General features: G+C 46.4%; 1 protein-coding gene and 1 pseudogene across 9 annotated transcripts; one reads left to right on the forward strand and one right to left on the reverse strand.

Moving 5' to 3' along the window:
- Positions 1 to 329,790: 329,790 nt before the first annotated feature.
- On the reverse strand, positions 329,791 to 951,711 carry BLVRA (biliverdin reductase A). Of its 9 annotated transcripts, none has more exons than XM_069613122.1 (8): positions 951,587 to 951,699; positions 700,000 to 700,086; positions 604,881 to 605,010; positions 501,590 to 501,709; positions 498,340 to 498,437; positions 467,665 to 467,772; positions 394,647 to 394,818; positions 329,791 to 331,107 (listed from the first exon to the last, which is right to left on the reverse strand). In XM_069613122.1, the coding sequence occupies exons 3-8, from the start codon at positions 604,997 to 604,999 to the stop codon at positions 330,852 to 330,854; spliced, it is 873 nt and encodes a 290-aa protein (XP_069469223.1). In that variant the 5' UTR covers positions 605,000 to 605,010; positions 700,000 to 700,086; positions 951,587 to 951,699; the 3' UTR covers positions 329,791 to 330,851. The 9 variants fall into 9 exon arrangements, with proteins under 9 accessions (XP_069469223.1, XP_069469224.1, XP_069469222.1 ...); XM_069613123.1 differs by lacking the exon at positions 951,587 to 951,699 and adding an exon at positions 714,908 to 715,023; XM_069613121.1 differs by lacking the exon at positions 951,587 to 951,699 and adding an exon at positions 714,838 to 714,986.
- On the forward strand, positions 895,243 to 896,373 carry LOC138481703 (histidine protein methyltransferase 1 homolog; annotated as a pseudogene).
- Positions 951,712 to 975,175: the final 23,464 nt, after the last annotated feature.

Here is a 975,175-nt window from a genome sequence, read left to right on the forward strand (position 1 = left end):
CCCTATCACACCAATTTGTATATCATATAAGAAGGCCAAAGTACCTAAAAAGAAGAAGGCTACGCGTATATTACACAGCATTTGTCTTGGCCATAGAACAATAATTTCCCCATCTTCACGAGCACTTACCGGCTCTAAGAGATAGATCTCTAAGATTAGCGTGTGAACAGCTCTTCGCCTGGGCACTGAACGATTACTTGCTAGGGAGAGCTTAATAACAACAGCTAACAATAATAACAAGCATATTGAGAATTTTCAGGCGGGTACCTTTAACGTTGCAAGAATAAGCTGCCGGACTGCAGCAAGGTAAGAGCAAAATGCCGGTGAGACTAGCTCTTGTAATAAAACTGATAGGAGTGTTGGTCATCACTGGTCTGTTGGCTGCCTCTGTATGGCAGAAAAGTTATGCTATCAATATTATGGCTGCACCCAAAACTAACATGCCCCCTCCTACGGCTGCAACAGGTATGACGTCAGGTGGTACTAGCAACCCTAAGGGTAAGGGAAGTAGAGTTAAACGCAGCACATATACTGACAGCAAAGGTATCGATAATTACATAACAGATTCAGCACACGTCTCAAACAACATGTGGTACCAGCACATGACCCAAATTGGTAAGCAGACAACAGAAGATAGCTGTTATGTGTGCTCACTGATCCCATACGCCATGAGCGCTTCAAGGACATTCGTTGCCATAGAAATACAGGAAAAGACAGCGCAATGTATAATATATCTGGCACTATTCCAAACAAGAGGACGATTTCAAGGAACGGTGGTGAGGATGCAGTGGGAGACAAGGGACACATACCTATACGAAAACAACTTCCTCAAGTCATATTTGAGCTACCATAAGAGTAGCTTACACGCTGAGGCATTCAGAAAGATAACGAGTGGCCCTGATAAAGGAGAAACGAAGAAAGTAACACTAGAATACCTGCCATGTGATTGGTACTCCACTGAAGTTCCTGGTGTACAGGGATGTTGAGAAAGGCCACTGATAACAATAACAGGGAAGATATACATGAACAATTAATGGGAAATAGGAGTGGTTGGAAGCAACATGATAACGAGAGAAAATGTTACCACCATACAGGAACACAACGACAGATGCTGGACGACATGGGGCAAATATGTACCCATGCTGACATGGATGGAGAAGGATGAAGACCCAATAAGCCTACTACCGCTGACCGCACCCAAGCTATGCTACGAACACAAAGGAGATGTGGAGGTGGGATACAACACCAACTGCGGAAGCGTGTTAGAACTACCAGAGGGGGTGCTGGAACGGCAGTTATAATGGATCACTATTGGGCCTGCAGAGATAAGGCATACCACGCCTTGCCTCTGTTGTGGAATGGTATATGCACCATGGTAAAGGAAAGGAATAAGTGGGCACCACTGTATGATAATTCTTAAAATGAAGTAACAAAGTAAACAGAGGAATGAAGCTTCTCAAAAAATGCTTTAAGGGAGCTGGCTGTGAAGAGTCTGGAGACACCCTGACTCGAAAAATAACAGTGAAGGAAAAGACTAAGTATGGCCAACTTAGTCACACAGCCGCTCTCCGTTATACCCAGAACAAAGGGTTATGAAGTTAAAAAGACTTTCTTCAGAATATGCCTGTATATAGGCAAACGTGCTTGTATCCAATTTCAAAAATGATAGTCAAAAAGAGTCCAAGTCAAAGATGAATTGAATAATAGTTTATCAAAAATTATTGATAAGAGCACAACACTAATGGAATCTTAGTGAGGCTGCAGCTACACATCACATGCTAGGTATGGACTTAATATGCCAATGCATTTCGGAGTATGCAAACTCCTTCATTAGGGCAAGTCTGTATTGAAACAATGTGAACACATAACATAAAAACACATGCATAAATCAATAAAGAAAATTTAAACACATACCAGAGTGTGGAATGTTCATTTGAGCGTTGGAATATATATTAGGAAATAAACGAGAAAATAAATGCAGTAAGGAGCAAGTAAATCAACAACATATACTGACAGCTTCATGCTTTTAGAAAGCCGATGTGACCGTTGTCCTTTATTGGACCACGGGTGTTACTGACAGCTTGACACTCCCAAAAAAAGCTACACTGGCTACATACCGATAGAGAGGTACCATTTGTTATTTGTTTTTCACTCCTTTAGCCTCATTATGTTGTTGATTTACTTGCTCCTTACTGCATTTATTTTGTCGTTTATTTCCTAATATATATTTCAACGCTCAAATGAACATTCCACACTCTGGTATGTGTTTAAATTTTCTTTATTGATTTATGCATGTGTTTTTATGTTATGTGTTCACATTGTTTCAATACAGACTTGCCCTGATGAAGGAGTTTGCATACTCCGAAAATGCATTGGCATATTAAGTCCATACCTAGCATGTGATGTGTAGCTGCAGCCTCACTAAGATTCTATTAGTGTTGTGCTCTTATCAATAATTTTTGATAAACTATTATTCAATTCATCTTTGACTTGGACTCTTTTTGACTATCATTTTTGAAATTGGATACAAGCACGTTTGCCTATATACAGGAATATTCTGAAGAAAGTCTTTTTAACTTCATAACCCTTTGTTCTGGGTATAACGGAGAGCGGCTGTGTGACTAAGTTGGCCATACTTAGTCTTTCCCTTCACTATATGCACCATGGTACACATCAATGTACCATCACTAGTGGTGCCCAGAAAACATGTGAACATGGCCAATTTCCGCCAAATGGACGAAGGAAACAAGAGGAAGAGAAGGTCCGTACAATCACAAGAGGGAGAGAACAACAACAACAACAATAACATCTTATCGAGAATGAAAAGACGAGGAGAACCCCTGACAGGAAACTACCTGTGGGGAAGGTCGGAAACAGCACTCACCTCCATCCCACCAGAACATAGATTATTCAGCAGGGCTGCAATGTTCTTCTCGTCAATAATACACCGAGGACTACATGCATATGCAAATGCGAAATGGCTTCAGATCACCCGATGGGAACAAATGATGACGATTAATTCAACAGTAAGCGGATTCAACGCCATAAAAGAGGAGCTGCTAGCGGTAAGAATGGTAGCACTGCAGAACAGATATGTACTGGATCTTCTCACAGCTATGGAAGGAGGAGTTTGTGCTAAAATAGGACAATCCTGCTGCACATGTATTCCTGCTAACGATGCAGATAATCGAACACTTACAGAAGCAGTATCACAACTGGCTCAGATGCACTGCAAAATGATGGAAGAAAGTAAAGGAGTGAAGAAGGATACTAGCTGGTTTTCATTGTTATGGTCATGGATGCCATCATGGCTGTCAGACGGGCTGAAAGTGATCTTTGGATGCATAATATTGGCTGCAGCAGTGTTGATTGTAATAAGGTTCTGGAAGGCCAGGAAGGCACGCACTACAGACGAAATGATCGAAATGGTTGGCATGCATCCCTTGATGCCAACTGATGATGACCAGCACACGGACGTGATAATAAAGGAAAGAGAGAAACTGCGCAAACAGATCATCACCAACCACTTGGATCCACCATCAGTAAAGTTGGAGAACCCAAGAAACCCGAGGAGCTATGTTGGAAGATGGGTATACTGCAAACCAGGAGGGAGCTGTGTTTATATGTACTGGTCATTTGAAGACCATGTCAACCACTATGGACACTTGGGTGGAATAACTAAAATATGGAGAGTGAGAGGAGATAAAGAAAAGGATATGTTTGTGGTCGACAAGTCGACCAGAGGGGGAACTGAAGTGGGAGAATGGGAGCACAAGCTCCCCCCAATCTCATCGTGACCATGGCCTAGAGGATCGCTGCCCAGGCACCCACTACGAGACGAGTTCGCCTATCTACCAGATGACAAAGTACCCTGGTTCAAGAACATAAGGATATGCGCACCAGCCTGTCCGGCTCAAGCCCACACCTGCGGCATGGATGAACTCGACTAAGACAAAAGCAACAAGCACCCACATCGTTAAAGATGCCACAAGGACCTAGCCAACTGCCAAGAACACACATGCCACCATGCACACTGGTCACTCACGCACCAGCTTACACGAAGAACATATTCATTGCTATGACGTAGGTGACGGACACACCCACTGACGCGCATCTTTCTTATTTTTCACATAGGCCCTTTATATTAATGTAGAAACGCAAGACGCCTGAAGGACTCGCGTATACGCTTGCTGACGCTTCTCCCACCTCTCGCCTCGTGATGACACTATAACGTAGACATAATATTGCTTATGACGCCATGTCAAACCACGACATAGGTACCATGGATTATGCATCCCCACCCATGAACTAGGCCCAAGTAGGCCGCAAGCAAGAGCCACCATGGACACTGTATGAGCAAGAATACAAGTGCTGATCACGCAGAACGAGCCCAGCGAGAGCTCGTAGCCAAGGGCGCGATGTTGCAACTCGTATGCTACCAGCCGGCGCCAAGGTCACACCTGCAAGCAAAGCCAAGCACACAGAAGCGAAATACAACTTTAAATGTGCAGAATTCCGCTTCAGCTACGGTCTCTCCACACGTGACCAAGCCGATCTGACAAGGTGCCAGACCCACGAGACAGAAGTCGCCTAGGTCCCACGTCTGGGACACAGGTGGCAACAGCAAAATGGCAAGATGGACACCTACGGCGATGGGAATGGCCCGGTCTCAAGCCTATGAGCAAACCCGTACATTGTCTGCACAAACACATAGTTACACATTGTTGCTAGTAACAGGTACACCGCGAGCTGGGAACGATGATGGTCCCAGGCTTGGGGGCTTGCGAGAGGACCAATCAGAACATGGGGGGATTCATCACTGACGCCACTAACATTAACCAATCATCAGGGTTCTTCGTGGAACAATTTTCAAGTATCTAATAGAAGGAACAGCCCAAGTATACCACCTGACTCATCCTTAACCACTAATATCCTTCTCTATATGTATCCTATACTAACCCTACCACTCGAGGAACCAATCCGAAGTGGCAATAGGTTTTTCGCTAATTTTCCCAGGTGACGCAAGTAGCGCGTCATACTGCTGTAAAAAGGGCCTGCGAGCCCCACTAAGTTTGAGAGTCTGGATGGACGCGTACGATCCTAGACCCACCCCTGGCGTTATTATAATAAACAGCAGAACCACCTTGCTCCTTGTGTGTGTCTCATACTCATTTTGGGAAGCACTAGAGGAGTTGGGGCCTCCCAGCCCAGAGGTCCGCGGACGGCTCAGCCGACCCCGGGATAATCACCCCAACAAGTTGGAGGCACTGCTGAGATTCTATGAGTGTCGCATTGAATACCTGTGGACAGGCAACAATGTGTGTGAAAACAGATATAATTCCTCAGCATAATTTGGAATTCCTAAAACAGGGGCTGTACGAGTTGCTTTTTTCAGCTCCTCAAACCCTTCCTCCATCTCCCCAGTCCATTCTCTTTTTACTTTATCCACTTGTGCTTTCGTTAAAGCTTGCAAAAAGGGTCTTGTGTATGAACTGTAATCAAACACCCAGGTTCTAACATAGTTGCATAACCCCAAAAATGGTGCATCTGTTTCACTGTATTTGGCTTTGATGTTTTCATAATTGACTCAGCTCTTTCAGGTGTCACCTTCTTTCCCTCATTCAAAATTAACCCCTCTATGTATAACACCTCTTCTTGGAAGTATTGTAACTTCTCTTTGTCTACTTTATATCCATTGTCTGCTAGAATAGTTATCAACTGAATAGAATCTTGTCTGCACTCATCTTCCGTGGTGCTACAAATTTACAAAATTACAATGTCATCTACGTATTGTATCACCGCACTCTTAGGAATCAATATTGCCTAAATCCATTTGTAGGACTTTATTAAAGATTGATGGGGACTCACAGTATCCCTGGGGCAAACGAGTATGTTTCAGTTGAGTTTGACAGAACGCAAAGGACGTCAACTCTAGCAAATCTTTGTGCAACGGGTTAGAGAAAATGCATTTTTCAAATCGATCACCATGAAATATCGTGCTTCCACCGGGATACTGCATAGTATCGTCACCTGATTAGGAACTAAAGGAAACTCTGCTTCTACAATCTGGTTAATCGGTCTCATATCTTGTATAAATCTCCACAACCGTCCTTGCGATTTTTTTGATCGGATACACTGCTGTGTTACATGATGATTCTGATGGCACCAGAATTCCTTGTTTCACCAGTGCCAGGATAGTCTGAAATATTCCCCCATCAGCCTCTCAAGACATGGGATACTCTCTTGCTCAAGGTAATATCGCTCCTGGCTTCAGCTTTATTTTAACTTCCCCTATTCCCTTTAATAAACCTGCGTCATAAGGGCTTGTGTTCCAAAGGACGCTTGGCACCTTCTCTAAGTCTTCCTGAAAAAATGCTGGACGTTGCTGCATTATCTCCATTCGTTATGGGGCTTCCCTCTTTTCTATCCTTATGCAGTATGTATTGCTCATAAAGAAAACCACCTCATCATCTGTTTGGTCCTCCCTGAACATGTCGTCATCAGTGATATCATCCAATCTGTACCCATCCTCAAGAACTATTACTGCTCTCCATGGTCTACCCTCATCATCTACTCCTTTGAGCATTGCCATTTCCCTTCGTGCTATGGCTACTTCTAATTCTATAGGGTAGTCTGTCCCCCCCTCTTCGTCTATAGGTATTTGTGGTCTAAACAAAAACTCATCAGGTATCCTCACAATTATTTCCTCTAGGCCAGGTAGCCATGTCAATAGAATACTCATTCCATATAGAAAAACCTACTAGAACGCCTTGCAGAGCCACTTGCCCCGTGAATGCCAATATGAATTCACTGATGTTTAAAAAGTGTATTCCTGGACTGGAGCACACTATTCCTTGATCAGTGAATGAAATCGTCATGTTAAGTTTTGTCATCAAATCTCTTCCCAAAATGTTAATCGATTCCTGTCGTCAATACACCAAAAGAACAGACATGTCACATTCTCCTATAGAGACTGGTAATTCATTAGTAAAAGAAACTCAACTCATAGCTCCATAGAACCCTTGAGCATGCATGGCAATTCCCGACATTAGATATTTTCCCTCTCGTATATAATGATGAGTAGCCCAGTGTCTACTAGAAAATTCACCTTGTTGAGCATACTACCCATATCACTGATTGGCAGAATAGCGGTCCTGAAAATGATTGTCACTCCGAAATTGTTGTATTTTTTTAATACCCTACCTATATGGCCAGGCCTTCAGTACTTTGACGCACTCCGCAGCCTAGTGGTGGGGTTTACATGGGGTGGTAAAGCAGCCAGAGTAAAATGGGAATCCCTTACTGAACCGTATCACTGTGGCAGGCTAGCAGCCCCTGACTTTGAGCTGTACTATCTGGCCGCACAGGCACACTACGCTGGCTTAAGGTTTGCACCCGACATTAAATACCCACATATGGCAATAGAACAACGGTCCGCAGTTCCATACAATGTTAAATCCACATTAATTAGCTTGCACAAGGTTGACCCCTGCCCGTTCGACCCGCTGCGCACTACACTAGATGCCTGGCAGTACATAATGAAGAGACTTAATATCACCAAACCATACAGCAGAAGCATCCCGCTATGGGACACTCCGGACCTCCCTCCCACTCAAGATCCCGACATCCGAATGGCATGGGACCCTGACAAAACACTACACCTGAGAGACCTCTTAACGGAAGGCAACTTCATCACCATAAATGAAATCAAGGCTAAACTAGGGGACAACCCTATAAAGACATTACAATACTATCATATGAGTGCTGCCGTAAGGAGATGATGGCCATCTTACCCGAAAGAGCCGGAAGCCAACGAATGCATGGAATGAGTAATGCATAATAACAACAGAAAATGACTGCTAGTGAGACTTTATTCTAAAATACAAACAGAAATGCCATTATAATCTAAACTCTGAGAAACATGGGAGAGAGACACTGGGACAATGATTGATGAGGTCAAATGGCAAAAAATGTGTACATTAACTAAGGAAGTATCGCTAAATTCCAGACTACGCTTGATTCAGTATAAGATCCTAAATAGATTACATTATACTCCCTGTCATATTACAAAATTCAACCCACAATGCATACAAACATGCCCGAAATGCAACGCTGAAGATGCGGACACAATCCACATGCTGTGGAGTTGTGGACCAGTTGCCGACTTCTGGAAACATGTTTCACAAACACTATCTGACATGCTGGCAGTCCCATCCACATCCCAACCGCTAAAATGCCTCCAGGGAGACATAGGCAAAGCGGGCATAAAACCCTGTAGACTGTGTAACCCAGATTGTATAATCGCTAAGAAATGTATACTCTTGAAATGGAAGGCTAGAGAGGCCGCAACACTCAACCAATGGCTCAAGGAACTGGCTCATGTGAACGAAAACGAGGAGGGACATGTACAAACTACAGTCGCCACATCAAGACCTAAGGACATATGGGCCCGATACCACACATACTTGAAAAAGGAAACTCCAGATCAAACTCCAGGACAAAACCTCTGACATGAGAGATGTAGAGACAACATGTAAAGTGCCCGAATTGCTCTAAAGACTCTGAATTGCAAGGAATGTATGTTAATTGTCATATGTGAGGATACAATGACCTTTGTGAACAGACTATATGCTAATGTAATGTATTGTATGTAGACGCCACTTGTTAAATAAAGTTTTTAAAAAAAGGATTTGCTTCCCATCGTCACATCGACCCTTGGTTCCTCTATTCTGGTGTCACAGATAATACTGAACACATCAAGTCACACTGTGAGTTGTCCTCCTGTGGCTACAGGCTCATCCCCGTCCCTGTGAAAGGATTTCCTCCTACAACAGTGACACCTCCTATTCTCAGTGTTAGTACTTGTCCTGTGTTTGCATACTGCTGTGTCTGCATGGGGCTTGTTGTGACTGCCCTTGTGGTGGATTAATTTGCACTCGCTCTTGTGGCTGTATCTGCTGCACTCGCAGCGCTTATGATCTTGGGCGAACCTTTCCCTAATTTGTGTGCTATATGTGGACGATTAGCTGGCTATTATGTACATTCCCTTGGCTCCCACATACACATTCAATGTGCTCTGTCATCCCACAAGTCCAACATACTGGGGGTGCTCATCTGACAAGCCCCCTTGGTTAAATGGGTGCTCTGATTCTCATTCTGTGTATTCTAAAACCCACCCTGATTATTTTGGAATCCTCTTGCTCTTCCTTTATAGCCCAGACCTCTGCTCATGGCACAAATCCATATCCACCTTGGTCCATCGGGCACTGATTACTCGCCTGCGATGTACCCATTGCTTCCTGCATTTCCAATCCTTTTCCGCTTGTCAATACCACCCCTTCTATGGCAAATTTTGACAATTCTTTCTGAACTAACTTGGCTTCCTCAATTTTCCTAGTCTCATCTTTCTTCCTATTTATCTCTTGTAACAACTGACAGTGATGCACTATCGTCAATTGTATCACAGCCTGTGGTTTTGCTTCCATTCCCACGTGTTTCTTCATCTGCCTCTGTACTGGCTCAGGCAACCCCTGACATAAAACATGCTAAAATAATGCCACCGTTCTTTCCCACAGCTCGCGAGTTTCAAGTTGCCATTTCTCCCGAATGTCCTGAATGTAAGCAATAGGGTCTTCATTTTACGTGTCTTTATTGCACCCATATCTGATGTATCAGGATACTGCACCCTGAGAGCCCTCCACACATCTGCTCTAAAATTGTTCAATGGTGCTACGTCATGCGCTGTGTTTTGTGCTGTCACACTTGAATACTCTGCTCTCCTCCATATGTCATCACCTCTCTTCCCAAGAATAGCTGCTAGGAGACCCTTCATGTCCCCTATGGCCAGCGTGTTTCCTCCTGCCAATTTTTCTAATAAGTTTATCCATTTCCCAGCACCCAAAGTCAAACCTTGGAGCTTACAACTCAAATTATCCTTGTCCATCTGCGGCCTTGGAATATACTGGGTCTTGTATCCCCTTTTTCCAATAAGGGAAACTGCGTAAACCCCAACCTGCAGTCCTTGGGGACACTCTGGATATGGTATGGTATCTGGCATCCTTTCCTTAGGTTGTTCCCGGTCAGACCATCTTACTTCTTTATCCATTTGCAGGCTTTCCTCAGGGGCGCATGCGCTCCCTCCTGCTACCAGAGGATGGACTCTATTTCCTAGTCTGATTTGCTTGTCCCCAACTAGTGTGACTAGCATCTCCTTCACCTTTGTCTAAGTTCAGTCTGCTTAAGAACAATGCTCTGTGTCCGTGACTGAACATATTTTCTTCTTCACTTCATGATTGAAATGCTAGGGATTGATCTCTCTTCCCTTGACTTCCATACGTGCTACCTCCTTTAATTCTTGATAGACCTTATCGATCCTTTCTCTGATGCTTCCTGCATCAACAATTTCTTCTTCCAATACCACTCTGGATGCCCCTGACATTGCTTCCTTTATTGGAGGAAACTCTTCTGTTCTATCCTATCGTATTGCTGGACCTGGCCCTACTAGTTCCTTATGAAGGAAACTGGTATCAAGACCCAGCTCTCTTCTCCTTTGTACTATTCCTTCATCTAATTCATTTTACTTTCTCGCCTCACTTCTAATTCTTCTTCCTCTTGCCTTCGTTCTTCTCTACTCACTCCTTCCGTTCTCTCCTCTTCTTCCCTTCGTCTCTGTATTATTTTGTCCCTTAGTTTTTGCGCGTCCTCTTCTTCTCTCTTTCTTTCTCTTCTATCCCTATCTTCTATCGCTCTCTGCCTATTGTCATATTCTCTTTGTTCTTCTGCCTCTTCTTCTGTTTTCTCTTGCTCCTCCTGATATAGCAGTTCTCGTCGCTCCCTGCTCTTCCTTTTCTGCTCATCTTCTTTCAATCTCTTCTCTCGTTCTTTGTACTTTCTTTCTCACTCCGCCTTCTCTTTGCCTAACTTCCTCAATGCTTTTCTCATCTAACTTGAGTAATAACTGTCCTCACATCCATTCGTTCTGCATGAGCGTTACCTCGCCAGCTTTATCCTTCTCTCCTTTCCATCTCTTAATCTCCCTGTCTATTTCTGTTGACAAATTCGATCGCTCACTCTTATCTTCTTTGTCTTTTATGATCTTATGGATTTCTTCTTTTCTTTTACTCTCCTCTGGACTATCATCGCTATTATAGGCTGGGGGTTCATTTATCAGATTACTATAACCCGTCACCGCTTTCATCTCCTTTAAAGGGTATAACCCTATTGCCTCCGTACTAGCTCCTTTTTCTTCAGGTGAGGTAAGGAGAGCTGAGGGCTCAACATCTAACTCCCTTTTCTGATTTAGCATCCACTCCTCAGGTGGCAGATCTTGCCTCTCTTCCTGATACATTTTCCAAAGCTCTAGAATTCTAATAATTTCTCTAATTTCTTCCCCGTGTACGCAGCGTGCAAGTATGTGGTCATGTGTTGCAATACCGCTTTTGACAGTGATCCCCCTTGTGGCCACGGCATGAACATTTTATCTGCTGTGCCTTTCACCCATTCCGCAGTCTACTGTTTGAGCTTAGGCATGTGCTCTGGCAGTGTCTTGCATAGGTGCATCAGAGGAGTATCTCCCATAATGACAAGTCTCAATTGACTGGCAATACTTACCATACTTATAAAGTAACCTGTATACTTTTGCGTAAACACCACTTTTTCAACTCTTCAAAACACCAAATATGAGTGTGCACAATCAACCACCGCTCAAGCCTCTTATTTCTTAATTAGCTCTCTCTACCTTTGCTTGGTACCAACCACTTCGATAGGTTAGTCACTATAGCTCCTGAACTTTTTTCAATTACTTCACATCTTCTGTCGCTCTTCAATATTTCTACTCAATAAGTAATATACAGACTAGACGACTTTCCACATTAATAAACACTGTGATCACCTTTTCCTCTCTCGCTTTTACTTATACCCTATGCAGGGAGAAGTCACCTTATGTGAACCTGTTCACACATTATATACTTCACTCTACTCCCATTGGAGCTTGAGATGTCTCCTTCTGAACTACCTTGAGCTAGGACTCTAAGCGCTGCATTTTATTCACACAATATTTCTTGTTACTTAAAAATTATCAAAAACCCGTCCCTTCATTTGCCATTCCCCTTAGCCTACTCACCATTTGTTTGTTAATCGACCCAAGGCCTGCGGTATCGACTACTCTTCCAATTGTCCACTTCGCCTTCCATCTGCTGAGCACCCGTGGAAACTGGGCAGGGATTTTGTCAAAGGGGGACCTGCCCACCGTCTTGCTTCTTCTTGTAAGTTTATTTCTATTCAGCCTCTCTCCACAGGAAACCCTACACACGATCATCCAAAAGACTGGGGGCAAACTAGTTTGGATCTTTTAACCATCCGCACGGCTACCACGTGAGCGTAGAGCCCTTTGGGTATTGTGCATGCAATGGATGGGATGCATAATAACTCTGACACCAAATAATCGAAACAACTCAGGACAATGGCAAAGGTTGCTGTTTTATTGTCATTTATTTAATACAGGGAGTAACAACGGACATCAACGGACATTCGCTCAAGTTGTCTTGGTACATTTCACATAAAAACACATTTAAATGCTAAAAAACGCACAGAATTGTATATTTTACATTCAATATAAATGTCATACCTTTGAATATTCCATTCCAGTCCTATTTCTTTCTTTGCATTCTGGGACATCTAGCCTTAGTTTTATAATGGGAGAAGTGGAATTATAAGTAACAGAATGTAAAGAAAGAAATGAAGACTTGATAAGCACCTACAGATTGGAATATGTCATGTTGGCAGGTATGCATGTACCGCCAACATATTAAACTTGCACACACCAATTACCACATAAACATGTTCCACAAATGTATTGCATCTACTTTTTCTTCCTTTTAGAAAAAAGTTACACAGTGCTGCTATAAATGCACATATGAATGTTTTACCATTAATCAAATTGCTCCTAAAAAGAAACATTTTTAAACGCACAGCATCGCAAGTATTTGCTGCTTGATGTGAGCAGGTGCTGAATGCTGCAATGCATGGATTTTGCTGGAGTGATTAAAGAGGATATGCTTATTGAGAAACTTATTACAGGGTAAGTAAGTAGCAGGAATCCTCTATATATATATATTTGTAAAAGAGTTGAAGAAAATACTTTCAGATATATAATCATACCTGTACTATATGTATTGTTAGATGCAAATGTTGTTGAATCTGGAAATAGAAATCTTGGAGAGTTTCACAGTAGTCTTTGATGCAGATGGCTGTGATTAACAGCAGATATGTACTCACAAAGTTCAAGTGTACATCTGAAGTGTTGAACTGAGATGACTGGGTTAGGTGTAGATCTTTTGGATGTGATTTGTGGATGGATGTGTATCTGTTTGAAGGGAGTATTAGAAACAGGAAAATGGAAAGGGTAAAATGTCTGCCCTCTGTGACAGTGTCCGCGGACACCGCGGTAATCTGCGGACAGCGCATGTGCCATCGGGTCTTTTAGGGGGGCCTGGCATGGAAAGGGGACTGCGGAGACCGTGGACAGTCTTGGATGTCCACGGACATCGGGGGATCAACCAATCAGTTTTCTTGGGTGTGGTGTACAGGAAGCGAGAGTAGCTATGGTTATGTCTTTGAGGAAGCAAAGAATATGGATTCTGGGAGACTCTTGGATCCATTGGCTGAAGGTGTATTCTGAGAACTGTGGATTGTCTGGAAATCTTCGATGGGATGAATTTCAAGTTTCATGGTATGGAGTTTGAGAATGAAGTTGGCAGACCTCCTCCCATTTTGTGAGAACATGGTTCACTTGAAGCATCCGGACATCACTGTAGTTATGATATGATATGATATGTTCTTTATAACGCGCTTAATACCTAGAGGTTTCTCAGCGTGGACCAGGTGATTGAACCTGTGTTGCTCTGTGTCATCTTGCTTCCAAGGTATACACAGTGCCCCTGAGCTATCCTCCCGAGACAATTCACTGTGGAGAAAACAATTTGGCTGTTACCGGAATATCATTACAGTTTACAATGAAGGACACATTTGGGAAGCTGATAGAACTGTTTCCAAATTCGAAAATAATTGTTTCTCGAATAGCTCAGAGAGAAATGTGGATGCATTTGAATTTATTTTGTCCACAAATTGAGAAAGCAAGGCGCAATATGAACAAAGTTGTATGTGCCTTTTTGCAGGATGTTGGCATGACTTCTTTTCATAATGAAAATATTAAATTTGATATTGTCAACATTTTTCGAAGAGATGGAGTACATCTAACTGATGTAGGCAAACAGATTTTTCTTGAAAGCGTTCAAAATGCATTGTGGCAGTTTCTGTAAACACATCATATATGGATTAATAAATGCAAAAATAGACAGTAAAAATGAGATGCACTTTTTGTGAAAGTTACAAAAAATAAATATGTTTTGTAGAATCTTTGTAAGTTTAGTACACAAAATGAAGTAATCAAAAAATACATAAAAGTCAAAAAGAGAAAAAAGGTTCTTTAAGAGCCACCATTTTTGCGCGAAAAACTATTTAAATGATTTTCATTCCCCCACCTCACGCCTGGAATGTTCCTGGTGCCTGCGGACTAGCGCACTGTCCGCAGACTATACAGTCTGCAAAGGGGCCTGTGATTTTTTTTCCAGGTCTATCTTTTAACTGTGAAAGGGGGCTCCTAAAGAAACCAATATTTTTGCTGTTGCAATTTAGTATTTTTTTGGGCTTTTTCAAAAACATTTCATGAGAGGCAAGGTAAGGTGGGGGAGAGAAAGGAGCAAAGGAAGGGAAGGGGCATCAACCACAGAGATGTGGGCAGGTGGACAGAGGAATATGTTGGGCAGGCCTTAAATTTAAGGTAGGGGGCACTGTTTCTCGTGCTCCTTGACTACAGCCTTGAAAGTACTATGAAACTGTTCCCCCCCTGCAGATTGGTGCATTGCATTACACATATGGTACTGTGACCCTCAAAAGCTAAATGTCAACAGTGTTCTGTATAGCCTGCGAGGCAGCCGCTGGGATCCTCTTCCCCACAGGAGTAGTTTGTGTGGTGACAGGCGTGGTTGAGGATGATGGGTAGAGGCTGACAACCTGCCCCTCCCTGAAAAAGGTACCACCATTTTCAAAGCAAGTGCTCTCTCCTGAATAGCCAGATTGAGAATGACTGGAAATAATGGGTGGTTCCGCAGACCGCGCGACTGTCTGCAGACAACCGAGTTAAAAATATGCCTTGGAAATGTGTAAAAAGTTGCCTCTGGAAGGGTACATTTTCAATTTGAAACACACTAGATTGGTGGTAAATGCAGTTTTAAACGGTCCACGAAGCGCAGACACCATCTGCCATCAGGCCACCAAGCTACAGTGCGGTCACATGATGCCGTCCGGTGACATCGGCAGCACTGACAGACGTCTGCGGACACCCATCGGGCCAAACACGCAGAGCTCATGCGCATGACTGCCCATAGAACAGGCACTCAATCTGCGGGCTAATTAAAAGTGCAACATGTGAAGCTGAAAGGGGCCCCTAGGGGACCCTGACGTCTATGGAAACAAGGCGGGTCACCACACACGATAGAGATGCCAGACACGAGGTTGTATTCCCAAAGCTAGGGTTTTATTGCAAAGCAAAAGTCTCAGTTGGCCAACTCGGTCTCATGCCCCGCGACGTGTATCTCTAGACCTCGAGGGATGCAAGAGACTGAATTACGTACATCAGTTACATATATACAAAATGCATATCAAACAATCAGCTATGACATGTTTAACACCCCCCCTTTATTGGGTTTCTTTGAACTTGGTGTGATGATGGACATCTCCAACCACTATGACACCTTCAAACATCTATTCTAGTAACAATTTGCAATTTGTGAGTGCAAAGGCATCTTTTGGTTATTGAATAGAACACGGCGCTTCTGTTCTTGGAAGCGAACTACATACGGGGGGAGTTGCATTCCGGACCTTGCTATCTATCAGGTGCTATTCGCGTCCTGGGAGCCGACATGCTCTAGCGGGCTCAGCAAAGGGGGGCCATTAGAACAGCATAATTCAAGCCTTTAGCAGTATTATTCTAACATATTCTACCATATAACGAGACTGGCTGGCAGCTGTGAAATGATTAAATGCCCTGCAGCTCTGCTTCAAGGCTACATTTGGGAGGGAGCGGGCATTCTTCCTGGCGCTGCCTACGTTTGTGTTTCAGCAAACTCTTGTTATCCTCCCGGCCCTGCGGCTTTGTCCTTTTCACATACAGACAACAATGTTCCACAGTCGAGCAGTGTAAGCGGAAAATATACTGCGAAGCAATAGGAACAGAAAGCAATGAGCAATGGTTAGAAAACAAAATGGCGATTCTTGCTACATCAAAAGGGCCGTTCATTGGCAAACTCGAAAACCTATATTCTGTCGTATCGTGCATGAGACGGTTGGTCCATGGCCACCAAAATGCGTTTGTGGTCTTAAAGTAGAGGTATCTGTATTTCTAGACTGACAAACCCTCCTTTGACCGTATGCCAAACTTGTCATCTATTTATTGAAACCTCCTCTAGCGATGATGAATCTGAAGTACTTATGTCTGAGTCTTGCATGCTATCTTAGACATCATTGTCTTCATCAATATCTATTGCCATCAACTCTTTCACTGCTCTCATCTCATTTGGGTCTGGGCTAGTTCGATCATGAGGTTGTTTTTTCTTTGTTATCATATGCATGCATCCTTCCGTACATCCCTCAGTTACCTCTGCGCAAACTATGGGTAAACAATGTATACAACAACAGCACGTTAGGAATATTCCGAACACCACTACTAATATTGAGATCAACTTCCATCCCCAAGATCGTAGTATTCCCCAAAACCAAGATCCTATTCCCCAGCTCCCTTCTCCCGTGGGGAGTTCAGAGCTTAGAACGTGCATTTTCTTTATTGCTTCAAAGATCGTGGGGGAATAGTCATTGACATAAACGCAACATGCTGATCCCACTATTTTGCAAATTCCACCATGATCAACCAGGATTACATCGAGATCTATAAGTTCGATGGAATTCTCACAGTTTAGTTTTGCCTGTTCTTTTTAGCCTGGATTCGATTATTCGTTTTTAGGCGAGATCACTTGTCCCCTCTTTCACTGCTCAGAGGACCTTTGATCAGTTATTACCTCAGTATCATGTGCGCCCAGCTCGTCCGCTCTGGTTCCGGACACATGTACTGTTAATCAATTATCTCACTTGCCATAGTACCATGTGCGCCCAGTTTGTCCGTTCTGGTTCAGGTCACATGTACTTTTATGATCGCACCGGGGAGCCGCGAGTCTTGAATTGTCCGATTTGCACAATTGTCACGTTTCTCTCCTCTACACCCCTGGTTCCTTCTCCATCCATGAGCTGAACCAGAGGTTGACATAAACACCAAAAAAAAGAATGCGTATCACTTTGTCTTCCAAGGCCGCAAGTTGTATCGCCTTGCTCCTGGTATCGTATGATCCGTGAACAGTGCTGGTGCACTTTTAGATCCAGGCTTGAAGTCAGCCTGTGGCGCTACTGCAGGTGCTGGTGTGCGCCGTGCCAATGATGCAGATCCGTTTTTTGGCGTCCTGGCAAGTGCTGGTGGGCACCAAAGGGGTACACAATTTGGTTAGGCTCGTATCTGCAAGGCAGATTTCACGTCGGTCAGCAGTGATGTCGATTCTGCTGGGCAACGTTGGGGCACTCTTTGCCCTTCTCCCTTTTTGGCAATCGTCTCAGGCTTTCTTTCAAGTTTCACTTCTCGTTTTGGCAGATTAGTTGGCTGCTCACTGGCAACAGTGTCTTTCGTTTCTGGGACCTCTGTCTCTTTTCGGTCATCAGTGTCAGGCAAGACTTTCAGTGCAGTTGGAATCTTTAAGGCATGGGTGGCATGGATCCACGACTTCCTTCCATCCACCCGTATTGCCGTCTGCGTCGCCAAAAGTACTTGATGGGGCCCGTGCCACCTGGGTGCTAATGATGACTTTCTTTCAAAGTTTTTTAGAAGCACCCAGTCTCCTGGCTCCAGCGTGTGCCCCGGACCGGTGTACCGTACTGGTAATGCCTCCTGCACCTGCTGATGAATCAAACGCAATTTCTGCATTAAAAGGCCACAATAAGTACTAAGCACAGGATGTTCTATCTCACTAAGTCGTTTTGGCTGAGGTGCGCACCAAACATTTGCCGGTCTCCCCATTACGATTTCGTACGGGGAGAGCCCAGTTTTAGCCTGTACAGACGTACGCATTCGGATGCCTTGAACTATGGAATCTCTTATCAATCTGGAGACCAGCACATATCTGTAATACCACTGCACCCACAAAATGCGGTCCATTATCAGACCATAGGACACGAAGCAAGCCAAATCTGGAAAAATACTCCTTCAACATTACTTTTGCCGTACTCATTGCTGTGCAACCCTTCAAAGGATATGCCTCCACCCACTTACTGAATGCACAGATTACCACCAAGACGTATTTTAAGTTTTGGCACCTCTCCATCTCTATGAAATCAAAATGAACTACCTCAAAACGGCATGGAGGGTGTGCCAAAACTGCCTGTTGGAGTCACTGTTCCCTTTCCTACATTGTGTTGTAAACACGTGATACAGTTCTGCACCAACCTCTCTGCATTCTTTTTTATGTTTTTATGTTTACATTCTGCCATACTGTAGAAAGGTGCTGTATCATTTTCTTGGCACAGATGTGCGTAGGGCTGTGGGCCATTGTGACCATTGCAGTCACATACGAATTTGGCAACATCCAGTTTCTAGTTCCCTTGTCCACCAAACCATCCTCCAAATCCAACTCAGCAGATCCCTCTGCCCATCCCTGTATTTCATCGGCCTGCATTTCTTTGACAGTCGCAACTCCATCTTCTATCATACAGGGTACTTCCTCTGTCTGAACCGTCATCATCTTGGTATTCAAATCAGTGGCAGTTTGTTTCGCAATTCTGTCTGCAAACGCGTTTCCCTCTCCTATTTTGCATGTTACTTTTTGATGTGCCTCGCATTTCACTATTGCTAGGCGCTTTGGAAATGTGAGTGCAGACAGCAATCGTACAATCAAAGGGCCATGTTGAATTCTGGTACCATGTGATGTCAGATACCCTCTCCCAGCCCAGAGTCGACCAAAGTTATGAACCACTCCAAAAGCATACTGACTATCAGTATATATATTCACATTCAAATTCTCAGAAATCTCGCAGGCTCTGGTTAATGCCATTATTTCTGCGGCTTGTGCTGAATTATAGGGGATTCTTTTACTTTCTACAACACTCTCTAGGGTAGTGATAGCGTATGCGGCAGTTGTCGTGCCATCTGGTAATTTAAAACATGAGCCGTCACAAAATAACTCTCCATCCGGCTCTTTCTGTGGAATATCACTTAAATCAACTCTTCCCTTGGTTTCTTCCTCAGTGACCATTAAGCAATCGTGGGGGGGGGGGGTGATTCATTCTTCCCAATTTATTTTATGGTTAGTGGCATTAATTCTGCAGGATTCAAAGCGCTACACCTCATAATTTGGATATGGGGCGCGAACAAGATAATCTCATATTTTGTCAGTCTAGCAGAGGTGAGGTGTTGCGTCTGTGTCCTATTTAATAGAACGTCTATGGCATGTGGCACCATCAGAATCAAAGTGTGCCCCAATACCATCCCTTCCGTTTGTTTCACTGACGCAGCAGCCGCTGCGACTGATCGCAAACATTGTGGTAGTGCTCGCGCTACAGGGTCCAGCGCAGAAGAAAAATAGCTGCACGGCCTATTTCTTCCACCTTGTTCCTGTGTCAAAACCACCAATGCACATCCTTCACTTTCACACACAAATAGTCTAAAAATGTTCTCATAGTTCGGCGTACCTAAAACTGGAGCCGAGCATTATGCAGTTTTCAATACATCAAATGCTCTCTGACATTCCTCATCCCACTGCAAAGGCATAACCGCATCTTTTCTAGTTAAATTCACTAATGGTTTCACAATTAACGCAAAATTACTAATCCATTGTCGGCAATATGAAGCCATGCCTATTATGGCTCTGACTCCTTTTTGTGTCTTTGGAATAGGCATACAAGAAATACTTTCTATGCGTTCTGGTGTTAGTATTCTCCCTCCTTTCGAAAGTAGGTAGCCCAAATAAACCACCTCCTTTCGATTATACTGAAATTTCTTGAAACTAGCTTTATGGCCATGTGCCGCTAGGTGTGACAGTAGTAATACAGTGCTTTCTTTACAAATCTCCTCTGTGTCTGCAGCTAGCAATAAATCGTCTATGTATTGCAAAAGTACACAACCCACGGGTAATTCCAGCATGTCTAGCTGTTCTTTTAATGTTCTATTGTAAATACTTGGACTTTCCGTATAACCTTGCAGAATCTGCGTAAATGTAAATGATCGTTCTCCTAATGTGAACGCGAACAAACATCTACTGTCCTTGTCCACTGGAATACTAAAGAATGCATTTTTTAAATCTATTACACTAAAATATTCTGCTGAAACAGGTATCATTATCAATATTGTAGTGACGTCTGGCACTAGAGGAAATTGCGGATCTACTACCTTATTCAATGCGCATAGATCAATTATGAAACGGTATGGTACCTCATTACCTCCTTTTTTATAAACTGGATGAATTGGGCTTTTGCATGTACTGCCTGTGATTTCCTCTATTACCCCTAATTTCATCAAATCGGTAACAATACTCTTCAATCCTTTCTCACCTTCAACCAGAATTTTGTATTGGGGTATTCGCGGTAGGGTAACACCTCCTTTTAAAATAATCTTTACTGGCTCTATCTGTAAACATCCCACATCGTTGTCATGCATTGCCCAAATACAGGTTGGTACTTTACTTAGTTCCCCTGGTAACGCTTCGGACATGAATTCTGACACAGGGGCATCGTGTGGCCATATCGTTAGAAACACTCCGTCTGGCGTGCAATGTATAACAGAACCTAGTTTTTTCAACAAATTTAATCCCAACAAATTTTCTCCACAATTTTCTGTTAGAAGGAAAGGACAATGTTCGGTAAATGGTCCTATGGTAACTGGGACTGGTTTGTACACTGGGTTTATGACTGGTGTGCATGCAAACCCTACGGAAATATTCTTTTGCCCTGACAGTGGTATATTCGGAACCAAGTGATGGTCTATTGAACACTTCTGTGCTCCTGTATCTACAAGAAAGCGGTGCTCCTCATTCCCGACTCTCATTTCTACGTAGGGTCCTCTCTGATTCACGGGAATAGACACTGGTTCCGACCCCTGTCCTGGGCTGTCCTATTGGGGAAATAACACATCGTCCGATGTGTAATCATTACTATTACTGTAATACATGTTTGGCTGTGTATTGAAAACATTTCCACTCTTCCCTCTATTTCCCCCACTCTGATTTCCATATTGTTGATTTTGCTGTCCCTGACTCTGGTTTGGGGCATTTTGGTTTTGGCCTTGGTTTTGATTACCTCTGTTATTATGATGCTGCTGCATACTATTCCTATTTGGTCCATTCGCTCCTGGGTGTCCTCTTTGCTGTCTCCTCTGACCAGACCCATTTCTATTCTGTAGATGCGGGCATTCCGCTCGCCAATGTCCTTCCTCTTTACAATATGCACACTGATTCGGCCCCACTGTTCCCCCATGCATATTCGAACTACTCCTTCCTTGTGCGTTCCCTCGCCCTCTATTATGTCCTACCACTTGCTGCATTAATACTCGTGTCTTTAGATTTACCCTATCCCTCTCTTCTTTTTCTTTTCCTGCAGTCACTCTGCGCTCATAATATTGGGCCATGTGCAATACTTTGCCCAACGTTTTTGTTTGCCATGCACTCTCTGATGTCATTATTAGATCCTGAATTGGAAGTTTTAACCCCCTCACATATTTGTCAACAAATAACCTCTTTCCTGCTTCTGAACCCACATCCTGCCCGCTGAAGTCTGTGAATACTTCTTCAAATCTATTAAAATAATCTGTAGCCAACTCATCTTTACCTTGTACACATGCAGTCAATTTGTCCCATTGGATTCTTTTCTCTGGGACAATTGTTTTTAACTTCTGTACTATACGTGCTGGTAACGCCGCCAGGTTCGCTCCTGGTGTCCCTCCAACCGCTTTATTTCTATCTTCTATTATCAAGTCCGCCCATGTGGTGCCAAAGGCCGTTGTGTCATCTACCTTCCTTATTTGTTTCCATATGTCTGATGGCAGGATCACCGGGAATATTAGGTCTATATCACCCATGGTAAGCACGGATGATTGTAGGCAGGACTCTACTTCCTTGTAAAACCCTGCAGGATTCTTTCTTATATCAGGAATCGTCTGCTTTATGTTGTTCACCTCCTGTCTGGAAAAGGGGACATGCACATATTGGGCGGTGTAATGGGCTGGTGTCACCTGCGCCGCTGCACCGCCCACTGCGGGAACCTCCACTTTGGGCACAAAGGTAGGTGGGACCTCTCTCATAGGAAATGCCCCACTTACCGTCCCTCCCCCTTCTCTTAGATGTAACAATATTCCCAGATCCAATGATAGGGCTGTTTCTCCTGTCGCTCGCTCTAGTGCTCTCCTATATACTGCCATTATTTCGGGTGGGCTGGCCTTATCATTTTTTATATCTTTATCTAATAAATGTTCAACCATCGATTGTAGCGCTTTTCTTTTCATAGGCATGGAATATTCATCAAATATCTCGTGTATCTCCATTGTGGGAATACTAGGATCTGACATCCATCTAAACGCTTCTCGCATACATACTTTTAACTTGTCGCCCCTTTGTACTGACGACATTGAATGTCGTCGTTGTGTATATCGCTCTACAGTTTCCTTCCTATTTCTCCCGATATCTCTACTCCTGTACCCAGTTGCAGTAAACATTTCGGCATAGTCATTATCTAATTCATCTTTAAGCTCAAAAAGTCTATACACATGTTCTCTCACTTCTTCATCCCTCTCCCTACAGCGTGCTAATGCATTCAAATCTAACAATCGCTGCGGTGGTAATTTCCCAATTAGTTGTTTCCATTTCTCCACCAAATATTCACCCATGCATTCCAACACTACCTGTCTTTCGTTGCTTCTACGGAAGTCATATATCGAAGCCAATGTTGCCGTCCCATCATTCCCATCTATATACATCTCTGCCTGTTGCTGCAATTCCACCTTCCTTTCTTTGCTGATTGTGCTGCGGGTTACCCTCGTGCACTCCCTTTGGTCAGTCCCGCCTCTTGCCCCCGCGGTTTCAACTTCAACCCCGGGAGGAACGGACGGTACCGAGTCTGTGTCTAAGGCGGGAGGTGCAGATGGGACAATGGGAACAGGGAGTATCTGTTGTGGGCCTGGTTGGCTAATAGGAAGTGTTACGTGTGCGGTCTGTGGCTGTGGGAGGGCTTGAGCTACCGGAGGGGGAGCTTGGGCTACGGGTGGGGTCTGGGCAATAGCTACTGACGTGTCTGGTCTTACTTCTGATCTTGGGCCTTGTTTTGTATGGGTCAATATATTTTCTATCAATTCATCTGCTATGTGTAATTCTCGCTGTGGGTATATCTTTCCTATATTCAACTGGTCACGCCTGCCTGCCCTTCTTAGACTCTCAGTCCACTCCTCTTCTTTTACTTCCGCTACCTCACCTTTTGATTTATGCCTGCGCGCATGCTTTGCTCTGCTTTTAAATCGGAGCATTGCTTCCTTTCTCCAGTCTTTAATAGTCTCCATACTTCACATACATCTCGTACGCCGGCGTTTCCCCAGGTGGTACAATTTGGCCATCTTCCAAAGATTGTCTACCACAGCGGAAAAACCCTGCTAGGGTGGACAATACCTCAGGCATGTTTCAACCTTCCCCCTGGTTAATCAACCTTACCTAGGGCGTTTGATTTTGCAAAGTCAACTCTCAACCAATATCAGGATGCTTTGAATCGGGGAATGACTCACCTGATAAATCAAGTCGTCTGTATACTGACGCACCAAAGGACGTCGTGTCTGCGTTTCTTGGCTTCCGCCTCGTTTCGGGACCCTTGCCCCCTTGTTCTCTAGCCAGGCACGTCGATCAGGGATCAAATGTGTGCAGATCTGCAAAGGAGGCCTGGCTTGGCTGACCTCCTTCCTCTCCGATCGACACTCCCAGTTTCAACTTGGGTCCTTCCTCTCCTCTATCTCTATATCTACATCTGGTGTTCCCCAGGGGTCTAACCTCTCTCCCTGGCTGTTCAACCAATACCTGGCACTTCTTGCCCGCCACATTGCCGCTCTCTGCCGCAACTTTCAGTGTTATGCGGATGGCACTCAACTCATTTTCAGGCTCCCTTCCTCCACCTCTTCTCCCTCTCTCATCTCTGACTATCTGTCCACCATCAAGGAGTGGTGTGCCGCCAATGACCTATGCCTTAATGCCAGTATGACTGAGATTCTCCTCATCAGCACACTTGCTCCCTCCTTTCTTGTCACTCTCTGGCCGGCCTCTCTTGGCCCTCTTCCTGCTCCAACCTGTGAGGCTAAAAACCTCAGAGTCATCTTCAACTCCACACTTTCCTTCTCTCCACACATCTCCAACGTCTCTAAAAAGTCACACTACCATCTGCACCTCCTCAGAGGCATTCTTCCTTTCCTCTCCTTCCCCCAGAAGCTCATTGTCTCCAGAGCTCTGGTTCTCTCTAGGCTGGAAAACTGCAACAGCCTCTTTCTAAACCTGCCTGCCTCTACTCTCCGCCCTCTGCAACTCATCCAAAACAGGACTGCAAGACTTGTCTTTGGCCTCAAGCCCAGGGTTCGTATCCCTCCAGGACTGAAATCTGTGCACTGGCTCCCAGTGGCGGCAAGGATTAAGTTCAAAACCCTCTGCATTGTCCACAAGGCCTTCTGGGGCCTTGGACCTCAATACCTTGAACTCTGTCTTCCTAAATATATTCCTTCTCGAGCTCTTTGCACATCCGCCTCCAACTCCCTCAGGGTCAGTCGCTTCTCCAAGCAGCGAGTTGGTGGTAGATATCTTTCTTCTGCTGGGGCCTCCTTGCCTCTCTGGAACTTGAGAAGAACCATCCCCGGTTCCAGAAGCACCTGAAGACCTTCCTCTTTGCTTCTGGTTTTTCTCCTCCTCTCCCATGCTCAGCCCCTGACTGAATCTGAAACTGCACTGGTTACCTGGCTACCCTCTGATCTTGGGTCCAGGTCCCCTCCCACCAGTTGCACACCTGCACTGCCCCACTGACAACCCTTGCACTCAGGGACTGTTTCTGTATCCCTACAGCCCCTACTAGTACTTGACCCCTGATGTCTGCACTAACCCTTGCACTCACCACCAGCTGGCCACACGTTTATTTATGGTCTTTATTTATTTCACTGTTATCTTATGTTCTGCACTGCCCCCTTGCACTTTCGCCTCCCCCCCTGTACTTGCGCGATCTCAATGTCACTTGGCCTAGTAGGATCATTGTCTGTCCTCCCTCTGTTTCCCCTCCCTTGCCTCATCGCGCCTTGGAACACTTGTGTATAGGTGCGTTATACATGCCATATCATATCATTTTTTTTTAAAACGTATTTTATTGGTTTTGATAGAAAAAAGAAAAAGAAAACGTGCAATACAACAAGAAATCAACATTGGTTTGAACTGGGGAGGAGACGGTGAGGGGGAAACAAGGGGGGGGGAACGAGCAAATCAACAACAGTCTTCATGTTGTAGCAAACTTACAGTGGACGGGTGGGTTAGGGGCAATGACCCAAAGTTTCAGGAAGCAAGAGGGGTCAAACACAGGGGTGGTTCCACCAATGCCGGCATCCGAGCAGTGTCAATGCAGTGGTGTGGGACTTCAGGGGGGTTTGTAGTCAGCGCTGAAGCGTATGTCTCTGAGGAGGGCCTTCCATGATTCCAAAGTGCCACCTTCGGTTTCGCCACTGTTCGTGATTCCTTCCTGCCAGGCCCTGGTTTCAGCTGTTGTCCATCTCTCGAGTTCTTTGAGCCATCTCTCTTGCCTGGGGCCCGACGGCGTCTTCCAGGCCATCGCTATTGTTCTTTTAGCCAGGATACATGATATGTCCATTAATTTAACAGCGTGCTTGGATTTGCTAGGTCTGGGGTAGGTCCCCAGGAGGCACTCGCCAGGAGTCCATTCGTATCTTGTCATTCCGGCGTCCATGCAGGTCTGTTTGGCCTTGGACCACAGTGCCATCGCCTTGGTGCAGGTCCAGAACATGTGAATCACATCTGCTTTATCATTCCCGCACCAGGGGCATGCAGGGGAGGATGTCTTATTGAAGGAGGCAACCCTATGTGGGGTCATGTATGTCCTGTAGAGAACGTTCAATTGGATCTGGCCAAACCTGGTGTTCCTGGATACTTTTTTGGGAAATATCAGCGCTCTTTCCCATTCTTTATCTGAAATCGGGGTCTCAAGGTCCGCCTCCCATTTTGTCCTCAGATCTTCGCATTTAGGGTTGGTTTTATCACATAGTCTGCTGTAAAGCCTGGAGACAGGTCTCCAGCCGTCCGAGAGGTCATGCATCTCTTGTAGCAGAGGGTCAGGGGAGGGCTCCTCCGGCCATCCGGTCCATTGTTTCTTAGCAGTTTGTTTGAGGCGATGGTACCAGAGGAACTGGCCCGGGGGAATTCCATCGGCAGCCTTAAGAGATTCGAAATCCCTGAATTCTCCCTCCTCATACATGTCGCTCCATGTGTAAATGCCGGCCTCTTCCCACCTCCTTGCCGTAGAGATGTCTGCAGCCGTTCGACAGGTGTCTGCTAGGATGGGATTGTCCGGAGAGTATGGGTGTCGTATTCGCCTGATGCGGCAGGACCTGGCCCATATCTTTCTTCCCAGGTCAACCACCATGGAGGGGACCGGGGGTTGCCATGTAGGGTGCCATAGGATCTCCTTGGGGATCACATTGTCCAAGGGTTGCCTCAGCAGTTCGGTCTCTGCTGAAGGCTCATCCGAGAGCCATCTCGTTATGTGACTCAGCTGGGCAGCCAGGTAGTACAACTGGAGATCCGGCAACTTTATTCCGCCTTCTTTGTGTGGGAGAGAGAGGACGGACAGCGACAGTTTATGCCTGTGTGGGCCCCAAAGGAAGTCCCTGATGATGGCCTCCAGCTTCTTGAAGAAGGACGGTCTAATGTAATGGCAAATGTTTACGAAGAAATACAGGAATCGGGGGAGTACGATCATCTTGACAATCGCTGCCCTGCCCACCATGGCCAATGGGAGCTTGGACCAAAACTTTATAGAACTTCGGAGACTCGTGATGGCGGCCTCGGTGTTGTGTTCATGCATGAGTAGCGGGGTGTGGCTTATGTTGATCCCCAAATAACGGAACTGGACCAGTTGCCAGCTTATTCCTATCTCTGGGAGATTGTTTTCCGGAATGTTGCGTAAGCCCGCCAAGGGGAAGGCAGAGGACTTATTCCTACTAAAGCGGATCCCTGAGTACTTCGCATAGTTGTCCAGTATCTCCAACGCGGTTGGCGCGTTAACTTCGGGGGAGCTTAGGTAAAGAAGGACGTCGTCTGCATACAAGGATATTATGTGGTGTGCATTGCCCACCTTAATGCCAGCATCGAAAAGCTGCTGCCTGAAGTATAATGCAATCGGTTCCAGGCCCAGTATGTACAGCATGGGTGATAACGGGCAGCCCTGCCTTGTTCCCCTTTGTATATCCCAAGCCGCTGAAACCACTCTTCCCGTTCTTACTCTCGCCGTCGGGGAATTGTAGAGGACCTCAACCCACCTGATGAAGCCCCCTCCAAAGCCAAATCTTCTCAGGACCTCCCTGATCCACTCCCAGTATATGGAGTCGAAGGCCTTGATGGCGTCGAGCGACAACACCGCCAGGTCCTCGTCCCTGTCATATGTTTCGGCCATTACATGCTGCAACCTCCGGAGGTTAGCAGTGGTGTTGCGCCCAGGAACGAATCCGTTCTGATCTTCGTGAACGATGGAACCCACCACCCTGGCTAGCTTGCGGGCCAATATGGATGTGAGGATCTTGGCATCGTAGTTTAGCATAGCCAGAGGGCGATAGGACTCACAGTCGGTGGGCGATTTGTGTGGCTTGAGCATGGGGACTATTATGGTTTCCTTCATGGTGTTGGGGAGAATCCCATCCGTGTGTGCCTCCTGGTAGACCTCGTGGAGAACTGGGGCAAGGATGGACTCATACGCTTTATAGAACTCAGGTGGGAGGCCGTCACTGCCAGGGGCTTTGTTGTTGGAGAGGGACCTGATTGCCCCTTGAACGTCCTCAAGAGTGATCTCGGTTTCCAGCTCCTCTCTCTGCTCGAGCGAAATGTGGGGAAGTTCTATCTCCTCGAGTGTGTCTATGATGTCTGCAGCAGGAATCTGGGTCTTGTGGGTGTACAGTTCTGTGTAGAATTTAGCAAAGGCTTCATTGATCCCTAGCTGAGTCGAGTGGGATGACCCATTAGCGTCCCGTATCTCCACTGGGAGATGTTTGGGGTGTTCCCGTTTGCAGAGCCATGCTAGTAGTCTTCCCGGTTTGTCCGATTCTTTATGAGATCTGGCGGTGTGCGTGGCGAAATCAAATTTTTCCAGTCTTTCCCATGCCTGCTGACATTCTGTGCGGGCTTCCTTCAGCTTGGTCTCTATCTCCATAGAGTTGTCGCATGTGGACTCCAGTCGGGAGATCTCAGCTTCCTGTGCTTCCAGGGTTCTCCGCAACTGCCTGCGAGTTCCGCCGGCTCTCGATATGATTTCGCCTCTGGTCACCACCTTCATTGCTTCCCATAATGTGCCCCAGGAGGGGACCGAACCGATGTTGTTCTCCAAGTATTCTTCCAATTTTTCGGCAAGGGTTTCCCTGAACTCGAGGTCCGCAAGTGCCGCGGTCGGCATCCTCCACATGGGGATCGGGGGTCTGGGGCCTCTCATTTGCCATAACATGGTCAGTGGGGAGTGGTCGGAGATCGTCCGCCCCAGGTATTCTGTGGTTGCTATGTGTGGGGTAAGTTCCTTATTGATGAACAGATAGTCAATTCTTGTGTGAACTCCGTGTGGAGCTGAGTAGTGGGAGTAGGACCTGTCGGTCGGATGGTGTTCCCTCCAGATGTCCACTAAGTTGAGTTGCTCCAGAGTTTCCCTCAAGGCACCGGATGTGAGGCTGCTCGGGCGTGGGGGGGGCAGCGATCTGTCTGCACTCGTGTCAGCAACACAGTTGAAGTCCCCTCCCCATATGAAGGTGCGGTCCCGGTACCGAGTCAGCTTCGTTATCAATGTGGCGAGGTACGCCGATATCCCGTGATGAGGGAAGTAAGAGTTGATGAAGCAGACTGGGGTTTGTTCCAATGTGCCCCAAATCGCTGTGAATCTCCCTTCTTTATCTTGTTCACTTCCCTCCATCTGGAAGGGGACGTCCGGGCTTATCCATATTAGCACCCCTCTGGCGTATTTAGAGTAGGGGGACCCTCTAACAGTCCCAGCCCATCGGTCTGCAATTTTAGACATGGCCTCCGTCGTGAGGTGAGTCTCTTGAAGGAGTGCAATGGAGATTTTCTTCCTCCTGAGGTAGGACTGTATACGATTGCGCCTGAGGTATGAGCCCATGCCCCGCACATTCCAGGTCATTACAGTAAGCTGTGCCGCCATCCGGTTCGAGTTTCAGATTTGGTGTGGGACTCTGGGGTCCGACTCCACTTTAGTCTTGTTCGGGTGGGCTGCAGGGGGGATACCACTGCATCTCGTTCATCGGTGTCCTGTCCCAGACCCATCTCGGTCTGCGTTGGCAAAAGAGGCATGAAGACTGTACAACTAATAAAACTAACAACAAAACTTAAACTGGTGCGCCCAGCAACTACAACATTGTCGCGGTGCTCAGGCGCTCTCGAGCCGTCGGAGCCCATCCGGGAGTCGGGCGCGAGCTGGGTCAGGCGGGTGCCCAGACCGGGTAAATACTACGCTGGGGGTGGGGCAAGGGCCTGGCGGCAGAGCCGAACGAGGCCGTTTCCAAGTGAAAAAACTGTAGTTGGATTATCTTCTGTATTCCGGTCTCACGTGCGATGTTTCTTACATGGGGGTCGCTGGGGGGTTAGGTCTCAGTCTGTGAGTTGTCCTTGCCATCCGCCAGGTTATTATCCTCAAGCCACATGTTGGCCGCATCTGGGTTCTCGAGAAATACCACTCTCTCCCTGTAGACAACCCTTAGGCGCGATGGATAAAGTAGTCTATATTTTAGGTTCAGTTGTCGGAGCCGGGCTTTTATCGGGACAAATGAGTTCCGCTCTCTTTGTACCTTCTGCGTGTAGTCCGGATAAATGGAGATTTTGGAGTCTCCTCGCTCGATGGGGCCCCCCTCCCTGGATCGCCGTAAGATAGTTTCTCTGTCCTGAAAGTTCAGTATCTTAGCGATTATGGGTCTGGGGTGCGATCCGGGGGGAGGGCGCCTCTGAAGGGATCTGTGGGCCCTTTCGACAGAGAATCCCTGGGTCAATTTGCCGGCCCCTATTTCTTGTAGCAGAAGGGTTTCGACGAAGGATGTGGTATTTACTCCCTCGTTCCCCTCCGGGACCCCCAGGATCCTGATGTTGCTCCGTCTGGCCCGACCTTCGGCCTCCTCCGCCTTTTCCTCCAAAAAGGTGACTTTCCTCTTCAGGAGGACAACTTCGGACTTTATGGCTGTGATGGCCGTGGAGGCTTCCTCTGCCGACTGTTCAACGGTCGCGACCCTCTCCGTTAAGTTGCGAGCGTCTTGGCGGATCAGTTGAATATCGACTTTGAATTCGTCGATCTTGGAGTCTATATGCGTCTTTAGCGAGGCTATAGCATCAAGTATCTGAGAGTGGTTATCGGCCGCCACCTCTTCGCTCGACTGGGCAACTTCAGAGGAGCTGGCCTTGGATTGAGTGGGGGTCTTCGCCCTGGTGGAAACAAAGGAGTCCATGGTGGCGGCTCTGGTCTTGTTCTTGGCGGCCATCTTGGGGCGATGGTTGCGGGTGTTTTAGGCCTCAAAAGTTAGTTCACTTGTGAGATCACTGGTGGGGCCCTTCACCTGGCCAAATATCGGGCCGTGAGCTGTGGTCTGCCCCCGTGTGTGATGGTGTGGTCCGTAGAGGTGGTCTCTAGAAGAGCGGAGCCTCTCTTTTGCTGCTGCCTCTCCCCGCCGGGCCCTGGAATCCGTTGGGGGAGGGGGTACCCCTCGCAGGCACCGCTATGCTGTGCGGGGCGCCATCTTGGATCCAGTAAGAACGGGAGGGGGGGAGAACCGATTCAGGGCCACCGGAGTCTCAGGGGGGTCCAATTTGGTGGGCCCAGCAACTATTCAGGTGCAGGGCTGCTTCGCCCAACCGCTCGTTCCTTTTCAGAAGTCGGGGTCGCACGCGAGCCGGAGAAAAAGGATCAGGAAACGGCGTCTCGGCCGGAGCTCGGCGGATCAGCTACCGCTCGCCATCGGCGCCAAGCCACGCCCCCCTGCCATATCATATCATATCATATCATATCATATCATAGGGCTTCTCTTTGTTATTCTTTGGATTCTCCATAGTTAAATTGTGGTGTTGTTTCTTCATGTAAACTATGTACTATAAGAACACAAATATTATTTCACTGAGGTATGTAGTAATTACAAACGTTCTCAGGCTTCAAGAAATCGCTGAAAACGTGGCTATTTAACCAAGACTAAAATCCCCTTCCATGCTTCAGGAAATATCACTGTACTGAAGCCCTGCATTAAATGTCTTCGTGTATGATTATTTTGTATTCACATGCACTGCGCCCGATTGGCAATTTCTAAGCAATGTTTTAACCAAGCTGTCTGTAACATCGCCGTGGTACCCAAGGGTTTGGGCGAGTAATAAATGCAATAAATAAATAAATAAAATAAATAAATTACATCATTTATTTATATCAAAGCATGTATTGTTTACCTTTAGAGATGTTATCATCATTAATTTATTCTGTTGGAAAGTTCCTCACTGTTATGCCCAAACTTGGGTCCCGTGCCTGCTGGGCCTTTGGGGATGATTGTGGTCTCATGCAGAAGGAATGTGATCATGCAGTTTGCGCTGGACTGCCCCTTTTGAGGTGGAACTAATCCATATTTGCTTATGGTCTTTCCCATTTTGTAATGGCTTGGCAGGCAAAGAACGATTGTCTGGAGCATTGCCCAGATCAATGCCAGAGGTTACGATTAATTCCAAACCTTCCAGTCATCACCTCTTTCGTTTTACATAAGTCACCCCGAGTGGGATGGGTATGCCCAGGCGTGGGTCCCATGCCTGCTGGACCTGGAGACCCAAGCTACTCCTCACTGATGCAGCCCAACAATACCGAAACATGTTTGGGGATTTGTGTGATCTCGTGTAGATGGGATGGATTACCCCTTTTGGGGTGGGACCAATCCTGATTCGCATATAGTATTTCCCCTTTTGTAATGGCTTGGCAGGCAAAGAACAATGGTCTGGAGGGTTGCCCAGAGCAATGGCAGAGATTACGATTAATTCCAAACCTTCAAGCCATCACCTCTTTTGTTTTGCATAAGTCACCCCAAGTGGGACGGGTATGCCCAGATGTGGGTCCTGTGCCTGCTGGGCCTAGAGATCCAAACTACTCCTCACTGATGAGGCCCAACAAGGCTGAAACATGTTTGGGGATGCTTGTGGTCTCGTGGCTGGACTCCCCCTTTTCGGGTGGGACCAATCCTGATTTGCATTTGGTCTTTCCCCTTTTTTAATGGCTTGGTAGGCAAAGGACGATGCGTATCTGAAAGGCACAGGAAACCCCACTCTCTAGATTAGGGTATTTGCGTAACAGTTAGTCTCAGAAAGAAAATCCAGAGGACACAATTTGAAAATGCTGTATTAAGGGTTTTATTATACCTAATACATTTAATACTGTGTGAGTTTAATCACAATTTAATCTGCACTCAAGCAATTATTTATTTAACATAGCAGGAATAAATTTAAAAACATCCTAATTCCATAAAATTCATACTATGCCCTGTCTAACCTCAGCTACTGTACCAATAGTACAGCAAGCATATGGGAGACGGCATCCATTAAGACAACCATATTGAATGTACCCTCAAGTTGATGACAGTCTGCAGAAGGAACTCCCTTAAGAAATACCAGAAAGAGCTAAGAAAATGAATTGATGACATAATAATGAAGTGGCCAAGACGTCCTGAGATACTGAATGAAAACAATGTATGGATCCTAGAGGAGAAATGACAAAGTAAAGAATCAAGTGAACCATAAAGTGTAAAAGAAGAAGATTACACAGTAAAAAAAGATGCAGACAACCGAAGTATAAAGAATGTATATAAACTGAAACGCAGTATAGATCAAGTCATCGTATAGGCTAGCTACAAGTAGTGAATAGAATGCAGGTGAAGCCCCAATTGTACAGAAACTGGACATTGGTATCATGAAATAATAAGCCAAAGAATCATTAAGAAAGGATGAAAGGCTGTGTCGCAGTAGAATAGCAGGTTAGTGGAGCTGCGTTGGAAGACTGTCTGGCCAGAAGTCAAGAACTGAGAAGTCGAGGTCAGCTATCTATGCTGAAGAAGAACGTGTGTGCAGAGGATGAATGCTCTCATGTTAAGGTGCAAGAAAGAACAGAAATGATATCAAGTCTTAATTAATTGTAAACATTTAAAAGCTTGCAGAATGAACAGAATTGTGGTCTCTTGTCACGTGAGTCAAGGATGGAAATAGGGTATGAACTTGGAGTTCCAGACACGATAGTGAGTGCCCCGCTCCCCAGCCCCCATTGCATTCCCAGGATGAGCATACTCTACAAGGCCAAGTACAAAGATTATTTCATGGCAGAAGGCATGGGTGATGAGAGATACTGGGCTCATTGGGTGGTAGGGCAGCCTCGTGTCCTATCTACTTGCGCCTGGGTCTTGGCTTACATGGTGCTAATTGAACCGAATGTTCCAGACATGGCATAAGTGTGCCAAACCAATTGTATTAGTCCATATAACCAAGGACCTTATAGCTTAAGAAAACAATTAAACATTATGTAACTGATTTTTCTTAAATGACACGTATGAAGAGGTAGGCATAAGTTGTCCACCTGATATCGGACAGCCAATAATAAACCTAGCTCCTATATGATTGTATATCTAGATGTGTCCCTTAAACAATCCCAACCCTTTATAGGTTTTTCACTTTTGCCACGTAGTATGACATCACTCTGACGCATAAAGAAGTAAATAATTGTATTTTTTGTTGAAATTGCTGAGAAACTGAGGATACACTCGTTGATGTTCATTGTAACCTCCCTGTTTTAGATAATTGTTAATGAAACAGCAAGCATTTTCTTGAGTTTTTCCGGTTATTTGGACTCAGAATTCTTCTGGTATAATCCCATCCAGCCACAGATGCACGTTCCAAGGGGCATAAGCTCATCTGGTAGCAGAGGATGGTTTTAGAGCTAAACTAGTTGGGCTTCAGAGTTTCGGATAATCAGGCACCCTCCCCCATTAGCTAGAAGATCATGGAGTTTCCTGTGGAGAGCAGCCGATAGAAATAAACTTCCAAGAAGAATCGAGAAGGTGGGCAGGTCCCTCTTTGAAGAAATCCATGCTCGGTTTTCACAGGCGCTCCGCGGACAAAAGACAAAGTGGTTGGATTGGAGGAGCAGTCGATACCGAAGGCCTTGAATTGATTAAACAGATGTAAGTAGACTAAGGGAAATGGCAATATGGGATTGTGATATTTTTGGGTAACGGGAAATTTTGTGTGGATAAAAGAACGCCTAAGTAATCCTATTTCAAGAGAGATAGACGAAGACATTGCACATTCCAGTCAGAATATTAAGAGAGAGAATACGCACGGTCAGGACCGTGGAAGGTGGCATCTTAAACTCTATAAGGGGTAATATAATTGCAGGCAAGGAAAAAATATCTCTTACTATAAATGATTATAGGGAAAAGAGAAGGTGATCATGAGGGTTGTTAATATGTATTGTGTTATTATTTTGAGTGTTATTTGATGTATGAAGTTCTGAGAAGTGATAAATTGTGAAGGTTGAAAGTAAATTTGGTTTGAGTTAAGTGTAGTAAACGCTTAGCGCCAGTCAGAAGACAGTACATATTGTTTTTAAGATTAAAAGTGTTGAGCAATAAGCCTTGATGTAAGTAGAGATTCACTAAATATAAACAAAGTAATGACCTGGTAAGTATCGACAGTTAATTGTGACTTGTCATTATGGAGAACACTCCTCTTATGCACCTTTGTAAAACATTACCACAACATGCGCCCAAGCTTAAACAGTACAGTGCAGAATGGGTAAAGGGCACAGCGGATAAAATGTTCATGGTATGGCCACAAGGGGGATCATTGTCAAAGGCAGTATTAAAACACATGACCACATATGTGCATGCAGTATACATGGGAAAGAATTTAGAGAAAAGACTGGCAGTTTTCGAACTTTGGAAAATGTACCAAGATGAGAAAGAAGACCCATTACAGGAGGAGTAGGTGCTTAATCAGCATAAAAGGGAGGGCATTGAGTGCTCGGCTCCTCTTACTCCGCCCAGGACTCAGGGCGTAGGTGTAGAGGAGGCAGGATTTTATCCTTTAAAAAAATTAAAATCATTGGCAATTTATAGTAACCTGACGTATGAACCCCCCACTTATAGCAGTGATGGCAGTCAAGAAGAGTGTAAAAGGAAGGAAGATGCCTGTAAATTCATACAAGATAAAGAGAACAGAGGCGAGCGATTGACTATATCAACAGATATAGACAGAGAAATTAAGAGATGAAAAGTGGAAAAGGATAAGGCCGATGAAATAACGCTTATACAGAAAGAATGGATGGGATGACAGATATTACTCAAGTTAGATGGGAAAGTATCAAGGAGGTTAAGCAAAAGGAAGACAAAGATGAGCAAGAAAAGAAGGATAGGGAATGAGAAAAGTAGTTGAGGGAGGATGAACAAGGAAGGAAAAGCAGGGAGCAACGGGAAAAGATATATAGAGAAGAACAAGAGAAAAACGAAAAGCGGGCGGAAGAACAAAGGAAGTATGACAGACGGAAGAGAGAAATAGAAGAAAGGCAAAGGATCAAAAGAAAGAGAGAGGAAGAAGAGATACAAAGAGTGAAGGAAAAAGATAACAGAGAAGGAGAGAACAAGATGAATGAAGGGAAGGAATAAGAAGGGAAGCACAAAAGCAAGAAGAAGAAAGGGCAATAAGGGACGCAAGAGATCGGAAGAAAGTGGAAGAAGGATTAGGACAGAATATAAGGCAGTGAGGTCTTGACGCCAGTCTCATTCTTAAATAACGAATAAGACCAAGCGAGGAAATACAAGGACGATGGGACACGATAAGTGAGGTTTTCCCAATGAGAGAAATGACTCAAGAAATACCTAAAGTAGCACCAGAGGAACAAGAAAGATATGATGCAGAAAGTATTGGAGAGAGGATTGATAAAATATATCAGCAAATGAGACAGAACAGTGAGCAGGGGACTCAAGGGAGCGGCAAACGATCCCCAATACCTAAACCACATGATGAGGAGGAAAGCATGTTCAGTGATGAATGCAGAGCACTTTCTTTGAGTAGATTAAATTTAGACATAGAAGAGGAGGATGATAGTCACACCAGTTGGGGTGTAGCAATGTCAGATGAAAAAAGGGAGTCAGGTCGTGAGATGGAACGGGAGGGTACATGCGTCCCCATGGGATGCCAAGTTTTTGACAAAGAGGTAAGATGGTCAGATCTGCAACACCCTAAGGAAAGAACACCAGATCCTATACCGTATCCCGAATTTCCCTGAAGATGATCGTGTAGTGTAAGAGAAGAATCTCCACTTTATGTGAGTAGGTTACGGTTGTTACCAGCATGAAGACGAATAGCGACGATTACCCCTGCATTGGGTAAGCAAATAATGGAATCCTTTTATGGTTTGGGATGCTCACAGTTTCCCTCACTAGAGAAGGGCGGGGGCGCAAGACTGCAATGTATTCCATGGCCCAGATGGAAAAGGATAACTAGAAATACAAGTTACATAGTTTGACTCGAGGGGCTGGGAAGTGGATATAAGAATCGGAGAAAATTACAGGGTGGAAATACGTTAGCCATAGGGGATATAAAAGGTCTTTTGGCAGCTATTCTTGGAGAGAGAGCTGATGACATTTGGAGATGAGCGGGATATGCAAGTGTGACAACACAAAATACATTGCATGATGAAGAACCATTTAATAATTGCAGGACAGCCATTTTGGAGGGCTCTAAGGGTACAGTATCCCGATACATCAAATATGGGTAAAATTATGAAACGTAAAATGAAAGACAATGAAAACCTATTGCTTATATTCAGGATATTCAAGAGCGATAGCAACTTGATACGCGTCAACTAAGGGAAAAGACAGAGGTGCTATTTTATCATATTTTGTGTCATATTTTGTGTCAGGGGTTGTCAGAACAGGTACAGAGACAAATGAAAAACAAGTGGGAATGGAAGCAAAGCCATGGGCTGATATACAGTTGACTACCGTGTATCATTATCGATTATTACAAGAGAAGAACAGAAAGAAAGATTAGAACAGAAAAATTGAGGAAGCTAAATTAGTTCAGAAAAAAATGTCAACATTTGCTATAGAAGGGGAAAGAGGAGGACCACAAGAAATAACGTGTACATCAGAGGTGAATAATATACACACAGTGGATCAAAATGGGTATGCGTTTTGGCCACAAGGTGGAGGATTTAGAGGAACAGGAGGTGGATTTCAGAACACCCAAGGTGGATTTCAGAATGCGCAAGGTGGATTTCAAAATTGCCAGGGTGGAAGTCAGAATACTGAAGGAGGATATAATGGTGGGTTTGCCATAGGGCCACCCCCAGTGTGCTGGAATTGTGGGATAACAGAGCATATTCTGCGCCGTGTAGAAGCTGAGGAAACATGCAATAAAATGGACAACCTTCAAGAGGGGGGACAGCTTATCCACTGCCATACAGCACACAAACACGAGAGGGCTTTGCCCAAGATCACACATCCTATCAGACACAGGTGCCACAAGCACAGCAGGCACAGCAGCAAGGGTCAGTGCAAATTAACCCACCACAAGGACAATCTCAACAAGCACCTATGTAACCACAACATATTGCAAACACAGGGCAAATACTAACACCTAGGATAGGGCGTCACTGTGGTAGGAGGGATCCCTTTTACAGGGAAGGAGATGAATTTGTAAACTTAATAGGACAGCTCACAGGGTGACCTGATGTGTTCAGTGCTATCAGTAACACCAGACCCCCAAGAGGAACCAAGGGTCGATGTGATGATAGGAGGAAAATCTTTTTCTTTTCTTGTAGACACTGGGGCGACTCGCTCTTGTATAAGTGTGGGAAAATACCCAATGTCAGATATTGACATGAATGCTTAAGGGGTCTCTGGAGCTACAAATATAGTTCCTTTTACTGATAAAATGCCTGCTTCTATAGAGGAATGTGACATGTCGTTCCTCTTGTTATATTTGCGACAAACGCAAGTTAACATTTTGGGTAGAGATTTGATGACGAAATTTAACATGGCGATTTCATTCACTCATCAAGGAATAGTGTGCTCCTCTCCAGGAATACATTTTTTAAATGTAGGAGAGTTTATACTGCTATTAACAGGGCAAGTGGCCCTACGAGGCCTTCCAGTCAATCCGGAAATCTTCATGTATGGAGTGAGCTTTTTGTTAACATGGCTACCTGGATTAGTAGGGAAAACTGGGAGGATAGCTGATGAATTTTTATTTAGACCACAAGTACCTATGAATGAGGAAGAAGGGCAGACTACTCCATTAGAATTGAAAGCAGCCATAGTACGAGGGGAAATAGCAATGCTTGAAGGAGAAGATGACGAAGGTAGAGCATGGAGGACAGTGATAGCTCTTGACGAGGGATACAGATTGACTGACATAACAGATGAAGATATGTTCAGAGTTCAACGTATAGATGATGAGGTCATTTTTTTAATAAGCATTACATATTGGATAAGAATTGAGAAAAGAGAAGTCCCACAGCAAATGGCACTAATGTGGCAAAGACCAGCGTTCTTTCAGGAAGACCTAGAAAAGGTGCCAAGTGTCCTTTGGACTATGGGCCCATATGATGTGGGCTTATTGAAGGGAATAGAAGAGGGCAAAATAAAACTCAAGCCAGGAGCAATTTTACCCAAGCAAAACAGTACCCCATGTCTCGAGAAGCTGATGAAAGCATATTTAAGACTATTTCAGTGTTGATGAATCAGAGAATACTATTGTCATTGGACTCCCTGTGCACTACTGTGGTGTATCTGATTAAAACATCTAAAGGAGTTTTGTGGAGATTTATCCAGGACTTGCGCCCTCTTAATCATATTGGTGAAGCAGATGTTCTTTTAGTTCTGAATCCTGTGACAATATTGTGTAGCATACCAGTTGAAGCTCAGTACTTCATGGTGATCGATTTGAAAAATGTGTTTTTCTCAATCCCATTGCACAAAGACTCACAAGACCTTACTTCCTTTACGTTCAGACAAAAGAGACTAAAACATACTCGATTGCCTCAAGGGTACTGTGAATCTCTGTTGATCTTTAACAGGGTCTTACAGATGGACTTGGGCAACATTGAACTCAAGAGTGCTGTAATTCAGTACGTAGATGACATTTAATCTGCAGTGAAACAAAGGATGAATGTAGGCAAGACTCTGTTCAGTTAATGACTATACTGGCAGATAAGGGATACAAGGTAGACAATGAGAAATTACAGTATTGCCAGGAAGAGGTGTCGTACACAAGTCAGTTAATTTCACATGAAGGAAAGAAAGTAACACCTAAAAGGGCTGAGGCTATCATGAAAACACCAAAGCTGAATACAGTGAGTCAAATGCAGCAATTTCTGGGCTTATGCAATTATTGCAGGGACTGGGTGTTGGACTACAGCACATATATAAACCCACTTTTGCAAGCACTTAAGAAAGCATAAGTTGGCAAGGAAAAGATAGAATGGACTGAAGAAATGGAGGAAGGATTTGCGGAATTACAAAGAGCTATCTGTACAGCTCCGGTTTTAGGTATTCCCAATTATAGAGAAAATTGTATTTGTTTTCGCACAGCAATGGGTCAGTAATGACAGCAGTACTCACACAAAGAACAGCTGTGGGTATAAACCTTCGGCATATTACAGTACGATTTTAGATCCAGTTATAAGAGGACATTTTCCATGCAAACAATCTTTGGCTGCTGCTGCATTTGCAATTGAGAAGTCCATTAGCATGGGCTGTGCCATGACGCACAATGTGTAGCACGCCTTATTTGACATTTTAGAGAAACCCCAAGGTACATTAACGTCACAAAGAGCATCTGCATACAGAGTAATGATTTCTAATTCAGGTGTAAAATAGTCAAACCAGCCATGTTTTAGCTGAACCTGTAGAAGAAGGTGATCATGTGCATGATTGCTCTAATTATGCTGAATTTTATGATGATATACTCTGTGTGAAAGAAAATGCTTCAGCGGTAAGCGAGATTCTCTTTATTGGTGGTTATTCAAAAATTGACCAAACTAGTATGTTGAGGCATTCAGGATCCGCAGTTGTGAGGCACAGATTAAATGGTGAATTTGAGGTAGTGGCAAGTGCAAGACTACCGTCTGATTTTTCAGCAAAGGTGGCAGAATTGGTAGTGCTTATTGTTGCGCTCGAGAAACACAAGGATCAGGAAGTGACAGCGTACAGTGAATCCGCTTATGTGACGTCAATCATACATGCAGGGCTGACATGCTGGAAAAGGAGGGATTATCTCCACTCTGTAAGTGGTTTCAACCCAGCACTCCAACTAAGTCAATGCCTAGTATGGGATGCCCAATGGAAACCCTTATTTATATATTGTTATGCCAAAAGTTCTTTTAATTCTGGATGATGTACCCTTATATAACGCCACTCCCTTTGAATCCTCCTGGTCTAACTGAACCAAGAAGGAGGTTTGCTTTGCAAAGTTAAAATATTTATTTGAAGAGTTGAACAATATATATCACACTTTTAGTATGAATAATATCTGAATATCATGCTTAAGAATATTTATGCAATGGGTATATTACAATATCACAATCTCTTTAATCAATTAGGAGTAGGAATAGGAAGATTAATGTAGCAGAGAGTAACTTTGTATGTGTTCAAGGAAATGCAATGATATGAAAGAAAGCAACACAGAAATAAACTTGATATGAATTTAACCAACGACAATATAATCACTCTTTCCCCGTTATTGCTCACTCCCCCAATATGCAATATGAAGAGATGGAATGAGGGCACACAGGTTTCAGGAATAACAATCAACAATTGCAGTTTCAATCATGATTCCCCCCAGCAAGCTTAGAGAAAACAGTAATGATTTTAAAACAGGTCAATTGCTTTTAAATGTGGTTGAATTGAATGCGGAAAAATGCTAAAATTGACTTTAATTTTCTAAATAGGATTCAGAACTAGTGAGAGTTGCTTTGGATTGCTTCAGGTCAACACTAGCAATGATTGTTGAATGGTTAGCAGATGGAAAACGAAATTCGGAAGTTGAAATCAAGAAATAGCTGTTTTTACATGTGCTGAAATTTAGGCAAATGCAAATTCGCTGCAACTTTTCTGCGTGCGAGAAACGCGATCACGGAAAAACTATAAGGAATGTCGTTTGAAAGCTGAGCATGTTAGCAAAATGACATTTAAATTTCGTTCCTAGCACATATGGTTCAAAAGTTACAGAGGTTTTAGTAGAGGTCGATTTTTCTCAAAAGGAGTCAAGATTTCTAATGAAATTGCGCTTTGAATTACAAACAGGTTGGCTTAAACTAACAATTATCACAGGATTAGATGGATGAGAAAGGATTCAGGAGGTTGGGTCTTTTGGGTGGTTTGTGAGCCATGATTTTTGCAGATTTGAAAACCAAGAACAACGGATTTCCACACAGCTCTGTATTTCTTTTGCAATCAGCCTTCCTCTGTGGGCAGCCAATGGTGGGTTTTGGCAGTGGTCTCCTCTGTTACCAGTGACATAGGCAAAAGTGGACGGCGGCCTATTTTTCAGATTTTTACTGCGTATTTCTGGGTGATTTTAGCGAGCAGAATGCTTTCCAGTGGCAATTCTGATGTTCCTGATACAAGCAATGGACAGTAATGTTGCAGGGCCTGGACTAGTGGGGAAAAACATCCCACAATGCAGACGGCACTCCGTTGTAACATGCGTCTTTATTGAAATTACTTTTTAATGCACTACAACTCCGAGTAGCGATAGCGGTCGTAAAATGTGCAGAGCATACTAAACGAACAGACTTTATCTCTCATGAAAATGAAGCTGCAGACTTAGAAGACAAAAGGGTTGCATATTCCTCTAAAATTTCAAGTATTGAATAGAAGCATGCCGGTACGAGAAGGATTTAATATGCTGTCAATTACGCAACTAATAGAGATAAAGGGTAGTGGCTCACAAGAAGAGCAGGAGCTATGGAGACATAGGGGGTGTTCATTATGCCCCATGGAAGCACTACAGAGACAGGAAAGCACTTGAAAGCCAGTGATGCCAGCAGCATTATTAAAAGTTGCACTTGAGCAGCTGCATTACCCCGCACATATAACCTGAGAAAGTTTTGCTGCCACTATTGCAGAAGACTGTCTTGTTACCAATTTGGAACATGTTGCATGGTTCATTGTAAATTGCATCATGTGTCAGAAGTTCACAGCTGGGCATACACTAAGAACAATCAGAGGAGTAATACCCCGTCCGAATGGCCCGTTCCAGCATTTGCATATCGACTATTTCGATATGCTACAGACATATCTATTAGTGGTGGTGTGCCACTTTTCTCGATGGATCGAGGCAGGTCTTGATACACATCCTGATGCTACCTGCACAGCGAAGTTTCTAGTGCACAAAATATTTCCAAGATGGGGTGTGTGTGAAGTATTGAGGTCAGATAATGGCCACACTTGGTCAATAAGCTGTTTTAATAAATAGGGCTTCTATTGAGCATAAAGCATACGTTTTCTTCTCTCATCACCCACAAGCAAACGGGATATGTGAGAGGCTCAACTGCCTCCTTAAGGAAACAATAGCAAAGATCAGGTTAACTTTGAAAATGGGATGGCTATATTGCCTTCGCCTGGCCTTATATGCCCTGCAAAATCACCCAGGTTTGGATCATCCCGATGAACTAGTAACAGGGCGCCACATGAGGATGCTCCTTACGCCCCCATCTAGTGTCAGGAGTGATGCCCAGTGTGTAGCGCAGACACTAGGTGATGAAATCCACGATTATTTTACATGTATGACTACCAGTGTTTCTTTCATTTCAGATCAAGTCAAGCATCGGTAGTAGGGGTCGAGGAACATGGAAGAGGACGGGCCAGTAACCAATCCAAGCAAATTATTACCACGACCGAAGTTATATATTGGAGACCAAGTGCTTATTAAAAATTGTACCCGTAGGTAGCACAAGCCAAGGTTTAATGGACCTTTTTGTGGAGAAGAAGTTTCCGCTACTGCAGTTAGGGTGTCAGGAAGAAGAGCTTGGTTACGTTTGGGTGACGTAAAGATCTACAAAGGTGAGACCCTCCCTCTAGTACCCGCTGACCAGGAAGCAAGACAAGAAGAAGAATTGCCACGTCTGCAGACTCGATCGATGACCAGGAAGAAGGACAATAAAACAGTATGCGATTGAGAACTATTTCCTTTTGGACTGGAATTCATTGGACACTACTTAAAAATGTAGTAGGGACTTGCAGAAAATTCCAGCTCTTAAAAGTACTTTTTAGAGATTCTTTGAAAAAGTAAAATCATATCAACATTATGCCCAAGCCTCAATTCATTTTTAGAAATTCGAAAAGAGCTCAACACCCAGATTCATTTTTGGGAGTATTTCTATTTTGAGAATGATCCATGATACCAGCCGATAGTGACACACATAGGTTTGTAGTTGCAGTTTTCGTGTTTATACTACATTCATACCCTACCCTTGTTAGGAAATATGTTAATATTCTCACTTTTCAATATGATGAGAAGAACGTCCCAGTTATAAGAAGACTTTTAATTGCAATAATTGAGCAGATTGTGCAACTGTGAATGTGACTGGAATATTTGTATTAAACATGATCCAGGAGGAAGAAAATGCAGTTGCTGAAGACTAGCAATTCAAAGAGAAATGGCGTGCGACACAAAATGTTTTTCTATACCCTTATGCCTGATATACATATGCATGTATTTTCTCTTTTTCTTTCTGTATCTTACATTTCAAAGTCTTGATCATGCTGATGGTTCAATTGAAAACACGATACGTGTCATTTTTCCTAGTATAAGTACAAATGATGATAATTTCTTTGACCTATTTGGGAATGTCAAACAACATAAGAGGGATGCAGAAGAAGATAACCAGTGGCTAAATACCTATCTTGATAATTCAGTTCACTTGGGGAATAATGTGCAGTATCAACATATGAAAAAGGTGAGGGAGAGAGCATCTGGTGAGAGCTGCTGTGTCTGCTCTCGTCCTCTATGCCATGAGTACAGTAAGAACATTCATTTCAAAGGAGATGTCGGCACATTATGCAAAGTACCTCAGTCATCTAGCAGCATGTGCTACCAGATGACAGTTCCAAGGGAGCTGGGCAACCCTGCCATGGTGATCAAGACAGTCATTCCCATACCAGGATGATAATATCAAGACAAAGCAAATGGAAAAAGAGCCTGGATGGACAGACAAGATACATGTGTATCCTGCTTGACAAGACAAAGTGATAATTGAAGAAATTAAGAGCATGAATTGCCTTAAAAAAACCGGAATGCATGGATGCTGGGAGAGTTCACAACTGTTAATCTATGGACGAGTGATTACGACCAAAGGATGGGAAGATGGGATGATGTCCTCTGCCGCTATTCTACTAAGGAAGGAACCAGTGTACGAGGTGAAAGACGAGTGCTTAAAGTCATGGATCAAGAAATCTAAACTGTTGACATGGGTGGATGATGAAGCAGGACCAATGGCTGTGGTCCCATTGATTAACGTGACAATGTGCTTTCGAAGCACAGGTAAAATCTGAGTTGGAGAAAATTAAGGGTATGATATGATATTTTATTTATATTGCACCCATACACAATTGTTTCAAGGCTTGACAAGACAAGGTGGACAGGTACAAGGGAGGATATACAACAATCTTACTAGGCCCAGTGACATTGAGAATGCGCAAGTGCAGGGGAGAGGGACGGGAGAAAGTGCAAGGGGCAGGGGAGGAGTGGAAAGTGCTTAACACGTGATCAAACAAACAACAACAGAGAGTACAGGCAGATGGCAGATACAAGAATTAAGTGCAGACAATGGGTGAGAATAGGTGCAGGTAATGGGATGTGGGATTGCAGATGCAGACCCAAGTGCAAGGGTTGCCAGGAGGCAGTGGGGGTATGCAGCTGGGCGACACGGTTCTGGGCCGGAAATCAGAGGGTAGCCAGGTGCCCAGTGCAGAAACAGACATAGATCAGCAGGTGAGAGGAAGAGAGAAGGCAGAAACAATGAGGCAGGTCTTGAGGTGCTTCTGGAACCAAAGGTGGTTCTCCTCAAGTTTCAGAAAGGCCGTGAGGCTGTTCTAGAGGGAGGCCGCTGCCGAAGAAAGAGATATACCACCAACTCATTGCCTGGAGAAGCTACTGACCCTGAGGGAGTTGAAGGTGGAGGAGCGAAGGGCTTGAGAACATAATTGATGTCCCTGGAATGAGGAAAAGGACCGCTGTCCTAATGGATTGATATTGGGCCTGTGGATCCAGAGCATATATGAAGTTGCCCAACAACTAAGGAGGAGTCTGTTCCATTGTACTCATCCATGTTCCAGCCTGGTGATTCCTCAGAGTGACCCGAAGATCAAGGGATTTCCACAAGTGGATGAGCAATTGAGAAAAAGAAGGTCACTTGCACTCCAGTGGATTATTATTTCTCATTGAAATCAATAAAGGCTTATGAAGACATTCCTGATGAGCACAAGTTGTTTAGCAAGATTACTATAATAATGACATCTATAATCATGCCTGGACTCCAAACAGTAGTGAAAGCCAAATGGCTACAGATTACCAGATGGGAGCTGTCACAGACAATCAACTCCACTATAAAAGGATTTAACGCCATAAAAGAAGAATTGAGGTCCATAATGTTAATGACCTCCAGAACAGGTATGTCCTTGACATGATTACAGAAACGGAAGGAGGTGTTTGCGCCATGGTCGGCCTTCTTGCTGTACATTCATACCATCTCATGATGGTGAGAACAGGACTCTGACGGATGCTATAAGCATGTTGACAGAATTGCACACAAAAATGGAGGAGGAGACAGAGGCTATTGGAGATGACAATTGTTGCTCAGACCTGTTTTCATGGATTCCCGATTGGATGGCGAGTATATTCAAGTTCCTTGGAGCAATATTGGCGATAATGATGTTTGGATTCTGTGTTATAAGGATAATAATTGGACAATGTCAAAAAACAGCAAAGAAAGCAGTGGGAATGAAGATCATGATCGATGTGAAGGGTGAAACAGAATACAAAGCTTAGACTGAAAGTACCATCAGAGAACACATAAAAGCAAGTATTGTGGGGCACCTGAGGGAACGAAGTTCATATATTCAAGAGATCCAAAGAATTACATGGGGCTTTGGGTCTTCTGTACCCCCAAGTGGAGAAAGCCGTTACATGATCTGGAGTGTGGATGAACATATCAAAAATGCAGGCACCCTGAGGGGTGATGAAATTATGGATACCAAAGAAAACTTTCTTCAAGAGAAGATTCAAAGAAGCAGGAAAACATGAGGAGGTGGTCGAGGACTCAACCAAAGGGGGGGTATATCGAGGAGCAGACGTACATATCCACAGGAGATCCTACCCCCTACTTCACCTGTATTGGAGCCATGAGACCATGCCCTGTCTAACCTCAGCTACTGTACCAAAAGTGCAGCGAGCATATGGGAGATGGTATTCATTAGGCCGACCATATCGAATGTATCCTCGAGTTGATGACAGCTCAGGAGCAACGTGCTCATCTTGGAAACAAGATGACATGGAGCAACACAGGTTTGATCCCTGGGTCAGCGCTTAGAAACCTCTGGGTATTAAGGGCATTATAAATAGCCAATTATAATGATAAATTATTTTTTTAAAAATTATAAATTAGCAGCATATAAGCCAGGTGCAAGTAGATAGGACATGAGGCTGCCCTACCACCCAATCGGCCCCAGGATCTTCTGAACATTTGAAGGTGGAAGTTGGTCTGCTCTACAATGGCTTCTGCTGGGAAAACAAGAGTGCTCGATGAAAGCAGGTGCAAACCAGGGCAGATCCTAAACGTATAAGAAGGGTATGCAATCTTTGATGTATTCACCACCACACAGGCTTCATCCAGTCATAGATATGCTGCAGGCATAGTGTTATTGTGTTTCATTGTCATTGACAAGAGGCATTTCTTGGTGATGCCGGTACCAGAGTGCTTTGTCTGCAGGAACTGGGGAGGAGGCACAGGAAGTGTGAGTGTCCTAAGCAATTCCAAGATGATGGTTGCCTTCACCTGACTGTAATGTATATCCTGGCCTACTCTAACCACTCCCTCTCCACTGCCTGGCCTACATTGAAGATACTCCAGTAATGTCCACCCTGCTGTGACCTCTTCACTGTCCTGACAGGTTTACCTTTGAAGCGATGGTTCTAGCCTAACCACCTATAGAGAACAAAAGAAGCCTCTAGGGCTGTACCCATATGGCTTCTGTCTCCAGACAAGTGCACAAAAAACTCTGACAGTTGAATGAGTCACTAGATACAAGGTAGACAATAAAATGACACTAAAAAGGTGGCAAATTGTTTGTAAGTATTAATTTACAGGATCAGCTATGATAAACTAAACAGACATTTTTTTCTTCCCAAATTCGACATTTTTATGAGACTAGAATCAAATTTTAAACCAAGTAATTTCCAGCTTTACACAATAGCGATCACCACAACCTTATAAGCTCAAATACATTTAGTCAATCTAATAAATTTTACTGCCTGTAAGAATCTCACTGATGGCTCTAACGCAATCATTCAAAGCAACTTCATATACATATATATGAATTCTAAATGATGGTAGGCATTCTAAACATTTCTATTTCTTCTATCTAAGCAACACAATATATTTCACTGATCACATTGCCGCTTTTGGGTCAGTGTATTAATATGCATTTTTCATATGGAGCCTATTCAACATTATGGAACAATTGTTTTTCTCTGGTATCAAGACACATTTTGCATTGAAGCCAACTCCTAATGAAAAATGGCAATTTGATTTTAAGGACATAGCTTTGGTTATGAATGTGTGCGATATCATCAGATTAGGTAGATCAGTGTGCACAATCACATGAATGAAAGGTTGTTCTGTGTTAAACACTAGGGAAGATAAGTGTTTTATCTAATTATCGCCTAATCTTTATGTGACATCCTGTGCACATTTTTACATGGTTAGGTGGATTGGTGGATATAGTTTCTAGCTACAGAATGCATTTTTCTGAGTTGATCAGACATTGCATCATAGAGGTATTAATTTATTTATTAATGAAAGTTATGGCTTCTAAAAGTTAACACCTTTTTTCCTATCCAGTTTGGGAGTGAAGAAAGGTTGGCTTCATCCTACAGAGACCACCGTTGACACATCCCCTGAGTACTCCTTTTTCATGGTATCAATATATGTCCAGGCAGAAATTCATTGTCCTCTCATGAAGATCAGATAAACTGCCTTGTGGATTGAGCTAATGGATTTTTATGGTGCCTATGTTTTGACAAATAGTGACATGTGTGTTTTAAGCTCAGAAACCATGCCCATTAGCCTTCATCTGGCGCTGGTGTATCGGGATGTCTCCTTAGAAACAGCTTTCAGCACAATATATCAATGGTTCTGTGTGGGGACATACCTTGTGACTGCAATCCTCAACTGGGTCTAGGAATTGGGACAGCATTTTCAAATAGTGTCAAGTTATCCAGCGTATTCAACAATATTTCCAGGTGTGTTCATTTTCAATTAAATATAGTGTGATTCATAGGGAAATATATGCATGGCAAAACCAAATGGAGCTTTAGATGAGTCTTTGGTTCTACCCTACATTTGACATTCTTTTGGTTAAAATTAAACATGTGCAAAATAGTCACTGAAATTATATACAGTTTTCTATGCTACACAAGTGGAATTTATAGTCTATGTGCTTGGTACTTGTGGCCCAGGACATCACACATGGCTGCACTCCAAAGTTCTGGGCCTTGTCTTTTACATATGTGCACAGTTGCAACTTTCTTGTGCATTTTTCTGCATGTTATTAGATACTAATGAGGGAATAGTTAAAGAAGTGTGAGAATTCTAGTTGTGTGTTCATAGTATGCAATCACGCAGTGGAAAAGGTTTCAATCTGAAACTTTCACACTATTAAAATGTTCTTGCACGCATTTGCATTTCTTTACACCTTGCACTTTAAACAGGCATTTTTTTTATCATGACAACAAGCAAGATGAGCAATTCAATAGTAAGTATTCTTTTGCGAAGAGTGCTTCGCTCACTCTTTCGGAAAGGACTTGCTGAGTTCCATTTATTTTCGCCATTAGCCTTTGCTGTATTTTAACTTACAAAGGTGTTGGGCAGTGTAGCTCTACATGCCCATTGGCCACCATACCAAACCTGATTAGGCGTAGCTATATTTATTAACCAAACTAATGACCATGCGTAGGGGATGTGCAATTATATTGAAAACTGCTTGTTTACTTTCAAAGGAATTTCCGTTTTTAATTTTTAAAAAGGCCAATGCAAAATTAAGAATAAGTTTGGTTCTCTTGTGTGACATACTTTGGAGGTTTTGAATGGCCCCTCCAATGTGTAGACTGCTTGCACTTTCTTTGCATATTTATCAAACAAAAACAGATTTTCACTTTTTAGTGGACAAGTCGGGTAGCGCTCTACTAGGAGAGTAGCCCCATTGCTGCTAACATACCTCTGGCATGACAATTTCAGATGCCTAGCAGCAATTGCATAGGGGTTGTCTTATATAAGGATGCTGGTAAGTTCAGTTATAGACACCATGTCCAGCAGGCTCATTTAGGTGCACACCCACCAATAACAGTGTGTAAAAGACAGAGCATTGTCTGAAAGTAAGACTGTGTAACCGATCTCACTTTTAAGAATTAATTTTATGAGAGCTCCTAAACAGTCTAAAAATATGGAGATTCCCTCTAGCAGATGGCAATCCACCACACACACCTACTACTATGATACAAAACAATTGGCCTGCACCATAAAGGGCTAGTTTTAAAAACTCACATAAGTGTGGTTTAGGTATAACAAATCGGTCCCTCCGGAAGGGGTTTCCAAAAGTTGTGCAGCAGGATACCTTATGGGAGTATACATACCATCCCCACCGAAGAGCATAATGCTTTATTTGTCAGAGGTGTTTAGTTAGTCAAATTGAAGACAGTGAAATCAAAATGTTGAGGCTCATTGCCCAGCTGCACTACCGGATGATGCTGTCACCTGAACACTTTATTCATAGCATGCTACGGTGTTGCTTTCACTGAAAAGGTTTTCTTTCCCACATTCTGGTTTCTTCGTTACCTCATTGAATGCACTTTTGTTTCATGTAGGCCATTTGTGTGGAAGACGAGAGAGACAGTCAACCAAATGTCAAAGGAACTCTGACAAACTTATTTTCAAGTCTCATTTTCTTTACAAGAAATTGGTTATTTTTTTCTAGCATTGAAAATGTTATTTTTCAAATCATGCATAAGAATCTGCAAGCATGTGCCCAACATTGACTATACACAGGTGACCTTATCACACAATTTTGTTTGTTGTCTCCATTTAAATATTTAAAATACAGTGGTTAAACCCAGATGAGAATTTCTTTGAGCTTATATAAATGATTTTGGTACTTATGGACTTCCATTTATGATGGGGAAAAAGCTACAATCATGGTCCCTTTACATAAAATGTCTATGCAAGAGGAGTTACTTTAAATATGTTCATGTTGGTTTATCATGTGATTTATGTACTTTCCAACTCGGGTCTACAAACAGGATGTTATTGTCAAACAGACATAAATAATTGCAGCTTGCTCTATCACAGGAAATGGGAAGAAATGCGGTGAAGTACTGAAATGTCAGACTGGACAAAAATCCCAGCTTCACCATTTAACCAAAGTATGTGATTCATTTAGTCAAACTGTGCCTAACATGAGCACATTTCTATTCCATAAATACTTCTGAATTGTAAGTCCCTATAAATAATTTAGTTAAGGTACAGTCTTTGAAAAATCTCACCTCATAGCTTATCTGGCTGTTGTGTCTTTTCATTATAGAGCAGTGCTAGCCGCCCTATAGTTAACGTTAAAACTATCGTCCATAGGAAATGTGAAAATGATATGGCTAACAATACATTTTTCAGCGGATAGTGAGTTCTGGCCCAGACCCCCAAAACTGGAATATTTTGTGCAAATGGGTTTTACAGTTCAAAAGATATAAAGGGTCAAATTGAGGATGTGCTTTTCACTTTTCCATTCATTTTCTCTTAGGAAAAATGTCCAATTTGTGCTCAGAGCCCAAACTGCTGGACGGATTTGCACCAAATAAGAGACAAGTTGGGCACAAAGCGTTCAAAGGAAATCCTTACTTGGTTTGGCGTCAAGTTTTTTTAATTTTTATTTGGCATAGATCAGTGTGCCCCATGACCAAAAAGTGGGTCATATATCCCATGATTTCTGGTTTCAAGCATTTTCATTCTGAAAAATTGCCATTACGCAATTCGAGAATCAAGTTCTCAAATCAATTTTTGAAAGTGTCCTAAAATGATATTTGGGGTTTAAGTAGGGAGGTTTTGAGGCCATGGAGCATGTGGGCAGGTTAACAAATGATGATTTGTGAATGTTTGGGGCTTGGAGTTGGAGTAGCTTTGTTAATTTATTTTTCGAGCCTTTGTTCAAGCTCGAGAATTGGACCGAACAGCAAAAAAGATTAATTACTTCAAAACTATAATATATTGAAATGTGGCAATCACTGTGATCATTTTTTGATATAAAATAAATTACGGGAATTGCTTCACAAATTAACTCAAAATGTGTGTGAGGGGATGATTAGTGAGGTATTAGTGTTTTGGGGCTGTTAAATGTGTCGAAAAAGTGTATTATTGCTTAATCAGTTGAATAAAAAGTGTGCAATGAAACACTGGAGGAAGCCAATGCTTATTTATGATATCCTTTGTTTTCATTGGACAAACCTTTCAGGTGATTTAAAATTTGTTAAGATGGATTTCTAGAATCTGGCCTGATGGACAGTTTTCATGAATCCACCCTAGTTATAGTGAACAGGGGAACTCTGAGACGTTAGCCAAATCCAATCAAGGTAAGCATGGAGAGTGGTCAAGGCTTAGTCTCAGGATAATATGACTGGGGTCCACAATGAGTCCACACAGTGATGCAAACAATAATTCAATATAGACAGGTAAGTACAAAAATACTCTATTATGGTCCCAAAAACACTACACTTGCAAAATGACTCAAGCAGGTAGTAACATCACACAATACTCAATTATCAAACATATATACAGTCTTCTTAGTTGTTTAGGAATGCATGTTTTAACTTAGACAGCTAAAGGAAGATATGTAGTGATGCAGTAGAATGAAACCAGTTCACAGGATTATGGCCTAACATTATTAATCCAATCCCTATGATGTATGGGACCTTGTGCCCAAAAGCGTCTTCTTAGGAGAGGGAACAGATGTGGGAAGAGTTCTTGTGCTGGAGTTAGTGGGGGTTTGTTACAAGGAAGAGTGATGTAGAGTTAGTTGGCGACTGACGAGGAAGAGTGAGGTGGGGCAGTTGTGGACTGTGATGAAGAAGAGTGAACTGGAATTAGTGGGGGACTGTGATGAAGAAGAGTGAGATTGAGTTAGTGTCAGACTGTGATGAGGAAGAGTGAGGGGGTAGTACAGGGTGACTTTGATGAAGAAGATTGAGATGTAGTTAGTGGGGGACTCTGATGAAGAAGAGTGAGATGGAGTTAGTGGGGGACTGTGACAAGGAAGATTGAGGCGGTAGTTGGGGTTTGTGATGAGTGAGAGTGAGTTGAAGTTAGTGGGGGACTGCGAGGAAGGAGAGTGAGGAGAGGCAGTTGTCAACTGTGATGAGGAAAAGTAAGGTGGAGTTAGTGGGGTATTGTGATGAGGAAGAGTGAGGTGGGATAGTTAGGAACTGTGACCAAGAACAGTGAGGAGGAGTTAGTAGTGGGCTGTGGTGAAAAAGAGTGAGGTTGTGTCAGTGGGGGACTGTGATGAGGAAAGATGAGGTGAGGTAGTTGGGAACTGTGATGAGGAAGAGTGAGGTGGAGTTAGTGGGGGACTGTGATGAGGAAGAGTGAGCTGTTGGTAGTGGGGTACTGTCGTGAGAAAAAGTGAATTGATGGCAGTGGAGGACTGTGACAAAGAAGAATGATATCATGGTATTGGGGGACTTTGACACGGAAGAGTGAGTTGGTGGTAGTGGGGGACTGTCATGAGGAAAGATTAGGTGGTGATAGTGGAGGACTGTGATGAGGAAGAGTGACTTGGTGGCCGTAGCATACTATGACGAGTAAGAGTGACTTGGTGGTAGTGGGGGACTGTGACAAGGAATAGTGAGATGGTCATAGTGGGGGACTGTGACAAGCGAGAGGGAGCTTGTTGTAATTGGGTACTGTGATGAGGAAGGATGAAGTGGTGGTAGTGTGGGTCTGATGTGAAAGCGTGAGGTGATGGTAGTGTGGCACTGTGATAAGCAAGAGTGAGTTGTAGTAGTGAGGTAATGTGACAAGGAACAGTGATGTGGTGGTTGTGTGGGATGAATGAGACAGTGATATGGTAGTAGTGGTGTATTGTGAGGAGGAAGGGTGACATAGTGGTAGAGGAGTACTGTGACGAAGAAGAGTGAATTGGAGTTAGTGGGGGCTGTGATGAGGAAGAGGGGTTTGGGGCTATATACGTAATTTTACTATTCCGAACTAGGGCGAGGACGTGGGATTTAGGATTCCAAACTAAGTACTGTGCCGAAAAAGAGGGAGGTATGATCATGTAGATCTCTTCCTGCCTGTTGTCAGGCGTGAATTGAAATCTTCATTGTTGTTCACAATTCCCAACAACCCACCTTACTCTTCCTCTTTTTTCTTCTTTATCATAGCCCCCATTTCTACCCCCTCACTCTTCCTTGTCACAGTCCCCCACTAACTCCACCTCACTCTTTTTCAACACAGTACACAACAGCCCCACCTCACTCTTCCTTGTCAGCCCCTCACTAACTCTACTTCACTCTTCCTCATCACAACTCCTGCTAACTCCAGCACACTGTTCTTCGTCACAGTCCACAACTAACTTCACCTCACTCTTCTTTGTCACAGTCCTCGAATTAAATCCACCTCACTCTTCTTCTTCAGAGTTCCCCACTAGCTCCCCCTCATTCTTCTTCATCACAGTCCCCAACTACCCCATCACTCTTCCTCATCACAGTCACTCTTTTTTGTGACAGTCGCACACTAACTCCACCTCACTCTTACTAATCGCAATGTTCCACAAACTACACCTCACTCTTCTTCATCACAGTTCCCTACTAACTCCACCTCACTTTACCTCATCACAATCCCCAACTAGCCTGCTTCACTCTTCGCTTTGACATTTTTGTTATTATTTATATTGCCCCAAAACCAGTCACCTAGGCATAAGGGCCCACACACAATAACAAATCCAAAACAAGATGCACTATTTCGGAGTCAGGGCAGAAACAGAAAAGCACAGCTCAATAAAAAACATGAGTTTTTAGGGACCGTTTAAAAGTATTCAATGATGAAATGCCCATCAAATCAGGAGGCAAATAGTTCCATAGTATGGGAGTAGTGGCACAAAAAGCCTCTTTGGTGACCAGGGCCAACTTAGTCCTAGGTACCACCAAGAGGCTTGTAATGAATCTGATGTCATCATTACTCCCTTTCCAGCAGTGACCTCCCCCCATGTGGTGTGGGGACGGCAGCCACTACTTGATCCTGACCCTGGGGGTGTCTATATGTGGGAGCATCACAGGGGGGCTCAACCTCCAGAAGGTAGTGGTGGTGCCCTCGGATGAGACGTAGTATCCCCCTTTTCCCTTACAGGATGGATCTCCGATACACAACACCCTAATGACATATTGTGATTCTTTCTCTGCTCCCTCACGGGAGAGTGCAGAATTACTCCCAATCAAATCTCCAGAACAATTCTCAAACCTTGACTTGCCCTCAGAATATGATAAAACCATTCCTCCAATATTTCCATGCAAGTTAATAAAAATAAACTACTGGTCCCAGAAACCCCTTAGCTCTGTGACAAGGAAGAGGGATGGAAGAATGCAAAACAGAGAAAGCCCCGAGCACAGGCAACAGTTTAGTTGTTGTGAGCATACACCTGTGCCCGGAAACATTTAAAAGAAGATTACCAGAAGAAATGGCAGGCTGCTGGTGGGAGTGGACTGCAGCTCTCTGTGTTGCTGAAGAACCTAAAAGAGAATGTTGGAGTCAACCGGCTCATGCAGTGAGCAGCAGAGGACGACGCAAAGAAAATTCCATGGAGGAATGCCAGAAGCAAGCCAAGTGATACTGAGCGTTCGCCGGTGGAAAACTGCAAGAAGCAGCTTACTAGGGACCTGCGAGGTGAGGAGAAGCCTACCTAGAGCCATGGGGGATGAGGAAACGGAAAGGCGATCATCGCGAAGGAGTGAGAGTCCCATGGCTGTAATCTGTAATCTGCAAGCTGCAAACAGACCAAGAAATGCCACAAAGCGCTGGTGAGTCCACGCTGGGTTGAAGGGAGCACTGGGGCATATTGGCGAACACGTCGTATGTTAAACATTGAACAATCCAAGTCAGATAAAGAGAGAACATCGTTTCTTAATAATGAAAGTAAGAAGTTAAAAGGCCATTGGCCTCAGAAGGGTCTTTAGTGGACAATGTAAATTAATACACAATGCTAAGGTGGTGAATGATTGGAACTGTGAGTAAAACGCTAATGAGACAATGTACTATGGACTAAAGGAGTTAGTCAAAAGGGCTTATGGTATAAACTATAGAAGGTGGAGTTCTAGATACAGACAACTACAAGAGGTCCTGGCAGGAGTGTACACCAGGCAACAGCAAGTTTGTGAAAACAAAACTTCCTGCCAGGAGAGTATACCAAGCATTTGCAAGTGTGTGAAAACAAGAAGCCCTGGCAGGAGAATATACCAGGTAATTGCACATGTGTGAAAACAAGAAGCCCTGGCAGGAGAGTATACCATGCAATTCCAAGTGTGTGAAAACAAGAAGCCCTGGCTGGAGAGTATCCCAGACAACTGCAAGTGTGGTTGAAAACCAGAAGCCCTGGCAGAAGAGTATACCAGGTAATCAAAATGTATGAATACAAAACGCCCTGGCAGGAGAATATATCAGGTACCCTGACAACATAAAGGCCAAAGATAAATATTTATGTGACTTTGATATTGAACAAGAGAAAAGACAAGAACTATTATTGTCAAGAGATTCTGAAGAAAAATCCAGGGGAAGGAAGACTCTTTCACAGGCTGCTATTGTTAGAACGAAGTGTCCTTCCACTCAGGAGCCTAGAAAGGCTTTCAGATAGATATGCTACGCTAGTACCAAACAAACATGTATGTGTTATTGTCAAGAGCTGAAATGAAATCCTAGTAGCCACTGGGAGCCTGTGTAACTGTCTTCTGGCTTGTGACATGTGATCTTGCCCACAAAACCCTACTACTGCACATGCAGTGCTGTTCTGTAGTACCTGAAGCCTGTTCATATCACCCTTGCAAATGCATTGACGAATACTACCACAACAGTATATTTTTGTACCAATTATGTCCCTAGCAATTATAGCACCTGGGTACAAAGGGCCAGATTTGGGTTAGCAATTTGATGTAGTAGGATACTGAAGAATTTAGATAGTTGGCCTGAACTCTCATATCCATATGCTGGTCAAAAAAGCCCCCCAGATTCTTGACAGAGTTTTTGTGCACCCAAGCTAGCCAGTTCTTACTCCGTCATGATGTTTTTGACTTGGCATTTATGATAAAGAAAGCATGTTAAATGTTACCAGTTACGTGGCCAGACTGGTATTTTGGTGTAGCCAGTCAAGCCTTTTCTTACTGTAGCACAGTATTGTTACTGCCCATCTATGATAAAGCAAGCATAAGTGTTATTACGTGTTTTCTTATTAGTGGAATGGCATTTTTTACAGCAAAACCAACAGGAGTATGTACTTAAGTGCAGGTACTGGCATATATTACCAGATCAAGCTAGGACATGTTTTCTTATGGTATTACTGGCATTATGCACAAAGTAAACAGGGGTATGGTCTTATACGGGGAATACTGACATGTAGAGGTGCAGCCAGCATGGAAATATATGGGCACAGCCAGTGTGAACATGTTTTTGTATACTGACCTATATTGTGGGGAAAGGCATCATGAAAATGTTTGGGGAAATGATCCTGTTCACAGTTGGTGGCCTGCATCTATTGGATTTTTTCATGCGTTACCCAACACAACTGACCTTCTGGCTTTGTACATAATTTTACAAATAAAGTTTGTTGTACAATGCACTATTGTAACCCATTATTCAAAACAATGTTCAAGGGGGAGAACCCCCTCAAACCCTGCTTGGTTGGCTTCGACTCCCTCACTATGCTTGGTGTGTTAGAATCATGGGGCGATATAGGGCAGTGGATATGGCCAAGGAAATGTGCACAAGATCACACAGTGAGTAATACTTATCAAGCAACATGCATTCAGGAACCAATAAACATGCACACTAACCCCAGAATGTGCACGTGGAACATGATACAAAAAATATATGAAAAGTTATGTGAGGTAAGGAATTAGAATCTCCTTACAAAGAAAGTCCAAAAGCTCCTCACCCACAATTGCTGTAGCAAGTACTGTCAGCACTAAGCCCACATACAGGACAGGCAATGACACGATCTGTGAGCTAACATCCTTGTTGTTATTGTATAAGGTAACTTAAAGACAATACTCAAGAGGACAGGAAATACAATGTGGAATGTTAGCAAAGGCCACAGACCCTGGTGATCAAACAGAAAGGACCCAGAAAGGCTATAAAAGCAAAGGGAGAATAATGTAATACATAAGACTCCTGACAAGGGACAAGTAATAATAAAATAAAATGATAATAAGTAGGAAGTAGGAAGAGTGCTTAAAAAATAGCGAGGAAAACACAGGCATACACACCTAACAACCAATAGGGAACAAAGGAAGAAGTGCAAGGGTCAACCAGCAACAGGCTCCAAGAGAGAGTGAAGGAACAGGAGCAGGGAAAACGAAATTACATGTGCAAAACCTCAACACAGAGGGAAGGAAAGGAAAAGGGTACAAAATAGGAAAACTCTGAATGAGGGGTGTCTAACTGATCAACATTACACTGCAGAAAAGGGCAAAGTTAAACGAACAAAGACAAACTGGGCTGCACAGGAAAAGGAAAGCACCTGAAAATGCTAACTGCAAAACAGATAGAAAGGGAATCCAGGAAGCAGAAAATACTAATAATCACATTTAATTTGAAATCTAGGGATCCAAGATCTAGAAATGAGAAATAAGAAACTGAGAACTAGACACCAAGCATAAGAACCAGGAACAAGGGGTCAGTCACAAACTGGAACACTTCAACAATGACCAGCACTGAACTGAAGCAAACTGAGGCTTTTAAAGTGGGCTAACGAACACACGCCTCAGATGGGCTGTTTGCTACCACCTGTCAGACAAAGGTGCTCCTTATCCTCCCCCCAACCCTGTCCTGCAAGGGTGGAGATGAAGCACTGGGCCAGGGATTCTGGGAAGCATAGTCTTTTGATTAATGCAGCACACTCAAGTGGACCCGTTACGTTTGCACTTACATGCAAATAGGTTCCCTTCAAGCAATTTTCATCATTTGCAATATACAGTGAAATAAAATGTGTAATAACAGGCAAAATAGTCTGCATTCCTAGTTACACTTTGCAGTAAAAGCAGTGTAAATTCCACCTGCCATTTACGCATAGTGGATAGCATTTACAATGGACTCCAATAGAATTTGCCTGTGTTCAGGAGATGCTGTCGGAATCCAATACATTAAGGTCAGCACAAACATGTACTTGTGTTAATGCATTTGGATTTGTATTGCAAGGCAGATGGTGGTGATAGAATCAGCATGTCCAATGCCTCCGCTCTGCAATGCAGAGCAGTAAAAATGAAGCGGTTCAGATGCCTGCGGGCTTCGGCGCGTTAAACATACATAAATAATAAATAAAAAAAAGATACAGAAGAGAGTGACTTATACTTTTTACGCGTTTTTATCAGGATGTGTTTTGTGGAAGCCCTCTGAGGAAAATTAGCCCCTTCACTGGACTTATGTAATTGAGGCCTAAAATGGTGGTGGGGTGGGCGGCTAATTACCACTGCCACTTTTACGGACCAAGGGGATTTTTATTTTTATTTTTGGATTTGTAGAGCCCACTGCAGCCCACGGGCATCGAGGCGCTATAAGGATATTTAAGATTGCTTGCTTGAGGGTTACAGGAAGCAGCCCGAAAAATAGATACTTGATACAAATTGCTTGGTGACAGTGGGTTTGGTTATATGCTAGAGGTTACAGTGCAACGTTCAGTGGAATAGGCAGAAATGATGGTAACATATATATTGCATCGCCTATAGGGCAGGCCCATTCAGAATACAGTAGTTAGGCTAAAGAATGCTTTCAAGCATGGTACACAGCGCGATGGGAGAGGCCCTTTCAGACTAACAGCCTAGTTTTTATGGCCTTGCGGAAGGCTGCATGAGAGTCAATGGTCCTGATTTGGGCTGGGAGGGTGTTCCAGAAGGTCGCGGCCATGGTTGGGAATTTTGTAGGATCTGTCAGGTGGTGATGGAGTGTAAATGGGAACAATAAAGGAGATTTTGCCAGTGTTTTTTACTTTTCCATGACGATGACGTGGAGCAAATAATGACTATTTCACAGAGGGGACTTTTTTGCACAAAAAGTGCACACAAATGGGGCCAGTCTCCTCTGTGCAATATTTACTTTGGGGAGCATGGACCCTTGCATCAGACACATAGCAGGGCTGGTACAAGTAAGGGGAATGGACGAGCTATTCTGATAATTCTTTCTACAACATGTTTCTAAATTAAGAAAACAGACTCCTCTGAAAGAAGCCTGCGATGCCCAAACCAGCACAGATTGCTGACGTAACAGGTCATTTGTTAATGACGGATGCATAGACGAGTGGAGCATATGGGACGCCTTTTTCAATATGTAAGTGCATCATATTTTCAATAGTGGAATATGTTCTTTTCCAAAAACCTACCTTTAGGAAATGTTAACTTTTTGGTGATAGAACATGCTTTAACAAGATTTAAAATGCTGTGTGTTGTATGTGGTCTAAGCATGTGAGCATTTTACTGCTGCAAAACCAAAGCACCACAAAGCTTCATTATAAAGAAAATGCCAATTTTCCTATCTGAGTTAAATACCTTCCCCTCTTGCAAGCCCATATTCTGCTGAACTTCATGGCTTTTAGTTATCCAGAGGCCGCAGGCTGGTAAGTGCCACGGAGAAATGCAGGGATGTCTTATTTAGCTTTTTTGTTTTTTGCAAATATATTGACTCTCTTTGAAATATTCTGTATAATTTGCTGTCTCACTACTCCGCCCACCATTTTACCCGCAGCTCAGGTGGAAGCCTTCAAATCATGACTTTGTGCCAATTCAACCTTTATAATGTCGTTTCCAAAAGATCTAATAATGCATTTGAATTCATGGTTACACGTAAGCCGGAAGAAGCTGCTCCACTGTGCAAACTTCCCTTACTTCAGGCCATGGACCATTATCCCCACTTGACCTTCATAATCTCCACCAATCCCCTGTCTTGACCTTCATAATCTCCACCAATCCCCTGTCTTCAGATTTATATAATGTTAATCACTGCACATGACGTGGCACTTCTTACACAGGCTTCCAGTAACCTGATGCCGCGGGGTAATTAACATTGTAGTCTTACTACGTGTTGCCTCTCACGCTCTCCTAAATGATTTCACCCACCGAATCTGCACACATAATTTTGCTAAAAACAACATAGAAGTTTCAGAAATCCTTTGTGGGTGGGGTTGGCATTTTTATATTGCACCTGCAATTCATGAAATGTTACCTTTCTCAACCATATCTGTCATTTACGCCTTTTCCCTTTAACCGCTGTGGATGCCAATCGGTTTGGCTGTGCCCCTTGCAGAGTCCTCTGGCTACAGTAGGCCTCAATCTTTTTAAAATGAATTCTTTGTGATGGCCGGTAATGAAGTGAAAAAGGGGGACACTGGTTGTGTCATGCCGAATGATATTGGGTGAATTGGGATATATTGGCTAAACTGGGATCATGGTTGGACAGCGACAAAAATATGCCCGGCCGCCACAAAATGAAAGCCCACTATTGAGAATCACATCCTTGACACCACCTTAGTTGCGTAGAACCGGGAGAGTGCGTTTCTGGTAACATTTGTAGCAGGTTGTGAATTTTAAATCACACTTAGGCTGTCATACTGGTCACAACTGAACAGGGTAAAGATTATTTTACAAGTTGGGGGTTGTAAGTTACCTCAAGGAATTTGCCGGAAAGTTATCAAATGGTGCATTTTAAAGCACATCGGGCCATTAACATTTGTTAAAAGTGGTTAGCATTTCAAATCAATTATACATGGCTTTTCAAGGATCTCCACAGGGACTTTGGGGAAAATGTTGTGGTGAAGTGCCCATTCAAAAGTACCCTGAACCATACAAATGTGTCTAACTTGGATATGACATAAAGACAATTTTACAGGGAGAATAAGGGTTTGCCCAGGTCCTCGGTCTGTGTGAGTCTTTGTGGAGGTTCATGCATTTTAGGGTATAATGGGCCAGTGATATTGGTCTAAACTGAATATGATTCAAAACAATCAAACACGTTTCCCTCTTCATCCACCAAAACCTCCCCAAGAGGCAAACAAAAAAAGAAAATCCAGATGGCAAGCTTCTCGAGGAGGGGTTTTGAGGAAAAGAGGGTAAATAACCTGGCAATGACTGACAAATTCAGCTTGCCAGGAACAAGCTGTCCTAAGGATAACCTTCTTCATACATGAGAAACATCGTCAGCCCACAGAAGAGTTGGAACAGTAAGGGGGGGGCGACTCCTTGCAAGGCGAAATAATATAACTATTACAACTTGTAGATTAGGGAAACTACTGATGGTACACGCCCATGTAAATCCCCGTACCCAACCATTGACGTATCTTCCTGCATGACTTGGATAACTGTGGCTGCTAATGCCACCAGCCCATAGAATATTGTATGTGCTAATGGCTTGCCCCAGTGTACAGACCTTAATACCCATTTAACTCCGATTGTTGACAACAGCCCTGCTGGTTATCCAGATTCAATGTCAATTGGTTCTGGGTGAACCACAAGATGTGAAGAGGATCATTGTGTCAACCTTGTATGGCACTCTTTAGCAGAGGGCCTGCAGTTAATAGACAAAGTGCATTCAATCAAAAACTTTCCTGATCAACAATTCATTGTTCCTCATGAAGTCAGAGCATGCTTTGTGTAATGGTAGCAGAAGACTCGTTCGCATGGTATACTTTCCTGTGTCACTGGCATATAGGCTTCCTTGTGTCTGTCATCTCCAGGGTGCGGTCCTTGCTTCATCCCTTCTATTCTTGCTTCACCCTCTTCCACAGCCCTTCAATATGATAAAAACCAGAGGCTCCTCCCCACACATTGGTCTTCCCTGTTGGCAAGCCAAAATAGTTCCACAGCCAAGACCATGTGGGCTGTGTAGTTTCTAAAGGTCTCCACTTCCTGGGATTCCCCCCTGTGTCTGGGTTCCACCCTCCTCCATTGCGGGAGCACATCTCTCACACACCCTCTTGGCCCTCTACTGCTCCCCCTCCAATGCAAATAGGTCAACTAACTGCTGCAGCACCACCACAGGCTGGTCCACCCCCTGATCCTCCTCCTGTTGGTCCTCCCCCTTGCTGTAAGGAACACCATCACCCTGCTGGGTGGAGATCACTCCCTCACCAATGCCACCCACACAGACAGAAGCCGTCACATGATCCCCTTGAGGGTGCTTGCTGCACATCTCCCACATTAGGGACACGCCCTCCTGCTCTTCCACTAACCATGCCTCATTTGGGACATGAACTAGAAGCTCTGCCTCCCCTGCTGCTGGTGTCCACAGGCGGTCCTGCCACCCATGCCTAATTGGGGCTTAGTCACATGGCCCTGCATGCTCCTCGACCTTTTCTGCCTCAGCCTCCCCCACCGAGTCGAGGATCGATGGTGCTGCGCAGCCACACCCGTGTATCATTGCCCACAAGCAGCATGAGGTTTCCCCTCCTCGTCTATCATGGTGGAATCCTCCTTCTGTGAGGTGAAATGCAGCTCTTCTTCTTCTACTTCCCCCTCCAAACAACTTCCCCTTTCTCTTCCAGCATCACATGCATGACATGAGAACCAAAAATGGCAACTGGCAAAGGTACAACCATGTTTAAGCACACCCAGAATCCAAAAGAGTTAAACTCCAAGCCAACACCAATAACCAAAGAGCAACCCCAAAATAACAAGTGTACATAATTACTACACAATACTAAAACAAGCAAAACTATGCAACAAACCAGCAGAGCAGCAAGTGGGGAGACAAGATGACAAGTACCATGTACGGGTACGCTGGGAAAGGGTTAACATTCGTTTGTTTTTTGGGGGATAGGATTAGGGGCAGGAAACCGTTCCTGGCCTTTTTAAAATGTTGAAAGGGGGCACAAAAGGCACAAGAGGAATGCAATGATTTTCGTTTTGATATGGGAAACTAACAGCACACTATCAAGACACTGAACAAACACTGAAACAAAGAGGCACATATATTTCATACAAAAACACGCTAAAGACTAAACATCTAGACAAGAGTAGCACCAAACAGCTACAGGTTTTCTGAACACCTCCAAACCCTGCTTCATAGCCCCCCAAATCCCTTAAATACCCTCCACGTGTGGCCCTGCCCTGTTTACTCTTTCCTTCACAGCCAAGCAGAGTGCACAAAGGAACAATAAGTTAGCTGGGCCTCACATAGAGGGTTGAACTTCCTTTAAGATATTTCAGAGCTCTGATTGGCCGAACAAACTCAAACAAACTGGATGAATCTTCCTTAGCAAACTCTACTTGGCATGACGAACTCGATAAATAAACCTTTGATTTGACCGGAGATGAGAGGCTCGTGATTGGATGACAAATGATTGCAGTGAAGTTCGCGAGTTGATCCTGGGATTTGTCACACTAAAACCCCATCCCATTTCCACAGTATGGATGAATATTCCCAAGAAAAGTTGAAGGGCCCACTGAGAGATTTTTTTGTAGAGTACATCCAGCCTTTTTCACAAGACCAGGCAGGGTAAAGAGATACAGGCTTTGGGGAGCCAAGGACGAAGCTTTCCGATGTGCCCCCATTGAAGAAGAGTTTGCTGTTTTGCTTTCAGACAGTGTGATAGACAAGGCAACATACAAATTGTGTAGACTAGTTGCAATGAGAAAATCCTAGAGTTGTTTGAAGGCAAGAGATTGCACTCAGTGGCTGTACCTGAGTGATCCAAAGAGTATGTATTTGTGCTCCTGTACCTTGCCAAATACCTGCATAAAGTTATATATCTCCAGTTTCCAACATGCCACACATTTGCACTCATTGAACATGGGCTTAATTGGTTATCTTCTGTTTAATATTCAATACCGATTATTCTCCCTGTTGTAGCCACCATATTGTGGCAATAAGCCACGAGACAGCAGGCCAATACCGCTCCAGGTAATGCCCCAGGTAATGCCCCCGGGGCCGTAATTTATGTAAACGAAGCCCCAGGGGCATTACCGTGGGCGGGATTGGCCCACTGTCGAGGGGCTTATAGCCATTAGTACCCCGGCCAGTTAGACCGGGGTACTAATAGCATTTGTTTCTGTTCCAAAACGCTGCCACGTTTCGGAACAGAAAAAATAAAAAGTCAAATAAAATGGCCACCGGCCAAGGGAAAATGTAGACCGTTTTTCCTTTCATTGGCTGCCATCAGGGAGCGGACGTGCTGGGAACAGAAGTGTTCCCAGCGCGTTTGCTCCCGACAAAAGAAGAAAAAAGAAGGCAAGTGGGGTTGATAGTTTGGAGGGGTGAGGGAGGAGGAAGAAAACAAACTTACCTGAGGCCCCGGCGGGGGACGAAGGCAGCCTCCGGCCATGGAGAGGCTCGGACCGGGGATTGCCCCGTTTCGAGCCTCTTCATTGGCTAAGGCTGCCACGCCCCCACACCGGGAACAAACACAGGCACGTAGGCGCGTCCATGGGATTACACCGTGGTATGGCTCGGAAACGAGCCAATCACGATAAGTGTATCCCGTGGAAACCCACGCTGGGTACTAATTGATTGTAAGTAATCCTGAAAATGCCCACCCATAGGCACTGGGACTATTATTGGTATTTCTACCTTCTTAGACATTTGGAGCTCATCAATGGTCATTTGTCTTCTATTCATAAAATTGCTTCTGTGTAGCACTCTGCCACCAGCCAATTAGACACTTTCGCTTAGTTGGAACAAAGCGTGGGGCTTTGTTGAATGGCTTTTCTTGTGTGCCCATCTTCCTTTTTTGCATGTGTGCCACGGTCCCTAGAGCAACAATCGTCTAGTGGTGCCTTGCTATGCATGTAAACTGATGTTTGGCTGTATTCCTTGCTTTTGAAAGTTTGCAGGGTCAGAATTACAAGACTTTGCCAGTATCATTGATGCTGTTGTTGGTGTTATCAGCTCAGGCCAAGCCAAGTGGCCACACAGATTGTTTGAAGAGGACCGCATCTCTTGGCCTCTATTAACCAGTTAGCTGAGCTATAGTTCAATGGTAAATTTACGGTAGACTCTCTCAGTTAATATCTTGCGGTCTTCTATGTTTTTTAGGGATTTCCTTTGGCTTTTAGAGCATCATACTGTACCAATGCATATGTGCTATGTCGTTCCAGGCTTAGTACATTGACAGGTGTATTCATTGCCACTGGTTGCCACATGGGGACCAGGGTGTTTCGGTGCTGGCTCATTTTCCCGTGCATGTCAAAACTCCAAAAGGTATTTTCCCAGGTCACTTCCCTGTGATTTGTAATCAGAGAATTATAATTGGCTATCCTTACCCCCAATTGAGGTTTAACATGAAAATTAATAATGTACTATTTTAGTTTTTGTTCTGGATAGTAGCCAAGAGTACAATCATACACATATGATTGTCGCATCCACCACCGATTGACTACGGGTCTGCCCTGATGAAGCCCGGGGGTGTTTAGATGAACCATCTGCACTGCTTGGCCGAAACTCAAGTTGGCAGCTATATATGAAGGACGAATTCTATGTGATGATTTCCTGTGCTTGAAGTGTGCTTCTAGGCGTCAATTTAAGACATTGCTAGACCTCAAATGTTGGTGCCCAATCCTCAAACAAGGACGGCACAAGCTAGGATAGATTTCAAATGCCCCTGGGCCAGGTGCGCAATACAAATAAATAAAAATACAAATGCAAATTTACCAGTTTTCGGATTTCTTTATTTTTTACACAACACAATCTATAAGTATCTTGTTTGTTTTTTTGTAAATGATCCACTAGTTTCAAGTGTGTTTGAGGTATATGTGATAAGTGGTTGGGGTTGTGAGTCTGGTGGTTATGTTAGTATATGTATTTCCGTGACAGATACATGTGATATTGGATATTCCAAAAATATAGTTTACTCCAATTTGACCAATTGTTTTATATGTGTGTGGTCCATTGTTAATTTGCATTACATACTTGTCCGAAGTGTTTAGTACATTTTACATTCCATTTTCATGTATTTTGTCATGTATTAATTATGTGTGTTCTTTACTATGTTTATATATTTAAAAAAAACAATAAAGTGAAAGAATTTTATTTACATTTTGTGAGACTATAGTTTGAATGGTCTTATCCAACGTATTATATTCTACATGATTTTTTCCATATGTAAATATTTACAAATTGTGCCTTCAGCTTGTATGTTGGTGTTTTTACCAGCCAACTAGGGCCTTATCTGCACTTTTTTAAACCTCAACTAAATAAGGAACGTTTTGGTCCAAAACAAGTCTTAGGTCCGATTTCAAATGTTCAGAATTGTTCGACTAATTCTTATTGGCAAATTATTCTTTGAGATTCCACGCTTATTATTATGCTATTTCAGGCCTCTCCTTAAGCACACTGAAACTTTATTTTAAAGGACAGACGTGATTCATGACCTTGCAATGTTGTGACCTCTCTGATGACACGGCTACATTGAACCCTTATCGTGTGCTGTAGGATTATTTAGCGTGTTTTTGGAGTGCAGCGCCACTGCACAGGATCAATGTATAGCATGTTTTTGAAGTGCAGCGCCACTGCATGGCTTTAATATATTGCTATAATGTGTACAGCAATCCATGTGTTGCCAGTGCAACATATGGACATGTAAATGAAGACAGGCTACACAGGTCAAAAACAAACCATTTTCTCATTTAAAAGCACACATTTTTTTTACATTCAAAATGCACACCATTTTTTTTTCTCATCTGAAATGCCTTTGTTTCAAGAGACACATTTGAGGATTAATGAACTAATATAATTAACAGTACTAACATGTACTGTTACATGTTAACATCTAACTTCTTAATAATATAATGTGTTCTCCAGTGCAAAATGAGGCAGGATGAAACTCATTTTAGACTGTGTGCAGATTTTTTTTCTTTTTTGCTTCTCTCTGTGCTCTGTCCACAGTATTTGCAGGAAATCAGTTTTGTTACAGTTGCTTGCTGTAAAAGTAAGCCATTGTGTAAAGAAGGAGGAGATGACATGATGGATTTTTATTGGGTGCACGTCACCTTATGGGCTGTAACAGAGGCTTCCTGTAGAATCTTGGGGAAAGAGAGAGTTAGTGGACAGCTGGGACAGCTCGAGGGAGGACTTGGCTGGAGTGGCTGGGGAGTTTCCTGATTGAGAAGCAGGTTCCAGTGCACTGCTGCACAAGACTGGAGATTCCAGTCAATAAGCCCCGGCTTGAGAGACTGCAGATCAGAAATGCACGTCCTCGCTGGGGTGATTTGAAGGAAAGCCTTGAGCCATTTCAAGAAAGCAACCAGACCAGCCCGGAGAGCCGGAGAGTTTACGTGCTGAATAAACTACAATTTACCGGTAATTATCTTGCAGAGTGAGGGGGCGATGTGTATGTGCATGAGACCTATTTTAGACAGGCAGCGTAGCGATAGCTTTTCACTGCGTTTAAATGGCACATTTTAATGTTGCCAGCTGAAGGCAAAACAAACGATGTAATTTTTCTCTCTCTTGTGCAAATATGAAATGAAATTCGTAGTGTTCCTGCGTTTTGTCTTTCTCATGTTATTATTTCAGAGAGGATTGTCTCACGAATGGTAAAGTATCATTTTAAAATGAAATTGTGATAACACACAGTCTCCCTAAGAGCATTTTTGTTTCTATTTCACTTGGTGTCAAAAAGACCATAGAGGGAATGATGTTTAAAGCGCCAGGTTTCTATGCAGATAAAGTAATGTTATGAGCAATTATAAATAACTGTGTGCGTGGTTCCACTCAGTGGGCCTCATCACGACCCAGGCGGTAAGTTACCGCCTGGGCCGTGACTTTACCACCATGGCGTAAACTATGTTTACGCCATGGTGGTTGGCGGACTTACCGCCCCATTCCGACCTTGGCGGGGCGGTAAGTCCCCAATCCCCATTTACCCTTCCCCATTCCCATTCCCATTTTTGGGCATAATGGGAGTGGGGAAGGCGTTAATTACGCCACCGTAAATTACGGTGGCGTAATTAACTCCATGGTCCCTTAGCGCCATGGATTTTAACACCTGCTAAAAGCAGGTGTTAAATTCGCCATGGCGCTAAGGGACCTCGTACTCAGGCGGTAAGGGTCGGCGCTGTTTACGGCGCCGTAAACCCCTTACCGCCTGGGTCGTAATGAGGCCCAGTGTATATATGTGTGTGTGTGATTTCTGAATGGAACATAATGAAATAGTCTGCTGGAGGTACATGAGTCAGCAGGATGAGAGGATTCTGGATATAGTTCACTAATGTATATAAATTGATGATAATACCACATGTAGCTCGCTGTTGTAGATAAATCAGTGAGAACAGCCCTATGTGGCACTCCATATGAAAATGTGGTGTTTCTGAAATGTAGGCCTGAGGTCTCTCTAGTGATCACACGAACAATCTAAACAAAAATAAGGGGTTCTGGATATTGGGGCCACAAATAAAACAAAGGAATTATGCTCACCAAAAATACCACCAACCACGCATACCAACTAAATGTATATACCACTATAATACCAAACCCAATCTGAATACAAGGAGTGATTGTTGCTAAATTATTTTGTTTTCGGCGGTAAGAAAATACCGCCAGGCCCCACATCTACACAATATACCCAACAGTGTTCCCCTTTTTGCTGTACCTGGTAGCTCTTATGAGACCGACCTGTCCCTGTCTATGTGACCAATGGTTGTGGGTGATTGTGCACCCTCTTATTCTGCTATGGACATTGTTGGGGTGTTTCCCAGCAATGTATGTGCTGTGTATGTCTATCATTGAAAGCCATTATCGACATTTGGTGTTTGTGAGTGCTGAGTGTCACCACAGAGACGTTGACGTTATAACTGGAAAACAAAAACATTTTTTGCGTCCATTATGTCACTGCAAAGAAATACCGCATTTCCATGCACCAACCCACATTCACCTCAGACTGGATGGAAGCCAAGGTGGGCAAGGGTCTCCCGAAAGCCTGCCCGATGCGTAGCATCAGGCCACGAGATGCTGATCACCAGCGGCACGGGAGCCCCCAGACCCGCATTTCCAGCTCATGACATGATGAGTTTCAGATGCACCTTCCTCCTTAATGTCAGTGTTGGGATGCAGACCTTTCCCAGGTGAGCAGCTCTAGATCTGCCAATGAGAAATGAGAGGGGCAGCTGGGGAGATCTGAGGAGGTTGGGAAAGGGCGGCGGTATGCCAGGTATATTTGTTTTATTTTTTTTTAACCTTTTTGGGGTGCTTGGAAGGGGAGGAAGCACACAAGAGTGCTATTGCGGCTCATTATTCATTGTATTGTTTATGGTTCCCCTAGCATTCTCTATATCCAAGGCACTTCTGGGCAGTGGGGACAGTGAATGGCAATGGATAGAAGGGGGCTGGGGGGGCAAACACAACACAAACATTGAAGGTAGATAACTATCAACAAATGGTATTTACTCTGCCTCAGCTTTACAGGTGATATCATAGACACCTTGAGTATCCCACTTGATTATCCCCCTTGTTGTCTCTATTAATTTACCCCGAACACCTTATTACAACATAGCCCTATTGCTGATAGTTAGTCTCCTTCAATTCTATATATTGTTTCAATGTAGAGTTCTACATTTTCCCCTATTGATGTTGGCAGTTTCTTTTATTCCTTTAGCGTAACTCTTTCTCTGGCTCCTTTCCTTCTGAAAGATCACTCCTTGATTTCTAAAATGTGTATGTTCATGGACTGAGATTCCCTGCTTTCTATTGTCTTCTCCAACATCTTCTACCCACTCAATGAAGTGCAGATGGTCTCTATAATATCTTCATATTGCCTGCCAACTCTACGATGTGGCTGGACTCAAGACGAAGCCATACCTATTCAGCTCCCACACACACACACAAAACACAAACATCATGACCAGTCTAAACCTACCTGGACACCTTGTTCCTACTTCAAAAAACTCCCCCTAAACGCTCTGAAAAAAGACCTCATCACTCCAGCAGTCATTTCAATTTCATCATTCATTGTCAAAATCATGCTCGCCAAGCTCACTAAAATGTTGAACCAACACAACTAAGCCATGCCTACCTTGGAATACACAATAAATCACTAACAGCAAACGATCCAGTCAAAAGAAAGGAAAGATCAGAAGAAAATGTGTAAGCCCCAGCCGAAAAAGGGGACCCTTGGGCAAGGGGTTATTTGTGGACATATGTGGAGGAGGTAGAGAATTAAAGCGAAGAAAACAACCATAGAAACAGCGAAGGGGGTTTAAGAAATTGTATTTGATGTGTGTGTGTTTGATGTACTTACCTGACCGTACTATGCTTCCCACCATGGGGGACACACAGAACCTTACGAAAACAAGCAGCACTCCCTCTGCCAACCAGATGGACATACCTGACAAAAGATTCCATGACCATTGGAAAGGACAGTTGAAAGAAAAAGAAAAGAAGAAGACAACAGCAAAAGGGTCGCAAGGAACGAAAAAGCTAGAAGAGAGAAGGAGAATACTGCTGCTTGGGGGGCCGCAGTCTCGAGCGACCCTCCAGGGAGTCTGGTGATTGGCTGGCCATGCTGTGAATGGCAGCTGCAGCTCAGCAGAGATCAAACCGCAGGCAAGGGGCTGTGTTAGCGGTCGATCCCATGCATGGTCAGGAATCCTGATCCAGGGCACCGCCTAAGGGGAAAATGTTTCACCCAGGTTCCAGACCAGGTGAAACAGAGAAGATCCAAAGTCGCAGGCTGTATGGTGCAGGGTGGCCCGGGTGAAGATGGCATGGCCTGGTAAGAAATGAACAGCCTTGGAGGAGAAGGATTGCTTTACCTGGCCTAGAAACATTTGTGTGCAGCATTAAACCTCACAAGAGAAACCTCTCAGTGTTGAAGCCTTTCGTGGGTCACACCCAGCCTTATCCTAGCACATTCAATAACAAGACTGAATGTTTTTTTGTTATTTAGGTGTTCATTTTGTACGTCTTGTTATTTGTCCATTTGAATTGTGTACAATTGAATTGTATTCATTTAACTTAACAGGAACAATAACACACATTGGGCCTCATTACGAGATTTGTGGTAATGGAAAAACAATGCCGGTAAGGGAATACTGGCACTGCTTACCGCTCCGGCCTATTACTAGTAGACATCCCGGTATCCGCACCACCGCTGAGACCGTGCCCCTCCGTACCAGCATGTGCGCGGGCACGCGCCCCTTCGGGCCGGCAATACCGGGATGTCACTAACAGGAGGACATTACAAGTCACGCGGACATGCACCTAGCGGCATATAGAAGGCGGCAATTAGGGATACCACGATGCCGGCATCACCGGCATCGCAGAGCATACATTAAAAGCAAACTGCTGTGTTCCCAAATGCCACAGGTGCACACAATCAGCACAGGTGGAGGCAATGGAGCCTGGCCCAGCACAAAAGGAGCACACCCACACACCACACCCCTTCCTACACCAAAATGATCACACTTGCTGGTGCAAATTCGTGGCTGGAGGACATGCCTGCATTGACACTCCATGACCAACAACTAAACTGGCACATCAGAGGAGACGAAGGAGGAGAATGACGGTGAGACAGGCCCAGCAAGTTCCACCAGTGCAGCCACTGGTTCCATGTAGGCATCCACCAATTCCTCGCATCAGGCCCAGTCCTTACAACCTAACCCCTGTGCAGATCCACACCCAGTACCGCCAGGACCGGATCACCATCACCTCCATTGTGGACATGATACACAACGATATAGTCAGCCTGATTGAAATCCGCACCGCCATCCCCCCTCTACTGAAGGTAGTAACTGTGCTCCATTTCCTGGCCACAGGCACCTACCAGCACACAGTGGGGCAGCTGCATGGCATATCACAACCCTGTATAACACGGATGCTGAACCAAGTGCTCGATGCCCTCCTGAAGCATGCAAGGGACTACATATCCCTAGCATGCACTGGCCAGGAGGTGAATGACAAAAATAAATGGGCTTCCATGCACTAGCAGGCATGTCACATCGTATCGGTGCCCTCAACTGCACCCATGTGGAATTGGTGGCCCCTCATGCCATGAAGGTGGTGTACCGCATTTGTAAGCCATACCACCCCATGAAAGTGCAGATGGCATGTGACTCCAGCGATTTCATCACACATTGCTGTGCACGATTTCCGGGATGAACACATGATGTCAAGGTGCTGTGGAACTACTCGCTACCCCGCCTAATGGAGCAACAGGCTGCACGACGTGCCTGGCTGCTGGGTGAGTCTGCGCACAAGCCCATGGCAGTGTTTGGGGGGTGGGGGGATGAGATGCATACTCCACCTGGGTGTGAATGGGATGGTGACTGGACACTGCCCATACTGCAAAACACTCTCCCCTAAACATCCAAACCTAAACATGACACTGAAAATGTCAACCCACTCACCCTTGCGGCACAACAATGCCAATATGTCAGACTTGCAAGCAGCCCACACCCCTCAACATGTCCACTGCACATCATCAGACCGTACCCCCTGCAACACAATGCAGCAACATGCATTGAGTAAGCATAATGTCCATTACCGCATCAAAGCACCACACCGGTAATGCATCCATGAGTGCGCATGAATACATTCCAACAAGGGAATCCACTGATTGTCACTGGCCCTCCTCCACAGTAGCGCTGCATGCCAACATGGCAAAGTGAACTGGTGCATGCAAAATGAAATACAAACTTGTGCCACCACTGCACGTAAACGCACGTACATAGTAGTCAACATCACCCATCTGAGTGCAATTGCAGTGGTAGCCATCCACAGTACATGAGTACCAGCATGCAAGTGGACACCCTGCATCATCAGGGGAATGCTATCTACACCTGTGGAGCATTACACCAAACACATAGTGGCACAACGAAATGTGTGCATATGTCACGGGACATGTGCATGGCGTCTTCAAAGGGCTGCAAGCATGAGAGTGCAAAGTACATGTGACATGGTACACATCATCCTAAAGCTTCAAACATTGTATGAGCTGAATATTGTGACATCACCTGCCACACAACCCTCACATGTGGCCACATCATGGTCCCTCTCACTCCATCTGGTTGTGTGGTGAGTCCAATATCAAGGCCCCTCAGTCCTGTATGTCACACTTGCCCTACACCATGTTGTCGCCAAGTAGTGAACAGGCCAGATAGTTGCACATATGTGTAGCCAGTGACTAACAACGGTGATATCCTGCATACCAACATAAGCATGTACAGCCTTAGTACAGATGTCATGGAGGAGATACCCCCACTCATACACTATTGTGCTGCCATGCAGGTGATGCTGGCTATACCCTGAATCCGTGGCTCCTCACCCCGGTCAGGAATCCGCAGGACATGCACGAAGAGGACTACAATCAGGCTCATTCCCGTACCCGTGTTGTGATCGAGCAGAACATTGGCCTGTTGAAGGCACCACTCTGCTGCCTCAGCAGGCCTGTTGGCGCACTCCTCTACGGGCCTAAGAGGCTGGATGAGATCATCATGGTCTGTGCCATGCTGCACAACATGTGCATCCGGCGGAACATACCTCTGTCACCTGACATTGACCAGCAAGCACTGGGTGTGGATGAGGATGAGGAGGGAGTAGATGTTGCACGATGGTCAGAGTGCCATGCACCAGATGGACGTGCAGTGTGCCAATCTGTGCTTAACAATTTCTCATGAGAGACAGGGATGCAGAGGGTGGAATGGTGGCTGTACTCTGGGCACTGGGATCATGTGCATATGGACACAGGGTGTGGTGGTAGATGGACACTGTACACTGTAATGCATTGAATGAACACACGCCAAATAACCAATGTCCACTTGTGATATCTTTTTTAAACACAACGGTTGTATTGAACAGTATATTTCAGCATAGTGAATTGGCCCTCCACCGCCCCCCCCCACAATACCCCACACACCTCATCCACCCTCCCCCTCACCCCACAACAACCCACACATGATGTGCAATACAAGTCATTCTATGCAATATGAGTAAGCGCATGCAGGCTGCCCCTGCTACTGGCAGCCTCTCTCGGCCTCTGGGGGCTGCATATCAGAGCGCCACGTGGTGCGTGTAGATCTACACAGCTCGTTTGGGTTGAGCTGGTAGATGACGCCGTGCTCGCATGTTCCACTGTTGGTGCAGGACGCTGCACCTCCAAGGTCTGTGCAATCCTGGCCAGGACCTGGGTCACGGCTGATGGCCCCTCGCATATCAGCCTGGTATTCGTCTCCATGGCCCCTGTCATGGCCGCAGTGTTGTCACGTGCCTCCTGCCTTGTCAAGGCACCATCCGCAACATATTGCTTGACAAGCTCCGTGAGCTCCTGCTGCCGCCCCTCTATTCGGGCCATGCGCCCCTCTACGACCTGGATGGCTGTGGAGGTGGACGGGACAATTGCCGAGGGGCCCAATGCAGGTCTGTCCTCTGGGGGGCTCCAAGCCTCTTGGATCGACTGTCCTCCTGACTGGTGCAGAGGGGGGCTAACCGGGGTGCGCTGTGGGGTGTGCTGGGGGGTTTGCTGGGGGCTTGGTGTGCGTGCACCATCCCTGGACAGGTTGCCGTCCTCACGTAAGTATTCCTCAACCTGGCACTCTCCCTCGTCTCCACTCTGGGGCGCTGAGGCATCTGCTTCCCCTATGGAGCAGTTTGCGGCTGACCAGGTCCCGCCTGCCACTGCCTCTGGATCAGTGGATACATCCTGTGTTCCTTCTTGTGGTTTTCCGCCAGTTGTTTTCCGCCCCTGTGCCTTGGCATGTTATCTTTGTGTTGGTTTGGGTGGCAGTTGTTGCTTGGTAGTGGTCTTCGATGTCGATGGCCTGGGGCCGCCATCCCTGGCCCTGACCTTTTTTTCTGGTGTCCTGGCCTATGCCGCAGTATCCTCGCCATCGCTGTGCCTGTGGGGGACCGAGAGAGGCATGGCATCAGTGATGATTGTACGTACATCATGCATACATTGGTATTGGTGCAGTTGTACCCATGTGATGCATTGCTATCTTGAGTTGTGGCATACAGATTGCTTGCTATATGGGGGTTGTTATTCAGGCATATGTGAGGTTCTCACATGTGTGAGGTGGTGTATGCTGTGTGACATGCTTTTGTGTTTTGGACTGCGTGCAGTGTGACACATGCTGTTTTGCTGTTTGTGGGGTGTGTTTCAGGTATGGCATTGGCATGCAGCATGAATGTTGATGTGACAGTGCTGGGGACAGCATCTGGACAGGGATGTGTCCATGTGTGTGTGATGGCCCATGCATTGCCTTATGTCACTATCACATTTGTAGGCCATCATCATGCTTTGGTTTCCTATGGTTTGTGTGGACACTCACCTCCATCTGCCGATGACGGTACTCCACACTCCACATCTCCGACTCCCTCGATACCCTCCATGCCGATGGTACTGGTGCATGTCTCCTCCCATCTGGTGAGCTTGATGGGGGAGTGGGGCCCGCCACCTGTTGCTAGAGCCTGGCTCTGATTGGCGGACAGTATTTTCCCCACACGGAGGCGTAGGTCATCCCACCGCTTCTTAACGTCTATAACCGTGCGGGTGGTGGTGCCAACCGCGCTGACCTTTCTGGTCACTTCCTCCCATATCTCCTTTTTCCTGATTTGTGCGGGTCGCCTGAGGTCTGCAGCCAAAACCACATCAGCATTCTCGACCAATGTGTCGGCCAACATGTTCAATTAGTATTCAGAAAAGCGCACCTTGCGCTGACGGGAGGCACCTTTCGTGATAGCTTTTGGCATTCTGGTAGAGATGTATGTAGTGGTTTGGGGGTCCAGGTCCTGTGTGTGGAGGAATGCAATGGATTGTGTTTTTCAAGGTGGCCACTATTGCATTTCCCGTTCCGGCGCAATGCCATTACTTCTGGTTCTAGTATTGCTGGGCCTGGTATTGCCGGACCTGGTATTGCCGGTGCCAGTTATTTGGGGGTTGACAGAGGTGGAGGAGGTGTCAGCGCATTGCATGATGCCGCTTACGGGGGTTTGAGGGTCATTAACGGCATGCTGGTACAGACGTTACCATCATGCCGGTACACGCGTGCACGCATTCTCGTAATCGGCCGCTGTTAGCGACATCAGGGCTACGCGGACGTGGTATAGGCTCCATGCCGGTAAGGATTCGTTTTTACCACGAATCTCGTAATGAGGCCCATTGTCAATAGTATTACAGAAACTTTGCATGGGAATTTGTGAAATTAGCACTGGTGCAAACGTTCTTAAATTTGCCCATATATGTCATGTTATGCTAATGGGCATTTCTCTTGCATGCAGCTGTCATCGGTGTGGCCTTGTACCACTGTGGGGTTGTCTGGGAGCATTGTAGATCATAGCCAAAATGCCTAGGAGGATGGGTGTCTGGTGAAGATTGCCATAAAGAGCGTAGGTTAGATGCCAGTCATGTGTAGGGGCTGAGATAAGCAAGACATGCTCTTACGGTGGCACTGGAGGCATGATTGGTTCTCAGAGACCACAGGGGCATGTGAGCAGGGTGCCTCAGTGTGAGACATGCAGTTGGGAGTGTTCTATTTGTTAATTGTGGTTGTTGTGCATGATGGACAGAGTTGTACTGTAAGTGTGTCACTTGGGACTACCCATTTGAGAGGTGACAGTAGCTGTATGACTTCTTTTTAGTGCACACAGCGATACTTCATAGTTACTACGGGCATTCCCTGTTATCACAGCAGGTGGAAAATTGCATTCAATAAGAGAATGCTGTTGACTGGTTTGGTCCATGATATCTATTCCTGGTGGTGTTGTTGGTACTCTTGATCAGAAAAGAATTCCCTATCATTTTGGTGATCCACTGCCCCTATGAGGAGGAGGGGTTTGGATGGGGGCGAAGACTGATAAGCAAATGGATAGTTCTCCTCTGGTAAAACATAGTGATATACAACATGAGTGTAAATGCTCCTGGGTGTGCCACAAGCCCAGAGGACAGGTTGTGTGGCCTTGTTCATTCTCAGCAGAGAGAGACTCAAATTGTGGACAAGTATCTAAAAGTGGAAGGGGCAATTGATTGGCTGATGATACTCTTATGTGCTGCTGGGGGAATAACTAGGTTGGCAGAGCTGAAATCATGGGCCCTCAGAACTCCACACATGGCATTGCAAGTGATACAGGAGAAATGTATACCCACAATGCCGAGCGACCATCCCCAGTGCCATGCATCCACTTCCCACTAAACAGAATCAGCAAAGCTGACATCCAGGTGACGCCCACCTTGCTACCTTCTTACCTTTCTCTTTCAGCAACTCCCCAGGTGGAACCAACCAGACTCTCCCATGACGTGTTCCAGGTCAGCCTCACAATTAGCATAGCCATTGATGGAGCTTCTAAGCCAAACCAGTCTTTAATTTAAAAAAATAAAGGATAACTAGCCGTGACAAGAGTTTGGTCAATATAATCTACAGATATATTAAGATCTGCACCCAACAAGTGATTGAAAAATGCATATGTTCAGGGAATGGAACATACCTGCTGCTACTATTACAAAACAAAATGTTGGTAGCTCATCCCAGTACATTTCGAATTATTGTAAAATTGATAGAAGATCACCAAGATTGCAGGTTTTCTTCGTACAACTAATGGAGTGTCCCTCATGACAGTTATGAAAAGCAGGCAATTTTAATTAGTAGGACTCAGATATGCCCCACTGTTTTTCAAGAAAAACCTGCTTTCCACATCCATAGTCCAAGGTCCATGCGCCATTCCAGCTTTATCTGAAATAGACTTGTGCGTTCCTACACAGCCATCTGAATCAGCAGTTGTAAAGTGGGTCTCTTGGGTGCAAGTGAGAAAGGGAGGCAGGGTGGCCATCTTGTCCTCCATTGTTTGCTCGGCGTTCACAGGCGATAGGGAAGAACCTTTTTATAAATCCAACCAATCAGATTTCACAACTGTCTAGCCTTGAAAATTAGACATTCATGCACACAAGTAATTACTTCCTAGTTGTAATATATATGGAAAGAAGATATGGTTGCCACAATTCATGAATTGTGGTTAGAAACACCAGCATAAAAGGGTGTAATCCTGTTACTATATCACTCACTCCCGGGCACAGACAAAAAAAGCACATCTCACAAAGACACACAAACACATGCTTCTCACCTTTGAAACATCAAGAGATCTTCTTTCTCTGGGCTGCTTGTAACTTGACTCCGAAGCGTGTTGGGAGGATGTTCTTGTAAATTGGTGGGGGTTGGGGGGGGGGGATTTGCTCTTTGCTTTGTGGACACATACCAGAGATGGCTCCCTTTGGAAAAGTGTTCTGTCATAATCAAACTCATTTCATGAAATCTATTAGACCTTCCATTAACCTGTTTCACATAATCCATCTGAACACCTAGAGAGTATGCAGAAATGTCCCCCTTGCATGCACCAGCCAATGAAAAAGGTGCATATGAGACAACATTTGACATAATCCTCTGATGAGCTCAAAATAGAGCAAAACAGCTCAGCCGTTGTAAATTGATCAACTAAGCTGTTCCAGGGGCAATTGGGCCCAATCAGTAATGTGGTACATTTGATTTGCTTTGCTCTTGGGGGGATACCTAAGCAACAACGTGCTCGCCTTGGAAGCAAGACGACACGGAACTGCACAGGTTCGATCCCCGGGTTCCGCGTTTAGAAACCCCTGGCTATTAAGCAGTGTTATAAATAACATATCATATCATGTCCAGAATGCAATTGGGGACGAGTGCTAATTTGTACCAATTGTCCAGAATGCAATTGGCAGCAAGCACGAACAAAAAAATATCAAAGTGAACCTTAAAGCACTACTTATGGGAAGCTCACATTAGAAACTGGCTTGTATGAGAGCAGTTACTCGTTTCCTTCAAATTGCAATGTTGGTCACTTTTCAGCGTAACACTCTTTACGGGTCAGACACTCCCTTACTCAAAGGGACCAGTTAAAGGTTAAGAATTAGACAGTGCTGATCCACAGCTCACACCTGTAAAGTTATCCAGTACTGTGTCCTTTCAGTGCGATATGGAACAGTTTGAAAACATGCTACTGTCTTTTTAATATTTAAACATTATCTGAAGTATTCCATACGAGTCAGCACTCTGAATGTTTCTCTCTTCTCTAATGAGCTACATAGAGATGGAGATGTGTGTCAGGAGCTGTAAATTATTAAACTGCTTTGACTAGAATGCAGCTGGGAACAAACAGTTATGAAAGAGCATTGTTCTGATGGTATACATTTTTGTGGGGATGGAAAAGGGCAGATTAAGGATTGGGGGGTGCTAAATAAAAAAATACTCAAATGAACAGGAGCTTGGGTGGGGATCCCTCCCTAAAATAAATGTAAAATAAAAAAATTCGATGATCTTTTTCAGAAAAACTCCCACAGCAAAACACCCGTGGTAAAAACGAGTGTCGTAAAATGACATGGAACCGTTCTGATTCAGTGCGCAGTATGTAATAGCAGAGAGGTAATAAATATGTTGTATGGTGCTTGTAATTGTATGTGAAAGTCAGTGATGTCACGTGGAATGTCATGTTGTAGATGTGAGACTGTTGTGAGGGTTCCAAGCTCAGGCAGTTAGACAGTCCCTGCATGGGTGATGGGTGCCAGTGTTTATGTTCTATGTAACTTAAAGGAATGGTTCGGTCAAAAAATATTATTGTCCCTATGGGTCGGCCATGCGCTTTTAATCATAATTCGATCAATCGTACAAACATTTCCTATGCACCTTACCTGAGTTTTCGTCTCTTGAACACAAGCAAAATCAGGCAGCAGGGCACAGCCATTTCGTGATAATCCTATCACTTGCCGCATCGCCCTGGGTGACCTGCGTTTGCGGCACTAAATCATATCCCCCGCCCCTGAGCCTGACATCACTAGACGCGTACCGCCCATTTCACAACGCCAAAGCAGGTCTCATGTCAACATTCTCTGTGCCTCAGCTAATGACGTGTTGCCATGGAAACGGCAGGAAGCCGCTTTCCTCGACAAGTATAAACAGCGTTTCACAACACACAACAGCAGATTTTCTTTTCCATTCCTCTCGCTGTATTTCTTTGAGTATTCTGTGACTCGTTTCTGTGCTCTGTTCAGCTACCTTCGTTGCTTGTAGCCCGTGTGAACAGATACCAGTACGACCGCTATAAATTATTTTCGTTTCTTTACCACACAATGGCAACAATAATGCCCTACCTGTATGAGCCCGAGTATTCCGAGGAGGAATTACTGGAAAGAGCAAGCTCTGTAGACGATGGGGATTTGGACAACAGTTGGGCGGATGTTTCAATAGATGAAGAGCCTGGGCCTCGTCGCATGGACAGTGTTTCCACCTGGTGTACCTGCAATCGGTGCGCGCTAATGCCAACCGAGGTGGAGAACTGCCGCTTCCGAGAAAACTCTGGATGCTTGTCCTACATATCGCAAGGCGATCCACAGCCGCAATGCGTTACCGAGCTGCCAGACTTCACGGCAGTCTGTCTCACACAGTCCATGTTGAGGATTTTGATGGTGCTTATGCACGAACTTCGCGCAACAGTTCGCCCTCGTAATCCAAGTAACAAGTAAGTATAGTCTGGTTGTGATGTCAGTTAGGCCACTACTATTTATTGGTTGTCCCCTATATTCTCTTAACTTCAAGATATCATTGTCATATCCGTTTAGTCTTGAAATTCTTTAGTAATAGTCGCATAAAAGTCGTTCAATATTGTGCAGTGTCTAGTTAGCATTTTTTATGGCAACAGTGCCATTGCATACAAGAATTGTCATTGACAACTAAGGTTTAATACACTTATCTTGGTCATTTAAAAACAAATTGTGTCTTTCTCTTTCATAGGTGCTACCGGCTGGTGGCCTATCGTTCGTACACATGGTGGCTTCATGGGAGGCTTGGACACCGCGTTCGACGAGTAATACCCGTCTGTGTCGTTGGCACCATTAGACAAAGTTTCCCCAGCGACAGTGGTCAGTACAGGGGATTTTCCCTCGCTGAGCTGCAACCAGACCTTTACAATGTCTAGTATTATTGTGCCATCAAAATAGGAAACCAAATAAAACGCAACATATTGTTTATCAATGGTTGTTTCATTTTTTAAGTGAATCAAGTGTGTCTCCATTCAGCAGTGTTCCAGTGCCTTGTCTGCATGCCTCCCGGCCCATCCATCCCGCCCCCCACTATCAAAGGCAGTTTGCACTAATGGATGTGCGCTGCCATGGGGTGCTGTCAGGGGCGCCAACGGCCAATCTGCCAAACAACATGTACACCTCAAAAGGTATCCTACACGCAGGGGCCATTGCTCACATGGCTTCCTCAGACCCCGTGTCTCCAGGCAGGCCTCCCCTGAAGCAGACTGTGCCCCTGCAATCCACATAAGTGTGTCTCCATTCAGCAGTGTTCTGGTACCTTGTCTGCACGCCTCCCGGCCCATCCATCATACCCTATCAAAGGCAGTTTGCACCAGTGGATGTGCGCTGCCATGGGGTGCTGTCAGGGGCACGAACAGCCAAGGTGCCAAACAACATGTACACTTCAAAAGGTATCCTACGCCCAGGGGCCATTGCTCACATGGCCTCCTCAGACCCCGTGTCTCCAGGTAGGCCTCCCTTAAAGCAGACCGTGCCCCTGCAATCCACATAAGTGTGTCTCCATTCAGCAGTGTTCCGGTGCCTTGTCTGCACGCCTCCCGGCCCATCCATCCCACCCTCCACTATCAAAGGCAGTTCGCACCAGTGGATGAGCGCTGCCATGGGGTGCTGTCAGGGGCGCGAACGGCCAAGGTGCCAAACAACATGTACACTTCAAAAGGTATCCTACGCCCAGGGGGCATTGCTCACATGGCCTCCTCAGACCCCGTGTCTCCAGGTAGGCCTCCCTGAAGCAGACCGTGCCCCTGCAATCCACATAAGTGTGTCTCCATTCAGCAGTGTTCCGGTACCTTGTCTGCACGCCTCCCGGCCCATCCATCCCACCCCCCACTATCAAAGGCAGTTCGCACCAGTGGATGAGCGCTGCCATGGGGTGCTGTCAGGGGCGCGAACGGCCAAGGTGCCAAACAACATGTACACTTCAAAAGGTATCCTATGCCCAGGGGCCATTGCTCACATGGCCTCCTCAGACCCTGTGTCTCCAGGCAGGCCTCCCCTGAAGCAGACCGTGCCCTTGCACTCCACATAAGTGTGTCTCCATTCAGCAGTGTTCCGGTGCCTTGTCTGCAAGCCTCCCGCCCATCCATCCCACCCCCCACTATCAAAGGCAGTTCGCACCAGTGGATGTGCGCTGCCATGGGGTGCGAACGGCCAAGGTGCCAAACAACATGTACACTTCAAAAGGTATCCTACGCCCAGGGGCCATTGCTCACATCGCCTCCTCAGTCCCCGTGTCTCCAGGCAGGCCTCCCCTGAAGCAGACCGTGCCCCTGCAATCCACATAATACCACAACATATACACGTCATTCATTCACAAACACACCCCTTTTTGTTATTCTTTATAAACCACTGGGTATTTACCATGAGAACATCTTTGAGCACAGCAAGTCAACTCATGAACGTGCTACTCTGTGACCGCTTCGAGTGAACTCGTCAGTGTGCTACCTGTGAACATCTCCCTGTTCTCCTGCCACTAATTATTCTGCTTGCTGAATCCAACTGTTTGTTGGTCAAGGTAAGGGCAGGTATCCTAATCATATCTCCTTCATTTGTAAATTTATATCTATTCCGAAGTATATAACTCCGTACTGCTATGTTAATTTGTATCATTGCTATTGACTTGAGTTTCTTTTGTTATGTTATCGATATATCAATTTGTATCAGTGTCAATTGGCATCGAATTGCATCCTTCGCGGACCGTGTCTATAGTATAAGCATATTTCCTTTTCGTGCATGATAGAACATTCAAGGGACGAGTAACATGTTTTGATTTTCAACACATCAATTAATCGTTTGTGAAATGTATCCTATAATACAGCCGCACACGCTGCACTGGTTTTGCTGTGGTTCCCAAAAGAAAGCATGCAAGGAACAATGTATGGTCCAATTCATTCTTTCTCACATACTTATGCAAAATATTTTTTTAATAATGGTGACCTTTATTTTGCAGAATTTACAACAATGCCTGCATGTTCTATTTTCGGTTGCCCTTCGAAGACCCATGACAAATCCGAAGGCATTACAATGCATGTATTCCCTAAGACTGTTGATTGAATAAGAGAATGGGTCAGACGTTGCAGATATCCACCGGAAGACCTTGAAAGTAGAGTCAAACAAGTCTTGGAGGACAAGAGGGGTTATCGATACCGCATCTGCAGCCTGCACGTCTCACCGGATATGTACGACACATCCTTGTACACAAAGAGGAATCAACCGAGAACAACTCAGAAATTTCTCCCAAACGCTATTCCGCCTTTACTTGTGAAAATGCCGCCACTGATGAGTCACGCTTCTGGATTTAGCTTTACGCCTGTATTTTCCGTGTAAATGCCACTTATAGTACTTTCCATATTTATGTGATTGAATAGCTGTTGAAATAATGACTTATTTGCTAAGCATCAGTCCTTGTTTTGTAAAACCCACTTAGAAAAATGATTTATGGGGACGGATAACTATGCTATATTATGCGTTTCAATAAGTGTAATTTTCTTGTATTCAGTCTCCTTACATGCCATTTTGTAATGTTGGAATTTCTAAATCGAATAATACTTTCCCTTTACCATTCCATGACTATCCACCGAATATGAAGGAACAAGATTCAACATCCATGTCTTGCCTGGAGTCATCAACCACTTAGAGCGCGTATCAGGTAATCTTACCTAGCTATTCTGTTCCAGACTGGTTTTATATACGGAATTCTAGATAATGTGATCATATTTTTGCAACGTATCATTGCATTACACAATGTTTCTTTACCACTTTACTGTTGATAAGTACCTTTGTTGTCTTTCCAAATTGTGTGTCCCGTTTCCAATCTTTTCGTCCTCACTAATGAAAGTATTGTGTTTCAGGGAGATGCTGAAGGGTCCACTACAATCCGAACAACCCTCGTAGTAGATCTGGTGTCAGAGGTATGGGTCTTCATAGCTCAATAGGACGAGATAATCTGATTATATTTTCGCAACGTATCATTGCATTCCACAATGTTTCTTTGCCACTTTACTGTTGATATGTACCTTTGTCGTCTTTGTCCCGTTTCCAATCTTTTCGACATCACTAATGAAAGTACTGTGTTTCAGGGAGATGCTGAAGCTTCCACTACAATCCAAACACCCCTCGTAGTAGACCCGGTGTCAGAGGTATGGGTCTTCATAACTCAATAGGACGAGATAATCTGATCATATTTTCGCAACGTATCATAGCATTGCACATGTTTCTTTGCCACTTTACTGTTGATGTGTACCTTTGTTGTCTTTGTCCCGTTTCCAATCTTTTCGATCTTACTAATGCAAGTTCTGTGTTTCAGGGAGATGCTGCAGCGTCCTCTACAATTACATTATCCCTTGTAGTTGTTCCGGAATCAGACCATACAGTTGCTCCGGAGCCAGAGATATGCACACTGACAGTACCATCGAATAAAAGAAAGTCGGTCTAATTAGATGTGTAATGCCAATGACTTATTTTAAATGGATACTATTTTTTGTAGGGATGTATACCAGACCCGTATATTGAAGCGGAGGAACGTGTATCAGAGTCGGTCTGCCAGTTTGCTGATATTAGAGTAAAGAAGGTTTCAAAGAAAAGAAATAAAAATAACGTTAGTTATAAACACTTTCTATTGTTGGCAAAAGTTTTGTGCCAAGGCCTTCATTATATGCTTTTTTTAATGTCAATTGTGCAACACTGTATGTTGGATTTACACTGAACATCCCTTTTCCTATCTGTCCTGTAGTTGCCCAATCGAGTACGGACTATGCAGACACAGACAGCGATACAAATGACAGATGCTGCTTGCCAAACTGTTTTCATCATGGAGGAACTATTCATTGAGTCGCGTCGTGTTCACACTCGAGATGCCTATGTCCAATGGCCAGAAAATGAATTTAATAAGACCGGCGATTCCAGCAAAGTGTTCTTGGACCATTGCTACAATGCGCCCGCTCCGCCAGAGGAAGGTGCAATTGAATTTATAGAAGATAGTTTTACATTACTCGATAAGCACTTGACACAATCGACACCCGCCCAAAAAATGCCCCCAAAAAACAGTCCACATTGATGTTTTCTCCTATCTATCGTCAAGTAACAGATGTTGAAATGACAGAAACTGAAGCATCAACACTATTGACCGACGAAACAGACAAAGATATCGACTATAGTATGTCCTGTTTTGCTGATATGTCCACCACGGGTCAGTCCGAAACAACAATGTTGCCTGATGACAGTATTATAAAAGAGGCCAAATACATAGTATTCGACAGCAGCTTGATGGAGATTATAAAGATGCTGAAATGTGTGCATTCAGTGGGAGGGGAAGTATGTGGAAAGCCATTGGTGAGCGTGACTCGTCTAACACAAGACAGTAACCTGAAAATACATGCCACCTTTGAAAAGTCACATAAAGCATTTTCATGGTCCGCTCAACCGATGCTGGGGAAACTGCCAGCTGGCAATCTACTGTGTGCAGCAGCTTTACTTTTCGGTGGCTCTAGTTTCACAAAGTTATCCAGTTTCTTTCAGTTTGTGGGACTCCATTTCATTTCCAAAACGCAATACTACAAATACCAACGTGATTATCTATTCCCCGCCATCAGTCATGCTTGGAAAATTGAACAATTGGCTATTGAAAGTACATTCCCCGACAAACGGTTCAGGCTAGCTGGCAATGGACAGTGTGACAGCCCCGGATTTTCTGCTAAGTACTGCACCTACTATCTTCAGGACATGGAAAATAAGAAAATTGTGAGTTTGGTGGTCGTGCAGGTGTCCCAATGTAAATCCTAGGTGGTTTTATAAAATCACTGGAAGATCTACAATCGAGGGGAATGCAAATCGAACTCATAGCCACGGACAGACACGTTTCAATAGCCAAGACAATGAGAGAGCAGTATCCAAATATTAAACATCAGTTTGATGTATGGCATGTTGCCAAATCAATTAATAAAAAAATCTCGGCTGCAGGGAAAAAAAAAGGTTTAGAAAGTATTTCGCAATGGTCCCAGTCTTTCAGCAACCATCTTTGGTGGAGCTCCAAAACATGTGATGGGTCTGTGGAAATTCTACTGGAAAAATGGCGCTTACTGATGCACCACTGTTCCAACGTTCACCACTGGACAGAAAACCAACATTTCCACCAATGTGAATGGCCCTTTGTCCTCAGAGCAGGCACGGAAGAAGAAGTGGTTGATACCATCTTCACCTCCACACAAATCCCTTGAGAAGGTTGTGTTTGATAAAACTCTATTAAGAGATCCGAAGGGACTCACAGAATTCTGTCACACAGGAGATTTGGAGGTGTTCCACAATATGTGCCTAAAGTACAGGCCAAAGAGATTGCATTTTGGCATCCAGGGGATGAAATGTAGGACTTTACTAGCGGTATTAGCGCATAACGAGAATGTGTGCCATGAACAATCTAGGACAGCTGGAAACTTAGGGATGCTTCGCTACAATATGGCCTTTACAAAAAGAAGCAAAAAATGGGTGGTCAAGCCAGAATATGATAAAATGGAATTCGATTTTGTGAAAGATCTCATTGTTAATGTGGTTGAGATGCATAGTCATGGAATCGCGCACAAATCTGTTCAGAGTACACATACATTGCCACAAAACATTGCCAGCGTGCGATGTCCACCCAAAGCAGAGCTTGTTAAATCGTTCAAATCCCGGTTGAAATGATTACTGTCTGTTTTTATTTTTGCAACAAATGTTTCTATAATCTGTATAAATAAAGTATGCATTTTGTCTTCTGAAATCTATCCTCTCAGTCCTTTTCTTAAAAATATATTAAAATTATTACGATTGCTTTCACATTTCACAGTTTAGTTGAGATACTGTGGGACCTTCATTTTTCGTGTTTATGAACAATGGGTAACAGTGTGTAAGAATATTTGGGTTTTGGCAGTTGACTTGCAATAAAGTTCCGCAAAAAGCTGAATGACTGCTGGACCTACAAAAGGGATTAGACGTAGGCCACAAAACATTCTAGGCATGCAAGAAGTACTGACTGTGAAAACATGCCATGGGGTAGGAGGCCATGAGATAAGCAGAGGTGGCCCTATTGGCAAATTTCACCTACAGCTGAGCATCACCACGAACAACGAGCGGCCCCCTATTTCCTGAGCCCGTGTTTCAAAATTCATTTTCTCATGGATGCGTTGACACGGGATGTTGCAAAGTAAGAATATACGTTCATTTTGAGTGAAGGTCACCAGCTTTGAATTTCAGCTTGGGAGCTGTGAGTCCCCACGCGTCCCCCGCACAGTATAAGGTTCTATTGTTTTTTGACCTTGAGAGGCAGGGACCATTCCGAAAGGGATTGAATTGAACGGGGGTGTAATAACGTATGATATGATAAGGTTGCCCATTCCGAAACTGCACCTAGTTACATATAAGTTCAGTTTTTGAGAAAACATTGACAAGAACAGAGGATTCTGCATCACGGTCTGCATTACGCCTAGAGAATGGAAATTGCTAATATAATGTAAGTTTCTCTTTAGACGATTTCATACCAGAACTAATCAAAATACGAATAGCTGACCATTACTGATGGGTGACATTGTACTTTTTCGTTCTGTTTGGCATATTGCAATGAAGTGCTAGTACTTCTATCTACCTGGCAACAGGCAGAGGCGTAGACAGGGTAGGGCCTGAGGGGCAAGGCCCACCCAAAATTTGTAGACGTTCACTCAGCAGCACTGTGTAGGAATTTACAGATGTTAATGTCACTGTGGTGGGCCCAACTACATTAGCTTCAGGCCCCACTTGTTAAACAATCCTGGCCACGCCTCTGGCAACAGGGGCAGGCCAGCATTGAGACGCATGTAGACCACCACTCGTTTCTCCGTGGCTCTACGCTAATATATAATTACATTGTTTTTGCACCTCGAATTCTTGCCCCAGTTTACGCATTACATTTAGAGCTCAACATTCTCAGTCGCACTATCCGCGGAAGCAAATAGCAGAGTACTTTGATATTCCACGTTGTATTCTTTCGGTTCACATTGTGTCACCTCTGCGCTAATAAAGGAAATTAATAATTGTAGTAAAGATCGGCTACTGAGACACTTTTCGATTTTTATCTTTTGCAAACAGGTACATCGTGCCGTTCTGCGATTGTCATCTATTCCAGACCCCACCGATGGCTTCTTCAACCGCCAGCTGCAGCTACATGTCAATCGCTGGATCTACTTGACCGTATTTTGGGACGACAGACAAGGTCCAATCTGTCCATACGTGGTACCGGCAGTTAGGAGCAACATAACAACCTTTACGGTGCTCTAGTGCCAAATTGAAGCACCAGCCTTGCAATTCACCGTGTGACCGAAGTGCTTCGATTACCCAAAACGAACTCCATGTGTACCCAAAAGGAACAGCGCGTGACTCACAATAACATTTGCAGATTTATTAAGCGAGAGCAAAGAAAAAAAGTTCTATTTTAATTGATTGGGTCTCAAGCCGATGGTTATCGAAACATTTAATGTGAAATAAATGTACTTTACCAATTGTACAGTCTTGTTGTTTCTTCTTAAAGTACAGTTTCATATTCCTAATTGTGACGCGCCACGCTGTGAGATGATGTGTGTTGTTTTCCGGAGATGCTGCAGCGTCCTCTACAATTACATTATCCCTTGTAGTTGTTCCGGAATCAGACCATACAGTTGCTCCGGAGCCAGAGATATGCACACTGACAGTACCATCGAATAAAAGAAAGTCGGTCTAATTAGATGTGTAATGCCAATGACTTATTTTAAATGGATACTATTTTTTGTAGGGATGTATACCAGACCCGTATATTGAAGCGGAGGAACGTGTATCAGAGTCGGTCTGCCAGTTTGCTGATATTAGAGTAAAGAAGGTTTCAAAGAAAAGAAATAAAAATAACGTTAGTTATAAACACTTTCTATTGTTGGCAAAAGTTTTGTGCCAAGGCCTTCATTATATGCTTTTTTTAATGTCAATTGTGCAACACTGTATGTTGGATTTACACTGAACATCCCTTTTCCTATCTGTCCTGTAGTTGCCCAATCGAGTACGGACTATGCAGACACAGACAGCGATACAAATGACAGATGCTGCTTGCCAAACTGTTTTCATCATGGAGGAACTATTCATTGAGTCGCGTCGTGTTCACACTCGAGATGCCTATGTCCAATGGCCAGAAAATGAATTTAATAAGACCGGCGATTCCAGCAAAGTGTTCTTGGACCATTGCTACAATGCGCCCGCTCCGCCAGAGGAAGGTGCAATTGAATTTATAGAAGATAGTTTTACATTACTCGATAAGCACTTGACACAATCGACACCCGCCCAAAAAATGCCCCCAAAAAACAGTCCACATTGATGTTTTCTCCTATCTATCGTCAAGTAACAGATGTTGAAATGACAGAAACTGAAGCATCAACACTATTGACCGACGAAACAGACAAAGATATCGACTATAGTATGTCCTGTTTTGCTGATATGTCCACCACGGGTCAGTCCGAAACAACAATGTTGCCTGATGACAGTATTATAAAAGAGGCCAAATACATAGTATTCGACAGCAGCTTGATGGAGATTATAAAGATGCTGAAATGTGTGCATTCAGTGGGAGGGGAAGTATGTGGAAAGCCATTGGTGAGCGTGACTCGTCTAACACAAGACAGTAACCTGAAAATACATGCCACCTTTGAAAAGTCACATAAAGCATTTTCATGGTCCGCTCAACCGATGCTGGGGAAACTGCCAGCTGGCAATCTACTGTGTGCAGCAGCTTTACTTTTCGGTGGCTCTAGTTTCACAAAGTTATCCAGTTTCTTTCAGTTTGTGGGACTCCATTTCATTTCCAAAACGCAATACTACAAATACCAACGTGATTATCTATTCCCCGCCATCAGTCATGCTTGGAAAATTGAACAATTGGCTATTGAAAGTACATTCCCCGACAAACGGTTCAGGCTAGCTGGCAATGGACAGTGTGACAGCCCCGGATTTTCTGCTAAGTACTGCACCTACTATCTTCAGGACATGGAAAATAAGAAAATTGTGAGTTTGGTGGTCGTGCAGGTGTCCCAATGTAAATCCTAGGTGGTTTTATAAAATCACTGGAAGATCTACAATCGAGGGGAATGCAAATCGAACTCATAGCCACGGACAGACACGTTTCAATAGCCAAGACAATGAGAGAGCAGTATCCAAATATTAAACATCAGTTTGATGTATGGCATGTTGCCAAATCAATTAATAAAAAAATCTCGGCTGCAGGGAAAAAAAAAGGTTTAGAAAGTATTTCGCAATGGTCCCAGTCTTTCAGCAACCATCTTTGGTGGAGCTCCAAAACATGTGATGGGTCTGTGGAAATTCTACTGGAAAAATGGCGCTTACTGATGCACCACTGTTCCAACGTTCACCACTGGACAGAAAACCAACATTTCCACCAATGTGAATGGCCCTTTGTCCTCAGAGCAGGCACGGAAGAAGAAGTGGTTGATACCATCTTCACCTCCACACAAATCCCTTGAGAAGGTTGTGTTTGATAAAACTCTATTAAGAGATCCGAAGGGACTCACAGAATTCTGTCACACAGGAGATTTGGAGGTGTTCCACAATATGTGCCTAAAGTACAGGCCAAAGAGATTGCATTTTGGCATCCAGGGGATGAAATGTAGGACTTTACTAGCGGTATTAGCGCATAACGAGAATGTGTGCCATGAACAATCTAGGACAGCTGGAAACTTAGGGATGCTTCGCTACAATATGGCCTTTACAAAAAGAAGCAAAAAATGGGTGGTCAAGCCAGAATATGATAAAATGGAATTCGATTTTGTGAAAGATCTCATTGTTAATGTGGTTGAGATGCATAGTCATGGAATCGCGCACAAATCTGTTCAGAGTACACATACATTGCCACAAAACATTGCCAGCGTGCGATGTCCACCCAAAGCAGAGCTTGTTAAATCGTTCAAATCCCGGTTGAAATGATTACTGTCTGTTTTTATTTTTGCAACAAATGTTTCTATAATCTGTATAAATAAAGTATGCATTTTGTCTTCTGAAATCTATCCTCTCAGTCCTTTTCTTAAAAATATATTAAAATTATTACGATTGCTTTCACATTTCACAGTTTAGTTGAGATACTGTGGGACCTTCATTTTTCGTGTTTATGAACAATGGGTAACAGTGTGTAAGAATATTTGGGTTTTGGCAGTTGACTTGCAATAAAGTTCCGCAAAAAGCTGAATGACTGCTGGACCTACAAAAGGGATTAGACGTAGGCCACAAAACATTCTAGGCATGCAAGAAGTACTGACTGTGAAAACATGCCATGGGGTAGGAGGCCATGAGATAAGCAGAGGTGGCCCTATTGGCAAATTTCACCTACAGCTGAGCATCACCACGAACAACGAGCGGCCCCCTATTTCCTGAGCCCGTGTTTCAAAATTCATTTTCTCATGGATGCGTTGACACGGGATGTTGCAAAGTAAGAATATACGTTCATTTTGAGTGAAGGTCACCAGCTTTGAATTTCAGCTTGGGAGCTGTGAGTCCCCACGCGTCCCCCGCACAGTATAAGGTTCTATTGTTTTTTGACCTTGAGAGGCAGGGACCATTCCGAAAGGGATTGAATTGAACGGGGGTGTAATAACGTATGATATGATAAGGTTGCCCATTCCGAAACTGCACCTAGTTACATATAAGTTCAGTTTTTGAGAAAACATTGACAAGAACAGAGGATTCTGCATCACGGTCTGCATTACGCCTAGAGAATGGAAATTGCTAATATAATGTAAGTTTCTCTTTAGACGATTTCATACCAGAACTAATCAAAATACGAATAGCTGACCATTACTGATGGGTGACATTGTACTTTTTCGTTCTGTTTGGCATATTGCAATGAAGTGCTAGTACTTCTATCTACCTGGCAACAGGCAGAGGCGTAGACAGGGTAGGGCCTGAGGGGCAAGGCCCACCCAAAATTTGTAGACGTTCACTCAGCAGCACTGTGTAGGAATTTACAGATGTTAATGTCACTGTGGTGGGCCCAACTACATTAGCTTCAGGCCCCACTTGTTAAACAATCCTGGCCACGCCTCTGGCAACAGGGGCAGGCCAGCATTGAGACGCATGTAGACCACCACTCGTTTCTCCGTGGCTCTACGCTAATATATAATTACATTGTTTTTGCACCTCGAATTCTTGCCCCAGTTTACGCATTACATTTAGAGCTCAACATTCTCAGTCGCACTATCCGCGGAAGCAAATAGCAGAGTACTTTGATATTCCACGTTGTATTCTTTCGGTTCACATTGTGTCACCTCTGCGCTAATAAAGGAAATTAATAATTGTAGTAAAGATCGGCTACTGAGACACTTTTCGATTTTTATCTTTTGCAAACAGGTACATCGTGCCGTTCTGCGATTGTCATCTATTCCAGACCCCACCGATGGCTTCTTCAACCGCCAGCTGCAGCTACATGTCAATCGCTGGATCTACTTGACCGTATTTTGGGACGACAGACAAGGTCCAATCTGTCCATACGTGGTACCGGCAGTTAGGAGCAACATAACAACCTTTACGGTGCTCTAGTGCCAAATTGAAGCACCAGCCTTGCAATTCACCGTGTGACCGAAGTGCTTCGATTACCCAAAACGAACTCCATGTGTACCCAAAAGGAACAGCGCGTGACTCACAATAACATTTGCAGATTTATTAAGCGAGAGCAAAGAAAAAAAGTTCTATTTTAATTGATTGGGTCTCAAGCCGATGGTTATCGAAACATTTAATGTGAAATAAATGTACTTTACCAATTGTACAGTCTTGTTGTTTCTTCTTAAAGTACAGTTTCATATTCCTAATTGTGACGCGCCACGCTGTGAGATGATGTGTGTTGTTTTCCGGGTTCCGCGTCTAGTCGTGTAGGTGACGACTGGGCGCGTTTGGCCACGCTGCCCAGCAACGTCACGGAGAGAGGAGGAGAATATAATGATTTGGTGATGTCAGGCTCATGGGCGGGGGATATGATTTAGTGCCGCAAACGCAGGTCACCCAGGGCGATGCGGCAAGTGATAAGATTATCACAAGATGGCCGCGTCCTGCTGCCTGATTTTTGCTTGTGTTCATGAGACGAAAACTCGGGTAAGGTGCATATGAAATGTTTGTACGATCGATCGAATTATGGTTAAAACCACGTGGCCGAACCATAGGGACAATAATATTTATGACCGAACCATTCCTGTAACTGAAGAAGATGAGAAGAAACTTGAAGCAACCTAAAGAAACCTAACAGGTCACTTCATTACATTGGCAACGAGCTGGTCAAATGAAGAAGCACCTGCGTGTAAGAAAAAGAAGCAAGGCTGTTGAATCTGCTGCAGGGGGTGCAGAAAGAAGAAGGAATAGTATATACTGCCCCAAACAATTAAGACCCATCACGCAGGGCATGAGAGTGAGGTATTTTCGCCCTGTAGTACATGAGAGAAGGGCAGGGGGAACTAAATCCCAATCCAGACCCAGGGCAAAGAAGAAAGAAGGGGCAGATAAGCCCAGAAGGGAAACTTAGCAAGACTGTCTTAGAAGGCACCCATGAGAAGTAAGGTTGTCAGAGACTTTAATGGTGCCAAGGAGTTTTAGAGTACCAGAGACTGTGTTGTTTGGCATCCAGTAAATGGAAAGGTGCCCAGGGGTGGGGCCCATGGGAACAAAGAATACCAGTGTCCAGTAATGGAAAGCGCCCAGTTTTACGTGAGCATTAGAGATTGTCGGAACATTGTGCAGTCCAAAGCTATGGACACAGTAAAAGGGGACAGCTCACCGTGTTGATCTCAAATGGTGGGTGAAACTGCCCGTGATGACGGTTGGTGGCAGGAACTGTGAGCAGCTCTATAGTCAGTTCCCCAATGGTGATGTCAGCGATTGTGCTGAGGGAGTTGGCGATCTAATCAAACATGTGCCGTGTGTGACATCGGCTTACAGCGTTCATAATTGCCTGCTGTTGCACAGTTCAAATTGAAGGCTGAACGAATTTTAGAGTAAGGCACACTGGACCGTATCTTGGCATGACCAGGAAGTAAGCCGTTGACTGGTCGCCGCAGGGATCAGAAGCGATCAGCGCCAGAGCTGCGCCAACAGCAGTTCAAGAGTGTTGTGATGAGGAAGAGGGTCAGAGGGCACACGTAGTAATGTGCAGGAGTGAATGCAAGGTGATGCACACTCCGACGCATAGTGCAGGAGTCGGACTGCGCTGTAAAGTGAAGCGAGAGAGCAGCAAAGTGGAAGGTGACTATCAGTTTCAATAGGATATTGGAACATGGAGCACCGTACCGGGGTGAACTCGATCTACTGCAAGTAGTAAGGGTACCGGACTGGCATGAACATGAAGTATTGCAAGAAGTCAGGTACTGTTTGACTGCAGGTTATTGGTGAAGGCATCAGGGCCGGAACAGGAGATATGGAGAAGATGTCATCCAGCCCATGATATGTATCCTTTACATGTAGAATGATATGGCATAATGAGTTATTTTGCTTGGGCTGCAATAAGTAACGCAATGCTGTAATTTTGCTTTTGGTATTAAGAGATAAGCAAAAAAAGGATGTCAAGAGAAGTATTGCGGTTGGGTTATGTGTGTGGAAGTCGTGTTAGCTTTCTAGCTTAGCATCAGTGTAAAGGTGTATAGTACGGTTTGGAGATATTTTTAGAGTTAACATTTTTGAGGATTTGCAGGTTAGCGGTGCACAGCACCCATGGACTTATAGGAGACAAAGTTATTGGGTTCATACGGGCAAGTGAAGTGTCAGTGTTGGTGAGGAGCTAAAAGTAGGATTAGAGTTCACCTTTTGAGGATTTGCAGGGTTATTGCTGATGATCAGCATGGACATCTAGTATGTTGTTGTTAAGTTTTCACATATTGCAAAGTATGTTTTGCAAATGTTAGAGGTGACAGGAGTTTGGAAAGTCTGAATGGTATGCGTGAGTCACACCAAGTCAGTAAGTGTGGTGTGTGTGTGTGTCACGCTGTGTTAGGTTTTTCGTTAGTCTGAGTGGTGTGTGTGAGTGGCACCAAGTTGGTAAGAGTAGTGTGTGTGTGTCATGCCAGGTCAGGAGTTTGGTCAGTCTGAGTGGTGTGTGTGAGTCAAGCCAGGTCAGTAAGAGTGGTGTGTGTTAGTAACGCTAAGTCAGTAGTTTGGTTAGTCTGGGGGGTGCATGTGAGTCACGCCAAGTCAGTAGTTTGGTTAGTCTGAGTGGTGTGTGTGAGTCGCGCCAAGTTAGTAAGAGTGCTGTGTGTGAGTCATGCCCGGTCAGGGTGTGATGTTTAGGGTTGGGGGGTTGCGCCTTCCTCCTACAGATGAGAAGTATGGAGGGTCGCGCTCTCTGATTATATATAGTGTGAAGTTGAAGTGTGTGTGGGCCACAGTGTCTGGATGGTCGTGCCTCCAGTTGTAGAAGTGAGTGTGAGTGTGGCTGTGTGTGCCACAGGGTCTGGATAGTCGCACCTCCGGTTGTAGAAGTGAGTGTGAGTGTGGCTGTGTGTGCCACAGGGTCTGTATGTTCATGCTTCCAGTTGTAGAAGTGAGTGTGAGTATTGCTGTGTGTGCCACAGGGTCTAGATGGTCGCACCTCTGGTAGTAGTAGTGAATGCAAGTGAGTGCAAGAAAGTATATGTACTGTTAGGGGTGGGTTTCCTGAGAATTTTGCAGAGTGTTGAATGCTAGGCAACAAACAAAGTGAGGGGGGCCCTCCGAGCACGTTTATGGAGTATGTTGGGGGAATGCCCCAAAATTGTTTATTTAAGTTGCATCTCTCCTTAAAAAGATGCACAGCTAGAATGTTCCCTCGTGTTTCTCCATGTGTTCTTGTGTGTGTATGTAGAAAGGGAGATGTGTTGTATGGTGCTCGTAAGTGTAAGTGGAAGTCAGTGATGTCACGTGGAATGTTATGTTGTAGATGTGAGAATATTGTGGTGAGGGTTCGAAGCGTAGGCAGTTAGAGAGCCCCTGCCTGGGTGATGGGTGCCAGTGTTTATGTTCTATGTAATTTAAGATGTAACTGTAACTGAAGAAGATGAGAATAAACTTGAAGCAACCTAAAGAAGCCTAAAATGTCACTTGGGGCACCCCCTGAGTCATTGAGGAGGCCCAGAATGGGAGCTTCACTACATGGTATATTCCATGCTGCGGGCATGCTCTGAAGCGGGAGGCTGCCATCTTCCCCGCTGGGAATCAGGTAAGTGAGCCCCTGTGCCCATTTTCCCCTCTATCCCCCCACCCCCAACATCAAATTCCACATTCCCACCACCTCTATCCCACTTACCTTGCGCTCCTTTGTCCCTCGCCTGTGATCTCAGCCCAGCCCCACTGCGGCAATGGCACCCATAGAAGCCATCTTGCATTGTAGTTTTTGTTTCAAGTTTAGAAAGAGTAAACAAGACTTTTCTGAACTTGAAAAAAAGCTAATAGCATCCTGGTACAATGTGCTGGGATAGTAATAGCAATAAATCTCTCTGGTTGGGGCTTTACCGGGGCACTTAATGCTCTTGGCATTATCTGGCCCAATAAAGCATCCCCGTCAGGTTTATTAATTAATTGTCCATCTCACTTTCTTCTTTACCCTCTTCTCATGTGGACGGAGTCCTTTCCCTCTGCTCCCCAGCACCCTCCATCGCGCCGGATCACAGACTGAAGTCGCGCATTGCTGGAGGCCTTCCAAGATGGACGTACCTCGCTGCTACATGCATTTTGTTCTACTTACCTTGGGCCAGCTCCTGCCCCCCTCTCCCATTGGTTGCCTTGGACCCTTAAGCCAATTGCTGCAACCGGGAGTCGGGGGCCGGCCACTACAACCTAACGCCCACATCAAAGGCCCTGTCTACCCCTGTCCACCATGGTACACCGCATTACCCCCTCGTGAGTGTATTTGTGCCCCCTCGCACCCCCATGCTCCTCGTGAGTGTATTTGTGCCCCCCTCTAGCCCCCATGCCCCTCGTGAATGTATTTGGGCCCCCCTCTCACCCCGTGTCCCTCGTGAGTGTATTTGTGCCCCCCTCTTGCCCCCATGCCCCTCATGAGTGTATTTGAGCCCCCCACCCACTCCCATGCCCCTCGTGAGTGTATTTGTGCCCCCCTCTCACCCCCATGCCCCTTGTGAGTGTGCTTGTGCCCCCTCCCACCCCTATGCCCCTCGTGAGTGTATTTGTGTCCCCCTCAAACCCCCATGCCCCTCGTGAGTGTATTTGTCCCCCTCTCACCCTGCATGCCCCTTGTGATTGTAGTTGTGCCCCCCTCTCACCTCATGCCCCTTGTGAGTGTATTTGTGAACCCCACACACCCCCATGCCCCTGTCAATGTATTTACAACCCCCTCCAACCCCCATGCCCTCTGTGAGTGTATTTGTACCACCCTCTGACCCCCATGCCCCTCATGAGTGTATTTGTACCCCCCAACCCCATGCCACTCGTGAGTGTACTTCTACCCCCAACCCCATGACACTCGTGAGTGTACTTGTACCCCCCCAGCACCCCATACCCCTCGTGAGTGTATTTGTACCCCCTCCCACAGCCATGCCCCTCGTGAGTTTATTTGCAACACCCTCCCACCCCCATCCCCCCGTGAATTTATTTGTGCCCTACCCATCCCCATGCCCCCTGTAACTGTCTTTGTGCCCCCCACCCCTCGTGACTGTCTTTGTGCTCCCCACTGACTCCCACCCCTGTGAGAGTCTTGGTTGCCCCTTACACACCCCCTGCCCCCCTGAATTGTTTTCGCCCCTCCCGTCCACCCCCCTTTTTGCTCTTGTGTGGTCTTGCTTCCCTCCTTCTCCTTCTCCCCCTTTCACTTCCTTTCCTTCTCAAGCACTTTGCTTTTTTCATACTTTTGTCTAATGTTATGACCTGTATGATTGTTGCACGTTTTGTCCCACCCCTTCCTTTTGTTCTTCTCCTTCCCCTCCCCATAGCATGACTCGATAGGTCTTGGGATCTAGTATGTGGTTGCTTGTCTTGCCCCCCCTCCTCACCTCTTTTCCCCTCCTTTCCTACTCTATTCCCTCCTTCCTCCCTTCCTTCCCTCCCCTTCCCTCCTCCTGTTATTTTCCAGGACTACCTTAATTGCTGTTAGGCATAGTAATCATAGCCATCTTTCTTTCGCAACCACCTGCCCTCTTCTCCCCAACCCTCCCCATTTCTTGTTGAAGTCTGGCATTACCTCAATTGCCGTCAGGCATAGTAATCATAGCCGCCTGTCTTTCTCATCCACCTGCCCTCTCCTCCTCCTTTCCCTCCCCTTGTCTTGTTAAAGTCCGGCCCTACCTCAATTGTCATCAGGCATAATAATCGTAGCCGGCTGTCTTTCGCAGTCACCTTCCTCTCTCCTCCTCCCCTTTTATGTCCATTAGCACTTACTCTTATCATTTGTTCCGTGATGTGTGATAGTAGCTTGTCTGTCACCCCCTTCCCTCCTTGTCTTCTCCTCTCACTCCCCCAGCACTATTCTGAATCATCGTCTGAACTTGTATGATAGTCGCTTTTTTTGTTCCTCTCCTTCTCCCTCTCTCCACACCCCCTTCCTGCCCTAGCCCCCCCTCTTGTTATATTCATGCACTATATCAATTGTCGTCAGGCATAGTAATGTTACTGCTGGTTTTGTCTCATTCTTCCCTTCTCCTCTTCTCCTTAATTGTTCCTTGCACTTGCACTATCTGAAATGTCGCCAGGCTAATTTTGATAGTTAGTTTTCACATTATGTATATGTTCCCTCCCTCCTTGAAGTGCTTTGAAACACATTGGGCCTCATTAGGAGTTTGGAGGTAGCCATGCCGTTCTTAGCGGCATGCTACCCCCAAACCGGGTACCGGGTCCGGGTCCCACAAATAGGGAATTACCTGGCCATGCCGACTTTAGCGGGCCCGGTAATTCACATTCTTGGGACCCGGACCCAGTACATCCCCATTCCCATTTGAGCCCCCAGAGGGCTCAATGAGAATGGGGAGGATGCTAACAACGGGCCCGTTAATGACGTGCCTATTGTTAGCATCCTGGTCTGCTTGCGGTTCCTGCTCTGCACATCTGGTCTGGCCAGGCGTCCAGAGCGGGACCCGCTTCAGTACTCGGAATGTGGCGGCCCGTTATGAATAGTGCCAGTCCTTTACTGGCACTGTTTATACCGCGGCCGCCTTCATTGTAATGAGGCCCATTGTGTATAGGCGCTATACAAATAAACAATCAATCAATCAATCAATTAGAATGTGCAAATTCAATACCCATATATCTCCTGGCTTTCAAGATGAGCAGATTACTTTTACAGTACCCTTTTAAAGTTTTCCAACTACAATGCCCATATTGCAATTGCCAATAAATATGGAGAAAAAACTCTTAAGATAACTGCCCAATTGTGAGACAGAAAATCCTACACTATCACTATGATTTGGTGTCTCTGTTAATCACCTTTCCTTGACTGGCTTGTTAACATTTATTTCCTGTTGATTTCGATTTCTAATCTAACTATTCATCAAATATATGGATACCATATGTGCCCGCAGGGACTATAAGGGTTGGGAAACACACTGTACGCCATTTTTAGTTTTGTCTATTCGGTGTGTGAGTCAAAACTATTACATTGAAGTATGGCTAGGAAGGAGATGAGATCTGGGGATGGACATACAGATTTTTGGATGATGTTTGATTATTTGCCCAACCATTGACTGCCCATGGCCATTATAATCCCTCTGATCATTCCCACCCACTACTGGTTCCTTCCCTGCCCAAAACACATCCTGATGTGATCTCTTTGAGCTAAATGTTTCAAGCATTAACATCAAACGTTGGACTGCTAGTGTTCTTTCTAAAGTGTCTTCTGAGAGATGAGGACTTATTGCAGTTGTAAATGTGTTATTGGTGCAATAAGCATGGCTTAAGCAAGTATGCCTTCAGTCACTTTATTTATAAGACGGACGTGTATCTTTGTAATGAAGGCCTGTTAAAAACAAGCATTGGCAAAGCTAACAGTTTTGACTTGTGCACAGATATTAGACAGGCATTTGCCAAGCACAGCTATCATATGCCCAGGTACTCACACCATTCTCCAGCTGTTACCATTGTATGCCCAGGAGATACCAGTATATCAGTGCCTCACAAATGCCCATGTCTACACAAAATTAAAAAGGTTGGCTTTGCCAATGCTTGTTCCATATGCATGCAACCATGCAGGAACGATTCCTTGCAGGCCTCCACCAGTTACTAGCAGTCTTTTCTTAATTACAGGGATATAGCTATGCTTGCCCATAGGCACATCTACTTTGACCCCATGTAAACTCCAGTGCAGAATTATCTAGCCATGCACTATTAGAGAGAAATAGAGAGAGCGTGTGTGCAGCCCACATGTGAGTTCCCATCCAGCATTAGCCATGTCCAGATAAGCAGTGCTAAAGAAACGAATTTGATGTCGGAGCTGAGAGTACAATGATTTTTAGAGAGTTAAATTGTCATTACTGTTGCCAACGGTTGTATTTTTAGGCGAGTACAAATATATTTTACTCAAAGACAGATATCCTTTTGTAGTCCATATCTCCATGCACCTAGAAATTTATGCAAATGAATGGATGCTTTTTGGCCTAAATGTTCATTTTCAAATGAGTCAATAATACATCCTTATAGACCATCGTAGGTGTCGTTATCACAGGATAATGTCCCACCACCAAGTTATGGTCCGAGGCCATTAGTTGGGAAAGGGTCATTATCCCAAGCGATAATGGCACATAGTGGTGGTAGCAATACATGTTTTGGAGTTTTGGTGGTGAAGTAAAAGATATCACTTTCATTCTGGGTGAAGTAAATAGGTAACTAACTGGGTTAGTAAATTAAACGTGGTGTTATTTTTTATTATTGAAATACCAGGGTAGTCCTCATATATTAAGCATTTTAATTGCAAACTTATTTGAACTTGAAGAGGTGTAACGTTACATGAGCATGTATTTGGTTTAATGTAAAAGTAAACCGTCTCTCTATAAGAACGCCAAAGCATTTGCACATTTTAGCTTTCTCTCTCGCAAGTTGCAGCAAAACGTAACATCCTCTCGGAGAGGAAGTATCTTGCTGAAAGAAATCTTACCTGGAAATTGCATTGTTGTTTCCCTGTCTGCTTTTCAAGACAGAATGTTCAGAACACAGTCAACACCAGTAGTTATTGATTGCACTCTAAACATTCTGATTGGCTGAGAGGAGGTCAATAATGATTTGGAGGTGCTAATAATAGCTATAATTATTCTATTATAACGTGCTTAATACCAGCAAGTGGTTTCTAAGCCAGGATCGGGATAAGAACCTGTGTTGCTCTGCATGGTCTTGTTTCCAAGACAAATGCATTGCCCTTGAGCTATCCTTTGGCCCAGTTGAGCTCCTTCCTGTGCCGTCACTTTCCCGGTACCACTGATCTGAATGTATCCATGGACCTGTGAGGGCGGAAGAATGGAAAGCTGGCTCCATGGTGTAATTTGTTTACTACATTTTGTCGGGAGTATTTTCCCACACCATTTATTTTTGTTTGGACAGTTTTTAGGGAAAAAAGTGTCTGGTGCCCCTCTGTTCTGTAGGGTTGAAGATAGGACCAGGTTCTGGTTGAACATACATTTCATCTCATCTATCTGCTGATGACAATCAAATCTACTAATCCCTCCTATTCTTCTCCCCTAAACTATGCCCTCACATCACTGTCTATCGGCTACCCAGCACAAGATGATCCACCATTGCCCAAACCAAAACAAAGTTTCTCTTGCTCTCCAATGCCACTCCCTTCTCCCCTCTTCTTTATCTTTATGCCCGGAAATCCTAGCCAATTTATAATTTATAATAATTTATAATTGGTTATTTATAACGTGCTTTATACCCAGAGGTTTCTAAGCGCTGACTGGGGATCGAACCTAGGTTGCTCGGTCGTCTTGCTTCCAAGATGAGCCCGTTGCCTCTGAGCTATCCTCCCAAGACTAATTCCCCAAGACTCACAATACGATGTTTTCTTTGACAGAACCCTAAATTATTAGCACTTAATCTCCTCCCCTGCTGCATCAGCCAGGCTTCCTGAACATCTGTAAAATGTGTCCCATTTTCACCTTTCACCTTTACCAGACCAGTCATCACCAACTGCTGCCATCAGCAGCTGGATTACTACTCTAGCTCTTCAGCGGACTCCAGCTCCACTTCTTTGAAACTCCCAAACATGTATTAAACTTTGCTACCTGTATCAGTCAGAACATCCTACAAACCTTCAGCATGCTAGAACTGAACTATATTGAAATTTCACTCTGCCATGTTCACACTTGTGGGACTTTTCCCATATCTGCATGTCGTTGCTGTTGTCAGCCTGCACCCCTCTGGCATCAAAGCTACACCTCCGCCATATTGGATTGGACTACCACATCATGCAGCGTTGCGCACATCATTTTCCACAACGTCCAACTGCACCTTCATTGTGACCAGTCTTTCGCACCTTACCATGACACAGAAGAAACTTCATAGACATGCAAAACATCACTTGTCACCTCTAACCTTAACTGGAGCTGATTACTTGACACCTCCTAGGATAGTCAGAGTTTCCTAACTGCAAGGTAACACTGACGATGTAAATTAGGGAAAACGGGTCAGATTCTGCTCGTTGGGGCAACTGACTCACAAGGGCACTGTGAAAATATGTCTTTGAGGGATATGTCCAGGGACCATAGGAAAATGACTGTGCCTTGCCTTTTTCCTCCACTGTAACCAGCTCAGCATCAGGACCATCACCCACTCAACTGTAGCACTCGATGTCAACTCAGCCGAGTGTGATCCAGCATCCCGCCTCTTATCGACAAGGTGTGTGCATGCAGTAGGTACGAGGATGTTGGTGATTGTGGTAATGGAGTTCAATGAGAGCCAGGTCTCAGTGAAAATGCTCCCATCAATATTGTTGGGATCTATTGTCAGGGAACAACACACTACTCATGTAGCAATAGTAAGTGTGTGATCTCATAAATGTTTGATATAGCTGTATACAATGTTTAACAAAAAAGCACCTCACCTGAAAGTGTCAATGTAATTGAAATAGAAAGATATGGGACACTTAGTGCACTAGTAAATACAATAATGGCAAGTATATACATGTTTTATGAAAAATGGTATATTATGTTTCCGATTTTCAGATAATTAGAATAGTGTACATTTATGCAGTGTATTGTAAGGAACACAAAAATAAGAAATAGAACGGGGTTCCGTTCCGAAGAAATATATTGAATCCCTTGATCACAATCCTAAAAATCTAAATAACCCCCTCATGTAAAAGTGTATCACTAGATAACAATTTTGGGAGGCTAATGGACAGGTAGATTACTACATAGCAATTTAAAAAGCTAGAGTAATCAATTACTTAAATAACAATTCCAAAGAGCTAGTATGGCCAACTGAAGTTTCACAAGAAAACAGGCTGTTAGCGTGCACTTCATCAGGACCTAATAATATGTTTGAAATCATAGTGATCAATTAATACAACAACGTTCTTCAGTCCTGATAAACGGACATGTCACACAATGATATAATATGGGAAGAACAAGAAACCCAGAAAAGGGAAAAAAATAGTGTCTCATTAATGCATCATAAACTACATAGCTCCATTCACAAAAAAACATGAATGTGTTTGCAAATAAATGTTTTCTCACAAACAATCCAGAAGAGGTAAGTGTTTCACTTCAGTGTAGATATACGTAACACAACAAGCATCTGGAAATGAGCAATTCTACTAATTTCAACATCTTTAATCTGGTTTATAATTTTTGCCGTAGGTGGTAAAGACAAGATTCGGAGCAAAGAATCTAAAATATATGAATAATGTAATGATCACTTTGTATTGAATCTGAACCCCAAGAAGCAATATATTTATATGTGTTGAAGTTCAGGGCCCATGTGAAAACAAGAACAGGTTTCCAGGTAGTATGTTATTTGTGCCCGTTATCAAATAGCTTGAATTGTGTCAGAGAAACAGAGCTTCCAACAAAATACCAGAGGTGCTCATTTAGAGTCTCACATTTTCCAGTGTTTCTGCAAAACCCGCCAATAATAATGTTAATATTGTGAGTGGAATCTACCTGCTTGCATACTAAGTCATGAATCTAAGCTCCTGCTGTGAAGATGACATATTATTCGAGAATAAATAATGATTTGATTATTTATTTATTTTCTTTTATTTCTTTATTTATTTCACTTGTAAAGCACGCTCAAGTCGTCAGGCATCAGGGCGCTAGCTGGCGTATAGGCGACTCTTCAAGCAGATAACAAAGACAAGGTAAATATTGTTCTTTTTTTCTTGAGTGGTAGAAAGGACCACAAAAAAAAATTGAAAGTAATATTGGGTTTTATGTATGAATAAAGCATGGTACGGAAAAAAGGATGGCACTCATGGCTGAGGCAAACTTTGGTATGTGAGCTTAATTTCCCTGTTAACAAGTTAGGGAAGATAGAGTGATGAAAATGTATTTTTATGATCCTCATTAATATTAGTTAAAGTTAAATGTAATCATCGGTAGTATTACCACTTTTCCTAAGTCAAACAAGGAACAACATTGTTCAAGAGGTAACGATTGACCTATATCAAGTAGTGGGAGAAAGCAGAGATGTGCAGACTTATGTCCAAATGGCTTCTTGAAGTTAGTTGGTGCCATTTTGGTGCCCTACATGTATGGTGACCTTATCGATGGAAATGAAAGAGTAACTAACTGAGGTGAATGGTGGGAGCCATATTGGATTGTGATCAAATAAAATGAACAGTATAAGTGTTTGTCACGACCTACTAATATAGATGTAATTATTAAAATAAAGGGATGAGTAAATAATTGCAATGGCAACGGCCCTTGAAAATTTCAGAAATCTAACAAACCTGTAAAAATACACTGTAACTTCATCCATGTATAGGTGAATATAGGGGTCCACATATCATGCAACACTCTCTTTGAAGTCAGATGGTTCTAATGAATGCTATTCTGTACTGCAAACATACATCATTCAAGATGAGCTCAAAAATAATGACATTGAATCAGTTGTGGGTGAGCACGAACTCAATGTATCCCGTTTATGTAATATTGTAATAGGTATTGGGTTTGGTCCCTTCCTGTGAATTAAATGCTTAGTAAGACAACCTTTTTTTATTTTAATTTCCACGAATAAACTCATGGTAGCTGCCCCAGAAAAGTATACAGGTACTCTGGGGTCCATATGATCTGGAACCAGTGACGTTGCCATGACGTAGCTCACTCACTGGCATTATGCCTATCATGTAAATTGGTAAAAAGGTCCAAGTAAATAGTACACAGCCCGCACCATCAGTATTGTGATGGATCAGGAGATTAAGGCATGCCCATATAAGAGAAGCACAGAGGGGAAGGTGTGGGGCGACACATGGGTGGTAAATATCTGCAATGCCCAGAGCTGAAAGGGCAGGCTGTGTGGCAGATTGCAATCAGGCGTGGAATAGCAAACAATATAGCAGGAACAAAGGCTACCTGGGAGGCATTATTGCAGGTGTGGCACAGCACAAGCGTGCCATAATGATAGGCCAAGGCTAGTGGGAAGGCAGCATATGAGAGCCGTGCCACGTACAGTATGGCAGAAACAAAATACTACATGTGGGCAACCTAGCAGATGTGGTGCAGCACATATGAGGCAACAAAGTGTGTGTGAATGGCAGAGCTTTGTGAATTACTAGAGACTCGGTGGGCAGCAGGGGTTACACGTCAGCGCTGGAACCAGCATCCAATCCGGTGCACTGAGTCTGAACAGGAGTGGAGAGGGGAGAAGGATTGGACGCCAGGTGATAATGCAGGGAGAGGCAAGCGACCTGGTGGGTCAAAGAGGTTCGAGTGGATGGAAAGCAGAGAAGGGGAAATCACCAGGGTGGAAGAGGCGGGAAGGGTGCACGAAGACATATGAAATGTGTAGGGCGAGCCTGGAACTGAGAGCAGGGAGGATGAAAGACTAGACCACGGTTGAATGAGCAATGGCTTGCAAAGGAGGGGAAATGACAGGGCATCAGCATCAGCTGCAAAAGAAGAGGGAAGCGGACTGAGGATGTGTTGGGTGAGAGGCAAAGATCAGCAGTGGGAAGAAGGACTAAAGGTAGAGATGGGCAACAGGCAAAGGAGTGAGTTCCACGAGGACAGAGCAAGATGGCTAAGAGCAAAGGCCAGTCTGGATGGGTAAAAAGGAACAGGAGATGGAAGACGGACCACCAATCGTGGTGGGTGGCCATGGAAACGGGGAGAGGAAACGGGAGGTGGACAAGACTGGCTGAGGGCAGAGAAAGTCACAATTTTGTTATTGTTTTATTTATTGGTGGTTTCACTTAAAGTAAGTCACCTTGCATCACATACATTTTTTTTAACAGTTTCTATCCATTTCACTTCTGTGAGTACTCTTCCCTTCCTTAACTTTTTTTTCCACAGTCACATTTTTCCAATACCCTCAAAGACAGCAATAATTACAGAGACTCGTTCCACCTGGATAAGCACTGTCCACCACTCTTCCAAAGTTATCGTCTTCATTTCCTCCAGGAAGGTGCCAAAGGATTCTGTTCGAAGATCAGTCAATGCCCTACATGACAGCAACAAGTGTTTAAGGGTTTCTTTTCTGGGACATTTCTACAGAGCCTCTAGCTGTCACTCATGTCTCTGACCTGGTTTCTTGTTTTTAAAACCTCCAACGTTGGGTACAAGTTCAATCGAAATCTCGTAAACATTGTTCTACAATGAGGACTTGGGCATCGCAGCAGATATTTTGGTAGGGTATTATAAGATCTGCAGGTCCGAGCATTTGGATTTAGCTCGAATTGTAATGATTCTCCTAGTGACTATCCAGTCTTGACACCATATTTTCTTTTTATGGCTACTGGGTTAGTCGTCAATTCTAGCTCTGTTGTATCTAAGTTTTCCAGCATCTTTTTGCAGCCTGTTTCCCAGTTCAACAGAGCTTTGTCACTTCCACTCCCAAGAGCCCTTTTTAACAAGCCAAAACCTCTTACTGGTGACACCAGCAGACACCTTCGATAGAACGTTAAGGTTTTTCATGTAACCTTTGCAAGCAAGGAGACTAAGCTCAGTGCCTGACATAATATTTGTATTGGCTCGCTAGTTGGAAATTTAAAACCTTCTTCCAAACGTGGCTAAATTGCTTTTGGAAGCACCAAGAAGGCCTCAGCCCCATAGGTTAGAATTGGTGCCACCTTCATTCTATAAAACATTACCACAGGGACCACTGAGAATTTGCCATGTCTTTTTTGGATCCTTTTTGCTTGAGACGCACACGCCTTTGTTTTATTTTGCAGAATATCTTCATGGGTGGTGTCTCTTAAACCGATGTAAATACACATTCCCAAATAGGTGGTCGAATTTACTCTGCTTAGTTTTTTGTTGTTTAGATACCACAACCATTTATTTGACTTGCGTCTTTTGGCTGATTGAAGAACCAGAAGGTTCAATTTCTCAACGTACCTTTTTTTCCGTTAGGCGTACATATGCTTGCAGGGCGTTAAACTGTCGCTCGAGGCCCACCGGTGTTTGGTCTATTAAGCCCAGATCGTCTGCATACATTAGATGGTCCAGCAATTGTCCACTAATCTTCAGTGGGAAACTTCTTGCTGTTTTCATTGCAGAGGGCATATCCGATATGAAGACATTTAACAAGGACAGCGCCAGGGGTCATCCCTGTTTCAAGCCTCTAGATGTTTCAATCGAATTTGACAAGCGTCCCTTTTGATCCAACTTTATTTCAATTCCTGTCCACTGAGTCGAAGGCCTGGGCCAAATCGATAAATGCCAGAAAATATGTGCCCTTTGATTTTGTGGAATGCCTTTTGAGAAGGTTAATCAAAAAAACGTTTGATGAGGTACCGATAAGAAACCCTGATTGCTAAACATCAAAGTGGCCCAAAGTCCTTGTCAAGTCTTCAAGCTGTTTCAAGAGTAGTTTTGCAAATATGTTCCCTATTACTTCAAATAGAGTGATTGGCCGGTAATTCCTCGAGTCAGCCCTGTCGCCCTTCATAGAAATAGGGAGGACTATCGATTTTTTTCAGGACAGTGGCTTCATGATCTGATTGAACAATGTTGCCAGAAAAATAGCCCATAGTTCCGGTTCTTCTTTGAGAGCTGCATTGGACAAGCCATCAGGGCCACAGGCCCTAGAATTAATGTGCCACCATATATATCCTCCTCATGCATCAGAATTGCCCACTTGGGCTCCGGGTTCGTAACTTTCTGCTCTTGTTTCCCAGGTACCACATTGAAGAGAGATGTGAAATGTTCTACCCATACTGATTCGGTTACTGCATTGGTTTGTATGACTGCTGAAGGAGTATTCACACAGTTCAGTCATTTCCAGATTTCACCTGTCTTCTTTGTCGCAATTTTTTGCAGCATTTGCTCGGCGTTGCCATGAGTCATTTGATGTTTTCACACCTTTATCCAATTTTTATACTGCTGTTTTCATTATTTAATCATGGATGCTTTTGTTAAACCGTTCTCCCTGTTTATCCTGCTAAGATCTGATCTTAGCTTCTTCCTTTGAGTGACTAACTCACTGTCTTACCAATGCTTATGAGAGAAATGTGGTTTTGGGCTGATTTCCCTGGTTTCTACGAAAGCAGTGAGCAATTTTGGATAGTCTAGAGCCTCTGATTCAGTAAGGTCTTTATTTTTGGGGAGATCTTCAAACCTTTCCGTCAGCAGCAATATTTTCTTTGTGTCCATTCTTAATCTATTCCTACCTGAAGTGATTTCAACCTGAAAGGGGTAGATTTCCTCCTGAAGCTCCGAACTTCTATTACACGTGAGTTTTACAATATTATGGTCACTGTAAATTGACTGAATTAATTCAAACTTTGATGCCCACAACTGAATGTTCTTTGAAATGTACAAATAGTCCAAAACCTTCTCGCAGTTCCCTTCAGACCAGGTTGGGCACGCGGGAATGTCACCTTTAGTTTGTGCATTCAGTCGGTGAAAGTCTTGCAGAGCAGCGCTCCACACGCCAAGCTTCCCATTTCTGCTGCTTGGCTCCTGGGCTTTCTTTTTTCAGTAAATTCATACTGAAGTCCCCACATATTATTATTGTTGGATCTTCCAAGACTTCACGTAACTCATCAATCAGATCCATAATTCCATTTATGATATTGGATTCACTAGTGGCCACTGGATTCCAATATATGTTGAAAATAATCAACCATTCAATTGAATCTCTACATAATCCAAATGTTGGAATTTTTAGGGCCTTAATAAAGGGATTAGGGTTCCATACTTTAAAAATATTAAATGTTCTTCCAGTTTACACCAATGCCAGCAAACCAGATGCAGGCCTCCCCCTCCGGCCTTTCATAGCAGGGTTTAGAAAAGCAGTAAAACCCTTCAATATTTGGGTGGTCCTCAGCCACGGTTACATATCTTCATACCAAAAATTGTATAAATTGAGTGCATGTTTTACCGAAAATGATATATGGAAATCGCATTTACCGAAATCATATTCACAAAGTGTAAAGTGTTTAAATACCTAAATTATCGATAAATCATTTAGACCTCTGAGAAAAGAATCCTGAAAAGTATAATCTTTGAACATAGAAATAAGGGTAAAACCAAATGTTCAGTGTGATTACAGGACTGTGACTTGCTTAGTGAGAGTGCCGAGGCAGATTCATTTGCGAAACGAAAACAACGCTATAAAAATACACAGGTAAGTGTAAAACACTCACATTGCTGTGGAGAAAACAATATTTAGAACAGTACAGTGCCCAGTTTAGGAAATTACATGATTTTGAAAACAATTCTGCACACTAAATCATGTTTCTCCATCATTTTAGAGTGCGTAATTATGAATGAAACTGTGGAATATATTATATCCAAGAAAGGAAAAAAACAACTGATTGTGAAAGGTTACACTCTAAACAAAGAGAGGCAAAATAACGGCAAGATTTATTGGAAGTGTGCGGAATACCACATCAACAAATGCAAGGAGAGGGCAGTTACTCATGGAGAGAATAGTACATGAAGCTGAACACAACCACCTTCCTAATAGCACAAAAATATTCATAAAAAAGAAAGTTACCGAAATGAAGGCTCTTGTGCAGTGTAATGTGGATGAACCAAGTGGGTCAATCGGTAAACTTGTATGCAGAGACCTGCCATTTCACGTGGTGGGCCAAATGCCACAAATGAAACTTTTACAATGCCAACTATGTGAACACAGGCCATACAAAACAGATTTTCCAAAAGCTCCTGAACACTTTCAAGATATAAAGATGCCACAGGAAATGTTGCTGACAATCAAAAATGAAAGCTTTTTACTTATGGATACAGGAAATAACAAACAAAGAATGCTAATATTTGGAATATCCAAAAATGTAGAATATTTAAAAAATGAAAAGCAATGGCATGTAGATGCTACATTCAAAGTGTGCCCAAAACAATTTGCCCAATTTTATACCATAAACAGAATTATAGAAGGCACACTAGTGCCTCTGATCTTTACACTTATGCCATCAAAATCAGAGGAACAATACATGTATATTTATCTTTTTGTTCGTAATAAAATCACACCCAATGAACCGGAAATTGTTATTTTGGATAATGAATTACAACAAATCAATGCAATAAATTACATAATGTCGTGCAAACACGCTATATATATGATTTAGAATTTCAACACAATATAAAATTACTTTTTGCATTAGCCTTTGTTCCTATAAATCATGTTGAAGAATACTATGGACATTTAACCCAAACTGACTTTTTTTTTTAAAAAAAAACGTTATTTTGAACCACTTTTGGATTATTTTGATACCATCTGCATTGGCCAATTAACAAGAAGCGGAAACCGAAGAAGGGTCCATTTTGACAAGAAAATACGGAACTGCAGTATTATATGAAATTTCTAAAACAAACAATAAATTAGAAGGTTAGCACAATGGGTTAAGACAATATTTTAAAACATGCAATTCAAACTTATGGTGCTTTATTAAACAATTAAGAAGGTAACAAACTCACCAAGAAATGCAAATTGCTCAAACAATCTCACACGAAAAGATTCAAATACAATGTTAAAAATACTGTGACACCCAACAAAGATTGAAAGAATGTTTATTATCCTTCAAAAAACAAGAAAACATTGTATACTTGAACAGTATTGCATTCAACATAAAATGTAAAAAAATAGAACATGGGTTTACCACAGCATACTGGAAACCATGAAAACACGCGGATCCACAAACAAATCTGAATCCAAAAGAAAGCAATACAACAAGGAAAATAAAGAAAAAACTAAAATCCAAACAAAAAAACAATAACAAATCCGAAAAAGACTCCAGGAAAACCATCAAAAATCCACCCAAAAAATTAATTTCAAATCCATGAAAATGTGAACTCCATCAGAAAAGGGGATAAAACATCCAAAACCGGAAAGAAAAAAATCCATTTGAACCATCTAAAAAAGCAGATAAATCCGAGGAACTCCAAAGAAACACGGCATGCTCTCCACAGGAAGAAATCCAAAATCGCCTAAACGCATGGAATACAACTCAATGGAAAAAAAAGGACGAAACAGCAACCCCAGGTGGCCAAAAAAGATATTACCAAGAAATATAAAATTAGCATTTAAATACATTGCAAAGTTGTTATATTAGTGTATGTATAGGTTTTTTAATGCATGTTTAAAAAAGGGGGTTGCAATAAAAACATTTCAATTAAAAAGTTCTTGAAAAAAGTAATTTCGATATATAGACTGTATACCCTCAGTCCCGTCTCTTGGAACAAAAGGATGTCAAAACCATCCCACCGTTATTCCTCCTTAGCAAAGTGGTGGCCAAAGCCTCTTGTATTCCAACTACCAATAACCCATTGAACCTTCTTTTGTTGGTTGCTTAGCTACAATTTTCTTTTTTTCATCACCAAAGCTTTCGCCAACCAACCCCAGGATTCACACGGGTTGTTCGTACTTATACTGTTATGGTATGTAGTCACTTCTCTTTCAGCCACATTAGATTGCCCCGCAATGATATGTAGTGCGGATTTTGCCTCTTCCCCAGGTTCAACTCTATGACCACTGTTAAGTTCTTCTATGGCTCTCTAGCGGCTCACGAGGGAACCTTAATCACTTCCTGGGGGACCGGATCTTCATCCAGCATCTTTCTAACCTGGCCCACCGCTTGTGATTTTACCTTTAGGTCGAACCCCAACAGTAGGAAAAGATGGGCCTCCTCCAAGATCGCCTGTTTAATAACATTGAAGTTCAGATGAATCACCATTCTATCCAATCTTTCCTTAGCTGTAAATTCCACCCTTGCAATATCTTTAGACATAAGGAGGCGCAGTCGCGGGATAAGATGGAATAGTTTTAATACATTCCCTCTGTTCAATATCAGGCCATCATCAATTGCAAATATTCTCTCCAGTACAATACTTGTTTCCTCCTCCAGTAACTTCTTTTGTTTGTTCCAATGATTCCCCTTTGTAAACCATTGCTTCTCTAGACAGCAAGTTGACTTTTTTGGTGGCACTTTATCAATCAAAAGGCAAGTTATCCCATGCTCCCTCTTTCCTTTACATATGGAGGCATAGTTTGTTTAGACTCTAAATTCCTCTCGCTTGACACTAGGGAACAGGTCACAGTCTGCTTGGTCAAACCATGCCTCGCATTTGCCTCTGTAGCCTGATTAAGTTCCTACTTAGATGTTGGTGCCAAGCGTTTTTGTTTGAACATTTTAAACACTGGAGTGATGTCTTCCCTCAAACCCCGTCGCTGGTCAGGCTCTGTTATACTCATCAAGCTCCTCTCATAATCCTCTTGCTGTTTAGTCATTGATAGGCTGCAGGCTTGCTGATTCACTTCAACGTGATCCTCACATGAGCAAATTGAAAGATCCATAAATTCTTCATGTAGGTCTTTCTCTGATGAGGTCTCCACTGATTTTGTGGAGGCAACTCTGCCTCTGTCACGCACCTCACTTGTCTGTGGTTTCTCATTTTACCCATTTTTTATCCTTAATTACTGCTGGGTTTAAAGGGAGCCTTAAATTATAAAGAACTTTCATGATTAATTCGTTTTTTGTTTAGAGTTTGTTTGGAGGTTTTTTTGTCGGTCATGTAGCAATGTTAGCTTCTCCTCCGGTTTCCTCTTTTTTTATTTGTATTGTTGATTTTCTTTCCTAAAAATATCGAATACTCTTTAATGACTTTAGCTGGAAGTGGGTCTATACTAATCACGTCTTCATCTTTGCCCAACCCCTATCCTTTTCATTTTCCAAACTATGATTTCTTTTTTTTCCCTTTCAACCCTGCCCCCTCTTGCACCCCTCTCTCTGTCCTGTATCAGCCTCCAACTCCTTGAGGGCCTTTATATCACTCATCTCCTCCGGTCTTATGGGTTCATTTTCTAGTAGACCATCATTGAGGGGGGGGGTGCAGCGGGCAGGCTCCATGCTTCCTTCCCTTGTTGATGTTTAGGCAGATGCGACACACTAGGCCCCTCATTAGACTTTTTTCCTGCATGATGATGAGGACCATTCGGGCCTTGGGTTCTTATTTCATAGCAACCTCTTGATAGCCTACTGTCTTTTTTTCCTCAATCAAAGGATCCAAAATACTATGTAAAATACTTTTAATTTCTTCCATATTCTTATCTATTTTTTCTTGCACTGCAGTCACAAAGCCTTCCACAAAAATCATTTTTGTATGCATCATAGCAGTGTAATTTGGTCCCTTAGTTGGTCATTTATTGATTCATATAACTTTATAAAAGGGGCCATAGTTATTGACATTGCTGCTACTGTGCTTGCATTAATCCCCTGGTCACTGACTTCGCTCTTTGTGTGGGACCCCCCCTTTCATTGACTAGAATCTCCACCTCCAAACGTGCGGTAGGGAGATCTTGCTTGGGAAGGGGCGCCCCTAATAGGGTACAGTCTCCACTTGTTATATCTATTCTTTGCCTCTTCCTCCCCTCCATTACACCTTGAGGTGTCCAAGAATTGATTGTAGCCAAGGTTCCATATGTAATTGTTGCTGGGGAATGAGCTTCAGTCACAGGGGGAGGGGTCCTTTAACTTTCCACTATGCTGAATACTCTTCACCACAACCAACCCACAGCAGTCATTGATTAGGAGCTCAGAGGGAAGGTTCAAACTCTTATAATCCCCTACTTGCCCCGTACCAATAGTCTCCCGCACCTCCCGTAGGGGTGCTAACCAGCTTTCTCTCTGAACTTTCTTTTTCCCGAGGAGAGCATCCCCTAGATGTGTGGGCTCGATTTTCCCCCAATATCCTCTCCAGTGAATTCCAGCTCTCCAAAAGGACCGAATCCCCCACTTCCCTTCATTCCATCTCCTTTGTGTAGCGGCCTGCCAGTGTCATATTTTTACTTACTTGGGGTACACCTCTATATATAATGAAATCTAGGCTCCCCACCGCTCCTTTTAATACCCAAACCTCGAGGTTCCCACTGCTTGTGTTTCATGGCAGCAGAGCAGAGGTTTCTATCTAGCGTCCCCCTTGCTTTATGTCCTTCAGTCCTGACTGGTATTCGGCCAATATTTAAGGACATGCATTTAACATCTCTCTCCTGGTGCATCTTTCGACACTTTTCATCTCTCTTTAATGACCCGCCATTGGCCTCCCATATGTTATCTGTATGGCTGTCGGCATGGGTGTCATTACAATCCACACTCCTCGGGTTGAGCATTGCGTTTGGGCCATTCCGGTCTTACAAAGGCAATTGGTGGTTTCTCCCCCCTCTCTTCCATCCTCACTATCCAACGTGGATGGTGTCTGACTCACCTGCCCCAAATCACTAACTGAGACCTGTGAAGCATTGCACGATTGAGTTGGAGGGTCAATCAGATCAGATCGGATGTCCAAATTGTTATAAACGGCTTTATCAGCCCCTGGGAAAGCCTCTTCCACATCACATTGTCTCTGCCGCTCTTGGACCCCCTCTTCACTCTATGCAGGCCTTTTCTGTTCACCAGGCTGGCCCTGCGCCCCTTGGGGTAATGAACATTTTGTGGGCCCATATATTTCTAAATATACTGCTGTTGATGCAGTCATTAACAACTCTGCCATAAGTGTCACCAGAGACTTTCCCTGAGGCTCTAATGGCCCTAGGTTGCATTGGTCATGTTTGTTGGTCGTTGCATCAATTAGATCGATTACTTCCTCCCCTGTGCAGGTTTAATGATTCCACATAATTGACCTGATTATCCCGCACATTGCAGGCGCCACTCACCTCCTCATTTTCTTTAGTCCTTAGAGGGCTAGAGGCGTCAGTCCTTTCAACATTTTTGCAGCTTACAGTGGCCACATTTGTTTAGCTGCGGGCTGTTCACACCAAGGCTTCTGTTGATCCAGACTCCTACTTCTGCTCTGACACTTTGGCTTCCGCCATCTCCCATTTGACACGCTGCTGCAGCTAACTGCAGCCAACTGCTTCACCTCTGCTTCAGCTTTGCGTCGCTCTGCAAGCTGGCAAGGTGGTTTTAACTCCTCCCAACAGGCAAATGGAAATGAACAGCAGACTCAGAGACCACAGCAACAGACTTCAATGCAGCCAACTGCTTCACCTCTGCTTCAGCTTTGCGTCGCTCTGCAAGCTGGCAAGGTGGTTTTAACTCCTCCCAACAGGCAAATGGAAATGAACAGCAGACTCAGAGACCACAGCAACAGACTTCACTGCAACCAACTGCTTCACCTCTGCTTCCGCTCCGTGTTGCTCCGCGAGCTGGTAGGGGGTTTTAAACACCTCCCAACAAGCAAATGGAAATTAACAGCAGACTCGCAGAACACAGCAAAACAGACTTCACTTCAGCCAACTGCTTCACCTCTGCTTCAGCTCCGCGTCGCGAGCTGGCAGGGTGTTTTTACCTCCTCCCAACAGGCAAAAGGACATTAACAGCCGACTCACACAACACAGCAAAACACACTTCACTGCAGCCAACTGCTTCACCTCTGCGTCAGCTCTGCTTCGCGAGCTGGCAGGGTGTTTTTACCTCTTCCCAACAGGCAAATGGAGATGAACAGCAGACTCGCAGACCACAGCAACAGACTTCACTGCAGCCAACTGCTTCATCTCTGCTTCAGAGAAATTACATTGAGAAATTCACAATGCAATAGTGCCAATATAGACAAGGAGGAATCAGGGAGACAGGCAGAATGAACGACAGCGCTGGGATTGGTAAGAGGAGACAGCACAGTAAAGGACAGTTATTCGCAGAAGATGGCATTACTACTAGATGCAATAAGAAGGCGAGTGGTAACACAGGGGGAGACAGACAGAAAGGAGTGGTGAGGAACACGTAAGGAGGTTAGCAGCAGCGGCCAGTGATCGGTTGGTAAGAAGAGAGGAAATGATAGCAGGAAAAATGCTAGCAGAGCGAAGCGAGCACTTGTGGGTGCGACAGGGGAGACCCATAGCAGTAGAAAGCATTAGAAGAAGGGAATAGAGTATGAACAAAACTAGTGTAGAGAGGAGTAGACAGGAGAACCACAAGAGGAAAGCATCAGACATTGAGGCCAAGATGCACAAGTGAGATGGGGAGGGAGATTCCACCATAAGATGGGGTGTACGAACCAGGAGTGAAACTCAAGAAGATACAGAGAGGAGGAGGGACATGAGAATGAGAAAAGGGGATGCCTCTCAGTAGCTCGGATGCCACTAGGTTTAATCAAGATATGCACTTATCGCTGCAAAAAAGAGGTGGAGCAAAGAGGAAGTGTATAGTAGTGGTGCCAGGTGAGAGGTTAGGAAGGGAGTAGATGGAAACAGTGATCAGCGGCATGAAGAGAGAAGTGTAGGGAGCAAGAGATAGGGCAAGGCAGCACAGGAGGGGTGCTGAGGCTAAGAGGAAGTTCAAGAGTTGAGGTGGCTAGTGGAAGGCTTCAAAGGAAACAGGTCACAGAGATAATACTATAGACTGAGGAGTAGAGCTGCTGTAGGATAGAGAATAATAAGATAGCAGAGGGCCACAGGGGCAGAAGCAAAGGTGAAGGAATTTACATTACCGGTGTAGAGAAATGGGAAACAAGCAAACAAGAAGAGTGGCGAGAAGGGTGAATTTAGCAAAGAGGCTAAGCGGTTTTACCCTTGGCCAAGACTGCCTTCGCCAAGCCCCCATGCTTCTTTCCATTTGTCTATGGAGGCTCCCCACTGATTATACATGATGCAATGAGTCCTCTACCCTCCTCTGCCTTGCAAGATCATGTATCCCAACTAAGCCTATTTACCCTGCCCCTCATTGCTCACAACAAATATATCATCTCTTTGGGCCCTAATGCCATACCTAGCGAGAGGTGCCATTCCACCTGCTTAGCGGGTATTGAAAGAGATCTCCCTGTCACTACCAATCTACAGCAGGTGCAAGGTCCTGGCTTCCATTCCCAGTTTAGCTTCAACAGTCGCAGGATCCGACTTTCCACCCCTCCTCCACAGAATCCCTTGAAATTGGTGCTAGAACAATCAGCTGTTCTCTCTTGCTTGTAGATTGAATCATTCTGTGCAACAGTGGAGGGGAGGAGCCGCTCCGCACCCTTGCAGTGCTTTCAGTTTCTGCTCAATGCCAACATTGACTTGTCCAAGGCACCATCGCCCCAGCATGCGCTGATTCTCATACCAGAGACACTTTTCTTCAGAACCCGGCCCGGCCCTGTTGGGACCTGTGAGAATCTGAAGATGAGCTGCCATCTTCATCCATGGTCACCTCCAACTCCCACAATTTAAGACTTCTTTTGTCAGAAACATGATAAAATGTTCACTTTCCATCTTATTGAGAGTCACTTAGAGCCTGATTTAAGATTTCAATTAATTAATTCAAGTAGCGAGTTTGCAAAGGACAACCATTAAATGATTCATTGTGCAACTCTCCTAAACACTGGTCAAATTCTTTAATAACACATTTGAGAAACCACCCAAGTCCAAGGCTTTATACAGACCACATGCTCTAGCAATCTCCAATGGAGAAATATTCACTTTGATTTTGGAAAAACACAGGCGATGAATGAACGTTGTGCTGATTTAGCTGTGGCCCTCTGGTAAAAGCAGGACACCAATATTATAACGGATCCCCAACCAAATGGCATTCTAAAAGGATGCTAGTGGTATGAAGGTGATTAACACACAGAGGGGAGTCCCCCAGATGAACCATTTAGGAACGAATTTGATGACCTAGCCCCAATTTAAACTAGGTCCCATTCCGTGAGTTGTATACATCACCTCACAAAATGAGAAATACACAGTGTGCCAAATTTTTCATTTAATAAAAAATTTCTTAGTTTTATTTCGTAGGCCGTAGGTCCTACGTGCACCAATCATAAAAAAAAGAACACCACATAAAGACATGTATCAATGTGGAAAATGTATAAAATGCATCTATTAACAATTTCATGATCTAATCATAAAAACACAGATGACACCGCCAGGATTATATATACCAGAGCCAAGCGGGCATATATTCTAACTTACTGGCCCTATCTGGTTAACAAGTCACAGATATGCTCTGTATGGCAGTGTCACCCAATTACAATGCTAAAACTAATTAGACATGGCACATTAAATTGCGTCTGACCAAAACACACACATCCCAGGTCTACGTCCGTTGTGGCGTTGTTGAGCCATATCATAGAGCTCGGTAGCAAGGAGCGATGTACAGGACGTTTCGGCAGGGCATCGATTCTGCTGCCTTCGTCAGGACCCCAAGGGGAATTGAGTTCTTCTTGAACTATGTGATGACCATCAACGCTGGGAAATGATTTGGCACTTCATTTGCCATTTTATTCCCAAAACCTTCACTTTGTGCATTTCCACTGGAACACCTCAAATCAATTCACAAATGATCTGCTTATCCAGAGGACTGCCTGCATCTTCAACACGATTCAGAAGCACGAAACTTGAACAAATTGTATGTCCGTCCGTCCCCCACCGTTTCTTCCCACGTGCAGCCCGCAGAACGCACACTGCCTGACCCAACACATTCAAGTGGTATGAAGATGGACATCTGACTGATGAACAGCCAGAAAGATAAACTTCCCATCCTTATTTCCTGTGATTTTACTTCTGTATTACTACCCAGAGAATTTGAAAGATGACTATGAATGGACTGTATTCTCCCATTTCTATTCTGATGATTGCAATACATTTATTCCCCTCTAAGGGGCCTGTAATACAAGTTTATTTATCACTAGCTGGGGTACCCGCCATTGCCTTGTCCTGATCGAGTGGTGTCTCATGTGCCATGGAGGATGTTGCTCTTGTCCTCATGTCAGCAAGTCTTGCTTTGGTTTGCTCTGGAATCTCATTTGTCCTGGAGAAAGTTGCTCTTGTCCTCTGGTCGGCAAGTCGTGTTGCTGTTTGTTGAGTTTCCGATGCTCTTGATATTGATTTTCGCTTTGCATCAGGTGGAGCTTTTCCAAGTGATGTTCATTTGATGTGCTGCATGTTTCAGTCACTTAATGGCTTCAGCACATTTGAGAAAATGTTCAAGAAAGATTGATTGATTGTGCTCTCTTTTCGTGAATGAGCTTAAGTAAACTGCAACCTTGCCTTGCCATTCCCCATATTTGGAGTGGCGTGAAAAAAAAGAAATCTTTTATTTTTTATTCCATTTAAGAATGATTTAATAAACACTTTCGAACTATATACAGTAGTAATACATTTCAAAGGAATAATCAACACATCAAACATTTTGCTTCAGAAACTTTTCCAAATGTTGCCTCCTTTTAGTACCTACTGTAGTTAATCAGGGTGGGCATCAGTAAATGAGGGTGTCTTCAGAGTGAATTTTTTGCATCCAAACAGACTACAATCTTGCCCCAGACAAATGAGGAATCCATGCAAAATTTGGTAGCAATGAGTTCAACAGTGTGTATTTGTATAGCCTGACAAACATACATACACATATCCCAAATCTTTTTGCATATCATATTTTGGCATCCAAACATAGAATACGATCTTGCTCCGGACAAAAGAGGAATCCGTGCAACATTTGGTAGCAGTGGGTTCAACAGTGTGGATTTGGATAGCCGGACAAACTTACACACATACATACATTCAGTTTTATATATAAAGATAGAACAAATATCTGTGCACCTAGGAATGCACCTATTTGATTTCTGATCGACTTTAAACTCTATGGGTAAGATTAAAAGCCTTTCCCCACTAAATACATTTCCAATCAAGAGCCCCATAACCTCCTAGAAACACTCTTAAGATTTATAATATGCCTATGGAATAAACTCTGTCAAAAGTAAACATTACTCTGGCGATCAGTCATAAACCTTTCCACGTATGAATATTGCAATACAAATGGTAAAAATAACTTGCTGCTGCTTATGTCCGAATCCCAGTACATGTCTCCTGAAAGAGTACAATATATATTCTATCACGTATAACATATAGGAAAGGCTCTTGGGCTATTGATGACATCTTGAAGCCCTAGCACAATTAATGACAGGGTGCCAATTGATGAAAAATTCAAAATAACACCCTTTTCCCTACATCCCTGTGTGCAGGCATTTGAAAAGAAATGATGGCCACCAAGTTAATCCCCACAAACTCACAGAGCTGGACACAGCTAGGACCTACTCTGTGCCTGCAACTTAGAAACATGGAACTTGGGAGTCCAAGCCAAGACGTAGCTGGACCATTTTTGTATAAGTCTGTGCGCCAGGATTGACACCAGAGATACATATCCAAAAAAGCGGTTGTTTGATTCGACCAAATGCATACATCCACGAAGGATGTTCCCTGGCGCATTGCTGGATTCATTTGAGATACTACATACTACATCTCCAGCAGAGGCAGTCAGAGTTCAATATATTGACATTTTACACAGCAACGTTATAGGAATTCTCAACATGACAGCTCTAGTTAGAAGAGTTGTCCAACTCCAGCCCCTGAGGGCGGAAACCTGACGGGTTTTCAGGATATCTCTCATTAATATTCATGTGCAGAAATGTGCATACATTTAGAATCATTGAATGAAAATGTATGTCGTGAATATTGAGGGATATCCTGAAAATCCGACATGGATCCAGCCTTCGAGGCCTGGAGTTGGGCAAAGGCAAACAAGTTGTTTTATAGAGATCAAGCCAGGATGCTAAGGGTACGACTTAACCTTAAATAGCGCTGGAAATGATCTTTATGTAATGGATGCTACAAGCTGACTCAAAGGTTCTCTGAAGGATTATTATGTCACACAAACAGGCCTTGTTTGAAACCGAACTAGATGCTTAAAATCTTTTGAGAGCGGACAGAACCAGAAGCATCTAGATGCTAGAGGTCCCTACCTCAGCACAGCGAAGATGTGCTATCGTTCTTTGAGGCCCAAATCAGGAAAATCTGAACACCACATGGGATAAGCTATACAAACCGCAAACCACATTGAGCTCTGCCACCTTTGACCTTGTTCTCAAAGGTCAGCCTCTACCAAGTATTTGATGTGGCCATGCATGGCAGGCTGACTCTCTCCAAGGCATTACGCAGGTAGAAGCCCTGCTGGGCATGGTGGCAAGTCATGTCTAAAAGTCACCACAGGTGGGGACACTGGGCCTGTGGCAAGAGCGCAGCCCATGCTGAGTGGCCACGCCACTGCAGGTAGTGATGGTATGACTACGGCATTACCTGATGGACAACATAGCACGGCAAAAGCCACCTTGCATTCCTTTGCATCTCATTCATCTCCTCACCAAACTGCACATCATTGAGGTGTCATACAAGATTCACATTGCACAAATCACTTCCATTCACTTCATCCTGGTATCATTTAATGTAATGGAAATCAGTAAATCTGCCAGACACAAATGACATACTCCTGTCCAGTCTTTCCTGTATCTGCAGGCACATTGTCAGCATATAACATGTCCTCTGCATTAGCTATGTACAATGGATACACACTCCATCATCTACTTTCATGATTGTATAGTGGTATCAAGGCACCACACGATCAGTGACGTCCAGCTCAAGCAATTTAGCAATTAGTCAAGGCTCACTCTCACAGAGATTGCATCTCTCCAAAACGTTGCTCACCTTTGACCCAGGAAAGGCTCCACCGTGGCTGCCACTCTCAGAACCGGCAAGGGCTGTCCATGAAGACTCTCAGTCTCTAATAAGTGAAGGGTTTATAGACCCTTCTGTGCAGTGAAGCACCCAGTTTCACATATGGGAAAGGCTTGTGAAAGGTTCAGGGACCCTTCTGTGCATCGAGAGCCATATGTAAGTGAAGAGATGATGGACTCTTCCTACCTCACCGTCATTAAGCACCTTCCATTTTCCCGCATTTCTGTTTGGAATTCACTCCCTCTACTGGTGTTACTAGAGTAGTGTTAGCAATAAGTACTTTTTTTATAAATCAAGGGCAGTATAAGAGCTGTTGGATACTCAAACCCTCTTCACTCTCTGCATCTCTAACATGATCGCATCACACACCGTCAAGAACACTCTGACCTAGCAACTTCACCCGGAAACAGGATGAAGGGTCCTTTTGCTAAGCTTCCTCGCTTTAGTCCTATTTCACCACCTCTCAACATCAGCAGGTAATAATACCCAAAGCACATTTAACCTTGTAGTGCTTGTGCCCTCCATTTCAGATAACATATCTCCAATGGTCTCCACCAAACCCAAAGAAGCATCCCGGGACACGGTCCCTGGGAAGTCCTGACCTAAACCCACCAACACCACAAATATTTAGCATCTGCCTTCCCCACTATCACAGTAAGGACTCCTGCCTCTTTCTTTACGGAGCTACATGCAGCGGCAGAAAGATGCTATAAGTGTCGGCCCCCAGCTCCCTGGTGCCAGAATCCCGGCAGGGGCTCTTCCTCGGCAAACCCATAGGCAGTCTCCCCATTGGGTAGCTAACTTTGTGCTTCCGGGAGCAATACAATTCAGCTCGTTTGGCAGTGTATGCAGGGGGGGGCTCATTTAAACCTTCCTTTCTCTTCAACAAACCTCCTCCATTCACCCATTATTCGCCTTCTCCCCCTACATATGTTTGTACTGATCAGTTTATTCCTGCCACCGTTCACTTTCATTGGTCCTGTACTCTGTCAATCAATGGTCTCCAAAGAACAATCCTCCCTTGTTACACAACCACGCAAGACTGCACTGGTCCCCTTGGTGAAATGCCCCCACTGCAGAGCAGACACGCTTTCCAACGAAAACACAAGTGTGATTGTTTTTCCAATGAAAACACAAGGTGATTGTTGTTCACCTAGATCTCAGTTGTGCAGATATGTTAAAACCTTGTCGACCAACTGCATGCCACCCTCTTTTAGGATCTATGTACAGTATACTGAAAGGGAAAAAAATGATCTAAAACAATGGGGACAGGGGAGTTACGCATGCCCCTTTATTTTATTTGTACTGTGCCTCAATGTTACTGGCATTATTGCGATCAGGTGTTGATCTGTTGCAAGCATTCAGTGTGGATGCGTTGGGACAAAATTGCAATGCGTCATTGCGCAGTAAACTAGCTTTCCGATGAGCTTCCCTGACCTGGACTGTGAGACTGCAGTGGCAGAAGCTCAGCTCAAGGAAGAACCTACACGTTTTGTTGACACACAGACTCGGTAACAATGCCATTCTTTACACAGCGCGGGCCAAGGTCATCCTATCCTTCCACAGAAGAGACAAGACTCTGGTTCCAAATACCTGCTGGAATAGAAAGGAAGAGAGGACAAGTGAAGAGGTGCTTTATTTTCCGGGGGAAAGTAAAGGAATGCTGTTCTTCCTTCTCTATGATCTCTAACATCACTGTTTTATCATCATTGACTAACCACAGTTATGTGTGGCGTATCAACGGGTGACCTTGGTTTGTCCTTGATACTTACTATGCTTCTTGTAAGTGATGACACACCATAAAAGCAGAATCACGCCTGGTGAGCTTACTGTCATCTCAGTGCCAGCATTTCTGCGCAGTGTGGTTCAATGCTATAATTATTAGTAGAAATCTGTCACTGATAATTAAGCCTGCTTAATAACTGAGGGGCATGCTGGGCGCCTGTGATGCCTTTTGCATATTTCCTGATGTTTTCAGCATCCTGAAAGGGTTTCATGCCTTCATCTTACTTTTGCGGAATGCCAACTAATTGAGTGGAAGGAAACAGTCCATCTTGGGAATGGACATGCCAAACACTGGCATCCGCGAGTGCTGCTGCAGACTTCAGCTTCTCTGCAGCCTAAAAATGGCACAGGAGAAGCAGAATTCTTCTCACTTGGCTCCCTCTTAAAGCCTAAGAGACAACATGTCTGATTCATCAAGGCTTTACTTGGGCATGGCATACCATGGTGGCTGCAGGCGGTCCACCCGCATCATGGGCACGTTTCGGCAAGAGAAGCTAATTCCCAAGGGGGAAATAGAAGCCTCTACAGAATGACTGTTCCCCCAATTTGGGCTGTCGTTCCCTGCCTGCCATCTAATCTAGGGGCCGCCACAGATTAGCCGACTAACTATCCTGACTTGAAGATAGGTCCAACTATAAATCTCCAGACATCTCTATGTTTCTAAGACACTTACCGACCTGCTAGGACTGGGTGGCCTAGAGCATGGAAGTTACGCAGAACAGGCCTTCAGGAGGGGGAGGGATTTCACTCCCAAAGGAATGGAATTTACTTTAAAAAAAGCCTTGTGGGCCTTTAGTTTTGCAGCACAACACGTAAAATGCTACATTCGCACATGCCGCCACTAGGAGCAATATGCAGCAAGTTAAAGCCCCAAAATGTGACAACTCCTTAATGTCAGTTTTTAAAATGCCACCTGCGTGCATAACGTGCAGGTAGTAAACCTGCAAGGCGGTTATGTTTACTCAGTCATCCAGAGCCAGCAGGACTCTAAGTGCCTTGGAAAAATACAGAGATGTCTACCCTGGCCTTTTTGTAAGTGTAAATATTCTGTGTAATTTGAGGTCAAACTCCCACCTGTGAGAAACCTGAAGGTAATCTCACATCTACTCCCCAGGGATATTCTGTTAAGGTGGCCAGGGAAGTGCCATAGCTTTTGGATCCTGACCCTAGGGGCGGACAAACAAAGGAGGATCACCTGGGTGGAGGGTCCTTGGGGATTGGGGAGACGGTGCCTGAAGGCGAGACATGGTATCCACCCTTAACTAACTATGAACTACCTTACCATCCCTCAGTCTTCATGGAATATTGTCAATATCTCATTCTTCCCTGTAGTTTTCCACTGAATACTGAGAAGAGGAAGAGGCAGCTAAGAGTAGTGCACACTTCCTATTGCAAACACCACTCTGGTAGTTGGACGAAAAGGAGAGGTCTGGGGGCATCCAGTACTGAAGATCAGGCATGTCACACTACCAGGCTTATACAAGGTCAGGTAATTGAGTCTAACCTCCTTCACCTGCAGTCTTGTAAATAATGATAAAGAGTATAAAAGGTGGAGCCCAAAATCCTACCAGGGCAAGGGGGAGAGAAGAGAATTTGCAGCAAGTTGAGACACTAGCAATGATCCTGGGAGACCTGCAAGAGGGATTTGCAGGAGCAGGAGCCCGACTATTGGAAGGCAGCAGAGGCGCTGCTGTACAGAAGAGAAATAGTAGAAGCTGTCCACACCCAAGCCCTGGTGCAGTTGGAGCTGCAGAAGCCGACGGGACCAGAGGGGACGCGGACAGAGTGTGGAGCAGAGAGGCTGGTGTGTGTGTGTGTGGAGACGTGCCCAGCGAACTGGCGGCCTGTTTTGTGTTCGGAGAGAAGATCGCTGGGAACATTGGATGCCACTGAGAGGAGCTGTGAAGAACTGGTAATTGGCAGAAGACACCAGAGAGATATGAGTGCTCCGAAAGGACCATAAATAGGTAACAGTCCATGAGCACAAGTAAATGCTACATCTATTGAATACCGAACTGAAAAAAGCTACTATCTAAGTAAACTATGATGTGTTGAATGGTGAATGAAACCTCTAAGTCAAATAGACATATCAAGTGACACACTGTCAGTAAAACGCAATCTGAACAGAACTAAAGGCATGTGAAGGATTGAAGAGTTCTTTTGAGTATTACAAGTGCAAAGATAAGACAGGCTGTCAGTTATAACTGCAAACATGAGAAAGAGTCACAAGCCAAGAACTGGTATTAAAGACTGTTAACAAGGAAAATAGGTGTGGAAAGTGAAAGCCCAAGGCAGAAGAGCATGTGAAGGGCCCAGCAGCTTTGGGGAGACATCTGGCTGTGCAACCTGTGATGGATGAACCATGCAGTATAACAACTGAGCCTGAGTCAGGAAGTCTCCTGTGGTGAAAGTTACAGACATCAAGAATCAAGCTAAAGAAAAGTATAGGGTTACTGGTTGCGTGACATGTGATGGGTGGACTGTGTGGTCTGACAACTGTGTCTAGACCAGGAAACCCTGAATGGTGAACAAACTGTAAAGAACTGTGAAACAATTGGTGAAGCAAACCTGAAGGTGGTCGAACAAATCCAGTGTTTTCTGCTGAACTTTGAGCAGATGAAATGCCATGTCTTGGGGAAGAGAACCCTGAGAGTCAAACAACCGGAGAACATTGTTTTGGGGAAGGGTGTCCCAGGACCACTGTGCTACTTTCGAACTTGGAGAAGGTAATTTCAAAACTTGACAAAACACTATTGAAGTCAACCTCTATTGAAACTGTATTGAACTTGAGACAGGGAACCCAGGAAGAACTCAAGCTGAAAGTAGCTTAGCATTTACTTTTGAGCACTTATATTTTACTGGAAAGATTCCCACACCATTTTTAGCGATAGTTGTGAGGACAAGCATAGGTTTTGACACAGACTTTTCCTTACTCGTAGGGAAAATCCCACTATAGAATAGGGTAAGTTAGGTGTTACATCATCCTGATTATTAATAAAGTTTTGTTTAGAACTGTGCATCTGTTGTCTGTGTCATCTCTCATGTTACCATGCCTTTCTCACACACCCCGCCATTTTTTTCTAGAGCTCTGGTTGGCGCCTAACTTGTATTTTTGTATTTGTCATTTATATAACGCCTTACGCCAAAACTGCTGAACAAAAACACCTACAGTACAATATAATAAATAGCAGAATACAAAATTCTCAACTTGGGACTGGAGTAGGTACATTTTAAGAGAAGTGTGAATTAGAGAGTAGGAAACAAGGGAACAGAGAGAAAGTGGTAGAGAGTTCCAATGATAAGGAGCAAGTAGTGAAAAAGAGCGGAACCGTGACTGGGCACAGGGAGGCCGAGTTACTGCTAAAAGAAATTGAGCTTGAGACCGTAAGACACGCGAGGGAATGTAAATTGACACAAGACATGAAAGATACAAGGGTGCAAGTCCATAAAGGGCTTTAAATACAATACAGAGAAATCTAAATTTAAGACGTGAATGAAAAGATAGCCATCCAAAAAAAGAAAGCGATGAAGAAATAGAGTCTCGAAGAGAAAGTAAATATAGCAGGTGAACAGAAGCATTGAAAACAGATTTCAGTGAAACCAAACGAGAGACAGGCAAGCAACAGAGTAAAGTGGAGCAGTAAATAAGACGTGAGAAGATTAAAGAGGAAATCAAGAGTTTGGTAGCACCAATCATATGAAATAAAGTTCAAGCTTTCCAAATATTAAAAAAGTGATAGGGACAAGAACGAGATATAATGAGGATATGGTTTGAGAAAGTTAAGTCAGAGTCAAGATATAGACCAAGATTTCGAGCAGAATCAGCAATAGGAAGAAAAGATGGAGGAAAAGAGACAAAAGAAGGGGGAGTTGAAGAAGGAAATGTATTAGCAGGGAAGTCCGCCAGTAGGGTCCAGTCTCTCCCCAGTTGCAAGTTCTTTTCCTGTTGGTGCATCCGTGCTGAAGTGCTGTCCCTTTAGCCCACAGGCCCAGCCGATATAACCTGAAGGAGGCACATAGTGCCAGCGCGTCAGTCCGGCCGGAGAGACCAGTTTCTCCCCAGGCTCACCCAGTCCGCTACTGGGCTCCGCTCTCTTTGTCTACTGCAACTCTTCACTCCCTACATTATCCACTGACCCAATGGAGCAAATGGGCACCCATACCAGGCAACAACAACGGCTTCGGACAACCTCGTCGGCCGAGAGATAAAGCGTACTTGATTCGACTATCCAGCTGAGCGAACCTGCGACATCAAAGTTGTGTGAAATGCCACCGACATCTGGGTCTTTCTACACTTCACGCATAGACACAGCCACACTCTTATCCATGGTATTAAATGAAGCTACAAGTGAAATGGCAATCGTAACTAAACTAAACAAACATGACGTAGCTGATGCTGAATTACTAGAAGCCGACAGTGTTTTTGAACAATCGAGCTGCTCATTCAGGTAGCCCTGCGGCAATTTTGAAAGAACACAAGCAGTTTCTTGTGAATTCAACTGCAAACAACATAACCAAGATGAAAGCGTGTGAGCATGAGAATGAGCGAAGTGGCAAGGTATTTGGAGCTGTACTTGAGACAAGAACTATTGTGCGTAGCCTCTCATTAAGCCCGTGAGCTCCACACAGTCCCCTGCCAGCAACAGGTGCTGTTAAGCAGCCTGGTGACTGTGGCTTGGTGACGAATCTAACACTACACTGTGATACTGACAGATCGATTAACAACAAAGCCACCAGCAGCAATGAGTTTAATGCAAACAACTTTGAACAAGCCGTCGCAAACGATAATAGCAGAGGAAAGAGCTGCCTCTTTGAAGTGAATCCAAATGAAAATAAGGAGCACAGGCCACTACAGCGAGCAACGTCTTGTTGCCAGATTAAAACAGGATGTTTCTGAAATGAGGGAACGTACATGCAACACAATCTTTGCGATTCTCTTTTGAAGAAAGGCACCAAAACAAGGTGGGCGGCAAATACTTCTCTACTCTGCCGTGCCCAAAGGCAAACTCCAACATCCTAAATCCCTCAAATCATGGAGTGATCTAAATGGCAACGCAATTGGATCAGGTCAAATCACAATCGACAAACTTGGATTCCTCAAGTGCGCAGTGCTCGCCGACCTCTTCGCCATCAGTGAATCATACTTTTGATAATGAGACAAACAGGCAAAGACCTCAACTATCTAGTGCTGCGGCGACGCAGATTCACAATAACGTAACTGCAGCGCACACAAATTTGCTCGCCCTGAAGACATACACACCAGCTTAAAGGACCACGATACCCTGCTTCCCATGATACACTCCAAACTCTTACATCTAGAAACCTTTATGACAACTGTTCAAAACAGACTTGATGTAGAGGCGGAATCTTCAGTGAGGTGGCAGGCACGGTCAAGTGACATTGCACCGAGTGAACACATTGACAGTATTAACATGATGGATGCCCTGTTGGAGTCCTTAAAATCGGATGAGGAAAAATGACAATTTACCAATGAATAAGATGGCACATGAGCAAATGGTGCATAATGGCACAATGGATCAACAGGAATCTGTGAAAGAAAAAGGGAAAAGAAAAAACATAAAAAGCATTAAAATGAAAATAAATGGTGAACAAACTCGCCCAACGCATTACCAATCGGCCCTGACTACATCAGAGGCAACTATAATAACAGACTGGTAAAAGCGTGAAGTCCAAATTCCTTCAGAAGGCAATATAGTTCAAGACGACATGGGAGCAGTAAACTGTAAGACAAATAATAAAAAAAAAGATAGACTTAAGTCACGGGCTGCCAATCTACTGCACATGAATATGAATGCAACTGCAAGTAAAACATCAACCAAACAGAATGTCACCTTCAATAACAGTAACCACATCGATACACGACCTGACGAGGATCAATTTTAAAAAACAAACAAAATCTAAGGCTGCACAAAGTCAAAACCTGCGCAAATATAAAGGCCCACAAACCACAGAAATGAAATCTAAAAATGTCAGAGGAAAAACAAAGCAGAGATCAAATGGGTCTTGTGTCTTTCTTAGACACCTACCCCCTCCTCTGTCACGTATCAACCCAGATAAAGGCAACAAAAGAGAAGCCCATCACAAACTAACACATGTTTCAGCCGATTATACTGCTAACGCTGGTACAAAGGCTGTGTCCATCAACGCCAATGAAATTGCGATGGAATCCTCCTTCCAAGTGAATCAGGAAGTGATTAGTACAGATGATTACAACCTACTGGAAGACTTGTCTCAATACTCGGAAGAAAATGAAGACACTCTTAGAAGTGGTCAGGAGCCTTCCAACACTTCAGATGTACAAGAAAGACCTCATAGCCCAATAGTATCACCCACAGATAGGGAAACAACATTACACAGCGAACGCAAGACTCTGATATCGACACGGCCAACCTGGGTGCACTTCTCCATGCTTCTTGACATTGTCACAGAAACTGAGGCGATTACAAGAAACTATGAAACCAAATATTCGTACTAAACGAGAGTCCATCGAAGAAAGTAATGTCAGAGCTCTTAACCCATCTAAGCATCGCGACAGAAACCTAAAAACAGTACAAGAGGTTTACCATTCGGAGAAACCAAGAGAAAGTCTAACAGAGACTTGAGCAAAGTGGTCCTGGAAAACATTCTGACTGTAAAAAACAAAGTAAATCTAAATAGGAAAAACATAATGCAATTACTCCATTGTGTACCGGCGCTAAGCATTGTCTCCTCGGATGACATCCCAATCATAGAATATGCAAAAGAGTCTAGAGTAGATTGGGTAATTCTTCACATGAAATCAAAGCTGGCAAAAGACACGCTACTAGCTGCCAGGGCAACAATTCTACCTTTAGGTTTTGAATTAAGGGAACACAACCTACTGAAAGATCATCATGATACAAAACATTAAAACCGATTCAATCACAGACATAATCCCCTCAGGGAAACATCAAGAGCAAGGGAGTTCGCCAAACTTCGAAAGAAGACCAAAACGTCTGTCACCTTTGACAATAAAACGGTACAAAATAAACAGGTGGTTCAAAACTAAATCGAGCAATACAGAAGAGGATCCCAAGAATTGGAACTGGCTACTCAGACAACAGATTAGCTAGATCAAAATTGGACAAAACAAATCAGGAATCCTTCTTTCGTGGAAAACTAGAGGGTTCAACATCTGTGTGGACAACATTCAGCAAAATTGGGAGAACATGACATAATATGTCTACAAGAGACATGGATGTGATACATAACTACAAGAGATGGATATGTAACATTTCTAAATCCTGCCCTAAAAGGCCACCGTGGAAGACCTTATGCAGGGCTGCTGACAATGATAAAGAACAACCTCGGTATCACGAAAAACTTAAACATAAACTCCTTTATTCAGGTAATGATCTTACAACACATGTACACAGTTGAAGACTTCTCCACAAATACAGTGACTCCTAAATACATATTGGAATCTGGCCATGATCTCGACAAAAAAGTTAATTGAACAGTAAATAGCATAATCGACCAGTGCTATATGGCTTTAACAAATGCCCATCTTCTAATCTGTGGTGATTTGAATATAAAATGCCTAGACCAGAATGAAAATCCGAAAAGGTTCAAACACACAACAGCCTTGAATGTTGTGCAAAGAAATCAATTGTGGCACCAAGAACTAACCGAGCAAAACTGTGACATGCTCAATGGGCAAACTACTCGGGATATCCCTGGGAAAACAACATGAAAAAGAAAGAACACTGCTTCTACCATTGATTATATATGGAGTTTGCGCAATTTCCTTCACAACATTGAACGAATGGACATACTACCTATGGCTGTGAGCGATCATGATGCAATGTGTTTGACATGGAAAATCTGGAACAAGAATTCAAGGATTCATCAAGTACCTGAAATATCAGTAAACGAAGGGGAAAATTGCCTGAAGCTTACTCATAAAGACATCAAGACACTAACAAAAAAATTCCTTGATTGATCAAAGGTCATGCGGGATTATGTTATCGCCCTCTGTTAGCATGCTATGAGGTGATTCAAATCGGGTTCAAGCATCCGTACCACAAACACCAATATACTAGTGAGCTGGCAGAACAGAAAAAATGCTTGAGGAAAGATCTGAAAAAGGCAGAGAAGTTACATGCGCCGCTGAAGGTCACGGCCATTAAAAAATGTAAACAGGGATGTTGCAAATGGGTGATTGCATTTAGACTAATGCGCAATCAAGTACAAGGTGAGGATATGCTCAAGGCAATCTGCCAGTCAAACTCAAGAGACACCTGGGCATTCTTAAACCAGACAACCATAAACCAACAGGCGATTATGAGTAGCGGAGTCTCAGTAGGACAATGGATAGAATGTTCTACCAGAGACTTTACAGACCTGAATAAAAAGTCAGAGATCTCCAAGATAAAACCACAGTCAACTTGGCAAATTAAAATCGATCAAACAGATATATAAGTGACGCAATCAAAAAATTGAAATCATCAAATGCAGCTGGTCCTGATAGGCTAACAAACAACATGCTCAAGAAAACACCGGAAGTGTGGGCTAAAATCATATACCACATGTTTGCTCTTATAACAAAATCTGGTGAACTACCTCGATCATGGGCAACTGCCATTATAGTCCCGATATTCAAACAAGGAGACAAAAAGGAACCAAGAAGTTACAAGCCCATCGCATTACTGGATGTAATTGGGAAATTACTTGTAGCAAACACTCAGAAACAACTTGCAAGCAGGGATAATAAATCAAACATCATGGACCAAAGGCAAACAGGTTTCACAAAGGGAGTAGGAATGGAATTTAATGTATTAATTCTAAATGCACTAAAGATGCAAACAATTAATAATAAAACCAATCTACATCTGGCATTCTTTGACCTCCAGCAGGCTTTTAACAGCGTGAATAGATCAAAACTATGGGGCAAACTGTCTGCTTGGAATTGCCCAGAGGAGCTTCTTCAGAGCACTAAGGCTTTCCACACCAATATCTCCATTTGAATATGACCAAATAACCAAGGAGATCGTTCATCTGAAATAAAAACAGAAAAGGAGTCAAACAAGGTTGTTTGCTAGCTTCCACACTATTCAATCTGTATCTAGCAGACTTGCAAATAGCTCTTAAGAACGTGGATGACTTTCAGCCTAAAATTAATAGTCAACATATTGTGTGGATTTTATATGCAGACGATTTGGTGCTTATAGACCGTACACAAATGGGACTCCAGCGTACATTGAATCAACTGGAAAACTACATGCAAACCAATGAGTTAATGATCAATAGTAAGAAATCGAAAATCATAAGCTTCTTACATGGACGAAAGAAAAAAAAAGATAATTCAAATAGAGAATAAGGAAATAAGTTCTGGAGCAAGTTGATTCGTTCAGATACCTGGGTATTCATTCCAACAAGGCATATGGAGAAGCAAAATGGTCAGACATCTTAAAATCCAAAATCAAATTGCTCGATTAACAAGGAGCGATAATAGATGCTTGGTATGGGACATTTACAATGATACTCTTACTGATGTTCTATAAACAAATGCATACCAACGATGGCATATGGTGCTGAAGCTGCCTTAAGCATGGTCTGGACTACATGGAATCTGCTTGAAGGAACTTTCTGGAAAGTTGTACTCTATCTACTCTAAGTTATTCCAGTGAGTGTTATCAGATGTGAATGGATCTCCAATCTTTACACTCAGCAATACTATGGAAAAGCCTATTGCTTCTTAGGAAAATCTCCATGCAAGAATTGGCTCGTCCATATTGTATAGAATTCAAACCAACAAGTAGAATTCAAGTTTGGCCCATGGTTGATCGGCACAAGTCTTGTTTGCACCCCTTGCAGAGTTGAATACGGACCTAGAGAGCCTAATCTTGAACCCTGATGCAGTGAAAAGAAAGCTACATACTAGAGATTGGATTGAAACACAAAATAAAAGAGTGCAATGCAAAGCTCTACTGTTGTACCCAAACGAACCACGCAGGCTGAATACCTTGCCAAAGTGTCTTCAAATGTTTCCTAGCAGACAGCATCAAATCGATTTCTACACTTACGGCTTAGCTTATATCATACTAAAGAGATCATGTTTAGAAGAAAACAAAGAGACTGCCAAGATAATCTTTGCCATTTTTGTAATCCCCCTACTACTATCGAATCAGTCAAACCTTTATTAACTGTTTGCCCTGGGGTAATGACAAAGAGAACTATATACCTGGAAAAGTATATAAGTGATGCGAGTTCGCTATACATAGATCAGTAGTGGAATCTTTCTTGCTTGGTGAAAAATCATCTTGTGTATGTGCAGGTATAAACTTTCTTGACAAAATACTAGAAACATCTATATGTGGCAGTAGATCATTTCTTGAACAGGTCAGAAACAAAAAAAGGAAACATGATGTAGCTAGGCACGAGAGGCAAGTGAAGATGTAAGAATGGAAACCTCTAGATAAAAGTACCATCACCTAGAATGGGATTGAGAAGTTGGTCAAATGAAGTTGTGGATGATGTGTTCTTTTAAATGTGTAAAAAAAGTTTGCAATAAACTATAACACAATTATAAAAAAGAAAATGAGCAGGGGAAAAATGAACTTCAGTTTTAGAAGAATTAAAAACAAGAAAATGATCAGAAATACACATTTTGATGCGTGAAAGACACGAAGCAAGATTGTCATGAATAAAAGCGTAAAAGAGGAAAAAGACAGAAAAAGTTGGGTATCATCTGTATAGAAGTGGTGAGAGATACCAAAGGATGAGATAATAGCCGGCAAGGGCAAAGTATAGAGGGATAAAAGAGAAACGGTCCCAAAATGGAGCTCTGGGGAGCGCCGTGAGAAAGACATAAATGGTTAGAAGAGATCCCAGCCCATTTTACAGAGTAAGGCGATTAAATAGAAAAGAACGAAACCAAGACAAGACAAAACCAGAAAAACCGAAAGAGGAAAGAGAAGCCAAAAGTAAAGTGTGATCCACCATGTCGAAAGCAGCCGACAGATCAAGTAGAACAAGAAGAGAAGAATGTTTAAAATGTTTAGACTTGTAGTTGCTGTTGCTGCCCACAACTCATAAATGTGTGCCAACTCAATCTCTGTATATATGTCTTTTCAGAAAAAAAAACATTAGTTAAGGTGATCAGATTTAATGCAACAAAAGCCCAGTAATTCAGCACTCCCATTTCAAGCAAGTCAACCTTAATTATGCACCCCCTGTTACGCAGCATGTGACCACAATGATGACATTGCAGATGACCTCACTGATTACATCACTGATGACAACACATATTACATTATACGTGACATCACTGATGACATTAGTGATGGCATCACTAATGACATCAGAAATTACATCACTTAGGTCACTGGTTTGATCAATTACATTCTGAAATATGAGAACTCTGTTTTGTACCTAACATATATGTACAGATTTCATACTTACACTGCACCTTGTATTCTGCCCTTCTGCCCTTCTGCCTTTAAATATAGTGTATGGTGCACAATCTTAAGTACAGAAATTATTATAATCAAGAATAGTATACAAGCGTTTATGTACTTAAGTCATTTTTTATATTGGAATAAAAATGTACGATTTATTTTCAAAAGAAATTACCAAAAATATGAGTAATCCAATTGCCATGTCTATAATTAAAGATGTTCTTTCTCATTTGAATTTCTTTTCTACAACGGTACCTATATAATAAGTAACCCATTTCTTTTGTCTATTAACCAAACTTCGAACTCCAGACTATCACAATGCACATGGGCACGTACTTTCTTTTATATCGGATTTTTTATAAAACGTTTCATTTAGAAAACAATGTGTTTGGGCACTTTTATTACCATAATGAGAATTGAAAATGTAAATGTGTATATTTACTATTTTCATAATATTTACTATTAAACATGTTCCTTCTACTTCTATCTATTTCTATTTTTTTACAACTACATATTCTTAATATATTATGTTAAAAATATCAGAAATAATGTTACTTGAATCAGGTACTTTCCCTGCAATGAAGTATTGTAATTGCTTACTAATACATGAAATTCCAACCACTCGTATAAAGTTACATATATTTACTTTAAATGTTAAAAGTTGATAAGTACTACAAATGAATGCTCCACAAGTAATCATATGATAATGCACATGCTGCACCAAAATGTTTCTTTGGGGCCCACTAGCCATGGGCAGCGGGAAAGGCCGCTATAAATGTTGCACCAAGAGGTTTCTTTGGGGCTCACTAGCCATAGCCTTTGGCCCTCCTCCTCTTTCCATGGTCCTCCCACTCCCCCAATTGCTTTTTTCCTCCGTGGCCTTCTCCTGGCCATTACCCCCTATCACTGTTTGGTTTGTGTGACACATTGTTGTTCTCCGAGGTGGACTTGATTGAAATGAGAGTGCTGAATTTCAGGGGTTGTGTTTCATTAAAACCTGATCACCTTTACTCTCTCTCTTAACAAAAGGTTTTGCAGTGAGATTGAATGGTTTTGCTATACCTTAGTTTTATCTGGGCCCACTAGTGAAGGCCTACGGCCATGGACAATGCACATGTTCTACCAATAGGTTTCTTTTGGGCCCACTAGCCATGGCGGAACATGCTGCAGTTTCTTGAGGTCTCACTAGCTATTGCCTTCGGCCGTGGCCTCTGTGCTTTGTACACCAATATCTTTCTTTTGGGCCCACTAGCTTTGGACGCTTACCATGTCAAACCAATAATTTGTGACCAAACACCCATTGCCCCCTGTCCAGTAGATGAAGGCACTGCAGATGTTAAACCTTTTTTTCCAAGCTCCTTATTCCCACAATAATTTCACAGTAATCATTTCTAATAACAGAAATTCCTGTGGTAGTGGTTTGCCGATTCCCGCATTAACAGGAAAAATTGCTCAGAATTAAAATGTCTTCCACCTCCTCATCATGTGTCCCCCATCTTTTTTCTCGGTCCCTTCACTCCACTCAATTTAATGTCCACTAGTTAACCCTCTCCCATTACCCCCTATCATTCACTGATTCATGTGGCGCACATTTCTTTTTTAACGTGTTTGTGGAGTTGCTGCTGTAATCTCGTGAGATCCCGCAGTCTTCTCCTGATAAACCAAATATGTTCTACTCATAACTGACACCCCAACCCACCACCGAATCCCCAACTTCACATGGTGTCTTTTTTCCCGCTCCCGACCTCTAGCCGGATGTGATTGCTATAGCGAATGCTATTGCTATTTATATAGCGACTACGGCCAGGCCATCGAAGCGCTGTTGTTTAAAATAATCAGTGTTCCCATAGAAGTGACTACATAAACAGAAGAGTTTGGATTCTCTTTCTGATGTCAAGAAGGGTATTAGACTGTCTAAGGTTGTGGAGGAGTTCATGCCAAAGTTTGGTCCAAATCTGCCCAGCGGTTTCCCCGCTATGGTTTTTAAAACACTGTACCTTTTCTCTATGGGAAAACAAATGTGAGTAAATTGTAAACTGAATTGTTACGTTTTTTTTATAACTTTTTCATTTTTTGACAAATTGTTCCCAAAATTTCAATTTTTGGTGGGCCCTTGAAAAACCTTTGGTTTTGAAAATATCATCCAAATTCATCCAGCAAGTCAAAAGTTATTAACCTCCCTCAGCCTCTCTGCTGCAAGCACCAAGACCGATATAAAGATTTTAAGGTGCAGGGGGCACCCCATTTTCTGTTGAATACTTCTAAAATCTACTGGATGGATTTATCTCAAACCAGTCAAGATAATTAAGTCAACGCTTTGTGCCCAAATTGGTCCTTATTTAGTCCAAATCTGCCAAATGGTTGTCACGCTATGGCTGTTCAAATACTGCACTTTTCTCTATGGGAAAATTAATGCGAGTAGGTTGAAAACAGCGTTTTTGTGTTTCCTTGATAACTTTTTCATTTTCTAATAAATTGTTCCCAAAATGTCAATTTTAGTGGAGCTCTTGACAAACTGTTTGTTTTGAAAATTGTATACAAATCCATCCAGCAAGTCAAATGTCATTAGCCTCGCCCAGCCTCTCTGCTGTAAAAAGCACCAAGGTCGATAAAGATGTTTTAACGAGCAAGGGGCACCTCCTTATCTGTCTAATATTTTAAAACCTACTGGACATATTTACCCTAAATCTGTCAAGAAATGTAAGTCATCGCTTTGTGCCCAAATTATTTCTTATTTGGTCCAATTCTGCACAGCGAATTTTGTGCTACGGCTGTTCAAAAACTACATGTTTTCTCTATGGGTTTTGCTTTCCTAATAACCCTTTCATTTGATAACATATTGTTCCCAACATTTGCATTTTGGGGGGCCCTCAAGATAAACTTGGCTGCTTTTTCATTTCTGAAAAACCTCTCAGCCTCTCTGTTGCAAGGTACCATGGGACATATAGCTATCATTTTTGGAGGAAGGGGCACCCCCTTCTCCATCAAATATTTTAACAACTACTGGATGTAATAATCCTTGACCCCTTCCAGAAATCAAGTCAACACTTCGTGCCCAAGTAGTTTTGTACCTGGTCCAATTTTTGCAGATCTACTAGAAACATGGATAACATTAACACATCCCCACAACTGCAGGCAATATTAGCAGAAATGAAGACTATAAACCAGCACACTCAAGAGATGAATACGACTGTCCAGGATATCATTTAAGAGATCAAGGACATGAACTGCTGTATTAATGTCCAAGCTGAATGCACCACAGAGTGTGAGCAGCGGATAAGCGCAGTGAAGGATGATCATCGTTCCATGGTGACTGACCTTGGCGCTCTAATCAAGGAAATCCAGCGGCTTGGGGCAAAAATTGAATATCAGGAATAACGCTCCTGCTGCAACAATATAAGGGTGGTTGGCATACCTGAGAATGTTTAAGGCATTGATGGAGGCATTTTTGTACTCCTTGTGGCAGGAGTTGCACAGGTCACCTATATCTAATGTTGCCAAAGGGGAGCTACTCAGAATTATTACTGTATGGTTCTTGAACTTTCAACATACATTTCTGGTGCTCAAGACATATGGAAAAAAGAGCCAACTACAAAATAAAGGAGCACAGTTCTGGATGTTTTATGATTTCTCGGCAGAGGTATCCAGGTGACACAGGGAGCTCAACCCAATATTTGATGCCCTTAAAGGATCGGATCTTTGATACTATCTGAAATTCCCTGCGATATGGTGGGTTTCTATTTAAGAAACAATGACATTAGTTTGGCTCTACTGCTGAGGCGTGACAATTTTTCATGGCGGCCCAATGTTTGGAAATTTTGTCAGTTGCTTTTCTTGTTGGGGTTATAGGTTTGGGGCTTTCTTTTTGTTGAAGCTGGGGAAATGTGCTTATGTTAGAACATCCTAGCTCTGCGTTTATGCATGGGATATTGTATTTAGGGGATAGGCATTACATGATGAATGTTTGTTTTCTGCTGCTCAGGGAACTTGCTGAACAAGGGCATCTTGGGCCACATGCTTTGCATTGGGGTGCTGTCTCGAGCATTTGAAATGCCAGTCTGTAACACTAGAGCCTCGGTTTTTCTCTTGACATGACTACTCTCGGTTTATAACCTTGAACATACAGGGCCTTATCGATCTGATTAAGCGGCACAGACTGCTGAACCTCTTAAGAGATGAGTGAAGGAACATTATCTATCTTCAGGAAACTCACCTATATAGCACCGATTCTGGGAAATTGGCGAGGGGATGGGTGAGTCAGGCATATCATTTGCCCTTTTATCTCAAAATCGGAATCTCGATCTTGGTATGATATGATATGATATGGCATTTATGACGCGCCTATACACAAGTGTTTCAAGGTGTGAAATGTATCCCACTTATTGCCTTAGATGGTGACTCCTGGTCAAAGGCCCATTATGTTAACAATGTGTTATCCTCTTGAATATATATGGGCCTGTGGCAGATAATGCTGGGTTTGATACCTATGTATTTACAAAATGTGCACCGTACATGGGGTCTCTCATATTCTTGGGGGGGATTTGAATGTCATGTTATTGCCAGCTATTGATAGGCAACCGACACTGACCTAATTGCCATTCTACTTCAAAAAAGCAGGATGCTTTTGCTGCTTTTGCTGCTGATGGAAGATCTACGATTAAAAGACGCATGGGGAGAGCTCCTCCTGCTACGGCAGGACTTTTCTTTCTATTCACACCATCATAAAATGTATGTCCATTTAGATTATTGTATCCTATTGTCCACTATGCTATTTATGGTAGATCTTTGCAAAATCCTCATTATCACTCGCCGCCAGTCTACAGGTTACTTTCCAATCTGCATGTTGGTCGGCTCCACCTTGAGGCTGAATTTGCATCACTACAGTAGCCAGACTTTGTTGAGCACCTAGCAGAGCACTCCAACATATTCTGGGAGAACAACCTTAAGATGTGACTTCTCCGCAATGAAATGTTGGGATGCCTTTAAGGCATTTTCAGAGGGCAATGCATCTCAAAATCTCAAAATGAGTGCAATGGAAGTCTCAGGAAAGGCAATTACATGAGAAGTTACAACAGGCAGAACAGTTACATACAAAATGTGTGGACCCCTTGTGTCTAAGGAAGATCAATAAGCTCTGTTCAGATAAAGACAATCACTACAGTCAGGGAACAGGAATATTTTTCAAAGTGGGCTCAAGCCTTTTATTATGAGTGGACTCTGTCCCTTGACCCGATGGCTATCACACTAGGGGGCCACCAACGCACTTAACATGTTGACAAGATTAGAGGGAAGTCGGGGGACTTGCTGACAGGGCCGTCACCAGTGGGTTCCAGGGGGGGCAGACTGCCCCGGGCCTCGCGCTTGCTGGGGGCCTTGCGGCCCCCTCTCCTAAGTCGAAGGCAGCACAGTCTCCCTTGTCCTTTATTCACACGGGGGACTGTGCTGCCCCTGCAATGATTTTGCTGTTTCTTGTGAAGCCGTTTGGCTCCGCAACAAACAGCAAAATAATGGGAGACAGCAGGGCTCAGAAGTGAGCTCTGCTGCCTCCCGTCATTCAGCTGAAAACGTGGACATGCTGAATGACAAGAGAGGACTCCTCTCCTGTCAGTCAGTGTGTTCACGTTGCTCAGCGTGACCACACTGACTGACAGGAGAGGAGTTCTCTCTTGTCAGTCAGTGTGTTCATGTTGTCAGTGTGACCACGCTGACTGATGGGAGAGGAGTTCTCTCTCGTCAGTCAGTGTGTTCCCGTTGCTCAGCGTGACCATGCTGACTGACAGGAGAGTTCTCTCTTGTCAGTCAGTGTGTTCATGTTGTGAGTATGACCACGCTGACTGATGGGAGAGGAGTTCTCTCTTGTCAGTCAGTGTGTTCATGTTGTCAGTGTGACCACACTGACTGATGGGAGAGGACTCCTCTCCTGTCAGTCAGTATGTTCATGTCAGCGTGATCATGCTGACTGACAGGAGAGGAGTTCTCTCTTGTCAGTCAGTGTGTTCACGTTGCTCAGCATGACCACGCTGACTGACAGGAGAGGAGTTCTCTCTTGTCAGTCAGTGTGTTCATGTTGTCAGTGTGACCACGCTGACTGATGGGAGAGGAGTTCTCTCTCGTCAGTCAGTGTGTTCACGTTGCTCAGCATGACCATGCTGACTGACAGGAGAGGAGTTCTCTCTTGTCAATCAGTGTGTTAGGTTGTCAGTGTGACCACGCTGACTGATGGGAGAGGAGTTCTCTCTTGTCAGTCAGTGTGTTCACGTTGCTCAGCATGACCATGCTGACTGACAGGAGAGGACTCCTCTCCTGTCAGTCAGTGTGTTCATGTTGTCAGTGTGACCACGCTGATTGATGGGAGAGGAGTTCTCTCTTGTCAGTCAGTGTGTTCACGTTGCTCAGCGTGACCACGCTGACAGATTGGAGAGGAGTTCTCTCTTGTCAGTCAGTGTGTTCACGTTGCTCAACATGACCACGCTGACTGACAGGAGAGGAGTTCTCTCTTGTCAGTCAGTGTGTTCATGTTGTCAGTGGGACCATGCTGACTGATGGGAGAGGAGTTCTCTCTTGTAGGTCAGTGTGTTCATGTTGTCAGTGTGACCACACTGACTGATGGGAGAGGACTCCTCTCCTGTCAGTCAGTGTGTTCATGTCAGCGTGATCATGCTGACTGATTGGAGAGGAGTTCTCTCTTGTCAGTCAGTGTGTTCACGTTGCTCAGCATGACCACGCTGACTGACAGGAGAGGAGTTCTTCTGTCAGTCAGTGTGTTCATGTTGATTAGAGAGGACTCCTCGCTTGTCAATCAGTGTGTTCATGTTGCTCAGCGTGACCAGGATGACTGATGGGAGAGGAGTTCTCTCTTGTCAGTCAGTGTGTTCACGTTGCTCAGCGTGACCACGCTGACTGATGGGAGAGGAGTTCTCTCTTGTCAGGCAGCATGTCTACGTGTCGGCTGCGTGGATGCTTTTTAAGGGTGCATGGAGGTAAGGTAAGTGTTTTTTTTATTTTAAATTAAAAGTGTATATGTGTATTTAAATTAAATTAGTATGTATATGCGTATGTATGTATGAATGCATGCGTGCATGTTGATGTTTGTGTCAATGCTGTGTTTGGTTTTATGTATAAATGCATGTATGGAGTTGTGTTACTGGTGGTTGAATGCATGGGTGAAAGTGTTTTTTGTGAGTGTGTGTTCAGCACCACCCCTAAATGTAGCCGCCCTGGGGGCCACTTCATTAAGGGGTGGGTTCATGGCATCAGAGGTGCACCTAGGCTAATATGTCAGGGGGGAAAGGGGGCTAATACTTCAAATGTTGGGAGAGGTGCTAACGTCAGTAGCTGTGAGGAAGGGGCAAACTTCCTTGTGTGGGGGCACCTAAAACCTTTCCACTTTTCGAATGAGACTATTCTGGTGAAGCTTCAATGTTACAAGCAGCTACCTCTTGCCTTCATTTCTGAAACATCACACTTAAGGACTGCTGTGAGAATGAGATGTCTCATGTCACCACTTCCCTTCTAATCACTCCCCTAACATGCAAGTGCTAACCCCACATCACGATTTCAATTACCTAAAAATGTATGGATATGAATGCAGGTGCTAACAGTGAAATGACTTCTCATGCCATGCTAATCCCCATAGCAATTCTCACCCAGTCCCTGCCCTCCCCACCCAAAACAACTCCTCACTGGTACTCTTTGGGCTAGCTTTAAACATGGCATTGCCCTCAATGTGCCTGCAAGTGTTTCCTCAAAGGAGTCTTCTAAGAGTTCATGACTTCATTGGAGTTGTAAACACGTAACTGGTGTAATAAAAATGTCTTAATCCGGTCTGCCTTTGGCCACTCAATTTAAAAACACCCTGCATGTCTTTCGCTGAAATTCTTTTAAAAATAAGCATTGGCAAAGCCAACAGTTTTGGCTTGTGTATAAGTATTAGGCATTTACGAGGCACTGCTATTAGCTGCTCAGGTACTCAAACCATTTTGCACTGGCACTATCAATGGCCAGCTAATACCAATACAGAAGTGCCTTTCCCATGCCTACACGAATGCCCAAACTGTTAGCATTGCCAGTGCTCTTTTTGCTTTACCCTTGATGCACAGGACTATGCATCAAGGTTAAAGCAAACATACTACTTGGCTAAATTGGCCCACTTTGAATGTAGGCCAATCTAGCCAGTAATAACACTTGTGGTACACAGTCAGCCTGGATATACTTTCTGTGGCATGGCATTTTTACTGGTTGGGAATCCGTACATGGTAATAATGGCAAATATTGATGCAGCCTGCTTCAACATAATTAGAACAACCAGCATGAATATATGTTTATACTAGCATATCCCGCGTGGAAAGGCGCCATGAAATGTAATGGAAAATGTTCCTATGCACAATTTGTGATTTGCAACTATTGGGAATCTCCATGTGCTTCCATACAAAACCAATTGCAAACTGTGTGGATTTCTACCCAATTTTGCAAAGAAAGTGCTGTAAAATGCATACTTTTAACCCAATGTTTCAAACATTTTCTTGGGAGTGAGAACCCCCCCCCCCAAGCCACCTTTGTTTGGTTTGGGCTCCCTCACTGTGCTCTGTTGATCCTGAATAATTGGAACAAACATTTAAGCCTCTTAAGTTCAGAAATGTACCAACCTCCACTGTACATCATTTGTCACTGTGTATGATGTGTGTTTTAATGCGCAAACAGGGGCAGGGTGCGCCTTAATGATATGATATGGCATTTATAACTTGCCTGTATGCAAGTGTTTCTAGGCGCGACAAGGCAAGGAGGGAGAAACAAAAGAGTAGGACAAAACACAAATCTTACTAGGCCTTGTGTCATTCAGATCGTGCAAGATCAGGGAATGGGGGAGGGGAGAAGTGCCGAGGGTGGGGTAGGATGCAGAAGTGCAGGAACAAAGGAGAAACAAGAGTGCAGCCAACTGGTGGCAAGTGTGAGTACTCATAAGTGCAGCCAACAGGTGGACAATACGAGCAAGAGCGGGGACTGTAGGGTTACAGATACAGACCACAAGTGCAGGGGAGCCAAGAGGCAGTGCGGGATTGCAACAGGACAGGCAGGGACCTGGGCCCGAATTCAGAGCTTGACCAGGTGACCAGTGCATGGATCAGGCAGGTGATCAGCAAGGGAGAGGAAGAGAGAAGGCAGAAGCAAATAAACAGGTCTTGTGGTGCTTCCGGAACCAGAGATGGTTCTCCTCAAGTTTCAGTGAGGCAGGGAGGCTGTTTCCAGAGGGAGGCCCCAGCCGAAGAAAGGGATCTGCCCTCAACTCTTTGCTTGGAAAAGTGATTGACCCTCAGAGAATTGGAGGTGGAGCAGTGGAGAGCTCATGCCATCTTATATATATTTATTCATATGATAAAAAAGTTAGTCTGGCATGAACCTTTCTTCAGTAGAGAAAGTAGTAATAAACCATATTTGGGATCCTGCACACAAACTCAAGGGTAGATTTCTCAAGTCTCCTGTGTGCTGGCCGAGTGCAAAAAATTGTAAGGGGGCCTCACCAAATGTTTTGCCCCGGGCCTCACCACATCTTCTGACAGCCCTGCTTGCTTACGGGGATCTCTGATATAAAAGGCTGCTTCACCAAATGTTATCTTAAACTGGACGCCCCCCAACCTTGTATAGCAGACGGTATGATGCAGGCCTTTCTTGCAGGGCTTCATTTGCCAACGGCCTCCGATATGGAACTGTTCCTTTTGAAAGCCCCAATTACTGAGGCGGAGGTGGCAGCCGCTGTTGTGGGATCGCAACGGGAGCGGCAACAGGGGCGGATAGCCTCCTGACTGATCTTTATAAACAATTGGCTGAGACGCTTGCGCCCAGGCTGATGACGTGTTTAATGAAGCAAGAGAGGCAGTATCCCTACCAAGATCAATGCTCATTGCTAATATAATAGTTTTCCCCAATGTCGGTAAAGACCCAACAGAATTTAGTGCATAAAGGACCATCTCCCTTATTAAAACTGATGCAAGAATACTGGCTAAATGTTTAGCGAGGCGTCTGGAGCAGGTGCTTTCCCAGCTGGTCCACCCGGATCCAACAAGGTTTATACATAACAGGTATTCTAGTGACAACCATGAGACGACAGCTGAACGTCATCGCTAGTCATGTTGATCCGGATGATATAGTATTATCCCTCAATGCCAAAAAAGTATTTGACAAGGTTCGTTGGGACTACATGTTTTCGGTTTTACAGACATTCGGCATTGAGGGATATTTTATAGATCTGGTTAAATTGCTGTATTCAAACTCATTAGCATCGCTGGTCACCAATGGCAACATGTCTGGTACATTTGCAATACACACATATCAAGGGTGCCCTTTATCACCACCTTCGTATGCACTGGTCTTTGAGCCTTTGCTGGCTAGGGTCAGAATGCTACTAATCTAGGTGGTATTGTTAGAGCTGGGGTAGTGCACTGCATTTCGTTGTATGCTGATGATGTTCTGATGTACTTCTCCAAGTGGCTGATGAATCTCCCGCGTATGTGTCACACACTACAAGAATATGGCCCAATTACAGGATATAAAGTAAATTATGAGAAATCGGAAGTCATGCACCTGAAGATCGACATACCCTGGGACCTGGGTGTTGTGGCCCCTCATGGGAAGAATCAATGCAGTAAAAATTAACACCCTACCAAAATTACTATATCTATTACAGATGATCCCTTTCCCTATGCCCACACATATGTGGTGGGAGCTTGATAGGCAGATTGGGAGATTTATTTGGAGACACAAAACGGCTCGGCTGAATTACAAGCTACTACAAGCAATTAAAGAAGACAGCGGACCTACGTTCCCCTCTTGGCCCGCTTAATTCCTGGTGGTGCAAGCGTGCTGAATTAAAAGATGGCTAAACAGGGAGGATACCTCTGGCTGGTGGATGGCGGAATTGGCCGTCCTCAAACCACTTAAACTGCAAGAGGCTATTGCCCTCCCTTGAACACTTCTCCCAAACCACTTTAAAAAACACCCTATTCTAGGGCCTACTCTTATGTACTGGTCCCATATACTTAAACTTACAAGAGACGACCCACATACGGCTCCACTATGGCTTAGACTCTGAGCTTTCCTGATGACAAGTTCAGGTAGACAACAGCAGTTCACTCAATTAGTGGAATGGCAGCAAGTGTGTATCATGGATACATTTTTGAGGATTGTGTTCCAATGCCATTTAAGGAAGCCAGGACCGCTCTGGACCTGGCGTCAACCACATGGCTGCTACATCGAGCACTGATCTGAATCTACTTTTTCCTGAGAGTCATCAAACTGTGAGTCTGAATTGGTCCAAGACCTCTCTAACTTCCATAAAATGAAAACTTTGTATCTTACCTGCATTCCAAACAATCTGGGGAGGAATTCCATATACGCAAATGAGTTGGTGGAGGATATGGGGAATCCAACTGGGTAGTGTGGATATCTATACGTTTTTCCTCGCCGATTAATGATGTTTCGTATAATTTGGGCAATTTGGAAATAAAATTTTAAATCATACATTGCTTTTATTATACCCTGGTCAAGAAGTATGCAATGAAACTAGCTGCTTCCCCATGGTGTTGTAGAGGGTGTCAGCAATGTGGGACGATGGGACATTTATGCTGGACGTGTACTAACATTCTGGTGTTTTGTGCGAAGTGTTCAATGCACTTCCTAAGGTTTTGGGGCAACTCTGGTGTCAGAAGCTATGCTGTTTGCCATTGACATGAAGGACTGGCATGATGACAGCTATGCAAGAAGGCTGATACACGTTATGTTGCTTGCTGCCCGCAAGGCAATCCTCCTTAAATGGAAACCGCCCACTGAACCCACTCGAGGTGTGTGGGAGGGCCTTGTGTCTACGCTATGCTTTCGTGAGAGATGGGTATTTAGGAACCGTCATGGGTATCCCAACGCAGATTGGTTGTGGGATTTATTTGATCAATACATCTAGCACTCTCTGGTTTCTGGTTTAGGGTGATGGAGGGTGATTGTCAATGGAACCAGTGTTCTTGCCAGAGATCCGGGGAGTAGGTGGTGTGTTGTCCAGAATGACATATAGTTCCGTAAGTCGCTCCGTTTAGTTCAGTTATTTGAAATTTGCATTCCCTGTACTATACATAAGGCATGCACTATGTTTTGCAGCTTTGACAATGTTATACACTGTGCATGATAATGTTTGCAGAGACTCTTTGTTGGAATAATGGATGTTTGTTCTTTCCCCTGCTGGATTCTTCCTTTTTCCCCATAAATTGTTATGTTGGGGGGTGGGTGTCTTTGTCTTCTTTAGTGGGTCGGGGGTGCAGTTGGGGTGACTTGGAATTTCTGTGCATGGGCTGGTTGGTCTGGTGGGTTCACAAGCGCCATGTATATGAGCAACCCTGATGTGTTTTTTTTTAATTGTTATTTCCTGGCTTGGCCGGGCTGTTTGTATTCACCAATAAAAAGATTTAAATCAAAAAAGAAATGACTAAGAATATTAGCAATACAATTGCCATGTCAATAATTCAATATTTAAGTTCCAATATTAATTTATTTTCTATAGTTTTCTGTAAGTGACACATTTTTTCTCTATATTAACCAAACTTCGAATGCGTAGATTCTATACTTTCACTTTATACACAGGCATTTACTTTCTTTTATGATCATTTTTTTAAACCTGCACCTAGAAAGAAATGTGTTCATGTAATGTTATTACAGTAAGGAGAATTGTATATTTAAGTGTGAAATTTTACTATTTTTGTAACACCATTAAATATGTTTCGACTTCTATCCTTCTTTTTTTAATACTACCTCTACCTATTGTATTATCTTTGAAATACCTGAAATAGATTTAGCTGGATCAGTCACGTTCCCTGCAATTAATTATTGTAATTGCTTACTAATGTACAAAATTCAACCCATTTGTATAACGTTACAAATTGTGTAAATTGGTGGGTACTACAAATAACTGCTCCACACATAATCATAAGATATTTGTGTATGACTATGTTGCTCCATGTCATGTTGTTATTATTGTTAGGTGTAATACGTTAAAATATGTATCACCAAAAATATTTTTACTTATATAATCATTAATGTCAAATATGATGTCATTATTGATCTCATCTGTGATGTCATGTATGATGTCATTAGTGGTGTCTCCAGTGTTGTCACCAGTGATATCATCTGTGTTGTCATCATTGTGCTCAAAGAATGCCCAACAGGGGCGCAAAGTTAAGGATGACTTGCTTCAAATGCTGAATTTCAAGGGTTTTGTTGCTTTAAATCTAATCACCTTAACTGTCTCTTAACTTAGATTTTTCAGGGATTTACAAGGGTTTTGTTATACTATAGCTTCTTTTGGACTGACTTGCCACGGCCTTTGGCCTTGGCCACTGTATTTGTTGCACCAATACGTTTCTTTGGGACACACAAGCAAAGGCCTTTGGCCATGGCCAGTGGCCTTGCATCAATATGTTTCTTTGGAGCCCAATAGCCATGGCCTTCGGCCGTGACCACTGTACATGTTACACCAATAGATTCCATGGCCAGTCGCACAATGATCCATTACCCCCTGATTAGTAGATGTGATAACTGTAGGTGTAAAATGTCCCGATTCCCACTTACGGCAATGAACTACACATATAACGACCAAACGAACCATGCCCGGGGTATTCCCCCAGTATTCTCCTGATTATCTGAAAAAGTTCAAAAATCAAAAACTCTTCACAGTCCTCGCAGGCACTCCCCATATGCCCCTCCTCTTTTCCATGATCCTCCCACCCCCTCGGCTGCTTCACCGCCAGCCATCTCCCATAACCTCCTCTCCCTCTTTAGTTTGTGTGGCAAATTTTCTTTTCCGAGCCAGTCTTCTGTTGTAGCCGCTGGAAACTTGTGAGATTCCCCCATTATTAATAAATATATATATATATTATAGGGCAGTGGGTGCTGCCCTATTTGTAAGATAAAACCTATTTGCCTTGACTTTTTCCAAAATTCTATTGCTAATAACTTTTCAAATGATGAAAGAATTTGGATGACATTTTCCAAAGAAAATTGTTTGGCATGGCACCCGCCAATCTGATTATTTAGGAGAACATTTGGTGAATGGTACAAATGTTATTGAAAAAACAAAAAGGTTATTTTTCAGCCTGCTCCCATAATTTTTCCATAGAGAAAAATGAGTTCCCATAGAACACCTGTAGTGCGAAAACCACAGGAAGACTTTACATCAAATAAGATATTTGGACAAACAACATCACAGATGTTCCTTTTTTTGGTTTGGTGTAAAAGCATGCAGTAGTTTTTAAAAATGTCAATGGAGGAGGGGAGTTAGAAGTGCAAAAACTTCTTCATATCTCCCATGGTGCTGGGCAGCAGGGACGCTTTTAAATTAAAAGGAAACACTGCATTTTGCTCAGTGCAAGCAATTACAGCAGGAATCCTGCAGGATGCTAAAAATTAAAAGTGCTCAAAATGAGATATGGAGGGCAGAATGGGGTGGTTTCACTTTAGGGTAGAGGTGGGGAAAGGAAAATAGGACCACAAGTAGTTGTAAAGTTTGGGCTATCTTTAATCTAACTGAATGTTTTCATCTTAGTTTGGGATTTCCACAGGACTCACGTGGGACTCCCGTGGAAATGTTGCAAGGCACACTGGGAAAACAAATGCATCACGGGAAGCAGCTAGTGAAATATAATTATCAGAGAGAGTCAAGCAGGATTTACACAGAGTGGGGCAGATGTTGAGATCAAAAAAGGAGGGGGGCTGCACGTGGAGAGAAGCAGTGGAAATGGGGAAGACTTTTAAATTGTTGAGCATTTTCCTATTACCACTGGGGACTCAGAGTTAAGATAGTAGCAACCTCTCAAAGCCTCCAAATTAACCGGGTTTTGTTGCGATGAATTGAAACATCTTAACTCTGTCTTAACTAAAGTTTTTACACTGAAACTTCAATTTACGTTCTGGGCATTTAAGCAACATATTTTAAAGGTTGAATTGGTACAGACCTAAGATCTGTGGGCTGCAATGCCACAGCAAGGCGTCATCCAATTATAGAAACAAATTGGGTTATGGCCCGCAGGCAAATTTTTCCAAAAGTTTAAAAAGGAGCTACTAGTTGCAATAGAATGCAGGCAGGAATGTCTGTGTAATGGCACTGATGTGCTGGTTTTGAAACAATTGAGGGGCTGAAAAATAAGCAGATCAGTGCTGGGGAAGACCTGGAGGATGGGAATTTAACTTTAAAGGAAACTTTGGGGTTCATTAAGGTATTTGCAATACAACATACTGGCCATCACATTCTCGCAAGTTGCACCACCTTGCATTACATACACAGCATGTTAAATCTCAAAAAGTGGCCAATTTGTTGGTGTAGGCTTTTACAAAATGTCAGCTGCAGGTAAATGTACAGTTTTTTAATCTATAGGGTGCCCTTGTTCAACAGGGATTGTTTTAACACAGTTGTGGCTCGTAGCCCTTAGCCTGTATTTAGAACTTACAAGCATACCTGGGGCAGATTTTATGCCTACTTGATTTGTAATGTGGAGGAAAATAGGAAAATGAAAATTGTACGTACTCCCAGTGCCTGGAACTGCAGTATTATAGCAACAAGGCCATGTAACCTGCCATGTTTTTACCAATGTTTCATGCTTATGCAAGGTAGAGACTGTAGGATGTACTGCGTATGTCTTTGCAATGAAAGAGCCTAGCCTCTCACCTAGCATGTTGGAATGCTTGCTTTCTCATCTCTCGCTTCAGATTTCCTTTTGGCATATGCAAGCGTGATGCAGACTCTCGCTTTCTTAAGAAAAGCGGCACAGGGTAGTGAAAGTGATCACATTGCTAATGCTTTTGCTTGCTGCGAAACCATCATGAAGTAGACACCGAATAATGAATTCAAGTTTTCTCTTTATACTTTTATTAAATCAGGGTTAAAAAGAGGGTTGGAAAAATACCTAACTTGCCTTATATTAGAGTGGGATTTCCCTACCTAAACGAAACTGAGGATAGTCTATGTTAGGATGTCCTAAGTAAATATCTGTCTGTGTCAAAAACGATACTTGCCCTCACATCTATTTATATACACTGTGTAGGGATGTCAGCTTGAAAATCATAAGTGTTCAAATAACAGTTCCAAGCTTCTTCCAGCTCTGGGTTGGAAAGGATCTCCCTTCACCCTGATTCAAGATAGATCACAAAGCACAAAGGGATTCCCTTCCCCAAGGCCACAAGATAGTTCACAAAGCACCAAGGGGTTCCCTTCCCCAGTTCACAAAGTTCAAATCCCCAGTTCCAGTTCAGACTGGATTTCCTTCAGATTCACCTACAAGTTCTGTTGCAGGTATTTCAATTGGCTTTCGTTTGATGGGGGTCCTCGGTCTAGGTGCAGTTGTTATACCACACTGTCCACCCATTACAAGCCATAAAACAATACACCTAACTAGTTTCTCTTTCCCCTGCACATTGCCACTGGTTCAAGACTCACAGTGGAATTTTGTTCAGACTCATTTCACATCTTCTGGATGCTTTACCTTTACTTGTTTGTTGGCCACTATGCACATGGAACACTTTCTCATATTCTTGTGGCTCTTGCCAATGCTTCTCTCAAAACACACAAGTTTGCCACTAATCACGTGTTGCACTTTCCCATATTCCTGTGGCTCTTGTCAATATTTGTTTCTCTCAAAACCACACAATTCCATGATATAGTTCATATTGTTCTAGCCAATGTGTGTTCACAGTTACTGAATATTTATAGGTTTTCACATGAAACTGCTTTCCTTCAGATCAGTTTGTTTGTTTGTTTGTTTGTTTATTTATTTTAAGTATTCAAACAGTTTACTTTCACCTGGATCACTATTCAAAAAGTGCTATTTTCTAAGCAAAACGTCATTTGCATCTTTACTTTGCTTCAGCTTTCCATTTTCTTTACACAGGCTACCTCCAATATGCCCCAGTGTCCCTTTACGTAGCACCGTCTACGATGAAGTCTGCTTCACTTTCACTTCCTTCGATTCCCTCTGGCTTCCATGGCTGCCACTTCTCCCAGCGTCTCTGGTAAGAGCTCTGGTAAGCCTCCTCTGGCTTGCCCACACCTGCAAATGGCCCAGAGCGCCCCCTTCGCTCTTGGCATCCCTGCAGACTTCTGCTTTCTTGCCACGGCTCTCAGTGGTGAGCCTCCTTGCTCCACCACACTGGTACTCGCTCTTCCCTCGGCAAGGCTTCCCAGGGAGGTTTGGTCCATTTTTGCGTCCAGAGCCATAGCCGACACCTTCTTCCTTTCTCTTTCTGAATTGCGGGTATTTAAACCTCCCACCAAGGTGATTGGTTTTTTGACTACTAGGCTGCACAGTGTTGGTTCTATAGTCTTTTGTCTCTTGGTGTTGCTTCTTCCTCGTCCCAGTAGGAAAGTGGTGTGTGTATGAATGAATGTCAACAGTAGCCTACAAAGGTCTGGGGGATTGAGGGGATATTTTTAAAGAAGAATGGTGGGATACCATGTCTCATCTAAGGGTACCTCATCTCCTCCCTCCAAGTCTCCTCCACCCAGGTGATCCTCCCTCGCATATCCACCCCCAGGTCAGGATCTGATAGCAACGGCCTTTGCCTGGCCACCTCGGGGGAGGATATATTGGGGAAAGAATTGAGCACACCCTAAGATTCCTAACATTGCCTCAAAGCATATGGGAATCTTTAAGGAGTGTAGGGACCTTGACTAACTGAATTACAAGAGGGTGAGCTCACTAATAACTCTGGCTTACTTGAAAGAGCGCAGCTGGTGTCAAAGGATGATATCATGATACGTTGGTCTTTTCTAACAGGATACATTTAGTGTGCAACGTTGACCTGTTGGGACCACACCTTACATTGAAAAGCATGAGCCCTGGTGGGTATAAAGGCCGGGGGGCTTGGAGGAAAGGGAACGCTCAGAATGTTTGTGTCTCGCATTGCTGTTGGGTTCATGTTGACATTGCTGTCTACTAATAAAGTGTTCACCAATTCGCCAGAGTCATGGGTGATCCTTTTCCTCAACAGTAAAGAGATCTTTAATGCATATATTTGTATATATGTTTAAGGAAAAAACTTTAGTTGCAGGGACATTAAGATGAACATTTAAAGTAACAAACCCCTGAAATTCATCATACAATTCAGGCAAACCCACCTTAATGTGCTGCCCGCTGTTAATCAGCAAATTACCACAATGATGACATCACAGATTACATTACTGACGTCATCACTGGTGACATCACCAATTACATAACGTATGCCATAATTGATTAAATCACTGATGGAATCACTAATTGCATCATACATGACATCACTGATTACATCAAGTATAAGTTCACTTACTGCGTATGTTAAAATATTTATAGAACCCCTCTTTTCCTACATATACTTAATAACAATGTGCAGATTGTATAACACATTAGCTGTCTACAGATGAATGATATCAGAACTTGTAAAGCATTCGTTTGTAGTATTTCATAAAAGATTAACATTAAAGTAGAAATATGTAGTATTTAATAAATATCTTTACTTTTATTGAATAACAAGCAAATACAATTGTCCATTGTATAGAATGTATCTGATTGTGGCAAATATCTGAAAGAAATGTGTAAGGAAGGATGCCTAAACACAATGGAACAGGCTCACACGCCGCACCACAAAGAGATTAAGTGAAGGCAAGCCAATGCTCCAGAATCCACCTCTGAGAATAAAATATTACTAATGCCCCTAGGGGGGCCGCACCACAAGTGGGACACCAGAGAGATAAGAAGGTATGCAAGTGGAGGCTCAAGAACCCACCTCTGAGGATGAAAATGGGCCATATCACATTTTGTATGCATGTGTAAAGAATCACACTGGGACAATTTGATCCCTTGAAAGTATATTTTGTGTTTATGTAAGCAATGAATTTATGTACACAACAATCTGCAATGCTAAATTAATTGCGAGTAAGATATAAATTCCATTTTTGGTAATTCATTTTATTTTGAAATATTAAAAAAACTAATACAAAAAGTCCTGACTATTGTAGAAGTACATCACAATTGAAAAGTAAGTTTTAATTTGCATGGTTACATGCACAAGAGTGTTCACGGAGAATAGGTCACTCTGGTGTAGAGTGACCCTGTTTATTTTGCCATATCACAAGTGAGTCAGAGTGAGCAAAAAAGGATGCCTAAACACAAAGGAACAGGCTCACACACCGCACGACAGGGAGATCAAGTGAAGGCAAGCCAATGCTCCAGAATCCACCTCTAAGGATAAAATATTACTATTGCCCCTCAGGGGGCCACATCACAAGTGGGACACCAGAGCGATAGGAAGGTATGCACATGCCTCAAAACGTGGAAAAGTGCACAACGGTTGTTGAAAGGCATATTCCTCTCCACCTTGCCTGGAAAAGACAAAAAGAATACACAATTTAACATGTTGTCCACTTCCCCCCTCCTCACCTCTACCCTGAACTAATTTCATGCTTTTCCCCCCTCCAAATGGCATTTTTTTATGTTTTTGTTTTCAGCTAGCCATGGCTATTTCCCTTTACACCCACGGTTATCTATTGCACGGAACACAACATAAATGGCGGCTGTTGATTCCTGAAAAGCCACTCTCCTGCAAAGCACCATGGGAGATATCACTATAATTTTGGGAGACGGGGTACCACGCTCTCCATCAAATATTTAAAATACTACTAGATGCAATAACCACGACACCCCCGAGAATCGAGTCAACGATTGGTTCTCAAGTTGTTTCATACCTAGTCCAATTCCATCCAGTGATTTTGGCTGTGCGCACAAGCAAACATTTTCCTTTTTCCTATTTCTTTATTTTTTAACTGATCGTTATCAAAATTTCTAGTCTGGGATGGGGGTCGTCAGTACAATTTTGTCTTCAGAACTTCGGTTACAACCATCATACGAGTCAAATGTTATTTGCAATTCATTTTTCAGGTTTCCGATCATACTCGATACTCACCTTAAATATAGTTCAGCGATTGCCGCACTATAATTACAGGGTCTGCAGTAGCAACCCAGTAGTTATGGTGAATTTGCTCAACCCTTAGGAAGAGCAGTTTTTTGGGAGCTTATAGCTAGGGCGCTGTTCGATGAATCGTCACGAAACAAATAAAGTATTCAGTCACCTCTGAATTATTGTGCAAAGTTTTGTGCAATTTCGTCAAAGGAGGTGGAAAGTTATAGGGTGGTCTCAAAACGTTTGAAGTTTGGATAGACATGAATGGAAAAAAATGTTGCTCACTCTACAGCCCAGACATCTGGGCGTATTTGCACCAAAGTTGCACGCGGAGCGGCGACCTGGTCCCGAAAGCATGCGTTTGCAAATTTGGTGTTAATCTGCACAGTTGATTTTTAAAAAAATGCCCCAAAAGTAGGTCCCAAAAAATGTGTGATATCTCCATCCTGTTCAGTGTTTGCAGGCGCCTCTTGACCAATCAGGCAGCTGCGTAACATTCACAGACATCATACATGGCCGCAGAAAGGCCAATTAAAAATGTGAAGTGCCTCAAAACATTTCAAACGTACGCCATGTTGGATTTGCGAACTGCACTCTTAGCCCGCGGATATCACAGTAAAAAAATATTAAAAAACACAACATTATAGTTGTCAAACAAATGAAACAATCTCTGGGGGAGGCGAGGGGTGATGAGGGTGGTTTGTGACACCAAAAAATCAGAAATTGGATGTGTCTTCTCCAATATCCATGAACATCTCGAATGTTCAGGGAGATTGCTGTGATGTTCGCAAACTTGACAAATGTTCGAGCCCATCCATACATATGGGTGCATTACAGGGTTCAGTAAAGAGGAGTTATTGGATGGCTCATAACTTTGGTGCCATTCAATGAAACTGCCCAAAAGTTTGCAATGAAAATATAGACCCAGCTCTGAATGTTGGTGCAATGTTTGGTGCCATTTCATCAAGTGGGGGCACAATTAGAAGCGGGTCCCAACATTTTTAGATGGCTTATAACTTTAGTGGCATTTGACAAATCTTCACAAAGTTTGCACAAAGATTATGACCCAACTTTGAATGTTTGTGGAAACAGTGAAGGGATTTTGTCAAGAGGCAACTAAATTGTAGGGGTTCCCAAAATGTACTCGGGATGCACTTGTGTAGTGTGCTGACTGCCTGTATGTTTTTGATGATATGTGGTGTGGACGGTGCAATGTATGAGGACTCTAGAATGGATGGGTGGCAGTTGGAGAAGTGAGACTGCACGGATGGCCACTGCGCGAATGATGGGCATTACTGAATAAGACTACACATACACTTATTGGAATCATGTTCCTATTCCTGCCTTTTCTCTACATCTTCAATGGGGAAAGAAATTCTGCTCGCAGCTACAGCCCGACGTGCTTAATGGATTTACAGCAAACTTGTGCAAGGAGGATTGGCAAGGACCCGAAAGCATGCTTTTGCAAATCTATCCTGCATAGTATTTTTTGAAAAGTGTCCAAATGTAGGTTCAAATAAATAGTGATATAACTTTGGTGACTGAGGCATAGCCCCGGAAACTCTGACCACTGGTCATGGGCACCAGTGACAGGCATTGGGGTTAAAGTGGGCATGGCTACCAGGGACCGACTATGTTATAACATTTTCGAAATCTAGATCGGCTTGAATAGGAAAGAAAAGTCTGCTTGTGGTTACAACCCTGGGAAGCATGCTTTTCAAATCTGTCCTGTGTTTTATTTTTTCCAAAGTGTCAAAATGTATTTACAAAAAATAGTGATATCATTTTGGTGACTGTGCAGTGTGCCTGTCACTCGGCAAGGACAATGCCCCATGGATTGTGGACACTGACCATGGCTGCAGGCCTTGAGCGCTGGCCTTTAGTCACATTATGGTGGTATAGTGGGTCCTGGACCAGGATGCAGGCTAGGTGCAGTGGATAACAGGGGTGGTTTGGTGGGGCTGGGGTCATGGCTGAGCCTCATACCCTAGGCAATTCAACCATGACTTGCAACCCCAGCATGTGCTACTGAAGAGACACACACCAGTTTGTGCATCAAAAATATGTTTGTTAAAGGAGGCTTATAGTGCTTTCATATATGTTATAAGATGATTTTTTAAATAAATTATATACAGTGCTGTAACATCATAAAACATTTCCACATATAAAAACCTATGAAATTCACAGAAAGATTTTTGTAAAAGGGACTTTATGGTTAAGTTGCACTAATAAAAACCTATGAAATTCACTGAAAAAACGTTCTTAAAGGGATGTTATATTTAAGTTGCACTAATAAAAAACTAGGAAATTCATTGAAAAAAATGTTGTTAAAGGGATGTTATGGTTGAAAGCTAAAATCGAAAAACCAAAGAAATTCACCGGTTATGGTGAGCTATGCAAACATAGCTCGCACCACTGCCATGCCATGCACTGCTAAGACTAACACCCATGACATCAAAGAGGACATCACAAATGGAATCATTGATGACATCACTCCAGCGCAGTTCATGGTGGTGGTGCGAGTTATGGTGCATAGCTTACCATAACTGGCGGATTTTGTTTGGTGTTTTGGGTTTTACCTTGCAACCAAAACATCCTTTTAACAATGTTTTTTTCAAATTATATATATATGTTCTTGATAGAGGGGCTCCCAGATCTTTGTTGAAATATTTAAGGACTTGGGGTTCCAACTTAAGCTACCCAGGGTAATCCAGACTTTGAGCCCTTGCTTACTGTCCTTAGAGAGGCACAGCTTCACCTCACTGAGGAGGCCCAACAAGGCCGAAACATGTGTCTGGGGTTGCTGTTGGCACTCTTATTCAGAGGGGAATTGCCTAGCATTTCGGTGCTGGACTGCACCTGTGGGTAGGACCAGACAGATATGCAAATGGATATGTCTTCTCTGTTAAAGGTACAGTGAGCTAAAACGTGGTTGTAGACTCTTCTGAGTGGGAGCCTACCCACAGAAAAGGTTATTTAGCTGTGTTCGTTCTCGGTAGAGGGGAGCCCCGACCTTTTGTTAAATTGTATTTATTTATAATGCGCCAAAGCCTGCAAGCACCAGGGCGCAACAAATACACAGGACAATGAGACAAGAGGAGCAGATGGAGAAAAGCATAACGATCACGCAAATAATTGTGTTTTCAGACATCTCTTGAAGGAGGGGAGGTTTCTTTCTTGTCGCAGGTCCCTGAGGAAGTGAGTTCTACGTGAGTGCTGCTTGGGCAGAGAAGGGCCGGCCGTTCTCTCTCATACATTTGATCCATGGGCATACCAAGCGGGAAGAACCACTAGAACGTAGAGTTCTTTTGGGCTCATGTAGCACCAGACATTCGGAGGAAGCTCTACCATAGAGGCGCAGTATGGTGGAGCCAGTGGAGGTCCTTCCTACGATTAGATACATTTTCTCTTTTGGGTATGTTTATAATAATCCTTACAGCTTCATTTTGTAAAGTTTGAAGTGTGATTTTTCTTAGCAATCTGAAGTGGTATTGCAAGCTTTTCACTGTTTATTTGGCGTGGAGCTCTGAGCTCATTGAGGCTTCGAAATACATGCCCAGTGTTTTACCTTTTCTTTGACTTCTACCCTTTTGTTGTCTATGTAAAAGTGTGAATATCTGGAAACTTGTTTGGACCTTGCCTGAGGAGGACCGAAGATCATTTTAACTCAGTCTTAGATCCATTCAAACACATCCAATTGGATGACATCCAGTGACCAATGGATTCATAAATGAGTGTGAGTCTATCCAGATCTTTAGTATAGTCCCCACTCAATTCCATTAGTAGCTGGTTGTCAGCCACGTAGTTGGTGAATTGTACTTTCATGTCTGTGAGCTTGTCATAGAGGTGTTTACTGTAAATATGAAACCAGTCAGGAGAGAGACATGCCCCCTGAAGGACTCCACAGGTGATTTCTTCTGGGCCTGATATAGCATTATCCCACTTCCCCAGAGATATCCTGTTGTTGAGGAAGGAGCAAAGCCATTTGACTGCGTTTTTCTGGAGCAGCAGCCTACTGTGGTTAATGTTTGTTGCAGTTGTTCATGGTTAAGGAGATCGAATGCAGAGTACAAATCTACTAATACTAGGAGGCCATTTGTACTTTTATCCACAATATTAAGCATCTGAGATTGAAGGTCTAATAAGGCAGTCTCAGTGCCATGATTAAGCCTGAAGCCAGATTGTCTTGAGTTCAAATCAAGTTGAGTTCTAAAACCTCTTGGAGCTGGATGGCAGCCATTTTATCTACAGTCTTCAATACAAATGGGGCATTGGTGCTAGGTCTTACGTTAGCCAGGTCTTTGGGGTTAAGATTAGGTTTCTTAGGATGGGGGGTCACTACTACTTCTTTGATGGTATCTGGTATGGTGTTGTCATCAAAAAATGAATTGACAAAGAGTGTGAGGAAAGGGGCAAAGATCTTTGAGTTTTCCATGACGACTCTATATGGAATTATGTCACCCACACAGGTGGTAGGATGCACGTTTTCAACTACTTTGGTTATTTCCAGGATAGAGACCTTTTTGAAGTCGAAAATAGGTATATTGTGATCATGCCTTATGTTTATTTGCTGGGGCTTTGGGCTCACACTAGGGTATATTATATCATGTGCAGATCTGATTTTCTCATCAAAAGCTTGCTGTACTTTGATACAGTTTTCTTTACTGGGAATGGAAGATGTAGGAAAGGGATCTTAGCTCTCAAGTTTTTTGAATATCTCAAAATGTTTTTCCAAACTATTCTTTGCACTCTCGATTTCGGTATCGTAGAACTCTCTTTTTGCTTCAACAATTGCTGTTCTATAGGTTATTTTCCAGGATTTGCCATAGTGCCTTAGTTTGATCTGTTTTGGATTTAGTCCATGTGCATGTGGCCTGCCTTTTTGCTTTTTTCATGGTTTCTAACTTGGGGGTGAACCATGTGCTATGGTTAATCCCATTTCTTATTGTCTTTAGTTTCATCAGGGATACCTGGTTCAATGTGCCTAAGATGTTGGATTTATGTGTAGCAAATAGGATGTCTGGACGGTCCAAATCAGAAGTGGAGGTCAGGAGAGTTTTGAGGCTATTGTTCAGATCCTCTAGTGTGATTTTGTTTAAGTTCCTACTTAGGATTTTCAAAATATTTGTAATGTTTCCAAGGGGTTTCTCAAAAGCAACAAAGTGGTCATATGACCATATAAAGGGTCTAGTTTCTATCTTCTCAATTGTAATATTCCTAGATGCCACCCAATCCTATCTGTGTATCAGGTAATTGTTTTGTACAGAGATATTGATGTTTTTAAGATCCTTTTCTAGCAGTAGCGCTTTTTTATCAGATGCATCATTGTGCCATCTATTCTGATCACCTAGTAGTGGGGTTGAGCAGTTTGGTCTATTAAGCATTGTTAAAAGTTGTGTGAGTTCCTCATCAAATCTGGGTAGGCCCCCAGGAGGACGATATATCAGTATTACGTTGACGCAGTTATTAGTGTTGGGGGTACATTTCAGGTGAATTATCTCACATACCTCACAGCTGGTGGGGGACTGGAAGAAATTTTTTCTGGCAATAATGGCCACTCCGCCAACCTTTATTTATAAGCAAAGGGAAACAAATCACATTCATTTTTGAAAAATGAAAAAACAGTGTATCGCACATGGGCTATAACCTTAAAAACAAATATTTTATTGTAGAAAAACACATCATTCGCATAAATAACACTATATGAAAAAGTATACTGACTAAGAAAAAGCCCTAAAAACCAGGTTACCGTAGAGGGACAATAACATACAAGACAAAAATGTGTAATAAAGCAAACATACCACATTGAAAAAATAGAAAAGCAACGTTTAACGTACAAACAACAATAAAAAGTTCATTTGTTGCAAATCTATGTATAACCCAACATGTTTCTCTCTATTGACTCCTAGATGTTTGACATTCATCAGGGGTAGCTCTTCTCCCAGTTCTACAGCTATCGTCCCCTCCAGTCCTGATGGGCTTAGATCTCAAATTGATCTTAAATGCAATCTTGAAATCAGCATATTCCAAGGATCCATTGTAACCAAATACACGGAAGCCACACAGCCGTATTTCAGCCGCTTTTAAAGATTATCCTTCTGAATGGATAATGAGTAAGACACACTCTGAATAAATGTAGGCCAGAATAGTATTCCTAAACGCCAAACACCAAATGGAAAACAATTCCGGGTTTCTGTACCAGTTACTGTGCCGAAATCGTACTTTCAGGCTCAATCCAGATTGGAAAAAGCAAAAGTGTTTCCGCATCAGGTCCGCTATCGTAGTTCATCTGCCTTCATATCGTGTCAAAAATGCCAACACTAATGGCACTCCACCAACCTTGCCATTTCATTTTCTCAGTTCTTATGAATTAAATAAATTGTAATTTATAGGTACAGCTAAGTCTATTTTTAGGCTTAGACTTCAACGTATTCCCTAACATCAATGGAGTGTTTGCAGAGCAACAAAGTATTCAAAAGAGATACTTTGATGGTTTTGTTTTCCAGGACATTATTTGTCTGTTTTTTGTCAATTAGATCTTTCTTACTATTATTGATGTTCTCTCTCTGCTTTGTGCTTCCCTGACTGTTTGTGCTGGAGTTGTGCGCAGATAGGTCAGTGGTTACACTTTTCATTATAGCTTTAGTGGAATGTTCTTTTCCTAGAAGATCTTAGGTTCTGCGTGCATGTTACAGCTTGTCTCTAGAGGATTAGTGGTTCTATTAGGATCCATGTCATTCAATTTACGATGCAGGTACTTGTTGAGAATGGATGTGCGCACTGCTTTTTCGCTACTAGGAGCAAGTTAAGGAGCAAGTTAAGGAGCAAGTTAAGGAGCAAGTTAAGGCCTGGGTGGAGCCCCATACTGGAGGGTGGTACGGTTTTAGGGTGCAGTAGGCACATAGGCAGTAGGCAATACAGAAAAACCTACTGTATTTCGAGCCCTGTGATGGAGAGGGCACCAGGGCAGCCCAGACCAAGCATGCTGGCGCTAATGCGCCGCAGACGGGAATATGTACACAGGCACCTGCTGGGGGATGTAGCTCAAAAGGACTACCAGCAGGATGTCACATGTACAATTAGGTCAAAATAATTTTACAAAGAACTGCTACAGTAATGCGCATGCAACAATCAAAATGCAGTGCTACAATTCAATGAGAAGCGTACTGTGTTCATATGAGAAAAGTTTCACAAGGGACGCTAATGACACCACACAATCACACCACGCTGGTCCCACTGCATACAAACAAAATGGCCGCGGGGAGCGCCGTTATGCCTTACCTTCAACCACCAAGGTTGGAAGCTGCCAACCAAATGGGGGGTGCACCTCTTTATTTGTCTCCAATCAGCTCTCTTTTTTCCCCATTATCAACTCCTTATTTAGCATACTTAGATCTCACTCCCCCAACCTCCCTGAGCCTCCAGCTCAGGGTGAATCACATTGACAGCCACCGCTGTTGGGCTGCGGGGAGTGCCATTATGCTTTCTTTCCACCACCCCAGGCTGGAATCTGACAACCAAACAGGGAGTGCACCCCTTTATTCATCTCCAGTCAACTCTCTTTTTCCCCCCATTATCGACTCTTTACTTAGCACACTTAGGTCTCACTCCCCCAACCTCCCTGAGTCTCCAGCTCAGAGCGAATCACATTGACAGCCGCCACTGTTGGGCAGCAGAGAGCGCTGTTATGCTTCTACAGTTTATTTTACAGCATTCTACAGCAGCAATAACCTGGAATGACCTACCAAAAAACATATGCAACACAAGGGATCATCTGGAATTCAGAACACTACTCAAAACCTGGCTCTTTGCTCCAGAACCAGAAGGAAACGACTAGGAAACATAGACCCAGCCGGAAACATGAATCCCAGGGAGGAACGCATGCTCCGTAACTTAATCTCCCCTAACCCGAGGGTGAGGGGAGGACACCCCAACCACCTATATCCACAGAGTGCTACTCCACAGAGGAAACCTAGGTAGGAAAGGACCCCACACGGGATGGGGAGGGAGGGACCAGAGTCCTCTAACCTAAATATCCCCAAACCCAGGGTGGGGGAACACACCTGCATCAGCCAGGTAGACATAGCACTAGAATACTACAGCAAAAAAAACTCCCAATCCTCAACGTATCTGCCAACTAGCCACTCAAACTGCAGTATCAAACACACAGGATAATCATAGATGTTGAGCGCAGAAATGCAAAAATACGAGGTAACGAAAACCTGCTAACCCAACTCTAAAACCTCAACTTGCCGCATACACTTCTCATACAGAAACTCACGCAACCACTTCACTGCATACAATCTGCACGCACTTCACCACATTGCAACAACAAACAACACATAACCCAGCACAACACACATGAGAATTCGCACCAACCTGGAAACCGTACTTGAGCTCAGCGAAAGGTGCAAGCCGAACTGAAGCTGCCAACAGGACATCACAACTTTCACTTTCCGACACCCTACTAACCACCCCCTTTTTTTCACACACCACTTTTCAGATCCGCCAGAGCGCCTGGAGACCACTCCGGTGGTGACAGTGCGCAGTAAAAATACCTTTATCATTAACATTAACAAACTTAGGTCTCACTCCCCAACCTCCCTGAGCCAACTGCTCAGGGCCATTCACCTTGACAGCCACCGGTGTTGGGCTGCGTGGAGTGCCGTTATGCTTTCCTTTCCACCAAGACTTAATCCTGGACTAGTTAACGTACAAAAATCCTTCTGTATGCCGACCGTGCATCTGTTTTTAACCAAACAGCCTCCTATACCGCCCCTATGTAACAGCAAATGCTATTTGGCTTTAGTTATGTACCACTGGAAAGGTTTCCTTTGGCTTTCCTAATATGCATTAGGAACAAGCTGCTAATTTTTACTGCTATTGTTTTTGCACTACCTACGCCGCCAGGGCTCGAAATTAAGATTGGGGAAGCAGTAGCTAAAATCAGCTTTTGGGTAGTGCCCATTATTACGACCCTTATGCTTTACCGAACGTATAGCTGCGTCCTCATGTTTATTTATGGATTGTCCCAAATGCACAATGTTAAAGAAGGCCAAAGAACCTTTTCTTTTGGGTATAGTTAAGAGTGCATGGAATGACAATAAGTGTGCTGCACTACAGGTACACAAAAGGAAAAATATGGCATTCTTTATGAACATAGGCTGGAAACCGCATTGGGATTGTGGAGAAGGGATATTAATGAAATCATTTAAGAACAGTGCTGAAAAATGGGACTGGGATAAAGTGGCTTCAATTAAATCTTTTAGCACATTTGCAAGGTTGCACTTTAGGTATAAAAAGCCTCAATATTATATACATGTATTACCATCACCCATAATGCCAATAATCTTTATGGCACCCCGATTTAATAGGCTGGAGGTCTTGGATGTAAAAGGTACATGGGCAGGGTCCCTGAAGAAAAACGGACATGTAGATTTTGTAAAGACAACCAGCAAATAGAATCGATTCGACATGTTTTAACATCGTGCCCCACTAGGAACTTTTTCTATGTGCAATATCTGAGCCATCATGTAGAACATTAGCGAGATACCACAAGTGATTTATTTTGGCTGAGATGTGTTTCAGGTTCTAGGCGTGGTTTGTTCAGGTTTGGAAAGGTGTACAACGTCATTTGCAGATTTTAGGTGAAGTTGGGTGATTTTAATGAAATGTCTCTTTTTGGTCAAATGAATTGCTAATGTTCTATTGTCTTATGATGGTTTTATAATGATTTTCTTTTATGAAGGTTCTATGTATAATAAATGTATAATGCTGTATTGATGATGAATTTACTTTCTTTGTGATAAATGTGTGTAAAAGTTTATATGAAGTATATACACAATAAAAAAAAATAAAAAACAATGTTAATTCACACAGCTGGGTGTGCTTGGCATCAGTTGACCCGGGGAGCCAAAAGCATCTACCAGTCGCTGTTGGTGTCAAGCTAGCCAGACCCTTCTAGGACACATGCTGGATGCCCTTATATTACGTACGACCAGGCAGGCAACGCGCCATTCCTCCTCACCATGTGTAGCAGCCATGCACCATGGTGGGTAATGTGCACACGAATAAGAGCCATGCATATAAATGACTTCATGCTACAACCTGTTGCTGCCCAGTGCTCCCCACAATACCTGACCTTGCTTGCTGGGCCAAAAGTTCTCTTTCCACCGCACTGCTATACCATTCCACCACCCAACTTTGTAACAAATAAGAATGTTGACTATGCAAATTATGGGGCCCCTCACTTAATGGAACTGTTTTAACATCTTCTACCTTCACATACACCACATGGGATGGGATCTCCAAGCTTTCTGTCCCTTAACGGTGGTGCCTTTGTTTCTTATGACAATGGCTTTAAGTGGGCCAGGGCTAGCCGTGCCGAGCCCCGGCAGGCTCCAAAATCTCATTTTGAAGCAGGGCCATGCCGGGGCTCACTAGTCTCCCCTGGCAGCCCCAGACACAAACCCTGATTTATGGGACTGTGCAAAGGCAGTGCTGGTCATTGGGCCGGCTCTCGCCAGATACGAGATCCGGCAGCAGATGTGAAGATGGATCTCGGGATGCAGCCAGAGTTAGCTGCCCCAAACAACAAACCCATGCTCTTTGCAGGGTTACTTTGAGCGAGGAAAAGAAAACAAATAAAACACCTGCAATGGCATGGCGTAGGGGGGGTGGAGCAGCTCATTGCTGCCATGAGCGCTCCTCTGGCTCCACCCCCCTACGTGTACACAACAGCATGACACCAGGACAGCAGGCCTTCTTAAGGATGGCTGGTCTGCACTTAGCCCACGCAATCTTGAGGAGCTGGAGCCACCATGTTGTTGTCTGGAGTCTGCTGCTGGATCTGCCGAGCCTGCTGCTGGATTTGCCAATGTCTGGAGCCTGCTGCTGGAGCTGCCATCGTTTGGATTCTGGAGCCCGACCCCGCTGACGCGTCACTGTCACTACTGGTAAATTGCTTTGCTTGCCTTATGCAGGCACCGCACCCACGCAGACTACACTGCTGAGCCCGTGATGGTGGGGGCTGGGCTGCTCGAGCAGATCTAATCTGCCCTGGGCGAGCACACTGCACACAGAGCAGACTACTCTTTGTGCACAGTGCACGCACAGAGCAGAGAGGACTGCACTTACTCTTAACACTGTTAAGGGCATAATTCGATATTTTCACTTTCTTACTTTTTACCTGCTTCACTATAACTGCTTACATTGCTTTTACTGCAAAATTCACGGTAGTTTAAAGATATTCAAGTGTACCTCTTTGTTTATACTATGAGCTATTTTAACGGAGAACTAACGCTGGCTAAGAAGTGACCTGCGCCAAACCGGCAGCTATTTTAACTATGGATGTTAAGATTACGACTGTTGTCACAAAGGGCCATGAGGCATTTGTGTGTTAAACCTTACCAAATAGAAGCAGGCTGGTTGTATTTTGCAGTTTGCGTTTTCTCTACCCCGATTTAAATGTGGAGAATTATTTTTTTCGTTACACAAGCATCAGTAGAAAACACCATTCCTCGTGTGTGTCATGTATTGACGAATTAAACTGTCAGAAAATGCAGAACCGAACTCAGCATGTGCCATGCAAGCAGTGATGGCAATGCAATGTCTTCACGTACCAACGTACGTGTGTAGCAGCACGCAGACCATTGCGGTTACCAGTCATTTGGTCGAAAAAAAAAGGTCGACAGGACAAATGGTCGACACCATTTGGTCGAAAGCCAAATGGTCGAATTATTTGTTTTTTGTATTTTCACTTTTTTTTTTTTTGGGGGGGGGTCCCCCCAACCCCCTTTTTTTTCTAAAAAACCCTTTTTTTCCTAAACAAAAACCTAAAAAATATATATATATATATATAAAAAATTCAACCATTTGGCTTTTGACCAAATGGTGTCGACCATTTGTCCTGTCGACCTTTTTCTTTCGACCAAATGACTGGACACCGAGCATTGCATGTGGGGACAAGGCAAGGGTCGCCCTGTTTAAGCATGTTTGTTTTGATGGTTCGGATCCTCTTCCTCTGACACCTATTAATCAGCAGGCCTGCTGGGGTGTAACATAACCCTTGCCCCCCCACCCCTAAAGAAAAACATGCACAAACGAAAGCAGCCATGGGGGTCAAGCAGACTTTTGGTCTCAGCTTTCCGATCCAAGGCTTACCACTGTTCTTTTGGAGAGGGCACACTAGGGCAAGGGTGCGCCTAGGCCAATTGGCCACTAAAAAAGACATTCTCAGTGTGGCTCCGTCCTTATTCCTGACTGCAAGCCCCACCCCAGCGCTTCTTGCTTGCCTTCACATTTCAGCAGATGGTGGTCTCCCAAGCAGTTTTCAAGTGGTAATGATATGATATTTTGGGTGCACCAGTGCCATGGAAGTGGTTTAAAATGGAATTGATATATAGTTTGAAAAAGAAGCAGCATGGAAGAAATTGCGCTGTTTTAAAATATTATTTTGGACATTTCCTTTGATCGGAGGTCCCCTGCCAGCTCTGCCCCCTCCAAACCCTGCCTCCTCAGACACTGCTCACCCCCAAAACTCTGCCCCCACCCCGGGCCTTGTGGGATCCCCCACCAAAATTGTTCCATTTCCACCACTGTGCAAAGGGTATTTTTGCTGGGCAAAGTCATTTTGTACTGCAAAAATTAATATGCGCTGGCTTTGCCCAGACTTTGCACTGCAAAAATATACTTTGCACGGTTCCATGTATCAGGGTTTGTGTCGGCAGTGCGAAGCCACTTTTCAGCAGTGCAAATTCACTTTGAACAAGGCAAATATTCCATGAATCGAGCCCTAAGAAACGATCGCATTTAGCTCGTCCATTATCTGAAAGCGCATATGGTTGCTTTAAGAATGCAATGTAGGGCTTTAATTTGCACACGCAGCGCTGCGTGACCCTTTCAGATTACCTTTCATGTTCAGTATACAATGTAACAAGAAAGAATCTTCCGGTAAGCAACTAATGCAGAATTTACAAATGCTATTTAGGGCCCGTTTCATGGAATTTTTTGTATGGTTGAAAGAGACTTTGCACTGCAAAAATACACTTTGCACAGTTCCATGAATTGAACAGTGCAAAACATTCCATGAATCAGGCCCTTGTAGTGCACTGAGATGTGAAATGCGTTTTACCCAATGACCTAGTTTGGCACATTTCGTATTATTCCGTACAGGTTTGGTTTATATAATTCCAAGTTGGTTTTCTTCCTCGATTACCTTACATTAGTGCCATTTGCAGAACACAGTTTTAGTTCTGAAATATAAACAGTTGATTAAAGATCACGATGCCTAAATCCCGCAGTAGATTTCCTGGCTCTCTGTGACTAAGTGGCCCTCGATCACTCTCCATTGTGGTAGCCCGAGCACTCATACGTACACTACCAGCCGCTCCGAAATTCACCGCAATTACAGCGAAGAGTCACCTTTCAGTGAAACCAGGTGTGGTTTCGTTTCAGAGTTATCCCTGTACTGGAAGTAACATCCTGTGATGGTCTGAGTCAGCGACCCGAGAGGGCCCCGCCCAAAGCAGCCGGAGCCTACACTACCCCACTGCACCTTAGCATCTCTTTCTTCTCTCCTTACCGCCAAACCCGACTACTCTCTGCAAATATAACATGGTTCACAGAGTCTTTTCAAGTGGGGTTTTGCCATTATAAAACACTTCTGTGAATTAGGCTCTAGATGCTTTTATCGAGACAGAAGTCTGAACCCCCTGTTGCTTTGTATCCTACATGTCCAAATTAATATCACCTGCAAACAGCTCCAGAAAGACTAACATGCTAAGTGCCTATGAGCCACTACCATAACCAAACGTCAAGGCGGCCTATTATTTAAGAGGGTGGGGGCAGGCCTACCAGCTTAAGGCACACCTTCTAAAGCGTAATTACCTACGCCATTCATCACCAACCTTATTCCCATCTCCGTACAGCACGCCTTTGTGCGCACACACCCATAGCTTTTAAAACGGTGTGCTTATCTGCCACAGAGTTGCTCCCCGCATCCTTGAATTCATGCAATCCCGTGCTCATTCATCCTATTTTTTCCCCAACCGAGCCCTCATTTTTTGTGCCTGGTATCTCATGGCAGCGGCACCTATCCCAGCTAAAGCGTAAAAAACGCATGCACGAGAGGGCAACCATCCACACGTTAGCCGACAGCCACATGCCGAGCAGTGCTTTGGTGGGAGATGTACGGCGTGGGATTCCCACTCTAGGGTGACAACCATGGGCGTGAACCGAGTGCTGCATTTCGAACGCCGCTGGCGTGTATCCCGTGCGGGCCGAGTCTAATCTAGAACCAGCCCTCAAGGCATAGCCATCTGAAGACACAGTTTACCTCCATAAGCTGTGGAACCGCTAGTCCTAAGGGTCACATATTCTGTACAGTAAATTCATTAAACAATACGCAGAAACTTGTTTGGTTTTGGCAATAAAAAGGCTGTGGCTTTGAATTAAACATAATACCAATAAAAACATAACTCAGTATTAAGGGTATTCCCTGACAAACAGGTGTGAAGTGTTTTCTTAGTTCTGTACTTTTGTGCACATGGGCCAGGAACTGGAAGTTGCCCTTCTTTGCTGACAGGGTGCCCCCCCTCGTGTGTTCCCAGGTCTGTGTGTTTGGGACCCGTACATTGGATGGTGGGCACTCCTGTGCACCATTCCCTGGGGCCATGCCACTATATGGCTGCTGGTCACCCAAATGGCTGGCTTCCTGCCTCTCCCCTCTCCTATTGTTGGAGTGTTCTCTCCCCCTGCCTATTAGAACCTTTTGTTGGGTCCTGGGTCCCCTCCCTGTCAGGATTTTCCTGGCAGTCATGCACCAGGAGAGGTGGAGGGGAGGGGCAGGGTGTGCCTTGTGGCCGCCTTTCTCCCCCCTTTCCCTCCTCTGTCCCCCATGGACAGATACCCAAGCTTAAGGGCCTGTGCCCTTGAACAACATGGGGGTGCCCCCTCATTCTGCGGCACTGGACATAATCCCTCTCGAAATGATGGGGAGGTGAAAGCCTCGCCCGCGGAACACTGGCATCGCCAATCAGCACTGAAACATCAGAGGCTCAGCGCAAGGCACAATGATGATCCTGCTGTAAGGGGAGCGGGCGTGCAAAGAGGCTGCTCCCCCGGCGCAGGTATTAGATATAGGGGCTATACTTTATGGCCCCACTTCCCTTTCCGGCTCCTCCTCACTGAGGCAGCAGGCGGGGCGGGGCTCGATCTTCTCGCCATTTCATCTTTGCATAGAGTTAAAGAGAAAATAAACGGAGAGAGAAAAAATGCCATCCTACGCCTTTTAACAGGCTTCAACCAAATGCATCGAATAGGAGGGTATTTTTTGGGTATCGTACATGAGTGAACTGGGGTGGCCAACTGTCCCGGATTTCGCGGGATTGTCCCGCAATTAGGGACTTCCATTGGACAACCTGCCTCCAGCACAGCCACTCTGCAAACTGAAGTGGCCATTTACACTGTGGCTCCCAGTGGCTGCGAGGATAAAGTTCAAAACCCTCTGCATTGTCCACAAGGCCTTCTGGGGCCTGGGTCCTAAATACCTTCAACTCTCTCTTCCCAAATATCTTCCTTCCCGAGCCCTTCGCTCATCCGCCTCCAACTCCCTCAGGGTCAGCCGCTTCTCGAAGCAACGAGCTGGGGGTAGATCTCTCTCCGCGGCAGGGGCCTCCCTCTGGAACAGCCTTCCTGCCTCCCTGAAACTTGAGGAGAACCATCTCCGGTTCCGGAAGCACCTCAAAACCTTCCTCTTTGCTTCTGCTTTCTCTCTCCCTCTCCCCTGCTGAACAGCTAATATTCTTCACTGAAACTGCACTGATTCTGCAACTGGACCACTCTTAACAGCCTCGGTCCTGGGCCCAGTCACTCTCCACTTGCACTGATGCCCTGGAACCCCTCTGCACTGCGGGACTGTCTCTGTATCCCTACAGCCCCCCCCTTTTCCAGCACTTGTTCTGCACTTACCTTGCACTTGCCACCAGCTGACCCTATTTATTTATTACTTTACGCCACCTACCTTGTACTGCACTTCCCCCCTCCCCTTCCTCTTGCACTTTCCCCCTCCCCCACCCCCGCACTTGCGCGATCTGAATGACACCTGGCCTAGTAGGATCGTTGTCTGTCTCCCCTTGTTCCTCCCCTCCCTGCCTCGTCGCGCCTTGAAACACCTGTGTATAGGCGCGTTACAAATGCCATATCATATCATATCATATCATGGCGCTGCCACCTGCTGCTTTCTTCTCCAGGCGGCTCTGCAGCCCTGGCTCCTTTTGAGCCTGCAGGTCGAGCTGTAACGCTATGACACCTGGCTTAATTCAAATGCTAATGCTTTGTTCATGGGGTCCTGATGGTCAGGTTTACAGTTACAAAACGGGACCATCACCTCCCAAGGACAAACCATTTGCATTTCAATTAAGCCAGGAATTAAGATCCATTAAAAAAAAATACATTAAAAAAGGGGGGGGGGGCAAATGTGAATTCCGTGACGTCATCACCACCTTGTGGGCAAGTGGCCCGTGAAAGACCATCAAAGAGTTGGCCACCCTAGAGTGAACACTCATTTTTGTAAGCTGGTTTCGACGGAAGGCCAGCTAAAAAACAATTCAGATCGGTTCACAGAACCACTGCAATACACGGAAGCATGAGCCAAGAGCACGCTCATCTCTAGGCTGTTGTGTTTTTTCTAAAATGAAACTAATGTTCCGTTCCACCTGCAGCGTCCGGCAAAACTAGGACGCCTGGTGCTTACGTACAAACGTAAATGCACGCAGCATGTAACCACATTGTCTCTCTGTTGAACAGAGCTGCTCCTGGATGTCACGTAACTGGGGCACCAGAAGCATTGACTATTCTCGGGTGACCTCACAGAGAGCTCGGCATGATTCATACACAGTGCATGAACGGTTATTAAGCCGCTGTGTACGGTGCTGCACAATGGCCGCAGGGAATTCAGAGGATGTAAATTAAGGGGATGGTTTCTAGTACCATTTACACTGATTTTAAGAATATGTGTTGCCTATTTCACTGTGTGGTGTGTAATTGTAGATAAAGGGAGCCTATTTTGCTTTTTCTACTTCTTAGCTTCTTATTTCGTCTGGAGAAATTAATTAGACACTGATTAATCTAAAGCAGTCTTCTATATGTTCTGTAGTCGGAGGCCACTGATTACTGCAACACGAGAATTGCTTTTAAACCAGCTCCAAAAAGGTTGCAGAACCCCAAGAAAATAGTAATGGTGTTATAAAAGTGTAGTTCAAGGAGGAAAATATAAAACACAAAAGTGTATCACGACTTCCTTTTTCAATTGTGAGACTCCTTCCTTCCATCATTACCCGAAAGGCCGTTGCTTTTTGGATTGATCCATTTGCTGATGTTTTGGCTATGGCGTCTCATGAAAAATGCTGGCCCTGGCCGCATTAGCATGTTTGAACAGTGCAAAATGGCGGCTTTGGCGTCAAGAAGAACTGCTTAAAACGTTGTGGGTCATGAGGTGCAGCACAGGAGTGCCTTACCGTTTCCACTTTCTGAAACGCACTCCCACGTACCCTAATGCTAGCTGTTTCAGATTTATAGTGTTGGGATTTGAATTCATTTTCGCTTCGGCCATTCGTCGTGACATTATACCACAAAGGTGTGCTTAAATAGAAAACGCTCATTGGAAAATGCTTTGCAAATCAGGTCCATTTAGATGTGCAGCAGTAGGCAATGCACAGTCTGTGCTTGTAATGTAATACCAAACCTCTTTATAAACGTTAGGCCTTGCCTGAATTTGAATGGCGTAGGGGTGAAAGGTTGTTTAACCCCGCCATAAATGAACAATGTAACGTTATTTCCTTGTTCATAATTTCCCTTGGGCTGTCCCATTTAAGGTCTATTTATAGTATGCTGCACACACGTTTCAGTGTTGCGGTTTAGATCTGCACAGTGATGTTTGGTTCGCACATTACAGATACAATCCCATTACATCTGAACCTGTAGACCCTTTAAGAGAGGTAGCGCTGTCTGGGATGGATGGGGATGCAGCGCTTACTCCCGCACCAATGATCAGATAGACTCAGGAAGTTGGCAAATCATAAGCTGTTTTATTAACAAGTATCTAAAACAGGGAGTACAACAGGCTGCAAACAACCCACAGCATAAATCTCTCTCAAGAGTGCTCAAAACATTTCATAAAAAACTACATTTATTTAGAAAAAATTCATCATCACTGACGTCATACTACGTGACAAAATAAGTGAAAACCTACAGGGATTTACGATAGGCTTAAAGGGAACATCTAAGTATACTTTTTATGGGGGACTGGACTGTGATTGGATCTCTAAGATCAGGTGGACAGCTGTGCCCACCCCTAGTGCAAGTCATCTTCCGTGTCATCCAATACACAATGTTTCATTGGCTTTCAAACTATAGGGCTCTTCACTACGTGGCTCTCTACAATTGGTTGGCTCGCTTGTACCCTTCTGGAATATTCCACTCGCTGGCAGCACGTAAGTTGGTACACCAGGTGCTGTAGGGTTGGACTTAACCATACCTCCTCACCCAATAAGCCCATCATCCATCATTATACCTGCTGTCTGCCATTCAATTATTCCTTTGAACTCGGCCTTGCAAAGGATCACTGTGCCTGAGATAAAAGGGAGTGTGAGCATGGCCTTATCTTCTGATCTCGATGTAGCTTGCCCAAAGTCTATTTTGATCTGACCATGTGACAGGAGACTGTGTTTTAATCTCCTTCTTTGCATTTAACACTAGTAAATGAATACAACCTGGCACTTCTACTGTTTTTCCATTACACCTCAACAGGAGCTCGTCTTACTTCTCACATTCATTGTATCTTCCCGAATAGATTACCAGGTTCTTGGCGGCCCCAACACTTGACAATGGGCCAGACAAGCCTTCTCGAATCTTCCTTCATAAGCAGCTGTTTTCTTCAACTACGCCACACTTTCAGCCCTTCTATTCATGGGGTCCTAGTTTGCTAAAATGCGTCGTGGAAATTCCAGATTCTATACAGACATATATATGTTGGCGGCACCGCCTGCAGTCTATTCACTACGTATAGCCAGCCTCATCATTACTTAGTCTACTTGCATCTGTATAACTGTAAAATGGCTTGCATTTTCTTCAGTGCTCTCCGCAAGTGCAATCTTCATTCCGCTCATGAAATGTTACTCAATTCTTTACTTCGCCATCAGATTATATAACATCTATATACTCACTTCATTGGCATCTCTTCAGGGTGCGTCATTTCTGCTTTATGTGACATCACCAGTGTAGGAGGATTCAATCCAACACTACAGCTAAGTCAACGCCTAGTCTATAATACTGAATGAAAACCCTTATTGATATAACTTTATGTCCAGTTCATGCGTTCTGGATGACTACCCCTATATAACACCCCTCTCTTGGAATCCCCCTGACCCCACTGAGCCAAGAAGTAGTTCTGTTTTGCAAGTTAAAAGGTTTATTTGATAATTTAAACAATAGATATATATATCACACTTTATAATAAATTAATAATTGAATATCACACTTAATCTGATATGATAAATATTAACAACGGAGAATCTGACACTAGCACACTTCTTGATAATCACTAAGGAGTTGACATGAAATGGATAAGATAGCAACAATACTTTTATGGTTTCAAATGAATGCAATGTGGAATGAAATGCAGTAAAGAAAATAACTTGATAGGATTTCAGCAAAAGACAATGTAATCACTTTCTTGTACAATTTACCCCCCCTTTTATGCAATGCAAGGAAATGGAAGGGAGGCACACAGTTCTCAGAAATGCAATCAAATGTGATTCAGTTCACCCAGCAACTTAGACTACAGACGTTGAAAACACAGGCAAAATGCTTTTATATGTGCTGGCAATTCAGTGAAAAGTATGCTAAAATGCTTTTAATTCCCTTTCAGAGGTTCAGGGTGAGTGATAGCTACTCTCTATGAATTCAGGATCACCTTAACAATGCTTTAGTAGTAACTAGCAGGTAAACGAAGTTTTTGGCAAGGAAAAGCAAAACTGCTGTCTTTTTACACGTGGAGAAATTTGCAAATCGCGGCAAAATTCGCGGATGCGCCGAGCGCTATTACAGAGGAACCGCAAGGACTATCACGATCGTTTTGGGGTCCTAGGAAAGCCTAGGATCTCAGCTTCCAAATGAAAGTTACTGCAAGTCTCTAAGACAAACGGTCGCGGAGATATGAGCGATTTTGTGAAGGTCGTTTTTCAGATTTGAAATTTTTAAAAGCTCGAAATGACAAGTGACAGATTTTTCAGCTAGAATGACAGGTGACAGATTTGGAGCTATCAGGCAGTTCTACTTAGGTTAAATAGATTGAATTAGATGAATTTAAACTAAGAGCTTTGGTTTGGTACAGTTTGGCGGTACTCACAAGAGATTTTAAACAGGAAGGCGGCTTTGTCACGATCTGGTCAACAGGTCTGGACTTCGGACGGTCTCTGGGCACAGCGTCTGGTCTCTGGAACTGCTCACAGCATCGGGGTCAGCACTCTGGATACAATGGCCTGGTCTCTGATAGGCACCGGTTCTCTGGGTCGGGTCCTGCCTTCTCTTTGGATATTTCTGTCACCGGGTTCTTGCAAAAGTTCTTGGCGAAATTCAGACGGCGTCAGCCGGCTGTCTGAAGAGTTCAGTTGCCAAAATATTTTGAGGCCTGCTGACAAATACTCTTGCTGGCAGTGGCCTTTCTGGTTAAGGTTCTGAAGTCTCTGTTTATCTTGGAGTCTAAGTGTTGGCTCTTTGAAATTTGATGGAGGTAAGTATGGATTTTTCCGGCAGAGCTTCCAGCGGCAGATGGAATTGAAGGTCTCTACCTAAGTTTCAGTGGTCCATTTATATGTCCTGCAAGTGGGTGTGTGTGTTGGTCATAACTAAACTTGCCCCTCTCCCTTGGCATTGGTCAAATTTCCATTCCTCACTTGATTGGGGAAGGAACTGTGAGTCAGAGTGATGTCATTTTATGGCTTGCAGATAGGACACTCCCCTGTCAGATTGCACATATTCTATATTTGATAACAAAAGACATATTTCACAGTTACACAGTTGCTTGAAATTACATATACATGGTGTGGCTGAATTTAGCCATGTCTCTGTCCAAATCTGCTGTTTCTAAGAGCTTGCATTCAGAAATGGCACATAATTGACTTTTTAACTGATTTTTCAATTTCTGACATTGACCCAATTTTACATACATGTGCGCAGGGAGTATGGACATTAACTGATGAAGTTTCAGATTTTTAACATGCATACATTTAGAGTAATATCCACTTTTCCGCTAACACCCCCCTGAACATACCACCGGTTCTAAAAACCTCTTAAACTGTGGGCAGAAAAATCACAAGAATTATGGTATCATTTATAAAATTTTCACATGTCCGCACCATGAGTTATTCATCTTTTTCTAAACAATATTCTGGCTACAAAGGGGTGTGGTTTCCCAGGTCACTTGGTGGAAATACTGGTTTATCCAGTTCTGCCAAGCCAGCTTGCTCTCACAGGCAGTGCCCCTCCCAGCTTCTGCCAAGAGGAAGCTACATTTTACGACCGCTGTAATAAAACCTTTGCCTGAGTCAAGACAGGCTTTGTTCAGAGCTCCTGTAGAGCACAGGTAATTCAATTATCAGATAGATGGCATATCCTTAGTGTGGCCAGCAAAAGGCAGATGGGCCTGGGAACACAGTTGTGACTCAAGTTTCACTCCTGATGGGGGTAGTTGCCAGGCAGAATCAAGTTCCTTAAGCCAGACTTTCAGCTAACTGTCATGTTTTTTGTTGCTTTTTAAATTAACTTGCAATTTTACACATGCAGCTAGAATGCTGATTCTAAGTTTAAACTATGACATTTAAACAATTGCAAAGGCATGTGACACCAAACATAGGTCACTCATTTAATCTAAACATTTTCGGTTTTAGTGTCTTTAAATCCAGTGCAACTTAAACTGCTGACTCCATAGCAGTTTTGTTATAAGCATTGTTTTGGGCTCTTTATTTCCCAGATTTTGTAAGCACACAAAACTCCATTCTGCCAAATGTCTGCTGGTGTTCAGTGAATATTTTGCACATGTTGCAATGTTTGAAAATAGGCATTTTGAGCCTGCCTTCAGAGAAACACAGGGTGGTTTTAAAACGCCGGCTTTTGGATAGTGGTGAGTACTGGTACTGCACCCATTTTTGGGATTTAAGAAATGAATTCCCCACAATTCTAGGTTGCATTTGGCAATCAGCATTGCCATTCCCAATGGTTTCAGACTACTGTGCGGGTAGTCCAATGGTGGTTTTAAAGCGCTTTGAAGCTAACCGGCGCTACTGTTTTTCCTTTGGCAACCCATTTCCCTCATGGCAACCCGGCCTTTCATTCTCGCACTGGTGGGTGGCAAGTGAGGCAACCATTTTGGTGTGCGCACAAACTGCGCAGCTTTCCTGGATTTCGGCGCACATGTGGGTTTTCCGCCATCTTGAATTTTCTAAGCCCACGGCACCAAATGTTGTGGCATGATAGCTTAAACGTGGGTCAGGACACCCAACAAGCCCCCCCACGCGACTGCACTTTGAATTTGAGTCGATGGGGAGTCGCGTGCCCAAGGGTTTTGACCCACGCACCGGTCTGTCCGCATAATCTTCTTCCTACTCTGTAGATGGCACAGTTCAGCATCTTCTTCTCCATCCGGTACTGATCGATCGGTTCTCCTCGCCGGTCCTGATGGGAATATTGGGCGGTCCACTGGGCCCATTGGATCTTCGTTCCCGGTCTCCGGATCGCCCTCCTTGGCCCGTCTCCAGGTTTTCTTTCTCCTAGGACGACAAAGGAAGAGCGGCAATACCTACTCATAGACGTTTTTCCACCACTGTTGAGATAGTGGGGCAGCATATGCATTTCATCATAACGAAACATTACATTCTTATTTTGAAAAAAAAACAGTATAACTAAGAGACAGTTTCATGCAAATCACAATATTTTAGAGACTAGATGTGGTATGTTTTATGATTGGAACAGAATTAGTCTGAGACAGTACCCGCTAGGATTCCAGAGGATTCCTCCAGTTGTTGCAGAGCGTGCCTGGGATGGCAACACTTCAACTGGTTTATGTGTACCCACTTGTCTTCCCCCGCTGCCAAAGGACCTTTGGGGATGTGGATTTTGTAGGCCACAGGGGAGATCTTGTCGATGATCTCCAAGGGTCCTTTCCATGTAGGCAAAAATTTGCGCTGCTTGGCCTGGTTCCTTTGGAAGTTGTATAGATAGACCCGGTCTCCCACCTGATATTCCCTCCTGGAAGTTTTCAGGTCATAATGGGTCTTCATGCTATCAGCTGATCTTTCTAGATTCCGCTGAGCATAAGCAAAAGCATGTTGGAGGTGTTTCCTTAAATTCTCTACATACTCATGAGTAGTGGAGGCATTTATCAGTGTCTGCTCTTGGGTCCTGTAGAGCAAATGCTGAGGAAGCACCATCTTGCGCCCAGTCATCAACTCAAATGGTGACATTTTGGTTGCAGATGAAGGGGTAGATCTGATGGCCATTAGGACCAGAGGTAATCGGATATCCCAACTTGGCCCAGAATCTGCCACAAACTTCTTTAATATGCTCACAATTGTCCGGTTATATCTCTCTACTGCCCCAGAAGAAGCTGGCCGGTAAGCAATATGCAACTTCCTTTTTACCCCCAGTATCTCCCACATCTTTGTCATTACTTCACTGGTGAAGTGGCTACCTCTGTCTGACTCAATCCTTTGAGGTAGACCAAAACGGGAAAAGATGTGGTTAATCATCAAGGCAGCTGCAGTTTCTGCCTTGCAATTTGGGGCTGGGAGACATTCCACCCACTTGGTAAACAAGCATGTCACGGTCAACATGTACTTATTCCCCCTAGCCGAGCGAATCACAGGGCCTACAAAGTCGATTTGTAAATCTGACCATGGCAGGGTCATCCCCCTCTTTTGTAAAGGCGCCCGGTGCGTGAGGGATGATGGCTGAAATTTTGCACACACAAGACACCCCTTCAAATATTGGTCGAGGTCCTGCCCCATGTGTGGCCAGTATGCAACCTCTCTTAAGATTTCCAATGTTGTGTGAAACCCCCTATGACCGGCGGTGGCCGCATCATGGGCGTGACTTAACATCAGGCTTCGGAATGAGGTAGGAACCACCCACTGATCGTGGCCAGCTTTGGATTTCCTTACCAGCAACCCGTCTTGGATTCTGAACATTTTTGGACATTTCATCAACACTCTTAGGTCCTCTTTCCCAGTGTAATCGGTATCCGTCAGGGGAAAGTTCTCAGGGTCCTCAAGGTGCTGGTAAAATTTACCAATTATTGGATCCCCCTTCTGAGCGGTAATCAAATCAGCATCAGGGGTCTCCTTACTCCATTGTACAATTGAAAGGTCGTTGTGAGCATTTGTCTGGGACCTAGTGATAGCTGTGACCTGGATTTCCCCCAACAGGGACTCAATCTCAATTAGATCCCCTTGGATGGCCCCGGTTTTGGCCAACTGATCAGCTAAGTCATTTCCAGTTTTGTCTGGTCCCTCTACTTTGGAATGACCCTTGATCTTTTTCCAATAGATGGTCATCCCATTCGATGTGACCAGATCATCAATGTTTTGGATCAACTTCCCATGTTTCAAGGGTTTGTTGTTAGCACATAACATGCCTCTGGTTTTCCAATTAACCAGCTGCTCCACGAACCCGTTCCGTACATAATCCGAATCTGTGATTATGACCAGTTCGCGGAGTTGATGCTGGACAGCAGTGAGGATGGCCTGATGCACAGCCATCAATTCTGCCACCTGACTACTTCGGGGACCAATTTTGTATCCAGCGGAGGGTTCTGGGGACTCATTCACCCATGCATTCCCTACGCCAGCCACCAGTTCTTTCTCCCCGTTGTTGTCAACATGGTAAGAGCATCCATCCACATAGACAGTGGGCATTCCCTCACACTTGTCTTCTTCAAAGACTTTGTGTGGGGAATTAAGGTATGCCTCCATGTTGTCCTTGATTTTTAGACTTTCGTCCTCGAGACAGTTTTCTCTGGCACAATCATGTAAGTCAGCCAGACCTTGCGCGAGGGGACTCTTCTTGTTTTGGCCATATCTGACCTCCACAGGAAAGCCTTGCATTGACAGAATCCAGGAAGTAATTCGGGAATTACTCACATTTCCGGCCCGGATTCTGTCACTTTGGAGATATTGCAGAGGCTGGTGTGGAGTCTCCACTATGATGTGCTCCCCCTGGATAAACGGGCGGTAATTCTTCAATGCCCACACCGTTGCCAGGAGTGCCTTCTCACAATCGTTGAATTTTTCCTCCACAGAGGATAAAGTTTTGCTCGCATAGGAGATTACTTTATTGACCTTGTCATGCTTTTGGTATAATACTGCCGTCAAGCATGTATTAGAGAACCCCGTCTCCAGGAAGAACTCCTTGTTTCTGACAGGGTAAGCTAGGCAAGGCGCTTGTGAGAGGCTTCTTTTGAGTTGTTTTACTGCCTCGGCTTGTTCTGGACCCCATTCCCACTTGACCCCCCCCTTCAGGAGATGAATCAGGGGTCTGGTGATCTCTGCGTAGCCCTCAATGAACTTTCTGCTGTAATTAGTCAGTCCAAGGAGGCTCCTTAGTTCCCGCAGAGTTGTGGGGTCTTTCAGTTTCTGAAGTGCTCCCACTTTCTTTTCCTGGGGACAGAGACCCTGAGGAGTAATCTCATGCCCCAAGAAATTAACCCGGGTTCTACACCACTGTGCTTTCTGAAAGGAAAGTTTTGCTCCGGCGGCCCTCAACTGTGTCAGAACATAACGGATCTCCGCTATGTGTTCCTCAACAGTTGAGCTTTTGATGAGGACATCATCTACATAAGCCAGGTTACCCCTTGCACCCAAGTCGGGCATGGCCTTGTGTAGAAAAATGTTGAACTCATTACCGGAGTTAAGGTATCCGAAGGGAGTCCGGGTCCATGTATACTGCTGGCCCCCAAAGGTAAAAGCCAGTTTGTATTGGTCCTCCCTACTGACAGGCACGGTCCAGTATCCATTGGTCAGGTCTATTGCAGTGAATACCTGTGACCCCTGGATCTGGGCCAGCCCTTGGTCAATGTAGGGGAGAGGCCATCGGGAAGTATGGACCCGTTTGTTGAGCTCCCTGAGGTCGGCGCAGAGTCTCCACTGGCCGTTTGGCTTCAATTTTCCCAGCACCGGATTATTGAAGGTGCTGTGGACTGGACGGATTATTCCCCGGGACTCAAGGTTCTTAATTATTTCACGAAGGGACTCCATTGATGCGAGAGGCAAGCGATATTGCTTCACAAACACTGGAGTCATGCCAGGGTCCGTGGGGATTGTTGTTGTGTGGATGTCAGTGCGACCACAGTCATATGAGTCTACCGCAAAGAGATCTTGGAAATCCAAGAAAACTTGTTTCAACTTTTGCTTCTGTTCCAGAGTCACACAGGCATCAGCTAGGTTGACTCTCTCTTCCACCATCTGCCTGAAGCCTGGAAAGACTTCTGGTTTGGCTATCTCAGCGGCCTCCTCCAGCTGGGTGGAGAAGTCCCTGGTCAGAGTGCTGATTTGGACTGGAGGCTTCAGGTGGAAAAGGCAGCCCTCATGGACTTGGAAAATCACCTCCTCCCTCCTGAAGTCACAAGTCACATCTTCCTTACCATAGGGGCAGGAAGTGTACACCAGGAAGTTCCCCCCATGCCGGGTAAAAATCCTGTCTGGTGTTGTATTGTCATCACTGTCACTGTCAAAACAGTCCTTGGGGATTGGTCCTAACAGTTCATTTACTAAGTCGATGGAAAAATGTCGGTCATCAACCGCCATTCCAATAATGGTGCCTGCGGCTAGAGTAATACTCTTTAAGTCGCTGTTATCCACCTCTATTAGAATGGTGTCATGTTCTATGTTGACTAATAGAGTTGGGTTTACCCCCAACCCTTGCTGTTGGAGAGAAGCATTTAGATGTATGTAAGCATCAGGGTTTTTCAAATGTTGTCCTCTTTTAACTTTCACTTCCAGGGAGAATTGTCGGGTCCTTTCTGGGATGGTGACTTCCTCTTTAAGCTGAATTTCGACTGCATAAGGTAGCAATTGAGCTGACCTAAATGCTTTTTCTGGATCAACAAAGCCCATGAGATTATCCGCTAATCGGGACCAAGCTTTGAAGTTTATTAGGTCCAAACTAATGGCAAAGCGATTGAGAATGTCACTGCCTAAGTAAAAGGCGGCAGGGACGTCTCGCACGACCCAACAATTATGGACTATGCTCTTGTTGCCAATGGAGATTTTGAGCATACACCTGCTTGGCAGGAGATGTTTGGAATTAGGTGCTTCCAGGTTCATTTCCCATTTGTCTATCAGTTTGAAGGTGGGAATGGCTGGATCTTTTGGAAGTTGGCGAAACATGGCTTCGCTGATGAAGCTCTTACCGTTGTTCACACACACTCGAGCGAGAACAGAGTCCTTCCCATCATTTAACTGAACAGGGATGAACAACTGCTCTCCAATTTGCTGAATATCAGCCAGGCTTTGAGCTGATTTCACATCTTTCTGGACTATAGGAGTGGGAGTTCCTGATTGTGGATTAGTATAGAATTTCAGAGTGTTTCCTTCCAGCGTGGAATACCACTTTAGACTGGAAGGAAGGTTGATTTTCAGAAATAGAGAGGACCCCCCATCACCAGTCTGTTGTCCTACTGCTATTACTGTCACGTCTGGAATTTGGTTGTTCTGGAAGTGAAATTCTACTTGGTCAGATTTTTGTTCAACCATGTGGCAGGTGCCGTTTAAACTAACATGGTTGACACTCTGTTTTAATTTTATTGGTCGGCTAGTCTGGGTCCAGAGGACCTTGTTTACACAATCTATTAGGGGTGACAACCTTCTCAGGAGGTCATTCCCTAGTAAACAAGGGGTGCCCTCTGGGGTCACAACTATGACCGGGTGTTTCAACTTATGTCGCCCAATTTTAATGTCCAAGTCTGCCGTCCCCTCAACGGGAATTTCCTTCCCGTCAAAGTTCTGGAGTTGTCCAGGAAGAGAGGTGAGAGGAATTTGGTAATTCTCTCCCCTTCCTGCATTCAGTTCATCAAAGGCCCTTCTGGACAGAAGGGTAGCTTGAGATCCAGTGTCCACCAGTGCCGAGATTGTACCCTGCCCCTGTACTTGTACCGGGGCATAATATCTTCCCTCCTTCTCCTCAAGGGGGCACAGATAATGTACATTTTTGGACAACTGGTGGGCTAATTTTCTGGTTCTGGACATCACGAGAGAAGAATTTTGGGCAGAATTCTGTGGAGAGCCTTGGGAATCTGAAAGAAAAATTTGGCAACTGGAGATCAGAGTCATTGTGGGTTCCCCTGGTTCCGGTTCTGGGCCGCCCCCCCCTTTTTGGAGGCAGTCACCAGGATGGGTTTGAACCAGGGGATTTTCTTGCTGTTGGTTCTGGGATGAGATGGTGGGCGGCGGTAGCTCAGTCTCCACATCTCCCCAGTCTGGATTTGCATCCCTAGGGACCCATTTTTCTTTGGGAGGAGTTCCCCCCTCTCTGAAGGAGAAGATCCTTTTCCCAGGATCCTTTGAGGATCCCTCTCCCTCAAATTGGAAGACCTGTACCTCCTCCTCAAACTGAGTCTGTTTGGGTCTTTTGTTTCTCCTACCCCCCCTCTGCTCCTTAGGAGGCAGACTTTCAGGGGCAAGAGATTTTGTTTCCGGTTCCTGGGTTTCCAGGGGCTGTTTACAAGTGAGGAAGGAAGCTTCCTCCAAGGCTTTACACCCCCCTTCCCCTTGTGCCTCCTCCCTGGGAACCGGTGAGTTATCGGGGTGCTGCCCCCGTCATTGTTCTGGAGCACCAGGTCCAGAGTTGGGTGCGTTCTGCGCCGGCACGCCGATCTGAACGTTCTGCTGAGCCCTCAGTATGTGACCCAGATCCCGCGCCATGTTTTGAACCTGGCGCTCTAACTGGGAAACCCGCTCAGGCTGATACGGGGCCCTGTTTTCTCCCCTGGGCTGATCCCGGGAAGGGTAGCTGTCCCTCCTCTGGTAATACCCCGGGTTGGGAAGATTTGGGTACCCCTCCACCCTTGGCCTCCCCTCTCCCGGATTCAGTGGTCTGGGCTCAGGGAATTGGGGAAAGAAGGATGGATGGTTTTGGGGCTGAAAGTCGGGTGGATATCTGGGGAAAAAGTTCTGCCCAGGGTTTGGTAAATTTCTGCCCTCCTGTGGGAAGTTTGGAGGGAAGTTCCCTGGGTTAGGTGCTTGGCTGGATCCCCCCCCCTTGGGCTGGAGGAGTCCACACATAACCCAGGATGGGTCGATTTCCCTTGTAACGGGGACTTACATAATCAGGAGAGCGAGGGACCCCATTTGTGGGGCTGCCTCCCTGGCTCCCTGTCTGTGACTGGCCCGAGGACCTTCTGGGCCTAGCATTATTAGGTGCAGGTAGGTTTTTAGGCCCCCCCATCTCCAAATCCAAAACGGGGGTGACCTTTACCTCTGCCACCTTGGCAGCAGCAGGGGTGCTGTTGGTTTTGGGATTTTTCTGGGCATTACTTTTGCTATCTACCGGTTTCTGCACCTCATAGATCCGGGTAGCCTGTTCAATGACCCAGTCTAAAGATCTTTTCTCGTGAAAATCCCTCACGAGCTGGGTCATGATATATTTGGGCAAGGCATGGAAAAACGTATTAATAAATTCTCTGCTATCCGTGCGCACCCTTCTTGTGGTCTGTGCAAAAGCACGCTTTAACTCCTGCACAAATTCTTGTGGGGCCTGATCCTCCCCACATTGCAAATTGTAGGCTGCCTTGCGAGCCTCTTGAGGATTTCTGTGAACAGAAAAATTTTTCAGGATGGCCGCCTTATAGGTGGACCATCTTAAATGATTTTGGTCCTCCAGCCCCGCAAAGAAACTGGAGTATTCCGGGGAGAAGGTCCACTTTACATATTGAATACAGCTTTGGCTGTCCTTCAAATGGAAAGTCTCCATCATTTGCTCAAACAGCTCTAAGTGCTCCCAAACTGAATACTTAGCGTTCTTATGGTAAGGCGTGATGACGCTCCTGATTGCCTTAATCTGTTTTAAGGGGTCCTTTAGCAAGGCCCTTTTTGCCTTATTGGCCTTTTTAGTTCGGGTAACCCTTGTCCATTCGTCCTCGGACTCAGAGGCACTGCTCCCGGAGGTTCCCGTCTGTTCTTCCAGGTTTTCCCGGATTCTGCGAGCCTGGGAATGGCTGGCAGAATGTGGGGACCTGGTCTCCTGTGTCCTGCGCAGTTCAGAGGAGTCTTCAGATTCCTCCTTGCTGCCAGGATTTGATGGGTACCCCCTCCACTGACCTAACTGGGCAGAGGTTTTCAGGATGCCCTTAATGGGCCTACTCTCCTGGGGTTCCCCACTGAACTGTACTGTACTTGGGTGCCCATACCCGGATGCCCACCCCTCCATTCCTGGGTGGTACTGGCCTATGAGCCCCATGCTTCTGGCTGGATAGTAATCTGCCATCCCTGTGGTCCTGTGCTCACGTGCGCCAGGGGACATGGGGGTGGCAGAGTCCAGGGACTGCGAGGTATGAGGGCCTCTGGTACTAGGGCTCCTGAGGTTATGCTCCGGAGTTTCCATTTCCCAGCGAACCTCATCTCTATCCGCCCCTGCTCCCTGTTGCAATGCAAGAGCCTGCATTTGTGCCTTCAGTTCCTCAGTTAAGGCCTTACTGGACTCTATCAGTCTCTCCTGCATCGCTACCTGTTGCTGGAGCCTCTCATTGTGCTGGCAGAGAGCCTCATTTTCCCTCTGTGCTTCCTGGTTGGTCCTGGAGAACTGGGCCAGTCTTTGCTGCAGGAGGGTTACCTCCTGAGCTGTGTCCCTATTGGCCTGCTCCTTTCTTGCTAGAGCATCCTCCACCCTCCTGGTGTGCTCTAACAAGTTCTGGTGTTCTTTTTGGAGGTCACCCAGTCCCTGGTGGGCCAGGTGATTTTCTTCCATTTTCCTTTTTAAGTGGCAGACTTCCTGGCCTAAAGTGTCTCTTTCCTGACTAAGAGCCTGCATCTGCGCCGCCAGGTCGTCCCTTTGCCTTTGGAAGGCGCCAGCTTTCTGGCGCTCCTGATCAAACTCTGCCTGGGTATCCAGGTCTTTCAGAATCAGTTTATTGCTCTCCTCTTTCTCTCTATCTAGCTGGCTTTGCAGGGTGACTACCTGCTCCGCGCATGCCCTGTTGAAATTGATCTGTTGCTCCAACTTTTTCTGGTTCTGCAGTAAGGAGTCCAAACTGTCTTGGTGCTCCTTCTGCAGGGCCAGAAATCTGGTATCCTGGTCTGTCTTTTCCTGTTGTAGGATGCCCATATCCTCTTTTATTTTAATGATGTACTGCCTGCTGTCATTTTCTGACTCCTGGCTCCCCTGCAGCCTCTGCTCAGAAGAGACCAGGTCAGATTGGACCTTCTCTAACACCACCTGTTGCCTATTTGCCAGATTTTGGCTTTCAGCACATCTATCCTGCATGTCTCCCATATATAGGTACAGGTATGCTGCTATCCTGGCAATCTTATTGTGTTCCTCTTTGGCTTTAGGAGCCATATATAGTTCACTCAGGGCCACATGTAATGGACCCTGATCTCTCCATAGGTCTGACCCTGTTTCAGTGACCTGTCGCGTGATGGCCTGCAACCAGGCATCCTGGCCCTGCTCAGCCCATTCACCTCTCACAAATAGTTTATGTAAGAAGTGCTCTCTGGCTATTTTCATATCTACCAAGGTCGTCATTCTAGAGATTGGTCTCTGTCCTGACTTACAGAAGTTAGTATTTTATTTTTGCAGAACAGAACTTTTCTTGGAGTGTCCCTTTTGAGGAATGCTTCACAGCGTAATGCAGCGTGGTGATCCGACCGGATGTATGTATCCCGTCAGTTAGCACACTGTATTAAGCTGCACAAGTGGTATTCTAACCCAAACGTCCGGCCGAGCCCCCAGTTTGTAAGAGGATTCAATCCAACACTACAGCTAAGTCAACGCCTAGTCTATAATACTGAATGAAAACCCTTATTGATATAACTTTATGTCCAGTTCATGCGTTCTGGATGACTACCCCTATATAACACCCCTCTCTTGGAATCCCCCTGACCCCACTGAGCCAAGAAGTAGTTCTGTTTTGCAAGTTAAAAGGTTTATTTGATAATTTAAACAATAGATATATATATCACACTTTATAATAAATTAATAATTGAATATCACACTTAATCTGATATGATAAATATTAACAACGGAGAATCTGACACTAGCACACTTCTTGATAATCACTAAGGAGTTGACATGAAATGGATAAGATAGCAACAATACTTTTATGGTTTCAAATGAATGCAATGTGGAATGAAATGCAGTAAAGAAAATAACTTGATAGGATTTCAGCAAAAGACAATGTAATCACTTTCTTGTACAATTTACCCCCCCTTTTATGCAATGCAAGGAAATGGAAGGGAGGCACACAGTTCTCAGAAATGCAATCAAATGTGATTCAGTTCACCCAGCAACTTAGACTACAGACGTTGAAAACACAGGCAAAATGCTTTTATATGTGCTGGCAATTCAGTGAAAAGTATGCTAAAATGCTTTTAATTCCCTTTCAGAGGTTCAGGGTGAGTGATAGCTACTCTCTATGAATTCAGGATCACCTTAACAATGCTTTAGTAGTAACTAGCAGGTAAACGAAGTTTTTGGCAAGGAAAAGCAAAACTGCTGTCTTTTTACACGTGGAGAAATTTGCAAATCGCGGCAAAATTCGCGGATGCGCCGAGCGCTATTACAGAGGAACCGCAAGGACTATCACGATCGTTTTGGGGTCCTAGGAGAGCCTAGGATCTCAGCTTCCAAATGAAAGTTACTGCAAGTCTCTAAGACAAACGGTCGCGGAGATATGAGCGATTTTGTGAAGGTCGTTTTTCAGATTGGAATATTTTAAAAGCTCGAAATGACAAGTGACAGATTTTTCAGCTAGAATGACAGGTGACAGATTTGGAGCTATCAGGCAGTTCTACTTAGGTTAAATAGATTGAATTAGATGAATTTAAACTAAGAGCTTTGGTTTGGTACAGTTTGGCGGTACTCACAAGAGATTTTAAACAGGAAGGCGGCTTTGTCACGATCTGGTCAACAGGTCTGGACTTCGGACGGTCTCTGGGCACAGCGTCTGGTCTCTGGAACTGCTCACAGCATCGGGGTCAGCACTCTGGATACAATGGCCTGGTCTCTGATAGGCACCGGTTCTCTGGATCGGGTCCTGCCTTCTCTTTGGATATTTCTGTCACCGGGTTCTTGCAAAAGTTCTTGGCGAAATTCAGACGGCGTCAGCCGGCTGTCTGAAGAGTTCAGTTGCCAAAATATTTTAAGGCCTGCTGACAAATACTCTTGCTGGCAGTGGCCTTTCTGGTTAAGGTTCTGAAGTCTCTGTTTATCTTGGAGTCTAAGTGTTGGCTCTTTGAAATTTGATGGAGGTAAGTATGGATTTTTCCGGCAGAGCTTCCAGCGGCAGATGGAATTGAAGGTCTCTACCTAAGTTTCAGTGGTCCATTTATATGTCCTGCAAGTGGGTGTGTGTGTTGGTCATAACTAAACTTGCCCCTCTCCCTTGGCATTGGTCAAATTTCCATTCCTCACTTGATTGGGGAAGGAACTGTGAGTCAGAGTGATGTCATTTTATGGCTTGCAGATAGGACACTCCCCTGTCAGATTGCACATATTCTATATTTGATAACAAAAGACATATTTCACAGTTACACAGTTGCTTGAAATTACATATACATGGTGTGGCTGAATTTAGCCATGTCTCTGTCCAAATCTGCTGTTTCTAAGAGCTTGCATTCAGAAATGGCACATAATTGACTTTTTAACTGATTTTTCAATTTCTGACATTGACCCAATTTTACATACATGTGCGCAGGGAGTATGGACATTAACTGATGAAGTTTCAGATTTTTAACATGCATACATTTAGAGTAATATCCACTTTTCCGCTAACACCCCCCTGAACATACCACCGGTTCTAAAAACCTCTTAAACTGTGGGCAGAAAAATCACAAGAATTATGGTATCATTTATAAAATTTTCACATGTCCGCACCATGAGTTATTCATCTTTTTCTAAACAATATTCTGGCTACAAAGGGGTGTGGTTTCCCAGGTCACATGGTGGAAATACTGGTTTATCCAGTTCTGCCAAGCCAGCTTGCTCTCACAGGCAGTGCCCCTCCCAGCTTCTGCCAAGAGGAAGCTACATTTTACGACCGCTGTAATAAAACCTTTGCCTGAGTCAAGACAGGCTTTGTTCAGAGCTCCTGTAGAGCACAGGTAATTCAATTATCAGATAGATGGCATATCCTTAGTGTGGCCAGCAAAAGGCAGATGGGCCTGGGAACACAGTTGTGACTCAAGTTTCACTCCTGATGGGGGTAGTTGCCAGGCAGAATCAAGTTCCTTAAGCCAGACTTTCAGCTAACTGTCATGTTTTTTGTTGCTTTTTAAATTAACTTGCAATTTTACACATGCAGCTAGAATGCTGATTCTAAGTTTAAACTATGACATTTAAACAATTGCAAAGGCATGTGACACCAAACATAGGTCACTCATTTAATCTAAACATTTTCGATTTTAGTGTCTTTAAATCCAGTGCAACTTAAACTGCTGACTCCATAGCAGTTTTGTTATAAGCATTGTTTTGGGCTCTTCATTTCCCAGATTTTGTAAGCACACAAAACTCCATTCTGCCAAATGTCTGCTGGTGTTCAGTGAATATTTTGCACATGTTGCAATGTTTGAAAATAGGCATTTTGAGCCTGCCTTCAGAGAAACACAGGGTGGTTTTAAAACGCCGGCTTTTGGATAGTGGTGAGTACTGGTACTGCACCCATTTTTGGGATTTAAGAAATGAATTCCCCACAATTCTAGGTTGCATTTGGCAATCAGCATTGCCATTCCCAATGGTTTCAGACTACTGTGCGGGTAGTCCAATGGTGGTTTTAAAGCGCTTTGAAGCTAACCGGCGCTACTGTTTTTCCTTTGGCAACCCATTTCCCTCATGGCAACCCGGCCTTTCATTCTCGCACTGGTGGGTGGCAAGTGAGGCAACCATTTTGGTGTGCGCACAAACTGTGCAGCTTTCCTGGATTTCGGCGCACATGTGGGTTTTCCGCCATCTTGAATTTTCTAAGCCCACGGCACCAAATGTTGTGGCATGATAGCTTAAACGTGGGTCAGGACACCCAACACCAGTCTTCTCATTCATTCATCTTCACACTTCTTCCAGAACTTCATTCAGAAGACCATAATTTCTCTGTGGGTACGTAATATAGGGTTTTCTCAAAGCATACTGTAATAACGGGGCACACTGGAGGTAAGGTAAGCTCCTTTATTGTATCAGCCTGAGCCCAGCGGACTCCACCTTCACCATCATCCTCTAACTGACAACCCTCGAACCCCACACATAAATCAACAAGTTATGGAACAAGGAGTGTGGAATTCCACAGCTGTAGAATTCCACACTCATACATAGCATAGAATACAACACTTCTCCTCCCTTTACCCAACGCACTATTCAACAAACTGAGGCACATGCAAACAGGGTGGAGGGAGAAACCATGGATGGGAAAATGAGAGGAAGAAGGAAAGAGGGAAAGGAATCTATCATTCATCAAACTGGAAGAACTAAGGTCTACCCGGGAAACAGGAAGACAACAAATTTACAACTGACCCTACCACATACTCCTTATATTTATCAGGGAACTTCCTCACTCTCCTGGGATGACTTTTAACCCTGGCAGGGCAAGGAGCAGAAATATTACTGGCTGACAATGCATCAGCACCACTGATCTGCACCCCCTTACCACCAGCCATCATAGACCCCTGGTTACTTGCATCCTGGGTTGCAGACTGGCCAACGTCACTGGTATTGCGAATAGGCACTAGGAATGCATCCGTGTCACGCCCACTCTGATGCACCGGAACACTTGCCTCACACGAGTCCAAGAAATCAGATGGCTTGGTGAAATCTCCACCCATAAAAACTTCACCAGACAAGGGTTCAGGCCTGTGACTGCCCCTGTGACTTCCTGTGCTAGGACCCGCGTCCTCAGGCCCTGCACCATCACCCTAGGAACCCCTATCTAGTACCACCACCCTTCTCCGACTCCATCTGGTTCCATCATCCAATTTAACATAGCCACGCCCTGTCTTGATTACAACTCGGGGTTGCATGAACTTACTAGCGCCCTTCGCAACAATTCTTGGATTTTTGACCACCACACAATCGCCAACCTCCACAGAAAGAGGCTAAGAGGCTTGGAATGCTTCAACTGCCCTTGTAAAAAGGTCAACTGCTTTTGGCGCACCCCCCTCAACACCTCCTCCATATCGACTTGTGACTGAGAGCCCCCACCCAATGCTGGCACTCTCAATTTTAGTTTAGTTTAGTTTAGTTTATTATTTGTATAGCGCCGCCTGGCCCTAGGGCATCCAGGCGCTTGCGATGAATACAACAAGAATAATGAATACAACAAGAATAATGCAGCAGAAATGTACAAACCGATTACATATTTACAAATTTACAGTCTTGGTGCATGCTAGTGCGGTAGGGCTAGGCAGTTTCTTTGGATAGAAGCCAAGTTTTGGTGTTGTGTCTAAATCTGTGAAAGGACGGTTCTGATCTCAGCTCGAGTGGAAGTGAATTCCAAAGTTTGGAGGCAAGCACGGGGAAGCTGGAGCCACCTGCTTTTTGGAGCTTAAATCTTGGGATATTTAAGCAGTGTGTTTGAGCTGATCTGGTAGGGCGCGCTGGGGTGTGGTGCTTGAGGTTGTCGGATAGGTATCTGGGTGCTTGGTTAGCTAGGCATTTGTGTGTGAGTGAGATGGTTTTATATTCAATTCTTTGTGGTATGGATAGCCAATGGCAGGTGCGTCTGGCGTCCGAGATGTGTTCATGTTTGGGTATGTTCAGGGCTGCTCGCAAGGCGTTGTTTTGTATGACTTGTAGTTTGTTGATATTTTTCTGACTGGTTCCCAAGTATAGCGCATTGCAGTAGTCAACTTTGGAAAGGACTAGCGCTCTGGCTAAGGTGATGCAGTTGGATGGTGAGAGGTAAGGTCTGCTGGCATTGATAAGTTTACAAGTGTAAGCAGTGGCTGATGAGATGGAATTGATCTGTCTTGTCAGTGTGAGGGAGGAGTCGAGGTAGATTCCTAGGGTTTTGACGCTGTTAGAGACGATGATGTTATTGCCGTCTATAGTGAATGCTTGATAGAGTTTGTCGAGTTTATTAAGTCTGGGTTGGGAACCTAGGAGAAGAAGCTCGGTCTTGTCGTCATTAAGGCATAGGCCATGCTTGGCCATCCATTCTTGGATAATGGAATAAATGTTGTTGAGAGCAGTGAGGTCGGTGGAGTAGTCGCCTGTTAAAGGGATCAGTATTTGGGTGTCATCTGCGTAGTTGGTGTAGATGACACCCAAACGGTCCAGTATGTCAAAGAGGGGTTTCGTGTATACATTGTATAGAGTGGGGGAGACGCAGGAGCCCTGGGGGACACCGCAAGTGACTGGGGCTGGGATGGCAGAGGCTGTGGGTGCGAAGACTCTCATGGATCTGTTGTTAAGGAAGGAATGGATCCATGCGTTGGCGTTATCTGAAAATTTGGCTGTTGAGGATAGATGTTTGCAGAGGATGTCGTGGTTGACCAGGTCGAAGGCGGCCGATAAGTCAAGGAGGAGAAGGAGGGCTAGTTTACCATTGTCTTTAATGTTGTCCATCTGTGTCTTAAGGTCAATCAGGGCGGTCTCAGTGCCGTGTTTGGGGCGGAATCCTGATTGTCTGAGTCCTAGTAAGTTATTTTTCTCAAGGTGGTTCTGTATCTGGAGATAGGCAGCTCTGTCGAGGATTTTTAGTAGGAAGGGTACAGTCGTTATGGGTCTGTAGTTGGTGGGGACATTAGGGTCAAGGGTGGGCTTCTTAAGTAAAGGAAGAACCCAGGAGTCCTTGAGGTTGTTGGGCACTATGTTGGAGGTGAAAGATGCGTTGATGAGGGAGGTGATGAAGGGAGCAAGTTGTTTGGCTGCATCTTTAATGATAGGGGCTGGGCAAGTGTCGCCTTGGCATTTGGACGGTTTAAGAGAGTAGATTATTTCTTCAACCTCTTTAATGGTTATGGTGGAAAACTCAAAGAGGTTATTGTCATCATTTTGGGGGGTGGTGTGGGTGTGTGTAGAGGGGGTGATGTTATCGGAGAGGGTGAGGCTTTCTTTCTTTGTCAGGATTTTGGCTTGTAGCGTGGCAATTTTGCCTAGGAGTGCTTCCTGGATGTTCGTGCACCAGTGGATGTCTTTGTTGCAAGTGTCTGGAATGGGGGAGGGTGATTCGAGTTCTCTCAGGATATTGAAGAGCTCTTTGGTATTAGATTTGGCGTTGCTGATTCTTTCATTGTACATGTTTTTTTTAGACTGGATGATGGCTGATTTATAGATGTTCGATGCTAGTGCGTAGGATGTCTTATTAATAGTGGATGATGACTGTTTCCATGTTAATTCAGCTTGTCTTTTGGCTTTGCGGAGTGTTTTTAGTTTGGGGGTGAACCAGGAATTGAGGTGTGCTCGTGGTTTGGCTTTCCGAAGCTTGAGTGGTGCTATGGTGTTTATGGCCTTAAGGATAGTTGTGTTGTATAAATCTACTAATTCAGTAGGGTTGGTCATGGTGGGTGAGAAGTCGGTGATGGGTTGGAGTAGCGGGAGGAGTTTCTCTAGTGTGATATTTTTGTTGTTTCTTGTGAGTGTGGGTGGGGCATTGGAGGAGGGCACTGGTGTTTGAGTGCCTTTGTTGATGGTGAATGTAATAAGGTGGTGATCGGTCCAGGGGCATGGAGTGTTGGAGAGGATGGTAGTGTTGCAATTGAGGTCAGCTATCCAGTCAAGGATGCGGCCTTTGTTGTGTGTGGGTTGTGCGATATGGTGGGTGAGTCCTAATTCTGAAATAGTGTTGGCGATAGTGTGAGCTTTGTCATCTTTCTCATCATTGAGACCTAGATTAAAGTCTCCTAGGATGAGTAGTCGAGAGTTAGGTTTGATATTGTTAGAGAGTAGAAGGGCTATGTCGTCATTAAAGGATAGTATGGGGCCTGGCGGTCTGTAGATGAGGTGGATGGTGATAGTGCTTGTGTGCGTTGTGGATAGTTTGAGGGTGAGTAATTCCGCTGATGTCAGTGATTGGTTTTGTATGTGTCTAATGTTGATGGAACTTTTTGCAATAACGGCTACTCCACCACCTTTAGCTGTTTGTCTGTCTGCACGGTAGATGGTATAGTCATTGGGTATAGCAAGTGATAGAGAGGGGCCAGATGCTGGGTGGAGCCAGGTCTCTGTAATAGCTATGAAGTCGAGATCATTGACGGTAATAATGTCGGCAATGTCTAAGGCATGGGCGACTACAGATCTCGCATTGATGAGTGCACATTTAATGGTTTCGGTGGTGATGCATGATTTTTTGGTGTGGGTGCGGGGGGAGGATGCGATCAGGCCGTGTGCTATCTGGTCTGTCGGAAGTGTAGGGCGTGTGCAGTGAGGGGCAGATTTGGTTAAGGTTATGTTTTGTTTGTTGCCTAGATTGGGGAAGGATGCGGGTGTGTGTGTTCTGGATCTGAGTCGGGTGAATCTCGATAATCCTGAGCAGGGATAGGATCTGCTGGTAGTGAGGTTCGTGATAGTGGGTTGGCCGATGGGAGTAGTTTGTGATGCTTCTTGGGGGCTGGGGGTGTCTGCTATGCGATGAGAGTCAATGGAGGAGGTAGGCTGGAAGGGGTTGATGTTGGGTAGGAAGGGGGTGGGGCAGGGTATGGGATAATGTCTGGGGCAGGCTAGTCTGCTGAGGCCGTTGGGGTGTAAGCGAAAGTGTGACCCTGTACAAGGGGTGTCATGGGGGACCAGGCAGAATGGGAACATAATGAGGAAGGTCCAGGTTATCATGTCTGAGTTTAGAGGGAACTGACGCACAAAATCGTCAGAGAGAAGCTAGTGCGCAATGTTAGTACACAATGGTGCTGTAGTGAGGGTACTAGCGCAGAGAATCGGAGAAATGCTAGTGCACAGTGCTGATACCCAGTACTAATACACATTGTACTCTAAGCGACCATAGGGCATTACACAATGTCACAGTAGTCTCTAAGCGACCATAAGGCACTTACACAATGTCACAGTAGTCTCTAAGCGACCATAAGGCACTACACAATGTCACAGTAGTCTCTAAGCGACCATAAGGCATAACACAAGTGGTCACAGTGGTCTCTACGCGACCATAAGGCACTACACAATGTCACAGTAGTCTCTAAGCGACCATAAGGCACTTACACAATGTCACAGTAGTCTCTAAGCGACCATAAGGCACTACACAATGTCACAGTAGTCTCTAAGCGACCATAAGGCATAACACAAGTGGTCACAGTGGTCTCTACGCGACCATAAGGCACTACACAATGTTACAGTGGTCTCTAAGCGACCATAAGGCACTACACAATGTTACAGTGGTCTCTAAGCGACCATAAGGCACTACACAATGTCACAGTAGTCTCTAAGCGACCATAAGGCACTACACAATGTCACAGTAGTCTTTAAGCGACCATAAGGCACAACACAAGTGGTCACAGTGGTCTCTACGCGACCATAAGGCACTACACAATGTCACAGTAGTCTCTAGGCGACCATAAGGCACAACACAAGTGGTCACAGTGGTCTCTAAGCGACCATAAGGCACTACACAATGTCACAGTAGTCTCTAGGCGACCATAAGGCACAACACAAGTGGTCACAGTGGTCTCTAAGCGACCATAAGGCACTACACAATGTGAGCAGTAGTCTGTGTTATACCGTACTGCGAGAACAGGGTTCAGTGAAGGCTTGAAACAGTTCAGGTTGCTGGCTGGAACAGTTGAAGAAAGGTTGCTGTAAGGGGCGGTATGTTTACCCCAGAGGAGATGGGCAGGGGATCTAGCCCTATGCTCGGTGGTGTATACAGGCTAGAGATAGGCACAGTGCACAGTGCCTTCGAGGTGGGCCGGTTCGGAACCTGCTGGCTTGTGGTTGGCTGCCAATAGAGGAGAGGGGCCAATCACGATGTTTGCAGGGTTGCGGGGCCGGATGGAGGGCTAAAGATGCGTCGGACAGCCATCTTTAAATGGTGTGGACCTCGGGGCTTCGATTGGTGGCTGGATGCACTTTGAGTGCATTAATGGGGCAGATCCTGGCAGGAAGGGCCGCACTGGGCAGCGCTGGAGCAGTGCGGATATTACTAAATAATTTGCTGCGTGTTGTCTTCAAGACGCACGCTCGTGCTGTAGCTAGGGACTCGTGACATACCTGGTGTCAGCAGCTCCAGCAGTAGATGGAAGGAGCTCCTGCTCATGGTGGCTCTGGATTGGTAAGGGCAGAGTTTCTGGCCCCTGGCTCCGAACAGGCACCCAACAGGCCTTAGAATGGCCTTCGAGCTGGCCGCCGGCGTAATCCGCCTGCCGGCGGTTCCAGCTGATGAAATTGAGGCTTAGCCTCGGTTTCACGCCGCGCTGCGCCCGGCATGGGCGAGTCAGGCGCCGTGTGGGGACAGGGTCAGGCAGGCCCTGTCCGAGTTCCCCGCTCGGCGCGTGGTTCCTCTGCTGGGCTGGTGGTGCTGGGGGGGCTCCTGCCCTCGCCCCACGATGAGGAAGGATGGAGTGGGGGGTTAGCAGGCACCCAACAGGCCTTAGAATGGCCTTCGAGCTGGCCGCCGGCGTAATCCGCCTGCCGGCGGTTCCAGCTGATGAAATTGAGGCTTAGCCTCGGTTTCACGCCGCGCTGCGCCCGGCATGGGCGAGTCAGGCGCCGTGTGGGGACAGGGTCAGGCAGGCCCTGTCCGAGTTCCCCGCTCGGCGCGTGGTTCCTCTGCTGGGCTGGTGGTGCTGGGGGGGCTCCTGCCCTCGCCCCACGATGAGGAAGGATGGAGTGGGGGGTTAGCAGGCACCCAACAGGCCTTAGAATGGCCTTCGAGCTGGCCGCCGGCGTAATCCGCCTGCCGGCGGTTCCAGCTGATGAAATTGAGGCTTAGCCAGGCTTCCTCCAGGCTTCCTCCCCCGCATTATCTCGAATGGGGACAAACCTGTGAATGTCGAGGGAGTCAACCTGTACGCCTTTAGGGCTTCAGAGACCACACCACGGAAGACCATTGGCAAACGCTAATTGTATGGCACCCTTCACGAAACGGTTCATGCGCTCCACCAAACCGTTCGCTTCAGGGTTATACAACGCAACTTTATAGTGGCGTATTCCTAGACTCTCTAGGAATTCCCGCATGAAGACAGACACAAACTGTGCCCCGTTATCAGTAACCACACCCGCTGGAATGCCTTCCCTATCAAACACCATGGACAAAAATTCCACAACTTTTTCCGATGTGGCGGAAGACAAAGAAGCAGCCTCCACCCACCTAGATGTATAGTCCACCAATACTACCATGTATCGTAGGCCACCTCCCAAACCCTCCATGGGACCCATTATATTGGCTGCTACCTTAGACCATACATTCTCAGGAATTTTGACAGGATAGATGGGTTGGGCGGAAGTGGATTTGCTCTTATCACTAGTGGAGCAGGCCGCACAATCCTTAACAACCGCTTCAACATCTTCATCCATTCTGGGCCACCAGTACACCTCTCTCAGCCTTCTTTTGGCCATTGACCTCTCTGGATGGTCCTCTTGCGGAAGAGTCACTAACCTTCCTTTAAGCGACTCTGGTGGAATCAATTTTAGCCCTCGGGCAACACCCCAAAGACCCTCCGACAACTCATACCAGACATGGCCATAAAGCTTGGACAAAACCTCACTTTAAACTCCATTCCTAAGGGAAGACTTAATGTCCACCAAAACTGGGTCACGAAAACACTCCTCACTCCACACTTCTTTGCCAACTGCTGGCGTAATAGCTGCAACCAACATATGTCCATCATCTGGTACCACCTGCATATCCTCAAAACTGCCAGAACGCGGAAACCGTGACAGACAATCAGCGACGGCGTTTCTCTCACCCGGAACATACTCAACTGTGAAGTTATATTCACCCATGTCGGCCATCCATCTCATTATCCTCGAGGAGGACTGCGATAACCCCTTGGTTGTTAAAACATGAACTAAGGGTTTGTGATCAGTACGAATGGTGTATTCAACACCCCACAGGAATGTTCTGAAATGTTTCGAGGCCCATACCGCTGCTAACGCCTCCCTTTCAATTACCGTATACCTTTGCTCTGCCTCCTTGAGTACCCTAGACGCAAAGGCTACTGGACAAAATACTCCGCCATCCTTCTGCTCAAGTACAGCCCCCACTCCATACTCACTCACATCGACTGTTAACACAGTTTTCCTGAACGGACAAAACAAAAGGAACTTAAGGACGGGGCCAAGTCGAATTCCCTCTTCAAACACTCAAACTCTCTCTGACACTGGTCGGACCACTTGAAATGAACACCCTTCCTGAGCAAGGCCCTCATAGCAACCGTCTTGTCCGCATATGACGATATAAACCGGCTGTAATACTCAGCTGGACCCATGAAGGATCTAAGTTGTTCCTTGTTACTACGAGAAGGGGCTTCACATAGAACCTTGACCAAATCCTTCCTGGGATACATACCCCCGGCATCTAACGTATGTCCCAGGTAAATCACACTGGACACTCCTACCTTGCACTTACTCAGTTTAACAGTTAGACCACACTTTTCAAGGATTTCCATCACTCTTACAACTCTACTGTCATGCTTTTCACGAGTCTCACCCCACACCAGAATATCATCTTGAAAACATTCTACATCTAAAATGCCGGCAAATAGCTTCTGCATTACTCTCTGAAACACGGCGAAGGCAGATGCCAACCAGAACGGCATCCTACAAAAACGGAACGCTCCAAAAGACGTGACAAAGGAGGTGAGGGGGCGCGACTCGACATGCAGATCTATTTGATGATATGCCGATGAGCGGCCAAAAATGGAAAACCACGAAGCTCCACTAACAAAGGAAAGCATCTCATTGATGTTTGGCAGTGGATGTATATCGACCCAGATCTTAGAGTTTAGATCTCTTAGGTCTACACACATCCTTAAATTGCCATCTGCCTTTCGTGGCAGAACTACTGGGGTCAACCATTCCGAACACTCCACCTCCTCAATGATCCCTTCCTCAGTGAGCTTGGCAAGTTCTGCTTTCAGGGCATCTCGCGCCATTATGAGCACCCTCCTAACCTTGTGGACACTGGGAACTACACCCCGTTTGAGAATTTTTTTGTGTGCAAAACCCTTCAACTTGCCTAATTTAGATGTGAACACTGTGGAAAATCTAACTTCGAGACCTTCAGCTGTCAGCGGCCCTACAACACTAAGCAAAGCATCATCACTGCTGCCGCTGTCACTCACGCTCAGTACTAGAACTGCCTTTCCAGGGCGTATCTCAATGTCTAAACTAGCTTGCTCGTCCCATCCAACAACTGGATCCCCTTTGTGGGCTACGTAGAGCTTGCCCCGGGTCTTGCGTCCTTGAAATTCTATATGAACCCACTCAAAACCCAAAACTAATGGGCACGCGACCATACGCGCATGGTTTGATGTCAGATGGAGACAGATCAGCTACCTTCTTTTGAAATTTAGACACATACAGTTCTGGAGATATCATCGTATGGAGAGACCCTGTGTCCATCATCAACTCAACTGGCAGCCCATTTATAGTAAGGGTGGCCCAGGCACTTTTTCTTCCCTGCCCCACACTCAATAATAAACCTTTCTTGGCAGACTCACTATCCACATTGGAGCAACCTACATATCCCACCACGGTGACATCATCATCTTCACTGACCGCATCAACCATTCTCAAAGATTCTCTGCTGAAAACTATACTCTTGCACATACGGGCATAGTGTCCCTTCCACTCGCACTTTCTGCATTCTACATTGAAAGCCGAACACTCTTTAGACCCAGTCGTATGCCCCCGCCACCCACATTTCTTACACATTCCCCTGGACCTCAGCGTCCCTCTGACATCCTTGGGTTTGCTTCTAGAACCTTAATTTTTGCGGGGCATCACCACATGTACCCCATCACCCTTGTCAGACATTTCCTTCACACTCTTCCGGGACTCTTCCATGGCCTGGGATATTTCTATGACTTTCTCCAAAGGTGGGTCTTTTTCTATCCACAACCTTTCTCTAACCCTTGAATCGCTTGTCAGCATGATAACCTGATCACGGATGTACTCATCAATAAGGCCCCTTGAATTTACAGGTGGCTATCAAAGTACGAAGGGCAGTTATGTAAAAGTCGATGCTTTCCCCAGCACCCTGCGCTCTTGAAAAGAAGTGGTACATTTCAAGTACCACATTCGCCCTTTTTCAAAACCGGGCCTCTAGTTTGCTGAGGGCAGTCTCATAAGCTAGCACCACATCCTGGGCAGCATCACCTCCTTCATCATCCTGGAGGCGGGGTGCCAGTACGTTTGGTCCAGGTAGGTGTCTGAAAATCCTCAGTCCTTCTGTGCCCAAACAATTTAATAGTGCCGCCTCTTTGTCGTCATCTGAAAGTCTTGCACCACCTGCAGCCCTGAGATACACCTTAAATGTATCTACCCACAAATCCCAGGCTATTGCATGTTCGCCCGGGGTAGGGAGGAACGCAGTGGGGTGGCGTGCGTTGCTGTTCTGCATTCCTGACAGCACTGGAAGATGAGTTGGCGACCAGATGCACAATGCCTTAGCAGAGATAGGGTGAGAAGCCCAAAGAGTCAGCAATGAACTCACTGTTCCGACAGTGACCCACCGTAATGAAAATATCAGATAGCCTTGGTAGGGTTAAACATTCTTAACGAGTGTTGAGGGGCTCAAACGTTTGTTACATGTTACAGCAATCCCTGCGCGAAATTAACTACCCTCTTTACTCGACACTCTTGAGCGGTTGCAGACAACAATGGCACCACAACTGTACTGTGGATTAGTCCAGAAGCGTAGCAGGGCTCTGCTACGCTGCCATGAAGAGCTGTCCAATGATAGTAACAGCCTTTCCTACATAAGCACGCAGAGCACGGAGATGCGAGTCCGCCCTGCTTCTAAGGACCTTACCTGTTGCACTGAAGATGCCGAATTTCCTGGGGCCCCCGTTCTACCCGGGGCAGGGGAGCGCAGCCCTTGGGTAAGGGCAACGGAGTCGTCCGCGGCTCTGCGTACGACTAAGTATGTAGTGGAGCCAGCCGTGATTACAGCGTATGCAGTTCTTGGCTCTCCGCGTCGGCGGCCGGGTCCTCCCTCCAGCTGCCACTATGCCTCCTGATAGGCTGAAAACGTAGCACTTCCCTTCTCCGCAGCGACACTTCCGGGGTAAGTTGAAAGCGGCGTCGCAGCTCTTCAATTGCTCGGCGTCCAAACTACGGGGTTCCGGACTCGACTCCAACCTCTGCCAGTCAACGGAGGACACAGTGTATATGTCCTTTAGCTCTCCATGTCGGGTCACGCACCCCGCTTGGGGATGGCCTTCCCCAGCGACCATACAGGACACGGGTCCACGCCGGCAGCAGGGAGGACATGAAGGGAGCCGCTGGGTGCAGATAAGGCACGTGGGTCTACAGGCTGATACCTCGTCACCAGTTTCTTCTCTTTCATTCATCTTCACACTTCTTCTGAACTTCATTCAGAAGACCATCATTTCTCTGTGGGTACATCATATAGGGTTTCTTCAATGGATACCTTGTTTCAAGGACTCTTTGTGGTATAGGTAACATCACTGGCGTTGCGCATGTCGCAATTTCCGTTCCCAACATATAGGCAAAATGGGGGCGCGACTTCGGTACAGGCACTTGGCGCCTCCTCTACACCTCCACTCTTCCTCGTCCCAGCACTCAATTCTGAGGTGGCCCGGCTCCCTTCAGAAACCCCCTTTTTTATTTTTATTTCCCTCAGCCATGCCCCCTATGGGCATAATAGCCTGCCTCCCCAAGCCACAACAGTTCTTTTTGTTCCTGCTTCTGGCAGGGACTCCTGTTCGCTTTTGTCCCCCTCTCATGGCATAGCCTGGGTGGGGGCCGTTTCTGATGCCTGTGAGGTCGACCAACCCCTTCTGGGCAGGGGGCCTTTCGGTCACATCAGCGTTTACTATGGAGGGTGCCTACTGGACAGGGACCCTCTGTTGAGGTCTGGCGTGTGCCCTGTCCCACCCACCTTTGCCGGCATAGCCTTGGGTGGTGGTTGAGGATGCGTGCCACTGTCAGGTGCAGGCCGGCTGTTCCTGACCGCAGAGCGGATCGGGTTGCTGGACCTGCTGACCCAGGGTGATCGCTCCCCGGGTGGAGGTAAGGATATGGGGAGAGCTAAGTGGAGCTTGGTATATTGTCGACACTTGTAATGGGGCTCAGGTCCCCTGGTTGCCCTGACCTTTATTGCCCGTACCCTGTATGCATGGGGAAATGCTTCTGTTTGGCAACAAGTGTGGAATGATTGTTGCTAGGCAACAGGGATTTCCAGCGTTTTATTGGGTTTTGGCACCATATTTTTCTTGCCCAGTCAGGAGTGCCTCTGTCGGCTGTCACTGTGTTGTGCTGCTCATGGGGAAACGTTCTGCCATGTACAGCCTCGCTCTTCTTCACCTTCCTCCTCCGCGTCCTCTCACCCTCCCAAGAGAAGAAGAGGGAGCATAGTGCCAGAGGATAGGTGTTATAAATACCCTCATAGATGTCAGTCCACTCACAGACCAGCTCTGGGGCAATTCCATTTGTGATGGGGACCTCACTCCCAGCGAGTCCGAATGTCATTTTTTTGTCATTGTGCTGGGCAAGATGGATATCTACAGATATGCGGAACGGTGGGTGTCATACTTGGCTGCTTCCCCCCCCCACAGCTTCTTCTCCTTACTTGTTTATTTGCAATAGTCCTCTGCTTACTTCCCATGCTCCTTTTCATCGCTTTTCTCTTTATCCTCGTCGCCAATGTTGTAAATACCCTCATAGATGTTGTCAGACCACTCACAGACCAGCTGCAGAGCCGTGATTGCTTCCAGGTGTCTTCATTGTACATATGATGTATATATATATAACTCCAGTTTCTCTTGAGGTATTTACAGGTTATATGGGAAGTAGGTAACATAAGTTACATGGAAGACACAAACACCCACCGGCCATCCTCATCCATCCAGCTCAGGCCCCCAACTGACAAACCATGGAACACTCATGCATCACACTCACTCAACATTCTGCAGGCATACATTCATGGCCAGTGAGACAGACAGGACTAGCTCAATACATAACATTTCCCTTTCATACCAACAGTCATAATCCCACAACATCTCCCTTTCATACACAGAACATTCACCCGGAGAACAGGCACAACACATTTACACCGGTCATACACCTACTGCAACACTTAGCACCTCCCATCCAGAGCTGCCACTCCTGGACACAGGGTCTGCCACACCCTGGCACAAAACCCCCCACAGCGGGAACCAACCCAAAAACACTCTACACCAAGAATCGGGACAAGGTAGGAAAGGAGGGAAACAATCACCCAACATGGGAACAGGGATGCAAACTGCCTCAAAATTGCAAACTCCTGCGCAAGACTTACAGCCCACCAATGTCCAAACCCACATCCGTTCGAAAAGAATGGCACGTCCATTCAAAAAGAGTGGCGCTGCCCATACCCACAGCAGCGGACACAGAAGGGGTACAGGACCACACATCTTCCACCATCACAACCTCACACACAAAACACATGCGAAACGGCCCTTACATCTCCAAAATTTGCAATTTAAACATTTGAATAATTCTCAGTCCCACATCTAATAATTTCCTAACCATATCCATTTGAGATCACATTTCCAAAACATATTTCATTGGTTCTCATTATAAATATAATATATATTAACTTTACCACTAATATCACTTGAATGGAAGTCTCTTTGTGACCACTAATTATTTGTGTCCAGTAAATCTTCATATTGTCCTTGAAATGTCCACATGGGTGGTGGCTTGATCAGGGGGACACACCTAACATTGTAAACACACAGCAATCACATTTTAAATATTGAAAACATTAATTCCACCACTTTATGAAAACATTTTTTACTTTGTCACCTGAGCCGCATGGCATTACACCATTGTATTTGACATTATTATTGTTCCAGCTGTTGTCCCATTACCAAAAAAATAAATAAAACATAATCTCATTTGATATATTATGCAATGAACACAACACTTCCTTCTGCCTCTTATTTGATCCACAATAATCGTTTAATATTCAGTAACGGGCGTATCTTCCTTGTCAGCAAGATATCTCCAGGCAGGGAATTCCTCTTTTATCCGCCGCCTATAGAGGACATTATTTACCGTGAAGGCTAAATCTTTCTTTTAATGCGTGCTCACTTATAAACATTGCAGGCTCCAACGTACTTCTACAAACAGCTTTCTGGTGCCGCGACAACCTCTTAACGTTGCGGATGCACAACACAATACGCTTCTTCCGGTGTATTTCCTCATCGCGTCGCACGTTGATGAAGGTCTGTTTCTCGGATATCCTTACCCTACACTGTAGAACGAAGTCGCAGAGCTCTGGACACTCACACTGGCCACATGCTTGACTTCACCAACACCTGAAGTATTCCAAACAACGTCATCATTACTTGTTCGGCACCAAAGAGGTTGGACTTCGCTGAGCCTCCGACGCAACACCAACCGTCACTTAGACTCATGCAGCACTCTTCAAGTAAGGCAAAACTGTTCTCTGCTAACAGTTGCTTCATCGCGCATTGTACTTACGTATTCATTTGTCGTGCCCTTTACTGCATTAGGCCCCAAACTGACCATGGTTGCCTACTTTCACTGGCATTAAGTTAGCTTGAGAAAATACTGCATTATTAAACAGTATTACTGCTGGGGCACTGGACGTTTTAATTTTCATTGAAGAACATCATGGGGCACGGGATTCACAGCACCCACATGTAAAACCCCTGCAAGCACTGGAAAGTCAATTAACTGCACATTTAAAAACACGCACCTAGCAGCTCTTTTTCCGCTATTCCTCTTCTTTCATTTATTTTAACCGGCACTTGCAGAATTTATATTCCCGTAACAGACAACAGTCATTTATCAGGAGAGTGGATTCCTGAGTATGTCCTAATTCCTGGAAACGGACAAAAGTCAATGCCATTTGACAATTGAAAACTGCAACCATTTTATTATGTCTCTCTATGGGAGTGGGCTCTCCCTTGTTGGGAATCTCTGGGGCAATTCCATTTGTGATGGCGACCTCACTCCCAGAGAGTCCGAGTGTCATTTTTTTGTCATTGTGCTGGGCAAGATGGATATCTACAGATATGCGGAACGGTGGGTGTCATACTTGGCTGCTTCCCCCCCCACAGCTTCTTCTCCTTACTTGTTTATTTGCAATAGTCCTCTGCTTACTTCCCATGCTCCTTTTCATTGTTTTTCTCTTTATCCTCATCGCCAATGTTGTAAATACCCTCATAGATGTTGTCAGACCACTCACAGACCAGCTGCAGAGCCGTGATTGCTTCCAGGTGTCTTCATTGTACATATGGTGTATATATATATAACTCCAGTTTCTCTTGGGGTATTTACAGGTTATATGGGAAGTAGGTAACATAAGTTACATGGAAGACACAAACACCCACCGGCCATCCTCATCCATCCAGCTCAGGCCCCCAACTGACAAACCATGGAACACTCATGCATCACACTCACTCAGCATTCCCCTGAGCTGACATCATCCATACACCAACATTCTGCAGGCATGCATTCATGGCCAGTGAGGCAAACAGGACTAGCTCACTACATAACATCTCCTTTTCATACAAACAGTCATAACCCACAACAATAGGCTCCTCGGGATGTTTAGGAAGGCCCTGCAGGAGGAGGGTATTCTTTTGGGTGAACTCTTTGGAATTGGTAAACAGCTTTAATCATGGCTGTTTATGCTGTTTCCTTAGGCTTATGTTCATTTATAAACAAAGAAGTCTCCTCTTGAACTTTCCACGTTGGACATTCAGTTCTGACTTGATGATTGCCAAGCACAATCTTGAACATTGTACATGAATTTCCCCTGAGGAAGTCCTTTGACAAAATTTTGGATCGACACAAGAACGGAACATGTTGAGTGTTTTAACCACTGTTAACAAGTTTTCAGTGTGTATGAATTGGACACTGTCTGTTGGGACTTGAATACAGGTACATGGTAAAAAATGAATCTGTCTTGCTAGTTGAGTATAGTTCTAGGTCTAATCAATTGAATACTAACTAGCAGTTGTTAACGTTACAGTGAGGGCAATGAATACCCTACCTATGTTTCTTTGTATTGTTGTCCTGCACTAGTCACTTTAATATAAATGGTGTTATAAAATACGTATGTTAATCTTTTTCATATGTGGTTCATAATAGTAATGTTAAAGTAATAAAATAATATTTAAGAAAAAGTTTAAAGACTTTTTTTAAATTAATAAAATTGTTTCTTGTAAGAAAGTCGTATACTGTTTCTGGTATTAGCTACCGATGTCATCCTGAATGTGTACAACGATTGGAAGGTTCTTGTACTTAGTTGAGGTATGCAATATTGCATGACCTAAGGAACAGTAATACAGTGTTGGGATGCTTTTTGAATGTTATAGGGTATCCAGGGTCACCACAGTAGGGGAGTATCCCCTTAATCCTCTTCCTCTTCTGGCGCTGCATCCTACAGTTTGGGCTAATCTCCCTCCCCCTCATCGGGAGACTTTAAGGGAATATACCTTGAGCTTAGGGCCATTTAGGAATGTGCATGTAGTGGATGCATCACACAGAATAACCCTGAGTCCAAATAACTGAACCAACTCAGGAAGATGGCAAAGCACTGTTTTATTAACAATTATCTAAAACAGGGAGTTACACCGAACATCAATGGACGTATGCTCGATTTCTCTCAGCGATCCTCACACAAACCAGAGGTTACATATCAAAAATACATCAAAGGTGACGTCATACTACATGGCAAATACAAATAATGAAAAACCTACCAAGAGTAGGGATTGGCTTAATAGGAACATCTGAATATATTATCTATATGAACTAGGATTGTGATTGGCTGCCCACTATCAGGTGGACAACATATGCCTACCTCTTAAAACAAGTCATCTTCAGAAACATTAGATACATGGTTTCTCATTGTTTTTCAAACTATAAGGTCTGTCAGGATCACAGGCCTGGTTTCCGGGGACTTGCCCTTTGCCCTAGTCTTAGCGGCCAAAATCACCACCTAAAGCGTGGTGGGAGGTCTCGGGTTAGGTTGCAGGTAGGGGCAAGGTGGGTTAAGGCATGGCGGACTTGGAACACCTGAGTACATAATTTGTTCTTACTGACATTCATGGGTATGCATGGGTTAATACTGGAGGCTCAGGATTCAATATAGTCACAGTGGGTACATCCGGGGTGTGATGTGCCTGCTAGCCCCTTTTAGAATAGGCAATACTTTGCAGGCCAGTCTCCTGGGCGTGGCTGGCAGTCTCCTGGGCGTGGCTGGCTGATTCCTATAAAAGCCACGCCCAAACCACGGTCCCTGCTTCGCGTCGTTCTGCATCAGCAGCGTTACGCTCCCGGCATCATTCCCTGTGAAAGAAGAAGAAAGCATTATTACCAGCACGCGCGCGGCCTCTGGATTTGTTTGTCAAGCTCTTACCTGCACTCGGTCTGCTGCAACGCCTCTCCGGATCTCTTCTTCTTCTTCCAGGCATCAACTGTTTCACTCGCAGGTCCCGCTCAGCTCCGCGAAAACAACCTCTGCACATCGGGTGACAACAGAGACTCAGCTACAACATCCAGGAGACATTGCTCACTCATCAACTGTTTCTTTTTCTTACGCGGCCCCGCTCCGCTTTGAACGACTTCGGCAGTCAGCGCCGGCCTGTCTTCAAAGAGGCTCACGCAAGAAGGTTAGCAAAAGACTTTGATCTCCCGTTCCCATGCAATAGGCGCAAGGAAGCACAATCAAGCGCCTGCCCTGTGAGCTTGCTATCTACAGACGCTATAACAGCCAAGGGCATTTTGGACACTTGTTTTAATCCTTTAAGAAGGGGGTCAATGTCCCAACTCTGGGACTGAAATCTAATAGACTTCCAAACCGCCTGCATCATTCTAGCAGTGCAAGACTGTCATAAAGGAACTGGCTAATTGCCCAAAGGACTAGTTGCAAAGAACTCTTATGTGAGCATTGCATCAAGCCCACCTGGAACAATCCTCGTTAAAGAACTGAACGCCGCAGCAGGTCTGGGTGGACCCTCTACAACCAGTGAGGTAACTGGTCGAATCTACAAGCGCCCCTGTGAGAGAAAACAGGATGGAGAGCTTCCTAAACAGTAAAGACAGGTGAGAAGGGATCCAAGGGATTGGGTATTGGGTGGTACCCGGTGAGGGGGTTCCTGCCAGAACTCTTAGGTAACTTACGGGCACGTTCCTTTTCAGGCACACGCTTCACCATCCAGCATTCCAGCTCTCGAGAGCATTCCAGAGCAGTAGCAGAGGTTTCCAGGTGCCCCTGCGGAGCAAAGGTGAGCGTTACAGGTCCTTCATTATATGGACCACTCCAATTGGTTGGCACTCTTGTGCCATGTCTGGAACATTCAGTTCACTTAGCAGCATGTAGGTCCAGACCCAGGTGCAAGAAGATGGGGTATGACACTACCTCCCCCCAATTAGCTGAGCATCTCTCATCACCGCCTGCCTACTGCCATGAAGATTGTCTTTGAACTTGGCCATGCAAAAGTATCCTTGTCTTCAGAACATATAGGAGTGTGTGCTCCAACTATCGTGTTCTGGGACTCCAAGTCCAAACTCTATTTTCATCCTTGGCTCACGTGACAGGAGACCATGATTTGGTCCATTTTGCAGGTTTTAACTGTCTTAAATGAATGAAACTTGGCACTCTTGTTGTTCCTTCTTTGCACCTTAACAAGCAATGATTCATCTTTTTCATGTTCGCTCCTTTCCAGAATAGATAGTTGACCTTGGCTGCTTCAGTCTTGACTCTAGGCCAGACAACCTCACCATACAGCTCCACGATTCAGCTTATTCTTGCTGCAACACAGTTTTCCCTTTTCCTCTTCATGAGTCCTAGCTTACTAAATTCATGATACCAATTCTACTTGTGTTTCAGCATCTGTACAATTATTGAACGGTTGATTCTCTGCAGCACTTCATGCATGTATAATCTTCCTTTTTGCATTTAAAAGTTCACTTGATTCTTTAGTTCGTTATTAGTTTCTGTAGGATCCATACATCCTCTTCAGCCAGTATCTTGGGACGTCGCATTTGTCTCTGCAGAGTCTTTGGCAAAGAGACTCGTGGTGTGCTACTTTGTTTCTCTGAAATGTGCAGTCTGTTTACTCTGTTTGAGACCAGCTGACTAGTGAAGGAGGAGCCTATCGCTCAAATACACCGGCCCTACGCAGAACACAGCGGAGTAGGTGCAGAGTCTTTGTCGAAGAGACTTGTGGTTTGCTACTTTGTTTTTCCCAAACTGTGCATTCTGTTTACTCTGTCTGGGACCAGCTGACTAGTAAAGGAGAAGCCTATCCCTCAAATACACCGGCCCTACGCAGAGCGTAGCGGAGTCGGTGCAGTTTTTGGCATAGAGACTTGTGGTGTGCTACTTTGTTTCTCTGAACTGCGCAGGCTGTTTACTCTGTTTGGGACCAGCTGACTAGTGAAGGAGGAGCCTATCCCTCAAATACACCCGCCCTACGCACAGCATAGTGGAGTCGCTGCAGAGTCTTTGGCAGTCTTTGGAGGCAGGGAGGCAGACTCGGACCAACGGACAAATCTCAAGTAACATCCTACTTTACACTTTTGGACTGGATATTCTGACATATAGCGGACCCTTGTCCCCCGCTATACCCTTTTCTCTATATTCTGATAAAGCCATCCGTGTGAAATAACAGTGCCGGCACCGGAGTGACTTTTGGAATCAAGATCTACTCGCCTCCACCCACTGTTCGAGCCGGAAGGAATTGTGAAGTACCGGCTAGTTATACTGCATCACCACTTCTCCTTTCACTAGTAACTGTGGGGCAGTGACCCTTTGAACCAGTGATGATACGAGAAACCAACATAACTCAAAAGATTAAGGCTTTCCGTACAGGTTTGAGAAGCTAAGCCTCAGTAGATAATATCCAACAACCAATGCCACAAATAGCTGGCCCCCTTTGAAGTTCTGCATGGGGTTTACCGGTGCTTCGGAGTCTATTGACATTGGAAGGGCCTCACAGGATAACATAGCCCTAAATTTGGAACTCTGACAAAGGATATTTTACTGAAAAGTCATAAGGAAGCCATGCTTTCTGCATTGACAAAGCACAACAGTGCATCCCTAAGACACAACTGGGAAAGCATGCAAAAAGGATACACAGTCCGTTGGCCAGGCATATACAGTCTCCAATTTCTGGTAAAAAAAAAACAGATTCCTTCCCAAAATCAGTGCTGAAATTCATGTTATAAATCCCACGCATTGTCCAGCTACTCTTGACTGCACTCAGATGGAGGCCCTAACGGACCTTAGTATCATTGAACATGCAGATGAGGTTGTTGGCATGGATACCGCATTACTGCAAAGTGGTGAGAATAAATAGAGCTGTGAAATTATGCGGCCAGGCACTCCAACAAATTTGACAGACTTTATGTCCAAAGAAATAGTTGGTGTAGTGTCCCGATCCCTTCTGAATTTACAGCGCATACAGATAACGCCCCCTTTCACCATACACTTCGGGAGGTGGGTGATATGAATAAATTAACTTCCCCCAGTTTATCAGCATTCAACATGATGTTGAGTTCTTTTGTACACCTTTATGACAATATCTGGGAAGAAGTAAAAAATCATACAAAAATGCTGAATTCTATTGGTATAAAGCTTGAAGACCTGGAGGCATGTTTGGGTCATATAGTATTCTTTGGTCCAACAGCAATCCTGGAAAAACCCACGATCCATCCTACAGACAATGTACATGAAGTTGACTTAATCGTGACTGAGGATTTCGCCCTTGGTGACTCTAAATGCCCCCCCAAGACCTCCATTAAGGAAATTGGTTAAATTGTTGACCCCGATTTAGAAGGTATTAAAATGGTGGAAGAACAGAGTCCCTTTGATGACTTTCCAGGGGCTGAGAGGTTAAGTAGGAAGAACATTAAAAAGCAGACAGGTAACCCAAAGAAAAATGTGTCATCGAGAAAATGTCTGTGAAACCTTTCCTTACAAGGTGTGAAGAAAAAATCAGTTACCCTGAGAAGGAATCCAAGCCAGGTGTTGACACCACTGCTGGAGGAAGGTGCAGCCAACCTAGGGTCAGTGCTTGAAAAGGTGACTTCTGAGAAAGTTTTTATCCACCAATTAACCCTGATGAAAGGAGCGTCCTTGATCCAAACAAATCCATCCTTGGATGCAAAAGTGCTTCATTCTTTTTTTGTGAATCCGTTTGGAAATGGAAAGGGATCAATGTATGGTAAATTGGCTGTAACATCTACAGCTCTGATTCTCCAAGGACCTATGGAGACAGTGTTACAATCTGACCCCTTGCTTCCACTAACCACAGTGGATTCCAAATTGCAAGGGTTGCCTGAGCCAAGGGAGTCGCTTGTCCAGCTTGGTGCCCCTTTAAGTCATGATCAGTATATGAGAAACCAATCTGCTCAGTGCAACTGTGGAGGTTTGTCAGCCGGCCTTCACAGAGAAGCGGTGGGCCCTACAAACTCCATTTTAAACCATGCGCTCTGACCACTGCCCCAGCAGGTCAGCTGGAAAATTGGAATCTCCTCAGAAAGGCAAAGTCCGATATTCTCCAAGTAATTTGTATGCCTAATCCCGGTGGTTCTTTACAGGGAAATGCTGATAACCACACTAACAGTTTTCTACCAAAGACTGATTATTCTTTCTCTGCTTGCTATTTGCCGGGAGCCAACAATGGTGCCCCACGTTTGGAGGGTGTAAACTCTAATTTGGGGAACCTACTTGGTAAACTTTATATGCCCGAAAATCAGAGGAGAGCTACTCAAGCCGGAAATCACTTTTAGAAAGATCCAAGTTGGCAGATTACCATGCGAAAGAAAGGATGAGACCCTTAAAATGAAATCTAAAATATGTTAACGAAGTTCGAAGAAACCGTACAGTGCCCACCGTCTGTCAAGGGTGGGAATCCTTGGACAATCTTCTGTTTACCCATCTAAACTGTCTGACTCTTTGAGAAATCCAAATGCCAGACCTTTATTTGGGCCGGGTCTGTCTAGGGTGATGCAACGGGCCGAAATGTCCTTGATATATCTAGTCTCCTGGGAGACATTATGCCTGTGTGCCTAAATCGCTCAAACATTCTGACGATCTTTGCTGAACTTGCACTTTTAAGATCTTTGTCATCGGCTGGCATTAATAGAGTGTTCTTTCCTGTCAGAGGGTAGACTAAGTTTGTCCACCTATTCTTTGGATCTAGAGTGGTTATGGATCTGATACTGTCTAAGAGGGAAAATGTACATAGTCTGGGCTTTGATGTGTCGCAGGGAAGAGTACTTGAAACTAAACTCTACCCACCATGTATAAAAGGCCCTGTATGGAAGTCCAATGTCAATAGGGACAGAGAGGGGATGGTTTATAGTAGGGACAACAAATGGGTAAGAGGGCAAGCTGACCAAGATCTAGCTCCCACTTGTCTACACAGCAGGGACGATAATGACATTGGGGGTGGGGTCGCTACAGTGGTTGCCACAGAATTAATACTCCTGTCCTGGAATTTTGAGGGAAACACCCATTTGCTAACTAATGTGGCAACTCTTGCGACTTTGAAGAAGGGGTCCATTATTCTCCTCCAGGAAACTTGGCTTATTACCCCCCGCCCTTCACTGCTAGATGGGTACAAAACCTTTTCCCAAACTGCAAGACCCAGCTCTGGAGGGCACCCAGCAGGCAGAATGGTGATTGGTACTCGCATTGGACTGGGCCTAACTGCCCAGGAGATTTCGAATTCCACTTAGGGTATATTGGTTGTTAAAGTGGTAGATCCGGAGGGAAAATTTACAATAATCCTAGTGAACATATATTGGCATTCAAGAATGGGAGCATTGGATGAGTTCATCTATACTCTAAAAGACCTGATAATTCCATGGCAGTTAAAGAGGGGCCTCCATCAGGTGGCGTTGGGTGGGGGGGTCTGAATGCGGATTGTTTGTCTCCTTATCCTGCAAAATCTTCTACTGGGTGGGATCAGTTCTATATTTTGGCTAAACCGGATAGAAATTCACAGGCAGGAATAAAATGGCTTATTGCAGCGTTTTCATGGGGGTTGATGTTCCTAAATGAACACATTTGAAAACAGAAGGGTGGCAGAGCCACGTGGTGTAGGGGTGCAATTAAGTCTACATTGGGCTATATTTTCGTGAGCCAATATCTCTATGATCTCTGTTCAGAGTATGGTATAGAGAGAAACTCTTGGAGTGATCATAGCATTCTGAGTGCCACATTTAAGGTACTCGATGACTACCTTGGTAGATCTCACTGTTCTTGCAGGGCTGAATGGAATTAGATGGTCCCCACGAAATATAAACTCTCCAAACGATTCATTCAAGCGGGTTATGTCATCCACAACATTGGAATGGAAGCTGAGAGTCTTCAATGTCTTAACGTTTGATTCCACCATGATGGAATTAATGACAAGCTTGATAAGAGGAGGGAGCATTAGGGTAAAGCCTAGTGCTAGGAGTCATCAGCATGTATATAATGAAACCCTTGCTCAAAAGAAATCAGCGATGAGGCGCGAAATTAAAGTATTGAGGGGGAAGGGTAGAAAGTGTCCTAGCAGATAAAGCTAGACTGCTAAAACAAAGGTATACAAATTTCTGTAAACAGAGGAAAGAAGATCTTGCAAAAAGGGATGCTGAAAGTATGCTCCAGATACTGATTACTAAAGATACTAGTGCATTTTGGAAATTGATTAATGGCCTCGATGTTCCATTACTTTTATCCCAGACGAGTACAGTTTTGAAGAAGGATTGGGTTGCTCATTTGTTCAAGCTTTACTCTCTAGGGAATGCAAAAGAGGAAGCTCGGAGGTTGTTCCTCCAGCAGACCTATTAGTAGGATCTGAGTCGACATGGAGAGGGTGGCAGAATTCATTACATCATGTAAACCCTCTAGGGAGGCCGGGCTGAATGGCTTGCTAACAGCACATTAAGAGCTGACCCCTTTAATTGGACGAATTTTGTTTAACAGTATAATTGATACTCAAGTCCTTCCGCCCTCCTGGATCACAGCTATAGTGGTTCCCATATTTAAGAGAGTGGCACGTTCGGATCCAGGGAATTATAGATCAATATTTCTCTTGGATTTGCATAGTAAGATTTTTGCCTCTATCTTGATGCCTCATTTGGAAGCCTGGGCATCCTCTGTGAATAGGTTTACTATTTTCCAGACAGTTTTTCGAAGTGGGCACTAGACAAGCATCAGTGGGTTGGTGGTAAGAGCAAATCAGGAAAGTTCTTGGTATGATAAATCTCTTGCTACCTCTATAGACCTTTCCGGGGCCTTTGATCGAGGGGATCGTAGGCGCCTATGGTGGAAATTGAATGCCTGGGGTGGGGTATGCCAAAAGGATTGTTGAAAATGATCATGGCCCTTCATGAGAACTCAGGGGGGAGAGTATGTCTGAATAGAGATGGTAGGATGACAGATTGTATTCCAACCCCGTCCGATTTAAGGCCTTTCTTTTCAATATGTATGTGTCAGATATCCCGACATATCTAAGTAAGGCCTCCCTGGCCTCATCTAAACTGGGTTTGGAAAATGTATATGGCTAGCATACACGGACAACGTTTTGTTGTTTGATCATTCTTGCATGGGCCTAAGTAGGCTACTGTCTGCTTTTTCTAAAATTCTAAACTTTGGCATATGAGTTAAAAAGACCCAGTTTGTATGGCCTGCTGAGGGGGGCATTTTCTTGGCTCCATCTTCTAGTATGATCTATCTGGGTTTTTTCTTCTCAGCCAGAAATTCTACATCCATCCTCCAATAAAATCCTGAACCAAAAAGCTTTATTACTTTCTAATCAAATGGCTACGGTGAACCAGAGATTTGGCCGTTTTTCGATCAGACTAGCTTTAAAATTCTATGAAGGGAAATGTATCCCTAAAATTATATATGGTTTGGAATTGTATTTTGATCTGGTCCCAGAGTGGTTGGATCAAATTGAGGCCTGGCTGTGGAGGAGAATACTGGGAATACCTAACTGTGTCCCGATCTCAGCTATTAGGTTTGAGCTGGGATTAACTTCTTTGAAAACTTGAGTAAGATGGAATTGTTTGCAGTTGTATTTGAAATTGTTGTCCCCTTTGGAATCCACGCTTTATGAATGTCTGGGTAATACAATGCAAGTGAAGCAGAGTGGGTATAGAGCTCATTTTCTTTATGACTTTAAAAGTTACTGTAACCAAATGTTGGAAGAACTGAATGTGGACACTAGGCTATTTGATAGCGAATTCTACAAAGGTCAAAACGCGCCTGTATGACCTGGACTGGGTTGAGACAATGGACAAATTCCATGGTTATCCCTCTATGTGCCATCTCAGGCATGAATATAAAACAAGAGGGTTCGTGCCATCCTATCTCAATTTGTTCCCCTGCATTTCTCGTACAGCGATATTTCTGGGTTTTAGATGGAACCTCCTTCCCACTCGTGAGATCCTTGAAAGGCGAGGGGAAATTACTTTGGTGGATCACTTTTGTAGCTTCTGTAAAGATCGTGAGACCATAAAAACAACTAAACACTTAATTTTGGCCTGCCCAGCTTTAAATGTCGAGCGAATGAGTTATTTGGGAAAGTTGTGTCTCTCAGCAAACTGTTTAGTCACTGATTCCCTGTGGCAAAGATGCTTAAATTCACTGAAAGTATCAGACACGTTAGCAGTTGAAAGCTTTTTAAAAATCTAGTCACTGATTCCCTGTGGCAAAGATGCTTAAATTCACTGAATGTATCAGACACGTTAGCAGTTCCAAGTTTTTTAAAAATCTATTTCTTTATGACATAAATTGGAATTTTCCTTTTTACTATTTTTATAAATGTATGAACTGTGACTGTTTCTTTTTTGATATTGTTGAAGTTGTAATGGTTTTCTTTTAAACCATGTACAATAAAAACATTTTATTTTAAATATGTCTCTTACAACGTCACTAGCTCCTTTCTTTGCTCTTTTTCATATTCCTTCAGGGAGTTCCTCCCTTAGATTGTCATTGCTCCGGGGATACATTTGGTACGGTTGTCTCAATGGGTTCTTTCAAAGACACGTTTCGGTATTGGCGCAACTGCTAGTGTCAAACACGGCACAATCTCAGTTCTCCAACATATGGGAGGTAAGGGTGCAGGGTTTCCTGCAGAGGCATGCAGCTGCTCCTCTACAACCTGGACAAAGAGGTGACTGCTGATGTTCTGCTACAGGTACCCCACTATATGGGGCTGCAGGACTCTGAGCCTCCGCCCTGCCCCCGCTCAAGTGCACGCTCAAGCAAGGCCTTCCACTCCTCGCTGAGATGAAGGCTGAAATTATGTGGGAATGGACTGAACCAGACAAGACTGTAGTCCCCAGATTTATGGCTAATTTATATCCCATGCAGGGGGGGGGGCTGTCATTCCACAGGTCACCCAGGTCGATGATGTCATCCCTAGTCTGTTGGGCAGGTCCTCTATGTCTGTGGAGGATGCATCAAAGACCCAACTGATAGGAAGGTGTACTCACCCTTGAAGAAGGATTATGGGGGTGCCCATCTGGCCTTGCATTCTGCCACATACTCCACCTACACGGCCGAAGCTGCACTCAAGGGCTTGAAGTCTGCCATCAAGGCTGCAGAGGACGGCTCTGACCTGACTGCACTTCTACAGGCGATCAAGGCTCAGGTGGAGTTTTTGTCAGACCTAGCATATAATGGTGTGAAGAATGCTGCCATGTCCATGTGTTCCATCATCGTGGTTCCAGGCACCTTCACACCGGATATTGGAGGACGGACTCTAGGCAGAAATCTGTGGCGATGAAGATTCCCTTTGAAGGCTGCATGTTGTTTGGGGCTAACCTTGAGGACAAGGTGCACAGGGTATTTTAAAGCAGACAAACATGTGGGGCAGTTACAGAGGAAGTCGGCTCCTGCTCCAGAGGCCTTGTCCCTGCTAGGCATTCCCAGCATTCCAGGGCTTGCCCTAGGGTACAGGGTCATCCTGTGACAGGAAGAAAATGTCTCTCCAGTCAGGTCTCCTCCCCCACGCCAGCAGAAGTCCTGACGCCAAGCCAGTTGGGAGTCGACTGAAGTACTTCTGTACCCTATGGGACCAGTCGTAGCTGCTCTGCACCTCCAGGGGATTTGGGTATTTCCATATTTTGACGATTGGCTACTGAAAGCCTGGTTGGTGGACCTTCTGCTTCAAGACGTGGAGACTACCTGTGCCCTCCTGAACTTATTGGACTTCCTCGTCAATTGGACAAAGTCTTACCTGCAGCTCTCTCAAGACCTTCATTTTATCTGGGCTTGGTTCTGGATGGGAAGGGGTCGAGTGCTACTTCTGATTGCAAGAGCGCAAAAGTTGAGGGACTGCCTGGTTCTTCTTTCTCAGAAGGTGGCTCCAGCCAGGGACTTCTTTCAAGCACAAAGGTACATGGTGGCCTGTGTGTTCTCTGTCCCCTGGGTCAGGCTTCATCTTTGTCCCTTGCTCCTCCACATCCACAGGTTCTGGAAGGTATCATCTTTGCACTTCAATGCCCCGAGTCCGGTGGTTCCCTCCCTCAGGGTCAAGGTACAGTGGTAGCTCCATCTGCCCAATCTACTAAAGGGGTTTCCGCTCTGTCTGCCCTCTCCGATCATCGTTGCCACAGATGCCATCCTGTTTGGGCGGGGAGCGGTTTCTTTGGGACAGACTCACCAGGAACTGTGGCCCAATGAGGAGGCGTCCAGGTCTTCCAACAGGAGGGAGCTTGCAGCGGCCTTCAGGGCTCTAAGGACCTTTGACCCGGTGTTGCAAGGGGAGGCGGTCATTTTGCGATCAGGCAATACTGCCATGGTAGCCTGTGTCAACTGTCAGGGGTGCTCCTGCTCGCAGTCCTTGGGGTCTCTGTCTCTCCACCTGTGTACCTGGACAGAGATTCACCTCCTGGCATGTCATTTCGGTGGTCAAGACAATGTGGTGGTTGATCACCTCAGCAGGGTGTTCCCATCAGAGGATTGGGTGCTGTGGGATGTGGCCTTTCGGAGGGTGTGTAGGGGTCTCCGATTCTGGATCTGTTTGCCTTTCCACTGTCCGCCAAGGTTCCCTAGTTCTTCTCCAGGTTCCCCTCCCCAGCGGTATGGGGGGTTGATGTCCTGACCTTCGCATGGCCAGCGGGTCTTCTGTATGCATTACGCCCCTGCCCCTCATCCAGAAGGTTCTGCTCCAGATCCGGGACTCTCAATCGGAGGTCATCTTCGCTGTTCCTCTTTGGCCCTGCAGGTGTTGGTTCCCACTCCTGCCGGAATTGGCAATTTCCCCATGCTTCCTCTCTCAGGGGGTCTAGATCCGGTGCTCTACCCAACAGGATCTGGGGGGCTTGGAAACTGAGGGGGCTTGCCTGGTATCTGTGGGTCTCTCTGTGGAGGTGGTGTCCTACATTCAACATGACCGGCGTCCTTCCACCTTGAAGGCCTATGAGCGCCACTGGCGACACTTCATGTCCTGGTGCCTGGCTCAGGGCTGTTTCACTCCCTTGAGTTCTGGGGCTCCCATCCAACAATTCTTCCAGGAAGGCTTACACATAGGTCTCTCTGTCTACAACCTGCATGCTCAGTGGGCAGCCATCTGCTCCTTTGGGGGACATGATGTGGGTGGTCACTCTTTGGTGGGGTGCCTTCTCAAGAGTTTCTTTTTGTCCAGGCCTAGCTCGGCTTCTGGGTTGTCCCCCCCGCCCCTAACTCCCCCAAGGATCTCCTCTTGGTTCTGAATGCCCTACAGTCCTCTCCCATTGAACCATTGGCGGCGGTACATCTTAAGATTCTGACCCTTAAGACTATCTTCCTGGTGAATATTACCTCGGCACGGAGGCTTTGTGATAGTGGCAATCTCTCCTGCAAAGCACCCTATCTGGTGGTCTAACCTGATGCCTTGTTCCGTAGCTGTCACCCTCCTTCCTTCCTAAGGTGGCTTCCAAATGTCACGTCTCATAGGAGATTGTCCTTCCTTCCTTTATTCCCCTTCCCTCCTCCACGCAGGAGGTCAGCTGGTCTACTCTGGATATGAGGAGGGCTGTCCTGGTTTATTTGGAACGCAGTAAGTTCTTTCGTTCCTCCACCAGCCTGTTTGTCACATATGGGGGTCCTAGCCCGGGGAAAAAAAGCATCTGTGACCCCGATCAGTCACTGGCTACGGGATGCCATTTCCTTGGCTTATTCTTCTGTGGGTTCTCCTCTACCGTCTGGGGTGCAGGGTAGGTCCACTCGGTGGATGGCTCACTCTTGGGCAGAGGCGCGTGCGGTTCATATTCAGGACATTTGTCGTGCTGACAACTGGTCTGACCCCAAAACATCAATACTGTTTCAACCTTCACCGTAAGGAAACTGGGGCTCTGGGAGCTGGGGTCTTCAGTGTGTTGTTCTGTGTACTGCTTTTTGTTGCTGCTGTCTTGGACTGTGTGCTTCAATAAATTGTTGTTGGTTGGGTTGCATATCCCAGTTTGGTCTGTGGTGTTTATGATCTCGGCCTATTCTCTCTGGAGTTGGCATGCCTCATAATTGAGTGCTGGAATGAGGAATAGTGGACGTCGAGGCAATGCCTGGATTACTTACCAGTAATCTTCATTACACTTAGTCATACTCTTCCTCGTCCCAGTATGAGGTTTCCGTCTCGTCCTCCCCTTTGTTGAATGGGCCTTTCGGGCAGTGCTATTTACTGTTGTGGCTCAGGGAAGTGGGCTATTATGCCCGGAGGCGGGAGGAGGGGGCCTGGCTAAGGGAAATAACATTTATAAAAAGGGGTTCCTGTGGGAGGTGGGCTGCCTCAAAAATGAGTGCTAGAGAGGAAGTAGGACTAGGAGCAATGAAGATTACCCGTAAGTATTCCAGGTATTATGCTAATTACTGCACATCACCATCCAGCAGCCATTTCTATGAGCTGGTCAATGTGTGATGGAAAATAGGATGTGACTTGTGCGGTACCAAGAGGGGCTTGCAGGGACGTCTTTTCACCAAAATGCCAGGGGTAGCGGAAATGACATCACATGACACTTGACCTCTGATATCACAGGGAGTGATATCATTTGACCCCACCCAACAGTGACATTACAGGAAGCGATGGAACACAACCTTAAACCCCTGGACAAAACTGGAAGTGGCAAGTACACTACGAAAAATATGGTTGCAATATCACTGTAAAGTGATATACATTTCATACAAGAATGGATCACCATATGTTTCATTAATATCAGCGTGTATAGGCCCATATTACCAAATGACTGTGAAATTAAGCAGATGTCGAAGGCCAAACGATAATGATGTGTTATTGTATAGCACTTATGCTTAAGTGCTTCATATAGAAAAAATATACATACAATGTCACCCAACCTGTGTTGGTACTCATTTATCAACCTCAGCAATATGAAAGAATGAGTTGACTTTGCCGGGAGTTGAACCTTCAGATCACACACACATTGCAGCAGCAAGCGCTCAACCCACTTAGCTATCTAACCGGCTATAGCTATCAGAAATTCAGCCACTCCAGAATCAAAGAGCCACATACTGTTATTTGTTCAGGGGTAGCAAGGGAGACCACAGGAGTAGCAAGAGAAACCTCAGGGTGCGAGCCCTGGCGACCCCTGACGTCCCTGGGGGCTTGATTGTGTAAAGTATGGCAAATGATGGGTTTTAAAATGTTCCAGAAACATTGCATAATGCTGCCTGCACAATAAATACATCAGCAAGCTTGGACACAGTGGCTGAAAAAACGGGCCAAAATGCATTGCACTGTTTAGGTGGCGCTTTGGGCTTTATTCACATGCCATATAGACTGGTCAGTGCCTGGGGGGAAAAAGGCCAAGAGAATGAGATGTACCTGTGCAGTGACATTGTTTATTACCATGGCCCTGTTGGGAGTTATTTTTCAGCATGCTCTCTCAAAGGAATCAGTTGTGAAACTTAATCGATAGGAAACAAATTGGGCCAAATCACTTGACGTGAAATGGCCTAGATTTAAAGGTCGCAAGACTGACGTAACTGAATGCTCTCTGTTTATGCAAACATGTAATGGCGCATTGCAGTGTGCCTGATGCTATTGCCACATACAGTCTCAGACATTAATGAGCAGATCATTTGTCGTCACACAGTATATGCAGGTCATCTATTTCAGGTGATTCCCATGCTTCCGTACGCAAGACATCGAGCACTCATCATCTGCTGGTTCAAGGAGAGTTGTTGGTCCATTTGTGAATGATCTAATGCACCAAATACATTTTCTTAAAGTAAGTGTTTATAGGCAGGTGCATATAGGGGATATAGAAAGAGTTCAAAGAAATAACTGAGAGACAGACACAATGGTTTTTAAAGTCTGTATTTGAATGTGTATGTGCTTAACTGGACTTACTTGGACGTACCAAGTTCCTCATCATGGGGGTCACATGCAACACTGGCACAATGCACAATGTGCAGGTCTCTCCTGCCAGCAATAGTGGCTCACCTTTTAAAGGTTTCTGAAAAGGAATGCAAAAGAAGAAAAGGCCAGTTGGAAGTGTCATTTGAAAAAAGGAGCAAACAGAAAGATACAGTGGAAGAAAGAGAGAAATAAAGAAGAGGGGAAAGAAGATTAGCAGTCTCTGGGGGGCTGCAGCCTCGAGCAGTCCCAGAGAGCATCCAGCAGGAGGCAGACCGGGCTGTGTATGCCCGGCATGGATCCAAAGCCTGAGGGCACATGTTGGGAGTGGCCTAGGTGAAGTAGCGTCCCAGCCTGGTGCTGCGTTTGCAGTGTGACCCAGAGACCAGTGACGTGGCCTAGGAGGCATCAGCCAGCCAAGGGGACAGTCCGGACAAAGAAGCGGACCAGCTCAGGGCCACATGTTAGGTTATGTTAAAGGTTCTTATACTGTGCACTGCTGCCACCTGTGTAGTTTCTTGGCACTCTGGTAGATCTGTAAAGCAAGGGGGTAGAAGGGATAAGTTAATAGGACTGAGCAGGTGTGAAGAGCAAGAGAGCTGTGATGTGCTGTTGGCAGCTTCAGTTCGGCTGACACTGTTCATTGAGCGTAGGTGTGTTTTTCGTTTGGTAGTCGCCATGTGCTGTTGGGTGAGGCTATGTGTGGTTTGTTTCATTGTTCTGGTGTAGTGAAGTACATGCAGTTTGTTGTGCAGTAGAGGTATTGTTTTGTTTAGTTCAGAGTTTGAGAGGTGTAAGCAGAAGGGTGAGTTTTTTTAGTAGGGTTGGTTAGTGGCAGTACCCTTTCCTACCCCGGATGTTCTGATGAACTGTGGCCCATATCCCTTTCCCTGTCGTACATTCTGGTGTGCTGCAATTACCATCCCTATGGTGTATGTAGAACTATGTTTTTTCAGTAGGGTTATTTATTGGCAGTACTTTATTTCGACTCCCAGTGTTCAGAATAAGTGCCACCCATATCCCTTCCCCTTTAGCACATTTTGGTGTGTATCAATTACCACGCTCGGGAAGTACTCCAGGGGGGAAGGTGTTCCCTGTGTATTGCTGTCCCTCCATTTACCAGATCGGGACACCTCTCTCTCCTGTGTTTCCATCTTAGGCCCTCTATCAGTGGTCCAATTAAGTCAGACCCATCTCCTTCCCTGGTTTCCCCTTTGGACCTCTATAGAGAAAAGTATGCCCTAAGTCTCAAAAACCACCCCTTCTATTTTGACGCCTCTATTCTTCCCTGCACTCCTCTCCGGTCCGGCCTACTCCCCACTCCTTCTCCGTTGTGTGTTCATTTCACGGTGCATGGGTGCATGGGTGTTGTTCAATCATTTTCACCTCGTTAGGAGCTGAAGATCAAGGTTTTTAGAGGTTTTCTCAATTTTTAGATGGTCCTTCTTAGTTTATATTTTTCTGGGGGAGGAAGTTGCAAAGTTTTGCAATTAAACAAGAGAATGCTGATTCACCAAGTTTTTTTCTTATGTATGTTTTAGGTTCTAAGCGGATGTCGTCACTGGATCTGAGTATTCTAGTCAGCTGATAGATAGAGATTTTCTTTTGTATGAATTCTGCTCCTAGGCTGTTGATTGCTCTGTGTGTTATGCACATTGTCTTGAAAGTGATTTGCTTTTAGTTTTGACTATTAGGGGGCGCTGAAAGCACTACCTTTAAGCCGAAACTATTGTCATTAAAATAAGAGCTTTAACATAAGAGCTTCAAATAAGGGCTTTGAATGATGGTCTGTAATGCTTTTTAATGGAGATGACATAAGAAGGTGGATACATAGGCTTTTTGTGTTGTTTGGGTATGTGTCCACTCATTTAATGCCCAACTCTAAGTCATATCTATATGATTTTCCACCAATTCACACCCATGCCGACCCAAATCGACACCCCTTTTTCACTCTTTCAATGCATTTGTATTGTGTGCTGAATCTGGCAGCTATTTTTACTTCCAAAATGGCAGCCACCATATGTTAATGTTTCAAAAAAAAAAGCTATTATATACAAGTGCTTTTAAGTTATGTAATATATTTATATTGATTTTGTATTCAAAATAACCAACTTATTGTTATAGATATGTTTTCATACATAATGTATCTGAAAATGTCCATAATATGATATGATATATGATATGGCATTTGTAACGTGCCTACACACAAGTGTTTCAAGGTGTGACAAGGCAAGGAAGGAGGAACAAAGGGAGGACAGAGACAACAATCTTACTAGGCCAAGTGACATTGAGATCGCACAAGTGCAGGGAGGGGAAACGTGCCAGAGCAAAGGGGACGGGGCAGTACTGTACATGGGATCAAAACAATAACAAGAAGTGCAGGCAGCAGGTGGCAGGTGCAAGGGTAAGTGCAGACAGCAGGTGTCCAAAAGTGCAGGTAGGTGGACTTTAGGTTACAGATACAGATCCAAGTGCAAGAGTTGCCAGGAGGCAATGCGGATGTGCAATTGGGCAGGTAGGGACCTAGGCCTGGAATCAGAAGGTAGCTAGGTGACCAGTGCAGTAACAGACAGGAAATAGGCAAGGCAGAGGAAGAGAGAAGGCAGAAGCAAAGAGGAAGGTCTTGAGGTGCTTCCGAAACCAGAGATGGTTCTCCTCGAGTTTCAGAGAGGCAGGGCCGCTGTTTCAGAGGGTGACCCCAGCCGAAAGAAAGAGATCTATCACCAACTCATTGCTTGGAGAAGCGAATGACCCTGAGGAAGTTGGAGGTGGAGGAGTGAAGAGCTCGAGGACGAAGGTATTACGAAGAGAGAGTTGGAGGTATTGAGGACACAGGCCCCAGAAGCCCTTGTGGACAATGCAGAGGGTCTTGAACTTCAGTGCTGGAGAGATATGATCCCTGGGCTTGAGGTCAAGGACAAGTCTTGCAGTCCTGTTCTGGATTAGTTGCAGAGGGCGGAGAGTAGAAGCAAGCAGATTTAGAAAGAGGCTGTTTCAGTAGTCCAGCCTAGAGAACCAGAGCTCTAGAGACAGTGAGCTTCTGGGGGAAGGCAAGGAAAGGAAGAATACCTCTGAGGAGGTGCAATTGGTAGTTTGACTTCTTAGGGACGTCAGAGATCTGAGGATAAAAGGAGAGTGATGAGTCGAAGATGACCCCAAGGTTCTTAGCCTCACAGGTGGAAGCAGGAAGAGGGCCAAGGCAGGCCGGCCAGAGAGTGACAGGAAAGGAGGGTGCAGGTGTGGCGATGAGGAGAATCTCCATATTACTGGCATTAAGGCAGAGATTGTTGGAGGCACACCACTCCTGGATAGCAGACAGCCAGAGATGAGAGAAGGAGAAGAGGTGGCAGAGCGGAGCATGAAAACGAGCTGAGTGTCATCCGCATAGCACTAAAAGTTGGACCAGAGAGCGGCAATGCGGTGGGCAACAGGTGCCAGGTATTGGTTGAACAGCCAGGGTGTGAGGTTAGACCCCTGGGGAACACCACAGGTAGAGAGTGAGATGGAGGAAAGGAAGGACCCAAGTTGGACCTAGTATGGTTGATCAGAGAGGAACGAGGTCAGCCAGGCCAGGGCCTGATCAGTGATATCCAGGTCATCACACAGATGATTGAGCAGGATAGCATGGTTGACCGTATCAAAGGCAGAAGAGTGATCAGGTAAGATGAGGACAAAGGGGAGATTAGATGGTTGACCGTGTTGAAGGCAGAAGAGTCATTCAGTAAGATGAGGACAGAGGGGAGATTAGAATCAAGGTTAGAGAGCAGGTCTTCATGGATGTTCAGGAGAGTAGTTTCTTTGCTTTTGGCTGCTCTGAAGCCAGACTGATGGTCATGGAGACAACAAACAGATTCAGTGTGAAGATGGCCAACTTTTCCAGGAGTTTGCCCAGGAAAGGAGTTATGGAGATTGGGTGATAGTTAGCCAGGCAGGGGGGGGTCGGCTGATGGTTTCTTGAGAAGAAGGTGCACAAGAGAGTGCTTCACAGGGTAAGGCTCCAGTGGCTAAGGAGTGGTTGCAGAAGCAAGCCAGGGCAGGAGAAAGGGTGTCAATGTGGTCCTAGGTGGTTTTGGAAGAACAGGGAAGAACCTGTTTTGAGGAGACTTTCATAGATCGGAATTGTCTAGAAACCTCGTCAGGGGAGAACAGAGGAAAGGAAGAGAAAGAGGGAGGAGAGGTGGCCACAGGGGGGCTGGAGGTAGAGGAGAGAGATGAGGACAGGACGAGAGGGTGGACAGGATGTCCTGGGTTTTAGATATGAAATGAGAAGCCAGGGCCGTGAAGAGGGCCTGGGAGGGACAGGAGAGGTGAAGACTACAGCAGGATTGGCCAGCTCCTTGCAGATTTTAAAGAGTTTGGTCGAGTTGTTAGATGCTGCAGAGATGCAGGCTTGGATATGGGCTCTCTTCTTAGCGCAGACAGAGAGCGGGTATTGCCTTTGGAGCAGGCGGCAGTCCAGTTTGTCAGAGGATGCGCAGGAAGCTAGCCATTTCCTCTCAGCCACCCTCCACTTGCGTTTAAGGGTGACGAGGTCAGAGTCATACCAGGAGTTGCACTTGGCTTTGGGCTTCAAGCGGATCCTCATGACAGGGGCAAGAGCATTAAGAGTATCAGAGATAGAAGAGTGGAGCATGGAAAGGTCTGTGTCAGGATGTGAGTCAGCCAGAGGAGGAGAAGGGGGAGATAAAAAGGCGGTGAAAGCCTCAACTGACAAACGCTTCATGGGTCGGATGACTGAGATGGTAAGTGGTAGTGCTGGAGTTGGCGGGGTAGAGAGGGAGAGACTTGCTTGTAGATGTGGCGGGGTAGTGTTTTGGAATGTAAGCAGTACTTAATTGGATGTGCGCCCAGATGCCTTTGGGCCAGGTGCACTATACAAATAAATAAAATATATATTTTTTTTAAAGTGTGAAGTGTATTTGTGATGCCACTATGATTTAATTGGCTGTGGAGTCTGTTTGTGTTTGTTCAAGGTAGCCATTTTCTTTTACTTTTGTTTGGAGATTCAAATGCAGTAAGGCTTTTTCTTTCTCTACATTTTTTTTATCATTATTAAATAGATAATGGCATTGCCAATGCTTGTTTATTTTAATGCTGGGGTTGAGGTTATGTTTGGTGTTGGCTTAGACTTGTCTACAGCAGGCCGTTTAGTTAATCGTTTCACAACCCAAAAACCCCATAAACGACATAATCGCTCTGCACCAGGAAAAGTTGCTAGGAAAACAGCCTGCATGAGCAGTTTAACTTGCAGTTGAATTTGTGGAGGTGTGGCACAGTTCATAATGGCACTGTAATTCGGTGCAAGGTTTGACACGCATGGTGCGCATTGCAAACCGTAGAACGCATATGTTATGAACTCTACAAAGTTTTGGGCCGGAGTTCCACTGGGGGCTGGTTGGCCTCATGGAGCATGCTTGGTTGGTGTGGCTGACTGGGGATGGGCTGGGTTAGCTGCTGGGTTTGGCAGCGGCAGGAGCAGCAGCATCCTTTATTGTTGGGGGTCATCAGCGGCGTTGCAGTGCTGTCTCGGGCTGCTATGAGCCCATGTGGCTGTAAGACTAGAGTGCTGAGGAGCTATGGCTATGGCTAACTGAGGAGGTGTTTGCCTGCCCTCCACCCAATCATGGCAGAGGTGCAGAAAATGCTTCCGAGGTGGCATGCCAGTTTCAGCAAAGCTACAGACTTTGGCTCCTGTGGTCTACATCATATTTCAAAGGACATACTTGCCCATTTCATCTCTTCGTCTGCTCATGTTTGTCAGTATTTTTCATGTATGTGCACTGCAAGCCAACGTGCACATCTCTGCTATTTTGCTCTATATGCTTCTTTTCCCAACGCCCGTGATTTACAGAGACATTGGGCCTCATTACAAGCTTGCCGGTCCGGAAGCAACAGTATGAGTAAGTTTGCCGGTACCATTGTTTCCAGACTGGCAAACTACGAGTTCTGCGAGCGGGTGCCTTTCAGCCCGCCAGGTCTGACCTGGCGGCCGGAACGACACCCGCTCGCAGACCTTCTCGGATGCACCGGCACCATTCATTCAGTGCCAGGGAAGTTGGTGTCCCGGTGGAGCAAGTCCTGGGGCAGTATGATGCCCTCTTCGGAAGTTCCCGCGCCGACAAGGAAGGACGGACTCGGATCTGGACGGACATCGTGACTGCCATCAATGCGGAGGGGGTGGCAGTCCGCGACTTCCAACATGTCAAGAAGCGCTGGGAGGACTTCAGGTCCAGGACCCTTAACAAGGCCCGGCGCCTCTTGAAGGCAGCGGATGCTAAGGGGCACCGGGGCCACTTGTCGGAAGATCAGATGAGGGTCCTGGAACGCATATCCCCAGCGCTCCACGTCCAGGTCCTTGAGAGGCAGACCCGTCTGGAGTCCAGCGGTAAGTGTACATGCATCCTGATTGTGAGCTGGGCGTGTGGTGAGGTTTCAGTAGTGTGCAGGTTGCACATCTGTTTGTATGGGGTCGAGTATGGGTGGGGGTGTACAGGGCCATGAGGCTAACACATGCGAGGGCTGTAATGTGTGAGACATGGATGGTGCTTGTGTGTGTAGGCTTGCATGCCAAATGCAGTTGTGTGGGCACACATGTTTGGATGAATGTGTATGTAAGTAGACATGTTCGTGATGTCACGCATGTATGTTGTTTTCAGCTGCATGTATCAGCACTGTGTACATGTGCATTTGTGTGTATTTGACAAGGGTGCAACAGTGATGCAACATGGATGCATGTGACAGCGGGATGTGGAAGCCTGATTGGCAGATGTGACATGGATGCCCATCTGAACACTGCGACATTTGGCAGAGGTGTACACATGCATGCAAGTGTGGTGGTGTGTGTACATGTGTAGTGCACTTCCTGTGTTGCATGTGATGTCTGGCTCAGCTTGCCTGCTCATGCTGTTGTATGTGTATGGATGGTGCTGGCAGTTGCGATATGGCTGTGGTAGGGCTCATGTGTGCGAGTTGAAATGACATGTGTGTTGGGGATTGTGATGGCATGTCTGAGGTTTGCCAATGTCACTCATGTACAACTGTCATGTGTGTATGTGTCCATTGTACAGTGCCCTGATGCCTGTGTTTTATTTCTCCCTGTCTGCAGCGTCAACTGATGAAGAGGGCGGAGAAGGTGCTGTGGAGCACAGCGGCGGGGATCCCACCGCCAGCCAGAGACGCAAGGCCCGGCTCCCCTCCCAGGTTGTGATCTCGTCGGGGAGTGAGGAGTCCAGTGCCGTGTCCCAGGCCGCAGCTGCCGTGGGGAGGTCCAAGAGGCGGAGGTTGGAGTTGGACTCCTCGGCAGCAGAAGGGGCAGCTGGGACCTCACAGGGCCCAACGGGGGAAGATGGCACGGAGTCATCCAGGTTGGTGGGGGGTTTGGTGGAGGAGGAGGCCGTGCAAGCAACAGAGACGGGGTCTGGAGGTGGGGATTCCACTGGTGCTAGTGGTGCAGTGCAGGACCAGGGACAGGAGGCAGCACAGGCCGCCGCGGAGGTGCCTGTGTGCAATCCTGTCCCTGATCCTGTCCCTGCATCACCTTGCTCCAGCAGGGATGCCTATGTCCAGACCCGTTTTCAGGCAGGGGATGAGCTCACGATGTCATGATCTCTGCTTCCAAAAGGTCAGGGTTTTCCCAACTCCCTTGGAAGCAGACCCATAACCCAGGTTCCGAGTGCCAACCAGTCCCAATTGGGACCTTTTGGACCCAGTCCTGGCGCCACTGGCACCAGGCTCATAAATATGCCCAGTCCCAGCGCTGGAAGCGCCGGGCTCATAATGCTTGGGTGGACTTACCTGCAGCAGACCATGCTGCTTACTTGCCTGCCAGTTGAGCCTCTGATCCTCTTCTGTTTGGAACTACTTTTCCTGTTGGGTGGGGCAGGAGCCACTCCCTAGATTCAGAACACTGGAACTCTTCTGGAAAGCAGGAACTCTTTTCTTACCTAGACGTGGCTGTGGAAGGAGACACCTAAGCACTACAGGAGGCTATTTAAACCACACCCGATGGATGAATCTTGCTTTGCGTTATTCTGCATCCTCTGCAGCAGAACGCTCATCGTGTCTTCTGCATCTGATCCTGGGCCTAAGGAAAAAGGTTTACCATCCTGAATCCAGTCTTCAGCAACACCTATAAAGACAAGAAAGAACAGGTTAGCATTACGGTCTTCAGTGACAGCTCTTCACTTACCTGGTCCATCGGCTGTCACCAACGCCTCGGGCTGCATTCCGGCATCTGAAAGACAAAGGCTTACCTACTCTTCGTGCGCTCCGGAGGTCTTCACACTGCATTCCGGCATCTGAAAGACAAAAGCTTACCAACTCTTCGCACGCTCCGGAGGCCTTCGGCGCTGCATCCCGCATCTGAAAGACAAAACAAGGTGCGTTTAAAGACATTGGGGAACTTTAATACTCACGTGCCATTACTCCTTTCCACATCTAACCCAGTGGGTATTCCGGCACCCTGCAGCCGCTCCGAACTTGTACCTGCAAAATAAAGAGACAGTTAGAGCGCATCGTGAAGCAGGCAACAAGCGCTTACTTACGTGCTTCCAGGCGCTTCTATTCATCACACAGGCTCCATCTTCAACTCACTTCAGCCCATCATCCGCCATCGCCGGAACCCTGCAAAACAAGAGACATCATTACTAAAGACTTTAAAGACATTAGAATTACTCGAAACTTACCGTTCGTGCAGTAAACGACGGACAGCAGTCCTCTGAAGTCAAGAGGCCTGCTCCCCTTATCCAGTGAAGAAACTGGTTACAGCACCCTGCCCCGAGGCAGATGGAGAGCACAGCGTTCACTTACCTAAGGTGAGAGCGTTAACCTTTGGGGTTCTACAGGAGAAGAGAAAGGGAAGAAGAGAGAGACATTCAATAACCCAGTTCCTTAATCCCATATTTTCTATCTGCAGACATCTTACCCTTCGAGTCAGACATACAGTGCACAGAGGTCCAGCCCAAAGAGCCAGCCGTGTGTTACACATCACCTTTGAAGATACGGTATACGCCCAGTCAAGACCGGCGCCTCTACGGGAATCAGGTGAGCGTTACACACGACAACTGGCCTTCCTCTGCCTGCGGACGTGGCTATCCGGGTTCAGCCTGTCCTGACTGGTGTGGCGTTGCGTCAACGGGCCATGCGAGGTGACCTGCAGTCTTTTCATGAGGAGACTGCACGTCATCTCGAATGGCTCGTTGACCACGTCGGCCTACTGGGACAGGTCACCCAGGCCGGATTCCTCCGTTTGATGGGGCTTGCTGCGACCCCCTCCTCAACTGAACCCCCTATGCGCCAGTCGTCCTCCGTGCCATCTTCCCACCCATCAGTCACCTGGGTGCCCTGTGGAGCTGCCTCTGACGGTGCAGCCAGGCTGGTGGAGGAGGCATCCCTGCCACAGTCGGGAGTCGGACGTCCAGCAGGGGTGGCCACATCAACGACTGCACCCCAGCCAGCGGAGGATGTGCAGGCAGCAGGAGGCAGTGCACGGGCAGAGGCACAGCAGCAGCAGCAACGTGGTGGGAGCCATGAAGGCTCGGGGCCTTCGACATCGGAGGGGCAGGCATCGGCCGGAGGGCAGGAGGACCCAGGACAGAAAGTTTCTTCCGTGTGGCAGCGGTTGGGCCACGCCATAGATGCGGAGCGGCAGCGGGCGGAAGAGGCACGGCTCACGATGGTCAGGGCGGAGAACTCCATGCGGAGGGCCCTGAGGCGGGCCGAGTGCCTCGAGGCAATCCGCAGGAGGTTGGAGGTGGACACGTCGACGGCCCTGCGGACCCTCGAGGCCATGGAGGAGGACAGCCTCCAGGACATTGAGCAGGAGTTCGATGATGCCCTGGCCCGGGACATCCAAAAGTGAACCGTCGGACTAGCCCGCTACCCTTGTAGATAGTTCTGTAGTTAGTGTTAGGTTTCCTTTGGTTTTGCATTTTTTTTGGACCTTTTGGACAATGGGACACATTTTTGTATATAGTTTTTTTTTATTAGGTAGTGTTATTTCTTCTTTTGGGATCATGGACCCTGGCTTGTTCATCTGTACATAGTTGACTGTTGGATTTTCTTTTTTTTTCACAATTTACCCATGGAGCAATGGCTTTCAATTATAATTTTCCATTGGATTTTATTTTGTGGACTGTGACTTTGGTCACCATTCCTTTGGATTATGATTTTTGGTTTTGCATTTTTTCACGGACATACTTCTATTTATTTTTTTACATTCCCATTTCTGTTTGTTTATTTTTGATTCAATTTATGTTTCCTTTAATACATATTTTTTGTTCAAACTTCAATGTGTAGTATCATCTCATTGGTTTCATGCATATTTTGAGATTCACTGACACCCATTGGGTGTATGTGAGGGACATGTGTTCATTTCCAAACTTGCGATTGGGGTTCTATCATGTTATTGCCATTTCTAAGTGGGTGGATGCAATACTCGGGTGGGTGTTTTGCATTTGCAGGCTGAACATAGGGACCAGGGATCTAGATTGTGATGACATGTTGGCTGGGGAACATGAGTGGGGGCCTGCTGGCAGGTGCCCCACAGTGCTGGGGGGTGGGGGTGCAGGGGAACATGAGTTGGGGCCTGGTGGAGGGTGCACCACAGTGCTGGGGGGTGGGGGTGATGGGAGACATGAGTGGGGGCCTGGTGGAGGGTGCACCACAGTGCTGGGGGGTGGGGGTGCAGGGGAACAGGAGTTGGACATGAGTTGGGGCCTGGTGGAGGGTGCACCACAGTGCTGGGGGGTGGGGGTGCAGGGGAACATGAGTTGGGGCCTGGTGGAGGGTGCACCACAGTGCTGGGGGGTGGAGGTGATGGGAGACATGAGGTGGGGCCTGGTGGAGGGTGCACCATAGTGCTGGGGGGTGGGGGTGCAGGGGGACATGAGTTGGACATGAGTGGGGGCCTGCTGGCAGGTGCCCCACAGTGCTGGGGGGTGGGGGTGCAGGGGAACATGAGTTGGACATGAGTTGGGGCCTGGTGGAGGGTGCCCCACAGTGCTGGGGGGTGAGGGTGCAGGGGAACATGAGTGGGGGCCTGGTGGAGGGTGCACCACAGTGCTGGGGGTGGGGGTGATGGGAGACATGAGTGGGGGCCTGGTGGAGGGTGCACCACAGTGCTGGGGGGTGGGGGTGCAGGGGAACATGAGTTGGGGCCTGGTGGAGGGTGCACCACAGTGCTGGGGGGTGGGGGTGATGGGAGACATGAGTGGGGGCCTGGTGGAGGGTGCACCACAGTGCTGGGGGGTGGGGGTGATGGGAGACATGAGTGGGGGCCTGGTGGAGGGTGCACCACAGTGCTGGGGGGTGGGCGTGCAGGGGAACATGAGTTGGACATGAGTTGGGGCCTGGTGGAGGGTGCACCACAGTGCTGGGGGGTGGGGGTGATGGGAGACATGAGTGGGGGCCTGGTGGAGGGTGCACCACAGTGCTGGGGGGTGGGCGTGCAGGAGAACATGAGTTGGGGCCTGGTGGAGGGTGCACCACAGTGCTGGGGGGTGGGGGTGATGGGAGACATGAGTTGGGGCCTGGTGGAGGGTGCAACACAGTGGTGGGGGTGCAGGGGGACATGAGTTGGACATGAGTGGGGGCCTGCTGGCAGGTGCCCCACAGTGCTGGGGGGTGGGGGTGCAGGGGAACATGAGTTGGACATGAGTTGGGGCCTGGTGGAGGGTGCCCCACAGTGCTGGGGGGTGGGGGTGCAGGGGAACATGTGTTGGGGCCTGGTGGAGGGTGCACCACAGTGCTTGGGGGTGGGGGCGATGAGAGACATGAGTGGGGGCCTGGTGGAGGGTGCACCACAGTGCTGGGGGGTGGGGGTGATGAGAGACATGAGTGGGGGCCTGGTGGAGAGTGCACCACAGTGCTGGGGGGTGGGGGTGCAGGGGAACATGAGTTGGACATGAGTGGGGGCCTGCTGGCAGGTGCCCCACAGTGCTGGGGGGTGGGGGTGCAGGGGAGCATGAGTTGGGGCCTGGTGGAGGGTGCACCACAGTGCTGGGGGGTGGGGGTGATGGGAGACATGAGTGGGGGCCTGGTGGAGGGTGCACCACAGTGCTAGGGGGTGGGGGTGCAGGGGAACATGAGTTGGACATGAGTTGGGGCCTGGTGGAGGGTGCACCACAGTGCTGGAGGGCGGGGGTGATGGGAGACATGAGTGGGGGCCTGGTGGAGGGTGCACCACAGTGCTGGGGGGTAGGGGTGCAGGGGAACATGAGTTGGGGCCTGGTGGAGGGTGCACCACAGTGCTGGGGGTGATGGGAGACATGAGTGGGGGCCTGGTGGAGGGTGCACCACAGTGCTGGGGGGTGGGGGTGCAGGGGAACATGAGTTGGACATGAGTTGGGGCCTGGTGGAGGGTGCACCACAGTGCTGAGGGGTGGGGGTGATGGGAGGCATGAGTGGGGGCCTGGTGGAGGGTGCACCACAGTGCTGGGGGGTGGGGGTGATGGGAGACATGAGTGGGGGCCTGGTGGAGGGTGCACCACAGTGCTGGGGGGTGGGGGTGATGAGAGACATGAGTGGGGGCCTGGTGGAGAGTGCACCACAGTGCTGGGGGGTGGGGGTGCAGGGGAACATGAGTTGGACATGAGTGGGGGCCTGCTGGCAGGTGCCCCACAGTGCTGGGGGGTGGGGGTGCAGGGGAGCATGAGTTGGGGCCTGGTGGAGGGTGCACCACAGTGCTGGGGGGTGGGGGTGATGGGAGACATGAGTGGGGGCCTGGTGGAGGGTGCACCACAGTGCTAGGGGGTGGGGGTGCAGGGGAACATGAGTTGGACATGAGTTGGGGCCTGGTGGAGGGTGCAACACAGTGCTGGAGGGCGGGGGTGATGGGAGACATGAGTGGGGGCCTGGTGGAGGGTGCACCACAGTGCTGGGGGGGTGGGGGTGCAGGGGAACATGAGTTGGGGCCTGGTGGAGGGTGCACCACAGTGCTGGGGGGTGGGGGTGATGGGAGACATGAGTGGGGGCCTGGTGGAGGGTGCACCACAGTGCTGGGGGGTGGGGGTGCAGGGGAACATGAGTTGGACATGAGTTGGGGCCTGGTGGAGGGTGCACCACAGTGCTGAGGGGTGGGGGTGATGGGAGGCATGAGTGGGGGCCTGGTGGAGGGTGCACCACAGTGCTGGGGGTTGGGGGTGCAGGGGAACATGAGTTGGGGCCTGGTGGAGGGTGCCCCACAGTGCTGGGGGGGTGGGGGTGTAGGGGAACATGAGTGGGAGTGCAGGCTAGTCCCCCGTGGTATGGGCTGCCTGCAGGGGCCGTGGAGGTTGTGGAGCAAACACCTGGGAGGACCCACACGGTAAATTCACGTGTAGTACTCCACGGAACCCCTGAAATACACGTACCCTGCTGATATCGCGTGTGAAACTTCCCGCGCACCCCAAGATACACGTACCCAGGACATTCGCAAGTGGAACTTCCAGCGCACCCCTGAAATACATGTACCCTGCTGATATCGCGTGTGAAACTTCCCGCGCACCCCAAGATACACGTACCCAGGACATTCGCGTGTGGAACTTCCAGCGCACCCCTGAAATACACGTACCCTGCTGATATTATGTGTGAAACCTCCCGCGCACCCCAAGATACACGTACCCAGGACATTCGCGTGTGGAACTTCCAGCACACCCCTGGAATACACGTACCCTGCTGATATCGCATGTGAAACTTTCCGCGCACCCCAAGATACACGTAGCCAGGACATTCGCGTGTGTAACTTCCAGCGCACCCCAGTAATACACGTACCCTGCTGATATTGCGTGTCAAACTTACCGCGCACCCCGAAATACACGTACCAAGGACATTCGCGTGTGGAACTTCCCGCGCACCCCTGATATACACGTACCCTGCTGAATTCACGTGTGAAACTTCCCACACACCACTGATGTACACGTACCCTGATGGAATCGCGTGTGGAACTTCCAGCGCACCCCTGAAATAGACGTACCCAGCTGAAATGACGTGAGGTACTTCCCGCGCACCCCAGTGCTACACGTAGCCTGCTTGCCGTGCTGGTACAGGGTTAGCGCAGCCCTTTGCGCTGGATTGGGGATTATGATGGCTTTTCCCTGCGCAAGGGGCGTTCTTGGGGGCGTAACTGGCGCTGCTGCAGGGTCGCTGCGCCACTGTGCGCCACGGCTGGTTTTGGTGGCTGGAATCCATGAATACGCTGTGCGCGGAAATGTATTTTGGCGCACGCGGATGGCGCAGGGATTCGCACGTGCACACTGTGCGCCAGCCGCGTGCACCTCTTGTGTGCTGAATTCTATGAATTACCCCCTTTATACGCTGGGCTAAAGGCACCCAATGAAGTTGGCATAGTACCAGCAAAATATGGGCACCAAGGGAGGGTGGAAGTAGCTAGCCCAACTGCTGGATTCTGAAAGACTTATGTGGCACTGCCCAATGATGGGCGCGCACGCGGCGGCGTGACGTTGCACGCCGTCGCGTGCAGTTTAAATAAACGGGGCGTTCCCGGCCGCAGCAGAGCGACCGGGAAGCCCGAACCAAGACAGACGCGTCGGTCCATGTTCTTGGGGCCGGGGCTTGTGGCGAAGCGCGCGGGGGGCGCCAGTCACCCTCAACAGTGGTGACGAGTGGGGGTAACGATACCCGGGCCCGGCGGTGACATTGTGAACAATTCTTCTCACCGGAACGAGGTCGAAGGACAGACTTCGTTTCATGCCGCGGGTAGTGCGTTTGCCCACGCGGCTGGCGGCCATTTTGTGCAATGGCTGTGGGACTTCAAGGAGCTCCGGTTTGGGCCCTGAAACGACCTCAGGCCTAATTTTTGGACGCTTTAGTAGCTAACAGCTACATCTACACGGAGGTGTGCATGTTTGGTGCATTAACTTAATTTTGGGTTTACTACGTCGAGTGGAAGCTAGGAGAAGGCCTATCTTGACTGGGCCTGCTGCATCCAGTCAATATCCTGCTACTAATCTTTGGAAAACCGAAAGGCATCCTGCTTTTTCGTCCCCTTCATCATCATCCTGGTGAACCCGTCTGTCTTTATCCTCTTCATCATCGCAGAGGTGGCAGGACTCACTGCATCCTGGGGTGGTCCATGCTGAGAGTCACTGTGGGCTGAAGACTTGAGTTGCGGCCCCGATCAGCCTCATGGGGGTGCCTGTGCGCTCAAGCTCATAAGTGACACCGAAGACCAGGACGGAGCACACGGTGTGGCCCCACAGGGTTTTCTACCCCCGATGCAGCAACCAGTAGCTCCAGGAGACGGTCAGGCGGCGGTTCCCGCCCTTCAGCCCCCAGTTCAACCTGCTGTTGCTCCGGGTGCTCAGCTGGCAGCGCCTGCCATGGCGCAGGTGCGTGCACATGCTGCCCTGCAGCCCATCCCCGAATTTGATGTGTCGGGCCCACCATCCAGCCTGGGGCCCCGTTGGAGAAGGTGGGTGGACCGCCTGGACATGTAATTCAGGGCTGCGCAAGTAGTGGATGATGACACCAAGCTGGCCACGATGTTGTACTCGGCAGGGCCCTCTGTCCAGGAGATTTTCGAATCATTGCCACAAGGGAATGGAACCTATGATCATGCAAAGGCCGTCCTCCAGGCATACTTTTTACCCCTGGCCAACGCAGACTATGAGCGATTTGTGATGCTCTCTGCCAAGCAAAAGGATGATGAGACTCTAGACACGTTCTACGGGCGCCTGAGGCGTCTGTCACTCGCCTGCACCTGGGGCGTTGCGGAGGACATGATCAGGACCATGCTCATCCAGGCATGCTCATCAGGCAAGCTCAGGCGCCAAGTGCTGAGGGAGCCGGGAATAACGCTCCAGCGCATCCTTGAGCTGGGAAGGAGCCACGAGGTGTCAGAGGCGAGAGCGGCAAGAATGGAGGCCGGGTCACGCCCCATAAAGACTGAAGAGATCTGTGCGATGTGGCGAGGTGGAAGAGGTGCTAGGAGGTATGGCGGTGGCACACGGGACAGAGCTGGGAGGGCAGGAGAGATTTGCCAAAAATGCGGATACGACCTGCCGCACCCAGCGGAGTGCCCTGCAGCTGGAAAGACATGTGGACGATGCGGCCTGCCAGACCACTTCTCAAGGGTGTGTAGGGCGGCTTTGCCGGTGCTGGTGCCAAGGGGTCAGGGCCGAGCAATCGCCACTCGCCAGGGTCGGCCATCCAATGTTGCCCAGGTAGACCAGGGCGAGGAAGAAGCTCAGGCGGAAGAAGCAGAGGAGGAAGATGAAGAGAACATTTTCTTCGTATCAAGTGTGGACCTCCTAAGAGGCAGACATCGTCGACAACCCAGATGCGTGGTTGAGGTGAACCAGTCTCCGGTCCCTGTACTCGTGGACACAGGGGCATCGGTGAACGTCATGGCCCGAGAACATTACAACGCCATGGATCGGCCGCCCAGGCTGGTCACGCCAAAGGCCCGCATCTTTGCGTTTGGTGGCGTGGAGCCCATCCCTCTGGACGGGGCCTTTGTGGCAAAAGTGGAACACGATGGCTCCCACATCACAGCCCGCTTCTACGTGACGCCAGTGAGTAAGAACACCTTGCTAAGTTGTGCAGCGGCAGAGGCTCTCGGCATCGTAAGCTTTGCGTACTCCGTCTACCTGGAGGACATTAATGACTTGCTAGAGAAACATCAGGCTCTATTCAAGGGGATTGGACAGATGGTCGGAGAGCCGGTACGGCTGCACATAGACGAGTCGGTACAGCCGGTGGCCCTAAAACATCGGAGAGTACCTTTTCACCTCCGTGAGCAGGTAGATAAAGAACTGGACAGCCTCGTCGATCTAGATATCATCGAGAAGGTGGAGGGACCGACTCCCTGGGTGTCCCCCATAGTGGTGGCAAAGAAACTCAAACAACCGGGCGCAGTCAGAATCTGCCCAGACATGAGAATCCCCAACAGGGCCATCAGGAGAGAGAGGCACCTCACACCGACACTGGATGACATCATTGCAGAGGTGCAGGGTGCTAGATTCTTCTCGAAGCTAGACCTCAGGGCCGGATATCATCAGGTTGTCCTCCACCCCGACTCAAGGTACATTACCACCTTCACCACGCACCGGGGACTGTATCGCTACAAGAGTTTGGTTTTGGGGTGTCCTCGGCCGCGGAAGTATTCCAGAATATCATTCGGGGTGCCCTGGCCGACCTGGAGGGCGTCCTAAACATAAGCGACGACATTCTGGTCTTCGCGAGGACCGAGGTGGCCCACCTGAGGCGTCTGGCGAAAACCTTCGAGAGGCTGCAGTCGCTGGGACTTAAACTACATAAGGAGAAGTGCGAATTTCTGCGCCCCTCCCTGGAGTTCTTCGGGTTTGTGTTCAAGGAAGGGGGGGTGTCGCCTGACCCCAGGAAGGTACTGGACATACAGAAAGCCCAACCACCGGAATCTGTGTCGGAGGTGCGAAGCTTTTTGGGCATGGTCACTTACTGTGGCCGGTTCATCAAGAACCTGGCTTCCAGATCTGAGCCCCTCCGAGCCCTGACAAGGAAGGACAGTGTCTGGAATTGGGGTCTGCTGGAACAGGCGGCCTTCGATGACATTAGGGGCGCCCTCACGGCCGAGGACACAATGTCCTTCTTCGATCCTGCCCTACCATCGGAAATCATCGTCGACGCTAACCCATTCGGCCTGGGGGCAGTACTGACTCAGATTGACCGTGATGGCGGCGTCCGGCCAGTCGCATATGCCAGCAAGGCGCTGTCAGACGCCGAACAACGCTACTCGCAGATTGAGCGCGAGGCTCTGGCTGTGCTATGGGGATGCCGCCATTTCCGGCTCTATGTACTTGGACGCCCGGTGACGGTGGTCACCGACCACAAACCGCTGCTGCCGATCCTAGCGGGGTCGTCATCCAAACCGCCGGCACGCATTGAGAGGTGGATGCTGGCTCTTCTAGAGTATGGGGTGACCCTGGTCTACCGGCCAGGGGTAAACAACGCGGCTGACTATCTGTCCAGACACCCCGGACCGCCTGGAGAAGGAGTTTGTGATGTCTGTGAGCAGGAAGCGGAGGAGCATGTTCGGGTCGTGGTGGAAGCGGCCACGCCGAATGCCATGCCTCTCCAGGAGCTGGAGGCTGCGGCGGCACAGGATGAGTGCTTCAGAGTATTGAGGCAGTGCATGCAGCAGGGCTCCTGGAAGTCTGCGCTTGAGGCCCTGGCGGGACGCACTCAGGAGGCCCGGTCGGCTCTTGAACAACTGTGGAAGGTGCGTGAGGAACTGTCCTTCTCGACGTCGGGCCTGCTGCTTCGGGGCGACCGGATTGTAGTTCCCCAATCCAAGGTGGGTGAGGTGATCGCGCTGGCACACCGGGGCCACCAAGGGGCTGCCAAGACTAAGGCCCGCCTCCGAATGAAGGTGTGGTTCCCCGAGCTGGAACGCAAGGTGGACGAGTTCGTGGCGGCCTGTGTCTGGTGTCAAGCAGCGTCGCCCCTACAGCGGGAACCGGTCATCGAGGCAATGCCGAGAGGGACCCATCCGTGGGAGGTGGTTCATGCCGATTTTGGGTCCACCACCATGGGCACCCACTTCCTGGCCCTGGTGGACGAGTACTCCCGCTACCCCGAGGTGGAGTTCGTCGAGTCCGTGGCGTTTGAACACGTGGTGGTGGCCTCGAGCGAATGGGGAGGCAGAACGCCTGATGAGAACCCTCAATAAGACGTTTAGGATTGCCCAAGGCCACGGGCAGTCCCTACACAGGGCCCTGTACCAGTTCTTGAGAGTGTACCGCACCACGCCACATGCGTCCACGGGAGTGGCCCCGGCAGAAGCAATGTTAAGGAGATGCCCGCAAGGGCTACTGCCGGAGGTCGGAGAACGGGAACCTGGGGTCATTGATGATCAACGGGTCGAGATGGACCGGCAAGCAAGGACGGACCAGGAAAACGGGCACAGGGGGCTTTGCCCCCAACAGCTGGAGCCGGGCGATGAGGTACTCATTCGCAATCGGCACCCGCATGGGAAACTCTCCTTGCCATATGAGCCTGAGCCGCTGGATGTCGTGGCCGTCCGGGGCTCCATGGTGACGGCGTCGGATGGACGATCGGAAGTGACGAGAAACGTGAGTTTCTTCAAAATGATCAGAGACCCCAGGACTGACCCACCTCCTGATCCGGACCTGGAAGGAGCCCCGGAGCCCGAGGGAGATCCACCCTGCATGCCGGAGTCTCCGATGCGAAGTCCGCAGGCGGACCGATCACCCGTGCCGGAGGCGAGCAGGAGGCACCCCCAGAGGCTGGGCGAGGGAAACCGGCTCGCCTCACCGATTATGTGCTGGGACAATTGGCTGAGGATCCAGAGGGTGAGAAAGCCTAGTTAAAGGGGACCCGGGTGGATGCTAATAAAGGGGTGCTCCTGGGACATAGTTTGTGTGAGTTGTTTGTGTTGTCCTGTTATTATTATGACTTGTTTCCGTTTGCAATGTTTTACAGTGTGCTGTGAAGAGTTAATGAGGATTGTTGGTTCTCCCCGAAAAAGGAGGAGTGTGGCGCTGCCCGATGACGGGCGCGCACGCGGCGGCGTGACGTTGCACGCCGTCGCGTGCAGTTTAAATAAACGGGGCGTTCCCGGCCCTTTTGGGGTGCGGCCAAGCCTGATTTGCATATGGTCTTTCCCCTTCTGTAATGGCTTGGCAGGCGAAGAACAGTGGTCTGGAGGGTTGCAGAGAGCATTGCCAGTGGTTAAGATTCATTCTAAACCTTCCAGCCATCACCTCTTTGTTTTTGCTTTGTCACCCCGAGTGGGAAGGGTATGCCCAGACGTGGGTCCCGTGCCTGCTGGGCCTAGAGACCCAAGCTACTCCTCACTGATGAGCCCCAACAAGGGCAAAACATGTTTGGGGATGCTTGTGGTCTCGTGCAGAAGGGATGTTGCCTAGCAGTTCGGGCTGGACTGCCCCTTTTGGGGTGCGGCCAAGCCTGATTTGCATATGGTCGTTCCCCTTCTGTAATGGCTTGGCAGGCGAAGAACGGTGGTCTGGAGGGTTGCCGAGAGCATTGCCAGTGATTAAGATTCATTCTAAACCTTCCAGCCATCACCTCTTTGTTTTTGCTTTGTCACCCCGAGTGGGAAGGGTATGCCCAGACGTGGGTCCCATGCCTGCTGGGCCTAGAGACCCAAGCTACTCCTCACTGATGAGCCCCAACAAGGGCAAAACATGTTTGGGGATGCTTGTGGTCTCGTGCAGAAGGGATGTTGCCTAGCAGTTCGGGCTGGACTGCCCCTTTTGGGGTGCGGCCAAGCCTGATTTGCATATGGTCGTTCCCCTTCTGTAATGGCTTGGCAGGCGAAGAACGGTGGTCTGGAGGGTTGCCCAGAGCATTGCCAGTGGTTAAGATTCATTCTAATCCTTCCAGCCATCACCTCTTTGTTTTTGCTTTGTCACCCCGAGTGGGACGGGTATGCACAGACGTGGGTCCCATGCCTGCTGGGCCTAGAGACCCAAGCTACTCATCACTGATGAGCCCCAACAAGGGCGAAACATGTTTGGGGATGCTTGTGGTCTCGTGCAGAAGGGATGTTGCCTAGCAGTTTTTGCTTTGAGACCCTTGGGGAACACAATTGAGGTCCATACCTTGAGAACAGAAAGGAGGGAGAGATCCAGTTTGAAAATTATCAGAAAGAAGAGAACCAGGCAAGAACAGTGCCAGTGATGCCGGAGCCGGCTAGCCGATCCAGCAGGATACCATGATTGATGGCGTCAAACGCGGCAGAGAAGTCAAGTAAGACCACACCCCATAAGCTGCTGATCATGCATCAATACGATATCGTCCAGCTCCGAGACCAGCACACACTCGGTCCCTCGACCTGAATGAAAAACAGACTGAGGGCTGGAAGGAAGAAGATTCTTCATGGAAAGAGCTAAGAAGTGGATAGAGCAAGATTCCAAGAGCTTCATCTGACATGGCAAGAGAGAGATGGGACGGATATTAGAGGGAATAGAAGAGTCAAGAGAGGGTTTCTGCAGAAGGGGGGTCACTGTGGCATGCTTAAGAGAAACATGGATCTAACCTGTTCAAAAATGATTGTAAATAGCCACCAGTAAAAAAGAGGCAATGTGAGGAAGAATATCTTTAAGGATGTCTAACAGAATCGGGTTCCTAGGGGATGCTAATTTTATTTTAAGAACTGCAGCTGTAGTATTCTCAGCTGTAAAATCAGGGAATTCTGATTGTAGCATGGTGTTGGACTGAGGCGAAAACAGAGGTAGACCTGGCGACCGAAGACCAGAGGATTGATTACAAATACTATTTTTTTAATCTTTTTCAGGAAAAAGTAGGATAAAAAATCACAGAGATCCTGTCAGGTGACCACGGTCGAATTACCTTAAATAGGTCTTTAGAATAATTAATAGATGCTGCAATATGAGATGAAAAATAGGCCTATTTGGCAGCAAAGATAGCTCTATGGTACACCACAGAGGCATGCTGGAGGACCAGGTCAGCAGCTAACCTATATGTAAGGTGCCATTTGCGCTCAGTTTGCCTGCACACTAGGTGATGGGCACGCAATTCGTCAAAGTATCAGGACTCTGAACACGGAGCACAAGGTTTAAAGTATTTGAGAGGGGCCAGCAGGTTAACCACACAGGCAAATTTACAGGACAGTACTTCAAGGTCCAGGGAGGGTGGGTCAGTAGAGGGGCTCCGATTTGCTCGACATTCTTATCTTTAGACACTGACCTCCAGCCATGCCTAAATGTACGCTAGGGTCGGTATATGGAACATTTTCAATGGTGTTGCTCCTCAGTATTTGTCAGACCTGGTTGCTTGTTATGTTCCAACCCGTGTGTTCAGCTCTAGTACCTCTGAAAAGTCAACACTTAGTAAAGTTCACAGAGTGAGTTTGGGAGGAAATCTTCTCATTTTAAGCTTGAAAAAGGTGGACCGCTGGCTGATTACCTGTGCCCAGTTCAACAGTTTGTTGCTGAGGGCCAATACTGCCAGCTGGAAGGGCTTTTCCGCTTCAGCAAGTTGTCCGGTGTGTGGAGATCTCATAGATCTAAAGAATCTTACCTTGTTCTGTCCTGCATATGAAGACATTAGGAAAGCCATCATGTTTCCTTTATTTAGAAAGTTTAATCTGAGACAACACCACTCCGCCCTATTTTTTCGTTTGGGCTTTGCTGTCCTTTATAAAAAGAGCACTGCATTTTAGAAAGAATGTTTTAGCTGTCTTGTGAATTCTTTTTTTTTGTTTTTGCACTTTGTTAACCTGTATTGGAATGGACTTTCAAGTAATGTATCTTAACAATGGTATTCCTGTCCTGTGATGACGGGCATCTTTTTATTGTGATGATTTTGTACTTTGTAATCGTTTCATGGATCTGTTCATCCGAATAAACATATTCAACCGAAATACTTCAAGAAGCTAAACTACGACCGGTGAAAGGCTCTTCCTTCCGGCAAAAGGAATTGCACACCATTGCTGGCTTTCAAAACTAGATTACAGCACAGTTTGTGTGTTCAAGGGGTACACTAATTACGTTTGGGGTCACTTGCTGGAATTTTCATTGTGTGCTTGGTGGCTTGTGTTTGAGTATTTTAGTGCGTTGTTTTATGTATTGATTTTTTTAAAATCTTTGCATGAGGTTATAGTTACAGTGCCTCGAAACTGGTCTCGCTGGTATATTGTTGCACTCAATATATGCTTTTACAACTTTACTCTGTCAACTGAATTTGCCACATCCCCTGCAAACGAAGCAGGTGTTGCAGCAGCACTCTGCTCTGACACCCACGCAGTACCAGAAGAAATGAGGGATCAGACTCCCCAAAGTTGTACACACTTTGAGGTCACCAGCTAAGTGTAACTCAAGTGCTTCCCACAGCATAAAGGATATCTGGCTCAGTGGGGCCACCAGTCTCTGGTGAGCCCTAGCTGATGACCCCCCCCCTTAGTAACTGTACATGAGCTCACCCTTTCAGTCTAGTTTGAGTGGTTCCACGTAATTCCATCAATAATTTCCCATTGTGGGAGAATACAGCGAATATTTCGATAGGACATTTGACCACAAACCTATGCCGGTGGAGACACCCCACGGCCCTCCCTCCAAGTCCCCCTACCTCTATTATTGCCCTAGCCCACCGCACACATACATTACCGTAAAATGCGATGGAAACATTTGGTGAATTATCCCACGATGGAAAGTCCAGCGATGGAATCGTCCAATGCCGTTCGAGCTTCCAAGGGATTCAACTGCAGTCTGGGGACCAGCATGCTTCTGCAGGTACAATAGCGGGGCAATCTCTCTGGCCCGTGCTGATTTCTCATTGGTCAGGACCTCAATATGAAATCATCTCATGCAGCCTGTGCAGACAGATCTCAAAAAAGTACAAGTTGGTCTGTAGGTTCTGTGTGACTGTCCAGTGGCAGGCTCAGCTTGCAGTCTGGACAGGGTTTTAAACACTTGAGCAAACAGATGGCTTTTTTCTCTTTATTCCAGAAGCATAGTGCATGACACATGAAGTGGGGGTTAAGGCTGGGTTTGTACTGGAATGTAGTGAGTATTTGAATTGTCCGCAGGGGACCTGTTTGCATGTAAGTGCAAACGAAAGTTAACTGTGGGAGGGGGCGGACCCTACCAGGATTTCTTATGGGAATTATTCAGGGCGAACATAAACGCCCTTACCACTTATACAGTGGAGAAGATTGCTGTCCTGAAATGCAGGCAGAGGAATAAAACCTTTCTTTTTTAACTTTTTGGTTACATTAGAACTGTGCCAATGATAGAAGTTATCTAAGATCACATTATACAACTGCATAAGACACAAAAAAGGTCTTTCATAAAGTAATGAGTATGTGTCTTGTCACATTTCATCTCTCATTTGTAGGTAAAAGAAAACTGTTGGAGAGAATGTTTTTGAATGAATTTATCCTGTCTGTTTCACCTCTAGTACAGTGTTGCCTTTTCAAATCCCCAAGGACGCCTGGCCACTGACTTGATTACATATGGGTCTGAGTGCCTCATTGCGGACCCAGCAGTTCTTTTTGTAGTTTTGTGGGATTACCACTGCATTAAGTACTGTTACTGCTGATGGTAGTCTGAGGGGTATTGTGCTGTTTGGCAATAACAGAGGGGGATTTTACAAAATACCGCATATTGCAGATGGCAATGAGGTATCTAGAGCAGCGGATCATGGCACTACTGCTAAATTGCTTTTGGTGCTAAATATTTGAACTTGTCTTCTTGATATCCTTCTGGGATACTGTTTCCTCACTTCATGAGACATCAAGTTAATATTATTAAGGGAGTTGGGCAAGTCAAACGAGGACACACTAAGTAAATAGATAAGATGCCTCAATGGGATGGGCAAGGCTTCCAACATCGTTTTATGCCCTACATACTCAATCAAATATCAGTCTAGGTGCAGGGAGTTAGTGAAACCCTTTCATCAAAGGTCTGCGGGCAGCAGGATCATGGTTCCAACTTGCTAGTGATGTACGACCCCAAGGTGAGGCATGGCATGCATTTCCCTGACAACTAGGTCATGTTTTGCCTCTTTTGAGATAGAGGCATTCCATTAATAATGGCAGGCCCCCATGCATGTGCAATGTGCAGAAGTCCAGGCGTGATCCCTGGAGTACACTCAGGTGCAGGAGAGCTGGACCCAATTAATTCCCCGTGCACACCGCAGTGGCAAACACTCTTGCCCACCTTCTGAGTCTTGGAACAAATGGGTGTTTTCAAACGTTGATTTTATCGTTGCACAGTAAATCTTTTTCACAGGCACAGACTGTTGCACTTACATTCACAGAGAAGAGTTGGTTTCTTTAATGAAATCCGAAAATGGCACAGGACGTTTGTGTGGTCAGGGAATTGCTTTGTTTGTGTTTATTGCATATTTATAAAGCGCTCAAACTCTGGAGCATGAGAGCACCATTGTGAAAACAGTCAAGGTGTGGCTGGCACTCTTAGCCAGATAAGTACATAGAGAGAAGATGCGGTGTTAGAGATTTACAGAATTTGCTTTGGATGCAACCCTAAAAGACCGGGGCAGTTTACTCCATAGTGTGGAGCCAAGCACAGAGAGACTGTGTCCAGGGGCAGAATAAAGTCTGAAACTAGGAGGGGAAAGGAGCATTCATGTGGAGGCGCGGTCACTTATTAGGGGCACAGGTTTGTCTGTTCACAAGGTAGCGTGGGGCTTTTCCAGAGATATACCCATCAATGAGTGTGATCAAGTCATTTACAGGAAGACAATGCCCGCTGCACAGAGCAAAAGTGATATGAGCACGATAGGAAAGGGTCAATAAAAATGTGTCAGTGTTATTTTGGAGAATCTGCAATTTATGGCAAGATGGTTTAGGAAGACCAGCGCAAAGGGAGTTGCAGTAATCCAACTTTGAGTACATTATAACGCATTCGATTATTGTCAAATGGCCCTGGAAACAAACTGACATATCTGCCGAAATAAGGACAAGCAAAAAGTTCCCCATTAGGGAACTCACGTCGCCTGCACATTGTCTGTCGCCTAAAAAAGCCAAACTTTTTAAAGTGGTTAAGCAAGACACCATAGGGTAGCTAACTCAGCTACTTAACAACTTCAATAAGTAATTAATGAAATGTAATACATTTTCATTTACCATTAATTGTTTGACAACTGCATGTAACAATCAAACAAGTAATTCAAATGACCCTTCATCAAGGGTGGAGAGATGCAATTTAATCTACAAAAAAGTCAAAAACTAATCTTGATAAATCTCGTGTAAATATATATACATTGTAATTAGTTCATATACATACTCATTTTTGCAAAGAAAAACAATTTTCATTGACATCCAACTGGTCCAATTCTCAATTTAGCAGTCTAATAGACTTACTCAGTTATCTATAAATTCAACAAGCTATACAGTTTTCAATGATTACCTCAATGCTTGTGTGACTGTTGTATTGGGACTTGTCAGGTATACGGCTCGGATAGCAGGCTGTCTGTGAGAAAGTGTTTGTGTTGTAAAAAGGAGGGGGTTGAGTACCTAAATATCCTACCTGGTAGGATGGGGTAAAGGTGTTGCAGGGAAGGGGATACCATGTCTCACCATCCGGTGTCACACTTCCACTCCCCGAAGTCCCCTCATCCAGGTGATCCTCCCACACTGGTCCACCCCCAGGAACTGGATCCAAAAGCGATGGCAATCTCCTGGCCAACTGGATGACAGATCCCCGGGGACTAGTAGGTGAGACGCCTACTGGTTTCTCACAGTAAGCATGAGAAAAAGCTGTGCGTCATCAGCATAGCAGTGAAATCGATATCTATACTAGCAAGAAGTCCATGAAACTGCTGGAATTAAATATGAAAAAGTAATGGAGAAAGGGCAGCATCCTGAAAAACACGATATTTAGTTTTGGTTCAACATCAATCCTTCTCGAATGTCTAACAAAGCAGTCTCAGTGCCATTAAATGGACAGAATCCAGGCTGACAGGTCCCTAGTAAATGATTATGCTCTACACTATTTTGAAAATGGGAGACCACAACCTTTTCCAGTAGAATAAATGGAAAAAGGCAATTAGGAATTGGCTGACCGCTACCGTGCAGGTCAGGGTCCAGGGTGGCTTTTTTAAGGAGTGGAGTAATCCCAGATCATTTCAGGGCATTGGGGATTGAATGGATGAAAGGGAAGTGTTAATGAAATTCACTAGGAATGGAAGAATAACATCAATAGAATCTTGAATCATCGTCCTCCGGGCAGGGATTAACCAAACAATGTGTAGGGCGCATGGACAGGACTGACAAAAGGTAGGAGGGACGAGGGTAAATTCAAATTCGGAAATAATTACCCAATTGGCGGGGCTAGGAGAAGTCTAAATAGGAGAACTTATTTACATATTTGGCTAAACTATGCATGAATTTCTCGTAACCATTCAATGGATACAGGTGCAAGAGAAATTTGTTTTCCAGATGATGTAAACTTTGGAATATTACTTTTTGTGAGGTACCAGCCAGTCTCATTTTCTCAATAAGAAAAGTCTTCTTAGCCATGTCATTTGTAGTTTATACTCCTTCCTTAGAGATGACAGATATTTACAATTAGTGACAGACTTATTTTTCTGCCATCTATACCAGCATTTCCTCACTTGGGAGCGTGATTTACATAAATCTGGGATAAACCCAGACTGTCTCTTAGAATTGGAACTGCTGTTAAAAGATTTAATTTGAATAAAAACTTCAAATTGTCTCGGAGAAGATGTTGTTAAAGATTTCCATTTGACGAATAAGATCACCATTGAGCAGTTGGAGTAAAAAAAAAACAGGGAATAATGGGAAGGAGAGAAAGTTGCTATGACTGTTTAAGAGTGGTGCTAAAACTTGGACTCTTGGAATCTTTAGGTAAGGATAAGCAGAAATTAAAACATTTGTGACCTGTCGAATCAAGCTCCATAACATTGAGCAGATCGCAGTCAAATATTTTAGTTAAAATCCATTCAAGCTGATGCCACTTAAAAAGAGTTGGACCTGAGTTTAAAAGACAAAAACCTAGAGACCTGAGGTAGTTCACAAGTAATGATGAATGGAGGGCAGAACCATTGTCAGCCCAGATGTTGAAATCACCTAGAAGCAAGCATTTATTGGATGGAAAAGAAATGGATAATAAAAAGCCATTAAACTGCTTCACAAAAAAAATCTTCAGAGTCCCAGAGGGATAATAAAGTAACTCAGTGTTCACCGTCTCAGAGTTAGACAGACTTAATTTACAGTTTAAGAGCTCACAAGATGTAAGGTAAAATACCTTGCATTGGCGAACTTGAAGGTTTTTTTAACAGACAATAGCCAAGCCACTACCATATTTTTGATCCATTCTGTCAGCGCATTAAAACGGTAGCCGGGAGGCATGATGGTGATTTCGGATGGACCAGATGTATCTTTAAACCAGGTCTCGGAAAGAAATAAAATATCACAATTTTGGTCCAGAATAAAATCATGAACAGAGATATCATGAGCCATGATGGATTGTGTGTGAATTCCTTTATTTAAATGTAATGTGTTTTCGTATAAAACTTTACACATTTAAAACAAAACAGTTCAAGCATTATTCATATACATACATCCAGTTACATATAACTAGTTCATCATGATATATTTAGGACACTTAAACAATTAAAACAATGAGCTTAAAATAAAAACAAACCCACATTACAATTTCCCTAAAGCAGCTAACCAGACCCTTTATAATGCCAAATGCAAAGATTTACTTAATGTATTGCGGCACCAGCGCCAGAATGAAGTAGTTTTGATCACCTCCAACTGATGTACAAAGTCACCCAAATAATGCTCAAATACTTATTAATAATGGACATTTGGTTAGGACATGTTTCAGAGTCTCCAATGCCAGCCTTTTTAAACAAATTTGACAAAACCCTTCTGTCTTGTGGACTTTACTCATGCTACCCATCATCGAAAGCAAAGGGAGACGGTTGAGACACAACAATAGAATGAAGCATTATAAATTCCTAGATGGACAATAATTAAGTACGGTTGAGGCTTTTCTGTAGAATTATAATGTCTCGGATACAAAGCAATAGCTCCTTAATCTAGTGAAGTAAGAGAAATTCTCTCCCCAATCCTATAAATCCATTCCAAGGCTCAAATCCTTTTTCAGAGCGTAATAGACCCAATTCCAGTTCCCAGTCCAACCCAAATCCTCGAGTAGCTTAATCACACTCATCCCATGCCTTGTCCTCCCACCAGTACCACTAATGTGATGCCCGTTGTTATTGAGTAGGTGGGTTTCAGGGCATAGTTTGGACTGGACACATAAAAGGGCCCACTTTTTCAGAGCCACAGATTTCAAAGAATGCAGGCCAAGTTCAATCTTTTCCTCCAGTATTGCCCCTCAAGGTGCTGTAACCATTCTAAGTCTGTGATCGTAAGACTCTCTAGGCCATAAGTAACCAATGGAACAAAACACAGGAGGTATAAGGATCCTACGAGCGAGAATCGCAGAGTGCTTTTTATAGAACAACAAATCAAGCTTGCCAACGGCCTCGCTCTCCTAACACGCTGGTTAATACAACCTTTATATCCTTGCTGAGTCTCCAATTCCACTCCCAGATATTGATATTCATAAACATAGTAAATCACAATCACAGTCCCCCAAGTGCCAGGAGCGCTACAGTTTTGGTTGAAAATCTCATCCATTTCGTTTTATTACAATTTATCTGCAATGGGTAATTTTCAGCATAGACCCACAGAGCTTTTGAAACTCAATTTATGCCAGAGAATGTATGATCTAAAATAACTACATCATCAGCATAAGCCAATATCAGACAGTAGTCCATGTGAATTTTGGGTGGTACGCTCTCATTTTTCGATAAGTGGTCTGGTAAATCTGCCAGATATAAATTAAATAGGAGGGGGGCCTGGGCACATCCTTGTTTTACCACCCTACCTATTGAGACAGGTGTCATCAATGCCCCCGAACCATCCAACCGTACTCTAGCTGAGGTATTGGAATTGTGAGGCACCTCAAGGTGTCTCACCCGCTTGTACCCGGGGAGCTGTCATGCAGGTGGCCAGGAGACAGCCATCGCTTTTGGATCCAGTTCCTGGGGGTGGAACCGTGTGGGAGGATCACCTGGGTGAGAGGTCTTCGGGGGTGGGACACCGGATGGCGAGATGTGTTATCCCCTTCCCTGTAACACCTTTACCCCACCCTACCAGGTAGGATACTTAGGAACTCAACCCCCACCCCCTTCAAAACACAAACACCTTCTCACGGACAGCTCGCTATGAGAGAAACTGGACTAACACCATAGCTGTATACCTGACATGTCCCAATACAATGGCCAGGCAGGGTCAGGCAAGTACTGACTGACCATCACACACACACCTGATTTCCATTACACTTCTCCACATGGATAAAAGGTGGAGCATTTCCTCGTGTTCTTTGCCTGAGCGAGGCAAAGTACACGAGGAAACAGCAGCTCCAAGATAGAAGTTTAACACGAGGAGGAAGACAGCGAAACAGAAGGGGATTGCAAGGAGGGAAGTGCCCTTGACCTTTTTTTGCTGAGGAACCGTTACTTTCACGAAGCTTTGAGAATACAAAACATAAGACCAAGAAACCAGGCTCTCCCGCGTTGATAATCATGGCGGGGAGAATCACCTGCTGCTGTGGTACTGTCCTTGGCTCCTACAACAGAGCCCCGCCAGTGTACTCAAAACAGCCAGTGAGTTGGGGAGACCGATACCAGACTGGTCTGTGTTGGAGCCACGGTTGCAAGTGGCAACATTTTATGGGGAGCACTGAAGCAAACTGTGTATGAAACGCATGTGATAACCAACGCCAGTAATATTTAACAACAGAGGAGTGACTGAACTTTGAAACCAAGATACGATACCTTTGACAGAGTGGTCCGGTTCTGCGTGGATGCTCATTCGAAGGTCTCTGTAAGGTATCCAACTGAGAGTTGACAAAGGTGAAAAAGTGTCAAAGAACTGTGCATCAAAGTGGTACGGCGATGGTTCAAGCAAAATCCTGCGCACAATCGAAAGTCTTCGATGTTGATACTGCCAAGAAAGTTGATGACTAAGTAGATAAAGATGGCCAGAACCCGAACGAGGGCAACCAATTGAAAGCTTTTGGGTTAAAGCAAGTTTGTGACAAAGTAAAATAAATTGGTCCGAGCCCGGCAGAGGTAGACTGATTGAACATTGGGTTAAAATGGATCTAAGCACGGCTGAGGGGGATCTGGGAAGAACAGTGAATCACCCGAGAAATTGGATACATGAAAGTCCTACGAGCATTGTGTTAAAGGGGATCTGAGCCCAGCTGAGGGGGATCCGAGGTGAATGGTGAATCACCTGAGAAATTGAGCATGTGTGAAATCCTGAAAGGAAAAGAACGTATTGTTTGTTTGTCGCATCAGTCCCTCTGAAAGAAGAGACTTTGAAAGGCAAACAGACTTGGGCACGGAAGGCCCTGATGCTAATGTTTGAACTGCACCCTCGTACTAGAGAAGCCAGAGACTGTGCTAACCTCGAGTGTACCGCCTTGTCCCGTGCTGAAAACGTGGCTAAGGAAGGCCAACGGCCTGAATATTCTGACATCATTCCTTGAACACTTCTTTCTTTTACATAACATTGTTTTCCACACTATTTGTATTTAGAGGCAAGGATTGGCAATAGGTTTATTAGTACAAGCCCTTTTTTTTTACAAGACGCCACTAGGACTGCATTATTATTTGATGGTCGTAGCTTTCCCCCATCTTTAGATTTAGGATTAGATAGGCATTTTTCAAACCTTTTTAAAGTTCAATAAACACCCTTGAACTGTGGTCACTTGTGTCTGCCTTACTGTTGATATCATGCCTTCCTTACACAATGGAATGCCTTTATGAAGTATAACATTCTGGCTGGACTACCAAGCAAAGCCAGCTTCTCCCACAGTCTTGCTCTATCTACCAGATCAAAGGCAGATTTTATATCCAAGAAAAGGGCATACAACCCAAACCTGGGATTATCTCTTATCCTCGCCGTAAAATTGTCAATCAGCCTTAAATTGTGAGGCGTAGAATAGCATGGCCGAAAACCACTCTGAAACCTATTCAGATGGCCAGCTCTCTCAGCCCAACCTTGTAACTCCTGCAACAAGAACACGGAGAGCAATTTTCCAGTGCAATCCAACATAGAGAGCAAGCAGTATTTGGATGTAATCATAGACGAGCCATGCTTAAGTACTGGAAAAAAGATGAAAGTTGTCCAGGATGTTGGTATCCTGCCATCCACAAGAATTTTTCCAAACAATATGCCCAAAAATCAGGATTTTGTTTAAGGACAGGATTTGATAAACCAAGATTTCAATCTAGATATTCTTAATTTGATATCCTCCTCATCAATCTGCATATTTACAACCTGTGTAAGGGTAAATTACAACAATCAGATTAGTCCCTGCACTCAAGGTTCTCTCTTTCAAATACTGAATCCATACTTCTTCTTTAAAGGGATTCAGAATTGTATGGGCCGAATCCCTCTTCGCTTTACGCAGTAATTGCCAAATGTTTGAGTTACCAGAAGCTATCACCTCCACCATCTTTGACACTCAATATGCAACACACTTGAGCACCACCTGTGTAGCCAATTCCTATAGCCATTTTTAACCATTATCTCTAACCCTTTGTTAGGTGTATCAGGTCGTCTCATCAGCCTACGCACGTCCTGCCTGAGTAGTAATTTCCTATCGCGAGTTACCCTACCAAACTTCAATAGTTTTTTCTTGGCATACACATTCGGGATATATTTACGTTCAGCATGCCGGGTGGAAAATTCAGAGAACCACACAGACATTTCGTCAACACTCATACTACTAAAAACTGGCGTGGGCATATAGTTGTAGGTCTCAATAGCTTCCTTGGCCCGCTGCATCCTACTGGCGGACCATTTAATATGATTACCCGAGTGAGAAACCTCCACTTCACCTCCCCATACTTCCCAAACTTCAGAATGTATCTCAGTGCCTGTTGTTGCTGGGTTGCCCTAGGGGCTCCCCATTTAACTTTCTTGTGCTAACCTTGAGTGAACTACAGTTCCCAAGGGTAGGAAGGATCTTTGGATCCCTTTTACATTTTTATTCTGTGAAACCAGCAGACCCCACCTTATGTGGAGTGCGGGGGAGATACAAGGTATCCCCTTTCACATTTAAACTGTAACAATTCTGTTACACTGACAAGCTTACCTTTAATGGCTGGTGGCAGTGATACCTTTTACTAATTTGGTGCACCTTTACCGCGGGCTGTAATCACAGCTGCGGTAAAGGCACCTAAGGGTGCTCATTTTACCAAAATGGCCCCTGTCTTCTTTTTCTGCCATTTTAGTGTTTCTTGTCCCTTCCCCTGACATCCAGGGTGGGAAATTCATTTGTTTGAGTTTTGTCTTTGGCGGGAGTCCCATGGACACCCCGCCCAGGCTCCAGTCAGTCTGTAAGTACAGGAAGTGGGGGAGGAGTCCAAAACTTCCCCCTCCTTTGTCTTAGGCCTTCCTTCAACTGGGCCAAATCCCAGTGGGGGGTTGGCTGTCCTGATTGGACAGCCAAACGCCCCTTTCTTCAAAAATGCGGGGAGAGAATGCAGAGGTTATGTTGCAGTTCCTGATAAATACTGGAAACCTGGAGCTGAAGTCATGTCGACCACTGGAACAGAAAACCAAAGAGGATGACAAAGGAAAAGCGGCGGGAATGATTTCCAGCGGCCAAAGAGCCTGCTGTGTAACCGGAGCCTGCTGCAGCCCTTCCTTCCAAACAACCTGGGGTCTCCGAAAATGACGACCCGAACCCAGAGCCTGATGAGACCCACTAGACTCAAGAAGACCTGCATTTTGAGCCATCCCATGGGTTTCTGCAACCTTGCGTACTTGCAATACCCCAATACCCTTGGACCTCCAGCCACAGTGCGGTGCACGGTCTTCCGAATTCCGAATCTCGCTGAAACTTCGTGGGCATACTGGTGGATCTCCAGAGTCCAAAAAGTCCCCTCACAAGAGTGCTGGACCTCTTAAACGACGAGAATTCAACCGCAATTTTCTGTCTTCTTCTGTGCTCCTGGAAAAGGCGCCAAACCCGCAGAACCGCATTCAGCTGCGAGAGAAATCTTGCCTAGAGCCTTCTTCATCGATCCCTGCTGCAAAGTCCCTTCTGAGGTCTTGTGTTCCGTCTCCAGGACAAGGAATCCAGTGACCGGGTATTTGGCTGCAGTCCCTGAAGTTCGCCTGCTGCAATCTCTTCTTCATTACTGAGGTACTGTGTTGGCTTGGGTATATACTTACCTTAAGCCTGTTGGGATGTCTGTGCAGTCCTGGGGTGTTTTCTGTGATTGGGAGGTCCCTTGTCCAGTACATCCAGTCCCACTGCTAGAATCCTGCTGGTTGTGTCTTCTGTGAAGCCCTGGACCCTCTTCTAACCCTAGAAGTAAAGTACTCACTTGTTTGCCAGTTTTCCTGAGGAAACTCTGACTTTTGCTACTAAAGAACGTATTCTAACACTACCTGTTGGTCACTTGTCCTAGTGACCTCCCTTCTGCCACTGAGAACACTCATGCTCGAAGGGAAAGACTTTGAAGGGATTGGGACTTCTGTCTAGAAAAGAAATCAAGTGTTTTACTTACTTGTAAAGAGTTGGTGGGTAACTGTTATACTCAAAGTGAACAGTTACAAAAGTTCTTACTGATCTTGAATGTGTGATGCACTATTCTTAAAAGTATGGTTAACATCTATTCTTCCTTAGCCACTGTTTTGCCAGTCTAAAAGAAAGTAGATGTAAAGGTATTTTACTCTCCTGTGATTAGGTTGTGCCTCTTTACAAAAGTAATGTGTTGGTTTCACCAGATTATTCCTGTAGGGTAATTGTACAAGTGTCCTCCAACTGTTGGTATCACCAGGTTAGTCCTGCTAGGATAACTGTATGAGTGTCCCCCAACTGGGTCTTGCTTCCCCTGACTTGCTGCTAGCCTGTCCTTAATAAGTCTACATTAGGTTGTTGCCTACCCTGAACAATTATTCAGTAAAGTGTGACATTGGGTTTTACTTTCCCCTTCATTGTGAAGTTAAAGTAAGTGGGTTTTACTTACCTTGTGTTAGCTGTGTGCCATCCAAAACAAGTTACCAGAGTTATTGCTTACCTCAATCTGGGGTTCCCTGATTTCCAAAGCATCTGTAATTGTATATTACATCCTTAGGTTTTACTCACCTGGTATAACTGTGAGTTATGACAAAAGTAGTTATAGGTTTTTACTGCACCTAGAATAAGTGTTTCACTATTCACCAAAAGTATATTGTCGTGTTGACTGTTTATGTGATTTGTTCCAAGAGTCACTGTACAACTGGAAGGGCCGTTCTTGTATTACCAAAAGTAATCTAAAAGTAACCATTGGTCTTTTACTCCCAAAGAATTGGCTTGACCTATACTAAATGTGTATAACAAGGTTTTGACTTCCCTAGAACTACTGTTAGGTGTTCCAAACAAGGTCTATACTTGGGTCTGTGTACTTTCACGTATAGTGTTGTGTTTTATATTGTGATTTTATATAATGTGTTAGTACTAACTTAACTCTTAGATTTATCTGGGCCTACTTGTATTTAAATAAATCCTTTATTGTTACAATACATAGTGGTTCAGTGTTTCTTTGGATCATTTGTATTACAATTTTCACCTGTACTGTATCTACTGCCCTCTCTCCCTCCTAAGATAAGCATGGCTGCTCGGTCTACGCTACCCCGAACTCAGGTGGTACAGCCTTATACTAAGAGTGGAGTCTTGTACTGCCTCAGTAGAATGGTTTTGCTCGGCCCTTAACTGGACTTCAGAAAAACTGTCCTAACAACGAGAAAACCAACTGGACCTCACAACTGAACTCTGACTTGAAACCGGGCAGTGGCGTCAGAGATATCTGCAACCAACATCGGACCCCGTAGCGTGCAAAATGGCTGCTAGGCTCCAGCGCCGCCGTGGGTGAATCCCTGCTCACAGGTCTATCCGGGAGGCTCCCTTGGCTCAAGCTCTAGAGACCCGAACCACTGCTGTGACAGTCACAAGGAGTGCGGGTGAGCCCTGGACACGGACACGGATACTACAACGAAACCCCCACTGTCGGTGGGACCATGAGGTGCAGAGCAGAACATCGCTGCAACAACAACTCAGAGCCGACAGAAGTGATTGCCTCAACATCGCTACGGGCGGGACTGCACATATCCCAGGCCTGGAGGGGGATCAGCCCGTGACCCAGCTGAGCAGCGAGGTGGACACTCAAAAAACTGGGTAGCAACCCCGCGACCTGACTCCACTGGGGACATCCAGTGCGGACAGCAGTATGCCTGCTCCACAGCCATCCGAGAGAGGTGTCGAGGGATGTGCTGAGGGCGCACCCGTGGGAAAACAACTGCAGCATCTACTCTGAGGAACACAAAGTTCCTCAGAGTACACTAATCATAAAGATCTGTCATCTCTAAAGGAGGAGCAGAAACTACAAATGACATGGCTAAGAAGACTTTTCTTATTGAGAAAATGAGATTGATTGGTACCTCACAAAAAGTAATATTCCAAAGTTTACATCATCTGGAAAACAAATTTCTCTTGCACCTGTATCCATTGAATGGTTACGAGAAATTAACGCAAAGTTTAACCAAATATGTAAATAAGTTCTCCTATTTGGACTTCTCCTAGCCCTGCCATTTGGGTAATTATTTCTGAATTTGAATTTACCCTCGACCCTCCTACCTTTTGTCAGTCCTGTCCATGCACCCTACTCATTGTTTGGTTAATCCCTGCCCTGAGGACGATGATTCAAGATTCTATTGATGTTATTGATGTTATTGAGGTTATTCTTCCATTCCTGGTGAATTTCATTAACACTTCCCTTTCATCCATTCGCAGTAAGCGGAAATATCCCTGCAAATCCGATTTGAGAATCCAAATGCAGCAAAAACCAAGTTGTTTCAATATGACTGGATTCGTACAAGAGAAAAGTGTCAAAAGTATAAAGATTCCATTTCACGACAAGAAATATAGTGTGGTTGAACCATATATGCTCAAATCACCTTCATTTTCTCACAGACATGATTTTTTACAGCTAAGATTTGATTTATGGCCGGCATGAGACATACAAAATAGACATGGGGAAATCTGTAATCATGAAAATGTATGCCGGTTTTGTTTGAACGTTGATAACAAAGAAACGTTGCAACATCTACTGACTAACTGCACAATGTTGTATGATCAACACATGATGCACTTCAGAAAACTGTTTGGTGAGTATTGGTCAGTCACTGTTGATCAATTGTGGGAAATTATACTTTCAGGGCATTTGGCCTCAAGTCGAATTGCTGCTCTTAATTTTCTGTATGCCTTGAAATGGACTTGATGTGATTTTACGAACAATGACTGATAAGGAATAACTATCATTTTGATTAGTAAGGTGAACCTACGGTTTACTCTAAAATTAAAGGAATAGTGCGCTCAAAAATGTTATTGTCCAGAGCATTCGGGCATGTAGTTTTAAGCAAACTGTGAACGTTCGTAAAAACATTTCCTATGCACCTTACCATAGTGTTCTGCACTTTTACACATGCAAAATCAGGCAGTAGGGCGCAGCCATCTTGTGCTAATCGTATCTGTTGCCGCATCGCCCTAAATTGAACTGCCCTTGCAGCACTTAATCAAATCCCCCACCCCTGAAACCAACATCACTAGACGCGCACGGCCCATTTCACAATGCAAATGCACGTCTTGTGTCAAAGTTCTCTGTGCGCCAGCTAATGACGTGTCTCCATGGAAATGGCAGGACGCCTCTTTCCTCAATAAGTGTAAACAGACCGCTTCTAATCAGACAACATCGGACTTGCTTTTTCAATAGTTTCACAGTCTTTTTTTGTATATCCTGCGACTCGTTTCTGCTCTGTTCAGCTATCTTCATTGCTCGTAGGCTGTGCGAACCGATACTAGTACTAGCATTACTATTGATTTTAATTTTGTCGTATAATGACAACAATACAGCCCTACCAGTACGAGCCAGAGTATTCCAAGGCAGAATTAGTTGAAAGAGAAAGATGCGGAAACGATGGGGCATCGGACGACAGTTGGGAGGACGAATCACCGGATCATGAGCTTGAGCCTAGTCGCATGGGGACGTCTCCACCTGGTATACCTGCAATCGTTACGAGGTCATGCCTACCGAGGAGGAAAACTGCTGCTGCTGAGAAAACTCTGGATGCTTGGCCTACACATCGGAAGATGAGACATGGCCGCTATGCGTTACCCAGCTGCATGACCTCAGGGCTGCCTGTCTCACAAGGTCCGTCTTGAGGATTATGATGGTGCTTATGTACAAACATCGTGCAACACTTCGCCCTCGCAATCCAAGTAACGAGTAAGTGTACTCTAGATCTGATGTAACTTAGGAAACCTAACACATTAGGTTGGTCTCCTATATTATCGTAACTTTGATCTATCACTGCCAAATGAATGTAGTCTGGCAACTCAATACATCTATCTCGATTTGGGGAAATCATACCTGTCATTTTATGTGTCTTTCACGTACAACCATGAAACTATATTTCTCTGTCCCCCAAACTTATGGATTGCATGGGTGACTTTTGTAATGTGTCTACACTTTAAAGCCCAAGTCGATTGATCCATGAATTCACATTTTTACTGCCAACTATACCATAGGATACAAGATTGCATTTTCAACTAAGGTTTCTACACTTATCATGTTCATTTAAATACATTTTGTATGTTTCTCTTCCACAGGTGATACAGGCTGGTGGCCTATCGTGCGTTTACATGTTGGCTTCATGGGAGGCTTGGATACCGCGTTCGACGAGTAATACCCGTCTGTGTCGTTGGTGCCATTCGAGCCAAATTCCCTAGTGACAGAGATCAGTACAGGGGATTTTCCCACACTGCTGCAACCCAAAGTATACAATGTGTAGTGCATTTGTGCCATCAACATCAGCAACAAAATAAAAAAAAATCAGCTTTTATGAATAGTTGATTACATTTTTTATTGAATCAAGGACACGCTCACTTGTCCTGGCAGGGCTGGCAGGGTGGGACCGGCCAAGGCACCAAACACCATTTACAACTCAAAGGTATCTTCCGCACAGGGGCCATGGCTCACATGGCCTCCCCAGACCTCGTGTCTCCGGGCAGGCTCCCATGAAGCAGGCCACGCCCCTGCAATCCACATAAGTGTGTCTCCCTTCAGCAGTGTTCCGGCCCTTTTCTGCATGCCGCATGCCCCTCCTTGCCCCCTCCAGTATCAATGGCTGTTCGCACCTGTGGCCCTGCCCTCCCAAGGGGGCTGCCTGGTTGGAACGGCCAAGGTGCCAAACACCATGTACACTTCAAAAGGTATCTTCTGCACAGGGGCCATTGCTCACGTGGCCTCCCCAGACCCAGTGTCTCCAGGCTCCCCTGATGCAGGCCGCACCCCTGCAATCCACATAAGTGTGTCTCCATTCATTGTTTTCCAGCCCTTTTCTGCATCACATACACACCCCCACTTTTCTAATTCTTTATAAACCCCTTGATAGTTATCCTGACAACATCTGTGAGCACGGGAAGGCAACTTGAGATCTTGCAACCTGTTCTCCTGCTACTAACTACCCTGCTAGCTGAATCCAATTGTTATTCAAGGTAAGGGCAGGTCACCTAATCAGCTCTTTCTGATCTCAAAATTGTTCTACCTATTTTGAACGAATATACCTAGTATAAAGTTAATTCATCTCAATTACTTTACCATTGTCTACTGTTTAAGGTGTTATCTCAATATATAGCAATTTTCGTCAGTGTCAATAGTGATAGAATAGCATCTTTCTCGAACCATGTCTATAGAAAAGTTTGATATAATCCCATCAATCTCATGTATTCTGTAGATTTTTTTCGTAATTATGTGTACTTTTTCAATACAGATTTTCCACGAATTCCTGCTTGTATGGTTTTTGGTTGCGGTTCTAGGAGCTATGTCAAAATTATGGGAACTATTATGCATAAATATCGATTTAATAAGAGAATGGGTTTGACGTTGTCGATTTCCAGTGGACGAGCTTGAAAGTAGAGTTGTGGCTGTCTTGGGAGACAAGGGGGCCAATTGATTCCGCATCTGCAACCTGCACTTTACCCCAGATATGTACGACCAATCACAGTACACAAAAAAGCATTGACTCGAACTAAATTTGTGCACATGCTGCCTCAGGTGAGTCCCGTATGATGAATTGCATATTTACCATATTGTATTACCTTGTAACTATACCACATTTTACTATACATCTGTCCCTGGTTTATGGAGCATTATAGAAAGTAATTAAGACCATAGAAAACAATGCCCTAGTGCCCTGCAAAAGAAGCATAATCTTTTCGTAATCACGTGCTTCACATGTTCTTTTTTTTAGGAGAGCATACTGACTGGAGCACAGACCCTCGCAAGTGATGACAACACTGACACGTCCAGTATAACAATGGTGAGCCCTACAGATTTGCAGGTGATCATATTATCAAGAGTTGGATCTTCCCACATATCTAATGCATATCAAATTTTCCCTTTTGCAACTTCGTGACAATGCACTGAAATGAAGTAGCAAGAAACTGCATCCATTTCTTTTCCTGAGTCAACAACAACTTCTAGCGCCTACCAGGTATTTATTTTTTACTTTTGAATTACGAGAATGCATTATGCTTTGAATTTCAAATAATATGAAATTGTTTATGTATCCGGTTGGTTGTTAACACTATGTGTCATTGAAGTGTTCCTCTTTATATGTTCCATTGTCTGCATCCCATTGTCTCTGTTCCATTTCACGGTTTTCATCCATACTGAAACAAGTACTGTGTTACAGGGGGATGCTGGTACCTCGACTACAATCCCATCATCCTTTGGAGCTGGTGCAGAGTATGAGGTATGCACACTGACAGTTCCCAAGAATGAAAGAAAGTGAATCCTACATAGAATATTATCAGACAGTGTCATTCATATAAACGTGCATTCTTTCATACTTTTATCATGTCAGTCCCAACGTTACTACTTCTAAGGGCAACATTAGAATCAGTATGTGTGGCACAGTGATCTCTGATCGAGTACACTTGCCAGCAATCAGGTGAAAATCGAAATGTATATTTTGACTAAATGGCATACACTGTTTACGAGGTTATGTATGTAAGGGATGTGTGTGATGAAAGATTTTAATTTAAAAAATGTTTGATTCTTTTTTTTTTTAATCAATGTTCTATTCAAGGAATGTGTACAAGGTCAGGAATTAGAAGAGGAGACAAATGGATCAGAGGTGATGGACCAGCTTGCTGGTGCAGTCGTTACAGAGAGGACCACGGTTTCACAGAAAATCAAGAAAACCAGGATAAATTAAAAAAAATTGTTTTCTCAAAGTGTTTTGGGTTGGTGTTTTCTCCATAAGATGTTTTTATATTTAAAGTGCTATCTACTGTATGTGTGATTTACATTGAACATGTTTTTACAACCCATCTCCTAGAGGACCAGAAGGAAAAGAAGTATAAAGACACAGACAACAAACGAAACCAACGATGCAGCTTGGCAAACAGATTTCACCATGGAGCAACTACTATTTGAGGCGCAGCGTGGTCTAGTCAATAAGCAGACTCGAGATGCTTATGTCCAATGGCCAGAAAATGAATTGAATGTGACCGGTGAAGCCAGCAGAGTGTTGTTGGACCATTGCTACAATGTGAGAGCTCTACAAGATGAAGATAAAGCTGAATATAATGAAGATTCATTGCAATTCCTCAAGGACCACTTTACACGATCTACACCAGAAAAAAAAAAGTCCACCCAATAAACATTTGTTGACGGTTTCTCCAATTCGTGTGCAAATAACACCAGCTGAACTAACACAGACTGAAGCTTCAACACAATTGTTCAATGAACTTGCCAAAGATCTCAACTTCAGTTTGCCTAGTTCGGTCGAAATGTCCACCACAGTTGAGTCACAATCCACAATCATGCAGGACGATTTGTTAATAAAGGAGCATAAATACATTGCATTCGACAGCTGCCTGGTGGAGATTATACTGATGCTGAAATGTGTGCATGCAGCGAAAATATGCGGTGAGCCATTGGCGATTGTGACTCATGTAGTACAAGGCACTAACCTGAAAATCCAAGCCACCTGTGCCCACCTCCATCATACATTTTCATGGTCCGCTCAATCGATGCTGGGCAAAGTGCCAGTTGGAAATCTACTGTATTCAGCAGCTCTACTTTTAGTGCTCTACTTTTAGTAAGTGGTCCAGTTTCTGTGAATTTGTGGGACTTGTGTTGTTTGCTAAAACACAGTACTACAAATATCAAAGAGAATTTTTATTTCCCGCTATTAGTCAAGCCTGGAAAATGGAACAAATATCAATAGAAAGGACATTCTTTGGGAAGCGGTTCGGCTAGCTGGCGATGGACAGTGTGACAGCACCGGATTTTCAGCAAAGTACTGCACATACCACTTTCAGGACATGGGAACTAAAAAAAATGGTTAGTTTGGAGGTCGTGCAGGTGTCCGAATGTACATCCTCAGTGGCCATGGAGAAACATGGTTTCGTAAAATCTGTCGAACATCTTTTATCAAGGGAATGTAAATAGACCTCACAGCCACTGATAGACATGTTTCGATAGCAAAGGCCATGCGAGAGCAGTTTCAAAACGTTCACCATCAATTTGATGTATGGCACGTTGCCAAATCAATCAATTAAAAAAATCACAACTGCAGGTAAAAAAAAAAAAAAAAAAGGGTTCTGAAAATATTTTACAGTGGTCCCAGTCTTTCAGCAACCATCTTTGGTGGAGCTCCAAAACTTGTGATGGATCTCTGGAAATTCTGCTAGAAAACTGGCACTCATTGATGCACCACTGTTCCAACATTCATTCGTGGACAGAAAACCAACATTTTCAGCAATGTGCACATGGTCGTTTATCAGAAGAACAGGAAGCCAAGAAGAAGTGGTTGGTTCCATCTTCACCTCCACACAAAGCTCTTGAGAAGATCGTGTTTGATAAAACTCTTTCAAGAGAGCTGAAGGGACTCACAGAATTCTGTCACACAAGAGATTTGGAGGTGTTCCACAATATGTGCCTAAAGTATAGGCCCAATTGGTTGCATTTCGGCATAGGCGGTATTCAATATCGAACATTACTAGCGGTATTAGCGCATAACGATAACATAGGTAGACAACAATCGAGAACTGCAGGAAAATTTGCAATGCTTTGTTACACAATGGCCTTTGCAAAAAGAAGCAAAAAATGGGTCGCCAAGCCAATATACCAGGAAATGGAATTCCATTTTGTGAAAGATCTCACTTTGACTGTGTTGGACATGCACACGCATGGAATTGATCATGATTTAGTTCCTAGGACTCATACATTGCCACAAAACATTGCAAACATGGCCTGTCCGCCAAAAGAGGACCTCGAACAGTTGACGGTGTGCATCTTCTACAATGTTTGCACAATGTACATGACCTCTTGAAATCTATTTAACTTAAATTTCAGAGCTATTAAAATGTCCAACTTGCCTTTTCAAATGTATCCTCTTTGTAAATGTTTTGTTGTTGCAAGAAGTGCCTGTTGGGGGATGCCATACAGTGCAACTCAGTGTATTCCCGCTTACTGCTTTCAGCCCGCTCTTTTGGGTCCTTCACTGATCAGGGCATGGGAGGGTCAGATGGATATCAGCATGAAAGCAACCGCGGGGTCTGCAGTTGCCTTAGCATGCACGTGCCCAAATAGATAGAACAAATACAACTCCCACTAAGGAACAAGACCTATGCAAAATAACAAACTTGGCATGCAAGAACTAATGACTGTGAGCAAAACACTGCATGAAAGGGTGCTATTGGTGTGAAATAGGTGCATTCTGGCTGATATTTTTATGGGGGCATATGTTTGGGGTTGTTGCTTTCGGATGCCTTATCAGAAGGGCTGATCTTTAATTTGCGGCCTTTGGAGTCTTACATTTTCAAACTTAGTGGGGACAGGTGTTAGTGTTACCAAAATATATGACCACTCTAGATTAGGTATATGGTCAGTGAATTTGAGGTGGCACGGGGGTAGGGTCTGCTGACCAGATGCATTCAAAGGAAATAGGGTTAATGGGTTCAGGGGACCGCGGCCTGGCAGGGAGGGGTTGGAGATGGGATCAGTAAGTCAGCAGAGATGGATGGGGTACTAAGGTTGAAGCAGGCCTTGGTGTCACATTCTTGGGTGAGCACAGTTTGTCAGGGCTCGATAATCGCTACTTGCAAAAATGAATAGCTGCATTTCCGTGAGAACAGGACATGCACTGAGCTGACAGCAGTGGTGGAGGCTGGCTGTGCGCGGCGCTACAGTTCGCTAGAGGAGCAGAGGAAAAAGAAGGCAGTAGGAAGGACACAAATGGAGTTCAAAGTATACACATTAGCACAACGTTAATACACTTATATGAAACATGGGTGTTGCAAATAGGTGTTTGAGGGGTGATGATGTATGCCACCTTAGCGTACACATAATTTGCCAGGTACAAGAATGGTATGGGGGCGGGATATACCACCTCTCCTCCAACATTTGTTAGTGCACGGGAAGTTCAGTGGAGATGGAAGGTCACTTGGATTTATGACTTGTCAGTGTCTCACGTTAGCTGCAGAGAACATTGCCCCGTGAAAACAGGGTGCACACAGATGTGACAATGGCGAGGAAAATAACTGGAACTGTTTTCAGAAAATAACTAAATCACCATCAATGTAGAAGAGTAAAATAGAATTCACAGTAGCACTGCATTTTTGGATACCAGAAAACTATTTTTTCAAAAATATTTCAAATTCCACGTTAGTCGGCACGCTAATCGCTCCCATGGGAGTGAAGGTCACTGCGTTTGATGTTGCTTGCAGCCTGCTCACACCGACGCATCATGTACAGTATAATTTATGGTTTGTGGCTTTTCTTCACCAAAAGAAAAGTTAGCATGGGCGCTCCTATGAAGGTTCAATTGTTGTTTGTCCTTGGAAGTAAGGGCGTATTCACTTTGGAATGAATAACAGTAGGTTTGTAATACCTGCAACAATGATAACGTTCACCATTTCAAAACTGGAAAAAGTAACATGTAATTTAATTTTATGAAAACCATTGATCTGAGTGGACACCCTACATTACGCCAAGAGTATGGAAATACCAAATATAATGTAAATTTTACTGTAGACGAGTTCATAGACGAACGAGTCAAGGTTTCATTTTCTGACCGTTATTACTGAATTACATTGTAATGGGCTGTTGGTTGGGACAGATTGACGACCTGCATACACAACCTGTATGTATTTGTCTTTGTCTGGGACCATGGGAAGTCCAGCACCGAAATTCATGTAGTCCACGTCTGGGTTCCCCCACATTACACCAATGCCAAGTTGTTGCTAATATTCAGTTAAAATGCTGTTTATGTGTTGTTCTAATTCTTCCGTCAGCTTCTGCATCCCCATCCCATTGCGAGCTAAACATACTTCACAGCACTAACCTCTCAAGCACATCGTGTACCCAAACATTCCACTATGTTTTCTCTGTGTTTCCATTGCTTCTGGTTTGTGTTAATCAGTTTTCACCCAGTGCAGAATTAATGGTTAAATGGATACATTAGAATAAAGAACGGTTATTGAGACACATTTGTTATGTTTTTTACAGCTACAGCCTACCATTCAGCGAATGTCATCATTTCCAGATACCAATTGAGGGCTTCTTCAGCAGGCAGTGGCAGATACACCTAAATGGCTGGATTACTATCACGCTGTTGTGGGACGATCGCCCTGTGCCGATATGCCCTTTTGCGGTACCAGGGACCAGGAGCAACCTGACATCGTTGACGGTGGTCTAGCTTTGTAAAAAACAAACTGTTTCAGAATTCTTACAATGAACCATAGAAACATTAGAGTTAATACACGTTAGCGGTTCTGAAACCCGCATTCTCAGTTGCGGTACGGGATTAATGGTGGCCAGAAATGCTGAGCGATTCAACCAGGAAGTCCTATTCTTTTGATTTCTATGTTTAATTAAGATCGTAAACTCCATCGGCACTCCTATAGTTATAGGGTCTTGAGCAATCCACTAAGGAACTTGGGTTAGCTGTGCCTTTCCCACAGCCTTTTTTTATCATTGGCAGCTCATTAATTGAATCCTCAGAACCCAAACTATGGTCTAAAGCCATGATTTTGTTGTTCGAACCAGAGGCTGTCAACCGCCCTTCGGCCACTTTAGCTGAAGCCAGCCAGTTGTTTAATTTACCAGTTCGCTCAGTTTGCCGCTAATTACGAACATTCTTCTATCTCACTTGTTTTGTTGTTTTTGAATGTCCCACTATAGAAGTAACTCAGGTCTCCAGCTGTTTCTTTGCCTGACGAAGACGTGCTCGCTTTGCCTACCGTTTTTTTGTCATCGTGAAAATAAGGATCAATCTCAACTACAGATTTGTTCGTCTCATCAATATTTGCTAGCACTGGAGAATTATCTGCATTCCCTCACATTGATTTCCCCTCCGCGAGCTTCTCTCTCTCGTATGCATGAAGCTCCCTGTTACATACTTCTAAGCGCTACAAGTTTTACATTGCACAATAACATGCTACTGATAATTATGTTACTACCTATTGTAGATCTAACATGTATCTAAAACTACACACTAAGTAGTACTTATTCCGATTCCTTTAACTAGACAAAAACACATATTTAGTTGCAACATTGCATCTCATACAGCTGCATCATGGCCTAATACAACTTGTGTAACGTAACCTCTTTCCCTCGTTGGGATCTTGAATGTCCACACCAACAGAAGCCTACTTCTCCTTGTAAACACAGCTTCAGAATTGGGATGAAGCACATCTTTCTTTAAATGTGCAAGTTGAGTCAGGACATCTCTCCCCCTACTCCCCATGTGGCTAAATGACTCTGGGCCTCATTATGAGTTTGGGGGAGTGGGGAAAAAAGGGGGGGGGGGTAATTCTGTTACCACACCTTTTCCTGCACTGCCAAATTACAAGTTTGACGAAATGACCACTGGCGGAATTAGCAAGTGGTAATTCTGATTATTTTTGAAGGAAAGGGTGAGGATTTACCTCCAACTTGAGGTAAATCCTCATCTTTTCTGCCAAAAAGTGCCATAATTATCACTCAGTAATTCCACTGGTGGTAATTCCACCATCAATCCCCAAAGGAGTCCTATGGACTTCATAAATGGGGACGAACACTGCAGTAGCACCACTTATAATCCTGTAGTAAACCCACAGCACCAAGAGCTGGTAATGGTTATTCTGTTTGGCGGTATTCTGGAGGATTTCCCACCAGAATACTACCAAACTCGTAATGAGGCCCTCTGAATTGTGAGGAACTAGAATGGGGTCCCTGTGCAACCCTTTTGATCCGTGGACAGAGGCTTTTGACCTTTAGTATACATCCTTATTCTTTAACAAGGGGGTTAATTCCTGGCAACACACTTTTATAAAACATATGAATGTATTAAGCCCACCTAATAATATATTGATTGGACCCATTTATTTATGTCACTGAGCTATCGGGTTATAAATAGTCTGACCTTTCAGGAGTATTTGTGTGCATTCTTCTTAGGCCTTTGGGAAGCAAGGATGTCAACGAAACAGGCCATGCTTGCTCCCTGAGCAGGTAAAATCCCTTATGATGTTGTGTAAATGCTATTTTGAGTGTCCTGTAAGCATAGACGTTGGGCGTTTACATTGAACCTGACCTATCCATGAATAGACAGGTCAACGCAATTGCATCCTCTGCATCGTACCATTCTAAACTCCTCAATGCAGCCAGACCTTACCTTTCCCAACCAAACTGCCTCACCATAGCCAGGGCAATAATTGGGTCGAGGTTGGACTACTGCAATGCCCTCTTGGTAGGCACCTCCCAAAAAAACTTGGCCAAATTACAACTAGCTCAGAATAATGCCCTCAGGGCATCCCAAAACGTGACCACATCTCTGAAGTCAGGAGGAAGGTCCACTGGCTCCCCGTCAAGGAGAGAATTACATTCAAAACACCCGCCCTGGCGCACAAGTGCCTGCACGGTCGTGCTCCACCCTACCTAGCTCAAAGAATCAGCTTGCACACTCCTATTAGGCCCACCAGAGCTGCCTATACCAACAGAATCCTTGTACCTTCCAACCGCAGAGTGAAAGCGGGCGGTACAAGCTTCCCTAACGTTGCAGCCACGCTGTGGAACTCCCTTCCCCCCTCCATCAGGGGATTGACTCCCATGCAACCTTCAGGAAGGCCATCAAAACTAGACTCTTTGTCTAAACAACCTTTGCTATGTATACTGTAACATGATTTTGACAATGTACTGCTTTCTTGCCTAACTGTCTTGAAAATGTCCGCTGTTAACCGTAACGAGTCTCTGTTTTCAAGTCTCTGCTGGGGCTGCATTCTTGTAACCCTGAATCAAGCCTCCCTAAGCCTTCTCATAGCGCCTCAATGCTTAAGAGCTGCAGTGCGCTTTACAAATGCAAAAATAAAAAAAAACGAATGCATGCATGCTTTTGCAAAACACTGTATGATTTTCCCTTTATTATTATTATGCTATATATTGACCACAGCCCTAGCTTCAGGAAGCAACAGAGCGTTTCACAATCATAGGGGGAAGAGCACAGTGCGGGAAGCAAAGAAAAGGACTCGAAAGCTAACAGGGCAAGGCGGGCAATTGGCCGCAAGGGATCCATCTACAAGCAACCAGGGGAGGAAACATACAAACAAACATTCCCTTCATAGAGACAGAGAGAAATTTATCTTCGGGAATGAAAACCTGCAGCTCTTAGCGTGGGCACTCAGCGCCTTGCCTCCCCCCCCCCTTTATCCGTCCCTTTCTTACCCCCCCCCTCTACTCCTAATCAGTCATACCATGCAAGCAGTAGAAAATTGACACGACACCAGTTTGGGTTGGAAGGTTAACATGCCTCAGCAGCTTTATTTGCATAAAGTCTTGGAGTTATCTTACAGGCGATCCGTAATTCACCGTCACCGATACACTATTCCGAGTGCGGTTACCTAGGGCTCCCCCCCCTCCCCCCCAATCGTACTCGTCCGGTGGACGCCTCGGATTGAGCCCGGCCCTGGCTATCACCCTCTCTCTACCCCGGCCGTAGTTGCAGTCAATTATTTGTGCCCCCCATTTCACCCTGCCCCTTGCTAGGTCTTGTAGCGGGTGCCCGACCCCCCGCACACTTGCCCCGTGTCCTACGGGCTCTAGCTAAAACCGGCAGCCACGCGGTGCCTCGCTAACGTTCAGGTTCCTATACCGGCACCATACTAGTGCCCTTACAATTTCCTATACCGGCACCATACTAGTGCCCTTACAATTTCCTATACCGGCACCACCACAAGTGCCCTTACATTTTCCTATACCGGCACCACCACAAGTGCCCTTACATTTTATTTACGTATCCGTATTTGGGCCGGCACCGCCCTCCGATGCCGGCCCCCACTTTCTGCCTGCCTAGTTGGCCGTCGCTTGCGACGTCCATCTAACCTGTTCTTGCCAAACTCTGCTCAGCCCCCCCTACGCCTTCGCGTTGTTCCGGTTATTGGCATCCTAGTCCTACCCCCGCTATGCCAAACCCCCCCCCCCCCAGGTCTCCCTGCTGTGTCCCCGAGCCCCCCAGAAACATCGCAATTCCCTCTCACTCAAGGCGCCCCCCCCCTCCAACTGCAGCCTTAGCAGGTGTCCTCCCCCCCCTTGGCTGGTGTCATATCTCTTCCTGATTCCCTGTCCCTCGTACTGTCTTCCTTTCCCAACTGTCTCCCCCATTCCCCCGGTCCCCTATGCTGCGCCCCGCCAGGCCCCCTCTTTCCTGTCCTTGCTGGCCCTCCTTGTCCGAGCTCCCCCCGCCCCCGATGCTCCTACCTTTCTTCCTCCAGCTCCCCCCTCTTGCCCCTCCCCCTTCGTGACGACTTACCCCTGCTGTAATTTTTGGTCCCGGTAGCATACCCCCCCGTATTCTCCTCTTGTTCCCCTCCAACCAGCTTCACTTGCTGCCCTCTTTTTAGTTTGTGGTTCGTTCCCTCCCCCCCCCGCAATTTGGGTCTTGGAATTGCCTCCCAAGTCCCCTACATCCCTCCCCTTTTTCCCCAGGGCCTCCCCCAAGCCTATTGCTCTTGGGGCGCCGTGCATCTAAACTCTTGGCTGCTCGTTCCCCTGTGGGTCTGCTGGCAGTGCTTCGTAAAGGGATCGCAATGTAACTCCGCTGGGCGACCTGTAAGACAAAAAAGAACATTATTCACATACTTTTTATCGGGAGGGTGGGTGGGAAAACGACGCAGCTCTGGCAAGACGGGAAACCGAGGGAGGATGTGTGAGTGCTCACACCAGCACGGGCTTTTATGCCCGGCTTCTCCCCGGTTTCCCGCCCTGCCCCTGAAGCTTTCGCGCCCTGCCGGGGGGGGGGGGGGCGGGTCCCCTTTTCGTCATCATCCGCCCCCCCGGCGCATTTTTCTTACAGGCCTGGGGGGAGGGGAAGGGCGGCCTGTACCGCCCCCACTAAGGGGCGGCGCCCGCCATGCCTGCTTTCGCTGGCGCGTTCGCCCGCCGTAGCGTGGGCACTCAGCGCCTTGCCTTCCCCCCCCCTTTATCCGTCCCTTTCTTACCCCCCCCTCTACTCCTAATCAGTCATACCATGCAAGCAGTAGAAAATTGACACGACACCAGTTTGGGTTGGAAGGTTAACATGCCTCAGCAGCTTTACTTGCATAAAGTCTTGGAGTTATCTTACAGGCGATCCGTAATTCACCGTCACCGATACACTATTCCGAGTGCGGTTACCTAGGGCTACCCCCCCTCCCCCCCAATCGTACTCGTCCGGTGGACGCCTCGGATTGAGCCCGGCCCTGGCTATCACCCTCTCTCTACCCCGGCCGTAGTTGCAGTCAATTATTTGTGCCCCCCATTTCACCCTGCCCCTTGCTAGGTCTTGTAGCGGGTGCCCGACCCCCCGCACACTTGCCCCGTGTCCTACGGGCTCTAGCTAAAACCGGCAGCCACGCGGTGCCTCGCTAACGTTCAGGTTCCTATACCGGCACCATACTAGTGCCCTTACAATTTCCTATACCGGCACCACCACAAGTGCCCTTACATTTTCCTATACCGGCACCACCACAAGTGCCCTTACATTTTATTTACGTATCCGTATTTGGGCCGGCACCGCCCTCCGATGCCGGCCCCCACTTTCTGCCTGCCTAGTTGGCCGTCGCTTGCGACGTCCATCTAACCTGTTCTTGCCAAACTCTGCTCAGCCCCCCCTACGCCTTCGCGTTGTTCCGGTTATTGGCATCCTAGTCCTACCCCCGCTATGCCAAACCCCCCCCCCCCAGGTCTCCCTGCTGTGTCCCCGAGCCCCCCAGAAACATCGCAATTCCCTCTCACTCAAGGCGCCCCCCCCCTCCAACTGCAGCCTTAGCAGGTGTCCTCCCCCCCCTTGGCTGGTGTCATATCTCTTCCTGATTCCCTGTCCCTCGTACTGTCTTCCTTTCCCAACTGTCTCCCCCATTCCCCCGGTCCCCTATGCTGCGCCCCGCCAAGCCCCCTCTTTCCTGTCCTTGCTGGCCCTCCTTGTCCGAGCTCCCCCCGCCCCCGATGCTCCTACCTTTCTTCCTCCAGCTCCCCCCTCTTGCCCCTCCCCCTTCGTGACGACTTACCCCTGCTGTAATTTTTGGTCCCGGTAGCATACCCCCCCGTATTCTCCTCTTGTTCCCCTCCAACCAGCTTCACTTGCTGCCCTCTTTTTAGTTTGTGGTTCGTTCCCTCCCCCCCCCGCAATTTGGGTCTTGGAATTGCCTCCCAAGTCCCCTACATCCCTCCCCTTTTTCCCCAGGGCCTCCCCCAAGCCTATTGCTCTTGGGGCGCCGTGCATCTAAACTCTTGGCTGCTCGTTCCCCTGTGGGTCTGCTAGCAGTGCTTTGTTTCAGGGATTGGCCTGTGATTCCTCCAAGACTCTCTGCTGGCTGCCGGCGGCAGAGAGTTCCCCCCACCCCAGCTTGCTTCCACAGGGCACTCCCTGTATTTTAATGGCTGGCATCCTGGGAGGTGCCCCACCCCCCACTCGGGCCTCTCATACACATCCCGCATTTTTGAAGTGCCGTCATCATTCTAATGACGTCAAAGCAGTGCCCACCTCGGACAGGTGTGTCCCGTCCCCTTCAAAATAACCTGGTACTTTTAAAGTGATGAGGGGATGGCGAATCCAGAATCATCCCCCTGCCTTTCAGAGAACCGCCCATGCGATTATTTGTTTAGCGAGGAATGAGAAGTGGGAGGGGGGCAACAACAGATCATGCTCGGTAGTGTTATTTGTGCCCTAACCCTTGCCCCCCCACTTCGCTGTGTCAGGATCTGTACCCCTTAATATTATGGCTCCCTTACTCCCCGTTTCCCCAGACCGAGCACCCCCATTCCCCAGCCGCTTTCTGCTCGGGGTGAGTGGACTGGACGCGAATGTGTGGTGCTCCGTGTGGTCTTGCCCCCCGACCACGATGTGTATACGCGTGTATAAATTTCCTATTGCATAGACTCATGTGGCGTTTACTAGCAAACCTTGCCTCACAAAATGAATGCCTGATCGATGCCCGACCACAGCGCGCCGCGCGTTCTTACCTTGCCCAGCGTACCACTTGTAACCATACCCCGAATTACCCCTCCCTTAGTTGACCGTTAGCCGAATTACCACTCCCTTCATTGACCTCACATGGTTAGAAACTCACCAAAACTCAGCCTAATGTCATACCTCTCTCTTCCTGCCACGCAGGCACAATCTAGTGTAGTGTCGTCCACTGTTTAAAGCGTGTAATACATTCAACCTATAGTATTGTAGTTCGCCACCGGCCACTCAGGCACACTCTACTGAACATATGCCTAGACGAACGTACTTCTGTCTGCAGGCTCAATCAATTATGCCATTGATGCATGAAGGCCTGATCAATTTGTGATCGTGCTACATGCAGACACCCCCCCCCAGTACTCCTTTACCATGGGCCCGATCTGCCGCATTTCTGCATGAATTGAAGGCATGTTTTCACACTGTTCCCGTGACCTGTCCTTCTCTGCCGCCCTTTTATTCCAGCAATAGGAAGTAGCCACCAGGAAACTACTGCTCCCATAATGCTGTTCAACCACTTTCCGCTCTAAAGAGTAGTATTATATCTTAATACACAACACACATTGACTATATACTGTGAACACTGGTGGACTTGGAACCAAAAGAGGCCCTGGAACTAATGTTCAAAGTGGCCCATATTACACATTTACAGCAAGCCACAACCTTATCCAATGAGAATATGTGAAATTAAGATTAGTGACCTCACAAAACCCGGGGCGCAGGGGCCTCCCCAGAGGCCAGGTCACCCGACCGTGTATGGATTGCCACTGCTTTGCAGTGACCAAAACCATTCCGCTCCCAATTTTGTCTGGCAAAGTAGTGTCAAATACAGTATGCAACTCCATTTATGAGCCCCTAACACCATCCTTGTTTCATCAATTTGTGATCATGCTACAGGCAGACACCCCCCCCCCAGTACTCCTTTGCCATGGGCCCGATCTGCCGCCCGACCGTGTAGGGATTGCCACTGCTTGGCAGTGACCAAAACCATTTCCACTCCCAATTGTTTTCTGGCGAAGTAGTGTCAAATACAGTATGCAACTCCCTTTATGAGCCCCTAACACCATCTTTGTTTCATCCCATCAGCCGACCAGTAAGGAGACCCGCCTGCCTGAACTGTATTGTTCAGCCATAATACCTGGCAGCTTAGCAGTAAGCCCGCCAAGGTGAAATCGTAAACCCATTGAATTGCAATGACCAAGAAGTCTGAGGCGACAGGCTGCTGCCTGGTCACTATTCTCCTAACAAAACAATCGCTTCATGCACATACATAAAACAAATCAACAATGACTGCCGCACAAGGTTGTTGACCTAAGGAATATAAGCTAACTTGCCCCACCTATGCCCAGCGGCAAACCTTTCCAGTATCCACCCTGCGTTAATGGCAGTTAGAGCAAGAGGCGCGGCAGCCAAGAAAAGAAAATTGTCAGATAAACCATAACCCCCCATTTCCTTCCACGTGGCCCGGCGCACAACCGCTAGGCACCCTCGAAACTCCATGTTCCTGCTTATGAGTCCCTATCCTTATCATGCACCTTCCTTACCGCACCTCCCCCTCATCCGTGCCTTTGCCGCCCGCCCTGATCTGGTGCTTAAATTAGGGTTATAAATATTCTAGCCTACTGCAGCTGGGTCATGCCTTCCCCTCGCCGCGGTGTGCCCCCTACCCCGCCTGTAAGCCTTCCTCCTTGCAAACCCCCCCCCCCGCCGCTTCCTCCCGCCCTACCCCCGCTCCTCGTGGCCCCCTCGCCGCCGGTATTCGGACCTGGATTAGCGGGCTCCACACTGATGTCAAAAGTAAGCGCTCTGCCCCATGTGCCACTCACCCAGCTCCTGTAATTCTGGCTCGCAGACCAGACCCACGGAGCTGCATCAACAACCGAAAAGGAAGGAAGCCATTTCTCCTTCGTAAAAGGGGGCAGGCTTAAGAGCCTCTGTTGAGAATGTCTAGTGCTCAGCAACCTGACCGGAACCTTAACCATTTGTATAATTCCTGAAAGTTTAGTTGAAACCACATCCCTACCAGCAGTCCTATCAATGTCTTCACATGCCAAAATTAAGAACATACACCCCAAACTGTCCATACTGATCGGAACCTAAACCATTTGTAGAATTCCTGAAAGTTTAGTTGAAACCACTCCCTACCAGCAGTCCCAACCATGTCTTCACATGCCAAAATTACGAACATACACCCCAAACTGTCCATACTGATCGGAACCTTAACCATTTGTAGAACTCCTGAAAGGTTAGTTGAAACCACTTCCCTACCAGCAGTCCTATCAATGTCTTCACATGCCAAAATTACGAACATACACCCCAAACTGTCCATGCTGACACGCGGTACGGAGTGTTGGCTTTGTATACACACGATCATGGTGTGTGGTTTTAAATACCCGCGGCCCGGCGGCTCCGCCATTTTTTTTTTTTTTTTTTTTTTTTTTTTTTTTCCCCGAATGTATTCCCCTAGCCCGGTGTGCCCCCTTTCCCCCACCTGTGTACTTATCTCCTTGCAAAACCCCTCCCCCTCCCCCCGCCCTCACCCAGCTCCTCATGGCCATACCCGCGTGCCTGCTGTTATGCTACTACCATGAGGCTGTGGGCCTGCTGGGCGCCCGCGGATGCCAAATTTGAATTTGACCCGCCGCCGGGATTCGAATCCGTGTTAGCAGGCTCAAACGGATGTCAAAACGAGCGCTCTGCTCGCTGTGCCACTCGCCTTCTGGCTCGCCGCCCCGCCCCATGGAGCTGCACCAAACGCCCGAAAGGAAGGAAGCCATCTCCCCCTCGTGAACAAGGAAATTCTTTAGAGCCCCTGTTGAGCATGAATATTGCTCAGTGACCTGCTCCAAACCTGAACCTTACGGAATTCCATAAATATTAGTTGAAAACCGCTTTCCCACCCGCCATCTTGTAAAACTTGTAAAAGCCTACAACTGCCCAACCTTCACACATCTGCACACCAAACCATACAGGCATGACACGATCGCGGTGTGTGGGTTTGAATACATGCGGCACGGCGGTTCCGCCATTTTGTTCCCCAAATTTATTCCCTTCTGCCCCCTTTCCCACCCGTATGCTTTCCTCCTTGCAAACCCCCCCCCCCTTCCCCCGCCGCCTTCCATGTGCATGCTGTTATTGGGACTGTAGTGTGGCTGTGAGCCTTCCGGGTGCCCATGCAAAAATTAGCATTTGACCCGCCGCCGGAATTAGCCGTCGTGCTATTGACTAAAATGGACGCGGTGCAGCAGTTTCATAAGCGACCCACCCATCTGAGGTCTTTGTGTCGCTCTTTCCCCCGGGTGCGTCATGAAAAGACACCAGGTTCCTGGCCTTTTCAGGAAATGGATTCTGCATTTGAGCGCAACTGTGCCCCACACACGCGCACAGCGTGCGCGGAACCATTAGAGAGAGGTGGGATGTTTTGTCACCACAGTGGCAGTGGTGCACCGCGTAGACCCAGGACTTGCGCACAGCCTCCGGTGTTTTTAACAGCAGCCGATCTATGGATATCAGACCAGGCCAATGAACGCGTCATGCGCCTGCTCCGCACTCACACATACTCAACACACACGCATCGTATCCCCCGTAAGCAATGCACACACTCGTGCAGCTATACGTTGATACGATAGTGTATTTATATAGCGCCTATACATTGTTTCAAAGCGCTTCGCGGCAAGGGAGGGAACAAGAGACAATACAATGACATTCGTACCGGACATGAACAAAGAGAATGTGGGATTAACTTGTCCTGCTTCCACGGGATATGCCACGTGCACAGCCTGGGGCCAGTGGGTCCACACAGAATCGGCACACACTGCTCCTGGGTCCTGCCTTTCATCGACCAAATGCACACCCACACATCATCCTTTTGATAAAAAGACCTGTAAAGTGCACCCATTCTGGCCGCCCACTAGGCCACCTCTGCCCCTTTAATCTGCAACTAATAACGACAACCTTGCAGCAGCACGGTTGGCCCCCGGCACCAAGAAATAAGACATGTGTGCCACCTACACTGCGCCCGGAGCTATAAGAGAGCGACCACTCACGACAATGTCTCGAAAAAACACCCCAGCTAACCCAACGTTTTGCTGCACTGTGGGAAAACATGGTGAAATAATGCTACTTGTCGGGCATGCATCTCTTTCCACTACCAGTCACCCAGGCGCTGCCCTCTTTCTTGGTGCGTTACAATCACCCCATCTCAACGGGACTATCGATGATGAAAGGCTGAGCGGCCCCTGCCGGGACTCAAAACTGCGACCAGCACGCGGCGCCAGCAGCACAGCGCATTCGCTCAGATAACACTTCAGCTGCACATTTCGAAAGCTCGCGCGTTGCACAACCGCCACGTTCTGATATTGCAATAAAGTGCATGGCGCCAGGGAATGCTTGTATTTTGCGACCGGGCTAAACTATTTGGGGCCAACATGCGGTGCGGGCGGAAAGTGCCCGTTTTCCGATATGGTGCAACTCTGCTTTCTGACGGGGCGATCTGGTACTTACATTTTACGAGGACAACACACCGACATGGGTGTCTTGCATCAGTCAGAGGAGCGGCTCTTTAAGGCAGTGCACGCTGCAGACTCCCAGGAAGGCCTGCCGCACAATGACTAGCTGAACAGATGGGATGTGAGGGCCTGCGCCGCAGCTATACCTCCCTGCAAACTCTCTCCCCCTACATTCGCCCCCTACGAGCCCGTCTACACCCCACCACTCATATCCGGCCCAACGCTCCAGCGCTTACCTGTGAATCCACCGCGTAGCGACAAACGTTCCCCGGGGCAGTGACCTTCACGAACTCCTCACTCCTCCACCGGAACCCCGAACTCCTCACTCCTCCACCGGAACCGCGGGAAACCAAACCGCAACCGCCGCTGGAACAAAACGACGCAGCTCTGGCAAGACGGGAAACCGAGGGAGGATGTGTGAGTGCTCACACCAGCACGGGCTTTTATGCCCGGCTTCTCCCCGGTTTCCCGCCCTGCCCCTGAAGCTTTCGCGCCCTGCCGGGGGGGGCGGGTCCCCTTTTCGTCATCATCCGCCCCCCCGGCGCATTTTTCTTACAGGCCTGGGGGGAGGGGAAGGGCGGCCTGTACCGCCCCCACTAAGGGGCGGCGCCCGCCATGCCTGCTTTCGCTGGCGCGTTCGCCCGCCGTTGCAATGGCTGATAGGATCCGTGTTCCAGCACCCTGTTCCCAGGCCTATTATTAGCAGCAGCATTTATAAATCGCATTTCATACACAGCTGTTGCACGGTACAGTTGACAAACATTTTGTTTCTTTGTGGTGCTCCAGTCAAGAATAGAAGGCTAGCTCTAGTTGTTGCCGGGCCTGATAGATATTCCTGACACTACCATCTTGTCTACAAAATCGAGGTCATCCACAAGAAGCGAGACAATTGCCTTTGGGCAAAACCACTGACAGACACATTTATCAGGAAAGCTGGCATGAGCCCCTGGCAAGCATGAACTTGCAAGGACACCACTACCCTCCAAACTGTTATAAACCACTCTTTAGCTTACTAAAGCACGTCCTACAGGGTCCTTGTTTGTTTCCAATGACTGTTGGTACGCGACAGCTTTTCCTCGGGCAAGGAACTGTGTCCTGTTAACGCGGATTCCTTCACACCCAGTTGACAACTAGCTTTCAGGCAGCCCCCAGGGAGCCTGTAACCCGTGCAAAGGACACGAACGTGCACATCCGCTTCTGAAGCCGTTTCGCAGTGAAGTCGGGATTTATGCAAAGATGTAAACGCAGCGGCGAACAGAGTTCAGCCATGAGCACGGTAGAAACACTGACAGCTCACTCCCACACACGTGCATGCACGCTCACACACCCTAACCACCGCAGCACACAAGCAGATACCGCACTCACCAACACAAATCTCTCCCCCACACCTTCCTACACATATCCGGGTACCAGGGTTCGCAATTGAGATTCAATGAGCAGGAGCTCCAGCCTCTGGGAGTCGGCATCACCCAGTAGGCAGGAGCTACCACTGTGGCCCCAGCAGCAACTACCTAGCACACCAGTAAATCTAACTTCCACATGAGATGCACAATTTAACATTGTGTCCATTATTTATGATGCATTATGTTTAAATGTATACTAGATGTGCCATAATTCTTGTTTGTTAGCATTTTGAAATACTCAAAGTTAATAATGTAACAAATGCATGTTTGTATTGCACCAATTGCCCAGGGAGTCAAAAGTAGCTTGTGGTAGCTGTTGGCTTCAAGCTAACCAGGCTCCCCTAGGCTAGAAGCAGGGGCTAAATAGCTCCCTGCTCCCCGCAATGTCGAACCCTGAAGTACACATTCCCCAAAAACACACAAACCACCCACCATCCACCTCACACACAGTAACGCAAACCAGGGGTGCCGAGTACGGGGGGCTGCAGGGCACGGCCCCCCGGCTGAATGAAGTCGGGGCTGCGCCCCCACCCCCTGGGCCGGAGAGAAGAAACGCAGTATGGATGGCCCTTTGTTCCATCCATACTGTGTCTCTCTCTGGCGGCCCGGGTAAAAGCCGGGGAAAAACGATGTTTAGAAATTGTGGGACAGATGCAAAGCAAGAGGCTCTTGCTTTGCCTCTGTCCCTCAATTTCTAAAAATCGTTTTGGGTTTGGTATACTTCTACATCTGTGCACCCCTGTTGGCAAGAGGGGTGCACAGATGTAGAGGTACACCCAACACAAAACGATTTTTAGAAATGGAGGCACAGATGCAAAACAAGTCTGTCCCTCAATTTCTAAAAATCTTTTTGGGTTGGGTGTATTTGTACATCTGTGCACCCCTCTTGGCAAGAGAGGTGAACAGATGTAGAGGTACACCCAACCCAGAAGGATTTTTAGAAATGGAGGTACAGATGCAAAGCGAGGGAGGGGGCGGGGAGCAGGGGCTGTGAGAGGGCAAATGAGACTGTTTGCATGTCTCTGAGTGTGCACGTGGTGAGGATGAAAGCTATGGGCGGGGAGCGGAGGCGTATGAGCCAGCACTTTCTAGTAGAGCTGCCATATTTGAAATGGGGCAATGCTGGTACTCCTCAGTTAGCTCGCTATACTCTTGATAGGATAGTACTGCTGTAACAGGGCTTCTATAATTGTTGAATCTTCTCAGCGCTAATACTATGGTTTTGTTGAGGCAATGCTAGTTCATCTTAGTGGGGCTGCTATACTTTTGATGGGACAACATCAGCACTTCTCAGTTGAGCTAACACGCTCTTATTGACAAGGCCCCAGCACTTCTCAACAGATGTATTTCTTTTTATTTTAATTGGTTATTTATAATGCGTGTACTACCCAGAGGTTTCTAAGCGCGGACTGAGGGAGCAAACCTGTGTTGCGCGGACCGAGGGAGCGAACCTGTGTTGCTCTGTGTCGTCTTGCTTCCAAGGCGAGCATGTTGCCCCTGAGCTATCCTTCCGATACTCTAAAGATCTGAAGTACATTTAATGATACAGAACCAGAACTATTGAGCAAGTCTGTCATCAGAATAACTCACCACTGTCGTGGTTATACAAGAGCTCATATATTTATGAGCTCTTGTATAACCACTAAGAATGGAATTACTCAGAATGTAGCAGCACTATTCAATAACCAAAAGTTCTTAAGCATAGTTAATGTGAAAATACTACACTTCTCAGGGTACGGACAGTACTGGCACTTCTCACAGAGGCTTCTACACCTTTTATGTGGCAGCAATGATCCAGCCTCCTGTACAGCTTCACTTTTAATGGCACTTCTCAATAGGACTGCTATAGTTCAATAGGAAATGACCAACACTACCCCGCAGGGAATTGCATACTCTTGATGCCACCGAAGCAGCACTTCCACCCACCACAGCTGCTTTATTTTTAATGGCAAGGGCGTGTACTTCTCAGCCCCTCTGATTTACATTTAAACAGACCGAATTGTCATTCCTCGGCAGGACTGCAACAATATACCATTGTGTTCTGTATGTTGAGTGCTTCTTCATCACCAATGTGAGTTCATGGCACTCTCCCTGTGTCTAAATAGTAGATCTGGCTACATTCAATTGGCAACAGGCAGGTCCCGAGCTGCCTGCTGTACGTAAGCTGCCGCTCAGAATGTTGGAAGCCACGATGGGTCAAGGGATAGAAGGCTCGAGCCTGTAGGATAGCAGAATCAGCAGGGTCTTAAAACCTGCTCACTCATTCTGGCGTGAGGGGCCATGGCGCAAAATGAGCCTGATCCCCCATACAGGGGGTTGTTACCCCTTTATCTCTCCTGAATGAAAGATGAGCCATCTCAGACACAAGTTATCACCCCTGCACACACATTGAATGAATATGGTATGGATCTATAGATCGAGAAAACTGGAGTGACAATTCAGAGTGTTTAACAGAAATATAATTGTCTTCCCAGATGGGAGACTGACTCCATTAATATACATGGGGTCATTTAGATGACCAAGAGTGAAACTGCACATTCAGTTGTGAGATTACCAGCAACGGTTGATACTATGCTCCAAGGAGTTAGGTGCCCACTCAATAAATCACACTGTTTATAGGTGTGAGACCCATCCTGAATGCTTGCCCAAAGAGCCTTGGCCAGAGTTTCACACTGAAGAAGTGAGCATGTGATCCGGGGTCTGCAGCCCACACACACGCAGGGGATTCCCATGCTCCCACTTGTGTGATTTGCATTAAATTAGTGAGATTGTGCTCCAAGGTAGAAAGCACACGCACAGTATTTGCTCTGACGTTTGACACACTCACAGGATGGGACGGCATTTCGTTCTCCCATCCTAGTTGTGTTGCTCTGCCTTTTGAGGGCTACTACAACCTGGATGATTATAGAGGGGTGGAGTAGATGCAGTGATGGCCTACTGGAATGCAACTCAAAGGCTTAAATCTCCTTCTTACTTGACTTTAGTATATGCAGTACATGCTAGCCAATGTTTCCTCTGTTCTGCGCTGCGTACGGCTCCACCCCTCCGCGTACCGTTTCACCAAGTTGGCAACTACATGGAAATTTGCAGTCCTATAACTGCCAGTGATGTCACTTCCTGTATTTGCCCCCCCCGACCCCCTGGGAAATTCATAAGTCGGCTCCCCTGACGCAAATCACAGTTCACAGCACGCTCCACCAAAATTAGCAAATACCCCACCTTCACAAGAACACATGCAAACCGCCCACACATATGACACAGGTGTAGAGATATCGCGAGAGCCCCACTCTCGCGAGATCTCGCGGCCGCACCAAGACTGCCCACGCACTCTGCGCGCATTACGGGAGCAGCAGAGGACGCATCAGGACGCGTCCGGACGGCTCCTCCGAGATTTGGGCTTGGGGCCTGCACCACAAGGCACCCCAGCCCCCCAGCCCTGCAGCTGTTAACAGGCACGTTGCCTGGTTGTTTTGGCACGTTTATGTGCATATGTTTGCAGCAGATGTCGCCCAGTTAATAAAGGACATCAAGCTAACCGACAGCCTCCTGTCATCTTTATAAGAATTTACTACATAAATTGGCGACGAGGATCACCACTACAACCCACGTGAGAACATGCAAGGAGCGACGCCACCACCGCCCTTCCTGCAAACTCCAGGTAGACCTGCCATCCCGTGGCCGCAATGGCAACCCTTATTCACGACGTATGTGGAGGCACTGGGAGGGGCAGGATTTTCAGCGGCACGGCGCAGGGCTATGTTACTTAACGCCCTGGGAGTGGAAGGGCAGAGGGTGTTTGAGAGTCTCACCCCGATTCCGGTGGTGGGTGACAACGATGATGTCTTTAAGGAGGCAGTAAGGAGAATCGTAAAGAGATTTGCCAGCAAAGAAAACACGGTGTTGCACAGAATACGTTTTTACAGCCGCAAACAAGAAATCTCAGAACCCGTTGATGATTACGTCACCAAGCTGCGGGAACTGGCAGCGCTGTGCAGTTTTGGCAACAATGCTGAGAGCCTCATCTGCGATATGTTGGTAGTCCACACAAACAGCAGGAAAGTTCAAGATAAATTCATAGTGGAGAAAGAGTTACAGCTAGAGAAAGCGATTGAAATTGCCAGAGCAGTCGAAGAAACAGCGGGAAGACAAAGAGAACTCACAGGAGCTCAGAGTTCCACCGAAATTCAAGCGGTTGCATTTCACTCGAGAAAGGAAAGACAGGCACCAGACCCTAGAGAGGGGAGAGAGGGCAAGAAAGAACCCCTGAAATGCCACAGGTGCACCAGCACGAAACACCTGGCGTTCGACAGGGAGTGCCCAGCCAGAGATAAAGAGTGCTCCATCTGCAAACGCATTGGCCATTTTTTGATTGTGTGTCGATGGAGGAACAAGAAAGTTACCAGCGTAAACACAGATCGCAACATCGAGAGAGAATCGTCCTCAGAAGAGGAGGGGAGACCCACCGTCATTATGGTAAACAGCACAAGGGCGAGAAGAGAAAAGCCCCATTGTATAATCAAAATCGACGGCCTAGAAACAAAAGTCATGGCGGACTCCGGGTTGGATCTCACCATCATACCCCTACGAACCTACAAAGAAATGGTGGGAAAAGAAAAGGTCCAAGTTCTCACTACACGACACAAACCCACAGTTTTTGGTGGGGCGTCAGTCGAACTACTGGGATATATCAATGGAAAAGTGGAGTTTAAGGGAAGAGAAACCATCACCAGAGTCTACTTCAGTCATGAAGGCCCAGCAGTGCTGGGATGGGACGACCAAGACAAGCTGAAAATCAAACTGGACCCCAGCACAGAAGACCAGGTACTGTCTGTCGGCGCGAGGAGCGGGCCCATTGACAAGAGTGACTATCCAAAACTTTTCTCGGAGGAGCCGGGACACATCAAGGGCTTTGTCCATAAAATAATGCTCAAGAAGAGTGCCGTCCCAGTCAAGCATCGAGTGAGGCCAGTACCAGCAACCGCAAGAGACACGCTCAGGAATCAATTGGACAAAATGAGAGTGGAGGGAGTTATTGAAGAAATTGAAGCGTCGGAATGGCTGAGCCCGGTCGTACTCATACAGAAGCCCAACTCACAAGAGCTGAGAGTGTGCATTGACCTTCGCATTTTAAACTTAGAAGTCATCACCGACAACTACCCACTACCGAGCATAAACGAACTCATTCTGTTGATGAAAGAAGCTAGAATATTCTCAAAATTAGATATGAGAAACGCATACCACCAAATACAATTGCACGAAGAGTCGAAACCTCTCACAGCATTCATCACACCGTTTGGCACCTATCAGTTCACCAAGATGCCATTCGGCTTATCATCAGCGGCATCAGCTTTCCAACGCATGATGGACGTCCTGCTACGGAAGGTCAGAAATGTTGCCTATTTTCAGGATGACATCCTCGTGTACGCAGGGGATGAACAGACACAGGATGCCACACTGAGAACTGTCCTGACCAAGCTGCAAGAAGCAGGTGTGAGACTACGCCATGAAAAATGCGTATTCAAAGCGAAAGAAGTCGAGTACTTGGGGTACAAAATCTCAGAAAAAGGGATTAGCCCCAAACAAAACTTGATGCATGCCATAATTAAAGCACCGGAACCCACCAGCAAAGATGAAGTAAGATCATTTCTCGGACTGGCAGAGTATTACACCAAATTTATCCCCATGTTCTCAGAAACCTCGGCACCACTCCGTGACCTCCTCAAAAAAGGTTCGGAATTCTTGTGGCAAGAACCCCAAAAGAAGGCGGTCGAAAGTATGAAACGGCACATCATGGAAGCGCCGTGTTTACAGCCATTTAACCCAGAGTGGGAGACAGTCATCACCACGGATGCCAGTGCGTATGGACTAGGAGCCGTTCTAACGCAGAAGAAAGGAGACACGGAACATGTGGTAGCCTTTGCCTCGAAGGCTTTGTCCTCGGCGGAACAGAACTACTCCACCATAGAAAAGGAAATGCTGGCATGTGCATGGGCGGTAGAACATTTCAGAACATATGTGTGGGGAACGAAATTCAAATTGGTGACAGACCATAAACCCCTCATCCACATGCTCAGCCCGGGAGGCACAAAAGTGTCTACACCCAGACTGGCACGCATTGCAGCAAAACTGCAGGAGTACACGTTTGAAGTGCAGCACATCTCAGGATGGAAGAACTCGCAGACAGACTGCATGTCGAGACTGCCAGAGGGCAAAGACAAGGCCACCACGTATCTACAAGGGGAGTGCATTGTGGCATCCATCACTGATATAAAAGCACCTGATTACCTGGAACTCAGTGAAAAACACTGGTTGGAAGAAGACGGAAAAGACCCGACCATGGCAAAAATCCGAGACTGGATCAAGAAAGGGTGGCCCGATGAAAAAGCAATGCCAGAAGGCATGAGACCCTATTGGAAGGTGGCCGAGGAGATATCTGAAACGGACGGAATAATAATGAAAACGGACCAGATAATCCCACCCGTAGGCATGAGGAGAACCATTCTCTGCAGAGCCCATGCGGGTCACCTGGGAAACACGATGACCCGTCGCAGAGTCAGAGAGGCCTACTGGTGGCCTTCCATGGACCAAGAGATTCGCACCATGATAGAGCGGTGTCATGAGTGCCTCAATAGCGACAAAAGATTAAAAGTCAGACAGGCACCTCTAATTCCCACAGAAGTACCAGAAGCGGTGTGGTCAAAAGTGGGCATAGACTTTATAGGACCCCTGGAGGCGATGGCGCCAGAACATCGGTACGGCATAGTGCTGGTAGATTACCTATCCAAGTGGGTTGAGGCGGAGTTCGTCCCGAACATCACCACCGCGACAGTAATCGAAGTCCTCACTGAAATTTTTCAAAGGGAAGGCCTCCCCAAGGAGGTAGTGACGGACAATGGGGTACAACTTATATCACGAGACATGGAACAATTCCTGAGAAAGCACCATATAGGCCAAAAGAAAGCGGCTTTGTATCATCCCCAAGCCAATGGGCTCGTAGAGAGGGCCAACAGGTTCATAAAAGGGGCCATCCAACTAGCCACAGCCTCTGGAATGGACCCACTGAAAACAACCAAGGAGGCCATAGCGGCCCACAGGCTCACTCCCAACGGGATCACGCAAATATCCCCGTTTCGAATGTTGAGAGGGAGGAGTGCAGCCTCCACGCTCATACCCCCATGGCTGTCCAAAGTAAGAGAGGATGAAGCAGTTGACATGTCAGAGGTGGTGTGGAGAATTGAAAACAGCAAGGCACGCATGAAAACATGGAGTGACCGAAGAAGAAGAACCAAGCAAGCATCAGACATGGGAAGGGGAGATTGGGTCAAAATAAGACTGCCAAAAAAAGATCAAATCACAGGCTCGCGGTTCAGCAGACCCATAAAAGTGAGTCACAGGGGAATCAACCATGTTCGCACCGAAGATGGGCGCACGTGGAATCTGGAAAGAGTAGCCCTTTATCAGAAGAGACAAGAAAGAGCGAGGACCCCGGAGAGATCACATGCGGAAGGAGGATTAGACTATGAGCGAAGGGAAGAACGCGAGCCAGAGAGGGACGACAGAGAGAGGGAAGAAACAGAGATGGAACCGGAAACACCTAGGTCTGAACCAGAACAGGAGCAGACGGAAGTCCGCACCGGAGAAGGTGGCCGATCCAGTAGAGAGCACAGAAGACCGGTGAGATACAAAGACTATGTCTTGCAATGAACTTCCTTTGCATTACCCAGGGGAGATGTGTAGAGATATCGCGAGAGCCCCACTCTCGCGAGATCTCGCGGCCGCACGAAGACCGCCCCCGCGCGCGCCGCGCGCATTCCGGGAGCGGCAGAGGACGCATCAGGACGCGTCCGGACGGCTCCTCCGAGATTTGGGCTTGGGGCCTGCACCACAAGGCACCCCAGCCCCCCAGCCCTGCAGCTGTTAACAGGCACGTTGCCTGGTTGTTTTGGCACGTTTATGTGCATATGTTTGCAGCAGATGTCGCCCAGTTAATAAAGGACATCAAGCTAACCGACAGCCTCCTGTCATCTTTATAAGAATTTACTACAACAGGTTTCACCTTCTTCCCAACAAAATGTTTATTTTTAGAATGTTATTGCGTGGCACTACATCCAGAAATGCTACTTACAAATGAATTAATCCTAGACTGTGACACACAGAGTTTGGGCACAACTCGAGACTATTGCCAGGATCTGTGCAAAATGCCATTTACATACTTGGCACAAACGAACCCCTGGGCGACTTCTACGGAGCAACCTGGCTTCACCTTCCGGTGGCACCGTAGACAGTCATCTGGACTGGCATTGATTGGGACTGGCTATGGGCACCTGGGATAAAGGTATTTTGGAAAGCATGTTCAACAGCAGAATTAGCTCGGCGAGAAAAAGCCCAGCGAGATACGTCCTGAACTTCTACAGCTTGTCAGTCATGGCTTTGGAAAGCAAGCATTCAAACCTGGGGGAACATTTGCGAAATGGATCAGTGTGATATGCAACTTCTGTGGCAATATTACAAAAATATCTGCAGCCAGTGCAAAGCAAGTAAAGCACGTGTTCTCCCACTACACTGTCTGCTAAAGTCTCCTGATTGCACATATGTGCAAAAGACCCTTTCATTCACGTGAGCCGCAGTGGGGCACCGGTCAATATCATGTCACTACCTTGCGGGGAAGTGGGCACCCACCGTGACAACATGGAAACTGTCATGCACCAGCCATGAACACGTTTGCTTAATCCCACACCTCCAGATTGACATTTGAGTTGTTCAGAATACGCATGGTGCAAGAATCAGTTGCATTCCCTGTAATTTCCAATGCCCCCACTGTACAGATTGACACAGACAATACAACCATGCCCTCTATGAAGTAGACATGGAAGAAGGCACTGACAGGCAGGCACGATTTATAATGCCCATATGTTCTGGAAGAAGATTAAATAGATGGCAAAATGATATCTTGGAAGTAGGCCAAGCCTGTGTGGAGGGGCTTAAAATTATCACGCGCTTACTCCTGAGATCAGGCATAACATGGAGACCCTACGCTCTCTACCGCAGGACCTGTGCTCTTTCTAGAAAGCCAGCAGCCCGGTGTTATTTTTTAGAAATCAGCAATTAAAAAAGAAGTTGTTAGATGTATGAAAGATGACTTAATTATTTTGCAAACGCGTTTGATAAAAATGTACAGTGACCGGAAATGTATTTAAACCACTAATAATTAGTCCAATTTAAGTTTACTAGGCAAGAATTACACACTTTACTCTTTTCTTTATTTTACATTAGCAAGAAAGAAACGACCACTCTAGCAATCCTTTGCAAATGCTCCTAGCTCTTCAGACCATTGTCCAATCCCCTTCACCTGTTGAAGATGCATTAGCCACCAGCAGCCTTTTCTTGCTGCTCCCGCATCCTGAGATGAGTCTCAGTATAGAAATGCCTAAAATGTAGACCAGATATTACTTTATAGGATTGAATTAAGCTAGGGTCTGTGCTGCATAGTAAAAGAATTGCAGAGTGCTGCTACGTTGTGTGGTGTGTTCCACACTTTCTGGTGTAACTGCTACTAGAGTTCAGTTTGTAGCGGTTCCCCACAGGTACACTCTGCTTGAAGGAACACGCGAGCAGGAACCTGCTCCACATTCACTTCAGGGCATGAGGTGCAGTGATGAAAGTTAGCAGAGGACACGCACCATCACCGGTTGCAGGATCACATCCAATGCAGTTCGCTTCTTCTGGAAGTCGAGGCACGTGGGATCCCAGGCGGACGGCACAGACAACCTCTACTCTAGAGACCAGGAACAGAAGTAGCTCTAGACTCATCGGCGGGAGTGGTGGAGTTGTGGGAATTGCCAACACCGATAGTCACATGAACCCAAATAGGAATGAATTAATGGGCCCACATACATGTGGGATGGTGCATTACATGGGGGATCCCATGTAGTGCATTACCAGAGATATACCCAATCCAAATCCTATGAATGGTTGCATTACCACATGTGGAGAATTTTACAAAACACTTCTTATCGAACAAATGCGATAACAATTGTGATGAGCAAATGAGGGAGGGATGCCTTACACTGCCCATGGATACTGAACATACTTCTGCTCTTGGTCTGGAGTAGATATTGTCTGTCACTTTCGCTTGTGAGCCCACATGGCTCTACTTCCAGAGAAAGAGGACTGCAGTGATGCTCTGCAACCGGTAAAGGTGTGTGTCCTGTGCCAACATTAATCATCAAATCCCAGGGCCGGAAGTGAACATTGAGCAGGTTCCCGCTCGCTCGCTTGAGCAGAGGGTCCCTGTGGGTGATCAGCGTCCACAAACTAAACTCTTGCACCGCATAGTGGGAAACAGTAGGTTACACAGATGGCGGACCCTAAATGGACATTTCTGTTTTCCTGATAGGGAAGAATATTGCCACAGGTGTAGCCGAAGCCTGGTTCGCCTGCAAGGCTCGATTATTAAATGTCAGTGGCTCCCGGCTACCAATTCTGGACATGGCATAATAAGCCATGGTCACAGAAGAACTGGGGGATTGCAATCTAGTCGGCGGTTCTTCAAAGAAGGCTCTATGTTTTGTAGGCAAAACAGGACGCCTGCTGCAACTCCTGGACCATTGATTTGCCTGGTGAAGCCCTGCTGCTGTGCAGAAACTCCAAATTCGTATTGACAGAAAAGCACCTGCAATGACGACTTCTCCCTTTGAGTTGGTGGGACCAATCAACTTCAAAGTATGCCACCTGGACATCCTCTCAAAGCTGGTCGAGTTTCCACTGCAGTTGCTGCTGGAACCGGATAGCCAGGGAGAGGAACACCAGTTTGTTTGCGTTGCTTTTAAGCTGGCCAAGAGCTCCAGGAAGATCCTCCGGACTCCCAGGAAACTGGACTGACCAGGCCTGAGCCCCCTCAACAGAGTGTGAGACCCCAGACGCAAGGAAACCCCATCTCAACAGCCATGTTGCTATTTGCGGTAGACGCGAGGAGCTGAAACACGAAAGTGCCACTTGTTTGAGGTGGCAAACCGGAGTGAACAAATTACTCATGTTCCTTTGGAAGAATTATTCTTTATTATTTTATTATTTCTTTAATAATAAAGAATAATTCTTCCAAAAGAACATGAGTAATTTGTTCACTCCGGTTTGCCGGTTGCGAGCGGTGACCGTCCCATTGCAGTGCAGGTGTTCCCTGAAGCCCCTCCCTCTTGTCCCTACGACTGAGGCCCAGGAACAGCAAGATCTGCAGAGCTGCACAGGAACAGAAGTCATCTGCTGCACTTTTTCTTCAACCTAAAGATACTGTAACGTCTAAGAGATCGTACCTCTTGTGTAACCACTTGTCCTCGTTGGAGACTTGCTTGGCTGCATCTGTAGAGTTGCTATCAGCTTCTTTACTTCACAAGCCTAATCTGCTTGTGGCCCTACGTTGATTGCTTCTATTCTACCAAGATTTTTAAAACATTGCGAAAGACTGTCTACTTACCTGCAAGAAGTGCTTTAGTTCACCTTGACGTTTGCAAACTTAACATTGGCTGGCCTGGCTCTCTGAATGACTCTTCTCTCTTCTTCTTATGTGTTTTGCCTTCGGTCCAGGAAAGGGTTAACAGACTTTGCATTGGGGGCGGGGGTTATTGAAAGTACTTACCTCCTTAAGAATAATTTTGTGAATACTTGTTTTATTCTGATCCCTCTTTTCTTTGAAACCCTCATAAGAAAGTCTGAATGCAAACAGTGATATATTAATGTCCACAGCACCCTAGCAATTGATGTCACCTGAGGATGTAGGTAGTGTCTGTGAGTCATCCCAAATGGGTTGTCTACTGATTTAGATAACTAAGAGTGTGTATGTTTGGAGTATATTTGTGTGTTGTTTTATATTTCTCCCTTCTGAAGACGGCTTATTCTAACTGACGGTAAATCAATTAATAATTGTTTACTCAAGAAACCTTGTGTGTAAGAGTTTATTTGAATATTTGTCACTGTGAATTTGAATACTTGTCACTGTGAATCTCTGTGTAAATCCCGTACAGCTCACATTGACCCCTCTTGAGATAAGCCTGGCTGCTCAACACGCTACCAAACTGTGCAGTACAGATTTATACCAAAGGTTGGGTTCCTATTGCCAAAGGGGTCAGGGTTGTTGTAGTGCACCCAAAGGGTGCTGCATACAATCTTGACTAACATAACTCCTTACATAAGATCATTGAGACATTTAGCAAGGGTGATGGGGTTATTATCACTAGCTATTGAGGCAATTTTACTAGGACCTGCACTGGAGCACCCTGCACCACCTAAAGATCCATCCATTTAAGGCAAGACCCGTTTTTTCTGACTGGGTGAAGTCTTCAGATGTCGTCCAATGTCAGGTGCACTAGATTGGAGGCGGGGAGGATGGGTCGATGTGTTGGGGATTCCAATGTCAAGGGGAGTGATCAAAAGAAGAATCTCCTTGGCATATAAACCGTTTTGAGATGCTTGCTAGCTTTTTTGCAGTAAGAAGTTTCACAAAGATGGTTCAATGTACAATCGGACTGAGAATGGACAACCACTCCACAGTCAGTTAGGGGAACCTCCCTGGGGTCGCCAGGTTACTGAATGGTAGTCGGTAACAGTTCCCCATCTTCCTAGTTACTCTAAGATGTGGTATGTAGACTTGGTGTTACCATTATATGGGATTGGCCCCTCAAGGAGGTTTCATCTCTGGGCTTGGCACGCTATATAAGCAACAAAATAAATAAATAAATACACAGTTTCCATCTAAATAAATTATATAAATGTGTAATGGTATTTAGTAAAGTCTTGGATATTCAAACTTTGGGTCTTACAGGTAGATGGCTTACATAATAAGGAGTTAATATTTATATTTCTTAAACACGCAAAAATGTGTTCCAATGTTATTGTGATTCCAGCCATTCCTCTTAATTCTCAGATGTGTATAGCTTTGTGCCTAAAACAGTACACAACAGTCATAGCAGTTTTGAAAATGTCTTACCACAATTTATTTTTGGTTATATAAAACCACATTCTTGGGTTTCTTCCCTTGCTTTAGCAAGATGGCTAAAATTAATAATGGTGGAAGCCGGGCTGATATTTCTCTTCAGGCATCAGAAGCAGGAGCCAGACACTGAGGCGTTTTAGTATTAGCAAGTGTTTTATTGAATAATGTGAGCATGCCTAACTATCCCTAAACCTATTGGGATAACCCTAAAAAAATCAAAGAATAACACTGTCAGAATGTACAAAAGCAAAAGTCACAGTCTGTCGCAACTCCTATTCTGAACCTGTCCCTATTATAAAGAAACAAAAAGGCTACCTAGAAGGATGACTCCCTCCTCCCAGTTTCAAAATGAAAAAAGTCTAAAAACTTCCTCCGAGATGGAATGTACTTGAAACCAGGAGAATGCCTCCCTTCTCCTGGTTCAGTCTTGGACTGATTGCTCTTCGTCAATGTCGGGCCAGGAGAATGCCTTACTTCTCCTGGTTCAGTCTCTTTAAGAAGTTAGTATCTACAACAGTTCTGAGACAGGGAGGTTCCTCTCGAATATACCAGCCACCTCCCCTAAAATCAGTGCTTGTTTGGCTTTCACTGGGATAAGCAAGCTAACCTCGACTGCACCAGTCTCTCCCCTTCTGGTCCATGATCTCGAAACTGTTACCACTAGGAAGTTTTTTTCCCGATACACAATTTCGCTCTACTTAAGTCAGTGACCTTAGGCTTGCCACTGTGATGAGGAACTTCTCCTCTGATGCACAACATGTCTTGTTTTGGATCAGTGGTGTTATGTCTGCCACTGCGACAAGGAAACTCTCCTCTGATGTAGCCCTTGCCTTGATTTGGATCTGTGGTCTTATGACTGCCACTGTACTCAGAAAGTCTTCCTCAGGCACACAATTCAGCTTGGTTTGGGTCAGTGCACTTATGACTGCCACTGCAATAAGGATATTTTCCCCGAATGCACTATTCACTTTGGTTAGGGCCAGTGGGCTAAGAACTGCAACTGTGATGTAGAAATCCTTTTCAGATGCACAAGGCCTAAAGTCGAGATCTCTCCCCTCTCCCCACGTTAACACCGTCCGCCTGTGCTTCCCGTTACCTTCTTGAGCTTGCTTGCACAGCACCGGGTCTTCTATGGAGTGGCTTCGGTCTTGCTTCTTGCCACCTTCTGTCTCTTCAGTGTTTCCGCAGCGACTCTGCAGAAATTGGCTCCCTGCAGTGTTGGCACTGTTAATGGACCACACAATCGACCACATTCTGGAGGTCGTGCCACTGCTTCACCTGCTTCCAGCAGGGCCTGCCAATGCAGGACCCAAAAGGACACCTTCTGCTTCCCGCTCGCGTCCTCTGTTTTCTGGTCTACGCTGCTTCGATTCTTCCATGCCATACAGCTTCCTCCCTCACTTTGGCTCAGGGGCTGGCTAGACAAAAAGGTACATTTTTCTTTCCTTTTTAAAGGGAGAGTTTCTCTTGGATCTTTGCAAGAATGTTGTCAGTGTTGTTGAGGCAATCTTCATGCCTCCACGGGCCTCCTCATCCCAGTACTACCAAAGTGAAAAGAGTTACAACATAACATCTGAGTGTGTGGAAGTGTGTCTGATGATAATGTATCATATGGAATGATGCGTTGTAAGTTTGAAGAAGGGTGTAGTGGCCTGGAGCATGATCCCTCACAGGGGCTGTAGCATCAAAGGCATTTTGGGTAGGAATCAGGTTGGAAGATATTCTAAAATATGTTGAATTGGGTAAATACATCCACATTTTATCCCGTTAATTGTTAAGCTATTGTTATTTATTGATAAGCAGTGGTTTTTATTGAAGGTTTGACGAGAGGATAATCAGAGCCCCCATGCCATTAGTATACAGATCAGTCCCAGGTAGTATTCTACTTTAGTTAAGATTCTATAATGACGTGGAGGCAAGTATTAACCCTCCCTATTCTTCACCAATTTTACAGGATTTCTGTTCCCTAAGGGGTCGTCGGGGATGGACTTATTCATTTATAATAATGTGTACAGCAACAACACACAAAGACATTTGGTTCTGGGTGCATTGACATGAAAAACAAACATAGGATACTATGCATTGATCTTGCATTCCAAGACCTACAAATTCGGTTTGTATTAATAAAATATGCACATAGCTGAATGTAGTCCATTATCCATAGTCCATAACCCATTATTTCAACAGCCTGCTTTCCCTGGTGTATGGAATTGCTGAAAGTCTGGGATTCACCCAAGACTGGATAATAGGGAGAGATTGCCAAGTTGTAGTTAAGCATTTCTCTTTTAAGGGATTTCGTAAAATATTTTATGTTTTTTTCCCAGTCTGTGATTCTGGCAGATATTGTTCCAGGTAGTTGTCCATGAACCACTATATATCTGTTTGTCAAACCTTTGTTCTAAAAGTGAACATTTAAAGTTTCATAGCTGTGAAGGATCTCAGTGGTTTTGTTGGGGGTGTTATGTTGATGGCTACTGGCAAGGTATAGTAGGAACGGTGTATGTGTAGAGCAAAGAGTCTTTAGTTTGATGTTTTTCCCTATGGCTAGCTGCTTCAGATTTTGCAATGTTGTAGAAATATAGTTACGTTTGTTAAGACCCAAGCTGAGTTAGGCAGCTCAGTTTTATACCAATTGAAGTTGTTTGAGGAGTTGTTTTGGTAGGCCAAATTAAGGGCTTTACAGAAATTCAGCTTGCTAAGAATTAACACCGGGACTAGTTCAACATTATGATCGATGGTTAGTAGTGGCAACATTTTCTTGATGGTTTAGACTTGGTGGTGATTGTTTTGGTGTGCGAGTTAATTCGATTTTTAAAGGACAGGAAGTTGTGAAATATTATACTGTAAAAGTATATTTTGCATGAATACCACCTGACAGTAAATTACTGGCCTAAACACATTCGCATCTAACTATAAATTGCATTGAATTAACCTGAAACAGGCTGACTAAGCCGCCATTTTGAGTTATCTGCCATTTTGATTGCCTCTTGCTTTCTGGCCCATGTTTAGAATTGATGTTGGCTCCAGCAGAGCAAAATGAACTTTGTACTGTTTCCATGATGTCAACGTAGATAAGAATGTTGAAGCTGCTAAAGTGGATTGTTTTGTCCTATACTGAGAAACCTTGGAGTTAAACAAAAGCTGTACTAATCAGTAATTTAGATACCATCTGTTCCAATAGTGCCTTCCCGGTTCAAACAGAAAAGTAGAATGATGAATAGTTGAACATGCTCTTCTTGCAGAAATCTTTGTTTTCGCTCCTTGAAACTAAGCTGAGTTTAAACTCAAGAACAAATGCTAGACAAATATAAGCGAGTAAAATAGGGACTGTTACCTTTGTGTCCTATATTTGGAAAACATATTTAGTGTTTAAAGGAAAACAACAAACTATTTAAAGATGTTTAAACATGACTTAGTTATGTGAATAGACCATGAACGCTAGGTAAATGTTTGACACAAAAAGGGGCTGGACGATGTGTCCGGGATTGTGGAAAATCTGTATAAATGTACGTGTATTTGAAATGTCCAGCACTCGCTCATCTCACGGTGTCTGCTTGCACACATTGCGAGCTGTTGAGAGACCAGACAGCTGCCTGTTAATAAATGCACATGGTACCTTTGGAATCGTGACTGGCATATTTCTATTATGTGGTATTAAGCCTCAATAGGTTTAATCTTTCAGATTGAGCCCAAACAGGGACCCTCAAGATTGATGTCACATCGCTAGATGAAGACGAGGCTGCCGGACCGGAATTGGAGAGTTACGGGGCGCCCTGCAAAGTGAGATGCGATTCCTCCACAGTAATGCATGCCCGATCCCTGGACAGTGAGCAGCGTTTAGTGGGCATCACAACGAGGGTCCCCGTATCGAGGCCTGTTTGTCGAAAACGCCAGCCATGGTGATTTGATGTCCGATCGGACCCTTTGATTGATTTGAAATCAGGTGAGTCGTACCCTGATTCCTAAAAAATCCTGATATTTGTTGCAGGTATTATCTCTGCAGAAACAAACATAGCCAGGTAAGATCTCAATTTAACTATGCCTGGGAAATTGTCATCCTGTTTCAGGGTTTTATCCCGCAGGGAAAGACAATCTTTGAAACAAGGCCAACCAGTGCCACCCGAAGGTTCGCCGGCTTATTTAATGTATTGTAAGTATGGCCTGGGAGCTATCGTATTTAATGAAATTTGGCACAGACAGACCAGACATGTTTCCGAACTTCAGTGGCCAGTTTATGGTAGATTGGAAATTGTCCGCCTAGAGCATTTAGAATCTGTATTGTTGAGAAAAAAGGCTAGGCCTGCAGCATTTGATGCAGTTCAAGATTGGAGAAAAGTCAAAAATAGAGAAAAGCATGCACGTAGACACATGACGAATGCTGAGAAAGCATTGTTGCAAGATCAGCAGAAACAGTCAGAATCCATTAGAGGTATGGATATGGCTTTCCAACCATATGTGCAAAAGATATATCCCTCTCAGGATTTTCATACATCAGACGAGTTAATTAATAAATAATTGAATGAAATGAGAACTCTCAACTGCACCACCTCCCCTTGTTGTTCCTCCTCTTCCCGTTGTTGTTCCTCTTCTTCCCATTGTTGTTCCTCCTCCTGCACCTCCACCCGTGCCAACAGTTGCCGTCATCATAATTCCATCTGCACCGCCAGCGGTATTGCCTCCACTGCCTATTGTACAAGATTTGTATGAACTCTCTTTGCCAGGTGGTTTTGCTCCACCTGTAGTGGTTGAAGCGGTGGGAGCTGATGCAAGAATAGTGACTTGTGGAATAGTATCTAAAGACAGAAAGAGAGAATTGTATACGTGGGCTAAAAAGTACATAGAAAAGGTGATGAATCGGCTGTTTTAATTGCGATTTCTGATCATATTTTTGAATAGAATATTTTGATAGAACAGATGGGAACGTATTTAGTTGATATATGGAGTGATTTGACAGATATGAATGTCCCACAGGTCTTGCGGGATTTGAATGTCCTTGCCCGCTCAAGGGACACTGCGGCGAAAGTATATGAGCATGTAGAGAAGGTATTTGAATTTAAAAGGGAGCTAGATCAGTTACAGAAAGATGGGATGGCTGATAATGGACGGCTTCATATGTGCAGAAGCAATTTCTTCCTCTATTGAAACCAATGAGTGAAGAAATGCGCATTTGCAAAAGATGATTTCTTCTTCTTAGATGGATTTCGGATGTTTCAATTTCTCCCATTGAAGTGCATGACACATTTAGTCAGTATGCTCCGGCAATGCAAAGGAAAGTGTTACAGGTGATGGTTGAGTATTTACAAGATGAATTTAAAAGGAAAAAGGTATGTTGTCCCGCAGATTTGATGGTTATTTATAAAAGAGCATTTTCACCCGATACTGCATTGATTTCCCTGTCTCTTGATTTAGCTTTGTTGCTTAATAGACATTCAGATTTGCCTTCTTTATAACTGCCGATGAGGGAGGTTGCTCCGACATTTGTTCAGAAAGTACAGATTCCAGCTAATGCTGGAGCAGGAACACCTGCCACTACTATTGAAGCACATAATGTCTCACAGTTTGTTCATGTCCCGTTTTCTAGACAGGAAGTGAATACCATTAGGCAATCAATTCCAGATATTAGGAAGAATCCAACAGGATTTTATAAAGAAATTGAATCTGTCTTGCATCCATCAGTTTTCACGCTGGGTGATAAAGATTTGTTGTTTCCTGTGATCCTTCCTGCTGAGTTGTGGAAGCAGATTAGAACTGTAGATGATCAGGCAGGAATGGGTGGTACATGGGATGCCTTAGTACGAGCAGATGGGGAAAGGAATGCCGGTGAGAAACCACCACAGCTAATACTGATGTTGCCAGATAGAATAATGACTAAATATTATATGGGATAAGCTTATGGCTTACATGCAGGGGAAGTCTGAAGGTGCGACTGAGTATTTTAACAGATTTGAGCAAGTATTTTCGGATTTTAGTGGTCAAGATTTATGTACAGAGCCAAGAAAGAGGCTATTTGTTGATAAGTTTGTGCGTGGATTGTTGCCTGAAATCCAATCACAGATCATGACTTCTGAGAGTGCGTGGCAAGTGAAATCACAATCTGAAGTGTTACACATGGCTCAGTATTATGAAAATAGGGTTAATACAGAGAAGGAGAAGGTGGAAAAGAAGAAAGGATACCTGAAGACTAGAGTGTTATTGTAGCAGATATCTAGAGGAGCCAGAGGTGGGAATACACAGTTCAGGTGCCAATTTACACCACAGGGTGGCGCACAACTGTGTCCCGTACACATAAACCAGTGTGCATATTGTAGACAGGAGGGTCATTGGTGAGCACAATGCCCGAACCTACAGCAGAGATCAAATAGTACGTATGGTGTCATGGGTAGACGATCCAGAGGCGTCATGGGATAGGGGGTGCTGGTAGAAATCAGTTTGCACAGAACCAACAGACACCATCACAAGATAATCAGCAACAGAGTGTTAGTAGTGGGAATGTTTTTGATAATCCTTCGAATGTCTATTTTTCTGATTATTTTGCATCTGACGATCTACTGTTCCGTTATGACAGCCCGAAGCAGGATCTGGAACCGATACCTATTCCCATCGATCAGAAAGGGCTCTACGGTGAAATGCAGTTGGGGAATAGGGAGCATCTCTTTTTGATAGATACAGGAGCACAGAAGTGTCCTATTGATCATTCATAGGTTCCAGATATCCCACTGTCAGGGCAGAGCAACATTTCTGTAGGGTTCTCTGGTACGCCAGTGGTTAGTCCGGTCTCTCAGCTGGTACCAATTTCACTGTGACCATTCACTGATTCTTGTCCATTTCTATTGACGACAAATTGTGGTGAAAATTTGTTGGGATTTAATTTATTAAATAAATTGAATGCTGTGATCTACTCTTCTCCAGATGGAGTGTACTTAACGATTTTGCTCCAACAAACTTCCGTCCCACAATTTTTGTTTATGCCTTTACCAACTGAATTGAATAAGGTTCCGACAGTTAATGATAATGACGTTGGAATTTTACAAATTGAGCCAGTTAAAATTGTGTTGAAACCAGGTGTTAAATTGCCTCGTATCTCGCAATATAAAATTTTGGTTGAAGGTGAAAAGGATTTGAAGAGTATTATTTCTGATTTCGTACACGGAGGTGTAATTGAGGAAATTGCAGGAAGCGTGTATAATAGTCCGATTTTACCAGTTTACAAAAAAGGGGATAATGCAATTCCTTTTTGTTTTATTATTGATTTGCACGCCATTAATAAGGTTGTTGCTCCACAGCTTCTGATTGTACCTGATGTCACCACAATTCTAACTATGATTCCAGCCACGGCTACACATTTTAGTGCTGTGGATTTGAAAAACGATTTCTTTAGTATTCCTGTGCATGTTGAAAGCAAATATTTGTTCGCGTTCACCCTAGGGGGACGCTCGTTCACATTCACTCGTTTGCCACAAGGGTACACTGAGAGTCCAAGTATCTATAGTAGAGCATTGAAGGAACAGATTGATACGCTTGAGTTACCTTCCACTTGCACGTTGTTGCAATATGTTGATGATCTACTTCTAGCTGCTGATTCTAAAGATGCCTGCAAAGAGGGCACTGTGTTGCTGCTAATTCATTTAACAGAACATGGGCATAAGGCTTCATTGAAGAAGTTTCAGTATTGTCGACAGGAAGTGGCCTATTTGGGCTATCTCCTGTTGAAGGAGGGAAGAAGACTGACACCTGAACGGCTACAAAGCATCTCTGATATGTCTGTTCCAAATACACAGAAAGAGGTCAGAGCTTTAATAGGCATTGTAGGGTATTTTGTGTAGATTTGGGGCCTGGCGGTATTTTCTTACCGCCAAAAATAATTTAGCAACAATCACTCCTTGTATTCAGATTGGGTTATGTATAATAATAATACAGTGGATATGCATTATTTCAGCACACAGACATCCGTGGTTGGTATGCGTGGTTGGTATGCGTGGTTGGTGGTATTTTGATGAGCATGATTCATTTGTTTTATTTGTGGTCCCAATATCCAGAACCCCTTATTTTTGTTTAGATTTTTCGTGTAATCACTATAGAGACCTCAGGCTTGCATTTCAGGAACACCACATTTTCATTTTTAGTGTGCCACCATGGGCAATTTCTCGCTGTCTTATCTACGGCAGCGAGCTATCATGTGGTATTTTTCACTAACTTATATACGGTAGTGAACTATGTCCCGGGTCTCTATTTTTGCTGACTCATGTACCTTCAGCAAAAAGGCTATAACACACACAGTTAGTTATAATTGCTCATACTGAATGACATTGCGCACACAGCTGCAGCCAAATCCTATTTTTAGCTACCTTAAAAATGACAATTGCACTGTCTAAACATCTCCCCACATCATCAGCACTGTATTGGTAAATATAAAACACACCACCCGTCTGCTTTTAGATATTTTTGTGTATTATAAAAGTTGCATTTAAACACGATCTCACTCTTTACAGAAATACATGAAATAGCACAGTAACAGCATTATTTGTGATACACTGAGAAGAGAGTGGCGGAGACAAGAATTCAATTTGCAACATTAAACACGTGGGTACAGCACAGGAATCTCCTTTCCTACACTGACTGAATATTTTCGTACACACTCAGCCCCCACACCTCAGCGAGATAATTACCAGGCTTATTCAGTATGTAACTTCTTTGGCTGGTCGCCTTCTGGAGGGGTTCACCCAGCAAGGACAAGCATCTGCTGTCACTCAAACTGGGACTTGTTGACTGGAAATCCCAGTCTCTGCAACCAAGTTGAATCTGCTTTAGGAATCAGGCATCCCCAGCTATCAACCGAGTCCTTCTTCGAGCTGTGTCAAGATGTCTCTCCCTAGCTCCTTCCTGGAGATTCTACAAGAAAACTCTGGTTACCTCCTACCAAAGGATCCTAACCAATAAAATTCTATCATGCCCTAACCACCCTCTGCACACAATGGCTTGGATTATACAGTTGCAACTGTAACCAAACTGATTTCCTGCTTATTGGAGGTCTTTGCTTCCTGCAGTTACTGTGGACAGAACAGCAGAGCAAAAAGAAAGAAAAACTGAATGTGCATTTAAATAATGACTTTCAGAGCCTGTCATTTTCCATTCATGTTGCACTGAAGAACACATTATTATTAGTGGGTTATGATCAGGTTAGTTGTTAATGAGGTTAGTTTAATAATGTTCAAATGTGTCTCTTGCAACATAGGCATTTCAGGTGAAAAATAGTGCGCATTTTGAATGTACAAATGTGTGCTTTTAACTGTGAAAAAAAAATGATTTGCTTTTTATATGTAAAAATCGTTTTTGACTGAATAACCTGCCCTCACTTATATGTCCATGTTACACTGGCAACACATAGCTTGAAACAATTGCATCATAGCAATGCACCAAACCCATGCAGTGGTACTGCATAAAAAAAAAATATGCTACACATTGATCCTGTGCAGTAGTGCTGTACTCTGTGTTGTAACACGCTAAATAACCTCACATACCCTCCTTTTTTTTTAGAACTTGGCTACGATCCAAGCCAATTTTTAAAAAACAAGTTTTCCCCCATCCTTCTTTTAAAATGCATGTGTATTGGGATATCTTTCTCTTCCTGACGTAGCTACCAAAATCAGCAACATTTTCATTTTTACTGATAGCACAATCAACCAACCACCCATGATTAGCACCAGGACAGCCAAACCCACTATTGAGCGTTCCCCCCAGGTTCCCCAATTAAATCTTTCCACTTCTATTATCCCCAGATTACTAACTGTAATATAGTTTTTTCTCAGATACATTTTTATAACATGTTTTTCTTTGTGATTCAATAAAAACTCCACATCCGGATCTATTTGAAAAGTGTCCCTTTGAAAAAAATCGATATTTTCCACTTGGCTTTCCCAAATATCATTTGTTACATGAAACAATGTTAACCCTCCAATTGACACAATTGTATCCTTTGGAACCTGTAAATAAAAAACATTATATTTCACCTGTTTAACCACGTATGTTCCATGGTTCAAATGTACTACTGTCATGTTCTTTAAGCAGGTGCTGATCAACCATTTACCTCTGACCATCTTAGCCTGTGCCAGTTCTTCACTCCCCATATTGCTAATAATCACCTCACATCCTTCTGATATACTTGGGTTAGATTTCAAACCACAAATAGCATCTGTGGCATCAGGAACAAAGGTTTACCTGGACACATATCATTTTGTTCTTTAAATTTGACACATGTTTCCAAATTTGGTATTAAATAAACTTCAGGCTCCCATGACTGAAATGCCACCACTTCTGGAGTCTTAATCTTAATAAATGTGTCCTCTTGCCAAAATCCTACGTTGTGTACCCACTTTGTTTGATAAATAAGTTCAGGAGCTACATATGGTATGCATAGTAGAAATCCAATTTCCAACCTTTCCAGGTCCACATATAATGGCATTGCATTACCCATTTCAAATGCAATTTTTTACCTGTACTACATCAATTTCCCTCCTGGTCAGTCTTTCTATCATTTGATGAACAATATCCTGCGAAACAAAATACAAGGGGATATGTCCTTGAATCAATTGTGAAACTGCAGTTTGAACTTCTCTCATATAATTCGTTAATAGTCTATCAACAGGACTCATTATGTTCAATATTTCATTTAAAGTTCTGTCATGCTTAATAATTAGCTTCGTTGCTCGTTGCATCACATCCGCTTGTTCATTTAGAATGATTGCAGTTTCATTTATGAATCTTACTTGTTCATCCAGTCCCCCTCTAATCCCATCTAATGTTTTTTGTATTATTTCTAGGTCAATACTCAGTTGTTGCGCTTTAGTACTCAGTGTTCCTACCAAAATAGCATTGGCTGTTGATATTGTGGTACCTATTATGGCTCCAACTATAGACATTACCAATGATATCGCGAGCATAACCGCACCTCTCTTTCCTCTCCTCTTCTTAATGTCTGCTGAATTCACAAATGTTTTCTCCAATTGCATCAATATATCTCTTATCGACTGCTTAGCGTCCTCTTTTCTTATTTCCAGCCACTCTTTAGTCTGTTCAATTTTAATGCTGGTATTGTTCAAATGTTTTTCAATCAAAATCTCAGGATTCAATGGTATGTAGATATTTTGGAAAATCATCCTTCTATCACTCATGATGAATCCTGGTGCCTCTTCCACCGCGATACCAGATGCTGGTCCAGGTTCAATGACAACCTGTGCTTCTGAATTCTTGAAGATCCCTCCAAATATCATCATCATTAAACATATTGTTGGTGTCATCTTCAATGCTGATCGCTTTGCAGCCTTGGTCTTCGCCCCCCCCTCAGGGCTTTCCCGGAATCCGTCCACATGGGCTCCAGGACTCCATCGTCTCCCGTGACCTCCGGTATAAATAGTTAATGTTCTAAACCAAAATAGAAAGAAACAGATTAAGTATATAGCACAATTCTAACTTCACCCTTTTGCCAAAAATAAAACATTATTTTTTTTCTGAAATTAAACACAGGTTAAAAAGAAAATAAGCATACATGAAACAACATTTTAAATTCAATGCATTTTCATTCTGCACACCGACCATGAGCTTACATTATATATATATTTTTTTACTTTTTATATTACATATTTATTTATTTATTTATTTATTTATATATTTTATATATATTTACATATATTACAGTGTTTATGTGCCATTATAATAATCAACTTTTTAACTTCTCTGTCACTGCCTCCTGACTCTACCCATTTATTTTATCTTTTTGTGTTCAAGGGACTTTCTGTTGTATTGTGTGCATCAGTGGGCAGTAGCCCCAGGGTTTTCTGTTTCTACATGCTCAAGCCGCCTGATCTCGTATCTGGGATGGCATGGCTTGATCTGATTTACATGGACAAACTGCTCTATCGCTGTTTCACCTTCATTCTTCAAAATGTTATACACTACAGGAGAGATCTTATCTATAATTCGAAATGGCCCCTGCCAGGCTGCTAGAAATTTAGAATTTTTCTGTTTACTTTTTCCAAAATGAAACTTGTACACCTGATCCCCTACACTGTATTCTCTCACTGATGTTCCTTTATCATAGTATGTCTTAGCACTGTCAGCAGCCCTTTCCAGATTTCTCTGCACAAAAGCAAATGCATGTTGCAAATGCTTCCTCAGTTCATCAATGTACTCATGAACTGTGGATGCACTCACAAGTGTCTGCTCATGTGTTCTGTATAACAGGTGTTGTGGTAACACCATTTTCCTACCTGTCAAGACCTCATGGGGGCTAACACCTGTTGCTTTGGCAGGAGTTGATCTGATTGCCATCAAAACCAACGGTAAACGTAAATCCCAGCTGGAACCTGCTTCTGCCACGAATTTCTTTAAAATATCCACAACAGACCTATTGCTCCGTTCAACTCCACCTGAAGAGGCTGCCCGATATGCGATATGTAGTTTCCTTTTCACACCCAGTATTTGCCATACCGTACTCATTAGAGTACTTGTGAAATGACTTCCTCTGTCTGACTCAATTCTTTGTGGCAACCCAAACCTTGAGAACACATGGTTCACCAGCAATGTGGCCGCTGTTTGCGCACTACAATCTGGTGCAGGAATACATTCAATCCACTTCGACATCAAACATATCACACTTAAAATGTAACGGTGTCCTCTGCTCGACCTTTTTAAAGGGCCTACATAGTCTATTTGCAAATCTGACCATGGGAGAGTTAGGCCTCTTTTCATCAATGGGGCTCTATGCATTGGTGAAGCAGGTTTAAATTGGGCGCATACTAGACACCCTCTAGTATATAATTCCACATCTTGGGACATATGTGGCCAGTAAGCATAATCTTTTAGTATTTCCAATGTTTTTGTGAACCTCTGTGACCTGCAGTTATTGCATCATGTGCATGTTGTAGCATTAGCCCCCTGAATGAAAGGGGTACCACCCACTGTATCTGTCCTGTTATGGACTCTCTAATCATGAGTCCATCTTGTAATCTAATTCGTTTTTTATTCTTTAATAGTACCCTCAACTCTTCTTTTCCCATACAATCATTTTCTGTTAAAGGGTTTTGTTCAGGATCTATCAAATTATTATAATAGATTCCCAAAATTCGATCATTCTTTTGTGCCTCAATCAAATCTTGGTCTGGCATGTCATGGCCTCATTGCACCACTGGTTGATCTACCTCCTTTGGTTCTTTAGAACGTGTTACTGCATCAAATTGTATTTCACCCAGTAAATCATCAATAGGTAGCAATTCTCCCATCACAGCCCCAATTTTAGCCAGGTGGGCTGCCTTATCATTTCCCTCCTTATCCTCTCCTGGTGTTTTTAAATGTCCACGAATTTTTCTCCAGTATATTGTCAAATCATTTTCTGACACTAATTTGTCTATGGCTTGTATCATTTTTCCATGTTTAAGTGGCTTTTTGCTGTATGTAACCATGCCTCTCGCTTTCCAGCCAGGTAAATACTCCACAAAGCTATTTCGTGCATAGTCAGAATCAGTCACCAGGACAATTTCACTGAATGTATTATCAACTGCAGTAGCAATTGCTTTATAAATGGCCGCCAATTCCGCCACTTGACTGCTTCTAGCTCCAATCCTCATCCCTACACTGGGGACGCCTTCACATTTCAACCAGACATTCCCTATTCCTGACACTGTTTATTACTGTCATTTTCAATGTGAAAAGCACAACCATCCACATATACAGTTGGCAGATCCTTGCATGTTTTTTCATCAAAAGCTTTGTGTGGTGATTGTTCAAATTCCCGCAAACTAGGTTCCACTTCCATTTCGTTTGATACTTGTTCAGCTGCACAGTCATGTAAATCAGCTAACCCTTGAGCAATTGGGCTCTTTTTATTTTGTCCATATCTCACTTCTACAGGAAAACCTTGTAATGCCAGCGTCCATGAAGTGATTCTGGACTGCGCTAGATTACCTGACCTAATTCTTTCACTCTCTAAAAACTGCAAAGGTTGATGATTTGTTTCAATAATCACCTTTTCTCCCTGAACAATAGGGCGGAAATGTTGTAGCGCCCACACAGTGGTTAATAGGGCCTTTTCACATTCATTGAATTTCATTTCAACTTGGGAAAATGCTTTACTTGCATATGCAATAGTTTTGTGATTCACATCATGTTTTTGTGATAACACTGCTGACATACAATGTTCAGAGAACCCTATTTCTACAAAGAAATCCCTACCCTTTATGGGATATGCTAAACATGGTGCCTTTACAAGACATTCCTTCAATTTAGTTACTGACTCAGACTGCTCTTTTTCACATATCCAGGGTGTATTCAGTTTAAGCAGTGTAGTCAATGGTTGAGTAATTTCAGCATAATTTTCAATGAACTTTCTGTTATAGCCTGTCATCCCTAATAAACGTTTTACCTCTTTCACATTTTTAGGGTCCTTTAGTTTTTGTATGGCCTCTATTTTTTTCTTTTGTGGATTTAGCCCATGTTCAGTCACTTCATGGCCTAGAAAGTTCACTTTTTTCTTGCACCATTGTGCTTTTTGTAAAGACACTTTGGCGCCTGCTTTCTGCAATTGGCCAAGCACATGTCTTATTTCATCAAAATGGCTTTTCAGGCTTTCATTTTTTATCAGGACATCATCCACATAAACTATGGTTCCTCTTTCCGCTGCATCTGGCATGGCTTTTCTCAAAAATATGCCAAATTCACTCCCACTATTGATGCACCCGAACGGAGCTCTAAGCCAGGCGTATTGAGTCCTGCCAAATGTAAAGGAAAATAATTTCTGTATCTCCTCTGCCAATGGCACGCACCAATATCCAGAGGTGAGATCTAATGTGGTAAACACTTTTGAACCATGTACCTGAGCTAAACCCTGATCAATGAATGGTAGTGGCCATCTGGATACTGGCACTCTTTTATTTAACTCCCCCAAGTCTGCACATAGCCGCCATTGACCATTTGGCTTTAACACACCTAAAATAGGTGTATTGGATGTGCTATGAATGGGCCTGATGATTCCCCGAGCTTCCAAATTCTTTATAATCTCTGCCAATGATTCTAAACATGCCAGCGGTAGTCTATATTGGCGCACAAATACTGGACTTCTGCTACACCCTTCTGGTAGTGTGGCCACATGTAAATCAGTTAAACCGCAATCATAAGCATCTTTCGCAAATACATCCTTAAACTCCATAAATATCTCCCTCAGATTGTTTCTATCCTCATCGCTGTCACAGGCATCCGCTAAGGAGATCTGCACTTCTACCATTTTGGAAAATTCTGGAAAATCTTCTGGTAATGAAATATCGGCGCTTTCCTCTAACTGTGTGGCTGTGTCTTTTTGTAAAGCTGCCACTTTTAAATATTTTGGCATATCAGCTTCCACTTCAATGGACTGATTTTCTGTTTCATTTTCATTTAAATTAAATATGCAATCCTCTTGATGGCACAGCACACGGTCTCATTTGAATCATAAGGATACACAGAATGAATTTTAAATATTCCTTTGGGCTGAGAGTCCAGGTGTTCTGGCAACTCACCCTTGGCATCTACATAATTTTCAGGGATATTTCCAATCACCATGTTATTTAAATCTGCCGTATAATGTGATTTTCGTATGGCCATTCCTAATGGGGAGTTTTCCTCTAAATGAATATCCTGACAACCTTTATTATTTACCATAATTTTTACAGATCCTTCACCAATATCTACCAATGGAATGTATTCATAATCCAGGCCTTGCTGTTTTATGGATTCATTCAGGCATACAAATGCATCAGAGTCTTTCATCTGCTGTCCATTTTTGCATTTCAGTGTTATTGCAAACTGTTTTGAAAATGCAGGAATAATAGTATCTTTCCTCATTTGTAATTCGATTGCCTAAGGAACCAGTTGTGCACAATGATAAGCCCTTCTTTTGTCTTCAAATTCAGGTGCCGGCCCACCTAGGCGTGACCATATTTTTTGATTAAGGAAATCTAACACCATACACATTCTGTGCATGATGTCATTGCCCATGTAAAAGTCATTTTGTGCTCCACTCACTATCCATACATTATGGTAAATTGTTTTCTGCCCAATGCTAATTTTAAGCATGCATCTGCCTGCAATTCGGTTTTCAAAGTCTGGACTGTCCAACCCAGAAACATATTGGTTTTTAATCCTAAATTTCGGGATTTCATCCCTCTCCATTATTTTTTGCAACAATTTCTCATTAATGAAGCTCCTCTCCTGTTCAAGCGCTAAAGTGGCTTTTATTGTTTTAAAACAGTCATTTATACCAACATGAACCCGTGGTTTTTCAGCAAGAGTGGTAATGTGTTTTTCTGAATCTGTTTTAGGAGCAATATTCTGTTTGATTGTTTTCTCTTTTAAATAAAAACGTAATGTGTGCTCATCTATGGCAGTCTGCCAATTTTTCCTTGGGTCCAAATACATTTGTACAGGTAGTCCTTCATTGTCGCTCTGCATTTTGTATTGACACATTAATATAACAGTGACACTAGGTATGCAACTATTCTGGAGATATACCTCCACAGCATCATTTGTTTTGGCAACGGTGTGACATTCATTTATGTTGCTGTTTTGTGATTTTAGTTTCTTAGGTCTCAATGGTTTTTTGGTTAAGGACCACAGCACTCCATTCACCCCATCTATGAGAGGAGACAATCTTTTCAGGCAATCTGTCCCCATCAGAAATGGAATTTCACAAATAGATGTGATCAATACCTCTTGTTTCATTCTGTGCTTTCCTATTTTTATGTCAACCTCAGTTACATTTATGATGGGCACCTCCTCCCCATTAAAGTTATGCACTGGACCTTGATTTTCCTTCACTGTGATCTGATTCTGTGGGGGTCTCCCTTCATTGATACTCTTTACCAGCTCCTTGGACATAATTGTGGCCTGTGCACCAGTGTCAATCATAGCAAGTGTTTGGCATTTTTCTTCTACAGTGATGGGTGCATAATATCTGTCCTCAACTTCCTCTAATACACATAAGAAGTGTGAATTCTTACTGATTTCAGGGCTCACCTTTCTCAGGCCTTTTTCACTTTTGGCTAAGCACATTGGTAAATGGAAAGACATTTTTCCCTCCTTTTTACCCATTTCTGCGCGAGAGACTTTATTCATTTCTCCATGATCAGAGGTTTTTTGGAGTGTGGCCACTGTTCGCCCATCCATCTGGGTAACATCAGGGACCACATTACAACCATCCAACTGAACATGTGTAACAACATCATTCAGCAATTTGTCATTGTTTAATTCTGTGCATTTGTGATCATTTAGTGTGATATCAGCCCTTTCAGCCTCTTCAAAAATATGTGGCTCAAAGTATTCTTCAGGTGATTGACCTGTACCCTCCTTTTGCGTATTTCCTTTTTCGCCTGTGTTTGGTCATTGTTTTGCTTGCCCAGGGAAGGAGCTATAGCATCCCCACTTACTCCCTGTTCACTGGTATTCCCCATGCATGAGTCATTTTTCTTAAATCTGTCTCTTTGTTCTTTTGGAATTTCCGGTGTTTCTTTTTTATTTGCACAAATCTTCAATGTTTGATTTAGTTCTAGGTTAAACCATACCTCTTTTTTAGAAGTATTTGCATTTTCTGTTACATGTTCATTTATTGGTGCTTTCACTTTTAAATCATTAGGCATCTCAGAGTCATTATGCAAAATTACATCAGGGCAATCTGTCTTTTTGGCACTGCAGGTGTCATAAGTACTTAGTCACTTCTCAGAAGCCCCCCGGTCATTGCTAGGGCCATCAGCCCCCTCTTTATATGGTTGTTTTTGTGCTGTATAGAGTTTTCCTATTTGCTCAGCTAATATTTTCACTTGGGCCTCAAGGCACTGGGACCTTTCCATCTCTCTAGAATCCTCTTTCTGTGGCGTAGGTCGATATTGGTTGTTTTCCCCCTGATTGGATCTATTCCGATACCTCTCAGGTGATTGATGTCTGTTGGGATGGTTTCTGAACTCTTGATTCATTTGTGGAGGGGAGCGGGGTGCACCCATCCTTTGATTATAGTCCCCTGGTGGGTAATCATTGTACTGACGTGGATTGTAGTTCATGTTTTGCCTCATGTCCTGTCTCTCAGATTGTGGGTACTGACCCCTATGTTGATTTCCATTATCAGTAAATCGATCCACATATCGGGGTCTATCCTGATTACCATATATCATGGTGTTGGGATCAAATCTGCTCTGAGTCCCCAATGTCTGGTAGGGACCATCATTTCTTTGATCTTGATTTTGTCTCTGGTTATTGTTCATACCTGACATATCAGGCCGATATCCTATCCGGGGTCTGTCCCCTAAATACCTAGGGCTGATGTAGCTCTCCCTATTACTAGGATCATGTGATTCGAACATTGATACAGGAAAGGGTGATCTTTGTTGATTACCCCTTTGTTCAGGTGTCACATTATTTTTACCTGGGCTTTGAGCAGACTCAAGGGACATTTTGGCTGACCTGATTTCCATTACTGTGGCTGAGGGTTCTTTATATTTGGGTCTAGTATCTTTCATTTTATCACTTTCTCTACCCTGACAATAGAGTACCTCATATAGTTTTGTGCTTTGATGTACAATCCATTCAAGGGACTTGTCACGGTCAAATTCACGGACCAATTGGGATGGGATGTCTTTCTGTAGCACATAGAAGTATGCAGTTTTAAACTCATTGGAATTTGGGTCAAAAGATACATCAAAGCGAGAAAATGCTCTTTTTAAGTCTTGTAAAAATTGGCGAGGGGATGTATTAGGCCCAGCAGTGATTGTGTAAGCGACTTTCTTTGCCTCCTGCAATGACTGAAAAGGAGAAAAATGACGCCTAATTTCTTTTTCAAACTCCACCCATGTCATATTCTGCTGTTCATTTAATCCCCTTATGATGCTGGCCTTCGGGGCATCTAAAGTTAAATGAAAATATTGTCTGTACTGTTCCTTAGGTATCTGGAGTGCTTTAAAAATGTCATGAACCGCTTCTAAGTGATCCTCAATGCAGCATTCACCTCCCTTTTTAAATGGTTTGATCAGGGCTTTAATGGATTTCATTATTTTTATGGGGCTACTTGTTGCAATGCATGGAATTGCACTACTTTGTGATTCAATCCTGTTTTCAGGTGTATGAGATTGGTGGCTGCCCCCAATGGGAGTATCAAATCCCCCAAGGGCGCTGCAACCAAGTTCAGTCACCGGCCCAGTCACTGGAGCACTAGCTCTTTGGGCAGAACTAGAATTCACCTCCACTCCATTGAATGTGGTACCCTGCCGCCTCTCCTTGGACCTGGGAATGCACATTTGTAGTTCTAAGTCTTTGCACTTTTTAAGGAGCCTGCGTGCTTCATTTTGCAGATAGTTGTTTTCATCACTCATTTTATCTATTACCTCCTGCATGTCGCACATTTGCATTTGGCATTCATTGAATTCTTTGTTTCTCTTTTTCTTGAATCATTTTAACCATTTCTTGCTCTGCACCTTGGAGATCACTTTCTTTTTCAAAATTTTCTTTTTGTAAAATCTGCATTTCTGAAACAATCTCATCTTTATTCTGTCTAATGTGGTCCACTAAGGCTTTTAAGTGTACCAATTCTTACTCACTATCCTCAAATTGTTTCTTGCTTTTGGATAACTGAGCATCAAAGTCTCTGCATTTTAATTGCATGTCTTCTTGGCATACATCCAATTCTGCTCTTAACATTTCCTGATTTTTACTTGCCCCATCTAATTCAGTCTTTAACCTGTTAATTAGCTGCGCATCATTTTCCTGCATTCGCAGGGACCTATTCAAAATAAACCATATTTTGCCGCATAGCCGTATTAAACAGTCTTTCTCTGCACTTTTATCGGCTGCATTCAATGATCTTGTAAGGCAGACCTGAATTATGCTGCCTTCTGCAAAAATATTGTCTAGTTTTTCTTTCTGCACCTCACCCTGAATGCGGTCATGCCATTCTAAGGTACTGTTCGACGACCACGTCCCATGTGCAAACAACTTTGCCTCTAAATATTGCACTAGGTCTGAGAATGTGGTTTCCCTTTGTGACATTCTGAAATTCGTTTTTAGTAACACACTGCTATTATGAAATGGGTTCCCTTTAATGTACAGATGGCAGTGTGAGACACACTTGCCACGCCCAGTAGGTGCTCTGTGATCACTTTCCCTGCCTGTAACGCACCATAAATATGTAGGGTATTTTGTGTAGATTTGGGGCCTGGCGGTATTTTCTTACCGCCAAAAATAATTTAGCAACAATCACTCCTTGTATTCAGATTGGGTTATGTATAATAATAATACAGTGGATATGCATTATTTCAGCACAGACATGCGTGGTTGGTGGTATTTTGGTGAGCATAATTCCTTTGTTTTATTTGTGGCCCCAATATCCAGAACCCCTTATTTTTGTTTAGATTTTTCATGTAATCACTATAGAGACCTCAGGCTTGCATTTCAGGAACACCACATTTTCATTTTTAGTGTGCCACCATGGGCAATTTCTCGCTGTCTTATCTACGGCAGCGAGCTATCATGTGGTATTTTTCACTAACTTATATACGGTAATGAACTATGTCCCAGGTCTCTATTTTTGCTGACTCATGTACCTTCAGCAAAAAGGCTATAACATTTATAGTTAGTTATAATTGCTCATACTGAATGACATTGCACACACAGCTGCAGCCAAATCTTATTTTTAGCTACCTTAAAAATGACAATTGCACTGTCTAAACATCTCCCCACATCATCAGCACTGTATTGGTAAATATAAAACACACCACCCGTCTGCTTTTAGATATTTTTATGTATTATAAAAGTTGCATTTAAACACAATCTCACTCTTTACAGAAATAAATGAAATAGCACAGTAACAGCATTATTTGTGATACACTGAGAAGAGAGTGGCGGAGACAAGAATTCAATTTGCAACATTAAACACGTGGTCAAAGCACAGGAATATCCTTTCCTACACTGACTGAATATTTTCGTACACACTCAGCCCCCACACCTCAGCGAGATAATTACCAGGCTTATTCAGTATGTAACTTCTTTGGCTGGTCGCCTTCTGGAGGGGTTCACCCAGCAAGGACAAGCATCTGCTGTCACTCAAACTGGGACTTGTTGACTGGAAATCCCAGTCTCTGCAACCAAGTTTAATCTGCTTTAGGAATCAGGCATCCCCAGCTATCAACCCAGTCCTTCTTCGAGCTGTGTCAAGATGTCTCTCCCTAGCTCCTTCCTCGAGATTCTACAAGAAAACTCTGGTTACCTCCTACCAAAGGATCCTAACCAATGAAATTCTATCATGCCCTAACCACCCTCTGCACACAATGGCTTGGCTTATACAGTTGCAACTGTAACCAAACTGATTTCCTGCTTATTCGAGGTCTTTGCTTCCTGCAGTTACTGTGGACAGAACAGCAGAGCAAAAAGAAAAGAAAACAATGTGCTTTTAAATAATGACTTTCAGAGCCTGTCATTTTCCATTCATGTTGCACTGAAGAACACATTATTATTAGTGGCTTATGATCAGGTTAGTTGTTAATGAGGTTAGTTTATTAATTTTCAAATGTGTCTCTTGCAACATAGGCATTTCAGGTGAAAAATAGTGCACATTTTGAATGTACAAATGTGTGCTTTTAACTGTGGAAAAAAAATAATTTGCTTTTTATATGTAAAAATCGTTTTTGACTGAATAACCTGCCCTTACTTATATGTCCATGTTACACTGGCAACACATAGCTTGAAACAATTGCATCATAGCAATGCACCAAACCCATGCAGCGGTACTGCATAAAAAAAAACATGCTACACATTGATCCTGTGCAGTAGTGCTGTACTCTGTGTTGTAACACACTAAATAACCTTACAGCATGGCCTCATATTGTAGACCGTGGTTCCTGAATTTTTAGTTGTTGATAAAACCTATGTTGGCACTGACAAAGAAGGACATTTCTTTGCCTTTACCGTGGAACATGGATTGCCAGAATCCAGAAAGCTTTTGATCTGCTTAAAGCTGCGTTGTGTTCAGCACCAGTTTTGGGCACACCAAATTACGAAAAAGGCTTTGTTTTGTATGTGCATGAACGTGATGGGTGTGCTTTGGCTGTTTTGACACAGGAACATGGGAGCCAAGAATAGGCTGTGCAGCTATTTTTCCTCCACGTTAGACCCTGTTGCATGCACTTTGTCGAGATGCTTGAGAGCTGTATCAGATGCATCCATGAAATAAAGTGAGGGTATGGTTTTAGGTCACTCTTTAACCGTGATGGTACCCCACTCCGTAGACGTTCTATTAAACAGAACACAGACGAAACCTCTCCCATCAGCCGATTAACAAGCTACGAGCTGATACTATTTGCACCGCATTTCTAAATTAAGAGATGTTGTTCATTGAATCCGGCTGAACTATTGCCTTTTCCACAAGAGACAGATTGTAGTGACAAGATTGTCTCTTTATTACAGAACAAGAAACAAAGGGCAGAATTGATTTAATTGATACACCTTTAAAAAATCCACAAAGGGAGCTATTCTGTGATGGCTCCTGTTTTAAACTACCAGATGTTACATCTACCGCTGCTTATGCAATCACCACATTAAGCACTGTTGTGGAGAGTAAACGAATTCCGCATAACTCTGCGTAAGCTGCAGAGATTATTGCATTAACCAGAGCTTGTGAAATTTCTGAAGGACTTAGTGTAAACATATATAAAGATAGCCAATACGCATTTGGGGTGGTTCATAATTTTGGCAGACTATAGGCTGAGAGGATTCTTGACCTCACATGGAACAAAAATTCAACATGGCACTCTGATAGTCTGGTTGGTATCAGCACTTGCACTTCCTACACAACTAGCAATAATGAAGTGCGCCGCACATCAGAAAGTGACGGACGATGTAGGAAAAGGAAACACTTTTCCTAACAGAATAGCCAAATAGACTGCTACTGATTTGCACTCAAAAATGTACATGCTCGATTCAGCAAAATGGGTTACTGATACTTGTATGATGGACGAAGGGGTTAGCAGTGTAAAAGAAATTCAGGAGGAAAAATACTCCAGAAGAAGTCAAACAATGGGCTGAGGGTCAAACGAGTTTAGACGATGAGGTACGTTGGGTGGATAATGAGAAGCAAAGATGGATGCTGCCCAATGCCTATGTCACTGCTTTGGTCACCATGACTCATGGCCCAACACACATGTGATAAAAAGATTTGTCAACAATTAGATCATGTCTGGTATAACACTATACTATGCTATATTGCTCAACGTTTGGTCCATAGTTGCATGATATGTTTGCAACATATCATTGGGAAGGGAACACCGACACCGAAGGGCAGTTTCAGTCCCCCCTCCATGCCTTTTGAGGTGATCCATTTTGATTTCATTGAGATGGAACATTGCCAAAACTATAAATATGTCTTAGTTGTGATCTTTGGCAAATGGGTTGAGGCTTTCCCACTAAAAGACGCCAGAGCAATGTTGACGGCAAATACCATGCTTAGGGAATATTTCCCTAGATTTGGCTTGCCGAGAGTATTTGGTTCGATATTGGCCCACATTTTATAGCTGATGTCATCCTGCAAGCATGTGCGGGATTACAGATCGATAAACGGTTCCATTCTGCCAGACATGCTCAGAGTGTCGGCCTTGTGGAAAGCCATAACGGTATCTTAAAGAATGAAATCGCTTAAGTCTGTGCACACAGCAATCTGAAATAGCCGGACGCTTTGCCAATAGCCTTAATATCGATGCAGACGACCGCACAGTCAAAGAAAGGGCTCTCCCCTTATGAGATTGTCATGGGGAGACCAGCCAACATATGCAATGCACCGAGGCCCAAACAGTTGAAAGATATGGAGTATCCGTTTTTCTATGATTGTGACCAGTTGACTCAAAACTTGCATTTGATTTACCAACAGGTACGAGCAGCCCTCCCTGTAAAATACGAGGGTCCAGGTCACCGACTCCAACCTGCTCAGTGGGTCTGGGGGAAAAATTCCGAGAGGGGCACCTGCCTTGCACCTCGTTGGAAGGAACCCCATCAGATCCTTTTGGCTACGCAAACTGCAGTACGAGTGACTGGAAAGAAACACTGGATCCATGCTACACACGTGAAGAGGATTCCTTTTCCTCTGTCCTTTGATAAGGGGAGGAGAAGGGAATTGACGATCCTGATGCTCATAACGAGCCTGCTTTGAGCGACACCGAGGGTGCCACGAAACTTTTTCCTGAGCCCGTGAGGTCTGGGGAGGTTGTTGCTTCTTAAATTTCTTCTTCACCATTGATCGATTTTGTTTCTGCTTTTTCATCTTCTTCAGGAAACGACAACGCTTTGTTCTCTGATCATTCTGTAGCTGGAGTTTTAAGGTACAATCTGCGACCACGGAACAGGATTTAGATTTAGGGCCTGCTGAAATTGCATTAATGTAACTAGAATAGGAAAGTGCAGCTGGGATTCTGTACCCACAATAGACCAACGTTGAGCCAGTCCCTTGTCATTCCTCTGCTGCATACAAGACGAGGCAGGGACCGGCAAAGCTACCTTCAATCAAGATACGCCACGTGGTCAAGTGCCACCCACAAATGAACTAAAAGAACCCAACAGTGAGGCTTCTTAACAGACACTGAGAAACTATGCCTGTGTTTGGGGCCACTCGTACTAATAAGGATACTGTTACACTTTTCCGACGTTGGACTTGGTTGCATCAGAAACGAATATGTGGATCGATTCGTCCTGATGTAGTACAAAGAATAGGAAGGGTGAAGTATTCAGGCATTAGCAGTCTAGTTGTTTCATATTCTCCAAGGACGACTGCCACGAGTCACATGATGTCGCCACGCTTCCAGCAGAGGGCGACGACGAATCACATGATCATATTTAAGGATCGGAGACGGTGTTTGCAATGCGTTGCTACTGTGATAGACGCTCCAATTTCCATTCCGTGCGTGATTTCGGGAGTGCTTCTGAAGGCGTCTTTACTCCCGGGTTTGCTTTCACTCCCCGGTCCGCTTCCCGTAATATCCCATTCAATCTGCTTCGCATTCCCCGTGTGGCTAACTGCAGTGCGTCTTCTCGCTTCCAGTTCGGAGGAACTTTCTTTCCCCTTGTTCTTGTTTCTTCTTTACTTACCACTTTTCCTCTCTGACCATTCAGGAGGATTCAGGACTGCTCTCGCACTCACCATCTTACCTCGATAAGAGCCAGCTCACTGATAGGATCCAAATTCATCTTGGGGCCTCCCGTAAGCTTCTGAACATCCTTCCTTCTATTTTCTAACACTTACCCTTTCCTCATACTTACCTGTCATTTCTCTCTTCAGAGGACTGCAAGCTACGGACTTCCCAGGATCCCATTCACTAGAAGTTTCCCATCCGAAGCTCCGGTCATCATCGCCTCCCTGAGTTTTCTTCCCCAGAGGGTTTCCCTGGGGTTCGTGCTCCTTCCTCGCTGGTTCTGAGTTCCGGGTGAGGGGAGGAGCAGGGACCTCGGGGCGATTCTTGTCGGCTGCTCTTGCTGCTTCCAGACCAACCAGTTTCAATCAGGTTAGTGTAACTTATTGGAATTATTCCGTGTGTTGACATTCTTCAGACCGGAAGGGCTAACAGTTAGCGACGCCCCAAAAAGTAAAAAAAAAAAAGATAAATATTTGAAACCTGGTATGGAGCAGCAAATGCAGCAGCTAATGGCTGCCAGGCAGTCTATGTCCCTTGAGATGCAGACCCTTAAACAAGATAATTTTCAGTTAAGGCATCAAGTAGCCGGAGCCTTCTCCGAAACCCCTCCTGTTACCTTACCCACAGGCAAATATGATGAGGATCCGCATAAGTTAAAGGAATTCTTGGACAGTTGTACTGTTCAGTTTACTTTCAAACCCAGATACTTCCCAACCGACAAGGACAAGGTCAGATATCTCATTTCCCATTTGACGGGCCCTGCCCTTGCATGGGCTACCCCGTTGGTTACATCTGGCAATGTTATTTTGGATTCCTACACTGCCTTTTCCAACAGTCTTAAATCTATGTTTAGTCGTCAAGAAATTTCAGTCACCACCCAGGAACGATTGTTGGATCTTAGACAGGGGCATAAAGACCTCATGTCCTACATCATGCAATTTAAACAATTATCGTCGGAAACTGGATGGCCCAATGAAGGGTTAATGACTTTGTTCCGACGGGGTCTTGCTGAAGATCTGAAAGATGAAGTTTCTAAAGTACCCCGGCCTGCTAATTTGGCAGAGATGATCACCCTAACTATGCAAATTGACTACCGATTGCAAGAACGTTCTCTGGAAAAGAAGAAGGGGAAGGGATTTCGCTTAAGTTCAGACCCCACTCCTCCTCCAAGTAAAAGCGTTTCTTCTGAGGAACCCATGCAGATCGGATCTGTAAGGGGTCCCATTTCTGCAGCCGAAAGAGAACGTAGAAAGTCGCTTGGTCTATGTATGTATTGTGGCTCCTCTGTACATATACTACGGGACTGCCCATTAGTTCCTCCTCGCAGGTTCCGACCTCAGCCTCCACCGCCTTTGGGAAATGCCAAGTCCCTGCCGCAAAGGGGAACCGCGGTAGGAGCCCAACAACAGAGTTCCCCTGCTAAGATAGGAGCATCTCATGAACCATTCCATTCCGATCACTCCATGATAGTACTGTCAGTCACCATGATTTTGCCAGAACGGACACTGCAGGGGATACCGACCCTATTGGATTGCGGCGCAGCTGGCAATTTTGTGGACGATCAGTGGGCTGCAAACAACGGCATAGGCAGAATCTCCAAAACAGTCTCTACACCCATTCAAGGAGTGGATGGCAACCCGTTGAGCTCAGGGCCCATTAGGGAACAAACCAAGCCTATAGCCTGCATGATCGCTTCCCATAAGGAGACATTGGTGTTTGATTTGATCAGAGCGCCACATTTTCCCATCATTTTAGACCTTCCCTGGTTACGCCTGCATAATCCTTATATTAATTGGAAGGCAGGTACCCTATTTTTGGGTTCCGAGTACTGCGTATCACATTGCCTATCCCACAATTCGGTGGGCATTCATATTCCTTCGGAAGTCACAGAGTCTCCTGAAGTTCCTTCCATTGGTCGGTTAGGGTTAATTCCCCAACGTCACCATTGTTACTTAGAAGTTTTTTCCACACCACAATTTCCAACTCTTCCTCCTCATAGAAGAGATGATTGCCATATCGATCTTCTTCTATTCTATCTATTTTCAATACCAAGTGATGCCCTTTGGCCTAATAAACGCACCAGCAGTCTTCCAGCGATTTATGGACCACCTATTCGCAGACCTGCTTCTCCATTACATGGTTGTCTATTTAGATGACATTCTGATTTTCTCCAAGAATGTCGAAGATCACATCCAGCATGTCAACACGGTTCTTAGTCGATTACAAACCAATCACCTATACTGTAAAGCGGAAAAATGCGAGTTCCACCAAACACAAGTAACCTATCTGGGGTTTGTAATTTCTGCTAACGGTATTTCCATGGATCGTAAGAAGGTCTCGGCAGTTCTTGACTGGCCATCCCCGAGCTCGATCAAAGAAGTCCAAAGATTCTTAGGGTTTGCGAACTTTTATCATAAATTCATTCCTGGATATTCGCAAACGATACTACCCATTACCCGATTACTTAAGAAAGGGACCACATTTTCATGGGATTCGCTAGCGCAACAAGCCTTTGAGACTTTAAAACAATTGTTTACCTCGGCTTCTATTCTATTCCATCCGGATCAGTCTCGGCCGTTCATCGTTGAAACGGACGCCTCCCATCATGCGTTAGGAGCTGTTCTCCTGCAATAGACAGAACATGGAGAAGAGAGACCTGTGGCCTATATGTCAAAGACATTTACCTCATCTGAACAGCACTATTCAGTACTGGAAAAGGAACTTTTGGCCATAAAAAGGGCCTTTGAGGAATGGAGGCATCTACTGTTGGGTTCACCCTTTACGGTAGAGGTTCGCACAGATCATCAAAATCTAAAGGTGTTACAACATGCCCAAACCACTAATAGTAGACAGGCCCGTTGGGCGTACTGTTTCCTGCCCTATCGGATTGAGTTCACCTTCTTGCCGGGAAGCCAAAACCTGAGAGCAGATGCTTTATCCTGGAAAATTCCACACACCAACCGATTTTGCTCGGAAAAGATGTTCCCGAAGGCTAAATTTGTAGCTATGGTATCAGATTTTCTACAGCTCCTTAAACTAGAAACTGCTAAACATCAATCTGTGTGTGAAGACCTTGCTACATCTCATCGTCTCAGTAGGGACCGAGATTTGTACTTTTTTGGCGAACAGGTCTTAATACCCTCTGTCTCGTTGCAGACTGAAGTACTTTGGTTGTGCCATGACTCTAAGGCAGCCGGACATAGAGGCATGCAGACAACCCTCGATCTTGTCAAGAGGCATTTTTGGTGGCCTTCTCTTCAAATTGATGTTCGGGACTATGTTAACGCATGTGCTACTTGCATTCAGTCCAAGTCATCGCAAGCTCATCCATTTGGTCTACTTTCCCGAATGCCTATTCCAGACAAGCCCTGGCAAATCATTTCTACGGACTTTATTGTAGACCTCCCTCCTTCTTCCCGACACACCACGATAATGGTTACAATAGATTACTTTACAAAATTAGTTCATTTCACTCCTTTAATCGAAATTCCAGGAGCAGCACAGATGGCAAGAGTGTTCATAGCAGAAGTGTTTTCACGACACGGACTGCCAGAGGTCATTGTTTCTGACAAAGGGCCCCAGTATACCTCCCAGTTTTGGAAGAGAGTTTGCCATGTTTTGGGTATTAAGAGGGCACTTAGTTCGGGATATCATCCCCAAACTAATGGACAGACAGAACGCCTCAACCAGACTCTTGAAAGTTACCTACGCTGCTTTGTCTCCGCTGCCCAAGAAGATTGGGTGGACTTGCTACCAATGGCAGAATTTGCTTACAACAATGCTAGGCATTCAGCTCTCAAATCCAGTCCTTTCTATTGTACTTACGGTTATCACCCCGCTTTGATTCCTACAGCCGTTCCTTCGTCCTCCAGTTTTCCAGGAGTGGACAGTCTTATATCAGACATCCAGATTGTTCATCAGAAGGCTCAGTTAGCTCTCCAAGCAGCCCAAGACAGAGCTAAGCGATAAGCTGACCTACACCGCCGAGAGATGCCGGATTTAAGGGTTGGCAATCTCGTATGGTTGGCCTCTCGATTTCTCCCTAGACATCTGGTACCCTCTAAGCTGTCCCCTAAGTACTTTGGTCCATTCAAGATCATCTCCAAAGTGGGAACTGCTGCAGTTCGGCTTGCTCTACCACCCTCTTGGTCTCGCATTCACCCAGTATTTCACCTCTCCCAGTTAAAACCTGCTGTCAAAGATCGGTTTCGTAGATCTGCAAAGGCTATTCCTCCTCCGGTGATAACCAACACAGGAACTGAGTATGAGGTGGCTAACATTTGTGACTCTCGTTACTATAGGGGTCGCCTACAATTCTTTGTTGACTGGAAAGGCTATTCGCCGGCTGAAAGGACTTGGGAACCGGCTTCTGGGGTTCACTCCCCTCTTTTGGTAAGGTGGTTCTTTCGCCTGCACCCAGGGAAGCATGGTTCTCCCCCTAGGAAGAAGGGGCATACTGTTACACTTTTCCGACGTTGGACTTGGTTGCATCAGAAACGAATATGTGGATCGATTCGTCCTGATGTAGTACCAAGAATAGGAAGGGTGAAGTATTCAGGCATTAGCAGTCTAGTTGTTTCACGTTCTCCAAGGACGACTGCCATGAGTCACATGATGTCGCCACGCTTCCAGCAGAGGGCGACGACAAATCACATGATCATATTTAAGGATCGGAGACCGTCTTTGCAATGCGTTGCTACTGTGATAGACGCTCCAATTTCCATTCCGTGCGGGCTTTCGGGAGTGCTTCTGAAGGCGTCTTTACTCCCGGGTTTGCTTTCACTCCCCGGTCCGCTTCCCGTAATATCCCATTCAATCTGCTTCGCATTCCACGTGTGGCTAACTGCAGTGAGTCTTCTCTCTTCCAGTTCGGAGGAACTTTCTTTCCCCTTGTTCTTGTTTCTTCTTTACTTACCACTTTTCCTCTCTCAGACCATTCAGGAGGATTCAGGGCTGCTCTCGCACTCGCCATCTTACCTCGATAAGAGCCAGCTCACTGATAGGATCCGAATTCATCTTGGGGCCTCCCGTAAGCTTCTGAACATCCTTCCTTCTATTTTCTAACACTTACCTTTTCCTCATACTTACCTGTCATTTCTCTCTTCAGAGGACTGCAAGCTACGGACTTCCCAGGATCCCATTCACTGGAAGTTTCCCATCCGAAGCTCCGGTCATCATCGCCTCCCAGGGTTTTCTTCCCCAGAGGGTTTCCCTGGGGTTCGTGCTCCTTCCTCGCTGGTTCTGAGGTCCGGGTGAGGGGAGGAGCAGGGACCTCGGGGCGATTCTTGTCAGCTGCTCTTGCTGCTTCCAGACCAACCAGTTTCAATCAGGTTAGTGTAACTTATTGGAATTATTCCGTGTGTTGACATTCTTCAGACCGGAAGGGCTAACAGATACTGATCGTTTTGCTGGTAATGAGGCCGCCCATCGAGGGGCATGGTCCCCTAGGACCAAATGGATACTGATCACAATAACAGCTTGTATTGTAATTACATTTGGTATCTGGAGAGTGCACATCCGCTCCACCATATGTGCATTCGCACACTCTTCATCCTCGAGACCTCCAACATAGAGGGGGCTATCACAACAACAAACACCCTCTTGATTATGAACGCCACACATGCCATTCTAAATAAGAACAATTGTTGGATAGGTTCACATCTGCCGCAACATGGGGGAAAAGGATTGGGCTGGTATATACATCCTCTCCCTCTAACTACTGCTTGTTATGCTTCACTTAGGGCATTATTCTTTGGCAGGTGGAACAATAGTGTCACTGGGAATTTTGATGGGACTAATCTCAACGAGTTTGAAAAACGAGTTTTAGCACCTTTAGGATGTTCTCTTTTTTCAAATAGGAACAAGATAAACGTTGCTTCTATTAGGCCTTCTGATAGACTCTCCAGACCTTTCCAATCTATGCTTACCTTTAAAATGGCTCCCGTAGGTAGTAGGGATGCCATGCCTCCTTCCTATACACTTAACCATAGTCCACACTCTGTTCCATTTTGCATACAAAGAGAGGGTACATTTGAGGGATGTATGAATACTGCCGTCCTAACCAGTGAGCATAGACCTCTGTAATAGAAGATCCCGTTTACTTTGTTTGCAGTAATGAAGCGTATCCATGGTTGCCAAAAGACTGGGAGGGTACTTTTTATTTAGGAATACTGTTACCAGGTGTATATGTACTGCTGAAGTTTCTAGACCTCGTCCCAGGCGGGATGATACAGTGTATGCCTGTCATCTGTTCCATGATAGGGGGAAGTTGTGCACAAGCAGCTGGTAAACTAGAACCTAAGACACATAGGCTGGGAAAAATTACTAATGCCTTGGTAATGCAAGACATCGCCATAAAGGAATTAATGGCAATCAGTGTTTTTGAAGATAGTTTCAGGATGTTCTGATGATGATACATGGTTTTCAGAGGTGGTCGGTCATTTTTTCGAAAAAATAATGTCGAATGACTATTTTTTCGAAATAATAATGTCGAAAAAAAAATGTCGAATTCCGTTTTTTTAAATTATATATTTATTTTGGGGTTCGGGATAAAAAAGAAATGGGTAAAACAAAAAAAAAACAAAAAAAGGGGGGTTGGGAGGGAACCCCCCCATTTCGAAAAAAAAATGCATTAAAAAAAAATTAGACATTTTTTTTTCGACATTTCTTTTTTCGAAAAAATGACTTTCGACATTATTGGTTTTGACATTATAACTATAAACCGTTTTCGGATGCTGCTAATGTTTGAGTAATGCTCTTGGCGTAGGCCAAAAGAAAAGTTTGTAAAAGTATATTTTGCATGAATACTGCCGGATAGTAAACGATTGGCCTAAGCACATTCGCATCGCACTATAAATTGCATTGGATGAACCTGAAACAGGCCGACTACGCCGTCATTTTGAGTAATCCACCATTTTGATCGCCTCTTGCTTTCTGTCCCATGTTTAGAATTGTGTTTTAAGCTCCAGCAGAGCTAAATGAACTTTGTACTGTTTCCATGATGTCAACGTAGACAAGAATGTTGAAGCTGCTAAAGTGGATTGTTTGTCCTACACTGAGAAACCTTGGAGTTAAACAAAAGCCATACTAATCAGTAATTTAGATACCATCTGTTCCAACAGTGCCTTCTCCGTTCAAACAGCAAAGTAGAATGATGAACAGTTGAACGTGCTCTTCTTGCAGAAATCTTTGTTTTTGCTCCTTGAAACTAAACTGACTTTAAGCTCAAGAACAAACGCTAGACAAATATAAGCGAGTAAAATAAGGACTGTTACCTTTGTGGCCTATATTTGGAAACCATTTGAAGTGTTTAAAAGGAAAACAAACTATTCAAAGATGTTTAAACATGACTTATTATGTGGATAGGCCATGAACCCTAGGTAAATTTATGACACGAAGAGGGGCTGGTCGATGTGTCTGGGATTGTGGAAAATCTGTGTAAATGTACGTGTATTTGAAATGTTCAGCCCTCTCTCATCTCACGGTGTCTGCCTGCACACATTGCGAGGTGTTGAGAGACCAGAGGCCTGTTAATAAATTTGCATGGTACCTTTGGACTCGTGACTGGCATATTTCTATTATGTGGTACTAAGCCTCAATATTTTAAATCTTTCAATACTTATGTTTTTCTGTCTCAGCTGTAATTGGGTTAGAGCCGACATTTCTGGACTATTTGAACAGGATTTATGATCTAGGGTTTAGGCGTAAGTGGAGGATGATGGTCCTTTCTTCATAGAAGCAGTTTGTTTCTCAACATCCATGACTGTCGAGCAATCAATGATGGTTTCATTCCTTAGTGATTTAGGGTTGATTTCAAACACTAGGAGGATATTGCTCACATATGATGGGAAGGAATTAGAGCACTTATTTATCATCTCTTCCACTGGACTAAAGTAGGAGTCAAAGAGCCACGGGGACTTTCATGATCCCGTGGTACTCAATAATGTAGAATTGCGGGCATGGGAGTGAATTGTCCTATTTGTACTTGGGTTGGCCCGTTACAGAGGAAAGATGATATCCATTTCAATAGGTTTCCTTTTAGCCCTGGAATCAGAGTGTTATTTTGAAAAGGAAGGATACAGGGCTACTGTGATGAAGGCTCCCGGGACGATGTTTGCAGGAAGAGAATGGCAATCGCTTATGAAAAGAGGACTGGTAGCCAAAGGAACCAGTGTAACATATTAAGAGGACTGGTCAATGGACTGAAGGGGGATGAGCATTTACAAAGGATTATGTGAGTGGAGTTTTTTTCTTAACATTTTTCTTGCATAGGTATCCAGAGTATCTTTGCCAGCATCAGAGTCCGATGCTGGCAGAGATGCTCCTCTATTTAACAGGCGTAGCAGATGGTGGCAATAAGAACAATAATTTAATTCTGTGCCCCTGCTCAATCTATAAAACATGCATGGATTTAAATCTGAACAAATCGATATTGTTGCACTAATATAGTTTAAAAATAAAATCTCGTTACACTACATTTTTATCATTAATTTTCTGCACGATAATCTTTTAAATATTTAATAACTTATGTTAGTTGTTTAGTCTGCACTACACTCAACTCGCTCTTCCAAAATACCATCCTTCTCAAGCAACTCTGCTCAGCTACCTCCAACTCTGAAGGTCAGACGCTTCTCCAGGCACAGAGTGGGGGCAGATCTCTCTCCTCTGGAATGGCCTCCCCCCCAGAAGCTGCTCAAGAGTGTCTCTCTCTCGCTCTTCCTCTTCATCCCCACCCCCATCCAGTCTTCTGCGCCGACTGGTTACTTGGCTACCCGCAGTCTCTCTGGCTCCTCCATGATCAGTCTCCCCTACACCACCTCCAGTCCTACCGCAAATTAGGTGCTGTAGCTGTAACCTCTATAGCTCCCTGCCTCCTTGAACTTAGCCAGAGCCTGGCTGCACTCACTCAGAACAATGCTGCCCTGATTGCACGCCCCCTTCACTCTCCCTGGCACTTCTCCCTTCCCCCAGCACTTGCGCTTTCACACATACACAATCTGAACGACAAGACAAGATTGTTTGTCTTTGTCCTCCCTACCTGTCTTGTCATGCCTAGAAACATTTGTGCACAGGCACGTTATAAATGACATAACAATTGCTGATGCTTAAAGAAAACCAAAAGACCACACTGCTAGCAAGACCACAAAAGACTGGACGAAAAAGAGATCTATGTGGTGTTGAAAGCTAGCTGCTAAAATTATGAATTAGCCTAATAAATGTATGCTCTGCCAGGTCCTGTGTGATTTTATGTATTTATTTAAACAGCAAGTGCTACAGTTTGTTGAATAGGGTATCTCAACACTTAATCTTGATGATCATTTTTAAATTATGCCCCATGTGTTCCTGTGCAAATATTTTACTTGTTTATTTTAAATTAGGTACCTAGCTGCAGATGCAAGGGGACTTGTCAAAGCACAAGATATATCAGCAGACATACATGCACAATAAATCACAATAGGCACACTATCCTCACCCATTATGGCTTCATCTGGGTTCTTCAGTGGGGGCAAATCCCTTTGTCACCAGGTTATTGAAAGGTACTTTGGCAACAGTCCCCTCTTCCTAGCTCCTCTAATATGTGGCATGTAGACTTCGCGTTGCCATTATTTTGGGTTATGGGCACACTGGTTTTTATTGTCTGCATAGTTTTTATAACTGGGATGGTTGTACAATAGTTTAGATAGTTGATGAGCATGAATGTAAAGAAAAAATGACAGGGTGTTTGAGTAGATTCATGTGATGGAGTGAAGCAGAGAGTACAGATAGTAATAAGGTGAAGAAGAACGGTCAACTTCCTTCTTAAAGATATGGATGGTGGCAGCATGTGTCAAGCAGAAGGAGAGATTGTTCTTGGGGTAAGGGATGTAGAAGGTGTGTTACCTTGGATCATTGTCTTCTCTTATCAAGCATTTGTGATGTACGTTTCCACTGCAGGGAGTGTAGAATACATTTGATTTGTGGGGGGAATGTCTTAATAAATGATGCATAACAACTTGAACTGTATGCAAGCAGGGAGAGGTAGTGAATTAAGGTTTTGAGCGTGGGTGCGGAAACCAGGCATGCTGCATGAGGGGACCAGTTTCTGAAGTGCTACGGTTGAGTGTGAGAGGGCATGGAGCAGAACGTTACTCAGTAGGTGTGGTAAAGGATGAGCGATTGAATAAAGTAATGAAAGTTGCTGTGGCGAGAGAAGGAAAGACAGATCCTTCTGTCTTTCGGGGAAGGCTCAATTGGTACCATGTCAGACAAGCTGTCATTTCAATATGCTTTTGGAAAGAATTTATGCAAACTAAGGGGCTGTTTCACACAGAGTTGCACTGGAGCAAATGAGAAGAAGATTGGGAGCATCTCTGATTTGCACCTGCTGCATTTATGCCTTATTCACAAGACCTAAAACTGGAAAACCTAGAGCATCTCAGAGATTCTCAGGTGCAAAGGTGATTCACTACGATTTCCTCAGGAACATCTCAAAGACATCTCCAGATGTTCTTCAGGCTTAGGTCACAGGCATCACCTGATTTCCTGCAGTGCAATTCTTTATGAACCATGCCGTGCGTTCATAACTACACATTTTTCAAAACCATTTTAAGATGACCTGGAGTAGATGGTGCTGCTCCTAGTCGCACAACATTTTCAAGCATTGCACCATTCCCACTGAAAGGCACAGCTGCAGCCAAGGCATAGGTGAATTAAAAAAAAAACAGATATTGGCAGTGTATCTCGAATGTTTAATTTAACTCAATTTAGCTGCTGCAGGCACAGTTTGTTACAATGTCACACTCAAACATTTTTAGATCAAAAGTGATGGCAAGGCTGATCATTTCCTTGGTAATTTACAGCTCCCACTTCATATGCAGACCTTTATTAAGCCATTTTAACACAGACTCAAGTCACAAGTGGGCTCAGTGCATGAAGCCAATATTCATGCTTGTTTGTAGCTGGTGAAATCCCAACCTGAAGGTCGCAGAGAGGCCTTGCGGAGATGTAGATAATCACGGCCGATGTACCTTTTCTACTGCATGTTACAGCCAAGCTTTCCCACTTTTAAATATTTGTCATATGTTTGTTTTTTTTTGTTGTCAAAGGATGAGTTTAAATAAGGAGTTTAAAATGTACACAATGACTTATAGTGAATCACTGTTTGTGCTTTCTTTACTGCAACACAGATTCCTCAATAGAGTTCTGTCTGCGGAGTGGTATGGCGGCCACAGCCTCTGACAGCGTGAGCCTTCTAAATGCCCCTTTGTACCCATTTGGGTTCCACTTTATAACGTAGCCAGCATGATAACTGGTTTGTACCTTATTTTTTGCTCAGACTAGAGAATGTAAACACACTTTTAGATCTGTAGATCTCTTTTAGGTGGCCTTAAACATTCTGAGCTGAACTGGAGTGCTTTTGGGATGGCCAGAGTGAACCCACAGGTCGTGAAGTCACTCCCCTGTCCCAGTAAGGAAATGTAATGAGGGAGAATACCCCCTCCATGGGTCCATTTCGCCCCACCAAAGGCAAGGAGACCTGTTTCAGAGCAGCCCATTTTGCCAATGTTATAAAATATTAAGTTGTAAAGGGCACTTTGTGTCAGGCAGTCTGCCTTCTTTTTGGGACGAGTACACTGTATGCGATAGGTTGCTTTGCTTTCCAGTCAATACATTGATTTGCTATGAATCCAGACTCTGAGCTGAAGTTTTTCGCCCATATTTCTACACCGTATTGCACTGCGTTTATCAATACCACTCTCCTTCCGCAGTGAATTATTCTGATGGTCACTTAGTGCTCGCAGAGTTGCTTAATTTCATCTGCAAGCTCCAGGCATCTCAGGATACGCCACTTTTCTGCAGCCAGAGCCTCTCTGGAGACCTGCCCCAATAGTTTCTTAGCAAATAGATCCTGATCTTGCTTGAAGACTCCGACTGCAGCCCTGGGGGCCTCGGGTAGATGGTCCAAGGTTCCTGACTTGAAGCAGAAGTTAACCTTTTTTCCACGTCTCATTCCAGGAGCTCTTTCTTCAATCCATGTCAATGGCCTAAGAATATCATATGTCAGGGAGAATGGGGTGGAATAAAAGGGAAGGAAGGGAGAGATTGACAAAATTAGAAAGGATGAATTGAAAATCAAATGTTTTTTTATATGAAAAGAACTGCACAAACTAAAAAAGACAAATTACAGAAGGGTTCCTGAACATTAAAACATACAACTACTTTCTCTTGGTGCACTACCATCTCCCAGCCGTGGCGGCTGGACCATTATGGCAGATGCGGGGGTGCCTCAGCATCTTTCAGCTGCCACTTCTCTGACAATGTGCATGCGTGACAGGCAACCTAACAAGGCCTGCTCCTCATGGACATGATCTGTGGCCAGCAGATGAGAGCTTGGTCCTAAACTCCGGAGCCATCTCCACCGGAAAAGCACAGTTCTGTTCAGTTTTAGCATTTGTTACACAAGCCAGGCCAAGGCAGTAGCCTAGGGGCATTAAAATTGAAATGCTCTCCAAGACAAAGATGGGCTTTGATTCCACACCTTATCCTGTCTGCCCCACGGGCTGGAGTCAAATGCTGACCAGAGTCTGTGCTCAAGCAGGGAGAGGAAGGGGCGGAAAAGCAGGTACTGAGTGCTTATTTATTATTTTATTTGAATGGTTTTCAGCGTTGGCCCTACCCAGATGGTCTCAAAGCACCGTCCAAGGTTCAACAGTTCAAGGGGTGGGAGGTGAGACAGATGTTACAAAACATTTTCAGGATTAGATAGGAATATTAGGAAAAGTGGTTGCCGGGGAGTTGGGAGGGCTGCATTAGGTGTGGGTAAACCGGAATGTTTTGAGGCTGGTGGTGATGGATGGTGCAGTGTGGATGTGAAGTGGTAGGGTGTTCCATGCTCTCGGTGCCCATTGGGTAAATGTTTGATTTTGTGTGCATGTTAGTTTGCAGAGTGGAATGTGTCACAGGAGCTGGCTAGCTTGTCTGTGTTTGTGCAAGTGATGTACACATGAAGTTTGTTTCCTTCATGGGATTTTTAGGTGGCGCTTGGCAAGAGCTTAGAAGATATGAACATATTTGGGTAGGTGGAGGATAAGGCTTGCTGCGGGGGGGCAAGGGCTGTTGGGGAGTCCAGTGAGGAAGAGCATTCACATAGTTCAGCTTTCACAGGATCAGTGCTTGTACTGCTATGTGGATGTCGTCAGGGGGAATTATGTGTCTTATCTTGCGGATGAGGTGTAATTGTAGGTTGCATAGTTTGGGGGTGGGAGCTATGTGGTGCAGGAATGAAAGGTGGGAGTTGATGGTGAAGCCTAGGGTTTTCACAGGTGTGGAGAGGGATATGTGTGGGCTGCCTGTGGCAAGTTCGTTGATCCAAAGGGGTCAGTTTGAAGATGTGAGTGGCCATCCAGATTGTGAGGGTGTGAATTTGTGAGGGGGATGAGACTTGGAAGTATATCTGCATGTGGTCTGTGTATTGGTGGAAATGGACGCTGTGTTCGCCAATTACCTGTGCGAAGAATTATACACGTAGGTTGTCTTGCGGGACCCCTTCCTTGACTGGGGTGGGGTCAGATGATAAAGGGACATGAAGACAGTGGGTGTGGCTAGTCATCAGCATATGATGACCCTGTATACCTGCAGCAGCCCACAGCGCCATGGGGGACTAGAGCTAAGGAAAGGAGATGCAGTCGGCAGCAATGTAGCAGATTTGCAGGCACTGAAAGTGACACTGGGACAGAACTGGACACCGAGAGCAACATTGGAGTAGAAACTGGGCACTGCAAATAACATTGTGGCAGAACCTGGGCACTAAGCGCGACATTGGATCAAGCTTGGACACTGAGAACAACTGTGTGGCAGGACTGGGCACTAGGAAGGGCATTGGGTGGGCCATATAACATGGGCAATAAGAGTGACAGTGGAGCAGGACTGGACACTTCAAGGAATATGCTGGCATAATGTGGGCACTAAGAGCGAGGCATTAGCGACATTGAGAAAGAACTCTGCACAGAGAGCTACACTGGGGCAAGACTGGGGCAGTAAACGCCATAAGGTGAAAAAGTGGGGACAGTTAATTGCATAACTGGAGTAGTGAGACAAATGGGGCAGTACTTATGACAGTGAGAGCCGCGTAGTGTAGAACTAAAGCAGTGAGGCACATGGGGTGGAACTGGGGCACTGAAAGAGATATTGAGCAGAGACAATCACTGGGAGCAGAAATAGACTAGAACTGGACACAAGGGCAATATTCTGGTAGATGTGGAGCGGTGAGAGACACATCAGCTAGAATACGTGTAGTGAGGACCTCATCGGTCCAAAATGAGGCATTGCGAACCACATGAGAAAGAACTGGGCCTCTCAAAGCAAACTTTGGACAAAGCTAGGCACTTTGACGCAGGGACAGAATTAGCAGTCATAGCAGTGGGTGCAGAGAGCGTCACTTGGGAAACAATGGGGGCAAACATGGGATAGCACAGAGGGCAACACTGAGGCATAACTGAGGCAGTGATGAAAAGTGATATAGATATGAGGGGTTAGGAAGAAGAGAGGGTGAACAGCCAAATTGAAAATGGGGAGTCTAGTAGCATTAAAGGAAAGGGACATTGTTCATTTTATAGAGATGAAGTGACAGGTGTGCACAGTACTAGAGATATGAACAGAATAAGAAAGGGATTGAAAATGCCAAGATGATGGGCAGATTTAAAGAAAAGATGGGAGGGAAGTAAAGAACACGGGAAGGCAAGCGAGGAGGGAGGGACATGGCAGAAAAGAACAGTACTTCAGGGTTCAGGTGGAGAAGGTGGAGGGTCCATTTAGGATTGGATCAGTGAGAAACCAAAAGAGTGGTATGAACAGAGTCGGAGATGGCAGAAAAAGAAAGAAAACCCTGTGTGTGTCGGCATAGAAGTGGCATTTTAAGAGGTGATGAGAGCAGATCGAGGAATAATGTAGAGAGAAGAGGAGTAGGCCTAGGATAGAACCTTGGGGAATCCCGAATTGGAGAGATAGTGGGAGGAAATGTTGCCAGTCCAGGAGACAGAATAGGTCCTGCATTTGCGGTAAGAGCTGAACCACTGAAGAGCAGAGCCTGAGAACCCAAGGGAGGGGAGCGTGGTAAGGACTAGGATGATCAACAGTGTCAAGAGTGGCAGATAGATCCAAGAACGATCTAACAACGAGAATAGAAGATAGTTTGGCAGGGCAAGCAGGAAGCAAAGAGTTAGTGACATGAAGAAGAGATTTCGGCATTTAAAAATCTGTCTTTTTTGTGTGCAGCCTTTAAAATGCAGAAATATCACATAGAACCATTAATTCATCTAGACAGAATTAATGAAAAACAGAGGACGATCAGCCATTATCTTTAATGACCACCTTAGTCAACTTAACTTAATTCATACAACTTGAATACATATGAAATATTAACAATGTAGTAGTCTTTCCCAAAAACGGACACACTTATCTCTATCTTCTTAAATGGGCGCACAAATAATAATTAAGCACAGTTTGTTGTGCAGCTAAATGAGCTTTTGTTAGACCCACCTTCTTTGTGTAATAAATGTCTGCTACTGGGTGACTACAACTTTAAGGGGGACAACCCCCAAGGTCACATATGAGCTATTTACCCAGCCTTCTATGAGACCACTATATCTGATCTAGCAAGATGGAGAAAACTATCAATTTCTTGGTTTGGTAAAAAATTATTATTCTTTTTTTTATTTTTTATTGTTGAATTTATAATCAAATAATTGATTTTTTTTTACTTCTTCAGTTTTTGTTTCCTTTGTCACTCTAGTTTGAGTCTTGTGCTTCGAAGGACTTTTGATGTTGTTGAGGTAAAAAGAAGAGGAAAAAGGGGCAATAGTGGGAAAAGTCTTAGTTGGTTTCATTTCGTTTCAGATCAAGTTTTTCCCCTAGCTGTTGAAGGATCTTGAAAGTAGCTAGTTGCCATGATGTTCGGTCTCCACTGATCATCCTTTCCCACCATGTCTCTTTGCCAGTTATTGAGGATTGCCGAAGAAGGTATTTCATGTAGGGAAGCCGTATCTCCATCATACTTGGGCAAGACAGTAATAAGTGGTGAATGGTCTCCGTCTCTTTGTCACAGAATCTGCAGATGTTAGTCAGAGAATGATCTCTAATATGACGCATTTCGTTGGTGTCTAGAAGGTTTAATCTTGCTCTCATTATAAGGTTACATGCCGGACGACTGGGGAATTTTTTGATGTAGTTCTGAAGTACATTTAATTTCTTCCATACTGGAGGCAAGTGAGAAGCAAGTTTGTAGTTGGAAGCTGCATCGAGAGTGCGGATCCAATCCATCTCTTTTATTTTTTTGATTATCCTTGTCGGATTGTCGGACTACGCGAATCGTGAGACGCACGGCATTCCGGACGTAGCATCACTCAGTAATGAGCATTGTGGCCATTTCTTAAAAATAGAAATTACTACAGTATCAAATATAGTGTTTTTTTTTGTCAAACAAGCACGGTTATTAAGAAGTACTCAACACCACCAAGTTGTTCTATTGCTCCGTTTTCCTGTGTCCTGAAGACGGCTACACCTGCATCAACAGACAACTGTTTTGTGCATTGCCTGATTTTTTTAAGATGCTTTTAGCCGAAACATGTCGACTTCCACAAATAGAATCCTAAGAAATCTAATAGGTTTTCTATCTGATAGAGCCGGCTCAACCAAACAGTGCTCTACTTCTAAATGTTTGATGTTGCACTTTCAGTGCTCAAATAGTACTATTTTGCACCTACTAACCCCACTAAACTTTTAGTTTTGAAAACAACTTAATATTTGCTGCAATTACGTTTATTTGTACTGTGTATGATGTCCTCCACTCCTTTGAGTGGATCTTTTAGATTAACTTCATTATAAAGATAAATAAAATCAGTTTTATTACTATCCAGTGGTTGCTTTTTGAGGTGCTTTTGTTATATGTTTCTCCATCTGCACCTCCTTGTTTCTAACCCATCGAGCGTCATTATGACACTCATATATTTTAAATAAGTGTTGCACCAGCCTTGCCTTCCAACAATAGGCACATTACCTACCTGAGAGTGGCTGGAAGAGAAAGGGTAACCACACCTTTTGTTTGCTTCTCTCATTGGTCAATGCTTTTGGGAGCCACGCCCAGAAGCTAGATGAAGTTGAGTTTTTGATGTGGGGTACTGGAAGTGCACTGTTCTCTGGCTGGATAGTTTTGGTAAGCTTCCTGTGCTGATCTTGTCGTTCTTTACGGAAATCGATTTTTGCTTCAAAGTCGTCTTTATTTGAGCCCTCGGTTACGACCTTGGATGGAATTAAGGTGGACTGAGATGGAAGTTGGTTCTTACTTGAGAGAATCACTTTTGGGCTATGGTGGAAGTTCGTAGGAACTGGTCGGTAGGAGGGTCTTCGTTTACGCGAAGTGGTGTTTAAGTCGTGTTGTGGTCCTGATTGGTGGCCATTTTCACTGTTATTTTGTGCCTTTTTCCGTGTGGGTTCAGTGATTTTAAGATTTGTATGTTCAGTGTCGTCTCTCTGTTGAGCGAGGCAGTATCCCAGACTTAGGAAGTCTCTCTCTCGGTCCATCAGTGTGTTTTTGACTCTTCTTGAGACAATATGAAGATGGCACACCGCTCTTCCATGATAGTGGCTTGGTTCGACTATCCACAAGTCGTCTGAGGTGATTTGAATACGTTTTGGTATAATATGTATCAGAACCAAGACTCCTCCTCTGTTTAGTATAACTTCATCTCGGTTTTCTTTGGTTTGTTCAAGTTTAAGAATCCATTTCCCAGGTGGTTTTTCAGGCTTTATGGATTTTTGGTATGTGTTTGTTTTACTTTTATGATGCTGGGGAGCTCGAGAGTCGATTTGTCTCGGACTGTTTTCCCGTTTGCGATTTCGCACTGGTGATTTGGGAGGGTGTCTGGGAGTAGTTGGTAAGTTTGAGACGTTTGGGCGCTCAGGCGAGTTTCGTCTGTGTCCTTCCGGGCGTGGTTTCAGTTTATTTGGTCCATCCTTTGAGCTATGGAGTATGGGCTGGATGTTGTTTTTTTTTTTACTCTGTTTTTGTCCTGGCTGATGCTGACAGTTCAATCTTCATCCGACGTTCCTCTAAGGTCAAGAAGGGTGATAGATTATCTATGTCTTCTGGTTTGGTGTTAGTCACAGGATCGTTGGTGAGTAGGCCCAGTAGGGGAGAGCTATTTTTATCTTCAGGGAACTGAGCCGACTAGCCCGTGGGGGGAGTTGCGTCAGAATGTTCTGTAAGATTCTTCAAGTCATTGTTTGACAGAAAATCCTCAGTTTTGGTTTGCAGGTGAGACATGGGGATTCAAGGGGTCGCGATCCTGTTGAGGTAGGTGGCTTTGAGAAGCGTAATGTCTCAAAGGTAGTGTAGCAGTTTTGCATACGGAGTTGGTCATTATTTTTTAGGGTGGCTTTGTGCCAGGAAGGTCTAAAATCGGAAGGTTATTTGAGTTTTTAGTCTTTGTTGGATCAAAAATTGGGTAAGATTGCTTCGTTGGTTCTGATGCCGGTTTGTTTCTGTTTTCTTCTTCATCAGTTACTAGGACGATGTTAGTAGCCGATCCATTTGTTTGGTTTAGAAATTGGTGTGTTTTTTTAGAAACCAAATTGCTTTTCCCAAGAAAAAGGGTATTGTGTGAATTGCTGGCGGTCAGGTCGATAAGTGACAAAGGATCGGTAGATGGAGTAGCTGATCCGTTTGACGAAATTCGTTTCTCTAGATGGTTTAAGGTAGTTTCTATTGCCTGCAGACGTGCACTTATATCGACCGTATCTGTATAGGATGTTTTTTTTCTTTCCGTTTGGGCCGTAATGTGGCCTTCAAGAAAAATGAGCTTAGTATGAATCATGGCTTGTAGAACTGTATGATCCTTTAGTGTGTCATACAGTGATTCGTAGAGTTTGGTGAAGGGAACCAGAGCAATTGTTAGTGCTGACATATATGAAAGTAAGTCTGGCTTCTTTGATGGTGTTTCTTTAACGGATGTTGAAGATTTGCAGTTTGGGCCATGCGTAGGAGTAGAAGGAATATAGAAGCTCAATCTGTCAGAGCGTTGATCATGCTCATTGTACGATTTCCTCTTATCTCTGGAGTCTAGAGCCAATGAGTTCTGATGGGCGTTTTGGTGAGGTTCTGTTTGTTCGTCTAGTTTACTTTGTTGTGGTCTCATCTTTTCGGTAGAAGGAGATGAAGTTGGTACTGTTGTGTCCTGCGATTCAGCAAAGAGCAATGATGAGAGCGGAGGGGCAGTTGGTACGGCTGCTTGATTCCGACTTTGTGCAGCGGCCGAAGCGGCCTCAGACTCAGTGGTATGTTGCAGCTCATTTGTTGCTGTGGGTGAAGAATTATTATTATTCTTCTTCCAAGGCTTGCTTATTTGTTACAAGTGTTGCCCATGCATTTCCCTAGTAAGGATTTGACTTCCATAGAGAAATACTTGTGCAATCTAATTAGGGTGCGGAAGGGCCTACAATTTCCCAAAGAATCCAACTAGGAATTTGGCCGCCTTGGAGTGGCCTGACCTTACATGATAGTTTGCTGCTTTCCAGCTATGCATCCTTGGGGAGTGGGCGAAGCACTCCTGAGAAGCAATGGAGGGATATGGATAGTGTGGTGGGTGGTATTGAGCATTCCATTGAAGCCTCCTCTGGTTACTGCAGTCCCCCTTCAATATATTTTAGTCCAGTTAACAGGTCACTATTTTAGTCTGGGATTGGGTGTCCATGAAGGCCACCATCACCCCCATCTTTGGCGATCCTGATTTCTAAACTACCGTTTTTAGGATGGCAAAATCAAATCTTTCCAAAGGTTTAAGGGTACATTTGGGCTGTGAGAGAAGGATAGTCAGGAGGATCTTCAGTTTCGACACTGGGCTTTGCAAAACAAATCGACTGGGGGGTACAAGACCTCTTACGGTATTCGGGTAGAGTTTTGATGCTAACCTCCAACGCTGAAACACCAGGTAAGATGGGAGGAGAATGTTCAAGTCTTCCTGTCTGAGGGGCAATGTTGAGTTATGTGATCAACACCCTATCATTCTCCTCTACCCATGTCCAACATGAAGGGATTACATTCAAACTCATCCACCAATGGTACCCAACTCCCCATAAGGTTGAATAAGATGAATGGTAGGGGGGCATGGCTAGCTGCCATGGAGTAAAGTCGCACTCTGTGCAGCTCTTGCGAGATCCGCTCTGATCCGTGCTGACAAAGGGCAGAAGAATTACGGCTTGGAAACACTCAGTTGTGGCAAATATGGAGTAAACATCTCTGGTGCTGGAAAACTGAAGATCCGCCCAAACAAGTGTAAGAAATAAAAAAGCAGATTGGAAGCCCCGCAGAGTAAAGAATCGGCTAAAGCAAGATGGTGCCGTAGCGCAGTGCCTACACCACAGAAGGCGAGCTGGGCTCCACACTAAACCGGGAAAGCCAACACCCGGGTAACAACATGCAAGTAGCCGGTGAACTGTAAAGCGATCCAGGACATTAACGGATGCTACAAAGAAACAAGAGCGCGATCAACGATACGTGAGGCAGAGCGCCCGGAGGCAGGACCTAGCCCATAGCACATGCAGCAAAATGTAGGGGGAAGAGATGCTAGAAGCGCGTGGGATAAGGCCCACTCGCCTCCTCTCCCCAGGCTGAGAACGGAGCGAGGAAAGCTCACCCGACTGCACGAAGAATCCGACGGCTCAGAGCTCAGCAGGGCGCCCAATAGAAAACAGGAAGCTCAGTAATCAGTCAAACCCCGAACTCTAGGAGGAGAGGCCAGCAAACAGCTAGCAAACAGCAGGAACTGGGAAGGGTGCCACAAGCCACACCGTATAAAGGCAAAACGCAACAAGCACCTGCAAGAATACCACTATACACAGGCGGTGGCCAGGCCAGGGAAAGACTGGGCAACAGAATATACAATCAACTAACTGCCCTCACAACAAGACAAGAGGCACAGCGCCCTACAATGACATCAGATAGCTGGGAAACCAGAGACTGAAGCACTACACAACAGTGCGCCACAAGCGGATGCAGCCAGCATTTCCCCACATGCCTCCCAAGGGCAATAGAAACAAGAACAAGCAATCCACAAAAGAGCCATTCGTCAATAAGTTAGGAGGTGGGCAAGACTTTGACAGAACCACAGAGACACATGGAAGGGTAACCAGGCGGAAACCAATAAATACTCTGAGCCATAGCAACCCTGAAATCCGCACTGGAAGCAAAATTAGATGCTGTGATCATAGCTGTAGGACTCCTGAGACAAGATGTACGTTCACTGGCGGAAAGAGCAGGGACGTTATAGAAGCAAGTACTAGAGAACATAATGCACCTAACACAAACGGCAGCAGACACCAGAACCTCACAACAACAAGTACAAAACCTGGAAGACAGAGCAGATGACGCTGAAGTTAGAGCCCGAAGGAACAACCTAAGAATTATAGGCCTGCCGGAGGGAGAGAAAGGTACAGATCCCACAACATACATCGAGAACATGCTACAAAAGGAAATAGGGCCCAGCAACTTCAGTCAAGGATTTACAGTGGAACGGGTGCATGGATCGCTAATTAGGAAACCGCCACCAGGAGCGCTTCAAAGGCCCATTATAGCCAAAATCTTGAACTATAAAGACAGGGAGAAGATATTGCCCCATTTCCAAACAGGAGGCACCATACGAGCGGAAAAGAATGCAATTCAATGCAGCAAAAGACAGAAGACAGTAAAATACTAACTGCACAACTAGCCAACAGACTCAAACGAGTTATAACAGATCTTATTCACGCAGATCAGACGAGCTCTGTACCAGGGAGAAATACGACGTGGAACCTACGCAGACTACATCACATTATAGACAGCACTAACACGAGGGAGAACCATTGCGCAGCAGTTTCTCTGGACGCGATAAAAGCGTTTGACTCGATAAAATGGCAGTGGCTCGTCACCACACTAAAACGGTATGGCATAGGACCGAAATACACCAGGTGGATACAGATGCTTTACAGCGAACATCTTGCCAGGGTCAAAACAGGACTCCCAGTATACGATCATCGGCGACTCGAAAAAGGCACGAGGCAGGGATGTCCTCTGCCCCAATGCTCTTTATACGAGCCCTGGAGCCCATACCAGCTTTCCTCAGACAAGAATACGTAGAAGAAGGCATTACAATGCATGGAGTACGTAACCTAGTATCAATGAATGCCGATGATGACATGCATTACTTATCGTAATAGCATTTCTGATGATTGTATCTGCTTAGAGTCACATGCTGTGCATATAGTCCGACATCCAGTGGTAATGGTAACCGCAGAGTATTGCATCTCGTCTTACGGGGAACGAAAGGGGATGTTGGCATAGGCGTGTCTATAACACTATCCCTATCATGACGTGTAGTGTACCCAAAATCCCCCACACGCCGAGGTCCCTCCGATTGTATTTTTTCTGTCATGAGGGAGCCCAAGGCTATAGTGAGTGAGTACATAAAGAGAGAAAGTAGTAAGAGGTCTATGTTCCTTCCACCACGAGCGGGGAGGTAGGGAGGGCGCATGTGAATCTAAGCAGATACAATCATCAGAAATGCTACTACAGTAAGTAGTGCATGTCTTCTGATGCTTTTTAGTCTGCTTAGAATGACATGCTGTGCATAGACTAGCGAGCAGTACCCGGAGTTGGAGGTGGGATGTGAGAAGGAACAGTAGAGAAAAGATGTCTTCGTACTGTTTGTGCCACCTAAGAATCAGAACTAGAATGAGTGTTTAGGCAATAGTGTTTTGTAAAGGTGTGTACAGAACTCCAGGTTGCCGCTTTGCAAATTAGCTCCAGGGGAACATTTGCAATGAATGCTATGGAAGCTCCAGTGCCCTGAGTAGAGTGTGCTGTAGGCTTGAAGGGCAGTTCTCTCTTAGCAAGAGCGTAACATAGTGTGATGGATTTGACAATCCACCTCAGAGACAGGATCCCCTTCTCTTCCAGTTGCCACAAACAAAAAATTGGTTTGTTTTCCTCAGTGGTTTAGTTCTTTCCAGGTAGAACATGACTGCCCTGCGCACATCTAGTGTGTGTAGGCTTCTTTCGGCCATGCTAGTGGGATTCTGGAAAAAGGTAGGTAGTTCAATCGACTGGTTCACATGAAACTTCGATATGAATTTAGGCGCAAATCTGGGGTGCGTGCACGGAACTACCTTATCCCTGTGGACTGTAACAAAGGGGTCTAGAACAGAAAGTGCCTGCAGTTCGCTAACCCTTCTGATAGAAGTGATGGCCACTAGGAAGGCCGTTTTATAAGTCAGTTGTTTTAGACTTCCTTTATGCATAGGCTCTAAGGGAGCTCCCATGAGCCAGGTCAAAACCACATTTAGGTCCCACCCAGGAGCTGGGTGAGAAATGGGAGGACAAATCCTCTTAACCCTTTCCATAAAGGCCTTAATCACCGGTATCTTCCACCACAACACTTTTTGTTGTGATGTGGTGTAGGCCGACAGCATTCCTAACAAAGCGCATGGCCTTGCGCACCGTCACATCCCGACTGGCTACATATTGAGGAATCGGAAAAAGCATGTTCTGAACCCTCTCGTTGGAGGGAAAGACGAGAACGTCTTCCGTCCGAATTAGAGCTCCCAGAAATTGTTTTGTTTGACTGGGGACTAGACTGGATTTCTTCTCATTGATTGAGAAACCCAGACTGAACAGAAGATCTACTGTTATTTGGGTGTTCGAAAAACATGTGTTGTATGAGTCCCCTGTGATGAGCCAGTCGTCGAGGTAAAGGTAAACTGGGATGGATAATCTGCGCAGGTGTGCTGCAGCCACTGCCAGGACCTTGGTAAACACCCTTGGCGCTGAGGCGATGCCGAAGAGGAGTACCTTGAACTGGTAATGCCTGTCCTCTATCATGAACCTTAGATATTTCCTGTGCGCTGGCAACATTGAAATATGAAAGTATGCATCTTTCATGTCCAATGTTGCCATATAGTCCCACTGATTCAGCAGTTGGATCCCCTCCTGAAGTGTTACCACGCGAAATTTTTGAGGTTTTATGAACTTGTTCGCTGGGCGCAGGTCTTAAAACCATCCCCTATTCTTTCACACACCTTGACCACCTTTTCCAAATCAGAAAGTCTTTAAAATCTATGTCTCCGGTTTCTTTTCTCCCCTCTTCCACTTCCTCTCTTAACTTGATTCAGGCACGGGCTAACAATGTACTGGGTTCCAGTTAGACCCACACACTTTTGAATATCCAGAGCAGCCTAAATCACTCTATTGACTACATGATAAATGATCCATGTAATAGCTTTTTCAAGTGACTTACCATGTCCTATGTTTTTATACTTTTATTTTATACTTTTATTTTTGTTTATGTTATGTGAATTTGAGAAAGGCAAGTTATGTTTGCCGAAACACGTGTCATCCACTAAAGGCTACCAAAATCTGCAATTAAAGCAATTTCAAATACTTTTCAAGACTTCGCTCTCTTTTTATGAGAATCCTGCGGCGCATTAACAAGTGTAAGCACACCTCATCAGTGTTATTATGAACAACAGAGTTGAGGGTCTCTTTGTTTCCGTAGACGCTTACACGGAAGCGACCATTGAGCTAAATATGCATCTCCTATAATCAAGATCTCTTAAATTCAAAGTACCAAACATCTAACAGGTAGCGAGGTACTACTACCAAAGGTGTCAACCAAAAAGTCACTCATCATTAGTCAGGTCTAGAACAGGGCACATGGTGAGGTCCTTTTTGGGTACAGGGAAGTACACTGAATAAATACCCTTGTTTACCTGAAGAATAGGGACGGCTTCTATGGCGTCCTTTCCAAGCAGCGCTTCCACCTCTTGATTCAGGATCTCCAGATGGTCCGGTGAAAGGCGCTGCGAGCGTGGCAGTCTGAATTGTGGAGGTCGGGCGAATTCCACGCACTACCCGTGGGCGACCGTCTTTATGACCCACTGGTCTGAAGTTATCCCCTCCCATTCCATGAGGAAAGATGTTAATCGCCCCACGACCTGAGTGACATGGGAGGGGACCTGGATCTGGTGGTCATTTCTGACCAGTGGCTGTGGCTCCTCTAGGATTGGGGCCTCTACCTCTGCCTTTGCCACGTCTCTGACCCCTTGAAGGGTAGTATGCAGGGCTTCCTGAAGTTTGTCCTATGTTGAAATTCCCCGTGCCATAGTTGTTTTGACCTGCACGGGACTGCCCTCGAAAGGACTGCCGAGAGTTATTACCTCTCTGGGGGGAAGGTTTTTGTGTGATCTGTTGCAGAGACTTAAGAGTCTCATGCTCTTTCTTAGCTGTTTCCAAGGCCTCATCAACCACTTTCCCGAAGAGGTTAGCTTCTTCAATAGGATTATTGATGAGAGAGGCTTGCGTTTCGGGTTTTAACCCTGAAGTACGCAGACAAGCGTGTCTTTTTAGTAGGGTCCCTTGGGCCAGAGACCTGCCTGCTGTTTCAGCCGTGTCCAGGGTGTTTTTAATCACATTCTGGTTCACTTGTCTTCCCTCGACTACAATAGAGAGAAGTTTGGATTTGACGGGTTCTGGAACCTCTTGGAGGCCTTCCTGGAATAGGGTCCACTGAGCGTCACCATAACTTACCAATAGCGTGGTATTATTTGCTATCTGCATAGTGTATGTGGCAGACGAGGTAACCCGTTTGCCTAGAGCATACAGCCTCTTGGAGGTGCCTCCCCCGTGGCAAGGGGTACCCCTGCCCTTTTTCGGGTGGTAGTCACTACCAGAGAGTGAGGGATGTCATGCCCTCTAATGTAAAGAGGGTCGGAAGGAGACGGCCAAAACTATTTTTCCACTCTTGGGTTCACTGCCCGGGTTTGAGCTGGTGATACCAAGGAGGGAGCCAACCTTTTCTTGATGGAATTAAGGAGGGGAATAGCTTGGCTAGATGGAGCTTTTTCCTTAAGGATATCCTCTACAAAATCCTGCTCAGGCACAGCCTCTCGAGTAGAGAAAATGTTCAGCTGCCTTGTTCAACATAGAGTTGAAGGCCATCTGGTCATCTACAGGTGAGGCCTGGCGAGCCGGGGTGGACGGAGGGGAGTCCAGACACAAAACATCAGTGTCCTGATCTTGATGTGGCAGTGTCCATGGGTCCGTTCCCTCCTGCTGGGTTTCTTCCCAATTGTCTGTGGCGCCCAGCTGTTCCTCTTCATAATTTTGTAGAAATGAAGCTTCTTCCTCTTCATTGTAAATGTCCCTATAGGTGTCCATGTGGACAATGTCTTCATGCTGGATTGGGACAGAAGGCTGATCTTCTTGATAGTGAGAAGAAAATTGAGGGTTAGGCTCTCCACAAGACCTTTTCGGGGGTGGATGATCAGAAAAACTGATAATTCTCTTCAGCTGATCCATACACCCTTCCAATTTCTCTCTAGTCCATTTGGAGGACCCAGACGTGCCTACGGGTGGAAAAATGATGTCTTCCGCCCTATGGCGCTGAAAAGAGTCTCTTAGGATGTCGGAAAGAGGCTCTTGGCTATCTTCATAAGTATTGTGAGAATCAGGGCCCCAAACCGCATCCGAAGATTTTTCCGCGGCTTGCCCCATAATTTTAGGCGGACCCGGGATAAGTCCTACCGTCGCCATAATCCTCTCAATGCGGTCTTCAATAATCGCTGAATCGGCGTGAGATAATTGCTCCGATGTTCTATCGGTAGGTGTATTACCTTCCGCTGCGTTAGACGGCCTAGCGGTCGGTTTTTCGACTAGAGGCCTAGTCGTAGCTTTCGGGCCAACCGCGGCCTTCGGGACCGTCGCAGCGTGGGATTTCCGCGCTTCGACGTGTGAAGTTTTTGGAGTAGCGCCCTTACTTGTTTTTGATTGCCCAGTCGCAAGACGCTGCTGCCGATGCGGGGAAGGCTTTGGATCTGCACGATCCGAGGAAACCGGTGACATTTGCGGCGGCCCTGTTGGCGCTCTCACCTTTTTCGACGAGGACATTGAAACCGGTGTAGGGGTTGTATGCTTAGTGAGATGCGCTTGTACGCCCCTGTCGCCGGGTGTTGTCCCTGAAGCGAGACCAGTGTCAGGCCTTAAAGGGTCGGGGATGGGCGAGGCGGACCTAGAAGTGTCCGCCTCGAGGGCTATCACATCCACAACAGATATTTGGTCATCTGAGGTGCCCCCGTCACTCTCAGCGGGTGAGGCGGTGGGGGAAGGGGGTTCTACCCGCGACATACTGTACGCAGCCCACCGCTTTACACAGCGCTCCTTAAGGGTCTTAGGCCTAAGGAGTTTGCAGGCCGCACACCGCTTTTCGTCATGATCGAGGGGAGACAGGCGTTGCACGTCCTGTGTTCGTCCTTCCAAGGATATCTGACCCTACACTTAGGGCAGAATCTAAAAGGAGTCCTTTCCATAGCCAAAGGGGAAGATGACCAGACCAAAAGGGTAAAGAGGGGAAAAGGAGGAAAGACATACCGAAAATATGGCCACCCTGACCCCACTCTTCCTACTGTAAAGGTCGGCCAGAGGGCCCGACCACGTGGAAAATCCGGCTGCCGTATCTTAGGCGCCGAAATCCACCACCGTAGACTAATCCCCCGCAGTCTTTGTCGAAGATGTTCTTGTGACCGAAGTGACTTAACAGGGAATAAGTCGGTATAAGATAAACAATGTCTCTTCTGCAAGAGCTCTGCTATAGGGCGACCAGTTATCTGGGCACAAAAAAAAAATCTGAGGGACCTCGGCACGTGAGGGATTTTGGGTACACTACACGTCATGATAGGGATAGTGTTAGAGACACGCCTATGCCGACGTCCCCTTTCGGTGCCCGAAAGACAAGATGCAATACTATGCGGTTACCACTGGATGGCGGACTATATGCACAGCATGTGATTCGAAGCAGATAAACAAGCATCAGAAATGCTGTTATATATACAAACCCCAGAAGAAAACCTATAATTCATATTGGATGTACTAGACAGTTTTGCAGAACTCTCCGGCATAACAATCAGCAAAGAGAATCATGCGTGTTCCTGCATGCTGTACGGAGATACAAAAATTAAAACAAATTACCCACACAAGCAATACCCTGGAGCGGGGCATCATTCAAATACCTAGGTATAGACATTTACCCGAGAAAGGAACATCAACACAATACACAGCGAGCGCTAGAAGCAGCGTCAAGGTCAATGGATTTCTGGACGTGCCAGCCCATTTCAATAATGGAAAGAGTGGCAGTGTTGAAAATGGTAGTGCTCCCAAGACTGCTCAACTACTTCACAAACATTCTACATAATATACCCACAAAATTCTTCACAGCACTGAACTTGAAATGTAGAATATTCTTATGGCAAAAAAAAAGAAATAGACTCGCCCTAACCACACTACAAAGGCCACACGCAGAAAGAGGAATAAAGTGCCTGACTTTGAGCTTTATTTCTTGGCTAGCCAACTTCCATTAATCACAGGCTTGCTGTCAGACGAGCCGACACAAGACACCCCAATCCAACAGCCGGCCAGCGAACACCTTTATCTGAAAGAAATATTATGGGTACAAAATACTCACCTACGACACCACCACACTTAGCGAAAACAGCTGTGGCAGAGGACCTGTAAATTACTAGGATGGAAGGCTTCGTACTCTCCGTAAATCTCGCTGGTGGCACTACTGGCGGACACAGACCACTGTAAACGTACTTCGTTATAGCTCATAAAAGATCCAAAAGCCTCTGTGGACAGAGACCAATGCAATAGAGCCCCTGGAGAGGGTGCAGTTGCTAACAAGGCTGTGGTAGGAGGACAGAAAAGGGATAGACTGAATGTCTAACTATGCCGCGCTAGGTGTAATGTCTCCCCTAGGTAACGGTGCTGAGCCGCTTACAAACAGGAGATAGGAAAAGAAAATAAACTAGCCACTTCTACGTAAGTAATGCTTTCAGCCCTGTTGGTCCTGTTCCACTCTCTCCCACTGAACAAGGGTGTGTGGGAAGAGAAGTGCTTGATGGTAGTTTAAAAGAACGCCAATGGTCAATCGCATAGGCATCCAGTGGGGTATCTAACAATTTATTGCCCACTAGATTGTCTCCTTGGCCATGGTGGACTGAGGTCTAAAAACGACACAAACACAATGACAGACGATGTTCAACAGAATATTCAACAAAGAGGACACCACGTCCCACTATCCGTATTCAGGTAATGTTAGTATTACAGGTTGTGGGAAATGGTAAAAGGTATGCTCAGACTGCAAGATAGGCCCAATTTATGCCTTCTTGTGTGTAGCAACCACCGTCGACCGGTTTCAGTGGCAAGCATTTAGGTAAGGCCACTATCTTCAGGACAGTCTTCTACTCCCACCAAATAGACCAGACAAGATAAATAGGAACTGGCCTTGTTGTGAGAGTAATGGTACGACAATTGGAAGTGTAATATACTTTACCCCCAAGTCGTTAATGCCGTGAGGTTGGATCACAGTGTGAGGGAACCTAGAGGAAACAAACAATATTTGTAACCAACTATGCTTCTGAGCTAATAACTTCAAATTAACTGAATGTGGATCACACGCAATTGGGTGTCATTCACAGAAACAACGCTGCTAGTACTGGAGGTACAAATGATGCATGCACCCACTAGAGGAACAGTGCAGGAACACACCTGAGCGTTACTAAGGTGAAATGGATTCACAAACACCAAAGAGCCCGATTCACATACCGTGGGGCCCTCTGACCGATGTAATCTGTCACAGTGTGTAAGGGAAAGTGGCCACCTAGGGACACGGAATACATGCAACAACCAAATACACTGTCTCCCCGATCCACATACCTTAAATTAGGTGATCCCTGTCCACGAAGTATTGGTGTGGAGAAAGTGTGTATCCACATTTGTGTGGTCCACATGGATCCGTGCCCCAGGAATTCTGAGGAAGAAGAGACATGCGTTCTCGTGAGGAGGGGGAGGCTAGCATGGGATGGCAAAAGGGGACTAAATGCTCATGTGTACTGAGCACCCGTACCCGCCGCCGTAGCGGCTTTCAATAGCTCAAAAACAACATCATAAACTACATATAGACAGGCTCCTGTCCACATCAGCACTCAGGGTTGCATCTATAGGGTGCCAAGCATGATTAAACAGGCACTTACTTCTGGGGTGCAGAATGGGGTCAATATGATGACTGAGTCTAATTATTTGGCATTCGCGGAGGACCTGGTGGAAACCACCCTAGCTGCCCCCTCGCTAATAGGAGGCATCCCGATACCTCAGGTATTAGCAGACAACGATGCATGGAACGAATTGGACGGACTGAAGAAGAAATTGATCAGGACAGAACAACATGGGCTTATAATGACGGAATATCTACGCGCACAGGCAGCACCCGACGTTCTGATTATCTGCATTGAGCCCAGAATGTTTCTAGATCAAATAACGTTCTGCAAGGATTGGAGCTACATCGCCACTAATGCACCAGGGACTGGTTGATCTTAATAATAAACACAGCCAAAACTGTTTCCCTGAAATTGATGACTGAGATTGAAAAAAGAAAAAAAAAAAAAATCGACCTACTCAAGTCCGCGGAAGTATTAGAAAACTTCAAGAAAAAGTTGGAAGCACTAGATGTCTTGATCAATGACTTCAAGGAGTTCAATATGAACAAGAAAATCCAGAAATTGAAAAAAGACATCTCAGTCTTCTCCCATGAGAAAACCTATCCATACAACGTAGATACATATTATGACGAACTCCAAGGAGGGGCAGCTCAGAAAGTGGCCTACCCCCCCAAAAGGGGATGGCAACCAAGACAAAATAACAAGAACAGAAAACAGAATACGCCAGCCCTTGGGACTTTCAGCAGTGGGAGTTCCGATGAAGACAACAGACCAAGTACATCCAGAGAACATGAGCGCAGTGGTTCCCACAACCGCGACCAATCAGTTGACAGAAGGGTCCAGTTCCAGGCAAGCTCCAACCAACGAGGACAAAACAACAACAGGAGGCCTTTTTTATACCGAGGTCAACAGGGCAGAGGTCGCGGACAAAACCTGGGGTCCCCGGTAGTCACCAGGAGCAGAGGCCGGGGAGTACAACAACCACAGAATTATTAGTGATGAACCTGTCAACATACATGCAAACTCCGATGGAAATTCAGATTCTAAAAAAAGGTCTAAGTTTTCTGCCTACAGCCCAACACGATGCTTTTCAGACAAGGATCGAACTGGCCAAACATATGAGAAATATTCGCTTACGTCAACACTTCAGCGTACGCGATCAAGACCAGACCACACAGAGAGAAACAGATGGCACTGGATTACATCCCAGATCATCCTTCAATCCCCCCACCGCATCCGCAGAGTCCATTACCTTCGAAAAAGCCATTTTTAAGAAATTGGAAGAAATCGAAAGAAATGGTAGCACTGAAAGGGGCCCCTTGCGTTATGGAAACAAGGCAAGTCACCACACACGATAGATACGCCAGACACAAGGTTGAATTCCTAAAGCTAGGGTTTATTGCAAAGCAAAAGAGTCTCAGTTGGCCAACTCGGTCTCGCGTCCCGCGACGTGTATATCTAGACCTCGAGGGACGCAAGAGAGCGAATTACATACATCAGTTACATATATACAAAATGCACATCTTATTATCAGCTATGACATGTTAACACCGCCCTTTATTGGGTTTCTTTGAACTCAGTGTGATGATGGACAATTTCGACGAATATGACACAAATATCTATTCTAGTAACAATATGCAAGAATATGCAATTGTGCAAGTGTAGAGACAGACTTATTTGTTGAACAGAACATTGTGCTTCTGTTCTTGAAAGCGAGCTACATACGGGGGAAGAGTCACATTCCAGACCTTACTATCTTTGAGTTGCTATTCGTGTCATGAGAGCCGACATGCTCTACAGGGCTAGAAAAGGGGGACCATAAGAGGAGCATAATTCAGGCCTCTAGCTGCCTTATTCTAACATTTTCTACCATATAACGAGACTGGCTGGCAGCTGTGAAATGATTAAACGCTCTGCGGCTCTCCTTCAAGGCTACACCCGGGAGGGAGCTGGGCATTCCTCTCTGGGCTGCCCACGTTGTGTTTCAGCGAACTCTTTATTAGCCTCGCGGCCTTGCCCTTTCACGTTTTAGACAACAATGTTAACAGTCAGCAGAATTGGCAAACCGAAGCTGTGAAGCAGTTTGAACAGAAAGCAATGAGCAATTGTTAAAGGCAAAATGACGATTCTTGTTGCATCAACATGGCCGTTCATTGGTCAAACTTGGAAACCTGTATTTCTATTGTTATGTACATGAGACGTTTGGCCCACGGCCACCAAAATACGTTTGCTGTCAATCATGAGAGGTGTCCGTTTTTCTAGACCGACAAACCCTCCTTTTGGCCGTATGCCAAACGTCTCATTCATTCATCGTATCCTCCTCTGATGACGATGTCTCTGAAGTACCTGAGGCTGAATTTTGCATACTACTATAAGCATCATCATCGTCATTAATATCTATAGCCATTAATTCTTTCACTGTTTTCATTTCATTCGTGTCTCTGTCATCCCGCGCATAAGTTTGTTTTCTTTTTGTCATCATATGCATACATCCCTTGGTACATCCCTCAGTCATCTCAGTGCAAACTATCGGTAGGCAATATATGCAACAACAGCACGTTATGAATATTCCAAACACTACTACTAATATCGATATCAACTTCCATCCCCAAGAAAGCAGTATTCCCCAAAACCAGGACCCTATTCCCCAGCCCCCTTCTCCAGTAAGGAGTTTGGAGCTTAGGACATGCATTTTCTTTATTGCTTCAAAAATCGTAGGGGAGTAGTCATCTACGAATACGCAGCACGCTGATCCCACAATCTGGCAAATTCCCCCATGATCAACCAGGATTACATTGAGCGCCATTCTATTTTGCAGCGTCATTAACCTAATTCCCTTTTCTTCCAACGTTATGTTGAATAGTATATCTGTCGTTATATTTATCGTATCCTTTAGTATTCTAGACAGCTGCCTTATGTTATAGGAGTTTACTATCTGGGACAGGAATGGTACAAAGGATTTTGCTACGACCGTCGTCATCAAAACACCTTCGCTTCTCCTTTGGTGTCTAGATCTGGATAGTCTGGCCATGTCTGCTGTTTCCAAGAGGAACACTCCTGGGAACAGCAGACCTAGGTAACATGTACCTCCCCAGTTTCTGGGCAACCAAGGATATGCTTTTTCTCCACATATAAAATAGACAGGATCTCCTACATATACTGGTTCGGTTTCCCATTTTAGTACCACTGTATTCATGCATCTAGTAAATGTTCCTACTGAATAGGAGCCTTTCTTTTTTAGACAAAAAGGGACAGTTCTCAGGTTGTAATTCACTGTTTTAGAAGGGGGGATTGCATCTTTGTTCCCATCTGTCCTTACACGAAACATCATTACAGATGTTTTCACTGGAGGGGACAATCTATCTTGTCTATTTTGTCGAGTTATTTTTCGCGTACTTTTAGCCTTAGGTTCTGGGATCATCACTCACGTTTTATGGAATATGGAACAACCCACAGGCCTCATAATTATTTCCTCAAACTCATTCATGTTTGTTCTGTCTAATTGACCCGTACCACTCTTATTCCATTTCCCATAGAACATTGCACTTAAAGATGCCCTACATGCATAACTTAATGGTAATGGCTGTACATACCAACCTATTCCTTTTTATCAGCATGCTGCGGTAAATGGGCACATACCCAGCAATAATTGTTCTTTAGAATTGCATGTGTCATATTCATAATCAGTAATAATGTATTGTTCCCATACCCCTCTCTATGGGCCTCATTACACAGACGGCGGTAAGGGTTAACGGTCACCGTTAATGGTACCGGTGACCGTTAACCCTTACTACGAGTTCCCTTTGCGGATTGGAGACTTTAACGCCTGCTTTTTGCAGGCGTTAAAAACCAACCCGCAAAGGGACCAGGGAGCTAATTACGGTACCGCAATTTGCTGTGCCGTAATAGCCCCTTCCCCATTCCCATTATGCCCTATGGGGCAAAAATGGGAATGGGGAAGGGCAATGGGGGAAGGGGGAATTACCGCCCCACCAACCTTGGAATAGGGCGGTAATTCGCCTTTCCTCCAAGGCGGTGCCGGTATTTTACCGGCATGGACCAAGGTGCTAATAGCACCTTGGTCCAACGCCGTCTGTGTAATGAGGCCCTATGTCTCTCTTCCATTGGGGACAAGGTACCAGTAATCACATTAACCAGGCTTTCAGTAGTGGATACATTATCTATTGGTAAGAACATTCCCAATGGGTGTATAGACTCTACATACCATAATACTAAGGCTGTCGTTATTGGTGCTACCACACTCATGAAGCACATGATTATTGTCAATGTCAGCATACAATTTTTTTTTACCATGCGTTTTCCTTAAGTTTACAGTCTTTATAATTAACTCATTCTCAGCAGCGGTGCAGGAGGCGGCTGGAACCGGTCCCGACATGTTTCTCATCGTCCTTCTTCCTGATTAAAGTTCGTCGTGGATATCTCTCTTCGTTGCACTTGTCCTGATGTCAATAAGTTCAACGGAATTGTCACAGTTCAGTCTGCCAGCCCTTTATAGCCCGGATTTGCTTATTTGTTTTAGGCAAGATCACTTGTCCTTTCTCATACTGCTCAGAGGACTTCTGATCAGTTATCTATTGCCTTACTACCATGTGCGCCCAGCTTGTATGCTTTGGTTCCGGACACATGTACTTTTTATGATCGCGCTGAGGAGCCGCGAGTCTTGAATTGTCCGACTTGCACAATTCTCACGCTTCTCTCCTCTACACCTCTAGTTCCTTCTCCGTCCATGAGCGGAACCAGAGGTTAACATAAGCACCAAAGAACTGTGGATCACTTTGTCTTTCGAGGCCGTAAATCATATCGCCTCACTCCTGGTATTGTATTATCCGTGAAAAGTGCCGGTGCACTTCCAGATCCAAGCTCAAAGTCAGCCTGTGGCGCTACGGCAGGTGCTGGTGTGCGCCGCGCCAGTGATGCAGATTCGGTCTTTGGTGTGCTGGCAAGGGCTGGTGGGCGCCAAAGGGGTACACGTTTAGTGTCTGCCGGTATTTGCAATGCAGATTTCGTGTCAGCCAACAGTGATGTAGATTCTGCTGGGCAACGTTGGGGCACTCTTTGCCCTTCCCCCTTTTTGGCAATCTTTTCAGGCTTCGTTTCGAGTTTCACAGTTTTCGAGTTGATTTGGTGGCAGTTTACTGGCAACAGTTTCTTTCGTTTCTGGGACCGCTGTCTCTTTCCCGGTCGTCTGGGTCAGGCAAGTCTTTCAGCGAAGATGGGATCTTTTTGGCATGGGTGGCATGGATCCACGCCTTCCGTCCATCCACCCGTATCGCCGTCTGCGTTGCCAAGACTACTTGATAGGGGACGTGCCACCTGGGTGCTAACAATGATTTTCTTTCAAAATTCTTAAGCAGTACCCAATCGCCTGGCTCCAGCGCGTGCTCCGGACCGGTGTATCTCACTGGTAGAGCCTTCTGCACCTGCTGATGAATCAAACGCAATTTCTGCATTAAAAGGCCACAATAAGTACTAAGCACAGGATGTTCTACCTCGCTAAGTCGTTTTGGCTGAGGTGCGCACCAAACATTTGCCGGCCTCCCCATTACAATTTCGTACGGGGAGAGCCCAGTTTTAGCCTGTACAGACGTACGCATGCATAATAGCGCTATTGGTAATGCATCCACCCAAATCAACTTGCGTCCTGCACATATCTTGCTTATTTTTGACTTGAGGATCCCGTTGTGCCTCTCCACAAGACTGGCCGAACTCGGAGGTCTTGAACTATGAAATCTCTTATTAATCTGGAGACCGGCACATATCTGTAATATCACTGCGCCCACAAAGCGTGGACCGTTGTCTGACCATAGGACATGGGGCAAGCTAAAACCGGAAAAATATTCTTTAAGCATTACTTTTGCCGTACTCATCGCTGTGCAGTCTTTTAAGGGATATGCCTCCACCCACTTGCTGAATGCACAGATCACCACTAAGACATATTTTAAGTTTTGGCATCTCTCCATCTCTATGAAATCAAAATGGATTACCTCAAAAGGAATAGAGGGCGGGCCAAACTCCCTACCGGAGTCACTGTTCCCTTTCCTACATTGTGTTGTAAACACGTGATACAGTTCTGCACCAACCTCTCTGCATTCTTCTTTATGTTTACATTCTGCCATACCGTAGACAGGTGCTGTATTATTTTTTTCGCACAGATGCGAGTAGGGCTGTGAGCCATTGTGACCATTGCAGTCACATATGAATTTGGCAACATCCAGTTTTTAGTTTCCTTGTCCACCCAACAACCCTCCAGATCTAATTCAGCAGAGCCCTCAGCCCACCCTTGTATTTCATCGGCCGTGGCTTCGGCCTGTATTTCTTTGACAGTGGCAATTCCATCTTCTATCATGCAGGGCACTTCCTCAGACTGGACTGTCATCATCTTAGTATTTAAATCAGTGGCAGTTTGTTTCGCAATTCTGTCTGCAAACGCGTTTCCCTTTCCTACTTTGCATGTTACCTTTTTATGTGCCTCGCATTTCACTATTGCTAGGCGCTTTGGAAACTTGAGTGCAGACAGCAATCGTACAATCAAAGGGCCATGTTGAATTCTGGCACCATGTGATGTCAAGAAACCTCTCTCAGCCCAGAGTCGACCAAAGTTTTGAACCACCCCAAAAGGATACTATCAGTATATATATTCACATTCAATTTTTCAGAAATCTCGCAGGCTCTGGTCAATGCTATTATTTCTGCGGCTTGTGCCGAGTTGTAGGGGATTTTTTTGCTTTCTACAACGCTCTCTAGGGTAGTGATAGCGTAGGCGGCAGTTGTCGTGCCATCAGGTAATTTGAAACAAGAGCCGTCACAAAATAACTCTCCGTCCGGCTCTTTCTGTGGGGTGTCTGTCAAATCAACCCTTCCCTTTGTTTCTTCCTCAGTAACCATTAAACAATCATGGGGGGGTGAATCGTTGTCACCAATTTCTTCTGTGGGTAGTGGCATTCATTCTGCAGGATTCAAAGCGCTACACCTCATAATTTGGTTATGGGGCGCGAACAAGATAATCTCATATCTTGTCAGTCTAGCAGAGGTGAGGTGTTGCGTCTGTGTCCTATTTAATAGAAAGTCTATGGCATGTGGCACCATCAGAATTAAAGTATGCCCCAATACCATCCCTTCCGCTTGTTTCACCGACGCAGCAGCCGCCGCAACAGATCGCAAACATCGTGGTAGTGCGCACGCTACAGGGTCCAGCGCGGAAGAGAAATAGCCGCACGGCCTATTTCTTCCACCTTGTTCCTGTGTCAAAACCGCCAATGCACATCCTTCACCTTCACACACAAACAGTCTAAAAACCTTTTCATAATTTGGTGTGCCCAAAACTGGAGCAGAACACAATGCAGTTTTCAATTGATCAAACGCTCTCTGACATTCCTCATCCCACTGTAAAGGCATGACCGCATCCTTTCTAGTCAAGTTCACCATCGGTTTCACAATTAACGCAAAATTACCGATCCATTGTCGGCAATACGAAGCCATGCCTATTATGGCTCCGACTCCTTTCTATGTCTTTGGAATAGGCATACAAGAAATACTTTCTATCTGCTCTGGCGTTAGCCTTCTCCCTTCTTTCGAAAGTAGGTAGCCCAAATAGGCCACCTCCTTTCGATTATATTGAAATTTTCTTCAGACCAGCTTTATGGCCATGTGCCGCTAGGTGTGACAATAGTAATACAGTGCTTTCTTTACAAATCTCCTCTGTGTCAGCAGCTAACAACAGATCATCTATGTATTGCAAGAGTACACAACCCACTGGTAATTCTAGCATGTCTAGCTGCTCTTTCAATGCTCTACTGTAAATACTCTGACTTTCTGTGTATCCTTGCGGAATCCGCGTAAATGTAAATGATCGTCCTCCTAATGTGAACGCGAACAAATATCTGCTGTCCTTTTCCACCGGTATGCTAAAGAAAGCATTTTTAGATCAATTACACTAAAGTATTCTGCTGAGACAGGTATCATTGTGAATATTGTAGTGATGTCTGGGACCAAAGGAAATTGTGGATCTACTACTTTGTTCAGTGCGCGCAAATCAATTATGAAACGGTATGGTACTTCATTGCCTCCCTTTTTATAAACTGGAAGAATCGGGCTGTTGCATGTACTGCCTGTCATTTCTTCAATCACCCCTAATTTCACCAAATCTGTAACAATACTCTTCAATCCTTTCTCACCATCAGACGAAATTCTGTACTGGGGAATTCGCGGCAGTGTAACACCCTCTTTCAAAATGATCTTTACTGGCTCTATTTTCAAGCATCCTACATCTTTATCATGCATTGCCCATATACAGGTTGGCACTTTACTTAACTCTCCTGGTAAAGCTTCAGACATGAATTCTGACACAGGGGCATCTTGTGGCCAAATCGTCAGGAACACCCCGCCTGCCGTGCAATGTATAACTGCACCTAACTATTTCAACAAATTTAATCCCAACAGGTTCTCCCCACAATTTTCTGTTAGGAGAAAAGGACAATGTTCAGTGAATGGTCCTATGGTAACTGGGACTGTTTGGGACACTGGGTTTATGACTGGTGTACCTGCGAACCCTACAGAAACATTCTTTTGCCCTGACAGTGGTATATCCGGAACCAAGTGATGGTCTATTGAACACTTTTACGCTCCTGTATCTACAAGGAAGCGGTGCTCCTCATTCCCGACTCATTTCTACGTAGGGTCCTTTCTGATTCACGGGAATAGACACTGGTTCCGACCCCTGCCCTGGGCTGTCCTATTGGGGAAATAACACATCATCCGATGTGTAATCCCTACTATTACTGTAATACGTATTTGGCTGTGTATCGAAAACGTTCCCACTCTTCCCTCTATTTCCCCAACTCTGGTTTCCATACTGTTGCTTTTGCTGGCCCTGATTCTGGTTAGGAGCACTTTGGTTTTGGGCTTGGTTTTGATTACCTCCATTATTGTGGTGCTGCTGCATACTATTCCTATTTGGTCCATTCGCTCCTTGGTGCCCTCTGTGCTTTCTTCTCTGACCAGACCCATTTCTATTCTGCAGATGTGGACAATGCGCTCGCCAGTGTCCTTCCTCCTTGCAGTACGCACACTGATTTGGTCCCAATGGCCCCCCATGCATATTCGAATTACTCCTTCCTTGTGCATTCCCTCTATTATGTCCTGCTACTTGATGCAGTAGCACCCATGTCTTCAGATTTACCCTATCCTTCTCCTCTTTCTCCGCATTCACTCTGTTCTCATAATATTGGGCCATGTGTAATACTTCGCCCAGCATTTTTGCTTGCCATGCACTCTCTGATGTCATTATTAGGTTCTGGATTGGAAGTTTTAACCCCCTCACATATTTGTCAACAAATAGCCTCTTCCCTGCTTCCGAGCTCACATCCTGCCCACGGAAGTCTGTAAATACTTCTTCAAACCTATTAAAATAATCTGTAGCCAACTCATCCTTGCCTTGTACACATGCAGTCAATTTGTCCCATTGAATTCTTTTCTCTGGGACAATTTCTTTTAATTTCTTTACTATGCGTGCTGGTAATGCTAACAGGTTTGCTCCCAGTGTTCCTCCAACCGCTTTATTCCTGTCTTCTATTACCAAATCCGTCCATGTGGCGTCAAAGGTCATTACATCATCCACCTTTCTTATTTGCTTCCATATGTCTGTTGGCACTTTCAATTTGTCGCCCCTTTGTACTGACGACATTGAATGTCTTTGTTGTATATATGGCTCTACCGCTTCCTTCCTTTCTCTCCCGGTATCCTTACTCCTGTACCCAGGTGCAGTAAACATTTCAGCATAATCATTATCCAATTCATTTTTAAGTTCAAAAAGTCAATATACATGTTCCCTTACTTCTTCTTCTCTTTCTCTACAGCGTGCTAATGCATTCAAATCTAACAATCGCTGCGGTGGTAATTTCCCAATTAACTGTTTCCATCTCTCCACCAAATATTCACCCATACATTCCAAACACTACCTGTCTTTCGTTGCTTCTTCGGAAGTTATACATCGAGGCCAATGCTGCCGTCCCATCATTCCCGTCTATATACATCTCTGCCTGTTGCTGCAATTCCACCTTCCTTTCCTTGCTGATCGCGCTGCGAGTTACCCATGTGCATCTACTTTGTTCAGTCCCGCCTCTCGCCCCCGCGGTTTCAACTTCAACCCCGGGAGGGACGGACGATACTGAGTCTGTATCTAAGGCGGGGGGTGCGGATGGGACAACAGGAGCGGGGAGTGTCTGCTGTGGGCCTGGTTGGCTAATAGGAAGTGTTACGTGTGCAGTCTGTGGCTGTGGGAGGGCTTGAGCTACGGGAGGGGCTTGAGCAGTTGTTACTGGCGTGTTTGGCCTCGCTTCTGATCGTGGGCCTTGTTTTGTATGGATCAATATGTTTTCTATCAATTCATCTGCTATGTGCAATTCTCGTTGTGGGTATATTTTTTCTATATTCAACTGGTCACGTCTACCTGACCTCCTTAGACTCTCAGTCCACTCCTCCTCCTCCTTTTCTTCTGCTACTTCACCTTTCGATTTATGCCTGCACGCATGCTTCGCTCTACTTCTATCTCGGAGCATTGCTTCCCTTCTCCAGTCCTTAACAATATCAAATGCTGCAGGACGCGCTTTCTTTCTTATCAACACCATTTCCAGGTTATCTGTTCTCTCAAAACTACCATTTATCGGCCACTGATGGTCTTGTTGCTTTCTGGTTTGCCTATGTCAAGTATCACAGAATATTTTTGCTCCCACACCATACTTCACATACATCTCATACGCCGACGTTCCCCCAGGTGGTGCAATTTGGCCATCTTCCAAAGATTGTCTACCGCAGCGGAAAAACCCTGCTAGGGTGGACAATACCCCAGGCATGTTTCAACCTCCCCTTGGTTAATCAACCTTACCTAGGGCGTTTGATTTTGCAAAGTCAACTCTCAACCGATATCAGGGTTATTTTGAATCGGGGTATGACTCACCTGATAAATCAATTTGTCCTCCAGGACACAATTCGTCTGTATACTGACGCAACCAATGACGTTGTGTCTGCGTTTCTTGGCTTCTGCCTCGTTTCAGGACCCTCGCCTCCTTGTTCTCTAGCCGGGTACGTCGATCAGGGATCAGATGTGCACAGATCTGCAAAGGAATCTCTCATCACTTCTACAGGGCGCCCCGAACACCTCTTGATCCCAGCTCGATCGTCCCGTCCTCGCCGTTCTCCGCCTTTACTCAATTACAACGTACACAATGGAACAAGTGGGGGAGGGTCCCTATTCGGGCGCCATCTTGAAAGGGGCCCCTAGGGGTACCTCGCGTTATGGAAATAAGGCAAGTCACCACACACGATAGATATGCCAGACACAAGGTTTAAGTCCCAAAGCTAGGGTTTATAGCAAAGCAAAAGAGTCTCAGTTGGCCAACTCGGTCTCACGCCCCGCGACGTGCATCTCTAGACCTCGAGGGACGCAAGAGAGCGAATTACATACATCAGTTACATATATACACAATGCACATCTCATAATCAGCTATGACATGTTAACACCGCCCTTTATTGGGTTTCTTTGAACTCAGTGTGATGATGGACAATTTCGACGAATATGACACCCTCAAATATCTATTCTAGAAAAAATATGCAACAATATGCAATTTTGCAAGTGTAGACACAGACTTCTTTGTTGAACAGAACATCGTGCTTCTGTTCTTGTAAGCGAGCTACATACAGGGGAAGAGTCACATTCCAGACCTTACTATCTTTGAGTTACTATTCGTGTCCTCGGAGCCGACACGCTCTACAGGGCTAGAAAAGGGGGGCTTTAAGAGGAGCATAATTCAGGCCTCTAGCTGCCTTATTGTAACATTTTCTACCATTTAACGAGACTGGCTGGCAGCTGTGAAATGATTAAACGCCCTGCGGCTCTCCTTCAAGGCTACACCCGGGAGGGAGCTGGGCATTGCTCTCTGGGCTGCCCACGTTGTGATTCAGCGAACTCTTTATTAGCCTTGCGGCCTTGCCCTTTCACGTTTTAGACAACAATGTTAACAGTCAGCAGAATAAGCAGAATTGGCAAACCGAAGCTGCGAAGCAGTTTGAACAGAAAGCAATGAGCAATTGTTAAAGAGCAAAATGGCGATTCTTGTTACATCAAAATGGCCGCTCATTGGTCAAACTTGGAAACCTGTATTTCTATCGTTATGTACATGAGACGGTTGGCCCACGGCCACCAAAATACGTTTTCCGCCAATAATGAGAGGTGTCCGTTTTTCTAGACCGACAGCACTGCTTTTCAAAACATCTCCAAAGCGGAGCGGGATGCACTTCAGAATCTGAGTAACAACAAAGCAGTCACCATCAAACAGGCCGATAAGGGCGGAGCCATTGTCGTGATGGACACCACCGACTATGATCTGATGGTCTCCACTCTGCTCGAGAACGAGGCACACTACAAAGTGTTAGCGGGAGACCCCACAGTAACATTACGTGGGATCATCACAAATATCGTGGAAGAGGCAGCCTGTGAGGGCTTTATTAGTACCAAAGAGGCCGCCTTTCTTAACCCCAAATTTCCCAAACTACCGGTCTTCTATGCCTTGCCCAAAGTGCATAAAGGCATTCAGCCTCCACCAGGACGTCCTATTGTGGCAGGTATTGAATCCATTCTTGAACCCCTCTGAGTCTTTGTAGATTTCTTCTTGAGACCAGAGATTCCTAAAATGCGATCCTACTTAAAGGATACAATGAGCATTGTTAATATGCTCAATAATGTCACCTTCAATCCTAACACACAGTTCTTGGTCTCTCTAGACATAGAAGCACTATACACCATCATCCCTCAGGCAGCGACCTTACAAATCATGGAGAAAGTGCTACACAATTTGACTCCCTCTGCAGAAATACCTGTTGACTTTATCGTACAGTTGGCAGAAGTGGCACTCACCAAGAACAACTTTTTGGTCAACAAAACATTTTATCAACAATGCTCCGGCACTGCTATGGGGGCCACATTTGCTCCATCGTTGGCTAACTTGTATGTAGCTGACTTTGAAGAAACATACATCTATGTGTCAGAGAACCCATTCAGATCACAGGTCTCTTTATGGACCAGGTACATCGATGATGTCCTGGCTATCTTCACTGGAACAGCACTGGAATTCAGCAATTTTATGATCTGGCTGAACTCAAGAAACGAGTATCTCAAGTTCACACACTCCATAGCGAAAGACATCATCCACTTTTTAGATGTCGAGATCTCTGCCCTTGAAGGAAAGCTTGCCACGACTGTATTTAGAAAACCTACAGATCGCAACTCCCTGCTAGATTTCTCCAGCTTCCACCCAAGGAGTCTCTGTGAAAATGTACCCTTTGGACAATTCCTGCGCTACAGACGCAACTGCTCCAGCGCTCAGGAATATGACTCACAGGCGAAAGTTCTCACTGCCCGTCTTTCGGAACGAGGATATCTTAAAAAACTCATCAAAAACGCCAGGAAGCGCGCTAGGAACATCCCCCGTGAGATAACATTACAACAAAAGGTGCGTCCAGCAGGAGAAAAAACCATTACCGCTGTGATCATTTACTCCAACAAAATCATCCAGATCAAGAGGGAAATTATCAAGCTGTGGCCCATCCTCAACGTTGGCCCTGTACCCCTACCTGTCCGCGTTTTGCTATGAAAAAAAGGAGAAACATCCAGGACACTCTGGTACACTCATATGTACCCACTACTCTCACAACAAGGCCAGTTCCTATTTATCTTGTCTGGTCTATTTGGTGTGAATAGAAGACTGTCCTGAAGAAAGTGGCCTTACCTACATGCTTGCCACTGAAACCGGTCGACGGTGGTTGCTACACACGAGAAGGCATACGTTGGGCCTATCTTCTAGTCTGAGCATACCTTTTACCATTTCCCACAACCTGTAACACTAACATTACCTGAATACGGATAGTGGGACGTGGTGTCTTCTTTGTTGGATGTTCTGTTGAACGTCGTCTGTCATTGTGTTTGTGTCGTTTTTAGACCTCAGTCCACCATGGCCAAGGAGACAATCTAGTGGGCAATACATTGTTAGATACCCCACTGGATGCCTATGCGATTGACCATTGGTGTTCTTTTAAACTACCATTGAGCACTTCTCTTCCCACACACCTTTGTTCAGTGGGAGAGAGTGGAACAGGACCAACAAGGCTGAAAGCATTACCTACGTAGAAGTGGCTAGTTTCTTTTCTTTTCCTATCTCCTGTTTGTAAGCGGCTCAGCACCGTTACCTAGGGGAGACATTACACCTAGCGCTGCATAGTTAGACATTCAGTCTATCCCTTTTGTGTCCTACTACCACAGCCTTGTCAGCAACTGCACCCTCTTCAGGGGCTCTATTTCATTGGTCTCTGTCCACAGAGGCTGTTGGATCTTTTATGAGCTATAATCAAGTACGTTTACAGTGGTCTGTGGCCTCTTTTTGTGTTAAAAATAGTTTAGAGTTGGGGCCATACCCTGCTTAACTCTCCCCCTCGCCCTCACGTTTTGTCAAAACGCTACTGGCGGACAACCAGCAAAGACGGTTGAACATGCGCAACTACTGGGAACCATGCGGGTTAGTAACAATCAGTGACCTGTTTCAGGAAGACACGCTAATAGACTTTGACACTGGCAGAGCAAACAGCAGTACACCAAGGACAATATGTAACGTATAACATAATGCTCTGATCTATGAAACAGAACTGGTCAACGCCCAATACTCAGCTGGAACCTAAATGATAGAAACATTATATGATGTAGCAGAGGGAGTGCATGCGATGTCGCGCATATACAAACTGCTCCTAACACAGCGCACGTTCCTAGGAGAGAAAACAAAACAGGCACAGGAACAAGACATGGTAGAATCGATCACAGATTTAGCATGGTCAAGAGCACTCTCAAACCACAAACCGGTATCTAGAAACTCGAGATTGCAAATAATACAAATGTTCGTTATGCACGGAGCATACCTTACACCCCAGAATATCTCGAAAGTCAACAAAGCAGAGACGCAATGCTGCCCGAAGTGCGGACTAGAGAAAGCTGGAATGCCACACATGTTCTGGTCCTGCCGAAGGTACAGCAGTTCTGGGAAGCAATAGAGCACAAACTAGCAATAACGGAAGTGAAACTAGAAGTTAACTAACCCCTGGCCTGCCTATTAGGTATATTTCCAAGGCCCAAACAAGCAAAGCACATCAGTAAACTAAAGGACCTGGTGTACACACTAGCAAAACGCAGAATAGTCATGGGATGGAAGACTAAAGACGGTCCAGCAGTGAACATTTGGTGGAAAGACCTACAACATTGGATGATAGCAGACACCTTGGTGTGGCACAGAACCAGCCACCAGGACCAAGCAGAAGACTGAACGATCATAACAGACTGGATAGTACTCACACAGGATCTAATCACAATCACTGCAGACGGGCCTGTGGACAAAGGCCCCAAGACAGCACCAGAATGGCGGTCAGTAGAGATTAATAATTGAACTATGCATGCCTAATAAGCACTGTGTAATGGGAACAGCCGGAGAAGAGGACAGTTAACAGTTACTTGTTGGGGGAAGGAGTGATAGTTGGGGATCACAAACCGACAATATATGTATATAACTGTACATCGCAAATGCCATAATACTGCCGGATTGCTGAAGTCTACATCACAAGCTGTAAAAGGAAAATAAATTAAAAATTGTTTAACAAAAAGAAAGATGAATGGTAAGCAGCCTCAATAAGGTTGGAGAGGACGCTGCCGAATCAGGTACAATGTTGCACATGTGGTGGAGCTGCACTAGGCTGATTGGGTTTTGGCGCAAGGTCCTTCATTACATTGGTAAAGTGCTGGGCCTTAATATTATCTGGAACTCTGGGGTGGTACTGTTGGGTCGATCAGAGAAGGGAACTTCATTTGACGCAATGGGCAGGCTGATCATTGCAATGTTTCTAGAAGCCCAACTCTCCATTGCAGCTATGTGGACAAAGAAGGACCCTTCATCTCTGGCAATCTCGTTGAACAGATTATGGAATACGATTGCTATAGAAAGGCAGACTGCTTGTTTACAAGGTTCTTTACCTACCTATTTTGGGAATCTGCCAGCCTTTGATTTACTACTTATCCAAAGATACTGGAAAGTTGACTTGACGTCAAAGACTGAAAGACTGCAATAATTTGAATTTTAACTGTCATTTTTGCTGACCCTCGAACTAGGCATTCTGTGTGTTGCTCCTGAACGTAAGGTGAGGCTAGAGACCTCGGGAGGTATGCAGCTGGTGGACACTTCTTTTTTTGTTTGTTTTGTTTCCTTTTCTCAGTTAAGGGGGGTTGCTTTAGGAATTTTATTTCTGTCTGTTTCAAGTTGCTTGGGTTAAGAAGATGTTAAAGAATTGAGAATACTATCATCCAAGCTGCTCATATGCAGCATACAATGCATGCTGTCAGTCACTCATACCTGCTGAGCTTTCTCTGGGGTTGACCAAGTCCCTAGTGCCAGTATCAACAATAAAAATACTGTTTTCACACAAATAAAAATACTCTTTGGCATTCATTTCTGTAGGACTACTCCCTCCTAAGTGCTAAAAAGATGTTACTTTTCTGCACTGTTGGCCTCCCTCACCATCTGCGCTGCCTGTTCCAAATCATTAATGGAAGGCTTTCTCCTTGTCCTCCTGACTACTCGATATCGCCTCCCTGTTTTCTCTGCAGTCTTTGCTAACTACTTCACCACTGAAGTCTCTTCTTTGTGGTCTCCCTTTACTGATCCTGCCCCGACTCTGCATTCTTCTTAGTTAAGTCCTCTATCGGGTTCATCCTTCTCCCTGCTTACGGATTCTGACAATGCATTCTTTCTTTCTCATGCTATTATCTTATCTGCCTTCTTAATATCTATATGGCTAGTTCGTCATTTCCTTCGTCTTTTAAACCAGCTACTATTATGCACACCCTGAAAAAAACCTTTGCTAGACCCCTCATCTCCTAACTTGTGTCCCATTTCCGTCCTCCCGTTTCTCTTGAACCGCCTCGTCAGAGAGTGGTCTACTCGCAAGTTTCAACTTTTCTCAATTTTCACTCCTTATTGCCTTCAGTTTAGTTTGGCTTTTGTCCCACTGATTCAATGGAAACTGCCCTGCTTCATGTCTCTAATTCTCTCATATCTGCTTGTCAAAGCAAGCTTTGATCTATTCTCAATATTCTGGATCTTTCCGCAGCATTCAACAGAGTCGACTACCCACCTCTACTTTCCTCCTTTACCTCACTAAGCTTCTACAGCGATACACTTCATTGGCTACTGTGTTTTCCAAGGCTCTCTATAAAATTCCTTACTATTTTCCTTCTATACTTCTCCACTCTTTACACACATCGATTAATTCAGTCTCTACTCACTGCTATGCTGACAAGTCAGAGATTTTGTTTTCTTTTTCCTCCATCTCCGTCTCTCAACATTCTGCTCTTCCACACTGCCTATCTTCTATCCAATTACAAGTGTCTTCTGGCTTCCTGCATCTGAACCCCTCGAAGACGGAAATTCTATTTTTCCATGCCTCTTCTTCTCCTACCCCTCTCTCTCCCAATCTTTGGGTCATCTTTGACCCTCCTCTATCTTTTTATCACCATATTTCTGCAACTCCCTGCATCATTCGCTTCCATCTTTGCAACATTCAACATATCCATGCTTCACTGTTATTTCAAGCCACTAAAGTTTTGATTACCTCCTTAATTTTTTCTCGACTATTGTTCTGTCCTTCTTTGGGACTTCCTTCATCCCATCTTACCTCTTTTTTGGCCTCATTCTAATTTGGCTGGTCCGATAAAAAGTGCTGGTATTCATGGATACCGGCAGGTTACTGGGCCGGCCAAGTTGGGGTTTGCTGGTGGAAACCTGAGCTGCCTCCAGCTAAAAGCTGGAGGTAATGCAGGCACCCTACCATCAAGAAAAGCCATCATTATCGGCACTGGTATTGCAAGACTAATCAATTTGATGAGTGAAGTTATGTTTCATTGCTGAAAATCTGATCCAATAATAACTATGATGTAAATTATAACAATCAAGAGCCCTGGAAATTAGATATATCGATGGAAAATATTGTCATTACCAAACTAAAGAATTCTCGGGCACCTGGGCCGTACAGTCTAGCTAGTAGTGCTGGAGAGAATTTGGCTGGATGGGCGAAATTACAAAAACAGTTATTTCAGAGGACATGACAGATAAGACGCATTCCTGATTCATGGAGATAATCTTTATTGATAACAGTCTTTAAAAAGGGAGATCGCCTTAATCCAGCCCACCATCGTCTTGCACTTCTGGATGTGCCAAGTAAGATCTTTGAAAAGGGCTTAATAACCAAGGTTTGTGGTTCTCTTAACATAATTTTGGCAAATAGGCTTCAGGAAAGGATAAGCTATGATTCATAAGATTGTAGCATTAATAAGCTCTACATAATGGGACTACTGCACTCTATAATTTGAACATAAATTTCAAGGCTGCGTTTGACACGTATATCAATCCATTATATGGCGTAAGCTCGCCAGATGGAGCATACCATTTGGACTATTAGGTATATTACAACAACTTTATAACAATACATTTGTCTGGTTAAGATTGGATTGTGCAAGGGCCTTTACTATCAGGACGAGGTCTTAAACAGGGATGCATTCTAGCACCATTCTTATTCAATTTATGTGTTGTAGACTTGCCAACAATATTTCCGGGAGAAAGAAATGTCCCCCTAAATTAGCCTGGAAGGTCTTTGAGGATGATATGATCCTTTTGGATCAAACTCCCATAGGGCTGGCCGGAAGTATTGAATTGGTACATTGGTATCCTAAACAACATCAACTAAGATTTTATATCAAAAAGACCAAAATCATGGGTTTTAGTGATCAGATTGCAGAAGCAAAAACATGGAAGCCGGGACACGAGATAATTGAGAATGATCCCACTAATAGCTATTCATAGGCCATTATATCAAAAAGGAGAAATTAAAGCCAGGTACTGAGGGAAAGTATGAATAGCAAAGCTACCTCGTAAAGGTTTTCATTTAAAACGTTTTTGACCAATACAGCAATATAGCACATTTTGACAATCTCAGTAAATTACATTGCATTTTAGAAGGGAAAATGAGGCACAGCACTTTATGTCTTCCCCAATGTACTCCCATTCAAGTGATACACCTTCAATAAGGCCTCACCTCGCTGGACACAAGTTTGGCTGATAGAAGGGGGATTTTATATATATAACGTGTGCAAATCCACAGACTGCTCACTGGTATTAATCATTGTGAGGCCATTAATCAAGGTAATTGAAAGACAGCAAATGAATTTGTGAGGGGTAATGAGAATTACAAAAAAGATAGATTTAAAGATAGATTGGAGCATAGAGTATGCTCAACAACCAGAAAAACTCCTAAGCAGGGCTAAACCATGGGACTGGTGATGTAACTACGACCACTTATCACACTCAAAAATGTATAAGGAATACATGTTGATACCCAGGGAGTACCTGACCCATCAAGCATTTATAAAGGCATTCACAGCTGTTAAATACACAAGAGTGTTCGTGCTACTAAGAATGAAGTTAGTGCCTATGCTTGAGAAGATCAGTCCCAAATAGGGCCTAGAAAATTCTTAGAGTTATTGCTGCATATGTAGATTGAGGCAATATGCCCCGAGGTGGCAGGCCGACCCTGGGGAGAAAGATGTTCGCTGCGCTCAAGCTCTTAACTTGGGTGCTGGAGCCGTTACTGAAAGGCATGCCACTCAGGTGTCTTTTTTAAAAAATAAACGTATCTTTCTTCACAGCCCAGTGCCACGCAGTACTGCTGTCAGGGAAGGGAGCGCTGGCTACAAACAAGCAGCTCGGAACGTGTACCATACAGTACAGCCTGCGTTCCGAGCCTCCTGATTGTCCAGCGTCCACACCCAGGGTTCTAATGTCCAATATAATGGAAAGTGCACAGCACTTACTCACTGTGAGAGCATGAAGATTGCAGTAACTCTCTGGTGCAATGTGTACATGATGTAGAAATAATAAAAAAACAAAAACATTTTTGGCAATGCTCTAAATCCAGGATGCAACTTTCTCTACCCCTCGCAAGTAAGTAAATTCTATTTGTTTATTGAAAAGGAATTGGAGTACGGAGATTAGTTGTTCATTTTTAAGATTTTAAAAATGTGTTTTGTTTGATGTAAAGTGTAGTATAAGAGGACATTTGATATGGAGTTTTAGGTAACTGTATTTTGTATAACTGTATAGTATTTCAAGAGTGGGACGTATTGTTTAATTGTAATGTATGGATCGAATTGTGATTACATATTTATTTGATTTGTGTAAGGGTGAAACAAAATGTGTTAACTGTAGCAGCACACTATATATAAAGAAAAGATGTGGCAGCTTATGTGGGGACTGGCAATGCGTGTCTGCCCAAGATTCGTATTTCACATTGGTACAGGAAAATTGCTAGCCGAGATCAAAATGCTCTTGCCACTCAGATCACTAGGTGCCTCAGGGCTGAAAAAGTACTCTAGGCTTCTCACATCTCTTAGTTTGAAATACCAACGCACACTACAGGGGTTAATGTTAAAGGATATTTGTACTGCACACTATCACCCATGGCGCTCTTGATGTCATTGACGAATAAAATATGCTGTTTGGTGACAAATTGTAAATTATAACCCTGTCAGTTTTCTGGTGCACGGAACATCTTTATGAAGGTCTATGGGCTCACTTAGTGTCAATTCTCAGCCAGGGATGCACCACTTTCCTCTTTTACTTTGGTAAAGTGCACTTCACTTACCTATGGACTATAAAACACCCTTACCCATAAGGCTTCCCTGACTGTTATGACTCAATTTTACAATTAATCCTTAAAGTTAGGGAGGACCTCTTTACCCGGTAGACCTGGCTAACCACTGCCACCCAGCCAACGGCTTATTAGTCAATATGGTGCTGGGAAAAAAGATGCAATGTACCCCTTAACGCAGCTTTTATCTGCTCCACACCAGCTGGACAGCCCTGTTGCGAGTCACTGATGATCTCTTTGTGATCTTGGATGTCTGGTACCCACAGAGACGACAGACATTGAGACTTGAATATGGCTAGTTTAGATGGCTGCAAAAGGTGTGTGGGTCTAAGAAAGCGGATGATTGGTCATTGAGAGACAACCAACAAAAGCACACAGAGGAAAGAAGTACAATGCAAACATTGAAAGAAGGGGTCCTGTGATGTGGTGGAGGTAAGACTAGCCATGAATGAATAGTTTTAAGCAAAAATAAGGTAGGTGTGTTAGGCGCAAGACACAACAAACTATAATTGGGCCAGGAGGATAGCTCATGTGCAATGCGTTTGCCTTGGGTGCAAGACAACGCAGAGCAACACAGGTCTCATGCTGAGAGACTGGTGGCCGTTATTAAGCGCTTCATAAAAGATTAATTAAAGGAGTAGTCCTCTCAAAAATATTGTCCCGAGGGTTCGGGCATGTGTTTTTAAGCATACGTTGATCGATCGTACAAATATTTCCTATCCATTTTACTGCAGTTTTCCTCTTTTTTTTTTTACACATGCGAAATCAGGCAACAGGGTGCGGCCATCTTGTGCTAATCTTATGCGTTGCCGCATCGCCGCAAGGTGAACTGCCCTGGCGGCACTAAATCATACCACCCCCCCCCCCCCGAGGCTGACATCACCAAACCTAGTGATATTCTCCACCTATCTCCATGATGTTACTGGGCAGCGTAGCCAAACGCGCCCAGTCATCACCTACGTGTTGACGCAGAACCCGGAATATCAACACACATCTCACAACACAGCGCGTCCCAATTTTGAATATGAAACTTTTAAAGGAAATAAGAAAACTCTACAATTTGTAAAGTACTTTTATTTCACAATAAACGCTCAGACAACATCCGGCGACTGCTATATTCAAGCAAATGGGTAATTCTTTTCTTTGTTCTCGATGCACAAATGGTTATCGTGAGTCATGCAGTGTTCCATTTGGGTATAAGAAGCGCATTGGATGCACCGTGAATCGCAAGGCATCAGCTTGGTGCTAGGCCACCGTAAACAATGTCAGGTTGCTCCTTATCACTGGTACCGCATAAGGGCATATCGGCCCGTGATGATTGCCCAAAAAAGCGTCATGGTGATCTAGCCATTTAAGTGTATCTGCAGCTGCCTGTTAAAAATCCTGTCAGTTGGTATCTGGAATCGATAACAATCGCAGAAAGGCAGGATGTAGCCGTTTGAAAAACATAACAGAAATGTGTCTCAGTAGCCAATCTTTATTACAATTTATCATTTTACCCATTAATTCTGCACCGTGTGAAAACTAATGATGAACACAGACGTGAAACAATGGGAACACAGAGAAAAAAAAGTGGAAATTAGTCTACATATTGCTTCAGAGGTTAGTGCTATGGAGTATGTTCAGCTCAAATTGGGACGTGGAAGCTGACGCTACAATTCGAAGAACACAGACATTTTAAGTAAATATTAGCGTAGAATTTGGCGTTTGTGGAACCTGGGGGAACCCAGTTGTGGACTACATGCATTTCAATGATGGACTGCCCATGTGCCCGGAACAAAGACAAGTACACACACAGGTTGTAATTGTGTAATTGTGTGTCGTTGCAATAGGCCACAAAAAAACAACCCAGTACAATGGAAGCCAGCAATAACGGTCGGCTAATGATATGTTGACTCGTTGGTCTATAAAATGGTCTACAGTAAAACGTACATAATATTCTGCATATCCATTCTCTCAGCGTAACGCAGAGACTCCATTCAGATCAACGAAATTTCATATGATGAAATGACGCCCCTCCCTTCATTCATTCATTCCTTTCGGAATCCTCCCTTTCTTTCAAGGTCGAGAAACAATTTAACCTTTTACTCTGTACGATGCGTGGGTTTGCTCAGCTCTCAGGCAAAAATCAAAGCCGCTGACCTTCACTCCAAATGCGAGCGAATATCCCTTCAGACCATAGTGGCATTAGAAATATTTTAGAAAAACAAATGAATTGTTTGCTGCCATCCACCAATGCTGCACGAAATTTCTAGTAATTTCCTTTTTTTATGAAAACAGTTAGTTTACTTCCAAAAGCCTCATTTGTAATGTACCTCTGGAGAACTTTGCACTCTCTCTGAGACTCCCACAGCTAGCCCACACCACCTGTCAGCTCAGCCCATCTCCTGTTCACACAGCAAATCACGTAAACATTTTTCGCAAGGAGCGAGTCTCGAGCCCTGACAAAACGTGCTCGTACGACAATGTCCGAGGAAGCCCTGCTGCAACCCCCTCCTGCCAGGCCGTGGTCCCCTGAGCCCATGATCCCAGTTCTCCTTGAACGCATCTGGTTTCCAGACCCTAACCCCGCACCACCTCACCCCCCATATACCTATTCTGTACATGTCATATATTCTGGTAACGCCGACACCTACCCCCACCGCGTTTCAAATCGTAAGACTCTGAGGGCTGTATATCAAAGATTGGCCCCTGTGATAAGACATCCTATAGTGAAGGCGCTAACTCCCCACACTGATCTACACCCCTTTCCCAGACATGCATTAAATAATGATCATCACTATACCTTTAAAGTATATATTAGAAGCCTAAAAATTGAACGTGAGTTTGTACTATCCCAATGTGGGTCCTTAGCGAGGTGTGGGGGTCTTGCCCATGAGGTAACCTGCGGGGGTCGGGATTGATAGCCGACAGGTCTGGCACATCAGAGCGAGAAAGGGGGTGGAGTGACACAAGTTAGTTTAGGACAGAATGTACTGTGACTGGGGTCTTGTTTTATTAGGAGGCACTCTGGGGTGGTCAGCAAGGAAGGGTCACACTTCTGGAACATCAAAAGAATAGCTTTGGAGGGGCACAAGGTTGAACAAGCTGTAATTTGCCAGCAGCGGGGGTGAGAGGTGCAGGGGCACATTTGTTGAGATGGATGAACTACAAGTCATGGTTTGGCCCCATCACACACAGGACAGTGATCTCAAAGGAAGAATGAATTAATGCATTCTTTGTTTGCAACATCTTGTCTCAGCGCATCCGTGAGAAAGGGACTTAGGAGGCACAGGCGCAGGAGCAAAAAGGTGGGGGTTGTCAGTGCTCACTGTGCGTGTCGCTCCTGGGGGGAGGGTGGCAAACTTTGCAATGCCAGAATGCGGCCTAGTCCAAAGTTGGAGTCGAGGGTACACAAAATGGAGTCCAAGTGCGTCTAGCAATAGCACCACCTCTGCTTATGTCAGGGCCTTCTTCGCCATGGCTACAGAACGGCAAAGGAGGCATCCCCCACGAGTGCAAGAGCAAGGTGTCACTTCCGCATAGAATGTAGGGGGGGCTAGAGGCTCAACCGACCCACTCATTCCTTACATTAGCAACTACCCCAACACATGGCCCCATGAAAATAGAGGTCAGAGTGCAGCTATTTCTCACCAACAACCCCCCTTCGATGCGCTGTTTTTCTTACAGTCAGTAGTTCTTGCGTGCCAATTGTCTTATCTAGCTTAGGTCTCATTCCTTTTGTGGGACGCGTAGTTATTCAGATATTTGAGTGTTTGGTAAAGCAACTGCAGAACCCCAAAGTTGCTTTCATGCTGTTATCCATCTGACCCTCCCACAATCAGTGAAGGTCCCAAAATAGCTCAATGAAACTGGGAAGTGTGAAAGCTCAGCGTTACATTGTATGGCATTCTCAAAAAGGAACTTGTTGAAAAAGAATTTGGCAGGATAGATTTCAAAAGACAAATTGGACGCTTTATTTGGACACTTTATATAAACATTGTTTTTTTAATAACAAATTTTATTACATTTTGTGCAATAAAACAACAAGATACCAACAAAACCATAAGACTTTGCATACAGTTGGCATAGTAGCACGGATGAGTATACTTGAAATATAAGCAATCGCAACGACACATATGATGTGAAGTATATGAGCAATTAAGGCAGCAAGCAGTTTATGGATAGTTATATTGTGCAAAGCGCCCCAAAGAATGATGTTAGCAGATGCAGTCTTTGCAGGACTACACGCCAATGCATACTGTCAATATTACATCAGATTTATATTGTCTGTTCCCATCTTCCCCAAATCTTATCTGCTTTGCCCGGGCAGCCTCTAGCTTGATAGACTCGGCGTTCCATTAAGATGACTGCATCCACATCCGATGTCCAATGATCATATTTCGGGGTGTTTTCTGAACCCCACAATTGCGCAATGTTCCTTTTCGCAATTCCTGTGGTAGTCGAAACAAGGAGTTTTTCGAATCGTGACAGTTCTAGAGTGTCTGCAATGCCCAAGAGCAGGAGTTTAGGATCCGTTGGAACTGGGCGACATATGACCCTGGAAAGCCTCGCGCTACATTTATGCCAGAAGCGTTGTATGCGTGTACACTGCCAGAGGATGTGGTAGAAGGATCCTTCTTGTTTGCAGCGTAGGCATTTGGGGTCGGTCGATTTGCCCCAATTGTACAGGGTTATTCGGGGATAGTATATCCTATGTAGTATCTTGAATTGTACCAGCCTAATTTGTGCCGAAATTGCGCATTCTCTAGGATACATCAGGATTTCAATCCAATCTTCAGGTAATATAAGGCCAATATCACTTTCCCATTTCGTCTTCAAGGTCAGCAGCTCTTTCGTGCCAAATGAGGAAATAGCATTGTACATGGTAGATATGACCTTATTGCTTACCCTATCAATTACTATATTCCTTTCTATAGGTGTGCATTCCGGCATGTCCACGAGTTGGGCCCTGTGCACGATAAGTGCGTGTTGTAACTGTCCATGGTGATACTGTTCAGTCTCTGGCAGGCCATGTGTTGCAGCAAGCTCAGGGAACTGCATCAGCTGGTCGTTCACGACTATCTGTTGGATCGTCTGTATGTCAGCTGCAGCCCAGGTTGGCCATTTCGGGAGGTTGGCAAGATTCGAGAGGTGAGCATTGTTCCAGATGGGTTGGACTGGGGTAATTTTGTTATCCCAACCTAAATGTTTATGTACTTCCTTCCATACCAAGGCTGTGTGTACTGCTATCGTGCGTTCAGGCGGGCGAGTCTGTTTACAATAGAGGCTTTCGAGTGGGGACATACCATGTCTCGCCGCTAGTTCGGCTGTTATGTGAGGGATGCTCGGGTCTCCATGTAGTATATTATTGACTGTTGCCATCTGAGACGCCCAATAATAGATCTGGATATTCGGGAGTCCTATTCCCCCTTCCCAGACTGAGCGTTGGAGAGTTTGGAGGGCAATTCTCACGCGTTTCCCACCCCATAGGAGTGTACGTGTTGTGCTATTTATACTGTGGAATTCTGCAGCGGGGACATGGAGGGGGGCATTCTGGAGAATGTATAAAAAACGGGGTAAGGTCAGCATCTTGAAGAGCGCTGCCCTGCCTAACAGTGTCAGTGCCTGCCAGTGGGCTACGTCTTGCTCATATCTTTTAATAAGTGGGTGTAGATTTTGTTTTACGTAGCTATTTAGCTCGTTGGTGATTAGAATGCCCAGGTATCGGAACTGATTGATTTCAACTTTATATGGGGATCCCGATGTCGGAATGCAGTCTACCCCTTTAACTGGGAACAGCACAGATTTGGACCAGTTTACTTTAAGTCCGCTAAAGGATCCATACTCTATTAGGATTTGCGTGACCACAGGGCAGGAAGATGCTGGGTCGCCCAAGTACACTAGGAGATCATCTGCATAGAGGGATACTCTATCTTCCCAACTCGGACCCCATCTAAAGCCAGTCCACGTGGTAGTGTCCCTCAGGAGGACTGCTAATGGTTCTATTATCAGTGCAAACACCATTGCCGAGAGTGGGCAACCTTGCCTGGTTCCCTTCCCTAATCGGATAGTACGTGACGGCCACCCATTTACTTTAACCTCGGCTACTGGGTTATTGTATAGGAGTTGTACCCATTTTATGAACGGTTCCCCGAAGTGCATCCTGCGCATTATGGCCCATAGCGCCTCCCAATGAACAGAGTCGAATGCTTTCTCGAAGTCTATGGCCAGCAGAGCCAGTGATTGCTGCAGGGCCGGGGCTCTCTCTAGTGCCAGATGCAATCTGCGAATGTTCATTCTGGTCGACCTCTGGGGCATGAAGCCACATTGGTCCGGATGGATCAGTGACGTGATGACTAGTTGTAATCTATTGGCTAGAACTTTGGCCAGTATTTTGGCTTCGCTATTGATGAGGGATATGGGTCGATAGGAGGTGCATTCTTCTGGGGGTTTACCCTTTTTGGGAATCACTATGATGGTGGCTTTGCGGAGATCAGATGGGAGCTCGCCTTGGTTTAGGGAGTGTTCAAACACATTGAGCAAGTGTGCGGGTATGTCCAGATGGTTTAGCTTTTTCCAGATGTCAATTGGGAACCCGTTCGGGACTGGGGTCTTGCCAGCCTGGAGTTGCACAATGGCAGTTGATATCTCGGTAGTAGTGATTTTGCTGTCTAGAGCGGTGATCTGGTCTGTGGTGAGTGTTGGGAGTTCGATAACAGTTAGTATGGTACTATCTTTAGATAATTGGTGGGGGGTTCGTAGAGGTTCTCATAGAACTCAAAGCGTTCTGCGATCTCTGCATCGACGTGGACTAGGTTTGCGTTTAGGGTTCTGATGCATTTCACCTTCGATTGTCCCTCGTCTCGTTTTTCTAGCCACGCAAGCAGTTTGCCTGCTTTGTCTCCCGTTTCATATGCACGTGCCTTCATTGCAGCGTGTGCTTTCTTGGCACAGTCTAAGGATAAATTGTGCAACTTCTTCTGTGCCATTCTCTGTTTGTCTCCGGGGTGTCACTGGCAATGTGGTCCAGCTCTTTGGACATGACTTCAGTTTCAGCTTCAATGATTTTTTCACGGTGCATCTTCTTCTTATGGAACGTCCATGATATAATTACTCCGCGCAGGATTGGTTTGTATGCCTCCCACAGTGTATTGGGGTTATCAATCGAGTCTGTATTAAGTTCAAAGTAATCTGAGGTGGCGGTCTCCATCATCTCCTGAAATTCAGGGAATCCCAAGTAGTAGGAATTTAGTCGCCATGAGGGGGGCGGTCGTGGTCTTGCCGTTTCTTCCAGTTCTAGCAGCAGTGGAGAATGGTCAGAGATTCCTCGGGGAAGGAAGGATGCATTGCTTATTTGGTGAATACTTTGGTGTGGGAGGAAGAAGTAATCTATCCTAGACATCGAGGCGTGGGCCCCCGAGTGGAAGGAATATTGTCGAGTCTGAGCATGAAGGACTCTCCACGCGTCACAGAGGCCCATTGCCGACACAAAGGAAGCCAATTTGGTCGTGGTGGCGGGGTTTCTGGCTCTCAGGTGCGTGCGATCAAGCGTATAGTCCATGACCTCATTAAAGTCTCCCCCTATCACCGTTGTGTCTGCAGTTCTCGTTGCCAGGATGGGGGTAATTTCGTTTAGCAGGTCGTTGAGGAGAGCTGGTGGGGAGTACACCGCCATGAGTGCCAGTGTTTGGTTCCATAGTGTTGCTTGAATGTATGCATACCGGCCTCCTCTGTCCTGTAGTACGTTCGTGATCACCAGCGGAAGCCTCTTGTGGATTAGTATGAGGACTCCTCTCGCTCCCATAGAGAAGCCTGCGTGTACCGCAGTGCGGTAGTTTGATCTTTGGAAAAATGTGCATATGTTTCCAGCTAGATGTGTTTCGGTCAGCATGACTATGTCTGGGGAATGTCTATTTAGATGTTGCAGGACTAGCCGTCTCTTGATGCTGGCACCCAATCCGTTCACATTCTATGCCAGGAGTTTAAGCTTTCTTTGGGTTGAAGTATTCTCATCTGCCATTGTCAGTGTGGGATTTGCTTACACAGATGTATTTCCTTGGTTGCATGCGCAACAGTTCTGTCATGTTTGGTCCGTATAGCGTACTCGTCTTGCCTCTGTATGGTAAACATTGAATAAATGTAACAAACCCAACTCCCCCCTCCCTATACTCCACCCACAACTGAAGCATCTGTCGACCCAGTGTTAACTTTTGAACAATTTAACTGTAATCTACATCTGCCTGCCCCGTGACAATCCGAGTCTAGAGTACAGATGTGCCAGATGTTGCGTCTCAGGGGGAAACACAAGGCAGGGTGGTGGAACTCCGCTATACGGTGTTCCGAATTCGCTTAGTGTCCGGGGGCGGGATGGGGGGGGCGCTGTTTGGGCGACCGCCAGCCGGAGTTGCCGTCATCGTCACATTTACGGTGTACAATACAGCACCTTTGCGGTATATTAGTAGTGGTCTGGATATCCGAGATATTGGTAATGTCTTCTAATCCTCCGCATGTTGTGGGATTCCGTCTTGTTGTTGCTGCGGCTCCTGATCAGGTGGTCGGTCAGGGCGAGGTCTATTCTGTTCTCCTCTCCTTCTTCCGTCAACGCTCCAGTCGCCGTCTATGTGCCTTTCAGCCCAGCTCCACGCCTCCCTAGGATCAGTGAAGTGCACTGTTGCATTCTTGTGGAATATTTTAAGTTGGGCGGGGAATATTAGCCCATATTTAACTCCCATTGATTGCAAGCGTTTTTTGAGGGGATCAAATGATTGGCGCGCTTTCTGTACTTCTCTGGTGAAGTCAGGGAAGAAAGCAATTCTTGACCCATTGTACGTAATAGTTCCTTTAGACCTCGCCAGTTGCAGTACTGTGTCTCTATCTCTATAGTTTAGGAACCTTGCGATGACTGTGCGTGGCGGTGCTCCTGGCGTGATCTTGCCGGTGGGAATGCGGTGGGCTCGCTCGATGGAAAAGAATTTGGAGAAGGACTGTGCGTCGTATATATCAGCGAGCCACCCCTCAAGGAATAGTTCCATGCAATCTCCTTCTGCCTTTTCTGGAAGACCCAGTATGCGGACGTTGTTACGTCTTGATCTGCCCTCACTTTCATCTGTTCTTGATTCCAGGAGCTTTATGCGTGCCAACATGCCAGACATCTGTCGGTTCACACCGCAAAGGTTGTCCTCGGTTTCGGAGATCCGCATCTCTGCCTCCCCGGTGCGCAAGGTCAGCTTCTGCAGATCATGTCTCAACAAGGATACATCCACACCAATACTGTCCATCTTTTTCTCCATGGAAGTTCTAGAACTGGCAATAGCACCCATAATGTCTCTGAGGGAGATATTATCTTCCATGCAGTCTGAGTCTTGTTGTATTGGCCTTTCCGGGGAACGAGAGAGTGGCGTGGTTGCGTATTGTTCAATCCTGCTTTGTGTGGAGGTCTTCCTGGGCTTATCTTTCCCCATTGCAGGTATAGTAGTGAGGTGGCTGTAGAGGTTCACCCGGAGGGAGAGGCCCGCTGGAGGGCAGGGAAGCGAGTGTTATTATTAGGGGGGGGGGGAGATTCGGGTATGGCAGCTCCGCACTTCCAACTCTTTGCAGGAGGAATATCTACAGTCCGTGAGCTCGCATCTGGGTACGTGTTGGGGGAAAACTCCACAGATGGGTCCGATCCGGCCGTGGGACCGAAATTCTGTGCACCGCTACTGTGTGGGTGCCTCACCCAGTATCGCTCGTGATGGTGTGTGGGTGCGCCTTCAGTGCGCGGAGGGAGGGTGGCGCCGGCTGATTCCAAGGATGAGTTTGGCGGGTGATCAATAGCGGTTCTGTCCAAGCCGGGGGGGCTCAAGGGTAGTGGGCATGCGTGGCCCGGCAGGAGTAGCGTGGTTTGTTCAATGCCGTTTTATGTATAGCTAGGGGGGCCTAAAGTCACTCGCCGTGTCGTGCCGGCGTCACACACAGCAGGAGTATCCCTCCGGGGTTGGGAGCTGCGCTTAGGAGGTGCCACACATACGTTGGGAGCTGGGTTTATGCACTTATTCCGCCCAGAGCGTGGTGCTTACTCATATATGGCCGGGAAATGTCACACAGGATGTCAGGGTCCAATCCCCAGTCTCCCCCTCTCCTTACCGCTAACCCGAGTCGCCAGCGAGCAACCGGGGAGATAATCAGGAGCCGCTGTCGGAGCTCATCGGGTGCTTAACTCAGCTCGGAGCACCCGCGGCGTCGTTTCATCTGCAGTGTCCGTATTATACTCTTCATATGGTCCGGACCGGCGGGTTGCACAGGCAGCCTTCTTTGTGGGTTGGTAGGGCCTGTTCTGAGCCGCGCACGTATTTCGGGCCAGGAGGTGAGGATCGCTGTTCACTTCCCTTCTCCCTCACTTCTTACCTCGGCGTTTCAGCTGGGGAGGAAGCCTCCGTATTATAGGAGTCGCCGGCGATCCAGGCCGATCTCCGCACCGCAGTGGATTTCTAGGGGGGAGGGAGGAAAGGTGAGTCCTCGTTGATTCCCACCCGCCAAGTGAGGTGACGGTGTGGTTCTCCACAGGCTCTCGCCCACGATCTGGTCACCGGACTTCGTGCTCCGTGTGTCCGCCGACAGCCGTCCGGATCTGTTGGTGCCCGAGTGCGGCGGCTGGGTCTCCCCGCAAAGTCGCGCGTGCGGGAGCACCCGTCGCCGCGTCGTTCAGCCAGCGCGGCCTTGCACCCGGGAAGGCAAGTGTGCGATGGCTCCGAGCAGTCGCTTCATTCCTCACAGCCAGCGGGTGGGTGACTGCGCGCACTTCGTAATTTCCCCGAGGTGGCTGCAATTTCAGGGATTCTCGGTCTCTGCCTCCCTCGTCCTCAGGCGGCCATCTTGGTTGCCGATCACGGTCCGCAGCTTGTGTTCGCTGAGGGCTATATCTCATAAAGCCCGCACCGATTCTGGTCCGCAATGTTCCGATTCGAAGCGGCAGTATTTCAGACGTCGCTACAGTATTTTAAGGCTTTGCATGTATATTTCTAATAGCAGGATGAGTGTAGGATTGGGCTGGCGGCCGGGAGCCGCGAGGGATCACATCCTCATCCTACGCCTGCTCTATATAAACATTGTTGAACAAAGAAATAGATGGTAATCATTTGTACCGGGAAGTGAACTGTTCCAGGAGCTCTGCTTTAGGTTCGAAGGGCATATATGCAATGTATGTGTCCTCGGAACAAAATCGTGCGCGATTCCATGAGTATGTATGTCCAAGACAGTTGTAATAAGATCTTTTACAAAATCGAATTCCATTTCCTGATATATTGGTTTGACCACCCATTTTTTGCTTCTTTTCATAAAGGCCATTGTGTAATGAAGCACCTCAAAGTTTCCTGCAGTCCTCGATTGTTTACGCCCTACATTCTCGTTATGCGCTAATACCGCTAGTTATGTCCTATATTGCATCATGTCTATGCCGAAATGCAATCTCTTAGGCCTGTACTTAAGGCACATATTGTGGAACACCTCCAAATTTCCTGTGTGACAGAATTCTGCGAGTCCCTTCAGATCTCTTGATAGAGTTTTATCAAACACAATGTTCTTAAGAGCTTTGTGTGGAAGTGAAGATGGAATTAACCACTTCTTCTTGCGTTCCTGCTCCGGCGACAAAGGTCTATGTGCACATTAAGAGTGAACGTTAGAACAGTGGTGCATTAGTGACCGCCATTTTTCTAGTAGAATTTCCACAGATCCACCACAAGTGTTGGAGCTCCACCAAAGATGGTTGCTGAAAGACTGGGACCACTGTAAAATATTTTCAGAACCTTTTTTTTCTTGCAGCTGAGATTTTCTTATTGATTGATTTGGCAACGTGCCATACATCAAATTGATGGCGAATATTTGGAAACTGCTCTCTTATGGTCTTGGCTATTGAAACATGTCTGTCCGTGGCTATGAGGTAAATTTGCATTCCTCTCGATTGGAGATCTTCCAGGAATTTGATGAAACCATGTTTCTCCATGGGCACTGATGATTTACATTCGGACACCTGAACGACCACCGAACTCACAATTATTTTAGTTTCCATGTCCTGAAAGTGGTATGTGCAGTACTTTTCTGAAAATCTGGGGCTGTCACCCTCTCCATCGCCAGCTAGCCTGAACCGTTTGTCAGAGAATGTCCTTGCAATTGACATTTGTTCAATTTTCCATACTTCACTAATATCAGGGAATAAATATTCACGTTGTAGTACTGCGTTTTAGAAAGGAACTGGAGTCCCACAAATTGACAGAAACTGGACAACTTATTAAAAGTAGAGCCACTGAAAAGTAAAGCTGCTGCACACAGTAGATTTCCAGCTGCCACTTTCCGCAGCATTGGTTGAGCGGACCATGAACATTTTGCATGCAGCAGATCACAGGTGGCTTGTATTTTCAAGTTAGTGCCTTGTGACACACGAGTCACATTTAACAATAGCTTCCTGTATACTCCCCCCCCCCCCTCACTGGATGGGCACATTTCAGCATCAGTATTCTCTCCATCAGGCAGCTGTCAAATACAAGGTATTTGGGCTCCTGTATTAGACTATTGTCCTGCATGAATGTGGTTTGTGACTTAACTGTGGTGGTCATATCGGCCAAACAGGACGCACTGTAGTTGAGATCTTTGGCAAGTTCCTCGGTCAATTGCGTTGAGGCTTCAGTCTCTGTTAAATCAGCTTGTGTTAGTTGAACACGAATCGGAGAAAACATCAATGTCGATTGTTGAGTGGCCCTTTCTTGCTGTCAAGTGGTCTGTGAGTAATTCATAAGCATCAACATTATACTCAGTTTTGTCTTCATTGTGGAGTTCTCGCATTGTAGCAATGGTCCAACAACACTTTGCTGGTTTCTCTGGTCACATTCAATTCATTTTCTGGCCATTGGGCATAAGCATCTCCAGTCTGCTTATTCAGTTGAACACGCTGCGCCTTAAATAATAGTTGCTCCATGGTGAAATCAGTTTGGAAAGCAGCAGCTCTGGCTTGAGTAGCTGTCTGTGTCATCAAAGTTTGTTTACTTCTTGGCCTCTAGGAGATGGGTTGTGAAAACATGTTCAATGTAAAACCAACATACAGTATATAGCACTTTAGATTTAAAATAAAGCACGTTATGAAGACACCTGCCCAACACACTTTTTATAATCGCACTTGTTTGCTAGTTACCCTTGCTCTCTTGATTTTCGTTGAAACTGTGTTCTTCACTGCAACGACTGCACCAGCAAGTTGATCCACAACCTTGGATCCACGTGCCTCCTCTTCCATTTCCCGATCTTGTATACATGCCTAGAATAGAATATTGGTTAAAAAAAAGTCAATCGTATTTGAAATCAAATTATTTCCTTGCACACACGGCTCATATAGATACCCTTGTACACTCTGTACGTCATTTAGTCAAAATATACATTCCAAATTGTACCTGATTGATAACTAGTGTACTCGATCAGAGATCACTGTGCAAAACCCATTGATTGTAATGTTGTACTCAAACGTTTTACAAAAGAAACTTGTTTATAACAATGTCATTGTCTAATAGTATCAGGTGTACAATATACTTTCTTTCATTCAAGGGAACTGTCAGTACGCATACCTCAGGCTCTGGATCAGCTTGAAAAGATGATGTCATTGTAGTCGAAGTACCAGAATCACCCAGTAACACAGTACTTTTTTTAGTATGGATGAAAAAAGTGAAATTGAACACACACAATGGGATGCAGACAATGGTACATATCAATAAAAACCCATAAATGAAACATTATGTAAACAAACGACAGGATACGTAAACTTTATCATATTATCTCAAATTCCATGCATAAAACATTTCCAGAACTGAATAGCTAAATAAGACAATGCATTACTTACCGTAAAAGCATTTCTGATGGTTGTATCTGCTTAGATTCACATGCTGTGCATAGGTCCGACATCCAGTGGTCACTGCAGAGTATTGCATTTTGTTTTTCGTAGTCGAAAAGGGGACGTCGACAAGGTGTGTCTGTAACACTATCCCTATAGTGACGTGCGTTGTACCCACAATCCCTCACGCGTCGAGGTCCCTCTGTTTGTATTTTGTCTGCCCTGAGGGAGCCTTCTATACGTGAGTGAGTACAGAAAAGAGAGAGATGTAGAAAGATGTCTTTGTTCCTTCCATCCGAGCGGGGAGGAAGGGTGGGCGCATGTGAATCTAAGCAGATACAACCATCAGAAATGCTTTTACGGTAAGTAATGCATTGTCTTCTGATGTTTGTTAATCTGCTTAGAATCACATGCTGTGCATAGACTAGCGAGCAGTACCTGGAGTTGGCGGTGGGTTATGAGAAGGAACAGTAGAGAAAAGATGTTTTAATACTGCCTGTCCCACCTGGGAGTCAGATCTCGAGTGTGCATCTAGACAGTAGTGTTTTGTAAAGGTGTGTACAGATCTCCAGGTAGCCGCTTTGCAGATGGACTCAAGGGGAACATTTGCAATGAACGCTATGGAAGCCCCAGTGCCTCGAGTGGAATGTGCTCTTGGCTTGAAGGGTAGTTCTCTCTTAGCAAGAGTGTAACAGAGAGTGATGCATTGAACAATCCATCTAGATATAGTGGACTTTGAGACTGCATCTCCTTCTCTTTCTGCTGCCACCGAGACAAAGAACTGATTAGTCTTTCTCAGTGGTCTAGTTCTTTCCATGTAGAACATGACAGCTCTGCGTACATCTAGTGTATGCAGACTTTTTTCTCCCAAGCTGGAAGGGTTTTGAAAGAACGTTGGTAGTTCTATAGACTGGTTTACATGGAATTTCGAGATGAATTTTGGTGCAAACCTTGGGTGTGTGCGTAGAACCACCTTATCCTTGTGAACTGTTACGAAGGGGTCTAGAACAGAAAGAGCCTGTAGTTCACTTACTCTCCTAATGGAGGTGATAGCTATTAGGAAAGCAGTCTTAAGAGTGAGGTCTTTAAGAGTTGCCTTGTGCATGGGTTCAAAAGGAGGGCCCATGAGTCCGGGAGCTGGGTTAGCTATCGGAGGGTGTATTCTCTTTACCCCCTCCATGAAGGCCTTGATAACTGGTATCTTCCACCACGACACTTTAAGTTGGGAAGTGGTGCATGCAGAAAGTGCCGCCAGGTGGACTTTAATGGAATTGAACACTAGACCTGAATCCAGTAAATGGGTCAAGTACAGAACAAGGTTTGTGGGAGATCAGTCAACCGGGTTGATGCTCTTACCTCTACACCAGATGACAAATCTTTTCCACTTGCTAGAATAGCAGTGGCGAGTATTAGGTTTTCTGGCTTCCCCGAGGATGTCCATACATCTCTGCGGGAGTTGTAGGTGTCCAAATTCTATGATCTCAGGAGCCAGGCTGCTAAGTTCATGGTCTGAGGGCATGGATGCAGTGTCCTGCCCTTGTCCTGTGACAGCATGTTGTACGGGCAGGGAAGTTTCACTGGGGGAGATAGGGACATCTCCATCAAGTGAGAGAACCATGGCTGCTGGGCCCACATTGGAGCCACTAGCATCATGGTAACCTGCTCCTGGTGCATCTTGTGCACCACCTTGTTGAGAAGGGGAGTCGGGGGAAAGGCGTAAACAAATTTCCCTGACCATTGAATCGACAGACCGTTCCCCTTGGACTGGTTCTGGGGGTACCTGGAGGCGTAACTTTGGCATTGTGAGTTCTCCAGAGTTGCGAACAGGTCTATTTCCGGGAATCCCCATTGCGTGAAGACGTCTAAGACGATGTCTACGTGCAATTGCCATTCGTACTCTTCGGGCAGGGGGAAGTCTCTGCTGAGTTCGTCTGCTAGCAGATTGAGTTCCCCTGGTACGTGTTGTGACAGTAGGAACATGTTGTGTTTGAGAGCCCACTTCCATATATTCTGGGACAGCTTGGACAGTCCTGGAGAGTGGGTGCCCCCCTGCTTGTTGATGTAGTACATGGCTGTGGTGCTGTCTGTAAGGACCATCACTGTCTTCCCTTGTAGGTGTTCTTAGAAGGCTTTTAGTGCTTTGAACACCGCCAGTAGCTCCAGTAGGTTTATGTGCTTGGATGCTACGTTCGGAGTCCACACTCCGTGAGCAGTTTGATGGGATAGGTGAGCCCCCCATCCTGTGAGGGATGCGTCCGTGGTTAGAGTGGCCTTCACCGCGGGTGTGGCAAAGGGTTTCCCTATTATCAGGTTTTCCTTTGTCCACCACCGTAGCGAGAGAACCAAGGCTTGCGAGACCACCACTAGATCGTCCCATTGTCCGCTGGCCTGACACCACTGGCTGTTGAGCCACTCTTACATTGGGCGCATGCGCAGGCGGGCGTGAGGTACCAAATAAATACACAACGCCATCATAACTAGCAAACGCATCGCTTTGCGCACCGTCACCTCTCGACCTGCCACATATTGGGGGATCTGAAACAGCATGTTTTGGACCCTCTCGTTGGAGGGGAAGACGAGGCCGTCCTTTGTTCGAATTAGAGCCCCTAGGAATTGTTTGACTTGGCTGGGGTCTAAGCTGGACTTCTTCTCGTTGATGGAGAAGCCCAGTTGGAACAAAAGGTCTACAGTCTTTTGGGTGTTCGAGAAGCATGTCTCGTAAGAATCCCCTGTTATGAGCCAGTCGTCGAGGTAAGGGTATACTGGGATGGATAACCTGCGCAGGTTTGCCGCTGCCACTGCCAGTACTTTCGTGAATACCCTTGGTGCAGATGCTATGCCGAAGGGTAGCACTCTGAACTGGTAGTGTTTGCCCTCTATCATGAACCTGAGGTATTTTCTGTGCGCTGGCAACATTAAAATATGAAAGTATGCATCTTTCATGTCCAGTGTTGTCATGTAATCTCCCTGTGATAGCAGTGGGATCACTTACTGTAAGGTCACCATATGAAACTTCTGGGGTTTGACAAACTTGTTCGCTGGGCGCAGATCTAATACAGGGCGCATGGTTAGATCCTTTTTGGGTACAAGGAAGTACACTGAATAAATACCTTCCATTACCTGAGATAGAGGCACAACCTCTATGGCTCCTTTTTCCAGCAGTTGGTCCACTTCTTGGAGAAGGATGGCGAGGTGTTCTGGTGTCATGCGGCGTCCCCTCGGGGGTCTGTATGTTGGGGAACTGTTGAACTCTATACAGTAGCCGCGGGCTACGGTGGAAAGTACCCAGCGGTCTGATGTTATTCCCTCCCATGCTGGAACAAAGGATGTTAACCGGCCCCCAACCGGCGTTGCATGGGAGGGGACGCGAATCTTCGCGTCACTTGGTGGTGTTGTTGGCTTGGGAGCCTCTGGGGGTGGAACCCCGGCCTCTTCCCTTGCCACGACGTTGACCCCTTTGATTGTACTGGCCGCTATTACTCTGGTAGTTGCTGGCAGAGTACTGTTGTTGTTGGTTTTGTTGCTGGCGTTGTCCACGAAAAAAGCGCTTATTACCAAATCCCCGCCTATTAGGGGGTTTAGAAATTTGGTCTAAGGTGTTTATAGTATCAAATTCTTTCTTCGCGTTCTCCAGCGCATCATCCACTGCTCTCCCAAAGAGGTTGGACTCCTCTATGGGTTTATTAATAAGGGACGCTTGTGTTTCCGCCTTAAATCCGGAATTGCGAAGCCAGACGTGACGCTTCAGTAATATTCCTTGTACCAAAGTGCGGCCAGCCGTCTCTGCTGCATCGAGGGTATTCTTGACGATGCTTTGATTGACCAGAGAGCCCTCGTTAACTGTAGCCAGTAAACGAGTCCTTAGGGGTTCGGGAGCTTCTTCGATGTCCTGTCTGAGCTTAGCCCATTGAGCATCGGCGTAGCTTGCCAATAGGGTATTATTATTGGCGATTCTGGTAGAGAATGCTGCAGAGGTGGTGATTCTCTTGCCTAGGGCATACAGCTTCTTCCCCTCTTTATCTGGGGGTGCCTCGCTAGTAGATAGTGGGACTCCTGCCCTTTTCCTGGTGTTGGTCACGACGAGGGAGTCCGGGATTGAGTGACCCTTGATATATAATGGGTCTGATTGAGAGGGAGAAAACAGTTTCTCAAACCTCGGATTGACCCCTCTCACCAATGCAGGAGTGGAAAGAGAAGGTGTAATACGTCTCTTAACTGAGGCGAGGATAGGTATAACCTGGCTAGTGGGGGGGTTTTCTTTGATAATCCTCTCCACAAAATCGGTGTCTGGGGTGACGTCCCCAGTTTCGATTTTGAAATGTGCTGCTGCCTTCTTCAGCAGTGCATTGAAGGTGGGTTGATCATCGACAGGCGAAGAGTTCCTGACTGGTGTAGTTTCAGTAGACCTGATGACTATACTGCTACTGCCTGTGTCAGTCGACCTAGCCAGTGACTGCCAGGGATTTTGGTCGCCCTCGCCTGTGTCTTCCTGGAATCCTTCCTCACATAGGTTAGTTCCCTCGTGAAAACCTTCCTCTTCTTGTTGGTCCTCAACATAGGTAAACTCATCTTCCTCTTGGAAGAAGGTGTCTTCCTCAGTGGGATTGTAAGAGTTTATGTCCTCCTGTATGGGGTTATAAAACTTCTGGTATTTAGCCCTTGGACTCTCAAGGGGTGCCTCCCTTGGTCTCTTGGGTGCCCTGTCTTCTGGGATGGACATGAACCTATCTAGTTTGTCCATACAGGTCTGGAACCTTTCAAAGGTCCACTGAGGTCGGCCAGGACGGTCTGGGAAAGAAAAGGGGATTTCTTCCTCCTGTAATTGTCTGGTTCTGTCCCATAACGTCGAAGAAAGAGAGCCTTCGCCTTCTGAGTAGCCTTCTTGCTGGCTAGGGCCGTCTGACGGCATCGGGAACTGGCCTGATCTGTTTTCCGGCGCCTTCGGCGTATCTTTGGCCTTGTGCGCGGTTTTCGGCGTTTCACACGCCGTACGTCTTTGGCCGTCCTTAGATGATATGCGCGCGAGGCTTTCGGCGATCATTCTCTCTTCCGAGGGATCGGTCGCCGTCGCGCTATGGAGCGTCGAGCCTTTGCTCGTCGAGTCCTTGGTCGTCGAGTCCTTGTTGGCAACGTGAGCGCCCTTGCAATGCGCATCGCCGGAAATTTTAGTGTTAGCGCCCTTATTTTTAGAGTGCCCAGTCGCCTGTCGCGGAAGCGGTGGCGGGGAGGGCTGACGACCCTTACGGTCGGTGGAAGACGTCTGTGGGCCCGGCGTCCCCGTTGGCGCTATGGCTGTCTTCGTCTTCGACAAATGTGTGCCTGGCGGTATGTGCTTTGTTGTTTTTCTGTGTGCGTCCTTGTCGCCGGGGTGTTCATCCCCATAAGATGGGCGTGAGCCGGGCTTGTCGGGGCCGGGGACGGACGACGAGGAGCGTGAACGCTACTTTGAGAGTTCTACAGCCTCCGTTACGGGGGCCGTGTAGTCACTGTCCTCGTCACACTCGGCAGCGGGCGAGGAGTCAGGCCTAGACGTGGCATAGGCCGCCCACCTTTTGACCCTGCGTCCTTTAGAGTTTTGGGCTTTAGTAATTTACAGGCCACACAGCCGTCCTCCTGATGATCGAGGGGTAAGCAACGGTTGCACCGTTTGTGCTTATTCCTCCAGGTATATTTACCCTTGCAAAGCGGGCAAAACCTAAATGGCGTCCTCTCCATAGCTGAGGGTAATAGGAGTGACTACGACCTTGAAAGAGAGGGAGTGGAAAGAGAAAGGCATTCTTAAAGAAAAGAAAGAAAGACCACAAAGCCCCACTCTCCCTACTGTGTATGGCCGGCGAGGCCAGGCCACGTGTTCGGCAGCGCCGAAGGATCTCCTCCGCTCGTCCTTCCGTCGAAGATCTTGCTCGGCGGGGAAACGGCTCTGCGTCGAGGGAGGGATGTACGTTATTGATATTAATAACAAACGATCAAAGGTCGAAAAAAGTATTTGGCAATGTCTCTCGAGGAGCTCCGCATAAAGGCGACCAGTAGCTGGGCGGAAAAAACAATCTGAGGGACCTCGACGCGTGAGGGATTGTGGGTACAACGCACATCACTATAGGGATAGTGTTATAGACACGCCTTGTCGACGTCCCCTTTTCGACTACGAAAAACAAAATGCAATACTCCGCAGTGACCACTGGATGTCGGACCTATGCACAGCATGTGATTCTAAGCAGATTAACAAACATCAGAAATAAAAATACGCGCTCAAAGTTGTTGTTGAATCCGGGAAAGACAAGGATGCAGAATCTTGCTCCTTCATATTCAGTGCATTGTCATGGAGTTGTAAAGGGAAAATTAGATTTGATTTAGAAATTCTAACCTAAAAAATTGACATGTAAAGCAACCGATTACAAGAAGATTATGCTTATTTCCAAGGGCACTATAGCATAGTTATCTGTGCCCATAAATCGTTTTCTATGATGCTCCTAAAACCAAGGACAGATGTATAGCAAAATAGAGTTTAGTTATAAAGCAATACAATCTTGTAAATATGAAAAGTATTATACGGGACATTTACACCTAAAACACCAATCCGTCCATGTAGTTACCTGTTCAGTAGCCCAAGGCCTACAGCTTAATCAGGAACCGTGACTCACCTGAGGGAGCGTGTGCGTGAATAGAGTCGGAATTGCATTTGGAAGCAATTTACAAGACCTTCTGAGTCTATGCTTCTTTGTGTACTGCGATTGGTCGTACTTATTCGTGGAAAAGTGAAGGCTGCAGATGCGGAATCGATCACCCCTCAAGTCCCCCAAGACATCATGGGCTCTACTTTCAAGCTCTTCTGGCGCAAATCCGCAATATGTGACCCATTCTCTTATTAGATCTATATTCCTCGGGAATACATGCATTATAGTGCCTTTAGGTTTGTTATGGGTCTTAGAATGGCAACCGTAAACCGTACATGCAGGCATTGATGCAAATTCTGTACAAACAAAACAAAAAAAAAAACAAGGTCCACATCATTAGAAAATTACTTTGCATAAAGGCATGAGATCGATGGAATTATATCATACATTTTTCTATGCAATCTATGTTTTGGTCACCGAAGCAAAACCTGTGTAGCGTAGCCGGCTGTATTATAGGATAACTTTCATACACAATTCATTGATGTGATGCAAATCGTAACATATTAGTCGTCCCTTGAATGTACTTTCATGCATCAAAAGGAAACATGCTTATAGACGCGGTCCACAAAGGATGCAATTCTATCCTAATTGACACTGATGACAATTGCTATATATCGATAACATAACAAATTAAACTCAAGTAAATGGTAATGGCAATGAGATGAATGAGCATTACACTACTGGGTACGTTTGTTTGAAAGAGATAGAAATTTAAAGATCAAGGAGATATGATTAGGTGACCTGCCCTTACCTTGACCAACAACAAGATTCAGCAAGCAGGGTAGTTAGTAGCAGGAGAATAGGGAGATGTTCACAGGTAGCATTATGAGGAGCTGACACGCAGTGGTCACAGAAGTTCTCAGGTAGCACGTTCACAAGTTTACTTGCAGTGCTCACAGATGTTCTCATGATAAATATCAAGTGGTTTATAAAGAATTAGAAAAGTGGGTGTGTAAGTGAATGAGTGACGTGTTTATGCCATGGTTTTATGTGGATAGAAGGGGCGCGGCCTGCTTCAGGGGAGCCTGCATGGAGACACGGGGTCTGGCTAGGCCATGTGTACAATGCCCCCTGCGCGTAAGATACCTTTGACGTGTACATGGTGTTTGGCACCTTGGCTGTTCCCACCCCTGCCAGCCCCCTTTGGCAGCGCACATCCACTGATGTGAACTGCCTTTCATAATGGAGGGGGGATGGATGTGCATGAGGCGTGCAGACAAGGCCTGAACAGGGCTGAAGGGAGAGACACACTTATGTGGATTGTAGGGGCACGGCCTGCTTCAGGGGAACCTGCATGGAGACACAGGGTCTGGCTAGGCCATGTGTACAATGCCCCCTACGCGTAAGATACCTTTGAAGTGTACATGGTGTTTGGCACCTTCGCCGTTCCCACCCTGCCAGTCACCAAGGGAGGGCACGGCCAGAGGTGTTAACAGACATTGATAGAGTATGGGGGGGGGTTAGGGGTGGGCAAAAGGCATGCAGGAAATTGCCAGAACACTGCTGAATGGAGACACACTTGATTCACTGAAAAATTGAAACAACCATTCTTACAAGTTCAATTGTATTTTATTTTGTTGCTGATTTTGATGGCACAAATGTACTACACATTATAAACTTCGGGTTGCAGCACAGTATGGGAAAATCCCCTGTATTGACCGCTGTCACTGGGGAAGACAAAGATACAAACTGTTTTTAAATGAACAAGATAAGTGTATTAAAGCTTAGCTGAAAACACAATCTTGTATCCAATGACATTGTTGCCAGTACAAATGTTACTTAGACACTTTACAATATTGAACGACTAGGCATTCCAGTACATTTAGGACACAAAGAAATATTGCTTCATGGTTGTACATGAAATAACCATAAGAAAACCACTATGACTTCCCCAAATTGCGAGTGATGTATAGAATTGCAAGACTACATTTGTTTGGCAATGATAGATCAAAGTTACGACAATATAGGAGACAACCATGAAATGGTAGTGGCCCAAGTGACATCACAACTAGAGTACACTTACTCGTTGCTTGGATTGCGAGGGCGAACTGTTGCGTGAAGTTCGTGCATAAGCACCATCATAATCCTCAACACAAAACTTGTGAGGCAGGCTGCCTTGAAGTCATGCAGCTCGGGAACACATTGCGGCCATGTCTCGCCTTCCGATACGTAGGACAAGCATCCAGAGTTTTCTCACCAGCAGCAGTTCTCCTTGTTTGGCATTAGCGCGCACCGATTGCAGGAACACGAGGGGAAAACGTCGCCCATGCGACTAGGCTCAGGCTCTTGATCTGTTGAATCGTCCTCCCAACTGTCGTCCGAAGCCCCATCGTTTCCGTATCTTCTCTTTCGAGTAATTCCGCCTCGGAATACTCTGGCTCGTACTGGTAGGGCTGTATTGTTGCCATTATGGGGCAAAATCAAAATTGATAGTAATGGTACTAGTATCTGTTTGTGCGGCTACGAGCGACAAAGGTAGCTGACCCGAGCACAGAAACGAGGCAAAGAATACTAAAAATCTGATGTTGTCTGATGAGAACAGGCTGTTTATACTTATTGAGGAAAGAGGCGTCCTGCCATTTCCATGGAGACAAGTCATTAGCTGAAGCGCAGAGAATATTGACACGAGACTTGCATTGGCATTGTGAAATGGGTGGTACGCGTCTAGTGATGTCAGCCTCGGGGGCGGGGGATACGATTTAGTGCCGCCAGGGCAGTTCACATTAGGGCGATGCGGCAACGGATAAGATAAGCACAAGATGGCCGTGCCCTGCTGCCTGATTTAGCATGTGTAAAAAAAGAGGAAAACTATGGTAAGGTGCATAGGAAAGGTTTATACGACCGATCAACGTATGCTTAAAAACACATACGCGAACCCTCGGGACAATAATATTTTTGAGCGCACTATTCCTTTAATTCTCAAAAGTAACGCAAATTAAAAGAGCACAGAGGACGCGCTTGCTTCATTTGCATTTCTTCGGGCTGTGCAACAGAACCAAACATGCACTGGCCAGCCCCCTGGCATACATAAGTGACGAGAGCACGCTTACCACATTAACGTATGCCTAGCTCACTTCACCCACGTTGGAGGCAGGAGCACGTTGCACATTGACAGACCCTTAAAGGGCCATCACTGAAGTGTAAAAAAAGAATATAGCATTTATATTGTTGTTCAGTTGCATAGCCAAACCTTATTTTTTCAGGATAATCGTCGGTGGGTGGTAATATACTGTATTAGGATGTCACAGCCAGCTCAGCTCACAAGCTGTGCATCCTGCACCCCTGGCCTCAGGGCATAGTGCAGATATACTTGCATCCGAGGGGGGGAGCTGTGTTCAGGATTCTAATCCTCGCCTGCACCTGTCCTTCAGGCACAGCTGTAGCGGATTTGAGGAAGCTCTGTGCCCTTTACTACCTGGTTCTCTTCCGGTGCCTCCCGCCAAATGACTTGCAAGCATTGATTTGAGCGACAATACCCTTTCATGATTCCCATTTTTCTCAGCAACATTCATTTATTTATATGTGTGTGCCACTTTCTATTGGTTACTAGAAAATATGAACTGGTGTTAACCCTGTATTCATGTTGAGCATATCTGTCAACTTCTAGTCTCACTTAGTGCACAATTTAATGCTGGAGAACACTGCATCCCTCCCTTGAAAGTTATTATACGTCATATTAACCAAAAGACAGTGACAAAAGCAGTGTGATAGGTCTTCATGATATTTTGATCTACGAAAACCTATTTGATAATAGTGATGTTTTGATCACTATTAACAAATATCCTCCCGCTTCTCGCTCCCCCTCTACCACCCTTTCCCTCTTCCCCTTAATCCTCTCCCTCCTCTTACCCCTCCACCCCCATCCTCACCCCTTCTGTTTCCCTCCTCCTCCTCCTACCCATCCTCCCTCTTCCTCCCAGCTCTACTCCACTACACTCCCCCTTCCCTTCTGTCTAATTGCTCTACATACTGTTTTGTTGGTCTGATTCAAAATTTGTAATTTGCTTCTAGTGTTACTGTTATTTTGTTAATGTTAAATGTATCCTGTTGTTAAAATGTGCAGTGCTTTGGTGTAAAGCGCTATATAAACTTAATAAATACAAATACAATTGAGGCAGGTTTCCTTTCACTGATGCAGGAGGCCTGCGGCCACATAACACAATGTTTCCTTGGCTTATGAACTAATTTCTGATCGGCTCACCTGCTATTCAAAGTCAGAAAATGTGCAGTGAGTTTCGAGTAGTTCTGCTCTTTCTGCTCCTCCATCGTGGCTGATGTGACAGTGAGGTCTCCAAACAAGTCAAAGAGCCACGTGAGGCGGGCAATCCCACTAAAAGAAGGGAATCCAGAGCGTTGCTCATCCAGGGATCCACCTGCAGGGGGATAAAAAATAAAAACAGGAAAGGGTTGTGACTCCCTGCAAGATATTACTGTCAGATGGTAGGATGGCATGCTGAACGACACACGGATGAATTCTAGCTGGAGGGCTTGCCTGCCTACCTTTCAGTCATTAGTGAGACAAAGGATAGCGAACTAACAAATATTATACTCATTATTTATGTGACTAGTGCAGCTGCTGCAACTATTGCCACTGAAAACATGTCACTTGTGTGGACTAACAAGTGTATTTGTAGTGTGTATAGTCGCCCTGAGGAGGATCTCTTATTTCTGAAGATAAAGAACAGGTTTATTGTTACCCAACTCAATTTTGTTCTTACTTTTTCCCCTCTCTCTGCTTTATTCTACCATAATCCTGCATCATGACTTCCTTTCTCAGATGTGACCTTTGCCCCTTTAACTCTTCCTTGTTCATATCCTCGGTGTCCTTTCCCTGCCCCTCTCCACCACTTTCCCTCAGGAAAGCGGAGCATCAATGGAGAAAAATAAAATCTGAATCTTACAATTACTTGTTTACTCCAACGGCACTTCACTTATGCTACGACTCTCTGCTAAGAAACACAATTTTTCTGACCTCACTATCCCGCTCTCCATACCGTCATCTCTTCAGCTCTTAAATGGCATCCTCTCCCATCGCCCTGCTGATACCTCTCTTTCCTCTCCATTCTCCTCATCCAATTTTGCAGACTATTTTACTACGAAAGTATCCTCACTTCGGGCATATTTTTCGTCAACTGACATCCAGTCTGATCAAACTCTACTTCCACTTTCCTCTGCTCCCTGCCTCTCTATATTTTCTCTTTTACCCGACACTGCCCCCTTACTCGCTAGTGCCCACCCTACTGCCTCTCCTCTCGACCCTCATCATTGATACCTACCATCTATCCTTTTATCTTGCCATACCCGACTTCTCTGTGTAACCTCTACCCTTTCTTCCTCCACCTTCCATAGTCCCTTCAAACATGCAATGATTATTACTATTCTTTGGAAAACCCTCTGTCCACCCCTTCATTCTGTCAAATTTTGGTCCCATTTCTCTTTTTAAATTTATATAGCGCCGAAAGCCCACGGTCATCGGGGTATGAAAAGAGAAAGACAAAAAGACGAAAGGGAAACAGCATATGCAGACAAAACGGATACATAAAGGCTCAACTAAGCATATCAGGACATAAAGTGCTTAGGAAAACAACAAGGTTTTTAGTTCCTTTCGAAAGCTTACTGAGTGTGTTTTCCGTCTAAGGTCAACAAGGAGTGAACTCCAAGTAATGGCGGCCATGGCAGGAAAGGGCATCGCCAGGCCATGGGAATGCAGGGATTTTACAGGGCAAATCCGATACCAGGAAGAAGAACGCAGGGTTATAGCTGGCTGGTACGGACATATCAGCATTTTGAGATAAACAGGGCAGGAGCCATACAGGCATTTCTGCACCAGAGTGGCGGTCTTAAATTGTATTCTTGCCACAACAGGGAGCCAGTGTAGAGATTGACGCAAAGTCGTTCCGTGGTCTCTTTTCGTTTTCTTTTTCACTATGCAAACTGCCTCGTTTTGAACCACCTGACGTTTCTGCAAACGTTTCTTGGAAGCACCCCCAAGGAGGGTGTTACAATAATCAATTCTTGGAAGTATCACTGCACGAACAATTGAAGCACTATTAGATACAGACAGAAAAGGGTGAATGTTTCTCAATAGCCGCAAGTAGTAGGAGCAATTTGCCACAGTTTGATTAATGTGAGACTCTGCCTTAAGTGAAGCATCTAGGCAGAAACCCAAGGTCTTCACTTTCTTAACTACAGGAATATTAGATTCCTTGATCCTGAAGGAGTGATATCTTGCGTCAAGTTTGTTGCGAGAATGGGGCGAGCCACAGATTATCAGTAGCGTCTTGCTGTTGTTACCACACATCCAGTTATGATACATCCAGGTACCTATCAACAGGTAGAGATCATTCAGTCTGGCCGCATCCTGTTCATACACCCCACAAATCACCAGGACTAGCTGAGTATCATTAGCATAATTGGTGAAAAAGGCCCCGGAGCTTTGCAAGAGTTCCCACAAAGGTTTAAGATATATGTTAAACAGCAATGGTGACAGACACACGCCCTGGGGACCCCAAATAAGATGGAAGGAGAGGCGGAGGATATCTCTCCCCAGCGGACAGTAGAGGTGCGATTTGACAGAAAGGACATCACCCAGTTAATCGTGTGGGAGCTAAGGGAGCAAGAGGTCCTCAGAGTCTGGATCAAGCGGTCGTGGTCCAGCAGGTCGAAGGCTGCAGACCGGTCAAGCAGCACAAGAAGTCCAAGGTTTCCCCTATCCAGGATACTGAGCAGCTGTCTCTGGAGATCTAGAAGGGCAGTTTCTGTGCTAAATCCAGGCCTAAAGCCTGATTGCCTGGGATGCAGGATGCCTACTTTTTCAACAAAGTTCTGAAGTTGTATGGTAGCAGCTTTGTCTAGAATCTTAGGCAGGAAATTGCAGTTGGTGATAGGACGTACGTTGTTCACATCGTGGGGGTCTAAACCTATTTTTGGACCAAGGGAGAAACAGTCTTTTTTATGGAGTCTGGAACCGCACAGAAGAAGAAAAAGGCATTTACAAACATTGTCAGGAATGGGGCTTAGGTTTCTTTGTGTTCCACGATTATTTTGGGTGGATTAAGATTTTATGAACAAGATGAGGGGTGAATAGAGGAAAACATGTTAATCAGATTAGTGATGGACATGGGCTGGAAGTCACATTTTTCGAAGGTCACACTGTTAGTTTTAGCCTTGGTCGTGTTCTAAGGGGGTCCTTTGTTCAGTTTGCCTTCAATCTTGCCTCATGCGATTTTTATTTTGGTTTCGAAAGCCAATTTGACCCTGGTACAGTCCTGATCAGTGTAGGTGTTGGAGGCGTTAGGACAGGTGGCTTTTTTAGTGACTTAAACACTTCAAAGAGTTGCAACCTTCTCAATTTGGTTGCTGAAGAAAGTGCCTTTTGCCTCGAGCACCTTTTCCCTGTAGACTTTTTCCTTTGCTTTCCGGTTTGTTTTATTAGTGGGAGAGGGGAGCTTAAGCCACTTCGTTTCCACCCTTCTCTTTTCCCTTCTAAGGTCTAGTAAGTATTGGGTGAACCAACTTCTATGAACTACATAATGTACATAATGTAATTACTGTATTTAATATTTTACCAACAACCTGTAATATGCAACATGTAACCAAGTTCTAAGTATTCTTGTTATTCTGTGCGCCCAGCTACCCGAGGGTTTTCTGGCGCCCTATAAATAAACAAACAAACAAACTACATTGTCCCTAACTTGTTTCAAGCTTAAAGGAGCCACCCTAACAGGGTGTTCAATTCGTCAGAAAAATTATCAACAAGTGTGGAAGGATTGTCAAGGTCGGATGGGGTAGACAGGGTATTGGCTAGACAACCCCTTAGGTGGTCTTCATTCAATTTTTTTAATTGCGACTCAATCTTTTTTATGGGCTTGATAGTTTTTGGGGGTGGTGGTGGAACAGATAAATCAAAACTGATGGTGAAGTGGTCCAACCATATGCACAGGGTTCTATTCATATTTGTGACTACAAGGTTTCTTGGCACCACCCATTCAAGCATATGCCATTTATCAGTGGTAGGCAGGCTCTGCATTGAGCACTGTAATGTGTTGGTTAGTGAGGGTGCGTTCTAGGTCTGTGGCTTCTTTATCCAGAGTATGATTGTGCCAACGATTTAAGTCGCCAACCAATAGTGTTGAGCAATTTGGGCCACTCATATTTCAAGGATGTTACTGATTTCACTGATGAAATTCGGCATCTCTGAGGTGGGTGTGGGGGGGCGATCGACAAGTAGGAGGTTTAGACGGCAACATGTTGTAACGCTCACCCGATTCCCACGGAGGCGCGGGTCTTGGCAGGAGGGTGTCTGTGACTCGAAAAGTGATGTGCAGGACTCGATTGGCTTCTGGGGTCGAACCTCTTCGCACTGTGTGTCGAACTCGAAGAGTGAGGTTTCTGCAGGTGAAAGAATATGGGGGTTAATGGCCTGGGTTGTTGAATGTCCCTCTCTCTCTTCACAGCTTTTCTGTAGAGCCCCCCCAGGTCAACGTGCTCACCTTAGATAGGTGAATGCTGGGCTCTCCATCTGCGTCTGGTGCAGGGTGCCGTTGCCAGTTCCTTCACTGGTGAAACATTGGCCTCTTGAATTCAGAGGATGGTTACCGTCGTTATCTGCACGAGCGGCGAGTTTCTGGACACCTTTTGTCTTTATAGTCTTTAAATGCGTGGCACTTTAATATTGAAGACTCTGTATAATGCTTTTCCCTTATGTATTGCAGGACTCTTGGGATGGAAGATGGAGTGAAGCGCCTGGAAATTCGTAAGTATGGCAAGCGCTCTAACTGTCTCTTTCCTTGCAGCTTAGTTCGTGTTAAAGAGACGCCGGAGTATTCGCAGGCGTTTTATTGCGACGAGCGCGATGGGCGTGAGTAAATACCTGCTTAATGTCTTTTTCTTTTGTCTTTCAGATGTTGGTTTGCAGCGCCGGAGTCAGCGGAATGCTAACTAAACTTTGTCTTCACAGGCGGCGATGCAGAATGAAGAAATCCGGAATTCACGGCGTGCCGGTAAGTATAACAATGCTTTTGTCTTTGCAGGCGAAGGTGCAGCGTGAAGACACGGCCGCTGCTGATGGATCAGGTGAGAAAGCACTGTGTGTAAAGTTTGTCTTGCTAACCTGTTGTTTCTTGTCTTTTGCAGGTGCTGATGTTGACTGGATACAGGAATGGTAAGTATAATTCTTGCAGGTTCAGGATCGAAAGAGGAAAGGCTGGAACAGACTCGGTGAGCGTTCTGCTGCAGATGCAGAATAACGCGAAGCACGTTTCATCTATCGGGTGTGGTTTAAATAGCCTTGGAGTGATGAGGCGTCTTCTTCCATGGCCCCGCCTAGGTAAGAAAAGAGTTCCAGTTTCCAGAAGAGTTCCAGTGCTGTATCCAGGGAGTGAAGCTGCCCCACCCAGGTAAGAAAGTAGTTCCTGTTCACAGAGGGCTTCTAAGTGGCTGGTAAGTAAGCAGCATGGTCTGCCGCAGGTAAGTCCACCCAAGCACTTTCACACCAATTATGAGCCCGGCGCTTGCAGTGCCGGGACCGATGGTTTTGATGAGCCTGGTGCCACCGGCGCCAGGACAGGGTCCAAAAGGTCCCAGTAGGGACCGGCTGGTGCCTAGGATTAGGGTTAGGGGTCTGCTTCCAAGGACGTTGGGCTGGTCCTGGCTCCTTGGAAACAGTGATCATGACACATGTGGAGTAGGTCATTTTTAGGTGAAGTGTTTCACAGCCCTCGCAATCGTTTCTCTTTCTAAAGAGCTTTAGATGGAGGCCACCAGGGGGCGCACAGGCAATGGCTGCCTGAGTGCATAGCTCCCCCTGAAGCCAGGCATCCAGAGGGAATTGAGCCCCCCCCCCCAAATCTCCCCCGGCAGGCCCAACCCAGTGAAATCGCCTGGTGCCCCCCCTGGGCACCCCCCCGAGCGAAAGAGCGGCGTCCGGGGTCCCTGGGGATCCGGAGATCCGGACCCGGGATTCCCGGGCGGGAAACAGGCCGCAGAGCCAGAGGTTGCGAGCCCCTCCCGCACCCACGCAGACACACTGTCCGGCTCACCCCTCCCCCACGACTAACCCCCTTATCTGGCCCGAAGACGCCGCTGCGGAGTAGGAGACGGGCTCCCTCCGCCCTTCATCCCTCCTCCCGGTCCGGAGGACAGCACGCCAGGATCCCCCGCGCAGCGGCCAGCAGGGATTCTCTCTTCACCCGGGGGACCGGAACGGAGACACCGGGACCCGGTGCCCCCCCTCCCCCGGGTCCACGCAGGCAGAGCGGATCCAACGAGGCGGGCCTGGGAGCAGAGTCCCCCCCCCCCCAGGATTTCCCAACACGGGCTGCCACGGCCTTCTGGAGGACGAAGCTGCAGGGTCGCAGGAGGCCCAGGAACCGCTCCCCACGGATGAGCGGGCTGAGGTGAGGGGTCCTCCTCTCATTTAGCTGAGGCGGGTGGGGGGGCCCCTGGAACACGCCGGCGGATGCCAGGAGGCACCTGTTGAACGCGCCGCCCCCCGACACAGAGACAGCGCCATCAGACTGGGGTATTGCCCGGGTGCCAGGCCCCCACCAGTCGTTGGTGGGGCGTGTGCCTGCCCGGAGGTGTCCCCCCTACCCCCCTTTTGGGGATCAAGGTGCGGATAAACTGACGAGCTTCCACAGGTCGAGTGCAAGAACCGCGGTGCCCTTCCCCCCAGCAAACCAAGAGAGGCCCACGGGCCTGGCCTTACGGGCCCCTAAGTTCCCAACGTCCCTCCAAGGGGTGTCCAGAGAAGGCCCCAGACTCCCACGACGAGTTTGGACGGGGTGTGAGGCCCCCGCCTGGTGACGGTGGGGCGTGTGCCCGCCCCTCCGCGAAACACGATGACCCCTTTTGGAGGCTGCTTGGGGTCAGTTCGCTCCAGCGAGAGGTCCCTCAGCCTTGGTTCCCCCCCTCGCACGCCCCCCCCTCTGGGCACCCCAGGAGGGAAGTCACAGTGAGCCGAGAGGGGCTCCCTACCCCCCGCCAGGGACACTGAGGTTTGGACCGCGGACCACAGGGAGGCACCTGATGAGCTGGCGGGCGTCCTTGCAGGGATACCGCTTCCAGGAGAGCGAAAGGGGTGACAAAGGTACGAGTCTCAAAAGAACCATTGCCCAGTCGGAAGACGCGGCTCCTTCCTCTTCGGCTATGGAAAGCAGCTTCGCCTCGATTTTACAGAAAATCAGGGACATGCGTTCCGACATTGCACAGAAATTTGAAAAAATGGACCAGAGGGTGGACAAGATTGAGGACAGACTGCTTCAGGTCGAGACTAATCAATCGGCATTGGCGCCCCAAGATATACAATTAAACATGAGGCTAGAAGCCCTGGAAAAGAGGGACTAGGAGAGAGCCCGTCAGATGGACGATTTCGAAAACAGGGAGAGGAGGAACAACCTCAGAATCTTTGGGGTGCCCGAAAATGGAAGGGGAAACGGAGAGGGACGTCACCAGAGCGGTGCGGGACATCATTACTCTCCTGTTTGTGGAAGAGATGACCACAGAGCTCACATTCGACAGGGTGCACAGGGCGGGGCAGAGTGGGGGGCCCCCGGTCGATCCTGGTCCGGTTCCACTATTATTCGGAAAAGACAAAAGTGCTGGAGGAGGCCAGGAAGGCCTGAGAAATCACCTATAGTAATGCCCAGGTCTCAATAATCCAGGACCTCTCCGCCTACACGCTGGCCAAGCGGAGAATGTGTCGCCCCCTCACGCAGTTGCTCAAAGAAAAAGGGGTGCGCTATAGATGGGGCTACCCCTTCTCCCTGACCTTCGAATACATGGGCCAACGGTCAACCCTGATCATGGAAGAGGACATACGGGGAGCGATTCAGGAGTATGCAGTGGACACGAACCCCCGGAGGGGCCCATCGGGCCGGAGAAGGGCAGATCCAGTGGCCCGACCCGTCGGGAGACAGGAGGAGGCGAACCGGTGCGCGGAAATTCAGGAAAATGAACACTCCATCACCAGCGAAGGTCGGCGAACGGAACGATTCCGAGGTCTGAGAACGGGGTCGACCCGCTGGGTCCTAGACAGTCTTGTGTGGACTCGGAGGTTCTACCATTATCAGAGTTCCTACAAACAGCAATTACATGGGGTTCATAGACGGAACGCAGCTGTGGGAGGGTGTGGGGGCTCAAGATGAACAGTTTCTTAGGTGAATTGCCTGGCCGCAGGGGGCAGGCTGGTGGTTCGGCCAAAAGCCAGTGTTGGCGGAACTAATTGGCTGGATGCCGGGGAGGGGGGAGCGGGTGTACACGAAAGTTGGGCTTGTTCAGTTTGGGATTGGGAAAGGGGGGCAGTTGGGGTTTTGTTTCATGCCCACCCGGGGGGGAGGAGAGGGGAGAGAAGGGGAGTACAAAGCGAAACCAAAGGACCACGCAGGGAAGAGCGATGTAAAGACGTTGACCGTGAGGGGAGAATATCTAGATTATGGCTGAGAGTCTGCCCGCCCTGGGTGTGGGTTTCCTCAATGTACGGGGCTTAAACTCCCCCATTAGCAGGGAGTTTAGAAGGGCCAATCTCGACCTTCTCTTCCTGCAGGAGACCCACTGGCCACGGGGGAAGGAACCCAAACTGCGGGGTGGAGGAATTGGGGAGGTCTTCAGTGCTTCCCACAAGGGAAAGAAGCGAGGGGTGGCTATCTTGTTAGCAAGGAACGTTAGCTTCGAAAAAGAAGCCATACTGAAGGACCCGGGGGGCTATTTGCTAGTTCGGGGATCCCTGCAGGGGGCCCCACTCACCCTGGCTGCCATCTACGGCCCAAACGAAGGCCAAGCTCAGTTTTGGGAGGAGATGAGGGATAAACTCAAGTTCTTTGTTCATGGCACGGTGGTGGTTGGGGGGGATTTTAATATGGTCCTGGACCCAACCCGGGACAGGAAACAAGCAGGCCCCCAGACCTCCAGGGCAGCAGATGAGATCATGGCTCGGAACTTCCAAAAGGTCAACTCGGAACTGGGCCTAGTGGACACGGTCCCAACCCCTAGAACCGACGCCCCCTCTTTTACATATTACTCAGCGATCCACATGTCGTTTTCTAGAATAGACTACATCTTGGTGGACGAGTCCCTGTACCCATTCATAACTAGTCACAGAGTTGACCCAGTCCCCTGGTCGGACCACGATCTGGTCAGAGTCACTATAGTAAGGGAAGGGCTAAGCGACCGCAGGGGAAGATGGAAGTGTAATGACTCTCTGCTGAAGGACGAGGTTCTCGCTCAGGAGGTGCTCGAAGCCATCACAGAATTCTTTGAGCTCAATGATAACAGGGAGGTGGGTTCGCACACCCTTTGGGATGCCTTCAAGGCCACCCTGCGGGGAGTCCTGATCAAAATGGGAGCCCAGGAAAAAAGGGAAAGGGCAGCCCAGGAGAGGTCCCTGAGGGAGAAAATCGCCCAACTCCAGCCGGGGGGCCCCCCTACGGAACCCTTAGACCGCGACCAGGTAGCCGCCCTAGACGATTATAGGCTCCAGTTGAAAGATCTCCTCCTTCACAAAACAGAGAGAAGTCTCCAACCTGTTAAGCAAATGTATTATGAAAAGGGGGACAGGGCGGACGGGATTCTGACCTGGAAACTGAGGGAGGTACAGAGAAGTAAAATGGTGAGAGCAATAAAGAACGAGGTGGGGGAGTTGGGTCATGACACATCCCATATGGGAGAGGCCTTCCACCGATATTATGAAAAACTATATTCGTCTGAATACAGCGGAGATGAGGAGGAGATCGAGGGGCTCCTGGACTCCATATAGCTCTGACCAGGGAGATAGCGGAGGGGTTGGAGGGCCCGGTGGCCGAGGATGAGGTGGAGCGAGTGATCAGCCGAATGAAGGTGGGCACTTCCCCGGGTGAGGATGGTTACACAGTCTTCTTTTATAAAAAGGTTTCATTCTACCCTTGCCCCACATCTGGTCAAGGTGTTCAATGCAGTGTTGGAGGGGGGGGTCTCTCCCGGGCTTCATGATGGAGGCAATTATTGTGGTGCTCCCCAAGGTAGGGACCCGTCGGAGTGTTCCTCCTACCGCCCGATATCTTTGTTGAATATTGATGTAAAGATCCTGGCTAAGGTGATTGGGAGGCGGATGGAGGAGATCCTGCCGAAACTGGTCCACGGAGACCAGGTGGGGTTCATAAGGGGACGACAGGGCTCAGATAATATCCGTAAAACAATAGATTTGTTTCACCATGCCCAGGTGTCGGAGCTTGACGCGAGCGTCCTGTCCCTGGATTCGGAAAAGGCGTTCGACAGGGTCGAATGGAGATTCATGGAACTCACCCTCCAGAAAATGGGTGTTGGGTCACACATCTGGGATTGGGTGGCTGCGCTATATAGGGCCCCGAGGGCCAGGGTGCAAGTGAACGGCAAGCTATCTGGCCCATTCTCCCTTTCGCCGGGAACAAGGCAGGGATGTCCACTTTCCCCCCTAATCTACCTCCTTACTATGGAACCCCTGGCCATCGCAGTCAGAGCTCACCGAGATATCAAGGGGATTAGGAGAGGTGATGTGGAATTTAAGTTATCACTGTTTGCGGATGATATCCTGGCCTACCTGGGGGACCCGAGGTCCTCACTTCCCCCCCTCCTGTCCCTGATGGCCACATTTGGGCGCTTCTCAGGGCTTAAGATTAACGCATCTAAATCAGTCCTGCTCCCCATGAGAACACGTGACCCCGGTTTAGATTCCCTAGACAAGCTGGAAGGGATAACAGTGGGGAAGGTCTCTATCCGATACCTGGGTGTCCTCCTCCCCAGGGACCTGTCCGACCTCGCCCCCATGAATTACGACCCCGTTATGGCGGGGATCACAGCAGACCTAAGGAGATGGGGCTCAATGATTCTGTCCTGGTACGGCTGCATGACGGCGGTAAAGATGAACATACTTCTGCGGTTATTATACCTCTTTACCCCTCTCCCAACTATCGTCCCCGACCAAACCTTCAGGGTCCTTCAAAACATGGTCCGTGAGTTTATTTGGCAGGGCAGGACCCCAAGGACTGCAAAGGCTGTCCTGACTTTACCTAGGGAGGGGGGAGGGTTCGGGTTGCCAGACTTTCAACTTTATTACCGCGCCGCCCAGTTGCGTGTCCTCCTGGAGCACATGAAAGAGGGTTTGGGCACAAACTGGTCATACTTGGAAGACATGGATGCCCACCCACTAAAAGTTCGAGACCTCCTATGGGCCCCACGCAAGTTCATCCCGAATAGATTAAAGTCCCACCCTACATTGCGAGTTCTCTGGGCGATTTGGTGGGAAGGCCCCCAGGCGGCATACTTAACGTCGTGGCCGTCCCCGATGTCCTCACTATGGGGCCACCCCCTCAAACTGGGCAGTAGGGGATTCCACAGCGCACAGTATTGGTCCGACTCGGGGATGGAGTGGGCTGGGCAGATGTTTAAGGAAGGGGAATTCCTACCATATGGGGAATTAAGGGATGCTCTCGGGCAGGGGTCACTCTCCATATTTGAATACCTCCGTTTGAAGGGTATCCTATGCGACCAAGCATGAGGCCAAGATTTGAAGAGACAGCTGACCCCCTTTGAGAAGCTACTTGACACAGCGTCCTCAAGGAAGGGGGCGGTATCAGGGATGTATAAAATTCTGAACACTGTAAACTTGGGGGAGAGGAGGCGTTTCTGTTCTTTTTGGAACGATTTGGCAGAGGAAGAGATTTCGGAGGACGCATGGTCCAGGATATTCAAAATAGCTTTCTATGGGAACTTATTTACAGCGGACATGGAACACAACTTCAAGATCCTTCAGGGATGGCACAGAGATCCCGCAAAGTTGTCGAAAATGTTCTCGGGAGTGTCCCCCGCATGCCCAAGGGGATGTGACTAGGCTGGAACGAGGGGACACATGTGGTGGCACTGCCCAAAAGTTCAGGCATATTGGGAGAAGGTAAGGGGCTGGATCGCTGAAGTTTCTGAGGAACTACTCCCCCAGAACCCTCCGACTATGCTGCTGGGCCTCCCCCCAGAGGACACAGACATACTGAGGTGCCCTAGAATGTGGGAAACAATGTTGCGGGCGGGAAGGGTGGCCCTGGCCCAGAAGTGGAAGAGCCCAGAGACTCCCTCGAAGGAGGACTGGTTACAGAAGGTAAAAGAACCAGTTACTTTCTTACCTGGTAACGTTCTTTCGATGGGATGGTCCGACGACGTATTCCATATCTATGACATGTAATCACCACAGCTGTGCTGCTTCGGAAACTTTTTTCGGCGTCTGCGTCCTGCGTCGATGACGTCGATGCGCCGTCGTCGAGGGCCTCCTCCGACGTCTGACGTCATCCGATGTGATAAGTAGGACGCACGACGCCCGTAGCCTCAGTTGTAGTTTTTTCCCCCAGAACGTGTGACACTAGTCAACTGCCAGTCAGACACAAAGCCTTGCGGAACGTAAGCTGCAATCGCAAAAGAAATTCTGCAGCGGGGAAGGCAGGACGGGAGCGATATGGAATACGTCGTCGGACCATCCCATCGAAAGAACGTTACCAGGTAAGAAAATAACTTGTTCTTCGAGGGGATTGGGTCCTCCGACGTATTCCATATCTATGACGGACTCCCAAAGCAGTACCAGAGCAAGGAGGAGGGAAAGAATTTAGAATCAAAATTTAGAATAGCCAATCAAATAGCAGAGCAAAGGACCGCCTTGCCAAAGGCCAGATCCTGTGCTCGGATGAAATCGAGGGAATAGTGACGTACAAATGTATGTACTGAAGCCCAGGTGGCTGCATCACAGATGTTGCGAATAGGAACACCCCTCTGCAGGGCAGTAGACGCACCCATACCCCTGGTAGAATGGGCCCGCAAGCCAGCCGGTGGGTCCTTACCCGCCAAGCGGTAGCACTCCGAGATGGCCAAAATAATCCAGCGAGACAAAGTCTGTTTCGTCACAGCTTGCCCCCAACGCTTTCCAGCGTAACCAATAAAGAGTTGATCGTCCACTCTGACCCGGGACATGCGTGAAACATAAAAGCTTAAAGCTCTCCTAGGATCAAGCCTATGGAGCCTCTCCTCTTCCTTACCAGGATGCGGAGGAGGATAGAATGCCGGAAGAACAACCTTCTGGGCCAAATGAAATTCCGTCACTACCTTCGGAAGAAAAGAAGGACGAACTCTAAGGACAACCCTGTCCTTGTGAAATACAGTGAAGGGTGGCTTAACTGAAAGTGCCTGTAACTCACTCACTCTGCGAGCGGAAGTAACCACAACTAAAAACACAGTTTTCAGAGTTAACAGCCTCAAAGGGCAAAAATGTAAAGGCTCAAATGGAGCACCCATAAGAAACTTAAGAACAAGGTTTAAATCCCAACCGGGCACCAGGAAAGGTGAAGGAGGGAACACATTAGTGAGCCCTTTCAGAAACTGTGAAATTAAAGGGATTTTAAAGTAAGAACACTCTTCAGACGAGCGCTTAAAGATGGACAGCGCCGCCAGGTAACCTTTAATGGTACCCACTTGCAAGCCCCTGTGGGCCAAAGAAAGTAAAAAGGACAGAACCATGGGGATGTCACATGCAAAAGGATCCACATTCTGAACTCCGCACCAGTCGCAGAATTTACGCCAACGGCAACGGTACAGAGACTTAGTTGCTGGCCTTCGGGCCGAAAGCAACACCTCCATCACGTCTTCAGGGAGGTCCCAATCCCTATACCTCAACCTTTCAGAAGCCAAGCGTGAAGGTTGAGGGATCTGACCTCTGGATGGAGAACCTGACCCCCCTCCCGTGAGAGCAGATCGTCTCGGTAGGGAAGACGACGCGGAGGGCAGATGGACAAGTCGAGAAGGTCCGGGTACCACGTCCTCCGAGCCCACGCCGGAGCAATGAGGATCATCCGGGAACCGAACTTCCGTAACCTCCGCAGCACTTGGGGGATGACGGGGACTGGAGGAAACGCGTACAGCAGCGGAAATGACCACTCCACCACGAACGCGTCTCCTAAGGCTCCTTTTGGAGGAAATTCCCGCGAGCAAAACCTTTCGCACTTCCGGTTGACACTGGAGGCGAAGAGATCCACTTGAGGGGTCCCCCAAAGGGCGAAGATCTCCAGGAGAATCTCCTGAGCCAACTGCCACTCGTGAGAGATCGTGCTCTGCCTGCTCAGAGCGTCCGCCGTCACGTTTTCGTCTCCGGCCAGATGAACTGCCAAGATCGAAACTTCCTGCTGGATGGCCCAGAACTCAAGCTGCATCGCCTCCCTGCACAGAGGAAGTGACCCTGCCCCCCCCCTTTTTGTTGAGGTAGTGCATGGCCACTGTGTTGTCCGTCAGGATCAGGACACTCTTTCCTCGCACAGTCGGCAGAATAGCCTTCAGGGCTAGCCTGACGGCCCTCAGCTCCAACAGATTGATATGGAGTCTGGACTCCGACGGAGACCAACGACCGCTGACTGTCAGCCCGTTGGCATGAGCTCCCCAACCTGTGAGGGATGCATCCGTCACGATCGTCACCTCCGGCCAGGGAAGCCAAAATGGAGCCCCCTTCATCAAGTTGCCTTCGACGGCCCACCACAGAAGGTCCCGGGCGACCGAGGGCGGCACCTGAACCGGGTCCGACATCCTGCCGGAGGACTGCGACCATTGCGTCTTGAGCGCCCACTGCAAAGATCTCATCCGCAGGCGAGCCTCTGGCACCAGAAGAATGCAGGATGCCATGAGGCCGAGCAACCTCAAGAACTCGAACGCTGGGAGCGTCTGGGCATGCTGAAACTTGTGCACCATCTGCTGAATGTGAAGAGCCCTCACCTGGGGAGGAAAACACTGCCCAGGGAAGTGTCGAGCACTGCTCCGATGTACTGGAGCCGCTGTGTTGGCGTCAAATGGGACTTCTTTAAATTGAGGGAGAAGCCCATCCTGTGAAGGGAGTGGCAGGTGACGGACAGATGATCCAGGACTTGCTCGGGAGAGCTCCCCCTGATCAACCAATCGTCCAGGTAGGGGTAGACGTGAATCCCCCCTTGCCTGAGATGCGCTGCCACCACCACCATGAGCTTGGTGAAAACCCTCGGGGCGGAGGTCAATCCGAACGGCAGGACCCGAAACTGAAAGTGCGAGTCGCCAACCGCGAACCTCAGGTACTTCTTGTGCTTGGGATGGATCGGCACATGGAAGTAAGCATCCTTGAGGTCGAGTGACACCAACCAGTCCTGAAGCTGAAGGGCCTGGAGGACTTGAGAGAGAGTAACCACCTTGAACTTGTCCTTCCTGAGGAGTTTGTTGAAACCGCGCAAGTCCATGATGGGTCACAATCCCCCGTCTTTCTTCGAAATCAAAAAATAAGGGGAATACCATCCCTTGTTCCTCTCCGCTACAGGCACCAGTTCCATGGCGCCTTTCTCCAGCAGGGCTTGAATTTCCTGCGCAAGGAGCGGATCCGGACTCTGCAAAGAGAGGTTCCCCGGTGGATTGTCGCGAGGCCTGTGCCGAAAGGGAAGACAGTAGCCGTGGGTTACGATCTCCAGAACCCACACATCTGAAGTAATGGCTTGCCACTCTACAAGATGCTGCGCCAGCCTTCCCCCAACCGGCGAACCATGGGACAAGGCCTCATGACTGAATGGGAGCGGCTGCGGCGTTACCTGAGGGCAAAGAGGCAACTGCCCGAGCGGCCTTGGCACCACGGGTACCCTGTCCTCCACCTCTGGTACCCCTGCGTTGGCCTCTTTGACTGCCAGCTCCTCTCGCTTTACTGAAGGACGAGTAATAGCGAAAGGAACCACCCCTCCACTGCTGTCCCCTAGGACGAAAAGGCGGAGGTTGGCGAACTGCAGCGCCCAACGACTTCGCTGCAGCTTTCGAGGTCTGCAACCTCTCAAGGCTCTCGTCAGCCTTGCTGCCAAAAAGGTGTTCACCGTCAAAGGGCATGTTGAGGAGCCGAGACTGCACATCAGGAGCAGACCCCGACTTCCGCAACCACGCAAACCTGCGTATCACGGTGCTCGCCGCCATGGACCTACTGACGCATTCAGCTAAATCCAAACCCGACTGAACGGACTCACACATGGCATCCTTACCATCCTGGACCATAGCAAGGAAACCATCCCGTTCGTCCCCTTCGGGAATATGTTCAGCCGCTAACGCAACACAGTTCCACAGAGTGTGTGTGAAACGAGACAAGGCACAAATGGAGTTGGCCGCCTGAAGCGCCATACCACCAGAAGAAAACACTTTCTTCACCCAGCCATCAAAACGTTTGTCGTCCCTATCAGGAGGGATGGTAGGGTACGACGCCTGCTTTGCCGGGGCCGTGGCCGCCTGCACCACCAAACACTCCGGAGTGGGGTGCCTGGTCAAGTAGCAGGGGTCGCTACTGGCTGGACGGTATTTTCGCGACAAGGATCTGCCCACCGCCGGGAGACTCTCCGGAGCAGTCCAAGCCGCCGCCACCCTTCTCTGTAAAGCCATATGGAACGGCAGTACCGGATCAGTTGGGGGACCAACATCAAGGATGTCCGTCAGATCATCCTGCACAAACTCCCCTGGGGGAGCAGACCATCCCAAGTACTCAGAAACCCTAGCCATAAGGCGCTGGTACAAGGAATCGGCATGAGAGCCAGGCTCAGGCCTACAAAACTCCACCTCCGGAGAGGTGTCCAGTCCACTGGCATCATGCAGTGACTGCCTCAAATCGTCAAACTGACTATGGCCCGAGACAATTTCATCTGGAACCTGACTAGGAACCAGGCCATCAGAATCCTCATCCGCCTCTGAAATATAGTCCAGGTGGCGAAAAGAAGGCACCCGAGAGTGCTTGCTCTTAACCAGAGCCTTCCTAGGGGGTTCTCCCGTGCCACGGGGTACCTCCGACACGAAAGGCGTCGATGGCGTCGAGCGAATCGGCGCCGGCGTCGAGAGAACCGGCATCGGCGCCGAGAGGATCGGCGCCGAGGAAATCGGCGTCGACGTCAGATGCAGCGCCTCCAGCATCGGCGGCGTCGACACAGCCCTCGAGGCCGGAGCCCCGAGCGTGTCCCTCGACGACCTGAGCGTCGACGGCTTCGACGACTTCCTCGGAGCCGGAGCCTCGAGAAAGCCTGTCGACGCCCTCGACGCCTCAGACGTCGATGTCTTCCTCGAAGACCTCACAGGTGCACACGGTCTCGAACGCGTTGAGGACCGGGACCTGGAACGGGTACGTCGAGAACGAGTCTCCTTGTCCGAACGGGACTTCTCCCGTGACTCGTGCCGACCACTCTTGCGAGCGGTGTCTCTCGACCTCTCACGACCGACCCCACTCGGGGGCGCGGACGGCTTAGTACCCTGCGACTCAAGAATCGCCAGCATTTTCTTCCCGAAGGAAGCCCATTCCTCCGGCGTCGCACGGCTGGTGGGGTAAGCGACGTGCCGGGCAGAGTCCTCCGAAGAGGACCTGGAAGACGACCGGTGTCGGCGCTTCCGAGAATGCCTCGAAGAGGCTGAGGAGTGGCGAGACCGACTCCTAGAAGGAGACCCACGAGACTTCCGACGATGACGCGGAGAGTCACCCCTCGAATCATCCGTCGAAAGCCCCGCAGACTTCGACTTCCTGGGCTTGGACACCCGACCTACCGTCAACTTCTTCTTACGTTTGCGTAAGGCTTTGGACGTGAGCGACTAGCAGTTGATACAGTCATCCGTGTCGTGGGCCTCCCCGAGGCACCAGAGGCAGGCGTCGTGCAAGTCCGTCACCGACATCTTGGACCCACACTCCCCGCACTTCTTGAAACCCGGACGTGGGGTCGAAGACGAAGTAGAAGACATCTTCACACGAAGGATTTTCACAAAACGAACAGGTTCGAAGAACCGAGAAGAACAGAACTCCAAAGAGTCGAGGTGTTAACCGAGATTCACGAAGCAACACGTTCGCAGAAAAAACGGAACTGAGGCTACGGGCGTCGTGCGTCCTACTTATCACATCGGATGACGTCGGAGGAGGCCCTCGACGACGGCGCATCGACGTCATCGACGCAGGACGCCGAAAAAAGTTTCCGAAGCAGCACAGCTGTGGTGATTACATGTCATAGATATGGAATACGTCGGAGGACCCAATCCCCTCGAAAATATGTTTTTGATGGACAAATTAACGGCATTGATGAACAATGATTCAGCCTCATTCCAAGCGAATCGGTACGGGATGCAACTGACTTGGGGATGGGATGTCCATTGATCCTCTGGGTGGAGACAGGGGTGGATTGGGCACCCACGGCCCAGGAGACGGATGATGAATTATAGCCATACAGGAAGTCAACGCTCACGTTCATTCCCGAGCTCCGGACTTATAGAGCTTGCAACGCAACTCCCCTACAAGGGGGTTCGACTGGGTTTAAGCTGTTAGGGGGGAGGGGTCATATTGGGGTGGCGGGGGTGGGAGGGGCGGGGGCCACTGGGCCAGTCATTTGTATACCATTTGAATATGCATAGTGCCCTTTTGTTTGTTTAAGAAAATGTCAATAAAACCAAAGTTTAAAGCGCTTTAGATATTTTTTTTAGCTACAACGGCTACACCTCCCCCTTTGCCATGGGTGCGATTTTGGCAGCTGATGTAATATCCTTCGGGGGTGGCTAAAGCTATCTGATGGCCACTTGAGTCAGTTATCCAGGTTTCGGTGAGGTACTAAAGATCCAGGTCAAGGTTGATAATATAGTCATGAATACCTATTGCGTGCTTATTCAATGATCTTTTTTCCTTTCTATCTAAACTTCAAGTAAGAGCTGTCTATACCCAGGTCTCTGCAGCCCTCACCCAGCATTCTATTCTTCCCCCCTTTTCAATCTGGTTTCCGCCCCTCATTTAGTAGAGATGTTTCTACAGAATGTTTTAAACTTTCTCCTCACTGCACGCCACAACAGTTATCCGCATACTGTTAGATCTCTCAGCTGCTTTCAACACAGTGGATCACCCACCTCCCCTATCCTCTCTTGCCTCTCTGGAGCTGTACTTCAATGGTTCTGTTCTCATCTCTCGGACCATTCCTTTCTGTTTCATGGGTTGGCCACGCTATTCTTCTCTGACCCTCCTCTATGGAGTACCTCAAGATTCGGTCCTTGGTTGTTTACTCTTCTCTCTCTCTACACCCTCCCCCTTTCATCTGTAAATAAGTCCTAGAGCCTCTCACGCCAGTTCTGCACAGATGACTCTCAAATCTTTTCTTTCTCCTTGTTCCCCGACTCCTTTCACACCTCTGCCGCTTCCTGCTTTGCCACCATACAATCCTGGATGAGCTCTCACTTTCTCCACCTCAATCCCTCTAAAACAGAGATTCTCCATTTCCCTTCCACATCTCCTTCTCCTCCTAGTGGTCTTCTGCACCCCCTACTCTTCTTGCCTTCTCTCCTTCAACCTACCTACTCAGGGTTATCTTCATAAAATCTCTCTCCTCTCTGTTGATGATTTCTAACACTGCTGGCACCTGTCCCTTCTACTTGTTTAATCTTCGTTGAGCTCACCACTTCCTTTCTTTTCATGCCACTAAGCTCCTGATATCTTCTGTTACATTCTCCTGGCTGGACCATTGTTCCTCTGTTCTAGTTGGTCATCCACATTCCCATTCCCATCTTATCTCTCTGATATCTATTTATATTTCAGCCCTTCGCCTCCTCTTCCAACTGTCTGCTCGCACTTCTGTTTTACCTTCTCTCCATTTACGCTTGTCCTCCCATTTCCTCTGCATAGTCTACAGATCTCGTCACGGTTTTAGCCTCCCCCATTTCTAATACTTTCTCTAATTTTACTGTCCTTCCCACACCATTTGCTCTCAGTTTCTCTTCTTTCTCACTGTACCAAAATCTGTTGGTACTCCCTCCTGGTTCACATTGTTTTCTCTTCTAGTGCCCACTCTCTTGTACACCCTTACCGGTCTGCTCCTCTCCGTCACATTTTCCGAACTCGACTTAAAGCTCACATTCTCTCTACCTTTAATTATCGCTAACATCTCTGTTCTTCTAATTTACCACCTTAGCATTTGAAATATACCAGTTAATTTTTACTACCATTGTACAGCGCTTTGGTAAAAGCGCTTTATAAATATCAAATACAAAAATACGATAGAAATGCTAATTTTATCGAACTGAGAAAAATGAAAGGTAGAGTGGACCTTTCAAGAATCAAACCTGAGAGCATGAGGTCAAACACAGATCTCTGTAGTGGATGCATTAGTGCACGGAGTCACTCACTCAGCCAATTGCACAATCATTCTATATCGCTTGTAACAACATTTCCCAAGAAACAGGACCTTTCCTAAAACAATGATATACAATGCTAAAAACTACTCAGGACGGCTTTTTCACAAAGCAACTTTTTGTCTAGTCCTTACGCTTAACCCTAAAAATCGGATGCTAGAACGTATGTCCAAACAATCCTAGAGTAGGCCTTAGGAAGAGTTTATTGACTTCTTTTATTTAGTTTTTAGGGGTTTTACAATGGGCTATATGTGCAAAGAAATTGCTTCAAGGTGCAAGAGGATGAGATGCAGAACAAGGCGGAAAGGGAAGTGAATGGAGAAGGAGCACAACATTCATAGCGAGTCGTGTCCAACTCCTTGAGGTTGTGAAGCATCAAAGGGGTCTATCTGAAGAGATTCAGTGTAGAGGTCTATGCAGCGGACCATTTCTGAGAGAGATTTGAGAAGGGAGATCCCGCGGGCCAATTGGTGTTGTAATAATTATAATAATAATAATAATAATAATTTAGCATTTATATAGCGCTACAAACCCTCAGGCATCTGAGCACTGCTTATTATAACCCACGGTGTGTGGTGCTCATTTATCGACCTCGGAAGGATGAAAGGCTAAGGTTGGACCTGCCGAGATTTGAACCTGCGTCAACAGGCTCTGCACGGATGTCAAAGCGAGCACTCCTACTCGCTGTGCTATCAGACCGGCTAAGGGGTCATGAGAATCACTTTTCCTATCGCTTAACGGGAGTCGCCTGGTAGTTGTTGCTGTAGATCAGGTAGGTAGAGAGATGTCCAGAAGAGAGGCCTTAGTAGTGAAAAGCACAAAGAGTGCTTGGGAACAAAAGGTGGTCTGTGAGTGGGAGATACACTACAGAGCTGTTGATGACCCTGAGGAGTCTCAAGGGGTAGCACTAGAATATGAAGGGGGTAGGTTTGACCGATAGGATGACGACCTGGAAGCTCTTTAACAGGTCTACATAGGGTCATGGGAAAGCCTTTGAAATATTACCTGTAGAAGATCCTGCTAACACGCATTTCCAGGGACACTTATCCATCATGTCTGTGTTCCCTTTGGGATTTGACCTTTATTGTAGCTTTCTGCTTAGAAAATATACTTCTACCCTTACATGCGTGCTATAAGAAATGTACCAAAGCAAACTGGATTCTTACACATCTGGTAAATCTATTAAGGTCTAGCACCTCTCTCAATACCCAACCCCAGCTTTCCTTTAAGACTGATTTTAGCCACAATTTTTCAAATAATACAAATGGAGAGAGGAAAAGGATTTCACTGATTGATACAGATTGTAAATTAACACACATTTCCCTTCCAAGCCACCCCTTTTTCCTCTCCATTCCTTTAACTTCATTTGCGGCTAATGGTACTACTCTCATGTACAATTTTACAGAATGGAGCAACACAACTTGCAGACTCATCTGGTCAATGTATGTCTCCTGCCTACTGAATGACTTGGATACAAACTATACTGTGATAGGGGGTCATTACGAGTAAGCCGGTCCGGGAAGAAAGCTGGTAAAATGCCCGGTATTACCAGACCCAGCGTTTTTCACCGACTGACTTAAGTTTTCCAGTAGGGGCACTGAACTCCCAGCAAGCCTGACCTGCCGGGAGTTCAGGCCCCTACCGGCAAAGAAATGCCCCTATCACCAGCACAGTTACTAAGTGCCGGTAATAGGGGCAACACCATGGAATGGGAACTTACTGCCATTGCCAGCACCCATAATATCCCTTTAACACCGGAATATCGGGTGCCGGTAATGGTAAGGCAAATTTGTCGGTGAGTTTACCGGCAAACTCGTAATGAGGGCCATACTGTCTTATAATAACAATAAGAATGTGATGATGTATGTTGCACGGTTTATAGTGATTTTTTAATGCCATTTTGTCGAAAACATTTCGCCTAAAAAAAATATTTCGAATGTCTTTATAATTGTATTTTTTTAAATGGGGGGTTCACCCCCAACCCCGTTTTTATTAACCCTTTTTTTTTTACTTACAAAAACAAAAAAACTATGAATAAAAAAAATACATTTGAAAAAAAAAATTCTGCAAAATGTTTGACATAATTGTATTTCGAAAAAATATTTTCGAAAAAATGACCGGATACCACGTGGCACTTCACAACAGATTCTTCTACTTTAAGTGATGTAATAATGGTTTCACTATTATTACCCACTAATGGTACTCAATTTATCGACCTCAGGAGGATGAAGGGCTGAGTTGAATGACTGTGGATTGAACCCATGTTGCACAGCATTGCTCTGTTCCCAGGGTGGGCCCACTGTGCTTAAGCTATCCGCCCAGGTAACTCAAAGAAAACACCTTGGGATGCATTGCGAGTTTGGCAGTAATTCTGCAATTTTACCATGGAATAAGTACATTCCATTACCAGCACTCAATCGTGCAAATTTACTGCAGGATTACAAGTGGTGGTAATGCAGTGTTAGTCCCCATTTTTGGATTCCATAGAACTCCATGGGCATTTTTGTGGATTTACCAGAAATGGTCATTCTGCTGCAGTACATCCAATGATTTTAGTAGGAAAAGTTTTTTTGTTGGAGGAGAATCCTACAATTTACTTCCCACCTTGGAACTCAGCCGTGCGGGAAACTGACAGTAAACTTGTGGAATTTGGTTATAATTTTTTCCCATACCGCCAAACTGGTAATGAGGCCACTTGTCTCCAGATTTGGTAGATAATTTGTACAACTATCTTTCTATATTGCATGGCTAGCAGGCCAGAAGGAATACGATAACGTGACTCCATCTCCAAATTCGAAATTAACAGGAGTATACCACGTTTTGTTGTCTTACCTACACAGACAATTCAGGAAATTCCTATCTTTCTAACCCCTTTAAATAAAAAAGGGGGATTGATAACGTCAACACCTCTCTTACTGACCAACATGTCATGAATTCGGGACTAATGCACCAAATGATGCACTTCTAAGCAAAAATCAAGAGCTTACTTTTCATTGACTGATCAATATACAGATCAACAAAACCCTCCTGAGGAACCAAAGAATTTATTTTGGGGAAACATGTGTCGAGGGTCATTTACATTCTTTAAGGAGCATAGTCCGAGGGTCATTTATACCCTTCAAGGACCAAGAACATAACATATTCCAATCCTCAACCCATTATAATCAGGATGTGACATAAGATCCGAACAGAGGGTTACTGAAATTTTCCGAGGATCAAAGACTAAAAAGTTCCAACTGTTAACCTGCTATACTCAGGATGTGACTCAACACCGGAATGTTTCATTTTGCACTTGAATCATACTGGAAGTGAACCAACATTTGAATACTTTTTCTTTGGAATTGAATAAAACTAAAAAGCTTTATTTCCACAGCTTTGTTTTGTTATTCATGTCATTTCTTTGAAACTGGAGGGCGCAGTTACCATCTAAGGTGTTTTGTCAACAAATCCAGTATCTTTCTATTCTTTGTTAGAGTTCTGGGCTCCTCCTAGAACACTTGGGTAAATTAGGGAGCACGCTCTTTCTACCCATAGGGCATTGCGAAAAATAACGTTATCAAATGTATATCAAATGATGAATGAAGGGGTCGTCTTAGGTAGCTCAAGCAATTGTTTGTTATGTTATGTTAGTATATTTATATCGCTCAATATCACCACCGGAGTGGTACCCTGGATCGGAAAAGCAAGAGGGTAGGGTAAGTTAGTAGGACTTGCTGTAGAAGGCTCAGGAGAGCTGTGATGTGAAGTTGGCAGCTTCAGTTCGGTTTACACCGTTTGCCGAGCGTGACTGCGATTTCTTTCGCTTGGTAGCGGTCGTGTGCTGTTGTGCGAGGCTATGTGTGGTTTGTTTCGTTGTTGCGATGTGGTGAAGTGTGTGCGGTTTGTTGTGCGTTATAGGTATCATTGTTTTTTTAGAAATTGAGAGGTGTGTGCAAAGGGATGAGATTGTTAGTGGGGTTTGGTTAGTGGTGGATCTCCATCGTACCTCCTACTGTACAGCTGCCTGTGAAATGCGTCCCTGCTAGTGTCACATATTGTGGTGCTCTATGGGGGATGGCATGGTCTTCCTCCTTTATTCTGTGTACGGTTAAGGGTTGTCTGCAAGGCTATCTAGAGTCTGTTGCCCCCCCCCTCCACCCAGTGTCCTGGGTGGTATATTTCCACACCCGTTTTGCCATTTGGCCTATGCTGGTGCACACCTGCTATCTCTTTCCTCCGACCCTTGGCGGTGAGGTGGGGGGGGGGTAGGAGAATTGGGGAATAAAAAGAAATTAAATAAGAAAAATAAAATAAATACATCGGTTGGACCTTTTCCCTGTTCTCTCAATCTACCTGGTCCCTGTGTCCCTCCGTCTGTGGTTCAACCTGGGGTGCTCACATCTTCCTCCGTTTGGGCCCTCGAAGGGGACCCGGTCTCCCTCCCACTCGGAAAGTCTCTCCAGGTCCTTGCACTTGTCATTGTATGCTTTAATCCTCTCTCTTGTGAGGTATGTGTTCATTCCGAGGGGTGTTGGTTTTGCTCATACGTTGAGTCCGGTTCGGAGTTGAACAGTCAGGTTTTTAGGAGTTTTCTGAATTTTAGATGGTCCTTTGTGTTTCAAATTTCTCTCGGGAGGGAGTTCCAAGGCGGATGTCGTTGCTGGATCGAAGTGTTCTGGCCGGCTGGTAAATGGTGATTTTCTTTTGTAGGAATTCTTCTCCTTGGCCGTGGATTGCTGTGTGTCATGCACATTGTTTTGAATGCAATTAGTTTTTTGACTGGCAGCCAATGTAGCATCTTTAGCGCGGAAGTGATGTGGTCTCTTCGTGCTAGTTTAAGGAGGAGTCTGCCCCGCTACGTTCTTTATACGTTGCAGTTTCTTCAGTAGATAGTCTGGCGATCCGAGGTATAAGCTGTTGGCATAGTCTATCCTGAATATGAGGGACATGATGGCAAGTGTTTTGTGCGTTAAGGAGAGAAATGGTAAGATCTTTTTGATGGTGAGTAAATGGAAGAAGCATTTCTTCATTATTGCATTTACTTGCTTGTTGTACATTAGGATTCCAAAGCTTTTTACTATTTTTGATGGCTCAGGCGCTGTTCCTAGTTCTGCTGGTTATGGAATGTATTGGTTGTTTTCCTGGTTTTTGGATATTATCATAATTTCAGTCACGCCCGGGTTGAGTTTGAGGCTGTTTGTGTTCATCCAATTATAGAGTTCTTTCATAGTGTTCTCCTCTTGTACATGTTCGATTTTGTTGATGATTTGGGCGTCATCTGTGTAGTTGTAGCAGGTGAGGCTGTGCCATTTGAAGAGGTTGATCAGTGGGGTCAAGTAGATGTTGAAGAGGAGTGGGGAAAGGGAGGATCCTTGCGGTACTCTACAGGTGGTGTTTTGAGGCGTTGATTTGAATGGTTTTATCCAGAATGTTTCTCTTCTTTCCGATAGGAATTACTTAATCAAGGTCAGTTCTGTGTCTGTGATCCCCGTTTCTTCCAGTCTTCAGATTAGGATGTCATGGTTGACCGTGTCGAACGCTGCAGAGAGATCAAGTAGTATCAGTGCAGAGTTTGTGTCAGATTATGTGCTGGTCTTTAGGTCATCCCAGATTGAGAGAAGTGCTGTTTCTGCCCCTCTCAAAGGTCTGAAGTCGACTTGTGCCTGGTCTAGCAGTTGGTGTGTTTCAATGTGTTCCAGTGTTAGTTCATACACATAGGTTTCTAGCAGTTTTGCTGGATAGGGAATGTTCAGTCTGTAGTTGGAGAGATCTTCCACATCTCCTGCACTATCCTAGAGGAGTAATTTGATGTATGCAGATTTGAAGGACGGTGGTACTCTTCCATCTGAGAGTGATTGGTTGAAGAGGTTTCTGTGGCTTTCCAATGGTGTACCTTGTACGAGTATCGATTTGGTGGGCAGGGGTTCATTGGTGATCCTGCTTTATTGCCAAGTTTCACCAATTTGATTAATCTCTCTTGTGATATTTGTGTGAGTTTTTGGAGGTTCCTCTATTCCTCTATGGTTCCAGGTTCTGTGGTGCCTGGTGCACGGTCTGGTCGATTGGTCTGCTTTGTATGATCCGATGCAAGTTGGTGATTATATTTTTGAAATGGTCTACAAGGTTGTTGCATAATTGTTGTGATGGTACTGGTCAGGGTACTGGTGTGCTGCATCCTGGTGAGTTTCTCATCTCATTTATGATGTTGAAGTTACTTTTGGGTGTTGGTCGCTTTTGTGATTCGGTCGTATTTCTTTTTGCTTTGAGAATTTCCTTTTTGTATGTTCTGCTTTGTTTTGGTCGTAGTTTTCCCTCCACTTTAGTTCAAGTTTCTGGTTTGTTTTTTTTCATTGTACTGAGGTGGGGTGTGAACCATCTTGCCACTGCTTCTTTTGTGAAGGGATGAAGGTTTTTTTCCCGGGGAAATGCTGTCTATTGTATCGTCGATCCATTTCTGGATTAGGTCTGCTAGTTCATCTAAGTCAGTTCATTCAGTCCATGCTTGAGGTTGATGTTTTTCAGGATTCTAGTTCTTTTAAGTTACTACTTTTGATGATATTCCAGTTTCTTTTCCAAATCGTAGGAAGGTTTTGGGGCCATTTAGTATCTTTGGCTAGTAGTTGGATCACGAATGGTATGAGGTGATCGCTCAATAGTATTTGTATTGGTGACGCAGTAGAGATCAGGTTTTTGTTGACAGAGATTGCGTTGAGTGTGTCCTGTTGTGTGTGTCGCTCCTTTTACCATCTGGTGTAGTTTCATTGTCTCTAGTTGCTTGTTTAGTGAGAGTTTGCATTCTCTTCTTCAAACCATTTGTTGAAGTCCCTGAGGATGATCAGGAGGTCTTGTTTGATGGCTATGTTCGCGATGGCTTCTATGAAGGTGTCTACAAAGGTTGTGTTGTAGGTCATGGTCTATAGATTAGTATGAATGAGAGGTTTGTTTTTGTGCTTGCAGTCAGCTGAAGGACAAGGGATTCACAGTTTCTGATGTTTAGTGGGTCTTCGGTTTTTATTGTTAGGTCTTCTTTGCAGGCTATTACAAGTCCTCCTCTTTCGCCTATTTTGTTCACCTGTGCGCATTTGAAGTTATCGGGTAGGCAGCTGTGTAGCGTGACTTTGTAGTTGTCGTCCAACCAGGTTTCTGTGATGAATAAGAGGTCTATTCCACCGTCGTCATAGAATAGATTGTAGATCTCTGTAACATGTTTGCCATTGATCTGCTGTTGATTAGATTGCAGTGTATGTTCATAATAGTGTTTAGTTTTCTTCCAGGTTGCTTCATATGGTGGTCTTGTCAGTTTTCCCTGTTCATAGGATGTGCGGTGATGCCTGCTTCTTCATTGAGTAGATCTGCTAGGTTTTGTATTGGTTTGGTCCTGACTTCTTCCGGTTCCTCTTCTGTATCTCGTTGAAGGTGCCCTAGTCTTTTGGTGATGTATGGTGAGAACACATTGTTTTCCCTTTTATTACTTCTGGGTGTTTGTGGTCTTTTCCAGTGCAGTCCTGTTATCCTGCTGGAGCGTCTGCTTTTTGGGCCTTTAATTACTGCAATACTGAAGCTCACACCTCCATCAATAGGAAGCAGATAACACAGACAGGTTTCTTTTAAGAATTCAATCCAGATGTCATGAATTAATGTGCTGGCAAACCCTGTACTGCTTCAGGAGGTGATCTGTATGCCTTTAGGTCCAAGTATGGTGGGCCCCGAGGGTGGTGTTAACCAATTTTGGACGAGGGGGCTGGCTTAATGTCTCTCTGTTTGGAGCATGTTGTAAACACTTGTGTACGAGCGCGATAGAAATAAACTATCAATATCAATAACCTTGATCATGCAAAGCATTCTGGGATGCGATTGCGGTTAACACCAATTTCTGAGACGTTTCGGTTTAGACTGTCTTGAGAAATACAACGGGAAAGAGGAACAGATGTATTCAAATGTGTGAGGAATAGAAGTTTAATTTGAATGTGCAACCCATTTGGAGGTAGGGTTCTATGTTCAACACAAACTAAATCCAGGGACAAAAAACTGTTTTTTATGTGAGGCCCAACGTAGTCGTACATTTGATCTAGGAGGTCCTTGTGGCAAGACACTAGATCACAGAGCGGCAATCCTTTACCTCTCTAATCCAGTGCATTTAAATATTTAGGAGAGAATTGCCCCTTTCACATGAAGTATTTGCAAGCTTTGGTACATTTAACATATACATTTCATTTTGTAACTCCAGTTGACATTAGATTATGAATTCAGTGAGCTTTTATTACATCGGAGAATATCAGTGACTTCTTTATCAATTACATTAGGAGCTTGCTCTGTATCAACGGCATCATCTGGTTTCTATTAGGAGGGTTTTGACACCTGAATTGTTTGATTACTGTGGCAACAGGATGTCTTGAGAGTCCCCGAGTTTGACCTTTCTAGATTTATTGACAGTATTCTTTCCTCCATAAGGGACCAGGGACATTCAATTATCATCTAAAAGGGGTCCTTCTTTAGAGAGAGGGACATTGGGGAAACAGCATTCAGGCATTCCTAGATTAAAGGACTTCAATTCAAGCAGCAATGATTTGATTGTACCCAAATCATTTTTATGTTGAGACCCTCAACAGAAAGCTGCTCCTAAAGTTTCATGAGATAAAGAGGTGAAACCATCTGCTGTTTCTTTAACGGCTCTAGGTCTTGCCCTAGAATACTATTTTTTACTAGAAGAAAAGCATAGGTATGAGATTTTGCAGAGACTAATTTAGATTTGGTGGTCCTATAGCAGAGGAAGGGATAACTGGGGCTGCGAGTGTTTTAACATCACGTCCATATCTGCAGAAAACGTTAACGGGGAAAATTGATGTTTTTTAGGAGCACTTTTTTTTCACATGTATCACCGCCTCAGATTCATCAGGCGCTGCATGAACCTGGACCAGTAACTGGCCTATCATTGATAATACAACTGGCATCCAATGTTGGCGGCTGCGTATGAATGTTCCCTCGGATTTTATAATTCTGCGCTAATGGTTCCTTTTCGGTTCCCTTTTTTGCACTAGAGATCAAGCCCATTTTGGCATTTTGAATGTTGCCTTTTTCCAAGAGAATATCATTACTTTATATAGTCAGTAAACGCAAAGCTCAAGCCCAGATCAAAGGCGGGAAGACATTTTCGTGTTCCCAAGTGCATTGATAGATCTGTTTAAAATGGTAGTGGTAAAAGTTGTAATGCATTGTGATGAGTCAGAATGTAAGATCTTAATTTGATTAATGCATTAGCATCTACTATAGGGAGCCCTTATCACTGGAGATTGTTTCCCCAGGAGGACCAAATGTTGGCAACTATAAATGTGCCTATATTGGACCCGGTGAAAAATACGAAGATGTTTAACAAGTGCAAAATTAGCAACAGCCTTGTACAGATACTGTGAACAAAACACCAAAGCCAGAAACAATTTACAGGCCTCTTAATGGCCTCTGAATATCAATGATGTTTAAAGTCTTAAAACACCTTCCCAATCTGAACCCAAGTAAAAATAAAAGCGCTCACGCTTTGTCTCACTGTGTGAAGACGAATAAGGCAAAACCACAACTATCAAGCTATTAGCTATTTCACGCCTGACAGATGGAGAGACCATTGACTCTTTCGCTCCTTCGCCTGGGTCCTGCATCTATAACCAAGGAATGCCCAATAACCTAAGGGACTGACAGAATGTCGCACCACCCACCTTCTCTCGGCCTGGTGGTAATCAAATAATACAGGTCCAAATGTGGCTAAAATGGTTCAGAGCAAAACAATTAGTGCCAGTAAATGTCAAGACTTCCAGGGTTCAATGTGATCCAGGTAACAGCACCAGACAGGTCAACTGCATTTTTCTAACCAATATTGATATAACAAAACAAAGCCAAACAAGGGATGTTAATAGTTATCCAGAGCAGCAAGCTAGTGGAATGGGGCAAGGCACCAATTTGTGTCCATATGGCCCAAAATCTCAAGATAACTGCCATAGTACTCCGCAATCCTGCACCTCAAAAGCTTGTTGGGGCAGGTGAGCACGAGATGTGGGTGTGAGACCATAATGCAAACACAGGACTGAGTAAACGAATATGTCAGCACTGGAATTAAGCTCAACGGTTTCCTCCGGCTGGGCTCGACTCCCAGACACTGGTACCCAACCACAGTGTGAAGGCTCCAGTGGCTTTAATTCTTTAGTTCTTCAGTGATTTAGCTGTGCTTTCACCTGCTAAAACCCACAGGTAACTGGTGAGTGACTGAAGTAGGGTTCACTGCTCCTCCCTACACACTGTGGGAACTGCCTGCATCGCTGATACTTGGCGCCAAGTCCTTTCAGTGTCTCAGTGGTGGCAGCGGCTCTCCTCTTTCTCAGACCTCTTCCCAACGTAGCACAGGAACTGCTGATGCGTGGGCACAAGTCCACTTCAGTCTCTCTGCAGTGGCTCCAACGGCACACCTTCTCTGCCCTCCACCCTACATAGAGCAGGAACTGCCTGCACCACTGCCACTCCCCTGTTCATCTAATAGTTTTGACAAATGTTACTGGTCCAAAATGTACAAATATCCTCAAATGCCCATCAGGTGCTACTCAAACAGTTGACCATTGAAAGTCAAGCTTCAAGACTTGAAAACAAGGGACTCTTTTGGTGCCGAGAATAATTTGTTGTCCCAGTCCAACCTTGCTGAAGGACAATGCCTGATCAACCTGTGGCACCCATAGCACTCTCAGATAATGCACAAATTAACATAGTAACTCACAATCAGAAGTAACAATCAGGAGTCACAAACAGAAGGCACAATCATTTCTAAACACAAACTAAGACACCTAGCCTAGCAGTGTACGAACTAAGTCCACTCTGTGTCAACTACTCATGCATGTCATGTACTCAGGAGAGCAATTCCCATGCAGACATCCTACTTCGAAATAAGGACTTCTCCTGACCAAAAAGCCAACAAAAAAGGCAAAAATGTGCTACACAAAAACCATCTAACATAACATGAGTTCAAAAATGCAGTGTGCCGATAGGTAAGGGGCTCTGTAGCCATAAAAACACAACGCAAATGGTTAATGTGGAAAAGCTTATGAATATAGTATCAGCGTATACAATCACTAGAACATTGATAGTATTATTGATGCACACTGAACCACTAGTATATTATTTTAAAATGCCAGTGAACAAAGCTTGCCTCCATATTTAGGATCACGTAAAATAATAAAAGAATGTTTACTGTGTTTTTGCACAGTTGACATCATAATCAGTATGTTGTGCAAGTCACAGAAGAATCTTCTAATTACCGAGTTGCATTCTGTTGTAAATCGGAGAGACCTAGAATAAAGCACACTACTGGACCAGGCGGAGCCAACCAAGATGGGTCTGGCGCAAAGTCCAAAAAGAGCTTTGATCGACTTTATACAGTCAGAATCGTTTCCAGAAATTCAGACAGCCTATTATAAAAGCACAATCTACAGCGGAGCAGCTGCTCTGCGCCATATCTAGCATTTTATTGTCAATCCCACAATAAACGATTTAGATCGCCCCTTCAAATGTGTGCCAACCATGCATGGCCACAATTTCTCCAGTCTCAAACAATGACAAAAGACAGCACTATCGTTCGCTGCTCTCACACTGAATGGCTGCCAACTTCTGTTCATCTGGGGAAGGCTATTGCTTCACTCAGGCGATAGGAATGGCACAAGGACAGGTGGTTCAACAGAACTACACTTGATATCAGGTGTATTCTTGGGAATTAGAGTCGTTCATTTGGCAGAATCTGTACAGGAATAGAACGCTTCGGGAAGATTAAGTGGTAGCATGGCTTAACCGAGGGTCTTAAAATGCAAAAGGGATCACATGTTTAATGCAAATCCTTAACCACTCAAAAAGAACCCAGCTGCTTTTTCAGTGACACTGCATATTGCCACCAGAATTGAATGCCCCCAGCATCATTCAGGTGATAAGTAAGTGAAGGTCCCCAGACAGTTCCATTTATCTGCCCACATCTGTGTCTTCTCTCAGGACAAACAAAGTCACAAAACAAAGGCTCTTTTTGATCGGTCTAGATTATACATGGTGGTCTGCTAGTTTGACAGACATAAAAAAAAGGGTATGGCATTGTGCATAACAAGCTGCATGCATGTGTCAACCCTGAATACAATCAGGTAATCTTATCCCACAGTTTTTGTAGTCTTGAAAGTATAGTTGCAAAATACAAAAGAGGGTTTTGGGGCTCATATTACTTGATATAGTTCTGGTGCATGTAGACCATAATTCAGGTTGAGACATAAAACTACAATCATACTCCTTTGCTTAACTTGTTTCTTTAAGAATGGATATACTTGTTAGGTAGGGTTATTCTGTGATTTGTGTACTTTGCAAGCCCTCTCATTACTTTAGCCCTTGGAAGTGAAACAATATCACAACTAGACCAGAAAAGATATGTGATCAAATACCCAAATTGCAGACGAGGCTTACATCCTAGATTCACCAGTGTGTGAGCCAAGGCAAATGATGTTATCACACTGCGCTTTATCTGCCAAAAGTAGGAGCCCCTAAAATTGATTTAGTTCATATTGTGCACTAGTTTAACAGCATGTAGTGTTCTCCATACGTAATTATAATAGTAATCATTCCTATATTCCAGATCACTTATCTTTTAGCACACTCGTAGTCACTTATTGCAAGTTACTATGACGAATTAAAGTGTCAAAAAATGGCACCACTGTAACAGCACTTCCATTCATGCCAATACATATGCAAATTAGGGAGGCATCTTTTGCTGCGCATCCATGGTGTCCACCTTCTCTCTGATAAACTTGAGGTTGGTGAATCAGTCCAGGATGTTGAAGCAGGGTGGCAGGTATGGGTTTTGTATTAGAGAAGGCAGGACGACAGTAATTTACACAGCCATACATTTGATGGATTGGCTCGTGTTTGGTCATTAAACTAAACCAGACGCCAGGCTCCACTCTGGCTTTGTTCTACCCATTACCTGCTCACCATCTTGAAGTATGCCCGTGCTTTAAGCGGGATGCAAAATCAAGGGGGCTCTGATAAGAGATGTGGCATAATTAAGAGCCACTTCCTGCAAACCCCCATCAGGCATCCATTTCACATGGTGGGGTTGGTGCCACAATTAAGTAACAAAAGGAGAGGCAGGAGGTGTCCCTCTCTGCTCAACAGTCACTCAACAGCTCTTTCAAAAGCCTGAAGCCCTGGCTCATACAGGAGAAATCAGATCGTGCTGATATGATTTCTCCCAACATTGAAGAGAGGCTTTGGGCAGTAACAAAAAGCCTTGGCTTGTAGCATTCTAGCAGCCCAACAGGCTTGGGCTACTAGGGGATTTTAGAGAGCCTGTTCAGCGCCCTGTCTCAGAAGCACTTTTCAGAGATTGCCAGGACTCTGCCCAGGCAAGCCCCTGCCCACTTAAAGTCCTTAACATACCCCAGGCTATCTCCCTCCTTCCAGATGCAGACCTCTCAATCCTATGCCCCCCGAAACCCGTCAATTTGCACTTCGCATCTACTTTGAAGCTATATTGTGCCACAGGTTCCGAGTAATTGTTTAGAAGCACCAGGCTATGCAAACACGCTTGAGTACTTGCAATCCACATGCTCTGCTACAACACCCTGTTCTTTGCCAAGATCTCTACGACCTTGAGTTGCCAGGTTTACAGTAAACAAATACCACCTATAAAAATAAATACTAAATAGGTTAGCTTATGGCAATACTTTGTCAACATCTGAATTGCCATTTTGTATAGGATAACAGCAGCTGTAGACGACGTGAAAACATCAAGTTGTCAAAGATGCAGCACCTGAAATCCCCAAGCGATTGTATAAAGGCCGACCACATCTCTGGAGACAGTCTGTAAACAGCTTCACAGTTCAAAGCGGCGCCATGGTTTTCTCTTTACTTTAACTATGATCTGAAGAGCACAGCTCCCCCTGCTGGCTGCTAGAGTTTATCCCATTATGTCATTTCAAACAGCGGATTGCCGTCTTCCTTTAGTTACTCAATTTCAAGTGCTTTTTTAGAATAGCACAGCGAGACCACACCGGGGAACACGGATGGAAGCCGCGGTGCATTCAGCGATGGTAGCGGACAGCTTGATTGCTGACCAATTAGAAAGATCAATAATGGGGGAAAGGGAACGTATTGAGCCAAACCATAGCTATAAAACTGCCAACCTCATGTGTTTGCTTGCGGTAAAACAAGTTCAACAAGACACATGCATTGTTTTTTTCCCCCCAGTCTGGCATGAAACACACTAAAATCAAAAATACTTTTTGAAACCTAAAACCTAAGCACATTTGTTAAGTGACGAATGGGCATTTCAATGGCCTTCTCTTCACGGTGCTTTTTCAATTTCTTTCTAGGCTGTAAAACAAATTGACACATGACACCTGAAAGCCATTTCCTATCCACACCAAAGAGCAGCAGGAAGGAGGTCAGGTGAGGGCTGTGCTCGAGGTAGACACTGGAGCAAGGGCTCCCGCCCCATATGCTACAAACTCATGCTCACTCCTGGTAATAGCATGCATTCAGGCAACTGGTCACGTGTCCCTCCGTGTTTGGAGGCCCTGGGAGCTCCATAGTCCATGAGCAGGGCTGGCCTGAGCGGCGGCAGCGCCCCAGGCAATGCAACAAAGATTTGGCGCCCTCCCCCTCAAACCCCTACTCAATGCCGGTAGTGCCACATTTAACTCCCTGCTCCTGTGGCGAAGCAGGGAGGTAATCACTGCAATAGGGCACCGATGCAAAAGCATCAGCACCCTATTATAATGTAATATAATGCGCCCTGCTCCCGCGCTGGAACAATTGGTGCCGGCACGAGAGCAGGGTGCATTTTATTACACTAGGGCGCCTGCCGCGCCTTCTCCCACCACACCAGCTCGGGGGAGCCCTTGAAAGACTCACCCGAACTGGTGTGGCAAAGGGCTAATGTGGTGCACTGGGCGGTCTCCCAGTTTGCCCGGGCCTAAAGACAGCCAGCCTGTCCATGAGCTTTTGTTTCTCTGTAGCACAGGACGTTCACGCTCTCCATTCACAAAATGGCACCACTGGCCATGCAGCTATGAGAGCCTGGGATTCCTGCTGTGGCCAGAGGGTCCACTTGAGTTTACTGGGGGGCGCCTCCAGTGGTGGTTGACGGCGTTGTGGCCTCCATGCATGTCTTGGGGGCACTTTATCCATCATTTGTGGCTGTGCTATGCCAGGCCTCCCACACCTAGTTCCTGCTGCTGAGGCCTGCGCCCTGTTACCTCCGGATATAAAAGTTTAATATCACTAAATGATGTGGTATGCATCATCAAGTTGGTATGAAAAGTCTGCGCATGCTTGTGTAGGCAGATGCTCAACGTTTACATATAGGGTCTGTCTTTCTTGGTGCTTCATTTATCGGCACCTCCTGCCCCACCCAATCACCCCTTTAGTAACTGGTGGCGAGGTGGGTGTGCTTTCCCCTTTCATTTGTTCCACGCCCCACCCACTGAACCTCCCGGTGGAAACTAAGGAGTGTTGGAGCTGCAAGGCCAGTTCCAGGACCAGGATTCTCAGCCATGCCCAGGGCTCTTCAACATCCTCCATTGTCCCCGATGGCGTATTCAAGAAATAAAAGCACCTACAGAAAAGTGATGTCAACGTGAGTAGAGGCTCCCAGAGAGCTTGTGCGCCTACATCAACCCTTTGCTGATTGGGTGGTAACACAGCAGTGATCTGCACACTGTATGGTGGAGGTGGACTATAAGAGGTTTAGGTATGTGATTGGAACACGCCGCAGGCCTGCAACCCTCTGGTGCTGGCAGAGGTTTGTGCATTGTGTGATACACCTGTTCACATCCCAGGAGTAATGAGATAAATGCCTGGACGGGACCTTTGCCATCCAGATCGAAACGCCACATGTTACCCATGGACGAGTTTGACATAAGAGGAGCCTGCTCTGGTCTCGGTCCAAGATGGTTCTGCTGTACTTCTCAGCTGTGGAGGAAAATGACGAATGCTTATTACAAGCGATTCATTCTGAGAGATGCCAAACATCTAGGAGGACACGCTGCATAGATGTTTCCAGCCTCGAGATGTCTAGGTACTTAAAGTCATTGACTTTTTCTATTACACAACCCTCTAGGTACCACTGACATTTTTCTGTTCTCTAGTTTTTTTTCAAATCGCCATAAAGTTCCGGTGTAATTTGTTTTGTTGCCGCTGAAGACCAATCGCAGTATGGTCAAGTAGGATTAAGTTGTCAGCGTACAACAAGCGGCTGATTTTGGTTTGACCTAATTTCGGAGGAAAAGACCTTAAAGTATCTTCCGTGTCTTTCAAGTCTCCCAAATAGGGCAAAAAGAGAGCAGGAGCTAGGGGGCAACCTTGCTTGACCCCTCTTGAAGTTGGTATCTCAGCCGATAGTAATCCCTGTTGGCTTAAACAAACTCATTCTCGTGTTGGTATGGAGAGTTTTGATCGGTTTGAGAATCTTGTCAGGAAAGTTCCAAGCAGAGAGTTTGTTCCACAGTCGGCCTCTGTCTACTCGATCGAAGGCCTGGGTTAGGTCGACAAAAGCAACCAAGAGCCTCAGGCCCCCTTCTATGATCTTCATTTTTAATACGCTCAACAGTAAAATGTTCGCAGTGGCTTCTGTGTTTTTCTTGAACCCTGATTGAAGAGAGTCGTCGCAAGGGGCTTTGCTCACCCAGGCTTGGAATCTCCTGAGTAAGAGGGAACCGAAGACTTTCCCAGTGGGGTCAAGCAGGGCGATCGGCAATAGTTGGGTCGCTGCTACTTTCCTTTTTGAAAATAGGAACCACTATTGCAGATGTCCATGATGACAGGATAGACTTAGTTTCTACACATCTTCTAAGGACATAACTGAAAAATGTGGCCCATTCCTCCGGGTGGCTCTTAAGATCAAAGTTTGTTATGCCATCCGGGCCAGGAGCTCTGGATTTCTTTACTTTTTGAATTAGTACAACAATGTCGTCTTTGTAGTATAATCTAGTCCAGGCTGCATTTGACGCTGATGGACTTTCAAAGGTCTCCCTTGAGGGGAGCTGGAACAAAGCCTTAAAGTAGTTTGCCCAAGTAGATTCTCCAATGCTGTTCAAAATGGAGTCCTTAGTAGCAGTCGTGATGTTTCTCATAAGAGACCAGAATTCTCTGGAGTTGCGCCCGCTGATCAATTTTAACATTGTTTCAGAGTCTTGTTGATACAGTGTCAGGTGGTGGCCTCTAACCCAGGATCGATAATATCTGGTTGCTTCGGTTATCTAGATGCCATCCTCTTAATTTTACGCAGCTCGTGTCTTTTAGCAACCAATATTTTGTCATGTGTGTTTTTTTTTGGTTTACAGTTGACTTTTGATTGGGGCCGGTTTTCTTGTAGGCCGTAAGCAGAGGGTGGTAGTCAATCTGGTTCATAGTGCGGGCATCTTCGAGGTTGGTATACTTGTTAGTTAACTCTTTGATGCAACTTGCAGTCAATTTCATTTGGTGCCTTGGTTATTGGGTTCAATTTGTGTATTCATTATATGATTGTGGACGTAGGTCGAAGTCCATGAGGTAGACAGCAGGTTATGGTCGATAGTTCTTTTGACCACAAATGACGTGGTCACGTACAGTACTGGTCTTGAGACAAAGATGTGGTCTATAGTGGCAAATAACGAATTTCTCTCCAGGGACGGCAAACGGTCTGATCGTTCAAATACTGCATCAAGGCTCAGAAGATCTCTTGAATTCATTAGGTTCAACCATAGAGCTCCCCGCTCTTCTGCTGCAGACGGTCTTGTTTTCCTGGTCTTTATGTAACTTCATGTTTTGCATATTGCATTCCAAGTCCCCGCAGATGACAAGATGGGATACTTGATGGTCAGTGAGTACCTCATCCACCGATCGTTCGATCATTTCTAAGTAGTTCTTGTTATCAATAACTGCTGGGTTCCAGTAGGTGTTCAAGATTATTACTGCCATTGAAGACGGTAGGTTTGGTGAGCCCAAACGGAACCGCCAGCAGAGAAAAGTTTGATACAAGGATTTCTCTCAAGTGGAGACCGCTCCCGCTATGAAAGGCCGACAGTAGGCCAGACAAGGGATGGCCCAGAGGGCCTTTATTTGCTGGAGCCAAGGCAATGTCCTGTAGACATAAAATGTCAAAGGCACTGAGGTCCACGTCTCCAGGAGCGTCAGGTGATAGCAGCTTCTTGTGTTCCATGAGCACAACGTCAGTTCATGTGTTTGCTCGTAACTTTGCGTCTCCTCGTGTGATTGATACTGGGGTGGCATGGATTGCTATTTCCTGAGGTGTGAGGCGAGGGCTTTTGGGATCCAGGACCACAACGCCTGTAAGGGAGCTGCTTGGTCTTGAGTCATAGACTGTTTTCTGCTCGTAGATAGGTCTTGATTAAGGTCTTGAGTAATTGTTCTTTTCGTTGTCAAAGTTTTAACACCAGATGCTTAGCACGTTTCCTGGCAAATATCCCCCGAGAACGTTACCGCCATAGGTTTTACCCGTGGAGTTCCTTTCAAAGTGTGAAGTGGTTGAGTTTGGGGGCTTTCTTCTGGTATGGTAACTATGAAGTTGTTGCGATGCATTTTATGGCTTCCCATGTGTGGGGCGTCGTCTTTAGTTTTAGTAGAGGCGACCTCTCACGGCTTCTTGTTTTGCTGCATTTGGCTGAGGTTTGAAAGAATGTTAGTAGACGCCTTGCTACTAATTTTGAGGTTTTGCGCCGGCGACAATAAAGCTCCTTTGTCACAGGATTCCGTTAGGTCGTAGCCCAGCCTAAGCAGTTTGTCTGCCGTGCCTTTTAGCAAGTTCTTCACCGTCAACGAAGAGATGTGCAGATAAGATATAGCTTTATGGTGCTTATGGCTTGGGTCTACTATTTTTAAGTCCTCTGATTTGATCGAACGGAGCTTGGGGATGCCTAATAGCTGCTCCAATTTGAAGATCCATTTTCATTTTTTCTCTTCTGCACGTAGATCTGGTGTAGGTGTAACGCTCACCTGATTCCCGCAGAGGCGCCGGTCTTGACTGGGCGAATACCGTATCTTCAAAGGTGATGTGTAACACACGATTGGCTCTTTGGGCTGGACCTCTGTGCACTGTATGTCTGACTCGAAGAGTAAGATGTCTGCAGATAGAAAATATGGGATTAATGAACTGGGGTTATTGGGTGTCTCTCTCGTCTTCCCCTTCTCTTCTCCTGTAGAACCCCAAAGGTTAACGCTCTCACCTTAGGTAAGTGAACGCCGAGCTCTCCATCTGCCTCGGGGCAGGGTGCCGTAACCAGTTTCTTCACTGGATAAGGGTGCAGGCCTCTTGACCTCAGAGGACTGCTGTCCGTCGTTTACTGCACGAACGGTAAGTTCCAAGTATTTCAAATGTCTTTAAAAGTCTTTTGTAATGACGTCTCTTGTTTTGCAAGGTTCCGGCGATGGCGGATGACGGGCTGAAGTGAGTTGAGGATGGAACCCGTGTGAGGAATAGAAGCGCCTGGAAGCACGTAAGTAAGCGCTTGTTGCCTGCTTCACGATGCGCACCAACTGTCCTTTTATCTTGCAGGTACAAGTTCGGAGCTGCTGAAGGGTGCCGGAATACCCACTGGGTTCGGCGTGGGAAGGAGTAATGGCACGTGAGTAATAAAGTTATCCAATGTCTTTAAACGCACCTTCTTTTGTCTTCAGATGCGGGATGCAGCGCCGAAGGCCTCCGGAGCGTGCGAAGAGTTGGTAAGCTTTTGTCTTTCAGATGCCGGAATGCAGTGCGAAGACCTCCGCAGCACGCGAAGAGTAGGTAAGCCTTTGTCTTTCAGATGCCGGAATGCAGCGCGAGGCGTTGGTGACAGCCGATGGACAAGGTAAGAGAAGCGCTGTCACTGAAGACCGTAATGCTAACCTGTTCTTTCTTGTCTTTATAGGTGTTGCTGAAGACTGGATTCAGGATGGTAAGCCTTTTTCCCTTAGGCCCAGGATCAGATGCAGAAGACACGATGAGCGTTCTGCTGCAGAGGATGCAGAATAACACAAAGCAAGATTCATCCATCGGGTGTGGTTTAAATAGCCTCCTGTGGTGCTTAGGTGTCTCCTTCCATAGCCACGCCTAGGTAAGAAAAGAGTTCCTGCTTTCCAGAAGAGTTCGTGTTCTGAACCTAGGGAGTGGCTCCTGCCCCACCCAACAGGAAAAGTAGTCCCAAACAGAAGAGGATTAGAGGCTCAACTGGCAGGTAAGTAAGCAGCATGGTCTGCTGCAGGTAAGTCCACCCAAGCATTATGAGCCCGGCGCTTCCAGCGCTGGGACTGGGCATATTTATGAGCCTGGTGCCACTGGCGCCAGGACAGGGTCCAAAAGGTCCCAATTGGGACTGGTTGGCACTCGGAACCTGGGTTATGGGTCTGCTTCCAAGGGGGTTGGGTAAGTCCTGACCTTTTGGAAGCAGAGATCATGACAGCACCCCCCCTCAAGGCCCCTCCCAAACCGGGCTTCTCCGGGGGTTTGGGCTTGTCAAGAAATGTTCGATGGAATCTTTTGATTAGACGAGGAGCGTGGACATATTCTGCAGGTTCCCAGGATCTTTCTTGGGGACCGTAGCCTTTCCAGTCAATTAGGTAAAATAGTTTAGATTTGGAGATCTTGGAGTCCAGGATGCTTTTGACTTCAAACTCGAGTTCTCCATCAACTAGGATAGGTTTTGGAGATTTAGTTAGTCGGGTTTGAGGTTGCACGGGTTTTAATAGAGAGACGTGGAAGACCGGATGTATCTTCATGTGAGGGGGCAAGTCCAACTTGACCGCTACTGGGTTTACTATGGTAGTGATGGAATAGGGACCAAGGTATCTTGGGTTGAATGTGCGTGGTCCTTTTAGAGGTAGATATTTGGTGGATAACCAGGCTTGATCTCCTACTTGATATTGGGGGGCTTCCTTCCGATGTTGATCTGCTCCTTTCTTGTATTGTTCCTTAGCCCTTTGAAGGTGAGAAACGGCTTCCTTAAAGGCTTGGGTGATTGTAGAATGCAGGTAGTATACTGCTGGTGTTCCAAGATCTTGGAGTGGATCCAACTCCGAGGTTCGAGGGTGACTGCCGTATAGAAGACAAAAACGGGGTTTTCCCAGTTCCCGAGTGGACAGAGTTATTGTAGGCATATTCGGCTATCCAAAGGATATCTTTCCAAGTTTTTTCAGTTTGTTGCAGCATGCAGCGTAAATACTGTTCCAGAGTTTGATTGGTCCTCTCGGTTTGTCCGTCGGTTTGAGGGTGGTGACTGGTCAATAGTCTCACATCAATTTGAGCCGACCGACAGCAACTTCGCCAAAAATGAGAAATGAATTGACTACCTCGATCTGAAATTAGAACTGAAGGAAAACCGTGCAGTCGGACGATGTTTTCGAGAAATTCTCGGGCCAGAGTTGTTGCTGTTGGCAAGCCTTTGAGTGGAATGAAATGCGCCATCTTGGAGAATAAGTCCACGATTACTAGGATCGTATTGTATCCGGAGCATGGAGGTAGATCGGTGATGAAGTCCATAGAAAGCGTATGCCAAGGGCGAGGTGGGATGTCAATAGGGCGTAAGAGGCCGGCTGGTTTTTCCTTTTGACTCTTGTTTTGGGCGCATACTCCACAGGACATTATAAAGTCTCTGATATCTTTTTTCCAAGACGGCCACCAGAAGTAGCGCTTGATCTTTTCTGAGGTTTTGGCCATACCGGGATGTCCTTCCATTAAGGAATCGTGATAACAAGAGATTACCTTTTTCTGTAAATCTGTGCTGGGCAGGTATAATCGTTCTTGGAAATACAATAAGTTGTCCTTCACTGCAAAGTCCTTTCCCTGCAGATGCCAATTCTGTATGTCTGCTGGAGTTACAAGTTGCCTGGCTTTATCCTTAACTTCCTCTATGGATTCTGTGCCGATTACACCCAGAATTCTTTGTTTGGGAATGATAGGTACAGGTTTAGGGTTGATCAAGTGTTCTTCCACTCCCATCCGAGAAAGGGCATCAGCTTTACCGTTTTTTGTACCAGATCGATAGGTAATTATGAAGTCAAACTCGGCAAAGAATAGTGCCCAACGGAGTTGTCTAGAGGATTGGGCTTTTGCGGTTTTCAAATATTGCAGGTTTCGGTGATCCGTAATCACAGTAACGGTGTGTCGGGCCCCCAGAAGATAATGCTGCCAAGCCTTAAAGGCAGACTTGATAGCCAGAAGTTCCTTATCAGTAATAGTGTAATTGATTTCAGGAGGCGAGAATTTGCGGGACCAAAATGCCACGGGATGCAACTGATTGGTTACTGGGTCCTTTTGTGATAGAACTGCCCCCATGGCAAGGCTCGAAGCATCAGTTTCCACGATGTAGGGGAGTTCGGGGCGAGGATGTTTTAAAATTGGTGCAGAGATAAATTTAGTCTTCAAATTCTGGAAAGCTTGCTCCGCCTCGGTAGACCATTCAAAACGTTTGTTTTTCTTTAACAAGGCGGTGATGGGCTGGACTATTCGAGAGAATTCGGGGATAAACCTGCGGTAAAAGTTAGCGAAGCCTAACATGCTTTGAACACCTTTTACGGAGGATGGTGATGGCCATTTGAGAATTGCATCGACCTTCTTTGAATCCATACGCACTCCGCTAGGTGATAATATGAATCCCAAGAACTCAACTTCAGTCACGTTGAAAACACATTTTTCCAACTTGGCGAAAGGTTTGTGTTGACGCAATCTCTCGAGGACCATTTTCACGTGTTTCCGATGTTCAGATTCCGATGAAGAATAAACTAGGATGTCGTCAATGTAGACAACAACACACACATCTATGAGCTCTCTGAGGACATCGTTCATAAAATATTGAAAGGCGGCCGGGGCATTGCAAAGTCCGAAGGGCATGACCTGATATTAAAATAGCCCATACTTGGTGCGGAAGGCCGTCTTCCATTCATCGCCCTCTTTTACTCGTACCAAGTGGTAGGCTCCTCTAAGATCCAGCTTTGTATATATGCATGCTTTTCTGACTTGGTCCAGGAGTTCAGGGATCAAAGGTAACGGATATCTATTTTTAACGGTGATCTGGTTCAGGGCACGATAATCTATACAAGTTCTAAGGTCCCCTTCTTTTTTTGGAACGAAGAACAAAGCTGAAGAAGCAGGGGACTTGGAAGGACGAATAAACCCATTCGCTAGGTATTGATCCAGGTATTGTCGGAGGTGAAGGTTCTCAGGCTCGGTGAGGGCATTAATTCTACTACAAGGAGGAGTAGATCCAGGTATCAGGTCTATCTGGCAGTCATAAGACCTATGAGGAGGTAGAGAGTTAGCCTGATCCTTCTGGAAAACATCTTGGAATTCTAGGTATTCGGGAGGTAACTGGGGAGTCTCCGAAGAAATTGCTGCCAGTGCAACACCAGGTGGAGGGTGACAAGTAGAGACACATTCTGGAAACTGAACCGTTCTTGCTCGCCAATCGATCTGAGGATTGTGTTTCTCTAACCAAGGTATTCCTAGAATAATCTGGAACTGAGGGGCCTTGATCACATCGAACACGATCTTCTCATGGTGTCCATCTTGACTTACTAGCGTCACTTCTTGAGTGGTATGCGTTACTGGTCCGGAGGCTATCTCCGTACCATCCACCGTAGTAATGACGTCCTTTACAGCCTTGGGACAAAGAGTTAGATTCATCCTCAAAACCATTTCATGATCCACATAATTGCCGATGGCACCGCTGTCGACGTAAGCTTCCATCGCATGTAATCGATCCGGATGATCAGGGCTAATGAGGACCATAGGTATCACGAAATGCGAGGTCACGGAACTGGTTTTAACGCTCGGCAAGAGGACCTCTATTCTTGTCGGGCGAGGTCGTTTCCCTGCTCAGAGTTTGTGACCTTGGTAACTGCAGCTCCTACTGCCTTCTTGGCTGGTTTCACCGGACAGTCTCGAAGAAAGTGCCCCGAGTTTCCGCAATAGAGGCATAATTGCAACTGTTTTCTCCTTTCCCGCTCCTTTTGTGTGAGTGGTCCTTTCAGGCCCCCTATTTGCATGGGTTCCCCGGAGTCTACTCCTTTGGAAGGAGTTGGTGGTTTGGAAAATACTCGAGCATCAAACTTGGAACGATCGGCCTTCCTGTTCTGCAGTCTGATCTATTTGAACGACTAAGTCTATATAGTCCGAACAGTCTTGCGGGGGATTCACTACTTGGGCTAACACATCTTTGAGCTCTCCACGTAGACCTCTATAAAACAGCGTAATCCTTTTGTCCTCAGGCCATTGAGTTTCCACTATCAGTCTGTTGAAAGACGCAATATAAGCCAAAAGGTCTTGATTACCCTGTCGCAACGAAAGAAGCTCATTGTCCAAGGCCTGGCCCTGTGAATGTCTTGCGAACAGTTTTTCCATACTGAGCTGAAAAGCTTGAAAATCATGGAGAACCGGATCATCTTGATTAACTAGAGGGATCGACCAGTCTGCCGCATTGCCACTAAGGTACGAAAGCACGAAAGCTACTTTAGCTTGATCAGTTGGAAAGGCTGCTGGCCGGCATAAGAAATGCAACCGGCACTGATTAATAAATACTGCAAACCTCTTTGGGTCACCAGAAAATCGTTCGGGCGGAGCCAGAGGTACATTCCCAGGTAGGTTGATTTGCACTGGATTCATAGAGGATGTTGAAGGAAGATTTGCCCCTGATGCGGGTAATGGGGTCTGTCCGGCTTGTGACTGTAGCAATTGTCTAGCGAGATCGTCTGTTCGCTCCTTGGAAATGATCAGTTCCCTTCTTAGAGCGTTCGTTTCCTGACGGGCTGCATGCACTTCTGCTATTAGTTCCCCAAGTAACTGGGCTAGCTGATCGGTATCCGAGGTTTCCATAGCGCCTGGGCGGGAGTTTTGCGGTAGGCTTTGTGTTCTGTAACGCTCACCTGATTCCCGCAGAGGCGCGGGTCTTGACTGGGCGAATACCGTATCTTCAAAGGTGATGTGTAACACACGATTGGCTCTTTGGGCTGGACCTCTGTGCACTGTATGTCTGACTCGAAGAGTAAGATGTCTGCAGATAGAAAATATGGGATTAATGAACTGGGGTTATTGGGTGTCTCTCTCTTCTTCCCCTTCTCTTCTCCTGTAGAACCCCAAAGGTTAACGCTCTCACCTTTGGTAAGTGAACGCCGAGCTCTCCATCTGCCTCGGGGCAGGGTGCCGTAACCAGTTTCTTCACTGGATAAGGGTGCAGGCCTCTTGACCTCAGAGGACTGCTGTCCGTCGTTTACTGCACGAACCGTAAGTTCCAAGTATTTCAAATGTCTTTAAAAGTCTTTTGTAATGACGTCTCTTGTTTTGCAGGGTTCCGGCGATGGCGGATGACGGGCTGAAGTGAGTTGAGGATGGAACCCGTGTGAGGAATAGAAGCGCCTGGAAGCACGTAAGTAAGCGCTTGTTGCCTGCTTCACGATGCGCAATAACTGTCCTTTTATCTTGCAGGTACAAGTTCGGAGCTGCTGAAGGGTGCCGGAATACCCACTGGGTTCGGCGTGGGAAGGAGTAATGGCACGTGAGTAATAAAGTTATCCAATGTCTTTAATCGCACCTTCTTTTGTCTTCAGATGCGGGATGCAGCGCCGAAGGCCTCCGGAGCGTGCGAAGAGTTGGTAAGCTTTTGTCTTTCAGATGCCGGAATGCAGTGCGAAGACCTCCGGAGCACGCGAAGAGTAGGTAAGCCTTTGTCTTTCAGATGCCGGAATGCAGCGCGAGGCGTTGGTGACAGCCGATGGACAAGGTAAGAGAAGCGCTGTCACTGAAGACCGTAAAGCTAACCTGTTCTTTCTTGTCTTTATAGGTGTTGCCGAAGACTGGATTCAGGATGGTAAGCCTTTTTCCCTTAGGCCCAGGATCAGATGCAGAAGACACGATGAGCGTTCTGCTGCAGAGGATGCAGAATAACACAAAGCAAGATTCATCCATCGGGTGTGGTTTAAATAGCCTCCTGTGGTGCTTAGGTGTCTCCTTCCACAGCCACGCCTAGGTAAGAAAAGAGTTCCTGCTTTCCAGAAGAGTTCCAGTGTTCTGAACCTAGGGAGTGGCTTCTGCCCCACCCAACAGGAAAAGTAGTCCCAAACAGAAGAGGATTAGAGGCTCAACTGGCAGGTAAGTAAGCAGCATGGTCTGCTGCAGGTAAGTCCACCCAAGCATTAAGAGCCCGGCGCTTCCAGCGCTGGGACTGGGCATATTTATGAGCCTGGTGCCACTGGCGCCAGGACAGGGTCCAAAAGGTCCCAATTGGGATTGGTTGGCACTCGGAACCTGGGTTATGGGTCTGCTTCCAAGGGAGTTGGGTAAGTCCTGACCTTTTGGAAGCAGAGATCATGACAGCAGGTTTCTGTTCTAGACCTATAGTGCATCCTCGAAACAGCAGTTTCGTGGCAAGTACTTAGAGTGTCATCAGGAAAAGAATATTGACGTTTGGCGCTCGAAAGGATCTTAGGACATTTTCTTGGAGAGGTATAGCGTGAAGACCTGTCGCCCGGATTAAGAGCTTGATTCTTTGGTGTAACTTTGGCTTTCATATTTTTAATACTGTTTGTAAATGACGTTGACTGTGACGAGCTCCAATTTACTTCGTGTGATATCTTTTTGCATCCATCTTCTAGCGTAAAGAAGGATAGTGAGGGTTCTTCCTCCTTGTCGCTTGTCCCAGTGTTTGGGCCCGCCGTTGATGGCAAGATTTCAATTTTTCTAGCGCTGGCTGCATTGGACTTAGTGTTAACAATAGCAATAGGAGGACCTTTGTTTAAAAGCTGGCTTATATTCATTAAGGCCTCATTTGCTAGAAAGTCGTTGACTGTTTTTGGTGATGCAGATGGGTGCTGTTGGTGCCCGGTATGTTTTGAAAGAAACGGTTTTGACTCTGTATTGTTGGTTGATTGAGTTAAAGAACGAATTCTTCTGGGTGCCGGGACAGGGCGCACCTTTTTCATGTTTTTAGATGTGCTTGTACAAGGTATATCACGAGAGGCTGAACCAAGCACTAGCACACAACATTTCCCAGTGTTTTTGTCGATTCTTGTCCTTGGTTTTTCAAAGATCGGAAAGTCTTGTTTTGAACCACAATGGGCGACGGTACCTTCCCCCAGATTTGAGGCTAGGTCGTCCAGGACAAGCAGGGCATTGTCGTCTTTTGCTGGATCATCTTGTGGGTGTTCCACTGTGTTTTTGTAGGAGGTACCTTTGTTGCCTGTTGGTGCAACAGGAGACAGTGGCTGCTTGACAGTTAAGTCTATGAACATTTGCGTTCCTGATTCTGTTGAAATTTTAGGTTTGCCTGAAGATGGAGCTTTCCCTTTGGTTGCAGAAGTAGCCACAACTGTACGGTATAGATGATTTATGTTTGGATTTTTGGCTCTTTCTTCAAGAGCCATTATGCAGCCTTCCAAGTAGATAAGTTTAGTGTGCATCATTGCCTGGATCGTCGTGTGGTCTTTCAGCGTGTCATTTACAGATTCACATAACTTGCTGAATGGGGGCTAAGGCAATTGTCACTGCCGACATGATCGAGAAGATATCTGGCTTTTTTGACGGGGTATCTTTTGATGTGTTTACAGGCTGAGCACTTTTTCTTTTGTTTGTGGGGGTGAAAAAAGAGAAGAGGATGGATGCCGGGGAGTCCGACTTATAGAAGATTCCAGGCGATTTCTGCGCTGGGCGGCGCGCCCGTATGGCGAAAACTCATTTCTTGGTGGTAAGAAGTGCAATGGATGTCTCGTGATGTTATGTTCCTGATTTCAGTAGGACGTGTTTCTTTATGGGTAGATTGTTTGGTTTTGTCCGACGGCATGGTACTTTCATCGCCTCTTTCTTGCAACGGTTCAGATGGATCACGTAAGGGCTCTACTTGAAAAACCTAGTTTTCCTCCAGTGTGGGTTCTGTACTTAAAGTTGGCGACAGAAGGAGATGTGCAGCTCTCCCTGATGACTGCTGAGGTTGGGAAGAGGTTGATTCTATAGTCGCCGACTCAACAAGTTGTTGGCATAAGGAGGGTCCAGCTGGAAGGAGGTTTGGAGATGCTGACTGCCCCAGTAGGGATGAAAAGGCGCACGTCGGTACAGCTTTGCCACCAATTGGGAGGGCACTAGTGCCAAAGTCTCTGGAGTAAGCGCCTTCCCAAAGTGCCATTTTGTCTGTGCACCAAGTGGAGCTGCTTTAGTAGTTGTTGGAGTAGCTATTGATTCTTCTGGCAAGATTCCTTCCAACCTTCTCTGTTTTGAAGCGGCTGGTTCTCTTTGACAGCTTCTAGTATTTCAGCGTCGGAAACTTCGCCTTTGTTTTTACTGAGTTTATTAGAATAGGTGTTGAAAGTCTTTCAGGATTCTTAGCAGCATAGATTTGTCATTGATAGGTAAAAATGATGGGGTGATTTTGAATGCCGACCTTCACATTAAGCGACCAGTTTGTAAGGTTCGATGATCAGGTACTTATGTCGCATTTGTTAGGAGAGAAAGTGGTAACAACCCCAAACCTCTGTCAGAGATTATATTGAATTGAAGCTCTCCTTGTTACAAATGTGCCAAGCTTGGTCAATGGTTTGATCCAAAATTATTATTTATTGTTTCCACAACTACTTTTGTGTTTTAATGAATCATTTCAATTGGAATGCCCTTTTATGGTGACACGTGTTTCGGCACACCTTTAGTGCCTTTATCAAACCAGGGCTAATTGTGACAAAAAGAATTGTTATAACATAAATCGTAATCCCATGTTGTTGCAAAACAAATAATCACAGAGAAGTGAGAAACAATTGAAAAAAGCAATTCAAATTTCATAATCCAAACATTGTCAAATTTCATGATATTACATGTTAGAAAAAATATATATAAAGAAAGAAAGAGAAAATACGGGACGGGGATTGGGTAAGGAATTTTGAGGAAAAGAGAATAACATAAGAATTAATCATTAGTTAAACCGTCTTAATTTAACTTGATGCATTTTTTTTCTCTGTTTATTATGTCCATGTGAAAATAATTATCTTGCGATTATTGTTAACAAATGCCTTTGAACAATTTCTCGATTACTCTCTTCAAATACTGTATGGTCTAATATTTTGTAATATTGCCAGATTGATGCTTGAAGCATCAAGACCAAAGATCAATTTGCCCTTAAACATGGTGTTTTTAGAAAACACATTCATATCCACCAAAGTAAGAGCCTAGAAGCATTGCATACAAGAAGGGAAGATAAATTCACAATTGTTTCATAACCTTTAATATTAACATTAACATTGATTCAAAAAACAACTTTGACATCTGGAGAAGCCACATTTTACATTTAATCCTTGATGGGCCTTTATCTGAGCAAATCTCTCGGATAAATCAGACAGGATGAGTGAATAAATAGGAATCCCACTGGTCACAAAAAGGATATTAGTAATATTAGCTGTATATTGAAGCCCCTTTCTTTGGGGTTAGAGGTTGAGGTCACCAGAGGCCAGAATACACATCACAGCATTGACCTGCTTGCTAGCACTGGTGTGGTCTGTATTTCAAAACATCAGAAGTTTCAAAGGTTACAGACCCCTTGTCTAGCTATTGCTGTTTAATTAAAGTTTCACTTTACTGATCTTTACATTATTTAGTTCTCCTCACCTGCATATAAAAACTAATCTCAGTTATGACACACCCATCCCTATTACCACAACCAATTCCACTTTATCCCACTCTTATTGTCCTATTAAACTTGTTCATCCTGTTCCCTATTCCCGCTTTGCTATTCACTTCCCCTCCTAACCTCACTCTTTCCTATCTCCTCCTACTGAAAACTACACATGTCTACAGCAGACTATGGTCTGGCGATACCCTGGCAAAGTCACAATATGCCATCTGGTGGACAAGATCAGGCACCTCAAGGTCCCTATGGTGGTGACAGGTGCAGCATAAACACTGAATCACATAGCGTAACCTTTTCAGAAGTGTGAACTGATTGTTGGGGCACAAATTAGTTAGTATAGTATTTTTGGAATGGCATGATTGTGAATCTCCTTGGAAGGAACAGGATCAAAACATGAAAGGAATATCGAGGTAAAAGTGATGGAAGGTGATCTGTAAACTTTGAAAAATGATAAAGGCCATGTAAAATCTCATACTCGGGCTATTTCATCTGCCTATGAAACCTGTTTCCCCTCAGGAAATGCCTCTGGAAAATCAGTTGGCACTATGTTTCCATATTTTCTTGAGGAAAATGCTGTTCTTGCTGTCTACACTGGTTGGTTCAAGGCAAATTAAGGAAAAGTATTACGGCCCACCAGTTTCAAAATTATCGCCACTAGTACTCCAATGATTTAGATGTTTTAAAGCAGCACAGTGTCTTCCGAGTGAGACACCACAAAGGAGCATTACATAAGGGTGTACGTGGCTTTGCTGTAGAATGGGCTGAATCCTATGTGTTGACTTGTAAGTACTAACTGAATTATGGACCTCCACCGACTTGATTTTTCATGACAAATAAGTGCCTCGGGTGCTGTGTGATAGAGTCAGTGTAGCTGTTAGATGTTCTTAGCAAGCCAGGGGTAGCCGAATGCTTTTTATTCAGGCTAGACAGATCAGAGATTTATTTATTTCAGAAATCAATTTTCCATAAAATCATAATACATTGATGGTTACTCATCACATGGCCACCAGATGTTTTGCACTACAACTAGCATGATCGTTCACTGAGCACTATCCTGGCTAGGGCTGATGGGAATAGATTTCCAAATCATCTACAGAGCCATATAATGAGTAAACATGAATTACATTACAAGCACATTTCAAAAACATTTTACAATCAAACCTATGACCTCAACATTTCACGATTAAGGCTACCTAAGAAGGTAAAATACAACAGGACTTAATGCTCAGCCAAATCTACATCGACCTGATCAGGTTAGCAACCTGCTTTCCTTTTTACATCATGCTGGGTGCTTGCCATGGGATAGGATTTGAAAAGAAGAAGACAGAGATTAGCCTGCTGAAGGCTTTAACCTAGATTCTGGTAGCAGCTGCAAAAGCACCAGCCAGACAAAAGAGGTTCGCTAACTTAGAGAACCCAGGTGGTAGTAGAAGATGCTACCCAGATGTAAGCAGGTAAGGGAAGAATTACTTTACATTACAAGGGTGTTTTTGTCCCTTCTTTCCCAGGGGAAGGGTGAGGAGCCCGCTAAGCAACACTTTCCTTAGGGGTTTAGAAAAGCTGACCTCACTGGTAGTCAACATCATCATATTAATTCCACCATCAGGCCTTTCTTCATAAACCCACCCTTAAATTTGTTATGCAAAACCTCTTCTTTAAAGAATGAACCAAGTTAGTCATCAAGTCATAGATGAATTGTGAATTAATACAGTTAAACATTAAAAACATCGCCTCCTTGCAAGATCTAATATTTGATGCTAAAAAAGGAGGTCTCAGCCATCTCATCCACTCCCTTTTATAAAATGGGCATAAAAAAATAAAGTGCACCAAATCTTCAGACACATCTGTACCACAGTTGCATTTTGCTGAAGCCTTTGACCAGGTGGTTCTTTTCGCCAGTGGAAGCAGGTTTAACCTGGATTTAAGTAGGAGTCTTCGTCCCTCTGGGGAATCTAAATCTGATATTTACCCCGGGGCACACAGGCTCGCCTTATACTGTACATAGGCTACAAGAGAGGATAGAGCAGGAATTTACCTCCCATCCACCTACAGACAATTTTCTCTGGACCAGGTTTTGATTTCGGTTTTGGCTTGGTCATAAATGACTCTTCCTCTTCCTGCCAGGAACCTTTCCCAAAGTCTGCTTCCAGTTTCATACCAGACCGCTTATGTACTTCGAGGCGGCTTTCCATAACTGAAAATCCAAACTGGAGATTCTGATTAGCGGTTAAATTCAGTATTGTTATAGCAAAATTGGCTAGTTGTCTGGCTTGTGCCAGGGAGGTAATACTCTGGATCCTCAGCTTAATCCTCAGTGCGCTGTTTGGACAGCCGGGCGGGAGCCCCAGAGTTTGATGACAAAATTGCAACTGTACAACCTCAAGGGGTTCACAAGAACAATATCTCCAGATCTCACTGCCATAAAGCATTAGAGTTAAAACTTTGCATTCAAAAACCTCAATGCATTTGTCCAAATTTTGGGCACCATATTTAAAATAAAACCTGTGTAGGCCCTACAGACCGATTCTGGCCCTCTCCACCTGATTGATATGTTGTGACCACTTGCAGTCTCTCGAAAATGTCATGCCTAAATACATGTACAAATCTGCTACCTCCACTGGAGCCCTTTTCAGTTCCCACTTCAGTTTCCTGTTATTTTCCCCAAATGCCACAATCTTAGTTTTATCCTAATTTAATTTTAGCTTGTTAGCCTCTAAAAACTCTGTAGCATATATATTGTAGCATAGATAAGCCCATGATTCAGACCTGGAGGTTAGTACCAGAATGACGCTGTCATCAGCGTAAATTAGGTCGCTGAATTCCTTGTCACCAGGGCCTAGGTGGGCAGACCCTGCTGTTATCCTTTTCAGGGTCAAAATCCACCATGAAAGGAATAAAGAGCAACAGCGCCAGGGGGATGCCTTGTTTTACTCCCCTATTTGAATACAAAAATGCAGTGTTGCCACCTATTCCCCCCGTGTTTGATTGAAATCCTACTTTGGTCATAACATAGCTGCATGAGTCTCCGCAAATTTGTGGGTATCCCCAGACTTATTAGTTTCTTCCACAATGTGCCCCTGTCGATCCGATCAAAAGCCTTTTCCAGATCTGAAAAGGTAGCATACACAACCCCTCCATGTATTTGGTAATAATTAACAACAGGATAAAACAGTGGTCCAGTGTAGAAAAACCACTCTGAAGACCCGCCTGAAGGTGACCCAGAATGATATTCTCCGCATTCCAGTCTTCTAGTGTCCCCAAAATGCATTTGGCATAAATGTTTGCTGAGATGCCCAATAGGGATATGGGGCGGTAGCAATTCGGGTCATCAGTAATACCGTATTTAAAAATCGGGACTATAATTCCCACCCTGCCACCTGGTTGGAATCCTCCCTGCCACCTCACTTGCTTCAAAAAGACTTGAGAGGAAAGGGGCCCACTATTCACTGTGACCAACAAATACCTCTGAGGGTAACCAGTCTGCGTCCGCTGATTTTCTGTGTTTAAGATGTTAAATAGCTCCCATAATTTCCACCTTAGTTTTGTTATTAGTGCATAGAAGATGTTTTTAAAATGTGTCAACACAATGACAGTCAGCGATCGCAATGCAATTTAGAACAATACATTATTTAGCTCCACTATTCAATCTAGAACAAACACAAAGGGGATTTCGAGCGCACCCCAGTATAGTATAGTTTAATATCGGAACAAATCACCAAAATGTTACCACTGTCCCTGGGTAAAATGCGTCGGCCATCTGTCTTCTCCTATGAATCTGTCCTGTTAATTACCCATTTTGTCCAGCCTTTAGTTACGAGTTTCCAAAACAGCCTATGATTATTACTATTTATTGCCTGTGCAAGTGTATCCCACAGCTTTTTCCTTTTGCATTAAAAACTTCTTATATTCTCTTTTCAGCCTGTATTTATTTTATTTACTTTGGCATTTGTAGAGCGCACTGAACCCGGGGGCATCTAGGCGCTGGTTTACATAAGGTTGTTGGTTACACTTAGTTACACCATGGTTACAGGCATAGATAATGCATTAGTTACAGATACAGGTTGCAATGGTTATAAGCATAAACTGATACATAGAGGCTTGTCTTGGGCTTAGTTTCAAAGCAGGGTGGGGGTCAAGTTGGTTGTGTTCAGTTTAAATTTGGGGGTCTTGAGAGAAGAGCCAGGTTTTTAGGTCTTTGCAGAAGGACCAAAAGGAGTCCTCAGATCTTAGTGCTTGAGGGAGGGTGTTCCAGAGTTTGGCCGCAATCACCGGGAAGCTGCTTCCCCCCCGCTTTCTGGCGCCTATATCTAGGAATGTCAAGTAGATTCGAGTAAGCAGTTCGGGTAGGTCTAGTGGATTGGGCCTTGGAGAATATTCTGGACAGGTAGATGGGGGCAGTGTTGGAGATGCATTTGTGGGTCAGAGTTAGCATTTTGAACATGATGCGCTCTTGGACTGGGATCCAGTGGAAATGTGGTCTTTTTTAGGGATGTTTAGGGCTGCTCTTACAGAGTTCTGAATGGCCTGAAGGTTTTTTATATTGCGGGTATCGGTGCCTGCAAAGAGGGAGTTGCAGTAGTCCATCCTGGATAGTTTGAGGGCTAAAGCGAGCGTGGGGCAGCTGTCAGTGGGTAGGAGTGGTCTGCAGGCATTGATCAATTTCGCAGTGTATGCTGCTGCAGATGCAATAGAGTTTACTTGTGTAGTTAGTGACAGCGTGGAGTCCAGGTAAACTCCCAAGATCTTTACCTCTTTGGCAACAGTGATGGTGTTCCCGTCGATGGAGACGGATTTGTATGAATCATTGAAAGTGTTTAGCCGAGATTGTGTGCCTATAAGGAGTAGTTGGGTTTTTTTGTCATTTAGGCACAGTCCTTGTTATGCCATCTTTCTCCTGCAGAATTAGAACCATCCCCTTGAGTGCCCAGTATAGTTGGCTCTTATGAGCGCTGCACTCTTGGTCAAACCATGGCGCACAAGGTCTTGTACGTGACCCAGTATGACCTGTCTTTTGACCGTGTCATATATTTAATTAGGCAGCGCATCAGTAAGTAACTCAAAATCTGGGAGAGTTTCGTCTGCAGTGTGCCCTTTATTCAGTATTATGTCACAGCACTCAAGTACCGCTCCAGAACTGAAGCAGCCACTAATTTCTGTTTTGTTCAGCTGTTACATCGAACATGTATTCTGACCATGCCTTTGGTGTAAATAGTGATGTCCTGTCAATATTAGACAGAGGGTGAGGGGAAAGTGGTCACTCTCCTCCCTTTTGTCCTCCATCCTAAATTCCACCACCGATTGAAAAGGTGGCCTTCAATGAACATATAGTCAATAATGGAAGGTGTCTTCTCGCAAATGTCCTCCCAGGAGGGTCATCGCCTACAATCCTACCGTTTAATTATAGTAGAAAATATTCGGTGAGAAATTGTGATAACTATGACGCTGCTATCTGGATTATTAAATGCTGCGTACCTCGAGGGTATATGTTAGGGAGAATTTTCATTTCTGTGCTAATTCCCTTCAACCTTAGAGACCCCCAGCTCTTTTTCTGGACTTAGGACTTCTTAATTTTAACTCCTGAGTGAGTGGGACCTTTTTCTCACTCTCTCATGTGTTTTTCCCTGATTTGGATTTTGTGTTTTGACTATTTTTGGAGTCTGACAAACACCATAGGCATCTGCTTTTTGTATGGTGAAACACAGCTCCATCAGTGCAGTGTCACTGAAAAACCCTTTAAATTTAGGTTAAGGTTTAAATACCCTTTCTTGGGTTAACTACTCTTTGTAGGTCCAGCACACCCCATTTTATGTGGAGTGCTGAGGGGTTACTTAGTAGCCCCTTATCCTACTTTTTCATGTAACATTTTTTGTTGCCCTCACTACTTTAAATGGCTGGTGGCAGTGGTTAAATTTTTCCTACCATTGTGCTTTCATACTGCAGGCTGAAACCTCAGCTGCAGTACAGCACCCATGGGTGTACATTATGTCAAAATGGCCCTGGTCCTCTTTTTTCACCATTTTCTGTTTGTGAGGTCTTTCTTGGCTTTTACTCTGTGCGTTGAGACAGATTTGAGCTCTTTGTGTGTTTTGCGTTTGGCTGGCTTCAGCCCTGAATCCCGCACCAGGCTCCAGAGTCTGGAAGGGCAGGAAGTGAGGGAAGTTCCAGAAACTGCCCTATCCTTTGTCTCTAGGCATGCCTGAAGAAACCAGTCCTGATTGGCAGGCTGGCTGTCCTGAAAGGACAGCCTCCCTGCTGTGTGATTGACAGCCTAGGCTGTGAATGAATGGGAAACAGTGAGGGTTTTGGGACTAGAGGCAGAGTCGACCACTGGAAGAAACATCAAATAAAGAAATCGTGAAGAGAAGCCTGCTGCATCCTCCTGGACCTTGAATTGCCCGGTGAAGCCAGGCTGCTGTGCTGACATCCTTTTTCACCTCGATGCAGTAGCTCCAACGGAATGACCTCTCTGCTTGGGTTAGTGGGACCAACTAACCCTGAGATGAAATCCACTCACTTTGGCGCAATCCCTAACATGCTGTGCCTCTCCATTACTGCACAAACCCAATGCCAGGGGTCTAGCGTCCATAGTCGAGTGCGACATCTGCCGTGGAACGAATCTGGCCAAAAGCTCCAGGAGCCTCCGAAGGACACTCCAGAAGCAGGAAATCCTGATCCAGAGTCCCCGATCCAGAGTGCCGGACTGAGGGAGTAAGGAAAGTTCAACCGGTGTCCATCGTTCTGCATCCGCGCTGTTTGCAAAGTGCTGAAACTGGCAAGTGCCGCTGAAACGAAGAAAACCCATAGCTGCCGACGACCTTCCCGAGTACTGCCACAGGACGTCCTCCCCCTTGTCCCCACGTCTGAGGCCCAGGAACCAGGGTCTGCTGGGCTGTAGCAAGACGCAATCCAGCTGGACCCCTTTCTTCTAACCAAAGGTACTTTTTCAGACTTGGGGGTACTTCCCTTCTTGCCTTAAGACGTGTTGTCTCACTTGAGATTGGCACCTGCTTACTTTGAGTTGATTTCAACTTCCTTTGCACAGGCTTAACAGCTTGTGTCCCTACAAGTGATTTTTCTGAATTCCTTTGTGCAAGACCTTCATCCAAGAAGCGCATCAGAACTATAGACTGTGTCCAATTGACTTTGGCTATCCTGGCTCCCTAAAGGCACTCATTGACTTTGGTATTGCTTATCCCCCCATATGTTTGGCTTATTAAACACTGGTACTGCTGGGAAAGGCTTATCTAGACTTCATTGGAGGATTCAGTTGTCCTCACATTTTCTGATTAACAGTTCTAACCTTTTTACTTCCCTTAACCTTTCCTTCCTGCACCTCAGAACCAAAAAGGTATGTCAGTGTGATCTATTAATGCAAATACTATCTTTGTGATTGAAGTCCTCTCCGGGTGTAGGAGAAATGTATTAAGCATATCCAAAGATTAGTCACTAGCTTTATTGATTCTGAAAAGTAATTTCAAAGTGTATTCATATTGTTGCAATCTTTTGCCTTTTTAAAGAATGCTTATTTAAAACTGACGTTAAATAAATATAACTAAAACCTTGAGTATAAGTACTATTTGGTTAGTTGTATTGTCCGATTTCATCTGTACAGCTCACATTTACCCCTCTTGAGATAGGCATGGCTGCCCAGTCACACTACCAACTTGTGTACGGACCTATACTAAAAGGAGGGGTACCTAATACCAAGCAGATAAGTGTTGTGTAGTCTTACACAGTGTTACTACATCAATTCTTACCTAACATCTATGTCTCTCATGAAGGATTCAAATAGGTTCATCTAGAAGACACTACATCTTCCCTTCACTTACATATTACACAAGACATGGGGCTTTACCACTCGTTAATGGGCCATGGACCAAGTTCCCAGATGAGGGGTTCATAGACATCAGCACCACGCCACATTGAATGGGGTACTAGTTTGCTCATTTTTAAAGTTAAGAAATAACGCTACAGCCATTTACTACATATAAAAAAGAATACTGAAAAAGATGGCTGACACTGAAGTGGAGACAAAGTACTCATAGTGCCTCATTACGAGTTTGGTGGTATTTGGGAGGTAAATCCTCAGAGATAACACCAAACGGATTTGCAGTTACCACCACTTACTCCCGTGGAATTACCACGGGATTACATGTGGTGGTAGGGGGTGTAAATCCCCATTTTCTGGATCCATAGGACTCCATTGGGGATTTTTGGCGGAATTAACACTGATGGAATTACCTAGTGGTAATTCTGCCAATTTGTGGAGGATTCACCTCCAGCATCATGCTGGAGGTACATCCTCCAATTTTCTGCCAAATATCGGCGGAATTACAACTCAGTAATTCCACTGGTGGTAATTCCACCAAAACGAACTGAATTACCTCCACTTTTTGCCACACCACCAAACTCGTAATGAAGTCCATAGTCCCTCCCCCCTTGCCAGAGCAGCCATCTATGCAGGAAGGTGAGCAGCAGAACTAAGTGGCTGAGGTAAATTCCAGGTTGAGGGGGTTTAGAGTATGCATTATGGGGGGTTTAGGACCAGGGACATTGTGCAATGTCTGGAGTAGAGGTGGCGCAGTGAGAGGCAACATGGCTGCAAAGAACATCGGAAATAAAGAATACTGTGGTACTGGAAAAATGAGAATGGGGGCTTTGGGTCAGGTAGGTGAAGTCGTATAGAAGGGAAGCTTTACTAGGAGGGACGTCAGTCCCAGCAAAGAGTCTGATTCTGGGCTAACACCATGAGGTAAAGCCTACTATCTGAGCACACAGCTATTCACTGTGCTCCAAAAAGTGAACGTCCCTATTTCTTTTTTTTTTTTATAATATATTTTATTGGATTTATAACATACATCCATTGGGCCTTCCAGGGCCAGCATTTAAACAACAACATTACTGATAATAATAGAAATAAAAAATAACATTGGATGGGAAAAGCACTCATATGGAACACGTTAAATGCTATTATGTAACATTCGGTACGTAGCGTAATAATGTTTGGTACAAAAGTAGGTATTCGGCAGCATTGTCCATAACCCTTAGTCTATGATGTTATGATATTAGAAGTTCAGTAGTTCATATCTTGTCTTCCCAGCGTTTCCATACTTTATCTGCTTTTCCAGGGCAGCCTCTGGCTCTGTACACCCTTCTTTCTATTGCGATGCAGATTTCTACATCCGTGATCCACTGATTCACCTGCGTTGGTTCCGCTTTACCCCCATAGGTGTGCTACGTTTCTTTTAATGATTGCTGTTGTGGTCATGAGGCAGAGCTTTTCGTATTTTGAGAGATCTATTTCACTGTCCACTCCCAGTAGCAACAGTTTGGGATCTCTGGGGATCGTCTGGCTCAGGACTCTTGATAACACGTCGCAGCATTGCTGCCAGTAATTACTGATTACCGGGCATTCCCACAGTACATGGAAGAAGGTTCCTTCCTCTTCCCGGCAGCGCAGGCAGTTGGGTTCAGCTATTTTGCCCCATTGGTACAGGGCTACCCTCGGGTAATAGATCCTGTGCAATGTCTTCAGCTGTACTAGGCGTAGTCTGGCCGATATGGTGACCTCACGGGGGTACATCAGGATTTGGACCCAGTCTTCCGACATAATTTCTCCCACCTCAGCCTCCCATTTCGACTTCAATCGTTCCAGTTCTGGTGTGGCAAAGGAGGTGATAACACTGTACATAACAGTGGTGACTTTGGCTGGAATATGGTCTTCCACTATGTTCTGTTCCAGTGGAGTAGAGTCTGCCATGTCGGAGAGAGCAGGGAGGTGCTGTTGCAGGGCATGTCGGAGCTGTGTGTAGTGATATCTCTCTGCTTCCGGGAGGTCAAAGGTCGAAATTAGTTCATCAAAAGGTCTAATAGATCCTTCTGCTATTTTTTTTTTTTTAAAAACGTATTTTATTGGTTTTGATAGAAAAAAGAAAAAGAAAACGTGCAATACAACAAGAAATCAACATTGGTTTGAACTGGGGAGGAGACGGTGAGGGGGAAACAAGGGGGGGGGGAACAAACAAATCAACAACAGTCTTCATGTTGTAGCAAACTTACAGTGGACGGGTGGGTTAGGGGCAATGACCCAAAGTTTCAGGAAGCAAGAGGGGTCAAACACAGGGGTGGTTCCACCAATGCCGGCATCCGAGCAGTGTCAATGCAGTGGTGTGGGACTTCAGGGGGGTTTGTAGTCAGCGCTGAAGCGTATGTCTCTGAGGAGGGCCTTCCATGATTCCAAAGTGCCACCTTCGGTTTCGCCACTGTTCGTGATTCCTTCCTGCCAGGCCCTGGTTTCAGCTGTTGTCCATCTCTCGAGTTCTTTGAGCCATCTCTCTTGCCTGGGGCCCGACGGCGTCTTCCAGGCCATCGCTATTGTTCTTTTAGCCAGGATACATGAGATGTCCATTAATTTAACAGCGTGCTTGGATTTGCTAGGTCTGGGGTAGGTCCCCAGGAGGCACTCGCCAGGAGTCCATTCGTATCTTGTCATTCCGGCGTCCATGCAGGTCTGTTTGGCCTTGGACCACAGTGCCATCGCCTTGGTGCAGGTCCAGAACATGTGAATCACATCTGCTTTATCATTCCCGCACCAGGGGCATGCAGGGGAGGATGTCTTATTGAAGGAGGCAACCCTATGTGGGGTCATGTATGTCCTGTAAAGAACGTTCAATTGGATCTGGCCAAACCTGGTGTTCCTGGATACTTTTTTGGGAAATATCAGCGCTCTTTCCCATTCTTTATCTGAAATCGGGGTCTCAAGGTCCGCCTCCCATTTTGACCTCAGATCTTCGCATTTAGGGTTGGTTTTATCACATAGTCTGCTGTAAAGCCTGGAGACAGGTCTCCAGCCGTCCGAGAGGTCATGCATCTCTTGTAGCAGAGGGTCAGGGGAGGGCTCCTCCGGCCATCCGGTCCATTGTTTCTTAGCAGTTTGTTTGAGGCGATGGTACCAGAGGAACTGGCCCGGGGGAATTCCATCGGCAGCCTTAAGAGATTCGAAATCCCTGAATTCTCCCTCCTCATACATGTCGCTCCATGTGTAAATGCCGGCCTCTTCCCACCTCCTTGCCGTAGAGATGTCTGCAGCCGTTCGACAGGTGTCTGCTAGGATGGGATTGTCCGGAGAGTATGGGTGTCGTATTCGCCTGATGCAGCAGGACCTGGCCCATATCTTTCTTCCCAGGTCAATCACCATGGAGGGGACCGGGGGTTGCCATGTAGGGTGCCATAGGATCTCCTTGGGGATCACATTGTCCAAGGGTTGCCTCAGCAGTTCGGTCTCTGCTGAAGGCTCATCCGAGAGCCATCTCGTTATGTGACTCAGCTGGGCAGCCAGGTAGTACAACTGGAGATCCGGTAACTTTATTCCGCCTTCTTTGTGTGGGAGAGAGAGGACGGACAGCGACAGTTTATGCCTGTGTGGGCCCCAAAGGAAGTCCCTGATGATGGCCTCCAGCTTCTTGAAGAAGGACGGTCTAATGTAATGGCAAATGTTTACGAAGAAATACAGGAATCGGGGGAGTACGATCATCTTGACAATCGCTGCCCTGCCCACCATGGCCAATGGGAGCTTGGACCAAAACTTTATAGAACTTCGGAGACTCGTGATGGCGGCCTCGGTGTTGTGTTCATGCATGAGTAGCGGGGTGTGGCTTATGTTGATCCCCAAATAACGGAACTGGACCAGTTGCCAGCTTATTCCTATCTCTGGGAGATTGTTTTCCGGAATGTTGCGTAAGCCCGCCAAGGGGAAGGCAGAGGACTTATTCCTACTAAAGCGGATCCCTGAGTACTTCGCATAGTTGTCCAGTATCTCCAACGCGGTTGGCGCGTTAACTTCGGGGGAGCTTAGGTAAAGAAGGACGTCGTCTGCATACAAGGATATTATGTGGTGTGCATTGCCCACCTTAATGCCAGCATCGTAAAGCTGCTGCCTGAAGTATAATGCAATCGGTTCCAGGCCCAGTATGTACAGCATGGGTGATAACGGGCAGCCCTGCCTTGTTCCCCTTTGTATATCCCAAGCCGCTGAAACCACTCTTCCCGTTCTTACTCTCGCCGTCGGGGAATTGTAGAGGACCTCAACCCACCTGATGAAGCCCCCTCCAAAGCCAAATCTTCTCAGGACCTCCCTGATCCACTCCCAGTATATGGAGTCGAAGGCCTTAATGGCGTCGAGCGACAACACCGCCAGGTCCTCGTCCCTGTCATATGTTTCGGCCATTACATGCTGCAACCTCCGGAGGTTAGCAGTGGTGTTGCGCCCAGGAACGAATCCGTTCTGATCTTCGTGAACGATGGAACCCACCACCCTGGCTAGCTTGCGGGCCAATATGGATGTGAGGATCTTGGCATCGTAGTTTAGCATAGCCAGAGGGCGATAGGACTCACAGTCGGTGGGCGATTTGTGTGGCTTGAGCATGGGGACTATTATGGTTTCCTTCATGGTGTTGGGGAGAATCCCATCCGTGTGTGCCTCCTGGTAGACCTCGTGGAGAACTGGGGCAAGGATGGACTCATACGCTTTATAGAACTCAGGTGGGAGGCCGTCACTGCCAGGGGCTTTGTTGTTGGAGAGGGACCTGATTGCCCCTTGAACGTCCTCAAGAGTGATCTCGGTTTCCAGCTCCTCTCTCTGCTCGAGCGAAATGTGGGGAAGTTCTATCTCCTCGAGTGTGTCTATGATGTCTGCAGCAGGAATCTGGGTCTTGTGGGTATACAGTTCTGTGTAGAATTTAGCAAAGGCTTCATTGATCCCTAGCTGAGTCGAGTGGGATGACCCATTAGCGTCCCGTATCTCCACTGGGAGATGTTTGGGGTGTTCCCGTTTGCAGAGCCATGCTAGTAGTCTTCCCGGTTTGTCCGATTCTTTATGAGATCTGGCGGTGTGCGTGGCGAAATCAAATTTTTCCAGTCTTTCCCATGCCTGCTGACATTCTGTGCGGGCTTCCTTCAGCTTGGTCTCTGTCTCCATAGAGTTGTCGCATGTGGACTCCAGTCGGGAGATCTCAGCTTCCTGTGCTTCCAGGGTTCTCCGCAACTGCCTGCGAGTTCCGCCGGCTCTCGATATGATTTCGCCTCTGGTCACCACCTTCATTGCTTCCCATAATGTGCCCCAGGAGGGGACCGAACCGATGTTGTTCTCCAAGTATTCTTCCAATTTTTCGGCAAGGGTTTCCCTGAACTCGAGGTCCGCAAGTGCCGCGGTCGGCATCCTCCACATGGGGATCGGGGGTCTGGGGCCTCTCATTTGCCATAACATGGTCAGTGGGGAGTGGTCGGAGATCGTCCGCCCCAGGTATTCTGTGGTTGCTATGTGTGGGGTAAGTTCCTTATTGATGAACAGATAGTCAATTCTTGTGTGAACTCCGTGTGGAGCTGAGTAGTGGGAGTAGGACCTGTCGGTCGGATGGTGTTCCCTCCAGATGTCCACTAAGTTGAGTTGCTCCAGAGTTTCCCTCAAGGCACCGGATGTGAGGCTGCTCGGGCGTGGGGGGGGCAGCGATCTGTCTGCACTCGTGTCAGCAACACAGTTGAAGTCTCCTCCCCATATGAAGGTGCGGTCCCGGTACCGAGTCAGCTTCGTTATCAATGTGGCGAGGTACGCCGATATCCCGTGATGAGGGAAGTAAGAGTTGATGAAGCAGACTGGGGTTTGTTCCAATGTGCCCCAAATCGCTGTGAATCTCCCTTCTTTATCTTGTTGACTTCCCTCCATCTGGAAGGGGACGTCCGGGCTTATCCATATTAGCACCCCTCTGGCGTATTTAGAGTAGGGGGACCCTCTAACAGTCCCAGCCCATCGGTCTGCAATTTTAGACATGGCCTCCGTCGTGAGGTGAGTCTCTTGAAGGAGTGCAATGGAGATTTTCTTCCTCCTGAGGTAGGACTGTATACGATTGCGCCTGAGGTATGAGCCCATGCCCCGCACATTCCAGGTCATTACAGTAAGCTGTGCCGCCATCCGGTTCGAGTTTCAGATTTGGTGTGGGACTCTGGGGTCCGACTCCACTTTAGTCTTGTTCGGGTGGGCTGCAGGGGGGATACCACTGCATTTCGTTCATCGGTGTCATGTCCCAGACCCATCTCGGTCTGCGTTGGCAAAAGAGGCATGAAGACTGTACAACTAATAAAACTAACAACAAAACTTAAACTGGTGCGCCCAGCAACTACAACATTGTCGCGGTGCTCAGGCGCTCTCGAGCCGTCGGAGCCCATCCGGGAGTCGGGCGCGAGCTGGGTCAGGCGGGTGCCCAGACCGGGTAAATACTACGCTGGGGGTGGGGCAAGGGCCTGGCGGCAGAGCCGAACGAGGCCGTTTCCAAGTGAAAAAACTGTAGTTGGATTATCTTCTGTATTCCGGTCTCACGTGCGATGTTTCTTACATGGGGGTCGCTGGGGGGTTAGGTCTCAGTCTGTGAGTTGTCCTTGCCATCCGCCAGGTTATTATCCTCAAGCCACATGTTGGCCGCATCTGGGTTCTCGAGAAATACCACTCTCTCCTTGTAGACAACCCTTAGGCGCGATGGATAAAGTAGTCTATATTTTAGGTTCAGTTGTCGGAGCCGGGCTTTTATCGGGACAAATGAGTTCCGCTCTCTTTGTACCTTCTGCGTGTAGTCCGGATAAATGGAGATTTTGGAGTCTCCTCGCTCGATGGGGCCCCCCTCCCTGGATCGCCGTAAGATAGTTTCTCTGTCCTGAAAGTTCAGTATCTTAGCGATTATGGGTCTGGGGTGCGATCCGGGGGGAGGGCGCCTCTGAAGGGATCTGTGGGCCCTTTCGACAGAGAATCCCTGGGTCAATTTGCCGGCCCCTATTTCTTGTAGCAGAAGGGTTTCGACGAAGGATGTGGTATTTACTCCCTCGTTCCCCTCCGGGACCCCCAGGATCCTGATGTTGCTCCGTCTGGCCCGACCTTCGGCCTCCTCCGCCTTTTCTTCCAAAAAGGTGACTTTCCTCTTCAGGAGGACAACTTCGGACTTTATGGCTGTGATGGCCGTGGAGGCTTCCTCTGCCGACTGTTCAACGGTCGCGACCCTCTCCGTTAAGTTGCGAGCGTCTTGGCGGATCAGTTGAATATCGACTTTGAATTCGTCGATCTTGGAGTCTATATGCGTCTTTAGCGAGGCTATAGCATCAAGTATCTGAGAGTGGTTATCGGCCACCACCTCTTCGCTCGACTGGGCAACTTCAGAGGAGCTGGCCTTGGATTGAGTGGGGGTCTTCGCCCTGGTGGAAACAAAGGAGTCCATGGTGGCGGCTCTGATCTTGTTCTTGGCGGCCATCTTGGGGCGATGGTTGCGGGTGTTTTAGGCCTCAAAAGTTAGTTCACTTGTGAGATCACTGGTGGGGCCCTTCACCTGGCCAAATATCGGGCCGTGAGCTGTGGTCTGCCCCCGTGTGTGATGGTGTGGTCCGTAGAGGTGGTCTCTAGAAGAGCGGAGCCTCTCTTTTGCTGCTGCCTCTCCCCGCCGGGCCCTGGAATCCGTTGGGGGAGGGGGTACCCCTCGCAGGCACCGCTATGCTGTGCGGGGCGCCATCTTGGATCCAGTAAGAACGGGAGGGGGGGAGAACCGATTCAGGGCCACCGGAGTCTCAGGGGGGTCCAATTTGGTGGGCCCAACAACTATTCAGGTGCAGGGCTGCTTCGCCCAACCGCTCGTTCCTTTTCAGAAGTCGGGGTCGCACGCGAGCCGGAGAAAAAGGATCAGGAAACGGCGTCTCGGCCGGAGCTCGGCGGATCAGCTACCGCTCGCCATCGGCGCCAAGCCACGCCCCCTAGATCCTTCTGCTATAATGTCTTTCACCTTTTCTATACCGTGTTTCATCCAGATCGGCCATTTCGGCAGTTTGATTACCTCGGGGAGGTTCCTGTTGTTCCACAGCGGTTGTAGTGGAGTGATTTTGTCTCCCCAGCCTATGAAGGTGTGTGACTCTGCCCAGATACGTGGCATGTGCGAGTTGATGTCACGTGGAGATGTCCTAGGTGTCGCAGGGTATAATTCCATGGGGGGTGATGCTCTCACATGTGGTAGTGTTGGATCGGCGTGTAGAGTGTCGTTTATCACCGCCATCTGACTGGCCCAGTAGTATGTCTGTAGCCTCGGTAGACCGATACCTCCTTCCCATATTGACCTCTGTAGAGTTCGAAGTGCTATTCTCGGGTGTCCGCCACCCCACAGGAGTTGCCTAAGTACACGCTCTATCACCTGGAACATCTTGGTTGGTATGTGCAGCAGAGCATTCTGTAGCACATACAAGTAGCGGGGAAGTGTTAACATTTTTAACAATGCAGCTAGCCCTAGGAGGGTCAGGGATAGAGATTTCCAATGTTGCACATCACTTGTAAATCTTTCCGTAATGGGTTGCAGGTTGCCAGGTATATAGTCGTTGAGATTTCTTGTAATCTGGACGCCCAGATATCGAAACTGTTCATGCGCGACTTTATATGGGCAGGCCTCAGGGGGCTCGTTTCCCAGTTGGTTCAGTGCAAATAGTGTGGTTTTGGATTGGTTCACTCTCAGACCACTAAAGGTGCCATATTCTTGTAATAGCTGTGTTACCACTGGGCAAGTTGTTTTAGGTTCTTGAAGGTATATCAGTAGGTCATCCGCCTATAGTGAGACTCTGTCCTCCCACTCTGGTCCTCCGGGGATGCCTTTCCATGTGCGCGTGTCTCTCAGCCATTGGGCCGGTGGTTCCATGGCCAGCGCGAAGAGAAGGGTTGATAGTGGACAGCCTTGTCGTGTCCCCTTCCCCAGGGCAAAGGATTGTGACGTCCAGCCGTTCACCCTCACTTCGGCGCCTCGTACAACAGTTGGATCCAGGTTAGGAATCGCTCGCCAATCCCCATTTTACGCATTATCGCCCAGAGTGCTTCCCAGTGGACCGAGTCGAAGGCCTTCTCAAAGTCTACCGCGAGTACTGCTGTGGGGATGTCCAGCGTCTGGGCGCGCTCAATGGCCAGGTGTAGTCTACGTATGTTCATTCTCGTAGATCTACCAGGCATAAAACCACATTGATCTGGGTGTATTAGGGATGTTATGACTTGTTGTAGGCGCATCGCCAACAATTTCACCAGTATCTTCGTCTCGCTGTTAATTAGGGATATTGGTCGATAAGAGCCACATTCGTCTGGGGGTTTGTCTGCTTTAGGTATCACCACTATTGTCGCCTTCCTTAAATCCGCTGGTAGGCTGCCTTTGTCTCGGGTCTGCTGATACAATTTGAGTAAGTGTGGGGCCAGTTCAGTTCCGCCTATCTTCTTCCAGGTTTCAATGGGGAAACCGTTCGGACCAGGTGTCTTTCCAGACTGGAATTGCATCATAGCTGCTACTATCTCGTCTTCTGTGATTTCCATTTCAAGCCGAGCCGCTTGTTCAGCAGTAAGAGAGGGAAGGGCGATCTTGTCTAACACAGAGGTTTCAAGGGGAGTTTCAGGTGCCCTGTATAGTTTTTCATAATATTTTGCAAATTCCGCTTCAATATCTGCATCTGTTGATCTCGTTTCATCGTTTTGTGTTGTTATCGCTCTTACTTGGTTGTGTCCCTCATCTCTCCGCTCCAGCCATGCTAGCATCTTTCCAGCTTTGTCGCCTGTTTCATACACTCTGGCTCTCATCGCCCCATGTGCCTGTTTAGCATTGTCCAATGCAATGTTTTGTAGCTTTTTTTGAGCTATGATCAGGGCTCTGTTCGTGTCAGGAGTATCATGGATTAGGTGTGTTTCCTTAGCTAGTTTGACATTTGCCTCTGCTTCTCTTATTGATTCCAGGTGTGCTTTTCTTTGTGCCGCGGTCCAGGAGATGATCTCTCCACGAATCACAGGTTTGTAGACTTCCCACAGAGTAATGGGGGAGTCCACCGTTCCTTCATTTAGCTTGAAGTATGTTGTGCTAGCGTGTTGTAGACGTTCTAGCAGTTCCGGGGACCCTAGATGGTAATTATTCAGCCTCCATACTGGTGGCGGAGTTGGTTTATACGTCGTAATTGACATTAATAGGGGGGAGTGATCCAAGATGCCTCTTGGGAGGTACTCTGCCTGTGTTGCCGTGTGTATTATTGATGCTGGTATAAAGAAGTAGTCCAGGCGCGACAGTGATGCGTGCACCCCAGAGTGATAGGAGTATTCTTTGCTTTCCGGGTGAAGGTCCTGCCACACATCCCTAATTCCAAATGCTTCGACAAAGGTGGCCAGATTAGTTCGGCGATTGGGGTCTCTACTGCGGAGGTGTGTGCGTTCTCGGGTATTGTCCATTACATTGTTGAAGTCTTCCCCCCAGGATTAGGATGTCTGAGGTGTCCATAGTGATCAGTGGCGTAATGTCTTCTATCAGAGTGGCTTGCAGTGTGGGTGGGGCATAGATCGCCAGTAGGGAGATCGTTTTGTTCCAGAGCGTGCCTGTGACATGCGTGTATCTGCCTACAGTGTCCTGTGTTGTGGCCGTAAGGGTAAAGGGAAGTCTTTTATGTATCAGTATGGTTACTCCTCTGGCTCCCATTGTGAATCCTGCTTGTATTGCTGTGCGGTAGTTGGACCGCTTAAACAGTGCATTGGTTGTTCCAGCTATGTGGGTTTCAGTTAGGAAAGCAATATCTGGGCTGTGCCTATTCAGGAATTGTCGCACTAATCGTCTCTTCAGACTGCTTCCAAGACCATTCACGTTCCAGGTGAGGAGCTTTAAAGTTCGGATCTTAGTGTCTTGCGGAGTCATTTAGGCGTATGTGGGTGTAAATGACAGTAACGTCCTTTGGGGTGTTGTCATGATCACTGCTTCCAAGGAGTCAGGAACAGCCCAACATCCTTGGAAGCAGGCCCCTAACCGTTATCTTAGGCACCAGCCGGTCCCCACTGGGACCTTTTGGGCCTTGTCCTGGCGCCGGTGGCACCAGGCTCATCAAAGTCATCGGTCCCGGCACTGGAAGCGCCGGGCTCATATTATGTATGAAGATGCTTGGGTGGACTTACCTGCAGCAGACCATGCTGCTTACTTACCAGCCACTTAGAAGTCCTCTGTGAACAGGAACTACTTTCTTACCTGGGTGGGGCAAGCTCCACTCCCTGGATACAGCACTGGAACACTTCTGGAACTGGAACTCGTTTCTTACCTAGGCGGGGCCGTGGAGGAAGACGCCTCATCACTCCAAGGCTATTTAAACCACACCCGATAGATGAAACGTGCTTCGCGTTATTCTGCATCTGCAGCAGAACGCTCACCGAGTCTGTTCCGGCCTTTCTTCTTTCGATCCTGAACCTGCAAAATTATACTTACCATTCCTGTATCCAGTCGACAACAGCACCTGCAAGGACAAGAAACAACAGGTTAGCAAGGCAACCTTTACAAGCAGTGCTTACTCACCTGATCCATCGGCTGCGGCCATTTCTTCACGCTGCACCTCCGCCTGTGAAGACAAAAGCATTGTTATTACTCACCGGCACTCCGCGAATTCCGGATTTCTTCACGCTGCATCGCCGCCTGTGAAAACAAAAGAAGAGACATTAGACAGGTATTTACTTACGCCCATCGCGCTCGTCAATAGAACGCCTGCAAATACTCCAGCGTCTCTTCAGCACGGACTAAGCAGCAAGGGAAAAAGACAGTTTGAGCGCTTGCATTTACTTACTCATTTCCAGGTGCTTCACTCCATCTTCCATCTCCAGAGTCCTGCAAGACAAAAAGGGAAAAGCATTATACAGAGTCCTGTACAATATTAACGCGCCACGCACCTAAAGACTATAAAGACTAAAAAGGTGCCCGGAAACTCACCGCTCGTGCAGTTAACGACGGTAACGATCCTCTGAGTTCAAGAGGCCTATGTTTCAACAGTGAAGGAACTGGCAACGGCACCCTGCACCAGACGCAGATGGAGAGTCCAGCATTCACCTATCTAAGGTGAGCACGTGACCTGGGGGGGGGGGGGCTCTACGGAGAAGCTAGGAAGAGAGGGAGAGGAACATTCAACAGCCCCGACCCTTAACCCCCATATTCTTTCACCTACAGAAACCTCACCCTTCGGGTTCGACACACAGTGAGAAGAGGTTCGACCCCAGAAGCCAATCGAGTCCTGCACATCACTTTTCGAGTCACAGACACCTTCCTGCCAAGACCAGCGCCTCCGTGGGAATCAGGTGTGGCCATTGCGTTCATTTGTACCATGACAGGGAGCAACGGTCTAGGCCGTACCAAAACCTGTGTCTCGAGAACTTCAATGTTCCATTGAGTTTGTCCATCCTTTAAACATAAAAACATGTATCCAACTCCCCCCTCCCCATACTTCACCTCCAACTGAAGCATCTGTCGCCCCATTACAACTCTAATACAAATTAAACAAAATCTGTAAACTCGCAGCCCATCGCTCGTAAGTTCCCACCGTGCTCCAACGCAGGGAGGCAGGGGGGGGAGCTTTCCAGGGAGAAGGGGGGGGGGGCTTCCACCTGTTCTGGCCACTTTTCTATGAGCCTCTTCATGGCTATTATAATCGTGTAAACAGAATGTCAACAATACACAGTACCTTACACCTTGCTTATTGGGGCCTTCAGAGTGCCTGATTATTCATGCCTCGGGTGTCAGCCTTCTCTTTCTTGTGGTTGCGGAACGTTGCCTGGCGGTTGTCGGTCCGGCGGTTCATGTCTTGGTCGGGCTCCGGGGGTTCCGTTTCCATTGCCTCTTGTCTTGGTCCAGTCGCCTTCAATGTGTTGCTCTGCCCACTTCCACGCATCTTTGGGGTCAGTGAAGTGAACTGTCGTGCCTTTATAGTATATTTTAAGTTGGGCGGGAAATAGGAGGCCATATTTCACATTCAAGGTTTGCAACTGTCTTTTGAGTTGTTCAAATGATTGTCGGGCTTTTTGCACGTCTCTGGTGTAATCTGGAAAAAAATGCTATCTTCGAACCATTGTATGTGAGGGTGCCTTTTGCCCGTGCCGTTTGAAGCAATGCGTTACGATCCCGATAGTTTAATAGCTTTGCTATCACTGTGCGTGGGGGGGCACCCGGTACTGGGCGACCCGTCGGCACACGGTGGGCCCGTTCAATTGATAAAAAGTTGGAAAATGTATCCGTTTCGAACATGTCAGTGAGTAGCTGCTCCAGAAATAATTCCATGTGCGGGCCTTCAACTTTCTCCGGCAGTCCCAGGATTCTAACATTATTACGCCTGGATCTTCCCTCGCTTTCATCGACCCTCTCCTCCACGGTTTTTAGACGGGACGTAACTCTGGCCAGCTGTTGTTCTACTTGCCGTAGGCCGTCCTCCGTCCCAGATATGCATTGCTCTGCTTCTCCGGTATGGGACGTCAGCTTCTGGAGATCATGCCGGAGGAGGGAGACGTCCATGATGACGCAATCTATTTTTTGCTCCATTGAGGCCCGTGAGTCTGCTATGGCAGCCATGATTTTAGCGAGATTGTGCCTTCTGCTTGTGGTATAGTGTCTGGTAGGTCTTTTCCGACAGGGTGGTTGCTGTTGGCGCCGTGAATTGATCCAACCTGCTCTGGGAGATTAGTTTCCTGGGTTTATCCTTGCCCATGTCGTACGGCGATGGTGGAGTGCCTCCGACTGAACAGGCACACAGTTTTGGGGTTTCAGGCCGGCTTGCTGAAGTATTCCTTCTGCGCTTTCCTGGGTCGGGGGCGACTGCTATTCCGTGGAGGTGCGGGCGTCTGTTGGTTAGGCCTGTGGGCAGCCGCTTCCAGGCATAGGTTGCTGGTCGCGGATCTATCACAGTATGGTACTCGTTCACCCTGCTATGTAGTGACGGGTGCGGCCATTTTGTACGTGTTTTCTGGCTGCCCTGTAAAATCACTGACCGCACTGATCGCACTACGGGCCTAAGTAGGCACGGGTCTTCGCTACGCGTACCCACAGATCGGAGTCCCTGGAGGGTCTGTGGCGTCTCCCGAGACGGGTTATGAAGCCAGCGGGTCACGTGCCGTGGACCTACCGGGCCGCCTGGTTCTGCACGCCGTCTGGGCTCCTTCTCTTGCAGGCTCTGTACGAGCATGAGGGCCAGGGTAGGGCGAACGTATGGATGTCACCCTAGGGTGCCGTCTCCCTCTCGGGTCACCCTGGCGGCCCGACGGTGCACTGGGGGTCGCCACACCATTCACACGGGCACAGCGTAGATTCGCCGCCTTCGGGAGACGATGGGCCCGTTCTCCGTATTGTTCAACAGGTTCCCGCCTGGTTCGGTTTGCTGGCCGGGAGTGTTCCACAGACGACGTGAGTGCTGCTGTTCTGGTGGAGCTTCCACTCCCAGCCTCCATTCCCAGCCACTGGTCACTGATCGCAGATCCGAGTCGGAGTGACAATCCTTCATTCGGCTACGGTCCGACTGGCGCAGCCATTTTGTCTGCAATTTCCCGCTGCCGCGCGGCTTGTTTTCTTCGGCTCCGAACTCACCCAGGAGTGTGCGATTTTGGCCGGGATTTCACCTGGTTGTGCCCGGTGTTTTTGTCTTCTGGAAAATGTATAACTTCTACAGGAAAGCCATTCGTAGCACGCTGTTTCTACAGGATATCTGCCGCGGCCGCAGGAGCTACAGGGGCTCACGTCCTCATAGCTCTGCTGCTGGCCACGCCCCCTAACGTCCCTATTTCTTAAAGCTTTAATGAGGCCACTTTATGATTTCATGTTTTCTGATGTCATATTTTCTGTGAGTCTCATTGTTTTTCATCACATTCTAAATGTCAGTCAACTGAACAGGGCTGAGCACAGGCATATCCCTAGGTGCCTGATAAGACTAGTTCTATAGATAGGGGACTCCTTAGCTCTCTGTGGCACAATTTATTACTTCATATTAGGAGGTTTAATAGGAACTCAATCGGGATTGGCTATTTTATAGAACAAATGACACGTGTTCCAACATTGGGCTTATTTGTGCAGTGTCAGAAAAAATGCAATATAAAAAGTCAGGAAATGCAAACAATAAATCATAGCAAGCACTACCTAACTCAGTGGTTAAAAACTTTATCAGGTCGTTTGACGGTGAACTTTGGTACGTGTCAAAAAGACTGATTCGGAAATACCATCTGTAAAGCAACCCGCGCACAGCAAATCAGCGTCGTACTTCCTGCTGTGGGAAGTGGGATTTAGAGACATTAGGTGTGTGAGAGGGCCATAGGGTGTGAGGGGCATGTGCAGGAGCCAGGGGTGATTGTGTGGGGTGGGATAGGATTGCACTTATGCCGTGGGTGTGGGAGATGGACGGTGGAGCAAAAATGGCTTACAGACAGCCCTTTTTTTTAAGCTGTCTTCAACTGGTGGGCTAAAGACAGCAAACCTAAAAAAACATGACTCTCCAAATGCTTCCTTAAGCATGAATGTCCACCGCCCATCGAATTTGTGGATGAATGATTTATCATTGAATGGTACAATTGCTACAGATTTCTACACCTCCAATAGATGGAGAGAACCGAATAAAGTGTGTGGCACGTCGACTCACCTGTAAAGTGCAGTGTTCCACTCACAAGCTCTTTCCCCTCTACTTCTTTCTTCAATTGTTTGGATTCTTCAGTCAAAATTTCTATATGTTCCACATGAAGGATTCTGCCTATAGCACCGAAAACAGAAAGAGAGGGTCATTCTGTGTGCCTGAAGAAAATACTTCCAAGAAACCAGGGCTAGCTTGCTTCTAAGACACTGAAACAGCATCAGTGGATACATTTTCGATTGATTTCTCCAACTGGCCAAATAAGACATTCGAAAACTTTCCTAAATTTGAATGCTCACATGTGTGCTTAGTCAAAAAAATAAAAAATGTTAATTCATCCAACAGCCACTTTCCGGTCAAAATATATATTAAGAGAACCTTGGATAATGAAGAATCAAAATAAAATGTAGAAAAAACATTTGTTAGCAGCTGGACAATAATAAAGATGACACTTTATTGTTATTGTAAACTGGGCCAGCAGTCAATATTAGAATGCCCCCTCCTCTCAAAAAACGCTTCAAATGCTGACTGCTGCAAACAGAGATCTTGTAAAGACTCTGGGGAAATTGCCTTTGAAATACTGCAAAACAGAAATACTGCTACGTCCACTCACAATAAATCCACCAGATTATGAGTGGTGGGTTGACAGTGTTAATTGCAATTCATGGCGTTCCAAAGGACTACATTGAGTATTCGGATAATTTTTTGTGGGAGGCAATTCCGCCTGCGGCAAATACTAAATTTATGTGATGTGGAGGACAAAATATTTGATCATCTGGACTGCCACCTGCATCCAGTCTGCATGTGGGCCGATGGAAGGCCATACTCTCAAGGGGGGTGCGAATGTGATTGAGCAGCAATCAAAACAACAAAGTACAACAGTTCAAAATAAAGGAAATGTCCAATTAAGGTTCTATAAAAAAAAAAAAAAAAATTATATATATATATATATATATATATATATATATATATATATATATATATATATATATATATATATATATATATATATATATATATATATATATATATGACAATGCATTACTTACCGTAAAAGCATTTCTGATGGTTGTATCTGCTTAGATTCACATGCTGTGCATAGGTCCGACATCCAGTGGTCACTGCGGAGTATTGCATTTTGTTTTTCGTAGTCGAAAAGGGGACGTCGACAAGGCGTGTCTGAAACACTATCCCTATAGTGACGTGCGTTGTACCCACAATCCCTCACGCGTCAAGGTCCCTCTGTTTGTATTTTTCTGCCCTGAGGGAGCCTTCTAGACGTGAGTGAGTACAGAAAAGAGAGATATAAAAGGAAGTGTATGTTCCTTCCATCCGAGCGGGGAGGAAGGGTGGGCGCATGTGAATCTAAGCAGATACAACCATCAGAAATGCTTTTACGGTAAGTAATGCATTGTCTTCTGATGTTTGTTAATCTGCTTAGAATCACATGCTGTGCATAGACTAGCGAGCAGTACCCGGAGTTGGCGGTGGGTTATGAGAAGGAACAGTAGAGAAAAGATGTCTTAATACTGCCTGTCCCACCTGGGAGTCAGATCTCGAGTGTGCATCTAGACAGTAGTGTTTTGTAAAGGTGTGCACAGAACTCCAGGTAGCCGCTTTGCAGATGGACTCAAGGGGAACATTTGCAATGAATGCTATGGACGCCCCCGTGCCTCGAGTAGAGTGTGCTCTTGGCCTAAAGGGCAGTTCTCTCTTAGCAAGAGTATAGCAGAGAGTGATGCATTGAACAATCCATCTAGAAATAGTGGACTTTGAAACTGCATCCCCTTCTCTTCCTGCTGCCACCGAGACGAAGAACTGATTAGTCTTCCTCAGTGGTCTGGTTCTTTCCATGTAGAACCAAGTTGGAAGGATTTTGAAAGAACGTTGGTAGTTCTATAGACTGGTTTACGTGGAATTTCGAGATGAATTTCGGAGCAAACCTTGGGTGCGTGCGTAGAACAACCTTATCTCTGTGAACTGTAACGAAGGGGTCTAGAACAGAAAGAGCCTGTAGTTCACTTACTCTCCTGATGGAGGTGATAGCTATTAGAAAAGCAGTCTTAAGAGTGAGGTGTTTAAGAGATGCTTTGTGCATGGGTTCAAATGGTGAGCCCATGAGTCTGGTAAGTACCACGTTAAGGTCCCATCCGGGAGCTGGGTCAGCTATCGGGGGGTGTATTCTCTTTACTTCCTCCATGAAGGCCTTTATAACAGGGATCTTCCACCACGACACTTTGAGTTGGGAAGTGGTGTATGCAGAAAGTGCCGCTAGGTGGACTTTAATGGAATTGAACACTAGACCCGAGTCCAATAAATGGGTCAGGTATAGAACAATATGTGTGGGAGAGCAGTCAATCGGGTTGATGCTCTTTCCTCTGCACCAGATGACAAATCTCTTCCACTTGCTAGAATAGCAGTGGCGAGGGTTAGGTTTTCTGGCTTCCCTGAGGATGTCCATGCATCTCTGCGGGAGCTGTAGATGTCCAAATTCTATGATCTCAGGAGCCAGGCTGCTAAGTTCATGTTCTGGGGGCATGGATGCAGAGTCCTGCCCTTGTCTTGTGACAGCATGTTGTATGGGCAGGGGAGTTTCACTGGGGGAGATAGAGACATTTCCATCAAGTGAGCGAACCATGGCTGTCGGGCCCACATTGGGGCCACCAGTATCATGGTCACTTGTTCCTGGTGCATCTTGTTGAGAAGGGGAGTTGGGGGAAAAGCGTAAACAAATTTCCCTGACCATTGAATCGACAGACCGTTCCCCTTGGATTGGTTCTGGGGGTACCTGGAGGCGTAACTTTGGCATTGTTCTCCAGGGTTGCGAACAGGTCTATTTCTGGGAATCCCCATTGCGTGAAGACGTCGAAGACGATGTCATCGTGCAGTCGCCATTCGTACTCTACGGGCAGGGGGAAATCTCTGCTGAGTTTGTCTGCCAGCAGATTGAGTTCCCCTGGTACATGTTGTGACAGTAGGAACATGTTTTGTTTGAGAGCCCACTTCCATATATTTTGGGCCAGTTTGGACAGTCCTGGAGAGTGGGTGCCCCCCTGCTTGTTGATGTAGTACATGGCTGTGGTGCTGTCTGTAAGGACCATCACTGTCTTGCCTTGTAGGTGTTCCTGGAAGGCTTTTAGCGCCTTGAACACAGCTAGTAGCTCCAGTAGATTTATGTGTTTGGATGCTACGTTCGGAGTCCACACTCAGTGAGCAGTCTGATGGGATAGGTGAGCCCCCCATCCTGTGAGGGATGGGTCTGTGGTTAGAGTGACTTCCGCCGTGGGTGTGGCAAAGGGTTTCCCTCTTACCAGGTTTTCCTTTGTCCACCACCGTAGCGAGAGAACCAAGGCCTGCGAGACCACCACTAGATCGTCCCATAGTCCGCTGGCCTGACACCACCATCGGCAGGCGCGCGTGAGGCACCAAATAAATACACAACGCCATCATTCCTAGCAAGCGCATTGCTTTGCGTACCGTCACCTCTCGACCGGCCACATATTGAGGGATCTGAAACAGCATGTTTTGGACCCTCTCGTTGGAGGGGAAGACGAGGCCGTCCTTTGTTCGAATTAGAGCCCCTAGGAATTGTTTGATCTGGCTGGGGTCTAGGCTGGACTTCTTTTCGTTGATGGAGAAGCCCAGCTGGAACAAAAGGTCTACAGTCTTTTGGGTATTGGAGAAGCATGTTTCGTAAGAATCCCCTGTTATGAGCCAGTCGTCGAGGTAAGGGTAAATTGGGATGGACAACCTGCGCAGGTGGGCCGCTGCCACTGCCAGTACCTTCGTGAATACCCTTGGTGCAGATGCTATGCCGAAGGGTAGCACTCTGAACTGGTAGTGCTTGCCCTCTATCATGAACCTGAGGTATTTTCTGTGCGCTGGCAACATTAAAATATGAAAGTATGCATCTTTCATGTCTAGTGTTATCATGTAATCTCCTTGTGATAGCAGGTTGATCACTTCCTGTAAGGTCACCATATGAAACTTCTGGGGTTTGACAAACTTGTTCGCTGGGCGCAGATCTAATACAGGGCGCATGGTTAGATCCTTTTTGGGTACAAGGAAGTACACTGAATAAATACCTTCCGTTACCTGAGATAGAGGCACGACCTCTATGGCTCCTTTTTCCACCAGTTGTTCTACTTCTTGGAGACGGATGGCAAGGTGTTCTGTTGTCATGCGTCGTCCCCTCGGGGGTCTGTATGTTGGGGAACCGTTGAATTCGATGCAGTATCCGTGGGCTACGGTGGAAAGTACCCAGCGGTCTGACGTTATTCCCTCCCATGCTGGAAGAAAGGATGTTAGCCGGCCCCCGACCGGTGTTGCATGGGAGGGGACGCGAATCTTCGCGTCACTTGGTGTTGTTGGGGGCTTGGGAGCCTCTGGGGGTGGACCCCCGACCTCTCCCTTTGCCACGGCGCTGGCCTCTTTGGCTGTACTGCCCACTATTGGTCTGGTAATTGGTGGCAGGGTACTGTTGCTGCTGATTCTGTTGTTGGCGTTGGCCACGAAAAAAGCGTTTGTTGCCATAGCCGCGTCTGGTAGTGGGCTTAGAGATCTGGTCAAGAGTTTTGATAGTATCAAACTCTTTTTTAGCCATCTCCAGAGCCTCATCCACCGCTTTCCCGAAGAGGTTTGAGTCTTCAATAGGTTTATTTATTAAAGACGCCTGTGTCTCCGGTTTGAACCCTGAGTTACGCAGCCATACATGGCGTTTTAGGAGTATTCCCTGAACCAGGGAACGTCTGCTGTCTCTACAGCATCCAGAGAGTTCTTCACAATGCTCTGGTTGACCTGGGTTCCTTTGCCAATAGTTGATAGCAGGCGTGTCCGTAGCGGTTCCGGCGCTTCTTCGGCATCTTTGCGCAGTTTGGCCCACTGCGCGTCCGCGTAGCTAGCTAGCAAGGAATTGTTGTTCGCAATTCTTGCAGAAAAGGCAGCCGAGGATGTGACTCTCTTTCCAAGGGAATATAATCTCTTGCCCTCCTTGTCAGGTGGTGCCTCGCTGGTGGACAGTGGCACCCCTGCCCTCTTCCTTGTATTGGTTACTACAAGGGAGTCAGGAATAGAATGTCCCCTGATGTACAGCGGGTCTGAGGGCGAAGGAGTGAAAAGTTTTCCAATTCTTGGATTAACTCCTCTGATTAGTACGGGCGTGGATAGCGAAGGGATGATTCTTCTCTTCACTGAAGCGAGGAGGGGAATGGTCTGGCTGACCGGGGGTTTCTCCTTAATTACTCTTTCCACAAAGTCTATTTCAGGAGAGATCTCCCCAGTGTCCAGTTCGAAATGTGCTGCTGCTCTGCGCAACAGGGCATTGAATGTGGGCTGATCGTCTATGGGAGACGTGTTCCTAACAGGTGAATTGTCAGGAGGATTTAGGTTCAGGACATCAGTGTCCGAATATACTGATGGGGATTGCCAGGGATGTGAAGGCCCTTCTTCAGGATTTTCTCCGAAGCCTTCTCCTACCATGTCTGGGCTGTCTTGCAGACCTTCCTCCTGGTTCTGTCCCTCTTCATCGTCCACAAATTCATCCTCCTCCTCCAAGTATTGTTCCTCACCAGTGAGGTCATACACATTATGGAAATCTAAGGCTGTTTCCTGCTGGGAGGGATTGAATAGTCTGGGACATTTAGCCCTGGGTCCTCCTGAGGCCCTTCTCTTGTTCTCTTGGGAGTGGGAGGGTTCTGGGTCTTCATAAACCTCTCCATTCTCTCCATGCAGAGATGGAGCCTTTCCATGGTCTCATGGGGTACCCCTGAGCGGTCTAGCGGGGGAAAATTAGTGTCTTACGCCTGAAAACGGCTCGACCTCTCCCATAACGTCGAGGAAAGTGTCCCGTCGCCTTCAGAAAAGCCTTCCGGTGTGCTGGGGGTCCCCCCGACTGAAGGGGGTAGTCCCTGTCTTTCTTCAGGCTTTTTCGGGGTGTCTTTCGACCTTTGCGTAGCGCTCGACGTGTCTTTCGGCGTACGCTTCTGGGCGTTGGCTACAACGATCCTCGCCAAGCTCTCTGCGACTCGTTTGTCAGAGGAGGGCTGTGGTTTCGACGTTACGGGTGTCGATCGTTCTACGGCGGCGTGCGCTCTCTGCTGGTGCACGCCGGCCGATGGTTTGGGGGCGGCGCCCTTATTTGCCGAAAGCCCAGTCGCTGGTCGCGGCTGCGGTTGCGAGAGGGGCTTCGAACCTGAACGGTCCGAGGAGGCCGCCGGTGGAACCTGCATCTCCTTGGGCGCTGATGCTTTCTTCGTCTTCGACGAAGAAGGGCCGTGGGTTGTGTGCTTATGTGTGGTATCGTGTGCGTCAGTGTCGCCGGGGTGTTCATCCCCATAAGCAGGGCGTGAGCCGAGCCCGTCGGGGCCGGGGACAGACGACGAAGAGCGCGAGCGCTCTTTAGAGGGGTCTACGACTTCCGTAGCGGAGGTCGTGTTATCACGTTCCTCGTCACTGTCGGTGGTAGCAGCGGCGGGTGAGGAATCGGCCTTCGACATAGCGTAGGCCGCCCACCTCTTGACCCTATGGTCTTTTAAAGTCTTTGGCTTAAGAAGCCGACAAGCCGTGCAACCCTCCTCCTTGTGATCGAGGGGCAAGCAGCGGTTACACCGTGAATGCTTGTCCTTCCAAGTGAACTTGCCCTTGCAACACGGGCAAAACCTAAAGGGTGTCCTCTCCATAGCTGAGGCAGTAAATCGTGATAACGACCCCAAGGGAAAGGAAGGGGAAAAGGAAAGGCATTCTCAGAAAGGAAACAGAGATGTCCCCCGACCCCACTCTCCCTACTGTATTTGGCCTGCGAGGCCAGGCCACGTGTTCGGCGACGCCGAAGGATCTCCTCCGCTCGTCCCCTCCGTCGAAGATCTTGCTCGGCAGAGAAACAGCTTCACAACTGCGTCGAGGGAGGGATCTATGTGTTATATATTAATAGGAAAGCGACCAAAGGTCGAGGAGATGAAATCTGCAATGTCTCTCGAGGAGCTCCGCGTAAAGGCGACCAGTAGCTGGGTGGAAAAAAACAATCTGAGGGACCTCGACGCGTGAGGGATTGTGGGTACAACACACGTCACTATAGGGATAGTGTTTCAGACACGCCTTGTCGACGTCCCCTTTTCGACTACGAAAAACAAAATGCAATACTCCGCAGTGACCACTGGATGTCGGACCTATGCACAGCATGTGATTCTAAGCAGATTAACAAACATCAGAAATATATATATATATATATGGAAAAATAAGGAAAGGTGCACACTCCAATTCTCTGCATGACCTTCCAGGCCACTGGTGTACTCCTGCGAAAAATGTGGAGTGGAGAAAGGTGCCGCACCAGGGTTATATATGCCCGGCTTTGGAGTGCCTCACTTGAGGCTACACTCCCCCCCCCTTTCTCCACTGTGGGATTGGGCGTGAGCGTTTTCTCTGCTGACCAGATGACTACATCTACCAGTAGCCCTTGCAGCAGATTTTTATCACCTGCACCTGCGGTGAGCTGCAAGTCCACCCAGCCTCCCTGATGACGTGCATTGGCACAGAAACCGGTCGGAGGAGTACACCAGTGGCCTGGAAGGTCATACAGAGAATTGGAGTGCGCACCTTTCCTTATTTTTCCATTTTTCGCAGGACTTGAGGGGTGGAATCCTCAAGACCTGCGAAGGTGCCGCACCAGGGTTATATATGCCCGGCTTTGGAGTGCCTCACTTGAGGCTACACTCCCCCCCCCCCCCTTTCTCCACTGTGGGATTGGGCGTGAGCGTTTTCTCTGCTGACCAGATGACTACATCTACCAGTAGCCCTTGCAGCAGATTTTTATCACCTGCGGTGAGCTGCAAGTCCACCCAGCCTCCCTGATGACGTGTATTGGCACAGAAACTGGTCGTCGGAGTACACCTGTGGCCTGGAAGGTCATGCAGAGAATTGGAGTGCGCACCTTTCCTTATTTGTACACTTGTGTGTGTGTACACGTGTACACACACACACACACACACACACACACACACAAAAAACTGTACAAAACCCATCCCTGTGGAAAAGAAAATATGCAAGAAATGGAAAATGCAGCATTCTGAGTTGGAATACTGCACTGAAAAGCAATTCAATGGCCACAATGTTCTTAATAAAAAAAAAAAAAGATAAGTCCTGAGGAAAAAGGTGCACAAGTGACATAACCAGTGTCTAGGGCCCAAAATGACCAGGGGGCAGTTATGGGCCAATGGTACCTTCTTGGCGGTTCAACGGCATCGAACCAGACTTTGAGCTGTTGGACGAGTGGATCAAACCCAGCTTGGCTGCAGCGAGTTGTGTTGGCCAAAGAGGCAAGCCGACGCAGAGTCAAATGCGATGGCTCAGAGCAGTTTGAAGACGCGTTCGAGTGATGCAAGTTAGAGTGCTCACCAGGATCCCTTTAAGGCTGAAGGGAATTAGCACAGAAATTAGAAGTCTCCCTAACAACATCTAAGGACAGGGATAGAGTGGGTTTGTCTGAATTTCTGTCCTCCAACAGGATTAAGAGTAGCTATTTAATGCGGTCGCTGGCCATCCTACCCGTCATGTGTTCCTGCTATATTCCACCTGTACTGTATTTCACCATGCAACTAGTTCATCAGAAAGGGAATACATCTATGATCAATATCTCTGCCATCACCTTGATGTCAACATTAATGAAAGAAAAAGGTATGTAAATGTTGCACTTCAATGATCCCTACCAGGCCTTGGAATGTCCATGATTGAAGCCCTATTAAATTCATCCAGGAGAGTACTTTTTACACCTGATTATAGAAATCGAGGAAGAGAGGTCAAAAGGGGTATTTGCAGGTTTTATAGAGTAGCAGGGATAATCCATCTCGATTATGGGACTTCCCAGCCATCACATCAATCACATCAATCAAGGTTTTTATAGAATTTTTTTATAGAAGGATTCTGTTATCAGGGCTACAAATAATTCCATATGTGCTGCACCCAATGTGGAAATAAATCTTCAGTAAACCAATATAATAAAAAGGTGAGAGCGACTGTGTATATTAATGTGTGAGGTCCTGGTCTGGTCTCTTTAGGGTGCCCTTCTGACATCTTTTAAGAGACTGATGAAGGTTGTAGTATTATGCATCTGAAATAAGCATTCATAGGGGCCCAACGGGATCTTCCTCAAGGAACCAGAGTTATGATTCAGATTTAAATAATCCTTAAGTATGTTCTTCAACATACCTTTCTCAGTGGGTGGTATATAAAGGCCAACGTTCATACTCCACTCATGAGTATGAGTTTGTCTATGGTCAAACCAACATACATATTTACTCTGTATGATTCGAAAGACAGCCAGGTAGAATATGGCAAGCTATCATTTTGTCTGACAATGGGAAGACTATTAAAACAATCAATTCTAGAGCAAGTAGTGAATGAGTACTTTGTGGGATGATGAATTCCCAACATTTGTACCAAATTATGATAGTTTAGGGTATTCTTCAAAATGCCTTCATCAGGAATAGTCACAAGATTGGGTCTACCCAAAATAGTATGATACAGGATTAGATAACAGACTCCACCTAGAAATATGAAAGCGACCCAACTTCAAGCAGCAGTTATTGAAAGTCAGAAAATAACTCAGCCTTGGGACCAAAAGGAGCACAAAGAGAACCTACAAAAGTTGATTATATATACACTTTGCCCGGATGGCGTGTTCTTCCCCATTCAGTGTCAACCAAACCTTCCCTGAAACAGTCAACGTCTTTCATTAGAGGTAGATTGAGGTCCAAAGTGAGAATTTACAAAATGTAGCTATGGTAATCTTATTTTCAAAGAAGGATATTGTTTAAGCACAATCATGGTGATCAAAGAGGCCCAATAGAATAGCGAGAGTTGACAACCCAACACAGACTAGTCTATGGGGCTTCCATGAGTCAATCTATTAGAGAGGAATACAGGACGTACATGTCTTCTCTGCTAACAAACCATATTTGAGGTTCCACTTCCCAAACTCGGGTCGTAAATTGAGAAAGCACTTCCATTTGTAGATCTTTGCTTTTGACAAAGCAATATATAAATGTTGTGACCATCATCGTGGAAAGGATTTCTCCTCTGCACCAGTCATAGGATCGACTTGGTATAAGTGTGCCGGAGTAATCGGATGATCAATGGAATGGTTCTATTTCCCTTGTTCCATTCATATGGTTTAATCGTGTGTGCTCACTGGATTTTCAACAGGGGGTCAAAGGTAGTGAAAAGTCACTTCAGGATCAATGATTACATTAACAATATCAGGTCCTTCAGGATTTTCTGGGATCCCAAAATGACAGACATTTTTCCCACAGATGTAGTTCTCCAGGTTTGTATCAGCTGCCACCAATTCCATGGCCTTAACTCGTATTTGTTCAAGGCCCTTCATTCTTTCCTCTACCATCAAGATACAGCTTTCTAGATGAGTGATCTTGCCTGCTTGCCACCTTAAATCTACCTGCATGCCCCTAAAATCAGCATAAGCACTAAAAGATTGTATTAAATGCAATCCACAGTCTGCCGGAGGACATCCATCTGTTTAAGCCCATTGTGAATCATTCTGCCGCCATCTGTGCGACTATGTATCTCTATCTTTGTGAGGATTACATAACAAATCAAAATTGGGATAATCAAGGTTGGAATAATCAGTCACATTGTAGACCATATCAGCACTGAGAATAGGTTACCTTTTCGGACTCCTCTTGCAATGAGTCAACATATGAAGAGCAATTTGAAAATAGAGAACATCAACCATCCAATATTAGACAACCGTTTTTAGGAAGATGAACATGAGGCAGGCAGAGTGGAGTGAGTGATCAGTTATTTCAGAGACTCCCGAATCAAGAGATATTTTGCACGAGGCGGAGAGCCTACCAACGATAATGGACGGACTGCCACTTCTTAATATCTTCGTTACAATCTTTAGAGCAAAGGTCGCTTCACTACTAAGTACAGGATTGTCTTTTGTTGCCATATGTCAACCCGATTGGTTTCAAGTTGAAGCAGAAAAGTTCTTTAGAGTAATTTGTCTGTAGGAATAATTGTCAGACCACATGTCACCTGCATAAATAGGATATTGGGTAATAATGTTCCCATACATAATGTCGTCGGGAAAAGCGTTGGCGGCATTATATATGGTGACATGATGTATAGGGACGGGGTGCGGGCATGTTCCCTGCTCCCCTGGTTAAAAAAAAGAAATAATAAAAAAAATGTTTAATGTAATAATGTCTCTGCAAAAAACGGTGAAATATGTTTGTCAGGAGACATTTTTGCAGGGACATTATTACATGGAACCATAAATAGATGATACAAATCTACAGATCAAGTCAAAATTTACACTGAGAAGGAATGGGTTTAGCAGAAATATTTATGTTTGAACTTAATGTCGATACAAAATATTACACTTCTCAAGAATATTAACTAGTAACCTAAAGATAAGGAAGATCAATTCACCCTATAGCTCCTTGAAGAGTGACCCTTATTTGGTCATTAAGCCAGCAGATAAGGGGAGGAATAGCAGTGATAAATGCCAAACAATATAAAAACATGGTGTTAGGAAAGATTTCCATTTATGTGTAATGTTCCCTCCAGTTGTGAAACCCCCCAAACCTTTTGCTGTTGTCTGACCATCCTTGCCTGACTTGCCAGTGGAGCTCAGCCTTCTGCTGTACTCCGCTGGGTTTTCGGTCACTTTTTTATGGGGAAACTGACATGCCCTTAAAGACTGTCAGTACTGGGAGACTTTGTTTCCCTTAGTCTTTCACCTTGTTGCTAGTTCTCAGCAACATTTTATCAGTGCACAAAGTACCTTACAGTACAGTGCCCTGGGGTCTTGTTTTCATTTTTAAGGCACCCTCAAAGGATTTTTCGGTAGAAGTACAAATGTGCCTTGGACAGAGCTGGTGGCAGCTGTTCATTTTCATATATTTTTAACCCTTTCTTTTGGTCCATACCGTGTTTAGCGTGTTTGGACCTGGACAGTGGCTTGACCCCAAAACGGCCCTTCCACAAGGTCCTTTGTTCTGTCCTTTGGCCATCTTGTCCCTTTGCCTTCCCCAGGACGAGGAGACATTGGAAAACCCTTATTTGGTCATGCAGCTCCCTGCGCAAACCAAAGCTTTCGCGGGCTTCTGCATGCCTTGTGTGTGTGCCTCCAGGATGTAGGCTGGACCGTCTAGTTTCAATACACATCCTGGGTGCCAGGATGTCCGGTGTGCCGGGAATGACTGGGACCACCGTGGTCCGCAATTGGTCCATGTCTGGAATGGCTGTATGTGAGCAGATCTCTCATTGGGTCCTCTTCATTTTGGCACAAAGGAGATTCTGGATAAGAGAAGGCGCCAAACACCCATACCAGGTCGATCTCTTGAGTTCTCACTGAATTTAGGATAGGAGCCAAGTATCTGGAAACCAAGAAGCAGAGCTGAGGAACCACTAGTGACCCGATGGAAGGTTTGGCATCCTAAGCCCGCTGTCGTCCTCTTGGACCCCCTGTTTCTGATCAAACTTAGAAGGTCTGCAAAGGCACTTCAACCCATTGGAATAGTGGGACTAACTATTCTCGGCACCTCCAACTTATTCTGTAAGCAAGTTTTTTCGGAAGTGTTCCTGGACCAACCAGTGAACTGACCAGCTTGCACGGGACCTTTAGCCTGGAACCGCTGACGTCACTTGAGACTTTGGAGATCGTAAGCACTGGGTACAAGGTACTCTCCAGCCGAGTTTTGTACATCTAAGAGCCCTAGGTCTGGAATTCAGAGTACGCCTGAACCCGAGTGCACGCGGTCACCATGTCGTCCAGCCATGGTGATGAACTTTGAGGATGCCTTGCTGCTGTACCCCCCTGTGCCCTGAAACTAGCTGCAGTGGATTCGAGCTGATCCCTTCATGAGGAGCAGAGACATTGCCACTGTCCCGCCACAGAATCATTGCTGGAACTCAGCCACTGAAAGCCGCAGAACCGCACAATTGCAGGATTTGAACCTGCAGCCGAAGTGGACTCGCCTGCCGAAGTTTGGTCCGGCTGCGCCGAGGGTCGGTGAGTACTTGCAACCCTTACCGGTGGCCCCTGGTGCATCCATCAAATTTTACGCACGAGTGTCCCTAGAGGGCCACTCTTTATCGAGGTAGCCTGTGCTACTGAGCTATTCCCAACTCTTGGATCCTGTTCTGCCCTCTTGGGGAGATCCTCCTCGAATAGTGGGAACGTATTCTTCACTGCCTCACCCGCCTTCCTGAGCTGCTAAAGCCCCTGCAAGAGACCCCGTTTTGCCCAACCGCACAATTGCGTGCATCTGCATCCGAAAGTAGTTTTTGAGCATAAGGCTCCACTCATTGTAGGGATTGGACTGCCTCTCAGTTAGGGTTGATAAAGTCCACGACTGCCTAAAGTATATTCGCACTGTGTGCTCCCTTTCTTCACAGGTTGTGGACCCTTACTGTGCACTACTCCTTTAGGCCATTGGTAACACATATATATATATATATATATATATATGGGATACATTACTCACCGTAATCGTATTTCTGATGCTTGTATCTGCTTAGATTCACATGCTGTGCATAGGCCGACATCTAGTGGAAGCTGCGGAGTATTACAGTTTGTTTTTCGAAAGTCGAAAATGGGCGTCGACACAGGCGTGCCAGTAATACTATCCCTAGTGTGACGTCCACTGTACCCAAGATCCCTCACGCGTCTAGGATCCTCAGATTGTATTTTTTCTGACATGAGGAAGCATGAGGAGTAGCGCGAGTACAGATAATCCAAGCAGATAGACAGAAAGGTAAGACTACAAGTAATCATGCGCCTTCTCTCGGAGGGGAGGAAGGGTGGGTCGCATGTGAATCTAAGCAGATACAAGCATCAGAAATACAATTACGGTGAGTAATGTATCCCTTCTGAGGCTTGTGGAATCTGCTTAGATCACATGCTGTGCATAGATTAGCGAGCAGTACCAGAAGAAGGAGGTGGGATGTGAGAAGGGTCATGAGCAAACAGGTGTCTTAGAACCGCTTGTCCCACTTGTGTATCTGTCTTGGAATGAGTGTCAATGCAGTAATGCTGAGTAAAAGTGTGAATAGAGCTCCAAGTAGCTGCTTTGCAAATGGTGTCGAGGGGAACATTTGCAATGAAAGCCAGAGTGGCACCAATGCCTCTAGTAGAGTGGGCCCTTGGCGTAAAAGGCAGAGTCTTTTCAGAAAGAGAGTAACACAGCTGTATACAGTTGATAATCCACTTCGAGATAGCGCCCTTAGAGACGCGATCCCCCTCTCTGCCTGTAGCTACGGAGACAAACAGTTGATCTGTTTTCCTTAGCGGTCTGGTTTTATTTACATAGTATAGGACCGCCCTACGCACATCTAGGGTGTGTAGTTTCACCTCAGCCGAGCCTTGCGGGTTTTGGAAGAAAGCCGGAAGCTCGATGGACTGGTTTACATGGAACTTGGATATGAATTTAGGTGAGAACCTAGGGTGTGTGCGTAAAACCAGTTTGTCCTTGTGGATAGTAAAGAAAGGATCCTGCACTGACAGAGCCTGAATTTCACTGACTCTTCTTATGGAGGTAATGGCTACTAAGAAGGCCGTTTTATAAGTCAGGTGTTTGAGACTACTTTTATGCATGGGTTCGAATGGGGGTCCCATGAGCTTAGCTAGCACCACGTTGAGGTCCCATCCTGGCGGTGGGTTCGAAATAGGAGGGTGAAGTCTCTTTACTCCTTCCATGAAGGCTTTAACCACCGGTACTTTCCACCACGAGACCCTGTTATGGGATGTGGTGTAAGCCGAGAGGGCTGCCAGGTGTACTTTCAGCGAGTTAAAAACCAACCCTGCATCCAGCAGGTGGAGCATGTATGTTACAACGTTGGAAGGAGTGCAATCAACCGGGTTGATTTGTTTATTCTGGCACCAGATAACGAATCTTTTCCACTTATCAAAGTAACAGTGCCTTGTATTTGGTTTCCTGGACTCCTTTAGAATGTCCATACACCTCTGTGGTAATTTGAGATGTCCAAACTCTATGACTTCAGGAGCCATGCTGCTAGGTTCATAGAGTTGGGTTCCTGATGCACTGTTTGACCCTGTTGCTGGGACAGTAGGTTGTCCCAGGCTGGGAGTCTGATGGGCTCGCACACCGCCATCCTGCGTAGGTGTGGAAACCATGGTTGTCTCGCCCACATGGGAGCAACTAGGATGAGCGTCATCGATTCCTTGTTCATCTTGTACACCACCTTCCTGATGAGAGGAGTTGGTGGAAAAGCGTACGCAAACATCCCTGACCAGTTCATCCACAGGGCATTCCCTTGGGAGTCCGGCTGGGGGAACCTGGATGCAAATCCTGGGCATTGTCTGTTTTCGCTTGTGGCGAATAGGTCTATAGTGGGGAAACCCCACTGAGAGAAGAGATCTTCTACTACGTCTTTGTGAAGGACCCATTCGTGTTCTTCTGGGAGGGAGTCTCTGCTTAGAGCATCCGCTAGGGAATTGAGCTCCCCTGGAACATGTTGCGATGACAGGAAGATGTTCCGTCTGAGTGCCCATATCCATATTTTCTGGGCAAGCTTGGACAGATTTGGCGAACAAGTCCCCCCTTGCTTGTTCAGATAGAACATGGCTGTCGTGCTGTCCGTCCTGATCTGCACCGACAAGTTCAGTAGATGGGGCTCGAACGCCTTTAGCGCTCGGAATACTGCCAGAAGCTCTAGCAGATTGATGTGGTTCTTGGCTACTGAGTGAGACCAGAGACCCTGAGCTGTGTGGTGGAGATGGTGAGCTCCCCACCCAGTCAGGCATGCATCTGTAGTCACCACGGCTTGTACTTCGGGATCGTAAAAGGGTTTCCCCTTTGCGAGATTCTCTCTTGTCCACCAGTGTAGGCTCTGTACGAGTGTTGGCGAAACGACCACTAGATCGTCCCACTGACCACTTGCCTGAGACCACTGTTTCGCCAACCATTCCTGCATGGGACGCATGCGCAGACGCGCGTGGGGGACCAGGTAAACGCATGACGCCATCATGCCCAGTAACCGCATAGCTTTGCGTACTGTTATCTGTTGACCTGACTGATAATGCGGAATTTGCAGAAGTATATTCCGAATTCTCTCTTCCGAAGGGAAGGTCAATCCTTTCTGAGTATCTAGGATAGCTCCTAGAAACTGTTTTGAGGTGCTTGGCACCAGACTTGACTTTTTCTCGTTGATAGAGAAGCCCAATTCGTGGAGGAGGTCGATAGTCCTCTGAATGTTTGACCTGCAAATTCCTGGGGTTTCCCCCGTTATGAGCCAGTCGTCCAGATAAGGGTACACCGGGATTGCCTCCCTGCGTAGGTGTGCAGCTGCCACCGCCAGTACCTTGGTGAATACCCTTGGTGCTGAAGCTATCCCGAAGGGCAGTACCTTGAATTGGTAGTGGCGACTGTCCACCTTGAAGCGCAAGTACTTTCTGTGCGCTGGGAGCATGGAAATATGAAAATAAGCATCTTTCATATCCAAGGTTGCCATGTAATCCCCCTTTTTTAGGAGGGGGGATTACCTCTTGTAGCGTGGTCATACGGAATTTTTGGGGCTTGACATACTTGTTGGCAGGCCGTAAGTCCAATACTGGGCGCATTGTCAAATCTTTCTTTGGCACAAGGAAGTAAGTTGAATAGATACCCTTGTTTACCTGGTGTCCTGGGACGAGTTCTATCGCGTCCTTTTCTAGCAGAATGGTGATCTCCTCGAGAAGGATCCTTTGATGCTCTAGGGAGTGCACTCTTTGTCGTGGAGGATGGTTCCGGGGACGCTGCAGTAGTTCTATACAATATCCTGCGGATACTGTTGACAGCACCCATCTGTCTGAGGTGATCCCTTCCCAAGCCTGGGTGAAGGTGGAAATGCGTCCCCCTACTGGGGTTGCGTGACAAGGGACCCTGAACTGAGCGTCACTGTTTTGGTGGAGGCGTGCCACCTCCCTTGTTGGGGCTGCCTCTGCCTCTTCCACGACCTCTCTTGTTACCCCTGCCGTAACTCTGGGTAGACTGCTGGTTGTTATTCCATTGTGTACCCTGTCCCTGGGCATAGTTGCCTCTTTGTGAATTTTGGCCGCGTGGGCGACGAAAATTACTGTTCCCCCTCTGGTTAGGGGGTTTGTTGGTAAGCTGGCCAAGGGATTTGAGAGTCTCATATTCATCTTTGGCATTTTTAAGTGCGTCTTCGACCGCTTTCCCAAACAATAGGTCGGGTTCCACTGGCTTGTCTATTAAAGAAGCCTGGGTTTCTGTCTTGAATCCCGACTGCCGTAACCACGCATGTCTCTTGATAACAGTACCTTCTGCTATCAATCTCCCTGCGTTGTCAGCAGCGTCGAAAGTTGCTTTTAAAATGCAACCAGACACGGCTCTCCCCTCTGCCGAGATCCGAGCCAGCTGGCTCTTTAACGGTTCTGGAGCAGAGGCAATGAGCGCCGCGACTTCTTCCCATTGATGGCAGTTGTAACTAGCCAACAGAGTGGTGGAATTCGCAATCCTTGCTTGGTAGGCGGACGTTGAGGCTACCTTCCTGCCAAACCCGTAAAGTTTTTTGCTCTCCTTGTCGGGAGGAGCTTCTGATGAAGATAAGGGCGTGCCAGCCCTTTTTCTAGTGTTGGTAACCACTAGGGAATCTGGTTTAAGATGTCCCCTTATATACAGAGGGTCAGACTGGGCTGCCCAGAAAATCTTTTCAATTCTGGGGTTGACAGCTCTGGTGAGGTTAGGATTCACCAGGGAAGGCTCTATTCTTCGTTGGATGGATTTGAGGATAGGGATGGTCTGAGCGACCGGTCTCCTCTCTCCTACAAACTCCTCCGCGAAGTCCCTTTCCTCCTGTACACCGTGGGTGTCGATGTGGAAATGTTCCGCTGCTCGAGCGTGCATAGTAATCTGTCCCGGTTTGTTCTTCCATAATTTCAAACTCCTGATCCTCTTCAGGGAAAACTTGTCCCTGGTAACTGGGGAGTGGAGTAGAATATGGAGTGGAGTAAGGTTGAACCTCGAAGGGTTCAGGTCTTTCGAACCGGGGCTTTTTACTTAGCGGGATAGGATCGGAGGAGCCTGAGGGTGTGGCCCCTTGAGGGTTATATGAAAGAAAATGTTCTGGGTTCTTATCATAAAAATCAGCCAAGGAAGACATCCTAGACATAACCCTGTCTATGTCTTCACTGGACCATTCCCTGGAACAGGGTATTACCTTAGTAGGTGTTGATTTATGGGACTTTTCAAGGGTAGACTTGTGTTTGCTTGTCTGCCTAGGGTGAGAGGATGGCTTTACAGGAGTGGAAGGCTGAGCTTTCCGCTGTTTCCCCCCCTCCCCGTGCGTGGAAAAAATTTTTCCCTGTCCCTTGGAGGCCCCAGAGACTTTCGACGCCTGGCGTCGAGGGTCTGGAGAGGTATCTGTGTGCTTCGGGCGTGGGGCCTCACTGGTGTTAACCGCGGTCTCGGTATCTTGGAGCGCGGCTTGGGGGTGGAAGTCGTCTTCGTCTCCCAACGATCGAACTTCCGTTAATGTGTGTAGCGAGGCACTCTTGGCAAGAGTGGATGATTGCCTTGCGTCGTGAGGTGATCTCGATCGAGAGCGCCCAGAGGACACCGAGTCGGACCGTTCTTTTTGTGCCTCTTTCCGGGAAGTCGACGTCGTCGAAGTCCGGTTGGTCTTAGTGTGTTTAGTGTGTGTTAGGTGTGTAGCGCTTGCGTCGCCGGGGGTCTTCCCCATAGCCGCCCTGCCGGACGACCTTCCGAGGTCGGGGACCTGCGCTCGCCGGCTGTCTTTCGACGCCATAATGCCCTCGCCGTCCGAAAGTACGGCGTCGCTGCCATCGCTGAAGGCGCCCTCCGCTGCCATGGCTTCCTGCCTGGCGTGGTGGGCCCAACGCTTTGTCGAACGGTCCTTAAGTGTCTTAGGTTTAAACCTACTACACGCTCTGCAGTTCGCTTCGGGGTGATCCCTCGGCAAGCAGAGATTGCACGTGGCGTGCCTGTCGACCCAAGGGTATTTGCGATTGCACTTGGGGCAGAATTGAAAAGGGGTACCCTCCATACGCACCTTAAGGCAGCGGGCTGCTAAGTGTAGGAATATATAAAATGTAACTATATATCAAGAGTGAAGAGTATGTACCACCCCCCACTCTCCCTACTTGTAAGGGCCGAGGCCAGCGGCCTACTAGGCCCGGGCCGAGGCCAGCGGCCTTCCGAGGCCCAGATCCGTCGTGCAGCAGTCGACGGTCGATGACTTCTCCAGCCGTCGTCGAGGTCGAGGGTCGACGTAGGGGTGGGGAAGTGAATGAATAAGAATTATAATTATAATAACAGCAAAAGTATGGCTAAGGCCAGGGAACTCCGCAAGATGCTTCCGACCAGTATGGCGGAAAAAAACAATCTGAGGATCCTAGACGCGTGAGGGATCTTGGGTACAGTGGACGTCACACTAGGGATAGTATTACTGGCACGCCTGTGTCGACGCCCATTTTCGACTTTCGAAAAACAAACTGTAATACTCCGCAGCTTCCACTAGATGTCGGCCTATGCACAGCATGTGATCTAAGCAGATTCCACAAGCCTCAGAATATATATATATATATATATATATATATATATATATATATATATATATATATATATATATATATATATATATATATATATATATATATATAGTGGCCATGTAGTTATGGTTAAGTTGCTGTTTCCATAGGAAGAGCGCTTTTTGGGCGGCTTATAACTTTGCTCCCCCCGGACGAATCCTCACCAAACTTTGCAAAAAATATATGGCCCACTCTGAATTTATTTGCAAAGTTTGGTGAAGTTTGGTCCAGGGGGGGCAAAGTTATAGGGGGGGTCCCAAAACTTCTTTTTTTCCCATAGACATAATGGGGAAAAAACTTTGCTCACGCCTACAGCCCAAACCGCTGGATGGATTTACACCAAATTTACGGCGGGAGCGGCAGCTTGGTCCCGAAAGCATGCTTTTTTTATTTGGTGTAAATCCATCCAGTAGTTTTTTTTTAAATGACAAAAATTTAAGTGCAAAAAATTAGTGATATCTGTGTCCGCTTCGCAGACACACTTCCCTATTCGCTCCGCGGACAGGACGGGGATTGGGCAAGCGCTTGCGTGATGTCCGCGGACATCTGACGTGCGCTCTGATAGGCTGCCATGAAGCGTGCAGTGCGTCTATTGTGAAAGACGGCCGCCATCTTTGTTCATCGGTTCATGGAGCGTTTCACAGTAAGCTCTGTGTGTTCCTCCCGTTCCCCCCAGCCACCGCTCATGCTCCGTGTCTCTCTCCCGTTCCCCCCACCCCCCGCTCATGGCCCGGGTCTCTCCCGTTCCCCCCAGCCCCCGCTCATGCCCTGTGTCTCCCCTGTATCCCCCACACCCCCCGCTCATGCTCAGACGTGGACTCCCTGCTCACAGTGCTCAGAGAGACAAAGCTTCACCTCACTGATGAGGCCCAACAAGGCTGAAACACGTGTATGGGGTTGCTTTTGGTACTCTTGTTCGAGAGGAATTGCCATAGCATTTCGGTGCTGGACTGACCGTGTGGGCGGGACAAAGACTGATATGCAAATGGGTATTTCCCATCTGTGAAAGGTACCTGGGGGCAACCAGACGTGGACTCCCTGCTCACAGTGCTCAGAGAGACAAAGCTTCACCTCACTGATAAGGCCCAACAAGGCTGAAACACGTGTATGGTTTTGCTTTTGGTACTCTTGTTCAGAGAGGAATTGCCATAGCATTTCGGTGCTGGACTGCCCATGGGGGCGGGACAAAGACTGATATGCAAATGGATATTTCCCATCTGTGAAAGGTACAGTGAGCAAAAAGGTACAGGCCCAACAAGGCTGAAACACGTGTATGGGGTTGCTTTTGGTACTCTTGTTCGAGAGGAATTGCCATAGCATTTCGGTGCTGGACTGACCGTGTGGGCGGGACAAAGACTGATATGCAAATGGGTATTTCCCATCTGTGAAAGGTAGAGTGAGCAAAAAGCGTGTGCTGCAAACTCATCTGAGAACAGGTTATCATGCCATGTTCTTTCTGGAGAGGAGCGCCTGCTACCTTTTTTGAAAAGTTTTTTATGGCTGTACTTTCCCTGTATATGGTCATATTTGTATACATTATACTCCCACTACTTTCCTTAGGTTCCAATCACATCAAGTGATACATATACATAGGGTAAATAGCAGCTTTGAAAAAGAGCAATCATTTATTTGCATGAAAATAATCAGTTAGATTAGGAATTGTTTCTGCTACTACTTGTGCTTTTTTGCTAACTTCACTTTCCCTGTATATACCCATATTGGTATGTGTTCTTGTCTCTTTGTGTTTTGTCTATAGTAATGCAATTATGTAAAACATGGATTTTATTAGCTACTTATTACATATTTCACAGTACACAAAAATCTATTAAGAAAACAATCATCATTTCATTATTCAACATATCAACATTATGAATATTATACCTTCATCTTGTACGCTGCACACAATGCTATGTTTCTGCATTTGTAGCTTAGTATACTAGATAGAACCCCATAATAGAATGCTATTTATATCAATGCATCGTTCAATGCACTAATTAGGGTATGATATTTATTGCAATGATCCTTGACACATTTTTCGCAACATTATAATAAGAATCCCTTGTACACATATTTCATGAAAAGTACATACACGTGTGATTTCATCAGTGATGTCATCAATGACATTTGTGATGTCATCTTTGTTGTTGTGGGTGTTAGTCTTAGCAGTGCACGGTGGTGGCGCGAGTTATGGTTGCTTAGCTTACCATAACTGGTGAATTTCAAGGGTTTTTCGGTTTTACTGGGAACCATAACGTCCCTTTAACAAAGTTTTTTCACTGAATATATATATTTGATAGTAGTGTTATGTTGGTTTAGTTCTTACTGCTGATATTTGCTTTGTGTTTGAGTTAAAAGGCCTTTAATAAGTGTATGACATGCATTACCCACCGCAATAGCATTTCTGATGATTGTGTCTGCTAGATTCACATGCTGTGCATATGGTCCAAAATCCAGTGGTAACCGCCGAGTATTGAATCTTGTCTTTCGGGGACCGAAAGGGGACGTTGGCATAGGCGTGTCTGTAACACTATCCCCATTGTGTCGTCTAGTGTACCCAAAATCCCTCATGCGCCGAGGTCCCTCCGATTGCATTTTTTCTGCTATGAGGGAGCCCAAGGCTATTGTGAGTGAGTACATAAAGATCGAAAGTAGAAAGACGTCTATGTTCCTTCCACCCCGAGCGAGCAGGCAGGGAGGCCGCATGTGAATCTAATCAGATACAATCATCAGAAATGCTATTACGCTGAGTAATACATGTCTTCTGATGCTTGTTCATCTCTTTAGATTCACATACTCTGCATAGACTAGCGCGCAGTACCCGGAGTTGGAGGTGGGTTGTGAGAAGGAACAGTAGAGAAAAGATGTCTTAATATTGCTTGTCCCATCTGAGAGTCAGATCTAGAATGCGTCTATAGGCAATAGTGTTTTGTAAAAGGTGTGTACAGAACTCCAGGTTGCCGCTTTGCAAATGGACCCTAGGGGAACATTTGCAATGAATGCTATGGAAGCCCCAGTGCCCCGAGTAGAGTGTGCTCTAGGCTTGAAGGGCAGTTCTCTCTTAGCAAGAGCGTAACACAGTGTGATGCATTTGACAATCCACCTTGAGATAGCTGATTTAGAGACAGGATAACCTTCTCTACCGGCTGCCACTGAAACTAAATATTGGTTTGTTTTTCTCAGTGGTTTCGTTCTTTCCAGGTAGAACATGACTGCCCTGCGCACATCTAGTGTGTGTGTAGGCTTCTTTCGGCCATGCTAGTGGGATTCTGGAAGAAAGTGGGTAGTTCGATTGATTGGTTGACATTGAACTTTTAGCTGAATTTAGGCGCAAATCTGGGATGAGTGCGCAGAACTACTTTATCCCTGTGGACTGTAACAAAAGGGTCTAGAACCGAAAGGACATGTAGTTTGCTAACCCTTCTAATAGAAGTGATAGCCACTAAGAAGGTCGTCTTGTAAGTAAGGTCTTTTAGACTTGCTTTATGCATTGGCTTAAAGGGAGATCCCATGAGTCTGGTTAAAACCACATTAAGATCCCATCCAGGAACTGGGTGAGATATGGGGGGATGGATCCTCTTAACCCCTTCCAGGGCTTTAATCACTGGTATTTTCCACCATGACATGGTCTGTTGTGACGTGGTGTAGGCTGAGAGAGCAGCAACATTAATCTTTAGGGAATTGCGGACCAGTCCTGTGTCTAACAAATGGGTTAGATACAGCACAATGTGTGTGGGTGAGCAATCAATGGGATTGGAGGAACTTGGAACATGGATGACACTGAACTGGCTTAAGTTGAACGGTACTAAAACAGAGGTCCTGGTTGTAGGTACCTCTACTCCTCAATTGTTCTGGACAGCCGACTTCTAGCCCTCGTCATTAGGTCCTCACCCCAAACCTGTCATATCAGTTAGGAACCTTGGAGTGCGATTCTCTGCTACTCTGACCATGGATGAGCAGGTCAACGCGGTCTGCAAATCTGGGCATTTTAAACTCTCGGTTCTTCGGAAAGTCCTTCCTTTTATTCCCATAGCCAGTCAGGCACCGGTCGTGGGAGCCTTGATCCTCAGTGTACTGGACTACTGCAACTCATATCTGGCACAACCTGGCTGCCTCACTGGACGTCTGCAGCTGCTTCAGAATGCTGCTGCTAGATCTATCATCTGTCTGCCTTTTGGAGTCCATATGACTCCCCTGTTGAGACAACTACACCGGCTCCCCATCCCCCAGCGGATTATGTTCAAGTCCATGTGCATAGTACACTGGGCCTTTTATGGAGTGGGAGCAGAATATCTGCAAGTAAAGTTTACTCCCTACCAACCTACTTGCACTCTTCACTCTCAAACTCCCGACGGGTGGATGTGCCTTGCTTTAAACTAGCCCGTAAGGGAGGTCGCGCCTTTTCAGTCGCCGCGGCAAGGGCTCGGAACAACGTACCCCTTCCCTTGCTTGATACCACATATCATCTTCCCTTTCGTCGAAGATTAAAAACCTTGCTCTTCTAATTGCTCTACAGTAACACACCTTGCCTCCTCAGTGCCATGATGCCTCTGGGCGTATGTGCGCTTTACACAAATGCCCTTAACATAACATAACACACGTTGAACTTGGATTTGGGCTTCAGGCGGATCCTCATTACAGGGGCAAGGACATCTAGAGTGTTAGAGATAAAGAGATGAAGGTTAGAGAGGGCTGTGTCAGGATCAGCCAAAGGTGCAGGAGGAGGAAAGAAAGTGGTGACAATAGCCTCAACTGACACACGCTACATGGGTCGGATGACCGAGAAGGTAGGTGGCAGTGCTGGAGTCAGCTTAACCTGAGGGGTAGAGAGAGAGAGAGAGGTGGGAGGAAAGGACAAAGTGGTCACTCCAAGAGAGAGGAGTGGTGAGAGGGTTCGATAAGGGAAGGTCTGAGGAGAACAGAACATCCAGGGTGTGCCCTTCAGAGCGAAGAGTGATGGGGGGCAAGAGAGAGCGAGAGAGAGAGAGAGAGAGACCTGAAGAAGGGCTAGGGATTACAGGAAGTAGTGACCAGTCATGGAGGGCCTTGTTCCCTGTAAGACTCATAAGGGACCAGGCCGCCAGTCGCAGCAGCAGATGGGGGCATTAGCAAGGGAGGGTGAGAGGGAAGGAAGTAGAGAAGAGCAGGGTCTTGAGAAGCTGCTGGAACTTAAGGAGGTCCGGCTCAAGTCTGAGGGGCAGGGAGCCTACTTCAGAAGGAGGCACCCGGCGAAGAGACAGATCAACCCCAGACTCACTGCTTGGAAAAACGTCTGATCTGCCAGAGGGCCTGTAGATGGTGGCGAGAGTAAGCAAGAGGGTAGGAGAGACACAAAGCCTGCAGACGAGGCAAGAAAAGGATTGAGTGGGTATGATAGTAGCAGGGACCCATTCACGGAAGATCACTTTGCCTCCAGACCGGTTGGGCCTGGGCTTGGAGAGGATCTTGTAGCCCTCAGTAAGAAGAGTGTCAAGAGCAGTGACAGAGCTGGCACTGAACAATGTTTCAGTGAGGGTGAGAACGTCAAGGTCAAAGTTCAAGAGGGAGACAGATGACAGAAGTGTGTTTAATGGCAGAACGAGCATTGAGAGTAGCTAAGTGAAGCTGGTTGTCACCTTTTAAGGTTTTCCCTCTACTGATGATAAACAAAATTGACATTTGATACAGGTAATTCTACCTTCAGAGGAAATTCTATTTTTTGCTCTCAAAAGGTGAAGAATGACAAGTAATAATACATATTTCTAGTTTTTAAAAAAATGAATAGGCTGTTGGCACAAGGAACTAACCGCTCAACTATGCCTGCAAGTTATTGAAATATATGGGCTCCACGCTCCTTATTTTCAGTATGCTTTATGTCAGTTTTGGAACTCTGGCTAATGTACTATTTATTATACAATGATAAATTAGGGTACTATCTTTTCCAATATGGCAGTAATAACCTAAAAATGTCACATGTTGTAAAAATGCTAATGTGATGCCAAACAAAACAGTTCCTATTAAACCTAATATATGAAGAGTGTAATTTTTATTCTTACGCAAATAACTACCGCCACATATCTTTTACTCCTTTTATTCGTATTAGATGTTGGAAGATTAATTTTCCATCACTGGAATGCATTGAAGGTTTAAACCGGTCTCAAAATTTGGCTATCAAAGCTTCAACATGTAGGTGGCTTTTGACAGAAATCATTCCAACCTGGGGAAAGCATACATCTTTCAGAATAGGATTCAAAGAGAAATATCCTTCCTTACATGACAGTCAGTCTTGTTGCCATTCTAGACTTCACATTTACAAGTAACGTTCAATATGTCCACCCAGAACACAGTGACCCTATTCACAGTAAACGTATTAGTCTACTGCAGGATATCAAGCCACGGCAGCAGCACTATGCATTGGCTTGACTTTCCTCTCTGCATGGCATGCTTCCCTGCACACCTCGAGTATGCCCTCTGAGTTGCTACGGTTCTCTGAGGATAATTTAACTGCCGCAGCTGCAACAATGCTCTGTGGGACCACCAATCCACTGCAAACACTACTCATGGCTACAGCCTGTTCTGCGTCAGACATGCCATTCATCAACAGGAGGTTGAGCCCATATACCCACTTAGTGGCTTTCCATTAAATAAAGTGTACCTTGCTAGGCGATTTGACAAAGATCAGCATTAGGCCACAACAGACGCTCTTCCACACATGAGCACAGCAGTGTGGTGCAGTAGAAAGGTACGAGAAGCTGTTGTGTCACTATTTGGTTGGAAACAGACACTTCATTTTCTGGGTTGCAAGGGAAGCTCATTATATAGAAGATGGGCATCAAACTGCCACCCATTTTGGACAAAGCCAAGTCAGCCAAGCCAGCCCAGTGAAAACACTGAGCGATCCCTCAGCTGCAGCAAGCAGCAGAAGGAACACTCTTGGGCTGGCTCCAACTATCAAATGGAAACAGTTTTTCCATTTGACAGTTCAGTACAGTACTCCCAATAGGCCATACATGGCCGGAGGCATTTTGCTTCCCCAGCCTTCCATGGCCTATTGAGAATGCAGGTATTGGGAAGAATTTTCATTTTAGTGCAAAATTCCTCCCACCTTAAAGACCCTCAGCTCTTTTGCTGGACTTACGACTTTAATTTCAACTCTGGGGTGAGACCTTTTTCTCACTCTCTCATGTATTTTGGCCTGATTCGAATTATAGGTTTCCTCTGTTTTTGGAGTCTGACAAACTCCATAGGAATCTTCTTTTTGTATGGTGACACACAGCACCCTCTGTGCAGTGTCACAGAGAAATCCTTTAGATTTCTCATAAGCATTAAATACCTTTTTTTGTGTGAACTACTGTTCCCATGAATAGTTAAGTGAAATTGACTTTACTTACATTTTCTCTTTGCAGGTCCAGCACACACTCTTAAGCGGAGTGCTGGGGGTTACCTAGTAGCCGCTTATCCAACATTCTCATGTAACATTTTTATGTTACCCTCACAACTTGTAATGGCTGGTGGCAGTGGTTTAATTGTTCTTACCATTGTGCTTTTATACCGCAGACTGAACCCTCAGTTGCAGTACAGCAGCCATGGGTGACCATTTTGTCAAAATGGCCCCGGTCTTGTTTGGCCATTTCCTGTTTGTGAAGTCTTTCTTGGCATTTAAGCCCTGAAACCCGCCGCTGGCTCCAGTGCGTCTGGAAGGACAGGATGTGAGGGAGGTTCCCGAAACTCCCCTGTCCTTTGTCTCTAGGAATGCCTGAATGCAACCAGTCCAGATTGGCTGGCTGGCTGTCCTTTCAAGACAGCCCCCCTGCTGTGTGATTGACAGCCTACGCTGTGTATGAATGGGAGAAACCTGCTTAAAAGGCAAGGGTTTTGGGACTAGAGACAGCCAACCAATGGGAGAAATACCTGACGAAGAAACCGTGAACAAAGCTTGCAGCATCCTCCTGGACCTTTGAATTGCCCGGTGAAGCCTTGCTGTGCTGAAACTCCTTTTTCTTTTCGACAGAGAAGCTCCGGAAGGGATGACGTCTTCCCTTGGGTTAGTGGGACCACCTAACCCTGAGACGAACTCCACTGGACCATCTTCCCCGACTGGCTGTACTTCTTCGCTGCTGCAAGAACCGAGTGTCTCCTAAAGACCCTCCAGAAGCAGGACTTCCAGAGCTCGAGTGCCCTCTCCAAAGTGCCGGACCAAAAGAGTGAAGGTCGCTCAACCGGTATCCGAGATCTGCAACGGTGCTGTTTGCTAAGTGCTGAAACCCCGAAGTGCAGCTGAACCGAAAAGAGCCCGTAGCAGCCAACAACCTCCCAATTCCCGGCGCAGAAGCCCTCCAGACGTCCTCCTGACGTACTCCCTCTTGTACCCACGACACAGGCTCAGGAACACGGGTATGCACCAATGTAACAGGACAGAATCGAGCAGGACCACTCTTCTTCAAACCAGAGGTACTGTTTAAACTTGGGGTACTTACCTCATTGTCTTTTTAGCTGTGCTTTTCTCTGTTGGGAATTGCATTGGCTTACCTTTAGAGTTGATCTCAACTCTCCTTCTACATGCCTAAGAGCTTGTGACCCTACAAGTGATTTTTCTTACAAACTCTCTAACTTTGTGCAAGACTTTGATTCTAAGAAGTGCTCCATAGGCTGTTTCAAATTGACAATGGCTGTCCTGGCTCCCTGAAGACTCTAACCCATTGACTTCATTTGTCCCTCAGAGGTGGTAACTTGTTTTAGACTGTTATTGCTGGGAAAGGCTTGTCTAGATTTCATTGGAAGATTTAGTTGCCCTCACATCTACTGAGAACCTGTTTAACCGTTTCCCCTCATTAACCCTTTCCTTTCTGCAACTTCAGAATCTGCAAAGTATAACTAGTGTGACACATAAATGCTGTTACTGTCCTTGTGAATGAAGTCACTTCAGGGTGTAGAAACTGTACAAGAAGCATATCCAAATATTATCCACTAACTTGTTTGATTCTGAAAAGTATTTTTAAAGTATATTTACATTGTTACACGGATTGCTTTTTAAAAAAAATGCTTATTTAAAAATAGATGTTAAATAAATAACTAGTTATAACTGAAACCGTGATACTTGGTTACTTGTATTTACGAATTTCATGCTACAGCTCTACAGCTCACATTTACCCCTCTTGAGATAAGCCTGGCTGCTCAGTTACACTACCAACTTGTGTAGTACAGACCTATACCAAAAGGTGGGTTACCCAATACCAAGCAGATAAGTGTTGTGTAGTCTTACAGAGTGTGACTACATCAATTCTTACCTAACAGCAGGCATGGGTACTACAGGGTTGAATGTGAGCAGGGGGCACTCGTGTGCCTCCCTGCACATTCAGGGCTCTAGAACAGTGTGATATAGGTGCTCCAGCTCCACCACACATGTGCAGGAATGAGAAAGCACTCTATGCTTCCTGCTGAATGCTCCACAGGCTTCAACGGTCATTTCTTGCAGTGGGCATCATGGGGCTGTTTCGTCTGGAGTTCGGGGTGGGGCCGCAGGCAAGAAAATAAAAAAATGTAGGTGTGTAGCTATGCGTGTATGCAAGGGTTTGTACCACGAATTAATAAAAAATGTCCATTCTTTGAGTGTGTGTGAATGAGATAGCATATAAATGCTGCATCGGTGTGCAGGTAAATGCGTACGAATGTTGTATGGGTGCATGCGTGAATTAATGCAGTTTGAATGCTGATGTGTGCGCGTATGCGTACCAGACTGGGGAGCGAGCCTCCGATTGGTGGGGTGCAGGGGCAGTGATTTGTGCATCGGCAGCCAGGAGGATACGTTTTCTTTCTTACTGTGGCAAAGTATTTTTTGGCGGGGCATTAAAAGGTAAAGCCAGCACGACAAGTGTTCTTACATCGTAGTGGCCTACATTGGGGCCAGCATGCTTTTTTTGTTTTAGTGTGGCATGGCACATTTCTACAGGGCATCCAGGATAAAGGCAACATGAGGAGTTTTTTATGTGTTACTGGCCTGCATTGGTACAGCTAGTCTTGTATTTTCTTATTGTGACGTGACTGAGCATCAAAAGTAAAGAAAACATGTGACATGGCTAGATTGTCCTACATTGGTGAAGCCAGCCTGGATATAATTTCTTGGCATGGTAATTTTTACTGGGCATCAAGAGTTAAGCCAACATGATACGTGTTATTAGATGGCTAGACTGGCCGACTTGGTACAGTCAGTCTGGATATATTTTCTTACTGTTGCAGGGCATTTTTTACTGACATCAAGATTAAAGCCAGCATGATGAGCCTTATTAGGTGGGCAGAATGTTTTCTTACCGTGGCATGTCATTTTTCTATTGGGCATAAATGTAAAGCCAACATGATGAGTGTTGTTACGCGCCCATAATGGCCCACATTTATACCGCTAGCCTGGATGAGTATGGAACATATTGATACTGGAATATTTTTGAAGAGACAGCATGGACTTGGTTTGCTATAGCACGGTTACTTGCACTATGCGCAAAGCAAATATGAGTATTTTCTTATGCGGGAACACAGGCATATATTGGTAGAGCCAGAATGCACATGTATGGAGACAGCCAGCATGAAAATGTTTTTTATATTGGCATATATTGTGGGAAAAGAATGCATTGGAAAATGCTACTGTATACTGTTAACTGTGTGGCTTTCTATACAATTTTTCACATAACGTGATCTGCAAAATGCACCATTGTAACACATTATTTTTCACATCTCTCTCAGGTGGGGGTGGAGGGAGAACCCCTCTGAACTCTCCTTCCCACATTTTCGTGGGAAACACACTTCCAATTAAAAATATCATCAGCCATCACTGCTAGGGTTATCAAATCCTTAACTCATAATGGACTCGGCCACATTGCAGGAAAGGTGGGGCAGAGCGCCACTATCAGGTCTCCTTCTTTCACGATGGCGCTCACCATGGCCCCATTGTTTACTCCTTCAATTGTTTTATTTTTAAGCTATGCAATGCATTTATGTCTTTAGAAAATAAAGAATTCTGCCACAGAGAGTGAACACCAGGCCTCATTTTCCAAAACTTTATACAGTACAAACATCATGGTGAAATACATTGATGAAGAGCATTAGAGATTACAAATAATGACCGTTGGCGTTACCTTTCTGTTCTGCCAGGTCACAGAGTTCATGTGCTTTGTCAGCAGACAGTGCCATGGGGTATTCGACAAGCACGTGCTTCCCAGCTTCCAGAAACTGCCTTAAAATGGAGAGAAACGCACAGAATAAATACTCTCACATGGCCTCAACAGATTATGCATCCCTTCATCTCTTCTGCTAATGCCAGACACAGGCAGACAGTCTGAGTCCAAGCTCATCATCCTTGTATTTGTAGTTGGTATAACTGGGCAATGGAGTATGTACCCTATTCAAAGCTAATTAACCCATTAAGTTCTAAGGACAAGCTATTTCGTCCTCCGCACTACGTTTGCAGTCCTTTTTACCACTTGTGTGTGTGTGATCGCTGCAAAGAAGCGATCGCACAAACTGGAAATCCAACCCCCGGGCTATGTGAGGAGGAAGTTCCTCCTCACAGCCCGGGGGTTGTTTTCCTTCAGTTTCACGTCAGTGTGCATAATGTGTACTGCCGTGACACTGAATGTCAATTTCACAGCTGCAGCCATTTCTGGTTGCAGCGGTGAAATAAAAAGGTACATGCCTCCCCCGATCTCCGGCATTTCTATGTCATTCTGATTGAGGGAAGGGTCGTTGGAAAGGGGAGACTCCCCTTTCCGACTAAACCTTCCTTGAAGCATTGCTGGGCGTGGAACACTCGATCCGCGCCCAGCAATGCTCCTGGACCACCAGGGATCCTTTCTTGAAGTGGGGGGGAGCGGGCCACTTAGTAAAGGCATGGGGCAATAGGTTTAGCCCACCCTGGGGGCAGATGGGCACAATAATTTGCCCATCTGCCACTAGGGAAGGGGCAAACAAAAAATAAAAATGAATACACTTTTTTGTTGGGGTTCTTTGGGGTGGGTTCACACTGGACCACCAAAGATTTATTATATAAAAAGGTGAATGGCCCTCTCCCCGCCCCCAGGCATGTCATGTACCCCTCCCTGGGGGCAGATTGGCAATGTAATCGCCAATCTGCCCCTAGGAAGGGGTACATTTGTGTTTACTGGAGTTGGGGGGGTGGGGGTCACTAGACCACCAGGGATGGTTTTTATAAAAGGGGGTGAAGGGGAGTGGCCCTCTTCTGCTGGGTTTGGGGATGTTCAACCCACATGGGAGACAGCCGCACAAGGCCAGGCACATGACCCCCTACCACCCTCGACCTCTGGCTGGTTTGCATTACAGCTTCTCCCTCTGGGAAAAGGACAGCAACCCTGCTGCTGGGCTTGTGCACATGAGGGACAGCTGCCCTAGGCCAGGGACATCACCCCCCCCCACCATCCTGGAGTTCTGTCTGGGGTGCACTACAGAATGGATAGGGACCCTGCCAGGGGGCTCCCTGGGACCGGCACTGGACTTTGGGACAATCAACCAACATGTGAGACAGGTGCCCATGGCCGGGACATCACCCCCGATCGTTGTGGAGCTCTAGCTACGCTGCGTTAGAGCTTTTCACTCCGGGTAGGGATGGGGACCCTGCCAGGGCTCCCTGGGACTGCCCTTGGACTTGTTGACAGGCAACCCTTTCTTTTCCGCCCAGTTAAGTGCACCCACACATCTGAGGTACAGTTTCTGTCGGGACACCTGTGGAAATGTGGGAAGGTAGGACATGTGGTGTGTTCCCAGTGTGTTTTGGTGGTGGCAAATGTCTGAAAATGGTGGTTCCCCCCCCACTAAATTTTGGACTTTGCCGGGCATTGTGGATAATAAATTCTAGGGCGATTTGCGCAAGTCAGACATCTTTGGATTCCCACGGGTGTCTTCTTTTCAGAAATGCATGGGGTTCACAGTTTTCCTTGGTGGCTGCGACACCCAAGCCCAAATCTGTAGGTTGTCCACAAGACCAAAATCCTAAAGCATTTCCTCTTCCCAAACTCTTCGGGATACCATGGGTTTAGCCTTCTCCCTTTGCGCCCTAAGTGCACCCATACATGTGAGGTACCTCTTTCGTCGGGACACCTGTGGGAATGTGGGAAGGTAGGACATTTGTTGTTTTCTCTTGGTTTTGATAACGTTTTCATACATTTGCTACTGCACTTTGTTACACAACCCTTTCATTTCCCAAATGAAACCAACATTTAGTTGCTGCTTTAGGCACTGTATGCTTTTGTAACCTGCACATGTCACCTATCATTCAAAAGGTCTGCCTGCACTCTTTCAAAAAACGGATGCTTGCCATTGCTCACCACATGTGTTACTTATTTTCACATCTGTTTAGGTAGTCAGCATAAAAACCTGTGTACCATGGCTCAGGTATTGCTTGTTTTGTGAAACATATAAACATGTTCCTAACTAGAAGAGTCATGGGAATGTAGCGATGCATTGCTTTTCTCAATATTCACAGAAGCCATTACCTTACAGGTCCAAACATGTCCAGCACATACTTTTTTTCTATATTTTTTCCAGTTTTTTTCCCAAACTATTGGAATTTTACCTACATAGTTGTTGCCTGACCTGTGCAAATGACACCTTCCTAAACTTGGTACTTTTCAGAAATGCATGCCTTTCTGTCTTCCCATTCAGCTTTCCAACCCTCCTCTTCCATTCCGTCCACGAATGTTCTATCGAAAAAAAAGGGAAAACTCGCCTACCTCTCACAAACATTATGGTAACCTTATAAAAAATATGTTTTTTTTGGTTTGTTTCCACTCAACCTGCTCTTGAAAGCCTGGAGAATGGCGAATTAAGAACAGCAAACAATTTGTTCCTAGCTCTTACAAGGGAAAAAACACAGGCTTCTTTGTACATCATTTTATTAGCATTTTCTGAAAAAAACAAAATGTGCTCTTTTTTTGTTATTTTCTCTCAACCCGATACAGCAAACTAGGATTCCCTGGTGGCGTTATGACCGCCTACATGTGGGAAAAGGAGCCGAATTTGGAAGAGAGATTGCATGTAACAAAGATGTTACAAGGGGGTGAATGGCGACATACCGAAATCTCCAAAAAAGGGCTCAGCACTGGAAGGGAAAACCCTCAGCAGTTAGGTGTTAATTTATGCAACTAAACATCCAAGCAAGACTGTCATAGAATGTTAGGGGCTCCTGTATTTTTAGCCAGTACAATCTGGCACTAAGTATGTACCTGTTGTTCCAACCACCCTTGCAGAGCACACTACTGGAAAAAAAATGGAAATAAAGTAGGGCAAAGCAATTACACAAATTGCTAAATAACATGCATATAAACAACTTATACAAGCAAACGGTAAAGAAGAAACGGAACAATGAAAAAGTACCTGATGCGCTCCTCGTGGTTACTGTTATCTGTACTGATCATGGCGACGTGGACGGCCTCGCTCGCCAAGGCGTCATCGAGACTCATCTGTTTGACCTCATTAATATGATCCAACGTTCTCCTAAACGAGCAGCGGGAAAGAAAAGACGTGCAGTTAACACATGACTCACAAATCTCAGTTTCCTTATATAAAATGATTAAAGGGAACATTATGTGAGCCAAAGCCTGCTGTGCCTGAGTGTTATTTATTAAATATCATGAGCTAATTTAATAATCAACAATGGGAGCTTTCAGAATCGCCCAACTGTGGCAGCTACAAACAAGAAACGTTTCCATGGATGATGGTGGACAGGTCATTAGTTGATCACGGTATGATCACAGAGCCGCCGACACATTTTTTGTACGTCTATGAAATGGTCAGTAGGGCTGGGGCCAGCTTAAATAAAGTATGGTATTAAATTACCATTAATCTCAGTTTCTCTTGAAAGCGAGACTTATCAAGCTACATTTTGCAACTTCTAACGGAAATGTTTTAAATTACTCAGCGGGGCATTAAAGGGAATATGGTAGATGATAGAAAGCATCAAACAAATCCATCCGCAAAAGGCACTGGAGGGCAGGCGGAGTAGTGACCCAAACCTGCCTACATATCTGTAGACTGACACTGGCATTACCCCTCCACCTTCCTATCAAGTACATGCCGGTCTGTATTCATATCCAAATACAGGACATATAAAGGACAGCTGTTGTGCTGGCAAGTAACCACCAAAATAAGCAAAAGCAACTTTACCATCTCTGAATACTACTCCTACAACCAACACTACACAGGCCTAATACCTACCTAGAGTAAGATCTTTAACAACATCACTTAGAAAGAATTGGTTACAAGGCATACTTTTAAATATGTCCTCTTTATGGTACTCTTGGTTGGTTCTAACCTTTAGTTGGAAATGTTTGTTTACAATAACAATATTCTGGGATACAGTAAATAAAAGTATTCCCTTAACCGTTAAGCATTCCATCCTTCTTTCCCAACAAAGGTTTGGCTTTTCAATCTCTTTCTAAAGATCAAGCCAATACATTTTGAACTAAAGTGGATTGCTATGTTTCATATATAAATTTACCATCAAGTGTGATTTTTTTTTAAACTAAAGATGCGCCACCACGTCCATAAACCAGCAAGTCCATGCAGAACATCAGTGTGACACAAAGCAAGGAGAATCAGATTGATAGCTAAAAGCTTAACGTCCTCAAGCTCTTTGCTGCAAGCCATCATAAGCCTGAATAATGACAAAGAAGCGAGAGTGTGATGGAGACTAGCAGGTAACATCACTGCCCCCATTACCATTAGAACAGGGTGAGACAAGGTTATGTCTTGGCGGAGTGAGACAAGGTTGTGTCTTGGCCTCTACTCTCTTTGCAATTTACATAAATGTATTAATTGATAAACTTGAGATCACACAGTCTGATGTCCAAGTTTGGGACAAGGCAAGATCCCTCTCCTACTTTTTGCCGATGACACGATTTTGATTTCATCGACCATCATTAGCCAGACGTCATGGCACAAGGATCTTTAAAGTCATTTCAAGATGGCAGCGTTCCCGAGAACACACAGAACTCTGCCATCCTGAAAGATTGAATTCCAAGGTAATTAAACAAATATGACATAGTAACTATTGGGAATATAATATTGAAATAGAATTTAGAACTTATGGATGTATTAACTACATTTATAGGATATTCATCCAGACAAAAAACGGAACATGGCCAACAGCCGATTACTTTAAAGAAACATACCGTCACTGTAACTAGGAGAAGACTAGCTCAATACAATTACAACAATGAAACTCGAGTACTATTTTGATGGAAATGACTTACAATTAAAAAGGCACCATGTGTGTATTGCTTTTTAGAGATAACGGTTCCTGACCAATTAACAATAACATTAACCAGAAGCCCGCTAAACAGCTATTATTGAAATAACTTCTACTATTTGTGTAATAAGGAAGAGCAGAGTTCCTTGGTAAGATAAGAACTCGATTTTCAAGGAAAATAATGATTTACAAAACATTATACAACATTGTAATCTGAATATCCTTTTTTCTTCTCGCTCCACTCTTCCCCTGTGAAGTATACAGAGATGTGGATTAAAACCTGTGGAAATTAATGTATAATGTTCATAAGGATAAAGAGGGCTTACAAGATACTTGTGTTTCTGAATCAATAAGTGTAAAAAGACACTATATTTGATAACAGATTTTTGAGTGATTAGTACAAGTTTTTGATTTGAGACTTGCATTATTGAAAAGAATCAGGAGCTGTGTAATATGAATAATATTGTGAAGAAGTTGAAGTAGATATCACAACTTGGATTGTTGACACCAAAGGCTTTTTCCATTTTGATTGGAGTTTGTATTTGAAAATTATCATTTTGAAGGTCAATTATACAGGTTTTTATGCCTTGAAAAAGTCCAGGATTGGGTGAACCACTGGCATGTGCTCCATTAGGACAACATTGGCAATTTGAAGACATTGTTTAGAATACTATTACCTGTTGATAACAATCAGGATAACTTTGAAAGAGGGAGAATTTAAATTTGGAAACAAGCGTATACAATCTAATCAACCTAGCCTTATTTGTAATTTACAGGACTGTCTAGTGAATCACTGTCCTGATAAGGGACATGCAGCTTGTGTTTCTGTTTGTGTCTAATAGCAAATAAAATAACTAGGACATTTTAATTATTATAATTTTTTTTATTATTATTAATTTGTTATGGCCAGCGAACCGGCCTTTCAAATAATACATATACAAATCATACATAAAACAGAGAAACACTGTACAGATTTCTTGTCAAATCAATAAAAAAAACAAAGAAAAAATGTAAACACCTTTCTTGTACATTACACATTCACAATTATTTCTAAATTATTCTGCATTCTTAAAATTTGGTAGATTCAAATATTTCATAAAATCCACCAATGCTACATTTAGTGCAGACTTTTGACTGTCAAACAGGGCTCTCCACAGGATATCTGAACCCGTTATTAAATACCCTCTAAAAAACTCATCTCAGATCTTTTAGTGCTATACAGTTTACCACCAGGTGTTTTAGGCTCTCAATTTCCACAGGAGAGCAACAATATCAACAAGTCCTAATACGACTAATTTTACGCGTGTAGAGAATTTCCTTTGTATGCCAGATATTTAATCTCATCGTCATGAACCATTGTTTTCTAATTGGATCTGGAAATTGCTCCGGTATATTAAATTTTTTGATTTCAAAGTAATTATCTCGAAACAAATGCAACTTCATACATCGTTCCCGATTAAGTATCCAATCAATTCTTGTTAATTACTCTTTGGCGCGAATAGGATTTTGCGTCAATAGAGTTTCTGTTATGGAGGCATTTTCCATGATCTGCTGTATACGAACTCGCCAATGTTTAATTCCTTTGTGATTGGCCGTTAATACATAAGCTGCAATAGTACTCAGTATATTCGGTTGTTTCAACGCCATTATATATTTCCTATACAAGGAAAGCAGCTTCCAAATGTATACTGAATAAAGAGAGGCTAACCCCAGCTCATGTCTCATAGCACATATTGGTACATTTTGGGGCAAACACAATATTGTGCGCCAAAAGGCTCCGTCCATACTATGCCATAGATGTTCCTTCTGCCAACCTTTGGTTTCAGCCCCATAGGTTAAAAGAGGTACCAATTTCTGCTTGAAGAATGTTAAACTGGGTAAATAGGAATATTTCCCATACCTTGCTTGTATATTTCGGGCTTGTGAAACACCTGTTCTCAACTTTGCGCTACATGTACTGATTGTTAAACCCAGATATTTATACTCTGTTACTTGATCTAGCTTCTTGCCCTGAAGTAGGCAGGAAATATATAGCCTACCATTAACATAATCTTGCATTTCTCCTTGTTAATGTTCAGATGATTCTGCCCAACATAAATCTGTAATTGTAGGAGGGGCAAGCGAAGACACAAGGTCGTCGGCATAAAACAACCAGAGGACCATCACTCCGCCCAAACGTGGTGCATCAGCTTGTGCCAACAAAAATTTCTGTCCTACGTCTGCAACAAAAAAGTTGAACAGTGTGCATGCCAACAGGCACCCCTGTTTCAAACCTCTATATGTTGCTATAGGTTCAGATAAGGCATCATCTAATGAAAGCCGGATTTGGACAGTAGTGTTGGTATGAAACTCCTTAATCCAAAACAATAAATATTCGGGACACAATGCTCTCTCCAATTTGTCAAAAAGCAGCTCTCGGCCAATAGAATCAAATGCACCAGCAAAATCTATATAATCCAAATAAAGAGGTTGTTTATTTTCTAATTCTTGCATCTTAATAGTCTGCATGGTGTGCAAATTTACGGAAGTTCCCAATCATGGCATAAAGTGTTACGCTTACCTGGTATCCACACTCGCTGGTATGCTTCTCAGCTTTGCCCTGATGTGGTCTGTGGGGAAGGTTCTGCTTGACAATACAGGAGGACTGTGTTCAAGACTGACCGACTGGGGTAAGTATCCTCCCTCCACCCCTGTATGATTTCAGTCCCTCTGGCGCCCTCTCCTCACCTTGTGGTAGAATTAGGCGTGTTCTCCGTCCTGCCTTCTTTACAGGGGTGCGTTGTCTTTCATCGGAGAGTGCGGTCCAGTTACTTCACTGACGCCGGCCCGTTTGATATTGTTCAGGTAGGTCTTATTGCTGTTCTTTAGTTTTGTTGCTATCCTGCATGCCTTGCTTTGTTTAAAATGTCTCTTTTTTCTCCCTTAGGTATGCGGTCCTCAGTGCGGCGAACTGGCTTGGTTGAGCCCCGCTGGTAAATGATGGCACATTAAGAGCGCTATTAAGCGGTAAGTAAGCGCTATAGGCAGCGCTGCAAAGTCTTGCCTTTACTAACCTGCTTTTCCTTCCTTGTAGGTCGCAGTGTTCTTCAGCGCGAGTGGAATGTCCAGAGTGGTGCCAGCCGAGAGGTGGCCATCCAGGTAAGCCTTTTGAGCAGTTCTTAATTTGTAAATGTCTCTACTGCTTTCTTTAATGTTGCCTCTATCTTCCTCTTTCAGGTCATTCTGTCCGGGAGGCGTGCGGATTCGAGGAAGCTGTTCTCAGTAGCTGTGAGTGTTTAAAAATGAAGACTGCAGGTAAGATGCTACTGCTAATGATGTTCCTTTTGTCTCCTTGCAGGTTCTGCTTCTCTGAGGTTCGAGGGAATAGCTGGACACAGTGAGCATCACGTTGCAAGTTGCAAATTAACACGAAGTGTGTTGTCTTGCTCGGGTGTGCTTTAAATAGCCCCAACAAAATAGTCCCTAGGCTACCGCACCCAAAACACTAGACCGCATAGCTTGGTTCTTAGGAACCAAGCTATGTGGATGCCTCCATGTTGGCTGACAATACAATAAAGTAGTTCCCAGGCACATTGTTTTTCATGGTGTATGAGCCTGGCGCCATAGGCGCCAGGACTAGCCCATGAGGACTTTTGAAGAGGATGCAAGGCTCTAGAGGCCCGAGTCCTGACTCCACCTGGCCAATGGGTTTGCCAGAAGGGGTTTTGAGCGAGGGTCGTGACAGCAAGCCAGTTTGATATGGGTCATATAATTTTTCCGAATTTATCCAACCAGTAAGGTCCCTCAAGATAATTCTGGCAAATATTTTCCCAGGCACATCGAGCAAGGCGATGGGCCTGTAATTTGCCGGGTTTAATCTGTCCCCTTTTTTATAAATAGGGAGTAATATGACAATGCATTACTTACCGTAAAAGCATTTCTGATGGTTGTATCTGCTTAGATTCACATGCTGTGCATAGGTCCGACATCCAGTGGTCACTGCGGAGTATTGCATTTTGTTTTTCGTAGTCGAAAAGGGGACGTCGACAAGGCGTGTCTGTAACACTATCCCTATAGTGACGTGCGTTGTACCCACAATCCCTCACGCGTCGAGGTCCCTCTGTTTGTATTTTTCTGCCCTGAGGGAGCCTTCTAGACGTGAGTGAGTACAGAAAAGAGAGAAATATAGTAGAGGATGTCTATGTTCCTTCCATCCGAGCGGGGAGGAAGGGCGGGCGCATGTGAATCTAAGCAGATACAACCATCAGAAATGCTTTTACGGTAAGTAACGCATTGTCTTCTGATGTTTGTTAATCTGCTTAGAATCACATGCTGTGCATAGACTAGCGAGCAGTTCCCGGAGTTGGCGGTGGGTTATGAGAAGGAACAGTAGAGAAAAGATGTCTTAATACTGCCTGTCCCACCTGGGAGTCAGATCTAGAGTGTGCATCTAGACAGTAGTGTTTTGTAAAGGTGTGCACAGAACTCCAGGTAGCCGCTTTGCAGATGGACTCAAGGGGAACATTTGCAATGAATGCTATGGAAGCCCCCGTGCCTCGAGTGGAATGTGCTCTTGGCTTGAAGGGTAGTTCTCTCTTAGCAAGAGTGTAACAGAGAGTGATGCATTGTACAATCCATCTAGATATAGTGGACTTAGAGACTGCATCTCCTTCTCTTCCTGCTGCCACCGAGACAAAGAACTGATTAGTCTTTCTCAGTGATCTGGTTCTTTCCATGTAGAACATGACAGCTCTGCGTACATCTAGTGTATGCAGACTTTTTTTCTCCCAAGCTGGAAGGGTTTTGAAAGAACGTTGGTAGTTCTATAGATTGGTTTACATGAAATTTCGAGATGAATTTTGGTGCAAACCTTGGGTGTGTGCGAAGAACCACCTTATCTTTGTGAACTGATACGAAGGGGTCTAGTACAGAAAGAGCCTGTAGTTCACTTACTCTCCTAATGGATGTGATAGCTATTAGGAAAGCAGTCTTAAGAGTGAGGTATTTAAGAGTTGCCTTGTGCATGGGTTCGAAAGGAGTGCCCATGAGTCTAGAAAGTACCACGTTTAAGTCCCATCCGGGAGCTGGGTTAGCTATCGGGGGGTGTATTCTTTTTACCCCTTCCATAAAGGCTTTGATAACTGGTATCTTCCACCACGACACTAAGTTGGGAAGTGGTGTATGCAGAAAGTGCCGCTAGGTGGACTTTAATGGAATTAAACACTAGACCTGAATCCAGTAAATGGGTCAAGTACAGAATAATGTCAGTGGCAGAGCAGTCAACCGGGTTGATATTCTTACTTCTACACCAGATGACAAATCTTTTCCACTTGCTAGAGTAGCAGTGGCGAGTATTAGGTTTTCTGGCTTCCCTGAGGATGTCCATACATCTCTGAGGGAGATGTAAATGTCCAAATTCTATGATCTCAGGAGCCAGGCTGCTAAGTTCATGGTCTGAGGGCATGGATGCAGTGTCCTGCCCTTGTCTTGTGACAGCATGTTGTACGGGCAGGGAAGTTTCATTGGGGGAGATAGGGACATCTCCATCAAGTGAGTGAACCATGGCTGCCGGGCCCACATTGGGGCTACTAGTATCATGGTAACCTGCTCTTGGTGCATCTTGTGCACCACTTTGTTGACAGGGGAGTCGGGGGAAAGGCGTAAACAAATTTCCCTGACCATTGAATCAACAGACCGTTCCCCTTGGACTGGTTTTGTGGGTACCTGGAGGCGTAACTTTGGCATTGTGAGTTCTCCAGGGTTGCGAACAGGTCTATTTCCGGGAAACCCCATTGCGTGAAGACGTCTAAGACGATGTTTTCGTGTAATTGCCATTCGTACTCCTTGGGTAGGGGGAAGACTCTGCTGAGTTTGTCTGCTAGCAGATTGAGTTCCCCTGGTACATGTTGTGATAGTAGGAACATGTTGTGTTTGAGAGCCCACTTCCATATATTCTGGGACAGCTTGGACAGTCCTGGAGAGTGAGTGCCCCCTTGCTTGTTGAGATAGTGCATGGCTGTGGTGCTGTCTGTGAGGACCATCACTGTCTTTCCTTGTAAGTGTTCCTGAAAGGCTTTCAGTGCTTTGAACACCGCTAATAGTTCCAGCAGGTTTATATGCTTGGATGCTAAGCTCGGAGTCCACACTCCGTGAGCAGTCTGATGGGATAGGTGAGCCCCCCATCCTGTAAGGGATGCGTCTGTGGTTAGAGTGGCTTCCACTGCGGGTGTGGCAAATGTTTTCCCTAATAACAGGTTTTCCTTTGTCCACCACCGTAGCGAGAGAACCAAGGCCTGCGAGACTACCACCAGATCGTCCCATTGTCCGCTGGCCTGACACCACTGGCTGTAGAGCCACTCTTGCATTGGGCGCATGCGCAGGCGCGCGTGAGGTACCAAATAAATACATGACGCCATCATCCCTAGCAAGCGCATTGCTTTGCGTACCGTCACCTCTCGACCTGCCACATATTGGGGGATCTGAAACAGCATGTTTTGGACCCTCTCGTTGGAGGGGAAGACGAGGCCGTCCTTTGTTCGAATTAGAGCCCCTAGGAATTGTTTGATTTGGCTGGGGTCTAAGCTGGACTTCTTTTCGTTGATGGAGAAGCCCAGTTGGGACAAAAGGTCTACGGTCCTTTGGGTATTGGAGAAGCATGTTTCGTAAGAATCCCCTGTTATGAGCCAGTCGTCGAGGTACGGGTAAACCGGGATGGATAATCTGCGCAGGTGGGCCGCTGCCACTGCCAGTACTTTCGTAAATACCCTTGGTGCAGATGCTATCCCGAAGGGTAGTACTCTGAACTGATAGTGTTTGTTCTCTATCTTGAACCTGAGGTATTTTCTGTGCGCTGGCAACATTAAAATATGAAAGTATGCATCTTTCATGTCTAGTGTTGTCATGTAATCCCCCTGTGATAACAGTGGGATTACTTCCTGCAAGGTCACCATACAAAACTTTTGGGGTTTGACAAAGTTGTTCGCTGGGCACAGATCTAATACAGGGCGCATGGTTAAGTCCTTTTTGGGTACAAGGAAGTACACTGAATAAATACCTTCTGTTACCTGAGATAGGGGGACAGCCTCTATCGCTTCTTTTTTCAGTAGCTCTTCTACTTCTTGAAGAAGAATAGTGAGGTGTTCCGGTGTCATGCGTCGGTTCCGTGGGGGTCTGTATTTCGGGGAACCGTTGAATTCGATGCAGTATCTGTGGGCTATGGTGGACAATACCCAGCGGTCTGACGTTATTCCCTCCCATGCTGAAAGGAACGATGTTAGCCGGCCCCCGACCGGTGATGCATGGGAGGGGACCCGAATCTTTGGGTCATTTGTTGGTATTGGGCGTGGGGCCTTTTGGACTGGAGCCGCGCCCTCTTCCTTTGCCACGACGTTGGCCTCTTTGACTGAACTGGGTGCTTTGGTTAGAGGGCCAGTTGGTAGCAGAGTAAAATTGTTGTTGGCTTTGCTGTTGGCGTTGGCCACGAAAGGAGCGTCTATTGCCATAGCTGCGTCTGTTAGGTGGCCTAGAAATTTGGTCAAGAGTCTTGATGGTATCAAACTCCTTCTTCGCATGTTCTAGGGCCTCATCAACTGCTTTCCCAAACAGATGTGTTTGCTCTATGGGCTTATTTATTAGGGAAGCCTGGGTTTCTGGCTTAAATCCCGAATTGCGCAGCCAGACATGGCGTTTGAGAAGTATTCTAGGCAACCTTCTAGATTCAATTGCTTGCTCAAAAATGACCATTAATATTTTGGCCCATGCTAGCGGGTGCTGCTTAATCACAAAATTGGAGAGGCTGTCTGGGCCCGGGGCACGCGAAACACTTAAATTTGAAATGTAATATAATATATCTTCTATATCAAAACTCATACATTCTAGAGAGGTGTTTCTTTCGCCCTTATATATTTGGGTATATAGTATTGCAGCGTAGCTGGTTTTATAAAAGGCTGCCCAAACCTCCTTAGGAACTGGATTGACTTGCATTACTATATCATCTGGACGTTGGACATTGTTTAACAATGTCCATATTCTAGCAGAGCTTTTCCAGGCTAAATCGGTCAACATGGACTCTGCATCATGTTTCATGATACCACGTCTAGATTTTATCCAGTTCTTGTAGCAGATTTTAATTGATCTTAATTCAATTGCCCTCAGGGCTATCTCTAGTTTGCATGCCTCCCTTTTCTTGGTTCTGTATTGAGACTTAGCCAGGGCTATCTCGGGGTCATATGTATGCAGTTGGGTCTTTATAGTACCGCCACACCGAATGTTATTCGGCTTCAATATTATCAAGGCATCTACATAGGATGCTTTTAATTCCGACTCTCTATTCAGTTTGGAATATTCTGGTCTCAGCAATATCCTATTAATTCCAATAGGCTTTTTGGTGTCCATGATATCCTATTTTTTGCTGAGTTCAATGTTAAGTTTGTTGCTAATGAGGCGTGCTTTTCCTGATGTAAATCTTCCCAAGCCCAAGTTAGTGACAAGATGTCATGATCACTAACTGTCTGCTTCTTTACTTGAAATTGTATAATAGAATTAAAGAAGGTACTATCTGTATATAGGTAATCTAGCAAAGCAAATTGCTGGTCTCAGTGCCATGTAGTTTTAGGGGGAATATCACCTGTTATTGCACCGTTTACCATATACAAGTTATGTTCTTCCATAAATGCGTTCCATCTTTTGGCCACAGGCGTTAGTCTACTAGATGCACTCGCTATACATTTGATATTTAAATCACCTGCTATAATCAAGTGTAAACGACCCGAGGCCATGGCAACCAGTTCGAGCAGAGCTACTAGATCTTTAAAAAAAAATCATCATCGGTGATCGCCACATGCTTCCAGTAAACATTAATTATTGCAAAAAACTTCTCCACTTTTGATTTTAACCAACTGGAGAAAGCTCTAAGGGGAGGCCCAAGGTTCAAGTATAAGGCCTGACAAGTTTTTAACTACTACCATCAAGCCTGACATTGGGCGACCTCTAATAGGTGGTATTTCTGAAATTGTGCAATAGTGTGAGCATCCCACAGTGGAAGAACAGTAAGCCATATCTCTTGGAAGAGCATTATGTCACAGTTTCCCAAGAGAGAAGTTTTAGATGCTGTGAGATGCTTAAAGCCCCGGATGTTCCAGCACGCTAAATGAAGCTTATGTAAGTTCTTACAAGGCTAGCACCGCCCTTGCAACTGATTGCTAGTCTAAGTGCTTTCACACATGTCCCGCCTATCCGTGCCTGATCTCAAGAGCTTTTGGTTAGATCCATTTCTGCTTGTGGAGTGTGGGATGTATTGACCCACTCTGCTATACTATGCGGCATCACTCTGCTAGTTATGGTGCAAGAAACAGCAAAAATAGCGGCAAAAATCTTGTGCGCGCCAAAAACCTCCAAAACCACGTTCTTCAACACACAAAAAGATAGATGCACAACCTGCCACCCATGGTGCATGTGTGGTGGAATAGAGCACACACTGCAGAAAATGTACCAGTGGGCTCCATGGCAAGCAAACAGAGTGCAGACGGAAAAGCAGCACTTTGCAAGTGAAACCTCAAAATGATGTTCCTTTTGTCTCCTTGCAGGTTCTGCTTCTCCGAGGTTCGAGGGAATAGCTGGACACGGTGAGTGTCACGTTGCAAGCTGCAAAGTAACGCAAAGCGTGTTGTCTTGCTCGGGTGTGGTTTAAATAACCCCAACAAAATAGTCCAGGTAAAGTAGTCCCTAGGCTACCACACCCAAAACACTAGACCGCATAAAATGTGGATGCCTCCATGTTGGCTGACAATACAATAAAGTAGTTCCCAAGCACATTGTTTTTCATGGTGTATGAGCCTGGCGCCATAGGCGCCAGGACTGGCCCCATGAGGGCTTTTGAAGAGGATGCCAGGCTCTAGAGGCCCGAGTCCTGACTCCACCTGGCCAATGGGTTTGCCAGAGGGGGTTTTGGGCGAGGGTCGTGACAGCACTCCCCCCTAAGGCCCCTCCCATGGTGTTCCTTCTGTCTGGCCCAGGTTTGGTTGGGAAGTTCCGATGGAATTTCCTGATTAGACGTGGTGCGTGGATATTCTCACTGGATTTCCAGGATCTATCTTGTGGTCCAAATCCTTTCCAATCGGCGAGATAATATAGCTTGGTCCTAGAGTATTTACAGTCCAAGATATCTTTGACTTCGAATTCTGGTTCTCCATCAACAAGTATGGGTTTAGGTGGTGTCCCAATCCGTGTGCCGGGTTGCGTTGGTTTCAGGAGGGACACATGGAATACCGGGTGGATGTGTAGATTAGGTGGTAAATCCAGTTTCACGGCTGCTGGGTTGATAATTGCCTTAATGGTATAGGGTCCGAAGAATCTGGGATCAAAGGTCTGGGTTCCCTTGATGGGTACAAATTTAGCGGCTAACCAAACTTCCTCTCCTACTTGATAATCAGGGGCCTTTTTCCGGTGTTGGTCGGCGAATCTCTTGTTTTTCTTTGGCATGAATAAGGTGTTCCTTTGCCCTTTTGAAAGCCTGAGTAATGGTTGCGTGTAGAGTCTTTACCGCTGGCATTTCCAAGCTGGCTGGCTGGGTCTAGTTCAGAGGTACGTGGATGTCTGCCATAAACGGTATAGAAGGGCGTTTGTCCCGTGCTTGAATGCAAAGAATTGTTATATGCATATTCGGCTATCCATAGTAGGTCTTTCCAATTCCTTAGTTCGTGGCTCAGCATGCACCGTAAATATTGCTCGAGTGTCTGGTTCTCTCGGTTTGGCCGTCCATTTGGGGATGGTGACTGGTAGATAGCCGAACGTCGATCTGCGCCATTGCACAACATTTTTTCCAGAAGTTTGAAACAAACTGGCTGCCTCGATCAGAGATCAGAGATCAGAACCGAAGGGAAGCCATGTAGCTTAACAACGCCCCCAAGGAACACTTTTGCTAAAGTGGCTACGCCTGGGAGGCCCTTGAGAGGAATAAAATGGGCCGTCTTCGAGAATAAGTCCACAACTACAAGGATGGTGTTGAACCATTGGCTTGGAGGTAGATCAGTGATGAAGTCAAGGGAAAGAGTGTGCCATGGAACTGGAGGAATGTCCAATGGTTGTAGGAGACCAGATGGTTTTTGTTTCTGCGATTTATTTTGTGCGCAGACACCGCAGGACTGAATATACTGAATGATCTCCTTACGCCCGGTAGGCCACCAAAAGTTCTCTTTCACCTTAGCTATGGTTTTGGCGATCCCAGGATGCCCTTCAATCAGTGAATCGTGATAGTTTGAAATAATATGCTGTTGTAATTCCTTCTTGGATACATATAGGCGATCCCTAAAAAAGGGTAGATGGTCCTTGATGGTATATTCTACTTGAGTTTGCCATGCGAGGTAGGCATAAGGATTCATTGTTCGTTGGATTTCTTTTCGTAGTTCTGCTTTTGTTAAGGCTGTCGTGATACCGAAGAGTTTGTCTTCAGGTATAATAGGTACTGGGTCTGGAGTTGTAGATAATATTTCATCTATGCCCATGTGAGATAAGGCATCCGCCTTTCCGTTTCCGACTCCTGGTCGAAATGTGATTACATAATCATATTTGGCGAAGAAAAGGGCCCACCGTAATTGGCGCAAGGACTGGGCATTGGCTGTTTTGAGATATTGCAGGTTTCGGTGGTCTGTGATGACTGTAATGGGTGTGTCTGGCCCCCAGAAGGTAGTGCCTCCAGGCTTTCAAGGCGGATTTGATAACCAGAAGTTCCTTGTGCGTGATGGCATAATTAATCTCTGGAGGTGGGAACTTTTTCGACCAGAAGTCCACAGGATGTAGCTGGCCGGTTTCCGGGTCTCTCTGTGAAAGGACAGCCCCCATTGGGAGACTGGACGCATCAGTTTCAACGACATAAGGGTGGTCTGGACAAGGATGTTGCAGGATTGGAGCAGAGGTAAACCTTTGTTTAAGTTCCTGAAAGGCTTCTTCTGCTTCTTCAGTCCAAGCAAACTTTTTATTGTTTTTTCGTAATAGTACTGTGATTGTGCACAACCCGAGAGAAGTCTGGGATGAACCGGCGATAGAAGTTCGCAAAGCCCAACATGCTTTGTACCCCTTTCAGAGACGTCGGTGAAGGCCATTTCAGAATGGCATCTACCTTGTGCACGTCCATTCTGATGCCTCCTGGAGTAAGGATAAAACCAAGAAATTCTACTTCGGTGACGTGAAAAAAGCATTTTTCAAGCTTTGCAAACAAACTATGTTGACGGAGCTTGGTGAGGACTGAACGAACGTCCCTGACATGATCTTGTTCCGAGGCCGAGTATACTAAGATGTCGTCTATGTACACTAAGGCGCACACATCAATTAACTCCCTTAAGACGTCATTCATGAAATACTGGAATGCCACAGGAGCATTGCATAACCCGAAGGGCATGACTTGATATTCAAACAAGCCGTACTTAGTACGGAAGGCGGTTTTCCATTCATCTCCTTTTCTGACTCAGACCAGGTGGTACACTCCTCGAAGGTCCAATTTGGTATAAATCTGGGCATCTTTAACTTGGTCTAGCATCTCAGGGATAAGTGGCAAGGGATAGCGGTTCTTCACGGTGATCTGGTTCAATGCGCGGTAGTCAATACAGGTTCTCAAGTCTCCTTCCTTTTTCGGTACGAAGAACAAAGGACTGGCTGCGGGGGACTTCGAAGGACGGATAAATCCGTTTGCAAGGTACTGGTCTACATAGGATTTCAAATGAAGGTTTTCTGGTTCTGTGAGAGCGTAGATCCTGCCACAAGGGATTTGTGCACCAGGAACAAGGTCGATCTTACAGTCATAGGGCCTGTGCGGCAGCAATGTATTGGCTTGGTCCTTTCGGAAAACATCCTGGAAATCATGGTATTCACTTGGCAAGGTATTAGTTGCTCCCAGGGTTGATACTGTCGCTACGGGAGTCATGGGGATACAGACGTTGGGTTTCTCCTCTAGGTAATGGCAGGCAGGGGAGCAGTCACCGTGAGGGCTTTTGAAGAGGATGCCAAGCTCTAGAGGCCCGAGTCCTGACTCCACCTGGCCAATGGGTTAGCCAGAGGGGGTTTTGGGCGAGGGTCGTGGCAGCAAGCAAGTTTAATATGGGTTATATAATTTTTCTGAATTTATCCAACCAGTAAGGTCCCTCAAGATAATTCTGGCAATATTTTCCCAGGCACATCGAGCAAGGCGATGGGCCTGTAATTTGCCGGGTTTAACCTGTCCCCTTTTTCATAAATAGGGAGTAATATGGGTCTTTTCCATGATGTAGGCAACCTTCTAGATTCAATTGCTTGCTCAAAAATGACCATTAATATTTTGGCCCATGCTACCGGGTGCTGCTTAATCACAAAATTGGAGAGGCCGTCGGGGTCTAGCAGAGCTTTTCGAGGCTAAATCGGTCAACATGGACTCTGCATCATGTTGTTTCATGATACTACATCTAGATTATATCCAGTTTTTGTAGCAGATTTTAATTGATCTTAATTCTACTGCCCTCAGGGCTATCTCTAGTTTGCACGCCTCCCTTTTCTTGGTTCTGTATTGAGACTTAGCCAGGGCTATCTCGGGATCATATGTATGCAGTCGGGTCTTTATAGTACCGCCAAGCCGAATGTTATTCGGCTTCAATATTATCAAGGCATCTACATAGGATGCTTTTATTTCGGACTCTCTATTCAGTTTGGAATATTCTGGTCTCAGCAATATCCTGTTTAATTCCATTAGGCGTTTTGGTGTCCACGATATCCTATTTTTTGCTGAGTTCAATGTTAAGTTTGTTGCTAATGAGGCGTGCTTTTCCTGATGTAAATCTTCCCAGGCCCAAGTTAGTGACAAGATGTCATGATCACTAACTGTCTGCTTCTTTACTTGAAATTGTATAATAGAATTAAAGAAGGTACTATCTGTATATAGGTAATCTAGCAAAGCAAATTGCTGGTCTCTGTGCCATGTAGTTTTAGGGGGAATATCACCCATTATTGCACTGTTTACCATATACAAGTTATGTTCTTCCATAAATGTGTTCCATCTTTTGGCCACAGGCGTTAGTCTACTAGATGCACGCGCTATACATTTGATATTTAAATCACCTGCTATAAATCGAGTGTAAACGACCCAAGGCCATGGCAACCAGTTCGAGCAGAGCTATTAGATCTTTAAAAAAACATCGGTGATCGCCACATGCTTCCAGTAAACATTAATTATTGCAAAAAACTTCTCCACTTTTGATTTTAACCAACTGGAGAAAGCTGTTAGGGGAGGCCCAAGGTTCAAGTATAAGGCCTGATGAGTTTTTAACTACTACCATCAAGCCTGACATTGGGAGACCTCTAATAGGTGGTATTTCTGAAATCGTGTGATAGTATGAGCATCCCACAGTTGAGGAACAGTAAGCCATATCTCTTGGAAGAGCATTATGTCACAGTTTCCCAAGAGAGAAGTTTTAGATGCTGTGAGATGCTTAAAAGCCTTGGGTGTTCCAGGACGCTAAATGAAGGTTATGCAAGCTCTTACAAGGCTAGCACCGCCCTTGCAACTGATTGCTAGTCTCAGTGTTTTCACACATGACCCGCCTATCCGTGCCTGATCTCAAGAGCTTTTGGTTAGATCCATTTCTCCTTGTGGAGTGTGGGATGTATTGACCCACTCTGCTATACTATGCAGCATCACTATGCTAGTTATGGTGCAAGAAACAGCAAAAATGCCGGCAAAAATCTTGTGCATGCCAAAAACCTCCAAAACCGCTTTCTACGCACAAAAAGATGGATGCACAACCTGCCACCCATGGTGCATGTGTGGTGGAATAGAGCACACACTGCAGAAAATGAGTGCAGAGGGAAAAGCAGCACTTTGCAAGTGAAACCTCAAAATTTGCCTATAAATGACATTTACTTTTTTGCTAAAAACTCCAAAATGCCGTGCACAACACTTCACAACACTCAATCTTGCTTGGTGCTAAAATTCTGTTAATCTAAGGAGGCATTGTGAATCTATAAGGTCCTAAAATGTGAAGAGCAAAACATTTTCTCAGAAAAAACGGATTGCCTGTGGATGACAGCTCCTGTCAAAATCTGTGTGCAGCACACTGGGCTACCTGTAAATGACAGCTCTGTCAGATGAGCTCTCCTGATGAAACTTCAAAGTGATCTAAACTAAAAGTCTTCCGGATTAGCAAACATAAAAGGATTGTTGCTAAAAGGAATACAGATCTCAGTTGTGTTTTTGATCCCACAGTGTTACTCACCAACTAGGATTCGGATAGGTAGATGACCAGGACTGGTATTCACAGGGTTTTGATTGAGGGAGCTTGGATGGGGCCTCCAACCGAGCCTCCTCTCTGTGAGGGTATAGATCTTTAAAATGATATGATCTTCTACTGGGTAAACAGTACAAAGAGCCTGATCACTCAAAAGAGCGGGGAGAACACACCGCCACGAAATACCAGCTGTAAAAATAAAGAAGAAGAGATGCGTTTTATGTGACAGTTATACAGATAGGAAATAATCAAACTGCTATGGGTTATACCTGACTTTTCTATCTTGCTACCGAGGCACAGATATTCCTACCTAAAAACAAATATCACCGTCAGGACGGTTCAGGGAACTATAACAATGGATCGGAAGAGAAAAGAAACACTCCTTACCACTAGTAGTATTGGGATTAATCCAAGGTGAACAAAACGGCAGTATAAAATAATAAACGGGAAAGTTAGTGAGGGTTCTAACCCGAACGGCACGAGGAGCGCACTAGGTCCGGGTTGGTGCACACTCTGCGCAGCGTCCACCTGTGCACTTTGTTGAAGATAGGTAAAGGCAATCCCAATTTACTATAGTTCAGAAGTGATAGTAATGTCCATGAATTCCCAGATGGTAATTTCCACAAAGGTAGTTTGAGACACTGTTAGCTGTGCTGTTCGGGGCTAGGTGGCAGGGACCAGTGTAGTAACAAAATGCTGTTGTGATGGAATGGAAGGTCTGCAAGCAGCTGCAGTAATCGTGTGCAGGGATCACAGACAAAGCTTGCAGAGGAGAGAGAAATCCGAAAATACACGGGAACTTTCCTTTTTACGGGCTGACAACAGCCGGGACAAAACGTTAGGCAAATCAATCAAAGAAGGCAGGAAAGGGGTCCCGTTAACGGCCGGGCGGCAGAAGTACAAAATCGTGGTGCAAGGCAGTCCGTGAAGGCAAGATAAAGGTCCTGGTACACTAACCTGGCAGTAAGGTACAGGGCAGCAAACAAGACGTTCCGTTAGGCAGGCAAAGGTCAGGAAACCAAGAGATCCAAGGAATGATGAAGACGTAACTTCAAAGTTGAAAGCAACTTCAATTAGAAGCAGCGAGCTGAATGAAAACGCTGCTTTTACCAAAACCGAAAGCAAGACGTCAGAGCACGGTGATTGGAGGAGCAGGGCACATTATAGTGCAGTGGAGCATCATGGGAGTCGTAGTTTGTTAGATTCCCTGCCGCAGTCTCCATCGTGAAAGGAACGGGGGAATGAAACGCTGCACACCATAAGGAAGGGAAACAGGTTTGCGTGTGTCTTTTGATAAACAAGCCCGTCTTCTGGAAAGATGTGCGCAGCGGGATGTAACACACAAGTTTAAAGCTAAGAAAGTAATTTATCTATGCCATTTGATGCAACAAGTTTGGTCTCTGCTGGATTTTAAGAAATTAAGAATAAATTAGCCTAGTTGGGCCTGCAAGAAGTGGAAAAACAGTTTTCTCCCAAGGGGAGGGAAATCCTCTCAGTAGAAACTCACTGACATATGATAAGTGTGGGTTAGGCCAGACTTTTGTCTACAGCCAGACAATGAACAATGGCAGATACCCAGGCCAGGAAATGGACGTGTGAAGGGGTCATAAACTGCTCCTTGAAAGAATTCCCCAAAGGAGGGGGCTGCTCCTGGACTGCAGGGAGAGACAAAAGGGCGGACCATTTGCTGCTAAGAACAAAAATGAACAATTTTTAGAGATTCATAACTTGTTATCCAAAGTGGTGAAAAATATAAAAAGGACAGATTTGTTAGTCTAATTTTTGGCTTTACGTTTGAAGAGGCGGTGGAACTGTGGAACATATTCTGGACAGGAATGGCAATATATGTGGTTTTATGTGAACTGTAGTAATGCTAGAATTGTTAAACTTTACACACACATCCCTATGGTAAACACACACATTTGTGGAAATTTGCAGACAGTTTGGAAAATGTGTTCATGGCGAAAAGGACACAATTCTGCAGAAAGGTGAAACAAGATACCACAGCTGCAGGATTTTGATGAACAGATACTACATAAAATATGGAATCTGTGTGTGTGATTTGTGTAGAGGTTACCAATGTAGAAATATGTATTCAGGATAATATCCGATTTTGATACTAGTGGCTAGGGGGGGGTTCTAAGGACTGTTAACGCCAAACCATAAAATGCGACATCATCCGTCCTTGATCCAATCATTCAGATGCAAGGCAGAGAGGAGGTCCTAATCCAATTCCAGTTCACAGGGGCAAGCTTAGTTAAGCCGGCCCATACACCCCTTTCATGATGTCATTTGAAAGGATAAATAGAATCAGCTGACAACACATAGGGACTCACTGACTCACTCACTTTCCTGATTCCGGCGAAGCACTTTGTTCTAGCATTCAACATCCAGCCTTTAACATCCCCCCAGATGCCAAGAATCTTGCCAAGCAGTAGCTGAACCATTTTCAGCTAGGCCTCAATCCCCAAACTTATTCTCACAACCCATTGGAGCGCTGTGGTGTGGGAAATCATTCTGAATTAGCATCCTGCAATTATCTGGCTTGCTACCACAAGGCTTGCCTGATGAACTCGCTATCCCGCTTATTTGAAATACCAAGTAACAAGAAGGGCAGATCCTGTGCAGACCGATGACCGGCCTAGCTGATCCAGTCCTGCGCCCGATGTGCTCTTTCCTCGATAGACCCAATCCATTGACCAGAACCGTGACTGTCCAAAAATCCTAAATCCCAGTGGATTGTGAGTATTAATAGGACGCTAGAGAACTAATGTATACCTTGCTTATCTTGTTCCATTCCAATCTCTGAACTATCCCTACTTTCATAACTTGTGACAGTGTCAAAATCTGTAGTGCTATTTTATTCTGTCTAGTTGCTAAAGCACCATTTTCATAGTCATCTTTATTTGTGTAACTCTGATCCATAAATCCCACTTAGAGTCTTTGGACTGGTGCCGCCGGGGAAGGTGATGGGGATCTGTTACTGAAGTCATGAATCAGTCTCAGAGCTTACTGTGTCCCAACTTGGTTGCCTAGCCAAACGCTCTAGCCTTGAGTAAAAGCATAAGCCATATTTTCCGATTACAAACTGAAGTCCTTGTCCAAATTCGTGTATTTATTTTCAAAAAACACCTCTCGCTAAAATCCTCTATAACTCCCTCAATTTTTAAGATAGAAGGCGAAATTTCAACTCCCACTTGTACCTAACATACTTAGCTATCTCTAGTACCCAGCAGTGCGATTGACCTGTTATATCAAAAATCGCATAAGGAAAAGTTTGCCGCAAATTGACATTTTGAAAAGTTTTACATGTGTGAATTAGCTTTAAATTATTTCCCACTTTGATTTTGAGAGTGCAACTGTTTCCTTTAGATTAACCAATTGCTTGTGTTCGTTTGCATCTGTTCAAAGCGCCTCCCGTAGAAATCTATAATAATTTAAGCATTTTTGACCATATTTGGTGTTTTTGCTCAGCCAATTTCAAAGCCATGCTGACAGATGAAGTCAATTCTGTTTTTATCTTGTGTTTAAAGGGGGAAGGTGGGAGTGATATTCTGTTTGATCTGTGTTATTCCTGAGTACCTGCTCTCTCCTCGCATCTATTTAAATTGCCTATTGTTGGGTTGAGGGGTTTTGCAGGGGGAACCCCTAACTATAGTGCTATCTGTTCCAAACCAACTCAAAAGTATCCTTTTCTGTGCTGCATTTGTTTGTGTGCTCATTACTTGATTCCTTGTGCATTAAAGATCTTAATCAGTGTTCCGTCACCCCGTTGGTGATTGTTGTTACCTATTAAAATATATTATGATTTAAATTCTAAATACATAAATAAATATTTACCTTTGCAAACTAGCCTGATTCCTGGTTCAGTCTGACCGGGAGGTCTCAGGAGAAGGATGTGATACGAGTGGTATATCATTCAGAATATTGAACTTATAGCTAAAAATAAATAAGGGTTTCATTTGTGCACTACATGCTGGGCGAGACTTGGGTGTGTGCCAGATTGAAATCACTTACAGTAGGGATACTGACAATCACGTTTGGGGGCTGATTCACATTCTTTTGTGGTCTGATTAATAAGTTAAAAACCCATGTTAAATAGGTCAGATCTGACTGACCAGAGTATATTTCTAATCAGCATTGAGCAGAACCATAATCTAGCCACCGAAAGATCTTTATCGTGAAGAAATTCAATTTGCTCAATATCAGTAGTAGTAAGATCCTGCAAAGCAGGTACCTCTGCAAAGATATTTAGTACTGATTGCCTATTAAGATCATACTGTTGAAATGGATGGTTACGACATTGTAAGATCAGATGGGTCAAATTTTTCCTTGCTTTATCGTTGCTTGTTTGCTGGTAGTTATATACTGGTTCTTTATGTGATTTTGCATGCACTAATGGGGTTTCATCACACTGTACTCTACCAGATAGTAATTGATTACTAGAGTCCTGGGTATTTTGTAAGTTTGAAAATAGATGACGAAAGGACCGATCAATCGCCTCTCTAATCCCGGCCAATGTCATGCTCTTCTCCTGATTATTTTGTAGATCTACTTCCCTTGGGGTATTATCTATAGGAAGTTGTGCGGTTATAATTCTATCAGGAACCATATTGACTACTTTGGTCATTGACAATGGACCAGAGGGCAATAAAGGTCCAGTAACCCTATAGTCGAATCCACTTTGTGCATTTTGTTGTTGCTCACTCCTATTGACCAAGTCATCTAAAGGTGCATATGATAATACCTGTATTGATATCTTTGTACCCAACGGCTCAGCTAACCTTTTGATATTTACTTTCCGGTACCTGTTTGCTATAGCCTTTCTTGCTAACATTAATGCAGAATTCGATGCCCCCAACTTTTGTATAAATTGTTGTGTTCCCGAAATTTTGTACGCCCGTTCCCTTTACATTTTTTTTTTTTTTTTTTTTAGCTACGGGTTCTTTTTCTTCCCTGGTTCAAAAATAGTATAGTTTGAGGGGACCACTATTCCGGGAATTTCTTTCATTTTGGAATCCTCCACAATAGGAGCTGTGTAAGTATTTTTGACTACAGCATCCATATTATTGATATGCTTCCGTTTCTGCTTTCTTTTTTTCCCCAGCAAACTTACTGGGAGAGTTTTTTCGTCATAATTCTTTAATGAGGCATTTTCCAATGCCGTACTTGGTCATTTCTTTTGCTTGGAAATTACTTCAGGGTCAGCTGTCTAACAATATTGCTTGCTCCTCCATTGAGCAATCAATCAACAGAACCTCCTGATTTTGCACTGAAGTTTTTTTGACATCTTTAAGTTGCCGATCTCGATTACTTAATACACATAGTTCTAAATTTTCTGGCATAAAAGCAAGATTCTTCTTCTCAATAAGTACAGAAAGTAGTTCAGTTTGGACATTTATCTTTGCATCTAATGTTTCATACAGTCTCCCATGAACTCATGGTCTGCAGAGTTGTTTCCAGTTTTACAACATACTTGCCTTCATTACCACCGGGCGGTGTATCATTAGTTGAAAGTTTTCACCTAGGGGTTGGTTGAATAAATGATAAAGATAATTCTGAGGTGTTTTGTCCTGTCGGGGAAAACATCACCGGTGATTGTGAAAGTGCGGAACTGTCCTGATTAAAAACTGGGCGGTCAGTTAACTCCGACAGAAAAACTGGTGGTTCTTCCATTAGTGGAGCCCCCATCTCCCCCCTGACCCCTAGACCAGAGTCCTTTTGGTCTTTAGAAGACGTCCCTACACCCTCCAACTTCTGTATTGAGGTTTCATCAAGAACCGCATTTATAACAATAGGGCATAATGGCACCAGTGATAATGCATTGGATGCTTGTTGTGTAGATGTTAAAGATATAATTTCCTCTTGCAGCGTAATATCACTGGGTGAGGCACTCATTTCCGTCATTCTTGCCGCACCCTTTTTGTTAGCTTCATTGTGGCAAGGCCGTGGCATTACTTTGTTTCATTTTTTGTATCTGGCCCTTTTTTGTTTCTGCCGCACAGAAGGTTCTAATATCTGCCGCCGTTTTGGAGTTGTGTGAAAGATATATTGCTTTCGCCGTAGATTGTACTGCACTTAGCGGCGTCTCAGCAGAAGTTGTGGCGACACTAATTAACGCCATACCAGTTTTTAGTGTATAAACCATAATAATAATATAAATAATACTATGAATCAAAATCGTCAAATAACAATTTTTAAAAAAAATGTCGAAAAAAAGTGAAAGATTTCCTTAACATTTTTAGGCTCATCCCGAACACCCACAGCACCCGCAGTAACTGCAGGTAACTACTCTTGTCGAACTGCTCTTCACGAAATGCGCGCGGGCAATGTGCGCGGGCAATAGCAGTATATGGGATTGCTGGGATACGTGGGCGGAGGAGACCAAACCAAAAAGAAGAAAAAATAAAAATATTTCCAAACGTGACCATGCAAACGTTCCAAATCACGTTACAAACCAAGTTCCCAGACACTTTGGCTCACAATAGTACTCTTGTGAGCATTCTGCTCATTGTCCACAGGTTAAATGCCAGAGACCGTAGCGTGATTCAGGAGTCCTCACTGCAGGTAACTGCTCTTGTCGAACTGCTCTTCACGAAATGTGTGCCATAATTATTTATTGGATTGACGTATTGTAGCTGTGTGCATGTGTTGCTGCAGTGTAAGCTTTATTGCTGTGAGTGCATTGTTATGTTTAGCATTAACATAACTGGGAATTTCAATATTTATTTTTGCAGTAAGAAAGGTTTGGAAATTTGAATATGAGCAGTGTGACTGCGTAACAGAGTAACAATTTCTCTTTATCCGTCAGTGAAATACAACACGCAGCGCATCGCCGGTGCCTGTCGTAAGGGTAGCATTTCATCTACTTGCGAGTGGATGGTCAAGTGTTTTACTTTTGTGTCAAGAGTGAGTGATATGTCGACATGAATGTTTAGGTATGACTACTGTTAGGGAGAATTCTCAGAAATGTGTTAATTCCCTTCTACCTTAGAGACCTCCAGCTCTTTTGCTGGACTTTAGGACCTTTTCGTTTCTAACCTGGAGAGTGTGAGCCCTTTTTCTCACCCTCATGTATTTGTATTGTGATTTGGACTCTGTTTCTTTGGACTTTGGAGTCTGAAAAACTCCACAGGCATTCTCTTTACATTGTGACACACAGCACCTTCAGTGAATTGGCACAGGGAAGTCTCTTAGATTTCCCAAAAGTTTAAATACCTTCTCTTGGTGAAGCTACTGTTTCCAAGAGCAGTGAAGTGAAATTGACTTTACTAACATTTTTTAACTTTCTAGACCCAGCAAACACCATCTTACAATAAGGTGCTAGAGGGGTTACTTAGTGTTTGTTTAGTTTCTCATCTAACATTTTTATGTTACCATTTCTACAGTTAATGGCTGGTGGCAGTGGTTTACTTTTTACTACCATTGTGTGTTTTTATCGCGGGCTGCGTTCGCAGCTGCAGTAAAGCACCCATGGGTGCCCATTTTGTCAAAATGGCACCGGTCTCTTTTTTTGCCTTTTTTGGGTTGGAAAGGTCCTTCTTGAGATTTGCTCTGCGTGCCAAACCAGGTTTGGTCCCTTTGTTCATTTTGTCTTTGCCGGGATTCACGAGTGAAGCCCGCCTCTGGCTCCAGTATGTCTGGCAGGGGTAGGAAGAGAGGGAGGTGCCCGAAACTCCCTGTGCTTAATCCCCTTGGATAGAGGGAGGGAGGTGCCCGAAACTCCCTGTGCTTAATCCCCTTGGATACAGGAATGCACCCAAAGGTGATTGGACAGCTGGCTTTCCGGCAAGGATTGACAGCTAGGCTGGAATGAATGGGAGAACCTGCAAAAAAGGCAAGGCTTTTTTGCTTGGAAGGCAGAGTCGACCACTGGACTAAGGAATCGGGAGAAGAACCTGGAAGAGATGCCTGCTGAAACTCCTGGACCGTTGGTTTGCCCAGTGAAGTCCTGCTGCTGGGCTGCAGCTCTGAATTCTCCTTGACTAGAGAAGCCCTGCAAGGACGACTTCTCCCCTTGAGTTGGTAGGACCAATCAACTCCAAAGTAAGCCCGTCTGGACATCCTCGCGGAGCTGACTGAATTTCCACTGCTGCTGCTGGAACCAAAGTGCCAGGGAGAGGAACACCAGATTGTGTGCGTTGCTTTTAAGTCAGACCTGAGCACTAGGAAGATCCTCCGGACCTCCCTGATGCAGGACTGACCGAGCCTGAGCCACCTCAACAGAGTGCTGGACCCAGATGCGAGGAAAGTCTAGAGTGGTATCCAAGAACCGCGGTGTTGCTATTTGCTGTCAGACGCGAGGAGCTGAATCACTGAATTGAAGTTTGCCCACTGCTGCCGCTGACCTTCCCATTGCAGAGCAGGAGTCCCCACGACTGAGGCTCAGTAACAACAGGATCTGCAGAGCTGTACAGGAACAGAAGACAGCTGTAACCATTTCTTCTAACCAGAGGCGCTGTAAAGTCTAAGAGAACTTACCTCTTGTGTAGCCTTGCTTGCTCTCAGTTGAGACCTGTCTTGGTTAGCTTACAGAGTTGTTATAGCTTTGCCCCTCACAAGCCTACCAGCTTGTGGCCCTTAAAGTGTTCTATATTTCTACAAACATTTCTATAAACATTGTGCAAGACTTTTTACCTACCAGCAAAGAAGATCCTGAGCTCCCCTAGACATTGTGCAATTAACATTGGCTGTCCTGGCTCCCCGAGTGACTCTTCTTACCTCTGACTATGTGCTTTATCTTTTCGCCAGGATAGGGTTATTTTACTGAACATTGGAAGGTTTCAAAAGTACTTACCCGTTTATGAATTATGGGTTAACCTTTGTTTTATTCCCCTATCTAACCTTTGCACCAAACTCAGTATTGCTCTAAATGTACCAGTGATAAATCAATGTCCACAATGTCCTAGCTATTTAAGTCACCCGAGGGTGTAGGAACTGTGTGTGCCATCCCCAATGGGTATCATCTGATTTAGAGAAACTAAGAGTGTGTTTTGAAGTGTATTATAAGTATTACATATATTGCTCCCTTCTGAAGAAGGCTTATACAACTGTGAAATAAATTAATAATTGTTTCATCAAGAAACCTTGAGTGTAAATGTGTATTTGAATAACTGTACTGTGAAACTCTGTGTCACAACATTACTACTCACATTGACCCCTCTTGAGATAAGCCTGGCTGCTCAGCCACACTACCAACCTGTGTAGTTCAGACTTCTACCAAAGGTTGGGTCCCTATTGCCAGGAGGTCAAGGTTACTGTAGTGCACCCAAAGGGTACTGCATACAATCTTGCCTAACAATTACCTTATTGTTTCTTGGCACGTGTATGATGTTTGTTAGGATCCTATGTGATGCGCGGATGACTGGTGTAGACATTTTTATTCTCCAGGAAAACATATCATCATCAACATAAAATTAAAGCAATGACCATACAAATTCATCCCACACATGGAAGCATTCTATTATTATTGGCTCGTTGGCCACTATAGGATCAGTCTGCTACCAAACTCTTACGGTCTATGTCAACCACCATGTCATAGGACGACGTCGGGTTAGACCAGGGTATTTCTCTGCATATTCCATAAATGGAGCTCAGGTGTTCTGGAAGCTAGTGATATTTCCCAGGCGCATGGCCGTAATTTTTTCTGCCACCACAGTGTCCCAGAATTTAGTCCACCACATATAAAGACACGGTCCATGGGTGCTTCCATAACATGGCAAGGGAAATCTTGGCTGCTGTGAGGAGATGGGTGATTCGTTTTGCCATCTGCCCTGTTAATGGGAAGGCCCCATCCTTGATGTCTCCCAATAACACTATTCCAGGATCCCATGGGGCTACCAGGCCGTGATGAGTTTAATTTGCTCCAACATTAATCGCAAAAATTCGACAGCCTTTGGGCAGTGCCATAGCAGGTGGAACAGAGAGCCACTGTCCGAGTATCCCCTCCAGCAACTGGAGGGAATTGTGGAGATGCTTTTATTTAGTAACTCAGGGGTTACAGAATACTGGTAGCATACTTTATATCCACCCTCCCTGTTTGTTATGCATTTGGTGCAGCCTCGTCCATATTCTTTCCCAATCTTTAGTGTGTTCCCCAGATCTCTTTCCCAACTAAGCATGTATTTTTCCTTCCTAGTAATAGCCGTTTTATCTAGTAATCGATACAGTGTGGAGATTTTCCCCATGGGTGCAGTTGCTGTTAAGGTCCTCACGAGCGCGGTCAGATCCCTCCCACCTGTCCCCTTCACTACACATTGCGAGATCCAATGCCTTAATTGTGCATAATGAAACCTCTTGGATTCTGGAATGTTAAATTTTTTGTTTTACACTCCACAAATGTGAGGGAGACACCATAATGTACAAAATCACCTATCCTCTTAAGGCCACCTAGCCGCCAGGCTGCAAAGCTATGGGGAGGGATGCCTAGGGTAAAGTCAGGATTGCTCCAGATTGGCGTCAGGGGACCAAGGGCGCTTGTACAACCCCATTTGCATGCTGCCATTCTCTAATTTAATACTGTGTTTTTTGTAGCCGACAGGGGCCCTGAAGTTGCCAGAATCCGCACGTGGGTTATATGTGGGAGCACAGACAGGGGTTCAGAGGACAGGGGTTCAGAACACCATGCTTCCTCAATTTGCTTCCAACAGGGCTGATCCACCATTAATTCCCAAGCAAAAACATGTGATAATTGGGCGCCCTACAGTATGTGAGTACGTCTGGCACTCCCAGGCCCCTACTGTAGAGCATAATTGGCTTTGAAATACGTGTCGCCCACTCTGCCCCCAAATAAATGTCATTATGTTTTTCTACAATTTCGATAAGTCTCCTTCCGGGATATTAAATGGGAGGGATACACAGTGATAAATCAGCCTGGGGACAATATTCATTTGTACTGCGGTTATCCTCCCTAGCCACGAGATTTCCTGTTTCTGCCACTGCACTTGGTCCTTTTGTAAATTGCTAAACAGCTGCAGAAAATTAGATTGATATATTTGTTCAAATTTCTTGGGGATCTGTACTCCTAGGTAACCAAAAGACGCTTCCGTCCACGGCATGGGAAACAGTGGGGCAAGAGAATCCCTTTTATCGCGTGACATGTTTATCGCTAGAGCCGCAGATTCAGTATAATTTACTTTAAAACCAGAAATCTCACTGAAGGTCTCAAGTTACAAGACTCACAGCGATTTTTCCATTTGCGTTACTGTGAGCAGTACTTCATCCACATACATAGCTATTTTATGTTCCTGCTTTCCCACTGCCAGGCCCTTTATGTCCAGGTTTCGTCAAATTGTACATGCAAATAGCTCCATTGATAGGGCAAATATTAACGGGGATAATGGGCCTCCCTGGCGAGTGCCTCTAGTTATAGTTATCTTGTCTGATCTGGAGCCGTTTATTCTTAATTGTGTGGAGGGGTTCTGGTAGTTGGACATCACCCATGTTTTAAAGTTAGGGCAGAACCCAAAGTGAGAGGAAGTTTGTTTAATGTATCCTCAGTCCAGCAAATGAAAAGCTTTGTGGGCATCTAGGGAGAGAATTACCATCTCCTCCCCCTTCCTATCAGCCGATTTTATCAGATTGATTATTCGTCTAATATTATCTTGGGTGCTCCTGCCAGGGAGGAAACCTGTCTGGTATGGCTCTATTAGTTTTGGGAGGTTAGTTCTTACACAATCTAGTGGCCAGGATCTTAGAGAACATCTTTCCATCATTATTCATTAGGGTGATTGGTCTGTCGGAGGAGCACAACTCCGGGTCCTTGCCTGGTTTAGGGGCTAGAATTGTCAGTGATTCCGCCATGGAAGGAGAGATAATCTTGGTGGAGAGGAACGAGTTATATAAGGCCGTGAGCTGGGAGGACAGGATGTGTGAATAGGTTTTATTGCATTTAGCTGAGAGGCCATCAGGTCCTGGGGCCAAGTTTTTTAGGGTTTAAATCGCCTCTCTAGTTTCCTCCACTGAAATTGGTAGCTCCAAGGAGTCCAATTGGACTTGAGGGGTGGGGTTATCCATGGTGTGTAAATATTGGTTCTGGCTATTGAGTGTTATGGGGGTCCTGCCATGACTTCTCTGTGGTGCCCAACCATCAACTCCATTTTCTCCACCTCCGTAAACCTTGTGATGCCGTCCTCCCCTTTCAGAGTTAACATGTTGTTTCTGTTGTGCACTTTCTTTAATTTATATGCCAGAATACGGTTGGCTTTATTCCCTTTAATATAGTAAGATTGTTTTGTATACGCAAGAGCCTTGGCTGAGATGTCCGCACAGTGCATTTCTAAGGCTGTTCTGACTCTTTTGAGATCCCTCTCCAGTTTGTTAGTTTTGAGTTTTTTATAGCTTTTTTCCAGATCTGCGACTTCCGTCTCTAGTTTCGAGCCCTGAAGACATACAGCCCTACTTTGCTCCGCTACTGCCCCTATAATAGTCGCACGAATCACCGGTTTCATAGCGTCCCATACCACACTAATGAGAGAGTCCCTATTTGTATTTTCCCTGAAATAGTGCGCTAAAGCCTCGCTCACTTCACTTCTAATGCTCACATCCAGTCGGGTGGAGTCCTGTAATTTCCAATATTTTTTTGGGGGGTCTGGGGACCCTTGTATATGTATGTCTGCAATGACAGGGGCACGGTCTGAAAGGAATCATGTCTGGATACGTACTCCTTCCAAGCATGGGAAAAGAACGCCTGGCATCTGAATCAGGTCTATTCTTGAGAAGCCTCTATGCGCTTATGAGTAGAACAAGTAGTCTGCTACTCCTGCATTCTCCAATCGCCAGACATCTACTGTCTCCATTTCCCTAAGGAACCTGGTGAGACCCAGTGATTGGGAGGAATCTGCTCTGGTGGGGGGAGTAGGGGGATTGACTTATCGATTTGTGGATCTGGGACTACATTAAAATCTCCACCTACAAATGCTAAAATTATTGGGATAAGGTCCAGAAGGAATTTCTCTTGTGTGTTGTTCGGACCCATACTATGGTGAGTAACTTTTCCCCCAAATAGCCCTTCACCATAATGAATCTACATTGGGGATCCCTTTTCACTGTGACTTGGGTTAAGGGAACATTCTCACCAAGAAGAACAGCCACTCCCCTCTTCTTCCCCCCCGATGTAACAAAATAGAATTTCTTAAATCTCTTAAATTTGATCTGCTGTTCATCAGCCTGGAGCAGGTGCATCTCATGCAGACATACAATGTCACTCATGAGTTGGCTCAGCCTACGCTCTACTGATTTCCTTTTGCTCTGGAAGTTAAGCCCCTGAACATTCCATGTAATCATGCGAATTTCACGTTCTCTGTTAGACCCCATACTCCTGGTTAGAGTGGACAATTCTAAATGAATCTGCGCTGAAGCCCCCATATGTGTAGTAAACCGGGCCACTCTGCCCATGTGTAGATATACACCCACTATGTGTTTTGTCATCTTCAGTCTCCTGAGCCTTCCTGGAAATAAATGTACCCCCATTCCCCTTCTTCCCGTTTCCCAACTCCCTCCCCATTCCCCTCCCTCCCAAAATAAAGGTTGGAAGCAGCCTCAACCAACGGGGTTGCCCGGCCTCTCCCATCAGCAACCAAACTGCAGGCCAACAGGGCCAGGTGTAACTCTAAATGGCTCAACTTCTAAGTTAGAAAAGGATAATTTCATTGTTTACCAAGATATATGTTTAGTTGACTATGTGATTGCAACCTTGGCGATCCAGTTTCGGGGTAGGGCCCATTCCCCACTGATTCCCCCATGGCATGCTAGGCCCCAGTGGGTGCTGTAGTTGCTGCCCAGAGCTCCTCCGACTTAGCGTGCTTGTAAATGTTAAAGGTAAGTTTTTAGTGAGTGGGGCTCCCAGATGAGCTTACATTGTACCAGCACAGTTCTTGCTCCGCCTTCAGTCCGGGTTCTTGTTGCTTTTCCGAGGAGGGCCTCGCATGCGGCTTCTTCGGTTCACTCTTGTCCAAGCGCCCGCTGATGACTTCTCTGCCGGTTCTCGTGCGGCTGATTCCCTTTCACTGCTGTCCGTTCCCATACCCATAAACCTCTCTGCTTCCTTCAACGAGTGTATTTGTTTCTGCTGACCCTCCCAGGAAAATAGTAGAGAAGTTGGGAAGCCCCATCGGTACGGGATCTTTCGTTTCCTCAGCCACTCAGTAAATTGTTTCAGGGACTTCCTTTCCAGGAGAGTGATGTTCGCCAGGTCCTGATAAAGAAGTATATTCACTCCTCTGAATTGGATTTGTTTGGCGTTTCTAGCGTCTCTCATTATTTCCTCCTTCACCTTGTTAGAGAGGGCCTGTCGGGCTCTGGTGCGGTGAACTCCATTTCCAGTGGAGCATCGTCCGGTAGAGTAATTATAAACCTGAACAGGTAATTTGTATAGTTGTCTAGCTCAGCATCAGTGATCGAGGTTGGGATACCCCGTAGACGTATGTTATTTCTTCTGGAGCGGTTTTCAGCATCTTCTTGTTTGGCTTCAAGCGCTTCACATCTGGCCTCCAGGGCGGCAAGTCTGTTCCCAGTTTCTTCAATTTCAAACGCCTGTTTACATAGGCTATTTTCCACATCTGCTGTTCTGCTTTCAACTGCTGTAACTCGCCTGTCCAGGGTGGATATTTTGTTCATTATTGCCTCAGTCCCTTTTTGAAATTCTTTCGTCATGGCGGTCAATAAGTCCTGTACATCTGCTTTTGTCACTGCTTGCATAGTTTGGGTATTACCCGATTCACCTAGTGGCTCGGCGTGGAGGGACTCTGCTTGATCCCCTTTTTTTGCCTTTTCCAGGATGGGCTGGTTCATCAATGTGGAAATGTCGACTTGTTTTGTGTTCTTCCCACTCTTTGCCCTGCTTCTCATCGTTTTCTCCAAGAGCACCTGAGTTTCTTTGCTAGTTACCCAATGGTGCACCGTTTAGAGACTGTTTCTCTGGCCCTCTGGTGCCATTTCCGATCGCAGCGCTCCAGACCAGGATTCCAGAGCTCCGGACCCATGATCCCTCTCCTCCGTCGGCAACCCAGCAGGGCGGGAATGCTGGCTAGCGGATTGTGAGATCCATGCGCCAGATCAAGACCCCATTCCATGGACTCTCGAGTGAAAGCAGCACGGCCAGGAGTTTGGGGTAAATCAATGGGGCCTCTGCCCATGCTTCCAATAGGGCCTGGTGGTGTTCAGTTAGGGTAGGGGCTGCTGTTCTTCTGAGCGGGCTAGTCGATCCCCCCCCCTGTGTCAGCCGTATCAGGGCGGCGACCCTCTGCTGTAGTGTGTAGTTAGCGCTGGGGGGGCCCCCGGTCAATTAAGTGGCCGAAGTAGAGATTGGAGTGCACTTAGGGTTCTTGCAGTCTTCAGTCCGGTTTAAGACAGTGCTTCACTAGGTGCAGATACGATCGGATCCCTGGGGCCAATTAGCTCTGCCCCTTCCCGTCAAAAAGGCTTCTCACAGTTTTAGGCAGCTTGGTGCTAACAGCGATTCAGAGAGGGAGCGACATACTTATTGCCACTCAGCGATCCGCCTGGGCCGCCTCTCCTCTCACTGTGGCCCCAACCACGCACCTCCGTCAATTACAGCCTGTGCAACCTCTGTAGAGCGAGAGTGGTGTGGGGGGCCAGGGATCAGGGCCCCTTACCTGGGGTCTTGCTCGACTTCTGCGCTGTGCTCCACGGGGCTTGGGACCCCAACCTACAGCTCTGATGCTGTGTGCCAGAAATACCTGCTTGTAGCACAGCCGCGCCATTCCCCCCCTCAGACAAGAGCAGCTGAGAAGGGTGATGTCCGTGTTTAGGTGGGTCGGATGGACACTCCCGCTCTGCACGACTCTAGCAGCCCAGGGGATCCGATCCTTCAGCTAGGGCCATTGGGCACCTGGGAGCTCCAGGGTGCAACACTCCTCAGTTGCTTCCTGCTTCTCTGGCTGTTCGCTGCCAGCACCAGCCCTCGGCACCATTCGGGACCTTTGTGTTCCGGCGCCTCACGCACCACCGCAGCCGAGGACCCTCAACTCCCAAGGGGGCACTGGACTGCTTTCCGAACTGGCCGTCACCAATGCCGCAAATCTTGGCTATCGTCTCACAAAAGTTGGTCGGATCTCGAACCACTCCGACTCATAGCTTCTAGAGCGCGAGCGCTTCCAATAACTTTAACTCCTTCTGGATCGCAATCGTTGAAGCTCCATGACAGAGCGGCCGCCATCTTCCCTCCCATGAGGTCGGAGACTAGATCACCTCGTTGCGGATGAAGGGATGGTGTACGGACCCTGCATTTTGGCGCCTCGTCCCTTCCTCACTCCGTACCCCGCTTGGCAGGCTTGTGCTTTCAAGTTAAGCCTGCAAAATTTCCGTCGGTGGCTGGGATGTAGCAGGAGCTAACGCAAAGCCATGCTGATAGCCTCAGCGCCAAGCCACACCCCCAACATCTGCATTTTTATCAGAAATGCATAAGGTATAAGGTTTTGTCACTGCATTTGTTGCAGATTGTTTTGAGCAGGATTTCTACACATGTTTTTTTTTCTTTCTTACAGGTACACCTTTTGGTTTGAGTGGACATCATGTAATGTGTGTATTCATGACGTGAGCTAGCTCAGAGAGCAGAGGGCTCCGTTTAGTTTTGTCAACCAAAGTTTGTTTGGCCTGCTGCACCTTTGGTCTGAAAGTTAGTTTATATTCGGCCTACTGATTGAAGTTATAATTTGGTTAGAGCCCAGTTTGGATTTTTTGTATTATCGTGTTCTTCCTCGACTGTATTCTCATCTGTCACTATGGAGATGTGTGAAAGGCCCGGTATTGTGGGAAACCCAGATGGTTGTTTTTTTTTTGTAGACTCTGGTTGGTTTGAGTAGGTCCTTCTTTCGTGGACAGATCACCCGTAAAGTTTCGTCCCGAGGTGGTACGGTTGCAGAGCAGTATTATACAGTGTGTGTCCACACAATGAATAGAAGAACAGAGGGTTGTTTTGTCTTATTCTTTTAGTCTGACTATGTTGGATCCTGAGCTGCCTGGCCTGTGGTTTAGAATGGGGATTTGATGTTTGCCTTGCTTCACGTGGAGTATGCGAGAATGATTCCTCGTGTAGTGGTTTGCCATCCCACCTGATAGCGGAGCACATCTCAGTTTTCTCCCTCATGCTATACTTTTTAGTATAAAAAGGAGAGATGTTTATTGGTGCATGATGTGTGTGTGTGGAGTGAATGTTCCCTGTTCTTGTGAGAGTGGAGATGGTGAAGTTTGGGATTTATTTTGTTGTTGATCTGATTGTGGTTGTGTCCACCTATTGCATCAAGCAGGTGTCTTTGTTGCTCGTTTTTTCAGGATGTGTTCCCCTTCAACAGTGGTTTTGTGCTCGAGAGCGGCAGTCTTGAGACCTGGAGGTGGCAGACCAAGGTAAAAGGTGTTTTGTTTCTGTATTGGTGGTTTAGATTTGCAGTGTTAGCAGGCCACTGGATGTGGCAGGTTCTGCTTGGTAATGGGAGGATCAAGATCCAAGAATGGCAGTCTTGGATTGGAGGTGTTTGGTTTACTTGGGTTGGTTGAGGATGTTGTAATGTGATTTGGGTATGCTGGCAGTGGTTGGGTGTAGTTACTGCGATCCTGCCTGTGTACGTTTCAGATATTTTGGTTTTATGAAAGGGAGGTGTGCTATGAACTGATCCCTTGGATGCTTGACTGTATGATGTTACTGAAAGGCTGTTGACTGGGTGTCTGGAATGTTTGAATGTGAACTGTGTTCCGGCCCAGGCAGCTGAAGATGCAAGCCTGCGTGGTGGGTGCCAGTGGGTCCCCTTCGGGGCTCAGCCCTAACCCTGAGCTACATACTTGTTACAACTTAATAAATGGAACTTGAGTGATCTTACCTGCTGCTTCCTGGAGCCATCATTAAAACACTATCAAAGAAAATGGTTGACAAGACTCCAAGACCCTTAGCAAATGTTTCCCTAAAAATCCTGTGCAATTCCCATCCTCAACATCAAGGGACATAGCCGCAGAAATAGAGGGGTTCATGCTCATTTACAATTGGGTGTTAACCTCTGGAAAAAGGGAGTTTTTCTATATGTTTCTGTTGTGGTGGTAATAATCTCCTCTGCCCTTTTTGCCCACTGAACAGAAAATGAGTTCTCATGATTTACATCATACCCTCCATGCCATAGCATAACCTTCACCATAAAGACAGTCTAAATGCCCACATAGGGATGTGGCAGGTTTTGTGTCATATAATAATGGTGTACTTGAAGCAAGGCTCTGAAGAAAGTTGAGTCTCTATGCTTTAGGCACCAGAACCTGCTACCACTGAGCACCTGGTAGGACTATTATTGTACAGCAATATTATTGTAGGTCTACCTTCTGGGTGTATCTATGTATCAATGCCTATTACCTTATGGATATAATCAACATTAGATGCTATCAATATCTTCTCTACACAGCTTTATCACTAACCCAACAAGTGTTAGCGCTTGCAAAATAGTGTCTCTTATGCTCATAAATACGAACACATTAATAAGGCTCACTCTTGTTTAGCATTTATGTATATTTATTTTCTTGTATAGCGAATATATAAAGATTAAACACAGAAAAGTCAAACAATATACAGATCCTAATATTCACAAGAGTAGCTGAGTAGAACCAGCACCCCACTCTTCAAAAATGGTAAACCTACCAACAACAAATCGCCAATGTGTATGCAGCCATTGTGGCACAGAAAAACTTAAAAATCATAGCCACAATATTGATGCTGTGGATTGGGAAGGCAGGGGACAGACCAACCTCTTGTTAACCCATTAGGTGGAAAGGATTAAAAACACTGTCAAATAATCCATAGATTCTATGTACAGTTAACTAAAAACAACCTGAAAGCAATTTACAGACATGGGTCAAAACTGTTGGAAAAATGAGTACAAATGGCTTATTTCAGCCTACAAAAAAATGAAACCTGTCAACAAATTTGAATTTGGAAATATTGATAAAGTACCACTTCTTAGCCCCATTTTACTGTCTCAGGGTGAAGGAATCTCCAAGCTATGTGCTGCTCGTTTCCAAGGCAGTTCAGCTTTGTAATTTAGCTCTGCCTCCAAATACTAGAATTGGTAAAAGTGACAATGTATAGGCCCATATACTAGAATTACAGTCTTGTCGTTCACATTAAAGTTCCTGCTTGCTATTTTACCAAGGCAATCTCTTATGGGCCAGCAGTCCTCCCTGTTCTTGTTCCCTTAGGAATCAGAGTGGTGTAGCCTTCTGTGAAATTTCAAGAACTCCTCAACTCTCTGAAACAGCTATCTTATAAAAGCTAAGTGTCCTCCCTTTTTTTTCCCTTTTAGTCATCAAATTCTAACCAATAATGTTATTAGTGTAATCAGTAGAAATAGCAGAAGAGAACATATGATTTGTTCATATTTGAAATGTAGCCAAACTTGCCGATATCTGTTGCTTATATGAACTGGCGTGTTTGAACAAGATGGGTCTTTGCCAAATGATAAGACACCAGCGATGTATCCATAACATTTTCTGCTGTCACTGTGTCCTACTTAAGCATCCAACATAGGTTAAGTGTTTTATCTATAACAGCCTGTACTTGTGTCTTTTTTGTTTAAATAAACATCAGGTGTTTTCAGGTTACAATGAAATCTTTTCAAATAATTATTTTGTTTAACATAATATCTGTGCTTGTTTCGAATTGCTGCACTCTCTACTGCTTTGTTTTCAAAATAATGCAAGCACATTGCTATGCACTAATAGCAAAGCAGATATATCATTTGTTTTGGAAAACAATTTACAAACTGGACATGGTAGGAAGATAAGCAACAACATCTCTCATCAATCTTGGCTAGGTTGCGGCTCATACCAACTCAAGATACTTCACAGAGTGCATTACCACCACCCATTGTTATTCAAATGGGGACACGCTGAACATGCAAACTGTTTAACTGTGCGGGAAGTCAGGGGACCTTGTTTCATATTCTGGGGGAATGTACCCAGGTCAGTTGCTTTAAGAGCAAATGTTTGGACAGGTAAAACATGGTTCTACACACTGTTATTCCAGCATACCCCAAATTACTGATGCTGTGGATCTGGTATTGACCGTCACTAACAGTATTCTTACGTAGAACTATATGTTCTTTAACTCTTGCAGCCATACACAGCCGGCTGCCAGAAGCCCAAACCATTGGGCACCTCATGCCATTCCTGTGCCACAGTAATTCCAGATCCATGCAGATCTGCCGCCCCCAAGGTCAGTCCCGTGTCTCCCTTGTCCCCGATTTTATAGTGGTGTACCATATTCATGGAAATGATTATGTCTTGTGTTTTTTAATAAACAAAAGTTTTCAACTTTCTACTCAGTCACTAATAGAGTCCCCCGGTCTCTATTTTAGGGAGACCTACTCCAGGCCCAAGATGAAGGCTTTTAGCCGAAACGTCTTACCAACCAGCCCCTCCATATTCCTCCTGGTCCCAACATCTTCTTTGATCTACATCTAGACGTCGACCCCCCTCCCAAAATTAAGGTTGGAAGCAGCCACAACCAACGGGGTTGCCCGGCCTCTCCCATCAGCAACCAAACTGCAGGCCAACAGGGCCAGGTGTAACTCTAAATGGCTCAACTTCTAAGTTAGAAAAGGATAATTTCATTGTTTACCAAGATATATGTTTAGTTGACTATGTGATTGCAACCTTGGCGATCCAGTTTCGGGGTAGGGCCCATTCCCCACCGATTCCCCCATGGCATGCTAGGCCCCAGTGGGTGCTGTAGTTGCTGCCCCGAGCTCCTCCGACTTAGCGTGCTTGTAAATGTTAAAGGTAAGTTTTTAGTGAGCGGGGCTCCCAGATGAGCTTACATTGTACCAGCACAGTTCTTGCTCCGCCTTCAGTCCGGGTTCTTGTTGCTTTTCCGAGGAGGGCCTCGCATGCGGCGTCTTCGGTTCACTCTTGTCCAAGCGCCCGCTGATGACTTCTCTGCCGGTTCTCGTGCGGCTGATTCCCTTTCACTGCTGTCCGTTCCCATACCCATAAACCTCTCTGCTTCCTTCAACGAGTGTATTTGTTTCTGCTGACCCTCCCAGGAAAATAGTAGAGAAGTTGGGAAGCCCCATCGGTACGGGATCTTTCGTTTCCTCAGCCACTCAGTAAATTGTTTCAGGGACTTCCTTTCCAGGAGAGTGATGTTCGCCAGGTCCTGATAAAGAAGTATATTCACTCCTCTGAATTGGATTTGTTTGGCGTTTCTAGCGTCTCTCATTATTTCCTCCTTCACCTTGTTAGAGAGGGCCTGTCGGGCTCTGGTGCGGTGAACTCCATTTCCAGTGGAGCATCGTCCGGTAGAGTAATTATAAACCTGAACAGGTAATTTGTATAGTTGTCTAGCTCAGCATCAGTGATCGAGGTTGGGATACCCCGTAGACGTATGTTATTTCTTCTGGAGCGGTTTTCAGCATCTTCTTGTTTGGCTTCAAGCGCTTCACATCTGGCCTCCAGGGCGGCAAGTCTGTTCCCAGTTTCTTCAATTTCAAACGCCTGTTCACATAGGCTATTTTCCACATCTGCTGTTCTGCTTTCAACTGCTGTAACTCGCCTGTCCAGGGTGGATATTTTGTTAATTATTGCCTCAGTCCCTTTTTGAAATTCTTTCGTCATGGCGGTCAATAAGTCCTGTACATCTGCTTTTGTCACTGCTTGCATAGTTTGGGTACTACCCGATTCACCTACTGGCTCGGCGTGGAGGGACTCTGCTTGATCCCCTTTTTTTGCCTTTTCCGGGATGGGCTGGTTCATCAATGTGGAAATGTCGACTTGTTTTGTGTTTTTCCCACTCTTTGCCCTGCTTCTCGTCGTTTTCTCCAAGAGCACCTGAGTTTCTTTGCTAGTTACCCAATGGTGCACCGTTTAGAGACTGTTTCTCTGGCCCTCTGGTGCCATTTCCGATCGCAGCGCTCCAGACCAGGATTCCAGAGCTCCGGACCCATGATCCCTCTCCTCCGTCGGCAACCCAGCAGGGCGTCGACCACTTGTTAGGTCACCCTCCAGCCTGGCTATATATAACCAAGAGTTTTTTCATTCATTGCTTTTCTTTTGGTTATTGTGTATTGATTACATGCTAATCACTTGTCACTATAGGTGGTGGTTACACATTGTTTCTTTTAAACACTATCTTGTGTTGCAATTTATTTTGCCATAAACAGTTGCTTGAGGAAAAGTTAAGACAATAATTAACCTCCTTGCAAATTCTGTATTTGTGAATTAACCTTTTGCATTTTCTGATTGTTTTTTTCAACAAATACTTTTTTCAAAAAAACTACTGATGCATGATTACTAAATGCATCCAGCAGCAAAATAAATTTAAAAAGCTGACAGATTGATATCTATTTGTGTCTGAAACTCCTCTTTGTGCATTCTCACATTTAAAGTGTTTCTGTATCTCTCTTGACATAATAGAAATAACCTAGGCCTACTAAAATCAAAAAGTAGTCCCCAGAAAACGTTACACGTCAGAACAGACCCCCTTTGTTGACCAAGTATTTCCAGCCCATTGTTCTGCCGTAGTCGGGCTATCCCTCCAGTTACCAGTATTTAGATATAGCACCATGCTATAATAGGGAATGTTTTAAATTGTTTTCAAACTTTAGCACTTGTGCCTGATCTTCAGGCCGACACACAACTACACCCACCAAGGGAGCACACAGGATCTGGCTCTCCGGGGCCGACACCTTTCACGCCAACATCATGAATCAAATGCTATCTTTCACGGAAGAAGAAATAGACAACATTATAGAGGGGCCATCTCTCTTCAACTTGGCAGGAGCCCAGCAACGTATTGCTTCCACAGCCTCAGGAGACGTTCTACTAAATCTAAAGAAAAAATGTTTCCGTACGGAAGTACATGCACATTTCCTCAGGGAGTACCTCAGAGTAAACCTTGTACCAATGGGTCTGCTGGTCAGAAATGAAAGAGCATTATTCCTTGATGATAAGGAATATATGCTGGGTTTCAGTAAAATCTCAACAAAATGCCGTAGGGACCTAATGGCCCTGACCATAACAACAGCACAACGCATCCATACCAAAATACATCAAGACCTCAAGGAAGAAGAAACCAAATTTCTTAATGATGATAGCCTGTCCAACGCCAGAGATAAATTGAAAGAAATCGACAAAGCCTTTGATCAATTTACTGCTACCACATTGGAGAAAAAACATAAAAAATTGGCAAAGGACATAAGCAATTTCAAAATAGAACTAATTTACCCATATCTCTCAGCAGAATATAAGGACAAGAAGGAAAAGGAGAGACTGGCCAACCAAACCTCAGCCACCAGAAATAGACGCAAATGGGTCTCTTTTTCAGACACTTCAAGTTCTGACTCCTCATCAGGAGATTCCAGCCAAAACAGGAATAAAAACAGACAACAGGGACAATATCAACCTCCTAATAAGATACCTTTTTTAGGGCAAATGGCCCCCAGAGGTGCATACTGGGGGCCGCCTCCGCACCCACAGGCAATGCAGTTTTTCAACTACCCCCAGTGGGGGCCACGCAACCAGAGGAGGAGAACCAACCGCAGGTTCTAACTGAAATACCAATATTCAATTTATCAGGACATGTGCTTTCGAAAGAAGAAACCTCCATCCTCACCAAAGGATTGTCGTTTGTACCTACAGAACATACTGATTAGTTCAAACTTGACTCTGACCTATCCAACCTTTTCAGAAGTATCAGAAGGAAAGTGTACTTCAAGGATAAAGACCTTCGCCCAGAACAAAATGATACCGGACTAAGAATCAAATCCACATTTAATCCAATGGAAAGCGAAGTACCCAGCTCCTTGCTTACATTTGAAAAATGCATTACTAAGGAAATAAGGAAACTTCAAACCAATCACCAGCAGTTAAGACAGAACTTGACCACAGGCGAACGCAAGGCCTTAACTACCTTAGCCAAAAACAAAGATTTGATTATAAAAACAGCCGACAAAGGTGGGGGTATTGTGATTCAGAATATAACACAATACAAAGAAATGGTGATGCATTTACTAAATGAAGAAGGTAACTACAAAAAACTAAGGAAGGACCCCTCAGCCGCTATAAAACAAAATCCAGGAAACAACCAGATTCGCACTAGAACACGAGTGGATTACAGAACGTGAAGAAGCTTTCCTCAATACTTCAGAAAACAGAATACCAGCTTTTTATGCCCTTCCGAAACTTCATAAAAACAACCAAAAGCCTCCAGGCAGACCAATTGTGTCAGGATGTGGTTCAATTCTTGAACCCGTTTGCAAATTCATAGATTACTTTCTGAAACCCCTAAGCCAGCAAACACCCACGTACCTAAGAGATACCACGTCAACCATCTCTAAATTTGAAGGACGCCAATTCAACAGCGAGCAGGAACTCTTAGTTACCATGGATGTAGTTAGCCTTTACACTAACATCCCACAAGAAGCAGCGGTGGAGTGCATCCGATAACATCTAACTCACTTTATGACTCAGACAAGAGTTCCCACTAACTTCATAGTGGAACTACTTGAACTTGCACTAACCAACAACTACTTCACATTTGATGATGAATATTATCTCCAAACAAGTGGAACGGCAATGGGAGCCGCATTTGCCCCGAGTCTGGCAATAATCTTCATGGCAGAATTTGAGAGGAAACATGTCAGACACATCTCACCCTTTTCAAGAAAAAATCTCCTCATGGTTTAGGTATATTGATGATGTCATCCTTACATGGAATGGGGATGAAAACAGCCTTACCTCATTTTTCGAGTGGATCAATACCCAGACCCAAGAGATAAAATTCACTATGCAAAACAGCAACAGTGCCATCAATTTTTTGGATCTGACCATCTTAGCCAAGAATGGCAAATTGCAATGCGACCTCTTCACAAAGGAGACTGAAAGAAATACTCTACTTCACTACAAAAGCCATAACCCAAGGAACCTAAGGGATAACCTCCCATATGGCCAATTCCTGAGACTAAGGTGTAATTGCACTGAAATGAATAAATTCCAAGAACATGCCAAAAAACTCAAAAGCAAACTGCAAGAAAGATGATATCCCAGAAAACTCGTCGGACTATCAAAAGAGCCAAATACACACCCAGAGAAAGTCTATTAACACCCAAAATGAAAAATCCGGATCGAGAGGACACCCTCACATTTGTCTCCACTTTTGGCCCTGACACAACCAAACTAAAAGGGATATTGAAAAAATTCTGGCCCCTGGTACAATTAAGCTTGCCAGAAGAGAAAACACCAAGAATGGCGCTCAAACGATCCAAGAATCTGAAGGACATGCTATCACATGCTAGACTGGAGAAGAAATCACAAAGATCAACACTCTGGAATATGCGGGAAATAAGGGGACATCATCCCTGTGGCACCTGCACAGTATGTTGATTTACCAGAAAAATGTCTTCATTTAGGATTGGCGAAAAAGACTGAGAACTCAGACAGTTCACAAATTGCAAAACGGCAAATGTAATTTATATTATCGAATGTCCTTGTGGTTTGCGCTACGTTGGCCAAACAACTAGGCAAATCCACAAAAGGATAGGAGAACATAGATCCTGTATCCGATGCAAATCTGCCACTGCCCCAATGGTACAACACTACATCGAAAACCATCATGGTCCAGACGATATCCTATGGTGGATAGCAGATTCAGTACCGAATACAAGTAATGCCACCAACTCACTCAACCAAAAAAAATCATGGTGGATTTTTTTTTTTTTAAACTTTGTTTATTTTAAATCAAGGCAGAATGATAAGTACAGACATTATATGCAGTGGTTATATAGGCATGTTGAACCCCAGTCCTTTGTCCCCCCTGCGTCTTCTCCCTCCTCCCTCCCCCTGGTCCATCCGTCCCATAGGCCCTGTAGGCGGGCTCCTCCCTCCCGGGCAGTCCGGATTGAGCCTCAGCGACTATGTGTCTTCCTCCGGGCTCTCCTGGTTTTTTAAGATCCAGTGGGCCCTGGTGGGTTTGTAGGTCAGGGCGGGGAAGCGCTGGTCGAATTCCAGCACTGGGGCCCAGATGTTCTGGAAGCGATGTAGAGTTCCCGCTTGTGCTGCCGTCACCTTCTCCGCTATCAGAATGTCCCAAAGTTTGGTCCACCATTGGGCTATGTGGGGGCCTTCCGGGGTTTTCCAGGTTCGAGCCACCACCGTTTTCCCTGCTAGTAGGCAGCGAGTTAGTAGTTTCGCTCTGGGTCCGAAGCGCGGGTATGTCCCGGGGATTGGAGCACCCAGCAAGATCGGTTCTGGTTCCAAGGGAATCGTTGTTCCGGTAATTTGTGAGATGGACCCTAGGCAAGCTTTCCAGAATGGTTGGATCTTCGGGCAGTCCCACCACATGTGGAAGAAAGAGCCTGGGTGGCCGCATCCTCTCCAGCAAGAGTGGTCCACCTGGGGGTTCATATGGTGAAGTCTGAGGGGCGAATAGTACCACCGCAGCGTGATCTTATACGCACATTCCCTATTGGTGATGCAGGTGGACGAGGTATGTGTTCTAGTCCATATGTCAACCCAGGTTTGATCCTCTATCGGGTGACCCAGGTCCGCTTCCCATTGGGCCATGCATCGGGTTCTTGTGGTCAGGAAGTCGCTTAGAAAGCGTCTGTACAGGGTGGATACACTGCCGCGGGTTGGAAGGTCTCCCAGGGCGAGTTCTAGGGCAGTAGGAGGGCGTGTTGCTGCTTGCAAGGTTTGGGGATGCGAGCACCAGTGGCGTAGTTGGATATATGTAAATCTATCCCGTTCCTGGAGTTGGAACTTCTCCTTGCATTGGGCGAATGTGAGCGGTCTCTCCCCCATATACAGCTGGTCTATGGTCTCCAGCCCACCTTTGATCCAGTTACGAAAATTGCGAGGATTCGTACCCGGTGTGAACATTGGGTTATGAAAGACCGGGGAACGTGGGCTCAGTCCTCTTGGCACTCCCTTTCGTTTTAGCGCCCAGTCCCAAGTGCTAATGGTGTGTTTAGTTGATAGCAGGAGCTCTCCCCAATGGGTCCTGAGGGGGGGCGGGATGTGTGGTAGAAGTCGCAGGGGAAGGGGTGCCCGTGATTGTTCCAGCTCCACCCATCTGGGGCGGTTTGTCGTATTTTGCCAGGCCTGGACCCGGGCCAGTTGAGCTGCCACTCTGTAGGCCTGTAGGTCTGGGACCCCCAGCCCTCCCAATTTGGAACTCCCCAGCATAGTTCTGAGAGGGATTCTCGCTTTCTTACCTCTCCAGATAAAGTTCAGCATTTTCCTCTGGATCCCTCGGAGAGTTGGCGTGGGGATTGCCACTGGTAGTGAGGCGCATGTGTATAGAAATCTCGGAAGGAGGTTCATCTTGCATGCAGTGATGCGCCCGGGCAGTGAGATCTCTTGGGTCTCCCAGCGCTTCAAGTCGCCTTCCAGTTCTTTTAAGAGTCGGGGAAAGTTGGCTTTGTATGTCTCCCTTGGGTCAGCCGGGATGTAGACCCCCCCAAGTAGGGGATGGCGCTCTTTTCCCATGTTATTGGGCACATCTTAGTCAACGGTTCTCGTTCTGCTGGGGTGAGGCCAATACCCAAGGCGGATGATTTATCGAAGTTTATGGTGAGGCCTGAGACTTCGCCATAGCTGGTGATTTGGCGTATCGCGTGTTCGAGGGATGAATGGGCCTCCGATATCGTAAGCAAAATGTCATCCGCGTATAGGGCAGGTTTATGGTGTGGGGCCACTTTGTATGCCCTTGATTTGGTCATTCCGCCTAATTTTTTGTGCGAAGGGCTCCATGGTGAGCGCAAAGAGCAAGGGCGACAGTGGACAGCCTTGCCGGGTTCCGCATGATAAGGGGATTGGGGCCGAGTTGTGGCCGTTGATCCTCAGGCTTGTTTTAGGGCAATCATAGTTAGCTAGAACCATCGTTTGCAAAGCTGGTCCGAAGCCGAAAGCCCCTAGGGTGTGTCTCATAAACGTCCAATCCACCCTATCAAACGCCTTAGCTGCGTCGAGAGCCACCAAGACTAGTTTTTGGGAGTTCCGGGAGGCGAGGTCCACCAGGTTCAGGGTTCTCCGGATGTTGTCACCTGCTGTCCGGTGTAGGATAAAACCAGCCTGGTCGGGGTGGATGATCTTCGGCAAGATGCGATTCAAACGGGCTGCCAGAATTTTTGAGTATATGTGCGCATCGATATTTAAGAGTGCGATTGGTCTGTAGGAAGTTCTGCTTCTTGGGTCTTTCCCAGGTTTGGGCAGGAGGATGGTGGTTGATTCCTGCATCGATGGGGTCACCGCCCCCGATTCCCTGAAGGAGTTGAATAGGGTAGCTAGATGGGGGGGTCAGTTGTGCTCTGAATAGTTTATAGAACCTGGTTGAGAAGCCATCCGGGCCGGGGGCCCGTGTTTTGAGTGATTTGATGGCCTCCTCAATTTCCTCCCCTGTGATGGGCTCCTCCAGTTCGTCTCTCGTTGCGTCGGAGAGCCGGGGCACTTCTGCCTGCTGCAGGTATTCCTTCTATTGTGATAGGTTTCGTGGGGTTGCCTTCATGATTTGGGCCAAGTAATCTATTGCGAGGCGTTGCTTCTCGAGCTCTGAGTATAGTGTGACCCCGTTGGCGTCACGCAGGCCCATGATCGCGTTGATGCGTCTCTGCTTGGCTAGTTTGGCCACCAGGAACTTGTTCGCCTTGTTGCCCTTCGCGTAATAGGACTGTTTGGCCTTCGCCATTACTTGGGCGGTTTGTTCCGCATAGTGGGCTTCCAGTTTTTTCCGTGCCGTACGGATGATCCGTTGTGTTTTGGGGGACCAGCCTTTCTCCTTATGGATTGCCTCGGCCTCTCTTAATTGGTTCTCTAGGGCCGTCCGGGTCTGACGTCTATCTCGATGGTAGGCCACACCTTGGGCTATCAGGGAGCCCCTGATTACTGCCTTCATGGCATCCCAGTTGTTCGCTAATGAGGTGTCTGAGGCTGGGTTTTCATTAAAGAAGTTTCTTATTCCTGTTGCGATCTTGTCTCTGGTAGCCATGTCGTTGAGGATCGGGTCGTACAGCATCCATTTACGCGGGATGTTGGGGTTAGGGTTATGAACCCGGAGTTCCAGGAGCACTGGGGCATGGTCGGAAATCGCTCTTGTGCCGATGGTGACCTTTTTGACTGAGGGGAACGTATGCGGGGAGATCAGGAACAGGTCGATCCTTGAGAATGTGCGATGGACAAAAGAGTAAAAGGAGAAATCTTTTTCGTCAGGGTGAAACACCCACCATGAGTCTATTATCTCCAGAGTCCTGAAGAATCGAAGGAGGCCGAGTGCTTGGGCGAAGTCGCCTGGAGTCGGGGGGTGTGATCGGTCTTTGGTGGGGTCGGGAAGCCCATTGAAATCCCCGCCGACAATTGTTTGACCCTCCACAAAGCTAGCGAGAGATGTGCCCAAGGCGTCATAGAAGTGTGACTGACCAGTGTTGGGAGCGTATACTGAGATAAGGGTATATAAAAGTCTCCCATCAGGAGGCATTTAATCGCTGTAAATCGGCCTTCTGGGCATATTTTCGTTTCCAGAATCTGTGGGTTCAAGTCTTTCCTGAAGAGAATCGCCGTACCTCCTTTTTTACTTGTGCCAGAGGCGAAGAATTGGAGCGGGAATAGCCGGGATCGAAGGCGGGATACATCTGCCGGCAGCAGGTGGGTCTCTTGAAGCATAGCTATCGCTGCATCTTCGTCGCGAAGTTTCAGTAGAATTGCCTTTCGCTTGTTGGGGGAGTTCAGGCCATTAACATTCAGGGAGAGGATCCGAAGCGACTGAAGGTCTTCTGAAGGCTCACTCTCCGTTCCTTGGGTTGGGGGGGGTCATGGGGTGGTGGTTCACCTGCCATGTCTGTTAGGGAAACTCTTGGTATCATCCTGCACTTGAGGTTTTAACGCAGAGCCCCAACGGGGGGCCGCAACTTTAACAGGGAGGTAGACAGACATTGTCAGTACGGTCATACCTAAGGCCAACAGGGCCAACTGTCCCATCACATATCGAGTACTGTGGGTATCCAAGGAACAAGAGATGGAAAGTATCCTTGGGGTGGGTATGAACCATGGGTGTGGCCCCACCGCCACCGTGTTCAAGGTTGCAATCTAGGTGGCGGGTCCTGCTTCAAGCAGGGGTATCTGTGTCCCGGCTTACTTGCTGACGGAGCCTGGGACCGTGGAAGCGTCCCCGTTCATCTCTTTCTGTTATTCCGCTGGGTCGACGACCAAGGCGTGCGTTTGGGTTTTGGAGAGGGAAGCGGTCCAGAGTCTTCAGTCCCCTCTGGGATTGGCGTGGAAGGATCTCGGGGTGAGGTCGGATGTAAGATTTTCTCAGCGTCTTCCAAGTGGCTGATTCAGCGTAGGGTGCCATTATATGTGAACTGGAGAGCTGTCGGAAACAGCCATCTGTAACGGATCTGTTGCTCCTGGAGGAACAATGTCAGAGGCCGAAGTGCTCTTCTTTTCTGGAGAGTGAGTGGTGAGAAGTCCTGGTAGATTTGAAGTGGAGTGCTCTGAAAAGTGATCTCATCTCCTTGGCGACTGATCGCTGATATTGCCTCTTTCGTCGTAAAGAAGTGGACCCTGGTAATCACATCTGGAGGGGGGTCTGAATCTGTCCCACGGCGCGGGCGGAGTCTGTGGGTCCAGTCCAGCAGGAGCTGGGATTTGTCCAGATCCGGGAGTAAAGCCTCAAAGAAACTTCCCACGTAGTCCGCTAGCTTGTTGTCTGGGATAGAGGACGGGATGCCCCGAATGCGGAGGTTATTGCGACGTGCCCTATTTTCAACGTCTTCATGTTTGAACTCCAGGATCTCGTATTTGTGATGCAGGGAATCGATAGATTTTTGCATTTCCCCCAGTGTGGTAGCGTGATCCTGGGAATGGTCCTCGATCTCTCCGAACCTCTGTTCGAGTTCTGTGACCCTCTGATCCGTTTGGTCAACTTTAGCGGTGAGTTCCGAGAGGCAGGCGCGGAACTCAGATTTGATGTCCGCCATGAAGGCTATCAGGTCTCCTTTGGTGGCGAGAGCACCCCTATCCTCTTGTGGCTTCTGTGGGGTCAGTTTAGGAGGATCTTGTTTCTTGGGTTTCTCTGGAGCCGTGAACATGGCGGAGATATCTGTGCCCTTGCTCACCAACGTCTGCCTCGACATGCTGCTCGTGTCAGGCGGTCTTAATTAAGAGAGTAGCAGCGAGGCCCAGGACGGCGGGAGACTGCAGTTGGGGAGATTCGCCCCCTCGGCACGCGCTCTGGACTAGATCTGGGTGAGTGGGCAGGGGCGCCCCAGGAAACGTTGGTATGGGGAGAGGGTCTCCGTCGGGGATGATGCAAGATGACCGCGGGGGTCCCGACTCGTTCTGCGTAGCGGGGGGAGGGGTGGAAGCCTACTCTCTTGGTCCCTCAGGGTGTATGTAAGCCGTAGCCGCCGAGGCAGCAACCCGGAGTGTTCCGGGTCGCCTTGGTACGAATCGGATGATTCTGTTTTATGTACCGCTCCAACCTCTCCAGCTCCTCGGTGTTCTAGGGTCCCGCTACCGCCGAGTGCGGCGTGTGCTGATGGGTTCCGGCTTGGCGGCCATCTTGGTTTCTTCGGTCGAAGATGGGGGAGAAGTTCAGCCGCTAAATTCTGGTAGAACGCCTCCTCGGTCGAAGGCTATGTTTAGCCAGGTTGTGCCATGTCGGTTCCGGTCGCTTTAGATGGCATTGGCGACGCGGAACCCTGCTTAAAACCGCCGGAATTCGACGGCGGCGGCGGGCATCCCACGGGCGGCCTCAGAGGAGCGACCACATCGATGGCGCTCCAAGCCACGCCCCATCATGGTGGATTTTTAAACTGAAAAGCACTACAACTGGGCTAAATGAGATAGACCCTACGTACTTCTGCAGATAATTAGACACCATCAAAAAAAGCATTTGTCTCCTCTTCCTGTGTCCTTTCCATCTCTCATGCCAATTGGAGATACCACCATAGATGGCTTTACACAAGTCCCTTTACTATTTATCCCTTCCGCCTTACACTCTTTTACTTAAGGTGCGTCCCGCGCAGTAATCTGGTAGGAAGTTCATCTTCCCAATCAGGACACCCATATTACACTTCCTTCTAATTGGCTAACACATGCCTACAATCCCAACTTTTCCTTCATTTGTAACCCGCAGCCTGCATCTGCCCTCATACTTCCACACAGCTCACATAGGTCTGCAGTTCATTGCAGGCTTCAACGTAATACAATCCATTCCAGTATACCTTTGACGGACTTTACATTCCGTGACGCAGTGGACATGTGGAGGCGACTAGCGTCCCACATAGTCATGCACTCACAGTAGCGCCACAGCAAAGCGTGTCTGCACATGCGCACTCGCGATATAGTAGCATAACACTACTCATGGCGCGCATGCGCACACAGTACAGCCGTGCACAGCTCAGCATTTTAGTTTCCTGGCTCACACACAGCATCCCAGTCGCTACATACAACCGCGGCCCCGCACGCCAGCCTGCACAGAGCCCGGGACTTCAATTCCAGGTAAATACTTCTCCCGATTCTGCCACGTTACACAGACCCCTTTTTTCTTACCATTTAACTTAACGGGCGCACGCATCTCGTTTCTCTCACAGGACAACTTCAGGTTAAAAACAGAAATGAAGAACCACAAAGCCACCATTACATGCTGGTCTCCAGCCTTATGAACAGTTACCACTCCGCCGGCACCACGCGCATTTCCTGTGTTTTATTGCGCAGTGGCAACCTAGCAAGGTGAGCACATGCCAATTTTGTGCACTTTGGTCAACACCTTCCTAGTATTGACCGTCACGAACAGTATTCTTACCTAGAACTATATGTTCTTTGACTCTTGCAGCCATCCACAGCCGGCTGCCAGAAGCCCAAACCATTGGGCACCTCATGCCATTCCTGTGCCACAGTAATTCCAGATCCATGCAGATCTGCAGCCCCCAAGGTCAGTCCCGTTTCTCCCTTGTCCCTGATTTTATAGTGGTGTACCATATTCATGGAAATTATCATGTCTTGTGTTTTTTAATAAACAAAAGTTTTTAACTTTCTACTCAGTCACTAATAGAGTCCCCCGGTCTCTATTTTAGGGAGACCTACTCCAGGACCAAGATGAAGGCTTTTAGCCGAAACGTCTTACCGACCAGCCCCTCCATACTCCTCCTGGTCCCAACATCTTCTTTGATCTACATCTAGACGTCGACCACTTGTTAGGTCACCCTCCAGCCTGGCTATATATAACCAAGAGTTTTTTCATTCATTGCTTTTGTTTTGGTTATTGTGTATTGATTACATGCTAATCACTTGTCACTATAGGTGGTGGTTACACATTGTTTCTTTTAAACACTATTTTGTGTTGCAATTTATTTTGCCATAAAGAGTTGCTTGAGGAAAAGTTAAGACAAATAATTAACCTCCTTGCAAATTCTGTATTTGTGTATTTGTGAATGAACCTTTTGCATTTTCTGATTGTTTTTTTTCAACAAATACTTTTTTCAAAAAAACTACTGATGCATGATTACTAAATGCATCCAGCAGCAAAATAAATTTAAAAAGCTGACAGATTGATATCTATTTGTGTCTGAAACTCCTCTATGTGCATTCTCACATTTAAAGTGTTTCTGTATCTCTCTTGACATAATAGAAATAACCTAGGCCTACTAAAATCAAAAAGTAGTCCCCAGAAAACGTTACACGTCAGAACAGACCCCATTTGTTGACCAAGTATTTCCAGCCCATTGTTCTGCCGTAGTCGGGCTATCCCTCCAGTTACCAGTGGATCTGGGCAGAAACTGCACACAACCGCTATGAAAAGCTGTTCCACTCCACCGCAATTAGTCTGAAAGGGAATTATAGCATCTTGTGGGGGACTGCAGAGCAACCCCGATTAAGTACATGGATATCTGAAGTTGACAGGTGCAATTCCCTTGAAAAAATGAGTATATAATGATGCGGCTGCTCAACCAAATCACAGAAAAGATGGGGGGGAAAGGGAGGGATGAGTAGTGGTGTTTTGGTTTCCGACTCTGTTGCCTTTTATCTATATCCTCTGGACTATGTGCACCGTATAGTGGATCAGTGTCTCCCTATATTTACATCTGTTCTGAACTTTCTACAAGATGTACTCAATCATGTTTTGTTATGTTTTTGCTTAAAATCAATAAAAAGAGGTTTTTAAAAAATCTCTACATTTGCACTTTACGAATAGATAGAAATGCATGCATTTTTAATCAAGCTTTTTTGGTTTTTCAGTGAACACATTAACCCCAAAATTAATTCTGAAAGTCTCAGTAATGTTTTGTACGATTCCAATTGTGCTTGAAAGGAGAAGGCTGCAAAACTCAAAAGTTGGAATGCATATTTGTGAAATGTATTGCTGCAAAAGTCAATACAAATGTTTATTTTGTGTCTGTAGTCTATGTGGCCTCGCTGGAGGTTTAGAGCTGTGCTTATTATAGGTGTTTAATGAATATATGACAAAGTGATAATGCTAGCCAACATGTATGGCAGCCCTCATAAATTATCCCATCATCTTTGTTTCCATTACAAGTAGATTCACATGGACACACTGGTGGTTCTCCTGCATGAAGCAAATACACAAGAAGGTTTTTACACTCGGTACCACTATTCCATCTAGGAAATGCATACAAAATTGCCTGAATGGTAAAGAAAAGGGAGTTTGGCTCTGCTGGTTTTTTATTATCCATGCCATTTTGTGCCTCATTTAAAATAAGTTGGTGATATACAACAAGCAATCAAACTACGCTGGTTATTCTGATAGCTCATCTGTGCGCAGTCAGGCTTCATGGTCGACCTTGGATTTTCAGGTTTAACACCCACCCTCCTTTTACACTATTTTGATCCTTAATTCCTACACCACCTTATAACTATCTCCAGGTCCTTGAGTTCTGGTCTTCCCTCTCTGGCGGCCCCTGCTCAAGGGCCATATCGTTGTCTCCTCCAGATTCCAGCTATTTCCCAGTCTCCTTCCTTGTCTCTCTGTTATTCTTCACTTTCTCTCTTCCCTCCTCCTTCACAATCTTACTTCCCTAGTTGACCTTCCACCATGCTCTGCAGTCCTCTGAACTGATCCCTCTCTCAAATTCTGTCCAGAATGCATGGGCATCAAAGACCCTGCTTGGCATTGGTTCTTCTCCTTTCTCTCAGAAAGAGACCATCTTGTCCAAATTGAGGTTTTCAGAGGCACCTCCTCCCTGCATGTGTTCCCCAAGAGTCAATACTATCCAACATGATGTTTAACTTATATATACAACCACTTGGTGTCTTACTAGACACTCGAAAAACACCTCAAATTGGCAATATGCTGCTGACACAAAATTATACCTCAGAGTGTAACCTGCCTGGAATATCTAGAATTTAGAATTCTGACTGAACCCCATATGGATGTAATGTCCACCTTCTATATACAACTATTTCTGACATGAAAGACGTTCACTCATTCTCATTTCTGCTTTCACACTGTCAGCAATTTCTACTTTGAGGAACAATCTCAATAAGTAAACTCAAACAGGCCTCCTGCAGAAACAAATCAAATAAACCCTGCCTTTATCAAACGAACACTCCATGGTACAAACCCTGAAACACCTCAATATTGATGGAAGCAATGCTGTGCTCGCCAGGCTACCAAACTCCACCCTGGCACCAGTGAAAGCCATTCCTCAAGCTCCATCGTTGGCCCATAAACTACAACTGGATCACTCCTATACTCAAAGAACTGCAATGAATTCCCCGTCTGGTTTGTATTTTATTCAAGACGTTGTGTATCATACACAGGTAAAGAGGAAACACAGAAGCTAAGCTCGGACTTCATATTTGTCAACATCACTTGCCTTTCAATCAAAATGGCTCACAGGGAGAAGAACCTCAGTTTATTCACAAAGACTCTGTAACTAGGTCCACCGACAACCTAGAACCATCCCATCCTTTCAAGCATTCACAAAGGGTTATAAATCGCATTTATTAAGAGTTTACCTACCCACCAATACATGAACCTTCACCCTCAGCCCTGTATGCCGAAACCGACTCTACCCACCCCTTGATCTGATCTGTCTACATTGCCAAGTATGTTATAATTGGATCTAAACCCTCTGATGTATGAACACCTCTCTTGATATGTACCCCTAATGTTATGTGAAGTGATCTGTTGTACATACAGGTTAGATTCACACTACACATACAATAAATACACGAAATTAGGAAAATAGGCAGATTTGCAAAAAAACCTAAACTTCAATCGAAAGTTAGAACACTTTTATAAGTTTTAAAATGAGTGGGTTTTTAAATTGTGGTATGTAAACAGTGTGCCTACCCCAGTATTACTTGATCTTTTTTGCAGAAAAATTCAACAAGTTATAATTATAGTCTGAACATTCACTGCACCGATCTAGAACGAAAGCTGTTAACACCAAACAGCCCTAGAAATAGAACATAGTACTGCCACATTTTAGTTCACGTGAGCTTAGTAAATCATTAATTCAAACTAAACCACCAATATTTCATAGAGTGATATATAACAAACTGATTTATTAGTGACCTGATTCATACTTAATCACTGACACCAATTGTGAATCATTGATCAAAAAGCATTATACATTTTTCCAGTTACAAACTATTGATCAAAAATGCAAATGCATTGTTCCCAGCTACAAGCCAACGCAAACCAATTGGTGCACGTGCAAGTGTCTCACCTATACAGGCTTTGCCAAGGCTGATCCAAACTTAAACAGCAAATATAATATTTTTAAACTAGAATGTGGTAATAGTATACTTGAAAGTACGTTGCCTCACTTGTCAGAACTTCAGTTTAGCAAAAGGGATACCCTACATCAAACCAATATCTACTGTCCCAGTCTCCTCGAGGTCTCCTACTCAGAAATCGCTCCCTGGATCAATGGAACAGGCTAGTCAGAGAGGAATCAATCGATTGAATGAAACCCCTTAAAGTCAACGTCTATGGTAGGAAGGTTCCGGAAAGGTCAGGAAACACCCTGAAAAACATTATCTGAGATGAAGAAGAAAACATCAGAAACTGCACCTCTCCTAACATACGACAGTCTTTGTGCACAGTTTCAAAGTTCCTTGTACAATTACAAAGGATATGTGGATGCCAGGAGGCTATAAAGGATTTCCAGAGGCAAGGTAGGCGATTTCAGCCGAGATGGATTCTTTCAAGGTTTCAAGTCAGCATAGCAACATGGCATAAGGAGATGCTCTATTTTTGGTTCTTGGTGATCAGGGTAGTGGCCCTCATTACAACCTTGGCGGAGGACCATGGTGCTATTAGCACCATGGTCCATGCCGCTAAGGTTGCAATTTGGAATGGGGCGGTAATTCCGCCATCCACCAATGGCCCCTTCCCCATTCCCATTTTTGCCCCATAGGGCATTATGGGAATGGGGAAAGGTGATAATTACGGCACCGTAAATTACGGTGCCGTAATTATCGCCAAGGTCCCTTTGCGGCATGGCTTTTAACAGCTGCAAAAAGCAGCCGTTAAAAGCCATCCCGCAAAGGGAACCTTGTAATCAGGCGTTAAGGGTCGGCGCCGTTTACGGCGCCGTAAACCCCTTAACGCCTGAGTCGGAATGAGGGCCAGTGTCAACAACTCAGAATGGAGGAAGGCACATGCAAGAGCATTCTTAAGTTTTCTTACTTTTTTCCAGTCAACAGGCAGTCCTTCAGCGTTCATGAGAAATAGAGCACTATAAGGGAAAAAAAGTCCATGCTTGAACTATTCCAGATGGCATCTAGAAACTGCATCTGCCTGTGCAGCTCAAATGGCCTTTCAAAACTTTCTTCATCCAAAAAAGTCAAGGTGGAGTGAATGAAGAGTAGTCCATTGACAGCACTCCCTTTCCTGCGTACAATCCAGGTGGATTTGTTTGCTTATTATTTGAGAGTGTGAGAAGAGAGTTGGCAGGACGGGGTTGAGGAAGCTGAAATGACCGATCTGCAATGGCCGTAAATTCAAGGCATTTGTCTGGGAAACTTCTGCAATTTAACATTTCTTTCTCCGCCTGAGCACAATGGACTAGATTCTGAAGACTTATTTGTGCACAAGTGACGTATGCTGCACAAAATGTGAAAGTGCAACCCTCAATTGTGCAAGAACAATCTGAGCACAATTCACAAAAAGGCTCCTTTGAAAGGTGCATAAATAAGCAGGAAAGCAAGTTTAATCAGCCAAATAATCCATGCAAGTATGGCATGTCAATGTAAAATGGGGAAAGATGCACAGAATACCCTACTCAAAAAAGTGAGCAATTAGTTTGCTCCATAAATGTCTATCAGTACTTGCTCCAATCAGAAACTACAGCAAGTGGCCCAGAAAAGGGAGGAAGTGATTGGTTCTACAAAATTGACTGATATATATTACCCCAATTATGACACAGAACACATACAAAGACCAGCAAAATCCTACAGGTACACATCTACAAATTGCGGATCCACTGGTTACCATGTTGTTGCGTCTACTTCTGATGAGGAGAGAAACTCCATACGGTAGGAGAGTGTCCGTCTTGGCTCTGGCAGGAGCCGCTTTCTCCCTCAGGTAATATACTGGATATGCCAACACAGTCTGGGGTTTGGGACGGACTGGACCTACCATGTGACTAGCCACATCACCGTTCATGAAGCTGGAAGCAACACTGGTTTCTTTTCAAATGCATCTTTCAGAGGACAAGTGATCTCACAGCATCTCTTCACTTGCGCCAAAAAAGGAGCACCCCAATTAACAAAAGGCATCTAAATGAGGGCATCATGAATGCGCTCATTGAGCATCCCCCTTCCACATTTGCACAAATGAGGGAGTTTTCTGGGCATTAAAAAGCGCATTCTGAATTCACAAATGGGATGCACTGTTAAATGCCCTGAAATTAGGGTCTTCGCCCGCGCCTTATGTCACACTTGCATTTCCATCCCACAAGCAGGGATCGAAATGCTTCTTTTTTTCTCTGGCATTTCACAGACGAACACTTTAATGGAACGTCTCTGTGAATTGCGCTTCCAGCGACCACGTGGTACATATAATGTATGCAAGAGTGCTGGACAGGCTTCTTTGGCTATTGTCCAGCCCCTCCTTAAATGCTCATCTCACCTTTGAGAATGAGGTGACCAGTGTTTCTGAAAGCAGCACACATGATACGAGTGCATTCTCTGCCCTACCTTCATTTGCGCGGCTTCTTGAACATATGGTCCATGCTGTCCACAAGGTCCTTCACGCGATTATCTGCCAGACAATAGTATTCACGCCCCATGATGCCCCATGAAGCCTACTGAAAGGCAGCGACTGTCCACGCATTCTATGCTATACAAATTGTGACAGGATGCTGAATATTGCACTACAAAAATGATGAAACACCACGTTACGTTTAATGGATACTTGAGTTCGATTTTATTTATCTGTGATCTTTGGCTGACGGAGACAAACTACGCGGTAGAATATGCTTAATCCCAACACAAATATAGGCACTTAAGCAGAGTGCCTACGGCAATTCAGGTACATCAACTCCGTCTAATTGCCGTTAACGCATAGCCAATTTGATGACATGGTGATATATGGTTGAGAGGGCTGCAGAGTCAGTTGCGTAAACTCCTGTTTCTATGACTAGCTGGGTGTCGTCAGGATAGTTGGTAAAAAAAAAAACACACCCAGGCTGTCTAGGAGGGAACAAAGGGGTCTGATATACAGATTGAAAAGTTGGAGCTGCAGGTGAGCGGGCCTGTCCCCATTGAATTCTTGCTTCACGATCAGATATAAATGAGGGTCCAGTCCACCGCTTTGTCTGAGCAGTGGCCCAGATGGCCCAGTATTTGTTTTGTTAATTAGCATTCATGTGTGCATTTCTGTGTTGGTTAAAAAAAAGCAATACATTGGAGCATTGGGGCACACTCCGTTACTGCCTTGTAACTCACATATTCTACCATCACCCAATTCACATGAAGATCCAACACTTTGTTAGGGAGAAATCTCAAAAATGTGCCAATTCCCTTCACCCTAGAGCCCCCCAGCAACTTTGCTGGATTTTGAGGACTTGATTGTTTTACCTGGGGAGAGCGTGAGCCTTTTTCCCCCCACTCTCTCATGTATTTTCATGTGTTTTACTTGTGTGTTCCCTTTGGTTATGGAGTCTAACCAACTCCATAGGCATCATCTTTTCATTGGTGTCACACAGCACCCTCAGTGCAGTGGCACAGGGAAGCCTTTCAGGCTGTCCCAAGGTTTAAATACCTTCTCTCGGACAAACTAATGTTTCCCAGAGAAAGTAAAGTGAAATTGACCTTACTAGTATTTTTAAATTCCTAGACCCAGCACACCCTACCTTACAATAGAGTGCTGGAGGGGTTACCTAGTATCCCCTATGTCAAGATACTCATGTAGCAGTCAAATGCTACCCTTTCCTCTCAGAATGGCTGGTGGCAGTGGTTTTACAACGAATTACCATGATTTTTCCCGACCGCAAACTATTTGTAGCTCCAGTAGCGTTAAATTGCTGGAGATATGTTTTTCAAGATGGCATCTAAACCCCCTTTGTTTAAACAGGTCCCGCTCTTCTTTTTTCACCATTTCTTTTTGGAAAGGTCCTTCTAGAGTTTGTCTCTGTTCACCAAACTAGGTTTGGTCCCTTTGTTCCTTCGCCTTTGGCGGGCTTCAGGAGTGAAGACCGCCTCTGGCGCCCAAGTGTCTGGGGTGGGTAGGAAGTGAGGGAGGTGCCCGAAGCTCCCTCTGCTTAGTCTCCCAGGAGAGCCAAATGCACTCTGGCGTGATTGGCTGGCTGACTGTCTGGCAAGGACAGTCACCCTGCTGGGTGAGTGACAGGTAGGCTGGCATGAATGGGAGAGAACTGAATAAACGGCGAGTCTCTTGGCTTGGAAGGCAGAGTCGACCACTGGTACGAAAGAACCGAAGACGAGCTTAAAGAGGACAGCTGCTGCAACTCATGGACTGTTGCTTTGCCCGGTAAAGCCCTGCTGCAGGTCCAAATCGCCAAGTTTACCTCAAAAGAGAAGCCCCCACAAGGACGACTTCTACCTTTGAGTTGGTGGAACCAATCAACTCAACAGTAAGCCACCTCGATACTCACCTCAGAGCTAGTAGACTTTCCTCAGCGTGCTGCAGGAAACCGTAGAAACAGGGAGGGAGACACCAGTTTGTGTGCTTGACCTACAGCTACCGGAATTGAAGATTTGCCAAGCTTTTTGACTGTTCAAGTGCAGAGCAGAAGTCCCCCGACAACCTCCCTCTTGTCGCCATGACTGAGGCTAGATCTGCAGGACCTGCCAGGAACAGAAGTCATCAGCTGCCTCTTTTTCTTCATTTGTAAAAGGTACTGTAAAATCCGACAGAGTACTTACCTCTCGCGGTGAAAGTGCTTGAAACGTTCCCAACTCACAGGCCTAATCAGCTTGTGACCCAGCATATAATTCTTCTTGCTACAAACTACTCCTAAGAAATTGTGCAGAGACTTTTCCGTTTAGCCACTAGAACTGCTTTATCCTATCCAAGACTGTAGCCCATTGACTTTGGCCTAGCCTATTGAATTGACTCTTCTGGTGAACACTAAAATATTTGCCCTGTCTAAAGAATATTTGTAACCCTTCATGTTCTAAATAACCTATGCCTTTTTGCTCCTCCTTCAAAGTATTCTGAATGCCTCAGAAATGTAGAGTGTTTAGTACTGAAGAATATTTGTGTGTGATATATAACTGCCTCCTTCTAGTGAATGTTTTATAACTGCCTCCTTCTAGTGAATGTTTTATAACTGATTGTTGAATAAATTAATAAGTATTTTAACAAGAAACCTTGAATGGAAGAGTTTATTTGAACATCTGTAATTGTAGACCTCTATGTAACAGCATTACAGCTCACATTCCCTCTTGTGATAAGCCTGGCTGCTCAGCTCCGCTACCAAAACTGTGTAGTACAGACTTATACCAAAGGTTGGTTTGCTTAGTCTTAGTTGTGTGTAGTGGTCACCAAGGGTACTGCATACAAACTCTGCCTAACACTGGTGGCAAGCGGTAAGGATACATTGTAGAGTTGTTACATTGTGAGTTCTGCTTTACTTTTGTTCAAATAGTAACCTTCACAAGGCTAAGCACCACTAGAAAAGCAATTCTAGCATGCCAGATATGGATAACTTCAGACAGGAAGCCCTGATCATTCTAACAGTAGATCAACTGAAAGATATGTGTAAGGACAGGAATCTCCCTGTTAAAGGAAAGAAAAATGAATTGATTGAAAGATTGTTGAATTCTCAAAGTCTGAAAGTAGGGCTGTCACCCCTACTTCAGCAAATGTGGAAAATGAGGAGGATGATAATAATATTGAAGAGTCTAAGGAGTCTAAGGAGTCAGAAGAGTCAGAGGAGTCTCAGTGAGTGTGTGAGTCCCTCTTTACCTCAACAAGCTCTTAGGCTTCAAGCTTTAGCCACAGGGACCATACCAGGTCCAGTACTGAGTCCAGAATGTGTCTCTCTTGAAAAAATGAGACTTGAGTTAGAGTTCAAAAGACTACAAATGCAAACTGAAAGTACACAAAACTGTGTAGTACAGACCTATACCAAAGGTTGGTTTGCTTACATCTGTAGTCTTAGTTGTGTGTAGTGGTTCCCAAGGGTACTGCATACAAACTCTGCCTAACACATTTTATATGAAGGTAGGAGGATATTGGCATGTGTGCCCAGCCCCCATCTTCAATATACACACGTGTGCATGCATGCATACATTGGGGTCAGTGGTGCAAACAGAGGTGTGGCACTGCAAGTTAGTAATTGATTGTGCATTCCTACTCAGATAAACTCTTGAACAGGCCTTGTCTATTATATAACTGGTTGTCCACCTAGGTCCCCATGTTAATTTCTGCCCCTCCAAAAGGCATCACCATTGGCGAGGTTTGCACAGTAGTTATCCCATCCACACTGTTGATTCAAACTCAGGAGCATTAATCAGGTTACCCTTTTTCATTCATCAGTAACTGTGCGGAGGAACTAGCTCGTACGAACCCTGCGAGGGCCCTTCGAGTGACCTGCACCTTTCTTAAGAACTTCTGTTACTCTTGCCTGGATGCCACAGTCACATATAGAGCAGGTCTTATACCAGCAGTGCATTGACCCGTACTCGCATGGGGTAGTGAGTAATCAACATCAAAGGGAGCACCTTCAGACCTCACACTTGCACATGTAAGGAAGGCATGGTATGGTATCAAACAGTGAAGACAGGCACAAGTGATCACAGTTCTAGGGTGTTTATTAAACTTCAATGGGTTGGTAGAACTCCTATCTAACCCTAAATCTAAAGATGGGAGCAAGCTACGACCATCAAATAATAATAATAATAACGCAGTGTAGTCCTTGTCAAAATAAAAGGTTGTATACTAATAAACCTATTGCCAATCCTTCCTTCTAAATACAAAAGGGTGTGGGACAATTGTGTATGCAAAAACGAAAGTGTTCAAGAAATGATATGTCAGTATAGTTGAGCAGTTGGTTTCCCCTTCCCCACGTTTTCAGCACGGGTTAAGGCGGCATGTTGAGCTTCACACACTCTGTCTTTTTGGTCACGTGGAAACAGTTCAAAACACATGACTCAGGGCTTTCTGCCAAAGTCTCTTTTCTATTAACAGTCTCTTACTGCAGAGGGCCTGCCGTAAAAAAACAAATATTAAAGTTCCCTTCTTCTCAGGATTTTCACATGCACAACTTCCTGAGACCTGGAGGAACCACCGTTGGATATGCCTGAACGGTAACAACACCGTTATCTTTGACACCCCCATAAGCGGTCTAAGCTTAGTCCAAAATATCAGGCATTTCCAATTAAACATTACAACATCCATGAGTCTACTAAAGTTAAAACTCTAGGTGTTCACTGGACGCAGACTTCCACACCAATAAAACTGTTGAAAACTGCAATTAATATCTGCAATTGCTTAAAAATCTTCGCCCTTTCCTATCCAACCAGAATTGCCTCTGTTGCACGGGCAACACTTCTTTCTAGGCTGGACTATGGGAACGCCTTACTCGTACAATTCAGAACGATGCAGTAAGGATTGTGAAGGTAAAATCCAAAAATGACCACATCTCACATAGTCGGCAAGAGCTCCACTGGCTACCCATTGCTGCCCGATTGAAATTCTAGGCAGCCATACTTGTGCATAAAACTATTTGGAAACTCCCTCCTTACATAAAAGATCTTGTGACACAATACGAGCCTACCAGAACTTTACACTCCTCAGCTCTAGCCAAGCTTAAATTCCTAAATTCAAAATTGGCCACCAGCCTGGGGAGATCCTTTCTGGTTCAGGCTGCTAAGATATGGAATTGCCTCCCTGTTGAATTAAGCCTACAAAGGGAAATACATTATTTTCGACTTTCACTGAAAACCTTTTTCTGCTTAGTCCCCATGTACTCTCACCATTGGAAACGCTAACTTGCCCCGTTCTCATTTTTGTTGTCCTGTGTTTATGTTCCGGCGCCCTTATACCTGCGGGTTCCCGGAACCTTTACAAATAAACAAATAAAGTGAATGGCTATGGCCTTTGAAAATACCAGAGAACCATATGTGGTGAAAGTGTCCTGTGGAAAAGCCTGATAACCTTAGTGGGTGGCTGTGCCCTGTGGGAGAACATGAGAATGTTTGACAAGTGTGTGACCAGGATTAGAAAACATTATCTGTAGTCAATGTAATGGAATGTCTAAGGGCGCAACTGATTAGGGCTTCTCTATCCCTACAACATGCACCACAAAACAACCCCACTCCATTTTCAGTGTCTGGCATGTACTTTAAATCAAACCATCTCATTGTCATCTAAGCTGATGTCTTGGCTATGGGTGGATGATAATAGTTTTCCACAATTAAATGTTCATTCATTTTTATAAATGTCAAGTGTTCAACGTGCAGTACTGCGAGGCACTAAAAGTCTTCTCCTGCGGTTAGACATAGCCCTGACTGCACTAAAAACTCTATCAGACTCCACAATTCCGAGGGCAGTTTAGCGATTCCACAGCAACTCACACAAGTGCCACTGGCCAAATGGACCATTTGCTCCATCAGTACTATACCAAGACATCATCCCTTCCGACTGGTGACGTGTCCAGTAAATAGACATCAAGCACCTGTGTGGCTGATAGTCCGTTGTGTGTTGCTGTTGCTGTCCCAACTGCATGGAAGATGCCCAACTAACTGAGGAGGGAGCCCCACAGTGCTTGTGTTGCTTTCAACATGTGTCAGTGAGGTACTGCTCATGGATGCCATCATCTGTGAGCTTTCCATGCCTGGTGAAGTTGGACAAATGTGGGCAAGTTGATGCCTTCCTTCTTGTGTAGATTGATGCTGCAAGCACTGCAGAAAAACAACCTTGCACATTGGTTCCTCCTTGTGATGTTTAATGCAAGTCCTCCTGCCCCAAAACATGTAGATCCAACTACCACACAATGGTGAAAGCGGGTCCTTCACTAACCAGCCTGCATCGGCACCAACTGCCATGTTACAGGTCCTTGACATGATGGTCAGGTTGAACTCAATCAGGTACACCAGAGTGAGAACCATACTTAGGGATATATTGCGATGACTAACCCTCTTGGTGGCTTCTGTGGAAGGTCAAAGTACCAAGCAGGAATTGAAGAGACGCTGCAACTGACAGTGTTACAAATGCCCTATTTAACACTCTGCTACAAGTGTTGTACTAATCTGTGATGAATTGCACTGCTCACGTAGCCTGTCCCGCATGGACAAAGTAGAATTCCAGTGCATGGTCTCCAAAGTAGTCAGTTTGTACGGTGGCAACTTGTATTGCAAATAAAGCTATAGCGGTGTGTTAGGTAAGAATTGGTGTAGTAACACTGTGTGAGACTAAACAACACTTATCTGCTTGGTATTAGGCAACCCACCTTTTGGTATAGGTCTGTACTACACAAGTTGGTAGTGTGAGTGAGTAGCCAGGTCTATCTCAAGAGGGGTAAATGTGAGCTGTAGAGCTGTAGCAATGAAATTTGTAAATACAAGAAAGCAAGTAACACTTACACTTAAGGTTTCAGTTATAAATAGTTTTTAATTAACATGAAGTTTTAAATAAGCATTCTTTAAAAAGGGCAAATATGTAACACTGCAAATACACTTTAAAATAATGTTCACAATCAAACAAGGTAGTGGATACTCTTTCGATATGCTTCTTACACACTTCCTACAACCTGAGGCGACTTCATTTACAAGGACAGTAATGGCATTTATGTATCACAATAGATCTACTTTGCAGAGTCTGAGGTTGTAGAAAGGAGAGGTTTAAGGAAGGAAAAAGGTTAACAGGTTCTCAGTGCATGTGAGGCAACTGAATCCTCCAATGAAATCTAGACACGCCTTTCCCAGCAATAACAGTTTAAAGCAAATTACCACCTATGAGGGACAAACAATATCAAAGTCAATGGGCTATAAGAGTCTGCACGGAGCCAGGTCAGCCAAAGTCAATTGGAGCACAGTCTATGGTGCTGAGGCACTTCTTAGAATTAAAGTTTTGCACAAGGTTAGAGAGTTTGTTGAAAAAACAAAATCACTAGTAGGGTCATAAACTGGTAAGTCTGTGAAAAGCAGAGTCAGAATCAACTCTAAAGGTAAGCAACTGCAAGTCTCAACTGAGAAAAGCATGGCTCAAAGAATAAGTACCTCACATCTAAACTGTACCCTGTTTCGAAGAAGAGTGGTCCAGCTGGAATCTGTCTTGGTGCAGAGGTGCAGACCATGGGTTCCTGAGCCTCAGTCGTGGGGACAAGAGGGAGCACAAGAGGGAGGATGTCTGGAGGGCTCCTGCGGCAGCAATTTGGAGGTCGTTGGCAGCTACGGGCTCTTTTTGGTTCAGCAGCACTTTGCGATTTCAGCGCTTGGTAAACAGCACCACTGCGGATCTCGGATACCGGTTGGGCTTCTTGCACTCCTTGGGACCTGCGCTGTCACAACCCTCATCCGAGATCCCCACTGGCAAGTCTATTCGCCAGGTGGAAGACCGGACATCCACTTCCCAGGCCCTCTTGGGGCCAGTCCTTGCGCCTTTGGCACCAGGCTCATACATTGTGAGAGACATGTGTCCAGGAACTACTTTTTAGGGCTATCAGCCAACATCGAGGCATCCACATAGCTTGGTTCTAAGAACCAAGCTATGCGGTATAGTGTTTTGGGTGTGGTGGCCTAGGGACTACTTTACCTGGATTACTTTGTGGAGGCTATTTAAACCACACCCGGACAAGACCACAAGCTTTGCGTTACTTTGCAGTCTGCAACGTGACGCTCACCACGTCCAGCTACCTTTCGAGCCTGGGTGAACCAGCACCTGCAGAAAGACAAAAAGAACATCGTTAGCAGCAGCATCTTACCTGCATTTTCCATCTTCATTCACTCTCAGCTCTTGAACAGCTCCGTTGGATCAGCGCGCCTCCCGTACCGAAGGACCTGAAAGAAGCGAAAAGACAACTTTAAAGGAGGCATTAAAGACATAGCAAAGTACAAACTATTCGAAAGACTTACTTGGCTGGTCGTCTTCCGGTCAGCATCCCTTCAAGAATCCACACTCGTTGAGAGCATACCGCGACCTACAAAGGAAAAAACAGGTCAGCGTATAAAGACATCGCGGCGCAGCGCAAAGCGCTTACTTACCATATCGTAGCGCTCGTTGGGCATCATCATTACCGGCGAGATCCAACTTAGCCAGTTCACCTCACGGACGCTCCGCACACCTAAGGGAGCAGAAAAATTACCACACAGGAAAAGGCATGCAGGAATAACAACTCAAAAACAGCAATAAGACCTACCTGAAAGACATTAAGCGGGTTGCTGTCAGTGAAGTAACTAGACCGCACTCGCCCACGAAAGACAACACGCCCCTGCCAAGAAAGCAGGACGGAGAGCTCGCCCACTCACGGCGGAACTCACACCGCAGACCACACCTGGGGACCATTGAGAAGGATACCAGCGACCAACTGGCTGGGTGGAGTTCCCGTGGATTTCAGGTGAGCGTAACATGCACTCTGGTGAGGGGACACTAGCTCGGGTCGTCCTGCTTCTGGTGGGTCCTTGGGAGAATCCTGGAGCTTCTGGCCGGATTGCAGATGTTGCACTTGACTACAGATTTCTGGACCCCTGGCACTCGGTTCTTGCAGCAGCGAAGAAGTACAGCCAGTCAGGGAAGGTGGTCCAGTGGAGTTTGTCTCAAGTTTAGTTGGTCCCACTAACCCAAGGGAAGAAGTCGTCCCTTCCGGAACTTCTCTGTCGAATAGAAAAAGGATTTCAGCACAGCAGTAGGGATTCACCAAGCAATTCAAAGGTCCAGGAGAATGCAGCAAGCTTCGTTCACGGTTTCTTCGTTGAGTGTTTCTCCCAGTGGTCAACTCTGCCTCTAGTGCCAAAACCCTCACCTAAGCAGGTTTCTCCCATTCATGCACACCCTAGGCTGTCAATCACACAGCAGGGTGGATTTCCTGAAAGGACAGCCAGCCAACCTATCAGGACTGGTTGCATTCAAGCATTCGTAGAGACAAAGGACATGGGATTTTTGGGAACCTCCCTCACATCCTGTCCTTCCAGGCCGACTGGAGCCAGAGGCGGGTTTTAAGACTGTAGCCCGCCAAAGGCAAAAAAAACAAAGGGATCCACTCAGCCTCTAAGCACAGAGTAAAACCCAAGAAAGACCTCACAAACAGAAAATGTCAAAAAAGAAGTATGTGGCCATTTTGACAAAATGATCACCTATGGGTGCTGTACAGCAGATGAGGGTTCAGCCTGAGGTAGAAAAGCACAATGGTAGGAACAATTAAACCACTGCCACCAGCCATTAAAAGTAGTGAGGGTAACATAAGCATGTTACATGAGAATGTAGGATAAGGGGCTACTAGGTGACCCCCAGCACTCCACATAAGATGGTGTGTGCCGGACTTACAAAGAGAAAAGGTAAAGTCAATTTCACTTTACTATTCTTGGGAACGGTAGTTCACACAAGAAAATGTATTTAAACCTTAAGAGAAATCTAAAAGATTTCTCAGTGACACTGCACTGAAGGTGCTGTGTGTCACTATTCAAAATGCAGATGCCTATGGAGCTTGTCAGACTTAAAAAAAAATGAAAACACAAAAACCCAAATCACATGAGTGAGTGAGAAAAAGGTCCCACTCACTCAGGAGTTAACATTAAAAAGTCCTAAATTCAGCAAAAGAGCTGGGGTCTCTAAGGTTGAAGCGAGTTAGCACAGAAATAATAATTCTCCCTAACACACACTTCCTGGATGATGCATGCCCACCTCAAGCTGCATCTAATTGCATCACAACCCTAGCTCTCCACGGACTCAACATTATTAACTCCTGCCTCTCACATGGTACTATAACGACTGCACTAAAAACTGCACAAACCTCACCCCTCCTCAAAATCTCTCAAACCCAGGCTCCCTGAAAACTACTTACCCATTACTATCCTACCATACCTCGCCAGAATCATGGAATGCTTTGTCACTACCCAACTGCAACAACACATCGCCACAAACATCCTACTCAACTCCTTCCAATCTGGTTTTCGATCGAAACACGGAGCGCTATTCTTGACATCAATGATGACCACCATAACATCACACAGCACTCCTCAGACTCTCTGCAGCCTTTGACACCTTCGACCACACCATTCTATTAGACATCCTAGCCCACAGGATGAATCTCTCTGGCAGCGTACTCAACTGGTCCTTTCCCACCGACAAGACACACTTTGTCTCCATGCCCCCTTATCAATCATATCCCACCCATGTCACATATGGGGTAACGCAAGGCTCCTCCCTATCTCCTCTCCTCTTCAATCTATATGTTGAATCCCTTAGACAGACCTTTAGCAAACACAATGTCCATTTCCACCAATACACAGATGACACACACACACACACACACTTCCAAATGTCATCCTCTTCACAACTCCACAGCCTCATAACCTGTCTCTCCACCATCACCAACTGGAAGACCACCCACTTGCTCAAACTCAACCCTTCCAAAGTGCTCCCCAAGGCACAAACCCAACATCACCCTATGGATCCAAGAACATTCCACGGACAACCCATAATATCCCTCTCCACACACGTCAAATCCCTTGGCTTCACCATCAACCCCCATCTTTCCTTCACACACCACATAGCTGCTGTCACCAAAACAAGCAATCTACATCTCCCATGCAAAATCAGACATATTCTTCCTCCCAACGACTTCTGCACCATAGTCCAAGCACTGTTTCTCTCTAAGCTGGACTAAGGAAATGCTCTCCTCACTGGACTCCCCAACAGCACCTGTGCCCCCTGCAAGCCATACAAAATACAGCAGCCAGACTCATCCTCCACCTACCCAAACATTCACACATCACCCCGCTTTTGCCAAGCTCCACTGGCTCCCTATACCCCAGAGAATTTCCTTCAAAGGACTCTGCATTGTATTCTAAGCCATCCACCTCCAAACTCAATCTAACTTTCATGACAAACTCAAATCCATCACCTACACTAACACCAGACAAGTCAGCCAACACCTTCTACACATTCCACTCTGCAAACTCACATGCACACAAAAACAAGCATTTACCCACTGGGCACCCAGTGCATGGAACACCCTACCTCTTCACATATGCACTGTATCCTCCAACACCACTTTCAGGAAGAGCCTTAAAACATACGTGTTTCCCCACACATAACCCTGCCCTCCTCCACTGATATCACTGGTCTGTCCTAATCTTCCTATCCATTCCTGGACACATTTTTTTCAACTCCCAACTTTCAACCATGTAAGGCTCTCACAGAACCTCTGGGTAAGGCCAGTGCTAAACAAAAATTCAAATAAAATAAAAATAACATTTCCATTACTGCTCCTCCTTCCAGGTGTCACCTCGTGGCACATGCCTCATCCACTCCGTTGAAGAGATTGGTGTGTCACCCAACTTCCGAAATCTCTGGAGACAGTGCTTGTGTTCTTCAACCACACAAATTAAATCAACCCTAAATCGTGCGAGTCCTAGTTCCTCTTTACCTCTCTCTATCCTTTTTCCTAGAACTACTCTAAATAACCCTATACTTCCCCAAATATCTTACGCCTACCTCCAGCAATGTCCGCCTACCTCCTTGAAAGCTATCTGAGACCGAATGCTGACTCTGTGGTGTTGTGTCCCACTTTAAACCATGTGGACAAATGTCAGACATGCTTTTCCAAAAGTTCATCCAAGGCTCATCCTTGACGAATCACCCAAAAATCTGGTGATATAGGTTAATTGCTGCAAAGTTCTTCCAGACTTTGTCAAGATTAAGAAAGGGAAGCAGGAGAACTTGCTCCCTCTAATAGTTCCAGAAGTGGATCCATTGTTAAAACATTGTTATAGTTTACATAGGCGTGCAATAGCTCAGCATTTACTGACAGGTAGACATGTACCTCCAAGTTAAGGCATCCCTACAGTGAACATAAAAGTTGCAATAAGGACCCACCCATCGCTCATGCCAATAATGTTGGGCTTGATACAGGGAGTGCCCAAAGTGATACTAATCCCACTAAGTTTACTGCGTAGGTTTACACAAAAACACCACAGCAAAAAACAAAAGAAACTCTAGCGATGGGAAAAATTTAAATTCCACAGGGGAAACTGTTGACATTTTGCATATATTTATTCATTACTAATCAGGTGACATTTGAAAAAAATGAAAACTTAACATTTTAAATAAGATTGTTTAGGAAAAATAAACATGGAATATATATATCTTTTCTAATTTTTAGGCCTTTAGAATTCTGAAAGGTCAAATGAAATAAAAAGAAAAGTTAATTATAATTGAAAAATACATTTTTTAAAGTGTAGAAATATAAATAGTGGAACACATTTTGTTTTAAATATTATTTTTATTTGCATTTTGAAATATCACAACATTAAAGCCCCTCTCTCACAAGCTGGATAGCCCCATTTTGGCACTTCACATGGTACCAAAAAACATACATCATACATATTTAGCAAATATCAAGAATTCAAAGCCTTTGAGGACAGTTAAACTGAAATCGATTGTAAAAATTCAAACACCCCCGCCCAATCCTTAGAAAATTGAGATTGTTCGCCTTGAATCGCATAAATTCTCCATTCCAATGCCACAATGTTCCATATGCGATAAAAGCATTCCTCCAGAGAGTTCTTTGACTTCCACTTCTGTGTAATCCCCAATAACGCGGCCGGCTGCAACACCATAAATGTTATACATTTTTGCCTTGAGTTACGCCTCATCATGGGGTCAAAAACCAGCAATAAATTTGATTTAATTGTACAAGACTTTGAGGCCCCAAACAATTGTTGCATACAATTATCTATCTCTGCCCAATAGCCCGCCAAAACCGGACAGTGCCACCAAACATGTCCCCAATCTCCAATGGCCCCACATTGTCACCAACATTGCTGTGAGAGAGAAGATTTTATCTTATGAAGCCAAGCAGGTATAATGCCACTGAGTGAGTAATGTAAACCAAAACTCTTGCAATTGTATCGAGCGAGTGCATCTAGGAATATCCTTCCAAAGTCTTTCCCATTCCTTAACTGCAACTGGGTACCCCAATTTATATTTCCATCTAGTTTTGTAATGCCATAAGGGAGTATCTGGTGGGCCATTTAAAATTGTATAGATATTTGATATTAGAGTCCCATCGCCTGGGTTAGTGGTGACAAACTTCTCAAAAAAAGTGAGCTCTCCAATAGCCACCTGTCAAATAGGTGGAGCCAGTATCCAATGGAGAACTTGGTAGTATTGAAAGTGCTCCCTATCCTCTAAGCCAAAGTCCACCTTACACTGTGCAAAAGTTTTAACCTCCCCGCCCACAAACAAATCTTGAACTTTCCTTGCATCCAGTGAAGAAAAGCCAGAGGATCTTGCCCCGGAGGGAAAGCAGAATTAAAGAAAACCAGAGTAAATGGTGAAGGGAAAGTTGTGAGCCCAATCCGTCTCACCAGCCCATCCCACATCTCCTCCACCAAGTGTGTGATATTACTCCTATGAATATTGGGAGAACAGTCTTTCCTAACGTTCCATAACACTTCCCCTAAATTTGGCCACCCCAATGCCCGTTCCATCTGTAAACAAAATGTTCCTTCCTCCACTCCCCACCAATCTTTAATGACCCAAAGCTGTGCTGCCTGATAACATTTGTACAAATCAGGAACCCCAGCCCTCCTTTCTCAGTGGGTGTGCCCAAGACCTCATATGCCACTGTAGGTTTATAATTCCAAATATATTCAGAGATTCTCCTACGCAAAGTTTTAAAGAATGTCAGAGGAATCTGGATTGGAAGTGCCTGAAAGAAGTATACGATTTTTGGAAGAATCAACATTTTTATAACATTCATCCCTCCAAGCCATGAAATTGAGAACAGACCCCACTGTCCGAGTTGGTTCGTAATCGCTTTCAACAATGCGGGGAAATTAGCTTCATATAGGCCTTACAAATTTGTGGTTACCATAATTCCCAAGAGCTTAATTTGACCTTGAGCCCACCCAAATTTAGTATGAGTACGTAGCAAGGACACAGTAGTAAGAGGCAGGATACATTTAACATTTCTGATTTGGCCAAATTGACCTTCAGACCCCGCAACCAAGCCATAATATTCCAATTGTCTTTCTATTCCAGGCAATGATCTGTTAGGCTCTGAGATCACTAGCAGCATATCATCGGCATATGACATGATTTTGTGTTCTACCCCCCCCCCCAAAATTGTATCCCATGGATATCTAACATTTGCTGAATCTTCGCTAAAAAAAGGCCCCAATCCAATGGCATACAACAGTGGCGACATGGGGCATCCCTGCTGAAGAGATAGGGGGCGATAATTCTCCATTAATTAATAAATGTGACACCGGAGATTTATAATTCACCTTCACCCTTGCCATAAACTGTGGGCCAAACCCCATTTTAGCCATGACCTGGAAAAGGAACGACCACTCGACTCGGTCAAAAGCCTTTTCGGCATCCACTGATAAAAGAATCGCAGGTATGCTTTTGTTTGCCACTTTTTCCAGAATATGACATAGGCGCTGTATGTTGTCATGCGTCTGTCGGTTCTTAATAAAGCCAAATTGATCTGGCTGTATAAATAACTGAAGTAAACCCTCCATTCTGTTTGCCAAGATTTTTGAGTAAATCTTGGTATCAAGGTTGAGTAGGGCGATGGGACAGTACGAACCACACCTATTTGGGTCCTTGCCTGGTTTTGGAATCAGTATGATCTTGGCTTACTCCATTGAAGGGGAGATCCTACCTGTGCTAAGGAATGAGTTATAAAGATGCACTAGTCTTGGAGCCAACGCCTTACCAAAAATCCTATAAAAAGAAGCCGAAAACCCATCAGGTCCTGGAGATTTGTTCAAGGGGAGTGATTTGATAACATTAAAGTTCAACTAATGTGCCTTTTCAGAATATCTTGATCTATCCTCGAGATACGGGGGAGATTGACTAACTGCAAATACATTAACTGGGCTTGTACGGGGCGTTGTTAGCCAGCCATGGGATAAGCTGGGCTTCACTGTCGCTGCTGCCGATCCTACAGAATCCTAAGATGCGCATATGAAAGAAGCGATTCGGATGATACTCGAACAGACCCACAGCTGTGTGAATGGGCACAGCTTATAGCGCACGACTCAGATGCCGGAATAGAAAGTTAGGCGGCGAAGAAAAGTGGCGGAGGCTCGGGACGCCCTGGCAAAATGGCCACCACGCAAGGACAAAGGAGATGAGACCTGCACCCGAAGGATTCGTTCCGTGGGATAAAGAGTATCCCCAACACAGAAGGACGTAGCCAGGATCACTCACGGTGTAGGGCAACTTTGTGGTAGCTGGGGAACGCTTGAGCGAGGCATACGCCGAGCCCCTGCAGCGTGCTATCATAACGCGGAACGGCTCCATGAGCAGCGGAAAGGCGGACCCTCAGTGTCTAGTGAGGCGAATACCGGCATGGATGGCACTGCTGAAGGGATCCGAATGGTGTAGCAGCGCAATCGCGGAGTCGGAACGGAGCGTTGGACGCCCTGTCGCTGATGCAAGATCTTTCCAGCAGGCATAAGAACGCCGGACACAGCGCTGAAGCGTCCTCGGCGGGCGCCGGAGAAGACCCATCAGCATCTTGAAGAACGAATGGCGTAGCATGAAAGACGTGTGCCGCCTTAAGCAAGACACAGCGATATAACAAAGGGCGAGTCCAAACGGGCAACAGCAATAACGTATGGAAAAGGTGGTGCCTAGACTCTGAGATAATGGAAAAAAGTGCCTGATGCCCTAATTAAGCCACAAAGCTAATAATGCGCGCTGCTGAGGAACACTAAGCAGCCTGAGGAGAGCTGATGCAATGAAATCCGCAAATACAAGCAGCAATGAGGGACTCAGCCTAATAGACTTACTAAGAGCTGATCTAGAAATAACAGAAGGCGAAGTCATGCGCGGGCAGAACCTATGAATGCTAGAGCCATATCACGAAACAGGACTCCAGTGACTATATGAAGCATAAGCAAAGCCCTTGCATAGCGTGATTGGGCGACTGAAGCCTCAAAGAACCCGAAAGGCAGTGGAAGCAGGCACAAGCACGACAAGGGCTGACACGCTGGATACAGGCAAGGGCCACAAGAGAGGTGATATAGCATGTGAGGGCTAACAAAATAACCAAAGCAGCAGCCTATATTGTGGAGCCAAATTAGGGAGAAATCAGCGACTAAGGGCAATCGAGTAATAAGAGCACCCGAGATTGCAGGGCACCCTGGAAGAAGGAAGGCGAAGCATGGGTTTTGGTTGCTATATAATACTGGGTCCCAAAACAACCAAGGAAAGTACCAGACCGTGCAAATATCACCTGGAGCGAATCAGCAATTGGAAATTAGAGTGGACCTTTACTGGTGCGTGGGCAGCTTCTAAACAGACCTCAGTACACTGAAGGGCCAGGGAAACTGAGTCCAACTACAACAATCTAATATACTAGGAGGCGCCAGGATGGCTTCCAAAGTGCCCAAATACAAAGGCAAACAAGCAACGATGAAGGACTTCACCAAAACACCCCAGTCAACGGAGGGGTCCAGGAAGAAGGTTAAGAACCCGCAACCAGATAACACAACAGAGCGCAACGATCAGCAGATCCTGGACGCAATTGCGGACTTGAAATGAGTGTGGGAAACTAAGCTGGAGGCAGCTATGGCTAAACTTAAAATATCATTGGATCTCAAAATTGGAACGGTGCAAGAAGATGTGAACATACTGAGACAGGACGTAAAGAAAATAGCGGAAAGCACGGGTGAACTCGAGAAGGCGTCAATCTCAAACACAGCGGCCTGCACGTCGCACGCCTCGGTGATCCACATACTGCGGCAGCAAGTGAGCAATCTGGAAAACAGAGCGGAGGAAGCCGAAGGGCCGGCCCGTAGAAACGATATATACGCACTGTAGGGCTCCCGGAAGGCGAAGAAGGCCCAAACGCCAGTCTATATAGAGACCATGCTGCTGCAAGAAATAGAGGGAGTGGCACTCATCCAAGGGTTCGCGGTGGAGAGAGCGCATAGGGCCCTCATGAGGAAACCACCACCAGAAGCCCCCCCCCCCCCCAATACCGATAATTGCCCAAATTTTTAACTATCGGGACAGGGAGAAGATCCTGGAATTCTTCCGAAACGGAGGAACAATACGAAGGGCAGCCGCATCCATCACGGCGTACCCAGACTATACGCTCCTGGTGCAGAGGAAACAACTGAACTACGGGACTGTGAAGAAGAGGCTACGAGACGCGGGCTACAGGTACATGCTGATGTACCCGGCAAAGCTGAAAGTGCTCCACAAGAACAGGCCCTCTTCTTCGGAACCCCAGAGGAGGTGACAGAGTGGTTGGATGGTCAGAGTTGCCTGGACGGGGCAGACACGCAGAAGGAGGATAGTGTACACAGAAGTAGGGAAATAATCTGGGTCTAAAACAAGAGAAGATTAGTGCGCTAAATATACTGAGTATAATTGCAAGAATATAGTGAACCCACTTTCCTACCCCAATAGTTTCGTTTAGAGAGGTTACCGGTAGTGTGGTAACCGCCTCGCTCAGTTCCCAGTACCGGCAAGCCGAGACAGGACTAAATGCGGGATCGCCTGAGATCCAGGGATGAAGCTGGACAAAAGTCGGGGATTGGGAGGGGGGAGTTGAGGGACTTGTTGTGTTATTTGTTAAGGGACGAGCTTACAAACAGGCGCGTCTGGGACAAAGGGGAGGGATCGGGTATGGCCAAAATATGGGGGACCTTAGGATATTGACCTGGAATGTCAGGGGGTTCAACAGTTATCTGAAAAGGAACAAAATTATGATGCATCTGAGAAGGCAGAAAATAGATGCCGCCCTGCTACAGGAAACACATCTCACGAGAGAGAAACAAGAGGTAGTACAGAGGAAATGGAAGGGGACAACCATAGGCACAACTTATTCGGTTTATGCTAGAGGGCCGATTACTTGGGTAGCACCACATGTCCCTTTCCAGCTGCTACAGACCACAGTGGATACAGATGGGAGGATGGTGGCAATACGGGGGGTTGATAGAAAACAGAGAGATATGCATTATAAACACATACGCCCCAAATCAAGACACAGTGGCCTATTTCAGGACCCTATATAATAAAATGAGCCTGTATCTGGGAGGCGCGGTTATATGGGGAGGTGACCTCAACTGCACGCTGGACCCAAGGATAGACAGATCAGACAAGAAATTAGACAGACCCACCTCCGCTGCCAAGACCTTGAAAACCCTGGAGAGACCTCCGGCTTGTAGATACGTTCAGGTTACACCACCCACGCGATAGACAGTATTCCCATTATTCAGCCCCGCAAAACTTGTACACGCGTTTAGACTACAGGTTTACCTCACAGGAGCTAACTGGGGAAATAACGCAATCAGAATACAAATGGAGAGTCCTCTCGGACCACTCGCCATTGGAGGCAATACGTGCCTCCAAGAGCCTGGATCCCCCACATGGCGACTTAGAGCTGAAGCGCTGAAAGACACAAGGCCTCATTACGAGTCCGGCGGTAACCGAGGCAGTAAAGCCGCCGGGTTACCGCCGGACTCGTATTACCATTCCGCCTCCGTGACTCCCGGAAATACCAGGGCATTACGACCCTGGTGTCCCGGGAATTCCGGAGGCGGAATTCGGTAAATCCCCATTCCCGTTAGGACTCAACGGGAATGGGGAAGTGGAAACACCGGCACCATCTCGTGATGGTGCTGGCGTTTCCACGTCCGCCTGCAGGCGGGCGGTGTTAAACCCGCCAGGTCAGACCTAGGGGATATTGGCTTGCCGAAGCAAAGCGTGGAGGAGCGGGAGGACCTAGATGCCCCAATTGCATTGGAGGAACTAGAAACAGTGGTCGAGCAACTACCCACCTGCAAGACCCAAGGAGCAGATGGACTCCCCAGTGAACTTTACAAAGTGTTTAAGAAAGAAGTGCTTCCCCCACTGCTGGCAATGCTAAATGAAGCTTTTGAAACAGGGATGTTGCCAGAATCCCTAAGAGAGGCAATCATTATCTCGCTCCCCAAACCTAACAAGCCGAGCATGGACTGTGGGTCGTATAGAACATTGTCAATGCTGGGCCAGGACAGTGAGATACTGACGGCTGTATTAGCAAATAGAATGAGACGGGTCATAAGTAAACTAATCCACCCCAACCAGCCCGGATATGTCCCATATCTGACAATCTGAGATGACTCCACCGGGTCATAGAGCACACAGAAGGGGAATCGAGTGAGATTGTGATTATATCACTAGATGCAGGGAAGGCCTTCAAATCCGTCAAATAGCCTTGGTTAATGGCAGCCCTGGAGGAATATGGGATAGGACCTGGGTACCTTAAATGGGCGAAATTGCTCTATAGTTCACTGCTGGCTAGAGTTAAGGCGGGATCGATCATCTCAGAGAGGTGGCAGCTCAGCAGGGGCACTAGGCAGGGATGCCCTTGGGTCCCTGATGTTGTATATCCTAGCCTTAGAGCCCATGGCTATATACTTGAGACAACAATACGAATAAGTAGGGATCTACACAAAAGGGGGACCACACCTAATTTCGCTTTACGCAGACGACATGTTACTATACTTGAGGTACCCCGAGGAAAATCTCCAATACATCGTGGAAGCGATGGAGCGATTTGCATCGCTCTCTGGCATTGCAGTTAACCCTAAGAAATCGTGTATATATCCCTTGGGGAGGTATATAGGTGTCCCGCGAGAACAACTGCCAGTCTTACAGATACCTTGGGAGACGCACACTTGCTGATACCTGGGCATAGATATTTATCACACGTGGAAACAGAATATAAGCATAATACCATGAAAGCAATAGCGAACATTGAAAATAGCATGAAGTTCTGGACTAAGCTTCCGCTAGCTATGATGGGGAGAGGCGCACTGCTGAAGATGGTCGTATTGCCGAGGCTAATACACTTTTTAGAGAACATACCATATATGATACCAAAGCGCTTCTTTGTTAAACTTCAGAGCATATGCAGGGGCTTCATTTGGCATGGAACCAGGAACAGAATTGCCCTGTGGAAATTACAAAATGCATATGATAAAGGGGGTATTAATCTACCTAACTTTGAGATGTACTATCTGGATAGCCAATTGCAATACGTGGCCAAATGGCTGACGGGAGACCCAACATCAGAGTCTAGACTATTGAGATCAGAGTGTGCCCCATATTTTTTTAAAGAATTGATATGGCTGCCCAAACCTGAGCTAAAAGGGTGCCTGGGGATGCTGGAATTGGGATGGAAACTATGCCGCAAAGCCTGCCAGGTCATGGGGAACCCAACCCTGTGTTTTCTGCAAATGCCGCTAGTGGCACTGACCGGTGGGAGCGTACAACTAAGGAATACGATCCGCAAGTACTGGGAGCCTGTGCGAATTGCAACAATGGGAGACATATGGCAGGAGGGAGAAATAAAGAAATTTGGGGAGTTGGTAGCGGAAACAGGTTTACATGCAGAGCAGTATATCACTCATGCTAGATTGATACGTCAAATCAGAGAGACATAGTCCGAAATAACGTTGGAAGACCAACCAGACGAGGCCATAGAAACGATGTACGACACAGCAGAGGGAGGGCATGAGGTGTCTCGAATCTATGAGCTGCTGATGTCCAGAGTGGGCAAGGAAGTGACCCAATTAAGACAAGATTGGGAGGGGGAAGCCGGAGAACTCATGAGTGATAGGGCATGGGAGCGGGCTCAAGTTTATCATAAAGTGTCAAGGAATGCAAGGCTACAGCAAACACAACTCTATATAACCCACAGGGCATACATGACTCCCCAGAGAATAGCATGGTTTGAGAATGCTGGAAGGCAGACATTCCCCAAATGCGGGGAAGAAAACGCAGGGATGACACACATGTTTTGGGCATGTCCAGAAATTGGGAAGTTTTGGGGAGAGATAGCCCACTGGCTAAATGAGAAAGGGATCAAGCTAAGCATTGAATCAGTGTGGGCAAGCTTGATTGCTTGATAGGGGGGGTTCCCTAGACCTCGTCAATTGAAACATTTATATATTTTTTTTAATTTCTTTATTGGTTTTTAACAAGGTGTAACAAACAATCAACGGTTTATCATTGCAATCTGCTTAATTCCAAAAAAGACTAACATTCCCCTTCCCTCTTGCCCCTCCCCCCTCCCTCCGGGACCACAGTTGAATCCTCTGTCCTCTCTGGGCCGTGAGACGGGCCGGGGCTATCTATACTGTCCAAGGCATTGTCCGGCGCCGCGGAGTGGAGCAGTGGTACAATTAACGCTCCCAAACGGAGTAGTTCCTCGCTGGAGTCCAGCCTCTATACCTGAATTGCTGTTTCCCATTCAGCAGTCTCAGCGGCTGTCCATCTTTTGAGATCTCCCCACCAAAGAGCCTCACTCAGGCCTCTGGCGCTTTTCCATCCCATGGCTATGCATCTTTTCGCCGTTATGTATATCAAGTCTCGAAGTTTGTTTAAGGGCTTGTTCTTGCTGCTTCGCCTGTATATTCCCAATATGCAGGCTGCCGGTTCGTGAACTTCCACTTCGATCTCTGGGTTTGCCACCCTTTCCTTCACTTGGGCCCAAAAACCCCGAATCACCGGACAGCCCCAGAACATATGGGTCATTCCCACCTTCGGCTCGTTGCATTTGGGGCATGTCTGGATTGCAGCCCCCTTGAACCTTGATATGGCTTCGGGTGTAAGGTAGGCCCTATTGGTGATGTATAGTTGGATGAGTTGTAGACGGGCATTTCTAGAGATTTTCTTGTGATAATGGGTTATCTCCTCCCATGCTTTTCTTCGAATTCCAGGCCTAGTTCAGTCTCTCACCTCCCCCTGCTTTTGAGTTCGTTCCCGGTTGTACCCAGCATCGGTATCAGGTAATAATATCACCACATATATGGTCGCCGTGAATAATATCGCCGGAAAAATGTTGTGGCGATATTATTTGGGTGACCATATATATGGCGACAGGGGCAAAAAAAATGTTTTTTTTTTTTAAATAATTTTTAAAAAAAATTAAAAAATGTGGGGGTTGCGGGGGTGTCCCCCGCATGTTCCATGCAATAATGTCGCCACAAAAAATGACTATTTTTCGGCGATATTTTTGCATGGCGATATTTTTGTGGCGACATTATTACATGGAACCCCAGCATCAAGGCTTTGTATATTCTGGAGGTTTCATAGCCTCCTTCAGCCGTGTCTAACATTGTCTCAATGATCTCGTGCTCTATGACCTGGTCAGCAGCCTCCGACTATCTGTTCCTTATAGCCTGTATCACTGCTCTGTGGAGCAAAAACTGGCCTATGGATAGCCCTGTGGCTTTGGTAAATTCAGTGAATGACATAAGCTCCTGTTCCTGAGTAAGGTCTCCCAGTACTGCCACACCGCAGGGTTCTCACTGGGCACGCGTTTCTATTTGGCCCCATGAAAGTTTTGCCATGATTGCCACGATGGGAATCTGCGGGGAGAGCGGGTCTGTTGCCCCCACTGTTCTGCAGGCTCTTTTCCAGAGCTGGATCCCTAGCTTAACCAGGTATGGGTAATGTCGCATGGCCCCCTTCTCGACCCATAGTAAGTCTCGGAGTAACAGTAGGGAGAGGGCTGGTTGGAGGAGTTGAGTGTCTGTGGTGGTCTCATCGGCCATCCATTGTATCACGTGCCTCAGTTGGCTTGCCAGGTAGTATAGCTCAAAGTTAGGGACTTTCAATCCACCCCTCTCGTATGGTCTTTGAAGAATTTCCAGCGCTACCCCATGCCTCCCTCCCTGCCATAGGAATCCCCTACAGAGTTTGTTAATGTCTCTGAAGAATGAGGGGTGTGGGGGGTGTTAAAGGGGATGTTGGTGAAATAGTGCAGTAATCTGGGGAGCGCCACCATCTTGAGGAGACCCGCCTGCCCGGCCACCGAGAGAGGGAGCTTACCCCAAAATTCCATAGATTTCACAAGGGAGTCTTTGGCCCTGACCATGTTGAGAATGTGTTCAGTGCTAGGATTTCGGTGTATGGTGATACCCAAGTATCTAAAGGAAGTCTCCTGCCATTTAAGTTCTAGGGGGGTCAGGGATCTGTGTTTGTCACTGACCAATGCAGCGAGGGGGTAGAGGCAAGACTTGTCTTTGTGAATCTGGATCCCCGTATGTCTATGGAAGCCATCTAGGGTCTCTAAAATGTAGGGTAAGAGGTGCTCGGAGTTGTGCAGGTACAGCAGCATATCGTCTGCGTACATGGAGACGAGGTGGGTCACCCTGTCTATTTCAATGCCCCTGTCTCTGTATTCCTGTCGGAGATATGCGGCTATGGGCTCTGCAGAGATATATAACATTGGGGACAGTGGGCATCCCTGCCGAGTGCCTCTGTGGAGAGACCACTTATCTGAATATGTCTTGTTAGTGCGCACCCTGGCGGTGGGATTGGTATAGGTCAATTGGGTCCATTTTAAAAAGGCGGGTCCAATCACCATCTTGACCATGGTGGCATATAACCATTCCCATCTCACCGAATTGAAGGCCTTGGTGGCGTCTAATGACGCGACTGCATATTTCTGAGTCCCTCGCTCTGTGCTATATATGACTTGATGTAACCTGCGCAGGTTCTCGGTGATAGAGCGCCCCGGCACGTAGCCAGTATGGTCTTGGTGGATCAGCAGGGGGATTACTCTGCGCAATCTATTTACAAGAAGGGCAGTCAGTATCTTGCTATCTACATTTAGCATGGATAGAGGCCTATATGACCCGCAGTCCGCCCCATCCTTTCCGGGCTTAAGTAAGGGAATTATTATGGCTTCTCTCATGGAGTCTGGAAGGGTACCGCGGTTGTAGGCCTCGTTAAAAATACTTGTGCTAGCAGGGGGGACAAGGGTTTCTTCGTATGATTTATAAAATTCCCTGGGTAGGCCATCCGTGCCTGGGGCTTTCCCAGATGGTAAAGATCTAATTATTGCTATTACTTCGTCAGGGGTGATTGGGTCGTCTAGGGCTTCGGCCAACTGTGCATCTAATTTGGGCAGCTCTATGATGTCCAGGATGTCATCCATCTCGGTGTCAATGGGGGGCGGGGTCTTGGAATAGATGCCACGATAGAACTCAGAGAAGACAGAATTAATCTCAGCTTGGGTATGCGCAGTGGTGCCATCAGGTTTGAGTATGTGGCAAATGGGCGTCCTGGGGGTTTCCCTCTTATAGAGCCAAGCTAAGAGTCTACCAGGTTTATCACCCAGAGCGTGAGTCCTTTCAGTGTGCTTTGCATAACTCAATTTCCCCAGGGATTCCCAGTATGCTAGACAGGATTATCGCAGTTTGGTTATTTTTTGTAGATGTTCTGGGGCCGAGTTAGCTCTGCTCAAGCTCCCCTAGCTCTTTTTCTGCGCCCTCTAGTGAAGTTATGATGGATCTTTGGGCACCCCCCACCGCAGCAATCATTTCTCCCCTCATAACTACCTTGTACGCCTCCCAAGCTGTGCCGATATGTTCTACGCTGTCGAGGTTGTTTCGCCAATATTCTTCAGTACTGTCCCTTATGTGTTCGCGGAAGGCTGCGTCAAGTAGGGCCTCAGCCCTAAGCCTCCACGTAGGTACCGGGGGCCTGGGCGGGTATACCTCCCAGGTGGCCAACATGGGGGAGAGGTCTGATAGCACTCTAGGCAAAAAGAGTGCGTCTCTAAACATGGCTTGTTGCCCTTGACTAACCAAGATAGTGTCCAGCCTGGTGTGGACATTGTGTGGCAAGGAAAAGAAGGAGTATTTGCGTTGATCAGGGTGCTGTTCCCTCCATAGGACACAGAGTAACAGCTGACATGCTAGTTTAGACAATAATTTGGAGGGGGGATGGGCAGCAGTGCTTGGTGTCTGACCTGTCTTTGAGGGGGTCTAGGGTGCAATTGTGGTCTCCTCCCCAGATCATAATGCTGTCTCCATAAGGGCTGAGTCGAGGATATAGGGAGTGGAAGGAAAACAGTGGTGTCATGGTTAGGCGCGTAGGTGCTAATCAGGCAGATCTCCCTCCCTTCAATAGTAACATACACAAGTGCCATCCTGCCCTTATCGTCTGTCTCGGGGTGCTCCCTACCTTGAAGGGGATGGTTGGGTCGATCCAGATCAGGACCCCTCCAGCGTAAGAGGAGTAGGAGGATCCAATCAGGGTCCCCCGCCATGACTTAGCCAACGCTTCTAGTTTTTTCGCTGTAAGGTGTGTCTCCTGGAGCATAGCAATTCCGACCTTGCATCTACGCAGGTATGTGTCTATTCGGCGTTGTTTAACGAAGCTATTCATGCCTCTGACGTTCCACGTCATAACCTTTATTCTGTCAGCCATGGGTGTCGTGCTGTCCGTCGCTCATTCCCGGCCTCCTCTGAGGTCCCAATGGTAGTGTGTCCATTGTGGAATATTCCTGTGGTCCCGATGCCTCACTGCCTTCAATGCCAAAAGCACTCCCGCCACTTTAGTCTTTCAGTTTGCCTGCAACATCAGCGGATAACAACAGAGGATTTATGCTCATCGGATAAACATATATGCGTCTCTTGGAGCGCCACCAAATCCGGTTAGTAATGCCCCAAAAGAGCATCCAATTTTCTAAGCTTCGCCAGCGTATTCATACCTTTAATGTTCAATGTTAAGCATTTAAATTGTAAAAACAAGGGGGTTCTGGGAGTTTCTCTACTTACGGCCTATACCTTGGGTTAGAGTCTCAACCAGAGCCTTTAGCTCACCAACCATTTAACAGAAGAGAAATGTCCACTACCTATCAGTCTTTGTCCTGCACAAGGGCAATCCAGCACCGAAATGCCTGGCAATTCTCTTCTGGACAAGAGTACCAACAGCAACCTCAGACACGTGTTTCGGCTTGGTTGGGCCTCGTCAGTGAGGTGGAGCTTTGCCTCTCTAAGAACAGTGAACAAGGGTTCCACGTCTGTATTACCCTAGTAACTTAGGATGAAAACCCAAAGCTACTTAATATGCAAAAACAAGCATTTAAACTGTCCCATTAGCATTCTAGAGTACTAATATCCCTGAATCACCATGTTTCAACCAATTTGCATAAAATAACCACAAGTACCAAGCAGGTCTTCCCCTTGACCTCTTCCCATCCAGCTTGCCCCGCCCGTTACACCCTCCATAACCCCAACCCGTACAAACAAAACCCCAACCATAGTCTCCTGGTTGGACCCATTGTTCCTAACGAAATACGGGGCTACCGTCCCCGGCCATGAACTCACTAACCCCCCAGGATAACCAAGTACCCCCTTCTGTTACCTAACAGAATCTAACGGGGCTCTGCAGCATCTCCTCCTCATTTAAGATACATTGTAGATCTACCTCAAAACAGCCTTTGTTTCCCACAGTCAGCACAGTGTTTATGCCTTAATCGGTCGCCTTGGGAGTCAGACCCCTCAAGCGGGCCTTCCAATCTTCATTTTGCTGTCGAGTTTGCCTTTTCCCTCGGCGTGACACCACCATTACCATGTTTTACACTTCTGAGATAAACGATCAGTGTCGGAGGCTGTTGGCCTTCGCCCTCCCCCTCTTCAACTTGCAACCAAGTCAATCCCGCTTCTGGGGATGTGATCCTACGTTGGGTACCGTCGATTGAAAACAAAATTCCAAATGCGAAAGTCCATCTATATTTGATCCCTCTATCACGTAGTATTCAGACAACTGGTTGCATCTCTCGCCGTTTCTGGGGATTGATCTGGGAGAGATCTTGATAAAGCTGGATTTCCATCCCGTTATATGTAATCGTGTTTTGTTAACGGGCCGTTCTTACTATCTGTTCTTTCTGTTGATAGGAGGTACAGGCAGCCAAAACATCCCAAGGGCGAGCCCCAGGATCACTCCTTTTTGGACCAGTCCGATGTACTCGATCTATAGAGATCGAGTGGTTTTACTCACCTGGAAGCAAATCTACAAAGATCTGGGTATCACCTCCCTTAACTGCGAATCTAACACTGTTTTCAAGAGAATTTCTTACTCTAATGTTCGAACAACGGGACCTATTCTCCAGATCTTCGTATTGAAGCTCAAGATTCTGTGTAGCCCTAGGCATATCTTCCAATGCAAATCCGTCTGTTTATTGTCCTGTGACAGAATCTGCATTGCCTGTTCATTGGCATCAACTCACTCCCCTAAATTGGCAATGTCCTTGCTGAAATCTACAAGTGATTGTTTTATTTACGATATAAATGAGGTAAATTGCGCCTGAAAGGAAGTCGAAAACCTTTCTTGAAAAGTCTGAAAGCTGGCGGTGAAATCCCCTTTAGAAGCAGCCATTACCGTTTTCTGAGAGTCAGTATTTTGACAAGGAGCAAGTTGCTTCTCAGCAGCTATAGACATGGAGTCCATGCCCGTCGTACTCCAAAGCTTTTGCAAGGGGTTTTGTTTGGGTTGCAAGTTCTTAGAAGGGAGTGATTGGATAGTCTTTTTCCTTCCCCTCTGCAGAAAACCATATAGATCGGGGAAAGTGAGCGTCGGAAGGTCAATGCAGCCAATGCGATAATATATCCAGAAAAAAACGGTGTGCACTGCAAGTGATTTTAGAACCTCTTCTGTATCCCAGAAAACTTGTCCATTTATTTAAGCCACAGAGATGTAGTATTGTGTACCAGTAAGCTCCTATTACAGTCTGAGATATTGGATTCTCCCAGTGGGTGACCTTACAATCGCTGCTGTTCATAGTCCCTGCCTTGGGATATCTGACCACCCACTCATTGGGCAATACCACACGCTCCAGACCAGCTCCCCAGGAGCGTTGCCGCTGACTTTAGCACTGATAAGTATTGCCACGTGCCGTCAATCCTCTCCAGGACCACCAAACAATGCTGCCCAGAGTGACCAGGGGTAATTGGATTATATTATGTCACTTTGTATCCCAGCAGGCAGCCAAACTGTGTGTGTGTAGGTCACCCGGGTTAGCCTGGGCAGCCAAGGCGCTTGCCAGTCAAACAAAACCAAATAATAGCCTTTACTTTGAATTGCTCTGGCATTAACTTAAACTCTCCCACAGGAGCTTCCACCCTGCACATTAAAGAGCCTCAGATTTACCAGTGTTTGCTTCTCTCACTGATAATCACTGCCACATCATGTTGTGTTTCAATTCAGTCCAACTCACCATGGAGATTTAGCAGATCCAAAAGTGCTGCCACTTCTACTTGCAGCTTAAATAGGGCAACTTCCATACAAAAATCTGAATCCTCCACTGGGTCCTTCAATTAGTTCAGTTTTATGAGTAATCCTTTCAGCCCAGCACATCCACTCCTTCCCCCACTGCCATTGTTACTTTTCAGTGCTGCAGACTGCTCCTGCTCCCTTTTCCTTACGTGTGTATCAGAACGCGGCTGAAACTTTCAGCAGCTTTGCCCCACTATTGCATTTTCTCACCGTCTCTCTGACGGAACACCTGTTGGCCGCTTCTGCTGTTCCACAACAAAATGCAGCCACGTCCTCAATCCGAAGTTCATAGCTGAGCTCCTTACAAGTCCCGGTGTCCTGAACAACACGGTATACAGAAACTCTGCCTCGATTCATTCTGCTTACCGCTCAAGTGCATTCCAAGCTTCCAGTTTCCTGCTGCTTTCTTCACCGTGCCGCTTATGCAGATACAGTGTTTCCTTTCACACCAGCGTAGCTGCCGACCAGTGCGAAGCGCAGTGTCCCACGTGGAGTATATTCCCTGCCGCTCCCTAACGTGCCGCTCTGTGCACCACAAGGTTTCACTCTCATTTATCCTGCAATCCGGCTTCAAATATAGTCATTTTCTCGTTTCCACAGCAGCAACTCGATCTTTAACTGCAGTGCTGCATTCCAGCAGCTAATTCCGAGGTTTTCTCCAAACTTGAGCAGATTTGTGCTGCTCCAGATAGCTTCTGGAGGAGGAGAGGAGGCACGCTCATGTCCTCAGGCTGTGGCAGCCATCTTGGAATCCTTGAAACACATTTTAAAAGATTTATAAACTTGTAAACTATCTAAAATATAGAACTATAAAGCATTTGTAAAGTAAGTGACATGACAATTTAGCTGCACAATTAAAATTTTATGAAACAAACATAAAGTGTAGATATTTTTAACATGATATAATTTTAGAGATTTTTGGAAACATTATTTAAAAAATGTATAATGTAAACTGTGTATAATAAAATAGTATTATTCTAGTTGAATTGTTGATTTTCGAAACTAGTTTAGAATACCTATATATTTTCATTATCTACACATACTGATTTTTTGATAATTGTATTAAGCTTGAATTGTATACCATTGTACTTTATTTTTATAGATAAGCAACGTGCATATGTTTAAATATCTTAAATGTTTCATTGGTTCAAAATTAAACATTCTGCATTTCATCATTGTACATATAATGATCTTTCAATTTAAGTATGCTTTCAATAGAATTGTGTCCCTTTTTTTTTTTAAACAAACGGTTTATATTTCAGTAAAATAAAAACAGTAAACGTTTCTACAAATTATATATTACAAAATATTTGATTTTAGTACACAATCCTTAATCTTTTAGAATGTATATTGTCTTATGTCAATTAGATGACGCTCTTTCACTTTATTTTTATATTTCCTAAAATGTTGCCAATTTTGTATTATTTGCACAGTTTCACAAAATTGGTGAAATTGAAAGAAACCTAGGAGTTTGATGTGATCATGATAATGTCCTGTACATTCCTACATGGCTATTGAACAGAGGTAATGGCATTCCTTGGGGAATGTGATAGCACAAAAACAACGGTTTTATAGGAAAATATGTTTAATTACTCAGGGTATCTGAAGCAAAAAACTGGAAGTTCGTATCCTCGAACTCAAGTGCAAGGGGTGACAAAGGGGTGGCAAATCCGATGGGGTTGGTACATCGCTGTCCAGAACTGGAGATTAGATTCTGTAGCTGTGTGATGGTAATCTGACCTGGAGAAGGTCAACTGTTCATATTCTGTTTTCCTGTGTTGTTATTTTAATGATTCCCGTAGGTCACAGGGAATTAGGAATACTTGAGGTTCAACAATTGGAAATGCACAAATAAAAATAGCCAAAGGGCCAAAATGGTGAGGGAAGGCTCATATAAAAATTGCACACTCTTTCCATCTGGGTGTGCGTAGGAACGGTTGTTCTCTCGCAATATCTTATTCCTTTCCGTGGAGATATTTGGTGCAGGTCATGAGAGCCCTCATGACCTGTGGGGTCGACCGGTTTCAATGGCACTCATATTTGGGGCCATCTTCGTCAGGACCGTGATTCCAAAAGAAGGGGGATCAATCCGAAAAGTTTCAGAATTGTCTGAAACGGGGACAGGTTCCTCCTGTAGGGATACAGAAAAAGGGGGGGGGGAAGAAAGAATACAAGGGCTTGAAAAATCTGGCCTTGAGGAGAAGTATGATCTAAAACTTACCCCATGAGTAAGAGGATCAATGTGGATGAAAAATTGCAATCTAATTGCAGTGAAAAATACAGGACTATTACTGGTGCCTGATCACCGGTGTCTGTTCATGCCTCATCGGAAAGGGGGGGGGGGGGGAGGGGGAGGAGTGGTGGGGTGAGGTGACAAGGTCACAATGTGGAACGTGCCAAGTGGCAATATGAAAAAGGTGAAGGGAGCCGTGGGTACCTCTAATCACAAACTGTGTGCTGGAGGGGGTCTGTCACAGGCTGGCTGGTAACTCTGGAAGACAGGAAGGAAGGGCTATAAGCAAACAGGCTTGTAACACAGTTAGGAATGCAACTGAAATGCAGGCTGCTCTGTGGGGCTGGTGAGGCAGCAAGGGCAGTACCTGTTCTGCATCTTCAGGGGAGGCGTCTGCTTCGTTCGGTGAAGCCGCTCGGAATGAGCGCGATACCGAAGAAAGACCAAGCGCCTATAAAAACAAGGCTGCAGCGCGCGCCCGCCTAGCGTCAAGGTGACGTCGGCGGGCGTCTAGGCAACGTCCTGTGAAGTGCGGTATAGGTCCACACAGGGAAAACGTGCCCGAGCGCCCATAAAGAAAACATAAAAACACGTGTGGACAGCTGGGGGATTGTAGAGCTAAGTGGAGCTCGGAGGCTAAAACGTGCCGAAGGAGGGGCATAACTTCTAATAGTGTGGGGAAAAAGGGGGGGAAGGGGGGGAAGGTGTGGGGAAAAAAAAGAAAGAAAAAGAGGGGTGGAAGGGGAGGGAGGACAAGAGGGGGAGCCCAAGGAGTCAGAGAACCATGTCTGTGTCAATGCAGCGGGGAGGTGGGTCCCGGGAATAAAAGTGAGGCTCGCTCATGGGGGCTGGTCACACAGTGGGAGGATACTGTGAGGAAAGATGGTCACTTGGAAGAAAGGGAGAGAAGAGCCAAGAGGCAAAGGGCAAATGGAGGGAGGACCGGACCAATGCTAGCAGCCGAGCGGCCTATGTTAGCACCGCTAGGTCGTGCCACTGGATATTTTCATTCAGTCCTTTGGAGCATGTGTCAAGTCTGTAGATCCACTGCTGTTCCCTTCTGAACAGAATGTTGTTGAAGTTACCCCCTCTCACAGGAGGTGTGACCCTTTCTATGATGGTCCATTTAAAAGAGTCTGCAGTATGTCCTTCGGTTACAAAATGTTGGACTAGGGGAGCAGTAAGTTTGTTGGTGCGAATGCATGACCGATGTTCGACCATACATGTGCGGACTGTCCTGGTTGTCATGCCAATATACCTAAGATCACAGGGGCATGTGATCATATAGATCACTCCTTTGGAGTTGCAATTAGTCAATGTCATTTGCCTCCATGGTGTCTGCCATCCTATGTCGATCTCTGTGGTGCGTGATGTCTGGGGGCACATAGAGCAATTGCCACAGGGGGCATGTCCTCTTGGTGGAGCTGTGTCCCAGAGGGTACGCTGGCTAGATCCTGTGATCGGGATATTGTGTGTTAGTGTTTTTACCACTTTATCTCGCAAATTTGATCGTCTTTTAAGAGCAAACCGTGGAACCGGGATGGTGGTATGCCCTGTGTTCAAGATCGTCCATAAAGTCTTGACTTCTTTCTTCATCTTGTTAAGGAGGGGCGAGTAACTAAATACTGCTGTAATTCCTGTAGTGATGGCTGGTTTTGTATGTTGTTGAAGGGTTACGGATCTAGGGATATTTCTAGCTCTTTTGTAAGTGTCCCTAATGATTTTCTGAGGGTACCCCCTGTCTGCCAGTTGTTCTCGTAGGAGGCTAGACTGTATGGTATAGGTGGGGGTCTGACTACACAGCCTGCGGTATCGCAGGAATTGTCCGAAAGGGATATTGTCTCTGAATGCTTTTGGGTGGTAACTAGCATGAAAAGAAGCAAGGTCCTGTTCCGTCCCTTTAAAAATTATGAAAATGTCGTCTATGTATCTACGCCATATGCCAAGATTGGCAAGAAAAGGGTTGGTGGTAGGGTAGATATGTTGTTGTTCAAAGAGGTCGACATAGAGGTTGGCAAGGCTGGGGGCAAAAGTGGCTCCCATCGCGGTGCCCGATACCTGTAGGTAGAAGGTATTTTGGAATAAAAAATAGTTCTTGGTCAGTGCGATCTCTGCCAGTCGATAGTTGAAGGTTGGTGACACACCCTGTAGTTCAATCCCAGAATGTAATAGTCTGTTCAGCATATTCAAGGTTTCTTGTTGGGGGATCTGAGTGTACAGAGACTCAATGTCAATAGTGACTAGCCATTCTTGTTGTGGATTGTACTGCAGGGTATCAAGTAGATTCAGCATATTGGTGGAGTCTTTGACATAGCTCGTCATTTTGGGAATTTGGTCCTTTATAAAAAAAGTCTACAAATTGAGAGAGGGGTTCCAAAATGGAACCAATGCCGGACACAATAGGGCGTCCTGGTGGGGGCACAATGCCCTTGTGGATCTTAGGTAGGGCATACATCGCCGGAATGCGGGGATGAGGCGGGGACAGAAAAGCGGCCTCACGGGCGCTGATGTATCCTTCAGCCTCGGCTTCATAGATGATTGGAGCTATTATTTCTTGAAGAGCAGGTGTAGGGTCCGTGCGAAGCATTTTATAGCTGGTATTATCGCTCAGAAGGTTATTGACCATGTTGATATAATTGGTGGTGTCCATAATGACAATGGCTCCCCCCTTGTCGGCCGGTTTTATGGTAATGGCTGTATTTTTAGCTAGATCGGAAAGTGCTGCCAGTTGGGGTTTCGTGCAGTTGTTATTGATGAATGGAATGGTCCGCTCGAGCTCTGAGATTTTCTTAAGTAATGCTTGTTCAAAGGTGACTGATTCTGGAGTGTTCATACAGTGTGGAGGAAAAAACTGTGAAGGTGGGCGTAAACCCGTCGCATCAGTGGTCTTGATTGTCTCATTGGTGAAGTACTGTTTCAGTCTTATTTTCCGCATCAGTTGTGTACATTCGACCCTCGTTTGGAACGGATCGTACCGTGCTGTAGGGATGAAGGATAGACCCTTTTCTTGTTCAGCTCTAGTCAGTATATGTGTAGACTGGTTGACGATCAATGAGGCACTGCTCCCTCATTGATCGTCAACCAGTCTACACATATACTGACTAGAGCTGAACAAGAAATTCTGCAAAAGGGTCTATACTTCATCCCTACAGCACGGTACGATCCGTTCCAAACGAGGGTCGAATGTACACAACTGATGCGGAAAATAAGACTGAAACAGTACTTCACCAATGAGACAATCGAGACCACTGATGCGATGGGCTTACGCCCACCTTCACAGTTTTTTCCTCCACACTGTATGAACACTCCAGAATCAGTCATCTTTGAACAAGCATTACTTAAGAAAATCTCAGAGCTCGAGCGGACCATTCCATTCATCAATAACAACTGCACGAAACCCCAACTGGCAGCACTTTCCGATCTAGCTAAAAATACAGCCATTACCATAAAACCGGCCGACAAGGGGGGAGCCATTGTCATTATGGACACCACCAATTATATCAACATGGTCAATAACCTTCTGAGCGATAATACCAGCTATAAAATGCTTCGCACGGACCCTACACCTGCTCTTCAAGAAATAATAGCTCCAATCATCTATGAAGCCGAGGCTGAAGCATACATCAGCGCCCGTGAGGCCGCTTTTCTGTCCCCGCCTCATCCCCGCATTCCGGCGATGTATGCCCTACCTAAGATCCACAAGGGCATTGTGCCCCCACCAGGACGCCCTATTGTGTCCGGCATTGGTTCCATTTTGGAACCCCTCTCTCAATTTGTAGACTTTTTTATAAAGGACCAAATTCCCAAAATGACGAGCTATGTCAAAGACTCCACCAATATGCTGAATCTACTTGATACCCTGCAGTACGATCCACAACAAGAATGGCTAGTCACTATTGACATTGAGTCTCTGTACACTCGGATCCCCCAACAAGAAACCTTGAATATGCTGAACAGACTATTACATTCTGGGATTGAACTACATGGTGTGTCACCAACCTTCATCTATCAACTGGCAGAGATCGCACTGACCAAGAACTATTTTTTATTCCAAAATACCTTTTACCAACAGGTATCAGGCACCGCGATGGGAGCCACTTTTGCCCCCAGCCTTGCCAACCTCTAAGTCGACCTCTTTGAACAACAACATATCTACTCTACCACCAACCCTTTTCTTGCCAATCTTGGCATATGGCGTAGATACATAGACGACATTTTCATAATTTTTTAAAGGGACGGAACAGGACCTTGCTTCTTTTCATGCCTGTCTCAACTCACTCAATCCACACTTACAGTTCACACTAGACAAAGAGAAACACTCTACTAATTTTCTGGACCTTGCAAACTCAACAAACAACGGCAGACTAGTCTCAAGTGTCTACAGAAAGTCCACTGACAGAAACTCCCTTCTATGCTATTCTAGTTACCACCCAAAAGCACTCGGAGACAATCTCCCTTTCGGACAATTCCTGCGATAACGCAGGCTGTGCAGTCAGACCCCCACCTATACCATACAGTCTAGCCTCCTACGAGAACAACTGGCAGACAGGGGGTACCCTCAGAAAATCATTAGGGACACTTACAAAAGAGCTAGAAATATCCCTAGATCCCTAACCCTTCAACAACATACAAAACCAGCCATCACTACAGGAATTACAGCAGTATTTAGTTACTCGCCCCTCCTTAACAAGATCAAGAAAGAAGTCAAGACTTTATGGCCGATCTTGAACACAGGGCATACCACCATCCCGGTTCCACGGTTTGCTCTTAAAAGACGATCAAATTTGCGAGATAAAGTGGTAAAAACACTAACACACAATATCCCGATCACAGGATCTAGCCAGCGTACCCTCTGGGACACAGCTCCACCAAGAGGACATGCCCCCTGTGGCAATTGCTCTATGTGCCCCCAGACATCACGCACCGCAGAGATCGACATAGGATGGCAGACACCATGGAGGCAAATGACATTGACTAATTGCAACTCCAAAAGGAGTGATCTATATGATCACATGCCCCTGTGATCTTAGGTATATTGGCATGACAACCAGGGCAGTCCGCACACGTATGGTCGAACATCGGTCATGCATTCGCACCAACAAACTTACTGCTCCCCTAGTCCAACATTTTGTAACTGAAGGACATACTGCAGACTCTTTTAAATGGACCATCATAGAAAGGGTCACACCTCCTGTGAGAGGGGGTAACTTCAACAACATTCTGTTCAGAAGGGAACAGCAGTGGATCTACAGACTCGACACATGCTCCAAAGGACTGAATGAAAATATCCAGTGGCACGACCTAGCGGTGCTAACATAGGCCGCTCGGCTGCTAGCATTGGTCCGGTCCTCCCTCCATTTGCCCTTTGCCTCTTGGCTCTTCTTTCCCTTTCTTCCAAGTGACCATCTTTCCTCACAGTATCCTCCCACTGTGTGACCAGCCCCCATGAGCGAGCCTCCCTTTTATTCCCGGGACCCACCTCCCCGCTGCATTGACACAGACATGGTTCTCTGACTCCTTGGGCTCCCCCTCTTGTCCTCCCTCCCCTTCCACCCCTCTTTTTCTTTCTTTTTTTTCCCCCACACCTTCCCCTCTTCCCCCCCTTTTTCCCCACACTATTAGAAGTTATGCCCCTCCTTCGGCACGTTTTAGCCTCCGAGCTCCACTTAGCTCTACAATCCCCCAGCTGTCCACACGTGTTTTTATGTTTTCTTTATGGGCGCTCGGGCACGTTTTCCCTGTGTGGACCTATACCGCACTTCACAGGACGTTGCCTAGACGCCCGCCGACGTCACCTTGACGCTAGGCGGGCGCGCGCTGCAGCCTTGTTTTTATAGGCGCTTGGTCTTTCTTCGGTATCGCGCTCATTCCGAGCGGCTTCACCGAACGAAGCAGACGCCTCCCCTGAAGACGCAGAACAGGTACTGCCCTTGCTGCCTCACCAGCCCCACAGAGCAGCCTGCATTTCAGTTGCATTCCTAACTGTGTTACAAGCCTGTTTGCTTATAGCCCTTCCTTCCTGTCTTCCAGAGTTACCAGCCAGCCTGTGACAGACCCCCTCCAGCACACAGTTTGTGATTAGAGGTACCCACGGCTCCCTTCACCTTTTTCATATTGCCACTTAGCACGTTCCACATTGTGACCTTGTCACCTCACCCCACCACTCCTCCCCCTCCCCCCCCCTTCCGATGAGGCATGAACAGACACCGGTGATCAGGCACCAGTAATAGTCCTGTATTTTTCACTGCAATTAGATTGCAATTTTTCATCCACATTGATCCTCTTACTCATGGGGTAAGTTTTAGATCATACTTCTCCTCAAGGCCAGATTTTTCAAGCCCTTGTATTCTTTCTTCCCCCCCCCCCTTTTTCTGTATCCCTACAGGAGGAACCTGTCCCCGTTTCAGACAATTCTGAAACTTTTCGGATTGATCCCCCTTCTTTTGGAATCACGGTCCTGACGAAGATGGCCCCAAATATGAGTGCTATCGAAACCGGTCGACCCCACAGGTCATGAGGGCTCTCATGACCTGCACCAAATATCTCCACGGAAAGGAATAAGATATTGCGAGAGAACAACCGTTCCTACGCACACCCAGATGGAAAGAGTGTGCAATTTTTATATGAGCCTTCCCTCACCATTTTGGCCCTTTGGCTATTTTTATTTGTGCATTTCCAATTGTTGAACCTCAAGTATTCCTAATTCCCTGTGACCTACGGGAATCATTAAAATAACAACACAGGAAAACAGAATATGAACAGTTGACCTTCTCCAGGTCAGATTACCATCACACAGCTACAGAATCTAATCTCCAGTTCTGGACAGCGATGTACCAACCCCATTGGATTTGCCACCCCTTTGTCACCCCTTGCACTCGAGTTCGAGGATATGAACTTCCAGTTTTTTGCTTCAGATACCCTGAGTAATTAAACATATTTTCCTATAAAACCGTTGTTTTTGTGCTATCACGTCTGACTCCTTTAACGGTTTAAAGGAAACCAACGGCTTGTCCGTGCCCTCCTTTGTTTTTTCTACAACAACGTAACCCTGTTTGTTGTTACATTCCTTGGGGAATATCAGCCAGGAAGAACTCTACTCTGGTGGACAAAATTCATATTTAAACGTGCTTCTGCATTGGCCTGCAGAGAGAAAAAGTACAGTGTTACAACAGCAAGCATAGATTTTTTTATCTGGAATTGTCATAAGCTGTGCCCCCCGTTTGTGAGTCTGCTACCATATCCACCCCCAAATGTGCCTTCTCCCAATATTAAAGGTGTCATATGTGTCTTGATGAGAATCAAGATTACCCATTCTTGGAAGCTGGCCTCTCCAGCTGTGGGAAGAAGCAAGAACTGTTATTCCTCTTATTATACGTTTTTACAGCACAGACTTGCTCGGGAGGAATGGGGTCTTGTACAGGGACTATAGCTCTATCAGCGGTTGGATTTGTAAATCCTGTGCACCAAACACATTATGGGCATCATCACTTGCTTCTGTGTCCTCCAGTATGCGTCAGTGACTGCATGAATGTTCACTATGGGAATTATCCGATAGAGTTAGACTGGTCAGCAACCAGCCAAAATGCAATTTGGGCACATGACCATAATTCCCAGAATTGAAAGCAAAATATGATGTGCTCCTCTTATGGGGCAGGCTAACACAGGTGTTTTTTGCATTACAACATTGTGTCACAAGGGTATTGCTATTTAGTGAATTCAGTAGTACTCATTCTATTGACCTAATTTGGATGAAAGACCGGGATGACCATGGCAGGAATCAAACTTGTCACGGTCTAGTTGTGTACATCTCAGCAGCAAGCTCATAAGCTATGTGACGAGTCATGGGATCTCGTCACTTCTCCCAGGATCACCTTCCTGTGAGGCTAGGGAGGTGAGCCTGCTATGCAACATTCCCCCCATGGGTGGGGGAAAGCGGGACTTGGGTACCACAGTTGTGATATCAGTGTCACCTCTTCCTGGAGAGCTCTCTGGCGTCCTCTGTCCTTTACTGTTTTTCTTCTTAGTTGAAAAGAAGCTTTCCTTGAAGAGATAAGGATGATCCTGTCCCGTAGACACAGTGCTTACCTATGTATACAGTCAGGGTACAGGGGCAACAGAAAGGTCAGGGGCAACAGAAAGGTGGGTTGTGCACTTACAGAAAAAGCAAGGCTCAAAAAAACCCAAGGAACTGGTAGTTCAGGAATGATGGTAACCATGAAAAAATGAGGCTCCAAAGTAGGTCTTTAAAGGCTGACTAGAAGAGCCACTGGAAGACAGGATAAGGAGCGTTCAGCAGGGCAATATCAATATACTCCAGAAAAGACACAGCAAAATCAATCCCAAAAGTAGTCCAAACAAAGAAAATGCAGAGCGAAAAACAGAAACCGGAAATAGCATAGCAGCCGGGGTGGAGGCTTGAGGGAGACAAGTGACCGAGATGGAGTCAGCAAGGAGCAGAATGCGTCATAAAAGTAACAAGCAAAGAAAGGAAAAATATCAGAAGCGGGAGATGCAGGAAATATTCAAAGGCAGAAAACCAGAGTGTTCTCAGGCACAAGGCGCAGGCTAAACAACCGTAGCAGGAGGGTTGCAAAGCCTCAGGGCTCCGTGGCTGCTTCATGCAAATAGAAGCGCGAACGCCATTACAGTGATGAGCTGGAGGCGTGCAACAACTGATCTTCAACTTGTGTAACGTGGTGTACATTGTGGTATGATCATATGCAGCCATCTCCACTTCCTCCATACTGAGTACTGCTGCACCGTGACAGTATGACCCCTTTTTCTCTGGGGGTTCGGTCTTGTTTTCCATAGCAAAAAAAAATGCAGACCAATCGGGGTGCTGAGGCATGAGATGAGTGTTCCCAGGTTCCCTCTTCTATGGCATAGCCTTTCCAATGGATAAGGTATAGTAAGGTATCTCGAAAATAATATGAATCACATATCTTGGCAACTTCATATTCTTCAGATTCAACGGGGGCAGGTGGTGTTTGGGAAGCTTTTCTTCTTTTAAACGGGTCAGGAATATAGGTCTTCAATAAAGATGAATGAAAATCTGGATGCATGTGTTTCCATGTAACTTGTAAGCGCAATTTGAATGCTACAGGGTTGATGCATTCTTCAATTATTAAAAAGGGCCCACAAAACGAGGCGACAGTTGGAAGGATGAAGCCACCGGGGAAGGTACCTCGTGTAGAGCCAAACCCTGACTCCTACTGTCCAGTCAGGATTCCCTCGTCTATGTTGGTCGGCGTAGTTACAGGTAGATTTCTTGGGTGAATTTCGTTAGAACAAGTAAACTCATCCTAGTGGCTGAATGTATGGTGTTAATATAGGTGAAATCAGTTGTGGGTAAAAGACTAACCCAATTGTCACGATTAATGCCAGTGAAGCAACAGAGGTATTATTCTAATGTATGATTGGCCCTTTCAGTATGTCCATTAGTTTGTGGGTTTGTGGGTGATAGCCTGAGAGGGCCCGTTCGATATCAGTTGTTTGCACAACACGGTCCAAAAACGAAAGGTGTATTGGAGCACTCTGTCTGACACGATGGTCTCTGGAAACCATGGAGTCTACATCTCTTTCAGGAACATCCAAGCCATCTGAGGAGCTGTCGGAACCCCAGGTAATTGTGTAAAATGACCCATCTTACTTAAAGAATCGATGGTAACCACGATGGCTGTACAGTTATCAGAAAGTGGAAGATATACAATAAAATCGGTCAAAATGCGTCTAATGTCCGGTAGGTGTAGGAACCTGCCGGAGGGGGCCAAAAGGTTTTGCTGTTGAATACTTTCCTTGGCTACATACAGGGCAGGTGGTTATATACCTTCACATGTCTTTCACTGTAGGCCACCAGAAAGAACGAGAGACAAAATCACTGATAGCGGTTATTCCCCTATAGCCAGCAGTTCTGGTATCATGACACCAAGACATGACTCTTTCTTGCAAGGAAAATCGAGAATGACCAGAGGGGAATCCATAAACAGTCCATTCGTCATGAGTGTTTCTCGACTTCTAAATTCATCTACATTAAAGTAGACTGTAGCTCTTCGAGCTTCCTGAAGAAAATTGTCAATGACAAAAAGGTAATTCTTTCCCTGTAGCACTTTTTCTGTAGTAGGAGATACATCCGCTGTTTTCATGCAGACCATCGGCAAGTAAATTTCGTCTTGCCAGTAGATAAAAACAATGGGCTTGATGGCTATTGTTAGATCCCATTTGCTGAATGACTCAAGGTATTATGTTCAGTGCGAACCTCGAATGGATAGCTAGCACCCAAAAGTAAATGTCGCCACTCAGTACAAGCTTGAAGGATAGCCGGCAACTCCTTTTCAAGATTGGAGTAGTTCATCTCACTTGACGTCAAGGTTTTCAAATAATAGGCCACACCATGTTCCTGACCATCAGTGCCAACTTGTTTTAGAACAGCTCCTAAGGCATTATGGGAAGCATCTGTCTCTATTATGAAGGATTTTGACTGATCTGGTTTGTCACGATAGGTGCAGTGTCAAACTTGGATTTTAATAACTGATGTTCCGCCTTAGAATTCCATGCAAAGCTTTTTGTGAATGGAACCCCAGCTCCTGGTCCCATCTAGGAGCAGGGTTTGTCATTTCCCTGTTTGAGGAGATTTGCATTGGTTCATCAGTGGTTCATCAGTAGAATGGGTATCTATAGGAGGCGGTATAGCTCGCATACTGGGGAAAGATCCCCTTGCTCTTCTCCTTTCATCTCTTCATTCGGCCATGTGAAATTCAATCTGAAGAACCATGGCAATTAGTTCAGTGAATAAAGCTGGGCCTTGCAATCTCTGCTAGCTCAACCTTAATTTCATCATTCTGACCTCATTGGAAAATTGTGTATTGAGCAGTTTCTGGCCAACCTGCTTCGGCTGCCACATTCTTAAAAGAAGTTACGTAGACTAGGACATCAGATGAGCCTTGCTTTTGTATATCCTTGTATGCAGAATAGGCCAATTTAGGTCTCAAACATATCCTTAATTACTTGTACAAAAGCTGCATAGTTAGTCAATATGGGACAAGCAGAGGTCACTAAGGGTGTAGCCCAGGCCAATGCGTTGCCTGTCATGTTGGAGATCATAAAGCCCACCTTAACCCGATCTGTGGTATAGGTGGATGTCCTGAATGTAAAATGTACTGTGCAAGCATCAATGAACTCGGTCACCTGCTTATGTGATCCATCAAACCTGCCAGAAACAAGTGCTAAGGATGGTCATTCTGAAGCCCGAGCTTCCCTAGCAGTCATCATTTGCGTAAGTGAGGTATTCCGGGCCTTAAGGTGCTGTACTTCCATAATGAGGCCTTGAACGGCTTGCATAAGCTCCTGTATCTGTTCCATGTTATCCTCTTCTGGGTGTTGCAAACTCTCAGGTTCCACAGTTGTGATATCTGCATCACCTCCTCCTGGAGTGATCTCTGGCATCCTCTGTCCTTTACTCTTTTTCTTATTATTTAAAAAGGAGCTTTCCTTGAAGTGTTAAGGATAGTCCTGTAGACACAGGGCTTACCTATCTATACAGACAGAGCACAGGGGCAACAGAAAAGTGGGTCCTGCACTTGTGGGGAAAAGCAAGTCTCAAAAAACCCCAAGGAACTGGTCTTTCAGGAATGATGGGTGACAAGAGTCACTGGATAAGGAGCGTTCAGCAGGGCAATATCAATAAACTTCAGAAGCAAAATTAATCCCAAAAGTAGTCCAAACAAAGAAAATGCAGAGCGAAAACCAGAAGCAGGAAATAACAAAAATAATGTGTGGAGGCGCGAGGGAGGCAGGTGAGCGAGATGGAGTCAGCAAGGAGCAGGATGCAATGTAAAAGTAACCAGCAAACAAAGGAAAAATATCAGAAACACGAGATGCAGGAAATATTAAAATGCAGAAAAAAGTTGTTAGTGAGGCGCAGGTTAAACACTCGAGTCTTGCCCGTAGGAGGGTTGCAACGAGTCTAGGCTCTGTGGCTGCTTCATGTAAATAGAAGCATGGATGCCATTACAGTGGCAAGATGGTGTCGTGCAACAACTAGACCAGCAACTTGCGTAACAGGGAGTAGGTTGCAGCGTGACCGTGTGCAGCCATCTCCACTTCCTTCATACTGAATACCGTTGCTCCATGACAGCGGACATTCACAGGGAGAGACGCCCCTCTCGGAGATAAGGACTCCAGTTCAGTCCAGGAACTTCCTATAACCTTTTCTGAGGAGATAACTAGAACATCCAATAACCAAAACCTTCCCTCCAAACCAGTCCTTATTCTCAACTGAAACATTATCAACAAAACAACCTTCAACTACCACTCATACTGTGAAGAACATTAGGAGAACTATGAAAAGTAATCAGTGGTTGGCAACCAAACACACTGAGACGAAGGAGAGAGAACAAGGCATAATAAATATGCCCAGGAAAGTAACAAAGGACTGTGTACTGTAAAGAAACAAAGGACTGTATACTGTGAGGGTGTAGAAGGAGGAGACTGACACGGGTGGCATGGTTGTTGACATACACCTTTATTAGTAATGAAAATAAAGAGAAATTTTAACTTTTCCCAACGCTAAGGGGGGTTTCCCTACATCAACTAAAAGTGCTGATACATCCATCAGGATGTTTTTGCAACTAAAAAGAGTCCACAGTCCTGTGTCAAAAACCCTACCTCTGTGCCTCAAACTAACTAAAGAGCTAGTATTGGATCTTCTTGGCCCAGACGAACGGCTGCCTTCTTCTGGGCATCAAATCACAGTTCCAGTTGTTAGGTGGGATCTTTACCTGAAGGAATAACTGCCTTTCCCAGGTCTCAATCCCTTTCCAAGGTACACAATAAAGTTCCAGGTTGCAATGCCAAAAAGCAGCAAAGTTCTCAATTTAAACTGAAAAGGTAAAATTGCAGTTCAAACCTAATCATTCCTTATTGCCCGTAGTTGCTTCTTCCCCATTTGGTTCCTGGATAGTGCCTACCTTCTCCAGGTATCTTGACACAAAGCCAGCAGGTATGACTCCCTTCCCCTTGCCTTCCTTGGCTTTGTTCTCACACTCTCTTGGCTTTTACTTTCACAGTTCACAGTACCATGGGGAATGTCTCCCTTCCCAAGGCCTATCTCAGGCTTTTTATCACAATTCACAAGGTCAGGGGGAAGGACTCCCTTCCCCTTGTCTTTCTTGGCTTTGTACTCACACTCGCTTAGCTTTCACTTTCACAGTTCACAACACCAGGGGGAATGTCTCCCTTCAGAAGGCCTTTCTCTGGCTTTTTATCACAGTTCACAATGCCACAGGAAAAGTCTCCCCTCCCCAGGCTTTTCTCAAATACTCTGGCCGATAAGGGCCCCGATCTGTACCACAGTTCCTTTAGTGATTTGTTTTGGCAGACCTGGTCCAATACACTGAAAGGTACTGCAACAAAGAAGATGACTAATGATGCTCTCAGCCTCAGGTTGTGGGTCCCAGACCCTACCCTCCTCTTTGTATTTTACTCCTAATAGACCTGGTTCCCTCTCCCGTCAGGTACATTTGTTTAGAGTATTCCTGTGTGTGTTATATATGGGTCCCACACCCTTGGTTTGAGGTTCCTCTTATCCCCTTTTTGCCCATGTAACTTCTGGGTCTCTGTCATTCCTCACTAGGCTGTCTCAGGCACTTCCAACATCCTTGTTAGCTTCTCTCACTCTCCCGCTGTACTTGTGGCAGCTTTTCAGCATTTCTTTCTGGGTGGGCTGCGTGTCTCTCCACGACTGCACTGTCCGGATGCTTCCTGCATTAGGACTCCCGTATTCCCAACTCTCCAGTCGGCCGGTGCATGGCGGATCGGGTAGGGGTGCCTCAGTTCCCCTTCTCGCATCCCGGACAAGAACCTCTCCTTCTTTCCATGCTGGACATCCTTCCAACTCACTGTTCCTCCTGGGAGGGTCTGATGATTATGTAAGTCCTGCGTCAGTCTTTTTTTGGAATGAGCAATGTCATCTAGATGGCTCATTCGGGTTCCAATGGGGATTTGTTATGGCTCTGCACCTCATCTCAGTACCTCTTACTGAAGTCATTGTCAAGTCATCCCTACTGTTCCTCATCGACTGCTGCCTCATCAACCTGGCAGACATACAAGGGAGAGTGGAACATGGAGGTGTGTGGCATGAGACAAGAGGGTGTGAAGGAGTTGGGTAAAGGGTGAGGGGTGTTGTACCGCATTCTCCTGAGATATCCTCCCTGATTCCCAGAGGTAGAGTCTCACCCCATGAGATCATCCCACTGACTACCACCCCCAGGGGACTGGCATGTAGCGGACTCACCTCCCTGGCCTCATAGGAAGGGTCTCCCCCTCGGGGAGAAGTGACGACATCTCAGGATTCGTCACAGTACCTACACAGGGGAGGGCCCAACACATTCTCATAAAAACCAAGAACGGACCAATGAAAGACATTCTCATCTTCGGAGCCCAGGAAGTCCGAATCGAGATGAGAAAGAAGAAGGCCGCGGAGCGGTCTGCTGTTGGACAGATGCTCTGGACCTGAAGCAGAAAGAAGCACTGAAGCCTGGAGCTCGACTTGGATGCTGGAAGAAGTCCTGGAGGTGGTGATGTGACCCAAATAGGGTGGACAGTGTGGTCCTCCAACGACGCAGAGACTGTACCAGGACAGGCTTTGCGGAGCCACAAACTGAAGGATAAAGGAAAGGAAACTCAAACAGGTTGGGTCAGTCAGACAAACTTGACCATGTGAGAAGACCCAGTGATGCCAGCCCGGTACAAGAGGTAACAGGAGCGGACGGGAGACCCGAGTGGGGAAAGGAGCAAGAAGTTAATGAAGTGTACCAGTGGCACCAATCATACTCATCACAGTATAAATTAATGTTGGAAAGCTAATGAAAAGTACCAAGGTACCAATCATATTCGTCCCGGTACAGTTGAAGGTTGGCAAACTACGGAAGATTACCAGCAAAACCCTCACACTCATCCCTGTTCAACAAAAGGCATATTTGTGCAACTAAACAAACCGGCTAGGAGAGGACCATACTAGAAGTTGGGAAACAACATAGGGACATTGCCAGACTTGGAGGAAAGGAAAGTCCAGAGTCTCTGGTCATCAAAACAAAGAACTGTACCAACAGTAGAAAAGGGGAAGCCCCGGAGGGACAAGAGACCCTTTGAAGAAATAAAAAAGGAACTTGTTCAGAATACCGTGAAAAACCAACCGAAGAGAGACGGGTTGAGGCTATACGCTTGTCCATGAGAAGGGAGTCATTCTCCTGGACCCCTTTTTATTTTTAGCCTTTTTCAATAGTGGTAGGGACAGAAAAGGGTAGCTTGGGATGGAGGAAAGACTATGGGCCTCATTGCGAGTGTGGTGGTCTGGTTGTTACCGGACCGGCACACTATGAGTCTGCCTGCCAGAGTCGCTGTGCCCGGCAGGTCTGCTCTGCCGGGCACAGCGACCATGGTAAGCAGATCCTAACGGAGGCACCGGCACCGTTATTTACGGTGCCGGTGCCTCCGTGCTCCCCATACCCATTGAGTCAAATGGGACTAAAATGGGAATGGAGAATACCATTTTTCTGACTTCCCGGACCGGCTGGGTTAGAATCCCCTGCTGTTACCGGCAAGCCAGGTGCCGGAAAAATGTGCCAGTCCGGCGGTACACTGCTGGTTTTACCGGCACTGCTACTGCCGGACATGTAATGAGGCCCTATTACTTTGGACAATCTCACTGATGACGAGTTCCTTAGTTAGTTTTGTGTTAGGTGGGGCAGAACCATATTATTAGGAACAGACAAACCATCTTCTTTGTTTTTTAAATAAATCTACTTGTGAAAATGCCATCAATTACGCTGTCTCCTTCTTCTGACCTACCACAACTACCTTACTGGTCTGATGCTATACAGCGGTTTTGCTAAGCCATAGCCCTTATCTTTATGACTGTTTTTGTAATAATGCCATATTCGACATGGAGTAAACATGAAATGTGATGGTAACATTTTTTCTCTGAAAGGTAGACGTACGCTCCGAATTCATTCGGCCATTCACAGAACAATGAAATTGTTTTTTTAATGAAAATTCAAAAACCTCCTTATACGCTTTGCAATATTCATTCATGACACTCAGTGCAACACTCATGCCAGGCTTGAGAAGCAGTCAACCCTGTTAGACTCTGCTAGACTCTTGTCTGATAGTATATTATTATATTAGTAAGAATGACAGCATGAGGACAGTCTCTTGAAAATGAATAATAAACGTAAGTTTAAAGTATAGAAATGTGCATTTACAAAAGCCTGAGAATTGAGAATAGATCAGACCTTGATACGAAACCCAGAAGTTTCAGAATCTCAGAAGGACTAGACGGCAGTGGATTAAGCAGGTCTTTTATCCTCACCGATCCGGCGATTCCAATCCCAACAACCACAGTGCCAAACATTTTTTTTAATCCTGCAAAAGAAAGTAAAAATTGTTTTTCGAAATTTGAAGGATGTCAAGAATGTATGCAGAAAGACACTACACAGAAGACTGAAGGATGCTCCCCTTAGCCCTCTCGGAAAACTCCTTAAAGGAAAAGACATGAACTAAAATCGACTTCATCCTTGTTGTCAGACAAAGTTTAGTATGTGGTAAATCATTGTTGGTGCAAATTAATGTGTGTTATGCGACGATTCGCCTACTCTTGTCCCTTCTCCCCAGGGGGGAGCCTCTTCCCATGAGGCTTGGGAGGTAAGGCCGCTACCCAATAGTTAGTCCCCCGTAGGGATGGTATAATGCAGGAGGACCTCATGGTGGGGGGAGGGGGGTCGGGAGAGGGGACTCCCTCCTGGGGACCAGGACAATCACCTAGGGTACAGGCCCTATAGTCACAACCCCAATGTATAATCTCACAGTCACCACACTGGTCACACCACCTCACAACCTTGTATTGAGCATAAAACGATATGCTATAGTAATACCTCCAAGATAGATCCTTTTGAAAGTACTGGGACATGAAGAATTCCTTTTTCTCAAGTACTGATACGAGTAGGATACTTGGAGGCATGAAGATGGATCCGTGGAACTGTGTTACAGCCTTCTAGCCTTCCACGAGGGAATGGACATTGACAAGAGTGTAAAAACCAAAGAAGGACTTAGCAGGTCGTTGAGCCAGGCCCGGGAGCAGCAGCAGGGTAGGGCGCTGTCAAGCGCGGGAGCCAAGAGCACAAACCACGTGTGGCAAGCAGAACGCGGCTCTCCAGCTCCCGACGTCAGTCGGTCCTACAAACCTGAGGCAAGGCAGTGGTACAACTTTCAGGGGGAGGTGGACCGTGTGGTCCCTGAATACTGCAAGGAACCAAACCAGAAACCAGCAACTGCGGAGAGGCCACCAACAGCCGACTCTAGTCCCATGAAGACCGCTGTATGCAGGAGTCCCAGAAGGTAATAGGTGCTACGAGCGGGCTGATAGGGATAAAGGGAGTCAAAAAGGGTCGCTGTTAGGCAAGACTGTATGCAGTACCCTTTGGGTGCACTACAATAAGCTTGACCTCCTGGCAATAGGGACCCAACCTTTGGTATAAGTCTAAACTACACAGGGTGGTAGTGTGGTCGAGCAGCCAGACTTATCTCAAGAGGGTTCAATGTGAGCAGTAATGTTGTGACACATAGTTTCACAATACAGTTATCCAAATAAACGCACTCCAGGTTTCTTGATAAAAACAATTATTAATTTATTTCAGTCAGTTATATAAGCCTTCTTCAGAAAGGGAGCAAATCATGTAACACTTAAATATACTTCAAAACACACTCCTAGTTTCTCTAAATCAGGCGACACCCATTGGGGATGGCACACACATTTCCTACACCCTCGGGTGACTTAAATAGCTAGGACACTGGGGACATTGATTTATCACTGGTACATTTAAAGCAATACTGAGTTTGGTGAAAAAGATAGAATAGAGGACTAAAACAAAAGTTAACAAATAATTCATAAACAGGCAAGTGCTTTAAAACACCTTCCAAAGCACCAAGTCAGAGGTAAAGAGGAGTCTCTCAGGGAGCCAGGCCAGCCAATGTTAATTTCACAATGTCAAGGGGAGCTGAAGAGCTTCTTTGCAGGTAGGGAAACAGTCTTGCACAATGTTTGTAGAAATGTTTGAAGAAAATAGAACACTTGAAGGGCCACAAGCTGAGAGGCTTGGGAGGGGCAAAGCTTTAGCAACTCTGCAAGGTAACCAAGACCTTGCAAGCAAGGCTACACAACAAGAGGTAAGTTCTCTTAGACTTTGCAGTACCTCTGGTTAGAAGAAATGGATCCATCTGGCTTCTGTTCCTGTACAGCTCCGCAGATCCTGTTGTTCCTGAACCTCAGTCGTGGGAACAAGAGGGAGGACGTCTGGGGACTCCTGCTCTGCAATGGGAATGTCAGCGGCAGCAATGGGCAAACTTCAATTCAGCGGTTCTTCAGTGTTTCAGCTCCTTGTGTCTGACAGCAAATAGCAACACTGCAGTTCTCAGATACCACTTCAGACTTTCCTCGCATCTGAAGTCCAGCACTCTGTTGAGGTGGCTCAGGCTTGGTCAGTCCCGCATCAGGGAAGTCCGGAGGATCTTCCTAGCGCTTGGATCCGACTTAAAAGCAACGTACGCAATCTGGTGTTCCTCTCCCTGCCTCTTCGTTTCCAGTAGCAGCAGCAGTGGAAATGCAACCAGCTTCAAGAGGATGTCCAGACGGGCTTACTTTGGAGTTGATTGGTCCCACCAACTCAAAGGGAGAAGTTGTCCTTGCAGGGCTTCTCTAGTCGAGGCGAATTGGGAGCTTCAGCACAGCAGCAGGGCTTCACCGGGCAAACCAAAGGTCCAGGAGTTGCAGCAGGCGTCTCTTCAAAAATCTTTTTCAGATTCCTTCATCCAGTGGTCCGCTCTGCCTTTCAAGCCAAAAAGCCTTGCCTTTTATGCAGGTTTCTCCCATTCATTCCAGCCTAGCTGTCAATCAGACAGCAGGGTGGCTGTCCTTGCCGGACAGCCAGCCGGCCAATCAGCTTTGGGTACATTCCTGTAACCAAGGGGATTAAGCACAGGGAGTTTCGGGCACCTCCCTCACTTCCTACCCCTGCCAGACATACTGGAGCCAGTAATCCCTCCAAAGACTAAACAAAGAGTTTGGCGCGCAGAGTAAATCTTAAGGACGACGTTCCTGACAAGAAAAGGCGAAAAAAGAAGACCAGGGCCCTTTTGCCGAAATGGGCACCCATGGGTGACTTACCGTGGCTGCGGACGCAGCCCACGGTAAAAACACACAATGGTAGTAAAAAGTAAACCACTGCCACCAGCCATTAATTGTAAGAAGGGTAACATAGAAATGTTACCCGAGAAACTAGACAAAGGGGATACCAAGTAACCCCTCCAGCACCCTGTGGTAAAATAGTGTGTGCTGGGTCTAGAAAGTTACAAATCGCAAGTAAAGTCAATTTTACTTCACTGCTCTTGGAAACATTTACCAAGAGAAGGTATTTAAACCTTTGGGAAATCTGAGAGACTTCCCTGTGCCACTGCACTGAAGGTGCTGTGTGACAATGTAAGGATGATGCCTATGGAGTTTGTCAGACTCCAAGGTTAAAAAGAACACAGAAATTAAATCGCATTAAATTTACATGAGAGATAAAAAGTCCAGCAAAAGAGCGGGAGGTCTAAGATAGAAGGGAATTACCACATTTCTGAGAATTCTCCAACAGTCCCCAAAGCACACAGAGGGTTGCAAGACGTAAAGAGGGGCCAAGGAGGGTCTGGTACCCTATAAGACTATGAGCGTAGGCCTGGAGAGGGGTTAAGGATGGTCTGGGACCCCTTCAAAACTGCAGAGTGCATCCGGGGGTGGGGAGGGGGGGGACTTCCTCGGCACAGTGAAACCATTATAGGGCATATTAGGGTCTGGGAGCCTGTTAAGGTGCCCAAAGCGAATTTAAGAGGAAAGCTTGCTCACTAAAGTGGAAGAAGGGAAACCACTGACAAGAGAAGTGTCTGGCACCCAAATGTAAGCCAAGAGGGCATCAGAGGAACTCTTCCTAGTCTTAGTGGGAGACCCCTGACCACCAGAGAAGGGTCTGGGACCCTAAAGAAAGCAAAGAGGGCTTTCGAGGAACTCCTCCATGTCTGAGTAGAGGGGCCACTGACCATCGGAGAAGAGTCTGGGACCCTAGAGAGAAGTATTAGTGGAAACTACAAAAGTGCAACCCAGGAGAAGGGAGTCATTCTTCTGAACATTTGATAAAACAATGGGTGAATCCCATGAACCAGGGAAAGCGAGTAATTCTCCATGGCATTTTGTATTGAGAACAAACAATTGTTGGACAATGTTGAAGAGCCATGAGAAGGGAATGTTTTGTTAGTTTATTCTTTAGTTATAGTGAGAGGGTTAGAATAGGATTTGATACAGGACGGTGGAACTTTGATTTGATGGGCGTTCTGACAATTCCTTTAGTTTTAGTTCGAGGCAGGGAAACCCATTATAGAAACAGTGAGGTTTTCTACCTAAGAAATAAAAGTCTATAACCAAAACCATGCCACCCTTGTGTCAGTCTCCTACATCTACACCCTTACAGTTCCCACACAATGCAGGTCCACCGGTTTTTGAAAAGGGATGCAGACGGATTCCTCAGCTTTTCTGCTGCCCAAATCCCTGTTTCTCCTGCTGCTGACAAAGGGCTTAGAGGCCTGGGAGTCAGTATTGCATTACATTAATGTGTGTTGTGACAGGTTTTTAATGCAAACTTGCCTGTTGCTTTTAAAGGTTTTCCAAGTGTGAAAACTACTCAGACCACCATTTCTACTGCCTCAGAGTAACTTTTTGGTGCAAATTCATCTATGTTTCATGTCTTCTCCCCATTCTGGGCCTGAAGACTGTCTGGGCCAGAAAGGTTTACGGTACTGTGGAAAGAGCAGGTTGTCCAGTAAATAGAGCTCTTTTTCCCAAAGCTTTCTGGTTTTCACCTTACTGCCACCTGTTAACCTACCTAGGAATCTGCAGCTCGGGGAAGGAGCTGCAAAGGGATAATTTGCGTGCAGACTTTTCCCAGAGGAGTCTTTCAAATGCCTAAGAGGGTACCAGTCTCCATAGTAAGCCAGAGTGTCTTAAGGGTTTGCTGGCATGGAACAATGGCTGCTCGGGAAGCAGCATTAGGGCTGGATCTTCGGCAATGACCCTGCATACTGAAAGACAACTTAACCTTAAAGTGTCTTCTGGTTCACCCACTTATTGGTAGAAAACTGGTTGTTTATGGTCCTGTGGGGCTGGGAAGCCCTTCATTGCTGCTTGCTTTCAGCTGCCTTATCTTGTTTGCTTGCAGCCTGACAGATACCCTCCCCGCCCTTCAGTGCTGTGAGTTGGCCTTACTTTGGCATAAAGCGCTATGCAGAATAAAAACATTCTTTACTTTACATCTAGGACAAGACAAACATTTACTTAATTAATTCTGTCCATCCCACTGGTTTGCCGTTTTTTTTTTTTTTACCAACAATATTCACATCTTGTTTAGCCTACTATTAGTTGAGGCTTCCTTTAAGTTGGCCTGGTACCCCCAGAATTAGGATTCAAGAATATACTTGTGTGTGCTTAAAACACTCTGCCGCTCGGTGTGGGAGGGGGGAATAGGACTGCCCAAAATCCGTACATATTACTGGGCTGCACAGGCAGGAGTGGCAAACGAATGGCTGCATGGGGACACAACACTCCCACACATCTGGGTCGAAACAAGAGACACAGGCCTCCCGCCCCCCTATACATACTGTACGACTACAATAAGAGTCTAAAGGGAGTCCCGAGAGGGTCCCTTCACATCCGTCGAATCTGGAATGAAATACATAGACACATAGGCTGGGAGGGCAGACCAACCCTTATGGCACACGGCATACCTCCCCGAAATTCAGAGAATGGACCTCTGACACCGGCGAGAGGAAAGGAATAACCACCCTGGCAGACATCGTTCACAATGGACGGTTGAGAGATTTCGAAGTGCTGAAAACGACACACGGATTATCACCTACGGACCACTTTAGGTACCTCCAATTTACACATGCTATCAATGCCCAATTTCAGAGCCTCACCGACATACCTGTAAGCTCCCCCCTAGAGACAAATACCCTCCCACATCATATCCCTTCCAAAGTGATTTCTACCCTCTATCAGGCAATCAACTCCTTTGGTTCTAAGGAACTCACTCACCTCAGAGAAAAATGGGGGCAGGACCTGGGGACACTAGAAGCTGAAGAATGGGCAGAGGCATTGATGTCCCTGCGGGAAATTGGCATAGATGCTAAAATCCGACTGTTAAAGCTCTGAATCCTACACAGGTCATACTACGCCAGAACACAAATGTCCAGATGGTGGGTGAGATGACAATACGACCTGTCTCCATTGCAAAAGGGCAGAGGGCACCTTCTACCACATGATTTGGGAATGTGGGGTGCTGCAGGAATTTTGGACAAAGTGCTTATCGCGCCTTTCCAGAATAATGGGCGCCCCAAACTCATTCTATTGAGAATAGGGGGCGAAACTGACCTCACTAAATATGAAAAGACATTTCCGAGTGTGGCGCTAGGGATGGGGAAGAGACTAACGGCAACCACCTGGGGCTCAGCGGACAGGATAAGCATTGACCGGTGGTCCAATGAAATGGATAGATGCACATCCCTGGAAACGCGAATCTATACAGCAAAGGGGTGCCCCCGGAAGTTTCTGAATATATGGGGAAAATGGGAGGAATAGGTGAAGTACCAAGAAACGGGGGTAGCCCCGACACTTTGAGCGGCCGTATGGAGCATCAAACCAATCCTTTCCACCAGTCGGGAGATGCACTACCAAATGTAATGTCATGCGTTATGTTATGTTCTCGATGTTAAGCCTCCTGCTGCTAATGTGGACTCATGATATTTTCCTTGTTTGAAAAACCTAATAAAAACAACAAAAAAAAAGAATGTACTTGTGTTACCATAAATAGACACCGAAGGTATTGTAAGCCTGTACAGCAACCAGGATTGCCCAATCATGTTCTCGAGCCCTTCAAATACCCAACATTACTTAATCTATATTTTACAATACTCTAAAGCTCCCAGTGTGTATATTAGCTCAACACATGCTGTTCTGCATCATCTCTCTCTTGGAAATAGCCCATATATAACAGACGAACATGCATCCATATTAATATAAGCATTTACCCCTACCTAACTACTTCTGCTTCTGCTTCTCTTAGCTTCATTCTCTCTTTCCCTCCCTCTTACTTCAACCTCTCTCATGATGTACTTACCATACGATTAAAGTCTGGTTTTCCTGGGATGGCGCACAGTACCCCCAGACAAGGATTTGGCACATTGAAAATCCTATGATGGTGATTCGGGGCAGTAAATGCACTCTAACATAACATAACTACATTATAAGGTTAAGCTCAGGATACCTTATGGGTTTGGCAATAATCTGATGCTTTCCCAACTATAAAAAAAAAATGAAATAATGGAGAGCTATGCATAGTCTCTAATAGGATTCACAAGAGCGAGTCAATGAGAGGTCTTCATGGAGGACTAAATCTTATGTGCTACTATGTAACCATACCTAGCCATTGGTCAGCCCCACTGTGCTGCCATCTGGTTAGACTGTGGTGATTGAGGTTGTCTAACAAGTGTGCTTATATTGCGGTTGTGTGCAGGTGAAATCTGCCATATTGCACAGAGATGCAGAAGGCCAGCTGGTGTATGCTTCTAGTGGATTAGGGACGAAAGAACTTGCAAGATGACATGAAAGTTGTGGCACCCTCAATTTTTCATGGGCATCCTATTTCTTATGCATGCCCGCTAGTCTACATGTCATCTAATATGGATTGAGGGTGGAGCCGAAAGTATTACACAGTGCATGGTATGTTCAAACTAATAACACAATATTTGTTTTTCCTTATTATATTGAAACTGTTTAAGCAAAGAAGGACCTGGTTGGTGACAGAAAGCAATCACACACTTGGGATTTATAAACCGACCAAATCAGTATGCTTTATTCAATCTCCAGCCGTCTAACAAACCCATTATATGCGACACAGATTGGACATTTGGGAGCAAGTGGTACACCAAAACCAGGTGCTTAAAGTTCAACAATTTCATTAGGTATTGTGTACAGTGGTGGGCCAACTTTAAAAATAAACAGGCTGGGGAACTGTTTAGCAGCCGAACGAAAAGGCCGCCTGAACGGGAGGCTCTGACCCCCACCAACAGGGTGTGGACGTGGGATCACTGCACTGGTGGAAGCTGCCACAACGTTGTTCAACTACCCCATATTGGGCACGAGAATCCTAATGGAGACCGGATCTACGAAGCGAAAGCAACTGCGGCTGAAGTGGCGTGCCACAGATGGTCACCGGTGTGCTGAACTGGGCGGTATCGGCAGGAAAAACCAGGGCATCTGGCCCGGGATGGTGAGTGTGCAGTGCGCAACCGCCCCCCCTCCCCTGGCGGTGAGGCCACCCACTACAAAATAGACTGAGTGCCTAAACAGATACCTCCGACCACTCTGAGAAGCACACGCCAATACAAGTACTCATTGTCTGCCCACTGGCACTTGCTCCCGCTTGACACCAGTGTGCTGGTGCACATGTACGGCCAAGCGACCACTTTAAATATCGAAACACGAAAAAGGGCCCCATGGACTCCTTCACCGGCCCTCGACCCTGAAACACCTAATCCCGCACACATAAACCAGAACGAAGATGGGGAAAACAGCTCTCAATAGGACCAGCTACTCCAGGCGATGCAGAGCGGATTCCTATCAATTAATCTTAAACTGGATGATATTGTCACAGAAATAGGGTCATTGAAGGCGAAAATTAGGAAGGAAAGCGGCCGAATCAATGAACCGGAAACGCGAATAAGTACAACTGAGGACGCTCTCGCGACAGGACAGGGATTTGGCGTCCATCCAAAAAGAGCTTAGTAAGATGAAAAATAAGTGTGATGACCTAGAATCAATGTCTAAACGCAACAATATCCAGGTGGTGGGAGGTGCCCGAGACTGCGTGCAGGGGCCCCATGGAGCCATTAATCGAGAATCTACTGAAAACGCTTTTTGATAGTTCTAAATTCTCCTCTCAATTCCGCGTGGAAAGATCTCATTGCACGCTTGCCCCTCCCCCGCGACCGGGTGCAGCTCCACGCACAATAATCGCAAGACTGTTGAACTACAGAGATAGGGATGCGATCCTAAGACTATCAAGAGGGATGGGAATGTTGCGTTTCGAATCCAGCAAAATACACATTTACCTGGACTTTGCAGCTAGGGTGCTAGCACAAAGAAAGACATACGACATAGTGAAATGCCTCCTCAGAGCACGTACGGTACCATTCTCCTTGATTTTTCCAGCTAAACTAAGGATTCAACATGGGGGAAGGGCCCATATTTTCGAGACTCCATCAGACGCCCTATCCAATGTGGAAGCCTCGATACCCTCACCCTCTACGCTCCAGAACCGTGAACCAAATGGACCACTGAGAGATGAGGCCGACCACTGCGATGAAAATGACTGAATCAACCCGATGTAAACAGTGAAATATCCCACTGACAACGAAGTATCCAAGTGTGAAGGCAAGGAATGATAAAACTGGTTGGTGCATATTGAGCCCAGACAGCAGGGCACAGCAATCAACATAGGGTCCCAGGGTATTTCCAAATGTTCAGGGAAAATACATCATCCAGTTGGGGGAGATGGTGTGGCTGGCGGGTGGGAGGGGGGAAGCAACAAAGTTTGAAGTTAAGGTGGGAAGTGGGAAATGGAGCCCCCAAAGGCTCAAAAGTTGCAGGTAAAAAAGTTGGTATGGAAAATGGAATGGGGCTGACGGGACTGATCAAACAATTTAGTAATCATGAAGCTGGGACCATATAAATGAAAAGGCACAGTTAATCATTATGGCTGAAAACTTGAAACTAATATTGTGGAATGTACAGGGGCTAAATAACCTAATAAAAGTCCGAAAGATCTGGGCATATCTGGAACGACACTCGCCCAACATAGTAATGTTGCAAGAGACAAATGCACTGGAGACAACACACACAGACAAATAGCACCAAGATGGGGAAACAATAGATTATACACCAACTATTCATCACAGTCGAGAGGGGTATTTACATTGATCCATAAAAACATCAACTTCAAAGCCTGGCCTACACACATAGACCCAGAGAGTAGGTTCTTTATAGTCAGAGTCACTATAAACAATGAAGCTAGGCCGCTAGTAAATACATACGGGCCGAATACTGATGACCCCGCATTCTATATGAAGGTGGCAACACCGATAGGGCAAACCTATGTAAGTGATTTCAACCCAGCACTCCACCCAAGTCAATGCCTAGAGTGTGATGCACAGTTGGAACCCTTAATTATATATTTTTGTCTATAAGTTCTTTTATTTCTGAATGATGTACCCTTATATCACGCCCCTCTCTTCGAATTCCCCCCAGTCTCACTGAACCAGGAAGCAGGCTGTTTTGCAAAGTTAAAATATTTATTTTTATGAATTTGAACAATATGCGATACATTACTCTCCGTAATCGTATTTCTGATGCTTGTATCTGCTTAGATTCACATGCTGTGCATAGGCCGACATCTAGTGGAAGCTGCAGAGTATTAGTTTGTTTTTCGAAACTCGAAAATGGGTGTCGACACAGGGCGTGCCAGTAATACTATCCCTAGTGCGACGTCCACTGTACCCAAGATCCCTCACGCATCTAGGATCCTCGGATTGTATTTTTTCTGACATGAGGTTGCATGAGGAGTAGCGTGAGTACAGATAATCCAAGCAGATAGAAAGGTAAGACTACAAGCAACCATGCGCCTTCTCTCAGAGGGGAGGAAGGGTGGGTCGCATGTGAATCTAAACAGATACAAGCATCAGAAATACGATTACGTTGAGTAATGTATCCCTTCTGAGGCTTGTGGAATCTGCTTAGATCACATGCTGTGCATAGATTAGCAAGCAGTATCTGAAGAAGGAGAAGGGATGTGAGAAGGGTCATGAGCAAATAAGTGTCTTAGAACCGCTTGTCCCACTTGTGTATCTGCCTTGGACTTGGAATGGGTGTCAATGCAGTAATGCTGAGTAAATGTGTGAATAGAGCTCCAAGTAGCTGCTTTGCAAATGGTGTCAAGGGGTACATTTGCAATGAAAGCCAGAGTGGCCCCAATGCCTCTAGTAGAGTGGGCTCTTGGCGTGAAAGGCAGGGTTCTTTCAGAGAGTGAGTAACACAGCTGGATACAGTTAATAATCCACTTCGAGATGGCACCTTTAGAGACGCGATCCCCCTCTCTGCCTGTAGCTACGGAGACAAACAGTTGATCGGTTTTTCTTAGCGGTCTGGTTTTATTTACATAGTAGAGGACCGCCCTACGCACATCTAGGGTGTGTAGTTTCACCTCAGCCGAGCTTTGAGGGTCCTGGAAGAAACCCGGAAGCTTGATGGACTGGTTTACATGGAATTCAGATATAAACTTAGGTGAGAACCTAGGGTGTGTGCGTAAAACCAGTTTGTCTTTATGGACAGTAAAGAAGGGATCCTGCACTGACAGAGCCTGAATTTCACTGACCCTTCTTATAGAAGTAATAGCTACTAAGAAGGCCGTTTTATAAGTCAGGTGTTTGAGGCTGCTTTTATGCATGGGCTCGAAAGGGGGTCCCATGAGCTTAGCTAGCACCACATTAAGGTCCCACCCTGGTGGTGGGTTTGAAATAGGAGGGTGAAGTCTCTTTACTCCTTCCATGAAGGCTTTAACTACCGGTACTTTCCACCACGAGACCTTGCTATGGGAAGTGGTGTATGCCGACAGGGCTGCCAGGTGTACTTTCAGTGAGTTAAAAACCAATCCTGCATCTAGCAGGTGGAGCATGTATGTAACAATAGTGGAAGGAGTGCAATCAACAGGGTTGATTTGTCTACTCTGGCACCAGATAACGAACCTCTTCCACTTGTCAAAGTAACAGTGCCTTGTGTTTGGTTTCCTAGATTCCTTTAGGATGTCCATACACCTCTGTGGTAAATTGAGATGTCCAAACTCTATGACCTCAGGAGCCATGCTGCCAGGTTCATTGAGTTGGGTTGCTAGTGCACTGTTTGACCTTGGTGCTGGGACAGTAGGTTGTACTAGGCTGGAAGTTTGATGGGCTCGCACACTGCCATCCTGCGTAGGTGTGGGAACCACGGTTGTCTTGCCCACATGGGTGCAACTAGGACGAGCGTCATCGACTCTCTGTTCATCTTGTTCACCACTTTCCTGATGAGAGGAGTTGGTGGAAAAGCGTACGCAAACATCCATGACCAGTTCATCCACAGGGCGTTCCCCTGGGAGTCTGGTTGGGGGAACCTGGATGCAAATCCTGGGCATTGTCTGTTTTCGCTTGTGGCGAATAAGTCTATAGTGGGGAAACACCACTGGGAGAAGATATCTTCTATGACCTCTCTGTGTAGAACCCATTCGTGTTCCTCTGGGAGGGAGTCTCTGCTCAGAGCATCCGCTAGGGAATTGAGCTCCCCTGGAAAAATGTTGTGATGACAGGAAGATGTTCCGTCTGAGTGCCCATATTCAGATTTTCTGGGCAAGCTTGGACAGATTTGGCGAACGAGTCCCTCCTTGCTTGTTCAGGTAGAACATGGCTGTTGTGCTGTCCGTCCGGATTTGCACTGACAGGTTTAGTAGGTGGGGCTCGAACGCTTGAAGCGCTCTGAATACTGCCAGAAGCTCTAGCAGGTTGATGTGGTTCTTGGCCACTGAGGGAGACCAGAGACCCTGAGCTGTGTGGTGGAGATGGTGAGCTCCCCACCCCGTCAGACATGCATCGGTAGTGACTACTGCCTGTGCTTCGGGATCGTAAAAAGGTTTCCCCTGTGCGAGATTCTCTCTTGTCCACCAGTGAAGGCTTTGTACTAGTGTTGGCGAAACGACCACTAGATTGTCCCACTGACCACTTGCCTGAGACCACTGTTTCGCCAACCATTCCTGCATGGGATGCATGCAGAGGCGCGCGTGGGGGACCAGGTAAATACATGACGCCATCATGCCCAGTAAACGCATTGCTTTGCGTACCGTTATTTGGTGACCGGACTGATAATGCGGAATTTGCAGTAGTGTATTCCAAATTCTTTCCTTTGAAGGCTTGACTTTTTCTCGTTGATTGAGAAGCCTAACTCGTGGAGGAGGTTGATAGTCCTTTGAATGTTTGTCCTGCAAATTACTGGGGTTTCCCCCGTTATGAGCCAGTCGTCCAGATAAGGGTACACCGGGATTGCCTCCCTGCGTAGGCGTGCAGCCGCCACCGCCAGTACCTTGGTGAATGTGCCGAAGCTATCCCGAAGGGCAGTACCTTGAGTTGGTAGTGTCGACTGTCCACTTTGAAGCGCAAGTACCTTCTTTGCGCTGGGAACATGGAAATATGAAAATAAGCATCTTTCATATCCAAGGTTGCCATGTAATCCCCCTTTTTTAGGAGGGGGATTACCTCTTGTAGCGTAGTCATACGAAACTTTTGGGGCTTGACATACTTGTTGGCAGGCCGTAAGTCCAATACTGGGCGCATTGTCAAATCTTTCTTTGGCACAAGGAAGTAAGTTGAATAAATACCCTTGTTTACCTGGTGTCCCGGGACGAGTTCTATTGCGTCCTATTCTAGCAGAATGGTGATCTCCTCGAGGAGAATCTTCTGATGTTCTAAAGAGTGTACTCTTTGTCGTGGAGGATGGTTCCAGGGACGCTGCAGTAGTTCTATACAGTACCCTGTGGATACTGTTGACAGCACCCATCTGTCTGATGTGATCCCTTCCCAAGCCTGGGTGAAGTTGGAAATGCGTCCCCCTACTGGGGTTGCGTGAGAAGGGACCCTGAACTGAGCGTCACTGCTTTGGTGGAGGCGTGCCGCCTCCCTTGCTGGGGCTGCCTCTGCCTTTACCACGACCTCTCCTATTACCCCTGCCGTAACCCTGGGTAGACTGTTGGCTGTTCCACTGTGTACCCTGCCCCTGGGAATGGTTAGATCCTCTCTAGGAATTTTGGCCACGTGGGCGGCGAAAATTACTATTCCCTCTCTGGTTAGGGGCTTTATTGGTTAACAGGCCAAGGGACTTGAGTGTCTCGTATTCGTCCTTGGCATTCTTCAGTGCGTCTTCGACCGCCAGATCGGCTTCCACCGGTTTGTCCAACAATGATGCCTGGGTTTCTGCCTTAAAACCAGACTGCCGTAACCACCATGTCTCTTGATAGCAGTGCCTTCTGCTATCAATCTTCCTGCGTTGTCCGCGGCGTCAAAGGTTGCTTTCAAAATGCAACCAGACACGGCTCTACCCTCTGCGGAAATCCGAGCTAACTGGCCCTTTAAAGGTTAAGGAGCAGAGGCTAGGAGGGCCGCGACTTCTTCCCACTGATGGCAATTGTAGCTGGCCAACAGGGTGGTGGAGTTTGCAATCCTTGCTTGATAGGCGGACGTTGAGGCTACTTTCCTGCCGAAACCATATAGCTTTTTGCTCTCCTTGTCGGGAGGAGCTTCGGACGATGACAAGGGTGTTCCAGCCCTCTTACGAGTGTTAGTGACAACTAGGGAGTCTGGCTTCAGATGTCATCTTATATAGAGAGGGTCAGACTTGGCTGCCCTGAAAAGTTTTTCAACCCTGGGATTGACTGCTCTGGTGAGGTTCGGGTTCACCAGGGACGGGTCTATTCTTCGCTGAATGGACTTAAGGATAGGGATGGTCTGGGCAACAGGCCTCCTTTCTCCCACTAACTCCTCTACGAAGTCCCTCTCCTCCTGGACACCGTGGGTGTCAATATGGAAATGTTCTGCTGCACGTGCGAGAACCTCGTTTAGGAGGGGTTGGTTATCGACAGGGGAGTCGGTAACCGGGGCTTCGTTTTCTACCGGGGAATCTACTCTGTAGGTTTCAGGGTCTTCCTCTTCTTGGTCCTCATCATCTCCATAGTAGCCCGTCCTGGTTTGCTCTTCTACCATGCCAAATTCTTGGTCCTCACCAAAGGAAGCCTCTCCTTGATACAGTGAGTATGGTCTTGAGTATGGTTGTACCTCGAAGGGGTCTGTAGACCTCATCGGTGTTTGAAACCGGGGCTTCTTACTCGGGGGGATAGGATCATTAGAGCCTGAGGGTGTCGCCCCTTGTGGATCATACGAAAGGAAATGGTCTGGATTTTTATCGTAAAAATCAGCCAAAGAAGACATCCTTGACATGACCCTATCTATGTCTTCACTCGACCATTTTTTGGAACTGGGAATGACTCTCTCAGCAAGTCTCTGGGATTTATCTTGATTAGATTTGCTGGTTTTAGACATATCAGCAGACCTGGTCTTGCCTGTCTGTTTAGGGGGAGTGGTGTGTTTCACAGGTGTGGAAGAGTGCAAAGGCTGCTTCTTCTGCTGTTTTCCCCCCTCCCCGTGAGTGGAAAAATGTTTTCCCTGTCCTTTTGTGGCTCCGGAGGTTTTCGACGCCTGGCGTCGAGGATCAGGGGTAGGGTCCCTGTCCTTCGAGCGTGGGGCCTCGCTGATTTTGTCTGCGGGCTCCGACTCCTGGAGCGCGGCCTGGGGTTGGAAGTCGTCTTCGTCCTCTGACGATCGAACTTCTGTTAGCCTAGGGAGCAAGGCACTCTTGGCAAGAGTGGATGATTGCCTGGAGTCATGCGGCGATTTCGATCGAGAACGCCCAGAGGACACCGAACCGGACCGTTCTGTTTGTGCCTCTTTCTGAGAACTCGACGTCGTTGAGTCTCGGTTGGACTTTGTGTGTTTAGTGTGTGTGGTGTGTGAAGCGCTTGTGTCGCCGGGGGTCTTTCCCATAGCCACCCTGCCGGACGACATTCCGAGGTCGGGGACTTGCGCTCGGCTGTCTTTCGACGCCGTAATGCCCTCGCCGTCCGAAAGTACGGCGTCGCTGTCGTCGCTGAAGGTGCCCTCCGCTGCCATGGCCGCCTGCCTGGCGTGGTGGGCCCAACGCTTCGTCGAACGGTCCTTAAGTGTCTTAGGTTTAAACCTACTACACGCTCTGCAGTTCGCTTCGGGATGGTCCCTCAGCAAGCAGAGATTGCACGTGGCGTGCCTGTCGACCCAAGGGTATTTGCGATTGCACTTGGGGCAGAATTGAAAAGGGGTACCCTCCATACGTACCTTGAGGCAGCGGGCTGCTAAGTGTAGGAAATGTATAAGGTGTACCAAGAGTGTAGAGTATGTACAACCCCCCCACTCTGCCAGGCCCGGGCCGAGGCCAGAGGCCTTCCGAGGCCCAAATCCGTCGTGCAGCAGCCGACGGTCGATTTCTTCTCCAGCCGGCGTCGAATGTCGAAGTTCGACGTTGGGATGGGGAAGGATGTAAATAAATTAATATTTTAGCAAAAGTATGGCTAAGGCCAGGGGGCTCCGCAAAATGCTTCCGACCAGTATGGCGGAAAAAAACAATCTGAGGATCCTAGACGTGTGAGGGATCTTGGGTACAGTGGACGTCACACTAGGGATAGTATTACTGTCACGCCCGGTGTAGACGCCCATTTTCGAGTTTCGAAAAACAAACTGTAATACTCCGCAGCTTCCACTAGATGTCGGCCTATGCACAGCATGTGATCTAAACAGATTCCACAAGCCTCAGAATATATATATATATATATATATATATATATATATATATATATATATATATATATATATATATATATATATATATATATATATATATGATACATTACTCACCGTAATCGTATTTCTGATGCTTGTATCTGCTTAGATTCACATGCTGTGCATAGGCCGACATCTAGTGGAAGCTGCGGAGTATTACAGTTTGTTTTTCGAAGTCGAAAAATGGGCGTCGACACAGGGCGTGCCAGTAATACTATCCCTAGTGTGACGTCCCCTGTACCCATGATCCCTCACGCGTCTAGGATCCCCAGATTGTGTTTTTCCTGACATGAGGTAGCATGAGGAGTAGCGCGAGTACAGATAGTCCAAGCAGATAGACAGAAAGGTAAGACTACAAGCAACCATGCGCCTTCTCTCGGAGGGGAGGAAGGGTGGGTCGCATGTGAATCTAAGCAGATACAAGCATCAGAAATACGATTACGGTGAGTAATGTATCCCTTCTGAGGCTTGTGGAATCTGCTTAGATCACATGCTGTGCATAGATTAGCGAGCAGTACCAGAAGAAGGAGGTGGGATGTGAGAAGGGTCATGAGCAAACAAGTGTCTTAGAACCGCTTGTCCCACTTGTGTATCTGCCTTGGAATGAGTGTCAATGCAATAATGCTGAGTAAAAGTGTGAATAGAGCTCCAAGTAGCTGCTTTGCAAATGGTGTCAAGGGGAACATTTGCAATGAAAGCCAGAGTGGCCCCAATGCCTCTGGTAGAGTGGGCCCTTGGCGTAAAAGGCAGAGTTTTTTTTTAGAAAGAGAGTAACACAGCTGTATACAGTTGATAATCCACTTTGAGATAGCGCCCTTAGAGACGCGATCCCCCTCTCTGCCTGTAGCTACGGAGACAAACAGTTGATCTGTTTTCCTTAGCGGTCTGGTTTTATTTACATAGTATAAGACCGCCCTACGCACATCTAGGGTGTGTAGTTTCACCTCAGCTGAGCTCTGTGGGTTTTGGAAGAAAGCCGGAAGCTCGATGGACTGGTTTACATGGAACTTGGATATGAATTTTGGTGAGAATCTAGGGTGTGTGCGTAAAACCAGTTTGTCCTTGTGGATAGTAAAGAAAGGATCTTGCACTGACAGAGCCTGAATTTCACTGACCCTTCTTATGGAGGTAATGGCTACTAAGAAGGCCGTTTTATAAGTCAGGTGTTTGAGACTACTTTTATGCATGGGTTCGAAGGGGGGCCCCATGAGCTTAGATAGCACCACATTGAGATCCCATCCTGGCGGTGGGTTCGAGATAGGAGGGTGAAGTCTCTTTACTCCTTCCATGAAGGCTTTAACCACTGGTACTTTCCACCACGAAACCTTGTTATGGGATGTGGTGTAGGCTGAGAGGGCTGCCAGGTGTACTTTCAGAGAGTTAAAAACCAACCCTGCATCCAGCAGGTGGAGCATGTATGTTACAACGTTGGAAGGAGTGCAATCAACCGGGTTGATTTGTTTACTCTGGCACCAGATAACGAATCTTTTCCACTTGTCAAAGTAACAGTGCCTTGTATTTGGTTTCCTAGACTCTTTTAGAATGTCCATACACCTCTGTGGTAATTTGAGATGTCCAAACTCTATGACTTCAGGAGCCATGCTGCTAGGTTCATAGAGTTGGGTTCCTGATGCACTGTTTGACCTTGTTGCTGGGACAGAAGGTTGTACCAGGCTGGGAGTCTGATGGGCTCGCATACCGCCATCCTGCGTAGGTGTGGAAACCATGGTTGTCTCGCCCACATGGGAGCAACTAGGATGAGCGTCATCGATTCCTTGTTCATCTTGTACACCACCTTCCTGATGAGGGGAGTTGGTGGGAAAGCGTACGCAAACATCCCTGACCAGTTTATCCACAGGGCATTCCCCTGGGAGTCCGGTTGTGGGAACCTGGATGCAAATCCTGGGCATTGTTTGTTTTCGCTTGTGGCGAATAGGTCTATAGTGGGGAAACCCCACTGAGAGAAGAGATTTTCTACTACGTCTTTGTGAAGGACCCACTCGTGTTCTTCTGGGAGGGAGTCTCTGCTTAGAGCATCCGCTAGGGAATTGAGCTCCCCTGGAACATGTTGCGATGACAGGAAGATGTTCCGTCTGAGTGCCCATATCCATATTTTCTGGGCAAGCTTGGACAGATTTGGCGAACGAGTCCCTCCTTGCTTGTTCAGATAGAACATGGCTGTCGTGCTGTCCGTCCTGATCTGCACCGACAAGTTTAGTAGATGGGGCTCGAACGCCTGCAGCGCTCGGAATACTGCCAGAAGCTCTAGCAGATTGATGTGGTTCTTGGCTACTGAGTGAGACCAGAGACCCTGAGCTGTGTGGTGGAGATGGTGAGCTCCCCACCCCGTCAGGCATGCATCTGTAGTCACCACTGCCTGTACTTCGGGATCGTAAAAGGGTTTCCCCTTTGCGAGATTCTCTCTTGTCCACCAGTGTAGGTTCTGTACGAGTGTTGGCGAAACGACCACTAGATCGTCCCACTGACCACTTGCCTGAGACCACTGTTTCGCCAACCATTCCTGCATGGGACGCATGCGCAGACGCGCGTGGGGGACCAGGTAAATGCATGACGCCATCATGCCGAGTAACCGCATAGCTTTGCGTACTGTTATCTGTTGACCTGACTGATAATGCGGAATTTGCAGAAGTATGTTCCGAATTCTTTCTTCCGAAGGGAAGGTCAATCCTTTCTGAGTATCTAGGATAGCTCCTAGAAACTGTTTTGAGGTGCTTGGCACCAGACTTGACTTTTTCTCGTTGATGGAGAAGCCTAATTCGTGGAGGAGGTCGATGGTCCTCTGAATGTTTGACCTGCAGATTCCTGGGGTTTCCCCCGTTATGAGCCAGTCGTCCAGATAAGGGTACACTGGGATTGCCTCCCTGCGTAGGTGTGCAGCTGCCACCGCCAGTACCTTGGTGAAAACCCTTGGTGCAGAAGCTATCCCGAAGGGCAGTACCTTGAATTGGTAGTGGCGACTGTCCACCTTGAAGCGCAAGTATTTTCTGTGCGCCGGGAGCATGGAAATATGAAAATAGGCATCTTTCATATCCAAGGTTGCCATGTAATCCCCCTTTTTTAGGAGTGGGATTACCTCTTGTAGTGTGGTCATACGGAATTTTTGGGGCTTGACATACTTGTTGGCAGGCCGTAAGTCTAAAACTGGACGCATTGTTAAATCTTTCTTTGGCACAAGGAAGTAAGTTGAATAGATACCCTTGTTTACCTGGTGTCCCGGGACGAGTTCTATCGCGTCCTTTTCTAGCAGAATGGCGATCTCCTCGAGGAGGATCTTCTGATGTTGTAAAGAGTGGACTTTTTGTCTTGGAGGATGGTTTAGGGGACGTTGCAGTAGTTCTATGCAGTACCCATTGGATACTGTTGACAGCACCCATCTGTCGGATGTTATCCCTTCCCATGCCTGGGTGAAACTTGATATTCGTCCCCCTACTGGGGTTGCATGGGAAGGGACCCTGAACTGAGCGTCACTGCTTTGGTGGAGGCGTGCCTCCTCCTTTACTGGGGCTGCCTCTGCCTCTACCCCGTCCTCTTTTACTACCCCTACCATACGCCTGGGTAGACTGTTGTGAGCTGGTGTTCCACTGTGTACCCTGGGTGTGGGAGTAGCTATTTCCTCTATTGGAATTTTGGCCGCGGGGGCGACGAAAATTGCCATTCCCTCTTTGGTTAGGTGGTTTGGTAGTTAACTGGCCAAGGGATTTGAGGGTGTCGAATTCTTCCTTAGCGTTTTTTAGAGCGTCCTCGACTGCCTTCCCAAACAGGAGATCACTTTCCACTGGTTTGTCTAAGAGCGCAGCTTGTGTTTCTGCTTTGAATCCCGACTGCCTCAACCAAGCATGCCTTTTGATGACAGTCCCCTCTGCTATAAGTCTACCCGCATTGTCAGCGGCGTCCAGAGTTGCTTTTACCGTGCAGCCTGACACGTTCCTTCCTTCCGCACAAATGCGAGCTAGCTGGCTTTTAAGGGGTTCGGGAGCAGAGTCTATTAGTGCTGCCACTTCTTCCCACTGGTGACAGTTGTAGCTAGCCAACAGTGTGGTGGAATTCGCGATTCTGGCTTGGTAGGCTGCCGTGGAAGCTACTTTCCTGCCAAAACCATAAAGTTTTTTACTTTCTTTGTCGGGGGGAGCCTCAGAGGAAGATAATGGTGTACCAGCTCTTTTGCGGGTGTTGGTTACTACTAGAGAGTCTGGCTTAAGTTGACCTCTAATATATAGGGGGTCCGACTGGGCTGCTTTAAACAGCTTCTCCACTCTCGGATTTACAGGTCTTGTCAGGTTTGGGTTGACAAGGGATGGTGCTATTCTGCGTTGAACAGATTTTAGGATGGGAATGGTCTGGGCTACTGGCTTCCTTTCCCCTATTAGTTCTTCCGCAAAGTCCCTTTCTTCCTGGACACCTTGTGTGTCTATGTGGAAGTGGTTAGCTGCCCGAAAGAGCAGTTCATTCAGGAGGGGCTGATTATCTATTGGGGAGTCAGACACTGGGGCTTCCCTTTCGACTGGTGAGTCCATTCTGAAAATATCTGGGCTATTTTCTGGCTCATCCTCGTCTTCGTCTTCGCCGTAATAATCTGATCCTGCAGGATCTTCTGGCGTGTCAATTTCCTGACCTTCTATAAGGGAAGAGTTTCCTTGGTCTGTAGGGAAGAGGTAAGAATAGGGTTGGACCTCGATGGGGTCTAAAGGCCTAAATGGTGTCTCGACCCGGGGTCTTTTATTTGAGGGGATAGGGTCCCTAGACCCTGAGGGAGAATCTTCCTGAGGGTTTAAAGCTAGGAGTTGTTCAGGGTGTCTTTCGAAAAAATTCGCCAAGGAAGACATCCTTGACATTACTCTGTCAATGTCCTCGCATGACCAGAGTTTTGAGCTTGGGGTGACCTTGCTGGGACTTTCTATGGATTGGCCCTGAGAAGACTTGGTCAGTTCTTTTGTAGTGGAGGACTGCAAGGGTTGTTTCCTTTGCTGTTTACCCCCTTCCCCGTGGGTGGAAGTGTGTTTCCCCTTTCCCTTATCTTTCGACGCCTGGCGTCGAGGATCGGAGGTGGAATCCCTGTCTTTCGAACTAGCCTTCGAAACTGGCCCCTCTTTACTCCCAAGTGAAGTACCCTTTTCCTGGGGTGCAGGCTGGGGGTGGAAGTCGTGTTCGTCTTCGGACGATTGATCTTCCGGGATATTAATGGTCGAGGCACTCTGTGCAAGTGTGGAGGCTTGCCTGACGTCGTGCGGCGACCTCGACCGGGACCGCCCAGAGGACGTCCTTTCGGACCGCTCCTTCTGTGCCTCTTTCCGAGGTTTCGACGACGTCGAATCTCGGGTGGATTTTTTGTGTTTAGCGTGTGTATGTGTAACGCTTTTGTCGCCGGGGGACTTCCCCATAGTCGCCGGGACGGACGACCTTCCGAGGCCGGGGACGTGCGTTCGGCTGTCCTTCGACGCCTTGGTGCCCTCGCCGTCCGAAAGTTCGGCGTCGCTGCCGTCGCTGAAGGTACCCTCCGCCTCCATAGCTGCTAGCTTGGCGTGGTGGGCCCAACGCTTGGTGGAGCGGTCCTTAAGAGTTTTTGCCTTAAACCTGCTACAGGCCCTGCAACCCGTCTCGGGGTGGTCTCTGGGTAGGCAAAGGTTGCACGTAGCGTGCTTATCTACCCAAGGGTATTTCTTATTACACTTGGGGCAAAACTGAAAGGGCGTACCCTCCATACGCGCCTGTGGGCAGCGGGCAAGTGTGTGTAGGTAATAAGGTGTCGAGTGTGGAAGTGTACCACCCCCACTCTCCCTACTTGTAGGGCCGAGGCCAGCGGCCCAGGCCCGAGCCGAGGCGGAAGCCTCAAGGCCCAATCCGTCGGGTATTCGACGTTGATCTCCTCCCCGGTTCGGCGTCGAGATGTTGATCGACGAAAGGTTGGCCAAACGGGGCAAATTAGAATTAGTTTAGAGTGAAACTATGGCAAAGCCAGGGAACTCCGATGAAGTGCTTCCGACCAGAATGGCGGAAAAAAACAATCTGGGGATCCTAGACGCGTGAGGGATCATGGGTACAGGGGACGTCACACTAGGGATAGTATTACTGGCACGCCCTGTGTCGACGCCCATTTTTCGACTTCGAAAAACAAACTGTAATACTCCGCAGCTTCCACTAGATGTCGGCCTATGCACAGCATGTGATCTAAGCAGATTCCACAAGCCTCAGAAATATATATATATATATATATATATATATATATATCACACTATTAACATTTATACAATGATCAGCATTGGGTGATATCACAACAATCAACAATCTCTTTACTCAGAATGAGTATGGATAAGAAAAATAATGCAGCATAGAATAATACTTGATATGGAGAGGAAAACAAATGAATTGTCACTCTTTCCCCCTGATACGCTACTCAATCCCCCCTAATATGCAAGATGAAGAGATGAAAGGAGAGAACACAGGTTTCAGGAATAAAATCACAAATGCAGTTTCAATCCCAATTCCCCCCCAGCAAGCATACAGAGAAACAGGAATGATTTCAAAACAGGTCAAATGCATTTGAATGCGACTGGTAATGAATGGAAAAAAAAATGAAAATGGATTTAATTCACTTAATTGTATTCAAAACTAGTGGGAGCCGCTTTGGATAGTTTCAGGTAAACACTAGCAATGATGATTGAATAACTAGCAGATTGGAAACTGAATTCTGAGGTCGGATGCAAAGAATAGCTATTTTACACGTGATTAAATTGAGCCAAACGCAAATTTGCGGCAAAATTTTCCGCGCACGAGAAACGCGATTACGGGAAAACTATATGTGGTTTTGGATTTGTTTGAAAGCTGTGGATGTTAGTTTCAATTTGACACTTAGATTTCGTTTCTAGCATGAATGGTATACAAGTTACAGAGGTTTTAGTAGAGGTCGGTTTTTCTCAGAAAGAGTCAAGATTTTCAAATGAAAGATGCGCTTTTGAATTACAAACAAGGATTTTCTTTACACTAAGGAGGCTATGAAGATGCAAGATACCCAACGGGACGGCCACCAGAACAGCAGCGCCTCTGCTCTGACTTTTGCCCGCCAAGACACTTGTCTTTCTTCAGCAAATATATTAGCGCAAAGATGATATTATCACTACAATTAACAAAGGACTATATTGTTGAGGGAAAGATTCAGGAAAAAACAAAGGTTTCTACAATGCAGTTCTGGATATGATAGAAGAGTTTGAATAGGATTACTTAAGGATGAGATACTGGCTATGGACAATTCTATGCTATGGATACTGTTAAAAAGCAGGTTCCAGGCTATTTAAGATTTCTTCAGGTAAGTTTATTTCCAAGTTCTTAGTTACATATCCACATGAAGACATAAAGGGCATAAGCTGTGACAACACCGGCTCCCATCACCCAGGGCCAGCCAGCTGTAACCGCTTCTACACAGAACACTCACTCAGAATATTCCATCATCCACACAAACATTCCACATGACATCTCAAGCTACCTCACCTCAGACAGGCACAATACAACACACCTCCCTCCTTTACTAAACCATACATGCACAGAACAAGTCACATACCAGAACAACACAACTACCACCTTCCAAGATATACGCACACGTAACACTCAACTGGCAGACAGACACGTCCACGGCCAAACCCAACCATCAAAACATCACACCCTGACAAACTACATTCCATGTACCAATAACAAAAATACTGTCATCCATCTGCCTGTTCCTGCCACAAACAAGCAACTGGGCTCTCACCCCAGGACCTGGCCAACCCTGAAACGGGGCTACTTCACCTACATTCCTGAACAACCACAAGACTGATACACCTCCTACCACCTGCCCCCGCCTACAACAACGCGGGTGTCCAGGCTGCCACCCTGGAACCCCGCAGGCCTCTAGACTGCCACTCTAGAGAACTGAGACCTCAAAGCCTCCAAAAAGACAACCACAACCTCACTCCAACAGGGATTCACAAAGTGGAAACATACAACATCACAGAGTTCACAAATACCCATGGTCTTAATACCATACTCATTACACCAGACCAGGATGTACAAGCCTTCCAAACACATTGGGAGCGGTGGCCACGCACTCCCAATGCCAACATCAATGACTGGTAAAAAATAAACGGTCTTATAGCAAGGAAAACATCCTAACCCAAAACAAGCTGTTGAACCCATGGATACAACGAAATCCACAATAAATACCACAAGTAACATAGAAAACAATGTACTCCTCATCTCAGGACTTACCACACTCAATACCGACAGGTCATTACCAGGCGTCCCCAGCTACCCCTTTACCACCAGCTACCTACTGTCCAATGTAATGAGAAGGATAAAAAAAAAAACCTAGAGGAGGCGCTACCTCCCTCACAGAACAACCTCATCGTTGTTCAACCTTTAACGGAATCAGGTAACCCCTATAACCAGACCAATCCCCTCACATGAAATTAGAAAATCCTAACATCCTTAATGAAAGAGTCGAGGCGCTACCTCACTCTAGAACAATTGCATGGGTGTTCAACTTTTACCACGACAGGTAACTACCCAAACCAAACCAAAACAATGTAAGGAAAACTATATCCCCAACTGACATTACCCAAACAATTCAAACCGTGCATTTCACACTGCAACACTTCCATGCTGAATGTGAGTTCACCCAATACCCAACACTCGCTGACTCTCTCCAACTTATCTGAGTCAGATTCATCATAACATGCATTCCAATATCATAGAATGCTGCAACCATATGCTGTATACAATACATAAACCGCATTGAAAACATTTGCGTTGTGCACATTTGAATACAAAACCATGTTGCTCATAGTAAGTAAAATCCCCAAAACTAACACTTATGAACTAAAACGTCCATAGGCATTTGTAGGCTCTTAAGCGAACCTGAGTCCATAGCCATTTACACAGGCTCTACTGACATGTGCAATATAGCTGAAAATCCTCAAAATGATGAAAGCTATCACACTCATACACATACCACCCATCTTACACTAACAGCAATGATTTATGCACATTAGTGTCCATGTGCCATGGTGCTTGGCACTCGAAACCTGCAATTCCTCAAAAGAATTATGCTAAACACCCTTCAGTACAACATATCACCACACTATACTGTCACCGTTTCACTTACCCATTTACATAACAGAACAGCGCTGTTTAAGATGCATGTATATCTTCTATAAACACAAACTAATTTACATCCTCACAGTGCCCCCATTCTACAGATTCACAGCGCACGAAGGCACTCACCATCCTGCACATGCAAAAATGCTCCGTCAGTTTTAAATAGGTATATCAAAGTTCCAAACTACCCAACATTATGGCTGTTACTCTCTGCACAAGCCTATACCCCACCATACTGTCATGACCTAAAAATGTCACCTTCACCATCTCCGCCTGCTGCATGTGTGACATCATCAGTCACTACTGCTCAGCAGGGCTATGCAGGTCTTCATAGGCCAAAGGTCGTTCACTTCCTAGGAGACCTCGCCACGAAAGGCTCATAAATCACCAGAGTTTCAGACAGCCAAAAACATGATGTGCACGAAAAGCACAGTACGGTGCTGCCAGGCTCCCATAACTTCAAGCCTGCAATTATGTCGTGAGAAGGACACCGTTTAAAACAACAGCTCCCCATTGCTATGAGTGCACAAGACATGGGAGTGACGTGTAGTCAGGCAAACAGTCCTCCTTGTTCATGTCAAATTCACATCCATTTCCCAAACACAGAGCAGCGTCTCTTCTTTTCTATTGCCATTCTAACTTAAAAAAAAAAAAAAAACGTAGAGTAGCATCACATTCCTCCCAGTGGGCTAGCCCTTCATTACATCTCACGGAGGACCAGGGTACAGCGTTTGCTTTCAACATCAATTTCCCAGTATTGCCAGTATTATCTTTCACCTGCTGGTCCAGCGCCATCTCCAGCCTCCAGGGCAGAGCTCTGCCTCCTACTTAAGAGCTGCCCATCCAAAAAGGGGCCTCTTCCTTGGATTCCCCTGAACCCTGGGACGCAGTCCTCCTTCCTGCTCCTGGAGCTGATCCCTCTGCAATGGGGCCCAATTCCTGTTCCTGCCCCTGTGCTCTGGGGAGCCATGTCAGGGCTTCTCCCTGAAGACTCCCTGGGGCCCAGCTTGCCCACTACTTATGTGCGCTGGTCCCTCCAAAGATGGGGCTTTAATCCTCCGGCTCCCCATGCACCCTGGGTGATGGGACTTACAGTTTTTGGGGGCGGTGTTGTCCTTCTCCAGAAGCTTGTCCTTCCTGCACCCCCCGCAGCAGGGTCCTCAGTCCATCAGCTTGTGGCACGTAGGTTACCAAAGACCGACTTGTCGCCATTGTTAAAAAGCAGGTTCCAGGCTCTTTAAGATTTCTTCAGGTAAGTTTATTTCCAAGTTCTTAGTTACATATCCACATGAAGACATAAAGGACATAAGCTGTGACAACACCGGGTCCCATCACCCAGGGCCAGCCAGCTGTAACTGCTTCTACACAGAACACTCAACTCAGAATATTCCATCATCCATACAAACATTCCACATGACATCTCAAGCTACCTCACCTCAGACAGGCACAATACAACAGATACTCACAACTATGGCTTGGAATAGGCCCGTCAAAGATCTGCTCAAATGTTTTGGACTGGAATTCTGCTAGCCCACCGGACAGGATTCAGGCGCTCGGTTTTGCCTCAGCACGGCACTCGGGACACTGCACGGCCTCTGGACTGGATCTGACGGGTTGGTTCTGGGTTGCAGTTATCTAGTTACAGCTCTGCTCTACTGGTTTGGATCTCTGGATTCTAGCAAGAGTCCTTGGCAAGAAGCAGAATCAGCACAGCCCGGCTGTTCTATTTGGTGTTGTTCCCCTTGGAAGTCTGGGGTAAATCAGGTTTCAAGATTTTAAAGGCTAGCTGAGAAAGGTTCAGCTTTGGAATTTGGCCTTCTGCTTTCAGGGTTCTGGAGTCTTGGATCTGGGTTTCTCCTGCAGAGCGCTTCGCCAGTAATCAGTTGATGGATGAATCTGTGTGTCTTCTCTGGGACCTACACTGTCCCCATTTATGGATTTCTCTAAGGGGTGGGTAGGCTAAATTATACTAAGCACACCCTCTAGGAATCCTATTGTTAGGGTCTGTCCTCTCTCCTGATTTGAGAAGGAACACATGATGCAGTTTCAGGATGATGCAGTATTTTACAATCCAGGGAGTACCTCCCTTTTGTTTCTGCACAGTAAATCTATTTTTCACATAAATCATTTACAATACAACCAACTTGACAGCAATACATATTCACATCACAGATTTAGTAGAGCGCGTATCCTTCCGAGTCCAAGCTCAGTGAGAGCTTCGGTTCAAATTTGACAGTTTTTCACACTTTTGGTTGGGTACCCAGTGTCAGATCTGTCCACATTTTTCTACATATATGTGCATGACATCTGGGCATAGTCCTGTGAAGTTTCATATTTCTAGTATTATCACAATTGCTACAACATCAAAATATCTGTAGCCCTGTCTGAACATCGCACAGAGTCGTTTGAAACTGTGAGCAGAATTTTCATGTTAACAACCTCTAATTTACAGATTTTTACAAATGTTTCAAAAAGATATTTTCTACAGTTTCAGATACACAAATCTGTCTGGTCCCGCCCCCAGGGTTTGCTGGGCCCAGAGCAATCCCAGGCTCTCTTCCTGCTGGCAGTTGGTTTCTGTTGACACCTGAATTTGCATTCCCTTTCAGTACAGGAAGCCTATTGTCTCTTCTTCGAGAAGCAGAGCAAAATCCCCTCCTCCTTTCTTTAGCATCCAACTGAGAGTTCCTGGGCAGAGAGCAAAAGGGAAGGCACCTTTGTTTGGGGCAAACTGTGGAATGTGCCCTTGAAGTTCAGTGTGGCTGGCATCAGTTTAGCATTAAAACACTTTGTTTAAAATTGTCTTTTGCTAAAATATACCTTACATTTTCAACAAATATACCCACAGATCTCTTAATTCCAGTCTTTTTCAAACAGAGATTGAATTGTAGCAACCTATATTGCTTTTGATGGCAAGTCTCTTCTTTTCCACAATTTGATCTTAATGTACAAGTTTAACTAACAGTATAGGTAAATGACAGCTCTGACACAGGCGCGCGGCGGTACTGCGCCCATATTCTGACATATTTTTCCAGGCAAGCACCTTTTTGAATGGGGATATTTTCGTAATAAAATGTGCTTCTCCTGACATTGTGCTTATGGGGATTCCTTAAATAAGGTGATGGTTAACACCCAACAAGGATGTTGGATCTTTTCTGAGGTTAGGGAACCATGATTTTGCAATTTCAAGAGCCAAGGAAAAACAGATTTTAAAGCACTTCTGGGTTTTCCTGGTAATGCAGCACTGCCTTTTCAGGTAGTTTCATTTCACTCTGTGGGCAGCCCAATGACAGGTTTTGGCAGTGTGGTCTCCTGTTCTACCACTGACATAGGCAAAATGGATTGGCGGCCTATTTTTCAAGTTTCCCTGCGCACTTCTCAGAGATTTTTTAGCACACATCAGGCATTTTGGCAGCCATTCTGTTGTTTCTGATGAAAGCAGCACACAGTGATGTATCAGGGCAGAGACTAGTGGGTCAGAACATCCCACACCTATGATACCCCAGTGTTATGGGGAGGTGACTGACTTTAATACAATCCTAGATTCCTCCAAAGACAAATCTAGCACAAGGCATCTGGAAGACACTAAGGCAGCCCGTACTATACATCAGATCATGGCACAATATACACTGCTTGACATATCGAGTCGAGCATCCAGATACCTCAGAGTTCAGGTACTATTCCACTGTCCAAGACGCAATGTCTAGAATTGATTACTGGCTGATCACGAACACAAGGCTAGATAACATATGCAGCTCCAAAATACTACCACGTACCTGGTCAGACCACTCGGCAGTGGTGCTCCAGGTGAAGCTGTTGCCAGAAACCAGACCCCGAACCCTCTGGAGAAAGGCCCTGAATGCATTAGCGGACAATTCATTGACAGAAACATTGAGAATAGATATCTAAGGGTTTTTTGAGAATAACGAAGGATTGGTGGCGGAATACTCCAAGGGATGGGAGACATTTAAAGTATGGTTCCGTGGCATGATGATAGCTTCCACGGCAGGTATTCTAAAAACCACAAGAAGGGAATTGGGTGAGACAGAAGAAACTTTGAAGATATTAGAAAACGAGTACAGAGAGACGTGGAACAGGGCATTACTGGGATTAATTAAGGGTAACCTACTCAAATTTTTAGATCTGGCAGAATGTGAAACAAGATTTATAGCCTGGAATATCCAGGCCAGAAGATATGGCGAGGGGGATGCCTACTTCCAGGAATTATAAAGGGAGAAAGGGAAACACAACACATCATAGGTATCACTAAACCAGATGGATATATTACCATGAACACAAAGGAAATAAATGGAAGTTTCAAGATTATTACCAAAATCTATATACCAATTCCGACACAGTATCCGCTGAAGAGGTTGACGGGTACCTAGCTGGAACAAAGCTGCCCACCCTTGACAGGGATGCAAGGGACAAGCTAAATAGTCCAGTTGAGCTGGAAGAGAGGCCATAACATCCCTAGCATCTGGCAAAGCCCCCAGCCCAGACAGCATAGGAGTCAAATTGTACAAAACGTAGGGATATACTAGCCCCCCCGCCCCCCCAACTGCTCAAAGTATGGGAGGAGGCCTGCAATATTGGTAGACTTGCGCCCTGGTTAATGGAGGCAGTGATGACGGTCATTTTGAAGCCTGGCAGACCCCCAAATGAGATGTCCTCGTACCGACCACTCTCTGTGATTAATGTTGATGGTAAAATATTTACCAAAATCTCAGCGAACAGACTCGGGATGAAACCAATCAGGTTTCATCCCGGGGAGGTCCACGGCCCTGAATCTACGCAGACTATTTGGAACGATCACTCAGCTGAGCCCAACGGTATCCGCAGCTCCTATATTATTAGACACAGAACTTCCTGTCAGGGTGCTGCGACGCTTAGGAATGGAGAGGGCTTCAATGGCTATGTGAAATTGCTATACAACAACCCAAAAGCCAAAATATACACCAACCAAAACTATTCCGACTCAATCAGGCTCGCTAGAGGAACGCGTCCAGGGTGTCCCTTCAGGATGAGAGAGTTTCATGACCATAGAGGAATACATATATGGGGCACCCCATCACTCTACGCAGATGACACTCTTCTATATCTAAGAAACCCTGTGGAAAATATTGGTCCCATTATAGCCAAAGTAGACAAATGTACACAACACTCTGGATACAAGGTCAACACAATGAAATCAGAAATATACCTATTAACAGAGAACGCTACAAAGCCACCCAATATACATGGACTCAGATGGACAAAGAACATGGTCAAATACTTAGGGGTGAAAGTTGACTGCACGTGTAAACTACTATATGAAAACAACCATGAAGAATACCTAAAAACATTACAACATAAACTAAATGTATGGAGAAAGCATCCTATCTCACTGTATGGCAGGGTTGCAATTCTGAAAATGGTGGTACCCAAACTACTTCACTTTTTTAAGACTATCCCGATATGGCTGGGTCGAAAGTTCTTTAACGCACTATGGAAACTTGCAGTGGGATTTGTGTGGGAAGGGGGTATAGCTCACATGAAATAGAGTCCCTCACAGAACCATATGACCGAGGGGGCCTTGTGGCTCCTGACTGAGTTCTACCATCTAGCAGCCCAGGCACACTATGCAGGTTATTGGTACAGACAAGATACAGGAGCTGCACACAAGGATCTGGCGGCATATAGTGCATCCCCAATCGACGTTAGGTTGGCTTTGCTGAGCAACCGCAATGCTGACTCATGCCCATTTGATCCGCTACGAGCTACAGTAGATGCATGGAGGAGAATAAATGAGAGGATGGTAATCAATCACCCATACTGTAGTAGTGCACCCCTGTGGAACTGCCCTGACCTCCCCTCTACACAGAAATCCAAACGGCATGGGATCCTGATGAAGTAGTGAAACTCAGCGACTTATACCTGGGAGGCAGATTTTTAACAGTGGCCGAATTTAAAACAAAAATGGGAAACAACCCGGTTCGCCTTCTCCAATATTATTGAATGAGGGCCAACATTCCCAACTGAGCCTGAGGTAAATGAATGTATAGAAATGGTAGTACGAGGAGACAGCAAAAAGGGGCTACTTGCTAGAGTATACGCTATGGCGCAGGCTGGAACTGTTCAACATTGCACAGTAAAAGACAAATGGGAAAGAGATACGCGAAATGTAATTGAGGATGTTAAGTGGCAGAAAATGTGTAAGCTAACGAAAGAGGTGTCCCTGAATGCTCGGCTATACCCAATACAATTTAAAGTGCTGAACCGACTACACTATACGCCCAAGAGGATTTCACATTTCGACCCAGATAAGGCTACAAAATGCCTGAAATGTGGTAATGAAGAAGCTGATACTATTCATATGTTCTGGAGCTGCCCCCCAATTGATGATTTCTGGTCACGAGTAGCGGGTTCACTAAATGTAAAGGCAGATATACCCCTGACACACCTCCCCCTGAAATATCTCTTAGGAGATATAGGGAAAGCTACAATAAATATCTGTAGACTATTTAATATGAAATGTATAATTGCCAAGAAATGCATTTTACTTAAATGGAAAGCAAAAGAGGCACCAACGCTACAAAAATAGCTTAGGGAATTAGCATTTGTGAATGAGGAGGGATATGTGAATTCTGTGGTGGCTCTGAGCGGACCCAAGGACATATGGGGTACGTATAGCTTGTACATGGAAAAGCTACAGAACTGAATACTGAAATGTGCTGAAACAAGACGAAAAATGTATGTATTATAATAAGCAACAAAAGTTAGAATGCGGAGATAACCGGTTGTGATTCTGTAGTTGTCATTAAGTCTGCACATTAATGCAATGATATGAACAAATTGATGAGTGCCCTGTATACCACTGCCAACGTGTTCAATAAAGTTGTTAAAAAAATAAATAAACATGCTCTTCCCAAAAGAAACAAAACATAGGATGGCCTGCTTCCATAAATGTATCTTATAACATCTTTCCCAATTTCAGGGCGAGTGGTCAGGCTTTCGCGTCTCAGCCATCACTAATCCAAAGTCCCAGATGAGTTACTTCATTCCTCCTGAATGAAAAAAAAACTCCAGTAAGTAACAAACACTTATTTTGCTCCACTCAGCATATGTGTGGGCTTTATGGGGCCCATATCCCAAGAGTAAACCAGTCCTTAATGTTCTGCATGACCCATGGGGGTTCTCTTAGAAATGGTGTTAGGGTTCACCAGGATGGAGGCAGAAATCCCTACTAGTCTTCCTTCCGGACTCTGTTCTCCCCTCCTTCTCTCTAAACTGTCACTAGATTCCCTAACCCCTCTGGAACCTTCTCCCACCTATTAGTCCTGCCTAGGGCCTGACCTGTCCCTCTGTAACATCCTACCTATGGCCAAATAACCTGCTTCTGGCTTCACGCCTCTCTTTTCAATACCTTAATAAAATCCACATCTTCTCCCCATTTTTCTTTCTTTCTTTCTTTCTTTCTTTCTTTCTTTCTTTCTTTCTTTCTTTCTTTCTTTCTTTCTTTCTTTCTTTCTTTCTTTCTTTCTTTCTTTCTTTCTTTCTTTCTTTCTTTCTTTCTTTCTTTCTTTCTTTCTTTCTTTCTTTCTTTCTTTCTTTCCTTTCTTTCCTTTCTTTCCTTTCTTTCCTTTCTTTCCTTTCTTTCCTTTCTTTCTTTCTTTCCCTTCCAATTGTTAGGCAAGAATTGATGTAGTAACCCTGTGGGAGACTACACAACCCATGTCCTCATGGTATTAGGTAACCCATCTATTGGTATAGGTCTGTACTACACAAGTTGGTAGTGTGACTGAACAGCCAGACATCTCAAGGGGGGTAGATGTGAGCTGTACAGCTATAGCAATGAGATCCACCAATACAAGTATCCAAACAACACTTACACTCAAGGTTTCTAGTTAAAATAATTATGTAACAGTTGTTTTTAAATAAGCATTAGTTAAAAAGGGCAATGTGCAACAATCGAAATACACTTCAAAATACTTTCTCAGAATCAAGACAAAGCAAGCAGATACTCTTTCGAGACGCTTCATAAATTTTAGAGATGCTTCATACACACTTCCTACATACACCCTGAGGAAATGGCTATCACTTTTGTACTTATTTTTATTTTTTATTGTTGCATTATTAGTTTACATGAAACCTTATAAAACATATTACACATGGTGGGGGGGCGTGGCTTGATGGCTACGTGAAAGGACGTGCTCTTTGGGAGCTCCCACAGACCCGCCACCGATCCTTGAAGTAAACGAAGATTGCGGGCGAAAAAGCATGCTGGCAGCACACCCTGGGACGTATGAAGGTCCGGTGCACATTTTGATCGCAGCGCAAGGCTGATCTGCTGCAAGCAAGGGGAGCCGTGGCCACGAGAAGAAAGCCAGGGCACCCGAGATCGGGAGACGGTCAAAATGGTGGACTACAGTCAAAGGGTTGTAAACTGACCGCAGTGTTGCGGCCGCGCACGGAGGTGGACGGAGCCGCGAATGAGCGCGCTGCGGCTTCATGTGTTGTGTGGAGCTCGGCCCGCGAACTACATTGAGACCCGGCTGGAAGGGGCCCGTCGGACCAAGTGAAGGATACCAGGGCCCGAGACGGGGACAGAAGTGGTGGGTGGTCCCTGCCTGCACCACTTGCGGGACGCGGCAGGGGGTGGAAGTGAAGCGCCCCTGGCTGCGCCGCCGCCACTGCACACGGTGCGGCAAGGTGGCTTGCACAGCGCTCCCCGAGCTGCGCGGTTGATCCCCGCGGTGCCCGGCGGAGCGAAAGCCTCTGCAGTGTTGGAGCCGGGGGGCCAGACAAGGTGAGAAGTGCCGGCTCCTGTGGGGATCCGGATCACCTGAGTGATAGTGCTGGAAGCGGTCCGGGGTGGCCGCGGGTGGGGGGCCGAAACACGGCTGGCCCCGGTGGGTGCCCTGATTGGCCGCGATCTAACACAACGAAGAACGGAGTAGGGAGGCCTGTGGTGGAGGTCTCTCCGGACACTGGGGGCTCCACTGGATGGTTAGAGTGCCTCGTGGGTGGCGCCCAGCTGGGCCCAGCGGCGGCACAGCACGTGGACAAGATGAAGCGCATTCAGCCCTAGAATGCGTGTGTGAGCACGGGCCCCCTACATAAGGTGGCATCCACGGCGATGAGCAGTTGAGAGGGTTGCACTGGGGCCAGAGACATTTACGCAAACAGCCAGGAGAAGGAGGGGGGTCACCGAGCCGCCTGGACAGGGTCCCGGGCCCGAGGGACCCCGCCACTAATACAATGAAGCAGAACAAAGCAGTTTATCCTGAGACATACGCAGAGCTTCGGAGAGTGCACAGAAGGCAGCCTGAGGCAGCCTGTGCCAGGACATGGTCCGGAAGAGGCGTTAGAGACACTACTGCGGGCCCAGTAGCTGTGGGGTCCTGTCAGGGCCTGGAGCAGTAGGGTGGGGAACCAGTGAACGCTTCCGATTACCTGTGTCTGAGGGGAGCACAGCGTAGGCCTGTGAAATAACACTGAGCTAGACCTGGTACGTGGGAGGACACAGCCCATTCCAGGAGCGCAGCAGGAAGTCGGCACATACCCCCCATACAGTCGGAATGGGCCCTATACACCAGGAACGGCCCGACACCACGCAGACCTTCTAGTGAGAAGTGGCAGGGCTGCACACACCTAGTTGGTGCGGCACGATGGCTAACAAAACTGTGAGACCGAACAGCAAACAACCTACGCTAGATTACGCCAAGACATCGCCGGGGGCTGAAGGGGGCTGAAGGGGCCAGGAGTAAGGACAAAACTACCACCGGGACTGCAAAGGCTCCGGGCACAATCCAGGAGGTGCTAGCTGCGATTGCAGACCTGAAAGTTGCCTGGGAGACTAAATTGGGGCTGGGCATGAACGAATTGAAGGTGCCACTGGATCTTAAGGTCGGCGTGGTCCAGGAGGAGATAAACATCTTTAAACAAGACGTGAGAACATTGGTGGAGCGCACTGGGGATCTGGAAAAGGAGATGGCCCCGAACACGGCGGATTGCGCCGCCCACAAATCGGAACTTCATGCCCTGGTGCAGCGGGTGGGCAACCGCGAGAGCCGAGCGGAAGAAGCAGAAGGTCGCGCCAGAGGTAATAACATCCGCATCATTGGATTGCCAGAAGGAATTGAAGGGCCTAATCCTATGGAATATGTAGAAACCATGTTGCTGCAGGAAATAACTGGAGGGGCGCTGACTCAGGGGTTTGCTGTCGAGCTGGCGCACAGGGCGCCGACGAGGAGGCCTCCTCCTGGGACCGCTCCCAGACCAGTGGTCGCAAAGATCCTGAATTACCGAGATTGTGAGAAAATACTTGAATTTTTCCGGAAAGGTGGAGGGGGCCAGCGAAAATAACCGCATACCCAGACTACACCTTGCAGGTGCAACGCAGCAGAATGAACTTCGGAGCAGTGAAGAGAAGACTGAGGTGTCATGATCTCTGCTTCCAAAAGGTCAGGGTTTTCCCAACTCCCTTGGAAGCAGATCCATAACCCAGGTTCCGAGTGCCAACCAGTCCCAATTGGGACCTTTTGGACCCAGTCCTGGCGCCAGTGGCACCAGGCTCATAAATATGCCCAGTCCCAGCGCTGGAAGCGCCGGGCTCATAATGCTTGGGTGGATTTACCTGCAGCAGACCATGCTGCTTACTTGCCTGCCAGTTGAGTCTCTGATCCTCTTCTGTTTGGAACTACTTTTCCTGTTGGGTGGGGCAGGAGCCACTCCCTAGATTCAGAACACTGGAACTCTTCTGGAAAGCAGGAACTCTTTTCTTACCTAGGCGTGGCTGTGGAAGGAGACACCTAAGCACTACAGGAGGCTATTTAAACCACACCCGATGGATGAATCTTGCTTTGCGTTATTCTGCATCCTCAGCAGCAGAACGCTCATCGTGTCTTCTGCATCTGATCCTGGGCCTAAGGAAAAAGGCTTACCATTCTGAATCCAGTCTTCAGCAACACCTATAAAGACAAGAAAGAACAGGTTAGCATTATGGTCTTCAGTGACAGCTCTTCACTTACCTGGTCCATCGGCTGTCACCAACGCCTCGCGCTGCATTCCGGCATCTGAAAGACAAAAGCTTACCAACTCTTCGCACGCTCCGAGGGCCTTCGGCGCTGCATCCCGCATCTGAAAGACAAAACAAGGTGCGTTTAAAGACATTGGGGAACTTTAATACTCACGTGCCATTACTCCTTTCCACATCTAACCCAGTGGGTATTCCGGCACCCTGCAGCCGCCCCGAACTTGTACCTGCAAAATAAAAAGACAGTTAGAGCGCATCGTGAAGCAGGCAACAAGCGCTTACTTACGTGCTTCCAGGCGCTTCTATTCATCACACGGGCTCCATCTTCAACTCACTTCAGCCCGCCATCCGCCATCGCCGGAACCCTGCAAAACAAGAGACATCATTACTAAAGACTTTAAAGACATTAGAATTACTCGAAACTTACCGCTTGTGCAGTAAACGACGGACAGCAGTCCTCTGAAGTCAAGAGGCCTGCTCCCCTTATCCAGTGAAGAAACTGGTTACAGCACCCTGCCTCGAGGCAGATGGAGAGCACGGCGTTCACTTACCTAAGGTGAGAGCGTTAACCTTTGGGGTTCTACAGGAGAAGAGAAAGGGAAGAAGAGAGAGACATTCAATAACCCAGTTCATTAATCCCACATTTTCTATCTGCAGACATCTTACCCTTCGAGCCAGACATACAGTGCACAGAGGTCCAGCCCAAAGAGCCAGCCGTGTGTTACACATCACCTTTGAAGATACGGTATACGCCCAGTCAAGACCGGCGCCTCTACGGTAATCAGGTGAGCGTTACATGAGGGAAACAGGCCACAATTATATGCTGCTTTACCCGGCCAAACTGAAGGTGTTCCACAGGAACAAAACTCTGTTTTTTGAAACCCCAGAGGATGCCACGGGGTGGCTGGGCATGCAGAGCCACCACCAGGAGTCGAGTAGCCAGACGGGAGCTGAAGAAGATAAGTAATAAGCAGCCATGGCACCCAGGGTGACATAGCGCGAGACACTGGGACTAGAATATAGCATTAAGCAAGGTTTATAAGGGATGTGTTGTTTGGAAAGTATATGCTTGCAAGATCCGTTTGAACTGAATAAGCCTGATCGGATGAGCGGGAGCTCCTGGGAGACAACCCCAGAACCCCCATAGCATTAAGCTTAGTTAGGTCACTAGTAGTTCGGTGACACCCTGCGGGGACCTAGCCCTCGGTGTTCCGAAGAGGGACAAGACGCGGGTGGGCCTGAGATCCAGGGATGGAGCTGGGCATTTGTTGGGGTTGGGCGGCGAGGGGGGAGGGAAATGGGTGTGTGCAGTGGGGTGTGGTTGGGGAAGGGTGGGATGGGGAAGTTGGTGGGGTTGGGAAGAAAACAAGCCAGATTCCGAGTCATCGGAAAGACATCGGAAGCAGGGGGGAGAGGTTGGACATCAAGTCAATGGCATCGGGTAACCTTAGAGTTGCGACCTGAAACGTGCGGGGCCTCAATAGCTACCTAAAACGGAATAAAGTAATGATGTACTTGAAGAGGTTGGAGGATTGATATAGACCTACTACAAGAAACCCACCTCACCAAAGAGAAACTGGAGGTGGTTAGGAGAAAATGGAAGGGAAGTGTAACGGGATCCACATTTTCAGCATATGCAAGAGGGTTGTCACATGGGTGGTACTGCATGTGCCGTTTCACCTGCTCAGGGCAACGACAGACACAGAAGGTAGAATGGTGGTGGAGGGACTCTTGGAGAACTGAGAATTGAACATCATAAACTTATATGCCCCTAACCATGATTTCGCAGCTTACTTTAGGTCCCTATATAGTACATTTAGCCCCCTGTTAGGTGGCACAATATTGTGGGGAGGCGGTTCTAATTGCACCTTGAACCCTGGGTTGGATAGGTCAGATAGCAAGCTGGGAAAACCAACTCCAGCAGCCAAAGCGTTGAGGGCACTGCTGACAGACCTCAGGTTGGAGGATGTGTGGAGACGGTTGCACCCAAAAGACAGACAATACTCGCACTACGCAGCACTGCATGACCTGCATACTAGGCTGGATTACGTGTTCGCTGCCGCCGAGATAGCAGGAGAAATGGTGAGCGCAGAATAGAGCTAGGGTGCTTTCAGACCATTCACCTTTGGTCTTGGAGTGGCGGCACCATCCCCCCAGGGAGCGTATCCCGACGTGGAGGCTGAGAGCTGAGGCCCTACAGGACCCAGGATTCCGAGAAGACCTGAGGGAGGCCATCACGGAATATTTCGACGAAAATACAGCCAGCGTGCAATCAATGGGAACAGTATGGGAGGCATTCAAGGTAGTGGTGCGTGGGGTGGCCATATCAAAATCCAAAGGCTCCAGGGGGGTATAGAAAGAGTTGCAGGAAACTGAAACAGAGTTAGAGGACCTGATGCATAGGGGAGGTACCACTCAGGAAGACGGCGCAAAGATGAGAGTTGCAACAGACTAGCGGTGAGCTCTGGGATAGGTTATGTAAATTGAATTACAAAAAATATGTTGAAAGGCAACATGCGGGTGGAGACAAACCGGTCAGACTGCTAGCCTGGTTATACAAAAATGAGATACCCCGAACGGTGATTAGAGAAGTCAGGGACGCGGAAGGCCAGATCCGCAATACCCAGGAGGGAGTAAATGAAGAGTTCCTCAGATATTACAAACGTTTGTACGAGGACGCAGGTGAAGACATGGGTCAAGAAATGCTGGAAACCCTAGAGGATATAGGTCTGCCCACCTTGGACGACCTGGAACGAGCAGACTTAGAGGCCCCAATCACCTCAGACGAACTGGAGACAGTAATCCAGCACCTGCCCACGTGTAAAGCACCTGGGTCGGACGGGTTACCCAGCGAATTCTACAAAGTGTACAGGCAGGAGCTACTCCAGCCGCTGCTGGCTATGCTCACTGAGGCTTACGAACAGGGGGAGCTGCCAGAATCCCTTCGAGAAGCAGTGATCATCCTGCTCGTGAAACAGGGCAAGCCGCAGGAGGACTGTGGGTCCTACAGGCCCCTATCGATGCTCAATCAAGATAGCAAAATACCCACAGCGGTGCTTGCCAACAGGTTTAAGCAAGTAATTGGCAAATTGATACACCCGGACCGAACAGGCTATGACCCCGGCAGAGACATCACGGACAATCACAGGAGGCTACATCATATTATGGATCAAACAGAGGAGAACCCGGGTGAGTTGTCCATTGTATCGCTGGACGCTGTCAAGGCCTTCGACTCAGTAAGGTGGCCATGGTTGATGGCGACCCTGAAAGGGTTCGGGATAGGGCCGGGTATATGAGATGGGTCAAGATGTTATACAGCTCCCCGATGGCAAGGGTGAAAACCAGCGCCATAATCTCATATACATGGCGACTCAGTAGGGGGACCAGACAGGGATGCCCCTGGTCGCCCATGTTATACATACTTGTATTGGAGCCGTTGGCAATTTGCCTTAGGCAACAATACAGTGCGGTGGGGATCCACACGGCAGGAAGCACACACTTGATATCGCTGTATGCCGATGACATGTTTCTCTACCTGCGCTTCCCGGAAGAGAACCTGCAATATGTGTTGGAGGTGATGGAACGCTATGCCACCCTCTCGGGTATATCAGTGAACCCGGGGAAGTCCAGCGTGTTCCCCCTGGGGAGATACAAGAATATTCCACCAGAAAGACTGCCCATTCTGCAGATACCCTGGCAGACCGAGTCGTTCCAATACCTAGGCATAAACATATACCACAAGATAGAGGTAGAGCACAAATACAACACAGAGAAAGCAGTTGAAGGTATTAAGAATAACATGGTGTTTTGGTCCAGATTTCCCCTCGCCATGATGGGAAGAGCAGCTTTGCTCAAAATGGTGGTTTTGACCAGACTCCTACACTTCTTTGTAAATATCCCATACTTGATCTCCAAACGTTTCTTTGTCAGACTTCATGGCCTGTGCAGGGGCTTCATATGGCACAGTTCTGGGAACAGGGTGGCCATCTGGAAATTACAGAATCCGTGTGACAAGGGGGGGTATAAACCTGCCGAACTTTGAATTGTATTACTTGGCGGGACAGCTGCTATATGTGGCTAGGTGGTTGTCCGAAGATGATACTGTGGAAGCCAGGCTTCTGCAGGGTGAGTCTGCCCCATACTTCCTTAAAGAGACAGTGTGGCTGCACAAAGCGAAAGTGGCTGAGATGGGGAGACTGTTGGTGCTGGGCTGGGAGGTTTGGCATAGAGCATGGCGAACTGTAGGTGGCCCAGACCCGCTCTCTCAGCAGGTCCCGTTGGTGGTGTTATGTGGGGGAGACTCACAGCTGATTAAAGGAGTCTGCAGATACTGGGAACCGGTGCGCCTGGCCACCCTTGGAGATATATGGCAGGTGGGGGAAGAATTAGGATTCCAGAGATTAATTGAGGAGACCGGGGTGCATAATGGCCAATATCTTACTTACTCCAGGATTATGAAGCGGGTGAGGGAAAGATGGCCTGAAACAGTACTTGCAGAAGAACCTGATGCCACCATAGAAATGATGTACGATGTCTCGGAGGGCGGGCATGAAATATCTCGGATATACAAGCTATTGAGCACAAAGGCAGGAAACAAGTTTATTCAACTGAGACATGACTGGGAGGAGGTGGGGGAAATCATGTCGGATGGATAATGGGATAGAGCCCAAAAGGTACCACAAGAGAGTGTCCCGAAATACAAGGCTTCAGCAGATCCAACTATATGTCACCCACAGAGCATAGTTGACCCCCGGTAGAATAGCCAGGTTTGGTGGCTCGGCTATACAAAGATGCCCCAGGTGCGGGGAGGAGGAGGCTGGGCGGCTGCATATGTTCTGGGCTTGCCCCAAAGTGAATAGATTCTGGGTAGAACTGAAAACAAAAACGGCCAACATTGGGGTGGCGCTTGATGTGGGGTCTGCTTGGGCATGTATGCTTGGGAGCTTTCCAAGGCCACGTAATCAAAAGCATATTAGCAAGATGAAGGACCTGGCCTATATCTTGGCCAAGCGCAGAATCGGAATGTGCTGGAAAGCGGTCCACCGGCCTAGAGTAGAGATGTGGTGGGCAGACCTCCTGAAGTGGGCTGAGGCAGAAACTACAGCCTGGTATGAAGCAGTCACTAGAGGTGGGGAAGAAGATGTAGGTCCCCTGATAGCCTGGAGACAATTGTTGACATCGATGGCAAACCCCCACCAGGCCTTACATGAAACAGAAGACTTGGATGAGTTGACGATAAATGTGACATCTGATGATGTTCAGGTGGATGGCATGGTTATGATGGCTCGAGTTAATGGGGAGGGAGGGGGGAGGACAGTAGAGAACATCTTATAATGTAATGTTTCTAATATTGATCACAAACGTCCTAAATGGTTGTAATGTTTGGAGTGTTGGTTTAAAATAATAAAAACTGTTCCAAAAAAACACATTACACATGGCAAAATATACAATTCATTTTTATAAACACAGCATATACACATGTAGAAGATAAAAAATGAAAGATAAAAAGATCCTAAAAATCAAATCATCCTCCATAAAACATCTATCACAACCCTTAATTTTCCAATATAAAAACATTACGTGTTAGATTCCTTTTAAGCAATTCCTCCGTAATATAAATTCAATGCTAAAATTAGAGAAATGTTTACACCCCACATACAACGGCTCCAAAACAAGTGGATAGACATTTCAAGATCCTTGTTAAATCTATCTTTAAGATAAAGTGCACGTTTAGGCTCAAAATAATTACAGGTTAATACAAGGTGCTTAAAAGTCTCTTGCGTTCTAGTTTCTCCGCAAAATCGACATGTGGAATCGATTAGTCCTTGGTTAGGTACCACATCTTTATATCCCCATTGCTGTATCCTTTCTAAGGTCGGAATCCGATTGAGTCTGAAGCGTATATACATGAATCTCGCCTTGGCACAAGGGAATCTTTGTAAATAGAGGGGGATACATTCCCTGGCATGTCCAAAATGTGCATACTCCTTGTAAGAGGAGTAAGACTCCACACCGTTTACTGTATCCACCCAATCCGTTTTGAATAAAATTCTCTTCACCAGCCCTGGTCGATGTACCAGATCCTCTAGACAAAGACCTAGAGTGTCTAACAGCAAAATCATATTGTCGCTAAACTTTCCAATAGATATTACTGTCCCAGATTTAACAACCTTATTTTACAGTTCATACAGGGTATTTACAGGTGGATCATTCATTTTTCTAAACAAGGATAATTGCCACCAAAGATATCTTGCTTTAAGAGAAATGAGGCATAACTCATGGTGGATAAAGGTGTTGGGAACTGCCATCGGTAGACCAAGTAGTTCTTTCCACATTTTCCCTTGGACCACATTCAGGCATAGGCTCATATCATGGGTACAAATGTCCAAGTCATACAGGAGAACCGGTTCACATTTCGCAAGATAAAAGCGTCTAATAGGTAGGAGCGAAAATTTACATACCCTAACCTTCAAAAATTTCATTTGTATCTTTAGTTTGGATGCTTTCTCTTCCAGGCTCAATTTCCACATCTTAAGGCTAGATCTATTAGTAAAGTAGTAGCCTAAATCTGTTATGACCTGGACCTGTTCCACATGATCCTCCCCCATCATCCAGCTATAGGATTTGACTGTTCGTTTCTTCGTGACCACAATCGTTTGAGATTTGGATGCATTAGGGGAAAGATTGTTTACCATCGCATAATGATAGAAAATGTCCATCTTTCTACAAAGGCCACATGGGGTGCAGTCAAAAAGAATAAAATCATCGGCAAAGGCCATCCACTCGATAGCCAAACTCCCCAACCTAACCGGAGCAATGGAAGGGCCCTGTCACATGCCCTCCACATCGCACACATATAGGTTGAAGAGCGTGGGCGTGAGTGAACAGCCCTGCTTAACCCCAACTTTGGTATCAAAAGCCTCAGAGAGAGTGCCTTCATGTGTCTAGCGAACCCTGACAGAGGTATTGCTGTGCAACAGAGCCAAGAGTTTTTCGACAATCTTTCGAAGGAAGTTCATTGATAACATTTTAGTCCATAATCTTGCTCTAATAACTCAATTGAAGGCATTAGAAAGGTCTAAGGATGCCATAAAAATCTCACCAATATTGGATTGATGGACTGTATCTCTTAGATGGGCCAGAATATTCCCGTTCAGGTTGGTTCCCAAACCCTCTCTAAAACCAACCTGAAATTTGCTAAAACGAGCCTTCTTCCTAATCACTTTGTTGAGATCTCTTAAATATGGGTACTATAATACTTTGCGCCCATGATTCGGGGATGATATGAGTTTTAAAAATATCATCAAAAAGGGTTTTAAGTAACTCGGCCCACATTTCGGGTGCCACCTTAATGACGGGGTATACCATCCGGGCACGGCTCTCTGGACGGTTTCAGTTTATTAATAGCCCAAGTAATGTTCTCAAGATCCCAAGAACAAACCCCCACCACTGGAGGACCCAAATCCATGTCCTGTTGCCTGGCAAAAGCAGAAGGCAATTCAAATGTTTTCTTATAATGAGAACACCAAACCTTTGCTTGTATAGGGAAATCAAGTCTATCTTTAACCAGTGTAAGTGTTTTATTAACAGTAGCCCAAAACTTAACATCTCTGCCCTTACATAAGTTATACATCATCGTTTGATGGACTGCAAGGTACTGGTCCATTTTCAGAGACTTTATCAAATTTTTATGTTTCAAGATGATTTTTCTCTTTCTAAACTGCAGTTCAGCAAATGAGATGGGTGGGTTCTTCAGAATCCTTAGATCCCCAAGTTTGATGAGCTTAGATCTTTGGATTCTGGAGTCTCCACCCTTCCCCTTTAGTTTCATCACCTCCATGTCAACCGTCTTGCTAATTTTATAGGCACATGGCAACATAATATTATTATATTAGGAACCCCCCAAAGTGAGATCCTCCTCCCTTGTAATTCGATACGAGGCCAGGGTCAGGTTCTCCAAAACAAGGGCATTAAATTTCATAATCGATTTTTTGTTCCAAATAATCGTTCTCCCGTTATTCACCACCTCTATGCTCATAAACTCTGGTTTTATCTGAAGATTCGGACATGGAAGCGATAATGAAAAAAGTAGAGGAATGTGATCGCCCAGATATACCTCCGTAAGCGTCAGTTTTCCACAAGCTTGTTTCCAGCTATTTGAAACATAAAAAAAAAAATAAATAAATAAAAAAAATCAATCCTAGAACTACTGCTTCCCCTTTTCCAGGTGTGTTTGGTAAGTTACAGTCCATGGCGTGGTCTAGAAGTCCCAAAACCCAGTGTTCCATGAGTTTATCCCACCATATACCTCTCTTTAGATTCAGTGAAGTATTTTCGGGATAACCCCTCTCTCATTCCACATTGCACCCTCTGCACACGAGGAGTTGAAATCTCCACCCATGATAATACGATTACCAAAGCCCTTCTCAAACCATCCCCCCAGAATTTCTCCAAGGGAATCCTCCACTATTTCGAGAGGCACCTTTAGAGGGTTCCAGTATAAGTTCAACAGGAGGATTGCATCTAGGTTATTCTCTGGGGATAAAACAATACCCAGGAGCCATTCACTTGTAAAAACCACATTACCATGAAGCCCCAGATTGCGATCAACGGCAATCGTCAAACCACCACTAGGCCGCCCTGCTACCCCCCTCGATGCTAGTGAGGAGAAGGTATAGAAACCTTCTATGTACAATTCAGTAAGCATCATAGTTTCTTGGAAAAAATAAATTTGGTGGCAAGAGTAAACCTCGCCTTTAGTCCGAAATGAATTCAAATGTGAGCCCCCACAAGAATTCCAATAAATAACCTCAATATTGATACTGTTAGGAGCGCCCATTGCCCTGTCTAAGGGTCTCTAAAGTTTTAAGAGCTGGTTGCAGCCATGACCAATCCTGGCCACTATTGAGAAGGCTAGAGACTAGGGCCAATGCTGGATCTGAATTTTCTGATTTCCTAGTACCTAAATGTGCTATCTGTTCCATTTGGATGTTGGTCGGTTCCTTGTATTGGAGGAAACTATCCGCCTCTTTATAGTCCGCTAGTGTAGACAGGCCATAACCCAAAGAATTAACATTTTTTTTCTTGGGCACGCACCATATCTGCCACCATCACTGAGTGAAAACAACTTACCATTCGGTGATTGTTATGATTAGGTAAGGAAATGGCATCTATATCATCAGTTGTTAAGGAAATGGCATCTATATCATCAGTTGTTACAGCTCACAACAGAGGAATTCTTTTTAAACAAGTTTAATAGATGCGTTCTATTCAGACTGGCCAATGAATCGGTCTTATTGTTATTGATCCAACCCAGGATTTTCCCTGTATAAGTCATGGAGAGGGGCTGTATCGGAACAGTCTGCATCTTTGCGTTGCCTAAAAGAGGTTTAGCCAGTGCATTTCCTTGAGTGTCCTGAATGTTAATGGTCTGTATGTCTATCGGGCTTTCCTCCATATTATCTAGCATAAGGCCACTCTCACTCTCAACCGTAGCAATCAGCCCCTTGGGACAGTGGATCTTGGTAGATACCGCCAGGGCCATAACTTGCGCACTGGGGAGGCAATTCAATTGTTGTGTACCTATAGATGTTCTGGTATGTTTAGTGCTAGTTATTTTACCAAAGGCTGTCATCTTAGTTTGTTTAGTTTGCAGGCGATCTTGGCAAATTTTCAATTGATTGCCTCTTGGGTGTTATGGTTAATATTTTTTTCTTCCCCCCCTAAAAAGGACATTTCTTAGTGACCTCCCCCCACTCCTGACCCTCTCCCCTATTAAGATCATTGGCTCCCCCAATATCACTAGACGCTTCTAGGGACGGAATATTTCTAATTGCTTTAAGATTAGAATTCCTGCCTTTAATTTTTGTGTTAGGCATATTATTTTTTTTGAGCTTCCTAGCTTGTTTTTTTGGGTGGTCAGTCAAAATCTCGAATTACTCTTTTTTTAAAATTATATATTTATTTTGGGGTCTGGGATTTAAAAAAAATGGGTAAAAAAAAAAATGTAAAAAAGGGGGGGTGGGGAGATAACCCATTTCGAATAAAAAACGGCATAAAAAAACCGACTTTTTTTCCGAGATTTTGATTTTCGACTTTTTGGCTATAAACCGTTTTTTTGATTTTGTACGCCTATAATCAGAAGATTGGGGTACCTCGTTAATGTCATAGTTAGAATTATTGGACGGGCATATTCCGTCGGGTTCGGTCAAACTACCCATTTCCACTACTGGGTCTGTTACTATTTTCTCCATATGTTTAGTTTTTTGTTTACATTTTTGCCCTCTTTTAGGTGGTGTTTGTTGGATGATTATAGCATCATCACTGCTAATGTTCAAACATTCACCCTCCTTAGAAGTTTCCATAGCTTGCTCCTGGGCATTATAGGTTTCAATATCTTGCTCTTGGGTACGTCCCCCTGTTGCTAACGCAATGGCATCCAAAGAGCAGAGGGGCTGTCAGGACACCTTAGTTCATGATCATATTTATTATTCTGTGGTATTTTACATCCCTGACTTGGGAGTTCTTGGTCCCCTAACCCTCTGTCTGACGAAGTAGGGCGGTCCCCTGAGAGCATGAATTCCAACAAAGTGGTAATTTTTCGCATCCATGGTTGCAAGACTAATACTTTGTTCCTCTCTATATTTGTCATATTGATTCTGCTCTTTAATGTTATGGTCATTATAGGTCTTGCCCTCCACAAGGCCCTCCAAAAATGCCAGGCGAGTAACTAAATGATTAAAGGCAGCTTGTTAGCCTACCATAGAACCACCAAGCATCTCTTGGGACTCACCCATAGTTTTCAAAGCCAAAGTTAAACTGATATGCAGGTTAGATAAAAGGAGTAGAAGATAATCTCCTCTATCTTCCTTACCCAAGAGATGCTTTTCCTGTTTATCCTTACCTATAGGTTGGAGTTCTAGTATTGCCTGGTCGGGTTCCGTAGATCTGTCCACTGTTTCCGGCTGACCCATAACTTCCCTGTACGTTTGAGTAGTGCCAACCTTCCTATATATATTCGGGGCCTCTAATGCAGGTGTCATGAGGCCTTTTTGCTTCCCCTCTTGTTGTTTCCCCAACATAATGGTATCTATGACTTCTGGGAGTACACCACTCGGAGACCCCTCAGATAGACTCCTCACACCCTTACCAATCGATTGTGGTCTCCCAGTCGGCATCTCTAAATCAATGATTCCTTTAAGCAGGTCTCCCGTGGCATCAGCCATTAGCAAAAAGGAATCATCCAAATCACACCCCCCCCCCCAATTGCTTGATTAAGAATATGGTGGGGAGGAGTAGGAGTGCCTTTAGAGTGATCTCCGCAACTAGCATATTTAGACTGAATAGGGCCAGTAGAATATTTTCTCTTATGCTGTTCGCTTTTTCCAAAAATAAATACCGCAGGCGAAATATGAGTGGAATAGTTTATACCAAATGGATATTTACCCTTGATATTTCCTATCGTGTTGTGTCTTAATGAGTCTAGGCCATAATCTTCCTTGGCTTTCATTTTTTCCTTTAAAATCGGCCTTCTGGAGGGGAGTGGATGCATGAAAGCGGACCACCCTTTTAATCCCCAGCAGACTTTGTTGAAGACATTCTTCATCGGTAACTTCCTGTCTACAACCCAACGTGTCCCCATTACCCCTCTGTATCTAATATGTCTGGGTTTTCCCCAATAATCGATTGTTCCTCCAAAGCTGTTAAGTTAGTGATGGGGGGGTCTCTCAATACTCACACAGGATGCATCATTTGCCCCTCCTTCAACAGTAGTTTCAGCAGCTAGATTACAGGCATCGTTATTTTCCATGGTATCTATATTGATAGCATCTTCGCACTCTAATGGAGAGACCAGCTGAGGTTCTACCACCTTGTTCTCTTGGGTCTCAATTGTTTCAAACCCGCTTCTAAGTGCTGGCCTATTCAATTAGTTATACAAGAACACTCCCTACTGAGAGTACAACTCGCAGCCTCTGGAATGTAAATGGAGAAATAAAATTTAAAAATTCCAGGGAATAGAACGCAACCCAGTAGTAGACGATAAAGGGTTAAGATCTACAACAATGTAAAATCGCAAGTAAGATAAAAGGAATCTCTAGGGGGGAGAAAACTCGCAACACCTATGTAAAATTAAAGATAAAAAAGGGCTGAAATAGAAAATCAATATCAATAAAGTATATACAACATTGGAAAGGAACGAATTGCAATATAAGTAAAATAAATGATATATGAATCAAATTTACACTGTCTTGGGAACGCCCGATGGCTTGAGGAGCAGCCTTAGTCTGTCTCTCCTCCCCAGTGTCCAACTCATCAAAGAATTTACCCTAAAATGTTCCCTCCTTTCGGAGGTTTAAATAAACGAAAAAGTCTCAAGTGGCAACCCTAAGAGGATTAAAGCCTAAAAGTCAGCAGTAATAGGTCAGTACCTGGGATCAAAGAGAGCTCCTCCGCAGTCTCCCAGTCTCCTGCCTAATAGCTGATAGACCAAAATATGAATGTTTCTTGCAGGAATTAGTAGGGTGTGCCCCAGAGATCTCTTTGCACACTAGCTCCTTATTTATAATAGGCTGTAGCAGGATGTGCAGCTCCTTCTCCACCGTGGCCCGGAGCCTCCCAGAGCCAAACAGAAGACAAACAGTAGTGGTAGAGCCGTGCCCTTGTCTCCGCTGCGGGTTTAACGCCGTAAGGGTGGTTGGGCCTGCAGTTTATGCTCGCAGATGGTCACGTGATCAGCCACGTGGCAACAGCAGTGTCCGCATCCTCCAGGAAGCGAATCCACGTTCCATCAACAGCAAGAGCTCAAGACCGCTCGCAATGCTGTGGTGGATAGTGCAATTGCAGGCAGAGCACACGTAAATATAACAAAACCTTCCTTCAAGCACTATGCATGTGAGCACTTTAAATCTTCCAATAAAGTCTAGATAAAAACCTTTCCACGCAATATTAGTTTAAAACCAAGGCTTCACCTTGGTTAAAAGAAGAGGATCCAGCTGGCTCCTGTCTGGTTGCAGTGATGCAGATCCTGTGTTCCTGGGCCTCAGTCTGGGGACAAGAGGAAAGAATTCTGGGGACTCCTGCAGCAGCAATTTGATTGTCGGTGGCAGCTAACGGCTCTTTTCGGATCAGCGGCACTTTGCGGTCTCAGCACTCGGTAAACAGCACCACCGCAGATCTTGGACACCGGTTGTGCTTTCTTCACTCCTTCAGTCCTGCACTCTGGTGAGGAGACTCGGGCTCTGGTCGTCCTGCTTCTGGCGGGTCCTGGGGAGACTCCTGGAGCTTTTGGCCGACTTACAGATGTTGCACTCGACTACGGATTTCTCGACCTCTGGCACTCGGTTCCTGCAGCAGCAAGGAAGTACAGCCAGTTGGGGAAGGTCTTCCAGCAAAGTTTGTCTCAGGGTTAGTTGGTCCCACTAACCCAAGGGTAGAAGTCGTCCTTTCCGGAGCTTCTCTTGTCGATGAGAAAAAGGAGTTTGAGCACAGCAGCAGGGCTTGCCCGGGCAGTTCAACGGTCCAAGGGGATGCAGCAAGCTTCGCTCACAGTTTCTTAGATGGGTGGTTCTTTCCAGTGGTCGACTTTCTTCAGTCCAAGAAGCCTCACCTTTTAAGCAGGCTTCTCCCATTCATGCACAGCCTAACTGTCACTCACACAGCAGGGAGGCTGTCCTGCAAGAACAGTCAGTCAGCCAATGAAAACCGGGAGTATTCAGGTATGCCTGGAGACAAAGGACAGTGGAGCTTCGGGCACCTCCCTCACTTCCTGCCATTGCAGACACACTGGAGTCAGAGGCAGGTTTCAGTCCTGAAGCCCACCAAAGACAAAATGAACAAAGGGCTTAAACCTGGTTTGGTGTGCAGAGTAAAACCCAAGAAAGACCTCACAAACAAGAAATGGAGAAAAAAGAAGACCAGGGCCATTTTGACACAATGGCCACCCACAGGTGCTATACTGCAGCCGAGGATTCAGCCTGCGGTAGAAAAGCACAATATTAGTAAAATTAAACCACTGCCATCAGCCATTTAAAGTAGTAAGGGTAACATAAAAAATGTTACATGACTAACTAGGGACAGGGGCTACTAAGTAACCCCCAGCACTCCACATAAGATGGGGTGTGCTGCACCTACAAGGAGAAAAGGTAAGTAAAGTCAATTTCACTTTACTATTCTTGGTAACTGTAGTTCACCCAAGAAAAGGTATTTAAACCTCATTAGAAATCTAAAGGATTTCTCTGCGACACTGCACTGAAGGCGCTGTGTGTCACCATACAAAATGTAGATGCCTATGAAGTTTGTCAGACTCCAAAAACAAAGGAAACACATAATCCAAATCAGGTCAAAACACGAGAGGGTGAGAAAAAGGGCTCACTCACACCAGGGTTAAAATTAAAAAGTCCTAAAGTCCAGCAAAATATTTGGGGGTCACTAAGGGGGGGAGGAATTAAGCACTAAAATGAAAATTCTCCCTGACACCAATACTCATCAATCCAGGGACAATCGTCTTCACTTTCCTCATCTGAAGATGTATCATCATCAGTCGCCTCACTCTCGCTTACATCCTCTTCTGTCCCTATATCCTTACTACAACCTTGACCTGTTCCCACCTTCAACTCCACTCCGGGTCACACTTCCTCCCTCCAGGCCTCTAATGTTACTCCTGCCTTCAACTTAACTTCTGGTTTTACTTCCTCCCTCCTTTCCCGGTTTCTTCTACTGCCTTCCACTCCACTCCTGGTTGTGCTTCGTCCCTCGTTGTTAGGTTAATTTTCTTTTTGCAAATCTTACCCTCTCTGTCTTGAGCCTCCCAGCACTACTGCTGAACTCTCAGGGATGGGTGTCCCGACTCCATAGGTGAGAGACCTTCCTAGCTCACACACCTTCTGCAATTTTGGGACCACTGGACTCCTTTTTAAAAGGATCCAAATGGTGGGGAGACCTCTCCCATGAGTCTGTGGCTGATGCTTTCCTATGGAATTGCCCCTCTACCATATGTGGAGTGCTGCGTGGGACCCCCAGAATTCCTAGTACAATGTAGTTTTGGATTTACTGGTCTATCCCTCGGATCTTCACCCACTTACCCACAAAATGTGAGTTGCTTTTGGGGGGGGAAGTGGGTGAAGTGAACCCGGGTTAGCCCAATGGTGTGGCGCAACTGAAGGTGCCCTAATCTGCAGCGCAAAAACTTCTCTGAAGCACTAGTTCTGCAGCTTTTTCTGTCTATTTCTTGTGAGGTACGGCCTGCGACTATGTAGAAAGCCAAAGAGCAGGGGATACTGGACATGTGCGTGATACTATACTTCCGAGCAGAGTTCCATGAATAGCAGGTTTGGCGGTTGTGTACAAAGCGCAAGTAGATTGTTGCCAAACCAGTCAACATAATGGATTGATGCCGAAAGTGCCAGGCAAGGCATTTTGGGAGTCAATTGGCTGAGCAGGGGATGCTGGGAACATACTCTTGTCCTGGAGAACCTTTCATCGTGAAGAGGTTGTACCTTTTACAAGCAGTTTTGAAGGTACCAAGAGAATCCTGAAGATGCACACGACTGGGAGACCTACATGTTTTGAAGTGCATGATGTGTAGGGAAAGTGGTGAGTTGACACAAAACGATGTGTGCATTCCAAAGAACGTAATATGCTCTAGGTCACGTGACGAGGAGGAGTTGGGGTGCTACTAGGGTCCCTTTCTCCAATGGAAGCTAGACACGTATAGTAGGGCAGCAGCTTCTATAGAATGCAAGGAGTACTACCACAACCATCAAGAGGTAAACTGTGTTCTTCTCTCTAGAGGTAGAGGAAAAGGCATAACGTACCGCGGCGGAAGTGTGATTCCGTGGGACAGCTGCTTGCTTGTTTATGGACAGGCCTTTCTGTAAATTGTTCAGTAATTCTAGATGTCCATTCTCATCCACCAATTGAACAGGATTTGTCATCAGTGAAATGTAATGCTATTCATGTCAATTAATTTTGCAACCAGCAAGACACACTTCTCATCTCCTTCAAGATTCCTATAAATCCTACTAAAATAGCTTGTTGGGTTAATCTGCCTGCCACATAAGACGTTTCAAATCCAGGGGTAGTGAAGCACGGCTCTTGCACGCAGGGGTGTGGCTAGATCTAGATCTGTGGCTAAGCTAATGTCGGGACTAGCCAGCCTTTTAGCCCCTCATCTTCCATCCAGGGTTACAACCAAAAGACCCAAAGCTATAACCCCCTCATCCCACCCCTGCAACGCCTCTGCTTGCACCATATGCAGAGGTTTGTACATACCACATGGCCCATAGTTTCGAATGCCATCATAGCCACATCAATATTCTATATATTCGCTAGTACTGGTACTCGGCCAATTCCATGTAAAAGGTTATGCAGCCAATCCTACATGGCGAGTATTGCTCTACACGTGCTGACGTGCTTAGCATACTGAGGTCGGAGCACAAGTTTAACTATAGAATGAGGATTTCAAATTGCAATTAACGGAGGGAATACATGGACTGCAAGTGATACTAGAACAAGCCCAGAATGGAGAACCAATTCACACCTGTGCTCAGCTGAGAAAGAACGATTTATGCTACTGTGTTGTCCCTACTCGGAGACAATGGAAGATGGCACCACATCTTGAATAATCCTGCCCCATCACAGTGCCTGCTGTGTGAGCATTTTAAGTGAGAAGTGGATACTTTAGCAGGTGCTTTAAACAGAGGTCCCAGGATAAAGAATGAATGACTCAGAGCCTGGGCACGGGTGAGTTATGACATATTGAAGATAACTAGGGGCCTCATTACACGGTAGGCAGTAAGGGTTTACCGGTATTTTACCGGTACCTGTAAATCCTTACCGCCTCACTACGAGGTCCCTTTGCGGGTTGGGGAATTTAACGCCTGCTTTTTGCAGGCGTTAAAAACCAACCCGCAAAGGGACCAGGGAGCTAATTACGGTACCGCAATTTGCGGCACCGTAATTAGCGCCTTCCCCATTCCCATAGAGCCCTATGGGGCAAAAATGGGAATGGGGAAGGGCAATGGGGGGGGAGGGGGAATTACCGCCCCACCAACCTTGGAATAGGGCGGTAATTCCCCTTTCCACCAAGGCGGTGCCGGTATTTTACCGGCATGGACCAAGGTGCTAATAGCACCTTGGTCCACCGCCATCCGTGTAATGAGGCCCTAGGTGTTTTTGTCGTTCCATAATTTCTACCCATAGGAAGATGTTCTGCTTGTAAGAGTTGCAACCTGCTGCTGAAGGTATAAGCCACTCTCATTCCAGGCTCGAGAGAGGTACCCCGTTCTCTGTCCGCCTTGCATCCCGCTACGTATTTTGAGCAGGGAAAAAAGAGGTTCATGGTTATTGAGTGCAAGCATGCTGGGCAGCAACTTTTTTGGAAGGTCCGCTATATTATTAGAAATAAGCCTAGTTACACCAGGCTGAAAGGGTACCAAAAGGTTTTTCAGAAACCCCCTTTCCCCCGAGCAATATGGTGTACATATAGCGCGGCTGCAGATATGATATGATAGGTTATTTATAACGCGCTTAATACCCAGAGGTTTTTAAGCGCAGACCCGGGGATGGAACCTGTGTTGCTCCATGTCGTCTTGCTTCCAAGGCGAGCACTTTGCCCCTGAGCTATCCTCCCGAGATGTGTCGTGCCCCGTGGGGGCCCATTTATACATAATGGTTCAAGGCCCCCTCTTGCTTATAGCAGACAAAAACAGCCTGAGGCACCCATAGGGTGCATCCATTGGGTAAATAGCAGCCGATTATCACACGATAACAAGCCAACAGGGAGATAAAACACTAAATATCCACTGAAAAGCTAGTAATCCTTCTCTGTCAGCAAGGGGCAGATTTAAGAGTAATGGGAGTAAAAAGGTACCACAGAGGCCCAAGGGAGACGACACCCTGAAGTGTTCCAGCAAACATTCATGCTGCACAGCACACATTTAATTTTCCAAATAAAAAGGCATTTATTGCTGTGTCATATGTATGTTGACTGCCAACATGTGGGCATATGCTGGGGGACCCTTTCAACTGAACAGAACTGAAGGCCCCGACACCGTCCATGTGTACGTAGGTGGTTGCAAATGGTCAGCCATCAATGCTTGGTGATCTGGGCACATGAAAAGTATGCAAGGATAATGGCAGCTAGTGGGATTCTGTGGATAGTCTTAGCAAAGGATGACATTTTTTTGATGCTATCAGAACTTAATTTCCTTTTGCCACTGTGATTAGGAACAAGCGACCATGCGCACAGAGAAGAGCCTGTAACAGACCATGGGAATTGCAGGCATTCAGAACAGTGGAATTCTCAGCAACATCTTTGGCCACATTCCGAGTTCGGAGGTAAGCACTCCGCTATTTGCGGCATGGCTGCCTCCGAACTCATCCAAACTCCGGCCTCTTGAATGGAGTAGTTCCCAGTCCATTCCAAGGTCAGAGGGACCGGTAATTCCCCATTCACCAGGGCCATTCCCCATTCCCATTTGAGCCCCCATAGGGCTCAATGGGAAGGCGGCAATAACGGTACCGTAAATTACGGTACCGTTATTGACCCCGGAGTCCCTTTGCGGGTCGCGTCCTTAACGCCTGCTAAAAGCAGGCGTTAAGGAAGGACCATCAAAGGGAACTCGTAGTAGGGCGGTAAGGGTTTAACGACACCGGTCTCGTTACCGGTGACCATTAAACCTTACCACCCTACTCAGAATGAGGGCCCCTTGTCTTCTGACAAAGCTAATAACTTTCGAGATTATGCCTCCCCAAGTCAAAAAGGAAGATCTTCCTGGAACCGTTCTGGAGTCATCCGTTGACTCCATCCTAGAGTCATCCATGGCTAGGTTCAGGGAGATCACCCAAAACCATCCTGAAGTAGGTGTATAGGCCAAAATATTTAAATGAGACGACTAGAGTTATCACAGACACGAATGCAGGATGAGTTCCGATTACTTGCAGTAATGATCTTGTATTACCCCAGGATGAACCCATGACAACTTCAAGATGTGTGGGGGATTACTCCAGGATGGTTCCATGACAAATTTAGGATGGGTTTGGAATTGTGAATTACTGCAGACAACTCCAGGAGGAGTTATGTCATGATGCTTGCAAAAGATTAAAAGGCTTTTGATTAGCCCAGGATATAACACTTGTGTGTAAAACGGGTGGTATTACTATAGGGTGAGTCTTATTTAGACTTATGGATAGTGTACTGAAAAACCTCAAGGGAATTTGCAGCCATCGCTTTCCATACTTGCCTTCTTTGCTAGAGCCCTCAAATGTTGTTAACCAAGTTCACCGATTTAGTGTACAAAACTACAAATTCACCCCCACAATGTCACAAACCAGCCTGTGAACTCCCTCATTTCAGTTCTCACTTTTAGCTAATACGGCATCACACACAAACTCAACAACTACAAATCACTGCACTAAAATACACACTGTCAGTGACCTAAGCAGAATCCCTTAAAGGCCTACCTGCATGAGAGACTGCCGACAGTCACTTTACCTAATATCACTATGAGCAACTAACAATTAGTTTGACCGTTCACCATACCCAAGAAAACGCTTGCTGGCTCCACCAGAAATCATAGAAAATACCCAATAGCACCAAGAAATGTACCATTCACAAGCCGGCACCAACCTACAAATTCACCAGATCAACTATATAGTTCTACACACAAGAGCACTTGCATCTTCAGTTTCACACAGCAGCATATGAGCTACAGTTACATTGTTGATTAGTAGCAGGGGCTGATGTAGCAACCAAACTCTGTTGTGGGGATGGTAGAATTCCACTATTTTTAAAGATCGTACTCAGGTGTGTGGGAACGTGTAGGTGTCACTTTACTGTCTAAACAGGCATGACCGTTATACTGTAACAAGGACACACTGTTTAGAAGATGTGGTGATCGAGTTGAGCTTAAATTAGATTTGTCCGACAAACCTTCTCTAGCAGACAATTGACTGTTACTTGATAGTCTAATACTTTGTAGTTGTTGCGCAGCTACATCTTTGTGAACTGCAACATTATACAGAGACATCTGCCGATTTACTGCTGTGTCTTTCAATTGTCCATGTGAAGTAGCAGAGGCGGATTCTGAGGCAGGTATGTAGGAGGAATGAAGGCATCTAGCCATCCCTGCCAAAAGACAGGGTTTCCAGATTTTGTGACCATAACTGAACAGCGATTACTAAGTTTGGGAATAGTCGGTTTCCACCCATCAGCTTTTACAATATAATTCTCTTTGTTTTCTTTTTTCACTGCATCATCTTCTTGTAGTTCACGCAACACTCTAGTTTTCCAGCGGGTCCCCAATTACCAGATTCCACCAGTAGCTAATTTTCGTCCTCTGCCTTTTTTTTTAAAGCCTGAATTAGTCCCTCTGCATCACAATAGGTTTTAATTATTTTGTCAAATGTTTTCTGTGTCTTAATACACTGTTTCTTAGCTGCGTGTATGAAAAAGGCAAGTTAAAACCTCAAATTATGACTATCAATACAACAGACTTTTTGTTTGAACTGTACATTGGGGTGGCTCCCCTTAAGCGCAATTCAATCCATCCCCAAGGTTTCATTTTTACTTATTCTTGCGTTCCTTGGCGTTTTCCCTACCTACCCCCCGACCCCCTGCAACTACCCACAACTCTGTCTAGCTGCACACATACTCTGACCTGGACTACAGTCCCCTACCTTTGCACTTTGAGATCATACCAATGGTAAACCGCACCCTATAAAATGTCCAATAACAAAAGAGAAATCATGTAGGCCATCTATATTTTAGAGAGTTACTCTAGAGGATATAGAGATGTTGTAAAAGAGTGGAGGTCATGGTGCAGGACTCATCTGTATATGTGAAAAAAGGGAATGCCTCAGTTTAAGGACGTCCGATGTACCCTCTGCCCCCCCCAAACATTGATGGGCAAAAAAAAAAAAAGAAAAATTACATTGCTTACATGCAGACTGGAAAAGCACTTCTGTTTTGAAATTCTTTTCCTCACATATTGCGCTCTTCTACTTTCATCAAGACCCTTTATCAGCAATTTACAATTAACTTCACCAGGAATTGCTAAAGGCTCAAATTCCCCATCTTTTCAAATACACCGAGAATTGTCGGAATCAAAGAAAAGCACATTAAAGAGTGCCAGGATTTGAATTATTGACTAAAAGAAGAACACAAAAAAAAGTATGTTACGCCTCATTCCGATTTCGGAGGTAACCACGCGGCATGGCTGCCTCCGAACTTGTCCAAACTCCGGCCTGGTGAATGGAGTAATTACCGGTCCATTACGAGGTCAGAGGGACCGGTAATTCCCCATTCACCAGGGCCATTCCCCATTCCCATTTGAGCCCCATAGGGCTCAATGGGAAGGGGGAAGGCGGCAATAATGGTACCGTAATGTACAGTACCGTTATTGACCCCGGTGTCCTTTTGTGGGTCCCGTCCTTAACGCCTGCTAAAAGCAGGCATCAAGGAAGGACCCGCAAAGGGAACTCGTAGTAGGGCGGAAAGAGTTTAACGGCACCGGTCTCGTTACCGGTGAACGTTAACCCTTACCGCCCTACTCGGAATGAGGCCCATTGTATTTGTTAAACTTGTCTGTACCCAAAACCATTAATTTATAGTGGGCTTGCTATGGATGTTCCTGCCTCAAGTGTCCTTATGTGCGAGTAAAGTGTCTCTTGGTGCTTGGTAACATCCTCCAAGACTTTCACCCATTGTGGCTTCAACTAGTTCCATCTGCTTGCTAATAAATTTAGAGGTGGGTGTTCTGGAGAGGCAATACGTTCAACTGCAGAGCTTTTATAGCTAAAGTGCTGCAGAGTCCTTTTGTGTGGGTCTTTTAAAAGACAAACACCTGTTTCAGTTTCTTAAATGTAAATTTCACCCTTAGAGAGTCCCAGCTTGCGGACAGCAAAATTTACAGGAAATTATATGGACCGGAAATAGGAGGGTATGCAGGGACAGAAACCATGATCTTTACTGGGGGAACAAAAAAAATATTACACCTTAGCAAGCATGCCTTTGCTAATATGAGCCAGGCATGATCCTCCAGAAGGGTCAACAGAAGCCCTCCCATAAGCATCGCTACTGTGCCATAAATTGTGCACTACAGCTGAAAGAGAGCAGCGCTCATGAGCTGTGGAAAAATCCTGCAACAAAAGTAAACCTAGCCATGGGTACTTTTTCCAGAGGCATGTTTCTCACACATGCGCCACGGCCCGATACAAGTAGATAAGCCAAATAAATACTTAGAGCGTCGGGTGCAAGCAGCAACAGCGTTGAAGCCAGAGAGGGGCAGCATGTATCCCCTACTTGGCAACAGTTTGAAAGCAATCAGACTGATCAGTAGAACAGTCATTGTGTGGAACTGGGAAGGGAAGGAATCACCCCCCCCCCACGAAAAGGGGGCGGAAAACTCTAAACAGGATTATGGTGGCTTTTTAATAGAGAATATAGGCAATTGTGGCTTGTCTGGGGGCCCTGGAAACTATATATTTACTGAAGGGGTCAGGAGGTGCCCAGCATAAAAACTTTTAAAGACCAGTGCCTATAAGGAATAAAGTGACCTCCCACTTTCAAATAGCAAAGCATTTAACACTGCTTTAACGCCCAGGTCCGAAAACTCTGCACCAGTCCTCCGTTACACAAGGCTGCGGAAAAATCTGGAAAATCAAGAAAATAGCTCAAAACTCCACAACAACGAACGAGACTGAGCTGGTCCCATCTTTAGAGACAACAAAAAGAAAAACAACCATCATCATAAAAAGCAATCGACCCAGATCATCATAAACAATGATCCAAAAAGATCTTTACAAATTAATGACATAGTGATCCCAACTAGCCCAGGCAAGCATTCAATAAATAAGTTATAAAGTTTACAGGCAAAGTATCTTCAATTAACTGCTGAGATGCAATGGTTGGAAAAAACAAACCGCATTGAAGGGGTAACAAAAACCCTTCGGGAACCTCATCAACCTATAGAGAGAATGGGACATAAGTATACTAGAACATGCAGTAATCAGAGTCCCTGAAACTTGCATTTGTATTTATTAAATCATATAGCAATTTCCCCAAAGTGTTGAACATAAACTAAACATAGATAGAGGAGAGCACGAGACATGGAAGGAATTAGAACACTGGTCCTGCGCTGAAAGGCTAGCACAACTTCGCCCTACGGTGAACTGAAAAGGAATTGGTAAATCAACTGGGGTAACCAACCTCTTAATATGTTCCTTAAAATAAATGGTGTAACGGCGTAAAAGCAATACAACACCTCTGCCTCACGGGTATAGCATCCATTACTTCCAACAGTGAAAAAATAATATTCAAACGCATTACAATACAAAATTACAGTCTTTGAATGCCAGACCGTTCACTTTGTATGGGGGTGGGGGGCAGCTTTCAGAACCTCTTTAGGGGGGCTTTGGCCTTGAACTTAACTTGAGAAGAGAGTACCTGTCCTGTACACCTTTCACATTACACAAATCTCAAACTGATGCATATACTGTAAACAACATTCCCCAGCTTGAACGAGGTGTACAAGGGGGGCTAGGGGGAGAGGCTCTCCTTTAATGCAAATCTCCTTCAGTTTGTGGACAATGAATGGCTGCCACAGAGAGTGGCGTTGTATGTTTTCACTTTTATTTTTTGTTGGCTGGTGTTTAATGACTTAAGTGAAAGCAATGTACAGGCCGCGAGCAATGTTAAGAGAAATAAATAGATGGGGGGCATCTGTCCACTGCTGGTTAGAGAAGCCTTTTTCTCCCTTCTGAATGAGAGCTAGGATGGCCAATATCTGAAACCATTATCTGTGCACAGAAACAAAACAGCTAATCTAATTGGAGTTTTTCTAAAGTAAAAGCAAATTCATTGTGATTGTTCATCCAAGCCCAAAGCACCCTGTGCCACACCAGAAGGAGCAAGGCAGGAATCAAAGAGCGCATTCATCAGGGCATTTTAACCATCCCCGGCCTGAGACGACACCTGGCGGTGTGTGCAGCAGACGCCGTACCACATAGCGGCTCATACAGTCTGCCACACACTTCAAAACTTGGCCAACCTTCATGCCAGCCAAACAGAACTGTGCCCATTGGCACCCTGCCTCAGAATTAAGCAATATTGAAGATGCAGGGAAAGTCGCACATGAAACCCACGTGCCACGCATCAACAATCCTCAAACAAGGAAAATCTATCCCAGCGGGCGTCTGCGCACCGGCATGCAGCCGTCTGGGCAACTTATTGAAAATTACAAGCATAGGGCCACCTTGCCCTTCATATACAATAGACACATTCTCACAGGGGCTACACAACACTGCAATGTCCCGGAGTCAAATCTTGAGTATCACTGTGTGGGACTCTTTCCTTCACAGTAATGCACTGGAATGATATCGCTCGTACCGACTGAAGGTGAGGTCAGTGTATGAGTTGTATATGCACCATACCATATACATGGCAACATTGCACTCAAGGGTACTGCAAACATGTGTATACGTATTAGGGCAGTTTTTCCTGAAGTCCACCTAAGGGATTAGCAAAACCATTCAACTTAGACAGTACGAGACTCCACTCTTAATATAAGGCTGTACCACCCAAGAATATGGTAGCGTACAGAGCAGCCAGGGTTATTATAGGAGGGAGAGAGGGCTGTAGGAAAGTACACTGAACCTGTAGTATACCATGGGTTCAATAGAAACACTGACAACCAGAAGTATTATACAAAATAAAGGTTTATTTTAAATATAGCTAGGCCAAATTAAGTATTGAGGTAAGTACTGGGCATAGAGTCAACACACATTTATAAAAACACACTCCTATGCTTGAAGGTACACAGACCAAAGGATAACGCCTTATTTCAGAATACCCAACAGTATGGGGGGAGGGGTGATAATGGGGATAAGGTTGTGTTCTTGTGGAGGAACATCGAGTTATGGTAACGGGTTTGAGGGATGCAGTCAAGTGGACCACTGGGAGGAGCCAAAACAGATCAACTAAGGGGCAAGAGTCTCTTCCTGAATATGGTGAAACTCAGACGTCATGTATTTTGGAATGGAACAATATAGACTACATCCTAGCGGAGAGTAGCCCACTGATGGGCCGATAGAGGCATGGATACAGACATGGTGCCTGGTGAAAGGATTCTGTAGAAGGACATAACCTATAGAAAGGGCCGGGAGGTTAACACTCACTGTAAAGTTTAATGTCCTGTGTTAATTGATTTCTTGTTCAATATGTATGGTGCCCACCGTTGTAATAAAAATAACTTGTTTAAAAAAAAATAAGAATACCCAACAGTAGCTCTAGGGGACTTAAACCTTATCATACACATTCAGTATAGGTCACACCTATTCTTCGATAGTAAAAACCATTAGTTACTTTTAGAATACTTTGCAGTAAAACAAGGGTAGTAGACCCTGTTAGTCATGCAGGGAAACTGAAAGAAATGACATAGTAAACCAACTTACAAATATAATGTTCTGAATAGTGGAACACTTATTCAGCGAACAGTAGATACCTATAACTCCTTTGAGGCCAACAGTTATTCTAGGTTTGGTTTAATTTATAATTACAGTTTTTCAGCTCAGTGAAACACAGTCTGAGATAAGCAAGGACTCTTTACACTAATTGTGAATGCACAAGGCAGACCAAGGTCAGCTACACCTAAACGGACACTTTTCAAGAACGGCACAAAGCTATTCTAGGCAGGTAAAATCTAATGTTATAATAAACTATTAGTTGCTTTTCAGATCAGTGCAACACAGCTGGAGGTAAGCAATAACTAGGATATCACACAGCTAAACACAAGCTAAGTAAAACCTATGGAGCTATCAGCAACTTAACCTTTTAACTGCCATGGGTTTCCCCCCCCCAGTGCCAAGGCCTTTTTTGGTGATTTCAGTATTTCACCATACAAAGCCTTCTAACATTTTCTCCTTCATTAACCCCTTAAGTGCCAAGGACGAGCTATCTCGTCCTTGGCACTGGGGAGGTAATCCCAAGGACGAGATACCTCGTACTTGGCACTTAAAGGGAGGTAAGTATAACCTAACAGACTGATTCTGGAGAGGCTAACAGCAAATCTGGGGAAGCAAGAGTCAGTTGAGGACACTCATACATGTATAGCCTAACAGGAATAGTAGAGTGAAACCAACAGCATTACTTTTGTGGAAGAGGCACAACCAATTCACAGGTGAGTAAATTAACCTTACATCTACTTTCTGCTATAATGGCGACACAGTTTCTAAGGAAAATAAGACTTTACATATACTTTTTAGAATGGCACAACACTTCCAAGGTAAGTAAAATTACCTTACATATACGTTTACAAGTGGCAGACCACTGCAAGGTAAACAAGAATTGTTTTAACTGTACACTCTCAGAGTTACAGTTACCAACCAACTCATTTACAAGTTAGTAACTTTTCAAGGCAGACCCTTGGAATTATCCAGCCCTTCCCTATTCTTTGGTATTAGTTCTTTCAGAGGCAGAAGAGGGACCATAATGGTCTAGGAGCCAGCTGTAGGCAGGGCAAGATAGTGGTCAGTTGCTGGAAAGGTTCAGAGTTCCTGAGGAAAACTGTTCACACAACTAAGTATTTCACAAGTTATTTGCAGGTCCACGTACTTCTGAGAAAACACCCCAGGATGATTCCAGCAGTGGGCCAGGGTGAACTGGACGAGAAGGCTCCATACAGGAAACACTCCAAAGCTACACAGGTATCACAAGAGACTTAAGGTAAGTGATACCCAATTCAACACAGTGGCCATCATTACGACCCCGGCGGCAAGTGAAAAACGATGCCGGTAAATGATTACCGGCACCGTTTACCGCTAGGTCCGATCATGACCCGTGAAAGTGCTATTAGCGGCATCGTAGTTAACGGTGCCGCTAACAGCACCAAGCTTGCGCGCACGCGACCTTCCACGCCGTAAGTACCGGCATCGCGCAAAGGTAGGCAAATCACGAACCAAGCGGACATGCTCTTAACGCCATTGCGAAGGCCATAAAGTACCTTACCGCCATGGTGCTAATTCTGCCATCACGAACCAACCGTAAATGGCCATGTGCAGTGTTCCCAGCTGCCACAGGTGCACAGAATCAGCACAGGTGGAGGCAATACAGACTCACCAAGTACAAAAAGAGCACATCCCACCCCTTCCCACACCCAGTCACACTCCACAATGATTCCAATACGACTAGCAATGTTGGGGCTGGAGGACCTGATTGCAATGCAAGTGCTGCAACTACAACAACAACAGGCAGCACAGAGGAGAAGCAGGAGGAGAAGGAGGGCAAGGCAGGGCCAGCAAGCCCCACCACCACAGCCAGTGCCACCATGCAGGCAGCCCCCAATCCCACGCATCCAAGCCAGTCCATTCAAACTCACCGCTGAGCAGATCCATACCTTTTACCGTTTGGACCGGACTCCATCACCACCATTGTTGACATGATACACAATGACATCGTCAGCATGATAGAAACACCCACCGCCATCCCCCCCTACTGAAGGTAGTGTCCGTGCTCCACTTCCTGGCCACAGGCACCTACCAGCACACAGTGGGGCACTTGCATGGCATTTCACAACCATTATTCTCACGTACACTGATCCAAGTGCTCGATGCCCTCCTCAAGCACACAGACAACCACATTTCCTTACCACGGTCTGCCCAGGAGATTGCAAACACCAAAGTGGGTTTCCATGCATGAGCCGGCATACCTGGTTGCATTGGTGCCATCGACTGCACCCATGTGGAATTGGTGGTCCCACATGCCATGGAGGTAGCGTACCCCAACCGTAAACTATTTCACTCAATCAACGTGCAAATGGTTTGTGACTCCAACAGGATCATCACACATTGTTGTGCCCGACTCCCCGGATCAACCCATGATTCAATGGTCCTGCGTAACTCCACAATACCACGCTAGATGGAGCGACATGCAGGGCCAAGATCCTGGCTACTCGGTGAGTCTCATGTCATGGCCATGGAAATGTGAAGTGGGTAGGTGATTGACGTACCAATGCATACTTTACCTGGCTGAAAGGGTGGGGGGGAATGATGCATACTTTACCTGGCTGCGAGTATTAGAGGCAATGGAGCCAGCTCATACCCTAAAGCAGCCCAAACGTCAAATGACACCTGTACACATAATGCCCGATGTAAGCAGCCCTACCATGTGAATAAAGGTGTGTCCCAAACATGACACAACCTTCTGCAAGTGCATTGTACCGATTCGGACCACATTGACCTCAACGAAATGCACCTACATGCAATGACTTTAGCCAATACACGGCACCAAATACCATCAACTGAAATGCCAGTCCTCCATAACTGCGCGCAAAGGAGGCACATGACAGACAAAAACATCAATACACCACTACACAGACACCGAGGCCCCAAAAATGTGCCTATCAACATTAGTAGTGCTCAGTGGGGTCATCATGAGAGCGCTGATATCACAGGACACCTGCCAGGTTACCAAAACAAACGCCATGAACGGACACAGTGGATGGGCACTCACAAGGCACTTGACCCCCCTGCATACATTGGTTGATGGCATGCAAAACAGTCCATGAGAGGAATACACATATATCGGTCACATAGTGTGAATCCATTTGTGCATGTAAAAGTGGTACAAAGTAACAGTTGAATGCACGCCATGGTGGCACGTCATGATTTGAGATTTGATGTCATGACTGACACATACATTGTTGCCCACATACAGGTGATGCGGGCTATCCCCTCAAGAGGTGGCTCCTTACACCAGTCCGGAACCCACAGAACCAGCACGAGGAGGACTTCAATCGTGCACATACACAAACCCGTGTGGCGATTGAGCAGGCATTTGGCCTATTGAAGGCACGGTTTCGCTGCCTCAGGAGATCTGGTGGGGCACTCCTGTACCGCCATGAGAAGGTGGCAAAGATCGTCATGGCATGTGTCATGCTACACAATATGTGCATCAGACGGAATGTGCCCCTGCCCCCTGACGCTGAACTGCAACCACCTGACGATGAGGATGAGGAGGGTGGGGATGGGGCAGCACCTCAGGGAGGCAGCGATGCTCAGGAGGGGCGTGACATGCGTCGGACTCTGATCAACCAATGTTTCTAGCACACACGGATGGGGGGTGTCACATGGAGATGGCAATTGGGGTACTGTGTGTGTCTAAGATATGCACACTGTGGACTGTTCACCAATAAATCATACGCAGTGAGCAATGTCCACACATGTGATTTGTGATCAAGCAAAAATTGTATTGTAAATGTGAATTCAATTAACACACCCACTCCCCCCTACCCCCTCAACTCCCCAACACACCCACTCCCCCTACCCCCTCAACTCCCCAACACACCCACTCCTCCCTCCCCCCTCAACTCCCCGACACACCCACTCCCCCCTCAACTCCCCGCAAAAGTGCGTGGATGCCTGTGTTGAAGTGCCTAATGTGGAATTGATCCACTGGGTGGCCTCTATTGGCAGCCCCCTCTGCCGGCCCCCGGGGCACCCCTGCCTGTACTCCGCAGGTTCCTGGCCGACCTGCGGACGGGGCTGCTTGAGGCAGAACTGGCAGCGGAGGAGGAGGTACTCGGCTGCTCACTAGGACGCATGTCCCTCATTGTCTGTACAAGCTCCGAGAGCACGTGCCGCACCGCGGCAAGTTCGGCACAGATGTCCTTGGTGGAGGATTGTATAGCTGCCTTCACAGTCTCGGCACATTTTTGCATTTCAGCACTTGCACCTCCACAATCGGCCACATGCTGAGTGAGGAGTGAGGACAGTTGGTGTTGCCTTGTTAATATTTGGTCCAGCGACTATTGGTATTTTTGGGCATTGCATGATGCCATTGGCGCGTTCATTGGGCTACTTCCCTCCTCCACACCTTTGACTGGGCATGGAGTGGCTGGCCATGAGTTATCAGGGGATAGCCCCTGTGTGTTATCAGCATGCAGGCTACATGGGGACAGGTAGGGGGAATGAAGGTGGGCAGTGGGGGGACATTCTAGGACATCCTCATCATTCCCCACATCACTATCAGAGCAAGCTGCAATGGCAGCAGTCTCCCCAATCGTACTGCTTCCTGCAGACACAGTCCTTTCAGTGGCCACCAGTTGTTGAATGTCTGTTGCTGGTGGTACCATGCTGCTTGCCTTGGTGCTTATCGTTGCCCTGGCCTGTGTTGTGGCTTCGACTTTGGCTGCTGTGTTTTTTTTTTTTGGTCCAGCAGAGGTAGAGGGTTGGTGTGGTGTTGCCTCGGGCCTGGCCTTCTTGGTAGGTGTGGTGCCAGTCTCGTTCTTGCCTGGGTCCGAATGGGAGCCTGTGGTGGAGTAAAGGAGGGAAAGTGTTATTGAAGGGTCTGCGGACATTGAGCAGGCATTGTGATGACTGCCATGATTTTGATGACTAGATGGTGCACTTTGGAGGCAGTGACATACAGGTTGTCTCCTTTTTGGGTGGGAGAAGCAAGCAGGAATGTGGGTGCCTACAGTGAGAGTGTGCATACTGCATGTGTACAGGGTGTAAGTCAATGATGCCTGTTGGCAGTCTTCTGCTGATGTGTTGCGTTAACCCTATTAGGCAACATTGTGCTTCCCATGGAACTGGACTTCAGGAAGTTTAGCATGGCTTAATTTGAGGCACCTACCTGCGTCAACTGATGTCGGGGCTCCTCTCTCCATTTCACCGACCCCCTCGATGCCAATGGTTGTGGCACATATCTCCTCCCACGGCTCCATTTTAATTGGCGAGTCTGCTCCTCCACTAGTTGCCATGCCCAGGTTTCTGTTGGCAGACAGTATGCTCCTTACACGGAGCCGGAGGTCGTCGCACCTTTTCCGGCACTGTTTTGTGGTGCGGGGTGTTGTTCCTACTGTACTGACCCGCTGTGCGACTAGGTCCCATATGGCATTCTTCCGTGCTATTGCCGGTCTGGTCATTTCAGTGGAGAATACGATGTCTGCGTTTTCCTGTAGGGTTTCCGCCAACATGGTGAGCTCTTCCCTACTGAAGCGCTCTTGCCGCAGCCGATCGCAAGATCTTTTGACAACTTTCGGCATTCTAACGATGGGTGGATGTGGGTGAAGGTTTGTGGCGGGTCTCGGGGTCAGATGTGCACTGGTTGTGGAGGATTGCAATGGATTGTGTTTTTAAAGATGGCCGCCGTGCTCTTTCCCGTTCCGGTGCGATGGCGTAACTTCCGGATCCGCTTCTTTACGGTCACCGCTAATAGCGGTCACCGCTATCTGTGGTGATCGCTAATATCGGTGGGTAGGGTGGCGGTGGTGCAGCTTGCAGGGCATACCATGTCGGTAGGTGATGTTTTTGGGACGTTAACGGCATGGCGCAGATTACATTGCCGGCATGGCGCAATGCTCGTGCCCGAGAGGTCGTAATTTACCGCTTTTAACGGTTTCAGGCCAGCACGGACACGTTAGTTGCGCCATGCCGGTAATGTCCATTAATTACCGCTGGGGTCGTAATGAGGGCCAGTACCTCAGCACAGAAGAAGAGTTCACAGTGGGATGGCTTCAGAAACCTGGTCGTCGATTACCTTCATCATGAAGAGAAGATGGAACACTGAAAGATCTTTTGCAGCAAGGATCAACGAGAAAGGTACTGGGCACCTTTCTCAGTGGCTGGATGCCGTTCTGTGATTTTGGCACCCTTTTCAGTAGCCAGAAGAAAGCTGAACATTGCCGGTCAGATTCTCATTGTTTGAAAGGCCCAGCACTCTGGTGAGGGGACCTTTCAGACTCCGTTCATGTCTCTGTGTCACGCCGCCCAACCCGGACTTGTTCCAGCCCACTTACCTGATGCGGCGTGCCACGCCTTGGAGGGTTTACCCCCGCTTTCGCCTGGGGGGTACGGGGCGGTCCTGGTACCGGTTGCTCCTAGATCTTCGGGACGCTTGGTCTCATGCGTACGCGGTCGGCCGCTCCGGGTCCCACGCTCTTCCGGGTTCCCGGGGCGTGCCGTTCCGCGCATGGGCGGCCGACCCCTTCCCGCTTTCCGCGCATGCGCGGTACACGATGCTCTCGGCCGATTTGCGGCCCAAGCCTCGCTTTGGGCCTCCCAGCACCTGGGAAACAGCACGGCTTGGGTTCCAAGCCTCCCGGGTGTGGGAGGTCCTACTTAAGGAGCCCGGCGGTTTGATCAAACCGCGTCTCAACATGGTCTGACCGGATAGTTGTTTTGCTCTTGCCTTGACCTGAGTTTCCGCTCTGTCCTGCCTGGTTTTTCCAGTCCCTTCTGTATAGACCTGCCCTTCCTTGCCCGGGTAGGGGGTCTCCCTGGTTCCCTTCTCCTTGCTCCCTTCCTGCTGGGGTGGTTCCCCCCCTTCTCAGTTGTTCTCTGTTCCTTCCTCTGGGTTCTTGGTCCTCCTTGGTTCCCTTGCCTTCCCTTGCATTCTGCTGCCTCCTGGATTCCTGCTCCTGGATTCGACTCGCAACTCTTCTTGCTCCAGTTGTCTGCAGAGAACTTCTAGCCAAAGACTATCAGGCTCCCCCTGTCAGTGCTTGCACTGTCCTGATGCCACATTAATCAGGGGTGAGCTAACCTGTGGCATCGGGAGCTGGTTCACCTCCAGTCCAGTATCCATTTGGACAGGAGTTGGGCTGGTTCCTTGTGTCACTCTCACATCACCACAGAACTTCTGGCATTCTGGCATCGTCTACTAAGCCGAATTCCGGACGAACAGGTACGCTGCGCCCTAGTGACGCCATCTTTAACACTCTGGAGGTCCAGCAGGATGCCCACAAAGTTTCAGGAAGATTCAGCATTTGGAAGACTGTGCACCGCACAATGACTCAAGGTCCCAGGGTATTGCAGCCCTGCAAGGTCGTAGCACGACATGGGATGGCTCAAAATGCAGGTCTTCTTGAGTCTCGGTAGTCATTTTCGGAGTTCCCAGGTCGATTGCAAGGAAGGGTAACAGCAAGCTCCGGTTACACAGCAGGGTCTCTGTCGTTGGAAATCGTCTCAGCCGCATTTTCTTCATCTTCCTCTTCGGATTCAGCTCCAGTGGTCGACTACCTCTTCAGTTTCCAGGATCGGACTTTCATGCAGGAACCCAGCCAATCAAACAGCCATGCAACATTCAAACTTGGGGGGTTGGCAGCCCTTTCTGGATTCTCGCAGTCAGGCTGGAAGACAAAGGGCTGCAGAGTTTTGGACTCCTCCCTCGCTTCCTGCCTTCACAGACACTCTGGAGCCTGGGTGGACTTGACCGAGGTCTCCCGCCGAAGATAAAATTGACATTCTATTTCCTATCCCTCTCCCATCCTTAAATCTGGTCGGAATAAACTTAAGAAGGACATACTTGGCTCCAACACAGGCCTTCCTATTTCAAACACCCATGTCACGGCTTCCGCCAGAGAGACTCACACAGACATCCTCTTTTTTATTACCTCACCCGACAAATGGACCTGGTACATGATCGCCTTTCCCTCTCCTATCGCCTCTTCTCCCATTAATGGTGGCACCCGCTGGGAGGTCCTCCTTGACCTCTTCGCCATTTCCAGGGTCATCATTAATGTCTATCAGGGGACGTGGCTAAGCAGCCATGGAGTAGGCTGTGATTCCTTGGAGCTCCGTGATCCGACTTATTGATCCGAAGCAAAGCGCATGTGTTGACGGCTGATTCCAGCGTAAAAAGATACTGTATCTGCGTGAATACCTCAGGCAGCAGAAGAGCGTATCGGCGGGAGAGGATGGACACAGCAGCGGGAGATAGGCTACTTTGTGTCCTGATCCGGGAACGGCGTAATTGATACTAAGATGGCGCTGCGCCAATACAAAGAAACCCTCGGCAGCACTTGAAATCGGGTGCCAGGCGGGTAGTGAACGGGCTGGAGGTGTGCAGCAGCTGATGGAACAGGGAGCGGCCGACTACCCGAGAGAAGCTCACAAATAGCCCGGGCTGACGAGGGGATGTATGCAGTGTCGGGCTATCTGGCCATGAGATAGGCGGCACGTCCTCGGTGCTCCCACTGAACCGGGACGATGTACACACGGAACGGACAAGAGGAATGACAACGTACCCACAATTGGCTGGAAGCAACGGTCATGCAGGGATTACATCCCAAAGCCGCACTGGGGACTGGAAGAGCAGCTACGGACAAAACAAGCGACGCCCAGACCCGCCCCGTCCGAAACAAAATGGCGACCGATCCTGAACAAAGGATTACACTGATGGACCGTGAAGCAGCCTCGTAAGGATTGGGACGCACATGCTGCTTAGACCAACCATTGCGGCCTGCAGACGCAGCAAGTGGGCATAAGCACCTTGTAGGTACCCCCAGCCTCTGATAGGCACAGAGACCAGAAAGAAGCATCAGGGATGCAGAAGCCAGCACCCTGCTGACAATAGGCACAGACACCGAGAGGAGATTGTGACGTAGGAAGTTACAATCCACCCGAATAACAATTTCATGTGCCACAATAGGTGTAGGTTGGTATACAGAGACCCCAGCGACTCGAACAACAACTAAGCACCGAGCCGGAGCCAGACACGTGGGCAAGGGTGCATCATGTCGGTAAAAAGTCTGAGAACCAAGACCAAACAACCAACAATGGAGGTCTTTGCGAAAACGCAGAGGACCCCTACAACATCGGAGCGGAGCACAACTGCGACTACTGCGGAAGAAGCCCCAGAAGGAGATAAGCACCAGATCCTGGAGGCTATAACGGAGTTGAGCACTAAATGGGGCGCGGCAATGGCGGACTTACGGACAGCCCTGGAGAACAAAATTGATGCGGTAGGAACTGAACTTACCCTGTTACGCCAAGATGTCAGGGGGCTGGCGGAGAGAACAAGTGGTCTGGAAAGTGATGTAAAGACCAATACTGATGTCAGCACAAATAATGCAACGGAAGTTCATGTGCTCAAACAGCAGGTTCCCAACCTAGAAAATCAGGTGGAAGAAGCGGAAGGAAGAGCGAGAAGAAATAACATACGGGTGGTCGGCCTGCCGGGGGGGGGGGGGGAGGAGGAGGGCCAAGACCCTACAAACTACGTGGAAAACATGATCCTACAGGAAATAGGAGCAGACAAGCTCTCCCAGGGATTCACGGTGGAGCGGGCGCACCGCGCCTTAATGAGGAAACCACGACCTGGGGCTCTGCCGAGACCCATCATCGCGAGGATCTTGAACTATAGAGACAGGGAGAAGATCCTGGAATATTTTCGTAAAGGTGGGACAATACAGAAAGCATCTGCCAACATTACAGCATACCCGGATTACACGATGGTGGTGCAGAGACAGAGATACAGCTATGTGGCCGTCAAAAGGAGGCTGCGAGCAGCAGGCATCAAGTACATGCTTCTGTACCCGGCAAAGCTGAAGGTGCTGCATAAGAGCAGAGCGCTTTTTTTTTTTTACACTCCTGAGGAGGTGGTAACGTGGCTGGATCTGCAAGGCTGCCCGGAACAAGAAGTGGACCGTGGCCGGCAGGAACAGGACGACTGAAGAACTGGTGCCACGGACATTGAGGGGGTAAGTGGGAGGGGGTGGCGGATTATATCGGGAAGCGGAAAGTTTGGGGTGTACATAGTTATGGGGAGTTTAAGTTCAAACATGAGCCTACATGGAAGAGCTGGAGGGTTGTATCTGCATAGCATGACTGGGAGGGTTCGGTTGGAAATGGGGGAGGAAGATATCAATGCGCTATGGGAGATCTCAAGATATTAACGTGGAATGTCAGGGGACTTAACAGGTATATGAAGAGGAATAAGGTCATGCTGTATTTGAAAAGGCAAAAGATAGATATTGCACTGTTACAGGAGACGCATCTGACGCGGGAGAAGCTGGAGCTAGTGGGGAAAAAATGGAAAGGGATAGTGGTGGGTTCGTCGTACTTTGCTTACGCTAGGGGAGTGCTTGTCTGGGTGGCACTGCATGTCCCGTTTCAGCTACTACAGGAAGTGGCGGAAACTGATGGGAAGACGGTTATATTGAGAGGGCTGGTGGAGAATAAAGAGGTATGCATCGTAAATACGTACGCCCCCAACCAAAACACGGCAGCATACTTCAGAACTCTGTGCACCAACCTTAGTATGTGTGTGGAAAACGCGCTTATTTGGGGCGGGGATTTCAATTGTGTAATGAACCCCAAGGTAGACAGATCTGATAGCAGGATTGACAGGCCCACCCCAGCGGCCAAAGCATTGCAGGTGTTACTAGATGATTTTGGCTTGGTAGATGTGTGGAGAACAAAACATCCTAATGGTAGGCAATAGTCGCACTACTCAGCCCCGCAGCAGCTACACACGAGATTGGATTATGTCTTTGCCACGCCGGATGTAATGGCAGAGAGCACTCAAATAGAATATAAGGCAAGGGTCCTGTCAGATCACTCGCCCCTGGTCCTCGGGTGGCAATACTGCCCCCCGAGGGCGCGGATCCCGACATGGCGCTTCCGAGCGGAGGCACTCAAACATCCGGTTTTTCGAGAGGACATAAGAGATGAGATTATTAACTATTTTGAAACGAATACTGGTAGTGTTGACTCGGCGGGTACACCATGGGAAGCTTTTAAGGTGGTGATGCAGGGGGTAGCCATAGCTAAGTCAAAGGGCCTGCAAGGTGGGGTTCTGGCTGACCTACAAAGAGTAGAAGATGAACTAGAAAGGAAATTAGAAAATGGCAGTGTGGACACGGAGCTAGTACTTAAACTACAGCAGCAGTGTGCGGAACACTGGGAAAGGCTCTGCAACCTCAATTATAAAAAGTATGTAGAGAGGCAGCACGCGGGAGGGGATAAAAACGGGTAGGCTTTTAGCGTGGCTGTACAAGAGCGAAACCCCTAGACCTCCGATTAGGACAATAACTAGAGAAGATGGCGAGGTAGTAGACACTCAAGAAGGAGTCAACAGTGAATTTGCGGATTATTATAGAGTGCTATACGGGGACAAGGAGGGGGGCAGTCGAGAGGAGATAACCGAAACACTAGAAGATATAGGACTGCCCAAGATAAATGATGAGGAAAGAGAAGAGCTTGATGCACCAATTACCTTGGAGGAGGTTGTGAGGCAGTTGCCCACCAGTAAGACCCCAGGAGCAGATGGGTTCCCTAGCAAATTTTATAAAGCATATAGAGAGGAAGTGCTCCCCCCAATGCTAGAAATGCTCAACGAAGCGTTTGAGACGGGAAGGTTGCCGGAGTCACTCAGAGAAGCGATAATACCGCTCCCTAAACCCAACAAAACGGGGCATAGCTGTAGCTCCTACAGGCCTGTTGTCGATGCTGAACCAGGACAGCAAGATATTGACGGCTGTCCTGGCAAACAGATTGAAAAGAGTAATTAGCAAATTAATCCACCCAGACCAAACGGGCTATGTCCCGAATAGGAATATAACCCACAACCATAGGCGACTCCACCGGGTGACCGAATGGGCGGAAAGGAAAGAAGGCGAAATTGCGATTGTATCCCTAGACGCAGTAAAAGCTTTTGACTCCGTTAAGTGGCCATGGCTGCTGGCGGCCCTGGAAGGATACGGGGTAGGGCCGTGTCATGTCAGGTGGGCGAAAATGCTATTCAGCGAGCCGCTAGCCAGAGTTCGAACGGGATCAGTGATATCCGAGAGATGGCAGCTTCGTAGAGGCACCAGGCCGGGGTGCCCCTGGTCCCCGATGCTTTACATTCTAGCCCTGGAGCCCCTAGCGATATACCTCAGGCAACAATATGATACGATACGTATTGAGGTTGGGGGGGAGCGGCACCTAATATCCTAATATGCGGATGATTTGTTACTATACTTGAAATACCCGGAAGAATATATCCTGGAAGTTATGGAGAAGTATGCAGGGTTGTCCGGCATAGCGGTGAATCCTCAACAATCTAGTATATTCCTGCTAGGGAGCTATAAGGGGATCCCTGTGGAAAGGTTACCAGTGTTACAGATACCATGGGTGATTAGTTCTTTCCGTTACCTTGGTATAGATGTGTATCACACGGCAGAAATGGAACATAAGCACAACACCGAGGTAGCTATTGAGAAAATCCGGAAATGCATGAAGTTTTGGGAGAAGTTGCCCCTAGCAATGATGGGACGGGGGGCAATGCTTAAGATGGTGGTCCTACCTAGGCTTTTACATTATTTTAGTAATATCCCACATATGATACCCAAGAAGTTTTTTGCTAAACTGAATAGTGTGTGTAGGGACTTCCTATGGCATGGTACCCGGAATAGAGTGGCACTATGGAAGTTGCAGAACTTCTATGAAAGGGGGGGTATTAAACTGCCCAATTTTGAGGTCTACTATGTAGCGAGTCAACTACAATATGTGGCCAATTGGCTCTCCGACGAAGTGACCCCTGAACTTAAGCTGTTTGGGCAGGATTGTACCCCATTTTACTTAAGGGAAATGATATGGTTGCCTGAGTCAGATATGAAGGCGCGCCCTAGGATGATGATGCTGGGGTGGAAAATGTGGCGTCGAGCATGTCGGATGATGGAGGACCCATTCCCATGCTCCCCGCAAGTACCGCTGGTTGCTTTGGCAGGAGTGGATAAGCAGCTGAGGGTGATTATCAGATCATACTGGGAATCGGTGCGGCTGGTAACGTTAGGGGACATCTGGCAAGAGGGGACTATTAGAGATTTTGAAGAATTTGGGGAGGAGGTGGGATTACATACTGGCCAATATGTTACATACCATAGGATGGTTCAGAAAATTTGGAAAACGTGGCCTGAAACAGTATTGGCAGAGGAACCAGATGCTAGTGTGGGGGCAATATATGACATATCGGAAGGGGGGCATGAGATTTCTAGATTGTATGAGATGGTGATGACCAAGGTTGGGAAGGAATTGACACATTTGAGACTGGATTGGGAAGAGGAGGTGGGGGCCCCAATGGGAGATGGGATGTGGGAACGCGCCCTGGGATATCACAAGAAAGTGTCAAGAAACGCCAGACTTAAACTAATACAGCTGTATATAACGCATAGAGCATACATGACCCCTCTGAGGATATCCAAGTTCGGAAACGCTGGGCGACAGGCGTGCCCTAAGTGCGACATGGAAAACGCAGACATGACACACATGTTTTGGTCATGCCCAGTAATCGAATGTTTCTGGGGTGAAGTGGCACAAAAATTAGCGACAAAGGGGGTCACGCTCGTCATATATATGGTCTGGGCATGCTTGCTGGGAGGGTTCCCCTGACCACGGAAACTTAAACATGTTGAGAAACTGAAAAACTTGGCATACGTGCTAGCAAAACGGAGGAACTGCCATGGGATGGAAGTGCCACAAGCCACAGGTGGAGGTATGGTGGAAGAAGTTACAGAAATGGGCGGAGGCCGAAACGATAGTATGGCAGGAGGCGAGCAACATGAGTGGGGAGGAAGAAGTGGGTACCCTGATGGCATGGAAATTATTAATAGCGGAACTGTTCGGATCTATATCGGACCCAACGGAATCCGAGGATAGTGAGACCCCGGCCACATGTAGCAGATACTGAATGTGAAGTACAAATAGGCTCATAATGGGGGGTGGGACTATGGAAGCAGTGGCAAAAATGGAAATACAAATGGTGTTTAATGGAATTGTTGTAAACTGCACTGCGTGTTGGGTTTATATTGTTATTTGGTTTGAATAAAATTAATAAAAATGTTTTTTTTTAAAAATCATTAATGTCTATCATAATGTAACCATCATGGTTCAGGGTCCTCAACCCAACCTTCTTCTCTCTTTGACAGGCTCCTACCTCGCCTCTCAAACCCTACCTCTCGCACTGGACTGGCCCCCTTGTCTGGTGTGCCTTCCTCCTCCTCCTCGTCCTCCTCCTCCTCTGCATATGCTCCCTTGCCTGGTGTGCCTTCCTCCTCCTCCTCTGCACAGGCTTCCTTGCTTGGTGTGCCTTCCTCCTCCTCTGCACAGGCTCCCTTGCCTGGTGGGCCTTCCTCCTCCTCTGAACAGACTCCCTTGCCTCACTGTCCAGGCTACCTTGTCGGCCTTGGCTCCTCTGCCATCCTCCACTATCCCTCTGGCTCTCTTGCCACCCTCGGGTGGTGGGGGGGGTGCACCATACCTTGCCCCCCTCCGGAAGACCTTCAAAGAGGGCAAGCGGCTCCATATTGCCATGCTTAACTCTCGCTCTGCTGTCAAACACTTGTCTGGCATCTGTAATCTCCTTGAACGCATGGATCTAGATGTGCTCACCATCACAGAGACATGGTTCAAGAACAGCTTAGTCACACGTTTTGACACACTCCTACCAGAAGGATACAAGATTCTCTCTTTGCCCAGGCCCAAGGGGTTAGGCAGGGGAGTGGCGTTGATCTTCCCAGAATGGATATCTGTGTCCATTGTCCCCACTCAGGCCTACTCCTCCTTCGAGTGCCTTGTCCGCAGGCTCTCCCTCTCACCTAAATCTTCTCTCCTTATGGCCACCTTCCACCAGCCACCAGGACAGTCCTCTCTCTCTCTCTCTCTCTCTCTTCCTCTCAGAATGCGCTGACCTGGCCTCCTCTCAACTCTCCTCCTCCTCTCAACTCCTCCTGCTGGGTAACCTCAACATCCATCTGGACTGTTCCGACTCCTCACGACCTTTCAGCAACCTATGCAAATCTCTCTCCCTCTCAATCTTACCTTCTTAGCCCCACGCACACAGCGGGCCGCACCTTGGAGGCTCTCATCACTGCCGACATCCCTCGCTCTATCCCTCTAGCTACCTCTCTCTCTCCAATGGACCACTCTTCTCTCTTCACACTTGAAGCTCTCCTCACCTCTGGCATTGGCACACCCGGCACGGCCACTCGGCTTTATAGTCACCAGACCAATGAAAATAGTGACAGCAGCTTCCTTTGCCTCCACCTACTTCCTGCCTACTACTCCGGTGGCTGACTCCGACCCTGACACAGCCCTTGCTAACTTCAATCTCTTATCTTTAACACCCTGGATACTCTTGCCCCTGTCATGAGGGTCCGATTGAAGCCTTCCAAAAAGTGCAACTCTTGGTACGACTCTGACCTGGCTGCCTTAAAACGCAAACGTGGGGCAGCTGAGCGGAAATGGAATTTGTCGGGAGGACCCTCTGACAAACTGGCCTGCTGCCTCCTTCAAAGGCAATACTGACTCTGCATCCACACCAAGAAAAGAGTCTTATTTCAAGCCCACATCTCTGCTGCATCAAACAACACGGCCAAACGTTTTAAAGTCTGTTTGCAACTGGCCAATCCTGCAGCAGCCTCCTCTTCTGTCGCACCCACCCAGGACCTCTGTTCGGCCCTGGCTGCACACTTCACTGCAAAATCCCAAAACATCCTCTCATCGCTCACTTCCACACCACATCTTACATCTTACACCAACACCCCTGGAGCCTCCCTTGACTCCTAAACCACTTCTCCTTGCTTCTCTCAATCCCAGCACACCTGATGAGGTCGCCAGACAAGTCCTGTCTATGAATGCCTCATCCAAACAGGTGGACCCCTGCCCCTCCAAAACCATTAAGGATAACATTGACTCCCTCGCTCCAGCCTTGGCTGCTCTCTGCAATCTCTCTTTTGCCACTAGAGTTTTCCCCCCAACTTCTCTTAAGCATGCCCTTGTGCACCCTCTGCTTAAGAAACCCTCGGCCGACCCCTCCATTCCGGCAAATTATCGCCCCATCTATATTACCTCTTTCCAGGGCAAACCCATGGAGAAGCTGGCTATCTCCCAGCTCACCCTCCACACTGAATCTGCTGGTTGCCTCCACAACCCTCAGTCTGGCTTCAGAGCATCCAGAGGCACAGAAACTGCTTTTCTGAACACCTGTGAAGACCTGCTCTCAAATCGTGACACTAACACCCCCTCTGTCCTCATTCTTCTTGACTTCTCCTCTTCCTTTGACCTGGTAAACCACAACATCCTGATTGCACGTCTCTGTGACACCCTAGGAATCAGAGGTCAGGCTCTGGCATGGTTAGCCTCCTTCCTTTCTGACCGCCCATCCCAGGTGGAACTTGGGTCCTTCCTCTCCACTATCACTCTTTCAACATGTGGCGTCCCGCAGGGTTCTAACCTATCCCATTGGTTCTTCGATGTCTACATGGATGCACTGGCACGTGTGATTGCCAGTTTCTCCTCCAACATCCAGTGTTATGCAGATGACAGGCAACTCTCCTTCAGGCTACCCTCAGCCACCCCCTCTGCCTCGCTCATATCTGACTATCTGTCCGCAATTCAGTCTTGGTGTGCTGCAAACAACCTCTGCCTCAACGCAAGTAAGACCGAGATCGTTCGCATCGGGACTCCTGCTTCCCACTCTGACTCTGGCTGGCCTCCCTTGGCCTGGAGCCCGCACCCACCTGCGAGGCAAAATAACTTGGGGTCATCTTCGACTCCACTCTCTCCTTCTCCACTCACATTTCAGACATTTCCAAAAAGTCCAACTAACAGCTGCACCTCCTCAGGGGTACTCTTCCCTTTCTCACCTTCCCCCAGCAACTCACCATCTCCAGAGCCCTGGTTCTCCCTGGGCTGGACTACTGTGACAGCCTGTTTCTCAACCTCCCTGCCTCTGCTTTGCGCCCTTTGCAACACACCCAGAACAGAACCGCAAGACTTATCCTTGGCCTCAAGCCCAGGGACCACATCTCTCCGGTGCTGAAATCCCTCCACTGGCTTCCCATGGCTGCAAGGATCAGGTTCCTCTGCATTGGCCACAAGGCTTCCTGGGGCCTGGGACCTATCTATCTGCAACAATGCCTTCCTAAAAACGGTCCTTCTCAAGCCCTCCGCTCATCTACCTTCAACGAGTGAGCCAGTTCTCCAAGCAGAGCTTTGGCAGAAGAGCTCTATCCTGAGCAGGGGCATCCCTCTGGAACAGACTCCCTGCCGCCCTCTGTCTTGAGCCTGATCTCCTTAAGTTCCAAAAACTCCTTACTACATTCCTTTTCTACTCATCCTCCCCTCTCCCTCTAGCCTGCTAATCTCACTCTCCGCTCTAGCCCTCTTCCCCTCCTTTACCCACACAGCATGCTGACTGGGCGCCGGGTGTACCTCAGAGTCCCGCAGGTCCCCGGCACCCTCGCCAGTATTCTCGCACTTGCCTCTGGGCCCGCACTCGCCTCATCACTACTGCACTTGGTAAATTACCCATGAGAATGGCATCTCTCAGCACATACCTCAGTTTCTTACTGACTGGGCGCACTTGGAATCCCCTCTCCTCCCCCCTGTATTTGTCACCCCCCCCCCCAACAGTTCCATGTGTTAATATCCCTGCAATAATATCACCATACAAGAATGGCGCCATATTTTTCCAGCAATATTAACCCATTAAACCTGCAGGGGACACCCCCGCAACCCCCATATTATTTTAAAGGAATTGGGGGACATCCCAGCAACCCCCGGCTCCCATTTACCCCAAGAATTATCCCCACTAATAATATCGCCTATGGCCGTTCCCGACGACCATATATATGGCAATATTATTGCTGGGGAATAATATTACCCGATAACCTCCCCCTCCGTCTCCCTCTCCTGTACCATCGATGCACTTGCACGATCTGAACACACCATGCCCTTGATGATCATCTATCTATCTTCCCTATATCCCCTCCTTGCATGGTGCACCTAATGCACTTGGAAAAAGTGCAGAATCGTTGTCAGACCCATTTGCTCTTATCTACACTGTATCTGTACTATATGCCTTGCAGACTTGTATCATTCAGAAATTCAAGAGGGGCGTGTCCTGAGTCCATGTGATGAGGCTGTAAATCTGCAGAGCTCCCGTCGTGATCCTGCATAGATGCTCGGTTTGGCGGATACAGAAAGCTGTGACTGCAAACAAGATCATCAACTGACTGGGAATACCTTTGCCCTGCTGAGAGTTGCTGTCCTGGTAAAAATCGGACCGCTGGGACGGAGTGTGGGCCTGCAGAAATTTGGACTCGTCCAAGAAAAAAGATGGCGGACACTGCTGCAAAGCACTGAAGAGGAGGAGGTGGGGTGGAGACAGGGCCGGGCTGAACAGCGCTCCTGCTGTTGCCAGTGCTGGGCAGGATTTGGCTGCGAGGACCTGTCTGGGGGCTGTCCGGGTGTCGGTCCACGCTGAGTGTAGGCGCCCCATTTGGGTGCTGCGTTGACAGAGGAGGCGAAGGCTGGCGTTCGCTGGCGAGCAGACCTGCATTGGAGGCGGGACCGGCTCGGGAGCACCGCTGGGACTGGTGAAATCAGTGGACAGACGCTGGTGCGGACTGTGCTGAGCAGCGGTGTGCAGCCCGGGAGGGACAGCTGACACCGCATTCGCTGACTGCCGCGGCCTGCGCCTGGAGCAAATCAGAGATCTGCGAGCTAGCTATTGAGACCCGGGAAGCGGCGAAGAGCCGTGTGGAGGGGGACTGTCCGCTCCATGACTGGAACGTCCCAGCGCGGAGAGCGGGTCGGGCTGGAGCCCAATTTGGAGCCGCTGTGCTGCAGGCATGTGTGATAGGTGAGCTGGTTCCCCCAATCAGTGTGAGGACTAACCCCATTCGATTTGAGCTGTCCTGCTGTGCTAAGAGGTGGCAGCTGCCTTTTGGTGAACTACCAGGCAATCCATAGCACGCCACAACTCTGTGCTCTGGCTAAAGATACCCAGTGCCTAGTGGCGCAATAGACGATCTAGCTGCCTGGTGCTGGGTCAGAGGGTGACACACGTGGGGGCAACACTACTGTGCACAGTCTGCAGACAGCTGGCACCTGGTAGTGCAATAGACACTCTCACTGCCTGGTGTTGGTTTTGCAGGGGATGCAAGAGGGGGCCTTGGTGGCAGTTGGACATATACTGTGCTGCAAATAAACAGTGCTGAGCCTGCGCATCTGTGCTCTGCAGGGGTCGCGATAGGTGGGCGGCGAACCAGGAATGTTTAGAACACTTGGAGCGCCCGTTTCCTCTGTGGTGGGCAGATGGACTCTCAGTGGCACATTTGTTGAGTGCTTGGCTGAATGGCACGGACTGCAGGCCTAAGGGACACGACGTGTTAATGCTGATCGCTATGAATGGACTGCTGGTGAAGGCAGTTGCTGGAGCTCACGACAGAGCGAACAGATAAAGGACAGCAGTGCTCGAGGCACAGATGTACTGCCACAAACTACTCTTGCTGCTTCCTGGGTCAGATGATACGCAAATAAGAGGTGGACCTGGTGGAAGGGCGGCATTCCATGCGACTGACAGTCACTAGAGCCCTTAAACGTGAGGGTTGCCAGACACCGTGGGCTGTGGATTCACCCCCAAATGCATTAAGCAATCGACTGGCAACAGCCATTGACTCACCAAGCTCTGCCCTGCCAACGCCTATCGCGTTGTGTTACCTGAAGCGAGACAGTGTTTGGGGGCATCGGTCCACTTTTGCGGCCTTTCTAAGCGCCTGGATCTCTGCTGAGGTCCGAATCCACATCTGCTTTGGCATTCGCTTGGAATAATGTCCCTGACCAAGGGTAAAGGTAAAGCTACAATTATGGACTTCTTTGCTAACACGGGTAAGGCCTGTGAACACAAATTGCACCTGTGGCACAGGCGGAGGCGTGTGTACATGGCGCAGGCTCTCTGGAGGATCTGGTACTGGCTGCAATAGCTGCGCTGAGATACTCATACGAGACAAAAAAAGATGAGGTCAAGGTAGATGTTCAGTTGCTATGACAGGACATTTGGCAACTAGCCAAGAGAGTCACGGCGGCCGAGATGGAGCTGAAGGAAACGAGGGACTCCACAAAGGACCTGGAGACTCTGGTTCGGAAGCTGGAGAGAAGGAACACTGCCGTGGAGCTTTGGGCGGAGGATGCCGAAGGGAGGGTCCAACAATGTAAGGCTGCTTGGGCTCTCGGAGGGCTTGGAGGGCTCAGTCCCCACTCAGTATGTTGAGAACTTATTGCTGCAGGAAATAGGGCCCGGGAATTTATCACAGGGTTTTGCAGTCGAGCGCCCTCACCGCTCGTTGCAGATGCGGCCCCCACTGGGCACCCATCCCAGACCCGTCATTGCAAGGATTTTGAACTTTCAAGATAGGGAGGTGATAATGAAACACTCCAGAGGGAGGTGAGAGCCAGAGAGGTAATGCCATACCCGGACTACACTCCAGCGGGTTCAGAGAGCAAGGAACTCCTTTGTGCCGGCCAAGGCGAGACTCAATATTAAATACATGCTCATATATCCTGCCAGGCTCAAAATCATTTATAAAAGGGCAGAACACACTTCCTCGAAACACCTGCAGCCGCTGACATGTGGCTGTAACATAACAACTTGGCTAGCGGAGACAAGCCCTGCGGTCGCCTTTATCGTGACGGGACCCACGAGTTTGGAGGTGGCGATACCTGGGTATCCCATGTAGCATTGACTGTTGTAGGAAAGCATGGAAAATAGGGGTGTGAGGTTTGCGACTACGACTTGATGGACATTTTCTGGCATGGCACAGCTGATATATTTGAGTCTAGGACTCTTGTTGTGCTGTCTGCGATAAGCGAAACTTATATCCGCCTGAACAAATAAGCTTGCATACAATGGGGGCAACGTTTGATCACCCACCACTGGCTGTACTGGAACACTCTGTGCATAGGCTGGTGGCTAGCCCATTGCTAGATCCCATCGGCCAACGCATGACAGCCTGGATAGGCCCTAATGGTAAGGGCACGCCTGAGCACTGTACACACCCTGCGGTAGCTGGGCGAGTTAGTTTTGTTTGGTTTGGTTTGTTGCGTTATCGGTTTTAAGCCCTCCATGCATTTTGGTTTGGACGCTATTCATAAGGTTCAACTGGTCGGGTGGGAGCTGGGTGAGTGGGCATCGGAGGTGGATGCAGGACCTTGGTGCTACCATGGAGTGTTTGTGGGGGGGGGTGTTGATGATCTTGAGCACGGGCTGGCATGCATGACCCCCATTAAAGTATTAACATGGAACGTTCGTGGGTTGGGCACGCACCTCCGTAGGAATATGGTGAAATCTTTCCTAACACGAAAGAAGATAGCCATTGCCCTGCTTCAGGAGACCCACTTAACGGACGAGGAACTAGAGAGGGTTCGTGAGCGCTGGGATGGGGGAAAAGGTATGGGGCACCATAGTCTAAATATGCTAGAGGGATGTTCACTTGGATTAACAACACTTTGCCGTTGCAGCTGCTGTAGATGGAGGCATATAAGGAGAAGAGGTACCTCATTTTGCGGGGATACATCGACCATATCGAGGTGTGCATAGTTAACTCTTGCTTCCCAAACCGCGGCATCCCGTCCCACATTCACACACTTTGTTCCCATGTCGCACATCATCGGGAGTGCTTCTTCTTATGTGGGGGTGATTTTAATTGTGCCAGGGACCCCCCGCCCCAGCAAAGAAAGTGCCGACGTGCAACTTTATTCAGGAACTAATTCAGAGGTGTTTCCAGAGAGAAGGATCTATCTTTATGCCCCAGGGAGGTCAGTCGTCTAAATCTGTTGCACTGAATGGGGCGTTGACCAATCGGGACTTGGTGGATGTAAGGAGAGAACTGAATCCGGAGGGTAGGGGTTACTCCCACTATTCTTCACCACATGCCTAGCCCACCACGATTGATTACATCTTTTGTAGGTGACGTCAGATGGCTGATGTGTGGGGCAAAGTATTTGGGGCAAACAATATCAGACTACTCCCCACTGGTGGTTGCTTGGAATCTAGGGAGCCCGAGACCCCCCCATCCTGATAGGGCATCCGCTGGCTGGCATGCGCCACAACTGACCTAGTCTTTAGAGACAACTGCAAAAGACATTGGTAGAGTTCTTGGAACATAATGTGGGCAGTGTAAAGGAGTGTGGTACTGTGTGGGAAGCCCTAAACGTGGTGGTCAGGGGAAATGTAATAGCTAGTGCTGGGGGTCTCCATAGAAAGCTGAAGGTGGCTCTGAATGTGGGTCTACAATCGAGTGAATAAAGGTTAGCTAAAACCTGGTACCAACTACAGGCTTTGTTCGAGAGAAAATGTAAAAGAGCCTATACGACATCTTCTCTTAACCTGCCCAGGCACGACGAAAATCAGGTTGCAGTGTGTGAAACACTTCTTGTCAAACCCCCTATTAGCCAAATGAAGATCTCTCGGATGATGAACTGTGATAAACCCACTTGGCCATTGGTCACGTTTAAAATCCTGCAACAAACAATGACTATGTTGACGAATCTACAAGACGCGCCTATTTAGATGCTCCTCTTCCTTTTCTGTTTAAGACGCTAATAATTTTATGAGCTAAGAAATCAACTGACATTTTAATGAAGACTGAATCAACTCCAGTTGCTGAAGAAAGAATACAAAGAACCATAAGACGACTACTTCATTGTAAAAAATCATTATTAACACAATAAAGAAAAAAAAGAAAAACTGTACCGCTACCTTGAGGCGTGGGAAAGGTTATCCAAATTTGATTATGTTGCAAGAACCAGCAGAGCGCAAGCAGTGGGGGGGAGGGGGGCGGAAATAGGCCGAGAAGGCTCATATCATGTAAGCGGGAATACCCCAGACACCTAACCACTGAGTTGTATGAGGAAGATGAGAATACATGCAGGACAGAACCCGGAATTAACAATATTTTTTCCAGGTCTGCAGTATTCACGCTAGCATAGGGACTTTGAAATCTGGGCTGAGGCGGAGACCAGAGTGTGGGCTAGGTCGGCGCAGAGCCTAGACACAGCCACAGGCAGAGCCTATAAGGTAGGGAAGCAATTGGTTTGGGATGTGTTTCACCCCTCAGATGATAAGCCACCGTTAACACCCTGGTACAGCTTAGAGTGTTGGATAAGTAGCTGGATTTGCTACCTTTTTTGCCCTATGGACAGCTCTAATACTTCTGAGCAGACTGGAAATGGGTCACCAAGGCCCAACTGTGTATGTTTGAAGTGTTGCTGGTCTTTGCTTCGGGCCAGACCGCAGAACGAAAAGTGCTAAGACCTATTTGACATGCGTGGAGAACTGTTATGTTGTTGGACTTGTTTTTGTCCGGTTTGTTTAATATTTTGGCAGAATGCATCGAGTAAGCTTAATGCAGACCTGTGACTAATGTACAATGATTTAATGCACCAGTGGGGTTTACAAATGCCAATAAACAAATGTGAAACTTTCAGAAATTCAAGGGCTCTGAATACCTTGTTTTTTCCCCTTGATCCCTCCCTGCTTGAGCACTTTGAAAAACTTGCCTTGTGTATAGGCATTTTAAAAATAAGCATTACCATACCATAACATACACAAATGATTTTTCCACCCAGGACGTCAGGGGAAGGAAGAGGAAAGGAAAAGAAACACTAAAATGGCAAAACAAAAGAAGACATGGGCCATTTTGGTAAAATGAGCACCCATGGAAACAGCCTGCGGTAAAGGTGTACCAAATTACAAAATGGTTTGTGCCACCAGCCATTAAAGGTAAGCTTGTGCCAGTAACAGAAATGTTACAGTTAAAATGAGAGAGGGGATACACTGCATTTCGCCAGCACTCCAAAAAGGTGGGGTGCTGGTCTCACCTAATAAAAAGTAAAAGGGATCCAAATACCTGTTCTACCCTTGGGGACTGTAGATCTCACAAGGTTAGCCAGAGAACATTTAAATGGGAGCCTCAAGTGCCACACACTAACAATAGGCAGTATCTGCCAAAAGTTGTCAAAGAGGATCTAATTAAATAGATACTATGGAGAGTCAAAAATGACACCCATAAAAAGAGTAAATGACTGAGTGTGGAAAAGGGTTCCCACTCACTGAGGCATAAGGAAAAATAATCCACTAGTAAAGCAAAAGGTTCTGGGATTGGCACAGGTCAGGAAAATGTATCATTGCTATGAAAATCTTACCCAAAAATAATGGACCACTTTAAAAAGTAAAAAAAGCAATCAGGGATTTTGTAAAGGTGTGTTTAGTACATTACGCTTCCCGTTCAAGCTCTCACTTGCATCATCCCCTAGGGAACAGGGAGGGTCTAAGTGCTCTTCCAAACTAGCAATCAAAATACTGGTGCCAGCAAGATAGCAATTCAGTTTTTCGCCTTTTTTTATTTAAAAAAAGCATGTTGTTTATAACAAGATAGTCACTCTACAGCAGTGGTCTTCCAACTTCTTTGACCCAGAGCTCCACCTAAGAAAAACATACCCATGTTAGGCCCGTCTATACACATGGACTCAACATTTTAACGGGTTGCGAACGGTTATCGTGCGCTGGTATAGAATGGTGCCCGAAATGGAGGGGTATGTGCCAAACACTAATTTATTTCAAAATCCTTGCTTGCAATAACTCTTAGATGACAAATATTTGTAAACACAGCCAGCCTTGTTTGCTACAATACAGAGGACTTGACTAAAAGTTGTGTTGGATATTTATTTCCCACAAAAGAAACAGCCAATATTGCTGTCCTCCAGTAACGTCTGACATGCAACTGATGTAACAATGTGTTTCTTAAGTACAACAACTTTGATATTACTATCAATGCTGTCACTTGCAAGTTGCACAGGGGCATATTGGGGAAGAACTGTTAAGGGTGGGTGTGCCTGTCTTTCAGCAGTCGGCCTGTCACTTTTTTTCCACCTCCAGCTTTGACCGCTATTTAGTCTTTAGGGCTGAGAATCCAATCTCGCAAAGGCACGAAGTGCTGAAAAGTAATAGTACATTGACTGCACATTTGGACAGAGTTGGAAACTCTGCAGACACATTTTGTCAAAATCCATCCAAAGACTTTGAATTGGCCCTCCAGTAGGTGGTCACTTTGAAGCTTGATTAGTTCCGCCTGGAGGTGTATTGGGAGGTGGGCCCCCAATGTCTGCTAGGAAAGGCTTAACTACCCAGTCATTGACATTACAATCAATTGTCGTCTCGAAAGAACTTTGAGACTAGTTCTGAGATGGTTTCCTATTAGTTCAGCAACACATGAAAGATCATACTCCTCAAGAGCATCTGGTAATAATGGCAACGCATCGGTAATGCCGACCTCAACCCTCTGCCTCCAAAGCACCAGCTTCTTCTTGAACGCTGATATTTTTGCGTTCATAGCCAATTATGTGGTTTCTGTGCCTTGCAGGGAGAGGTTAAAAATAATGTGCTTTTCAAAACATGTCGCTAAGGTAAGCTAACAGTACAAGTCAGCGTGAATGGTTTGGGTCTATTTGACCTAAAACATTTGACCTAATCACATTTGATCGAATTTATTGTATTTTTTTTTCACTCTAAAATGCCCCCCCCCCGCAACCCTGCCCACAGCCTAAGATATATCAAATTAAATTTGACTGAAAAAAGGACAAAAAAATTCTATCAAATGTTTTAGGTCAATTATGCTAATACCGCGTGAATCACACAGAGGCTCTTCTTTCATTTAGTCTAAACCCAGGAAAAAGTATCTCACTTTGTTCCTGAGTTCATAAATGGGATTTAAAATCCTTTCACCTGCATAGCCACCTGACGTGCCTAGAGCACAACAAAACACCATCTTCATCTCCCATTTCTGCACATAATGTAGCAAGCTTTTGTTGGGTGCATCTTGATAAAATGGACAATCCCCATATTGCGCACAGCCTAAGCTTCCCGGTGTATCATGCAGTGCAAGGCATAAATTAGTTTTCAAAGACTGATTAGCAGAATTTGCTAATTAAAATATTTTTGATTAGCAAATAAACCTATTCAATTAGCAATTTTGTACTCCTATTTTAAAAAGGTCACCAGAAGTTTGTTTTACCCCAAGACATACAATTAGCAAGAATACAGCATTTCTATGTAGCTCTGAAGTAATACATTCATGCAATGAGTGTAAAATGTAAAGGTTCACTGCATGAATGGACTAAATTAATAGATCTGATAAAAAAAGCTCTGAATTATTTTTTCAGTTCAAGGCTCTGTGCAGCTGGGTCATGCAGCAGTCAGTGGTGCATAGTGCAGTGTCCATCTCAACAAGATACCAATAAAGACGCAATTGTGCATGAGGCCTTTATTATTATTAAGTTTCATTTAACTAGGGGGCGTGGCTAACTAGCCATGGACTAGGACGTGCCTTCGTGCTGAGCTCCTCCTGATCCGACATACATCCGAGAAATTACGCTTGAAAAATGCTGCACGCGACTTACAATTGAAGGATTAGGCGTCTGAACATATGGTCTGCAAGAACAACGAGAAGCGAGCACCTCGCGTTTATGGATGAAGAGATAAATGACTTTTGGAATGGCGGCCGTGTGGGCAAAAGGGTGCCTAGACAGCGGACAACAAAGGGTGCGCAATTGCAGCCCCGAAGAGAATCGTAGGCTGCCGAATCACATGGATTGCAAGGACGCTGTCTGCCAGTAGAAACGCCTTGAAACCCCGCTCCATTCATTGCAACAACGTGGCAGCGCTCCCGGATATGAATGGATAGAGCGACTGGAAATTGAAACTGTATCAATGGACAAACGCTGCATGCTGGCGCGGATCCCAGCCGCTCACGAAAGCAGCTGTGAAAGACAAACGCTGCGATCTGAAATGCAAAGAGCGGGCGGCGGCGAAATTAACGAAGGAAGCACTGCCTGCGATTAACATATGGTGGAAGGCGGCGCAGCCCTGAGCGCCGGTGACAGAGGTTGGTTTTATCATTTTTAAAACACGGGACGCACGAAAATGAGGCAAGATGGCTGCTCGGGTCCTCTTGTATTGCCGAAGCGCACTGCAAGCAAGGTGTGGTGTGCAGTCTGAACCGGCATACTGCTGAGACACAGGGATGCCCGGTACGGAACGAATGATCGAATGAGGCGAATTGAAATGCCTGCCTCATCACAATGAAGGCCCCCAAAAACTGACCCCCTTCCATTGCCGAGGCGCCCAGCAACTGTAGACCACTGGGCTGATTAGTGGCATCACTGCAGAGAAGTGGTGCCACGGGACATATAGTGATAAATAGGCGCGCTGAAGGCCTGCCCCCTTTGAGGAATTGATGTAAGCTGTAAGCCGTGAAAGTGGCCGGGACTTGCAGAGAGGACATAGATCCCAAGCTGAAACGTTGCCAAGGGGCATAGAGAGGTGGAGAGGACACAGCCCACTCCAAGCTTAACCTTGTGTGCCGCCTTGCAGTGCAGCTCACTGAGGACATCCAGGTACTAAACTGACCTGGGAAACCACAATAACATGAGAGAGCTGATATAGGACACGAAGTAGACGGCAGGATGTTGGCGAAAGGGTTGAAAGCCAGGAGCAAGCAACCCACTATGAACGCCTTTGCAAAGGCGCAACGGACCCCCTCGACCCCAGCACAAAGGATAGGGGAGGCATCTGGCGACTATGGGCCTCATTACGACCCAGGCGCTAAGTGGTTAACGGTGCCATAAAAGGATGCAGTGCCGTTAACCACTTAGCGCCTTACTACGAGGTCCCTTTGCGGGTCCCGACCTGAACGGCTGGTAGGGACCCGCAAAGGGACCTCGCAGGCAATTTCGTAATTGCCGCCTTCCCCATTCCCATTGAGCCCTATGGGGCAAAAATGGGAATGGGGAAGGGCCATGGTGAAATGGGGAAATACCCCCCCGCCAACCTTGGAATGGGGCGGTATTTCCCCATTTCACCATGACGGACTCGTTATAACAGCGGCACCAACCATGGTGCTAATAGCGCCATGGTTTAGCGCCGGTGTTGTAATGAGGGCCTATGTCCCTGAGGGAGAAAACCAACAGGTCCTAGCGGCCATAACGGATCTAAGTGCAAAGTGGGGTACAGCGATGGCAGAACTGCGGACGGCCCTGGAGAACAAAATAGATGCCGTGGGAATTGAAGTTACTCTGCTGCATCAGGATGTCACAGCGTTGGCGGAAAGAACTAGTGGCCTGGAGAGCGCTGTAAAGACAAATACAGATGTAAGCACGAACAATGCGAAGGAGGTCCATGTGCTCAAGCAACAGGTTGCCAATCGAGTGGAGGAGGCAGAAGGAAGGGCGAGACGGAACAACATCCGGGTGGTCGGCCTACCAGAAGGAGAAGAGGGCCAGGACCCCACAGATTACGTGGAGAACATGATCCTGCAATAAGTAGGAGCGGATAAACTCTCACAGGGGTTTACGGTTGAGCGGGCACATCGAGCCCTGGTGAGGAAACCACGACCTGGAGCTCCACCGAGGCCGATAATTGCGAAAATTTTGAATTATAAAGACAGGGAGAAGATTCTGGAGTTTTTCCGTAAGGGCGGGACGATAGAAAGAGCCTCCTCTAAGATTACAGCATGCCCCGACTATACTATGTTGGTGCAAAGACAGCGATATAGTTATGTGGCGGTTAAGAGGAGACTGCGTGCAGCGGATATCAGGTACATGTTATTGTACCCTGGGAAGTTAAAAGTCCTGCACAAAGGCAGGGCACTGTTCTTTGATACTCCAGAGGAAGCAGCGTTGTGGTTGGACTCGTAGGGCTGTCCGGCGAGAGATGAGGAACAGGATCGCCAGGAGCACGATAAGTGAAGATACCATATCATGTACATTGCGAAGATGAGCGGGTGGGGAATTTTAGTATAATGCCTTGGGACACCTGACAGACAATGTGTAGCCCTCGGGCTTTATGATCCTGGTGGACTGGAATATAGTGTATAAAAGCGCAGATGGTTATGGGAGCACCAGGCGTAGAAACTCAAAACAAGCAGGAGCGACAGGATGGCAGCTACCTACCCCCCGAGAATTAGTGGTAAGGCAGCCACTAGGGCTGCTTCACCCTGCGGTGGCGTGAGTACAGGCTTTTGGCAGAAAGGGCTAGATGCGGGGGTGCCCGAGATCCAGGGATGGAGCTGGGCAACAGTTGGGGAGGGTGTTGTTGGGGGAACATGGGCAGGCGGGCGGGAGAGTTTGTTGTGTTTTTAGTTAGAGGGTGTTTGAATTGGGATACGAGCCTACATAGAATAATTAAGTTACTGAAGCTGGACTGCATGGGTGTCGGGGGGGAGAGGGACACAGACGCATCATGGTGGACCTTAAAATAGTCACCTGGAATGTTAGGGGGCTCAACAGTTACTTGAAAAGAAATAAGGTTATGCTATACCTAAGGAGACAAAGGATAGATATTGCACTGTTGCAAGAAACGCACCTGACGCGAGACAAGTTGGAGATGGTCAGGAAGAAGTGGAGGGGTACGATGGGGGATTCGCCATATTTGGCCTATGCCAGGGGGGTAATTATCTGGGTAGCGCCGCACGTCCCGTTCCAGCTGTTACACACGTTGGCAGAGCCGCATGGGAGGATGGTCATGATGAGGGGATTGGTGGAGAATTTATATATAAATATATAAAAATACATATGCCCCGAACCAAAACACTGCACTTTACTTTAGAACGCTGTGTCACACCCTTAGCATGTGTGTGATTTGGGGCGGGGGGGACTTTAACTGCATTTTAAACCCTAGATTGGATAGGTCAGATGGGAAACTAGATAAACCCACCCCTGCGGCCAGGGCGTTGCAGACGCTGCTGAATGATTTTGGGTTGGAAGATGCATGGAGGACGTGCCATCCTCATGATAGGCAGTACTCGCACTATTCCGCCCCGCAGCAACTGTGTACCAGGTTGGACTATGTCTTCGTCACCCCAGAAATATTGCCAGAGATCACGCAAATTGAATATAAAGCGAGAGTCCTCTCGGATCACTCGCCTTTGATATTGGGATGGAAATATTGTCCTTCGAGAGCGAGAATCCCCACATGGCGCCTCAGGGCAGAGGCGCTCAAAGACCCCCTTTTCAGGTAATGCATAAGAGATGAGATAGCTGACTACTTTGAGACGAACACGGGCAGTGTAGACTCAGCACGCACATTGTGGGAGGCCTTTAAAGTTGTGATAAGAGGGGCGGACATGGCGAAATCCAAGGATTACAGGGAGGGATCTTGGCAGACCTACAGGAAGTTGAAAAAACACTCGGAAAGGAAAATAAAACCAACCAAGACAGTGATCTGATAGTAAGATTACAGCAAAGTGTGCAGCGCACTGGGGAAGATTGTGCAACCACAACTATAGAAAATATATAGAAAGGCAGCATGCCGGTGGAGACAAACCAGGGCGGATTCTAGCATTTCTGTATAAAAATGAGACTCCTAGACCCCCCGATTAGATCGATAGTGAATGAAGACGGAAGGGTCGTAGATGCCCAAGAGGGAATTAATCAGGAGTTTGTAAACTACTATGGCTTGCTATATGGGGATGCCGAGGAGGATAATCGCGCGACAATAGCGGAAACGTTAGAAGACATAGGATTGCCGCAGATTAGTGCAGAGGAGAGGGAGGAGATGGATGCACCGATCACTTTGGAGGAGTTGGAGGAAGTGGTGAGACAGCTGCCAACTAGTAAAACCCTGGGGGCTGACGGACTCCCAAGTGAGTTTTATAAAATATACAAAGATGAGGTGCCCCCCCCCTTTGTTAAATATGTTGAATGAGGCATATGAGCTAGGCAGACTACCGGAGTCGCTCAGAGAAGTGATAATAATACCTCTTCCCAAACCGAACAAGCCAGCACATAGCTTACAGATCCCTGTCGATGTTAAATCAAGACAGCAAAATCTTGACTGCTATCCTGGCCATTAGATTGAGGTGAGTTATAAGTAAATGGATACACCCGGACCAGACTGGCTATGTCCCTAACAGGAACATCTCTAATAATCTTAGAGGGCTCCACAAAGTCATCGAATATGGAAACGAAAGTGAGGATGAACTTGCAGTTGTGTCGTTGGACGCAATAAAGGCCTTCAACTCGGTCAGATGGCCATGGCTGCTGGCGTCCCTGGCTGGCTATGGGATAGGTCCGGGGTATCTACACTGGGCTAAGATGTTGTACAGTGAACCACTGGCTAGAGTCAAAACAGGGCCAGTGGTATCAGAAAGATGGAAGCTGCATAGGTGAACCAGACAGGGCTGTACATGGTCCCCTATGCTCTACATATTAGCTTTGGAACCCCTAGGGATTTACTTAAGGCAGCAATATGACACAATAGGCATCCCAGTGGGTGGAACACGACACCTGATATCATTATATGCAGATGATATATTACTGTATTTGCGATATCCAGAAGAAAACCTCCAATACGTCTTGGAGGTGATGGGTAGATATGCAGAGATGTCGGGAATTGTGGTGAATCCCCATAAATCCAGCATGTTCCCATTGGGTGGATATAAAGGAATTCCCCTAGAACAATTGCCAAGGCTACAAGTGCCATGGGCTACCAGTACATTCCGCTACCTGGGAATAGATATATTCCACACGGTTGAGGAGGAGCATATGCGCAACACAGAAGTGGTGATTACTAAAATAGAAAGTTGGATGCGGTTTTGGGTTAAACTGCCCTTGGCAATGATGGGTCGGGGTGCAATGTTAAAGATGGTGGTCCTGCCTCGGCTCCTGCACTATTTCTCGAATATCCCGTTTCTGATGCCCAAGAATTTTTTTTGTAAACTGGCTGGTATATGCAGGGACTTTTTATGGCACGGGATGCGGAACAGAGTGGCCCTCTGGAAGCTACAGAACATCTACGAGAAAGGGGGTATACAATTGCCTAATTATGAAGTTTACTATGTTGCCAGTCAGCTACAGTATGTGGCTAAATGGCTCTCAGTGGATGTGACCACGGAGACCAGACTGTTTAGACAAGACTGTGTCCCATTCTACCTGAAGGAGATAATATGGCTACCCCAAGCTGTACTAGAAGGACGCCCCAAGATGTTGTCACTGGGATGGAAGATGTGGCGTAGGGCATGTCAACTGATGGAAAATCCGTCCCCATGCTACCCCCAGATACTGCTAGTGGCACTGTTAAAATAAAAAAAAGAATTATAATAATTTTAAAAGTTTCATTTAACTACTGTTTGGCATAAAACAGTCACAAGCAACTGCCCAAGATGAAGACAGCAGCTACAATGAGTTTATGACAAAATGGGGACATTAGTTATCTTATTCTGAAGAACCAAATGGCTAGATGCCAGTCTCTTGGTAGGTCATTGAGGCCCTGATGCAGCACCTACCAGTAGGGCCATAAAGTTTCATCTGCGAGACAAATAGGACCAACAAGTTAACATGTAATCATCCATTTGTGGTCTGGCCTATTGCAAGACAGCAAAAACTGAGATGATTTAAAAGATCAAAATAAATGATCTAAAGAGGGAGTGCCATTCCAGACACCTAAAAGTCAACAGAAAAATCATCAGGGTGCCCAAAGATCGGTAATCTCTTCTCTAAACCTATGGCGCACAGGCACCACATTTTGTGACTCCACAGCATTGTTTGAAGTACTGAGTGCCAATTTAGCAGCAAATTGTGCAATGTAATGCCCATCAGGCCACCAACACTGCCTAAGGATAAATAATGCACATTTTTGTTCTTGCCAGCACACTGGTGTGACTGGGTTGGATCAAATGATTTGCCTAGGATCACACAGTTTGGTTAAGCAGTGAAGCCAGAATTTGCCAGCAACTTACCACATACCTTCCAAGCTCCAATTAGTACACATTTGTTTTGTGTTTCAAGAACCACACAATGGTTGTTTATTTTCAAAGAACACAAATCACTAGAGGCAACCACCTTTGGGGGAGTATTTGCACCACCCTGAATATAAGACTACAACTGACAGCCCCATAACACAACCTGCTTGCAAAAAGCCTTTTAAATATTGTTCCATTCTTGTAAGGCGCTGCCTATGGCACCAACACAAAAGATGTTTTTTAGTATAAAAAGATGGGCTACGCTTTTCTTACCTCTCTGGTGACTCTTCGTTTGTTGTCAAAGTCAGCGTGAAGGTTCACTCTTTCCTGTTATCGTCCTCTACAGACACATTCCAATGTCTACAAAACAGACAAAGAACAACTGATTACCCACAGCAATGTGCTTAAGTGGCTGGAAATATTTGTCCCACCGGAACGGGTAGGAGAAATATTACTGCCAGCCACTTGCTAACAAGCCTTGCAATCAGAGACAGCATCCGGGACTTTCAGCTTTTTCATTTGATAAGGGCCATGAGCCTCAGCGATGTCCACAGCAACTACCCCATGTTGCCAGTTTGCAGCGTTATATAATAACACAGCAATTTATATGTACTTTTGTTCTGGGGCTTAATGCCTTAGCTGCATTTTGCGGGAGCCCTTCTGGCCGTCACTTTCCTTGGGGTATACAGAAGTGTTATCACCTCGTTGCCTTTTCAAACGGGTTCCTTCACAGCAGCACTTGCTGATATAGGCTTTACATAGGATTTATAGCTTTTCAGTGGGTATTATTGTTTCAATTTCCTGCTGCCTGGCAGTTTAGTGATAATCGGCGGCTGTTAACCCCCCAGATTATTTCTTTGTCATTTCACTGGGTAAAATTGATGTGACATCTACTGTGATGTCATCATATGCTACTTACTCTTTTTGAAACTGGTCCCAGAATGTTGGTATCAGATTATCTAGATGGATAGCAGTGTGCTTTTAAGCTGCAGTAATCGGACATACAAAGACGTTCCAAAATGGATCAGGTTTCACTGGAACCCTGGCTTTCAGTCTCGTGATTAAATGCTTGTGGCACCTTAAATCACGAGACTGAAGGAATATCTAAAGGCCCTCTGAAGCACCATGCTGTTATTAGTGCGGGCCTGGGTGCTTAGAAAGTGGCAATTATTTCCACCCACTTTTTAAGCACCCAGGCCCCGCACTAATAACAGCATGGTGCTGCAGAGGGCCTTTAGATAATCCTTCAGTCTCGTGATTAAGGTGCCACAAGCACTTTAATCACGAGACTGAAAGCCAGGGTTGCAGTGCACCCTGATCCGTAATGGAACATCTTTGTAATGCCCATCAAGCCACCATAGGGTGACCAAATTTAAAAAGTAAAAAACTGGGACATGGCAACTAACATAAAAGTAGAACTAACTCTTGAAAGTGGTTGTCAAGGCACTACACTTCAGTAGCGTTTGGAGGAGAAGGGGGTTTAAGTTTTGCTTTTCAAAGAAACACATATTATAATAAATATATTACAAGCTAGCACTATCTTAATTTGTAAAATAAAGCATTTCTTCTGTGCGAGATTGTGCATTCCTGCCTGAAAGCTATAAAGACCTACTACAAAAAACTGAGATCACTGCAGTTTCCAATGAAAACATAATCTTGAGAAAGGGGGATGCGCACCAAATACCGGGACAGTCCTGGCAAAACCGGGCGTCTGGTCACCGTAGGCCAACAACATAGCCTGCTTGCAGAGGGCATTTTAAATATTCTTTCAGTCTCGTGATTAAAGCGCTTGAGTGTGGTCTTGAGTGTGCAGTCTTTGCAGTCTCTCTCCTGTCTCCATTGCTGCTGGAGGCAGAGCACCTTTGCTACTAAAACCACACTACACCGCGGAGCGGGCCGCTGAGTGTGGTTTCAAGGGTGCAGTCTTTGCAGTCCGTGCATGGCCTGCACGGCTGCCATGGAGGCAGACTCCATGAGCCCTGTGGCCCCAGAAAATGAAAATGAACTTGCAGGGAAAGAAGAAGGCCGCCTCGTAAGAAGCGCGCGCCCTCGCACGCTTCACAACAAACACCCGCTCAACTATGGTTTCCATCGAAACCACCATCATCCCCTCTTCAAAGAGGTGAAGAGCCAACTCCCGCCCATGAGAAAAAAACCTCTTCTGGCTAGGACGAGAGCGAGTGCCTGCAGCCCGTGAGGCCTCCCACCCACAAGGACATAAGGATTGTCGGCCCGAGAGGCCCAAAGAACTCTTACCTTCACCAGCGAGGCCCTCGTTGCTTCCTCTGCCCCTGCCGATCGGCCCCCGCCCAGCCCTGGCCCCCGGTTTCCTCCGGGAGGACCGAGAGCAAAGCGGGACAGCTGCGGGAAGCCGGGAGGCCGGAGCACATTTGCGGGAGATTGTGGAGGCGGGATCCAGTGAGCCTACTGGGGCTTCCCCTGCGGACAATCGGAGGACGGCCACGGGAAGCCAGGAGGCCGGAGCACATTCGCGGGAGATTGTGGAGGCGGGATCCAATTAAGCTAACGAGGCTCCCCCTGCAGACAATCAGAGGATGGAGCAGGAACATCGAGGCGAGACCACTCCCCCTTCGTCCCCCTTAGCTTCACTCAAACTGACAGCTTCATTAGTCCATGAGAAAACCTTCAACGAGGAAACAAACCTAAACAAGGATACTATTTTTGCTGCAAATAGGGGCTTCCACAACAACCAGTTACTAATTCTTGCCCAAGTTCATGCGGCACTGACTTCAAAAGGCTCGCCTTCACCAGTTGGGCCCCTCTCTCCATCGCAAATAGACACAAATGGGGAACAACAACCCCACACTCCAAATGAAGCAGTCCTCTTAGACCAACACTCTTAAGAGGAAATCCGAAGCTCCCCAACTTTGCTATCTAAAAAACGGCCCTGGTGCCAGACAACACCACATGAAAAAGAAAAAAAGGCGACAACGCAAACTAAAAGGGAAAACAAAAACAAATCCAAAAAAAACAAAAGGAACCATAACCCAGACGGCAACAACATCCACAAAACCCTGGGTCAAACCTAACAAAAAAACCTTGGAAACCGGAATCAAACAAACTATCAGCTGCAAGTCTAGTAACTGACTTCTTTAACGCATTTGCACCGCAACCCCTCTGCATGCAAGACGACCTCACAGATGCAGAAATTCTAGAAGCCGTTATGACCTGTCAACGTCCACAAAAGTCCAGAAAAGGGACTTGGCACCAAACCCGCCACACAAGGATCACAAGGTCTCGCAAAGGGTACTCCCGAGGCCAGAAGCACCAAAGGCCAAAGCCATCAGTCCTCCTCCCTCGCAGCCTTCCGGGGTGCCAGTGCCGGCACCAGCCACTTGGGAAATAGAAACTCCAAACCTACCCCCCATTACTTCCCTGTTTAAGGGGAGGAGCACCGAGCCCCAACAATATCCTCGCCATCTGAACCGCAAATGGGTAACAAAACCCCCACACCCCCTGACAGGTTACAGGAAACTCAGGCGGTTCAGGTGACAAACATCGACCTAACAACGTTTACACCCTCGCCTGGACATCAAGAAAAGGCTACGGTCAAAAAGACCTTACTTGCACAGTCCCCTCTGGAAAATAACCGAGAAAAACCTCTAAACATAAACGAAAACCAGCCCTCAAGCCGTCTTCTTTTGGCCGGAGACCCCTCAGAACCCTTCAACAGAAAACAAAGCCTGGACCATGACCGGCGCGGTTCACTAGACTTGACAAACGGCCCCTTAGCCCGAAGGCTACTCAATGAAAGATATGCAAAAACTCCACTGTCAAAAAGAGACTCGCACCAAATTGGAACACCAAATGAGTCACCCTCAAAAAAAAAGGTTGGACATCTTATCCATCATGTCCGCAGTAACAATTGCCCTGGCGCCGTTTTCAAAACTTTATGAATCGATCAATGACAACTTAAAAGAACATACCACCATACAAGCGATTATGCACACAAAACAATTTTTTTTTAGAAGACTACATCACCGCAATAGATGAACGACTAAAGAAGACCAATACCATCTGCGAAAACCACCACGCGGAGGTATACTCCCAAATTCAAGTACCAGGCTCCGCTCATGCTCCAACTGAAGCTTGCCAAATCCCTCATCCTATACTTATACCATCTACTTTAGACCTACCGTCGGTTCCCATGGAAGTAACATCCAAGTCTGATATACGGGAAGTCATTCATATAATAGATGACATCCCGCTCAGAAATTCTGAATCCAAATCAAAATTGGAGGAAAAAGACTAAGCATATCTGATATTTTCTACGTCAAACGAAAACCATATCGAAAATCGGATTGAAGCACAAATTCCAGTGGATAAGGGAAACTGAAAAGAAACACCTTCAACAACAAAACAAAAAAACAACAAAACAAAAAAAAAGCACCCCCCGATCTGGAAACCGGGTCCAAACCTCGTCCTGCAACCCGATAAGCCAAAGTGCAACCAAAACTCACCTAAAACAATAGAAGACTTCCTAGATGACGAGTTTTCGATGAACATCACTCAACATATTGATACTGACAATTGAATCAGGTCACCAGGGCCAAAGCTTGTCGATATTGAGGACCAAAACGTAACGGAGACTGAGGAATCATCAGACCAGCCGCAATCTCCGACGACCCCAGATGAGTCTTCTTCCCCATTTTGTACTCTGGAAGGCAGAAGAAAAAAAGTCACACCAGGCCACAAAAAGAAAGTCGCCAACCAACTCCAGGTCATGGATAGTATCATTCTCAGCCAGACAACACTCAGCATCTTCGACCCATAGGAAGCTTGAAACTCACCCACAGAATTTGCTCCCAAAGAGAGGAAGGTCCAACGATAGAGACTACAGCATGAAAGTCAATAAAGACCGAAGTTTGAATAGAAAACCCAACTGAGAAAATCTGAAACCTCAACACTCCCACTACAAATGAGGAACCGAGAAGTACCACAAGATGACAAGGACTACGGAAAAGCCTGCTTGGACCCTAAAACTGGAACAGCACTCAGAAAACAGGGACGACATAATCCTCAACAGAAGGGGTATTCTCGCCCTGTTCGGCTTTATATCAGACCTTCGACGGATCAAGTCAGAGGACTTGAACATCGTGGACCCGTACCACTCCCACCAAAGAGCAAAAGCATATCTATATACCTCAACGAGTGTGAAATCGAAAATAACTCAAGCATCTGACGAACTATCAACCTTTGGCTATACATTGACTGACCGAACAACTCCGATGCCCTCCAGGTTGGAGACCAATATTTACACACGAAATAGCGCTTGGGGATCAGACACTGGTCACACCGAGTGACTGAAATACAACCCACGATCAGCACCATCTACGTCAAACAGAGGAAACAAAAACAATAACTCACTCGATGAAAGGAAAAACCTCAAATACCTCACAGCAAACATTGAATCCAACCTCAAAGCCTTGCCGGCCCGACGCACGACCAAAAGACACACCATCTTGGGTGACACCGCCAAGCCCATACAAAAACACACTTTCAAAACCATTATTAAAAAAGATTTGAGGAAACAACAAGACGCTAGACCATCCGACAGATCAATTTCCGAAAAAGAAAGGTCTTCACCTAAATCTCAGTCAAGAGAAAAACTCCAGGGCCTTTGGTCTCGGCTCCCCAAAGCCCTGACTCAGACCAACAAAAAAATAGCAATTTGCAGGTCAGCAATTAAGTGAACACGACGATTCGCCAGCCGACCAAAATTCATCACTTCTAAGACTTTGCTCGTGGAACACCAGAAGCCACTTCCATCATCTCCAGGAGACGCAAACCTGGCCTCCTTTGATATCATTGGTCTTCAAGAGACGTGGCTACGGAAAACCCCAGGTCTGGACGGCTACAACATCACCCTTGCTCCCGCGAAAAAAGGCCACTTAGGTCGCCCAACTTCAGGCCTTCTTACGGCGTGTCGACAGGGAAAGGGACTGAAGATCAAGGACATTTTGTTGTCAAACCAATCAATCCTGTCAGTACTCCTCGAATGGGCAGATGCTTCGAGAACCAAGACCTCTCAAATAGCAATCATAAATACATATTGGAATCCTGCGGCCATAGAACAAAACACCTACTTGACTATGATGGAAAAAACCATAGATAACACCCAGCCTATCCATCAGGTGTCTTTCATTATAATCTGTGGCGACCTGAACGTCCTCTGTCATGGCTCTACCAACAAAATGGGACTTGTGTCCAAATCCTCTCTGGCCTTCAAAAGAGGACAACATTGGTCAAAATTAATGGCATCAACAAAATTGCTAAATCTCGACACTATCTTCGCAAAAAAGGACCATTTTCCTACATGGGAGCAAGGAAACTCACAAGCTAACATTGATTATATCTACGTTTCACGCCCATTTTAGGAAAAGACAACGGCCTTCGATGTCTGCAAAAGAAAAGAAAGTGACCATGACTTGCTAACAGTATCTTGGAAAACCTGCTTTAAACAATCAAATCAAGACAGCCTCAGGGTTGAACCAAACAATCGGGGAAACTGTTTAAAACATAATCAGTCAGAAAACTGACCAAATATACTTGCCTGGAGGGTGCTCAGAAAGCAAAGGCAATCCCGACTACATCCCTCTACTGGTGCCGTATATAGTGAAAAACAAAACAAACCTCAAAACTTTTGATTCTCACAACCACATATATGACAAGCAGGTGGTAGAAAAATGAAGAGAATTACGCAATTTGAAAACACTAGGAGAAACTTCCTCAAATCAAGAAAAACTATTGGCGGCCACAAAAGCATACCGGAACTGGGCCAAAAACCATTGGCTCCAACTTTACCAGCAGGATTCAGAGAATATGCTGAAGGCAATCTGCGGGAACAAAGCGAGAGAGTTCTGGTCTCTGCTAAAAACATCCAAGCCCTCGAACAAAAACTCAATCCTGAACTGTATGGGTGAACAAAAATGGATTGACCATTTTACCGTCCTTTTCAAACCGCCAACTGTGTCCGAAACAATCACTACGACCAGCGACGAAAAAGACTGGCTTCCATTGGATGACCAGGAGGAAATTTCAGACCACCTCAAAAAGCTCAAAAGCTCTTGAGCTGCCGGTCCGGATGGGATAACCAACGTGGACTTGAAAAAAATCCAGCAGAATGGGAAACCTTCCTAAAGAAAATCTTCGAGAAATGTGCCCACCAAAGATCCATCCCGCCTTTCTTGGACAAAAGCAATTATCGTCCCGATTTACAAGATAGGTGACATCAGCGACCCATTCAATTTCCACCCCATAGCCTTCCTGGATTGTATTGGTAAAGTCTTTGGAAGACTACTACTGAAGAGATTCCAAGCATGGGCAAAAGCGGCGCCCTGCAATGACATCTTCCAATCAGGCTTCAAAAAGAAATGTGGGCACAACGGTCAACATTCTCACAATCAGCACCCTAAAAAGTAAGGTACTAGAGGGAAAACCGCGAATCTTCGTGGCCTTCATCGATCTATCTCAGGCCTTTGACCTAGTCGATAGGTCTCGCCTCTGGAAAAAACTTGAGGGGTGGAATTGCCCACAAGAGATCCTCAAGCCGATAAAAGCCCTACACTCGGACACCTCCCTTAGGGTGCGTTTGTCACAACTAGGAAACCTTTCGGCAGAAATATCGACTGGAAGAGGGGTGAAACAAGGGTGTCCTCTAGTCCCCGCCCTCTTCTTGGCATTTTTGGGCGATTACGGGGAGACTGAAGATCTCACTAGAACCTTTCCTCCGTCTCTAGCTAATGTCAAAATTAGCCACCTTGTGTATGTGGATGACCTCATCTTATTCGACCAGACCCAGCTAGGTCTCCAGAGACAGTTAAACAACTTACTGCTCTACACCACAGAAAACAACTTGAAAATCAATAAAGAAAAACCAAAAATGTTGATCCTGGAGGATGTGCCAAAAAGATCTGTAAATTACAAATGGTTTCTTGAGGACATTGAGATTGAAAAAGTAAAAGTCTTCAACTACCTTGGAGTAACAATCGACAGCTCCAAACACGAATCCTCCACGTAGGACAACCTTCAAAATAAAATAAAAAAGCTGGCAGCCCAAGGAAAGGCGATAGATATGAAATTCGGAAGATTCTCTGCAATCCCATTAATTGAATTCTACAAGAAGAAAGTGGTCCCTTCAATTACATATGGCGCAGAGGCCATGCCCCTGATACCTAAATCGGTTTGGCCCAAACTTGAAGGCAACTTTTGGAAGACAGCCCCGTCACTGCCTAAATCCACGGCTATTTCAGCAATACGGCGAGAACTCAGTCTCCTATCTCTCCTGGCCACAGTCAACATCAATTCTCTACTCCTCTACAGAAAATGCATTACCCAGGGGAGCAAAGACTTGTATTCACTGATAAACAAAGAAATGCAAGCAGACACAGTCAAAATGTTATCAGCATGGAAGAATGGAAGGACGACAACAAGGCCCTCTTAGCCAGAGTCGCCTGCACAGAAGAAGACCCCCTTACCAACCCAGTCAGAGTGATCAAAAAACAGAAAGCACTAGACTGGATAATAACGCAAGACTCAGCAGCCACAAACAAACTGCTCTCCCAAATTCCCGAGAGTTTCTGGAAACTAAATGAGCCAATGAGATACCTAAAAAAAAATTCCCTAACAGATCGGCTCGAAATTCTCTACTCAGGGCGAGACTAAATTTAATGGACACAGACGAAATTCAGAAGATCAGAGAACTTTCCGAAACAAGCAAGTGCCGCCTATGAGACTCAGAAATTGAAACAATCCGTTGTCACCTGCTGTTGCGCTGTCCAGAAAACCAGCAACTAAGATCTGCCTACCTGGATCACTTGTTAGTCGAAGAACGCTGGTGGGATGAAGACAAATGGTGGCTTAGACTGATCAGCGGCTATCAGACAACATGGCTCTTAGCCACAGTCAAAATACTTGAACACACAATGAAAACGATCAAATGATTCAGGCCACGCTTAAGATGTGACCGAGATACACAACTTCTTTTTTTGTAAAGTTCCATTTTGGAACACAAACAAATAAATAAAAAAATGTTTTTTTTAAAAAAGCACTTGTGGCACCTTTAAGCACTAGACTGAAAGAAAATGCAACGTGCCTTCTGTAGCAGGCTATGTTATTAGTGCAGGCCTGGATGCTTAGAAAGTGGCGGGAAATAATATTTCCCCCCCCCCCATTTGGGCCGGAGAGATATTGTATACTTCCACTTTCTAAGCACCCATGCCTGCAGTAATAACATAGCCTGCTTGCAGAGGGCATTTTTAATTTTCTTTCAGCCTCGTGATTAAAGCGCTTGTAGGACCTTTAATCACGAGACTGAAGGAAAATGTTAAATGCCCTCTGCAAGCAGGCTATGTTATTACTGCAGGCCTGGGTGCTTGGAAAGTGGCAGAAATAATATTTCTCCCTTCCGTTTGGGCAGGAGAAATATTATTTCCAGCCACTTTCTAAGCACCCAGGACTGTAGTAATAACATAGCCTGCTTACAGAGGGCATTTCAAATATTCTTTCCTTTAGCCCAGCCCGGGAGCTGCTGCCTGCACACTGTCAGTGCACCGAGCGCAGAGTTTAAATAACAAGGCACAGTAATCTGTGCTTTTTAAGCTCTGCGCTCAGTGCCATAAATAATATCGCAGTTTCTGCAACATGATTCCAAAATTAAAACGTAAATCGGCGGTATCGTATTGCAAATTGTGATGCGATACCGCTTATTTTATACCTTGCAGTGTGTCCACAATATATGTGGCGCTACTGACAAATGTTTTACCCCAGCTCTAGCACCACACGTTGAAGGAGCATCATCCGTACAAATACCAACACATGCCTCCCACTCTAGGCAGTGGGAGCTTAGGAAGTTGTTAAAAACGTCAAAGAGATCAGATGCAGTTGGTCTGCCCAGAAATGGTTTACAAAATAAGAAATCCTCCAATATTTCTTTACCACACATAAGCAATCAAATGAGCTTTTGAAACGTCAGTTGCCTCATCCAACTGCATGGCAAACTGTTTCAAGCACGATTCTGTACTGATAGAGGACAGGTCAGTGATGTGACAGAAAATGGTGTCAGAAACAGGGATACCTTTGCATTTCTCTGCTGTACCGTCACCAAGCATTATCCAGTTGACAGCGAGAATTGTTGGCAGAATCATGTTCTCAGCATCTGTAAAAGGCTTTTTGTTTTTGCCCAGATAGCAGTTAGCTTTAAGCGATTGCAAGTAGTGAGGCCACCTTTTTAACAGTGTTTTTTTGCTTTTTGATGCCTTGCATCTGCCGTACAAAAGGAATCCCTGGCCGTTTTTTGCTAAATCAACATGTTTTGTTTCCAAAAGCTGCCTTCATTTTGTTGGCCGTCATTTGCTAAAGTAGCGCCACAAACCTCACACTGCGGCTTAACTTCTCCTGCAACTGCGATCCATGTGAACCCAAAATCCAAATAAGAGTCGTCATATTTCCGCGTTTTTTACTATTCTTTTGTCTGTTTCCACCTCTCCTTCTGCTTTTCATTTGAGATTCCTACCACCTTTGGGCAGTAGGAAAAGATCCATCTCAAAAAGGAGCATGAATCTGTGAAAACATTGCAAACCCCCAATTTAGTGTATGTCACGTTAGTGTTTCAAAACCATTTCACATTTTTTAAAATTAAAAATGCCTCCAAAAAAGAAAAAGAGTAAAATGGCAAACACCACATGCAACGATTTAAAATGAACCATGTGAAAAGGTTGGGGGAAAACATCCATCCAAACATGGCTCAGAAATACTGAGTGGGAAAAAAATAAAAAAATAAGTCCCCAAAAGATGTAAACAATGGCAAACACCACATGCAAAGATTCGAAAAGGAACCATGTGAAAACCCATTTCAAACAAAACTAGTGAATGCAAGTTTCAGCAGCATTTTTGAGTATGGAAATTACTTTTCCTGTGAACATGTTAAATCCACATTTGAACAACAATAATGCTCTGATTACTTACCGGTAATCTTCATTACTCCTAGTCCTTCTCTTCCTCGTCACAGTACTAACTTCATGAGGCACCCGCCTCCGACACAGGACCTTCTTCTATTTCTTTAACTCCCTATAACTCCTCCCCCACATCCACGTCACTCAGTTTCATATTACCAAGCCGGAGCATGGGACCTTCCCCACAGGGAGGGTGAGGAGGGTCGTCAGTACTGTGACGAGGAAGAGTAGGACTAGGAGTAATGAAGATTACCGGTAAGTAATCAGAGCATTACCTCCACGTCCACTCTTCCTCGTCAGTACTAACTTCATGAGGTATACCAAAGCAGCAACGGGGAAAAGGTCCCAATGAGACACAGAGTCAAAAACAGTGCAGCAAAACACACCCACAATAACTCTAAATCACATCCCCACAGAAAAATCTCCAACCACGAAGGAACCAACCCCCGAGTGGGAGCAACTCAACCCATAGCGGTTGATGAAAATGCCTAGACCAGCCAAGGCGGCAGTCATACAAATCTCTTGCAGAGAAAAAAACCCTCCTTGCATCGGCCCAGGAAGCCGCCAAACCCCTGGCGGACCGCCCCTGATCGTAAGCAGTTACAGGCAGGCCAGAAGCCACACAGGCCCTGGAGACCACAACCCGGAACCACCGGAAAATGTAAACCACAGATGCGTTATGCCCAGCCCCAGCCAGACCACAGGCAATCAGAAGACTATCAGATTGGTGGAAAAAGCAAACCAATCCAAACACTCCAACACGTCCCGCCGGACGTCAATGTTAAGCCGAGCCACCTCCTCAGGCGTTCTTGGATCATGAAAGAAGTCAAGGAGAACCAGACCCTGAGAGGTGTGAAAAACCGAGAGAAACTTCGGACCACACCCCAGCACCACCGAGTCTGGCAGCACCCTCAGGAAAGGAGCAAGACATAAGAGAACCCCAATCTCCCCAAGCCTACGGGCAGAAGTGAGGGCAATAAGAAAGCAGATTTTTTATATCAATCTCGGAAAAGGGCTCAAAAGGAGGCCCGTGAAGGAACCGTAATACAAGAGGGAGATCCCAAGGGGGAAGCCCTTTATCAGCACAAGGACGGGAAGAAGAAAAAACCCTGGATCAACTTCCCCACCAACACCTCCCCATCCAAGTGACCATCAGAGTCCTCCAAAAGCAATTTCATGGAGGCCCACTGAGAGCGAAGCCTGGAAAAAAAAAAAAAACTGCCAGGCCCCTGTCAAAACCCCTCCTGGAGGAACCGAAGGATAGCAGAGAGGCCAGAACGCAGGGGAGGGAACCCGGACCGCCCATACCAGTCTCGGAAATGGCCCCAATGTCTGCCGAACACCTTCAGAGTGGAGGGTCCAAGAGCATCCATTATGGACTCAACTACAGGAACTGAAAACCCCTGAAATCAACCCAGACAGAGCAATAGCCACACTGCCCATTGCATCCGGTGGACTTCCAACCGCAGATCCCCTTGAAGGGGACACGGCCACCTCGGAACCAGCCAAGGTTCCTAGAACCAAAGCTTCAACAGAGAGGGGAGCCAACTCCGGTGGGACCAGAACGGAGCTAACAACAACAACACAGTCACCCTGGACACTCTGATGCGCCAAACCACCTGGGGCAGAAGGGGAATAGGCGGAAAGGCATAAAGGAAAAACCCCAAGGCCACTGTACAGAGAGAGCGTCCATCCCCCAATCCCCTCGGCCCGAAACCGAGAGCAGAAGAGGGGAACTTCTGCCGAGGCCGGGGATGCAAACAGGTCTAGAACCAGGCACCCTAATCTGACACAGGTCACCGCAAAGACCTGGGCCAACAGGACCAGTTCCGCAGAGGAGTGAAAACAGGCGTCTGAAGATCCGCTTGAACATTGTCCACCCTTCTGATACGTGAGGCCACCAGAGACACCAGATGAGATTCCTCCCAGGCGCCTATCAACGCTGCCAGAGCATTCAATGAGCGGCCGGAACCCCTTTTGCAGTTGACATATGCCAAGGCCGTCGTATCGTCAGATCGGATCAAAAACCGCCGACCGTCCAGCAACTCCTCGCAGTACACCAGAGCTTGGACAATAGCACAACTCTTGGCAATTGGACGATCGCCGACTCTCCCCAGATCTCACAACCCTTGAGCTGAGAGGACCCCCAATGTAGACCCTATCCGCTGGCGTCGGTAGTAAGAGAGGCCACAGGAGGAAGGACCATGCACACCTCAGCCTGCAGACTTCAAACCCCCGCCACCTGTAGGACCCGGGACACAATGCTCACGCTGCGGTCCGGAGCCCAGCAAAGAACCGAGCGAGGCAATCCCGCTCAACTGTGACCACAAGCCCTGCAGGTGGCCCAGGAGCAGCGCCGCAACCGAGGGAGCCGAGGGCCCCGCCACACAGCCCCCCCCAGGGGGCCAGCAATCGGTGCTCCCCAGTGCCCCGCACCGGGAAGAAAAGTCCAACCTGCCAGAGGCAGGAAAAATTAAACTGAGTGACGTGGATGTGGGGGAGGAGTTATAGGGAGTTAAAGAAATAGAAGAAGGTCCTGTGTCGGAGGCGGGTGCCTCATGAAGTTAGTACTGGGACGAGGAAGAGTGGACGTGGAGGTAATGTGACGAGCATGTATAATGCCTGCTTTCAACAGTGACCGCCCCCCACCTCACCACCGCAGTGATGTTCATGGCCCATCGATTCCTGTGGTGTCCCTTTCAGGAAAGAAAAAAAAACGGGATGAGAAAACGCAGCCAGGAAATGCGCGAGTGACAGCTTGGGAAAGGAGCACAGCTAAGATTAGGTAACCAAGCCCCCAGCTTGCATTCGGCGAAGCTGGGGGTTTGGTAAAGCCTGGTCAGGGCTGAGGCAGGCCGGGTCCCGAGATCCGGGCAGACATCCGATGCTAGATCTCGGAACTGGCCACAGCCAGCCCATGGACCAGAGGGGTGACGAGGCAGAGGGGCTGCCAAAGCAGGGGGACCAGTGTTGTATGATATCAAACTCCCCACGGCATATTGCTGGAGCCCAGCCGGAAATCATACAACACCGGCATAAGGGCTTCCGTCACCGCTCGCCTCTTCTCCCCTGTGGCCTTCAAGGAGGGGACACAGAGGGAGACCCCCGCCACCCCCATGTGGCCACGCACCCAGATTGAAGACCTCTGCTCAACATTATGGTTAGTTTTAAGGCAAAATACTCAATCGTTATCTTTCTGGCAAGACTGTGTTTTCACTGTATATGCATGCAGGCATCTAGTCGGTGAGAAAGCACAGAGAAATGAAGGAACTCTGTCCTATACAGACAGACAGCAGAAGAAACACGCCAGAGGGGGGAAAAAAATCAAGAAAGATACTTGTGGCACAGACTCTGGCCGGTACAGCTCAATGTACTGCCCAGCAGCATTGAGCTGTAAAGTTAGGCACATCTCCCTGCAATGTTCAAATCAGAAGCCCTCGCCTTTTAAAGGTAGTAAAGTTACAGAAATCATAGGAAACTTGATGCTTGCCCACCCATTGCAGCTTTTCTTCCAGAGCCCCAGGCTACTGCCACACTTGTCCCCTGCTCGGGGGCGGCATATATCTCACCCCTGGAGCGGGAGGGCTGGGCAGTCCCAGAGGCATCCAAGCCCATGTGAGCCTGTGCAGCAATGCAGAAAAAGAAGCACGCATGTGGCAAATGCATACATGCCAAACCTCCCGATTTAGGTGGGAGACTCCCGACTTTTCATGATAAAATATTGATATTTTTCACGTTCTCCAGCCTAAAATACTTCTAGCCCCAATGCATCCCTATGGGAAAATGTGTGACTCCCGATTTCTCTGATGAAATCTCCCGCCCAGATGAGTCGGAATGTTGACATGTCTGAAAATGAGATGACATTTCCAAATGAGTGAGTTAATTGCTTGCTGCGCAGATAAGGGTGAAGAAAGGTGGCGAATACACTGTACAGTTTTGCAGAAAGCCCGTGTATACAGCAAAAAGCCACTGCCATTTGGAGGCGGAAAATATGCAAGCACGCTTATACAAACAATAAACCCGACTTGCTGACAGCCGAATTAGCAATAAACATCGCACTGAAATTCCCTCGCGCTGCACGCCCATAAATCACTTCTGCTTGAGAGGGAGGGAACAGGGGATGGGGAGTGCTACTTACCAGCCAAGGAGACACACAAAGACCCGCTGTTGCTGAAACCAAATCCAAAAAGGGAAAAAAATAAACTCACCGGTGTTATATGATATCCCGCATCCCCATGGCAGCACGAGGGAGGCAGTGTTCGGCAATCTTCAGGCCCACGCCCACTTGGAGATCCCGCCCACTCACAGATGGCTACAGCCATACAAACAGTTGGCCACCCCCCCTGCTCCCCTCCCCTGCCCTCTTGCCCCTCCCCCTCCCCTCTCGCCTCTCCCCCCTCCCCACCTCTGTCAGCTGCGGGCTCTTGGTCTCTTATGCTGCCACGGGGATGCAGGATATCATAAAACACCGCAACCTAAACATACCTGCCCGTGCATGATTCTCTTCCTAAGCACGTAAACGTCCTACGTGAACACGTCACGACGACTTAAGGACATTTCAGAAAGTGTCGACAAAGCTATCAGGTCTCATAGGGACTCGAAAGCTGCATTTCAATTGATAGTGAAAGCAACATAAGTGTTCCCTTTACACCACGCTTTCAACTGTCGGTTCGCTTGTCTTGCTCCTTTTCAGTTTCCAAGCAGCATGAGGTGAGCGCATGCTACCCAGCTCTTTTAATGAATTTTATATGTATTTATTTTAGCAACCATTAACTTAGATCATTCGCTTTCAGAAAACCGGGCGTGCAAGTCGTCTTCTGAAAGCAGTCTGCTCCCGCTTTACAAGCCGTAATGAGCGTTCAGAACACGCAGTACTGCAGCCTTATTACAGAAACTACTGAAGCATCACATACGGTTCTGCTTCTGTTCTAACTGATATAAATGTCCTGCATTTTACAACATCTCTTTATTGGGGTGAAGATGGTGACCAATCAAAACAGAAGAGTCCGTTATTTGCTTAAAGGTTTTTCCTAATGAATCATTATAACACATGTTTAACATTGAAAATTGTGGACTTTATGTTGTTGCCATATGCTCTTTGCTTGTGCAAATTGCCAGGATTGAATTCTATAGAGATACTGTTGCACAACCAGGACAGACCCCTTGGCCCCGCCCCTTCTTTCTGAAGCCCTGCCAAACCTAAGAAGTGATGGTTACCCCAACAAATGTTTTCCATTTCCAGCACTGAAATATATATACACCTGCGCCAGCTAATGATTGTATACGTGTGCTGTCTCCTATTCCAGTGCCTACTCTGAAAGTGATGATTCCCCAGGGCTTGTGGCTGCAGATCCAGTACTTTCTCTGGGTCTAATGACCCTTCTGTGGATAATAACTGCAGGCACAGTGTCTGTTCTAGGTCTAATGGTTGCAGACACAGAAACAACACCACAATGAATGGTATTACCCAAATTGTTCGTTTACAATTGTTCGAATGAACAATTGACCGAATTTAAAGGGTCACAATTGACCTTTTCACAATTGACCGTATATATATATATATATCGGTTATATATATATATATATATATATATATATTGGCAAATTCTACCTTCAGGTAGCAAAATCGAGCTGCACTCTCCACAATGCCATGTTCGCCCAGTATCCACAAAAAAGGGTGGGGGGGGGGGAATTTAAAATCCACACCAACGCTTTCTCGTTTTCTTGTTATCTTCCTTTATTTATTTACACAGGGAAAAAACAATGGAAATTTGTTTCCACAAAATAGAAAAATGACCCCAATATGGGTCCTCCCAAGTGCAACACTCCTCCTATTTTGAGGCGTTAACGCGTTTCGCGACTGACCCGTCGCTTGCTCACAACAGTTAGCCCTCTTCACCATGTACTGATTTAAAACATTAGGCAAGTGGGAAGGGAGGGAGAAAGGGGGAGGGGGAGCAGCACAAGTCAAAACCAACAAAGGACCACATTTTAGATCAGCATAGACATCTTTGCCTAGTGTGGTTTCCACGGACATTTCTGGATATATAGTTTTCTCATTGGGTAAAATGTTTGTCTATTATTTCTGTTGGCTCAGTGCTCATACCCTCTGGATTTACATTTTTTGTTTGCCAAAATGCTCATGCAATTTTCCAGCTAGTGCGGGTGAAAATTTGCTGAAACAAAATTCATTAAAACCCATTTGACTTAGTTGCTTTTCTACCCTTACCTCGTACGTCTGTTAATCGTACTGGGTAGGGATTTTAAAGTGCATAGTGCATTTAGCAGCGTTGGTTGTCATGAAATTTTAAAGTGACAAGTGCATGCTTAAAACATCTTCTCCCACCTTGTTAATATATAAAGGTGTGTTAAGTCTCCATGACTCACCCCCGATGCATGATCATATTGTACTGGTATCCCATCCACGATTTACTTCATGGGGCTAGGGTCTACGCAAGGGCCGGCAGCATTACCAATGTATCGGTTGTCCCTGGTTATTTATACCTATTCTGTGCATAATCTGATATCTACTAGATCTTATGGAAATGGCATGGTGGTGTCCATAATCGAATGATTAACTATGTTAAATCTTAAACTCCGGCCCCTATGCGTTTACTTGCTTTATGAGGTGCTTAATGCACAGAAATTCTCCGTTTTGTCCATAGTGGCTGAATTGGAGATGACATAGTGTTCATTATGTAACCATAGACCAGACCTTTTATCCCAAAGAGCACACCTCAATAATTGTGGGTTGCTGAGTGGTCATTGAGCTGTATTAATCCAGCTTAACCTTCTTCCCACCAGTATTACAATGTCTCCCTTTGTCCCCTTCTCTATTCTCCCAGCCTCTTTAAAAGAAAAAATTTGTGCAGAATTAAAATTCATTTGCAACAAATGTGATCAGAAACAAACACGAAACTACCTACACCATTAAAATTGTTAAAAAAGCATTAAAGACGACTGCTGTGTGACATATGCACCCAAATCTACAATCAGGCATTTCTTGTTAGTCCCTTATTACAACTAATCTCTTCACTCTTCTAACACCAAGATGCCAATGTTTAAAATAAGTATTTGAAAGCCAAAGTACAACAAGGTGAACAGCAAGTTATCGTTCTTCCAATGACGTATGGGTATGAGAACTTGAAAAAATCCTTTAGCAGCCCAGAAAGGTGTATAACTCCTCATCGATGTTATGCCCATTGGGCTGTTTGCTTTCAAAGTCTAGTATACACCTCGTTTCTTTTTGTCTTAGCTGCTTCTCCTTGTCACCTCCACGAGGGCCCAATTCTATTTTACATACACCAAAGAATCTGAAACTGTCTATTTCCTTATTGTGGCATTCATAAAAGTGTTTGGCCATTGGATAGTTCACATCATTGTGTATAATGGCTCGCACATGCTGTTGTATGCAGATCTTTAACTTGCATTTCGTGCTGCCAATGTAGTATTTCTGGCAGGCACAGGTGAGGGCATAAACTACATAGTCAGTTTCACAGGTAATCCGTTGTTTGATCTCTATTTTGTGCCCTGTCACTGGGTGTGTAAAAGTGTCCCCATCAATTGCATATTTACATATATTGCAGCGTGTGCATTTATGAAAACCTTTCCTTTTTGCTGTTAACCAGTTTCCTGGAATCTTCTCTTCTTCCTTGGTCATGAAGCTTTGGACCAACATATCTTTGAAGGATCTATTCCTTCTAAAAGTCACCTCAGGATGGGGTTTAAGGCTTTTGGCTAAATCCGGGTCGGCTAGCAAAATGCTCCAGTGTTTCTGCAAAATGTGTTTGATGTTTTTTGACTGATTATCAAACGTTAATATACATCGAGTGCTCATTCCCCCTTCTGCTTTTTGTTCGTTCTTGTTGCCAGCCAATAGAGTATGTCTCTCGATTGCTCTGGCTTTCAGGAAGGATCTCTCGATGACTCTCTTCGGATACATCTGCCGTTTGAAACCTGCTGCCGTCAATTTGCTATCTCTGTCGTAAGACTCCAAGGTAGTGTTATTTCTTCTGAGTCTTACGAATTCCCCATAGGGGACACTCCAGATCACATGTTTGGGATGTCTGCTGTGTGCATGTAGAGGAGTATTTGAGCCAATCTTTTTCCTGTGCAGCTCGTAGGTTATTTTATCATTCACAATTCTGATGTTCACATCCACAAAGGTAGTCAATGTCCGGCTGTGAGTCTCAGTGAATCTTAAGTTCTTATTGTTTTGATTCAGTACCTTAACATACTCCAACCAGCCCTTTGCAGTCCCTCTCCAGATGACAAACAGGTCATCGATGTATCTTAACCATAGAACCACATTTTGCGTATAAATCTGATTTCCCTCTGACCATGCCTCAAGTTCTTCCCATGCCCCCATCATCAGGTTTGCATAAGAAGGCGCAAAGGTTGTTCCCATTGCTGTCCCTTGCAACTGCTTGAAATATTCATCATTGAATAGGAAGACATTGTTCGTAAGGCATAAGTTGATCATTTGCATCACCATCTCATTATGTTTCAAAAAGTTCAAAGATTTAGTATTCAAATAGTGTAGACATGCTGTTTTCCCTTCCTCATGTCCGATCGACGTGTAGAGGGAGACAACATCCATAGTGGCCATCAGATATTCTTTTTCCCAGGGAATGTTTTCTATTTTGCATAGGAAATCGGTGGTATCTTTTACATATGAGGGAAGTGTATACACAAACGGGAACAGTACCTCGTCAATGTATTTCGATATGTTTTCCAATGCTGAGCCTATTAGGCACACAATTGGTCTCCCAGGTGGTTGTTTCAGATTCTTATGAACTTTGGGTAAAAAGTATATTGTCGGAGTAATGGCATTGCTGATCCATAAAAATGTGTATGTTTCTTCCGATATAATACCCATTTCTTCGTATTTCTTAAGAAAGGATTTCACTGTTAGTTCTAATTCCGGCATGAGGTTGTCTTTCAATCTCATGTAGCACTTGATGTCATTGAGCTGTTTATAAGCCTCCTTAATATATTCAGTTTTGTTCTGTAGAACAATGTTACGTCCCTTGTCTGAAGGTTTTATAATGCAGTTCTTCAATTCCTGCAGATCTTTTAATGCCCTTCTCTCATTTTTTTGTCAAGTTGTCTTTCAATGTTGAGTTTTTTGTTTTTCGACATAAGCTTTTTAAATCTTCTATGACGAGGCTTTGAAACATTCCAATATTACTGGCCACATTTGTAGTTGGATTGAATTTGGATTTCGAGTTCAAATTACTTTTCACCATCCAATCTGTTCTTATTCCTGCTTCTTCAAGATCGGTTGATGGGGTTACTTCTCCCATGTCAGTTCCCTTCTCCAGTTCCATAAGATCAATAAGTATGTCGACTTCCCTAATCATGATCTCTGTTTTTCCTGTCTGTGCTTCCCTTTTCCTTTGTTGCCAAGTGTTATTGGCAAAGAATTTTCTAAGGCAGATCTTTCTTATAAAATATATATATATATATATATATATGTAGGGGTTTTGGGGGGTTTGACGTTGGGTGAGGGGTTTTGGGGGTTTCCCCCCCACATATGTTACAATTGACCTTCACAATTCGGTCAATTGTGAAAAGGTCAATTGTAATTCGAACAATTGTAAAAGGAACAATTCATCTACAACCCAATGAATAGCAGCAGACACTACCTTATCTAGCGCTAATGGTAAATCCTCTGGCTGGAGCATATGAGTACAGACACAATACTCTGGAGCTAATGACTTACGCTACAGTATGTACCTGCTCATCAGCTACACCTGACAATACCTGCCCAGGGGCAAATAATTACAGACAGAGGACCGGATCTGGGATACCGATTCCAGACAGTACATGCCCTGGACCTAATGACGTTTGATACAGTACCTGCTAATCCACCGGGCCGTTTCTAGCCAACCTGGTGCCCACGGCGAAACATCAGAATGCACTCCCCCACACGTCACTCCCAAACTACACCTCTGTGTTGTGCGACAAATCCCCTCCTCAATATGAATAAATATTTGCTATATAATGAAGCATTGTAATTCAAGTACTTTACAGAAGAATTCTAATGTGAAAACACAGCTGTTGCTACTCAAGTAAATGTTTTTTCTGTCACCTGCGCGTAGGGAAGGCCTTGCCCAAATGCAGTTTCAAACTGTGTGTTCAAGCACACTGCAGTGTGATCCTATGTTGTAGGTGTTCTGTTCCTACCACCTCACTTGTATTTCGCAAGGGGTAATACTAGACTAACCATATGAATTATTTTCTGATAGAAGGTTATCATTCCAAGATGGACAGTCTGGTACACTTTTATTGTACTCTTTTAAAATACATCTGAGAGTGGGAAAGGGTACAAATGGCACCAATGAGGATTCCTGTATGTTTTGGATTAAATCACAGAGCATTTCAGGACTATAACAGTAATCAGAGATCTCTACATTTGATAAACAAGTCTGTGATTAAAGGATTGTATGTGTGAATCTCTAAATCCATAAACAATGCATGGCTTGGTGCTTACATCATGGTTCACAATACTCACCCTAACATTAAAATGTTTGTGACCATGAACCATACATGCTCATTTTGACAGCTTAAGTTTTTGGATGAGAGTATAAAATGGCTGCAACATCAGCCACTCAAAGGGTGTTGAAGGGCTCTTTTGCTTCTTGTTTCTGAAGAATTTTAGATGAGGAAGAGCTGGGTCTCAGTGTGAGCATGCCGAACCCCAATACAGAAACATCTTTTGGGAATTAGATCTACAGACAGGACAGGATACCGTACAAGAGTGACCCAATAAACAATGCACAGAAAGGATTGTACCTCTTACAAACTTTAGCCAGACCAGTAGTAAGCCGATGAAGCATTTTAAACAAAACTGGCTTCTAATCCATGGTAAAGGGTGCACAGTTCCTCAGCTACTTCCTCCTCACTATTACACAGGCCTCACGGGTTATTTCTGCAAAAAAGAGCAGGCCCATGCTCTATCTAACAGAGCTGGCATTAGCGGCTCTACACATCATAGCAGCCGTGACCCTTTCCTCGTGCTGCAGGAGCAGCTGGTTCACCCATCCCGCGTGCTGCTGTAGCAGCCTGGTCACCCCATGTATCTTGCTATGCACCATCCACAGGAAAGGTGAGCACGCCCGTGCACAAAAGCAACCCACTGCCTGAACCCAACCCCAGGGATCCACTGATGTGGATGATTTCTTTTCAATCTTACGTTTGTTCATCTGAGGCTGCCTGTTCATAAGATGTCCGACTGCTCTCGGCCTCTGGATATTTATGCGTTGCTAGGCAACGCTTATCGCTTTTGAATTGAGCGCATCCGCCGACAGGCGGAAGCCGGGCCGCTGCAGCGAAGGCCTGCAAGGTAAAGGCCCGGTTTGCACCTCAGCCCTAACCACTTCCTACAGGATCGCAGAGAGGGCAGGAACCCTTGCCCTACAGCGGTGGCACTACACATCATAGCAGCCGTGACCCTTCCCTCGTGCTGCAGGAGCAGCTGTTTCACCCATCCCGCGTGCTGCTGGAGCAGCCTGATCACCCCGTGCATCTTGCTATGCACCATCTGCAGGAAAGGTGAGCACGCCCGTGCACATAAGCAACCCACTGCCTGAACCTGACCCCAGAGATCCACTGATGTGGATGATTTCTTTTCCATTTTACGTTCGTTCATCCAAGGCTGCCTGTTCATAAGATGGCCACCTGCTCTCGGCCTCTGGCTATTGATGAGTTGCTAGGCAACACTTCTCGCTTTTGAATCGAGCACATCCGCAGGCAGGCGGAAGCCGGCCTGCTGCGTTGAAGGCCTGCGAGGTAAAGGCCCTGTTTGCACCTGTTCACGCATTGTAGCGCACAACCTAACCTGTTTGCGCATTGTAGCGCACAACCTAGCTGACATATCCTCATGTAGGGAGCCTATGAGGTAGGACCCCCCAGCTCGCTGCTATCTACCCTGTCCACTTAACTGCATACAAGCACCGCTACACATCGCTCAATCGATCACTTTTGAAGAGCTGGCACACACTATTCGCATGGTCGTTGCTCCCTCATTTCCACTTGGGTCCTAAAGAACGCCTACTGCCGCCTTGGAGGAGAGCATATGTCTACATATTGGGTCTACCACGAGTCTAACCATACTTTATGATCTACACAGTACTTTTCATTGACATTATATGAGACCGCCTACATAGCCTTGCATCATCTTGTCGATGCGAAAATACTTACTACGCACTGAGCGTTCTCTAGCTTTACTCTGAGCTCAACCTGCTGTCGGCGATCTGCCCTATGGTCAGCCTACCTATTGCCCATATCCCGAGCACAACTGCACTGCTCATAGTACCTGACCCATACTGTACCACTGCTGGCACCCAGTCCAATGTAGAACTGTCACGTGCATTTACCCTACTGCTCCCAGTGTTGCCTGCACCTAGCCTAAGATACAATTGTGTCCCTTGCATCTAGCCCAATGCATAATTGTGTCACTTGCATTTAGCCTATTGCTTGCCCGCATCTAGCCTAATGTATAACTGTGCCACTTGCATTTAGCCTACTGCTCATAGTGTTGCCCGCATCTAGCCTAAGATACAATTGTGTCACTTGCATTTAGCCTATTGCTCAATTGTGTCGCCTAGACATAGCCTACGGTTCTCACAACCCGTCGCTCCTCCTCTAATACTTTAGTGCTCACCAGATAATCTGCGCACTCGCGCCAATTATCTCTTGGACCTCAGACCACCCATCACCTTCATGGCTTCCGTACGGAGAGTCACGCTCACCATGGCAGCCCTCTTACCATTATTTCACTCCATAGCGCCTACTAATTTCCTGCCTACCCTACAGCCCATGCGCCCATGCCCACCAGCTATCTTGGAAATAGCTGCCCCCACCAATGATACCCCCATCTCCCCAGTTGAATGGATGACACGCTTTGCCACACCACCCGAGCCCTTGGTTCCATGTCCGCTTAGCCTGAGAAACATAAAATGAGGTTCTTGCTTTCCCTCAAGTAGGACGTCTCATAGAGCGCTAGCCTTTAGAGATAACAGCACCAGTAATTCCCAATCGACAACCCCCTTGTCGATGTCAACGAACCCTTGTATAAATGCCTACCCTTCTGCTCAATCTAATCACACTTGGAACACCACAGACACCGACATGTCGCCCCTTAAAGGTGCCCATGTCAATGCACGCTCTCTGCTCGCACACCCACTTGATATTGCCGACCTCATATCTTCAAACAATCTAGACTTCCTTGCCGTTACAGAAACGTGTCTACATCCAGCAGCTGGTCCTGCCCCATCTCTGGCCATCCCAGACAACTAAACTATCCTTTGCACAGATAGAGGCTCTGGCAAAGGTGGCGGAGTGGCCTTTATAGTCAAATCTCATCTGAATTTCAGAGAATTCCCTAACATTGGCCTACCATCAGCGGAACTCCTCTCGGTGAAATTACTGCACTCTGACACCCGCACCCTCCTATTTCACCTCATCTATTGACCCCCAGGTGCCATCTCCTTTGAGGAAGATATCACCCACATCCTAAAACAAAACACTAAAGTGGGGTCACAAATCATTCTCCTGGGAGACTTCAACCTAGGTCTCCATGACGCTAATGATACTAATGCCACCACATTAGAAAATGTCTTTACACAACTAGGATTCAAGCAGCGCATTAACAAACCTACCCATTCCAAAGGTAGGATGCTGGACTGGCTGGAGGACTTCAACTGCTCTACCACTATCCTCAACAACGTACCATGTGCATGGTCGGACCGCCATTGAATCACCTTCTCTATCAGGAAACACATCCACACCAGTACCCATGCTGCACCTGCCCCACAATCCTTATCTAGGAACAAGTGTAATATAATGCTTGACAACCTTCTACCACTGCTACAACCCATCATCAGTCTCCCTCACAATTCTAACCTGGACCCCTCCTCTTTGGTTGACCTGTACAACAGCACCATAGAACATTCCTTAGATCAAATTGCGCCATTGAAACTTAGAAAGGCAAAACTGGTTGCCCATTTAGACAAAAATGGTATACAGCCGAACTAAAAGCATTATGTAATGGCAAAAGACTATCGGAAGCCAAATGGAGAAAATCTCTATCCTCTGCTAACAAGGAAAGTTTTGCTTCGGCAGCTGCCACTTGCAAGGTTGCAATCACCAACACTAAAAGAGAGATCTACAACACCAGGATTCAGAACGCCAAATCTGGCACCAAAGAGCTCTTTCTTTTTCTTTTTTTTTCATGTTGATTGGCAAAGACTTTTATTAGTGAACAACATGGGGGGTTGGAGGAAATCCTAACTAGCCCTATCTCGAAGAGGGGTTTACCTGCCTCAACAAAACTAATGAGACGATCTGTGTCATAATGTCCAAAGTAAAGTAGACTGTCCTGTGTCCAAAGAGCTCTTTCTATCTTAAGAGAACTAGAGTCTCCAGCACCTTCCACAGATGATTGTTCTAAAGACAAAGCCTGGTGTGCTAACATCCAGAAAGCTTTATCAGTCAAATTAGCCCTACTTCAAAACAAAATCCAGACTTAAGAAGAACAGTCTTGCTTCCAGCACCCACGCATCCAAGATGCGTACACCACAACATCCCCCTTTTACCCTCCCTTACACTTCTCCCCAGTATCTAGTGAAGAAGTGGTAAACATAATTGCAGGCCTCAAACCTAACTGCCAATGAGACACTTGTCCTGCCTCAATTATTAAGGAAGGCACTAAAGAGTTGTCACCCTTCCTCTGGGCTTTGATCAACACAGCATTTAAAAATTGTGTAGCCCCTATCAACCTCAAAGAGGCCTGGGTCATGCCCCTCCTCTAAAAACCCAACCTAGATCCAAACATCCTGACAAATTACAGACCCATAACAACAGTCCCTTTCCTCCTAAAGATAATAGACGAGTAGCATATCTCCAAATTGAAAAACATTTGGAAGATAACCTACTCAGCCTGCGTCAGTCTGGCTTTACCCAGACACGGAATGAAAACAGCCCTTCTAGATCTAAAGATCCAAATGGACGAAGCTAAAAGCAATCTGGCCATCCTGCTTCTGCTGTATCCATCAGCAGTGTTTGACCTTGTGGACCACTGAATATTGACTGAACATCTCTCTTCCGCAGCAGCATTCTCTGCAAATGCCGGCAGCTGGATCCAATCCTTCCTGACAAATAGAACAACCAGAGTCTTCGCACCCACTGCAGCCGCTGAGCCAGTACATATCCACTGTGGAGTACCTCAAGGCTCTTGTGTTTCTCCGACGCTTTATAATATTTTTACTAAGCTCCGCTTTGATCGTCTTGACAACCTGGATGTCACCTACACTAATTATGCGGATGAGGTCCTCATCACCCTCACTGGTTGCTATGAGAAAGATTCTGAAAAGCTTAATGAAATCTACCTCGAAATACAGGCCTGGATGGCCACACACAGCCTCTGCTTAAATGACGACAAGACAGAGCTTTTGATCGTCGGCACCCAAGCCTGTCTTAATAAACTCGACCACCGCTACACATACTTTAACATTGATGGCAATATCAACAAAGAGGTTAAAACCCTCTGTGTTTACTTAGATTCCACCCTCTCACTGAAAAGACAAGTAAACTCCACAGCCTCCACCAACGCATACACCAACAAACTTATCAACAGCGTCAAACCTTTTCTGCCTTACGCTAGCCGGAGCGTTGATCTTGTCAAAACTGGATTATTTTAACACCCTTTTCTTAGGTTCCTCTGAGCATAATTTGAACAGATTACAAGTTCTCCAGAACAACACCCTTCGTTGTGTCTTGAACATACCTCGCTCCAGCCATATCTCAACCTACAGACGTGACTCTCGCTGGTCCACACTACGAGATAGAATTAAACTTCGCACACTTGATGCGGCTTTCCAGTGGAAACATTTAACTTTTCACTGCGGGTAACAGTTGCTTTCGCCAAGATGTTATATGGACCAGAAACCTAATCCACTCTGATTAACAAACCTATTGAAGAATCAGTATTGTTGGGCAAGGCTATGATGAGGCTTTCAAGGCAGCAAAGAAGGAGCACGACACGCTAAAGACCATAAGCCACATTTTAATAAGCTGTATGTTCAACATGGAGTTTTCAGCAACCCGCTTCTTAAGCATGGGGTTTACATGGCAAGTTTGGACAGGAAAGATGCATACTTTGATATTTTAATGTTGCCAGCGCACAGTAAATTCCCAAGTTTCAAAGTGGGAAACTCTCATTATCAATTCAAAGTAGCCTCAGTGCCACAAGTGTTTACCAAGGGTCTAGCAGTGGTTGCGGCCCACTTTTGCTGGATGCCCATTCCAGTATATCTTTATCTTATATCTTTATCTAGACTGGCTATTTACCGGAGACACACCCCAAGCATGTCTACAGAATACCCAAATACATTCAACCTACTTCTCCATTTGGGATTTTCAATCAACGAGACAGTCGTGTCTCATTACCAGCCAAGTAAAAAAAAATTCCTTGGAGCCTTAATTCGGACAAAAGACGGCCTAGTCTTCCCCTCCACCGAGAGGGTCCAAAACATTATTTTCTGAATTCCACAATATGTTGCAAATTGTCAGAGAACCGTATACCAGGCCATGCACCTGCTAGGAATGATGGCTTCCTGCATCTACCTAGATACTCCCGCCTGCCTGCGCATTCATCTGATACAAGAGTGACTCGCAAGACAATGGTCTCAAGCAAGCAATCGTGGGTCCTGTCTCTGTGGTGGTTGTAAAAATAAACCTTCTAAAGGGGAAATCAGTCACCACACTGGCAATAGAGCCCACTCTTACCACAGCAGCTTCCCTATCAGGGTGGGGGGAGCACATTATCTCCATCATATACAGCGCACAGCGTATGGACTCAGTCACCAGCAAGCAAGCACATCAACTTGTTGGAGCTTCTCGCAGTATTGACAGCGCTCAAAGCCTTTCAAAACCAGCTGCAAGGAAAGACAATTGTAGTCCTAACAGCACAACAGCATGTTTAATATACAATGCGCGACACTCTCCAGGTCTGTCCAAACTTTTCACTGACTTACATGGAATGATTTGGAGTGCATTGAATGTTTGAAAGAGCATTGAAAGGAACGGTTTTGAGTGCTTGAAACGGTCATAATGAATTGAACAGCCGGAGTACATGGAACGGATGGAGTACATGGAACTATTGGAGTGGGCTCGATCTCAAGCACCTAAGGAAAACCACCATATCACATCTCCACGCTTACTCTCTTCTTTACACCACCACTCAACTAGAACACAGCAATACTATGACACCATTCGGTATAGCTGTTCTCATACCATCATTTGCCTCATACTCCCCATCACCCTAACTAAACACTGCTGGTTACACACCCTCCACCCTAGGTGTTCTCCTCAGGCCTAACGCAGCTAGAATCGGTCTGGATAACAACCTGCCAGAACGAACACATACTCTTGATCTCTCAACCACCACACCTACCGCTAAGAAGCAGCTATCACACGAATGCCACACCAGCTGCACACATATCCGGTGCTCACACGCACCTTTTGACTCTCTCTATTCTCTCTACTGACTTGAACTTCGGTTCCCGAGGGCGTTCAACCTACCAGCGCCTTGAGATACCAATGATACATAAGGCGCTATATAAATGCAAAGTAACATAACATAACTTGTCAACACACAAATGCCTGGCCAATATAGCCCCCAAATATTTGTCAGATAAATTCTCAAGGCACCAATCTACCAAACCCACCAGATCTTCATACCTGCATGGCCTGAATATACCCAAGTATAAACTGAAAACGGCAGGGGGTAGAGCTTCCCAGTGCTTGCAGCCAAATGTTGGAACTCCCTCCCGTCAGCTACCAGAGCCTAGCCCTCCTTCTGGTCTTTCAGATCTAAAGTGAAAGAATGGCTCCTCACCTAACTATCTTAAGACAACCCTGGCCCACCTCTGCATCACCAATTCTGTACTACCTTGCCTTAGCGTCTCTGTTATTGATCTTGTTATTCACTACTATGGACCTCATTACACGGTAGGCGGTAACCATGGCGCTTTTAGCACCATGGTTGCCGCCCGTACCGTACCGAGTCCGCCATGGTGAATGGCGGAATTACCGCCACATTCCAAGGTGTGTGGGGGCAGTAATTCCCCATTCACCATGGCACTTCCCCATTCCCATTTGAGCCCCCATAAGGCTCAATGGGAATGGGGAAGGCGGCAATTACGGTACCACAAATTGCGGTACCGTAATTGCCTCCAAGGTCCCTTTGCGGGCCCGTTCCTTAACAGCTGGTAAAACCAGCCGTTGAGGTCGGGTCCCGCAAAGGGACCTCGTAGTAGGGCGGTAAGGGCTTACTGGTACCCTTACCGGTAACAGTAAACCCTTACCGCATTCCGTGTAATGAGGCCCTATGTCTGTTATTATCTGACAATATTATGGTCTTGACTTGTTCTGCTCTTTCGTATTGTGCACTGTATATCCAGGACTTCTAGTCCCTAGACTTTATGTAAATTGTGCTGTCTGTCTCATCTTCTGCCTTATTGACTGTTGCTACTGCCATGCTGACCACCTGTAACCTGGTCTCCAATACTATCCTGTCTGCTGCAAATGTAACTAACATCTCTTCTATGCACAGCGCCCAGATACCTCAGGGTTAGGCACCCTATAATTAACTAAACTGCATGGTGACACACAATGAAGTCTGCTTTCCTAATTAAGGTGCCAAGACACATTGAGGTGCCTTCTGGTGTGCCAGGCAGTGGTTGGTTTGTTTAGAAAATTAAAAGACCTTTGATTCTAAGCTGATGCATTTAGTCCATGTCTCAATATAGCCACTAGAATACTTAAGCAACACCATGACAGTTAACCTTCCCAGGGATGCATCCTATGTAACTAAAAAGTAAGATACAAAAAAGCAAACGTTTTGGTGTGTCAAATAAAGCGACATGAAAATAAAGAAAATAGTTTAAACTTTTTCTGAGTGGCACGTTAATTCTCTTTGAAGAATGCATAGGTTTGGTCAGCCTACTGATACGTGTGCTGCGCTGGTAAATAAAAATCTCCCATGTTCAGTTCTTAACACTGAAATGTTAAGCACACAGTGAGCCATCACTTAAAATTGCCCCACATGAAAGGCTGTCGGCACAAAAAATGAGGGGTAGGGGGTGTGTGACTCCAGAGCATCTCACATGCTGCGTTTGGAATATGCATTCCTTTGTTTGCATATTCCAAACGCATTGCAGTCACCCCCAAGTCATCACAGAGTAACCAGGCGCACATTGCAGAGGAGCGTTCACCGCACAGCAGGCTGCTTAATCTGTTGTCCAGCAAGCTCAGAAGCAGCTTTCTGGGTGGGCCGCTAACTGCACCCTCTTCCTGATCTATTTAGCTCTGTGCCCCTGGCCGTTGCCCTCTTAGCCCGGGCCAAGAAACAGGACTGCTGATAAGTTACATATGACAGAATACCTGCCCTGGGGCTTATGACCACAGACACAATACCTGCTCTGTGAGAATGATGGCATGCCCAGTACATACTCTAGGGCTAACGATTCCAGTCACAGTATCTGCCTTGGAGCTAATATATTCACCAAATACCTGCTCATGCGCAAATCTGGGGTTAATGACTGCAGAAACAGTAAGAAACCCATGCACCCTTTCCTTCCCGTGTGCACTTTCCCATTCCCAATTCCCCTCGGACACCTCGAACCACACTCTCTGAAACAAATACAGTGTATAAAAATGATAAGTAGGGATAAAGCATCATGCCATGATTTTCAAAACCTGTTTTGTGCAACAGATGGGATGCTCATTTACTTCACTTGCACCAAAAAGATGACGAACCGTGCAAAAAGGGCATTTAAATGTGTGCATCATAGTTGTTCACATTGAGGTGCTCTTTTCCCACCAAATGCACAACTGCGCAAGACAGCGGGTGGAAAGGGGGTTCTGGGCATTTTCATGTAAATACCAATTTTCAAAAGAGGTGCTCTTTTCAAAGCACAGGAAAAAGAAAAAGGCACTATGCCTATTTGGAACAGGTGCGTGGGGATATAAAAAAAATTCTCTCATGCAATGAGTGAGTGAATTGTGTGTGAATAAGCAAGTGAATGTTGAGTCAAAGAATGTGTGTTTGTGGTGGGTCAGGGAGCTGATTTTGGTTGGTGAGGGCAGCACAGTAACAATGCACATTTGTTTTAATTTTTTTTAATTTTATTGGCATTTTCAACAGTAAGAACACATGTAACCCCCACCCTGTCCCTTCTCGTCCCACACCTTCTCCACTCCCCCTCAATCCCAACACATGTAACCAACAACGCACCCAGTCCTGCCCCCCCCCACCTCTCCAAACCCCCGAGTCCATAAACTCCGTAGATGGCTCCCGGTCCCAAGTTTCTGTGAGTGGCCAGCTCTCTCACCAGAATTCCTCCATAGTCCTCGCCTCTCCTAGAAACTTCAGCCAGATCTCCTCCCAGCTTCCTGTGAAGGCGAGTACTCACACCAGCAATCTCTTTTTATTCCTCAGGCACCATGCAGCCTGCGAGTCCCGCTGCAGGTGATGCAGGACAATGTCCCAGTCTGAGAGAAACCTTTGGTGATCCCCCTTGAATCCTATAGGTCTGCCACTCCAGTGCCACAAAGTTCCAATTTTACTAACCCATTCGTGTTCTGTGGGACAGCTTTTTGTTTCCATTTTTGTGCCACCACAAGCGTTGCTGCCACTAGTAGGATGATGTATGTCTTTCTTTGAGCTTTCAAGGGTAGATTTTTCAGAACCACGCCCATTCCCAGGATGTCCATCCCTATGTTGTCCAGCATCTGACTCCCAAAAATACTATTCATTGCTTCATCGATCAATCATGTCCCAATAAGGCTGTATGACTGGACATTCCCACCAGATAGGCTTTCACAATCCCAGTTCCCCAAAAGCCCTCCAGCATAGTGCTGACGCCATTAGGTAGAATGTCATTTTTCTGGGGTGAGATGCCATTGGACCATTATCTTATCTCACTTCTCCTGAATCTGGATGGTATGTGTGAGCTTGGGGATATCTGCCCATAACCGAGTACAAAGTTTCCCCTCCAGCAGCTGCCCCACTGCAGTTTCCCACTGCTCCATATAGTGCCAGCCTGGCTCCTTGCCCCTTCTGATATAATCCTATATAAGGCTCCTACCGTTGTTACGAACCGTTCAAAGGGCGTGAGATCCTCGGTGGCTGCTGAGATGACCATTGGTTTCGTAAGCAAGTGCCTCAGTTGAGAGTAGCAGTACCTCTCCCCTCATCTAGCCTGAAGTCCTGCTTGAGCTGTGCAACAGATTTAATGTCCTGGCCTGAGAACATGTCAGGTAGTTTGCAGCGCCCTGCCACCTCCCACCGATTGAAGGCACCCTTTTCCATACCCGGCGTGAACTGGGGATTCCTAAACCATGACGTCAATGGGGAGGGGAAGGTGGTCAAGTTTACCCTCCGCACCAGCTCATCCCATGAGTCGCCCACTAGAGTCCCTATCCTGGTACGGTACATGTTTGCAGGTCTATCCCCCTTCGGTTACCACAACACCTCGTCCAGCGGTGAGCTCACCACCGCTTCGTCCAATCGACACCAGACCTTCCAGCGATCACCCCTGAACCAATCCCGGATCACTCTGATTTGAGCCGCAAGGAAATGGAGTCGGAAGTTTGGCGCTCCCAACCCTCCCTTGCTTATGGGAGTAATTCGCATCTGCATAGCTACCCTGGGTCTCTTGCAGTTCCAAATAAATGACCCTACATGTTTTTGAAGGGTCTTGAAGAAACCTTGGGGAGCCCCCACTGGCAGGGCCTTGCAATAGAACAGGATTTTTGGCAAAATCACAATTTTAAGGGCATTTATCCTCCCCATCCAGGATATTGATAAGGGCACTCATTCCACCAGCAGCCGGTGCAGTGTTTCTGCTAAAGGCGGGTAGTTAGCATGGTAAAGAGCACCCAGAGAACTAGTAATCTGGATCCCTAAATATCTAATGCAGGTTTCCGGCCATCTATAAGGTAATATACCCCGTAATTCCTGAACCTTTTCTGAGGGGACGGTCAAGTTTAGTAACTGTGACTTGTGGGCATTTATTTTTAACCCTGCCACCTGCCCAAAGAGAAGAGGTTCCTTCGAGATCCCTCGGAATGAGATTTCTGGTTCTGCGATCAAGAGGAGCATGTCATCCGCAAACACTGCAGTATCAGTGCATCTCTAAAGGTTTTGTAGAAACACGCTGGAAAGACGTTCGGACCCAGGGCCATTCCTGATGTCAAGGCATCTATAGCCGCCTTTACTTCTTTGGGAGTAATGTCTCCCTAAAGTTCTTCCCGTTTTTGAAGAGTGATCTTAGGGAGAGGGCACCGGGACAGGTGTTCCCTTTAGGTTCCCTCCTCAGGGGAATCTGATATGTACAGGGATGAATAATATTCAGTGAAGACCGAAACCGCTTTCTGCCACCCCGCCTCGCAGCCACACTGGGTCCTCGGCCGCCCTGGGTCTCCCAGAGTGGTTCTTCTTGCTCGAGGTCTGCAAGCGTGTCTCTCAGCTGAGCCTGCAATGGCTGCGGGCGCAGTGCCTTGCACCTCAGACACCGCAGAGACAAAGGCTGCACACCCGCCTCAGCTGAAGTCCCCCAGCAATCCGAGCTGCTGCACTCCACTACCTCAGCCTACATCGATTTAATCCCCACCTGGGGATGGCTCTTATAATCTATCTTTATTGTCTTTGGCCCCGGGGGTGAGAGCTCCACGATCACGGTGCTTTCCCCTTGGCGGCCATCTTGGAATCCCAATCACGGTGCACTTTTTAATGAGTATCCATCATAGATGCCAGTACAAAATGCTGTCCATTTTTTATTTTTTTTAGAATGGACGATATATGCTTTTATGTGGCTGCATTGGCATTTTGGGGCACCCAGTCTAGCCATTCTTTGCTGTGGCATGCCATTTTTATTTTACTGAGATTCTATGACAAAGCAAGCATGATGAGTGTTGTGTCTAGACTGGCATTTAGGGCAGCCAGCCAAGCCATTTCTTACTGTGGTGTGGCTTTTTTTTTACTGGCCATCAAGAGTAAAGAAAACCTGATAAGCACTATTAAGCATCTAAACTCGCCTGCATTGTGCAGCCAGTTTGGACATGTGTTCTTGTTGTGGCAAGACATTTCTAAAGGCAACGCCAACAGGAGTGTGTGGCAGAACCATGGGGGTCATGTTTTCTCATAGTATCATTACTGGCATTATGAGCAAAGCAAACATGAATACTGTGTGAATCAATATATGTGAATACTGGCATTTATTGGTGCAATCAGCATGGAAATGTATTGAATGTGAGGGTTTTGGGTGCCTGCTTTTGACTGGGACGGCAAAGCCAAAAGGTGCATGCTATGTTTAGGCCTCTGGCTTCCACTTTGGCCCAACATCGACTCAAGCTTTACCCATGCCACATTGGGGATAGTAAGGGTGCTGGGTGCCTACTTTTGACTGGGATGGCAAATGATTCTCACCCAAGGGGTGCATGCTATGTTTAGGTCTCTAGCTTCCACTTTGGCTCAACATCGACTCAAACTTTACCCATGCCACATTGGGGATAGTGAGGGTGCTGGGTGCCTACTTTTGACTGGGATGGCAAATGATTCTCACCCAGGCGGTGCATGGTATGTTTAGGCCTCTGGCTTCTGCTTTGGCCCAATATAGCCTCAAGCTTTACCCATGCCACATTGGTGGTCATTCAGCACAAGTGCAACTAAGCAAAAGCTGAATGACAATCTGTATTTGTCTGCATATCATCCTACAAACTCTGATGTTCTAGTAATCAGTAGGTCATCACCAAATCATCAAGAACAAACCTGTTTCATGGCGATGCTCTTGAAGTAATCAGCAGGTAATCCCAGAATAATCCACAAATCATTAGGGACAAACAGGTTTATGCTCTTGAAGGAATCGGCAAGTCATCCTAAAATCATAAGGAACAAAGAGTTTTCTAAAATGGGGATGATGTTAGCATAATCATTAAATCATCCTAAACTCATCCCCAAATCATCACCCACCATTCTGAGACATTTGCTGATAACTTTAACAGCGGGATGACATCTGATGATATGGGAATGACTTCTAGTGTAGTTCAATGATCATCACTCCAGGATGGTCTCTAAAGTCATCCTTTTAGACCAGCGTCATACGTTGTCGTCCAGAGTTCAACATAGGCCACTCTTGTCATCAGTCAGTCTCGGGACACATCTTTCTGGCTCAGCATTGGGTATGCATTTTGTGAGAATTGGAGAGCTGGTGGCATTTCATGTACAGTAACATCTCCTTTTATTCAAAGGGCCAAACACTCTGACCCTATTAGCGGGTATTAGTGGTGGGCAAGTTTGGCATCGGCCTGTGTCCCTGAAGAAGAGCAGGTATAGCGGACTCTTTGCTCCTGTGTTTCCAGCTTCAAGGCAGGCTTCTTTGTCGCTCTATCAATGGTGTTAAGCAACAGAACACACTCTGCTTCGCGCTCTGAAACACCTGCGTATGGGCGCGATATAAATAAAATATGATATCATATATGGGACGGTTTACATTTCTCCACAGCCTCTTTAGGGCCTGCATCCTTGTGCTGTAAGTGATTTCAACCCGGCACTCCACCTACGTCAACGCCTAGTGTGTGATGCACAGCTGGAACCCTTAATTGTATATTTGTGTCTGTTAGTTCTTTTATTTCGGAATGATGTACCCTTATATCACGCCCCTCTCTTTGAATCCCCCCCACTCTCACTGAACCAGGAAGCAGGCTGGTTTGCAAAAAGATTTATTTTATGAATTTGAACAATATATATATATATATATATATATATATATATATATCACTATTTAATATTTATACAATGATCACCATTGGGGTGATGTTACAATCAACAATCTCTTTAATCAGAAGGAGTATGGAGAGGAAAAATAATGCAGCATAGAATAATACTTGGAATGGGTTCAATCAAATGCAATGTCACTTTTCCCCCTGCACACTACTCAATTCCCCCCCAATATGCAGTATAAAGAGATGGAAGGGGAGAACACAGGTTTCAGGAAATACACACTCAACAAATGCGGTTTCAATCCCAATTCCCACCAGCAAGCAGAGAGAAACAGGAATGATTTCAAAACAGGTCAAATGCTTTTGAATGTGGCTTGGAATGAATGGGAAAAACACTGAAAAATTGATTTAATTTACTTAATTGGATTCAAAACTAGTGGAAGCCGCTTTATATAATTTCAGGTAAACACTAGCAATGATTATTGAATAACTAGCAGATTGAAAACTGAATTCAGACGTCGGATGCAAAGAATAGCTGGTTTACACGTGATGAAATTGAGCCAAACGAAAAATGTATGGCAAACTTTTCCAGGAAGACTAGAAGGAGTTGGGAAGCGGAGGATGTTAGCTTCAATTTGACACTTACATTTCTTTTCTAGCATACACGGTACGGAAGTTATGAAGGTTTCAGTAGAGGTCGTTTTTTTTCAGAAAGAGTCAAGATTTTCAAATGAAAGATGCGCTTTTGAATTTAACAGGAATTTCTTTACACTAGGGAGTCTATTAAGATACAAGATACCCAAAGGGACAGCCACCAGATCAGCGGCACCTCTGTCTGACTTTTGCCCGCCGAGACACTTGTCTTTCTTCAGCAAATATATTAGCGCAAAGATGATATTATCACTACAATTATCAAATGACTATATGGTTGAGGGAAAGATTCAGGAAAAACAAAAGAGATTCTACAATGCAGTTCTGGATATGATAGAAGAGTTTGGATAGGATTACTTAAGCATAAGATACTGGTTATGGACAATTCTATGCTATAGATACTCACAACTATGGTTTAGAATAGGCCCGTCAAAGATCTGGTCAAAGGTTTTGGACTGGAATTCTGCTAGCCCACCGGACAGGATTCAGGCGCTCAGTTCTGCACTCAGCACGGCACTCTGGACACGGCACGGCCTCTGGACTGGATCTGACGGGTTGGTTCTGGGTTGCAGCTATCAGGTTACAGCTCTGTTCTACTGGTTTGGATCTCTGGATTCTAGCAAGAGTTCTTCGCGAGAAAGCAGAATGTGGTGTTCCCCTTGGAAGTCTGGGGGTAAATCAGGTTTCAAGATTTTAAAAGGCCAGCTGAAAAAGGTTCAGCTTTGGAATTGTGCCTCTCTGCTTTCTATGCGTTCTGCAGTCTTGGATATGGGTTTCTCCTGCAGAGCGCTTCACCAGTAATCAGTTGATGGATGAATCTGTGTCTCTAGGTCCAAAACAGTCCCTATTTATGTATTTCCCTAAGGGGTGGGTAGGCTAAATTATACTAAGCACACCCTCTAGGAATCCTATTGGTTAGGGTCTGTCCTCTCTTCTGATTTGAGAAGGAACACATGGTTTCGTGATGATGCAGTATTTTACAATCCAGGGAGTACCTCCCCTTTGTTTTCAGTACAGTAAATCTATTTTCCATATAAATCATCTTTACAATACAACCAACTTGCTAGCAATACATATTTACATCACAGATTTAGTAGAGTAAGTATCCATCCGAGTTCCATCTCGGTGAGAGCTTCGGTTCAAATTTGACAGTTTTACGGGCTTTTGGTTGGTTACCCAATGTCAGATCTGTCCACATTTTTCTACATATATGAACTAACATAAAAAATATTGCTGCAAGGAGAAAGATGCACTCGACACCTCGCCTAATGTGCTAAATAGGTGGAGTACTCAACATTAACTGGGGTTTACTTGTATCAAATCCAACCCCTTGTTGTGACCATATTAATGCATGGCTCATATGCAAAATAACCACATATACAATTATAACATTTTTATATATATTCTTTTAGTGCTCTGAATAGTAAAACAACAATCAACAAAAAGACACTATATTCAGTATCGAATTGTAACTTAAAGAAGTGGATTAAATCATGAACATGTATGGAGAAAAATACAAGAAAAATTCTTTCATCATTTTTCAATCACATATTGTCACATAGACAGTGTGAATGGACAGAAAAAAGCAAGAGTAATGTAAAAAGTGAAAACGTGGGAAACCACAACCCAGTGCTTGAAAAAGGGGGAAGAGCAGTAGTGGATAACCTCCAATTAGAAAAGGAAAAGTAGAAATGAATATAACCATTATATGGTCACAGTTCCATATATTCAAATTATGGAAAAAGTCAACAGTCCTAGAGTTTTCTAATTATTATTATTTTTTTAAACTTATGTTTATTGATTTTACATAAAGAACACCAAAGAGATAAACATTGCAACTTAAAACATCCCTTCCCCCTCCCCCTTCCCTCCCCTTGGATCGGATGAAGTCATATTGTCCCGGGTTCCCATTATGCGTTGAAAATATCTGAAACTTTAATGTTGTGGGGGCACCACTGTTCCATAAAGTCTGACTGGAGATATTGTAGGGTCCCTTCCCACTCTTTTACAAACTTGTCTCCAGTTCCTTGGATTTTGTGGGTGATTTTCTCCATTGTTATATGGGACCATACTTTCTGTAGCCAAGTAAATGTCATTGGGGTATTCTTATTTTTACAATTTTGTGCTATGGTGGTCCATGCTGCTATAAGTAGTCCCGTAAAGCTTCTCCATTGTGATGTGCGATATTGTCATGCTGTGTCATCTCTGATTCCGCAGAGCCACACCTCCTCCCCCATCAACCCCACATCAGGGAAAATTTTGCCCATTTCGTTTTTCACTTCTTCCCAGAATGGTTGTATACCCCTACAGTCCCACCATATGTGTCTCCACGTTCCCACTTCATCGCATCCTCTCCAGCATAGGTTAGGTGTGTTTGGGTACATCGATTGGAGCTTCTCTGGGGTATAATGCCACTGTGTCATGATCTTGACCCACATCTCCCTGGTTTGTGCCGATCTGGTCATTCTGGGGATCTGTTTCCATAGGTCTGCCCATTGACTGTCCGATGGTTCATTCCCCAGTGTTCTGCCCCATTTTATTCTGTATGCCCATTTAATGTTTTCCCCCTGTGAGTTTATGTATTTGTATAGAGTTGAAACCCATTTTATTTCCCCTGTGTTGGAAATGATATGCGTCTCGAACCCTGTGAGATCCCTGGTTGCTGCCTCTGTGATCATCGGGGAGTTCAGCCAATGTTTTAGCTGCTCATATCTATATCTGTCCCTTCTGGGTATATTCTTGCCTGTAAAGCAGGATTCAAGGGATATGATTTCTTTATCTGCGAACATCTCCCCAATTTTAGTGATACCCACCTTCTCCCAGCTATCATATGCCCCCTGTTCCATCCCTGGTGGAAATAGTGGATTTCTGCAGATGGGTGTAAAGGGTCCTATCGCTGTGGACATTATGCCTTTTCTTGTTTGGGAATCCCATGCTTCCAGCGTGGTTTTCATAATTTCACTTATTCCTAGGTTCACATGTCTGTGCTGCCTCTGTTTCCAGAGGAGTTCTACCAGTGGGGTCCTCGCGACTGCTCTGTCTTGTTTGACTCATATCTGCTGTGGGTTCTCCCCCACCCACTCCCTCAGGACTCTCAGCTGTGCTGCCTGATAGAATTTTTTGAAATGGGGGAGGGCCAACCCTCCTTCACTGGTTGAGGCTGTAAGGCCCATCCTGGCTGTTCTAGGCGTTTTCCCCTTCCATACAAAGGACAATACCAGTTTTGTTAATGATTTAAAGAACTAGTCTGGGACACCCACCGGGAGAGCCTGAAAATAATACAGTACCCTTGGGAGGACGGTCATCTTGACGGCTTGTATTCTACCCCACCAGGAAATCTGTAGTGGGTTCCATCTGCCTAGCTCCTTTCGGATGTTTATGAGAAGGGATGGGTAGTTTTCCCCATAGAATTGCTCTATTTTTTGAGATACAATTATCCCCAGATATTTTATACCTTTCAGTACAATCTTAAGGTCCAGAAAATTTGCTTCCCTTTCTATATTTGCTTTATCCCCTGCCAGGATTAGTATCTCTGATTTTTTCCTATTTATTTTTAGGCCAGAAATGGCCCCATAATTTTCTAGTTCTCTCACTGCAGCTGATAACGTGGATTCTGGGTCCTCTAGGGTTATTAACATGTCATCCGCGTATGCAATCACTTTGTGTTGTTGACCTGCCATTTCTATCCCTTTTATGTGTACTGATTCCCCTATTTTAATTAGGAGGGGTTCTAAAAACAGAGCGTACAGCAGAGGTGAAAGGGGGCATCCCTGCTTCGTTCCTCTCGATATCCTCACCGTGTTCGTAATCTCGCCATTAATGACTATTCTACTGGATGGGGAATTGTAGTTCGCTCTAATGCTCGCAATATACTGTTCCCCAAACCCCATGCGCCCTATCAAAAGCCTTTTCGGCGTCTACCGACAGCAATATCGCTGGGGTGTGATTTATACCTATTTTTTCCACTAAATGGGCTAGCCTCCTTGTGTTGTCATGAGTTTGTCTGCCAGGAATAAAGCCGGATTGATCTTCACTTATCAGTTTAGGGAGAAGCGGGGATAGCCTCGTTGCTAGGATCTTCGTATAGATTTTTGCATCTAGATTAATTAGGGAGATTGGCCTATATGATGCTGGGTTTTTAGGATCTTTACCTTGTTTGTGAAATAGCAGTACCTTCGCTTCATTCATAGTGGGGGTCAGATTACCGCTGTCCTTAAAGGAGTTTAGGAGCCTCGTTAGGATCAGGGTCAATATGCCTGCATATTTTTTATAGAATGAGGCCGTAAACCCATCTGGGCCTGGGGCTTTGTTACTTGGGAGTCCTTTTATGGATTTTCTGACTTCCTCCTCACTGATAGGTGTCTCTAGTGACTGCTTGTCCTCTTCTGATATTTTCGGGAGGTTTATGGCTTCTAAGTATCCATCTTGGGCGTTTGTGTCAGGGAATTCAGTGGAGTAGAGAGTTTGGTAGTAATGCCTCAATGAGTCCCCCATGTCTTGTGTGCATGTTTGGGGGTCTCCGTTGGTGTCATATATGGCTTTAGTCGTTGTTTCCTTCTGTTTTTCCCTCAGTTGTCTCGCCAGGAGCCGGTCTGCTTTGTTTGCTCTAATATAATATCTTTGCTTCAGATAGAGTAGGTTCTTCTCTGCGCCCTTCGTGCAGAGCATCTCTAGTTGGCCCTGTGTATGTTTCAGTGATTTTTTTAAAGACTTTGTGGGGTGTGTCAGAAGTTTCTCTTGGATATCTTCGATTGTTTTTTCCAGCTTTTTCCCACCGAAACCTTTGTTTATCTCTTGTGATTTTCAACGCAATTATTTTCCCCCTCAACACTGCTTTAAATGCATCCCAGACTGCTTGCAGCGCTACCTCCCCCGTGTCATTTTGTATAAAGTATTCCTCTATCATTTCCCTTATGGACTCCCCTGTGATTGGGTCCTGGATCAGCTCCTGCGGTAGTTTCCACCTCCATAGCCCATTCTTCCTCCCTGGAAGAGTCACCTCCAGCCATAGCGGGGCATGGTCCGAGAGGGCTATTGTGCCCTTATCCAGCCCCTGGATTTTTCCCAGTAGTCCCACTGAGACCCAGAAATAGTCATGGTGTTGTGGACATGTGAGAGATAGGTGTACCCCCTCTGTTCACCCTTCAGTTCCCTCCAAACATCATTCAGGGCCATTTGATCCATTTGCTGCCTCAGACGTTTTGATGGTGCCCCGTGGCCATGTGCGTTCCCCGTACTCCTATCTATATGTGGATTCCATGCCATATTGAAATCTCCCCCCATGATCACTTCCCCTTCAGCATAGTTTTCCAGTTTTGATAGAACATCCCTAAGAAAGCCGTCCTGTCCTTGATTGGGCGCATATATTGAGGCGAGTGTAATGTGAAGTCCTTCAATTACCACAGTGATGAAGGCAAACCTCCCTTCTTTATCCATGCTTGTATCTAGTAGTTTAGTGTCCATTCCTTCTTTTACTGCAATCAGTACCCCAGCTTTTTTCTCCGTTGTCGTTGCCCGAGCCCATATTTTGTAGCCTTTTATCCGCATTTTCTGCTTATCCCTCGTTCTGATATGGGTTTCCTGGAGAAGTAGTATGTCCGCCTTCTCCCTTTTAAACTGCTTTTCCAGTTTAGCCCTTTTTGTTGGGTGATTCATGCCCCTTATATTGTATGTCACAATGCGTAACATCCCCATTGTGTTATATTTGTTTGTCGTCGCCTCGGGTCCCCTTCTATTCTTGTTTCATTTCTTTGATTCCACCGATCCCTTCCCCGCCCTTGAACTTCCCCGCCCCCCCAACATTGACCTTTAAACCAACCAAACTGTCCCCCGAGTTGGGCGAGGGTTCCTATTGACGCTAGAGCGTTGCGCCCATCGCTCCCTGCCCTCCTTACCCTCGGGGGGTATGTTATGGGGAGTCCTAAACCCCAAAGATCCATTGGTCTTTGCCGAGTTCCAAGCCGTCGGTTCTTCCCCCCGACCGCCATCTGTGTGTTGTCCGTTCCGTTCCGTTCTCCTCCCTCACCCCGACATTGATTCCATAATTGCTGTTCCTTGTTCGTACCCCTTGGTTGCATGTTCCTGGGTTCTTCATGTGACTTTTCTCCGGGACTCCCTCCCTGTATTAGTCTTCTTTTGCGTAATTGTTTCCCAACCCATTGGGAGTTTTCTAATTATTTTGAACATCTTTTCACAGGACTTCTTATGGGAAACCCCCACTGGGTTTGCCTACGCATGTAGGGGGAGCAAAAGACATGGACATTTTATGTCAGCTTCCAGGTTGACTAATATATACCAAACGGGTGGACAATGTCCAAAAAACATAAAAACTGGAAGCCGGGCCCCCTTATCCTTTTGCGTTTCGGTGGTTATGTGTTCCCACCTTTATCAGTGCAGTTTCATGGTACCCTATTGGGAGAAAGAACACAAAAATACTAACAAAGTTAAAAACTGAAAATGTTATGTTACAGTGGTAATAGTGCAGGCTTGAGCATACATGTACTATTGCAAAAAAAGCTTGCTGCACAATTTAAAGCATGAAAGGTTCTGGCAACATTTTTCTGCATATATGCGCATGACATCTGGGCATAAACCTGTGAAGTTTCATATTTCTAGCATTATCCCAATTGCTACACAATCAAAATTTCGGTAGGACTCTCTGAACATCGCACAACTGTGAGCAGAATTTCCATGTTAACAACCTATAATTTACAGATTTTTACATGTTTTGCACAGTTCTCTGAGTCTTTTTCAAAAAGATATTTCCTTGTGGTTTAAGATGCACATATCTGTCTGGTCCCGCCCCCATGGTTTTGCTGGGCCAAGATCAGTCCAGGGCTCTCTTCCTGCTGACAGTTTTTCTGTTGACACCTGAATTTGCATTCCTTTTCAGTCCAGGAAGCCTATTGTCCCTCCCCAGAGAAGCAGAGCAAAATCTCCTCCTCCTTTCATTCACATCTAACTGAGAGTTCCTGGGCAGAGAGCAAAAGGGAAGGCACCTTTGTTTGGGGCAAACTGTGGAATGTGCTTTTGTAGTCCAGTGGCCGGCATCAGTTCACTTTAAAACACTTTGTTTAAAATTGCCTTTTCTAAAATAAACCTTACATTTTCAACAAGTATACACACAGATCTCTTTCTCCAGTCTATTTAAAACATAGAGATTGAATAGTAGCAACCTATATTGCTTTTGATGGCAAATCTCTTCTTTTCCACAATTTGATCTTAATGTACCAGTTTAAACTAACAGTATAAGTAAATGACAGCTTTGACACAGGCTAGCTGCGGTACTGCGCCCATATTCTGACATTTTCCCAGGCAAGCACCTTTTTGAATGTGGATATTCTTGTGATGAATTGTGCTTCTCCTGACATTGTGCTTATGGGGATTCCTTAGATAAGGTGATGGTGAACACCCAACAAGGATGTTGGATCTTTTCTGATGTTTGGGGAACCATTATATTGCAATTTCAACAGCCAAGGAAAAACAGATTTTAAAGCACTTCTGGGTTTTCCTGGCAATGAAGCACTGCTTATTCAGGTAGTTCCATTTCACTCTGGGCAGCCCAATGGCAGGTTTTGGCCATGTGGTCTCCTGTTCTACCACTGACACAGGCAAAATAGATTGGCAGCCTATTTTTCTGGTGTCCTGCGCACTTCTCCAAGGTTTTTAGCGTGCATAGGGCTTTTTGGCAGCCATTCTGTTGTTTCTGATGAAAGCAGCACACAGTGATGTTGCAGGACAGAGCCTAGTGGGTCAGAACATCCCACAAGACCCCCTCGCGATTTGGCATTGACCATCCGTCAAGAAAAGTTGCAAGACTGGGATGATGAGTTTCTTTTCTTTTCTGGTTCAAAATGGCAAAATTCATCAGCTTCTCCCATCAGGGGTTGCTCGACCAGTTCTCCTCACGTAGTCCTGATGAGAGTATGGAGCGATACCCCAGGCCCCTTGGATCTTTCCTTACGGTCCCTGGGTGGACCTCCTTGGTTTTAGTCTCCATTGTTTCCAATTCTAGGATGACAAAGCAAAAACATATTTGTAGACATTTTCCCACCACTATTGATATAGTGGGCGGACACATACATTTTGGCCTATCAGGACACATTTTTCTATTTGCAATTTATTAACTATATAGATGGAATATTTTTATAGTGGGAATTCTAGGGAGCCGGAGTGACCCCCTCTGGGGTTCCAGAAGACCCCTCCAGTTGCTGGAGAGTGTGCCTAAGATGGCAACACTTTAGTTGGTTAATATGGACCCACTTATCTTCCCCCACTGCCAAACTGCCTTTGGGGATGCAGATTATGTAGGCGACTGGTGAGATTTTGTCTACAATTTCAAAAGGACCCCTCCAGCTAGGCAAAAATGTGCGCCGTTTGGCCCGGTTCCTTTGGAAATTGTATAAGTAGACCCGGTCTCCTACATGGTATTCTTTTCTAGTAGTCTTTAAGTTATAGTGGGTCTTCATGCTGTCGGCAGATCTTTCTAGATTTCGCTGAGCATAGGCAAAAGCATGTTGAAGGTGTTTTCTTAGATTTTCAACATACTCATGAGTTATGGAGGCATTGATTAATGTCCGCTCTTAGGTTCTGTAGAGCAGATGCTGAGAGCAGATGCTGGGGAAGCGCCATCCTCCATCCAGTAATCAGCTCAAACGGTGACATTTTAGTTGCAGATGAAGGGGTAGATCTGATGGCCATTAGGACAAGAGGTAATCGAATATCCCAACTTGGCCCAGAATCTGCCACAAACCTTTTTAATATGCTCACAATTGTCTTGTTGTATCTCTCCACTGCACCACTGGAGGCTAGCTGGTAGGCAATGTGTAATTCCTCTTTACCCCAAGTATCTCCCACATCTTTGTCATTACTTCGCTAGTAAAGTGGCTACCTCGGTCTGACTCGATCCTTTGGGGTAGTCCAAAATGTGAGAAGATGTGGTTGATCATCAGGGCAGCTGCAGTTTCTGCCTTGCAGTTTGGGGCCGGGAGACATTCCACCCACTTAGTAAACAAGCATGTCACGGTCAACATGTACTTATTTCCCCTAGAGGAGCGAATCACGGGCCCGATATAATCGACTTGTAAATCTGACCAAGGCAGTGTCATCCCCCTCTTTTGGAGAGGCGCACAGTGTGTGAGGGATGTTGGATGAAATTGTGCACACACAAGACACCCCTTCAAGTATTGGTCAAGGTCCTGCCCCATGTGTGGCCAGTATGCAACCTTTCTTAAGATTTCAAGTGTTGTATGAAACCCCCTATGACCGGCTGTGGCCGCATCATGGGCGTGAATTAACATCAGGCTTCGAAATGAGGCAGGTACCACCCACTGATCATGGCCAGCTAGGGATCTCCTTACCAACAAACCGTCTTGGATTCGGAACATTTTTGGACATTTCATCAATACTCTGAGGTCCTCTTTCCCAATGTAATCAGTATCCATCAGGAGAAAGTTCTCAGGGACCTCAATGTGTGGATAAAATTTACCAATTATGGGATCCCCTTTTTGAGCCGTAATCAAATCAGCATCTGGGGTCTCCTTACTCCATTGTGCAGTTGAGACTTAATTGTGAGCATTTATCTGGGACCTAGTGATAGCAGTGACCTGGATTTCCCCCAACAGGGACTCGATCTCCAGTAAATCCCCTTGGATGGCTCCGGTTTTGGCCAGCTGATCAGCCAGTTCATTTCAAGTTTTGTCTGGTCCCTCTACTTTAGAATGACCCTTGATCTTTTTCCAGTAGATGGTCATCCCATTCGAGGTGACCAGATCATCAATATTTTGAATACATTTTCCATGTTTCAATGGTTTATTATTAGCACATAGCATGCCTCTGGTTTTCCAGTTAACTAGGTGCTCCATGAACCCGTTCCGTACATAATCCGAATCGTTGATTATGACCAGTTTGTGGCGTTGATGTTGGACAGCAGTGAGGATGGCTTGATCCACAGCCATCAACTCTGCCACTTGACTACTTCAGGACCAATCTTGTACCCAGCGGAGAGTTCTGGGGTCTCATTCACCCATGCATTCCCTACGCCGGTCACAAGTTCTTTTTCCCTGTTGTTGTCAACATGGTAAGAGCCTCCATCCACATAGTCAGTGGGCATTCCCTAACACTCGTCTTCTTCAAAGACTTTGTGTGGGGAATTGAGGTATGCCTCCATGTTGTCCTTGATTTTAAGACTTTCATCCTCGAGACAGTTTTCTCTGGCACAATCATGCAAGTCAGCCAGACAATGCGCAAGGGGACTCTTCTTGTTTTGCCCATATCTGACCTCCACAGGAAAGCCTTGCATTGACAGAATTCAGGAAGTAATTCGGGAATTACTTACATTTCTGGCCCGGATTCTGTCACTTTGGAGATATTGCAGAGGCTGGTGTGGAGTCTCCACTATGATGTGTTCCCCCTGGATAAACGGGCGGTAATTCTTCAATGCCCACACTGTTGCCAGGAGTGCCTTCTGTTAGGGAGAATTCTCTGTAAGGCTAATTTCCCAAACCTAGTGAGTCCCCCAGCAACTTTGCTGGATTTTTGGGGTTTATTTTTTTCTCTCCTGCTAAGAGTGAGATTCTTTTGCTCCCACTCTTAGACATATTTGAGGTGTTCCTTTAACTTTCCATGTGTTTTATGGGCTATGGGGTCTTTTACTCCATAGGGTCTCATGTGTTTTTTGATGTGGGTTACACTGCACCCTCTGTGCCGTAACCCAAGGGTGTCATAGTGACCCCCAAACATAGACTCCATACCCTGGGACTGACTACTGTCTCCCAGGGCATGTAAAGTCACCATTGGCTTTGCTAGTCCTAAATTATGAACAGAAACCAGTACAAACCATCATATTGTGGACGTACTGGTCGGGGCAATTCGATTGCCCAGGGGTCTGTTGTTCGAAGGGGCACGTCTCCATCCCCCCTGATCCGAGTTTTGGCTGGTGACAGTGGATACTACTTTTTATATTCCACCGCGAATATATCTGTATGGGATTTTCCCATTGTTCGAGGCTACCAATTTTAATTATTTAATTCTTATAGCCTCGAACATACCGCTGGTTTATTTAATTAATGATAATTCACCGGTTGGTATTTTTTGCCAGAACTCGATTCTAAAATGGCGCTTGTGTTCTCTTCTGTGACTCCAACCCAAGTCGAGCCCTTTGTTCCACTTTTTGGCTGGCTTCTCCACAGAAGCCTCCAAAAGTGGTGCCACTCTGTCTGGGTACCACAGGGGGTGTGGGGGGGGGGGGTTTAAGCACCCTGGACTGAGTTACCTGGGTAACTCAAATCGCACTCTTGTGTGATTGGCCCAAGTGGTGAGCCGGCCGGCTCACCACTTAGCATGTGTGATTGACAGCTAGGCTGAGTGAATGGGGGTGTGCTGCATAAAAGCAGGGCTTTGGGGACTGGAACTTCAGAAGTCGCCACAGGACCTAGGAATCCGAGGAGGGAGAAGCTGAGCCGGCCTGCAACGACGACACCACCGGTGGAGCCCCGCTGAACCGTCTCACCACTTTTTCCCGACGACAGAGGAGATCTCCAGTCCGGAGAGTCTTCTTCCTTTGACTGGTGGGGATAACCAGTTTCGCCTTCTTTTCACCTTCCTGGAGCATCTCGTGGCTGCCTTGCCCGTGCCAAGAACCCCGGCAACCGGAATACCACGGTTTACCACTACCGTGAAGAGAAGGGTAATGCCTTTTAACCGGAGAACTCCATGGCTGGTTTCTTCCCTGGCAGTGCAACGACCTTCATCTTTCCTCCACAGCAAGACCTCTTCTTCCTCTGGACGAAACACCGACTTTTACCTGCTGCCAGGAATAACTGCCCCTGCTGGAGCTTCCTTCACACTTAAGGTACTGTGTCCCACCTGGCTTCCCTTGCGACAGATCGTTCGGGGTGACAGTAAAGCCTCGACCTTCTAACCTGGGCTAGCCTGGGACAACCTCGCTAACTTTTCCTGAGTTGAATTTCATCCTTTTTGTGCGAACTATCTACAAGACTCTTTGGGCATAACCCCACTGTGTGAACCTGGACCCCTTCTGTTTGCTCTCTCCAAGAGTGGGCCTTACAATTGACTTCCTTGCTATCCAGTAGAACTCTGCCTATCCTGCCTTACTGTGGTTCTTTGTAAAAGTATTGAAACTTGTGTGCTTCCTTAACCCTGCCTTTTTCCTCCCTTTCTTTACAACTTATTAGAGTGTCATCTTATGTTAAGCGCTCACCTATGTCTGAAAATAAGTGTTGTTTCTCACTAAGACTTGTCTAATAAGTGAATAGGGTTGTATATATATATATATATGATAATAACTGTGTGCTGAATTTACTCACCTCGTTTTTGCTAGTGTAAATTACAAGTGTGTTTTTAAATAAATAATTATATACTTTTACACCAAAGCTCTGGTCAGTGTTTGTTTGTGCTACTGTGTCTCTGTGCCTGTTGTGTATACTCTGCATACTGCCTAACTCTTCTTGAGGGAAGTCTGACTGCTCAGCCACAGCTACCAAGTGAATCCGTGTGGTACAGACTGCTACCAAGTGGCTTTACTGCCAAACACCTGTAGTCTTAAATCTTTTGCAGTGGTCCCTAAGGGAACTGCACAGGTTTCTGCCTAACACCTTCTCACAGTCGTTGAATTTTTCCTCCACAGAGGATAAGGTTTTACTCGCATAGGAGATTACTTTATTGACCTTGTCAAACTTTTGATATAACACTGCATTCAAGCATGTATTTGAGAACCCTGTCTCCTAGAAGAACTCCTTGTTTTTGACAGGGTAAGCTAGGCAAGGTGCTTGTGAGAGCCTTCTTTTGAGTTGTCTAAACTGCCTCGGCTTGTTCTGGACCCCACTTCACTTGAACCCCCCCTTCAAAAGATGGAGCAGAGGTCTTGTGATCTCTGTGTAGTCCTCAATGAACTTTCTGCTGTAATTAGTCAGTCCAAGGAGGCTCCTTAGTTCCCGCAGAGTTGTGGGGTCTTTCAGTTTCTGAAGTGCTTCCACTTTCTTTTCCTGGGGACAGAGACCCTGAGGAGTAATCTCATGCACCAAGAAATTGGCACGGGTTCTACACCACTGTGCCTTTTGAAAGGAAAGTTTTGCTCCGACAGCCCTCAACTGTGTCAGAACATAACGGATCTCCGCTATGTGTTCCTCCACAGTTGAGCTTTTGATGAGAACATCATCTACGTAGGCCAGGTTACCCCTTTCACCCAGGTCGGGCATGGCCTTATGTAGAAAAATTTTACATTAATTGCCGGAGTTGATGTATCCGAAGGGAGTCCGGTCCATGTCTACTGCTGCCCCCCGAAGGTAAAGGCCAGCTTGTATTGGTCCTCCCTACTGACAGGTACAGTTCAGTTTCCATTGGTCAGGTCTATTGCAGTGAATACCTGTGACCCCTGGATCTGGGCCAGCCCTTGGTCAGTGTAGGGAAGAGGCTATTGGAAAGTATGGACCCATTTGTTGAGCTCCCTAAGGTCGGCGCAGAGTCTCCACTGACCGTTTGGCTTCAAAACCCCCAGCACCGGATTATTGAAAGTGCCGTGGACTGGACAGATTATCCCACGGGACTCAAGGTTCTTAATTATTTCAGTAAGGGACAAGCAATATTGCTTCACAAACACTGGAGTCATGCCAGTGTCCGTGGGAATTGTTGTTGTGTGGATGTCGGTGCGACCACAGTCATATGAGTCCACCGCAAAGAGATCTTGAAAATCCAAGAAAACTTGCTTCATTTTTTGCCTTTGCTCCACAGTCCCACAGGCATCAGCTAGGTTGACTGACTCTTCAACCATCTGCATGAAGCCTGGAAAGACTTCGAGTTTTGCTATCTCAGCGGCCTCCTCCAGCTGGGTGGAGAAGTTCCTGGTCAAAGTGCTGATTTGGACTGGTGGCTTCAGGTGGGGAAGGCAGTCCTCGCGGACTTGGAAAATCACCTCATCCCTCCTGAAGTCACAGGTCACATCTTCCTTACCATAAGGGCAGGCAGTGTACACCAGGAAGTTCCCCCCATGCCGGGTAAAGATCCTCTCTGGTGTTGAGTCATCACTATCACTGTCAAAACAGTCCTTGGGGATTGGTCCTAACAGTTCATTGCCTAAATCTATGGAAGAATGTCGGTCATCAACCGCCATTCCAATAATGGTGCCTGCGGAGTCGCTGTTATCCACCTTGATTGGAATGGTGTCATGTTCTATATTGACTAGTGGTGTTGGGTTTACCTCAACCCTTGCTGATGGAAGTAAGCATTTAGATGAATATAGGTATCAGGGTTTTTCAATTTCTGTCCTCTCTTAACTTTCACTTCCAGGGAGAATTTTTGGGTCCTTTCTGGGATGGTGACTTCCTCTCCAATCTGAATTTCAACTGCATAAGGCAGCAGTTGAGCTGACCTAAATGCTTTCTCTGGGCCATCAAAGCCCATGGGATTATCCGCTAATCGGGACCAAGCTTTGAAGTTTATTAGGTCCAAACTAATGGCAAAGCGATTGAGAATGTGACTGCCTAAGTAAAAGGCGGCAGTGACGTCTCGCACGACCCAACAATTATGGACTATGCTCTTGTTGCCTATGGAGATTTTGAGCATACACCTGCTTGGCAGGAGATGTTTGGAATTGGGTGTTTCCAGATCCCTTTCCCATTTGTCTTATCAGTTTAAATGTGGGAATGGCTGGATCTTTTGGGAGTTTGCGGAACATAGATCCGCTGATGAAGCTCTCACCGTTGTTCACACACACTCGGGCGAGAACAGAGTCCTTCCCTTCATTTAATTGAACAGGGATGAACAACTGCTCTCCAATTTGCTGAATATCAGCCAGGCTTTTGAGCTGATTTCTCATCTTTCTGGACTATAGGTGCGGGAATGTCTGATTGTGGATTGGTAAAGAATTTCAGAGTGTTTCCTTCCAGTGTGGAATGCCACCTTAGACTGGAGTGATGGTTGATTTTCAGAAATGGAGAGGACCCCCCATCACCAGTTTGTTGTCCTACTGCTATTACTGTCATGTCTGGGATTTGGTTGTTCTGGAAGTGAAATTCTACTTGGTCAGATTTTTGTTCAACCATGTGGCAGGTGCCGTTTAAACTAACATGGTTGACGCTCTGTTTTAATTTTATCGGTCGGCTAGTCTGGGTCCAGAGGACCTTGTTTACACAATCTATTAGGGATGACAACCTTGCAGGGGTCATTCCCTAGCAAACAAGGGGTGCCCTCTGGAGTTACAACTATGACCGGGTGCTTCACCTTGTGTCGCCCAATTTTAATGTCCAAATCCGCAGTCCCCTCGATGGGAATTTCCTTCCCGTCAAAGTTCTGAAGTTGTCCAGGAAGAGGGGTGAGAGGAATTTGGTAAATCTCCCCCCTTCCCGAATTCAGTTTATCAAAGGCCCTTTTTGACAGAAGGGTGGCTGGGGATCCAGTGTTCACCAGTGCCAAAATTGTACACTGCCCCTGTATTTGGACCGGGGAATAGAATCTTCCCTCCTTCTCCTCAGGGGGCACAGATAATGTAAATTTTTGGACAACTGGTGAGTTAGTTTTCTAGTTTTGGACACTGATAGAGAAGGGATTTGGGCAGAATTCTGTGGGAAGACTTGGGAATCTGAAAAGAAAAGATGGCAACTAGATATGGGAGAAGTTTTGAGTTCCCCTGGTTCTGGTTCCGGGCTGCCCCCCCTTTTTGGAGGCAGTCCCCAGGATGGGCTTGAACCAGGGGATTTTCATATTGCTGGTTTTAGGGTTGGATGATGGGCGGCGCTAGCTCAGTCCCCACATCTACCCAGTCTGGATTTGAAACCTTTGGGACCTATTTTTCTTTGGGAGGAGTTCCCCCCATCTCTGAAGGAGGAGATCCTTTTCCCAGGATCCTCTGAGGATCCCTCTCCTTCAAATTGGAAGATCTGTACCTCCTCCTCAAAATGGGTCTGTTTGGGTTCTTTGTTTCTCCTACCCCCCTCTGCTCCTTGGGTGGCAGACTTTCAGGGGCAGGAGATTTTGGTTCCGGTTCCTGAGTTTCCAGGGGCTTTTTACAAGTGGGAAAGGAAGCTGCCTCCAAGGCTTTACACCCCCTTTCCCCTTGTGCCTCCTCCCTGGGAACTGGTGGGTTGTCAGTGTTCTTCCCCCGTCATTGCTCTGAAGCATCAGGTCCTGAGTTTGAGGCATTCTGTGCCGGCATGCTCATCTGAGGGTTCTGTTGAGCCCTCAGCATGCGACGCAGATCCTGTGCCATGTTTTGGACCTGGCGCTCTAGCTGTGACACCCGCTCAGGCTGATACGGGGTTCTGTTGTCTCCCCTGGGCTGATCCCGGGAAGGGTAGCTATCCCTTCTCTGAAAATACCCCGGGTTTGGAAAATTTGGGTACCCCTCCACCCTTGGCCTCCCCTCCCCCGGATTAGGTTGTCTGGGCTCAGGAAATTTGGGAAAGAAAGATGGATGGTTTTGGGGTTGAAAGTTTTGCGGGTACCTGGGGAAGAAGTTCTGTCCAGGATTTGGGGAATTTCTGCCCTCCTGGGGGAAGTGAGTTCTCTGGGTTAGCTGCTGTTTGGTTGGACCCCATCCCCTTGGGCTGGAGAAGTCCACACATAACCCAGGAGGGGCCGGTTCCCCTTGTAGCGGAGACTTATGTAGTCAGGGGAGTGAGGGATCCCATTTGTGGGACTACCTCCTTGGCTCCCTGTTTGTGACTGGCCCGAGGGCCTTCTGGGCTTGGGATTATTCTGATTTTGTGCAGGCAGGTTTTTAGGCCCCTGATCTCCAAATCTAAAATGGGGGCAACCTTCACCTCTGCCACCTTAGCAGCAGCAGGGGTGTTGGTTGGTTTGGGGCTTTTTGCATTATTTTTGTTTTCTATGGGCTTTTGCACCTCATAAATTTGGGTGGCCTGTTAAATGACCCAGTCTAGTGATATTTTCTCATGAAAATCTCTCACTAGCTGAGTCATGATTTACTTGAGGAGAGCGTGGAAAAAAGTATTCACAAATTCTTTGCTGTCCGTGCGCACCCTTCTGGTGGTCTGCGCAAAGGCATGCTTTAATTCCTGCACAAATTCTTGTGGGGCCTGATCCTCCCCACATTGCAAGTTGTAGGCTGCCTTGCGAGCATCCTGAGGATTTCTGTGCACAGAAAAATGCTTGAAGATGGCCGCCCTATAGGTGGACCATCTAGAATGATTTTGGTCCTCCATCCCTGCAAAGAAGCTGGAGTATTCTGGTGAGAAGGTCCATTTCAGATATTGAATACAGCTTTGGCGATCCTTCAAATGGAAAGTTTCCATCATCTGCTCAAAGATATCTAAGTGCTCCCAAACAGAACATTTAGCGTTCTTATGATAGGGCGTGATGACGCTCCTTATAGCTTTGATTTGTTTTAAGGTGTCCTTAAGCAAGGCCCTTTTTTGCCTTATTGGCCTTCTTGGTTCGGGTAACCCTGGTCCACTCCTCCTCTGACTCAGAGGCACTGCTCCCAGAGGTGCCGGTCTGGTCTTCTAGGCTCTCCCGGATTCTGTGAGCCTGGGAATGGCTGGCAGAATGCGGGGACCTAGTCTCCTGTGTCCTGAGGTGCTCAGAGGAGTCTTCTGATTCCTACTTGCCCCCAGGATTTGATGAGTACCCCCCACTGTCCTAGCTGGGCAGAGGTTTTCAGGATGCCCTTAGTGGGCCTACTCTCATGGAGTTCCCCACTACATTTTACAGTACTTGGGAACCCATACCCGGATGCCCGCCCATCCATTCCTGGGAAGTGCTGGTTTATGAACCCCATATTTCTGATTGGATTGAAATCTGCCATCCCCGTGGTCCTTGGCTCTTTTGCGCCAGTGGACATGGGGGTGGCAGAGTCCAGGGATTGGAAGAGATGAAGGCCTCTGGTACTAGGTTATGCTCAGGTGTTTCCCTTTCCCAGCGAACCTCATCTCTGTCAGCCCCTGCTCCCTGTTGCCAAGCAAGAATCTGAGCTTTCTGTTCCTCTATCAACGCCTTGCTAGTTTCTATCAATCTCTCATGGCTACCTGTCTGTGGAGCCTGTCATTGTTCTCACAGAGAGCCTCATGTTCTCTCTGTGCTTCCTGTGTTGTTTTAGAGTACTGGGCCAGTTTTTGCTGCAGGAGGATTACCTCCCGAGTCCTGTCCATACTGGCCTGGTCCGTCCTTGCTCCTGGTGTGCTCTAACAATCTTTCATGCTCTTTTTGGAGGTCTCCCAGTCCCTGAAGGGCCAGGTGATTTTCATGTATTTTCTCTTTTAAATGACAGACTTCCTGGCCTAAGGTGTCCCTTTCCTGAGCAAGAGCCTGCCTCTGTGCAGCCAGGTCGTCCCTCTGTCTCTGGATCGCACCAGCTTTCTGGCACTCTTCATCAAATTCTGCCTGGGTGTCCAGGTGTGATGCTCGTGCTAATACATGGCGCTGGTGCGCAGTGCATTCTGGGGGCACTCAGAGCCATAATGGATATTTATCGATGCCTCAGTGGAAAGCTGCACTTGCTTTGCGAAAAAACATGCTTTCAACGTTATTCGCTGCTGGGCCTGGAATGCAGGCCTTCTCAGCAAAGGACACAGCGCTGGGAAAGCTAAGATCCGCAGGTGCCGACTGGTACCTGATAACAAGGTTTGCTGTGGTTTGCTATGCCCGCGCCAAGGTTTCGAGATGAGTTGTAGAACTGTTTTCCATGGCGTTTTTAGGAGAGGGAAGCACTTTGCTCCTTGGGTTTACTGTTGGTTGACCCAGCTGGCAACCAACAGTCCCTCATCAATGCGCAAGCACTATTGCCAGAAGGTTCGAGAAATTGCCAACCCTTTTTGAGAAGTGCATATATGCGGAACCCCTCAACGGTCAGACGGGATAAGCACAAAGACCTCAGTCGGAGGGGAGACGCCTTGTTCCGACATACCTGTGGGCTGTTGTGCTCTCGGCCTGGCTGTTACCGGGGTCTTCCAGCCGCTTCTGGCGAGATGAGGGATTCAATTACGCCCATGGTGATGTATTCCTGCTAACCTACCATCTTTTCTGTGATTTATCTGTGATTTATTCATGTGTTATCACTTACTGCTTATGTATGTTTAATTATGAATAAATAGCCTTATAAGTGCTACTTACTCTCTAAGTGTGCGTGTGGTTGTAAGTCAATGCGTCGTCTACCTGCGTTCAAAGTATTGGATCTGCGACTGTACTGGTGATAAATGACTGTCTATGCACTCTTGGCGAGCAATACATCAGGTCTTTCAAGATTAATTTATTACTCTCTTCCTTCTCTCCATCTAGGTGGCTTTGCAGGGTGACTACCTGCTCTGTGCATGCCCTGTTGAAATGTATTTGTTGCTCTAGCTTTTTCTGGCTCTGCAGTAGAGAGTCCAAACTTTCTTGGTACTCCTTCTGTAGGGCCAGCATTCTGGTATCATGTTCTGCCTTTTCCTGCTGCAGGATACCCATGTCCTCTTTTATTTTGGTTAGGTGCTGCCTACTTTCATTTTCTGATTCCTGGCTCCTCTGTAGCCTCTGCTCAGCAGAGTCCAGATCAGTTTGGGCCTTTCCTAATGCCAGCAGTTGCTTGTTTGCCAGATCTTGGCCCTCGGCATATTTGTCCTGTATTGCACCAATATGCGGGTATAGATATGCCGCTATTTTGGCAATCTTGTTTTGCTCTTCCTTTGCCTTAGGGGCCATATATATAGTTCACTCAGGGCCATATGTAATGGACCCTGGTCTTGCCATATGTCTAACCCTGTTGCAGTGATCTGTTCTGGGATTGCCTGCAACCACACATTCTGATCCTGCTCTGTCCATTCACCTCTTAAAAATAATTTATGCAATAGGTGTTCTTTAGCCATATTCATCTCTACCAAAGTCGCCATTCTGGAAATATTAATTTCCTTCCTGACTTACAGAAGTTTATTTTATTGTTGCAAAACAGGCCAATTCCTTAGAGCGTTCCTTTTGAGGGGTGCTTTTCACAGTGTAACACAGCGTGGTAGCCCAACAGGAATTATGTACCCCACTAGTTAGCACACTGTATTAGACTGTCACAAGTGGTATATCTAATTCAGAAATCCCGCGAAGAGCCCCCAATCTTGTAAGGGATTTCAACCCGGCACTCCACCTAAGTCAATGCCTAGCGTGTGATGCACAGCTGGAACCCTTAATTATATATTTGTGTCTATAAGTTCTTTTATTTCTGAATGATGTACCCTTATATCACGCCCCTCTCTTTGAATCCCCCCCGGTCTCACTGAACCAGGAAGCAGGCTGTTTTGCAAAGTTAAAAGACTTATTTTATGAATTTGAAACATCACCTCAATATATATATATATATATATATATATATATTTAATCAACAATCTCTTTAATCAGAAGGAGTATGGAGAGGAAAAATAATGCAGCATAGAATAATACTTGGTATGGGTTCAATCAAATGCAATGTCACTTTTCCCCCTGCACACTACTCAATTCCCCCCAATATGCAGTATAAAGAGATGGAAGGGGAGAACACAGGTTTCAGGAAATACACACTCAACAAATACGGTTTCAATCCCAATTCCCCCCAGCAAGTAGAGAGAAACAGGAATGATTTCAAAACAGGTCAAATGCTTTTGAATGTGGCTTGGAATGAATGGAAAAAACACTGAAAAATGGATTTAATTTACTTAATTGGATTCAAAACTAGTGGGAGCCGGTTTATATAGTTTCAGGTAAACACTAGCAATGATTATTGAATAACTAGCAGATTGAAAACTGAATTCAGAGGTCGGGTGTAAAGAATAGCTGGTTTACACGTGATGAAATTGGGCCAAACGGAAAATATGTGGGAAAAGTAGAAGAAGCATATACGGTACAGAAGTTATGAAGATTTTAGTAGAGGTCGTTTTTTTTCAGAAAGAGTCAAGATTTTCTAATGAAAGATGCGCTTTTGAATTTACAAACAGGAATTTCTTTACACTAGGGAGTCTTTGAAGATACAAGATACCCAACGGGACAGCCACCAGATCAGCGGCACCTCTGTCTGACTTTTTACCGCCGAGACACTTGTCTTTCTTCAGCAAATATATTAGCGCAAAGATGATATTATCACTACAATTATCAAAGGACTATATGGATGAGGGAAAGATTCAGGAAAAACAAGAGATTCTACAATGCAATTCTGGATATGATAGAGGAGTTTGGATAGGATTACTTAAGGATAAGATACTGGCTTTGGACAATTCTATGCTATAGATACCCACAACTATGGTTTGGAATAGGCTCGTCAAAGATCTGGTCAAAGGTTTTGGACTGGAATTCTGCACCGGACAGGATTCAGGCGCTCGGTTCTGCACTCAGCACGGTACTCTGGACACTGCACGGCCTCTGGACTGGATCGGACGGGTTGGTTCTGGGTTGCAGCTATCAGGTTACAGCTCTGTTCTACTGGTTTGGATCTCTGGATTCTAGCAAGAGTTCTTCGCGAGAAAGCAGAAAGAGCACCGCCAGGCTGTTCCTTTGTGGTGTTCCCCTTGGAAGTCTGGGGGTAAATCGGGTTTCAAGATTTTAAAAGGCCAGCTGAAAAAGGTTCAGCTTCGGAATTGGGCCTCTCTGCTTTCAAAGTTATGCAGTCTTGGATATGGGTTTCTCCTGCAGAGCGCTTCGCCAGTAATCCGTTGATGGATGAATCTGTGTCTCTAGGTCCTAAACTGTCCCTATTTATGTATTTCCCTAAGGGGTGGGTGTGCTAAAATCAAACTAAGCACACCCTCTAGGAATCCAATTGGTTAGGTTCTGTTCTCTCTTCTGATTTGAGAAGGAACACATGGTTGCATGATGATGCTGTATTTTACAATCCAGGGACTACCTCCCCTTTGTTTCTGTACAGTAAATCTATTTTCCATATAAATCAAATTTACAATACAACCAACTTGCTAGCAATACCTATTTGCATCACAGATTTAGTAGAGCAAGTATCCGTCCGAGTTCCTTCTCAGTGAGAGCTTTGGTTCAAATTTGACAGTTTTTCATGCTTTTGGTTGGTTACCCAATGTCAGATCTATCCACATTTTTCTATATATATGCGCATGACATCTGGGCATAAACCTGTGAAGTTTCAGATTTCTAGCATTATCACAATTGCTACATAATCAAAATTTCGGTAGTCCTGTCTCTGAACATCGCACAGAGTTCAGAGTAGTTTCAAACTGTGAGCAGAATTTTCATGTTAACAATCTACAATTTACAGATGTTTACACATTTTGCACAGTTCTCTATGAGTCTTTTTCAAAAAGATATTTCCTTGTGGTTTAAGATACACATATCTGTCTGGTCCCACCCCCATGGTTTTGCTGGGCCGAGATCAGTCCAGGGCTCTCTTCCTGCTGGCAGTTGTTTCTGTTGACACCTGAATTTGCATTCCCATTCAGTCCAGGAAGCCTATTGTCTCTCCCCAGAGAAGCAGAGCAAAATCTCCTCCTCCTTTCATTCGCATCTAACAGAGTTCCTGGGCAGAGAGCAAAAGGGAAGGCGCCTTCGTTTGGGGCAAACTGTGGCATGTGCTTTTGAAGTCCAGTGGCCGGCATCAGTTCACTTTAAAACACCTTGTTTAAAATTGTCTTTTCTAAAATAAACCTTACATTTTCAACAAGTATACACACAGATCTCTTTTTCCAGTCTTTTTAAAACATAGAGATTGAATAGTAGCAACCTATATTGCTTTTGATGGCAAGTCTCTTCTTTTCCACAATTTGATCTTAATGTACCGGTTTAAACTAACAGTATAAGTAAATGACAGCTTTGACACTGGCGAGCGGCGGTACTGCGCCCATATTCTGACATATTTTCCCAGGCAAGCACCTTTTTGAATGTGGATATTCTTGTGATGAATTGTGCTTCTCCTGACATTGTGCTTATGGGGATTCCTTAGACAAGGTGATGGTGAACACCCAACAAGGATGTTGGATCTTTTCTGATGTTTGGGGAACCATTATTTGCAATTTCAACAGCCAAGGAAAAACGTATTTTACAGCATTTCTGGGTTTTCCTAGCAATGAAGCACTGCGTATTCAGGTAGTTCCATTTCACTCTGTGGGCAGCCCAATGGCAGGTTTTGGCAGTGTTGTCTCCTGTTCTACCACCGACACAGGCAAAATAGATTGGCAGCCTATTTTTTCCGGTTTCCCTGCGCACCTCTCCGAGGTTTTTAGTGCACGCACGGCTTTTTGGCGGCCATTCTGTTGTTTCTGATGAAAGCAGCACACAGTGATGTTGCAGGGCAGAGCTTAGTGGGTCAGAACATCCCACAGTGCCTTGGGAAGGCGAGAGGAGATGTATATACCACAAACAAAGTATGTCAAGTTTTAAGAGCGACAGTATTGGACATACTTAAGGTAGATGGAATGAGGACTGTGTGCTCCTTTCTGCCTCATGTTATCAGTCTCGTCCTCAGACTAATTGTGGGTTTTGGTGCCCACACAGGAGGATATAGATCCTGTCAGAGAATCCACACCAGATATCTGATTTGGGGGAGGGGAACTAGAGATTATACAAGGGGACTCTGTTGTGCCATCCCCCATGCCAGTGTCTGATGGGGTCAGTTGTGGACAGATGTTGAAGACTGCTACAGGGCGAGTTCTATAATACAGACACCCCACATCTGGTCCGGGGGTGATGGTGGGTGCTGACACAAGCTGTTGCATATGGATAGGATTGCCCCACCTATCTTTGGATCCACACATCTACCGCTTGCTACAGAGGTGGTTGTGGATGCGAGGGCTTCTGTCTTCGGTATAGGAGCTGTGCTCTTTGGCAGTTCACCATCTATGAGGTGAAACTCACTGCACTAAGAATGCCTGAAAGATTAAGGCACTATAGAGACCAAGAAATGTTGTGGAGTCCTACTGATGGGTGGGGTTCACAAGGTCTTCAAATTCTATAAATTGTATTCTATAAATTCTGCACACCTCACAAGACACCAGGGGCTCACCATCCTACACGATTTAGCCCCTAATCTGTATAAGCTCAGTCATGGGACCCATTGTCTTTGCACTCCCATTACAGTTGTGACAAGATTTAGCATTCTCAAGGGTCAAGATGAGGTTTTACACATTTAGCAATTTGTGTTTGCAAGCTAAACTGGAAGCTGAAGTGTATTTGAGTTCTACTGAATACAATCTGAGTGACCTACAATTCATTTAGTTGGCCCTCCCACTCTAACCATTAAAATGTACTTGCAGGGAAAGTGCATTTCTGACATTTGGAGCACTCCTGTCCTGGTGGGAGAGGGTCTCAGGGTTATGTGTAAAGTTTTACTCTGGTAGCAATTGACCTACTGCTGGAGGGGATCTAGATTTCTGGCTGGCCAAACTTCTTAATGTATCAGTGGGGAGTCTCCTGGAGACCTGTCTTCACATCTGCTATAAGTTTCATACAGCAGAATGCTGTTTCCCATATAGTGCCATCACGAGTATGAACTCCATCTAAATGTTGAACAAAGTAGGGTTTTCCAAAATCTCCCATGTTTCTTTCAGGGGGTAGAGGCATGTGCCACATGCTGGCGTAGGGCATTCCAAGCTACACCGGCATCAGCTACTATGATTCTGGATATGTCTTGTATTCTGTTCAGTCTAACTCAAGTTGGTGACCCCTATCATCCTTATGTCGGTATTGGACATGGTGCTGCTGGCTTCAGCGAGGTTGCAGATGTTTAAGCATACGTGCAAATATAATGCTCAATTCAGTTGTTGATGTCCTGGCAGAGCAATGCTATCTTTGTCACTCCCCCACTCTTGCCGGATATGTAGATTTGGAGTTCACGCCTAGCTCCGGTTGTTGCCTCTAAGATCTTGAGTCTGAGTTTATTTCTTCTGTAAGGATTGAGACTCCATAGTGGTTCTGCTATATTTCCATTTCACTTTCAGTATCCTAGGATACTTATTATCAGGGCCACTTGGACTATCCAGGCAAAACCTTGAGACGCTTCTATAGACTGGACTTAGTTTTAGGATAACCATCATGTTTGCCTGCCTGCTGCATAGGAGGTATGGGGGCCATGCTCTTGGTGATCTGGTTGTTGCAGTCTTCCACATGTCATTAAGCCTTCCACCTTCATTACCTATGGGATATTGCTCCTTCCTGGCAATGGTTGTCTGGGATTCTCTATGCCTACAACTGTTTGAAATCGTTCATCGGCCTGGGTGGATTCCTGGTTGGCTGGTAAACACAGTGATCTTACTACAGGACATCATCATGGTTAAACGTGTTCACTATGGGTTGGTCTAAACAGTTAAATATATGTTGTCCCAGTTTTAGCTGTGTATCTCTGAATCCCTTTGCACTGGCTCTATCTGTTGTATTATATGCTGCTGCATACTGGTTTATTTGTGTGGTCTAATTATTGGCCCCTTCCATCACTCGATTTGGTATGCCTCAAAAGTAAATACTGGAATGAGCATGTGGGATATGCAGGTAATGTTCTGGTTTCCTATCAGTAATCTTCATTACTCCTCTTCCTCGTCACAATACTTACAACATACCTCGCCCTCCCTTCCTGGGATGGAGGGGCCAATGATCTGCTTGTGTATGTAACCGGGGAAATGTGGAGATTGTGGGATTTTATACCACCACATTGAAAGGGGTGGGACCTGAATACATTAAACATGGGTTCCAGTCATGGAGGTTACTACTTCAAAAGTAAGTACTGTGATGAGGAAGAGTGGGACTGAGAGTAATGACTATTACTATTAAGTAATCAGAGCATCATCAAGCAATCAGCCGACCCGGTCAGGCCCAAAGTAATATAGTGCCATTCACCTTAATATTCCAAAAGCGTCCCCTTTCTCTTTGAGAACAGGCTTGGCACCCCAAACCTTCCCCAATGGATGAGACCAAAATATTGCTGATGCCTGGGTTTGAGCTGGAAGAGGTCTGTGTGATGTACTGACATTTTGCTGTAGCTGTAGCTTTAGGCATGAAACATCTCCATCACACGGAGGCCAACAACCTCCTTCAATCCTACCAATCTGGCTTCAGACCCAGATATAGCATAGATATGGGTACCATCAAGATGAACGACAATGCCCTTAAAACCTTTGATGATGGCCACCCTTGCCTCCTGGTTCTCCTTGGACTCTAAGCAGCATTTGACACAATAGACCACTAAACACTCACCGACTATCTACATCGCTACGTGGAGATCGGCAAGATCATCCTCAACTGGTTCAAATCCTACCATGCTAATTTCCACCAGTTTGTACAAATGGATTCCTCCAGATCACCAACTCTACCCAGTACTTTTGGTGTCCTGTAAGGATACATCCTTTCCCTTGTGATCTTCGATTCTTACATAGAACTGCCCAGTAGCCTCTTAGCTCCACACAACATCCACCAATACCCATATGACATGCAGTTCTACCTCCAGATATCCTGCATCAAAGACATCCACAGGTTCAAAATCTGCCTCACATTCATCCAGTCAGGTGGAAATGCCTTTTGAAAAGTGTTCCAGTGACTACCCTGGCATTCAGAGATGTCACCCCAAGACTCTGGAACATCCTCCCTGTCAACACCAGACCCATGCCCTAACTTCTACATTTTAGCATCTTCTCCTTGTCAAGGAACGGCTCCTCCCTAACACCTAGGTTCACTCCCCAACAAACCTGAGATTGGGTGATCTGCTGCCCACTGTATCCTTCGCTAGTTGCTTGTAGATCCCTTGCTGATAAATTCCCCATCCACCACCCCTGTTGTAAGCTGCCGAGTCCTTTGAGTCCCAGCTTCCCTCACTGTGTTCTTCTCCCTGTCATTTGTAAAGTGCTCCATTGCTTTCCGAATGCCAGGCCTGCTCTTAATAAATACCCAGAATTTAATAAATACTAATAATAATTTTGCTGACGCTGGCAGAAGTTCCACAACTAAGTCCACTCCACAGTCCCGCTACTCTGCAAGGTCACAAGTCCCCCCTAGCCAAGTCATGATGTACCTACATCAGTACCAGGGCCTAGACTCTACTTGTGCCCTGAGGCCTGTGGGAATGTGGCCCCATACAAGAAACAAACTTAAGCTTCCAAAATAATCAGGACACTTGTAGGATTCACTTTCTACTAGGTTTGGATTTAACTGTTCACTGTTTATGTTCTTGTAAGAGAGAAGTCAATTTCTCTGTACAGTCCTCAATAAAATCCTACTATTACGCACCTTTTTAGGCTTCATTTCCCAAATGCAACCCTCCTCTTTTACCTTACTGTAATGGCTGCCGCAGTCATTAACAGTGCATGGAAGGGACCTTGCACCTTGGAGCCAACACTGGCTTCCCTAGGCTGGAGTGAGTGGCAGGCCTCTTATGGCTCTTTAGTAATGCTTCTCGCATCTGCATATGAACCTGCTTGACAGTGGCAGTCAGGCTTCTGTAAATGTTTTAAAACATATCATCAGCGAGGTCGATATTAACACATGCATTTTTCGCAGGAGATGAGGGTAAACAAATTGGTCACCCATAAAGAATCTTGTTGGGGCTCAGCCCTGTTTTATGATTTTCAGTACTAATCAACACTAGTGGAAGTGCTTCTGGCCACTTGAGGACAGTCTCAGTGCATAAAAGTTTATTCTTGAGCATCCCGTTTTGCCTCTACTGCCCGACTGACTGAGGATGGTGTGGCCAGTGGAGATTGTGCTGTATGTTCAAAGCTGCATAACGATTTTTTGATAAATTGCCTGACCAAGTGGGTACCCTTATCACTGTTTATTCTAATGAGCACTCCAAACCTGTGTGAAGTATCTTATGAATACTTTGGGACCAAGATGGCTACCCTCCTGCAAGGATATGCCTCTTACCAGCCAAAGAAAACATCAAGGACAACCAACACATATTGCAGATCATTATATCGTGGCAATTGAAGTCCATTTGCAAGTCATTAAAATTCCTGTACGATGGTGTTTGCACTCCTTGTGTTGTGCACACATGTTACAATGTTGTTTTGCTGATGGAGCATACACTGCCAGCAGTAAGCTTCATCCATAGCTGTAGAGCCTGGTGCATACCGTATCTTGTTCAAGGAGGAGATCATAGCCCCTTTTCCCACATGTGCTAATCCATGATATATCTCGGTCAAGTAAGTTGAGAGTTTTCGGGTGGGTGACGGGGCGGCCATGTTCGTCCCACCAAAATGAATTTTCATGCAGTCGACAAACCTTTCTTGCCCATGTTTTTTTCGATTGGAGGAGCTGATTCCAGGATATGGGTTAGTTCCTCAAGGAGCAACACCTCATACTTGTTCGACCGGGACAGCGATATGTGTTGTGTTTTAGTTTTCAACGATAATGTGACAACTGAATGGGGAGCTACTACTTCTAATGGGGGAACAAGACCTATATTTCTGCACAGTTGCAATGCTATGGCTGCAGCAGCTATTGAGTGGAGAGACTGGCATTCCTGCTGCTATGGTATATGATTCTTTCCTATAATATGCAATGGGTCTCTGATACTGATCATGTGTATGTGTAAGCATGGCTGATGCAAAATCATTTCTCTCATGACAATACGGGGTGAATTTCTTCCCGTCACCTAGGGGATCTTAAACCTGTGCACTTGCTAGGGCCTTTTAATAGGATCAAATGCTTCTTCTGCCTCTAGTGTCTGCTGAAGATGTTCTATAGTGTTGGCTTTTGTAGAGTATTGCAGTGGTCTAACTATCTCAGCATAAACTAACACTCCTTGTCGACAGTAGCCCACAATGCCCAACAATACTCTCATTTGCATGGTGGCTGAGGCTGGGGGATCTTGTACACTGTTTTTTTCCCTGGAGGCAGTTATGAACTTGTGGGCCAACTGAGATAGTGGACCCTTACCCTACATTACTGCAACTTTTGTTTGGGTGCTTTGTGCCCTTTAGTTGCTAGTGCGTTCAGGGACACTTCAGTATCTTGCTTACAAGTGTTGAAAGATGGAGAGGCTAACAACAATTAATCTTCAGACTGTGCCAGTTCTTCAGTTGTTGTGAACAGAGTGTAGGTGATCCGTTGTACCCCTTGGGAGCCTCGTACATGTGTACTAAATTCCACAATAGGGGAATCAGAATAGAAACAGACTCTCTGGGTGTATGGTAATAGAAAAAGATGCAAAGCATAGATATACAACCATGATGTATAAAAGCAGTCGGGGGAATGCAGTATATGTTCATAGCTGGGTCAGTAACCACTGGAAAAGCAGGTATGACTACTGCATTTAAAAGCACAAATCTATACATGTTTCTTCCTGGCTTCTTGACAGGTAGAATACTGAAATGGGTTTGATGAATGGGCTAAATAAAGGCACTGTAAACCCTTGCTTCAATAAGGACTCTTATCACTGGCGATATGCTCTCTTTAGCTTCTGAGCACAATGGGTACTGAGGAATACGTGGCAGTTTCTTAGACCGGTCTATACTGATCTTAAAGCGTTCTGCATTTCTAATACGACCCACTTCAATATTGTGCAGGAACAAAAGGCATTTAGGGATTGTATTAATCAAATCTTGCAGATCTGGGGACAACTTGTGTCCGGATACTGCTCTGGTTTTCTTTTTAGGACGTGTAATGTAGTTTGGGCTGCCTTGTTATTTTTACTGCTTCAGGAAAAGTCCATCCGGGGTACCAAAAAAGGTGCAATTTAGTTTACACAACTAGTTTCTTCGTAATGGGTCTTCCTTCAGGCTGTCTCAGTATTGTTCTTCCTCAAAATGGGTCTTGGTGTATTGGGGTTGGGGAACTTGCCCTGTCTGGTAGCGGCAGGCGGATTGCCATGCTTTGGCCTATATGGACATTCATTCTTCCACTGCCCCACCTCCATTAAGTATTTACATGCCATAGGATCCAGATATTCCCCTGCCTGTGTTGATTTCCTGCTGGTGCTCCTCGTTCCCTCCCCTGACCCCAAAGCCAACTCTGAACCCTCCCCAACCCACTGGGTGTCCTTGCAAGTTCTGCCGGTGTAGTGACATGAGTTTGTTTTCAAAATTCCCTTTCTTCTGCTCCCGACAGGCCACACAGTAGTTTGCTACTGTTACCAAAGCTGATAAGGGCTTGTCCTGCTACCCTGTGCAAATAATCTTTGGCTGGGTTGGAGCTTAGGTTGGAGACCACAGATGAAAGCATTAGCTACCGCCTCTTGGACTATCTCATCTGGTTTCATTATACCTGAATGGCGAGTGAATAACACTATCAAACAGTCTAATCTGCCAGGGGCTCTGCCTCATTTTGCTTGCAGTTTATTCTGCACCAATCCATCTTCCTCAAGGCATTTTTCATGAATAGTAATCATTCTGTTTCAGGTTTATTCTAATGGATCTCCTATCTCGGGGTCTGTAGAGCGCCATTGGGCTTGCTGTGAAAACCTGTGCCTATCCTCCATAGGCATAATCGCCTGCATGTGCTGATTCAAACCAGCCCAAACAGGATTGTAACGCATGACTTTCTGAAGCTCTTCGATGAAACACTGAGGCTCCTCTCTGATATTTGGGAAATCTTTAGCAACCTATCTCAAGTACCACTAGTCCATGGGACATGAATCGTCACTTAACGATTGTCCTCTGCATCACCCTCTTTTGCTCCAGCAACCTGCCTCAGTGGCTCCTGAAATATTACGCTATCCTGTCCGTAATATGTGCCGCTCCTTTTCAGGGACGCAGCAAATGGGGAAGTAATAGGTATTTATGAAAACCCGAGACAGTGGTTCCCCCACCGAAACTGGGAACAGATGGTTATTAGCGCTCACTGTGGACTGTCAAATCACAAGTACCAGAGGCTTTTGTTGACTAGACATAGGTTGTGGGGTAGCAGTTATAGAGACCTACAAGGGTAGTACAAGCGCAATGCCTGCCTGCACACCATGAGGAGCCATTGCATGTCCATTGGTAAAAATATCTAATATTTCTTCTGTGGTTTATTCCTTCTGCTTATCAATAATTTGTGGACAAATCAGCGGGGGCGTGCAATCTTTTTCTACCTACCCCTCTTTCTTAAATGCTAAATTTGGTCCCGTAATCTCTCACTCAAATCTTTTAACCCTTTTATTTTGGGTGCATTTTCTCTATTGTGCTACCTGAAACCAAGTAACGTAACCTCTCCACTGCTTCAGACCCATTTTATTTCCTTCCTTTGATTCTAATGTTCACTTTAAATTCGATAACCGTTCAAGGCAGAGCATTCCCCTTATGCAGGAATTGCTTTTATGGATTCTTCTGCGTTAAATAGTGCCAGGCCTTGATGTACTCGCATTAACAATGCATTAACAATGCATTTTATTCAAAACAATAATTTAAATAGTTGACAAATTCTGTCAAGTACATTGGGAGATTAGCTTAGGCATGTCACAAAAGCAGATGTGTAATGTTCTACTCCTAAGAAACAATATTGTGTGTGAAGGCAATGCATTCTTGTTGCATGATTGTCCAGTGCAAAGGAACAAAAAAAATGTTCATGTAACATCTATAATTTAAAGTGCACCAACATGCGTTGCCCTAGTCTGTTCTTGCCCTTCAAAACAATTCTGCTGAATCCTCGTCGGGGGTGACAGGATCTGCAGGGAGAGAAAACCTGCCCTATCACTAGTTTACATACAGACTCCCATGTCTGAAGATAGAAAAGTTATTGTGCTAAAAGGCACATGCCAAACCATGGATCAGGCATGTGTCATCTGCTATTCAAATGAATTGTTTGGAAATTTATTTGGATTCTTTGTCTAGCAAAAAGTAGTTTAAAGGAGTTGGATTTTTTTTTAAGAAATCGTCCTCTTGTCAGGTTCTATATGTATGTTCTGGGCACACGGTCGGGGAGGGCTCACTGCTGTGTAACTTGCTTGCAGGTTTAAAGTTTTACTTTAGAGAGTAGAGTGAAACCCCACATATCTAAAAGAGACTCCTTCAAGTCGTTGGGTCTCTCTGTGTTGTGTTTTACACAAGTTCGTGGTATCTCTCTTTTCTTGTTTATAGGAGAGAAGATGTTGCGACCTTTTTTTCTGTGAGATTATTTGTATCTCACTAGACTGGGCTGGATAAAAGCCGACCGGTTTCAGTGGGTTGGTGTAAATGTACCACTTTCTTCAGGGCTAGAAAAAGGCACCAGTCTGCATGCCTTGTCTAATTCGGTCACAGCTCTGTCTGGAGTAAATTGTTATGGTCCCATCCTGTCCGGGAGTTTGCTAGACTCCGTTGCTTTTCGTGGAGTAAGTGGTGGGCATATTCGCAGGATGCCTTAATTCATGGCATTCCTTGATAACTTCTGCAGCGAAGCATGTGGTCTGCAGGATCTTGCGAGCTGCGCGTTGTTTCATCTATATTCAGACCCTCCAGGACATTGTGACATGAAATAGAAAATCGTGCTGCATAAAAAGCACATTTTGCAGTACAAAATTGTATTTATTGGACAATTTTTCATTTACTGCAGGGTGTAAGATTGTCACATTGCATGAAAAGAGGCAGTGTGCAAAGCTACAAGAGGGCCTAATTGTCATTATTTGCACCATTTGTATCAATTTAATGGGAAGAGTTCCTGATGTCCCTGTCTACTTTTTTTGGTTTAATGTGTATGTGCCTATTTAATATTATTAACTTTATTGATTATCAGTTGTAATGGTGAAAAATATTCCCCATCTATATTCTCCAATCCCCAAAGCGCCCACACACCTCACTCACCAACACCCATCACACTCACCAGATCCCATCACAACTTACACCCTCGATCCTCACATTCACCAATGCCTGTCTCACTCCAAGCCATGCTCCCCACTTCCTCCTGCAGTCTACAGCCCCTAATTCCTTCTTGCTCTGTCTGCATCATGCATCCATCACATTCTATTGCACTTTCCCCCTGTCCTTTCTCCCAATATGCAATTTCCGGCAAACCCCTCTGCTTTCTGGCCCATTGTAGCCCCCACTCCCTCTGCTTTAAGGACTTCGGCTCCCTCTCTGATTTCTGGACCGCTGCTCCAACACTTGCTCTCTGCTCTCCTGCCCACCGCTTCCGCTGTGTCCCACTGCTCTCCCTCTGTTTTATTGCTCATCACTCCCCATCTGGCCCATTGCGCCCCCTTTCTCTCCTTTCCCTCTCATATGTGACTATTTTTTATAGGATATGCTGCTTTTAGATGACCCATTTCTGGAAATGAGTCGGCCCCCTTATTCCCAAAGGTGACTTGCACATTTCCACAGGGCTGAGCTGTGGGGCAAATGATGCACTGACCAGCTGCCTTGAATACATTAGTGTTGGGAGTGTAGAAGGGTAAACCGAAAAGGCGATATGAAAAACTACAAATAGAGAGAGTGCATGCGAAGCTGAAAACTAGCAATTCCTTGCCGTGCTCCACAAAGTTAGAGATTTTATACACAAAATTAGATAATTTACATAATTCTTTTATTTTATTCACATTTGTAGAGCGTACGTCAGCCCGGGGGCATCGTGGCGCTTGTTACAGACATATCTTAGTTACATAGAATGCATTATTTACATAAAATACATTATTTACAATGGCAAATATGACATTTTGTACAAATTTGCAATGCAGTATATTTACATGGATTCGCGAGTGTCATATTATTGTGCGAGGAAAGAGGTCTTCAGTTTCCTACGAAAAATCGGGAGTGATTTCTCCGCTCTAATGTCTGCTGGAAGAGCGTTCCAGGTCTTGGCGGCAATGTAGGGGAAGCTTATGCCACCGGCATTGGCTTTTTTGATGCGTGGGATGTAGAGTAAGTTGGTGTATTGCGTCCTGGTGGGACAGGAGGAGGAGGGTTTAGAGATGGTCTCTGATAGATAGGGCGGAGAGAGAGAGGCATTTGTGTGTGAGGGTGAGAATTTTGAGTGTGATCCGCTCTTTGATCGGGAGCCACTGGGCTGAGTGTCTGGCATGGGAGATATGCTCTCTTCTTGGGACGCTAAGAGCGGGCCGGAGAGCATTGTTCTGCGTGACTTGAAGTCTGTTTAGGTTTTTTGCTGAAGTGCCTGCTAGGAGGGCATTGCAGTAGTCCAGTTTGGCTCCAATGGTAGCTCTTGCTATAGAGAGGCAGTTGGGTTTAGAGAGGTATGGCTTGATGTCGTTTATGAGTTTGTTGGTATGCGCAGAAGAGGAGGTGATTGCGCTGACTTGTCTGGCCATAGATAGTGAGGAGTCTAGGTATACTCCCAGTGTCTTTACAGCTGTGGATACAGGGATGATGAGTTGTCAACGGAGAAGTTGGCATACAGTTTATCCAGTTTGTCTAGGGTGCTCTGTTGACCTAATATCATGATTTTAGTCTTGTCTCCATTGAGGCAGAGGCCATTAACTGCCATCCAGGCCTTGATGATAGAGTAGATCGTGGGGAGTGCCTTGGCGTCTTCGTGATTTGATCCTGAGAGGGGCAGAAGTACTTGTGTGTCGTCCGCGTAGTTCGTGTACGTGATACCGTATGAGTCGAGTTTGTCAAAAAGAGGCTTAGTGAACAAGTTGTAGAGTGAGGGTGCAGTGCAGGATCCTTGAGAGACCTCACAATGGATTGTCGTGGGAGTGGCGTTGGCAATGTCCGAGAAGACTTTCATGGCTCTTCCCTCTAGGAAGGAGGTGACCCAGAGAGCTGATTCTTTAGAAAAGTTGGCTGAGTGTGTGAGGTGTGAAGTGAGGGTTTTGTGATCAAACAGATTGAAAGCGGCTGAGAGATCTAGAAGGAGCAGAAGAGCTTGCTTTCCTTTGTCCATGATTTGGGTGATCTGACTCTTCAGATCCACCAGGGCTGTTTCTGTGCCGTGTCCTTTCCGGAAGCCTGATTGCCTGGTCCCGAGGATGGAGTGGGTTTCCAGAAAGTGTTGGATTTGGCAGTCAGTGTGCGGCTTTGTCCAGTAATTTCAGGAGGAATGGCACTGTGGTTATTGGTCTGTAGTTGTTGGGTTGTAGGGGGTCGAGGTTAGGTTTTTTTAGGAGGGGCCGGACCCAGGCCTCTTTGAGGCTAGCTGGGATGATGCCTGTTTTAAAAGACGCATCAATGAAAGCCGTAAAGAGCGGCGCAAAGCAGTCTGCGCAGTCTTTGACGAGTTTTGGTGGGCAAATATCACCTTTACAGGGGGAGGGTTTGAGATTCTTTAGTAGATTGATGACTTCTGGTTCAGTGAAGTCCCTGAAGGAGAAGTCAGGTATGGTGGGCTTGGACGAGGTGGGTGGGGCGTTGGTAGGTTTGGATCCTGTCTGTTGGGGTAATGCTTTGCAATGGTCTTTGATTTTCTGTTGGAGAAGGTCAATTTTGTGTAGCATGGCTGCTTGAATGCTGGCACACCAAGCTTCATCTTTGATTATTTCATCCGGTGTATTGGGGGGGGGGGATGAGCTAGTTGAAAATGGCAAAGATCTCTTTAGAATGTGATCTGTCATTAGAGATTTGTGTGTTGAAGGCGGTGGCTTTGGCAGCGGTGATAGCTGTTTTGTATTGGCGGGAGATTAAGTCAAATTTGTTTTTGGTACTGCTGCAGAGGTTGGATTGCCTATTTTTTAGTGCTGCTCTTTTGTGGGAAAGCATGGAGTGCAGTTCTTCAGTGAACCAGGAGTTGGTGTGTAGTGATTTCTTTTCTTTTTTCCATTCGCGTGGTGCTATTTCATTGATACCTTTGGTGATAACATCTTTGTAGAGGTCTGCTAGAATATTGGGGTCATTAGCGAATGGGGGTGCTAGTTCGGGGGTGTTGAGGTAGGGGCGCAGGTTATCCTCCATGAGTTTTTTTGAACTTCTGACTTGTGCAGCGATAGCCGCGGTCAGAGTTTTGTGGTTTTTGGTGATAGGAATAGAGAATTTGATACAGTTGTGGTCGGTCCATGGCAGTGCGGAGTTAGAGGTGAAAGTGGAGAGGCAATTATGGTCTGCGATCCAGTCTAGAATATGGCCTTTGGCGTGAGTGGGACTTTCTACTGTATGTATAATTACACATACCAGTAAAGTCATCCCACAATCCCCATTGGCTAACCCTATACAAACAAATGTAATTCTCTCCTTCATTCTCCAATCCTATTAGATACATTTACTAAACACAATCCCCTTTCCACGTGGTCTGATCACGTAGTCAATAATGACATCCTGAAATATACTTGGATAATTATCTCAAACAATTCTCAACCGTTGGCTTGCCCCATTTGTCGGAGAAATTCAAACCCAATACGTGATGTGCATAACCTCAATAAGATTTCCTAAATTAGAGGGAGGAAAGAAAATGGTGACTTTTCCTTGGATCGCACAATAACCTCTTTATCGCCCAAGGCAAGCTGGCATCCCAAACTGCCCGTTCAGCATTCCTTAGCTGCACCTCATGCGACTTCCATCTTAAATCATATTGCCTTCCCAGCATATATTATGTTTAGCTTCCTGAGAATCCAGATGGAACCATAAAACACTGGTTAAGCTCTAGCCATTCTATGCATTTATTACCCAACCCCAATTCGACCCTTGCAATCTAACCGGATCCCACTGGTCATTCAATAACAAGGCATCGTGTTCTCCAAAGGTTTGTCCCTTTATACATCTATCTGCCCATAAAACCCAACCTATTAGCAACTCATTCCATCCTCGCCTCCAGAGACCATTTGGTCTGCTATCGCCATTTGCTCGACATGGTTATCTTCAGCCCCCTCTATTGACCTGGTCATCCAAACATCCCTGGGGTTACGAAAACCTCAGCCACTGCAAACCATAAACTCTGCGACCTAAAGCAGACTGCAATCTTCAAAGTGCTCACGTATTGAGGGTAGAGCTCATCATAATATTCTAACTGCATATTCAACCTAAGTCTTCTCAAGTCCCCACATGTTGACTTCATAAGATTACTGCGTCCCTTTACAGTCGCCTTCTCTGTTGACAAACCCCTTCTCTCGCAACCGCAGAGCCCTTCGCACGTCATTCTAGGTGCTACAAAAGTGTCCCCTACAAGTAACTTTGGGATTACATTATTGCTTATTATGTTGCTACATGATGCAAAATAAAATGCATCCAAAACTAGATATAAAGTAAAACATATATCCCAAAATCTTCTAACTACACAGAACAAATCTTAAGTGCAACATCGTGTTTTAACAAGCCGCACCATAGGCTAATACAACTTACATAGCGTAAAGCTCTTTTCCTTGATGGGAGATTGTACGTGCATCCGAACATTCCCCCTTAAATTAATTCATTAACTAATCTATTTGCATCCCTCTCTCCAATTACAATCTTCCTTTTCTTACCCACACCTTTCCTGATGGGGCCTTTTATGCCTCACAGGCTCAATGATTGTTTTCAGATGTTTGCTATTAGCCTTAATTGGCCGATTAATGCAATGGCTACTAGGCGTAATTGCCGGACTACTATATCTACATGCCTCTTCAGCCCACTTCCTCATCTCAGTACCTCTAGAATTCTGGCACTTGTAGTTTCGTCCAACAAAGTTAGGTTTTTCAACTTCTGCATTATTTATAAGAGTAGATTTAATTCCCTTAAGGCTTTTAACAGAGGAGCTATGAGAATGTGCTATTACAGAAGAAGATTATTTAGTGAAGATAGCATTTCCATAATCCTTTACATTGTATCCTTGGGATTTAGGAAGGTATTTAGATTGGTATACCAAAAAGAATCTCTTTTGTTATACTTTGTTCTGATGTTTAAACCTTATGGTTCACAACCTTACATCTCATATGAGGATGAGAGACATTACAATGACAATAAGCCATAACCTCTTTAGGTACAGTGGTAAGAATCTTCCTGTCAGAGGAAAATACTGTGTCTCATCCCACGGAATCTCCTCACCACCCTGGGCCCAGTCTCCTCCCAGGTGATCCACCCGCAGTGCACCACCCCCAGGGTTGAGGATCAGGAAGTGTCTGCCTTCCTCTGGCCACCTGGCAGGAAACCTGAAGCAGGATTTCAGTGAGGGATCCGTATTATTCTTCACAAGGGGGTAAATAGTGACCTTAGGCTTACATATACAACACAGCAAAAAAACGGCCCTCCGGTCACTGTTCCTCCCCCTCATCCCAAACATGCTTATAGCTTCTATCCTTTCAAAGTATTCAGCATTTATGTTGCACTGCCACAGCTTTGTTAGCCTGATACCTGCCACAAACTGTAAGCCTGTTTCACTGATCTGACTGTGGTGCTGAGCTCAGTCGTGGTTTAGCTTCATGGCCCGAAGAATCTGCCCACAACTACCACAGTAGTAATATGTGTATAGTAATTATAGGTAATGTAGTGGGAGTATAACGTGTTTGTAATATGGTGGAATGATCTAATTGAACTTTATATGGTATTTATGATTGTAGTACAATTGAGGATAGTGCTTATGGAATATGTATTTGTTTATACTTGGTATGGTTACTTAGTTGCATACAGTAATGAAGCTGAAATCTCTAGTTCTTTTTCTGTGGAAAAAGACTATTTATTATGCAGAATCATTTAAGAGCTTTAATTGCATACCATTTTACATGTACATTTACTTTTTTTGACCCTCATAAACAGTACATTCTATGTACTATGTTTGGTACAACATTAGTGTATGATGCACTGTTGTTGTATTGACATTAAATAATCATGGGTGAAAACAAATCCATACAGGATTAAAAAGAAATTTTACAAGTATGTGAGTGTAAGTGTGATAGTATGTTTGTTTGAAGTGTGTTGTCATTAAGGGAATGTTTAAAGTAGTTGGATAACTGTTGGCGTATTCTAACTACATTAGCCTTTAGAAGAAGTTTTGTAGTAACAAGAATTGTGATGGTGCTTTTGAAGTGTATTGCAATGAAGGATATTTTTTAAGTAGATACCTGTTGGTGTATTCGAACTGTTCATTGTTCCAAGGTTTAGTAGGTACCCCTTGCAGGAACTTTGACAAAATTAATAAAAAATAATGTATAAAACTGTAGGTATCTGCAATATAGATGTTATCCATTGAACAGTTCTTGGTGACCTTCTAGACAACAAGGTTGAAGCTTATGTATGTGCCCAAGAGGAAAACGTAGCTTTTCCGATACCCGCTCAGCTGCATTCTTGTTTAGTGTCCTCACCTGCACCTCTTCCAATCCCCTGCGTTGTCGCCACCAAAGCAATACTTTGAATAAAGAGGGGAGTAATTGTACATTTATATACAACATTTCCAAAAAATAGTGGGCACCCTGCTATGCTTCCACATCTTGTTCTCCATCACAAAACTAAATAAAAAATGCATGGCTCACTGTTGCCTTCCACATCTCTGTTGCAGTACCCCACCCCCTATATCGAGAGTGCATTGCTCTCCTCAGTCCTATGAGTGGGGTTCAGCAGCAGCTCTCTGATTCCGACAGCTTCTGCTGACTACTGCCATTTCAGCGCACTGTGTGATCCTTGTGGTGAGCAGCATCCATCAGTAAAAGAGTGTCTCAGCTGAAGCCTTGCTCCTGCACCCTGAGGGAGTGGATGAGCAGAAGCACACCACCCATGTCCGCTCGCACAGCATAGTGGGGAGGAGTGCGTGCTACATGAATCTTTAGATCTTCCTTCTCTCTGATGTGTCTATACAGATTTGTCTCTCCCACTCAATCCTGTCTTTAACTTGAGCTGTCCTTGCTGAATAGTTCAGTGTTTTAAGAGTCAAGGGGTGTATGAAATACAGCCCCAAAATGCCCAGCCTCCTGCAACCTTCAACACACTGCCTTTACACTCTTCGTCTCCCTGTTCCTAAGCACAGACTCGCCACATCTGAAAGATCAGAAAACAGTTTTTCAGCACTGTAGCAGCCCCATTATTCTGATGTCTGCAGTGGAACCCCTGTAATTCAAACTACCCTCGTATTCTCCCTTACTCTGAAATAATACAACTGAGCAGTGCTGCTAATGCGGACTGCGAGTTGGAAGGTGAAGTGGTCCAGTGCTTTTTGGACATGGTTTTTGTTTGGGTTGCCCTGTGATTCGCGTTTTCCTCTTCTGCATGGTTGTTATGTGGGTTCTTTCAGGGGCTAAAAGTGAAAGGCCACATCATAAAATTACAGCTGTATTGATATTAACGGGAGGGTGATTTCCATCTTCGGTTTCTTAGTTACATAGATAACTCGGGCTTCGCTTTGATAGTCTAACGTCCCTGTGAAACCAGCAATGGAAACACCCCTTTGATAATACCTACGCATTTACAATTCTGTATGTTGTGTAGGCCACCTTTCAACAGAAGCCATGCACCAGATGTTCTGTATGAAATGCCTTTTGCTTTCTTGCAAAGGGTGGGGGGGTAATTGATCTGACTCGTGGGGGCTGGAGCCTCCTCATAGGCCCTGTTAGAACTGTCGCAAACTATTTCCTCTGTTTGGTTGACCTATGAATCCATTATACGTTGTAGGTCAAAGGATCGAATCAAAAGGATCGAAATGCAATAGGGTCGAATCAAAAGGACCGAAAACAAAAAGGTCAAATTCTTTTATTTTTTTTATTTTAGGCCCCCGCCCCCCCCCCCCCCCCCCCCGACCTCTGTTTTTGGTGTAAAAACCACTTTTTTTTTCTATGCGGAAACCCCAAAAAATATATACATTTTAAAAAAAGCATTAACTTTTTTTTTTTTCTGTCCTATTGACTCGACCCTATTGCATTTGATCCTTTTGTTTTAGATCCTTTGACTGGACACCTCCATTATATATACATCACACCGTTTCTGCTGCCAATTTATCATGCTCTACATATTTTGAAGACATGTTGCATTCTTGACATATAAGGGCTACAGGGCCAAGCCTTAAAACACAACCTTTGCGTCCAACAAGGCCAAATGGGAATGTCTTCAGTGGGTGGCTACTAGAAGTGAACCCACTTCAGCTCCGTCACAAAAACGAAAATTCAAACCTGCCTTTTTAGTCCCCCTACCTAGGCCAAGTCAGGACTTTCTTGACGCTCTTTCTCCTCCACGGATTTGGAATTTCTTGGAGTTCACTATTCACCAGTGTCTCTTTGAGCAGCATTGCCCAACTCACTCCCCCTCAGCCTCAATCATGGATTTCCTTAGCCCACAAAAGCCGACATTCATGTGCCGTATCTTGACCCATTGGCAGCAAGATCAGCTCTCCTCCTCCTACTTGCTCTATAATAATAATTGTTAGTTACTCTCAATAATGCTGCCCTTGACTCGGCCAAGACCAACTATTACACTGAATGCCTTTCCTAGCAACCTAATCCTGACCCCATGTTGCAAAATTGTAAGCTGAAAGCTGCTAGCCACAGACATAAACCGCCACCGTCATATTTTGATATGGTTACCAGGCGTTTTGTGAGAGGTAGGCGATTTTACCCTTTTTTTCCAATAGGACCTGCGTGGACAGAATGGAAGAGGAGGGGTAGGAAGCTGAATGGGAAGATAGGAAGGCATACATTTCTGAAAAGTAGACAAAATTCCAAGTTTAGGATTTGCACAGGTCAGGTAACAACTAGTTAGGAAAAAATTCCATAGTTTGGGAAAAAAAAAATCAGGAAAATGACAGAAAAAAGGTATGTGGTGGACATGGTTGGCCTGGTACGGCAATGGGTTATGTGAATTTTGAGAAAAGCAATGCCCCGCTACATTCCCCCGACACTTCCAGTTAGGAAATCACACATTTTTCGTAATGTTTCACAAAACAAGCAATACCACAAGCCAAACACTGGGCCATGGTACACAGGTTTTTTTATGCTTACGGCCTAAACATACTTGCTTAGCATGTATAAGTAAAGAAAACAATTGTGGTGAGGAAGGGCATGCATACATTTTTTGAAAGAGCACAGGCAGACCTTTTGGAGGGTAGGTGACTTTTGCAGGTTACAAAAGTGTATAGTACCTAAAGCAGCGACTAAATGTAGGTCACATTTGGGAAATGAAAGGGTTGTGTGACAAAGTGCAGCAGCAAATGTTCGAAAAAAAAGTTAAGAAAAGCACGCAAACGCAACGAATATCCTACCTTCCCGAATTCCCACAGGTGTCCCGACGAAAACGGTACCTCACATGTGTGGGTGAACCTACCTGGGTGCAAAGGGAAAAAACTAAACCATTGGGAACCCCAAGGTTTCGGCAGAGCAGATTTTGGGGAATTTTGCTCTTGTAGACAAACTACAGATTTGGGCCTGGAGTGTTGCAGCCACCAAGGAAAACAGGGAACCCCATGCATTTCCGAAAAGAAGACACCCGTGGGAATTCAGACATCTGACTTGCACGAATCGCCCCAGAAATGTTTACCCACAAGCCCCACATGGGAGACAGGTACCCAAGGCCAGGGACATTACCCATGACTTTCCTGGAGCTCTGGCTGGCCTGCATCACAGCTTCTACCTCAGGGAAAGGACAGGGGAATGTCCCGGGCCTCCCTGGAACCAACGCTGGGCTTGGGGACGTTCAACCCACATGGGAAACAGCCACACAAGGCTAGGGGCATCACCCCCGACAAATCCTAGAGCTCTGGCTCGGCTGCGTTACAGAATTTCCCCCAGGGAAGGGATGGGGGACCCTGCCAGGGCTCCCTGAACAGCCTCTGCACTTGGGGATGGTCGCCCCATATGGGAAACAGTCCACCAAGGCCAGGGACATTACCCCCAGACTATCCTGGAGCTCTGGCGGGCCTGAGTTGCAGCATCTCCCTCTGGGAAAGGACAGGGACCCTACCGGCGCTCCCTGGACCCGCTGCTGGGCTTGGGGATGGTCAAACCACATGGGAGACAGCTGCCCAAGGCCAGGGACATCACCCCCGACCATCCCGGAGCACTGGCTGGGCTGTGTTAAAGAATTTCCCTCAGGGGAGGGAAGGGGACCCTGCCGGGGCTGCCTAGAGCTGCCGCTGTGCTTGGGGACGGTACACCTGCATGGTAAACGGATGTCCAATCCCAGGGACATCACCTCCAACTGTCCTGGAGTTCTGGCTGGCCTGTGTTACAGCTTTTCCCCACCAGTCAGCCCTGGCAGTGTGCCAATACCTCCCTGAAGGGAAAAGCTGTGGCGCAGCCCAGCCAGAACAAGACAGTTGGAGGTGATGTCCCTGGCCTTGGGTATCTGTTTCCCATGTGGGTGTACCGCCCACAAGCACAGCGCCAGCTCTAGGGAGCCCGGCAGGGTCCCCTTCCCTCCCCTGAGGAAAATTCTTTAACACATCCTAGCCAGACCTCCAGGATGGTCGGGGGTGATGTCCCTGGCCTTGGGCGGCTGTTTCCCATGTGGTTTGACCGTCCCCAAGCGCAGCAGAGGGTCCAGGGAACCCCGGCAGGGTCCCCAACCTTTCCACGAGGGAGAAGCTGTAACGCAGGCCATCCGGAGCTCCAGGAAAGTTGGGGGTAATGTCCTTGGCCTTGGGCGGCTGTCTCCCATGTGGTTTGACTGTCCCCAAGCACAGCAGTGGGTCCAGGGAGCCCCGGCAGGGTCCCCATCCCTTCCCAGAGGGAAATTCTATTAAGCAGCTGAGCCACAGCTCTAGGATTTGTCGGGGGTGATGTCCTTGGCCTTGGGTGGCATTTTGGGACCCCTTCCCTAGGGGCATATGGGCACCCATCTGCCCCCAGGGGCCCAAACCTGCAGTCCCATGCTTTGGGGACTGTGGGGGGAGAGGGCCGTTTTCATAGTAAGCAGCCCTCTCCCCCTCCCAACTTCACAAACAGATTGCTGGTGATCTAGTGGCATTGATCCGCGACCAGCAATGCTTCAAGAATTGTACGACACCTCCCTCAATCTGAACGTCACAATAGTGCCACAGATCGAAGGAGAGAAAGGTGTACACTCACCTTCTCATTTCACTGTGGCAGCTGAAAATGGCTACTGCAGTGAAATTTATTTTCAGTTTCACATCATGCATTATGCGTTCCTGCCGTGAAACTGAAGGAAATCCAACCCCCGGGCTGTAAGGAGGAACCTTCTCCTCACATAGCCCGGGGGTTGGATTTCAGTTTTGTGCGATCCCTGACATCCCTGCTTTGCAGGGATCGCACAAAACGAAGTGCCAAAAAGGACAAGCTATCTTGCCCTTGGCAACACACGTAATGTCAAGGATGAGATAGCTCGTCCTTGGCACTTAAGAGGTTAAAAAATATTTACTACACATTTTAATGTATTTTGCATTTAAAATAAACAAGTTACTGTAATAGTTACGTTTTGGTCTAAATGTCTCTGACAATGGTCATATACTGATTTGTGGGAAATTGGTCAAGTGTTTTTGATGTAAGCAGTACCTGATTGACTATGCATTTAGTGATGTCAGTAAGATGTGATTGGGTCTCCAGTCTGTGTTTGTTTACCCAGGGCAGCCATTTTCTTTCAGCATTGGAAGAGATGTGATGATGTTTATTTTGTTACATTGCACGTGCACTCACTCTCGCCGTGCTGTGCTCAAGGGTGGAATTCTGAAGAAATGTCAATTTTGTTTATCAAGCTTGAGCCATTCCTATGTACAGTAAGACCAGTGCCAACATTCCATGCGAGAGCTTTTGTTTCAACAATAGTGCCATACTGAAGACAATGATAATCGCACTTTACTTTTCAAACTTGCAGAAGCATTGCAGGAATGCATTTACCTAATGTGGTTGTAGGTGCTAATCTGTGGAGCTCTGCACACCAGCCACGTGCCCTGAGGCAAAACCGGGTTGCCGGGACAGCTGCCCTATGCCATGGTGAAGACGGTCAGCTTCCCTTCTCTGCAGTCACTCTGAGCCAGTTCTACTGCCTTTTCCAGGAGCAGATAATGATGGCAAGACAAGCCTCTTTCATTCAGGTAAGGAGCCCATCACCCTTGCTTACATGCAACCTCCGTGACTGCAACCGGTACAGAAGTAAAGAGGGAGGTTAATCCCGCTGGGTCTCGTAAGTGTTTGCGCTGATACAAAGTGCAGAGATGCGTGTTTTCTACTTCCACCCTTTGCCGTACACACCATAGCAAAGCAAACACTGACAAAACCAACAATTTTTAACCTTGATTCAGTATGTTAAGTGCAGCTTCAAAAGACCAACAAATACATTGAAAGGCCTATATACTCCCCACATGTACACCGGCTGCTATATTAACATGCCATACGCAGCCTAAAAAATGCATTAAAATGCATGCTATAGTCGTCCCCTCATGGTAAGGTATAAGCCCAACATGTAAAGAGGCTTCCAATACCCAAATAATGTGCTATGTAACACGTTCAAATAGATAATTAAATTGATGTACCTACAGGGAATCTTTAATTTGTGAGTTATAAACGTGCCCTTTTTTCACTGAGCGGCCTAGTAATTAACGCGTGTGTGTATATGTGCAACAAGCAGTCACATAAATGCTGCTGAATGCTAGCCAGACAGATTTCCTGCACTGGAAGCAGTGAGTCAACCCAATTGCTGTACTGTGTTAGTATCCAAGACATGTGACTTACTTTAGTTTTGGCTATTAGATGACGCTAACATATAAGCCTAAACTATCACATTAGAGTACAGTTATGGCATATGAGGAGGGGCTCAGAGCTTGTAGGTCTTTGGTTATTTACCCACCAATTGACTGGCCATAGCCATGCTAATCCCTATGGACATTCCCACCCACTTTCTGTCCCTCATTTCCCAAAACACATCCTCATGGGATCTCTGAGTTAGCTTTATCGAGCTGTACCACCAAACATTTTGCTTGAAATGACTACCAGTGTTTTTTCAAAGCAGTCTTCTGAGAGTAAATGGCCCTCATCATAAGTTTACCAGCAAACAGTAATACTGTTACTGGCAGTCAGTCCGGTGGAATGTCGACCATACTCCACCCACACACCCTACCACCACTCTCTACTCCTACCCTACCTCCATTCTCTGTTTCCCACCATCCTACCACTTTCTCTACCCCCACCCTTCCATCTCACCTTCACTCTCTGTACCCCAACCCTCCCATCTCACCCCCACTCTCTCTACCCCCACTCGCACCCCCACTCTTTCTACCACCACCTTATCACTCTCTATTGCACCTACCCCCAACCACTCACCCACCCTACCCCCAATGTATACAACCACCCTCCCACCCTATCCCCGCTCTCTACCCCAGCCTCCTACCTTAAACCCACTCTCTACCCTACCCCCACACACTCTACCCATCCAACCTACCCTAATCTCTACACTCACCCACCCTACCCCCACTGTCTACACCACCCCCTCTCTCTACGCCCCCCCACCCCAACTCTTTCTACAACCACCAACCCTACCCCCACTCTCTAGCCACCCTACCCACACTAACTCTACCCACACTCTCTCTACCCAAACCCACCCATCCTGCACTCTCTACCCCTCCCACGCTTCCCCCACTCTACCAACACCCAACCACCCTTTCCCACTTTTACTACCCCCAGCCACCCACCCTTTCCACCACTCTATCTACCTCCACCCAGCTACCCTACTCCCAGTCCCTCTATCCCCCCACACCCTCCCTACTCCCACCTACCCACTGTACCCCACTCTCTAACCCCAGCCCCACGCTAACCCACTATCTACCCCACCCACCATAACCCCACGCTTGCTACCCAATCCAACCCCTCATGCTCTCGACCCCCACACCTGCACCTCTAATCGCATTCTCTTTTGAAACTTTGCACTCTCCTCCTCGCACCCTGGTGACTATAAATGCAAAATGCAAAGAAAGCAGTAAACGCAAAAACTATTGGCTTTGCCAATGCTTGTTTGACAAAGTGCAGTGCATGACATGACTAAACATACAACTCTCTGCAACAGTTAATTCACAGGCCTGACATAGCTAGGAACAACCCAGTATTAAAACAGAACATCAATGACACTTGTGTATGAGCGCGATATAAATACAATACAATTCAATTCATCCTGCCCTGCTGGTAAACACATCACTAACCTCTTATGATCCTGGATAAATCACCTTAACTATTTGTGTTTCAGACAGTTTCTATGCCAAATAAAGGAGTGCATAAGACCTCTATATGAAAACTAAAACTGTTCCGGTGTGTTATTATATATCCTTTAACTGCCGATGGGCTCACATCTCAGCATCCCCAAAGTATGAGATCCTGGGCAAAATGCTTTCTCGCGCTCATTTATTCTAGGTGCTCTAATTTAGGATCATCTTCTAGAAGCTTGATGTATTGAGATATGCTGATGCTGCCTGATTCACTTGAAGGCAATGATTTATCCCCCCCTCACCCCCCCTTCATTACACATCATCCCTCTTATAGCACTGCTGGGGGTAGAGGGGGTCTCTCTCTTTCTCTCTCTGTATTTTCCAGGTACATCTATCAGATGGACAGGTAATATTGCCATGTCCCAGCTGTTGTCGTTCTATGGGCAGGTAGTAGCAATGCCTGGCAAAATCCTATCCCATACCAAGCCGAAATTGTTGGCTTTCCAATTCATGTTATATTGCTTTTTTCCACCATGCACAGTTAAAAAGTTGCATTCTAGAAATGTTTTAGTTGCACTCATAATTCCTCTGCATTTGTTTCCTTTAATACGACTTGGGTATCTAATCAGACGGATATTTTGAAATCCTTTTTAACGTCTCTAAACGTGTTTTAAAAAAAATGATTGCAAAGATAAATGGAGACCGAGGTAGACATGTGTAGTCCTTGGCCCAATTAGGGCCTGGCCAGATGAGTTCTGTTGCTCACCACCCTGAGGGAAAGTTAGGTAAATAAATGGACAAAGACACCAGGGCGAACAAATACTTTTTACAAAATGTGTATATGTTTTGGTTTTACTGGACTTAACTGGTCACCAAGGAATGTACCATCCAGCTGCATCCTGGGGCTGGATGGAATTCTTTGGAGAAAGACATGGACAGCCCTCCTCCGCCCTGGGAATGGAGTGAGCAGGGGAGACGACTGGAACTAGTGTAAGAAAACAAGTTAGAATTAATGATTGGAGAAAGAGAGTGAAGGAGGAAGTGCAAGACTCTCCTTGGGTGGCCGTAGCCTCGAGCAGCGCTCCTGGGCTCCTGTAGCCTCAGGACGTGGGCCGCATATGACCAGGTTGGCCCAGCTTTAGCCACGAGGCCCAGGCTGAATGCCCAGTGCAGCCAGGTCACCCACAAAGCATGGGCGCGTGTCAGCATATCCAGGGGCCAGGCCACGTGGGCCCAGGAATAGTAATCTCCGGACCACAGCCCTCGGTGTGTATGAGCTGGGCGGGCCGGACCAGTGGTGCGGCCTGAAGGATAGCAGCCTGCTAAGGGGGCAATCGGGACACACCCACAGGGTTAGGGCTCCAGGGCCGCATAGGCTATTAGCAGCTCAGGAGCCAGCGTGTCGCCGTCCCGCCCAGAGTCGGGTGGTTGGGCCGGATAAGAAGACTTCCCGGGCGTATCCTCGTGGCTGCACGGGTGAAGATCCTGTCGCGGGGCTTCTGCCCACGCCATATCGCGAGAAGGACTGTAGCAGAGCCGCATGGGAGCAGGCAAGCCTTGACCCCCAAACCTCTTTGAGAGTTTGAAAGAAAGAGGACAGGGGTTGGTGTGCCCCCACAAGTGCAAGTGGCGCTGCAAAGCAGAGAACACTCTTGGGGAGAGGGGGCAGATTCCTCGGATTCGTCACAATGGGTAATGGAGATATTTTAATAACAGCAGCCATAGAGAGTAAACAGCTGTAGAATAGATGCAGGACATGGATCTGTAGCTGGGTGAAAAAAAAGAACATACCCACTATGGTGGAGACGGAACTCGAATTAGCAGCATCACGGAATGTATAGTGCTGAAGCATGGACACAGGCGATCATTTGGAAGCAACGTGGTAGGGATACATACTATAGCATACATTAGTTTATATGGATTAGAAGGAAGTTAAATGGTTCTGATCCTAGACTGATATTTGAAGGGGGAAATGGTTTTCATGGGGTGTTGTTATGAGCCAGCTATGAAACTATGATTTGTGCTGAATGTTCACTATTAATATATATGAAGCAACACTAGAGCCAGTTAAACCCTTGATGAGGGTATTTTGAAGCGTGTATCCAGATACCTAAATCTTCCTATGAACTGTCATTTTTTAAACATTTGGGGACTGGCAATTTTGACAGGTTACACGATTAAACTAGTTGCCCTAGGTCACATGCTTTGTTTGGGTGGAGAATCTTGGATTTGAGGCAAGGCTGCAGTATCAGCAGTTGATCACAATGTGGGAATATACAAAACTCATCTGGATTTTTACTTCTGTAGTTTAAAGATTTAACTGCACCCAACAAAAGAAACTGTACTAAAGGTTCCTGCTAATAGTCCTTGTTTGGCACCCGCTTGTCAGTTGTTATTCAAGATGTGCAGAAAACGAGACGGCCACCAGGAGGCGCAGCAAAAGGCAGTCTGATCCGTACTGCGCTCCTGGTCCAGGGCGGAAAAGGGTTCCAAGCCCACTCCCCCATTACTCCAGCTTTGAAGGTAGAAGCAGGGACAGATAACCCCACTGCCCCCCCACACACCCTGCCTGACTTTCAGCCCAGTCAGTGATCCCATGGCTTTGCAATCGGAGCCCCCAGGGGCCAGGGAGCCATTGAGGTGTTTGGCAGAGGAGCCGACCCGTGGAAAGTGGGGAGTACGCACGCCCCGTTGGCCCCAGTGCCATAAGAGTGGGAGCTCCTCCGGGACCCTGGGGATGTGGGGGTCCCACTACAGAGTGGCAACAGAGAACGGTGGATGTCACGGCAGCCTTCCCACGCCAGAGAGGGATCACTGAGAGCGGAGGTGGGCACCATGCAACAGGGGAGATGCATCGCCCTACTGTCCCCCAGCCCCCAGCGTGAGCTTTGCTCCCAGGGACCATTCAGAGAAGTTCTGGCCCTTGGCTTACCATCACAGTGGAGAGAGATCAGCAGTGCCTCCTGGAGTAGCATCAGTGCTCGTAGCCCCCAAGAGAAGGTCAGTGGGAGCTGTGATGCCCCGTGCAGATGATGGGCACGGGCTGACCCAAGGAGCCATTTCTGGCTGCGTGGAGTGCTGAGGGACATGTGCAAGTGCCCCGTGGAGCAGCGCAGGGGTTTTGAGGGTCACTGAAGAGCTGGGCGCTCCCCAGGGAGAAGGAGCAACCTGATAACGTAGGCAAACCGGAGGAGGATCTACCAAGGAGTCCTGAACTGCCTCTGGGCGGGGCTGGGGAGCAGGGCCCTTGGTGCATGACAGGGAAGGGTGACCCCAGAGCCTAGAGGACGCAGAGCCCAAGGAGAGGGGTAGGGGGAACCGCTCTCCCTCACACTCGGTCTACGAGTTGGAAGGCATCCTTGCAGAAGTTCAGATTCTCAGACTCAGCTCTCAGTTTGGAGTGGGAGGACGCAGTGTTTTACCCAGCCGGAGACCCCATGGCAGGGGACCCAGCAGCGACAAAATCAGATATTGCAGCTCTCATGGAGGAAATAAGGGGTATCCGGTCGGCTCTCGATCAAAGGTTGGACAGAATGGACCAAAGCTTGAACTCAATGGACGATAAAATCTTGGTGCTGGAAGAAAATCAATGCTCATTGGACACTCTTGGCTTCAGACAGATGTGAGGCTTTCTGAACTGGAGAGGAGGGAGGCGGAAACCGTGCTCAAGTTGGATGATTTTGAGAATAGGGAACACCACAATAACCTGCGCTTCATTGGGTTCCCGGAAAAGGAGGGTAAAAACCGAGTGTAACGCCCACCTGGTTCCCACGGGGGCGCTGATCTAGTCTGGATTACTGCGGCCTCTTCTAGCGTGATGCTCAGGACCCGGAACACCGATTGGACAGGACCTCCAAATCGTGCTTCCTTGGCCCGGAGGAATATCCTTCTGCAGATGAGAAAGGGGATTAACAGTCTGCAGAATGGTGTGCTAGCTCCCCCTTTCCCCTCTCCGTTCCTCTCTATTCCTCCAAACCCGGTTTAAGCTCACCTTATGGTTTGGAAGGTTGAACTCTCCATCCTGCTTCTGGTGCAGGGGCGCGCGTTCGTCCAGTTACTTCACTGGTTTTCAGAATGGCGCTGGCAAAATCCACTTGACTTTCCTGAGCGATGCGCCGTAAGTATGAAAGTTCAAAGTTCAAGTGAGGCCCCCTTTATGCTGTCTTTCTCACCTGTGATCTGTCCTTTATTTTAATTCTTTGTTCGGGAATTATCGGCACAGGTTCTGAGTTTGTGTCTATTTCTTCCATTCCAATTCGGGATAGGGCGTCCGCCTTACCATTCTTAGAACCGGGGCGGTAGGTGATTACAAAATCGAACTCAGCAAAGAACAAAGCCCATCGGAGCTGTCGAGACGATTGGGCCTTGGCAGTTTTTAAATATTGTAAATTTCGGTGATCAGTGATCACGGTGATGGTATGCCGGGCGCCGAGGAGATAATGCCGCCAAGCCTTAAAGGCGGACTTAATGGCTAATAGTTCCTTATCGCTAATCGCATAATTTATCTCCGGTGGTGAGAACTTTCTGGACCAAAATGCTACGGGGTGCAGTTGGTTGGTTTCAGGGTCTCTTTGAGACAGGACAGCTCCCATGGCTAAGCTGGACGCGTCGGTTTCGACTATATATGGGAGATCAGGACGCGGGTGCTTCAAAATAGGTGCGGACGTGAACTTAGCTTTCAACTCCTGAAAGGCCTGTTCGGCTTCCTCGGCCCATTCAAAACGTTTATTTTTTCGCAAGAGTGCAGTGATGGGTTTCACCACACGTGAAAACTCCGGGATAAACCTGCGATAAAAGTTGGCAAAACCAAGCATGCTTTGGACACCTTTCACTGAACTAGGTGATGGCCATTTGAGGATGGCATCCACTTTCCGTGATTCCATTCGGACCCCTTTAGGTGTCAGGATGAATCCGAGAAACTCAACCTCGGTGGTATGGAAAACACATTTTTCCAGCTTGGCAAACAGTTTGTGCTGGCGCAGTTTCTCTAGGATGGCCCTGACATGTTTTCTGTGATCAGATTCCGAAGAGGAGTACACAAGAATGTCATCGATATACACGATAACACAGACATCGATGAGTTCCCGAATGACATCATTCATGAAGAATTGGAAGGCAGCAGGCGCGTTGCACAACCCGAAAGGCACCACTTGGTATTCGAATAGTCCATATTTTGTACGGAAGGCCGTTTTCCATTCGTCGCCTTCTTTTACTCGTACCAGATGATAAGCCCCCCGGAGATCTAACTTGGTGTATACGCAAGCGTCCTTCACCTGGTCAAGGAGTTCAGGGATCGGAGGCAGAGGGTAACGATTTTTAACAGTTATCTGGTTCAATGCGCGGTAATCGATACAAGTCCTAAGGTCGCCCTCTTTTTTAGGCACGAAGAACAAAGCTGAAGATGCCGGGGACTTTGACGGGCGAATGAAACCATTGGCGAGGTATTGATCTAAATATTGTCTCAAATGCAGATTCTCAGGTTCAGTAAGGGCATAAATCCTGCTACAAGGGGGTTGTGCACCGGGCACCAGATCGATTTGGCAATCGTACGATCTGTGGGGAGGTAACGTGTTGGCCTGTTCCTTTTGGAAGACGTCCTGAAAGTCTTGGTACTCTGGAGGTAGTTGCACGGGGACAGAGGTTACTGATGCTAGATTAATCTTTGGATTTTCTGGGTAGCAGGTTTGTGCACAATCCGGGAAAGTTATTCTCTTCGCTCGCCAATCAATTTGAGGATTATGTGTCTCTAACCAAGGGACTCCGAGAATAAACTGAAACTGTGGATCCTTGATCACATCAAACACAACTGCCTCCCGATGGCCATCCGGACCTACAAGTGTCACCTCAGCTGTGGAATGTGTTACCGGTCCAGAGGCAATTTCGGTTCCATCTACAGTGGTGATGACATCTTTGCTGGTTTTAGGACGCAGAGGGAGATTTATCCTAGAGACCAATTCTCGATCCACATAGTTTCCTATAGCCCCGCTATCGATGTATGCCTTTATAGCATGCAACCGTTTTGGCTGTTCCGGATCTATGAGGACCATTGGCACAATGAAATGCGAGGTCTGAGAGTTAGTTTTCAAGCTCGGCAAGCGGACCCCTACGCTTGCCGGGCGTGGTCGTTTCCCGATACAGAGTTTCCATGGATTTTATCAGCGGCTCCTACCACCTTCTTGGGCGGCTTAACCGGGCAATCTCGTAGAAAGTGTCCTGAGGACCCACAATAAAGGCATAATTGCATCTGTCGTCTTCTTTCCCGTTCTTTTTGAGTTAGGGGTCCTTTAACTCCTCCGATTTGCATAGGCTCCGAGGCATCAGCCCCCTTGGGGTTAGCGTGGGTTTTGGCCCACACCCGGGTTTCAAACTTGGACCGATCTGCTTTTCTGTTTTGCAGCCTGTGATCCAACTGGACCACTAAGTCTATATATTCAGTGCATTCTTGGGGCGGATTTACAACTTGTGCCAGGACATCTTTAAGTTCTCCGCGTAGACCTCGATAGAATAACGTGATTCTTTTATCCTCTGGCCAACCAGTTTCCACAATTAGTCTATTGAAGGTTGTAATTTAGGATGGAAGGTCTTGATTGCCCTGTCGCAGAGATAGAAGTTCGTCATCCAGATCCTGTCCCTGGGAATGTCAAGCAAATAACCTTTCCATGCTTGTTTGAAATCCTTGAAAATCACGAAGAATCGGGTCATCTTGAGTTACCAGTGGGACTGACCAATCGGCAGCACAGCCGCTGAGATATGACAACACAAAGGCTACCTTGGTCTGATCATTAGGGAAGGCCCCGGGTCTGCATAGGAAGTGCAAACGACACTGATTCATGAATACGGCGAATCGTTTGGGGTCCCCAGCAAAGCGTTCGGGTGGGGCCAGCGGCATGTTTGCAGGTAGATTAATCAGCACATGGTTACTGGAAACCACAGGAGTGGGGTTCCCCCCGGAACCTGGTAAAGGAGTTTGTCCAGCTTGACCTTGCAAAAGCTGTCTAGCCAGGTCATCAGTCCTTTCCCCTGTTACAATCACTTCTCTTCTGAGGGCATTAGTCTCTTGACGAGCGGCGTGTACCTCGGCCCGTAATTCCCCCAGTAGTTGGGCCAGTTGGTCAGTCTCAGAAGTTTCCATAGCGCCTGGGTGGGAATTTGTAGGGAGGCTTCGCGTTCTGTAACGCCCACCTGGTTCCCACGGGGGCGCTGATCTAGTCTGGATTACTGCGGCCTCTTCTAGCGTGATGCGCAGGACCCGGAACACCGATTGGACAGGACCTCCTAATCGTGCTTCCTTGGCCCGTAGGAATATCCTTCTACAGATGAGAAAGGGGATTAACAGTCTGCAGAATGGTGTGCTAGCTCCCCCCTTCCCCCCTCCGTTCCTCTCTATTCCTCCAAACCCGGTTTAAGCTCACCTTATGGTTTGGAAGGTTGAACTCTCCATCCTGCTTCTGGTGCAGGGGCGCGCGTTCGTCCAGTTACTTCACTGGTTTTCAGAATGGCGCTGGCAAAATCCACTTGACTTTCCTGAGCGATGCGCCGTAAGTATGAAAGTTCAAAGTTCAAGTGAGGCCCCCTTTATGCTGTCTTTCTCACCTGTGATCTGTCCTTTATTTCAGTTGCAGAATGAAGGCGATGCGTCGAGGGGTTAACCTGCCGAGGTGAGTAGTAATGAGGGCGATCCCTCTAGATGTCCTTATCATTCCCCTGAAATGTCTCTAATCCTTTCCCCATAGGGGCCGGGGTACGGTACCTGCCAACGGGGCGGCGCCGACCCGAAATGTGGAAGAAAAGCCGGTAAGTATTATGGCTGTTAATCAGGCTTTCCTTCTGTGTGTCCTTCTGCTCACCTTTTGTTTCTTCCTCTCTCCCGTAGGTGCAGAGATGTGGCGTCCAATGCTGACAGCCGCGATGGAGCCGGGAGATGTCTCGAGGACAGGACAGGTGAGTGAAGCGTGGCGCTGCAGCGAGCAATGCGATGCTTTTAAATTGAAGTCTTCCTTCAGGGATGCTGACGAGAAGATTCCGGATGCAGGTAAGAAGCTTGAAATAATCCTTGGTTTTCACCTTTCTCTTCTCTTCCTTCCTTGCAGGTCTTCCGGGTTCAAGACGGGTGTGGCTGTAGTCCAGGAGCAGGAGCAGACACGGTGAGCGTTAAGCTGCAGGAAGCAGAACAACGCAAAGCATGAGCTGCTGTCTGGGCATGGCTTAAATAGCCTCCAAAGAAGTCCCAGTTATGTAGCCTTCCCCAACTAGGTATGTATCCTTCCCTGGCCACGCCCGAGTGAAAAAATAGTCCCTTTCAGGTCTCAGGGAGGCCTGAAGCGTGCAGCATGGTCTGCATCAGGTAAGTGCACAAAACACCTCCCTTTATGAGCCTGGCGCCGTCCAACATGAGCCTGGCGCCTTTGAGTCCAAAGAGTCCCTATAAGGGGCCGCTGGGCTTTTACCCGAGGGCATGATGCCTGCTTCCGGGGGTGCTGGGCCTGGCCTGATGCTCCGGGGGTAGGCATCATGACACCGAGGGAGACATTAGAAGGTCCATCCACGAAGTGCTACGCATCCTGTTCGGAGACGATGCCATGGACAAACCCACCATTGGCTGGAGGAACCCACCAGCGAGCAGTGTTGGCCCATTTTCATTATTACGAGGAGAAGTCGAGAGTTCTTGAGATCCGTCTACGCTCACTCCGACTAGGAGAATGTGTGGACCACTCACCAAGTGGTTGACGGTGAAGGGGGTGCAGTACCAATGGGGGTTCCCATTTTCCATTGCCTTTGAGCATGACGGCCAGAAATATCAGCTGGGGACAGAAGACGACATCCAAAGTGTCTCGGACAAGCTTATTGTGGACTCATTGTGGCTCTTTAAAAGGCTCAACGCTATCTTGGTCCCGGATATGGAGAAGAAACTACTGTTTCTAAAGCAAAAATATCACAAGTGGAGGTAGAAAGCGGACAAGATACTGGCTTGTCGACTGAGGGAGGAAAGGAAAGAAAAGCTGTTGGTGCCATTAAGGGGGATGGAGACGGGGAGATCTATGATCCGGTGGGGATCGGGTAGAGTTTGTAAAGTTTTATGAAGGGCTTTATTCTTCAGAATACATGTGGGAGGGACAGGCAGATTACGGTGTTCCTTGATCCCCTCAGGCTCCGGGTACTCTGCTGGAGGAGACTGAACGCTTGGGGGAGCCTATTTCACAAGAGGAGGTGATACAGGCAATCACAGAGATGAAATCTGGCACCGCGCCAGGGAGTGATGGGTTTTCCGTAACATTTTATAAAATGTTTAGATCCACGCTGGCCCAGTGCCTGGTGAAAATGCTTAATGCAGTGCTTGTGGGTGACCCCCCCCTTATCAAATATAATGATGGAAGCAATCATTGTGGCTATACATAAAGCGGGCAAGGACCCGCAAGGTGCTCCTCCTACCGCCCAATCTCATTATTGAACTATGATCTGAAGATCCTAGCTAAGATCTTAGGCAGCAGATTGGAGAGCCTGCTTCTGTCCCAAGTCCATGAGGACCAGATGGGCTTCATTAGGGGGAGGCAAGGCTCTGATAATATTTGTAAGACGATCAACCTCATGTACAAAGCCCAAGCCCTCGAAAGTGATGCGTGCGTGATCTCAATAAATTCGGAAAAGGCGTTTCATAGGGTGGAGTGGCCTTTTATGAAGGCGGTCCTGGGGAGGATGGGTCTTTCTGCAATGGGTGGATGCGTTATACTCTGGCCCACGGCACGGGTTCAAGTTAATAACAAGTTGTCTGGCCCCCTTCGATTAGCAAGAGGTAGGAGACAGGGGTGTCCCCTTTCACCTCTGCTTTATGCTCTTACAATGGAGCCTCTTTCGGTCGCTATTAGAGCTAATCAGGGGAATAGAGGGTATTCGCAGTGGAGAGGTGGAGTTTAAACTGTCCCTGTTCACGGACAATATGCAGGGTTATGCACCACTGTCGACTCCTCGCTTCCCGAACTGCTGAAGCACATAGAGATCTTAGGGCACCTTTTCAGCTTAAAAATCAATATAAACAAGTTGAGCCTCATGCCACTCCCATCTGGATTTTCATTCTCGGTACATTGGCTTGAGGGTTGAAAAGACACAAATTAAATAGCTGGGGGTCCAACTGATGAGAGACCTTGCAGACCTTTCTAAGGCAAACTTGTATCACTGGTAGATAGAATCAAGGGGTATCTTAGGCGATGGGAGCCCCTAACCCTTTCTTGGTAAGGCAGTATAACAATTAAAATGAACTTCCACGCTTGCTATATTTATTCTCGGCCCTCCCTTTTAAACTCCTGGAAACATTTTTTGGCGATCTGAGGGGTGCCCTCGCTAGATTTGGAATAAGAGTGGAATAAGAGCCTAGAGTTAAGTGGTCTACTGTCACACTTCCGCTGGACCAGGGTAATTTCGGCCTTCCAGATCCTTACCTATATTACAAGGCAGCCCAACTGAGGGACTTGTTGGAACACTCGAGAGAGGACATGGGAACTTACTGGACATATCTTGAAGACCTATAAATGCACCCGCTGAAGGTGAGGGACTTCCTATGGGCACCGTATTAAAAGGGCAGATGTCTTCAAACTTGGGCTTGGCCCCCCCCCCCCGTGAGCAACATTTTAAAATGCCTTTGTTGCACAACCCTCCTTCACCCTTCTACCTCCCACTCGCCAAAATTGGCTCAATGGACCAAAACAAAAACACACACATTCACACAGCAATCACTCCATCATTCATACACTCACTCATAGCACAAGCATACACGCATCTATACATATATAAAAATAAAATGAACATAAACGTACCTTCTGCAGGGGCCTGCGCGTCGGTGCTGTAATGCCCCGCTCCAGGTTGCTCTGTCTGTATGTGCAAGGAGGCACAGGAGCTCCCACTCGCACATTCAGACATGCAGTGCCCCAGCCAGCATTTCCAATGAGCTATGCAAGGCTGACGAAGCAAAACGCCCCCAGCCTTGTATGGCTCAGTGAGCATGTGCGGCTGGGGAACTGAACTGTCAAAAGAGAAACAATGGTTCCCTTTGACAGTTCAGCCAGCCCAGGAGCACTCCCTCAGCTGGAAAAGGCAGCTGTAGGAGTGCTCAGTGTTTCACTGGGGTGGCTCCTCGGCTCATCCATAATAGGTGAGGGGGCCACTGGGTGGATGCCACCTCGCCCGTTATGGATGAACCGCTAGGCTCGGACTGGCCTATAAGGCAATATGTCAATTCCCGTACCAAAAATGCAAAATGCTAGTGTAGGCTAGTCAAAATGTGCAACAGTTTGATGAGCTACTTCACTATGCAGCTAGTAGTTTTGACCATTGTTACGGAATAAATATTCTTTAAATATCACAATTTGCTTACATTTTAACAACCCCCCGCCCCCTGGGTACTATTCAAACAGTGTGACTAAAGGAATGAATATCCATTTGCAACTGTGGGCCCCTTTTTCATTGGTGCCTGAGACAGTTTTATGGTCCAGTCCGAGCATGTGAGCCGCCCCAACTCATATCCTCCAATCTAAAAAAAAAAACGTTTATTTTGTTGAAATTATATGCTGGGCTCTCACGCCCCCCGCCTCCTGGGATGAGGCCACGCGCCCCACAGTTTGAAGACCTCTTGTATAGGGACATCCCGAGGGTGGTGAGGGAACACCCCACATTAGTGGCCCTCTGGGAGGTATGGAAAAACACGGGTGCACAAGGCATTTTCTTCCTGGCCTTCGCCCCTATGTCATCGGTGTGGGCCCCCCCCATTTAACTTGTCGCACTGGGGGGGATGAGATTCGTTCAACCATGGTCAGATGGGGATCTGGAGAGAGCCGGCCAGCTGTTTGTGGAAGGGCGTTTCAGAGATATTTGAGGGGGTACGGGAGGTTCTGGGGAGGGACAAAGTCTCGATTTCCAACTACTTAAGATTAAAGGGGCTGTTTACGGACCCAAATGGTGTGCCTTGGTGGCTAGGGATCGAACCCCACTGGAAAGACTTCAGGATAGGTCGACCTCCCGAAAGGGCATCCTCTTGAGTATAATTATAAGATGCTACACGGGTGGCATCGGGATCCTCTGAAGATCTTGAGAATGTTTGCGGGAGCATCCCCGCTCTGCCTGAGGGGCTGGGGACAAGTGGGCTCCCTATCTCACATGTGGTGGTGCGGCCCCAGGATTCACGTTTTTGACAAGAACATATATGCTGGATCAAAGACAGTACAGGGGCTCAGTTGAGCATGGGTCCACTCCAGATTCTCTTCGGGGCACCGGCTAAGGACAGGGAGGAATACAGACTGCCTAGGTTGTGGGAGGCTATGCTGTGGGCCAGAAGACTGGCGATAGCCCAAAACTGGAGGGGAGAGGGACTGCCCTGGTAAATAACCATTTAAAATCCTTTCAGGATTAATGGGGCCCTCTGAGGGGCTTAACCATTGGGGATTGTAACTGCCATACCCAAATGTAGAAAGGGGAGTCAATCCAGGTTTCTTTACTTTGTCACTTTCACTATCTTTCCTGAGACTCTGTACTGTTCGTAAGTTTTTTGAAATCCGACATACTGAGATGTAGACCGGGAGGCTAAGGGAGTTGTCATTTGTAAATTTATATATGTGGAAGATTGTTGTGTGGACCAAATGCAAATAAAAAACAATGTTTAAAAGAAAATGTGCAGAAAACATTTAACATTTTACAAAAAAATGAAGCTGTTTATGAGCCAGGTAAGCAGGCCTGATAATAAGCTCAACAGTGGCCTGTGAAATTTGGTCTGCTATTTGTCTAAGGCATCTTTGACTCAGTTAGCCTACTTGTAAAGAAAAAGCAGGCAATGAACTGAAGAATGCTACCAAAAGGGAGAAAGGAACGCCTTTCCCCTGAAGACGGTGTGCAGTACTATAACAGAGAGTCAGAAGGTGTTTAATCATTTTAACTAACATATTATGCTCTTGATTGCGAGTAGTAAATGTATGTGTAAAACCCTCATACATGTACCAAGCTCCTACATCTGCATCATACTGATGCGGTTTGTCTGATTCGTGTTTTACTTTCTGTAGTAGGTACTTGTTTTGTAGCACAGTAGGTGCTACAATCGCCACCAAAGATCATCGCCCTCCGAGACAGTAAAATCGGACCCTGCCTTGTCTGGATTTTATACTGCAATCTAATTTATGAACATAGAGCTCCCCAACAAGTGCTTAACACACGGACCTATGTAACCACTGTTGAACTCAACTGTAAAAAATATGCATTTTGGGTGCAATTACTATATGCAATAAAGGTATTTCCCAAAGAAAGAGGAAAACACTACACCCCATAGTGAACACACAAACTAGAATTCGTACAGTGAACGCTAAGCACATTGCATCATTAATTGCCCGGATTGGAATGTAGTTGTCAACAATTGCCAGGCTGTAGGCTTGGGTTGACAGTCTCTCTGAGGGTTTGTTTATTTTGAAAGCATTCTTTACACCTTTTTCTCAGAGGGTAAAGTGCACTTGTGAAGAATAACAAGTATGAATGGAGCTCCAGATAGAACGCAAGCAGGGGAGTTGCTAGGTCTGGATAAGACCCGGGGCTAAGCTGATGTCGGAACTGTTGGGACTGGGGGATAGCTAGTCTTTTGGCTGTAGCTCCTGAGATTCTATCCGGGACTACAACCAAAAGATCAGGGGCTATAGTCCCCTTAGCCCCCCCCTAGCAACGTATATATTCTGAAGCCTGATTACCCTCTAGTCCAGTGGTCTTCAAACTTTTTTGGCCTGGGGCCCCCCTGAGCAAAGTTTGGGCAGGCTGGGCCCCCCCAAAAGTGCCAGATGGACAGTATGTAGAAATCGCTATGAAAGTTTGCGTGCCGTCACCACACCCTACTCCCAGTACAGACCCTGGGCTCTCCCCACCCTACTCCCACCACTATCCCAGTGCTGCCGCCCATCCTGCTCCCACCACAGTCCCAGAACACAAGCATACACACATCCATACACATTTAAATAAAAAATAAATCACCATAAACACACCTTCTGCAGGGGCCTGCGCGTGGTTGCTAAAATGCCCCGCTCCAGGTTGCTGTTCCCGTATGTGCGAGGAGGCGCAGGAGCACCCCCTCGCACATACGTGCATGCAGTGCCCCAGCCAGCATTTCCAATCAGCTATGCAAGGCTGGCGAAGCAAAACACCCCCAGCGTTGCATGGCTCAGTGATCATGTGCGGCCGGGGAAATTAACTGTCAAAGGCAAACAGTGTTTCCCTTTGACAGTTCAGCCAGCCCAGGAGCACTCCCTCAGCTGGAAAAAGCAGCTGAGGGAGTGCTCAGTGTTTCACTGGGCTGGCTCCTCGGCTCCTCCATAATGGGTGAGGTGGCCAGTGGGTGGACGCCCCCTCACCCATTATGGATGAGCCGGCAGGCTTGGATTGGCCTATAGGGCAATAGGGTGATGACCATACCAAAAATGCAAAATGCTAGTTGTAAGAGGATTCAATTCAACACCACAGCTAAGTCAACGCCTAGTCTATAATACTGAATGAAAACCCTTATTGATATATCTTTATGTCCAGTTCATGCGTTCTGGATGACTACCCCTATATAACACCCCTCTCTTGGAATCCTCCTGACCCCACTGAGCCAAGAAGTAGTTCTGTTTTGCAAGTTAAAAGGTTTATTTGATAATTTAAACAATAGATATATATATCATACTTTATAATAAATTAATAATTGAATAGCACACTTAATCTGATATGATAAAGATTAACAACGGAGAATCTGGCACTAGCACACTTCTTTATAATCACTAAGGAGTTGACATGAAATGGATAAGATAGCAACAATACTTTTATGGTTTCAAATGAATGCAATTTTGAATGAAATGCAGTACAGAAAATAACTTGATAGGATTTCAGCAAAAGACAATGTAATCACTTTCTTGGACAATTCACCCCCCCCCCTTTATGCAATGCAAGGAAATGGGAGGAAAGCACACAGTTCTCAGAAATGCAATCAATGTAATTCAGTTCAATCCCCCCCAAGCACGCTTAAAGAAAACAGATAGGAGTTTTGAAAACACAGGCCCAAATGCTTTTATGTGTGCTAGCAATGGATGAGAAATATGCTGGAAATGCTTTTAATTCCCTTTCAGAGGTTCAGGGTGAGTGGTATCTAGTTAATATTAGTCCAGGCTCACTCTTGCAATGATTCAGGAATGATTAGCAGGTTAAACGAATTTCTGGCAAATGGAAGGCAAGCAGCAGCAGATTTTTTTACACGTGGAGAAATTTGCAAATCGCGGTAAAATTCGTGAATGCGCCGGGCACTATTACAGAAGAACTACAAGGACTATCACTATCGTTTCGGGGTCCTAGGGAAGCCTAGGATCTCAGCTTCCAAATGAAAGTTACTGCAAGTCTCTAGCACAAACGGTCGCGGAGATATGAGCGATTGAATAAAGGTCGTTTTTCAGATTTGAAATTTTAAAGTTCAAAAGACAAGTGCAGCTTGCAACTAGAAAATGACAGGTGACAGCTTTGCAAATGACAGGTGACAGTTAGGAGACAGTTCTACTTAGATTAAAATAGATTGAATTATATTATTTCAACTAAGAGATTGGTTCTGCACAGTTTTGCTGGGTACTCACACTATATTCTTGAATTAGAATGGACCTCGCCACGGATCTGGTCAGGTTTTAAACTGGACTCTGGTCTCTGCACTTCACAGTGATCTGGGTCAGCTCTCTCTGGTTCTGAAGATTGAGGGATTTAAAGTCTGGATCTTTCTGCACAGCTTTCTCTGGAGATTGATGGATTTGAAGTCTCTAGTTTGTCTCTCTGGAGGTTTGATGGAGGTAAATATGGATTTTCCCGGCAGAGCTTCCAGCTGCAAATGGATTGGAAAGTCCCTATCTGTCCTGTCTGTCTGCTTTTATGTGTTTAGAATGTGGGTGTGTTCTAGCATCACTAGACCCTACCTCTCTCTCAGCTTCTAATTGGTCAAACTTCCATTTCTCATTTGATTGGGGAAGGAAGTGTGTGTCAGCGTGATGTCATTTTATGGCTTGCAGAGAGGACACTCCCCAGTCAAATTGCACACATTCTATATTTGATAACAAAAGACATATTTGCACAGGTAAACATTGGTTTAAAATTACATGCACACATCACATATCACAGGAGATATACCCTGTCCAAACTTTGCTCTTCCTGGGGGCTTGCATTCAGAAATGGCACATATTTCACTTTTTAACTGATTTTGCAATTCCGGACATTACCCCAAATTTACACACATGTGCGCAAGGAGTATGGACATTAGTTGATGAAGTGTCAGATTTTTCACATGCACACATTTTGAGTAATATCCTCTTTTCTGCTAAAACCCCCCTGAACATGCCACCGGTTCGAAAAACCTCTTAAAATGTGGGCAGAAAAATCACAAGAATTATGGTATCATTGATAAAATTTTCACATGTCCGCTCTATGAATGATCCATCTTTTTAAAGTTATGTTCTGGCCCCAAAGGGGTGTGGTTTACCCTCCAGCACAAGGTTGAATTTCTGGTTTTTCCAGTTCTGCCAAGCCAGCTTGCTCTCACAGGCAATGCCCCTCCCCTTTGCTACAGGAGGAAGCTCCATTTACGACTGCCGCCAATAAAACCTTTGCCTGAGTCAGGACAGGGCTTTGTTCAATTTCCTGCAGAGCCCAGGTAATTCAATCAGGGAAGTGTCATATCCCTTTTGGTGTGAGCAGCAAAAGGGCAGCTAGGCCTGGGAACACAGCTGTGACTCAAGTTTCACTCCTGATGGGGGTAGTTGCCAGGCAGAATTCAGTTCCTTAAGCCAGGTTTCAGATAAAATGTCACTTTTTGTTTCCCAGTTTAAGTCAAGACATTTTTTTTACATATGCAGCTAGAATGCTGATTCTAAGTTCAAAACTATGACATTTAAACAATTGCAACCTATGTGACACTCAAAGTAGGTCACTCATTTCTCTTAAACCTTGAGATTTTTAATGTCTTTCAGTCCAAATTTACTTAAACTGCTGAAATCCCCAGCTCAGCCAGTCTTGTTATAAACCTTCAAGTCACTTCAGAATATAACTTTAGATTGTATCCACCTCTCAGTAAGTCTTTCTTTGGCCTGTTTTGGGTTCATTTATTCAGTTTTGCAAAAAGTAAAATCTGGTGTTGTTTTAAAACGCCGGCTTTTGGATAGTGGTGAGTACTGGTACTGCACCCATTTTTGGGATTTAAGAAAATGAATTCCCAACAGTTATGGGTTTGCTTTTGGCAATCAGCATTGCCATTCCCAATGGTTTCAGACTACTGTGTGGGTAGTCCAATGGTGGTTTTAGGCAGTGTCCTTCTGTGCCCATAACATCGGCAGAAATGAGTGGCAGCCTATTCTTCATGCATTTCCCTGTGCATTTTCTGGGAAGCTCTGGCCATCATGATGTTTTCCATGTCAGTACTGCACAGTTTTGAGGTAGGGCTCGGATGCATGGGTAAATACATCCCACATAGTGTAGGCCAGTCAAAATGGGCCACTTTCGTGGCCAATCTGTGCCAGTTTGAGGAGTTACTGTCATGATCTCTGCTTCCAAAAGGTCAGGGTTTTCCCAACTCCCTTGGAAGCAGATCCATAACCCAGGTTCCGAGGGCCAACCAGTCCCAATTGGGACCTTTTGGACCCAGTCCTGGCGCCAGTGGCACCAGGCTCATAGATATGCCCAGTCCCAGCGCTGGAAGCGCCGGGCTCATAATGCTTGGGTGGACTTACCTGCAGCAGACCATGCTGCTTACTTGCCTGCCAGTTGAGCCTCTGATCCTCTTCTGTTTGGAACTACTTTTCCTGTTGGGTGGGGCAGGAGCCACTCCCTAGATTCAGAACACTGGAACTCTTCTGGAAAGCAGGAACTCTTTTCTTACCTAGGCGTGGCTGTGGAAGGAGACACCTAAGCACTACTGGAAGCTATTTAAACCACACCCGGTGGATGAATCTTGCTTTGCGTTATTCTGCATCCTCTGCAGCAGAACGCTCATCGTGTCTTCTGCATCGGATCCTGGGCCTAAGGAAAAAGGCTTACCATCCTGAATCCAGTCTTCAGCAACACCTATAAAGACAAGAAAGAACAGGTTAGCATTCCGGCATCTGAAAGACAAAGGCTTACCTACTCTTCGTGCGCTCCGGAGGTCTTCACACTGCATTCCGGCATCTGAAAGACAAAAGCTTACCAACTCTTCGCACGCTCCGGAGGCCTTCGGCGCTGCATCCTGCATCTGAAAGACAAACAAGGTGCGTTTAAAGACATTGGGGAACTTTAATACTCACGTGCCATTACTCCTTTCCACATCTAACCCAGTGGGTATTCCGGCACCCTGCAGCCGCTCCGAACTCGTACCTGCAAAATAAAAGACAGTTAGAGCGCATCGTGAAGCAGGCAACAAGCGCTTACTTACGTGCTTCCAGGCGCTTCTATTCATCACACGGACTCCATCTTCAACTCACTTCAGCCCGTCATCCGCCATCGCCGGAACCCTGCAAAACAAGAGACATCATTACTAAAGACTTTAAAGACAATAGAATTACTCGAAACTTACCGTTCGTGCAGTAAACGACGGACAGCAGTCCTCTGAAGTCAAGAGGCCTGCGCTACCTATCCAGTCAAGAAACTGGTTACAGCACCCTGCCCCGAGGCAGATGGAGAGCTCGGCATTCACTTACCTAAGGTGAGAGCGTTAACCTTTGGGGGTCTACTGGAGAGCAAAAAAGGAAAGAGATAGGGACACCCCAATAACCCCAGTTCATTAATCCCATATTTTCTATCTGCAGACATCTTACTCTTGAAGTCAGGCATACAGTGCACAGAGGTCCAGCCCAAAGAGCCAACCGGGTGCTACACATCACCTTTGAAGATACGGTAGTTGCCCAGTCAAGACCGGCGCCTCTGCGAGAATCAGGTGAGCGTTACAGAACGCAAAGCCTACCGCAAAACTCTCGCCCAGGCGCTATGGAAACCTCGGATACTGACCACCTAGCCCGGTTACTAGGGGAACTAAGGGCAGAAGTGCATGCAGCTCGTCAGGAAACGAATGCTCTAAGAAGGGAACTAATTATTTCCAAGGAGAGAACAGACGGTCTTGCTAGACAATTGCTACAGTCACAAGCCGGACAAACCCCGTTACCCGCATCAGGGGCAAATCTTCCTTCAACATCCTCTATGAATCCAGTGCAGATCAACCTACCTGGGAATGTACCTCTGGCTCCGCCCGAACGATTTTCTGGTGACCCAAAGAGGTTTGCAGTATTTATCAATCAGTGCCGGTTGCACTTCTTATGCCGGCCAGCAGCCTTTCCAACTGATCAAGCTAAAGTAGCTTTTGTACTTTCGTACCTTAGTGGCAATGCGGCAGACTGGTCGATCCCTCTAGTTAATCAAGATGATCTGGTTCTCCATGATTTTCAAGCCTTTCAGCTTAGTATGGAAAACTGTTCGCAAGACATTCACAGGGGCAGGCCTTGGACAATGAGCTTCTTTCGTTGCGACAGGGTAATCAAGACCTTTTGGCTTATATTGCATCTTTCAATAGACTAATAGTGGAAACTCAATGGCCTGAGGACAAAAGGATTACGCTGTTTTATAGAGGTCTACGTGGAGAGCTCAAAGACGTTTTAGCCCAAGTAGTGAATCCCCCACAAGACTGTTCGGATTATATAGACTTGGTCCTTTCAAATAGATCATAGACTGCAGAACAGGAAGGCCGACCGTTCCAGGTTTGATGCTCGAGTATTTTCCAAACCGCCAACTCCTTCCAAAGGAGTAGACTCCGGGGAACCCATGCAAATAGGGGGTCTGAAAGGTCCTCTAACACAAAAGGAGCGGGAAAGGAGAAAACAGTTGCAATTATGCCTATATTGCGGAAACTCAGGGCACTTTCTTCGAGACTGTCCGGTGAAACCTGCCAAGAAGGCAGTAGGAGCTGCAGTTACCAAAGTTACAAACTCTGACCAGGGAAACGACCTCGCCCGACAAGAATAGAGGTCCTCTTGCCGAGCGTGAAAACCAGTTCCGTGACCTCGCATTTCGTAATACCTATGGTCCTCATTAGCCCTGATAATCCGGATCGATTACATGCAATTGAAGCTTACGTCGACAGCGGTGCCATCGGCAATTATGTGGATCATGAAATGGTTTTGAGGATGAATCTAACTCTTTGTCCCAAGGCTGTAAAGGACGTCATTACTACAGTGGATGGTACGGAGATAGCCTCCGGGCCAGTAACGCATACCACTCAAGAGGTGACGCTAGTAAGTCAAGATGGACACCATGAGAAGATTGTGTTCGATGTGATCAAGGCCCCTCAGTTTCAGATTATTCTAGGAATACCTTGGTTAGAGAAACACAATCCTCTGATCGATTGGCGAGCAAGAACGGTCCAGTTTCCAGAATGTGTCTCTACTTGTCACCCTCCACCTGGTGTTGCACTGGCAGCAATTTCTTCAGAGACTCCCCAGTTACCTCCCGAATACCTAGAATACCAAGATGTTTTCCGGAAGGATCAGGCTAACACTCTACCTCCTCATAGGTCTTATGACTGCCAGATAGACCTGATACCTGGATCTACTCCTCCTTGTAGTAGAATTTATGCCCTCACCGAGCCTGAGAACCTTCACCTCCGACAATACCTGGATCAATACCTGGCGAATGGGTTTATTCGTCCTTCCAAGTCCCCTGCTTCTTCAGCTTTGTTCTTCGTTCCAAAAAAGGAAGGAGACCTTAGAACTTGTATCGATTATCGCTCCCTGAACCAGATCACCGTTAAGAATAGATATCCGTTACCTTTGATCCCTGAACTCCTGACCAAGTCAGAAAAGCATGCATATATACAAAGCTGGATCTTAGAGGAGCTTACCACTTGGTATGAGTAAAAGAGGGCGATGAATGGAAGACGGCCTTCCGCACCAAGTATGGGCTATTTGAATATCAGGTCATGCCCTTCGGACTTTGCAATGCCCCGGCCGCCTTTCAATATTTTATGAACAATGTCCTCAGAGAGCTCATAGATGTGTGTGTTGTTGTTTACATTGACGACATCCTCGTTTATTCTTCATCGGAATCTGAACATCGGAAACACGTGAAAATGGTCCTCGAAAGATTGCGTCAACACAAACTTTTCGCTAAGCTGGAAAAATGTGTTTTCAACGTGACTGAAGTTGAATTCTTGGGATTCATATTATCACCTGGCGGAGTACGTATGGATTCAAAGAAGGTCGATGCAGTTCTCAAATGGCCATCACCATCATCCGTAAAAGGTGTGCAAAGCATGTTAGGCTTCGCTAACTTTTACCGCAGGTTTATCCCCGAATTCTCTCGAATAGTCCAGCCCATCACTGCCTTGTTAAAGAAAAATAAACGTTTTGAATGGACTACCGAGGCGGAACAAGCTTTCCAGGATTTGAAGACTAAATTTATCTCTGCATCAATCTTAAAACACCCTCGCCCCGAACTCCCCTACATCCTGGAAACTGATGCTTCAAGCCTTGCCATGGGGGCAGTTCTATCACAAAAGGACCCGGTAACCAATCAGTTGCATCCCGTGGCATTTTGGTCCCGCAAATTCTCGCCTCCTGAAATCAATTACACGATTACTGACAAGGAACTTCTGGCTATCAAGTCTGCCTTTAAGGCTTGGCGGCATTATCTGCTGGGGGCCCGACACACCGTTACTGTGATTACGGATCACCGAAACCTGCAATATTTGAAAACCGCAAAAGCCCAATCCTCTAGACAACTCCGTTGGGCATTATTCTTTGCCGAGTTTGACTTCATAATTACCTATCGACCTGGTACAAAGAACGGTAAAGCTGATGCCCTTTCTCGGATGGGAGTGGAAGAACACTTGATCAACCCTAAACCTGTACCAATCATTCCCGAACAAAGAATTCTGGGTGTAATCGCCACAGAATCCATAGAGGAAGTTAAGGATAAAGCCAGGCAACTTGTAACTCCAGCAGACATACAGAATTGGCATCTGCAGGGAAAAGACTTTGCAGTAAAGGACAACTTATTGTATTTCCAAGAACGATTATACCTACCCAGCACAGATTTACAGAAAAAAGTAATCTCCTGTTATCACGATTCTTTAATGGAAGGTCATCCCGGTATGGCCAAGACCTCAGAAAAGATCAAGCGCTACTTCTGGTGGCCATCTAGGAAAAAAGATATCAGAGACTTTATAATGTCCTGTGGAGTATGCGCCCAAAACAAGAGTCAAAAGGAAAGACCAGCAGGCCTCTTACGCCCTATTGACATCCCACCTCGCCCTTGGCATACGCTTTCTATGGACTTCATCACCGATCTACCTCCATGCTCCGGATACAATACGATTCTAGTAATCGTGGACTTATTCTCCAAGATGGCGCATTTCATTCCGCTCAAAGGCTTGCCAACAGCAGCAACTCTGGCCCGAGAATTTCTCGAAAACATCGTCCGACTACACGGTTTTCCTTCGGTTCTAATTTCGGATCGAGGTAGTCAATTTATTTCTCATTTTTGGCGAAGTTGCTGTCGGTCGGCTCAAATTGATGTGAGACTATCGACCAGTCACCACCCTCAGACCGACGGACAAACCGAGAGGACCAATCAAACTCTGGAACAGTATTTACGCTGCATGCTGCAACAAACTGAAAAAACTTGGAAAGACATCCTTTGGATAGCCGAATATGCCTACAATAACTCTGTCCATTCGGGAACTGGGAAAACACCGTTTTTTCTTTTGTACGGCAGTCACCCTCGAACCTCGGAGTTGGATCCCCTCCAAGATCTTGAAACACCAGCAGTAGACTACCTGCATTCTACAATCACCCAAGCCTTTAAGGAAGCTGTTTCTCACCTTCAAAGGGCTAAAGAACAATACAAGAAAGGAGCAGATCAACATCGGAAGGAAGCCCCTCTATATCAAGTAGGGGACCAAGTCTGGTTATCCACCAAATATCTACCTCTAAAAGGGCCACGCACATTCAACCCAAGATACCTTGGTCCCTATTCCATCACTACCATAGTAAACCCAGTAGCGGTCAAGTTGTACTTGCCCCCGCACATGAAGATACATCCGGTCTTCCACGTCTCTCTATTAAAACCTGTGCAACCCCAAACCCGACTAACTAAATCTCCAAAACCCATCCTAGTTGATGGAGAACTCGAGTTTGAAGTCAAAAGCATTCTGGACTCCAAGATCTCCAAATCTAAACTATTTTACCTAATTGACTGGAAAGGCTACGGCCCCCAAGAGAGATCCTGGGAACCTGCTGAATATGTCCACGCTCCTCGCCTAATCAAAAGATTTCACCGAACATTTCCTGACAAGCCAAAACCCCCGGAGAAGCCCGGTTTGGGAGGGGCCTTGAGGGGGGGTACTGTCATGATCTCTGCTTCCAAAAGGTCAGGGTTTTCCCAACTCCCTTGGAAGCAGATCCATAACCCAGGTTCCGAGGGCCAACCAGTCCCAATTGGGACCTTTTGGACCCAGTCCTGGCGCCAGTGGCACCAGGCTCATAGATATGCCCAGTCCCAGCGCTGGAAGCGCCGGGCTCATAATGCTTGGGTGGACTTACCTGCAGCAGACCATGCTGCTTACTTGCCTGCCAGTTGAGCCTCTGATCCTCTTCTGTTTGGAACTACTTTTCCTGTTGGGTGGGGCAGGAGCCACTCCCTAGATTCAGAACACTGGAACTCTTCTGGAAAGCAGGAACTCTTTTCTTACCTAGGCGTGGCTGTGGAAGGAGACACCTAAGCACTACTGGAAGCTATTTAAACCACACCCGGTGGATGAATCTTGCTTTGCGTTATTCTGCATCCTCTGCAGCAGAACGCTCATCGTGTCTTCTGCATCGGATCCTGGGCTTAAGGAAAAAGGCTTACCATCCTGAATCCAGTCTTCAGCAACACCTATAAAGACAAGAAAGAACAGGTTAGCATTCCGGCATCTGAAAGACAAAGGCTTACCTACTCTTCGTGCGCTCCGGAGGTCTTCACACTGCATTCCGGCATCTGAAAGACAAAAGCTTACCAACTCTTCGCACGTTCCGGAGGCCTTCGGCGCTGCATCCTGCATCTGAAAGACAAACAAGGTGCGTTTAAAGACATTGGGGAACTTTAATACTCACGTGCCATTACTCCTTTCCACATCTAACCCAGTGGGTATTCCGGCACCCTGCAGCCGCTCCGAACTCGTACCTGCAAAATAAAAGACAGTTAGAGCGCATCGTGAAGCAGGCAACAAGCGCTTACTTACGTGCTTCCAGGCGCTTCTATTCATCACACCGACTCCATCTTCAACTCACTTCAGCCCGTCATCCGCCATCGCCGGAACCCTGCAAAACAAGAGACATCATTACTAAAGACTTTAAAGACAATAGAATTACTCGAAACTTACCGTTCGTACAGTAAACGACGGACAGCAGTCCTCTGAAGTCAAGAGGCCTGCGCTACCTATCCAGTGAAGAAACTGGTTACAGCACCCTGCCCCGAGGCAGATGGAGAGCTCGGCATTCACTTACCTAAGGTGAGAGCGTTAACCTTTGGGGGTCTACTGGAGAGCAAAAAAGGAAAGAGATAGGGACACCCCAATAACCGCAGTTCATTAATCCCATATTTTCTATCTGCAGACATCTTACTCTTGAAGTCAGGCATACAGTGCACAGAGGTCCAGCCCAAAGAGCCAACCGGGTGCTACACATCACCTTTGAAGATACGGTAGTCGCCCAGTCAAGACCGGCGCCTCTGCGAGAATCAGGTGAGCGTTACAGTTACTTCACTATGCAGCTAGTAGTTTGGACCATATTTGCTGAATAAATATTCTTTAAATATCACAATTTGTTTACATTTGAACAAAAAACAACCCCATGGGTACTATTCAAACAGTCTGTGACTAAAGATCTGAATATCCATTTGCAACTGCTGGCCATTTTTTCATTGGTGCCTAAGAATGTTTTATGGTCCACACTGACCATGTGAGCTGCCCCTTCCCATTTCATCCAATCTAAAAAAAAAAAATGTTTTTTTTATTTTTTACAATTCATGTTGGTCTCTGCCCCCCCCCCCTGGGATGCGGCCATGCCCCCCTGGGGGGTGGCGCGCCCCACAGTTTGAAGACCTCTGCTCTAGTCCATGCTTGCTTCACATTAACTCGTCCTTTCATCGGATTACTCTAACCGCTACGTCTCCATAAACTTGAAGATATGGTACACCATGACTGCCTTCCTGTCATTATCCTTGCCACTTTTCACTACTCCCCTCACCCCTTCCTATGAGTCTTCCCATTTGTTTTAAACTATACATTCTCTGTAATTATCATTTACTGTCTGAATCTTAATCCGTATCATTGTTTACTATACAATCTACCTTTCATTCAGAGGTCTAGCGCAGACAATATGGCGTTGCATGGTGACATCATAGCACGTAATCACGTGATGACGTCAACATATCCCGCACGTCAGGCGCATGACGTGTGTACCTAACGTCATGCGCTCACATCAATAGCAATAGACACTACTTTTTCCAACATTAGGCTCTACTTATAGCCCTTAGATTAATCCATACTCAATATTCCAACTCACACAAGATTCGGCATGTACAGGGCTATTATGGTGACGTCACGACACATTACAACGTGGTGACGTCACCAAGGTGCGCCGCTACATAAGGCGGCCATTTTGAACTCCTTAATACAAGCGGGAACAGTGAAGACTCATCTCTCCACCAACCTCCGTTCTAATTGGGTGTCTTAATTCTTTTAGACAGATAATTTTATATCTAGGTCCTTTGATTTAACTAGAGGTTCAGAACTTTAATAGTAGATGACATACGTATCTATTTTCCATATATCCTTATCTCTAGATCAGTGCACCTAACCTAGCAGGCACCCTCGTGGGATCCAGGTCCTTGGTGATTCCTCCAATATCCACAACCAGTGGCTACCATACGGCATTGGGCACTTTGCCCTATTCAATAGGGTAAGAACTGGTGACTTTTTAACATATTTTTTACCCATCCTAAGCCTCTATCCACTGATAGAATGTTCTTCTAATTTTATACATAGGAACTCCATTGGACCCTGATTTAACATAATCATCCATTAAGAACTACCCGAAACTACCACGTTTTATGACAGCACTTTTCTGGGTAAGATTATAAGTTGATCCTGTTAGAATGTAATATTTTCTCTACTTCACCTAGTAACTACATTAAGAAAAGCCAGCCATACATTAGTACTCCAACTCCTTAAATGAGGAGATGACAGGAAGAACTGAGCAATATATATATATATATCTGAAGGGTTACAGGCCATATTCTACCAATTAGGAGATTCATTTATTTACATTGGGACTTATTCTAGTCACGTAAATCTGAAAAGCCAGAGATTCGTCAACACCCAGAACTAGGGTAATTTAATTGTTTAAGGAATAAGTGGTGGATAGGTTGTCGGGGATAACATGTTTTGTTGTTTTTTCCGATATTTTCCAATACCATGTTGAAGTACCGGTTACAATTGTATAGGCAGCCATAATGGAAATGTTGAGCTCTGCCTTTGAGAATACATCCACAATTTGATCATGATTATGCATATCAGAATAGGTCCGATTTTCACTGAAAGATACAATACAAGCACTTAATTTGCCGAAAGAAATATAAGATTGTATAAAACTTGCATGATGGCTACCGGTCAGTTAGAAATGATGAGTATTTTGAAATTACTTACCTACAGAATTAGTAAATTTATATTTTTGGGAATTTCTTTCTTTAGACCTGAATGAATTATTGAATATGCCCCTGAAGAAGAGATGTTTTTCTCGAAACGTGTTGGGCCAATTTTGAAAAATAAAACTACATATGAAGAAGTTAGAGAATATTGTCTTGATGTTCACCATTAAGTAACCACAAAATGTATTGTGTGTCTAATCCAATATTATCAAAATAATATATTGTTGTCTTAACACATCACACTGACAGTGTGAACATAAGTTAAATATAAATTGTTTGGCTCCTGATTTGGAGCTTGTGATAGTGTGCAGGGGACGGGAGTTTCTCCATTAGGAACTTATTCTGTTTGTATCTTCCCACCCAACACCCATTTTTAGGCATTCACCCCTCCTGTGGAATTGGTTACTATTTTGAACTATAAATCATCTTGACCTGCCACTACCGCTCTTCAATCCCTCACTGTTGTTTTTTTTAATCCACCTGTTTAAAAGGTGTCCAACCACCTGCCCGTTTTGAAGAAACCCACCACAGACCCTAATTATCCAGCCTACTATTGTCCTGTGTATTTTCTTCACTGTACCGAATTTCTAAAATATTAAGACTTCAACCGCATTGCTAACTTGGTGGAGACCAACAGAATTGGTGACCCTCCCCCTCAATCTGGATTCTGCAGCAGACATTCCATGAAGGCAATGCTAACCCACGTCTACAGCTCAATAAGTATCACCGCTCTCGCCTATCCTTGTTCTACTTGGTCTTTACACTGCCTTTGACACTGTCCATCCTCCTTTTCTCCTCCAGAATCCTGTATTTCAGATCTCTGCTTTCAGGGCTTTGTCCTTGCTACCTTTATGATCGCTCCTTCTCTATTTCCTGGAGCACTGCGACCTCCTGCATCACCCCTGAACGTTTAGGGTGCCTGCAAAGGTTTATCCTTTGTCCCCTCCCCTTCAGACTTGAAAACTCCACCCTTTGCAAAGTCATAGCCTTCTTTGGCTTTTCCTAGCATCTACATCCTAACGATACTCCTTTTCTTATCCTTCCCCCTCAATCCCCTCTAAATTGCTGCTTGCATTACCAACTGCCTATCTTCTGTTGGTCATAGAATGGCCTTTGGTTTCCAGATGCTCAACTTAAACTTAAGTGGTCTTTCTCCCGGCCTCTAGGTCCCCAGCCCTTCCTAACTTGATGTCCTTTTCCCAGTGAACTCCTTACCTCACGTCCATGGCTCTCATTCTTGGGTTCTGTTTAATGGCGTCCAGAAACGTACACCCTTCCTCATATGGATTGGTGGGTATACTTATTCAGCACTATTTGCACAAAAATTACTGAACTGTTGCATCGAAATGCTTACAAAAAAGTTTTGTACAAGGTTTTTCACCAACAACGATAAGCTGCAGAACACAAAGCACTCCAGTGTTGTAAATGTATCAGGTCTGCACTGCCATGGCTTTAAGTGGACTAGCCTATAGGGGAACAGGGCAAGGCCTGAACCAAAAACAGAAAATGCTAGTATGGGCCAGTTTTATGGGTCAAAGTGGGCCAGTTTTCTAGCCCATGTGGGAGTTTGATAAGCTACTTCACCATGCAGCTAGTAGTTTTGAATACATATTCTTTAAAATGGACACTTTGCATCACATTTGATCAAAAACCTCCCCCTTGGGCAATACTCAACAGTCTATTTGCAACTGTGGGACAGTTTTTAATTGGTGCTAAAGGCAGAGCCCCAGCAGTCTCCAAACAGTGCTCCTGACTCAGGGCTCCCTCACCAGCCCAATTGGCACCCAAGCCTGTGTGGGCAGGTCTCAGCTCAGGTGGAGAGGGGGGCATATTGTCATAGCTCCTCTTGCTGTACCTGCCTCTGTATTTGCTTCTTAATTCTAGTAACCAAAACCAGAAGGCATCCCTTACACTGCACAATACTGGTCATCTGTGTTGGGTGGGTAAGGGTGAAGGGGGATATTTGAGCACATGGTGAAAGGCCTGCAGGGGTTACCTCAACAGATTAGGAAACAAGGGGAGAGGTAGGTGCAGCAAAATCACTGTTAGCAATGCACCCTCCTCTCCCATCGACATCGTAACAAATAAAAGGAAATGCTACCTCTTGTCCACCCCCTGCAAAGTACTTATGTCCCTGTCCCCTTGCTACAATGCCCCCACGCTTTCTCATCCCACTTAAGCCACTGCTGCGGGCATGCTGGATGTCAAATGTATGTAGGTAACACGATGGAAGGACGAGGCCGGCATGCAAAGGGCCACCATTCCAGAAACGCAGTGAGAATGCTGCATTCGAATCCCGCGCACTACCAGTGACAAGCCAGTTTCACATTGCACTGTGTTATTTCATTTGTGCTCAATTTCTAGTTTCATTCAATTTACTGCTTGACACATAACGCTGTATCAATCAGTCTATTAACGAAACGATGAAATGAAATATCAGAGTGCAATGCAACACAGGTCTCGGGTTTGAATCCCCAGCGTGGGACACGATAACATTTCTTTTTTTTTGTCTCGTGCTGAGGACACTTCAGGCCACGCCCATCATTTAGGACACACCCCCACGAATTCTCACTCCACTTAAAGCACTCAGAGGAAGGTAGAGGTGTGGAGGGCCGGGGTAGTTGGTTTGGTGAATAGGGCAAAAAAGTGATGTGTGGCAGTGCATGGAATGTGGCAGGAACATTGAAGCTGCACCATTTTGCTCCCTCAGAGGAGGGCAGCCCGAGAGTACGCCAGAGGAATGTTGCAGCATTAAGATCCGCTGGTGTAATTCTATGAACATACTGACCAGATCCGTTTTCCCACCTGTACAGCAAACGAACTGCCACCCCCTTAGCAATCAAGATATCTCAATAACATTGGAGGGGGTGGGGGGACCTCCTAGGGAGTGAAATCCACTCCATGCTTTCATGATATCCACAGAATACACATTTTAAATACAAGGAGTCTAATTTACATAGTGGCCAGGGGTGGGCTGGTTTATAGGGAACACTGGAGATTTCCACATAGGCCTTTGCAGCCTGGGCCTCTTTTGTGTGATCTATTTTATTTCCAAATTTACTCATGGGAAAAGGATTGGGCTTGTTGAAAATGTGTAATATGGGGCCATTTGAACATTATTTCCAGGGCCTCTTTTGGATCCCAGTCCGCCACTGTTTCCACCTAGCTTTGGAGATGCATCCCAGGCCTCTAGGTAGTGAAGAAACTGATAATAATGTAAATAAGAAAAATGGTTATCATACCCTCAGCATTGGTTCCACTGTTTCATATCCTCCATATCAGTGGATCAAACGAATTATGAAAGCCAGAGTACGCACACCTTTTTCCCAACAACATTTGGTCTTCAGCATAAGGGCATGACATGATAAGTTAACCAAGCAGGACCAGGGACACATGAAAATAGTTTACCTTTACTGACAGAAGGCAATAATAATCACAGTTTACTGTATTAATTCCGTCTTTCCCACACCCCATGCTTTTTTGTCACCAACTACATTCACCGTCATCCTACTTTTGGACTAGCCCTGCTTGTGGGGCTGGTCTTGTAGTCCCAGAATTACTATTCAGAAAGTTACCTGTGATACTGTTAGGGAGAATTATCTTCTATGGCTAATTTCCCTTACCTATAGAGTCCCCCAGCAGCTTTGCTGGATTTGAGGGGTTTATTTTTTTCTCCTGCTAAGAGTGAGACCCTTTTTTCCCACTCTTAGACAGTTTGCTAGTGTGTGTTTTAGGCTATCCTGTGTGCTTGTGGTCTACGGGGTTTTCTCACCCTCATAGGAATCATCTTTTTACATGTGTGGTACACAGCACCCTCTGTGCCGTACCACAGGGGTGTTGTAGCGACCCCCAAACATAGACTCCATTCCCTGGGACTGACTATTGTCTCGCAGGGCATGTAAAGTCCCCATTGACTTTACTAGTCAAATCTTATGAACAAAACCAGTACAACCCATCTTACTATGGAGGTACAGGGAAGGGTTAATAGTTTTTCCCTAGTGTTCATTTTCGAGGGGGTACCGTACAGTCCCTCTCTCAAACGTTTCGGGCTGGTGGCAGTGGTTACTAGCGTAAATATTCGACCGCAAATATTTCCCTATGGGATTTTCCCATTGTTTGAGGCTACCACTTTTACTCACAGCCTTTAACATACTGCCGGTTTATTTAAATATTAACATTACTCCGGTAGGTTTTTATTGCCAGAAGTTTGATTTAATTTCTTTCTCTATAGTCCTAACCTAAGTCGGGGATCCTTTGTTCGTCCTTTTGGCCAACTTCTGCACAGAAGCCCTCCTCTCGGCGCCACTGAGTCTGGGGTAGAAAGGATGTGTGGGAGGGGGAATAGGCACCCTGGACAAGTCGCACTCTGCCTAATAGGCTGGGGGGTTCTCCCACCAGGAGAGCCACCCCACTGTGTGAGTGACAGCTAGGCTGTATGAATGGGGGTCTTGCTGCATAAAAGAATTTTCCTTGTGGACTGGAGGACAAGACGTCACAACTGGAAATAAGAAGCCGAAGAGGAGAGAAGCCAAAGACATCTGCAATGACTGAACCACCGGTGAAGCCCTGCTGCAGATCCTCACCACTTTTCTCCAACGACTCAAGAAGATCTTCACTTACAAGAGTCTTCTTCCCTTGAGCTGGTGGGGCCAACCAGTTCGCCAATCGCCTTTCCGGACCTGCCTTGGTCGAATCGCCAGTGCCAAGCACTAGAAGACAGGATAGCCAGGCACCCGTCCACCACGACCGCAATTTAAATCAGCGTACCTTTTATTAATTTGGCAGCACCGTGGCTGGTTTCATCCCTGGGCAGTGCAGTAACTCGAACCTTCTTCCACAATGAGAGCCTCTCTTCCTCTGCTGGATCTCCCAAACTGCAGGAACTGCCAGGAACTACCGTCACCGCAGGAGTCTCTTCTACTTTTAAGTTACATTGTTCCGCCAGGCCTCCCTTTTCGTTGGGTACTGCTAAAGGTGTTTTAAATCCTTTACTTACCTACTGGGTTGGCCACCCCTATCATCTAACATTGTCTTTCACCTTCTGCAGCTGCCTTTTCGAATCGTTTAACAAAGACTTGACTGCAGCTACAGGAACATTTTGCTCCTCGGTACTTTACCCCGTACCACTGACTCTGGCACAGGCCTATTGACTCTGGCTTGTTCACAATCTTATTGTGAAGTATTGCTGGTGTGTTTAAGAGTATATTCCTGTATAACTTGGTCTTTCCCTCCCTTTTGAGAAATTGATAGAGTGCCATTTCTGCTTGATTTTCACTGTGCCGTTTTGCTCAGTTTTCACTCTTGCTCAAACTTGTCTACAATTTAAATAGAGAGTTGTGTATACTTTCCTTGACTGATTTAACTTGCTTTTATAATAGTGATTTGTGTGTGAACACCAGAGTGTTTAAAATATATACATATAGATTATTTTTTGATACAAAGCTTTGGTCAGTGTTTCCTTGTTCCATAGTATTATAGTCCTAATGAGTAAACCCTGAATACTGCTCATCTCCCTCTTGAGATATGTCTGACTGCTTAGCCACAGCTACCAACTAAATCTTTGTGGTACAGACGGATACCAAAGGGGATTTATTGCATATACCTCTAGCCTTAATCTTCTGTAGTGCTCCCTAAGGGAACTGCACAGGATTCTGCCTAACAGATACCATAAATATGCTGGGGGTATTTTAAGCCTACGTATCTGCCACAATACATGCACAACACTACTTCATCTCCAACCTATAAATCTTTCAAAACGTAAAGCATATATTAATCCAGCACATTAATTGGTGCCATATCTCTCTAGAAGATAGTAACACGCATCTACACTAATGAAAAGAATTTCTCTGCTACTAGACTCCCATCGTGCATCTAAAGCTTCCTTACCTGATCCCCCTGAAAGACTTAATTCTTGCTCTCCATCCCAACAGGCTTGGGTCTGGCTACCCTAGGTATGGTTACAATACACCATGGACAAGGACTGGTGCTTTGAAACTACTTTTGTGGTGATTTGGCGTAGCACAAAAGGATAGTAACAGACCATCCTTGCTCGATAAATCAGAGACCATTACACTGGACTCATTGTGAACTCTGTGGAACCACAGATATAGGATATAGTGTTGCAGGTTTGCAACTTCCCGAATGCTGAGACTTTTACATGGGGAAAAACGTTCAGTGACCGTTTCCCCTGTCAAGAGGTTCTCCAGCCGGGGATAGACTATTGCCAATTGCCTGCAAGCCCTGTCCCACAGAGTAGCTAACAAACGTAGCTGGTGTGTTCCCAGCTACCAAAACACACACTAGGAATGGTGAAGAGCTCACACAGCGAAGGTATCTCCTGGGAGAATTCAGCGAAAGAAAGATCCAAGATGCCCGATAGGCCATTTATGATACCATCAGAGGGGTAAGAGTGGACAGAAAGTGTTCATGATAGTAGAGATAACAATAGAGGCAAAGAAGGAGGAGGATGGGGGGAGAGTTAAGGGAGAAGAAGAGTGTGGCGTGACGTTGCACGCCGCTGCGTGCAGCATAAATAAACGGGGCGTTCCCGGCCGCGTCAGAGCGACGGGGAAGCCCGAACCATAAGGACGTGTGTTGTGTGGTCCTTATGAGTGGTGGGGTTTACGGGCATCGCACGGGGGTCAGGACCAACCCCCAACAGTAGCGACGATGCCTGGGCCCGGCGGTGACGAAATCCTGCAATTTTTGTTCCCTGAAACGGAATCGTGACAGCATTTCGTTTCGTGCCAGAGGCCCTGCATCACACACGCGGCTGGCGGCCATTTTGCATTTCGGGCCGTTGGACTTCACCGAGCTCCGGTTTGGGCGGTGAGTGGCATCCAGGCCAAATTCTTGGACACATTAACAGCAGGCAGTTATACCTGCATGCCCATGCCCAAATATTGAATTTTTATTGAATCTTGGGCCCACTACGTCGAGTGTAAGCGAGGAGAAGGGGTACATTGGCTGTGCCTGCGCAGCCCTAATTCTCTTTTCACTCAATTTTTTGGAACTCCTGCGCATATAAGGTGCTGCAGCAGCAGAGGAATAACTTCTTCATCCTCTTCATCATCAAAGTGAGGACATTATTCTTCTTCATCCTTTTCATCATCAGGAGGGACTGCTGCAGCTGTGGATGTTTCTTCTTCTTCATTCTGTTCATCATCGCATCCAGCTGTTGTGGCTGTGCATGAAGCTGCTTGTGGAGGGGGACACTCTGTTATCATTTTCCTCACTTCCAGGTTGGAATTTTCATTTGCCTGGGAGTGTGTGTTTGGACTGTGCTGTGGTGGTGGGTGTTGAGTTGCGGCCCCCAAACTTCACGCTGGGGGTGCCTGTGCACTCACGCCCATGAGTGTGACTACTGATGAGGACGATGAATTGCCATCAGTGCGCCAGCAGCCACCTCAGGACGGTGGGCTGGCAGCTGCCCAACAACAACCTCTCCAGGCCAGTGGACAACCAGCAGGCGTACAAAAACTTCATCAGGTGCAAGTAGGAGGTCAGGCGCCAGTGCCGCAGGCGCCACCAGTGGTACAACCTGTTGGTCAGCCAGGACATCTCATCATGGCACAGGCGTGTGCTCATGCGGCCCTGCAACCCATCCCAGAATTTGACGTCTCGGGCCCGCCATCCAGTTTGGGGCTCAGGTGGAGGAGGTGGGTTGACCGCCTCGATATGTACTTTAGAGCCGCACAGGTGACTGATGATGATAGCATGCTGGCAACCATGTTGTACTCGACGGGACCTTTGGTTCAGGAGACATTTGAGTCGCTTCCACCAGGGGATGGATCCTATGCAGTGGCAAAGGCAGCACTCCAGGCTCACTTTCTGCCACTTGCTAACTCGGACTACTAACGTTTCGTCATGCTGTCCGCAAAACAAAAAGAAGATGAGACTTTGGACACCTTCTATGGACGCCTAAAGCGCCTGTCGCTCGCCTGTGCATGGGGTGATGAAGATGACATGATAAGAACTATTATCATCCAGGCGTGCTCCTCGGGCAAGCTCAGAAGACAGGTCCTAAGAGAACCCGGCCTCACGTTACCACGCATCCTGGAGCTGGGGCGGTGCCATGAGGTGTCTGAGGCTCGGGCAGCGAGGATGGAGGCTGGATAGCGCTCCATCAAGACGGAAGAGGTGTGTGCCACGTAGCGAGGTGGCAGAGGATTCCGGAGACCTGGTGTGGGGCCCCGTGACAGAGGTGGAAGAGCGGGTGAGTCCTGCCAAAAGTGCGGGTACGACCTTCCCCACCCAACGGAATGCCCAGCGGCCGAAAGGACATGTGGAAGGTGTGGGTTGCCCGAAAACTTCTCCCGGGTGTGCAAGGCAGCCCTACCCGTGATGGTCCCGAGGGGCCCGGCCCGGTCCGGGTTTCGCCAGAGTCGCCCTCCGAATGTTGCCCAGGTGGACCAGAGTGAAGGGGATGCCCAGGAGGAGGAGGCAGATGAAGAGGAGGAAGAAAACATCTTCTTTGTCTCCAGTGTAGGAGCCTTGAAAGCGAAGAACAGAAGGCAGCCATGGTGTGTAGTGGAGGTCCAACAGGTCGCCAGTCCTGGTCCTTGTCGACACGGGAACCTCAGTCAACGTGATGGCCCGTGGGCATTACAACGCCATGGACGCACCTCCCAGGCTGGTCACCGCGAAGGCTCGTATTTTTGCTTTCGGGGGTCTGGAACCCATTCCACTAGACGGGGCCTTCATGGCAAAGGTGGAACACGACGGCGTGCAGATCACGACATGCTTCTATGTGACGCGAGTAAGCACTAACACCCTGCTGAGCTGTGCGGCGGCTGAGGCCCTCGGCATCGTCAGTTTTGCATATTCAGTATATCTGGAGGACATTAATGACCTGCTTGATAAGTATGCAGCCCTATTCACCGGGATCGGACGGATGGCTGGTGACCCAGTGAGGTTGCATATAGATGAGTGAGTGCAACCCGTCGCCCTAAAACATTGCAGGGTACCTTTTCACCTTCGTGAACACGTGGACAAGGAGCTGGACAATCTTGTGAACCTCGACATAATTGAGAAGGTGGAGCGTCCGACTCCCTGGGTATCCCCGATCGTCATAGCAAGGAAACCCAAACAACCAGAGGCCGTCCGAATTTGTGTCGACATGAGGCTGCCGAACAAGGCAATCAAGAGGGAGAGGCACCTCACTCCAACAATTGATTACATTATTGCCGAAGTACAGGGTGCTCGTTTCTTCTCCAAACTGGATCTCCGAGCAGGCTACCACCAGGTGTCCTCCACCCTGAACCAAGGTATATCACCACGTTCACAACCCATCAGGGACTGTACCGATATAAAAGACTGAGCTTTGGCGTGTCTTTGCGGCGGAAGTCTTTCAAAATATCATCCGGGGGGCCCTCGCAGACATAGAGGGCGTTCTGAACATCAGTGATGATATCCTGGCGTTTGCCAGGACAGAGGTGGACAACCTGCGGAGGCTGGCTAGGACTTTTGAGAGGCTGCAGTCGTTGGGCCTCACCTTTCACAAAGAAAAGTGAGAGTTCCTGCGCCCGTCCATCGAGTTTTTTGGCTTCGTGTTTAAAGAGGGGGGGTGTCACCAGACCCCAAGAAGGTCCAGGACATTAAAAAGGTGCAGCCACCTGAGTCGGTATCTGATGTGAGGATGGTCACGTACTGTGGACGTTTTATACAAAACCTTTCCTCCAGATCGGAACCCCTCAGGGCCCTGGCAAAGAAAGACTCTCCCTGGCACTGGGGCCCTCTTGAACAGGCGGTGTTTGATGACATCAAGGGTACGTTGGCGGCTGAGGACACAATAGTGTTCTTTTTTTTATTTTATTTTTTACTTTTTTTATTTGTCTTGACAACTCACGTAACAAGGAGCCACATGACTCCAGCAGCCACAGTAATACACATACATTATTACCAGTGTACCTTGAACATTTTATGGGAAAAAGCAGAAGATTAGATAGCACAAAAAGCATTGGCATTCGAGACAAAGGTGATCAAGATCACACAGTGGATACATTATGGGGAACAACCTGGAGAAGAGTTAACAGAGTTTGAAGTAGGGGCCATGGCAGATATGTAATCATGGAATTTTCGCCAGATGTCTCTCGGCGTTGAGTGTGGGTGCTGCATTGCAGACCAGGCTTCTTCCGTGTCGTGTGCCCATGTAATTGTCCTAAGCCACTGTGTGTATGTGGGTATCTTGGGCCGGAGCCAACATAGCAAGATACAGCGAACCGCCAGCAACATACAGAGCCCCGCCAGTTTCCACGAGTCCCGTCCCATCTGGGGGAAGTCATGGAAGAGACAATGCCAATGCAGTGAGGTGGGGGTAATCGTATGTTCCAATACATCTGATAACGTGGTGCAGATGTCAGCCCAGAATTGGGTCAGGGACGGGCAGTGCAAAAGCATATGTATGTAGGTAGCTTGATCTGAGCCACACCTGGGACAGTGGGGAGAGAATTTGCTAAACATCCGATGTAGTCTCTGAGGCGTGTGATGATATCTCTGTAGTACTTTGAATTGTATTAGCTTAAATTTCGAGTTGTAAGACACATTGTGGGTGTGAGCACACATTTGGGACCATCTCTCGTCCTTGATCTCAACTTCCAGGTCCTCCTCCCAGGCGCGCCTCAGCCCAGTAAAGGGTGGAGCCGCCCTAACCTGTAGTTGGGAATAAAGCCTCGATACCTTGCCCCTGAAGGAGGAATAGGAACATAGTTCCGCATCTATGGGTTCATCAGGAGGTAGTGTGGGGAAGTCTGGGTATCTCGATTTGAGGTTCCTGCGGAGGGAGGAATATTGTAACCACACTGTGGGTTGTCGCTTAAGGGAGGGGGGGGGGTCAGTCCACTCAACAAAGTTGCCCCGTGTGTATATGTCGCGGAGTGTCAGGAAGCCAGCATCCGACCAGCGGTTGGCGATGGATTGTGAAACGGATGGGACATCAGGGAAGAAGTTCCATAACGGCAGGTCCCCATGGAATGGGTAACGTATATCAACCATGGCCCACAGCTTGGTCAACGCTAAGGATGTACTGGCTACGGGGTTTGCAGAGTCGAGGTCAGGGTGCAAGGGTTTAAGGATAAGGGAACCAATCACACGGTCAGAGACTGTCAGTTTCTCCAATCGAATATGTGGGGGGGGGGTCAGTGGTATTGAACCAATAAGATGCAAATTAGGATTGAGCCACCACCCAATATCTTGTGAAATCTGGGGCGTTAAATCCACCTAATTCCTTAGGGGTGGTCAATGTGGAGAGCTTGAGGCAAACTGCGCCTGAGTGCCAGAGGAAGGTGTTGCAAATTTGGCATAGTGATTTGAAGAATGCGTCCCCTGGCCATATGGGCAGATTGGTGAAGCGATAAAGAAGTTGGGGTAATACCACCATTTTGAGTATTCCAATCCTGCCTGCAAGCGAAATGGGGAGCCTAGTCCAGCTAGAAGTTTTCGTGACTAGGTTCTTCAGATAGCTCTGGTAATTATCCTTGCGCAGCTGTGATGTGTGTCGGGAGACCACCACCCCCAGGTAAGTGATGCTTGAATGGGACCAGGTGAATCCCCCCAGGTCCAATGGGGGTTGTGTGGAGTCCGTGAGTGGGAATAAGACAGATTTAGAGCGGTTAACTTTCAACCCAGAGATGTCACCAAAACGGACAACGTCCTCAAGGATAGGGGCCAGGTTGGTATCAGGAGAACGGATGTATAGAAGAGCGTCGTCTGCGTAGAGGGAGATTATATCGGACTGACCCGCTGTGCTTAATCCCCTGTAGGATTACGCACCATATCGGCAAAGGGTTCAATAGCGATGGCGAAGATTAGTGGGGAAAAAGGGCATCCCTGTCGCGTCCCTCTGGATATCTGGAAGGGGATGGAGCACCTGGCTTCTGTGCGAACTCTAGCCGACGGGGCTGTGTAGAGTAGCTTAACCCAGGCTCGAAAGTTAGGGCCAAACCCGCATTTCACCAGGACTCGCCAGAGGTATTTCCAAGACACAGAGTCAAACGCCTTCTGCATGTCCAGGGTGGCCGCTACCGCCTGTGTGGTGGGGTTGACCCTGCTAATCACGTTGAAGAGCCTTCTTAAATTTAGGGATGTGGATCTACCTGGGACAAATTCTGCCTGATCAGGGTGGATAATGTGGGGCATGACCAGGGCTAAGCGGTTGGCCAAGAGTTTGGCGTATGGGATACATTACTCACCGTAATCGTATTTCTGATGCTTGTATCTGCTTAGATTCACATGCTGTGCATAGGCCGACATCTAGTGGAAGCTGCGGAGTATTACAGTTTGTTTTTCGAAACTCGAAAATGGGTGTCGACACAGGGCGTGCTAGTAATACTATCCCTAGTGTGACGTCCACTGTACCCAAGATCCCTCACGCGTCTAGGATCCTCAGATTGTATTTTTTCTGACATGAGGTAGCATGAGGAGTAGCGTGAGTACAGATAATCCAAGCAGATAGACAGAAAGGTAAGACTACAAGCAATCATGCGCCTTCTCTCAGAGGGGAGGAAGGGTGGGTCGCATGGGAATCTAAGCAGATACAAGCATCAGAAATACGATTACGGTGAGTAATGTATCCCTTCTGAGGCTTGTGGAATCTGCTTAGATCACATGCTGTGCATAGATTAGCGAGCAGTACCTGAAGGAGGTGGGATGTGAGAAGGGTCATGAGCAAATAAGTGTCTTAGAACCGCTTGTCCCACTTGTGTATCTGCCTTGGAATGGGTGTCGATGCAGTTATGCGGAGTAAAAGTGTGAATAGAGCTCCAAGTAGCTGCTTTGCAAATGGTGTCAAGGGGTACATTTGCAATGAAAGCCAGAGTGGCCCCAATGCCTCTAGTCGAGTGGACTCTTGGCGTGAAAGGCAGAGTTCTTTCAGAGAGTGAGTAACACAGTTGGATACAGTTAATAATCCACTTCGAGATGGCACCTTTAGAGACGCGATCCCGCTCTCTGCCTGTAGCTACGGAGACAAACAGTTGATCTGTTTTTCTTAGCGGTCTGGTTTTATTTACGTAGTAGAGGACCGCCCTACGCACATCTAGGGTGTGTAGTTTCACCTCAGCCGAGCTTTGCGGGTCCTGGAAGAAAGCCGGAAGCTCGATGGACTGGTTTACATGGAATTTTGATATAAATTTAGGTGAGAATCTAGGGTGTGTGCGTAAAACCAGTTTGTCTTTATGGACAGTAAAGAAGGGATCCTGCACTGACAGAGCCTGAATTTCACTGACCCTTCTTATATAAGTAATAGCTACTAAGAAGGCCGTTTTATAAGTCAGGTGTTTGAGACTGCTTTTATGCATGGGTTCGAAAGGGGGGCCCATGAGCTTGGCTAGCACCACATTAAGGTCCCACCCTGGTGGTGGGTTTGAAATAGGAGGGTGAAGTCTCTTTACTCCTTCCATGAAGGCTTTAACTACTGGTACTTTCCACCATAAAATCTTGCTATGGGGAGTGGTGTAAGCCGACAGGGCTGCCAGGTGTACTTTCAGTGAGTTAAAAACCAATCCTGCATCTAGCAGGTGGAGCATGATTGTAACAATAGTGGAAGGAGTGCAATCAACCGGGTTGATTTGTCTACTCTGGCACCAGATAACGAACCTCTTCCACTTGTCAAAGTAACAGTGCCTTGTGTTTGGTTTCCTAGATTCCTTTAGGATGTCCATACACCTCTGTGGCAAATTGAGATGTCCAAACTCTATGACCTCAGGAGCCATGCTGCCAGGTTCATTGAGTTGGGTTGCTGGTGCACTGTTTGACCTTGGTGCTGGGACAGTAGGTTGTACCAGGCTGGAAATTTGATGGGCTCGCACACCGCCATCCTGCGTAGGTGTGGGAACCACGGTTGTCTTGCCCACATGGGAGCAACTAGGACGAGCGTCATCGATTCCCTGTTCATCTTGTTCACCACTTTCCTGATGAGAGGAGGTGGTGGAAAAGCGTACGCAAACATCCCTGACCAGTTCATCCACAGGGCGTTCCCCTGGGAGTCTGGTTGGGGAACCTGGATGCAAATCCTGGGCATTGTCTGTTTTCGCTTGTGGCGAATAAGTCTATAGTGGGGAAACCCCACTGAGAGAAGATATCTTCTAGGACCTCTCTGTGTAGAACCCATTCGTGTTCCTCTGGGAGGGAGTCTCTGCTCAGAGCATCCGCTAGGGAATTGAGCTCCCCTGGAACATGTTGTGATGACAGGAAGATGTTCCGTCTGAGTGCCCATATCCAGATTTTCTGGACAAGCTTGGACAGATTTGGCTAGCAAGTCCCTCCTTGCTTGTTCAGTTAGAACATGGCTGTTGTGCTGTCCGTCCGGATTTGCACTGACAGGTTTAGTAGGTGGGGCTCGAACGCCTGAAGCGCTCTGAATACTGCCAGAAGCTCTAGCAGGTTGATGTGGTTCTTGGCCACTGAGTGAGACCAGAGACCCTGAGCTGTGTGGTGGAGATGGTGAGCTCCCCACCCCGTCAGATATGCATCTGTAGTGACTACTGCCTGTACTTCGGGATCGTAAAAGGGTTTCCCCTGTGCGAGATTCTCTCTTGTCCACCAGTGAAGGCTTTGTACTAGTGTTGGCGAAACGACCACTAGATCGTCCCACTGACCACTTGCCTGAGACGACTGTTTCGCCAACCATTCCTGCATGGGACGCATGCGCAGGCGCGCGTGGGGGACCAGGTAAATACATGACGCCATCATGCCCAGTAAACGCATTGCTTTGCGTACCGTTATTTGTTGACCGGACTGATAATGCGGAATTTGCAGTAGTATATTCCGAATTCTTTCTTCTGAAGGAAAGGTCAACCCCTCTTGGGTATCTAGGATTGCTCCTAGGAATTGTTTTGAGGTGCTTGGCACTAGGCTTGACTTTTTCTCGTTGATTGAGAAGCCTAACTCGTGGAGGAGGTCGATAGTCCTTTGAATGTTTGTCCTGCAAATTCCTGGGGTTTCCCCCGTTATGAGCCAGTCGTCCAGATAAGGGTACACTGGGATTGTCTCCCTGCGTAGATGTGCAGCCGCCACCGCCAATACCTTGGTGAATACCCTTGGTGCTGAAGCTATCCCGAAGGGCAGTACCTTGAATTGGTAGTGTCGACTGTCCACCTTGAAGCGCAAGTACTTTCTGTGCGCTGGGAACATGGAAATATGAAAATAAGCATCTTTCATATCCAAGGTTGCCATGTAATCCCCCTTTTTTAGGAGGGGGATTACCTCTTGTAGCGTGGTCATACGAAATTTTTGGGGCTTGACATACTTGTTGGCAGGCCGTAAGTCCAATACTGGGCGCATTGTCAAATCTTTCTTTGGCACAAGGAAGTAAGTTGAATAAATACCCTTGTTTACCTGGTGTCCCGGGACGAGTTCTATCGCGTCCTTTTCTAGCAGATTGGCGATCTCCTCGAGGAGAATCTTCTGATGTTCTAAGGAGTGTACTCTTTGTCGTGGAGGATGGTTCCGGGGACGCTGCAGTAGCTCTGTACAATATCCTGTGGATACTGTTGACAGCACCCATCTGTCTGATGTGATCCCTTCCCAAGCCTGGGTGAAGTTGGAAATGCGTCCCCCTAATGGGGTTGCGTGAGAAGGGACCCTGAACTGAGCGTCACTGCTTTGGTGGAGGCGTGCCGCCTTCTTTGCTGGGGCTGCCTCTGCCTTTACCACAACCTCTCCTATTACCCCTGCCGTAACCCTGAGTAGACTGTTGGTTGTTGTTCCACTGTGTACCCTGCCCCTGGGAATAGTTAGATCCTCTCTGGGAATTTTGGCCGCGTGGGCGACGAAAATTACTATTCCCTCTCTGGTTAGGGGGTTTATTGGTTAACTGGCCAAGGGACTTGAGTGTTTCGTATTCGTCCTTGGCATTTTTCAGTGCGTCTTCGACCGCCTTACCAAACAACAGATCGTTTTCCACTGGTTTGTCCAACAATGATGCCTGGGTTTCTGCCTTAAAACCAGATTGCCGTAACCACGCATGTCTTTTGATAACAGTGCCCTCCGCTATCAATCTGCCTGCGTTGTCCACGGCGTCGAAGGTTGCTTTCAAAATGCAACCAGACACGGCTCTACCCTCTGCGGAAATCCGAGCTAACTGGCCCTTTAAAGATTCAGGAGCAGAGGCTATGAGTGCCGCGACTTCTTCCCACTGATGGCAGTTGTAGCTGGCCAACAGGGTGGTAGAGTTAGCAATCCTTGCTTGATAGGCAGACGTTGAGGCTACTTTCCTGGCGAAACCGTGTAGTTTTTTGCTCTCCTTGTCGGGAGGAGCTTCGGACGATGACAGGGGTGTTCCAGCCCTCTTACGAGTGTTGGTGACAACTAGGGAGTCTGGCTTCAGATGTCCTCTTATATAGAGAGGGTCAGACTGGGCCGCCCTGAAAAGTTTTTCAACCCTGGGATTGTCTGCTCTGGTGAGGTTCGGGTTCACCAGGGACGGATCTATTCTCCGCTGAATGGACTTAAGGATAGGGATGGTCTGGGCAACAGGCCTCCTTTCTCCCACTAACTCTTCTGCGAAGTCCCTTTCCTCCTGGACACCGTGGGTGTCAATGTGGAAATGTTCTGCTGCACGAGCGAGAACCTCATTTAGGAGGGGTTGGTTATCGACCAGGGAGTCGCTAACCGGGGCTTCGTTCTCTACCGGGGAATCGACTCTGTATGTTTCAGGGTCCTCCTCTTCTTCTTCCTGGTCCTCATCATCCCCATAGTAGCCCGTCCCGGTTTGCTTTTCTATCATACCAAATTCTTGTTCCTCACCAAAGGAAGCCTCTCCTTGATACTGTGAGTATGGTCTTGCGTAAGGCTGTACCTCGAAGGGTTCTGACCTCATCGGAGTTTCAAACCGGGGCTATTTACTCGGGGGATAGCATCAGTAGAACCTGAGCGTGTGGCCCCTTGTGGATCATACGAGAGGAAATGTTCTGGATGTTTATCATAAAAATCAGCCAAAGAAGACATTCTTGACATGACCCTATCTATGTCTTCACTCGACCATTTTTTGGAACTGGGAATGACTCTCTCAGCAAGTCTATGGGATTTATCTTGAGTAGCTTTGCTGGTTGTAGACCTATCAGCAGACCTGGTTTTGTCTGTTTGTTTAGGGGGAGTGGAGTGTTTCACAGGTGTGGAAGAATGTACAGGTAGTTTCTTCTGCTGTTTTTCCCCCTCCCCGTGCGTGGAAAAATGTTTTCCCTGTCCTTTAGTGGCTCCAGAGTTTTTCGACGCCTGGCGTCGAGGATCGGGGGGTGTCCCTATCCTTCGAGCGTGGGGCCTCGATGGCTTTAACTGCGGGCTCCGACTCCTGGAGCGCGGCCTGGGGGTGGAAGTCCTCTTCGTCTTCCGACGATCGAACTTCTGTTAGCCTAGGGAGCGAGGCACTCTTGGCAAGAGTGGATGATTGCCTGGAGTCATGCGGCAATCTTGATCGAGAGCGCTCAGAGGACACCGAATCGGACCGTTCTGTTTGTGCCTCTTTCCGAGAACTCGACGTTGTCGAGTCTCGGTTGGATTTAGTGTGTTTAGTGTGTGTAGTATGTGAAGCGCTTGTGTCACCGGGGGTCTTCCCCATAGCCGCCCTGCCGGACGACCTTCCGAGGTCGGGGACCTGCGCTCGGCTGTCTTTCGACGCCGTAATGCCCTCGCCGTCCGAAAGTACGACGTCGTTGCCATCGCTGAAGGCGCCCTCCGCTGCCATGGCCGCCTGCCTGGCGTGGTGGGCCCAACGCTTCGTTGAATGGTCCTTAAGTGTCTTAGGTTTAAACCTACTACACGCTCTGCAGTTCGCTTCGGGGTGGTCCCTCGGCAAGCAGAGATTGCACGTGGCGTGCCTGTCGACCCAAGGGTATTTGCGATTGCACTTGGGGCAGAATTGAAAAGGGGTACCCTCCATACGCACCTTGAGGCAGCAGGCAGTTAAGTGTAGGAAATGTATAAGGTGTACCTATATACCAAGAGTGTAGAGTATGTACCACCCCCCACTCTCCCTACTTGCAGGGCCGAGGCCATAGGCCTTCCAAGGCCCAGGCCCAGGCCGAGGCCAGCGGCTTTCCGAGGCCCAAATCCGTCGTGCAGCAGCCGACGGTCGATTTCTTCTCCAGCCGGCGTCGAGTGTCGAAGTTCGACGTTGGGGTGGGGAAGGATGTCAATAGATTAATCTTTTAAATTTTTAGCAAAAGTATGGCTAAGGCCAGGGGACTCCGCAAAATGCTTCCAACCAGTATGGCGGAAAAAAACAATCTGAGGATCCTAGACGCGTGAGGGATCTTGGGTACAGTGGACGCCACACTAGGGATAGTATTACTGGCACGCCCTGTGTCGACGCCCATTTTCGAGTTTCGAAAAACAAACTGTAATACTCCGCAGCTTCCACCGCAGCTTCCACTAGATGTCGGCCTATGCACAGCATATGATCTAAGCAGATTCCACAAGCCTCAGAAATGTTGATATCACTGTTAATCAGTGAGAGGGGACGGTATGAGCCACATTGGGTAGGGGGCTTGCCGGGTTTGAGGAGGACTGTTATTAATGCCTCGCGGAGGGAAGGGGGAAGTATACCCCTTTCACATGATTCTTCCCACAGGGACAGGAGGTGCGGGACTAGGAGTGACTTGTATTGCTTATAAAACTCCATGGGGAGCCCATCCGGGCCGGGGGCTTTACCCGACGTCAACAACTCAATGGCCTCAGTTAGCTCGTCAGTGGTAATGGGGCGTTCTAGACAGGAGCCAGCCTCCTCGGATAGGACTGAGAGGGGGAGATTATCCGGGTATGAATCAATTTCTGGTATTGGGGGCCCATTCGACCTCCGAGTATAGGGAGGTGAAGAACGATAGAAATTCAGAATTGATGTCTTGAGGGGAAGTGGCCAATGAGCCGTCAGACCTTGATATAGCTGTGATATTGGGAGCTCCGAGTTCACGACGGAGTAGTCTAGCCAGCATACGGCTAGGGCGCTCCCCCTCGCCATATTTCCTTACCAACTGGGGAGAGTCAAGGAACTTGACCTCACGTTCAGCCAGGCAACGAAACTTATCCAGTTCCGTGACTAGTGCGGACAGCGTGGGTGGGGAGTGGTCCTGAGCATACTGGGCCTCAAGAGTGGATAGGGTTGATTCACTAACGGAGATGTCTGCCCGGATTCCCTTTAGGATGCCACTACCCTTGGATATGGCAATGCCTCTTGTATACGCTTTGAAGGATTCCCAAAGCGTAGCCTGTGTCATTACAGAGTCTTTGTTAATCTCAAAGAACTCTTCAATGGAGGATTCAAGTTCGGTAGTGAAAGCCTGATCTAGAAGAGCCTGGGGACCCAACCTCAATTGTCTCGTCCTTTCGGCGTCTGGGCCCCAGTTTAGCGAAATAAGTACTGGTGAGTGGTCTGATAGCGTTCTGGGAAGGATAGCCTGGTGAGATATGGACCTAACTAGCATGTCGGTTATGAGCCACTGGTCGATCCTAGAGTGGGAATCATGGACTGAGGAATAAAACGAGTATGCGCGGGAGTCGGGGTACATTAGCCGCCATGGGTCTACTAGTGCCAAACGAGGGAGTGTAGAGAGTATCGTATAGGCTGTTTTGGAGAGTTGGCGGGGTCGAGAGCCTGACCTGTCCAGGGTGACATCCAATATTGTATTAAAATCGCCTCCCCATATAATTGGGATTGAAGGGTAGCTTCCCAGGACCGAGGCTAGGTGCAGATAGAAATCGGGATCGTCAATATTCAGGCCATAGATGTTCAGGATGGCTACCTCCTGGTGTTGTAGTGTGCCGATGGTCAATACATATCTACCTAGGGGATCCGCATTTGAATGGGTGCATACAAATTTCAGGCTCTTGTGGATTAAAGTGAGCCTGCCACGGCTCTCTGTGGAATAGTTAGTTTAATACCTTTTGGGGCCCCATTGTTTAGCAAATCGTTCGTATTGTTCAGAGAGAGCGTGGGTTTCTTGTAAGCATAAAATTTTAACTCCATGGCGTTCAGCATGCAGTTGTATCTGCCGCATCTTTTTGTAGTTGCCCAGGCCACGAACATTCCAACTCGTAAACGTCAGGTCGTTATTTGCCATTTGTGTGGTGGTATTATTTGAAATTCAGGACCAAGACTACCCAGCAAAGGAAGAAGAGTCATTCTGGGTGTACGTGGATCCCTACTAATGTATTCATGGCTTGTTACTCGAGTGCATGTGGCATCTCCGGTGGCCGTCAAGAGTTTTTTTAACAAAACATTCCCCCTTGCACGCCCCACCCACATCCCTCTCCCAATCAGAGAGACGAAACCCCAACAAATCCAACCCAACCCGAACCATAGCAACAGCAAACTTGTCGGCATCAACGCCTGGGGGGCTGTTAGCTGGCCTAGCATTGGCGCGACAGACTATAGCGAGAGTAAGCAAGGTATTAATACAGCTGGAGTGGTTAATGCGTTCGGCAACAGTTACTTATGCACTGGGTTGTAGGTGACGCCGAGAAGGGTTGCAGCCGACTATCACTGCTTAGTCTTAGCAGATAGGTTTTATCTATTACCATAGTAAGCATGATCTTCAGAGGTAGCGTGCATAACTTATATCTACGGGAATGCCGGGGTATCAGTAATAGCCGAACACAACTAAACCAAGCATCGCAGTGTGACCGGAGCATTAGGATCAGCTGAACATGAAAAACCAAGTGAAAAACCAATAGCTTCTTTTGGATAGCATAACTGACATATTGAGCAGAGCTGCATGCGGCCTATTACTGGCATAGGACGACTTGGAGGTATTAGAATCAATTGGACCTCCTATATGCAGCCGAGGGATCAGCCAGGGAAGTGCTCTGGTCGAGGAACTTAGAGGCCTCCTCCGGGATTGTAAAAAAGAAAGTTTTGTTGGAGTGCTCGATCCTCAGTTTGGCTGGGAACTGCATGGAGTACCTGACTCCCAGGCCTCAGAGTTTCTTTTTCACAGCAGCGAAAGTTTGGCGTTCCCGCTGCACAGCCAGGAGTAGTCTTGGGTAGAGGCGGACCCTGGCCGATCCCAGCAGTAGTTCTCCTTTGATCCTGGCTGCCCGCAGGAGGGCGTCTCAGTCCCGAAAGTTCAAGATCCTAGCTATGATGGGTCGTGGGGGAGCCCCCGTCTGGGTTTAGCGGTCAAGGATCGGTGTGCTCTCTCAATTGCAAATTGCGGGGAAAGCTTGGGGGTGTCAAGGAGTGTCATGAGGATGCGTTCCACTTAGTTCTCCATGGGCACTGTGATGTTGTCTTCGGGTATTCCAACGATGCGTAAATTATTACGTCTCGAGCGGGATTCAAGATAGTCATTTTTCTTCTCCACTGCAGTCACCCGATTAGTAAGAGTGGAGACCGTGGCTTGGAGAGAACTCAGGTCATCCTCAGCGGCTCCCACCCGGGTTTCAATTTCGGCGACTCGGCCGTCCGTTTTTTTTCGATATGGGCTTTAATGGAAGAGATGGTCCCATTCATATCGTCCAGCTTAGTATGGAGTGTGGTGAATCCATCACGGATGTACTCTAGTACCTTCTGTGAGTCCTCTGAGCTTGAGGGGGTCGATGTAGTTGGCGGTTCCTCAGGGGCATCAGGCACTGGCCTGGAGGGTGTCTTGGTGAACATGTTGAGGGAGCTTTGTTTTTTCCCAGCACCGGCACCCTTGGTCATGGTGGAGATTAAGGCTGGGGACAAGGGGGGCCGGAGGGGCGGGTAATTAGAGGTGGAGGAGCACTCCAGCGAAGGCAGCGGGACCAGGGGTATTAAAGGTGGTAGTTATGTGGGCCACCGGGCTGCCAAGCCCCCCCCCGTCCACGGTCAAGTTAAATTCAGGGGGCCCTTTAGGTTTGTGTGCCTGTGTCGCCGCAGTGGGCTCACGCGACCATTCACCTCAAAATAGGCGTGGGCGAGAGTGTCCCAATTGAATAGGTCAACAACTGATGCGACCGTTGTGGTGATTTCCCCTGAGTTGGACTGGCGCTGTCTGTCGGGTCTGGGTCCAAGAGCAGTTAGGTTACAGAGATAGGCCCTTGGCCTCGTGCCTCAGCCCCCATGGCGGCCCTCAGCCCCACAGAGCATGTAGTCAGTAATGGTGGTGGGGGCTAGCAATCTCCAGTCCGGGCGGTGATATCACCAGGAGGCGCCCACGAGATCCACACTCATGGGGGAATGGGCCGTATGTGGCAGAGGGATCATGCGGTGGCTCCCTCAGAGGATTATGGTGGACTGCTCATTAGTGTTGGGGGGGGGGGTGCCCCCTGTTCAAAGGCCGCTGGAGCCCACTCTCAGGCAGTGGAGGGGGGTAAGGGGCCCCAGGCAGGGCCACAGCCGCAGGAGGCAGTGCCCAGCACCGGACAGACAGCCCGCTCCTAGCCCCCCCGGCCCCTTACCTTCACATACACCGTAGCAGGAGCTCTCCAGGGGGGGGGAGCAGGAGAAGACAGGCGAGTGGCCCAGCGAAAAGGAGTCAGCAGCGGGGGCTCAGATCGTTCGCAGGACCGGTTCAGGGCGAACAGAGCATCAGGTGCCTCAAGGGGTCCTGTTCACAGGATGCGGTCGATCCGGTCGTACTGGCCGATCTGCCGGCGGGGGGCCCGACAGGTCCGTGAAGGGATGGTGCAGTGAAGAACGTCGGGCGGTCTCGCCAGTGTGCAGCTGCTGGGCGCGCACGTCGGGGCCGGGTGCCCCTCCCCCACGGAGGCCGCCCGCGCCGGGGCGCCGAGTGTCAGTGCAGAGCCGCACTCGCTGGAGCCGCATCTAGGGGGGGATGCAGGCGCCGGCAGCCACTCCGCGTCAGCTGTCACAACGGCGCTCACAGGGGTTCCTCCTGTTCAGGAGTCGATGCAGGTGGAAAGGGAGCATTCATGCAACGGTCACTGCAGTTTAAGAATGCTCCGCTGTATGTGCGAGGATAAATTAGAAATGATTTGCTCTCGCAGTCTGGAGCTCCCGACTTAGGTGGCCATTTTGCTTTCGGCGCAGCAGCGCCCCCCCACAATGGTGTTCTTTCATCCTGCGTTACAGTCAGAAGTTATTGTGGATGCCAGCCCCTTCGACCTGGGCGCCATGCTCACTCAGATTGGTCATGATGGGGGTGTCCGTCCGGTGGCCTATGCCAGCAAGGCGCTGTCGTAGACGGAGCAGAGGTATTCGCAGATCGAGCGCGAGGCACTGGTGGTTCTCTGGGCCTGTAGACATTTCAGGTTATATGTCCTGGGCCGCCCAGTGACGGTTGTGACGGACCACAAGCCTCTGATTCCCATCCTGGCTGGGTCATAGACCAAGCCGCCGGCAAGGATAGAGCGGTGGATGCTCGCTCTCCTGGAGTCCAGGGTCACCCTGGTGTACCGGCCCGGGGCAAACAATGAAGCCGATTATCTCTCTCGACACCCGGGTGCACAAGGGGGAGTAGAGCAGGACACGTGCTGAGGAGGCCGATGGCTACGTCCGCATGGTGGTGGAGGGGGCCAGGCCGAATGCGATGCCCCTGGGGGAGCTCGAGGCAGCAGCAGCGGGAGATGAATGCTTTCAGATCCTGAGACAGGCACTCAATCGCTGGCAGGGCGCATTCAGGAAGCCAGAACTGGGCTGGTACAGCTATGGAAGGTCAGGGAGGAACTGTCAATCTCATCGTCCGGCCTGCTGCTCAGAGGCGACCGCATGGTCGTGCCTCAGTCCAAGGTGAGGGACGTCATCACCCTTGCTCACCATGGACACCAGGGCGCTGCAAAGACTAAGGCCAGGCTAAGACTGAAAGTATGGTTCCCAGAACTGGAGCGGAAGGTGGACGACTTCGTAGCGGCCTGCGTCTGGTGTCAGGCGGCGTCTCCCTTGCAACGAGAGCCCGCCATAGAGGCGATGCCTCGAGGAACGCGACCCTGGGAAGTGGTGCATGCGGACTTTGGGTCTACCACGATGGGCACGCATTTCTTGGTGATCGTCGATGAGTACTCCAGGTACCCTGAGGTGGAGTTTGTGGAGTCGGTGGCCTTCGAGCATGTGGTGGTGGCCGTGGAGAAGGTGTTTGCAGCCCATGGTTTCCCCCACACTTTGCTTCGACAACGGGGCGCCGTTCCAGAGTGAGCGGTTCTCAGAACTGATGGAGAGCTGCGGGGTGCAGCACAGGAAGATCACCCCTCTGTGGCCAAGGGCAAATGGCGAAGACGAGCGGCTGATGCAAACACTGAATAAGACCTTCAGGATTGCACAAGGCCAGGGACAGTCACTCCAGAGAGCCCTCTATCAGTTCCTGTGGGTGTACCGCACCACCGCGCATGCATCCACAGGTGTTGCCCCGGCCGAGGCTCTCTTCAAGCGGTGCCCTCGGGGTTTGCTGCCTGAGGTGGGGGAAAAGGAACCCAGGGTAATCGACGACCAACAGGTGGAGGTGGACAGGCGAATGAGGATCGAGCAGGAAAATATACGGCGGGGCTTCGCCCGCTGCGGCTGGAGCGGGTGATGAAGTCCTCATCCGAAACAGACACCCCCATGGAAAGCTCTCCCTTCCCTATGAGCCGGAGCCGTTGGATGTTGTAGCGGTTAAGGGGTCCATGGTGACGGCCTCGGATGGAAGATCGGCTGTCACCCGCAATGTGAGTTTCTTTAAGAAACTAGGGGATCTGAGAACTGACCCTCCCCCTGATCCGGACCTGAAGGAGACCCCTGAAGACAGGGGAGACACCTTGCGCCTACCTGAGTCCCCTGCCCGGGGAATGCCTGTGGACAGACTACCCGTGCCGAAGGTGAGCGGGAGGTACCCCCAGAGGGCTGGGCGAGGGAAACCTGCTCACCTCAGCGATTACGTGCTGGGACACTTATCTGATCAGTCTGGGGCTGTAGACTGTTAAGTAAGGTGACCCGGGTGGATGCTAATAAAGGGGTGTGTGGGGAAACTGTTATTAAATGTTTGTGTTAGTAGTGTTTTGGTTTGCAGTGTGGACTATTGAAACAGTTGTTGTTGTCCTCCCGAAAAAGGAGTGTGGCGCTGCCCCGTGATGGGGCGCACACGCGGCTGCGTGACATTGCATGCCGCCGCGTGCAGCATAAATAAACTGCCGCGTCAGAGCGACCGGGAAGCCCGAACCATAAGGACGTGTGTTGTGTGTTCCTTATGAGTGGCGGGGCTTACAAGCATCACACGGGGGTCGGGCCGAACCGCCAACAAAGAGGACGATGCATCGTCAGCAAAACAGTGGCACAAGAATAAAACATCAGCTGGGGAGTAGAAGAAAGTGGCGAGACCCAAGGAAAGGGCCACACAAGAAAGAGAGGAATTGACATACAGGAAATAATTTTCAGGGAAGAGACAGCCAGCGCTGAAGCAGTGAAGAGAGAGCATCACAAGGAGGTCGACCTATTAGCAGTAACCACGTTACAGAGGACAAAATGTTATGATGGAACATCAGGCAGCATAAACAGGAAGTAGACTGAGAAAAAGAAAAATAACATGGCAGGTTCCAGTGTGCTTGGCTGCCCCATTTGTATTTATGTATAGAGTGCTTTTGCCAAAGTGCTGTTCAAAAGAAAACGGTAGAGTGATGGTGGAATCCATATAGAATGCCAAGGTAATGCCTTGGCTTGGGAGGATAGCAAATGGGCTTTCAGACGATTACAGAACAGTAGGCAGCAAAGAGAGGCACAAATAAGGTGGGGTATGTAGTTTCGGTACTGAGGTGCAAGCAAGGAGAACAATCGAAACCGAGATTGTGCAGTTTAGGCATGATAAGAAAGAAATGGGATTTAGAACGCAGAGATCACGAGGGAGAGTAAAGAGTAAACGGGGAAGAGGGATGGAGACTAAGTTATGAAAGCACTTAAAAACCATTGAGAGGAAATGAAAAAGAAGGCTATTCAAAAGATAGGCAGGACAGAGAATGAAGTGAGGAGGAAACTATGAAGGGAGACGAGCAGGAGAGAGTACAATTTCCTGAGTTGCAGACCAAACACCGGGGAGTAAATTGATAGGCAGGGCGGCCCATTAGCAAGGCAGAACAGAAGTTGAGACCAGAGAGAATACGGCTAGAAACTAGTAATTTAGTACTATTAAAGGAAATAAATGTGTGAATTTTGCAAATGTTAGAGATGGAAGCGACAAGACCAAGAGATGTTTGATAAATGTGAAGAAAAAGAAAGTGAAGAGTCAATAAGAACATCTAGACTATGTGCAGAAGCAGTGAACGAAAGAAGGGAGTGAAAAAGAAAGAGGTGGGACAAGGGGGAGGGACAAATGGTGGAAGATAGGGAGGGGAAATCCATTTTAGATGCGTTTAGGTGCAGGAAGTTGGATTGCATCCATGATTGGATTGCCATCAAACAGGCTGAAAGAGAGAGAAGTAGAGGGTGTTGGAAAATGGAGAAAAAGAAACAAAGATTTGAGTCATCAGCATAGAAGTTGTAGGAAAGGCTATAATAGAGGTAACAGGATGAGTATAAAGATAGAACAAGAGAGGACCTGAGCCCTGTGGAACCACAAAATTAAGAGAAAGAAAGGACTGCATGCCAGCCCAGGAAACCAAAATGGTGTAGTCAGAGAAGTAGGATTGAAACCATTAAAGAACCGATCCAGAGGAACCTAAGGAAGAAAGGCTGTTAAGAAGGGATGGGTTATCAACAGTGTTGAAAACAGCGGAAAGATCGAGAAGGAAGATAGTTTGGAAAGTATACAGAATGTAATGAGTTAGTAACATAAAATACTAATTTATTTAAAAACAAATATATATATCATTTATTTAATGAAAATTACAAGTATAACAATGCATTTTTCAGCACAAAAATGCTTGCAAAACATGTTAACATTGATTTACAGAGGAGAGGACCAATGTCCTTAACAATGTGCAAGAAGATGGGGCTTTAAAACCATATGATGCAGGAGAAGTCAAATAAATGATCCGGGACTGGGACAACAGAGCATGATATAGGAAAAAGATGGTGGAAGAAGTGTTAAGTTTTAGGATGAAGTGGTGAGGGGTAAGTCATGTGGAGTTGTCGTAGAAAGGTAGGGGGCGAGGAGAACAGGGAGATGTGGTGGCGTAGAATGCTATGTAAGTGGTTATTCAGAAAGTAGGAGAGCTAGGAGATTGGATTTAAGTACACTAGAGGGGCAACATTCCGGAGAGTAAGAGCATTCCAGAATAAGGGGGTGAGGAGAGGAATGGAGAGGGAGCACAAGGGACACAAGAGATGGCAAGGAGGTAAGCAGAGGATGGTCGTAGGCAGTGAGATGGGCTGATGGGTATGGTGGGGCAAGTCTGGGTATGGTTTTGAAGATGATGAGAATTAGTCTATTCTTTTCCCTCTGTCTCATAGATGATTAGCCTAAATGACGATGGGCTCTGGATGTGGAGGTAAAGTGGGGAAGGTTGAAGAGTGCATGGACAGCAAAGTTGAGGACTTTGTGGAGAGCTGAAAAAGAAAATTTGGGAAGGCTATAAAGTAGACTGGCACAGTTGTCTGATCAAGAGAGTACTAAACGGGATATTAGGTGCGTAGCAGTGTTGAAAGGAAGATGTCTTATTTTGCTCATGTTGAGGAGATGAAGTCTGGCCGCAGTGGCTGAGTGAGATGGGTCAAAGACGACACCAAGTTCGTGAGCAGAAGTAGAGTAGGGAAGGTAGTCCGGAGAGAATAGAAGAGGGGGAGAGGAAGAGATAACCCGTTGATGGCATAGAAACAGATTCTTATATCATAGCTCACGCCTTACTACCCTACCACCCAACCCTAGAAGCTAAACTACTGTAATAATCGCCATACTGTGGTAGCATTGCATTTAGAAAACCCGCCTAACGGTATTGCTGTGATATTGTTGCTTTGAGAAAGTGTGCAGAATAGCATATCTGTGTTATAGCAGTGCATAGAAAAGGGAACACACCGTGGGATTTAGAAGTGTGCCTAATGCCTAATATCCCCTCTGTGCAAAGTTGAATGTAGAAGTGTGCCCAATAGCGTGCCCTGGTTGAATCTAGAAATGTGCCCAATAGCGTACCTTGCTTGCATTTAGAAGTGTGCCCAATAGCGTGCCCTGGTTGAATTTAGAAGTGTACCTAATAGCCTCTCTGTGCAAAGTTAAATTTAGATTTGTGCCCAATATCCTCTGTGAGCAAAGCTAAATTTAGAAGTGGACCTAATAGCGCACATTGCCCGAATTTATAAGTGTGCCTAATAGCCTCTCTGTGTAAAGTTGAATTTAGAAGTGTGCCTAAATACTCCCTCTGAGCAAAGTTGCATTTAGAAGTGTGCCCAATAGCGGGCCCTGGTTGAATCTAGAAGTGTGCCCAACAGTGTACCTTGATTGCATTTAGAAGTGTGCCTAATAGCATCTCCTGGTTGAATTTAGCATTGTGCCTAATATGCTCTTTGTGCAAAGCAGAATTTAGAAGTGTGCCTAATAGCGCGCCCTAGTTGAACTGACTAGTGTCCCTAATAGCCTCTCTGTGCAAAGTTTAATTTAAAAGTGTGCCCAATAGCGGGCACTGGTTGAATCTAGAAGTGTGCCCAATAGCGTGCCCTGGATGAATTTAGAAGTGTGCCTAATAGCCTCTCTGTGCAATACTTGAATTTGGTAGTGTATTTAAATATCCCCTCTGTGCAAAGTTGAATTTAGAAGTGTGCCTAATAGCGTGCCCTGGTTGAATTTAGAATTGTGCCTAATATCCTCTCTGTTTAAAGCTTAATTTAGAAGTGTGCCTAATAGCATGCCCTGGTTGAATTTAGATTTGTGCCCAATATCCTCTCCGTGTAAAGTTGAATTTAGAATTGTGCCTAATAGCGTGCCCTGGTTGAATTTAGAAGTGTGCCCAATAGCGTGCCATGGTTGAATTTAGAATTGTGCCTAATATCCTCCCTATGTAAAGTTGAATTTAGAACTGTGTCTAATAGCGTGTCCTAGTTGAACTGACAAGTGTCCCTAATATCCTCCCTGTGCAAAGTTTAATTTGAAGTGTGCCTAATAGCGTGCCCTAGTTGAACTGACTAGTGTCCCTAATAGCCTCTCTGTGCAAAGTTTAATTCAGAAGTGTGCCTAATAGCGTGCCCTAGTTGAATTTAGAAGTGTGCCTATATATCCCCTCTGAGCAAAGTTGAATTTAGAAGTGTGCCTAAAAGCGTGCCCGGGTTGAATTTAGAAGTGTGCCCAACAGCGTGCCCTGGTTGAATTTCGAATTGTGCCTAATATCCTCTCTGTTTAAAGTTTAATTAAGAAGTATGCCTAATAGTCTCTCTGTGCAAAGCTAAATTTAGAAGTGGACCTAATAGTGCACATTGCCCGAATTTAGAAGTGTGCCTAATAGCATGTCCTGGTTGAATTTAGCATTGTGCCTAATATGCTCTTTGTGCAAAGCAGAATTTAGAAGTGTGCCTAATAGCGCGCCCTAGTTGAACTGACTAGTGTCCCTAATAGCCTCTCTGTGCAAAGTTTAATTTAAAAGTGTGCCCAATAGCGGGCCCTGGTTGAATCTAGAAGTGTGCCCAATAGCGTGCCCTGGATGAATTTAGAAGTGTGCCTAATAGCCTCTCTGTGCAATACTTGAATTTGGTAGTGTATTTAAATATCCCCTCTGTGCAAAGTTGAATTTAGAAGTGTGCCTAATAGCGTGCCCTGGTTGAATTTAGAATTGTGCCTAATCTCCTCTCTGTTTAAAGCTTAATTTAGAAGTGTGCCTAATAGCATGCCCTGGTTGAATTTAGAAGTGAGCCCAATAGCGTGCCCTGGTTAAATTTAGATTTGTGCCCAATATCCTCTCTGTGTAAAGTTGAATTTAGAATTGTGCCTGATAGCGTGCCCTGGTTGAATTTAGAAGTGTGCCCAATAGCGTGCCATGGTTGAATTTAGAATTGTGCCTAATATCCTCCCTATGTAAAGTTGAATTTAGAACTGTGTCCAATAGCGTGTCCTAGTTGAACTGACAGTGTCCCGAATATACTCCCTGTGCAAAGTTTAATTTGAAGTGTGCCTAATAGCGTGCCCTAGTTGAACTGACTAGTGTCCCTAATAGCCTCTCTGTGCAAAGTTTAATTCAGAAGTGTGCCTAATAGCGTGCCCTAGTTGAATTTAGAAGTGTGCCTATATATCCCCTCTGAGCAAAGTTGAATTTAGAAGTGTGCCTAAAAGCGTGCCCGGGTTGAATTTAGAAGTGTGCCCAACAGCGTGCCCTGGTTGAATTTCGAATTGTGCCTAATATCCTCTCTGTGTAAAGTTTAATTAAGAAGTATGCCTAATAGTCTCTCTGTGCAAAACTTGAATTTAGAAGTGTGCCCAAATATCTTCTCTGTGCAACATTGAATTTAGAAGTGTCCCTAATAGCCTCTCTGTGCAAAGCTAAATTTAGAAGTGGACCTAATAGTGCACATTGCCCGAATTTAGAAGTGTGCCTAATAACGTGTCCTGGCTGAATTCAGAAGTGTCCCCAATATCCTCTCTGTACAAACTGAACTTAGAAGTGTGCCTAATATCTGCTCTGTGTGCATAATATCCCTCTCTGTGCAAAAGTGTGCCTATTAGCGTAGAGTTATTAGTTGAATATAGAAGCATCCCTAATATCCTCTCTGTACAAAACTCAGATTTAGAAGTGTGCCTAATAGCGCCCTTTGCTTGAATCTAGAAGTCTGCCTAATAGTGCACCCTGAATGAATATAAAACTACAATTAGAAACACCTCCTAAATTGCACTTAAAAGTCCACCTAAAAGCATATCTGTGGCGTTGTTACATTAAAATTTCTCCCTAATAGCTTACCTGTATTCCAGCTTGCCAGAAGAAAGTCTACCCAACAGCGTAACTGTGCAGTAGTTGCAACTAAATAGGCTGCCTAACAGCATATCCTAGTTACAATTAGTACAATAAAACCTAGAATAAGTGAATAATATCACCCTGCTTAGTGGAACCCAGAAACAAAGAATAATCTCACCCAGTGATATAGCTGAACTTATAAAGTCCAAATATAAAGGGTAATTTGCATCTGAACGTATACCTAATAGAAGGTACTAACCATGAGGGCACCCAATCCACCAAGGTCTGCCGGAAACGCCCACTGTGGACTGCCCCCGCCCTCCGGCCAGCCCGGCCTCCTGTCCCCCCTCCCCAAATCATCCCACCCTCCACCTCATCCCTTACCCATCCCCTTTCCAAACACCAAGCCAGAGGGGCACGATGGCAAGCCAACCACCCTAAGACCACGGCTCCCCCGAAGCCGCCCACCAATTAGCCTACTTTGATCATACCCACTCCCCTCACTAACATACCGGACACAACCTGCCCAGCAATCATGCACCCCCCGCTTTTCCCACTAACCCCCTCCATCATCCCCCCGACCACACCCCTTCCCCTCCCTAAAAACTGCATGCCTAGCCCTAGCAAGAACAGAAGCCTCATCCCTATCCCCCTCTGACTCACCTACCCTCTCACACACACCAATCGCAACAAAGACACTAAAGAGGAAACGTACCTGGTCCCACTCATTCTCTCAGCACTCATCGCCTCCCCTGTCTCGACCCACAACCTCATTCCCCCAATCAACACCATCCCCCCTTGCTTCACCCTTCCTGAAACCCCTCTCCCTTGATTTCTCACCAACGCAACTGAAACTCCTAACCCCCCACCTTCAAATCCCCCGTGCCAAACCCAATCACCCGAACACACGCATCCATCCACTCCCACCTGATACCTGCCAACTTTTCTGCTCGCCCACTTTTCCCATCGATCATCAACCACCCCACCCCTCTGGCTCTCCAGTTTCCACCCTCTCCCACCACCCCCAGCTCCCATCGCTGCAGCTCCGACACCATCCTCACCTACCGAAATCAATTGCATCCTATTTAATGCCCGGTCGGTAGCAAAAAACAGACACAGCATCTTTGACCTCCTCGCCTCTGACAAACCAGACCTGGTTTTCATCACCAAAACTTGGTTCTCTGACGACTTCACCCCTATCGCCAATGAAGCCTCCCCCCCACCCCCCCGACTACTCCCTCATCCCACTGAACCGTCCCTCTAGAAGAGGGGGAATAGCATTCGTCTACAAGTCCCACTTCCACGCCTCATTCATCGACAACCAACCTTCCAGTCCTTCCTGCGAATCACTCCTCGTTCAACTATCCCTTTCCCCGTCGTCCTCACACAGCTTCCTAATAATCTACAGACCCCCTGGTACGATAGACAATTCTCAAACAACCTCTGCGACTCTATTGCCACCCTTCAACTAAACCATCCCAACCTCACCCTTCTAGGAGACTTCAACATATGGCTCGACATCCCCACCAACCCTATGACAAACTCTCTGGTTGACTGTCTAGACGCGATTAACCTCCAACCCCACATAAACGGCCCAACTCACTATAAAGGACACACTCTTGATGCCATCTCCAGCTCCCACAACAGGATACATCTAAACCCCACCACCCTGATCATCTGGTCCGATCACTTCATTGTTTCTTTCACCATTCGCTCACCTGACCAGCTTCCCGTACTAGAACCTGAACCTCCGAATCTACACAAATGCTGGAAAAAACTAATAATCCTTCCTGACCTAGCCGACGCACTTCTCCAGTCTCATCCACCTACCTGCCAACCCAATAAACAACTAACTCCCGGCGCCTTTGACTTATGGCTCAACACCTCACTAATGCGGCTCACACCCCCTTGCAAACCATCAGCCCGCCGTGGCCTGTTCCCTAGATGGTTCACACCTGATTTGAAGACCACTAAACAACTATATAAATACCTAGAACGCAAATGGCGGAACGACAAAACCCAAGAGAGCAGAGCCACCTTGGCCCGGCACCTTCATCAGTACAAGGCCGAAATCCAGAAAGCAAAAAAAAGCCCACTACAACATCCCAATCCTAAACTGCAAAAACCCCAGCAAAGAACTTCACAAAATCATCACCGAATTCACCAAACCATCATGCACTACCACCGTCCTGACCCCCTCACAATCACTGTGCGACTCACTCTCTTTCCACTTTTACCCCACGGCTCTCGAAAGAACAAACGCTCTAACCACCAAACTGGCTCTCCTACATCCACCAGGCAACCCTCGCCCCATACCGGCTAACCCACCGCCCGTGACCACTACGTAACCAACGTTCGACTCCTTTAGTCCAATATCACCTGACCAATTTCTCAAACTTCTCTCTGCCCGCAAACCATCTGGCTCTCCGCTAGACCCTTGCCCGGCCACAACCCTCAAAGAAATGTTCACCTCTACCTGCGCAGGAGAACACGCAAGATCCATCATAAATGACTCCCTCTCCTCAGGTATCTTTCCCGACGCATTCAAAACGGTTCATCTCAAACCTCTAATAAAAAAACCTTCCCTCGACCCTCTCGAGCCCAAAAACTATCGCCCCATCTCAAACACCAGGTTCCTTGCCAAACTCATTGACCGAACCGCCTACTCCCAACTAAATGCCTTAGACCCCGCAAAATCAGGTTTCAGAGCCTGACATGGAACCAAAACCACCCTAACTTCAATCTGGGATGACCTTAAAATCACGGCAGACTCCGCGGGATGCGCCACATGAATCCTTCTCGACCTATCCGCCGCCTTCGACACAATCACTCAATCCTCCCTGACCGCCTCCACTCCCTAGGAATTCGTGGAACCGCTCTCAAATGGACAGCTTTGTTCCTCAAAGATAGGTATCAAATAACGCAACTCTCCACATATTCCTCCCAATCCCGACCAGTCGACACGGGAGTTCCACAAGGAGCATGCCTATCTGCCCTCCTGTTCAATCTCTACTTGATCACCCTCCCACCAATAATTCGTTCACACAACATCCTGTGTTAGAACTACGCTGATGACACTCAACTAATTCTAAAACTCCTGAACTCCAAACCCAACTGCCAACCCAACCTCGCCTCCTGCATCCTCGACATAGAGCTCTGGATGACCAGAAACCACCTCTTGCTAAACCTCTCCAAAACCGAAATCATGGTATGTGGCAACTCCAAACTTCTTCCACACCCACTACCCCGGCCAGCTGCCATGGGCAACTCACAGACTCCCTCTAATTCAGTGAAAAACCTTGGATGCACCCTTGACTCTGACCTAACGCTCTTGCGCAAGTCAACAACGTCTCAAAGTCCTGCCACTACCACCTTAAAACTCTTAGGTGCATCTTTCCATACCTCTCCTTTCCCAACAGACTCTCCGCGGTCCAATCAATTGTTATATCAAGACTGGACTACGCTAACCCCCTCTACCTCGGAGTCCACGCTTACCAACTGAATAAACTACAAAGAGCACAAAAAGCCGCAGCCAAACTGCTACTAGCCTTGAGCAGACGAGTGCCTTGAGCAGACGAGTGCGTAAAGCGGATGAGTGCCTTGAGCAGACGAGTGCGTAGAGCGGACGAGTGCGTAGAGCGGACGAGTGCGTAGAGCGGACGAGTGCGTAGAGCGGATGGAACGGGTGAAATATGTGGATGGAATGGGGACATACCTGGATGGAATGGGGACATACGTGGATGAAATGAGTGATGTATGCGGATGGAACGGGGGACGTATGTGGGTGGAACGGGAAATGTAGGTGGATGGAATGAGTGTATGTGGATGGGACGAGTGATGTATGTGGATGGAACGGGGGACGTATGTGGGTGGAACAGGGGACGTATGTGGGTGGAACGGGGGACGTAGGTGGATAGAATGAGTGATATATGTGGATAGAACGGGCAACTATGTGGAAGGTACGGGTGAAATATGTGGAAGGTACAGGTGAAATATGTGGATGGAGAGCATAAAACAACTTAGAATCCACGGAAATGATCGTAGTGTGTGGTACGGATCGTAGTGCGTGGAGCGGATTGGAGTGCGTGGAGCGGATTGGAGTGCATAGAACAGACTGGAGCGCATAGAAGTGCGCAACATACATGGAATGGTTTGGAGTGCATGGAACATTTGAAAGAACATGTAAACCATCATATCACATCACCATGCTTACTCTCTTCTTTACACCACCATTGAACTAGAACACAGAGATACTATGACACCGTTCGGTATAGCTGTTCTAATACCCACATCTGCCTCATACTCCACATCACTAGACACTGCTGGTTACACACCCTCCAGCCAGGCGTTCTCCTCAGGCCTAACGCAGCCAGAACCGGTGTGGATAAAACCTGCCAGAACGAACACATACTCCTGACCTCTCAAACGCCACACCTACCGCTATGAAGCAGCTATTACACGAATACCACACCAGCTGCACACATATTCGGTGCTCACACGCACCTCTGACTCTCTACTCTCTCTACTGACTTGAACTTCGGTTCCCAAGGGCGTTCAACCTACTAGCGCCTTCAAACCATACCAATGGTACATAAGGCGCTATATAAATGCAAAATAACATAACATAACATAGCTCGTCCGATAAGGAGGGAATTGAGAAGATCTGAGTCATCAGTGAAGAATTATAGGAGAAGCCATAGTTAAGCCATAGAGAAGATCAGGAGCAAAGGTATAGAGTGAAGAGAAGTGTATCTAGGACTGACACTTGTGGAAACAAACAGTAAGTGTGATGATTGGGGAGGTAAGGCTTTTTCCGGACACCTGGAAGTGCCTGGGTGAGATATGAAGCAATGAAGAGAATTTAAGTTCCCAAACCGGGAACTTACGTCCCCTGCACACTATCTAATATCTGGAATACCAGACCAACAAGTAGATATATTTAACAATTGATTTTTCTTAATAAATTCAAGAAAGTCTGTAAATGGTAATGCATAAAAAGCGGTTATATGTTCAAAACAATGACTTTGAATCAGGTAAGGTTACAAGAAACATTCTTGATTGTTTATTCTTGATGTTGAAGCTGTGGAAGGCCCAACACGTTTCGAGTGCTACAACACTCTTCATCAGGGGCAATAACAAGGGTTTCTAGGAAAAAATATATATATAATATGTACATTAGGAATATATTTACAATAACAACATTTGTTCAACAACATTTCCAAATGACTCATTTTAGATCAGGATATGTATCACAATAACACATGGCATTCAAGGATTACCTATGTAACAGGACGTATGACATTTTTGAATATACTGAGTATATATTAACCCTCAAGGGGACAACCTATCCTCCATTAATACCTGTAGAAACTAATGGACAATTCACTAGGTAAGTAGTATCTTCACTGCTATGATCCAAATGAGGGAATATATAGAAAAAATATATAGAGAATAACTTCTGAAAGTCAATACATTGAAGTTTAAATAAGATAGAGTGAGCAACTGTGTAATTATATAAAGAGTCTAACCTTGTGTTTTTTATACAAATGAGAGAGGTACTTCAAGAGAACGGAGGTGGTCTTGGGCGGGAAAACTAGGCCTTCGTCCAAACAAGACAGCGGGTCTTAGATGGTAAATCCTTATCTGTAGAGATGAACATCAAAAACGTCTATTTAGATCATTGTATGTGACATAGTTGCAATAGAATAAGTTAAGCCAGTAATGAGTCACTTACAGCGGTAACGCGGTTGACCAATATCAACGAAAGCTGAGGGGAAGTGGTAGGTAATGACCGCAAAAGGTATGGAAGTTGTTCAGGGCTGGAGCGCTGAGAAAAAGTAAGTAGGGTCTCAGTAATGGACACAAGAAGTGAACAGGGAGTTCGAAAGCTTTGTTGTGAAAGAAAGGGGTGAGCCAGTATTGGAAGCTAAAAATTCTTACCTAGTGTAAACCAGTGTGGCACACATGGAGACCAGCTGCCGAAGGGTTGCTCGACTCCATGGGAAGTGCCGCCACTGTTTATCAAATAGTTAGTAGTGTGACGTAATCACGTGCTTGCGTGTAATGCGTCATACTGTGCGCTGAGCTCTAGGCTTGGATAGACGAAAGTTAGCCACAATTAAATCTAATTAGTCTCCTCTGGAAGGATGCTTTACAGGGGCAAGTACGGCTGTAAGAGCTTAATCAGTTGAGTGAGAAGAGAAAAAAGAAAAAAACAGACCGCGGCGTGTTTACAATGTGACGTCATTACGCAAAGGCGTCCATGATGCAACATGTAAACAAACCTAGTGACGGGGTGAAGGAAATGATATCATGTGTTCTTAAAGTTAATGACAATGCCCAAAATGTGCATAATCCTTGATGGTTAAAATTAATATAATTCGTGCGAGGATCTGGACTCTAAATGGCTAAGCTTATAAAAATCATATGGATCAACATCCACGCATTTAAAGTATCATGAATAAAATACAATTAGAAAACAGGAGTTGTAGTTGTAATTATAGTAAAAAATAGTTGATACTAATGGTTAGGTACATTCTCATAATGCTACCAACCAATGCCATCCTGCCCACCCTTTTGGTTCACAGTATAGTAAGGGGAATATCAATTGTACAGATTGTATAATACCGGGATGAGTCAACAAAATGTCTGGATATGAATAAACTTTGAAAACATTTTAACATTTCTATTTAGCTGTCCAAGTTGGTTGGTTCACAGTCTTATAATGTGGTTATGAAAATTCTAACCAACAATCATAGCAAGTGTTTTAAAGAGACGTTGTTGGAGATGCATGGAAAGAGAACATTTGTTTAAATGAATGGTCCTAAATAGTACTCTTCATTTAGACCAAGTGGGGTCATTGCATCTAGTCTATGAATCCAGTACAATTCTTTTTGTGCCAAGAGTTTGGGTAGGTCACCTCCTCGTTGGAGGGGGTGTAATACCTCTAGTATGGCAAATCTCATTTGCGAGATATTATGCTTATTGTCTCTAAAATGCCGGAATACAGGTGACTTCACATTTTTTGTGCGAATCTGAGACTTATGTTCAGTCCATCTTTCTTTAGCTTTTCTACTGGTTTTCCCAACATAGTATTTCCCACAGGGGCATCTAATGGTGTAGATGACATTTTTGGAATCACAGGTAGCGAAGTTTTTTAGGAAAATCTTTTTACCATTGTTCGGATGTCTGATGTAATTACCTTTGATGATGTTCGAGCAGTGTTGACAATTAAGGCAAGGAAAAGTGCCATTACTTGATGGCTTCAAAGTCCTTTGGGTAGATTTTTTAGGTCTTTCAGCTTTGATTAGCATATCTCTGAAATTCCGTCCTCTTTTGTATGCTAGCATTGGGGGGACTGGAAAGAGACGGTTGAGGTTAGGATCCGATTTTATAAGATCCCAATTCTTCGTGATGATTTTTTTGACTTGAAAGCTCTGGGCAGAGTACTTCAATGTGTAAATGAGGTTTGACTGAGTTTGTTTCTGTTGTTTGTTAAGTAATAAGTTACGGGGGTGTGCTTCTGTCCTGGAAATAGCTTGAGCTACTACTTCTTCCGGGAAACCTCTTTCTACAAATCTTGATCGTATTGTATCAAATTCTGTCTGAAGTTTTTCAATGTTGGAGGTTATCCGTTTAGCCCGCAATAGTTGGCTATGTGGTAGGTTTTCTTTTAAATGTCTCGGATGAAAACTGTTGAAATGAAGGGAACTGTTAACATCAGTTGGTTTTCTGTACATTAGTGTTGTTAATTCCATGTTTTTCCATTCTACTGTTACGTCCAGAAAGTTCACCTGTGGTGTGCCAATTTCCATAGTGAATTTGATTCGTGGGTTACATTGGTTAATATATTGCCAAAAATCTGTCAGTTCCTGCTGTGTGCCGTTCCAAATGCCAAATACATCGTCAATATATCTTAACCAGCAATGTATTCTGTGTTTCCAATGAGGTTGATCCAAAACAAAGGTTTTCTCAAAGTAGAACATGAAGATATTTGCGTAGGACGGAGCCACAGCCGAACCCATAGAGGTACCCGAAATCTGTAAATAGTACTTATCATTAAATCTGAAATAATTGTTGTAGAGTATCAGATTGATAAGTTCAATAGCAAAGGTTTTTTGAATCTGAATTTCATCATGTTGTAAAAGAAACCATTCTAGGGCCGCTATGCCTTCATCGTGGGGAATTGAAGTGTATAGACTTGTGACGTCCATAGAGAATATTAGAGGATCCGGAAAACTGATCTGTAAGTTGTTGATTTTCTGGAGAAAATGTGTGGTGTCTTTTAGGTATGTCGGTATTTTCTGTACCAGGGGTTGCAGCGCTGTATCAAGGTAGACCGCCAAAGGTTGAAATATACTGTCAGTTCCAGCGACGATTGGTCTAAAGGGCGGGTCTTTGGGATCTTTATGAATTTTAGGTAGCCCATAGAAAACTGGGATGATTGGGTTAGTTTTAATTAAAAATTCTTCCGTTTTGTCTGAAATCCAATCCATCGTACTAGCCTTTTCAATTGTCTGTTTAATGATGGTGCTGATGTCATTTGTAGGATCGTTGTCAAGCAGTAAGTAAGTTTGTCTATCATCCAGTAGTTTAAGACAGCCCGTGTTGTATAGATTTGTGTCCATGAGTACAAGGGCTCCTCCTTTGTCGGCTTGTTTAATTGTGATAGAAGTGTCATTGGCAAGTTCTTTAATTAGTTTGAGTTGATGACGCCGAATATTCTGCTGAGTAGAGGTCTCATATTTGATTCTTCTCAGGTCACGAGTGGTTTTGGTTTTAAAGAGATTAAGGAGTGGATTGTTAATTTGCGGATGGAAATTACTCTGGTTCTTCATCTCTAGAAAATCATGTTGTTTGGCTGGGGTTATTTCTCCCAGATTGTCAAAAAAGATTTTTAGTTCCATTTTGCGTAACAACTTGAAAAGATTAACTTCTTCTTCAAAGAGGTTAGTTGAGTTCGTGGGGATAAATGATATCCCAAGATTAAGCGTATCAATCTGAGTTTTAGACAACTGTCTTGAAGAGATATTAATGATCAGGGGTGACTCTATTTGTTTTTTTGCCGTGGTTTTCTTTTGCCCTCTTCTGGTCGGGCGTCTCCTAAAAAAGGCTGCGCCGGGATTATTGGAATGGATGTCTCTATTATCCTTGGGGTAGGGTCACTGCTGTCTGTCACTATGAGGGTGTTGATCGGGGTTGCTGAACTTACACTAGGTTGTTCTTCTAGTTCCCCACTTGTAATGTCACTGCTATCTGTATTGTTGTCAGGAGATGGTTTCTTGGGAACTCCGGATGGACCAGGTCTTGGTTTGTGGTTACTATAGTAGTCTAGCCAAGTGTATACCTAACCATTAGTATCAACTATTTTTTACTATAATTACAACTACAACTCCTGTTTTCTAATTGTATTTTATTCATGATACTTTAAATGCGTGGATGTTGATCCATATGATTTTTATAAGCTTAGCCATTTAGAGTCCAGATCCTCGCACGAATTATATTAATTTTAACCATCAAGGATTATGCACATTTTGGGCATTGTCATTAACTTTAAGAACACATGATATCATTTCCTTCACCCCGTCACTAGGTTTGTTTACATGTTGCATCATGGACGCCTTTGCGTAATGACGTCACATTGTAAACACGCCGCGGTCTGTTTTTTTCTTTTTTCTCTTCTCACTCAACTGATTAAGCTCTTACAGCCGTACTTGCCCCTGTAAAGCATCCTTCCAGAGGAGACTAATTAGATTTAATTGTGGCTAACTTTCGTCTATCCAAGCCTAGAACTCAGCGCACAGTATGACGCATTACACGCAAGCACGTGATTACGTCACACTACTAACTATTTGATAAACAGTGGCGGCACTTCCCATGGAGTCGAGCAACCCTTCGGCAGCTGGTCTCCATGTGTGCCACACTGGTTTACACTAGGTAAGAATTTTTAGCTTCCAATACTGGCTCACCCCTTTCTTTCACAACAAAGCTTTCGAACTCCCTGTTCACTTCTTGTGTCCATTACTGAGACCCTACTTACTTTTTCTCAGCGCTCCAGCCCTGAACAACTTCCATACCTTTTGCGGTCATTACCTACCACTTCCCCTCAGCTTTCGTTGATATTGGTCAACCGCGTTACCGCTGTAAGTGACTCATTACTGGCTTAACTTATTCTATTGCAACTATGTCACATACAATGATCTAAATAGACGTTTTTGATGTTCATCTCTACAGATAAGGATTTACCATCTAAGACCCGCTGTCTTGTTTGGACGAAGGCCTAGTTTTCCCGCCCAAGACCACCTCCGTTCTCTTGAAGTACCTCTCTCATTTGTATAAAAAACACAAGGTTAGACTCTTTATATAATTACACAGTTGCTCACTCTATCTTATTTAAACTTCAATGTATTGACTTTCAGAAGTTATTCTCTATATATTTTTTCTATATATTCCCTCATTTGGATCATAGCAGTGAAGATACTACTTACCTAGTGAATTGTCCATTAGTTTCTACAGGTATTAATGGAGGATAGGTTGTCCCCTTGAGGGTTAATATATACTCAGTATATTCAAAAATGTCATACGTCCTGTTACATAGGTAATCCTTGAATGCCATGTGTTATTGTGATACATATCCTGATCTAAAATGAGTCATTTGGAAATGTTGTTGAACAAATGTTGTTATTGTAAATATATTCCTAATGTACATATTATATATATATTTTTTCCTAGAAACCCTTGTTATTGCCCCTGATGAAGAGTGTTGTAGCACTCGAAACGCGTTGGGCCTTCCACAGCTTCAACATCAAGAATAAACAATCAAGAATGTTTCTTGTAACCTTACCTGATTCAAAGTCATTGTTTTGAACATATAACCGCTTTTTATGCATTACCATTTACAGACTTTCTTGAATTTATTAAGAAAAATCAATTGTTAAATATATCTACTTGTTGGTCTGGTATTCCAGATATTAGATAGTGTGCAGGGGACGTAAGTTCCCGGTTTGGGAACTTAAATTCTCTTCATTGTATTGTGCAACCAAGGTGTCATGGTTGCCCCTCTCTCCTCTGCACCTCATACTTGATAAGCATTTTGTCTAAACACCTAGTATCCAAGTTGACTATTAATATTTAAAACATTTTTCGTCACTAGGGTGTGCCATAGTTGTCCTATCCTTCCCTTCTTGAGATATGAAGCAAACCAAACGAGGGCCTTGCCCATGATGCCTAGGAGGGGGAGTGTTGAGAGAAGGTCAGAATGGTTGATGGTATCGAAGGCAGCAGAGGTTCTTGGGATCTAGGGTAGGTTTTTTAAGGATAGGGATGACAGTAGCCGACTTGTAGGATTATGGAAAAGTGTCATTGTCAAGAGAGAGTTGAAGAAGGAAGCAAGATTTGCAGCAACACTGGGAGCTATGAGTTTCATTATGTGTGGGGATAGAAGGTCCATGGGGGCCCATGAAATGTTAGCCCTGAGGGCAAGGACAAGAATCTCATCAGGGTTAGTGGAGGCAAAGGAAGTCATTGTCGCAAGAGCTGGTAGAGCTGGTGGAGAAAAGCGAGCAGGTGGGGGAGCTAGGTCATTTGCGAGGTGTATTTTGAATGTTTGAAATTCTTTGAAAAAAGTTCAAGATCATTAGCAGAACGAGTAGAGGAGATGGAGGACGGTTTAGGAGGTGAGAATTTATTAGAGTTTTTTTTGGAGGTTTCTAGGTTGAGAGGATTGAGATGAAATGAGAGAGAGGGTGAAATCGAAGTCACGTTTGCCAGAGTCGAGAGCAGGGGACTAGTTATGAAGAGCAGTCAGGTAGGGTTGGAGATCTGAAGAGTGTCTACATCTTTGTCAAGTGCTAAGGCTTTTCCTAAAAACTTTTTTGGGGTGCGGGTGGTAGGTGTAATCCAAGGCTGTGGCGGAGAGGGTTGAGGAGTGAATGTAGTGAGGGAAGTGAGATGAGAAGGGAGCGTTGGGAGCAACGTTACGTTAGTGAAAGTTTCATCAGTGGATGGAACAGTGAATTTTGCATTGGAGAGAAAGTGGTCTAGGTCAGAGAGGTAGATAGGGAATTTAAGAAGGGGAACTTGCACTTGGAATGTAAGTGGTACATGAAGAGAGTGGGGTGGAAGTAGGAGTGGACATAGAGGCAAAGACGATGGAATGATCAGAGGGAGAAGGAGCAGTGGAGATATTAGATGCAGAGAGTTGAGGGGAGATGAAAATAAGATCAATGGAGTTACCATTTGAATGGATGGGCAGAATGTGGCCAGACGACAGAGTCGTTAAAGAGTTGAGAGAGGGAGGTTAATATCACCAGTTACAATGAGGTGATGATGTGGAGCAAGGCAATCAATGATTCAAGGGAGGTGGTCCATAAATTAATCAGTAGGACCAGGTGGTTGATGGGGAGAGATCATATGAATGCCCTAGGGAACATTGATTGGGGAGATAGTGTATTCGAAAGAGGAAGACATTTTGGGAGATAGGGGAGTAGGAGAGATAGGAAGTTGAGAACAATCCTACACCACCATTCCTGCTAGTTTGGTGAAGGTGTAGGCTGGGTCATGAAGGGCAGCAAGGGTTGCAGAGTCTGAAGGAGAAGTTCAGGTTTCTGTAAGGGTAATTAGGTCAAGAGGGAGAATGGGAAAGAAGGAAGTTGGTGGTAAAGGAAGTCTTGTTACATATTGTGCATTCCAAAGAGTGATATAAAGCGATGTAGAGAGGCACTGGAGCAGAGCAGAGTAGAGCAGTTTCAGTGGATGCAGGATGGACACAAGCGAGTAAGAGAAGTGTCTGAATCTGACAGAAAAGTGAAAGCGGCGAGAGAGTGAGTGGCAGGAGAATGTTGGCGAAGGAAATGAGGATGAAGAAATGGAAGTGAAGTTGGACAACCTTGTTTGCAAAATCAGCTAGAGATAAATGGGAAAGAAAAGCGAAGCCAGGTAGGAGGACACAGAAGACCATTAAGGAGTTGGAAGAGATGACTAGAGTGAGGAGAGTAGGAAAGAATAATATCAGAGAAATATTGTTTTTAGCAGCCAAAAGAGTGGTGTCATAGGATGAGTGAGGAGATGAGAGCAAAGTAAGATCAGGAGCAGGAATGAGATTCTTTCTAATGCCGTTCAGCAGAGGGATGACCAAATAGAGTAAAGACTGGGTGTAAGCAATGGTAGAAGAGTTTTCGTAGGTGAAAGGGATGCGTTGGATAAGGAAAATCAAGGGTAGAACGAAGATTAACATTGAAAGACCTGAGTTGACAGGAAGAGAGGAAAAGGTAGATCGGGAGAGGGGAGATTGCGAGAACCACGAGATAAAATGGAGGTTTCAAAGGTTTTGAGGTTCTACCGAACGAAAGCAGGAGAATGAGGGGGAGCTTTATAAGGTGGGTTTAGGTGAGGGAAGGAAAACAGAAAAGAGGAATGGGGTCAGAAGCGTAAACTAGCCAAAGTCAGGGGATGAAGAAAAGATGAGAACAAGAAAAGATTCAGATGAGTGGGAAGGAAGGATAAAGTACTGAGTGGGGAGATGGGATTCAATCAAGCAAAGAAACTGGGATGAAGCATGAGGTGAGAAAAGTAGAAAATTCAAGTCACAAAGTAGAGCAAGGAAAAGGATAGAGGAAAAGGAGCAGAAAGAAGAATCAGTCATTGCAGAAGGAGGCAGGAGATGGATAAATGGAAATGCTGTAGGATATGGTTTGGAGAAAAAGGCCCAGTGGTATTAATAAAAGGAGGAAAAGGGAGGAAAGAGGGAAGTGATAAAAGGGAGAGCAAGAAAGAATGTCCATACTCCGTACTGCCACCATTGCCTGATGTGAGTAGTGAGAGAACTTGGAAGCGGAAAAAGAGGCAGGAGTAGCATTGTCACATGGAGAGATCCAGGTTTCAGTAAGGACAATAAACTGGATATTAAGGTGGAAAAATGTATCTAGGATAGAATAGGATTTGTTACAGACAGAACAAGCAATAGCGATAGGAAGAGGACTAATAGAAAAATAAATAGGGGTAAGGTTATTTGCGTTCCTAGAATGAAGTAAGATGGAGTCTGAAGACCAACAGTAGAACATTTGACTGGAATAGAGAAAGGACATTGAGGCAACTAGGAGCCAGAAGTAAAGCATCAAAGAACAGAAGCCTACATTGAATGGAAAGAGGGTATTATAACAATCTCAGATGGTAAGAAGATGAGAAAAAGCCCTCAGCGAGCAAAGGGAATAACTGCCTCTAATGAAGGTGCTATGAAAGATGGAACATGGCGATGATGAGACAGGGTAGAGGCAAATATCTTACATATGCGATGTACCAGGAATGGGACGCAGACAGAGGAGTCATATTGATTGCTATAAACATTTATTCAAAATAAAGGGGGTTGTAAAATGCTGCATTCTCACTACTCTAAGAGGTGTTTCCCTACCTCAACCACATTGAAGGGTCTCTCCTGTGTCAAGATGTCCAGGAAAACAAGGCGGCCTGTGGTGGAAATCCTGTCCTGGCCCTCACATTCTAAAAGTAACTCTAAGGTGCTAAGGACAATGTCTGCGACTTGAACTTGAAAATGTGTGCACCTTTTTAACAAAAATGTACAACTCCAACCAAAAAGGCTTCCACTTAGTGTCCATGTCTCCCTTCCCCAGTGTTCCTTCCAGCAAAATAAAAATGTTCAGCAAAAAAGCAAGTTCTGTATAACCCAAGAAGATAATTTCCTCCTCTTGATGTTTGCGATTTACTTCACAGATTTGACTTGGTCTAGTATACTCTCCTGCCAGGACTTATGAAACAGTTCACAATCTTGAGGGCATGTATCCTCCTTAGGGTCTTTGTCACACTCTTGACTATTCCTGGTATGCTCACCTGCCAGGGCTGTCTTACACAATTGACTTTACACACTTGGCTTCCTTATAGGTTTCTTAACTTGGGTGCAGTCCCAGACTCGCAGAGGTTTTCAGGTCACATCCTCTTCCATACTTTCAACTTCCAATGGGTCGGAGACCCTGCTTGCAACAGCCCGTCTTTCAAGGCAAACGTCTTTTCAGCTCTTTCCCTGGTGCACAGCAATTATCCTGAACCATTCCACCTTCCGCAGCTGCGCTCACTGATTGTGTTTGGCTGCTTCATTTTCCTTTGCGTTGTGCCAAGAAAGCTGTGGTTCGCTGGTTAGTTGTGAGAGCTCAGCCCCTTTTCTGTTCCGTGTCTGGTTACTGAGGTAAGGGGGCAGCTTCCTGCTTTCAGTTCTGCTATGGCAGCACTCCGGGTGCGCCGTTCTTTTGCTTCGGGGACGCCAGCAACCTTTCTGCTTTGAGCAGCTTGTCAAATGCTCCTCTGCCTTCACCGGACCTAGTCTACCGCCAAGCTTTCCCAAAGCTTCTTCTGATGAGATCTGCCTGCTGTGCCGGGTATCGCTTCTACCTCTGCATCAGCTTTTCGGAATTTCAATGTCCCAGCATTGCGTATCTCCTTTCAACAACTGAGTGCAGTGTGGGCTTCTGTGCTGTAGTAATCTTCCTAACTCCATTCCTCCTCCTCGTCCCAGTATTGTCACAGGATTCAGATGCATTGGTTTGAGAGTTAGTCTTTGTCATTTTAACAGCAGGATATTGTAGAATGCCCTCAGTAGATCTTGGGGCTTGCTAAAAGGGTTTACCACAATATTCCATGAAGGCATGAGGGATACCATGTCTCACCTGACGCCTCTCTCCCCCTATAAGGGTCACCCCCCCATGTGATTCTTCCACTCATATAGCCACCCACAGGATCCGGTAGTGGCTGCCATCCCCTGGCCACATGAGCTTGGCCATATGAGCAGAGGCTACCTCTGGGAAAGAAGTGATGACCTCATCAGATTCTTCACACAAAGCAGCTCCATACAGGAACACGGACATTGCCCTTAAAAGCTGCTGTTCTTTAAAGAGGACACAAAGGGTGTGAAAAAACGATGTGGTTGACATATATAGCCTGGTGGTGGCTCACATAGGTGCCTCAGTCCATAGGGCAGCTGGTAAGCCCAGAAGAGGTCCCTTACTCTTGAGTGCCGTGGAGGGTCATGCAAACTAGTATGCACTGAAAAAGTGTTTGCGTATCAAACATATTTATTTCACTTGATACAAAATTTACAAAGATGAATCAATCATGTATAAATCAACACTCTAAATCACATTAAGGTTTCAGGAAGAACAAGATTTAAAACATTGCAGATGACCAAACTCATTTCTACAATGAACAATTCAATCATTCATCAACATACATTCTCATTCATTCATCTACATACAAAAATACATTAATTAATAGTGTCACAACCAGTATTTATCAATATGGAGCATAATATGACTATAATAGTCTAAAGTGGCGCTTGTAGACAAAGTACATATTCCATTTTAACTGCACTTCAGTAAGGTTGTGTTTAGCTCAAGCGTACATTCCGAAAAATGCACGTCCTTCAGCCTGACAGTCACAATGCAGTCTCTCAGACACATTGATGAAAATACTGGTTGCGGCACTACTAAGTGGTAGCGTGAAATGATTGCTTCCAACTTGTGGGACCCCTGTGTTACTTCCACAGACACTCCATTGCAGACACACTCTTTTGTGTCCATGGAACCAGAGGCCGAATACTCAGTGCACTCTTTAGGATTCCCTGATGAAGACGTGGATTAAATATAATTCCAACATGTCGAAACCGGTCGGAAACTGAAGATTTTTGGAGATATGGTCAAATGAATTGTAACAATTATTATCCAGATCCATTGCAACTTTTGATGACATGTTCTTAAATTGCTGAAATATTATGATTTTTCTCTTCAAATCTTCTTCATGTTATCATTTGAATGTCTTTTTACATATAAAACAAACTTTTGGGTATGTATTTTTGTATGTAGATGTATGCATGAAATGAGTTTGGTCATCTGCAATGTTTTAAATCTTGTTCTTCCTGCAACCTTAATGTGATTTACAGTGTTGATTTATACATGATTAATTTATCTTTGTAAATTTTGTATCAAGTGAAATAAATATTTTTGATATGCAATATCTGAATAGAGTCCTCTGGACAATGTTTCAGTGCACACTGGTATGGTAATACCTGATCCAGAGCGTAGGATTTTCCTTTGTTTTTCGGTATACTGGGTCATGTAAACTAGTCACATGTCCAGATGGTGGGGGCCCTGCGGAGCATCCAAGCAGGATGGCTGCTTAGCTTCATAGCTCCGCTGCAAGATGCAAAAATCTGTTTAGAAACGATGCCTGAACGGGTGGCAAATGTTGTGAAAAGTGACTCGGAGTGACAGGAATGCATTTACATTGCGGGACAGCCCTCACTGGCACCAATAAAGGCTTCATTGGCTTGCCACAAGAACGGAGGCAGTGGTGTACGCGTACAGCCAAAGTAAGCTGATGGGCCGTCAGTAAGGCAGCCTAACCGATCTGGCAGTGGTGAGTCATGAAGGTCCCGCTGTGGGGAACAAGGCTTCAAAGTTTATTACCTGCTCCTTTACACATCAGAATCGAGAGTGCAGTGCGGCGAAGGGACTGTTACGCATAGAGCTTCAGAGAGCTGCGTCAATTCTAAGGTGGTGCTGCAACACATATTGATTGCTCTCCTTCAGTATTGTCAGAAGGATTAAAGACTGTTCAGGTGACTCTGGTTTGAAACTGCCCATTGGTCATATGGATGCTAAGTCTGCCTGACCATACATGTTCAGTAGTCTAGAATGTGAGGTGCCCTGGTGAGAGCAGCTGTGGGCCATCACAGCGGGCTGGTCTAAATTGCCATATGTGAAGATAGTGCAGGCCTAAACGGGAATCCAGGGGCCAGCCTCGGGGATATTGTGACACGTTGAGTACTCGCCACCCAGATACAGAGTGGTATAGCGCCCTGGGATTTTCACCTGTCGCAAGTAATGACCAGAGGCGATGGAGGAGGGGGAACAAAAGGTACAATGAATAAATATACAAAGTCTACACCCTGTAGAGAGGAGGATGCAACACCTCAGGGAGCAGCTGCTCCAGAGCAGTCTCCGAGAGCTCCATCCTCTGCGCTACAGCGGATGCTAGACCCTTAGGACCAAAGGATTTGCAGCTGTGAATGAAAAGCTTGATGACCTCACATTACATTTTACCACTATCGGGGCGCAGCTTGCCAAGGAGGTGCAACAAATTAATGAGGTAGAGGAGTGCAAAGGGTCAATGGAGGACACAGTGCATGACCTGCAGTCGGTGGTGAGTGCTCGGACTAAAGATATGCAGTACGTCAAAGCTAAATGTGAGGATCTTGAATCCCGATCGCGGAGGAATAATGTGAGAATAGTCGGGGTCCCTGAAGATGTCCTCACGGGAGACATGGAGCGGGCGGTTGAGCTGTTGCTTAAGGAGCTGCTTGACCAGCTGCAATTTTCTTTGGAGTCTAAAGAGCACAAAGAGCGCTGGCTCAAAAGCCAAAACCTTAGGATTTCCCTAAGACCAATAATTGCCAAACTACTGAGCTATCGCCACAGGGATCTACTATTGAAATTGGGAAGGGAAAAGAAAGAACTTCGACTAGGGTCCCAGGTGATCAGGATCTTCTCCGCTTTCTCGGTGACTGTCCAGCAGGAGCGTTGTCAATTTCTTGGTGTCAAAAAGTTGCTACGAGAGTGCAGCATCCAATATGCAGCGCTTTATCCGGATAGACTGCATTTTCAATTCCAAGGCAAGCTATGCTTCTTCACGGTTCCAGAGGAGGCTGTAAAGTTCATTGCGGCTAAAATTCTGATTCAGCAGCCAGCTGGTGGGTCCCCAGAGGGCTCGCTAAAAACGTGTGCCACTGACACTTGATGGTTGTGGGTCTGCAGTGTTGTTGAATGAATTGATGGCAATGTGTCCGGTCACCAAAGCCAATGTGACTTACACCTTATGATCGACTTCTAATGTGCTGTGTCTAGAGCGGCAACTGTATGCCCCTGCTGCGATTGCATCTTTGTTGTTACAGTTGGGAATTCGTGCAGTTGTTGGGACTGCACAGTTGTGGGTTAGAGAAGAGTGGAGGGGCGGTGGGGGTATTTTGAAAATTGCAGGTTGTGGGTGAGCAGTGAGGGAGGGGGGGTGACAGGGTGGGGGGGAATGGAGGATTTCAGTTTAAAATGCTTGGTATCAAATACAATGTGTGAGAATGGGAGTGCAACACAGTGCCTTCACAGTTATGCACTCTATGGCAGATATATACTCTACGTCGGATCCAGATGGGGACAGTGGCAGGATTGACCCAGATTAAGCTTCTGAGTTGGAATGTTCGGGGGCTAGTTAACTGTGTGAAGACCTGGAAAATTATCTCTCAGGCCAACCGGATGGGTGCCAATATACATTTATTTTACAAGAGACCCATTTAGTACAGGCAGTGGCTCTGCCGGAGGGCTTTGCGCGCTGCTATAAGTGTACAAATAAATAGTACTCTACTAGGGCGCAGTGATGATTATATTGATTCATAGAACACTTCTGTTCTCTTGGCAGAAATTAATTGTGGATGAAAAAGGGAGATTTGTATTTGTACACGGAATACTTTGCAAGAGAGAAGTAATTTTGTTGAAATGATATGGCCCCAATAAAGATGATCTGGACTTTTACATGGAACTGTTGACTCTCCTGTGGAGATTTCCGACTGTGGCTCTTCTATGGGGAGGGATTTTAATAAGATTATGGACGTGTCCTTCGACAGGTCGACTGTCGGTCCCCACGAGGTAACTAGGGCGGCGCGCATGATTTGATCTGGGAAGACCTGAATATGGTTGGTGTGGCAAATGCGACACGGGACAGAGCAAGAGTGTACATGTTACACCTCAGTCCATGGCATGCACTCTCGTATAGATATATGTGGATCCTGTCTGCTTTTTTTGTTGCTTTGTTACCGGAAGTAGTGGACTATGTACCCAAGGACCTTCTTGAATCACTCCCCCTTGACGTTGGTCCTTACCTGGTCAGTGGAGCGTCAGCCTAGGCCCCAGTGGCGGTTCAATCTGAGGCAATCCAGGTTCCAGCTTTTAAGTATGGTTTGCGGGATAATATTGAAGTCTTTTTTTCCTAGAATGTAGGGTCTGTCTCGTCTGTGGCGTTTCTGTGGCAGGGGTAAGTGTATGTTCGTGGGGTGGCAATGTCGACTGAATATGGGGTGCTGAAGGCGATTAGACGGGACATAAATGAAGCAAAGGCACGGTTGAAAGAACTCCTAGACCGCTACGTTAGAGAACCTATATCTGTAGTGTTGGCTGAAACTAAACAGGTGTTAGACAATTTTTGCGATCTTGCACAGAGGGAGGTTAGCTTTTTAGGCAGACCAGCGATGGCACGTCGATATGGGGAGACGGATAGGCCAGGATGTTTTCTAGCCCTATTGATACGTAGAGAGGCGGGTAGGAGCCCGATCACGCATACTGACAATGAGGCTGTAATGCGTGTGTGTTCTGAGGGGGACATTAATGAAGAGTTTCGCTCATTTAATTAACTGGTAGATCTTCCGAAAGGTGAGGGATCAGAGGCGGAAATTAAGGAATATCTGGATGCGATCCCCACTTGATTGTTGTCCATGGAGGCTTCAGGTGCACTAGAAGTCCCCCTCCCTCAGGAGGACCGTAAAAGGGCAATTAATGAGCTCCCCTCTGGCAACGCTGCTGGGGCGGATGGGCTGGGGGTGGAATTTTATAAAGGGTATTCTGATCTTTTAGTGCCGTACTTGCTTCAGATGTGGAAAGAGGCGCTCGACTGGGGAACTCTCCAGGAGACGATGTGCGAAGCAGTGAAAACGGTTTTGTTGAAGCCGGGTAAAGACTCCGGTGACTGTGTGTCATATCGCCCTCTGTCACCGATTAGTATCAATGCCAAGATCTTTGTCAAATCGATAGCAAACCGGCTGCAGCCGTTGATGCCATACCTTATACATAATGACCAATCAGGGTTTATACCCAGCAGAGCAATGGCATTCAATCTTCAACAGTTCTAGAACGTAATGGCACAGGTGCCCCCTGACTCTAGTGCAGTAGCCATATCCTTGGATATACAGAAGGCATTGAACAGTGTTTTGGCTGTACCTGTTTGCGGTGTTGGAGAATTCTGGGTTTGGGTCTTGTTTTATTTCATGGATACGGCTATTGTATAAAGACCCAATAGCAAGGGTTAATAGAAATTGAATGTTGTCAGCGGCCATTAGACTAAAGGGTGGCACCTGACAGAGGTACCCTCTGTCTCCTCTTTTGTTTACTCTTGTGATAGAGCCTCTAGCCGACTTTGTTCTATTACGGCATGCCCGTAGTGGATTGAGGTTGGGTGGCCAGCCAACAGCAATATCCTGCATGCAGAGGATATCCTGCTTTATATAAAGGACCCGGCCAGGGATGCAGGCATGGTCCTTCAGACGGTGGAGGAATGTGGGAGATATTCAGGGTTCCATCATCCTATTGGGAGGAACTGCAAACACCTCCACCACCTGTACAGCTGGTGAAAGCTCTGGTGGCACTCGTACCTTGTTGAATGGAACTGCATATGTGTCACAGGGACCACGGGGTAGACTGTGCCGACTGTGGGAGCTGGAGCACACTTATGATAGTGGGCGTTCACTTTTGGGGCCATACTGGACTGGTGCGGATGCTGGATCGCCGTATAGTACAGAGTTGAAATGCTGTTGGCGTTGCAACACTGGGGTGCATATATGTGCAGGGCAAATATATCGAGTGGGAGGAATTTAAAAACTGTGTAGGTGAGTCTCCAGTACAGAAATTAAATGCCTGAAGAATGAGGACGGCCTTTAGGGTGCGGTGGCCTGAGCATCCATGCGAGCCCAAAGTCAGTCCTGGTGAGTCATATACATGAGACGGCGGTGGGAGGCCATGCAAAAAGTGTCAGTACTTTATCACCGCCCGTTGTGCGCCAAAGTGCATAGGGGCCCACATTTCCGGCTGAAATGGGAGCGAGATTTAGACACTTTATTCACGGATAAGCAAAGGGCTGCCATTTGTGAGCTAACAAGAAAAAGGTTCTAAAATTCCAAATTTCAGTTGATTCATTACATGCTATTGAATAGACTGCATTATACCCCAGCAAGGGTGCGTCAGTTTGGGAATGACTGCTTGGCAAGGTGCCCCATATGTACCCGTGATGAAGCCAATTTGCTGCATATGTTATGTGCCTGCCCCCAATTGCGGACCTTTTGGCAAGGAGTGTGTGCTACCTTGATGGCGATGACTGGACACTCAACGCCATTCCCACAAATGGCCATATTGTTGGGCATTCCAGAGTCAATGGTGGAGGAGAAACGTAGGTATTTGAATCTGGGACTCCTTTTGGCCAAGAGGCGAATTTTGTTTGGCTGGACACAGCAGAGTGCCCAACAGTAAAGGAATGGCTGTGTGATCTAATGTGGGCAAATGATATGGAGGAGTTATACAGGACGTTGGTACATACAAAGAGCAGACCCAAAGAAATGTGGTCGGACATTCGACGCTCTCTTAATGACAATGAGGATACAGTGCGTGGGCCTTCCCTGGACACTGCTGTTTTTTATAGCCAGTAGAGGAGTCTGTGTAACATGTGTGGAGATAGTGTTAATTGGGTCACTGGATTCTATTTGTTTTTATGTTGTCACCAAACTAATTAAAATAAAGTTTTTAAAAAATGGAAGAAAACACGGCCAGATGGTGAATGCAGGGTGGCAGGGGTTCAGCCAAGGCCTGCATTCTGATGGCAATGGGCAAGGGAAGGAATCTCTGTGGAACGCGGTATTGTTTGACGCCTTGTTTAGCCCATGTTGAGGGTGGGGCAGCTGGGGAACCTTAGGCACGAACATATGGTGGGAGGAAGTACGAGCTTGTGGCATGGAGCTTATTGTGAGGTTAGAAAGGAACGTTCTAAGAAGAACAGGCAGACCCCAGAGCCACGCTCTAGCTCCCCTGCAGGCTATCTCCGCTAATCAGTCTGCTGAAGGGACTGACAAGGGCAGTCGGCAGTGTGAGCAGTAAGCGCTGTTCGAGAGCGCAGTATTTCCTCACTTTCTTTGGAGGCGTGTGCTGAGAGGCGTGTGCTCTGGTGAGCCTCTGGCACATAACCACTTCCCTCCGCGAAGCGGACCGCGAAGGGACTGACAAGGGCAGTCGGCAGTCCGCGGTCGGCGGAAGGAGGAAGGAGAGGTCTTCAATCAGCGCGAGTCGAGGGAAGGTCCTTTCTTACCATGGCTGAGCTGGTGCAGAGAGCCAAAAGAAAACCATCGGTGAATGATCTCGAGCCGAGAATTCTACGGAGCAAGAAGCAGCGTTGTCCAGAGCTCCTAAACAGCAGTTTTACCGATGCAGCTGAACAGGTAACAGAATCTGGCCTTCCGTTGGATACACATCATCACCTCCCCCTATCAACATTTTCGAATAATGCAAAGATTCAATCGCAACACTCAGAGTGTGTCTTCAATTTCCTCACGAGTGAGAGGAGGGGGGAGGAAACCTCCACCTCGGAGAAGGGTGTTATAGACTTCTCTATGACTAGCGAAACACCCATGCCCAAAACTTTGCCCCATGTGGTAAAAGGGGGAAGCAGGGAACCCCAAGCGTCACCCAAGATAAGCCCAGTCCCACGGTTGGAACCCCCCCCCATTAGACCAGAGAACCATCCTTGCCCGCTTGTCTCGGAGAGAGAGCCAGTGGACCCCAGCGGAAGGAAGGGGGCCTTGGGGGCGGGCCCACCCGATATGCCTTCTTTGGGGGGGGAACAAGTGAAAATAATGATACACACGATGGGGGAAATGGACGACCTGCGAACCCCGCCAGGTGGCGAGGAATTCTCCCCTCCCACATCATCAATCGATCTAGAGGCTAGCTCCATAGCTCTAGAACTTAGTCCTTCTACCTCCCTGAAGAGTCTGGTGCCAGCGGACAGGGTGAGATCATTGTCGCCTCAAGGAGAGGCCAGCTTAATGGACTCTCCAAGTCCCCAGGACCACAGCGCTCCGGCTACCACAGCTTCCTTCAGCCCGGTAGCGCTGTCCCAGCCGAACGCAAGTCCTTTGTCCATCGCTTCTCCAGTGATCATCCCACCATCGAGTCCTCTATCTGACAGAAGGAGGACGGAACCCTCTGCTTACCTAAAGACACAGGGGAACTTAAAGAAAACGCTCCCCAAAAGACCAGCGCGCTCAAAAGCTCCGTACAAGAGGGGGGGAGTAGGAGGGAAAAAAACTCAGCATCAGAATCCCTCAAATGCAATGATCACCCTCAAAGACTTTTTCGGCAAAAAATCGCGCCGCGAAGGGCGGGGACAGCAGGAATTCTCTGACGCGGAGCTGCTGGCCATAATGGAAGACACGGCCCTACATCTCTCAAATTTAATTCTACCTCCCAAACATAAACCTCAGGTGGAAGAGGTTATTAACAAGACGGGGCCAGTGAAGCTACCCTCCGGGCGTGCAAACGTCCCTCCCAGTAATTTGTTACCAGGGTTTGAGGCTGGGCTTGGCGAGGAAGGAGACACTCAGGCTGGTCCGGATGTGAGACGTAGTCTTTCAGTGATAAGTGACGTCCTGGAAGTTGCATCCAGAGAAAAAGAGCGCTCTTCAGCTACTAAAACCCAGGACCCCGGTCGGCAGCCCCAGGAAGTTCAGGACAAGGATAGGAGGGGCCTGCGGGAGAGGAAGGAGCAGCCCTTGCTCCCTCCTGACTCGGAAGAGGGGGCAGCCTCTTCGGTCAAATCACTCCTCCCTCCGCCGCCTCTTGACTCGATTTTCCCCCCTCCCTCAAAGGAGTCAAGGAGTCAGGGTCAGGAAGCGGCTTAGATAAATGCATCGGGAATGCACAGCAATTGAACTCCCCTGTGCTTCCTCGACGGATGAGCGAACTTACTGCCAAACCGATGCCAGAAACACCTGGGAAAAAGCTAGACCCAATGACGATCCTGTCCACTGTCACGATAGCATTGGCTCCATTCGGGAAGCTGTACGAATCGATCCATGAAACTCTTAAAGATCAAAATACTCTAATAGCATTGATGCACTCCAAACTTATCTATCTGGAGGGTTTCGTGCTGGCCCACAGGACTTGTGGGGTTGACTTTCAAAATGCCTTGGGTAATAAGAGACCTCAACATGCGGACGGGGACCGGATTGACACATCGATGGCGCCCAATCAGGTTTCCTTAAGTAATCAGGAGTCCCAAACAACGGGGGATGTCGGTAGTTCAGCTGATCTGAGGACCATAAGTGAAAACGCAATCCTACCCCAGCCCCCTAGGATAGAGGCAGTTTCAGCAAACCCGCAAACAAAGAGCTCAGCAGGCACGAAAAACGGTGTGGTAGTTCTTGACCTCCCGGAAGATGGTCAGATTCAACCTGCAGAGAAGGGATCCAATTTTGCAGCTTTCAGGATCCCGTCAACTTTTGAAATCTTTAAGCATGTAGGAGTTCCTTATCCGGCCCAAGGAAGAAAAAAAGCCCAGAGGGCGGCCAAACCAGTGTCAACTGATTCGAGGAAAACAGCTAAGCTGAAACCGAACAATACAAGAGAACCAAGGATGGCAAATGACCCATCACCTGTGCAAAATAGAAAAGTGTTCAAACTAAAGCCAGCCGATCAAAATCAGGAGGACCCCACTGACACGGAATCGGTTAGCGACTTAGACTCAATTGATCTTATCGACCTTAGCACATACTCGGTGGAAGAGGAAGAGATAGATCTGTCGCCCCCAATCCAGCAAAAACGAAAAATCCCAGAGACTCGTGAAAACAGAGCTGCGGAAGAGCCAAAAACAAAAGCCCTTCTTATGGACTCGTCAACATGCACCCCTCGGGCAAAGAACAAGAGGAACTTGAGCCCGACCTCTAAGACAGGTCCAGAGGGACTGAGAACCAAGAAGGATAAATTCTCACACAAACCCACGGAAGAGAGGCGTTCCCCTTGGCCTATTACCAGGAAAAAGTGTGATAGTGACAACAAAAGAGCTCTTATAGCTCTAAGAGAGAGGTCGCCAAAAGAACCAAGAGACCGTAAAGAGAGATCAAAGGCTGGAAGAGCTTCCACAGCAATCCTAAATCCACATTATAAACCACGAGTCTATGAGCAGAGGTGGAATGAAAGGGGAGCCGGGTCGGAGGGGCTCTCACGAAGAGCAGCTGGGGACCTAGATCCTCTAGGAAAAAAGGAAAAGACTACCAGGATCTTCAAACTTCAAAGGGTCCAGGAAAAACAGGACAGCTGGATCCTGAACCGTAGAGCCCTGGCAAAACTATTTAGCGAGGCTCGCCTCTCGCAAATTAACATCACAAAGGAGATTAACATTCTCGAGCCAAATCCTAATGGAAGAAAAGACAGCTCGTATCTCCACATTGATTCAAACTATACACAGCAACAGATTTGGGGGGAAAGGTCTAACCTCTTGAAATTGGGCTTCAAGCTGCTCTATGTCGCAGACGGCATTCTGGGGCCCAAACCATCCCAAGAGGGCGCTTCACGAAAAGCGACAAACTATAAGGGGAACGAACGAAACCACGGTCGCCAAAGGCCGATCTCGCAAACCACGCGAAGACACGAACCGCGAAGTGAAGAGGGGGGCTTCACTAAAATTGGCAAGATAGAGGACACCCCACTAGCAAGAAAGAGTTTCCAGCAACTATCTACCGGAAGAGGCAGAAATGAGAGGGAATGGGAACCCGACGAGAAGTCGATACCTTCTACGCGTCGAATTTTCCATCTAGTTGAACATCAATTCAGAGGGGTTCGCAGGATGCCTCCACGTGATTTGCAGCCCTTGAATTTCTATGATCAAAACGGAGACAAGCCAGAATCCAGCAGAGATCCACAAAGAAGCAAGTAGCCACCACAAGGATTAATTACTGACTTCTTTGGGGATATCAAGGCACCGTCGATATGGGAGCCCCCCTCTCTAAAACTAGGGTCTTGGAACACTAGAGGCTACAAACATCTGACTGTGGAGTCGGACGTCGACCTCGCAGGTTTCGATGTGTTGTGTTTACAAGAAACTTGGTTAAGGGAGAAACCCACTTTGGACGGTTACCATCTGATTCACTCGCCGGCCCTTAAAGAAAACATGGGCAGACCCAGATCAGGGCTTATTATCGCCATTAGATCGGGAAGTGGCCTGCACCTGAAAAAGATACTCAAAACAACTGAGTTTATATTAGCGGTAATCCTTACTTGGAACACTTCCCGTAACGTTGGTGACAAGGCTCCGCAGCTTGAGATTCTACTGGTGAACACCTATTGGAACCCTAAACGGGTGACCTGTGATAATTACATCAATCAAATGGAGACGATCATCGATGATTATCTTATCTCGAGCTCTGCCAACTACACGATCTTGGTTGGCGACCTGAATGTCGACTTAACCAAAGGATTAAACTCGGCTACGGAAAGATCTCGCAGATGGATAAATCTTATAAAGGCCAGAGACATACACAATTTGCTACAAAGAGTAGCCCCTAATGCAGAGGCTATTCCAACTTGGGAGAAAAATAATCAATCGGCCATCATTGATTACATCCAGGTATCAAGGAGCTTTTTAGCAATAAGAGAATCCTTTGAAGTGACCAGGACTCAATACAGCGATCATAACATCCTGAGCTTTTCTTGGGCCTCACCAAGAGCAGAAGTCCGCTACACAAATGCAAATTTGGAAGTTAACCAAAGTGGCACACGGCTGAAGATGTCCGTTTCCGCAATTGCTCAGTTGACACGTCTGTATAAAGAAGAGAAAAATGGGAACCTTATTGGGGCCAAGGCATCGACAGATTACGTCTCAGTTCTTTCGACATTTGCCTGTAATAAAGGAAAGAAGCAGCTAATAGCAAAGCCATTTAATCACGTATTCAACCCGCAATTAGTAGAACGCAGAAAATGGCTGAGAAAATTGAAGCGAGCAGCAGCTATCTCGGACTCTCCAGGGAAAAAAGAAGAAGCAACTCTGGCGGCGACCAACTATAAATCATGGTTAAGGTCATCGCAATACCAGCGTGCTCAAGATGACGCTGAGCTCATGCTACGAACTATTTGTGGTAAGAACGCGCGAGACTTCTGGTCCCTAATCAAGGGGGACTCGAAAGTCCTGAATCAAGCCCTCCAAAACTCAATAAGCGATGCAAGTTGGGTATCTCACTTCCTAGACCTCTATGGAGTCCCATCATCATCTAAAAACCTATCTATTCCAGTTCAGCAAACAAAAAAGATCGTTTGGGCGGTCCCGACAGATATCGAGACGATCGAGTGGAAAATTAAAAAACTTAATAGCTCCAGAGCAGCCGGCCCGGATGGCATCACGAACTATGACCTGAAAAAAAAATTTGAAAGCATGGTCAATTTTCATCAAAGAGGTCTTCATGGCATGTGTCAAGCACTCCGAGATCCCACTATCATGGAAGAAAGCTATAGTGGTACCCATTTTTAAAAAGGGCTCTAAAGACACTCCCTCGAATTATCGCCCAATAGCGCTGCTAGACTCGATAGGCAAAGTTTTTGGAGCTCTTTTGTTGGACAATTTTCAATCGTGGATACTTACATCAGCCCTCCGTGATCCTCTACAGGGAGGATTTGTGAAAAACATTGGCACAACGGCAAACATATTGGCTTTGAGCACACTGAAAGCCAAGGTTTCAGAGGGACGGCCTAAGATATATATGGCTTTTATTGATTTGGTCCAGGCCTTCGACCGTGTGGATCGAGGACTACTCTGGGAGAAACTATATCATCATGCTTGCCCATCTGAGATTCTGGATCCAATAAAGGCCCTGTACTCAGAAACCTCAATGTGTGTACGGTTAAACAATCTGGGCCGTCTCTCCTCCGAGATCAAGACAGAGAGAGGCGTTAAGCAAGGCTGCCCTCTGGCTCCGGCCTTGTACAACGCCTACATAGCGGACTACAAGGAATACGAGGAGAGAGTACGAAGCTTTCCCCCGACATTGGGAACAAGCAAAATAGCGCGCCTGCTGTATGCAGATGATATTATTCTCATGGACCTTACACCTATAGGCCTCCAGAGACAGATTAACAATCTGAATGCCTATCTCAAAGAAAACCATCTCCAGATGAATTTCGATAAAACCAAAATAATGTCGTTTGGAAAATCGTCTCGTGATGCGGAGAAATTCGTCTGGGCAGTGGATAATCAACAGCTGGAAAAAGTGTCTAACTTCAAATACCTCGGGATTATCTTAAACAAAAGCTTAAAAGAAGTCCCAATGCAAGATAACATATTGACTAAAACTCGCCTACTTGTAACCCAGGCAAGAGCGGTAGCGACCAAATACGGCCGTTTCACATTAGTGCCAGTCCTGACCTTTTACAGAGCGAAGGTAGTCCCCACTTTGACGTATGGAGTTGAAGCCCTACCCAATTTACCATCGAACTTTTGGGAAAAAGTGGAGGGACTCTTTTGGAAACATCTGCTCAATCTGCCGCAGTCGCTCCCTATTGTATTAATAAGGAGAGAGCTGTCACTTCAATCGCTGAGCTCCATTGTTGCTCGAAATGAAATCATGCTCTATCGAAAAATGCTACTACCCTCTCCGCCGTTGATACTAAAGGAAATACGTCAAGAAATAACAACAGGGTCGTGCAAAATGCTGTTGGACTGGTCACTAAGAATGACAACCCTCCTGGATTGGGCAAGCAGCTCCAGTGACAAACTCGTTAATAATCCAGTAAAGGTGAAAATACGCATTAAGGAACAAGATTGGATTGACACATTGGAGAAGGCATCGACCTCGAAATTGATATCCGACCTACCCTCATTTTGGCAGAAAGTTAACTCCACTAAACAGTACTTGTCGAAATGTCCTGACAAAAAAATACGAGAGTCCTTCCTGAGAATTCGATTGAATATAATTCATACAAATGAAGTTCTGTTAAGAAGGAACAAGTCGGAAGAAAAAGGGTGCAGATTCTGCGAAATTGGGGACGAGGTGGAAACTATTAAGCACCTGTTAATGAACTGCCCGGCCGTGCTGACAGCACGCACACTACACCTCGGTCCTCTATTCAGAAATCTGCAGTTCTACGATGAAGAGGAATGGTGGTGTCGCCTAATCAGCGGAGAAAAGACGTCCTGGGTCATAGCAGTGGTGGGCTTTTTCCGTGCTATTGGCCTAATAACTCAATAAGGAAGGGAAAGCAAATGGAAATCATGGCTCAAATCTTCTCTCTGTTACTATTGTGGGAGATCAGAGGGAAACTCCATGACTTTTGCAGTTCTCCCCGTCCTTACCTCTCTCCGTATCCTCTTTGTCTGCTGTGTTCTGTCTTTCCTTCTGACTGTGATATCTCTTTAACATCAAGGTCCTTCTCTTTTTTCTTCTCCTCTATTCATCTCTTGACTTCAAGGACTCAAAACCTTGTAAAAATTGTTCTATACAATTAAATCAAGTAAATAAAAAAAAAAAATCAGTCTGCTGAGCTGATTATACAATAGATTGGGTGGTGGGGTACGGGACCCCTGAAAGCCTGCATATAAATTAGATTGCAAAGAGAAAGGGTTCCGTTCACCCTTAAGCACTCAAAGCAAAGGAGGGGACCTGGGCATATCTGCAGCTTAGCTGTCTGCTGAATATCCTCCCCCCCTCCTCCTCTCCACTTTCGTGGGGGTCCCACATCTTTCCATCTCAGTTTGTTCCCAGCCTCCACACATTTATCTTTCCTATGACTGCCCTGCAGCTTACCCTCTCTACAGGCTGCTTGGGGAAGCACGTTGCACTGTTTTGCATTGGCCTCTTTCCCATGCCCTTCTTTGTATCACGATTCCCCCAGTGATGGGTGCAGTATGCAAGGATGTACATAGAGTTTATCATCGGACTGTGAGGACCTGGACCCAATCACGACTTGGAAGGGGGCAGATAGGCTTTCCTCTAGGGCACCAATTCAGTGAAAGCAGGAAAAGAGACGAAATACTAGCATCCTCTCTCAGTGACTCAAGACAAGCAAATGCACCAAATGCATTAAACAAATAAGCTTTCCCTGTGGACCCACACCTATACAGAGCCAGCACTGTTCCTAAATCGTAAAACATTGTTTTTGTAAACATGAGGCGCTGTGTCTTTCTGCAGCGAGTCTGTCCCAGCAGCAGAGGATATCGCACACCATGATCTATAAAGCTTGATGAAGTGGGGGTGGAGTATTCTCCCCAAACAGGAAAAAAGAGAATACAGACCTAGTGTTCCACTTGGAAACCCACAACCAACAAATGCTCCAAATATATGGGTCAACTAAGCTTTCCCTATGTGCCAATAGATTTACTTCATTTATGGTGGTGTGTTTATTCATGGCGCTGATCTGCCTACTATTAGTTACATACATGATCTGAAATTGAGAGGAGCTGGCAGCTATATAGCCCCTGCTTGTAGCCTAGAAGAGCCCGGTTAGCAAGACACCAGGAGCTATATTTGGCTCCCCAGTCCCCTGTGCATTTGGGGCAATCTATAAGTAAACATTGGGACACAACTATGACATATATTACCATAAGGAGTCACAGATAATGGACAGAATGATAGGTCTGCATCTTATATGGAAGTTAGATGAGCGCAACGCTATGCACTGGCTCCTCGCTCCCTTTGGTAGCTTCTGGTCACTGGTTAATGCTGGATACCCAAGAGGTGCTTTTAGCTCCTTCTAGTCCAATCTTAACTTCGATCTTTGTATTTATATATATTTTATTCAATTTGAATAGCCATACAATAGTATAATACCGTTTGAAATTTACAATACAGCCAAATACCACATCCCTCTTTTCTGTTCAATGAAACACATCATTTTATAGTGAATCCCAGCCCAGACTTGCTAGGGCACCAAACAGAAAAATGTGCAGACAGTAACAGGAGTCAAACAGTAATATGAAACAGAGGTCATTGAAATCCATACATGGCACAATTCTATAATTATGGCAGTTACAACTTCACATATTCAGCCTTAAACTCTGACCAGATTTCCTAATAAAACTAGTCAAAATTGATTTCTTGGCTACAATCAATGCTCCAAGTAACAATTTTTGTTGATGAAAATGAAGTGTCAGTTTCTCTGAAATAAAAAAAGAGACGCCCAAGGCAGACTCCGCCACATATTCTGAACCACAGGTACATTTTCTAAATGCGTTTGTAATAAACTGCTTGAATATTTTCGGCAGCACTTTCAAACCTGCATATTAGTTTTTTGTCAACCATACACTTCTACTTCTATTCTTTGTTTCCACAAATGAATGGTCTCTTGTACCAGAGCTAGCAAGGATGATGGAATGAGCCTTTATTGAGCCTCATTACAAGTATGCTGGTCCGGTAACAATGGTGCCGGTGAGCTACCAGCACCATTGCTGCCAGTCCAGCATACTCAGAGTTCTGCAAGCGGGTGCCTGTGCCGGCACCCGCTCACAGACCTTGACGGATGCACCGGCGCGATTCCTGAATGGTGCCGGTGCATCCGTCCTCCCCATTCCCATTGAGTCCAATGGGACTTGAATGGGAAGTAATATTTTGCGGCGCCTGGCAATGGGCAATTACCGGGACCGCCAGGGCTGTAATGCCCTGGTAAATCCACATTGCCAGGCAACAGAAAATAAATGACTCCGGAGGCAGACGTGCAGTTTTTACAGGCACGGCTACCGCTGGACTCATGAGGCCCATTGTACGAAATCCAATAGCTCCCCTTGTGCGTAGTAAGGATATTGCAAGTAGTTGTGACCTTACAAGGGAACTCTGCCTGTGTGCCGCTCCTGTATGTCGTCACAGAAATTAGAGTCATGCAATATTTTGTAACTTATGGTTAAAAGTACTTTACCCAATATATATTAGCTTGATTTGTTTTTAGTCTTAATTTTTACATAATTGCATGGTTTTAGCTGAAGAGGACAGTGATTTTAAAGGGTGATTAATGCTTAATACATTGTATGGATTGTGATATTAAATGTTTGTCTTTTTTACAGAACACTGTGCTACAATGTTCATCACAACTGATATGTGAGCTTTGGCACATAGGGAAGAACTGACCCTGCAGCAGCGCCAGTTACGCCCCCAAGAACACCCTCGCGCAAGGAAAACCCTTCAAAATCCCCAAATAATCGCAAAGGGCTGCGCTAACCCTGGACCAGTTCACAGGGCTGGCAAACAGCAAACGCCAAGCGGGGAACGTGTATTTCAGTGGTTCGCGGGAAGTTCCACACGTGATTGTCCTGTGTACGTGTGCATCAGGGGTGCGCGGGAAGTATCACACACAAATTCAGCAGGGTACGTGTATTTCAGGGGTGCGCGGGAAGTTCCACACGCGATTGGCCCCGTGCGAGCAGGGTACGTGTATTTCAGGGGTGCGCTGGAAGTTCCACACGCGATTGCATCAGGGTACGTGTATTTCAGGGGTGCGCGGGAAGTTCCACACGCGATTCCATCAGGGTACGTGTATTTCAGGGGTGCGCGGGAAGTTCCACACGCGATTGGCCCTGTACGAGCAGGGTACGTGTATTCCAGGGGTACGCAGGAAGTTCCACACGCGATTGCATCAGGGTACATGTATTTCAGGGGTGCGCGGGAAGTTCCACACGCGATTGGCCCCGTGCGAGCAGGGTACGTGTATTTCAGGGGTGCGCGGGAAGTTCCACACGCGATTCCATCAGGGTACGTGTATTTCAGGGGTGCGCGGGAAGTTCCACACGCGATTGGCCCCGTGCGAGCAGGGTACATGTATTCCAGGGGTGCGCGGGAAGTTCCACACGCGATTTCAGCAGGGTACGTGTATTGCAGGGGTGCGCGGGAAGTTCCACACGCGATTTCAGCAGGGTACGTGTATTTCAGGGGTTCTGGGGAGTACTACACGTGAATTGGCCGTGTGGGTCCTCCCAGGTGTTCGCTCTACAACCTCCACGGCCCCTGCAGGCAGCCCACACCACGGGGGACTACCCTGCACCCCTGCTCATGTCCCGCAGGCAGCCATCCAACATGGGCATGCCCCCCAGCCAACCCACATGTCACCTTGCACTACTGATCAACAATGCATGTCTCCCACCACCCCCACCCCCCAGCAGTGCAGGGGCAGCCTCCACCAGGCCCCCACTCATGTCCCCCTGCACCCCCACCCCCCAGCAGTGCAGGGGCACCCTCCACCAGCCCCCCACCCATGTCTCCCACCACCCCCACCCCCCAGCAGTGCAGGGGCAGCCTCCACCAGGCCCCCACCCATGTCTACCACCACCCCCACCCCCCAGCCACCAGGGGCAGCCTCCACCAGGCCCCCACTCATGTCTCCCACCACCCCCACCCCCCAGCAGTGCAGGGGCAGCCGCCACCAGGCCCCCACCCATGTTTACCACCACCCCCACCCCCCTGCCACCAGGAGCAGCCTCCACCAGGCCCCCACTCATGTCTCCCACCACCCCGACCCCCCAGCAGTGCAGGGGCAGCCTCCACCGGGCCCCCACCCATGTCTCTCACCACCCCCAACCCCCAGCAGTGCAGGGGCAGCCTCCACCAGGCCCCCACTCATGTCTCCCACCACCCCCACCCCCCAGCCACCAGGGGCAGCCTCCACCAGGCCCCCACCCATGTCTCCCACCACCCCCACCCCCCAGCAGTGCAGGGGCAGCCTCCACCAGGCCCCCACTCATGTCCCCCTGCACCCCCACCCCCCAGCAGTGCAGGGGCACCCTCCACCAGGCCCCCACCCATGTCTCCCACCACCCCCACCCCCAAGCAGTGCAGGGGCAGCCTCCACCAGGCCCCCACTCATGTCTACCACCACCCCACCCCCCAGCAGTGCAGGGGCAGCCTCCACCAGGCCCCTACCCATGTCTACCACCACCCCACCCCCCAGCCACCAGGGGCAGCCTCCACCAGGCCCCCACCCATGTCTACCACCACCCCCACCCCCCAGCCACCAGGGGCAGCCTCCACCAGGCCCCCACTCATGTCTCCCACCACCACCACCCCCCGGCAGTGCAGGGGCAGCCTCCACCAGGCCCCCACCGATGTCTACCACCACCCCACCCCCCAGCCACCAGGGGCAGCCTCCACCAGGCCCCCACTCATGTCTCCCACTACCCCCACCCCCAGCAGTGCTGGGGCAGCCTCCACCAGGCCCCCACCCATGTCTACCACCACCCCCCAGCAGTGCAGGGGCAGCCTCCACCAGGCCCCCACTCATGTCCCCCTGCACCCCCACCCCCCAGCAGTGCAGGGGCACCCTCCACCAGGCCCCCACCCATGTCTCCCACCACGCCCACCCCCCAGCAGTGCAGGGGCAGCCTCCACCAGGCCCCCACCCATGTCTCCCACCACCCCCACCCCCCAGCAGTGCAGGGGCAGCCTCCACCAGGCCCCCACTATTGTCTCCCACCACCCCCACCCCCCAGCAGTGCAGGGGCATCCTCCACCAGGCCCCCACTCATGTCCCCCTGCACCCCCACCCCCCAGCAGTGCAGGGGCAGCCTCCACCAGGCCCCCACCCATGTCTCCCACCACCCCCACCCCCCAGCAGTGCAGGGGCAGCCTCCACCAGGCCCCCACTCATGTCTACCACCACCCCCACCCCCCAGCAGTGCAGGGGCAGCCTCCACCAGGCCCCCACCCATGTCTACCACCACCCCCACCCCCCAGCCACCAGGGGCAGTCTCCACCAGGCCCCCACTCATGTCTCCCACCACCCCCACCCCCCAGCAGTGCAGGGGCAGCCTCCACCAGGCCCCCACCCATGTCTACCACCACCCCCACCCTCCAGCCACCAGGGGCAGCCTCCACCAGGCCCCCACTCATGTCTCCCACCACCCCCACCCCCCAGCAGTGCAGGGGCAGCCTCCACCAGGCCCCACCCATGTCTACCACCACCCCCACCCCCCAGCCACCAGGGGCAGCCTCCACCAGGCCCCCACCCATGTCCCCCTGCACCCCCACCCCCCAGCACTGTGGGGTACCTGCCAGCAGGCCCCCACCCATGTCCAACTCATGTTCCCCAGCCAACATGTCATCACAATCTAGATCACTGGTCCCTATGGTCAGCCTCCAAATGCAAAACACCCACCCGAGTATTGCATCCACCCACTCATAATTGGCAATTACATGACAGAACACCAATTGCAAGTTCTGAAACAAACACATTTCCCTCACATACACCCAATGGGTGTCAGTGAATCTCAAAACCCATATCATGATATGCATTAAACCAATGAGATGATACTACACATTAAAGTTTGATAAAAAAAAATATGTATTGAAGGAAACATAAATCTAATCAAAAATAAAGAAACAGAAATGGGAATGTACAAAAATGAAAAGAAGCATGTCCGTGAAAAAAAGCAAAACCAAAAATCAAAATCCAAAGTAACGGTGTCCAAAGTCACTGTCCAGAAAACAAAATCCAATGGGAAATAAAATAGAAAGCCATTGCTCCATGGTTAAAATGTGAAAGAAAAATACAATCCAACAGTGAACTATGTACATACGAACAAGCCAGGGTCCATTATCCCAACAAAAGAAATGAAACCTATCTAACTGCACTGACTAATAAAATAAACTATATACAAAAATGTGGCCAATGTCCGAAAGGTCCAAAATAAATCCTAAAAAAAATTAAACCTAACACTACCTACATAACTATGTACAAGGGCAGCGGGCTAGTTTGACGGCTCACTTGTGGATGTCATGGGCCAGGGCATCATCGAACTCCTGCTCAATGTCCCGGAGGCGGTCCTCCATGGCCCCGAGGGTCCGCAGGGCCGTCGACGTGTCCACCTCCAAACCCCTGCGGATTGCCTCAAGGCACTCGGCCCGCCTCAGGGCCCTCCGCATGGAGTTCTCCGCCCTGACCATTGTGAGCCGTGCCTCTTCCGCCCGCTGCCGCTCTGCATCTATGGCGTGGCCCAACCGCTGCCACACGGAAGACACTCTCTGTCCTGGGTCCTCCTGCCCTCCGGCCGATGCCTGCCCCTCCGATGTTGAAGGCCCCGAGCCTTCATGGCTCCCACCACGTTGCTGCTGCTGCTGTGCCTCTGCCCGTGCACTGCCTCCTGCGGCCTGCACATCCTCCGCCGGCTGGGGTGCAGTCGTTGATGTGGCCACCCCTGCTGGACGTCCGACTCCCGACTGTGGCAGGGATGCCTCCTCCACCAGCCTGGCCGCACCGTCAGAGGCAGCTCCACAGGGCACCCAGGTGACTGATGGGTGGGAAGATGGCACGGAGAACGACTGGCACGTAGGGGGTTCAGTTGAGGAGGGGGTCGTAACAAGCCCCATCATACGGAGGAATCCGGCCTGGGTGACCTGTCCCAGCAGGCTGACGTGGTCAACGAGCCATTCAAGATGACGTGCAGCCTCCTCATGAAAAGACTGCAGGTCACCTCGCATGGCCCGTTGACGCAACGCCACACCACTCAGAACAGGCTCAACCCGGACCCGGATAGCCACATCCGCAGGCAGAGGAAGGCCAGTTGTCGTTGGCTCATCCCCTGCCTGAAAACGGGTCTGGACGTAGGCACCCCTGCTGGTGCAAGATGATGCAGGGACAGGATCAGGGACAGGATTGCACACAGGCACCTCCGTGGCGGCCTGTGCTGCCTCCTGTCCCTGGTCCTGCGCTGCACCACTAGCACCAGTGGGATCCCCACCTCCAGACCCCGTCTCTGTTGCTTGCACGGCCTCCTCCTCCACCAAACCCCCCACCAACCTGGATGACTCCGTGCCATCTTCCCCCGTTGGGCCCTGTGGGATCCCAGCTGCCCCTTCTGCTGCCGAGGAGTCCAACTCCAACCTCCGCCTCTTGGACCTCCCCCCGGCAGCTGCGGCCTGGGACGCGGCACCAGACTCCTCACTCCCCGACGAGATGACAACATGGGAGGGGAGCCGGGCCTTGCGTCTCCGGCTGGCGGTGGGATCCCCGCCGCTGTGCTCCACAGCACCTTCTCCACCCTCTATCAGTTGACGCTGCAGACAGGGAGAAATAAAACACAGGCATCAGGGCACTGTACAATGGACACATACACACATGACAGTTGTACATGAGTGGCATTGGCAAACCTCAGACATGTCATCACAATCCCCAACACACATGTCATTTCAACTCGCACACTTGAGCCATACCACAGCCATATCGCAACAGCGAGCACCATCCATACACATACAACAGCATGAGCAGGCAAAGGTGAGCCAGACATCACATGTAACACAGGAAGTGCACCACACATGTACACACACCACCACACTTACATGCATGTGTACACCTCTGCCAAGTGTCGCAGTGTTCAGATGGGCATCCATGTCACATCTGCCCATCAGGCTTCCACATACCGCTGTCACATGCATCCATGTTGCATCACTGTTGCACCCTTGTAAAATACACACGCATGCACATGTACACAGTGCTGATACATGCAGCTGAAAACAACATACATGCGTGACATCACGGACATGTCTACTTACATACACATTCATCCAAACATGTGTGCCCACACAACTGCATTTGGCATGCAAGCCTACACACACAAGCACCGTCCATGTCTCACACATTCCAGCCCTCGCATGTGTTAGCCCCACGGCCCTGTACACCCCCACCCATACTCGACCCCATACAAACAGATGTGCAACCTGCACACTACTGAAAAATCACCACACGCACAGCTCACAATCAGGATGCATGTACACTTACCGCTCGACTCCAGATGGGTCAGCCTCTCAAGGACCTGGACGTGGAGCGCTGGGGATATGCGTTCCAGGACCCTCATCTGTTCTTCCGACAAGTGGCCCCGGCGCCCCTTGGCATCCGCTGCCATCAAGAGGCGCCGGGCCTTGTTCAGGGTCCTGAACCTGAAGTCCTCCCAGCGCTTCTTGACATGTTGGAAGTCGTGGACTGCCACCCCCTCCGCGTTGATGGCAGTCACGATGTCAGTCCAGATCTGAGTCCGTCCTTCCTTGTCGGCGCGGGAACTTCCGAAGAGGGCATCATACTGCCCCAGGACTTGCTCCACCAGGACACCAACTTCGGTGGCACTGAAGGTGGTGCCCCTCTGCCTCTCTGGCCGGGGGTTGTCAGTGGTCTCAGATGGTGTTTGCCCCGAAATGACCACCCCAGAGGCAGGAGTGGGTGGGCAACTGGGTCCTGGGGCTGGGCTGTGGAGCGATGGAATCCCAGTCGGGAGTCTTCGGTTCCAGCAGGGGTGGTCACAGCAACAGCACCCCTGGCTGATGTGCAGGCAGCAAATGGCAGGGCACGTGGGCAGCAGGCAGTCAGGCAGCAGCAGATGGCAGGTGGGAGCGTGCTCGGGGCTCTGGGGGGCAGTAGTTCGGCCTTCCTCACTTCCCTCCGATTACACGCGATGACACTCGGACGTGCAGTTTTACCACGTGTGCTCGCATATGCGATTTCATTGGCCCAAAGGCCACCATGCGCAGCTGTGACGTCACGCGCATGGCCGTAGAGAATGGCGTGTGTAAAAATGAAGAGATACACGTCCGAGTGTCAAAGCGCGTAATTGGTGGAAATGGCCTCATTGCGTATGCGCGTCTGTGACGTGTGTATAAAAGGTACGTGTAGAACGCCATTTCCTTGTACGTGCTTTTCGTGGAGAGCGAGTGGGTGAAATCTGTACTTCTTGTCGGTTCACACGCGATTTACTTCATGGCGTTTCCAGTTCGTACTCCCTTTTACCTCTGACAGCTTTTTCTCTTTTCCTCTTTTTCCTGGGCCTGTTTCCTCAAACAGCTTCCCTACTACTGTTGTCCTATCTCCTCAGACAGCGTACAATTCTTCTTTTGGCGGGGGTGTTGCCAACGCGCACACGTGCATATTTTTCACGCTTTTGTTCCTGGCGGACGGTGAGTCGCGCACGTATCTAACATCTGTGCTTGCCCCATGTGTCACGTACCCCTTCAGAGGTCATTCTAGGCTGCGTGTGACACGCATACGTTCATTCTTGTGTTCCTGGGTGCCACAGCGTAGTGCAGGTTTATTTTTCCACGCACGTGGTCTACAAAGGCTTGCGTGCACCTTACTTCGCTTTTTTGGGGTGCCTGTGCGTTGCGTGACCCGTCATCTTTCCCCAGGGGTGACATACAGCCTTGCTAGAGCACTAGGGTACGATTACCATCTGGTACCCAACCCCTTTGACCCCCAATTGCCCAGGACAATAGTTCACATCAACTCCCATACGCACAATAACATCAGTGCCATGGTTGGGAGGCGAACAAGCCGTAAGGGTGGCAAAGGTGGCCGAGCCCCAAGTGGTGGCCGTGGTGGATCCGGTAGGGGACGTGGCCGTGACTTGCAGGGTGCCCCTAGCCCCCCATGTGTGGAGGAGCAGTCAGGGACACCCATGCCCCCCCCCTGGTTGAGGTTACCGTGGCTGACACCATCCATGCTCAGCCCTTGTTGGACCAGCCCACTGTGGAACCAGACCTGGCACAGGGTGACTCCATGGCTGACTTCCAGGGTCAGCAGGTCTAGGCCAGTGAACGTTGGTGTCATCAGGCCACGTGGATCAGGGGCAGCTAGGTCATCTGCTGCCCTGCGTAGGCCGGCTGGGGAGGCTGCAGGGGCAGCTGCGGCTCCATCCACCCCACTTCTCACACACCCATCCAGGACAGTGTTGGTCCAAGTCCATCATGCTGACATTCCCCCTGACACCATCACACTTGAGATAATGCCGGCACCAACTCCCATGCTGAGTGTGCAATCCCACGCTCCTGCCCCTAGTGTCCAGAGCGGCACAGGACACTCTGGATCCCCACCACCTTCCAAGCGGAAGAGGAAGAGTGCTCGTCCAGTAGAGGCTGATGCCCCAGACACGGCTACACAGTCCGGCCCGTCAAGGAAGCCCAGCTTCAAGGAGGCCGAACTGAATGCACTTGTAGAGTATGTGTCCGCACATGACCGTGAAATGGTGATTGTTGCAGGATCCAAGACCACACCTGCACAACGTCAGGCACACTGGCAGACCATTGCGGACATCATAAGTGCCCTTGGAATCGTGAGGCGCACAGCTAATGAATGCTACAAGCGCTGGAATGACCTGAAGCGCAGGGCAAAGAATAAGCTGGCCTCAAGTCATGCCGCAACTTTAGTGACTGGAGGTGGGTCTCCAGCAGACGACATAGAACTCACTCCACATGAGCAGGTTGCTGGGACCTACGTCACGGAGGAACAGATCCAAGGCGTGGGAGAAGTGGCAGATTACGAGGCATTGTCCGGTGAGTGCACATGCATGTGTGTGTCATCCATGTGCATGGTGTGTGTGGGAGGGCTTCTGTTTGGGTGCCAGGGGAGGGTGTGTGTGCCTGAGTGGTTTGGCTCACCCATGTGCCTCTTCCTTAACATTCTTGGCAACAGCATTTGGGTATAGCAGCATCCCTTTGGCCAACATTAGACATCCAGCCCAACACCACGCCAGTTGCCTTTGGAGTGTCATCTTGCCACTACACTGTTGCTTATTTACCTCTGTTTATTCAGGCAGATTGTTTGCATACCACCACTTTTACTCGGGATTTCCCAGTCCTATTGTCACATGTCTGACATGGCTATGGTACAGTGGACTGGCTCAGTTTCTTGGACATGATTAGTTTGGACATGTCCCTGTGATATAGGACCATTTTTGACTGGCAGCTGCATGTTGAACATTTGAACCATTACAATGAAAAAAATCAATCATATGAACAAACTGGACTGAATGAACAATTGGTGACCTCCTCTCCCTCTTCACTTCATGGCTAGGGTACATGCCATCTGTGTGATGGCATGTGTATTTGACCTGCCTATCACTGGCCAATGTGTGATGCCACTGCTAGTCAGCATGCAGCAAATGTGTTCATCTTCCATCTTGGTGTCATCAATGTGTGCCATCAGCCTCCCCATCACACGCAGTGACGGTGCATGCATGGGAGTGTTTTAGTCATGTGGGACATGTCAATCAAGTACTGTTTCTGTAGCCTCTCAGCCCTCATTGTGTGTCATAGTGCTAATGCCTGTTTCCATTTGTTTTCTTTTATGTCTTTGCAGGGGAAGACGCACCTGATACTGCTGGGGTTGTGGAGATGGTGCAGACCCAGGAGGGGTCTGAGGGCCGACCGACCGCCAGTGAGGGATGTGGTGTGGTGGTGGGTGAGAACCCACAACTGCTGCAGGTCGTGCTCTCAAGGGGTGTCTCTGGCTGCACCTCCCCCGAGCTGTACTCGGGTGTTGATTCGGATGATGAGACCTACGTGCCGTCGCAGGTGAGTGTTCCTGGGAGGGATTCTGTTCTGTCCGACCCACCTGCACCAGGGTTAGAACCCTCAATGGGGATGTCAGTGTTGGCAGGTACGCCTTAGGTGGTTACGGATGCAGGGTCACACTCCGCGACATCTGATCCTGGTCCTGGGCCAGCAGATCAGAGGGGGAATGCAGTCCTGCAGCCTCAGGCAGTGCCGGCACAGCAAGGCGCAGTTCGCCTTGCCCCAGACAGGTGTGGTGCCCTCCGACGTGGTGGCCAGACGCCACCTGGCAATACCGCATGGGAACAATCCATTTACGGGATGGCAACCCAACAGGCAGCATCATCAGAGATGATGGCTCAGGCCATGGATAGGGTGGCCACCTCGATTGTCCCCCCCCGAAAGGCTGATGGAGCGACTACAGCAGGCAACCGACTCCATCTGCCAGTCACACAGTGAGGACATGTTGGCGTCCGACAGGGACAGGCGGGCGGCACTGGTGACTCTGCAGGAAGCCATTTCCATAGAGTCCCAGGGCCACAGGGAAGCCCTGAGGCTGGAACTCCTTCACCTCAGGACGACTCTTGTTGAGCTTGAGGCTTCAACAAACCGAAGGACAGAACAGCAGCTGGAGCGCCTCACCCGTACGCTCTCAGCTGAGATGCAGGCAACTAGGGCGGAGGTCCGGGCATCCCGTGAGTTGTTGCATGGGGACCTCCGCACACTCATCCTCCAGAACGAGACCTACCACACCTGCATGCTTGCAGCCATGGAGGAACAGACTAGGGCTTTGCGTGGGCTGCCTCCCATAGTGCCACCACCTCCGGATGCAGCTGCAGATGGTGAGAATAGCGACAGCAGTGATACTCCCACAATAGGGTAGCCGTGTAGGCCATGAGCCCATGGAGGTGTTTTTTTGTTTCGCAAGATCCACACAGGTGGGTTTTGGTGTGCACCCTGTCCTCGGACCTCCTGGGTGGCCTCCCAACCCCCCCAGGCCCATTAATGCCCATTTTTGATTTTATTTTGTTTTTTTTTTGTTTTTGGGACAGTGTGTTGCCTTGTGTGGCTCCCGTGGGCAATTTCTGCATTGTGGCTGGGCACATGCAGGCTTGTCATGGATTTGGTTCAGATGCTTCGGTTTTTGTCACACACACACCCCCCCTGCTTCCCGTTTCCATGGGCTTGCAAAGGGTGTGCCCAAGTGACATTGACGTACATGGTGACATTGGACTCCCATGAGCTGTGTGGGCAGTCTGTAGTCAATACTGTGTATACATTCATTGTGCATATTGTTGTTGTATTGTACACTGCATGGTGTATTGATATGTGCCTCTGCATCCATCTCATCCTCCATATTTGCAGGTCCATTCCTCATGTCTTCACAATGCGGTCCACCTTGGAACTGGAGTCCATGTTGTAAGCAGTGCACCTACACTCTTGCGTGGCGCTAACACTATATACTTGCAAGTGTTCGGAGGGCTGTCATCATCAGGTGGTGAGGCTAGCTAATTTTTAAGTCTGTAATGTCATGTTTAAGGTAGGTTGGAGGTTGTGTAGGTGATTGGTATTCTTGGTAAGTATTTGGTAATGTGGGTTGTAGGTCCTGCATTACTGTGAGCATTTCATGTGTGGACAGGATTCCATTAGGGACACTGTAGCTGCTGACACTTGGGGCATGTTGTGGGGATTCATTTTTTTCCTCTCACATTGCATGACATGCCATGGTGTGTTGTGTGGCCGTGCCGGGGAGGGGGTGGGTGACATGGCACTGTTTTCATGTAGTATTTTGCAAGTGGGTATTCATTTCTGCAGCATGGAAGTGTCTTTTCATGACACTGCATTGGTGGTGTTTGTGTAGGTTGGGATGCACACATTGTGACACTTCCACATGAACAATCTCAGGCTGCTATGGTTCTGACAGTTGACAGTCCCTTTGTTCGTCTTAATTGTCAGGTCGAGTCATCATTGCTTATCAGATGGTATGTGCCAGGCCTGTGTGCACTCCACTGGGGTGTGATTTCTATGTGAAGTAATTAGCCACCAGCTGCGTACGGGCTGCCTCACCCCGTGCCCTCTCCCCTCCCATGTGCAGCGGGCGTGCATGTGGTTGGGGATGTGGGGGCACCACCATGTCCACGGCCACGCCCCAGCGTGTTGCAACATTGTGCAGGACATATGCTGCCACTATGATCCTGCACACTACTGGGGGCGCATATAACAGCTGCCCGCCAGAACGGTCAAGGGAGCGAAAGCGTGACTTGAGCACTCCGAATGTGCGCTCCACTATGCCCCGGGTTGCAATATGGGCTGTGTTGTATCTTACCTCTGAAGGCGTGATGGGGTTCCGAATTGGCATCATCATGTGAGTGCTCAGATGGTAGGCACTGTCCCCTGGTGAGGCGGTGATGGGTATCATTAGTGGGGTAGTGACATAACTCTGCATCTGACATGCATGCATGTGCAGTGGCATTCATACTCACCAAGCATCCATGTATCGCCATGCCGGCCAGCTTCTAGGTCCCGGCTTAGGGTAGACATTCGGTAAATGAAGCTGTCGTGGGTGGACCCTGGATAGTTGGCATATACTGAGGTGATGATTCCCTTGGCATTACATACTACCTGCACGTTGATGGAATGCCAGTGCCTGCGGTTCCTATAGATGTGCTCAGATGCCCTAGGGGGGACGTAGTGCCACATGGGTGCAGTCAATGGCACCTAGCACTTTTGGAAATTGTGCCACACCGTAGAAATCGAGGGTGGCAGCCTGCCTTTCTGCAGGTGTCCTGGGCAGGTATATGTGCCTATGGACTGATGGGCGTGCAGTGATGATGTTCAAGACCTGGTGTAGGCAGCGTGACTGCGTGGCCTGTGACACCCCACCCACTATGGCACTTGTCCGCTGAAATGATCCTGTGGCCAAGAAGTGCAGTACATTGAGGGCCTTCTCCAGGGGGCTGAGTGCTTGGGAGCACAGGGTGGGTGATGTGAGGTCATCCTCCCACTCACTGACCAGGTCCAGTATTATGTGTGGGGGAAACCTGTACCTCCCATACACCTGGTCATCAGGCATCCCAAGAAGGCTGGTTCTGGGAGTGAAAATTCGGGCCCTCACTATCCTCCTCCTCCTCCTTTGGTAACCCACGGCCACTGCTGCTAGGAATGGTATATTCATCCTGGCATATGAGCTTGTTTCTTGTTTGCGCGCACTTTTATGCTGCGCGGGTCGACGTACGCCTGCTTCATGCTGGCGTACGTGTCTCAGGACTGGACAATTTTTCGGCACGTCATAGGCGAACGTGTGAATCTTCCCGCCCACCCCAGGAATACACGTAGCACGCTCTCACAGGCACAGTCGCGGGTAAATATTCCCGCCCACCCCTGGAATACATGTAACCCACTCTCACAGGCCCAATCGCGTGTGGAAGTTCACGCGCACCACGAAGTACACATACCCAGGCAAATTGCACGGCTGGGGGGTGGGGGTGGTGGTAGACATGAGTGGGGGCCTGGTGGAGGCTGCCCCTGGTGGCTGGGGGCTGGGGGTGGTGGGAGACATGAGTGAGGGCCTGGTGGAGGCTTCCCCTGCACTGCGGAGGGGTGGGGGTAATAGGGGACATGAGTGGGGCCTGGTGGAGGCTGCCCCTGGTGGCTGGGGGGTGGGGGTAATAGGGGACATGAGTGGGGGCCTGGTGGAGGCTGCCCCTGGTGGCTGTGGGATGGGGGTGGTGGGAGACATGAGTGGGGGCCTGGTGGAAGCTGCCCCTGCACTGCTGGGGGGTGGTGGTGGTGGGACACATGTGTTGTTGATCAGTAGTGCAAGGTGACATGTGGGTTGGCTGGTGGGCATGGCCATGGTGGATGGGTTGCCTGTGGGACATGAGCAGGAGTTCAGGGTAGTACCCTGTGGTGTGAGCTTCCTGCAGGGGCCGTGGAGGGTGTAGAGGGAACACCTGGGGGGACCCACATGGCCAAATCACGTGTAGCATTCCCCGGCACCACCGAAATACACGTACCCTGCAGAAATCGCATGTGAATCTTCCGCGCACATCGGAATACACGTACCCAGGCCAATCGCGTGTGGGACTTCCCGCGCACCCGGAAGTACACGTACAATCGCGTGTGGAACTTCCCGCGCACCCCGTAGTACACGTACCCAGGCAAATCGCGTGTGGAAGTTCACGCGCACCCCGAAGTACACGTACCCAGGCAAATTACATGGCTGGGGGGTGGGGGTGGTGGGAGACATGAGTGGGGGCCTGGTGGAGGCTGCCCCTACACTGCGGAGGGTGGGGGTAATAGGGGACATGAGTGGGGGCCTGGTGGAGGCTGCCCCTGCACTGCGGGGGGTGGGGGTAATAGGGGACATGAGTGGGGGCCTGGTGGAGGCTGCCCCTGGTGGCTGGGGGTAATAGGGGACATGAGTGGGGGCCTGGTGGAGGCTGCCCCTGGTGGCTGGGGGGTGGGAGATATGAGTGGGGGCCTGGTGGAGGCTGCCCCTGGTGGCTGGGGGGTGGGGGTGGTGGGAGACATGGGTGGGGGCCTGGTGGAGGCTGCCCCTGCACTGCTGGGGGGTGGGGGTGGTGGGAGACATGGGTGGGGGCCTGGTGGAGGGTGCCCCTGCACTGCTGGGGGGTGGGGGTGGTGGGAGACATGAGTGGGGGCCTGGTGGAGGCTGCCCCTGGTGGCTGGGGGGTGGGAGACATGGGTGGGGGCCTGGTGGAGGCTGCCCCTGCACTGCAGGGTGGTGGGGGTAATAGGGGACATGAGTGGGGGCCTGGTGGAGGCTGCCCCTGGTGGCTGGGGGGTGGGGGTGGTGGTAGACATGAGTGGGGGCCTGGTGGAGGCTGCCCCTGCACTGCGGGGGGTAATAGGGGACATGAGTGGGGGCCTGGTGGAGGCACAGTCGCAGGTAAATATTCCTGCCCACCCCTGGAATACATGTAACCCACTCTCACAGGCCCAATCGCGTGTGGAAGTTCACGCGCACCCCGAAGTACACGTACCCAGGCCAATCGCGTGTGGGACTTCCCGCGCACCCCGAAGTACATGTACAATCGCGTGTGGAACTTCCCGCGCACCACGAAGTACACGTACCCAGGCAAATTGCACGACTGGGGGGTGGGGGTGGTGGTAGACATGAGTGGGGGCCTGGTGGAGGCTGCCCCTGGTGGCTGGGGGGTGGGGGTGGTGGGAGACATGAGTGGGGGCCTGGTGGAGGCTGCCCCTGCACTGCAGGGAGGGTGGGGGTAATAGGGGACATGAGTGGGGGCCTGGTGGAAGCTGCCCCTGCACTGCATGGGGGGGTGGGGGTAATAGGGGACATAAGTGGGGGCCTGGTGGAGGCTGCCCCTGCACTGCGGGGGGGGTGGGGGTAATAGGGGACATGAGTGGGGGCCTGGTGGATGCTGCCCTGCACTGCGGGGGGTGGGGGTAATAGGGGACATGAGTGGGGGCCTGGTGGAGGCTGCCCCTGGTGGCTGGGGGGTGGGGGTGGTGGGAGACATGAGTGGGGGCCTGGTGGAGGCTGCCCCTGGTGGCTGGGGGGTGGGGGTGGTGGGAGACATGGGTGGGGGCCTGGTGGAGGCTGCCCCTGGTGGCTGGGGGGTGGGGGTGGTGGGAGACATGGGTGGGGGCCTGGTGGAGGGTGCCCCTGCACTGCTGGGGGGTGGGGGTGGTGGGAGACATGAGTGGGGGCCTGGTGGAGGCTGCCCCTGGTGGCTGGGGGGTGGGGGTAATAGGGGACATGAGTGGGGGCCTGGTGGAGGCTGCCCCTGGTGGCTGGGGGGTGGTGGGAGACATGAGTGGGGGCCTGGTGGAGGCTGCCCCTGGTGGCTGGGGGTAATAGGGGACATGAGTGGGGGCCTGGTGGAGGCTGCCCCTGGGGGGTGGGGGTGGTGGGAGACATGAGTGGGGGCCTGGTGGAGGCTGCCCCTGGTGGCTGGGGGTGGTGGGAGACATGAGTGGGGGCCTGGTGGAGGCTGCCCCTGGTGGCTGGGGGGTGGTGGGAGACATGAGTGGGGGCCTGGTGGAGGCTGCCCCTGGTGGGTGGGGGTGGTGGTAGACATGAGTGGGGGCCTAGTGGAGGCTGCCCCTGCACTGCGGGGGGTGGGGGTAATAGGGTACATGAGTGGGGGCCTGGTGGAGCCTGCCCCTGCACTGCAGGGGGGTGGGGGGTAATAGGGGACATGAGTGGGGGCCTGGTGGAGGCTGCCCCTGCACTGCGGGGGGGTGGGGGTAATAGGGGACATGAGTGGGGGCCTAGTGGAGGCTGCCCCTGGTGGCTGGGGGGTGGGGGTGGTGGTAGACATGAGTGGGGGCCTGGTGGAGGCTGCCCCTGCACTGCTGGGGGGTGGGGGTGGTGGGAGACATGTGTTGGTGATCAGTAGTACAAGGTGACATGTGGGTTGGCTGGTGGGCATGGCCATGGTGGATGGGTTGCCTGTGGGACATGAGCAGGGGTGCAGGGTAGTACCCTGTGGTGTGGGCTGCCTGCAGGGGCCGTGGAGGGTGTAGAGGGAACACCTGGGGGGACCCACATGGCCAAATCACGTGTAGCATTCCCCGGCACCACCGAAATACACGTACCCTGCAGAAATCGCGTGTGAATCTTCCGCGCACATCGGAATACACGTACCCAGGCCAATCGCGTGTGGGACTTCCCGCGCACCCCGAAGTACACGTACAATCGCGTGTGGAACTTCCAGCGCACCCCATAGTACACGTACCCAGGCAAATTGCACGGCTGGGGGGTGGGGTTGGTGGTAGACATGAGTGGGGGCCTGGTGGAGGCTGCCCCTGGTGGCTGGGGGGTGGGAGACATGGGTGGGGGCCTGGTGGAGGCTGCCCCTGCACTGCTGGTGGGTAGGGGTGGTGGGAGACATGGGTGGGGGCCTGGTGGAGGGTGCCCCTGCACTGCTGGGGGGTGGGGGTGGTGGGAGACATGAGTGGGGGCCTGGTGGAGGCTGCCCCTGGTGGCTGGGGGGTGCGGGTGGTGGGAGACATGAGTGGGGGCCTGGTGGAGGCTGCCCCTGGTGGCTGGGGGTGGTGGTAGACATGAGTGGGGGCCTGGTGGAGGCTGCCCCTGCACTGCGGGAGGGTGGAGGTAATAGGGGACATGAGTGGGGGCCTGGTGAAGGCTGCCCCTGCACTGCGGGGGGGTGGGGGTAATAGGGGACATGAGTGGGGGCCTGGTGGAGGCTGCCCCTGGTGGCTGGGGGTGGGGGTGGTGGGAGACATGAGTGGGGGCCTGGTGGAGGCTGCCACTGGTGGCTGGGGGGTGGGTGGTGGTAGACATGAGTGGGGGCCTGGTGGAGGCTGCCCCTGGTGGCTGGAGAGTGGATGTAATAGGGAACATGAGTGGGGGCCTGGTGGAGGCTGCCCCTGGTGGCTGGGGGGTGGGGGTGGTGGGAGACATGAGTGGGGGCCTGGTGGAGGCTGCCCCCGGTGGCTGGGGGGTGGGGGTGGTGGGAGACATGGCTGGGGGCCTGGTGGAGGCTGCCCCTGCACTGCGGGGTGGTGGGGATAATAGGGGACATGAGTGGGGGCCTGGTGGAGGCTGCCCCTGGTGGCTGGGGGGTGGGGGTGGTGGGAGACATGAGTGGGGGCCTGGTGGAGGCTGCCCCTGCACTGCGGGGGGAGGGGTGGGTAATAGGGGACATGAGGGGTCCTGGTGGAGGCTGCCCCTGCACTGCGGGGGGGTGGGGGTAATAGGGGACATGAGTGGGGGCCTGGTGGAGGCTGCCCCTGCACTGCGGGGGGTGGGGGCAATAGGGGACATGAGTGGAGGCCTGGTGGAGGCTGCCCCTGGTGGCTGGGGGGTGGGGGGAGACATGAGTGGGGGCCTGGTGGAGGCTGCCCCTGGTGGCTGGGGGGTGGGGGTGGTGGGAGACATGAGTGGGGGCCTGGTGGAGGCTGCCCCTGCACTGCAGGGAGGGTGGGGGTAATAGGGGACATGAGTGGGGGCCTGGTGGAGGCTGCCCCTGCACTGCATGGGGGGGTGGGGGTAATAGGGGACATAAGTGGGGGCCTGGTGGAGGCTGCCCCTGCACTGCGGGGGGGGTGGGGGTAATAGGGGACATGAGTGGGGGCCTGGTGGATGCTGCCCTGCACTGCGGGGGGTGGGGGTAATAGGGGACATGAGTGGGGGCCTGGTGGAGGCTGCCCCTGGTGGCTGGGGGGTGGGGGTGGTGGGAGACATGAGTGGGGGCCTGGTGGAGGCTGCCCCTGGTGGCTGGGGGTGGTGGGAGACATGGGTGGGGGCCTGGTGGAGGCTGCCCCTGGTGGCTGGGGGGTGGGGGTGGTGGGAGACATGGGTGGGGGCCTGGTGGAGGGTGCCCCTGCACTGCTGGGGGGTGGGGGTGGTGGGAGACATGAGTGGGGGCCTGGTGGAGGCTGCCCCTGGTGGCTGGGGGGTGGGGGTAATAGGGGACATGAGTGGGGGCCTGGTGGAGGCTGCCCCTGGTGGCTGGGGGGTGGTGGGAGACATGAGTGGGGGCCTGGTGGAGGCTGCCCCTGGTGGCTGGGGGTAATAGGGGACATGAGTGGGGGCCTGGTGGAGGCTGCCCCTGGGGGGTGGGGGTGGTGGGAGACATGAGTGGGGGCCTGGTGGAGGCTGCCCCTGGTGGCTGGGGGGTGGGGGTGGTGGGAGACATGAGTGGGGGCCTGGTGGAGGCTGCCCCTGGTGGCTGGGGGGTGGTGGGAGACATGAGTGGGGGCCTGGTGGAGGCTGCCCCTGGTGGGTGGGGGTGGTGGTAGACATGAGTGGGGGCCTAGTGGAGGCTGCCCCTGCACTGCGGGGGGGTGGGGGTAATAGGGTACATGAGTGGGGGCCTGGTGGAGCCTGCCCCTGCACTGCGGGGGGGTGGGGGGTAATAGGGGACATGAGTGGGGGCCTGGTGGAGGCTGCCCCTGCACTGCGGGGGGGTGGGGGTAATAGGGGACATGAGTGGGGGCCTAGTGGAGGCTGCCCCTGGTGGCTGGGGGGTGGGGGTGGTGGTAGACATGAGTGGGGGCCTGGTGGAGGCTGCCCCTGCACTGCTGGGGGGTGGGGGTGGTGGGAGACATGTGTTGGTGATCAGTAGTACAAGGTGACATGTGGGTTGGCTGGTGGGCATGGCCATGGTGGATGGGTTGCCTGTGGGACATGAGCAGGGGTGCAGGGTAGTACCCTGTGGTGTGGGCTGCCTGCAGGGGCCGTGGAGGGTGTAGAGGGAACACCTGGGGGGACCCACATGGCCAAATCACGTGTAGCATTCCCCGGCACCACCGAAATACACGTACCCTGCAGAAATCGCGTGTGAATCTTCCGCGCACATCGGAATACACGTACCCAGGCCAATCGCGTGTGGGACTTCCCGCGCACCCCGAAGTACACGTACAATCGCGTGTGGAACTTCCAGCGCACCCCATAGTACACGTACCCAGGCAAATTGCACGGCTGGGGGGTGGGGTTGGTGGTAGACATGAGTGGGGGCCTGGTGGAGGCTGCCCCTGGTGGCTGGGGGGTGGGAGACATGGGTGGGGGCCTGGTGGAGGCTGCCCCTGCACTGCTGGTGGGTAGGGGTGGTGGGAGACATGGGTGGGGGCCTGGTGGAGGGTGCCCCTGCACTGCTGGGGGGTGGGGGTGGTGGGAGACATGAGTGGGGGCCTGGTGGAGGCTGCCCCTGGTGGCTGGGGGGTGCGGGTGGTGGGAGACATGAGTGGGGGCCTGGTGGAGGCTGCCCCTGGTGGCTGGGGGTGGTGGTAGACATGAGTGGGGGCCTGGTGGAGGCTGCCCCTGCACTGCGGGAGGGTGGAGGTAATAGGGGACATGAGTGGGGGCCTGGTGAAGGCTGCCCCTGCACTGCGGGGGGGTGGGGGTAATAGGGGACATGAGTGGGGGCCTGGTGGAGGCTGCCCCTGGTGGCTGGGGGTGGGGGTGGTGGGAGACATGAGTGGGGGCCTGGTGGAGGCTGCCACTGGTGGCTGGGGGGTGGGTGGTGGTAGACATGAGTGGGGGCCTGGTGGAGGCTGCCCCTGGTGGCTGGAGAGTGGATGTAATAGGGAACATGAGTGGGGGCCTGGTGGAGGCTGCCCCTGGTGGCTGGGGGGTGGGGGTGGTGGGAGACATGAGTGGGGGCCTGGTGGAGGCTGCCCCCGGTGGCTGGGGGGTGGGGGTGGTGGGAGACATGGCTGGGGGCCTGGTGGAGGCTGCCCCTGCACTGCTGGGGGGTGGGGTGGTGGGAGACATTGGTGGGGGCCTGGTGGAGGCTGCCCCTGCACTGCGGGGTGGTGGGGATAATAGGGGACATGAGTGGGGGCCTGGTGGAGGCTGCCCCTGGTGGCTGGGGGGTGGGGGTGGTGGGAGACATGAGTGGGGGCCTGGTGGAGGCTGCCCCTGCACTGCGGGGGGAGGGGTGGGTAATAGGGGACATGAGGGGTCCTGGTGGAGGCTGCCCCTGCACTGCGGGGGGGTGGGGGTAATAGGGGACATGAGTGGGGGCCTGGTGGAGGCTGCCCCTGCACTGCGGGGGGTGGGGGCAATAGGGGACATGAGTGGAGGCCTGGTGGAGGCTGCCCCTGGTGGCTGGGGGGTGGGGGGAGACATGAGTGGGGGCCTGGTGGAGGCTGCCCCTGGTGGCTGGGGGGTGGGGGTGGTGGGAGACATGAGTGGGGGCCTGGTGGAGGCTGCCCCTGGTGGCTGGGGGTGGTGGGAGACATGAGTGGGGGCCTGGTGGAGGCTGCCCCTGCACTGTGGGGGGTGGGGGTGATAGGGGACATGAGTGGGGGCCTGGTGGAGGCTGCCCCTGCACTGCGGGGGGGTGGGGGTAATAGGGGACATGAGTGGGGGCCTGGTGGAGGCTGCCCCTGCACTGCGGGGGGTGGGGGTAATAGGGGACATGAGTGGGGGCCTGGTGGAGGCTGCCCCTGGTGGCTGGGGGGTGGGGGTGGTGGTAGACATGAGTGGGGGCCTGGTGGAGGCTGCCCCTGCACTGCGGGGGGGTGGGGGTAATAGGGGACATGAGTGGGCGCCTGGTGGAGGCTGCCCATGCACTGCGGGGGTAATAGGGGACATGAGTGGGGGCCTGGTGGAGGCTGCCCCTGCACTGTGGGGGGGTGGGGGTAATAGGGGACATGAGTGGGGGCCTGGTGGAGGCTGCCCCTGGTGGCTGGGGGGTGGGAGTGGTTGTAGACATGAGTGGGGGCCTGGTGGAGGCTGCCCCTGCACTGCGGGGGGTGGGGGTCATAGGGGACATGAGTGGGGGCCTGGTGGAGGCTGCCCCTGCACTGCGGGGGGTGGGGGTAATAGGGGACATGAGTGGGGGCCTGGTGGAGCCTGCCCCTGGTGGCTGGGGGGTGGGGGTGGTGGGAGACATGAGTGGGGGCCTGGTGGAGGCTGCCCCCCGTGGCTGTGGGATGGGGGTGGTGGGAGACATGAGTGGGGGCCTGGTGGAGGCTGCCCCTGCACTGATGGGGGGTGGGGGTGGTGGGAGACATGTGTTGGTGATCAGTAGTGCAAGGTGACATGTGGGTTGGCTGGTGGGCATGGCCATGGTGGATGGGTTGCCTGTGGGACATGAGCAGGGGTGCAGGGTAGTACCATGTGGTGTGGGCTGCCTGCAGGGGCCGTGGAGGGTGTAGAGGGAACACCTGGGGGGACCCACATGGCCAAATCACGTGTAGCATTCCCCGGCACCACCGAAATACACGTACCCTGCAGAAATCGCGTGTGAATCTTCCGCGCACATCGGAATACACGTACCCAGGCCAATCGCGTGTGGAACTTCCCGCGCACCCCCACCTAGCCAGGCCAATCGCGTGTGGAACTTCCCGCGCACCCCGTAGTACACGTACCCAGGTCAATCGCGTGTGGAACTTCCCGCGCACCCCGTAGTACACCTACCCAGGCCAATCGCGTGTGGAACTCCACACACACCCCTGAAATCCACGTACCCTGCCAAATCGCATGTGAAACTTTGCGCGCACCCCTGAAATCCATGTACTCTGCCAAATCGCGTGTGAACCTTCGCGCGCACCCCTGAAATCCACGTACCCGGCCAAATCGCGTGTGGAACTTCCCGCGCACCCCTGGAATCCACGTACCCAGCCAAATCGCGTGTGAAACTACCCGCGCACCCCGAAATACACGCACACGTTATTTTTCAGTCAGCGGGTGTCCGTGTTTGTGGGTACCCCTTTGCACGTCATTTGTCCTGGAGGGCCACAGTATAGGACATTCATCATAGCTGTATATAGGTGCTATTTGTTGGCGCACCTTTTGGTGCACATTTATTACAGGAGCAGGGACGCTACCGCCTGCTTTCTTGTGGCGGTCGTGTTTGTGCTTGTGCGCTGGTTTGACAGTGCGCCGTTTTGCCCTATTCGATTCCATGAATACGTGTTTTAGGCGAGCGTGTGGGCTTTCCGCGCACTTGCACCCTGTACTTCCCCCGTGACGCCCACATTTTGGCAAGTTGTTCCCCATTCCGAGTGTTACGCTCCTTGTTCCGCCTACTTTTGTTGTGTGCGCCGCGCTATGTGCGATTTTCGCTGTGGCCTGTGCGATTTTCGTTGTGGCCTGGCGCACGCTGTTAGATGGCCTGTGCGCCAACGTGCGCCGCACACTTTTTTAGCGCACATCCGATGGTTTTCTCGCGCACGGCCTTCCATGAATCGATGTGCGCTGCTTTTCGTGCGAATTTTGCACTTGCACTGCGATTTTCGCTATTCCACTGCGAATCGCACGTTTTTGGCCACTTGCGCCGCGCTAATTATTCCATGAATCCGCCTCTTAATGTAGTCTTAAAAAAAAGTGATTCCTCTGCTGTTAAAATGGCATTCCAGTTTAACTTTGCTGTGGATGCAGATGGGAAAACCTGCTGAATGCATTCAGTGAAGTAGACGTGGGTGAGATGTCTACTGTGCGGGACATCAAAGAAGACACTTCAAAGTGCAGAAATATTTCACCGGGAAAATGTGACATGAAGCAGAATTTGTTACATATAAATAAGGATGAGCCAGAATTTTCTACATTTGACCATGTTGACGAAAGCAAGAATCTGGCACCCACAGACAAACAGGCATTCAGCAATGTTGCCAGGGAACACTGTATCCCAGAAGATGTCAGCAGAGTGCTGGAGAATAAAGTGGTGGAATCACTTCCTGCGCTGCAATTTGTGAATATATCAGTGGTGGAAAGCATTGCATCGAATAGTGGGGATCATGCCGACGACATAGTTTCCAGGACTATTTCCTCCCACTCTGACCTAATTTCTGGCATTTATGAAGGTGGGCTAAAGATCTGGGAATGCACCTTTGATCTTATGGGTTATTTGGAAGATAGTGGCATTGAATTGGTGGACAAAAGCGTTCTGGATCTTGGCTGTGGTGCTGGGTTGCTGGGAGTGGTTGCACTGAAATTAAAAGCAAGCCCAGTTCATTTCCAAGACTATAACAGCACAGTCATCGATGATGTACGGTAAACTGTGTTCGGGATGCTGAAGAAGGGAAGTTGATTGATCCTAATGAGCCAGGCTTAAAAAGGTGCAAGAAATTGCAAGCAAATCATGGGAAGTTGTCCAGCTGCAGATTCTTTTCAGGGGAATGGTCCCAGTTTACACAACTTCTACAGAATGAAATCCCGCCTGCAAAATATGATCTCATTCTCACATCTGAGACAATCTACAACCCTGATTATTATTGTGCTTTGCATGACGCGCTTTCAGATTTATTAAGGGATGATGGACTTGTGCTTTTGGCAAGTAAGGCTCACTACTTTGGAGTAGGAGGGGGTGTTCTTCTCTTTGAGAAATTTGTCAAAGAGCGAAATGTCTTCAAAATTAGAACTGTCAAACTGATAGACGAAGGGCTTCAGAGAGTTATTCTTGAGTTGTCCTTTAAGAATGCATGTTAATGATCGAAAGTAGACCATACCACTCACCAAATAAACTGAAAACACCTTGTGCATCAAACCTTATACAATAGAGTAAATATTTTGATTGGTCTTCTTTATGTGCAGTACTGATTCGTTTTAAAGAGGCTGAACAGTTTTCAAAAATAACCTTTTTATTTCTAACCAGTACCTTCCTCCCAGAGATTATGTTTATTTAAACAGCTACCTGCAGGTGCTGAATTGATGTCAGACTGACGGTCACAGTGAACGCACAACAGATTCTCGAGTGCCAGGACATCGCAGTTATATAGGCAGCTGCCTGTGCCCACTTAACTCTGCCCTGCCTTTATGTGTGCTGCACACACTGTTGCTAGTACTTGCCATGCTTATCTCAGTGATTACCAATAATTCAGGTATTAAGCCTTGCAGTTTTGTGTCCTGCAAGACCATGCTTCTTAAGGCCATCCAGGAGAATGTGGTGAAGAATTTCACTGTGCTCTGCAAACCAGTTAAAGTAACATTTTGCTTCCACTACCCCACCCTCACCCATAGGCATACATCAGACTCTCCACAATGCTATGCCATGAAGCAGAGCTCTACAGCTACGATTCAGAATGCAAAGAAATCATACAGACTAATGCCAATAGAGACAGCCCAGGTTGGCTATTTTTAAAAATGCTCTATTTTACCGCCAGTGCCATGCCAATTTGGATGTTGCTGCTAGGTGGCCAAGATGACGTGGGAGGGCTGTCAAAGGCCCCACTGGAGCAGGCTGTCAATAACATCTGTTCGCTCTGCAATCTGTTAACTTAAACTGACCGAGTTGAGTAGAAAACGAGCCTTGATCGGTTTTTAGAAATCGGTTTACACAATCTCCAAACAGTAAAGAACCGGGGAACAGCAAATGGCACTGGACCAGTAACATGTTCAATCTTCCAAGGGAAGATGTTCAGTTTTGACCAATCCTGAGCCAGGGTTACTTGTAATAGAGGCTTAGAAACTGAAACCAAGGATAAGGGAGATAAAAGGATAAATAATTGGAAATGGAAACTGTCAGATAATTGGTGTTGGTGAAGAAGAAAACCGACGAGGGACTCCTGTATGTGCAGGCAGTGCAGAGAAAGTGCCCAATCAAAAATGACCAACACCATGCATTGCTTTAGGAAGAACAGGATAGGTACGCTAGCAGTACAGTTGTGGGGTAACGGTAAATTTCTGTTCTTAAGTGCCAATTCTATTTCAGATGGTTGCCTGGCAATGTTTCCCTAGTCTATTCGCTACATATTCATCCTCTGTAAACTACTCTGTGCTTGCTATGACCTCCCTTTATCTCCAAGGAGTTTGCTCTGTCTGCAGCAACATCTGTTCATTTTCACATGCATGCGTGGCATTCTGACTTTTTTCTTTCCCCTGCTTCCTTTCGTAACTCCCTGATTTTTGATCCTGTGGACCCTCCCTTCCACCAGGGATAAGCCTGGAATATGCGAAATATTACATCAAACAGAAGATTGTAGGAGACTGGTGAGTTCACGGGAAGTACAGCAGCCACATCCTTGCCATGGGGTAAGAACTACGTTCCTGCCTTCGGGGGTAGATAAGGGTGCTTGTCTATGGAGTTGTTGCAATCCCGTTCCAACAATCGTGACATTGCTCTGCTATCAGGTCGTTCCACTATGAAGCCTCTTTAATGAAAAAGACTTTGTGGATCTTAAACCTAGGGATTTTGAGCAGGAAGTGATGTGATCCATCACTCTCGGCATATTACTTTAGATCTCTGGGTTCATGAGAATAGTTTTGATTTAGTAGTGCTGCATCTTCTACCTGTAAACATAATGGCATCCTGATTCAGGCAGTTGCATAACTTCTCTGCAAAGCTGCTATACAACAGGCTACCCTTCAAAAGCTTTGGTAGGGATGGTACTCAAGATCTCATCTCGTGCCTAAAATGAGGCCTATTTTATATTTTCTCCAAAAAGTCACTATGAATAAAGAAATTGAAGACATCTATCCTAAATGGTGCAGATCTACAGGCCCTTTGGTATGAGGATTCGTTAGTGCCCCTCAGCTTCGAGGATGTATATTTTCCTATGCCCATCTATGTCAATCACAGGAGGTACCTGCATTTTTTCAAAAACACAACGCATATTTCTCACAAGATGCACCGAGATGCAGTTACTCAGAGTACCTAATGAGGCAAAGAAGTATGAACAACCATTACAGTGGTTGTATTTAACTACTGGGAGGGAACAGCACACGGTATATGTAAAGTGTACTCAAACCTGCTTACAAACAGATTGAACTCGCAAGGCAATCCATCTACTTACAAGCATTATCTTTAGAAGAATAAGCATCAACAATACAAATACGGACAAGTGAACATGACTGTTATACAGTAAGACATTGCTGCTTATCTCATTAGAAATACCACATACTTATGACATCAGAAACTCGTCACTTAGTCATACATGACCGGAACACATTTTCAATTGATCAATAAACACCACTCCCAATTACGACTTTAATAGATTTGTACAATAGGTTAAGAACAGGCCCTGAAGAAGCTCTGAGTGAAACATCTGTATGCCTAAGGAAATAGGTTGCATCTATTCAGATCTTAATAACTGGCTGTATAACGTTAAAGAGAATAAATCATTTTCAAGCATTAGCTATAATGCATGCACATTGGAAAAGAAGATTTTTTCTGACAGTTGATTGTATTTGGCAATTTAGGGTATACGTATCCATACTGCAGTACTAACACCAATTTACCGCACTACCTATGTTACTCCTTATGATGTAAATATCATTTAGAGCAAGATCAGTGCCTGAACCACTCTGTCTTGGGTATACCTCCACCAATTCACATTTTTTTTAAACCCGCCCTTGTAATGGGAGCTGCTCACCTCTAGGAGAGAATGTTCAGGTATTTCCCATACTTTGATGTCCGATTCCAAAAGGCCACCTTGTATTATGGTATACCCTCATCTCAGTAAGGCACTTGTACTTCTCCATTCTATGGAACTTTCCCTGGACATCAATTTGTCCCATATGGAGAGGGTGTGGCTACAGCTGACAGATGTCGACATGGGTTTCGTGTGCTTTTGCTGTAACCCCTAGATATTCACAAATCTAGGTCGGGGAAACTGACCAGCTGTCCAGATTGCCCTCATCTGACCTGTGAAGGAGGCTTCATCATCTGGGTTGGCTGCTGAACAAAGACACCTGAAGTGCTGAAAGGATTGACACTGCAAGCCCCTACGGTCTCCCTGATCCGTGTCCATGTTGAGATGGACTCTGTGGGCATAGTATGAGGCAGGATGTTCTGGAGCCGTATAGGGATGTCCTCTGGGTTGGCTGCAGATGGGTAGCTGAAGGAATGCTGGACCAGCAATGTCTTGGCAGGCCCGCCCTGAGCATTGTATCATTTTTAGAGAGGTTACAGAGTGGAGCAGAACACAACAAGGAACCTGCCAGTTTTTAAAGGGCCGGAGCTGGGAGTGTGCCCAGGATGTGGCTGGGGCAGAGGAGAGCCTGGTTACTTTAGTCAGACTTACAACACTTCAGTGCTACCTCCCCCAACGAGATTGTGAGGGCTTGGATGACGCACTCTTGAAAGAGGCAGACCTACAGGCTGTGGCATGAACTGGAGGGGTTGATGGCCCTAAGCTATATGGCAGAGATCATTGTTTGATCCTCGACAGAAGCACAGGAGGGAATTGCTCACCTAATTGGATAAACTGAATAGCTCCTAGTGACACTTACAAGAACCGCAAAGAGCTGCAAAATGGAGGAAATGACTGACTGCCCTTTTTGGAGACATGATATCCACCCCATCATGTGGACTGCAGTGAGTACTTTGAGGATGTAATTGCACAAGACCTCCAGAGTTGCAATATATGGGTAAATAGACCTTCGAAAAGGAGAGGGGAAAAACAAAAGTAGAGAAAACCTGGGGGTGTGTGGGGCGGAAGGGAACTGATAATGGTTTGAGGTAGGGCATTGTGATGTTGATTGTAGCTGCAGCAAGGCTTAACGAATCTACATGCTCAGAATCCCAAGACTATGCTCTACGTTGTGTTGTGGGCCCAGGTGCCTCGAATTGGCTAGTTTATGAAAAGGTGCATTGATTGTATTTTGTATGTGATGTGTTGGGCAACAAAAATCTCATCTGAGGTTAGTAAGAAGGTTTGAGTGAAATAGGTTTCAAGGGTACAAGTTCTAACTTGAATTGGAATGAGGTGACAGATGCTTCTTTGATTTTAGAAGTATTGGGTAGGTCATGGGTAGTTGGAAGACATATGCTGGTGCAAGCACGTTGGCTTTTTTATTTAATCTCGGGTCAGACATGGACCACTACACTGTTGAGAATTCCATTCACGATATGGTCCACGATGTAGAAATTATCTTGCCTGATTTACTTAACTGTCTCTTTTGGAACGTCACCAAGACTGTGCAACAAGGTTCGGTCTCTTTTGGAACGTCACAAGGACTGTGCAACAAGGTTAAGCGGGATAAAAATAAGTTGATCGAAGCATGCCATACATGGTTGTACCCCAAGAGATCCTTTTTGTGGATAAGGTGTGTGGATTCTTGGGAGAGGAGGGTTCTATAACCATCTGGTACTTTGAATTCTTGAGGGAGTCCACGGGGGAAGCCATGAACTAAAGAGATCTTTACCTTTCACCATTGCAAGGACTGAAATGGAACCACAAGTTTTCTTTTTCTTTATCCATAGGGGAAGAACATGTTTATTTGCTCAATGAGACGATGGTTGTCGGAACTTTTGTGGAGACCCTATTTGGCCTGGTATTAGTGGCACAGGCTTTCAACTCAGACAATGATAACACGCTATACCCTGGCATACCATCTCAACAAACTACAAAGAGCCCAAAACGCTGCTGCAAAACTGCTCCTTGCCCTAAGCACAAGAGACCACATCTCACCTGCTCTCCGAACCCCCCACTGGCTCCCAGTCGGACGAAGGGCCACCTTAAAGACCCTATGCATCACCCACCGTGCAGTGCACAAGACTGGCCCAATATACCTACAGGATAAGATTAAACTATGCTTCCCTTCCCGCACCCTAAGAACAAGCACTGCCCTCCTTAGTGATTTCAACCTCTAACTCTGTCAGGATCGGAGGATCCTCCTTCTCAGCCTTGGCACCAACTCTGTGGAACTCGCTTCCCCCTTATATTTGACGTTCCGCAAAGCTCTAAAAACGTGTCTCTTTCTATAATACCAACCACGTCCTTCTAAAGCAATTGAACCTTAGCAACCTGACGACTGATGCTCCATGAGATCCCGAACAATGTCATCCTTGAATACGCTTATCAATTCACTAAGAAGCAACCGCATACCTGAAATCCTAAGATCATAACTCCACACAAACACTCCTGCCATATCACTATGCCTACTCTATTCTCTAGACCGCCACTCACATAGACTGCAGCTATACCCCTCAATCAATTCGGCCTAGCTGCTCATATACGAACATTACCCCATGAACACCTCATCACTCTAATAAAGCCCAGCTATACCACATGACAAACCGGCCTAGCTGCACACATAAGTGTCAGACAGGCCTAACGCAGCCAGAACCCAATCTCGGTGTTCACCCGACCGACTGCACACATTTGACCGATATCAATGCACCACACCTAGTGCTAGGATGCAACTTCCACCAGGCAATTACATCAGCTGCACACATAACTGATGCACCCAAGCAATCAGCTGCACACATAACTGATGCACCCAAGCAATCAGCTGCACACATAACTGGTGCACCCAAGCACCCTACGACACTCTACTCTCTCTACTGACCTGGACTACAGTCCCTGAGGACGTTCAACCTACCATTGCTTTGAGGTCATATCAATGATATATAGAGCGCTATATAAATGCCAAATAACATAACATAGACCAGTGTCCAACTGAGAGGGCAGGTACTGAATAAACAAACCGTAGTAGCCAATTTGTTTTTTAGGTGGTGTGCAGCAGTAAGCTATAGCATTTTGTATTTCCTGTTCTGTGCAGCCGCACCCTGGATAAGATATGTTAGTATAGAGGCGTCTTGGGGTTCCACTGGGAATCCAATCCATCGTTTCCTAAACAACACACTGATTCGGCCATATCTCTTAACGTGTGGAACGTATGTATTTAAATGCCTTTGAAACTGACGCTGGAGTAAATATCCCCTAACATGCGCCACTCTTCCAAGGTCCAGTCAGTTAATGTGCTATATGATAGGGTCAGGGTTATGACACTGTCAGGGGGGAGTTGAGAGGACCACAGCCATGCATGTGGATACGGTTTCCACTCTGTTTCAAAATGCCTCACAGCACTTGTTCTGACCATTTTTTCGTTCCTTTGTTTTCGAATCTTCGACTCCCTGAATCCATATGGAAACAGCCAAGAAAATCTGGACCAGAGCCAGGAGAATGGATCAAAAACAACCTGGGAATTTATATGCCAAACAGAAATGAGACACCCGCACTCGAAACCCACCCCAAACAGGATTTGCAGCAAATCTCACTAGCACCTGCAGAAAGCCACACGGTAAAGAGCCGCCTGAGCTCCTAGCTGCTACCACATCAACAGAGACTGCAAAGAAAACTGTGCTGGAAAAGGGTGAGGGGCTTAGCAGATTGTCTAAAGCCCGTCACCTGTGTAACCGAGGCTATGGGAAAAAGATGGGCACAGATTGGTTCTTAGAGTCAGGTGACCGCTGCAGCCAGTGGGAGAGGGAGACAGCCAGCAGGAGCACAGTATATATAGAAAGTGAATGAGATGCAGAGTGTGGGTTGCAGGTGTGAGGCCCGGAGGCATGAAGGTGGCCCTAGAGACCAGGCCGAGTACAGACGGTGTAGAGGAGTGCTAGAGAGGTGGAGTCAGAATTGGATCAGAAGTGATGAAGGGTAAATAGAGAGGATGGTTGTAATGAGAGGAGAAAGTTGAAAGAGAGTCTGTGAAGATAGGAGAGAGTAAAAAGCGTGAGGAGAGGGTGGGGCAAAAGGATGGAGGTAAGAAGATCAGGGAGAGGAGCGACTGAGGGTGGAACTGAACCAGAGCCTCTGGCATTTGCACTTTTCCCTTCCAGCCGCATTAACAACCCTGCATAGTGTTAGAATAGGACATCTCTAGAAATGCCTGGAGGGAGCCAGATAAGGCTATTGAATGTAGGCCCTCATTACAAGCTAGCAGTAGATGGCATGTGTTACTGATCGATAATTGGGGATCCTTTTAGGAATGCGTGGGTGAGGAAAGTCAAAGCCCTTGGCAGACGAAAGAGGGACGCCCAATAAAATATCTCCACCACTTTGCATCCTGGTGCATTCCATAGAACAAATCTACCTGTCTTGGTATTGAACCATCTGCCTGTCTATACTGATTAATCTACCCATTGATGACGAGAACAGTCGATACGCCTTACACTGTGGCTTTTAAGAAATAAAGCATTTGAAGTTTCCTGGAGTTATTAACACCATCTGTGACCGGTCTTTGCGTTTTACTTTAATAAAACCCCTATGGTGGTATGCGTGCACTGTACAGTACCTTCAAAATTCAGCTGCATGCCCAATTATGCCAAACCTTTAGTATATACTCCCATGGTTTATTGCGTACTGCCGCCCCACTCTCTTGGAGCAGATACTCTATTACTATTTCTCTACAAATTTCTCTTCTCCACAAGCATCCCCAGACATGAGGCCGAAACATGTCTGGGGTTGCTTGTAGTCTCATGCAGAATGGATGTGACCAGGCAGTTCGGGCTGGACTGCCCCTTTTGGAGTGGGCACAAGCCTGATTAGCCTACGATGTTTTAACCTTGTTGTAATGGATTGGCAGACTAAAACCGATGGTCTGGAGGGTTGCAGAACAATGCCAGAGTTTCAGATTAATTCAAAACCTTCCAGCCATCACCTCCTTTGTTTTATATTGGGACTATACATATTCACAATAAAGATAGTTTCACCTTCTAAGGCCCCCCCACACCCCCATGTAATAGCTACCATGCTGCTATTGGTGTTCTTGAATGCCCATTTGTGATCAAACTTGAAGGAGTTATTGATCATTCTGTTCACTCCTCGGGCCTCCGAAGTGTATGAATAGAAATATCTGTGGCCATCCCATTGTTGCACGAACTTGATGTTCTGCCTCCATTAAATTCTGCCTCCATTAACTGCATTTCTTGATATAGTTGCAGGCCAGTTTTATGCAGCATTAAATAAGCCAGCACTTTGCGCTAGTCAGTTTTGTCATTGTTGCCCCTAATGTCCCCGGCATCAGCCTAACCTCTCTCCATTAAAGCTTTGCTAGGTTGCTTCTCGATCCCTCTGGTCATACGTCCAAGCCTGCCAAGATTCTTATGTTCAAACATTCTGTGCACTACCGCCCATATCTGCACATCCGGCACCCGTATATTTGTTCTTGACCTTTCACATGCATGAGCCACATGCCTGTATCATGCCTGCAACTGAGGAATTCTACATCTGGGTGTCTCTTGTGATCGCCAGCAGGTCCACCTTGCGATCCATCTAGTTGGCAGTGAAAAGGCAAGCTCCCCCTTACTAAACGCAAATGGCTATGCCGACTGTTTGAGTCTCAACTCACATGTATTGCACCCCGTCTGTGTCTCATGCTCTTGGCATTGTGCATTGCTGCACTTTGTGATTCCACCACAACTTGCCTATTCCACAGGGGGATGCTCTCCTGATCAGTTTCTACTTGTAGTACTAGTGAAAACAGTTTCACCCCTCTTCATCATCTGTCCTTCCCACTAGCTACATTGGATTGGTCCATCCTATTTCGATGTTTATGTATCCATCTGCCTCTTTCCGATCATTCCTCACATTTTTATTGAAATGGCAGAACGCGGTGCAACTCGGTCACCTGCTTAGTTTTCAAATGTTTGTAGCAATTTTTAAGCCCGTGGGGCAATCTCATAGTGTCCATATTGCCCCATATTTTGTACTCTCTGTTCATCTAAGACCCAGTCTTCCCAGGGCACCGGCTTACCAGTGCATGCCATTTCTGTTCTTTAATGAAGTTCCCCATCCGCTCATAGCTCGTTCATCTTATTCGGTCATAACTGTATTGCGTGTGCTCAGGTAATAAACAATCAACACAATACCTCTGCGTCAAGTCACACCTGTTTTGCCAGTCACCTTCCCCACAATTTCATCACATTGCTTTAGTCCCTGGGCTCACTATGTGCACACTGGCCACACTCTTTGCATTTAAGTGCTTCCCCATATTGAATCTTGGCTATCTTCTCAATGTCAGGATTGGTTGTAGAGGTGCACTCATCAATGAACAAATAAAGTTAGAGAGATTAGCTGGTTAACTCAAAATTCTGTGTGCTCCCTACTAGACCTGTGCTATCAGATCGAATATGTATGTGAGAAATAAAAAGGTACTTCAACAAACATTGAGATACAAATAGGGGCACAACCAATACAACCCAAAGATTACAAATGTAATTGTTGAAACAATAAATTTGTAACTTCGTTTTTGAAGAAACTGTGTATTTCCCAAACTTAAAAAACAATGTTAATTCACAAAAATGTATAATTGATAAACATTCAAATTTCCAAGCAGTGCTACATATGCAAGTTAGTCTAATAGTGATGTTTCTGATCACATTTAGATATCTATTAAATCAACAAATCAATTAATACATTCAAAGTGAAAAATAATAACTGAACAAAGATCAATCACTCTAAATTGGACTTCATAAAGTTATCTCGATATCAGGACGGGGAGTTACTCTAAGTATTGTTTTCTGATGTACTCCACTGGTCTAATACTACGCGTTTCGGGTTGTACGCCCTTCTCCAGGTACTGATATCGTAGACAGTTATTCCTGAAAGATTAACAGAAATGAATTATTTATAAAAAAAAAAAAGAAACTGAATACTTCTAATTTTAATTCTTTTTGCGAACAAAGAGAGATAATTATTGTTCATCACATCTAAACTTTCCTGCGAAAAGGTTCCAATCACTAACCTGTGTCTTCTATTCAGACAATTTGGAGGTATTGGTAATTCTGTCGCGAAGGTTATGTATTTACTCCTAAAAGTAAGAGTAAAGGGCATTGGACGATAAGGCTCTGTCACCCTCCTAAATGAAATGTTCAAACAAACTTTACCCAAGTTCACCATAGCAACCACGCAGTGGATCTGAAGTGGGACATTTAGCTAAAAAGCGCGGTGTCGCGCACAATAAACAGATCTTTGCGTGGGCTAGGTAAATTAGATAATCACCTCTAAAGTGAACGTATGAAACTCACCTAAAGGCCCTTCTTTTTTGGAGTATAGGGAGTTCTAGGAACCAACTGGTAGGTCTATTGTTGTTTAGATATATTCACTGTAATGATAAATGCACTATGGTCACTTCTCTAAACTCTTATACTACTTGATTTATAACTATCTCCTAGTAAGTAATCTCAATTAGTACCTGTGTGTCAGATGACTTCCTCCAAATAAATCCTCTGGAAGCCCGAGCCCTTGGGTAGGTTTTTGCAGCCTAAACTGAAGTATATTGAGCTCTAGGCAAAAGCTTTAATGAATAATTCGCAGCATGCGTCGATCTTCCAATGAAACGGGTGACTAGTGTTCAGCAAGACCTCTTAGAAGGGGAACTGACTAAAGTTGAAATAGAAACAGCCATTGATAAAAGAAAGGGTGGGAAAACCTCTAGGTGCAATGGGGTTACTGTGATAGCTCTGCAGGGGCACAGGGATGAGTAGTGGCTAAACTGCCTACTCATTTCTCACACTAGTACACACTAACAGTGATCCCAATGGTAAAGGTGAAACCGGCGCAGTCGAGGTCTACCCCTCTCGCATTTTGTGGCAATGCTGGCTGAGGGAAGTCTATACTCCTAAAGAAGGGTTTGAATGTGATAACAGTAGCTACCCAAAAGCGATAGTACAAACCCACCAAAATTAAAAGAATGTCAAATCCAGGTTCTATAAAACAATCTATACTTTAGTTATTTATATTCATGAGCGTTTAATTAAACTAAAAACACTAACAAAAACCCGCCCCTGTGGATAGGTGATCGCATTCTGGGCATTGGAGCAGGAACAAATAGGGAAGAAATTGCAGCAGTCACTTGAAAAGCATAGGTCTTATTTAGAATAAGGTGCAAATGGGTGACTTATCAGTCACTATGGTCCCAAAAGTAGACCTTGGGTCTGGGGCTCTCAACTATATCTTATTCTGGTGCTTGGGTGGTTCCACCACATCAAACTGGGCTTCTAGGCGCTGTCCTTTCCGGCTGAGTCAGGTTTGAATGCGGCAAGTCGTGTTGATCGATGCAGAGAGTCTGGTTTAAACTGAGCTCCATGTAGTTCTATCTGGTGTTCGAGCAGTGCACTCCGATGAGTCCACCAGTGTCGGTTTGACACTATCGAGCTGGTACGAGGTGATGGGTACTGCTGGGTCGAGTTGGTGCATGACACAATGCTTTCAATGGTTCGGGTCGATGTCTAGGTCAGGTTAATACAATCGAAGCAATCCTCAAAGTATGCAGTGGTTAGTTGTAGTTGGAGCCAAGGTGGTGATGAGCGTTGCTAATGTGATGTGCCGGCAAACTAGTTTTGAGGATGAAAGCAGCAGTTTGGAAACTTTATGGGATCATGCTATGTTTGTGACATTTTAGCAGTGTTTGAATCCTTAGTCTTTCACTAACTACTCACTCTCAAACTTGAACTATAATAAACAACCTTGTGCCTCTACACACCTCACATTAACCTCTACCGCTCAGCCTCATATGCCACTGTATATTAACTGATAGTGTATATAGCTTGATATGTAATTACTTAAATGCAACTTTAACCTCTATTGTATATATGTAACATGCAAAATGCAACTTTGTAACTTAAGCCCTCAGCTACTGTGGAACCAGTTACTTACCTCTTAATGTTGTTCTCCAGCATGGGGTCTGGCATGGATTCACATGCTCATGAATATTTCCCATCGTCAGGCATGTCAATGCATGCCAGACCCATGCTGGAGAAATATATTTATGTAATTTGTAACCTGTAATTTGTAACTATGTAACCTCAAGCCAAGCATCCAGTTGCCCAAGGGCTTGGAGCGCTTTACAAATAAATAAACTAAACTAAACCAAACCAAACCACCTGCCTCATGCCTTCAACCCTTGAAAATATAGTGTAGCAAGCTCCCATGTGCACCCGACTTGGTAATTCTCTCCTTGAACTTCACTGCACACCCTGACCAACACCTGATAGCTTATGGGTGCTTACTCCCACGAGAAAGAGATGATGGGCCTCATTACGGGTCCGGCGGTAACCCTGTCAATGCTACCGGCGGGTTGCTGCTTGACCCAGAAAAAAATTACCTGCGCCTGACTTCCCCCTGGGAAGTCAGGCACCAGTAATTTCGTTAGTCCCCATTGTCATAGGACTCTATGGGGACACAGGAGCACCGGCACTGTTGCTAATGGTGCCGGTGCTCCTGTGAAAACTCTGTGGGCAGGTGCCGTCCCGCCCTGCAGGTCTGACCTGCAGGGCTGGACGGCACCTGCCCGCAGAGTTGTAGTGTGCCGGTCCGGAAACAACGGTGCCGCGTTGTTTCCGGACCGGCACACTTAGAATGAGGCCTGATGTTTTATGATACCTACTGACATCAAGCAGCAACCACATTCCACCACCAACATGCCTATGTGTAACAAGGCATTGGTTTGCCAATCTACCACATGTCATTACTTCAGCAAAACCCATTTTATCCTACTGGCCACTTTACACACAGGATTCAAAGTGGTAATGGGGCATGCAATTGTCTGCAGTTGTGCTATCCAATACCCAATAAATAACAAAACAGTTTGATTAAATATTGTGATCTTGTTATCCTTGGATCTTTTTTTTATTGTGTTATAGTTTGTATAAAAGTTAACACAAACCTTTTCACCAAACCGACAATTTACGTACGCACTTAACTTGTTACTAAGATAAAACAAACTGATTTCATTAACGTTATAAAATCATCAACTCATTAGTACGCAATACAAGTCAACTTCTTAGATTATAAATTTGAGTCTAAAATGTCATAGAAAAAAGTAAACATATCTGCACAGTGTTAGGATCAGTGATCTTCAATTTTCCTACCCCCCATAAATCTAACACAAAGGAAAAGTGCTGCCATTTCCAAATATGTATTTGTAAAATATGCATAACGTAATTCATGGGTTTCTTTGCACTCAGTAAACAGATGTTTAAGTGATTCTAGTATCTTAATATTTGTATACTTCAATATTATCTAGTTTTTTCTCATCTTGACTACTGTTCCGCTCTTCACTTGTGTCTCCCTTCCACCTTGGGGGTCATTCTGAGTTTGGAGGCAGCCACGGGGGTCCGGGTAGGCGGAATGGGGATTTACCGGGACATCCCGACCTATGCAGACCCGGTAAGTCCCCATGCCAAATACTATTCCCCATTCCCATTCGAGCCCCCATAGAGCTCAATGGGAATGGGGAAGGCGCTAATAACGTGCCCGTTATTAGCTCCAAGGTCCCTTAATGGGTCCCGCTAAGAACGGCTGGTCAGACCAGCCGTTCCTGGTGGGACCCGCTAAGGGACCTCGGAATAGGGCGGTAGGGGGTTACTGTCACCGGCATCCTTACCGGTGACGGTAACCCCTTACCGCCCAACTCGGAATGACCCCCCTTGTCTTTTTGTAAGCCTGCCATTCATAATCTTTACCTGCTTTCTCCTTGTTCACGTATTTCCATTTCCCATTTCCCATGCTGCTCTCCACAGGCTTTCTTTCCCGACCCGTCTCCAGTTTTATTTGATGATTCTAAGCCAATACCAGAGGCAAGCATTATGCTTCACTTTCTTTATTGCTTACTCTTCAGCAGCCTTTTAAATGTAAACATGTTCCTTTTTTATTTTTTTAACCACTTAACTGCCACGAGTATTTCCTCCCAGTGCCAAGGCCTTTTTTGGTGATTTCGGTATGTCGCCATTCAATCCCTTGTAACTTTTTTGTTACATGAGATATCTCGGCCCCTTTTTTTTCCCCCACATGTAGGTGGTCATAACGCCACCCAGGAATCCTAATTTGCTGTAGGGGGGGGTGAGAGAAAATAACCAAAAATGGAGAATATTTGGTTTTTTTTTCTCAGAAAATGCCAATAAAATGTTGTACAAAGAAGCCTGTGGTATTTCCTTGTAAGAGCTAGGAACAAATGGTTTTCTGTGCTGAATTCCCTGTTTTCCAGACTTTCAAGAATAGGTTGAGTGGAAACCAAAAAAACATTTTGATATGCTAATCAGCCGTTTTGTGAGAGGTAGGCGATTTTGGCCTTTTTTGTCCAATAGGACATGCGTGGACGGAATGGGAGAAAAGGGTAGGGAAGCTGAATGGGGAGCCAGAAAGTCATAAAAAGTAGACAAAATTCCAAGTTTAGGGAGGGGTAATTTGCACAGGTCAGGCAACAACTATGTAGTGAAAAATTAAAATGACAGAAAAAGAAACACAATTTCCGCACATTTCACTCTGGTCACCCACCGTAACAGGCCGCCAACAACACATGTCCTACCTTCCCGCGTTCCCACAGGTGTCCCGACAAAAACAGTAACTCACATGTGTGGGTGCACCTACCTGGGCGCAAAGGCTAAAATGTTTTAATTTTGTATTCTTTTGCCCCTTCCCTAGGGGCAGATGGGCACATCATTGTGCCCATCTGCCCCTGGGGGGGACAACACCTACTTCCCCAGGCTTGGGGGGGGTCCCATGCCTATGTTTCTGATGGCCTCCCCCCACCCCAAATGGATGGTGGGGGCATCTCATTTACCCCTTCCTAGTGGCAGAAATCTGCCCCCAGGGAGGGCTACAAGAGTTGCCCCCATCCACTTAGGGTGGGGGGGCACCCCCCTTTCAAAATTCCCTGGTGGCTAGTGGCCCCACCCAAAACTTCGTTTTTATTTTATTTTGTATTTTTTTGACCCCCTTCCCTGGGGGCAGATGATCACCCATCTGCCCCCAGGGTATTGCCTCCAAGCTTTGGGGGATGGGGGCAAGAGGGCCGCTTACATAGTAAGCAGCCTCCCCACCCCACACTTCAAAAACAAATCTCTGGTGTCTAGTGGGCATTGCTGAGCGCAGATCGAGCGATCCGCACCCAGCAATTCTTCAGAAAAGGTGTCCTTGGAAAGGGGAGAGTATCCCCTTTCCAAGGACACCTCCCTCGATCTGAACAGCATAAGTGCCGTTCAGATAGAGGGTTAGAAAGGTGCAAATGCACCTTTTTATTTTCACTGCAGTGAAAATTACTTTGTTTCGCGCCGGTGTGCTTTAGGCACGCCGACGTGAAACTGAGGTTAATACAACTCGCGGGCTGTGAGGGGGGACCGCCCCCTGACATGGCCCAGGGCTTGGATTACAGTTTTGTGCAATCCTGCTTTGAGATAGTTCATCTTTGGCATTAAGGGGTTAAACGGAAAACTCTTAAAAATGGAAACAACCACTGCAGGACTACCTACTCCCATGAGTCCCTTGTGTTCTGCAGTCCTGTCCAACCTAACAGGCCACCAATCATGACTGAACCTCCACTTTGAGCCAAATCCTGTCTGGGTCCTCTCCTCTTTCTTTTGCTGCTCTTCCAGCAGATGAGTGTTCATTTTGTGTGCTTGTGTGTTAAAATGATGTATTAGATATTTGGGGCCTAATGCCGTAAGCGAGTGTGTTTATACAGTTGTGCAAGTTATTGTGGCAGGCGACATGCTTAGCGCGTTGTTAGAATGTCATTTGCAAAGTGCGAACCAGAGCCATGGGCGAACCCGCTCACATTAGGCAGTGGTTGTGCGTTCCTCATAATTTAATAATTTCTGCACCAGAGCAAAGGTTTGTGCCGAGGTGCGGACACTAGAACCACAGGTAGAGCGGAGCTTGCCCTCTGGTGACGAGTACCGCCATGCTTACGCAAAGCTTTGGTAGCTCAGCACTGTAAAGTGATGGTTTTCCTCTGAGGAAGTGTTAGAGCGTGTAATGCTAGTGATCTCCTAGCAACAGATTAGGCAAATGCTGCAGTTTCTCCAGTTCAAAGGGTGGCTGTACTAATAGCAGCGACATTAAGAGAACGCTAGCTCAATCCATACACTTGCACTGGGGTAGCTATTAACAGCAAGTACAGATAGTACCAGGAGACCCTCCAGTGATTTTTTATGGCAGCTCACTACGTTCAAACAGAGGCATGTTGTTTTGGTGTGGCATCTTGCAGGGTTCAAGCTAAATATATAGAAAGCAATTAAGACCAGCCCATGGAGCATCTCGGTTCTTCCCCAAAGTGGATGTCACGATTCGCTCCCTTCACTCCTGTCCCCCCCACTTGGGGGCATGATTTGGGGTTCATTCCCTACTGGGCTTTCCTTCCCAACCTTATGCTACAGTGCTGTGATGAATTCGGAGCACTAAATCCTTATTTTCCAAGCCACTTCCCTTCTGGATCCATTCCAAGTTTTTGGCAGCCAGCATGCTGCTTTAATCAACTGACTATGCTTCCCAGAATGCCTGGCTCACTGCTTCATCTCCACCCTTTCAGGACAAGGTTGGGTGGAGGATAGGCAACACCTGTGGCTGCAGGTGCAGCAAGCAGCACACCTGAGGCATGTGCTCGTTAAGCAGCTTTAAAAGCCTCAGTTCAGGTGCTCGTTAAGCAGCTTTAAAAGCCTCAGTTTGCTTCAGTTCAGCGCTGGTCATTCATGCAGTGTTCCTGTTTGTGACTGGTCCCTTGCGCCTGGTTCTTAGCTTTGTCCCTAGTTCCTAGTTTCTATTTCTTGTTCCTTATCCCTGGATTTCAAATTTAATGTGCTTAATTGTGATTTCTGATTCCTAGATTCCCTTTCTGTCTTCCTCTGTTTGCAGGCAGCATTTGTCAGTGCTTTCCTTTTTTGTGAAGCCCAGTTTGCCTGTGTTCTATATTTCTTTGACTTTGCCCTTTGCTGCTGTAAACCTTAATGCTTAAGTCTTTCCTCTTTATAGATTCAGCTTCCTGCCTTTTTCCTTGGATGGGTGGGGGAGGTTTGCCTTTGTAATTTCGTTTTCTCTGCTCCTGTTGCTTTACTTTCTCTTGGAATCCAATCCAGGTTTTCCCTTGCACGTCTGCATTTATTTCCCATTGATTATTAGGTTTGGTGTGCTGTTGTAGCTAGCTCCTGTGTGAATGCCTATGTTTTCCTCACTATTCTGTAATCACTATTCCAACTTGCCGCCTGTCTTGAGCCTTATGTATTTATTTATCCTCCCATTGCTGTTCTAGCCTTTCTGGGTCCCAGTTTAATCAATAGGGTTTGTGGGCTTTGCTGACATTCAAGTGGTACTACTCGTCCTCGTGAGAACTGTTTTTAAGTTCCCTTTTTCAATACCATCAAGAGTGTTAGCTCACAGATCCTGTCGTTGCTTGCCCTGTACGTGGGCTTAGCGCTGCCAGTACCTGTAACAGCAATTGTGGGTAAGGAGCTTGCCGACTTTCCTTGTAATCATAAGGAGCTTCTAAGTGCTTACCCCACATCCCTTTTCATATATTTGTATTGTTGTCACACTCTATTTGCACTCCTGGGTTTTAGTATACATGAGCCTTGGTTCCTGTGTGCATGTTGTTTGACTCAAAGCTATTCACTGTGTGATCTTGTGCACAATTCCCTTGCCTGCCTTTGTCCTCACCGGACAGTGGAGTGAGGAGGAGATAGCTGAGGACATCCCTGATGCTGATAGAAAAGTTCTATGGGGTTCCTTAGTTTTGCGGTCTCTCAAGGGGTCAAGCCCATACAGGACTGCTTCGAGGTGCTAGAGTCTCCCCTTGCTAGCAAAGGGTCTGGAGTGCCAAAGAAGGCAGACAGGAAAAGGAGGGCGAGCAGTCCCGTTAGGGGGCGTCTGCAGTACACCCCAAGAGAGTGGTTGAAAGCAAGGTTAGAGTACTAAGGCCCAGAAGAGGTCTCCCTCTTCTACTCTCCCGGGCCAATTGGAAGGGGAGAATTTGAAGCCCCATGAGGTAGCCAATGCTTTTGGTAAACTAAAAAGTGCATTTCTGTGGAAGTCGGCAGTGCCAAACCTCCTACCCCTGCCCCAATGGTGAAAAAGATAGGTGAGGATGACAGCAATTGCCTGATGGTGATGAGGAAGATGATGAAGAGGACAAAGGCAGGAGACTGCCTAGTAAAGCAACCCAGCGAGCAGATTCAATGCAAAAATCTACAGACTGCAGCCCCGAAAGAAGGGGTTAATATTGACGACATGTTTGATCCCGAAGGCATTAGACACCCCAAATCCTGGCTGCCCTCACCTAAAGTGGCCTTATATATGGCCCAGCGAATTAGAAAGCCACAGGAAAAGGAAGTGAGATGGGCAGAGTGTCCGAGACCAGAGCTTCCCGGTAAGATCACAGACACACTGGAATTGGACGCTAAGATTGTGACATTTGCCACCAAGGGTACCAGAGATGTAAGGAAAGGGGTAGACCGGGCCTGCATTTCTTCAATTCCTGTGGAATGGGGAGAGCTGGCGATTCAGATTCATCCCCTTCGGGCTGGCCTCAGCTTCATGGCCGGTGACACGAAGGTGATGAGGCGGGTAGCAGCAGTGATTGGGGACAGAAGGTTATGGATCATGGTGTGCCTAGAGGCAGGACAAGGTAGCATTGCAGGAACAATTGCAATGGGTGGGAGCGCTAATCACTTCACTAGGGTTTCTGATCAATCAGGACAAGTCTGAGCTGGAGCCCAATCAGTAGTTGGAGTTTCTAGGATTTAGAATGGAGACAAGGAAGGCTACTCTGGAACTGCCACCTAAGAAGATGAGGGCAATCAGGAAAGAGTTTGGGTCAGTGCTCAGGGAGAAAAGTATTTTACTTCGGAATCTAGCCAGAGTAGTGGGGCTGCTGTTGTCATCCATTCAAGCGATTTTGCCTGGGTCTTTGCATTACAGGGCTTTGGAGAGTTTGAAAATCAGACTGTTAGAAATTATCAAGATCTTTCCGTGTTGACTAGATGACCACTCAGTGTTTTCCCACAAACATAAACAAAGAAGGTCCTACCTTGTCTTCAGAATCGGTTGGAAGCTATGGAGACTTCACCTGCTTCACCCTCTCCTCGCCTCCGACACAAGCGAACAGCGGATGTGGCAGGGAAATCCTTGAAAGGGAAAAAACCCTGTGTCACTTGTGAGTGTAGGCTAGTAGGTTGTGGACTGGATTCCACTGAAGGGCAAGGATGTGTAGACTAGCTGCGAACCGGTTCCGCCGGAGGGGCTCTTTCCGAATAGCGGATGTTAATGTGAAAGAAATCCGGAAGCGGGAACCTGGATGGGTCAGCGGCTTGAGGGAGCTCTGGGACGAGAAAGAAAAAAGGTGAGTGCTTGTATGTAGAGAGGATGGTAAATCGGAGAGAAGATGGTGGGTGAGACTCCTACCTACAAAGCCAGGGTATGGTGCGGATCAAGATAGAAGAATATTTCTGGAAATGTATGCTGGGAGTCGTAGTCCGGAAACCGACAGTTACTAAATCGTAAGCGTGACGGGTTGCCGATTCTGTGGCTGAAACGATCGTTAGCTCGTTGGAGCGGGATCAGAAAGCTGGAGTTGGTGGAGCGTAACCACTATAAGCAGTAGCAACGCAATGCAGTTTCAGTTCCGGTTGCTTATGTACCGTGACCAGGTTAGGGGGAGGAGTCTCCCCAAGTAACAGTGAGGACTATGGACTGTCAGCATGTGCGTGCGGCGCCCTCTGGGAGTAATGTTATAAAGTGAAGGCATAAAGCGCCAGCAGCGCAGAAAAGACCACCTTCGTAAACCGTTAGTTACACAGACATCTGGGACGGCGTAGCTCTTCATCAGTTAGTGCTGCTGATCAAGGAAGCAAGGACAGAGTCATGGAATAGGCATGCCCTTTTCGGTGACATCCCAGGCTTGGTGATAAGAGGCTGACTCGACCAGAGCCGGTTGTGGCGCCAAATGCGGACAGTTGGAGAGCGGAGGCAAATGGTCCAAGGAAGAGTTGAAGCTCCACATTCATTTTCCGAAGCTGTAGCAGGCTCCTTTATGGTAAAGACAGAGCCAAAGGTAATTGCTGCGTGCTGCTGAAAGTGGACAACATCTCAGCAGGTCGGTATATCAATTGGCTAGGTGGTACAAATTCCAGGATGCTAGCCGAATTGGCGGAGGATTTTTGGCATTGAAGTCTGGAGAAGAAGATAGTAGTAGCAGCAGAGTACCTCACACGGGAACAGAACGTGGTGGCGTACTTGAACTTGCGCTACCTAGTAGACTCAAGTGGCTGGAGGTTGCATCCAATAGTGTTTGCAAGATTACGGGAGACCTGGGGATACGATCTTTTCGTGTCCAGGTTGAACTCTCCGACTCCTAGTTATTTCAGTTGGAGGCTGGATAGACGCGCTCCACGCATTTCCCCCCCTTCATTATGTTGACAAGAGTGCTAGTGAAAGTTTGCAGGGAAGGAGCAGAGTTGGTGGTGCTGCTAGGGAAGTCACAGACATGGTTCCCAGTGCTGATGGAACTTTCCTTGGATTTTCCAAGGATGATTCCACTCCGGAGAGATCTGCTACTGAGCCTGTCCGGTCAGGAACACCCTCTGATCAGTGTGGGCAGTCTTCTGCTGCTAGCCTGCAGGGTTTCAGGCAAAGATGGGAACTGCTGGGTCTTTTGAATCTCGCTGCTGAATTAATGAAAGAGTTGTGGGCACACGTAGGAGCTATGGCGCCAAATGGGAAAATGGGAACACTTGTGTGAGAGAGATTGTGTTCATCCTGTTTCTGCAGCTGTGGTGCAGGTGCTCAATTTCTTGGCAAGCCTTTCCCAAGACGGCTGCACGTTCTGGACCATATGACTGTATAGATCAGCTATTTCAGCTTGGCACGATAAAGCAGGCGGCCTGCCGGTGGGTGAGCATCTGGCTGTAGAGCGCTTGCTTTGGGGAGTAAAGCTGCGCAAGCCACCTGTAGCAAAATATTCAGTGTTGTGGGACATAAATGTTGTTTCTGGGTTGGCCAGAGAATTAGCAGTTGCCAGAGGCCAAGTTGTCAGAGAAATTAGCAATGCTGCTTTGTTTAGTGTCTTGCAGCAGGGTGTCCGAAGTGAAAGCATTGGAGGTAAATAGGAAGATATTCTATCCTGAAGGGGTGGCGTTTACCAAAGCCTGACGAACGAAAAGTGTGTCCAAAGTGATTTCCTATCCCCATTTTCCTAGTAACCCCAAGCTCTGCGTCGCTCAGTGGATTGAAGTTTACGAAAAAGCGCCAGAAGGTGTAACTCCATTAGGAGTGCACCAGTTAATAGCGCGCAGGATACCTTTCCATGCAGTAGATTTAGACATGATAACCAGGTGGGACAGGGAAGTGATATAGTTAGCAGGGATTGACTTAAGTGAATTTGGGGCAAATTCAGCTACTGGTGCAATGGCTTCTAAGGCATTTGCAGCAGGAGTGTCTTCACGGGATATATTGAAGTCAGCTGACTGGTCTTCTGATGCGACATTTAAGACATTGGGCCTCATTAGAAGTGTTGCGGTAAGGCAACAACGGCGCTGGTAGTGCTACCGGCGCGGTTGTTACCTCACCAAAACATTCCGAGTATGCTTGCGGGTGCCGCTCTGAACACCTGGTCAGATCAGGTGTGCAGAGCGGCACCCACGAGCAGTACCGGATGGTAGCAACGGCCCCGTTATTAACGGGACCGTTGTTACCATCCTCCCCATTCCCATTGAGCCCTATAGGGCTCAATGGGAATGGGGACGTACCGGGTCTGGGTCCCACGAAAGGGAATTGCCGGGCCCTCCAAGGTTGGAATGGCCAGGTAAATCCCCTTTTGTGGGACCCAGACCCGAGTTTGGGGATAGCCATGCCCTTATTAAGGGCATGGCTACCTCCAAACTCGTAATAAGGACCATTCGATTTTAAGGCAGTCCCTGCAGTAGCAGCTCCAGTGTTAGGCAGATTTGAACAAGCATAATAATGCTCGCCTGTGGTCTGAACATAGAATGAAGATTACCCAGACTTACAGCTCTGGGGGTCTTGATTCTTTTAATGACAAAGAGGTGAGGATTATCCCACCCAACATTCGATTTTTGCATGAAACTGTGCTATGTCAATGTGACTGTATTGCATCTTGTTGGTTATGCAATGTGCGTATTTCCTCCCTCACTGTGTTGTCTTTTCTTGGTTCTCAGGGGACGAACAGAATCATAGTTGACTCATCGACCACGGACAGATGGTGGCGAAGAGGTTTCGTTCTGGTCGTCCGACAGCATTCGTGGAAGGAGGTGAAATGCAGAGCCGGTGCTCGCTAAGAGGACTTTGTTTTCTGGCATTTGGCAAGTTGGTGATCGTTTTAAATCATCAAGAACCCATGCAGAATGTGTCTCAGAGGAAGCTCATCCAGGATTAGTGGACTGTTAAATTGGACAGGACTCCAGAACACAAGGGAAGCAGGAGTTTGTAGTCCCTCAGTGGTTGTTTTGTTTTTTCTGTTTAAAAAAACAAAAAAGTAAAAAGTTTACATTTTAGAAGACTGTGAAGAGTAGGCAATAAGCAAAGGGAAGCATAATGCTCGCCTCTGTGTCTTTAGTAGAATAAAGACTTGCTGGGCTTTAAGGCTGGGTAATCTTCATTATTGTCCTCAAATGGCTACATTGCCCTGTGCCTCTCATTTTTCTTCTGTTATTTTGGTGTACTCTTTAAGTCACCATCTTTATTCTTATTTTTTTCTACTCACTGTTCTGTGCTCTCCCTGTGTTCAGTCGCGCTTCTGCTAATCTGATCTTTGGCATGCTGTAACTCTACTCTTACGTTCAGTGCATAGTCTTTCCTTTTTCTGTTCTTTACTGAAAACTCATCTCTTGTCTACTTCCTCAAAATAATTGTACCTTGTGCTGTATGCCTTGTTAATCTTGAAATGTTATGTTTTTTATTTAAGCGTATTGTACAGGGCTTTCACAGCAGTGCTCTACAAACCCAAATAAATATGAACTGGGTCCTTATCTTTCTGAAAGTGGCACCATTTGAGGCATGTATTCTTCTCCACTATCGCTCCTCAATGTGGAGACCATCTTGCTCTTGTTAATTGTGTCTGCAGGCCATAAATCCTCTGCTGGTCTTCCCTCCTCTGCACCCATTCAACACGGAGGAAAGATCATAAATAGGTGTGCCACTTTTGTATCCCATGGCTCAAAGAGTATCTGAGGGTCACTGTAAGGGAAATCATTTACCAATCGGACCATTTTCAGGTGCATTGCCATGTCTATCAAGACCTGCATCGAGCAGATACTTTAAGATGCCCAGGCCGGGTGATCAGTGGCCATTGGACCAGCAGTTACACGGTTGCTTCATCTATAGAGCTGCTTCTTTGTTATTTATTGTAATTATCTAACCACTGCCTTGTCTTACAGGCTGCTCTGGGAGTCTTCAATATGTGGGATCTTTCTGATGAAGTTATCAATCACTGACTATACTTCCATTCCAAAATTCATTTTTATAATTACTTGGATCCTTCACTGTGTCTAAAGGTCATGGAAGTTACATTTTTTCTTTGGTCCTTGCTTCAGAGGATCAGGACCATTGGGCAAGACACCAGCAACTATTCTTACCAGGGTAGGGTTACAACCTCTCTGATTCATTGTTGTGCTAGGCAGGCCAAGTAGGCTACTCCTCTTAATTAAAGTGTTTCTCCATCCCTACCTGTGTTACTCCCAATTCTACCGTTATTTATGATAAAGGTGTTCAAATTAATTTCCTTTTGTTTCCTGTCTCTGAGTGTTGGGGTTTTCTCACAGCCCTGCCACACCATTTACTGCAACAAAAAATCCATATAATATTTAAACTTTAAGTTTTCGTCCCCTAGATTCCAGAAACAGTTTGACTTCTTATTAGAGGCTGTATGATGAAGATGATTCTGGAAGGCCAATTCAATAGTTGTCAACTCAAGAGGCATCTGTAGTTCTATTCTGGTGAGGAGTAAAAAGGGCTTCCCGACTTGACACCCACGAGGTACTGGTTTCCCTCTTCAGCTGGTCTCCCCTTTACACCTTTTACAGTTCCATTATAGTTCGATGGTGTATGTTCAAACTTGGCACTTTGCGATTCTTACTCAACACATCCAGGCTCTTATCGGCTCTGCCCTCGACTCCCCAGATGTGCTTAAACGCTTGGCTTTTGGCTTCTTTGGAGTCAAGGCCGGTACCACAAGCGCGGGAGCCTTCTCTGCTCCGCCTTATCAACACAGGCTGGCTCTGAATATCGTTGACATCTGCAGCATGACACTGAGGCTATTGTCCGCGGTCTTAGATTCTCCTCCACGAAGATTCCGCAGGCCTGGGACAAAAAGGGCAAGGTTACTTCTTTCCTCTGTATCACTGCCCTCTTGATTCCGGTCACCTTTCGCCTTAGTTTGAACTGCCGCATGGCAGCCGTCTCGTTGTGCGGTCTGGTGCACTCGCCTTATACTGTACTCTCTGGTGCCACCTTTCATCCCTGTAGGGAAGGGAAAGAGCCATCAGGTGTGTGATTCTGATCAATGGCTTGACTTTGCCAGACCCTGATATTGGGAAATGACAGGTAAAATGGCTCCAGTATTAATCCGTTGTCCGCTGTGTTGTACGAAAGTATTCATGTTGGAAAAGGGGGGCAGTGGTTTGGAATGTCCTACATGAGAGGATGGGGAAAAGATGTTAAAGAAAGGGGGATACCGCATCTCACCCATCGGTGTCCCACTCCCAGAGGAACCCCCCCCCCCATCCAGGTGATCCTCCCTCACTGGTCCACCCCCAGGAACTGGATCCAATTGCGATGGCCGTGTCCTGGCCACCAGGACGACAGGTCCTTGGGGACTAGCTAGGGAGACACCTTCAGATTTCTCACAGTACCCTTGCAAAGTGTATATAAAACTCCAGCGGACACAACGTGGGGTGCCACAAATGCAGACTGATTTGCACCACAAGACAGGAACAGCATGTGCATTCACCACTTGTAACTGTCGTATTCCGTGTGCAAATCAAGGCTTAAGTAGTATGTAGTAATGTTAACAAGTTGTGCTGTTTCACGGAAGTGAAAATAAGTTGGTGTTGATACCTAAATTAATGGCACAGCTGTGGGAGTGAAGACAGAGATCTCCACATCATTATTTTCACTCACTGAGCTACCGGGCCGGCAGCTGATTGAGTCTAGGCATCTGTAACACCCTAGCACGAGGCAAATACTAAAATCAATCCTCTAACACGGACTTGATTATAGATTGGCTACATAAAGAAAGTAGAAATAAGCAAACCCCATATTAGCAGCTGATAGTTTATGTTCTGTGGCAAAGGTATATTGCAAATGTATCGAAGTAGCGGGGTACAGCCCGCAATGCACAGAAGGAGTAATGGATTACTTGAAAAGCGGAGATGAAAAGGTTTGGACAAAACCGTATACATTATTGTTGGATAAACATGTTATTCCTGAAATGAAGTTCATGATATACACAGAATGTGTACTTTTTCAGTTGGCTCAGTACCCAAAAGGTTGTTAAAAGGTTCAACAACCTTTTTGGTACTTAAGACCTATTCTGAAGGTGGCACATTCTTCCGAAGTCGGAAGGAATGTGCCACTTTCTGAATACATGTGGCAGTTGCTAGGATGGGTTGGAAACCAACCTAGGAACCGCCACATTCGTAACTTGCCTTTTTTGAAGGGTATTCTTGTGGCACTCCTCCAGTTTAATATGTGCGTTAAAATTGGTGCCGTTAAGACTGGAGGAGCGCCACAAGAAGCCTTGTTTGGTGTATATGAAAATGTTCTGCAACGTTGAAGTTGCTTGCTTTGGTGTATGAAAGTATTCATATACAACACACGGGTGTATATGAACACTTTAATTTACACCAAAGCAAGCAGCTTCAACGTTGTAGTCTGCAACGTTGAAGCTACTTACTTGGTGTAAATTAATGAACACTTTAATTTACACCAAAGTGTTCATATACACCGCACGGGTGTATAGAAACACTTCCATTTACACCAAAGTGAGCAGCTTCAACGTAGAGGCTGCTTACTTTGGTGTAAATGAATGAACACTTTCCTATACACCAAAGTAAGCAACTTGCTTACTTTGGTGTATAGGAAAGTGTTCATATACACCCGTGTTCTCGGCAGCATTTTTGTAAAATAACGATTCTGTCGTTATTTTTAAAAAAAGTTCCAGAGATTGGATTGCGTCTGTTACAACTCAAACAGGCGCATCCAGACGGTGCTCTGTCATGCACTACGAGGATGCCCAGGCACACTTGAGAATACTGGTGGAGCCTGGGCGTCCTCATTTGGCACAGTGAATCGTGCTCTTTAGCACCTTCACCACGCCAAGTTCTGAATCGGGCCCTCAGTGTGCTCAATTAGAAGAGAACAGCATACCCGCATATGAAAGGCGCAGGAAATAAAAGTTTAGAAACCTTTTTTTTTTTACCAGCCGCTTCTGTTAGTATCCAACGGCAGAGAGAACAAGAGCCCCAGGGCTGACGGGACAAAGGGTGCGTTTATTCTTAGCTGGTGCAGCTGGCATCTACTGTGCGATTCTTAGCTGGTGCAGCTGGCATGTACTGTGCGAAGCATGACAGGTATTCCTAACACCAAGTACACGCTCTTTCATCTTTCAAGACAGTGGAGAGAAAGAGAGCTGCAAAGCAGTGGGGTGGAGAAGAAACAGGGTGAGAGGCGTGGATTTAGGAGAAAGAGTGCCCTAGAAATGCATCGTTCTTTCATTTATTTTGTTGGGGTAAAACTCATGCAGACTCTTTAAATTTTTTACAACTGTAATAAGAGATCCTCTATGATAAATAAAATAACTATGTCTTTGTTCTGACATTAGAAAATGTTCTCTGCATGTAAGTATGATGAATCATCTTCCGGAGTACCAGTGGTGAATATCCGTTTCTAAGCCATCAACCAGCCCCATACCTCTAAAATACCAGATGGAATCTGAACAGATTGGAATAACAAGCTAATTATAAACCTCCCTGCCTAATTTTGGTAGAGTGGCTAGAACGGCAGGCTTATCTCCAAAAGGTCGTGGATCGTTGGTTAGTTGCAACACAGTAAACGTACAATTATTACCCATTGATAAAAGGGACTGTCAAGTCAAGGTTGTATTAACATATCTACTTTATTTATATCACAACAGACAGTTCTAGCAACACCACGAAATACAACACAGCCTGTAAAGGAATGCAGAGGAAAGTTTCAAAGAAGGAAAGGGGATGCACTCCGGATACTGACAGGAGGGTAGTCGGTATGGTTAATAACCACAACAGTTTACGGTTTCTTGGCTGCAGGACAAAGGGAGCAATGGGTCTTAAAATGTCGCTAGGGGCCTTCAGTGAAGGACCAGGGGTCAGAACCGCCATGTACATGTTCTTGGTGCTTCACAGGTTTGAGTCGGCTTCAGGGCACTTTGCAGGCTTCTGTGACAGAGTTCAAGACCAGAGTCAGCTATATGGGGCTAATTCGCTGGGTTCATTCAGCCAACCAAAGTTTCTTGGGCTGCTTTATTGGGTATATTCAGCCATTCAGAGCTCATGAATCTCCTTAAGGAGGTTTAAGGCTCTGTAAAATGGCCAGTGATTTCGAGTTTCTTTGTGGGTTTTGCTAGTCTGACGGAATATGTTACACAGGGCAGGCTCATACCTGGAAGGTGTTTAGTGCTGTTGGATAGTATAGTTTTCAGCAGTTGTAGGAGGAGGTTTAGTGTTTAGGTATTTCGTTTTGTCTACTTAGTTCTTTTAAGTGTTTTGCATTTATTGTTTTGCCCTTCGCTGCTTAATGTTTGTTCAGTATTTTGTTAATGTCCCCCTATAAAAACACAATTAAAAAGCCAAAGAAAACATTCCTGGCCTCAAACCTATCCCCAAAAAAGCAAAAGACCCCCAACAATTTCCAGTTCCCATTGCATATTTTTGTTGTCGTCCTGTCTCTTCACTCTCAGTTGTGTTGATTTGCCATTTGTGGTAGTGCAGTGGCGCACAACATGTGGCCTTTCAGGACATTGTTTATGGCCCTCCAAGTCACATGAGATTAATGATGAAGTGTTGTCTGGCCTTAAATCTGTCAAGCCAGGTGTGTGAAACCTCTGTGGTCCTATTTTTGTCTTGGCATCACGAAACATGCAGTTTTACTTATATTGAAATGCATGATTTCAGTAACATAATACCAGTAAATAAAAGTGGTAATACCGTTAAAATGCCCACTCATTCCCATGGATTGTTCAGCCCACTGAATGGTTCTTGTTTGGTAGCACACATGAAACGTATGAGGAAATGAAAAAGGAAACTCTGCACGTACTAATCCATAAACGATTAAGAAACCACTGCTGTCCCTAAATAGAAGCACACACTGTGCCTGCAAGGGCGGGTGGGGGATGTGGGGGGGGGGGGAGGAGTTCCCTAGGTCAACGGTGTTGTGCTGCCCATTTAAAAGAAAAGAGAGAACACTGTCCCTCCGTTAAAGTATCAGTGCTGTTTGCCATTAAAAAACACCATATAGCCCACAGGTAAGACCAATATGATATATATAGACAAGAACAGAACATTTCAAAGCGGAATTTGTCTTTTATTCACCCACAATGTAGTGTGTGCAGAAGAAGTAAGGGGTAAGTGCGTCTACAGGGTACAATATCCATAAAATAGTTTGGCAGTGTATGTTTCGAGTACCGCCCAATGCACAGATCCTAAATTAATTAAAGGATATCGAAGAACAAAGATTGACTGGTTTCCATGAAAATTCTGCTGTGTCCCCTTCTTCAGGACCACATGCCTCTTTTTTATGCTTTTTCAAAGAGACCCATTGCTCAATTTAGTATGGTTGTAACGGCCATCCTGTAAGCTTCCAAATGGAGACCAAATATGTGGCCACTGCGTTCTTCAGGATATAATACGTCCTTGAAAGCTGTGGCATGCCTATAGTTGACGCAGTGTATTTTTAATCCCATCCCTGCCAATCCCAGACACCCGGAAAAACACTGCCCCACAGCTCCCCGCAAAAGTCACATGCCTACTTTTCAACACCTGCTTTGTGGCAAAAAACAGAGACCGCATCGACGATCTTCTAACCTCAGAGAATCCTGATCTTATCTTCATCACGAAAACCTGGTTCTCTAACAACCTCAAACCAATCGTTCATGAAGCATTCCCACTGACTACGCACTCATCACCGACAACAGACCTTCTAGAGGAGAGGGATTAGTTTTCCTCCAAAATCCTCACATCTCAATCACCTCCACAGAAACACAACCCAGCACAGCTAACTGGCAATCCCTGCTGGTCAAACTCTCTCTCCTGCCTACTCTCTAATGCAGCTTCATACTCATCTAGAGGGGCCCCGGATACAACAGACAATTCGCCAACAGCCCATTCAACTCACTAGCAGCCACATTAATTACCCACCCTGCACTCACCATACTGTGGGGACTTCTATATCTGGTTTTACATGGCCAACAACTCCATGAACCTGCCCCGGGTCAACAGCCTAGAGGCACTCAACCTGACACAGCATATCATAGGAACCACGCACATGGCTGGCAGCAAATTTGATGACATTTTCAGCAGCTCCAACCTCACCTCCACATCCACTCCCAAGCACCTCATCTGGACTGACCACTCTGCCATACCGTTCTCTCTCCTTACACCATCACACCCCCAAGGCCGCCTCTACCCCTAAATCTCAATTCAGGTGCTGGAACAAGGTCAGGGTACTGCCACACCGGGCCAAGGTGTTGCTACACACCCTCCCGTTGCTCACAGCCAGAGGTAGACCCTTACCCATAGAGCTCTTCGACCACTAGCTAAATGACACACTCCTTCCCCTAACCCCATCCAAGTCCACTCCCTTCCGCATAGGACCTATCCCCAAATAGTTCACCCCTCACCTGAAGGCTCACAAAACCTATAACTGCTCCAAATGGTGAGCCTCTGGAACCCTGCAAAGCAAATCAGTATTCACCCACCATCACTTTAATTACAAGTCAGAGATCTGGAAGGCTAAAAAAAGCCAATTATAGTGTAAGGATCCTGAGCTGCCGTAGCAGCAGCAAAGAACACAACAGGCTCATCACAGAATTCCTAAACTGTTCCTGCACTGCAACCTCAACTGCCTTGTCACAAATGTTCTGCAACTCCCTCTCTGAACGTTTCCACAAAACAGCCCTAGTCAGAACAGCGACCCTCAACGCCCAGCTCGCCATCCTGTCCACCCACCCAACACTATCTCTTCAAAAACTGACTGCCCTTCACCCAGAGAACCCTTTGTTCTGCTCTTTTAACCCTATCTCGAGCGCAGAGTTTCTCAAACTACTATCCAACAGCTGACCTTCCGGCTGCCCTCTCAACCCTTGTCCCGCCTGACTCCTCAAAGAGATCTTCACCTCCACTTGCGCAAGAGAACTGGCAAGGTCCATTCTTAAATACTCTCTCGCCTCCAGAAACTTCCCAGAATCTTTTAAAACTGCAAATGTCAACCCTCTGCTTAAAAAAGCATCCCTTGACCCTCTCCTACCAATCAACTACAGGCCCATCTTCAAACACGCAACTCCTGGCAAAACTCATCAACCGCACTACTTACTCATAGCTCAATGATTTTGTGGAATCGAACAACCACCTAGACCCTGCTCAATCAGGCTTCTGTCCATGCCACAGAACAGAAACCATGCTGATCTCAATCTGGGATGACCTCAAAGTCACAGCAGACTCAGAAGGATGCACAGCACTTGTTCTTCTTGACCTCTCAGCAGCGTTTGACACCGTTAACCACACGATCCTCCTTGAGACACTGTACTCCTCAGGAATACGGGATTCAATGCTCACCTGGATCGCCTCATTCCTAAATCGACCGCCTACCTTCGCCATGATCTAGCGGCATGTCTCAATGACATTAACCGCTGGATGACGACTAAACATCTCCTTCTGAACCCAGGGAAAAATGAGATCATGTTATGCAGCAAAACTGCTCTATCCCCCCAGCTGACTCCCTGGCCAGCCTCACTCGCACCCCGCACCCTCCGACCACTACCAAAATTCTCAGCTGCACAATGGACTCGGACCCAACTATGTCTCAGCACATCAACAGTGCATCCAAATCCTGTCATTTCCACTGTATACTCCTGATGCGCATCTTCCCTCACCTACCCCAACAGATTGGCTGCAATTATGTCCATTGACATGTCCAGACTTGATTATGTGAACTCCCTTCACCTGGGTGCACCGGCCTACCAGCTAAACAAACTACAAAGATTAGGAAACTCGGCTGCCAGACTGTTTCTTGCATTGGGATGAAGGGACCAAATCTCTCTGCGCACCCTGCACTGGCTCCCAATTGGATGCATAGCCAGGTTTAAATTCCTATGTATTACCCACTGAGCAGTGCACAAAGCAGGCCCAAATTCCTACAAGAAAAGATTATACCTTACCACCAACTCGCACCCTAAGTTCAAGCACTGCCCTCCTCCTAGTGGTCCCTGCCTCCAATTCGACCATGATCGGAGGGTCCGCCTACTCAAACCTGTCACCTACTCTGTGGAACTCACTGACTCCCTGCATTAGACACAGTGTAGATTACATGGCATTCCGGAAGGCACTGAAATCCTGGCTCTTCCCCTAAAAACACGCAAGGGAACGCCCTGACCACTCGACTTACCACCACGACCAGTAAATGGTGTGGTAACCCGCTCACTCCAGGCCCTTTGGTATAATCTCAGGCCAGACGATATCTAATCCCATTATCCGGAGCCTTTGCTCCAGACTTGAAACCCAAATCGTAATAGCACCTATGTACATGATTGAGTTGAATCATTGCCTTCTTTCACCAGTATTACTGTACGCTCTGAGGCCTAAAGATATCTATCTCCAATAGTCTGGACCGATTGTGCTAGACTCGTAACCCAAGCACTAATGGCACTTATGGACTCCATTACTGCCCTGCAAATATACACTACTCTGTCCAGGAAATGCCCTTGCTTGCCAATTCTACTCATCTGGAATTCCCTGAGAAGAACTACAAACCGAGGACCATCTAGCATTTAACCTTTTCTAATCCCAACTATCTGGGAATGTATTTAGCAGAACTACCTATCAGAGAATCTAATTAGCAGAACTATCAACCGAGGACGTCTCTAGCACCTATACAGTAACGACATGAGTTGGGAAAGATCTGCCTGTCACCACCCGTTAGTTTTTCGCTAAAGCAATTTGACCCAATGAAACCCAGGGAGGACCTTAGCCTAACAGCCCAAATGTAAAGGGAGATACCACGCCCTCGACAGACACTGGAAGCTCATCAGGGAACAGGGTCCCCCTGGAAAGCACAGAGACACTCACACACAGCATTATGCTAACTCTTTCCTCTGCACCAACAAACAATAGAATGTTGCTATACCCCTCGATTAATTTGGGCTAGCTGCACACCTACTAATACATCTTCACGATCACCTCAACAGTCTTTAGAACGCAGCTATACCCTTCGAAATCAGCCTAGCTGCACACATAATCACTTTTTTTTTTAAAACAGCACTACTAGAATGCAGATACCCACGTCCTTTGGCCTTGCTGCACACATTCTGCTGATCTCACATAACCACTGCACCACACCTAGCACTAGTGTGCAGCTACACACCCCTTAATCCACACTGACTGCACACATACCGAGTGCACCGAAGCATGTTTTACTACATTACAAGGTATAAAATAAGCAGTGTCACACAGAAATTTGCTATGTAATTCTGTAGGTTTGCTAATTAAATTGATATTTGTGTAGCAAACCTAGCTATTTAAGTTACCCTATTTAACGGAAGCACAACTCGCCCTGCAATTCTCTTGCCCTAAGTGCTCTCTCACTGTTCAATGCAAGTTCAAAGGGGCTAATGGGGAGAGAGAGTGCAGGAGTAATTATCTCCTCCACTCTTAAGTGCCAAAGGCCTATGTGGGAGTGCTAGGCGAGAATGTGTTTTCTTTTTTGTTTTCAAATAATTGCAAGCCCGAAGTAATCAGGATGATAGTTTTATTAAGCAACTATATCCTGTCTGCCAAAGACCAGTATGTGTTAGCTTTATTATTTTTGCAAAGACAGTCATGCAATCCCAGTTCTTATCATTTAAGTTGTTACATAATGCATAATTACAGTATTGCTACTGCAAAACACTGCATTACATACGTGTGTTAGAGTAAAGTTTAGGTTATTGTGCCTAAATCTCATAGTGTCAACTAGAATTCGGTCTATTGAGAAAATGTACATGATATTGACGAGGGAACCCTCTTGAAAATGTACATGATCTCACGGCCAAATGATTTGGATGGCAAACCTAGTTCTGTCACCTGCTCGTTTCATCCATCTGTGCAGCTTGTGCTCAACCCATGAGCTGATCCCATACTCCTCGACATTCTCCCTTATCTTGCTGTTGCTTTATACCAGCTACCCTGAAAGTGAGATGACCGCAAACTACAATATTTCACCTACTTTGCCCATTTCTCTACCTACTACGCCATCAACTCTGCTTAGTTTTACTTTCGTTCCTCTTACATAATGAATAAACAAAGCTAACTAGATCTTTACACAAAGTAGTGGACAACAGTTCCATGCAGTCTATACATCTACAGATCTTGGGAGGATAGCTCAGGAGCAACATGCTCGCCTTGGAAGCAAGACGACACAGAGCACCACAGATTTGATCCCCGGGTCCGCACTTCTGGGTATTAAGCGTGTTATAAGTAACCTATCGAAACATATCTACTGCAATAACGAACACTATAGTTAGCCTCCAGAGCTCGCTTTGCTCTGATTAAGATTGCAATAAATATTAGCACCTGCAGGCGGGAGCTGGTCAATATTTATTTGTGTCCATTCATGCAGCTAACCTTATACATTTTACAGACACCCATCCAGGGCTGCAAAGTCTACTCACCCACCCCCACAGTCTAGTAGATTTTTATAAAGGGTGAGTACCATTTGCAGGGGATGTCTGAAACCTTTATTTAACATTTACTTTGCAGTAAATGTCAAATATGTTTCACTGTACATGGCTAGCCTCTGGGTTGCAGCAGTGTGCCAAACATTAAGTGGGTTTGTGGTGACATGCACCATTTTACAGAAAGCATACTTACTTTTTTTGTCATCCGTTGCCATAAGTCGAGTGCATTTCTCTTAGGTCAAGTAAGTAAACTAAGTTACTCGACCTGCAGGTTTCGTGGAATTTTAAAGAATTTGCAAGGCCTGACTTATCTCAGTAATGTCTTAATTCAGCAGTACACAAAAATGCTGTATTGTTGCTCATTATGCTTTGGGAACAAATCACTTCTGGTGGCATTACACATATTAGTACAACATTGCTAATCAAATGGGTTTGTTTGCTAATCATGAACATTCTAATTAGCAAACTCTGCTAATAATTGAAATCCAATTTATGCCTTGCATTACTCTCTACACTGACCTGGATTGTGGTCCCCGAGGGCGTTCAACCCACAGTGCTTTGGAATCGTACCAATGGTCGAAGGCGCTATACAAATGCCCAAAAACAGAACATAAAATGGCAAACATGGCTGAAATGTGAGCCGATCTTCTGGGCCACAGAGACCATATCCTTCACAGGTTGATAACTCCTGATAAATCATGTGACAACGAAGTGAACTACATGCACAAAGCAGTGGCCATGCATTGTCTTGCCGATTCATAAGGCAGCAAGGACATTTGATCCATTGACTGTTGCAACAAAGCTTAAATGCAAATTATGATGCCGTAGCCACTAGGCCTCCATCTTCTCCCAGATGTCAACTCTGCTGAAGCTTCTGCCCACCAAAGTACTTCATACTGTTGATTGGTGCTATACTACATACACCTGCTGCATTACTCTAGTACCCCTCTTGGCTGGTGAAAGAAGGAAAGGGGACTCAATGCTGTAACCACTTGTAAAATCAAGCAAATATCGAGGCTTGGTACCACCAGAAATTAGATCCGCCAGTCACGAAGTCAAAGATTTATTCTGTACAGATTCAAATATCAAAGCAGATAGCTATCTGGTTCACAGCACCTCGCAGTGCTTACCAGAAACACTGTGAGGGGAGTGAGTGCTGGTCATCACAAAACATGCAGTATTCATACACAGTCCTGGTCATAGCTTAGCCCATCTCCAAACTAATAGGTTACAAATTTGGGTTTGTGCCCAGTTCACATGGCAAATACACCAATATTGTCTTTACATACTTCAAGTGTTTTCCAGTCTTCAAAATACACTGGTTACAACTTTGTTCTGCCTGGTCAAGTTGGTTATCCAACTTAGGCTGATCCTAGTTTCAAGAAACAAATTCAATAGCTTATTGTTAAGGTACACAGTTCTAGTTTGTCTAACATTCAGTTCTTATGTTTGAATATAGCTAAGGCTATTGATACAGAAAACACTTTAAATTGGACTTTAGCTCCAAGGTTCCTTAAACATACTAACAAACTTTGTTGCAGTCAGCTGTGTGGATCTTTAGCTTTCTAAAGTAATTCTATTTCCAGAAATGTACACAGGATTCCTTCAAAAACACGCAGCATTAGTTTACATTCATTGTATAACACTGTTTGTGGGAGGATGAGTTTTGTAGACATAGAACAAACTCTCATTCAAAGTGTTATCTGACTACAAGGTCTTGTTTGCACAGGACAATAGTCTGCTCTGCCAGCCCTAGTGTTGACATAGGCTCAAAGGTCAATTCTGCTCTAGCAGCTGAAAACATAGCTAATCATTACTGAAGAGTGAGCAGAAGTTAGAACCAAGTTGGAGGACTTTTTCCAAGATGGCGCTTGAAGTCAATTCTAATTCAGAACTTTGCAATGCGGTTTTCCCCATGGAACAACTAGGCTTAGGCCAATATAAATCAAAAGGAGGCATAATATGATTTCCGTTTAACACACTGATCGACATGTCCATGGAGAAATTGATTTTATGGACTACATACTGCTATAGTATCTGTATCCCCCCATTGTAGGCACAATCTCAATTCACAATTATTGTACTGACTTGCATGAGAAAATTTCCCAGCTGGGAACTTCCCATCAGCGGTGATCTGCTTTTACCATAAGGCCACAGAGCTAGAGCTTTTGAAAAAACAAGGATTGGCAATGCCAATCGTTTCTGCGTTTGCTACTGTTGTTTGCATTTTGCATTTATATAGGCACCAGAGTGCAAAGAAGAGAGTGCAAAGTTTCAAAACTTGCAATAAAGGGTGCAGGTGTGAAATAGAATGGCAAGGGGAAAAGAGCAAGGGAGGAAGCCACCGATAGAGGGTGCTATCAATAATGAGTAAGAGGAAATATGAACAAGAAAAGGTGAGAGGTTAACAAATAAAACGAGAGTGTGAGAGGAAGGATGGGAGGGGATGGGAAGGGGAAGGTGAGTAGTGTAATCAGGGTGTATGTAGGGTGGGTGGGACTAGTGAGAAGGGGCTAGCATGCATGGTGGAGGTAGAGAGAAAGGGGGTAGAGTTGAGTAGAGAAAGAGTGGCTAGAATGGGTGAGGGTAGAGAGTGAATGTAATCACTTACGAGGACTTGTGTGTTGTTAAGTGAGATCGAATATTTTGCCCAGTATAATGCAGCGAGCGAGACCAAAATCCTCAACAGTGGTTCTGAGATGGAGAAGGGCAGCCTTTTCAAACTGACATTTACTGCGTAATTACACACAGATATTGCTTAAAAAGCAGTCTGTTTTAGGGTGAAATGTCGGTAAATTATTCTGATGTGTGCAAGTGCAATTGAGTACTTTAAAGCACGTTGGGCCTCATCACAAATTGGGTGGATCTGTACCAATGCTGCGGTAACGCTATTACTGTTACAGCTCCGTCTATGAGTTAGGAAGAAAGTTGGGGATTCACCTCCAGCTCTGAGCTTGGGGTAAATCTGCTGACTTTCTGCCCTGCCCATTTCTATTTATGTTGGGTGGTATCCCAGCAGATTAACCGCTGAGATACCGCCCACTCGTGATGAGGCCCCTTGCATGGGAGCCCCAATCAACTTTCCAGGAATTCGCACTAGTAGAAATAGCACATCGGAAGAAAGCATCTGGAATCAAAATGTTATTAATGCGAGTCACCACAGGGCTGAAAAAGCACCGTTTGTGACTTGTGACAGAGCCCAAACATTTACGAGGCACACTTACAAATGTCAATATCCTCGTCGTGCCATTCCTTGTTGTGCATTAGCTAGCTTTTATACACAGATGAAACAAGATAGCAGATATAAAGGCACACACACATATTTGAACTTCAAACGTTAAGAATACCAAGTGCAGAGGAAGGTGGGAGCCACAGAGAGGCTGTGGCCAAAACAGACGAGGCACTGCTTAAGCGCAATGACCCTAATCTAACTCCCCAGTCAATACTAACATCCATACTTCCTACTCTACTCAATTACTCTAAGTCCCCTCCAGTTTATTAACCCTTCCCTAAATTTCCGACGCTTGCCTCCAGCAACGGCCTAGGGCTTCTGTGAAAGTTACCAAAGACTGAAAGTGGGCTCTAACTGCATGCACCCCTTTATAGGCCATCCGGTTGAACTCTGTCAAATGTCTTAAACGTCCAACCAAAGTGCAACCAGGTCAAATCCCCTAATATTTTGTCGATTGGCAGTTTTAGCAGTAAAGTCTTCCAAGAACTAGTGTCTGACATCTAAATCATGATGTTTGACACTTTTAGGGTTGGTGTCAGGAAATTAAATGTCTGTGGATCCAGCTGCCTTCTCCTGCTCTCTCACAGTTGTTTTGGCCCCAGGTCAGGGTGAGCACTTTGGTCTGATTAACATTAAGCCGCCCTTCCACAAGAGTTATTCATTTTCACATTCTTTTATGGTTCCCAGATCCGTGGAAAAGTACGTTCTTGGATGGTTCCTTTGATCATTTTAGGAATGCACCACCCCCCAATTCCGTATAAGAGGCTTTGAGTTGGAAAGTCAGAGAAAGTCTATTGTGTTTTTCATCAGATAACCTGTCTCACCATAAAAGCTGCATATACCTTATACAGACCAAGAGTAGCGAAATAATCAGACTCATTATACTTATCTGTGATTTGGAAGGGTGCAAGGGGATGGTTGACCTTCTAAAATCATGGGACAGGCTAAGGCCCATCTTTCAAGATCTATGATCAATGTAGGCATTCTTCAGAGGCAGTCTTTTCTCCATCATCTGTTGGGTGAAGCACAAAAACTGATATCTGGTCCTTCCAGCTCCAAGCAGACCCTACCTTGCCAAGAAGTAGATGGATTGGGGATTCCACCTTCTCTATGTGCTCATGGAAATGTTTGGAAAAAAGAAAAGCACCAGATTCTAAATCCAAAAAAAGGATTAGAATCTAGGTCCTTATTTTGATTTTTGCAGTAGATTATAAAAACAATGTGACAACTGGCTACAGGGCTTGCAAAATCTACTAGCCCACCAGCATTGGCGAGTAGTTTTTAATGAAGGGCGGGTACCATTTGCCGGATAGTCAACCTTGCTGGTGAGTATGGGGGTGTTGGAAACATGTTCCATTTACTGCAAACAGAGTTTGTTTGCAGTAAATGGCAAATGCAAGTTTCACTGTGCATGCTTGACAGCATTGCACCAAATATGAAGTGTGCTTATGGTGACATGCACCATTTTACAAAAAGCACCGGTTAACATTTTTTCACCAGTCACCTTGGGGAAAGTGCATTTCTCTTAGTCGAGTATGTAAACTAAGGTACTCGCCTTGCAGGACTAGTGGGTTTTTTAAGAATTCGCAATGGCCGGGCTATCACAATTTGTATCTCATGTTTTAGCAACTTTTTGCTAGATCTTTTAAGAATTATCTAGGGAACTTCAATTACCCATTTTTCATCAGATCTCGCAACTCTCATTCCAAGAGCCTTGAAACACATTTGGAGAAGAACGGGAAAAAAGGCTGAGTATCACCAAGAACAGCTACTGGCAGAATAATCTCATGTTGCAACTAAATCGCCCTTTCGTCAGGTCCATGTCCTTCTTGTGGGTCTATGTGAAAATCTCTTTTGCAAATGTCTCAAAATAAAATATTGCAGAATAATATGGTCATCAAAGATTATTCCAAGGTAAGAATGTCTCCAGCGCAATTGTTCTCCAAATACAACTTGTTTTCCTAGCTAGTCAGCACTTCCCACATATTCTAGCAATGGGCTAAGGTACGATTCAAACTTCATACGTAGAATATTTGCAGGGTTAGAGATTTTTCCAAATTTGGCTTCAATGTATTTTTATCTAATTTCATTATTACCATGGCAACATTTTTGGCAATGGCATTGCTGTGGGGACATTTTGAGTTGGCAAGAATTTCCCGGAAACATTTTCAATGGGTCCCTTTTTGGCTCCACGTAGAAGAGAAACAGTTTAAAAAGACATTTGGAAAAACAAGGACTAGAAACTACACACTGAAGATTCTGCAGGAGAAAAATTGACAACATTTTAAAGGCCAACGAAGAAAATCGACACATGACTTGTTGCACCAACCAACAAGAACCATCAGTTGCGTACTGCAACGCTTTGAGAGCCGGCTCAGTCTGGACATTGACTCACTCTATTGGTTTTTATATGTGTCAGAGGCTGCGTCCTCTAATGAGCCTTCTTACAGTGCAAAGCTATCTTGGCCGGCCGGGCAAGACACTGCATGAGCGAGACTGACCCCTGGTCTATATTTTCCATTCTGAGGAATGCAACATCACCATGGTGTCATTTTATTTTTAATCTCCCCTGGATTACACCCTGGATGTTACGGATACTTAGTCCGACTTTGATTATCCGGAGGATTGCTGTAGTTATGTACTAGCTCTTTTGAAATAGGACTAGACTCCTCAAGCCACCAAATGCATTTTGAAAAAAACTCAAAGCTAGTTTATTTTGAAGGACCATCAAATATCTCAAAATTGCTGTGCACCATTTTTTTCTCATTGAATTGCTTATTGGTGGTCTCAAATCATACCTGGACTTCACTCATTGGCGGAGGAACAATGAGCCCTATTTTTAAATGTTCATACATAGCCACTCCTTTTTTTGTTCCTTATTGTTTTGGGTTGGTTGCTTTATGAGAGCTAGCTAGAGAGAGCCTTGTGCCTTTACCAGAGCTCTTGGAGATATATTTTAAAGAGGGACCCTGGTATCATCCCGCTGCTCATTGCGACAGAGTGCCTGCCTCTCCGTGAAGCTTTTTCCTTTCTCCCACGTTTAGGCATTCTCCTGCCGAGTCCATATACATCTGAAAACAAACTCCTGCAAAGAATAACAGTCTGCCTTTGCAAAAGCAGTGGGGCAGAAATTTCTTTGGAAAGCATCAGAAAGTCAGCCAAAAAAATAAACACACCCCACATTTACGGCTTTGCCAATGCTTGCCTAAATCGCTCACCATGATTCCTGGAGTGGAGCCTTGTGCTTGGCCCTTTAAGTAAGTTAGCAAAGAATTGAGAAATCATTGTGCCCCCTATAACTAGTATGATTTTCAGTGGATAAATAGTTACTGAGGGCAGCGCCACAATTCACGCCGCTTTCAAAATGGCTAGAGCCAATTTAATTTACCAATTAGTCATATAACAGAAATTAATGGAACTAACTAGGTTTTGAGCGTTCACCTTCTCAATCCGTCCATCCGCACAGCTATTTTAAAAAAAACTACTGAATTAGTTAATAAGCCGATCTCACTCTCAACACAGCACAGTAAATGGGTAATCAGGGGTGAAACCCCCATTAAAAGCACTTCTCTAACAGACAGGGGAGGTCAGGTGCTATGGGGTTGTTGGACTCCAGGCGTTAAACCACAATTAAAAGCACTTCTCTAAAAGATGGGGGAGATCAGGTGGTATGGGGTTTTTGGACTCCTACCCCCATCAGCAATGTATCACGGTTGGACATGAAATCACCCACCTTGCACATTTGCAACTACATGCATGTATAGCTCATGTCTTAAATGATGCCATTGGGCCAGTCTGAACATTGAGATTGGTATGTGCCGACTCAGCCCTTTATACTTCTTAGGACGATGAACTGACACTGGTTACATTTGGTAAAAATAAATCAGATATTACTATAGCACTAAGTAGCCAGACGAATCCAGCGTGAAACACTATATAAAAGCCTACTGTCATTATTAAACTATTTAAGATCTAAAAATGTTTAATACATATAGGGTGAAGTGATGTGCCTGAGCAACAGGGTCAATGAGCTCATTCATTTAGAAATGCTTTGAGTAGACTATTCGCATGCTGGGCTTTGGGTGGGAGGAATAATCGAGTAGAGCTCTATTTAGGTGGCGTGGCCCAAGTACAACCTGGGCAGGCAGAGCCAAGCAGGAGAGGCAGGGTGCACTGCTATCATTCAGTTTGGGGTGGGGGGGGGGCTGGCTCTACTTTTGTTTCTTGATCACAGGCTCCGTCCTTGCCAGGAGGCTGCCTACGGTGGTCGGCGCAAAAACAAAAATGAGAGGTGGGGCGCACTAAAAGGCATGATAGCATTGTGCCGTGCCTCTCCTTTTGCTTCTTTGCTAGAGGCGACAGTCCCCTCAGGCAGCCTTTAACTCCACACAGTTGCATCCACACAGTTGCATGGTTATAAGGCTGCCTGCGTGCTCAGCACGTCTGAATAAGAAACAAAAGGAGAGACAGGGAAGGCCCAGCTCTCAGAATATTCATCTGGGTGAGCCAGGTTTACAAACAGGGGGGCCGAATTTCCAATTGGTGTCGTTGTAGGCAGTGGCGGCTGGTGAACTTATTAATTGGATAGGTGTAAATATTTCCCACAAATATGCTGGAGCGACCAAGCATAACGAGTGAAACACGAATCACCCAAATGGGCTTCGGGGAGGGGTGGCGGTTCTCCCCTCCCCAGAATTTTTTTTTAATAACGGGTTAAAATTGTGACTGACAGCTCACTTTAACTAGAAACATTGGTTAAAAAGCCAGACAGTTTTCAGTTGGTTTTGTAAGGTAACACATGAATGAAAATACAACAGCTGCAAATTATGCCGTTACCAAAAATGTATGCCAGTGTTAAAACAATTCTCAAGCAGGTTGTACCCATACATGTCCATGATGGCTGCACCAATATATGCCAGTATACCCATATAAGCTCACGTGTGCATCGCACAATGTCAGTAATGATACTATATGATAACATGTCCAAGCTGGTTATGCCAATATAAGGTAGTCTCCTCACATAAGAACATACTCTTGTTGGCTTTGCCATTAAAAATGCCATGCCACAATATGAACACGCCAACCACATACATGAGGTCATCCCACATTAATATTATTTAGCACATAGTATCAATGGGGTTCCCTGAACACATACAAACAAGATCCTATGCAAATCTTACTGTAAACTCATCAGCAATGCACTTTGAGAATATTTCTAAAACATTTTAATTTCACATCAATGAAAGATCTGAACATTTAATAACAGAATGTGTAAACACTAAACAACATATATCACAATATACAAAAAGGATTACTCCCACACACACACACAACACCAACACGCATGTCAATATGAAAACACATACAAACTGGGTGCACCAAAATACCTGTTTAGCCACATAATAACACATCATGCTTGGTTTATCATAGATGCCCAGTAACAAATGCCATGTCACTGTAAGAAATAGCTAGACTGGCTGCACCAAGATGCCAGCATGCCCACGTAATGACACTTATACTTGCTTTATCAAAGATGCACAGTAGAAAATGTCATGTCACAATAAGAAATGCCAGGGTGGTTGAACCAGAATGACATCCTAGCCACATAACAGTTATCATGCTTACTTTATCAGATGTCCATTTCAAATCCTGTGGTGCCGATGCATCCTCCCCAACATATGCGGCCTGCCACGAACACGCAAGCGCACACCACACAATGTTCACTCGCTTGTTCACACAGCATTCATTTGCGCACCCATACAACATACACTTGCACCTTCATATGCACACCCAGCACCCACCCATGCATCATACACTTATTCATTCACTCACACACCCATACATGATAAATTCTTCTTAATTTCAGCCCCAGTCAAGACTTTAATTCTCGCTGCATGCTAGCCTCTCGGGGGAACAGAGAAACTCTCTGGCTGGCACATCACACAAACAGGAACCAGGAACCAAAGAGAGCTTCCCGGTACCTGCACATGCGCACAGGAGCAAGAGCCCTGCCAAGTCAGTGCCCCAGGCAGTCTGAATGTGCAGCGGGCATGGAAGCAGCGCCTAAGCACATTCAGAGGTGCAGTTCCAAAGCTGCATCCCCTATGTTCCATGCAAAACTGAGGAAGCAAAATGCACCTGGCCTTGTTCCATTGGCACTGGGGAACAGAAACCGTCAAAGGGAAACTAGATTTCCCTTTTACAGTTCAAGCCCGACCAGGAGCCATACCTTCCTTCAGAAAGCAGCTGAGGGAGTGCTCAGTGTTTACAATGGGCTGGCTCATCGGCTCCACTATCAGCGAGGGTATTGGCGGGTCACTGCCCCACTCACCCATTTCGACAAGCCGCTACTGGGTGTAGGAGTAGCCTAAACATAGTGCTGGCATTGTGCTCGATTTTCCAAGATCCATGATCCAGCGAGAAATGTCTGCCTGGATCTGAAAAAAGCCATTTGCACCGTTCAATGAGTATAATCTGTTGGACTGCTGCAGAAGGTGCAGAAGCCCGAATTCTAATACAGTTTGTTAGGGCCAGGGCTGAGACACTTAGCGGCAAGACTACTTGTGAAATTACTAGTTTGGATTGCACTATGCAGGAAATATCTAAATACAGCTTTTTAGGTTTAAAAGTTGTGCACATTTTATGCTTTGCCATTAACAGTTTAGAAATGCTCTTCTCTTGGGTTATTTTCCAGGTGTTCACGATTCATCTTCGGAAAGGCAAATCTTTGTGGTGGGTGGGAACAATCCCTCACCCCTGTCAGTAGTGGGGTCCCACTGTAAACAATGTCCATTTTCACCACTCGTACATAGTTTCCAAACAACACACACACAATCTGTATGCTATTTACTGATTGCAGACTCTTAATAATTACTCAAGCAGTACGAGGTTAATAGGTCAGTACTAATCAGCTTGAGTCATAACACGTTCTGGCAGGGCAGGGCAGGCTGGCTTCCACAAAGACTCAGATGCATTCTATTTAGGTCAAAACCCCACTGGCAAGTACTCATGAGAAGAAAATGGGAAAGTGGTCCATACTTGCCATCCTAGCGTTGGCATTTTCAGGTTGGACCTTAATAAAACCCACATCTGGGCATTTACACTGGCACATGGGGAGAAGAACTGAAACCAACACACACTGGCAAAGCCAACTGTTTGGCCTGTTGAATAGACATAAAATAGGCATTTGCTGGGCACAAGGAGACCACCTGGCCATAAAATGAGAAAAGGTAGAAAATGATCCGAGTACCTGGCTTTATGATATTGCCTGGCAAATGTCTGTCGAACACATATACACAAGGAAAAGCTGGTGGCTTTGCGATTGCATGTTTAAGGCAGGACTTCATTGCAAGGAACAGATGCAAGGACCGGCATATTGTTTATAAATCAACCGGCTGAATACACAGATTAAGAGATTTGTAATACACCAAGAGCTCATTTACAGAAACAATAAAGTCATTAAACACTCAAAAGAATGCTTAGATAGAACACTGGCAGGCCCTCCCTATACAGCATAACGTTTGATTTTTTTTTGTGATGGAGAGCTAGCTCAAAGAGTTCCCAAGAGGGTAAGTTTCGGCAGATAGGGGCAGGTAATCAGTGGGTATACCATATGGATTTTGGGTGGGTAAATTACCAAACACGCCCATACGCTGTGTGTCCCTCCTTTCATCCCATCTCCATCCTATGTGTGTTCCAATGCAAGAGTTCTGGTTTACACATAAAAGCCAAAACTAAAAAAGATGGATGCAAGGCTCCAAATCAATCACAACCACTGGCATTGCTCTGGTCTGCCTACAATATTATTGTTTACAAATATGTCACTAACGTGAGCAGCCCTGTCCACAGTGCTAGACCACAAGTCCTAAAGATGCATGTGGTGTTTTGTGTTCCAGGGCGAAAAAGAGCATGGCTAAGCCTTTGAGATTGAAATGCACCTTTTTTTGTGGCACAACCAAGACTCGTTTGATAATGTCTTGTCCCCTTCCGCAATGGCACAGTCACACTAAAGAATTAGGACATGGAAGGTTGCTCAAAGCAGTTATAGTGATAATGTTTAATTCAAAGCATTGCTTCTATCACATTTTTATTTTACTACACTCTCCCCTTCATTAATAAAATGGTCTTACTTCAAAAGTTATTTGTTCACATTTATTCAAGCAGTTAAAGCAGCAGAATATATACTTTGAATGTGTACGGCTCCTATCCTTGATGCAGTTAAATATCTTGGTAAGCATGATGCAAATAAGTTATAAACCCACAAAAAAATAAAAGCACATAAAATTACACAAATCAACTTGTGATTTTAGTTTTGCGGAAATAGCTTCACCTTATAACTGAGAAGTCAGAAATCTAAGTAAGCTTAACGGTGCGGTTAAAAAAATAGCAAGATATGATCTTGCCTGATTTACGCAAGGGAAATATTCTGGTCGGTGTGTTAATGATACCTCTGGAAGGGTCTTCCTTCTGGGCGAGCAAAGTGCGGCCTTCCACCCCCCAGGTATCCCTGCTGGTGCCCGGCCTGGGTGGGGGCATTGCATTCATACTTTTGGTGCCTTTGCCTCTTTTTTCTAATCAGAAGCATCAACCCCACAGGCAGCCCTGTAACGATGTGGCTCTTTCAGTCAAAGGGCTGCCGGAAGGTGTTAGCACATGTATGGCTATTTGGAGGAGCCTCAATAGAGCCCCGTCTTGGGAGCACTTGTTGGAGTCTGCCAGGGCTCTTTCCTGGCTAGCCGCAGCCCACTTACAGCCCTGTGCACACGTTTAAATGCAATGGCCGAAGAGGAAGACATGCTTCTCTATATTTTAAGTAGCGAAACTCATGGAAAAATACATTTTCCGAACAAGGATTGAGCTTCATTTGGGTCGTACTGCCCAATAGCTTTAATCAATATGGATTCTAAAAACTACACAAAAGCCTTGGCCAATAGACTAGATCCGCTGCTTCCCAAATGTATAGACCCATACCAATCGGCCTTTGTGCGCCAGCGGCAGATGTTTGATAATACAAGGAGGGTGGCGCACTTGATCAAAAAAGTATCAAAATTGGGGGTCCCTGAAATTCTATTGTCGTTAGACGCAGAGAAGGCCTTTGATAGGGTGGATTGGACGTTCCTATTTGAAACCTTATCACACATGGGATTTGGGTATTCTTTTCTTAGAATGATAAGGGTGAACTAACAGGACTCATCAATATGTATACTAGTCATCGGCCAATTATATGAAAGGATACAGGTCAGCAGGTGAACAAAGCAGGGATGCTGCTTATCGCTGCTCATTTTTGCTTTTTATTTGGAGCCTCTCCTGGCACGCCTGAGATCTGACGAAGAGATTCAGGGGATTTTATTCAGAGGGGAGGAACGTAAGATCTCAGCGTTCACAGACTATGTTGCTTACCCTGGCCAATCCGGTAGAGTCACTGACCGTAACAGTGCGGGCTTTGAAGGCATATGGGGATGTAGCAGGGTTGAAGAAAAAGCTCGGCAAGAATGAGATACTTATCCTCTTTTAGGGGAGAGACTGAGTCAGGCCGAGGCATCTTCTCCTTTTACCTGGAAGCCGGAGAGATTTCCCTACTTGGGCATAACTTTAACAGGGAATCTTGACATGTTACACAGGGCTAATTATGGCTTGTGTCTGAGCAAGGTGAAAAGGGACCTGATCGAGGTGGGGCCCACTCTCAATTTCGTGGTTGGGGAGGATAGCAACTGTTAAAATTGTTATCTTGCCTACGACTTTATATCTCCTGCAGGCCATTGCCTGCAAGGGTTTCAGCCTGGTTCTTCAGATAACTGATCAAACTGATAATCGAGTTTGTGTGGAACAGGAAGAAGCCACGGGTGGCTTTAAAGATTTTGACAGTACCTAGATCCAAGATTGGGGGTTCACGCTCCCTAACTTTCGGACATAATATGAAGCGGCCCAGATCTGGGTTATAAGGGAGTGGTTTACAAAAATAACACAAGGAAGATATGGGTGAGGAGCGACAGGTCAGTAGCTGGGTCCCTGTTGGACGCAGCCATGTGGTTATACAAACATCATAGACTGGATAACATGCACTCTAACCGAATCACAGGGTTGGTAGAGGACGCCTGGGAGTTGCTGGTGGGAAATTATGGAATCACATTCCCCTCACCAGTCACTCCGATCTACCGCAACCCACACTTTGCACCAGGGATGGAACCGGGGGCGTTCATACCATGGAAGACAGCAGGAGGTTGGAAAATTAGAGGCCTCTTCTAGGGGGAAGAGTTGAAGTCCTGTGAGGAATCGCAGGCGGCATTCGGGTATACAGAATGTTATAGATTCTGATTTCAATAACTTCGACATTGGGTCACAGACCTGAGGATTAGGCAGGCATCTACTAGTCCCGCCACACCATTTGAGACTTTCTTAGTTACACGGTCGTGAACTAGGAATCTAATCTCTTTGCTTTAAGATTATCACAGAAAACCAACAAGATAAGCAATAGTCATGTCCGCTTGGGAATTGACACTAGACCGATTCCTCAAGAGCACTGGGAGTTCTTGTGGAGAAATATCCAGAAGCCTGGAAGGGCTATTCAATTTAGGGAATTGTGCAGTAAGGCAATGGTGCAAGGGCACTGTACGCTAGTAAAGCTACAGAAAATGTTACCCCGGGGGATTCAGATGCGCTGGAGAGGATGCAGGGGAAAGAGGGACTGGATCCAGATATGGTGGTTGTGCCCGGTGCCAGGGGTGTTGCTAGGTCGGGAAAAGATCCAGGGCTACATTAATGTCAGGATTGTCGAGAATCGGGGCAAGTAAGCCTTTTGGTTGTAGATCCTGAGATTCTATCTGGGTCTACAACAAAAAGACGTGGGGCTATAGCCCCCTAAGCCACCACCTAGCAATGCCTCTGCCCGGTGCTGCAGGGATTTTGGTCTTCAGTGAGGGCTCACTTACAGGGCATGCTGGGGCCCGGGCCGCAGAGTGTATACTCGGGCTGTGGCACCCAGAAGACGTCCCCCATACTAAGCCCCTCTTTAAATCATATGTGGTGCTTCTCCTGCCGGCAAATGTACGGACTGGGCAAAGGTGGAAATCCGAGGAGCTCCCATCAGAGCATGACTGGATGCGGAAAGTATGGGGGCGTTAGTGGCAGTGGAATGGGTCACATACTCCATTCAGTTGGAGGGGGTGAGGTTTCAACAGGAGTGGGGCCCGGTGCTGGACTTTTTACACCCCATATGCCCGCAACATTTGAGATTGTTGAACATGCGGTAGGGGCAGGGGCTGGAGATTTTGCTATAGGTGTCAATAAGGGACTCTTGCTTGCTCTGAACCAAGGGTAGGGAGGAAGGGGAGGAGTTGGGCCGGAAGTTCTAGATTTTTTTAGATTGTATTTGAAAATGTCAACAAAAATATGTCTCTCTGACGTAGGAGCATTGGGCACTAATTAGCATAAGCGCCACTCACTTCCTCACCAGCAACACAAATAACATATTGAAAAACACACAACGATTTGTGCAAATACGCTTTTTAAACCCCAGTGGTATTAGCTTGGAGCTAGCCACATGTTCCTACGAATGTTTTTACGCAGGATGGCAATGTGCGCCAATGCTCAATGGGTTTCGGTGGCAGATTCAAACACAAACGACTTTGCCCCAGGCCCCGTGCTGTACAAAGTACGGCACGATGGAGGGCCTGGGGAGTTAGGCGCAGGGTGGGGGAGACAGACGGCGCGAAAAGCAAGGGGAGGGGCAACCAGGTGGCGCCCCCACCCCCAGCGTTGCCCAGGGAAGCACAACACCAACAGGGAAAGGTGTGAGAGGAAAGCAACAGGGGGGCAGGAGGAAGTCCGGCCCCCCAAAGCTACAACAAAGGAGCAGGGGAGTATAAGTACTGCCACAGAAAGCAAGAGAAGCACAAACCAGGTAAGGAGCTCACCTCTTTCGGGTAAGCTCCTAGGGCCTGGAAAAGGGGGAGAAGAAAAGGTTTTTGTTCACTCTTGCGGGTTTACATTGTTTGCCTTTTCACCCTTCGACTCAGGACTTTACATTTACAGCTTTGCTTACCCGCGGAGCAATGCAGCGAAGGCCTCGAGTGACCGGGAGGAGAGGGCTGCAGACAGGTACCCGAGTTGGGAGCCGGTGATCTGCGTGGGGCAGCCTACACGGAGGGAGGATCCCGCACCAGCAGGCACACAGGAAAAAGGAACAGCAGAGCAGAAAGTCACCAGAAGGAAGGGAAGGCACCGGGAAGACCGTGAATTCATCGCTGAAGCAAAGAAATCCCAGGAAAGCAGACGGCAACCCGAGAGCAGTGCGACGGTCACAGAAAGGAGGGGCCGGCATCGCAGCGGCAGGACCAGGAAGTCGGCCAGCGCATCAGCGCTATCAGCAAAAGAAAGCCCGCGGACGCAGAGAAACAAGGTGGCGCGGTGTAGAAAGAGGGCGGGGCCAAGTTCGAACGGAGCGGGTAAGCTCGAAAGCCCGGACTAAGGATTTCCAAAGGAACTAGTCTCTGTGGCACAATCCGTAAAGGTTGTGCTTTGGATCTGAAAGGTTGGGGGTTGGAGCCAATCCTCTGACTTCAAATTGCTGAATGCGAGGTAAAAGAAGTTACGCTTTTGCAGCAAAGCCAAAACAAACTTAAAGGGACAGCTGCACAGAAGTAACTGGGACAGAGAGGCCCCAAGAGAAGCATTTACAGAAGCAATCCAGAGCTATAGGAAAGAAATATTTTGGATACAAATACAAGAAACACAATATTTAGTGTGATGGCGCGGAAGGCGGATTCCCAAAAGATGGCAGAGGGGGTAGAGGGTGCAGGTGACGGTCAAGGGGCAGGGGGGCCAGGGCCAATAGATAGCGGGGTCCCCATACCACAGGGGATACCAGCCGTTCCTGGTCCACAAGGGGTCCGGCCGGGGTCCATTCCCCAGGGGATGATTCCCAGCCCACCCGTGACGCCCGCAGGGCTCACTCCTATACCAATACCAGGGGCAACTCCACAAGGGGCAGTCCCAGCAGGGCCGCTCGCGGTCACAGCAGGAAAGGGGGGTGAGCCGGCTATGACAAAATATGGCAGGCCCACGATTGGTAAAGACGCCCAAGGCCGATCCATGAAGGCACAGGCATAATACATTAATGACAAAGTGAAGGAAAAAATATGGAGAAAGGAGTTCATAGACATTTTTTCACAGCTAGAATGCCAAAAGAGAGGAAGGAATGTATCAATAGAGGACATGAAAGAAGATGAGAAAGGCTTATTAAGGAGAGTAACAGTAGCAAAGAATGTTGATAACTGGATGGCGGCTTTTCAAATAATGTCCACTATTATACTGCCAAAATACCCAGAGGACGGGGTACCTTTGGTCACATACCAGCAGCGAGTGTTGAAGGTGTACAAAGCATTTGGGGGGGAAGCATGGAAAGAGTATGATCACGAATTTGGAAAAGAAATGGATTGCTTCCCAGATATAGGATGGGATGAGGAAAACTTTAACCTGTACATATTCAATGTATTAAAAGAAAAATGGGACACCAGGGAGCAGAGTTCGGGAGGACAACAGAGAAGGCAATACGATTATAGAAGTGATTACAAGTATAGTAACAGAAGATACGAAAACAGGTATGACAGAGCAGGGGATCAGAGTTTTCGGAACAGGCCGTACAGTTCACAGAGAAGTTGGCAGAACAGCATACCACCAACAGCCCAAGGGGGTGGTAGGGGAAATATTGGGGCAACAAGGACAGAGGCAGCACAATGTCGAAATTGCGAGAATGGGGTACCATGCAGCTGGGGTAAGAAGTGCAAATTCAGCCACAGGTGCGAGAATTGTAGGGGAGACATAGTACCGCAAAGTGCACCAGGGCAACGACGAACACCCACAGGGGGAATGAAAAACGGAACTAGGAGAGGAGATGAGAAGGGGGCCACGCCAGTTAGGATTGAGAACATGGAGAAGTGGCTGCAGGTTTTTCCAGACCAGGAAGCTGCAAAGGCGATCAGGAGAGGTTTTCGGGAGGGTTTCAATATTCCATTCAAAGGGCAGGGGTCTCAGAACATCCCAAAAATTCTAAAATCCGCCTTAGAGAACAAGGAGCTGGTGGGCAGGAAAATCAGGAAAGAGGTAGAACAGGGGAGGATAGGGGGCCCCTACAAATCCCTGCCATTTAATGAATACATATGTTCACCATTGGGACTCGTTCCAAAAAAGGAGATAGGCGAATTCAGACTGATTCACCACTTATCATACCCCCAGGGGCATCAGTGAATGATAGCATACCACAGGATGCAGTGTCAGTGACTTACACAGATTTTCAGGAAGCAGTAGAGGTAGTCAGGGAGGCAGGAAAGGGGGCATGGATGGCAAAGGCCGATATAAAGTCGACCTTTCGTCTGCTACCAGTTAACAAAGAATCACAGAAATGGCTATGTATGCATTGGGAGGGTGATTATTTCGTGGACAGATGCCTCCCCATGGGATGCGCCATCTCATGCGCCTATTTTGAAAAAGTGAGCTCATTCCTGCAATGGGCACTCACAAAGGAAATGGAGGAGGCCAAAGTGGTCCACTACCTGGACGATTGCTTATTTGTAGGGCCACAGGGGTCAGAACTGTGTAGGGCCACTTTGAACAAATTCATGGCGTTAACGGAGGACTGGGGTTTCCCGCTGGCAGAAGAAAAAACTATGGGCCCAACACAAACAATCCAGTTTTTGGGAATAGAAATTGACTCAAGGGAAGGGGTGTGCAGGATCCCGGAGGAGAAGGTGGCGGACCTACTAGAAACAATCAAGAGCTTGAAAGGGAGAAACAAGGCTACCGTAAAACAATTACAAGCACTAGCAGGTAAACTGAACTTTGCTGGTAGGGTCATACCGCAAGGTAAAATATTCCAAAGGAGTATTCAGCTGAGAACAAGAGGGGCCAAAGAGGGGCACCACAGAGTAAGGATAGGTGGTGGGATCAAAAAAGACATGGAGGTGTGGGGGCGAATTCCTTAAATCATTCAATGGGTCAGTGATCTGTAGCTCACCCATAAACGAGGAGGATAAGAGGGTGTTGTTCACGGATGCAGCCGGGGGATTTGGTTTTGGGGCAATATTGGATAGAGAGTGGTGTGCAGAAAAGTGGCCAGAACATGGCAGGAGGCAGCATGGACTAGTAACATCACACTGCTGGAGCTTTTTCCAATCTGGGTAGAACTGTGTGCATGGGAGACAGAGCTAAATAACAAGGAATTAAAGGTTTGGTCAGACAACATGGCAGTGGTACACATGTTAAATAAAGGAAGTGCATCATGCCCGCTGATATTGGAATTAATGAGGGCAATCACATTGGAATGTCTAAAAAACAATGTGTGCATAAGGGCGAGGCATATCGCCTGAGAATCAAATGTGGTCGCTGACGCCTTGTCTCGTTTTCAGTGGGACAGGTTCAGAGAGCTGAGGCCGGATGCAAAAAGGATAAAAACGCCCACACCAAAAAAGGCCTGGGTTCCGTTGAGAGCGCTGGAGGAAAAACGGTTAACTACAAGGTTAGCTCAGAAAAGGAGGAAAGGCCACAGGAACAAGGACGGGTGATAGAAAAATTGGCCAGGAACGCCCTAACATACAAAACAGGTAAGCAGTACAAAAAGCATGTGAATAATGTGTTAGCAGAAACAGGTGTACAAGATGTGGGGGAAATTACAATTGCCAAAATGTGCGATTTTTTTGGAAAAAGCATTTGCCCAGGGTAAAAGGAAAAGCTGGGCAGCAGCGCATTTGTCTGCGGTCGCATATACCGCAAAAGTGGCCGAGGTGACGGACCCAACGAATAGCCCACGGACAAAATATGCAATGAAGGGTTGGGCGAAATTGGAAGGAAAGAAACCAGACAACAGAAGACCATTGAATTTTGGGAAGGTGGTAATACTGTTACAGTTATTGCATAGCACATGTAGCAGCAGTTATGAGGCAATGCTGTTCAGGGCAGCTTTTGCTCTACCTTACTATGGGGCTTTTAGGATTGGGGAGCTAGTAGTTCGCAACACGGTAGCAGGGGACGAACTGGCGAGAAGCGACGTCAGCATAGGGTCCAAAGGTATGTCAATACTGCTGAGGAAATCGAAAACGGACCCGGCGGGGAAGGGGAGAGCAATAGAGCTTAATTGCATCAAAGAGAAGGCCCATTGTCCCAGATGCACCACCCAGGAATTTCTAGAGATATGGCCGGAAGTCGGGGGACAGTTACTGATACACAGGGACGGCAGGGCGCTCAGCAGTTATCAGTTTCAAGCAGTGCTAAAGAAAACAATAGCAAAAGCAGGGTGGGATGCAGCGGAGTTTGGGACCCACTCTTTCAGAATAGGGGCAGCCACGTCAGCATGGGCCGGAGGCCTGGGAGCAAAAGGGGTGAAGATGATTGGGGGCTGGAGGTCACAATGCTTCAAAAAATACGTAAGAGAAGAATTGATATGAACCTCTCTCCCATTCACCCATACAGATACGAGCCCCTACAAGTCGGCATGGATAGTTGGGCATTCCTTCGTGACCCGGCCAGGTAGGTGGATCGAGGAGGTCAAAGAGGGACTGCATTTTAAGAAGACAATAACGTCCTGGTGGGGCCTCCCAAGAATGCACTGGGAGGACATTCACGACAGGTTGTCAGACCTGATCGGGTTCAGGGACCCACCCGAGTACCAGATAATACACCTGGGGGGCAATGACCTGGTCAGCACGAATAGGGCGGAATTGATGCGCAAAATTTTGAGTCCCTGAGGGCCACATCACACTGCTGGTGGAAAACCGAAATTTTCATGTCTGCGATAATAACGCGCAGAGTCTGGTATGGGGCGCACAGGAGGCAGGCCATCGAGACTGCAAGGAAAAAGCTAAACAAAGCGGTGGAAAGATACTGTAGGAGTACGGGGCTCCAGTTTATAAAACATGGCCTGTCGCAAAACAACCCAGATGTTTCACCAAGATGGCATACATCTGTCCAGCAAAGGGATGGGAGTGTTTTCAGATAAACTTTTTAGGGCCCTGGCAGAGCGGGGATGCAGACAGGGGTGCTTTTGGGGGGACCTTAGCGGCCGAGGCAACACCCACTCAGGTGTGGCGGCACGTGTCTGGGAACAGATGCCCTAGGGTAACGAAGACTAGCCGAGGAGAAGGCTGAGCATCTCCAATCCCTGGACACGAAGTGCCCAAAAGCAAGTTGGTGAAATGTTCTGTTTGTGATATTGTGTGGTGTTATTTTCTGTAGAAAATAAACAAGCCTATGGCCATAAGTTTTCCACAAACAAAACTGTCTGTCATGTTATTTCCATAACCAGGGTAGAAGGAACAAGAGCAAAGGGGAGCCCACACTACTCAGCCTAGTGTTGTAGGTATAATGTAATAGGTAAACTGCACGTCAGGAAACCGTTCAACCGAAAAGGGTGTGTGGGCGGGAAAAGGCACTCTGTGCCGGGCTAGGTGCTGGAAGGATACGTGGAGACAGAGCTGGAGACTTGTTGAGAAGATTGGGAACACCTACACACGTTATCGTTAACGAGATCTGAAGTGCTGCTTTATGGGGAGGTGTTCACACGTGTGAAAAGTTCTGGTTCAAGCGAATCGGCTGGTCCGGATTGCCGCTATGTCACTTTTGAAGTAATGGCAGAACTGCAAGAACAGAGACTGACAATGAGGGGCATTTGAAAACACCCAGAAAGGAGCCTGGCAGCTTCCACTCTCACTAACCCCGGGAAAGAGCCGTTCAGCAAAAGGCACAGATACTTAGAGAGGAATTATTTCTGGAAGGGCTGCGTCTGCGTGCAGGTTAGAGGTGTGATGTACTGAGCAGACCCGGCCAGTCTGTGAGCGCCAACTGCGGATTTCTTGTAAAGGGCCAGAGGGCAGCGGGGGCCTGCACACGCCAGCCTCCTGTGCAGGAGCGCTGGCCACGAGGCACGAATGACCACCACCAGCTGTGTGTCTCTCCGTCAAGCCATTTAACAGGGATGTACAAAAAAAGCACACCGCCTGTGTCCGAGAATGACCCCCGCTGTCCCCATAAGCATACTACGCATTACCCCGCCTGACCCGTGCACAGACAGATCAGGGCAAGGCGGGTGCCCGTGCATCACTCGTAAACACAGAAAGGAGAGCGTAACTTACTCTGTGCTGCTGTGTAGAATCGCTCGCCCCAGTGCAGGATTGCTTCGCCGCTAGGCTCGGGCTGCTCGAGGTTATTCAACACACCAGAGCGCGCTCCCGCTTCTCGAGCACCGGCGCTGTCATTCGCGCACGCACCCGGAAACGCCGTGTTGCAGTGAGATGCAGACTGAGGCGTGGCTGGGGTTGGGCCAGGGCACGCGCGACAGACACTGCCAGCCGTGCGAACCTTGGCGACACGGACACCAGTCGACACTAGGGTGGCTGGAGGTGATTAGTTGTGGAACTGCTATCCTTATGTGACATGAATAGCATACATTATAATAAACAATAGGCAGACTATTGCTTGTGTTGGCAGTAAAAAGGCAGTGGATTTGTATTAAACATAATACCAATGACACAACAGCAGTATTCTGTTTATTTCCCAACAAAAAGGTATTCAGTGTTATCCTATGTTCTATATTTTTGGGCACTTGGGCCGGGAACTGGAAGTTGCCCTTCTTTGCACACTGGGTGCCCCCCCACCCTGGGCTCCCAGGTCCATGTGTTAGGGGCCTGTACTTTGTCTGGTGCACCCCCCGGGGCTTGTGGCAACTTCCTTCCAGCCCCATGCTGCCACACCCGAGTGGGTCCAGGGTCGCTCTAGTTCCCCCCAAAAGGCCTTTGCTCTACTTCTGCTCTACTTGCATCACCTTGTTGATAACATCTTTAAAATCGCTCTGTGGAATAATTACTGACAGGTGGGTTCCGTCTTTGTGAAAAAGATTTGGGTCTGAGAAAATTATGCTCCTGTGACTAATGCCACTTATTCCCCTACTTATGCAACATGTTTCTTCTTTTCCGTTCAGCTTTCTCGTGGCAATGCCAATGGCTCTGTTTGATGAGACACCTCGCCCTAATCTCCTGGGTAGTATTTCTGACATAAATATTTCTGTGTCTCTCCATGTTCCTGCTATCCCTGTAAGGGATGAACATGTGTCAGCTTTTGTCTTCCCATTTCAACCAGGTTGTTGCCCGCTAGGTGTATTTCTAGGTATTCCAGGGGGTCCCTGAAATCCGCAAGGTCAGCCAATCTCTCATGTATGTCATCCCATTTCATGCCCCCGGTGCCCTACCAGGATGTGATTGTGTTTTTAAATGGTGATTTGTCTCTCGTTTTTTCGGTCCCCTTCTATCCACAAAGGAAAGTCCCACGATCCATGCTGATTTGTAGGGGGCTTCTTTATCTGTTGAGTGATATTGGTTAAATTAGTTCTGGCCTTCTGTATCGCTTAAAACAACTTGCTGTCCAGCCCCCTATTTTCTTGACCCCTTGAGGCCCCATGCCCCCGCCCCCGCATGCCGATGTGGCTGCTCCTATTCTAAAAGAATGAGTTGCATACTCTGTGCTATCCCAGCCCTCCATGGTGATGGTTTTCTTCAGGATGGCCTGAAATTGAAAACGGTTAAGGGCCTTTCCATCCCTGTGTATCAAGAACTGGCCTCCTAGGTGTGGGCGGATTGGCAGAATATAATTTGTGGCGCATATTGGGCAGTCAACCCCTTCTTCTATACAATACAGGTTTATCAATCTCGCTTTCCCTGTTTTTGTTTTTCTTATTTCTATTGTCATGCAGTCCTGCCCCATGCGCACATCCAACATGGCCAACCCGTCATTTGCCCTTGTATTGGACGCTATCAGTTCACAAACCCTCAGGGCTCCAAAGTAGAACAGCGCAAAAGCTGCCATAAATAACTTGGTTTCATATATGTCTGTACATATTTCTCCTAGTTTTATCATTAATGCTTTTAGTTTTTCGAAATTCAGGGGCCGCCTCCGTCTCTTGTTGGCTCCTCTAGTTTACCCCACCCTTTGAAAGCACAATCTATCAATGCACTGTGGGATGGGTTTATTACGCCGGCAATTTGTACAAAATATGCTATTGCTGATAGATGCATACTAGCCCATGCCTTCTTTTTATTCTGGCTGTAAACCCATGCAACACATTTGTTGATTACCTTCTCATTTATCTCTTCTGTGTTTGTGATATTTATAATTTCTTTCACAGTGGCCAGGCACTTACTGTATTGTTTGGCTGTCTTTTCTGCCAATGCCTTGTTGGCCAGCTCCATCAAGACCCTTGTTGGGGCCTCTGGGTCTCTGACAGGGAGTGGGCCTTGGTAGGCAGCTTGCTCTGAAGTATGTTTGTTGCCCGCTGATTTCTTTTCCTGGCCTCAGGCCTTCGGCGTGTACCAATCAACTGTTCTTGTGTGTTCCCTGTCAGGACCTCCCATGCTTCTTTTGGCACTTCTGTCATCCTCTTGTTTGCATCTGGTTGGAGGTGCCGGAATGCATCCCCTGTAAGCAAGGTAAAGCCTCAGCAACATTATTCTCTGTTCCTGCAATGTGTTTTGCCCATATCTCTATGCTGGTGTGCTGGGAAATTGTGGTCATTGCCCTTAGCACTCTCAAAACCCATTGGCATGATGTTGTTCTTTTATTGATGATGCTGACTACTGCCATATGCTTTAAGGTAATCCATATGGGGAATATTTCCAGAAATGTTATGTTCCTGGTCAACCCCTGTGTGTACCATGTTTTTGCAGACCAACATTTTCCTAAAACCGCTCTAAATCCTTTGCTGCTTTCTTTGTTTTCCTTGGGGATTCTGCATTCCCCTAATACTGTGTATATCTCAATGCCTAAATAGGGTATTGTAGTTGTTGGGCCTGCTGTTTTTTCATGGGCTAGCGGGATACCCCATGCTTATGTTCATTTTATAAACTTCTCCTGGGCCTGTTTGCAGGTGCCTGACACCTTGTGTCCTTGTGTCACCTTGTGATTACAAAATCATCTAGGTAATGAACCGTGGATGCCTCCGGCATGTGCCTTTAGAAGGCCCATTGGATGAAGGAACTACATTTCTCAAAGAATGCACCTGAGATGGCGCACCCCATGGGCAGGCATTTGTCCACATATATTTTGTTTTCAAATTGAAAACACGGCCATGTTTGTGACCTGGGGTGTACTGGCAACAGCCTGAAAGCGGCTTCTATGTCCACCTTGCCTAGGAGGGCGCCATCCCCTGCTTTTCTGACCAATCTAATATTTTCTTGGAAGCTGTGTCCAGCTCTGATATGCCGTCCTTTACTGACTTGCATGGGGGAAATGACTGATGATGTATGAGGCGATATTTTCCTTGCTCTTTTTTGGGAACCAGCCCCAATGGAGAGCAGATTAATTCTCTGAACTGAGGTGTGTGCCAGCCAACGCTAATTCTTTCTTGATATTACCCCCCCCTGCTTCAGGATTCTCCCTGGCTGATTTGAGGTTCTGTAGGATGTCCCTTGAGCTGCTTCCTTTGAACGGTATGATGAAACCCTTTGTGAAACCTTCTTGCAGGCATGTGCTGGTTTGTCTGTCCGGGTATGTGTCTAGCCAGCCCTCCATTGCCTGCATTATTATTGGTGATTGGTTAACCCTTTTATCAAGGGCCTGCATGCTTAAGATTTTTGGGAGGGTTTCTTGTTCATTTGTTAATGCTGTGCTCGCCCCGCATCTGCTGCACTGGTGCTTATATCTACATTCTTTCCCCCATGAACGAAACCCTTTGTCGTATTTCCAACATATGGTGTTGCTCCCCTTAGCTGTGTGCATTTTTGGTGCACTTGAGCTACGAGTATGTGACCTAGCCCCCCAGGCTACTTCTTCCAAAAGGGCTGCCCTCCTTTATTTTGGTGTTGATAACGATCATTCCCTCTGTTTGCTGGAGCCTTTGGGGGTCTTTCTGCTTGCTGTCCCGTGTGTGAGACATATGGTAGCAATCTTACCTTTAGTACCTCATGTCTGTATAGGGTAGCCTCAACCTCATCCCAACCTAGTTCTGGCTACCTTTCCATGCAGAGCCTGAATTCCATATTGTTATTTAGCCAAGCATCTCCCCCAAAGGTGTCATTCAACTTTTGAATTTTGTCCAAGTACGCCATAAACGCTACCCTTCCTCTGGGAAATGTTCCATTATGGTAGTTGCCAAATTGTTGAATGCCCTTGACCGGTTTTTAAAGTTTTGTTGTAGTTGCTTTCTCTTTGTGTTTTTGTCCTCCTCTTTCCTGTCCTCGGTTACTACATCATATCCTCTCTGCTTGAATTCAAGTAATGTAAATATTTCAATGAATTATTTGCTCCAAATTTTCTCTTTCACTTTTATATCTATGTGCCAAGCTAACGTTCTTTTAAACTTTCTTTGTGCTCCGTGTTCTGCTGTGAGTCCACCACACTTTGTTATGTATGCCCCATTAATTGCTGGGGCCATTACAGCATTTTGATTATTATTCATATCACTGGTTGTGCTTACCAATGTGTTTGTCCCTATGGCACTATCAGGCACCGTCCCTAAGGGAGTGTTTGTGTATGTTACACTTTGTGGTGCTGCCATTGCTGGGGTGACCTGCATGGTAGCTCCATCGATTATTATACTATTGCCCAGTGTGTCACTAGTGTGACCCTGCCCATTAATGGTATGGCCTGGCGCATTGTTTTTAGGGCTTTGCTCACTCATGGTAGGGGTGCCCACCTCGCCCCATGCTCTTAAATGCTCAATTTCTATTCCTTTATTGCCTGTCTTAGCAGCGCAGGACTCGTTATTGCTGATTACCTCATTTGCCCTTAACTCAGACATCAGATTTTCCATCCTTTCCATTTGACTTAATAGTTTAAATTCTTCAACCGATACTCACCAGATATAGCTCTCCTTACGGAAACACATCTGATCAGAACCGGTAACGGCTTCTTTAGAAGATCCAACTATTCGCATACCTACCAAGCTGGGTTCACAAAAGGCGCCAGGGGCACAATGATACTCATCCACAAACGAGTCCCCCTAAAAGTCAGGAAAGTACGGACCGACCCACGGGCCGATTCGTGATATTGCTTGCAGATATTTGGAGTGAAAAATGGGGCCTTGTCGTGGTCTATGCTCCCCCCACACTTACGAAGGAACTACTTGGCGTACTGCAGAACATACTCCTGGAGGAGGACGCCAACTTATGGGCCATAGGGGGGGGGGGGACTTCAACAAAGTTATGGATGTCACGACCGACAGGTCCCGCAAAAGGGCTGGAACTCGACTCGCCCCAACAGCTCTGTACACGTTTGCCGAGACACTGGGACTGTCGGACACTTGGCGATCACTGCACGACAACGAGGCTGGATTATCATTTTTCTCCAGTGTGCACAAAACATTCTCTAGGATCGACTATGCCTTCATCCCCTGCAACGCATCCCACAGGCTTGTATCTGCTGAGTTTCTGGCAAGAGGTATTTCTGACGATTCCCCGCTCCTCATAACTATGAAAAACGCTCACCAGTGCCCAGACACCACCTGGAGACTGAACACATACCACCTGCGGCTTCCCGAAATTGCTGAAGAGCTCGAGAAAAAGATCACGGAATACTTTGAAATAAACAAAGGCGCAGTGGAATGCCCGATCTCGTTATAGGAAGCATATAAAACTGTCCTCCACGTGGAAGCCATCTCCGCGGTATCGGCCTACCGGAAGCAAGACGCTCAAAAGATCGTGGAGGCCGAAAAGCAAGTACTGGTGTGTGAAGAACAAATCCTTGCACACGGCACCCAAAGCACAAAGGAAGCCCTGGTAACAGCGCAAGAAGCCCTCAGTAACATAGCCCTGGATAATGCACAGGCGGACCACCAGCTAGTCCAGAGTCAAATTTACAAGAAAGGAGACAAGGCAAATAAAACCCTCGCCTGGTTGGAGTGACGTGAACAAACTAAAGGGCACGTGTGAGCCATCAGATCCCCAGAGGGGGTGCTGTTGACATAGCAGAAACATTCGCCGCCTAATATGAGAAACTCTACAACCCAGCAACCGTGAACCCCACACTGGCGCCCTCTTTCTTCTTTGACCCGATTGAGATCCCGAAATTGTCAACAGAACAAACCGATTTCTTATACACTGAAATCACCGAAAACAAAATTCAAGAGGCGCTAGCACAACTCCAACCGGGGAAAACCCCGGGCCCCAATGGGTTCCCAACAGAGACCTAGAAATGCTTGGGCGGCATACTAACGGGACATATGCATCGAATGTTCCTCCACAGAAAAGAACAAGGCGCACACCCTCCGGACCTTAGAAAAGCGAGCATCGTGATCATACACAAAACCAGAAAGCCCCCGGAAGAATGTGCCCTATCTCGCTGATCAATGGGGAAGCCAAAGTCCTTGCCAGAGCACTAGCTAACAGACCGCACAAGGTGATAGAGACAATCGTCCATCCAGATCAATGTGGATTTCTGCCCAACAAATCTACCCGCATGAATTTACGCAGGATCCAACTCACCCTTGACAGAGCCTCAGAGAAACCGTGTCCACTGGCCCTCCTGGCGGTGGACTTTGAGAAGGCATTCGACTATGTGGGGTGGGAGGCTCTATGGGAAATTATGGCCCGAATGAACTTTGGGTGAACCTTCATCTCCTGGGTTAGACTCCTCTATGCATCCCCAGAGGCTACCGTGAGGGTGAATGGCAAGTCCTCCAGGTCATTTCCCCTGGGCCAAGGTACCAGACAGGGATGCCCCCTTTCCCCACTCCTCTTCCTGCTCACTATCGAGCCACTAGCAATTGAAGTTAGATCGAATAAAAGCTGATCCGGATTCGCCTGGCCAGGGGGAGGAGAAGATTGGCTCTCGTTATATGCAGACGATCTCCTAATATATCTTCATAATCCGGTCACCTCATGCCAGATTGTATCCCTCATCCTTAAGGAATACCAAACCTTCACTGGCCTGAAGGTAAACAAGTCCAAAACTATTTAATTCCCAAGGAGGCAAAACTGTGATTCCCGAGACTTGTCCCTACCACGTCTGTATTAGGGAGTTTAAATACCTGGGCATACGCATTGGACCGACCCTAGATGGATTTCTCCAACTCAACCTAACCCTCGGCTATCCAGCCCCCCTGGCGCCCTTATCTGGGAGGACCAGCTTACAGCAATTGAAGTCCACCCTTTAACTCAATTGGGTAAGACTCTGCTTCCTCTACAGTTACCCAACTAGGCTGTTTTACCAAATTCTTTTGGCCCTTGACTCAACTAATTGACTCTCCTTTTCCTTTCTCTCCCTTGGTACATTGTCTCTTACTCTGTCTCAATTGACTTCACATTGTAACTATACATCTTGTCATGCCTAAATGTAACCATCAATTGCTATATGTTCTGCCCTGTCACTTACCCCGTCACCACCACTCATGATCACTGGATTTGCTAAATTACTAATCTGTTATCACAATGTGCTTCCTTTCCTCATGACTGGAACAAATTATTAAATACATGCATATTGAATGGAATATATATGTTATAAATAAACAATGGGTATCACTATGTCACTTCACGGTGCACATCACAACATCACCAAATCACAGCCTTGAAAAAGACTTAGGTTGAAACGCGCGTCAGCTGTGTAGCGAGTTACCATGTCAAAAACTTGTCATTCATTTCTACAATGATGTTTTCTTTGGTGCCAACTAACCAAAAATAAACAAATTAATGACTATGACCTGACTGGACCATATAATTGATCTAATCGCTCAACAAGCGACCATTGGGCCACCATACCCTACCAGCGCCTAACTGATCCAGAGTTTGTCATCCCCACAACACATACACATAGCTCACTTACAAGGAACTGAGCTATGCAGTCTAGTCTTTTGGGTGTGGCAGGCCTGGGACTACTTTACCTGGACTACTTTGGGTGTGGCAGGCCTGGGTCTATTTTACCTGCACTACTTTACCTGAGACTATTTAAACCGCACCCAAACAGCAGAACATACTTTGCGTTATTCTGCTGTGGGCAGCGTAACGCTCACCGTGTCCAGTTCTTTGATGCCAGCTTACCTGAAACCAAGGACCTGCAGAGAGAGAAATAACACTACAAAACTTACCTGGAACAGTATCCTGTCTTCAATCCATCGCCGACTTCAGTTCCACTCACCTGAAGGTACGAACTCCATCATCCGGCACCGCATGCATCCTGGAATACCATAACCTGGAAAGGGGAGAAAGAAAGACAGCATTACTGACTCACGTTTCCTCCTGAATGAAGAAAGCCACACAATTCTTACCTGGGTAGTCATCTCCTGGTCAGTATCATTGCTGGAACATTACAGCACTCTGCAAGGAACATTGCAACCTGCAAGGAGAGAAAAGACACAGGTTAGCAATATAAAAGGCGAAACAGCACAGCGCATCGCGCTATAATCACCGGACAGCATCGCGCACACCGCGCTTTCACCTACCGGCCCATGCTCATCTTCAAACTGCATGACAACACCAAAATACCTTTCCATACCTAAAAGGAAAGAAGCAAGACATTATTATTCGAACTAAGAGGAACATAAGAACTGCATATAAAGACTGTAAAGCAGCAAACCTACGGAGTCGCAGCAGGCCTGGATTCCCACAGGGGGCTTGCAACAGTGAAGTAACTTGGTCGCTGCTCGCCCCCCACATCTACGCGCCCCTGCCACGAGGCGCAGGATGGAGACTCCACCTTTTACAATATTAAGGTGAGGAGAAGGCCCAAGGGGGAGGAAGGAGTTGAGGCCAAGGGAGTGTTACGCTAAGATGTACTTTTAAACAGGAATAAATGTATCCCACAATAGAATTGACACTAACCTGGGCAGTCAGCCGGATCCAAAAGGTGCAACTCTGCAGATAAGGAAGATCCCCCGGAAAATCCTGTTCCCTCCCCACCAACGTGTACTGTTCGGTGGAGGAAGAAACACAACTCCCAGGGAAAACCCTCCAGGGAAGAAAAACCCTGAGCGGAAGCGTTGGAGGTGTTGATCAGTCGGTTGTTTCATGGAAATCGGGCTCGTTGAGACTGCTGGATGATGATGAGAGCCGTCCTATGTAAGAGACAGGAGAGGTGAGTACTCCGCGGGGAGAGCGAATGGACTGTAGATAGAATGTGGTGATAGATTTAACTTACTGCCAAGAAGGAGGGAAATTATTTCTTGGTTTAAAGAAGAAATAATCTGTTCTCTGCCTCAGAAGCTGAAAACAAATCACTGATAGGATGGCAAGAAAAGAGGTTAGTAAGGTAATAGAAATGGACTGGGAAGAAAGAGGTAAGAATGGATACAATCTCGGGGAACTCACTTTTCAGCGGTAGAAGGGAAACCTGCAAGAGGGAGTGAAGATGGAATGAGAAAGCGGGTTGGCGCTTTAACAAGTGGACGAGGTCTAAAGAGGGAATTGGAAAGAAGAGGATAACAGTGAAGTTCCTGACGAGAGGAGAGAGTAACAGACTATAGAATTCACAAAGTCTAGGTGCGAACTTATGAAGCGCCGTGTAGGAGAGTAGCAACGCATTTGCTTGACTTCCTGATGTCTGTATATGGGGTCACGTGACTTCGTTTGTGCGTGCTCAGTAGACGTTCGTCGGCAGCTCCGTTGTTCATAGTACAGATGACAGAGTCGTCAGCCATGTTAGGTGAGTCAAGCAGAACGGTATTGCACAATCGCCGGCGCTGCCATAATGACCAGCGGTGAAAAGGTGTAACAGGGAGGTGGGAAAACATAAAGACAATCTGGTATTGAATCCACCTCTCCTATATTGCAGACCCATCTTTAACCAGAGGCCTTACCAAGGGACCGGGAGAGGGTTCGAGAGTGCAAATCATCCAACCAGGGCTGGGTGGTGTCCCAGTGAATACCAGTTGAGCGTAACAGAACGCAAAGCCTCAATAATATTATCCACCTGGGCGTCATGGAGACTTCGGGGACTGACCAGTTAGTTCAGTTGTTGGGACAATTATGTGCTGAAGTACATTCAGCCAGGCAAGAAACCAATGCTCTTAGGAGGGATTTGATTGTTACTAGGGATCATACCGACGAAATAAATAGACAATAGCTCCAATCACAGGCAGGACAGACCCCATTGCCTGGTAACATTCCGCCAGCACCTGTACCAACTTCTTCCACCAATCCAGTACAAATAACCCTTCCTAGGGCAGTTCCTTTAGCTCCACCTGAACGATTTACAGGGGACCCCAAGAAGTATGCAACGTTCATGAACCAGTGTCGTCTTCATTTCTTTTGCAGACCTGAGGCTTTTACTAACGACCAAGCGCAGGTTGCTTTTGTCTTATCTGAGTGGCAGTGCTGCTGATTGGTCGGTACCATTGGTAAGTCTGGATAACCTGTTGTTACATGACTTTGGGGGTTTCCAGATGGAAATGGAAAAACTCTTTGCTCGTCATACCCAAGGCCAAGCATTAGACAACAAACTTTTGTCACTCCGTCAAGGAAGTCAAGACTTGCTTACATATGTAGCAACATTTAACAGACTAGTCGTTGATTTCATATTGTAGGTCATTTTCCCTCCATGCGGCAACCCCCAAACATTTTGCTGTTGTTTTACACCCTGATCTAGACTTTGCCAGAGAAGCGCAGCCTTCCGCCGCACTCCTCTGGGCTTTCGCTCAATTCTTATGGGGAAACTGACATGCCCTTAAAACAGTCAGTACTGGGAGACTTCGTTTCCCTTAGTCCTTTCCTCATGTTGCAGCTTTTGTGCAACATGAAACAAGAGTGCACCATAATTTACATTACCATGCTATTGGGTCTCTAGTCATTCCAAAGGCCCTAGAAACTCTCACTGGACTTATTATGAACTGTGCAAGTGTGTCACAGACGGGACTGGTGGCAGCTACCGTTTCTCTTGTGTTTTGAACCCTTTTTCGCCATGTTATCCGTGCTTACCGCGTTTGGCACAAATGAGTGGCCTGGCTCCAAAATGGCCATGCCACGAGGTTCTTTGTCCTGTCCGCTGACCATCTTGCCCCTTCACCTTCCCCCAGGTCGAGCCGACCCAGGGCAGTCCTTATTTGGTTATGCACTTTCCCGCGAAACCCCAAAGCTTTCGCGGGCTTGGACCACCATGGTCTGTGATAGGTCCACGTATGGTGTGAGTGTTTGTGAGCAGATCTCCCATTGGGTCCTCTCCGTTTTGGCGCGAAGGGAACTTTGGATAAGAGGAGGCTGAAAACACCACTACCATGTCTATCTCCTGAGTTCACACCGAACAAGGGATAAGGAGCCAGGTATCCTGCAACAAGAAGCTGAGTCGAGGAACCACTGGTGACCCGCTGAAGGTTTGGCACCCTGAACTGCTGTCGGCCTGTGAGACCCCTCTGCCTCTGATCGTCCTAGAAGGTCTGTGAAGGCGCTTCGACCGATTGGAATAGTGGGATCAACTATTCCCGGCACCTTCATCAAACCCTGCAAGTAAGCCTCTTCGGAAGTGTCCCTGGGCCAACCAGTGGGCTGACCGGCTTACGCAGGACGCTTTGCTCTATCACCGCCGCCGTTTTGGGGAAGCCCTCGAAACTTGGTCTACTGCTTGCTCTGCGTCCACGGCACCCTCCCACCGAATTTCGTACACTTGGCATTCCCACAAGTGCGCCCCGACCAGAGTAAGCGCGGTTGCCGTGTTGCCCTTCTGTGGTAGCAACCTGTGCACGTCCGCTGTATTTGGGAAACCCTTGACCCTGCATCCTGCTACGCAGAATATACACAGTGTCAAGACGTCCTGATCATCGCAGCTGAACCTGCCAGCAACGTGAACTGTAATGCACTAGAGGGTATATCCCTACTCTGTCAAGGACCGGGAAATCACTAAACCACAAAACAAAAAAGTGTCGTGACAGGTTCACTAAACATATATATAAATTTAATTTATAATAAACTTCTCAATACCAGAAATATGGCACAAGCTATCTAGTTTTCTGTGTCCACCTAAGTTTTCATAGGGATACATTTTACAAAAATCACCATTTCGTACTTCTGCTTAAGCATTATACAGAAGTGACTTTTTATTATTTCAATTATTACTCATAAGCAAGGTCTGTCAATTACCAAGCACTATTAACTCAACATAAATTCCAAATCAAGCACAATATGTACAAAAAAGAACCAATAAATATCCATGTTCATGTACACAGTATTTCATACAATGCAAAAGACAGTTATATACACACATTAGAAAAAAACATTTGAAAAAACTTGAACTGAACTGGAGAAGTCTGGGTCTAGCTGCGTCGGGGACCTGTGAGTAGTCCATACCCCAACCGGTGGCCCCTCGCGCAGGAGCCCGTTTCTTCTCTACCGCTGTTGCGAAATAGCGACTCTATCCCGCACTCTCATTCTGCCTCTGCCTACAAGTGGAGGCCTTGCTTGAGTAGTGGGGACATGTTCTGCATCGCTTCATTCATCTTCCTGAACTGCCTGATATCCTCGAAGAGGCCCTCTTTTGTCCATTGGCACCAGCGCGTGCAGGTACTTTTGAGCATAAGGCTCCTCTCTTCGTAGGGCTCGGACTTCCTCCTAGTTAGATGTATTTCAGATGTCGAACTGGGTCTAATGATTACTTGCACTGCCTGTTTTCCTCCCCATTTCCTCCCCATTTAGGTGGTCTACATATTACGTGCTCCTAACTCCTTAGACCCCTCGGTCTTGTATATATATTGTACTGATTGTGATGTGTTGGTTTACTTTAGTATTAGTGTGATTCTTTGCTATGGTCGATGTTACAAAGGCCTTGTAAGAAATGTGTCTATATTTTTAATATAACACCTGTCTGGAGTAATTTGTAAGTGTCCTTGCTTTGTGTGCTCATTGCGGGCTTTCAGTCACCCTCACCCCTCTTGAGACTTAGTCTTGACCGCCGCCATCGCTTCCCTGATTGGTCTGGCTTGTCCAGAGGTTACCCTGTTCCAAGAAACTAGGCTGGCCTTCTGAACCTCTGCCCCTCTAGGCCAGAGTTCAGAAATCCATCTTAAGACTAGTCGTTTAAGCTGTGTGGACTGAGGAAAAAAGGACCACACTATTTCATCGGGGTCTATGAGGGGAACTAAAGGATGTCCTTGCTCAAGTGGTTAACCCACCTAAAGACTGTGGAGAAGTCATCAACCTTGTGGTGCAATTAGATCACAAATTACAAGACCGAAAAGCGGACCAGATAAGGTTAGACACTCGAGCTGTGTATGTCTGGTCAAAGGTTAATGTTCCACGTACATTGGAAAACACGGTAGAACCCATTCAAATCGGAAGTGTACGGCCCCCTTCAACTAAAACTGAAAGAGACAAGAGAAGGCAACAGCAATTATGCTTATATTGCGGATAAGAAATCAGGCTACCTCCTCAAAGAATGTCCAGTGAAACCACCAAGGAGAATTGTTGGAGCCACAGAGAAGGAAGATAATAACAAGGAGTCGGAAAACTACCAAGCCCGGCAATCGTAGAGGTCCGCTTGTCGAGCGAGAAGGATGAGCCACAGACCTCACACTTTGCATTACCAGTCATTTTGATCAATCACCAACAACCATCTTGGATGCATGCTGTCGAAGCATACATAGACAGCAGAGCAGTTGGGAATTATGTAGACCAAGATCTGGCAGCAGAGATGGGGCTTCCCTTATGCTCTAAGTCGACTACTAAAAAAGTTACTACTGTTGATGGGACAGAAATAGCTTGTGGACCAGTAAACCAATGTACAGCAGCACTAACCCTAATGTGCCAGGATGGACACCGAGAACCTGTTGCATTTGATCTCATCAAAGCTCCTCAGTTTCGATTAATCTTAGGAATGCCATGGTTGGTAGCTCACAACCCTCTAATAGATTGGCGTGCCAAGAAGTTGACCTTTTCCGATGATTGTGCTTGCACCTGTTATTACCAAGTAAAGGGGAGAACAGACTTATGTACATCTGCTACTCCCAGTACGGCGGCGATTGTACTAGGTGTGACTAGTACTCTACCAAATGAATACCAAGATTTTCAAGATGTGTTCCAGAAAGAACAAGCCAATACTCTACCACTGCACAGGCCCTACGATTGTCAGATCGACTTCATACCTGGTGTGCAAATTCCTTGTGGTCGAATCTATGCACTTACTGAACCAGAAAACCTCCATTCGAAATCTTATCTTGATCAGTACCTGGCAAATGGATTTATCCGCCCATCTAAATCACCGGCAGCCAGTCCCTTATTCTTCGTACCAAAGAAGAAAGGAGACGAATGGAAAACCGCCTTTCGTACCAAATATGGCTTGTATGAATACCAGCTAGTGCCTTTTGGACTTTGCAACGCTCCTGCTGCATTCCAGTACTTTATGAATGATGTTTTGCGGGAGTTAATCGACGTTTGCGCCCTGGTTTACATTGATGACCTCTTAGTGTATTCTGCTACAAAAGAAGACCATGTCAGGCATGTCCGCTCCGTCCTTACTAAACTCCGCCAACATAAACTGTATGCTAAACTCGAAAAATACTCTTTTCATGTGAACTGGAGGTCCTCGGTTTTATCCTCACACCAAAAGGTATCAGAATGGATAGGCACAAGGTAGATGCCATTCTTTTTTTTTTAAAACATGTTTATTTTAAACCAAGGCAGGACAAATTATCAATGACATTGCATAAAGAACAAACCCATAACATTTCACTTTCGAATCATACCCCACCGCCCCCCTCCCCACCTGCAATCCCCCCGCAAGCTCGGTAGATGCCATTCTTAACTGGCCGTCACCAACTTAATTTAAAGGAATCCAGAGTATGTTGGGCTTTGCAAACATTTACCGCTGATTCATTCCAGATTTTTCCCAAATAGTGCATCCAATTACATCACTATTGAGAAAAAACAATAAAAAGTTCCATTGGACCGAAGAAGCAGAGAAGGCCTTTCAAGAACTTAAGAAAACATTCACTTCTGCTCCAGTTCTACGGCATCCTTGCCCAGACCTCCCTTATATAGTTGAAACAGATGCCTCTAGCATGGCTATGGGATCTATTCTCTCACAAAGGGACCCAGGAACTGGCCAGCTACACCCTGTGGCCTTCTGGTCACGAAAATTCTCACCTCCCGAACTCAACTATGCTATCACAGACAAAGAACTCTTGGCTATAAAATCAGCTTTCAAGGCATGGCAACACTATCTCCTTGGTGCTAGACATACTGTCACTGTCATAACTGATCATCAAAACCTGCAATACCTAAAAACAGCAAAGGCTCAATCATCCCGTCAACTGCGGTGGGCTCTTTTCTTTGCTGAATATGACTGTGATCACCTACCGGCCAGGAGTCCGAAACAGAAAGGCTGATGCCTTGTCCCGCATGGGTGTTGATGAAAAGGTATACATAACTCCAGATCCAGTAGCCATCCTTCCAGAAGACAAACTCCTGGGTCTTACGACAACATTGACACAGGGTGAACTTCAAAACAAGATCCAACTCTTAATGGATCCCACTTTCTCACAAGAGTCGTGTACTCAAGGAGAACATTACACCATTAAAGACCAGTTACCATATTTTAGGAACCGTCTATACTTGCCAAGTAACGATTTACAAGAGCAGGTTATTTCGGGTTATCACGACTCCCTGATTGAAGGTCATCCTGGAATTGCCAAAACTCTAGCTGAAGTAAAACAAAACTATTGGTGGCCCACATGGAGAAAAGACATCATACAATTTATCCAATCTTGCGGTGTGTGTGTGCACATAACAAGTCCCAAAAGCAGACACCAGCTGGTCTTCTCCAAACATTGGAAATTCCTCCCGCACCCTGGCACACACTGTCCCTTGATTTCATTACAGATCTACCTCCCAGTCAAGGATTCAACACCATCTTAGTAGTTGTAGACTTGTTCTCTAAAATGGCACACTTTATTCTTTTTAAGGGTCTTCCAAATGCATCCAATTTAGCAAAAGTATTCCTGGAGGAAATCGTACAGCTACATGGCTTTCCTTCGGTCTTGATCTCAGATCGAGGTAGTCAGTTCGTATCCAACTTCTGGAGGAAATGCTGTTCAATGGCCCAAATTGACATTCAAACAGATGGCCAAACAGAAAGAACAAACCAAACCCTCGAGCAATACTTACGTTGCATGTCACATCAAATGGAAAGAAATTGGAAGGACTTCTTATGGATAGCTGAATATGCCTATAATAATTCATTACACACCAGCACTGGACAAACCCCTTTCTACACTATATATGGTAGACATCCACGTACTTCAGAATTGGATCTCCCAACCCCTTTGGAAATGCCAGCAGTTAAAACCCTACATATGACTATTTCCCAGGCCTTCAAAGAAGCAGCAGAACATTTACTCCAAGCCAAGAACAGACAAAAGAAATTCGCTGACCAACATCGTAGTAAAGCCCCCAATTATCAAATTGGAGACAAGGTCTGGTTGGCATCAAAATATGTGCCCATAAAAGGGGCTCGGACCTTTCATCCCCGATATCTTGGACCTTACTCTATTGAATCCATAATAAATCCAGTGGCAGTTAAATTAGCCCTACCACCCATTATGCAGATTCATCCTGTGTTTCACGTATCACTCCTGAAACCGGTACAACCCGGTACTCGGGTTACAACACCACCAAAACCAGTATTAGTTGACGGAGAACCAGAGTTTGAAGCAAAGGATATCCTAGATCCAAAATACACCAGATCCAAACTATACTACTTAGTTGATTGGAAGAGATATGGCCCTCAAGACAGATCATGGGAACCTAGTGAATACATCCATGCACCTCGCTTAATTAAAATGTTCCATCAGAATTACCCAGCCAAACCAGGACCAGGCTGAAGTGCCACCGTGAGAGGGGTCTTGGGGGGGACTGCTGTCATGATCCTTGCCCCTGGCCCTCACTGGCAAGTCAGCCTTCCAGTTAGGGCCAGGTCAAAGGCCTTAAAACCTCATCCAAGACTCTCTTGGAGTCAGTCCTGGCGCCTTTGGCGCAAGGCTCATAACCATCACGAAGACCAACATTAGAATTAGTTCTGGCCTTCTGTATCTCTTAAAACAACTTGATGACCAGCCCCCTATTTTCTTGACCCCTTGAGGCCCTATGCCCCCGCCCCCCATGCTGATGTGGCTGCTCCTATTCTAAAAGAGTGAGTTGCATACTCTGTGCTATCCCAGCCCTCCATGGTGATGGTTTTCTTCAGGATGGCCTGAAAGTGAAAATGGTTAAGGGCCTTTCCATCCCTGTGTATCAAGAACTGGCCTCCTAGGTGTGGGCGGATTGGCAGAAAATAATTTGTGGAGCATATTGGCCAGTCAACCCCTTCTTCTATACAATACAGGTTTATCAATCTCCCTTTCCCTGTTTTTGTTTTTCTTATTTCTTTTGTCATGCAGTCCTGCCCCATGCGCACATCCAACATGGCCAACCTGTCATTTGCCCTTGTATTGGACGTTATCAGTTGACAAACCCTCAGGGCTCCAAAGTAGAACAGCGCAAAAGCTGCCCTAAATAACTTGGTTTCATATATGTCTGTACATATTTCTCCTAGTTTTATCATTAATGCTTTCAGTTTTTTGAAATTCAGGGGCCGCCTCTGTCTCTTGTTGGCTCCTCTAGTTTACCCCATCCTGTGAAAGCACAATCTATCAATGCACTGTGGGATGGGTTTATTACGCCGGCAATTTGTACAAAATATGCTATTGCTGATAGATGCAAACTAGCCCATGCCTTCTTTTTATTCTGGCTATAAGCCCATGCAACACATTTGTTGATTACCTTCTCATTTATCTCTTCTGTGTTTGTGATATTTATAATTTCTTTCACAGTGGCCAGGCACTTACTGTATTTTTTGGCTGTCTTTTCTGCCAATGCCTTGTTGGCCAGCTCCATCAAGACCCTTGTTGGGGCCTCTGGGTCTCTGACAGGGAGTGGGCCTTGGTAGGCTTCTTGCTCTGAAGTATGTTTGTTGCCTGCTGATTTCTTCTCCTGGCCTCAGGCGTTCGGCGTGTACCAATCAATTGTTCTTGTGTGTTCTCTGTCAGGACCCTCCATGTTTCTTTGGCACTTCTGTCATCCTCTTGTTTGCGTCTGGTCGGAGGTGCCGGAATGCATCCCACTGTAAGCAAGGTAAAGCCTCAGCAACATTATTCTCTGTTCCTGCAATGTGTTTTGCCCATATCTCTATGTTGGTGTACTAGGAAATTGTGGTCATTGCCCTTAGCACTCTCAAAACCCATTGGCATGATGTTGTTCTTTTATTGATGATGCTAACTACTGCCATATGCTTTAAGGTAATCCATATGGGGAATATTTCCAGAAGTGTTATGTTCCTGGTCAACCCCTGTGTGTGCCATGTTTTTGGCCAAGGGCCTGCAGACCAACATTTTCCTAAAACTGCTCTAAATCCTTTGCTGCCGGTGGCATCCATGAATAACACTCTTCTCCTTTCTGTATTTAATGCCATGCGCTATATGACCGCCCTATTGAAACTCGTCAGGGAATGTTGCCATGTATTTAAGTCATTTCTAACTTCTTCTCCCAGCCTTATGTGTAGGTGTGGTTTTTTTTTCCTATTGGCTTTTTGGAAAAAAAAAACTTCCTTGTGGTATTATTTGTGCTGCGAAGTTAAGGCTGCCTGCTAAGGATTGTAGTTCTCACAGCGATCCTTTGTTTTTCTGTTTTAACCTTGGATTGCCTTCAGTAGGCTTTCTTTTTTTTCCATGGGGATTCTGCATTCCCCTAATACTGTGTATATCTCAATGCCTAAATAGGGTATTGTAGTTGTTGGGCCTGCTGTTTTTTCATGGGCTAGCGGGATGCCCAATGCTTTTGTACATTTTATAAACTTCTCCTGGGCCTGTTTGCAGGTGCCTGACGCCTTCTGTTCTATGATTACAAAATCATCTAGGAAATGAACCATGGATGCCGTCGGCATGTGCCTTTGGAAGGCCCATTGGATGAAGGAACTACATTTCTCAAAGAATGCACCTGAGATGGCGCACCCCATCGGCAGGCATTTGTCCACATATATTTTGTTTTCAAATTGAAAACACGGCCATGTTTGTGACCTGGGGTGTACTGGCAACAGCCTGAAAGCGGCTTCTATGTCCACCTTGGCTAGGAGGGTGCCCTCCCCTGCTTTTCTGACCAATCTAATATTTTCTTGGAAGCTGTGTCCAGCTCTGATATGCCGTCCTTTACTGACTTGCATGGGGGAAATGACTGATGATGTATGAGGCAATATTTTCCTTGCTCTTTTTTGGGAACCAGCCCCAATGGAGAGCAGATTAATTCTCTGAACTGAGGTGTGTGCCAGCCAACGCTAATTCTTTCTTGATTTTACCCCTCACTGCTTCAGGATTCTCCCTGGCTGATTTGAGGTTCTGTATGATGTCCCTTGAGCTGCTTCCTTTGAACGGTATGATGAAACCCTTTGTGAAACCTTCTTGCAGGCATGTGCTGGTTTGTCTGTCCGGGTATGTGTCTAGCCAGCCCTCCATTGCCTGCATTATTATTGGTGATTGGTTAACCCTTGTATCAAGGGCCTGCATGCTTAAGGTTTTTGGGAGGGTTTCTTGTTCATTTGCTAATGCTGTGCTCTCCCCGCATCTGCTGCACTGGTGCTTATATCTGCATTCTTTCCCCCATGAACGAAACCCTTTGTCATATTTCCAACATGTGGTGTTGCTCCCCTTGGCTGTGTGCATTTTTGGTGCACTTGAGCTGCGAGTATGTGACCTAGCCCCCCAGGCTGCTTCTTCCAAAAGGGCTGCCCTCCTTTATTTTGGTGTTGATAACGATCATTCCCTGTTTGCTGGAGTCTGTGGGGGTCTTTCTGCTTGCTGTCCCGTGTGTGAGGCATATGGTAGCAATCTTACCTTTAGTACCTCATGTCTGTATAGGGTAGCCTCAACCTCATCCCAACCTAGTTCTGGGTACCTTTCCATGCAGAGCCTGAATTCCCTATTGTTATTTAGCCAAGCATCTCCCCCAAAGGTGTCATTCAACTTTTGAATTTTGTCCAAGTATGCCATAAGCGCTACCCTTCCTCTGGGAAATGTTCCATTACAGTAGTTGCCAAATTGTTGAATGCCCTTGACCGGTTTTTAAGTTTTGTTGTAGTTGCTTTCTCATTGTGTTTTTGTCCTCCTCTTTCCTGTCCTCAGTTACTACATCATATCCTCTCTGCTGGAATTCTAGTAATGAAAATATTTCAATGAATTATTTCCTCAAAATGTTCTCTTTCACTTTTATATCTATGTGCCAAGCTAACGTTCTTTTAAACTTTCTTTGTGCTCCGTGTTCTGCTGTGGGTCCACCCCACTTTGTTATGTATGCCCCATTAATTGCTGGGCCCATTATAGCGTTTTGATTATTATTCATATCACTGGTTGTGCTTACCAATGTGTTTGTCCCTATGGCACTATTAGGCACCGTCCCTAAGGGAGTGTTTGTGTATGTTACACTTTGTGGTGCTGCCATTGCTGGGATGCCCTGCATGGTAGCTCCATCGACTATTATACTATTGCCCAGTCTGTCACTAGTGTGACCCTGCCCATTAATGGTATGGCCTGACGCATTTTTTTTAGCGCTTTATTCACTCGTGGTAGGGGTGCCCACTTCGCCCCATGCTCTTAAATGCTCAATTTCTATTCCCTTATCGCCTGTCTTAGCAACGCAGGACTTGTTATTGCTGATTACCTCATTTGCCCTTAACTCAGACATCAGATTTTCCATTCTTTCCATTTGACTTAATAGTTTAAATTCTTCAACCTATACTCACCAGATATAGCTCTCCTTCCGGAAACACATCTGATTGGAACCGGTAATGGCTTCTTTAGAAGATCCAACTATCCGCATACCTACCAAGCTGGGTTCACAAAAGACGCCAGGGGCACAATGATACTCATCCACAAACGAGTCCCCCTAAAGGTCAGGAAAGTACGGACCGACCCCCGGGGCCGATTCGTGATATTGCTCACAGACATCTGGAGTGAAAAATGGGGCCTTGTTGCGGTCTACGCTCCCCCCACACTTAGGAAGGAACTACTTGGCGTACTGCAGAACATGGGTTGAAGCCCTCAGTAACATAGCCCTGGATAATGCACAGGCGGCCCACCGGCTAGTCCGGAGTCAAATTTACAAGACAGGAGACAAGGCAAATAAAACCCTCGCCTGGTTGGAGCGACGTGAACAAACTAAAGGGCACGTGCGAGCCATCAGATCCCCGGAGGGGTTGCTGTTGCCCAAAGACTCTGACAGCAGAAACATTTGCCGCCTACTATGAGAAACTCTACACCCCACCAACCGTGAACCCCACACCGGCGCCCTCTTGCTTCCTTGACCGGATTGAGATCCCGAAATTGTCAACAGAACAAACAGATTTCTTAGACACTGAAATCACTGAAAACGAAATTCAAGAGGCGCTAGCACAACTCCAACCGGGGAAAACCCCGGGCCCCAATGGGTTTCCAACAGAGACCTGGAAATGCTTGGGCGGCATACTAACGGGACATATGCATCGAATGTTCCTCCGCAGTAAAGAACAAGGCGCACTCCCTCCGGACCTTAGAAAAGCGAGCATCGCGGTCATACACAAAACCGGAAAGCCACAGAAGAATGTGCCCTATCTTGCTGATCAATGGGGAAGCCAAAGTCCTTGCCAGAGCACTAGCTAACAGACTGCACAAGGTGATAGAGACAATCGTCCATGCAGATCAATGTGGATTTATGCCCAACAAATCTACCCGCATGAACTTACGCAGGATCAAACTCACCCTTGACCTCACCCTTGACAGAGCCTCAGAGATGCTGTGTCCACTAGCCCTCCTGGCGGTGGACTTTGAGAAGGCGTTCGACTCTGTGGGGTGGGAGGCTCTATGGGAAATTATGGCCCAAATGAACTTTGGGCGAAGCTTCATCTCCTGGGTTAGACTCCTCTATGCATCCCCAGAGGCTACCTTGAGGGTGAATGGCAAGTCCTCCAGGTCATTTCCCCTGGGCGAAGGTACCAGACAGGGATGCCCCCTTTCCCCACTCCTCTTCTTGCTCACTATCGAGCCACTAGCAATTGAAGTTATATCCAATTAAAGCTGGTCCGGATTCGCCTGGCCAGGGGGAGAAGATCGGCTCTCGTTATATGCAGACGATCTCCTTATATATCTTAGTAATCCGGTCACCTCATGCCCGATTGTATCCCTCAACCTTAAGGAATACTAAACCTTCGCCGGCCTGAAGGTAAACAAGTCCAAAACTATTTACTTCCCAATCCAAGGAGACGAAACTGCGATTCCCGAGACTTGCCCCTACCACGTCTGTATTAGGGAGTTTAAATACCTGGGCATACGCATTGGACCGACCCTAGATGGATTTCTCCAACTCAACCTACAACCCGTACTAGATAGGTTTAACAGGGACGTCTCACACTGGCAATCGCTCCCCCTATCATTAATGGGTAGGGCAGCCCTGTTTAAAATGATGACACTCCCAAGACTCCTATACATTCTCCAAAACGCTCCGCTCCCCATGCCCCACGAAACCTTTGCACTCATAGATGGGAACCTCTGTATGCTGCTTTGGGGAGGGAAACAACCCAGAATCGCCCTCACTATACAACGATCAGTGTGGGAGGGAGGTATTGGACTACCATGCATACGCACATATTATCTAGCAACACAGATAGGGGTGGTGAATGATTGGCTACACGCAGACCCCACATTACCACACATCCGCATTGAAATAGAGACTATGCTCCCAGCGCCGCCCCTACAGGTCCTACACGCCACCAACAACCAATTCCCGAAAATACCAAGAATGACACGCCACATCCGCCATGCCTGGAGGGACACACACAAACTCGTTGGCTGGAAGGCAAAACCAACACTAGCCCAACCCATATCGCACAACGTACATCTCCCAGAAATAAGGAAAATGGGCTCTTTTGGGAACTGGGGAACAAGAGGGATAACCACACTAGCTCACGTGATTCAAGAGGGGCTGTCAGTACCCTTGCCCCTGGCAAGTCAGCCTTCCAGTTAGGGCCAGGTCAAAGGCCTTAAAACCTCATCGAAGACTCTCTTGGAGTCAGTCCTGGCGCCATGCTCATAACCATCATGAAGACCAACATTAGAATGGGACTATTTACTTGGGACTATTTAACTTGGGGGGGGGGTTCAGCCAACATGGAGGCATACACATAGCTCAGTTAGAAGGAACTGAGCTATGCAGTCTAATCTTTTGGGTGTGGCAGGCCTGGGACTACTTTACCTGGACTACTTTGGGTGTGGCAGGCCTGGGACTATTTTACCTGCACTACTTTACCTGAGACTATTTAAACCGCACAAAAACAGCAGAACATGCTTTGCGCTATTCTGCTGTGGGCAGCGTAACGCTCACTGTGTCCAGTTCTTTGATGCCAGTTTACCTGAAACCAAGGACCTGCAGAGAGTGAAATAACACTACGAAACTTACCTGGAACAGTATCCTGTCTTCAATCCATCGCCGACTTCAGTTCCACTCACCTGAAGGTACGAACTCCATCATCCGGCACCGCATGCATCCTGGAATACCATAACCTGGAAAGAGGAGAAAGAAAGACAGCATTAGTAAGCGTTTACTCACGTTTCCTCCTGAATGAAGAAAGCCACACAATTCTTATCTGGGTAGTCATCTCCTGGTCAGTGTCATTGCTGGAACATTACGGCGCTCGGCGAGGAACATTGCAACCTGCAAGGAGAGAAAAGACACAGGTTAGCAATATAAAAGGCGAAACAGCGCAGCGCA

This window comes from Ambystoma mexicanum, chromosome 5p (assembly GCF_040938575.1).
Source record: "Ambystoma mexicanum isolate Mex_15411 chromosome 5p, UKY_AmexF1_1, whole genome shotgun sequence".
Classification (NCBI taxonomy): Eukaryota; Metazoa; Chordata; class Amphibia; order Caudata; family Ambystomatidae; genus Ambystoma; species Ambystoma mexicanum.

What these genes read in the sequence shown, in the direction of transcription:
- BLVRA (XM_069613129.1), bottom strand. Translation starts at nt 604,999, where the DNA reads ATGTTTGGCACTGTGGTTGTTGGGATTGGAATCGCCGGATCGGTGAGG. An exon ending in CTTCTGGGTTTCGTATCAAG is followed by an intron (nt 501,710 to 604,880) that starts GTCTGATCTATT and finishes CTGCTCGTTTAG; the next exon opens with GAGAACGTTGGATCATATTA. An exon ending in TGGAACACTGCACTTTACAG is followed by an intron (nt 394,819 to 467,664) that starts GTGAGTCGACGT and finishes ATCCCCCTGCAG; the next exon opens with GTGGATCCCTGGATGAGCAA.